At 40.2% G+C, this 1,153,433-nt stretch overlaps 8 protein-coding genes and 1 long non-coding RNA gene across 15 annotated transcripts; 5 read left to right on the forward strand and 4 right to left on the reverse strand.

The window, feature by feature from the left end:
• Positions 1–260: 260 nt before the first annotated feature.
• Positions 261–115,720, reverse strand: tm2d1 (TM2 domain containing 1). Of its 2 annotated transcripts, none has more exons than XM_072574246.1 (8): positions 115,562–115,720; positions 115,030–115,250; positions 111,500–111,570; positions 109,590–109,698; positions 95,150–95,241; positions 57,299–57,372; positions 44,880–44,991; positions 261–4,667 (listed from the first exon to the last, which is right to left on the reverse strand). In XM_072574246.1, exons 2-7 carry the CDS (start codon positions 115,146–115,148, stop codon positions 44,881–44,883), a joined length of 576 nt encoding a protein of 191 aa, XP_072430347.1. In that variant the 5' UTR covers positions 115,149–115,250; positions 115,562–115,720; the 3' UTR covers positions 261–4,667; position 44,880. The 2 variants fall into 2 exon arrangements, with proteins under 2 accessions (XP_072430347.1, XP_072430346.1); XM_072574245.1 differs by lacking the exon at positions 261–4,667 and adding an exon at positions 30,390–33,538.
• patj (PATJ crumbs cell polarity complex component) lies at positions 115,622–505,987 on the forward strand. Of its 5 annotated transcripts, none has more exons than XM_072574241.1 (48): positions 115,622–115,710; positions 127,366–127,443; positions 130,413–130,582; positions 131,220–131,426; positions 132,961–133,100; positions 142,109–142,307; positions 147,669–147,797; positions 151,749–151,955; positions 154,349–154,448; positions 157,372–157,460; positions 159,845–159,974; positions 161,270–161,386; positions 164,030–164,106; positions 174,527–174,583; positions 177,155–177,289; positions 178,247–178,408; positions 180,570–180,638; positions 182,762–182,893; positions 219,373–219,582; positions 232,568–232,681; positions 240,882–241,208; positions 242,242–242,349; positions 247,989–248,188; positions 250,836–250,955; positions 256,338–256,409; positions 260,100–260,277; positions 270,616–270,726; positions 283,426–283,491; positions 291,762–291,912; positions 370,061–370,257; positions 381,202–381,293; positions 391,054–391,123; positions 416,231–416,323; positions 425,360–425,452; positions 429,664–429,738; positions 430,519–430,648; positions 432,849–432,985; positions 439,703–439,786; positions 452,344–452,537; positions 458,827–458,974; positions 460,987–461,073; positions 472,170–472,284; positions 475,281–475,318; positions 478,753–478,875; positions 483,661–483,765; positions 498,130–498,233; positions 500,616–500,739; positions 503,903–505,987. In XM_072574241.1, exons 2-48 carry the CDS (start codon positions 127,422–127,424, stop codon positions 504,047–504,049), a joined length of 5,955 nt encoding a protein of 1,984 aa, XP_072430342.1. In that variant the 5' UTR covers positions 115,622–115,710; positions 127,366–127,421; the 3' UTR covers positions 504,050–505,987. The 5 variants fall into 5 exon arrangements, with proteins under 5 accessions (XP_072430342.1, XP_072430341.1, XP_072430343.1 ...); XM_072574240.1 differs by lacking the exon at positions 115,622–115,710 and adding an exon at positions 119,262–119,548; XM_072574242.1 differs by lacking the exons at positions 115,622–115,710; positions 232,568–232,681 and adding an exon at positions 119,262–119,548.
• Positions 505,988–516,144: 10,157 nt separating this feature from the next.
• Positions 516,145–538,390, reverse strand: pdzk1ip1 (PDZK1 interacting protein 1). Of its 2 annotated transcripts, XM_072573307.1 has the most exons (5): positions 538,230–538,388; positions 529,862–530,005; positions 526,603–526,729; positions 520,582–520,680; positions 516,145–516,940 (listed from the first exon to the last, which is right to left on the reverse strand). In XM_072573307.1, exons 1-5 carry the CDS (start codon positions 538,294–538,296, stop codon positions 516,856–516,858), a joined length of 522 nt encoding a protein of 173 aa, XP_072429408.1. In that variant the 5' UTR covers positions 538,297–538,388; the 3' UTR covers positions 516,145–516,855. The 2 variants fall into 2 exon arrangements, with proteins under 2 accessions (XP_072429408.1, XP_072429409.1); XM_072573308.1 differs by lacking the exon at positions 529,862–530,005 and having other exon boundaries at positions 538,230–538,390.
• Positions 538,391–590,088: 51,698 nt separating this feature from the next.
• tal1 (T-cell acute lymphocytic leukemia 1) lies at positions 590,089–595,741 on the reverse strand. Its single transcript, XM_072574247.1, has 4 exons — positions 595,621–595,741; positions 592,778–593,352; positions 592,221–592,300; positions 590,089–591,841 (listed from the first exon to the last, which is right to left on the reverse strand). Exons 2-4 carry the CDS (start codon positions 593,248–593,250, stop codon positions 591,420–591,422), a joined length of 975 nt encoding a protein of 324 aa, XP_072430348.1. The 5' UTR covers positions 593,251–593,352; positions 595,621–595,741; the 3' UTR covers positions 590,089–591,419.
• Positions 595,742–670,283: 74,542 nt separating this feature from the next.
• On the reverse strand, positions 670,284–716,915 carry stil (STIL centriolar assembly protein). The gene is made up of 17 exons (XM_072574248.1): positions 716,707–716,915; positions 709,411–709,499; positions 709,219–709,326; positions 706,198–706,313; positions 704,787–704,971; positions 702,440–702,687; positions 698,469–698,552; positions 695,126–695,212; positions 693,272–693,422; positions 690,338–690,447; positions 688,493–688,580; positions 686,684–687,757; positions 682,928–683,111; positions 678,990–679,221; positions 678,144–678,354; positions 676,974–677,215; positions 670,284–672,170 (listed from the first exon to the last, which is right to left on the reverse strand). Exons 2-17 carry the CDS (start codon positions 709,452–709,454, stop codon positions 671,393–671,395), a joined length of 3,942 nt encoding a protein of 1,313 aa, XP_072430349.1. The 5' UTR covers positions 709,455–709,499; positions 716,707–716,915; the 3' UTR covers positions 670,284–671,392.
• Positions 716,916–733,598: 16,683 nt separating this feature from the next.
• On the forward strand, positions 733,599–746,097 carry cmpk (cytidylate kinase). Its single transcript, XM_072574249.1, has 6 exons — positions 733,599–733,869; positions 739,729–739,875; positions 741,342–741,494; positions 743,677–743,753; positions 743,902–743,998; positions 744,217–746,097. The coding sequence occupies exons 1-6, from the start codon at positions 733,750–733,752 to the stop codon at positions 744,256–744,258; spliced, it is 636 nt and encodes a 211-aa protein (XP_072430350.1). The 5' UTR covers positions 733,599–733,749; the 3' UTR covers positions 744,259–746,097.
• A 144,032-nt stretch (positions 746,098–890,129) lies between these two features.
• On the forward strand, positions 890,130–892,619 carry foxe3 (forkhead box E3). The gene has a single exon (XM_072574252.1). The coding sequence runs from the start codon at positions 890,173–890,175 to the stop codon at positions 891,400–891,402; it is 1,230 nt and encodes a 409-aa protein (XP_072430353.1). The 5' UTR covers positions 890,130–890,172; the 3' UTR covers positions 891,403–892,619.
• A 67,739-nt stretch (positions 892,620–960,358) lies between these two features.
• Positions 960,359–962,332, forward strand: foxd2 (forkhead box D2). Its single transcript, XM_072574251.1, has one exon. The coding sequence runs from the start codon at positions 960,719–960,721 to the stop codon at positions 961,775–961,777; it is 1,059 nt and encodes a 352-aa protein (XP_072430352.1). The 5' UTR covers positions 960,359–960,718; the 3' UTR covers positions 961,778–962,332.
• Positions 962,333–975,400: 13,068 nt separating this feature from the next.
• LOC140479893 (uncharacterized) lies at positions 975,401–984,476 on the forward strand. Its single transcript, XR_011961153.1, has 3 exons — positions 975,401–978,395; positions 980,358–980,426; positions 980,876–984,476. It is a non-coding gene; the product is annotated as an uncharacterized lncRNA (long non-coding RNA).
• Positions 984,477–1,153,433: the final 168,957 nt, after the last annotated feature.

Genomic DNA, 1,153,433 nt, shown 5'->3' on the forward strand with positions numbered 1-1,153,433 from the left:
TTGTACACTTCTAACTAATCTCCTTCCTGTATCCTTCACTCCCAGAAGAGCATGCCCTGGTTTCTCCAAACTAACCCACTCACTGAAATCTGTTCCCTCTGCAACCAGTCTGATGAATGTCCCCTGCAGCATCTTGCCCCTCATGTTCTTTCTCAAGGATAAGAAATTCCAGAAATTCAGAACATCTTGCTGCTTTAAGCTGTATTTTAGATCAGCCTGTATCAAGGTTATGCAGTCAGCAGTACTGCTGATCTTGTTTGAAATTGTCCAAATCTGTGCTCATTCAATAGCTGTTGTTTGATTCTATTTTCTTGTAAATAACCCAGAACTGCTATTTAAAGCCCTGTAGGCGTTATTTGAAGCTGAGAAAGTGTAAGCTTAGTTCATTTCTTCATTAATTCCTTTCGATGGTGGCTGACGGCAGCATTTGTAAATCTGGACCCCCCGGGAGGGGTCTCTTGGTTCTGCGATCGGTCAAATTTAAGACTAGCAGCTCGGTCTGGTTCAGCAAGATTTCACAATTTATTATGACACCGGGCATAGGTTATCCAGCAACACAGTGGTTAAGCACCTTTGTGTACTCTGGAAAATCTGCATAAAATAGCTTAAAACAAAGACAGTTTTATATGGTTCCTAAGAAATAGTACACCCTTAATTAAAGAGCAAATCCAATAAAATGTAATAAAATGACATTATGGACAGCAGGTTAATTTAATGGTATTTCCTGGGAACAAACTTTATTTTGCACATTTTTATCTCTCAGCACCTGCATCTACAAGGCCAGCTATAATGGTTAGTAATGTCCTATCTAGCCTGGTTAATTCCATACTGTGAAGGGAGTATTGTCTGCTAATCTTTGATTCAGTTAGCTCAAGAATGTAGCTTTTAGCAGGGTGGAAAGCCTTTTTAAACAGAGTGTTAATTTGCAGCCTAGAAGCCATTTTATTATGTTACTTTATGTTACTTGCATTGGGAAGCCATTTTGTAGTTTGTAAAAGCATGCATTAAGTGGTTAGTCCTGACAACAGCCTCAATCCAGATTTTAGATCCTCACACTCAAGTGGTGTTATATCTTTTATCTTTACCTGCAATACGGAAGTGTTTCATGGGTTTTTTTTCACAGCTGAGGTTATCTGCTCCACACTCAAATTCTTTAGGCCACCTAAGCACCGGAGCTCCTTTTTAATCTGTTCTTCCAATATCACTAGAAAGGTAAAACACAAATGAAGAGGTGTTTGGAATAACAAGAGCAAAAGTGATTTTAAAAAAGTGATACCTAAAAAAGAAAATGTGAGGATTTAGGCCATTGGATCAGAGCTTAAATCTACAGAGATCTCTTTGAGAGGTCAAAGTAGAAGGCAGCGGAAGGAGGGGTCAACTTGGGGTAGGTTGGATGGCAGATGGAGATCGCCTCCTCCTGGGATTGGATTGGGTAATCAGCCTCTTGTCACCTCTTCCTGTTTAAGTTTTCACTTGGAAATCTCCTGGTGTGACATTCTATGCACAACACTGCCGGAATGTCACTGAATTTACATCCAGGGTCATTTTTTTTTTGTGGAAAAGATACACGATAGGAAGAATATTGTGAAACTTGGAAGGGTTCAGAAATGATTTACAAGTATGTTCCCAGGATTGGAGGGTTTGAGCTATCGTGAGAGACTGATTAGGCTGGGATTGTTCTCCCTGGAGCATCGGAGGCTGAGGGGTAACCTTATAGAAGTTCATAAAATCATGAGGTGCATGGATAGGATGAATAGACAATGTCTGTACCCTGGAGTTAGAGAGTCCAAAACTAGAGAGCATAGGTTTAGGGTGAGAGGGGAAAGATATAAAAGGGACGTAAGGGGCAACTTTTTCACACAGAGTGTAATATGTGTGTATAGAATGAGCTGCCAGAGGAAGTGGTGAAAGCTGGTGCAATTACAACATTTTAAAAAAATCAGGATATATGGCTATATGAATAGGAAGGGTTTAGAGGAATATGGATCAACTGCTGGCAAATGGGACTAGATTTATTTTGGATATGTGGTTGGCACGGAAGAGTTGGATTCAATGACTCTAAGTACCACCAAATCTGTTTGAGACGGATTGTCCGCATCATCTGGGAGGATGGGTATACGAACACCAGCATCTGTGAAGCACGAATAGCACCAATGTTGAGGCCATGATCATCTGAAACCAACTCCACAATGCCAACCACATGCTTAGAATGCCTGAGTTCTAACTACAAAAGAAAATCATTTTTGCCCAGCTCAACAAAGACTCTCGGACAAGAGCAGGATAGAGGAAGTATTTCAAAAACTCCCTGGAGGCTTCTCTCAAGAAATGCAACATGTATTCCAGTGCATGGGAGACCCTTGTTCAGAAGAAACTGACTTGGAGGAACCTCCTGTATGAAGGAACACGATTCTTCAAGAACACCCTTTAGCAAAAGGAAGACAGAAAAGGGACCAGAGAAATGAACGCTGATAATGTCAAGGCCAAAGATCAGTTGTGCCTCCTGGAAACAGGTGCCAAACATATGGTTGAAGATGTGGCAATAGGATCAGGCTTATCAGGCACACAATGATCCACAGAACCAATGACCAGTAGCATGGAACTTCCTAGGTAGACAATCATACTCATTAGCAAGTGATTGCTGATAACAATTGTACAAGGAAAACAAGGGATAATTAGCAAGCAATTTACAGCAAACAATTAGTAATGCATCTTGGCCTTTATTGTAAGGGATTGGAGTGTTAGAATATGAAAACCTTTCTACAGTTATACAGGGCTTGCATGAGACTGCAACTGAAGGACTATGTTTGGTTTTGATCTATATATTTAAGGAAGCATATACTTGCACTGGAGGCAGTGCAGCAAAGCTTCACCAGATTCGTTCATGAGTTTAGATGGTTATAATAGACATTGTAAGTTGGGACTATCGTGTCTGAGGTTTAGAAGAATGAGAGCAATCTTATTGAAATGTTCAAGATTCTGAAGGAGCTTAATGTGGTAGATATTGAGGGATCTAAAACTATTGGATACAGTCTAAGGGTAAGGACTGTGAGGAGAATTATTTCATGGAAGACGCAAATTTCAAATGCTTCACTGAAGGGGTCTGCCTGCTCAATCTTTGAATATATTTAAGGCTGAGAGAGATTTATGGTACCTCAGGGAATTGAGATGTAAGGAGTGGGTGGGAAAGTAGCATTCAATCTGATGATCAGCCATGATTGTATTGAAAGGCAGGACAGGTTCAAGAGGGCATATGATCTATTCCTGCTGCTATATCCTATGTTAATTGTCACAACCAAATAACAAGCATATCCTCAGTGATTGTGAACAATTAATTAGCAAAAGTTCATATGTATGCCACTTTTAATTCCTGAGTATTTGAGATTAAAGTAACTAGCAGCAAAACTTTGTTTTAAACAGGTTAAGAAATATGAATATTTTATACAACTGCTGTTAAATGTTACATTAACAGAGCCAAAATCATCTGTTAATGTGCAGATGATATTGGCTAATATACAATTACAAAGATTTAGTGTAAAGATAACAGTTGCATATGAAGATGAAAATGAGAAGTCTCCAATATTGTTGCAGATCCTGGCTTGCTTGACTATTCTTTATTCTGAAGTGTAAGAGGTGAAAAATGAGATTGGATTCAACAACAACAATGAGTTCTGTAGTTAAATAATTGGACGTTCCTCCCACAGGGTGACGCAGAATGGGACCGTTTGGAGTGAGTGAAAGCTCCTTTTCTCTTTTTGTTTAATTTTTACAATCCTGTGGGTTATGCTTCTTGGTTGCTTGGTTCAGGATGGTCATCCTGAATACGACTGTTCCCCTGTTGAGAATCAATTGGTCTTTCAAAATGTCTCTTATGGTGGTGAAATGGTTCTCTTGCAAATAGCTGTCTACAGTCAGCATTTATCATAATCAAAAAAAATGGCTCCAAATGATAACTTTTTGTTAAATCATTGTTCCATAAAGTAAAATCAATTATGCTGGAATTCCTTGTATTGTCCCTCCCATTCCCTGTTGAACACTATCGTAGTTTTGCATCTTCACCTTTCAGGGTTCAGTGGGCAGTTGAGAATCCTCAAATGACATGAACTTTTCTGATTCACTCGTAGACTCGAGTAGTCTTAATGGCTGAAGTTGAATCTGCACGAGAAGCAGTGTGGCGTTAAGGAGCCATTTTGTAAAATATGCCCTTTTTAAAATGTAATGATATAATTATAGACTTGTGTGACATTCATACTCTGTCTTTTTCAATGTGGAAGCTGTGGCCAACCCCATTAAACACACCAGTTCCAAAGAAGAGTCAGATTGGATTTGAAATTTTTAATTTTGTTTCTTTCACCACAGATACTGCTAGATTTGCTAAGTTTCTCCAGAATTTTCTGTTTTCATTTCAAAACTCCAGAATCTGCAGTACTTTGCTTCTTATTCCATTAGCTCATTTCTGGACTCTACCATGATGTAGAGTTTGATGGTCAATATCTCAGCACAAATAGAAACCACCCAATCTTAGAGTCTCGGACTTCAGGAAAGCAAGTGTTCTTTCTGATTTTCCTGGTTGCAACATTGTTGGATTCAGCAGTAGAGTTGTTCCCCAGTGTTTTGCCCAATTTGTATCCCTCAGTTAGTGTCACGTGATGAGGGGAGTCATTAGCCACCTGTAAAGTAGACATGAGAAATGGCGTTAAGGTACAGTGTGTAGGAGGTTTATAATGATTGACTGGTACAGAATAAAAGCATTTCGACTGCAGACAGAATAGTGAGCATGAACTAACATGATTCATAAATGTTCATGTACCGATTGCATTATCAGAGACCAAGTTGCCTGCAGTTTTGGTAGACCTTCCCAAATATTATAATCAGATTGGACTGCATCAGAAGTTGACAGGATTGGCCCTTTCTTTCCTGTTCAATGAAATTAAGCAGAAAATTGCCGCTCAAGAGTATTGCCTTTTCCAATAAGTGAAATATCATTGCGCTAATTAAGCTTGTTCTCATTTGGGGAAAGCCACTTTATCAGCTTCTTATATTTTGAAGAAATCAATTGTTCGTCATCCATTGAGGCTACAAACAGACAGAGTACTGGCTACAACAATAGTTCATTTTGGATTATTTTTTCTGGATATCAGGACTAACTCATCAGTGGCACTGAATGTTGATGGAAATCTCCTGTATTTTTACTTTGCCACTGTTGTCCAGTGTTTTCACTGATTATGATGGTAAAGGAAATCACAATCAAATTGGATCACATGCAGGTCGTAAATCATATTCAAACTGCAAGCAGTAATTGGTTTGATCTGCCACATCAGTATCACAAATGACAAAGCAGGGAAAAGCAATAGAATATTCAATGGTGAGAAATAGTAAAATTCTTAAGTACATAAGGATTTGGGTGCTCTGGCATATGAATCACAAAACATTAATTTGTAGGTACAGCAAGTGATTATGAACGCAAATAGATTGGATTAAGTATGGGAATGGAATACAGTTTACGGGGCACTGAAGAAATTGCATGTAGAGTGCTATGTGCAAGTTTTAGTCTCCTTATTCAATGAAGGATACAATTGAACTTAGAAGCAATTCAGAGAAGTTTCACTTGATTGATTTCAGGGATGGGAGAGTATCTTGTGCAAAAAGTTGAATACTTTGGGCCTGCATCTAGGGGAGTATAGAAGAATGAAAGCTATCTTACTGAAATATTTAAATCCTGAAAAGACTTGACAGTGTAGAAGTGGGAGAGACTAGAACTAAGTTTAAAATAAGAGAACTCACATTTAAGCTGGAAATGAGGATTTTCTTCTTCTTGGGACTGAGTGGCTTTGAAGCATTCTTCCCAAAGAGCAATGGAGCAGGGTCATTACATTTTTTCAAAGCAGAAGGATGTCAATGCATAATTTGGGGTAGGCAAAAGCATTGCACAGCGGCCACAATCAGATCAGCTTATATCCTTTAATGGTAAAACAAGCTTATACCAGATGGGTTTAGTAGAATGCATAACCTAAATTTTTCAGCGTTGGAGAGTAAAAATTACAGTGGTATCCAAACCCAGAAGATAGTTAAGCTAGAATCTGTGCAAAAACCACATTCATTTAATGGTTCAGTAAACATAAAGTGTTTATGGTGTCAATTTTATTTGGTATATACATAAACATTAAATTTAATGGAATTTGACTGTTATCGCTGATATGTTGCTGAATAAAGAGACCTTGGCATGCAGGTTCATAGCTCCTTGAAAGTGGAATCGCAGGTAGATAGGATAGTGAAGAAGGCGTTTGGTATGCTTTCCTTTATTGGTCAGAGTATTGAGTACAGGAGTTGGGAGGTCATGTTGCGGTTAGACAGGACATTGGTTAGGCCACTGTTGGAATATTGCATGAAATTCTGGTCTCCTTCCTATTGGAAAGATGTTGTGAAACTTGAAAGGGTTCAGAAAAGATTTACAAGGACGTTGCCAGGGTTGGAGGATCTGAGCTACAAGGAGAGGCTGAACAGGCTGGGGCTGTTTTCCCTGGAGCATCGGAGGCTGAGGGGTGACCTTATAGAGGTTTACAAAATTATGAGGGGCATGGATAGGATAAATAGACAAAGTCTTTTCCCTGGGGTCGGGGAGTCCAGGTCTAGAGGGCATAGGTTTAGGGTGAGAGGGGACAGATATAAAAGAGACCTAAGGGGCAACTTTTTCACGCAGAGGGTGGTACGTGTATGGAATGAGCTACCAGAGGATGTGGTGGAGGCTGGTGCAATTGCAACATTTAAGAGGCATTTGGATGGGTATATGAATAGAAAGGGTTTGGAGGGTTATGGGCCGGTTGCTGGCAGGTGGGACTTGATTGGGTTGGAATATTTGGTCGGCATGGAGGGGTTGGACCGAAGGGTCTGTTTCCATGTTGTACATCTCTATGACTCTATGCTGAAATATTTAAGTCTAAGAGGAAAATACTGCAGATTCTGGTAATCTGAAATAAAAACAGAAAATGGTAGAAATACTCAGTAGCTCTACCTGGATCTGAGAGGAAAGAAACAGAATTACATTTCAGGTCGATGGCTTTTCATTAGAACAGAGACCTCACTGTATTTAAAAAAAATACTTCAACGTCATTATCCAAACTGGAACAGTATTTGTCCACAACTTGACGGTTAAAATTGGGATTAGTTAACTTGTAAAGTGGGATGTGTATTGGAAGAGGGGAAAAACATTGCTTGTTGGCTGCCTGATGTTCTGTAGGGAAAATAGTGTTACTTTTCCCTGGACACTAGAATATAACCTGATTGAAGGTAGTGAGCCAAGCTTATAAGCTCAAGAGAACCTTTAACACAGGAAGCAACTTATCATAATGAGTTTGGTTCATAATGTCTCCATACTGATCCAATTAGAATGACCCATTTCGTCATACATTATAACCTGGAATCATCAGTTCTGAGTATGCACACTGTAATAATTGAAGTTTGATTAAACACATATGGCCTGTAACCTCACATGCATATTTAAAAGCCATGACCCACTATGAAAGATTTCATAGAAGCAAAACTTGCCAGAAGAACAGGATGTCCTTGAGGTTGGGCAAGAAAATCAATGACAGCTGGAAAAGAACATAACCGTAGAACGTAACATAAAGGTAGTTAACTAATATTCCACTTAGATATAATATCTTAAAACTAGGTTCTATCCAATACTTGAGCAAAATTAATGATGGATGCAAATCTGAAAGTTTTTCGATAAAATTTCAACTTCTAAATGCACCTTCTCAATTATCCTTGTTATTGCATTAAACACGGTAATGTTATCTGCACAGCTTATTATGCACAGTTCCAAGTTCTTGGCATTTTTCCATTCTAATACATTTAAGTTTTCTTCTCCACTATCTCAATTTATTTTCGATATTTAGAATTACATAAATAGTGACAGCACCTAAAACACTGAAGCTCCAGGTGGTAATACTTGTAACTTGTGAAAATGCATTCCAGGTCAAGAAGGTCCCCATTTAAAGGAAATTTTAAAATCAATGATTTGGAGAACCACAAGGCATAGTGTGAAGTTATGCACGAGTGTAAATTATAATGGAATTGAACATCCTTTTGCATTTAAATGAAAATGCATTTCTTCAAGTTACCTGTAAAGCAGTCATAATTTTCTAAATTTTTAGTTTCAAGTATGCAATGAAATGCTTAGAGGTCAGTTTTCTGATTGCATATATGATATCCTTCCATAGTGTAAATGCATTCTACGTGCTTTGTTCAAAATTATACAGTAATATTCAATTATTAAAAGTTAAATCTAATAACAGCTACTGAGCTATGACGTAAGGCTACCCAGTGATTTGCAGTTCTTTCATCTAGTAATACACAAACTTAGTTTATAACAATCAAATTTATGGAAATAGATAACTTGATAATTGTTTACTATATAAGATCTGACTGATAGATTATGGTCTGCCAAGATCCTTAATTAAAAAGATTAATAATTCAGGTCTATCCTGTATTGAGCCCAGTCACTTATTAAATCTGTCAACTTGTTCATTATCTTCACATGGAATGTGAGTGTCTTGGCATGCATTTATTGCCCTTCTCCAATTGCCTTGGTAAGCCACTTTAGGTAAGAGTGAATTACAATGGAGTGGATCTGGAGCAACATCCAGGCTAGACCAGGTAAGGATGGCAGGAATTTGGGGATCAGATGGGTTTTGACCACAGTCATTGATGTAGTATGGCTAGACTATTAATTCATTGACAAGAGTGTGGTGCAGGAAAAGCACAGCAGGTCAGGCAGCTTCTGAGGAACAGAAAAATCGATGTTTCAGGCAAAAGCCCTTCATCAGAGACCCTAGTAATGATTTTTATTCACTTTGTGGGATATGGGTATCACATTGGCTGGCCAGCATTTATTGCCCATTCCTAGTTGCCCTTGAGAAGTTGGTGGTGAGCTAGCTGCCTTCTTGAACCACTGCAGTCCAGCTGTTATCAGTTGACCCACAATACCATTAAGGAGGAAATTCCAGGATTTTAACCCAGCAACAGTGAAGGAACGGCAATATATTTCCAAGTCAGGATGGTGAATGGCTTGGAGGGAAACTTGAAGGCGGTGGTGTTCCCATATATCTGCTGCCCTTGTCCTTCTAGAAGGAAGTGGTCATGGGATTGGAAGGTGCTGTCTAAGGATCTTTGGTGAATTTCTGCATTTTATAGATAGTGCATGTTGCTGATATTGAGCATCAGTGGTAGATGGAGCAGATGCTTGTGGATCTAGTGCTAATATGGTGCCGAGCTTCTTGAATTTTGTTGGAGCTGCACCCACCCATGCAAGTGGAGAGTATTCCATCACATACCAGTCTTTGCCTTGTAGATGATGGGCAGGCTTTAGGGAGTCAGAAGGTAAATTACTCACAGTGGTATTCCTAGCCTCTAAACTGCTTTTGTAGCCACTGTGGTGAGTCCAGTTGAGTTTCTGCTCCATGATAACCCCCAGGATGTTGTTAGTAGGAGATTCAATAATGGTAAACCATTGAATGCCAGGGGCAGTGGTTAGATTCTCTTACCGGTGATTGTAATAGCCTGGTATTTGTATGGTACAAATGTTACTCGCCACTTTTCAGCCCAAGCCTGGATATTGTCCAGATCCTGTATTTGAACATGGGTTGCTTTAGTATCTGAGGACTAAATGGTGCTAAACATTATGCAATCACCAGCAAATATTTGCACCTATGATGGAGGGAATGTCATCGATGAAGCACCTGAAGGTGATTGGGCCTCAGACACTACCCTGAAGAACTCCTGCAGAGATGTCCTGGCACTGAGTTGACTATGACCATCTTCCTATGTGCCAGGTATGACTCCAACTGGCAGAGAGTTTGCCCAGTACCCAATGATTCCAGATTTGCTAGGACTCCTTGATGAGATGCTACATGTTCTGGAGACCCAGGTTTGAATCCTGCTATGGCAGCTAGTGGAATTTGAATTCATTTTTAAAAAATCTGGAACTTAGAGCCTAATCATGACCATGAAACCATTGTTGAGAACTGGAAAATTCTATCTGGTTCACTAATGTTCTTCAAGGAAGGAAACTGCCATCCTTGCTTGGTCTGGCCTGCATGTGACTCCTGACCCAGGGTGATGTGGACTCCTCTTGACAATTGGAGATGGGTATTAAATGCTGCCCTAGCCAGTGACACCCACATCTGATGAATTAATTTTTTTTTAAAGGTATGAAAAGGTCAAGACAAGCTGCAAATTTCATTTGTATTAATAGAATAAAATGTAAATCCCACCAACTTCCTCGGTAGGATTTGAACCCATGTCCCCAGAGCATTCGCCTAGCCTCTGGATTACGAGACAAATGACATTACTACAGTACTACCATTTCCCTCTCAATGGCCTTCATAGAAGATTGATATTGAATCTGGGGGGGTCAATGGGTTTGAGTGTTTGGACCATTTGTACATTTTGTTGAGCCAAGGCTAGCAGCAGAAATGGGATGAGTAGGAATCTTGCAGTGAGAGGACTGGGACATACAGGGATACGAGAATCTTGGGGCTTTATAATGAGTAAATCGACTGATTCTTTCCACTAGTAGATGAACAGAGACCAAGGGTACAAAGATTGAAGATGCTTAGTGGAAGAACTTTTTTTTTGCACAATCAATTCATGTGAGTTGACATGACTGAAGTAGGGTGGGAGACAGTAAGGATCGGTTATAGAAATGAAAGTCGGAGGAGGGGCAGAACAATAACTCCAGAAGTTATTATACTGTTTGGAGGGCAACTGGTTAACCAGGCATTTGAAATTCATGGCCCAGAAATCAAATCTAACCGGCTGATTGAACTAGTCCACATGCTGGGACCCCAAGCAGAATTGTGCGGCTTCATTTTTTGAGCACTGACATGAAGAAACTGAGGTTTTCTGATTGCTTCATTGGATTGTAAATTTTATAACCTTTGCTTGACTACTTGACAATCAGCATTATGGGAAGGAACATGCAATAAGCTAGCCTCTTGTGGTGCAATGGTACTGTCCCTAGCTCTGAACCAGGAGGCCTGAGTGTGAGCCCCACCTACTCCAGAGGACTGTAATTACATCTCTGAACAGGCTGATGCAGAAAATATCTCTAAGACAAGCTAGCTCAAAATATAGCTACTCTGCAGCAACACTCGACCAATCAGTCCCTGCACCCCACTTGCTATTGAAATAATTGGAAAAGTGAAACTAAGATACCAACAATAGGCTGGTGGCATTGACCAATGGAACATTCCTGCTCAACATTCTGACTGCCAAGACCATGTGTAGAATTTAGTACAGGTAGTGGGGCCTCATTTGGGGAATATCTATGCAAAGAGCCAATCAATGGCCAGTAGTAGGCCTACCTGGAGATCATAGACGCTGGAGGTGGAAATCCATTTCCTCACACAGCTGCCAGCCAAACAAACGTCAGCAGCTCTTTATTGCCATCTGTGCTACAATGGGAACACTGGCAGCTGCTGGCACTCCATAAACCAGTGGCCCTGGATCAGCAAGTGAGATACAGATGGGTAAGAATAGGATGGGGTTCTCAATGTTTGGCGCTTGAGGTTCCTTGTTTAGATGCCGATAATAAGGGACGCCCTCCCAGAAGCCAACAAGTAAGGGCAACGTACTTTAATTTTCAGGTTTCCATGTCCCTGTCCACTATTGGACAGCAGAAGTAACATGAGGGCCAGAAGTGAACATCACCTTCCATTACTGGCCTCAATCAGCCTCCACATTCACTAACCAGGATTAGCATGAAATTCTGCCTTATTCCCGTGTGCTTGGGGAATTCCCCGTCAATATACCTGAATCTCCTGAAGTCGAAAATCCAGAGAGGAAAATCTCACTTAAAAAAATCTAAGAACTGCATAGCCCTCTGTGAAGATGAGTGTGGCTGTATTTCGCTGAAAAATCATGCTGGAGTGTACTAGCCAACTGGGGTCAGTCAGGGAGGAAGGAGACCTGTGGCAATGGAAGAGGAGGTAGAGTGCCCATTGTATTTGTTGCTATTCTGCCAGTAGCAATAGCATGTGGAGGATTGTCATTCCTCCCAGAGACTATTGTACCACTCAAGTAGCCAAATTAGGGCCTCTTCCCCAGGGGAGTCGCTCTTGTGGTGCAGTGATAGTGTCCTTACCTCTGAGCCTGAAGAGTCTATTTCAAGTCTTACCTACTTCAGAGGTGTGCAATAAATTATCTGAACAGACTGACTGGGAATAGCTATAAGATACTGAGTTGTGATGACAATCTGAAGATTTGTCTTAACTTTATCATATGTGGTGGTCAGCAGTTGGGATTTGAAGACTGATCTCCCGACTCATTAAGCATAGTGAGCAGTCTTGTGAAGATCATTGGTAAGATGTGAACATCTGATGAACTCCATTGAAAAAAACTGCAAGCCAACACTCAGCATTGAAAAATCCTTCAAGGAATGGCAGAAAGTATTTTACATCTCATATTTGTGTGAGAAAAGATTAAATCTGCAGCTCCTAGGCAGAGATTCATGTTCAATCATGTGGTGGAGGTCTTGAGTCCAGGTTTCAGCTACTGAGTGAACAGACGTTGGGGATGTGTGAATCATAACAATAAAAACCCCTAATATAAAGGTGTAACTTTAAATGTGCATTACAAATGGCTAAGACAAACATGTAACTTGGAATTGAAGAGTTTGGGACATTGCGAACCTAGTGAGTGAAAATAGTACATATTAAGAAAATTAAAGATATAAACAATTCCAATTTAACTTCATTTAAGGCTGAGAATGGTGGAAGAGCTTTAATTAAAACTGCAAAAGGGGGCAATCTGCCAGGAAAACTGCACAAGTGGGAGTCCTCCATTTCAATCACAAAGTGCCTTTCCAATAGACCGTAAGACATTGAAGCAAAAGTAGGAAATTCAACCCATCAAGTCTGTTCTGCCATTTAATGAAATCTTGGCTGTAATAATCCCTCAGCTACATTTTCCTGTCTTTTCCAAATAACTGTTGGTTATCTTACTGATTAAAAAAATCTATCTCAGCCTTGAAAATTCTAAAGAACCCAGCCTCAGCCACCCACTGTGTTAAAGATTCCATAAATTTGCTACACTGAGAGACAAACTTCCTTCTCATTTCTGTCTTAAAAGGGTGAATCCTTGTTCTGAGATTATGCCGTCTAGTTCTAGGCTCTCCCACAGGGGAAACAACCTCATCACATCTACCCTGTCAAGCCACATAAGAATCCTATATCTTTCAATAAGGTTGCGTCTCATTCTTCTAACCCTCAATGAATAGAAACCCAACCTACTCAACTTCTTCTCATATAATAGTCCCTCCATACTCTGGATCAGCCTGGTGATCCTTCTTTGGACTGCTTCTAATTTCAGTATCTTTCCTTAGATAAGGGGCCTAAACAATATTCTAGCTGTTGTCATACATGTGTCTTGTAAGACAACAGTTAGAATACCGTGAACAGTTTTTGTACTCTATTCCCTTTGAAATAAACACCAGCATTTCATTTACCTTCACTATTACCTGTTAGTCATGCACTAGAATCCCAAACCCCTCTCAGCTACAGATTTCTAGTCTTTTTTCCCATTTACATAACATTCAGCTCCTCTATTCTTCCTGCCAAAGTGCACAATCTCACATTTTACCGAGATAATCTCACATTTCCCCATTCTGTATTCTGTGCCAAGTTTTTGCCAACTCACTGCAGATTTGTCTTCCTTACTACTTGCTTTCCAATCTATTTTGGTGTTATCCGCAAACTTGGCCACAGTGCATTCATTTTCCTCACCCAAGTCATTAACACTTATTGTAAATAATTGTGACTCAGCACTGATATCTATGGCGCACCACAAGTTACAGATTGTCATTCTGAAAATGTTCTTGTCCCAACACTGTCTTCTATTAGTTGATCAATCCTTTATCCATGCTAATATACTACCTTCAACACCATGGGATGTCTTATTTAATAGCCTAGTGTGTCTTACCTAATCAAATGTCTTCTGAAAATCAAATTACAGCAAATTTACTGCTTCTCCTTTATCTGTAATGCCTTTCACCTCCTCAAAGAAGTCTAACAAACTTGTCAGGCATGATTTCATTTTTGTGAAGCTGTGCTGACTCTGCTTGGTCTATGTATTTATAAATACAGTGTTATTACATCCTTTATAATACACACAACCTTTCCCCCCAATAATAGATGTTAAGCTAACTGTTCTATCGTTCCTTTTTTGGCAGTTTTGCAACCCTCTGGTGCTTTTCAGAATCTAAGGATTACTTTTAATATATAAGGATGTATTCCCATTAGCTCCAGGGGACTTGTTGGTCTTTAGGCCCATTAGTTTTTCCAGCACATTTTTTTCTAGTGATAGGGTTATTGTATGCATTTCCTATCTTCCTTTCTCTCCTTAACAATTTAGTCATTTTGGAATAGAATTAGTGTCTTCTACTGATAAAGTTATTATTCCCCTCTTTTGCTATATCCTGATTCCCCGTTATTACTTCCCCGGTGTCTTTCTATAAGGGGCCTATGTTAACTGCCTCTCTCTTCCTTTTTATATCTTTAACGAATCTTGCTGTCTACCTTTATTACTTTCAAAGTTTGTCTTCTCCCTTTTTATTATTTTTTGGTCGTCATTTGTTGGTTTTAAAAACTTTCCCAATTCTTTCCCTTAACAATATTTTTTGCCACATTAATGTTTTCTATTCTTTCAGTTTGAAGCTATCCTTAACTTCCCTAGTTAATCTAGTTCCCAAGGCTTATCTCCTTCCTTCTCACTGGGGTATATCTTTGCTATGGGCCATGAAATATTTTATTTAATACCTGCCATTTTTTATCAACTGTCTTTACTGCTAGTCTCCTTTCCCACTCTACTCCAACTAAATCTCCCTCATTCCTTTGTAATTATCCTTATGTAAGCTTAGCAAGTTGTTTCTGACCCACGTTTCTACCTCTAAGTGAATTATAAATTCTTAAGGGTTTGATGTGAGATGGCTAGAAAGGAAAAATTATGGCGAGAAAGATTTCTTATGAGAAAAACTATTGCATAATCTAGGCAGAAAAGTGTGGAAATTGTGGACCCAGTCATTTAAGGAAGATAGCTATTGGGCAAGATTGGTTGTCCACTTGGAGTACCTTCCTTCTCCACAAGAATGACTTTAACCCTTCAGTTTCTTGCCATTTCAATAAACTATCTTGCTGTCATGCTAATGTTTCCATTCACAGGCCTGCAACAGTGATCCAACAAAGTCAATACAAGCTGGAACAAAACCTAGTTTTTCACTTGGCACTTTACATCCCCTGGGACTCTAACATTTAGTTCAACAACTTCAGGGCACTAACTGCCTTTCAATTCCTTGATGTGGAGTTGCCAGTGTTGGACCGGGTTGGACTAAATTAAAAATCACACTGATGAAGCTTCCTGATGAAGGAGCAGCACTCCAAAAGCTAGCACTTCCAAATAAACCTGTTGGACTATAACCTGGTGTTGTGTGATTTTTTAACTTCATTTCCACTGCAGAGTCCCTCTGCCCACCCACCCCTTGTTTCTGTCTTACTGGATTTTCTTTCAGAACAGCAGACCGGTTTTCTCCTTTTAAACCTATCGTTTCACATCTCTATCAGTTGTTTATCACTACAGGCACTGTCTTTGTCTTTCACTCTGGACACCTCATCATCTGTTCCTCTTCCTCTGTGAACAGCATTACATAGCCATAATTTCCCATAGCACCTTTCCATTCTGAAGAAAAAGACATCCCAAGGCTCAAAACATTAACTTAGGCCTGCTGACTTTTTCCAGCAATTTCTGTTTATGTGGAGGAGCAAGAATCCCTTGTGTAGAGGCCAAATACAAAGGACAAAGGGATTGTTAACATTGGTGAAAGAAAAAGAGGTGTAAAATGAGTGTAAATTGAGATGTGAAAGGAGAGAATGGGTCCTCTCTACTAAGAACAAAATTAGCAAGTTACAAAACTGTTGGGGTGAGGAGGGAGGAGATGGGGAAAGAGAATGTAAGAGAAATGGGGAAGGGACGTGCTGGCATTTACTGAAGTTTTGAAGTTTATTGTTGAGATCTCAATAACAACGTGCTAAGCAGAAGATGAGGTGTTCTGTCTTAGTTTCAGATTTCAAGCATCCACAATATTTTTCTGCTAATGAAAAGTTCAGATTTGGGCAGCTAACAGTTTTTTTTTAGATTAGATTACTTACAGTGTGGAAACAGGCCCTTCGGCCCAACAAGTCCACACCGCACCCGCTGAAGCGCAACCCACCCATACCCCTACATCTACACCTTACCTAACGCTATGGGCAATTTAGCATGGCCAATTCACCTGACCTGCACATCTTTGGAATGTGGGAGGAAACTGGAGCACCCGGAGGAAACCCACGCAGACACGGGGAGAACGTGCAAACTCCACACACAGAGTTGCCTGAGGTGGGAATTGAACCCGGATCTCTGGCGCTGTGAGGCAGCAGTGCTAACCACTGTGCCACCATGCCGCCCACTGGGAAATAGTTCTGGGAAATTTAGGATAGTTTAATTGATATTGCTGATTGTTCATTTTATTGATAATTTATTATTAAAACTCTTATGCAAAACTGTGATTTTGTGATAACATTATTCATGATTCCAGAGTTACTTACAAAGCGAAAGAGATTTTATTATTTTAAATTTTTACTTATCAATTTTAACCCCACCCTAATGGATTATTCAGCTATGTTTGACATATGTGATTACTTGGTACCAGTGTATTAGATAAAATGGAAAACTTTAAAGTATTAGCCTTTTATGCGGGCCATAAAAACTATATTAGCAACAATAAATACAAGAAGCTGTTGTAACTAAAATAGAGAAACAGAACAGATAGACATAAACTTGGGTAATTACATGGTTAGAACAAGAATGGCTTTGGCTAAAGCTTATATTAACTTGTGTGAAGTCAAGGACTTTCTGTATTATAAGTTACTTATTCAGGCCTATTTTACTTTGCATTTTAAAGTTATCAATAAAATATGCAATTAAAACTGAACATTGACAAACAGAAATATTAGGTAAAAACAATGACTGCAGATGTTGGAAACCAGATTCTGGATTAGTGGTGCTGGAAGAGCACAGCAGGTCAGGCAGCATCCAAGGAGCAGAAGAATTGACGTTTCGGGCAAAAGCCCTTCATCAGGAATCTTGACCAAAACATTGATTCTCCTGCTCCTCGGATGCTGCCTGACCTGTTGTGCTTTTCCAGCACCACACTCTCAACTCTAATCTCCAGCATCTGCAGTCCTCACTTTCACCTAGGCTGAAATAGTACCCCATTTGGTGACAAAAATCCATGTATAAATGTCATTGTGAAAAATTTACATAAAGATTTAACAAACTTAGAGTATGTTGGATGTTTGGGGGTTATCTGTAAAGACTGAAAATAGTAGGAATTGCCAATGAGTCTGTCTGTTTTAAATGGAATCTGATAGCTTCTCATTTCAACAGATTGCATCTGTGTGGACAGTATACAGCTAATATTTCATCTATCTGAGTTCTTACCTTTGTCTCTCTTGGCACAGGTGCTGCCTGAGCTGCTCAATATATCCAGAACTTTCTGCTTTAATTTCAGATTTCTAGTATCTGCAGTATTCTATCTTCTTTTCAAAGAAGTAAGGAGTATATTTGGAATAAAGGTATTAAAAAACTGACAAAACGGGAGAGATACAAAACATGAGGTACTTGATGAAAAAGAAGAAAACATACATCACAACATAAATGTCTAAGAAGGATGAAGGATAGAGTAGATTGTTGGAATTTATTTGAAATTACTTAATCCCCATTTCAGAAATTACCAACAAATAAGGGCAGATTTGCTGAGTTTCTGAATTACATTTAATATTTAAAGTAACAATCATATTAATGAGATCACACCATATTTAATGCTGAGTGTTTTAGTTTCCAACTAATGTGATTCTGGTTTGTTTCATTTTAAACAGGCTAGTACTTGTACCTTAGTTTTATGTTGCTCTTTTCATTTTATTTGTTCACAAGAATTGCTAATGCGAGAAAGGCCAACATATATTGAATGTCTCCAATTGCCTTTAAGTTAGTGCTGGGTTTGAACAGAGTCAATATGATGAAGGTACCCCCATAGTAATGTTATTTAGAGAGTCTCAGGATTTTGATCCAGTGGCAATTAAGCAATGACAATCTGTATTCAAGTCAGGATAGATTTTGGTTTAGTTGGGCACCTAGAGATGGTGACCTTTTCATGCGCCTGCAGTCCTTGTTCTACTAGGAGTTGGAAGTTGTGGTCTTGGATGAGCGACTACAGAAGCCTTGGTGAGTTGTTGGACTTCTGATTGCCAAAGCATCAGTACATTCAATGAATGTTCAAAGTAGTGGAGGGGATGCCATGCAAGTTCTGTATCTTGTATGCTGTCAAGTTTATTGTATTTCATTGGAACTAACTTCAGCTTTAGAGATGATGGAAAAGCTTTAGAGTGAGTCAGGAAGTGATTCACTCACCATAGAATACCACAGTGCACCCCTGGTCCACTCATCCTTGATTCCCAAACTCCACCCCCCATAGCCCCACGGCACCTTCCCCTGTAACCACCAAAGGCATAACACCTGGTCATTTACCCCCTCCCTCCTCAGTATCCAAGGGCCCAAATATTACTTCCAGGTGAAGCAGCACTTTACCTGCACTTCACAAAATCAAGTCTACTGCATTCACTGCTCACAATGCAATGTCCTCTGCACTGGGGAAACAACATGTATACTGGGTGATATCTATGTTTTGCTTGCAAAAAAGACTCCGAGCTTCCAGTTGCCTGCCACTTTAACACACCATCCTGTTTCCTGGCTAACATCGCTGTCTCAGGCTTGTTGCAGTTCTCCAGTGAAGCTCAGCGCAAACCAAAAGAACAATACCTCATTTTCTGCATGGGGACCCTGCAACCCTCCGGACTCAATATGGAGTTCAATAATTTTAGGGCCTAAACTCCTTCATGTCCTAGCCCTCCTACCCCCAACACCAGACCTTATTATCACATAGTCTGCCATTCCACACTACCTATTGTTCACCACCAACAGTCTCCATTAATGGCTATTCACTGTCCTACTCAGATCATGATCAATTCCTTTGTCTATCCAACTGTTCTTCTCCTTTTTTGGCTCTATTCCCATCTATTGTTTACTCTTTATCCCCCTCCCATCCTATCGTCTAGATATAAATTGGCATTTTCCGAGTTACTATCAGTTCTGAGGAAGGGTCACCAGATCCGAAATGTTGACTCTGATTTCTCTTCACAGATTCTGCCAGACCTGCTGAGTGTTTCTAGCAACTTCTGTTTTTGTTTCTGATTTACAGTATCTGCAGTTATTTCCATTTTTTTTAAAATCACAGAATATTTGCTCTCAAACCTGCCATAATAGTCAAGGTACTATGGGATTGATCCAGTCAAGTTTCTGGTTATTGATAACCACCCCTAATCCTCTCTGTCCTCCTCCACCAAGATGCTGATGGTCAGAGATTCAGTAGGGGAGATGTAGCTGAATGTCAAGAGTAGGTTAGATTTGCTCTTAGTGGAAAGGGTCACTGTTTGGCACTTCTGTGGTTTATAATACATTACCTCTTATCTGCACAATTGTGGATGTTATCCGGGTCTGACTAATGCAGACTCTGTTTAAAGAATTATGAATTAAGTTGGACAATATGTAATCATCAGGGAACAGTCCCACTTTTGAAATGAAATGAAGTAATGATCATAAACAAAGCAGTTAAAGATGGCTGGGCTAGAATACTACCTCTAAAATTCCTGCAGTAATGTCATTGGATTGCAGGAGTAGTCTTCAAAGGTGCTTTGTGCTAGAATCACAGAATTATGTAATCATTAGAGTGTCATCATGCCAGAAGCAACTCGGCTAGTTTCACTTCCCTGTCCCTTTCCCGTGGCCCTGCATTTTTCTCTTAAGATGTTCCTCCAATTCTCCTTTTGAAAGCTGCTATTGCATCTGCTTCCACCATGCTCACAGGCAATGCAATCTAGAAATGAACTACTCACTATCTCAAAAAGATTTTCTTTTCCATTCACCTTAAGTCAATATCCTCTGGATCTCCAACCTTCTGCTAATGGGAACAGTTTCTCTCATTTACTCTGTCTGAGCTGTTCATGATTTTGAGCTTATCCATCAAACCTCCTCTCAACATTTTCTTCTCTAAGGATAACAACACCAGTTTTTTCAGATTCTATTCAAGTATTGAAACATCTCATCCCTCGAACCATTCTTTCACCACGCTTTCTCGAAAGCCTTCACATCCTTCTTAAAGTGCAGTGCTCACATTTAAACACAGGATTTCACTTGACGCTCAAAGTTCTACGTATTTCACCATTATCAAAGACAGAAGTGAGAAGTTGTGTGTGGACACTGTGAAGATCGGAGAGGTGCTAAACGAACATTTCTCATCAGTTTTCACTCAGGAAAAGGAGAATATTGAAGACGAGAAGAATGAGGTATGAGATATTAGACTGGAAAGGACCAAGGTTAGTTACAAACAGGTGTTATCAATTCTAGAAGGAGTGAAAATAGACATGTCCCCTGGGCTGGATGGGATTTATCTGAAGATTCTCTGGGAAGCCAGGGAGGAGATAGCAGAGCCTTTGGCTTTGATATTTAAGTCGTCATTGTCTACAGGTTTAGTACCAGAGGACTGGAGGATTGCAAATGTTGTGCCCTTGTTCAAGAAGGCCAGTAGAGATGACCCAGGTAATTATAGACCAGTGAGCCTTACTTCTTTTTTAGGAAAGGTTTTGGAAAGGATTATAAGAGATAAGATTTATAATCATCTAGCAAGCAACAATTTGATTGCAGAAAGTCAATATGGTTTCGTCAAGCGCAGGTCGTGTCTCACAAACCTCATTGACATTTTTGAGAAGGTGACCAAGCATGTAGATGAGGGTAAGGCAGTGACATGGTATACATGGACTTCAGTAAAGGCTTTGATAAGGTTCCACATGGTAGGCTGATGGAGAAAGTGCAGAGGCATGGAATTGAGGGTGATTTAGCAGTTTGGATTAGAAACTGTCTTTCTGAAAGAAGGCAGCGAGTGGTGGTTGATGGAAAATATTCCGTCTGGAGTCCAGTTACTAGTGGTGTGCCACAAGGATCTGCTTTGGAACCACTGCTGTATGTAATTTTTATAAATGACTTAATGCAGGCATAGGTGGATGGATTAGTAAATTTGCAGATAACACTAAAGTCGGTGGAGTAGTGGACAATTTGGAAGGATGTTACAAGTTGCAGGGGACTTCGATAAACTGCAGAATTGGGCTGAGAGGTGGCAAATGGAGTTCAATACAGCTACATGTGAGGTGATGCACTTTGGGAAGAATAACAGGAAGGCAGAATACTGGGTCAATGGAAAGATTCTTGGCAGTGTGGATGTGCAGAGGGATCTTGGAGACCATGTACATAGATCCCTGAACGTTGTCACCCAGGTTGATAGTGCTGTTACAAAGGCATACGGTGTGTTAGGTTTCATTGGTAGAGGGATTGTGTTCCAGAGCCACAATATCATGCTGCAACTATACAAAATGCTAGTGCGGCCACACTTGGAATATTGTGTAGAGTTCTGGTCACCATATTTTGGGAAGGATGTGGAAGCATTAGAAAAGGTGCAGAGGAGATATACCAGGATGTTGCCTGGTCTAGAAGGAAGGTCTTCTGAGGTAAGGCTGAGAGGCTTGGGTCTGTTCTCTTTGGAAAGAAGAAGGCTAAGAGACATACAAGAGGATTAGATAGGGTAGACAGTGATAGTCGTTTTCCTAGGATGATGACATTATCTTGTACGAGGGGTCATAACTACAAATTGATAGATTTAAGACAGATGTCAGAGGCAGGTTCTTTACTCAGAGTGGTAAGGGCTTTGAATGACCTACCTGCCAATGTAGTTAACTCAGCCATGTTAGCTAGATTTAAACAATCCTTGGATAAGCACATGGATGATGATGGGATAGTGTAGGGGACGAGCTAAGAATAGTTCACAGGTCGGCGCAACATCGACAGCCAAAGGGTCTGTTCTGCGCTGTATTGTTCTATGTTCTATTTGCTACATCCAGGTTCCCTGATTGCATTTTAGCCGTGTCGTCAAGTTCGACCTCCTCTGACACGTCAATGAGATTGCCCATTTATTCTTCTAAACTCCAGATGATGTAAGTCCAGTCTCCTCATTGAATAATGCTGTCACCCAGAGATCAGTCTGGTGAAGCTTCATTGCACTCCTGGGATGGCAAGTATACCCTTTGGTAAGGAGGTTAAAGCTGTACACTAATGCTCCAGGTGCAGTTCCACAAGGGCTCTCTACAGATGCTTTAAGACCTCTCAACTGCTGTACTCAAAATCCTGGTGCACTCAATGCCAAAATACTATTTGCCTTCTGCTTGTTAACTTTCAGTGACTTGTGAACAAGGGCATGCATGTTACTTTGGACATGCAAGAAAGCTTTCCAACTCTCACCATTTAAGAAATCATCTGCAGGTGGAACCTATACAAGCCTGAATGACATGGACAATGGCAATAAATCTGGCAGAATAGTCTGAGGAGTCTAACAAGGTCTGCCTCGATATCGGGAATAATTCCCGGCAATTTTTAAGAAAGTTACTGGTGTTGAGGCAATGTTCTTGACACAGAACAGTAAGATGCCTATTAAAGAGGGTTATTGCCTATAAGTGACCTTATTATCTGCACATCTCACCCATAAATATTCAGCTTCCTATTTTACCATCTATCAAGAGAAAACTTGAATTCAAACTTGAAGTCAGGTATGTACCTCGTGACGTCAGCTTTCTGCTGGCTGAGAAGCACCTCCATGTGCTCACCATGCAACAATCCATGCCACCCGTACCCCTTGTCCACTGACATTGGCATTCAATAATTTCCAACTCCTCAGGATCCCCATGGCACCTCTCCAATCCATTCGTGAGATGCTTATGAAGCACAGGCCCGCAGTTAGCAAACAGAGGGTGTAAAGGCAAATAGCATTCAAACAAATGCCGCGGATTCAACTGGGATGCATTATAGGGCTCCTTACTTTCTCTCAGCGCAACTCAATTAATGCCGATCTGCATGCCCTTGCCTCGCCTGGCCATGCAGTTCCATGAATGAGTCTAAAAAGGGAACTTGAAAGGAAAATACCACAGCAAATTGTATAGCTTCAACTACAACCAGGGAACTAGAGGTAAAAACTGCTGAGAGTACAGATGAGGAGAACAGAGTGGATAAGAGACACAAGAAGTTTTTTTTGTCAAAAGGGCAGATTGTTGTTTGCTTCAAATGATGCAGCTAAACCCATAACTGCATTAAGTGACACAGGGACTGTTTTGCAGGAGAAGAATCTAGTTTTCCTGCAAACATTTCAATGACAGCCGAAGTGTTAGTAAATGTGATAAGTGAAGAGTATATTCTGGTTCCATTATATGAGTAGAGTATGACTTGTTATTCAGACCAATAGTAGTAGGAGTGGTTAAGAAATTACCTGTGGATGGAGTAGACTTACACCTGCGAAATGATTTGGCTGGAGTGAAGGTTGTAGTGTCCATATAAGTAACCCAGTGAGTCAAGGTAATACTTAGCATGTGGCACCAGCAATAATCCAGATAATTGAGAATTTTGGGGTGCAATTTTAATTTTCTTCCTAGCTCCCTAAGATCTGTTTACATGGTTAAACCCTCTTTCTATCGATTTGTTATCAGTACCAACTGTTCACATTCATTATCACAACCCCAACCTGCTACCACCAGGGACAGAAATCACATGTTCTGGGACTGTCCCTCAGGCAGCCCCCTGTAGAGCCAATGGGCCTGAGAGTAAGGGAGAGGAAGGTATAGGATATCGAGCCAGGCTTAGGAGCGGAGCTGAGGTAAAGTGAGAGGAGCTATGGAATATAGAGTCAGGCTCAGGAAGAAACCAGAGAAAGTGAAACAAGCAGAAGGCTACTCAGGAGGAAGATTGTTCTGGATATAGGTTTGTTCGCTGAGCTGGAAGGTTCGTTTTCAGATTTTTCATCACCAAACTAGGTAACATCATCAGCGAGCCTCCGGATAAAGCACTGCTGGCATGGCCTGCTTTCTATTTATGTGTTTAGGTTTCTTTGGTTTGGTGATGTCATTTGCTGTGGTGATGTCATTCTCTGTGGTGGTCATTTCCTGTTCTTTTTTTCAGGCGGTGTGTTTGTTGATAGAGTTCTGGTTGGAATGCCATGCTTCTAGGAATTCTCGTGTGTGTCTCTGTTTGGCTTGTCCTAGGATGGATGTGTTGTCCCAGTCGAAGTGGTGTCCTTCCTCATCTGTATGTAAGTGAGAAAGGGTCATTTTTTTTGTGGCTCATCGTGGTTAAACACATAAATAGAAAGCGGGGTAAGCCAACAGTGCTTCATCCAGAGGTTCACTGGTGATGTTGCCTAGTATGTTGACAAAATGTCTGAAAACAAATCTTCCAGCTCAGCGAGCAAACCTATATCCAGAACCTCAAACCTGAGCTATAAATCTTCTCAAAACTCGCTAAGAAGATTGTTATAGCATGGGACATTAGCTTTCAATTTAAGGTAAATGAAGGGTATCATGTGATTTCTTCTGCAGTCTGGCCTGGCAGTAAACCTAGTTCTCTGGGTGTCTATGTTTATTGTGCATAGACCGTGTATTTCCCAAAGTCTCAAAGTAGTTGAAGATACTGCGCTGTAAGCAATTACTGCTCAGATGAAAGAGAATTAGGGTCAAAGGCAACTAGTTAGCTTCAAAAACAGAAACTGCTGGTGAAACTCATCCTGACTTGGAAATACATTGCTGGTCGTTTGCGGTTGCTGGGTCAAAATCCTGCACCCCCTCCCTTAGGGCATTGCGGGTCAACATACAGCATGTGGTTTGCGTAGTTGAAAAAGGCAGCTGACTATCACTTTCTTAAGGGCAATAAATGCTTGCCAGCCAGTGACGGCCACATTCCATACAAGTGAATAATAAAACGTATAAATGTATCAAAATTGATTTTTAAATTGTTTATAAAAGTGAGTATCAGAGGTAAGATAGTTGGGGCGAGTAGTGAATACAGACTTGCGATCACTCTAGTTCCTCCCTTGCACTTCCTACTCTTCTTCAAAATCTTGTTCTGAAGTTCCTCTTCACGCAACTGGTGTTCTTCCTTGGTGTCAAGGTTATGAAGCATGCAGCAAAACACAGTGTATTATGATTTTGCTTTGCCCACTACGGCAGGGTATCTTCAGATCAGTTCAAGCAGTGGGAGTATTATTGTAGTGTTCCCAAAATCTGCTCCATCGAATGCAGGTTGCCCATAAGTGAACACATTGTGCACTAGAATCATCATCCATGTTGTCAGTGGATGGTAGTAGTCACCCTTTGGTTTTCTGTGGGTGATTCAACTGCAGCTCAAACAGCAGACAGAAGCCTCGTTACTGGATATTGCCTTGTACGATGCTGCCTATGGTCACCCACCAGCTAGTTATGCAACAGAATTTTTTTTTAGTTCCAATAAAAGGACAATGTTGGAATGTTGTGCCTGTAAAGCAATGCATATGTAGTTAATGTTAACTGGCGTTGCGGAAAGCGAAGCAATTCTAGTTAAGTCACATGCTTGCTCTACTTGTTTTCCTTTGGCAAGAGAGAATGAAATGCAGTCAGGTCTCTTTGCATTCAGAGCCTCAATGAAAAGATATTCAAAATTGAATGCAAATGGTAAAACGGTACAAATATCTCCTGGAAGCAGTCTGATGCGTTACATTTCACCAACTGTCACCTTCACTGGCAATCTTGACTTGCTCTGCTTTAAGATTTCAGATTTGAGGTGGTAGATTTGAGTGAAATCACTACAGAGAGATAACTGTTAGTGAGTTTAACCTGAGGGTCACAATGCCTCAGACACTGAGCAAGATGGGGTTTTCATGGTGACCTCGGCCAGTGTAGAATTTGAACCTCACTTTTTATATCATGCTGCATTGCAAACTTACTGTTCAGCCTACTGTTTTGGAACTAGGATGGATAATAAATATTAGCATATCTAGTGACATTATCACCTCTGCATCTTATTTCATGAGATGCAAAGATGTGGTTGGTGTTTTAGGAGCAAATCTAGCTGAAAGTGATATTTAAGATGGTCAATATATAACTCAACTGTGAGTGATATAAGGCACCAATGTGTGGAATGTGTGGCTTCTCTCTTTCCAGTTTATAATTAAAGGAATTTGAGGCTGATTAGATTACTTACAATGTGGAAACAGGCCTTTCGGCCCAACAAGTCCACACCAACCCACCGAAGCGCAACCCATCCAGACCCATTCCCCTACAATTACCCCTTTACTTAATACTACGGGCAATTTAGCATGGCCAATTCACCTAACCTGCACATTTTTGGACTGTGGGAGGAAACCAGAGCACCCGGAGGAAACCCACACAGACACTGGGAGAATGTGCAAACTCCACACAGGCAGTTGCCTCAGGCGGGAATTGAACCCAGTTCTCTGGCTCTGTGAGGCAGTAGTGCTAACCACTGTGTCACTGTGCCGCCCATCTAATACTACCTGTTCGTCAAGCAACCTGAAACAGCAGCATAAAAAGAGATGATAATGAGATGGTGCTGAAAGTTGTCAATGTGAACCTAAAACCATGGACAGACATCTGCATTTATTCCATCTGAGAACAGTGGGGCTATTTGTTGTTTGGGCACCCAAATGGCAAAGGATTTGCTGAGGCCCATTCCTACAACTTTGTCCCCAGGCTCCCCAACTAATCACAAAGGGCAGACAGGATGATGCATCTTTTCTATAAAAGGAAGAATTTTCCACCTGCTCCATTGAGGAAAAGATCTCTTTCCACGGTCTACCAAACACAGCTGTGATCTGTCAAAAGAGACTGAGCCTCGTGATGTAATGGTGCTTAGATCTGTTCTGAAAGAATGATCTTTGGCTTACAGACTCTGCTTCAGAGTCTCTCCTCATTCCAGGAAGTACTGTGTCTATTTCTTCTGCTTTATGGACAAACGTGGAGGAGGAGAGGACAGTTCATGTTGAGGGTTGTGTTGTCCCTTCTGCTACTAAAGGTGTTTTTGGTTCTTCAGTTATCTCTCAGCAAAAGTAAAAGGTAGAACTGCATGAACTACTTCATCATGGTTTGAGAAGAGCAGCTGACGATAAATGAGCTGATGGACCTTAAAATGTCTTCTAAAATTTTGGCAACTGCCTTTAAAACATTAAATGCACTCTCTCTGAAGGAAGTGCTTTGAACACAGCCTCTCACTTGATCATGACTCTTCAGTCTCACTGGTCAAAGCCTTCCCAGTTTGTCAGTTTCATTGAAGACTTCCGGCTGTGCACTTAGATTGTGGGAGGAAACCGGAGCATCCGGAGGAAACCCACGCAGACCCGGGGAGAACGTGCAAACTCCATACAGTTAGTTGCCTGAGGCGGGAATTGAACCCGGGTCTCTGGCGCTGTGAGGCAGCAGTGCTAACCACTGTGCCACCGTGCCGCCCACCACGATTCAATGACCCTGGCAAGTTGCTGACCGATCAGAAAACAGATGCCTCCTGCAAGGTACAGAATTGAGTATAATTCCTAATTGTCGTTTTAACTGGCTTAAATAATTACCTGTCAGATCTAAGAGCGTTCCCAATTGCCTGCAATGCTAGCCCACAGAAATCAAGTAGAAATCCTGATCTAAAATCAATTGCAGCATATTTAACTATCGCCTAATTCTTATCTTGAATGTTCCTTATCTTTGAATGATACTGCTGAGAATCTGGTACAGTAATGGGAAGCATCTTGGAAATAATTTGGAATATTAATTTTTTTTAGATTAGATTACTTACAATGTGGAAACAGGCCTTTTGGCCCAACAAGTCCACACCAACCCACCGAAGCGCAACCCACCCAGACCCATTCCCCTTCACTTAATACTACGGGCAATTTAGCATGGTCAATTCACCTAACCTGCACATTTTTGGACTGTGGGAGGAAACCGGAGCACCCAGAGGAAACCCAAACAGACACAGGGAGAATGTGCAAACTCCACACAGTCAGTTGCCTGAGGCAGGAATTGAACCCAGGTCTCTGGCGCTGTGAGGCAGCAGTGCTAACCACTGTACCACCGTGCTGTTGAATTAGACTACAATAATGTATTTGAAACAAATGCCAAATTCTTGTTTAACATAATAGCTTGATTGACTGGAAAGAAGATGTATATTTCTGTAAGAGGTGTAGAATGATGGCCCTTTGTATAACCAGCCGAAAGGGATAATGTAGAAGAATCTGAAGTAACTGATAAGAAACAACATGAACAACTGTGGAGATAAGAAAACATGGCCTCCAAACTAAGTTGATGTTTCATATTCATTATCAAAGTTTTATTTGGGAACCTAGTAACTTGCTCTACAAAGGTTTTCTCGAGAAACTGAGTAAGAAATTGGCAAAAATAAGCTGCTACGTTCTCCCAATACAGAATTTGATCAACTATCAGTTCTGAAAGGTCACTGGACCAGAAACAATAACTCTTATTTTCTTTCCACAGATGCTGCCAGACCTTCTGCTCAGTTTTCCCAGCAGTTTGTGTCTTAGTGAGTGCACAACAAATAATTGATTAGAAACTAAGTTATACGCAAAATTATTGCTTTCTGAAACAATTGTGTATATTCAAATAAATTATTTGAAGCTCTAAAATAACCCAAAGTCTAACTTTTTTATTCTGAATATGATATGAAAATAATCTTATAAGAGTCAAGATCCTTGGAGGAATCTAGAATGAACATGGAGAGTAGGAAAATGAGCCATTGCAGAATACTATCTGGCTGTGACTATCTGTGACTGACTAGGCAAAAGTAGAACCAGATTAATGATGAAATTACCAGATAATCTGTTTTACTGCTCTTGATGTACCAATAAGTGTTGGACAGGATATTGATAATTCTACTTTTCTTCTCAGCATAGAATGTTTTAGTTCTTTAACATTGAAGTATCAGTCTGTCAAACTTTGTACTTGGTGGACTTTAGAAAAGGAAAAAGTAACTTGATTGAAATATGTAAGACCCTGAGGAGTCTTAGCAGATTAGACCCTTGCAGGATGTTATGGGAAAATCTGGAACTCTGAGTCATGAATTAAACAAATGTGGTGGCTCATATAAAACAGATTTGAAGTGAACCTTTTTTCTCTGAGAGTAAAGGGTCTTTGAACTCTCTTTCTGAAAAAGAAGTTTCATAGAATTTGTTAATATCATTAACAAAAAGATGGACAGATTTTTTTGCAAACCATGTGTGAAAGGTTGATGGGAAAATGAATTTAAAGTTACTATAAGACCATATGACATAGGAGCGGAAGTAAGGCCATTTGGCCCATCAAGTCCACTCTGCCATTCAATCATGGCTGATGGGAATTTCAACTCCACTTACTTACAAAACAGATCTATTATAATTTACCATCCGATCTATTATAATTTACAAATAGTGGAACGTGATGTAAATTCTGAAAGGCCTGCTCCTGATCTTGGCATGATGAATGATGCAGAATGTTCAAAAGGCAATGGTTGCAATCTTGTCAACTAAGAAAGAAACTAAAGAGTTAAACAGGAGTGATACCCTACTCCAATTGCATAGCTGTAAAGAGTATTGCTAGGTGGCCCAGCATTAATTACCTATCCCTAATTGTCCTTTAGAAGATTGTAATGAGAAACCTTTTTGAACTGCTGCAGTCCATTTGGTAGACCCACAATATGAATAGGAAGTGATTTCCAGGATTTTAACCCATTTACAGTGAAGGAATGACAACATATCTCCAAGCTAGGATATAGCTTAATTATCTATTTTGTATAAAAGTCTTATATTGTTTGGTTAAAAGAATACTGGCAGCCTCATGTGAAAGTATTCAGTGACTGTCCGACATGGTAACCAAGTTGCAAAAAAACACCAAATTTTATGGCTGTTGGGCCAGGCTTCATTCTGATCTGTTTTGTCTTACCATCAGTTGGGATCAGAACAGGATATGAATACTTTCTGACTTGGAGAGTGGCACCTTAGAATCAATGCTGTTGAAAATGTATTTATCATTCTCCAAATGTGTAATTGTAATCATATTTCTTAAAATGTGGGAATGAATTATTAATTACCGCCTATGTGGCCTTTTAATTAGTAAAACTATATTAGCTATTAGAATTACAAGTGACTTTCAATTTTTAAGAAATCAGGATGACTGTGTTAGTGAAATATAAAAGATACTTTTCATTGGTATAAGTGCATCAAGATTCACATTGTTTATCAGAGTTCCCACATCAAGCTAAAACTTTGTATTTCATCTGAAGTGCTTTGCATAACGTTTTTTTTTAAAAAAAGAGACATAACATGGATAAAAGACAAAAAAAGTCAGTACAGAAACAAAAAAAATTTATTAAATGTATATACATGTTTTTAATTTACTAAGCTTCATTTGTCTTTCTCCTGTTTATAAAATATTTCCTTGCATAAAAACAAATCTCAGATACGGCATTTTATACACATGCTGTTACAATGTCTTGCTATTGTACTGGAACATTTTGGTTGTTACTCTTCACATAACTACAAAAATTGAATGCAAAAATCTTAAGGATTTCAATCCTAGTCTGCAACTGGTATGTATTTCGGTTTGTCCACAGCTTGGATATGAGAGCTCTATAGTTAACCCATATGTTTCTGTTCCACCTAATAGAATCTATATTGTCTTGAATATGGAACACACACTGATCAGCAGCAAAGACTTCTGATGGAGTCAGTTGCTTACCTAAGCTAAATTGCACTTCACCAATTCACAGGCCCAAACTAATAGCTCTAAAGGATGTTTTAGTACAAGTTTATATAGATAATGTAACTCATCAAGCAAACAAACTTTATGAATTACATTGGCCAAGATGTAAAATAGATTAGAAAAGAGAACATGTTTCCTTCTCATTCAATATTATTCCTCCATGGCTTAGAAGAACTGATCTGAAACATCATACAGCTAAATCATCACCACAAAAAACAGTTCATTATTCAGTTCAATCGTTGCCCGTATAACATTACCGATATAGGCGAAGGAGAAGTAATGAAATGATTCACAATACAGAAATACAAGAGCAACATAATTCTCCTCAGTACCTTTATCCTCTGTTGCTCCTTCTAAAATTAGAAGTTATTAACTGGAACATTTCAAATGGTTTCCTCTGGGGAATGGGCGGAACCAGAAACCAAATAGTGATAAATTGTTTGAATGTCAGCTAATAAATCAAATTGTAACCACTGTGATTAAGGATCACCATCCTGGAATCATGAATACTAGTTTGATTTCTATAGCAAATTCAATTTTTCTCAATGTGTAGTGCACACAATGAAAAGAAAATATTCTGTTTTAACTTTATTTATTTTAAAAACATTGTACTGAATGAAGTTTTAATAACTTATTAATTTTCATCGGGTTCCACAGGAAATCAAAAAATATGGAAAATATTAATACATATTATTCAGCTTATAAGTGCTAATAATTTTTCATATGCTACAATGCTTTTGTGCGCTGTGCACTTTATGATACTACTTTGATATTTTAATTACATACTAAGAGTTTGGGACTCAACTGGGAATCAGTGCCTCCAGTGAGTAAGTTGCATCACTGGATTATGATTACCCATCTATTACTTTCAATTAATTTCAAATCACAAGTGAAACCTATACAGTTTTGCAGCCACATCAAGATTATATTGGTCTTCTAGAGCTCAGACTTTTACTGGTGGTTTGTAAGTCATATTCTACAATTCTATGTGCTTATTAAGTCTACGGTTTTCAGTAATTGCAGAAATTTTGTATTTGCAACATGTAATTTTAGATGTTTCTGAAAGTCTTATTTGGGCATTGCAAGTTTGTCCAATTTCTGTGAACTGAGGGGGAGTTTACAAACTAGAAACATCAAATTTCATGTTGCTATGACTTGCAAAAAATTCCCTTATAGAAATATTCAGCAATATATTCTGTCGCATTACCCATTCTGGAAATCTAGTAGTATTATAGTTAGTGTCAATATCCAGTTTAATGATTCCAGGAATTTAGGCATTGATCCCTGCTGGTCTTACAATTTTTGTATTACACCTCCATAAGTATTCTCAGTTACCTAATCTTTATGCAGCCTGTGCTTTGTGGCAGGGAGGTTGGGTTTAACTCAGTTGGCTGAGCTTGCAATGTGAAGTGACACCAAGAGTGTGGGTTCAATTCCTATACAAGCTGAGGTTCTCATGAAGAAGATTTCTCCTTCTCAACCTCTTCCCTTGCTTGAAGTATGGTGAGCCTTAGATTAAACCACAATCAGTAATCTTTCTCTCTCTCTGAAAGCAGTCCAATGGTCTGGTAAGACGATGGCAAGTTTATCTTTAGTTTAACTTGTAGACTACTATGTACAATTTGCTAAAAGTCTGAATAACCATAGCCATTTCTTTGACAAATGTTTTGCTACCACTACAGATGTTAATTAGACATTAAATCATGATAAAAAGGAAAAGAAATTCAAAATAAAACAACAATGATACATACTCCCACAATAATCTATTAACAACACTTTTTGCTTTATCAAGCTGAATTTCACAAAAAACAAACAGGTACCAGAATGATCTATCAGCTTCCTAAGATTCTGAAGCATTTTCTTAAAAAAGTAACATATCTGCATTTACATGGTCTTTCCCGATCTCAAAGAACTTTTCAAACAATAAAATTACAGTTGTAACATAGGGAAATGTGGCAGTCAGGTGGCAACCAGGCCCCTAAAACAGCTATGCAACAGCAACCAGATAATCTTTATAGTGAAGTTGGCTGAGGGATAAGCTTTGGCTTGAACATTAAGGAGCACACCCCTTGTCTTTCTTCAAATGGTGACATGGAATATTTGACATCTACCTTGGTTTATTGTCTCTTCTGAAAGATGACTTTACTGAAAGTGCAACATTCCTTCAATGCCTCACTGAACTTGAAATTATGTACTTGAATTGGTTCAGAAATGTGACAGCTAAAGTTGATACCTGCAATCTTAAATAACCTAATTCATTTCAGAATATTAATCAGTTGAACACTGCATGGAGAAGCCATGTCAAGAGAATTTGTTACAATTTTATGGAACTCAGGAGGTTATGAAATAACACTCAATAATTGGAGTTATTTAAACAGCCAAAATGCAGCAAAGAAAAGAAATACATAGGTTCATGTACAAACATGAACAAAATGTTACTGAACATACTTATGAAACATAAAAGGAATTAACATTTCAGAAAGCTAAATGGAGACTGTAGTGTCATCAGTTTAACACAGCTATTTTCTTACAGCCACACTGAGGGGTGCCAGGTGTTTGTCTTTACAGAAATGCAGCTGTTCATTTCCTGGACAAAATAGTTCAGAGGCGATTACTTGCCATATCCACACCAATTGTTATCCTTCAAGTACAATTTCATCAGGTAGTTCTAAGTTTTCGTTACTGCCTTTGTTGCAATGTTCATGTTATTCCTCTGTTTTCTTAATGGGCTTCCTCTGTGAATTAAGAGTGGAACAATATTTGTCTCTATGGCAGTTTACAAATTAAAGATACCAGATTCAATTCAGTCTACAAAAGCCAAACAGCCAGCAAAACAATTTGGAACCAAACCTGAACTGGATACATAAACGTGTTAATGCAGTCACACTACAATTAAAGATAGCGAGTTTTGAGAAAATTTGTAGCTAGGTTGAGGTTCAGGATGCAGGTTCGCTTGCTGAAAACTAACCATCCAGCTCAGTGAGCAAACCTACATCCGCAATTAAACTTAACAGTTGTCCTCTGGTGCAAAAAAACCCCAATATCTATCAGAAGTATTGAATTATCATGACTTATTCTTTATGAATTGTTAGAAGTTAACACAGATACACTATCTAAAGTCTGGAATTCTTGGGACCAAGACGAGTTTCTGGTATTGGGATAGAAGATTTGGGCTCTGAGCAGTTCAGAGCAAGCTAGATTGGATGGGATCAAGGATTTTTTTGGAGTGGGCAATAGAGCAGTGTGAAAGAAGTAACTATTCTGGAACCACAATGTACCAACTCAGTGTCTAACTGAAATGTCAAGATAAGTATTTTTTAAAAGTATCTTTCCCAATTTAAGGAAGGTTATAAAAATTTCCAGCTGAATTTGAGGTACTCTACCTGTAAAAGTAAAAACATTCATTAGCTACATTCTAATCTGTGATTGTTATGAGATATCCTGTATCAAACACGTTTGAGAGGAGAAAAATTGAATAAAAATATGGAGTGATATTTGTAAATCTTGTGTAATGACTTTAAACAGTAAATCACTAATTAACAAGACCCTTTTCTTCCCAATGTAACTCCCTTCTCCATCACTTTTGTTGGTTCTGAAATTGCCAGGAAATCACATTGTTAGAATAACATGTTAATAGTGCTTGCCATTACTGTTTTAATTTTTAAAATGAAATGAAGAATTTGATTCTCATCAAGTTGCTGAATAACATACTTTGCTACTAGAACACCAATGCCGATAAAAGTACCCTCTTGTCATGAGGCTCCACAGTGAATTTAACAGTGATCATGAAACTGCTGGATTTACAATGTTATTACTAATCATTACACACCACAGTCATTTAAGTCTGGCAATTAATGTCAGATAATAAAGATATGATTTATAGTTCCCACTTTACACTAACCTTGGAGGTTCAGAAAGGGAACAATGAAACTGTGAAGTCTCAGCATCAGGCAGTGAATAGTTCTTAGAGGCTCAGTATATTTTTAATGTCTTGCAGCAATTTTGTGCCAGCCATGTCATCCACACATCCGTTATCATTAGATGGCAATAGTTTTCAGGAGACATGCAGCTGCAAGTCACTCATTCAAATGTAAATTTGACTTAAATGCAAAAATAACATTTTGGGATACATTTTACAATTTAGTCGGGGTCTGACATTCAACTGTCATGTACTTCAAACAGGTCTCCAAAGGTCTTCCAACAGAAGGAATCTCCTCGCATTTGGTCTGTTTTCAAAATGTCACAGAGATACCGCATGGAAACAGACCCTTTAGTCCAGCTCATCCATGCTGACCAGATGTCCTAAATAAATCTTGTCCCATTTGCCAACGTTTGGCCCATATCCCTCTAACCCTTCCTATTCATATACTCATTCAGATGCCTTTTAAATTTACCAGCCTTCATAACTTTGTCTGGCAGCACATTCCGTACACGCATCATCCTCTGCGTGAAAAGGTTGTCCCTTAGAGCCCTTTTAAATCTTCCCCCTATCACCCTAAACCTATGCCCTCCAGTTTTGGACTCCCCACCCCAGGGAAAAGACCTTGTCTATTTACCCTATCCATGCCCCTCATGATTTTATTAGCATCAATAAGGTCACCCCTCAGCCTGCGATGCTCCAGGGAAAATAGCCCTATTTAGCCTCTCCTTATAGCTCAAACCCTCCAACCCTGGCAACACCCTTGTAAATCTTTTCTGAATTCTTTCAAGTTTCAGTTAATTGTAGGAGATCATTTGCAATAGCTAGCCAACAGTTTCATTATTATTGTGGTATGTGACCCTCAAAATGGTAAAAGGTAAATTAAATGGACCTTGGACCTAGCAATTTCTGTGTTCATATGAAAACAGTGTAATAATGTACCCAGGGGCTAATCACTGTTCAGGATTATGAATATGTTTTCTTTTACCTCATGGGTCAAGAATGGTTGTATATTATACACGACTGTCATCATTCATTCTTTAACTTCTCAAGGACCAATAGAACAATTTGTAAATACAACTGAATTACAATGTCCTCTTCTGCCTGTTCTCTATGGTTTTTCTCAACTTGTTTTTGCTTCATTTCTCTTTTTTTCCCCCCTCTCTAGTCCTTTTATTGTCTAATTCACCCTATATCACACTATTTTTCTAGTACTTTTTCTGTCATTTTCTTCATTGGTAGAGCTGTTCGAGTAATGTTTCATATTCAGTGCTGCAAAGCAGAGTCCAGTGCTAACTCTGGTTCAGACAATAGCATGTCCTCCACTGAATCATAAAATTTGAGTTCATGTCTTGCTCTAGGTCTTTAGCACCAATATCAGTGCTGAAAGTGCAGTATTGCAAGGTGCTGCAAATTCATAGAACATGGATGCGATGCTATCTGATGTTTTGTGTACAGTTTTGAAGGAAACATAGAGGGAGTGCTCTGGAAGTTCACAGAACTAATTGCTGGGATTGTCTTGTGGGGACAAATTTGAAAAAATCTTGAGCCTGTATTCTCTAGAATTTTGAAGAATAAGAGATAATCTCATTGAACCTTACTAAATTCTTCCAAGACAGTCAAGACACGTTTAAGACAGTCTCCTAAAATCTACTGATTTCTACTGAATTAACAATAATAATAAGCCATGATTTATTTACACTGTGAAGTAGATAGCCTATTCCTGTTTCTATGTTCCTATGCTGCAAAGTGACACGTGCCATTTGTGGATTAAATACTTATTGACAGTCACGACCTGCTTGCTTGGGTGTATGTAAAATAAAAATCCAATGGTATCATTTTGAACAAGAATGGAGGAGTTTTCCCTGATTCCTTGACCAATATTCATCTAAACATCACAAAAACAGATTACACAAATACAAGTTTCAGCATAGAACATGAACCATTCAGTAACTGATGTGCAACAAGCTCAACTATTCCATAAGAAAAGCATCATGTTTACGCTATATTCATTACAAAACTGAATTGTAGCAGAAGTGAAATATCTTCAAGTAAGTTTCACTGATGAGAACAGAAACACTGCAGACCAGATTTTCTAATGACTATTATTTACTGCTGGCATTAACACATTTAAAAGGATTTTAGGTGTTTAAAATATCAATCCAACAGATTATTTACTAGTGTATACTGAGATTTGGTTCAAGTCTTAAATTGTTCCAGAGCCAAAAGGAAATTTCTGTTCGGTAAACTATTAGCTCAGAGAAAGCGAGGACTGCAGATGCTGGAGATCAGAATCAAAAAGTGTGGTGCTGGAAAAGCACAACTGGTTAGGCAGTGTTCGAGGAGCAGGAGAGTTGAAGTTTCGAGCATAAGCTCTTCATCAGGAATGTGGGGAAAGCCCAAGGGGGGCTGAGAGATAAAGGGAAAGAAGGTGGGACTTGGGGAAGGTAACTGGGAATGCGATAGGTAGATGAAAGTGGGGTTGATGTGGAGTGGAGGGTGGAGTGGATAGGTGGGAAAGAAGATGGACAGGTCCGACAATCCATCATCTGTCCCACCTACCCACTTCACTCTCTGCTCACCCCACGCCGTTATCCATGCATCACATTCCCAACTACCTTCCCCCAGCACCCCCCCCTCCCCCCCACCCATTTATCTCTCAGCCCCCTTGGGCAACATTTCTGATGAAGAGCTTATGCTCGAATCGTTGACTCTACTGCTCCTCGATGCTGCCTAACCAGCTGTGCTTTTCCAGCACTACACTTTTTGAAACTATTAACTCATCTGATATGTGTAGATTTTATGTGCAATGTTAAAGTTTGGTCATGTTCTATATTGAATTGTTGCAAATAATAGTATTCTGGACATCATTTTAGTTTTACATTGATCATGTACTTTCTAAATGATGGTTTAATAAAAGCATACACTACAGAAAAAAAGAAAGTTGCCATAAAATCAAGTATTGGGAATGATAAAACTCAATAGGTTAACCTGCTAAAATCGGCACCAGTCCTGGTCTAAAATGGGTAGCCGTCGTACTACCGCTCCATTAACCCTGATAATCAGGTTGCTATGATAGCTATAGGTTCTGATCACTGGACAGCCAGACCACATGCCTATTTTGGGAGAAAATGAGGACTGTAGATTCAGAGCAGAAAATGTGCTGCTGGAAAAGCACAGCAGGTCAGGCAGTATCCAAGGAGCAGAATTGATGTTTCGGGCATGAGCCCTTCTTCAGGAATGAGGAAAGTGTGCCAAGCAGGCTAAGATAAAAGGTAGGGAGGAGGGACTTGGGGGAGGGGCGTTGGAAATGCGATAGGTGGAAGGAGGTTAAGGTGAGGGTGATAAGGTGAGGGTGATAGGCTGGAGTGGGGGTGGGGGTGGAGTGTTCAGGAAGAAGATTGCAGGTTAGGAAGGTGGTGCTGAGTTCGAGGGTTGGGACTGAGACAAGGTGGGGAGAGGGGAAATGAGGAAACTGGAGAAATCTGAGTTCATCCCTTGTGGTTGGACGGTTCCTAGGCGGAAGATGAGGTGCTCTTCCTCCAGCCGTCGTGTAGCTATGATCTGGTGATGGAGGAGTCCAAGGACCTGCATATCCTTGGTGGAGTGGGAGGGGGAGTTGAAGTGTTGAGCCACGAGGTGGTTGGGTTGGTTGGTCCGGGTGTCCCAGAGGTGTTCTCTGAAACATTCCGCAAGTAGGCAGCCTGTCTCGCCAATACAGAGGAGGCCGTATCGGGTGCAGCGGATGCAGTGGAGGGCTGCACGTTCCGAGAGTGAGAGGTTGGAGTGGGTGAGAGGGGTGGAGAGGTTGAGGCGGTTAATGTCGCACCGGCAGTTGGCTATGAAGAGATCGAGGGCAGGTAAGAGGCCAGCACGGGGTGTCCAGGTGGATGGGGTGTGTTGGAGGCGGCAGAAGGGGTCGTCGGAGGGTGGGCGAGAATCCTGGTTGAAGAAGTAGGCGCAGAGGCGAAGGCAGTGGAAGAATTGTTCGATGTCTCACCACGTGTTGAACTCGTTAATCCAAGAGCGTAGGGGAATGAAGGTGAGGCCTCTGCTGAGGACTGATCTTTCATCCTCTGAGAGGGGTAGTTCTGGAGGGATGGTGAAAATATGGCAGGGCTGGGAGCTAGGACCTGGTATAGGGGCTGAAGCTGGGAGTGAGGGCTGGGGTTAGGCGTGGGGGCTGGAATCGGGTCAGGGACGGAGATCGGAGCGGGGATGGGGTTCGGCGTAGGGCCGGAGATTGGCGTGGAGGCGGGGTTAGGCGTGGTGACGGAGATCAGCGTGGGGGCGGAGACGCATGTGGCGTGGTGGTTGTGCAGGTGAGTAATGTCACTGGGGGCGGAAGTGGCTGCGGCAGTGGTAACCCTGGGGATGGAAGTGGCTGTGGCGACAGCAGAAACGGTGTTGTTCCCGATAGCCGTGGACCCCGCGGAGGCTGCGAATCTGTCGGCAATAGTCTTCCTGGCGATCGTGGAGGCGGTTGTCTGGGCGGCGATCGCAGAGGCTGCGTGGTCAGTGGGGGCGGAAGTGGCGGCGGTTGCTGCCGTGGGCGCTGCAGCGGCCGCATAGTTAATGGCGCCTGAGTGATTTCGGAAGCCCAAGGGATCCCTCCATATCCGCCACAAATTCACCTGCACCTCCACACACATCATCTACTGCAACACATTTTCAGCACATGCCTATTTAAGGCTATGGACTTTTCAAAATACACAGATAGGCCTTACATGGAACCCCAGATGTCATCTTCAGGTGGAACTAGTTTGACTTATTTAGTTGTTTTGCTGTCCAAAGCTGCTTATCTCACCGAGATATGCACTTAAGTATAATCTGCATATACAGATAGGCAGTATATGACTTACATAGAAACCCAAATGTCATCTTAGAACATAGAACATAGAACATAGAACAATACAGCACAGAACAGGCCCTTCGGCCCACGATGTTGTGCCGAACTTCTATCCTAGATTAAGCACCCATCCATGTACCTATCCAAATGCCGCTTAAAGGTCGCCAATGAATCTGACTCTACCACTCCCACGGGCAGCGCATTCCATGCCCCCACCACTCTCTGGGTGAAGAACCCACCCCTGACATCTCCCCTATACCTTCCACCCTTCACCTTAAATTTATGTCCCCTTGTAACACTCTGTTGTACCCGGGGAAAAAGTTTCTGACTGTCTACTCTATCTATTCCGCTGATCATCTTATAAACCTCTATCAAGTCACCCCTCATCCTTCGCCGTTCCAACGAGAAAAGGCCGAGAACTCTCAACCTATCCTCGTACGACCTACTCTCCATACCAGGCAACATCCTGGTAAATCTTCTCTGCACCCTCTCCAAAGCTTCCACATCTTTCCTAAAGTGAGGCGACCAGAACTGCACACAGTACTCCAAATGTGGCCTAACCAAAGTCCTGTACAGCTGCAACATCACCTCACGACTCTTGAATTCAATCCCTCTGCTAATGAACGATAATACTCCATAGGCCTTCTTACAAACTCTATCCACCTGAGTGGCAACCTTCAAAGATCTATGTACATAGACCCCAAGATCCCTCTGTTCCTCCACCTGACCAAGAACCCTACCATTAACCCTGTATTCCGCATTCTTATTTGTTCTTCCAAAATGGACAACTTCACACTTGGCAGGGTTGAACTCCATCTGCCACTCCTCAGCCCAGCTCTGCATCTTATCTAAGTCCCTCTGCAGCCGACAACAGCCCTCCTCACTGTCCACAACTCCACCTATCTTTGTATCATCTGCAAATTTACTGACCCACCCTTCGACTCCCTCATCTAAGTCATTCATAAAAATTACAAACAGCAGAGGACCCAGAACTGATCCCTGCGGAACTCCACTTGTAACTGGACTCCATGCTGAAAATTTACCATCTACTACCACTCTCTGCCTTCGACCGGTTAGCCAGTTTTCTATCCAATTGGCCAAATTTCCCTCTATCCCATGCCTCCTGACTTTCCGCATAAGCCTACCATGGGGAACCTTATCAAATGCCTTACTAAAATCCATGTACACTACATCCACTGCTCTACCCTCATCCACATGCTTGGTCACCTCCTCGAAGAATTCAATAAGACTTGTAAGGCAAGACCTACCCTTCACAAATCCGTGCTGGCTGTCCCTAATCAAGCAGTGCCGTTCCAGATACTCGTAAATCCTATCCCTCAGTACCCTTTCCATTACTTTGCCTACCACAGAAGTAAGACTAACTGGCCTGTAATTCCCGGGGTTATCCCTATTCCCTTTTTTGAACAGGGGCACAACATTTGCTACTCTCCAGTCCCCTGGTACCACCCCCGTTGCCAGTGAAGACGAGAAGATCATTGCCAACGGTACTGCAATTTCCTCTCTTGCTTCCCACATAATCCTAGGATATATCCCGTCAGGCCCGGGGGACTTGTCTATCCTCAAGTTGTTCAAAATGTCCAACACATCTTCCTTCCTAACAGATATCTCTTCCATCTTATCAGTCCGTTTCACACTCTCCTCTTCAACAATACAGTCCCTCTCGTTCGTAAATACTGAAGAGAAGTACTTGTTCAAGACCTCTCCTATGTCTTCCGACTCAATACACAGTCTCCCACCACTGTCCTTGATCGGACCTACCCTCGTTCTCGTCATTCTCAGGTTTCTCACATACGCATAGAATGCCTTGGGGTTATCCTTGATCCTATCCGCCAGGGATTTTTCATGCCCTCTCTTAGCTCTCCTAATCCCTTTCTTCAGGTCCCTTCTGGCTATCCTGTATCCCTCCACTGCTCTGTCTGAACCTTGTTTCCTCAACCTTATGTAAGCCTCCTTCTTCCTCTTTACTAGACATTCAACCTCCCTCGTCAACCAAGGCTCCCTCACACGACCATTTCTTTCCTGCCTGATCGGTACATACATATCAAGGACACGTCGTATCTGCTCCTTGAAAAAGTCCCACATTTCCACCACATCCTTCCCTGACAGCCTATGCTCCCAACGTATGCTCCTCAAATCCTGTCTTACAGCATCGTAATTTCCCTTCCCCCAATTGTAGAAACTTCCTTGTTGTGCGCACCTATCTCTCTCCATAACCAAGGTGAAAGTCACAGAATTGTGGTCGCCATCACCAAAATGTTCACCCACTAACAAGCCCACCACTTGTCCCGGTTCGTTACCGAGTACCAAATCCAATATGGCCTCCCCTCTGGTTGGACAATCTACATACTGCGTTAGAAAAGCTTCCTGGACACACTGCACAAACACCGCCCCATCCAATCTACTTGATCTAAAGAGCTTCCAATCAATATTTGGGAAGTTGAAGTCGCCCATGACTACGACCCTGTGGCTTCTGCACCTTTCCAAAATCTGTTTCCCAATCTGTTTCTCCACATCTCTGCTGCTATTGGGGGGCCTATAATAAACACCCAACAAGGTGACTGCACCTTTCCTATTTCTGACTTCAGCCCATACTACCTCCAGAGGCAGATCCCCCTCAAACTTCCTTTCTGCAACCGTTATACCATTTCTAATTAGCAATGCCACCCCCCCTCCTTTTTTACCACCCTCCCTAATCTTACTGAAACATCTGTACCCAGGAACCTCCAACAGCCATTCCTGTCCCTCATCTATCCATGTTTCCGTGATGGCTACAACATCGTAGTCCCAGGTACCGATCCATGCCTTAAGTTCACCCACCTTATTTCTGATACTCCTTGCATTGAAGTATACGCACTTGAGCCCATCTCTGTGTCTGTAAGTAGTCCCTGTCAGTGCTACCTTCTCCACAGCCTCCCTACAGTCTTGGACATCCTGACACACAGCTAGCTTACTTGCTGGACTACAAGTCCGGATCCCATCCCCCTGCCAAATTAGTTTAAACCCCCCCTAATCTTCAGATGGAACTTGCTTGAGGGTGTGTTAGGTAGACTCCAGACAGTTTCACAGATCATCAAGCCAAAGAAACTTTGGAAAGGCAAGATTCAACCAATGTTTGAGGCCAGTAGTGCTTCTTCATGTTTCACAAAATACAGTGGGCTGTTGCCAGACTGAACCGACATCCTCCCCCCTCCTCCCTATCCACCTCTCCAATCTAAGCACCTACCTGCAGCTGGCACTGCTTTTCATGCAGCCAACATTCCTGCGGCTCAGAATACAAAGCTGCCTTGGAATATCCATTCGGCTTTCAAGTTCTAAATGAAATTGATTCAAATAAGACTCAGGCCATGACACAGTCACAGCCTCTACCTTTAACAATAGATTTCAGTTCGGATGGAAGTTTAATTTAATTTGTGATCACAAAAGGTAATCAGTGGAGTATATGGTTAAGAACCCCATTGCTGTAAAATTAGGCACTGGTGTTGAATGCTAGCATTGAGAAAGAATTTTCATCCTTCAAATAAGTCTGTTGAACAGTTTATGAGTGCCCTCTGCTGCTTTGCTGAAGATCTGCTGGCTGTGGGAAACCTGTTTCGAAAGATTTTGTAATTTGGGTGCTGCTTATTTCTTTAGGCTGGCACGATGATTAGTCTATAACAAGCACTGTACAATTAAAATAGTAACCAGTTTTATTTAATTTTATAATAACTATTTTTTAATCAGCAAAAAGATAATGACCTGTCCCTAATCTCCTGTTACAATTGTGATAAAAGTTAGCAGCTGTTAATAAACCATATAGTATTCAAGGCTTCATTGATAGGGCAGAAAATACAACAGGTGGGGGTAAGATAGACTCATAAAGGCCATTGGTTAGATCTTGGCTGGGATACTGAGGATGATTTTGGCTATTACATTTCAGGAAGAATGGTAATTCAACAGAGAGAATACAGAATGGGTTTATGAGAATGGTTCCAGAGTTGAGACAATTTAGTTATGAAAACTGATTTGAGATGTTGGGGATGTCCTTCTTGGAGAGAAGGAAGCTCTGATGAAATGTGATAGGTATTTTCAAAATCATGAGGGGTCTGGTCAGTGTAGGCATTGGGAAACTGTAGTCAAGGTTAGAGTGGTGATGGAACAGCACAGCAGGTCAGGCAGCATCCAAGGAGCAGGAACATCGACATTTCGGGCAAAAGCCCTTCATCAGGAACGGGCTTCAGAAACATTGATTTTCTTCCTCCTTGGATGCTGCCTGACCTGTTGTGCTTTTCCAGCACCACTCTAATCTTGATTCTAATCTCCAGTATCTGCAGTACCCACCTCCGCCAAATAGAAACTGTAACCACTTGTAAACAGATTGAGAACTAGAAGGCATCTTCTTCAACTATTTTGTCAGAGAAAAAGCTTGTTTTACACAGTGAGTAGTAAGTGTTTGGAATACACTGCCTGGAAGTAAGGCCGAGGCATGTGCAATCAAGTCAGTTGAGTGAGCTTTGGATAATATATGAAATAGAAGCAATGTGCAGGGTTACAGAGAAAAGGCTGGAGATTAGCACGAAATTAAAGTGCTCAAAGAGGTGGTGCAGACTTAATAGGTCAAATGGTCTCCTTCTGCTCAGACAGCAGCTGGCCATCTCAAACGGGCAAAATGCCTACAGAGGAAGAAAGTGGTCCCTAATTGGCCAGTTAAGTAATTGGTTCAGTAGGGTTCCTCAAATGCCATCTCTCTTGTCACTTACACAAAGACATGGCAGTAGGGCAATACTGGACATGTTACCAATGCCTTCCAATGCTATTCTTCCAGCATTCTTGCCTTCCAGTGGTCCCAGAAAACACTGGTAAAAATGCAGAAATTTGTCTCAATAGTTATTTCCCTTTGATAACATGAAATGGCAACAAAAACTTTACTAATGGAAAAACATTTGAATTTATTTAGAGTACTCTGAATACTAACTATTTCACAATAGAAAAAAACCCCAGCAGGACTTGAATTCACCTTGTTAAAGATATTCATCTTACATATTCTATTAAAATGACTACATAAATATCCCAAATTTTTTCAAGGACATTAGCTGTTAGTCTCTTCCACACTTTACAAAGTTTTTTTTTTCTCTTACTACCGGTATTTGAGTGAAGGCTCAGATAAATTGTCATAAACCAAAATGACCGAAGTCCTGCATAATACTGAAAAATAAATAAATATAGCTCTAATCAGGAACTATCTTGCAAAAATCTATAATTGAAAATATTACTTCGTAGTGGGAACCCACCAAAATTTTACATTTCATACCTCATTGTTTCATTTGTGTCTTTCTGTATGTATCATTGTCAATTGTTAATCTTGTGAGTCTTGCTCCATAGTAATCTATGATGTAACTTGAACCATCAGAAGGTCCCACAATCTAGAAAGTTAAAAAAAAAGTCAGTTAATTCCAATAATGTCATACTACTCACAAAGTAATTATTCCATTAATATAATTCAGCCTCTGGTTTCAAATAGCTGATTTTAATTTTAAAAACTTAATTTAAAAGTAGGGTGTCCATTTTGTTCTCTATACATGCAGTGAACTCAGAAGAGAGAACATGATTAATTGAAATAGTTGTTGAAACCACTGAGGATGAGAAGCCATTTGTTGCAAATGCTGGAGAAAGCAGTGAAAAAAATGTTTGTGATAAACTTTAATTGGAGGGCCACACAGGTGATTTTGAAAAGGGATGAGGTGTGTCACAAGATGATGCTCAAAGGATAAGAAGAAAGTATAAAGAAGCTGCACAAATTTGATGAAATACTTGTGTGGTTGTTATACTTGGTCAAAGTGGTAGATTTTAAGAATCATCTTAAAAGAATGAGTGAGGTTGAGAGGAAAAGTAGTTTATGGAGAGAATTCCAGAGCCTAAGCATTCAAATCTATGCAAATATATCATTCATAAACCTACAAGCCCTAATTTTCTGTAATTACCTCTTGTGTGGGAGCTTATTAAAAGCTTTTTGAAATTACAAATACACTATCATCACTGGGTCCCCTTTAACCACCCCAATTACATTCTCAAGAAAGAGCGAGTGATCCATACTTTACTGCCGTATTGCATTTCATCTGTCTTTGCCACATTTAACTAAACAAAACAATCTACAGCTCACTTCTTTGGAAATATAAGTCTTCCCATTTAATACCAACTGTAATGTCACTTTATTTCCTTCAGGAATGTTTGATTATTGTGAACCAAGAATAACTTCTTTAAATGATTCCAACTGCCTACCCGCTGCAATATTTTCAGTTAGTTTCCAATCTATTTTATCCAACTCATCCCTCATACCTAGGTAATTTGTTTTGTTCAGATTTAAGACCACAATCTTAGATTTAACTATAAACTGTTCTCAAACTCAACATAAAATTTTATCACATTTTGATTATTCTTCCCAGAGGCTGCTTTACGAGAATATTATTAATTAAACTTGCCTCATTGCACTCAGTTAGATTTAAATAGCCCATTCCCCAGTTAGTTCCTTGGCAGACTGATCTACAAAATTATCTTTTTGTATTCAATGAATTGTTTTCTGACACGATTGTTAAACATTTGGCTTTCCTCGCTTATTTGACAATTAAAGCAATCACGATTACAGTACTATCTTTGTGACAATAACCTCCAATTTCTTTTCTAACACTAAAGTTAATATCTGGGGTATTTATAAATTAATTCCACCAGTATTCTTTACTCCATGCTATTTCTTAGCCCTACCCAACCCAATCCTATATTTTGATTTTCAGAACTAAGATCCTTTCTCCCCTTGATCATCAAGGAACCCTTTCTCTTTTTCAATTTTTCTTGTTCTTTTCTGAAAGTCAAGCATCTAACCCAACCTCAATCTTTTATTCTTCTTTTGATTAACAGTAACATTATAATTTTATGTAAAAGTAGATTATGTTTGATGTCCCAAGTACGTAAGGGAATGAAGCCATAGGCTTCCATAGCACGGAACAAAAGAAATTCTTTACTATGCAATACAAGAGGAGAAAAAAACAATGAGATATACATCCAACTTATACTCTTGTATCCAGAAATAGCGAGCTAAACAGGATTGACAGAAACAGTGGCTGAACACCCACAGAACACATCAATTAAAAGATCTAGTCAAGACAGATCCCTTGGATTGCTCAGCAACCACCCAGACATCAATAATACTGCGGGTCAATAACTTGTATTAAATCTTTTTCATCTTTAGAAGGGATTCTAATTCCTTACTTTCAAAGAGCTAGCCATGAAACACAATCAAAGCCATTGTACTACAGACTGCCTATATCCTGGCTGTTCAACCTCTTCTCTGAAAGCCACATTTTCCAGGATTCCCGAGATTGTTTCCAAGGACCTAATTCAGCTTGTTATGAATCCTTTTTTTGTAAGTATTTGCAAGAGTTAAATTGGGATTTCTACGTTCACAATAAAATAAAAAGAACAAAATTTTCCAAAAGAATCTTGCACATCCTAAACGTCAAGATCCCCAAAACCTCCAGAAAGGTCTTGGGAACCATAATGGATTACAGAAGACATGGCTCCTTGAGGAGGTCAGGAGTCCGTTAAGAATGTCCGAAGATGAGGTACTTTCAGGATTTTGTGAGCTGGCGGGGTTAAGAGAAATCTGAGAAAGTCCAAAGAGCATGAGCTTTGTGTCGAGGAACGCTCTGAAGGGCTTGGGAAAATTAATATTTCAGAGCAGCTAAGAGAGTGGGAGTTGAAAATCCATAAGGAGTATTTGCCTGATACAAGTGAGCAAGATTAGAACTTAGGGAAGCCCCAAGGTCAGTGTTTAGTTTGGTGAAGTTAAAGCTAGCTGTCAGCAAAAAACTGGAGTTGTGCATGTGAATAAATATATTGAGGTACAATTTTCAGACTCCAGGAGGGTGTGAATACCAGAGAAGAGCATAATTAACTAAAACAGAAGCAATTGTTTGAACAGTTCTACTGGGAATTTCAAGGCTAGATTGGCAAAAGTGGAGAATTATAATATTGATGACCCCAACATGTCATTACTTTCAGGATTTGATGGGGCGGGCAGTTCGAGAATTCTGTAGCAAGTGTCTTAATATTTGCTGTTTGATGTGCTCTGCAGGCTGTGGTATTACCCATGTATATCGAACATGTTAATTCTGGGTATTACAAATAAGCTAAAAATGCATTATGGATTGTATTATTGTTCTAACTTGTATAATAAAATATTATTTGTTCAAATCCATAGAATCTTGTGGCTTTATTGTCTTAATAAGCCCTGGAACTCACTTTTTTCCTAAAACTATACATAATTGATCCTTAACCAGATTATAACAAAGTTGGTAGCTTTGTTTGGAATCATACTGGCTTTATATCAAACAGCAAGATTCTTCAAGATGCTGCCCTGAATTGCTCTGAGCTCCTAGTTGGACTGCAATTACCCAACTCCCAGCTAGTCAATCTCTTAACCCTGAGATTTCATCCCAATGGGCTTCACAAGGCTGCATGTCAGCATCTACTCACTGACATAAATAATTCCAGTTCTCTAACTGGTATGAGCAAACCTCTTCTACCCACCAGCTGTAATTTGTGCCTTCTCACTCCTACCACCCAACTGAATGCAGCCAGCTAACAGCAGCATTTATCAACGTGGAATCACCTCATCTAACTATCTCTTTCACTGACAAGCCAACTGACTCTCGACTGCTGTTCATGGACTCCTGAGTGGACAGCTGTGACCTATCACTATTTTGGATTCCAACCTTATTGCTAGATAGAATAAAATGTAACCAGCAGTGTAACACACCATTTCTGAAATATTACAATATTCATAGATAGCAGATTTTGCAGCACACAGGAATGCAAAAAATGGCTTTTATCGCAATACACTCTCCTTCATATTTTCTGAGTCTGCCATAATCCCTAATGTGATCAACAAATTGTGACACTATTCAATACCATTTTTTAAATCACTTAAGTTTTTAAATGCATGTAATTCAATCCAACTAAATAGTTAAAAGTTGATTTATGGAGTGGTTTATTTCCATGTTATCTCTCTCTCTCTCTCTCTCTCTCTCTCTCTGCACCTTCACTGCGTCTGTAACACTCTGTTCTGCTACCCTGATACACGCTGTATGGTACAATCTGCAAGCATAGCATGCAAGACAATACTTCACTATATCTTGGAATATGTGGCAACAATACATCAATCAAACTAGTGTCAATCTTTATAGACAAGTTTCTGAACTCTAAAAACAGCCAGAATTATGGTCAGCAAATAAAACTGTAGCGGTTCACCCAAATTCCTGGTGGCTCACCACAGAATCAGACCATATTGCTCACTGGTTAGTAATAAAAATTAAATTTGAGTTGTGCACTAGAAGGAAAGAAAAGATATGTTTTGTAAAGCTACTTTGGAATTTGACTTATGGATTGAATCAAAATGTTAAAAACAACAAATATGAGCAGAGGAAATAAAAACAGCAAATGTTGATCAACATCCAAGTCCAAATGTTTTTCTTTATTTTTAAGTAAAATTGATTTAGTTAAGCTAATTTTGTTTGATATGTGAATTTGGTAATTTATTTAAGAATTATATTTACTGGACGAAACTAACTAGTAATGCACTTGGTGACTGGGAAATGTTCATAGAATAGAATCACATTGCCATAGACTCCCCATATTGTGAAAACAGGCCACTTGGCCCAACAAGTCCACATTGATCCTCGGAAGAGTAACCCATGAAGACCCATTTCCCTCTGACTAATGCACTGAACACTATGGGCAATTTAGTATGACCAATTCACCTAACCTGCACATCTTTGGATTGTGGGAGGAAACCGGAGCACCCAGAGGAATACCACGCAGACACAGGGAGAATGTACAAACTCCACATAGACAGTCACCCGAGGCTGGAATTGAACGCACGTCCCTGGTGCTGTGAGGCAGCAATGCTAACCACCGAGGCACCATGTCAGACAAGACTGCATTCTTGCACTGTACTGTTTCTTCCCTTAAAAGATTGCATTCTTAGAGGATGGACAGCATAAAAGTAGGAGTAAAAGTTATCAACAATATCCACTAAGATGATAACATTGCACTAATGAATGAAGACTTAACAAAATTAATTGTAACAGTCATAAATGGAATGGTAGATGAGGGCTTAAGTCAAGTGTAAGAAAACATAGACCACCTTACATTCACTCAATTAATACCAATCCTGCTGACAGTTCCAATTCTAATGCTATATTCTTGCATTCTTTTCTTTCTCTTTCTCCTTCATGGCTGGTTTTCAGCAAGTGTGGTGTGTTGACAGAAGGGATGGGAGTATTTACTAGACGCAAATAAGAATCAGCCTGCATTGCTAAACCACCATTATGTTAACATCCACAATTCAGGGACCAAATGAAGGTCACTTTATCTTGCTCCAAGAATTCAGACATTAAGAGACCCATTTTTAATTTGCACAGATCACACTGAAAAAAATAAGTGAAATAGACAATAAAAGAAGGAAATCGGATTTCTCAACAAGGAAACGAAGTGAAGAAGAACAGAGATTGGACAAGTATTAGAGGAGGAAGCAGGTCAAAATAGAAACAGAGCAGTAAAACAGATAAGACAATTGACAGTTTTGATATCATTAGGCCTACAGACTATTTACAACAATGGGTTCACTGCTACCAAAATTGAGCGTTTTGGAACAAGGAATATTTTTTAGTGAGACCCTGTTGGAGGATACTCTATGAAACTCATTATTTCTTCTGCAATAGCTAAACCAAAATAAAAACATCTATGGAAGAACCAGACCAGTAGAAATTTGCAGTATACAGACACTACTTCTGCATTTTATTGCAAGTGAGGGAGAATATATACGCTACATGACTGGGCATCTTATTCATGAGTTTTCAATCAGTTCTGACAGGCCAAATGATCATTTCAAGGTTCTCATTTTCTTATCTGTGACATTTTTATGAAGTGCCATAGGAATGACTTATTATTTCAGTTTTCATATAGATTTAGAGTGAGAGGGGAAAGATATAAAAGAGACCTAAGGGGTAACTTTTTCACACAGAGGGTGGTACATGTATGGAATGAGCTGCCAGAGGAGGTAGTGGAGACTGGTACAAGTGTAACATTTAAAAGGCATTTGGATAGGTATATGAATAGGAAGGGTTTGGAGGGATATGGGCCAGGTGCTGGTTGGTGGGACTAGATTGGGTTGGGATATCTGGTCAGCATGGACGGGTTGGACCAAAGGGTCTGTTTCCATGCTGTATATCTCTATGACTCTACCTATAAATTGGGTAAATACTGCCATCATATCAAAGGAAATTTCAGTATTTGCTGTGAAACAAAACATTCAAGACATCAGAGTTAGACAATTTTGGCTAAGCAAAATAAGGTTTCTTATGCTACACTACAGTTCCTATTTACAATAATGTGTGCTTAATATCTTGGCAAGGCATATTTACCAAGGCTTTGTATTTATCCCATATACAATGCAATAAACGTGAATTAGGTGAATACTGAATAGAAGCAAACTATGAGCAGGCAATGATTTTTTGATTGGGTTTTGAAATTAGCAGGGAAGCAAGGATATTTGGTTGCTGACCTTGAAGAAAACTGTGTTTTGAGATCTGGTGTTCTCTGTGTTGAAGCCTTTAACTCAATGTCCAGTTTCTAGCAGTATAGCTTATTGAGATTCGTAGCATTGAACTGCATTGATGTTAGGAGAAAGTGAGGACTGCAGCTGCTGGAGATCAGAGCTTAAAAATGTGTGGCTGGAAAAGCGCAGCAGGTCAGGCAGCATCAAAGGAACAGGAGAATCGACATTTCGGGCATAAGCCCTTCTTCAGGATGTTATCAAATTAGAAAGTCAAACATATTGGCGAATTGCTGCATATTGCAAGTCAGGAAAGCACTAATAAATCAATCATTTCATTATTTTTACATACAATCAAAAAGACTGGGATGTACATTTGGATTAAGGCAGAAGCCAAAATATTAAGAAAATAATTTAAAGAATGTTTTTAAGAAAACAATCAAGTTTAAAAATCTAGCAATTAATCATTATGGAAGCATTTAACAGCATTCCATAAATATACAATGAATCTTTTCAAAACTAGAGCAGTTACTGAACTGTAGTTATCATCCAGCTCACTATTAAAAACCCTATTACACTTATTGAACAAGGTAAACACTGTTTGTCATTAAAAACACTGCAAATTCTGGATCTTTGTGCATTTGCATAATGGTGACAAGTTCGGTCTCTTCTACTGACCTCTTCCAAGACAATAATATGGCAATTCAAACATTCACTGACATTTTAAAACATTTTACAATATATAAATAACTCTTGGATTGAATGACGTTTTCTATGAAAGTGAGCAACTGTTCTCTGCTTAACATTTGTGATAGAACAATTTTCCTCTTGGCTCCACTGACTCAGAAGCTAATTAAACGTTTTTTGTATTCTCAAAACATTCCTACCCTGATTTTAAGAAGTTATATTGTGTATGCAAATGAACCATTACTGATATGCAATTTAAATCAACGAATACATGGCATGTTCCAACAGAATTTATGGTTTGCTGCAGATCTTCATTACACCTGGAGGACAGTTGGGTGGAGATATTAAATCTAAAAACCACATTCCTTTTAATCGCTTGACAGCATCTTTTTACCTGAAGCCAAGAAACATAAAGTGATTCTTATGTGTGTTGACAAAGGTCTTAATTTATGATTCATATTTTAATACACTTGCATAAAAGGAGACAAAGGCCAGCAACTCTATTGAGTGAACTTGTAAAGAAAAAACATCCAGGTGTGCAAAGCCTAAAGCTAAATTTATTCTTACAAATGAAACAATTTTATAAAATTAATATTGAAAAGTCAGAACAATAGCAGGCATGCTTTAATAGGATAACAGGAAAAATGAAGTTTTACAGTGCTTTTCTCAAAAGGTAAAGGGATATTTAAATACATTATTAGCAACTGAAGGTTTGTTTTGTTCTTCATTACCAGATATTGTCTCACAGAAATGCACTGAGTTTTTAAAAATTCATTTTTTGGGGGATGTGGGTGTCATTGGTTGGGCAGCATTTATGGTATATCCCTAGTTGCCCTTGAGAAGGCGGTGGTGAACCGCTGCAGTCCATCTGCTGTGACCCACAATACCATTAGGGACAGAATTTCAGGAGTTTGACTAAGCAACAGTGGAGGAACGGTGATATATTTCCAAGTCAGGACAGTAAGTGGCTTGGAGGGAAACTTGAAGGTGGTGGTGTTCTCTTACATCTGTTGTCCTTATCATTCTAGATGGAAGTGGTCATGGGTTTGGAAGGTGCTATCTGAGGATCTTTGGTGAATTTCTGCAGTGTATCTTGTAGCTTCATTCACACTGCTTCTACTGAGCGTTGGTGGTGGAGGGAGTGGATGCTTGTGGAGGGAGTGGATGCTTGTGGATGTGGTGCCAATCAAGTTCGCTGCTTTGTCCTGGATAGTGTCAAACTTCTTCGGTGTTCTTGGAGCTGCATGCGTCCAAGCAAGTGGAGAGTATTCCATCACTTAGGAGTGGGCAAATTATTGGAGAGGATTCTGAGAGACAGCTTGATTACTTGAAAAACCATAGTTTGTAGAGATAATCAACATGGCTTTGTGAGGTGTAGGTCATGCCTCAAAAGCCTTATTGGATGTGACAAAACACATTAATGAATGGACTTAGGAGAGCTAGAAAGGGACATGAAAAAGCTTTAGCAGGTAGGATTAAGGAAAACGCTAAGGCATTCTACATTTATATGAGGAGCAAGAGGATGGCCAGAGTAAGGTTCAGGCTGATCAGGGACAGTGCAGGGAACTTGTGCCTGGAGATGGAGGAGGCAGGATAGGTCCTTAAAGAATACTATATTTTGCTTCAGTATTCACTACTGAGAGGAGCCTTGTCATTTGTGAGCACCACATGAAACAGGCTGATTTGTTAGAACAGGTTGATGTTAAGAAGGAGAATGTACTGAAAATTTTGAAAGATACAAGGATGGATAAGACCCCTGGGCCAGATGGGATACACCCAAGGTTACTAGGGGAAGCGAAAGAAGAGATTGCTGTGCCTTTAGCGATGATCCTTGCTTCTTCACTGTCCACTGGAGTAATGCCAGATGATTGAAGGGTAGCAAATGTTGTTCCCTTATTCAAGAAGGGAATAGGGATAACCCTGGGAATTACAGACCAGTCAATCTTATGTCGACGATGGACAAATTATTGGAGAGGATTCTGAGAGACAGGAGTTATGATTACTTGGAAAACCATAGTTTGATTAGAGATCGTCAGCATGGCTTTGTGAGGTGCAGGTCATGCCTCACAAGCCTTACTGAATTCCTTGGGGATGTGACAAACCACATTGATGAAGGTAGAGCAGTGGATTGGGTGTACAAGGATCTTAGCAAGATGTTTGTTAATGTTCCCCATGGTAGGATTATTAAGAAAGTAAGGAGGCATAGGATAAGGAAAATTTGGCTGTCTGGATATAGAATTGGCTAGCCCATAGAACACAGAGGGTGGTAGTAGATGGACAGTATTCAGCCTGGAGCTTGGTGACCAGTGGTGTTCCGCAGGGATCTGTTCTCGGACCTCTGCTCTTTGTGATTTTTATAAATGACTCAGATGAGGAAGTGCAAGGGTGGATTAGTAAGTTTGCTGATGACATGAAAGTTGATGGAGTGATAGGTAGTGTGGAGGGTTGTTGTAGTTTGCAATGGGACATTGACAAGATGCAGAACTGGACTGATAAGTGGCGGATGAAATTCAACCTGGATATGTGTGAGATGATACATTTGGAAGGTTTAATTTGAATGCAGAATACAGAGTTAAAGGCAGGATTCCTGGCAGTGTGGAGGAACAGAGGGATCTTGGGGCCCATGTCCAAAGACCCCTCAAAGCTACCACCAATGTAGATAGGGTTGTTAAGAAGGCATATGGTGTACTGGCTTACATTAACAGGGGGATTGAGTTTAAGAGCCGTAAGGTTATGCAGCAGCTTTACAGATCCCTGGTAAGACCACACTTGGAATAGTGTTCCGTTCTGGTCGCCTCATTATCGGAAGGATGTTAAAACTTTAGAGAGGGTGCTGAAGAGATTTACCAGGATGCTGCTGGGACTGGAGGGCATGTCTATGAAGAAACTTTGAGGGACCTAGCACTTTTCTCATTGGAAAGAAGAAGGGTGAGAGATATCGTGATAGAAGTGTACAAGATGGTGAGAGGCACAGCTAGAGTGAACAGAGACTATTTCTCAAGGCAGACATGGCTATCACAACAGGGTATAATTTTAAAGGTGATTGGAGGAATGTTTGGGGAGATGTCAGAGGTAGGGTCTTTACACAGATAGTGGTGGGTTCGTGGAATGCACTGCCAGCAGTCGTAGTAGAGTCAGATACATTAGAGACATTAAGCGACTCTTGGATAGGCATTTGGATGATAGTAAAATGCAGGGTATGCAGGTTAGTTTGATCTTAGAGTAGGATAAAAGGTCAGTACAACATCAAGGACCTGTACTGTTTGATGTTGCATCACAGTCCTGACTTGTGCCTTGTAGATGTTGGACAGATTTTGGGTAGATCAGAAGGTGAGCTATTTGTTACAGTATTCCTAGACTGTGACTTGCTTTTGTAGCCACTGTGATTATGTGGTGAGTCAAGTTTAGGCTCTGGTTGATGTTAACCCCCAGGATGGTGATGGATTCAGCAATGTTAACACCATTGGATGTCAAGAAGTGGTGGTTAGATGGTTTCTTATTGGTGATAGTCATAGCTGAGTATTTGTGTAGCATTAATGCTACTTGCCACTTTCAGACCAAGTCCAGATCTTGTTGCATTTGAGCATGGACAGCTTCAGTATGAGTCATCGTGAATGGTACTTAACATTGTGAAATCATCGGTGCACGTCCCCGTTTCTGATTGAGGGAAATGGCAGAAACAATTGAAGATGGTTGGGCCTTCGGCAGAAATGTTCTAGAGCTGAGGTAACTGACCTCCAATAACCATAACCACGTGCCAGGTATGACTCCAACTAGCAGAGAGTATGTTCCTCCATACCCAATTATTCCATTTTTGCTTGGAAGCTTTGATGCCACAATCAGTCGAATATAGCCTTGATATCAAGGACTGTCACTCTCTCTTCATCTCTGGAATTCAGCTCTTTTGTCCATGTTTGAACCAAGGTAGTAAAGAGGTCAGGAGCTGAGTGGCCCTGGTGAATCTGAAACTGGGCATCACTGAGCAGATTACTGTTAAGCAGGTGCTGCTTGATAGCAGTGTTGATGATACCTTCTATCACTTTACTAATGATGGAGGGTAGACTGATGGGCCAGTAATTGGTCAGATTGGATTTGTCCTGCATTTTTTATTACATGACATACTTGGGCAATTTTCCACACTGTCTGGTCGATACCAGTGTTGTAACGTGGCTAGAGTAGTGACAAGATCTGGTTCAACAGTCTTCATTACTTTTGCTGGAATGTTGTTCGGGCCCTTGGCCGTTGCAGTATCCAATGCCTGCAGCTGATTATTGATACAGCGTTGAGTGAACCAAATTGGCTGAAGACTGGTATCTGTAATGCTGGGGACCACTGCTGGAGGCCAAAATGGGCAGTTCTGGTTGAAAATTGCTGCTAATGCTTCAGCCTCATCTTTCATCACTGAGGATGGAGATGTTTGTGAAGCCACCTCCTCCAGTGAGTTGTTTAATTGTCCGCCTTTCTAATAATCAACAATGGTTTCATGGCCATCAGTAGATACTTAATTCCAGATTTTTTAAATTATTGAATTCAAATTCCACCATTTGGCGTAGTGGGATTCAAATTCGGGACTCCAGAACATTAGCTGAATTTCTGGATTGATTGTCTAGCAATAATACCACTAGGCCTTCACCTCCCCTTTGCACGAGGATGAGCCAAATGGAATGCAACTGCTTTGTTTATTGTTCAGACGGTTCATGTTCAGTTTACAGACAAAAGGAAGGAATGATACATCACTTGGACCACTTATTTACATTAGTTTGACTTTTGCTCAAAAAGATACTTTAATTCATTGGTCAAAGTCATTCACTCTGATTTATAACTACAGAATTTCAGACTGTTGATACCTATTCATTGCTGAATTTCAGCTGAATCGTGCTGTAAAAATCCTACCTTCTTTTTGATCATGAAATCTGTGGATACTTTTCTTTGCTCCAAGTATTTCTTTCTTCCATAATTGAGGTGCATCTCACAGCTTCTCAACATGTGCTGAAAAATTCCTAAGCTTCAGCTAGCTATACTTCTCAGCTTCCAAAATTACCATATTTTTCTATTTATATTCAACTTTGTTAATGATAAAACCAAATGATTCCAAAAAAAAAGACTTTAAAGTGGCAATGAATCATTTCTGCAAATCATGGTCCAATTATTTCCTGTTTTGTTCCCTCCTTTTTGACTGAACACTACACTATGGCTTGAACAATTTTATTACAGATATAGCACATTCCAATTTCAATTAATGCTGCAATCTAATTGAACTTCCAATTTCACCAATTGTGTTTAAATGGAATAACTCAAAGCAAACTCACACATCATTTATATTGCATTTAGCTATTGCTTTAACACTTAAATCTACAGAAAAGTAATCCATCCATCATTCAGCACAAAAGACTGCAAGCAAATTGGCAGATCTTGAGCTGATGGTATCATCTCACCTGCGCAGAGATAAGAACAAAGTCAATGAGGCTGCCAATTCCACAGAATCCAACTGTGCAGAACTTCAACAAACCTGGTCAGAAAATGAAAAAGAAAGTTTATCCTCTAGCATTATTCTATAGACATATTGGGCAGATAATTGAACATTTCATCAAATATCTCATTACATAGAAGTATATAAAATTATGAGAGCCATAGATAGGACGATAAGCTGGAGATATTTTTCCCAGGGTGGAAAGGTCAAATACTAGGCTGCATAGGTTTAATTTAAAAGGGGGAAAGATTAATGGAAATTTGTGAGGCAAGTTTTTTTATGCAAAGGATGGTAGGTGCCGAGAAATGCTGCCAGGGGAGGTGATAGAAGCAGCTATGATAGCAATGTTTAAGAGGTATTTAGACAGACAAATGAACAGACAGATGGGATTACTTTAGAATAGCATCATGGTTGGAACAGACATAGGGGGGCCGAAACATCTGTTCCTGTGCTGTATTGTTCCATGTTCATGATCAAAGAGCAGTGATACAACTGCATCAGCTTTCTGTTACAAAGAAAATTTTTTTGCACATGAAATTATTATATATAGCAGTGGAACTTAAATTGTAATAAGTGTTGTTTATTTTTAAAAATTGTGGATTAAAGTGAAAGAAAACTGTTAATGAAAGAACTGTTTGTAAAAGCAGGGATATATTTCTGAGGCTCTAGAAGACTCTGGTCAGACCATATGTTGTGCAGTTTTGGGCCCCATATCTCAGGAAGGATATACTGGCCCTGGAGCGGGTTCAGAGGTGTTTCATGAGAAGGGTCCCAGGAATGCAAAGCTTAGCATATGAGGAACGTTTGAGGACTCTGGGTCTATATGATGAAGTTTAGAAGGATGGGGTGGGGGGGAGGGAATCTAATTGAAACATACCGAATACTGAATGGCCTGGACAGAGTAGTTGTTGAGAAGATGTTTTCATTGGTAGGAGAGACAGCCTTAGAGTAAAGGGAAGACCTTTTAAAATGGAGATAAGGAGAAACTTTTTTCAGTCAGAGAGTGGTGAATCAATGGAATTCATTGCCATAGAAGGCTGTGGAGGCAAGGTTTTGAGTATATTTAAGATTTAGACAGGTTCTTGAGTATTAAGGGTGACAGGGAGAAAGTGGGAGCATGAGGTTGAGAAACTTATCAGCCATGATTGAATGGTGGAGCAGCTTCGAATGGCCTAATTTTTACTCCTGTCTTATGGACTTATTGTCTAAGTGTTTTGCAAGGATTGCTACCTATTTTCTGAAACAAATAACCTGACACTTACAACAAGCATTGTTTAAACAGCTGCTTGAACAGGCAATAATTGAAGTTTAGGTTGCAGGTGAACTGGAGCTGATAGGTTCTGTATTCAGACGGAGCTTTGATAGGAAATTTGATTGGTCTTAGGACTAGTGACCGGTTATAAATAATAAAGGTCTTTTGCTTGCCAACAATCATGTGGTTTGTTCTCAGGAAACTGCAAAGTTTGGGGCTGGGAATAAGATTCAAGGAAATTGCCAAGTCTGAAGCTATTGCTCTGTTCTCTGCAGTCAAAACTATCTTGAAACCTGCAAAAAAAAACTAGTTTATATATCCTTCAGCAGTTGCTGTAAGTTGTGACTTTTACTTACTAAGTCAAGTGAACCATTGTGTCTCTTATAAATCAGTGGAAGAATTCGAGAAAGGAAAGCCAAGCAAAAATTTCTGATCAGCAAAAAAGCAAGTCAATAGTTCTTGAATACTACTAAACTTCTTTTCCAGTCTTCTATCCATTGATTTTCTTGGTGGTCAGTCTGTGTGTAAGGGGGGAATTTGTAAGGGGATTAGAGTTTTAATTAGTGCTATATGCTGACAGTTTATAACTCTTTCTGTTGCTAGAATCAAACTCCTTGTCATAAGTAGTCATTCTTGTTAGGTATGGAAACCCAGTCCATGCCTTCTACCAACCTACATCAAAAAGATAGATTAAATAGGAATTTTGTCTACTCATTTTAATTTTTAAAAGTTTTGGTGATAATGCTGAGAATAGCAGAGCTTCTGCAGTAATTTGGCAACTTCTATTGAGCATGTCAAGTGCACACATTACAACTATCAATCTTCACTGATAGTTGTAAGATGCAGGTCAGACCCAGGTCAAGACGACAGGTTTCCTTCCCTAAAGAACATTAGTTAACTAGATGTTTTTTTTTCTGACAATCAACATGATCACCATTAGGCTAGCTTTTAATTTCAGATTTTTCTTGTATTCAAATTTTACCATCTGCCAAGGTGGGATTCCACTTCAAGTGCCCAGAACATTGGCTTGGGGTAACACTACCATGACTTCACAGCCTTCCCTCACAAATATATATATAGGGTATATGTATACTGACCATAGAAGTAAAACTCATCTCTTCCTTGATCATGTTAACCATCCAGCATTGAGAATCAATAGTCATGTGATTAGGATATGCTAATATTCATTAGGACAAGGGGCAAACATCAACAAGCAGAAGGGTCTTATACTGTGCGGAAAGTAAACCATGCGACATATTAAAATCAGAATAGTCACAATAATGGAGCACCTGGAGCTAGTAAACAAGTAGCAGCAAGATCAGATCAACTGAAATGCCAGGAAAGAAACAATGTAGTTAAATAAATTGGAGGTCATTATCTGTTCAGCATAGGCGCAATCTAAAATTTTGATGGTTCAGTCTGCAAAAGTAATCCCAAGTGTCTGCTCACCTGGCATTTTAATTCTCCAAACTATCCACGCTCTGACCTCTCTGTCCTCTTCAACCTTCTACACTGTATTGAAGAAGTTTAATGTGAACTCATGGCACAGCTCTTTATCTTTTGACAAGATACTTTATGATATTCTGGTTGTCAGCACTGAGTTCAATAATTTCAGGTTCAATTTCTGGCCCCTTTTTGTTTTATTCCAGACAGAAGTATTTGGCAACAATTCTGCTTTTCTTTATTACACTTGCTTTGGACATATGCTTCATTCAAGCATTGCTGAAAAAATACATTTTGTCAAAGTTCTTCATCTTGCACTTATCAGACTAAGTCTAAAGATTAACAATTCAAGGGAAAAAAAAAAATCAACATTTATGCAGCCTGAGAGGACAGTTCTTATTGATTGGCAAGTTAATACTGATTGGTACAGAGACAAAAAGCTTTAAATCAAAACACAAAACAGAAGTTGCTGGAAAAGTTCAGCAGTTCTGGCAGCATCTGAGAAGAGAAATCAGAATTAATGTTTCAGGTCTGGTGACTCTTTTGCAAAACAGCTTCGATTGTATAGATATTTTTCAGCAACACTCATGCTTTATTTATATAGTTGTTGCATGACCAGATCCTTTCCATTTGTACCATTATCATTTTATCATTGTTGCATTACAATCCATAGTAAACCTTCCTGTTTGTTCTTTCTTCCTTTTCCGTATGCTGGTATAAAACTATGTCTCTAAGAGCCCTCAATTTTGATACAAGATCACCAGCATGAAATTTAAATTGGTTACTCTCATCACCAAAAAATTTATTTCCAAATAATTTGTAGTATTCTCTATTTTTAATTCAGATTTTCAACATCTTCAGAACATTAATCAACGGGTCAAGAGATAGAGTCGAAGTATTGCTAAAGTAAGTGTATGCCAGAAGCAAGTAACTAGTCTTTACAGCTTGCTTGTTTTCTGGATTTTAATAAAGCCAACTTGACAGGTTACATTATTAAATCGACATTAGGTGCTATGTGGAGAACTGAAACAAGATTAGAGAACTTGAGGGGGTGACCGAAACAAAATGCTGGCTTTTACCCAGTTCCTTTTTTTTTAAAGTACTTCTTCAAAATAGATTTTTATTTACTGAAAACAAAAGCCAATAAAAATGCTTACTTTCACTCTTGAGCCGTCTCTGGCCAGGCAACCATTTATTGTCTAACACTAATTGCCGTAGAGAAGGTGATTGTGAGCTACTTTATTGAAATATTGCAGTTCACACTCTGTGCCTTTTTCACAAGTCAGTTGAAAGTGGAATAGCAATAGTAAACCTCCACTAACAAATAAAACTGCAAAGACAGAAACTCAAAGTAAAACACAAACCAAGGACCTCCCTTTGGAAAGGACATGAAAGAGTTAATCAATTAATTAATGAATGAAGACAGAAGAATGTCAAAATAAATATGAACATTTTGATAAATAATGAAACTGAAATATGCATCTTGGTTTTACCATGCACACACACGATATAAGACCATGAAGATTCACATGCCAAAGCCTGTAACGCAGCAACATGAGTAAATCAGTTACTCATTAAAAATGGTTACCATCCAGCAGCTTCAAGTTCACTCTTGAAAGGTTGAAATTATGTTATTATGAGAGAACCACCAAACTCGAAAGATCACATAATACGGGTAGAAATGCTAATGTTAGCTTGAACCAAGAAAAAAATAGTTTGCTATTTTAAAGTACAATGATAAAAAACTAATGAAGCCTTGACTTGATTTACCACAAATTCTTAGCTTAAAAATATCCAATAATGGTAATGAGGTCTGGGTCAATTGAAAATTTGTAGCTGGATTGTGGATTGAGCAAAATTAAAAACCAAACTTCAAGGATACTTTATAGCCCGTTTGGACATCCCAACATTTTGGCTTGTGCATAAATTATAATGAACACATTTTGATCAATGACCTAGATTCATATAGCACTGAAAAGGCCCTTCTGTCCATTGTGTCTGCAGCAACATAACTACCACTAAAAGTGTGCTAATTCCAATTTGCTGCACTTGTCCCACATCCTGGAATGTTATGATATTTGAAGTACTCATGCAAATATTTTTGAAGGTCGTAAGGTTTCCAGGCAGTGCATTCCAGATTCCCACCACCCATTGAATGAATAAGGTTTTCCCAAATCCCCTCTGAATCTACTGCCCCTTCCTCGAAAAGTATGCCCACTTGTGGTTGACCCCTCAACCAAAGGGAACACCTGCTCTTTATACACCCTGTCCACACCCCTCATAATCTGTGTCCCTCCTCAATCTTCTCTACTCTAAAGAAAACAATCAAAGCCTATCTCGTCTTTCCTTATAGCTCAATTCCTCCATCCTAAGCAACATTCTGGTGACCTTCCCTGTACCCCCTACTGCTATCACATCCTTCCCGTCATGAGGTGACCAGAGCTGCACACAGTCCTCCAGTTGTGGCCTGACCAAAGCTCAGTACAACACCACATACCTCCCTGCTCTTATACTCTATGTCATGACTGATGAAAGCAATACGCCTTAACTATCCTATTCACATGCTCTGCTGTCTTCAGGGATCTGTGAATTATTAACCCAAGATCCCTCTGTTCCTCTAAGCTACCTAGTGTTCTGCCATTTAATACTCCCTCAACTTGTTTCTTCTTCCGAAGTGCATCACCTTGCACTTATTAGGGAATACCATCTGCCACTGATCTGTCCATCTAATCAACCCATCGATATCTTCCTGTAATCTACAACCATCTTCACTATTAACCACTCTACCAATCTTGGTGTTTTCTGTAAATTTGCTGAATATTCCCCTCACATTCTCATCAATATCATTTATGTATATAAGAAACAATAAAGGTCCCAGTACTGAACTTAAAGTCAGAGAGTCATAGAGATGTACAGCATGGAAACAGACCTTTCAGTCCAACCAGTCCATGCCGACCAGATATCCCAACCCAATCTAGTCACACCTGCCAGCGCCCAGCCCATATCCCTCGAAACCGTTCCTATTCATATACCCATCCAAATACTTCTTAAATGTTGCGATTGTACCAGCTTCCACCACTTCCTCTGGCAGCTCATTCCATACACGTTCCACTCTCTGTGTGAAAAAACTGCCCCTTAGGTCTCTTTTATATCTTTCCCATCTCACCCTAAACCTATGCCCTCGAGTTCTGGATTCCCCGACCCCAGGGAAAAGACTTTGTCAATTTATCCTATCCATGCCCCTCATAATTTTGTAAACATCTATAAGGTCACCCCTCAGCCTCCGACGCTCCAGAGCAAACAGCCCCAGTCTGTTCAGCCTCTTCCTATAGCTCAAATACTCCAAACCTGGCAACATCCTTGGAAAGCTTTACTGAACCTTTTCAAGTTTCACAACATCGTTCCAATAGGAAGGAGACCAGAATTGCATGCAATATTCCAGCAGTGGCCTAACCAATGTCTGTACAGCCGCAACATGACCTCCCAACTCCTGTACTCAATACTCTGACTAATAAAGGAAAGCATACCAAATGCCTTCTTCACTATCCTATCTACCTGCGACTCCACTTTCAAAGAGCTATGAACCTGCACTCCAAGGTCTCTTTGTTCAGCAATACCCCCTAGGACCTTACCATTAAGTGTATAAGTCCTGCTAAGATTTGCTTTCCCAAAGTGCAGCACCTCGCATTTATCGGAATTAAACTCCATCTGCCATTTCTCAGCCCGTTGGCTCATCTGGTCAAGATCCTGTTGTAATCTGAGGTAACCCTCTTCGCTGTCCACTACACCTCCAAACTTGAGGTACACTGCTCGACATCTGCTTTGAGTCAGTTTCCACCACCTTTCTAACAGCCTTCTACCACTATCTTTTGCATCCAGTTATTAAACCAGTTGCCGATTCATCTTGCCAAGGTTCCCCAATTCGACGTGCTTTAACGTTCTCAATCAATCTCCCATGTGGCACCTCATCAAAAGCTTTGCTAAAATCCTTATAAACTGCATCAACTGAACTTCCCTCATCCATACAACTTCACAAATTTGTTAGGTGTTTTTGAAAATTAGATCAGGCACGAACTCCCGCTGACTATTCCCGAGTAACCTATGCCTTTCCAAGTGGGTATTAATTCACCCTGTCAGAATTTTCTCCAATAATTTCCCTACCACTGGCGTGAGACTAATCTGTAATTCCCTGGTTCATCTCTCCCACCTCTTTTTAAAAAGTGCAACCATATTAGTCATTCTCCATTTCCCTCTGGCATTTCCCTTGTGGCGAGACAAGAATTAAAAATTTGCATTAGAGCCCCTACAATTTCCTGCCTCACCTCACACAACAGCCTGGAATGCAATTCATCCAGGCTACAGGGTTTGTTTTTCAGCCTGAAAGAGCCTCCAAAGCCTCCCAGTTTCCCAGGTCAACCTTTGCAAGTACCTCACAGTCCCTTTTCCTGAATTCCTTACCTACACTATCCTTTTCCAGATTGAAGACCTAAGAGAAGTATTTATTTAACACTCTTCCATTATCCTGTGGCTTCACAAACAGATTGCCCCCTTGGTCACTAATGGGCCCTACCTTTTCTCTCGTTAATCTCTTCCCTTTAATGTATTCAAAAAACATCTTCAGGTTCTCCCTAATCCTGCTTGCAAGTCCTATTTCATGTTCTTTTCTGCTATTCTATTTACTTTTTTTTAAGTTCCTTTCTGCACTTCCTGCATTCCTCTAGGGCAGCAGCTGAATTGCTCCCTTTGGACCTGATAAAAGTCCTCCTCCTCCTCCTCCTGGACATTCAGGGTTCTCTGAACTTAGTGTTTCTACATTTCCCTCTAAAGGCTCCATGTTGGACCTTTACTCTCCCCAGCTCCTTTTTCAAAGCAACACCATTGCCCTGTGTAGACTTAACTACAAAGAGATGTTCCCAGTCTACTGTGGCCATGTCCTGCTTTAGATTTAGATTAGATTACAGTGTGGAAACAGGCCCTTCGGCCCAAGTAGTCCACACTGATCCTCTGAAGAGTAACGCACCCAGATCCATTCCCCTACCCTATATTTACCCCAGACTAATGCACCTAACACTATGGGCAATTTAGCATAGCCAATTCATCTGACCTGCACTTCTTTGGACTGTGAAAGGAAACCAGAGCATGCGGAGGAAACCCATGCAGACACAGGGAGAATATGCGAACTCCACACAGACAGTCGCCAGAGGCATGAACCGTACCCGGGTTCCTGGTGCTGTGAAGCAGCAGTGCTAACCACTGAGCCACCATGCCGCCTGCTTTATTCTAATAAAATCTATCTTTGCGCCCCCCCCCGCCCCCGCCCCAAATGATGTAGGTTAACGATTACCAGGGGATCTGTCATGGAGTCGAGTCAGAATGTCAATGTTTCAATGCCGACTAATTTAAATTTCATGAATCTCTTTACACTTTACATTTATACAATAACATGCTACTTTATTTGGTAATTTTTAAATTTAGAAACATTACATTTCTATTGTGCAATCTGGCTCCATGTTCTGACATGTACCTGAAGATTAATGTTTATGTTCATAAACCAGGACTTCCCAGAAACTAATATTACCGAATTGTGCAATTACTTTGGATCTAATGCTTGTGCGTTGACATGGTGGCATAACAATAAAACACAATCCCCGTGTGTATCACATTTAAGCTATATGCATGTAATGCTGAAAGTTAACGAGTTCCAGATCAATGGAGATTAGAGAACTGGTTTCAATAGAATTACGATGAAGAATATTGTTTAGGGATAGGAATCAATGAAATAAAAAGACAGTGAAGAAATTCCAGAGTAAATACTGAATCATAATTTTGTGGGATATTGGAATTGAAGTTCATTTATCTGTAATAAAAGGTACAAGTTTTATTCTACAACCACAAGCTTGAAAATTTTTTCCTTTTCTTACAAAGGTCTTTTCACATTGAGCTTTTATCTATTTTCATCAAGCGAAAGCAAAGTTTACTTTTACAAGAAATAATTGTACAAAAATAAAATTGAGCATCAGTTTGTTTGTTTGAATATCCATAAAACTGCACATTGAGACATCAATGACAGAGGTTAAGAGATAAACTTAAAAACTATTGTTTGTCTATTTAGCGTTGGAAATGGTATGCCAATCTGTGAGAATGTTTTGAAGTGCACGTATGTCTAATTCCAGACACAAAGGGGGAGAGAAACAAAGCAGGTGGTAAAATCAAAAAAGGTGGGTTTGAGGCAGACAGAGCAAGCTGGGAAATGTAGGGAGGGAATTTTACAACAAGCAACTTAACATGGACTAAGACATTCCTATCATTGGTGGGAAGAGAGTTAAGCTGCCTATAATGAACATAGGAGTTAGCAATGAAAGGCACAGAACCTCAAGGTTGTAGTGGGGTGTACATAGTTTGTAGAAATATTGGGATGGAAGAGGTTGAGAACAGATTCAAACATTAAAAAGGCTGCTTATTTGGAGGCATTGGAAGACCAAGGGCCAAGGCAAGTCTGTAGAACAATGGTGGTGAATAAGCAGGATGGTACGACAGGTTATGACTCGCTAGTATGGAAAATACTTTTCTGTAGTTTATTCTCAGCTCCAAGATATTCAATTACCTGACAACCAATTACACAGCTATTGGTAGATGGAAGGCCTTTGTCTTTGGTCTATGTACTGGAGACTAGATGTCAACCAACTTGCAACAGGCATAACCCCCGTGTCTGTCACATGTAATTAACTGTTGCCACCCAGCTACATGTGTACACAATCTCGTAGGTCCTGTCTGTAACCACTTTGTTACTACTTATTCAAAACATGCAATCATTCTTTCAAAACACTGGTTTTAACAGTTCTTTCTGATTTTAATCACTGAAATAATGGAGGACAGGGCAAGATATTAGCAGATTAGGATTAGTGAATTTACTAAGGCAGCCAACAGTCTGGATCAGCCTGACAGTAGGGGGAATGCCAAGTGAATAGTGAGGTTATAGTATTTGTTCAGGGAATCAGATGATGGTTTCAGACCATTCATTGAGAAAGAGAGAGTCTCTAAGGTGGTTTAGTGGACAACAGAATGGAGGAAAGTAGCAGAGGTGAAGTGAACAGATTGTCTGTGTCTTAGGTTACCAAGAAATCCTTGTACACAATGAATGTTAAACACCCAAAGGAAAACGGAGAGGTGTCTCGGGAAATAATGTGAATAGTAAAAAGAAGCTGGGGCTAATTTTATTATTCTGGTTGATTCTTCAGAGTCAGAGAGCCAGACAGTTTTGGGAAAGATAAGGAGGCTTTCAATGGAGCTTGAAGAAGTCTAGTTAGAACTGGTGGTGCAGTCACTTCTGTACCATACTGCTTAGTGTGCACATCCTGAAATTGAAAGACAGGGGCTACACCACAGAATTCCTCAGCAGTGACAAGAGTGAAAGTTTTGCTGCAATGACATCAAATGTAGAAGTACAGACAAAAGATTAGCAAACAGCAACAAATGGAGAACCCAAGGTCCAGGCAAGTCGGCAAACGAACAAGTTTTTTTTCTAATGGTGGATTGGAAGTGAATGGTGAATAAGCCATTCAAAATATTAGTCATTGGCAACCTTGTCAGTGATCCCTTAGAGAGCTTATTGGAAATAATTAAGGCAAAGGGTGACCTGAATGTGACAGAAGCATTTATATGGAGGGAGAGAATTAAGAGGATTGGAAGATAATTCACTGAGGTGAAAGAGCAAGAAGATGTGAGATTTGGGAAGAGAACTCTCTCTGTATAGTGACTGAGTGTGGAAAAAAAACATGATGTCCTGGAAAGAAACTTAAGATAGACTTAAAAGGAGGCCACTGGATTAATGCCATCTTGAATGAGAAGTGAGACATTCACAGATGAAGATGATTATCAGGACAACAAGGTAAGGGCAATGCAGCCATTAGGGGGCTCTAGGACGGTGCAGGTGGTAGAAAAGGAAGCCATTGGGAAGGCCCTAGAAACTGTGAAAGCATCACCAATTGCAAGCTAATTTTCAGTCAAAGTGGAGAAATTGTTACAATCATGCCCTTTTCACATTTGAACTGAGATTCTGGACAGAAATGCCAAAAATAACAGTGATTATTCATCTGTGGGTAGAATCTATGGGCAACAGAGATATGATGTGGCAGCGCCAGTGTTGAACTGGGATGGACAAAGTTAGATGACACACAAACATCAGGTTATAGTCCAACAGGTTTCTTTGAAAATACAAGCTTTCAGGGCACCAGTCCTAGCTCGCTACCAAAAGGAGCAGTGCTCCAAAAGCTTGTAGTTTGAAATAAACTTGTTGGACTATAACCTGGTGTCATGGAACAGTGATAGGTAGAGTGAACATTGGTGAAGACAATTCCCCCCAACTTCTAGAATGACTTAGTTGGGAGGGTTGGTGAGAGAATGTAGTAATTGAGATTGTTGTTCTTAACACAACAATGAATGTGTGGACCCTTCAGGGATTGCTAAATTGCAAAGCTTAATATTAGTAAATGTTCTTCTTATTAGAAATTCCAGGAATAAGGGAAAGTCAGGGTCAACTTACTGAAGTGATGTAAGTAATACAAATTAAAGTTACACCAGGGAAATAACTTTAAGTTATGACAGCTCAGTTTAGTTAAGTGGAATGTGTGGCCTATAATAGGTGGGAAGTTCTGGATCCTGTCACTGGCCTAGATGACTAAATACACAATAAATGCTGCCAGCAACAGAAGGCTCAGCTCCAGACCTCAGTGCTCAAGCAGTCACTGGAATCATTAAGGCATATCCACAAGAATAAGATTTATGTGAAATGCATATTCAGATAGATGGTGAGATGACATCTTAACAGCCTGGAGACTTAAACAGAATGAGTGACTGCCATGCAGTGCAAGAGAACCAGGTAGGTATTGCATGGAAACATATTCCGAAATTGATGTTCTGTTCTGCAAGCTAGTGAGGGTGCTGGTTCCACAACGGGGTGCAGAAAAATCCAAGGTTATGAAAGGATCAGCTGTAGACGGGGGAGCAAAAAGGAAGAACAATAACAATGATGTGGAGGTAGGGATCATTAGTTAAGGGGACACTTAGGTGTTTCTGTTGCTGTACATATGACTTCAACATAGTACATTGAACCCCCAGTGCTAGGATCGAGGATGTCACAAAGAGCTGCAGGACATTCTTCTGGGGGCAAGAGAGTAGACAGAAGTTGTGGTCCACATTGATACCAATGATTTGGATCTAAACAGAGTTGTGGTCCTAATACCAGAATTTAGGGGGTTAGCAAGAGAGTCAATAGATGAAGTTGGAGTAAGGGAGAAAATGGTGAAAATTCAGTCAGGTTTATTATGCACATATACGACTGCATGGAAAACAGTAAATAAGATTTGGGGATCATGATTTGGAGTTGCTGGTGTTATACTGGGGTGTACAAAGTTAAAAATCACAAAACACCAGGTTATAGTCCATAGGTTTAGTTGGAATCACTAGCTTTCGGAGTGCTGCTCCTTCATCAGGTCGGTGTGGAGTAGATGTGCAGATTTCCATGTGGAAATATAATATTGTTCAAGGTTTGTGTAAAGATTTGTCGCTCGGGTGCTGGTTGCAGTTGTTGTGGGTTTATTCGCTGAGCTGGGAATTTGGTTTTCAGACATTTTGTCCCCTTTCTAGGTGACATCCTCAGTGCTGTGGAACTTCATGTGTAAGTGCTACTCAACTGTATTGGTTGGAATTTATTTGGTTTTGTTCCTGCTGCTTCAGATTGCTTGTTGCAATGGTCGGATTATTGGGTCTACGTCAATGTATTTATTGATGGTGTCTGTGGATGATTGCCAAGCTTCCAGCAATTCTCTGGCTGTCCTCTGTTTGTCTTGTCCTACTATTGTTGTGTTGCCCTCATCAAGTTTGTGTATAGATGGCTGGTCATAGCGTTTAGTGCTGTGGTCATGGTGATGATGCTCTTCATCATTCATAGGACATCGGCATCTCTGTCCAAGGCCTATCCCGTACCTATTCAGTACCTATCCCTAATTGCCCAAAAGGCAGTTAAGAATAAACAACATTAATGTGGGTCTGAAGTCACACCTAGACCAGAGCACAAAACGAGACAGATTTTCTTCCTTCAAGGACATTAGTAAATTGGATGGATTCTTCCAACAATTGACAAAGGTTTCATGGTCATCAATACAATCTTAATTCCAGATGAGGTTGTAGCAATAACAGAGATCTTGGTCAAGGAAGGGCAGAATGAGGTATAAATATGTTTTGGTACAAGATGTTTAGAAAAGATATAAAGGTAAGGAAAGAAGGTTGGCAGTGTTGGCTCAGGAGCACACCACTGGAGTACTGGAGAAGGAAGACAGAGGGTTCAAGTAAAGAGCTAAGGAACAAGAAAAGTGCAATTACATTACTTGGTACAGTCAGTGGAACAGCATCTAATGGCAAAAATGAATAGGAACAACTAAGGCAATTACAGAGAAATGCAAACATTGTACACTGGTTAGAATTGGAGACATTAGCTCTTCAAATGCAGATGAGACAATTATAGCATTAAGGGCAGAGAGGGGCAAACATGCCTAGACTCTGCTTAGAAAAGTCTCCTACTGCACCATGTCCAGCTCAAACAGAAAGGATGCACTGTTGGAAATGTGGGAATCAAGTGTCAGTGGAGGGACTATATAGGAGACAGTGATTATTATATCATAGGTTTAAGATGATGATAGAAAAGAATAATGGATAACCCAAATTAATAATAACTAATTGGGAGATAGCTGACAGCATTGGAGCAAGAACAAAGCTGGGTCAGAGAGACTAGAACAAAAAGCTGATACGAAAAATTGTAATTAAACAATAGGTTATATCCAAAGAGGGGATGGTTGGGTTCAGTCAAGACATATCCCCTCAAAAGGGAGGGCAAACAAATCCAGATTGAAAAAGCAGAATAAAATGTATACTTATGACAAGTTTCAGGTAGAAATTGAGATCCAAGAGGAACAATGATGATTCAGATTGCCATGGGAAAATTATGATGTTGCGGCAGTAAGAAATATGTGGTTTAACGAAGGGCAGGACAGAATGTAATGTTTCTTCAGTACAAGATATTAAGAGAAGATATAAAAGTAAGGAAAGACATGCTGGCAGTATTGGTTGAGGAGCATACACTCATTGGAACTCATTACTACAGCGAGCTGTGGAGGCCAAGTCACTGAGTGTATCTAAAACTGAGATAGGTTGTTGATTTGTAAGGGAATCAAGGATTTCGGGGAGAAGGTAGTAGAATGGGATTGAGAAATATATTAGCCACGATTGTATGACAGAGCAGATTTGATGGGCCAAATGGCCGAATTCTGCTCCTCTGCCTTATGGTCGAGGGCAGCAATTTAGAGATGCAAAGAGCGATTATGAGCAAAGATGGAGGCTATCATAAAAAGGAATCGGAAAGTCTGAAGGCACATCAATAGCAACAGGGTGGTAAAAGGGGAGTAGCGCTAATTCAGGAGCAAAACAGGAATGGCTGAGCTTTTAAATGAATATATTAAGTCAATATTTACCATAGGGGCAGATGCTACCCAGGCCATACTGGCAGAGAAGGTAGCTCTCTCCCGAGAAGGGTTTCAAATTGAAACATTGGAGAGGCTATCAATACTTAACGTTGATAAACCTCTGTTTCCAAATGAAATCCATTTAATGATACTGAAGGAAGAGGGACTTGAAATTGGAGGACACTGGCCTTAATCATTCAGTCTTCCCAAAAATCAGGGACGACTAATGGTAGACGAATTGGAAAAGTTAGATTACACGGGATTCAGGGGAGCCTGCCAATTGGATACAAAATGGCTTACTGGCAGGAGACAGAGTAGAGATGCAAGGTTGTTTTTTGGACTGGAGGCCTGTTACCAATGGTGTTCCACAGGGATTGGTGCAGGGTCCACTTTTGTTTGTCATTTATATAAATGAATTAGATGAGAATATGAAAGTTTAATATCACACAACACCAGGTTATAGTCCAACAGGTTTATTTGGAACCACTAGCTTTTGAGTGCTGCTTCTTGATCAGGTGGGTGTCATATGTCTTATGGTCCTGCTTCACACCATCTGATGAAGAAGCAGATCTTCGAAAACTAGTGCTTCCAAATAAACCTGTTGGACGATAACCTGGTGTTGTGTGATTTTTAACTTTGTCCACCCCAGTCCAACACCGGCTCCTCCAAATCAGGAATACAGAAACCATGGTTAGTAAGTTTGTGGATGACACCCCAAAATTGGTGGTGCAGTGGATAGTGAAGAAATGCTATGTAATATTACAAAGAGATCTTGATCAATGGGCTGAGGAGTGGCACATGGAGTTTAATTTTGATGAATGGGAACTATTGCGTTTTGGTAAAACAAACCAGGGCAGGACTTATATATTTAAAATTGGGGCCTTCGGTAGTGTTGTAGAACACAGAGAGGTTGATGGTTTCAGGTAATAAATGGGAAAATTAAACAAAGTAATGGAGGTTTCTTGATCAATAACTTTCTTCAAACAAACTCATCCTCAAATGTAAATAAAGTCTCCTGCTTTTGTAATGCCACTTTTTTGCTTTAGCTTAATGCTACATTACAACTTTAATTTCTAAATAAGCAGCGCAATTTAGCTTGGAAAGTTCAGACAGACTGCTGAGGTAATATATTTATCCAACATATGGAAGCTATAAAAGTAGCCTAAAGTCCAGTAAATTATCAAATTTCATTTTTGTTGTTTGTGCAATATTGGCATGACTGGCTGGGCTAACATTTATTGCCTTTCCCTTGTTGACTTCAAAAGAATTGTGGTGAGCTGGCTTCTTGAGCCCCTGCAGTCCATTTGGTGTAGATGCACCCACAATGCGATGTTTACCATCATTCATGGGATGGAAGCATCTGTCCAGGCCAGTATTCATTGCCTATCTCTGATTGCCCAGAAGATAGCTAAGAATGTACCACATTGCTGTGGATCTAAAGTCATATGTAGTCCAGACCAGATAAGGAGACAGATTTTCTTCCCTAAAGGACATTGGTAAATCAGATGTGTTTTTCCAACAATTGACAATGGTTTCACGGTCATCTATATCCCCTTAATTCCAGATTCTTTATTGAATTCACATTTCACTGTCTACCATGGCAGGATTTGAACCACGGCTCTCGAAAATTAGCTGCGTTTCTGGATTAATAGTCTAGTAACAACATCATGAGGCCCTTGTCTCCCCAGGAAAATGTATGAAATATGTCTCTGATGACCAGTGAATCCAAAACTGGGCTCAAAGGTTAATGATACGGGGTAGGCCATTTATGACTAAGGTAAGAAGAAATCTCTTCATCCAGTGTGTCATTTAATTCTCTGCCACAGAGTTGGATGATCAGCCATAAGCATACTGAATCGTGGGACAAGCTCAAAAGGGGCAAATAGCCTACTTTTGCTCATGTGCGAAGGAAGGATTTCCAGTATATTAACTCAGTGGCACTAAAAAAAAATGGTGATTTACTTCTGAATCAGGAATGGTGAGTGGCTTGGAGAAGAAGTTCCAGATAGTGGTGTTCCCATGTACCTGCTGCCCTTGTGCTCATAGATGGCAGTAGTTGTGAGTGTGGAAGGAGTTATTTAACAAGCCTTGGTCAATTTCTGCACTGATCATCAGTGGTGGAGGAAGTGAATGCTTGTGGACATAGTGCCAATCAAGTTGGCTACTTTGGCCTGGACGGTGTTGAACTGATTGGGTGTTTTTTGGAGTTGTACGCATATACATTCAGCCACACATCTAACTTGTGCTTTGTACTATGTGGATATGCTTTACAGAATCAGGTGAGTTACTCGCTGCAGGATTCCTAGCCTCTGGCCTGCTCTTGTAGTCATTGTATTTATCTGGCCAGTCCAGTGCAATTTCAGTTCAATGGTAACCCCTCACATCTTGATCATGGGAGATTCAATGACAGAATGTCAACTAATGATAGCTAAAATTCTTTCTTGTTGAAACAGTTACTGCAAATGTTACTTGTTATGGTCAGCTCAAATCGGGATACTTTCGGACACTTGCTGCCTCTGGACATGGATTGCTTCAGAATCTGGAGTCATGAATGGTACTGAACACTATGTAATCACCAGCAAATGTTCACACCAATGATGGAGGCAAATTAACTGATGAAGTAGGTGAAGATGGCTGGGCTAAGGACATAGTCCTGAGGAACTTCTGCACAAATATCCTCATGCTAAGATGACTGACCTCCAACATGCACAAGTACCTTCCTTTGTGCTAGGTATGACTTCAACCAATGGAGGGAGACTGCCTCGAATCACATTGACTCTAGTTTAGTAAGGGGGTCTTGCAAGATATATTCAAGTCAAATGCGGCTTTGACATCAAGAGCGGTCCTGCCCAACTCATCTCTGGAGTTGAGATCTTTTGTCCAGGTTTGAAAAATGACTACAATGAGGTCAGGAGCTGAGCAGCCCTAATAAAACCTAAACTTCGGCATTGAAAAATTGTTCTACAGGATCACAGGGTCATCCACAAAGCCAGTTTACTTAAAAATCACCTTTATCAATTGTGGATAGGACAGAAGCAAGCCAGGGTCGTAATAACAATTCTACTCGCTTAGAAGAGAAAGCAGTAATTTCAGGGTGACATATTTATAATTATATAAAACAACCAGGAGTTCTAACTAGAATGTCGTATCCATTATATAAAGCTGCAATATGGGTAGGTATTAACTGTCTCTGTACTCAGGAAAGCAGGCTTAGTTCTGTCTTTTCCAGTAGCTTATTCCAGCTCTGTCCTTTAACGAATTCAGTTCTTCAGATATCAATTATATGAATTGGCAAATATATGACTCAGTGCACAATACATAGGAAACAGAGTTACTTTCAAGACTCTGCCCTTTGTGGTTTACAGAACAGAAGTTGTTTTATGTATACTACATGTTTGTTCATGCTCCATGTATAATTTTATGCTTCACTTAAAATATGTCCTTCACACAGTGATTCAGATATATTGGTAGATTGAAAGCAAACAGATTGCCCTTGCTTAATCTAGCTAAACATGACTTCAGACCCACGGCAGTGTGATTTGACTCCCAACAGTTCTCTTGAAATAGGACCACAAGTCTCAGTTATATCAAACCCTAATTAAACATTCCAGCAAGCATAAAACCAGGTAGAAATGCATAAATTGTTTCATGTGGCAATTGTAATGTCCTGATCACATGTTCAGAGAGCATCAAAATCCTTTTTGACAACACAGCATTATAAGCTAAACAATTCCACAACATCCAATCAGATTAAAGTTCTGCAGTACCACAATATCCACTTGTGAACATTAGTGGGTGATTAACAACTAATAAAAAGATGAGGCTCTATCAACCTTAATAACGGCAGAATCCAGAAAGAGTGCATGAGGCAAGGGTGAAGCACCTACCATTCTGCTTAGTGAGAAGGGTCAATGGATGACAGCTAAATAACTACCTGGAATCCAAAGGTTACTACAATGTCAGATGACATAAATTATAGTTGTATTCCCTGGAATTAAGGTGGTTATGGAGTGATTTGATCAGAGTTCAAAATAATAAAGGGAATAGAGTAGACAGAAAGTAACAATTTCCATTGGTTGAGAAGTCTAACAAAATTAGATCAGATTTTTCAGAAACTAAATTAGGCAACAATTCTACACAAAAAGGTTTAGGAATCTTCCACCAATGGCAACTGATACTATATCACTTGTAAATTTCAAACCTAAGAAACTAGATTTATTACATAAGCGTATTAAAGAGATATGAAGCAAAGTTTGGTCCTGGATCAGCCACGATCTCACTGAATGGTGGCACCGCAGGCCCAATGAGATATGTAATCTCCTCCTGTTATGTTCCTATCATCTGACGACCTCCAGAGTTTACAAGCATTACTGCGATAACAGCCTTTTGCCAATTTGATTCACTCTGCATACCATCAAGAAAATATGGGTGCACTGGATACTGGAAAGGTTATAGACTCTGACAACATTCCCATTGCAGTGTTGAGGACTTGTACTCTATAACTAGCTGCACCCCTGACAAAATAAAAACAGAAAGTGCTGAAGAAACTCATCACGTCTGGCAGCATCTGTTGAGCAAGAAAGAAAGTTAATACTTTAAATCCAATTATGCACCTTTGAAACTAGTCAAATTGTTCCAGTGCAGAGCCACCAGCATCTAATCGAAAACTACAAATATTGCTCAAACGCCTCCAAAAGCAGACAAATTCCAATCTGGCCAATTACAACCCTCTTAGTCTTGTCTAAAGCATAAGCAAAGTGCGGACATGTTCATGTAGCTGCAGTATTTATATGCGTTAAGGACACGCGGTTAGACTTGCTTCTTGAATGTCACTAGTAACTTGTACGGTATAAATGTTAGTTGCAACAAATCTGAATATTGTTTCAGTCTTGCTGCGCATGGCTATGTTCCTTCATCATCAAAGCAACTGTACACTACAATCATAATTGAACTTCACTCCGACATTATGACAGAAGTAACGCTATTCTTGAAGCATCTAAGATATATGGCTTCCAACAATCACAATAATCTTCTTTTCTACTAGGTATGACTCTGATCAGCAGAGAGTTTTCCACCTGATTCCTACTGACTCCAGTTTGGCTAGGGCTTGGAGATGCCAGACTTGGTCAAAATACTGCTTTGATATTAAGTAATGCTCATCTCATCTCTGGAGTTCAGCATTTTTGGTCCATGCTTGAACCAAGGCATAATCCAAAATGGTTTATGAGAGTGCTCGTGACAGAATAATAATTAAACATCTGTGAGTTGGTGATGTAGTAATGTCAGCAACATTTTCTATTGCTTTTCTGACAACTGAAAGTAGGTTGGAGTTATCCTACATCTTGCAGACATGGCAAGGCTGCACAATCTTTGGCATTCATAATGTTAGCATCGAATGGATGACTATGCTGGAAGAACTTGTTAGGAGGCATAAAGAGTTTTACACCACAACTCTTCAGGGCTTTATCAGAATGTTGACTGGTTTCATACCCTTCAGTTCAATCAACTGTTTTTTGATATCACATGTAGTGATTTGAAATTTGGCTTCTCTGATGGAGGGTGGTCTCATGTCATTCATTCGGCACTTTTCCGGATGAAGATAGTTGCATACACCACATAGCAGAGCTGCCGCTTACATTGACTGACTGGGCCCTGCCATCATTATGGATGGCGATATTCCTGGAGTTTCCACCACCTGTTGTTGAATTAAACAATAGACAAGAGGTGCAGCAGTAGGCCATTCTGCCCTTCGAGCCAGCACCACCATTCATTATGATCATGGCTGATCATCCTCAATCAGTATCCTGTTCCTGCCTTATCCTCATAACCCTTGATTCCACCTAATAGTTACTATTTTTCATGGGAAAAAAGCTTTGTTTTGATCCAATGATTATAGGATTGTGACACACTTCCTATGGCATGCTGTTTCAGTTGCTTAGCAGGCATTCTGTCCAAATTACTGTTCACCAGATTGACAACTCATATTCAGGTTTCCTGGTGCTGCTCCCGGCATGTTCTCCAACATTCCTCACTGAACCTGATTTGCTATCAATAATGAACAGAACGATTTGCCAGGCCATGATGTTAACAGTTGACAGGACATAATTTTGCTGCTGCTTATGGGTCTCATGACCTCGTGAAAAGCCAGTTTTCAGCTGCTCGTTATTCCCTAAACCTATTCCACTAAATAGCTTACAAGATGATGGGTAGTACCCTCAATGTGAAAATTAGAATTTATTTCCATAAAGACTGCATAATGATTAGTTACATCAACAATACCACAAGTAGAAGCATCTGCAATGGGTAGATTTGAGAGGGTAAGATCAAGTTAAGTTTCCTATCCATTGGCCCTCTCACTGTCAGTGAAATGTAGCATTTGTGACCTTCACGATTTCACTCTTGCTGACAGACACAGAAGTCCAAACAGAGGGATACTGACTCAAACTGAGATACAGTAGTAGATATTAATAAGCAGGTAGATTCCTTGCCTGTGGTTGACCCAGTGTGGAATGTTCTTGGGATCTAGAATTAATGCTGAGAACTTCCGGGGCCATTTCATGACTGAATACCACTCCAGTGTCTCCTTTAAAAGATCTGTTGATTGGGTGGGATGCATTCAAGGATGATGATTATGGATGAATCTGGAAATGTGGATTGGGGATGTAAATGAATTCTGGTATGACTATGCTAGGCTACTGCTTTTGTAGTTTGTGAGCAATCTCTCCCTATTCTGATTTAAATCCCCAAATTTTGATGGAGGATTTTGCAGGGTTGAGTAGGGAGGATGTGCCTCTCTCATTTCTGGCGTCAACATCAAGTAATTAATCAGGTTTTCCTTTTCTGGTATGAAATAGTATTTTATTTTATCTTTTAATAATTCATGTTCATTCTCAACTTTGTGTAAAACACCTCCATCTATCACAACTCTGGGCCAACTGAACAGAGAGATTTAGTGGCTGACTGCTCTGAAAGCCTTAGTACAGGGATAAAATTTAAGAAACTTTGTGTATTCTAAGAGGAAGGCAGAGCTGCAGTGCCCTCTATCTACCTGAATGCAGAAGTAGTTATTTTGAATTGCTCTGTGCAACATTGCAACACACAGAATTATTAAAATAAGACAGACTTTTGTTCTTATGTGTATGTTTAGCTGACTGTGCACAATGTGTGCCAACCACAAGATGCAGTTTGTGTATAAATGTTGTGCAGTTGTAAAATATAAACTAGTCAGCAATAAGAATTCAATGACCCTTTAAGTATTATTTTCGGAAAGTTTGATGCTCAAACAAAAGTGATAGTGTTTCACAGCCCCAGAAGCCACCCTGTAAGCAGAAGGAAGTAAAACTGTTAACATGTCATTATCTACTAAAAAGCTTCTTGCTTGTCTATCTTATTTGCAAATAATGATCCAACTGATAGAGTCATACAGCACAGAATCAGACCCTTCGGTTGAACTCATCCGTGCTGACCAGACATCCCAATCTGACCTAGTCCCATTTGCCAGCATTTGGCCCATATCCCTCTAAACCGTTCCTATTCATATACCTTTTAAATGTTGCAATTGTATTTGTGTTCACTAATCCCTCTACGTCAAAGAGTTACCCCTTAGTTTCCTTTTAAAATCTTTCCCCTCTCACCTGAAACCTACGTCCTCTAATCTTAGACTCTCCCACTCTAAGAATAGTGATATAAAATAGTAAAGCTGCTTTAAATTACAGCAAGGCTTTTTTAAAGATAGGGATAAAGGATCCAAAAGGACTAAGGTGAAGAGTAACAGAGATTTTTATCCAGTGCCCTTGCAATATTTATCGATCAATCAACATCACACACAAAGGATTACTTGTTTATTATATTGTTGATTGTGGGAGTTTGCTATGCACAATTTACTTGTTTTTCCTATATTACAATAGTGACTATTGTTACAATCATGATGTATGTGTTCATATTTTGGAAACTGTAGTTTTACATTTACAGCAAATCTCCATGACAGCAAGTCTGGGTGATTTGATTGCTGGAGATCAAAAGACGACTCAGATTGTTTTACTGTAAAGAATGTGTAAGGAATTTATGCTTGGATACTATGGCAGCAGTTTCTGGCTTTGTGATGAGTAGTCTCTGTTTCTCCTGAAGTCCCGAAAAGTAGGACAAGGTTTACAAAATAGTTATTTTTTAAGCTGACCATTACCTCCTTACACAAAATGAAAAGGAGTTGGTATCAAAGATAGCTATTTAGCAGTTCTATCTGGATGCAAGGCAAATACTTTCCACAATGCCCTGGAGAAGAGGGTGTATGAAGCCATATTTAAGACCAGGCTACAGCCTGCCCTACAAATCAACAGACAATAAAGGTGAGAGCTTGAAATTATAAAGCTACCAGATGCTGATAGGATATCGTCTCCAGTCAAAGAGGTACATCATGCACCTTCAACAGATTCCACAAAGTTTGTCCAAGCATGGCCAAGGGCAACACAAATCATTGGCACAGTCTTTATTGCTTATGGTGAATTTAAGAAGCTCTCTGAAAACTGAGCAAAGTGGTTGGTGATAGTACTCAAAAAATATTTCAGGGCAATAAGGCGAGAGGAATCTATTGAAAGCTATCACTACCTATGCTCTGTTTGTTACAAGGACTGAAATTCTATAAAGAATATAATGGGTGATAAGCATTTAAAAGAAAATTCACTCTATAGTTTAAAGTACAAGTTGGCTACAAACCATAAAAGTGTTTAGTCATTGAGCTTTTGGTCATTTGCTGCAGCAACATTTTAAAACTGGGAACACTAACACGTTAATCTTTCAACAGTTAACTGCATCTTGAATCTCTTTCTAAAAGTTGTTAGTCTCCCATGGAGATTGTAACACAATAAGGTAAGAGTTGTTCACTGATTGTAAAAAGGTTTCAGGGATCCAGTGGTTGTGAATAAATTTCTTTCTTTTCTAATGGTTAGAAATAATTTTGGAGCACATAATCTCCAATTCCAATAGCTACCCAATTACTTAAATCACAAAGATGATTGTGTGGCTGGGGGGGTGGTTTCAAGAACATGCAAGTTTAGAAGGAATGCTGCTGTAGCACAATTAGACAGTATCCAATTTGCCAACAGGTTTCATTCTGGAAGTCACTCGCAGATTAGAGAGTTATAGAGGTGTACAGCATGGAAACAGACCCTTCAGTTCAACTCATCCATGCCAACCAAATATCCTAACCTCATCTAGTCCCATTTTCCATCACTTGGCCCATTTCCCCCCAAATCTTTCCTATTCATATACCCATCCAAATGCATCTTAAATGTTGCAATTGTACCAGCCTCCATCACTTAATTTGGCAGTGCATTCCATACATGCAACACCCTGTGCGTGAAAAAGTTGTCTCTTACACTTTAAATTTCTCCCCTCTCACCCTAAACCTAGGCCCTCTAGCTCTGGACTCCCTCAACCCAGGGAAAAGACCCTGTCTATTTACCCTATTCATGCCCCTCATGACTTTATCAAACTCTATAAAGTCACCCCTCAGCCTCTGATGCTCCAGAGAGAACAGCCCCAAGCCTATTCGGCCTCTCCCTGTAGCTCAAATCCTCCAATCCTTGTAAATCTTTTCTGAACCTCTTCAAGTTTCACAACAGCTTTCAGATAGATGAAAGGTCAGAATTGCACAAAATATTCCAATAACCAATGTCCTGTACAGCCAAAACATGACCCCTAAGTCCAATAATCAATGCTCTGTCCAATAAAGGAAAGCATACCAAATGCCTTCTTCACTGTCCTGTTTACCAGTGACTCCATTTTCAAGGAACTATGAACATGCACCCCGAAGGTCTCTTTGTTCAGCAATACTCCCCACGAGCTTACTATTAAGTCTTTAAGTCCTGCCCTGATTTGCCTTTTCAAAATACAGCACCTCACATTTATGCAACTTAAACTCCATCTGCCAGTCCGCAGCACATTGGCCCATCTGATCAAGATCCCATTGTACTCAAAGGTAACCTTTTTCGCTGTCCACTACACCACCTATTTTGGTGTCATCTGCAAACTTACTAACTATACCTCCTATGTTCAAATCATTTATATAAATCATGAAAATCAGTGGACACAGCACCGATCCTTGTGGCACACCACTGGTCACAGGCCTCCAGTCTGAAAAGTGACACTCCACCACCACCCTTTATCTTCTACCTTCAAGCCAGTTTTGTATCTAAATGGCTACTTCTCCCTGTTTTCCATGAGATCTAAACTTGCTCGCCAGTCTACCATAAGGAACCTTGTCGAGAGTCTTACTGAAGTCCTTATAGATCACATCCACTACTCTGCCCCTCAGCAAACCTCTTTGTTACTTCTTCAAAAAACTCAATCAAATTCGTGAGACATGACTTCCCATGCACAAAGCCATGTTGAATATCCTTTTTTTAAATAGGTATTCTTCTTGAAAAAAAGGGAATTTTTAAACATTTTTAACAAAATTACAAAGTAATACAAACAAGTATAAACACTAATATACAATTAAATATATATAAACAAAAACAAAAACACGAAAAAATAAAAAAAAACCCAACTAACTACTAATCTATCCTGCAAACAACCAAAACATAAAATAGGATATCATACATTACTTGTGAAAAATAACAGAATAATTAAATAATTAAGTACATACTCAAAATGGATTAACATCAAGTCATGATAAAACCCGTATTCATAGGGGATACCTCCTCCCGGGGATCCTCGGACCAGCCAGAACCGCTACCATAGCCAGACAAAAGCCCTTGACAATATGCCCGAAATATCTGTGTCGATATCGTTCAGAAAGGGCTGCCATACCTTATAGAATAATTCAGTTTTTCGGTGCACCATATTTGTGAGGAAATCAAGGGGGTATATTCTATGATTAACCTGGGTCAATTCGAAAGTCCTGAAGGGCCCTCAGCTACCCAAAACACGAAGATATTTTACCTTGCATAAAAAGAGCGAATGGAAAATAGTTCCCTCCCGTGCACATCCAGGGAGGGCAAATTTGAAAAGCCCAGGAGAAGAGACATTGGATCCAATCTAATCTCCGTTTCCAAGACTTTTGTCAGAGCATTTGCTATTCTGTCCCAGTATCTACGTATTTTGTGACATGTCCACAAACAGTGTGTGAGTGCCCACTTCTATTTTGCATTTAGGACACATTGGGGATGTTCCTATCCTAAATTTTGCAAGTCGTTCAGGTGCTATATGAGCCCTATCTTTAATTCAACAGCTTGGGTTCTATTACAAATAGAGATCTTTCTGGTATTTTCCCAGATGTCCTTTCCCTTTCTAAAGGGATTTCTAACCCCAATTCCTGATTCCATGTTTTAAACAATTGGTCCATGTCTTTTGATACCTCATTATGTAATGAGTGTTAAAGAGTACTGACCGAGGGTGGACCCATTGGCCATAGCACTCTTCTTTCCCTATCCGATTTGTAGGGACTGTCTAATAATGTGGTCTACTTCTGTATATAATCTTGTATTTGGAAATACCGAAAAAGGTCTCCATCAGGCAGTCCAAACCTCTGGTGCAACTGCTCAAAAGACATCATAACCTCCGCACTGAACAGGTCCCCCAAGCAAGTGATACTTCTGGACCTCCATGTTTTAAATATAGCGTCTGTCAGCCCTGGCTGAAAACCCGATGCTCCCACTAGAGGAGTATAAGGAGAGTTTTTTTGTAGGTTACCCTCATCTTGCCGCATTATCCTCCAGGCTTTAATTGTAGTTAATACAATAGGGTTTTTGCAATAGCCCATAATAGCTCTCATCTTATCTAAAAATAAAAGATTGATGAGGGAACATTTTCCTTGGGAGGTCTCAATGTCTAACCAATTTGATTGTGGGTCACAAGAGACCTAATCAGCTACACAGCATAATAAAGAGCTCAACTGATACCTCCTAAAGTCTGGAAGATCCAGTCTTCCCCTTGCTTGTGGAAGCTGCAGCTTTTTTAATCTGATAAGGGGCCGGCTATGATTCCAAATAAAGGAACCAAGCCAGCCATGTAGCTTATGCCACGCCAGTCTCGGCAACATCAGAGGAAGCATTCTCATAGGATATAGGAGACGAGGCATAATATTCATTTTAACTAGAGCTACTCTGCCTAAACAGGATATTGGGAGATCTCCCCAGCGGTGAAGGTCCTGCCTTAATTTCTCTAGTAGGTGCACAAAATTGGCTTTATACAGCTGACCAAATACTGGGGTGATAAAACTACATAAGTATAGAAAACCCTCCAGTGACCACCGAAAGGGAAAGCAAGATCTGTCCAATAAATTGGATATACTAGCAAGGCCACCCAACGGCATGGCCTCCAATTTCATAAAATTGATTTTATAGTCTGAGAACATATTAAATAGATTGATTACTTGAATTAGGCGGGGCAAGGATAGCAAAGGATTACTTAAGAAAAGGAGGACATCATCTGCTAAGAGAGTGATTTTACATTTACCCAAACCAACCCTCGTAGCCACGATGTTAGAGTCGATTCGTATCGTTTCCGCTAGTGGTTCAGTTATTAGCGTGAATAATAACGGTGAGAGAGGACATCCCTGATGACAGCCCCTATCCATACTGAAGCTATCCGAACCTAAACCATTGGTGATCACAGCTGCTTTGGGCCATTGTATAATATTGAGACCCATTTAGAAAATACCTCTCCGACACAGAATCTTTCCAGTGTGTAAAAAAGATATGACCATTCTACCCGATCAAATGCCTTCTCTGCATCCAAAGAGGCAACTATCCCTGGTATTCTTTCCTGTTGACAGGCTTGTATCGTATTTAAGACCCTTCTAATATTGTTAGTTGATCTACGGCCCTTGATAAACCCTGTTTGATCCTCTTAGAAATAGACAATAGGTGCAGGAGTAGGCCATTTTGCCCTTCGAGCCTGCATCACTCTTATGATATTTGGTAAGACCCTCTCCAATCTTAATGCTAACGTTTTAGAAAGGATTTTAAAATCCACATTTAGCAAGGATATTGGTCTATATGATGAGTAATCTTCTGGGACCTTTCCTTTTTTAAGAATGAGGGAAATATTTGCGGGAGGCAGCCCTGACTATGTGAGTAATTATACATGTCTATGAGTGGACCAGCCAGTTCCCCTATAAATTCTTCATAAAAATCAACCTGGAATCTGTCTGGTCCAGGTGCTTTGCCACTCTGAAGCTGTCTAATTGCGTCGAGTACTTCCTGGGTTGTCAGGGGGGCATTCAGGATCGACACCTGCTCAGAGGTTAAATCCGGAAAGGCCAAATTTTTAAAGAAAGACTCCATCTTCTTAGTTCTATCCTCATAGTCCTGCGATTTATACAATTCAAAATGGAACTTTCTAAAGGCTGTATTGATCCTTTTACAACCACAAGCACTTTCCCTAATGAATGTGATAGCTTGAGGAGTCTTTTTTTTTCCCTAGCAAGATATGCTAGGTATCTGCCAAGCTTGTTGTCATATTCATATAGTCTTTGCTTTGCAAATAATATTTCCCTCTTTGCTGTTTGGGTAAATTCGGTATTCAAGGCTGTCCTAAGGGCTGTGGTCCTTTGTAGCTTAGTAATCGAGGACCTATCAACATACGCTGTCTCAGCTGCCTTCAAGCGAGCCTTGAGCAGGCACTGTTGTTCTCCCTTTCGTCTTTTCTGGGTCGCAGAATAGGAGATGATCAAACCTCGCGCATAAGCCTTAATGGTCTCCCACATTGTCAACTGGTTACTGGCCGTACCTGAATTAATTTCCAATAAGGTTTTGAATTCCTGAGAAAAATATTTTAAAAATTTGCTATTCTTCATTAAGAAAGAATCCATACACCAATGTCGGAGGTCTGTCCTATTGTCCCTAGTCTTAATTCCATATATACTGCGGCATGATCAGGGATTGCTATATTACCTATTTTGCAGGACAATATGGAATTCAAAAGGGTAGAGGGAGCAAAAAACATATCAATTCTAGTATGACACTTGTGTGGGTTAGAGTAGAAAGCAAAGTGTCTGCCCCGGGGGGGGGAGGTGAAGACACATCCACACATCTACTAGCCCTAGCTCCTTATTCAGATCCACCAATTGTCTAGATCTAAGAGATATACCCATCGTACTCTTGGGTATCCTACCTGTCTCTGAGTCCATAAGACAATTAAAATTTCCTCCTTTAATTGTAAGGGGGGGGGCCCCCAAAAGCCATCAACTTGAAGAACGCTTCCGTTACAAATTTGAAGGGGTGTGCCGGGGGTAAGAAAGATTCAAAATCCCATACTCCTCTCCATTTATTCGGGCTTTGATCAGTATATACCGACTAGATTCATCTTTTATCTGGCTTAAGATTTTGAAAGGAAGATTCTTCTGAATGAGAATGACTACTCCCCTACTTTTTGAACTAAAACATGAGAAAAAGGCCTGGTCAAACCCATCCTGTTGTAATTTTAAGTGGTTGAATACCCTTAATTAGCCCTTGCCTTTTCAAATGCATATAAATCCTGTCCCTTAGGATTCCCTCCAACAACTTGTCCACCAACGATGTCAGGTTCACGGTCCATAGTTCCCTGATTTTCACTTCCCTAGTTTCCCACAGAGTTCTAGGGTATACCTGATAAGGTCCTGGGGATTTATCCACTTTTATGTGTTTTAAGACATCCAGCACCTCCTCTTCTGTGATTATGGACATTTTTCAAGATGTCACCATGTATTTCCCTACATTCTATATCTTCCATATCCTTCTCCACCGTTAACACTGATGCAAAATACTCCTTTCGCATCTCCCCCATCTCCTGTGGTTCCACACATGTGCTGCCTTGATGATCTTTGAGGGGCCCTATTCTCTCCCTAGTTACCCTTTTGTCCTTCCAATATATTTATAAAATGCCTTTGGATTCTCCTTAACCCTATTTGCCGAAGCTATGTCCCCTTTCTGTCCTCCTGATTTCCCTCGAGTATACTCCTACCACCTTAATACTCTTTAAGGATTCACTCAATCTCTCCTGTCTATACCTGACATACGATTCCGTCTTTTTCTTAACTAAAACCTCAATTTCTCTTGTCATCCAGCATTCTCTACACCTACCAGCCTTGCTTTTCACCCTAATAGGAATAAACTGTATCTGAACTCGTTGTCTCATTTCTGAACACTTCCCATTTTCCAGTCATCCCTTTTCCTAGAAACATTTGCCCCAATCAACTTTTGAACATTCTTGCCTAATACTGTCAAAATTAACCTTCCTCCAATTTAGAACTTCAACTTTTAGATCTGGTCTATCTTTTTCCATCACTATTTTAAAAACTAATAGAGTTATGGTCACTGGCCCCAGAGTGCTCCCCCACTGACACCTCAATCCCCTACACTGCCTGATTTCACAAGAGAAGGCCAATTTTTGCAACTTTTCTAGTTGGTACATCCACATACTGATTCAGGCAATTTTCTTATACACACTTAAATGCCTCTCTACTTAAACCCTTAACACAATAGCAGTCCCAGTCTACATTTGCAAAGTTAAAATCCCCTACCATAACCACCGTATTCTTAACTAAGATCTCAAATTCCTGCTGACTATTGGTGGGGAGGGGGATCTATAATACAATCAATTTGCAGACAAATCAGAACACAATGCAGGACAATGGAAATCAGCTCTTCCTAAGTACAGGAAATATTTTAATGCCATGGGATCACACTCATGAGTACAAATCTTCATAAATCACGGACCTCTGGAATTGTTTCTATCATGCTAATTGTAAAGCTTTGAATTAAATCCAAAAGTTGAAATGCACACTGATAACAATATTTTTTGTCAAAATCAGAAATTGTCTTTTCAAAGTAGCCAAAACAAAAAAAAAGTGTTATAATCTGAAAAGAATTATTCTATACAGTACAGGAACAGTTGCTTTACTATTTTTCAAATTCAGAGCTTACATAACTAACAATGGTCATAGTGGGTGGTCCACATTTTGTTTAGATTCCCTACAGTACGGAAACATGCCCAACAAGTCCGCACCGATCCTCTGAAGAGTAACCCACCCAGACCCATTCCCCTACCCTTAAAATTCACAGTAAATTGCGATACAATTTACTGCATATGCTCTAGCTGCTATCATTCCACTTACTGCTTCTGGCTAAAGGTGTCTCCAATTGTTGCCTGCAAACACCTGCCTCTTAGTCAGACGCCAAATTCTAAAATGCTGAGGTGGTACACATTCATGCAGTTACCCAGATTTCCAACACCATTCCCACCTCGTATGATCAGATCACCAAGCTTTGCTCTGACCAATTGGTTGTGGAACAACTTTGTCTCTGGGTTGCTTTGTGTCAGCATGCAAGGAATTTTGTCATCGCTACAATAAAAAAAATCTGCCTTATTCCATAGCAAAGCTGTATACATTTGAGAAACTTTGAAGCCTGCCAACTGGAATAGTAAGAAATGTGCCAGACCATGAAGTTACAGCCTATAGTCAAATGCACTGCTGCTGCGGCCTAGGACTAGGTCAGTCATGGATAGCCAGTTTTGTTCATTGTCTTTGCAGCTTGGCATTTATGCCCACGGTATCATCACTTAAAAGACAGGTCTTTGTACAGTCCTTGTAAAACAATCATTTCCCTCCTTCCGTTTGTTTCATAATGGCATGCCTTGAGTAGCATACCCTCAGGAGTTACTGCATATTAAGGAGAGGGTATCAAATTGCTTCACTAACAGCAGCCAGTTGATTTTTTTACAATCTTTTTGGTAACCCACAAATTTCAAAATTTATTTGGATTTGATCTGACACATGGCAGTAGGCATTGAAAGGGTCAGGACATATTTAACTAACTCAAAACCAAGAACTGCTCTAAATTACAAAGGAAGACAGGGCCACGACAAGATGTGCAAAGCAGGGAGTTTTTCTTAATCCTACAGAGAAATGATTGCTAAAACAAAACGGAAACCTGTTTTAAAACTATGAAGGGTACCTCATCACACTAATGCACATAGGGTGGTAACTCAGAAAAACACTTAAGAAATAATGACTAATCAGATAGTCTTGAAACAGAAAGAGAAATAATCACATTGTAATTAGCAAACATTCACTAAAAAGTACGAATGTCCAGCTAGGAATTTCTGAGTCACTGGTCATGCGGGTCCTTGTGTGGCTGATAAGCCAGAGCCTACATCCCCTTTGACAAAGGGTCAGTTAGACTCGAAATGTCAGCTCTTTTTTCTCCTTACAGATGCTGCCAGACCTGCTGAGATTTCCCAGCATTTTCTCTTTTGGTTTCAGATTCCAGCAGCCGCAGTAATTTGCTTTTATCCTATTGTCTTTGACAATAGATCTGGTACATGTTTCTAGAAAGTGGACTTGTTCCTTGGCCTTGATCACTGGCATTCCTTCCTCTGTTTCCTTTTTTGTACTTCCTCTTGCCACAATTCTCAAAGCATTGTGTCTCTTCAAACATGAGGTTCCTCAAAGTCAGTTTCTTCTGGACAAAGATCTTCCACACATAAACATCCAAAACTCTGCGCATTTTGAGGGAAGCTTTCAGGGGAATCCCCTCTTGGTTGAATGCGTTTTTTGAGGTGCGCAAAGATGATTTGCTTTGTAGTTACAACACAAGCATCCTAAACATACAGCCAGCCTCGTGGAGTTGGTTTGAGATGATCATAGTCTTGATGATGATGCTATCAGCTTCTTCAAGCATGCTGATGTTAGTATGCCTGTCCTCACAGATGATGCAGAGAATCTGTTGCAACCAGCATCGATGGTACTTCTCAAGGGCATTGAGGTGGCATCTGTACGGAGTCCAAGGTTTGCAACCATATGGAAGAATGAGAAGAATGACAGTCTCTTACACAAGAATCTTGATAACAGTACAGATGTCACAGTCCTTGAAGACTGTCATCTATAGGCATCCAAAGGTGGCGCTCAAAGGTGGTGTGTTGGCTCTCCTGCCGATAAGAGGCAGTTTGTCAGGTTAGGGAAGTGCTCCACGATTGTGAAGTTTTCCATGTTAACCCTACTGGAGGGATGGACAGAACTTGCCTTGGATAGGTAGATAAAAAAATAAAGACTTCAGTCTTCTTGAAGTTGAGGCATTAAGTGGGGATTAAAGATTTTCTTCAGATAGTGCAGAGATAACATTGTCATCCGTATACTTAAGTCCACGAGCAATCACAACAATGTAAGTACATGGAGAAAATTATCAATGCAAGAGGGATTTTTTAAAAAAAAATTCATTTGTGGAATGTGGGCCTCACTGGCTGATCAGCATTTATTGCCCATCCTTAGATGCCCTAGATAAGGTGGTGGTGAGCTGCCTTCTTGGACTGTTGCAGTCTACCTTCTGTGGGTTGACCCACAATACCATTTGGGAGGGAATTCTAGGATTTGAACCAAGCTACAGTGAAGGAACTGCAATATTTCCAAGTTAGAATAGCGAGGGGAATTTGATGGTGGTGGTATTCCTATATATCTGTCCTTGCCGTTCTCGATGAATGTGTTTGTTCGTTTGGAAGGTGCTGTCTGAGGATCTATGGTGGACTTCTGCAGCGTACCTTGTAGATAATACACACTGCTGCTGATTTTCTCTGATTGAGGGAGTGGACGCTTGTGGATGTAGTGCCAATCAAGCATGCTGCTTTGTCTGGGATGGTGTCAAGCTTCTTCAGTCTTGTTGGGGCTGCACTCATCCAGGTAAATGGGGTGTTTTCCATCACTCTTCTGACTTGTGCCTTGTAGATAGTGGACAGGCTTTGCGAAGTCAGGTGGCCAGTTATTCACTGCAATACTACGAGCCTCTGACCTGCTCTTGTAGACAGTGTCTATATGGTGAGTCCAGTTTCTGCTGGATTGCTCAATAATAGCCCCCAGGATGTTGATAGTGGGGGATTCAGTGAGGTAACATGACTTAATAAAAGATAAAAACAAGGACTGCAGATGCTGGAAACCAGAGTCTAGATTAGAGTGGTGCTGGAAAAGCACAGCAGTTCAGGCAGCTTCCAAGGAGTAGTAAAATCGACGTTTCGAGCAAAAGCCCTTCATCAGGAATACGGGCAGAGTGCCTGATGGGTGGAGAGATAATTGAGAGGAGGGTGGTGGTGGGGAGAAAGTAGCATAGAGTACAATAGGTGAGTGGGGGAGGGGATGAAGGTGATCAGTCGGGGGGAGGGTGGAGTGGATAGCTGGAAAAGATAGGCAGGTAGGACAAGTCATGGGGACAGTGTTGAGCTGGAAGTTTGGAACTGGGGTGAGGTGGGGGAAGGGGAAATAAGGAAACTGTTGAACTCCACATTGATGCCCTGGGGTTGAAGTGTTCCGAGACGGAAGATGAGGCGTTCTTCCTTTAGGCGTCGGATGGTGAGGGAGCGGCGATGTAGGAGGCCCAGGACTTCCACGTCCTCGGCAGAGTGGGAGGGGGAGTTGAAATGTTGGGCCACAGGGCGGTGTGGTTGATTGGTTGCGGGTGTCCCAGAGATGTTGCCTAAAGTGCTCTGATAAGAGGCATCCAGTCTGCCCAATGTAGAGGAGACCGCATCGGGAGCAATGGATACAATAAATGATATTGCTGGATGTGCAAGTAAAACTTTGATGGATGGGGAAGGCTCCTTTAGGGCCTTGGATGGAGGGGAGGGAGGTGGTGTGGGCGCAGGTTCTGCAATTCCTGCAGTGGCAGGGGAAGGTGCCAGGATGGGAGGGTGGGTTGTAGGGGGGCGTGGTCCTGACCAGGTAGTCACAGAGGGAACGGTCTTTGCGGAAGGCGGAAAGGGATGGGGAGGGAAATATATCCCTGGCGGTGGGGTCCGTTTGGAGGTGGCGGAAATATCAGCGGTGGATTTGGTTTATGCAAAGATTGGTAGGGTGGAAGTGAACTCCTCGGATGCTGCCTGAACTGCTGTGCTTTTCCAGCACCACTCTAATCTAACACTACTTAATGTCAAGGTAGTGGTTAGATTGTCTCTTACTGTGATGGTCATAGCTTGGCATTTGTGTGGTGCGAATGTTACTTGCCACTTGTCAGTCCAAGTCTGAATATTGCCCAGATCTTGTGGCTTCAGGATCTGAGGAGTTGCAAATGGTGCTGAAGATTGTGCAATCATCGACAACCATTCCCACTTCAGACCTTATGATGATGAGAAGGTCATTGATGAAGCAGCTAAAGATGGTTGGGACATTGGACACTGCTCTCAGATGGCTGAGCTCAAGCAATAACGACCATCTTCTTACATGACTCCAGATATGACTCTGTCCACCAGAGAGTTTGCCCCCGATACACACTGATTCCAGTTTTGCGAGGGATCCTTGATGTCACACTTGGGTGAATGAAGCCTTGATGTTAAGAGCCAAGAGCTAAGATTAGAGTGGTGCTGGAAAAGCACAGCAGGTCAGGCAGCAGCCAAGGAGCAGGAAAATCGACGTTTTGGGCAAAAGCCCTTCATCAGGAATCAATAGCTGCCAGTGTCACCTCATTTCTGGAATTCAGCTCTTCCGTCTATGTTTGAACCAAGGATATAATAAGGTGAGGCGCTGAGTGGCCCTGGCAGAACTCAAACTGGGCTGTAATTTACAGATAATTGCTGTAAATGGAAATCTGTTTGTATTTTCAAGAGTCACAGCAGAAGCCTGATTAGACTTACAATAGAATCCATTTATCTTAACTAGGATCTTTAAATGAGACATGAATATTGTCAGTGTCTCGTACTGTTATGGTGATGTGAGCAATGGTATCCTGTATAAGAATGTTAAAAAAAATCTTATTTCACCAAATAATCTCCCTCAAGCAGTATCTCTATATGAATATCAAAGAATAATGCCTTTGCCTTCTTTGACTCTTGAACTGTCTCCGTGTTAACTATTGTTTGAAACTCTAACACTGAGCAAGGATATGGTGAGCAAGGAGATGGTCAACTCACAGAATACATCTTCTTCAGCAAAGGTAAATCTAAAGAACAATGCCAACTCTATGGGGCATCTTAAACAACAAACCATAGATAGTCTCAACGAATTCTCTTGTAGGTCACATGACCCTTTGGCTCACCCTAACCCAAAAACAATATACCCTAGTTGTCAATATATATGCTCCAAGTGAAAATTCCAGCCTGATGTGAAGTTGAAAAGGCCATTCAATTGTTGCAAATGTATAAAGTTAATGCATAATGGGATTCTCATCAAAATACTCTGGTCACAAGATTTGGTTGATGGAGAAACTCTTCGTACAAATACATGACCTCACCTAAAAGGAGGAAGCATACTGAATGACATCAGAAGCATAATTTCAGTAGGGTCTCCCTGTTGTCTGCCATGGGATAAGTCATTGCAAGAATCCTGTTCCATCACCTCCATAGCTGAAGAGTTCCTACAGGAGTCACAGTTATAATTCTGTTGATCAAGCAGGTCAGTGGACATCAGCTCAGCAAGCCAAATTCAAGAAAAATTGTCAAGCAGCAGCAACCTCTATACATGGCCACCTCAAAGGCCTCAGCTACAGTTATCTGGGAGCAATCTCCTGAAATTTTGTCACCTTTGTCAGCCTGCTAGAAGATTAACATGCAGGCTGTGAACCTCACATATGGATCTAGTTCAAGCGAAAAACGGAATCAAGCAAGACTGTGCAATTGCACCAATGTCTTCTTCCTCACCACAACACTCCATCCCAACACTATGAAACTCTTGACCAGAATTGAATTTCTCTACAGGACAAGTGGGAAACTATTGGAACCTACATTGGCTCCAGTTAAAAACCATCATCTCAACTGCCAACATCAAGCAACAGTATACAGAACTTTCATGTGAACATTTTTAAGGACCGAGCTCCAAATCGTTAACGCATTCACTGAGGTTATTTGAAAGAATGGGCTTGAGGCAAGACATCTAGAACTCCAAGTCCTTGACAAACTTGCTCCCGCCATGCAAAGCTGTATCCTTGCCAAGGTCCATGACGAGCTATTGGACAACATGGAGCAAGGGCAGCACGGTGGCTCATTGGTTAGCACTGCTGCCTCACAGCGCCAGGGACCTGGGTTCAATTCCCACCTCGGCAACTGTCTGTGCGGAGTTTGCACATTCTGTCTGCGTGGGTTTCCTCCAGGTGCTCTGGTTTCCTCCCACAGTCCAAAGATGTATAGCTTAGCTGAATTGGCCATGCTAAATTGCCCAGAATGTTAGGTGGATTAGTAAGGGGTAAATATAGGGGGTTTGGGTTCTCTTCGGAGGGTCAGTGTGAACTTGTTGGGCCGAAAGGCCTGTTTCCACACTGTAGGTAATCTAATCTAAATTCTTGTACTTTGGAAACATCTTAGCCAAGGCAAACATTGATAATAAGCCTTTTGTCTTCTCAGATGACATCCGAGAAAAACATTGCTTGATGGTAAGGACCTCAAACTTGACATCAAGTTCATAGTCTGCTGGGTTGTGGTGTTACCTACCATCCTGTATGAGATGGGAACATGTACAATGCACAGCAGACACCTCAAATTCAGGGAGAAATATCATAAGCCATTTTTTAGGATGTTGCAGAGGCTTCAATATCAAGGTTCTCTCTCAGGACAATATAACAAATGTTGAGACACTGATTACAGTCAAACTGCTTAATGTGTTGAATGAATCACATTGTCTACGTCTGACAAGAGTTCCAAAACAAGCTCTCTACTCCGAGCTTCATCATGGCAAGTGATTACGGGGTGGAGCAGAGGTCACACTCGAAGTTGTTCTGAAAAGTTGCAACATTCCCACAGAATAGTGGCAATCTTTTCTCAACACTGCCTAAGTTGATGAAAAAGCAGTTACAAAGGTACGAACTATATGGGTCCAAGAAAAGGCCAAGTGCATTCAAAAGTCCAAGCATCCCACCTACCGCCTTATCAAATATCATTTGCACAATCTATGCTAGAATACGCGGTCCTGTGTGAGATTGTTTCATTGCCTCAGGATCCAAAAACCTCAAAGTGAAAAACAGCACGAGTGCTGAGGAATTGCCCAAGAAGAACAGCTATAATTTCCAAACACCTTCACTTGAAACTATTTGGATTCTTGACCTCTTCAATTAAGATAAAGATATTTCTATATTTTTTATAGCATGACATAAGCATCAAGGATATTATTGGAAAAACGCATTCCTTTGCAGTTCTCTAAGAACACAGAATTTGACACAATGGTCATAGCTTACATTAAATAGTATCCTTTTAAAGTATTTACACAAAATTAAAATCTGAACAGATTACTAAATGTTAAGCCTTGTTTTATAGTTTGAAGTTGCTCCAAAATGTATGCTGGGTTGATTACTTGAATTTCCAGAAATTGGTTCCTACCTTATGCACTTTGGAATACATTTCACGATGATATGATACGATCGATACACTAAATATAAATTCTAATGCAAGCCATGCATGTTTTATTCTTTATTTTCTCCATTACACAAATGCAATTTAGAATCAGCTGGCAGATGAGACAAGAATGGGTTCCAGACTTAATTGGATTAGACAATAAAATGAGAATAATAAACCTGCAATTTTTTATCTTTTGACAAACGTATGATCAATGGAGAAACAATTAATTAATGGCCATTCTGATTATATAGCTTATTGGTTACAAATGCATTTAACTCCCAGATGTCCTGGTGGCATTTGAAAACATTTAAATTATACTTGCCCAATGCTGGATATCCCAAGTAGAATCGGTCTGCTCCTAGCCATCCAAGGAACAAGGAGAGAGCCACTGCCACTTTATAAGAGTAACCAGATCTTTAAAAAGAAGAAAAAAAAATCAAAATAAAGATCATTTTATGTCTGAAGGAAGTGATAACAGATCAGGTAGAAGATATGACACGGAGAAACACTCTGCTCTTCTGAACTGTTTTAACTGACGAATCTTCTAATTAAGAGAAAAAATAAACATGGCAATGCAGCACTGTACAACACAGAATTTCTAGGATATAGATTTGCATCTAGTGTCCCATATTTCTGGAGTCATAATCTCAGCTTTACTGGTGTTACAACCACTTACGCTTTTAAGTATAACTTAAAAGACTCAAGATGTAGTTGAAACTATATTTCTATCCCTTTAATTTTTATTGACTTAGAATTTTTAAACCTTTGAGAGCATTAGCCAAAATATCAGGGAATAATACATTCATTCTCTGCCAGCTGTAGAAGTATAGAGTGAATCCTTAATCTATCTCCTCGAGAGTAAAGACACTACAACAAAAAATTGGTTCACATAACCTGATGAGACAAAGAGAGGAGACATATGGGAAATGGTAAGAAGCTACCCTTCATCCAAAGCAGAAGTTTAACCACACACCTGAAGCAAAGTGGATGAGAATTTGTTCTGCATCTTGGTACTGTTATGAACTTGAAGGTTTGTACTGTACCTTTGAGAGAGAGAATGCTGTTCTGAACTGAGAACTTACAAGCATTGCATGTGAGTAGGTGGCAGCCCCACAGTGTACTGGATAATTGAAATACATACATTTGGCTGTGAAATGGATACCTGAATTTTGGTTGCTGTTTTGACAATAATTCAAATTTAACCAGCTAAAATTATGCCCAGGAGACTGAAACCCAATTGAGTTTGAATTTAATGTTTTGCCAACATCAAACCAATGCGATGGTCTGATGTTGGACGGTGTAAGAATATGGACAGTTTGAAAATTGGTCAGAGAGCAACTGCCATAAACAGAGGAATTCCTGGAGAGCTAATTGTCCATCTAACATCTTACTCTCAAAGAAATTAGAAAACACTCTCTATCAAAGGTATCTATTCATGTGAAACATACTCGCAGTAAAAAGATGACGACCCAGGGAGATCAACAGCTGGAATAGTGAAGACACAGAAGACGGAGGAGATGATGTGTTTTTGAAATTAGGTTGATGTAATTTTAGTAAGTGTCTCATTAGAACATCATATTGTTATAGAGTTGGAGACAGATAGTAAGCAATTGGGGGAGGGGGCTTCGATTTGTGAATAGATTTTGTTTAATTTTCACTTTTAGAGTTAGAAACTAAATTTTTGTTATTTTCTTTAAATAATGGAATTTGGGAATTTTCTATCACTCATATTTTAACAAATTACAAGGTGAGGAGAGCTTTTCTGGGTGTTTGGTTTAATTAAGAGAGGGGTTTGCCTCCATGTTAAACACAATGCTGTTCAAGACCACAATATACTTACGGATGAAGGCAATTTAACACATCTTCATCCATTAAGAACCCTACTTTCACACCTGCATCAATCCCATACCTTCCACCATTTTCACCAACACCGTTTCTTCAATGTTTCCAAGATTTTTCCTCCAACAAGAAGTTAATTCAAAATATTGCTCACCACTTGAAGGATGGATCACCTTCTAGAACCATAATAAAATTACTTCTTACTAGTTCAAATTCATATTCCACATCTCAGTTCCAAAGGGTCGTTGCTTCAATGAGTGTCTGTGGGTCTTAGTTTCAGCCAACTAGTGGAAACATTGTCTTAACATCCACTCTGTCCAGACGGTTCAATGTTTTAAGTTTCAATGAGATCCTCCTCATCCTTCTGAAGTCCTTCAAGGACAGACGCAGAGTCCTTAACTACTCTTCATATGACAAGCCCAGAAGGGAAGGAACCTTTCTGTATCTTCCTTAACAAGTCCCCCATGAACCTTCAATGTTTCTATAAGGTTGCCTCTCATTAATCTATATTCAGAGTAAAGGCCCAATCTCAATCAACCTCTTCTAAATTGTCATAAGGCAGTCCCTCTTTCTCTGGTATCAGTGAAGTGAACTCTTTCTGAACGGTTTCCAATGCCAGTATATCTACTGTTGAATAAGGAGACCACAACACCAGTGACATACATAATTTTAGCAAAACTACCTACTTTTCTACTCTAATCTTTTGAAATAGAGGCCAACATCCCATTTTCGTGATTCCTGGAGGAGGACATACAAATTCTTCTATTCTGGAGTTTTCTGCAGTCTTTCTCCTTTTAAATAATATTTAGCTCCTCTCTTCTTCCTAAAGTGCAAAACCACACAATTCTTCATATTCTATTTCATCTGCCAAGATTTTGCCCATTCATTAAACCTGTCTACACCTCTCTGCAGACTGTATGTCATTCTCACTATTTGCCTTTCCACCTATATTTGTGTCATCTGCAAACTTGGCGACAGTACATTCACTTTCCGCATCCAAGTCGTTAACACATATTATCAAGAATTGTGACTTTAGCACTGATCCCTGCACCACATCACTAGTTATAGGTTGCCATTCTGAAATTACCCCGATCCTAATTCTCTGTCTTCTACTTGTTAGCCAATCCTCTATCCCCATGTTAATATACTACGTACAACACCATGGACTCTTATCTTAATAAGTAGTCTAATGTATGGTACCTTATCAAATGCTGTCTGAAAATACAAATATATTACATACACAATGGCTTTATCTACCTTACTTGTTACTCTCTCAAAGAATTCCCGTAGACTTGTCAGGCATGCGCTCCCCTTTAATAAAGCTATGCTGACTCGATTTGGTCATATTATGTAACACTAAATGCTCTACTATTACATCCGCCCTACTGTTGCATTAAATTCTCCTTGCATTCTATTACACAACATTTCTGAGCTTTCTTGACTGCTACTCTACCTGCCACTAACCTTCTGTGATTCAAACATGAGGACATCCAGATCTCCCTTCATTTCAGAGTTCTCAACTCCCCCACCATTTAGTTAATACACTTCTTTTAATTCTTTCTGCCAAAATGAACAATTCCTCAATTTCCCACTTTGTACTCCATTTGCCAGATATTTGTTTTATCTCCATATCCTTTAGTAGGTTCCTTATGCCCAGGTCAGAATTTACATTCTTACCCATCTTTATGTCATCAGTATAAAGATGTAATCGTATCTTTGACTCCTTTACCTAAACCATTCACATAAATTCTAAAAGGTTGAGGCCCAGCACCTGACTGTGCGCCACACCATATGTAACATTCTGTTGCCCGAGAAAGACTTACCTATTCCTTTTCTGTTTCCTGTTAGCTATGCTAGTTTGTTACCCTCTACCCGCTGCAAAGTATTTATCACCACCTCTGCCTATTCCTGGTTCCCCATTATTATTTCTCCAGCCTCGTACATCTTAATCATCTTCCATAATCAGGAACAACATACTCCGTATACACTCAGGACTGTGGCCAAATTCAGTTCAACTTCATTTACAAATCTGCTGACAACACCACTGTTGTAGGGTGGAGCTCAAAAGACGGGACAGAATACAGGAAAGTGACTGAGTACTTAGTAGCATGGTGTAAAAGCAGCAATGTTTCAATTAACAGAAAGGGCTGGTAAAGCTCAGCTGACCTGGCCACATCTGTGAAGAGAAACCAGCATTAACATTTTGGGTCAAGTGACCCTTCTTCAGACCAGGTATTCCACAGGTGTGGCCAGACCTGCTGAACTTTTCCAGCAATTTCTGTTTTTGTTTCAGATTTACAGTATCTGCAGTTCTTTGGTTTTTAATGTTTCCATCAATGTCAGCAAAATGAAGGAGCTGGTCACTGACATCAGGAAGTGGAGTGGAGGGCACGCTCCTGTCTGCATCAATGGTGCTGACGTGGAGATGGTCAAAAGCCTCAAATTCCTGGGAGTGATGATCACCAACAACCTGTCATGGTCCACTCATGCCGATGCAATGGTCACGAAAGGACAACAATGCTTCTACTTCCTCAGGAGCTAAGTAAATTTGGTGTGTCCACAGAGACTCATACCAATGATGCAACATAGAAAGCATCCTATCTGGATGCATCACAGTGCAGTATAGCAACACTCTTCCAAAGACCCAAGACACTGCAGAGAATCATGAAATCAGCCCAGTTCATTATGCAAACCAGCCTCCCAAACATTGACACCATCTATACATTCCTCTGACTCGGTCAAGCTACCAACATAATCAAAGATCAGCCCCCCGCCCCCGGTTATACCCTCTTCCATCCTCTTCTTTTGAGCAGAAGATATAAAAGTTTGTATAACACATGAACAGATTCAAGAACAGCTTTTCCATGCTGTTATCAGACTTGTTAACAGACCTCTCAAATCTCTCTCTCTCTGCACCTGCAACTGTAATACTGTATTCTGTAAGCTGATGCACTATGATATGATCGGATTATATAGCATGCAAAACAACACTTTTCACTGTCTCAGCATGTGATAACAATGAATCAAACTCAAACCTGAGAGTAGATTCATAAACAAAGCAGAAATTATAAACGGGAGGCAAAAAGGAAAATTAGTACAAATTTTTGCAAGGCAGAGGAAACAAAGATTTAAAATAGATAACAAAGGAGTTTGGGGTTCTAAATGGTGTATCCTTCAATGTATGATGTTCAGAATATTGGATCCTGATTCTGATTTCTTACTAAGACATGGACAAAATGGGGGCACAAATCCCCAGTTTTAGGGAGATTTATAAAATCAATATTGTGACCCTTTGTAAACACCGAGTGTGTTATGGTAGAAGTGTGTCAAATGCGACCATATGGATTGAACTGAAGAACAAAAAATGGGCAATTGCATTGTTGGGAGCATATAAGGAGTCAGAAAGAGACAGAAGAGCAACGGTGAGGACAAATCTCTGAGCAACACCAAATCAACAAGACAATACTTGAGGGAGATTTCAACTACCCAGAATAAACAAGAATAAAGTAGCATAAAAGATATCATGGGATAGAATTCTTAAAACTCAGTGAGGATATTCAGAATCAACAGGGGAAGGATCAGTTCCAGACTTAGTTCTAGGAATGAAACCAGCACAGATAGAAGAGGTACTGAAAGGGAGCACTTCACTGGAAATTAATAGGATTCATGGAAAAGAATAAAGTAACTAGGAATATAAATTCACAACTAGAGATTTAGTTGAAGTAGACTAAAGTAACTTGCAAGTTACTGGACCTCACTGCCTAAAAGGGTGATAGAGGTAGAAATCCTCCACACATTCAAGACTTGGGTGGCACGGTGGCTCAATGGTTAGCACTGCTGTCTCACAGCACCAGGGTCCCAGGTTCGATTCCAGCCTCAGGTTACTGTCTGTGTGGAGTTTGCACATTCTCCCAGCGTCTGCGTGGGTTTCCTCTGGGTGCTCTGGTTTCCTCCCACAGTCCAAAGATGTGCAGGTCAGGTGAATTGGCCATGCTAAATTGCCTGTAGCATTAGATGCATTAGCCAGGGGGAACTGGGACTGGGTGGATTACTCTTCAGAGGGTCGGTGTGGACTTGTTGGGCTGAAGGGCCTGTTTCCACACTGTAGAGAATCTAATCTAAACAAACTATTTAGATGAATACTTGAAACACCATGGTATACAAGACTTTGGGCCAAGTGCTGGAAAACATGTTTAGAAGTGATGCATGTTTGATGACCATTGCAGACGGGATGTCTGAAGGGCCACTTTCCGTGCAGTAAGATCTTATAATAAATCAGTACTAGATCACTGGAAGGTATTCAAGGAGGAGATAGTGAGGGCTCAGAGCAAGTAAATGGTCTCAAAGCAAAAGGTTGGGACTAAGAAATCCAGGATGGCAAGGACAGAAAGAAAGAGCTAAAGATAAAAAAGGCAGATTATCAAAGATATCAAAGGCACAGTACTGCATAAAATCTAGAACAGCATAAACGTATGGAGTAAAATGAAAATGAAAAATAGAATTAGGAAAGAAATGAGACAGCTGGAAAGAAATATTGTCAAGTAAAATCACGGAACCTTAAAGGATTCTTAATAAATAAATAACAAGAATACCACGAAAGAAAGAGTACAGTCTATTGGAGACCATAATGATATTCAGTTCATACAGGCATAGCATGTGGCTAGAATTCTTAATGAATACCATTGGACCTGTTTTCATAAAAAAGACTATTAATACAGATGCTGAGATCAGGGACGAGACAAATATTTAAATAACTTTCACATACTGGGGTGTGAGAGAATATTTTTCAAGTGAATAATTTGTCAGGGCCAAATGTATCCTAGACTGTTAACAAAGTGTCAGAAGAAATGATGGAGGCTCTGAAAGTAATTTTCCAATTGTCCTTGGCTTCAGTGTTGTCAGGGGACAGGTGGACATTTAGCACGTCTAATATATGATTTTTGAGGAGGTAACAGAAAGGTTGATGGGGATAAGGCAACTGATGTAGTATGAATGGATTTTAAAAAGGCTTTTGAAAAGGTCTCACCAAAGGCAAAAGCTCTTGGGATCCAAGGAAATCACAACTCAGATCCAAAATATCTTAGTGGCAGGAGACACACACATACAAACTTACAGTCATCGAGACACACAGCATGGAAACAGACCCTTGGGGTCAACTCGTCTGTACTGACCAGATATCCTAAATAAATCTAGTCCAATTTGCAAGTACTTGGCCCATATCCTTGTTTGTATGATTAAAGATTGCTTTCAGTGTGGTTTTGTCATGTGCAGTTCTGGTCCCTTGCTTTTTTGAGATGTTTATTGATTTGGACCTGAATATTGGGGGTCTGATAAAGAAATATGCAAATGATACATTTTTTGCATGACTAATAATGAGAATGAAGTTGTAAACATCAGGAAGCGATCACTGGACTAGTAAATTGGGTGAAACAGTGGCAAATGGAGATTAAACATGACCGGTAGGAGGAAATAAATTTGGGGAAGGCTAATAATATACAAAAAATGTTAAAATACCAATAAGAACAAAAAAATTCAGAACATTGGAGTGCATATCCCCCAATCTCCAGAGGGGTGAGAAAGTTAATAAGGTGGTCAAGAAAGCATGTGGACATTATTAATTGAGACATAGAAAAATCAGAGCAGAGAGTATATGCTGGAACTTAATAAGAAACTGTGCCAGAATCGGTTTGCCATGTCTAATTCTGATCAGTGTATAACAGTAAATAAGCAGTTGTTTGAGAAATTACTAAGGAAATGGACAGGGATGTTGCCTGGACTGGAGAATTATAGTTATCGGGAAGGACTGAACAAAGTATGGATGTTTTGTTTGGAACACAGGTTCAGGAGAGATATAATTTTATTACTGTAATGAGAGATCTTGATAAACTAAAATAGAAAGACCGGATTTCTTTTGATTTCCAGAATCCAGGAGCACGGATTTAAAATTAAAGTACAGAGGTTGAGAGATTTGAGGGGAATAGTTTTTCACCCGGATGATGGAGATTTGAACTTACTATTTAAGAGTGGCAGAGTTAAAAATCCTCACATTTAAGTAGTACTTGGATGTGTATGTGAAGGGTTAGTGGACAGCAAAGAAGGTTATCTCAGAGTACAATGGGATCTTGACAATGGGGCCGAGGAGTGGCAGATGATGTTTAATTTACATAAATGCGAGGTGCTACATTTTGGAAAGGCAAATTGGGGCAAGTAATGGTAAGGTCCAGGGGAGTGTGGCTGAATGAAGAGCCTTAAGCGTAGGTTCATATTTCCTTGAAAATGGAGTCCCAGGTCAGTAGGATAGTGAAGCAGCATTTGGTATGCTTGCCTTTATTGGTCAGTGCATTGAGTATAGGAGATGGGAAGTCATGTTGTGGCTATACAGGACATTGGTTCGGCCACGTTTGGAATATTCGTGTGCAGTTCTGGTGTGCCTCCTATTGGAAGGATGTTGTGAAACTTGAGAAAGGGTTCAGAAAAGATTTACGAGGATGTTGCCAGGGTTGGAGGGATTGAGCTATAGGGAGAGGCTGAATAGGCTCGGCCGATTTTCTCTGTAGCTTCGGAGGCTGAGGGGTGACCTTTTCGAGGTTTATAATATCATGAAGGGCATGGATAGGGTAAACAGGCAAGGTCTTTTCCCTGTGATGGTTGAATCTGAAAATCGAGGGCATAGGTGTAGGGTGAGAGGGAAAAGACATAAAAGGGACCTAAGGGGCAACTTATTCATCCAGGGGGGTGGAGTATGTAGCGAGCTGCCAGAGGAAGTTGTGGAGGCTGGTACAAATACAACATTTAAAAGGCATCTGGGTGGATATATGAATAGGAAGGGTTTACAGGGATATGGGCCAAATACTAGCGAATGGGACTACATTTATTTATGATATTCAGTCGTCATGGATGTGTTGGACACAAGGGTCTGTTTCTGTGCTGTACATCTCTAATGATTCTAAATGCTGTAACCCATAGGACAATGAACCAAAAGTTGAAATGATTCAACCTGTATGACCATGATGGACCAAACAGCCTCTATCCATGCAATAAATTTCCATGATTCTTGAGAGCATGAATTCAAAGAAATGCCTGATTGGACACTTTTTTTGGGGGGGGGGGTTGGAGGGTTCACAGGCCCAAGGGGGGGCTGAGAAATAAATCGGAGGGGGGGTCTGGGGGGAGGGTAGTATCTGTACGTGCAATGGGTAGATGAAGGTCGGGGGGGGGGGGGGGGGGGGGTTGGGTTGATAGTGATAGGTCGGAGCGGAAGGTGAAGCGGATAAGTGGGAAGGAAGACGGACAGCTAGGACTGTCAAGTGGGTGGATTGGAGAGTTGGATTTGGGATAAGGTTGGGGAAGGGAAGCTCAGGAAAATGCTGAAATTAACATTGATTGTGTGTGGTTGGAGGGTCCCAAGGTAGAAACCAAAAGGGTAGCCATGGGCACACTCATGGGCCCCAGCTATGCTTGCCTCTTTGCTGGGTAAGTGCAACAGTCCATCTTCCACAGCTACACCGACACCACTTCGCTAAATTGATGACCGTATCACCTCATGCTCCGATGGGGAGGTTGAACAATTCATCAACTTCATGAACACCTTCCATCCTCATTTCAAGTTAACCTGGACCATCTCGGACACCTCCCTCCCCTTCCTGGACCTCTCCATTTCCATTTCCGGCGACTGACTCAACATGGACATCTACTTCGAACCCACCTCCTCCCATCCTACCTCCTGTAGGAACAATATCCCTTACTCCCAATTCCTCAGCCCCCACCACATTTGCTCCCTGGAGCACCAATTACACTCCACAACATCCCAGATGCCCTCCTACTTCAACGACTGCACATCTCCTCCACTTCCCGCACCTCCACCCTTGTACCCCATCCCTTCAATTGCAACAAGGACAGAACTACCCCCCCCCCGGGTTCTCATCGTCCATCCCACCAACCTCTGGATACAACGCATCATCCTCTGCCATTTCTGCTACTTACAGATAGACCCCACCGCCAAAGACATATTCCCCTCCCCTCCCCACCCCTATTAGCATTCTGCCGAGACTAGTCTATCCGCAACTTCCTCGTTAGGACCATGCCCTCCTCCAATCGGAGCACCTTCACTTGCCACTGCAAGAGAAGCAAAACTTGCGCTCACACCTCCCCCTCACCTCCATCCAAGGCCCCCAGGGATCCTTCCACATCCGGCAAAGATTTTCCTGCACCTCCAAACACCTCATCTACTGTGTCCATTGTTCTCGATGTGGTCTCCTCTACATTAGGGAGACCGAGTGCCAACTTGCAGAATGTTTCAGATAACATCTCTCACCATCACCCCCCACCTTCATCTACCTATCTCATTCGCAGCTACCTTCCCCCCAGCCTCATTTATCTCTCAGCCCCCCTTGGGGGCCCCCTCACGTTCCTGATGAAGAGCTTATGCTCGAAACGTTGACTCTCCTGCTCTTCAGATGCTGCTGACTGGCTGTGCTTTTCCAAGACCACACTTTTTGAGACTGATAACTGAATTCATGAGTATAACTGTCTGAACTTCAAATATATGCCTGCAGACACTGAGTCAGAATCGAGGATGCAGAAGTGTGATAATGAGCATTAGGTGGTGTGATACTCATGGCCTGCAAAGTTTATTTCAGCCAAGAAACCATATCACTGAAATAACACTATAACATCTACACATCATCCCAATGATTTCATAGTTTACATTTTAAGTACAGTCAAATGTGACAGTCAGTACACTCAGCAAAATACAACAAACAGCTTTTGGGGCTTTACAATGGTCATAAGTGCCCCGGATTTCAAAAAATCAGAAGAAATGAAGATAAAACTCTTGTTGAATACTTATAAACAAGTCATTTTAAATATGTCAAGCTGACCAATCCAATTATTTCTATGATAGTTCACAACTCTACTCTCAGAAGTTGAACGTATCAGCACAAATTCGACATTTAGATTCTGTCTACCTTTATTCTTACATAAATGATCATATGAGCAGGGCTCAAGAATCATAATTGCAAGTGTGTGACTTCTGGTTTTATATAAACAATTGCAGATCATAGATATTTCGTTACCTTAATTTTATGATAAAACAAATCAAAATTGTTCCCTTTCAATGCACTGAAATGAATAATTACAATATTACTGGAGAATACCTTGGTAAAGATTAATGGTTAAAACTAGCTATGAACTCACAGGTTAGGGCACAATTAATTAATTTTATGGTACAGGGTTTTGCTTATGGTAGGAAATACTACCAACAAAGTAATTTCAACACAGGAGGCTAGTAGGTCCATCAAGATCATGTTGGTACTCTGTGGAACAATCGTGTCTTTGAAATGGCCAACCATGTTCACTTCCATTACCTCTGACCGCACAGATGGGCTCTTTCAGCCTGGTATAAGGTACAGCCCCCACCAAAAAGGAAGAACTAACATCCCCCAACTAAAATCATGAACCCCAGCAAAAGCCCTGACCTAATGTTCTTGGTAACTCCATCTTGCCAACATCATTCCCAACCATTGCTTAGAAGCATAGAATCCCTACAACATGGAAACAGACCATTCGCTCACTGAGTCCACACCAAGCCTCCAAAAAGCACCCCACCTACATCCACCCCCCCTGCCCCATCACTGTAGCTCTTCATTTCCTCTGGCTAATCCACCTAGCCTGCACTTTCCTGGACACTACGGGCAATTTAGCATGGCCCATCCACCTAACTTACACATCTTTGGACTATGGGAGTAAAACGAACCAACTGGAGGAAAGCTATTCAGACACGGGGAGAATATGCAAACAGGAGATTGGCACAATGGGCCAAATAACCACCTCCTGGATCATAACAATTCTGTGATTCCAAAAGGCTATGGTCCTTCCTTGTGGCTTAAAGTTGTAGCAAATGCGAACACTGCTGTGAAATTGAAGTTTTCCTTAAATATGCTCTAAATGTTTGCAGGAATATCGACACAACCACATTCCATCTAAAAAGATGAAGAAAGCACGAGAGAACATAAGCTGGTGGTCTTCTAACTCACCCAAATACATACACAAAACTTGGTTGATCATACACCTTCCCTCCAGATCCTGTCAGCAGTTCAAAATTTCTCTATCATATTCCAATAAGTACCTTTAATTATTTCACAGTCATCTTAAGAAAATCTAGATCTTTTGACTAAGAAATTAACGATTGAAAGGTTAATTTTTCCATGATTGAAGCATTTCCATTTTGACAAGTCAGGAAATAAGTTGTTCATACATTTGTGGGACTTAATTGTCTCTTTTTTTCAAAAATATTCACTTTTGGCAATGTGGCATTTTGGCTGGCCAGCGTTTATTGCCCATCTCTTGTTGCCCTTGAATAGGTGGTGATGAGCCGCCTTCTTGAAATGTTGCCGCTCGTGTGCTGTAGACCCACAATGGCATTAGGGAGTGAATTCCAAGATTTTGAGCTAGTGACAGCAAAGGGTGATATTTCCAAGTTAGGATGGTGAGTGGCTTGGAGGGGAACTTGCAGATATTGGTGTTCCCATATATCTGCTGCTCTTGTGCTTCTAGATGGAAGTGGTTGCAGGTTTGAAAGACATGATCTAATGACCTTTGGTGAATTCATCATTCTCTGATAGGCTCTTCAAAGATCCTGAGCCTCGATCTCAATAGAGAGATCTACATAGCAAGACAACTTATCTGCTCAGAGTATAACAAGCCTTTTCAGTATGTTCTATTGGTTTTAGCTCCATTCCTGATCTTTACTTTCTCCTCTTTTACCACATATAACATCACTCCAGTTAAATCTCCATCGTGATGTCCATTCCAGCATCTCTAGTTTTGCACATATATCAGGATATTTTCAATACAAGGCCTCATGCTTCCCAATATTGTGCAAACATGCATCTGTGAAAGTGTTGAGAATTCCCTACTAACAAGATTTGGGAATTCTGATGGCTTCTTTTTACCTTTCTGCACAGAATTTTCTGCAGCACAAAACTGGACAGAATTTAGAGAAACTAATTTCATTGGTGAGCTACTTCTTCTACTCCACACAAGGAGCCATTTTAGGTCAGTGGAAGAAAGGGAGGCAGTGGATTCATTTTAAAGGGTTCTGAAGAAGGGTCACTCGACCTGAAACATTAACTCAAAGTTCTCTTCACATATGCTGCCAGACCTGCTGAGCTTTTCCAACAATTTCTGTTTTTGAGCCATTTTAAAGTCGCTTTCTATACAGGACTTTGTAACCCCATTGTCATTCTTAGTTGTTCTGCAATAATATAGTACCATGACTTTCTCCTGTATTATTCAACATTCTCACATCTACTTCTATTTGCGGGTATACCACCTTTCAAAAATTGAGTTTAAAATCTTTCCAACCAGACAAGTGAATCCCTCCATAAAGACACTGGTTCCAATTCTGTTCAGATGCAACTTTTCTCTTCTAAAAGAGGTTGCTCTCTGCATCTGAATGAAGCCCAATGTCTCTGGAATCTGAAAAGCTCCCTCCTTCTCGATGCTTTGTGCCAGGCTTCGATCTTTCTTACCTGCGTATTCCTACTCTTCCAGGTAGATAACATTGTAAGCAATCTGGAGATTGCTACCTTTGAGATCTCCTTTATAAACTGCTTTCCGAGAGTTTCAGAGACAAAAGGTGAGAAAAATTGGGTGAAAAATAGAAATTTAGGTCAGTGGAAATAGTTGCGCTTACATGAAACATTTGCAGGGAAAGAAAAGGAATACATTCTACTTCATTTCGCGCAACTTATGCTGAGTAGCTAATTACTGTAGTCAGCTTGGCTGCTGTAAACAACATTATTTTACTATTCAAGTTGATATCAATCAATTGTAAACAATATAGCTAAGATTTAAAAATGTTACTTTTAGCAGAACAAATTCCAATCATAAATAATACACACTAAAGTCAGAGCGTTAATAGCTGTTCCAGGAAGTAGTCTCGCAAATAGCATGTGAAGCAGTATGATACTGGAATTCTGATTTGCCGATTGATAACACAGTAATGATAAGGGAGAGAAATTGTCAACAGTTTTATTACTTTGTATGATGCCTAGTGGCTGCAACATTTTATTACCTTTTAAGAAAACTTATCATTGCAGCTCTTCCATAGGCAAGTTCATTGCTGGCTTGGTCAGTCACTCTAGATTTACTCTAAACCTATGTTTAGATATTTCTTATTTAAATGTCATTTCTCAGTCTCATAGCAATGACAGTTAAAAAAATTAAACACCTTAATACATTCTACAGAAGATATCAGAAACAGCAAATTGCTGATTAAAAATAGAATGTGCATCATAAACAACAGGGTGCTCAATGAATATTATAGGTTAGAACTTAGATTATTATCTTGCCTTCTTGTAAAAGGCACAGCCATGAGTCTGGCAAGACTAGGAGAAATAACAACATTTTACTGTTACAAAAGCATTAAATATGGTGAATGGGATAAAATTAATAGTTTAGGGCAAATTAGTAATCTCAATCAGGCTAGTTTATCTGTTCCTTTGGTGATGCAAATAAATAATCAAGTACGCAATCTAAGAATCACAGGGAATTTTAGAGTGTCAAAACCACCTTTCCTATTTTAACAAATGAATTGTTCACTCTGAATAGCACAGTTATTGAAATCTTGCTGTGAACAAATTGGCCACCAAGTTTACCTAAGCAGTCTAATTTTAGAAATCCTAGTACAGAGAAGGGCCATTTGATATCTAAATTTTCTTTTTGTCCTCGTTTAAATCACATTTACTACCATAAAGTTTAACATGTCTGTTTCAAAACAACCATCTGGCTGACTTCAAAAATATCTATAGACTCTGCTTCAATTCAGCCTGTGCTACATTATCATAAATGCAATGTTTAAAACTAGTGTTCAGAACAAAAGATTTTTAGCCTGAACCAATACAATGGTCTGAAATACTTACACATTACGGCAAGAAAAGGGCTTATAGAAGCCTACTTCTTTTCCACTGAAGGTGTTCACGAAGCCACTATAGTTTTTGCAGGTAATATTAGGAGCTGGCATACAAGGAACTAAAAATACAATTAAAAGAAAATGTTATCTAAATTATGTCATGTTTTACTTCATATTCATTAACAGAACCTGCATGTTCATGTGCATAATGTAGTTTTTCGACATTTATTACTATGCACACATTAAAGTCTATGAAAATGAATGCATTTAAATATTAAAATAAAAGTTAAATATTTGAAAATTCAATACCTAATTGTCAAAAAGTGATCAACAATGCAGCTTCATTAGATTCATGTTGTAACATCCTAGCATAAACCTATTTCCATACGTATCAAGGGCTATGGGGAGAAAGCAAGTGGTATTACAGTGAGAGGATCAGTCATGATCATGTTGAATGAGAGCAATGGACTCATGATCAAAATGGCTTACTCTTGCTTCTATTTTCTATGTTTCATTTCTTCCAACTTTGAACACAGGAAAAATATTTCTCAGTCAATTAATTCTGTGCTGACCATCTTTAACTGAAATAGCTATACCTTGCAAAAGAAAAGTGACAATTGAAGAAACTTAATGAACAATTTGGGGGAAAAAATATGCCATTTGTCCACTGACAACATTAAATTATTGAGGTGACACCTTGCATCAATATTATCTCAACACTGGGAACATTTCTTGACCGAAACGGTTTCAGTGAGGGGGTTTTTGGCACAGGATTCAATGAGAGAATTCTAGAATTGAGGCAACGGAAACATCTTTACAAATGGACTTGAAAGGTCAAAGCTTGGCTTCTAGAGTAGGGGTGGAGGCAGAAACTGACATTCAAAATTATTGGAGAGATGGATACTGGAAGTAATTGAAAAAAATGCAAACGATTTCTTCGCGTGGCAGGGTACATATTTTCATAAACAACTGACCCAACTTTCATTTCATGTTACTACCAAGAACAGTACATAAAATGTTGTGCTGCTGTGAGATTAAAAGATTTGTAACAGTGCAATGTGTGTAAGAGTACGATATGAAATGATGTTGGGTCTTTCATCTGTGTTTGGGAATCTATGGAAGCAACTAAGTCACGATAAATCTTCAGACAGAGTAAGGATATGGGAGAGACCCATATCCTCAAGGGGTTTACCCAACTGCAAGAGATTCAGAAAAGTAAATAGTATGCAAGAAATACCATACTTTTACTGAGTTTGACAGAAAGACCATTACTGCCATTAAGAATATTTGGTGGGAACACGCTTCAAGACATTTTCACAGGTCATTGTAAAATTTGAGTCTACATAGTTTTGGATGTGGGACTAATAAATGCTATACCATAGATACATAGTTGTTTTACATTAAAAACAAGGTTACTGTTGTCTGTGATGAAACATCAAAACATCAAGAATAGGAGTAGGGTGATCTGATCATCCGCAACTTCAACCTTACTCATTTTTCCATCAGTATAACCTCAACATCCAAATCACTAATGTCTCAATAATAAATTAAGTCAATCAAACATCTGATATCGACACAGAAACACTGCTACTGCTCAGTTGGCAGCTCTGCCAGCGTTGAGGAAGAGAAACATAGAGATGCTTCAGGTTGATAACCATTGCTCGATCTGTTTTGAGTATTTCCACCATTTTCTGTTTTTATTTACAGGTTTCCATAATCTGAGATACTTTCTTTTCAGTTTATCAACTTTTATTGTACATATCTACTTCAATGGGAAAGGGTTCATACATCAGAAAGTAGACAACAATTCTCAATGCTCTTCCTTAGAAAGTCAATAATAAAACTAACAATCTTAAAACAAGTAATTTTCCCTTTTCTACAGAAGCAAGACATTAAAAATAATAAGAAAATACCATGTACCAAAAGCTGTTTCATTTGTGCAATTTTCTGGCTCTTGTGTTACGTCGTTTATCTTAGGACTATCGCAAATGTATGTATGAAAACAAATATTAAGGAAATGTTTCAAAAATCATATATTTTGCGTTGATTGATCGTGGTTGTGGGTATGTTCGCCGAGCTGCCAAATTGATTTGCAATATTTCGTCCCGTCTCGGTGTTTAGGAGCCTCCTGTGAAGCGCTGTTGTACTGTCTCTTCTGGAATGTGTTTTGTTCTGTTTGTTTTAGTTCCGGGTGCCGTTTCTGGTTGTTCGTTGTCGTGGCTGGTCTATTGAGTCTAGGTCAATGTGCTTGTTGATGGAGTCCGTGGCTGACTGCCATGCCATTAGAAATTCTCTGGCTGTCCGACAATCGTTGGGTTGCCCCAGTCGAATTTGTGGTCCTTGTCATCTCTGTGTATGTCTACTAGGGACAGCTGGATGTGGCGTTTTGTGGATAGTTTTCTACCTGTTTGCCTTACATTATGTTTTGTGCAGCTTTTGCATGGAGTCCTGAAACTTACATTAGCCTCTTTTGTAGCCTCTTTTGTCCTGGTGAGTTGTTGTCTGAGTGTGGCTGTCAACTGATCAACTGTCATGAATCCCAGTGGTCAGAGAATTCTGGCTGTCACTTCTGAGATTTTTTTCATGTAAGGCAGCATGGCCAGTGAGTTAGGTTGTGGCATGTCCTCATCGCGTGGTTTGTCTGTTAGGCATCTGCAGATGAAGTTGCGGGGATATCCGTTCGTGGGGAGTACGAACATCATTTAGAGATGTACTTCTTCTTCCCTTCATAGGTTGGGAGTGCTGCAGTGTGTTGCAGCCCTTTTGAACAGGGTCTGAATGCAACTTCTCATGTGTGTTTGGGTGGTTCCGGTTGCAGTTCAGGACCTGGTCAGTGTGTGTGGGTTTCCTGTACACTTTTGTGGTGCATTCACCGTTCTGTGGTCTTTGTACCATCACATTCAGAAATGGGAGTAGATTGTTGGTTTCCTCCTCTTTTGTAAATCTGAACTTCAACAAAAGCTAAAACATCTTACCAGCAGATCCAAACACTCCATACAATCATCAAAGAATTTCTCTGCAACATTAAGAACATAAACATAGACATTGACTCATTTGATGTAACTTCACCATTTACTTCAACTGACAAGACTCTATCCAGAGAGACAATAGCCAACCTCCTGGACAAGCAGAACAGATAACATGATGGAGCCTGTCAACAAGGACCGCATGCTCAAACTACTAGTCCTGTGCTTGACAACACACTGCACATTCAACAACCAAACATATGAACAGATCAATGGTTCAGCAAAGATTTACAAGGATGTTGCCAGGTTTGGAGGATATGAGCTATAGGAAGAGGTTGAATAAGCTCAGACTGTTTTCCCCCGGAGCATTGGAGGCTGAGGGGTGACCTTACAGAGGTTTCTAAAATCATGAGAGGCATGGATAGGGTAAATAGACAAAGTCTTTTCCCTGGGGTGGGGGAGGCCAGAATGAGAGGGCATAGGTTTAGGGTGAGAGGGGAAAGATATAAAAGAGACCTAAGGGGCAACTTTTTCACACAGAAGGTGTTACCTGTATGGAATGAGCTGCCAGAGGAAGTAGTGGAGGCTGATAAAAGGCATGTGGATGTGTATATGAATAGCAAGGGTTTGGAGGGATATGGGCTGGGTGCTGGAAGGTGGGACGAGATTGGGTTGGATGTCTAGTCGACATGGACAGGTTGGACCGAAGTGTCTGATTCTGTGCTGTACATCACTATGACTCTATGACCTTTGGGTTCACCCATCTCTGGGCTCATAGCAGAAGCAGTGATGCAAACATTGGAACATAGAGACCTACCACAAGTCCAACCCAAACTCTCGATCAGATATGTCGACGATGCTTTTGTTATCATTAAGAGAACAGGAGTCGAGCACACACTGGATTCTCAACACCATACTTACAGGGATCATTTACGAAAGAAGAGGAACCCCACAATCAACTCCCATTCCTGGACATGATGGTACAAAGAACACAGAATGGTGAATGCACCACACAAGTGTACAGGAAAGCCACACAAACTCAAAAGCTGCTGCTTTAGGACCCAGTTCAAAAGGGTTACAACAAACTGCAGCACTGCTGACCTCTGAAGCGAAGAATAACACCTTTACAGAGTCTACAGAGTATTCACCACAAACACATGTCCCTGCAACTTCATCTGCAGATGCCTAGCAGACAAACAACGCGATGAGTACAAGCCACGACCTAACTCACTAGCCACGCTACCTTACATTAAAAAATCTCAGAACTGACAGCCAGACTTCTCCAACCACTGGGATTCCTGACAGCCCATAAACCCACAGCCATGCTCAGACACCAACTCACCAGGACAAAAGACGCTATACCCATCATGTGCAACACTAACATAATTTATAAGATTCCATGCAAGGCTGCATAAAACGCTGTATAAGGCAAACAGGTAGACAACTAGCAATCCGCATCCACGAACACCAACTCGTCACAAAACGCCATGACCAGCTGTCCCGAGTAGCCATACACACAGATGACAAGGACCACAAATTCGACTAGGACAACACAACAATCACAGGACAAGCTAAATTTAGGATAGCCAGATAATTTCGGGAGGCATGGCACTTAGCCACAGAATCCATCAGCAAGCACATTGACCTGGACCCAATATACCGGCCACTACAATGAACAACAAGAGCGAGCAACTGGAAGCAGCATATACGGAACCAAATAAATTGCAAAAGAGACAGTAGATCAGTGCTTCACAGGAGACTCCAAAGCACTGAAGATGTCACCTAGACAGGGGATGAAACATTTGCAAATCAATTTCTCAGTTCGAACATACCCACAACCATGACAATCGGCACCCAAGCTACTAAATTTTTACACACAACTTGACCGGTTTATCTATATTTATTGCTCAATATTAATATTAAAAGTCAATAATTATCAAAAAAATTAAGATCATATATTTCCAGTAAAGTTTTATGAAAAAGTTGCGTTATTATGACAAGTGTATCCACAATGCTAATGGTGTAAGCCAAACTAGTCACATAGCAATTGTATTGCAAATAACTGCCAGTAGAAATTATGTTAAATTTTACTCTCTCCCAACACTTGTCGGTAATGTATAGTTGACAATAAAAGATATTGTTATCTATATACATTAACTATTATAGATAAACGCATACAGAATCAGGATTACTGCACTCTGATCACGTAGACAACGTATGAGTTCTATTAGAACGGTTCATACTCTTTTTGTTGCTTTAGTGACAATTTAACACAATTGTAAATTGCTTTGGTAAATGCATGAAACTCACTACTAATGGCCCTGCAGCGTTGACCCTGAATCCTCACTCCTAATGCGATCGTTTTAAAAGTGACACCAGCCCTAAACCGTCCGCCATTAGGGAAGAAAAGGCACAGATGCTCAAATATTTTTGGCTGTTTTAACCGACCAATTTATCGAACGACGAATGACACGAAGTAAAGGATATTGCCCGAGTCGCAGTTCGTCGCATTTATCAACGTCAACCAGAGCAGCGTTTATAAAACAAAGGCAAAAGAACAGGACACAGAGCCATAACTGCCACCGCTCCCTGGGCAGCGCCATCTTGGAATCTGATCACGTGTCACTGTTGCTGGGTCAAACGGGAAGGGAGTCGGACACAACACTGACTGAGAAAATGCACCAAGTCATACTCTGAAACATAAGCTGCAAAATAAACCCGACACTGTTACAATTTGCATTCAAATATAGTTTGAAATACATAGGACTGAAACCAACAGAATTCTATCAAGTATCATAGATATACAAATACAAGGCAGTGCTGTACTGTTCTATGGTCTCCCAGACCTCCTGCTCCAGTACAGTACACACATGCAAACATAACACTGGCAGCCAAAACTAAACAATCAGCCTTCATAGTTACGGGGAATTGGAGAGGTATTGGGGCTGAGGGGAGTTTGGGGTAGGGGGTAGGAGGAGACGACAGCCAGTCAGTTCTGGCTGGGCAGTATACAGACCTGGATGTAAAGCAATCCGGAGGGGGAGGGCGGTTCAGTTCGAAGTGTGATGGGTTCTCCTCGGCTACGTTTGAGTCCCAGGGGGATTGCAGTCATTTCCAGGCTGAGGCTGACAGGGGAAGAGTTCCAGAGAGAGTACACTTTCCGAGGTGGAGTATCTTTAAAGTGCAAGTGCAGTTCAGTTATTGACAGTGTGTGGGTGCAGTAGCCAGAGGGACGTTCTGTCTGTTTTCTCGGGGGGGGGGGGGGGGAGAGTCATCGGGGGGGAGAGTCATCGGGGGGGGGGGGGGGGAGAGTCATCGGGGGGGGGGGGGGAGAGTCATTGGGGGGGGGGGGGAGAGTCATCGGGGGGGGGGGAGAGTCATCGGGGGGGGGTGGGGAGAGTCATCGGGGGGGGGGGGGGGAGAGTCATCGGGGGGGGAGAGAGAGTCATCGGGGGGGAGAGAGAGAGTCATCGGGGGGGGGGGGGGAGAGAGTCATCGGGGGGGGGGGGAGAGAGAGTCATCGGGGGGGGGGGGAGAGGGAGTCATCGGGGGGGGGGGAGAGAGAGTCATCGGGGGGGGGGAGAGGGAGTCATCGGGGGGGAGAGAGAGTCATCGGGGGGGGGGAGAGTGAGTCATCGGGGGGGAGAGAGAGTCATCGGGGGGGGGGAGAGAGAGTCGGGGGGGGGGAGAGAGAGTCGGGGGGGGGGAGAGAGAGTCATCGGGGGGGGGGGGGGGGAGAGAGAGTCATCGGGGGGGGGGGAGAGAGAGTCATCGGGGGGGGGGAGAGGGAGTCATCGGGGGGGGGGAGAGAGAGTCATCGGGGGGGGGGAGAGAGAGTCATCGGGGGGGAGAGAGAGTCATCGGGGGGGGGGGAGAGTGAGTCATCGCGGGGGGGAGAGAGAGTCATCGGGGGGGGGGGAGAGAGAGTCGGGGGGGGGGAGAGAGAGTCGGGGGGGGGGAGAGAGAGTCATCGGGGGGGGGGAGAGAGAGTCATCGGGGGGGAGAGAGAGTCATCGGGGGGGGGAGAGAGAGTCATCGGGGGGGGGGAGAGAGAGTCATGGGGGGGGAGAGAGTCATCGGGGGGGGGGGGAGAGAGAGTCATCGGGGGGGGGGAGAGAGAGTCATCGGGGGGGGGAGAGAGAGTCATCGGGGGGGGAAGAGAGTCATCGGGGGGGGGGGAGAGAGAGTCATCGGGGGGGGGGAGAGAGTCATCGGGGGGGGGAAGAGAGTCATCGGGGGGGGGAAGAGAGTCATCGGGGGGAGGAAGAGAGTCATGGGGGGGGAGGAAGAGAGTCATGGGGGGGGAAGAGAGTCATCGGGGGGGTGGTGTCATCGGGGGGGGGGGGTGTCATGGGGGGGGCTGTCATCGTGGGGGGGGTGTCATCGGGGGGCGGGGAAAGTCATCCGGAGGAAGGGGGTGGTGCAGGGGTTACTTGGATACCCGGTAGGTAGAGGTGGATACCTGGGGAGCTGTCCTGGGATAGGGGTGGGGTGGAGTGGAGTGGATATCCGGGAAGCTGTCCCGGGGTGGGGGCCCAGGGTGGGATGGATACCCGGGAGTTGACTGGCGTAGAGTGCATAGCGGGAGCTGACCCAGGGAGCGGTGAATAGCCGGGGAGCTGTCCCGGGATGGGGTGGGGTGGATAACTGGGGAGCTGTCCCGGAGTGGAGTGGGGTGGATACCCGGGGAGCTGTGCTGGGGTGGGGTGGGGTGGGGTGGATACCCGGGGAGCTGTCCCGGGGTGGGGTGGGGTGGGGTGGGGTGGATACCCGGGGAGCTGTCCCGGGGTGGGGTGGATACCCAGGGAGCTGGGGTGGGGTGAGGTGAGGTGAGGTGAGGTGAGGTGGGATGGATACCCGGGGAGCTGTCCCGGGATGGGGTGGATGACCAGGGAGCTGTCCCGGGGTAGGGGCGGATGACCGGGGAGCTGTCCCGGGGTAGGGGCGGATGACCGGGGAGCTGTCCCGGGGTAGGGGCGGATGACCAGGGAGCTGTCCCAGGGTAGGGTCGGATGACCGGGGAGCTGTCCCAGACGGGATGGATACCTGGGTTGGGTCGTGTCATCGTGGGGGTGGGGCAGATACCTGGGGAACTGTCCCGGGGTGGAGTGGAGTGTGGTGGGGTGAATACCCAGTGAGCTGTCATCCGGGATGGGGTGGATGCCAAGGGAGCTGTCCCGAGATGGGGTGGATGCCTAGGGAGCTTTTATGATGTGGGGAGAAAACCCAGGGAGCTCCCTCGTGTTGGGGTGAGGTAGGGTGAAGTGAGGTGGGGGTTACCCAGGGAGTTGTCTTGGGGTTCGGTGGGGTGTGGTGGGGGATACCCTGGGAGCTGTCTCGGGGTCCGGTGGGGTGTGGTGGGGGATCCCCTGGGAGCTGTCTCGGGGTGAGGTGCGGGATACCCAGGGAGCTGTCTCGGGGTGGGGATACCCGGGGAGCCCTCTTGGGGTGGGGGTGGGGTGGGGTGGGATGGGAAATACCCAGGGAGCTGTCTCGGTGTGGGGTGGGGTGGGGTGCGGTGTGGTGGGGGTTACCCAGGGTGCCCTCTTGGGGTGGGGTGTATACCCAGGGGAACTGTCCCGGGGAGGGGTGGATACCCGGGGCGGGGGGACTGTCCCGGGGAGGGGTGGATACCCGGGGAGGGGGGGACTGTCCCAGGGAGGGGTGGATACCCGGGGAGGGGGGGACTGTCCCAGGGAGGGGTGGATACCCGGGGAGGGGGGGACTGTCCCAGGGAGGGGTGGATACCCGGGGAGGGGGGGACTGTCCCAGGGAGGGGTGGATACCCGGGGAGGGGGGGACTGTCCCAGGGAGCGGTGGATACCCGGGGGGGGAACTGTCCCGGGGAGGAGTGGATACCCGGGGGGGGAACTGTCCCGGGGAGGGGTGGATACCCGAGGGGGACTGTCCCGGGGAGGGGTGGATACCCGGGGGAAACTGTCCCGGGGAGGGGTGGATACCCGGGGGAACTGTCCCGGGGAGGGGTGGTTACCCGGGGGAAACTGTCCCAGGGAGGGGTGGATACCCGGGGGAACTGTCCCGGGGAAGGGTGGATTCCAGGGGAGCTGTCCCGGGGTGTGGTGCGGTGAGGTGAGGAGAGGAGGGGGATACCCGGGGAGCTGTCTCGGGGTGGGGTGAGGAGGGGAATATTCAGGGAGCTATCTTGGGGTGGAGTGGGGGAATACCTGGCGAGTTGTCCCGATGTGGAGGGATGTATTCCTGGGGTCCAGGTGTATTTCCGGGGGCGATGAGGGTGGGTGGTGTATTCTTGGGGGTGTGTGTGTGTCTATTCTGGGATGGGGTGGGCAGTGTGGTTTGGGGGCGTGTATTCCTCGTGAGGGGTATTCGATAAGGTTTGGGGGGGTGTATTTCCAGGGGAGGGGGCAATGAGGGTTGGGGGGTGTAATTCAGGGGAGGGGGGGGTGGTGGGGAAATTAGGGTGGGTGTGTATTCCTGGGGTGGGGGGGATAGTGTACTCCTGGCGGCAGAGGGGTGGGTGAGTGGGGTGGCGTATTCCTGGGGGGAGTGGAGGTGTATTCCCCGGGTAGGGGGGCAGTGAGGTGGGGGCGATGTATTCCCGGGGGCGGGGGGGGGGGGGGGGGGGGTGAAGGTTGGGGGTGTGTGTATTCCCGGGTGAGAGTTGGGGTGTAGTGGTGTATTCCCAAGTAGGGGTATTCCCGGTTGGGGGCCTGTATTCCCGGGGGGGCGGTGTTCCTGTCTCAGGTGAGTGTTCTGGTTGTTATGTCATTTCCGCTCGGGCAGGTGAGGCCGGAGAGTTGAGCCGGGGCCGGGCTCTGGGGAGAGGGCTCAGGGCCAAGGTCAGGGGGAACACAAGGAAAGTCTCGGAGCGGCGGCTGTATCCAGCTGAGCTGCCGCGGGGTAACGGCAGCGAGGTTTCTCGGAGGCGGGTCGGTGAAACCAGTTGAAATTGCCAAGTGTAAATAGAGTCGGGCCTGGAGCTGGAGCTGCCACTTGAGGAATTCCCCTGGATCCAAACTTTAGTGTGAGCAAACTTTCTATCCGATCAGGAGCTGACGTTCTTGCGAAAGATTTTATCCATATTTCAACGCACTTGATTCATCTTGGTGATTGTCAGATAAATATGTTTGATTAATGTTGAAGTTGCCCAGTTAATAAATTTTCATTTCCCTTCTGTATTGGGCCGATCACGCGCTGAAAACCAGTTGTTACTATGAGTTGTAAAACAAGTCCCAAATTCATCAGGAATTTAGATCTTCAGTGCTCTCTTTACTATTGCTGTCATAGTGATGACCCATGTAAAATTTTATTATTTGTTAGAAACTATTTATATAATACGTGTAGTTTTTAAATGTTAAGGATAGTTTGTAGACGTTTATAGTCGCTGATTTCTCCATTACAAGTGATAAGGCTCTCTCAGTCTTCATATCAAGCTATTGAAACCTAATTTTGTTATATAAAAAACATGAAATAAAATGGAAGTTACCACAGTAGTGGCTGAAGTCATTTGAAAATACTGTTTTGATTTATTGTTGTCGCATGAATCTGAGTACAGTGAAAGCTGGACAGTACAAGCAGATCCTGGAGTGTTTAAACAGAGCGAGGCACACAAGGTTTCTTTCCATATACTTTCTCCATACTAGGTTAGAGCTGAAAATGTGTTGCTGGAAAAGCGCAGCAGGTCAAGCAGCATCCAATGAGCAGGAGAATCGACGTTTCCTGAAGAAGGGCTCATGCCCGAAACATCGATTCTCCTGCTCCTTGGATGCTGCTTGACCTGCTGCACTTTTCCAGCAACATATTTTCAGCTCTGATCTCCAGCATCTGCAGTCCTCACTTTCTCCAAACTAGGTTACACCTATACAGGAGGTGGACAAAAGCAGATTAATATTGATTTGAAATTAGAAAGGTCCTTTCTGCAGTCTAGTAACAGCAGGGATGAAGCTGTTCTTGAACCTGTTGGTACACATGTTTAGGCATTTGTGTCTTCTGCCTGATGGAAGAGGTTGGAAGAGAGTAGAACGGGGGTGGTAGGTATCTTTGATGGCTGTCTTTCTGTAGCAACCAAAAGTGTAGTTGGATTCCATGGATGGGAGGTTGGTTTACATGATGGTCTGGACAGTTTCCATAACTTTTAAGTAATTTCTTACGGATCTGGGCAGAGCAGTTGTCATACAAAGTCATGATGCACCCAGATAGAATACTTCCTGTGGTGCATCTGCAGACGTTGGTGAGGGTCCATATGGCATGCTGAATTTCCTTAGCCTCCTGAGGAAGAATACCGTCACAGTGATTTAAAGGATTGATTGATGGCAGAAATAAGACACAGACTTACAGCCTGTAGCTCTTCTCAGATGTCAAATACGGCAATAAGATTGCAAACCATATTGTTTAATTGCAGGCATTTGTTAGAGAAAGGGATAATGCCATCAGCTAGGGAATGTATATGTGGGTTTTGATCATTCTATTATTTCATCAGGGGAAATTTTTGCTCATTCAGTTCTTAAATGATGGACAAGCATTGTAACAATTTATAGACACTGGAAAAATTGCAAGAAGTGATAGTAAGATAGGATTGGTTATCATTAGTTTATTGTCTGTTGTCAAGTGGCAATACTTTGCTCCAAAGTGGAGGGAGACCAATGTATATCCTTCTGTAATATCAGAATAAACAAAGCAGGAATTAGAAATTTAACCAATGCAGGTTAATGACTGGTTACATAATAATGCAGTCGGATGAATCGAGTGCCATCCAACTAGACAGTGATTGAGAATATTGTATAAGACAGTTAGTACTGGAAAGAGTTAATTGACATCATAAGATTAAACCCTGCCAATCGTAATATAAGGGATCTTCCTGAGAGTAGCTTGCCAATGTCTAATCAGTGTCTGTGTACCAGATGTTTCAAAAGCAGTAACTTGCACTGAATGTCTTGCAAGAAACCATATGTACCTGAGATGTAATATAATTTAATAATAACAAACGTTATTATAAATTATTACTGTCCTTGAAGCTTGAGCCTACTATATGGTTCATGGGGCATCTTTCCCCTCCTATTATCAGTAGCTTAGATTAATGCCAATAGAAGGATTTGTGGTAGTGTACTTACCAAAGGCATTGCAGATAGTTTAGAATATTGTATTATAAGATGTTGACAATGATGAAGATTTTGCCAAATGTAATATGGTGGCAGCAATAGGCACTGCCTGAAGAAATCTTCAGTTTTATGAAAGCCACAGTCTTTTAAGAAAAATAAAGAAGAAAAGATTCCAGTCAGAAAACTGAATGTGATTTTAGATATTCAGTTCAAAAACACACAGAATCTGCCAGTGTCCATGAGGGGAGCAGCAGCACCAATAGCAGTATTAAGCCTGCTTGTAAAATCTTAAAATATCTATAAACATTGAAAAATATTGGAAGAAACTTGAATAGAGTCTTACCAGAGCTACAAGGGAAAATATCTGAATCATAAACTTGGATACAGCAGTTGATGTAGGATACCTGATGTGAATTAAGTCCTTTAGTGAATGCGTGAAAATGCATTGGTGATTTAGGATGGAACCAAAGAAAATTGTGCAAAAAAAAGTGGCAGTATTTGCATTTAAGGATAAATTGTAGGATACAGTGGCAAAAGAATGCTTTACTTGCTGTATTTAACAAATTAAAATTGCTAGAATACTTTAAATTTGGGAAAAGCTAGAAAAATAGCATTTGGAGAAAAGGACACACATTAAGAATTAACGTTCAGGGATGTTGGTGACACTGGCTGGCCAGCAATTGTGTTTCATTCCCTACTTGCTCTTGAGAAGGTGATGCTGAGCTGCCTTCTTGAATCATTGCAGTTCATTTGCTATAGGTAGGCCTAAAATTATTATTTGACGAATGAGAATGATAAAATCAAATACCATTTATTAAAAACAATAATTTGAAGAGAGAAACAGATTTTAATTGCTCAACTGGAAATATTTATTTCAGACATATTTTCATGCCACACCATTTTTATGAATTGACAAGAAGGAGAAATAGTTAAACGGGCATGAAAACCAGACAAGAGGAGGATAACAGTGTAAATTTACAGACTTTCTGCCATTTTTGAATGAAATAAGAAGTCCATTATTTGTTCGTATTGAAGCATTTCAATAATCTTTTAAATGCTTGACAAAAATTCAGCAGAAATAGGATAATTCTCAAAAGTGTGAGGCTTTCAATTTTAACCAAACTTAAGCTGGAAATAAAAAATAGGATGGATGATAGAAATAATGAATTCTTCATTCAAATAGCAAAGCTTTTTAATGACAGGGCTTTGTGAACAATTCATTTTAATTCTTTGATAATTAGAAAACAATTACAAACACTTAAGCTTGCTGATTCAATATTTAACAGAAACAAATGATTGTACAATTTGAAAAACTGAACAGTAAATCAGCTGCATCTACAAAATGAATCTAAAATTTCTGCGACAGCTTTCAGGTGAATCATTTAAATTACAGAAACAAAGCTAGTTAAATGTAAGAGAAAGATAACAGATTTCCAAGTCGTTTTAAAAACGCAAGTCATTGAGACAGGGTATTCAACTGAGTGAGACAGAAAAGAGTTCATGTGATATAGAATTTCATTGTAATAACCGAAGAAGTCAAGAAAAGAAGTGAACGTATTTGTAGGTCCAGTCGCAGATCATCTTTTAAAACATCTGAATGTAAGAGAAGACACTGATACCTTTGATGCATTGGTTAGGCCACTGTTGGAATATTGCATGCAATTCTGGTCTCCTTCCTAACTTGAAAGAGTTCAGAAAAGATTTACTAGGATGTTGCCAGGGTTGGAGGATTTGAGCTATAGGGAGAGGTTAAATAGGCTAGGGCTGTTTTCCCTGGAACTTCAGAGGCTGAGGGGTGACTTTATAGAGGTTTCTAAAATCATGAGGGGCATGGATAGGATAAATAAACAAAGTTTTTCCCTGGGGTGGGGGAGTCCAGAACTAGAGGGCATAGGTTTAGGGTGAGAGGGGAAAGATGTAAAAGAAAACTAAGGGGTACCTTTTCCTCCAGGGGGTGGTACGTGTGTGGAATGAGCTGCCAGAGGAAGTGGTGGAGGCTAGTATAATTGCAACATTTATAAGGCATCTGGATGGGCATATGAACAGGAAGGGTTTAGAGAGATATGGGCCAGGTACCGGCAGGTGGGACCAAATTGGGTTGGGATATCTGGTCAACATGGGCAAGTTAGACCAGAGGGTCTGTTTCCATGCTGTTCATCTCTATGACTACTGTAAGAGAATTTAACAATCGCTTTATAGCAAATACGATTTATGTAATGGAGAGTGCAAGATTGAGTCAAATAATACAGCTTTTTGAAGAGCCTGTTGAGAGCTTTTTAAATGATATTTAAGCATTGTTAGAATTTTGATTATAGTACTTCATAATCAGAACTACTTTGAGACAGATTTGTCAGAAGAATATTTGATTCATGTCTTTCTGATATGTTGTAATGAAAACACGATTACACGTTACAAAGAACTATTGAGTTGGCCAAGTCCAAACATAGCATGAGAGAGTAATGGGAACAGAAAACAAACTTAGCTTAAGAAGCTCATCAGACTTCAGCAACTCTAACGCATGGTGGCTAAGTGATTAGCACTGCTGCCCAGGTACCTGGATTCGATTCCAGTCTCGGGGTGACTGTGTGGATTTTGCACATTCTCCCTGTGTCTGTGTGGGTTTCCTCTGGGTGTTCCAGTTTCCCCTCTCAAGTCCAAATATGTGCAGGTTAGGTGGATGGGCCATACTAAATTTCCTGTAGTGTCCAGGAATGTGTAGGTTAGGTGGATTAGCCATGGGAAATGCATGGTTAGGGAATAGGGTAGGATGTGGATTTAGGTGGGGTGTTCATTATAGAGGTGCTATAGACTCGCTGAGCCAAATGGCTTGCTTTTATACTACATGGACTCTATGACTCTATCAGCAAAATATCACATGGAAGACCATTGCAAAAGATAATCTTTAAATTCTTTGGTGTTTCAGGTATGGAGTTAATTAAAAAATCATAAGACCATAAGACATAGGAGTGGAAGTAAGGCCATTCGGCCCATCGAGTCCACTCCGCCATTCAATCATGGCTGATGCGCATTTCAGCTCCACTTACCAGCGTTCTCCCCGTAGCCCTTAATTCCTCTAGACAACAAGAATCTATCAATCTCGGCCTTGAAGACATTTAGCGTCCCGGCTTCCACTGCACTCCGTGGCAATGAATTCCACAGGCCCACCACTCTCTGGCTGAAGAAATGTCTCCGCATTTCTGTTCTGAAATGACCCCCTCTAATTCTAAGGCTGTGTCCACGGGTCCTAGTCTCCTCGTCTAACGGAAACTTTCCTAGCATCCACCTTTTCCAAGCCATGTATTATTTTGTACGTCTCTATTAAGTCTCCCCTTAATCTTCTAAACTCCAACAAATACAATCCCAGTATCCTCAGCCGTTCCTCATATGCTAGACCTGTCATTCCAGGGATCATCCGTGTGAATCTCCGCTGGACACGTTCTAGTGCCAGTATGTCCTTCCTGAGGTGTGGGGACCAAAACTGGACACAGTACTCCAAATGGGGCCTAACCAGAGCTTTATAAAGTCAAAAACAATATCCATATGAATCCGCAAATTGTGAATAGTAGAAGGCAACTTGCCTCTTCGAATTTGCTCAAGCGTTGAGTTAGATCATAGCTGATCTGATTAGTTCACATTCTTGCCTACCCCGATATTCTTTCACCCCTTCACTTATCAAGAATCTATTTATCTCCACTTTAAAAAATATACGAAGACTCTAAAGCTTTATCATGCCAATGCAAGTTTTGTAAGGAAGTTGGACATTTTCAGAGTGTGTAAAAGTCCAAAATAACCATTCCGTCATAGTTTAAAAACCAAAAGAACTGTGGATGCTGTGAATCAGAAACAAAAACAAAACGTGCTGGAAAAGCTCAGCACCTGTGCAGAGAAATCAAAGTTAATGTATTGGGTCCAAAGACCCTTCCTTAGACCCCCGGTGCTGCCAGACCTTCTGAGCTTTTCTAGCAAGTTGTGTTTTTGTTCTTTAGTAACAAAATTAATGACTCTTATGCACACCCAAGTGGTTGACGCCAACAGCAAATGTCTGTGGAAGATGACCTAGAATAGTGGGGCATTTATGAGCATGCATATTATCATTATGTGATGATATGCTGACTATAGAAGATGCATAACAGTTGACTCATTTGAATCAGAAATGACAAGAGATTATATAGCACAACAGTCATCTTGGTAATTTCAAATTTGATATCTGAGTAATTGTTATAATATTGTATGAAAAAAATCCTATGATTGACGAGAATAAAAGAAAATCCTTTGGACAGAGAACTTCATAGGCAGAACTATGAATCAAAGGCTGCTGACAATCCTCTTAATATACTGAAATCTGTACACTGTGAAACAGTTGTCAATCAGCAGAAATCAAGGGTTCCTATTTCTGAGTATAAAAGTGTACGTTAATCCTAAACATCTGTTGAATATTTGAAAGCCTCAACCAGCTAAATACTAATGATCGATATGACTCAACTGAACATGAGGAGATTTCCAATTTTTCAGAAGAATATTAGCAGAACTTAAGAGCAAATATACAATATTTGTGATTAATCACACTGCTATTTGACAACACTTCATGATTGAGAAATCCGCTGATGCTACTGGCTTCACATTATTTAATTATTTAACTACCTTCCTACCACGGATGAATCATTGAAATCTAATATCCTCGATTGCACAAATGGCAAGAGTTGATAGTAGATTCTTGACCAGCCAATTCTTCTGTTGAGAAGAAGCTGTCTATGATTGTCATTTTATTAGGTCGTATTATCTAAAATCATACAGGTGAGAGTGGAAGGATCACATGCTATTTGGTTTCATTGCAATATTAAACGGATAAATGTTTTTCTCAGAAATGTCAGAGAATACAATGTATTTAAATCTTGTAATTTGGCAGATGTTAAATATGCATCCTTACATTCTTGTGGTGAGTAATATTGCTCGCCATATTTTGTTTGAAGAAGTACTTGCTGACCCTGAACCAAAAAGTCAAAACCATTCTCATTAGTTCTATGGTGACTAATCTTGGTGAGTGGTAAGTGTGGATTGAAGGGGAGAGGAGGAGGTAATCACATTCTATTGAACTCTGGGTAACTCAAAGATGAAGATGGCATCTTTCAACTAAGAATCTTATTTGACTTGGTAATCTGATATTTAAGCCAGGCAAATGGGTAGTGTACCTAAGGAAATTGTTGGTTGATTAGACAGTCTAACTCATGCATCAAATTCGAAGAGGAGCATCTGTAAATGTGAGGCAGAAATTCTTCAATCACTTCCAGCTCACTCTATATTCCTTTGTCACAATAAAAAGGATGGTCCTCACTGGATAAGATATCAACATTCTTGTTTGCTACATGAACTTAGCTGGTGAAACTTCAGGAGTATTTTTGGCTGTGTCAGCTGTAGTTAAGCTTGCTGGATGTGACCTCAACAAGGGAGTGAGTATTCCATTTTGGATGAAGTAAACCTCGAAGGTCTGTGTAAATTTCTCAGTTGCTGGATTTGGAGATACATTAATCTGATGAGGGGCCTGTGACTTTCAGATTAAAAGCTGCTATATGAGAAGTAAATTTGTATCTTATGGTTGATTCCATGCAATCTTTGGTATCCCTCAGCAAAGTCAAAAATGTCCCACTGTGGTGATCAGAGCAAAAAGATACAGAGTAGGGAAGCAATATGGCTATTGAATTAGATTGGAGTTGAATACCATGTATGTTTTTGTATTTCTTGACAGTAATATTTCTCACTTATCGATTTTTGAAAAAAGACTGAAGAAACGAAGATATAATCATGCCAGAAAAGCCTGTAACAGGTATTGTCTTAGTCCACTTGTTTACTACTTCAGCAACTGTAATATCTATTAGCTGTAATGGTATAATAAAATTTTTGTGATTCCTATTTCACCTTGTTCTATTTGCTACGTTGAAAGCTGTACCTACAGCTGTATCTATAACTGAATGATTGCAATTCTTGTACAAGGAAACCCAGATTCCTTTGCACTGCAGCATTCTGCAGACTTTCTCCATTTAAATAACATTCTGGTTCTATATTCTTTCTGCCCAAGAGGACAACTTGATTTTTTTGCCCACTTATTTAACCCATTTGTCTTCCTTTGTAGATACTTGGTAACCGTCATCGCGAGTTGACTTTCTACCTAATTGTGTCTCATCAATAAATATGGCTAAAATTATCCATGTGACTATATTTTAATTAGTTGAAGTGTGTGCTTCATTTCTTGCAATTTTTCAACTTGAAAGCTATCTATCCCAACACTGTTTCCTAATTTTTTAATTCACTCATGGCATGTGGCACCTCTGGCTAGGGCAGCATTTATTGCTGATGTGCTTTAAATGCTACTGTATCACCTTCAATATCATGAGCTTTTATTGTATGTGGTCATCGCTAATGCTGTCCCTTATCGAATTCTAAATACACTAGACTTGTTACATTCTCATTGAACTCTAATCAATTTATAACATCAGTTGTAATGCCAAAATTAATTTTGATTATAGTTGGACAGACCTATTCGAAAAGGTTATTAGTCCTGATTTGGTTACAGGACCAACATCCAAGTCCAAACATGTTTTCATTAATTTCACATAATTTAATTAATTTCACATAATTTATTAAGTTTATCACAAATACAAAAGGAATAATACTTAAAAAGCAATGTTTTTGAGTTAATCCACTTTGGGTGCCAGTTCTTGACACGGAGTACAGGTCTCCTGCTCTGGTGACTGAAGGTCCTTTCTGTCTTCGGTCTTTCTTATGCACCAAACCACTAAGAGCCACCACTTATCAAACTAGCTAGTCACTACCCCCGTGCATGATCAGAGACATTCTGAAATGTAATTGGAATATTAGTGCACGAACATCACATGATCGATCTCAGATTGGCTAAACCCAAACCCTGCTTGGTTTCTTTAAAAGTAATCGACGTCTTACGGACATCACTTTGTATCGTCTCCTCATTCATTCTTTGACATCCATTCAGTTTGTAAGCTTATCCATTTTAGAACAGCTTATCTCTATTTACTTACTCACTCCATAGATCTCTACCAATATTATGCAGTGCCAGTGAAGCAATTTATGTATCTGCCTAGATTGTGTAGTGTCACTTCCTAGTGATTTAATATTATCTCAAATGTCCCAACTGATAAAACTATAAAGCTCAAATTAAATTCCAAAGTAACATATAAGTAGCCACAGGCCTGTTGCATATTTCATTATGATGATAAACGATTTTAAAAATAGCTGTGTCTTTGACGATGTCGTTTTACTTCAAAACACTGTCATATTTGTTTCTCTAAGTTTATACTAACTTGAGCTAGAAAAACAATCATAAACCAATAAGCAGTCTTTTTTCCATATGGCTTGTTTCCTTATGGAAACTGATTATAAGAATGTAATTTAGTCCTGCTCTTGCTTAATACAGTCAAAATGATTAATTATTGGAAAACAACTCAATATTACACATTTTTCAAACATGATTTTACTTTCACAAAACCATGTTCAGTCTATCTGATTTTATTGTAATTTTCTAAAATGGTCTCACACAATCTCCTTAATAATGGGTTCAAGCACTTTTTTAATGACGTGATAGGTTAACTGACCTTTGGTTTCTTGCCTTCCTTTCTTGAATAGCAATGTTACATTTGCAGTTTTCTATCAAATAAATTGCTATTTAAAATGAAGGGATTGAAATTTTAACTTCATGGTTTGTCTTTCATGAGAATATTTCACCATAATTGACTTTTTAAACTTAACGGTACTTATGAACATCATTTGAAGTTGGATGGATGAACATTCCCTTGGCATTGTGTAAGACTCAAATTGCTGCATGCAAAGGAGAAATTCATGCGACAGTGACTAATAGAAACTTATAGGTAGCCTGCTTTGAGGTTAGCAGCTTCCAGGAAAATGTAGTCTATTATCTGATCAAGAATTGAACACAAAGCAACCGATTATTTATTTTTACAAATAAAACAATAATAGCCAACACTGTTCTGCTTGATCTTGACTAAGAAACATTGAACTCACTTTCTATACATTTTGACCTTGTGGTGTAAAACACTTTGGTATTTCAAAACTAATCTAGCTTCTCTGCGTGTCAGCATAATATTTAAAAACAGAGAACTTTTCTGCTGAGTGGAAAAAAACGCTGTCCACCTGATCTCAATGCCGAGGGAGAGAGTGTTTTTAAAAATAGACCTGCTTACCCAGGTATCACCAAGTTGTGGCAGAGGAAATGTGACAAAAAAGAAGCATGACGATACCCATAGTAAAATAGAAGATGTGATGTTTCAGTGATGATAACTGCTCATTACAAAGCCTTTTCAAAGAAATTAATAGAGAAACTGTGATATAGGAAATCTGCAATACATGGAATGTATTCTTCTGGATATCCTGGGATTTTGATCTTTGAACTGGGTACTATGTGTTTCTTCCCTCATTTGGATGTTTAGTATGTAACTTATTGTAACTTTGTCCGATTATTCCACTGTGCTGTTACATTCTTAATCTGGAACTCAATCAAAAATCTCTCCAAACAGCACTCATTTCTAGAAAAATGGGGTCATAATCTCATCTTCAACTCCTTTCATTCCAAGCTCTAGCTCCTCCCAATCCCTTTAAGTTTCTCACTTAAAGACATCTACGATATGCTAATAGTACAGATACTTCCTTCATTGCAACAGCATGATTAATCTTCAGTTAATGTGAACAGTATCATGAGAGATTGACTAGAATGTGTTAATTTTTTTCTGAATTTTCAATATACAGTCGATAAACAGCAGATTTTGCAAGCAGTGGCACGCTTGCAGTCACAATTGCGTGAGAAAGGAGATTCCTCTCAAAATGAGAAGTTAAATATTTTGCGTGACACAATTACAAGCCCCCTGTTTAATCAAATACTCACCCTTCAGCAGTCAATCAAACAGCTTAAGGAACAGGCAAGTACTTCAACATGTTATTACGATATTTGTTGGTATGGTTCTGTCTTTTGCTTTCTTATAAATACATTGCATTCTCAGATTAGTGGTATCTGATATAACTTTTATAATGTTGTACTTGTTATAAAGGAAGAAAGCAATTTTTTCTCAAATATAATTATTTTGTGCAGATAAAGGTTTGCTACTTCTAGCCATGCAGCAATTAGTTTACAAACTGTACTCTCCAGACTGGGCAAAAACTTTAGACAGCTTTGGAATGGAGTTACATCGTCCCATTGTAACTTGAAAAATCTTCCGACAATGAGTGAATACAGATGGGGGTTGGTTACCTCAATTGGCTAGAAGGCTGGTTTGTGATGCAGAGCAAATGGCATAAGTTCAATTGCCACACCAGCTGAGGTTACCATGAAGGAGTGTCCTCAACCTCTCCCTTGGTTATCCTTAAGTTGAACTAGCATTAGATGTTTCTGTGTCTAATGACAGAGCAGCCTTATCATCCTCTGGGACTATGGTGACTTTATTTTATCATTATTTAATGTATTTGCATTCTCCCAAGCAACCTTCTTATTACTTAGTGCTGTTAGCTTTCAAATAAATATTACTGTATAAATGCAACTTGATGTCTGTCTGTCCACAGCTGAATCGCATGTCCACAAATGCATCTCCTAACTTTGACTTTTCCCAAGCGGGGCTTTTGGTGTTCAATGCAGATGTTAATAAGCCAACTTTGGCCAAAGATACAAAACTGTCTCCAGATACTTCAATTTATGACCAACCAAAATTCCTACATATACCTGAAAGAACAGAGGATGAGTTTGAAAAAATTATTCAAAGTTTGGCTCAGGTTAGTGTTTTTTTTTAAACATGTAAAATAATCTGTTATTTCACAATTCTGAAAATACTGGCAACAATATTTATGTAAAATTATTCTGTTATTTTGGCTACAGTCGAACATTGAAATTTCCATGTAAGAAGCCACTAGGCAGTAATGGGATTTTAGACATGAAATGCATTTATTTTGAAAGTGGCATGTTTTTGTTGTCCCATTTTAGAGTAAATAACAGGAAAGAGTGAGTTACACTAATATTAAGTTGATTATTTTGACTTGTTGATCAGTTTGCCTCTTAACAATGCTACTAGGCACAAGAGTTTGTGATTTGAAAGTGTAATCATTGATTTGTCCAGTTTTAGTGTTTTTTTTTGAAAGTCTATGTAATATATTAACTGCTATTGTTATCTGGGATATTTTTCTCATATTCTCATCCATTACAATTGTGGTGGTTCTGCTCAGTAAGAATGATTTTTATTTAGTAACATAGAGTCATAGAGATATACAGCATGGAAACAGACCCTTTAGTCAAACTCGTCCATGCCGACTGGATAACCTTATCCAATCTAGTCCCATTTACTTGCACTTGGCCCATATCCCTCTAAACCCTTCCTATTCATATACCCATACAGATGCCTTTTAAATGTTGTTGTTGTACCATCCTCCACCATGTCCTCTGGCAGCTCATTCCATATAGGCACCACCCTCTGCATGAAAAAGTTGCCCCTTAGGTCTCTCTTAAATCTTTCCCCTCTCACCCTAAACCTATGCTCTCTAGTTCTGGACTCCCCACCCCAGGGAAAAGACCTTGTCTATTTACCCGATCCATGTCCCTCATGATTTTATAAACGTCTAAGGTCACCCCTCAGCCTCCGATGCTCCAGGGAAAACAGCCCCAGCCTATTAACGTTTCCCTATATTTCAAATCCTCCAAATCTGCTTGAGAGTTTTGAAAAATGAAGATTGATCTTATTGAAACATATGAGATTCTGAGGCGCATAGATGTTGAGAAAATGTTTCCACCAGTGGGGAAATCACAAACCAGGGACAGAGTTACAGAATAAGGGCACTTTCATTTAAAACTGACATCTGAAGGAATTTTTTCTCAGAACAATGATGCCTGGAATTCTCTACCCCAGAGTGCTGTGGAGGCTAAATCACAAAGTATTTAAAGTTGAGGTAGATCCTTTTTTTTTGAAAGGATTGAGGGGTATGGGGAGCTGGCATGAAAGAGTTGAGGCTTAGGCCAGATTAGCGATGATCTTATAGAATTATGGAGGTGGGCTAGAGGGACTGAATGGCCTACTCTTGCTCCTATTCTTTCTCTGTTCTAATGCAAATCGTGAATCCCTTCAACATCGAGATCACTGATTAAAATAAGCAAGAGGAACACCAGGTTAAAAAAGATGTCAAGGAAGGTCAACTCAACTATTAAGGGGAATGTCTAGTCTGGTAAAGGAATACACTTGAGTCTTGGGTATTTATGCACTTTCCCTGAAGTTTAACATTGACTTTTTATGATTTCACTTTTCTAAAATATAATTTGCAGGAAAGACAAGTTGAGCATATTGAATTGAACAAACCGGCAATGGGAGGTCTAGGATTCAGTGTGGTTGGTCTGAAGAATGACAGTATGGGTGAACTTGGTATCTTTATACGAGAAATACAAAAGGGTAGCATAGCAGACAGGTAAGACGATGCTTTAATCATATCCCATTGACACTGGTATGTGACAAGTGTAGATTTTCAAAAAGAATTCTCATTATTTTGAGAAATCTACTTTAAATCATGTTTAGTCTTTTCACTTTGAAAATTTAAAGCATTTTCTGATGCAGTTTATCTTTTTTCAGATTTTTAAATATATGATTAAACTTTTTCAATTATGACAGTCATTTCTTTTTGCAAGATTGGGTAAATGTAATTCCACACAGATATGCAAAGAAAATAAACAGGCAAAACACAAATACTCTGAGTGGAGGGAAAACAATAATCTGAAGAACACAGTTCTATGTCACTAGTCCAAATCAGAAAATTGAATTAATTAGTTTTATAATTTGCTTGATACTTTGATGATGTCTTGATATTACCTACAGAGTGATGGTCAATCTGCAGTTCACTAATTTGCTGGTGGACCTGGGGTCAGTCTTGTTGTCTTTGGGCTTTAGAATCCTTTCAGATTTTAATACTCTTCTGACAAATTGGGAGAGCAATTTCTCAGAAAGAGCAGAGAGAGAAAGATTGATGAAGCTAGTTTCTGGTGGTATCCTTGATTTCCTCTTTCCCCATTTCACTCTTCTCACAGGATGTGATAAACTGCAGCTTGACCAATCAGAGATAAGTTTCTATGCTGAGCTCTCCTGAATGCATAACAAATGGTGCCACTATATCTGGACTCAATGTGCTCAGAAAGTAGCATTGTTTCATACGGATCAGTTTCATGTGTTTTTTGCAAACTGCAAACAACTCTGTATATAATCTATCTTCTTTTAAAGTGGTGTCCACTTTATACATTTTCAATCTGTCGATCAAAGAATAAAATGATGTATTCCCCTGCTAATGCCTAATTAAGCTGAGCAATTCAAACTGGTGCCACTACAATGCTCAATGACTCACATACCAAACATTGGAAGCAGCTTGTGATTGACAGAGATAAATGGTTCCACAACCACTGGATGAGATCTAAGTGCTATAGTTCTGTCATATCCAGCTGTGAATGTGGTGAATATTTAACAATTACCAGAAGAAGGAGCTTGATAAATATGCCCATCTGCAATGATGGGAGAGTCCAACACGTGATTTTGATTTGATTTATTATTGTCACATGTACTGAGATACAGTGAAAACTATTATTTTGTGAGTTATCCAGGCAAATCATACCATATGTAAGTATATCAGGGTATTAGAATAGAATGCAGAATATATGTTACAGCCTCAGAGAAGGTGCAGAGAAAGATTAAGGTCCATTAAGCATTTTGATAACGACAATGAAGAAGCTGTTTTCAAACTTGCTTTCAAATTTTTGTACCTTCTGACTGTTGGAAGAAGACTAAAGAGAGTATAACCAGGGTGGGAGGGGTCTTTGATTTTATTGATTGTTTTCCTTAGGCAGCAGGAAGTAAAGCTGGAAATGGTTTGCCTTATGGACTGGGCTGTGTTCACAACTCCCTGTAATTTCTTAGTCTTGGGCAGAGCAGGTGTCATACCAAGACTGAAGCATTCGCAACAATCTTCAGCCAGACGTGCCGACTCGATAGTCCATCTTGATTTCTTATGAAGGTCCTCAGCATCAGTGATGTCAATCTTAAGGAGCTTTGACTCACTCTAGAAAATATCAAGAAACAACTGAAAGCACTGGATACTGCAATGGCTTTGAGCCCTGACAAGATTCTGGCGACAGTACTGAAGACTTGTGATGCAGAAGTTATAGATGTAACCAATCTTTTCCATTAAAGCCACAACACTGGCCTCTACCTGGCAGTATGGAAAATTGCCCAGGAATATCTTGTCCATAAAAGACAAGACAAATTCTACTTGGCCAATTTATGTTCCATCAGCTCATGCTCAATTGTCAGCAATGTGGTGGACTGGAGAGACCATTAACAGTGCTATCAAACCATATCTACTCAGCAATGAGCAGCAAGGGGACCTCTCCAGTGTGTGGCGTCAAAGCTAGCAAAAGTTCGTTGTGGTTGTTGGCGGTAAATAATGTCAGTCCTCAGACATCACTGCAGGAGGACATCACAGTAGTGTCAATGTTGCAGCCTTTACTTGCTTAACCTGTCTTCTGTCAATGTGTCAGAATAGAGATGTTCAGGATGATTGTACAATGCTCAGCACTGTTGTGACTCCTCAGATACTGAAGCAGTCTGTGTTCATATACAGCAAGACCTGGACAACATCTAGGCTTGGACTGATAAGCGGCAAGTCATATTTGCACCTGACAGTCTCCAAAAAGCAAGAACCTAATCATCGTCTCTTGACATTCAGTGTCATTGCATTCACGGCATCCCCACTATCCTGGGTTGAATATTGACCAGAAACTCAACTACATCAGTAATATAAATGCTATCTGTACAAGAGTAGGTCAGGGGCTAGGAATTCTGTTGTCAGAAACTGTCCTCCCAATTCCTTAAAGCATGTTGACTATTCATGAACTACAAGTCAGGAGTGTGATAAAGTACTCTGCACTTGCTGTGAGTGTCTAACTAACACTCAAGAATCTGAGCACCATTTTGGACCAAGTAGGCAGATTGATTGACACCTCATCCACCATCTTAAATGTTGAAGCTGTCCAACAATAACGCACTGTGGCAACAGTATGTGCCACCTCCAAAAATAACATTAAATTACTAATTGTTGTCAAACATTTGGGTATTAAATGAAATATATCATAAATTCTGATTCTCTATGACATTTGTCTTGAAAAAGCCAAAGAAATGATAAATTTACGATATTCTGTTGAAATTCATTGCACAAAATGGAATTTCTGGCTTTTTCCTCTTGATATAAATTCATCATGATGCATCAATTTAGGGCTGCTAATTCATGAAGGCACCTTTTAATGAGCTGATTTATGACCCAGACAAAACGTTCCACCATTGATGTGCAGGAAAGGAACTGTGAAGCTGGACAATGGATTATCTGCGAGCAGCTAATGATTTAATCTGAGAAATATATATGAACATTTAAATAGAGCAGCTGTTGACCATTCAGCCCTTTGAGCCTACTCCACCATTCAATGAAACTGATCTGTTTGTGCTCCAATTTCTAGGTTCCTATCTACTCTGATAGCTCGAGATTCCTTTGCCTGACAAAAAAACTATTCACTTGTGTCTTAAAAAAAATTCAGTGACCCTGGCTCCACCACATTCTGAGACAGCGAGTTCTCAGGGCTCACAAGCCTCAGAAAGAAAGCATTTGTCCTTATCTCTCTCCTGAAAGGGCAGCCTTTAGTTTTAAAACTGTGATAGATAGAGATAAATGATTCCACAACCACTGGATGAGATCTAAGTGCTATAGTTCTGTCATGTCCAGCTGTGAATGTGGTGAATATTTAACAATTATCAGAAGAAGGAGCTTGATAAATATGCCTATCTGCAATGATGGGAGAGTCCAACACGTGGTTTTTGATTTGATTTATTATTATCTGGACTGATTGACAAGATGAAATAACTTTTCTGCATTAGGATCTTGTATACTTCAATCATCCCCTCATTCTTCTCTACACCAGTGGAAACAATCCTAGCCTTTCGAAACTATCCTCATAAGACAACCCACTCATTTCAGGTGCCAATCTGGTAAACCTCCTCCGGACTGTCTCCAATGCATTTACATTCTTCATGAATAAGGAGACCAGAACTGCATACAGTATTCAAGATGTGATCTCACCAATACCCTGAATGATGTTCAATTTGATGTTCAATTCCTCTCACAATAAAGGGTAGCATTCCATTACCCTTCTTGATTGCATGCTGTACCTGCAAACTAACTTTTTGTGACTCACCAGAAAATCTAAATCCATCTGCACATCAGAATTCTATAGTTTTCCATGAAATAACACACTCTGCTTTATATTTGTCCTGCTAAAATAAACAACTTCATGTTTGTCCACATTATACTCCATCTGCTGAACTTTTGCTTACTCACTCGACTATCTATATCCATCTGCAACTTCCTTGTTTCTTCTTGACAACATACTTTCCTACATACCTGGCTGGTGCCTGTAAGCATACCTTCACTCCAATCACTTCCATCTGATGTGAATTTTAAAATGTTGAGGCCCCAGCACAGACTCCTGTGGGCTTCCATTTGTCACATCCTGCAATTATTAATGCATACTCCTTGTTTTTTTTCCCAGCCAGCTAATCACCTGTCCATGTTTTCATTTTTGTCAATAATCTTTTATGTGGTACCTTACCAAATACATTCTGAAAGTCCAATTACAAAACATGTTCAGGCTGTTTTTCGTTCACAGTGTATGTTTGTTCAAAGAACTCCGATAAATTGGTTTAACAGAATTTTCCTTTAAAAACATGCTGCTTGTTCCTGATTACTTTGAAATTTTCTTGACACACAGCTTTTCAGTTGTCACTTCTGACAACTTTTCCCTGACCAACATCAAGTACCTATTCTCCAGTTTCCTATTTTCTGCCTTCTTTCTTGAATAGAGACATTATATTTGCTGCTGTAGTGCAGTTTGATCTGGTGTCCCGAGTGTATTAACTGGGTCTCTGGCATACCAGTCCAGTGACATTATCATTACCAACCATTGATTTCCCCTAAGTCTGGGTCTCTTACAGAGATATTGTTGGAGATTAATTGCAATGATTCATGAACAGTTCCCAGAATTATGGAAGGCTAGTCTTGATGCCACTGTTTTTTTGTTGTCTCAGTTCCGATGTTGATCTCTTCATGGCTGCTTTGGTAGTACATTTACAAGACGTATCTTGAGGTGGCACTAATGTTTTGAGGTGAACTAACTTTTTGTGAGGTGAAAAGTTTCAATGCTTGGAAACTTAAAATTAGAAATACATGTTTCAAAATATTAATTTCAAGAGGCAGTATGTAAGCAAATTGAGACTTCTGACATGCTCAGAAGGAGAAAGTTGACCAAAAATAATTGGTTCTTAAAAGCTTTTCTTTGAGACTTTTTCTGGTGTAAGTTTTGAGTCTGTTGTATGATCATTGCAGATTGATTGTAATGATTAGTCAACAACTCTCAGATTCAGTGAATGCCCATCATGATGACACTTGTACGTTTTATTGTCTTACAAATCCTGTGAAGGCAGTTCCACTTGTTATCTTTTATTCAATTCTGACTTTAACTTTCTGTATCTTCCCTCTTTGATGCACTCTTCTTTTCCTCCTCTTTTTTTCTGTATATGTTGACTAATTAACCAATTTCGTTTCTGTTTTTCTAGTTTTTTTTCTTTTGTTATCCTTTCTTTCATTGTTTAAGGAGACTAGTCATTGGGCATGATTTTCTTGTCGTTACAGTATCCCTGTGCAATTATTGTTTCGCTGATGTAGCAATTTGTAGCATTAATAATCTCAAAAAATGAGAATGAAAAGTCCCAGTAGTGTCCGTTACCTTAAAATGCAACATTACACTAATTTCTGACTTGGCCTTTGGGTGCCTTAACTAATGTCTTGGAAACTATTAATACGCTGTACAAATAGCCCATCGTCTATCATTAGGATTCATTCAAAGGCCACAGGGAAGGCTGGTGCATACAGAAGAATATTGTACTGTTGTATTATAGCGGTAATTCAGAGTGAGGCATATTATTTATATTGAGTCACAGAATTCCTTTATTCCTTGGAGGTACAGCATCATACATCATGGAAACAGATCGTCAGCCCAACTCATCTGCGCTGACCAGCCATTCCAATCGGACATAGTCCCAACTACGAGCATTTTGCCCGTATCTCTCTAAACCCTTCCCAGTCATATGCCCATCCAGATGCCTTTTAACTGTTGTAATTGTACCCACCTCCGCCATTTTCTCTGGCAGCTCATTCCAAACCTGCACCACCCTCTGCATGAAACAATTATCCCTCAGCTCCTTTCTAAATTTTTCCCCTTTCACATTAAGCCTATGTCCTGTGGTTTTGGACACCTGCATCCTTGGAAAAAGACCTTGACTATTCATACTATCCATGCCCCTCATGGATTAAAAAACCCCTCAGCCTCTGACGCTTCAAGGAAGAAAGCCCCAGCCTATTCAGCCTCTCCCTATAGTTCAAACCCTCCAACCCTAGCAACATCCTTGTCAGTATTTTCTGCACCCTCTCAGGTTTAATAACATATTTCCTATAGAGGGGCAACCAGAATTGCATGCAGTATTCCAGAAGTGGCCTAACCAATGCCCTGTATAGCTGCAACATAACCTTCCAAGTCTGATACTCAGTGCGTTGACCAATGAAGACAAGTGTGCCAAACACCTTTATCACCACCATGTCTGCCTGTGACTCCACTTTCAAGTTTCTATAGGTCCGATTATAATGGCTGGTCGGCGCAGATGAGTTGGGCTGATGGTCTGTTTCCATGATGTATGGTGCTGTACCTCCAAGGAATAAAGTGCACCTGCACTCCTTGGTCTCTTTTTTTTACGGCAACCCTCCCCAGGGCCCTGCCATTAACTGTGGAAGTCATGTCCTGATTTGCCTTACCAAAATACAACATCTCGCATTTGTCTCGCCATCTGTTACTCCGTGGCCCATTGACCCATCTGATCAAGATCCCATTGTACTCTGAGACAATCTCCTTCACTGTCCACAACACAACCAGTTTTGACCTCATCTGCAAACTTATCAACCATACCTCATATAATCATATCCAAATCATTTATATAAATGATTAAGAGCAGTGAAGCCTTGTCGCACACAATCCTTGTTGCACACCATTGATCACAGGCTTCCAGTCTGGAACACAGTCCTGTCCCACCATCCTATGTCTCTTACTTTAAAACCAATTTTGTATCCAATTGACTAGCACCACTTGGATTCCATGTTTTCGAGTCTTGCTAACCAGACTATCATGCAGAACCATGTTGAATGCCTTGCTGAAATCCATATAGACAACTTTCTGCCTTCATCATTCTTCTTTGTCACTTCTTCAAAAAACTCGATCAAGTTAGTGAGACACAACTTCCCACGCATGAATCCATGTTGCCTCTCCATAAACAGTCCTTGCCTTTACAACTGCATGTAAATCCTGTTCCTCAGAGTCCCTTCCAACAAGTTGCCCACCATTGATGTCAGGCTCACCAGTCTATAGTTTGCTGGCATTTCCTTCGCACCTTTTTAAAATAATGGCACCACATTAGCAAACCTCCAGTATTCTGGTCCCTCACCTATAACTATCGATGATATAATTATCTCAGCAATGGGCCCAACAATCTCTTCCCTAACTTCTCATAAAGTTTGGGGATACACCAGAGCAGGTCCTCGGGATTTATCCATCTTTATGCATATTAAAATGTCCAGCACCTCTTTTGTGATATGGATGCATCTTTTCAAGGTATCACTATTTATTTCCCCAAGTTCTCGAACTTCCACATCCTTCTCCACAGTAGATACTGACACGAAATCCTCCTTTGGGATGTCACCCATCTCCTGTGGTTCCACATGTAGATGACCTTGTTTATCTTTAAGGGACCCTATTCTCTCCCTAGTTACTCTTTTGCCCTTGAAGTATTTGTAGAATTTCTTTGGATTCTCCTTAATCCTATTTGCCAAAGATATCACATGTCCCTTTTTTGCCCTCCTGGTTTCCCTCTTAAGTGTACTCATGCTGCCCTGGACTCCTCTAGGGATTCACTTGATACCAGTTGTCTATACCTGAAATTTACCTCCTTTTACTTGACCAGAGGCTCAGGTTCTCTCGTCATCCAGCATTCCATACACCAACCAGCTTTGCTCTTTGCACTAACAGGGACATACTGTCTCTGAATTCTCATTATCTCATTTCAGAAGGCCTCCCACCTTCTAACCCTACCTTTACCTGTGAATAGTCTGTTCCAATCAATGGTTCTTAGCTAATTCCATCAAAGTCGGCCTTACTTCAATTTAGAACTTTAATTTTTAGATCTATCCTTTTCCATAATTGTTTTAAAACGAATAGATTTATGATCACTGGCCCCAAAATGCTCCCCCACAGACTAAAAAATAGTTTTTCTTATCCAAATATGAAGTACTTTTCTGCATCTATATAATACAGCTTGCATTTATTAACTTTAACTGATGGATAATTTTATTTTCTGAAACAAAATTGCACCTACATAACCCCTTCCTTATTCTGCCGTTTGCCTGCATAAGGTCTTTTCCTCAGTTTGGGTGATTCACAAGTTCTGATATTTAAATTTCCATTACATTGATGGAAGGAGAGCTTTTGTAGGACATTGTAGTTGTCCTACTTTTGAGCCAAGAGGCATGAATTCGTAACCTGCTTTCAGAGGTGTGAATTAGCATCTATGAACATGTTGATTGGAAAATATCTACATGCTGAAAGGTGCTGGCAATGGTTTTTTTTAGTCTATGATTAGGTGTTCATATCTTTTCCTGGCTTCATCCCTTCCTCTCTCTTTAACATCACTTAAAAATATAACTCTCCAAGAATTTTGCATTTCCCTAACCTAGGCCACTTCCGCATTCCCCACCTTCTACGTCCCTTTCCCATTTGGCAGAAATGCCTCAGCTGTCTCGATTTGAAGCATAGGAATTCCATCACCAAACCTCTTTTATCTCTCCATCCTTAATACTGTCAATTCACACCAAATATTTGGTCAACATTCCTGATGTCTTCTCATTTGGATCAGTGTTAATTTTTCTATCATTGCATTCCCATCCAGCACATTTCAAAGATTTTACTACTTTAAATCTTCTTATAGGAATGCCAAGATGTTGTTCAGTGTTTTTCTCCAAGGAATAATGAATTTCTTTTAAATATATTAAATTTGCTCAATTTTACAAGTGACCATAAATGTCAGGCTGAAATTCAGATTTACAACCCCTTGGGTCAGCGCTGCCAGGTAGCCTCATGAAGTTGAAATCTGAAATCCTCAAAATTATAGTCACCATGAAATACATTCCTTGATGAAAATAAAAGACTGAAGTGCTGTTTTTTAATAGCCAGAAATATTCCTGATTTCTGCTCAGATTGCTAAGTTAGATTTTTTTTTGGGTCTTGTAAAAAGGGATGGCAGGTTGCAAGAACAAGACCAGATATTGGCCTTGAATCATATACCGTTGGATGAGAATATTTCCCATCAAGAAGCCATTGCACTGCTTCAGCAGACTCAAGGATCTGTGCATTTAGTGGTTGCCAGAGGATCACTTCAAAGGAGATATGCCAATTCATCAGAAATACCGGACTTACACTTTGCTTCACAATCAGTAAGTTCAGCTTTGTATTTTTAAGATAAGGAATTAATCAAATAATCAATATAAAGTATGAATTATTTGGCTTTTAAATTATATTGGATGTCAGGGCCCAACTTTTCTGAAAGTGCTGGTGCTATTAAACGTATTCTGTCCCTGTTATTTATTCCCTACTGCTGTTATGGTTCAGTTAGCTCAGTTGGCTGCATTGTGATACAAATTGATTTACAGGTTTAATTCCTGTACTGACTGATGTTACCATGAAGTTCCTACCTTTTCGACCTTGTTCCTTGCCTGAGGTGTGGTGACCCTTAGGTTGAAACACTACGAGTTGTCTCTCTCTCTTTCTCTCTCTGAAGAGAGAGCTGCCCCAGAGTTCTCTGGGATTATGGTGACTTCATTTAGTGATGATTATTTTCAAACTGTAAGTTAGTTTCAATGCAATACATCTTTTAAACTCACTTATGCAGACTGTGGATAAAATTCTGTTATGCCAAAGTACAGTTTTATTTTTTAAATGGCATGTTCTGAATAAAGCAATAGAACAATACAGCACAGAACAGGCCCTTCGGCCCACGATGTTGTGCCGAAGTTCTATCCTAGATTAAGCACCCATCCATGTACCTATCCAAATGCCACTTAAAGGTCGCCAATGATTCTGACTCTACCACTCCCACGGGCAGCGCATTCCATGCCCCCACCACTCTCTGGGTAAAGAACCCACCCCTGACATCTCCCCTATACTTTCCACCCTTCACCTTAAATTTATGTCCCCTTGTAACACTCTGTTGTACCGGGGGAAAAAGTTTCTGACTGTCTATTCTATCTATTCCTCTGATCATCTTATAAACCTCTATCAAGTCACCCCTCATCCTTCCAGTTTCCAACGAGAAAAGGCCGAGAACTCTCAACCTATCCTCATACGACCTATTCTCCATTCCAGGCAACATCCTAGTAAATCTTCTCTGCACCCTCTCCAAAGCTTCCACATCTTTCCTAAAGTGAGGCGACCAGAACTGCACATAGTACTCCAAATGTGGCCTAACCAACATCAGCTGCAACATCACTTCACGACTCTTGAATTCAATCCCTCTGCTAATGAACGATAATACACCATAGGCCTTCTTACAAACTCTATCCACCTGAGTGGCAACTTTCAAAGATCTCTGTAGATTAGATTACTTACAGTGTGGAAACAGGCCCTTCGGCCCAACAAGTCCACACCGCCCCGCCGAAGCGTAACCCACCCATACCCCTACATCTACATTTACCCCTTACCTAACACTATGGGCAATTTAGCATGGCCAATTCACCTGGCCTGCACATCTTTGGACTGTGGGAGGAAACCGGAGCACCCGGAGGAAACCCACTCAGACACGGGGAGAACGTGCAAACCCCACACAGTCAGTCGCCTGAGGCGGGAATTGAACCCGGGTCTCAGGCGCTGTGAGGCAGCAGTGCTAACCACTGTGCCACCCACTATGTACATAGACCCCAAGATCCCTCTGTTCCTCCACCTGACTAAGAACCCTACCATTAACCCTGTATTCCGCATTCTTATTTGTTCTTCCAAAATGGACAACCTCACACTTGGCAGGGTTGAACTCCATCTGCCACTCCTCAGCCCAGCTCTGCATCATATCTAAGTCCCTTTGCAAATGACAAATGCCCTCCTCACTGTCCACAACTCCACCTATCTTCGTATCATCTGCAAATTTACTGACCCACCCTTCGACTCCCTCATCCAAGTCATTAATAAAAATTACAAACAGCAGAGGATCCAGAACTGATCCCTGCGGAACTCCACTTGTAACTGGGCTCCAGGCTGAATATTTACCATCTACCACCACTCTCTGACTTCGACCGGTTAGCCAGTTTTCTATCCAATTCGCCAAATTTCCCTCTATCCCATGCCTCCTGACTTTCCGCATAAGCCTACCATGGGGAACCTTATCAAATGCCTTACTAAAATCCATGTACACTACATCCACTGCTCTACCCTCCTCCACATGCTTGGTCACCTCCTCGAAGAATTCGATAAGACTTGTAAGGCAAGACCTACCCTTCACAAATGAGTGCTGGCTGTCCCTAATCAAGCAGTGTCTTTCCAGATACTCATAAATCCTATCCCTCAGTACCCTTTCCATTACTTTGCCTACCACAGAAGTAAGACTAACTGGCCTGTAATTCCCGGGGTTATCCCTATTCCCTTTTTTGAACAGGGGCACAACATTCGCTACTCTCCAGTCCCCTGGTACCACCCCCGTTGACAGTGAAGACGAGAAGATCATTGCCAACGGTACTGCAATTTCCTCTCTTGCTTCCCACATAATCCTAGGATATATCCCGTCAGGCCCGGGGGACTTGTCTATCTTCAAGTTGTTCAAAATGTCCAACACATCTTCCTTCCTAACAAGTATCTCTTCTAGCTTACCAGTCCATTTCACAATCTCCTCTTCAACAATACGGTCCCTCTCGTTCGTAAATACTGAAGAGAAGTACTTGTTCAAGACCTTTCCTATCTCTTCCGACTCAATACACAATCTCCCAATACTGTCCTTGATCGGACCTACCCTCGTTCTCGTCATTCTCAGGTTTCTCACATACGCATAAAATGCCTTGGGGTTATCCTTGATCCTATCCGCCAAGGATTTTTCATGCCCTCTCTTAGCTCTCCTAATCCCTTTCTTCAGGTCCCTTCTGGCTATCCTGTATCCCTCCACTGCTCTGTCTGAACCCTGTTTCCTCAGCCTTATGTAAGCCTCCTTCTTCTTCTTTACTAGACATTCAACCTCCCTCGTCAACCAAGGCTCCCTCACACGACCATTTCTTTCCTGCCTGATAGGTACATACATATCAAGGACATGTCGTATCTGCTCCTTGAAAAAGTTCCACATTTCCACCACATCCTTCCCTGACAGCCTATCCTCCCAACTTATGCTCCTCAAATCCTGTCTTACAGCATCGTAATTTCCCTTCCCCCAATTGTAAAATCTACCTTGTTGTGCGCACCTATCTCTCTCCATAACCAAGGTGAAAGTCACAGAATTGTGGTCACCATCACCAAAATGTTCACCCACTAACAAGCCCATCACTTGTCCCGGTTCATTACCGAGTACCAAATCCAATATGGCCTCCCCTCTGGTTGGACAATCTACATACTGCGTTAGAAAAGCTTCCTGGACACACTGCACAAACACCGCCCCATCCAATCTACTTGATCTAAAGAGCTTCCAATCAATATTTGGGAAGTTGAAGTCGCCCATGAGTACGACCCTGTGGCTTCTGCACCTTTCCAAAATCTGTTTCCCAATCTGTTTCTCCACATCTCTGCTGCTATTGGGGGGCCTATAGTAAACACCCAACAAGGTGACTGCACCTTTCCTATTTCTGACTTCAGCCCATACTACCTCCAAAGGCAGATCCCCCTCAAACTTCCTTTCTGCAGTCGTTAAACCATTTCTAATTAGCAATGCCACCCTCCCTCCTTTTTTACCACCCTCCCTAATCTTACTGAAACATCTGTAACCAGGAACCTCCAACAGCCATTCCTGTCCCTCATCTATCCACGTTTCCGTGATGGCCACAACATCGTAGTCCCAGGTACCGATCCACGCCTTAAGTTCACCCACCTTATTTCTGATACTCCTTGCGTTGAAGTATACGCAATATTCTAATATACAGGAGGTTGCTAGCTCAGTTGGCTGCACTGCTGGTTTACAATGCAGTGTGATGCCAATAGCATGTGTTCAATTCCTGCACTTACTGAGTTTACTATGAAGGATTCTCCTTCTCAACTTCACCCCTCACCTGAAGTTTGGTGATCCTTAGGTTAAAACTGCCACCAATTGTCTCTCTCTAATGACTGATAACTTCAAATCCATATTCCCTTGATAACCTTTGATACCCTTTCACATTGCTTAACAATTTCCTGTGCTGCCTTAAAAATGTTCAAGGCCCCTTGTTTTGCCACCTTTTCAGACAGATAGTTTGAAAGACTCATAACCCTCTGAGAGAGAAGAAAATGCCTTATTTCTATTTAAAATGGATGACACAATTTTTAAACATGGACCCAAGTTCTAGATTCTTCTGTGCGAGGAAGCATCGTCTCCACATCGACCATGTCAAGACTGCTTAGGATTTTAGCCAGTTCAATCAAATCACCTCTTATTCCTTTCAACTGTAGCAATACAAGCCGAGCTTGTCCAACCTTTCTCATAAGACCACCCTGTCATTCTGGTTATTACTCTGGAGGCAATTCAGAGTCTTACCAATGTATTTACTTAACATTCTTTCATAAATAATTTGACCAGTGTTGTGCACAACATTACAGGTTCAGTCTTACCAGTGCCCTGTATGACTGAAGCATAAGCTCCCTACTTTTGTTTTCAAGCTAAGAATTCTCTTGCAAGGAACTTATCTCCTGTCTCCCCATTGTCTGTCTGCCAACTACAAGGTCCAAGCCAAGAGTCCAAGCCATACCTGGATGGAAATGGTATCAAAGCAGTTGGGAATTTTCGCACTATATAGGGCAAAGCAGCCTACTTGATTGGCACCCCATTCACCACCTTCAACGTTCACTCCCTCTACCACTGACGAACAGTGGAATGAAATGTATATCATCTACAAGGTGTACTGCAGTAATTCATGATGGCTTCTTTAATAGCTCTTTTAAAATCTGTGACTGCTGTGAACTAGAAGAAAAAGTTAAAAAATCGCACACTGCCAGGTTATAGTCCAACAGGTTTATTTGGAAGTAGAAGCTTTTGGAGCCCTCGTAGGAGATTCTGCCCCACTAGCTACCTGACGAAGGAGCAGCACTCCGAAAGCTTGGACTATAAGTTGCTGTTGTGAAATTTTTAACTTTGTCCACCTCAGTCCAACACTGACACCTCCACATCATAGAAGAAAAGTGCCAGATACATGGAAAACCGCAATCTGCATCTTGCCTACTGAGCCACACACTATCCTGACTTGTAATTCTCCTGCTGGCTATTCACTGTTATTGGGTCAATGTTATAGACCTACCTTCCTAACAGTACGCTGGATGTCCCTACTTCCCAAGTGCTGCAGCGGTTCAACACCACCTTGAGGGCAATTAATAATGAGCAATAAATGCTTGCTGAATTAGTGATATCCACATTCCATCCACAAAAATATAAATGATGTAGTTTTAATGTAACTGCTTTAATTACAGTTTCTATTTATGTACTGTAATAATTAATGTTTCAGCAGTAGAAGCAATAACCTTACCATTAAAAAGTGCTCATGAGTTCTTGCTGAACTTCAATCGCCTGTGAAGGGATTGATTTTGTTTAATAAAAAGTTGCTTTTTTTTGCAGTAAAATAAGTATTTCTGTTTTCCATCTATTTCAGATTAATTGGCGGCATGTCGAAGAAATTGAATTGGTCAGTGATGGGTCAGGCTTAGGATTTGGAATTGTAGGAGGAAAGCCAACTGGAGTAATTGTGAAAACAGTCGTACCAGGAGGATTAGCTGATCGGGTAACCCCTTCTTATTTGAGTAATTGCAGAGTGGAGAGCCGACTATCTATGTCTTTAGATTATGCTTAAAAATTATTTTCCACAGAAAGAAAAATACATTTCACAGAATTATGGTAGTGCTGAAGGAGGCCAATTAGCCTGTCAAGCCTGTACTGATTCTCTGAGCATTTTGATTTACAAGCAATCTATTACCTTTTCCTCATAAACCTGGACACTTTCTATTTAAATAATCATATAATGGGCTGTTGAATGCCTCATTTGAACCTCCCACTAACCCACTCCTAGGCAATGCATTTGATTCCTTCACCACTTGCTGTGTGAACCTTTTCTTCTTGCCTCGCATTTTTTTTTGCAAAACGCATTAAACCTGTAACCCCAATTCTTGATCCTTCTTTGAACAGGAACAGTTTCTCCCCATCTAATCTGTCCAGGCCTGCCCTTGTTTTACAAGTGTTCATCACATCTCCTCTAAGACTTTTACTCTGCAAGGAAAACCGCCCACCTTCACTTCACAACTGAATGTCACTGGTGTGTTGGTGGTGAAGGAAGTGAATGTGAAAGTGGTGAATGGGGTGTCAATCAAGTAGGATGCTTTACCCTGGATAGTGTGAAGATTCTCAAGTGTTTTTGAATCCATATTCATTCAGGTGTGGCTTGAACCTTGTAATTGATAGATGGCCAAAGTGGAGGCAAAAGTTAATTTTTTTGCAGCAGAATTCCTAGCTTAAATGCAAAATTGGATGGTTATCCTCATAATTGCTGTTACTCATCTCTGGAACAATTCTTGTAAATCTCTTTTGCACTCTCTCTAAAAATTCACGTTTTATAAAGTGTGGTGTCGAAAACAGCTGAGATCTGACAACTGACCATATAAATACACTATAGTGTCTTCGCTTTTGTACTCCACGTCCCAATTCAAGAATTCTAAAATAGTCTATGCTTCACCAATAGCTCTTTCTGCCTTATACAATTATAGTCCTTGGTCTCTCTGCTCCTGGGCACCTTTTGGAATAGTACCCTTTATTGCATACTGCCTCTTCATGTTCTTTTTTAATCAAACTTCATCACTTCTCATCCCTCCGCATTGACCCTCATCTGCGAATCCACCTACTTCACCAACTTGTCACTCTTACAGTTTACAGTTCTCTCAGGTTTTGTGTCATCTGCAAACTTTGAAATTATCCGGTGCATTCCAAGATCCCAGGTTGCCTGTACATACATTTGGAAAACAAGAGTTTCAATACTGACCCCTAGCGAACACCACTGCAACCTTCTGCTAGCTTGAAAAATGCCCATCACCATCACACTCTGCGTCCTGTTCCTCAGCCAATCTTATATCTATGCTTCAACTGACCATTTTACTTCATGACATATAACTTTTCTCACAAGGCCATTCCCTAGTACTATATCGAATGCTTTCCGCAAGTCTATAGATGTGTGTGTGTGTGTAACAGAAGGTATAAGACACACTGCCAATTCAGTACCTTTCAATTCTACCAGAAGTAGTCTAACATAATTCTTCACTGCTTACTTCTGTTCTTTTGCTTTCTCAGCCTTTTAACTTCTAACCTGATAACTATCATTCATCATGAGAGTATTGCTACAAAACCTTACTTCAACCATTTAAGTTAAACTTGGTCTTCAATCCTAGCACAAGCTTTTGCATTCTGGCACAATGAACAAGATAGACATTTGGACTGTAGCTTCTTTCTCTCTTTATCTTGGATTCTATTGGACTTTGTGGATATTTGGGGACATCTTTGAAAACTTTCTTACCTCCAAAGCCTATTTCCATGTTGACATATGTCACATGAGCCTTGCATCCTGGCAACAATGCTCATTAACTATCCTTTAGAGCCCATTTCTTCATCATCTTGGATATTGATACAATCTCAACATCTCAGTCTTTTTAAAGCTATTTTCATTGGCGGGCCCCAGGGTGAGTCTGTAGGTGGCTGTACAGGTGTGGCTACCATAGGCTCTGCTATATTTGGGGCAGATGGTGGCCACAGGAAGGGGTGGGTAGGGCATTGTTTTGGTAGCACACTCCTTTTCCTGTTTTTGCCTGGCTTCCATTTTTACCTGAAAGCAGAAGAAAGCTGAAATCCCAATTCATTACGAAAAGAATGAAGCTACCAGATTCCATGGTTTAAACAAACAAGCTTTTACTGTAGAATAGTCAGATGAACTAAACTTCAAATACTATCACCATGAAGAATCACCATGAATTAGGTACGAATGAACAGGCAAGTTGAGATCGATTACAAACTGCAAATGACATATTCATGTGTACAATGTTCCACAAAATGACACACATGTACCAAATCTCCTCATCTCAGTCTTGTGGATATGGATCCACCAATTTTATCATCTTATATTGGAAATTGATGCAGCAATTGTGTCTACTTCACTCCTGGATCTAGTCTCTGTCCTTCTTGACTTCTCCAGATTGTTTCATTTCATGGTTTCCCTTTCTGGTTAGGACTGCCTCAAGACTGACTAACTTTACAGTCACAGCTTCAGCACAACAATTTAAAGGTCATCTTTGGAGGAGGTGGTAGTGCAGTGTTAACTGTCTTCGGACTAGTAATGCAGAACCCCAGGCCAATGTTTTGGGGATTTGGGTTCAAATCACACCAGGGAAGATGATGACATTTGATTTCAATATTATCTGGAACAAAGAGCTGGCTTAATGACAGCCATGATCACATAGTCATCTTCTTCAGCAGTAAGGATGGCTTTTACTGCTATCCTTACCTGGTCTGACTTAGATGTGACTGCAGACCAATTTGATTGATGCTTAACTGTCCTCTGAGCTTTGGAGCTGAGCAATAAATGCTGGGTTAGCCAGTGATGCTCATATCCCCTGAGCAAATTAAATAAAAAATAGTTGTTAAAAACATGAAATTCTGAATATGTTTCTGAGACTTTGGAGACTCTCAGTCTATCCATTATTGGCACACAATTGTTACCATTGTTTCCAAGTGACCTTCTTCTCAGTAAAGCCATTTAGGTCTTGATCAATTAAACCAGGCTTGCTGTCAGGTAGACTTCAGCTAATTGTAAAGATATAGTCACAAACCATAATTTTACAAAGTTTGTAATTATGATAAGTTGACATAACAGGTTTTTTTTGAAAATATAATTTTTGTCAGAGGTTTAATTTTATTTTCCTGTTCTTCTTGAATGAACTGTGTTGTGAGGTTTTGTGTGCAGAAGATGGATTCTGAAGTTTTTTCATGTTTCTGTTGATGTTGTTTTATACTTGAGAGGTGTGTATGTGACTGTTTCTTCCTTGCACTATCCTTTCGCCTGGACAAAATTCTCATCCCAAATGCTTCCACAAGTAATGGGCATTAAATCGATAGATTCAAACACATGAATTTGCATCTGAATATCCTATTTATTACCTATTATTTTACATTCAAGGACTCCAGATCCTTCTACTGCAGCGTTCATTAGTCTCTCTTCTGCTTTTCATTTCACCTCTCAGAAGAGGACATATTCACATTTTGTTCACTTGCAATCTTAACCTAAACTCGTCTCTTTGTATTCTTCTCAGAATTTGCGTCTAACTAGCTTTGTATCATCAGCAAACGTGACTACAATATATTCTGTTCCTTCGTTCAGTTATTAATGCAGATCATAAGTTATTAAAGCACCAACACTGATTCTTGCAGCACACCATTAGTCACAATTTGCCAACCTGAAAATGAACCATTTACCCAACCTCTTTCCAATTTGTTAGCCAATCCCATTTCTACACTGAAATGCTGCCCTAACAGCATGAGCTCTTAACTTGGGTAGTAAGCTTTTCTGTGGCATTTTATTCACTGCCTTTTGGAAGTCAAATATATTGCATTCACTGATTCCTTTTTATCATTTTTCAGTACCTCTAAATTTCCATTCCTGTTTACCCGAAGCTTAAATAATTTATTCTGTATTCCTTAGGATGGAAGGCTTAGGACAGGCGATCATATTCTCCAGATTGGAGGTATTGATGTCCAGGGGATGGGAAGTGAACAGATTGCCCAGGTATTGAGAAATTGTGGTAATCGAGTCCGAATGGTAGTAGCAAGAGATGCATGTGAAGATCCTTCTTCCAAATCTCCTGCAGTTGTCCCCACTGTGATGCCTTCTCAAGCCCATGCCAATGTTGTAAGTATGATTGAATAACAAAGATTTTATAACATTTCAACTTTAATTTTGGAATTGTATTTCTACTAAAGTGAGAATTGATCATGTTAAAAATATTTTTATCTTCCTTGCTACTATAAAGAGTGGAGAGGAAGTCTTTTTTTATCAAAACACATTCAAATGAGATAAAAGTAGCACTGCATTGGGATTTGAGTTTGTATATTTGAATCTATTTCTGTGATTCTTCAAGATTTAGATTATTATTCAAAGTAGAGTTCTATTGGGGAACTATTTTGGTAAAATTGAGGCTTTAGTTAATAGTATATTTAAATTGATCAATCTGCAGTGCATAATATCACAGATAATTGTCTGGCCATAAGTGACAGTCCTCTGTGATAATGAGTTCCAGAGATTAACCTCCGTCTAACTGCAGAAATATCTCCTTATCTCAGTTCTAAAGGGTTATCCCTTCTCTCTAAGGCTATGCCCATGGGTCCTCGTCTCCCCTACTCGTAGGACTATCTTCTCTATGTCAACTGTATCCAGGCCTCTCAGTGTTCTATAAGTTTGAATCAGATCAGCCCCATCCTTCGAATGTACTCAATGGAGTCCAGACCCAGAGTCCTCAACTGCTCCTTAAATGATAAGTTTTTTTCTCCCTTATACTGTATAATGTTACGTTTCTTGTCATAATTGTGTAATACTTTGTATTTCATATAACTAAATTTCTTGGAGCATGATTTAGAATTAGTGTATTTGCAGGAATCTTTGCCATTGCTACTATTTTATGACAGATGTAAACCTTAGACTAGGATGTGCAACCACCAGTCTTGGGTTCTACTTTTTAATTAAGCTTTTTCATAGAACTTTATGACCTGGGCATTTAATTTTCCATATCTAGTGATAATGGGTAGGATGCTTGTTTCACACTTGACATTAAGTGTGGAAAGTTTCCAAGCTGTTCAGTGTTTTTGGTTTATATTGGATTTGAACATCCATGGTGGAAATTAAGTGATGTGTCAATAATTGCAAGAATGGATCTTATCTCTTCTGTCCTTATTGTAGTCAGGAGTTGGAATAGGACTCATATGCAGAGTTAGCCTGCTAAATTTGGTTTTGATCTATAACGCTATCTGTATTCCATTTGTCCATGTTACATTTAGGGACTAACAACAGAGAAAGAAAAACTCAGTATTTTAGATCAATATCTTTTTATTTTCTTAATTTTTCTAGAAATATGGTGCCTAGTATGATGGATGGGATAAAAACCAATTTCAAGATCCCATCTTTAAAAATAGAGTGATTAGTTGTAAATTTCCTATGTATTTTGATTTTATAATTTTAAATTGTTAATAAATGTATTCTCATGGAATCTTGATGTGGACTCCCATGATAAATAGTTTATGTTGCTGAAATGATCAGACGGATTATCTGAACTACTTACTGCATCTGTTGATATGTAGTTAGCTTTCTTCAGTTCCAGTCAGATAACTACATACCATAATAACATCCATGCTTGCAAAGAGGATAAAGGGAGAAATAGGGAAACTTATAACAGATAACAAGGGCTTAACACCATGAATCTCGAGGAACATAGAAGATACAAAATTTCAAAAAGGAAGTAGAGAGAGGGGGTGAAAAGCTTTTGGCAAGTATAATCAAAGGTTTTTTTATATATAGATTAGTGAAAAGCATGTGGATTTTAAAAAAAGTGTTAGATCTATTAAAGACTGTCCGAGTAACCTTTCTGTGGAGGCAGTGAATGGTGGTTTGGTTCTTTATGAATATTTTGCCTCTTTTCACTGAATAGGGGGATAATACAGACATTACAATCAGGCAGAGGAGTGTGAAATGGTGGATGGAATTTTCACAGTGAGAGCCAAAGCACTAAAGAATTTCATCTGTTGAAAGTGGATAAATTATTTGAGCTGGAATCATATGTATCTGAGGCTATCCAGAGAAACAAGAGAAGAAGCAACAGGGGTTTTGATAGTCATTTTCTATTACATCAGTTGAGACAATTGACAACATTCTAAACCAACCAACAACATCCTGTTTTAAAAACAGTGAATTTGTCCAATTTCTCATTATTAAGAGACCATTAAAAATTTCTAGGATTTCAATTAGCATCTTTGCCAAAAATTAAACAGTTCTTTCTTTGGCCACATATAACTTAAAAAAAATTCTGCCCACTAACTTTTAAAATATGTTATTTACAGACTAACAGGCAAGAGCATTCCCATCATTAGTAATGGAGGAAAGATATTTTTTGTTGCATCATTCTACCACACCAAGTATTTGAAGGGTGGTTTCATGAACAGTCTCTTTGTTTTAAGTAATATATCTTGATGTTACATACAACCTAAATTTTATACAAAAATCTATTGTTAAAATGTTGTGTTTGATTTTTGTAGATTATTGAAAATGATTATGATATTGAAAATGTTGAACTCAAGAGAGATGGACAAAGCCTTGGCATTACTGTTGTTGGTTATGTTGGTGCATCCCATGGTGGTGAGTTCACAAATAATTATTAATTAGGAAGAAGGTGCTGAACTGTAAGTATGCCAAATAGCTGGCTACCATTTTGTACAGGTCCTTCAGCATTCCAAAGTGAATTTTTGCAGTCTCCTGACAAACTTCATTTTTCTCTGGTCTAAATGTTGTTTTATTCCTCTCTTAAGTAAGTGATGATTTTTGATTAATAAAAATTCCATGCCAAAAGCAATTAGTATGGTAATTGTTATGTTACTGTACAGGAAGCCCAGAGGTATAGACCACTGCAGCAGCTGGGGAATTTAAATTTGATTCATTATATAAATCAAGAGCTAAAAGTCGTGTCATCAGTAATGAAACAACCCTGTTGTCACGAAACCCATCAGCATATTTTTAGCAAAGGAATTTATCTGATCTGGCCCATATATGACTTGAGACCCAGACCGGTTTGCAGTCACTACCCTCCAAAGGAAATTAGGGATGGGCAATAAATGCTGGCTTTGCAAATTGCAACCATATCCTATGAATTAAGTTTTCTGGATGGTAGTGGTCATGGGTATGGAAGGTGCTGTACAACAAACTTTGGTGCATTTCTGCAGTGCATCTTCTAGATGGTATACATGCTGCTACTGTGATTTGATGGTGGAGGAAATTAATTATTGAGGGTGTGGTGGCATCAAATGGGCTATTTTTTTCTAAATTTTGTCAGAATTTTTGAGTGTTGCTGTAGCTGCACTCGTCTAGGCAAGTGGGGAGTATTCTGTCACATTCCTGACTTGTGCTTTGCAGATATTGGACAGGAATCAGGAAGTGAGACAACTTTGCAATGACAACAATTGTTGCCCATCCCCAATTGGGCTCTGATTTGAATTACTTTTAGATCATTTCAGAGGACAGTTAAGACTCAACCACATTACTACTAATCGGGAGTCCCATGTTGGCCACACTAAGAGAGAATGGCAAAATGCTTTTCTCTAAAATATCACTTGTAGATCTTTGGGATTCTGGTACAATAAATGATTGCTGTCATTCCTGAGACTGACACTGACTTATACTTAACAGATTTTATGAATTGAATTTGATTTCAGACAGTTGCTGGTGTGTGACTTGAACCCCTCCCTGCAAACCACACATTAGCCTAGGCCTCTGGATTGCAAGCCCAATGACATCAACAAATGCCACCTTTTTCCTCGAGAAGATAAGCAGGACTTTTGACGTCTTATCTACTATTTATCCCTCAACTAGCACCAAAAATAATAGGCAATTCATTTAATTGCTGTGTGTGGAGGCTTGCAGTGGGCATCATTTCCTCAAAATGATGATTGTCTTTCATTGGCTGCATGTCCTGAGGTTGTGAAAAGTGCTGGAGAAGTGTATGCTCTTTCCTTTTTTTTTAACAAATTGTACCATATTTCTTGAAAATTGAATTGAATTTATTGTCATATGTACCGAGGTACAGTGAAAATCTTTGTCTTGCGATCAATACAGGCAGATCACAGAGTTAAGTAGCATAGATAAGTAAATAACAGGTAAACAGCGGTAAAAACAAAAACACGGGTACAGGCAAATATTAAGACTTTGAGAGTCCATTCAGTATTCTAATAACAGTAGGGTAGAAACTGTTAGGAAACCAGATGGTGCATGTGTTCAGGCTTCTGTACTTCCTCCCTGATGGTAGAGGTTATAGAAAAGCATTGCCAGGGTGAGATGGATCATTCCCAGACTTATCAGAAACTAATGATTACAGTTTCCCACAGGGAGTGTCATTTGTTCAAGGTGGAGTTGAAGAACTTCTGGATTTCTTGGCGTCTTGAGCTTCAACAACTCTAAACAGCTGGAGTTTGTTGGAATCCTGTTAGAAGTGAAAGATCCAAGAGATTAGATTAATGCTCTTGATTTTTACATGACAAAATTCCCTTAACCAAGAAATTGGAACATGGTGAGAACCGTATAGAAATGGATGCTGCTCATTAATTTTGTTTAGCACTTTGAAAAGCACTTTGGATGTCTGGGTGGAAGTGCAAAGATGCCATCAGTTTGAAAAGAGCATAAGTTTTTAGTGTTGGCTCCAATATGTCTCAGCTTTATGGTAAATTCTTCACATTTAATAAACTATACTTTCTTTCCGTTTTTAAGGATATTATCATGGTTTTTGAGAGAATAGAGAAAGTTATATGGATTATATCCATATGATCTTTCCTGGAGGTATCTATTTAAATGGGTGGATGCATGGCTTAGTAATTCTTATTGAACAAGACAGATGCCACTTTTCAATTGCAAACTTTGGCATTTAGAACTAAAAGGGAAATGTACAGTATTCTCAAACAGCCAAACAAATTGCCAATCAGCAGAGTTATGGGCATACGTTTCTTGTCCTGGTGACCTTTAGAACCAGTCTGATTTAGATTAGATTAGATTCCCTACAGTGTGGAAACAGGCCCTTCAGCCCAACAAGTCCACACCGCCCCTCCGAAGAGCAACCCACCCAGACCCATTATGATAGAACGCCTCCATTTAAGTTCCATCTGTTTTTGCAATGTGTCCTGAACACATCTGAACAGTTGATTAAATTACAAAGTAAAATAGCCACTGTTATTGTGATGTTAGGGCTGGTCTGTTGGATACATTATAACAACAAAAGCATTTTGGATTTACAAAGCTCTTAAATAGGATAAATATGTCAATATTTTCAAGCAAACTATAATTCCAAGTCCCACAGGATGATATTAGGTATAGTAATGGAAAGCTTGGTCAAAGTGGTAGATTTTAAGTAACATCTTACAGGAGGATAGTGTGATGGAGATCTTTATGGAGGAAGTTTCAGAGCTGAGGGCAGATGAATTCAGCTACCAATTGAAGAACAATTGAGATTCTGATGCTAATGACCTCTGATTTACTGGAGAAGCTACTGAACAAGATAATTTGATATTATAATTTACAGATACCTCTGGTATTTTTGTGAAAAGTATAATACCAGGAAGTGCAGCAGAGCAGAGTGGGCGTATTCAAGTTCATGACAGGATCATTGCAGTAAGTGATGTTTTCTCTTCTATTATAGTTCTTTATATTTGCCTTTATTTCTTATTGCATTATTGTTTTTTGTCCTTCGTCGGCATATTAAATTTATTTGGCGTTTGATTGAAGAATGTCTTCCCTTTCTTTACCTTTTATGCATCTAAAAAAACTCTTACAATTTTCTTTTATAATTTTTTTTGTTCACTCGTGGGAAGTGGGTGTCACTGGCTGACCAGCATTTATTGCCTGTCTCTAGTTGCCTTGTGCTGTTCGTTGGATGCTGCCTGAACTGCTGTGCTTTTCCAGCACCACTAATCCAGAATTTGAGAATGTAGTGGTGAATTACCTTCTTGAGCCACTGCAGTCCATGCACTGTAGGTAGATCCCCAGTGTTCTCAGTGAGGGAATTGTAGGATTTTGACCCAGCAACAGTGAAGGGACAGCATATATTTGCAAGACAGGATGATTAATGGCTTTGAGGCGAACTTGCGCTTGGTGGTATTCCCATATAACTGCTGTCCTTGTCCTTCTAGACGAAAGTGGTCTTGGATTTGGAAGGTGCTGTCTGCAGATCTTTGATGAATTTCTGCAGTGCATCTTGTCGATAATATACATTGCTGCTACTGAGCATCGGCGGTGGAGGGAGAGTGGATGCTGACTCGTTTACCCATATATTTATCTTGTTTATTATTGTTTTCTTAGTATCCCTCTGCTGGTTTTTAAAGGCTTCAATCCTCTGGCTTCTCACTAATCGTCTCCACGTTGTATGCTTTTTCTTTAGCTTTTATGCTGTACCTGACTTCCCTTGTCAGCTGTGGTTGCCTTGTTCTCCCCTTATGTTTCTTCTTCTTTGGGTTGAATTTCTGCTGTGTCCTCTGAATTACTCGAAAAGCTCCTGCCATTTCTGCTCCACTGTCTGTCTGCTAGATTCCCCTTCCAATCAACTTTGGTCAACCTTTACTCAATTGTCATACAGTTACATCTCACTCGAGCTTCTCCCTCTCAAGCTGCAGGGTGAATCCTATCATATTATGGTCATTTAGCCCCATGAGTTCCTTTGCCTTAAATGCCCTGACCACATCTGCCTCATTATACATCACCAAATCAAGAACTACCTGTTCCTACTGGGGTCTGCCAAAAGCAACTCTGAAAGAACCATCTGATAGATGAACAAGGTGATGACAGGCTACCAGGGGCAGGTATATGGGATTGTGGTGAATTGAGATCAGTGTGTTCTTGTTGAAGAACGGAGCAGACTGAAGGGGCTTGCTCCAAATGTGTTCCATCCCTTTGCCCAATTAACTACCCTCATCCTGACTCTTTCGCTAGACATTTCCCATTCAAAATAATTCCAGGTTTCAGTTCCTGATCAGATGTAAAGTTTGATTTCTGGGGCTGTGAAAGTGCAATTCTGAATGATGTGTAAGCGCCATGCTGGCTGTTACAATCATTTTTAGAAAGTAAATACGTGCATAAGTTGGTAAGTGAAAGCAGGAATGTGTTTACTTTCACTCCATATCAAAGCAGCACAGATTTCTACCATTCCATACTGCAATCGTGCCCTGGGGTCAAAGTGCTACCTCCAGAGACACCTATTTAAAGTCTACTAACGATGTGCAAACCATTTTTCTCTTCTTGATGCTCAAGGCTAATTATAACATGGACATCTTTTTTCCTTAAGTGATTTGATTTCAATAACTAAGTCAAAGTGTGTTTCTGTCCCTTGATGCACAGTCCCCAGAGCCCTTACTCACTAAGAGGGAGAGGAGACTGAAGCAGCAAGTTGGAGAGTTGGAAAATGGGAGGCTCAGCAAGAACATGAGTCAAGGCACGACAGTGGCCACAACTTGGAGGGCAGGGGCAAGAGGACCATGAGCGGGAGAGGCTACGGTTGGAGGATCAGGAATAGGATCATGGGTTAGGGAGTGGGACAAGCTGCAAGTTTGAGGGTTGGCTGTGAAAGAATAGTTTAAAGTGCAGGTAAGGTTGTAAACCAGAGGGATGGTAAGAGGAAGATGTGCAATGATCAACATGGAAAAGAGAAGGGATGGGTGGCAAGTGGTAGTTCAGAAAGCAGCATTGGTCATGAGTGGGAGAGAAACAGAAAGTTACCAGATTTTTAAGGCAAATAAATTTATTTTATCTTAATTTTTTTTTTCATTTACCAATCTCATATTGTTGCAATGTGTTGTATTTCCATTTATAGAGTATGATGCTTTAATGTATTTTTCTGATATGAAATGCCAAAACAGACCCTAAGTACACTATTTGGTTTGGATACATTAAGAAAATCTGACTCAGTTAAAATAATTTCATTGAAAGTCATGATTTCCAGGAGCATAGCTACTGATTTCAGTGAGGACTGACTGTGTGTTACCATTTGCTGATCATTTTTAAAGGTTGATGGAGTTAATATTCAGGAATTTACAAATCAAGAAGGGATTGATGCTTTACGAAACACTGGAAAAACCGTCAACCTTACAATAGCAAGAAGGAAGATGGATGATACTCACGGACATTATGAAAAAGGTTGTTTACACTGTACCTTCATCCTGTTTTTAAAAAAACTGTTTTAACAAAATTCCAAAAATATCACGTTTAGTTGTGGTTGTCGATTTTATTTAAAAAAAAATTTCAACCTGACTTTGAATGACTTTTCTAATTAGTCAAAAATAATTATTCACCTGATAGAAAAATATTGTAAACACTTTTCTATTCAACAAAAAATATCAACCAAACTTGTTGGAAACCTCAGTAATAATGCGCTGTGCATTATATGTAATGTCACCATAGAAAAATTTGCTTTTCTTATAGTTTAAGTTAAAAAGAGGCAATATTGTTATTTTTCTGCTATCCTCCAGAATAGTTTACTGAAAGATTGCTCTAATTAATTATAGTAATTTGACCTTTATCTTTTCCCAGCACAAGTTTTCTAATTTGTTTATATGGTTATGCTGTATTAGGGAAATGTCTCTGAGTGTATCTCTCATATACCTCCTTGTTTTCCAATGGAATGGTTTGACTTACGTGATACTTAGATGCACTGTATTTTACAGCTTAATACTCATTCATGTCTGATTTATATAACATTTGGGTCAGACAGGGAGCAAATCAAAACCAAACAGGAATAGACTGTGCCAGTTAACAATTGGTAAGTCCAAAAACTCAAATCAACAGCGATTTTTGAGAAGATTTGTAGCTCAGTTTGATGACTGTCACTAATTAAGTTCTCTGGTATGGTGATGAACTTTCACGGTCAGTGAGCTAACTTACATACTTAATACAAATCAACAGTTAGTGAACAGTTCCCAATAAAAAGCTTCACAGACATTTTAAAAATAATTTTGTCATCTATCTTGTTTACTGAGAACCTGTGAAGCATAGAATTAAAATGAAACTTGACAATGCAAAAGTAAAGGGTTTGTAATTTTTAGAATGTTAAGAGGAGAAAAACCAAAAATCTACCTAATCATATTTAGAAAGCTTCAGAAGTTGAAATAATGGAGATATTTCACTTCAAACTGTGCTCATAGTTGCACAGTTCTAGCTTTCATACTGTCCATAGGAACTTAATTGACAGTTCCACCACATGATGCCAAACGCTCTGTAGAATGTTGTATACTACTTCCAATTAAACTTGGATTTTCCTAAAATTATACTCACAAGAGACCTGTTCACTCCAACAATGAAGAAAGTGAACGTTTATTAATATAGGATGGTTTAAAAAATCTCAAATGGTGAGAGATTTGTAATGCTGTCTTTAATTATGCAAGAGCTTTAATTGTATATAATTTTAACAGTGCACTCTCTTCCTTATTTTACAGCTGAACCGGATAATATGACTCCTGTGGCAAATGCAGTTATCACTGAAAGTAGCATTCATTCTGCTGTTGAAGAGCAGAGAAATGCACAGATGCAGGAACCACAACATCAAATTGATGGTATGTGCGTTTATGTAATATTTGTGTAACATCATTCCCTAGATCTAAGTGCAAAATTTAAATGAAAGTTGGAGTACAATACTGACAGAGTACTACACCCTCAGAAACATGAACAGAAATTGTTGGAAAAAGTCAGCAGGTTGAGCAGCATCTGTGGAGAGAAAACAGAGTGGATGTTTCAGGTCCAGTGACCCTCCTTCAGAACTGAATGTAGATAGGAAAAGTTGGTGTATATGCTGAAGCTGGGTTGGGGGAGGAGTAAACAATAGCTGGAAATGGAGCCCAGAGAAAGAAAACAACTGTTGAGCAGACAAAGGAATTGGTCTACCTGGAAGAATCATGACTTTCAAATGGGGACAATTATTGGATGATAATGACTTGGTTGTGGTAGCAGTCCATGTGTTGTGGGGGTTTGGGTAAGGACATGGGAGACTGCACTAGCAGAATAGGAGAAAGTGAGGACTGCATATGCTGAAGATCAGAGTCAAAAAGTGCAGTGATGGAAAAGCGCAGCATGTGAGGAGCAGGAGAGTCAATATTTTGGGCATCAGCCCTTTATTAGGAGCCACACTTTTTGACTCTGCACTATCAGAATGTCTAACATCATAGATGGGACTAGCAGACTCATGCCATTTTTGTTTTGTGAAGAAGAGGAGGAAAGCTCTCCTAGTTTCCTGACTACTATTTATTACTCAGCCCACACTTCATGATGTGTCAAGTGAAGATAGATTTCCAAGTTTGTTATTTTTTGCACCCTCTCTTCCTTATGTCTAATCTAGATTTTATCTCGAAGAATTTTGGGATTTGTTCTCTTGTTTTCCAAAAGGAAACTGAGTGAATGGTGTCTGAAGTGGAGAAAAAAATACAGCTGTTTGATACAGCTGCAGCATATGAAATAAGATATACTGCACACTGAAACTGCACAATTTCAATTCAGCTTGCAAAATCAAATGTGGTCAAAATAATTAAGTTTGTGGCTATAATTTTGTGAAGAGCTGATAGTTGGAAAGTACTCTTTATTGAAGGTATTAAAATGAATAAAGGATGTTTAACTGAATCATTGTAATCAGTGAGCAATCAAGTGCCAAATTAATATCATTATGGATAAGACTAAAGTGGTACATTTTGCAAATAAATGGGATAGAGGTGCTAAGTAATTTAGGGGAATAGACTCACAAATTATTAAAAGTAGCAATTCACATTAATAAACTACTGTGGCTCTTTTCTGTGTCTGTAAGAGAATATCAGAAACAGGAATCTATGTCATGACTCCCCACAACCTTTCCATCATTTCAAGATACAGGTAACGAGTGTGTTGGAATACCCTCCATTAGCCTGGATGAGTGTGACTTCAACAACATTCAAGATGATTGAGACAATCCAGAAAAAAAACAGTCAGCCTTCTGGACACTTGATTCACCATCTTGACCATTCAAGCTTTTACCATTGGCATTCAGTGGCAGCATTGTATACTGTTTACAAAATGGACTGCAGTAACTTCCCAAGTCATCTCTGACAACTTTTGAATCTCCTTTGAGCGATTTATAGAATAAATAATTCCTTACCACACACAAGCAACTACACAAGTTCTTAGGAAAGACTTGATTAGTTTAGCATGCAGAGAGTCCTGTGGACTAGTCACTGTCAGTCTGGCGCTCTTTGCTGGGTTAAATTGGCATGAGATTGACATGGATTATTTTGAAAGCAAATTTGGATAGCAGACAGATCTTCTTACTCTTTTCTTACAGAATTGCAGGAATTGCTAGGCCATTTCAAAGGACATTGGAGTTACTCACATAGTGTGATATTTCAGCCTAATTCCTTCTGATTTTTTTTCAAAGCTAATTCAGTAAGAGGTAAAAATAAAGAGAGTGTACTACAGTAATTTCTGTCACAATTTTAAGCTCTGAGTGAAATAGCAGCCCATGTGATAACAATGCCTGGTGCGGGAGTTCTGGGGGTAATGACATGGGAGAATGTACTCGGGCCCTGAAATTATTAAACTCAATATTAAGTCCAGATACCTGCAGGGTCCCCAAGTGGAAAGTGAGGTGCTGTTCTTCCAACTTGCATTGACGATTTGGAGATGCCGGTGTTGGACTGGGGTGTACAAAGTTAAAAATCACACAACACCAGGTTATCGTCTAACAGGTTTAGTTGGAGCACACTAGCTTTCGGAGCGATGATTTTTAATTTGCACTGAGCCTTGGTGGAGCATTGCACTAAGCTCGAGACAGAAATGTTGAGCAGGGAACACGATGGTGAGTTGAAATGACAGGCACCCACAAGCCTGGTCATTTTTGTGGACAGATGAGGTGTTTTGTAAAGCAGTCAGCCAGTCTGTGTTTCATCTCCCCAGTGTAGAGTAGACTATGTTGTGAACAGCGAATAAAGTGGATTGAGTGAAGGGGAAATAAATTGCTACTTCACCTGGAAGTAGTGTCTGGGGCATTGGATAATGATGAAGGAGGAAGTAAATGGGCAATTTGTTTTGGTTGAGTGAAGTGCAGGTATATAATGCTCCCAGTATACTATTTTTAATCAGTTGTGGCAATTTCAATTGAATGAATGAATTAATTGTTCCAAAACAAACCAATAATGTAAATAATAATTCTAAATTAATGTGACTCATTTTAATTCCAGGATCCGAACCTATTCCATCAAAAGAAGAATCGAAATCCAGATGGGAAAATTTGTTGGGACCAGAGTACGAAGTAATGGTAGGAGTTTCTTCCACTATTCAGTTGACAAGAATTGAGTATTAGGAAATAACCATATAATGCAATAAAGTTAGTGATGATACCTCTCTTCATTTTATTTGTGAAAATTTTGGAATGTGGGTTCCATTTAGAAATGGGGGTGCAGTTTTATAGGGGCCGTAATGACAATGGTGGACTGTGGCTGATTTGTGGAAAATTGTGAGAGAGGTGGCAATGGGCACAACTTGCTGTATCTTTTATGCAACTGTTGAAGTTTTGAGGCAAGATTCTTACTGGACAGCAGCAAGTTGCTTATCAAGGGACATTATTGCTTGTTAAATACTTTTTTAATGGCTTGTCTTGCCTCACTGATGTGTCGCTTCCAATCTTATCATATGTGCCAAAGAAAGGAGAGACCGAGAATTCTAGTTTCGGAAGTCAGAGGTGGTAACTTTGGCTCACTGCTCGCTTCAAAGAACTTGGAAAGCAGGCACCAGTGTCTCATGGGATGCTCCAGATCACAGACAATGGCATCTGTTGTGCCTATCTCTGACAACACACAAATGAATAAAAGTGGACAGATCCCCAGAATCTGATCATGTGTACCCTTGAGCTCTGTGGGAAGCGATTGCTGGGCCCCTTGCTGAGATATTTATATCATTGATAGCCACATGTGAGGTGCCGCAAGACTTGGAGGTTGGGTAACGTGGTGCCACTATTTAAGAAAGGTGGTAAGGAAAGGCCAGGGAACTATAGACTGGTGAGTCTGACGTTGATGGTGGGCAAGTTGTTGGAGGGAATCCTAGGGGACAGAATTTACATGCATTTGCTAAGCCAAGGACTGATTAGAGATGGTCAACATGGCTTCATGCGTGGTAAATCAAAGAGGATTGATGAGGGCAGAGCGGTAGACGTGATCTATATGGACTTCAGTAGGGCATTCAACAAGGTTCCTCATGGGAGACTGGTTAGCAAGATTAAATCTCACGGAATACAGGGAGAGCTAGCCATTTGGATACAGAACTGAGTCGAAGGTAGAAGACAGAGGGTTCTGATGGTGGGTTGCTTTTCAGGTTGGAGGCCTGAAATCAGTGGAGTGCCACAAGGATCAGTGCTGGGTCCACTGCTTTTTGTCATTTTAAAAATGATTCGAATGTGAATATAGAAGGTGTAGTTAGTAAGTTTGCAGATGACACCAAAATTGGAGGTGTAATGGACAGCAAAAAAGGTTACCTTAGAGTACAACAGGATCTTGATCAGATGGGTCAATGGGCTGAGGAGTGTAGATGGAGTTTTATTTAGATAAACACAAGGTGTTGCATTTTGAAAAAGCAAATCAGAGCAGGGCTTATACACTCAATGGGAATGTCCAAGGGAGTGTTGCTGAACCAAGAGATCTTGGAGTGCAAGTTCATAGTTCCTTGAAAGTAGAGTCGCAGGATAGTGAAGAAGGCATTTGGTATGCTTATTTTAATTGGCCAGAGCGTTGAGTATCGGAGTTGGGAGGTCATCTTGCAGCTGTACAGGACATTGGTTAGGCCCCTTTTGGAATATTGCATGAAATTCTGGTCTCCTTTCTATCGGAAGAATGTTGTAAAACTTAAAAGGGTTCAGAAAAGATTTACAATGATGTTGCCAGTGCTGGATGGTTTGAGTTATAGGGAGAGGCTGAATAAGCTGGGGCTATATTCTCTGGAGTGTCAGAGGCTGAGGGGTGACCTTATAGAGGTTTATAATATCATGAGAGGCATGGATAGGGTAAATAAACAAAGTCTTTTCCCTGGGGTGGGGGAGTCCAAAACAAGAGGGCATAGGTTGAGGGTGAGAGGGGTAAGATATAAAAGGGAACTCAGGGGCAACATTTTCACACAGAGGCTGGTGCATGGAAAGAGCTGCCAGAAGAAGAGGTGGAGGCTGGTACAATTACAGCATTTCCAAGACATTTGCATGAGTGTATGAATAGGAAGGGTTTGGAGGGATATGGACCAAGTGCTGGCAAATGGGACTAGATTGAGTTAGTATATCTGGTCGGCATGGACAAGTTGGACCGAAGGGTCTGTTTATGTGTTGTACGTCTCTATGATTTTACATGGCAGATCTCTGATCTAGGGTGTAGGTTTGCTCGCTGAGCTGTAGGTTTGATATCCAGATGTTTCATTACCTGGCTAGGTAACATCATCAGTGGCGACCTCCAAGTGAAGTGAAGCTGTTGTCTCCTGCTTTCTATTTATATGTTTGTCCTGGATGGGATTTGTGGTGATGTCATTTCCTATTCATTTTCTGAGGGGTTGATAGATGGTATCTAGATCTATGTGTTTGTTTTTGGCGTTGTTGTTGGAGTGCCAGGCCTCTCGGAATTCTCTGGCATGTCTTTGCTTAGCCTGTCCCAGGATAGATGTGTTGTCCCAGTCGAATTGGTGGTTTCTTTCATCCATGTGTAGGGCTACAAGGGAGAGAGGGTCGTGTCTTTTTGTGGCTAGCTGGTGTTCATGTATCCTGGTGGCTAACTTTCTTCCTGTTTGTCCTACATAGTGTTTGTGGCAATCCTTGCAGGGAATTTTGTAGATGACATTGGTTTTGTCCATGGGTTGTACTCGGTCTTTTAAGTTTGTTAGTTTTTGTTTGAGAAAGTTGGTGCGTTTGTGTGCTTCTAGGATTCTGAGGGGTCTTAGTAGTCTGGCTGTCATTTCTGAAACTTCTTTGAAGCATGGTAAGGTGGTTAGGGTTTCTGGTTGTGTTGGTCTGCTTGTCGTGGTTTGTTCTTGAGGAATCTGCGGACTGTATTTTTTTGAGTATCCGTTCTTTTGAATAGTGGAGTCTCTGATCTACTCACAGCACACTTTTGCATTTCAGCGGGCACCCTGGGGTACAAGTGCAACTGTCATTGTAATGCCGCAGCAAGGGCACTTTGTGGTCAGGGATATTCACCCAGTTCATGGTCTGGACTGGAATACATTTCCTAACTGTACACTTACTGTTGTAGCACTCACTCGCACTGAACCAACTGGAGGATACTGTATTTCTGCCTTGCATGGCCTTGCCTTGCCTTTTTATGCTTTGTTCCCTCAACCAGAAAAAACAAGCTCATGATGTTGCTGTATTATCATGTTGTTTAGCACAGACACAAAGTTGGGAAGTTGGCCGTGGTTATCAGCTGTCCTCAGTCATGCTAAGGGAGATTTGTTCACGGGGTCCCTGCACAGTAATGAAAGGGCAGCCTCTGATACCAGTTCAGCAACTTGGACATTTTCAGTCAGCCAGTTGGGTGATTAGAGTCCGGATTCCCTCCACATGAGGAGTGAGGGGTTAAATTGGGCAGCCTACCATTTGCCTTGACTCTTTGGGGGCTTCTTTCCAGCTGGATTGAGGGAAATGGTGTCCTAAATACTGTTAGTGCAGGTGGAGAGGTGTACTGAGCAAGTAAATAGGCAGAGGGCATACAGGGTAAGTAGTGTTGGAGCTGTGACAGCGAGTGGGGGAACAAGTAGCAGGAAATAAAGTGAGTGGTAGAGCTTGAGCCTTGCTGGGAGGTAGTTATAGTATTAGAGAGAAAGTGAGTATGAGATTTTGGAGAGAAGGTGATGGCACCTCTGGGAGAGTGGAGAATGACATTAGCCTTTTTGTCCTGTGCTAGGCGTTCCTCCAGTTGGCTGAGATTGCTTCAATCTGGGTGGCAATCTTGGACTAGGCTGGCATAGTTTGATGTTATGGCCTTGACAGCTGGTTCTTGGAGAAAAGCAAGGTCCTCTCTTTGTACCACTCTGTCCAGCAGGATCTCCAGGTCCCTACACATAAAGCAGATATCAAATTTTCTTTGCCTGCCATGTCTGTGGCAAGTGTTAGGAACTGTGCAGTGCAGCTCTGAGCTATCAGTGCTTGTCCAGGTGCACAGTGCCCTTTTCAAGACTGCATTAGTGCCAAGACTGCTGGTCAATTTTGCAATTTCTTGGCAGTGACAAATTGTTGAGGGAATGGCATATGGTAAGATGGGGGTAGAATTGTGCAAGAGGGATAGAAAGTTAATTACGTGGGTTTGAAATGATATGGTGAGAAATTCTGCAAAAAAAACCTGATGAAACTTGACGCTTAGAGTCATAGAGGTGTACAACATGGAAACAGGTTCTTCGATTCAACACGTCCATGCTGACCAGATATGCTAAATGAATCTGGTCTTATTTGTCAGCATTTGGCCCATCTCCCTCTAAACCCTTCATATTCAGAGACCCATCCAGATGGCTTTTAAATGTTCCAATGGACCAGTCTCCAACACTGGCAGCTGACTCCATACCCACCCCACTCTCTGTGTGAAAAGGTTGCTCCTCAAGTCCCTTTTAACTTTTTCCCCTCTCACCTTAAACCTATGCCCTCTAATTTTGGACTTCTCCACCTGGGGTAAATACCTTGTCCTGGATTAGTGGTGCTGGAAGAGCACAGCAATTCAGGCAGCATCCAAGGAGCTTTGAAATTGACGTTTCGGGCAAAAGCCCTTCATCAGAATCTGGTTTCCAGCATCTGCAGTCATTGTTTTTACCTGATAAATACCTTGTCCATCTACCCTATCCCTTATGATTTTATAAACATCTCCAAGGTCACCCCTCAGCCTCTAAAGCTCCAGGGAAAATAGCCCCAATCTATTCAGCCTTTCTATAAAGCTCAAACCTTCCAACCCAGGCAACACCTTTGTAAATCTTTTCTGAATCCTTCCAAGTTTTACAACATCTTTACTATTGGTGGGAGACCAGAATTGCACCTAGTACACCAATAGTGGCCTAACCAATGCCCTGAACCTCCGCAACATGACCTTCCAACTCCTATACTCAGTGCACTGACAGATAAAGGCAAGCATTCAGAATGCCTTCTTCACTATCCTCTCTACCTGCGACTCTACTTCCAAGGAACTATGAACTTGTGCTCCAAGGTCTCTTGGTTCAGCAATACTCCCCAGGACCTTAGATTAAGTGTTTAAGTCCTGCCCTGATTTGCCTTTCCAAAATGCAGCACTTCGCATTTATCTAAATTAAACTCCATTTGCTATTCAAAGCTCATTGACCTAACTAATCAAAATCCTGTTGTAATCTGAGGTAACCTTTTTCACTATCCACTACACCTCCAATTTTGGTGTCATCCGCAAATTTACTAACTACACATCAAAATCATTTACATAAATGACGAAAAGCATTGAATCCACCATCGATTCTTGTGGCACACTGTTGGTCACAGGCCTCCAGTCTGAAAAACAACCCTCCACCACTGCCGTCCCTCTTCACCTTCAAGCCAGCATCCAAATGGCTAGTTGCCCACCACTGATGCCCAGCTTACCGGTCAATAGTTCCCTGGCTTTTCCTTATCACCTTGCTTAAATAGTAGCACCATGTTAGCCAACCTCCAGTCTTCTAACACCTCACATGTGGCTATTGATGACATAAATATCTCAGCAAGCGGCCCTGCGATTAATTCCCTAGCTTCTCATGAAGTTTAAGGGTCCACTTGATCAGATCCTGGGGATTTATCCACCTTTATGTGCTTCTTTTAAGATTAGATTAGATTCCCTACAGTGTGGAAACGGACCCTTCGGCCCAACAGGTCCACACCAACCCTCCAAAGAGTAACTTATCCAGACCCCTGCATTTAGCCCTGGCTAAGTCGCCTAACACTATGGGCAATGTAGCATGGCCAATTCACCTGACATGCACATCTTTGGATTATGGGAGGAAACCAGAGCACCCGAAGGAAATCCACGCTGACACGGAGTGCAAACTCCATCCAGACCGTTGCCCGAGGTGGAAATTGAACCTGGACCCCTGGCACTGTGAGGCAACAGTGCTAACCACTGAGCCACTGTGCCAACCCTAAATCTACTGTTCCAATAAAACACTTATTAAATGTACCTTAACATAATTTAAAAACCATACAGCATCTGTCATCTTTGATGTCTTTCTTCTTTCGGTTGAAGATCTCTTTGGGTCGTCGTCTTTCTTTCACTGCGAATATGTTTCATATGAAAAGGTTCCTTTGATCGAGAGGGTTTCAGTGTTTTGTGTCTTTCTTGATGGCAGTTACTCGGTCTGACTTACAAACTGCCTGCTTTTCTTAGACCGCCAACATCGGATCGTTTCATTGATTGGATGTTGGCAAAAGAATAAATTCAAACTCAATTGGATTTTCGTATCCTAGGGCATAACTTAAACTGGTTAAATTCAAATTGTTGTCAAAATAGTAACCAACTTTGGGATCCATTTCACAGCCAAATGTTACGTATTTTCAATTCTCCAGTACACTGAGACTGCTGTTGTAAGCTCTGTGCACAACAGCATTCACTCTCTCTTAAAGGTACAGTACATGCCTTCAATTTCATAGCACTCAACCTTCCTTCTTATTCTTCATCAAAACCTCAACTTCTCTCCCCATCCAGCATTCCCTGCACCTACCAGCCTTCCCTTTCACCCTAACAGGAACATATTGTCTCTGGACTCTCGTTATTTCATTTTTGAAGGCTTCCCATTTTCCAGCCATCCCTTTACCTGTGAGCATCCACCCTCAATCAACTTTTGAATGTTCTTACCTCAAACTGTCAAAATTGGCCTTCCTCCAATTTAAAATTTTAACTTTTAGATCCGGTCTATCCTTTTCCATCACAATTTTAAAACTAATAGAATTATGGTCACTGGCCCCAAAGTGCTCCCCCACTGACACCTCAGTCACCAAGTCTGCCTTATTTTCCAAGAGTAGGTCAAGTTTTGCATCTTCTCGAGAAGGTACATCCACATACTGAATCAGAAAATTTTCTTGTACACTGAACGAATTCCTCTCCATCCAAGCTGTGAACGCTATCATAGTCCCAGTGTATGCTTGGAAGGTTGAAATCCCCGATCGTAACCATCCTATTGTCTTACAGATAACCGAGATTATCTTACAAATTTATTTCTCAATTTCCCGCTGAATATTGGGGGACATCTATAGTACAATCCCAATAAGGTGATCATCGTTTTCTTATTTCGCAATTCCACCCAAGTAACTTCTCTGGATGTATTCCCAGGAATATCCTCCCTAAATACAGTACTAATGTTATCCCTAATCAAAAACACCACTCCCTTTCCTCTCTTGCCTCCCTTTTGCTCCTTCCTATAGCATCGATACCCTGGAACATTAAGCTGCCAGTCCTGTCCATCACTGAGCCATGTTTCTGTAATTGCTATGATATCCCAGTCCCATGTTCCTAACCATGCCCTGAGTTCACCTGCCTTCCCTGTTAGGCCTCTTGCATTGAAATAAATGCAGTTTTATTTATCAGTCCTGCCTCGTTCTCGACTTTGTTTCTGCCTGCCCTATCTGTTTGATTTACTCCTTTTCCTAACTATACCAGTCTCAGAATGCTCTCTTTTCTCATCTTCCTGTGTTTCTCCCACCAACCCCTTCCTGGTTTAAATCATCCTGAGCAGCTCTAGCAAACTACCCACAAGTCCCCTTCTAATTTCGATGCAATCAGTCCTCCTTGTCCGATCACTTCTACCCCAGAGAAGAGATTCCAATGATCCAGATATTGTGAATCATTCTCCCCTCCGCCAGCTCGTCAGCTATAGCATTCATCTGCCCCATCCTCCTATTCCCACCCTCACTAGCTTGTGGCACCGGGAGTAAACCAGATATTACCACCTTTGAGGACCTGCTTTTTAAATTCCCACCCAACTTCCTATATACTCTCCTTAGAATCTCATCCTTTTCTCTTCCTCTGCCGTTAGTTCCACTGCGACTTCCTGCTGGTCCCTTTTCTGTTGTAGAACATTCTGTGCCCCTGATCCTGGCTCCAGGGAGGCAACACACCATTCTGATGTCTGACTTTTGGCCCTCGAATCGTCTGTATGTACCTCTGACTAGGGAGTCCTCTAACACAGTCGATTGTTTGGAACCTGGCATACCCGTCGTTAAATTAGAGCCAGTCTCGGTACCAGAAACCTGGCTGTCAGTGCTACATATCCCTGAGAGTCCATCAACCCCTACATTTTCCAAAACAGCATGCTTGTTTGAGATGCAGATAATTGGCTGAAAGAAATGTAAGATTCAGCCTAGAGTGTGATTAAGTAGTGCAACATTTCATCCAACTTAATCTTACGGAAAGCCACTATCCAACTTAAGAATGACTTCAATTCAGTTTAATAGATTTTATGAATTATTTTTAAGCTATTTCTAGTGTACTATTTATCTTGTTTGAAGTGGATTATAATTAGATTTATGAAAATAAAATACCACAGATGCTGGAATTCTGAAATAAAAACTAAAATTCTTGAATTATACAAATTTGGCAGCATCTGTGGAGAACAAAACAGTTAATACTTCAAGTCTGTAACTTGCTGAAAGGTCTGTTTTTCTATTTTAATTGTGTTTGGATTAGCTTTTAATGTGCCAGACTTGCAAATTTCAAGAGTCGACAACTGAATTGATAAGCAAATACTTAAGTGAGTGAAGATACATCGCCATGTCGACCATTTTTATACACATTTGATATCTATATATGTTTCAAAAGTCTGAATTTACTCATCACAAGCAGACAAGTTGTGTGTATTTTCTTGGTCTGTGAATATTTTGAAATATCCTGCTTCATGCAGCTTCTGTGAATTAACAACAATACATATAATTTCTATTCTTCATGTACCCCATGAGTGTTAGAATGTTTATACAGATTTGGTCCACATTGTGAGTCTACTGAACACTTGCTATGCTTGTTTTTTTTGGTGTCAGAAAATGCTGGGTGTAATGTTAGGAAATTGAATTGCTGTTGGCAACATCCTTCCTAGCTTCTTCAAGCTTGCTGACTTGAATTCCTTTTGTCCTTAATTCACCATCTTTCTGTATTTCCTAAATCTCTATAACTAAATAAGCTCTTATACTGGGAATTTTGGCTGCCCATTTGAGATTATTGTCGAAACGTGTGAAGCTGGAAGAGCACAGCAGGTCAGGCGGCATCCAAGGAGCAGGAGAATTGACATTTTGGGCATAAGCCCTTCATCAGGAATATGGAGGGGGGAGGGGGCAAGCTGGAAAGGCAATAGGTGGATGCAGATGAGGGGGTGACGGTGATAGGTTGGAGCAGATAGGTGGGATGGAAGATGGACAGATAGAACAGTTCCAGAGGGCAGAGCCAAGTTGGAGGGTTCGATCTGGGATGAGGTGGGGCGAGGGGAGAAGAGTCAATCAGTGAATTTGACGTTGATGCCATGTGGTTGGAGGGTTCCAAGGTGGAAGATGAGGTGTTCTTCCTCTAGGTGCCAGGTGACTTGGATTTGGCAATGGATGAGGCCCAGGATTTGCAATTTCTTGTTGGGTGGGGGGTGGGAGTTGAAGTGGTTGGCCACAGGACAGTGGGGTTGTTTGGTCCATGTGTCCCAAAGATGTTCCCTGAAATGTAACATGATTAGCTGTCCTGTGTCTCCAATGTAGAGGAGACCACGTCAAAAACAACGGATACCGTATATGAGGTGTTTAAATTTGCAGGAAAATCTTTGCTGGATGTGGAAAGATCCTTTGGGGCCTTGGATAGAGGTGAGGAGGGAGGTGTGGACACAGGTTTTACACCTCTTGTGGCACCAAGGGAAGGTGCTGGGAGTGGAGGGTGGATTGGTGGGGGAGTGTGGGTCTCACTAGAGAGTCTCGGAGGGAATGGGTTCTGCGGAATGCCAATAGGTGTGGGGAGGGAAATATTTCTTCTGTCTTGGGACCTTCCAACCACACAACATCAACATCGACCACTCGTTTACTCATCTCCCCTCCCCCACCTCATTTCAGATCCGACCCTCCAACTTGGCACTGCTGTCTTGAACTGTCCTACCTGTCCATCTTGCTTCCTACCTATCCGCTCCATTCTCCAATCTGACCTATCATCATCATCCTGCACCCACCTATCGCCTTCCCAACTTCCTCACCCGAGCCTCCTTTTTATCTCTCAGCCTTCTTCCTTCCCCCACCATCTTCCCCCACCCTCCAACATTCCTGATGAAGGCCTTATGCCCAAAATGTCGATTCGCTTGCTTCTCGGATGCTCCCTAACCTGCTGTGCTCTTCCAGTTCCACACTTTTCAACTCTGATCTCCAGCATCTGCCATCCTCACTTTTTCCTGAGATTATTGCCATCTGGCTTCTCTACTCAGATCACTGATAGCCAAAAATAAAGTTTGAAATGGAGACAGTAGTTTGCAAAGACAAAGATATTGACTGTTTATTACGAATGGAGATCATGGCCAACCCAGAATTGTGATCTTGTATGCATAATTTCCAATAATAATTGAGAGCAAATTGCCTCCACTGAATAAATTAAAACTCCATCTTATGATTACTTGCCTCCGTTATGTCTTAACGCCTGCTTAGAATGTTGACCTTCAACATCAATGTAATATTGGAATATTGAATTCTGTCAAATTAACTCACTACTTTTCTTATTTATAATTAGATGCTTGATTTTGAGATTGAGACTGCCAATAATATGGAACTGCAGAAATACTCCAAGGTATTGACATCCAATACTTTCAAAGCCTCAATGATTGAAATGGTACTTTCCATTTTATAGATCAGAGTAGTCCAATGTTTTTCACCTTGCACTTTGTGAAAGTTTTAAGTTAATTTCTCAAAAAGCAAAACCTCTGATTGAATCCATAAGGACACGAAAGATTTGCAGTATGCTTGGAAAAAGGCAAACACATAATGGTCAGGCATCTGCAATAATATATGAGACAATTTGGTCATGTTTATTTTACCAGGCTAATAAAGTAGCATGCAAAATAACCTTATGGTGAGGAAGTAATTCCCAGAATAAACTTCTCAATGGATGGTGTATGAGTTAATAGAATAAAAGGACTAGGCGTGTCCAAACGTTTTGTTGGATTTCTCAATTTAAATTGAGAAGCTGAAGAATAGGTTGCTCTTTGGGATATCCTCAGGTGTATAGATATTGAAATGCTGTTAATGTCTAAATATTATCATACTTTGAGAACTCAGTATGACAAATTGCTTTTCAGAAGCTAAATCTGAGGGAACTGCATAGCCAGCAAATAAAAGTTCTGGAAATAGAACATTGGTTTCTGCCTTTCTGAATTGCAACAATTGTAGCTGTATGTAATAGCCTAGATAATAATAGAAAAAGAGCTTCATATTGCTATGGGCAGTGATCTGAAATAAAATGGCGATGCAGAAAATTACCACAGCAGATTGACAAGGGGGTTGAAGTGAATTATCAACAGTCTTTGAACCAGTCGTATTTAGTTGGGTGCATAACCTAGAGATCAAGTAAGAATCGAGCATGAAGAGGGGATATAATCTAGGAAGGGCTATTGCTATAATAGGCAAAGACAAAATTCTAATATTTTATATGATTAAAACAGTTAATGTATTCACAGGAACAGGATATTGTTACGATTGACTTGCAGGAACAAATGAATTATTGCAAAAATAATGTCAAAAGCTGCTAAGCTCTTGAAAATACAAGACAACATTATAGTTTAGTCATATGTATTTTTTACTCTTATGTGCCATGCTAGTGTTGCTTGCAATTGTTGTCCATCCTGAATTAACTTTTAATTGATTAGCCACTTGCAGGATGGTTAAGAATCATTGCTAAGGGCTTAGAGTTTTACATAGGCTAGCGAAGGATGATAGATTTCCATTCCTAGAAGATATTAGTGAATTGGATGGGTTTTTACAACAATCACTGATAGCTGTTATTGTCACTGTTATGATCCCTGCTGATGATAATATTGCATTTGTCAAATCACAGATTGAAACCTGGTTTGATAAGCCATATATTTCAGTTGTGCAGTTGCTTAACTTGATGGTCAGTTCTACTCATTTTTGAAACATTTCCATACAAGGCTGCAGACAATATTAACAACAGAGCATAAATTTGTTACTCAGAGGAAGAAATAAGCATAAACAACCAGTTACCTAATAACTCTGTTATATAGGACACTATGTAATGATGCTGTCACTTTAAAAAGGTTATTTTGTCCTTGGATTTTTCCAAGAGAGGTTGTAAAGGCAAAGGTGCCAAAATGTCTACTTTAACAATCGCAGGGGTGTGGCCAGTTCTCCTAATTCAGGTTATTTCTAGTTTAGTTTAGTTGTAACAGTCACAAACGCTGGAATCCAGAGAAAGGTTCCAAGCTTCAGCAGATGATTCCTGATAGGCATTTCTATCTGAAATCTCTCCTGCCTATGTTTGAATTTGCCTTTTGCCAAGGGGTGTGTTTATGGGATGTTACAGGAATTGGAACAGCTCCTTATTTAAGTTGCTGTGTTGGATCAGTTAAGTTTTCAAATAGTAAAGTTCTTCTAAATTCTGTTTTCTTTTGTTCATGTTTAAACAAATTCTGTTTTGCTCAAAACTGAGTGGTTGACCAGCTGCATCACACCTGGAATATCGACATCACATTTGCCTTTAAAATAAGAAAAAGTTAGGGTCTGGGTTGCCGCCTTAAAATATTTTGAGGGGGTCTGGCCTGGACCAATGATTTAGAACTAATTTACGATCCAATAATTTGAGTTTAAATTTGAATTTCTGTTGCAAAGTCCTACTTGCCATTGAAGAAACACAAAAACTGCACATGTAAGAAAGTCTTTAATGGCCTCGCCATTACCCCCAATGTTTTAATGCTGATTTGAGGTCAAGTCACTTCTTACATTGTGGGAAACATGGCAGCTGACTTGCCCACAGCAGATTCAACAGCAGTGATGGAATTGATGTCCAATTCATCCATTTCAAGAGATTTTAGAGAAATAAATGTAAATGAAGACACCAGAAAAAAATTCTCTGCCCCTCTTCAAACCGTGTTCCTGAAAATGTTACTTTTCATCTGAGAGGTCAACTAGGCTTCTGATTAGCATTTCATCTGAAGAACAATTTATCAAGACACTGTCGCAGAAAATGCTGCTGGTGAGGCAAAACCAATGACTGCGTTGTTCTTTGGCTTCAGTCAAGTGAACATGAGCCATTGGAGCAGCCAGATCATGAACCGAGCTGGATGGGAAACTTGAACATTGGCCATTTTGCAGACTTGTCCTAATTTTTGATTTTGTTTTAATCCAGCTGTTACCAGTTCATGCCCTGAGGTTTGGAGTGGATCTGGACTCTTTTGATGGACATCATTACATATCATCAATTGTTCCTGATGGGCCAATAGGGCAAACTGGATTATTACAATTAGAAGATGAAATTTTGGAGGTATAGTTTTTTTTGTAATTAGTAAATCAATAAATTTGGAAATTATTCTGCAGTTTGGTCAGATTTAGTTTTGGTGCCATGAAAGTCACAGCATAGAAAAGAGTCAGGCAATCCTTGTGAAATAATTGAATGTTTTTTGTGTGTATCTTTAAGAAATCTTTGTTCATTAGATATTATTAGTATTTACTGATAGACTCTGTAACTGAAGCAATCAAGAACAAGAAAACTTAATCTAGCTTCTAGGGCACCGTATCAGGTTTTAGTTTGCTAATTTTGAAAAAACGATTTTGATTAATCTTTTGCACAATTTTCTATTTTGTTTTTTTTTCTGCTGGTACCTATGTATGTCCAAGGTTCACCTATTTAGTCCAATTAATATTGAGCTTTATTTTGGTGGCTTATTAGGAGCCACCATCATTTTCATTTTTCAAGTTAGAGTGTCGTTAAACAGTTTTGCTCCTCTCAGTTGTTTTATGCAAGTGTTATTCTGCCAACTTTCATTCTTCTCAATTTGCTAATTAATGAATCAGGGAAAGTGAATGTTAAAGTAACACAATCACATTATTAAAATAACATTTTGAATTAATAAGCAAGACACTGAAGTGGAGTAGGAGAGGAGTTCTGGTCCAGTTATTTGAATGATTAATGCGATTAAGAAGCTGTTAGTCTGATGAGTGGTTAAGTAAGTAAGTTAAATCTGTATGCTAAGTGCATTTCAAAATACATTGTGATATAAAAACTTGTATGAGTAGAACTGCAAAATAATAGCAAGTGTGTTTTGTGGGATTATTTCAAGAGAATAGCTTTTCAAAAGTACTGATTTAAAAAAAAACTTCATTTCCAGTCCCTTTTCATAAACTGTTCCACTCATTATTTTGAGCATGTTACATAGACCTGTTAAATAATCAGTTGCTTGCTTGATTAAAGTATCACCTTGATGTTTGCTTTGCCCTTTAGGTGAATGGAAAGCAGTTATACGGAAAATCTCGGCGTGAGGTGGTTTCCTTTCTGAAAGAGGCTGCTCCCCCATTTACTTTGGTCTGCTGTCGACAACTATTTGAGGGTGGAAAAGAGATGCCTGTGGATGAACCGAGTATTGTGCAAAGTTCAGCTTCCCAGGTGAGATCTCCAAACTATAGAGTCATCTGGACACAAAGGTCCACATCATGTTAATGTGATGCATGATTTTATTAAACAACAAAGAAAGTACAAGGGGCTGATGTGTCTACTTCTGCCCCTAGTTCCTATGTAGTCTGTGGGTGAAGAGAATTGGCATACTCATGGTTAGTTGATTCTTATTTTCAAGCTATAATGCTGGCTAGTAGCAATGCAAAATGCTGAGTCTGATGTGTGATGTAATTCTGTCCCTTTCTGTACACTGTGTTTCTATTGGAAAGTCCTCACTGTACCTTCTTATGGAAATTAGGTCCCTCATAGTCTGATACCAAAGCTGCAGGAGGTTAAGCCCCTACACATACAGTGTGCAGGGCCACTGGCAGCTGGACATGTCTTGTCACTTGTGAACAAAACTCCCAGCAAGCAGCTCTGCTGTCTTGTGGATATATTTTGGGAGAGTTGAAGGCTAAGGAGTAAACCTGACAATAAAATCTGGTTTTAAAATCAACGGTGGACTGATACAATACTTCTGCCAATTTGTGCAATCAAGTTGGTGCCAAATGTGGTGGTTTGCATTTCTTTAAATTGATCTTGGGAGATCAAGTGGCAACCCTGACATTTGGGTCGATAAATTCCCCATAAACGTTGCCCATGTTTCAGAGAAGACAGTTTGTTTTGCTGCAGGATGTTACAGATAGCCCAAAGCATCCATTCCGTGGAATCAGCAATGATGAGTAAAAAGCCCACCTCGTTATTGTAGAGAATAGATGCTTTGGGCTGCCTGCGACAATGGGAGAGATCATCACTTTCCACTGCCAGCCTCCGAACAGCAAGATGTTAACTTGCCATTGCCTCCTTGTTTGAAGGGTGTCTTGGTTCATAGAGTTTCTGTTCAACCGTCGACTACGTCCGTCATGTCAGCGAAACAAAGAAATAGAAAGGAGATGTCAACTTTTACATTTGCAACCTGGAACATCAGGATTTCTTGCATGGGACTGTGTGGCTGCAGCGGTTCATTAAACAATGGGCCGAATTGCCACTTCCTACATGGTAACACTTGTGTGATTCTGTGATAACAGAGATGAAAGATCAATTCTCCAGTCCTGTCAGCAACAGAGTGTCTTTACTTGTTGGAGGTTTCAGTTCTATTGTGAATGCAGACAACAGACTATGGCTTTCTGCTTCAGGCACTGTTCTACCAGAAGAGACTACTGAAAATTGACAGAGGCTGCTTGACCTTTGCTTCTGCTATGAGTTTTGTTATGATTACTGCACACCTTTTGCTGTATGACATGCCACAAGGTATTGAGACGTCCAAAATCAGGACGCTTGCACCACTTGGAGCTGATCATCACTTGATGTGCCACTCTCCACAGCATTCTCAACACCCACAGCTCACCAAACACTGGTAGTGATTTTGGTGCAAACTCTTATTCAAAGCAAAAGGCCTTCCTTGGATTTTATGTCAAGCAGCCTCCTAATGCATTTACAGCCTTCTTGCTTGGCTCTCATTAATTACAAGAGAGACCAATCACTTGACTTTAATGATGAGTTTCTTTACTGTGATATCAGCTTCAAAGCAGTCAGTATTTCTTTCTGTAGTTTCCCACATATTGATAGTGTGGTCTTAAAAATTGTCTTGAAGTATGTTCCACTTCACTTCTACAATCGGAGTGAGAACATTTTAGAGCATCTGTTCAATTCAGTGAAAAACGACAGATATTTCTCCACACATACTTTCATACAGACTGCATGCCAGGTATATCTACTTAGTTTTGCAGTGAGCTAAATCATACACTGATGTTTAAATATTTGATTAGAATAAATTTATTACTTTTATTACTCTGATACAATTTCTCAATGATTTCCTGACTTATTTAATCTGTCTATCATAGTAATTCAGTCAGACATTACATTTCACTTTTTGTCAGATATTTAAGGTTGTACAAAGGTTATGGAAAGGTATTTTTGTACAAGTAGTAGTAATCTTTTGTTAATTTAAAGTTTTTCTGAGCACACCTGCCTGAAATTTGAATATATTGCTGGGGATAGGATTTTCCTATGGTGTGTATTTCACAATGTGCATTCTGATTGTACTGAATGTTTTCTGAGATCATAGCATCAGTTGTTACATTACTAACTGTTTGTATGGTGTAATTTTTAGACTGCAGAAAACGTTGAGCCAGTGATTAGGCCACCATCTCCCTGGAATAGTGAAAGTTGTATGAGCCAGGTAAATGCAGAATGAAATTTTTGTTGAAAGTTGCATTCTTGCGTGATAAATCAAATGAAGAGAGGAATGAGTGTGAACTTGCATGTGTGTTTCAATCACCCACTTTCTCTTTCTCTGTCTTATGTTTAAAATAGTTTGCTCTTGCTTGCAATTTTATTATATTCAGCAATTGTGAGAGATTTGTGAGAGCAGCCTCATACATCTCTCCACTATTGTCCCTGTCTGCCGTGTTCTAATGAGTTGGAAATGATTGTTTGGAGAATCAGAGCCTTGTACATGCATCTTAACAATATGCAATGATGTTGAACCACTAAAAATTACCTTAAATGTAAGTTGTGGCATACATTTTGGAATTTTTTAATGATGGACAAAATGTGTAGGATTACTCCTGCCAAACCAATGTTAATTTTGATTTTATCCTGGAATATAAGGACATAGAAGTTATACTGTCACTATACAAAAACCTGGTTAGACTGCACTTGGAGTATTGTGAGCAGATCTAGGCACTACACCTTAGGAGGAATGTATTGGCCTTTGGGGCAGGACAACATAGATTTGCAAGAATGATCCCTGAACTTCAGGCACTAATTTATAAGGAGTTCATTATGCAAATTAGACCTGTTTTCTCTAGAATTTAAAAGATTAAGGGGTGATCTGATTGAAGTCTTCAAGTATTAACAAAAAAAGATAGAGGCGATAAAAATAAACTACCTTTATTGGTTGGAGATTGTACAACTAGGGGCATAGTCGAAACATGAGGACCAGACCATTCAGGAGAGATGTTGGAAAGCACTTCTATATACAAAGGGTGATAAAGATTAGAATTCTTTTCCACAAATGGCAACTGATGCAACAATGGTTGATAATTTCAAATCTGGGATAGATAATTTTTTTATTTAGCCAGATTATGAAGGGATATGGACCAAAGGCAAGTAAATGGAGTTAGGACACAGAGCAGCTATGATTTCATTGAGTTAGAGACAAAAAAAAACTGCACATGCTGGAATCCAAGGTAGACAAGCAGGAGGCTAGAAGAATACAGCAAGCCAGGCAGCCTCAGGAGGTGGAGGTGACTGTAAGGGGAGCTGCACATAAAGGGGTGAAGCGGCAGGGTGGTGAGGTGAGGACAGATGGACACTGGTCTGCAGCCCGGAGAACTCAACTTGAGTTCTCCACTTTCAAATAACCTCCCATCCCATCACCTGACTCCCTTCCTCGCCCTCCCCTCCCTTCCATTCCTCTCAGCGACCCTTTCTTCAAGCCACCAACTGGATTCATTCCTCCTATAGACCAAACAGATTGTACCCTCTACCTGTGTTCACCTTTCTTGCAGCTCATCACCCTGCCCCCCCCCAACCCCTTTATCTGCAGCTTCCCTCACACCCATCCCCAGTCCTAAAGGAGGTTTACATCCAAAATGTTGACTTTGCCATCTCCTGATGCTGCCTGACTTGCTTTGTTCTTCCAGCCTCCTGATGATCTCATTGAGTGGCAGAACAGACTGGAGGACTGAATGGCCTACTTCGTTCCTACATTCCTATGGAAGTGGTAGCTTGCAATTTCCTGAGACCAGCCAATGTACTGGCCACCATTATGGCACCATCTGTGGACCATTTTTGGTCCAGAGAAGCTGGAATTTGGGGTGGTTAGAGGTGGGGTGGTGATTGTAGTTGTGGTGGCTATTGATGGCTCTCTTGTAGCAACCAACAATTAGACCTATTACTTGACCTATTAAGACCACTCAGCAAAAGCCGATTGGATTTTTCCATCCAATTTGCAGGCCATTACACCCCCAAACCACCATGAGACCAAACTTTGGGAGACAAGACTTCTCTATAAGATTCTTCCAGTGAGAACACCCTCTGTCTCTCTTTCCTGTATTTGGCAGCTCCCATCTTGGAGGGTGAGCCTGTTCATGTGTCAATAGTGGAGGGCCTTCAAATACTCATCTGTCCTTGAGAGCCTACTTGCCATACTTAATTGAATAATAAGTGCAAACCCAAAATCTCAATTCGCTGGCTATGGAAAGATATGGTGATTGTCAGATATGAACAATGCAGGTTAGGACCCAGAAACTCACTTGATATTGCATTTACAAGTTACATTTTTCTTTCTCCCCAAAGGTGGACTTGGATTCTGAAGCAAATGCAGAAGAGGATGAAGTTGGGGAGTTAGCTCTGTGGACTTCGAATGTGAAACTGATTGAACTGAACAAGGGTTCAAAAGGCTTAGGTTTCAGCATCCTGGACTACCAGGTATTTAGCAATTCATAAAATATGTTTGCTGTTCTAATGACGCACAATGAACTTTTACTTCTAGGTTGTTTTTTCCAGTAGCTTTTAAAACAACTTTTTAAATCTATTTGAGAGATACGTAAGAATCTTTATTTGAAATTCTGAGCATAACATAAGGTTATTACAATCATCTGTTATATTTTAGTAATGCAATACCAACGAGTTATTTTTGGTTTCACATTTTATTACAGTTTTTTTATTTTTAATTTCTCAGTTCTTCTCTATTTAAGAAGTAATTTCTCAGAAATGCTATTGCAATATCAGGGGAAGTGAGGATGTTCAATGTTGTGTATGGATGAGACCATCCCCTACGTCTAACTATTTTATATGCTGCTACTGAGTATGGCACACCCTAATCCAGTTGGTTTTCTTGTTTGTTTCTGTCAGTTAATATATTAAGATTCCATAAAATCGTAAGGACAAAGAACTGGAGTAGGCCTTTCAAGTTTGCTCTGCCATTCAGTAGTATCATGGCTGATCCGACATTCCTCATGTTCACTTTGTGTTTCCCCCACAACTGTGGACTCCTCTTCTGATTAAGAACCTATCTATCTCAACCTCCACTTGTTGAAGGTATGAAACAAATAAACCCGATATGTATAAAAGTTGGGGTTGTGAATCTAATAACATCTCTTACCTTTTCCAAGTGTAAGGGACCAGATAGTTTTACCTTTTGGCAAATATATTTCTAATAAAAGACATAGGTCCACCTGATCAGCTATCAATTTGAAGAAGTATCACCACAGAAAACTTGTGTCGTCCTTGCTCAAGTCAAATCTTAACCCACCCATATGACCTTCAGAATTGTATTTTCCTTTCAGATGATAAATTGGAATGAATGCCAGACACTGCTAATATAGCTGACAACCAGGATTGTTTTGCAATTTGAAAAAAATCAGATGCTGCACGTTTATGTTGTTGCTCTTGGAGTAGTGAGATTGTTATATTATTGAGACAGAGTAAGGGTAGGAGTTTTTGAGAAAGGAAAACCTGCCTGATGATAGCTCTTGGATTGGTTGAACTGCAGTTGCACAGTAATGGAAACAGTGTGGCCAGATCAGCTAGAGTATGCAAGAAGAAAACGGCTTTCACACTTTGATGTTTGAGTGGAAAATCAAAATAAAAACAAGATATTCAAAAGCAAGAATTCTAATACAAAAATGACTTGGATCCATGTGATCAACTGTCAAATTGACAGACCTTCGCTTGACAGGCAACAGTGTGTTATTATTGTTATATTCAAAAGAACTGAAAGATAACTTAATCCATCCATGTGATCTGGACGTTTGACCTTCAGAACTTTGGTTTCTCTGCCTGTACTTTTTCCATCTGGAATACTTCTGTCGAACAAATTGTCTTTTGTCTGTCTAATTTGTAATTGAGAGCATATATGTGTGTGTGTGGGATTTAAAGGCATATAATTGAATTTATCCAGTGGTAAATTAGCAGTCCTATTTTTTCTGTCATTTCTAAAGGATAAATGTATTTAGAGTAAATAGGGTTCCTTTCCTGTTAATGAGGAATGGACAAGAAATGGTACATCAGATAGTGGTACTGCCCAAATATCATAAGGACATATTCCAGAATGGAACATGAAGTTCATATGGCAGAACATGTAAAAAGCAGAAAACTGGATAAACAGACATTTTATCTAATATTCGTATGAATGTCAAAACATGTGGTCCATGTCAGGTTGTTGTTAAGCCTCAACATGTAATCAAAACTGGCACCTTGAGTTCCTTTACCCATTTTTGAAGAACTGGTCCATGATAGAAACAGCAACTTTTTTTTTAAACTTGTTATGGACTAACAATTGAAATACAGTCAGACCAAAATTCTAATTCTTATGACTCAAGTTTTTCAGAACTAAATAAGCACTTTGATTATAAAACAGTTAAAGTCCACTGCTATCATTTGCAAACACAGGGAGCTTTGCAGAGTTACCGTCAGAATTTCAAAATTGTGATGAAAGCCTTTTGTCACAAATACACACGATTGGGTCAAAGGATTACATTTCTTACTCTTTGCTACTAGGATTGCTTTCCCCGATTTAATCTATTGGATTTTGTCTGTTCAAATTGATCAATGATCATGTGACATGTCCTGTAAAGTTATTTGAGCAAAGGTTTTCAAGGCAAAAAGATCAGATTTATTATTTAACTACATGCCCATGTTTCCAGAGAGACTCAAAGGAGCATGCAAAGTCGCATTTAAAAACTTAAAGATGAAAGAAAGGCAGATACATGTGCTATGACTAGAATGATTCATATAGTATGTGAAGCATTGGAGTTATTACCTTCGTAAGATGAGCTTCATAAGATTGTGTTGTCCATACAAGGTAGTTTGAAAGGTTAGTAAAGTTAATTATTTGGTTGATGCTCCGGATGACAGGAATAAAAATTGGTTCTATCACGTGAGCATATTCACATGGTCTCAACGTAGGGAGGAGCATAGGAAACTGCAAGGTGGTAAGAGTGGTGAAGGATGATGAAGACATTGAGCGTGAGGTAGAAAGAGAGTATAATTCACAAATGAACATCCTACAATCTGACTAGCTAATACTAAAACACCCAGAGAGTTACATAATATACAAGAAAGGTTTAAGAGTTCTTATGAAATTCAAGGTTATCTGTTGAGTGACATCCAGATGTACTATGTTTACGAGGCATAATAATGTAGGGAAATCAGGACCATTAAAACAAACATCCTTATCAGTTAAGCCCAGAAAAACAAGCTCAGAATTGAATGGAGAATCACTATATGCTGAAAAACCACCAGGTTGAACCTAGCCAAAGTAGTTGGTGTTATCGAGTGGTGTTAGTTCCTAAACTAGTTCCGAACCTGACTTTGCATTAGTTACACAAACATAAGTGCAATAAGAACACATCCTCATTGTATTGTATTGATTCACTTTAGAGTACCTCATTCCTTCTGAAATGGATTTATTGGAGATGTACTAATAAGTGCCATTAACATCAAAATCTAAAGAGATATAAACTTTGGTCACACCAAATGGGTTGTATCAACGTGGATTAATGCCACTCGGGTTTATAACTCCCTCATCTACTTTTCAAACAACTTGCGTATCATGTTGTTTTGCAAGTACCTCACTATTGTTTATTCAGATAATGTTGTCATACCCAATAACACATAGGAGGAACATAGAAGACAAGTAGAGGACCTGTTTAAGAAATTATGATTAGCTGGCTCAGTAATAAATATCAGCAAGAGTGAATTCACAACATTGAGATGAATCTACCTTGACCACTGGTAGGACAAGGGCAAAGATGGTCAAGAACAGTAGAAATGGAGCAGTGATAGAATTTTATGTTCCTCAAACTGAATGGTAAATCATGAGATTTCTTATAGTGTATGGGCTGTGTCAGAGTTCTTGCCTAACTTCAGCACAATAACTGTTCCTCTAGTAGATTTCTACTGAAGGCAAGCATTGCTGGTATGATCGGCAAAATGCCAAGCAGCTTTTGAAAAGCTGAAGGCAATCACAATAAATGGACCTGCATTGACAACCCCCTGACTTTAGAAATCTTTTAAAATGGCATTTTATGTTAATGGCTTGAGAGGAGTGAAATCTTCGTGTAGGTCGATGAATCGGAAAGACAGATGCCAATTGGTATTTCTCTAAGAAGTTAGCCCAATGTCAGAAGAAGCACTCTACAGTGGAAGTGAGACTTGGGGATTATTATTTGCTTCTCAACATTTTGAAGTCAATGTTCATTACAGTTGCAAGAAAACTAATATACACTGTTTGTAATCACACAACTTAGTAGAGAAATTTAAGACTCACTGCGAGATTGTTTCATTGAAATTTAATAATTCAAAAATTTAATTCAAAAATTGTTCACATTGCTAGGAAAGATAGCAGATCAGGAAGGAATAATGCAATTGTGTTGTAATTGTTTAAGAATTTGGGAAGAGAGTTACAATAAATCTTGCATGAGTTATGAGCAAGAATGAACAAATACATGTGTATTTCTTCTGTTGTTTTGCATTTCTGTTATTTCTACCTGGTTATGAAACACATTTGAAAATGGTGGTTCATCCATTTAAAGGTGAAAGCATGTAAGGAGGGACAGATTTTCCTTTTTGGATCCTAAAGTACATCAGAAGTCTTAATTGGTGAAAACCCAGGAATCTTGGAATTTGGAAAAGTCAAGTGGTGCATATTTTTAGCTATACATAAGACAACTGCTTCTGAAGCAGTGAAGCTGTTATATGATTGAGTTATTGTGGCACCAGGATTTTTTGAATTGAGGAAAAGCTACCAAACATCAACCCCTGGATTGGTTGAGATGCAGTTTCTTCCAGATGAGTGGAAGCAATGCAGTCAGAATATTCCAAAGGTAGCAGAAAGCACCTTGCTCCCTTCTCTTTGTGTGAGTGGGACTGCCATAGTGTTAAAGGTTTAGCTGGAGAGGAATTTCTTAAGTGTGTACAAGACAATTTTCTGATTCAGTGTGTGGATGTACCTCCTAGAGAAGGTGCAAAACTTGACCTACTCTTGGGAAATAAGGCAGGGCAGGTGACTGAGGTGTCAGTGGGGGAGCACTTTGGGGCCAACGACCATAATTCTATTCATTTTAAAATAGTGATGGAAAAGGATAGACCAGATCTAAAAGTTGAAGTTCTAAATTGGAGAAAGGCCAATTTTGTCGGTATTAGGCAAGAACTTTCGAAAGCTGATTGGAGGCAGATGTTCGCAGGTAAAGGGACGGCTGGAAAATGGGAAGCCTTCAGAAATGAGATAACAAGAACCCAGAGAAAGTATATTCCTGTCAGGGTGAAAGGGAAGGCTGGTAGGTATAGGGAATGCTAGATGACTAAAGAGGTTTGAGGGTTTGGTTAAGAAAAAGAAGGAAGCATATGTTAGGTATAGACAGGAGACATTGAGTGAATCCTTAGAAGAGTATAAAGAAAGTATGAGTATACTTAAGAGGGAAATCAGGAGGGCAAAATGGGGACATGAGATAGCTTTGGCAAATAGAATTAAGGAGAATCCAAATGGTTTTTATAAATATATTAAGGACAAAAGGGTAACTAGGGAGAGAATAGGGCCCCTCAGAGATCAGCAAGATGGCCTTTGTGTGGAGCCACAGAAAATGGGGGAGATACAAAATGAATATTTTTCATCAGTATTTATGTGGAAAAGAATATGGAAGATGTAGACTGTAGGGAAATAGATGGTGACATCTTACAAAATGTCCAGATTACAGAAGAGGAAGTGCTGGATGTCTTGAAACGGTTAAAGGTGGATAAATCCCCAGGACCTGATCAGGTGTACCCGAGAACTCTGTGGGAAGCTAGAGAAGTGAATGCTGGGCTTCTTGCTGAGATATTTGTATCATCGATAGTCACAGCTGAGGTGCTGGAAGACTGGAGGTTGGCAAATGTGGTGCTAATGTTTAAGAAGGACGATAAAGACAAGCCAGGGAACTATAGACCAGTGAGCCTGACCTCGGTGGTGGGCAAGTTGTCGGAGGGAATCCTGAGGGACAGGATGTATATGTATTTGAAAAGGCAAGGACAGATTCAGGATAGTCAACATGGCTTTGTGCATGGGAAATCATGTCTCACAAACTTGATTAAGTTTTTTGAAGAAGTAACAAAGAAGATTGATGAGGGCAGAGCAGTAGATGTGATCTATATGGACTTCAGTAAGGCGTTCGACAAGGTTCCCCATGGGAGACTGATTAGCAAGGTTAGATCTCACGGAATACAGGGAGAACTAGCCATTTGGATACAGAACTGGCTCAAAGGTAGAAGACAGAGGGTGGTGGTGGAGGGTTGTTTTTCAGACTGGAGGCCTGTGACCAGTGGAGTGCCACAAGGACCAGTGCTGGGCTCTCTACTTTTTGTCATTTACATAAATGATTTGGATGCGAGCATAAGAGGTACAGTTAGTAAATTTGCAGATGACACCAAAATTGGAGGTGTAGTGGACAGCGAAGAGAGTTACCTCAGATTACAACAGGATCTGGACCAGATGGGCCAGTGGGCTGAGAAGTGGCAGATGGATTTTAATTAAGATAAATGTGAGGTGCTGCATTTTGGGAAAGCAAATCTTAGCAGGACTTATACACTTAATGGTAAGGTCTTAGGGAGTGTTGCTGAACAAAGAGACCTTGGAGTGCAGGTTCATAGCTCCTTGAAAGTGGAGTCGCAGGCAGATAGGATAGTGAAGAAGGCGTTTGGTATGCTTTCCTTTATTGGTCAGAGTATTGAGTACAAGAGTTGGGAGGTCATGTTGCGGCTGCACAGGACATTGGTTCGGCCACTGTTGGAATATTGCATGCATTTCTGGTCTCCTTCCTATTGGAAAGATGTTGTGAAACTTGAAATCGTTCAGAAAAAATTTACAAGGATGTTGCCAGGATTGGAGGATTTGAGCTACAGGGAGAGGCTGAACAGGCTGGGGCTGTTTTCCCTGGAGCGTCGGAGGCTGAGGGGTGACCTTATAGAGGCTTACAAAATTATGACGGGCATGGATAGGATAAATAGGCAAAGTCTTTTCCCTGGGGTAGGGTAGTCCCGAACTAAAGGGCATAAGTTTAGGGTGAGAGGGAAAGATATAAAAGAGACCTAAGAGGCAACTTTTTCACGCAGAGGGTGGTACATGTGTGGAACGAGCTGTCAGAGGATGTGGTGTAGGCTGGTGCAATTGCAACATTTAACAGGCATTTGGATGGGTATATGAATAGGAAGGGTTTGGAGGGATATGGGCCGGGTGCTGGCAGGTGGGATGAGATTGGATTGGGATATCTGGGCGGCATGGACGGGTTGGACCGAAGGGTCTGTTTCCATGCTGTACATCTCTGTAGCAATATTATTAAAAAAGCACAAGAAATGTAAAAAAAAGTTTGAACACAAGAAAGAACTAGATCAACTCACTCAGCCATCAAATTGATAAATTATCAATATTTTACAGGCAATATTGTAACATTTTTGTTAATATCAGAAAGATTGTGAGGAGCAACTTAACCCAACTGTGAGATCTGGACTTTTCATCTTCAGAAGTTTGTTTGTGCTTCACACAAAATATTTGTGTCAAATCATCTGTCTTTCTGTCATTTTTGAGAATGTGTATTTGGGGTTTGAAGAGGTACAGTTTAGGTTTTAGATTAGTACTTTTTGTGTTTATTTGCTATTTAGTAAACAATAAATGTGTTTATAATAAATTGTTGGTTTTCTGTTAATGATAATACCTAGTGCAAATTGCTTTTTTCCTGATATTGTTCAAGCATATTGATCATCATTGTGTTTTGAATTGAGTATTTACTCGTTTGTCTTGGCTTGTGGAATAATGGAGCTTACTTATCAGTACACACTTGACAGTTGTTTAGAAATTTTTGAGCATTTATTTCTCCATTGTCTTTTCTGCAATTGAGGGGATTCTTCAATTTTACATCAGCAAGCTTTTTTTCCTGTGAGAGAATATTACTGCCGAACCTAATTTTGCTGTTAAAATGAAAAATGAGAAACAGGCAACTTTTTAAATTCTTAGTTAATCTTTGGTAATCTCCTGTACTGTAGTTAGTTTACAGGTTGCAATTCATTGAATATCATGTTAGTTATTTTTGGAATGCTCCTTGTGCTGGTTTGTGTCCCATGGACAAAGTCTTGCTGTTTCTTGTTCCTGAAAAATGTGCTGCTGGAAAAGTGCAGCAGGTCAGGCAGCATCCAAGGAGCAGGAGATTCAACATTTCGGGCATAAGCCCCTTCTTCAGGAATGAGGAAGGTGTGCCAAGCAGGCTAAGGTAAAAGGTAGGGAGGAGGCACTTGGGGGAGGAGTGTTGGGAATGCGATAGGTGGAAGGAGGTTAAGCTGAGGGTGCTAGGCCAGAGAGGGGGTGGGGGCGGAGAGGTCAGGAAGAAGATTGCAGGTCAGGAAGAAGATTGCAGGTCAAGAAGACGGTGCTGAGTCTGAGGTTTGGGACTGCGATAAGGTGGGGGGGAGGGGAAATGAGGAAGCTGGAGAAATCAGCATTCATCCCTTGTAGTTGCAGGGTTCCTAGGCGGACGATGAGGCACTCTTCCTCCAGGCGTCATGGTCTGGCGATATTTCTTGTTGGGCATGATTTCACCCGGAACAAAAATATGGCTCAAAATTAGACCACTGTGAAAACTAGTGCAATACTGCATTTTTGTACCAATTATAGCAATTCTATCTTGGCAAGTAGAACTTTGGTGAGTAATGATTTCGTTGGAAGATTAATTAAGCTACCATTTTGCTTCCCTGCAAGACTTAACAGAAAATCCTAACAAATATTCATCAGTGCTGAATAAAATCTTTATTCAAAGATGGGTTACCTTGAATCTCCGTGATCTTTGTCGACGTTTTCTAAGTGCAAATTGCCCATTACGTTAGTCCCAGATTCCATCAGTAACTGGATCTAAAAATACTTCAGCCATTTTGAGGCAGCATGAGCTCGTGATAGACATTGTATAAGTGTTATATGATTTTGTTTTACTTTGTTCTTATTCTGAATCAGAATTGTCCACAGCTTTTCCAAAACTTTGTAAAATATTTGGTCAAAATGGCTGTGTTATTGGTTGGATAAAGAAGGCTAATATGAGGTAAAAACAGAAATTGCTGGAGAAACTCAGTAGGTCTGGCAGAATCTGTGGACAGAAGCTGAGTCCACATTTTGGGCCCAGTGACCCTTATTCATAACTGATTGTAACTAGGAAAAGGTGGTATACATGCTGAAGAGAGGTGGTAGGAGTGAAAGTAAATGATAGGTGGAAATGCAGTGTGAACAGCAGTTGGGCAGACATGGAAAGTGGTGAGCCACAGAGCAAAGAAAAGCTGTAAAAATGTGTTGACTGTGATAAAAGCAGCCTATGTGATGTCAAGTCCTGGGGTACGGGAGTGGGTTCAGGACATGGAAGAAGGTGCTCAGGCCCGAAAGTTATGAATGCGGCATTGAGTCCCCAAGTGGAAAATGAGTGCATCACTGGACCACTGCAGTGGCCCCAAGGCAGAAATCTTAGAACATAGAACTGTACAGCAAGGAATGGGCTCTTCGGTCCATGCTATTGTGCTGAACATGATGCCAAATGAAACAAATCCGTTCTACCTGCCCTTGTTCCATATCCCTTCATTCCTTGCATATTCATGTGCTTATCTAAAAGTATTATAAACACCTCTAACATATCTGCCTCCATCACCACCCCTGGCAGCACGTTCCACACTCCTACCACTCTGTGTAAAGAGCTTGCCCCTCACATCTTCTCGAACTTTGCCCTTCTCAACTTAAATGCATTCCCCCTAGATGTAGACATTTCAACTCTGGGAAAAAGATTCTGACCATCAATCATCTCTGTGCATCTCATAATTTTATAGACTTTTGTCAAGTCTCCCCTCAGCCTCCGCCTCCCCAAAGAAGAAAACCTGAGTTTTTCGAACATCTCCATCTAATCCAGGCAGCATCCTGGTAAACCTCTCCTGCACGCTCTCCAAAGCCTTCATATCCTTTCTGTAATGTGGTGACTGAAATTGAGCACAATACTCTAAGTGTAGCCTCACCAAAGTCTTAAGAAGCTGCATCATGACATCCTCTCGCTTGTACTCAATTTCCTGAACAATTTAAAAATCACACAACCCAGGTTTTAGTCCAACTGGTTTATTTGTGAAGGAGCAGCGCTCCAAAAGCTAGTGCTTCCAAATAAACCTGTTGGACTATAACCTGGTGTTGTGTGTTTTTTAACTTTGTCCACCCCAGTCCAACACTGGCACTTCCAAATCATCCCTGAACAATGATGGCAAACATGCTATTCGACTTCTTTGCCACCTTATCTACTAACGTGACCACTTTCAGGGAGCTATTGATTTGAACTCCAAGATCCCTCTGTACATCAATATTGTTCAGGATCCTGCCATTAACTGTATACTTTTCCTTAGCATTTGATCTCCCAAAGTGTAGAACTTCACACTTATCCAGATTAAACTTCAGCTGGCGTTTCTCTGCCCATATTTGCAACTGATCTACATCCTGCTGTATCCTTTGACTACCTTCTACACTATCCGCAATTCCACTGATTTTTGTATGGTCTGCAAGCTTACCAACCCACCCATTTACATTTTTATCCAAGTCATGTATGTGAATCACAAACAGCAGAGGTCCCAGTATGGAGCACTGTGGAACACTCCTGGTCATGGATCTCCAGCCAGAAAAATAGCCTTCCACCACGACCTTCTGCCTTCTATGGGCAAGGCAATTCTGAGTCAGTGCGACCTAGTCAGCAAGGATCCTATGCATCTTAGTCTTCTGGATGAGCCTACCCTTGAGCGAGCTGGTGAAAAGTCTTACTAAATACCTAGTGCTCCACCTTCATTGATCATCTTCATCACTACCTCAAAAAAATCAACCCAGTTAGTCAGCCATGACCTGCCCAGAAAAAGCCATGCTGACTGTCCCAAATTAGGCCATGCTCTTCCAAATGTGCTGAAAATCCTATCCTTAAGAATTATCCCCCATAGATTCCCATCCACCAATGTATTACTCACCAGTCCATTGTTTCCTGCATTGTCCCTATTTCACTTCTTGAAGAGAGGAACAACATTAGCCACTCACCATTTCTCCGGGACCTCTCCAACATAGTGAGGGTACAAAGATCTTGGTCAAGGCCCGAGCAATCTCCTGTCTTGCTTCTCTCAATAACCTGGAGTGACGCAGTGTGGACTTGTTGGGCCAAATGGCCTGTTTCCACACTGTGGGGATTCTATGATTCTGTGGCCCTGAGGATTTAATTATCTTAGTGATCTTCAGGATACCCAACACCAATTCCTTTATTGATCTCAAAATGCCCTAACTTGTTAGCATGCTCCACACAGATCTTACTATCCTCCATATCCTCCTCCTAGTTGAATATTGATGCAGTGTATTCCTACATCCAGACCACACGGTGGTGTGTTGAGTTGGCAGGTGACAGGAAGCTCAGGGTCATTTTTATGGACTGAATGTAGGTATTCTGCAAAGCAGTCTCCCCTGTGGAGAACAGATCATGTTATGAGCAGCCAGTTACAGTCGATGAGACTGAATGAAGTGCAAGTAATTTGTTGCTTCACCTGGAAGGTGTGCTTGGGGCCTTGGATGGTGAGGAAGTAAAAGTAAATTTGCTTTCTGCAAATTCAGGGTAAGGTGCATTGTGGGTGTGGGAGGATGTTGGAACTGGAGGAGGGGTGGATTTTGGAATGCCTTGCTTACTAGCTGCAAAGTTATAAATTTAATTTGTCATAAGGTTCCCTCCAGTGTTGAAGATGACTGTCTCTTGCATGCCACAGAGTCATTTGTTAGACATTCTAAAATGTCTGTGGTACCTGATTGCAGAGTTACATGGCTCTCCATCCTTGTCGACCTTTCCACCACTTGATGCTGCCTGGCTTGTTGTGTTCTTCCAGCCTCTTGCCTGTCTACTTTCTATCCTACAGGCAAGGGTAAATTTTCTGAGTTTGGTTGGGACTGCCAAGTCTTTTTAGCTTACTTTTTGTTTTTTTTTGCTGCCTGTGCTCTTTGTTCTCAGAAGGAAATCACCAGATTGAAATTTCTCCCCAGGTAGTTTTCTTTCTTTGCATCTTTCTCCCAGTCTGTGGTGGACATGCCAGATCTCCTAACGTTTGCCATCAAGGATAATCTCAGCCAACCTCACAGGCAGTATCCAGGTCTAAGTTGTGAAGATATAACTGCCTTAGGAATTTTAATATCTATCCACATGTTCACGCCATCTGAGCTGTTCTTATGATGAGTGCTTCAGTTCACTACATTTCTACACTACAGTCTTTCGCACTTTATCTTAATGACTATAATCTGACTGCAGCTCTTGTGAAACCTATCTAACTACTTAATAGAGTAAGTAGCCTATGTTTCACAGGGTTACAGGATGGATGCCATCAAGCCAACGGGTTTTGCTTGTGAACTTGATACCCTGTTTGGTCTTTGTCTCTTGTGGAAATGGGCAAATGTTGAGGTCACGATAGCAATTCTCCTGGGGGGTGGGAGAGTAGAGGAATTGGTTACCTCAGTTGGCGATGACCAGTTTGTTGCAGAAATACAGAATCAATGAGCCATACAGCACAAAACAGACCCTACAGCCCAACCTGTTCATGCCGACCAGTTTTCCGAAACTGAACTAGTCCCGTTTGTCTACATTCAGCCAATATACCTCAAAACCTTTCCTATCCATGTACCTGTCCAAATGTCTTTTAAATGTTGTAATTGTACCCGTCTCTACCATTTCCTCTGGCAGCGTGTTCCATATACACACCAACTTTAATATGAAAAGGTTGCCCCTCAGCTTCCTTGTAAAGTTTTTCCTTCTCACCTTAAACTTATGCCCGCCAGTTTTGGACGACTATACCCTTGCAGAGTGAAACAGTCATGGGTTCAATCTCCCTACTGGCTGAGGAAACCATGAAGGCCCTGCCCTCTGAACCATGCTCCTCACATGAGGAGTGGTGACTCCACGGCTAAATTGGAACCAATGATTGCTTTTCTCATATGTGGTCACCACTCTGTCTGCTACTGTCACTTAGTCCAGCTTACAAACCAACACAGTTAGCAGAATGTGGCCACATCTGTATACAAGAAACCATATGGAGCCACAGGTGAGAGCTCAATGAATATCAAGTACCACATTCAGTTATGCATCCAGCTATGAAGTTGGATGTGGCTGACTCCTGCAGAAGAGATACTGATACTGGCCTCATGCTTCCACTTAAGTGTACTAAAGATGGTTGAAGCAATTGATTTTATGTATTATAATTTTGACAAATGACATTGTCTTTACTCTATAAACCGATGAAGTAAGAGTCTCGGTGTATTGAATGTGAATAATGCAAAAAGGCTAAATATTTGCATTTATGTGTACTTCTAAGTAAAATACGCAGTATTTTGCTATATAAATAGCAAAAGAAGGGCTCATGCCCGAAATGTCGATTCTCCTGCTCCTTGGATACTGCCTGACCTGCTGTGCTTTCCCAGCAACACATTTTCAGCTCTGATCTCCAGCATCTGCAGTCCTCACTTTCTCCTATATCAATATAATCCCTTGTTTTCCTGGTCTTAATCCATTTTTCCTGAAAATTTTTAATTGAAAATTATAATAGCTTAATTATAAATAAAAAATATTCTGAGTAGATGTCCTGAATGAGTTTTGACTGGCATGCACACTTCCTTTCTCTTTGTAGCCATTCTATAAGTACCAAAGATTAGACAACATTTAAAGCTAAGAACAATTCTATGTGTACTTACATATACTCATAAAACAAGTCCAATTGCTTAGTTATTAAATGTCATAGTTTGTTTATTCTTTTATAATAAATTTTATATTATAACCAAAATAAAATTATAATTTTATAACCAATCAGCATTGATCAGATGGCCTTCAATCACAACCAAAAACTGAATTAAAAAGGTCTCAGCTTTTAAGGAGCATAAAACCATTTAATATGCTCTTGTGCATGAACACAGCATAACAAGACTCAGAAACAGAAGTTCAATTCAAGATATGCAATTCACAAAACTCTAGAAATTCCTGAGTTCACAATATAATGTCTGCCAAGTTGACTGATGCACAGAACAGAAAGAGGCAATTTGCCTGTTGTGCCTATGTCAGCTGTCTGAAAGAGTAATTCACCCAGTACCATCCCTTGCCTTCTCTGTCTAGTCCTGCACATTATTCCTTTTCAGATAATAATACAATCTCCTGGTGAATCCCGTTATTGGATGTGCCTCCACCAGTTCAGATCTTTCTTCATACCTGATGAAGGGCTCCTGCCCAAAACAGCAGTTTTCCTGCTCCTTGAATATTGCCTGACCTGCTGTGCTTTTCCAGCACTACTCTAATGTTGACTTAGTTCAGATCTTTGTCATTTGCTGTATAAAAAAAGTTTTCTTCATGCTACTGTTGTCTCTTTTGCCAATGAAATGAAAACATTTCCTTAAATCTCTGTCCTCATGTTCTTGCTTCTTCCATCAATGCTAACAGCTTCAGGACCAAACTATTTTGTCCATTTGTCTGATGATGTTGAAATCTCCTCTGAGATTTCTCCAAGGAATACTACCCAAACACTTCCAATTTGTTCATGTAACTGAAGTTCCTCATCTCCAGAATCATTCTCTTGAATCTTTTCTAAAAAAATTTACACTTTTCCAAAACTGTAGCGCCTCAAACTGGGTGCAACATTCCAGGTACAGCCAAATTCATGTCTTATTTGACAGTAACGTAATCTTGGTGCTTTTGTACTCTGCTTCCATTAACAAACGTGGATACTTGACTAACCAATCTCCCAATCTGTCCTGCCACCTTGAATGACGTATATACACATTTTGTCTCAAATTGTTGTTTTAGAAGCTTTTTGGCTACTGAAGTAAATTGACTGGTCTGTAGTTGTTGGGCTTAACATTCTACTCTGTTTAAAATAAGATTGTAACATTAGAAATTTTCCAGTCCTCTGGCATCACCCCTGAGAGAAAGGAAGATTGACAAGTTATGGCCAGTGTCTTCGCAGTTTGCACTCTTGCTTCCCTCCATATCTTTGGATGTATCTTGCTTGGTCTTTGTATCTTATTGATCCAAACTTGAGCAGCAAGATATCTCGGGCTAGTGACAAAATTGGCTGAATTTTCTCTCAGACGATTCATTCCAAAGCCTGTCACGATCACTTCCAGACAGCAGTTTCTATCCCATCAACCACCACCATCTAGGACAGGGCAGTAGATACATTAGACACTGCCCTCCAAGTCCCTCTCCAAGTCACTCACCAATCTGACTTAGAAGTATATTATTGTTCCTTTAGTGGAACTGATCATGAAAACAATGGAACTGTCTCCCACCACGATAGGGTTAGCTATTCCGAATGGACTGCGGCACTTCAAGAAGGCAAGGCAGCTCGCCATCATTTTGTCAAGGGAAGTTAGGGATGGGCAATAATTGGTGGCCTAACAATTCCCACATCCTATAAAATAAATAAAAGAAGCCTAAAAGCATTTGAGTTGCTTATCTTCAAAACCCTGATGCTTTGGAATGATCTCACTGGGTGCAAAATGAAGTATGATTCATTGATAAAGTTTTTGGTGCTGTTTTCTTCCAAAATTTTAGTTTCGCCTGAGTCGGGAAATGTTCACTGCATGACATTGTTAACATTCCATGCCCTCTACCTCCTCCAAGACTTCCGTTTCCCTGGCCCCCAATGCCTCATCTTCACCATGGACATCCAATCCCTTTACACCTCCATCTGCCATGACCAGGGCCTCCAAGACCTCCGTTTCTTCCTCTGCTGACATCTCCAACAGTACCCTTCCACTGACACACTCATTCGTTTGGCTGAACTGATCCTCACCCTTAACAATTTCTCCTTCAAATCCTCCCACTTCCTCCAGACCAAAGGGGTAGCCATGGGCACCTGTATGGGCCCCAGCTATGCCTGTCTCTTTGTCGGCCATGTAGAACAGGTCATTTCCACCTACCTCGATACTGTCCTATCCCCAATAGTCCAGGAAATCCCCACATACGTTTGAGACACCACCCACGTCCTCCACCTCCTCCAAGACTTCCGTTTCCCCAGCCCCCAATGCCTCATCTTCACCATGGACATCCAATCCCTCTACACCTCCATCTGCCATGACTAGGGCCTCCAAAACCTCCGTTTCTTCCTCTCCCAACATCCCCAACAGTACCCTTCCACTGACAAACTCATTCGTTTGGCTGAACTGGGCCTTACCCTTAACAATTTCTCCTTCGAATCCTCCCACTTCCTCCAGACCAAAGGGGTAGCCATGGGCACCCTTATTGGGCCCCAGCTATGCCTGTCTCTTTGTTGGCTATGTAGAACAGTCCATCTTCCGTAATTACACTGGCACCACTCCCCACCTCTTCCTCCACTACATTGATGACTGCATTGGCGCCACCTCGTGCTCCCACAAGGAGGTTGAGCAGTTCATCAACTTCACCAACGCATTCCATCCCGATCTTAAGTTCACCTGGACCATCTCTGACACCTCCCTCCCCTTCCTGAACCACTCCCTTTCCATTAATGACAACCGACTTGACGCTGACTTTTTTTACAAACCCACCGACTCCCACAGCTACCTGGACTACACTTCTTCCCACCCTACCTCCTGCAAAAATGCCATCCCGTATTCTCAATTCCTCCGCCTCCGCTGTATCTGCTCCCAGGAGGATCAGTTCCACCACAGAACACACCAGATGGACTCCTTCTTTAGAAACTGCAATTTCCCTTCCCACGTGATTGAAGATGCCCTCCAACGCATCTCATCCACATCCCGCACCTCCGCCCTCAAACCCCACCCCTTTAGCCGTAACAAGGACAGAACCCCCTGTTCCTCACTTTCCACTCTACCAACCTTTGCATAAACCAAATCATCCACTGACATTTCCGTCACTTCCAAATGGACCTCGCCACCAGAGATATATTTTGCTCCCTACCTCTTTCCGCTTTCCGCAAAGACTGTTCCTTCTGTGACTACCTGGTCAGGTCCATGCCCTCCCTACAACCCACCCTCCCTTCCTGGCACCCTCCCTTGCCACTGCAGGAATTGCAAAACCTGTGCCCACACCTCCTCTCTCACCTCCATCCAAGGCCCCAAAGGAGCCTTTCCACATCCATCAAAGTTTCACCTGTCCATCCACCAGTGTCATTTATTGTATCCGTTGCTCCCGATGCGGTCCCCTGTACATTGGAGAGACTGGACACTTCCTCACAGAGCGCTTTAGGAACATCTCCGGGACACCCGCACCAATCAACGCCACCGCCCCGTGGCCCAACATTTCAACTCCCCCTCCCACTCTGCCAAGGACATGTAGGTCCTGGGCCTCCTCCACTGCCGCTCCCTCACCACCTGATGCCTGGAGGAAGCATGCCTCATCTTCCGCCTCGGAACACTTCAACCCCAGAGCATCAATGTGCACTTCACCTGTTTCCTCATTTTCCCTCCCCCGACCTTACCCCAGTTCCATCCTTCCAGCTCAGCACTGTCCTCATGACCTGTCCTACCTGCCAATCTCTCTTCCCACCTATTCTCTCCACCCTCCCCTCTGACTTATCACCTCCATCCCCACCCCCATTGACCTATTGTACTCTTTGCTACCTTCTCCCCAGCCCCACCCTCCCCTCACATCTCTCCACCCTGGAGGTTCCCTGCCTCCATTCCTGATGAAGGGCTTTTGCCCGAAACGTCGATTTTCCTGCTCCTTGAATGGTGCCTGACCTGCAGTGCTTTTCCAGCATCACTCTGATCGAAACTCTAGTTTCCAGCATCTGCAGCCCTCACTTTTGCCTAACATTACAGGTAAAACCTTTTCCATGGTTAGTCAGCAGCTTGCAGCTTGTAGCTTGTAGGTTTAGTAGCCCGTTAGGATTTTAAAAGTGAAAGACTAAGATGGTTGTTCTGCATTAGTCCATATTACAGACTGGCAGCATGGAATGATAAGCAGTGCCAAATCTTAAATTTGTGACCATCTGGTTGGTAAGCTAGTGGTGTGACCGCAAAACTACTGGGTTGATCCTTCTCAATTCATTTTTAATTTAAAGCATCTGCAGTTCTTGGTGGATTATATTATTAATAATACATAATAAAAGTTAATTTCCCTCCTTCTGTGAAAAAAAAATCATATTAATTTTATGTAAAATCAAACAAGTTGTCACTCTGACAAAATACTCCACATTAATTAGCTGTTTAAAACATCAGGATAATTTAATTCATATAAAATGTTGCTAAATATAAGTTTTACCGCACACCAGCTAACTGGATAGTTCAGATGCCTGTTTATCAATTAAGGACAACAGAAGAAGGTAAGAAATTGAAAGTTAATTTTTTTTTAAACTGAAGGGTTGCGAAGTATTGGTAAAGGGTTACAGGTACAGACGTAGGACAAGAAACCTAAAATGGTTTTCCAGGAAGCCCTTTGTTGCAAATCAGCCGCAAATCCAGAAACATCTCATGAAACAAAGATGACCCGAGCTACCTCCCTGCATTCCCAAGCTACTTCCTGAATTCCTCTTCATCCTGTCCAATTTTTCTTCCAAACAGTCTGAGGAGCTCATGGATGATCACAAAACTTGAGACCATCTAATTGGCTTTTTCAACTAATTTCTTCCTTCTCCTTGTTTACCAGCCAAGTTTCTGATGCAGCAATGTTCCCATCTTCCCACAGTACCTTGGAGGTTTAACAAATGATAGGATGCCTTTGGCTAGAATTGAAGTCATTGCCACTAATGTCTGCCTCACTGCGATGACATTGTGATTTGAAAACACCAATGGCATGATGCAATCCATCTTTGGCCAGCATTTTAAGCCTCAGCACATGCATGCCACTTGCAGTGGTATTGGGCAAATTAAATGTAGCCACAGTTTGCAAACACATGCTTTATGTATTTTCCCCATCAAAGTTTTCGTGTCCAGCAAATATGGGTTTCATGCTTATACCCATGAAACTGAAACTGACTTCATCCACCTTGGGTGATGGCCCAGCATTTTCCATTTGCATTTCACATCTAAAAAACGGCAAGTAGTAGCATGGAATGCAGCTCACAGTTGATGCTGTCTTTATCAGCAGAATATCTCACCCATCCCAAAAAAAACTCCCACATCTCATTTAGCTCGCATTATCCCTCCAGCCAATTTCCAAACTTTTTTCCACGTGAAGATCTACCATGTCAAACTTTGTTTTCAACTGTCCTTCCTAACCCCTGAGCCCTGACATTACACTTTAATGATGTTTACGCTACCCCTCCATGCTCCCTCTGTGGCAGCAACAATGGTAGTCACTCCCTTCAATGCTGTTCTGCCTCTCCACCCCACTACTGTCATTGACTCTACCTGTACACATGTCTCTGCTTCCTGACTCCCCCACCTCTTTTGGTAGTGAACCCTCTGCTACCCCTACAGGTCCTCCTTGTATACAACGCAGATCTCCACCTGACTTCACTGAGCAGCCCCGGGACATGACTGACCAGACCCTCTGACTGGTATATTTGCAGCTCTTTGACTGACAATAAGTAATTTCTCTAACTGCCTTTGATGGCCATACAGGCTATTGACCAGTCCACCGTGGACTGCATTCAGACATAAACCATGATCATGCAGACTGTGTCATTGTGGGTACTGGAACCCCTGGCCAACAACAACTCCCCGCACTTTTCCCCACAATTAAACTGAGGACTAGACTCCACCCGTACAGGAAGCTGACACATTCTGTGCATGTTCAGTTAACATCTCTGTGTGCCAGACAGCAGGATGTCCACCACCCTCCTAATTTCTCTCTCAACATGCATGCATATACACGTACACACATATACACTCCTACACGCTGAAAGGTTTCAATGCTGTGAACCTGCAGCTACAGGTCGTTCTGTGAAAATACATGTTTCAGTAATGTGAAGTTGCTGTATTGTAATTGATGAATTGGGGACACTGTTTCTAAAGCTCAAACTTTTAAACATGTGTTGGCTGTAATGCGATTACATCACCAACACTTTAAGTACTGTTTCTAAAGAGTGATTTTTCTATCATATGAGGTTACGTAAGAACGCAACATGGCGTTATAGAAGAACTACCTGTACATGCTAAATCAGCAATCACTAAGAGAGCAAATGAGCAACACTGAGATGCAGCCTGATCAAATCCACCAGCTGTGTGACTGTCTGTGTGCTCCAAGTTCTTACAACAGCCTTTCAAGTTGCTGGTATGACCTGCAATGTCAGCTTTGCTTTCTAGGAGCCCTGCAAGTATATTGGAGAGGTGCCAGGAGCTCCGTGAGATTTTGTGAATTGTCGGATGCAGTTGTCCATGGACATAGGGTGAGTGTGGCTTGTGCCCACATAATGTGCCCTGAGATGCGGTTTGATGCTGGGCAACATGGAGGCTTTTTGCAGTCAGTGGCAAGCTGAATCATTGGTCCCTGTTCTCATTTCCATGTCAAGATTTCTTGACGTCTAATTTGCTGTATTGAGTAAAATAGGTAACTGGATGTTAATGAGGTGAGTTGTACTGTTAATAAGGTATTTAACAGGAACTAACCTCCACTAATTGGCAACTTGACACTGACTAGTGTGAAACTTCCATCACCACCGAGCAGCTGTCTAAACATTACAGCAAATGTTCTCAATTTCAAGCTGGACTTCACTGACCTCTTAATGATTCTGCCACAAATGTCACCATAGTCCACATTGTTCCACACCAAGGGTCATAAGCTGAAGGCAAGAGAATGGGGTTGAAAACATATCAGTTATGATTGAATAGTGGAGCAGGCTCGATGTACTGAATGGCCTAATTCTGTTATAGTCTTATGGTTCAGGCATCTATAAGATTCTGCTCTGCACCAAATGAGTATTACCACAATGGAGGAATAGAAAAAATATGAAACAACTTTTAAAACAAATAATGAAGAAACTTAATAATATAAGGAATTTCTGAATTTTTAAAGGAAGCTAGAAATAACAAACTGACAACGTACTTCTGAAAAACACATGTTCCCAACACTTATTGGGAAGGAGCCAAAGAAAATACAAATAAGTTAAATGACAAAAACTCAACATGAGAATTTATTGAGGGACCAAATATCATTTTGGAATTGGTGAAGGAACCTACTGCTCCCAGAATCTAGTTTGTTCTTTGAATTGAATTTGGACAGCAAATGTATCCTATTTTGTTTAAGATGCTGCAAGTATATTTATTGTCCAGTCTTTAGAGAGTTAACTGAAGAAACTTTGAATGCTTTGACCTTAATAGTCCAATTTAGCCTGTTCATATTCAATGAACGATTTAAATTGTTTAGAATTTAAATTTATCAACAGGTTATAATAACCTTTGAGTAAAGACATTTTCTACAAAACTTATTTATTTAGCATCGAGTAAAGTTTTTAATATAAGCATGCATTCAAGATGAAAAGCTGACTATCTGGGTGTAGACAGTTTCCTCAGGGCCTCGAGTATGTGATTGATACAATCTGCACCATTGAGAATATTTCGTTTTTGTATTTGCTTTTTGAATGGTAAGAGTAACAATCAAAAACATACAGTCAAGATTTATTCATTTATTCCATCCTATGTTTTCATGAGAGAAGTACTTCAAAAACAAATTACCATTATAGACTTTATGATTTTTAATGTGGTACCCCTGAAAGCATTGTTGTTGACATTTTTTCAATTTAGTGAAATATTCAGTTTTGATAATAAGTGTACAGTAGAATGTTGAGAGTTGTTCAATAACAGGACCTTAAGGGCAATAGTGGGAGGTGTATCGAGCAACTATCTATACGTCTCCAAATTTGCTGGACATTAGAGAGAATACCTTTTTTCTACTTTTCAGCTGGAACATCTTTTGCACAGCAATTTACGAGTCATGCCACCGATAATAGTTATTCAAAGACTTTGGTTAATGACGGAACCAACATCCAATCAGTAAGGCTGAAAGGAATGAGAAAAAAGAAACTGAGGAAGGAGAGAGGAGTCAAATTAAGCTCAGAAAAATACATTGAGAGAAAGAGAGATTTGATTAAGAGACATGAAAAGAGTAAGCAAACTGAGAAAAAAATGTCATGCAAAAATTTTAAAATTTCTAAAAGCAGTTTGTGCCATTGGTCAACAAAACTCCATGGAAAAATAGAGTTTCATGCCAGCATCATAAATCGTGTTATTAAAGGATTCATTTGTTGTGCCAAACCTGACACTGGTGGCTTTAATTTATCTAATGCAATAAATACACTGAAAGTTTGGCATTAAGATGATATTTTTAAGCTAATGTTTGCGGCATAAATGATCCAGCAATTTGTGGTGATTTGTAATTCGGGCGTGTCTCCTTGTTGCCACAAATTGCTGGGTTGCTTATATGCTTATAATATTATGCACGGTAAACTGGTTGTTATTTTCCTCGCAAAATCTGGTTCAACATGTTAAAATAATAAATGTTTTGAGTTCTGTAACCCTTCATGTTCTGTGATGACAGAAATATAATTGCAGCATCAATTGCAATGTTGTCATATGCAGTCAGACCTGGACAACCTGGGCTTGTAAGTACCAGGCAATGACCGTCACCAATAAGTGAGCATTAAGCCATAATCTTTTGACATTCAGTGCCATTACCCTTACTGAATACCCCACTATGAAAATCCTGGGGGGTTATCACTGACCACCACTTGACCATTCAGTGCATTCACCACCGATGCATAGTGGTAATAATGTGCAACATGTACAATATGCATTCCTTGATCTCATCATTGTTTCTTTGATAGTACCATTCAAACTTGAGGCCTGCACATCCAAGAAGGCCAGAAGATGCATGGCATCACCTGACTTGGTACTCGACCACTACTCTTTTATTGATGGGTCACAATCCTGGATATCACTTTCTAACAGCACTGTAGTTCCCACATCCCAGGAACTGCAACTTTTCAAGAATGTAGCTCATCACACCTTCTCCAGCAATTTAGGATGGGCATTCGGTGCTGGTGTCATCAGCAGCACCCATCTCCCATGAACAATTTCTTTAAAAAGCTGGGAACTACACATCATTTATAAAAAAATCCACCTTTTTCTGCTAAACAAATATGGAAATTGCGCTTCGGTAACTTTAAACCTCTGTGCTTTTGGCATAGAATTTGAAGTTTTCCTTTTATACTTACAAAAATCATATTATACTCTTAATAAAAATCTAAAATTAGAAATTACTTTTAAGCTTACACTTAATGTTAACTGTGATAATTAATGTAGTTAGGCTGTAAATAGCACACATTATTTCTTGTCTGACAGCAAACAGTTGTGACCTCCCAATGGGTCTTTAGCATTGTTGCCCTGACAAGTCGCTTCTGTTATCGAAGATGTTGACTACCACATCCCATTCTCCATTTTCAAACTGTTCTTTGTTTAATCCTTTCTCTGGGGACATTGTCTTCAGAATCTGACAGGATGTGCGCAGCTTCTGTCACACTGTGGAGCACCTTGGTAATGTGTCAATATGTGGTTCATCTTAGAAGCATTTTTATAGCATAAATGAAGTAGTACTTGTATAATTTAGAATTAAGTGAAATTTATTGTTTAAAATATGTAGTTTGTTACTAGATATGAGTGTCAGGCTGGGACAGTATTTGTTCTCCTTGTCTAATTTCCCTTGAGAAAGTGGAAGCCTGCTTGAATCTTTTAAGACTCAGCCACCTTGATCAGTGGAGGAGTTAACAAGCTGCACTTGATGAACATTCAAGTCCCCCATCTAGTGTGTTTTCTTTGTTCTTTCCACCTCATTGCTTCTTCAAAGTGGTATTTAACGTGGTGGAGTACTGATTCATCTGTGGGCCACAACTAGTAATCAACAGGAGGTTCCCTTGTCTATTTTTGACCTAATGGTGTGAGACCTCAATGCCAATGGAATTTAGAGTTAACGTCAGAGAGCCCAGAGCAGCTCCATCCAAACTGTGCTGCCACGTCTGCTGGATCTGGACCTGTCGGTAGGAAATAACTAGGGATGGTGATGATGATGTCTGGTGTCATACATGATTTCATGAGTGTGACTATACTAGGCTGTGTATGACTAGTCGGTTTAGCACAAACACCCAGATGTTCATAAGAACTTTATAGTATTGATAGAGCCGAGTTTGCCATTATTGTTTTTGGTACCATTGATGATGCCAGGCTGTTTATCCAGTTTACTTCCTTTTTGACTCAGTAGTGGTTTTGATACAAATAAATGGCTTGCTAGGCTATCTCAGAGGTCATTTAAATGTGAACTACATCATTATATGTTTGGGGTCATGTAGGCCAACCCAAGTAAGAACCCTTTAAAGGACATCAGTGAAACCAATTGGTGATTGTCATAAAAACCTATGATTTCACGGTCATGTTTACTGAGACTAGCTTTTACCTCCAACTGAATTTAAGTTCTACCAACTGACATGTGCCTTGAGAATTAGCCTCAGTGCACTCAATAGTTGATCCACAAATGTTGCCATGATGCCATGCCACCATCTTTTCTGTTAGTTTCTATAGACTGAAGATACTTTTTATAAAATCATTTATTACCTTATTGAAATAGTTTGTTTTTGTTTTAAGTGTCCATTGTTTATGTCTCAGAATTCCTTTTGTTAAAGCAGCTGGCCTGGTTTGCTAATATAATACTTGGATAAATTAACTTGTCCCAGTGGAACAAAAGCCCAGTGGCGAGACAAGACATAAGGATTTCTGTTTTGTCACAGAATAAGTGATGTGATCAAGATCTTCCATTCCAGCTTCATAATTTGGCTGTAAAATAAAGTTTTGGAAAAAGTGACTTTCCAAAGTCACTTGTGTTCAACTGATAAGGTTTATCAGCTTGTTATATTCTTGAATTGTAGCTTTAAATTTAGAGTAAATAGAAGGAATCATATAATCTATAATCTACCTGAAAATAAACATGGTGGTTGATTGTAAAGCTGGATAACATAGATGATTTTTCTTGGAATAAGGTGCATGATATTTATGCCTAGAGACAATATACATAGTCTCTATGTTTACAATGTACAGACTTTAAGTCTGCCAAAGTCTCAGACAGGTGTTGAAGGTATCAGGTTGAATGTAATTGTTCTGTAAATTGTCCATTTGTTTCTATGATACAAGAGAATTGTGGTAAATGATTGCTAATTAACATTATATCTGTGTTGAAATGCGAACACGTTACCATACAGAGGAGGGCAGAGAGAGCTACTTTTGAGACAGGTTGCAGCCAAAGAATATAACACAGACAGACAGCAGACAGAAAAGATTGCTTTACTTAGAGATATTGCAGTTTGATGTCAGATGAAATGGTCTGAAATTGATAAGAAACATCATACAGCCTTTGAAAGATCTGTGGACCTTTGTCCTGGTGTGGCTAGGGGAGAGAGGAATTATTTGAGCACATTTTCCTGCTGTGTGGTGGATTTAGCAAACTCTCAGAAATTGAAATAAATGCCTGGGAATGTCAGAGTGTCATAGAAATGTACAGCACGGACACAGACTCTTCAGTCCAACCCATCCATGCCGACCAGATATCCAAACTCACTCTAGTTCCACCTGCCAACAACCCTCGACCACCACCCTCTGTCTTCTACGTTTGAGCCTATTCTGTATCCATATGGCTAGTTTTCCCTGTATTCCATGAGATCTAATCTTGCTAACCAGTCTCCCATGGGGAACTTTGTTGAGTGCCTGACTGAAGTCCATATAGGTCACGTCTACTGTTCTGCCCTCATCAATCCTCTTTGTTACTTCTGCAAAAAACTTAATTAAGTTTGTGAGACATGATTTCCCATGCGCACAACCATGTTGACTATCCCTAATCAGTCCTTGCCTTTCCAAATACATGTACATCCTGCCCCTCAGGATTCCCTCCAACAACTTGCCGACCACTGAGGTCAGGCTCACCGGTCTATAGTTCCCTGGCTTGTCCTTACCACCCTTCTTAAACAGTGGCACCGTGTTAGCCAACCTCCAGTCTTCCGGCACCTCACCTGTGACTATCGATGTTACAAATATCTCAGCAAGAGGCCCAGCAATCACTTCCCTAGCTTCCCACAGAGTTCTAGGGTACACTTGATCAGGTCCTGGGTGTTTATCCACCTTTATGCATTTCAAGACTTTCAGCACTTTCTCCTCTGTAATATGGACATTTTTCAAGATGTCATCATCTATTTCCCTACATTCTGTATCTTCCATATCCTTTTCTACAGTAAAGGCTCCACACAAAGGCCGCCTTGCTGATATTTAAGGCACCCTATTCTTTCCCTCGTTACCCTTTTGTCCTTAATGTATTTGTAAAAACCTTTTGGATTCTATTTAATTGCATTTGCCAAAGATATCTCATGTCCTCTTTTTGCCCTCCTGATTTCTCTCTTAAGTATACTCCGACTGCCTTTATACTCTTCTAAGGATTGACTCGATCTATCCTGTCTATACCTGACATGTGCTTCTTTCTTTTTCTTAATGAAACCCTCAATTTCTTTAGTTATTCAGCATTCTCTATACCTACCAGCCTTTCCTTTCACCCTAACAGGAATATACTGTCTCTGGATTCTCGTTATTTCATTTCTGAAGACTTCCCATTTTCCAGGCGTCCCTTTACCTGCGAACATTTGCCCCCAATCAGTTTTTGCGTCATACTGTCAAAATTAGCCTTTCTCCAATGTAGAACTTCAACTTTTGGATCTGGTCTATCCTTTTCCATGACTGTTTTAAATCTATAGAATTGTGGACGTTGGCCCCAAAGTGCCCCCCTAATGACACCTCAGTCACCTGCTCTGTCTTATTTCCCAAGAGTAGGTCAAGTTTTGCACTTTCCCTAGTAGGTACATCTACATACTGAATCAGAAAATTCTCTTGTACACACTTAACAAGGTCCTCTCTATCTAAACCCTAAACACTATGGAAGTCCCAGTCTATGTTTGGAAAGTTAAATTCCCCGACCATAACCACCCTATTGTTCTTACAGATAACTGAGATCTCTTTACAAATTTGTTTCTTAATTTCCCTCTGACTATTAGGGGGCCTATAATACAATCCCAATAAGGTGATCATCCCTTTCTTATTTCTCAGTTGCACCCAAATAACTTCCCTGGATGTGTTTCCAGAAATATCCTCCCTCAGTACAGCTGTAATGCTATCCCTTATTTAAAACACCACTCCCCCTCCTCTCTCGCCTCCCTTTCGATCTTTCCTATAGCATTTGTATCCTGGAACATGAAGCTGGCCAGTCCTGTCCATCCCTGAGCCATGTTTCTGTAATTGCTATGATATCCCAGTCCCATGTTCCTAACCATGCCTTGAGTTCATCTGCCTTCCCTGTTAGGCGTCTTCCATTTAAATAAATGCAATTTAAATTATCGGTCCTACCTTATTCTCTGCTCCCCTGCCTACTCTGACTGTTTGACTCGCTTCTGTTCTCAACTGTACAGTTTCAGATTGATCTCTTTCCTCACTATCTCCCTTGGTCCCAAACCACGCCCCCCCCCCCCCCCCCCAACCCAACCTTACTAGTTTAAATCCTCCTGAGCACCTCAAGCAAATCTCCCTGCCAGTATATTAGTCCCCTTCCAATTTAGGTACAATCCGCCTTTCTTGTGCAGGTCACTTCTATCCCAAAAGAGATTCCAAGTAACCAAAAATGTGAATCCTTCTCCCATACACCAGCTCCTCAGCCATGCATTCATCTGCTCTATCCTCCTATTCCTGCCCTCACTAGCTCTTGGCACCGGGACTAATCCAGATATTACTACTCTCGAGGACCTCCTTTTTAAATTCCTGCCTAACTCTCTGTAATCTCCCTTCAGAATCTCAACCTTTCCCCTTACTATGTCGTTGGTTCCAATGTGGACTATGACCTCCTGCTGACCCCTCTCCCCCTTTGAGAACATTCTGCACCCTCTCTGAGATATCCTTGATCCTGGCACCAGGGAAGCAACACACCATTCTGATTTTTTGCTGCTGACCACAGAAACATCTGTCTGTACCTCACACTAGAGAGTCCCCTAACAGAATTGATCTCTTGGAACCTGACGTACCCCTCATTGCATTAGAGCCAATCTCAATACCAGAAACTTGGCTGTTTGTGCTACGCTCCCCTGAGAATCCATCACCACCTACATTTTCCAAAACAGCATACTTGTTTGAAATGGCGATAGCCACAGACGACTCCTGCACTAGGTGCCTCCCTCTCTTACCTCTCCTGGAGTTAACTGATCTTGGTGACTGTATCTGCGACTTTTCCTCCTTCCTATAACTGCCATCCATCACATCCCCTTGCTGTTGCAAATTCTTCATTGCCTCAAACTGTCTCTCCAACCGATCCTTTCGATCTGATAGGATTCACAACGACCAGCATTTATTGCAGATATAATCCGCAGTAACCAGTAAAATCTCCTTAAACTCCCACATCTGATAAGAAGAGCATATCACTGTACTAAAGACCATTTTTGTTCCTTCACATTCTACAGACCCAGAAAATAACACCATCTTATTCCTCTACAAAACATAGCTCCAGGTTAAATTAGTACTTATAGCTTATATTTTAAGTTTATTCAAGAGACATATCTCAAAAAACATATAATCAATAGAGAACCCACTCTACTCACTACTGCAGGCCACACTTAAAACTATTCACTTATCTGTTTCTGTGCTGTGACCTCACCCAAACAGGTTACTCCAAGGTCAGTTGTGAATTTCGCTGTTTGTTAATTTTCCCAGACGCACTCCGATGTCCCGCGATACATGAATTCAACAGCAAAGGCAGTAACTGCTCAGGTTCACTGTGGTGTCAGTTTCTTTGACTCTCTCTCTCTCTCCCTCCTGCACTGACCTCACCATGTGCTTCCTTTGTCTGTACCTCTCCCTTTTAAAACTGCTGTTGTTTTGACTTACTTTTTCTCCAAAGTTCCAAAACAATGCAACAGCATATAAAACAGTAACTGCTGCATCTGGAATTTGAGGAAATTGCCTCCAACACCTAAAATACCTCAAAAAAGGAGCAGCTGTTACAGCCAGAAATTTTTCCCATCTTCCATCTTGGATTACCCAGAATCCTAAGATCCCCAATGTCACAACTTGACATAATCAGGAAAGGAGACCAATTGAAAGTAAGGAGCAAATGTGAACTGTTCGCTAAAAGCACTATAATGCAAAGAGTGATGAGTATAAAAGGGAAATGTAACTTTTCAGTCATTTGAAGTATAAGTTAGCTTCGAATTGAAAATAGTATTTAATCAACAGGATCTGAAAACAGTCTGGTAATACAACTGAAGACTTATGCCCCAGAACAATCTGTGTCCTTCGACAACTTGTTTTAGTACAACTCGAATATCGGCATCTACCTGGCAATATGGAAATAGAGATGGAATATTCTCCACTTACCTGGTTGAATGCAGCTCCAACAAATTTTAAGAAACTCGACACCATGCAGGAATAAGTTGCCTGCTTGATTAGCATCCTATCCATCACCTTGAACATTAATTCTTTTCATCCACCAATGTACAGTAGCAGTGGTTCATGGGCCAAATCCAGGAACTCCCTTCTGAACAACATTGTGGGTGTAATTGTACACCAAGGATTTCAGTGGTTCACAAAGCCATGTTCATGGGCAATTAGGGGTGGATGATGAATGTGATGTACTCATCACATGATCAAATTAAATCACTTAGCTATTTGATGCACATACAAGTTGAAAATGTGAAATCTTGTATCATTCTTTCAGCTAATAACTGAAACTTATCAGTTTCTATTGAAATGTAACCACTGTATCTGTGAAGAAACTTGAGGAAAATTCCAAGCTACATTCAAGAATATAAAAGTACTTATCAATGATGGAAGATTAATTATTATTTTAGATAAATCCATCATTTGAATGAATTCTTTGCAGTATTTATTTTGGTTTGATATGACATTATGAAGAATAGAACTCTTCCCTACAAAGCTGTCTGGGAAACTGTACACAGTACTACACTGTATGGGGTGCAAGTTTTACATGCATCTTCATTGTTAACACAACGTGTGCAATGGAAGATGGATTATAAAGAAAAAACTGACTACTCTGCACTGACTTTGAAAGGTATCAGAAATCTCAAGTCTACTCATCTCAACAAAATGAGTTGAATTGTGAAACAGTTTGACTTGGCATTTTGTTGTAACTTAGAATATTGTTTAATGTAAAAATGATAATAGTATATTTATGAGTAAAGTATATCATGATTGAATAGATGTGATCTTTGATTTTAAAGATCCTTTCTAACAGTTCTCCATGATCATAGGAGTATTGATTGTTGTAACTGTGTTACTGATTGGAATAAAAGTAATTTGAAATGATTCAGTGAAGTATCTCAGAAGAAAGGTTTTGTTTAACTTGACAGTATATTGGCATAATTATGAATTATTTCTCGTGCAACATTGGTGCCAATAAACTAAATTGCTCTAGTAACAAAACTGGCTGCCTTCTATTATTATAATATTGTTGAATGTTCTTGCCAAGTTTTGGAAGGTCAGTGTTTGCATGCAGTCCTTGTTGATTATCAGTTTGTGAAGCTTTTCTTTATAAGGAAATGTTCTATAATGGTTTGTTCTTGCCTTTTTATTATATATAACCACTGTGATAAATTTATTTCCAACATTCTGTGACAGTATGACTTCTAATTCTTTCCATCTGACTGATTTGAAGAGTTAGTAACCTTCAATTCTGTCCAACAATAAGGGGAGGGTTTTTTGTTTGGTTTTCTACAATTCACTCGAGTCAACTTGGGGGTCTCATTAAACCAGTTAAAAAGATGGTGACTGAACACGAGCGAGTTCGAGACAGACATGTGCACTCAGTATTAGAAGTGCTGATATTGTAGATATACTGCAGGGAGGTCAACTAAAGTGTACTGAGGTGATGTAGTTGAGGGATCCAGTGTGGAATAACTCAGCGTAGCTAGGACTTAGGAAGTAGAAGTACCAGCTCACACAAGCTGAGGAAGTTGCTAGCAGCAGCCTTACTGTTAGCTGAAGCAAGAGAGATAGATTGGAGCAGACTCCATGTCAGGCCATATTGTTTGCTGTGCTACTAGAGGCAATTAAATTACATCCACTCTGTGTCATTAGCGTGCTTGGAGAAGTCCTACAGAAGTTGAATATCTCTCAGTTGTCAGGGTTTGGAAATGTGCTGGATGCCGTGCCAACTCAGAAGGAACTGTGTGCTACTAATCGATCAGTGTAGCTGAAATTGGGGATTGAAAAGCAGTAACTGCTTGATGCAGCGAATGTGGCGGGAGCTTGGAAAAACGCACATAAAAGTTTAGCTTGTACAAAGTAGCTGCTGAAGAAAGTCTGGAGTAGTAACTGTGAATAATTGGTGGAGTGTGTTTATGACAGCCTGTGGGAGCATGGATTAGTGCAGGTGCAGTCATTGAGGCAGCCCACAATAGAATTGCTCTTGAGAAGGCCAGATCAGCAACAGTGAAGAATTGTAATCATTCTTTGAAGTTTAATAAGATTTGATGTCTTGATGTATCAATGATGATTAAGGGGAATTGCTGAGAAAACTGAGATCTGCCTTGATTGTATTTGATGTGTGCTATGGGATGTTTAGTCTCTGCATATTGACTGTGTTTACCGCATAAAACTATAAAATGTAGAACAAAAGCAGATCATTTGGTCCATTGAGTCTGTGCTGTCATTCAATAAAATAGAGGCTCACCTGATAAAGCTCAAGTCGACTTTCTTGCCTTATCCCCATAACCTTTCATTCATTTACTGATTAAACGTCTGTTTATTTGAACATATTCAATGATCCATCTTGACAGCCTTCTATGGCAAAGTATTAGAAATAAGTTAAACATGTATTGTAGATTGCATTACTGTTCTAAATTGTATTGTAAATTCTTGTTTGTTCAAAAACTTTGGACTCTTGTATCCTCCTATTTTTTTCGTAAGTCCCCTGGGTGTCACCTTTTGCCTACTTGAAAAATAATAGGTGATTAATCCTACAAACAACAGATCAGGCAGCATCCGAGGAGCAGGAGAGTCGGCATTTTGAGAGTAAGTTCTTCATTCCTGATGAAGGACTCATGCCCAAAACGTTGACTCTCCTGTTCCTTGGTTGCTGCTGGACCTGCTCTGCTTTTCCAACGCCAAACTATTGATCGAGACAAACTGAGAATAGGCCATTTAAGCATGGTCAAAAAAGTGTTTTTATGATTCTGATGGACTTATAGAAAGTCTCTCAGTCAAAGGTTTGTTTGAAATTTAAGTCACTCATTCTGAGTTTGGCACCTGTGGATTTGCAGTGCAGCTTCTCCTCTTTGAATCATTCCCTAGTTTTCCTTGAAGGGGGTGTTTCAGTAGGAATGGTGAAGTTAATTAAAGGCTGTTAAGTCATGCATTGACTGGTGTGTTGTGTACTGTCAAAGTAAGATTATTTAGAAGACTCATAGCTTGATATGATGTTTGCTTTGACTTGTTGCAACTGCTGGAAAGTAAGGGTTTAAAAATTGCTTGTAGTTCAAAATACTGTGGCAGAATAGGGAATATACATGAATGCATTGGCAAAAATATATTTTATTGTGAATTTGATTGCTTGTGATAATACCTCAAACTCTGTTAGGTAAGAGTGATTTTTTGGTGTGATGTTTATTTGGAGAATTAGCATTGATAAACATGATTAATGTTGATTTATGTAGAAAATTCTAAGTTTCTCCTTATGGTATTGTCCAGTCCAATTACACACTGGTTATAAAGCCAAGAAAGAGTTTGTATTGGAACAGAGCAGATCTCCAACATGCTGCACTCCAGTGTGTTATGATACCTGCAAGTGTTGGACCTGAAATGTATTGTGCTAAAAAACAGGATGCTTACAATTTACCAATTGATGACTGACAGATCTTTGTTGCTCTGTCATGTATAAGTTTAGAACACGGCAAATTACCATGTATACTTGAGTAATAGTCAATTTTTTTACTATTTCTTAAGGTTAAGAGTATGGAGTCAACAGTTACATGGATACTGTTTTGAGGGGTTGAAATTCATGCTCATTAAAATTCATACTGTATCAAAATTCATACTGTATCATTAGCAGAAGCCCAATCGATCTTCAAACAAATAAAGGAAAAAAAAAGAATTATGGTAATTCTGAAAACCCAGAACGGAACACAACAGGCACCAGACTGGAAGACTGGGAGCGGAGCGGAACAACTGGCAGATTGGAAAGCTGGAGCAGGACGTGACGGCTAGCACACTGACTCATAAATATTGATCTGTTATCTGTGAAGAACTAGAGTTGACTTTTTCATGAGATATATGGACAATTCCAAGTTATTTGCCAAAAATAGGGGGTCAACCTTTACATGCGATCGACTATTACTTGAGTATGTATGGCATGTACATCAGATGATACATTTGCCTGGACTTATACCATACAGCTTCATTGTGTGTTGTCTTCTGATTTATTCCAGTATACCAACAACAGATGACTGGGTGCAAATCTTCTGACTAGTTTCTAAATTTGGATAGCATGTTGTGCAGAGATCTCTGAACTTCAAAGTTTTTTTTTATTTTAAAAATATAGTTTATATTTCAAGTTTATTGAATAACGATTATTATTATCAAATTCAATGAAGTGCTTGAACGTGAGAAACATAAAACAGCAACAAAAGTTCTGGATTTCAGTTTTGCAGACTTCATTGTAGTGAATTAGGAAGATCTGTTAATGTCAGGTTATCACTGGAAAGTGTTCAAAACAATAATATTGATTATTATTAATATATACCTAATTGGCAAGAGTTTTTGCCAAGCAAGAGGTTGACAGAGGTAAATTACAATGTAAAAGTAGAAGTGAAATATAGTAATGCAAAAAAAAAGTTTCCAGTAGCTGTGAAAGATACAAAAAATAGCGGAAAGGTGGCAATTTGGATTCATGAGCAACCAAAGGGAAGTATGAAATGAAACTGGTAAGGGATATCAAAATCAACACCAAAAAAAAACTTTTAAAGAGAAAGTAAGGTGGTCAGAAACAATTGAGAATCTTTAAACTGCTAATTATGCTGTTGTTAATGAAGATAAAGAAATGTCATTCATGGTGAGGAATTACTTTTTATCGCTATTTATATAAGAGAGACTAAGGAGACTATTATTGAATCACAAACTCAACAATATTAACATTGCAAATAAATTAATCAGACCAAAAAGTGTAAAATCCTTGGGACCAGATTTCTTCCATTCCAGTGTTTTAAAAGAGATAGGTGAGAACATTACAGATGTTCTAACTACAGTCTTCCAAACTTCTCTTGGATTTTTATAATTAAGTTATGCCTGATGAAACTGAATGAATTTTTTGACGAGCTAACTGGAGAAGTGGACAAAGGATTGTCTCTCTCTTGTTTATATCAATTTACCAAAGATATTTGCCCAGAGACGTCAAGCTAAATTTGAAGCCCATGAGTTCAAGGCAAGTTATTGATTTGGAGAAAGTGAGGACTGCAGATGCTGGAGAGTCAGAGTCGAAAAGTGTGGTGCTGGAAAAGCACAGCAGGTCAGGCAGCATCCGAGGAGCAGGAGAGTCAATGTTTCGGGCATCAGCCCTTCATCAGGAATGTGGAGGGTGATAATAGTGGGGTGGCAATGGGGCTGGGCTGGGGGAAGGTAAGGACATGGGTTGAATAGCAGGCGACACAGAGTAGGAATAATGACAGAAAGATAATTGGTATAGTTAGCAGTATAGATGGAGCATAAAGTTGCCAAGAGGTATTGATGAATCAAGCGATGTCTAAAACTTTGGTAAATAGAATTTAATGCAATGTATTACAGGGTTATTCGTTTTAGATCTAAAATAATAATGTAGGGTAATCCAAAGTGGTGAGATCTAGTGATAAGTATGTGGAGTGAGGTCGCAGATCAGTCGCTGTCCAAACGAATGATGAAAATGGCTTACTTCCATTCATGTATTCCTGTTCTCATCTCATTAGCTTTTATTGTCTTTGGAGGCCATTCTTTAAATCCTTGTTAGCCCTTATCCTTGTTTGATAAGGACCAACAGCTAACAAAATTGCAATCTATTTTTCCAGTCTTAGTATACCTCTGTTAAATTCCACTGTTTGTTATTCATTGCTGAGTCCATGTTTAAGAACAATGATGGTAGGAATTTGCAGTAAAAATCGCTTACCAGTATTTTGCAGTCCATTTGACACATGTGCACCCTTAACCTAGGATTTTCGTAGTTCACGTCAAATTGAGGACTGACTGTAATTTGGTTTTGTTTTGCTTATTTTTTTACAGCAGGATGTGCAGAAGCTTTAGAATTCCTAGTTTATAAATGGTTGAAGTATTATTAACTAGAAGTAAAAGCCAAATAAGTTTGATTTGGTTAAAGCTTTATATCTCCAATTACTTTGTTGGAATGAGGAACTACAAGTTATTGTTTCAGAAAATTTAAATTCTTAATTTATCAGATTTTCACTATGTAAAATTCGAAAATATCTTTTCAAGTTGCTTGACTGAATTGCACGTTTCTTAACTTCTATAAAGTGCAACATACATGTTAATGTCAGATATGATGAACTTATTCCAGTGCATAGGTAGTTCAGTCTTGTTGACTGTGTGCGCTATTTTGTGTAAAAAAAAACAGGATAAGAAGTTTTTTATAAAATACACTAAATAGAATAATATGTATGGAACAAAGATTTTGTGATATCAATGGTTTATCATTTATGTAATTCATTTTTTCTTTACAAAGAGCAGTTGTATTTTCCAAAACACAATTTCTCAGAGTACCGATCATAGCAATCACCAACTGCAAGGAGAAGCCAAATTTCTTATCACTGTTATAGGTTTACTTTTTGCTTATCTATGTCTTATTTTTTGACTTGTGAAACATGCTAGCAGACAGTACAGTGTTGTGTTAGTTTGAAGCTTCTACTATCCTCTATAATCCAATGTAAGTTACTTTTAGCATACTGTCTACCCACATTGCTTTTGGCTCAGGAAGAAAAAGATTCTCACATTATGCAAACTTAAATGCAGTGTGCTCACCTGGTGTTTATTTTCTGACCTGTGCCTTAGGATAATAATATATCATTTTCCAAATGAAACTGGTAAAAAGGTGTTAAACACTTTTTCACCAGGAGATGTTCCATTTTTATTTGTACAAATGCATGTTGTTCAGTGACAGTGAATTACTTCTGCATTTATAAAATAACATCTGTTAAAATTCTCCTTGAAGTAACCATTTTTCACACCTCACATTTCATTTATACATTTCATTTTGGAAATCTTCATAGAATTTTTTTCAAAAACTCTTAATCTTCCTAATTCCCTTTTGAAATTTCATTATTCTTCCCTTTGTGCAATTTATTAAGTTGTCAGACAATTGTTGCCATTCCTGTTTCTCAGCCTGCTGGAGAGTGATAAAGACATGAGTGGCTGGGGCTGATGGCTGCAGTTGGAGCATCTCTTTTCATTCCTGAATGAATGTAGTTCCATGGAGGACCTTACCTGATGGTGTTGCTGTGACTGGGTGCTAATTGCATGTTGAACCCTATCAAAAACATTTTGTTGGTATCGTGGCATAGAGTACGTTATGCTTGCTCGAATTTCCTTTAAGTCATTTTTCCTTGACTGATAAATGTTGCTTGATTTGTTATTAGTATTGTTTTGCATTTAATGAAATTTTGTTTTCCTTTTTTCAAAAAATGCTGGCTACTCATAAATTAGCTGTGACTATGTTGGTAAATGTGGCATGCTTATGCAAAATAAACTGCCTGGAAAGTATGTATGTTCGGTAATATTTATAGATTGAAGCTTGGTTAAAGTATATTGCGAAGAAATTGTGTGATTAATATATGCTTGTAGCTGTGCGCAGTTCATATGTGCTATGCATCTTTACCTAAGCCTGCTTTCGATCTTTTTTGGCTAACCAACTTCTTATGGTCTTTGGCTCCCTCTGCAGGATCCTTTAGATCCCGCACGCACTGTTATTGTTATTCGCTCTTTGGTGGTTGGTGGGGTTGCTGACTGTGATGGCAGGGTGCTACCTGGGGATCGGCTCGTCTTTGTGAATGACCACAATCTAGAGAATACTGCTTTGGGGGAAGCTGTTCAGGCTCTGAAAGACGCTCCGACTGGCATAGTCCGCCTTGGCATCTGCAAACCAATGGTGGTAAGCACCAATAGTATACATGAAATGCAAACTCTTGATTGTTTCGGAGCTATGAAAGTTTTTTTTACTTCTATGGAACTCCTTTTGCTAATCAAAAACTTGCAATTTCTTTTGTTTCCATGTTTATTTACAGTTTTGCTTAAAATTGACTGTAATTCAAATATAACAGAAGTGTTCTGTTCTAGTATGTCAACAGATTGCTGTATTTCAATAAGCTGCTTCAAATGTAATACATTAATTTACAATGTAATTTGGACTAAGATGTCATAGTTCTGGTTTGAGGTAATCATTTGATTACACTGCAATATATGAACACACTCAAATTTTCTAAAACAAGATAGAAATGAAAATATTAAGCTCAGTGGCTTCTGAAAAGTTTAAATATTATAAATTTTACCAGAGAACTTAAACTACTGGCAAATTGTTTTTTTTCGAAGATGCCTGAAATTTTTTGAAATTGTGACTTTTTCTGCTCTTAGGTAAAATGTGAGTTTATTTATAGAATGTAGAACAATACAGCGCAGAACAGGCCCTTCGGCCATCGATGTTGCACTGACCTGTGAACTGTTCTCAGCTCGTCTCCCTACACTATCCCAAAATCATCCATGTGCTTATCTAAGGTTTGTTTAAATCTCCCTAATGTGGCTGAGTTGACTACATTAGCAGGTAGGGCATTCCACGCCCTTACCACTCTCTGCATAAAGAACCTGCCTCTGACATCTGTCTTAAATCTATCATCCCTCAATTTTTAGTGATTCCCCCTCGTACACGCTGACGTCGTCATCCTAGGAAAAAGACTTTCACTGTCTCCCCTATCTAATCCTCTGATCATCTTGTATGTCTCTATCAAATCCCCTCTTAGCCTTCTTGTTGTCAATGAGAACAGGTTCAAGTCTCTCAGCCTTTCCTCATAAGACATTCCCTCCAGACCAGGCAACATCCTGGTAAATCTCCTCTGCACCTTTTCCAATGCTTCCACATCCTGTTTATCACAGGATGTTTCCTACATCTTATCTGTAAGCAACCTTGAAATGGACTTAGACTTTTAACAAAGCAGTAATTGATAAGAACAAAGAAGAAATAAAGAACAAGAACAGTACAGCACAAGAAGAGGCCCTGCAGCCCACCAAGACTGCTGACACATGATGCTGTCCTAAACTTAAAGCCTTTGCCTCTACTCAGTCTGTATCCCTGTATTCCCTGGCTGTTCCTATATCTGTCAAGATGCCTCTCAACTGTTATGTCCATCTCCAGCAGCATATTCCAGGCACTTATCACCCTCTGACTAAAAAACCTGCCTCTCACATCTTCTTTAAGCTTACCCCCTTCTAACTTAAACCTACGTTCCTTAGAAATTGACATATCTATTTTGAGAAAAAGACTGACTATCTACTCTAACTGTGTTAATTTTGTAAACTTATGTCAGATTGACTTTCATCCTTGGTGTTTAAGAGAAAATAAATCAAATTTGTCCAATCTCTCTTCATAGTTACTATCCTCCAAACCAAGCAATGTGCTAGTAAACTGTTTCTGTATCTTCTTCAAAGCCTCTAATCCTTCTTGTAATGTGGCAACCAGAACTAAACACAATATTCCAATGTGGCCTAACTAAAGTTCTGTATAGCTGCAACATGACATGCGAATTTATATATTCAGTGCTTCACTGATGAAGACAAGCATGCCCTATGTTGCCTTGACAATCTTATCCATTTGAACACAACCATCACAACCAGCTGAAGAAGGAGCGGCACTCCGAATGATAGCGCTTCCAATTAAACCTGTTGGACTTTAACTTGGTATTGTGTAATTTTTAACTTTATCCACTCACGTTGCCACTTTCAGGGAACTGTGGACCTGTACACCTCGATCCCTCCATATGTTGATGTTGATAAGGGTTCTTCAATTTACTGTATACTTTCCTCCTACATTAGATCTTTCAAAATACATCACTTTGCATTTGTCCAGGTTAAACTCATCTGCCATCTCTCAGGCTCAGTCTCTAGCCTATCTATATCCTGCTGTATCCTCAATATTTCCTCCACACTATCTGCCGCTCCCCCAAACTTTGTTCATTCGCAAACGTACTAATGGGACCACGTACCTTCACCTTCAAATCATTTACATATATTTTATATATATTACAAACACCACTGGCACAGATCGCCAGTCAGAAAGACACCCTTCAACCACTCTCTGTCTTCCATGACTGAGCCAGTTCTGGATCCATCTCACCAGTTCATTATGGATCCCATGTGAATTCACCTTTTGTATTAGCCTACCATGAGGCACTTTCTCAAAGGCCTTGCTAACGTTCATATAGACAGCATGTACTACCCTGCCCTCATCAATCATCTTGGACACCTGCTCAAAAAACTCAATCACGTTTGTGAGCCGCAACCTCCCCTGCACAAAGTCATGCTGCCTATTGCTAATTACTCCATATTTTTCTAAATGTAAGTAAATCCTATTCCAAAGATGCTTCTCCAATAATTCCCCTACCATTGACATAAGGCTCACTAGTCTCTAATTTCCCAGAATATCCCTGTGCCCTTAAACAATGGAGCAATATTGATTATTTTCCAGTCTTCTGGGAACTCTCCTGTGACTAAACTGGATAAAAAGATCTCCGTCAAGACCCCAGTAATTTCCTCACCCTTCTCCCTCAGCATTCTGGGATAGGTCCCACCAGGTCCTGGGGACTTATCTATCTTAAAGCTTTTGAAGACACTGAACACCACTTTTATATTGACTTGCCTCAGAATATCAACATACCCCTCCTAAGACTCACCATCTATCATGTCCTTCTCCTTTGTAAATACCGTTGCAAAGTATTCGTTCGGGACCTCACCCACTTGCTCTGGCTCCATGCATAAAATCCTTCCTTTATCCTTGAACGGCGCTACCCTTTGCTCCTTATGTATCTAAAATGCCGTATGGTTTTCCTTAATGCTCTTTGCTAAAGACATTTCATGGCCCTTCTAGCCCTCTTAATTCTTTATTTCAGTTCTTTCCTGCTGTCTCTGTATTCTTCCAGGGCTCTGTCTGTCTTCAGTTTCCTAAACCTTACATATACTAGGAGAAAGTGCTGGAGATCAGAGTTGAAAAGTGTGGCACTGGAAAAGCACAGCTGCTCAGGCAGCATCCGAGGGGCAGGAGAATTGACGTTTCGGGCATAAGCTCTTCATCTCCTTTTTCTTTTTGAATGAGCTGTCAATTTCTCTTATCATCTAAGCTTCCTGATTCTTGCCATCCTTATTCATTATTTTTACAGAACCAGGCTGGTCCTGAACTCTAATCATCTCGCCTTTATAAGATGCCCACATGACAGATGCGGATTTACCCTCAAACAACTGAGGAAACTGACTTTGATAAAGTTCCCCATGGTAGGCTCATTCATAAAGTTAGGAAGTATGGGATACAGGGAGATTTGGCTATATAGATTCAGAATTGGTTGGCTGACAGAAGGCAGAGAGTGATTGTAGATGGAAAGTATTCTGCCTGGAGATCAGTGTTGAGTGGGGTCCTGCAGGGCTCTGTTCTTGGGCCTTTGCTTTTGTAGTTTTTATAAATGACTTGGATGAGGTGGTTGACGGGTGTTTTAGTAAATTTGCAGATGACACAAAGCTTGGAGGTGCCGTCAATAGTATCAAGGGCCATTGCAGGCTACAGTGTGACAAAGACAGGATGCACAGCTGGGCTGAGAAATAACAGATTAAATTCAACCTGGATAAATGCGAAGTGATGCATTTTGGAAGGTCAAACTCGAATGTTGAATATAGGATTAAAGACAGAATTCTTGGCAGTGTGGAGGAACAGAGGGATCTTGGTGTGCAAGTACATTGATCCCTCAAAGTTGCCACCCAAGTGGATAGGGTTGTTAAGAAAGCATGTGGTTCCTTTGCTTTCATTAACAGGGGGATCGAGTTTAAGAGTCACGAGGTTTTGCTGCAGCTCTACAACTCCCTGGTGAGACCACACTTGGAATACTGTGTCCAGTTCTAGTCGCCCTACTATAGGAAAGATACAGAGACTTTGGAGAGGGTGCAAGGAGATTTACCAGGATGCTGCCTGGACTTGAGGGCTTGCTGCATGAAGAGAGGTTGAATAATCTCGGACTTTCCTCTCTGGAGAGGAGGAAGAGAGGAGACCTGATCGAGGTATACAAGATGATGAGAGGAGTCGATAGAGTCAATAACCAGAGACTTTTCCCCAGGGCAGGATTGACGAGTACGAGGGTCATAGTTTTAAGATATTAGGAGAAAGGTATAGAGGGTATGTCAGAGGAAGGTTCTTTACACAGAGAGTTGTAAATGCATGGAATGCTTTGCCAGAGTTGGCGGTGGAAGCAGAGTCATTAGAGACATTTAAGCGACTGGTGGACATGCACATGGATAGCAGTGAGTTGAGGGGTGCGTCGGTTAAGTTATTTTATTTTACATTAGGATTAACCCTCGGCACATCATTATGGGCCAAAGGGCCTGTTCTGTGCTGTACTTTTCTATGTTCTATGTTCTAACTACACTTTTCTGTATTCATAAGTAACTTAGTCAGAAGTCAAACGACACCAGGTTACAGCACAGCAGGTCTATTTAAAATCACAAGCTTTTGGAGCACTGTTCCTTCATTAGATTAGATTAGATGCCCTATAGTGTGGAAACAGTTCCTTCAGCCGTACAAGTCCACACTGACCCTCGGGAGAGTAACCCATCCAGACCTATTTCCCTCTGACTAATGCACCTAACACAATGCAGTTTAGCATGGACAATCCGCCTGACCTGCACGTCATTGGACTGTGGGAGGAAACTGGAGCACCCAGAGCAAACTTACGCAGACGTGGGGAGAATATGCAAACTCCACACAGACAGCTGCCCAAGGCTGGAATCGAACCCCAGTCCCTGGCCCATGAGGCTGCAGTGCTAACCACTGAGCAGTGGAGGGAGGCATGCAGGCACAGAATATATAGGCAGAGAGATAATAGGAAGGTAATTTTAGGTAATTAAGTATGTCAATAGATATGTACAAATAGTGTGAGTAGAGGATCAACAGGTTGAATAACAAGTGAAGGGATGACCTGTGAACTGGTTAATTAAGGCAGAGACATAGGTACAAATAATCAAAAATAAGATGGTGTTAGCGACAAACCAAATGGCGAGCATAACATGAGTAGATATCAGAGTTGCATGACACGGGTCTAACCAAAATAACAATCAAAAACTATACAAACTAATTGCATATAATTATCCCTGTATCGTAATTAGTTTGTATAATTTTTGATTACTGAAGGAGCAGTATTTCAAAAGCTTGTGATTTTAAATAAACCTGTTGGACTATAAACTGGTGACATGTGACTTTTGACTTTGTCCACTCCAGTCCAACACTGGCATCTCCATATCGTAGGTAACTTATTACTTATAGAATTATGGTCACTGTTGCTGAAATGCTCCCCCATTAAAACTTTGATCACCTGTCCAAGCTCATTCCCCCATACCAGTTTGGTATGGCCCTTTACCTAGGTGAATTCTTCGCGTATTATTTCAAAAAACCAAGCTGGACAGACTTGAAAAGTTCCACTCCATCCAAGCTCCTGGTACTAGGCAAATATCAGTCAATATGAGGAGGTTAAAATCACCTACTATGACAACCCTGTTATTTTTTACTTTTTTCCGTTATTTGTTCGCATATCTGATCCTCGATCAGCTGCTGGCTGTTGGAAGGCATGTGGTACAATGCTATCAAAGTGATTGTACCCTTCCTATTCCTGAGCTCTATCCATATGGCCTCATTGGGTTAGCGCTCCATGGTGTCCTCCTTCAGTACAGCCATGATATTCTCCCTAATCAGTGATGCAACTCCCTAACCTCTTCTACCTCCTTTTCTAGCACTCCTGAAACATCAAAATCCCAGAACGTTAAGCTTGCCAGTCTTGTTCCGATCTTGCCCAAGTCTCTCTCGTTGCAGCAATGTCATAGTTATTAAACCAAACTCGAAGTTCATCTGCCTTACCTGTCAGACTCCTCACATGAAAGCAAATAGGCCTCAGACTGCCAGTCCCACTGTGTTCATAACCCCTTCTGTCTGTTCTTCCTCTTCGCCTTACTGACATTAGTCTCTGTCTCCTCTTCAGTCATTTCACTTGCTGACTTACTGCTCTGATTGCCAGCCCCCTGCCACACTAGTTTAAAACCACTCGAGTGGCACTAGCAAACCACCCTGCCAGGATATTGGTGTCCCTCCTGTTTAGACAATACCTGTCCTTGTACAGGTCCCACCAGCCTTGGAAGAGATCCCATTGATCCACAAAATTGAAGCTTTCCCTCCTACATCAGCACTTTAGCCACATGTTTAACTGTATCATCTTCCTATTCCTACCCTCACTGGCAAGTGACACAGGAAGTAATTCCAAGGTTACAACTCTAGAATTCCTGTTTTTTAACTTCCTACCTAACTCGTTTGTAAGACCTCATCTTTCTTGTTGACTTTGTTATTAGGAACAAAATGAACCAAGATGCTGTAATAGATGTTTGTGTGTGTGCATTGTACTGAGTAAGATTAACACATGCTCAACTGTAGACAATCATTATTGAATGAACTGTCTATATACTTACCCAACAGAAAAGGCAATATTACAAAATGCACAGATATTGCAATGTATTACCCATTGAAATGTTTAAAAAATACACTTACACAGGTTCTAGAACACAAAATGATTAAATGAGATTACCTGAAAATTTTGGAGAATGGATTCCATGCTTGTTTACTATAATCCAACCAATGTAAGCACATTTGACCAATACTGCCAGAGTAATTTGCACATAAAATTTATTGTTTACCTTTAACACCTAAGTGTTTAATAAAAACACCATTTGCCAAGAAATTTTGTTTAGAACAAGATTTTTTCTCTTTCTGCCTCCACACTTTCTATTAACTGTCTTCCATCTGGCATAGTTCTCTTGCTGTCTATCATGCCTATTGACTTGTTGACTATTCTCTCAATGTGTATAACTATCAAATCTGAACTCTGATTGCCAATTCCACCTAAATGGTTGGGACTGTGGCATTGATTTGTCTTCTTCAACAAAGACCATGGTTTATTTTCTGAAGCTGTGAGATTTTGTGATATCAGCAGCCATTCTCGTTCTTTTTGATTAAAAAGCCAATTTGACTTGACTTTGCTGTGGAAGGAATTTCCATGATGGGAGGTTGCTAAGTGCTCTCCCATTGTCATATTTCCTCTTTAAAACAAATAATCCTTATGACACCGAGGGAGTTTCTCTCCACTCTTTATTGTCAAAACATCTAGTTTCTTTACAATAATCCCAAGCATATACTACTTTCGACCTTAGTGGTTTGTCCAGCATGACGTTTTGAACAGTGTTGAACTCTGTAAGTTTCAGTCGTGGGGTACCATGTTTCCTAGAATTCCTAAGTTCAGAAGGAGGCCATTCAGCCCATCAAGTCTGCACCAATTCTCTGAAGATTGTCCACCCAGGCACCCATAGCCCTGCATTTATCATAGCCAATCCACCTAACCTGCACATCTTTGGAGTGTGCGAAGGAACTGGCACACCTGGAAGAATGCCATGCAGACATGGGGAGAATCGGCAAACTCCATGCAGACAGTCACCCAAGGCTGGAGTAGAATCTGCGTCCTTGGGACTGTGAGGCAGCAGTGCTAACCATTGTGCCATCATTCCATAACCTTTGAAAAGTATGGGTGAGCACTTGACATGTCATAACATTCAAGGCTATGGGTCATGTGCTGGAAAGTTGGACCTGTGCATTTTTAGAGTAGTTTTATCAGTTCAGATTCCATGGGCTGAAGGGTCTCTTTTAGACTGCATGATTCAATGATTCTCGGTTGGATAATTTCACATTCTGGGATACTTAACAGATTTTCCACAACTCTTCAATATTTCTTTCTAACTTTGAATCCCAAAAAACTTTTTTTGCTACTGCTTTCATACAAACTAGATTTTAGATTAGATTACCTACAGTGTGGAAACAAGCCCTTCAGCCCAACCAGTCCACACCGACCCTCCGAAGCGTAACCTACCCAGACTCTTTTCCCTCTAGCTAATACACCTAACACTATGGGCAATTTAACATGGCCAATTCACTTGAGCTGCACATCTTTGGAGTACTCCCATGTGGCCTGGATGAAACTCCTCAAAAAACCTCTCTCTGTACCTTGATGGCACAATACCTCGTAAACTGGATAGGAGACAGCCTTGGTTCATTTCTACATGTGAAATATCCCTGCAGGTTGTTTTCTTCAGACTTTTTAGGCCACCCATTCAAAACATAATTGAACACTGAGCACTAGATCTATGTGAGTTTCTTCACCAATTTCTCTAGCTGACACGGGTATGTACACTCATTCACAGATGATTCAGTGGCTAGAAATGAGGCAGACCTTGATGGGAAATCTCAAAAGACCATCAGTATTTGCATAATCTCCTGAATTATGGTGTTTCTATCATAATGATGGATAAATTTTATCATTTGTTTTTTTCTGCTTAATGACCACTTCCTGCTCTTTGAATACTTGATCATTGCCGGGTTTACTGTTACTGATCCCTACAATAAATAAGTTGACCCAATTTAACCTTATTTTTCTCAGCCAAACCCTTCCTTTCTGGAGAATTTGCTCTGTCCTTCTCAGAGCGATGGCAAGTAGTTGGCTGCATTATCATATTCCACTCTAACACTAACTTTCCTTAATACTGAAATATTGTTATTAGACCATCTAGTCATAGAGACTTACAACACGGAGACAGGCCCTTTGGTCTTAACTGGTCCACGCCGACCAAAATGTCCATCCATGCTAACCCCGTTTCCTTGCACTTGGCCCATATCCTTCCAAAAGGATAGTCAGTTTCATACCAGTTTTGCCAAAGGAAATGCGGCTTGGGGTTTCTCACAGTCTCCTCCTGAGATAATAGATTCATCGCTGAATCAACGATGAAAGTAAATGATCAATTTCTGATATTTTTGCTGTGGGCACTGCCATGGATGTGGCCTTCCACACCAGTTTATACCTGTTCCTCAGAAACATGCGCCAAGCTCCATTCATCTTTTGGCCTCCAGCAAATGTATCTCTAAGGTTGAATTCTATGTTTGAACTATATTCTTGTACCTATCACACAACGACTGCATATTCCTAGGGGCAACTTGGGACAACCAGCCAATGATGTCCACAAGAGAATTAAAACAAAATCCACAGTGATGAGTGAGTCTCTTTAACTTGAGAGTGTAATCTGCAGCGTTCTTACCTGGCCACTGCTCCCTTTTGATGGAATGTAACTCTCAGTGTAATCACATGACATGAGTTTAGAATCTCATTGAATTCTGCATAGTCGATTACACTGGGGTCTCTCAGACAAGGCTGGTTAGACACTACCTCAACAGTATCCAGCCTTATTGTAGTGAGGGAAACATTTACTTTATCCTAATTTATTTCTTTTCCATTCAGCAAAATGTATAACTGTGATTCATAATTAAACTAAGCCTTTTTGTTAGAGCTGAATTCACCAATTATCCCTAAATATGCCATTAATGCTTTTTTCAATTATGTACCATGCTGATTTACTGTGTATCTGGGTGTAGTGCGCCAACAGAACAAGCTTTCAACTCGTTCAAATTTCCTCGCAATAAATGTTAGCAATTCCAAAAGGATTTTACGTTGTTCTTTAGTCCTGACTTTCACAAATGGAACGTAAACACAAATTCCACACCAGCCTCGCCACCAGCTTTCTGGTGTGTATTGAAATGAGTAAGGCAAACAGAATTGTAGGTATCCATTATAAAACAACTCGACTGACATCTCCCCAAAAGGGAGATTGCAAGACAGTATGGTTCAGGGAACAGGAAGCATGGTATAATTGTTTTGGAGATGGGCTGCTAGTCTATTATTGAATTAATGTTTAGTGCTGGATGATGTTGCTGCCTCAGGCCTTGCAATGCCCAGAAGCAAAGGTTACTGATAGTTATGCCATTCATATTTAGTATTTGCACAAGTATGTCATTAGTCATGCACCTCTAATGCGATATTTTGCAACAGTTTTTGGGGAAGAATGAGAAGCAATATAATCTAATTATGAATGGACTGCAGGAACCGAGAGACCTGGGGCTTAAGTCGAGAAACTGAGAGGAAGTGGAATAATAGAACAAGCGGGATGATTGTAATAGCATAGAGGATATGTCAGATTAAATGAGAAAATATGTGTCCTCTTTATTGTTTTGGATGACAGCTGTGAGTAGTGATTCTATCTTTCTATTTACTTCTAATCCAGATGTATCTTTTGCTTTTTTGCTTGTCACAATATTGTCTCATATTGCCTTGCAAAATCATTCCTTTCATCTCTGCTGCTTTTCACCCTTCCATAGATCTTGTCATTTGTTCTTTCCTGTCCTCCCCACATTCTTTGTCTTGGTTAAAAGGTGTTATATCTCTCAGTGCTCATCACTTTGTTGCTCTTCTCTGACCTGAGAGATTAACCCTGTTTTTCTCTCTACATATGCTACCTGGCTTACACAGCATTTTCCATTCCTTTGTTTAAAATTTCCAGCATCCAAACTTCTTTGCTGTTGTACCAGGGATGAAGGGCTTCTTTCTCGTGCCAAGTTCGGATAAACTGTCAGGTTAAGGGAAGATTTAATTGAGGTGCTCCAAGTTCCAAGCACATTTGATAGAGTAGATAAAATGGCCGAAGGGTTGGTCATCAGAAGAACCAGGTTTAAGAAATAACTAAGGGAGTGATTATCACTCTATTTTGTTAGGACTTAGAATGTATGAATTGAGGTGGTAATGAGAGCAGATGTGATAATGTTTTAAAGGGAATTGAATATATACTTGAGAGAAAAAAGCATTTTAGCCAGCATTATGGAAGAGTGCTGGGAGATTGGACAATTGCATAGAACTCTCAGAGCATACACATGCATTGATGGGGTTGAATGACCACTTCTGAGTTGTATAACTTGATGACATTTTGTTTTGAATCAATTGTTTTATATTGATATCATCTAGTCTTGTTCTGTAGTATTTGTATAATTCCTGTGAGACAGCAAGGTATGTTACGAAATGTGGAGAACCTGACATCAAACAATACATGATGCTCCAATATTGTGAATGAATTACAATCAAAAATAACAACCTGACAAGAATACTTTGCATTTTATCAGTTGAGAATGATGATAGAGCTGCATAACGTGGTGGCCCAGTGGTTAGTGCTGCTACCTCACAGCACCAAAGACCCAGGTTCGATTCCAGCTTTGGGTCACTGTATGTGTGGAGTTTGCACATTCTCCCTGTGTCTGTGTGGATTTCTTCCCACAATCCAAAAGTATGCAGGTTAGGTGGGTTGGCCATGCTAAATTGCCCACTGTGTCCAGGGATGCACAGGCTAGGTGGATTAACCATGGTAAATGGAGGGGGAATAAGGTAGGGCAGGTGGGTCTGTACATTTGTTCATTAGGCATTTATAAAATACTTTAAAAAGAAATTGCAGCTGAGATTCATAATCTTGTTATTTTAGTTCGTATCCTGCAAACTGCCCCTCTGCCCCTTGCCAGCTGATTTTTCCGAGCAATTTCTGCAGTGGGTTGTAGCTTCTGCTGCAAGCAAATTTTCTATCATGGCATGTCACACTTGTGTCTTATGCTATTGTCATACAATGACTTTAGCTTATCTGCAACTATCCTCTGACATCCATCATCTCACAGCTTAGGTCGACCTGTCTTTCTGCTGCCCTCCACTTTTTATAATAGATTTATGTAGCTTTTCAGTTCTGATCAAATGACAAAAATGCTGACATTTTCCTTTCTGGATATCACTTTTTGGTTTCTTTTTGCTTTTGCAATTTTGAGTGCCCCTTCATTTGTCATTTGATTAGATTACTTAGATTAGATTACTTACAGTGTGGAAACAGGCCCTTCGGCCCAACAAGTCCACACCGCCCCGCCGAAGCGTAACCCACCCATACCCCTACATCTACATTTACCCCTTACCTAACACTATGGGCAATTTAGCATGGCCAATTCACCTGGCCTGCACATCCTTGGACTGTGGGAGGAAACCGGAGCACCCGGAGGAAACCCACGCAGACACGGGGAGAACGTGCAAACTCCACACAGTCAGTCGCCTGAGGCGGGAATTGAACCCGGGTCTCAGGCGCTGTGAGGCAGCAGTGCTAACCACTGTGCCACCGTGCCGCCCATATTTGGTCTGTATCTGGAGATTTTAACAATACAGCTAAGCATCTGCATGTCAAAGGTCTTTGTTTACTCGTGCAGATGTTTATTTGTTAGCTATTTTCTGAAGCATCCTGGAAAATGAAACAGTTGTAGCATCTGATGAGTTTTATCCTTGTTGTAAACTTAAATTTTCTTGTCAACTCATTATTCAGCTTCACAAAATTATCTCTATCCTCCTTTTAACTTATGCATCGCATTTTCAATCTTTTCTTATCATTTATCCTAAATAGGTAGACTTATCTATTTGCTCCAGTGTGATACCATCCTCTTGAATCTTCACTCTAACTTCCAATGTATTTCTTCAAACTACCATCTTGCTTTTGTATTTTTGGTGTCCCTATTCAAAATTTCTTGATTTTACTTACTCTATATTATTTTATGGCCGTATAGGATATTTATCATATGTCACCCATAGGGATAACACTTAAAAAGACATTGAGAGTAATTGCAATAGGATCTGAACTTTAAACTTGACGCAACAAATTTTAGGTGTAATAAAAAAATTATTTTATTGCTTAAGCTTATATTGGTCATCAGAATGTGTCTATGAAATTCCTGTGTGCTTAGGTGTTGACTGTAGCAAAGTGAAAAAGTTGAGATCTTTGTCAGGAGCGATCTTATAAATATCACTTAATTAGATTGATATTTTCAATGTACTTGTTATCATTCCTAATATGGAGTTACGGCAATAAAGATTAGTACTTAATTTACAAAATTAGTATTTTCTTCTCAGACTGAAGCAAATGAAAATGACAATTCAGACTTAAGTGATTCAAGTTCTACTGCAGAGAATGTAAAGTCGGAAATATTGAACTTAGTCTATTCCTCAAACCTGCCAGTACCACATGTAAGTGCTTCTTCGTTAGGTTTATAAATTTATTTTTAATTACTTCTGTAATATGTTGGTCAGTGTTAATTTTATATGTGTGTGAATATTTTCTCACAAGAAACTTCTCCTTGGGCAGACTAATTAATGAGGCCTGATTGATAGTTGCCTAACTCTCAGATGGCTACCTGTCTGTCATTGTTAACTGGTGTTTTCTCCATGCCAGTGTGCCTCTATCAAGTAGAATCTACTGCTAACCAATAAGCATTCTCCCCTCCTACAGTGTAAATGTTGTTTTTTCTTCTGAACTGTTCTGATAAATGCAAGACAAAAATCTTCCAACAAAATGTGTTTTTTTTTTCAGCAGTGCTAAGAAAAGATAAATGGCAGCTAGTGTATTTATAGAGTCATAGAGATGTACAGCATGGAAACAGACCCTTTGGTCCAACTTGTTCATACCAACCAGATATCCTAACCTAATCTAGTCCCATTTGTCAGCACTTGGCCCATATCCCTTGAAACCCTTCCTATTAATATATCCATCCAGATGCTTTTTAAATGTTATAATTGTACCAGGCTCCACCACTTCCTTTGGCAACTCATTGCACACAGGCACCACCCTCTGCGTGAAAAAGTTGCCCTTGAGGTCCCTTTTTTCAAATTTTCCCTTCTCACCCTCAATATTTGCCCTCTAGTTCTAGACTCCATCACCCCAGGGAAAAGACCTTGCCTATTTACCCTATCCATGCCCCTCATGATTTTATAAACTTTTGTAAGGTCTACCCTCAGTCTCTGACGCTCCAGGGAAAAACAACCCCAGCCTATTCAACCTCTTCCTATAGGTCAAATCCTCCAACCCTGGCCACATCCTTGTAAGTCTTTTCTGAACCCTTTCAAGTTTCACAACATCTAATAAAGGGAGACCAGAATTGCACACAATATTCCAAAAGTTCAAATATTTGAATTGATATTTTGAATGACATGCACATTGCTTATCCGAAAATCACTGGTGTTTATAAAAGCTCATTTCAGTCAGATAATGCAAATTCATTAGGAAGTGAAATAGTAGTAGAGGTGCAAATTTGGTGATATCCATTAATCTTTCAAAAGTGCCTAGATTCTAGAAAATTGCAACGGTAATGCTAGTATTCAAACATGGCAGAAGCTAGAAAGCTGGAAGCTATTGGCCAATTAGCCTACCGTCTTTCATTGATTCCAGTATTTTGCCAATCATTTAGAAAGTAGTAGCAGGATATCTGGAATTTCATCATACAAGCAAGCAGAGTCAACATGGTGTGATGAAAGGAAAATCATGTTTGACTAATTTATTTGCTGCTTTAAGAAAAGTTTTATTTATTTTCAAATGTACTTAAGCACTGTGAAAAACTTTGTTTATGAGCAGTACAGGCAGATCATACTAAGCGAGAACATACAGATCATAGGGTGAAAAAGAACTTAGGCAGAGGCACACAAGTTACGTCGCACAAGATATAGGGTATGTGATAGACAAGATCAACGTTAGCAAGATCAGCCTTATTTGAAGTTAGAAAGTCCATTCATCATGCTAATAATGGCAGAGGAGAAGCTGCTTTTGAACTTGCTGGTGTGTGTGTATCTTCTGCCTTATGGAAGAGGTGTCGGAGATTATTACCTGGATGCAGTGGGTCTTTGATGACATTGGCAGCCTTTCTGCTACGACAAGCTATGCAAATGGAGTACATGGATGGAAGGTTGGCTTCTGTGATGGTCTGGGCTGTGCGTGCATGCTCCTGTAGTTTCCTACGGTCCTGGGTAGAGCAGTTGCCATACCAAGCCGTTATGCCCCCAAACAGTATGCTTTCAGTAGAGTATCTGTGAACATTGATGAGGGTCATTGTGGACTTACCGAATTTCCAGATCCACCTGAGAAAGAAGAGGCATTGTTGTCCCTTCTTTACCATTGCATTTACATGGGAAGTCCAGGTCAGATTGTTGGTTATCGTCACTCTTAGAAACTTGACGCTCTCCACTCTCTCAACCTCAGCTACATTGATGGTAGGTGTGTTCTCTTCCTTTCCTTCTGAAGTCAATGATCAGTTCTTTAGTTTTGCCAGCATTGAGAGTGAGTTTGTTTTCATTGCACCATGTCACCGAGCCTGCTATTCTTTAAGAATGTCTGAAGCAGGAGGGATAAATCTGGCATGTTTGAATGTCAAAAAGGCATTCTTTAAGGTGCCACATAAAAGGTACAAGATCAGAGGTCATAGTGTTTGGTGTTAGGATGATACATGAGCATTGTTAGAAGATTAGCTAATGAACAGGAAACTTTAGACTGAGTTTTTCCAAGTCCTGAATATCATGGACTATGGTGAGTCAGTTGGAAAAATGAGAGAATGGAAAAATGAGATTCAAGAAGTGTGTTTTGCAGGTGGATTTGAATTTGTCTGGTGAGCAGTGAAGGACCTATTTGTATGCATTAACATCTCATTATTATTTAATCTGACCTAATTTATATTCCTGAACAGTGGAGAGAAATTAGAGGGCAACTTGACCTGAAATTCTGAGCAGACACTGGCAACTGCAGGTCACCAAGCCTCCATCTTGACCTGTATTCTTCATCCATTGGCAGCAACTGCCTGAGCCCTCAATTCATAGAGTTTGCAGTCTCAAAAGCACCACGTCATCATGGTGCATTTGGGACTCATTTATTCAGCAGTTCAAAACCGCACTTTGGAGCTCAGCAATATCTTTCATTGTGGTGCTGCTGGCAGACTACTTTACGTACAGGGACAGGCATGCACCCCAGCCATCAGAACAGGGTGCATCTCAGGACCCTTAATTTGTTTTCTTAGCATTCACTCATTTTGCACTTAATTGAACACTCACTGCATCTTTGCCTTGCCTTGCAATGTAAGCAGATAAGCAGGCAGCTTGTCACATTTGGCAGTAATGAACAATAAAGAGGGACTTTGGTCAGTTGGAGGATGCTGGTCTGTCATCAGTCAGGAAAGATGATGAGATATTCCAAGTGAGTGAGTAAAAGACACAGAGTATATAGGGCTCGTACTTTGGAGGGGCATTGGGGTGGTCAGGAACCATTGTGAGAAAATGCTGTGTCACTGGGGAGACGTGGTAGTACATCCTTCATGACATGAGTAGTGTAACATTACTTGAGAAAACTTGCTGGGGATCACAGAATGAAACCTTCCATGAAACATCATGTCATTTACACTGAGGTGAGTTTTGGTAAATTTCAGCCCAGATGGTTTGGGCTGATGAATTTCTTTCAAGTTGGGAAACTGTAACTAGTGGAATGTCACAGAGATCAGAGCTAGGGCATCACTATTTACATTATATTAATGACTTTAGGAGGGGACAGAGTGTATTGTAGCCAAATGTTTGATTCAAAGAACCTGGGTAACCAAACTGGGAAGAGAATGGACAGAATCTATAAAAGATATTGATAGATTAAATGAAATGGCAAAAATGTAGCAGATGGAGTATAATTTGGGAATATGGGAGAATGTTCCTTTAGTGAGAAGAATAGAAAAGCTGAGTATTGTGTAAATGAAGAAAAATGTACAATTTTGTAGTGCAGTGTGATCTGGTTGTCCTTGTGCATTAACTGCCAAATGTTAATACAGAGGAACCTTGATTATCCGAATATCAATTATCTGAATATCGGATTATCCGAAGGAGATCTCGAAGTCCTGATAGAAATATTACTTCAAAGATCTGTTTCAACCATGATCACATCTTTTGTTTACAATGATTAAAAATGAACTCTGATTACTGAAATGCTGCCAATAACAGTCCTGGACATCGGTGGGAGCCCAGGCACCGTCTCCAAATGACTGACCTCCTGCCCTCCTTCTCTCTCCCCACACTTGCCCTGGAGTTCTACACAAGAGTGCACTCTAAACCCACGTTCCCCAGATAATCTCTGCACCATTGTCCTGTACAGGGCAAAGTGGCACTTAACAAAAAGTTGCAGTAAAATGTTGTGTGTGTGTACGTGCACACACACTATTTGGAGACTCGCCCCCCACTCCCCCCCCAAAAAAAGGCAGCAGCTGTCTTACTGTTCGTGCCTATTCCGGCTGCCCCAGAGAAGGGACAGGGGAGTGCTGGGGGTGTGAGGGCACAGTGAAATGGGGGAGTGGAATGTGTGTGGGGTCGGGCAGAGGAGGCAGCATGGACGGGAGTGGGCAGTTGCTGGAGCGCATGGGTGGGGGTGCATGGGGGTTGGTGCAGACAGGATTTGGATGGGGTTGGGGATGCAGAGGGGGCATGGTGACTCTCACGCGGTGTGCTATTGCCTAGTCTCCTGAACAGAGAGCAGACGTAGCAAGTGCTTAGTCTGTCAATCCCATTGAACTGGTGGGGTGGGAGGGCAGTGGGTGTGGAGCAGGAGGCGGGAGGGCGGTGGGTGGGGAGCGGGAGGCTTTCAGCAATGCTGCTGGTCTCTTAAACACAACTGTGTATCAGCTCAGAAACAAACCCTGAGACAGAGAGAAGGAGCAGGGCAGGCAGAGCGAGGAAAAAGGAAACTTCAGAAAACTCCGAGCTCCAGAGAAGAGGCATTGAATCGATTAACTGAACAATCAATTATCTGAATGAAATAGTGCCCACCCATCTCGTTCGGAAAATTGAGGTTCTTCTGTATACAGTTATATCAAGTAATTAAGAAAATGATGGAAGGTCTCATCAATAGTGTTATCAGGCAGCCACTGCTTAGCAGTGACCTGCTCAGTGACACCCAGTTTGGGTTCCGCTAGGGCCACTCAGCTTCTGACCTCTTTACAGCCTTGGTTGAAACAAGGACAAAAGAGTTGAATTCCAGAGGTGAGGGGAGAGTGACACTCTTTGACATCAAGGCCTCATTCAACTGAGTGTGGCATCAAAGAGCTCTAGCAAAACTGGAATCGATGATTATTGGGGCAGACTCTCTGCTGTTTGGAGTCACATCTGACTAATAGGAAGATGGTTGTGGTTGTTGGTCAGTCATCTCAGCACAGGGCATCTCTGCAGGAGTTCCTCAGAATAAAGTCCTTTGCCCAACTATCTTCAGCTGCTTCATTGTGACCTTTCCTCCATTATCAGGTCAGAAGTGGGGATGTTCACCCATGATTGTGCAATGTTCAGCACATTCACGATTCCTTAGACACTGAAACAGTCCATGGTCAAATGCAACAAGATCTGGACAATATACAGGGTTGAGCTGAGAAGTGGCAAGAAATGTTTGCGCTGGACAAATGCCAGGCAATGACCATCAGCAAAAAGTGACAATCCAATCACCGCCACTTGGCATTCAATGGTGTTGCCATCATTGAATCCCCCACTAGCAATGTCTGGGGTTACCAGAAACTCAACTGGACTCACCGCATAAACACACTGACTGCAAGAGTCAATAGCTAGGAGCAATGTGGTGAGTAAATTCACATCTGGATCCCCCAAAGCCTGCCATCATCTGCAAGGCACAAGTCAGGAATGTGATGAAATACACCTCACTTGCCTGGATTGGTACAATTCTAACAACAGTCAAGAAGCATGACACCATTCAGGACAAAACAGCCGGCTTGATTGGCACTACATTGACAAGCTACCATTCCTTCCACCACCAACGCTGAGTAGCAGCAGTGTGTACTATCCATAAGATGCACTGCAAAAATTCATCAAAGATCCTCAGACAGTACCTTCTAAACCCAGGACCACATCCATCTCGAAAGACAACGTATTAGATACATGGGAGCACCACCACCTGCAAGTTCCCCTCTGAACCATTGACAATCCTGATTTGGAAATACACCACCGTTCCTTCACCTTTGCTGGGTCAAAATCCTGGAATTCTCTCCCTAATGGCATTGTGTGTCAACCCACAGCAGGTGGACTGTGGCAGTTCAAGGAGGCAGCAGTGGATGCTGGTCTTTGAATATGTTTAAAGTGTTATGGATAAGGTTGGAGGAGTGCCCTTTCACTCTGGTCCCATTATTCCACAAGTTGCAGCACAAAATAAAAATATTCTTTTTTGTTTGCCAAGATACTCAGTTAAATAGCTTGTCTATTGCTTGTTTCATAGAGCAAGATCTGTCAACCAAGTTTCTTAATAACCACAATTATTGCTTTATTGTTAAGACAAAGCTTATTCAGTAAAGATGCAATGATTGGTGAATGAAAACAGATATTAATATAGAAGTATAAATGCTTATCCATCTAAATATCTCCAAACACACACTGCCTCTTCAGAAAAATAAATATACTTCTCTGCACAGATTGCTTTTTTGAATAAAAAAACCATATTTACCAATGGATTATTCTTGAAAGAGAAAGGATAAAGATTAGGATGGTTGCTGTGATGTTCTGGCACTTGTAGTCAAGTCACTAATCATGCATTGTTGTCTTCGAAGACACAGCTTACTCAGGAGATAGAATCTTGAGATGTTTCCTCAATCACGCTTTCAAAAGAACTAATAAATTGCCCTCAAGAGGATTTTCTTCTCAGAAGTGAGTGAGATCACCTAGGTATCTTATTCTTAGCAAACTTTCCCCAAACTCAGCTTGATTTTCTGGCTTCTCTCCAACCCAAATCGGATAAACGAACATCTTTCCACACTAATCCCTGTTCAACCAGCCCAATGGTGATATAAAGCAAAGCTAGCAGCTATCATTATTTGAGTGATTTATGGAAGCCTTATTTAAAAAGATTGTCAGTGTCAACAATGAACTGTCAATGACCTCTTAAGAAGAAACTGCGCCAAGTATTTTTACAAAGCTTGAAATCCATTTTGTCCAGTTCTTTTAAGTCCTCCAGACAATATTACATTATAAAATGTTGTCACAAATAAGAATAAATTAGCCAGATTTTCAAATTACGTGGGAGTTAAGTGCAGGCAGAAAAGTGGAGTTACAACCATTAGATCAGTCATGATTTTATTAAAAATAAAGTAGAGCAGGATCTTGGAACCACATACCTATAGCTGCTCCTATTTCTTAGGTAAAGATTTAGGCAAGTAATTAAGATGATTTAAGAAAATGAGATAACCCGACATGATTATTATTTAATAATTAAATTAATCAAGGCATTCAAAAGGGAATTAAATGGTTATTTGAAAAAGATTAATGTGCAAACTTAATGCAGGAGAATGGCTCTAAGTGAGTTACTCATTTGAAGAACTGGAGCAGACACGATGAGATGAATGTCCATTTTTTACATCGCAACAACTTTGTGGTTCTCTGATTCCATGAGAAAAAGGCAAGAAAATATGGAAAATTCTGGGAAGAGAAAAAAATCCACAGGTGCATGAGATCTTAAATGTAAATAAAGAATACTGACATGCATGAAGGGAACAACAGCCCTCTTGTCATCGATCGCTGTCAGAACTCTTGCACTGAATAGCCTATATTGAGAATGTCAGAATGATTCCCTCTCTACCAGACACTATTACAGTCAGAAAGCCAGGTGGTGAGGGATAGAATTGGAGTAAATCTTTACACAATTGTATAAGCTTAGTTTGTAGAGATGCATGTTAGTCATGCATCTTCTAAACTAGCTAATACAGTTTCAGTCCATTCCTATTTATAGAAGCACAAGTGAATTCCCAATGAATACCTATTGCCTCCATGAAATTTAACATATTATTATGCAATTAATAACTGGCACTCTATTGTAAAGGAAAAAAAGCTAATAGCTAATGACTGAATTCACAATTCAGGCAAGTCAAGTCATGAGTTATAAATGTATGCCAAGTTATCAATGTGACATATTGCCTCTTGACATCTTATTCAGAGTTAACCCAACATTCACTGTTTTAAAGCTTCTGTTTATGGATAACATTCAGTTTTATTTCCTTCCTGTTAATAAACTTTTATAATATTCACCACTTGCTTGAATAATATCATTTTCTGAACTCTACACTTTGATGAAATAGAGATTGGTCAAACTAACAACAAACAGATTTTCTCAGAATTCCCATCCTTCAGTAAGATTAACATCCAGTTTTTAACTGCACTGTGCACTTCTAGATTTGGAAATCAAAAGAGAAAAAAAAGCACAGTGTATGACATGGATTTCAGGACTGCACTTCGAATTCAAATAAAACATGTTTCTCCTTATCAATCTTTATTTTGTTTGATACAATTTTGATATTCAAAAATATTCTAGTGAGCTCAGACTGCTTGAATTACATGTTTTACATTTCATATGGACTCCAACTAGCAGTATGTTTTTTTTTGCTGCCAATAGGAATTTGAGGATACTTCATTTTCTGAAGAAGAACTAGTTGATGAACCTGGGGAGCCTTTACAGTTATTGAATTTAAACCCTGGCGATGCTAGCAGTGAAGCAGAAGGGTTTTCAAGAGGTCAGTGGAGTCCAAGTAGTGAACAGCAAGAAATGTCAGTGGATGATGAGACTGAGCTGCATGAAGTGATGTACGAAAATGTTAACAAACAGTATTTAAATGATCGACTGGAATATTCTGAGTTGAAAGACTCAACAAATATAAAAACAGTGGATGATCAACTGCTACATAACATTCCTCATTCATTGCAACAACATAAAGCAAGAGAGGTAAGAATAATTTTAATGATACATAACACAATCCTGTAGTGTCACAATTATGAACTGAATTCATTTAAAAAATAAACTTATTTCATTCCAACCTGTAATCACGCGTCGTGGTCATTAGAACACAGACAACATTGTCCTGCAACCTTGCTTTGTTTTGAGAAGAGCATGCTGCTTGCTATTTTAATCTATTTCTTTTTTTATGTAGCCATTTCTCGTGTACCTTAGTCAACTTCTACCTTATCATTTCTTTTGAAAAGTATTTTGCATTTACGTTAAACAGTATAGAATGGTATTCTCAGGACATATGAAGATGCTAGATGAATTCAGACTATAATTGGCTTCCATCACCATGGTCGATATGATACAATGATAATAGAGGAGTTGTTGACCAATATGATTATGAATTATCTGACAAAAGACCTATTCACAACATGAGAAAAACCTCTAGTGATCAAAAGCTCTGTGATTCAGAGGGTTAAAATCCTCTTTTCCCCCAGAGCATGCTGCACTGAGCATATGTATCCTGCTGAAGTAAATTGAAATGAATTAGAGTCCAAAAGTTCAGGAGTAAAATAATTTTATTTTTACAATTAATGTTCACCTCCTCATGTGGGAATTTCTTCTGTGGCCACCAATACAGTCCACTTGGCCACCAATCATTGTCGTCTTATGCAATATAAATGTTGGTTTTCCCCTTGAATTGATATGTTTGTAAATTGTTCTGGTGAATGCAAAAAAAAGTCTTTTTCAGAAATACTCAAATTGTGCTTAAATGAATGACTATTTGAATAGGATTTAGCAATGACTATAACTAACATTTAAACGTGCTTCATTATTTCAAGGAAATGAGTAAAAGATGTGACAAAATCTCCTACATTGTCCATAATGATTAAAGTGTGCATCACAAATGTTATTGTCACCATATTCCTCTTCTTAGATTACTTAAAATTCTGTTGATGCTAGAACTAAATTCATCCTAATTTGCTGGTAAAATGTGCTGATTTTTCTTTCTTTTTTTCATGGTGATGGAAAGTTCCATGAAGGTTCTTTGTCTTCCTCTACATATGCAGAAGACAGTGACCAAGGGATGGTTCCTGAATATTATGAAAGAACTGTCACCATCATGAGAAATGGCCTTGACCTAGGTTTGACCTGTTTTAAGTAACTTTTGTAATTGTGTAAGATTGTCGCTACAACTTGCTTCAGTCAATGAATGTGTCCGTAATATAAAAATGCCCAAGTGTTTTCAACACCAGTGCTGGACTCGTAACTTAAAGAACTGAATAGCATTTCAAGCACAACAATTGGCTTTGAGACTCTTCTTATATTATACCTGTTATTTATGAAATGAGCGCAGTGCATATACCAATTTAACATTATTATAACAAAACAATAAATCATGACAAATGCGTAAACTAGAAAAACACAAGCTTGATTTCACATGACTCAGCTTATAGAGTCATAGCGATATGCAGCACGGAAACAGACTCTTCGGTCCAACCCGTCCATGCCGACCAGATATCCCAACCCAATCTAGTCCCACCTGCCAGCACCTGGCCCATATCCCTCCAAACCCTTCCTATTCATATGCCCGTCCAGATGCCTTTTAAATGTTGCAATTGTATTAGCCTGCACCATTTCCTCTAGCAGCTCATTCCATACACGTACCACTCTCTGAATGAAAAAGTTGCTTCTTAGGTCTCTTTTCTATCTTTCCCCTCTCACCCTAAACCTATGCCCTCTAGTTCTGGACTCCCCCACCCCACGGAAAAGACTTTGTCTATTTATCCTATCCATGCCCCTCATGATTTCATAAACCTCTATAAGGTCACCCCTCAGTTTCTGACGCACCAGGGAAAACAGCCTGAGACTATTCAGCCTCTCCCTGTAGCTCAAATCCTCCAACCCTGGCAACACCCTTGTAAATCTTTTCTGAACCCTTTCAAGTTTCACAGCATCTTTCCGATACGAAGGAGATCAGAATTGCATGCAGTATTCCAACAGCGGCCTAACCAATGTCCTGTACAGCTGCAACATGACCTCCCAACTTCTGTACTCAATACTCTGATCAATAAAGAAAAACATACCAAACGCCTTTTTCCTATCTACCTGCGACTCCACTTTCAAGGAGCTATGAACCTGCACTCCAATGTCTCTTTGTTCAGCAGCACTCCCTAGGACGTTACCATTAAGTATATAAGTCCTGCTAAAATTTGTTTTTTCAAAATGCAGCATCTCACATTTATCTGAATTAAACTTCACCTGGGACTTCTCAGCCAATTGGCCCATCTGATCAAGAACCTTTTGTAATCTGAGGTAACCTTCTTTGCTGTCCATTGCACCTCCAATTTTGGTGTCATCAGCAAACTTATTAACTATACCTCTTATGCTAATATCCTTTTTTTATACACAAACATTAATTTCTCCGATGAACTATTGATTGGTACTCGTGCTGCTTAACTGATAGCTCATGACCTATTTTTCAGAGTCACAGAATTGTTGTGGTACAGAAGGATACCAGTCAGCCTGTTGTGCCTTTCCTGGCTCTACAAATGAACAATTCATTTACCCCTACCTTCTGCCTATGACCACACTTTTTTTTTCAGATAATAAGCCATTTATCTCTGTATTGCCTCACTTGAACCTGCTTCCATCATACCCTTGAGCGGTATATCCCAGATCTTAATACTGACTCCATGACATTGCTCCTCATTCCTCATTTGCTTCTTTTTCCAAATACCTTAAATCTGTATGCTTATCTGGATCATTCCATTCATGAGAAGAGTTCTTCTCAATTTACTTGGTCCAGACCTCTCATTTTAATATCTCTATCAAGCCACTTCTCAACTTTCTGTTCTATAAGATAATCTACCCGGTCATCGTACTAGGTAATGTTTCTAAAAAGATTCATGTATTAAGCTCCACCCAATCTGATCGCATAAAGATTTCATTTGGAAAGGTGGAACAACTTAGTTCTGTTGCCTTCGAGATCCTCTATTAGTCTTAGTAAAGATGTCTAAATTAGTAAAAAGCAATTAACTTTGTCATGTTATAATATGAGATGTTTCTCACTTGACTACCTCGTGCTTTTCCTCGACCACTTTATGAGCAAAGTAGGCCCAATAAACCTCGTTAGCAAAGAGGAATGGTGGTAGCCCCCATGTAGTCAAACACATGTTGGCAGTGTTTGGCACGGAATGCTTGACTCCATTAATTACATTCTTCGTCCCCAAAATTATTCTTGTGAATCTGTTCTGCAACCTCTCGAAAGTCTTCACATCTTTCAATAAGTTTGGAGGCCAGAACTGAGTGCAACAGTCCAGCTTTATACGTGTTTAACATAACTGCCTGCTTTTGTACACAATGCCTCTATTAATAAAGCCTAGGATGTTTTATTAACTGTCAATGACCTATGCACATATGCACCAGATCTTTCTCCTTTTGCATCCCCTTTAGAATTGTACCTTTTTATATAACCTGTCCATAACCTTCCTGTTAAAATAACCACTTCCTACTTCTTTGCAGTCAAGTTCATCTGCCATCTTCCATCCATTCCATCAACCTGTTGCAGTCTTTTTTTTAGTTCTGTACTATCCTCTACTCCTCATATACAGCATTTTGCAATTGTCTTCTGTGCACCAAGTCCGATATATTGTTAATAAGAGTCTGAACACAAACCCCTGGGGAACTTCAATCCAAATCATTTTCCAGTCCAAAAATCCGCATTAACCATATTTTTTGAAAGTAATCGTGTCTCCTTTTAGTTTTCCTGTCTGCAAGGTTCTGGGTTCTCTATCGGAAACGAGTATTGATTGAAAAAGTCTTAACAGAATGGAGTTACCCATATTGGATATGCACAAGCTATTTTCCTGTACAGTGTTAGTCATGGCCCCTGTTTTTCCATGATTGGTAATTTACCTTGTTTGATATCTCGTCATGCATGACCTCTGAAAGCCAAGGGAATTTTTCTGAAATGGTTAATGTACCAGGTTGTATTCAGCTCCAAACAATCTGATGATGTGTCACAGTCTTGTGAAGGTATGTGGTCTTGATGGAAACAGACTTATCATCTCTGGCTTCTGATGATCTTTGCAGTATGCCTAATTATTCAATGTAACTAGAACTTAGTACTATAACTGCAAAAGCATTACATTATGTTGTATAACACAAATGCTTCTTCTTATTGAGACTCAACAGTAGATTATCTTCTGCTAATGCTGATTAGATAGACACATCAGGGATTGTCTAACTTGCTTACATTTTCTTTAATAAGAGTAAAAGCAGAATTTAACGAGTCGTTGCTGCATTGGTAATGTCCCCACCTCTGGGCCAGAAGGTGGGAAGTTCGAGTCCTACCTGCCCTCATGGTGTGTCTGGGCAGCTTCATTAAAGTAGCTAGAAAGCAGGATTTGCAATACCACCACCCAAAATTGTATTTGAATCTGACTTTGTAAGTTTTCTTTGTAAGTTTAATTTTGCCTGCCCTTGTTTGTTTGATTTATTTTGAAACAGTAGAAAGGAGAATGGATGATATCATTTTATGCCAACCACAAACCGTAATGGTTGATACTGCAACATAGATAGCATGATAATAAATTCTTTGTTTCTTGTTTGGACCGCTGTACAAGATTAAGGATGTGCATGCATGAAAGGTACAGTATCTCAGGATATTATGAGGACCTACAGTTAGGTCCTTCAGTCACATGAATATATAACTGAATCTTTGGCAAAGCTGATGCACTCTTGAATGTAAAATCCTCAGACCACCTGCTGGATTAACAATCACTGTTACACCTAACAATGATTTCATGGGTTATGAGCATTGATGGCAAGGAAAGCATTTGTTGTTCATTCCTAATTGCCCTTGAGAAGGTGTTGATGAGCCTGCTTCTTGAGCCACTGCTATCCATCTGGTATAGCACTATGCTGTCAGGAAGGGAGGTTCTGGCAATGTGACAAAAAATCAACTGCAAGAATCAATATTCAGCACAAAATAGAAGGCAAATGCAAAGCTCCTAAGAGAGAAGCAAATTATTTTGTGTTTGTGGTGAACTGGCATAGTGGTTGAATGGATGCATTTTGTGCTTTTTGAGCTGCAGAATGAGAAGTGATTGTGTGCCGATAGCTCTGTAGATATTTTATAAAAAAATGTTGTGTGTGTGATTAGAAAATTCAGAGATAGTGAAATAAATTTCACATTGAATTAAAAGGACTATTACCATACTTTGAGTTTAATCTTGTTAACTTGCCTTGTGCTGTAAACACATTAGAATTCCTGTAATCCAATTGTCACTCGCCATTGACTAATGTCTTCACAAAAATACAATATCAGGCTCTGAATTGTGAAGTATTATTCTATTTGAAATGCCCCATTTAACTACACTCCTTTTTTTCAGGGAAAGTATCCTCGGTTTTATTATGTAGAATATGACATTCCCTCTCAATTCTTCAAAGATGTCTCTGTATGTCTGAATTATGGCTGAACTTTCTGTATATGCACTCAATACCCATGACATTTGAAAATTTAGGAGACAGGGTGAGAGTGATAATTGTTAATTTGATGCAATTTTGTTTTTGAGTAGCTTCTCATTCATTCACCAGAATTCTCCTCAGTATTATTTGATGTCTTTGTATTGAGACCACTAACCATTGAAAGGTTAAGTATCTGCCAATAGTAATTAATGCTATAAGTGAAGGTTTCAAAAATAGAGAAGGGGGATGTGGGGTGAGTTCGGGGGATGCGGGGCTAAGTGTTACTTGTCTTTCATGCCTTAATGGCATTTCATTCATTTAACTGCTGAAAAAAGAAGGATATGGAAAGGTGTAATCTACTGTAATGGATTCAATAATGCACAAATGATCACTAGTAAAAACATAATTACTCAATGTTCAGTGGATCCTCTAACAACTTTGTAATGCTTTCTGTTTGTTCCATTGTATGGTGCTAACATTTAGTGCTGAAATTATTGATTATTTAATTATAATGCTTAAGTTTTAAAAAGAAACATTGCAGTAGAGAATTTCATTGGCACATGTGATATGAAAGAAAAACTGAAATGCAATTGAGTACCTGTGATTTAAAAAATTCAGCTGCTTGTCAGTTAACGCTGTTGTGATTTCTTTTTGCTGACAACCAAGTTTAGCAAGTGAAGAAATTATTTTATAGAATAATTTTCCGTTCTTATTAATTTCTGTTAATTATTTCGGTTCTGGCAGTCACTCACTTGCTTGTTTAATCAGCAGTGGTTTAAGGAGAAGGGCAACAAATTGTGATGAGCAGCATCCACCAGGAGTGTTGTAGAACTGGGAAGATCCTTCTTGCACCTTCTGATTAGATTGAACCAGATTGGTTGAAGCAGAAATACCACTTCCAATATCTGTAAAACTTAATTTAATCTAGTTTCTTCTTCTACTATTATAGAAACCTGGAAACTGGATTTTCCTGTCCAAGGTTATTTAAATTCTGGCTGTCACTCATGTATTTGAAATGGAAAATTAATAAAATAATGCACATTACAAAATTTAAGCTCCTGTCTCTTTGTTTACTTCCATTTGCTTGTGCAGAATTATCTTTTCACTGTCATGCGGAAGTCCTTCTATTAAATGCTCATACATTATCTTCTACATCTGACATAAAGTTAGTGGTTTGGAGCCACAAGGCTTCTGCTGTTTCTTCCTGTATGTATTTGCACTTAGAACATATGGAATGGAATGTGGTTATCTGCCATCGCGTTACTCTGTTAATTCACAATTAAATATCCTTATGTTGAATTGTATTACCTAGGCTTGACAGTAAAAAGTGATCCCAAAGGACCTGGGGCGGTTATCAAGCACATTGATAGTGAAGGAGCTGCTGGAAAAGATGGAGAGCTTCAGGAAGGAGATTATATTGTTGCAGTGAACAAGGAATCCATAAATGGTCTAAATTCTGCTCAGATGCATTTTGTCCTTGCCAATTCAGTCTTAACTGAAGAAACTATGTGAGTATTTCTTGTAGTTGACTCTCAAAACCTTTAATTTGCTGTTTTCAATATAATGCTGTATCTTAAGTCAGTCACCCAACAATGAAATGTCACTGAAATTTGTACCAACTTGGAGGCTCAGTCTATGTTGGGAATAAGGGTTAAGTTTGTACCTGGGCAGCTCATGAAATTTAATTTCAGTTTTTAAAAGTTCTTCAATATAAAGCTTATGACACTAAAGCAATCATCGATTATTGTTTAAGAAAAAAATCTAGTTCACTTATGTCCCTTAGAGAAGGAACTCGGCAATCTTCCAAAGCCCTCAATAATGTCAGTGACCTTTAATTGTCCTGATATGGTTCAGTGTACCACTCAGTTCGAAGGCAATTCAGAACTGACAGCAAATTCTGGCCTTGCTAGTGGCACTCTCATCCTATGAAAGAATAAATAAAAAAAGTAAATTACTGTTACAAACTTGGACAATTTGCCTAACTTTGAGAGTTTCGATTGTAATTAAAGATTTTTGTCAATATTCCATTTATGAAGAAATGATTCTAAGACAATTCATATACCTCTGTTTTGTGACACATATAGAACCCAAAGCCAACAGCATGCTGCATCAGCTTGTGGGATAGAAAGGATTGATTAAAATATTGTAACAAAATTTCAGCATATGCACTTTTATTTGTCAGCAATTTGTCATTATCCTTGAATTAGGTTCAATTCTTTATTAATGTTTATGATAGAGTATGAAAGTTTGTGGACTGCTGAGAAATTTGCTTTTTGAGGAAGTTTTACTGCTGGAGTTAGAAGGTAGTTTATAAGTAATGATGAAATCTTTTTCAATATTGTGAATTAATCTTGATTTTTCCTCTCCCCGATAAATGAAAATCAACCTGCGTGTGTTCAGCTCTGCTCATGGTAGTTAATACCAGAATCCTCAACATGAAAGACAATGATTATTCATGAGAAACATTAATTAGAATTATGAAGAATCTAGTGTTTGAATGAAGCTGCTGGTCAAAGCTATTGAAAATATTTTGAGATCTGACCAGTGCTTCAAACAACCACTCTTTTTTTGAACAGTGTCATTTACGTTGAAACTGTCCCAGGCTACTTCACAAGAAGGTAAACATTGACAAGTGGATATCAATCCAAAGTTAGATATTATCTTTTTATTCTGGTATAGTGAGCAGTTTTATCACAGGAGAGGAAGCTCTCACAGTTCTTCACATCATCCATTCAGATGTGAGGGTAAGTGGGTAAACCAATTGTGTATCATAGAATTATAGAATCCTTACAGTGTGGAGGCAGATGCCTTTGAAGAACACTCAGACCTGTCTCCATAACACTGTTTCTCATGGCTAACTCACCTCGCCTGCACATCCCTGGACACAACGGGCAATTTGGCATGGTCAGTCCACATATAACAAAGGTTTCAGATATATGGACGGTGGGAGAAAACCAGAGCATCAGGAGGAAGCCCATGTGGACAGGGGGAGAATGTGCAAACTCTGCACAGTCAGCTGAGGCTGGGATTGAACCCGGATCCCTAATGCTCTGAGACAACAGTGCTAACCACTGAGCCACAGTGCCACCAAATTCTACCATGGTAGGATTTGAATCCAGGTCCCCAGAACATTATCTGGATTCGTAATCTCGTGCAAATACCACAAGGCCATCACCTCCCCATTCATATCCGCAAAGTTAACATCCATTGGACTTTTAGGAGCAAAGGTAAGGGTTGTATTAGAGGAACTAATCAGGATGAGAGAGCATGCTGGTTTTAATGGGGATTACAGGCAGACTTTTATTGAGCAGATCAGTGTAGCTGCAATGATGTAATTGTGTGCTAAGGGAGAAAAGCTAAGTAGTTGGGATTGTGAAAGGCAGTTTCAGATACCAACATTTAGTGACATTTCAAAGATTGTTGTATATGGCCACTTTCCAAATGAGGTCTGGTCACTTCTTGACATAAACCATAAGTTGGCCAAACTGAGAAAATATTTTATCACCTTATCACTTCACCCATTCACTTGAAAAGGTTTTTGTCGTGAACATGTGAAGCAATATATGAATTGGTGATGTGGGCATCCAATTCGATCAATAAACTTAAATAATTATGTAATCTAATACAAATACTTAAGTTTCTTTGATCATTCCCTCTGTAAACTGCTATCCCCATTGCCCATTCTTCTCTTAAGGCTTTTTCTCAGTTCATCACTTTGACAAACTTGGTTAATATTTCCTGCAATGGTTCAGCATCATTTCTTCATCAGATTACTGCTCAGTTAAATATCCTGAATTAAAAATGCATGTTGATATAGATATTGATAAGCATGATAATCTTTGTCTTGCTCCTTGGCCTTAGATAGCAACAGTAACACATACTCATTTCACCGTGCATGTATATGTTGAAAAATTGTTGAGTTGGATAAATGTTAGATGTCTTTACACGAGAAAAGTAAGTGCCCAGTTAGACTTGTGATCAAATATATCAGCTTCTTGATTTGTAAGTATCACCTACCTTCTGGATTCATTATTTATTGCTGAAGAGGACTTTGTAGAGGCCACTATCTTATGCTGTATCTCATAGTCACGTAAGACTTCTAATCTATTGTTTAAAAAGTACAACTTTCTCTCTTTTGGTGGATGGGAAATTTAGGATTACTTATGTGCCTGCAAAAGATATGGATCGTTATAAATGGAGCTCTGCATCAAAACAAGCTAGAACCCTTAATGCTACACTATTAGCAACAGAAGCCAGGCTGAAACCTACTGTCAGGTATTTAAATTAATTATATTCTTGGTATTGAAGGATAGAAATTTTTTAATAATGCTTTTGGACTGAAATGTTACATCAAGGTGTCTTGATTGGAATTCAACTCAGTACCTTGACCATTATTTCTACCTTAATCAATATCACAAAAAAGGCAGATTATCTGGTCATTATCACATTGTTTATGGCTGTCTGAAGTGCACATACTGTGCTGACTGCTACCTTTCCTGGAACATTGCATCAGTGAATGTGTTTTATTTCAAAAAGTGCTTCAAAAAGGCTCTAAAATGCTTAAGAGACATCTGATGGTCTTAAAAAGTACTGTATATATGTGTATATATATATTTTTTTGAGTATATTCTAGGATCTGAAAAACAAATAATTATTAAAATATTGTCGATGAACATTTAATTTCAAAATACTAACAATTCAAGTACAGACGTTACTGGTTGCAGAAATTTTTTGAAACTTTATTTTAAAATGTGAAATATTTTGTTTCATTTTTAAGTCTTATAGGTAATACTTATGAAGTTGTGTCATGTATCTCAATATGGTATTTAGAGGAAGACAACTTTATGACTTAAATGCAAATATTTGTACAGACTTCAGTTTAGCGTGAACATAGGGTTTGGGCATTAATAATGAATTGTGGTTTCCTAACATTGGGTGCCTGGTATTTGTTCCACCTTTCTATGTACATCATCATTTGTACTATTTGTTGCAGTTCAGGTAGCAATATTAAGGAAGTATGGTGGTTTGTATTTTTATGGAGTAGGTATAAGCAATGCACTATGTAACTTTGATGTTTTCTGGATAAAGTATAATACTGATTTTTAAAGTTAGTGTATTATTACAATTGTTCAACATCTGAATAGTAATATTTGCACAAATTACAGAAACTCCAAATTACCTGTGGAGAAATATTAAACATAAATCTTTACTGTGAATCATAATTTATAATTTGCATATCAAAGTGCATGTGCAAAAAAAATTGTGACCAGCTTTGAGTTTATACTGTTATGGAATAAATTGCAGCAGCGTAAGTGGCTATTATGTGTACTATCGATGTGTTGCCTTGAGCTCTTGATAGTTACAATGCAAAAGCTTTTAACAATGGTGTAAATTGATTACCAATTAAAAGATCAGGTTAGATCAGTATTTTATTTAGAGCCTGGGTGGCATATTTCATTGCATTGATGCATACATGTTTATCATAATTATTATTTTGTTTATAATTTATTTTTTTCAAATCATTCGAGATAATTTTCAAATTCACTAACTGCAGAAAAAAAAGATTTTAGTGAGGTGGACTTCCCAAAAACATTTTAAATATATGAGTGACAGTTCTAATGAAACATTACTATTGTTAGTTAACATAGTTATTTATTTACAAGAGGTCACATTATCAAGCAATTTGGGGCAGAATTCTTAGATTTGTATTTCTATTGGTTCATAATTTTCTTTTGTGTCGTTGAAGAATATAATCGTAAACTGTTCATTCAAAGTCTTCAGAAGCAATGCAAACGTATCTTAAGAAAAATTGAAAGCTGTGATTTAAATGATGCGTTCATGGAAATCCTCTGCATAATCCCTGACACCTCCTGAGTTAGCTTTCAAAAGGCAGAAGAACAAGAGAGGACTCTTTAGCTCCTCAAAATGTCTGTACTATTCATATCTATGATCTATATGATCTATATTTTCAATTCAATTTACTGGCTTTTGCTCATATGCTTGTTAGCAAGCACAATGTATTTCAATCTCAAGTGCTTCCAAAGGCTTCAGGCCTGCAATTGTGAATTAGTTGTATTGCTGAGCAAATCTTGATCATATAATCTTCTAAGAGCATTTTCCCAATGAAATATAGTAGACTAATGAGCTATAACAGACAGTACTAAAAATACACTGCAGAATTGGCAGCACCTAAAAAGAGAGAAAACAATGAGTTTGTGTTCCAGCTGATTTTGATGAACATAACCATATAATTCACTTCGCATATACTGACTAAATTCCATTGATTTTTTTTGTCAGTTTGGTTTTTGTTTCACAATCAACATGCACTTATTTTAGGCTTTGATTTGAAGCATGGGTTGCACCTTCAATGTTTGACATTGTCATACATTTTGCACAGTTACGGTTGCCAAAGCCACTGGGCTGCTCTGCCCCTGTAGTTAAATCACCTGTGCTGAGTAGTTCTTTTTATTCCTATTTTATTCATAGAAATATGGAATTCATTGCAAAACTGAGTTCCTTCACACAGATTCTGACAAATATTTAGTGATTGATGAATCAAAAAATCTGAAGCATATTGTCAAAGGGAGAGTGAGAAGCCAGAAGTTGTTGCATTAATTGGTAGGAACAACATAATTAAGGAAAGGGTTAAGATTTTGCAAAGTGAATATAAGAGGCTAGGGAGAAAGTTAGAGCAAAGAACCTCAAAAGTAGTAGCCTCTGGTTTATTGCTATTGGAGCCCCAAGTTCTAATGAGGAAAGGAATAAAAGAATAGGGCAGATAAAACAGTGGCTGAAGAAGTGGATCAATGTGCAGGGATTCAGATTCTTGGATCATTGGGATCTCTTCTGGGTTGGAAAAGGGATTGGTTTCAATCGGGAAAGGACCAATATCCTGGTTGGGAAATTTATTCGTTTTATTTCAAGAGCCTGTAAACAATTAGAGAGGGGGGATGAAAGCAGTGAAAATAGAAAGACAGATAAGAATGGTTCTGAATCAGAAAAGAGCAAGTTAATTAGAAAAGAAAGACAAGAGCAAGTCAGATAACAAGCTAACTCCGAAGAATTAAACTGCATTTATTTCAATGCAGAGGGCCTTATAAGGCTGATGAACTTAGAAACTTTGCTGATGGAAGGACAGGACTGGGAACTCAATGTTCCGGGTTTTAGATGCAATAGGAAGGACAGAAAAGGAGCCAAGAGAGGAGAGATGAGCGATGTTTTTGACTAAGGAAAACATTACTAATGTGATTAGAGTGGATATTTCTGAGGGATTGTCCAGAAAAAATATATATGGATTGAAATAAGAAATAAGAAATAAGAAAAGGATTATCCCTTTATGGCATTGTACTACATGCCCCCCAATAGTCAGAGAGAAATTGAGGGGCAAATATGTAGAGATCTTAAATATGTGTAAGAATAGTAAGGATATAGTAGCAAGGGATTTTAATTTTCCAAACATTGATTGGAACTGTTATAGTGTTGAAGGTTTGAATGGTGAGGAATGTGTTCAATGTGTTCAAGAGTTTTTTTTAATATCAAAATGTAAAACTTTACTTTCTCTTGGGAAATAAGACAGGGCAAGTGACTGAAGTGTTAGTAAGGGAACAGTTTAGGACTAGTGTTCCTTATTCTGTTAGTTTTAAAGTAGTTATGGAAAAGGGTAAACCTTCTTAATTGGAGTAAGGCAAGTTTTAATGGTATGAGAGAAGAACTTTCAGAAGTTGATTGGAGTAGACTGCTGGACAATTGATAAGTGGAAGGTTTTCAAAAGTGTCATGTTGAGAGGCGTTATGCTCTTGTTAGAGTGAAAGGTAAGGCTGATAAGCTTGGGGAACAATTGATGAATAAAGATATTGAGGTTTCAGACAAGAATTTAAAAAATCTTATATTAGATATAGACAACTGGGATCAGATAAATCTCTTGAAGTATATAAGGAATGCATATAAGGAGGGGCATTCTTAAGGAGGAAATCGGGAAGGTAAAAAAGGGATATGAGATAGCATTGATAGATAAGGGTAAGGATAATCCAAAGAGATTCTACAAGTACATTAAGAGCAAAGGAGCAACTGAAGGGTGGCTATTATTGAGCCTTTGTTTGAGAAAGATTGTAAGGAGAAGCCTGGGAATTATAAACATGTGAGTCTGACATCACTGGTGGGTAAGTTGTTGGAGGTGATTCTGAAAGATAGGATTTACATGCATTTGAAGAGGCAAGGACTGATTAGGAATAGTCAGTATGGTTTGTGTGAGAGAAATTGTGGCACGCAAATTTGATTGAGTTTTTTTGTGAAGTAACCACAAAGATTGACGAGTGCCGAACAGTAGACTTTGTTTACTTGGACTTTATTTTAAAGCCTTTAGATAAGGATCCACAAGATAGATTAATTTGTAAAGTTAGGTCATATGGGATTCAGGATGAGCTTGCTCGTTGGATGCAAAATTGGCTTGTCAGTGGGAGACAGAGAGTGGTGGTGAAGGGTTGTTTTTCAGACTGGAGGCTTGTCATCAGCGGTGTTCCACAGGGATTGGAACCGGATTCACTTCTGTTTGTCGTTTCTATAAATCATTTGGATGAGAATTTAGGAGGAATGGTGAGTAAGTTTGCAGATAACACCAAAATTGGTGGGAAAGTGGACAGTGAAAAAGTTATCTAAAATTGTAAAGAAATCTTAATCAATTAGGTCAATGGGCTGATGAGTGGCAGGTGGAGTTTAATTTGGATAAATGTGAGGTTTGCATTTTGGTATGACAAACAAGGGCAGGACTTAAATAATTAATAGTGGTACCTTGGGTAGCGTTGTAGAACAGGGAGACCTAGGGGTTAAGGTATATAATTCTTTAAGATTTGTGGCACAGGTAGAGAGGGCAGTTAAGGCATTTAGCATGCTACCTTCATTATTCAGGCGTTTTGAATGTAAGAGTTGGGACGTCATGTTGAATTTTAATAGGACGTTGGTGAGGCCTCTCCTGCAGTACTAAATGAAGTTCTGGTTGCCCTGTTATAGGAAGGATATTATTAAGCTGGAGGGGGTTCAGAAAAGATTTACCAGGATGTTGCTGGGAATGGAGGGTTTGAGTTATAAAAAATAGGTTGTGTAGGCTGGGACTTCTTTTCACTGGAGCGTAGGTGACCTTGTACAAGTTTATAAAATCATGAGGGGCATGGATAAGGTAAATAGCAAAGGTCTTTTCCCTCAGCTGGTGGAGTTCAAAACTAGCGGGACATATATTTAAGATAAGAGGAGAAAGATTTAAAAAGGACATGAGAGGCAACTCTTTTACACAATGTGATTAATGTATAGAATGAACTGTCAGAGGAAATGGTGGATGCAGGTTTATTTAAAAGACATTTAGATAAATTTATGAATAGGACATGTTTGGAAAGATATGGGCCAAAGGCAGGCAGGTTTGACTAGTTTGGTTTGGGAACATGGTCAGTGTGGACTAGTTGGACTGAATGGTCTGTTTTTACACTGTATGACTTTGAGTGTTTGATTTGATGAGTAACATTTAATATATTTAATATTTTGATTTTAATTTTGAAGTCATGTATCTATCAGTATGGTTTGTCACCATTTTTTGAAGTTCATTGTTGTAATTTTCGATTAATGTTGAAGAATTTTCCAATGTGACTTTACTCTTTTTTTAAAAATCAGTGAATTGCCTGAAAGAGAAGAAGGCGAAGGAGAAGAAACCCCAGTAATGAGTCATTGGGAGGCACCACGATGGTAAGAGAGTGTCATGACATTTGACTTCTGTTCCCAATAGAGTTCACCATCTTATTTTTCATGTTCGTGTTTTGTACTGCTACACAACCACACTGCCGAGATATTAGCTGATTCGGCAGAGATGCACAAAATACATCGAACATAAGATGTACCTTTGTTGTTTGAACGTGATTTCAATTTTCAGCGATGTTACGAAAGCCATAACTGACCAAACATCTCAGATGAAATTAAAACCCACTTTAATTAAGAATAGTTATGTCTTAGAATTGTGGACAATAATGCAAATTTGATATTTTTAACAATGTTAAATTACTACAGAAGTAGAGGAACTTTAATCAAGAAAATATAGTGGGTATTGGCTATATTTATATTTTTTACTGGGCATATCATAAATATTGTGTACATTTGTTGAGTATAAAGAGAATGCGCCACGTGAATGGGCAGTCAGTCACTGGACAGAAGGCATGTTTTTTGCATGCATCACTGTTTGAAAACTTGCAAATAATGGTATTCCCCTGATATCAATCATTGGAGTCATTGCATTACATTATTTATTTTTCAGAGTCTGAGTAGGCTGGTGTGAATTTTTACATTTAATATTTACTTTAAATGACTTCCTAACTGCAAATATATAGAAAATTGTAAACATGTCTCTCTTTTTCTCTCTTACACTCGCTTATTTCTTTTGTATCAATTGCAATTTGCAGAGACAAAATAAAAGGAAGAAAGCCATGCGTTAGATATTGGTTTTGTGATAACAGTAAACTTCTGGATGCCAGATTATTTATGTATAAATGAAAGAATAAAATATTAAAAATGGCATGGATGACAATTATTAATGTGTTGTAAAAATAAAGTTTGTGGAAAGAAAGGAGTGGCAGATGAAGTTTAATTTAGATAAATGTGAGGTGTGCATTTTGGAAAGGCAAATCAGGCCAGGACTTATACATTTAATGGTAAGGTTTGTTCCTGAATAAAGAGACATTGGAGTGCAGGTTCATAGTTCCTTGAAAGTGGTGTCGTAGGTAGAGAGGATAGTGAAGAAGGCATTTGGTATGCTTTCCTTTATTGGTCAGTGCATTGAGCATAGGAGTTGGGAGGTCATGTTGCAGCTGTACAGGACATTGGTTAGGCCACTGTTGGAATACTGTGTGCAATTCTGCTCTCCCTTCTATAGGAAGGATATTGTGAAACTTGAAAGGGTTCAGAAAAGATTTACAAGGATGTGGCCAGGCTTGAGCTATAGAGAGAGACTTATAGACTGGGGCTATTTTCCCTGGAGGATCAGAGGCTGAGGGGTGACTTTATAGAGGTTTATAAAATCATGACAGGCATGAATAGGGTGAGTAGACAATGTCTTTTCCCTGGGGTGGGGGAGTCCAAAACTAGAGGGCATAGGTTTAAGGCGAGATGGGAAAGATTTAAAAGGGAACTAAGGGGTGACTTTTTTGTGCAAACAGTTGTGCATGTATGAAATGAGTGGTGGAGGCTGGTATAATTACAACATTTAAAAGGCATCTCGGTGGGTATTTGAAAAGGAAGAGTTAGAGGGATATGGGGCAAATGCTGACAAATGGGACTAGATTAATTCAGGATATCTAGTCGCCATGTATGAGTTGGACTGAAGGGTCTATTTCTGTGCTAGATATTACAATGACTCTAAATAAATAAATAAAAGGAACATTATAATAAGATTTAATGACATCTTAGCCTTTACGTTTATGTATGAAGTTAATACTGTAGAAGAAAACGCAAGCTATTTTAATATCGCAATCAAACAAAATACTCTAGAATCTTCAAAAAAATCTCTGTACATTTTTGTTTGGAATGGTGAGTGACCAGTCAATATTAATTATGTTATGAGTGCTTGTTTTTTTTCAGAATTGAAAGACAATGTTGTGAACTTGGTATAAAACAAAGCTTAAATTATTTATAATATTGTGGGTATGTTTAAATCCAGATATTTATCAAAGTTTTTTTAAAATTTCATTGCGTCTGCTTCCAACTCATTGCATATTATTTGTTCTAGTCAGAACTTTGCTAGTCTTCAGTAAGAAATAGTCATATAGTGCTTTTGAATTCACCCTCAAGATTAAGGGAAGGTGTTCATAGTCACTTCAAGATTCTCTCAAATATATGCATTCAAATGTGATTCGAGCTATACTGTCAGAGTTTTGTACTTATTGAGAAAAGAATTTTGTAATCTTGCAGGCATGTGGAGCAAGGTTCACCTTATTTGATTAAAGTTTAGATCAAGGGCAATTTTATTAAGCATTGGAAGTTTTAAGTGATAATGTTATCTTGACTACTGCTCCAATCTCCGTCAGAGCAGTAGTAGTTCCCATGCATCTTACGAATGAGGGATCTGCAGTACGGCTCTTAAATCTTTGTGAAATGCTAGATGTGTTATTGGCCAGATCAATTTATTTCATTACATTAGCCAAGAATTGGTCCATTGTTAATACAAGCATACTGCATTGTATTTGCAAAACGCAACAGCTGCTTGTCTTTATAGCTTGCAGTTTCTAGAGTCACATTGTGTGACATTAAGTGACTAACTTTCTAAAGGATGTCACTTTGCTTTTCCATTCATATATTTTTGTTGGTGTAATTTCTTTTTAAAAACTATGATACTAACCCTGCACAGAATACTGGATCCAGAAAGATTTTTCATTTTTAAAGAATTAAATCACAGACCATGGGGTGGAATTTTATAAGGTTCTATGAAGTGTGAGCTTTGGTGAAGTGCAGCAGAACTGGACAAGAAGTGTGGCAAACAAGATCATCTGGGTCCATCTTTTATGCTTTTCACAACTGGGTGGTGAGATTCTTGCCAGGCAGCAAGTTACTAATTGTTGGGGAACGATGCTTGTGAAATGCCTTGGTGATAACCCAATTCTCTTTATTAATATTCGAGTTCCAATCTTGCCAAACTTAGCCAACAATTAGACGTCAGGAAAGCTTGAGATAGAAATCAGAGCAGGTACCCGGCAGATTCAGTTTGCTGTTTGCTCTGAATAAACTCCATGTTGGAAACCAGACTCCAACGTTTTGGAGCATGGGCACTGGTCACACACACCCCGTGTTTAATCCAGGTGGCAACCTATCAGCAGGCTGGCATCGTCTGGTATTGTCGCTCCCCACTGCTTGTCATAGGGCAGGAGGAGGTCCTATGTCGGCACCATACCATCCAGGATCTCCGGCAAATATCAGGAACCGTGGAGGACAACTCCAAATTACGGGATGACTGGGTGCACATGGGCTTTTGATGAAAGCTTGGGAATAATGCCAGTGAAATCCAGGATATCCCTTGAATGACAGTGCATGGTATTCGAATACAAGAGGTGCCATGAGAATGGTAAGTAGTTAATGAGACAGGTTTGATAAAGTCTGATGAGAAAACTCACTGGGCCTCGGGAAGAGAATCACTTTCAACAACTCAGCAAGACTCATGCCAGCCAAAAAAGTATAAGATTCAGCCCTGTGAGTTTTGAATTTGAAATAAAGCTACTCAAACAGAGAGGAAAAAGGTTCTTGGCTCTAAATAAGTAACTTAAGTTAATTGTAAATACAAACATATCTTGCAGAAAATTAATGGTTTTGAATTTGGCAATATGAATTACAAAATAGGCAAAAGTTTTCATTTGCCTCTACATCCTAAATTACAAAGAGTATTTAACTTTAATCTAGGGTTGAACTTTGGCGAGAACCAGGCGAGTCACTCGGAATCAGTATTGTTGGTGGCAATAAAGTAATAAAACGACTGAAAAATGGGGAGGAATTGAGAGGAATTTTTATTAAGCATGTTTTGGAGGAGAGTCCAGCTGGAAGATCGAAAGCTCTGAAGACAGGGGACAAAATAATTGAGGTAAATAATTTTGTTTATGAATGAGTAATGTTAATAAGAATGAAAGAATAAGTACAATGGTAACCACTCTAATAAATTGTTAATTGGAATGTCTTTGTTGGTACACTAAACATTCTAATCTCCTGGGTGTGCCTGAGAACACTAAGAGAAACCCAAAGGATTCAGTCAAATTACTGTTGTCCAGAACTTCCGATCTGTGTTGGTATTCCTATTTCTGACCAAAATCAGAAAAAAAATTACCTTCTTACCTCTCTATGAATTTTCAGGTATGTCTCTATGACTGTATAAATTCTGATGTAGGCCTTACCCCAACACTTGCAGTTCAACATATCATTTGGGCAGTATCACAGTGATATTTTGATAATGTTGTGCCCCCTTTTTACAGCAATTCCTCCATTATTGCAGAATGGAAAAACAGTTTATAGGTCCCACTATCTCTTAGCATGGTAGGAAGCTAAAGGGTGTGAGCTTGGGGGTATGGTGATGGATAAGTTAGTGAGAAGATAACAGATGGCTAGTAAATGAATGAGGGTCAGGAAGTACAAGGAGAGTCTGCTGTTGGGTGTTTAGTGGTACAGTCAAGTGTTGGGTATGGGGATATAGGGTGAGTGAGTGTTCTAAAATTGTTGGGGGCGGGGTGGAGGTTGTCAGTGTGGCTAATTGTGGTTTACTTTTGTAGTAATGCAAAAGACCCTTTGAGAGGCTTCCAGATACTGGGTAACTCTTACTGGAAGTTTAAACCTCCTGGGCAATTACCTCATACTCAGTGTGTCAGGACATCTGAGGGGTGCCAACACATCCATCCAGGCATATCTGGTCTCTGAGCATGTGGAGGCTGGAACCTCTGGGCCAGTGTATGTGGAAGATTGTATTTTGCTGCCTAAGCAACATTTTTAATTTTATCTTTGTTGTGAAACTTGAAAGATTTCAGAAAGGATTTACAAGGATGTTGCCATGGTTAGAGGATTTGAGCTATAGGGAGAGGTTTAATAGGCTGGGACTGTTTTCCCTGGAGCATCGGAGGCTGAAGGTGACCTTATGGAGGTTTATAAAATCATGAGGGGCATGGATAGGATAAATAGACAAAGTCTTTTCCCTGGGGTGGGCATGATTTCCTACGCACAAAACCATGTTGACTTTCCCTAATCAGTCCTTGCTTTTCCAACTACATGTACATCATATCCCTCAAGTTTCCCTCCAACAACTTGCCCATTACCGATCTCAGGCTCACTGGTCTATAGTTCCCTGGCTTGTCCTTACCACCCTTCTTAAACAGTGGTACCACGTTAGCCAACCTCCAGTCTTCCGGCACCTCACCTGTGACTATCAATGGTACAAATATCTCGGCAAGAGACCCAGCAATCACTTCTCTAGCTTCCCACTGAGTTCTAGGATATACCTGATCAGGTCCTGGGGATTTATCCACTTTTTATGCGTTTCAAAACATCCAGCACTTCCTCCTTTGTAATGTGAACATTTTGCAGGATGTCACCATCTATTTCCCTCCAGTCTATATCCCTACAGTCTATTCCCTACAATAATACTCATTGGCTGTCCTTTGTCTAACTTGCTTGTTACCTCCTCAAAGAATTCTAACAAATCTGTCAGGCATGACATCCCTTGCTGAAACCATGCTGTCTTTGCCGTATTTTACCAATATACTTCCAAGTGTTCGGAAATCTCATCCTTCACAATGGATTCTAAAATCCTACCAACGAATGAGGTCAGGCGAATCGGCTTGTAATTTCCTGCCTTTTGCCTTACTCCCTTTTTAAACAAGTGTATTTTAGTTATAATATGCTCTACACTATTGGGGAGTTGCTGAAGTACACCTTACATTTGCTTTTTAAAATTGACTGCCAATTCTTATGCCATATTGCCTGTGTCATACTCCCCAGGTTTTCTCCAATAAAAATTGTGGGCTGGGTTTGACATGTTCCCACTCGGGGCCCTCCATGTGGAGGCCATGTAACATAGACTAGGTGACATGCCCTCTGAGCTCCCTGCCGCAATAGATCGGGTAGGCAAATGTAAAAATGGCAGTACACGTACTAACTTTAGGGTTGTTCATTTAAGACCGCGATGTGGAGTTTTTTTCTGCAAGTTAAGTAGCTTTGGAGTTCTATTCCCAAAAGTTATTGGAAGCAGAAGTTTTGATTTTCTTTAAGGCAAAGGCAGATAGATTCTTGAAAAGGAGGTGAAAGGTTATTGAGGGTAGGCAAGCAGGTTGAGTTGAGTTTGAAGTTAGGTCAGCCATAATTTTATTGAACAGCAGACTGAGCTCCTAATTTGTATTTGATTGTGTATGCAAACAAATAATTGAAGGTAAATTAAGCTTGCTAGTGAATCTGTTGACCTGAATGATGCAGCAGAGATGTGGAGAAACAGATTGGGAAACAAATTTTGGAAAGGTGCAGAAGCCACAGGGTCGTAGTCATGGGCGACTTCAACTTCCCAAATATTGATTGGAAGCTCTTTAGATCAAGTAGATTGGATGGGGCGGTGTTTGTGCAGTGTGTCCAGGAAGCTTTTCTAACGCAGTATGTAGATTGTCCAACCAGAGGGGAGGCCATATTGGATTTGGTACTCGGTAACGAACCGGGACAAGTGGTGGGCTTGTTAGTGGGTGAACATTTTGGTGATGGCGACCACAATTCTGTGACTTTCACCTTGGTTATGGAGAGAGATAGGTGCGCACAACAAGGAAGTTTCTACAATTGGGGGAAGGGAAATTACGATGCTGTAAGACAGGATTTGAGGAGCATACGTTGGGAGCATAGGCTGTCAGGGAAGGATGTGGTGGAAATGTGGGACTTTTTCAAGGAGCAGATACGACGTGTCCTTGATATGTATGTACCGATCAGGCAGGAAAGAAATGGTCGTGTGAGGGAGCCTTGGTTGACGAGGGAGGTTGAATGTCTAGTAAAGAGGAAGAAGGAGGCTTACATAAGGTTGAGGAAACAAGGTTCAGACAGAGCAGTGGAGGGATACAGGATAGCCAGAAGGGACCTGAAGAAAGGGATTAGGAGAGCTAAGAGAGGGCATGAAAAATCCTTGGCGGATAGGATCAAGGATAACCCCAAGGCATTCTATGCGTATGTGAGAAACCTGAGAATGACGAGAACGAGGGTAGGTCCGATCAAGGACAGTGGTGGGAGACTGTGTATTGAGTCGGAAGAGATAGGAGAGGTCTTGAACAAGTACTTCTCTTCAGTATTTACGAACGAGAGGGACTGTATTGTTGAAGAGGAGAGTGTGAAACGGACTGATAAGCTAGAAGAGATATCTGTTAGGAAGGAAGATGTGTTGGACATTTTGAACAACTTGAGGATAGACAAGTCCCCCGGGCCTGACGGGATATATCCTAGGATTATGTGGGAAGCAAGAGAGGAAATTGCAGTACCGTTGGCAATGATCTTCTCGTCTTCACTGGCAACGGGGGTGGTACCAGGGGACTGGAGAGTAGCGAATGTTGTGCCCCTGTTCAAAAAAGGGAATAGGGATAACCCCGGGAATTACAGGCCAGTTAGTCTTACTTCTGTGGCAGGCAAAGTAATGGAAAGGGTACTGAGGGATAGGATTTACGAGTATCTGGAACGGCACTGCTTGATTAGGGACAGCCAGCACGGATTTGTGAAGGGTAGGTCTTGCCTTACAAGTCTTATTGAATTCTTCGAGGAGGTGACCAAGCATGTGGATGAGGGTAGAGCAGTGGATGTAGTGTACATGGATTTTAGTAAGGCATTTGATAAGGTTCCCCATGGTAGGCTTATGCGGAAAGTCAGGAGGCATGGGATAGAGGGAAATTTGGCCAATTGGATAGAAAACTGGCTAACCGGTCGAAGTCAGAGAGTGGTAGTAGATGGTAAATATTCAGCATGGAGTCCAGTTACAAGTGGAGTTCCGCAGGGATCAGTTCTGGGTCCTCTGCTGTTTGTAATTTTTATTAATGACTTAGATGAGGGAGTCGAAGGGTGGGTCAGTAAATTTGCAGATGATACAAAGATAGGTGGAGTTGTGGACAGTGAGGAGGGCTGTTGTCGGCTGCAGAGGGACTTAGATATGATGCAGAGCTGGGCTGAGGAGTGGCAGATGGAGTTCAACCCTGCCAAGTGTGAAGTTGTCCATTTTGGAAGAACAAATAAGAATGCGGAATACAGGGTTAATGGTAGGGTTCTTGGTCAGGTGGAGGAACAGAGGGATCTTGGGGTCTATGTACATAGATCTTTGAAGGTTGCCACTCAGGTGGATAGAGTTTGTAAGAAGGCCTATGGAGTATTATCGTTCATTAGCAGAGGGATTGAATTCAAGAGTCGTGAGGTGATGTTGCAGCTGTACAGGACTTTGGTTAGGCCACATTTGGAGTACTGTGTGCAGTTCTGGTCGCCTCACTTTAGGAAAGATGTGGAAGCTTTGGAGAGGGTGCAGAGAAGATTTACCAGGATGTTGCCTGGAATGGAGAGTAGGTCGTACGAGGATAGGTTGAGAGTTCTCGGCCTTTTCTCGTTGGAACGGCGAAGGATGAGGGGTGACTTGATAGAGGTTTATAAGATGATCAGAGGAATAGATAGAGTAGACAGTCAGAAACTTTTTCCCCGGGTACAACAGAGTGTTACAAGGGGACATAAATTTAAGGTGAAGGGTGGAAGGTATAGGGGAGATGTCAGGGGTGGGTTCTTCACCCAGAGAGTGGTGGGGGCATGGAATGCGCTGCCCGTGGGAGTGGTAGAGTCAGATTCATTGGCGACCTTTAAGCGGCATTTGGATAGGTACATGGATGGGTGCTTAATCTAGGATAGAAGTTCGGCACAACATCGTGGGCCGAAGGGCCTGTTCTGTGCTGTATTGTTCTATGTTCTATGTTCTATGTTCTATGTTCTATGCACTGACTGCCCATGCCAAAATGTATGGGAAGACTTTTAATTTATAGTCAACATGAAGGAAGAGGGCACTTCATTTTGGGGGAGCCTTGCTTGCATTCAGGGCACCAACCTCTTCCTTCCACACTGCCTGGCCTACTAAACCCTTCTTGCCTGAACTCCAGGATCCCTCTTCACCTTAAAATATTGGGGCCTACCTTTGTAGTACAGCCATGATCCTTTATAAGCTCTTATCTGCTGTCCCAAAAGGTCTCACTGCCAAGACTGAAGGAAATACCAGAGTCGAAGAATCTGTTTCCTGATGAAGGGCTTATGCCCGAAATGTCGACTCTCCTGCTCCTCAAATGCTGCCTGACCTGCTGTGCTTTTCCAGCACCACACTCTTCGAGTCTGATCTCCAGCATCTGCAGTCCTCACTTTCTCCTGAAGGAAACATCAGTCAGCCAGACTAGCTAGCAACTCCTAGATGTGAAGATTCCTTCCATTGAGAGGTAGAAGTCCCACTATTAACTAATGTAGCCCACCTGCAGCATATTCTGGCTTGTAGGAGCTTCATACAGCAAGCAAGTCATCCCTGTTGTAAAATACTGCTGTAAACCTTTCTTAGTAGGCGTTTAGGTATTCTCAAGATGTTTGTCATTTAACAAAATACATTGATGTCTTCCTGGGAACTAAATACTTTGAATGACTTTTAATTTGGCTGTCATTCAATAAAGGAGCAGCAGATGCATCTGTGCGTTTATTCCATCAGACAAAAATGTATGTTGTTTGGAGCTTGCATAAGAAGTTAGCAGTAACCATTTTGACAGTATGTACTGAGTCAAACAACAAAGAATACATAAATCATTGTAAACAAGAATGTTTCATTCTGTCAGAATATGGTTAAAGACATTGGTTGGGCCACTTTGGGAATGTTGCGTGCATTCTGGTCTCCTTCCTATCAGAAGGATGTTGTGAAACTTGAAAGGGTTCAGAAAGGATTTACAAGGATGTTGCCAAAGTTGGAGGATTTGAGCTATAGGGAGAAGCTAAACAGGCTGAGGCTGTTTTCCCTGGAGCATCGGTGGCTGAGGGGTGACCTTATAGACCCTATAAGATCAGGATAGGGTACATCGACAAGGTCTTTTCCCGGGGTTGGGGGAGTCCAGAACTAGAGGGCAGAGCATTAGGGTGAGAGGAGAAAGATAGAGAAGGGACCTAGGGGGCAACTTTTTCACACAGAGGGTAGTGCGTGTGTGGAATGAGCTGCCGGGAAAGTGGTGGAGGTTGGTACAATTACAGCATTTAAAAAGCATCTGGATCGGTGTATGAATAGAAAGGGTTCAGAGGGATATAGGGCAAGTGCTGGCAAATGGACTAGATTAGGTTAGGATATCTGGTCGGCATGGATGAGTTGGACCGAAGGGTCTATTTCCATCTCTATGACTCTAATTTGTGCTTTGTTTCGCTATGGCAAATATTTTAAAACCATGACAATGTAATTAATTCACTTTGAACTTGAAAGTATATGGGATGTTTTGCCATATAATAGGTTCATTAGTTTGATTTTAGAGATGAAAGACATTTATTATGAGGAAAGATTGAACCATTTAGACCACAAGACATCAGAGTGGAAGTAAGGCCATTCGGCCCATCGAGTCCACTCTGCCATTCTATCATGGCTGATGGGCATTTGAATGCCACTTACCCGCACTCTCCCCATATCCCTTAATTCCTTGCGAGATTAAGAGTTTATCAATCTCTGTCTTGAAGACATTTAAAATCCCGGCCTCCACTGCGCTCTGTGGCAATGAATTCCACAGGCCCACCACTCTCTAGCTAAAGAAATGTCTCCTCATTTCCGTTTTAAGTTGATCCCCTCTAATTCTAAGGCTGTGCCCACTGGTCCTGGTATCCCCACCTGACGGAAACAAATTCCCAGAGTCCACCTGTTCTAAGCCATGCATTATCTTGTAAGTTTCTATTAGATTAGATAGATTAGATTAGATTAGATTAGATTAGATTACGTACAGTGTGGAAACAGGCCCTTCGGCCCAACAAGTCCACACCGCCCCACCGAAGCGCAACCCACCCATACCCCTACATCTACCCCTTACCTAACACTACGGGCAATTTAGCATGGCCAATTCACCTGACCTGCACATCTTTGGACTGTGGGAGGAAACCGGAGCACCCGGTGGAAACCCACGCAGACACGGGGAGAACGTGCAAACTCCACACAGTCAGTCGCCCGAGGCAGGAATTGAACCCGGGTCCCTGGCGCTGTGAGGCAGCAGTGCTAACCACTGTGCCACCGTGCCGCCTAGATCTCTCCTCAACCTTCTAAACTCTAATGAATACAATTCTAGGATCCTCAGCTGTTAGGCCTACCATTCCTGGGATCATCCATGTGAATCTCTGCTGGACATGCTCCAGTGCCAGTATGTCCTTCTTGAGGTGTGGGGCCCAAAGCTGAACACAGTATTCTAAATGGGGCCTAACCAGAGCTTTATAAAGTCTCAGGAGCACATCGCTGCTCTTACATTCCAACCCTCTTGAGATAAATTACAACATTACATTTACTTTGTTAACCACGGGCTCAACCTGCAAGTCAACCTTTAGAGAATCCTCGATGAGCACTCCCAGATTCCTTTGTACTTTGGCTTTATGAATTTTCTCGCAGTTTAGAAAATAGTCCATCCCTGTATTTTTTTTTACCAAAGTGCAAGACCTCACATTTGTTCACATAGAATTTCATCAGTAATTTCTTGGACCACTCTCCTTAGCTGCCTAAATCTTTCTGCAGCCTCCCCACCACCTCAGAACTACCTGCCTGTCCACCTAACTTCGTATCATCGGCAAACTCTGCCAGAATGCCCCCAGTCCCTTCATCCAGATCATTAATATATAAAGTGAGTAGCTGGGGCCCCAATACTGAACCCTGCGGGACACCACTTGTCACTAGCTGCCATTCTGGAAAAAGAACCTTTTATCCCAACTGTCTGCCTTGTGTCAGACAGCCAGTCCTCAAGCCATGCCAGTAGCTCACTCAGAACACCATAGGCCCTCACCATACTCAGCAGACTCCCATGAGGCACCTTATCAAAGGCCTTTTGGAAGTCTAGGTAGATGACATCCACCGGGATTCCCTGGTCTAACCTACTTGTTACCTCTTCAAAGAATTCTAACAGGTTTGTCAGGCATGACCTCCCTTTACCAAATCCATGCTGACTTGTTCTAATCTGATCCTGCACCTCCAAGAATTTAGAAATCTCCATCTTAACGATGGATTCTAGAATTTTACCTACAACTGAGGTTAGGCTACTAGGCCAATAATTTTCCATCTTTTGTCTTGATTTTTTTTCTTGAACAAGGGGGTTAAAACAGCGATTTTCCAGTCGTCTTGAGACTTTCCATGACTCCAGTGATTTTTGAAAGATTACAACCAATGCCTCTGCTATTTCTTCAGCTACCTCCCTCAGAACTCTAGGATGTAGTCCATCGGGGCTTGGAGATTTATCAATTTTTAGACCTTTCAGCTTTTCTAGCACTTTCTCTTTTGTAATGGCTACCATACCCAACTCTGCCCCTTGACTCTCCTTAATTGTTGGGATATCACTCATGTCTTCCACTGTGAAGACTGACACAAAGTATTAGGTTCTTCAGCTAATTCCTTATCTCCCATCACTAGCCTTCCTGCATCAATTTGGAGTGGCCCAATTTCTACTTTTGCCTCTCTTATGTTACTTATATATTGAAAGAAACTTTTACTATCATTTCTAATATTACTGGCTCGCTATCTTCATACTTGATCCTCTCCTTCCTTATTTCCGTCTTTGTTATCCTCTCTTTGTTTTTGTAGTTTTCTCAATCTTCTGATTTCCCAGTGCTCTTAACCACTTTATAGGTGCTCTCTTTTTCTATGATACCTTTCCTGACCCTTTGTCAGCCATGGCTATCTAACTCCTCCACCTCCACATCTCACAACTCTGCCCTCAAACCCCACCCCTCCAACTATAACAAGAACAGAACCCCCCGGTCCTCACTTTCCACCCTACCAACCTTCGCATTAACCGCATCATTCACGAACATTTCTGCCACCTCCAAACGGACCCCACCACCAGCGATATATTTCCCTCCACACCCCTTTCCGCCTTCCGCCTTCCCTCCGTGACTACCTAGTCAGGTCCAAGTCCCCCAACAACCCACCGTCCTGTCCTGGCACCCTCCCCGCCACCGCAGGAATTGCAAAACCTGCGCCCACACCACCTCCCTCACCTCCATCCAAGGCCGCAAAGGAGCCTTCCACATCCATCAAAGTTTCACGTGCACATCCACCAATGTCATTTATTGTATCCGTTGCTCCTGATGCGGTCTCCTCTACATTGGGGAGACTGGACGCCTCCACGTACAGCTCCTCAGGGAACACTTCTGGGACACCTGCACCAATCAACCTCACCGCCCTGTGGCCCAACATTTCAACTCCCTTTCCCACTATGCCGAGGACATGCAGGTCCTGGGCCGCCTCCAACGCCGCGCTCTCACCACCCGACGCCTGGAAGAAGCACGCCTCATCTTCTGCCTCGGAACACTTCAACCCCAGGGCATCAATGTGGACTTCACCAATTTCCTCATTTCCCCTCCCCCCACCTTACCCCAGTTCCATCCTTCCAGCTCAGTACTATCCTCATGGCCTGTCCTACCTACCAATCTCTCTTCCCACTTATCTACTCCATCCTCCCCTCTGACCTATCACCTCCATCCTCAACCCCATTCACCTCTTGTACTCTTTGCTACCTTCTCCCCAGCGCCCCCACTCCATTTATCTCTCCACCCTGGAGGCTCCCTGCCTCTATTCCTGATGAAGGGCTTTGGCTCGAAATGTTGATTTTCCTGCTCTTCGGATGCTGCCTGACCTGCTGTGCTTTTCCAGCACCACTCTAATCTAAAATCAAGAATGAGGGTTCAGTCTTTTTGGTTAAGGGTGGCCAATTTAAATCAGGCAAGGATGAATTACTTCTCCAAAAGGGTTGTGAATCTGTGGAATTCGCCATCCCAGAGTGCAGTGGATGCTGTGGTACTGAGTAAATTTACGGAGAAGATAGTCAGATTTTTAATTAGTATCTAATTAAAACGTTAAGGGGAATGGACAGGAAAGTGGGGTTGAGACCAAGATGAGATCGGCCGTGGCCATATTAAATGGTGGAACAGACTGAGTGGCTGAGTTGCCTATTCATGCTCCTAGTCATAGAGGTGTACAGCATGGAAACAGACATGTGGTCATATTATATCTCCTGTTGCTTCCAAAAGCCATAAATTTACCAGAGTTCAGGTTAAGCAGACTTATTATCAGAAGATATTTAATTTTGTCCTTGGTTGATAACGCTCATCATTTTCCAGCCGATGTAACATTTGTTTCAGTGTACTGGGCATTGAGAAAAACAAGCAAAAGTCAACTTAATCTTAATTTATGTTACAGGTTTCTGGTGTGGACCTGCAGAATGCCACACATGACGAAGCAGTGAATACCATAAAAAATGTGGGAAATCCAGTTGTTTTTGTTGTTCAAAGCTTATTGCCCACTCCAAGGGTGAGTAGAACTTGAAAATGTTTCACATTAACAGTATCATTTTTGAAGACAGCTACTGTAACCATATTAATTCATGCAATAATAATTATTTCATTACTGGCTGGAAGTGTTGGTAAGTGTAATTATTGAGGTTGGTAAATGATGTAGCAGAAGTTAATCATTCAGTCTATAATTATCATTTCAGTAGCAAACTTGCTTTTTCTTTACAAAACAAGCCATTCAATCTAATAGTGACAAAAGGTACCTTTAGATCTTTCATACAGAAATCTTCAAAAAAAGGTTTTAATTTATCAGAAGGGCATTTGTTTAAGTTGATCTGATTTAGCCTTTACATTGACATTAACACTGAGGGAAGAGTATTTTCATTCACTGTTACTCTGGCTGAACAGCTTGTTCCTCCCTGGAGCATCTGAATCTGTGTTTGTATTCAAGCTGACAAACTCTTCCCTTCACAAAGGTAGAAGTGAAATCTGTGTAAATATTTCAAATCCCCTATTGTTAAAATTCTATTATTTTCATTTGCTCCAGGTCAGTCAAAGAAAAAGAAAAAAAAGAACAGATTTTAATTTATGCATATGGTCCAGGGACGTTCAAAATAACAGCACAAAACTAGCTTGTAAGAGATAGTATACCATCAACAATTAACATGAATTTGATGCATCATATTTTCTTTTAACTCGTAATATGCTTGTTGCACCTTAATGATTTAATTCTTGTTATGAGGTCAGTGGCAATATTAATTTGATGAAACTTGTGATTATGCCTGATTTTTAATTTGGGATGTCTGATTAACTGAAGATGATGCTTTTAGAGAAGGACATGATGCAGACACAAAAGAGAAATCACCTCGGAGAAAGTGAGGACTTCAGATGTTGGAGATCAGAGTCGTGAGTGTGGAAATGTAGAGTAGGTCAGGCAGCATCCAAGGAGCAGGAAAATTGACATTTTCGGGCATTAGCCCTTCATCAGGAATGAGGCTTGTGGGCCAGGAGACTGAGAGATAAATGGGAGGGCGGTGGGGCTGGGGGGAAGGTAGCTGGGAATGTGATAGGTAGATGAAAGTGATGGGGGGAAGGTGATGAATCAGAGAGGTGAGTGGAGTGGATAGGTGTGAAGGAAGATGGACAGGTCAAGAGAGCGGTGCCAAGTTGGAGACTACGATAAAGTGGGGAGAGAGGCAATGAGGAAACTGGTGAAATCCACATTGATCCCATGTGGATGCAGGGTCCCAGGCCAGTAGATGGGGAATTCTTCCTCCAGGTGTTGGGTGGTTAGGGTTTGACGATGGAGGAGGCCCAAGACCACCATGTCCTTGGTGGAGTGGGAGGGGGAGGCCTCTTCATCAGGTACGTGGAACAGTCCATCTTCCACAGCTATTCCGGCACTATTCCCTATATCGATGACTGTATCGGTGCTACCTCATGCTCCCAGGAGGATGTTGAACAGTTCATCAAATTCACCAACACCTTCCACTTGACCTCAAATTCACCTGGACCATCTCGGACACCTCCCTCCCCTTCCTGGACCTCCATCTCCATCTCCGGCAACTGACTAACCACGGACATCTACAAACCCACCGACTCCCACAGCTACCTGGACTACAACTCCTCCCACCCTGCCTCCTATACGAATGATATCTCTTATTCCTAATTCCTCCTATTTATCTCTCAGCACACAAGCCTCATTCCTGATAAAGGGTTTATGCCCGAAACGTCGATTCTCCTGCTCCTCGGATGCTGCCTGACCTGCTGTGCTTTTCCACTACCACATTCTCATAAAACATGAATCAGTAAAATTTTATGCATTTTATTTTAAAACTACAGTATCATAAAAAAGGCTGATTGAGCCTGTTCTTTTTTTTGCCAACTTTGTTTCTTTTTCAGTTTCTACTCAATTATCACCACACTCCTGCCAAATGTTCTCCATATTGTATATAATGCTTTCATTTGGACGATTCTTCTCTTAGCTAAACATTACTGTCCTATTTAATCACCGCTTGTTTATGAATCAAGTGCTTTAAAGATCAGTAGCTATTGTGATAGTAATGGTGATGATGATGATGATGCCGTTACTGTTTGCCATCATCATTCGTTTGAAACTGAGAGAAAACTTCAGGGATCCCCCATGAACAATATGAAAATCTGTAAGTTGTTGCCAGTGAATTCTTCACCATGCTAATGAATGCATTGATGAGGCCTTCACAGAATGCAATGATTTAGAAATCATTAAATAGATTAACAACAATCTTCCACTCTTACCTTTAGTGTAAAAATCCTTCAAAAAATTAGTGTTTTAAAAAAGTTGTAATTGGGCTTTTAACGTCATTATGCTACTGCTGAACATTGCACTAGTGCTGAAAACGTAATTTTATATTTACGGAATATGACAAGTTGTTCTTTCTTTAATTTAAAATTTTCCGTTTTTAGTATTTACTTGTTATTTTATGTTCTCTCTCTCTCTCTATATAAAATATATATATATATATATATATATGAACCAGTTATTTAGCTTGCCTCTGTAAAATTAAATGGTTTATAATTTCATGATTTGCAACTAATGCTTCAGTGTAACTTGTTTTGCTCACTCTGCTTGATATCATTATAGCTAGATGCCTGAAAATCTCTTGATTCCAGAAAGGGGGAGATCTACTTTACAGAAATTGCAAGAAACTTTGGTTGAGTCAGTTCCAGTGCTGTGGTTTCCCACTGGTCTCTGGCCATTGATGTGTTTGAGTAGGAACAGATTTCCCTGTCTTTGTCCTCATAATTTAGAACGTTTCTTTTGAAACTCCTCATAGCCTTCTCTTCTCAGTGAAAGACAGTTCCAATTTCTCTGATCTTTCCTCATAACTGAAGTGTTGCATCCCTGAAACCATTCTCTTAAACCTCCTCTGCAATCTGTCCCATGTATTTACACCCTTCCTACTGTGTGTCGCCTAGAATTATACATAATAATCTAGCTGAGGTCTAATCAGTGTCTTATGTAAATTCATTGTAACCTTCTTGTTCTTATACACTTTGTTCATGTAGCCTCGAATTCTGAATGCACTGTTAACAGCTTGTTCTGCCTGTCCTGCCACCTTTAATAACTCATGTACACATACACCCAGGTCTTACTGCTCTTGCACACTTTTAAAAATAGTATCCCTTATTTAATACTGAGTCTACATGTTCCTTGTACTGAAATGTATTGCCTTAAGCTTCATCTGCTACTTATCCGCCCATTCTACCAATGTGTCAATGTCCTTTTGATATTCTTCTGTGTAATGCGTAGAATTTATAAGGCTCTCTAATTTTCCTCTCAAAGTCTGCAAACCTTGAAACTGTTCCCTGTACACACACTGTGGACAATTGCATGAGGACAAGCAAGTGTTCCAATATTGATCCTGGGGACCTCCACTACAAACCTTCTTCCAGCCCAGAAAATATCCATTAACTATTACTTTCTGCAACTTATATCTCATTCAATTTTGCCTCCACGCTGCTACTGTCCCTTTTGTTCCACGATCTATAACTTACCCTGCAGGTCTGTCAGGTGGCACTGTACCAAGCAGCTTTTGGAAGTCCATGTAATATATCAATGACCTTCCTCTCATCAACCATCTCTGTTTCCTCTTCAAAACTCCAACTTGTTAGTGAGACACAATTTTGCCTTCCAAACCTATGCTGACTTCTCTGAATCAACCCACAGTTTTCCATAAGATTATTAACTCTATCCTGATTAATTGTTTGTGGAAGTTTCCCCAATACTGAAGTTAAACTGACGAGATGGCTGGCTGACGTTTAGAACCTTTTTTTGAACAAAGGTGTATTGTTGACACTTGTCCATTCTTCTACTACCTCTCCAAATCCAGGGAAGACTGAAAATAATGGCCAGTATCTCTGCAATGTTTCAGTCCAACTTGCTTCCATATCCTTCGATGCCTCATATCCTAACTTACTCCAGTAATACTTCTTTTAAATTTTAAATCCTTCTGGTGATTGAATTTCTTTCTCAGTTACCATGAGACAATCTGTCTCATAGGTAAGGAGAAATGCAAAGTATTTATTAAACTTTATGCCCACCCTTCAGAATGGCACCCCATATTTTACAGTCTCACCATGTTCTCATACTGAAGTATATTACCTCACACCTCTGCATCAAACATCTCTGCATCAAGTTTCATCTGCCTCCCAGCAGCACATTCTCTGTGTGGTCCCTACTCGGCCCTACTCCTCTTGTTACCACCCTTTTATGATTGCTGTGCTTATCAGAGACTTTGGGATTTCATTTTATCTTAGTTGCTAATCTTTTTCTTAATCTCTCTTTGCTCCATCCATTTGCTTTCTCACCTCCCTTTCTGAACCTTTTGTATTCAGTTTGGATTTCAATCTGACACAATCATAAATACACTTTTTCTTCTTGAACTTAGTTTTTGTCTTGCTTGTCATCCTGGGAGTTTGTATTTCTTTGTCCTACTTTCCTTTTGATGGAATTATCAGCTACTGATTTTTTGCACCTCTCTTTCATTCCATTCTGTCCAGCACAGCTCTGCTGTTGCTGATTGAATTCTGCTCTCCACTAGTTGATTATTTTCACTCTGGACACCACTTAGCTCAGTTGGCTGGACAGTTGATTTGAAATACAGACTGATGTCAACAAAACAGGTTCAATTCCCATCCAGCTGAGATCACCATAAAGATCCTCATTTCTCAACCTCCACCCATACCTAAGGTGTGGTGACTCTTACGTTAAACCATCACCAGCCATCTCTGTTATGAAAGGAAGCCCTATAGTTCTTTGGGACTATGGCAACTTTATATTTAGCTAAGTACATGAATAGGAAAGTTTTGGAGAGATATGGGCCAAGTGCAGGCAGGTGGCACTCGTTTAGTTTGTGAATATGGTTGATGTGGGCTGGTTGGACTGAAAAGTCTCTATCCATGTTGTATGACTCTATGGGACCTGATCATGTCCCAAGAACTCTGTGGGAAGCTAGGGAAGTGATTGCTGGGCCTCTTGCTGAGATATTTGTATCATCGATAGTCACAGGTGAGGTGCTGGAAGACTGGAGGTTGGCTAACGTGGTGCCACTGTTTAAGAAGGATGGTAAGGACAAGCCAGGGAACTATAGACCAGTGAGCCTGACGTCGGTGGTGGACAAGTTGTTGGAGGGAATCCTGAGGGACAGGATGTACATATACTTGGATACTGGATTAGTGGTGCTGGAAGAGCACAGCAGTTCAGGCAGCATCCAACGAGCAGTGAAATCGACGTTTCGGGCAAAAGCCCTTCATCAGGAATAAAGGCAATGAGCCTGAAGCATGGAGAGATAAGCTAGAGGAGGGTCGGGGTGGGGAGAGAGTAGCATAGAGTACAATGGGTGAGTGGCGGAGGGGATGAAGGTGATAGGTCACGGAGGAGAGGGTGGAGTGGATAGGTGGAAAAGGAGATAGGCAGGTCGGACAAGTCCGGACAAGTCAAGGAGACAGTGCTGAGCTGGAAGTTTGAAACTAGGATGAGGTGGGGAAGGGGAAATGAGGAAGCTGTTGAAGTCCACATTGATGCCCTGGGGTTGAAGTGTTCTGAGGCAGACGATGAGACGTTCTTCCTCCAGGCGTCTGGTGGTGAGGGAGCGGACGTGAAGGAGGCCCAGGACCTCCATGTCCTCGGCAGAGTGGGAGGGGGAGTTGAAATGTTGGGCCACGGGGCGGTTTGGTTGATTGGTGCGGGTGTCCCGGAGATGTTCCCTAAAGTGCTCTGCTAGGAGGCGCCCAGTCTCCCCAATGTAGAGGAGACCAAATCGGGAGCAACGGATACAATAAATGATATTAGTGGATGTGCAGGTAAAACTTTGATGGATGTGGAAGGCTCCTTTAGGGCCTTGGATAGAGGTGAGGGAAGAGGTGTGGGCACAGGTTTCACAATTCCTGCAGTGGCAGGGGAAAGTGCCAGGATGGGAGGGTGGGTCGTAGGGGGGCATGGACCTGACCAGGTAGTCACGGAGGGAACAGTCTTTGCGGAAGGCGGAAAGGGGTGGGGAGGGAAATATATCCCTGGTGGTGGTGTCTTTTTCGAGGTGGCGGAAATGTCGGCGGATGATTTGGCTTATGTGAAGGTTGGTAGGGTGGAAGGTGAGCACCAGGGGCATTCTGTCCTTGTTACGGTTGGAGGGGTGGGGTCTGAGGGCGGAGGTGCGGGATGTAGACGAGATGCGTTGGAGGGCATCTTTAACCACGTGGGAAGGGAAATTGCGGTCTCTAAAGAAGGAGGCCATCTGGTGTGTTCTATGGTGGAACTGGTCCTCCTGGGAGCAAATACGGCGGAGGCGGAGAAATTGGGAATACGGGATGGCATTTTTGCAAGAGGTAGGGTGGGAAGAGGTGTAATCCAGGTAGCTGTGGGAGTCGGTGGGTTTGTAAAAAATGTCAGTGTCAAGTCGGTCGTCATTAATAGAGATGGAGAAGTCCAGGAAGGGGAGGGAGGTGTCAGAGATGGTCCAGGTAAATTTAAGGTCAGGGTGGAATATACTTGGATAGTCAAGTACATATACTTGGATATACTTGTGCATTGGAAATCATGTCTCACAAACTTGATTGAGTTTTTTGAAGAAGTAACAAAGAGGATTGATGAGGTCAGAGCGGTAAATGTGATCTATCTGGACTTCAGTAAGGCATTCGACAAGGTTCTCCATGTGAGACTGGTTAGCAAGGTTAGATATCACGGAATACAGTGAGAGCTAGCCATTTGGATACAGAACTAGCTCAAAGGTAGAAGACTGAGGGTGGTGGTGGTGGAGGGTTGTTTTTCAGACTGGAGGCCTGTGACCAGTGGAGTGCCACAAGGATCGGTGCTGCGTCCACTACTTTTCGTCATTTGTATAAGTGATTTGGGTGGGAGCATAAGAGGTATAGTTAGTAAGTTTATAGATGACACCAAAATTGGAGATGTAGTGGACAGTGAAGAAAGTTACCTCAGATTACAACAGGATCTTGACCAAATGGGCCAATGGGCTGAGAAGTGGCAGATGGAATTTAATTCAGATAAATGCGAGGTGCTGCATTTTGGGAAAGCAAATCTTAGTAGGACTTATGCACTTAATGGTAAGGTCCAAGGGAGTGTTGCTGAACAAAGAGACCTTGGAGTGCAGGTTCATATCTGCTTGAAAGTGGAGTTGCAGGTAGATAGGATAGTGAAGAAGGTGTTTGGTATGCTTTCCTTTTTTGGTATTAAGTATAAGAGTTGAGAGGTCATGTTGTGATTGCATAGGACATTAGTTAGGCCACTGTTGGAATATTGCGTGCAATTCTGGTCTCCTTCCTATCAGATCAATGTTGTGAAACTTGAAAGGTTTCAGAAAAGATTTGCAAGACTGTTGTCAGGGTTAGAGGATTTGAGCTATAGGGAGAGGCTGAACAAGCTGGGGCTGTTTTCTCTGGAGTGTCGGAAGCTGAGGGGCCTTATTGAGGTTTACAAAATTATGAGGGGCATGGATAGGATAAATAGGCAAAGTCTTTTCCTTGGGGTGGGGGGAGTCCACAAGTAGAGGGCATAGGTTTAGGGTGAGAGGGGAAAGATATAAAAGAGACCTGAGGGGCAACTTTTTCGTGCAGAGGGTGGTACGTGTATGGGACGAGCTGCCAGAGGAAGTGGTGGAGGCTGGTACAATTGCAACATTTAACAGGCATCTGGATGGGTGTATGAATAGGAAGGGTTTGGAGGGATATGGGCTGGGTACTGGCAGGTGGGACTAGATTGGGTTGGGATATCTGGTAGGCATGGGTGGGTTGGACCAATGTGTCTGTTTCTGTGCTGTCCATCTCTATGACTGTACTTTTACTTTCACTTTTCTAACTGTGGATTAACCAAACTGATTTTCTATCATCATTTTAAACCTCATGATGCAATGATCACTGTCCCCTAATTGTTCCTCACTAATCGACATGGCCTAACTCATTATCAGGCCTGCCTGTGCCTCCTTTCTTATTGAACAGGATGCACACTGCTGTGGAAAAATCTTCCAAACACCTGTCCGTCTTGACCCCTTACACTACTGCTATTCTATTCAATATATGGATGATTATGTTGCCTATTAAAGGTACTCCATGATGTTCATATCTCTCTATAAATCCCACTAGCTGGTGGTCCATATGTTATGCTGATTAATATAATGACATTCTTCTTAATCTTTAGACAAATCAAATCTGACCTTAACACTCTGAAGCATTCTTTTTGTCCAATACTGGAATCGTCTCATTGACAAAATGCCACTCCTCTTGCTTGTTTTCCTTTCCAATCATTTCTCATCACTTTGGTACTAGGAGCATTTAACATTTGAGCTGACCTTCCTTAAGTCGGGTCTCCATTATCGCTATTACATCATAAACCCACATGTCTGTAAGTCCACAACCTTATGAATTATACTGCATGAATTCTCATGCATGCAGTAAAATCCTGATTGAGACTTCATTAAAAATTTCCCTTACTCAGACATCTAGATTAGATTAATTACAGTGTGGAAACAGGCCCTTCGGCCCAACAAGTCCACACCGACCCGCCGAAGCGCAACCCACCCAGACCCATTCCCTTATGTTTACCCCTTCACCTCACACTAAGGGCAATTTAGTATGGCCAATTTACCTAACCTGCACATTTCTTTGGACTGTGGGAGGAAACCGGACCACCCGGAGGAAACCCACGCAGACACGGGGAGAATGTGCAAACTCCACACAGTCAGTCACCTGAGGCGGGAATTGAACCCGGGTCTCTGGCGCTGTGAGGCAGCAGTGCTAACCACTGTGCCATCGTGCCGCCCAAAACTTCAGTTCTGAACTTTGGCTGTCACCCTTGCCTAACATTTTTGTGTATCTTGATGCTGCTTTCTAACATTTTCTGCTTAGTAAGTTTAAGTTCTCCTCAACAGCACGAGCAAAACAGCCTGCAGTGTTGTCCAACAGAAAGTGAATAGAATTTATTTCATGTTTCTGTTGATGATGATTCAGGGATAAAGGTCGGTCAGGGTGCTGGAAGAACTTGCCCTGCACTTCAGCAAAAGTTGATGTCGATATAGTCAGGCAGCTAGCATCTCATTGCTTCATCTGAGAGACAGCACCTGTGATCTGCAATATTCCCTCATATTCTTGAAACCACTTCTTCTGATTCAGATTTAGAATAATTTAGACTCAGCATCTAACTTTGTCATTTAACTATTACTTAAAAAAACAGATGTTACATGCAGTGTATGTTTTAAATAATAATTTTCATGTTCTAGACAGTATTTTGCAAACATTCATCACACTGAAAATAAAAATTCAAAATGTGCCAAATAGTTATGTCGCAGAATTTGCTTTCGCTTGCTGGAGCAGTTGCAGTTGAATTGCTGCAGCATTCTAGTGCAAAAATGTTAGTAGCTGCATTATTATAAAATTTTCATTGTAAATAAAAACAGGGTCTTGCTTGGAGGCAGGGCTTTTGTCACAGACCTGGTGGCTGAATGACCTCCTACTTTTGTTCTAGAGTTACTCCATTCAGGAAGTACTCTTTTAATTTAAAATAAATTGCATGCTGGCTATTAAATGAAACATTATTTCTAGATTTTTAAGAAATTAAAAAATGTTTGCATTTTATTTCCTCAATGTAATTAGACCTTACTAATACTTAACAATACCATTTTACTTTGCAAATACATTTCCATGCTGTGTTTAAGAAATGAGGAATTGTAAATTTTAATGTTTTAACAGGTGCCGAAGACCAAATTTTTGGATAGATTTGAGAGCAGGATGTGCTGCAAGATTTTAATTTATGTTGCATTTTCATGCATATTGTGCCAGCAGCTTGAGTTTATGCATTAAGGTAGCTGCCAGACTTTGCTTGAAGCATAAAATTGTTTATTTGTTTTGTAGTGCAGTATCATTTCCATTTGATCAGTCTTTTTTGGATTTTGTTCAACTTTCACATGCAGTGACTTGAAGATGCTCAAATCCCAGTTTGAGTTTGCCCACGGATTTAAATTCATTAATTATACTGCATTTCCGGAGATAATTACATTCTGATCCATGGATTGAAGTGTCAGTAATGCACCATACTTGACTTATACAGATAATATGAATAATTATGTTTAGTTATTGCACATCATTCAGGTTAGCATGCAGAGAATGATAACCTGTTTTTTAGTGTGCACTTGCTGATTCAGAGATACTTGCAATATGCACAAGTGTTTCCTGAATATGAAATTGTAGGGGATAATTTGTTGAACAAGAGTTAAGCCAGCATTATGAAAACAAAAGCGCTGTGTGCTTCTTTGTTCCCTAATTACGAGTTAAATAATTAGCAGGTGAGCAACATAATATGGACATACATTCCATTTACTTCCAAATTCAAATTATCTGAATTCTCTCGCTCTGGGATCCTGTAAGCACTCTTCTAAAGAATGAGAAGAACAAGTAATAACTAATATTGGTGCTATTGAAATTGTGAGATGACCGGTTTTAACAGGTTGATAATGCTGTCTGATATCCCCAGATTATTAATATCTTTTAATGATTCGGGTGGTGGAGTGGTGTGTGTGAGAGGAATGAATTAAACTGACGAACCATCAGTAAGATAGGGTTACAGATTTAGAATGGCATTGTTCAGTGATCATCTAATCTATCTTTGTCCTCCTAATGTGGAGATCTCAATACAGATGAATTGTATAAGGAAGGAGTTTTAGACAGTTATGTGAGAAGAAGAGAATGCATTTGAATTTACTTCATTAGCACAAACAAAGGACAACTAGAAGTAGCAGTGAAAGATGGCATGATGACACAGTGCGAGGTCCAGGTTCAAATCCAACATTGGGTGACTATCTATGTGGAGTTTGCACATTTTCCTCAAATATATGTGGGTTTCTCCTGAATGATCCAGTTTCATCCTACAGTCCAAAGTTGTGTAGGTTAGGTGGATTGGCCATGCTGAATTGCTCCGTCGTGTCCAGTCATGTGTAGGGTCGGTGCATTAGCCATGGCAAATGTGGGGTTATGGAAACAGGTTAAATCTGAGTGGTATGCTGTTTGGAGGGTCAGTGCAGACTCCACGGGCTGAATGGCCTCTTTCTGCATTGTAAGGATTCTATGATTCTTCTGTGATTCCAGAAAAGAATAATGGATGAGGCACTGATGACGTATAAATTTGGAAAAAGTAATGTTAGAACATATTCTTTAGATGGTTAACAAAATTTTGTGCTCTCATTAGCAGTATTCATTATCTTTGTTCCATACGTACCACATGTTTTACAAAGAGAGTCCCCGAGTATTGCTGAAAAAAGATGCATTTTGTCTTTTTGTCTTACATGAACATAAAATGTCATTTCAGCACTACTTAACTTCTTTACTACGAATCAACTATTTGTAAACTGAGTTTCTTTTGTGACAATACCTCAAGAGCTTTTGTCACCAAGTGATACAACTTTTGGTGGTGTCATGATTGATAAATCATTTATGAAAGCAAAATCTCAAAAAGCACTTATTAAAGTGGCCTTACTGTCTTTGGAATTCAGTGCAGTTGGTACAATTGTTTTATGTAATACATGTCAAGATTACCCTTGTGCCTGCCAACAAGCAGCCACCTCCTTACATGAGTTCATAATGAAAGAAGTGAATGAGGATTAAAAAAATTTGTTTTTAAATCAAGAACTGTTACCAGTCGATTTTGTCCAAGTCCCAAAAAAATTGATTTGAGTCCAAGACCTAGACTCCAATCAACCACTCTACCAGTGACAGCCTTAAAAAGCATTAGGATCTAAATTTGCTCATTCAGAACCTTACATGCATTAACCGTACACAATGCACATCAATGCTTTCATCAGCAGACATATTGGGAAGTTGTAATGATTTTAGGCACTTCCTATCTGGCATATTGGAGGATTAGAGAATGGCTTAACATGTGAATAATGGACGTTGTATGGTTAAATTTATGGGACTTGGTGCACCACATGATCTTGGGTGCAGATCTTTTCCCTAATTTAAGAGGTGTAACAAATGGTTTTCAATGACCCACATCCTGCTGATCTCTCATTAGTTGGCAGTTTCTGGAAACACAGGGTTTCAATATCATGACTTGCAATTTCCCAAGAAGCTCACCAGCCAGCTGTTGAGCAGTTTGGAGCTCAATTCGGTGTGTTTTCTTCATGGGGGTAGAGAATCATTCACGATTAAATATGTTCACCCCTATGCTGGCTGCAAAATGGCAACCTTTGGCTGATGATAGAAATTGGATTACTTATATGACCTTTGGAAATGATATTATGAAAAAAATAAAAATACCTGATATAATCAGCAGACCTGGCAACATTTAAATAGGAAAATAGAGTAAACATTTCAGGTTATGAACCTTTTACTCGTGCTGGGTTCCATTCTACTTTGCTCTCAATATCTAGTTTTACATGCTTGTGAATAACATATGAATAAAGATTTCCTGTATGTTTTGCTATGATTTAATCAGGGAGGAGATTCAGTGGGAAAGAGTTGTCAAAGCTTTTTGTACCCTTGGTAAGGAAGATGCTGTTCATATCATGTGATCTCGATTTGAATCAGAAAGAATAACAAGCAACAAAAAGTGTTAGTTATGATCCTTAAAATGATGCAATTGAATGCCCATAATGCAACTCAACCAAGTTGTATTTTTCATGAATTAAAATACAAGATATCATTTAATTCTGAGTTTCTTTTGGATTTCTAACAGCCATACTCAGTGCATCAAAGCAAACCTGGACAAAGAGAAGAAAGAGAAAGGAAAAAACTAGTAAAGGTAAACTCTTACAGAAGATTTTGATATAGGTAACCATTTACTAAAGGTGAATTTTTGCATGTTGAATTATATTTTGTAAAGATGCAGAATAAGAACTCTTTTTCTGTTGTTTGGTGTGCAGCTATACTGTTACATATTTTTTGCTTTCATGGTTAAAAAGTGTGACTTTTAGAAGGAATAGATTCAAAGTGTGGATTGCATAGTTGCATATGAACTAATTATTAATGCAATGTCGTTTTTGAAGTATTTTTTAGCACAGCTAATAGAGGAAGTGACCTTTTACAGCAATACAACAAATTTCAATCATATGGAAGAGATGCCATCTTGCTAAGCCAGGGTTATGTTGGGGTGGAGCTTTTGGGGCGGGTGGGTGGGGGAGAAGCATTGCAGGAAGTGGAGCAGAGGGCATTCAATTTAGAAGAAGTCAGAGAGCTTGAGGAATGAAGGGAAGGTTTGCAAGGCCTATGGGGTTTTACAGAGAGAAGAAAAGCCCAGACTTTGAACAGACCACACTGGTGAATTGGATATGGGTTGCAGAGTTTTGGCTGAGCTGAAGTTGATTGAGATAAATGTTAGTAAGGAAATATTGGACAGACAAAGCCATGAGTGTTTCAGTGGCAGATGGGCTGAGGCAGGATCAGACTCTGGTGATGTTATTGAAAGTCAGCTGTATTGGAAAACGTTTGTGGTTGCCACCTAAATTGGGATCATATAATCGACCATGGTTGCAAAAATAAAAAGCAATGGCCAAGAGGTACACATGATGCAAAAGCAGGGAGCGGATGTAGACCTAATGCCAATTTATAGTGAGGACTAAACATAATTGTTTCGACCTTCCTAATTTTAAACTGGTTGAATTAGTAACTCATAACACTGGAGGCCTGACATACAGCTTGATGGCACAGGCAAAGTTTGGAATCCAGAAAGGAAATAAAATTAGGTGATAAGGTATGGTGCTGTGGTGTTATCATTAGCCTGTTAATCCTGAGGCTCAGGTAAAGTCGTGGGGACCTGGGTTCGAATCCCGCCATGGCTGATGGTGGAATTTCAATTCGCTACAAATCTAACATTCAAAGTCTAATATTGATCACAAATCCATTGTTGGAAGAACCCATCTGGTCCTTTAGGGAAGGAAACTGCCATTCTTACCCGGTCTGATCCACATGTGACTCCAGTCCCACAGCAATATGTTTGACTCTTAAACTGCCGTTTGGGCAATGAGGGAGGGACAATAAATGCTGGTCCTGCCAGCAAAGTCCTCAATCCGTGAATGAATTTTTAAAAAATCAGAGTAGATATGGTGTCCCTGAAAAATATGTGAGAAAAAGGAGGAAGACAAGAATAGAACTTTCGGTGACTGATAGAATAATGTTGAAGAGACAGGCAAATAACCCATTTGTGTGCCTACTAGCACCTAATTAATAGTAGGACCAGCTAAGGGCACACTGCTTGAGCAATGTAGGAAAGGTGTTTGAGGAGAACAGTGTGTTTAAATATTTGAAACGATACACAAAGATTGGGGTTGGGGAGGGTGTGTGGATGGTGGGGAAGATTTAATGCACCAGTGTTAATTTCACAAATAATGTTGTTCATGTGAATTAGACATGGCCTTTTTTGATGCTGTATGAGGGTTGTAAAACCCAAGGTTCAGGAGAAATTAATATGAACTTAAAAGGTGAGAATCTATCCTAAGATTTCGAGGAAAGGCAGTTTGGGGATGGGATAGTAGTTGGCATAGCCAGAGGGAGGGTAATGTTTTTAAATTTGAAGATGGGTTGATGATTTGGGTACAGAAAGGGAGAGGTATAGGACTGATTTATATTGTTGGTCAGTGTGGATACCAGAAATGGAAAGTGGTGAGTGGGAATGGATGTAAGGGAACAGGAAATGACTCGCTTGGATTTGAAAAAGAATAAAGAGAAACCACAGAGATGGGCTTTTACACGCAGGGCAGAAAAAAATGTATCAATGGCATTCTGTGTTAGTGCTTGAGTTAAGGGGTGGATCAGACAGAAAAGTACAAGTCCAATTTATGAGAAATGTGTACAACCTTTTCAACATCCATGTGCACAAAAGTGAGGAACATATGTTTGCTTTGTTACTGATGCCAACAAACATCTAACACTTCATGACTACAGCTCCTTTTTTATGGCAAACTGATGTCTCTACATTTTGCACACCTCAGCAGGATGTGTTGTAGGACAAGTGGTTTGCACAAGTGTTTTCTCTGTGTGTCACCTGTTCAAGTTCAGGAGACCCTTATCTTTCTCTTCTCCACCATCATTTCCCCTACTCCCAACCATCTAGTTATGAGTACACAAAGAAGGGACTGCTGAGATCACAAAGTTGGGGCTGTTGTTTGTGGATTCCAGTAAGCTGAGAGATCCTCCTTTTGGCTCTATGGCTGTGAAAGGCTGTGATCATATATCACTGATAATGACTGCATATGTAAGAAAGGCCTTTTCTCTTTTCTTTCCTTAATCCTATTGACTCTTCCAGACTTCACTCAGAGTTAGAAGAACATTCAAACTATCATAATGTCCAGAGTGCAAGCGTTCCTATAGTGAGTCAGAAAGGTTATTCAATGCCTAACTGAACCATAAATATGAAGAGAATTTAAATTGTGAGAGCAAATTTGGGCTAGAGCAGCTGTAGACCACTACTATTTTGCAGTCTTGCAACTAGCCTTGTGAACTTTTTGGTGGAGAGAGCATAAGAACAAATCATCAGTAACATGGAAACTCTCCCTCAACTCCCACATCCAACAGGTAGAGCACTTTACTCTACTGAAGGCCATATTTGCTCCTTCCCAATCTATAGACCCAGAAATAGCACCGTCTTATTGTTCTAAAAAATAACACTGCTCCAGGCTAACTTAGTACTTATGGTTTATATTTTTTAAATTTAATCATGAGGCAGATCTCATTGAGAAAGAACCCACTCTATTCACTACTGTAGATTTACAGCAAGGTTGCACTTAACAACTATGCACTTAACTGGCCTTGTGTTGTGAGCTGTCCCACATAGGTTTCTTCAAGGTCAGCTGTGAATTTCGCTATTGTTAACTTTTCTTAGACACACTCCGATGTCCAGAGATATTTGAATTTCAACAGCAAAGGCAGTAATTGTGCAGATTCACTACTGTGTCAGACAGCAATGTCGGTTTCTTTCTCTGACCCTGTGGTTACTGCCTTCGTCTGTCTTCGTCCTTTTTGAAGTGTTGTTGTTTTGATCTTTTGTCCCCCAAAATTCCAAAATAATGCAACACCACATCGAACAGTCATTGCTGCTCCTCGAATTTGAGAAAATGACCTCCAATACCTAAAATACCTCAAAAAAGGAGCAGCTGTTACAGCGACAATTTTTTTCCTATTCTCCATTTTGGATTACCCAGAATAAAAATAGCATCTTGTTCTCTTACTTTATTCTGCTCTTGTCACCACAATAGCTCATCTTGTGTCAACCTCAAGCCTCCATTGCCTCTCAACTGTGACCACTTGTGGCAATCATTGCCTAGGTTGACTTTGATGATGCCTTTTTGAAGAAATCTCTGTAGCTGTTCAACTTCGATGAAATCACAGCAATACTGGCATTTTCTCTTCTGGATGTTGCTTTTTAAAGATTATTTCCTTCTTGCAGTGTTAAGTATCTGTTTGTTTGGTTCATAGTTTGTATGCAGAATTTTTAGCATGAATTTTTGCACAATATCCGTGTAATGTTGCGATCCTTCACTTTGGTTTAGCAAGCTTAATGGAGGTAAACTCATCATGGATGACAGGTAGGATGGTCCACTTGGTCTCCCTTCAAATCAGATCAAACTATCGTGTATCACTTAATGTAGTTGAAAGTAATGTTGATGATGTAAATGCAAATACATAATACACATAAAGGTGGATAAATCTGCGAGACCTGATCAGGTGTACCCGAGAACTCTGTGGGAAGTTAGAGAAGCGATTCCTGGGCCCCATGCTGAGATATTTGTATCTTTGACACTCACCGACAATGTGCCAGAAGTCTGCAGGTCGACTAACATGGTGCCACAATTTAAGAAAGATGGTAAGGAAAATCCAGGGAACTAGAGACCCGTGAGCCTGATGTCGGTAGTGGGCAAGTTGTTGGAGGGAATCCTGAGGGACAGGATTTACATGTACTTGGAAAAGCAAGGACTGATTCGGGATAGTCAACATGGCTTGGGAAATCGTGTCTCACTAACTTGATTGACGTTTTTTGAAGAGATAATGAAGACGATTGATGAAAGCAGGGTGGAGGACCTGATCTGTAAGGATTTCAGTCAGGTATTCTGCAAGGTTCCTCATGGTAGACCAATTAGCAAGGTTAGATCACATGAAATTCAGGCAGAACTAGCCAATTGGATACAGAACTGGTTCGAAGGTAAAAGACAGAGGGTGGTGGTGGAGAGTTGCTTTTCATACTGGAGACCTGTGACCAGTGGTGTGCCACAAGGATCTGTGCTGGGTCCACTTCTTTTCATCGATTATATAAATGATTTGGATGTGAGTATAAGAGGTACAGTTAATAAGTTTGTAGATGACACCAAAATTGAAGGTGTAGTGGACAGCAAAGAAAGTTACCTCAGACTACAAAGGAGTCTTGATCAGATGGGCCAGTGGGCTGAGAAGTGGCAGATGCAGTTTAATTTAGATAAATGTAAGGTGCTGCATTTTGGGAAAGCAAATCTTAGCAGGACTTATACACTTAATAGTCAGGTCCTAGGGAGTGTTGCTGAACAAAGAGACTGTGGAATGCAGGTTCATAGCTCCTTGAAAGTGGAGTTGCAGATAGATAGGATAGTGAAGAAGGCTCGAAATCGACGTTTCGGGCAAAAGCCCTCCATGAGGAATAAATTCCTGAAGGAATTTTATTCCTGATGAAGGGATTTTGCCCGAAACATCGATTTTGAAGCTACTTGGATGCTGCCTGAACTGCTGTGCTATTCCAGCACCACTAATCCAGAATCTGGTTTCCAGCATCTGCAGTCATTGTTTTTATCAACAAGGTTTGGGGGCGTGGACCTGACCAGGTAGTCGCGGAGGGAACGGTCTTTGCGGAAGGCGGAAAGGGGTGGGGAGGGAAATATATCCCTGGTGGTGGGGTCTTTTTGGAGGTGGCGGAAATGTCGGCGGATGATTTGGTTTATGTGAAGGTTGGTAGGGTGGAAGGTGAGCACCAGGGGCATTCTGTCCTTGTTACGGTTGGAGGGGTGGGGTCTGAGGGCGGAGGTGCGGGATGTAGACAAGATGCGTTGGAGGGCATCTTTAACCACGTGGGAAGGGAAATTGCGGTCTCTGAAGAAGGAGGCCATCTGGTGTGTTCTATGGTGGAACTGGTCCTCCTGGGAGCAGGTCCGGCGGAGGCGGAGGAATTGGGAATACGGGATGGCATTTTTGCAAGAGGTAGGGTGGGAAGAGGTGTAATCCAGGTAGCTGTGGGAGTCGGTGAGTTTGTAAAAAATGTCAGTGTCAAGTCGGTCGTCATTAATGGAGATGGAAGGGGAGTGAGGTGTCAGAGATAGTCCAGGTAAATTTAAGGTCAGGGTGGAATGTGTTGGTGAAGTTGATGAATTGCTCAACCTCCTCGCGGGAGCACGAGGTGGCGCCAATGCAGTCATCAATGTAGCGGAGGAAGAGGTGGGGAGTGGTGCCGGTGTAATTACGGAAGATCAACTGCTCTACGTAGCCAACAAAGAGACAGGCATAGCTGGGGCCCATACGTGTGCACATGGCTACCCCTTTGGTCTGGAGGAAGTGGGAGGATTCAAAGGAGAAATTGTTAAGGGTGAGGACCAGTTCGGCCAAACGAATGAGAGTGTCGGTGGAAGGGTACTGTTAGGGACGTCTGGAGAGGAAAAAATGGAGGGCTTGGAGGCCCTGGTCATGGCGGATGGAGGTGTAGAGGGATTGGATATCCATGGTGAAGATGAGGTGTTGGGGGCCAGGGAAACTGAAGTCTTGGAGGAGGTGGAGGGCGTGGGTGGTGTCTCGAAGGTATGTGGGGAGTTCCTGGACTAGGGGGGATAGGACAATGTCGAGGTAGGTAGAGATGAGTTCAGTGGGGCAGGAGCATGCTGAGACAATGGGTCGGCCAGGGTGGTCAGGCTTGTGGATCTTGGGAAGAAGGTAGAACCGGGCAGTGTGGGAACCGGGAACTCTATGCTTCAGGCTCACTACCTTTATTCCTGATGAAGGGCTTTTGCCCGAAACGTCGATTTCGAAACTACTTGGATGCTGCCTGAACTGCTGTGCTCTTCCAGCACCACAAATCCAGAGTCATTGTTTTTACCTTCGTGAAGAAGGCGTTGGTATGCTTTCCTTTATTGGTCAGAATATTGAGTACAGGAGTTGGGAGGTCATGTTGCGGCTGCACAGGACATTGGTTCAACCATTTTTGGAATATTGCATGCAAATCTGGTCTCCTTCCTCTTGGAAGGTTGTTGTGAAACTTGAAAGGGTTCAGAAAAGATTTGCAAGGATGTTTCCAGGGTTGCAGGATTTGAGCTAAAGGGAGAAGTTGAATAGGCTGGGGCTGTTTTCCTTGGAGCAAGGGTGACCTTATAGAGGTTTATAAACGCCTCATCTTCCGCCTTGGAACACTTCAACTCCAGGGCATCAATGTGACTTCAACAGTTTCCTCATTTCCCCTTCCCCCACCTCACCCTAGTTCCAAACTTCTAGCTCAGCACTGTCCCCATGACTTGTCCGGACTTGTCCTATCTGTCTATTTCCTTTTCCACCTCTCCAGTCCACACTCTCCTCCCTGACCTATCACCATCATCCCCTCCCCCACTCACCTATTGTCCTCTATGCAACTTTCTTCCCACCCCCATCCTCCTCTAGCTTATCTCTCCACGCTTCAGGCTCACTGCCTTTATTCCTGATGAAGGGCATTTGCCCGAAACGTCGATTTCGAAGCTCCTTGGATGCTGCCTGAACTGCTGTGCTCTTCCAGCTCCACTAATCTGGAATCCAAATCTGGATATTGTCCAGGTGTTCCATTGTTTTTACATGAACTGCTCTAGTGACTGAGGAATCATGAATGGTGCTGAACATTGTGCAATCATCAAATAATATCTCCACTTCTGACCTTTTGATGGAGGGAGGGTATTGATGAAACAGCTTGAGATGTTTGTGCCAAGGAACCTTCCTGAAGAACTCTTGCAAACTGTCCTGGAACTGAGATGGTAGGCCTCCAAAAACTACCACTATCTTCCTGTGTGCCAGGTATGACTCTAACCAGTGGAGCATTTTCCCCCAATTCCCATTGACTTTCGTTTTGCTAGAGCTCCTCGGTGTTGCACTCCGTCAACCTCTAGGTCAAGGGCAGTCACTCACAATTTGGCTCAAACATCCATGTTTGAACCAAGGCTGTCAGGAGGTCAGGAGCTGAGTGACCCTAGTGTATCCCAAACTGAGCCTCAGGGAACAGGCTATTGCTAAGCCAAAAAAAAAGCTGCTTGGTAACATTGCTGATGACACCTTCCATCACTTTATTCATGCTTGAAAGTAAACTGATGAGGTAATCGAATAGGTTAGATTTATCCTGATTTTTGTTTAGATTTTATTGTCACGTGTATTGAAGTACAGGAATACAGGAGTAAGCGAGAATTGTGCAAAGTTACCATTCTCTGGTGCTATTTTAGTATACAAAGACAGAATTAAAAACAGAAGCAGGGATAACAGCCAAAAGAAAAGGAAATGGTCAGATCTACACCATGAGTCCTCGCTACCAGAAAAACAAAGCCACAAAATCAATCTCTTCAGTCTGCGAACACCCAGGTACCCGAGTCCCCACACACAGTCACAGCCGGAACGCCACCCTCTCCGCCATCAGGAACCCAGGCCCACCCAGGTGGAATCGTGAAGTCATTCTTTGGCACCATCTTGCCTCCACTGACATCATTGCCACCATGGGTCTGCACTGGGCCGATTTCCGCAATACAACTGCCCCTGAAGTTGTACCTGAGATTCACATTGCCAGATAGATCCTGGTGTTACAGCTTTGTACTGGTGCACATGCCTTCAATACAATTGCCAAAATGTTATTACAGCCCATTGTCTTTGCAATGTCTAGTGCCTCAAGGTGCTTCTTGACATTATGTTTTGCTTTGTTGGTGCCCTTGTTTGTGCTTTGAAAGGATTATTTAGTCATTTCTGTTATAAATATGCTGACAGCCATGGTTCATGCAATGGTAGTACTGTTTTAAAGGAAGTGCATTTTCTCTTAATAGCTGGCAATCTCTCTTCTTCTTTCAGAGTTTGGGTCCTGACAGAAGTGGAATACCACCACCAATGCGACTGCCTCCACCTTACAAAGAGCCCATAAGCATTCAGCTGTCAAAACCAGACGAACTGGAACAGGTCTCAGACACTGACAGTGTTCCAAACAGAGAAGTTGAAAGTGACCGTAAGTTCCATAAGGAAGAAGTTAAACCAGTATCAGTTTTCTGATCAGTGCTATTTTCTAATGTGATCTGTATAAGATATTGCTGCTCTCCATTCAGTGATTTTGTCAACTGCTAGGATTCTGGGAAAATTCTTGGGAAGAGGCAAGATTGCTGTTTTCAACGTACATTTAATTATTGCATGTATGAGAGTCACTGAACTCCTTCATAGTTTGATAAGTGTATCCAACTGGAAATATTTCAGAAGCATATGATAATATTGGTGAAGGTGAAAATAGTTACAGAATGAAATATCCTCAAACTTTGGATGGGCTTTCAGGCTTTGCAGCACTTTCAATTCAGAACAAAGTTTGGTAGCACATAGTAACAAATTGCTTATTTTGGGAAAGCTTCATTTTTGATTTTAAAAATTGAGTTATTTTCTATTTTTATCCTCTATTCGTTCTTTTGCTTTTGAGAAATGTCTATGATAGCTCCCTACTTCAAAGTTTTCTGTATTCTTAGCATTGGTCAAGATGAAGGACTGGATTAGTTAAGGATTGGTTTTGCTCTGCTAATTAGCTCAGTCTTGCTTATTATAGGATTATGTGAAGTTGTTTGGTATTTTCTTGAAAACCTCTGTTTTGCAAAAGGTGTTACTGCTATCATGTCAAAACTCCAGTGGTGTTGTAACAGAATACATATAATGTAGCAGCATTATAAAGAGGCAGAGCTTATTTTCAGGAGTTTGGAGTTCCTGAGATACCAGCCATCAAATTTGTAAGGTATTTGGAAAGGGACAATGATCTTGCTTGTAGCATGGAAAACAAAGAAGTAACTATAAATTCCTTCTCTGTCATCCCACCAGTATAAACCATCTCACAAACTTTGTATTCCGCTTTTATGTGACAACAATGATAGAGGGATAATAATTATGAGAAATTGGGCAGAGTGCCTAACTCCATTTTCACTTAAATATGAAGATAAGTGAAAAGGAATGTTAGGGGAAGGTAGGAATTTGTGTGGGCTGATTTCAGTCATTCAGCAAATCTCTGCTCTGATCTGCCGCTTCCAAATGGAGTAGTTCACTGTTGGGAAAATCCAGATCTTTGTATTTCAGGAAACAAGTGAGAAGCAATTTGATTGTGTCATGCAGGCTTGACTTGATTCCGCAAAGATAATCAGGTAGCGTCACAAGCTGTTACCTGATCAGGATATCCATGGAGAATATTGCAGAGATGAGGGCTCATGATGCTGCCTGCACACTTATGGGAATGAGGTAACTCTGTGAAGTGCTGCTAATATTTCTTTCTCTAACATCCCCTTGATGTTAAAGTGCAATGGAAATTCAATCTTTTCCGCACTTTGAAAGCTAAAACAAGTATAGGCCATACTGGATGGGCTTTCTTATTGGATTATGCTTTATTTACTACGCTCTAAAAGCATATAGTTTTGGTGATTAAAACTTCAAATATCCAAGTTTTAAGAAAAGCTGATTTTGTAATATATTTGTTTTCAATGCAATCTCTATCTTTTTCATTGTAATTGTTTAAACTTCATTAACTTGATAATTTTATTGGAAGTTTGAACAGATTCAGAAGTATCATGTTAAAATTGCATGAAATTATAGCGGCAGAATTAATGCAGGTTACATGAGAGGCACAGAATTAGAGGAAACATTGACCTTCCAGTCTTTTCAAGTAGCCATTTGTGATTTACAATCTCATGAATTGATGTTGTGAAGCTACCCAACTGATGTTGATAAATTATTCTGTTCTTGCCTCAGATGTACACATGCTATCAAATGTTAAAAGCAATATAATTTATGCAAACATGCAAACAAATAGTCTTTGTTTAACATTGTGGTTCCTTTCATGAGAATTTCTGAGTCAATATCAATAAAAGGACTTTAAGTGAACCATAGGTTCCCATTGGAATCATCCAGGGTTAGATTCTTTCAGACAGTTTCTTGCTGGAAAACCAACATATAAGATGAAATTCAGTAGAATGCATGTACAGCACTCTGCATTTCCAACTGAATTGGCATACACACTGAAATAAATAATTGAGGTTAATAGAAATGCTGTATAAATTCACATTTAAAAAGAAAATGAAGGATTAAGTGCAGCCCTGCACCAAGGCTATTAAGTTTATGTGCTGATACAAATTTCAAATAATAATATGCATGATGTTCCACAGCAGCTTTTCCTCTGCCCTAAAACCAATTGTTTAATTGACATTATACTAAAAACAGTGATGAGTATATACCAGAGAAGAGGGATGAAAGTTCCATGGTCTTTGTTCACAAGATTTTTTGGGTTCGTCCTTGCTGATCCATAACTTTCTCTTTGGCCTTCCTTTTGCTAACTGCTTCAATTGGTTTGTAAGAGGCACAGGGTGGCTGGTTCACTTATGAAAGGCCTCTGACTTAGCCAACTGAAAGTTGCACCTTGTAGCATCTGCTGAAGCAAAGATATGCATGTTCTTTACAGAGAACTTTGAAGTTGCTTACTGCCGAAAACTGAAAGAAAGTCAAGTTTGGCAAATGTAGAGCTGCTGGTTTCTCTTCTGGTCTGACTAGCTTTTCAGCTACCTGACAACAATTGGGTTGTTGGGAGGCAGAGGAAAATGATGGAAGGTATCATTAACAGTACTATTAAGTAGCACTTGCTCAGCAATATCCTGCTCACTACCATCCTGTTTTGGTTCTACCAGTGTCACTCGTTAGCTGCTGGCCCAGCCAGTGACGCACAAGTCTTGTGAGTGAATTAAACAAAAAATTGGCCACAGTTCCAGACTAGATTAGATTAGATTCCCTACAATGTGGAAACAGGCCCTTCAGCCCAACCAGTCCACACTGACCCTCCGAAGAGTAACCCACCCAGACCCATTTCCCTCTGACTAATGCACCTAACACTACGGGCAATTTAGCATGACCAATTCACCTGGCCTGCACACCTTTGGACGGTGGAAGGAAACCCACGCAGACATGGAGAGAATGTGCAAACTCCACAAAGACAGTCACCCAAGGCTGGAATCTTACATGGGACCCTGGTGCTGTGAGGCAGCATGCCGCCCCAGCTAATCAGCTTCAATTATGAACAGTCCCTCAGCTCCAGTTCATTTGAAAATTGTTGGAAATCTCGGTCAAGCAGATAAGATTCACAAAAGTATCAAAGTCCTCCAGCCACCCTTGCAAATCTTTGGGTTTCAAAACAATTTTATTATATTTCAGTGTACAATTTTAAAAAGCACAAAAATAAAAGACATGGTCTTTGCAAGGGAAATGGGTCTAGATTTCTGGTATTTGGCAGGAATGACAAATGATTAATGTGCTGCTACAGCAAGCAAGTAAGAGAGCAAATAGAATGTTATCATTTATCACGAAAATCTAATGCAATATCAGCAGGGTTATCCATCAATTACGTCTGGTTCTCGTGAAAACACATTTGGCATACTGTGTTCAGTATTGGTCATCTTATATCAGTTACGATCTGATGACCTGGAATGAGTGGGTTTTCTTGTAAGGAAACATTGGATGGTCTCGGCTTGAATTGGCTGGAGTTTAGAAGAGGAACCAGCAATTTCATTGGAATGTTTAAAATCCTGAGAGGACTTCACGGGGCAGATGTGGAGAGGATGTTTCCTCTTGTGGAATAATCAGGAAAATCTGTTTATAAATCAAAGATCGCATATTCAAAATCAAGGTACTTAAATGTTTTTCTTTCAGTGGATCAGGAATCTTTGGAACTTTCCCTGAGAAGGTGTGGAAACAGAGTCCTTGAATGTTTTCAAGGCAGATAGGATAGATTCTTGTGAGGCAGGACAGTTAAAGATCATGAAGTGTAGGTAAGAATGCAAATCTGAGGTTACCATGAGCTCATTCTTATTGAGTGGTGTAGCAAGCTGGAGGGATGGAATGGCCTACTGCTGTTGTTTGTTCACATGTAAGCACATAATTTTTCTTCAAGTAAGGAGGCAAGTTCTGTTTTTGTTTGCGATAAATCCTAAAACAAATTTATATCTTTCGGAAAACAAAACTTCGATCTCTGCTCAGAATCAGAAGTAGATGCTTTTCAACATTGGAAAAGAAAGATCAGTTTTGAAATTGGAAGAAATAAGTTATAGAGATGTGTAGCACGGGAATAGACCCTTCGGTCCAACTCGTCCATGCCAACCAGATATCGTAAATACATTTAGTCCTATTTGGCCCATATCCCTCTAAATCCTTCCTATTCATGTACCCAAACAGATGCCTTTTAAATGTTGTAAATGCACCAGCCTCCACCACTCCCTCTAGCAGCTTATTCCACACACGCACCATCCTCTAGCTAAAAATGTTGCCCCCTCAGTTCCTTTTAAATCTTTCCCCTCTCACCTTAAGCCTATGCCATTTCGTTTTAGACTTACCTACCCCTTATGGCTCTCATGATTTTATAAACCTCTATAAAGTAACCCCTCAGCCTCTGACGCTCCAGCCTATGTTTTGTTTTTGCTACACAGGCAAATGCTTATCAGGGAGAGAATTAAACTTCACGTACATTAAAGACTCATTATGCTTTCTAAGGATTTCATAATGGAATTTAGATGTCTTGTTATTAGACACAAATGTTGGATTTATGGATTCATATAATGTGAACATTAAACTATGCTTCATTCATGCAAGCAAATGTAACAGTGACTCCTTTTTTTATGTAAACTCTGCTTATCAGTATAAATCAACAGGTAGGTTGAAAGAAGAAATCCTGTATACATGCCTGTGCACGAATTGTGATGGGAGGAGCTGTTGTTGTTGAGTGACATCTATTCAGCACAATGTATTTTTGTCTAATTACTAATGAAAGTCTGCTAATTAGAAGGAATTAAACCTGTATTATAAATGGATTGGCTGTATATGAATCAGTATGATTTGCAGTGCTTCTTAGGGTAATCAGTTAGAGCAAGCCTTTCATATTGAAGCTATTTGAAGTAATAATGGGCAATATGTCAAGAAATGGTACACACTTTGTTTTTGGCAGCCATTAAAAAGCAGTAGCCCATAACCCTTTCATTATCAATCTAACATAATTCATTTAAGAGCTTCCATTTGCAATGGTATCATTTCAGATATGCTATTTTGTAAATTTTCAACAAAACTGGACTCAAAGGAGCCAAAATTACAATCTAGATCTTGTTTAAATGACTGAAAATAAGACAAAATTTGGTTTTAGAGAAAATTCATTATCGTTCTGAGGAAACTAGGAAATGTTTATGGCAGTTGCATGATCAGATCTTTTGTCTACCTTCCACCCTTCAGGACCCCTGACAGGAGCTCTCATCCTCACCCTCAAAAGGAGAGATAGTTTCACTATTTTTCCCTCAGTTTCTGCAATAAGAGATTCCAAATCCTCAGTAATTTCATTAACTGCTCAACTAACCTAGCACTTTCTCACTGGATTTTTCCTCCATATAAATGCTTGTACTCATTTGACAAACCCACTTAACTTCTGTATGTCTTGTAACTTTTCTATTTCTGTTTTCTGTACCAGAGACAGAGCCACCTCTGATTACTTGACTGTATCCCTCACCACTCATTGCTTATCCTTGTAGGATCGGGCATTTGCTTTAATTTAGTTTTAAGACTTGTTGCAAGTTGCAGACTAAATGGGAGAGCGGATCTAAAAGAGGCTTCCAGTTGAGACTAGCTGCAAAAACAAATTGATTATGAGGGTGGTTTCACAATTGATGTTTTTGATTAGGGAAAACAACAACGCGGTATTTAAAGTGGATATTCCTTGGGGATCATCCAGTGTATGGAACTGAGAAATAATAAGGAGACAATCACCTTGATGGGATTGTACTATATGCCCCACAGTAGTCAGTGGGAAATTCATGACCAAATATGTAAGGAGATCGCTGATATCTGTAGGAATAATAGTGCTCTAATGGTCGGGATTTTAACTTACAAGTATAGACGTGAACTGCCATTGTGTTAAGGGTTTAGATGGGGAGGAGTTTCTTAAGTGTGTTCAAGAAAATTTTCTTTATCAATATGTTGATGTACCTACTAGAGGGAGAGCAAAACGTTCTTGGGAAATAGGGCAGAGCAAGTGACTGAGGTGTTAGGAGGGGAGCACTTTGGCATCAGGGACTATTAGTTCTATTAGTTTTAAAATAGTTATGGAAAAAGTTAGGCCTTGTCCAGAAGTTAAAATTCTAATTTGGAGCAAGGCTAATTTTAGTGGCATTACACAACAACTTTCAAAAGTTGATTGGGGTAGGCTGTTTGCAGGTGAAGAGATGATTGGTAAGTGGGAGGCTTTCAAAAGCAAGATAACAAGATTTAGGAGACCGTATGCTCTTGTTAGGGTGAAAGGCAAGGCTGATAGGAGGAGGGAACACAATATATCTAGAGATATTGAGGCTGTGGTCAAAAAAAAGGAGACATATTTCATGTGTAGACAGCTGGGATCGAATGAATCCCTTAAGGAGTATAAACGCAGTAGGTGTATACTTGAGAGAAATCAAGACGGCAAAAAAGAGACATGAGATAGCTTTCGCAAATAAGCTTAACGGGAATCCAAACAGATTCTACATGTACATCAAGGGCAAAACAGTAACTAAGGAGAATATAAGGTCCCTAAAAAATCAACGAGCCCACATATGTAGGGCACCCCAAGAGGTGGATGAAATGCTAAACAAATGTTTCACATCAGTATTTACTGTGGAGAAGGGCATTGAAGCTAGGGAACTTGGGGAAATCAAATAGTGATGTCTTGAAAAGTTTTCACATTATAGAACAGGAGGTTCTGGAAGTCATAAAATGCATAAAGGTAGAGAATAATCCCAGGACATGGTCAAGTGTATCCCAGGACATTGTGGCAAGCTAGAGAAGAAATTTCAGGGCCCCAAGCAGAGATATTTGTCTCATCTACAGCAACAGATGAGGTGTCAGAGGACTGGAGACTGGCTAATGTTGCGCCATTATTTAAGAAAGGCTGCAAGAAAAAGCCAGGAAACTATGGACTGATGAGCCTGACATCAATGGTGGGTAAGCTGTTGATTGTTGGGGATTCTGAGAGACAGGATTTAAAAGCATTTGGAAAAACATGGACTGGTTACGGATACTCAGCATGGCTTTTTGTGTAACAAATTGTGTCTTGTGAACTTGATTGAGTTTTTTGAAGATATGACTCAGAAGATACATGAAGGCAGAATGGTAGACATTGGTAAGACAAAGCAGGCAGGAATTGTATAGTTAATGGTAGAACCCTGAGGAGGACTTTCGAAAGAGAGACGTAGAGGTTCAGGTGCATAGTTCCTTGAAAGTGATATCACAGACAGGGTGGTGAAGCATATATTTGGCATGCTTGCCTTCTTTGGTCAGAGCATTGAGTATAGAGTTGGGGTGTCATGTTGCAATTGTACAAGACATTGAGGCCACTTTTAGAATACTGTATACAATAATTCTGGTCACCCTGCTATAAGAAGTAGTTTATTAAACTGGAAAGGATGCAGAAAAGATTCACAAGAATGTTATCGATGTTGTTTGGGTTACAAGATGAGACTGCACAGAGATGTACAGCGTGGAAACAGACCCTTCCGTCCAGCTCATCCAGCAGGCTGGGACCTTTTTCCATAGAGCGTGGGAGGCTTAGTAGTGACCTTATAGCACTATTATAAAATTATGAGTGACATAGATAAGGTGAATAGCAAAGGTCTTTTCCCCAGAGTAGAGAAGTCCAAAACTAGAGGGCATAGGTTTAAGGTAAGTGGGCCAGGGTTTAAAGGGTCCTGAGAGGCAACTTTTTCAGACAGACAGTAGAGCATATATGGAACAAACTGCGAGTGATAGTTGTAGAGGCAGTTACAATTACAGCGTTTGGATAGGTACATGAACTGGACAGGTTTAGAGGAAATGGGCCAAATGCTGGCAAGTGAAGTTGTTCAATTTAGGAAACCTGGTTGGCATGGACGAGTTGGACTGAAGGATCTTATTGCTGAAAATGCGTTGCTGGAAAAGCGCAACAGGTCAGGCAGCATCCAAGGAGCAGGAAGGGCTCATACCCGAAACGTCAATTCTCCTGCTGCTTGGATGCTGCCTGACCTGCTGCACTTTTCCAGCAACACATTTCCAGCTCTGATCTCCAGCATCTGCAGTCCTCAATTTCTCCCTGAAGGATCTTATTCCATACTATATGACTCTATAACAATAAATGAAGTTTCAGGCACCATGTCAAACAGTGGCAAAGAAAGCTGTTGGCAATTAAGTGATTAATCAGTGCTCCTATGTTGAACACTATTTTTAAGATGTCTTGAGAGTGGCAAAGGTGCAGAATATACTGTGGGTGGGGAATTTAAGAGTCCATCACCAAGAGTGACTTGGCAGCATCACAACTGATGGAGCTATCTAGTTCTAAAAGAATGGAGATGCTCTACTGGGTCTGCGGCTGGTGGTGAGCAAAACTAAGAAAAGGGAAAAGTTGTATTTGAGATCAACTTCATCTACCTACCCGTCACAGATGTGTGTCTCCATAACTGTTTCTGTAGGAGTGAGAACTGGATAGTCATCAAAGATGAAGTCCCATCTTCACAGCAAAGATACCTAACAACAAGTTGTATTATTCGACCATAAGACATAGGTGCAGAATTAGGCCATTCAGCCCATTTAGTCTGCTCCCTCATTGAATCGTGGCTGATATTTTCTCAACCCCATTCTCCTGTCTTCTCCCATACCCTTGGTCCCCTTCCCAGTCAAGAACCTATCTATCTTTGCTCAATGACTTAGTCTCCACAGCCCTCTGCAGCACAGAGTTTCACACATTAACCACATTCTGGCTGAAGATATTCCACCGCATCTCAGTTCTAAAGGGTTGCCCGTTTACTCGGAGGTTGTGCCCTCAGGTCCTAGTCTCTCCTAGTGGAAGCACCTATTCCACATCCACTCTGTCCAGGCCTCTCAGTATTCTGTAAGTTTCTATAAGGACTACCCTCATCCTTCTAAACTCTGTCAGTACAGACTCAGAGTCCTCAACTGCACCTCACATGATGAGCCTTTCATCCTCGGATTATTCTGGACCTCCTCCAAATCCAGCATGTCCTTCCTTAGATATGGTGCCCAATACTGCCAGCGATGTTCTAAATGTGGTCTGACCAGACCCATATAAGACTTCAGCAGTACACCTCTGCTCTTGTGGCGGTGAGGGCAGGGGGCGGTGTTGGGGGTGGGGGCAGGGGGTGGTGTTGGACAGTGTTGGGGTGGGGGTGGGGCGACGGTGTTGGACGGGGTTAGGAGCAGGAGGCGGTGTTGGAAGGGGTTGGGAACAGGGAGCAGAGGGTGGTGTTGGACGGGGAGGGAGGGGCCTCTCGTGCTTTGTGCTGCTGCAGTCTCCTGAATGAGGAGCAAACTTTAAAAACTCCAAGCCCCAGAGGAAAGGCATTTAATCGATTATCCAAATGAAATAATGCCCGCCTATCACGTTTGGATAATCAAGGTTCCCCTGCATTCCTACTTCCTGTCTTCTGCCAATCAGCCAATACTCTATCCATTTCAGAATTGTTCTTTGATCACCTTATTTAGCAGTTGTTGTGCAGCAACTTGTCAAAGCACTTCTGGAAATCCAAATAGATCACGTCCACTGGCTCGCCTTTGTCTAACTAGCTCATTAACTCCACATAGAATTCTATCAGATTTGTCAGGCATGACCTCTCCTTGATGAAGCTGTGCCGGCTCTGCCTTATGCACAACCAAGCACTCCACAATCTCATCTCTTATAATAGATGCTTGAATGAGTCCCTGTACCATGGTACTCATCCTCCCTATCGTCCCACTCTCATCCACACAGGAACAAGAATCTCCAAGAACAGAAATTGCTCTAAAAGCTAAGCACTCTTCTGGCAGCAACTGGTTGTAGATTAGATTACTTACAGTGTGGAAACAGGCCCTTCGGCCCAACAAGTCCACACTGACCCGCCGAAGCGCAACCCACCCATACCCCTAAGCTAACACTATGGGCAATTTAGCATGGCCAATTCACCTGACCTGCACATTTTTGGACTGTGGGAGGAAGCCAGAGCACCCGGAGGAAACCCACGCAGACACGGGGAGAATGTGCAAACTCAACACAGTCAGTCGCCTGAGGTGGGAATTGAACCCAGGTCTCTGGCGCTGTGAGGCAGCAGTGCTAACCACTGTGCCACCGTGCCGCCCTAAGCCGGTTACCTGGTTCTGAGGAAGGGTCACTCAACCCGAAATGTTAACTCTGCTTTCTTTCCACAGATGCTGCCAGACCTGCTCAACTTCTCCAGCAATTTCTGTTTTTGTTTCTGATTTCCCATATCCACAGTTTTTCAGTTTTTATTTAATAAGCATCTCCAATCTGTTAGATAAGCTTGAGGGTTGAGCCTTCTTCAGCACAACCTTCTAGATCCTTCTACCTGCCTTGCTGGTAGTCACGCCCCCCCCTCCCCTTCTCTCCCCCTCCCCTTCCCTCCCCATTCCCTTCCCTTCCCACGGGCCGAATTTGAGGTCATTAATCTGAGGGGCATGACTGTCTCCTGAAACACTGCATCTCCCCCTCCCTGATGTGTCTCCATGTTCAAAGCTCAGACTCCAGCTCATCAACTCCGAGTCAGTTCTTCAAGTGACCAACACTTGCTACAGATGTGGTGACTCTAAACTACAATGTGGTCCACCAATTCCCACATCAAGTAGATGCAATATTACCTGGCCCTACATCTCTATTTGAGTAACTTAGCTCTTAATTGAATCTTAGAGTGGTCATACTGATCTTTTAGTTTTTAGCCTGCAAATATTCCCCCTATTTACTTCCAATTTGTAAGTCATCTATAACAGATTCAGATTAGTAGCTATCACTAAATTAGTAGCTTACTGTTCACCTGTAATGATGTGGAGCTGCTGGCGTTGGACTTGGGTGGGTAAAGTTAAAAATCACACAACAGCAGGTTATCGTGCAACAGGTTTATTTGAATGTACAAGCTTTTGGAGCGCTGCTCCTTCATCGGGTAGCTAGTGGGGTAAGATTATAGGACACAGAATTTATAGTAAAAGATCGAAGTGCCATATAACCAATGTGATGTATTGAACAAACCTCATTGGGGATGCAGATTTTGACCAATTGATATGTAAATCCCAGAATTTCTTTCAAGTCACAGCCCTAACATCACTTAAGGTTTTATTAGAATATACAAAAAAGGTGACATCTCAGCTCAGACATTACATTAAAGGTGTGAGGTTACAGTCTGTCTGTATGCTAACCTGGAGCCAGACTTGTTCTATTTCCAAACTAGGAATTTATCAAATATCACATGGACTGACTGCCTACAGAATGTATGCATTTTGAACAAAATATAATGTATCTGCAAATATAAATCTGCAAATGTACTTTCAAATAAACCTGTTGGACGATAACCTGGTGTTGTGTGATTTTTAACTTTACCTGTGATATCACTCTTGGGCTGGGCCCCTGAACCTGGTCAAACAACATTACAAATTATGAGCCAAATAAAGCTCGCAAAAAGCACCTCGTACACTGAATTCCCATGCTGTCACACATTCCCTGAACTATATGTTCACTTGAGCTGTGTTTCACTCTGGATGGGATCTCTCACTCTTGACTGTATGAATTACACACTGTATGACTGATTACACACATCATGTGAACTAATAAAAAAAGAGAACCACTCAGGTAGATTAATATGTGCTTGTCTCGTTTCACAGCTGTTTGTGTAGACATGTGTGTAGTAACTGGTCAAAAGACAAACATCCTCCTTAGGGTTATCTACATTCTTACATTTTTGAAATAAAAGATCCTTGCATTATCTGAATTGTCTTTTACTCTGTTTCATGGTTTGTGGAGGACTTTGATCAGAAATTCATAAGACTATGACAACTAAGTTCCAACAATACTCGCATAAAATAAACTCAGTCTTTCAATCTCTGTGGCTGGCCTGGAAGAATAACTCACTGTCAATCACTTATAAACCCAACACAGCCAATGCTTACCAACAGCCCTATAATGTAATATAGCAAATGTTTGATCTCAGCAAACACTGTCGCTTCCTTGAGCAGATAGGGGTTCTGTTGCGCCATGCCGCCAATGCAGAGAAGTGCACTCAAAAGTCCATTTTCTTTTTTGTCGGATGTGGCTGGCAAGGTGAACATAATTAATCTTTTCAGATGATAGGTCAGAGTCAATCTCAGTATTGTGAATCTGGAATGACATGTAGGCCAGAGCAGATAACAGTGATTTCCTTCCCTAAAGTACTTCAGTAAATTTAAACAAAAGTATATTACTGCGAATTCTGGAATCTGAAACCAAAAGAGAAAATGCTGGAAAATCTCAGCAGGTCTGGCAACATCTGCAAGGAGAGAAAAGAGCTGATGTTTCGAGTCTAATTGACCCTTTATCAAAGCTACCTCTTTTACTTTAGTAAATTTGGTGGATTTCTACAACAATCATTGTCCCCTTTACTGAGGCTACCTTTCAAATCCAATTCTTCTATTAATTGAATATAAATTCCACTAGCTACTGTGGTGGTGTTTGAACTCATGTCCCGATTACTGATCCAGTGAGGTGACAACTATGTCACCTTCTCCCCCAAATGTAAATCAAGCAGGTAGTCATTTATGTAACTTGGTAATCTTTAAAGATTTTTTTCAGTTAATTAACAGATAACCAGAAAAATTATCCAGATCATCTTTTTAAGCCAGTTAACCAGGGCAGTGTGTAATACTAAGTTATGAATCAATTTCACCTATTAATTACTCTTGATTATAGAGGGCCAGAAAATTGTTTTCAGGTTTTGTCTTGCTTAGATTTTGCTGTCCAGCTGCCATACTGAAAGAACAGTTTGATTTTAATAATGTACTTAAATAAAAAAAAATTGTGCCCTTTGGTGGCTTTGGACAAAGCTACTGGATCTTTCTTCCATATTAGTGACAGTGGGGATTCTAATTGCAACCTAGGGAAATAAAAATAACATATTCTATAATAAACTGATAGCAGGAGTAATGAAGTGGTAAATTTAACTGTAATTTAATACAGAAATTCAGTATATTACCGAAATCTTAAATTATTTAAAAGGACAGAACGTGTGCATTGTTTTCATGGAACAGAAGCCTTGCTTCTGAAAATTAGACATCTGTTGTAGGATTTCACCTGTGACTTGGCTCACAGCTTGTATTTTTCTCTTGACAAGCCTGTTACCTCTGCAGTTAGCTCACTCTGATAAAATACTGCCTGTTTCTTTCCTTGCTGCTTTCTGAAAATCTGTCTCTGTGCATGGTACAAAAGAACAGATGGTCAGAATTGAATTTAGAGACGTGTATGGAGTCCCTTATTGCTCTGGGCAAATATGTGCATCAGGTACCTGAGGTAAATAGTCCAGAAACAACACATGAACTAATCATGTTATACATGTTACTCCATATTTATCAGTTTATAATCTTGAATTATCCCATAGAATTTCATGCAGATTTGTCTTTGCGTACATGAAATTTCTCTCAAGTCATTACTGATAGTAAATGCATAAAATGCTGTGCTGCATCCTTCTCCAGTGCTTTCATTTTTCTATCATGAGTGTACTTTGTTGAAAAGTCTACATATTAAGAAAATGAACTATGATAATATACAACCACAATTTTTTTCTGATCTTTCTTATATTCTCACATGATAGGCAGTTATTTAATATTTTATGATGGAAAATAATTTATTAGTTATTTATGGGTCATGACACATAAAAAGTATAAGTCATTGAGACAGGCGAATACTTCTAGGCTATCAGTATGACACCTGCCTTGCTGGAATAAGGGGCATCACTGAAATGGCACAAAATATGCAATGGTGGAAATGGAGGGAACCGAATGTGATTATCTGTATTTGAACCAATGAACAGGAAAAAGTGGGTCCCAAGGTCAAGGTTTTCATGGAGAAAGGGAGGAAAGTAACAAGCAAGATATCATACATGGTAATCTCTCGGTTACTCCGAGTAGCATGTCGTAATAATAATCAGACAATATTGCAAATTAATGTGTGGCTAGAGGTATGGTGCAGGATGGAGGCCTTGACACCAGTACTGTGGAAGGATGATCTGCTCAAGATAGATGAGTTCTACCCAAACAGAGTTCAGGAAATTATCTTCAGGAAGATTAATCAATGCTATGGAGAAAACTTAGATATTCTCCTGGCTGCAGTAATATTATTGTACCTGACAGAATATCTCAGGCAAAAACTGTGTTTGTAATACTTGACCTTGACTGGACAGGTTAGTTAGCTACCAACCTACTTTTTTAACTGAGTAATGCAATCAAGTTGCAGAAGATCAAGAACATGTGTCCAATTTGCCGAAAGAGGATGGCTTCATTTGATTTTATTACTTAAGTAGCCTTATGGACACCTTATTGGCACTTAATTGGTAGCAGATAAAGAAAATTGCCTTTGATAAACAAGTGAGCTATTATTATTTTTTCCTCAGGATCTGGATGATGTTCCTACTTAGTCTGAGAAGATACTGGTTGCTGTTTCTTTGAACCACTGAAGTCCTGATTTTGATCTTGTTCCTGTGATTGTGGTAGATAGGGAATTTCATGATGTTCACCCAGTGAAGATGAAAGAGCAGCATTATGCTTTTGAGCCAGAATATCTTTTGACCTAGAGAAGAATTTTAAAATACTTGTTATTCTTTAATTGCTGCTGTTTTCTTTCTTGGTGGTTAGAGTCATATATCTGTGAGTTACAGTCAACATAGAGTGATGAATTATTGCAAAATATCCTGCCAAGTACATACATAGTGTACCAATATTGAAGGGTTGAGAATCAAGTCCTGGTGGTAGTCATGCTGATTAAGTGACTACGTTGTCTCTGGTGGTGTTAGACTTCATAAGAATTGTGCACAAATCCAACTGTTTTGTTCTGTTCTGTTCTGTTAGATCTCTATCTTGAACAGGAGTAGAATCTAGAGATAAATGAACAAGAATATTCATAAAATTTTCTGTATCTGCCTTGGTCCTATATCCATGATATTAATATGTTTGGTTCCCATGACCCTTGCAATAAGAAATAAATTGTGTCATACTCGATAATAGTGGTGTCATTAATCAGTGGAGGTAGTTGGACTTGTGGCAATGCTTTGAAAGTTGCATTTGAAAGTTGAGAGGGATGGGCAGTAAATGCTGGCCTAGACAGTGATGCCCTCCTCTGAATGAATGAATAAAGAAAAGTTATTGCCCAACCCTAATTGTTCTGAGTTAATGGTTTATGGGCCTTCTCCTTGTAGCTTATCAATCTCAATAAATTGATGCCAGTCCACCATATTGGTTGGTACAGAATTTTAATACACTGACCCAGTGATAATGAAGAAAGATCGTCATTGACCAGCACTGATGGGGTATGAATATAACTTGCCACTTATGAACTTAAGAATGAATCTTCTCTTGAATGAAGCTGAATAGTGGAATCCCTAACAAAACAAAAGGGCCATTCTGGCTGTATGATTGCTGGAAACGTTTGGCTAAATAAATTTCAGATAGTTGAGCCAAGGATGCTTGCTTCTGGAATTCCTGGGAGTTCTCATGGGTTCTGGGGTCACGTGGTGTCATCCTGCTACATTGGAGGGTATGTGATTTATATTTTTATGTGTGTGCGTGCATGTGTATGTGTATTACTACTGGGTGCTGTTTATTTTTGTGAAAGGTTTAAAGTTTAATTTGGTTAGTCTTTCCAGAACCATGATTTTAATCTAGCATGTGCCTCCTCAAGTACTCATGGGGTCAAAAGCAAGTAAAGCCTCTCCTTTAAAAAAGAGATTGTTCAAGCAGTTAAGCAAATCGTTTACGTAAGTGGAAAGTGTAATTTGTGAAACTTTCAGAAATGTTTCTTTAGAACTCTGCAGATCAAAAGACTGAGAAAATCTAAGCTCTCAGTTGTATGTAGTCAAAGAAAACAGGCCTATAGTCCATGAGATTGGAACAGAAAAAAAGCACTTAAGTCCAACTGATAGTGAAGGAGTTTCTATGAATTTTGAGTATTTGTAAAATTAGGGATTTTGTTTTGCCTTGTGTTTTGAAAACTTCCAAACTGTTTATTTTATTTGTGTAATAAACTTCTGTTCCATTGTTAAAACCAAATCTACAACCCTGTGTGCTTATGATTCAGTAAAAGATTGCTGTGTCAAATTAAGAGAAAGATGTGATCTATCAGCCAGACTACATTCTGGGATTTGATTTAAACTCTGATCCTTTTAACGATGGTGCGGCAGAAGTGTTTGCCGTAACAGAGAGGTTATGCCTGCACTATGCTGCTACAGCCCTATTTATGCAAGATAAAATGTATACTTTTGCTAAATGCTAAATTTGTCTTTTTCTTCTGGAAAATCTTATTTTCTGTTATTTCATTTATCATATGCTGACCGCTGGCAACCCAAATACTACTTTTGTTTAAGAATATTGCACTTAAACTTGAAGGTTTGAGTTAAGTGTTTGACATAAATTCTGGCAGTTTGTAGAATCTATAAATGCTTGAAGTTGTAAATGAAATTGCACATTTTATTCTTGAGTAATTAATCAAGTTGTGCTTAACAGCTTCGTCATTCAGTACTGCAGATAATTCAGCATGAGTGTATATAAGATTTAAAACACATCAAGTTCCTAAAATGAAGAAATATATTACTTCATTAAAATGTAAATGTTGTGCGATATATGTGTAGGGTAATGATCATTTGCCATGATTAGAGTAAATTAGAAGTTGGAGTAAAAATAATTTTGTTAAATGCCAGGATTTTCTTACCTGTGTTATACTTTGAATCTCTGTCACAAAATACTGCCTCAATTTTAGAAGATAAAATATTATTACACAACTTCCCATAATTGTATGGAAAACAGTAAAAACAGACTGTGGATGCCATATACAGTGCAACATAATATGACATCATTGTCTGCTTAAGAGCACGAATCACTCCAGGGATCTGAATAGAGCTGTTAGTCTAATGCTGTCAGAACAGACCAGGCTGGCAGGCCCCAGAAGCAGTGGTTGTCTGGATTAAAGGCTGACGATCAACGCAGTGTTTTCTCTCCCACTGGCTTTTGCTTATTTAAGGAACTTAGAACATGATAAAATATGCTTGTTTGTCATAAATCTCTTGATATTAAATTAGGATAATTAATTGTTAGTGATAAGTGAAACGTTCTGATGGCTTGTCCTGAGGGAGAAAAATCTCCTGAGAGACACCATATTGATTAGAAGACAGGGGAGAGATTTTCATTGCTTAGCAGTTACTGCACATCTTATCTGTCAGGAATGCAATTGTCTGACAATTAACTGGAACAACATGGTGCAAGGTGGGTTTCCAGGTAAGAATACTGAAATTTGTACAAGTCATGCTGGAAAATATGTTTATTTAAATTTGGCAGAATTGGCTTGGATTATAGGATTTTAATTTGAGAGAAATTAATAACTTCTCAGTTGGAGAAAATAGGTCTCAAGTAAATTTGATCACCGCGATAATTGGAGTGCAGTTTTCATGATTAGTTAATTGTTAAATCAACAAGTAATTTTAAAAGATGTATTTAAGAAATGTGGATCACAAGGGGTGCTTGGTGCAGCAGCTTGTAATTTCTCTCCCTATTTATGCTTTTATTTTAATCAGGATATGACTTAGAATTAGTTGGTTTCCTTTTAAATAGAAGAAAGAAGCTGTTATTTAAAAATTGCTACCCTAACAGATTTGGCTGGGTGTGGTCATACTTTTGTAAGGTGATTGACATACATTCAGCAAAATTTTGTGATTGCAGACTCTAAGATAGACGAAAGTAACTTAATTTTCTTTTAAGACATATTCTGAATTTTCTAGTATTGAACAGATGGTGTGATGGTAAATTCTGGTAGTGCATTTTAAGGCAAAAAAGTAGCTTTCAGATTTGTGTGAAAATTTCACTTTTGGAAAAGATGTCAAATTTAACAGAGAAAAAGGTATTCAATTGATTACATTTGTGTGAATGTTGCTGTGTTTCAGTACACCCAGATATTTTATATGCAAACACCTTTAAATGTGTATTTTATCAATTACAAATTTTAGTTTGCATCACATTTATCTTTTTAAGCAATCTTAAAGATCCTAGCAATAGGGCCTCAGGACAGGATGATACTCTCTTCTAGAAGATGGCATTCTTTAATTTTGTACACATTAAGAAGTGTATTTGTTTATTGAATAGTCAGTTTGATTTGAGTTATAACACAACAGGTAATTTTCAATATTTGCATTCACCGTTTGGCTTTGGTCAGCTTCTGTTTGTGTCTGATCCAAACAGTGGGTCTGAAAGCATCTCCAGAGCAAGAAAAGGAGTCCATATGACATTATTCATAAAACGACCTATCTAAGGATGTTATGACACATCTCTGGTGCAGGTGGGACCTGAACTCAGGTAGGAACACGACCACTGCACCACAAGAGCCCCCCAGTGAACAAGCATTGTATGTTACATAGATGTTATTGCACACATCTAGAGTAGCTGGGACTTGAACCTAGGTCTCTTAGCTCAGAGGCAGGAAGACTGAGTGCACCACAAGAGGCTCCAACCATTTTTGTTTTTAAAAGGGCCACCTAGGTCTGCCAATATGACTTCTTAAAAAATCTGTTTTTTTTCTAATCAACCTGCTTAAAGATGTGATTTCATAGCTCTGGAGCAGTTGGAACTTGAACCCAGGCCACCCACGTGGTGGGATACGGACACTACCGCTATGCCACAAGGGGGCCTAAATAGATACTTTCTAAATGACCAGTTCAGAAATGTTATACAGACCTCTGAAGTGAATGGTACTTGAACACGGGCCTCCTGGCTCAGAGGCAGGGACATTACTGGTGCACCACAAGAGTCCCTAGACAATAAAACGTTTTGCTCTCCTTTTTTATACTTAACCTATTTTTCTAAACAACCTGTTAGGAGATGTCATTGCACATCTCTGGAGCTGGTGGAATTTGAACCTAGCCTTTTTAGTCCAGGGCTATGATACGACCACTGTGCCACAAGGGGGCCTCCAACTAACCTTTTTTAAAAAAAACTAGTCACCACCTGACAGAAACACCCATGTTGCCAATCAGTTTTCCTCATCAACCTGTTCAGAGATGTTATTACACACCTCTGCAGCAGGTGGTACTTGAACCTGTGTGTCCCAGTCTCAGAGTAAGGACAGTCTGTGCAACACAATAAGGCCCTCCAACTAGTATTTTTTTTAAACTAGTAACCATCATCAGTAGTAACAATTGAATAGTTACATACAGTGCCTGCTTGCGACCCCAACTAGCCTAGTTAATTATCTTTTCAAGTAGCCTATTTTTCTAATCAACCTGTTGAGAGATTATGCACCTCTGTAACCCCCATCCAATATGACTTTTCTTTAAAAGTAAAAATATAAATTAGCTGGGGTGAATTAACATGCAATAATCTCTTTGTGTAAGAAATTTCTGAGAACCTGTGTGATGCAAGTGTTATTTTGTCACTATTATCCCAACCCTTAATGATGTTCAAGTCTTGTTGCTGTATGCTCAGACTGCTTCAATACCTGATCAGTTTCCAATAAAATTGAACACTGTGTGGTCATCACTGAACATCCCCAATTCTGACTCAATCTTAACAACTGAAGTAACTCAAAATGATTGAGCTTAGGAACTCCCACAAGTGTTTTGTGATTAAGATGACTGGTTTTGGGAAAGTTTACCTTTGTCTAATAGCATGCTCTTCCACTGTTTATCATGCATGTAATTCTGTGGTACAGTTATAGTTTGCTCGTCTTTTAGGTACACCTGATGGTGCTCTGGGCATGCTCTCCCACACTCCTCCTTAAAGTACGGGTTCACCTCCCTCTTTGGCAGTTGTTTAAGTTCAGTTAAAAATCTCAGGAAATATTCTCAGTAATGGTGACCTTTAAACCATTTCTGATTATTATGAAATTCCAACTGGTTCACTCATGTCCATTAAGGATGGTAACCTGCCACCCATACCAGGTCTGACCAATGCTTGATTCCAGACCCACAACAATGTGATTGACTCTTAAATGTTCTCTGAAATCGCCTTAGAAGCTTCTCAGTTGTATCAACTGCTACAAAGTCTAAAAGGAATAAAACCAGACATTCCACTCAACATTGACCTAAGTACTAAAGATGGCAATGACAAACCCTGTTGAACAAGAGTTCTTATTAAGGTCTGGAACTTGTGTCAAAATTGGAAGACCTGTCTTAGAAGCCATCCTTAGTCATACTTACAAAATCCTATCTTGCAAAGTCCTAGATGTTGTTATCACCATCCCTAGGAGTATCCTGTGCCACCTAAAGAACAGACGAATCAGTGTTCATGCCACTGTGGTATACAGTCAGGATTGAATTGCCATGTGATTCCGTAAAGTTGACCTCCTTCTCTATGAAGTTTCATTGCAAGGGTTCAGACACGGACAAAGTTATTTCCTTACATTACAATCTATGCCCACGCATTCTCACAGCTGATTATTCAGCACTCCTCCACATTGGATACTACTTTGAAAAAGCTGAGGCCAGCAAGGGTTCAGGATGTACCCTAGTTGGAGAACTTCAGTGGCCATTGTCAAGTGTGGTTCAGTAGCACCACGACTGACTGAACTGTCCAAGTCTTAAAGGACATAGCTGCTGGACTGGCTCTACAGCAGGGCATGAGGTAGTTAACTGGAGTGAACAATGTAATTGTCTTCATCTTCACCAGTCTACCTGCTGCAGATGCATCTGTGCATGACAATGTTGGTAGGAGTGACCACTGTGTAGTGCTTGTGGAAACAAAGTCTAGAATTACATTTAGGGATCACTTTGTATTGTGTGGCTCTACCACCATGCTAAATGGAAGAGATGTTGAGTTGGCTATTCAAAAGTGGGTCCAGTTAGCCATCCGTGGCAGAACTGTATTCAACTGCAATCTGCAGAATCAGGGCATATTTCCACACCCTAATTCAATAGGAGAACACATCTAATGCTGCACCAGGCAAACCTAATAATCAGGTCTCAACGTGGTGAATTAACAACATAAAAAAACTTGCATACCAAACAATGGATGCAGCACATGATGGACAAAGCTAATTGTTCCCACAGCCAAAGATTTAAATCTAAGCTCTGCAGTCCTGGTTGATCCAATCGTGAATGGAAGTAGAAAATTAAACTTGATGAAGGGCTCCGGCCCACAATGTCAATTCTCCTGCTCCTCAGATGCTGTCTGACCTGCTGTGCTTTTTCAGCAACACACACTCGACTGATCTCCAGCATCTGCAGACCTCACTTTCCCCTAGTTCCACAAATTTCCCTGTCCTCAGTCATGGGCACATTGTAAATCAGTGCGAAAAATAAATCTGAAATATTTACAAAAATCTTCAGCTGGAATTAGTAAATGGACGAATTGTCTTTGTTTAAAGTCAAAAAATGTTAGGCTGGAAAAGCATAGCAGGTCAGGCAGCATCTGGGGAGCAGCATAAGTTCTTCATCAGGATGCCAGAGTGGTAAATATGATGGATAAACTTGGCTAAGGGCATCACATTCCTGATGAAGGGTGTATGCCTGAAATGTTGATTCTCCTGTTCCTTGGATGCTGCCTGACTTTCTGTGCTTTTCCAATGCCACACTGATCTCCAGAATCTGCAGTCCTCACTTTCTCTGATTCACCTTGGTTACCTCCTCAGGTTCTCAGCTGATGTGCCCTTAGCCAAGTTGATCTAGAACAGATACCACCCTGGCATTAACTCAACAACTCTGTAAATTGCCCAGGCATGTGCTGTGCACAAAAAGCAGGACAAATCTAATTCAGCCAATTACTCCATCAGCCTATGTATGATGGAAAGGGCTGTTGACCGTGCTATCAAGCAAATTCAGCGCAGTTCACAACATTATACAGTCATCAGCAAACATTTCCACATTTGACCTAAAGATGTCAGACAGATCATTCATTGATGAAGCAGCTGAAGATGTTTCAATCTTGGATATCATCCTGGGGAACTCCTGCAGTCCTGGAACTGAGATGTTTGATCTCCACGCATCCACAATCATCTGCCTTCTTGCTAGAGCAATTTGGAGATGGAGCCAATGGGACAGTTATTCCCCATTCCCATTTTTCACTAACTCCTTGATGCTACACTCTGTCAACTGCAGTCTTGTTGTTAAGGGAAGTCAGTCTCACCTCACTTTACCTTTTGAAGTTTAGCTCTTTTGTCCATATTGGCCCAAGGCTAGAGTGAGGTTGGGAGCAGAGTGGCCCTGACAGAGCCCAAACAGAGAATAAGTGAGCAGATTGAAGTAGTCCATGACCATCTGCAGCAAGACCTGGACAATGTATTGGCTTGGACTGATCACTGCTAAGTAAAATCTGTGTCACACAAGTGCTAACCAAAGATTATCTCCATCTCTTTTTGAGATTCAGTTGCATTTTCTTTCTTGTATTCCCCAGTTACAAAATCATGAGGGTTACTATTGACCAGAAACTGAATATTGTGGTGACAGGAGCAGGCCAGAGGCTCAGAACTGTGCAAGAAACTCACTACCTGACTACCACCTAACTCCCTAGTTGTTCTTCATTTACAAGGCATGAGTCAGGAATGTGATGGAATACTAGGAGAAAGTGAGGACTGCAGATGCTGGAGATCAGAGCTGAAAATGTGTTGCTGGAAAAGCGCAGCAGGTCAGGCAGCATCCAAGGAGCAGGAGAATCGACATTTCGGGCATGAGCCCTTCTTCAGGAATGATGATTCCTGTGATGGAATACCCTCAACTTGGATATGAGAAGTAGATCTCCAACCACTCCCAGGAAGTTTAACACTATAAAAGACTAAACATCCCACTTGATTGGCTCACCATCATTATAAACTTTCACCTCACCATCAGCACACAGCGACAATAGTTTATACTAAGATGTATTGCACCAACTCACCTAGGCTGCTTCGATAGTACTTTTCAGTTCATGATCTCTACCACCCAGAATGACAAAGGCAGCATGGGAGCACCTCAATCTGCAGATTTACCTTCAAACTGCACACCAGCGTATCTTAGAACAATATTGCCATTCTCTCACTGTCCCTGGTCAAAATCCTGGTGCTCCCTTTGTAACACAACTTTGCGCCTTGTTGAGACCATACCTGGAGTTTTGTGTAATTTTAGGTCTTCTTACTAAGAAAGGATACATTTACCAATAGGAGATTGCAAAGAAGAGTCATCCAGAATGATTTCTGGGATGACAGGATTGTAGAATGAGGAGAGATAGGTTGACTAGGTTTTTATTCACTGCAGTGGTCAGTCAGCTCAGTTGGCAGCACTATTGGTTTGTGATGCAAAGTATCGCCAACAGCATGGGTTAAATTCTTGTACCACCTATGGCCACCATGAAGATCTTGCCATCTCAACCTTGCCCTTGCCTGAGGCATAGTGACCTCTGGATTAAACCAGTCAGCCCTCTCTAATGAGGATCATCAGGCTGATCTCCCTGGGACCTATGGTGATTTTATTCACTGGAATATAGAAGAATATTGAAATATATAAAATCCTGACAGTGCTGTTCTGACTGAATGCAGGACTTGTGTTTCCCCTGTCTGGGGAGGTGTTCCAGACCCTAGGATTCATCGTCTCCAATATGGGGTCGATCAATCAATTACCCCAATCTTAATGATGAACCTGTGAAATTATTTACTGCATAAAGCTGTGGAGGGCAACTGACTGAACATATTTCAGAAAGAAATTGATTTCTCAACACAAACTCATTAAGGGATGTGGGGAGTGAACTCAGAGTGCATTGGCCTAGTTATGCAGTTTCTCATCATAGGACAAGCCTCTCATCAAATAATTTAGTGAACTTTACTCGACTGCCTCCAATGAAAGAATATCCTTCCTTAAATATGGAGACCAGAACTGTATCCAGTGCTCTTCGTGTGGTCTCACCAAAACCTTGAACATTTGTAGCAAGATTTGTTTATTCTTGTAGTCCAGTCTCCTTGCAGTAGACACTATCATGACATTTGCCTTATTAATTATTTGTTGCATTTATTTACCCAATATTATCTGATATCCTCTTGAGTGCCTCTGTTGAACCTGCCTTGATCATTCTTCCAGGCTGTACATTCCAGAACTAAGGAAGTAGTAAGGAAAGAAAAGCAGAATGTTTATTTTACAAAGCCACTCAGTTTTCTTTCTCAATTCACATTTGTTCTCTTGCAAATAAGTTGAATTTCATTCTTGATCCTTTTACAAGCGGGAACAGTTTCTCCCTGCCTACTGTCTGCTCTCCTCTTAATCATCTCAGGGAGGAGAACAGTCCCAGTCTCTTCAATCTATCCTCATAACTGAAATCCCTGGAATCATTCTTGTAAATCCCAGTGTGTTCATATCCTTCCTAAAGTGTGGCACCCAAGAGTGTACACTCTACAGAGGAACCTCGATTATCTGGCATTCTATTATCCATTTATTGGATTATACAGCCAGACCACAAGGTCCCAATGCTCTGCTAAACTATGTTATCTGGCATTCGCTAATCTGCAATTCGGTTAACTGAATGAAATACTGCTCACATGTGTCCTTCGGATAATCGAGGTTCCTCTGTATTCCAGTTGAGGTCTAATATTCATGTTTACTTTCTGTATTCCTTGTAAGAATATACCCAAATTCCTCTGAAGGTGAACATTTATAAATTTCTTGCCTTTTAAAATAACATTCTGCTTTTCTGTCCTTAATAACAAAGTGACTAATTTCATGCATACTCACATGCTATTCCATCTGCCACCTCATTGTCCACTAATTTAAACTGTTTTTTTTTGTTGCAGCCTCTTAGTGTGTTCGCCATTTGTAAAAATTGACACATTACTTTTTGTCTTTTTGTCAACAAAACAAGTTATAAATAGTGAAGGCCGTAGCACTGATCCCTCCGGCACTCCACTAATTTCAATATGCCAACTGGAAAATGATCCATACCCTCTGTTTTAGCCTATTAAGTGAACCTTTGTTCATACTAATATATTACCCCGACTCCATGTGTCTTAATATTGTCTATTAACTATTTGTGTGCACCTTATCAAATACCTTTTTTTAAACGTCATGCATACCTGATCTACTGATTTCCCTTTACCTACCTTACCAGTTACATTATCAAAAAAACCTCTAGTGTATATATGTCAAACATAATTTCCTTTTTGTAAAATAATATTGACTTTGATCACACTATGATTTTCTGGAGCATTATCTTTTTTGTCTTTCTTAATAAGTCTCCCAGCATTTTTGTGACAGTTGACATCAAACAAGCTGGAACTGAGTTCCCTGTTATCATACTTTCCTCTTCCCTAACTCTCATTTGCTAATTTCCAATCCACTGGGCTGTTCTAAAATGTGGGGTAGTTTGGAAAATCCAAACCAGTGTATCCACTACTTTGCATCAGCCTCTTTTAGAACCCTTGGATGAGGTCCAGGGGAATTTGTTGGATTCCAGTTCCATAAGCTTCTCCAATATTTTGTCTCTGCTGATGTTAATTACTGTAAGTTCCTTGCTTTCATTAACCCCTTGGGATTACTATTCATCGCTACCAAATATTTTATGTCTTCTGTGTGACACCAGGCATAAAATATTTGTTTAATGTCTATTACATCCTCATTTTGCAGTGATGATTTATCTTTGGAACATAGGAATAGGAATGGGCTATTCAACTCATTGAGCCAGCTCCATCATTCATTTAGATCAAGGCTAATTATTTACCTCAATGCAACTTTTCTGCACTTGTCTCCTGATGTCTTGATGTTAATAGTCTCCAGAAAACAATTAATTTCGATGTTGAAATTGCTGAATGAATGAGCTTTCACAATTCTCTGAGATAGATAAGTCCAAAGAGTCAGTACCCTTTGAGGGAAGAAATTCCCCATTTTAGACTTAAATGGCCTACCTAACCCTGTGATTATGTCCCCTAATTTTAGCCTCACCAACTGGGAAAACATTTTATCTGTATCTCCCTGACAAACATGGTAAGAAAGTTGTAAATTTCAATGCGGTCATCCCCAATTCTTTGAAACTTGAGGCAATATCGACCTGGTCTACTCAATCACTTTTCTTAGTACAATACCACTATCCCAAAAATTAATCTGATGAATTTCCTTTGCACTTCCTGTATGGCAAGTATACCCCTCCTAAGACAAGAGGGTCAAAATGGAACATGATAATCAAGGTAAGGTCTCACTAAAGCTCAACAAAACTGCAGCAAAATATCTTTACTCATGTACTCAAATCCCTTTATGATTACCACCAGTGGATCATTTATCATCCTAATTGCTGGCTGCACCTGAAAGTTAATTTTAAGTGAATTTTAAGTTACCAGGAGCTCTTAATTGAAATGTGATTAACTGTCTTAATTTTACTTTTTAATATTATATATGACTTCCATCATTAATATGCATGTCATGATAAGGTGACTTATTAAACTTTTTACTGTATTTTTCATGTCAAAGTACACTTGACAATTAATTTAGATTTTATTCTGTTCTGATTCGTGAGCACCCAGGGTCCCTTTGCATTCATGCATTTCCTAATCTCTCACCATTTGATAAATATCTGTTTATTTACCAAAGTGAACAATATGACTCTGCTTCACATAATTCAATCTTTCCTCATTCATGTAAGTTATAGGATACATAAGGTAACCCAAGGAGAACTCTTGAGATACCTCATGTATCCTTATAACCTACATTACCATTTATTTATTTTTATTTTACTTACAGTGTAGTAACAGGCCCTTCGGCTCAACTAGTCCACACCGACTCTCCGAAGAGTAACCCTCCCAGAACCATTCCCCCTGACTAATGCACCTAACTCTATGGGCAATTTAGCAAGACCAGTTCACCTAATCTACATATCTTTGGACTGTGGGAGGAAACCAGAGCACCCGGAGGAAACCCATGCAGACACGGGGAGAACGTGCAAATTCCACACAGACAGTTGCCCGAGGCAGGAATTGAACCCGGGTCCCTGGCGCTGTGAGGTAGCAGTGCTAACCACTGAGCCTGCGTGCATAGTTTGGTGTTATGCAATGTTGGCATTCCAAAGTTCATCCAACTAAAAATCATTTATATAGACTGTGAACAAATGTGGAACATAAGTGCTTGTCTTCATGGTATATTTTGAGTAGATTAGAGGTTCTTGGAAAATGTTAACTCTTTCATTAGAAGTATAATTGCATTAAGGCTGGATCACTTGTTTGAATTCTCAAGGATACTTAAAAATGGGGTCCAACTTGGATTTAAGCTTACAGTGCACACAGAGCCATCCAACCTAACCAGCCATGAGAGCTACCAGGCTCCGTTCGAATCCCTCCTTGTGTTTCCTTAATCATCTATTGGCATGACTCCCTCTTGTCTTCTCCTCATAATTATTTAGCTATATCCTGAAATGCAACAATTCTATTTGTTTTAACCATTCAGGGTTAATTACTGTAAGTTCCTTGCTTGCATTAAAGATGACATTCTTACCACTGTTTCTTCTGATGAATTTCCTTTGCACTTCTTGTTTGCATTCTTAATGATGGTCTTATATTAATCACCCCTGGTTTGGCCATTCCCTTTTAATGGAAACATTTTGAAAGTTTCTTGATCATTGGCGATTAAACATGCAGCTGAAGATTTGCATCTGAATCATATGGATCCATGCAGGAATTGCACAAGAAGCTTAAATTTGATCTGCTCCTGGGGACCCTGAGTGAATTAGAGGTTGAGAAAGATCTGGAAAACGTACCATGCAAATGTTGGGCAAATTTGTGTTTTTCTAACCTGCAAAGGATCCCTTTGCACCTTTGCCCCATTTTAGATTCTTACTTTCTGAATAATATGCAATGTCTTTGTTTGCGTTCCAGAATGTGACATTTCAAGTTTAATTGTATTAAAATTCAATTATTGGAGCATTCATTGAAAGGAAGGCACTTTAGACTTTTGTAACTTTACAGTTTAACTGGTCCATTTCAAATTAGCAACACCAGAAAAGTCAAGAGATGAAACTAATGTCAGTGATCATGTGGTTAAAGTTTACATGCGCAGCATATAGTGATTCAACCAAGTCAGAAGACGTGACCTACTCTTCTCTTGAATCCACTCCTATGTTGATGACAACAGAGTTTAAATTTAAAAGAGAGGTGATGGTCTCATAAGAACAGGAGTAGGCCATTCAGCCACTCAAGTTTGCTCTGCCATTCAGTCAGATCATGGCTGACCTGTGACCTAACACCTATACCTGCCTTGGGTGCATATCCTTGCTTAATAAAGCTTTGTCTATCACAGATTTAAATTTAACAATTGAATTAGCATCGATTGCTGTTTGGAGAAGAGAGTTCCAGACTTCCACGACACCCTGCATGTCGATGTATTTTCTAACATCTCTCCTCAATGGCCTGGCCTTAATTCTTCGACCCTGGAATCCAGAATCTTCAACCAATGGAATGAGTTTATCTATTTACCCTGTCTTTCCCTGTTAATATCAGGAAGACCTCAATTTGGTTGCCTCTTAACCTTATAAATTGTAGAGGATAAAAGCCTAATTTGTCTCATCTCTCCTCATAACTTAACCCATGAAGTCCAGGTATCATTCATGTAAATCTGTGTTGAACTCTCTCCAGGGGTAAACATCCTTCCTATGGTGTGGTGTGTAGATCTGCTCACTGTACCCCTAAGTGGGGTCTAACTAGGATTTTGCACCCCTGTACTCCTGCCCTTTAGATATGAAAGCCAGCAATCCATTAGCGTTCCTGAATATTTTCTGCACCAGTTATGGCATTTTATAGAGCTTTGCACCTGAACCTCTCCCTCCCCCAATCCTGTTGGACACCCACTGTGTTTAACTTTGTGCCTTCTAAAAGAAAACCCCTGAACTGCCCTTTTTCTGTCCAAAATTGAAAACCTGACACTTGCTTATATTAAAATCCATCTGCCACAGCTTTGTCCATTCATCTAATCTCTCAATATTCTGTTGTAATTTTATGCTGTCACTAACACTGCCTAGAATGCTGCCCAATTTTGTGTGTCACCAAATTTGGATATTTGAATTTTTATGCCATGAATGAATATTGTGAATAATTGAGGGTCCACTGTAGATCCCTGCGGGACACCGCTAGTCCCATCCTGTCAATTTGAGTACTTACCCGTTATTCTAACTCTGTTTCCTGCCACCCAACCAGTTTTGTATTCATTTCAGTAATTTGCCTTCAGTTCTGTGGACTTCTACCTCAGCTAACAGTTTCCTGTGTGGGACTTTATCAAAAGCTTTCAGGAAGTCCATATAAACAGCATTCAAAAACTTGTCTTTGCTACCTCTTCAAAAAACATTGAGGCTTGTCAGGCTTAACCTACCCTTCCTAAATCCATGCTGACTCTCCCTGATTATCTGAAAATTTTTAAGGGTGATCAGTTATCCTATCCTTGATTATAGACTCCTGCAATTTCCTCACTACAAGGTAACTGGTCTGTCATTGCTCAGTTTCTCTCTGTCACCCTTCTTAAAGAGCAGAGTGACTTGAGCAAATTTTCAATACAGAGGTACAACTCCTGAACTCTAGAAGCTCTGAAGGAATATGGATATGGCATCAGCAATGAGCTATCCTGTTTATTTACCATCTGTGGATTGAAACCATCAGGACCTGGGAATTTAACACACTTCAGTTCCATTAATTTCCCCACTATTGATGATTTTCTAAAGCTAATTTTACTTAGACCGCGTCTCTGATCCTCTGTTAACTTCTTTGGAACCCTCAATTGATAGATGTCTTTTCACTGTGTATAGTCAAAGAGTGTAATGCTGGAAATGCACAGCAAGACAGGCAGCATCCAAGGAGCAGGACAATTGTGTTTCAGGCATGGGCCTTTCATCAGGACCCACTCCTGATGAAGGGCTTATGTCTGAAACATCGATTCCCCTGCTCCTCGGATGCTATGCTTTTCCAGCACGACACCCTTCGGTTGTGATCTCCAGCATCTGCAGTGCTTACTTTCCCTTTCCACTGTGTATAGCCGAGTGTGATCAATAAATCAGTCAGCTTTCTTATTAACGTGTCACATGGGATCCACGGTGAGCTGTTAAGATGGATTCAGAACCGGCTTGGCCATAAGAAACAGGGTAGTGGCGGAAGAGTGTTTTTCTGACTGGAGATCTGTGACCAGTAGTATTCTAGAGAGATCAGTGCTGAGACCCCTGTTGTTTGTAATATATATAAATGATTTGGAGGAGAACATAGGTGATCTGACTAGGAAGTAAAATCAGTATGTAAGTCATGCGAACTACACAACGGTTGAGGGAGCTGCAGATAGTGAGGAGGATTGCCAGATATACAGCGGGATATAGATAGGTTGGAGAGTTGGGCAGAAAATGACAAATGAAATTTAATCCAAACAAATTTGAAATGATGCATTTTGCAAGGTCTAATGCAGGAGGGAAATATAGAGTAGATGGCAGAACCCTTCGAAGTATTAACATACTAAGCGATAAAGCCATATAGATCCACAGTTTCCTGGAACTGCCAGTACAAGTGGATAAGCCCGAGGCTGGAAGAACCAATAAGCAAGGCAGAATCAGGAGGTGGAGAAGTCAGTGTTTCATGTGTAACCCTTCTTGACGACAACCTCCTTGAAATCCATCAACTGCAGGTTTTTTGTCTCTTAACATAAGTGGATGAAGTGGTCAAGAAGGTATACACATGCTAGCCTTCACTGTTTGGAACACAGAATGTAAAGATTGGCAAGTCATGTTGCAACTGTAGTTAGGTTACATTTGGAGTATTGTGTAGAGTTCTGGTTATCAGAAGGATATGGAGGCTTTGGTGAGGGTATAGGAACAGTCTATCAGAATGTTGCCTGGTTTGGAAAATATTAGTTCTGGGGAGAAATTGGATAAACTGGGTTTGTTTTCACTTGAACATCCAAGGCTGAAGGGCAGCCTGATAGAGGTTTACAAAATTATGAGAGGAATGGTTAGTCAGAGGATTTTTCCCAGGGTACAAATGTCAATTCCTCTTATGACATGATTCAAAGTTAAAAAAAAGGGGGAAATTTAAAGGAGACATGAGAGGCAAGTTGTTTTTTTACACATAAGTAACAAGTAAGTGCCTGGAATGCACTGTGAAAGGACGTAATAGAAGCAGATACAATAGCAGTGTTTAAACGATACATAAAGAAGTAGGGAATAGAGGGATACAGACCATATGGAGACAATAGGTTTTAGTTTAGGAAGACATCATGTGTTAGTAGAGGCTTGGTGGGTTGAAAGGTCTGTTCCTGTACTGTAGTCTTATTTCTTAATGAAATAATTTTATTTTTAAAAACTCATTAGAGTAAAGATGCAGAAGTTATTACCATAAGGTTTAAAATGGAACACTTACCCCAACACCCACCCACTAAAAGATGAAAAAAACACAATTTAACTCGTCAGATTATCTGATCAAAAGATTTTGTCCAGTAATAAGTAAAATCAGGAAAGAAAGTTAACAACAAATTGTTTAGAGCTTGTCTACAGCTGAAGAGCCACTTCCTTGCTGTCGTTTGCTGATGCTGGAATTTATTATTGGAGTAGATTCTCTGTAATTGGGCTGGAATAGTTCTCTTGTTGTCTTGGATACAATAGAGTTGGTTTGGAAGTCTGTCTCAAGAACTCAACGTTGGGCATTCAAATCAACCCGAGTCAAATCTAACATTTCCGTTCCGAAGAGAGTGTTTGGAAGAAGAATTAGAGGGATGAGATCGATCACTTTCTGTCCCATGGCAGCCATTCTGTTTCACTGTCAGTTCAAACTCAGCAACTCTTTTACATCCCAAGAACTTGATCACATGACATCTCTGAGCTCTTCAGAGGCTCTTTGTCTCCCAAAAAAGCAATTTGTTTTCACAGATTCAACATTATAGCTACTGTCAGTCACTGTCCTTTGCCTTGGAAAGTCTGCTTTCAAAAAAATTCACCATATTTATCCAACTGATGATATCATAAATGAATGTTTTAGATAACATGTCCTCACAACAATAGTCAAAGAAACGCAAAGGAGATTGGGACAGCAGTGGAATACATTGCTAAAGATGTCTTTCTTTATCCAGATAACTAACAATGGATCCATGCAAGAGATATCCATGGATTTAGCACTGGAAAAGAATCAATGCCGTATGTTACACATGATGTGGCATTTCTGTAAAAATCAAACAGGTTATCAACCTGTTTAACATGAATCTGCCATTGGAAGCTTGCTGGTGAAAAAGAACTTATTTATTGACCATCCGACTTCTGATTGTTTATTATGGCTGAATTAAGAAATGTTTACAGTTGGTTAATTATTTGACTTTGAATGATTTGTTGTCACTTGCATTTTACAGTGAATAAGACAGTAAAATACAGTAAAAAGTTTCAACTGCCGCCACAATCTGGCACCATTTTGAATAGTTTAAGAATAAAAAGATATAACTGAAAGAAAGTCTACCTCTGTTCTGCCACCTTCACGAGTCCTCACCCAGCTCACCAACATCTGTGCCACCATCTATCCTCCACCGCCTGCGTCAGACCCACAAACAAACATTGCCACTCTTTCGTGGCCAGTTCTTTGTCACTGGGTGGACCTCACCACTGCAGCCACCAAGTCCCATGCTGAACCCACACTCACTCCACAACCAGGTGTCCTCAGCACTGGGCCAACAGCCACCACAACCAGGATTCCCTGGCTCCTCTGCCGCCTCAGTGAAGTCAGGAGTCCCCGCTCCACATATACCACGCTGCCACTGCTGCAGCCACTATCTCACCAATGCTAAGAGTCCCCGTTCTGTGCCTAACACAACTAGGAATCCCTGGCTTTGCTGCCAGACCAGTTAGCTATTGCAACAAGACTCCCATTCCAGCTGCCCTCCTCCAAGATGTCGTCTTGCCAGTGCCACCATCTTGAAGAGTCTGCTGCTGCTGCCACAACTGCCCCTAGCGCCAGGCACCAGGAGGGCATTCTTGCTACTGCTGTTGCCACCTCCAATTTTCAGGAAGGACTGCGTCCACTGCTGCCACTCCGTGCACAGCCTGCTCTCGCTGCTGCCCTGATGCTGCCAACTAAACCACCAAAGAAAAGAGAAATAAAAGAAAAAAAGGAAAGAAAAAGAGCAGAAGTAAAACGAAAAACTAAGAAATAAAGCACATTGGAGCAGATGAGCCCTGGGCTGGAGTCCACATGCAGCCCTGCTACTCCACTGTTAACTTGAAATTCAGAGATTTTGCACAAATATTCTTTTTAAGAATCTTGATCTTAGTTACATCTTAAGATATTAATTCTTCATATTGTATTATTTAGATTTATAATTTTTCACTGATTGCAATTTAGATTTAAACTAATTGCCAAAAATCCATGGCTCGTAATGCTAATAATCCTTGAGAAGTTCACATCATTTCCAGTGAAATTTCAGTATACATAGGGTTCAAGTTATTGGATAATAATATTAGACTCTAATTTGTACATTTAACAATAATACATTTGTAGAAACGCAGACAATAACAGTAGATGCTTGTATTTTAGTGTTGAAACAGATACTCACACATACTGAAGTCATTAATGTTTAACAGTTGTGTGTTGAGTATTCTGGGAGTTCCATGAAAGACTTTATTTGTGAAATAGAAGTGTGGTCCAGAGGCAAGAAGGAATGTGGTTATTTTGTAATGTCAATCACTGCTAACTGCTACTGACACCATTTGAAAGTAGGTGTAGGAAAAAAATTGCTTACTGCAGCACTGCCCCCTGGGTAAGAGCATTCCACGAAAGGCTTGTCTTGCTTCAGCAGCGCAGGAGTGACTTATCTTATTGAGGAATATTCAGCAGCTGGGCTTTAAGCTTGAAGTCAATCAGCATAATGGTTTGGAACTAAGATAACCGTGGCCAAACAGCCGTGGAAATATAAGAACATGGGAAATGCTGCCAGGTCAGTAATGTTTTAAAAATATTCTGGAAAAATGGGCTTATAATTTAATTAGCATTAAGTTTACGCATGATGTAGAAAGATGCATTGACTGTTTAAGATGGTGGTGTTAATTTTTTTTTGTCTAGACTTAACAAAATGTATTTTGTAATGGTTTTATTTACCTTAAATAAAAGTGACAGTATTATTAAAAACTCCATCTTTGATCTGTAGTTAATCATGTATATTTTAAAAATAAAATTATGCCGATGTTAAAATTGATCTTTCGCTTAAAAATGAGACAATTTTCTTGATTGAATGCAAGCTCACAAGGTTTACTACAGGGCACTTTGCTGATGCTAATTAGATGTTAAGTAATTTATAACGTGTGTGTGTGTGTGTGTGTGTGTGTGTGTATGTGTGTGTGAGTGAATAAAATGCGAATTTGTATATAAATGAGAAAGAAGTGCTAAGGTAATGAAATTGTTATTTGTTGTCATAAATTATCCAGAACCCTATCTGAAGGATGTTTAAATTCATTGCTTAGATCTATTATGATTTACTGAAAGCTATTTGAAAGCATTGCTTTTCATCTCGTACATTTCTGCATAGTCTAAATATTAAGACTGACTCTCTGTACGTACTTTTCAATTATAATGTCTACATTACTGGAAAGTTGTCTTATTAATGTTCATGATGCCACAGTATTTTGTTGACTACTGTAGTTTATCAACTGGTTTTAGATCTGTTTAGAATGCCCTGACTCCCAGCAACATCCAATGTTTTTCTGAAAGCATTAATCTTGTAGAAATTTTGTCTGTTACACTGTTTCTCATAGTAGCCTTTCTAGTAGTGTGTAAATCAGCAATATCCTTTAGAATTGTGTGCTGTATTTAAGTTCGAAGATAATCCATATGAATCAAAAATGATACAAAAAATAAGCATTGAGAGTATGTTGAGTGTCCTTAGTATGAACTGAAGATGAGCCTAATCATTTCTGAAATTCTCCTTCAACACAAGTGTTTAATGTTTAGTTTTTTATTCATATTTTTAACCTGGGTAATATTGTGACAAGCACAGTATTTTTGAATAAGTTTTGTGTGGCCTAAATAATGAAATGTGTAGTTTGTGTTAATTCTTTTTTTGCTTTGATTCTAAACCTGAGTTAAATTTGAGCACCATGTTTCACTTGCTGTGAAAATTTCATCAAGCTATTTCAGTGTCACTGCCAAGCTGACATATTGTGTTAAAATGCTTCAGTTCATTTTAAACATGAATGTAAAATTTCTCTGTGGCTTTGCATCTTTGAAAGTGAATCATCCATTTTTTCTTAGCAATAATATCATTTAAATTCGAAACTAGCCTTTGTTCACAACTTGTTTAATTAAAACATTAAACCTTTCATCAGTGACAATAGTGGGATACTGAAGATAGCCTTTTTGAAAGGTATTCCTTTCACCTCACTTCAGGTATTTTTGAGAGGTGGTGCTTAATTTGTTAGTATTGATCACTATGTTGAAAACATTATTACTTGATTTACTCCATCACATTACATATCAAATTGAATGATAATACAAAAAATTCACCAAGGCTCCTGACAGCACCTTCTAAACCCATGACCATTATCATCTAACAGGACAAAGGCAGCAGATACATGGAATACCACCACCCTCCCTGCCACTCAGTGCTGACTTGAATGATATATCACTATTCATTCAGTGTCATTGAGTCAAAATCCTGGCACTCCCTCCCTGATGGCATTGTGCATTTACTTATAGCATATGGAATGGCTGCAGTTCAAGAAGGGAGCCCATCACCACTTTCTCAAGGGCAACTAGAGATTTGCAACTAATGCTGGTTCAGCCAGTGATACCCATATCCCATGAGTAAATAAAAAAAGGTTTAGCATATTCAAAAATATTGTGCTTAGTACAAATGTCAAATGGTTTATTACAATACAATTTTATTTAATTAATTCATATTCAGTATAAAGAATGACAAATTTAATTTTTCTCCACTCTCTGGAAATTGTGTGCTATCTCCGTTATCTTTGCCTGAAAACATGGTTACAGTCATTCTGCTGGGAAATCTTAAATATGAATATCTCTTCCTACACTGGGTATTATGACATTGGAACATTAAATTGTGAGCCTACACTGTTGCTTAAATAATTATTATTTAATTTTCTCTGTGAATAGACTGAACAGTTCTGTTGGTGGTTATTCACTATTATAGGGACAAGAGAAGGCTACTGAGGTTCTTTGGCTTATTCAACCATAAGTGACATCTAATCTATGTCTTGTCTCTATCTACCTACTTTGCTTCCACATCCCGTGATACTCTTGTCTCATAAAAATCTTACCAATCTAATCTTTGTAATTTACCATTGTTCTAGCCTCAACTGTGTTTGCAGGAGTCATTTACAAATTTCGACTAGTCTTTATGTGAAGTTGTTGTTTTTGCTGTCACCCCTGAATGAACTAGTTGTAATTTTAACGTCAAAGTCCTATGTTTTGGAAAAATGGCATGAAATTTGCTGCGAATCATAAGCAGGGAATTGGCACTATTAATGTTTCTAGAAAATGTATGCAAGGTAAAATTACGAATTTCAAACATTAAATGTACCCAAAGTAATGTAAACGTAAAGAACAGTATTTCTTTCAGCAACAACAGTCTGTTTTCTTGTGTATGATATGATTTAAGATTGAATATTTAATTGAAAATCGCAAAGTGAAATTGTTCAGGAATAGAGTTAATACTATCTTCACTGTTTCGAACCTGAGTTTGCAAATTAAGATGTGCTTTGAACAATAAGAAAACTTATATCCCATGAGTGTCACGTAGAATCCTGTCTCAAAGCACATGACAGTATAACTACTTTTAACTAAGGGCAGCACAGTGGCTCAGTGGTAAGCACTGCTGCCTCACAGCACCAGGGTCCCAGGTTCGATTCCAGCCTTGGCCGACCGTCTGTGTGGAGTTTGCACGTTCTCCCTGTGTCTGCGTGGGTTTCCTCCGTGTGCTCCGGTTTCCTCCCACAGTCCAAAGATGTTAGATTGCCCATAGTGCTGGATGCATTAGTCAGAGGGAAATAGGTCTGGGTGGGTTACTCTTCGAAGGGTCATTGTGGACTGGTTGGGCCGAAGGGCCTGTTTCCATACTGTAGGGAGTCTAATCTAAAAAAAAATAACCCGTTCAGACAAGTGGCACATCAAACTTGAAGTTAAACTTTCTTGCCTGATGCAGGAGTATTACATCCATACCTCAAGACTTTTGTAATTGCTAAGTTTGTTTACAATACTAAAGTAGGTAGGAAAGTAACTTAGGATGAGGACATTTGGAGTCTGCACAGGACATGGGTTAAGTGAGCAGGCAGAAGAGTTGGCAGGTGAAATATATGTGGGAAATATGAATTTGTCAACTTTGGCAGGAAGAATAGAAAAACAAAATATTATTTAAATGGAGAGAGATCACTGAATTCTGAGGCATAGAGTGACCTGATTGCCCTCATTCATATGGTTGATGAATCATTGTTTAGTACAAGAGGAAAGCGATATAAAAGTTAGGACATGTTTTTACATTTGTATACAGTGTTGGTGAATCCCCCATATCTGGACTAAAGTGGACAGTATTCGCCACCTCATTTCAGAAAAATGTAAATGTGTTCAAATCAATTCAGATAATGTTCACTTGAGTAATATATAATATGAGGAAAGATTATACAAGCTGAATCTGCTTCCATTGGAGTTTAGAAGAATGAAAAATTGAAACATATACAATCTTGAGGTAACTTGACAAGATGAATGCTGAAAGGGGGTATGTCTGTTGTGAGAGGAGCTAGGAAACAGTTTAAAAATAAGGGATCTTCCAACTGAGATGGAGTTGAGGAGAATTGTTTTCTCTGAGGATCAAAAATCTTGAAAACTTCTTCTACAAAGAGTCGTGAATGTTTGGATAAAATGCATTTATGCAATACCTGGCTTCCTATAGTCATGTGACTTTTCCTTCTGCTGTAACTGGCTTTCATTTTAATTCTGTGACAGCCATGAAACATATTACGCAAAACATTATGTTAAAAGTGGCCAGCTAAGATTGTGTTGATTTTCAGATCTGTGAGAGAGACAGCAAGGAAGAATGAAGAAAAAAGTGGCTGCACTTTTGAAACGCTGGGTCAGTCAGAATGGCTGTGAATTTTTCACATTTTGCTGCTGTGGAAATTGAGGCATGAAAAACAATTAGAATTTTTCCACTTAGTGGCAAAACTATGAAATAGATGCAGAATGAACTAAAAAGCTGAAGCAAATAAAAGTCGCAACCCTCCTTCACTACTCAGGAAAGAGTGCTATAATCTGTATGACAGCCTAAACCTCACTGAAGAGTACAGAATCCATATCGAAAAAATTTTGAAGACCTTGAAGACGTATTTTGAACCCTCCACTCATGTTACCTTAGGACAGTGCATGTTCAACAATGGGCTCAGGGAGCAAGGGAGACAAGAAATAAGAGCGATAGACGCTCATATCTCACTAAATCCTGTTGAGTTTGGACTACTAAAAGGTGATCTCATTAAAGATAGGATGACTTTAAGCCCTTAAGATCCCACAACGAGAACACGTCTCCTGAGAAAGAAAAATGAACTCTCAATAATGCCGTTAACCTGAGCAGAAGCTTCAAATTTATTGATCATCTGCTCGAAAACATGGGGGAATACATGAGGCTTTGCATTATGCTCACAGACATTCCATGCTGAACGAGAGCAACATATTGTAAAGAAGGAATAAATATTTGCAGAGAAGCCAGGAGAAAGATCAAGACCAAAGGACAGCAGTGAAAATGAGAAATGTGAACATGTGCAATATGGGAAAGTAGTGCTCCAACTGTAAGAAAGTGCATCACTTTGCACACATGTTTTTAGCTGGAAAGATGCAAAGCAAAATTACTGGAGAGATGTCAGCCAAATATTTTGATGCATCAGTCAACATTATCAGGTTGGCATCATCAGACCGAATGATGCTAAATGATTGGCAACAATTAGAATTATGACTGCAGAAGGAAAGCATCAAGTGACTGTGAAGTGTTTGATGCTTTGAACCACATTATGAGCTTTCCAGATCAATGCAAAATAGCTCAAGATAGTGACTCACAAATAGAGCCCTCAGTGCAAAGTTGAAGCTATATAATGAAATTGTATGCATCCCAAGAAGACAAATGATGCTTAGAGTCCAATGGAATGGAAAGAACAGAGATCTGCAGTTCGAGATGGTGGATATTAAATAAAATCTTCTCAAAGCTTGGAATAGTCATCCTATATGTGTCAAAATAAATTTGTAATATTTTGTAGCCTACTAAGGCATTGACTACTGAACAGATCAAAGAGATAAACTAAGCATCTGCTGAGGTGATTTCCAGCTGTCTTTAAAATAGCCTGAAAGACAATATGGATACTGACCCAGTAGGTCCTAAAAAAAGAAAGGAAGATAAAAAGCCAAGATATCGTTCTTCAAGGTCCTGGCCGATGATGCTTAGCAAGGAAAAGCAGAAGAAGCAATCATCACAAAACAGATAAAAATGTGTGATAAGAATAAAGATCGGTGCAAGAAGAAAAAGGTGCTAGAGGTCAGATACATGGGTCATGTACAAACGACAAAAGAACTTAGCCCTGGTCATGACAAACAGGCATGCAGTGACCAACAAATTTGAAAGAATTGCACTGATCTGTTTAATGTCTGATCCATCTAGTAAAGTTCTTGCTGAATTTGCCATCAGAATGCGGATATTGACAGAGGCTCACTGCTTAAGGATATGCAGCAGAAAGATGACAATGACTGAAGTGCCACCCAGAACATTGACATAATGTCGGAACTGATTTATTCGCACATCTTTGTTATGATCCTGAAGCAACCATTAACATATAAAAAAGAAATCCAAACATTCACCAATTATCCAACAGCACCGCAGCATAAGATTTTACACATTTTTAACAAAATCAAACTTTAATGTGAAGAGAAGTTGTAAAAGGGAAGTATCACCAATTTAATGCAGTAGTTTATAAAAAGATATGTTACAACCTCAGTTTTTTTTTACTCTTTCACCCACCTTGTACCAAAGACATGTTTCATGAAATCGTAAAGGTTCATTCACTTTTCCTGGGGCCAGCTAGTTATGAACAGGAATATGCAATTCAGCCCATTGAGCCTTTCTGCTAAATGCAGTCTCACCAAGGGCTTGTACAGTTGCAATGAAACTGTCCTACTTTTATTCTCTATTCCTTTAGGTATAAATGCTAAGATTTCAGTTGGCCTTTTAACCTGCTGTGCTTGCATACTGTCTCATGCAATTCATGCATGAGGACACTGAAGCATTTTTAAGTTTCTCTCCATTTGGAAAATTATTTTTTTTTTGTTCATTGGTCCAAAATAGATTACCTCACAATTATCCACATTAAATTTCATCTTCCAAATTTTGCTCCATTCACTAACCTATCCATATTTATTTGTAAATTTATCATTTCTTCAATGTGACTGGATGAGGTTATTTATGTGTTTCTACCTGTTGTTATTTTTTTAACATGTACTGCAGACCCAGTGTAGCAGCAATATTCTTCAGGACTTAGCCATCCCAATTAGTGTTGGTGCTGTTGAGACAATGGAAATTGAAATCCTCAACGAGGGTACATCTGTATCCTTGCCACTTGCCATGCTCAGTATTTACTGAAGTAATCTTCAACGTGGAACAGTATTCATTCATCAGCAGAGGGGCGAGAGTCTTGTAAATAGTATTCAGCAGGAGATTTCCTTGACAATGTTTTACCTGATGCCATGACACTCCATAGGGCTACCTTGTCAATGCTGAGCACTTCAAGGGCAACACTGTTCCAATGTTATACCACAGTGCTGTCACCTCTGCTGCGTCTGTCCTGCTGGTGAGATAGGACTGACACAGGTGTGGTTACAGTGTTGTGTGGGACGTTTTATGTAAGGTACAATTCCATGATTGAGATTGTCAGTCTGTTGCTTGACTAGTCTTTAAGACAGCTCTCCTAATTTTGGCACTAGCCCCCAGAAGTTAACAAGGAGGATGTTACATGATGATAGGACTGTTTACTGTTCTTGTTTGTAGACGTGATGTGGAGGAGCCTGATGGTGTTGGACTGGGGTGGATTCGATGTCAGATAGTTGATCTGTTTCATTTCTTCTCCAGGTTTACTTTAGAAGTTTGGTACAGCTGAATGATTTGCTAGGCCATTTTAGAGGGTAGTTAAAAAACAACCACACTGCTGTGGGTGTGAAGCCACATGTAGGGCTGATGGGGTAAGGGCAGCAATTTTCCTTTCAAGGACATGTGTGAACTTAATGAGTTTTTATGGCAATCAACAATGGTAACACAGTTATCATCATTCGTCTTTTATTTCCAAATTTTTATTTTAATTCAAATTTCACCTTCTGCTGTGGTAAAATCCCCAGACTATTACTGAATTTCTGGATTACTAGTCAAATGGCAATGATGCTATTATCTCCCCACTTCTACTGTCAGTCTGGCTTTATTCCTCAACTTCCAAGAAGCAACAAGTGACATAACACCTAAACTTGGCACAGTCCATGAGCAGTTTTCCAATTGTCAACCAGTCGTTAGGTTGGCTGTCTGTTCTCAGCCATGTCTCTTAACCAGTCTTGTCTACTGACCGTGTACAAACTGAGTTCACAATGCTAAACACAAAACGAAGAACCTCTCAAAGCATTTCCATAGCAACATGACACACATGGCTACCTCTCAGGTAGAAAAATAATTGACTATCTTTTACTTCCAAAACTTTCCTTATTTCTGGGAAACCAAATTCAAGTCACTCCTCCGCCTTCTCTTTTCATATAAAAGAGTACATGTATGTTCAGTCTTTTCCGGTAAATATATTCCCTATTCTGATAAATCTTTTTGTGCCTCTAAATTCTTAGTGTAAGGCAACTATCACTATCAACAACACTAATACTAGCATATGTGAGATAATTCTGATGTATGGTGGATTTGTACATTAATCCTCAAAATCTGGATGTCATCCCACCAATTTTATGACTTTGATTTCTTTGCATTTTGTCTTCTAATGGGACAACATAGTAGATAGTATGTGTTAAGTGACCTTGCCTCAGTGTTATCCAAATGTTCCAGTGATGGTGATACAAAATAAATGAACTGGTTTGTGTGTTACTCAACCTCATCTCAAATGTCTTCCCTGACATTAAATGTACATCCACCAGTTCTGCCCTCCCCATACTTGATGGTTCAATTTTCCAATGCTGTCAAGTATGTTTGTGTAGGAAGATGTCTGGGATGTGGTGATGCCATGCTTTACCCACATAAGCAGCCTGGTTGGTTCCATATGGGCTGGCATTGCCTCCATGGAGCAGTTGGCAGTTAGATTAAATCAGATTTCACCTTCTCGATTGCGTAGATTAGATGAGGGCACTCTATTGTGGAGCTACCAGTGTTGCACACTTTTAATTTGACCTCTAACATATTATTACCACATTTGGGAGTGTACTGTGGTGCCTATCATTTTACCTTTCCGTAACAACCCCTATGTTCTCGATCTTATAGCTGTAGTGAAGTCAGTGAGAACTGACATAGTTAATAGCATTCCAGCAATGCTCCCCCTTTCACAGTACAGTCAGAATTAGTCAAACGCACATTGGCTAATCCTCTGAGTTGCCAGCTAGTTCTATTAGATCCCACTTACCTCATAAGATTACTAAGTTGCTAATTTTAGACTAAAATCTGCTTCCATCACATGTTCTTAAATTTAATGTGGACACTTAGCCTTCCCAATTTCCCAACAGATTGTGCCTTTTGTTTCATTAATCTGCCTAAAAGGGCTGTATAAAGTTCTCTGGTCCTTACCAAGCCCAGAATAGTAATGGCATGTTTGTAATGTTTATGGGTACCAACTCATGGTGTACACTATCATAGAAGGCCTACCTCCTTTTCAGCATAAGGCCATTATCAGTTCCCTTTGTTTGGACAGGCAGGAAATTTATTCGTAAGTAGTAGTGTTGGGCGTATGTGTTGGAGGGCTCAAGTTGCTTTTGGTTGATCAACAGCCCTCTTGTTCCCTCGCTCATCCTGCCATTAGTACTGGATGGCTTCATCGTCCTCTGTACAATCTACTGATTGGGCACACCCAGTTACGATTTTACATTCATGGTGCCTGATCCTGTCTTACTTTTTATTAACCTATTTTTGTAATCAATTTGTTCGGAGATGTTATTACGTACCTCTGAAACAGGTGGGACTTGAACCCCGGTCTCATGGTCCAGGAGTAAGGGGCATATCACTGTGCCACAAGAGTCCCTCATGATCCTCTTCTAATCTACTTTCATATATGCTACATAGCTGTGCCATCTTTGACAACCTGCAGTTGGTATTTGTTGGAGATAGTGGGGATTGCAGATGCTGGAGAGTCAGAGTGGATAAAGAGTGGAGCTGGAAAAAGCACAGCAGGTCAACCAGTATCAGAGAGTAAGGGGAGTCGACATTTCACATCAGAACCTTTCATCAGGACTGGGGAAGGGAGCTGAGAAATAAATAGAGGGAAGGGGTTGGGGGGGATGGTGATAGGTGGATGCAAGTCGGAGGTCACTGTGATTAGTCAGTGGAAAGGGTGGAGCAGATAGGTAGGAAGGAAGTTGGACAGGTTAGGTCAGGTTAAGGGGGTAGAGCAGAGAGAGACGGAGGGCTGGGCCTGGGATTGGGTGGGGGTGTGTGGACATTTGGAAGCTGGTGAATTCTATGTTAAGGCCATATGGTTGTAGGCTCCCAAAGAGGAAGATGAGGTGTTCTTCCTCCAGTTTGCATGTGGCCTTATTTTGATAGTTGCGGAGGCCCAGGATGGACATATCGTCATGGGAGTGGGAGGGAGAGTTGACATGGCTCGCAACCGGAAGGTGGGGATCATTGGAGCGTATGGACCATAAATGTTCCCTGAACCGGTTTGCAAGTTTGCGCTTGGTCCCTCCGATGTAGAGGAGATCACATTGGGAGCAGATGCAATAAATCAGGAAATGCAAGTGAATCCCTGCCGGACTTGGAATGATTCTTTGGAACCTTGAACAGAGGTGAGAGGGGAAATGTAGGGACAGGTTTTACACCTCCTGTGATCACAGGGAAAGTTTCCAGGTATGGAGGAGGAGTTAGTGGAGAGTGTAGACCTAATGAAGGAGTTACGGAGGGAACAGTCCCTGCGAAAAGTGGTTAGGGGTGGGGAAGGAAATACCATTTTGGTGGTGGGGTCAGATTGCAGGTGGTAGAATGGCAGAGAATGATGGGTTGGACTTAGAGATTAGTGGGGTGGAATGTGAGGAACAGGGGGACTCAATTGTGGGGGGGAGGGGTTAGTTTAAGGGCAGAGGTATGGGAAATGGAGGAGATCCAGTTGAGGGCATTGTTGATCACGATGGCAGGGAAATTGCAGTCCTTGAAGTAAGAGGACATCTGGAATGTCCTGGAGTATTGACAGGACATTTAATATGTATGCATTTACTCATAGTCACTGCAGTCACTTGTTGTAGATCTTTTTAATCAATCTATTCAGCCATGTAGAGATAAACATCTGGGACAGTTAGAACTAGCACCTGGCCCTTCTCTCCCAGAAGTAAGGACCACTTTGCCACATGGCCCAGTTTAATTGTTAAACAAGTGTTGAAATGTGTGACAACACATGTCTAGATCAGGTGTAACCTGAGACCAGACCTCTTGGAATCACGTGTTTCTAAGTTCTGATCTGCTTGGAAGAGATTTTCTCACAGATGCCTATAACCTCAATCTTGCCAAGCATCACATATGGCAAGTGTGTAAAATACACCAAACAGTTTCATTCAGTTAAGGTCAAATGGTACAACATCACCATGGGTTCGTTGGTCCATCCTTTGATATTACCTGGAAAATATCGGGTATTCAGTCATAATCTGGTTCCTAGTTTTTTCTTCTTGTTCTCTTTGACCTTATATTGTTACAACTAGGACCACTGCTTCCATGGTCCCTATTTTCTCCCCTTTATTATCTTTCATTCGTTACACCATACATTCTAGTTTTCTTATGTTTATCCATAACAAATTTAGTTCTGGACTTTTCCGAGCCTCATTCAGTTCTTCCTGATTGCCTGATATGTTGACCATGTTGACTTTCTGGTGTTCTGAACCCATTTTTTGAGTGTTCTATACTCTGTACTTCGTACATCAATCTTCCTTTCAGTTCACACTTCTAGTGCATCAGACTCATTTGCTCTTAACACGTCAAACACCCATTAATCTTCATTTTGTTCAATATGTCATACACTTCTAATTCTCTGTTGTCGGTTCTCAGTTCAGAGTCTTACTTATTCACATGTACCTAATCATCCAGTAAGCCTGTTTATGCAATTCCCTGTGAAAATCAACCTTAACTACTGTAACTTCCTTTTATAGTCCTGCTTCCCCATGCAGTGACTAATTATCTTTTTGTATTGTATATTACTTCTCCCTGAGGTAATGTATATCCTCGCTTGCCCCAGGCAAGCATGTAATCATGCACTATTCCAAATAATACTTCCTATCCATGTCTATGTTGATTCACTGTCCTTCCTCTTTAATCCAAGTCACAAATTCAAACACACAAACATCATGCATACAAAAGAAGTCTCCCTTTATCTCCCAAACAGAGTAAAATGAATAGCACGTGCTCATAAAGGAAGGAAGACAATACAACTTTATTCAGAGACATTTCACACACAGTAAGCACTAAACAGATTGCAAACAGCTTTCATAAAATACATCAGAGACTCACACGCACAAGTTTGTTACTGTTTGTGTCATTTCCAACAGTGTTCTATATTGCTATGGTGCTTCCAATAATTTCTGCTAATCATTTTCTGAAACTTATTTCTATCCCAAGCTTGGACTCATCATTAATTTCTTTCTGCTTTGAGTATGTTGTGGACTTGCTGACAAAGCCCCAGGTACAAATTAAGTAATGATTATCATTGCTTCATTGTACTTATCTTTTGTTATTCGGGAATTTAGCTATTGACTCCTTGACTCCTGAACATATTGTTTTCTGATATGTCTCTATGTTTCCACTTCTCACTACCTCTATGATCTTGCTCTTACTTGTATGGGCATTATCTGCATCTGGCCCAGACCTTGCTGGTTATTATCACTGTTGCACAATAGCTCAGTTGTAACCACCCCAGCTCTCTTGTCAAACCTCCACCTCTCTATTAACTGTGCGCACACACCATTTACTCTGGACGACTTGTCATACAGCATTTCTAATCTCCTCTGCATTTCACCTTTCTTATTGTAGCCCTCTGCCGCCCTTCCAACTTTATCCACTTAAATTACCATGATTGCAAAGTAAATCTTTTCCACCTATGGGTGGTAAAGGTACTCACCCCTTGATCTACCCAACACACAATCGCAATGTAGCACATCCTATTTTCATCACCACAGAAGAGTGGGGGCTTGCTTCAAGACTTGAATGCTTTGTTGAAAACGAACGATCGTTATCAGATACGATCGTTATCAGATGCATGTATACAAGGAGAATTCCTACTGTCTTGGATTATCATCGAGTGTTTGACCATCAATTTACACAATTACAAAATGTTTGCTTAACCAGCTGTTTCATCTTTAATCAGACTTTTCTCCTTTACTGTAGATATTATCATCCTGTAGTTGCATTATCACATGATTCTCCATCTTTCCCCGTTCTCCCTCAGCCTTCATCTTGTCTGCACTTCATTAGATTTTTCAACTGATTCTCTGACTCTCAGACAAGCTTCTCTCAAGCTTCAGTAACTTGGGTTTTATGCCAAGTATCCCATGATCCCCTGCTGTCAGTTGCTCTGACAAAATTAATCTCAATAATGGTGAACATTAAAGACTGGATAGATATGAAAACCTATCCAGTTCACGCGTGCCCTTTAGAGAAGATATCAGTCACCTTTACCTAGTAAGGAATGCAGATTAATGTGACTAACTTAACTGCCTTCTGAAATGGGCAAAAGTGAGGACTGCAGATGCTGGAAATCAGAGTCTAGATTAGAGTGGTGTTGGAAAAGCACAGCAGGTCAGGCAGCATCCGAGGAGCAGGAAAATCAACGCCTTCTGAAATCGCCTTTTGATTTGTCAAGAAGCCAGCTCAATACCCCCTTCTCAAGGACCATAGAAATGAAGCTAAATGCTGACCATATTAATAGTGTTTCCATTCTATACTGATGGGATTTTTCAATAGAGTCTGATTGATTATTCTTGCAGTAATTTATTGCAGTAAGACAGGCAATTTTGACAACATAGCATGGTTCCTATTGTCGTCCTTTTCCTGTGCTCCACCAAAACTATATCTGAATGCCTGGGCAGTAAAAATGAAGTGAGCTTGTGAATATCATCCAGTTCCTCTCTTCATTGACCAGTGGTAATGTTTCACTTTGTACAGTTAAATCTCATCAAAATTTTAACCATTCCATGATGTTCCATTAATCTCTTTCCATTACAATGATTGTAACTCCAAATTTTAAAATCTGTCATTATGTCTATGTCATCTCATCAGCAAACTCTTCATCTTTAAGTGTTATGCATTCAGACAAAATCAAATCCACTTTGCTTCAATGGCTTTTTCCAATTGTATTTTGATGTTTAAAGATCTACACCGATGGCACAAATTCCTGTCTATATTTAAATCAGTGGATCGAATATTGCAGGAGGAGACAATTTGCTTCAAGATTCACTTTTTTATTCAGATGTTTTCCTCCAAACCCTATCCTCCCCTTCAAGATCTTTTCATAGCAAAATGCAGACATGGCATTCGCTGTCTCAATTTCTCTGATTCCTGTATTCGACCCTGTTTTTCTGTGAACTTGCAGTCTTTTGTTCTTTTAGGTCCTGAAATGTCTTGAAGTAGGAAGCATGATGATAGTTCCATTTGTATGGCCAATGGGCAAGGCTGCCTCATGATATCATGCATTTCAAAAGTCAGCACTTAAAAGCAAAAATGAATTAGATGAGAAAATGAACAATTGACCAGAAAATACCTGTGCTGTATTGAAAAAAATCTCAATGTGCTTCATCATATTTTTAGCTTGTGTTGCACATGAAAGTGGGAGCTCAGTCATCTTCTTTAATGAAAAATTTGGAAAGAAATGTTTAAAATTCTCTTCAGACATATTGTAGTGAAGCAAGTTTTTGATTGATTTCTGGAAGGTAACTAATTAGAGCTTGTCTTACCCACTGAAGCTGTATAAATAAATCTTCTATTTCTCAATATCATTTAAATAAAGCTCAAGGGTTCTAATTATCTTCCTGCTGTCTTTATCTCACCCAAGCAATAATTGTTACCTGAGAATCAGTTCAAAGTATAGCTTTTTTTTATGAAAAGCATTTTGGAAAAATCAAGGCAATAATTATATATTGCAAAGAAAGGTTTGTTTCCAATATACTGTTGAATGCTTGGCAATTGACTATTTAGTAAGAATTTTCCAGATTTTGTCCGTATTCCTTTTGTGCATGTTCATTGACTGTGATATGTTGAGAATTTCAAGCTCGGGTGCAGTTAAATTACAGAAATCTAGTTGATGAATGATGATACTGGAGCCAATCTTTAAACAGTTTTAGCTTTATTTATAGTGTGAAATATTGCAAGTATATAACTCCTAACTCAACCACAACGCAGTCTCAGTACATTTCAATATGTGCTCATGTAAAACCCCAATCAATTTCTTCCATCTGCATATATTTAACATAGTTGGTATACAGTTAAACATGTACTGTTCTGAAAAAGATTTTGTAGCAACGTATCAAGTGGTGTGTGTTTTCTAGACAGATATTGCCTAACCTGCTGTTTCTACTGTTTCATTGTTGATTATTTTCTTCAGCTACAGTAATAGCCAAAGGAAGAGCATTAACTTTAACTCTAGTCTTTTCACAGAGCTGGGTGTCTGAATAAAAATTAAGGTATCCCATAACAGAAAAATGATTCTGCTTTCTACAGTATGATTTACCATTTTATTGTTGAATATTTACGTTTGTGTTATGTTCAGTCTTATTGGATATTATGTTGTGAGAAAGAACAGTGACACATTAAAGTTTTTTGTAAACCTTTGAGCAGTTTTATCCAGTTAATTCTTATAGTTAGACAAAGTTCAGGAAACTATTCAGTCAATTGTTTTGGGATATTTTGTTTGTATTTCAGCATTAATTTATAATGTTACTAACAGTGATACAGCAATGTTGTTGTTTGCCAATATTGATATGCAAATATGCAACCTGCATTAAGCCACTTTGCCTAAGAACAAAAGACACAGCATTTCAAATTTGCCAATTTTGTGCTCATGTGTGAGCTGTTTGGACATGATAAGGCATTATAAACAGGGAAATGTTTTATCACTGATGATTGTCCCATGCCATTGCTTACAGTAAATCAGAAATTTGATCAATAAGAACAGGAATATTTTTCATTTAACACACATGTCTCCATGTAAGCAATCAGGATTTTTTTTTAATCTGATGTCGTTTTTACAAAAACATTGCAAGACATTTTAAAAGATACTGTAACACAATATGACTTGGAGGTGCCCGTGTTTGACTGGGATTGACAAATTTAAAAATCTCAACACCAGGTTATAATCCAACAGGTTTATTTGGAAGCACGAGCTTTCAGAGCGCTGCTCTTTCAACAGGTGATTGTGGAGAATAAGATCATGCTCACAGAATTTATAGCCAGTAGAGTCCAGTGACATGGAGATGTGATACAGTAAACAATCTTTTTTGATGGGATCTGCTGGTTTTTGTTCTTTGATATGTAAATTCCAGAACAAATTGCATCCTCAAGATAGCTCAGGATTTTAAACATTAAGTGTGAAGTATATCTGTGTCCCAATACTATGTCAGACTGACAATTCCTCTGTATAGTTTTACATAGATTCATGCAGTTTTTGAGCAAAATAAAATATAATTCTGCAAAAACAAATTCACCCTATAAGCTTATATGTGTGCATGTGTCGGAGCGACAGAGTGAGTGTGCTTATGCGTGTGTGTGTAAGCTTCATTAAGTGTGTGCAAGCTTCATTAAGTGTGTGATTGTGATGGGATATGTGTGAGAGGATGCATGTGTCGGTGAGAGTGCGGGGGATGTGTGTGAATGCATTTGAGAGAGACGGGGGGTCTGCGGCGGTGGTGTGTGTGTGTGGTGCTGTGCAGTGCAGTGGGGTCACCTGCAGTGTGACATGAACCCAAAGTCCCAGATGTGGCCATTCCCATGGGCACCAAACTTTGCTGTCAACCTCTGCTTGGCCACTCTGTGTTATTGCTTGTCCCAAAGTCCGCCTTGGAGGATGGTCACTGGATCACTGAAGTATTCCCCCGACTGGGAGGGAACACTCCTGTCTGGTAATTGTTTGGCAGTGTCCATTCATCCATTGTCGTAGTGTCTGCTAGGTCTTGCCACTGTACTATGCCTCAGGGCATCTTTGCCTGCAGCGTATGAGATAGACCACATTGGCCGAGTCACATGAGTACTCGACGCGTACATGTTGGAAGTGTCCCCATGTGTAATGGTGTTACCCTTGTCGGTACTCTGACACGTCTTGCAGCAGCTGCTCTTGCAAGATTGTACGGTGTTATTGTCCTGAAGGCTGGGCAGTTTGCTATGAATCATGATCTGTTAAAGGTTTGGTGGTTGTTTAAAGGTGAGAAGTGAAGGCATGGGGAAGGTCTTGGCGAAGTGCTCAATGGCGGAGTCATTCAGCTCCCAGGAAGTACTTGACAACGAAGGGTACCACCAGTATGGTGTAACTAAGTTCATGTGAGCAACACTTGTGTGTAGTTACATCTTGTGTGAGTGTAATCCATCTTTCATGTAAGGCCCCCTGTCCTGAAGAATTCCCAAACCTCAAGAGGAATTCCAGACTTTAGACACCGCAAAGTTCTTAGCATGGTTTAGGTCCACTCATTCCAACTGATTGGCTACACAAGTTGTGGGAGGCAAAGCACTCACTTTGTGAACGTCACACATGAATATACGCAAGGTATTGCAATTTGTAGAACCATAAGATCATAAGATATAAGAGCAGAATTAGACCATTCAGCCCATTGAGTCTGGTCCACCATTCGATCATGGCTAATATGTTTCTCAACCCCATTCTCCCCATAACTCTTGATCTTTTTATTAATTAAGGATCTATCTATCTATCTCTGTCTCAATGACTTGGCCTCTGCAGCTTATAGTGGGAACGAGTTCCACAGACTCGCCTGGCTGAAGAAATTCCTTCTTAATTCAAATCATCCCTTCACTCTGAGGATATACCTTCGGGACCAAGACTCTCCTACTCGGGAAACCTTTTCCCCACATCCACCCAATCCAGGACTCTTAGAGTTCTGTAAGTTTCATTGAGATCTCCTTTCAGCCTTCTAAACTGCATGATGTACAGACGCAGAGTCCTTAACTGCTCCTAATATGACAAAGTCGTTCATCACCGGGATCATCCTTGTAAACCTGCTCCGAACCCCCTCTCACACCACATCTTTCCTTAGATAAGGGGCCCAAAGCAGCTCACAATATTCATAATATGGTCTGATGAGAGCCTTACACAGCCTCAGTGGTCTATCATTGCTCTTCTATTCGAGCCCACTTGAAGTGAATGCAAACATTGCATTTGCCTCCCTAACTGCCAATTCAACCTGCATGTTAAGAACAAGTTCAGGATTCTCTTAAGTCCCTTTGTGCTTCAGATTTCTGAAGCCTTTTCCCATTTAGAAAATAGTCTACATCTCTATTTTTCCTACCAAAGTGCTTAACCTCACAGTTTTGCACATTGTATTCCATCTGTCAATTCTTTGCCCACTTTCCTAGCCTGTCCAAGTCATACTGCAGCCTCCTTGCTTCCTCAACACTACTTGTCCCTCCACCTATCTTTGTCTACAAACGAGCAACCATGCCTTCAGTTCCTATGTCGAGATTGTTAATTTATTAACATGATTAGTTGTGATCCCCTGTGGAATTCCACTCATCACTGGCTGCTTTCCTGAAAAAGACCCTTAACTCCAGTCAGCCAATCCTCTATCCATGCCAGTACCCTCCCCCTAACACCATGGACTCTTATTTTATTTAGCAGCCTCCTGTGCTGCAACTTGTAATAGGCCTTCTGGAAATCCAAATTGATCACAACCCCTGGTTTTTCTTTGTGTAACTTGCTTGTTGTCTCCTCAAAGTATTCTAACACACCCTTGATGACGCCATACTCAGCTCTGCTTTACCATGCAGTTCCAAGTACTCTGCAATCTCATCCTTAAGAATGGACTCTAAACTCTTAGCACGACCAAAGTCAGGCTAATCGACCTATAGTTTCCTGTCTCCTCCCTCCCTTTTTAAACAGGGGTGATCCTTTAGCCATTTTCCAGGTCTTCATGACTCACTCTGACGCCAGTGATTCCTGAAAGATCTCTGCCAGTCTCCCCACAACTTTCTTCAGAAACCTGGTCTGGTCTGGGTGATTTATCCATCTGCAGAACTTAGTCTCTCCAGTACCTTCACCATTGTAATGGCCATGACACTGATCTCTGCCCCCTTGACTCCTTTGAAGTTCTGTTATGTTGCTGTGGCCTTCCACTGTGAAAACTGATGCAAGGTACCTGTTCATTTCCTCTGCCATTTTTTTGGTCTCCATTGCTACAGTTCATTCTGCTGTAATGCGACAGTTATGTTACTCTACAACCTCATGCTATAGAAAATCACACTATAGAAGATCACTAGTAGAAAAATCGCTATATCTGTTCAGTAGAAAGTTCACATTATGTAAGTTTGCTCGCTGAGCTGGAAGGTTTGTTTTGAAATGTTTCATCACCATACTAGGTAACAACATGAGTGAACCTCCGGTGAAGCACTGGTGTTATGACCGTCTTTCTATTTATGTGTTTAGGTTTCCTTGAGTGGGTGATGTCATTTCCTGTGGTGGTGTCATTTCCTGTTCTCTTCCTCAGAGGGTGGTAAATTGGGTCCAAGTCAATGTGTTTGTTGATAGAGTTCCGTTTGGGATGCCATGCTTCTCGGAAGTCTCATGCGTGTCTCTGTTTGGCTTGTCCTAGGATGGATGTGTTGACCCAGTCAAAATGGTGTCCTTTCTCATTTGTATGTAAGGACACTAGTGATAGTGGATCATATCTTTTTATGGCTAGTTGATGTTCATGTATCCTGGTGACTAGTTTTCTGCCTGTTTGTCCAATGTAGTGTTTGTTACAGTTCTTACAAACTATTTTGTAAATGACGTTTGTTTTGCTTGTTGTCTGTATAGGGTCTTTCAAGTTGATTAGCTGCTGTTTTAGTGTGTTGGTGGGCTTGTGGGCTTCCATGATGCCAAGAGGTCTAAGTAGTCTGGCGGTCATTTGATGTCTTTGTTGTAGGAGAGAGTGGCTGGTGTTTCTGGATGCATTTAGTCTGCTTGTTTGAGTTTGTTGCTGAGAAATTGGCAGACTATGTTAATTGGGTACCCGTTCTTTTTGAATTCACTGTATAGGTGATTTTCCTCTGCTGTTCATAGTTCCTCTGCACTGCAGTGTGTGGTGGCTCATTGAAATAATGTGCTAATGCAGCTTTGTTTGTGGGTGTTGGGATGATTGCTTCTGTAGTTCTGAATTTGGTCCATATGTGTTGTTTTCCTGTAGACCCTGTTTGAAATTCTATTAACAAACATATTGACTTGGACCCCATTTACCCCCTGTGAGAAAAAGAACAGGAAATGACATCACCACTGGAAATGGCATCACCAACCCAAGGAAGCCTGAACACATAAATAGAAAGAGGATCATAACACCAGTGCTTCACTGGAGGCTCACTCATGATGTTACCTACTATGGTGATGAAAAGTCTGAAAACAAACCTTCCAGCTAACCGAGCAAACTTTCACCCAGAATCTCAACCTGATCTACAAATCTTCTCCAGCTCACATTATCCAAACAACATCCACAGTTTGTCAATTGCGTTATAGCCAACTCGTCCTGATGAAACGAATGTTATAGCAGAACAACCTGTTCTAGCCCAATTTTTGAGTGGTCTCATGTCCACTCTTGCCTCTTTCTTACTTTCTATTAAAAAAACTCTTGCAGTCTTCTTTTTTATTAAGCACTAGCTTACTCTCATATTTCATCTCCCTCTTTATTCCATTTTTAGTTGCTCTGTGCTGATTTTTAAAGGTTTCCTAATCCTCTCACTTCTCACTAATCTTCTTCACATTGTATGCTTTTTCTTTTGCCTTTATACTGTACTTATGTCCAAAGATATGCAGGTTAGGTGGATTGGCCATGCTAAATTGCCTAGGAGAAAGTGGGGTGTGCAGATGCTGGAGATCAAAGTCGAGAGTGTGTTGCTGGAAAAGCACAGCAGGTCAAGCAGCATCCGAGGAGCAGAAGAATCGACATTTCAGGCCAGAGCCCTTCATCAAGAATGGATGAAGGATTCTCCTGCTCCTCAGATGCTAGGTAAATACAATGACTGCAGATGCTGGAAACCAGATTCTGGATTAGAGTGGTGCTGCAAAAGCACAGCAGTTCAGGCAGCATCTGAGGAGCAGGGAAATTGACGTTTTGGGCAAAAACCCTTCATCAGGAAAGAGGCAGAGTGCCTGCAGGGTGGAGAGATAAATGAGAGGAGAGTGGGTTGGAGAGAAAGTAGCATTGAGTATAATAGGTGAGTGGGGGTGGGGATGAAGGTGATAGGTCAGAGACGAGGGTGGAGTGGATAGGTGGAAAGGAAGATAAGCAGGTAGGACAAGTCATGGGGACAGTGCTGAGCTGGAAGTTTGGAACTGGGGTGAAGTGGGGGAAGGGGAAATGAGGAAACTGGTGAAGTCCACATTGATGTCCTGGGGTTGAAGTGTTCCGAGGCGGAAGATGAGGCATTCTTCCTCCAGGTGTCGGGTGGTGAGGGAGCGGCGGTGAAGGAGGCCCAGGACCTCCATGTCCTTGGCTAAGTGGGAGGGGGAGTTGAAATGTTGGGCCACAGGGCGGTGTGGTTGTTTGGTGCGGGTGTCCCAGAGACGTTCCCTAAAGCGCTGTGCTGGGGAGGCGTCCAGTCTCCCCAATGTAGAGGAGACCGCATCGGGAGCAACGGATACAATAAATGATATTGGTGGATGTGCAGGTAAAACTTTGGATATGGAAGGGTCCTTTGGGGCCTTGGATGGAGGTGAGGGGGGAGGTGTGGGCACAGGTTTTGCAATTCCTGCGGTGGCAGGGGAAGGTGCCAGGACAGGAGGATGGGTTGTAGGGGGGCATGGACCTGACCAGGTAGTCACGGAGGGAACGGTCTTTACGGAAGGTGGAAAGGGGTGGGGAGGGAAATATAACCCTGGTGGTGGGGTCCATTTGGAGGTGGCGGAAATGCCGGCGGATGATTTTGTTTATGCGAGGGTTGGTCGGGTGGAGGATGAGCACCAGGAGGGTTCTGTCCTTGTTACGGTTGGAAGGGTAGGGTCTGAGGGCGGACGTGCAGGATGTGGACAAGATGCATTGGAGGGCATCTTTAACTACGTGGGAAGGGAAATTGCGGTCTGTAAAGAAGCAGGCCATCTGGTGTGTTCTGTGGTGGAACTGGTCCTCCTGGGAGCAGATACGGCGGAGGCGGAGGAATTGGGAATACGGGATGGCATTTTTGCAAGAGATAGGGTGGGAAGAGGTATAATCCAGGTAGCTGTGGGAGTCGGTGGGTTTGTAAAAAATGTCAGTGTCAAGTCGGTCGTCATTAATTGAGATGGAGAGGTCCAGGAAGGGGAGGGAGGTGTCAGAGATGGTCCAGGTAAATTTAAGGTCAGGGTGGAATGTGTTGGTGAAGTTGATGAATTGCTCAACCTCCTTGCGGGAGCATGAGGTGGCACCAGTGCAGCAGAGGAAGAGGTGGAGAGTGGTGCCGGTGTAATTGCGGAAGATGGACTGTTCTACGTAGCCAAAAAAGAGACAGGCATAGCTGGGGCCCATTCGGATGCCCATGGCTACCCCTTTGGTCTGGAGGAAGTGGGAGGATTCGAAGGAGAAATTGTTAAGGGTGAGGACTAGTTCGGCCAAATGAATGAGAGTGTCGGTGGAAAGGTACTGTTGGGGACGTCGGGAGAGGAATGCCAAATAATCAATGTTCTTCTGTATTTCTGATTCTATGATATGATTGCCTCTTGAAACACAACATCCAGGTAATTATACCTCCCTCCCTCCCAACTTACTTGTGTGTCAGTGTTCGAAGCTCACACTTCATCTCATTAACTCTGAGCCAGAGTTCCTTCAGGAACCAACACTTGCTACAGCTGTGGTGACTCTGAACCATAATGGGGTCCACCAGCTCTCACATCGTACAATTGCAACACATCACCTGACCCTGCATATGTTAAAACATAGGCGATGTTGCGCTGACCTGTGAACTATTCTCAGCTCGTCCCCCTACACTATCCCATCATCATCCATGTGCTTATCCAAGGATTGTTTAAATCTCCCTAATGTGGCTGAGTTAACTACATTGGCAGCAGGGCATTCCATGCTCTTACCTGCCTCTGACATCTGTCTTAAATCTATCACCCCTCCATTTGGAGCTATGCCCCCTTGTACAAGCTGATGTCATCATCCTCGGAAAAATACTTTCACTGTCTACCCTATGTAATCCTCTGATCATCTTGTATGTCTCTATCAAATCCCCTCTTAGCCTTCTTCTTTCCAATGAGAATAGACCCAAGTCTCTCTATCTTTCCTTATAAGACCTTCCCTTCAGACCAGGCAACATCCTGGTAAGTCTCCTCTGCACTTTTTCCCAATGCTTCCACATCCTTCCCGAAATATGGCGACCAGAACTGTACACAATATTCCAAGTGTGGCCGCACTAGCGTTTTGTGTAGTTGCAGCATGATATTGCGGCTCCGGAACTCAATCCCTCTACCAATGAAACCTAAATAACCATTTGCCATCTTAACAGCACTATCCACCTGGGTGGCAACTGTCATGGATCTATGTACATGGACTCCAAGATCCCTCTGCACATCTACACTGCCAAGAATCTTTCCATTGACCCAGTACTCTGCTTTCCTGTTATTCTTCCCAAAGTGCATCACCTCACATTTAGCTGCATTGAACTCCATTGCCACTTTACAGCCCAATTCTGCAGTTTATCCAAGTCCCCCTGCAATCTGCAACATTCTTCCAAACTGTCCACTACTCCACCAGCTTTAGTGTCATCTGCAAATTTATTAACCTATCCACCTATGCCTGCGTCCAAGTCATTTATAAAAATGACAAACACCAGTGGTCCCAAATCAGATCCTTGTGGCACACCACTAGTAACTGGACTCCAGGCTGAATATTTTCCATCAACCACAATTTCACTGCCTTCTTTCAGAAAGCCAATTTCTAATCCAAACAGCTAAATCACCCTCAATCCCATGCCTCTGTATTTTCTCCAACAACCTACCATAAGGAACCTTATCAAAGGCTTTACTGAAGTCCATGTATACCACGTCAACTGCCCTACCCTCATCTACATGCTTGGTCACCTTAAACAACTCAACGAGGATTGTGAGAGAAGGCCTGCCCTTGGTGAAACCATATTAACTATCTGAAATTAAATTGTTGCTTGCTAGATAATTATAAATCTTATCTCTTATAATCCTTTCCAAAACCTTTCCTACAACAGAACTAAGGCTCACTGGTCTATAATTACCTGGGTCATCTATACTGGCCTTCTTGAACAAGGGCACAACATTTGCAATCCTCCAGTCCTCTGGTACTAAACCTGTAGACAATGATGACTCAAATATCAAAGCCAAAGTTTCTGTTATCTCCTCCCCAGCTTCCCAGAAAATCATCGGATTAATCCAATCTGGCCCAAGGGATTTGTCTACTTTCACTCCTTCTAGAATTGATAACACATGTTCATAACTAACCTCGATCCTTTCTCGTCTAACATCTCATATCTCATTCTTCTCTATAATATTCTCCTTTTCCCGAGTAAAAACCGTTGAGAAATGCTCATTTAGCACCTGTCCGATCTCCACACGGTCCACACTCAACTTCCCACTTATTATTTTTATAAAATAATTCTTATTTTTATAAAACTTTGTACTGGTCTTTTAATTTGTAGCCTGTAAATGTTTCCCTTATTTATCTTCAATCTGAAAGTAACCTATAATACTCAAATTAGCAGCTAATACAAACCAATCAACATATGGTTTTCTAATGATGTCAGTCTTTCTTTTGTGCTCAGCCCAAAACATCTTACAAACTGTGAACTAAAAAAAGCCAAGCAAAAAGCAGCTCTCACCTTCTTCACCTAATTCCCACGCTGCCTCCAAATTCCCCAAACTATATATTCACACAGGCTGTGTCTCACTCCAGATGAGATCTCTCCATTCTAACTGTGCACCCCTTACCAGTTATGCGCTTTCAACAGGTCCTTAAATGGAGCTGAGGTGAGTTGTGATGACTCACGCTAGTTGAACTTCAGATGTAATTAACACCTATTTAGACCCCAGTTAGATTCTGCCACTCAATAGGATAATGGATAATCTCTTTATGTTCTGCATTGCACATTCCCAGAGTACTCCTGAATAATCTTTGATTCCTTTGGTCATAAGAATCTGTCTGCTTCTGCCTTAACCCCTAACTTTAACCCATCCTTTCTGAAGAGCTCCAAAGTTGAAGCCCCTGAGAGAAAACTGTTCCCTTCATCTAAAATCTCAAATTTTGAAACAATTTCCCATGTCTGGACTCACCCACGATCATCTCTTCCACATCTACCTTGTCTGGATCAGTCATGATCTTCTAAATATCAGTCAAATCATCCTATACATTTCTAAATGCTAGTGAAAACAAGCCCAGTGTGTCTAATCTTTCCTCATAATACGCCTCAGTCATTGCCGGCATAAATCTAGAAAATCTCTCTGAACTATGATTTGGAGATGCCAGTGTTGGACTGGGGTGTACAAAGTTAAAAATCACACAACACCAGGTTATAGTCCAACACGTTTGATGAAGGGGCAGTGCTCCGAAAGCTAGTGCTTCCAATTAAACTTGTTGGACTATAATCTGGTGTAGTGTGATTTCTTTTCTCTGAACTACATCCAATGTACTTACATCCTTCCTTAAATAAACCGCAGATGGTACTGGAAACATAATCTCACTAATGACCTGTATAACTGAACATAACATCCTTACTTTTACGTTCAATTCCTTTCATAATGAAGAACTGTATCCATTAGCCTATCTGATTATATGCTGTACCTGCATTTTTATGACTCATACTGGACCACCTAAATTGCACCTTGCAATTCCACAATTGTTGTCCATTTCTGTAATACTCATTTTTTAAAAAATTAATTCTTCCTACCAAAATGAAGTTAAAAATCACACAACACCAGGTTGTAGTCCAACAGGTTTAATTGGAAGCACACTAGCTTTCGGAGCGACGCTCCTTCATCAGGTGATAGTGATGAAGGAGCGTCGCTCCGAAAGCTAGTGTGCTTCCAATTAAACCTGTTGGACTATAACCTGATGATGTGTGATTTTTAACTTTGTATACCCCAGTCCAACACCGGCATCTCCAAATCATACCAAAATGAACAACTTCACATCTTCCCACATTGTACTCTGTCAGACTTTGGCTCACTTACTCAGCTTGTCTGCATCCATCTTTGATCTCTTTGTCGTCTTCAAATTTTCCTACCTATCTTGGTGTTGTATGCCGGTCAGCATATATTGCCCATCCCTAGTTGCCCTTGAGAAGGTAGTGATGAATTGCCTTCTTGAATCACTGCAGTCCACATGTTGTGGGTTGTCTCACATGCCATTAGTGAGGGAATTCCAGGAATTCTTTACCCAGAGAGTGGTGGGGGCATGGAATGCGCTGCCCGAGGGAGTGGTAGAGTCAGATTCATTGGCGACCTTTAAGCGGCATTTGGATAGGTACATGGATGGGTGCTTAATCTAGGATAGAAGTTCGGCACAACATCGTGGGCCGAAGGGCCTGTTCTGTGCTGTATTGTTCTATGTTCTATGTTCTATGTTCTAATTTCGCAGTGACAGTGAAGGAATGGCAATATATTTCCAAGTCAGGATGGTGAGTGGCTTGAAAGATCAGTTGAAGGTGGCGGTGTTCCATATAGCTGCTGCCCTTGTCTTCAAGATGGAAGTGGTCTTCGGTTTGGAAATTCTGTCTGAGGATCTTCAGTGAATTTCTCAAGTCCACACTACCAATACTCAACGACGGTGATGGAGGGAGTGGATGCTTGTGGATGTGATGCCAATCAAGTGGGCTGCTTTGTCCTGGGTGCTATCAAACGTCTTGAGTGTTGTTTGTGCTGCACTCTTCCAGGCAAGTGGGGAGAATTTCATTAGACTCCTGACGTGTGCCTTGTGGGTGAACAGTCTTTGGGGTGTCAGGAGATGAGTTCCTCGATGCAGTATTCCTAGCCTCTGACCTGCTTTTGTAGCCACTGTGTTTATATGATGAGTCTAGTTGAGTTTCTGGTTATTGATAACATCCAGAATGTTGCTAGTGGAGGATTCAGTGATGGTAACGTTATTGAATGTCAAGGGGTGGTGGTTAGATTGTCTCTCGTTGGTATGATCATAGCCTGGCATTTGGGTGATGTGAATGCTACTTGCCACTTGTCATCCCTAGTTGAAAATGTGTTGCTGGAAAAGTGCAGCAGGTCAGGCAGCATCCAAGGAGCAGGACAATCAATGTTTCGGGCATGAGCCCTTCTTCAGGAATGAGGAAAGTGTGTCCAGCAGGCTAAGATAAAAGGTAGGGAGGAGGGACTTGGGGGAGGGGCGTTGGAAATGCGATAGGTGGAAGGAGGTCAAGCTTAGGGTGATAGGCCGGAGTGGGGGTGGGCGCGGAAAGGTCAGGAAGAAGATTGCAGGTTCGGAAGGCGGTGCTGAGTTCGAGGGATTTGACTGAAACAAGGTGGGGGGAGGAGAAATGAGGAAACTGGAGAAATCGGAGTTCATCCCTTGTGGTTGGAGGGTTCCTAGGTGGAAGATGAGGCGTTTTTGTTCCTAGGCGGAAGATGAGGCGTTCTTGTTCCTAGGCGGAAGATGTCATCCCTAGTCTGGATATTATCCAGATCTTGTTAAAATTGAGCAGGACTGCTTCAGTATCTAAAGAGTCGCGAATGGTGTTGAACATTTTGCAATCCTTGGTGAACGTTTTCACTTCTGACCTTATGATGGAGGGAAGGTCATTGATGAAGCAGTTGAAGATGATTGGGCCAAGGACACTACCCTGAGGAACTCCTGCAGCGATGTCCTGGCGCTGAGATGACTGATCTCCAACAACCATGACCATGTTCCTTTTAGTCAGGTATGACTCCAACCAACGAAGAATATTTCCCCTGTTACTCATTCATTCCAGTTTTGCTGTTCCTTGATATCACACTCGGCCAGTGACCTTATTAGAGGTTTATAAAATCATGAAGGGCATGGATAGGATAAATAAACAAAGTCTTTCCCTGGGGTGGGGGAGTCCAGAACTAGAGGGCACGGGTTTAGGGTGAGAGGGGAAAGATATAAAAGAGACCTAAGGGGCAACTTTTTCATGCAGAGGGTGTTACGTGTATGGATTGAGCTGCCAGAGGAAGTGGTGGAGGCTTGTACGATTGCAACATTTAAAAAGCATTTGTTTGGATATATGAATAGGAAGGGTTTGGAGGGATATGAGCTGGGTGCTGGCAGATGGTTCTAGATTGGGTTGGGATATCTGGTCGGCATGGACGATTGGTCTGTTTCTGTGCTGTATATCTATTATGACTCTAAATGCAACCTTGATGTTGAAACCTTAGCCAATTTTCTGTTCTATTGACTCCAAGAGAAAATCAGAAAAGGCATTATTCACTATCATACATTTTGCATTACCATCAATACTAATTTCAAACTAATGTTGCAGATAAACACAGAATCATAAGTATTTTTGTTGTAGTTATGTGAATCCAAGTGTTCAAAATTGAGATTGCCAAAACTGTTGATTATTAGCACCTGGAGCCTGAAGTCCTGGCATATTTAACAGGACAACACAGGAAAAATTAAAGAATATACTGACCGAACCTATTTGTTTTCAGAACTTAAAACCCACTTTCCACCTTTTCTCGTGTTTCCAAAATTAACAGCTTAATAAATTGAAATTCAAAATAAGCTATTTTATTGAAATGACAAGTTCTTGCAACTGTAGCTATAATTGCATGTGATAATGATTGAAAGTTTCCCCAATGAAATAATTACTTGCAAAGTTTCAGTTGCAACAAGGTTATTTCCGTTATGTTCGCTTTAACGTGTACACACAGTTGAGGTTGGAAGATAGTTTGGTGTCCTTACTTCTAACCCAGGAGCTATGTCATGGCATGGTTGATTAATAATGATTTGCAATTTGGGTGTTTTATATGCATGAAATGGTCAAGCATTCCTGCCAGACCATAGGACTACTTTCTAATGAGAGAGAGAGAGAGAGAGACGACTGGTGGTGGTTTAACCTGAGGGTTACCTGAGGGTAAGGGGAGAGGCTGAGAAGGAGAATCTTTCATGGTAACCTTAGCCAGCGATGAATTGAACCCATGCTGTCGGTATCACTGTGCATTGCATACCAGCTACTCACGCAACTGAGCTAATAGATCACCCCAGCCCCCAGCCCCCCACCATGCAAGAAGTGATCTATTCTTCAAAGGGAAAATGCTGTTACTATCAATACTTTGGCCCTTACCGCAGTTTAAAACCCATTTGTAGTTTTCAATTATTAAGTGCAGATAAAGCTTTTCAGCCGTCGCTTTTCATACTTCAGTTGAATAGCTAATTTTTATACTGTCGCCAATTGAATAAATTTGGGCAAAGGAGAGAAATCTTCACTAATGAAAAATCTGGCCAGAGCTTTGACTGCATTGCTAGTGGGAGCAAAACTATAGGCATAATTCAATACTATAAATTTTTCTACTGCATCGCTGTTGATTTAAAGTGCTGTTGAGTCCACTCATTCAACATTTGTTACTGTTATTACTGTCAAAAAGACAGCAGTTCAACCATGACTTTAATCAGTTTTTTTCATCCTGAGGGATTACTTTGTTGCTTAGCAACCTGTGAGATTCTCATTTTGAAAAGCATGCTGTGACAGTTGCGCGGCAAGCTTTGCATAATCCTTTGCTACTGATGATTTCGAGAAAAATGTTACATATTGATTCACAGAAATACAGAGAAGGTAATTGCAATGAAGTCTCACCTTAAATAATTGAAATAAGGTTTTTAACTGTACCTTCCATACATCTGGTTTTGCAAATGGAATTTCACCAATAAAGTAATGAATTAAAAGTGTACCATTGGCTCATAATTGATATTTTACTGTGAAGCAACTCTGTGCTTAATTGAGACTGTATTATTTCTGAAAACATTATTTGCTTTCTGGAGTTGCCATTTTGAAAGAGATCTGAATCCAGTCAGCATGACATTTTAATTATTTCCACAGGCTAGTGTCACTATAGCCAGCAGGCATAGTACGTGGATGAAAGCAGACAGATACTGAGATTTCTGGAAGCTTGGGAATTTGTCATATAGAGCCCTCAGTCAATTACTGAGAGCAAAGCTACCATCCTGGTTTGATCGAGTAACTGTAGCTAATAGAAATAAGATAAATGTATTTTTAAAACTGTAAACCGTCTTTGTTGCTCTTTGATACATTACTGTTGTTTCTGTAAGTATTGCAACATCGAGCTGATTTGAAATCTGTGCTTGGAGCTAGATCATCCAGAATATGCAGTTGGCTTTGTACTCCTTTAAACAGAAAAAAAAACTCAAGTCTGCCCATGCATACAAACAGTTGTGCAATACTTTATTCATCTGCATCAAAATGGTAGACTTTCCATGTTAAATACAGATAAATCTGTTAGAACAGTTGGCTTTCTGTAAAACAAACACAATTTAAAGAAAGCATAGAACTCTGTGTAATTTGTTTTGCAACATTAACAGTTATATTGGAAACAACAACATCTGGAGTCTCTACATATGTAATTAAGCATAGAAATCCTGAATTTGCTGGTAGATTTTTTATTTCTTCGTTCACAGAATATGGATGTGTCCAGTGAGAACAGCATTTATTGTCCATCCCTAATTGCCTTTGAGCCACTTTCTTGAACCTCTGCAACCCACATGATGTAGGTAAACCCACAGCGCTGTTAGGATGGAGACTTTACTTCCCTTGTCTCTGAGCAGTTGTTAGTCTACCTACTTTCCAGTAGCTGATAATTAACAGTTAATCACCCATTTGAATCTTTTTCGTCAATGGACACAGGACAACTGATCACAGCCTTTAATTTCATTCCTTATATTTTCCTAAATATTGATATTAAGTATTAATTATTGGTTATATATGGTGCCGCAGCTACACCGGCACCATTCCCCACCTTTTCCTTCACTACATCAAAGACTGTACCTTGTTCTCCCACAAGGAGGTTGAACAGTTCATCAACATCACAAACACCCTCCACCTTGACCTCAAGTTTACCTGGACCATCTCAGACACCTCCCGCCCCTTCCTGGACCTCTCCATCTCCATTTCCAGTGACCAACCCAACATAGACATCCACTGCAAACCCACCAACTCCCACAGCTACCTGGACTACACCTCCTCCCACCCTGCCACCTGTAAAAATGCTATCCCTTATTCCAAATTCCTCTGCCTCCACCGCATCTGCTTCCAGGAGGACCAATTCCAACATAGAACATCCAGATGGTTTCCTTCTTAAAAGACTGCAATTTCCCCTCCCACGCATTCGATGATGCCATTTCCTCCACTTCATGCACCTCTGCCCTTGTACCCCACCCCTCCAATCACAACGAAGACAGAACCCTTCTGGTCTTCACCTTCCACCTCACCAACCTCCAGATACATCGCAACATCATCTGCCATTTTCACGACCTACAAATAGACCCCACCACTCGGAATATATTTCCCTCCCCATCCCTATCTACATTTCAGAGAGACCATTCCCTCTGTGATTCCCTTGTCAGGTCCACGCCCCCCCCCCCCCCCCCCACCAACCCACCCTCCCCTTCCAGCACCTTCCCCTGCCATCGCAAAAATGCAAAATCTGCACCCACACCACTCTCTTCACCTCCTTCCAAGGCCCCAAAGGATCCTTCCACATCCGACAAACATTTACCCATACTTCCACACGTCATTTACTGTATCCATTGCACCTGATGTGGTCTCCTGTACACTGGGTAGACAGGACGCCAAATTGTGGGTCATTTCACAGAACATCTCTGGGACACCTGCACTAACCAATCCCACTGCCCCATGGCTGAACACTTTAGCTCCCCTTCCCACTCCGCCAAGGACACGCAGGTCCTGGACCGCCTCTATTGCCAAACCTGCACCACCAAACGCCTGGAGGAAGAATGCCTCAACCTCTGCCTTGGGACCCTCCAACCACACAGGATCCATGAGAATTTCACCAGTTTCCCCATATCCCCTCTCCCCACCTTATCCCAGTCCCAACCTTCCAACTTGGCACCATTCTCTTGAACGGTCCTATCTGTCCATCTTCCTTCCCACCTATCTACTCCATTCTCGTCTCCGACCTATCACTTCCACCCCCATCTTCATCTACCTATTGCATTTCCAGCTACCTTCCCACCCCTTCCCATTTATCTCTCAGCCCCCTTGGCCCACAAGCCTCATTCCTGATGAAGGGCTCATGCCTGAAACGTAGACTCTCCTGCTCCTCAAATGCTGCGAGACCGGCTGTGCTTATCCAGAACCACACTCTTTGACTCTATATATGGTGCCAGATAGTTCTTTAATTTCACTTTCGTAGGACATAATGAATTCAGTAATCCTAGAATCTCTACAGTGTGGAAGCAGTCCAGTGAGTACACACTGACCCTCTGAAGGGCATCCCACCCAGCATCACCTCACTACCCTATCACGACAACCCTGCATTTCCCATGGCTAATCATGGACACTATGGGCAACGTAGCATGGTCAATCCACCTCATCTGCACACCCTTTTGACTGTGAGAGGAAACTGGAGTGTGGAGGAAACCTGAGCAGACTGGGGAGAATGTGTAAACTCCAAGCAGACAATGCCCAAGGGTGGAATTGAACCCAGGTCCTTGGCACTGTGAAGCAGCAGTATTAACCACTGAGCCACCATGCCACCTATTTATGGCTTTTATTGTAACCTTTTCTCCTTGTTTGTCAGGATTGATTATGATTGGGGAAGTAATGACTTATTTTGAGTTTCAAAGTCTTCAATGAATACCAGTGGATTGTGGTTAATGTAGATTAATGTTTCTTTGTTCCCAAAGCAGTCACAGACTTCAAAGTGCTGAAGTAACAATAATAATCCCATTATCTCCAGCCAAGTACTACTACTGCTGCTGGTTTAGTTTGTTCCAGAGTGCCGCACTGGTTTCTCTATTGCTGACTCATCATCCTATAATAAGACTGTTTAGAAGAATATGTGGTGCAGTCATTGAAATATCAAAAATCCTTAACTGGCTTGAACACAGTAGATGCTGAGAAGATGTTTCCCCTCATGGAAGAGTCTTAGAACTAGAGGGCATATTCTCAGAAAACAGAGGCACCAATTTAAAACTTAGATAAGGAGGATTTTTTTCTCTCAGAGGTTGAGAATGTTTGGAACTCCTTCTCAACAGAGAGCCGTGTGGACAGAATCCTCATGTATATTGAAGGATGAGACAGATGGTTTCTTGATCAGTAGAGGGACCAAGAGTTATGGTAGAGAAAAAAAAGTGACATGTTGGATCAGCCTTGATTTTGCTGAATGGTGCAGAGGGCTCAGTTGGCGAACCAGCATATTCCTATTCCTATTTCATGTGGTTACAGACTTCACCTACTCCAAATCACTGGTGTGATGAAACAGAAAGATCTCTATTCATGTATTTGGTGTCTTGGAGTTTGGAGGGTGGACGTTGGGTAGTGTTTTGAGTTGACAATTGACTTTTGAGCAAAAAACTGTAAAATCCATCATTCTAAGTGAGATGAAGTTATCCAGAGTTCTTGGGGAACTACCCAGTGGGCTTAAGGAGAGAATAATCAGAATTCAGTCCGTGCTGGGAAGTTGTTCAAGAGAGAAGCATGTATCAAGCTGCAAAAAAAGGGGTTTAATATAATGAAATTATCTTCAAATAAGAAGTTATTATTATACTGGAAAGAAGTGTAGGGATACAATCAGTGGAAAAGATATTAAAACTTCTTTGATGGTATGTTGGATCTGCCGTGATCTTGTTAAAAGGTGCAGCAGGCTCAAGTGGCTAACCAGCCTATTCCTATTCCGATTTCATGTCATTCCGGACTTAAGGTTTAAAGTAAAAGGAGCTGCATCAGGGATAGGATAGCACTTGAAGGAAATACAGTTCCAGCAGTTGAGTTGAAATTTTAATCACATCAAGCTCATCAAAATATTAAAACAGACAGGAAAATTTCTCTCTCTCTCAGAAATGGGCTGCCTGATTCTTGCTCGAAGTGCAGTATTGAAAGTTTTTGGAATTTCAACAATTTTTGCAAATATTCCATGCTTGAGTTATTTCTACTGTGTGTTTAACAATCTTTGGTAATTTGTTATAAAGGAATAAAGTGTTTTTATCCTTGTTTATCTTAATTTCTTTTGTTAATAAACTTTTGTTTTATTATTAAAAGACATCAATATTGTAAGAATGCTTTTTTAGTAAAAGATCATCTCAATTTAAAAAAACACAATCTATCCAACTTATTGGGAATTTGATCAGCTGGACATCCCCATTTAATAATTAGAATCACAGGACTGTGGTGTTAGCATCAACAGCCATTTTGAAAGGTCTGAAAAAAATCAGCGTTAGTCAACACTTTTATTTATTAGGATTGCCTTCAGCTTCTCAAAGACTCCTGGCCATACCACTTTTGTTTGTTTCCTTAAATTTATGAAATGTACAACTATTGTGCTGTACTTAGGCATAATTTTCTCATAAAACTCTAAAAATATCATGATTTTCTGTTTAGTTTAGGCACAGGCAATTTTCTTACAGCCTTCACTTTTGCTTCAAAGAACAAAAAATAGTACGGCTCAGAAACAGACCATTCAGCCTGCCAAGACTGCCCCGACACACAATATTCTCTAAAGTAAAATCTTTTGCCTCCATGTGGTCTGTATCCCTATATTCCCTTTCTATTCATTTATCTTTCAAGGTGCCTTGTAAACATTCCTATTGTATCTGCCTCCACCCTCTCCTCTGGCAGCGCATTCAGGCACTTACCAAACACTGTGTCAAAAAAAAAATTGCCTGTCACATCTCCTTTAAACTTTCCTCCTTTTATGTCCTATGTCTCCTCATAATTGATGTTTCTACCTTGGGAAAACATTCCAATGATCAGTAATCCATGCCTCACATAATTTTGTGAAGTTCTATTAAATCGCCCCTCATCCTCTGATGTTCAAATGAAAATGAACCAAGCTTGTCCAATTTCTCCTCGTAGCTGATACCTCCCACCTGGGCAACATCCTGATAAGCCATTTCTCTACCCTCTCCAACGCCTCCATGTCCCTCTGGCAGTGCAGCAACCAGAACTACACACAATATTCCAAATGTGGCCTAACTAAAATTCTGTATAACAATCCCAAATGTGGTTGAACAGAAGTTCTATACAGCTGATAATTCCTTGAAAATACTTGTCTTTGTCCTACAACGTGCTATAGGAAAGTTACCTTGCTTTTACAAATTCACTTTTGGCTAAATGTATTACTAAGCCAGCTGACTGGCATTGCTTAAACAGGTTTTCTAATTGTTTCACATGCGCTGCTTATGTGTTACAATATTTAAATAAATTAAATAGTCATGTACTTCAGCTACAACTTAGTTTACAAATCTGTAATGCAGCTGGAGCATTCTGTAACCAAAAAGGCATAATTTGACATTGGTTTAACCCATCTTGTGTAACAATTGTGGATATGTATTTAGCCTTTGATGTCAGTGGCACTCATCAGTACCTCTTCAAATGCTATATTTTAGGTGGGATTGGCAGAGCCTCATTCCAATCAGTATAGTCCTTAACGGTGGACTCATTTATGCTTTTTTTGTGACTCCATTTGCCTTTCTAGTAACTGAGCTGATCTAGTTGATCCTTCCAGCTTAGCAACTAACACTGGCTTCCGGCTGCTTTGATTAGGTTCAGTTAAGTAATTTTCTGTCATGAATCTCTGCTTCCACCTGAACTTGTTTTTGTATACTCAATTAATAAGGTTGTTGCTTTATCAGCACTAACTCTCCTATGTCTACATCATGCCTAGCTAACATAGTACATTCAGATATATCTCTAGATATTACTTTAGATTTCTAGACTTGTCTTAAAAGGACCCATTGTCCTTCCTCTGAATATGAGAGCACAGTGTCTAGCTGTCCCAGTCTTTCTATGTTGGCTAATCAAATTGTAAGAGGTTTGCTTTGAGAATAGACTACCTCTCCTTCTATCTCATTCTTGTTGACTCTGTCATCTTGCTACCTGACATACTAACACCTTTTTATCTCTTTTCTGTTATGATACCTTTTCAACATGTTTATGAGACATATCCAATTTTTCTTCCTATAAATCAGGGGTATTTTCCAAATAAGTTACTTCTACTGTCCCTCCTAACTAATTTGTGGGGAACGCTACATTTTGCTTCAATAAAAACAAAAATTGCTGGAAAAGCTCAGTAGATCTGGCAGCATCTGTGGAGAGAAATCAGTGTTAAAAGTTTTGGGTCAAGTGACCTTTCCTCAGAGGAAGGATATAAGAAGGGTCACTTGACCCAAAATATCAACTCTGATTTCTCTCCACAGTTGCTGCCAGACCTACTGAGCTTTTCCAGCTATTTCTGTTTTTGTTTCTGATTTTTTACAGCATCTGCACTTCCTTCAGTTTTTACTAAATTTTGCTTTCTGGGGTTCACCCTGTAACGCAACAATACCAATATGTCATCCCCTGTTGAACCTTTCCACATATCTATATATGAATATGTATCTGTATTCTTTCATTTGGCTTATGAAATTTTGAAAAGCTCTTGTGCTGTGTTACACACATCCGAGAGTCTTTCTAGAAAGCTGGACACCTGAACCAACGTTGAGGATTCAACTTTATGTTTTAAGAATGTATCCCTAACCAATTCTAATGGATCTGTAATTCAACGAAAATGGGCTGAACTTTGTAGATTCATTTGGGGAATCCCTGGGAGAAAATAAAAATAAATGTAATCCTTTGTCACAATCCTGTGGGTATTTATGTTGGTATGCTTTAATCATGGTTTTGAGAGTCTGATGGTAACATTTCAAAGTTCCCTCAGTTCATTTTTCCGCCGCCACTGTAATGATCCTTAAAGGAATATGCTCATCATATCCATAAATGTAAGGACACTGATATTTATCTTTTGCTTTCGGTAATGATCCTACACCATCCACTTGCACTCAACTAAATGTTTGTTTAAAAACTGGAATAGATATCAAAGATGTTGGATAATTACATATTGAGGGTTACTGACTCGTCCCCACCACTAATATGTATGTCATACTTTACAGAACTGCACAGTCTTGTTATTCTTGGCCATGCCTGCATTTTCTATATTCCTACATCTTCTGCTATATTGCTACTCTCAACATCTCCTTTAGATATTTGGAGTGTTACCAGTATTTGAGCATCCATCCACTCTTCATCCACAGGTCTGGAAGGATTTCTCCACTTTCATATCAAAGTTCTGCTTTCAATATAATAGCACTCCAGATTCCTTCAGTCCCAGCTTCAGTGTGAACCGTCTTTGCTCATTTAACTCTGGATCTGCTTCCTGAGCCTCCAGCAATAAACACTTGTTTTGAATTATCCTAATTCTTAAACAGAGTTTTGTTGATCCTAACATCTGATTGTGCAATTACTTTGACTTCTGCTGATGCTTGTTTAGCCATTGCTCTGGTCACCAAACACAATGGAAAAATACCTGCAGCTTGTTTCAGCAATTATTCCATCTCATTAGACTTCACTGAATTATAACTGGATCTAACCAATACATTTTCTTAGAAAGAGCCAGAAGCCTGTTCAAGAAAGGATCAAGGCAAAAGATGGAAAATTATAGGCCAATCAGCTTAACCTCGGTTGTTGGTAAAATTCTAGAATCCATCATTAAGGATGAGGTTTCTAAATTCTTGGAAGAGCAGAGTCTGATTAGAACAAGTCAACATGGATTTAGTAAAGGGAGGTCATGCCTGACAAACCTGTTGGAATTTTTTGAAGAGGTAACAAGTAGGTTAGACCAGGGGAACCCAGTGGATGTGGTCTATCTGGACTTTCAAAAGGCCTTTGATAAGGTGCCACACGGGAGACTGCTGAGCAAGGTGAGGGCCCATGGTGTTCGAGGTGAGCTGCTGGGATGGATTGAGGATTGGCTATCTAACAGAAGGCAGAGAGTTGGGATAAAAGGTTCTTTTTCAGAATGGCAGCCGGTGACGAGCGGTGTCCCGCAGGGTTCGGTGCTGGGGCCACAGCTGTTCGCATTATATATTAATGATTTGGATGAGGGAACCGGGGGCATTCTAGCGAAGTTTGCCGATGATACAAAGTTAGGTAGACAGGCAGGTAGTACTGAGGAAGTGGGGAGACTACAGAAGGATCTAGACAGGTTGGGAGAGTGGTCCAGGAAATGGCTGATGGAATTTAACGTGAGCAAGTGCGAGGTCTTGCACTTTGGCAAAAAGAATATAGGAATGGACTACTTTCTAAATGGTGAGAAACTTAATAAAGCCAAAGCACAAAGGGATCTGGGAGTGCTAGTCGAGGATTCTCTAAAGGTAAACATGCAGGTTGAGTCTGTGATTAAGAAAGCGAATGCAATGTTGTCTCTTATCTCAAGAGGGTTGGAATATAAAAGCAGAGATGTACTACTAAGACTTTATAAAGCTCTGGTTAGGCCCCATTTGGAGTACTGTGTCCAGTTTTGGTCCCCACACCTCAGGAAGGACATACTGGCACTGGAACGTGTCCAGCGGAGATTCTCACGGATGATCCCTGGAATGACAGGTCTAGCATATGAGGAACGGCTGAGGATACTGGGGTTGTATTCGTTGGAGTTTAGAAGATTAAGGGGAGATCTAATAGAGACGTACAAAATAATACATGGCTTTGAAAAGGTGGATGCTAGAAAATTGTTTCTGTTAGGCGAGGAGACTAGGACCCGTGGACACAGCCTTAGAATTAGAGGGGGTCATTTCAGAACGGAAATGCGGAGACATTTCTTCAGCCAGAGAGTGGTGGGCCTGTGGAATTCATTGCCACGGAGTGCAGTGGAAGCCGGGACGCTAAATGTCTTCAAGGCCGAGGTTGATAGGTTCTTGTTGTCTAGAGGAATTAAGGGCTACGGGGAGAACGCTGGCAAGTGGAGCTGAAATGCGCATCAGCCATGATTGAATGGCGGAGTGGACTCGATGGGCCGAATGGCCTTACTTCCACTCCTATGTCTTATGGTCTTATGGTCTAAACCTCCTGTGACAGGGACACATAAATTTCTTGTTCTGTATCTGTCAGCTTACTCTGCATTGAGTCCTCTTTTGCCCAATTCATGTGTCTCTCTATTTTCCCAAATAACAGAAAGAATGGTTCTGCATGATTTTCCTCAAATGTTTGGGAGGTTGAAGCTAAACGTTTTCTTGCTTGTCATTAAATTATGACCCCAATCCTCTCTTTCAAAGCCTGCATGCCCCCTTTTTTCAACTGTGTCATTTTAAACTTACTTTATATTCTCTTGTTTTTTTTCTCTGTCTCTCCTACAATTCCAATTGTCTCATATCCATTCTTTTAATTTCCATCTCCAGCTTTCCCTATTTTCTTCATGCTCAAGTTGCTTCAACCATAACACACTATTTTTGATTCTAATGTGTCATACCCAGAGCATTGGAGCATTGGATCTCTCTTGTATTTTTACTGGTACCTCAATTATTTCTGCTTGCCTAGTTCTGACCGGCATACTTCCTCTAATTTTCCTGTCAGTTCAATCAGCCTGTGCTTTGATAGTTTACTTAAGTCTGTAAGGAACGACCCTGCTAACTGTAGGAAATCCTTTGCCCTTTCTTAAATGCAGTACTAGAGAGAGAGAGAGAGAGAGTAACCGCATTGAGGTTTAGAGTTTTATAGAGTTTTATAAAATTGTGAGGGGTGTAGCTAAGGTGAATAGCAAAAGTCTTTTCTCGAGGGTTGGGGTGTTCAAAACTTGAACACCTGTGGTCAAGTTTTTGGTCACCTGTGTCGTTTACTAAGACCACTCCAAATCCTCATTGTCTCTGTTCCAAAATGTTGCAGATGAGTTCCCAAATTTCGTCACCTCCGTGATTCCAGAGCCATCAAAAAGTTAAACATTTTATCGAAGTGTGCAAATTATAAAGTCTCTGATTTATTCGTTAAAAGCAACAGCTTGCAGCAATTTGTAGGAGAAAATAAACTTGCTTTTTTCAGGCTTTTGGTTTTCTTTTTGGAAAGAGTGAAGGGTGACTTTTAGAATTTTATGAAATCATGAGGGGCATAACTAAGGTGAATAGCAAAGGTCGGGGAGTTCTAAACTAGAAGGCATAATTTTTAGGTGAGTTGAGAAAGATTTAAAAGGGACCTGAGGGGCAACCTTTTCTCACACACACTGATTGATATGTGGAATGAACTGCCAGAGAGAGAGGTAGATGAACATCAACTGAGAGGACTGCAGATGCTGGGGATCAGAGCTGAAAAATGTGTTGCTGGAAAAGCGCAGCAGGTCAGGCAGCAACCAAGGAGCAGGAGAATCGACGTTTCGGGCATAAGCCCTTCTTCAGGAATGAGGAGGGTGTGCCAAGCAGGCTAAGATAAAAGGTAGGGAGGAGGGACTTGGGGGAGGGGCGTTGGGAATGCGATAGGTGGAAGGAGGTTAAGGTGAGGGTGATAGGCCGGAGAGGGGGTGGGGGCGGAGAGGTCAGGAAGAAGATTCCATGTCAAGAAGGCGGTGCTGAGTCCGAGGGTTGGGACTGAGATAAGGTGGGGGGAGGGGAAATGAGGAAGCTGGAGAAATCAGCATTCATCCCTTGTGATTGGAGGGTTCCTAGGTGGAAGATGAGGCGCTCTTCCTCCAGGTGTCGTGTTGCCATGGTCTGGCGATGGAGGAGGCCAAGGACCTGCATGTCCTTGTCGGAGTGGGAGGGGGAGTTAAAGTGTTCAGCCACAGGACGGTTGGGTTGGTTGGTGCGGGTGTCCCAGAGGTGTTCTCTGAAACGTTCCGCAAGTAGGTAGCCTGTCTCCACAATGTAGAGGAGGTCACATTGGGTGCAGCGGATACAGCAAATGATGTGTGTGGAGGTGCAGGTGAATTTGTGACGGATATGGAAGGATCCCTTGGGGCCTTGGAGGGAAGTGAGGGGGGAGGTGTGGGCGCAAGTTTTGCACTTCTTGCGGTTGCAGGGGAAGGTGCCGGGAGTGGAGGTTGGGTTGGTGGGGGGTGTGGACCTGACGATGGAGTTGCGGAGGGAGTGGTCTTTCCGGAACACTGTTAGGGGAGGGAAATATATCCTTGATGATGGAGTCTGTTTGGAGGTGGCACAAATGACGAAGGATGATACGATGTACCTGGAGGTTGGTGGGGTGTTAGGTGAGGGCCAGTGGGGTTCTGTCCTGGTGGCAATTGGAGGGGTGGGGTTCAAGGGCGGAGGAGCGGGAAGTGGAGGAGATGCAGTGGAGAGCATCGTCAACCACGTCTGAGGGGAAATTGCGGTCTTTGAAGAAGGAGGCCATATGGGTTGTTCGGTATTGGAATTGGTCCTCCTGGGAGCAGATGCGGCGGAGGCGAAGGAATTGGGAATATGGGATGGCATTTTTACAGGGGTCAGGGTGGGAGGAGTTGTAATCTAGGTAGCTGTGGGAGTTGGTCGGTTTATAGTAAATGTCCGTGTTGAGTCGGTCGCCCGAGATAGAAATGGAGAGATCGAGGAAGGGGAGGGCGGAGTCTGAGACGGTCCAGGTAAATTTGAGGTCGGGGTGGAAGGTGTTAGTAAAGTGGATGAACTGTTCAACCTCGTCGTGGGAGCACGAGGTAGCGCCGATACAGTCATTGATGTAGACAATAGACAATAGGTGCAGGAGTAGGCCATTCTGCCCTTCGGGCCTGCACCACCATTCAATATGATCATGGCTGATCATCCTTAATCAGTATCCTGTTCCTGCCTTATCTCAATAACCCTTGATTCCACTGTCCTTGAGAGCTCTGTCCAACTCTTTCTTAAATGAATCCAGAGACTGGGCCTCCACTGCCCTCTGGGGCAGAGCATTCCACACAGCCACCACTCTCTGGGTGAAGAAGTTTCTCCTTATCTCTGTCCAAAATGGTCTACCCCGTATTTTTAAGCTGTGTCCTCTGGTTTGGCACTCACCCATCAGCAGAAACATGTTTCCTGCCTCCAGAGTGTCCAATCCTTTAATAATCTTATGTCTCAATCAGATCCCCTCTCAGTCTTCTAAACTCAAGGATATGCAAGCCCAGTGGATCCAGTCTTTCAGCGTAAAGTAGCCCCGCCATTCCAGGAATTGACCTTGTGAACCTATGCTGCACTCCCTCAATAGCCAGAATGTCTTTCCTCAAATTTGGAGACCAGAATTGCACACAGTACTCCAGGTGTGGTCTCACCAGGGCCCTGTACAGCTGCAGAAGAACCTCTTTGCTTCTATACTCAATCCCTCTTGTTATGAAGGCCAACATGCTATTAGCCTTCTTCACTTACCTTCATTAACTGGTGTACAAGAACACACAGATCTCTTTGTACTGCCCCTTTACCTAAATTGATTCTATTTAGGTAGTAATCTGCCTTCCTGTTCTTGCCACCAAAGTGGATAACCATACATTTATCCACATTAAACTGCATCTGCCATGCATCTGACCACTCACCTAACCTGTCCAGGTCACCCTGTAATCTCCTAACATCCTCCTCACATTTCACCCTGCCACCCAGCTTAGTACCATCAGCAAATTTGCTAATGTTATTACTAATACCATCTTCTATATCATTAATATATATTGTAAAAAGCTGCGGTCCCAGCACTGATCCCTGCGGTACCCCACTGGTCACTGCCTGCCGTTCCGAAATGGAGCTGTTTATCAGTACTCTTTGTTTCCTATCAGCCAACCAACTTTCAATTCAAGTTAGTACTTTGCCCCCAATACCATGCGCCCTAATTTTGCTCACTAACCTCCTATGTGGGACTTTATCAAAAGCTTTCTGAAAGTCCAGGTACACTACATCGACTGGATCTCCCTCGTCCATCTTCAGGTGTAGCGGAGGGAAAGGTGGGGGTTCGTGCTAGTGTAGCTGCGGAAGATGAACATGAAAGGTTTGGAAGAATATGGGTCAAGTGCAGGCAAATGGGACTAATTTAGTTTGGGAGACTTGGTCAGCATGGATGAGTTGGATCAAAGAGTCTGTTTCAGTGCTGCATGACTCAATCTACCCTTTCAGAAGTCCGAAGGCTTCTGCCAATATTGGTTACGTCAACAGTAAGCTAATCATATAGTTGTTGTCATGCTGATGATTTTTGCCATCCAACTCCACAACTGACACAACTCCACAAACCTATTACCAGCCTAACCTCATTTGTAAGTATTCCCTGGAGCCTGCCCATCTACAAATAGCTTTCCATATTGCTTGAACAAAGCAGTAGTGTAAAAACGGCTTACAATAAGTTTCAATAACTTGCTTTTCAAAGGTACAGCAATCCATTCTTCAGTCCTTTGTTGTAGTCGTTTTTACCATTTCACTCCACCATCAAAACTGAAGTAAATTTAAAAGGTATGGCCTTTACAGCTTCAATGCCGTTAGTTTGGATAACTCTCCATCAGTTCCTGAGGTCTACCATATGGAATGCACAGTATTTTCAGCTGTTTTGTTGCGCATTAATTTAGGTTTTAAAATTGAGATGTCTATTTTATGTCCTTATTCTATACTGAGTATCAAGTATTGTGACAAGTATTCTCGATGCAAAGGTTTAATGTGAGTGTAAGATGTTGAAGTTCAGAATGGTGCAATAACTTTATGACATTGCATTTTACACTAAAGCTCATCTCCATCATTTAAATGTTATCTATTGAATGATGCATAACCCCGTCGGATTATTTGGCATTCAAGAAATATCTACTACCAAGTGTTCATTCCCAATGGACAATAGTCTGACTTTGAATGGGTTCTCTTAGAGCACAAATTAACCAGCATTATCATTAATGAGTTTTGCTTATGCTGAACGTGCAACATCCATTAGATGAAAGTTAGTCCTGCAGATGCTGAATGTTGTTATCAATGTTGGTACCTTTGCTTTTCCTATATGTATTGACCTAGATTTATGTGTACCAGACATTCAAGATTTGTGCAAGCTGAGAACTTTGGAAGTGTTATGAAATGTGAAGAGGTTAGTGTAAATTTTCAAAAGGGGCAGGTTGCTGCAATGGCTGTCAAGTGGCAGATGAAATTTAGTGTCAAAAATTGTGAAGTTATTTAGTTTAATAGAAAGAATGGAGAAAAATGTAAAGGCTACAATCCTAAAGAGACTGCAGAAACAGAGGGTACATTAATCATTTGAAGTTTGCAGGACAGGTTGAGAGAGATGTTAATTAATAACACAGTATCCTGCTTTACATTTAAGTGCATTAAGTGTACAAGCAATGAAATTATATTAAACTTGTGTCGAATATTAGTTTGGTCTCACTTGGAGTGTTGTATCCAGTTCTTAGGGGTGCCGCAATTTAGGAATGATGGAAAGGTATTGACGAGGGTGCAGGAAAGATTAATAAGAATGGTTATGGGGTGAGTAACTTCAGCTACGTACATAGATTGGACAAGTTAGTACTCTTGTCCTTGAGAAGGTTAAGAGATGTTTTGATAGAGGTATTCAAAATAGTAAGGGAACTGGATGGAGTGGAAAAGGAAAAAAAGGTTACCATTCATGGATGGAATTAGAACAATGCAACACAATTTAAGGCAATTTACAAAACATTTTAACACAGCAACTGATTGGAATTAGCAATGTGCTGGCTGAGAGTGTGGTGCAGGACCTTCAATTGATGCATGGTGGCTCAGTGGTTAGCACGGCTGCCAAACAGTGCCAGGGACCCAGGTTCGATTCCGGCCTCTGGTGACTGTGAGAAGTTTGCACATTCTCCCCATGTATGTGTGCGTTTCTCCTTTCTACAATTGGATTTTCTTATTTATTTGTTTTTTCTTACTACAGAAAAGATCAGGCAAAAATATGGAGACCTGCCAGGAGATCTACATATTATTGAACTTGAAAAGGATAAGAATGGTCTGGGACTCAGTCTTGCTGGCAACAAGGACAGGTCTCGTATGAGCATCTTTGTAGTTGGCATCAATCCTGATGGTTCTGCAGGAAAGGATGGGAGAATACAGATTGGCGATGAACTTTTGGAAGTAAGCATTTATAATATGAATTGTGTGCATCCATTTCTTTGAATGTGTCATATGGATATCACTTTCTTACTACTTGTATCAAGTGCATGAAGTAAAAGCTTTTTAACTTTATTAGGATTAATCATACAGTGTAAAACACAGACAAAAAAAGTGGATTCTTTCTTTTGTTACTGACTTAGGGATAACTAAATAACGGCATGTTATGTTTCTTTGAATAAAGTTTAACATTGACCATTTTTGTAATCTGTAGTCTTCAGAGTGTTTTCACTGAACCAGGATGCTCCAGTGACCCTGCCACCACAATGCAAACCCCATCCCAGCCCTCAACATTGGCACTGTTATATCAGTTAAAAGGGCATTCATTTCCTTACTCAGTTCAGACATGCAAAGCTCACAGATGTCTTTATAACCAAAACTGCACACTATCTGTTGGGTACCTTTGCTTCTTTCTCCAGGTTTCTCTTACCTATCAATAAAACTCTGCTACTCTATTCCTCCAACAATATCAAATTCTAATCAAAGTCATAAATGGCCATCTCTGTGGATATAACTATAATACATTACTCCTCCCTATCTTTTTCAACATCTCTGAAACCCAAGACACAGTCAAGCAGATTAAAGTCCTCTATCAAAAGACCAAGCAACCCAACTTGAAAAATATTGTAAATGCATATTTTAACTCCCCACTTTAAAATGGTCATTTTTTATATTAAAATTATTCTATGGCCTTGTCTTTTTTAATCATTACAATTGCTTACAGATGGCTTTGTGCGTGGGAAATCATGTCTCACAAACTTGATTGAGTTTTTTGATGAAGTAACAAAGAAGATTGATGAGGGCAGAGCAGTAAATGTGATCTATATGGACTTCAGTAAGGCGTTCGACAAGGTTCCCCATGGGAGACTGATTAGCAAGATTAGATCTCATGGAATACAGGGAGAACTAGCCATTTGGATACAGAACTGGCTCAAAGGTAGAAGACACAGGGTAGTGGTGGAGGGTTGTTTTTCAGACTGGAGGCCTGTGACCAGTGGAGTGTCACAAGGATTGGTGCTGGGCCCTCTACTTTTTGTCATTTACATAAATGATTTGGATGCGAGCATAAGAGGTACAGTTAGTACGTTTGCAGATGACACCAAAATTGGAGGTGTAGTGGACAGCGAAGAGGGTTACCTCAGATTACAACAGGATCTGGACCAGATGGCCAATGGGCTGAGAAGTGGCAGATGGAGTTTAATTCAGATAAATGCAAGGTGCTGCATTTTGGGAAAGCAAATCTTAGCAGGACTTATACACTTAATGGTAAGGTCCTAGGGGGTATTGCTGAACAAAGAGACCTTGGAGTGCAGATTCATAGCTCTTTGAAAGTGGAGTTGCAGGTAGATAGGATAGTGAAGAAGGCGGTTGGTATGCTATCATTTATTGGTCAGAGTATTGAGTACAGGAGTTGGGAGGTCATGTTGCGGCTGCACAGGACATTGGTTAGGCCACTGTTGGAATATTGCATGCATTTCTGGTCTCCTTCCTATCTGAAAGATGTTGTGAAACTTGAAAGGGTTCAGAAAAGATTTACAAGAATGTTGCCAGGGTTGGAGGATTTGAGCTACAGGGAGAGGCTGAACAGGCTGGGGCTGTTTTCCCTGGAGCATTGGAGGCTGAGGGGTGACCTTATAGAGGTTTACAAAATTATGAGGGGCATGGATAGGATAAATAGGCAAAGTGTTTTCCCTGGGGTCGGGGAGTCCAGAACTAGAGGGCATAGGTTTAGGGTGAGAGGGGAAAGATATAAAAGAGACCTAAGGGGCAACTTTTTCATGCAGAGGGTGGTACGTGTCTGGAATGAGCTGCCAGAGGAAGTGGTGGAGGCTGGTACAATTGCACATTTAAGAGGCATTTGGATGGGTATATGAATAGGAAGGGTTTGGAGGGATATGGGCCGGGTGCTGGCAGGTGGGACTAGATTGGGTTGGGATATCTGGTCTGCATGGACGGGTTGGACCGAAGGGTCTGTTTCCATGCTGTACATCTCTATGACTCTATCTACAAGCCTTTACCCTGTGCTAAATAATGTATATTTTTTATTTTGACTCAAGTATTTCCCCTCTTGTTCCCATTCTCTGATTTCCTCGCTAAACTTCATCTTACCACCTACTTCTCTTCCTTTAAAATCCTGCTTTACTTCTGAAAATAAAGTTTAACATTGACCAGTTATGTAATCTGGAGTCTTCAGAGTGCTTTCACTGAACTGGAATGCTCCAGTGACCCTGCCACCTCAGTGCAAAACCCATCCCCGCCCTCAACATTGGCACTGTTAAAAGGGCGTTTGTATCCTTATATATTGTGTACATTTGCACAAATACACATGGCTGTAACCTGATCTGGGCTGTATGATTAAAATGTTGGACTAGAGGCAATTTATTGCCAAGAAAATAACCTTTTGAATGAATTCTCATTCATTTTCAAAGCTTCAGTATTCAGTTGACTTTTCGAAGCACTCAAAAGGGAAGTGATATGCAGAACCAACACAACAGTAGTTTGATTGAGAACTATTTCATGTAGAAATAATTGAACGAAAATGAAACTGAAGATGCTGGAGAAACTCAGCAGATCTAGCAGCATCTGTGGAGAGAGAAACAAAAGTAACATTTCAAGTCTGAAACCAGTTGTTTTCAGAACTGAAAGGAGCTAAAAAAAATGGTGGTTTTTATGCTCTAAACATCAACTAAGTTTCTCCAGCACTTTCTATTTTTATTTTATATTTTCAGCATTTCCAATATTTTGCCCTTAGTATTTAATGAAATTGTTTTCTTTTTGGATTGCAAATAATTTATTTGTTTGTTTTTATGACTAATATTAAATTGAACAAAAAGATGGAAGGATGATGAGTTGGCATCTTATTCCAGATCAGACTGTGCCTGACATCACCTCTTTATTCATGTCACAACACTAACAGTAGAAAAAGGAAATGGATGCTTTAGTAAATTGAAATGACAGCTTAAAGAAAATGATGCTGATTCCTTTACAGGTCCACGTCCTCTTGTATTCGTTATGCATTTTTGCTGAAAGCCTGATAACTTTCCTGCTCAGTAGTAGCTGAGGGAAACTGAAACTATTCACTGCATCAGCTTAGTTGTGTTTGCATTGTAATCTCTCATCATTGGCTGCTGACTGAATACAAAATGAGGACTGCTTGATAGGTATATTCACCACAGGCTACTCTGAAAAGCATAGCTTTTGCAATGATTTTAAAAATTCACAGTGAAAGACCATCCAAATTTCCAACTTTCCAGATCATTGTTCTTAAAATGCACTATATTCATACATCTAAATTTGTCTTTTTTTTTGTAATTTGGCTGCCTCATCCAGTATTTTAATTTTAATTTGAAAAACTAATTTAAATGCTAGTATTTGCAGAAAGATTGGCAATCTATGTACTTCAAATGTTTAAGGTCTTTGCCTCATGAGACAAATGAAAATTTGCAATGTTCGACTAGATTTATGATTGACTCAGCTGTTTTCTTACAATGATATATGTACCCCTGTGTTACAGTTCTCGTATAATGGTGGTGCTGTAATTAGATATGGATTTTTGCTGACCCTGACCACCTCTATTTGGCTCTCATGAGGTTTTGCATCTGAGTGTAGTCAAGTTGTTGGCTACCATTTGGTCATCAATTAAAATTGATGGACCTATAATACCTTCTTTTTCTCAACAAAAGGACATAAATTAGTTGAAAATCATTACAAACTGACATGCTGTGGCAGTCTGTAAATTGCTTATTTGCATTCTTTTTAGTCTCTTTGGTTTTTCAATATAGCAATTGAAATATAATGAAAGTAAATGCTTAAAAAATAAAGAAGTCTTGCAATTTGGCAATGTGGTGAATATGTGAAGAGAAAGAAGCAATCACTGCTTCTTTAAGTTCATTTATTATGTTCAGAGACAAAATGGCAATCTCAAAGTCTATTATTACACTTGCCATACATATAAAGTTTCAGTCACACAGAATACAGAAATGCTTCAAAAAATATCAAATATTAAAAGGAAAATCCTGCAGCCACAAATTCTAAGAATATCATCTTGGTAAATAGTAAGAGAGGATAAATTATTCTGATCAGCCCAGATGCTAGAATCTCTCCCCAATACTTCTCAGCTTTCTCTTGGCCCATCACCTAATATTTGTTATTCAAAATGCCAGCTGTGGCTAAGTTGATAGTACTTCCATCTCTGAATCAGAAGGTTGCAAGTTTAACTCCAGAGTTTGAGTGCACAAATCAGGACTGACAATGTTGCATTTTTTCAGTTGAAGTGTTAAATCAAGGTCGCATCTGCCACATAAGCTGTTCTATTACACTATTTTGAAGAAGTGCAGGAGAATTAACCATAGCCAGTATGCATCCCTCAATCAACACCATATAAAATAATATTGCTGTTTGTGGAATCTTGCTGTGGAACAACATCGAAACAATGATACACTTAAAAGATACTTCATTCGCCATAAAACAATTTGGGACATCTTATGGAAATGAAAGATGCTATATCAATGCACTTTTTCAAAGAGAAATACCATAACCAAAGATATTGGAGCTCACAATAATGAACGCTTAAAAAAAAATATAACTTGCTAATTAACCAGGCCTTTACAGCCTAGAGACCTTTATCAAAAGAAATAAGACATATTATTCTATCAAGAAACACCAAAGCATTTATTACGTTCCCTCACTGAAACAATAAATAAGGATATGAAAACAGTAAGCTTGGCTGAGCACTTAGTCCAGTTAATAAAATTGACTGTGGGCAGTACTCCTCTACATCTAATTATTATTTGCCACAAGAAACTACAAACCATTGCCTGGATTGACCATTTTTAATTTATCTCAAATTTCAGAACTATTACAATTTGGTCTGGTTTAGAAGTATATTACTATCAACAGATTAACTGCTTTCCATGATTGCCAGTATTCCTTACTCATTTTCAAAATAGGCATGTTTTATCTGTGAGACTTGCTTATTTTATGCAACAGGCCCAACCAACAAGGCAGGCAATCTGTTTGCATGATTGCTGGAAGTTTTATATGATGGTATGGCCATGAGTATTTCTTCATTTGCTTTCTCCACCTTTGTGGGATCGTGTGTATTGTTTGTCCAGTGTTTCATCGGAGTCAAGATAAGTAACTTCTCCAAGCCCCACAATGAAAGTCTGAATGTTTTCTACCATGGGTTCTCCCCATAGCCACAGTACCCTAGCAACATTTGTGCTCCAGGACGTAGCATCTGCTCTTTCTGGCCAGCTGCCACTTTCTGCTGGAAATGGCAAAGCACCTGACTGGCACATTCAAATGAAGCATGTCAGTTCAAATCCTCTGACTCTCATTTCCACTCAAATTACCAACTGCTCCCACTGGCTTCCAGCCAGGGATTAAAATCAGCTCACCACTGTCAGAGAGTTTTTTTTTAAAAATGTACAAACATTTCCAAAACTAACCAATCACCATTTCTATTTAGAAATAGCCACCAACCAATAACAGACAAGCACCACAAATCCTGCAGAATTGAAGATTTTTAAACTATTTGAAACCATTCACTTGGTTTGAACTTGCCCAGTTTATATCCGTATAAATGCATTCATAACATCACTGACAAATAAAAAAAACTCTCCTTCTCTTCACGTAGACCTAGTGGCCTGTTCAAGTGATCTTTTAAATGATTCAAATTATCCAGTTATTTCTGTGCTATTGAAGAGAAAATTTTCTAGCTACTTATTCTGAATTTAAATAGAGCAGAACGTTTACATTGTCAATTTGTTGTTTAGCCCCCAGTGCAAACATGCTAGGTTCAATAAGCCCATCCCTATGGTACTCTTAATTCCTCTGACATTTTCTCGTCATTCAGACATCTTGCTATCCTCCACACCCCAAATTCTCTCATAGAACGCTTGCCATCTAAAACTCCACAGCGGTCTCTACACCAAATTCTCCTCTCAGACCTTCCAGTGATTAACTACCTGTTCTTTGAAATTGTGATCTACAAATAAATAATCCTGGCTGATTGTGTTTTGACTTTTCCTTTCTCCTGTATTCAAGTAAACTTGTATCACACAAGGTTCTCCAGAGTCACCCCTCCATCTCACTGTTTTTGTGAAGTTGTGCTAACTCTGAGATTGCAACTGAATAAAAAGTTATCGGACTTGTTCTTTGCATTTTTTTATATCCTCATCTTGCTCCCTTTCTCCAATCCCAGTGTTCTTCACTTTCTGTTCCTGGAAAACAGCTTGCCCCTGTTTCCTCACCAGCATGTTCTGAATTTCAAACTTCACGTCTCCGCACCAATTGCCGCATTGCTGTTAGTATTGGCATCTTTAACTATTGATGTCCTCATCCCCATTAATGTTTTATTTTTCCCTGGCATTTCCAGTGGTACTTAGCAGCTTTGCAGCGTTTAATGTTTAAAGGCTGGAAGTTCATCAAGATAGAGTACTAGGCTCAATCATCTTCATCTGCTTCATTAGTTATCTTACTTCCATAATCAGGTCAGAAATGGGGATAGTTATTGATGAATGCACTATGTTCAACATTGTTCATTATAGTGGAAAAGTACAGCAGCACTTTTGACTCTGACTCTCCAGCATCTGCAGTCCTCACTTTCTCCTAGCATTCATGATGGCTCAAATAGTGAAGCATTCTGTGTTCATAAGCAACACATGAACATATGAATTCAGAGCAGAAATAGGCCATTGTGTGTCAAGTCTGCACTGCCACTCAGTAAATTCATGGCTGCTCTATTAATGTTATAAATTTCAGATTTCTGTCTAGCAGCAATAATTTGATTCCCTTGCCAAGTAAGAATCTATCTACCTGGACCTCACCCACCTTTTGAGGCAGAGAGTTCCAAATTTGAACCCTGTGAGAGAAAACAAAGTCTCCTCATCTAAAAGAATGACCACAAATTTTAAAATTGTGTTCCCCAGTTCTGGATATTCACCCAGAAGAGGAATATCCTTCCATATCTACCTTGTCAAAACCATTCATGATCTTATACGTTTCAATGATGTCACCTTTCAAGCTTCTAAACTCCAGTGGAATCAAGCTCAGTTTCCCAGTCTTTCCTCGTAAGAAAACTAATGATTACAGGTCTTGTTAAAATCCTCTGAAAGCACCTCCAATGCAGTTATATGCTTCTTTAAATACAGGGTGTTCAAAATGTGTTCTCATCGGTATCCTGTCCTGTATAACTGAAGCAATGCAAACTTTCATTTTCAGTTTCTCTTGTGATCAAGGTTATCTTTCCATTAACTACCTGAATCTCTTACATATCTGCATATTAACTTGTTGTGACTCATGCACTGCAACATCTGAATCCCTCTGCGCCTCAGAATTCTGTAGTTATTTTCCATTTAAATACTTCTCTGCCTTTTTTATTCTTCCTGCCAAAGTAAACAAGTTCACATTTTCCCAAATTCTGCTCCATCTGCCAAATTTTTGCCCAGTTGTTTGAGTCTACATTTTGTAAGTCATCTTCACAACATACTTTTTCCTGTATATCTTAGTGTCACCTACAAATTTAGCTATTGTGTCTTTGTTCCTCTCATCTGAGTTATTGATTTAAATAGTCAATTGTTCAGGTTTCAGCACTTAACTCCTGCAGGACCCCACGTGTCACATCCTGCCAATCTGAGAAAGACCAGTTCCTACACACTTGGTTTTCTATCAGCTTGTCTGCAAGGATGACCTGGATAACATTCAGGTTTAGACTGATAAATGGCAAGTAACATTTGCACCACAAAAGGTACCAAACAATGACAGCCTCAAACAAGAAAGGATCTAAGTGCCACCCCTTGACATTCAATGGCAATAACATCACTGAATTCTGCATCCTGGGGGATTACTACTGGTGAAAAACTGAACTGGATCAGTCGTGGAAATTATGTGCTTACAAGACCAGGTCAGAGGCTAGGTATTCTGCAGTGAGTATCCCACCTTCTCTTTACCCAGTGCAAATCTATCAATTACTAGGCTCAAGTCAAGAGTGTGATAAGAGTACTCTCCACGTGCTTGGTTAGGTGCAGTTTCAACAACACTCTGGATGCTTGACACTGTCCAGAACAAAGCAACTTGTTTAACAGGCTCTTCATACATTACCTTCAGCATTCACTTCTTTCACTACCTGTGCATAATGACAGAAGCATGTGTATCATATACAAAATGCACTGCAGTAACTCACCAATGTTCCTCCAGCAACACCTTACAAACCCTTGACCTGTACCACTTAGAAGGACAAGGGCAACAGATGAATGTTAATGCTACCACCTGCATGTTTTCTTCAACCTGACTATTTTTCTCATTCATGGGATGTGAGCATTACTGGCTAGGCCAGCATTTATGTTGCCCATTCCTAAATGTGTGAAGGGCAATGGGTCATTGGTGTAGGTCTGCAGTCACATGTAGATCAGACTGTGATAGGGATGGCACATTTCCGTCCGCAAAGAACATTACTGAATGGGCTTCTTGATGAGCAAATGATAGTGACTTCTTGGTCACCATTAGTCTGGCTTTTTATTCCAGAATTTTTATTGATGATTTCAGATTTCACCATCTATCATATCACCTTGTCTCTAGAATATTAGCCTGAAATTCTAGATTGCTAGTCCCGTGACGTTGCCACTTCATGACTGTTCCACAAGCTGGGAACCTGGAACAGGTTTCTCTATGTTACTGCTGGGTTAAAATCTAGGAGCTCCCTTCCTGAAAACAGTGTTGCTGTATCAATACCCTGAGGACTCCAGCGGTCCAAGAAGGCAGCTCACCACCACCTTCTCCAGGCTGAAAGCTCAATAGTTAGTGATATCCACATCACACAAAGAAATTTTTAAAATGTTTGAGGACAACAGACCTTGTCTGTTCCAGATGAACTATTTGTTTTTGAAACACTATGGTTGAATGTACTGTGCTTCCCTCTTCATTGTCAAGTCCTCCTCCTATGTGGCCATCATTATACAAGTGAAGAGCATCCTGCAACTTATTTTATGGACTTAAACTGCCTCCTCAAGTCGTTTGGCTCAGTGATAGTCCTCTTGACTTTCTGTTAGAAAATTCACTCCCCACTCATGAGCATGAAAGCATAATCCAGGTTATACTTCAGTGCATTTCAGAGAGATACTGCATTGTTAAATGAGCTGACCTTTCAGATGAGATACAAAGCATAGGCACTGTCTGCCAATTTTGATGGATGTAAAGGATTCCATGGCATTTTTTGAAGGAAGATCATAGTTCTCTTGATGTCTTAATCAGCACTCATGCTTCACTGGTAGCAAAGTAGGTTAAGTGGTCATTTATTATACTGCTATTTATGGGACTTTCTGTGCGCCAATGGACTGTCGTAATTGCCAACAAGTGATTACATTTTGTAAGGTAGCTCATTATAATATCACTTTAAGGAGCCATTGTTTGACTAAATAGAATCAGGCACCCTTCCTTGAATTATATTATCCTCTTTTTGTGTGCACAGCCAGTTCTATGGTTACTCAGATAAAGATATGCAAAAACACCCTGGCAATGTTTTTCTACAACCTCTACCATGGGCGGGGAAGGTACAGAAGCCCAAACACATGCACCAGCTGGTTTCGAAACAGTTTCTACCCTACTGTTGTTAAATACTGAATGGACCCATAAATTCTTAACATTCGCCTGTATCTGCGTTTTTGTTTCTGCTGCTGTTTACCTGTTACTTATCTGTGCTACTTAACTCTGTGATCTGCCTGTATTGCTAGCAAGACAAAGCTTTTCACTGTGCCTCAGTACATGTGACAATAAGTTCAATTCAATTCAATTCAATCTAAGTAATGTTCTAATAGGATAGCTTACCAGTAAAATGTATAAACTAAATTACCAAGATTGCCAACAACTCAAATAATAAGCCTGTGTTTTTGTAAAAGAATTATAAGATTGCCATTATAATGGTGTTTTACTGAAATTATATTCAACTGAGAAATTCTTTTACAGTCTTTGGTAAGGTTTTTTTTCCAACATGAATGATTTTCAATAACAGCTTTTCTTGTCTGTATTCTGAAACTACTGAGAAGTTAGATGAGTAATTTCCAAACCACCTGCCATCAAAGCATGACATCACAGAAATACTTGCATTTTTTACACCATGAATGAAACAAGATTGTTTACAACATTGAGGATATCTAATCCATATCTCGTGCCCTACCATGCGAGGCCCCGTGAATGTCACTCCCTTAGCACTGATTCCACCCCATTTTGCAATTCTGTTTGATCCAGAACTGAGTCTTAAACTTTACATCAACAAATTGTTTACTCCCATATTGACAATACTGTCTACTTCTGAAACCCTACTTACCACCCATTGATTTCTTCCTAATTGATTTTGTATCATCATAAACTCCATTTTGTTCACAAGTTGTGCATGTATGCTGTCCTAGATTAGTGGTGCTGGAGGAGCACAGCAGTTCAGGCAGCATCCAAGGAGCTTCGAAATCGCCGTTTCGGGCAAAAGCCCTTCATCAGGCTGATGAAGGGCTTTTGCCCGAAACGTCGATTTCGAAGCTCCTTGGATGCTGCCTGAACTGCTGTGCTCTTCCAGCACCACTAATCCAGAATCTGGTTTCCAGCATCTGCAGTCATTGTTTTTACCTCATGTATACTGTCCTCCAGTCCGAAAAAATTTCAATCCACACTGACTTCTCAGTCCATTTTCAGTAACTTGGATCTGACTGATTTCTTCTGTTTCTTATATCAGTACTCCCCTCTAAAATCTTGAGACCTTCTGACTACTGTAATGCAAGTTCCGTAAAAATGAAAAATTCCACAATGTTAAGTAATACATTCTCTAAATTGTAATTACTGGAAGTTGCTATGTTGTTTAATTATTTCAGTAGCCAGTATATTTTCTAACTGTCACTCATTAGCTTTTTAATTTTTCAGATTAATAGCCAGATACTTTATGGAAGAAGCCATCAAAATGCATCAGCAATTATAAAGAATGCTCCAAACAATGTCAAGATTGTCCTGATAAGGTAACAGCATTGCAGTCATTGTACGTGTATTGTTTTATCTAATCAATAATCAGTGCAGAAATTACGGAAATGTAGGACCTGACATTAAATCCTTATTTGAATGAAAAACTTGGAATCTTTATTGCATTCAAAATTGTTATTTGATATAAAATGCAAATTTGTATTTATAATACAATTCTGCCATCATTACTTGTCATCAAATCTCCTCATCCACCAAATTATCCCACGGCCAGCCTTCCCTCTGTGCCCTGCCCACCAGCCCCCTCTTGACCTGACCTAACCTGTCCATCTTTCTTCCCACCTAACACTTCCAACTGACCAATCACAATCACCTCCTATCTACCCATCACCATCGCACCTACCTTTCCCCTAGCCCCACCCCCCTCACTCTATTTATTTCTCAGACCCCTTTCCCCTCTCCCATCCTGATGAAGGATCCTGCCTGAAATGTTGACTCCCTTGCTCCTCTGATGCTGCATGACCTGCTATGCTTTATCCAGCTCCACATTTTATCAACTCTGACTTTCCAGCATCTGCAGTCCTCATGATCTCCATGATATTTATCTATCAAATAGTCTGTGTAGAACCATGTGATGCTGAGAATGAATTAATCAAAATCTGATGCACTTAGAATTTATTAAGTGCTGATGTTTAATGTAATTAAAGTGTTTTCAATATTTTATTAGTTGAATCTGGCCCATATAAGACACTAATATCTCTAGATTGATTCCAATTCTCATTAACTGATTTTTATTGTTGATGAAGCCATTGATCAGATCAGCTCAGAGTTGGTTTCTAAATTTCATTGAATTCTGTCAGTTTTGTCGATATAGTGTTATAATCGCAGTTGATAAGACCATGAGAAATAGAAACAAGAGTAGGCCATTCAGTCCCTCAAACCTGCTTCGCCATTCTGTAGGATCATGGTTAATCTGATATTCTTCACTTGCAATTTCCTGCCCTTTCCCCATTACCCTTGATTCCCCTGCTGATCAAGAATCTATCTAATTTGGACTCAAATATATATAAGGACTTTGTCCCCTCAAGTGTCTGTGGTAAGGAGTTCCATTGACTCACAACCCCCGAAAGAGGAAAAAAGTCCTCCTCATCTCAGTCTTAAATTGGCGTCCCCTAATTCTAAGAATACATCGTTTGGTCTTAGACTCTCCTATGAGGGGAAACATCCTCTTAGCATTTACCCTTTAAGTTCCTTAAGAATCCCCTCACATTCTTCTAATGGGTAGAGTCCTATCCTGTTTAATCTTTGCTCATAGGACAATTCCTCTGTACTGGGGATCATCCTAGTGAACCTTCTTTGCACTGCCTCCAATTAAACTCGTATCTTTTCTTTAACAAGGGGAGCAAAACTGCTCATAATACTTCTAATGTTGTTTCACCTTCACCTTGTACATTAGTAGTTGGACTTCTCTAATCTTATACTCCAACTACCTCCAACATTACAATACACTTCCTGAATACCTGTTGCACCCAATGTGTTTGCTTTGGGGTTTGTGAACAAGTACACCAAGTCCCTTTGTGTTGCAGCTTTCTACAGGTTTCTCCATTTAAATAATACTCTATTCTTTTATTCTCCCTTCTAAAATAACTTCAGATTTGCCCACTTTATACTCCATTTGCCAACCTTTTACCCACTTTCTTAACTTATCAATCCGTTTTGAAACTGTTGTGCTGTTAGGTCCCTCTCACAATCTGTCTTTCCAACTACTTTTGTGTTGTTTGCAAATTTGGCTTCCTCTGAGTTATCAATATATATTGTAAACATTTGGGTTCCAGTACTTATCCCTATGGAACCTCAATGGTCAGAGGTCACCAACCTGAAAGAGATCCCCTTATCCTCATTCGCTGTTTCCTGCCCATTAGACAGTTCTCTATTAATGCCAATATACTACCTTCAACACCATGTGCTCTTATCTAATGGTTTAACTTTCTGTGAGGTACTTTCAAACACCTACTGAAATTCCAGATATAGCACACATCGACTGCTTCCCTTCCACCTAATCTGGTTGAGACTACCTCGGAAAACTGTGATCAAATAATCAGATATAATTTCCCTTTCATGAAGCCATGCTGCCTATGCTTGATTAGATTATAATTTTCCAAATGTTCTATTATTATTTCATTAATAATTGATTCCAATATTTTCCAGTGATAGATGTTAGGCTGTTCGGCCAATTGTTACCCACTTTTTGCCTCCCTTCCTATTTGAATAGGGTGTCACAATGGCAGTTTTCCAATCCTCTGATACTTCTCCAGAATCATAAGATTTTTGGAAAATTACAAGGAATGCATCCACTATCTCTGTAGCTCCCTCTTTTAATCCTATGGTGCAAGCCTTGAGAGCCAAGGAACTTATCTACCTTTTGCCCCATTAGTTTGTTTAATGCTACTTCTGCAGTGTGGGTAATGGTACTTAACCCTTTCCCTGTATGCTTTCATATTAATGGTTGGTTCAATGTATCTTCTACTATAAATACTGGACAAGTAAGCTGTCAGAGTGAAAACTAGCATCACCATTCTCAGAAAAATTCTAAAAGAAGCTAAACCATGTCTTCTCCTTAACATACAGAATAAAAGTGTAGAAATTAAACTTAAAGTTATGCGTTATTATTAACAATAGCAACCAGAATTAGTTTATCAACAGTAATGTATAGTAACGATAAAGGAATAATTATTCACAAGATAATGAAAAGATGGACCAGATTGGGAGTGAGGGCTAAGTTCTCAGTGACAGTGGAGCAGAAACTGTCAATGAAAATTCATGCGTATTAGTGAGATTTTGAATATTGTCGCAATGTACAAGCAGCAGGAATGCACATTTTGAGAGAAATTATACTATGATTAACAAAATGCTCTGAAAATTGTAGCTGATCAAACAAATTGTGAGTTTGCAACTGTCTTGGAGTGAGCAGTGTATACAGAAAAACATTTTCGGAGGTTCAGGGATGAAAACTTCTTTCAAATAGTGAGTGTTAAGAATTCAAAAATATCTTTAACATTGTAGAATCATCTAACTTTAAAAGGGACTGAAAACATTTCAATTTTCACATATTACAAGAAGGATGGGCATAACAAATGTCGAGATCGCAGAACGCATTACAGACACCAATGGTAAAATGGTGGTCTTGCAACATAGTAACCAAATGATTAGAGCACATTACAAGTAATTTACCAGAACTGACTGTTGATGAAATTCAAACAGATAATAGAAACTGAAAAGGCACCATCTTCTCCTGCTCTCTTGTCAGTATTCCTCAGTCAACGTTCCCTCCATGACACTCTAGTGTAATCCACTATCACCTGTAACACTGCCTTAACACACATCAACACCACCACTCTCGCTTGCCCTTGGCTCATTCAGATGCAATTGCAGGTGTGGTAATGATTGCTGTATCACTTGCTTCCTCCTCATTGTCCAATACATCTTCCAGATGAGCCCATCTTTACTTGTACTTTTATCGATCTAATCTACTGTGGTCACCTCTCACAATGCGATCTCCTGTACACTGATGAAACCAAGCATAGATTGGGGTGATTCCTTTCCAAAGTACTTGCTCCCTGTTCATAAGAAAGGCCCTCAGTTTCCAGTTGCTTACTATTTCAACACATCATCTTATCCTCATGCAAGCATTTCTGCCCTAGGCCTGCTGCAGTACTCCACTGAAGTCCAATATAAAACGGAGAAACACCACCTCATTCCTCATTAGACACTTTACAACCATCTGGACTAAAGAGCTGAACAAAGCATAATCCCATTCATCCATTTTGATTTCATCACCCCACCCTATACCCCTTCCCCATCTCTCTGCCTGGTGTGCGCTTAGCAAAGCCAACCTATTTTCTACTATTCAGACCTGTTTTTTGAGGATGTAACTCTGAAGATGGACGAGGGAGATCCAGTAGATGAAGTGTACCTGGACTTTCAGAAAACTTTTGATAAAGTCCCACATAGGAGGTTAGTGAGCAAAATTAGGGCGCATGGTATTGGGGGCAAAGTACTAGATTGGATTGAAAATTGGTTGGCTGATAGGAAACAAAGGGTAGTGATAAATGCCTCCATTTCGGAATGGCAGGCAGTGACCAATGGGGTACCGCAGGATCAGTGCTGGGACTGCAGCGTTTTACAATATATATTAATGATATAGAAGATGGTATTAGCAATAACATTAGCAAATTTGCTGATGATACTGAGCTGGGTGGCAGGGTGAAATGTGAGGAGAATGTTAGGAGATTACAGGGTGACCTGGACAGGTTAGGTGAGTGGTCAGGTGCATGGCAGATGCAGTTTAATGTAGATAAATGTATGGTTATCCACTTTGGTGGCAAGAACAGGAAGGTAGATTACTACCTAAATTGAATCAATTTAGGTAAAGGGGCAGTACAGAGAGATCTGGGTGTTCTTGTACACCAGTCAATGACGGGTAAGCATGCAGGTACAGCAGGTAGTGAAGAAGGCTAGTAGCATGCTGGCCTTCATATCAAGAGGGATTGAGTATAGAAGCAAAGAGGTTCTTCTGCAGTTGTACAGGGCCATGGTGAGACCACACCTGGAGTATTGTGTGCAGTTCTGGTCTCCAAATTTGAAGAAAGACATTCTGGATATTGAGGGAGTGCAGCGTAGGTTCACGAGGTCAATTCCTGGAATGGCGGGGCTACTTTAGGCTGAAAGACTGGATCGACTGGGCTTGCATATCCTTGAGTTTAGAAGACTGAGAGGGGATCTGATTGAGACATGTATTGAAGGATTGGACACTCTGGAGGCAGGAAACATGTTTCCGCTGATGGGTGAGTGCTGAACCAGAGGACACAGCTTAAAAATACGGGGTAGACCATTTAGGACAGAGATGAGGAGAAACTTCTTCACCCAGAGAGTGGTGGCTGTGTGGAATACTCTGCCCCAGAGGGCAGTCTCTGGATTCATTTAAGAAAGAGTTGGATAGCGCTCTCAAGGATTGTGAATCAAGGGTTTTGGAGATAAGGCAGGAACAGGATACTGATTAAGGATGATCAGCCATGATCATATTGAATGGTGGTGCAGGCTCGAAGGGCAGAATGGCCTACTCCTGCACCTATTGTCTATTGTCTATTTACAGCCCTATCACTCCTCTATTTCCATTAGTGCTCCCTTAGTTTTTTACTAAGGCACCCTCACCCATTCCACATGCTGTTTCTCCCCTATTTCAACTGCATAAAAAAGTGTTTTTCTGACACTCTGAAGCAGTCACTTTGCAGAGATAAAAGAGTTGAAACATTAACTTTGTTTCCCTCACTGCGGAGCTACCAAACATGCTGAGATACTTCACTGCTTTTTATTTTTCAAATCTCCAGAAAATGCCATATTTTGATTTTCCATTAGAGCAGAAACACTTATCTGATTTCACCCACCCACCCACCCTGCAACTCAAACTGATAACATGCTCCAGTTGCTTTTCCCAGGATTTACCAAATCTGAGTTGCTGGTTGATGTAGATTGTCCAACACTGTGATCTTCATTTAATATGCTGATCAGTCTCAAGAGCAATATTGTGCTCAGCTTCATACTTTTCTGGTTCAAACACATGCTGGCTATGCAAATAATTTGCAAGCCTGTATACTGGTTTCAACATACTTCCTCTTGATGCAATTTGCCATTTTAACTATTTCAAATGTTATTTTTATTCACGCACACACTTTTACAGGATGTCTTGTTGGCTAGGCCAGCATTTCCTGCCCCTCCCAAGTTGCCCTGAAGTTGGTGCTGAGGTTTCTGATTTTGGTGACTGTCTCGATGTTCGTACACTACTGGTTTTTTTTGTCCTCACGCTTAGTAATTTACTGGACAGATCTTCCTCTCGCAGTCCATTGACCAGTGAATGCTGTCATTTCTTAATGTCTTTGACATACCATGGTCATAATAGGGTGATATGATTGGCTAGAAGAAAGTGAGGACTGCAGATGCTGGGGATCAGAGCTTAAAATGTGTTGCTAGAAAAGCGCAGCAGGTCAGGCAACATCAACTGAGAAGGAGAATCGACGTTTTGGGCATTCCTGAAGAAGGCCTTATGCCCGAAACGTCGATTCTCCTTCTCCTTTGATGCTGCCTGACCTGATTTGATTGGCTCACCTATATAGAAGGTTATGGTACTTTCCTCGAACTTAATTGAAGCATTATAGAAGAGAAAGGCAAAATTATGCTTTTCTACTGAAAGTTATGCTTTTGAAGCAAAAATTACAATGTGAAGAATGATTTTCTGGCATGAAAATCGAGGAATATGATCTTTTGAATGAGAAGGCAAATGTAAGTGTAGGTGAAGGGTTACAGATCTCATGTACAAGATCAAGTCTGAACAGATGATGGCTAATCATATTCCACCAATAACAGCAGCCAACTGGTGGCTCATGGAGCATAAATTGAAATGTCTGCTGTTCTGCAGTCTGCTGCCTCTAAATGCAGTCTGCTCTACATTGAACACAACTTGTCTTCAGTAATGACATTGAAAATTGTCCTGTGTATAATTACATTCCCCATGACTTAAAAACATATTGAGGTAGATGTTTTGCAAAATAATCTATCTATGGTTGCTCATGATTCATACAATAGCACATTTGTAAAAATATAGCCACAATTATGAGGACCCCAATAACTGCAGAGGAAGCAATTGATCAAAAACCATAATACTATGTCATTTTATTGCAGTGTATTTTGAGAGTTTGACATTTGTGAAAATAATAAGATTGTCATTGCATGCTGTGCAATAGTATATTGAAATATGGAATTGAGCTGGAGAGGTTGTGAAGGACTGAAAGGATTAAGGACTGCCATTAATTAGTGACACAGCTGCACTAAGCTATCTGAATGACATTACTGGATCATTCTCTCGCTCACCCACTCTCTCTCTCTCTGACATAGAAAATAAAAAAAACCTTTCATTATTGAGCTTGGCACATGAATCTTGCACCTGAAAGCCTTAATATGTTTTGAGTGAATTGGAAAGGGCAAAATTTCCAAACAATTATGAGCTCATAAAAAGACATTCCCAAGTCTAATAAGCTGTTTTTTGGCATATCTTTGACCATATTGGAATGCCTGTTTTTTTTTAAATGTTTGTTTATTGCAAGCACAGTATACTAATTTAAAAGAAATACAAGTAAATTGCTGCTCCTCTTGGAAGGAGGGTTTGTAGTCTTAGACAATGAGGTGAGAGAAGTAAAAGGGCAGACGTTATACGTCTAACACTTGTATGAGAAGGAAGTGAAGTGTTCGGGGTAATTGCAGGATGCACCAGAGCATTGCTGAGGGAATGATCCCTTTGGAATGGTAAAGGAGAGGGGGAGGATGTGACAGCAGATCATATGTTAGTAGTGGCATGTGATCGATCTCCAGAATGGCAGAAAATAATTATTTGTTTACGGGGGTGCTTGTGGGGAGAATAGAGAAGGGGAATCTTATGCTGTCAGGAGGGAGACGAGGGAAGAAGTGCATTAAATGGCTTGGACTCGGTTCTTGATTAGTAAGAGGATCATAGATTACAGGGAAAAGGCAGGAGAATGGGGGTTGAGAAACATACCAGGCATGATCTAATGATGGAGCAATCTCAGTGGACTAAATGGCTTAATTCTGCTCCTATATCTTATGGTCACGTGGATATGTATGATGACTCTGCTAACCACAGTGGTGAATGAGTCCTTGGTCAAGGGAAGATAAAGACTCATTAGAAGGGCTGTGGTGCAGGGCTACATTACGTGAACAGATATACTGGAGGTGGAAAAATTGAAAGAATGGAATCCCTACTGAGTCCTCCTCACACATTCACACAGCCTATTTCTGACATCCCTTATCCTTAACTTCTCTACCTTCAGTTTTGTCCACAAATAGTCATTAAAAGCTGACTAACTCTCACAACTACCTCACCTACCCTTCCTCATGCCCTGTAACAGTATGATGGCACTTCCAAATTCATCTTCCTGTCCTGCCCCCTGTTAGCATCCGCCTGTGGGAGTCCAGCCCACTCCTTGATCACCCCGCCAATATCTAATTCTCTTCCCAAACCATCTGCACATGCAATCACAGAAGATGTAATGCCTACCCTTTAACCTTCTTTCTTCATCTAAGGTTAGAAGAAATTCCTTTTAGAAGAAGCATAAATTTACTAGTACTTAATTTAATTTTTTTCTACTCTATGGATTGTTCACAATGTGGTTTTCTGTACTTTGGGAAGACCAAACACAGACTAAGTGACTGATTTTGCGGAACACCTCTTCTTAGTCTGCAAATGTACCCAAATATGTGGCTACTCATCATTTTGGTTTGTGGCATTGTTCCAATGAAACTCAATGCAAGCTTGATGAACAGCACCTGGACTTAATAACCTGGATTCAAAGTTGAGTTCAATGATTTCAGAACGTGAATTCGACCCCCATTTACTTCAGTGTGGATGAATGCATGCCTCTTTATTACAGCCATTACTACACCCTTTGTCCTTTGTTATCATTTAATCTCTCCTACCCTTTACTCTAGGCTCGACCTTAGCTTTTGTTCTTCCTCTCCCTTGCTTCTTTCTACAGCACGTAGCCTATCACATTTCTTCCTTCCTTTAGTTCGGAAAAAAGGTCATTTTCGACTTGAAACAGTAACTCTGACCCAGATATTTTGATCAGGTTTGAAAACTCTTTTTACAACCCTGGTCAAATTAAAAATGACCGCCTTATTTTCAGATGACATCACCGTTACAGTTTTTTGGATAGGGGTCTTCTATTACGAACCTGCCCAGGAGTCCTTGAATCATTAGAGATCATGCCCCCTTTTGCAGCAGTAACTATGCTGTGTTTTGTGATTTAAATGTCCAGCAGGATAGTCAGCCAATTTGATAGCTAATGTGACTGGGATGACTAGGATACCAGGTGGGTGAAAGTTTAGGGTGACTGATGGGTAAGGGTGATAAAGTATTCCTGATTGCTAAGGTGCCAGGTGGGTGAGATGAATGGTGCCAGGTATGTAAAATTTGTCAAATACTAGGTGAGTAGGATATCAGGTAAATGAATGAGTGCTTAGGATACAATCCAAACATTTATTCATATCTGTCTCAAATATCCTCTAACCTTCGGGCCTTGGTGGTAGACAGTACCAAAGATTTACTCACCTTTGAGGGAATTCACTTCCCTTACTCTTTGTTCCAAATGATTAGAACAGAAATTGCTTGAAATGCTCAGCAGGTCCAGCAGCATCTGTGGAGAGAAATCAGAGTTAACGTTTTGGGTCAAGTGACTCTTCCTCAGAACTGAGAGACAATTCAAAGATTGTGAACAATAGTTTTAGACTCTCCAGGAAATATCATCTCAACGTCCACCTGGTCAAACCCCAGAAAAGTTTTCTTTTGTCAATGGGATTATTTTTCATTCATTTTGATCTCTGGGGAATACAGGCCTAGTTTATTCCTTTTGGACATTTCTTGCCATCCCAAGAGTCAGTCAAGTGAACCTTAGTTTCACTACATTTCAGGCATATATATAAAAGATGGACAGGTTCTTGATTAATCAGTGGATCAAGGACTACATGGAAAAGACAGCAGAACAGGGTCCAGAAATGTAATCAGTCTTAATTGAATGGCAGAGCAGTGTCACTGGTCCAACTAATCTAATTCTGCTCCTATATCTTATGGCCAGCGATGAGGAAATCAAAATCGCTCACACTACTCCAGTTGATGCCTCACTGAAGTCCTGTATGATTTTAGAATTGTATTTCTGTTTTCTTTCTTTTATGCAGAAACAAAGATGCGGTTAACCAAATGGCAGTTACTCCTTACCCTGTACCATCTAATTTACATGCTGGTGAGGTAAGTACATTGATCGGATTGCTATAAATTTAATGCAGTTGCTTTTCAATAGTTTGAAAGCTGTCTAATCTGGTGTGTGAATGTGAAAGTTTGTAATGAAGGTTAATTGTCAAACATTCAATATAATGAAAGAGATTGCAGAAAGCCAGATGAACCTTTTTTATAAGACTGCTCCATCACCATTCTTATTAAGGAAACAATTTTGGTAATTTGTCAAATGCAATAATTGTGGCTTTTATATATAAATTCTAATCCAGGAATGATCTTTAAATGAGGTTTAGAAACACATTCTCAACTCATCTTCGATATGAGAATGGTCGCATTTATTGAGCAGTATTTTTTAGCTCTTGATATCTAATCTAATCTAAATGCGCAAAGTCAATTCTGTGGATGTGAAACCAGTGCAGGTATGAACAAATATTAGGAAATTGTACAAGAAATGCTCAGCTGCTCACATTACCTGTGGCTTGTTATAATTGAGCTTCATGTCCCTAAAAGTTCCTGTTCACAGGCAGTTGTATAACCTTCTGAACGAGGCCAATCTGAGAAATGCTTTGTCAATGTCAAAATGAGTTCCAGGTGGCCACAGTAACCATCTTGCACATGGCCCAACATCTCCTGTTTATCTGCAGCAACATGAGGTCTAATTGGGGGAAAAAGACTTCCTGCAATTTAGTGTAGTGGCATTTCCTTTCATTGCATTTCCTTAAATGTTTTCCATTACAGTTAAATAAAATCAATCCTTGCAATGAACTTGAATTCTAGAGCCAGAGGACCTCTAACAAAATGGATGCAGTTGAAGAAGGCCATTTTATTTTTCTGCTCCACTGCTAATGATACATAACCCAAAGTCCTACAGAAATGAGTTCCTTTCATGCATTACCATCGGGTAACTCCGACAACACTGGCATCTCCCCAACAAATTGGAAAATTGAATCGATGTTTTATTAATAGATTCATAGGAAATAGGTGCAGGGATCAGCCATTTTGCTTTCAAGCCTGCACCACTATTCAATATAATCATAGCTGATCATGCAATTTTAGTATCCCACTCTCACTTTCTCTCCATAGCCATGAATCCCTTTAGCTGGAAGGGTCACAACCAGCTCTCTCAAGTATATCTAATGAATTGGCCTTTTGCTTTCAGGGAGCAAGTTCCACAAGTTCACAGCTTTCTGAATAAAGAAATTCTTCCTCATCTTAGTCCTGAGTGGCTTACCCCTTATTCTTAGACTGTGACCCCTAGTTGTGGACTTCCCCAACATCAGGAATATTCTTTCCGCATCTAGCCTGTCCACTCCCATCAGGATTTTATATGTCTCTATGAAATTACCCTTCATTCTTCTAAATTCTAGTGAGTACAAGGCCATTTGATTCGGTCTCTCTTCATATGTCAGTCCTGTCATCTGATAATCAATATGGCGGACCTTTGCTGGCTTGCCTCAAGAGCACAAATGTCTTTCCTCAGACCAGAAGACCAAATCTGTACACTAAGCTCAAGGTCACCTCTCCCAAGGCCCTGTATAACTGCAGCAAGACATCCCTACTCCCCTAGGTAAATCCCCTCACAACAAGACCAGCATGCCATTAGCTTTCCTCACCACCTGTTGCACCTACATACCAATCTTCAGTGACTGTTCCATCATGACTCCCAGGACTTGTTGCACCTCACCTTTTCCTAAACTGCCCATTCAGATAATAATCAGTCTTTCTGTTTTTGCCATCAAAATGGATAACCTCACATTGATTCACATTATATTGCATTTATCAAGTATTTGTCCATTCAGCCAGTCTATCCGGGTCATCCTGCAGCCCCTTAGCATCTTCCTCACAGCACAGACTGCCACCCAGCTCATGTCATCTTCAAATTTGGAGATATGGCATTCAATTCCTTCATCCAAAGTCATTGATATACATTTTGAACAGCTGGGGTCCCAGCAGTGAACTCTAGTACCCCATTTGTCACTGCCTGCACTCTGAAAAGCACCTGTTTATTCCACCATTTTGCTTCCTGTCTGCCAACCAGTGTCAATCCATGTCAAAGCATTGCCTCTGATACCATGAGCTTTAATTTTTCTTACTAATCTCTTGTTTGGGACCTTGTCAAAAGTCTTTTGCAAGTCCAGATACACAGTATCCACTGATTCACCCTTGTCCACTGTACTGGTGACATCCTCAAACAATTCCAGAAGATTTGTCAAACATGAATCCCTCCTGACTTGCACTGATCCAGTCACCGTTTTCCAAATACTTAATTATTACATCCTAAGTAATTGACTCCAGCATTTTTCCAACCACAGATGTTAGCTTAACCAGCCTACGATTCCCTGTTTTATCTCTCCCTTAATTTTTAAGAAGTGGGGTTACATTAGCTATCCTCCAGCCCATTTTATATGGAATGCATGAAAATGATCACTGACGCTTCCACTATTTCTGTAGCCACTTCCTTAAATATACTGGGATGCAGAGCATCAGCCCTGGGGACCTTTTGGGTTTTAATCCCATCAATTGACCAAATACGAATTTCCTTCAGTTCCCCCTTCATGTTTGACCCTCTGTTCACCATCATTTCCAGAAGGTTATTTGTCACCTCCTTAGTGAAGACAGATCCAAAGAATTTGTCCAAACAGTCTGCTATCTCTTTGATTCCTGATGAAGGGCTTTTGCCCGAAACGTCGATTTTCCTGCTCCTTGGATGCTGCCTAACCTGCTGTGCTTTTCCAGGACCACTCTAATCCAGATTGCTATCTCTTTGTTGTCCACAATGAATTCACCTTATTCTAACTATGAAGTTTTCAATCAGCATGTTCAGAGATTGTTGTGATATACCTCTAGAGAAGCTAGGACTTAAACTCCGGCCTTTTGGCTAAAAGGTAGGGACAGTACCAATGGGCCACTTTCATATTTTTAATTAGCCTGTTTGGACTTGTTATGACAAATATCTGAGGCAGGTGGGATTTGAAGCTGGGTCTCTGACTCAGAGATAGGGACTCTACCATTGTGTCACAGGAACCCCTTGCCCAGATGTATCTTGTCCATGAAAAGCAGAGCAAATCTAACCAGCCAATTACCATGCTATTAGTCTAGTGTTGTTCATCAAGGAAGTGATGGAAAGGATCGTTGATAGGGTTGTCAAGTAATACTTGCAAAAGCATATACTCAAATTCACTGTACATTGTGATGTGTCGTTCCAAATTTCCCTTCATAGCATATTGATATATTTGGTGGTATGTAAAGCCAATGCTGTTATGTACAGTTACTCTTACAGTTGTGAAAAGAAATTCATTTTTCCATTCCGCATGAAAGCTGTACATTTTTGGTTTCTTTTTTGATAGTGCAGGTTCACCATTTATCATTATTGCTTCACCTTGTAGTTAATGACTTCACTCTGTTGGTTGGTCATGCTGTTTGTAGGCCTCTGAATCTGTACTGTGGAATATCCAGAGCACTGCTGATTATTTTCAAGCTGGGGACATGAGAGGTAACTTCAGTGATCATGGTTTGTTTCAGAGTCTATGATTGGCTTGTATTGCCTGCATATTGGGAATGGGATGTGGCAGAGATTTAGATTAGATTAGATTAGATTAGATTAGATTACTTACAGTGTGGAAACAGGCCCTTCGGCCCAACAAGTCCACACCGCCCCGCTGAAGCGCAACCCACCCATACCCCTACATCGACCCCTTACCTAACACTACGGGCAATTTAGCATGGCCAATTCACCTAACCTGCACATCTTTGGACTGTGGGAGGAAACTGGAACACCCGGAGGAAACCCACGCAGACACTGGGAGATCCTGGTAATTTTTCTTCATCCTGCATAGAACTATTAAATAGGCAGCTGAAGAAATAAGAAAAAAAATGCAGATCTGTAGAGAATGGGCAGAGGAACTGAACTGCCCTTGCAGAGACTCAAGATCATGAGGCTAAGTAGTGTCCTATGTTTCTATTACTGTAATATACTTCTTCACAATTCAATTCCTAGTTTACTACTTACTGATTTGCTTGGAATGCCATGACAAACCTTATTTTACCCTGCAATGATAGTCCATCTGGACCAAACTGAAGCACTGCGCAACAAAATGGCAAAGTCTGTCACGAACAATCACTAGCTACAATCACTTCTGGAAGTAGAAGTCATGCAGCATCTTGACAATTAATATACATGCAGTGAAGGAACAGTAGGCAGGCAGTGATGTCAACTGTCAGTGACTTGGCAATCCATTAGTCAGTCAGAGACCTTGGATCTACAAGATGCATTGTGTGTCTTAACAAGTCTCTTTGACAGTAACGCCCAAACACGCAACTTCTAGCATGTTGAAGGACAAATGCAGAGGAGACATGGGGATACCACTGTCAGCCAGCTCCCCTCCTGGTCATTACAATCCTAACTTGGAACTGCTGTCACATTCTTTGAATGTTGTTGAGTCAAAATCCTGGAACATAGTTCCCAACAGAACTGTGGTTGTTTCTATACCTCAAGAGCTGTACTGGTTCAGGAAAATAGCTCATCACCATTTTCTCCAAGGAAATTAGGAATTGGAAATGAATGCTGGCCTAGTCAACAACACCAATATCTCACGAATAAATTCTAGAAAGTGTCCTCAAGTCACATTTGATCAAGTAATTGAAAACAAAAATGCATTGATCCTTAATACAGATTATGGAAATTTGCATTAACCATTATTTGCCTGTATTTTAGAAATTGTTGGAAAAATTCAGATGAGAATCATTAGTTTCATATCTACTGCAAAAGCTTTTAGGTATCATAGAAGTTTTAGCGAGATGGTATTGTTTAATCTAGAACAGATTGAATTTCAGGACATTTCATTCTAGTTTTTCAAAAGAAAATGATTTTGATCCATTGTGAGACCCATGTGTTTTTGGGGAAAATATGGTTTTTGGTGTGATAGTCCGATAAAGAACTAGGTTTCACTGAAAAAGTATTTCCAGTAGGGTTCCTGGATAATTATAAATGATATTGTGACCACATTGCCTTGAAGAAAACCTTTAGAATAATAAAGGGTCAACACGTTAATTAGAGGACTATGTCTGTTGTCTGTTTCAAGAAGATGCTTTATGACTTGAGAACAATCTGGCTACATAAAGGGGAAAATCCACTGACAGTAAACAAATGGACAATGGATGGAATTGGGAAAGGATTCAAGTTTCTAAAATATTAATCAAGTATTCTGTACTTAAAATGGTGCACTGAGAACAACCTCACTCTCAATGCCAGCAAAACCAAGGAAATCATTAACTTTCAGTGGGATGTTACTCATGCCTACCTACACATTAACAGCACAGAGATGGAACAAGTCAAGAGTGTTAAGCTCCTGGGAGTGGTCATCCACAACAAGCTTTCTTGGACTCTTCATGTGGACGCACTCGTTGCAAAGGCCCAATGTCTCTTCTTCCTCAGGCAGCTGAGGAAATTTGGCATGACAGTGAATACCCTTGCCAACTTTTATAGGTGCGCCATCGAGAGCATTCTGTCTGGATGTAACACTACCTGGTACGGCAACTGTACCATTCAGGTTCGGAGATAGTTACTGAGAATGGTGAACTCGGACCAGACAATCACAAAGGCCAACCTCCCATCCATAGAATCCATCGACCAGGCCCACTGTCAAGGAAAGGCCGCCAGCATTCTTAAAGATCCATTCCACCCTGGCAGTGTTTTTCTACGACCTCTACCATCAGGGAGAAAGTATAGAAGCCTGAACACACGCACCAGCCGGTTTCGCAACAATTTCTATCCTACTGTTGTTACAACACTAAATGGACTCACAAACTCTTAACATTTGCCTGTACCTGTGTTTTTGTATTTGCTGCTGTTTACCTATTACTTGCTATCTCTACTACTCGACTATGTGAACTGCCTGTATTGCTTGCAAGGCAAAGCTTTTCACTGTGCCTTGTTACATGTGACAATAAATTAATTTCAATTCAACTCTTGGGAAGAGGGCACATTCCTGATTCTCTGGACAGAATGACTTGTGTGTTTATCAATTCTATGTCTCTTCGCCTTGTATGAAATTCTTTTTCCCTCACCAACATGAGTAAAGAAAAATAGAAATGTAGCAAGTATATGCTTGAGAAGGAAGAGCATATCATCTAATACACATCAAAGTTCAAAGAATAATACAGAAGGTGAGGAAATGGCACATTCATCTTTTGCAAAGCAATTTAAAGAGAAGGGAATGATCAAAGGTTGCAAAATTTAGCTCCGTAGTGCACAATTTTATTTTCTCTGGAGTGAGGAGAAGCTATGAATTAGTAGCAAAAGTTGTGACTAATAGACATTGTTGATCAGTGAATAGCCATATATTTAAGCAGTGTGTTAGACTAGCAGTGTAGTTGATTAAACATGTCATTTGAAGATAGATGCAATAACTTTGATTATTTGTGAGATCACTGAAATCCTTCCACACGCGATTGAGCTCCACTGGGCTCCTGATGCTGATTGTCATGGTGATCTGCTCCCATTACCTTTGCACAGTTGTCTGGATAGAGAACAAACAACTCTCCAATTCCTGAAAAATCTTAAATCCTGCTTTCTATTACATTGTGTCACCTTTGCGTCTTTCTCGAGTCATAATCAATTATGGAATCACCTGCAGGTCTTGCTCCATCGAGAAAGTATTTTCTAGTGCTCACTAGCTTTAAGTGGTGTTGATGTTCACAGACTTGCACCTCCCACCCCACATTGACATTTGCAGCCTCTCAACAATGCAGTTTGTACTGGCTTCAGGCAGCTGACACACAAACCAACAGGTAGCACAAAGCTGCCATGCTATTTGTATCAGAAATAAATAGCACAAGATCCAAAATCCATTCCTATTTTCAAGCCTTGCCCATTTTCACATTCAGAGTTTTAAAATCTTAGGATAAATAATGATCTCTTTCCTGGCATAATCAAATTTCCAGCTGCAGTTTTTTTTTAAAAAGTAATTTCAAATACCTGGCTATGATTGCTTATCACTTTATATTAATATTCTAATAAAATATAAAAAAATTACTGATATTATTTAAAAGATTAATTATACCCTCATATAAAGATTTTGTAGTTATTCCATAATTTATGTCCTGCAGTGAAAAGAGATTTGCATTCAACCAATGTTGAAATGTGATTGCACACTGACAAAATTCTAATCATATGCGCTCTGGATTCATTCTTGCTTTTCTGACAGGGGTTGTTATCATCACTCAAATGAAACTAATATAAGCTGTCCTAGTAAAAGTCTGCTGTTACATCAGTATGATTAGCAAGTGCTAGAGGTCCAATTGTGATGTTCACTGTGAGATTTATATATATTAAATATAATTCTAAGTTCTGGTTTTTGATTTAGTAAAATGTGGGTTCTCTGTGTCTGAAATTAATAATTAACTTATAAATATATCTTTAACCAGGATGATTTAAAACAGTCTTGTGATCTAATTTTGAGTTAATGGATTTTTGTGGACACTAGTATGGTTTTATGACTGAGCAGATAAGCAACTCCAATTCAGAATGTCAGTCAGGTTTTTTTAAGCCTAAGGGAAACAGACATGGCCAAGGGAGTGAGTTTGCTTTTAGATTTAAGTTGAATATTGGAAAGTCCAAAAATGAAGATGTTTGTATAGATCAATGCCCCGAGACGAGAAGCATGCTTATTCAGCGTGTAAGAAGTAGCAATGCAATAATCCATGTTAATGCTGGAAATGACAGTCATTGAAGATATGATGCTCATCTTTAAATTGAAGTTTTGTGTTAAAGATTTTATCTCTGGTTGGCAAATAAAAACAAGAAATGTGCTATACCCTGATCTGCATCATGCTGTTGCACGACTTGTTAGATACAGAGAAGTATATTTACATAAATGCATTAGCTGTACTATAAATCAACTGATTCCATTTAGGGGAGCAGTTTAATTTAGGTCCTTAATAACATTTTAAATTACACAACCAACATGGATATAATATTCTAAATGTCTTTCAGTATTATGATACCACTTAGAAGTTCAAGGCCAGCAGATGTATGGAAACACCACCATCTGCAGGTTGCTCCCCAAAGTGACACACCATCCTGACATAAAACTATGCCATTCCCTCACTCCCACTGGGTTGAAATCCTGGAACTCCCTTCCTAACATTCTCCACTTCCTGTGGACGGCACGGTGGCAACAGTGGTTAGCACTGCTGCCTCACAGCGCCAGAGACCTGGGTTCAATTCCTGCCTCAGGCAACTGTCTATGTGGAGTTTGCACATTCTCTCTGGGTCTGTGTGGGTTTCCTCCGGGTGCTCTGGTTTCCTCCCACAATCCAAAATGTGCAGGTTAGGTGAACTGGCTACGCTAAATTGCCCGTAGTGTTAGGTGAAGGGGTAAATGTAGAGGAATGGATCTGGGTGGGTCGCGCTTCGGCAGGTCGGTGTGGACTTGTTGGGCTGAAGGGCCTGTTTCCATACTGTAAGTAATCTAATCTAATCTAACAGCACTGTGAGCACCCCTACACACTGAGGACTGCAACAGTTCAAAAAAGGCAGCTTACCATCACATTTTTCAGGGCAATTAGTGTTGGGAAATATTAACAGCCACATTACATGAGTGAATGTAATTAGTTTTTTTTAGTTAAATTGAACCTTGTGACTGCAGTTAATATATCATATGTTCTTCCCAATAACTATATTTTTTTCTCACATTGCACCCTTCATTTTCACCTGTTAGAACAGGATTTTTTTTCTTGGAAAAGAACACTCAACACATTGTAGCTTTTTGGACATGAAAGGGAATATGGACTGTAAAGATCATGTGGGATGATAGAGTGCACCCCCCCCCCCCCAACCTTAATCAACAGGCTTTGCATAATGTTGGCATTATTATTTAGAGGAAAGTGTACAGTTATTGCATAATGTTGGCATTATTATTTAGAGGAAAGTGTACAGTTACCATATATCTTATTCTATCTGGCTGCTAAAGCTTGCAATCACTATTTCCGTGCTACAATTGCCTTGTTTCTGCATCAGTTCTGTAATATGTCCTCCATGCAGTGTCCTTGCAACATTGCCGGGAGCACCCTTCTGAGATGCCTTAATACGAGTGAAGCAATAACTCACTCTGTATCTCATTCCAAGTGTTTGGCATCAAAGAAATCAGTCCTTTGCTTTCTCCCTGCATTGGTTAACAACGTCATCTCGACACTCATCAACATTCTGCTTGCACCCTGTTGTATCTGCACCCAAACCAAGTCCGTAACTCACTGTATATCAGATTTGCTGCCACCAACCTGTTTAAGTATAGGCATCTACAGGGACTGTTTGGTCTTGTGTGGGAGAGGAAAACCACTTTAGTCTGACTAGAAGAGACTCTTGTATTGAACAAGAAATTGTTTGCTACATATCAACAACGAGGTGCAGCTTACCTAGGATAGATATTTTTCCAGAGATTATGAGGAGGACCAGATTTTCAATCTATTTCCTTCAAGATCTGAAGCTATTCTAGTGCATTAATCCTTTCAGATCCAAATGCATTATCTCCCTTAGCCCCATGACTTTTTCACATTACTTGTATGTGCATTTGTCTAAATAATTACCATCAACCACTACCCTATCTCCCCCAATCACTAACTTTACAAAATCAGATGATCTGGTGTTTTTACTATTTTCCTGGTTTCTCTTAGATTGCAGTTTCTTTAAACTTGGAAGACTTTTAGTTTACCGGATGGAAGATTATAGTCTCTGATTATTTTTTTGAGCGTCTGAAGTTTGTACGCCCCTTTAAACTGGAAGGAATCTTTAATCTTTTGGATTGCCTTCAGATGATGTCTTCATTGCTAAAATAGACAATTTATTTGCAGTCCTGAATTCCAGAACCTGTCAATTTGTTCACTGCAAGATCTTGAATCTCTGAATGTTCGCCACCCTTTCTCAGTAGCAACTACCATGGAGTTGTATACAATACACCTTCAATCTGTGTCAGCAGATTTTTATTCTCAACCTGCCTGTATATCTGTATTAAATTTTGTAGGACCTTTACTTCAACTTAATGATTAGTTTTTGACATTTTTGTTTACTCTCAATTGCATTATTGGTCAAAATGTTGCTTTAAACACTGCAGTTATTCACAAAGCCTACAGAACTGTTCAGGACCCATATTTTAAGCTTTGCAGCTGTAATGTAAGCTTTTAGAGAGGTGACCTGGCATTGAGGTTGGCTAATGGGTTGGGAAATGAGGTGTTAGTAGGAAGAGCTGCATGCCAGAATCAGTTTTTTAAAAAAAATTCTTCGTGGGATGTGAGAATCAATGAAAGAACTGACATTTATTGATCATTGCTATTGCGCTTGAGAAGAGTGTTATAAAACACTTTATGGAAGCATTGCAGTCCATCTAGTGTAGGCACACCGAATCATTGCAAGGAAGTGAGTTTCATGATTTTGACCCAGTAACAGTCAAGGCACAGTGATTTAATTCCAAGTCAGGGTGGTATAGCTTGAAGGGGATCTTGTAGGTGGTGGCATTCCCATGCATTTATAGCCCTTATCTTTGTAGTCGAAGAGGTCCCAGTTTAAGAAGGTGCTATTGAAGGAGGCTGGTTAAATTTGAGTTGCAACATGTATATATAGTACATACTGCTGTGATTTTGCTTCCGTGCTGGAGGGAGTGAATATTTTAAGTGGTAGGAAGTGTAGTGATTGTAATGAGGTATGCAGGTAGATCGCATAGAATATGAGTTCCCTGATTGGGGCTGTTAACCTGGTCCAATCAGGGATCCCAGGCTGATAGATGAAAACAGGAGTGTCAGAGATTCTGTTCACTCTGAGAGCTGGCTCTGAGGAAGCTAGACCTGTGTCAAGGACTTTCCAGTTGTAAAAGGGTGACTTGGTGATGTGCTACTGGCCTCGGTGGAGTTATTTCACTAATGACAAAAGCAAAGCACTCTCTTGAAGAAATTTATCTGTCTTTGAATCAGTGTAAGCATTTCTGGTATCATGCTGTCATTTGGGAAACTCAAATCATAGAAGCCCTACAGTGGGGACGCAGGCCATTTAGTCCATCAAGTCCACATGAGATTCTGTAGAGCATCCCACCCAGCCCTACTCCTGTAACCCTGCATTTCCCATGGCTAATACACCAAGCCTGCACATCCTTGGGCAGTATGGGCAATTTAGCCTGGCCAGTCCATCTAACCAACATATCTTGTGACTCATTTGATCCTACGGTCGAAGACTGGTCCCGGGATGTGAAAAGATAGCGTTAGTTTTTCCAAGTAAATGACATTGGGGCAGAAGAAGAGTAACAAGTACTTCTGACAGCTTATGGAGCTACAACCTTTTCAGTTATAGGAAGCCTAACTCTCTCTGAGTCACCAGATACTAAAATCTTTCAAGAGTTGACGGTTTTAGCTAACGAATATTACGACCCCAAGCCTTCTCTAACTCTGAGATGCTTTTGTTTTTACTCGGCAATTCAAGAGCCAAGGGAATCCGTATCGACTAGGTTAAGATGATGGGCAGAGGCATTTGACTTTAGTTTAACCCTTAATTAGATTCTGAGAAACTGTTTGGTATGTGGGATTAATGATGTAACCATGCAAAAGTGCCTACTAGCTGAAGCCCAACTGGACTTCAAACAGGCTGTACACCTGGCTTTGTCTCTGGAAAATGCGGCAAGTGGAACTTATGAGTTACAGGATATAGTGATAGAAGTGGACACCCTCGTCAGTCCAACTGAGCTGTCCAATTGCATATCCTGAACAGAGGGACTCTGGATCAGTCCACAGCAAAACCCAAAAACAAAGCCAAGCCTCCGCCAAACAATTAAAATTTTCTTCAGGATCTGGGCCAGCAAGCTTCTGTAGTTGCTGTTGGTATGCAGACTCGAGACAGCAAAAAAGTCCCAATAGACCTAAACTGTGTAAGAAAAAGCATAGGCTGGTATCCTTGAGAGTGCACACCCTCAAAAGTGCACATGCATCAGGTTTGGAACATTTAAATTACTGAGCAACATACAAATCAGAACCAGTCAAAATAAATGTCTAGTTAAATAGTTGCCTTGTTCTAATGGAGGTTGATGCTGGCATGGCCATTTCAGTGATCGTAGAACTAGTCTTTACCAGAATTCACTTATGGATTGAAACCCTGAAGTTTGCACAAGCCTTTGGCTAGACTGAGAACCTGTATCAGGGAACCTTTACTGACTAAGAATATAACTTCTTGTATGAGAAGCAGCTGGTTCAGTCACCAATTGTTATAGTAAAAGGCCTGGTGGAGCAAAATTGATTGAGAAAAATTCACCTAGATTTATTCAACATTTTTAAATTAGAAAATGGCAGCCTGAACAAAGTCCTAATTAAATACCTGGAGGTTTTTCAGGAAGGTCTCGGGACGACTAAAAGAACCAAGGCCATTGGCATATAAGCAAATTCATGATTCTGCAAGACACATTCAGTGTCATTTGCCTTACAGGCAAAAGCAGAGTCAAAATTTGGAAGGCTGGAAAGCAAAGGAATCATCAAACTAGTCCAATTTGCAGAATGAGCAGCACCGATCGTACCAATTAAGCAGACCGGTGGGTTGGTTTCCCTTTGTGGGGATTTTAAACAAATGGTAAACAGCTTTTCGCAGCTGGATAAATACCAGTCCCTCGCATAGAGGATTTATGCACAAGCTGGCAAGGGGGTCATCCTTCACGAAGCTGGTCATGAGCAATGTGTACTTGCAATTGCGATTAGATGAGGATTCACAGAAGAATGCTGTAATTAATGCCTATCACCGGCACAGTGGTTAGCACTGTTGCCTCACAGTGTCAGAGATCCGGGTTCAATTCCCACTTCAGGCAACTCTCTGTGTGAAGTTTGCACGTTCTCCTTGTGTCTGCGTGGGTTTCCTCCAGTTACTCCGGTTTCCTCCTACATTCCAAAAATGTGCAGGATAGGTGAATTAGCTATGCGAAATTGCCTGTAGTGTTAGGTGAATGCATAAATGTAGGGGACTGGGTCTGGGTGGGTTGCTTTTCGGAGGGTCGGTGTGGACTTGTTGGGCCGAAGGGCCTGTTTCCACACTGTAAGTAAGTAACCTAATCTATAATGGTTTGTATCAATATACGAGACTGCCGTTTGGGGTATCATCAGCCTGTGTAATTTTTCAGCGGATGATGGAGAACATTTTACAAGGTCTACCCCAGGTTGCCATTTAAAGACCACTTAGCAAACTTGAATATAGTCCTTAGATGTTTCTTGCAGGCGAGTTTAGGCCTTAGAAGGGGAAAAATGTGTATTCCAGGCACCCCAAGTGACCTACTTGGGCTACAGAATTAACAAGACCACCTTACACCCATTGGAAGATAACGTAAGGGCATCAACGATGCCCTGACTTCCATGCCTGTACCGGAGCTTAAGTCTTTCCTTGGGCTGGTGAATTCCTACAGAGTGTTTGTACAAAACCTGGCCTCCATCCTTTGAACCAACTCCTAAAAAAGGGGGTCAGCATTGGAAATGGTGGTGTAACCAAGCCATAGCTTCCAGGGAAATGAAGAAATAGCTGTCACCCACAAACAGCAGTCCCAATTTTGAAGGATGGCTTAAAGAAACAGTTTACAGCTTCACTAGAAACCAAACTGTCTTGGTTCCTATTTGATTATAAGATCACCCCTCGTGCAACTACAAGAATAGCTCCAGCAAGATTACTAATGAGGAGAAGATTCCACACCAGTTTAACTTTGATCTTCCTGGACCTGGGGAATGGAGCGTGAAATGGCATCAGGAACGCTAATGCCAGACACAAGGCTCTGCCAAGCAAGAGAGGCAGTTTACTTCAGGTGATAAAGTTTGGTGTAGGACCTATGGGAATGGCACTGTATGGGTAAGAGGCATGGTCGATGGAAGGTCAGGTCGAGGGACATATAATGGTCTGTTAGGTGTGACATTCCTGCATATGAAAGCTGCAAACTCGCAGACAGCGCAAGTGCAAAATGTGCCTGGCTCTTTGGAACGGTCAGAGAGGTTCTCTCTCTCTGTCAAGTGTTGAAGAGATCTTGGAATCTGAGATGGATGCAGCAGACATCGCTGCCTCTGCACCTTTACTGTCTGGAGAAAAGAATGAATTTCTCTTGAGATGCTCTGGATGCAGGAGGTGAGCTACTACGCATTGCGTGTTGCCCATATGCAAGGCAAAGTCGGAAGAACCTGATCTGGTGCCAAAACGTTCCAGGAGGAGCTCCAAGAGAAAGAACTGGCCTTTGTCCTCAGACTCGGAGGGGAGGGATGCAGTGGTTGTTACGAAGTCAGCCAGGTGGACCTCATAGAATATGAGTTCCCTGATTGGGGCTGTTAACCTGGTCCATTCAGGAAGCCCAGGTTGACAGATATAAACAGAAGTGTTAGATATCCTAATACTTTGAGACCTGGCTCAGAGGGAGCTGGATCAGTATCAAGGACTTGCCGTGTGTAAGTAAAGGGTAACTTAGTGATGGGATACCGTCCTCTGTGGAGTTATTTCAGGAGAGATTGTAATCAAGTGGCTGCTTTGCCCCAGCTGGTCTTGAGTTGCTTAATTTTCATTCAGGTTGCACTCATCCAGGCAAGTCGATAGCATTGCATCACATACCTGACTTGCGCATTGTAGATGGTGACGTCTGGAATCACGAGGTGAGTTGCTCACCACAGTAGTCCCCACTACTTACCTGTTCTTTTATCCACTGTGTTTATTTGGCTAGTTTAGTTCAGTTTCCAGTCAATGATAACCCCCAGATTAATGATAAGCGGATAATTCAATGATAGTAATATCATTCGAATGTCAGGGAAGATAATTAAATTCTATCCCCTTTGGGTCAAATTTATTGTTTGGCACTTGTGTGGCACAAATCCCAAGGCTGAAAGTTGAGTGCATATAGATGGTTCTGAATCTGCAGATTAGTTGAATATTGTATAATCCTCAAAAACATCCCCACATCAGAATTCACAATGGAGGGAATAACAATGATGAAGTAGCGGAAGATGGTTGGACCTAAGACACTTCTGCTTTACACCTTGAAGATAGTAGGCAGGCTTTGTGGTGTCAGGAGGTAATATTGCATTTTGGTAAAACAAACAAGGGTAAGACTTATACAATTAAATGTAAGGCCTTGGGTAGTATTGGAGAACAGAGACACTTAGGGGTTTAGGGACATAATTCTATGAAGTTTGTCTTGCATGCAGACAGGGAACATAGAACAATACAGCGCAGAACAGACCTTTCGGCCCTCGATGTTGCGCTGACCTGTGAACTAATCTAAACTCATCCCCCAACACTATCCCATCATCATCCATGTGCTTATCCAAAGATTACTTAAATCTCCCCAATGTGGCTGAGTTAACTACATTGGCAGACAGGGCATTCCATGCCCTTACCACTCTCCGAGTAAAGAACCTGCCTCTGACATCTGTCTTAAATCTATCACCCCTCAATTTGTAGTTATGCCCCTCATACAAGCTGATGTCATCATCACTGTCTACCTTATCTAATCCTCTGATCATCTTGTATGTCTCTATCAAATCCCCTCTTAGCCTTCTTCTTTCCAATGAGAACAGACCCAAATCTCTCAGCCTTTCCTCATAAGACCTTCCCTTCAGACCAGGCAACATCCTGGTAAATCTCTGCACCTTTTCCAATGCTTCCACATTCTTCCTGTACTCAATATTCCAAGTGCAACCGCACTGGCGCTTTGTGTAATTGCAACATGTCATTACGGCTCCCAAACTCAATTCCTCTACCAATAAAACCTACCACTTCATATGCCTTCTTAACAGCACTATCAACCTGGGTGGCAGTTTTCAGGGATCTATGCACATGGACTCCAAGATCCCTCTGCACATCCACACTACCAACAATCTTTCCCTTGACCCAGTACTCTGCCTTCCTGTTATTCTTCCCAAAGTGAATCGCCTCACATTTAGCTGCATTGAACTCCATTTTTACCTCTCAGCCCACCCAATTCTGCAGTTTGTCCAAGTCCCTCTGCAGCCTGCAACATTCTTCCACACTGTCTACTATACTGACTTTAGTGTCATTTGCAAACTTACTAACCCATCCACGTACACCTGCATCTAAGTTATTTATAAAAATGACAAACAGCAGTGGTCCCAAAACAGATCCTTGTGACACACTAGTAGTAATCGGACTCCAGGCTGAATATTTTCCATCAACCACCACTCGCTGCCTTCTTTAGAAAGCCAATTTCTAATCCAAGCTGCTAAATCACCCTCAATCCCATGCCGCTGCATTTTCTCCAACAGCCTACCATGTGGAAGCTTATCAAATGCTTTACTGAAGTCCATGTACATCACTTCAACTGCCCTACCCTCATCTATATGCTTGGTCACCTTGTCAAAAACCTCAATGAGATTTGTGAGAGACGATCTGCCCTTGATAAAGCCATGTTGACTATCTGAAATCAAGTTGCTTGCTAGATGATTATAAATCCTATCTCTTATAATCCTTTCCAAATGTTTTCCTACAACACAAGTAAGGCTCAATGGTCTATAATTACCTGTGTCATCTCTACTGCCCTTTTTGAACAAGGACATAACATTTGCAATCCTCCAATCCTCTGGTACTAAATCTGTAGACAATATCGACTCAAATATCAAAGCCAAAGCCATCTCCTCCCTAGCTTTCCAGAGAATCCTCGGATAAGTCCCATCTGGCCCAGGGGACTTGTCTACTTTCAGTCCTCTAGAATTGTTAACACGTCTTCCTTAGTAACCTCGATCCTTTCTAGTCTAATATCTTGTATCTCATTCTTCTCCTCTACAATATTCTTCTTTTCCTGAGTGAAAACCGGTGAGAAAAATTCATTTAGCACCTCTCCGCTCTCCACAAGGTCCACACACAACTTCCCACTTCTATCTTTGACTGGCCCTATTCCTACCCTAGTCATTCTTTTATTCCTTACATACCTATAGAAAGTTTTAGGGTTTTCCTCTATTCTACCTGCTATAGACTGCAATTTGCATGCTTGCCTTTGAGTATGGGAATTGGAATATCATGTTAAGCTTGTACAGGATGTTGGTATGACCTCTTCTGGAGTACTGTGTCCAGTTCTGGTCACCCTGTTTATAGGCAGGATATTATCAAGCTGGAGAAGGTTCAGGAAAGATTTTCTAGCATGTTGCTGGGAAAGGAGGGTTTGAGTTAAAAGGAGAAGCCTGATATGCTGGGATTTTTTTATTCACTGAAGCATAGAAGGTTGAGGGGTAAGGTTTATAAAATCATGAGGGGTATGGTTAAGTTAAATGGCAGATGTCTTTTCCCTAGGATGGGGGATTTCAAGACTAAGGTACATATTTTCAAGGTGAGAAGAGAAAGATTTAAAAGAAACATGAGGGGAAACCTTTTACACAGAGAGTGGTTTGTGTGTGAAATGAACTTCCAGAGTAAGTGGTGGATGCAGGTAAAAACAATGACTGCAGATGCTGGAAACCAGAACATACGTTCGAGACACCACCCACACCCTCCACCTCCTCCAAAACTTCCGTTGCCCCAGCCCCCAATGCCTCATCTTCACCATGGATATCCAATCCCTCTACACCTCCATCCGCCATGACCAGGGCCTCCAAGCCCTCCGTTTCTTCCTCTCCCGACGTCCCCAACAGTACCCTTCCACGGACACACTCATTCATCTGGCTGAACTGGTCCTCACCCTTAACAATTTCTCCTTCGAATCCTCCCACTTCCTCCAGACCAAAGGGGTAGCCATGGGCACCCTTATGGGCCCTAGCTATGCCTGTCTCTTTGTTGGCTACGTAGAACAGTCCATCTTCCGTAATTACACCGGCACCACTCCCCACCTCTTCCTCTGCTACATTACTGACTGCATTGGCGCCACCTCGTGCTCCCGCAAGGAGGTTGAGCAATTCATCAACTTCACCAACGCATTACGCCCTGACCTTAAATTTACCTGGACCATCTCTGACATCTCCCTCCCCTTCCTGGACCCCTCCATCTTCATTAATGACGACCGACTTGACACCGACATTTTACAAACCCACGACTCCCACAGCTACCTGGATTACACCTCTTCCCACCCTGCCTCCTGCAAAAATACCATCCCGTATTCCCAATTCATCCACCTCCACCGTATCTGTTCCCAGGAGGACCAGTTCCACCACAGAACACAGCAGATGGCCTCCTCCTTCAGAAACCGCAATTTCCCTTCCCACGTGGTTAAAGATGCCCTCCAACGCATCTCATCCACATCCTGCACCTCCGCCTTCAGACCCTACCCCTCCAACCGAAACAAAGATAGAACGCCCCTGGTGCTCACCTTCCACCCTACCAACCTTTGCATAAACCAAATCATCCGCCAACATTTCCACCACCTCCAAACGGACCCCACCACCAGGGATATATTTCCCCCCACATCCCTTTCCACCTTCCGCAAAGACCATTCCCTCCGTGACTACCTGGTCAGGTCCACGCCCCCCGACCCTCCCATCCTGGCACCTTCCCCTGCCACTGCAGGAATTGCAAAACCTGCGCCCACACCTCCTCCCTCACCTCCATCCAAGGTCCTAAAAGAGCCTTCCACATCCATCAAAGTTTTACCTGCACATCCGCCAATATCATTTATTGTATCCATTGCTCCCGATGCGGTCACCTCTACATTGGGGAGACTGGACGCCTCCTAACAGAGCGCTTTAGGGAACATCTCAGGGACACCCGCACCAATCAACCACACCACCCTGTGGCCCAACATTTCAATTCCCTTCCCACTCTGCCGAAGACATGGAAGTCCTGGGCCTCCTTCACCGACGTTCCCTCACCACCAGATGCCTGGAGGAAGAACGCCTCATCTTCCGCCTCGGAACACTTCAACCCCAGGGCATCAATGCGGACTTCAACAGTTTCCTCATTTCCCCTTCCCCCACCTCACCCCAGTTCCAAACTTCCAGCTCAGCACTGTCCCCATGACTTGTCCTACCTGCCTATCTTCTTTTCCACCTATCCACTCCACCCCCCCCCGACCTATCACCTTCATCCCCTCTCCCACTCACCTATTGTACTCTATGCTACTTTCTCCCCACCCCCACCCTCCTCTCATTTATCTCTCCACCCTTCAGGCTCTCTGCCTGTATTCCTGATGAAGGACTTTTGCCCAAAACGTCGATTTTACTGCTCCTCGGATGCTGCCTGAACTGCTGTGCTTTTCCAGCACCACTCTAATCTAGACACTGGTGGATGCAGGTACAGTTACAACATGTAAAAGACATTTGGATGAGTACATGAGTAAGAAATGTATGGAGGGATATGGACCAAGCACAGGCAGGTGGGACCAGTTTAGTTTGGGATTATGGTCGGCATGGATTGGTTGGACTGAAGTTTCTATGCAAAAGTGAGGACTGCAGATGTTGGAGATTCGAGTTAAGATGGTGGTGCTGAAAAAGTACCGCAAGTCAGGCAGCATCCAAGGAGCAGGAGAATCGACGTTTCAGGCAAAAGGCCTTCATCAGGAATGAGGGTGTGAGCCGAGGGGGTGGTAGACTGAAGTGTCTGTTCCTGTGCTGTACGACTCTATGACTCCATGAGGTGAGTTATTCAGTGCAGTTGTCCCACTGTCTGATTTTCCGTTGCAGCCAAAGTATTTATATGGCTGGTGTAGTTAAGATTCTGATGAACAGTAGGTTCCATGAGAATACAACATAAGATAACATTCATCCTCGTAAGCCTACCCTACTATTTAAGCGAACATTGCACAATGCCTTTTATCCACACTATTCCCCCATCCCTTTCTGACATTGGTAATCAAAAATCTCCCAATCTCTCCGTTAAACATGCTCAAAGATTAAGCTCCTATAGCCCTCTAGAGTACAGAATTCCAATGATTCACAATCTTCTGAGTAAAAGGATTTCTCCTGATCTTGGTCTTGAGTGGTATCTCCCATATTTTTAAATTCTTCTCCCTGATTCCAGACTCCCCAACCAGAGGAAATGACTTTTGTGCATCTACCCTATATATCCCTTTTTGTATTTGGAGGTTTTAGTGAAATCATCTCTCATTCTTTGAAACTCTGGAGAATACAGTTTGCTCCTTCTCTCTTCAAAGGACAGTCCCACCATCCCAGCAGTAGCCTTTATTGCACTTGTACAGCAACAATATCCTTCTAGATGTTGACAGTGAGGGATTCAGTGATGCTAATGCCTGTTGAATTTCAGGGGGAGTTAGTTAGACTCTCAAATGTTGGAGTTGGCAACACTGTGATGTGCAGTAACCGAGAACCAAGCTACTGGTTTCAATATCTCAAAATTCATTAGTGAATATGCTCTGATTCCACAGGGACGCATGCACTTATCTGAAACAAAAACAAAATCTTGCAGGTCTTGGAAGCTGGAAATGAACACCCAAAGTGCTAGAAATATTCAGTACATCACTACACCAGTACATCAGTTCAGCAACCTGATTCATAGGTGCTAGGAGGAAGTGAGAACTGCAGATGCTGGAGATCAGAGTCAAAAATTGTGGCACTGGAAAAGTACAGCCAGTCAGCCAACACCGAGGAGGAGAGTCGACGATGAATGGCAGTGATGAATGGCTTATGCTTGAAAGGTAACTCTCCTGCTCCTCGGATGCTGCCTGACTGGCTGTGCTTTTCCAGTACCATACTTTTTGACTCTGATACACATGTGCTGCCTGACCTGAGCATTTCGAGCATGTTTCTAATTACACTCCTCACTTACGTAAGTCTGGGCATGAGATGATGTAGTCTGTCTCAGGCCCTATACTGAACAGTGGCTGCCAGCAGGTTAATAAATATTATAAATGACAGCTTTCTAATTGTAACACTCATATGCTGCTGAAAGCCTGAAGTAAAAATTTCATAATGTTGAAACTTGTGTTTATGTGCATTCTTGCTTTTTATGTTTCTTTACTCAAGATTTTTCAGCGCTAGAATCCTAGGTCTCCTTCATAAAATAGATACTTGATTATTAAAATTAATACTACTAAAATGGTTCTGATACATCCATCAGATATCAGTCAGTATTTATGGTTTAGTCATGGTATAAAAATTCTTGAAACTAAATGTAATGAATGGTTGTGATTCAAAGAACAAATAACAATACAGCACAGGAACAGGTCCTTCAGCCCTCCAAGCTTGCGCCAACATTCTTTGCCCGTCTGTACTAAAACTGTCTTCACTTATAGGATCCTGTCCCTCTATTCCCTCCTGTTCATGTATTTTTCCAGGTGCTTCTTGAATGCTGCTATTGTGTCTGCTTCAGGCAGCATGTTCCAGGCACTCACCATCCTTTTTGTGGAAAAACTTGCCTCACACTTCTCTTTTAAATTGCTCCCCCGCTCCTTGAACCTGTAACCCCTCAACCCTGGGAAAAAGCCTCACACTTTCCACTCTATCCATGCGATTCACAATCTTATAAACTTCTTTTAGGTCACCCATTAACCTCCTACATTCTAGTGAAAACAAATCCAGTGTATCTAACCTTTCTTCTAAGCTAAAATTTCCATACCATGCAACAAGCATCCACATCTTTCTGGTAGTGTGGTGACCAGAATTGTACACAATATTCCAAGTATGGCCTAACTAAAGAACTATAAAGCTGCAGCATAACTTGTCTATCCTTCTACTTAATGCCCCTTCCAATAAAGGCAAGCATAAGCAATTTTTACTGTCTTATCTACCTGCGCTGCCACCTTCAGTGATCCGTACACCTGCACACCCAGATCCAATTGCATACCAATACTCCACAGGATTCTTCCATTCCCTGTACACTTTCCACCTGTACTTGACCTTCCAAAATGCATCACGTCAAATTTGTCCAAATTAAACTCCATTTGCCATTTTTCTGCCCATGCCTCCAACTGATCGTGTCTTGCTGTATTCTCTGACAATTCTCCCCACTATCTGCAACTCCGCCAACCTTCGTATCATCCAAACTTATTAATTAGATCAGCCACACTTTCCTCCAAATCATTTATGTAGACCACAAAGAGCAGAAGTTCCAGCACTGATCCCTGTGCAACACCACTAGTCACAACCCTCCATTCTGAAAAGCATCCTTCCACCGCTACCCTCTGTCTCCCATGACTAAGCCTGTTCTGTATCCAATTTGCCAGCTCACCCCGGTATTTTGTAACTTCACCTTTTGTACCGGTCTGCCATGATGAACCTTGTCAAAGGCTTTACTGAAGTCCATATCGACAACATTAACCACTTTTCCCTCGTCTTCTCAAATACTCAATCAATTTAGAGAGGCACGATCTCCCCTGCACAAAATCATGCTGTCTGTCACTAATAAATCCACTTGCTCAAAGGCATATACATCTTGTCCCTGAGAATCTTTTCCAATAATTTTCTTACCACCGATGTGAGGCCTACAAGCTTGTAACTTCCTGGATTATCCCTGCTAACGTTCGTAAACAATGGGACAACATTGGCTATTCTACAGTCTTCTGATACCTCACCTGTAGCGAAAGACGATACAAAGATGTCTGTCAATGCTCCAGCAATTTGTTCTCTTGCCTCCCTCTATACTCTGGGATAGATCTTCTTAGGACCCGGGGATTTATCTACCTTAATACTTTTTAAGATGTACAACACATCTCCCTTTTTAATTGCAACTTGACTTAGAAATTGGACACTCCCTTTCCTGAGAGCACCCTCCACTATGTCCTTCTCTTTGGTGAATACCAACACAAAGTTTTTGAATGGGACCTCACCTACCTCTTCTTGCTTCACATATGGATACCCACCTTTGCCCTTGAGTAGGCCAACTCTTCCCCTCACTACCCTCTTGCTTTTTATATGTGTATAAAAAGCCTTGGGATTCTCATTAATTTAGTTTGTTAATGACTTTTCATGATCCCTTTTAGCCCTTCTAATTCCTTGCTTAATTTCTTTTCTACTTTCCTTATATGCTACAAGGGCTTCAGCAGTTCACATTCTCGTAGATCTTACCTGTGCTTCTTTTTTCTTTTTGACCAAAGTCATAACATCATTGGTCATTGAAGGTTCAGATAACTTGCCATACCTATCCTGCATTCTCGTAGGAACGTGCCACTTCTGAACTCTTATCAACTGCCGTTTGCAATGCTCCCACATGTCCAATGTGGATTTATCTTCAAACAGCCACCTCCAATCAACGTTCTGTAGTTCTTGTCTAATATTGTTGTAGCTCACCTTCACCAAATTTAACACCTTCACTCAAGGACTGTTGTTATCCCTGTCCATGAGTATCTTAAAACTCACAGTATTATGGTCACTAGTCCCAAGATGCTCTCCCACTGAAACTTCACTCACCTTGCCGGGCTCATTTCCCAGAACCAAGTCGACTATAACCCCTTCCCTGGTTGGACTGTTCCATTCTGTGTCAAGAAACCCTTCTGAATGGTCATTACAAATTCTGCCCCATCCAAGGCCCAGTATCCAAAACGGTGTATCTGTTTTGCATGAGACTAGCCATGGGAGATTCCTGCACTGCCTACTCAGCCCTCCTGCTCTGCCCATGGAGTCTGAGTCTGCAGTGTTTCCACCTCCCTGGATGTGCTATCCACAATATTCTCCACCTTGCAAATATTCCACATGTCCCCAGACAGCACTCCAACTCCGAAACTCAGGCTTCCAGGAGCTGCAGCTGAAGAAACCTCTTGCACTGAAAATGTGCCCGGCTTCCTACATCGAGGAAGAGGATAACAGTAGTCCTCGGGTGAAGGTGCTAAATTGTGGGAAGGAGGATTACAACAGTATGAGGCAAGAACAAGAAAATGTTGATTAGAGGCAGCTGTTTGAGGGTAAATCCACATTGCACATGTGGGAGTACATCAAACGACAGTTGATGCGAGTTCAGGAGTGGCATATTCCTGTGAGAATGAAAGGCAAGTGTGGCAAGTTACATGAACCTTGGATGACCAGGGATGTTACAACTTTGGTCAAAAGGAAAAACAAAGCATATGTGAACTGATGAAGCCCTTGAATTATATAAGGAAAGCAGGAAAGAACGTAAACAAGGAATTATAAGGGCCAAAAGGGGTCAAGTTTCATTGAATTTTCTTTTTGTGTGGAATTATATAGAAGTCCTCAAACGAAAGATGTCTTGCATATCTACTATCTTTTATGGCCACAGAAGTGTCAAAGCCATTTCGAGCCAATGAATTCTTTTTGAGGAGTGGTCATGATTATAATGTAGAAAACATGACAGCCAATATGCTGAAGGCAAAGTCCCAAGTAGCAATTGATAATGACTAGGTAATTTGTTTTTGTGAATTTGAATCATGAATAAATATTGGCCAAGATCTGGGAACACCCATTAGCTGTTCTTTGAATTATGGGATCAATTTACCTGAGAGGGCAGACAGCTCTGTGTTTGAATTCCTTCAGTAGTGCAATGGATAGACATTTTGACTTTTGATCTCAGGTTCTGAATAGAGACTTGAGCTCACAATCTTCTAACTCAAAGGAGCCTGTGCTACAGATCGATCTCATACAGTGAGGTATTCATTCATCTTGTCTTTCATGCATATTAGCTCAAATCCAGACTGATGGAAAGTAGGACCAATCTGTCTGATAGCTGCATGGATCCCAAAATATATCAGTTTGGTAATCTCAAACCCATTCCTTATGTACGTGTAGCTTACAAAGCCAAGTGTTTCTGATTTGGATGGTACTCATTCAGGAAATAATACTGCAATGTTGCAGTCTTAACTACAATTGGAGGAATGGCAACAATGGAGCAAACTTTGGCCTGTCCGTAATTGTGCTGACACTTGGTGACTGAAATGGAAGGTAGTATAAAGTTTCCATAGTTTTACCAGACCACAGTACTTCCCTCTCATCAGAGAGAGATCACCTTGTGGTGGTTTAACCTGAGGGTCACAACACTCTTGCACGGTGACCACAGCTGGTGCAGGAATTGAACCATCACTCTGCATTGTAAACCAATTGTTTGGCAAATTGAGCTAACCCATTCCTCAGCATACATATCCATCACATTGATGACACAATGAATAAACAAGTAAAAACACTGCCTCTTCATCATCCTCTCAAAATATGCAATTGTGCTTAATTGCTTTTCCAAAATAAACATTGAGAATGTCTTTCTCTGAATAATATTGCTGCAATTATCCATAATGTGTTTAGATTCTAGATACGGCAGGATCCTCTCTGGAACAATCATCTCCTCTATCAGATTTTTCAAGTTTCAAGAATGTACAGCATATATTATTAACAAAGGTAAGAAATATAGTACAAATCAGTGATTTTTAAAGTGCAATTTTTCATTAATGCTCTTGTCTTTTGTATCAAATAAACTTGTTGGTATAAATACAAAACATGTAGGAATGAACTTAAGGAAATTGCAATTTCATTACAATTGGATGAGTTTTTATGTTCTGCAATTTGTTTTAGCTCACTCATTTAACACTTGATGTAACCTCTGTCTGTAAAGTGTAGAGACAGAAATTATGATAAATGATACCTAGAAATTTGCAATGCCTTTGTTTATTTGATCGTGGAACGTGGACAACATTTATTGCCTATCTCTAATTGCCTTTGGGAAAGTTGTGATGCTCTGCCTCCTTAATCATTGCAGTCTATTTGGTGTAGACAGTACCCCTACAATGCTCTTAGGGAGTTCCAAGATTTTGCCCTGGCAATACTGAAGGAACTTGTTGTCCTTGTCCTTCTAGATGGAAGTGGTGTACTTTAGAAGATGTTTAAGGAACCTTGATGAATTCCTGCACTGCATCTTGTGAGGTGTACACTGCTGCCACTGAGCATTGGTGGTGGAAGGAGTGAACATTTGTGAATGTGGTACAAATGAAATAGAACATAGAACATAGAACATAGAAGAATACAGCGCAGTACAGGCCCTTCGGCCCTCGATGTTGCGCCGATCAAAGCCCACCTAACCTACACTAACCCACTATCCTTCATATACCTATCCAATGCCCGCTTAAATACCCATAAAGAGGGAGAGTCCACTACTGCTACTGGCAGGGCATTCCATGAACTTACGACTCGCTGAGTGAAGAACCTACCCCTAACATCAGTCCTATATCTACCCCCCCTTAATTTAAAGCTATGCCCCCTTGTAATAGCTGACTCCACACGTGGAAAAAGTTTCTCACTGTCAACCCTATCTAACCCCCTAATCATCTTGTACACGTCTATCAAGTCACCCCTAAACCTTCTTTTCTCCAATGAAAACAACCCCAAATGCCTCAGCCTTTCCTCATAGGATCTTCCTACCATATCAGGCAACATCCTGGTAAACTTCCTCTGCACCCGTTCCAGTGCCTCCACATCCTTCCTATAGTATGGCGACCAAAACTGCACACAATATTCCAGATGCGGCCGCACCAGAGTCTTATACAACTGCAGCATGACCTCAGGACTCCGGAACTCAATTCCTCTACCAATAAAAGCCAGTACGCCATATGCCTTCTTCACTGCACTATTTACCTGGGTGGCAACTTTCAGAGATCTGTGTACATGGACACCAAGATCCCTCTGCTCTTCCACACTACCAAGTATCCGACCATTATCCCAGTACCCCATCTTTTTATTACTCTTACCAAAGTGAATCACCTCACACTTAGCTACATTGAACTCCATTTGCCACCTTTCTGCCCAGCTCTGCAGTTTCTCTATATCCCGCTGTAACCTGCCACATCCTTCCTCACTGTCTACAACTCCTCCGACTTTCGTATCATCCGCAAACTTGCTCACCCAACCTTCTAACCCTTCCTCCAGGTCATTTATAAAAATGACAAACAGCAATGGTCCCAAAACAGATCCTTGCGGAACACCGCTAGTGACGGCACTCCAAGATGAACCTTTGCCATCAGCTACTACCCTCTGTCTTCTTCCAGCCAGCCAATTCCTAATCCAAACCTCCAACTCACCCTCAATGCCATATCTCTGTATTTTCTGCAGTAATATGATCTGGAGGGGCCAGTGTTGGACTGGGGTGTACAAAATTAAAAATCACACAACACCAAGTTATAGTCCAACAGGTTTATTTGGAAGCCTAGCTTTCAGAGCGCTGCTCCTTCATCGGGTGGTTGTGGAGTATAAGATCATAAGACACAGAATTTATAGCTATAAATCACCTGATGAAGGAGCAGCGCTCTGAAAGCTAGTGCTTCCAAATAAACCTGTTGAACTGTAACCTGGTGTTGTGTGATTTTTAATTTTGTACAAATTACTTGTAAATAGGCTGCTCGGCACTGGATGGTGTCAAGCTTCTCAAGTGATATTAGAGTTGCATTCATCCAAACAAGTGGGCAGTACTCCATTACCCTTCTGAATTGAGTCTTGTAGGTAGTGGACAAGCTTGGGGATGTCAGGATGTAGGAGGAGAAAGTGAGGACTGCAGGTGCTGGAGATCAGAGCTGAAAATGTGTTGCTGGAAAAGCGCAGCAGGTCAGGCAGCATCCAAGGAGCAGGAGAATCGACGTTTTGGGCATGAGCCCTTTTTCAGGAATTCCTGAAGGGCTCATGCTCGAAACGTCGATTCTCCTGCTCCTTGGATGCTGCTTGACCTGCTGTATGATGTCAGGATGTAAGTTACTTACTGCAGAATTCCTAATTTCTGACCTCCTCTTAAAGCCACGGTGTTTATATGGCTTGTCCATTTCAATTTCTGATCAAGGCATTTTCCGGGGTGTTGATAGTGGATATTCAGTGATCGAATGTCTTTTCATGTCCTTGAGTGATGGTTTTATTCTGACTCGTCAGAGATGGCCATTGATCAGGACTTGTGTGGATCAAATTTGGCACTTGACATAGCAAACCTGGATATTTTCTCAGTCTTGCTACATTTGGATGTGAACTGTTTTATTATCTGAGGAGTCAGCAATGGTACTGAAATTGTGCAGTCATCAGCACTTCTGATTTTATGATGGGAAAGTCATTGATGAAGCAACTGAAGATGGTTGGGTCTAGGACACAACTCTGAGGAACTCCTACAGAGATCTCCTGGAACTGAAATGAATGACCTCCAACATCCATAGCCATCTTTCTTCCAGCTAGGTTTGAATCCAACTAACGCAGATTTCCCACTTACTCCAGTTTTGCTAGTGCTCCTTGAAGCCACACTAGGTCAAATGCAGTCTTGATGTCAAGGACAATCACTCTGACTTCACTTCTGGAACTCTGCTCTTTTGTCCATACTTGGACCAAGGCTGTAATGAGGTCAGGAGATAGGTGTTGCTGGTGAAATCTAAAGTGATTGCTCATGAGCAGGTTGTAATTAAGCAAGATGTTCTCCCAGTTAAGGTACTAGCCTCTAGACGTTGCTAGGAATGTTAATGATTGGCATGTTAATGACCTCTTGCATCACTTTACTAATGATCAAGAGTAGACTGATGGGGTAGTAATTGACTAGGTTAGTTTTTGTGTGCAGGACATACTTGGGCAATTTTTGGCATTGTCAGATAGATGGCATTCTTGTAGCTGTATTGGCACAGCTTAGCTAGGAGCAGGCTAGTTCTGGAATACAAATGCTCAGTACCAATGCCAAAATCTTGTCAGCACCCGTATCCTTTGCAGTATCTGTTGCCTTCAGCCATTTCCAAACATCCTATGGAGTGAATTGAATATTCTGAACACTGGCATATATGATGCTGGAGACTTCCTCCTCGACCGGCTGAGCCAGTATTGCTGCTAAGCCACTCAGTGTAGTGGATCTTGAACTTCCCCACCCAGAATATTTTCTGTACCCTTTCTACCTTCAGTGCTTCCTCCAAGTGGTGTTCAATATTCAGAAGTACTGACTCACCAGTACTGGTAATCGGCAGGTTTCCCTGCCCACGTTTGACCTGGGACTTCCTGGCAGCCAGCGTGAATGTTGAGGATGCCCGGGGCAATTTCCTCTTGACTGTATATCACTGTTCCGCTACCTCCTTAGGGTCCGTCTTGTCAATGAGACAGGGCATTCTCAGTGATGGTGATTGTGTTGTCTCGGACATAGTCATACTCGTGGCATTAAACCTTACAGACAATGTCAGGCAGTTGCTTGACTACTCTGTGAGACAATTCTCCCAATTTAGATACTAGCCCCCAGATATTGGTTTGGAGGAATTTGCAGTATTGATAGAGCTGAATTTGCCTTTTTTTTCAGTATCTCCATCCATGCCAGGTAATCTGTGCAGTTTCATTCTTTTGAGCTGTTTGTTGTTGGTTGAAACTGAATGACTGGCCCATTTCAGAGGGCATTTAAGAGTCAACCAGATTGATATGGATCTGGAGTCATATACAGGGCAGAGAGATAAAGACAGCAGTTTTACTTCCTTAAAGGTCATGAATGAACCAGAATTTAGGGAAAAAAATCAATGGTTCATGGTCACCATTAGATTTTTAATTCCAAATTTTCTTAAATTCAAACTCCACTATCTGTCATTGTATGATATCAACTGGGCCCCCAGAATATTACCTTGGTCTTTGAATGACTAGTCGAGCAACAATATGTCTCCTCAATAAGAAATGTGAATGCAGAGCTCAGATTTGAATTCCCAGAGTTCCAGTCATTAGAACTGGAACCAGTCGATTGCTTTTAAGTGTCCAAAGCTCAAAGTTAAGAATGATCACAAAGTCTTGGAATTCAAGGAGAATTTAATGAGCACAACAGAGTTAGTCTGCACAATTTGTGACATACTTCATCCATGTGCACTAAACCAGAAAGAGTTAACGATAAACATAACCTTTCAAACTATTACTAATTAAAACCTGTCTATCTCCTCCTCAGATTTGCTCAGTATCCCATATCCATGCATTCTGTGGTTGTGAATTTCTAAGCAAGCAATCTGCCATAGTGATTCATGACACTTTGCTGGAAGTAATTGCACTTTATCTCTGTTTTAAATCTACTGGAATGAGGGTGAAGCATTTACAACATGAAATGCATGGTTAGAATTCAAAATTTGATGTTGAAATGTTATTTAGGATGTGCATTCTTCAAATTCCTTCGGGAGTTTCTGGATTTGAAGTCTGAATTAAACACCAGCTGTCAACTGGAACTTATGAGCTCTCATCAAGTCAGCTGTGTCAAATATTCCACTTTGTGCGAAAAGATTGTCAATCCAATGCAATTTGTTTTCTGTTTGCAGAATTTCAGTTCATTTGTTAAGAGTACAGAAGTAATTAGGAAGTGTGTCTGACATTCGGTGCAGTTTATATTCATGTAGTTAGAAACAGGATTTACACTTGCATTTACAAATGAAAGACTGCTATTGGCATCTAGTTTTCAGGGTTTGCTTTTTGTCATCATTATGCTTAGCTCCAGGTGCAGAGCTGTTTGTGTGCAGGGAGAAAACTAGTGGTGCAAGTTAAAACTTGTGCATGAATTACATTTAACCAGATGACAACACTTGAAGAAAGAAGTTTGAACGTGCTGAAAACTTGTCTTCAATTCTGAAATTCTAAAATGTATCTGAATCTATTAAAAGCATGTACGAGAGAAAGATATAGGGGTAACAGGGCAATAAAATTGGGAAAGGGAACAAAATTCATACATGTATCTATAGGCAGATACTGGAGCATTCTTATAACCAAGGGCTGCTTTGTGGGCTTGAGTAATGGGATGTTCAGAGTGATTGTTTGTTGATGTCTGTGCCAGGTGGAGCCACATGAAATCAGCAACAAAAAGAACAGATTGCATGAACAGTAAATAAATTGGCAATGACCATCCATATTTGAGAGCTGGCAAAAAGGAATAAAACTAACTTGAGAAAGCTGGCAACAGAACACATTTATGTAAACATTTGTTGTGAATGAGTGAAGAGGGCACTTGGTAGAAAACATAACTCCATTATGTTCTGTTTACTCAATGTTATTACAATTATGCAGATCTTCCTGAGCTGCCTACTGTCTCATAGACGTGCTACAAACCGAGAAAAACATCTTTTTATGCAGAACTTAAATTTCTCTGAGGTGACTTCACTCCCAACCACATCAGCAAGCTGCTGTGAAAACTCTGCTTACATCTTGACAGCTGTAGAAAACAATTCCATCACAGCAACTGAAACAACTTTCAATTTTCTAACACAAACAGCATTTTCAATAAACAACTCCCAACCTTAAAAAAGAAAAAGTCAGTTTACCTTATCTTCCATGTCACAAGTTCCAGGATCTAGATCTACATCTTTTCTGAAAACAACTAATCAGTTCTTTATTGTATGGTAAATTTTACTGAAATCCATATATTAGTTTTTGAAATATATCATTTGCAGACAAAGAGTAGGAAACAAAGGTGAAAAACCTTAGCTCCATACACCTTCAGAGGGGGAGATAATGTCAAATGTGACTGCAAAAGAGATCTTCCTTTCAGAAAAGTGCATTTGGTCTTCCACAATATATTTTTATTTTAGATACATAATAAACAATATACTTTAAGAAGCCCATGTATCATAAAATTTTAATATATGGACACAAGTGGGTGATACATCAGAAAACACAACTTATAAATTTGCTGGTGGATCCAAAAGAAGGTTCATTGCCATAGTAACTGACTGGCATTGCTAACCATATGTAGCTGTTTGTCATCTGTCAAAAAGGACGCCAGCTGCTACTGTTTCCCTTTCCTCTCAGTGCCACTCCTGTGTTAAATCTGCTAATTGCAGTTTCTAATTGTTAGAGTTGATTTTAGTTGAAGCCTCAAGTACTGATATAGCATTTATCTAACTAACGTGGAATACAATATGTGGTAAGAATAATCATCACTGTGTCATATCTACATTTTTCATTATTTTTAATCAGTCTTTAACAAAATCATGTAATACATTTACCAGTGTGACAAAAGTTGATAAATAATAAATCAGTTTTTACTTTAATAAATGGTGGATGCTTTTCATGTTTAGAAATACAGAGGAGCTTTGATTATCTGAACGAGGTGGGTGGCCACTCTTTCGTTTGGATAATTGATTATTCAGTTAATGGATTCAGTGCCTCTCAGAGTTTTCTGAAGTTTCCTTTTTCCTCGCTTTGCCTGCCTTGCTCCCTCTCTCTGTCTCAGGGTTTGTTTCTGAGCAGCACACCCATGTGTTTAAGGGACCTGAAGCATTGCTATAGCAACCCTCCCCCAACCATCAATTTAATGGATTGACAAAGCGAGCACGTGCTAAGTTACCTCCCCTTTCAGGAGACAAAGCAGTAGCACACCGTGCACGAGATCCCGCCCAACCCCATCCGCCATCCAATCTCACCTCTGACCCCAGTCCACACCACACCACCCCCAACCATGTCGCCCACCACCCACCCCCAAACCCATCCAACCATGCCTTCTGTCCACCACTGCCCCCACCCACAATCCGTGCCCCTGTCCGCCCCACAACCCTCTCCAACCTTGTCACCTGTCTGCCCCTACCCTGCCCCCATCCACTCCCACCACATTCTGCACCCCCCCCCCCCCCCCCGCCTCTCCCCACCCCCGCCCACCCATCCTCCCCCCACCCCGGGGCAGCTGGACTGGACACCAACAGTAAGACTGCTGCTGTCTTTGGGGGGGTGAGTCTCAAAATAGTACGCACACACACACGCAGCAACACACACACAACGTTTCATTGCAACTTTTTGACAAGTTCCACCATTGCCCTGTACAGCAAAATGTTAGAGAGATTATCAGAGGAAGGGGGGGTTAGGGTACATGCCTGTGTAGAACTCCAGGAAAAGTGTGGGGAGAAAGAGAGAGACAGTGGGTGGTTAGTCATTTGGAGACGGTGCCTGGGCTCCCATCGATGCCCAGGACTGTTCTCAGCAGCATTTCAGTAAGCTGAGTTCATTTTTAATCATTGTAAACAAAAGACACGGTCAGTGTTGGATACACATCTTTGATGTATTGTTTCTATCGGGATCTTGAGATCTCCTTTGGATAAGCCGAAATTCGGATAATTGATATTCGGATAATTGAGGTTTCTCTGTAATAATATTTTCCTTCCCATGTCCATAAATCACTAGTTTCCACTCAAAAAGTTCCATTTTCACAAATGGCTAGAAGGCACTTCATCCTTCAGCCATTCTTCATATACAAGCTCAAGAGTGCTGGTGCATTGTTCAGTTTTCAAAGAAAGGCATGCAAGCTCATCTCAGTCCTGTTTCCAACTGAGCTGTGTCCATGCATTCTCTTTGGCAGTAGACTGGATGGTGGACAAGAATTAAAACCCAGTTCATTCTGCGTCCTTATCTTGCCCACTGCACCAACTGAGTTCATGGACTGATAGAGCAACTGTAGTACTTCTATTGCTGTCATTGCTGAGATCAGCTAACAACACAAATTTGTTATGACCAGGTGAGGAAAGGTGAGAGATACTGTGACAAAGATCCATGTCCTTTTCAGCACGAAGCGATACCTCTTACAAATAAAAAGTGTAGTTAATGCCAATTGTATCAGTAAGGTTTGAGTGAAAGAAAGCTCAGTTTTATTATCGCTAATCTTGAGAAAAATACAAAAGATGTGTGTTAAGCATACATACACACATTTCCCAAGTTAAAGAGGGTAGTGCATTTAATGAAAGGAAAATGAAAGGCATATATAGTTTTAAGTCCTTTGGATGTCCTTTGAGTATTGAGATTTTAACTTGACACCACTGTTTTGTCTTGTGTCTTCAGCAATAGGAAGTATTTTGTTGTCCTTTCAGTTCTTGCTGTTTTGATGCTTCTTTTTAATGAACTCTGTCACTGGGCACTTCTTCTTGAGATGCTTAGAGAGAGGACTTGCTCCAGTTTGTTCCAGTCATGAAATCATCTCTTCCTCTTTGCCTGAATACTGCTCCTTGAAATATAGTTTATTCCAATGTCTGAGTTTCTTATTCCCAAGCTTAATAATTGTAGACAATTCTTCTTCCTGTAAAATAAAGTAGAAGTTGAGGGTTTCTTCATATGTGACTGGGTGGGTTAGTTTTCAATATATGTCAGATGATTTTCTTAATCTCACAAAACTTTGCGAATGTAAAACATTAGCTGATTGCTGTGACCACCTTATGTCAGTTTTTCTCGTCTTAATAAACTCATTTTATTCCTTGAAGGTCCCGGGCATTAAAATCAACTGATGTAGTTAAGAAATCAGTGGTCCATAATTTCATCACTGTCATGACAGATTTCACATAGGCCTTTTGAATTTTAAGACATATTTCCACTGGAAATCAACTGAGCCATTGGGAAGATCTATAGTGTATCATTTGACAAATTAAAGATGATTCACTGCATTGCCAGGTGACGAACACTCAAAGGACTCCAGCTGCAAAATATTGATTTTTTAAATCCAATTTATAGGATCAGAGTGGACTTGGTCTAGCTATCAGTGAAGATAACACAAGTGAAGGTGTCATCATTAAAAGCCTTACTGACAATGGAGCAGCAATAAAGGTAAGAAATTGGTTTACAGAAATTTCACATTTCAAATACTTGCTGATTATCCAGGCAGGTTGGAGGTGTGGCATTGAATCCTAATATTTTAGATTTGCAGCATCTGCTGTAATTTGCTTTTGTATTGTATGAACAGGTATTTCTTTTACAATTGTTAAAAATCACTTTCAATGTTAACAAAATGCAACAACACTGACAAGGATTTTTTTTAAGTTCCACAGCAGCTAAAACTAATTTGCCACAACTACATCACGTGTAAGACTACCACAGGTGGTTTCACACCATACACCAGAATTCAATCAAGGAAATGACTTCTGAGATATGCTGTCCAATCAGTTCGAAAGTTTAGTTCAAAAACCTTGGAAATTTAATATAAATTCTATAGTGTTACTTTCCGTGTTGCTGCCATTCTCCAATCGATGTGTCCACAAAAACCGCCTGCATTTGTGCTTCACCTTTAACAAGAAAATATAGTTTAAAGTGATGACTGATGGAGAGTTTGGTTGGAGAGATGTGTTTAAATAGATTCCTAAAAAAGAGAGAAAGAAAGAGAGTTTATGGAGGAAATTTCATGTAATCTAAGTAGCTGAAGCCATGGCCAACCATTGTGAGGGGATAGGCAAGGGGGTTGTATGTAGAAGAAGTCAGAGGAATGGCATGTTTTGTCTGAGTTATAGCCAAAGAACTAGACCTACATATCAGATAAATATCAGGATGGTGCAGAGATTGTAGAATTTCAGGTAGGATAATGATTCATAGACATAAAGAACATTGAAGGAAGAAAGCCGTACCCTTCCCATGTTGAGACCATAATAATTGGGACTCTTCACCCTCACAGCCTCTCATCCTGCTTTATAAAATCACACCCTTCAATCTTGATTGCTGTCTTTCTACTTTTCTCAGCACTGTACAGACTGACCTCTGATAAGCTCCCTGACTATTAATGCCCAACACCCACCCCCTCCCCACTCCACCCCCCGCCCCCACCCCACCCACCCAGTAGCACAATACCCTGACTGACTTGGCAAGACATCACCATTAAACTGTGGAATTCTTTACCACAGAGGGTTTTAAGGCGAGGCCATTGAGTCTGTTCAAGGTTGAGGTAAACAGATTTTTAATTAGTAAGAGAATCAATGGTTATGAGGAAAGATAGGAAGGTGGAGTTGGGGATTATCAAATTAGCCATGATCTATTGAATGGCAGAGCAGACTCAATGGCCTATTTCTGCTCAGCACCTCAGCTGACTTATTAATGATTCATAGACTGATTGCAAAGGACCTGCTGGACTTAGAACCCAATCTCGGACTGTAAGAATATGCATCATGGAGTCTGGTAGTACTGAGCAATAGCCTGATTGACTGTGGGCAATAGCCTGTCCTGTAATTGGACAAGCCCCGTATCTAACTATGGCAGTGTCCCCTGACAGTCACAGAATACAGTGCCATACAGTAACATGTTGAACCTTTGATGTTCCATACTCCGAACTGTGAAAAGTCACCTGTCTCTTCCACTGTGCTGAAACAATTCTGAGCCAGAAATGCTGGCAGCTTGTAAGTCACCTCTGGAGAACCAATTCACTAAAATGCAATGCAATGCAATGCAGAGAGGCTAGCAGCTTCCATGTAACTGCAAAGTGAGTGATAATCAAGAAATTAAGCTTAGAGCCGCAAAAATGCATCCACACAGGTTTGTGAGTTGTGTTTGCATACATAATGATCTGGCTGAAGCATGCTAGTCATAAGTGTCCCAGAGTCCTGAAAGGCTGAAATGGTTTGAGAGTTGATTCAAAAACAGGCATGATGATATGGTAAAGCTGGTGGTTTGGCAATGATATTTGTATGGACAAAGATTGAAAGTGTAGGGTGTCAATGAAACATGCAGGGAAAATGTGGTGAAGATAGAGTTGTCTGAATGTGCTGAAAAGCAGCAGTCTGACTTTCCTGTCAGGAATTGGCACTGTCTAGTTTCTCAAAGAATGAGAGGAGATTTGAGAGATGTGTTGAAGTGAGATGAGTTAGATAATAATGCAGTGCAAATTCATGGAAAGAGGGTCATCATGGCTCTTTAATAAGATAGGGATCTCATATTTAAATCCTAAGGGATAAATCAAAAAACCTTTTCTCACCACAAGAATCTTATTTTTTTCATTTACATTATATTTTTTCAACTTTCTCACGATTGCTTTAATCAAACAAGGGAGTAGAAATTTTTCTATTACATTTCTAAACTTTTGCCCTACTTCCAATGCCCTTCAACAGAAAACCCATTCCTCATGTGCGCCCAGTCTATTCCTCAGAGACTTATTTGTTTCAATAAGATTGACTCTAATTCTTCTAAATTCTAATGTATACAACACCCGCGTCTTCAAACCCGAATGGTAAGATAAGCAATTCATTCCATCATATTATGGTACAGGTACAGAATAAGAAATCAGATATAGAATGATAATTAAAGAGAAGGAAATAAAAATAGGATTAAGAACAAGATAACAAAGGACAGAAAGAAAACCTTTTAAAAAGTTGAGAGTTTTCAGTAATTAACATCTAGAGAAAAGTGGCTATACACTTTTGCAAGTAGATTTTCATTTGGCTGTCACTAATTAAAATAGAAAGTACTATTAAAAATTAATTTACGCTTGAATGAATCAGTCCTACTTTTTCTAATGAGTTCGGTTGATATGAAGTGGATGGGAAATCATGTCTCACAAACTTGATTGAGTTTTTTGAGGAAATAACAAAGAGGATTGATGAGGGCAAAGCAGTAGATGTAATCTATATGGACTTTAGTAAGGCGTTCGACAAGGTTCCCCACGGGAGACTGATTAGCAAGGTTAGATCTCACAGAATACAGGGAGAACTAGCCATTTGGATACAGAACTGTCTGAAAGGTAGAAGACAGAGGGTGGTGGTGGAGGGTTGTTTTGCAAACTGGAGGCCTGTAACCAGTGGAGTGCCACAAGGATCGGTGCTGGGTCCTCTATTTTTTGTCATTAACATGAATGATTTGGATGCGAGCATAAGAGATACAGTTAGTAAGTTTTCAGATGACACCAAAATTGGAGGTGTAGTGGACAGTGAAGAGGGCTACCTCAGATTACAACAGGATCTTGACCAGATGGGCCAATGGGCTGAGAAGTGGCAGATGGAGTTTAATTCAGATAAATGCGAGGTGCTGCATTTTGGGAAAGCAAATCTTAGCAGGACTTATACACTTAACGGTAAGGTCCTAGGTAGTGTTTGCTGAACAAAGAACCTTGGAGTGCAGCTTTATAGCTCCTTGAAAGTGGAGTCACAGATAGATAGGATAGTGAAGAAGGCGTTTGGTGTGCTTTCCTTTATTGGTCAGGGTATTGAGTACAGGAGTTGGGAGGTCATGTTGCGACTAGACAGGACATTGGTTCGGCCACTGTTGGAATATTGCATGCAATCCTGATCTCTTTCCTATCAGAAAGATGTTGTGAAACTTGAAAGGGTTCAGAGAAGATTCACAAAGATGTTGCCAGGATTGGAGGATTTGAGCTACAGGGAGAGGCTGAACAGACTGGGGCTGTTTTCCCTGGAGTGTCGGAGGCTGAGGGGTGACTTAATAGTGGTTTATAAATCATGAGGGGCATGGATAGGATAAATAGACAAAGTCTTTTCCCTGGGGTCAGGGAGTCCAGGACTAGAGGGCATAGGTTTATGGTGAGAGGGGAAAGATATAAAAGAAACCTACGGGGCAACCTTTTCGCACAGAGAGTGGTATGTGTATGCAATGAGCTGCCAGAGGAACTGGTGGAAGCTGGTACAATTGCAACATTTAAGAGGCATTTGGATGTATATATGAATAGGAAGGGTTTGGAGGGATATGGGCCGGGTGCTGGCAGGTGGGACTAGATTGGGTTGGGATAGCTGGTCGGCATGGACAGGTTGGACTTAAGGGTCTGTCTCCATGTTGTACATCTCTATGACTCTAAGTACTGCAACTTCACTTCCGTTATCTATTTCAATGCCAAGTTTCTCAGTAAGAAACCATGGGAATGAAGCATGTGGAGGAAAGTGGAAATCAGACAATTTTTGATTTCCAAATTTATCTATTTTTGATACTCAGTTTACACCTTAATAGTATTAAACACTGATAATGTCACTGTATTCCAACTGAAAAATCTGGAGCACATGATTATGTTAAAAAAGTTTAGTTAATAACTTCTTTGCAATTTATCTTGTTAGGATGGAAGAATAAAAGTCGGCGATAGAATTCTGGCTGTGGATGATGAAAACGTAGTGTCACAACCTCCAGAAAAGGTAATCACATGATTCATTTGAAGTTTGCTTGTTTACTGATTATTATATTTTAATTGATTAGCATCCCCAGGCAATATAATTCATGCAAAAGTTGTCTGATTTCTACTTTCCTCCACATGATTCATTCTCATCGTTTCTTAAAGAGTGGACCAGCCTGCTGTTTAGAAAACAGCCCTTAGGAATGTTCAAAGGAGAGAGGTTAACTTCCCTACTCTTCTTTGAAATCGTGTTATGGCTCTTTTATGTCCATCTCCACTTAAGGTATCTGCACTGGAGTGTCAGCCTTAAATTTTACACTTTAAGTCTTGGAATTGGACCTCAACTCACAATCAAGTGTGCTACCATCTAAACCACAGCTAATGCTGAGTGGAGTGGAAAACATGATTAGGATTGGTAGAGATGACAGAAGATGATTTGTTAAATGATGAGTCTGGCAACCTGGAAGATGAGGAGAGGGGGACTCTCTGTCATCACTCTGGGTGGACAAGAAAGTCTTTTTATATTTCATCTTGGGCATAAAGTTCATGCTGGGTCTACGGAATTGGGCTGCGCAGTTAGGTTGCACCAAAGATGATCTCCTGAGCAGATTAGGTCAGTTACAGCGATGGCCTGATGTTAGATTCTGGAGTCATGATCCAGCTGGAGGTGGTAAGTGATGTCAGATAGTTGATATTTCAAATTAACAAAGATGACCGATCTGATTTCCCATCCTTTTGCATTTTAAGTTGATTGAAACCAGATATGACACATTTTAATCAGGATGTTTTGTTCTGGTTATAGGCCATCAACCTTCTCAAAAATGTAAAAGGAACAGTGAAGTTAACGGTCAGTTGTCAGGACCAGTCCCCACAGCCATCTCTGGTACCACCACCTTCATATCTTAACACAGACGCAGAGGTCTTGGATCACAGTAAGTACCTCTTAAACATTGCTTGTTGTATTGCATAAAATATCATCTCGAATTACCATTTCAATTCTAAATGGAAGGCTAATCTGTAGCTATGTGACAATTTACAGCACAATACATGGCAGAATCTCACCCCTCTGACAGAAAGTGCTTGTAATAAGATCTAATGAAAGTGCTACACGTAGAAAGGAAAAAGAATTATACAAGTATTCCATGAATAGTGCTGAAATCAATTTTGAAAATCTTGGTAAATTCATGCTAAATATGTTCAACCACTTTTGAGCAATTGTCAAAAAGTTAATATGCTATAGTTTTGCCTAATAATTTAATAATCTATGAATCTGAAAATGAAATGATTGAACTATATGGTGCTGAATAAATTATATCTCGAATACTATAACCATTATCAGACCACCAAATTACAAGGGAGATGTTCAAATACTGAAAGTACATGGAGAACAGCTATGAGACTAATACTAATATCCAATTTATGGGAAAAGACCATGTAGACTTGTGTTCAATGACCTGAAAAGAAGAAAGCTGACAAGTGATCTTACTTTGTTCTTAATTTGTTCATGTAATGTGGATGTTGTTGGCTGGACCAGTGTTCATTCGTTGTGCTGAAGATGGTAGTGATGAACTGCTTTCTTGAATAACTGCAGTCCTTGTGATGCAGGGACATCCAGAGAGTTGCTACGATGGAGTTTCAGAAGTTTACCCCTGCAGCAGTGAGGAAATTATGATTTAGTTTAAAGTCAAAATGATGTGTTGCGTGGAAGGGAACTTACGAGTTGTCCTTGTGCTTCTCAATGGGAGAGGTTGTGTGTTTTGTAGTTGTTGTTGGAGGCTTGGTGAATTACTTAGTGCACATTGCCGCCAAATGTGATTTACTAGTGAATGTATAGAATGTTGTAAGTGGTGGATGGGTTGCTCGTAAAGCAGGAGGCTTGAGCTTCCTGAGTGTTGTTAGAGCTGTGCCCGTCCCAGCAAATGAGGAGTGTTCCATCACACTCACGATTTGTGCCTTTGTTAGATGGATCAGGACTGTCAAGCTTAGATCTAATCCATTGCTTATGGAATCAGTTAGTGTATCTGCTACTTCTGCTGTTTGGTGTGCAAGTGGTCCTGTGCTATAGTTTCACATGGTTGACACCTCATTTTTGGGTACATCTGGTGCTACTGCTGGCATGTTCTCCTGCACTCTTCAGGGAACCGGAGTCGATCTCCTGGCTGAATAATAACGATAGAGTGGTGGAATATGCCAAGCATTGAGATTACAGATTATGTTGGAGTCCAATTCTTCTGCTCCTGAAGGCCCACAGCACCTCGTAGATGCCCAATTTTGAATTGACCGATGTGATCGAATTCTCTCTCATTTACTACTTCCTGTCCACAATGACTATGTGGTGGTCACCCCTACGTAAATGTCATTGGAAGCCATAGCTGCAACAAGTAGATTAATGAGGTCGCGTTCAAGTAGGTTTTTCCTTTTTGTTGGATCCCTCACCATTTGCCACAGATTTAGTTGAACAACAATGAAATTTCGAATTTGGCCAGCTCGATCAGTAGTACTGCTGCTTTGCTGCTTTCAGAGATGAACAGCGAAGTCCTTTGCCCAGAGTCAGTACCTTATAAGATATTTAAAATGGTTAAAGGTATGGAAAATATTAGCCCTAATTATTACCTTAAATTAAACTAGAGGCATAGAATAGGAGCACGTAATCAAAGTAATAAAAAGGATCAATGTTAGGAACTTTTCTTCACACACACAGTGATTAATGTGTGAAGTATCTTTCCAGAAAGTGTATTAACAATTGCAAAAGAAACAAAAGAAAGGTAACATTTGGATGCCACAGTGGATGTTATATCTTTTAGGGCTGATATATTACAATGACCTTCATTATCTATCAATATCTTATAATCTTAAAACAAAAATTTAAATTTGAGCTATGGATGAGTAATTATTCATTTTAGAATTGTTCCCTTTGTGATTGCCTTAGTATTAAGCAATATAGCTTTTCTTTAAAGATTTATTACTAAAGTAGTCATGTAGAATTCAAGTTGCTGATTGCATGTTCATTTCTATGACCAACTCACAGCCCACTGTTTGTGGAGCGTAGGCTATGCTTATTTAATTCTGGGCCTGATTCTAACTTTCTGAACTATCTACTGTTTAATCACATGAAATTGTCATGTTATAAAGATAACATATCAACATCTGGAGTGGTACCAGATCCAGCAACATGTCCAATAGTCCCAGGACAGGAAACTACCCTGGAAATTTCAAAAGGACGTTCTGGACTTGGTCTCAGCATTGTGGGTGGAAGAGACACGTTGTTGGTAAGTAACCTCTTTTGAGATATTAGGAAAGATGAAAGCAAAGCGTGTATAATTCATGATGGTGAATTGAACATACTGATCCTAATACAGTTTTCCTCACTTAACATTGAGCTTCATTCCAGAGAACAACAGTTATAAAGGTGTGGAGAATATTACCCTGAATTCAGAATCAAGGATCTTATAAGAATCAATATGAAAGCTGGAGTTAGATTAATTCAGTCATTTTCTTGCCTAGAAGTTAACGAGATGCTGGAATCTGACTTGTCTAGTATCATCATATGGGCTTGAATCTCCTTGCAACCTGAATATCAGAGCTGGAATTCTCCCAACAGCCCCGTTCACTCTGTTATCAGAGTTTGAATTATCCCAGTTCCTGCTATTTTTGCCAGAATCAGAGTTTGAATCCTCCTAGTATCAACCATCCCTGTTGGTTTAGGAGCTTAACTCTACCAACAATTGCTATTCCTGCTGGTATCGAGCTGTTTGAATTCATCCTGCAGCTGCTGTCCGATCATGCAATGTCCTTTTGAAATGTCATCTGCAAACAAAAACTACTGCTGATACCAGACCCTTCTGCGACTGTAATTTACATGTTTCACTGTATTGCTATCCCTCACTTAAGATATTGAAATATAAGAAAAGATAATCTAGAGAGTGAGTTTAATACAAATTATATAATGTATTGTTCAAAACCCTATTGTGAGCACTGAAAATTTCTTTATTTGAAGAACAAAATGTTGAATGGTCCTTTTTGAAATAACTTAAGTGAATTAATTTGTTCCCTTCTCCTGTCTTTCATTGACAGTTTTTTTCTAACTAGTCAGTCAGAATCTCAATGCTTTCATTAGTATTTAACAGATCTCATTTGTTCCTTTGCTCTCTTTATTCATTGTTGATTCATTTCTTACTTAGCTCATCATAATTCCAAATGCAATTGACAGTGAATTGAATATGTGCAGATTCATAGAGTTATTGGATTATGTTTCTGCCATAGATGTGGCAAACAGGAGCTGGATTTGTTTGTGGCACAGCACTCAAGTCCAGGGAAGCTGATGCAAGCTAAGATCCTCATGTGATGAGTCTTATTCGACATGGCATCAGGACAGCAGATGAGCTTTCAAAGTTGAAGGGCCATTCAAAGGTCTTCTAGCTTCAGAGAAACACCCAGGTTGCAGTTCAGTTAACTGGGAGGTGCCATTTCAAGAAGATCCCCCATCAGCCACTTTATAAAAGCTTTAATTAAATAGTGATAGCAGTCTGGAGTCCATTTACAGGGTGTGGTCTACAGTTGGACCACCTCAACAGCACCCTCTTCTAACATTAAGAATATGAGGCAACATTCACAATCCAAACATTGGCACCTACTGGATTATGACATTGTAAAAGCAAGGGAGCACAGGGAGGGATAGCTGCATTATCCAAGCAAGGACTGTACCCGAGTATCATAGCAATAATCTCCATTGTATCCAAACTACTGTCACTATCCACCTAGCCCTCAAACAGCAGAGATAACAGAAACAGTGACAGAATAAAATCAACTTTGAAGGCCTCAAAGATCTGACCAGGATGGCCCTTCTCAGTCTGCACCTCACTACAAACTTCCAGTCACCAGGAGCAACAGTCTGCCCGTAAGGATCTGCCTAGTCAAACTTAAAATGCACTACAAAAAGCACCTGCAAGGTAGTTCTTGATGTCTCTACCAGGAATCATTGTGACTGTTTTGACAAAGCTTACAGAATCTAATCAACAGTTAGTAAAATACTGGAAAGGGTGGAAACAGGAAGACTGCAAAGAAAGATGAGAAGACTGATAGGAAACAAGGAACAGAGAAAGAGGGTTAGAGAGTCTCCAAGGGAGAAGAAATAAATAGTAGGTGTATATGGAAGTGGGGAGAGAAGGTGAAGAAGTAAGAACAATTTCAAACATGTCAATAAAGACACAATCAGCTAACAAAGCGCTACAAAAACTTAAAGTCACTTAGGTAATAATGAATTATTTACAAATAAATGCAGTCTCTTCCCTGGTATTCTCTGAGAGCCAACACTTACCTTATCCACTGGATCTCAACACTCATGAGCAAATTAGCAGCAAGTGTGGGAGGGAACCAGACTGTGATTGGAGGAGCAATTGATGATCCCTCCCTTCCATTCAACTTTCAGGGGCAACTTTACACAAATTGGTTGCCCCAAAGTGAATTTTCTTGGGTGTCTTGGGGAATTTGGGAGCACATTAGTGTTGTCAGCATAGATTTGCAAATGGAAAAACATATTTGATTAATTTGTTAGAGGGTTTTAAAGATGACACTTAGAAAATAAGACAATGGGGAGGTGATCAATGAACTATATTTAGATTTTCAAAAGGCTTTTAATAGAGTCCACTACAGGAGATTGATTAGAATTATTAAAGCACATGGGATAAGAGGTAATATCTGGCACACGTTAACAATTCATTAACAGACAGAAACAGAGTAGGAATAAGTAAGTTATTTCATATTGGCAGGCTGTAACTAGTGGGATACCAAAAGGATCAGCACTTTGGCTTCAGCTGTACATTTATTTTTCAATGACTTGCATACAGGAACCAAATGTTCCAAATTTGCAGATGACTCAAAGCTAAGTGCGAACCGTTGTGGTAAAGATGTAAAGTGCTTTCAGGAGGATTTGGAAAGGCTTAGTGAATGGGTGAGAACACGGTAGATAGAGTATAATATGGAAAATGTGAGATTTTGATAGGAGGATCCAACATCAAGAATATTTCTTAAACACTAAGAGGTTGGAGGTGTAGATATTACAAAGGGTCAATAAATCACTGAAGGGTAACATGCAGATGCAAAAATTACTTGGAATGTTCTTGAAACATTTAGTCTTCATTGCAAGAACTGAAGAAGACGTTGATTCTGCTTTTTCTCTGCTGATACTGTCCAGCAATTTCTGTTTTTGTTTCAGATTTCCAGAATCTGTGGTTCTTGGTTTTCTTTTAGGGTAGTGGGGCATGCCTGAAACAACATTAGGCATGCTTAAGAATAAGACATCCAGGTGGTGAAGCTACAACACAGCACCACTTCCATGCCCAAAAGCAAGAGCGACATCAGTAGATAAAGCAAAACGATTCCTCAACCAATGGATCAGACCTAAGCTCTGCAATTCTGCCACTTTCAATCACAAATGGTGATAAATGATAAAACAATGAACAAAAAGATTTGGCAGTATAAATATGCCCATCCTTAGTGATAAGGCAGCCTAGAACAACAGTGCAAAAAGCAAGGCTGAAGCATTTGGAAGCAATTTCAGCCACCACAGTGCTGAGTTAATGATCCATTTTGGTCTCCTCCTGAGATCCTGAGCATTACAGATGCCAGTGTAAAAGTGCTAGACTGCAAGGACTCTGGGTCCCAACAATATTCCAGCAATTGTATTGAAGACATGAGCTCCAGAACTACCTGCACTCTGAGCCAACCTATTTCAGAACATTACCTGTGGAAAATTGCCCAAGGGACTAGATCAGTTTAGGATACCTAATCAGTATGGATGGGTTGAACTGAAGGGTCTTTTCCTGTACAGTGTGACTCTATGACTGTATGTCCTGTGCACGAAAACAGGACAAATCCAGCACAGTCATTTATCACCCTCTCATTCTATTCTCGATCATCATCAGAGTGAGGACAGTGCTGTCAAGTAACTAACTGCTCACTGATATTCAACTTGGAATCTGCCATGGACCCCTAGTCCGTAACCTTGATCCAAGCATGAACAAAACTGCTGAATTCCAAAGGTGCTGTTGAATGTTACTGCCCTTGATTTCAAAGCGGTATTTGAATAAGTAAAGCACTAAGGAGCAAAACTAGAATTAATAGGAGCCAGGCAAAAATGCTGTTAGATGGTGTCATATCTTGCACAGAGGAAGATGGTAATGGTTGCTGGAGGTCAATCATTTCATTCCTGAGGCCCAACCATCTTTAGCTGCTTCATCTCCATCACCATTTTTAACTCATCAGACACCAAAATAGTCAGTATCTATATACAGCAAGACAATAAGGCAAATAACATTTGTGCTTCACAAGTGCCATCTCCAACAAGCAGGAATTTAATCATCTCCCCCTTGGCATTCAATGGCATTACCATCACTGAATCCCCCTCTGTCATCGTCTAGGCAATTATCAGTGTCAAGAATCTGAACTGAACTAGCCACATAAATAGGTAAAAACAAGGACTGCAGAAAGGCTTTTGCCCGAAACGTCGATTTTACTGTTCCTCAGATACTGCCTGAACTGCTGTGCTTTTCCAGCACCACTCTAATCTAGCCACATAAATACTGTAGTTAAAAGAGCAGATCAGAGAAGGGATTTCTGCAGCATGTCGCAACTCCCTAATTTCATAGTATCATAGAAATCCTACAGTATGGAAGCAGGCCATTCAGCCCATTGAGTTCATACTGACCCTCCGAAGAGCATCCCACCCAGACCCACCACTCCATCCTATCCCTATAACCCTGCATTTCCCATGAGTAATCCACCTAGCCTGTACATCCTTAGACCCTATGGGGAATTTTGTCCACCTAACCTGCACATCTTTGGACTGTGGAAGGAAACCCACACAAACATGGGGAGAATGTGCAAACTCCACACAGACAGACACGCAAGGCTGGAATTGGGCCCAGGTTTCTGGTGCTGTGAGGCAGCAGTGCTAGCCACTTTGCCACCGTGTTGCCCCAAATTTGTGTCCACTATCAATAATGCACAAGTCAGAAATGTAATGGAATACTCGTCACATGGATGACCACAGTCCTACAACTCAAAAAGCTTGACACCATACAGGACAAAGCAACCCACTTAATTGCTTTTTTTGATCCCATCAAGACTCTCAAACTCCCTTTTCCATCAGCACACAGTGTATCAGTGTGAACCATCTCCAAGATACAATGCATCAGCACATCAGGGATGCTTTGACAACATCTTCCAAACCCATGACCTTTGCCATGTGGAAAGACAATAACAGCAAATGAATGGGGCGGGGGGGGGGGCACCACCAGCTGCATTTTCTTCTCCAAGCCACACACCATCCTCCTTGGAATTGTATTGATGTGCCTTCAGTGTTGCTGGATCTTGCTCATTAAAGATCATTGTTATCAATCAAGACCAAATGGGTTAGTGAGAAATTGGATAAGATTCTCAGTGACACTTCCTCACCACTGACATACAAACAAGGATCAATTGGGAAAAGTACTGGTGGGTCACTGGCACCTATCATATGAAACACCAGTTAATGCATTAACGAGAGGAAGGGGCATAAAGGAGAAGAAACTGGAGAATAATTTGTAAAAGTGGCATGTCACATTGTTGTAATTCTGGAAATGATCAGGTTATTGATGTGTAGTTTGCAAAGTCTCTTAGTTACAGGCAACTGTGGGAAGTTGCAGAGCAGTAGTTTGAAAAATGTTTAGTTTAATACTGACATTACGTAAAGGTAGAAATTCTGAATTCTAATGATAGCAGCCAATATATGATCTGTAAAGACGAAGCTAGTATTGTATTCTATTGCATCACCTGGGTCTTGCAGGACAGGAAATGTCCCTCGATAGTATAGTCTGTCAATACACTCCAATTGCTGATCTGTTACTTGAATTCCCACTTTCAAATTTCAAAGTAAACATTGTCTAAACACAGATGTATGTGCTTGCAAGCAATGTATGGGGCCTTGGACAGTGATAAAGTAGGAAGTCAGTTGCTGCCAGGGGGTCTGTCTCCATCTGGCTTTCTGGCACTATGGCCAGCATTGCTTGTGGGCTTGGTGAAACAGCAGATGCGCTGTCATTCTGAGGGCAATATGTCTCCTTCCCATGAGGCGGCGACTCTTTATTTCCACTGATTTTTGGGAGTGTTAACCAGTGCGAGAGAAAATGCTCCCAGACCTTTCGAAGGAACATGAGTTTTGCTCTACTGAATTGCATCAGTTTCAGCTTCTTTTTAAGTTCTAAGAACTGCTGACATAAATATGGCAAACCAATATAATATGCCACCTGTCCCATGGTAAACTGCTGATGTCTTAGGACAGAGTGCAACTCATCCTAGAAACTGACCCCAAATATCCTGAAGAATGGCTTGGCAGCTTCTACCTTGGGTATCCTACATTTCCAAATTGTGATGTCAAAAAGCGACAAATGTGAATGAAATCGAAAAACTGATGAAGGGAAAACTGAAACTGCTGTTAGTCCCCAGCAAATTAACCAGCATCTGTGGAGAGGGAAACAAAGTTAATGTCTCAGATAGCTATTCATCTGAAGCATTCCAGCACCTAAAGTATTTTGCTTTCATAAGAGGACTGAAGGGCTTTCAAGTTGCTACCACATAAAATCACAATGCTGTTTGGGCTGTTGTGAGTGCATTAACAGTAGGTGAGAGAAAAGTTTTATTGAGGAAGGTTCTGTACAGATGCATAAACAGGATTTGAAAAAAAAAGTCCAGTCATTATTCTTGTGCTTCGAGCAATAGATATCAAGTTCTGAACCAGTGTACTTATAAAAACTGCTAGTTCTAGTATCAATCTGCAGAAGAGTTTTAGACTTTGCACTTTCATTGCTGCTTCTTCTTATTTATTTCTTCAAGGAACAATTGAATATTTAATGAATACCACTGGGATTTATTGAAACTGATTAGGAAAGCAGCTTTCAGATGTGTACAAATGTTGGTCATGCTAATTGATAATTATGGTTTTATTTCAGGATGCAATAGTTATTCATGAAGTATATGAAGAGGGTGCAGCTGCTAAAGACAACAGGCTTTGGGCTGGGGACCAAGTCTTGGAGGTATGTGTAACAGGAGCACTGTATATCATTGCAGATTTTGGACATGCAATGGATAATGACAAAGCATTGCAGTCATTGGCAATTACTTCAAAAATGCTAATTCATTTCTTGTAGCTGGATCTTACTTCACTCTTTCACTCAATTCCGTTTTGTCAACAAGAGCACATCCATTTACTTCACACATCTTTTCACACTGATTAATTTATTGAACTTCCCCCACTTCCTAATTTCAAAAATCTTTTATGCTTTGGGTGAAAATCTTCCAAATAATTAGTTCTTACTGCAATACTTGAACTAAATTATTACATTGAATAAATTGTCTTATGAGCTTGCTCAATTGTCAAAAACATTTTGACATCAATTGGATCTCCTCAAAAGAAAAACTTTCAAATCAATCAAGTCAGTCTCATTTTTGTTGCACAATTTTTTTTATATTAGATTCCCTATGGTATGGAAACAGGCCATTTGGCCCAAAGACTAACCCACCCAGACCCATTCCCCTACCCTATATTTACACCTGACTAATGCACGTTAACAGTATGGGCAATTTAGCATGGCCAATTCATCTGACCTGCACATCTTTGAATTGTTGATATGTAACAATCAAAATATCCACATAGGAAGATGGTGGTAATGTCCCTTCTTCTGGGCCACAAGGCTGCATCCAAAAGTGTTTAATAAGTCTTTGAACAGGTCGATTAGAAAAATATATCAGAATGGGTGTAATTTTATGTTTGCATTTAGCTGCTGAAATTGTGTCCTAATAGTCAACAACTGTTTGAGAAATTTGATGTAAGCCACTCATCAACATACATCATTATTTTGGTTTGAATTGGGATGATAACAAGTTTTTGACGTTGCCAAGAATGGTTAGTGTGTGCTATTTTTCAAATTCTAGACCAAGCTGCACTGACCCAGTCCTGAACATTGTTCTTAAATTTGAAAGACAATTTTTCAACTCTTAATATATTTTATGTTTAAATAAATTACTTAATAGATGGTGCAGCAATAATTATAGTCAATCTTGTGGTTATTAAATGTCAATTTGTAACCCTATTGAGGTTAGTATATGTCTGTAATCTGGGATAGCTGAACTCTTTATAGATCCCAATTTGTTCACAACTTTCTTCCATACATGTCAGAGCAACAATCAGTTTAGAATTAAGTACTTTGAATCATCATTTTTTAAAATCTTTCCAGAACATATCCATCCGCTGAACTCCCTTTTGGCTTTGTAGACATGTTATTGTGTTCAAGGTGATTTAACTGTAGAGTTTCCTTTCATCTTAAGTAAAATGACTGTTCCCTTGTTTAGAAGGCATCAAAGACATTTAAACTTCTGGTACAGTAAAAGACTGATTATGTTTTCCTTGAAAGGTCCTGATAAATTATTTTATTAGAATAATAAATGACTGAGTAGTGCTCTTGTAGAGAATATGGGGTTGGGTGATGATATTATGACTGCACAGTTGGAATCAATATAAAAATCCAACTTTTACTAATGTTAGGAATCATGATTATAGTAGATTAATTAAAAATACTTGATTGCAAGTACAGTCAGTTGGGTTACAGCTGCATAACTGATGCTGCTGTGTTAAGAAGGAAAACAGTTGGAATATCAGAGTTTGTATATATTGTTGGAGTCTTCTTGGGGCCACAAGAAACTACTAACTTGCCTGTTGGTGCACCGGGTAATTGTCCTAACAAACACCAGGGTTAAATTTCTGAGGTTTTGCTGCCAATGATTTTCACTGAAAACAATTCTTCCACCTTGCATACCTTGAAAAGTAATGCAGAAAATTTACAGCAGACAAACAGACCATTTGACCCAAAAGGTCGATGTGTCAGTGTCTGTGTTCCATATGAACTATCTCGCACTAAGTATGTGTTTATATGAGCTGTTCTTTGTTATTAAACAAAACAATACTCCAGTTACAGCTTTTGAAAAAACAATCCACATGTTACGGTGAAAGATGTTGGAAAGAAAATAATGCATGAAGAGAAGGGGCTGTCAGACTCAACAGGTTTTTCATATTTCGAATGGAATATGAATGATGGTTAGAGAATATAAAATGGGCCTTTGTTACTGAACTCTGTGTTCTTGTTCAAACTGTTAGCATCACTTGGCATGCCAGCATTGTGATGTGTGTTTGTAAATCTGCCCAGTTCCTGCTAAATCAGTTATTTTAAGAAAAGTTAATCAGGTTGTGAATAGGTTTAACAAGTAGCTCATTATTATCTGAAACTTGTCCTTTTTTTAAATGGAAATGTCAGAATCCATCCATCTGTTCTGTTCAATCATCTGTAAACACTGAAGTGCCCACAAAGGAGCCAGTTAGACAAGTCATTCTCTGGCATCAGTCATAGAAAAATAGGAATACCAAAAGCTGTATCTGTGCCTGTACATGCAATTGCTTGGCACCTGAAGGGGTTTGACTTCTGTTTAATTGTTCTTTCTTTTAAAAAAAAGTGCAGGATTTTATTTGCATGTTAAATGTTCCATTTATAACAAGGAGTTTAATATTGGGAATAAAATTAGCTTTTCTAATAGGTTGGCCTAAAATTAATTAATTACTTTTTCCTCAAATTTCTCTCCTTCATTAACTGTCTTGTTTTGGAATTTGTTATAAGAACCAAAGACCGTGCCTTCAGTCTTCCCAATATTTCTGTTCATTCTATTCAGTACTGGAAGCAGTCTGACAAGCTAGACGTGATGGAGCAATCAAATGCAATAACACTGTAATTGTACTAGTTATCATCAGCATACAGGGGAAAGTCATGCTTAAGGATGTTGTTGCTGAGGGGCAGCATGCAAATAGAAAATAGAAGAGGCCAAAATGAAATCTTCAAGGGGACACTACAGGTAGCAGTGTAGGAACCAGAGGAGAAACCATTTCAAGTAGCTGTGACTAGAATTAGAAAGATAAGAATGAAACCAGGCAAATATAGTGCAACCAATGGCACGTTTCATCACTTAGGAATAGATTTACATTTATTCCCACTGATCTACTGTTTCCACGTAGCCTTGCACATTTAATCCCATCAATTATTTATCCAAATCCCTCTTCAACATTACTATTGAACTCCTTCCACCTTTTCAGTCAATACATTCAAGGTCATTATAATGTGTTGCATGAAAAGAAAATCCTCTTCTCCTAGCTGCCAATTTTGCCAGTTGCATTAAATCCTTCATGTATTGACCACCCTGCTCGTGGAAACAATTCTCCCTGTTTAGTCCTTTTGACTGCTTCCATTAAATTTCACCTCAATCTTCTCCACCCTGAAGAAAACAATTCCAATGTCTCCAGCCTCTCTCCATTATTAAAGTCCCTGATCCCTAGTACTAATCAAATAAATATTCTCAGCACCCTGTTTCTTTTGATTTTCTCAAGTAATCAATGACACTTTCTCCAATTTGGAGAAAAAGTATCAACATCAATTCTTACACGTACTTACAACAATTCTTGATTGTTTCCTCCTCTGCACCTTGCGTTTACTTCCTTTGACTTATTATTAATTTGTTACTTGGCATGTCTATATTTTTGGACTTTCTGTCAATCACATATAAGTATACTGTGTAGAAATTGCATGAGTTAGGAGGTGAAATGTAAAAATGTGGCACTAGAACTGTGACTGACAATCCATCTAAGGTTTCCTTGCCACACTTACAAGTTAACTGTCTTTGTTATTCTCTTTAAAATAGTATATAAAAGTTGTAAGAGAAAACCATTTCCTCATAGTTTTTTTCTGATTCTGACAATGGGTATTTATTTGCAACTCTGATGTACAAGAAACAATAAGATATCACATGTTAAACGTCATGGAGCAAGGTACTGTGGTGTAAGGGGTAGCAGTTAATTGAACCAAGGCCAAGGAAGGCCGATAATGTTAGAGGCTAGAGAAACTAGAATCTGAATGTAAAATGAGAAAAAGGAAAGTGAGGAATGAGGGAGAATAGCAAAGGAAGTTCAAATGTAAGGCTATGCTGGGGAATGGTGGTGGAATGCAGGATTAACAGAGGTCTGGGTGAATGGAAATGTGACAACATGGTTAGAGGTTATGAGTGGGGAGAAGGGGGAAACGGAGAGAATAATTTGAGACCAAAGAGTGACAACAGCATAAAGTAGAGTTACTACTCAGGAAAGGGTCTAGCAAAATTAAGCGCAATAAGAAACCGGGTGAAACCTAGAAATCCAGAAAGGTTAGGGAGCAAAATGTTGGACAATTGAGAGGGTGCAGAATTCCAGTGGAATTATCTGCACCTCTACAGGTAGAGACTGAGGACAGAAAATGTATCCAGCTATAGCTGGGAGACAGATGTGGTAACATAAAATAAAATAAAGAACTATGGATGCTGGAGATCTGAAACAAAAACAGAAATTGTTTGCAAAACTCTGCAGGTTGGTGGGGAGAACACAGTTAACATCTCAAGTTTGTCAAGTATTGATCAATTTCTGATGAAGAATCAGTGGATTTGAAATGTTAACTGATTTTTTCCCACAGATGCCAGCAGACCTGCTGAGTTTTGCCAGAAATTTCTGTTTTTGATGTTGTCCTCCATCAGAAGAGGACTGAATAGAAATCAAAAAGAATGACTTCATCATTTGCTGTGTCTAAACATTTGGACATGAATTTCCAAACATTCAGAAATAATATAACTCAATAAAACTCAAGCTCTCTGATATTTGTTTTATGTGGCAGAGCTATTTAGTGAGCTAGATCGTGATTTGTCAAATGTAAATCCTGTGCAAAACAAATACTGCAGAAAGTTATGTGGGTAAGATCTGGCATAAAACTAGTCTATAAGTTACTTGTGTAGCTATTTCTTCAATAAAAGCTGGTTCAATATGGCTCTATCTATTGCTGTTGTTACATTGAAAATTATGCTGCAGTTTGTTCCAGGAGCTAGGATCTGAGAAAGTAAATATGCCACAGTTGAATTTTGCTTCACATGCTGTTTTAACCTTTTTGGTACAGGTAGAGTTCATTTACAAAATTAAAGGGTTTCAGATTTGCTTTGAGTGATTAATCTTCTGGATAATTATTCTATTCTGTATTGTGATTCCAGAGGAGAAATTTACATATATTGTTTTGATGAGGACATCAATTTTGAAAGCAGAAAATATGTTCTTCATGTCTGACAACTATCACAAGTATTGGGTTCCCAGAAACTGGCATTACTAAATTTTGATGGTCAAGTGTGCCATCTATTGGAATCCTGTTGAGGTGTATGCAGCTATTTTAAGGATATTTGGTCACCGGTCAATTTACCATAAAACCCACCAAACTATTGTATTAAAAGAAGTCTCAAAACTGAAAATTCAATTTTTTAGACGAGTGTTATTACTGAATAAAGTGCAAAAGAACAGCTATGAAGCAGTGTATTTTTAATTGTGTTTAAAAGATGGACCCTCAAGTGACATATAACACTTCGGTTTAAATTTGGCCAACCGGAAAGATTGAAGTTCAGTTCTTATTTTGACGATAGTATACAATACCCAACTTCATACTTGCACTTTTAAGTTATTGAGTCAAAATAGATATGTATTGGTTTCATGGAAAGCACTGAATGTAGTGATTTTTACTAAGGATCTCCTATCAGGAGTTCTAAAGTCAGTCGCACATAGAATGAAGCATGCTGTAAAGCTGAGACATTTTCTCAATGGACAGATGAAAAATCAGAAAGTTATCAAACCAGAGCCAGTAAAGCTCTTTCGATCAGTCACAATACAATATTAGCAGATAGAAAAGAGACATCAGTGAATTGAACAGCACATACAAGGAGATTTAAAGAAAGTGTGTGAAATACTGTACAATTCTCCTATTTACCCTCAGTTTGACCTAACCTAGTATAATCTAACTATGTAATAATAAAGTATGTATCTTGCTTGTGTACATTCACAATGTCAGCAGTACAAAGGCCATAAAAATACTTTCCCATTTTAGTTTTGTTAAAAGGCAATCCTCCAAAAATTACTACCCCTTAATTTAAGATTCAGTAATTAACATTCAGAGTCAGAACAGTGTGTGCTGTTAAAACATTTTTCTCCTCTAGAGTCCCTCTACAGGTATATTGGTGTGTCGTTTTCTCTTCTATGACAGTCCCGCGTGGTCAAAGATGACTTGCTTCCAGTCATGATGGGAGCCTGAGGATTTGGAGTGAGGGGTGGTGGTTTCTACGATCGCTGAATAGTCCAATCCTGGAGCTGCAGACTCTGCCACAGGCAGGGCAGCTGGTGTTTGCTGAGGTGGGTGGTGGGATACCCTGGATTCAGAGCACCCCTTCTGCTCCTTATGCTTGGCCTCCATGTCCTTCACTAGGTGTCATTCATAGTGGTTGGTGCTTTTACAAATGCTTCTTCTCCACTTCATATGTTCTAGGGCAAGTGATAACCAGGTGTTGATGGGATGCTGTATTACTCTTTCTGGGTGTCCTTGTAGAGTCCCCTCTGCCCTCCTGGTGATCATTAACCATTGTGGAGCTCAGTTAGAACATTTATTCAGGGAGTCTTGTGTTGGGCATGTGGACAACATGGCCCATCTGTTATAGTTGGTTGTGTGTGAACGGTACCTCAATATTAGCCTGGGAGAGGGCACTCACTTTGGAATGGCTATTTTGCCAGGATTTGTAGGATTTTGTGATGGCAGCGCTGGTGCTAACTCTCCAAGGGATTTCAGATGTCTGTTACAGATGATCCATGCTTCTGATGGCTAATACATTTTTCACCCTGATTTTCCTATCTTCTCCCCACAACCTTTGATCCTCATACTAATTAAGAAACTATTTACATCTTGGCTTCCTCAGCCCTCTCCAGCAATGAGTTCCACAGATTAACCACCCTTCAGTTGAAGAAATTCTCCTCATCTCAATGCTGAAATGTCAGCCCTTCACTCTGGGGCTCTGTCCTTGGGTCCTAGCCTTTCTTCCGATTGGAAACATCTTCTTCATGTCCACCCTGTCCAGGGCTCTCAGTATTCTGTGAGTTTTAATGAGATCATTCCATCATCTTTCTAAATACAATCGAGTACAGAGTCCTGACCTGCTCCTTATATGACAAGTCCTTCATTCCCAGGATCATTTTTGTAAACCTCCAAAGCCAGCACATCCTTCCTTAGATATGGGCCCAAAACTGCTTACAGTATTCCAAATGTGGTCTGACTAGACCCTTATAGAGCCAACAGCAGTACACCCCTCCTATTGTATTCTAGCCTCCTCAAAGTGAATGCTAACATTGCATTTGCCTTACTAACTGCCAACTGTTAACCCGTATGTTAACCATAATGGAATCCTGAAGCATGACTCCTCAGCCCATTTGAGCTTCAGATTTCTGAAGCTACTTTTTCATTAAGAAGATAGTCTATGCCTCTGTTCTTTCCACCAAAGTGTATAACCTGATACTTTCCCATATTGTATTCCATCTGTCACTTCTTTTCCCACCCTCCTAGCCTATACAAGTCCTTCTGCAGCCTCCACACTTCCTCAACACTACCTGTTCTTCCACCTATCATTGTGTAATTTTCAAACGTAGCAACAATGTCCTCAGTTCCTTCATCCAGATTGTTAATGAATAACGTGAATAGTTGTGATCCAAACACTGAACCCTGCAGAAGTTGACTCGTTACCAGTTGCCATCCTGTGAAAAATCCTTATCTATATTCTGTGCCTTCTGGCAGTCAGCCAATCCTCGATTCATGCCAGTACCTTGCCCCTAACACAAGGGGCTGTTATCTTATATAGCAGCCTTCTATGTGGTTCCTTGTCAAAGACTTTCTGGAAATCCAAATAGATCATGTCCACTGTCTTTCCTTTGTCTAACTTGCTCATAACCTCTTCAAAGAGCTCTAAACTTTTATCAATGACAGAGATCAGGCTAACTGGCCTGTAATTTCCTGTGTACTGCCTTCCTTCTTAAACAGGGGTGTTACATGAGCCATTTTTCAGTCCTCTGATACCTTCCCTGACTCCAGTAATTCCTGAAAGATCACCATCAATTCCTCCACAATCTCTTCAGCTATCTCCTTCAGAACTCTAGAGTGTAGTCCATCCAGTCCAGGTGATTTACCTACCTTCAGACCTTTCAGCTTCCCTAGCACTTTCTCCTTAGTGATGATCATGACACTCACTTCTGTCCCCTGACTCTCTTAAAGTTCTGATATGTGACTGGTGTCTTTCACCATGAAGACTGATGCAAAGTACCTGTTCAGTTCCTCTGCCATTTCATTATTCCCCATAACTACTACTTCAGACTTATTTTCCAGCTACCCAATGTCCAGTCTTGCCTCTCTCTTACTATTTAGATATGACAAAATTTTTGCAGTTTTTTTTTAATATTACTAGCTAACTTACTCGCATATTTCACCTTCTCCCCCACTTATAACATTAGCACATTTGCTGATGATACTAAGCTGGGTGGCAGGGTGAAATGTGATGAGGATGTTAGGAGACTACAGGGTGACCTGGACAAGTTAGGTGAGTGGTCACATGCATGGCAGATGCAGTTTAATGTGGATAAATGTATGGTTATCCACTTTGGTGGCAAGAACAGGAAGGCAGATTACTACCTAAATCGAATCAATTTAGGTAAAGGGGCAGTACAGAGAGAGCTGGGTGTTCTTGTACACCAGTCAATGAAGGTAAGCATGCAGGTACAGCAGGTAGTGAAGAAGGCTAATCGCATGCTGGCCTTCATAACAAGAGGGATTGAGTATAGAAGCAAAGAGGTTCTTCTGCAGCTGTACAGGGCCCTGGTGAGACCACACCTGGAGGACTGTAGTGCAGTTCTGGTCTCCAAATTTGAGGAAAGACATTCTGGCTATTGAGGGAGTGCAGCATAGGTTCACGAGGCCAATTCCTGGAATGGCGGGATTACCTTACACTGAAAGACTGGAGCGACTGGGCTTGTATACCCTTGAGTTTAGAAGACTGAGAGGGGATCTGATTGCAACATATAAGATTATTAAAGGATTGGACACTTTGGAGGCAGGAAACATGTTTCCGCTGATGGGTGAGTGCCAAACCAGAGGACTCAGCTTAAAAAAAAGGGGTAGACCATTTAGGACAGAGATGAGGAGAAACTTCTTCACCCAGAGAGTGGTGGCTGTGTGGAATGCTCTGCTCCAGAGGGCAGTGGAGGCCCAGTCTCTGGATTCATTTAAGAAAGAGTTGGATAGAGCTCTCAAGGATTGTGGAATCAAGGGTTATGGAGATAAGGCAGGAACAGGATACTGATTAAGGATGATCAGCCATGATCATATTGAATGGTGGTGCAGGCTCGAAGGGCAGAATGGCCTACTCCTGCACCTATTGTCTATTATTGCTTTTCCAGTTGTCCTATCCTGGTTTTTAAAGTTTTCCCAATCCTCAGGCTTCCCACTAACCTTCATAACATGATCATTTTTTTCTTTTGAATTTATGTAGTTCCTAACTTCCCTTGTCAGCTATTGTTTCCTCATCCTCTCCTTAATATGATTTTTCTTCTTTGGGATGAATTTCTGCTGTACCTCCTGAATTACCCCCAGAAGCAACTGCTGTTGCTGCACCACCATCTCCCCTGCTAGATTTCCCTTGCAATCAACTCTGGCCAGCTCCTCCCTCATGTCTTTGCAGTTACCTTTACTAATTATAATGCCGTTACATCTGATTCTAGCTTCTCCCTCTCAAACTGCAGGGTCAATTTTGTCATATTATGGTCACTGCAGCCTCGGGCTCCTTCACGTTAAGCTCGCTAATCAAGACTGCCTATTTACCTGTTCCCCACTAGGGTCTATTACAATTTGCTGGAAATCCGTCTCATAGATACTGCACAAATTGCCTTCCTTGAGATCCCCTATCAACCCTTTTTCCCAGTTCATCTGCATATTGAAGTCACCCTTGCTTATTGTAGTAGTGTATTTTCTATCTGCTGATTTATTTTCTTTACCTGACTACTCCTAAGAGGCCTGGACATAACACCCATTAGGCTTGTTTTTCCTTTGCAGTTCCCCAACTCTACCCATTCAGGTTCTGACCTTCGCCTTCTGACTGTATAGTACTTCTTGCGGTTGATTTCATGTCATTTCTTACTAAGAAAGCAATCCCACCTCCTCTGCCCATCTGTCTGTCCTTTTGATAGGACATGTGTACTTGAATATTTAGTTCCCAGCCCTGGTCCCCTTGCAGCCTCATCTCTGTGATGCCCACAAAATCAGCCCCGCCAATTTCAATCTGTGCCACAAGCTCATTTATCTTGTTTCATATACTGTATGCATTTCAGTTCAACACCCTCAGTCCTGCATTGATTGTTCCCCTTTGCACATTTGAGCCTGAAGTTAGATTCGTGAGCTTTTCCATACCCTCTATGCTACTGTCCGATTACTTGTTCTGGGAACTTCAATAAACTCAGCTGAGACCTCCCCTCCTTTAACATTTTCTACAATTTTCCATTCAATCGAACCCACCCCACACTATTTAGTTTAAAGCATTATCCACAGCTTTAATTATGCAATTCATCAAGAATTTGATCCCGAAATGATTCAGGTGGGCCCATCTCATTAGAACAGCTCCCTCCTTCCTCAGTACTGGTGCTAATATCCCATGAATGTGAACCTGTTCCTCCCACACTAATCTTTGAGCCACATGTTTGCGTCCTTAATGTTGTTGACCCTGTCCCATTAGCTCATGGCTCGGTTAGTAACCTGGAAAGTATTACCTTTTTGGTTCAGCTTTTTAATTTAGCCTTCAGCTGCTCATGTTCCTCAGCAGAACATCTTTCTTCTTTCTTCTTATATCATTGGTACCTACCTGGGATATTTCCCCTCCCACTCCAAGTCCTCTGCAGCCTAAATGAGGTATCCTGAAGCCAGGTCCCACATAGGTAACATAGCCTTCATGACTCTCGATCCTGGCCACAGAGAACATATACTATCCCCGATTACATCTACATTTAAGTTGAAAGTTTGCTCGCTGAGCTGGCAGGTTTGTTTTCAGACGTTTCATCACCATGTTAGATAAAGTGATGAGTGAGCCTCTGGTGAAGCACTGGTGTTCTGTCCTGCTTTCAATTTATGTGTCTTGACCTCTTCAGGTGGGTGATAACATTTCCGGTTCTTTTTCTAAAAGGTTGATAAAAGGGATCCAAATCAATGTTTTTATTGATGGAATTCCGGTTTGAATTCCAAGCCTCTCGGAATTCCCATGCGTGTGTCTCTTTAGTCTATCCTAGGATGGATGTGTTGTCCCAGTCGAAGTGGTGTCCTTCCTCATCTGTATGTAAGGATACTAGTGATAGTGGGTCATGTCTTTTGGTGGCTAGATGGTGTCCATATATCCTGGTGGCTAGTTTTCTGCCAGCCTGTCTGATGCAGTGTTTGTTACAGTCCTTGTAAATGACATTTGTGTTGCTGGTTGTTGGTATAGCGTCCTTTTGGTTCATCAATAGTTGTTTCATTGTGTTGATAAGTTTGTGAGCTACCATGATGCCAAGGGGTCAGAGTAGTCTGGTAGTCTGGTAGTCATCTCTGAGATGTCTCTGATGTAAAGTAATGTAGCTAGACTTTCTGGGCATGTTGTGTCTACTTGTTTGAGTTTGTTGTTTAAGAATTGGCGGACTGTGTTTATCAGGTACCCGTTCTTCTTGAGTACACTGTACAGGTACTTTCCTTCTGCTGCTGGTAGTTCCTGGGTCCATTCCTGAAGAAGGGCTTTTGCCCGAAACGTCGATTTTCCTGCTCCTCGAGTGCTGCCTGACCTGCTGTGCTTTGACAGCACTACTCTAATCTCGACTCTGGTTTCCAGCATCTGCAGTCCTCACTTTTGCCTAAATCCTGGGTGCTGCAGTGTGTTGTGGCCCATTTAAATAATGTCCTGATGCAGCTCCGTTTGTAACAAGATCCATTGAGTTGGTTCTTTACCAATTTAAAGATTTCTGCTTGAACTTACTTCTTCCAAAAGCTTTTGCTCACTTGCAAGAGACACAAAGTGATTGGTTCACTTATGACAAGTTTCTGTCTTATCCAATTCACCATAGAGTCATAACTTGCAGCAAGTGCTGAAGAAATGATAAGGTAGCTTACGGCAGGGAATTGAGTGTTTTTTTTGGTGGCTGAAGACTTGCTCGTTCCTCTTTGGCCTAAGTAGCTTCTCTCTGTCTTGCCAATCGCCCAAACTGTTGAGTTATATGACAACCAACTATGTAGTTATTGGAAGGCAGAGCTCATTTGATTTTGATAACTAGCTAGTAATCCACACCAATAAAGTTCACTTATTTACAACCTCTTAGCTCCAGTTCATCTGCACATTGCCGGAATTCACAGTTACATAAAGAGTTCACAGAAGAAATGAAATTCCATACTTTACAATCATGTAGACATACTTATTGATCCCTGGTTTAAAGCCATTTTTCTCATTTCTGTCCACAAAAGCACAAAAATATAAAGATATGATCTTTACAGCATAACTAATTATGTAATTATACAATATTTAATGTCATGCACCAGTAGCTCTCTTTGAATATTTGATTTATAATTTAAATCTCAATCTGTGAGGAGTGTCTAGAGAAATCCATTTTTTTTACTGTTAGGTAAATGGAATTGATTTAAGAAACGCGACTCATGAAGAAGCCATCACAGCATTGAGACAGACACCACAAAAGGTACGACTCACTGTTTTCAGAGATGAAGCACAGTACAAGGATGAAGAGAATTTAGATGTGTTCATTGCAGATCTTCAGAAGAAAGTTGGCAGGGGACTTGGCCTCAGCATTGTAGGAAAAAGGTATGTGGAATAATTGACTTTTTTTCCTGTCCTCTAATAAAATTTAAGATGGCACACTGTAAATAAATGTATACATATCTTCTGGACCACGTATCAAGCAATGTTCATTATAAGCAAGAAACTGCATGTTGATAGTACTGCAGAACAGATCTTTGCTGATGGTGATATGCTTAGTAAAAGTATCATGTGTGGATTTTTTATTTTATTCACTCATGGGACTTGGCATTGCTGGCTGGGCAGCATTTATTGCCAGTCCCCAGTTGCCTTGAGAAGATGGTGATCAGTTACCTTCCTGAATCTCTGCAGTCCACATGCTGTAGGTTGACACAATGCCCTAAGTGAAGTGGTGGTGTTGGTTATGACCCAGTTATATGCTGCCCTTGACATTCTAGATGGAAGTGGGGGATCATGGGTTTAGAAAGTGCTGTCTAAGGATCTTAGGTGAATTTGTGCTGTCCATGTTGTAGACAGTACACACTACTGCTACTAAGTGGTACATAGTGTGCTGTTTTGTACTGGATGGTGTCAAGCTTGGATAATTTGGGCTCATTCTGGGGAAGGTGGGACCTGTACAAACAGGATGGTCTTCACTTGAACCAGAGGGGTACTAATATCCTGGGTGGGAAATTTCCTGGTGCTGCTCCGGTGGGTTTAAACTAGCTCAGCAGGGGGATGGGAACCTGAGGTGTAGTTGCAGTGCACAGGAGGATGAGAGTAGGATTTCATGGTCACCGGAATGTGCTGGCAGACAGCAAGCGGTTTGAAGTGTGTCTACTTCAATGCCAGAAGTATCCGAAATAAGGTAAGTGAGGTTGCAGTATGGATAGGTACCTGGGACTTCGATTTTGTGGCCATTTCAGAGACATGGATAGAGCAGGGTGAGGAATGAATGTTGCAGGTTCCAGGGTTTAGATCTTACATTAAGAATAGGCAAGGCAGTTAAAGAGGGGGAGGTGTGGCCTTGTTAGTCAAGGATAGTATAACAGTGGCTTAAAGAACTTTTGACAAGGACTTGTCTTCTGAGGTAGTGTGGGCTGAGGTTAGAAACAGCAGAGGAGAGGTCATACTGCTCGGAGTTTTTTATAGGCCTCCACAAAGTGCCTGAGAGGTGGAAGAGGGGATTGGCAAAATTATTCTGGGTAGAAGTGAAAGGAACAGGGTGGTCATTATGGGGGACTTTAACTTCTCCAACATTGACTGGAAATGCTGTAACTCTAGTACGTTGGATAGATCAGTTTTTGTCCAATGTGTACAGGAGGGTTTCCTGACAGTGTGTCGAAAGGCTGACAAGAGGGGGGAGGCCACACTAGATCTGATGCCAGATAATGAATCGGGCCAGGTGTTTGACTTGTAAGTGAGCACTATGGAGAGAGTGACCATGATTCAGTTACATTTAGTTTAGCGATGGAAAGGGATATGTGCATGCCACAGGTCAAGAGTTATCGATGGGGCAAGGGCAATTATAAGACGATTAGGCAAGAGTTAGGATGCATAGAATGAGGTCGCAAAATGCAGGGGATGCAGACAATGGAAATGTGGAGCTGGTTTAAGGAACAGATATAGCGTGTCCTTGATAGGTATGTCCCTGTCAGGCAGAGAGGAAGTGATAAGGTAAGGGAACCGTGGTTTACTACAGAAATTGCATCTCTTGTTAAGCAGAAGAAGGAGGCTTACGCATTGATGAGGCAAGATGGTTCAGATGGGGGGATGGAGAGTTACAGATCATCTAGGAAGGATTTAAAGAGAGAGTTAAGAAGAGCAAAGAGAGGATATGAGCAGTCTTTAGCAAATAGAATAAAGGAGAACCCTAAAGCTTTCTATCGATATGTGAGGAATAAAAGGATGGCGAGAGTAGGAATAGGGCCAGTCAAAGACAGAAGTGGAAAGTTGAGTCTGGACCCTGTGGAAATCGGGGAGGTGCTAAATGAACATTTCTCATCAGTTTTCACTCAGGAAAAGGAGAATATTATAGAGGAGAAGAATGAGGTACGAGATATTAGACTAGAAAGGATCGAGGTTAGTTACGAACAGGTGTTATCAATCCTAGAAGGAGTGAAAGTAGACAAGTCCCCTGGGCCAGATGGGATTTATCTGAGGATTCTCTAGGAAACTAGGGAGGAGATAGCTTCGATATTTGAGTCGTCATTGTCTACAGGTTTAGTACCAGAGGACTGGAGGATTGCAAATAGAGTCACAGAGTCATGGAGATGTACAGCATGGAAACAGACCCTTAGGCCCAACACATCCATACCGACCAGATATTCCAACCCAATCTAGTTACATATGCCAGCACCCGGCCCATATCCCTCCTATTCATACACCCATCCAAATGCCTCTTAAATGTTGCAGTTGTACCAGCCTCCACCACTTCTTCTGGCAGCTCATTCCATACACATTCCACCCTCTGTGTGGAATAGTTGACCCGTAGGTCTCTTTTATATCTTTCCCCTCTCACCCTAAAACTATGCCCTCTAGTTCTGGACTCCCCGACCCCAGGGAATAGACTTTGTCTATTTACCGTGTCCATGCCCCTCATAATTTTGTAAACCTCTACAAGGTCACCCGTCAGCCTCCGACGCTCCAGGGAAAACAGCCCCAGCCTCTTCAGCCTCTCCCTATAGCTCAAATCCTCCAATCCTGGCAACATCCTTGTAAATCTTCTCTGAACCCTTTCAAGTTTCACAACATCTTTCTGATAGGAAGGAGACCAGAATTGCACACAATATTCCAACAGTGGTCTAACCAATGTCCTGTACAGTTGCAACATGACCTCCCAACTCCTGTACTCAATACTCTGACCAATAAAGGAAAGCATACCAAATGCTTCCTTCACTATACTATCTACCTGTGACTCCACTTTCAAGGATCTGTGAACCTGCACTCCAAGGTCTCTTTGTTCAGCAACACCCCCTAGGACCTTACCATTAAGTGCATAAGTCCTGCTAAGATTTGCTTTCCCAAAATGCAGCACCTCGCATTTATCTGAATTAAACTCCATCTTTCACTTCTCAGCTCATTGGCCCATCTGGTCAAGATCCGATTGTAATCTGAGGTAACCCTCTTCACTGTCCACTACATCTTCAAGAAGGGCAGTAGAGATGACCCAGGTAATTATAGACCAGTGAGCCTTACTTCTGCCGTAGGAAAGGTTTTGGAAATGATTATGAGAGATAAGATTTATAATCATCTAGCAAGCAACAGTTTGATTTCAGATAGTCAACATAGTTTCGTCAAGTGCAGGTCGTGTCTCACAAACATCATTGAGTTTTTTGAGAAGGTGACCAAGCATGTAGATGAGGGTCGGGCAATTGACATGGTATACATGAACTTCAGTAAAGCCTTTGATAAGGTTCTACATGGTAAACTGTCAGAGACAATGCAGAGGCATAGGATTGAGGGTGATTTAGCAGTTTGGATTAAAAATTGGCTTTCTGGTGATTGATGGAAAATACTCAGCCTGGAGTCCGGTTACTACTGGTATGCAAAAGAATCTGTTCTGAGACCACTACTGTTTGTCATTTTTTAAAATGACTTCGACGCAGGCATAGGTGGATGGATTAGTAAATTTGCAGATGACACTAAAATCGGTGGAGTAGTGGACAGTTTGGAAGAATGTTACAGGTTGCAGGGGGACTTGGATAAATTGCAGAATTGGACTGAGAGGTGGCAAATGGAGTTCACTGCAGCTAAATGTGAGGTGATGTACTTTGGGAAGAATAACAGGAAGGCAGAGTACTGGGTCAATGGAAAGATTATTGATCGTGTGGATGTGCAGAGTGATCTTGGAGTCCATGTACATAGATCCCTGAAAGTTGCCACCCAGGTTGATAGTGCTGTTAAGAAGGCAAACGGTGCGTTAGGTTTCATAGAGGGATTGAGTTCGGAGCCGCAATATCATGCTGCAACTGTACAGAATGCTAGTGCGGCCACATTTGGAATATTGTGTACAATTCTGGTCACCATATTTCGGGAAGGATGTGGAAGTATTGGAAAAGGTGCAGAGGAGATTTACCAGGATGGTGCCTGGTCTGGAGGGAAGGTCTTAGGAGGAAAGGCTGAAAGACTTGGGTTCTCATTGGAAAGAAGAAGGCTAAGGGGGGATTTGATAGAGACATACAAGATGATCAGAGGATTAGATAGGGTAGACAGTGAAAGTCTTTTTCCAAGGATGATGACATCAGCTTGTACAAAGGGGCATAGCTCCAAATGGAGGGGTGATAGATTTAAGACAGATGTCAGAGGCAGGTTCTTTACTCAGAGAGTGGTAAGGGCGTGGAATGCCCTGCCTGCCAATGTAGGTAACTCAGCCACATTAAGGAGATTTAAACAATCCTTGGGCAAGTACGTGGATGATGATGGGATTGTGTAGGAGGACGAGCTGAGAATAGTTCACAGGTCGGCGCAACATCGAGGGCCGAAAGGCTTGTTCTATGTTCTATGTTTTAAGCTGCTTGAATGTTGTTGGAGCTGGACCCATCCAGGCAAGTGGAGAGTATTCAATCACACTCCTGATTTATGTCTTGTCGATGCTTTGGGAAGTCAGTGGATGCTGCATTATTCCTCGCCTCTCACCTGCTGTTGTAACCGCTGCGTTTATATGGCGAGTCCAATTCAGTTGCATTTCACCTGCACATCCTCTAACTTGACTTATTGCATCCATTGCTCCTCATGTGGTCCCCTCTACATTGGAGCGACCGAGCTCAGACTCAGAGACCGGTTCAGGGAACATCTATGGCCTGAACGCTCTAGTCAACCCCACCTTCCTGTTGTCAGCCGTTGCAACTCCCCGCTCCCACTAGAGGGCATAGGTTTAGGGTGAGGGGAAAGGAACCGAAGGGGCAACCTGTTCACGCGGAGTGTAGTGTGTGTATGGAATGAGCCATCAAGGGAAGTGGTGGAGGCCGGTGCAATTACAACATTTAAAAGAAATCTGGATGAGTATATGAATAGGAAGGTTTTAGAGGGATATGGGCCAAGTGCTGGCAAATGGCACTAGATTAACTTAGAATATCTGGTCAGCGTGGACGAGTTGGACCGAGGGGCCTGTTTCTGTGCTGTACGTCTCTTAGATTCTATGACTCTTCTTAACCTTCTTCTCTCAAAGGGGAGCAGTTGCAAGGTCTTCACTCTCTCCTTACAACTGAGGTAATTGGCTTATCCAAACTTATGTTAGTTGGGGCATAGTACAGTAGATTCAAGTTCTGTTTTCTTAGTTTAAATTAATCCTACAAGAATTGCTTATACTGCGTAATTAAGTTAAATGAATGAACTCCTGCAACTGAATGCTTAATTCACTGAAATTTAGGAACAGGCTATGGATGACGGTTTTGGAAGATGGGGTGTACAGTCTAAGTTTTAAATAATGTTTGTTATGGAGAGTTTTGAGAAAGTTGATACAATTTGCTTTGATATTTATGATAAAATTAGTTAAAATATTGCCCCAAAATTATCTTTCAAAAATATTATTAATAGAAATAATACATTTGTACACTTATAAGCTCTAACAAATGAGATTATGGAAATGGGAGGATTAATATGCCACCGAAGTAGGTGGTGAGGAGAGTCCAGATAGTTTTCCTTGAGGAGATGTTGAACATTAGGTTCTCTTGCTTGCATCCTTGTACCAAATACCATCTGCTCAGTTTGAGTAAAAGCTCAAACACAGGATTGGAAGTAGTTTTCCTGCTCACCCTGAGGAAATTGTAAAAGGAAATCAAAAGTAGCATTGCAGTAATTGCTGCTTTGCAAGATGAGGAACAGATTAGATTCAAGGTATAATGCTGCACCTATTTATTCCTGGTACAGCACCTCAGTCTCCAACTGTGTTTATTGGAAATGGTCACGGAGACTGATCCACTTTTAACCATGAAAGGTATGAGAAACAATCAGTTAGAAATTAGGATCAAAACCTTTTGCTGTTTGAGCACAAGATATCCTACTGAAAATGTGGGATTGCATATCAGATTTATGATGCAGTAATGACCATTTAACCCAATCAGTCAATGCTCAAATTTACATTCCACTCGAGTCTACTGCTATTATTGCTTATCTCAATCTATCATTGCAAGACTCGATTTCCTTAGTTCTCATGTACTTGTCAACCTTCCTTTTGAATGTGTCCATCCTATTTTCTTGCTTTCAAAGTTATAGTTCAGATATGTTTAATAAGGTTGAATTATTGAAATATTTTACATATTATCAGTATTACATAGTGTTATGTCCACGTGTTTTATAAAATATTCTGTGAAATTATTAGCATTAATTAACTGAATTGTAAATACGTCAACAGGAATGGCACAGGGGTATTTATCTCAGATGTTGTTAAAGGTGGAGCTGCTGAACTTGATGGCAGACTCATGCAAGGTGACCAAATCTTGTCAGTAAATGGAGAGGATGTACGGAATGCTTCTCAGGAGACCGTGGCAATGATACTTAAGGTAAACTTGGATTAACTGCATTAAAACCATTTTTTAAAAAGTCTCTTGCCCTTACCAATACGATCTTGTACGTATACCACTAACTGAGGCATGGATGCATGCCCAATTCAACATGAATATCAGAACGTTTCTGTCTGAGTTGCCCTGCTCCCCCACAATTTTCATTACATTGATCTCACTGAGAAACTCATCACTGAAACAAATGGAAGGGTGCACACAAAATATACCAGGAAAAAATTAAGTCTTGTATATTCCAGATAAAGTTCCTCGTTAACATAACATATCTAGTAAATCTTAATTATATCCAACAATCACGTTGACACACAAAATTACTCTTTTCAACTGTAGGACTAATTCCTGCAGATTTTAATTAATGTTGAAGCTTTTAAAAATTGAAACATTTGAAGACTATTTTAGCTTTTCTTCTATCTCTTTTATCTTTATTTTTACTTCCAACTTTTCCTGGTTTACTTCCTGTGTATTATTTGGTATGAAGCTAACCATCCTAATTCACATTTCCTGGTTGAGCTGTCACAGGGGTTGGATTAGCTCTCTTATGAAAATGGACTTTGGAATTTCCGTACATGATTAACCTGCAATCTTTCATTTCATTGCACCCACGTTTTAAATTTGTGTTGCCTGCTGCCTTAAATGATCCGTGTGTGAATTCAACACTACCATGCCATTCATTAGAGGCCCAGTATTGTGAGGGATGCACTGTGCAATAAAGGCACACTGTTCCTCTCGAAGATGAGGAGCATTGTAGCTGCAAGAAATGGTAGGCTTTTACTGAAACATGAATCTGGGCTCTGATATTTTGAGAAATGGCTATCCGTGACAGAGAGCAAGCACTAAAGTTGAACTCTCTGACATGTAGTCCATGTGAGTGAATTAAATACTATTTTACCATCTACACCATTAGTCTCATTCACTACTTGTTCGATTCACTACAGTCTAATTACCCAACTAACATTGATCCTTTTTAAACAGCATTCAACCCTTCAACTTATACTCCGCCCTCATGCTCTTAGCTTCATACAATCTTGAAGACACCTCATGCCACAACACACTGCTCATACATACTGACTGCTGTTCAACGTGGCAACCACATCCTTGTCATTGTCCTTATATAGCAATAATAGCTGCCTCCATTGGCAGATTTTAATGGCAACCATTTTTATAAAGCAAAGACATTTCAAACATTGCTCCTCACTGAAACTGAGGCAAGAGAATTGAATCCTAAAATCAGCTAAATGTAATTGATCTCTGACTGAGAATCTTTCTGTGGGCATTCTTCATTATCCCAGTAGTTGGGCATACACACTCCCTGCAAATTATTCAAACATGGGTAAGCTGCAAAGTCATTAATAATTGCACTTGGAGTTGGAAGAAATCATGGTACAAATAACCTGAAAGTAGTTCCTGATCCTTTAAATAGCAATATGGAATGGGATGAGGGTGGGTAGACTTTACCATTATGTTCAGCTGTATAAAGTTAAGATAGTGCTGGGAACTGCTGTTGCAAACCAGCAAAATTGACTGTGATCAATATCATTTCATATTGATACCAGTCTTAATATGCTGCTACCAATCATCATTGGGCTTTGGCTCTTAAACTGCTTCCTGTGCAGTTCTCATTGAAAGTACAGGTATGTACATACATCTTTGTCCTGGTAGATGTTGATAGAGGGCACAGGCTCAAATTGTTTTAAATCACATAAGCCTCCAATGCAAAAGCCCACGGAAGTCTGTGGACAAGTGTAGGTCTAAGAGTAACTTGCCTATTTGTTTGCTGCTGTCTGAAAAACCAGGCTATTGGTAATACTCAGTCACACTGCAACATTTTCTTACATTTGAGGAAAGAATATTATGCATTTGAAATTACTGTTTCCAACACAAGCTCTTAGTGTGCAGGACAGCCTAATAAAAGTGTACAAAGGAAACATTGGACTGTGAGCATTTTTTCTGCTTTTAAATTTTTGGCTCATGTAAATATGATTGATCTTTTGCAGTGTGCCCAAGGATTGGTTCAGTTGGAAGTCGGTCGCCTGAGGGCAGGATCATGGATTTCATCAAGGAGAATATCACACGGCAGTAAGGTCAGGAATTTCTGTTTCTCAAACACCATTGTCTACTTCCTGATGGGTTTTTTGTTCTGAAAGGTATTCATAATTTTGAACTTTGTGTCATGCCAATAATATTTTGATTGAAATAATGCTTCTTAGACAACACTCTTTGCAGTTCATATAAGTAAATAAAATCTCATTAAAGAGTTACTGTTTATCTGTAGCATTCTCATATGCTCCCTAATGGCATATGACATATGAACACATTTGGGAACGGGTCACATAGGGAAGTAGATGGTGACATCTTGCAAAATATCCATATTACAGAGGAGGAAGTGCTGGATGTCTTGAAACACATAAAAGTGGATAAATCCCCAGGACCTGATCAGGTGTACCCTAGAACTCTCTGGGGGAGGTTAGAGAAGTGATTGCTGGACCTCTTGCTGAGATATTTGTATTATCGATAGTCACAGATGAGGTGCCGGAAGACTGGAGGTTGGCTAACGTGGTGTCACTGTTTAAGAAGGGTGGTAAAGACAAGCCAGGGAACTATAGACCAGTGAGCCTGACGTCGGTGGTGGGCAAGTTGTTGGAGGGAATCCTGAGGGACAGGATGTACATGTATTTCGAAAGGCAAGGACTGATTAGGGACAGTCAACATGGTTTTGTGCATGGGAAATCATGTCTCACAAACTTGACTGAGTTTTTTGAAGAAGTAACAAAGAGGATTGATGAGGGCAGAACGGTAGATGTGATCTATATGGACTTCAGTAAGGCGTTCAACAAGGTTCCCCATGGGAGACTGATTAGCAAGGTTAGATCTCACGGAATAAAGGGAGAACTAGCCATTTGGATACAGAACGGTCGGAAAGGTAGAAGACAGAGGGTGGTGGTGGAGGGTTGTTTTTCAGACTGGAGGCCTGTGACCAGTGGAGTGCCAAAAGGATGGGTGCTGGGTCCTCTACTTTTTGTCATTTACATAAATGATTTGGATGTGAACATAAGAGATACAGTTAGTAAGTTTGCCGATGACACCAAAATTGGAGGTGTAATGGACAGCGAAGAGGGTTACCTCAGATTACAACAGGATCTTGACCAGATGGGCCAATGAGCTGAGAAGTGGCAGATGGAGTTTAATTCAGATAAATGCAAGGTGCCGCATTTTGGGAAAGCAAATCTTAGCAGGACTTATACACTTAACGGTAAGGTCCTAGGGAGTGTTGCTGAACAAAAAGACCTTGGAGTGCAGGTTCATAGCTCCTTGAAAGTGGAGTCACAGGTAGATAGGATAGCGAAGAAGGCATTTGGTATGCTTTCCTTTATTGGTCAGAGTATTGAGTACAGGATTTGGGAGGTCATGTTGTGACTGTACAGGACATTGGTTAAGCCACTGTTGGAATATTGTGTGCAATTCTGGTCTCCTTCCTATCGGAAAGATGTTGTGAAACTTGAAAGGGTTCAGAAAAGGTGTACAAAGATGTTGCCAGGGTTGGAGGATTTGAGCTATAGGGAGAGGCTGAAGAGGCTGGGGCTGTTTTCCCTGGATGTCGGAGGCTGAGGGGTGACGTTATAGAGGTTTATAAAATTATGAGGGGCATAGATAGGGTAAATAGGCAAAGTCTATTCCCTGTGGTCGGGGAGTCCAGAACTAGAGGGCACAGGTTTAGGGTGAGAGGGGAAAGATATAAAAGAGACCTAAGGGACAACTTTTTCACACAGAGGGTGGTACGTATATGGAATGAGCTGCCAGAGGATGTGGTGGAGGCTGGTACAATTGCAACATTTAAGAGGCATTTGGATGGGTGTATGAATAGGTAGGGTTTGGAGGGATATTGGCCGGGTGCTGGCAGGTGGGGCTAGATTGGGTTGGGATGTGTGGTCGGCATGGACGTGTATGACCGAAGGGTCTGTTTCCATGCTGACATCTCTATGACTCTATGATGTGTCGTGCCACAGCTCGATTTTCCTTTGTTATGGCTTGAAATATCAATCATCAAAACCACTTTTAACTGTGTTTAGTTGCTGTAATTTCCTTTAAATTTGTGCTGTGGGTAAATCACCACAAGTTACCTTTAATTCAGCAACTTGTTAAGAAATCTTGTTAAGACAAACAAATACTAAAACGATGGTTTAAACGTTATTGTATGTTGCAACGAAATTAAGACCCCTCAAGCAACTAAGTTAAGCCTCACAACAGAATGTGGCTATTACATAATTAATGATGGAATCTGGCCAGGATTTCAACCAACAGTAGTCTGTCTCTGGAGGTATCCAGGGTTGAAGCCTTGGACAGTGTTGTTCTTTGAAATTCTGCTAAGGATTGAGTTCTAGTGTTTGATTCTTACACCGATTTTCATTCTTCAAATTTGTGATGTGATATATTGATGATTCTTTAAGTTCTTATATTCAAATTATTGCAAGTCTGCAGCTTGCCTTCTGATCAGAAGTAGCTTCTTTGTTCCTTGTTACATTTTGCATTGAGTGTCTGCTTGAAGGTACAGCTTTCCTGTGATTAATATCTTAAATTTTTCTGCAAGGCAGCTCTGGTCCTTTGTGGCAATAAAGCATCTAGTTTATTAATGGATGTCAAAGCAGCTTCTCAAGTGTGGTGCTAGGAAAGCACAGTGGGTCAGGCAGTGTCCGAGGAGCAGGACAATTGACGTTTCAGGCATAAGCCCTCCATCAGGAATGAGAAGCTTATGCCCGAAATATTGATTCTCCTGCTCCTTAGCTTTGGCCTGACCTGCTGTGCTTTTCCAGAGCCATACTCTCAATTCTGATCTCCAGCATCTGCAGTCCTCACTTTCTCAAAGCAGCTTCTAGCTCCTTCCGAAAATCCACAAACAGGGCTGCCTTGGCAGATCCATTGTTTCAACCTGTTCCTACCCCATGGAACTCAGTTTTTTCACTCCTGATCCAGTCTCTGCCCACATAGGGCCGTGATTCCTCTGACACTTCATACCAGTTTTGGAATTTCCAGTTTGCAAGTTCCAGCCACCTTTTCTTTACCATGGACAGGCAATCCTTTTATATGTCTGTCCCCACCAGGATGATCTCAGGGCTCTCTGCTTTTTCCCGGAGCAAAGGCCTGTGCTATTCCCACCCCCCCACCTTGCTCTGCTGTTGGCCGAGCTCATCCTCATCCTGAACAACTTCTCTTTTAACTCCTCTCGCTTTCTTCAGGTCAGAGGGGTGGCCATGGTTACCCACATAGGCCCCAGTTATGCCTGTCTCTTCATGGAGTACATGTAATATTCTGGCCCCCACCCACAACTCTTTCTCTGGTGCTGCTTCTCTCTCTTGTCAAGAGTTGGAAAAGTTCATCGATTTCGCTTCCAATTTCCACCCTCCCCTCACTTTCACCTGGTCTGTCTCTGACTCCTCCCTTCCTTTCCTCAACATCTCTGTTTTGTTTCTTGGGATAGACTGCCCACTAATATCCACTATAGATCCACTGCCTCCCACAGCTGCCTGGACTATACATCCTCGTACCCTGTTTCCTGAGAAGACTCTCTTCCATTCTCCCAGTTCCTTCGTCTCCATCACACATGTTCCAATAAGGCCAACTTCGACAAACAAACCTCTGCAATGTCCACCTTCTTCCTCACCGAGGATTCCCCAGCACCGTTGTCGACAGGGATGTCAACCGGGTCCGACCCATCTCCACACTTCAGCCCTCACCCTCTCTCTTCCCTCCTGCAACAGCAATAGGGTTCCCCTTGTCCTTGCCTATCATCCCTCCAGCATCCAGAAGGTTTTCATTTCTGCCACCATCAGACACACATTCCCCTCCCCTCCCTTGTCCGCCTTCTGCAGGTGCTGTTACCGCCTGGACACCTTGGTCCACTTTTCCTTCACTCCCAACACCCGCCACAGCATCTTCCCCTGCAACCGCCGAAGATGTAGTACCTGCCCATTTACCTCCTCCCTCCTCAATTTCCAAAGGCCCAAATGTACCTTCCAGGTGAAACAGCATTTCACCTGCTCTTCTCACAACCTAGTCTACTGCATTCGCTGCTCATAATGTGGTCTCCTCTACATTGGGAAAACCAAGCATAGACTGGGTGACCGCTTCGCAGAACTTGAAGTTCTGCTTGGAAAAAACCACCCTGTGCTTCCAGTTGCCTACGACTTTAACACACCCTTCTGTTAGGCAAAAGTGAGGACTGCAGATGCTGGAGATCAGAGTCTAGATTAGAGTGGTGCTGGAAAAGCACAGCATATCAGGCAGCATCCAAGGATTAGGAAAATCGACGTTTTGGGCAAAAGCCCGTCATCAGGAATGAGCCTTCTGTTCCCTGGCCAACATCCCTGTCTCAGGTTTGCCGCAGTGTTCCAGCGAAGCTCAGCACAAGCTGGAAAAACAACACCTGATTTTCCATTTGGGGACCCTGCAGCCCTCTGAGTTCAATAATTTTAGGGCCTGAACTCCCCCATGTCCTAGCCCCCTACCACACAGACCAGGCTTTGTTTTAATCTGCCATTACACACTACCTATTGTTAGCCATTAACAGCTATTCACCCTCCCAGCCAAATCGTTATCCACTCCTTTGTCTGTCCAACTGTTCTTCTCCCTTTGGGCTCTATTCCTACCTAACATTTACTCCTTACCCCCTCCCCCACCCTAACTTCTACATAGAAAACAACATTTTTCCAGCTACCATCAGTTCTGAGGAAGGGTCACCAGACCTGAAGCATTAACTCTGATTTCTCTTCACAGATACTACCAGACCTGAGCTTTTCCAGCATTTCCTGTTTTTGCTTCTGATTTACAGCATCCGCAGATCTTTCAGTTTTTATCAAAGTAGTTTTGTCATTTCAACTCCGTTTTCCCAATCATGTCTAATCACTTTCAATTCCTGGATAAGTTTAATAGCTTATTCCTACAGAGTTACGGTTGTTTCTTTCTGTATGTAACAGTTTATCTTTAGTTGATTTCTTTCAAACCATGAACAATTATTAAAGTTCTGAAGTTTATAATATCACAATCTCTCTTCTTTGTTCATTATGTTTAATATGATGAACAAACACTAATATTTAGCCATTTTCTACCACATCGGTCCATATCCAAGCTGAATTGCTACACCATGCACTATTTAAAAATACACAAATTCGTTATGCAGTACAGATTTTTTCAAACCAATAATCAATAAATAAAGCACTGAATAATCAACAGTCAATAAATCACAAGTGTAATAAACTTGCACAATAAACATGCATCGAACGAACATAGAGTACTAAACACGCATTATGCTTCACCCATTACAGCTTTAAGCTTATCATTCTTAGAAGTGTAACAAGATGTGAAATAATACAAATCCATGTTGCTGAGTGTACATTACTTCCCCAATTCCAGATTTCATTCCACCAAGAGTATTCCTTAACATTTTTAATATCTGTCTTGATTCTCTGACTATACTGCTGAATTTTAACATGGGACCTGTGTGCTTTTCTCAAAAATCCCTTTACTTCATCCAAATATTCCCATTGTAAGGCAATATGGACCTTGTATTTTTGCCAATAAGACATAACCATTTCTCTAGTTGAGTTAGTCATGTCAAAAGTCACACGTTTTCTCCTCCTGATGTTAACCTATTCCATTGTTCCTATGTGCATGGGCATTTGATGTTAAATGCCAAATGCTGAATCAGTGATGGGAAAAGACAGGTTATGATAATCTCTGAAAGATGTTGTGACACAGTATTCTTCTTCACCGGTATATCCAACTCTGATTATGTTTTCTCGAGTGTAACGTAATATTTTGAGTACAGTAAACTGTTTAATTACCGCTGCACTCAAAACCACATGTGGCTTGTCCAGTTGTGTAAATGGAATAGGGACAAACAATAGTCTTATCAGTCTGTTGGCATTCCTTAAGTGCTGTCCCTACAAGTCTCCCTCCTTTTCTACAGCATAAGGTAAAAACCCCTTTTCTCTCATCTAGAGATTTTATTTAAAGTCCCTGTCCTGACAATTAATTTCCTTAATTTAATGTCACTAACACAGGTAGTACCTTCTACTTTTTTCATTGATTTACATTTTCCCTGTACCGATCGAACATCCATTTGCTGTATATATGACACAAAGGTACATTTCCTGCTTCCTTTATTAACTTGTTGATCAAACCGGCATGTGATTCTAAGATGTCAGCAATACAGAATGCAGTGCTGTTTGTGGTGTCCCCTGCCTAGCTACTAAATTTCGTGTTATAATTCATCCCAGCCAGTTGACCTTTACCTTAAGAAATTAATTGATTTAATAGATCACTTATAACACTGATGCCTAGACCATTAACTATAGAACTACCTGCACCAGACATGCCTGCATCATTTCCTATCAATTGTATGCATTTCTTGTTTTTTCCTTTGATTGTATAGCCTTCTTGAGTAAACAATGTCTTGACCAATTCCTTATAAATGCTAGGTAAAGGATTTGGACAAGCTGATAATAACTGAATACCTGAGAGATTCAGAATAACTAGTACCAGGTCATTTTGGACATATTCATACAACACTTTACCCGTACTTTGGTAACTATCCCTCCTCTGGGTCCTCCTCTTCTTACAGGACACACTGCAAAATGTTCAGTCACTTCTGATATAAGTGAAAGTGTGATCTAAAGTTCTGTGCATATCATCAGCGTAAATAGAGTCATAGAGTCACAGAGATGCACAGCATGGAAACAGACCCTTCGGTCCACTCGTTCATGCCAACCAGATATCCTAAATTAATCTAATCCCATTTACGAGCCCTTGGTCCCTATCCGTCCAAACCCTTCCTATTCATGTACCTATCCAGATGCCTATTAAATGTTGTAATTTTACCAACTTTCTCCACTTCCTCTGGCAACTCATTCCATACATGGACCACCCTTTGCATGAAAAAGTTGCCCCTTAGGTCCTTTTAAAACTTTGCCCTCTCACCTTAAACCTATGCCCTCTATTTCTGTACTCCTCCAACCCAGGGAAAAGATCTTTTCTATTCACCCTATCCATGCCCATCATGATTTTACAAACCTCTGTAACATCACCGCTCAGCCTCCAACACTCTCGGTAAAATAGCCCCAGCTTATTCAGCCTCTCCCTATAGCTCAAACCCTCCAACCCTGGGAACATCCTTGGAGATCTTTTCTGAACCCTTTCAAGTTTCACAACATCCTTGGATTTGACTTCTGTGTTGCATGTAAAATTAACGCATGCAGTTGTGGGTAGAAGTGTCTCCCAATGCTGTTGGTCTGCACATCTGTGTTTGGTTACGTATACACACCATGTCCACTTCCACTGAACATTGGGTCCAGATGACTGACTCCATCTTCACTTGCAAAACCAGCATTATTTTTTCCAGTCATCAGCTTGATAGTTTATCTAGAACTCAAAAACAAAAGATCAAGGTAGTTCCTGCTCTTTCTTACAGTTTCAGTTTACACAGATCTTTCATTTGAATTTTATCCCTCTAAAATTTGTACTCACCAGGCTTGTTACCTGTGAAATGTTGTAAACAGATACTTCAACCAACATATTACGCAAAACACGTTTACCTCGGGCCCTCTTACTTTATCAGTCAAACAAAGGACGGCAATTCAAACTTAATTTTATTCCCCTTTGCTCTCTGTCTCAGGTTTGTCACAGGGATATTGAAATCAATTGAGGTCGGGGTCTGACTTTCAGTTAATTCCAGTTCTAGTTCCTCGTAGTCTAAGGTGTATCAGACATCATACCTCTCTGACACTCCAGGAAATAGGTCTTGCTCTTTTTTGGTCGACTCCAGAGTTTACCTACACCCTTAACTAACCTAGCTTTCAAATTCTGTATCACCTTTCAAAACACCTGGGTTTATGACCTCATTACTGATCGATTCCTGAATCATCATTTATGTCGTTAGATTTTCATGAAATCTTTATCTTTACTTTGGCTTTGTAGCAGACGGGTTCAGTTGGATACAGGGGACCTTTATCCAAGTTTGGCAGAGGGGTGCCGGTGAGGATCATAATCATATTCCCTCCCCTGATCTGAATAGTATATGGCTTCACCCTCAACCAAACCCTAATCAGGATCACTCCTTTTATTCCCTAATTTTTGTCCAGGTCCCAGAGCACAGAGAAATCGTCTGGCTGGAAAGCTGGGACTTCAAGGTATCAATCTCTTGTTGGAATTTAGAATAGTCAGCATTTTGCACTTGTTGCTCAAGCTGTGCTTAATGCAGTACTTTAAATGCTGCCTAGAGATCTTTACATTTACTTTCAGAGTCTTATTTTCTGACTCCTCAACCTGGCTGCCTCCTTTTCGGCATTTCTATTCAAAATCTCTAATTGACTTTGATCATTTGAGAGGTAGACTGTCTTCTCCTGGGATTTATCCTTTCCCTTTAACTCTGTGTACCCCAACTGGTAAACAGCCCTTTCCTTACTGACAGTCTGTAAGCTATCAAGTTTCTGCTTTAGATCTGCATACTCTGACTTCAACTCACTTACCTCAGCAGTTCTCTTCTTTAATAAATACTTCACCTACCAAGTTTTTTCAAAAGCAAATTCCTATTGACTCATTCTGTTTGGGTATATGCATTCCCACAGACGTTCTGGCTGACTCTGGCAAATGATCTAAAGCCCCAATGCTCGTAACGTTTTAAGCGTCCCAATAATTCTATCCATTTTGACAATTTCTTCTTCAAATATTCCTCCGTCATTCAGGTTGATTGTCTACCATGATTTCAAAACTAAGTTCCAATGCCAGATTCAATAATGCAAAAATATAAATGTGCCAATTAAATCAGAAAATTATTGCCTGTGTCCTCATTCACCCTTTTGAATTCTTTGCCATTACATAGGGCAACGGCCCTCTCAATTCAGACTCCAGCAGGATTTCTGAGAATACAAGACTGGTAAGTTTGACTTTGGAGCAACTAAAAGTACTTATTGAAGCCCTCCCAGGGAAGCAATTGTTGTGAGTAAATTACAAGTTATCTTTAATTTGGCTATTTATTATGAAATCTCACAGACAATCAAGTACTGAAACAACGATTTAAACTTTCTTGCGTGTAGCAACCAAAATAAGACCCCTCAAGTAAGCAAGTTAGTCTCACAGCCCAATTTGGCTCATGCACAATTAATCATGGAATCTGGCCAGGATTTCAACTAACAGTGGTCTGTCTCTAGAAGTGTCCAAGGTTCAGTCATTGTACAGTATTGTTCTTTGAAGTTCTGCTAAGGGTGGACTTCTGGTGTTTGATTCTTGTGCACATTTTCATCCTTCAGATCTGTGATGTGATACTTTGATGATTCTATAAGTTCTATCATCCAAATTACTGCAAGTCTGCAACTTGCCTTCTTAACAAAAGTAGTTTCTTTGTTTCTTGTTACATTTGGCATTGACTGTTCAAAGACAGAGCTTTTCTGTGATTAACTCCTTAAATTCTTCTGCAGCGCAATCCTTGTCCTTTGTGACAATAAAGCATCCAATTTATCAAGCAGGTATCAAAGCAGTTTTATTCATGTCATTTCAACTCCCTGTTCTCCTAGTCGTGGCTAGTTGCTTTCAATTCCTATATAAGTTTGTCCTTGTCCTATTAATAATTTTTTTTTCCAGATAGAGTTACAGGTGCTTCTTCGTGTGTGTAACAGTTTATCATTTGTTGATTCCTTAATTCCATGAACAGTTATTAAAGTTCTGAACTTTATAATATCACATGTGGAACAAATCCTCCTTCTCTATACCTCAGTTCTTGTGCATGCAACTTCACCTTTAATTGATGCAACTACATTTTGTTTAAGATTACAATATCAGGGTTATAGTTGTCATCCTTAACTTAAAATGACTATGGCTTTACTCTGAATGTTCATATTGATATCAGACCCTTTTCAAGGAGATAATATTCTCATTGCATCTTTTCAAATCTCCATGTAATTTTAAATACATATTTAGATTTTGTTTATTTAGAAAATATTTGTATTTTTTAAAAAATCTGTTAATACATATGAATGGTAACAATATGCAATTACATTTGATAAAATCATCATTTTGTAAACTCAAAGTATCGAATGTTGAAGTTACATAAAAGCAAATATTTGTGGCTTCAAATATTAAATTGGTAGATTAATTTAAAAATCTGAATGACGAACTAATTAGCACTTTGATAAATCACTATAAAATGATTTGGGGACAAGACTTATTGGTGATAATTATTTCCAATTGGAATTTTTATTCATATCATTTGTTTCCTGATTGTAGTGATTTTATCACAGCATAATTTTTAAATTATGTTTCTATAATCTTGTATAATGTGATAACCATGAATAATAGAAGCAGAATTAGGCCATTCAGCCCATCAAGTCTGTGACTATTCAATCATGGCTGAAATGTTTCTCTACCCCATTTTCCTACCTTTTCCATCAGGAAACTATCTATCTCTCTCTTAAATATACTCAGTGACTTGTTTCTCAGCAGTCCTTTGCGATAATGAGTTCCACAGGTTCACCACCTTCCGGCAGAAAATGGTTTATATTATAATATCAAGCTGTTTCTCCTTTAAATGCTGATTAACCCTTATGAATTTACACCATTTGCTATTTTTATTTCAGATTTCCCATACTTTCTTTCTCACTTAATTGTCACTACTTAAATCAGAATGGGGCATTAGTGAGTGATTGGAGAGGAGAGAAAGAACAAAATGACAAAGTTAGTGACTGTTAAGCTAGAAATATTTGTTAATCCACACATCCAGCAACTACATTGAGCTAACACAAGAACAATACATGATTTGGAGATGCCTGTGTGGACTGGCGTGTACAAGGTTAAAAATCACACAACACCAGGTTATAGACCAACAGGTTTAATTGAAAGCACTAGCTTTCGGAGCACTGCTCCTTCCTGATGAAGGAGCAATGCTCTGAAAGCTATGCTTCCAATTAAATCTGAAGAACAATACAGTTTAGTTGGTCATACAGAACTGAAGATAAACTTGACCTACATTGTTCAGTTCCCAGTGAGCAACCCAAAAAATGAGACTAAAACTGTAAACAGGGTTAGATATACCTTTGATTTGAATTAGCACAGCCTTTTGCCCTCATAATTATTTCCTCTTAATTTTAAATTGGAGAAATTTGATTAATTAGATCTTATTTTGCCTTTAAACTAGATGAGCCAAGTAAGTGCTATCAGTAATCCTCCTCCTTTTGGAGCTGCTGTAACCACTTCACAAAATGTTACTAGCAGCAAGAAGATTTCAGCTGATACCTCACAAAGAAACTCAGGTAAATGTCAGAATTAGTACAGTTTTTGCTGGTTTTCTGTAGCTGTATTCTTTTCAAACACACTTTGCTGATGACATTGAGGAAATTTTCACCTTTAATCATCTAAGCGATTGTAGAACAGGTGGATAATCCATTCTGCCAGTTAGCCATATAGAAGGTTGAGGTAAGAATGATTCCATTGTTCTCCTGTATCTTTCAATATAAATTTAAACTTGCAATAGAAAGTAGAGTTCGCAAAACTTTATTGTCATCTGTATTGTTATTTTAATGTTTGCATTTTGTTCTTCAATTAAGCAGTGTCTGAATTCCACAAGTACTTCCAGAATGTAGACATGATATCACTTTAATAGTTATAAATGTAACTGATTTGAAAATTAATGCAACTAATTTGAAGAGAACAATGAGCATAAACCATTCAGCCAGCAATCATTCAACAGAATGGGCTGAATTTTCCCAGCCCTGAAATGATGTGAGTAATGGTGATTCAGCTGGGAAAATGTGGCAAGTTTTGGGAAAATTTCGGTTCTTGACATCAAGAAAGGACCCAGTTTTGAACAGCAAAATGAGAATCTAATTAGCGAGTGGTGAGAGGCCAATTTGCATGCATTTATATCCCATTGGTGCCTAGAGTCATGTAGTCATAGAGATGTACAGCATGGAAACAGACCCTTCGGTCCCACCCATCCATGCCGACCAGACATCCCAACCCAATCTAGTCCCACCTGCCAGCACCCGGCCCACATCCCTCCAAACCCGTAGTTGCCCCGTAGGTCTCTTTTTATATCTTTCCCCTCTCACCCTAAATCTATGCCCTCTAATTCTGGACTCCCCCACCCCAGGGAAAAGACTTTGTCTATGTTCAAATGCAGCAAGACCTGGACTTTAAAAGGCTTGGGCTAAAAAGTGCCAAGAAACGTTGGTGTCACACAAAATGTCAGGCAATGACCATCTCCAGTAAGAGTTAATCTGACCATTACCACTCGACATTCAATGGCATTACCATCACTGAGACCCCTACTATCAACATGCTGATGGTTCTTATTGACCAGAAACTGAACTGAGTAGCCATATAAATATTGTTGCTACAGGAGCAGGTCAGAGGCTAGGAGTCCTGCAGTTTATAACACACCTCCTGACTCCCCAAAGCCTTGCCTACCATCTACAAAGCATAAGTCAGAAGTGTGATGGGATACTCCCCACTTGCCTGGAAGAGTACAACTCCAAAAACACTCAAGAAGCTTGATTCCATCAGGACAAAGCAGTCTGTTTGATTAGCACTGCATTCACAAACATCTACTCCCTCTACTACCGACACTTAGTACCAGCAGTATATAGCAGCGACAAGATGAACCTCAAAAATTCACAAAGGCTCCTTAAACAGCATCTTCCAAATCAATGACCCTTCCTTTAAGAAGGAGAAAGGCAGCAGATACAAGGGAATGCTACCACCTGCAAGTTTCCCTCCAAGCCACTCACGATCCTGACTTGGAATTTTGAACTGCAGCAGTTCAATAAGGCAGCTCATAAGGCAACTAGAGTGGCCCATTTTAATCTGATCAGGGAGTTATGGTGCATCTGTCAGAGAGCTTAGAATTCAGTTAGGAGCCCAGTTTTTCATTAGTTGGGGCTGTCTCTCTCCAAATCAGTTGGAGAGGTGGGCCACAGTCAGCCTAGGGGTCTATCCATGACAAATCAAGGGGAGGGGGATGGGTTATTGGTGATCACTGGTATGGTACGGTGCTGGTGATCTCAGTTCCAAGGATTAAAAACAGCATGCTGAGTTGCACAGGGGACAATAGTTGTGAAGTGGGACACCTCAACACATAAAGTTTGGAGATGATACAGCCTGGGAGGGGCAATGGTTCATCAATGGTCACCACCACCCTGGCTTCAATAAGGGTACACTGCATGACTATCACTATAGGGTAAAGTAGTTAGATAAACAGACAAATAAATGGGTTGAGTGGGAATATGGGCAAGATCAAGGCCAATGGGGTTGACAGGAAGGCTAAGGAAGAAAAGAACGTGAAGGTTTCGGAGAGTAATCTAGTCTGAGAGGCTGAGCTTGTGACTCACTCTGTGAAGCAAGACCTGTGTTGCCTTCCATTCTCATCCAAATTCCAAAAGCACAATGGGAATGAAAATGGCTGCTGCACATGCAGAATAGGCAGAGCAAGTTTTTCTTTTCTCTGAGGAGAATTTTTGTGCATTTTTGTGCAATGCAGTGCCCTTCAAATGAAACAGATTTCTGCATAGTGCATGTCTTCTATTATCGCAAAATGCAATGTGGACTTTACACATTAGACTGCTGTGTTGACTAAAAATCATAGCCCAAATTGCTTGACCACGTCATTCTAAGTTACAAATTAATCTTACTAATAGCTGAGAGACAAAACAATGACTTGCAGCTGGAATCCCAGGAATTACCAACAGTGGCAAGTATCCCCACTGCTAGTGAGTACACAATTGCACAAACAGGGTGTCATAGTGACACCGTGCATGCAAAATAACGTAAGCTGCAGACATTTGTGTAAGATAACTTGCTAGAGCTCACAGTGAGCTCATGGGTACCCAATGAACACCTTTCATGAACCTCCCTAAATTTGACATTTAGCCAAATTTTGGTAAAAGTCAGCCCAATGTATTTACTCTTCAAAGGAAGATGAGAGAGAAACAATAGTGGGGAAAATATTAGTTTTTAAAAATTGTAAGTATCACAAGTAAAGTCTGTTTGTTCTCTGCTCTGTGGCATCTGAATACTTTATTTTAATGTGTACAAAAAGATAATATGATTGCACATTGCATAAACTACTATGAAACAGTAATACACATTTTGCAAACGTGGAATTATAATCTTTCTGCTCAACACAATTTTTAACACTATTTTGTAGTTTCTGAACTTTTGGAAAAATATAACAATTTACTATCAGTATCAGTTAACAAAATGCAACTAATAACATTTGATAATGAGTTTAATCTCACTTTGAAATTTTCAGGTTCAGATACAGGACTAAGAACTGTGGAAATAACAAGGGTAAGTGCAATCTATTATGTACTATTTAAAATACATAGGCAATGATCCATTGTCGTCAGAAACGTCAGAGATAAAATTACCAGAGGAGAGATTAGTAAGCATGGTCAGAGCTCACAACTCTGACTCGAATTGATTAGAGCTCAGATTCGAACAAACGGCTCTGCCAACCATCCAACCCAACGGAGCACCCATGCGATCTCCAATATCAGGGTTCTTAGAGACAAAGAGCTCTGCCAACCATCCAACCCAAACTTTGGGTCCACTAAGTGGATGACACCTCATCACTAAACAAAGCCAATTAGAGGAAACCTTCAAGACCATCAATAATACCCTTACTGGCATAAAATTCACTGAAGAGGAGGAAAACAACAACAAACTGCCATTCCTAGATGTTGTAGTAGAGCGAGCAGTCAATGGGGGACTCCAAACCAGCGTCTACAGGAAAACAACACATACAGACCAAATATTGAACTACAGAAGCAATCATCCCAACATCTGCAAACGAAGCTGCATTAGAACATTACTTCAATGAGCCACCACACACTGCAGCACAGAGGGACTACGAAGAGCAGAGGAAAATCTCCTATACTGTGTATTCAAAAAGAGTGGGTACCCAATGAACGCAGTCTGCCGATTTCTCAGCAACAAACCCAAACAAGCAGACAAAATATGCCCAGAAACCCCAGCCACTCTCCCCAACATCAAAGACATCTCGGAAATGGCTGCCAGACTACTCGGACCTGTTGGCAGCATGGTAGCCCACAAACCCACTAACACACTAAAGCAGCAGCTAATGAACTTGAAAGACCCTATACAGAGAACAAGCAAAACTAATGTTCTTTACAAAATACTTTGCAAGATAGTAACAAACACTACATTGGACAAACAGGCAGAAAGCTAGCCACCAGGATAGATGAACATGACACGCGCTCACTCGTATCCTTACATACAGATGAGGAAGGACACCACTTCGACTGGGACAACACATCCATCCTAGGACAAGCCAAATAGAGACACACACGAGAATTCCTAGAAGCATAGCATTCCAATCAGAACTCTATCAACAAACATATTGACGGATCCCATTTACCATCCTCTGAGAAAAAGACCAGGAAATGATATCACCATAGGAAATGACGCACCACAGGAAATGACATCACCAACCCAAGGAAACCTAACATATATATAGAAAGCAGGCTACACCAGCAGTGCTTCATCTGGAGGCTCACTGAAGATGTTACCTAGTATGGTGATGAAACATCTGAAAACGAACCTTCTAGCTCAGCGAGCAAACCTACATCCAGAAGAGCTCACGACAAACAGTACTAGGGTGAGGGATAGGAGAAATTGTAGGAGAAGTAGGAATGAGAACAGTGGAGATTCATGAGATGATAGTTCCCCAGAAATTATCTGCCTTTTATGATACTTACATCTAAGAAATTGCAGGACTCACTTGCACATTAGTGTCCTCACTCCAACAAAAATTGAATCTGTCAATCTTAGCACTGAGCCTTATTTATCTTTCAGCCACCACCAATTTCTTATTTGGTACTTCTATAACTGAAATTTATCTTTTATATTTACTTTACAGATGCTCACCTGTTGTGCCCTATCAGCATTGTTTATTTACTGTCGCACTTTAATTTGTGACTTTTTTTTCTAGCCTTTGGAATTCAGTGAGCAAATGAACACCTACATTTAAACTTTGGAGCCTGTTGTTTTTGTAGGCTATCACCGGTACTGTGAATTTAGAGATAGCCATAGTTGATAAGAAGAAATGATAAAGAGAAAAGGCAGAGAGCAGATGCAAGAAGGGTACATTACTGGTTCTTTATGCAATCACATTAGACGACTTATTTTGCAGCTTTTAGTTTACATTTTTTTGCCAAAGATTTGCAACTCAATAATGTGACTCATGACTAAAAATCAAGTTACTCTTTATTTACACGTGAAGAGTTATTGTCACTGATCCAGCTTGAGTGAACAGGATGTCTGACATTACTGTTATTATCTGACAGCTAGGGCTCCCTGATTGGACCAGGTTAACAGCCCCAATCAAGGAACCCGTATTCTATGAAGTCCATCTCGCTGAACTTGTTATAACAACTACAAAACTCAACACTTTTGTTGTCATTGCTTATAATGAAATCTAGTGGACCCTTGCAGCTGAGACCTATTATTTTTATTTACTCTATGTTAATTATTAAACAGAAGTTATGCTTTGAACCTAAAACTGTTTTCACAGAGGAAGCTAATGCTGATGTGACTCCCAAGTTTCAAAAATCGTGAATCATTTTCTGAAGCAAAACTCATGGCCTGAAGGGAAGTAAAATTGACATCGGTGAAATGATGCAAGTGATAAGTATAGTTAGTAAGTTTGCAGATGATGCCGAAATTAGAGGTGTAGTGGACAGTGAAGAAGGTTATATCAGATTATAACGGGATCTTGATCAGATGGGAAATTGGGCCAAGGAGTGGTAGGCGGAGTTTAATTTAGATAAATGTGACGTACTGCATTTTGGAAAGGCAAATCAAGGCAGGAGTTATACACTTAATGGTAAGGTCCTGGGGAATGTTGCTGAACAAAGAGACCTTGGAGTGCAGGTTCATAGTTCCTTGAAAGTAGAATTGCAGGTAGATGGGATAGTGACGAAGGTGTTTGGCATGTTTATTCGGTCAGAGCACTGTGTTTAGAGGTCATGTTGCAGCTGTATAGGACATTGATTAGGCCACTTTGAGAATAGTGTGTGCAATTCTGGTCTCCCTTCTATCATAAAGATGTTGTGAAGCTCGAAAAGGTTCAGAAAAGATTTACAAGGATGTTGCCAGGGTTAGAGGATTTGAGCTATAGGGAGAGACTGAATAGGCTGGGGCAATTTTCCTTGGAGTGTCGGAGGCTGAGGAGTGACCTTAGAAAGGTTTATAAAATCATGAGGGACATGAATAGTTGGTGCATGTATAGAATGAGCTGCCAGAGGAAGTGGTGGAGGCTGGTACAATTACAATATTTAAAAGAAATCTGGATGGGTAGATGAATAGAAAGAGTTCCGAGGCATATGGGCCAAATGCTGGCAAAGGGACTAGATTAATTTAGGATATCTGGTTGGCATGCACGAGTTGGACTGAAGGGTCTTTTTACATGCTATACACTCCTCAGACTCTATTTATCGAATCACGCATTTTTGCTGTGTTTAATGTCACGCAGACAGACTCAGCTTAGAATTTGCTAACAGAGCTTACTCTGTGTGAAACAGCTCATACCTTAAATTAGACCCAATTTCTCAGAGAGAGTAACTCAGAGAGAGTACTGTGTATGTTTGGATAAGCTTACCTAGGTTCCAATGCATCTTGGAAGATAGGTACAGGGTGATTTGTTTTCCAGTTCAAACTATCTTTTGCTGAATTATTCACAGGATTATTTACCTTTATCACAGGGACCAAGTGATCCATTGGGAATTAGCATTGCAGGAGGAAAAGGGAGTCCTCTAGGTGATGTGCCTATCTTCATTGCCATGATTCAAGCCAGTGGAGTGGCAGCACGCACACAAAAGCTAAAGGTGAGCCAACAAGGTGGCATTTGTCTTTTTTGCAAATCTGCAGCAGTTAATGCAATGCATCATTCATTTCTGATGCTGGATATTTTGCTACAGAATGCTACATTATAAAAGCCTTGCTGTCATTCAGGAACACCAACTGATTCTGGAAGCAAAACAGCTACTTTTAATACATTTAAAAATTGATTCAATTTTTGTTTGTTAAACTTTCAATTAAAATGTTACTTTCTTAATAATTAGTGTATTGTTCAAACACGTCTGTCATTCCTATTTAGAAGTATAAGCTAGTATGAAGAGACAAGGCTTGCCATCCCAGAAATCTAGCTTCTTCCAACATGCAATTGACTTATTTGACTGATGAAGGTTTCTTCAACTTCTTTCACTTCTTTAAGCTGGTTAATTTACCACAATTCAAACTTATGCAACATTTATTTTTTTTATTTGAGTGTAAAGGCAATGTATAAAGAAGTGCTAAGTATGCTCACTTTCAAGGAAAGTGGGCAATTCCCAGCATGACCTTATTTAGTTTCACTCTGATTTCTCCACTTTAAACATAATTAAGACTGGTATTACTTTTACTCATGTAGCTTTTGCCTGAATTTCCCATCTGCGTATCATATATAGATATCGCAACCATGTGCTTACTGTTGTCAACTCTCAGAATTTTCTTTAAAAACATTAATCCATCTAGAATTAACTGTTGTTTTCAGCATGTCCATTCCATTGATGATCTTGTTGTAAATGTTACCCACCTCCTGATCTCTCTTCTTAAATATTTAAATGAATAATTTGGTATTGCTTCGGGCGTCTTCAAACTCAGATACTGAACAATAACATGCATTTGTGAATAAGTTATAATCTCCTGTCAAAGCTGTGTTTCATTTTGTAATTTCCATACATGGTCTTTCTGTCCATGTATTAATCAATGGCTCATTCTTTGTTTATTTCCGTTAATAAAATTATTCTTCTCTTCCATTCTTACTCTCTTTACATAAGTGACTTCCCACATTCTTTATTTATCACTCTTTGCTGACGACTCCACTAGTTTTATGAATCCCTTTAAGTTTCAGGCAAACTCCATCTGTTACTTAGAGAGTAATGCGCAAGTTGATTACAATGTTATCAATATCGATGAGAATAGACCTGTGAGTGTCACAAAGGAACAAGCATAAAGAACTGATGCAGGGCATAGTTAAGCCATGCAAATAAATAACTTGGGATATGGACATCAACAGACAACAGGTGGCGTCCTTGACCTGGCACTGAATTACATCATAAAAGCCAATTATTTACAATAAAAGCACTTCATCCAGCAAACGTTGGTGTAGGTTTATTTTTTAGTAGTGAATATGAACACTTGGCCATAATTATTTTATTTTATTTCAACCCAGACTTAAGCCAGTTGAGCATTTTCTTTGCTCATTCTTTAGTTTCATTTTTTTTTTCAAATTAGTCTGGCAGCAGGTTTCTAAAAAGAAGTCGTTCTTCATATAACTAATACTAGTAAGTTAAACTAAATTTTTGTTTTTCATTGCATCTTTCTCCACCTTAACCATCCGCACCATCTCTAAGTCTTAAAGGCAACTGACATCTGTACTCCTCAAAATATTCCCCTAAAAATGTTGCAGCAAAGTGCTAAAGGATGTTTTTGCATTTAGTTTCTCTTCTTTCCTGTGCACAAGTAACTGACCACAGTTCAGTGGCTCTGCAAGGCTGAAAAAGCAAATTTTGTCACCACTTTAAGCAGGAATTTAACTTGAAATTTAAAATAGCAAACCAAATAAGAAATCCTAATACATTTTAAAACCATGGCCAATATTCAGAGGAGCAAAATCTATTGTGACGCTTTTGAAGTCCTGACATGTGCATGTGTTGTGATTTCCCAGAAAATTTGAACTTCCAGCAGGCTGACAGCTGCCCACAAATGTCTCTAACACTGAATTCTATGTTGGATACCTAGGCCAGAAATATGAGACTTACTTGGATACTTACATAGAAAATGATACACTGATGAATAAATAAATTGACTCAGAAATTAGCAACCTAACTGAACTGAGCAGCACAACCAACCAATTACACCCCTTCCCCAACACCCCTTCTCCCCAACAATAATCCCCTCCTGACCCATCACTCATCCAATGAAATTACTCACCTCATCCAAATATTCCACACCTGACTGCCCAGCCCACTCAACCTGACTCTAACCATCTGCTCACTCCAGCTGATTACCCTGCCACCCTCACTGCCCATTCAACCATAATACCTGCCAGCTTGTTCACCCACTTTCTTACTCACTCCCTCACTCATCGCTCCACCCGCCCATTTATTTCTCAAAAACAAAATCTGAAAACAGTCGCCATTGCTATGCAAAAGAGGACTTGTCCAATCCTCCCTTTGATTCTCTTGTACCCACTGGACTTGCATTGGAGAGGCTACACAGGCCCATTTCTTCTTTATCCAGTTTCAAAAGGCAGTTCTGTTTGGGACAGTGATAAAGTCTTGGGCATCTTCATACTGAAATACTAAATGAGAATATGCATTTATAAACAAATTATTATCTCCTATCAAAGTTATGTTGCATTCTGCAGCTTCTTTAAGTCTTTCTGTCCATTCTTTAATCAACAACTCTTCAATGGGCAGTGACAATGCGCACAATGTTGCCACTAACTGGAAGATCTGGGCCCATATTTTCCATTACTTTACGCAGATAGCATTTTATCATTTTGAGCTAAATACTAAACAATGGCTCATGGCAGCAATTTGTAAAACAAATCTCCTGGGCAGCCTCAAATCTCACATTTTGCAATCTTGCCAGTTGTTAGTCATGCACCTGGTGATGACAGAACTTCTCATAGTAGAGGATGAAAATCTGTCAATAAATATTCTGTGCATAGATGCTTTATGCAATGGTATACACAGTTTCTGGCACACTTCCAGCATAGTTATTATGGTCAAATTGAAGCAAAATGAGGAAATGCATGACTAATGTACAGAGTGACCTCGATTATCCGAAGGACACGGACAGGGAGTATTTTGTTTGGTTAATCGAATCCGGTTAACATAGTTAGCCAACCATCGGGACCTTGCAATCTTGTTTGGATAATGCAAAATTCGGTTAATCAAATGCCGAATAATCAAGGTTCCCCTGTATTGGCTATGTTCCTCAGCACTGTTTCCTCTGGAATGGTCAACTTCACAGTCATACAAAAAGACAAGACCAGAATGCAAAAGTAAAGAGGAACTGGTGGTGAAGAACTACAGGTAGACATAGAACAACAAACAATACAGCGCAGAACAGGCCCTTTGGCCCTCGATGTTGCACCGACCTGTGAACTATTCTCAGCTCGTTCCCCTACACTATCCCATAATCATCCATGTCCTTATCCATGGATTGTTTAAATCTCCCTAATGTGGCTGAGTTCAAAATCAAGAGTTCAAAACTACTAAATGCTTTTCGGAAAAGGTAGCTAATTATTCCCCTAGTTGGAGCAAATTTTAAAAATTATATTCCTGTACAATGTTGAGGATATTTCAGCAAAGTAGTTTGCTACGTCCATCATGTGATTCAGCAGACTAATACCTACTATTCTCAAAATATGCTGTTATGTCCAGTTAAAATAATAAACTGTGGAGATCTGATATCATACCAAAACATGGGATGAAAAGTGCTATCTGTTAATACAGTGAAAGTTAGAATACCTCAGAATTTATTTGACAACCAACCTGTTTACTGGTCCAGTTGCATTCCCCATCGTAGCAATGCATTAAGATGGGGTTCGGTATAGGATAAACAGATCGAGAAGCCAGCTGCAGTATAAGAGGCCTCCATCTGTTTTTCTTAAGTTGCAGCACCAGATAACCCGAGGACCAAAGATCCTGGGGGAGGGCAATATCCTAAAAAAATTACAGTACCTATTATTTCCTTATCCTTTTTGAATTTCACCCAGAACTTTTTGCAAAATGCTAGCAAAAACCCCAATGGCAGGCTTTCAGTCTTAATAGGCTGATGAGCAGAAAAATCAGGCATAATGCCAGGAGGGCCCCATTTTGCACCGTTAGAATGTTAGGCTGGGCTGTACCTTTTGCAGACATTGTCTAAGTATACTGCAGAAAGGTAATGCCTTGGAAGTCGCAAGTCAATGTAGCTGGAGCAAGATCCTGATCCATCAGGCTTCTGTCGCCCATATCCTTCTGATTGATTGCTCATATAGTTCTCAGATGCAATAAAAGTACGCACCTCTTATTTGTTTTTGCGTATTTAAGAAATGTTACACAGCAGATATTTAGCTGTTAAGACAGATGTTGTACAGTTATAGATCATGCTGTATATTACTGTTGTGACCTTTTGCTAATGTGATCACTGCCAATTTTGATATAAAGAGCTTTTGATGAACTTCTTTGCACTTACAGTGACTTTAAATGGATTAAAACAAATCATTGAATTTGAGTGGTTATGGAATCTTATCTTCAGAGCAGTTTGTCTTAAATTAATTTTAGAAACAAGGTTTTCCTTTGCAGACTTCTGAAATACACAGCCTTACTTTCTGGCAGTATAGTTTGGGAAATTATTGTCATTATGTATGCTCATGACTGGAAGACATTTTATCACATGCTTAATTCAGAAAGAGCTTTCTTTTAATGTAGATAAACAATTACAATAAAACTTGTTAACAAATAGGTGTTTTATCCAATTTAGAATGTGCAAGATGTTGTTTTCCTGTTCTGAAAGTGTTAATTTCCCACTTGAAATTAATTTCACTTGCAATTAATTAGCTTTTTTAATATTAGGTTGGGGATCGGATTGTCAGCATTAATGGCCAACCCTTGGACGGACTGTCTCATGCGGAAGCAGTTAATCTGTTGAAGAATGCCTACGGAAGCATTATCCTTCAGGTACTGAGATAACGGCACTAGCAGCTGCATCCAGCAGATAACTCTCATTCAAAAGCTGTTGAGTACTGCTGGCAAACATTACCACGTCAAAGAGGGGATAAGGATTCCAGTTTGTGTGAATCTCTCAGGATTTGGCAATTTTTAGATCTATTGGTATCTAGATGTTCAGTGCCACCCACATCACAGTCCTAATGATCATGTGCACGCTTGTATGAATTCTAACAAGTGTAACCATGACACTTGAACAATAATGCCTTTTGGCCCCAAGATGCGTTTTTCTTGCTCTTCAATGAGGTCTTGTAGTTTTTTTATCAAAAAGTCAATAGTAATAGCAGCTGAGCTTCTCCTTTAATGATTTAAATGCAAACACAGCAAAAATAATGTAGCGGGCTGCATTTTTTAAAATGTATATGGTATGTCTCATAATAATAGACTAGAAATGAAATCGCTTTAAAAATCCATTATTGATGAAACATCCTATTATTTGTTTGATAAAGCTTTGCAAGTAACAACTGTATTTGAAAATAATAGAAAACCTTGGTTTGAGCTTGATTAGTTGTAATGGTATTTTCAGTAAAACCTTCATAGGACAGCAATGCAACAAATAGCAATGCAAGCATATGTTGTGTTCAATTTAATAACATATGTAAGTTAACAATCTGTTCCATTAGATAATTTTCTGGTGACTGTATAGAATTTTATAGTAGAAGCAATGGCAAATGCAATTATGGAGACTCAGGAAACAGACACAAATTAAATTGCCACTTAAGTAAGTGATTTAATATATGCATGCTCTTAGTGAAATCTATGCCAAATATATTGAGACAATGAAAAGTGCAAAGATACTTATTCAATGGCAGTCAAAACTAGAATTTCTCACTGATAAAATTCCTGCTGCACCCACATTTTGCATTTCCTTATTGAAGCCCCTGTCTTTATTGCTTCTATAATTTCTGCAGACCTTCCAGATTTCATCCAAGCAGAATATTCTTGATAAATCTTGACAATGGGCAAAAAAAAACTGTCCCCACTTAAAGCAAGAAGACCCTGAGATGGGAATTCCATCCACTGGCCGTTTGATGCCATGATGTTCCTTATGAAGCACTTGACATTGATTATCCCTGAGCTCACTGAAATTTAGTGGTGGCTCAGGTATTTAATGCACACATGTCCTATGATTCCCGAAGGCTGCCTGGCCAATCTGGCCCAGGCTACCATTCCCCTGTTCACAACTCCCATTCCAGCCCACTCAATTGCCTTCAGGGTCCAACGGAGTAATCTGGCTAAGCCAATGGAATTGCGTGCCCTCCCGCTGACCAAGCGTCCATTGACTCACTCTCATTGACTCAAACTCACCCACTCCAGACAAACCTTCCATCCAACTATCTCACTCACACTTTCAACCTCCTACCCACCCCCACCCTCCTGCCAACTCATCCACCCACCCACCCTCCTACCTCCTGCTGACTCAGTCACTCACCCCCACCTTCCTAACTTCCCGACAACTCACCATTCACCTACTCATCCATCCATCCTCCCTGCTACTGATCAGTCCTTTCACTGACTTTTTCACCCACTCACGGACCCCCTCACTCACTTGCTTACTCGTGAGCTCACCCGTTCTCTTGCCCAACCATTCACTCTTCCACTCAGCCACTCACTCCTATTCCCACCAACCTAATAAATTAATTTACTCAACTAGCCACTCACTCACTAAACCACTCAACCAAACACCCACCCACCTATTCACTCAGACAGTCTTTCCTGGCATTAAATTCAGCCAGCATTTGGATAACAATAAGTTGTGTTCTCACTTGTGAACAATCATAGATATACAAAACACTTTTTCTGTCTGCAGAATGGTGTGCCAGCCTCGTACTACTAGTATGATTATTGAAGAATAATATCCTTAACATTGCTTGTTAAGGAAGTGAGAGTAATGGGATAAAGTTACATTTTTCACATTAGTAAAACTCATGGGGCAGGGGAGCCCACTGATGTCAGCACATTAGTATAAGGTTAAATGAACAAAGCTGCAGAGCACCCTGTACAATGTTTCTACAGGTCTTTAGAGCAAAGCTACAGTCATATGTTTTACATGACTTTAATCAGGAGTGTTTGTGCAGCATTTAAAATTTTCTACAATTGTTCTGAAGTGTATGTGTTTCGTAGATAATCCACAGTAGCTTGTCATTAGTTAACAACACATATTTGTTATCAGCATTCTAGCCATATCCAAACCAGAAGGTCAGATAATGCATTTATTCATGCAAATGACGAGAATGTAGGTTGATTATCTGTCTCTCTTCAATAGGATGTTAAAAGAATTTTTAAATGCTGTGTTAACTAAAGATTAGGGTCTCTAGGGAGCAATTACCACCTTCTAAACCCAGTGTCTGCAGGCTTGCTTGCTTATTGCATGATTTAATCTGTTTGTATAGCAGGTGTAGTATTGAGATAAGGAAAGGCTGAGGGTGTTTGTCGACTGTGTTGTGTACAAACCACACAGATCTGCTAAAAGCAACCTCTTTGCCCATTGAAAAACATTTTTACCCTTTACATACTAATTCTATATTGTCTCTTATTGTCAGTCTCTTGGGGATCATATTTCTGAAATCAAAAATAAACAAATAAAAATCATTCTAGGTTAATCCTGACAATGTTAATTGCATTTACTCAATCATTTATTTACTGGTGTTAATATTTGATTTCCAAATTTTGTTTGTGTAAGTTGTATTTTTTAAAACTTAACAGGATATTTTACATGTATCATGTGGGGAAAAGAACTACTGTTAAACAACCAAAACTCTTTTTTTCAATACTTGACATAAATTCTAGTCCCAACTCAGTTGTCTTGGTCTCTTGTTGAATTTGGACGAGACTGGTAAAACATAGAAAATTACAGCTCAGTCCAGACCCTTCAGCCCTTGATGTTGCACTGACCTGTGGAACCACCCTGAAGCCTATCTAACTTACCCTATTCCATTTTCACCCATATGTTTATCCAATGACCACTTAAATGCTCTTAAAGTTGACAAGTCTGCTACTGTTGCAGACAGTGAGTTCCACACCCCTACTACTCTCTGAGTTAAAAAAAACTACCTCTGACACCTATCCTATATCTATCGTCCTCAATTTAAAGCTATGAACCCTCATGCTAGACATTATCATCTGAGGAAAAAGACTCTCACTGTCTACATGATCTAAACCTCTGATTAACTTATGCCTCAATTAAGTCACCTCTCAACCTTCTCTCGAACAAAAACAGGCTCAAGTCCCTCAGCCTTTCCTCATAAGACCTTTCTGCCATACCAAGCAACATCCTAGTAAATCTCCTCCGCACCATTTCCACAGTTTCCACATCCTTTCTATAATCCGGACACCAGAACTGTATGCAGTACTCCAAGTGCAGCCGCAACAGAGTTTTGTACAGCTGCAGCATGACCTCATGGCTCCGAAACTCAATCCCTTAACCAATAAAAGCTAATACACCATATGCCTTCTTAACAACCCTATCAATCTGGGTGGCAACTTTCAGGGATCTGTGTATATGGACACCAAGATTTCTCTGCTCATCTACACTACTAAAAATCTTACCATTAGCCCAGTACTCTTTATTCCTGTTGCTTCTTTTAAAGTGAATCACCTCACACTTTTGTGCATTAAACTCCATTTGCCACCTCTCAGCCAGCTCTGCAGTTTATCTATGTCCCTCTGTAACTTGCAACATTCCTTTAGCACTATCCACAACTCCATCTGAAGATCTTGAACCTCAGGCGGGGTCTCTCGGTTCTGCATTCGGTCAAATAATCAACAGGAATGTGGTCTGTTTCATCAAGATTTCACAGTTTATTACGAAACTGGGCACAAGTTTGTCCAGCAACACAGAGGTTAAAAGCTTCTGTGTAAGTTCGAGAAACTGCGCAATTTGAATTAGAACAAAGGCAATTTGTATGTTTCTTAAGAAATAGTATAATCTTAATTACAGAATAAATCCAATAAAATGTAAAAAAAATGACATAATGGACAGCAGGTTAACCCAATGATATCTTCTGGAAAACAAAGTTGTTTATTACATATTTATCTCTTCGCACTTGCATTTCAAGGTTAACTGGGATGGTTAGTAATGTCCTATCTAGCTTAATTAATTCCATACTGTGAAGGGTCCATTGTCTGCTTTATCTTTTGATTCAGTTAGCTCAGCAAGGCAGGAATGCAGCTTTTAGCAGGGTGAGAAGCCATTTTAAACATAGTGTTAATTTGCAACCTGAAGCCATTTTGTAATATTGCTTTGCATTAAGAAGCCATTTTGTGGTTAGTAAAGGCATGCATAAATATGGTTAATCCTGACAACTGCTAAATCCAGATTTTAGGTCTTCACACCAACCTTAGTGCCATCTGCAAATTTACTAACCCATCCTTCTATGCCCTCATCTAGGTCATTTATAAAAATGGTAAATGACAGTGGCCTCAAAACAGATCCTTCTAGTACAGCACTAGTAACTGAACTCCAGGATGAACATTTCCTATCAATCATCACCCTCTGTCTTCTTTCAGCTAGCCAATTTCTGATCCAAACCGCTAAATCACCCTCAATCCCATGCTCCGTATTTTGTGCAATAACCTACCATGTGGAACCTTACCAAATGCCTTAATGAAATCCATATGCACCACATCAACCACTTTCCTCTTATCCATCTGTTTGGTCACCATCTTAAAGAACTCAATAGGGTTTGTGAGGCAAACCTATCCTTCACAACACCATGTTGACTATTCCTAATCAACTTATTCCTCTCTAGATGATTATAAATCCTATCTCTTAAAAGCTTTTCCAAACACTTTACCCACAACTGAAGTAAGGCATACTGGTTTATAATTACATCGCTCCTCCCCCTCTCGAACAAGGGGGCAACATCTACTACCCTCCAGTCTTCTGACTCTATTCCTTAAGACAAGGATGACACAAAGATCAAAGCCAAAGGCTCGGAAATCTCCTCCCTAGCTTCCCAGAGAATACTAGGATAAATCCCATCTGGCCCAGAGGACTTACCTATTTTCACACTTTCCAGAATAGCTAACACCTCCTCCTTGTGAACCTCAATTCCATCTCGTCTAGTAGCCTGTATCTCAGTATTCTCCTTGACAACATTGTCTTTTTCCAGTGTGAATAATGACGAAAAATATTCATTATTGCTTCCCCATCTCCTCAGATTACACGTACAACTTCCCACTATTATTCTTGATTGGCCTTATCTTTCTCTAGTCATTCTTTTATTCCTGAAATACCTAGAGAAAGCTTTAGGGTTTTCCTTGATCCTAACTGCCAATGACTTTGAGTGGCCCCATCCTGGATCTTCTTAGCTCTCTCTTTAGATCTTTAATGGCTAACTTGTAACTCCCAAGCGCCCTAAATGAGCCTTCATGTCTCATCCTAACATAAGTCTTCTTCCTCATGACAGGAGATTCAAGCACTTCAGTAAACCACAGCTCCCTCCCTCGACCACTTCCTCTCTGCCTGACAGGTACATACTTCAGGGACACGCAGTAGCTGTTCTTTGAATAAGCTCCACATTTCAATTGTGCCCATCCCCTGCAGTTTCCTTCCCATCCTAAATCTTGCAGAATCACATCACAATTGTGAGTCCTGTTCAGATCCCACAATTGTGAGCTTTGAGGAAGCTCACCACCGTAATTATTCACATTTTACTGAACAGCGCACTCAATCTCTCCAATAGTTTGATTTGCTACTTCCCCCATGTCATGCTCCATAAATTTGATTCATCCAAAAACCTATCCTGCATAATTTCTGCACATTGACATCTCTGTATTGATTTTGAATTCATTTTACATCCTTAACCCATCTAATCTTAGCAGTTTCCTTCAGACATATTCCCATTCGGAACCTCTTATCCAACTGTAGCTCCTGACCATCCTATCCATATTCCACCCCACGACTGGAAAATACCAGTTTCCTCTCATATACTTTCTGTTCCTCCTAAGCCCTTCCATCTCTTCATTGCTCCATCTAATTTTAAAGGCATTCTTTCTAACCAGGTTTTAATTGTATCTCCAAACACCCCACCATGGCTTAGCTTCTGTTCATATTTAATTTCCTTTATTTCTTGGCAAAACACCTTTGTGATAAATAGCATAGAAGTTTAATGAACATTTTGTAAAGGTTAATGTGTCCAGCAGTAATTTACTTGTATATCTGTTGTTTTTACTGAACTGCAAGTATTTCACTCACATTTTATTGTCGATTATTTGTGATGAACAGTCTCTCATATATCTCTCATCCGTGGCTGGAAAATAAGTAAATTTTCTTGAGGTGGTGATAATAGTGGGGTTGAGAGCTTTAAACTTTGTTTACACTACAGATAATTTATTTAGAATTCCTACACTGTTGGACAGGCCATTTAGTCCAGTTAGTCCACACTGACCTCCAAAGAGTATCCCACCCCTACATTTCCCATGGCTAATCCACACAGCCTACACATCCCAGGACACTGTGAGCAATTTAGCACAACCAATTCACCCAACCTGCTCATTTTTGGACCGTGATAAGAAACTGGAGTAAATTCACGCAGGCATGAAGAGAATGTGTAAACTACACACAGGAAGCCTGAGGGTTGAATTGAACCCAGGTCCCTAGCGCAGTGAGGCAGCAGTGCTAACCACTGAGCTACTGTGCCATGTAAGAGTATAAATGTGATATTGGTATTTGTAGTACAGTGCCACTCTGAAACAGTGTAGTGCTTTTGTGTAGGATATCTTTCTTTATCTCTTGACCACATATCAAAATAAAATAGATACAACTGAATGATGGTGATCTCACTGTCAACCCCAGAGAGTATGCCATTGTGTACACATGTAATTGTAGCAAAACTTGTGTATAGTCTAGTTGTGCAAGCCTCTACGTTAGTGTGAAAATGAGCTGCTCCCAGTAATTTTGGAGAGGGGAAGAAATTATGCAATATAAGGTGAATTTAATTAAATAATGTGCATAAATTATGATATGACAGGGCATTTGCTATTACACCAAATTCAGCTTTAGTACTGGCATTGTAACAGAAACCAGCAGTACTGTACTATGTCTCTAATCTCATCAAGCCCCACCATAAGAGATGAATGCCTTATGCCACACTGGATTGACAGTGCTGGGACTGACAGGCAGTGTTTATATTTTTGGCTTCTGTGGATCTTCAGCTGACATTGGGGAAGATTACCAATGCAGCTTGAAAGTGGCAAAACTGTGCAAGATCACTGATAGCTGCTTTGAAGTCATGGTTAGAATTGTTGAATGTATGCATGTGCAAACTCATTATTATTACTGGTACTATGAAATTCACATAACATAGAACTTCAATTATCTTTGCGCATTCCCAGTCCGTTTCATGAATGCACAATCAGAATCAGATTTGAGGTTTGCAGACAGAAAGAATAGTCTGCATTTTAGTGAAGTGTGGCAGGAAGAGAGATCCATTTCAGGATTGTTCCCCAAAGTAGTCCTGCCTCAGGAGAAATATCTCTGCAGTGGGAAAGAGTATATGGTACAGGGAAGGAAATCCACAAGGTCCCAGCGATTCCATTGTTGATTTTCCCCATTGATTGATACAGGTTCCTGAATTTATCAACATTTATAATATTATTATATCTATGATTGCTATTTAACTGCCTCCACAGGAAGATCTTTATGTTTACCAAATCATACTAGAGGCAAAACAATCACAATGACTATTAATATAAGTTTGAGCAACATGAGTGAATGACTTTTTTAATCGCATGTATTTTACAGTGAGAAAAATAGTTAAAAAAAGTGAAAGGCTTTTCCACTGTTGCCAAGATACAAGTGGCAACATAAGGTGGTAATGAGGGCATACAGTATGCTTGCTTCCATCATTCAGAGCACTAAAGTTGGCAAGTAATGTTGCAGCTGTACAAAATTTTAGTTAGCCCACATTTGGAAGATGGTGTGCAATTCTGGTTACTACTCTATATGAAGGATGTGGAGGTTTTGGAGAGCGTGCAAAAGAAGTTGCTAGGATGTTGCCAGGATTGGAATGTATTTAGCTATGTAAAGAGTTTGGACTAGAACACCAGAGGCTGAGGGCAACCTGATAGAAGCAAATAAAATTTTGAGAGGCATGGATAGGGTCTGAGTCTTTTTTCCAGGGATGGAAATGTCAAATATTAGGGGGCAAAAGTTGAAAGTGAGAGGGGAACACCTTAAATGAGATGTGCAAAATAAATTTTTGATGCAGAAGCTGATGGGTGCCTAGAGCGTGCTGCCAGGGAAGTGGTAGAAGCACATCGAATTACAAGATTTAAGAGGCAGATGAGGAACAGGCAGGGAGTAGAGGGATACGGACTTTGTGCAGACAAATGGGATTAGTGTAGAATGGTGTTGTAGTTGGCACAGACCTGATGGACCGAATGGCCTAATCCTGTGCTATAATTTTCTGTGTTCTATGCTTATCTCACTGCATCTTACTGAAGGAACAACCTTGTTTTATCAGAAGTTCATAGGTTTTGTTTCATGGAAATTCTTAAAATGCACACTGTAGATAGGTTTACCTGTCTTTGGTTTGCTGGACAACTGAAGGCTATAAGACATGGGAAAATAAGTAGGTCATTCAGCCCCTTAAGTCTGCTCCACCATTCAATAAGATCATGGCTGATATGAAAATCCTTGAGTCTACCTTTTCCCCATATTCCTTGATGCCCTTACTGATTAAAGATCTCTCTATCTCAGCCTTCAAAACTGCTGAGCAATCCAGCCTGTACAGGCCTCTGCAGTTTTAAAAAAATGCCATAGATTCACTACCCTCTGAGAGAAAAGAATGTCCTCTTTATATCTGTCTTAGTTGGGTGACCCCTTACTCTGAGATTATGCCCTCTGATGCTAGACTCTCACAGGAGGAGAACAAGCCTCTCTGCATCTACTGTGTTAAGCCTCTGAGAATTTTATATATTTCAATAAGGTTTCCTCTTATTGTTATTGAGTACAAGCCTAATCTTTTCAACCTGTCCTCATGAGAAAATCCATTCTTGCCTAGAATCAACTGAAACTTCACTGGGCTACATCCAATTCCCAGTATATCTTTCCTTAGTTAATGGGACTAAAACTGTTCGCAGTATTCCACATGAGGTTTGACTTGTGCTTTGTATAGTTGGTGCAGAACCTTGTTTTTTTTTTACACTTTGTTCCCTTTGAAATAAAGCCTAACTATCCATTCATCTCCCTATTAACCCCTGAACTTGGATGCTAGCTTTTTGTGATTGATGGACAAGGACCCCCAAATTTTGCTGTGCTGCAGCTTTCTATAGTCTTTCTCTGTTCTATTCTTCCTACCAAAGTGCATAACTTCACATTTTCCCATATTGTATTCCATCTCTCAAGTTTTCGCCCACTCATTTACCCTCTCTATAACCTTCTGTAGACTCACATGTCTTTGCACCTATTTTTGTTTAATTGGCAAACTGGTAGTGATAGATTCATATCCGTCATCACATGTCCGTGTTGTAAATAATTGTGACCGCATTTCTGATACATGTGACACCCACCAGTGACATGTTGCCATCCTTGAAAATGCTTCCTTTATTCCGACTCTTTGTCATCTTTTAGTTAGGTAATCCTCTATCCTTGTTAAAGTACTATCGCCAACATTGTGGCCTCTTTATCTTACTGTATGGCATTTTGTGTTGTACCTTAGCAAACGCCTTTTGGAAATCCAAATATATTCCATTTATTGGGCCACCTTTATATCGATTTTACCTGTTAGTTCCTCAAAGAATGCTGATAAATTTGTTAGACACGATATCCCATCATGAAGCCATACTGTGTTTCTAAATTCTTTACTATTACATCCTTTATTGTTTCTTAACATTTTGTCATAGACAGATGTTAAGTTAAGTGGCCTTTTGATACCAGTTTTTTTTGTCTCCTTTTGTTTTTTTTAAATAAGAGCGTTACATTGAAGCCACACTTACACTTCATCAGTTGACAGTGTAGTGTCAATAGACTCTTCACCTTTAAGATACACAATGCCCAAAGCAATTCACAGGATTCTAATCTGACAAATATCTTCTAAGAAAGAGCTATTGGGAAGAACGCGCGATGAGTGGCATGGGAAATCTGCAGCCTTTTTTTTTAGTATTTGCTTAAAGAAAAATATCAGCCTTCAGTCTGAAGTTAAATGTCAAGGTTGCAGTGTTTTTGTTTTTAGGATATTGGTTCACTTTTTAAATAAAATGATCCAAATTAAAAGTTTCTGGTGAATTCATTTTGTTGGTGAACAGTTTAAGCTGGTACAGGTATAGAGCTGGGATGTTGATGCTCGGACATTGGAGTACAGGCGACAATGAGGCAGTGGCAGAGGAGAATCGGCCAAGTGGTGAAAGTTGGTGCCTGAAAAGTGGTGACTTCAACACTGATTGGGTCTAGTGTAGACAGCGGTGAGGCAATGGTGGAGGGATGGTGGCACAGGCATTGTTGATGATAAGATGGCTCAGGACTGATGGACTCTGTTTAAGATATATATTTCTTTTTTTTATTCTTCAAAATGGCGCTGGATCTTGGCGACAGTGGAAAAGCCTTTCACTATATTTTTTACTGTTTTTCTCACTGTAAAATACATGTGATTAAAAAAAATAATTCATTCATGTTGCTCAAACTTTTACTAATGTCATTGTGATTATTTTGCCTCTAACATGATTTGGTAAACATAAAGATCTTCCAGAAAGATGAAGGGCTTGATCTCAACCAATGTGCTAACAGACCAGTTGCTAACTGCAGTGTGAAAGTAGATACATTCTCTGAGAAGCATAAGACATTTTTCATGTATTGATTCTGTAGTTCAGCTCAACAAGAAGCTGGTATTTGTTTCTTGGCTCCTTACATCCATATCGACAAAATTGGCTCTCATTCATCCTGACAACAGAATTATAGACACATGTTGTCTGGGGTCAGAGATTAAGTAATCAGAATAAGGCAGTAATTTCAACAATGTAAACACAGAACCATGTGCGTTGGTATCAGGGTCCAATGACTGGAAGTGCAGAAACACTACGAGGTAGAGTTTATGAACACTTATTTTTGTTATGAAGTTTCAATTGACAGGATTTGGACACACCTGAAAATGCATTAGTGTTTTTTTGTCAAATAAGTTTTAATGGGTGGAAGGTTAAGAAGGGCATACGATCTCCATGACCCCAGTTTGATCATTGCTCTTATACAAAGCTCTGAGCAGAAATTCATTTTTTTTTAATTCACTTATTAAATGTGGGCTTTGGTAAATGGAGCATTTATTGCCCATTCCTAGTTACTCTTGAGAAGATTGTGGGAAGCTGTCTTCTTGCACTGTTGCAGTCCTTTTCATGTAGGTCCTACCCTAATGCTGTCAGGGAGGGATTTCCAAGATTTTGACCCAACAACAGTGATGGAAAGCTATATATTTCCAAGTCCGAATGGGAGAGAGGGAAACTTGCAGATTGTGGAATTCCCATGTATCTGCTGCTCTTGTCCTTCTAAATAGAAGTGATTGTGTATTTGGATGGTGCTGTCTTGGGAACCTTGGTGAATTTCTGCAATGTGTCTTATAGATGGTACAAATTATTCTACTGTGCATTGTAAGTGAAGGAAGTGAATGTTTGTATATATGGTGCTTTGTAGTCACAAATGGTGCTAACCATTGTGTAATCATCATCAAACATCCCCTCATCTGATGTAATAGAACATAGAAGAATACAGCGCAGTACAGGCCCTTTGGCCCTTGATGTTGCGCCGATCCAAGCCCACCTAACCCACTATCCTCCATATGTCTATCCAATGCCCGTTTAAATGCCCATAAAGAGGGAGAGTCCACCACTGCTACTGGCAGGGCATTCCATGAACTCACGACTCGCTGAGTAAAGAATCTACCCCTAACATCTGTCCTATACCTACCACCCCTTAATTTAAAGCTATGCCCCCTCGCAATAGCTGACTCCATACGTGGAAAAAGGTTCTCATGGTCAACCCTATCTAAACCCCTAAATCATCTTGTACACCTCTATCAAGTCACCCCTAAACCTTCTTTTCTCCAATGAAAACAGCCCCAAGTGCCTCAGCCTTTCCTCATACGATCTTCCTACCATACCAGGCAACATCCTGGTAAACCTCCTCTGCACCCATTCCAGTGCCTCCACATCCTTCCTATAGTATGACGACCAAAACTGCACACAATACTCCAGATGCGGCCGCACCAGAGTCTTATACAACTGTAACATGACCTCAGGACTCCGGAACTCAATTCCTCTACCAATAAAAGCCAGTATGCCATATGCCTTCTTCATTGCACTATTTACCTGGGTGGCAACCTTCAAAGATCTGTGTACATGGACACCAAGATCCCTCTGCTCATCCACACTACCAAGTATCCGACAATTATCCCAGTACCCCATCTTTTTATTACTCTTACCAAAGTGAATCACCTCACACTTAGCTACATTGAACTCCATTTGCCACCTTTCTGCCCAGCTCTACAGCTTATCTATATCCTGCTGTAACCTGACACATCCTTCCTCACTGTCAACAACTCCACCGACTTTCGTATCATCCGCAAACCTGCTCACCCAACCTTCTAGCCCCTCCTCCAGGTCATTTATAAAAATGACAAACAGCAATGGTCCCAAAACAGATCATTGTGGAACACCGCTAGTAACTGCACTCCAAGATGAACCTTTACCATCAACTACTACCCTCTGTCTTCTTCCAGCCAGCCAATTCCTAATCCAAACCTCCAACTCACCCTCAAACAAACCTCCAACAAATGATGGAGGGAAGGCCATTGATGATGAAGCTGGAGACAGTTTAGCCTAGGACACTACCTGCAGAGAAGTCTTGATGCTGAGATGACTGACCTCCAAAAATCACGACCATTTTCCTTTGTGCTAGATGTAACTCCAACTAGCAAAGGTTTCCACCCAATACTCTTGTATTGTCAAAGTTCTTCTTTGGCAAGCCATGGAATCTTGTTGTTACATTCTTTTAGTAAATAACAGAATTTTGAATTTCGTATGCATCAAAATAAATTACTGGTCTTGGTTGAGATATTAATGTGAATTAAGTATTTTGTGTATCAAATTATTTTTCATCATATAGTAAATAAAAGACTTTCCATTCTTTTATATCTGTAAAGTTGATATTTTATTAAATCACTGAATAATTATGCAAGAGTAATCGGTGAAATAATACAATAAATAAGTTGATTCCAATTTACACTCAAAACTTTCTTGTAATGCTGCAATTTTCACTGATAAAAATTAAATCAGAAAATAATTTTCAAGGTGAATAGTTCCTTGAAAGTGGAATCACAGGTAGATGGGATAGCAAAGAAGGTGTCTGGCATACTTGCCTTTATTGGTCAGTGCATTGAGTAGAGGAGTTGAGAGGTCATGTTGCAGCTGTACAGGACATTGGTTAGACCATTTTTGGAATACTGTGTGCAGTTCTCGTCTCCCTGCTATAGAAAGGATGTTGTGAAACCTGAAAGGATTCGGAAGAGATTTACAAAGATGTTGCCAGGATTGGAGGGTTCGAGCTGTAGGGAGAGGCTAAATAGACTTGGGCTATTTTTCCTGGAGCATCAGAGGTTGAGAGGTAACCTTATTGAAGTTTATAACATCATGAGGGACCTGGATAGGTTGAATAGCCAAGGTCTTTTCACCCAGGGTGGAGGAGTTCAAAACTAGAGAGTGTTAAGGTGAGAGGAGAAGGATTTAAAAGGGGCAACTTTTTCACACAGAGGGTGGTGCATTTATGGAATGAGGTGCCAGAGGAAGTGATGGAGGCTGGTACAATTACAAAATTTAAAAGGCATCTGGATGGGTATATGAACAGGAAGGATTTAGAGGGATATTGGCCAAATACTGGCAAATGATTAATTTAGGATATCTAGTTGGCATCGAAGAATTGGACTGAAGGGTTTGTTTCCATGCTGTACAGCTCTATGACTCCATGTGAAGATGTAAAAATGCCATGTGTAGCTTATTTAATATTCATTCTGTGTATATTGTACATCATTCCATAGCATTCAGTTTCTCATTTGAAGCATTTTGGGTATCTTTAATGCTCAGAAGTGTAAGTCTCTCCTTTTAACATCTTTGACAGCAATAAAGATTAAGTGGCAGATAGCCCAAATAGTCGATAACCAAGTCATGATTTTTTGATGCCAAATCAGGTGTTCTGGCAAGTTGAGTGATATTACCAAGAATTACCTAATTTAAGAATTGAACTGCTTCTTGTAGATGATGCTTTCATCCACTTTTTTCAGTCATTTGTCTTTATTGCTTGAAAACAAGTTGAGTCCTTTTGTTTACTTTCAGGTCATAGCTGACACAAATATCACTGCTATTGCAAGTCAGCTTGAAAATTTGTCAACTGGTTCCAACTTTAACTCAGCATCTGACAATCGAGCAGAAGAACCTGAGTAAGTATGAAGCAAATCAGCTCAGATCCTGTCAGAACGTGTAACCATCTATGCCAAAACATGGGAGTTAAAAATTCTGTCTTCCACAATGTTTTGTAAATTGATTTCTATCAAAGGTACATATGTAAGGAATGGGGTACTCAGAAAGTATGCAGCATTATAATTAAAATACATAAGATTTTTTTTTCTGTTACCCATTCTGTGAATGTGCCTGAATGGCAAACTGTTGATAGCAACATAGTGGCAGAATAGTTCAAGTGGCAGAACATGTCAGCATTAGCTGAACAAGCAAGCTAAATTTGATGAAAGTTATGTGCAATGTTGCAGACAAAGACCAGTTGATGCCTTTCTGGCTCCCCATCACCTAGTCTCTTATTACTGTATTTTTTTTCACATTTGCAATTCTCTTGATTCGTGTGGGATTTCAATTGTTTATCTCTTCCATAAGAGCTTATATTGCTCACAGTCAGCTTAATAGACAAAAGTATATTTATGCAAACATCAAAATGTCATTCGAGATATTATTCAGTGATTAAAAAGGAAGTTGTAATAAGCAGTAGAAAGAATTTGCAAATGATATTTGCTGTAATTAATTATAGCTAAAATGAATCAAAGTTATTATGTAACCATATATCGAAGCTAATTTGTGTCCAGAAAGTTCCTGCAAACTGCAAGTGGAGCTGTTTGCTTTTGTACAAAGGTTGTCCCAGCCTCTAGACATTCCAAAGTGCTTTACAGCCAAATGAAATTTGTAAAATTTTATCGTTGAACTAAATTTCCAGATTTTAGTGTAATGGTTATAGAGAAATTTACCTTAGTCATCAAAACAATTCCTTGCTCTTTGCATAGTGCCATGAATCCATTGCATGATCTGTACTTATCAACAGACAAACTGTGCAATTTAAAGTGTTCTCCAAAAGGATTGCATTCAGTCAACAAAACTGTGCTGAAGCCTTGGAGTTGAGATTGAGGCGAACTTCTGGCCCAGACAAAACAGTTTTACCAAATTAGCCAGGTTGGCATACCTCACAGAATTGTTATAACACCAAAGAAAGCCATTTGGTTTCTCATGTCAGCGTTGGATCTCCTTTGGAACAACCTATCTAGTCCCACTCCCAACTTCTCCCAGTAATCCTGCACATTCATCCCTCCCTGATAACAAACCAATTCCTTCTTGATTGCATGAGTTGACTCTGCCTCCATCGTATACTTAAGTAGTGCATCCCAGATCCTAGGCACTCATTGTGTGAAAAAAGACATGTCCTTGTAAGTGGCTTATTTCAGCATATTGGATTAAGTTCTAACCATAAACCACAACTATTATTTTCAGAACAAGATTAAAAATGAAAAGTTCACAGTGAAACTATAAGGTTTATTCCCTCCTGAAATATTGCCCCAATTCCAGTCTCAGTCTGAGAAGCTTGAGAATAGTCCTTACTATCATACAAAATCTTCATCATCTCATAATGGGCAAGGATTAAAGTTTTGGATAAGTCAACAAATGAGTGAACAGCTGGTGTGACTACAGCAAACAAAAGTCGCATTTCATTGGAACCCTATGCCAAATGTACAACTGCAGTTAAAGTTTTTAGGTTTAAATTGATGAAGTGAATGATGTTCAAATACTGGCCACTTGTACCATGCACTGAACGGTCTGACTGATGAGACTCTAGAAGCCACTCTCAAAATGGCTTTGGAAACTCGCTTTTATTTGTCGGGCCCAAGATCAGTAAAGTTGCAATCAGCAGTTCTCTTACTGACATGAATGTGAAATATAGAATCGATAAATGTATTGCAAAAGAGACAGTGAATGAATGGGAATAGCAAGTTTTAATATTGAAATAAGGGCAATAATAAGAAGGGAATGCACACATAAACGTTATGCAAGTTTATTAATAACAAGTGGGCTTTAAAACAAAAAATTGTGAAGCAACAAAATCTCAATAAAATGAAATTTTAAATTAATTGAGTTAATCCAAAGATTAAAAATAAGCAGACAAAGAGTGGCAATATGAAAATGTTACGTAAAAATATGTAAGGCACAAAATGGTATGCAAAAAGTTGATTTACGAAGAAATTCCACTTGTATTACAAAAGAGATTTTGCTTTGCAAGGTTTGCTAACTCCTCATTCTCCAATAGCATGTTTATGATCAGTGCCATCTGAGATGTGCAAACATATATTACTCGGTTGCAAAGCAAAAGCATGACTGATACAGTATAAATAATCAGATTGCTTTTTATTGGAAGATTTAATATGCTATTTTTCAGATTTTGTCCAACCTGTAAAATGTGTAATATCTCAGTCTGATATATAATACCATAACAATAAAAACTGAAAAGCGTACATGAACAAATGAATAAGCTGTACTTTGATTATTAGACATCCACAGTGTATCAACATAACTTTAGAGAAAGGACCAGATGGACTTGGATTCAGTATTGTTGGAGGACATGGAAGCCCTCATGGAGATCTACCAATCTACGTTAAAACTGTGTTTGCCAAGGTAATTCTGTAATTTTCTTACTCCTACTCAACCATTGTATCAGAAGTTAGCAATAGTTGTTCATTCTTAAAGTCTTTCTTTAAAAAATGCAACAGGCCTGTACATATTTGCAATAAACAAAATCTGTTGGAGATTAATCTATATGTGAAAGTATTTCTAATATGAAACTTTTCATATCATCTCTCCTTTTGCTTTTTTGAATGAAGAGTACTAATTTAGTGTGAAATTCTTTTGGAAGGGATCAATTACAACTAGAAACAGAATAAGGATGCCCAATATTCTTTTATAGAGGATGTCAAAAAGTCTTTTGTCTTGTAAATATTAGCTTGATTTTTATTTGGTCTCTTGAACTAGAAGAACAATTGGATTGTTCAAAGTAGATTGTTCACAGTTAGTAAATTTGCAGATGACACCAAAATTGGAGGTGTAGTGGACAGTGAAGAGGATTACCTCAGGTTACACCAGGATCTGGACCAGATGGGCCAATGGGCTGAGAAGTGGCAGATGGAGTTTAAATCAGATAAATGTGAGATGCTGCATTTTCGGAAAGCGAATCTTAGCAGGACTTATATACTTAATGGTAAGGTCCTAGGTAGTGTTGCTGAACAAAGAGACCTTAGAGTGCAGGTTCATAGTTCCTTGAAAGTGGAGTCGCGGGTAGATAGGATAGTGAAGAAGGCATTTGATATGTTTTTTTTATTGGTCAGAGTATTGAGTACAGGAGTTGGGAGGTCATGTTGCAGTTGTACAGGACATTGGTTAGGCCACTGTTGGAATATTATGTGCAATTCTGGTCTCCTTCCTAATGGAAAGATGTTGTGAAACTTGAAAGGGTTCAGAAAAGATTTACAAGGATGTTGCCAGGGTTGGAGGATCTGAGCTACAGGGAGAGGCTGAAGAGGCTGGGGCTGTTTTCCCTGGAGCGTCGGAGGCTGAGGGGTGACCTTATAGAGGCTTACAAAATTATGAGGGGCATGGATAGGATAAATAGACATAGTCTTTTCCCTGTGGTCGGGGAGTCCAGAACTAGAGGGCATAGGTTTAGGGTGAGAGGGGAAAGATATAAAAGAGACCTACGGGGCAACTTTTTCACGCAGAGGGTGGTACGTGTATGGAATGAGCTGCCAGAGAATGTGGTGGAGGCTGGTACAATTGCAACATTAAAGAGGCATTTGGATGGGTATATGAATAGGAAGGGTTTGAAGGGATATGGGCCGGGTGCTGGCATGTGTGACTAGATTGCGTTGGGATATCTGGTCGGCATGGTCGAGTTAGACCAAAGGGTCTGTTTCAATGCTGTATGACTCTATGACTCTAAGTAACTTATGATTTCAATGGAGGAGACAAAATTATGCTTTGAGAAAAATATTCAGTTTAAAAGAGGATTAAATTTTTGATGATGAGTACATTTTAAAGTTCTTCAAAAGTGCAGATATTGATGAACTGTAATGTCAGTAACCATATAGCTATGACGACACAGGCTATAAAATGTAGAACCTTTCAGAGTCACCAGTTCATAGTTCAGCACAGCAAAAGAAAAACTTGTATTTGCATAGCACTTTTCAAAACCACAGGAACCCCTGAGTCCTTTACAAGTACCAAATACTTTTGAAGTGTAATAACTGTATAATGTATGAAACACTGCAGCCAATTTGCCGACAGCAAGCTGCTTCAAACAGCAAGGTGACCACAAATTTGTTTCTTGTTAGTGTTCTTTGAGAAATAAATATTCATTAGGTCAAGAGAGATTGTTTTTGTGCTCTCCTTCAAAATTGTGCCCTGGAATCTTTTAAGAGCACCCAGGTGGGCAGACAGACCTTGGTTTAACATTGCATCTGGAATCAACCTCCGAGTACCAGCCTTGGTTATCTTGTACTGAAGTCTTGGCCAAATCTTTTTGTCTTTAATTGCAAACAAAATGGCACATATATCCTGCAGCCAGTCTACTGCCTCCCTTCCTGATCTTGCTGACTTACCCAAGGAGGGAATATGTGCAAGCAGTAGGCAGGAAAATGATTGTTTTCCACTGCTATAATTGGGCTGTGCCAGATCATGAGGGAACTCGTCAAGTGATTTTCATGAAAAGTAGATGACATTGTGACCTCTCTTAAGCAAACTATTTGAACTTGGTAATGGGCCGATGGTGGTGCAGTGGTAATGTTACTGATACATTAATCCAGCTGCCCATCTAATGCTCTGGGCATGGGTTCAAATTCCATAATGGCAGCTAACGGAAATTAAGTTTATCAAGGACACTTGTGGTGTAGTCATAATGACCCTACTTCTGGTTCAGGAAGCTTGTGTTCACCTCCCCCCGCTGTTCCAGAGCTGTGTCAGAGTAACAACTCTGAAACCTGGTGGTAACTGTGGCAGCAATACTGGAACAATCTGATTTGATGCAAAGCAGTTTAGACAAACAAAATTCTGGGCAGCAATGGAAATGTAATAACTAAGCCATTGCTACCCTATCCCAGGTCCCATCTCTCCGTTTCTCCTGGTTACTTTGAAGACAGAGATCTTCTCGCTTCTCCTGCACAGACTGCAGCCACAATATTGGCTGTTGATTTGGGCCAGTAAACCTCCACTGGTGAACATTCCGGTATCTGGGTTATTAAAACTCCTATCCAATGTAAATAATGCTTCAAAGCAGGCTGGGGATGATGCTAGAACACAACATGGAATTGGTCCCATCTCCTAATTCCCACCTCTTGTGGAAAAATCTGATCCCTAAAGTGGGACAAGTCTCTGCTCATTGGCAGAACCAGAACTGAGACCAGCGCCTATAAATTAAACATTATTCGGCAGGAACAAAGGAACACAGGTGGCATTTTCTTAATTTTCTTCTTGGTTCCCTGGATTATATTACTGTCGCAAGGTCAAATATTTGATTTAAGTGGTCATTTTCCATGTCTAATTGTCGTAACATGTGTGGCAGAAACTATTTTCAAAAACTACTTGCATCAGCTAGCTCTGAGTGGTCCACAGATTGATGATGGGAACGATTCTCTGACCTACACATTTTAGCATTAACTAAGCACGACATTTGCCCATTAAATTATTGTAATATTGGAGCTACTTCAATCAAAATCAAAAAATGCAAAAACAAAAATTCTAAACCATAAAGAACTTGAATACAACTGACTTTTCTTTTGTCTTTTTGCAGGGTGCTGCAACAGATGATAGCCGGTTAAAACGAGGAGATCAAATCTTAGCTGTAAATGGGGAAAGTTTGGAAGGTGTCACTCACGAACAGGCTGTTGCGATTCTGAAACGGCAAAAAGGAACTGTAACGTTAACAGTGTTGTCGTGAATATAACAATGTGGCCATGTTTAATAATGGCATTTCTGTTCAAAATCTGCCAGAAAATAATGTCACATTGCCAAATTTAAGGATGTTATTCAACAAAGATTGATTTTTGACCTTTTTCTCCCTTTTAACTCATTATATTAATAACCAATGGTGGTATGTTAAAAGAGAGAGAACTAAATTACATCGATCACTGTGTATTGATTTTTAAACATCTTTCTAATGATCCAATCCAGCTGCAGCTTCTTGACAAATCTCACAAAGTGCTCTCATATTTAATTATTCAATGTAGCGATAGTAAATTCCTAGATCTGTAGTGCCTGAGTCTGGTTTTGGGTACATGGGGTAAATATTAGCTTTAATCATATGGGCAGTGGCTTGTTGATCAGATCACCTACCCTTTATAGAACTCATCTGATTTTCATTCCTTTAAATTTGATCTGTTATTTTGTCTGTTAAATCATTTATTTCACTGATTTGTTATTCGTTTTATATCTTGTATTTGAGTTTTTATAAGATTTTGGTTTCTAATTCATTGTAACTATAAAACAATTCTTTTTTTTTACAATGATTATCTAATTTGCACTATATAAATGTGAAAATGTCCTTGGTCCAACACAACAAAACATTTTCATTCCTAGTATAATTTATCAATGATTTGAGAAAATATCTTGCATGTCAAGCGTTAAAATTTCAAGAAAATGCTAATATCTTTGTTCTATCTGTCCATGTTTCACAAGAAAATGAACCCTTTTCCACAAGTCTTTGAAGGCAGCACTATAAATCAATCACATCATTCAAGTTTTATCTATAATCATCAGGCATAAAAAACTTCAAATGAACTCCAGGTGTGATTTTAACTGATAATGATAATATAGGTGTATAGAGAGAGAGTGAGAAGCAAACTGTGGAGTCCTCCATCTGGGAGCAAGGGTTCAAGAATTCTGATGACCATGCCTCATTTGCATTTCTCAAAACTGATTCTCGTCCAAAGTCATTGTGAGTTCCATCAACATTTCAGGTGCAAGTCAAAGTTTGTGAGAAATATTATGGTCCTGGTGAATAAGGTAAATAAGGGATGCAAATTGTCCATATTGGAGGAGCTCAGGGAATTGAAGACCCAAGTTAGCCTTTTAAAAGTAGAAAAAGTTGTACCTAACAGCATCCCCAGAATTGTGCCCAAAAGGCATGTAGCCCATTGTTAGACCTACGGTTATAAAGGCTTGCATGTTGTGATGTGCCTTTCAGTCTCAATTTGTGAAATTTACAATGAAATGTTTGAAACAAAGAGCTCACTGTGCAGAAATCATGTGTTCAGGCATGTACTCCATTGTGACATGATCCAGCATTTTTTTAAAAAAAGACTTAAGACAGACGTTGAGATAAAATGTGAGTTACACTTATTCAAACCATACCTGCCTACGTTACACTACATCGTAGTCTGTTGTGTGCATGTAAGTCATTCTTTGTAATTTGTCACAATGCTATATGTTTCAAAGCAGTGATTTAAAAAGCAAGGTGAAATAAAATTTATCACTACCAGTCATTCCATTCAGCTACATGTGTCGCTGTACTAGAATGATTTCTTTGAAAATAAACATAGCAGAATAAAGCTAAATTTCCTGAGAGTTCAATAGTTCTTTGTGGTGGTGAACAGTAGCCTCTTGTTCTCATTCTATTGTGTATCTCATGTTTGGCCTGAAAATACTTTACATATTTACTTAAATGTTTAATTCTGAACCTTTGAGAAATGTGATAAAAATCTAAGAGAAAGAGTAATTTAGTTAATGCAATAATTGTTTCTTGGTGAACTGTACTTTGTGTTTCATTTCATATCAATGCAAATTATATTAATTACTTTACTGTGGAAAGTTAAATAAATTTGTATGAATGTGAATTAAGATCCTAAAGTAAATTAAAATGGAACTTGTTCAATTTAGAACATTTTAAGATATTAATAATGCTCATGTTTTCAGTTTATTTTATTTCACCCCACTCCAACTTCACCCCTGCTGACTGTTGCTACACTATCATTCTATGATTCCAGCAGATCTTTTGAATTATTACTCTTTGCATGTGAGGCAAGTATTACCGCAGTGCTCAATGATCTAAATTGGCTCCACTTTCAACTATGCTGCCATTTTAAAGGTCTCATCCTTGCTTTGAAATCCCTTGATTCCCTTGTCCGGATCTATCTTTACAATCTCCAAAACTACACTCTTCAAAACCTTTGTGCTGCTCCAACTCTCACCTTTTTCCATAGCCAATTTTAATTACTCAACTTTTACCAGTCATATCATCAACTGTTGAAGACCTAAGCTCTGGAATTCCCTCTTTAAACTTCTCTGCCTTACTACCTCTCTTTCTTAGTTTAAGGCAGTCCTTATGTCAATCTTTAATCCCAGTTAATTGTAATTAACTGGACAACTCAGATCCCAGAGTGAATCCTGGCTTTTGTAATTTGGTTCTGATGGTCATCAGTCACTGAAAATATTCACAAGCGGTTGCCAAAATATGTTTAATAAAAGAACATGAAAATGTATTATAAAAGGAAAAAAATACTACTTTATATTTATACAAGAGCAGAAATAAAGATTTCACAATTTTATTCTCAACAAAAACCTTACAGATACTCAAACCTCAGTGAAGGATCACCCTGCTTCTAATTCAAAGTTTCGTGTTCAGTTGCACAACTACATTTGGTTCTTTTCAAGCAAATTTCAAAATTCAAACTTTGGAACAGCATGGTGGCTCAATGGTTAGCACTGCTGCCTCACAGCACCAGGGCCTGGATTCAATTCCAGCCTCAGGCGATTGTCTGCCTGGGGTTAGTACATTCTCCCCATGTCTGTGTGGGTTTCCTCCAGGTGCTCCGGTTTCCACCCACAATCCAAAAATGTGCAAGTTAGGCGGATTGACCATGCTAAATTGCCCATAGCATCTAGAGATGTGCAGGGTAGGTGGATTAACCATGGGGAATGCAGGGTGACAAGGATAGAGAAGGGGAAGTGTGTCTGGGTGAGATGCTTTTCAGAGGGTCAATGTGAACTTGATGAGCCAAATAGCCTGCTTCCACACTAGGGGTTCTCTGATTCAATGATATCTGCTTTAGTTAATGTCTCTTCATGCAACCTTAAAACATAAAAGTACTAACACATTTCTTTAACTCTTTTTCAAAATCTTCTGTTTCTGGAATTTTCCCTTACTGACACTTTCCCTTACTGACATTAACCACTTAAGTCTTCTTTGCAGCCCAAACAGCTTTGGAGATTGTTGAGCTAACAGGATTTGCTGTGATTGATCTGTATTCTCCAACAGAAACCTTAACATTGCCAAATCTTCTGAGTGGTTTCTCTTTTCTAAAAGGAAGCTGTTTCTGTCTCCATCTCCCTATCATGAGACATCTTGTTGTTAGTCACAGCCCAATTTTTTTCTTTCATCTATCTTTGGTTTTGTAAAATGTATTTACATCAACCATTATTTTTAGACCCTCATTAAAATCCATATAAACACGTTTCCACCCATTCTGCTCCTGCTGTCAGAACGAGTACAAGGAAAGCAATGGGAATAGGCAACTGTAGCAATCAGCATATAATGTCCTTGTTGCTTCAAGGACCTAGATGTGGTGATGAAATATATTCCCCTCTAAGACATCAATAAATGTAAGGCAAATAGAGAACAGAAATCATGTAGTCAGACTCTGAAATTGTGGAATTTAACATCAAACCCTAGAGGCTATAAAGTGCCTAGAGCAGAAAATGATGTGTTGTTCCTCAAGTTTGTGTTATGCTTCATTGGAGTATTGTAACAGATCCAGGACAAAATGTTAGCATTGAGAGTAAGGTGGCTTAATGAAATGGCAAGCAACTTGACAGGTCAGAATCATTGCTATGGACAGAGCAGAGGTGTTCCACAAAGCGGTCACCCAGTCTGCATTTGGTCTGTGTCTACCAATATAAAGGACACTGCTATGTGAGCTGTGAATGCAGTCGACTACAGTGAAAGAAGTACAAGTAAAATTCTGGTTGACCTGGAATGTGTGTTTGAGGTCTTGAACAGTAAAGAGGTGAATCAACAAGTGGAGTTAATTGGCAGTTAATCCATAAAACTAAACCTTTTTCCTTCCACCCTTATAAATTTGAAAGGGTTAGAAAATGAGAGTGAAAGGAAGGCAAGAACCAAGATAAGGAATGGATAGCTGGGCATGCCCCAAAAGTCTCCTCAGATCAGAAGGGATAGTACTGAGGTTAGAGATGAGAATCAGAAGCCAAGTGTTAAAGGTTAGGATTTAGTTATACAGGGCAATAGTGAAACCATATTTGAATACTGTGTGTAGTTTTGGTCCCCTTATTTAAGGAATTATCCAAGTGATGTGAAGACAAGTCAGTGGAGGTTGACTGGATTCATACCTGGACTAAGTGATTTATTTATCAGGAAAGGTTGGAAGGATTGGGCTTGTTTCCACTGGAGTTTAGAAGAGTGAAGGGTGACTTGATTGAAGTGTAAAAGATCCTGAATAGTCTGTCAAAGTAGACAAAAAAAGGGATGTTTCCTCTTGTGGGGGTGAGTCCAGAATGAGGGAAGGGGTACTGTTTAAAATTAGGAGTTATCCTTTTCGGAAAGAGATGAGGTGAACTTTTTTTTCTCTCAGAGGCTTGTTTGACTTTGAGAGTCAGAGTTAGGGCAATTAAGTATTTATAAGACTGAAGTACATAGATTATTGTAAGGCAACATAATCACAGGCTAGCAGGAATAGATTGGAATGTGGACTTTGAAACGCAAGCAGATCAACCATGATCTTATTGAGTGGCGGATGGGGTTTCAAGGGGCCTCAGCAACCTGATCCCAACTCCTAGTTCATATGTTTGTATCTAAATACCTGTTTTGATAAAATTTTAATTGGAAATGCAATCATTTTGAGGTGAGATTTAAACACCTCTCAAAGTTTAGGCACAGTTCCAGGTGCTTTTTGAATGTAAATTTCAAATAATTGTTGAATGTTTGAGGGGTACAGAGCCCCCATGTTTAGAATGCTGCAGACCCAACTAAGGAAGGGAAGAAAGGTCCTGTTTGGACCTTTGTGCATTCTCTTCCTCAGCAATCCATTCTAATCCCTCTCCTTTTCCTCTCCAAATACATGTGACATGACAAAGAAGGCAGAAGATCAGTCAGGTCACACTGTTAACACTTCACATCTGTCATCAGTCACCTTCCTCCTGCCAAGCTCCAACCTGGAAATATTTAAGTGGCCTTAGAAAATAAGTCAGTGAAAAATTGATGAGGAAGAGTGATTTGAGTGATTGGAGACATATCACCTGGGCAAATAGGCCTGAAGGCCCAGGTCTTATTTATGCTGTCTTTAAAGAAAGGATATTTGCTGAGCATTAGTGATATGTAAATGACCAAGGACAGAAAACCCCAGTGCCTTCAAGTTTGCAGAAAAGCAGTGTTACATCATTCTGTGCTGGTGCATATTTTTGATGTTGTGCAATTTATCTTTTCTTTAAAAGCAGATCTGCTGTACTGTAAGGAAATTGCATTGTGGCAGTAGATTGCTGCTGTGCCACTGATTTGTGAGAAAGCACATCTAAAAGTATCAATTTAACCCTGACAGATGGGTTCTCTGTAACTACTTACCAAGACCTTTGAAGCTCGAAAATACTGCATAGGCTATTCTGTTGTGCTGGGTTCCTATGACAGCGGTCTGAGAATTCATGGCAGAAATCTTTGGGCTTCTGCTGTAATCAACCTGCATCTGCCACATGCTTCAGAGGGGGCTATAGACCAACAACAGTCTCTTAAATATGCAAAGGTGAAAAGCCAGGAGCCCTGCTGCAGAAGGTATAACGATGAATGTCAAAGGATGGTATTAATAGCAAAAACAAAGAAATTATCTAAAGTCCGCAGCAAATGTTTTTGTTTTTATAAACAACTGGGCTATTTCACTAACTAACAATAGGTTTTATACTGGCACGATTTGTGTCATATATTAATAGGGTTGTAATGATACAAAATGGGGCTGACTGTGTCATTGTGGCATTAGGCCCTATTTTAAAGTTCCTGTTCATTCCAGTCTCAGGTAAAAGTAACGTCGTAAAATTAGGTGGCTAAGCAAAAATAAGACTGACCTACCCAGGTGATAAAACCCAATATCCTTTCCAGGGAGTATCTAGATGTGATGTAATCTAATGCTTACTGTCTCATCTGCCTGAAGTACGATTCGGATATAACTACCTTTATCTTAATCTATTACTCCTGTCAAAAGTAGCAGATTAAATTACATTAATTAAATGAGAATTGTGTGTGTTGAGGGAGATGATTTATGGTTATTTCCATTGGCTAGATGCTTGGTATGTATTTAGAAGAATGCCAACAGTATGGGTTCAGTTTGCATTCCAACTGAGGTAGTCTTGGGAGCTGCCTCTTTGTGCTGCTGCTGCGAGTGAATGGCAAACCACCTCTGACAAAAGAAAACTGCCAAGAAACCAGCCTATGATAAATATCAGCAGAAACTGATCTACAGACCTGCCTTTTGACAGAGCTCGCATGAATGACAATAAAAACAACTGGATAAATATATAGTTAAGTATACTATCAAAGACCAAAGGCTGGAAACACAAACTCTCGAAACATACAAGCTATAGTTCCTAATTAAATTTATTTTCTGTAAATCTGTTACCTTTGAAAAAGTAATCTTCCACATTGCTTTTCTTCTTACACTTAATGTTGGTAATTTTTAACTTGCTTTTCGAGTTTTGAATTCATCTCTAATTCTCAACAGCCAGCAATTTGCATTAATTTTGCTAATCGCTTTTAAATTCTTGGAAAATTCAACTGGAGTATCTGCCTCCTTTCTTGACCAAAAATAATTAATTTGCTTCACACTTCGTAAAAGTGCATTCATAGCCTTGAAAATTCAGTTGTCCCAGTGAGTTTAATGGTGTGTTGGATTAAAGCTTGGATTTCCTATCCTCTAAATTTTCTTGGAATTCAGAATGGTATGAAGGAATGAAACATTCCTGTGACACTATCTGAAATGAGTCAGATGATTTAAAATATTCTGGATTTTAAGTGAATCTGTGCAAATGTGTGAGAAGCACTACTGCTATGGTAAGAGTAGTGTAACTTCAGTAGCTGTACTGACATGACAAACCTTGAATTCATATCAGCAACCTAATGGAGATGCCTGGCTCCCAACCACATGATTCTCTGCAGTGGCAACTGTATAGTGCTAGCACACAGTAATAGGAGAATGAAGCAGTGAGTAGACAGTGGTACACGCCATGGCAGAGCATTGAAGATCATTCATCTTTTTTATCGCATTGGAGTCAAGTTCATTTGAGCCACCTGCAGGTGCTGACCTCCATGCCACCTCATCAGTCAGAATGGCCAGTCATTGCCATCACAAGAAAAACAACCTCCTTGTTTCCAAGACAAACTTCAGTATAATCTCAAGGGAAGCATCGTTAAAGCTGAGTGCCACTTTTTGCCTCTGGAGGAATGTGGGAATGATGAGCAGAAGTTGAGCGGTTGCAGAGGGTGAAGTGCTAACTAGGTACTTCCAAAATTTGGTGCCCAAATATTAGAGCCTGGAAGATCCTGGTGGGCTTCCAAACTTCCTGGCCATAAAATTTGGCTTTGTACTTAATGTTGGTAACACACACACATATATATATATGTATATGTGTGTGTGTGTGTGGATTAGGAAAATAGGAGAAAATTAAGACTGTGTTGCAAAGAATTTACAATGTGACTTTTTGGACTGCATGGTCAGAATAACTGGAAATTTTCTGCTGTTTAGTAAAAGCCTGGGACCAAAGCTTTTAAAAGAAATATAGGAGGTTGCTTAAAAAAAACAGACTGAGTTTTGCAAGGGGCCTAGTACTGTAGGTTGCCTAGAAACTGCCTCTGACATGTGTTTTTTCCCAAAAGCTTGAAGGTTGTTCAGCTATGCATGAGCTTGCAAGGAAGCAAAGTTACCTCAGTAACAATGTAACTCTTGAAAATCAATTGAAGAAATACCTCAATGAAGTGTTTCCTGGGAATCAGAGGAAGTTCCAGGAAGTAATATCTCTGATTTCCTAATAATCTCTGAAATCTGAACCTCAACCATGAGACCTAAATCAAACTGACCTGTTACCTAAAGTCAGAGTCATCGATTAAATCCATCATGGCTGACAGAATTATGATTTTGTTAACAAGAAACCAAAGGATTTGTGAGAAAGTCGCCTCATCCTACCCTTTTGGTTTGGACTCTTAACAGGTTTTTCTCATTGCTTCCAATTAGTAATTATTCTGCAGAGCTGTGTGTTCACCCTATCTATGTCTATGAATGTTAAGATTAAGGGAAATATAAATTAATTGTTATAGTAGCTAAATTGATAACTAGTTTGACAATGCGTTTAAAGCATAAGTTTGTTTCCAATGCCTGGGTTATTTTTGTGTGAACTGGAGAAATCTAATGCAAATCTACTTTTAAATAACTGTAAATTATATTTTATTCATCCACAGGATGAGGGATCACTGGCTAGGCCAGCATTTACAGCCCAATGCTAGCTGACATTTTCTTCAGGAAGTATCACCTTGATCAATAACAGTGATGAAATTTGAAGTTCCCCACCCAGAGTATATTCTGTGCCTTTTCCATCCTTAGTGCTTCATCAGTATTGTGACGATGCTGCTCCTCTAACAAGGTGATGCTGTCCTTGTTTTTTTTCAGAGAGACCATAAAAGACACAGACTCCAAAATGTTTGGATTTGGAAGGATCTTGGGGTCAGTTTGATTATAGTTAACAGATACTACCTCAGTAAAAAAAATGCTTTCAAGCTTTAAAAAATCTTGTACAATGTAAGGGGAGTGGCCAGTTCTCCCAGCTCAGCTTTTCTCTGGTTTGGTCTGGCTATAGACTGAAAGCAGTCAGGCAGTTGTAAAAGCTTCCGAACCCAAAGAAGCAGGTCCATGTTGATCTTCCTCTGTCTCTGACTTCTCTCTGTAAATCCTTTTGATTTTACCTTTTGTGCCAAAAGGTGTTTATGGGGATTGTTGAAAGTATTGGGAACAGCATCATTAAGTTGGGACTATCTGTTGAGTTTTCAAATAAATTGTTATTCTGTATTTTTTTTCTTTTGTTTGTGTTTCATTAAGTAATCTTGTAAATAAATTCTGTTTTGTTTAAAACTTAGTGAGTTGACCAGCAGAATCTATCCTGGAATATCCACTATACTCCTACTTAAAACAACTAGCAAAGTTAGGGTGTGGGCTATTTTCTTGAAATATTTTGAGGGGTCTGGCCTGATCCATAACAGTATATGGTGTTCAACATGGCGCGTGTTGATTTATTAGTAGAGGAAGGACAATAGGTGGTAATCATTAAGCAAATTCTCTTTCCCATGTTTGTTCTGTTGGCCTGAGAATTCATTGGGTCTGAATTCAATGCTCCTGATGACCATGCTTCCATGTATGTGGGTCCATCTTGAAAATGAGACAGGAAATACTCAGGGGTGGTGTTGAAGGAGTCAGGGCCATTAGCTAAAATGTCTAATTTGGTGAGTAAGGCTAGTGCTTGAATAGCCTGTGGAACAGCTGTTGTAATGTTGACACTAGTCAACATGTTAGTATGCAGGATTTTGTAAACGTAGTTGACTGAGTAGGATGTGCCTTTGTTATTTCATGTGCCTAGGTTATTGTCAGGCAATCTCCAATCTTACCCTCATGACTGACAGAAATAACTCCACAGAGACCAGTCACCCTTTATTTAAATATGGAGAACCCTTGACACTGATCCAGCTCTCTCAGAGCCAGGTCTCAGAGTGACAGGATTTCTGGCACTCCAGTTCTTATTGGTCAGCCAGATTAACAGCCCCAATTAGGGAATTTATATTCTATTAAGCCACCTGGGCTGACCTTGTTACTGACAATGCAACATCAACATGGTAGACAAGTTAAATCCTCCTGAATTACTGTGGGACCAATATGTGCAATAACTAAAATGAGGTTGTACTTTCCATGTTTACGCTGCTGCAAGAAGGTGGGAGTTCTGCTTACTGCATCTTAAGGGTAGGGGTGGGTGCCTTACGTCTCTGGTTCAGCTTCTGTTCTTTCCCTTCATGTTCCATAAGATTAATGCACAAAAGAGTTCCCATGCAAAGAGCATTATATATTCCTTACTGAAGAAAGGGAGCAAGTTTTATTTTATTATTCACTCATTGTACATGGACATCCCTGGCTTCAGCACTTAATGGCAATGCCTACTTGGCCTGGAGAAGGTGATGGTGAGCTCCTGGCAAGTGGTGGTGAGTAACACAGTAAAACAATTGGCGGGAACAAACAAAGACAAATTTGAAATGAGCAGAACAATAAGGTTTCTTGAATCCTTAAAATATTTGTGTTTGGATTTATAAATTTACCCTTTGCCCAATACCTTGTAATTGTGAAAACTTATGGTCAAACTATTCTTGAAACTTCTGAGGAGACAAAGTGAGTTAAGATTTCAAGTCTTACAGCTAATGGTAAGGTCCTAGGGAGTGGTGCTGAACAAAGAGACCTTGAAAGTGGAGTCGCAGGGAGATAGGATAGTTAAGAAGGTGTTTGGTATGCTTTCCTTTCTTGGTCAGAGTATTGAGTACAGGAGTTGGGAGGTCATGTTGCAGCTGTACAGGACATTGGTTAGGCCACTGTTGGAATATTGCGTGCAATTCTGGTCTCCTTCCTATTGGAAAGATGTTGTGAAACTTGCAAGGATTCAGAAAAGATTTACATGGATGTTGCCAGTGTTGGAGGATTTGATCTATAGGGAGAGGCTGAGGGGTGATCTTACAGAGGTTTACAAAACTATAAGGAGCATGGATAGGGTAAATAGACAAAGTTTTTTCCCTGGGGTTGGGGAGTCCAGAACTAGAGGGCATAGGTTAAGGGTGAGAGGGGAAAGATATAAAAGAGACTTAAGGGGCAACATTTTCATGCAGAGGGTGGTACGTGTATGGAATGAGCTGTCAGAGGATGTGGTGGAGGCTGGTACAATTGCAACATTTAAGAGGCATTTGGATGGGTATATGAATAGGAAAGGTTTGGAGGGATATGGGCCGGGTGCTGGCAGGTGGGACTAGATTGGGTGGCATATCTGGTCGGCATGGACGGGTTGGGCCGAAGGGTCTGTTTCCATGCTGTACATCTCTATGACTCTATAAGTCGGTGGCCACTCCTCAGAACTCGTGTGCTTGGAGGTCACAGCATGTTAATCTGATGAAGAGTCATCTAGACCCAAAACATTAGCTTGATTTCTCTCCATGGATGCTCCCTGACCGGCTGTGTTCTCTAGCATTTTAGTTTTCAGTTGGGAAAAAGAGAAGTGGGTGGAAAGAATAAATAAGAAGGATGTGATAGAATGGAAAGCAGGGAATACAAGGTGACAAACAGACAATGATGCAAACAAATGATGGTAATGGTACAAATAAAGAAAGAAACATTGTGCCCATACAATGTCTAAATGGATGGAGAAGCATCACCATATCTTTCCCATAAAAGGGAGAATGGTTATGAGCTGAGATCATTGAACATTGACTCTGGAAGGTTGCAAAATGCCTAATCAAAAGATGAGTTGCTGTTCTTTGAGTTTACCTTGACTCCAAAACCCAAGTCGTAGTATTATTTGCTGTTTTAATTTTTGACATGGCTATAATACACCAATTGCTTGTCATTTCTCATACTGTCAGAATAAAATTTAATCCACCAGAATCTTTTAACATTGTACATTAATTTTTCAAATACAATTTTCATTTGCAATCAGGGGAGCTCACTACCATAGCTACAGAAAAGAACAGGATAACAAATTGGCATCCATTGCAAATCAAATACAATTATTGTCATGGACATGAGTCTAAATTTCTATCTTGAAATATTGCATAGCAGGTTTCTAACTTCAAAAGGAGAGGAAGGTGAAGTCACTTTCAGTTGTGATCATGCACCCTCTAGTGGCGGGTTCAGAACAGTTCTGGTAAATATAAAGGAGCTCACAGCCTGCTCAGATATCCAATTGACAAGCTGAAACCAGTTTCCTCATTTACCCTCCCCTCCCCTCCCCACCCCACCTTACCCCAGTTCCAACCTTCCGGCTCAACACCATCCTCATGACCTGTCCTACCTGTCAATCATCCTTCCCACCTATCCGCTCCACCCTCCTCTCCGACTTATCACCTTTATCCCCACCTCCTTCCACCTATTGCACTCTCAGCTACCTTGTCCTCAGCCCCAACGCCCACCCATTTATCTCTCCACCCCTGAAGCTCCCAGCATCATTCCTGATGAAGGGCTTTTGCCCAAAACATCGATTTTCCTGCTCATCGGATGCTGCCTGACCTGCTGTGCTTTTCCAGCACCATTCTAATCTTGAAGCTGAGACCAATGGCTTCCCCAGAGTTCAGTTCTTGACTCGACTGTGTTGAAGGAGATTGTTTGATTTTTATTTTTGTAAACAATCTCAGACTGCTCTCTCATGTTTCTGAGTAACCAATTGCAAGTGGTGGATAGAAGGCCACTTATCAATAGGTCACCTGCATGCCTCTCATCAGGGAAAGATAATGTTCTGAATCTGTATATAATAGTATATTTTAAAAAATCAAATATAACTATTCATTATGTGTAACACACAGATTCACTGAAAAATGTGTTCAAGTTATACTAAAAGATCCACCTCATTAGAATTTCTTCACATTGTGTCCCCTTTCTATGTTTATATTCAAAAATAAAATGTTTTGTATATCTGATAAATCTGATGTAAATAGATCTTCTGAAAAGCATTTTCTGGACAGTGCTACATTGCAGTTATAATTATCTTCGGTGATTCATCAGTGCACATCTCACACATATTTTCATAGGCATTGGAATGTTCCCTGGATCTGTTTCAACAAGAAAGGTTAAACAATCATGAATATGCGACTTTTCTTAAAATCACTGGTATTATTCGACATTACTGTGTAAAATAATCAGACTTTATGCCTCATCAAATGATGATGGACAATTAACTGATGATTTGAAGGTTTAGTAAAGAAAATTATGAAATAAATTCATTTAAGTAGTTAAGGTGTTATAATCAGCCAAGTTTACAATTTTAGTTTGATAACCCCTGCTGAAATTCAGATATGCGTGCATGTGTTAAGCACACTACTTGCATTCCAACATCTGTCACGGTATCATTGCACTTAGTGAGAGGAGATAGAGTCAGGGAGATGTACAGCATGGAAACAGACTCTTCGGTCCAACCCATCCATGCCGACCAGACATCCCAACCCAATCTAGTCCATCCTGCCAGCACCCGGCCCATATCCCTCCAAACCCTTCCTACTCAGACACCCATCCAAATACCTCTTAAGTGTTGCAATTGTACCAGTCTCCACCATTTCCTCTGGCAGCTCATTCCATGCATGTACCACCCTCTGAAAACGTTGCCCCTTAGGTCTCTTTTATATCTTTCCCCTCTCACCCTAAACCTATGCCCTCTAGTTCTGGACTCCCTGACCCCAGGGAAAAGACTTTGCCTTTTTAGCATATCCATGCCCCTCATAATTTTGTAAAACTCTATAAGGTCACCCCTCAACCTCTGACGCTCCAGGGAAAACAGCCCCAGCCTGTTCAGCCTCTCTCTATAGCTCAAATCCTCCAACCCTGGCAACATCCTTGTAAATCTTTTTTGAACCCTTTCAAATTTCACAACATCTTTCCGATAGTAAGGAGACCAGAATTGCACAGTAATCCAACAGTAGCCTTACCAATGTCCTGTACAGCCGCAACATGACCTCCCAACTCCTGTACTCAATGCAATGACCAATAAAGGAAAGCATACCAAACACCTTCTTCATTACCCTACCTACCTGCGACTCCACTTTCAAGGAGCTATGAACCTGCACTCCAAGGTCTCTTTGTTCAGCAACACTCCCTAGGACCTTACCATTAAGTGTATAAGTCCTGCTAAGATTTGCTTTCCCTAAATGCAGCACCTCGCATTTATCTGAATTAAAATCCATCTGCCACTTCTCACCCCATTGGCCCATCTATTCCAGATCCTGTTGTAATCTGAGGTAACCCTCTTCGCTGTCCACTACACCTCCAATTTTGGTGTCATCTGCAAACTTACTAACTGTACCTCTTATGCACGCATCCAAACCATTTGTGTAAATGACAAAAAGTAGAGGACCCAGCACAAATCCTTGTGGCACTCCACTGGTCACAGGCCTCCAGTCTGAAAAACAACCCTCCACCACCACTACCCTCTGTCTTCTACCTTTGAGCCAAATGGCTAGTTCTCTCTATATTCCATGAGATCTAACCTTGCTAATCAGTCTCCCATGGGGAACCTTGTTGAAAGCCTTACTGAAGTCCATATAGATCACATCTACCGCTCTGCCCTCATCAATCTCTTTGTTACTTCCTCAAAAAACTCAATCAAGATTGTGAGACATGATTTCCTATGCACAAAGCCATGTTGACTATCCCTAATCAGTCCTTGCCTTTCCAAATAAATGTACATCCTGTCCCTCAGGATTCCCTCCAACAACTTGCCCACCACCGACGTCAGGCTTGCTGGTCTATAGTTCCCTGGCTTGTCTTTACCACCCTTCTTAAACAGTGACACCACGTTAGCCAACCTCTAGTCTTCTGGCACCTCACCTGTGACTATCAATGATACAAATATCTCAGCAAGAGGTCCAGCAATCACTTCACTAGCTTCCCACAAAGGGGAACGGGAAAATGAAACTATAAAATCAAAATAGAGTTTTGAGTGTGTGAACAACCCCCTTTACCATTCTACAGATAGTTTAATTCTCCATCTTTTTGATTCTTCCATGGAATGTTGATGTCACTGGCAAGCAAAGTATTTGTTGCCCATCTTTAATTCTCTTTGAACTGAGTGGTTTGCTAGGCTATTTTGGAGGATGGTTAAGAGTCAATCACTTTGCTGTGGATCTGGAGTCACATGTAGGTCAGAACAGGTATGGATGCCATATTTCCTTCCCAAAAGGACTTCAATCAATAAACTATAAACTGATTATAGTTAAATGACCTACATTAATAAATATTGAATTGAAAACTATGAGTAATTAAATTTAAATTTCACTAACTGCTATAGTGTGATTTGAACCCATGTTCCCTCAGCATTAATAGAGGCCTTGGAATTATAACTCCGGTGACATTATCACTACATGATTACCTCCCATTAAATTAAATGATATGAAGAAATTGAAGCTACATTTTAAACATTACATGTGTACAAATGGAATGCAATAATTAATTCAAAAGTTATCTCCTTATTGTTAAGTTTTCAGACCTGGTATTCTGAAAAAAAAATTATGTACTTCATCCTGATTCTGGATTTCCAAAGAACTATTTAAAATAATCCTCTTACTAAATGTAAAATAAACTCATTTGGAAATGTAAAATGCTCTTTCAAACCCTTGCTTATTTTGAGATTCAATCATGAATTTCTCAGTTTGCTTTTTTATTCTTCACATTTTTGTCCTTGCAACTTGATTTTCTTGAATTGCACCAAAGCCAACAACATGACTATATTGCTGCTGTTAACTCTCAAATTTGGCACCAGCAACAATACCACTTTAAGTTATATTCCCACTGCATCTATTGCCTAGGAAGTGCCGGCAGGACATAGTTGAGTTTATTTAAAAAGAACATTGATCTAGTGAGTCATTTAAATTTCAAAAGTTCTAATCAGCACCCATCAACTATATTCTACTCTTCTGAAATTTCACAGACTGTCAAAAGTCAAGAGCATGTTAATATTTATGTACAAATCCACATAGATCTTCCTTTAACTACAGCAAAGTGCATGATACCACAGTTTGGCACAGCTGCCTTCTCATACCACTGTCTCTGATGCCTGTTTATATTCCAGTTCCAGAACTGGCAATTTACTCCTGATTTTGGTACCCCCAAAATCAGGAGTAAATTGCCAGTTCTGGAACTGGGAGGTGGGGAGTGCATTTTCTTTAAACAAATTAAATTTTGGAAGAGGGAAACAATTATCCTTACACTGGTTGCTGAACCATATTTCTCCCATGCTTGGTTCAAATAATAATTGTGAATGCAAAAGCTTTTTTTTAGCCATTCATATACATGCAAAAATCAATTAATTCAAGGTCTGGTCAGCTCCATTGAAGAAAAAGTGAAATAAATTCTTTGTAATTATAATGGCCTGCAAGTGATAATGCTAAGGAGCACATTGAGTACTATCGAAAATGTTGACAAGATCCAAAGGCAGAAGAACAACTCTGAATCTCATAGAAGTAAGACCTATTATTTAGGTCTCCCTCATAGTCTCAGTAACAATGCCAACCATTCCAATGTAACTTGTATCTAATTTCTATCATGCAATGAACTACATCTTATTTAAGATAACAGCCTCTCCTTGTTAGACCAGATGGTACTTGAATGGCCCTGGCTACTCTGCTAATGACTAAATAAAATATTATAAACATTACATTGCTGATATTCAGAGCATTAAGAAAAATATTAACTCATGAGTCACCTCACAGCGCCTTTTAAAGTCAGGGTTTCAGAGATCTGTTTTCCATTAATATTTATGTAGTCAGCTTCTGCTGCTGGTGATTCCAGTTGATTACTCTCCCTGAGCAAAAAGAAAAATATTGAAGCAAAATTACATTTTAATGATGAAATTCCACGATTATGTTATCAATACAACCTGTTTATTCATTTGGCTTTGCTCTCTACAGGTTAGAGTCTAGTGCTGGAAAAGCACAGCCGGACAGGCAGCATCTGAGGAGCAAGAGAATCGACATTGATTCTCCTGCTCCTCGGATGCTGCCTGACCGGCTCTGCTTTTCCAGCACCAGACTCTCGACTCCAATCTCCAGCATCTGCAGTCCTTACTTTCTCCCAGTTTACTCTCTACAGGATGATCCCTGGTTAAATATTAATATCACATTCCAGCTCCACTGGAAATAAGTTCAACATTCGGGTCATTAAGTACTAGTTTACTTTGCAGCTTATGCTAATGGAGTTTTTGACAATGTACATCAAATATTTAGAAATGTAACAGTGAAAAATTTAATCTTAGTGATGGTTAGTCAGCATCTAGCAAGTTTATGCATCTGTACAGATTCTGCAATGTTTTCTTTTGATTAGCACCAAAGAATTATTATGTTACAATATTTTGTGAGGGAGTCAACTACTCCTTGTTTGGGTCTGAACTTTCCAGTGTCTTTGCAAACTATCATTCCATCTCCAACCTTCCTTTCCTCACCAAAGTCCTTACATGTTGTTGCTTTCCAAATCTAGAGTCATCCTGCACATAAATAGTCTCTTCAGTTCAACCAGTCCATGCCGATCTTAATCCCAAACTGAACTAGTCCCACCTGCCTGCACTTGGCCCATATCTCTCCAAACATTTCTTATTTATGTACTCACCCAAATGTCTTTTAAATATTGTAACTGCACCCGTATCCACCACTTCCTTCATTCTAAACACAAACCAACCTCTGTAAAAAGGTTGCCCCATGACCTTAAAAATGTGTCCCCCACCACCCCCACCCCCCCCACCACCCCCCCCCCCACCTACTTGAAACACCCCACTAAATGGAAAAGATACCTGTCATTCACCTTATCTGTTCCCTTCATGATTTTAAAAACCACTATAAGGTCACCCTTCAACCTCCTAAAGCCTGTAACTCAAACAATTCATTCCCAACAACATCCTTGTAGATCTTTTCTGAACCCTTTCCAGCTTACTAATATCCTTCCTGTTACGGAGTGACCGTAATTGGGAGCAGTACTCCAGAAAGGTCTCACCAACATCCTGTACAACTCAACATGGCATCCCAACTTCTATCCTAAAAGGTCTGAGCAAAGAAGGCAGGTGTGCTAAACACCTTCTTAACCATCCAGTCTGCATGTGATGCTAACTTCAAACAATTAGGTCTCTCTGTTCTACAATACTAGCCAAGGCTCTACTTTTAATTGTTTGTCTTACAAAATGCAATACCTCACATTTACCCAAACTAAACTCCATCTGCCCATTGATCCAACTGATCCAGATCTCTTGTAATCTGAGCTAAGCTTAGGCACTGTCCACTATACCACCAATTTTGCCGTCGTCTACAAACTTGTGTCAGTCTTTCACAGAACTCCATGTTTGAATCTCTTCAATCAGGTGTCTGTTCCTGCCACAGTATCAAAGTCACAAATGGCATTTATCTTTCATCATCCTTATGATCTGTCGGCAGCTTTTGAGACAGTTGGTCACAGAATCCTCTGATATCTCTCCGTGATATCTCGCTGGATAGCTCTGCATTTCCTTGGTTCTGTTCTTTTCTACCTAACTGTAGACAAAGTAGCATCTGTATCTACTTCTCTTCCTGCTTCTGCACTTCTGCCTCTAGTATTATCCAAACATATATCTTTCCTCCCTTCCTATTGCTCATTTGTATGCCACATCTTGGTAACATCATATGAAAACACATCAGTTTACATCCGTAAGTATCCCTGCCACCTGGGATTGCTATCTCTTGATTTGACTATTCAAAGGCACTGTTCATTCAAACACCCATAATTGAAAGGCAAGCAAATATTTGCCACGTGCATTCTAATTTGTCCTGAACCTCATTCATCTGTTACAAGGAGCGCCTCCTCAATATGTAACACCTTAATTTTTAACCTCTTATCCTGTTTTCAAATCTTCCTGTGGCCTCATCCCTAACTATCTCTGCAAAGGTGTCCAAAGATATACAGGTCAGGTGGATTGGCCAAGCTGAAATTGTCTGCAGTGCTCAGACACGTGTAGGCTAGGTGGATTAGCCATGTGGGGGCAGGGAATGTAATAGTTGGCTGATTCTGGGTGGGATACTCTTCAGAGGGTTGTTATGGCCTCCTTCAGCACTGTAGAGGTTCTGTGATTCTATGAAGCTCTTTCAAATGTCAAGGCTCTGATCTGTGTTCCTTTAATAATGGCCTCTTAAGTATTCCAATTTTAATGACTACACCATTGATGATTGTTCCATCAGCTACCTTAACTAAAAGCTCTCTAATCCTCTCCCTAAAGATCTCCACCTCTAAGCTCACTTTCAATCTTTAAGAGGCTCCTTCTTCTTTGACCATGTTTTCACTAAACTCCCATTTGTGCTCAGTGAACCAACTTAAGAAGTTTTATTTCAATAAAAAAGTGCTTCATACATTCCAATTATTGCTGTTATTTGGTTGCAGACAATAAATGTGTATCATAAACAGATGATCATCGAATATGGAAAACCTTTAAAATCACTTACACCTATAATGCATGATGCTAACATCAGGAGGAATCAGTTGGTTCACCTGAAAGTATTTCATGGTGACATCATTACATAATCAATTCATGAATGTATAGCAGAACTGATAGCATATTGTACGTTTTGAAATTATTTTAAAATTGCATTTGTGGTTTATTCTTCCAAGTGATGGAGAATGGATGTGACATTATGATTAATCAATGTTATTCAGTTGTTAAGCACCTTTTCATAGCATAAAGATTTATTCTTAAGTTCTTTTTAACTCGGTCACTGAGGTGCACTAAACCAGAATGCTAACATTTAAAAGCATCTGTCAAGCATCAGTTTTAATGAAACAGATTAATCCTGTTAACTGAGCTCATGAAGAAATTGCAAGCTGTCTTGTATTTTCCCAATACATCCTCACACCCCTACTCCAGTGCACATCTTGGAACTGCACAGGTGGAAGTGTGACAATAACTTCTACAAATCTAACACTGTCCAATGGCAAAAGAAGTGAGGGTAGGTATAGAGTCATAGGAATATACAGTATGGAAACAGACCCTTTGGTCCAATTCGTCCATGCTGACCAAATGTCCCCTAAACGAATCTATTCCCATTTGCCACCATTTGGCCCATATCCCTCCAAACCCTTCACAAGCATAAACCCATCCAGATGCCTTTTAAATATTGTCATTGTACCAGCCTCCACCACTTCCTCTGGCAGCTCGTTCCATACATACTACTGCCCTCTACATGAAAAGGTTGCCCCTTAGGTTCATTTTAAATCTTTCCCCTCTCACCTTAAACCTTTGCCCTCTAGTTTTGGACTCCCCTCACCCTGGGAAAAAGAAACCTTGGCTATTCACCCAAGCTATGTCCACCAGGATTTTATAAACCTCCAGACTATCACCCCTTGGCCTCTGATGCTGTTGGCAAAACAGCCCCAGCCTATTCAGCCTTTCCCTATAGCTCAAACTTTCAACCCTGCAACATCCTTGTTAAATCTTTCCCGAAATCTTTCAAGTTTAACCACATCCTTCCACTTGCAGGGAGATCAGAATTGAACATAGTATTCCAAAAGTGGTCTAACCAATATCCTGGCCACATCATGACCTCCCAACTCTGAGACTAATGCACTGACAAATAAAGACAAACATACCAAACACCTTCCTCAGTATTCCACCTGGGAATTCATTTTTAAGGAACCACGAACCTGCACCCCAGGTCTCTTTGTTAAGCAATACTCCCCAGGACTTTACCATTATGTGGAAAAGTCTTGCCTTGATTTGTCTTTTCAAACTACAGCACCTCACATTTATCTTCTCGAATGCCTTACTGTTCGATCACACCCACCGCCCCGCCTTCATCAATCCTCTTTATTACTTCTTCAAAAATCTCAACCAAGTTAGTGAGACATGATTCCCCATGCACAAAGCCATGTTAACTGTCCGTAATCAGTCCTTGCCTTTCCAAATACATGTAAATCATGTCCCTCGGGATTCCCACCAACAATTTGCCCACCATTGATGTCAGGCTCGCTGATCTATAGTTCCCTGGCTTTTCCTTAACACTGTTCTTAAATACTGGCACCACTTACCAACTTCCAGTCCTCCGGTACCTCACCTATGGCTATCAATGATACAAATATCTCGGCTAGAAGCCCTGCAATCATATCCCTAGCTTCCCAACTGATCAAGTCCTGTGGACTTATCCACCTTTATGCATTTTAAGACATCCAGTACCACCTCCTCTGTAAAATGGACATTTTTAAAGATGTCACTTCTTTTTCCCCAAGTTCTCTATCTTACATATTTTTCTCCACACTGATGCCAAAACTTGTTTAGTATCCGCCCCCCCCCCCCCCCCCACCCAATCTCCTGCAGTTCAACATATAGGAAACCTCGCTGTTCTTTGAGGGGTTCTATTCTCTCCCTACTTACTCTTTTTTTCCTTAATGTATTTATAAAATCCCTTTGGATTCTCCTTAAACCCTTTTTGCTAAAGCTATCTCGTCTGCTTATTTCCCTCCTAAGAATACTCCTACTGCCTTTATACTCTTCTAAGGATTCACTCAATCTATCCTGTCCATACCTGACATAAGCTTCTTTCTTTTTCTTGACCAAAACCTCAATTTCTGAAGTCATCCAGCAGTCCCTGCACCTACCAGCCTTGCCCTACACCCAAAAAGGAATATACTATCTCTGGACTTTTGTTATCTCATTTTTGAAGGACTCACATTTTCCAGCCATCCTTTTGCCTGCAAATATCTGCCTCCAATCAACTTTTGATAGTTCTTGCCCAATACCATAAAAATTGGCCTTCCTCCAATTTAAATCCGGTCTATTATTTTCTATTACTATTTTAAAACTAATAGAATTATGGTCACTGCTCCCCCACTGACACCTCAGTTACCTGCTGTGCCTTACTTCCCAGGTCAAGTTTTGCACCTTCTCTAGTCGGTATATCACATACTAAATCAGAAAATTTTCTTAGACACAATTAACATATTCTTTTCCATCTAAGCCCTACCATTACCACTCTATTATTCTTACAGATAATGGAGATCTTCTTACAAATTTGTTTCGCAATTGTCTGATTATCTTTTGGAGGGGGGGGGGGTCTATAGTTCAATCCCAATATGGTGATCATTCCTTCCTTATTTCTCAATTTCATCCAAATAACCTCCCTGGACATATTCCTCCCTAAGTATAGCCATAGTGTTATCTCTAATCAAGAACGCTACTGCTGCTCTTCTCTTGCACCAACACTGCTCCCCCCCCCGCCTGCTCCCCCCGCCCCCCCCAACCACCACCACCACCACAACCTATCCTTCCTCTAGCATCTATGCCTTGGAACATTAAGCTGCCAATCTTGTTCTTCATTGAGCCACATCTCTGTAAATTGCTATGATTTCCCTGTCCCATGTTCCCAACCATGCCCTGAGTTTATCTGCCTCACCTGTTAGGCCTCTTGCACTGAAATAAATGCAGTTTAACTTATCTGTCATTCTTGGCTTTGTTCCTGCTTGCCTTGACTGTTTGACTTACTCCTTTTCCCAAATGCACCAGTCTCAGACTGATCTCTTTTCTCACCATGTCCTGACATCCCATTCCCCTCACCCCACTCCTCCCAATTAGCTCCAACAAATCTCCCTGTCAGTATAGTGAAAGTGAAGAAAATTACTGGATTAAAAACACCATATTGTAAATTCCAAAACTATTAGTATTGTCTATAAACTAATAATCATTAAGAAGACGTAACAAAAATAAAAGACTTCAGGAACTTACTCCGAATTTGTGCACCAGATTTTATTCACGATAAATCCAATGAAACATACACAGAGAAATACAACTACTGCAATGATCCCTGTAAGCCAGGGTTGTAACTGTCTGCTAGACTGTTCTTTAGGTTCTCCTGTTGGAAAAAAAAAATGACGTTAAATCACCAGAATCTAATAATCATCTTTTCACAGGTGGAAGTTGTTCAATGCAGAATTTGTTCCTTCTTGATGAAAGCCATCCACATTTTTTGAAAAGCTGAATAAATTATAATTTATTTATTCTTCAGTCACATCATTGACATCGTAAATTGCATGTTTTAAATGTTCATAAATCCGTCTCCTCTATTGAGCCCACTCCTTCAAATTCCAAACCTCAGAATATTACAAAAAGGCACTGAAAATAGCCTGTTGACACTTGTAGTTCAGCATCAGTGAAAAGAAATAGATGGGCCCAGGTTCAGGAATAGAAATACTGGTGAGACTATAAACACAGGGTTTCTTGTGGCATAGTCGAGGTGTCCCTACCTCTGAGCCAGGAACCCCTAGTTCAAGCCCCACCTGCTCAAAAGGTACATAATTACACCCCTGAACAGATTGATTAGAAAATATATAGTCACTCTGTTATTATGAATGAATGAGTCAGTATTTCTATGATTCCTAGCCATTATTTCATCTGATCTGCAGCAAGTCTCTTCCCCGGTCCCCATCTAATTTCTCTCTGTTCTCGAGGTGAGCCTGTCACCACATTCTCTGCAATCTCTTCCCTTCAGCTCACCAAGTCTGTTTCTGATCTTCAGCCTGTCTCTACAGCAGATCACCAGTCTCATCCCCAATCTCAGGTCTTCCGCCAATTACCTGCCCCATCCCTCTCAGTCCCTTCCCCTGATCACCAGTCAATATCTCCACCTGAATCCCAGCAGGGATGAGGCAGTGTACTTGATTAGAGCAGAGGGAAAATGGGACAGGAGTGAGCAATGGATAGAAAAGGGAAGGGAGTGGGGGAGTGAGGCAGTAAACAGCATGGGAGTAAACTTAAAACATGAGTGAGGCAGTGAGAAGGGTGGGAGTGGATTGGAAGCTGCAGTGAGGCAACACCGAGGTTGAAAGCACAGCAGAAAAGGGGCACGAGTGAGGCAGTAAGCAGAACAGGAAGGAAGCAGAGCTGAAGAAAAATGGCAGTTGGCAGGGCAGGGGCAGAATGGAAGCAGGAGTGAGGCATGTGTAGGATCGATTTAGGGCTGATCTGGAAATATGAGTCCAGATTAGACTGGTGCTGGAAAAGCACAGCAGGTCAGGCAACATCCAAGGAGCAGGAAAATCAACAATTCGGGCAAAAGCGCTTCATCTCTCCACCCCGGACATCCACCTTCATTCCTGATGAAGGGCTTTTGCCCGAAATGTCGATTTTCCTGCTCCCCAGATGCTGCCTGACCTGCTGCGCTTTTCCAGCACCACTCTAATCCAGACTCTGATCTCCAGCATCTGCAGTCCTCACTTTTACCTGATCTGGAAATCTCCTGAACCAATCCCTGAGGTTGCAGAAAACCTTTCCAACAGCACTGTTCCATTGTTGGACAGTGATAATACTAACATAAAACTCACATTATAAAAATGGACATTGTGACATAAGGCAAAGAAATAGGTCCTAAAGAATAACACCATTAAAATGATATGTCAGGTTAGACAATTTAAAATAAAGACTTAATGTGCTGCAACAATTGAGCTTGGAATTTTGCTGTTTCAAGACAAATTTTCTGACAGAGACACAATGAACTATAACTGTTATTTTGATTTGCTTTATCCCAATCTGATTTACAGTCATAGAATCATAGTGATGTACAACACAGAAACAGATTCTTCGGTCCAACCTGTCCATGCTGACCAGATATCCCAACCCAATCTAGTCCCACCTGCCATATCCCTCCAAACTCCTCTAATTCATATACCCATCCAGATGCCTTGTAAATGTTGCAATTGTATCAGCCCCCACCATTTTCTCTGGCAGTCCATTCCATACACATACCATCCTCTGCATGAAAAGGTGGCCCCTTAGATCTCTTTTATATCTTTCCTCTCTCAGCCTAAGCCTAGTTCTGGACTCCCCCACTCCAGGGAAAATACTTTGTCTATTTACCTTATCCATGCCCCTCATGATTTTATAAACCGCTATAAGATCACCCCTCAGCCTCCGACGCTCCAGGTAAAACAGTTCCAGCATATTCAACCTCTCCCCATAGCTCAAATCCTCCAACCCTGGCAACATCCTTGTAAATCTTTTCTGAATCTTTTCAAGTTTCACAACATCTTTCCGATAGGAAGGAGACCAGAATTGCATGCAATATTCCAAAAGTGACTTAACCAATGTCCTGTACAGCCACAGTATGATCTCTCAACTCCTGTACTCAATACTCTGACCAATAAAGGAAAGCATACCAAATGCCTTCTTCACTATCCTATCTACCTGCGACTCCACTTTCAAGCAGATATGAACCTGCACTCCAAGATCTCTTTGTTCAGCAACACTCCCTAGGACCGTACCATTAAGCGTATAAGTCCTGCTAAGATTTGCTTTCCCAAAATGCAGCACCTCGCATTTATCTAAATTAAACTCCATCTGCTACACCTCAGCCCATTGGCTCATCTGATCAAGATCCCATTAAAGTCTGAGGTAACCTTCTTTGCTGTGCACTACACCTCCAATTTTGATGTCATCTGCAAATTTACTAACTATACCTCTTATGCTCACATCCAAATAATTTATATAAATGACGAAAGGCAGTGGACCCAGCACTGATCCTTGTGGTACTCCACTGGTCACAGGCCTCCAGTCTGAAAAACAACCCAGCACCACCACCCTCTGTCTTCTACTTTTGAGCCAGTTCTGTATCCAAATGGCTAGTTCTCCTTGTATTCCATGAGATCTGACCTTGCTCATCAGTCTCCCATGGGGAACCTTGTCGACGTCCTACTGAAGTCCATATAGATCGTGTCTACTGCTCTGCCCTCATCAATCTTCTTTGTTACTTCTTCACAAAACTCCATCAAGTTTATTAGACAGGTTTTCCCACGCACAAAGTCATATTGACTATCCCTAATCAGTCCTTGCCTTTCCTAATACATGTACATCCTGTACCTCAGGATTCCCTCCAACAACCTGCCCACCACTGAGGTCAGGCTCACTGGTCTATAGTTCCCTGGCTTGACCTTACCACCCTCCTTAAACAGTGGCACCACATTAGCCAACCTCCAGTCTTCCGGCACCTCACCTGTGACTATTGATGATACAAATATGTCAGCAAGAGGCCCAGCAATCACTTCCCAAGCTTCCCACAGAGTTCGAGGGTAGAACCGATGAGGTCCTGGGGATGTATCCACCTTTATCCGTTTCAAGTCATCCAGCACTTCCTCCTCTGTAATATGGACATTTTTCAAGATGTCACCATCTATTTCCCTACATTCTATATCTTCAATGTCCTATTCCACAGTAAACACATGCAAAATACCCGTTCTAGTATCTCCCTCATCTCCTGCAGCTCCACGCAAAGGCCGCCTTGCTGATCCTTGAGAGGCCTTATTCTCTCCCTTAATACCTTTTTGTCCTTAATGTATTTGTAAAAGCCTTTTGGATTCTACTTAACTATAATTGCCAAAGCTATCTCACAGCCTCTTTTTTCACTCCTGATTCCCCTCCTAAGAATACTCCTATTGCCTTTATACACTTCTAGGGATTTACTCAATCTATCCTGTCTTAACCAAACCTCAATTTCTTGTCATCTAGTATTCCCTATACCTACCTGCCTTTCCTTTCATCCAAACAGGAATATACTTTCTCTGGATTCTCTTTATCTCATTCCAGAAGGCTTCCCATTTTCCAGCCGTCCCTTTACCTGCGAACATCTGCCCCAATCAGCTCTTGAAAGTTCTTGCCTAATACCGTCAAAATTAGCCTTCCTTCAATTTAGAACTTTAACTTTTAGACCTGCTCTATCCTTTTCCATCGCTATTTTAAAATAGATAAAATTATGGTCACTGGCCCCAAAGTGCTCCCTCACTGACACCTCAGTCATTTGCCCTGCCTTATTTCCCAAGAGCAGGTCAAGTTTTGCATCTTCTCTAGTAGGTACATCCACATACTGAAGCAGAAAATTTTCTTGTACACACTTAAGAAATTCCTCTCCATCTAAACCCTTAACACTATGGCAGTCCCAGTCTATGTTTGGAAAGTTAAAATCCCCTACCATAACCACCCTATTATTCTAACAGATAACTGAGATCTCCTTACAAATTTGTTTCTTAATTTCCCACTGACTATTAGGGTATGTGTAATAAAATCCCAAAAAAGTGATCATCCCTTTCTTATGTCTCAGTTCCACCAAATAACTTCCCTAGATGTATTTCCAGGAATATCATCCCTCAGTACAGCTGTAATGCTATCCCTTATCAAAAATGCCACCACACACCTCCCCCCCACCCCCACCCCCCCATCCCCACACCTCCTCTGTTACCTCCCTTTCTATCCTTCCTGTAGCACTTGTATCCTGGACATTAAGCTGCCAGTCCTGTCCATCCCTGAGCCATGTTTCTGTAATTGCTATGATATCCCAGTCCCACGTTCTTCATCATGCCTTGAGTTTGACTGCCTTCACTGTTAGGCCTCTTGCGTTGAAATAAATGCAGTTTAATTTATCAGTCCTGCCTTGTTCTCTGCTTTGTCCCTGCGTGCCTTCTAATTACTAGGCTGAGAGAATTAAAAACCAAACGAACTGTGGACGCTGTAAATCAGAAACAAAAACAGAAGTTGCTGGAAAAGCTCAGCAGGTCTGGCAGCACCAGTAGAGAGAAATCAAAGTTAACATTTCGGGTCCTGTGACCCTTCCCCACAACCTTTTGATTTTTCTGGACAGGTGCTGCCAGACCTGCTGAGCTTTTTCAGCAACTTCTGGTTTTTTTTGACTGAGAGAATTATTTTGTCTGTTCAATCAGAAACTTAACACACATGAAGAAACACAACATTTTAGGATTGATAACATGACTGACCATTTACTACACATTATGCAAGTTTTTATTTCCAACAAAACCCAAATTTCAAACTGCAAAGAGAGGTGCAGATCTTTGAGAAACTCCTTTCTAACACACTTTGTTGGAGCACTTAAAGGCTGATGCAAAAACTGAAATTCAGCAAATCTAGCATCATCTGTGGACAGAATGCAAAGTTAACACTCTGAGTCCGGTGACCCTTCTTCTGAACTAATAGCTGGGAAAAAGATGGTATATGTGTTGAAGATAGGGGTGGAGTGGAGGGGGGAGGAGTTAGTGGATAGGCAGAGATGGAGCTCAGAGAGAGAGAATGACAGTTAGGCAGACAAAGGAACAGATGATAATACGACAGAGTAAGAACAGCTGATAATGGGGACAATAATTAGACTAAAATGGGATGGCCATGCAGAAAGCCGCCCATGTCATGTCAGAGCCTAGGTTGCAGGGATGGGCAAAGGACATGGAAAATGGTGTTCAGGTTCTCGAATTATTAGTCTTGAGGTTGAGTTGATGACATTATCAACGCTGCTTCCCTCTCATTCAGAATTGGAAAAGTGTAGCATGTTTGGCTTGCGATACCTACCCTGCTCTCACCTCACCTGATCTATCTCTGACTCCTCCTTCCCCTGGGTTGGTAAAATTGCATAAATTGAATACACTTTTTTTGAATTTCTCCTGAGATAGAGAGAATGGAAAAGCTTGTCCAGGTGCCAGAATTTTCTGTGCCCTTTAGTAAACTAGGTCTGGAGTTATTCTTGGAACAGGTAGACAGGAGGAAAAGGTCTGCCCTTGGGGGTAAGAGAAGTCTTTGAGCGAAGTCAGTGTGCAGTAAATAGAACAAAGCCAAGCATGAGGATGTTATCCTTTCAATGCTTGAAGGTTGCCCATGCAAGCACCAGATAAACTGCCTTATGCATAAGCTAAACTATCCTAGGCCTCAAATCTTATTTTGTGCCAACTCTTCATAGGCCTCAAATCTTCAATATTTCAAGAACCTTTCTACCTCCCTTTAAATACTGTCAATGATCTAGTCTCCATAAGTCTCTGGAATAGAAAACTCCAGTCATTCGCTACTGTCTAGGAGAAGAAATTTCCTTCATATTTGAATTTTAAATGCATCTACCCTTAATCTGTAACTATCTTCCTTAGTTTGAGATTTTGCCACCAGTGAAAACACATCTCAACATCTGCCAGTCAAGCCCACTCAGAATGTGTGTTTCAATGTGATCACCCCTCATTTTCTAAATTGTAACAAACAAAGGCCTAACCTTAACTGTTCTTGATAAGTCAACCTCTTCATCCCAGGAATCAGACTGGTGAACTCTTTTGAACTGCCTTCAATACCAGTACATCCTTTCTTAAATACATGGACCAAAACTGCACACAGTATTTCTTATGCAGACTCACCAACACTGTACTGTCAGAACAGAATTTACCTATTTTTAAATTCCAACCCCATTGCAATAAATGCCAAAATTTCATTTGCCTTTTCAATTATTTGTTGCATCTGCACGCTATCTTTTGAGTTTTATGCACAAGAACACCCAGATCCCTCTGTGATGCACCTTTTTTTTGGAATTTCTCTCCATTTAAATAATCATCTATCTTCCGATTCTTCCTATCAACATACATTGCTTCCTAGTTTCCGGAGCATGGAAACAAACCCTTCTGTTCAACACATCCATGCCAACCAGACATCCCATTTGACCTAGTCCCATTTGCCAATATTTGGCCCATATCCCTCTAAACCCTTTCTATTCATATACTCATCCAAATGGCTTTTAAAGTTGTAATTGTGCCCATCTCAACCACTTCCTCTGGCAGCTCGTTCCATGCACATACCACCCTCTGCATGAAGAAGTTACCCTTGGGTCCTTTTTAAATCTTTTCCCTCTCGCTTTAAACCTTTGCCTTCTAGTTCTGGACTGCCCTACCCTGGGAAAAAGACCATGGCTGTTCAATCTATCCATGCCCCTCATGATTTTATAAACATCTATGAGGTCACCCCTCAGCCTCCGATGCTCCAGAGAAAAATGCCCCAGCCTATTTAGCCTCTTCCAATAACTCAAACCCTCTAGACCTGGCAACATCCCTGTAAATCTTTGCTACACCCTCTAAAGTTTAAAAACATCTTTCCTATAGAAGGGCAACTAGAACTGAACACAGTATTCTTTAAAAGTGGCCTCACTAATATTCTGTACAGCCACAACATACATCCCAACTCCTGTACTCAATGTTCTCATCAATGAAGTCAAGCATGCCAAATGCCTTCTTTATCACCCTGTGTACCTCCATTTTCAACAAACTATGCACCCTACACCCCTAGCTTTCTTTGGCAACATTCTCCAGGGATCTATCATTAACTGTGTAAATCCTGCCCTGATTTGCCTTACCAAAATGCAACACCTCACATTTATCTAAATTAAACTCCATCTGTCACTCCTCAGCTCATTGACTCACCTGATCAAGGTCCCATTGTACTCAGATAACCTTCCTCGCTGTCTACTGCACCACCTATTTTAGTGTCATCTGCACACTCATTAACCATATCTCCTATGTTCACACCAAAATAACATAAAATGACAAAAAAACAGCGGACCCAGCACTGATCCTTGTGGCACACCACTGGTTACAGGCCCTCAGTCTGAAAAGCAACTCACTACCACCACCCTCTGTCTCCTCCCTTCAAGCCAATTTTGTATCCAGTTGGTGAACTCACCTGGATTCCATGTGATCTAACTTTACTAACCATTCTACCAGGTGAAATCTTGTCAAATGCTTTGCTGACGTCCACACAGACAACATCTACCATTCTCCCTTCATTAATCTTCTTTATCACCTCTCCAAAAAATTCAAAAAAGTTAGTGAGACACAATTTCCCACCCACAAAGCCATGTTGACTATCCCTAACCAGTCCTTGCCTTTCCAAATACATGTAAATTCTGTCCATCAGAATCCCTCCAACAACTTACCCACCACTGACCTAAGGTTCACCAGTCTATAGTTTCCTAGCTTTTTCTTACAGCCTCTCTGAAATAATGGCAATATATTAACCAACCTCCAATCTTCTGGCACTCAGCCATGGTTGTCGATGATACAAATATCTCAGCAAGGGGCCCAGCAATCTCTTCCCTAGCTTCCCACAAAGTTCTAGGGAACACCTGATCAGGTTCCAGGGATTTTCAAAATTTCACTATTTATTTCCCCAAGTTCCTAGTTTCCATGTCCTTCTCCACAGTAAACACTGACATGAAATATTTGTTTATTATCTCACCCATCTCCTGTGTTTCCACACATCACCAGTCACAATGATCTTTAAGGGGCCCTATTCTCTCCTTACTTATTCTTTTGCTCTTATGTATTTATTGAATTTATCTGAATTCTTCTTAACTCTATTTGACAAAGCTATCCCATGCCTTCCTGACTTCCCTTTTAAGTATACTCCTACTTCCCATATATTCCTCTATGGATTCACTTGATCCTATTTGTCTACATCTGATATATACCTCCTTTTTCTTGACCAGAACCTCAATTTTTCTAGTCATCCATACACCTTGCCTGTCACATTAACAAGAATGTGCAGTCTCTGAACTCTCGTAATTCCATTTTTAAAGGCCTCCCACTTACCATCTGTTCTTTTGCCCGTGAATAGCCTCCTCCAATTAACTTTTGAAAGTTTTGGTCTAATACCATCAAAATTGGCCTTATTCCAATTTTAAAAATTAACTTTTTGATCAGTTCTATTATTTTCCATAACTATTTTAAAACGAATAAAATTATGATCACTTGCCCCAAAGTGCTCCCTTACTGACAACTCAATCTGCCTTATTTCCCAACAGAAGGTCAAGTATTGCTTCTTCTCTAGTAGGTACATCCGCATATTGAATAAGAAAACTTTCTTGTCCACACTTAACAAATTCTGTCCCATCCAAGCCCTTAACACAATGACTGTCCCAGTTTCTACATTAAACTCAAGCTGCCAAGGTTTGCCCAGGTATTTAATTCATTTACATCCCCTTGCATATTTTTATGTCCAAATCACAACATGTTCTCCCACCTATTTTTGTACCAATAGCAAATTTGGATATATTATACTGTGCATTCTCCTCCAAGTCCTTAGTACAGACAGTAAATAACTGAGGCACTAGATCTGATCCTTGCAGCACAGCATTCATTATGTCTTTCTAACCTGAAAAATACTGATTAAACCTGACTGTCTGTCTGTGTTAACTAACCCTCAACCCATGCTAATATATTATCCCCAACACTGAACTACTATTTTGTGTTATAGCTTTTTATGTGGCATCTTACTGAATGCTTTCTGGAAATCCAAATAGACTGTATCTACCAGTTCCTGTTGATCAATTATGCCTGTCATTTCCTCAAAGAACTCTTGTGCAAATTTGATCAAACATGATTTCCCTTTCACAAAACCATGTTGACTCTGTTTGATTGTGTTAAACTTTTCTAAATGTTTTGCTATTTCGTCCTTAGTAATGGATCCTAAGTTTCCCAAAGACAGATTGTAGTCTAACATCTCAGTAATTTCCTGTTTTCTGTCTCTTTCCTTCCTGAACAGGAATGTCTGACAATACTCTGACTCTAAGAGGTGTGTTTTGTCCTGATTTTTTTTTAATGAAGACAGGTTTGAGACAGAGATGCCAAGCAGTTTGCTCCAAAGCCAATAAGCAGCTTGTGAGGTCTTGGTTTTTTTTGTAAACTTGGAACAATAGTGGCAGCCTGAATGCTGGGATCAATTGTATTGCATTCAGATCACTTATCTTTAAAATAAGTAAATGTTAAGGTCTATGCAATCATCTTAATATATTTTGAGGGAGTTGGATTTGGTCCAAAACACACTATTGGCTTTCTAATCCCTGGGATTGGAAAGTTCCAGATTCCAGTGAGTTGTGGAATATTTTAACCAATATTTCTGCAGCCATTTCCTTTAAGACCCTTGGATAAGACCATCAAGACCATCTTGTCTCCAAGACAAGATGGAGACTTGTCTTGCCTTTAATTTTATTGGTTTGTCAAATAGTGAGGGAAAATATTGTTTCAATATCTTTTCTCTCATTAGCACCTTGTTTATATGTTACTTTTGGCATGTTTACTGTGTCCTCCACCATGAAGACCAATGCCAAATGTTGGTTTAAATTATCTGCCCTTTTCTTTATCCTCATTATCAATTTCCCCCATCACACCCTCCAATGATCCCACACTCACATCAGCTACTGTCTTATTACCAAAAGTTACAAGTTCTTGCTGTCTGTTTTTATATTTCTTTCCAGTTTACTTTTATAATCCTTTTTCTCCTTTTTGATTAGCTTTTTTGTCATGTGCTGCTGTTTCCCCTTTTAAAAATTCCAATGCTTTGGTCTACAACTAGTTTTCACTGATTCGTATACCTTTTTTTGATTGGACACTCTCCTTTGTTAACATCCGATGATTCCTTCTTTTGATCAATTTTGTTTTTCGCTGAGCATTTTGAAATTATCTGCTTAACTGTCTGCCACTGCTCATCTACTGACTTTTCCCTTAGTCTATTTTCTCAGCCCATAATAGGGTTATAAGATGAGTCAGTTATAGAGAACACCAAAAGGCTGATCAATATAAATATCCTTTTAAGCAAAGTCCAGTAAATGATCAATGTCCAAATCTACCAGACTGTGAGCTTCATCCTTCCTTCTCCTCCAGATCCATATGAGTTTCTAAGGTTCTGAACAAAATGTATCTACAGCACAAAAGGGTCAGATGGCACTAACAAGACAACTGAGGCAAGAGGTCGGCAAAGAAGCGCCGAATTTAAGGAAACCAACAGCAGAAGGTCGGAAAATGAATGAATTAAAAAGCCCAACTTCGATTTGTCAAAGATGTCGTGATGCAAATAGAACGGCCGAGCTAAGTGGCTGAGAGTTTCATTAAAACAGCTCACATATCCGAATGCCTTAAACTAGACAAAACTTTAGCCTACTTTTATACAGTGAGAACGTGAGGACTGCAGATGCTGGAGGTCAGAGTTGAGAGTGTGGCGCTGGAAAAACACAGCAGGTCAGACAGCATCCGAGGAACAGAAGAGTCGACGTTTCGGGTATGAACCCTTCATCAGGAATAACTGTGGCACCCTTTCCCCCGGTCGTATGATCAGGTTTAGCTCAGTCTGACTCCTCCCCCACCCTCCCCTTTGAAATCTTTGTTGAAAACACTTTTTTTTAAAGGTACTTTCGGGACAACTCTATAAACCTGAGATTACTTTCCCACAGGGTGAACATGCCGTTAAATTGATTTAACTTCCCGAAAAGTAATGAAATCGGCCCTGAAAAAAATACCGAGTCAGTTTCACATCGTTGAATGACTCGAAGATGAATTGTTCTTTTTTAACTGTACTCTGGAAGCGTGTTGAACCACCTCAGAGATCACACTTGCTGACCACTCTATGAAATATTATGAAATACTAAGGGAGCAATGTGAACAATGGAGCCATTTATTCTTATAAAGTTCCCTTCAACAGGTTTGTGAGAGTTAGCGCTGCTTTAGTTCGATACGCCCTGCGCTGATCCTGTTGTTTACATTTTTAACAAAAATCTATTCACTTACCGTCCTGGGTGTCCACGCAGGCCAAGGCGATAAAAACACAACACAGCTGAAGAGCTCTACGAAACATCGTGGACTGCAAGTGGATTACCCGGACTCGAATACAAGCAGTTACATACGGGCTGAGATCTCACAATCTTGTCCGTTGAGACTTGGTGTTCCTGCTGTTCACCACGCCTCTTTTACCTGGCATTTACTGTGACCTCACATATACCTGCGGCCTTGCAAACTTTCCTTTTCCCTTTTATCATGCTCCAGAAAATTACTGCAGGCGGAAAATGAAAGCTTTTCACTGTATTTCATTGTGTTGTTTTAAATGGTAAAATACACGTGTCAATAAAATCAAAATCGAACTGAGGGATTTTATAACAAAATGAAAGGACATGTGATTGGTAACTACACCAGGATTGTCACAAGTTTTGAACTCCCAAGGAATTGAGGTTGTGATCCACCACAGTCAGTGAAGCTAACACAGACAATCCTATAAGGGGAGTTACTGGTTGATTGTGTGCAGTTTTGGGCCCCATATGTACTGGCCCTTTGGCATGTTCAGAGGAGGTTCACGTCCCAGGAATGAAAAGCTTAACATATGAGGGATGTTTGAAGACTCTGGTCTCTCCTCAATGGAGTTTAGAAGGATTTAATAGAAACTTGCAGAATACTGAATTGCCTAGACAGAGTGGATGTTGGGAAGATGTTTCATTGGTAGGAGAGACTAGGACCCAAGGACACAGCCTGGAGTGAAGGGACGGCCTTTTAGAATGGAGGGAAGGAGAAATTTCTTCAGCCTCCTGCTTGTCTACTCAACTTATTTACAAAACGGTTCCTGACAATTGTGAAGGAAAGATTTTGGGATCATACACTGGAAGTCATCAGGAGATTCCTTCAAAATGTTGCTATATTCATAGAACATTGAACATTACAGTGCAGTACAGGCCCTTCAATGTTGCGCTGACCTGTGGAACTAATCTGAAGCTCATCTAACCCACATATTCCATTCTCACCCATATGCCTATCCAATCTTAATGCCCTTAAAATTGGCAAGTCTGTTGCAGGCAGTGCGTTCCACACCCCTACTACTCTTTGAGTAAAGAAACTACCTCTGACATCTGTCCTATATCTATCACCCCTCAATTTAAAGCTATGTCCTCTCATGCTAGCCATCACCATCCAAGGAAAAAGGCTCTCACTGTCCAACCTATCTAACCCTCTGATTATCATATGTCTCAATCAAGTCACCTCTCAACCTTCTTTTCTCTAGTGAAAACTGCCTCAAGTCCCTCAGCCTTTCCTCATAAGACATTCCCTCCATTCCATGCAACATCCTAGTAAATCTCCTCTGCACCCTTTCCAAAGTTTCCACGTCCTTCCTATAATGCAGTGACCGGAACTGTATGCAATATTCCAAATGTGGCCGTACCAGAGTTTTGTACAGTTGCAGCATGATCTCATGGTTCTGAAATTCAATCCATCTACCAATAAAAGCTAACATACCGTGTGTCTTCTTAACAACCCTATCAACCTGGGTGGCAACTTTCAAGGATCTATGTACCTGGACACTTAGATCTCCCTGTTCATCTACATTACCAAGAACCTTACCGTTAGCCCAGTACTCTGCATTCCTGTTACACTTTCCAAAGTGAATCACCTCACACTTTTCTGTAGTAAACTCCATTTGCCACCTCTCAGCCCAGCTCTGCAGCTTATCTATGTCTTTTTGTAATCGATAACATCCTCTCTAGATGATTTTAAATCCTAGCTCTTATAACCCTTTCCAACACTTTACCCACAACCAAAGTAAGGCTCACTAGTCTATAATTACCAAGGTTGTCTCTACTCCCCTTCTTGAACAAGGGAACAACATTTGCTCTCCTCCAGTCTTCTGGGACTATTCCTGTAGACAATGACGACATAAAGATCAAAGCCAAAGGCTTGGCAATTTCTTCCCTGGCCTCCCAGAGAATCCTAGGATAAATCCCATCCAGCCCAAGTGACTAATCTATTTTTACACCTTCCAGAAATGCTAACATCTCCTCCTTATACACTCCATCTAGTCAAGTAGACTGTATCTCAGTATTCCCCTCAATCACATTATCTTATTTTAGTGTGAATACTGATGAAAAGTATTCATTTTACGCTTCCCCATCTCCTCTGACTCCATGCACAACTTCCCACTACTATGCTTGACTGACACTAATCTTACTCTTGTGGGCGGCACGGTGGCACAGTGGTTAGCACTGCTGCCTCACAGCGCCAGAGACCCGGGTTCAATTCCCGCCTCAGGCGACTGACTGTGTGGAGTTTGCACGTTCTCCCCGTGTCTGCGTGGGTTTCCTCCGGGTGCTCCAGTTTCCTCCCACAGTCCAAAGATGTGCAGGTCAGGTGAATTGGCCATGTTAAATTGCCCGTAGTGTTAGGTAAGGGGTAAATGTAGGGGTATGGGTGGGTTGCGCTTCGGCGGGGCGGTGTGGACTTGTTGGGCCGAAGGGCCTGTTTCCACACTGTAAGTAATCTAATCTAATCTAATCATTCCTTTATTCCTGATATACCCATAGAAAACCTTAGGGTTTTCCTTGATCCTATCCACCACTGACCTCCCATGTCCCCTCCTGGCTCCTCTTAGCTCTCTCTTTCGAACTTTCCTGGCTAACTTGTAACTCTCAAGTGCCCAAACTGAGCCATCACATTCCATTCTTACATAAGCCTTCTTCTTCCTCTTGACAAAAGATTCAACTTTCTTAGAAAACTACAGCTTCAGTGCTCAACAACTTCCTTCCTGCCTGATAGGTACACACTTATCAAGGACCCACAGTAGCTGGTACTAGAATAAGCTCCACATTTCAATTGTGCCCATCCCCTGCTGTTTCCTTCCCCATCTTATGCAACCTAAATCTTGCCTAATTACATCATAATTGCCTTTCCCCCGGCTATAACTTTCCCCCCACAATATATACCTATCCCTTTCCATCACTAAAGTAAACATAACTGCATTGTGGTCACTATCACCAAAGTGCTCACCTACCTCCAAATCTATCACCTAGCTGGGTTCATTACCCAGTACCAAATCTAATGTGGCCTCACCCCTTGTGGGCCTGTTTACATACTGTGTCAGGAAACCTCCTGCACACAATAGACAAAAACTGACCCATCTAAAGTACTTGAACTGTAGTATTACCATTCAATATTTGGAAAGTTAAAGCTCCCCATAACAACTCCCTGTCACTCTCACTCCTATTGAGGATCATCTTTGCTATCCCATCCTCTACATCTCTGGAACTATTCGGAGGCCTATAGAAAACTCTCAAAAGGGTGACCTCTCTTTTCCTGTGTCTAACCTCAGCCCATACTACCTCAGTTGATGAGTCCTCAAACGTCCTTTCTGCAACTGTAATACTGTCCTTTACTAACAGTGCCACACCACCCCTTCTTTTAACTTTTTGTCTGTTCTTACTGAAACATCTAAATCCCGGAACCTGCAATAACCATTCCTCTCCCTGCTCTACCCATGTCTCTGAAATGGCCACAACATCGAAATCAGGTACCAACCCATGCTGCAAGTTCACCCACCTTATTCCAGATGCTCCTGGCATTGAAGTAGACATACTTCAAACCAACCTCTTGCTTATCGGTGCCTTCTTGTGATCTTGAAATCTTAGCTCTGACTTCACCACTCTCAACCTCCCATATACGTGTACAACAAATTTGGTTCCCATTCCCCTGCTGAATTAGTTTAAACCCACCCAAAGAGCATTAGAAAATATTTCCCCTCCCACCCCAGGATATTGGCACTCGCCTGTTTCAGGTGAAGACCATCCTGTTTGTAGAGGTCCTACCTACCCCAGCAAGAGCCCCAATTATCCAGGAATCCAAAACCTTCCCTCCTGAACCCTCCCTGTAGCCATTTGTTCAACTCCTCACTTTCCTTATTCCTTGTCTCGCTAACATGTGGAATGGGCAACAACCCGGGGATAACAGTTCTGTTTGTTCTCGCTCTAAATTCAAAACTGTTCCAATCACAAATATAAAAATGCATGCAAACTCGGAATCTGTTAGCATGAGCTATAATGATTTTAAAGCAAGTACAATGTGAAATAACCTGTAGAGCTTTAATATGTCATGTGCATTGTTAGTATGAAACCTACTTCCAGTTTTCCACTTGATTTCTGAATAATGTGATGGGCACCTGATAATAGTCTCTGTGAATAGGGCATGTACTATGCAGTTATTTCATAACTTGTGATTTGAATTCTTGCTACTTAGATCATTGCATAGACTGTTTAATGATTCACCCTTCACATGCATATGACACAGCCAAGCATAAAATTCTAACTAAGATAGTGCATTATAAATCATCCATTAACAATTTAGGTTAGCAATTTTGGAAGCTGGGTATTTAACTAAATGTTTCGATTGTTTCAGTTGTCAAAGGGGACTATCACTATGGAGTAGCAGCATTTTTGACAAAGTACACTCGACAGTAATAGCACTTTACTTTCATTAGAATACCTTTCTTACAAAAAATAGTCTCTCGGCACTTTACAGCAGCATCTGTTAAATCAATGCTGAGTTAACGGCAGGGAAATTAGGAGAGGTGAACAAAAAAACAAGTCATAGAAGTAGACTTAAGAGAGAGTCTTGAATGAGAAGACAGATTGAATAGATAGGAACAGTGTATTGGAACTGGGTGGCTGAAGGTACAAATATTAATGGTGAAGCAAGTGTAGAATATGTAAAGTGCCTGAGTAAGAGAACTGGAAATTTGGAGGGAGGTTGGATTATAGGTTTGCATTTGGAAGAGATTACAAAGGCAGAGATAGGTAACACAGCAGAAAAATTTAAATTAAAAAGTGCAAATTTGAACGACAATTGTTTAGCAAGGAAGGGCACTTCAAAGCTCACACCGGTTCACATACAAAATACACCGTTCTACTAATGGATCATCACACAGAAAGAGGTCAACAGAATAATAAACGGGAGCTCTATTCCTTCCAATAGGGTACCAATAAATTGCACACTGGGACAGGGAGTACAGGGCAAAAACTACAGCAATATCTCTTAGCAGTCACATCTAGGGGATTCTCACCAACAAGATTGATGGGTTTGTGAGCAAATTTGCACCTTTGTATTTAATAGGTTGAGCATGCTGAAATCCCTTGTTGGGAACCTGAAAGATACTTGCTACTTCTGCTTCCAGTGAGTTTTGAGAAGATTTATAGCTCAGTTTGAGGTTCTGGATGTAGGTTTGCTCACTGAGTTGGAAGGTTCGTTTTCAGACATTTCATCATCATACTAAGTAACATCTTCAGTGAGCGTCCAGATGAAGCACTGGTGGTATAGCCCATTTTCTATTTATATGTTTGGGTTTCCTTGGGTTGATGATGTGACTTCCTGTGCTGATGTCATTTCCTGTACTTTTTCTCGGGGGTGGCAAATGGGATCCAAGTCGATGTGTTTGTTGATAGAGTTCCGGTTAGAATGCCATGCTTCTGGGAATTCTCGTGCATTTCTCTGTTTGGCTTGTCCTCAGATGGATGTGTTGTCCCAGTCGAAGTGGTGTCCTTCCTCATCCATATGTAAGGATACTAGTGAGAGTGGGTCATGTCTTTTTTTTCAAAGACTGAAGATGTTACCGAATATGGTGACGAAATGTCTGAACATGAAACTTCCAGCTCAGAGAGCAAACCTATATCCAGAACTTCTGCTTCCAATCTGACAGAGACCTTCAGTCCCGAGGAAAGCTTTATGGGATAGGCCACACCTGGAATTTTGTGTGCAGTTTTGGTCTTCTAATCTGGGGAAAGATGTTCTTACTCTCGGTGGAGTGCAGCAAAGGTTTACCAACTTGATTCCTGGGATGGCAGGACTAACGTATGAGGAGAGATTTAATCGGTTAGGATTGTATTCACTGGAGTTTAGGAGAAAGAGGGGAGGGGATCTAATAGCAACTGATAAAATTCTAACAGGACTAGAGAGGTTAAATGCAGGAAGGATGTCCGCACTAGTGAGGGAGTCCCGAACCAGTGGTCATAGTTTAAGGAGAAGGGGTAAACCTTTGAAAATTGAGACGAGGTGAAATTTCTTCACCCAAAGAGTGATGAGCTTGTGGAAGTTCACTACCACAGGAAGTGAGTGAGGTCAAAATGTTATGAGAGTTCATGAAGCATATAAGTATACTTCTTGTGGCTGAAGGAATCACAGGATATTGGGCGGGGGGGAGGGAGAGAGACAGAGGAATTAGGGTATTAAGCTCAAATATCAGTCTTGATAATATTGAAAGATGGAGCAGCTCAAGGGTCAAGTGACCTACTCCTTATCTTCTATGTTTCTGTATGGGTTGGTCTAGAATGCAAAAAGTATACAGTTTTGATTATGTGCTTCTTTAAACCGATGCTGTACTTTAACTGGGGTGCCCGTGTTTTCCATACTTGGGATCATCAAGGAAATCAAGGTGAGAGGACTGTGGGATGTGATGGGGCTGAGCAATCAGCAGACAAGAAATATTTTAAGTACTGAGATTGCACTCTCACTTTCTGGCTGAGGTGTAAGTCTTTTGTTCACAAAATGTTTTAAAAGCAATTATACTTTGTGGATGTTTCTGGCTAAGCCAGTATTTGTTGTTCATGTCTAGAGATGTCTTTTTGAACTACTATAGTCTATGTGGTGTAAGTGCAGTCTTAGTTCTTTTATAGAAAGTCTTGCAAGATTTTAACCCAGAGACAATGCAGAAACAACAATTTGGTTCAAAGTCAGAGTGAACTATGACTTGGAGGGGAATTTGCAGGTGATGGTGTTCCATTGCATCTACTGCCCTTGTCCTTCAAAGTGGAGTGAATTAGGAAGGTGCCAACTATGAAAGTTTGATGAATTGTTACATTTCACCTTGTAGATGGCACACACTGGTGCAATGTGAAGAGAATGAATCCTGAAGGTGATAGATTAGGTGCTAATCAAGCAGGCTGTTTTGGCATGATGGTGTTGATCTTCTTAATGTTGTTGGAGTTAAACTTTTCCAAGCAACTGTAGAGTATCCCATCACATTCCTGATTTGTGCCTTAGTGGTGGACAGGCATCGGTAGGTCAGAAGGTCAATTGCACAGTGTAGAATTCCCAGCCTCTAACCGGTAGTTTCTACCACAGTAATTTTTATGGCTGACCTTGTTCAATTTCTGTTCAGTAGTAAGCCCCGTGTTGATAGGGGGAGATCAGTGGTACTGCCATTGAATATCAAGGGGAGGTGGTTATATCCTCTGTTGTTGGAGCCAGTCACTTTTGATACATGTATGGAATGAATGCCATTTGTTCTGACTTCATCTGACCTGCTTTGTGGGTGAGGTACAGTTTTGGAGGTCATTTTAACTATTTTGAAGTCCAAATGAATTTTTCCTTAATGTATGATTTGGTCCAAGATTTATAGATTACCCCTAAAGGAACTCATTGTCACAGATAGTTATTGCAAAGCAGCTAATTAAGAACAAAAAGTTAAGAGATGATACATCAGCTAAATAGACAGAAAAGCCCCATGTCCTTTGATAAGTAAGAACTGTTTACTGGTCCTGGTCCTGGGGAAGCTGGAGATGCTGATCTCTGTAGCTGACAGTGCCAGTGTTCACACAACAGTTTAATATTCACCTCAGACAAATAGACAGATGAAACACAGCGATGCTGATTTCTATATCAGTCATCCACAGTCTCTTCCACTTTTGGTCTTCTTGTGCTAGCAAACATTTTAAGTCAAAAACAACCACTTCAAATCATTTCCCTCCAAAGAACCATTTATATATTGACATAGTCATAATAATGGTATCATACCTAACAGACAGTGTATTAGACAACACCATCACCATCTCTAAGTATGGTTCCTCCCCATTCAGCTGGACAGACCCATTAAACAAGATAGCACAGTCGTATACAGCTGAAAAGGAGTTTCTGTGGGAGTCTTCAGCACTGAAATCTCGTGGCATCCAATAAAGCGCGGACAAGGAAATCTTCTATTGATAATTACCTCCTTCTCTCCCGCAGCGGATGAATCAGTACTCCGCTATTTAAATGTCACTTAGAAGAAGAACTGAAAGTGGCAAGGTCACAGAATTTATTCTGGTTTGTGGGCTTTGCGGTTCATCACCAAGCATGGCTCAGTAACATCACTTATTACTGAGCTGGTTAAGTGCTAAAGGATATGATTTTGAAATGAGGTTTGCATCAGGTCATGAGGGAACCAAGAAGAAAGTAAAATGGACTTGACCTCATCCTCACCAATTAAACTATGGCAGATTGATACATTGATATGAGTCAGGAGATCCCACCATATCAGGCTTTAGGCATATCCTGTTTCACAGCCTGTGGTAGAGTCATGCTCTTTGCAGAGATGTACGTAATCATGTGTCTATCAGCTAGTCACCCAGTGTAGAATCTTTCTTCATTAGAGAGCGAGAAATGGCACTTTTCTAAAGATGGACTTCACTCTCTCGGTAATCATATGCCTTGTAAATGGAAAAACTGACAGAAACTCACAAATTCTCTCCTGTGACTGGTTCAGGATCGGCCTCTAGGTCAAAAGTCCCTGAAGCGCATAGGCTTATAGAAACAGGGGTAGGCCATTTAATTCATCAAGCTTGCCTCATCATTCAAAGCCTTTTACCCATTCCATTCCCATATCCTTGTATTCCATTGGTAATCAGAAATCTCTCACTCTACCTTAAACATGCTCAAAGACTGACTTTCCACAACCCTCTGTAAAGAATTCCAGTGGCTCACAACGGGAAAAACAATTCTCCACACCTCAGGCATATGTGGCATTCCCTCTTATTTTGAAATTGTGCCCCCTGATTCTACACTCCCCAACCAGGGGAAATATATTATCTACATCCACCCTGTGTATGGTTTGTAAGTTACAATGAGATCTTCTCTCATTCTTTGAAACTCTAGAGAATACAAGTTTAGTTTGCTCACCATCTTTTCATGTCATCCTGGTGTGGGTGAGGGCTGAGGGCTGATGTACAGGAGATGAGCCAGACATGACTCAGGGCCCTGTCAACCACGGTGGTGGGAAACGCTCAGTCAGATGACACCCCACAAAAATCCATATCTAGAGGATCATTTGTCACCATTTCTGCCACCTCCATTGGTATGCCGCCACCAGACATATATTCCCCTTCTCTCCCTTCCTTGTTAGCATTCCACAGGCAACGTTCCCTCCGGGACAACTTGGCCCACTCCACCTCCACTTCTGCTCTTCCCCACACCCTTGTGGGTACCTTCCTGTGCAATGGCAGAAGGTGCAACTCCTGCTGGTTTACCTCCTTCCTCCTCATGATCCAAGGTCCTGGACCCACCTTTTACGTAAAGCAACAATTTACCTGCACTTCACTCAATCTAGTCTACTGTATTTGTAGCTCACAATTTGGTCTCATCTACATTTTGGAGATGAAATGCAGACTGGGAGACCACCTTGTAGAACATCTATGTTCTGCCTGCAGAAATGACCCTAAGCTTCCTGTTGCCTGCCACTTCAACACACCTCCCTGTTCCCTGGCCAACATCTCTGTCTCAGGCTTGCTTCAGTGCTCCAGTGAAGTTCAGCATAAGCCAGAAGGGCAACACCTCATTTTCTGCTTGGGCACCCTGCAGCCTTTGGGACCCAATGTTGAACTCAATAAATTTAGGGCCTGCACACCTTCCCCCATGTCCTTACCCTAACATCCCACACACATAGACTGCTACCTCAAACAGGGTAAAAACAATGACTGCAGATGCTGAAAACCAAATACTGGATTAGTGGTGCTGGAAGAGCACAGCAGTTCAGGCAGCATCCAACGAGCAGTGAAATCGACGTTTCGGGCAAAAGCCCTTCATCAGGAACCTGCCCAGAAACGTCAATTTCGCTGCTCGTTGGATGCTGCCTGAACTGCTGTGCTCTTCCAGCACCACTAATCCAGTGCTACCTCAAACAACCCATTGTATGCCACTAATAGTCCCCATTAAAGGCAGTTGGTTCTCCCAGGCTGAACTTTACCAATTCCTTTTTCTGTCCATTTGATTTTCTCTGTCTCTAGGCTCCTTCTCCAAATAATGTTTACCCTTGCTCCCTCCTCTCACCCCACATTCAGCATATATGCCAAACTTAGCTACCATCAGTTCTGAAGAAGGATTACTGGACCTGAAATGTTAATTCTGCTTTCTTTCCAGCAATTTTTGATTTTGGTTCTGATTTCCTGCATCTGCAGTTTTTTTTTATTGTTTACTGCTGTTGAAAATATTGGAGTCTCTTTGTACTGTCAGTCTCTACTGCTGCAAGTGGTTGTGAAAGTTAGAATTCAACCCATTGCAACCATTTGGTGACATATTAATGAAGAGAAGTAGTAAACACTTCAATGATTGCAGTGTTATGTTTGTGTTACTAATTACAAAGAAGAATCCAAAAATGATAAACATAAATGAGAATATAACTACTGGATATTCAGATCCTTGTGAAAGCCATCCTTTTCCCAAAAAGGCATCAGGTGATAGATTAACTATTACAGTATTTCAGGCTTTCGTTGTACTACAAGTAGTCCAAAAATTATTCATATTAAAATCACCATGGTCCATAGGGCTGTGCTTTCAATTTTTTTTCAGTGAGAAATGTCTGGTGGTTGTTTTTTTAAAGATTAGATTAGTTGCAGTGTGGAAACAGGCCCTTTGGCCCAACAAATCCACACCGACCCTCCAAAGAGCAACCCACCCAGACTCATTCCTCTACATTTACCCCTTCACCTTACACTACAGGCAATTTAGCATGGCCAATTCACCTAACCTGCACATCTTTGGACTGTGTGAGGAAACTGTAGCACCTGGAGGAAACCCACGCAGACATGGGGAGAATGTGCAAACTCCACACAGACAGCTGCCTAAGGTGGGAATTGAACCCAGGTCTCTGCTGCTGTAAGGCAGCAGTGCTAACCACTGTGCCACCTGAGGCAAGGAGAGAGTCCTTCATGGTAGCCTTAGCCAGAACAGTAATTGAACCCATGCTGTTGCTGTTGGTGTTACAAATCAACAGCCCATCCAACTGAGCTAATCAACCACCTCCTCCTCCTCCCCCATGCCACCTCAGGTATTAGGTAGATATCATGCTGGAATTAGCCACTACCTCCCTAGTGGTGCCGTTCTTCAATGCAAAAACTGCAGGCCTTTGATAGCCAGGAAATCTGCCCCTGAGGCCTTTGATCTTAGGGGAGGCAAGGTGATGGACTGCTAACTTCCCGATTGACACTTGATACAGTGAGACTTCCCTAAAAGAGGCAATACAGGGTTCTCGCCGGCTGTCTGGCTCCGGTCAAGATCCCTCCACAAAATTCTGCTCATTAGATATGTTTTCATTTTAACTTACCTACCGAGTGTTTCCTGTATTTTTTGCTTTGCTTACAGATATTCAGCTCGCCTTTTTTTGATAAACCCAATAAGTTGCCAGCACTGAACAAATGCTGACAGGCAGTTTTCTGACAGGAGAGAGAAGAGGAGATCTGGTCATAAGTCCATGGAACTGAGCCACAAACATGCAAGGCATTCCCAGAAAGGTAAATGCAGCAGCCTCAAAGAAACGGAGTAAGTGATTATTTCCCTATTTTTTGTCAGCCTGTAGCAGCACCCTTTGCTGCTGAAAGTCCACTTCCACTTAGCATAACACGTTAAATATTTTAAAGAGGTTCACACGTGTTTGAGGTAGGACAGCTGGATATATAAATCAAGGCCTGCTCCAAAGTTGAATGAAGCCTGCTATCATCCCATCAGGAGTGAAAATAAGTCTGTAGTAGGGGCCTTAACCACAAGAGAGTTCTAATTAATGTTTAAATCAGAGAGCAATATTATAAGATCAGAAAAAAAGAGTGTTTTAGACAAGGAACATATATTAATCCCAGGAATCTGCATTTAGGGAGCAGGAATTGTCAAAAATAGAGTGATTTGCAAAACCTTACCTGCCAACTTGTTAGTTGCTTCAGTGCTGGGCTATCCATCACCATTGACAAGCATTCTTGCGCTCTGCCAGAGGGTGGCACTATTCCATCTTTCAAAAGCAAATCAGGCAATCATATGGTGTGTACGCTCCAACTGGCACATTTCATAAATTAAGTCACAAAAAATTAAATACAAATCTTTTCAGATGTATTCAGATATTCACGTTTAAAGTCTGAACAAGTCAAAACGGATGTTTTGTAATTACAAAATTTTCAGTTTTGATTCCAATTTCATTAAAGGTGTCCATTTCTTATAGCTTGACTTTCTTTCTGTTGTGGCAATTACTCTGCAATTTGAATAAAAAAGTAAAAAGAAAAACAACTTGAAGCTGGTTTCTTTACATAATTATGTTTGTCCAATTTTTGCTAAATTGTGGGCTGATGAGAGCAAGCTTTAACTATGGCAGAGAAGAAGCTCAAGAATCAAATCGAAGTTCACGTTTGTCTCTGGTAGGTTAATTCACTGGGATTGAAATAAGATGACAGGATAGGGAAGTAGGGTCTGGAAGTAACCCGTGTAAATTACTCAAGTGACGGTGGTTATCACTTGCCAAATATTTCAATGTAATATGTTAGTTGTTAGTATCAGGTTCTGAGACTCCTCATCTTTCCTTCCATTTATATGGATGTAGCTAAACCAAGCTTATATTGGACACGCTCCCTCCTGAAACCCCTCACAATATCCTGAAGAAACTAGGTTTATGTTTCTCGATAATGTGCAATTGGTAATTGGAAGGTGTATTAGAGACCAGACGAAACTCCCTCAGAATATATTAAGAAGACAGCTGAGACACTAACTTCTTATTTTCAAGGTAATTGTAAGGTGTTGCATTCCAGAAACAATTCAATTGGTCAAACTACTCAACTTCAAAACAAAACACACTTCATTTTTACACTCCAATTAAAATACAGACAAAATAAAAATATAATAAAGAATTAGCTGTAACTCTATCGAAATGCTTAATGTAATAATATACATATTAATTTCTAGTAATTAACTGTTCCAATATTGTAACATCTCATACAAACACCCTTGACAAAGACAAGTTCAGTAAATAGATTGTCTCACATGCAATTCTCGTAGCAGGAAGAGAGCCCCAGCTTTCAACAGTAATAGATGAAGAATAAGAGCTTTCACATCCAGCTTCAAGACCCCAGCAGCTGCAGAAAGCTAAAACTAAAACTCCTGCTTCTGTGGGAGCTTGGCTCCACCCATTCAGGCTGCTTCTATGGTTCCAACTTTAAAAAAACCCAAGGCCTCACGAGCTGTTTACTTTGTTAGATTTGAGCAGACTACTCACCATTTCTGTCACAACGTTTCTTCACAAAAAGGGACCAAAATACACCTCTTAAAGCCATGATGTCATTACAGGTATTCGAATTGAATTGAGCTGAGATCTTATATTCATCTTGATTTTACCTTAATAGTCAGAGGGAAATTGAGAAACAAACTTGTAAGGAGATCTCAGTTATCTGTAAGAATAATAGGGTGGTTATGGTAGGGGATTTAATTTTCCAAACATAGACTGGGGCTGCCTTGCTGTTAAGGGTTCAGATGGACAGAAATTTATTAAGCATCTACAAGAACATTTTCTGATTCAGTATGTAGATGTACCTACTAGGGAAGGTGCAAAACTTTACCTACTCTTGGAAAATAAGGCAGGGCAGGTAACTGAGGTGTCAGTGGGGGAGCACTTTGGGGCCAGTGACCATAATTCTATTAGTTTTAAAATAGTGATGGAAAAAGATAGACAAGATCTAAAAGTTGAAGTTTTAAATTGGAGAAAGGCCAATTTTGATGGTGTTAGGCAAGATCTTTCAAAAGCTGACTGGGGGCAGATGTTCACAGGTAAAGGGATGGCTGGAAAATGGGAAGCCTTCAGAAATGAGGGTGCAGAGAAAGTATATTCCTGTCAGGGTGAAAGGAAAGGCTGGTAGGTATAGAGAATGCTGGATGACTAAAGAAATTGAAGGTTTGGTTAAGAAAAGGAAGGAAGCATATGTCAGGTATAGACAGGATGAATCAAGTGAATCCTTAGATGAGTATAAAGGCAGTAGGAGTATACTTAAGAAGGAAATCAGGAGGGCAAAAAAGGGGACATGAGATAGAGTTTGGCAAATAGAGTTAAGGAGAATCCAGAGGGTTTTTACAAATACATTAAGGGCAAAAGGGTAACTAGAGACAGAATAGGGCCCCTCACAGATCAGCAAAGCAGCCTTGTATGGAGCTGCAGGAGATGGGAGAGATACTAAACGAGTATTTTGCATCAGTGTTTACTGTGGAGAAGGACATGGAAGATATAGAATGGAGGGAAATAGATGGTGACATTATGAAAAATGTCCATATTACGGAGGAGGAAGTGCTGGATGACTTGAAATGCATAAAAGTGGATAAATCCTCAGCACCTGATCAGGTGTACCCTAGAACTCTGTGGGAAGCTGGGGAAATGATTGCTGTGCCTCTTGCTGAGATACTCTCAGGTGCTGGAAGACTGGAGGTTGGCTAATATGGTGCCACAATTTAAGAAAGGAGTTAAGGACAAGCCAGGGAATTATGGACCAGCGAGCCTGACGTCAGTGATGAGCCAGTTGTTGTTGGGAATCCTGAGGGACAAGATGTGCATGTATTTGGAAAGGCAAGGACTGATTAGGGATAGTTAACATGACTTTGTGCATGGGAAATCATGTCTTACAAACTTGATTGTGTTTTTTGAAGAATAACAAAGAGGATTGATGAGAGCAGAGCAGTAGACATGATCTATATGGACTTCAGTAAGGCAATCGACAAGGTTCCCCATGGGAGACTGGTTAGCAAGGTTAGATCTCATGGAATCTAGGGAGAACTAGCCATTTGGAATCAGATCTGGCTCAAAGGTAGAAGACAGAGAGGGGTGGTGAAGGATTGTTTTTCAAATTGGAGGCCTGCGACCAGTGGAGTGCCACAAGAATCGGTGATGGGTCCACAATATTTTGTCTTTTATATAAATGATTTGGATGTCAGCATAAGTGTTATAGTAAGTTTGCAGGTGACACCAAAATTGGAGGTGTAGTGGACAGAGAAGAAGGTTACCTCAGATTACAACAGGATCTTGATCAGATGGGCCAATGGGCTGAGGAGTGGCAGATGGAGTTTAATTTAGATAAATGTGAGGTGCTGCATTTTGGGAAAGCAAATCTTAGCACCACTAATATACTTAATGGTAAGGGTCAAGATTAGAGTGCTCGAAAAGCACAGTGGGTCAGGCAGCATCCGAGGAGCAGGAAAAATCAACATTTCGGGCAAAAGGCCTTCATCAGGGATGAAGCTGGGAGCCTCGGGGTGGACAGATGAATGGGAGGTGGGTGGGGCAGGGGAGAAGGCAGCTGAGAGTGCATAAGGTGGATGGACGTGGGGTTAAAGGTGATAGGAGAGGAGGGTGGAGCGGATAGGTGAGAAGGAAGATTGACAGGTGGGGCAGGTCATGAGGACAGTGCTGAGCTGGCAGGTCGGAACTGGGGTGAGGTGGGGGAAGGGGAAATGAGGAAACTGGTGAAGTCCACATTGATGCCCTGGGGTTGAAGGGTCCCAAGGAGGAAGATGAGGTGTTCTTCCTCCAGGCGTCGGGTGGTGAGGAATTGGCGGTGGAAGAGGCCCAGGACCTGCATGTCCTCGGCAGAGTGGGAGGGGGAGTTAAAATGTTCGGCCAAGGGACTGTGGGGCTGGTTGGTGAGGGTGTCCCGGAGATGTTCTCTGAAGCGCTGTATGAGTAGACGGCTGGTCTCCCCAATGTAAAGGAGACTGCATCAGGAGCAACGGATACAATAAATGACATGTGTGGAAATGCAGGTGAAACTTTGATGGATGTGGAAGGCTCCTTTGGGTCTTGGACGGAGGTGAGGGGGGAGGTGTTGGCATGGGTTTTGCACTTCATGTGGTTGCGGGGATGGTGCCAGGAGGGGTAGGTGGGTTGTTACAGATGATGCGATTTATGCGAAGGTTGATGGGGTGGAAGGTGAGGACCAGTGGGGTTCTGTCCTTGTTGTGGTTGGAGGGGTGGGGTTTGATAGCGGAGGTGAGGGACGTGGATGAGATGTGTCGAAGGGCATCCTCAATCTCCCCCTTCACCTCCATCCAAGGTACCAAAGGTACCTTCCACATCCATCAAAGTTTCACCTGCACTTCCACACATGTCATTTATTGTATCTATTGCTTCCGATGCAGTCTCCTCTACACTGGGGAGAGCAGATACCTTCTCACAGAGACCTTCAGAGAACATCTCCGGGACACCCTCACCAATTTACCACACCACATCATGGCCTAACATTTCAACTCCTCCTCTCATTCTGCTGAGGACATGCAGGTCCTGGGCCTCTTCCACCGCCAATTCCTCACCACCCGACGCCTGGAGGAAGAACACCTCATCTTCCTCCTCGGGTCCCTTCAACCCCAGGGCATCAATGTGGACTTCACCAGTTTCCTCATTTTCCTTTCCCCCACCTCACCCCAGTTCCGACCTGCCAGCTCAGCACTGTCCTCATGACCTGCCCCACCTGTCAATCTTCCTTCTCACCTATCCGCTCCACCCTCCTCTCCGACCTATCACCTTTAACCCCACGTCCATCCACCTGGGCCTCCTCCGTCACCACACCCTCACTACCCAATGCCTCATCTTCTGCCTCAGGACCCTTCAACCCCATGGCATCAATGTGGACTTCTCCTTATTCCTCAATTTCCAGCCCCCCCCCACCTTACCCCAGTTCCAACCTTCCAGCTCAGCACCATCCTCATGTACTGTCCCACCTGTCATCTTCCTTCCCACCTATCCGCTCCACCCTCCCCTCCAACCTATCACCTTAACCCCCACATCCATCCACCTATTGCACTCTCAGCTACCTTCTCCCCAGTGCCCCCCTTCCCCTTTATTTCTCCACACCCGAGGCTCCCAGCCTCATTCCTGATGAAAGGCCTTTGCCCGAAATGCTGATTTTTCCTGCTTCTCGGATGCTGCCTGACCTGCTTTGCTTTTCCAGTACCACTCTAACCTTGACTCTAATCTCCAGCATCTGCAGTACCCACTTCTGGATTAGTGGTGCTGGAAGAGCACAGCAGTTCAGGCAGCATCCAAGTAGCTTCAAAATCGACGTTTCGGGTAAAAGCCCTTCATCAGTACCCACTTCTGCCTACTTAATGGAAAGGTCGTAGGGAGTGTTGCTGAACAAAGAGACCTTGGAGTGCAGGTTCATAATTCCTTGAAAGTAGAGTTGTAGGTAGATAGGATAGTGAAGAAGGCAGTTAGTATGCCTTCCTTTATTGGTCAGAATATTGAGTACAGGTGTTGGGAGGTTATGTTGTGGTTGTACAGGACATGGGTTTGGCAACGTTTGGAATATTGCGTGCAATTCTGGTCTCCATCCTATTGGAAAGATGTTGCGAAACTTGAAAGGGTTCAGAAAAGATTGACAAGGATGTTGCCAGGATTGGAGGATTTGAGCTATGGAGAGAGGCTGAACAGGCTGGGTCTGTTTTCCCTGGAACGTCAGAGGCTGAGGGGTGACCTTATAGAGGTTTATAAAATCATGAAGGGCATGGATAAGATATATAGACAAAGTCTGCACCCTGGAGTGGGGGAGTCCAGAACTAGAGGACATAGGTTTAGGGTGAGAGGAGAAAGATATAAAAGAGCCGGAAGGGTAACATTTTCACACAGAGGGTGGTGCATGTGTGGAATGGGCTGCTGGATGAAGTAGTGGAGTCTGGTACAATTGCAACATTTAAAAGGCATCCGGTGGGTATATGAATAGGAAGGGACATGGGCTGAGTGCCGGCAGGTGGGACTAGATTGGATTGGGATATCTGGTCGGCATGGACGGGTTGGACCAAAGCATCTGTTTCCATGTTGTACATCTCTATGACTCTATCACTGTATGATATGGAAAAGACTAAATGTAAAGTTTGGCAAATTACTCCACATTTTACTTCTGAGTGGATCAGATGTCAAACTGTACTCAGAAGCTAACATTGGTTCTTCCAGCCATTTGCTCTTGATTACTTCTCTTTTGATCTGTGACCTTGATTTCCTCAACAATGCAATTGCAGAGCTCTGAAATGCAGAGGGAACTGGGTGTCCTCATGCTTGAGTCATAGAAGGTTAGTATGCAGATGTAGCTAGAACAGAATGTTATCATTTATTGTGAGGGGAATTGAAAGATAAAGGAGGAAGTTATGCTTCAGTTATACAGGGCATTGGAGAGATTGCATCTGTGGTACTGTGCACAGTAGATTCATAAAGTCATACAGAACAGAAACAGGCCCTTCAGCCCAACCAGTCCGTGCCAAACATAATCCCAAACTGAACTTATCCCACCTGTCTGTGCCTGATCCATATCCCTCCAAACATTTCTTATTCATACATTGTTCCAAATGTCTTTTAAACATTGTAATTGTACTCACGTCCACCACTTTCTCAGGAAGTTCATTCCACACATGAACCACCCTCCGTGTAGGAAATTTGCCTCTTATGTGTTTTTTAAATGTCTCTCCTCTCACCTTAAAAATGTGCCCCCTTTTCTTGAAATTGCCCTTCCTAGGGAAAAGACAACTACCATTCTATCGCTCACTATTTTATAAGCTTCTATCAAGTCACCTCTCAACCTCCTACGTTCCAGTGAAAAAAGTCCTCACTTGTCCAGCCTTTCTTTATAACTCAAACCTTCCACACCCGGCAACATCCTGGAAATCTCTTCTGAGTCCTCTCCAGCTTGATAATATCTTTCCTATAACTAGGTGACCAGAATGGAATGAATCACTTATTTCAGGAAGTGTGCAAGCATCGGAGGCAGTTCAGATCAGGCTTACTAGTCTAATACCTGGAAAGGGAGGATTATGATATGAGGATAGGTAGATCAGCTAGACTTGTATCTGTTAGAGTTTAGAAGAATAAGGCATGATGTGATTGAAGTACAGCACCTATAGGGCCAGGCCTGTGCTGGTTAATCAAATATTCCAGAGGTCCCCATAATCAATGTAAAAATGCACACTAAGTAATAGAAACATAATGCAGGGGGTATATACATCTCTGTTCTACATTATTTACAGTATAAATCACATAAATAATAATGCAACTTTAAATAAAACTTACCGACAGAAAACTTTCTCAATTCTACCCACAACTTCATGGACCACATGGAGATCATGTATTTGAGGAGAAATTGACTTGAAGTTGAATCAACTGTTGATACTTCATGCTGTTCAATTGAACAAGTATATTTACATTGAGATAAATAAGTGTTTAAAAAAACTATAATAATTGGACAGAATAATACAGTAAACTTTGCGTTATTTGTTGTATATAATTTTTGCCACTTTATCAACAGTGCCAGTCCATAAGGTACTGGTGAAAACAAAGTTTGCTGTATGAGATTCTGAGGGGTATTGACAGGATAACTATTAAAGGATTTTTCCTTTTATCAGAAAGTTTAGAACTAGAGGTCATTGCTTAAAGATCAGGGGTTGCCCATTTAAAACAGATGGAGGAGAATTATTTTCCTCTCGTAGAGGCAAGAATCATTGAAATTCTCATCCTGGGAAGGCTGAAAGAAGCAGTGTCCTTGAATATGTTTAAGGCAAATGAGGATAAGATTTTTGTTCGACAAGGGGATGACAGGTGAATAGGGTAGGCAAAAATGCAGAGTTTAAGTTACAATATCAGATCAGCCATAATCTTATTGAATGGCAGGGCAGGCCTGAGAGGTGAATGGCTCACACCTACTCATAACTTGTATGTTGTTGTGCTTGTAACAGTCGAACATGCGAGATTGTGTCTTGACAAATGAGAAGAGCACTGACTGAAGACACATCCGCTTTTATGAGTTAGAAATAAGCTTGACATTGAAAAACAGTCAGTAACAGGTCCCTTCCAGTTTGTAGCTCACATATGCATAGACAGTGAGTGCTTCCCACCTAAACAGATCAGAGCCTGAGAAGGCCTTACAAAACCATGTCCAGGAGGGAGAATTGCTTTTTTTCTCTCTAGATCACTTTTGCAGTAATGTGGAAGTAGGCTGAAGTAATTGTGCCTATATTTTTGTAGAGTACATTGAATTTATTGAATTATGTACAAATTATTGGATGCATATTATCAGATTATAGGGAAATGTTGCCGCTATGACTAAAGTCTCTAGGCCCATTTAGTCACTTATGTTTCCTTCATCTGATGTAGTGTGTTTCAATAATGACATCAGTCAATCTTTCTCTCAGTTTTATGCTAAAGAGTGAAACAAATTGAGCATTTGCAAGGCATCATTCCCTTTATGAAGAGTGGTGAATGCAGAGCTATGCTTATTATTTGTCAGAACAATTGAATTCAGTGGTTTTGGATTCCAGCATCTGTACATCTTATGGCTCTTCTTAACCACCCTGAACATTTGATGCAAGCTTCAAAGAATTATGCACCTGAACCCTGAGGTCTCTCTGTTCTAAAACACTATATTACATAATGCATCAAATGAAAAACACTTTATATTTTCCATAAAATAAAACGTCTTCTTAATAAAGGGCACTTGCATTTTTATAATCTTTCTCATTACCTGAATACATGCCTAAGTATTACAACCAATTAAGCACTTTTGAAGCGTTGTCACTCTAAAAATGTGGGAATATTTGTAGACAAAGGAACAAATTTCTCCAGAAAAGATAATATTCAAGTTTGAAATTAATTAAATTAAAACATTGGGTGAAATTCTCCCAGCTGCTGAATGTGGGTAATTGCAACTCTGTCGGAAAATTTAGACTCTCAACATCAAGAAAGTCTGATTTTCCACCCAATGCAATGAATTTTAATGGTGAATCCAGGATCTTGCTCATGAGTGTATCACTGCCTCATTCTGAATTACAAGCTTACACAATCTCAGAGTCTCATCTTGCCTTTTAGTAACGACAGAAAAGCAGGTAATTTATTATGGTTATCAGCAGAGGTCAATTAAGGAGGTGGCAATGTTGCTGTATGGCACTGTGCTACATCAGTGTCACGCCTACAGTATATTTGCATTCACTTAGTCTCTATTCCAGCCTCACTTATATGTATTGGTATTATAAGTAATGCATTTTGGTAAAACACACATGGGCAGGACTTGTTCAATTAAAAGTAGGGTCTTGAGTAGTGTTTTAGAACAGAGAGACCTCAGGGTTCAGGTGCATAATTCTTTGAAGCTTGCATCAAATGTTCAGGGTGGTTAAGAAGAGCCATAAGATGTACAGATGCTGGAATCCAAAGTGGACAAGCAGGAGGCTAGAAGAACACAGCAAGCCAGGCAGCATCAGGGAGGTGGAGAAGTCAACGTCTCAGGTACAGGTACACAATCCTTTATCCAAAACCCTTGGGGCCAGCTGGTTTTTGGATTTTGGAATTTTTCAGATTTTGGAATAAATGACATTTTCATAATGAAATTTTTTAAATCTTACCAAGCAGCAGACACCCATGTAGGCAAAAGTGAGGACTGCAGATGCTGGAAACCAGAGTTTAGATCAGAGTGGTGCTGGAAAAGCACAGCAGGTCAGGCAGCATCCGAGGAGCACGAAAATTGACGTTTCAGGCAAAAGCCCTTCATCAGCCCTGATGTGACATGTGACTAGTATGAACGCTGAGACAGAATTGACGCCTGCCATTGCTGGGCCATGTCACCATGTCATGTCTGAGTGACGTTGGTAATGTGGGTATGGAGTTGGGTTAACTGTTTGCACACCAACAACCTTGTTATGGAGAAAAAAAACGTCATGAGAAAATCTTTGAATTTTGGAACTTTTCAGATTTCAGAATTTTGGATAAAAGATGGCCTACCTGTATAACCGTTCTTCACCAGAAACATTAACTTCTCCACCTCTTTGTGCTGCTTGGTTTGCTGTGTTCTTCCAGCCTCTTGCTTGTCTGCTTAGGATGGTTAAGAAGGCATTTAGCACACTTGCCTTCATTGCTTAGACCTTTCAGTGTAGGAGTTGAGACAGCATTTTGAGATAGTACAGGCCATTAGTGAGGCCTTTTCTGGAGTACTGTATCCAGTTCTGTTATAGGAAGGATATTGTTAAGCTGGAGAGGATGCAGAAGAGATTTAGCAGAATGTTGCTGGGAATGGAGGGTTTGAGTTATAAAGAGTGTTTGGATAAGCTGGAACTTTTTTTTCATTGGAGCATAGGAGGTTAAGCGTAGGTGGCTTTTTTTTAGATTAGCTTCCCTATAGCAGAAGTTTACAGACTTCTAGAGGTTTATAAAACCATGAGGAGTATAGATAAGGTGAATGGCAGGTATCTTTTCCCTAGGATGGGCGATTTCAAGACGAGGGGGTATATTTTTAAAGTGAGAGGAGAAAGATTTTAAGAAGATATGAGGGACTTCTCTTACATAGAGAGTAGATCATGTATGAAAATAACTTCCAGATGAAGTGTTGGATGCAGGTACAGTTACTACATTTAAAAGACATTTGGATAAGTACATGTATAAGAAATGTTTGGAGGGATATGGACAAATGCAGGCAGGTGGGACTAATTTACTTTGAGATTATGTTCAGTATGGACTGGTTGGACCAAATGGTCTGTTTCCTTGCTGTATGACTCTGTGACTCTATATAGTTTGCAGTCCTCCTACACAACAGAGACAATCAATTTCTGACATGAAAGTCAGTGTGGGTAACAGTAGCTTAAACTCACTGGTTATTCCTCCTGCCCTCCACTACGATCAGCTTTCGCAATCTCTGCATGGGCAACTACCACTTGCATTGTCCATCTACAGAGGTTAGCATCAGACATGCACCAGCCTCACCACATAGTTTCCCACAGAATACAGTAATCCACTTCAATACTCAATACTTTTCACGCAGGAAAAGGCACTCTTCTCATGGGTTGGATCAGGAACAAAGCTCTTAGCTTTCATTCTCAGCACCCACCTACTCATGTTTCCTCAGCCCTACCTTGCCGTTGTGTGTATCATTGCCTCATTCACAATTACAAGGTTACAGAATCTCAGAGTCTTGCCTTGCCTTTTAGTAACAAGAGAAAAGTAGGTAATTTATTGTGGTTATCAGCAGAGGTCAATTAAGGAGGTGGCAATGTGCTACATCAGTGCCACACCTACAGCATGTGCCAGCAGCTTATGTGGCAAAAACACTAAATGTACTTCAACTAAATGGCCATGTCTTAAAGGCTAAGGAGAGTAGTCTTCTTCGTCATAGGGATAGGAGGTGATGATGTTCTGAAAGGCTGCTGTCTTCAGGGCAGAGACTGTATGGATGTCACTGGTATCTTCAGGTGAAAAGATAAATGAATTATTCCATAGGGGCAGAAATTTGGACCCGTTAAGGACACATTCACAGTGGTGGTAATGGGAGAGATAAATGTTGGGCACCCCCACAGTCAATTTGTCTTTGCTCTGTCCACCTTTGTGTGGACTGTTTTTTTCTGGAATGAGATAATGGAGGAATTGAGTGCAGTGGATGTTGCTGGTTTAGTGGTTTGTATAGGCGCAGGTGGGTGAGAGTTGGTGATGTGTCTTGAGTGAGTGAGTAGGCTACGCAGATTGCATGCGGGGTTGGTAGTCTGGATAATTTGGGGGGTTGAAAGTGATTGATTGAAGATGAGTATTTGTGAGAAAGGTGGACCACCAGCATTGGTGGGACGTGGGTGCAGTGGCAGCTTTATAATGAATGTGAGGTAACAGAGAAAATGGCTTCCTATGCACTTACTCTGCAGAGCATAGGAGGCTCCTGCACTGCTGGGCATTCCTCCAGACCATGGGCACTGTACTGCACCAGGTGACTACTTCAGATCAGACCTTCAGCAAATTGAGGTGACAACTTGCCTTTGTTAGTCATCCCCAGGACAATCCATCCCACAATGAGGGCTTGGTTACATGGTGTTATGACAACAACCTTTCTCTCAATGTCGGCAAAACTGAGCATTGACTTCAGAAAAAAAGGAGGAGAACACATCCTCAACTACATCAGTGGATCTGAGATTGAGAAAGTGCAGAGCTTCAAACTCCTCGGGGTGATGAAAACCGACAACCTGTCCCAGACGTCCTGTGTAGATGCAATGCCAAGAAGGTACAACACACACCTCTTCTTCTTCAGGAGGCTCATGAAATCTGGCATATCCGTAAGGACCCTCACCAACTTTACAGATGCACCACAGAAAGCATACTGTCTGGTTGCATAATGACCTCTTATGGCAACCGCTGTACCCAGGACTGTAAGAAACTACACAAGGTGGTGTGCACAGCCCAGACCATCATGGAAGCCAACCTTCCATCCATGGATGCCATTTACATAGCTTGCTGTTGAAGAAAGGCTGTCAACATTATCAAAGAACCATTGCACCCGGTGATAATCTCCCACAACCTCTTCCATCATGCAGAAGATACAGAAGCCTGAACATATGTGACAGCAGGTTCAGGAACAAGGTTTTTCTGGTCGTTATTAGACTAATGAATGGACCCTTTAGCTTCAAATAATGCTGATCTTGCCAATGTTGATCTCACTTCGCACAAGCCCAGTATAATGTAACCTGTATGCCTCTATTTTTTTTTTGATTTGTACATTCTAGTTTACTATGATCTGCTTGTACTGCTCGTAAACAAAGCTTTTCACTGCATTCCGGTGCACGCAAAAATTAATTAATCAATTAATAAATCAAATCAAGTGAGGAGTTATTCCTGGCTGATAGTGATTGGCTCGGTGCACAGCTTTGTTTCAAAGTGATGCAGAAGGTCTTGGCAATGGCGCATACTTCCACAGCTGGCAAGTGCAAGATAGTGACAGAGTGGCACCATTGTGGCAAAGTGCATACACAATTAGGTGTACAATGGAGAATTGTGTGAGTTAACTCACTAGAGCTCATAAAAAGAAACATCAGACAATATTGTACAAAATTGGCACTTAGTGATTTTTGGTAAAATTCAGCCCAATGTGTCTATAATTTGTGTACAAATTATTTATTATGCAAATCTAAATAGAGTTTTATTGTAAGGTCCTGTCAAAGAACATAATTTAACTGTACAGGTAATGTGCTTTTCCAACTTTCATAGCTTACTCTGAAATAAGTGTGTATCATTTAGTTTATAAAAACAGATGTCAGAGAGCTTTTTTTCCATTATCACTAATTGTTTGTTCTGATCAATTGTTCTTATGTACATTGAATGTTGTAAAAGCAAATTCCTCAGATAAACAGGAAGAATATTTTCAGCATCTATTATTTGTTATATACACACAATACCAGTAGCATTCATATGGCAACATTTTAAAAAAGAAAAACTTTTTTTGTTTCAGATACAGTTTGTTTCTTAAAGGCAGTGAAATGTGAATGTGATAAGATTTTAAATTTAAAACAGGACAATTAATGAATATGTTCCACTGCCCTTCCACCCATGTATTCATATTTAACTTGTAATATTTTCCTCAGTTCTCTTTCTGTGAATCCTGAATGATAAACTGACATCTATGTGTCATTCCCATGAGAAGAAATTAGTCTGTCCTTTGATCTCAGAGACATGATCCAATAGAAACTCACCAAACAGTTGCTGGTGTAACTCCATTAATCAGAAAGAATGGGAAAGGTCAGGCAATTGCAGCTTCTTCCACTCTGGGGAAAAATTAATTTAAATGACTTTGTGCATGTAACAAGGCTACATTATGTGTGTTCTCACTAATTATTGTTTTCCCACATTCTAATGCTGATATAGATTAGGTGCCTCTGTGGTGGTCCCTGGAACTAAATTCTAATTTATTAGTATATAGTGACTCTGTCCCAAGAAACACATTTGTTGCAGCACTCTGACCGATATTGCTGTACAATTTTAAGCTGCATAATTGTAATGAATTCAGCAAATTAATTTCATTAGTCTGCCCACATACCATTAATTCCTATGCTGCTATCATTGCAATGAATTTCACCAGTACTACAGCATCTATTGCTTGGTCAAAAGCAATAAAATAGGAAAAGGAGGCAGATAGATGCACCATATATAATAGCTTGTTATACTTTAATACTGTCACCTTGTCCATGTATTGTACTTGAATGAAAATATCTTTTTATTTAGTTTGAAATGCGCTTACTCAAAAAATTGCTATTAATACATCAGAGGATAAGCTTATCTTTCCAGTTGTGTTAATTTCTTAAAAATATTTTTATAGGAACATTAAAAGTGCATAATGCCTACCACAGTTTTTAGGTACATTTAACTTAATTGTCATATAAATAGGAACTATAATCCAGTTTCTCAACATAAGAATGCAATATACTGAATGTATATATTATGCAATAATATAAGATTTATAGGATTCAATTCAATTGTCTTCGTTCCTAACGTATGTTTCCTTAAAAAAAGTGAGAACTTTTGCTCTTTTGTCCTGATTGAATGAATTTTTGTGCTTCTCACCGTACTTTTCGTCAAGTCAGCTGGAAAACTGAGACAACAACTTTTTTCGTACAGTGTTGGTTAAGAATAATAGCACAAAACATAGTAAATCACACTGCTCTGCAACTGCATTCAAACAACCAAAGCACAAATTCTCTGCTAGTTTTAGTGCCAAGGTAATTAATGCTGGTGTCTGAGGTTGAATAAGAACAAAAGGATTTTTGAAACTGTTTTTCCCTTATGTTGTGTAGTTAGCTGTACTCATAAAGTGCTACTGGGTTCTTGTACTCATATTTAGTCTGATGCCCAACCTCTCAACGACTTTCAGATGAAATACTGCCTTTTTGTTTGTGAAAATGTAATTGTCCATTTTATTTGGGATATAACACAAGTGTAATTTTAAAAAATTGGTTTATGCTCATTCAATTGGAAATAACTTTAATTACATATCGAATATTAGTAGTAGAATTCGGTACATCATTTCCATTCCCTAAAGTATTATATCTCAGACTTCGTGTATAATCTTTCTCTACTACAACCTATTTTAAATTCTCCATTCTCCATTTTCTTATTATTAATAATAACATTACACTATCATTATGGTGTGATGGTAGCTACATAATGACTCACTGGGTCTGTAACTCAAAGCCCTAGGCCTGTGCTCTGAGGATATGGATTCAAATTCAACCATGGTAACTGGTGTAATTTATATTGAAAGCTAGTTTCAGTTATGGTGACCATGAGTTTATCGATGTAAAAACCCATCTGGTTCACTAATGTCCTTTTGAGACAGAAATTTGCTTTCCCTTACTTGGTCTGCCCAAGTTGTAACTATAGACCGTCATAATTATGCCTCACCTTTAACTCAGTTCAAGGAGTAATTGAGATGGATAGCACATACCATTGTAGTGACATAGCTCAATGGCACCCACATACCATTAAAGAAAAAAGTTACTACAGCTATTTCTCCTTTAATATTTCTTTCTTGTTCTTCCTAATTTCTCATGGAAACTCTTCTTCCTCCTTTGATCCTCAACCTGTTTCATTCAATGCTTCTCACAACATATGCTACTCTAACACATTTTCCAACAACATGAAGACTTTGGAATCCCTTATGTTCTTTCCTGCATTTAAAATCTGAGAAGGCATCATTTGCCTTCTTCTTCTTATCAATCTCATTATAAGAACATAAGACATACGAACAAAATTGGGCCATTTGACCCATCGAGTATGCTCCACCTTCGAGCATGGCTGATACATGGCTGATAGGTTTCTCAACATCATTCTTCTGCCTTCTCCCCATAACCTTTGATGCCTTCATCAATCAAAAGCCCATCTATCTTGAATTAAATACACTCAATGCCTTGGCCTCCACAGTCTTCTGCGGCAATGATTCACCACCCTCTGGCCGAAGAAATTCCTACTCACTTCAGTTCTAATGGGTCATCCCTTCACTCTGGGACTGCGCTCTCGGGTCCTAGCCTCTCCTACTAGTGGAAATATCTTCTCCACATTCACTCTATCCAGGCCTCTCAATATTCTGTCAGTTTCAATCAGATCGCCAGCCTCATTGTTCTGAACTCCATCAACTACAGGCCAAGAGTCCTTAACCGTTCCTCATATGACAAGCCTTTCATCCATGGGATCATTCTTGTAAACCTCTTCTGTACTGCCTCCAAAACCAGCACATCCTTCCTTACTTATGTTCACAATATTCCAAATGCAGTCTGACCAGAACCTTATACGGCTCAGCAGTAAATTTCTGCTCTTGTATTCTAGCCCTCTTGAAATGAAAGCAAACATTGTATTCATCTTCTTAACTGTTGAAAAGTGTGGTGCTGGAAAAGCGCAGCAGGCCAGGCAGCAACCGAGGAGCAGGAGAATCGACGTTTCAGGCATAAGCCCTTCTTCAGGAATGAGGCTGGTGTGCCAAGCGGACAGAGATAAAAGGTAGGGAAGGGGGGATTTGGGGGAGGGGCGCTTGGAATATGATAGGTGGAAGGAGGTGAGGGTGAGGGTGATAGGCCGGAGAGGGGGTGGGAGAGGAGAGGTCGGGAAGAAGATTGCAGGTCAAGAGGGCGGTGCTGATTCCGGGGTTTGGGACTGAAATATGGTGGGGGGAGGGCAAACGAGGAAGCTGGAGAAATCTACATTCAGGAGGCTTCGGATTTGTTGCAGGTACTGGTTGTCCTGGTTAGGTCCAAATTGTGTTGGTCTGAATGTAGTCCGGAGTCCATGTGGGGTCAGTCAGTTCCGTAGGCAGGTGCTGAGGAAGGAGATGTGGCTGTGGTAGCGAGTCTGTTTCAGGACGTGGCTGAAGAACTTCAGGACAGAGGAGATGACCTGGGGGGTGCAGTGAGAGAGGGACTCACTGTGATCCTTGTAGAGGGAGGAGGAGAGCTTCTTCAAGGTAGGGATCCTTGCAAGAGGATTCACAGTAGGTTAAGATCAACTAGAAGAAAGTGAGGACTGCAGATGCTGGAGACCAGAGTTGAAAAGTGTGGTGCTGGAAAAGCGCAGTAGGCCAGGCAGCAACCGAGGAGCAGGAGAATTGACATTTCAGGCATAAGCCCTTCTTCAGGAATGAGGCTGGTGTGCCAAGTGGATTCCCCCGGATTCAGCACTGCCCTCTTGACCTGCAATCTTCTTCCTGGCCTCTCCGCCCCCAATCCCTTTCCAGCCGATCACCCTCACCCTCACCTCCTTCCACCTATCGTATTCCCAGCGCCCCTCCCCCAAATATCACCCCCCCCACCTTTTATCTCAGCCCGCTTGGCACACCAGCCTCATTCCTGAAGAAGGGCTTATGCCCGAAACGTTAATTCTCCTGCTCCTCGGATGCTGCCTGGCCTGCTGCGCTTTTCCAGCACCACACTTTTCAACTCTGGTCTCCAGCATCTGTAGTCCTCACTTTCTCCTAGTTCATCTTCTTAACTGCCAACTAAGCTTACATGTTAACCTTAAGGAAATCCTGAACTAAAGAGGGGAGATCATCATAACGGTCCACACATCATTCACACATTCTTGTAAGACTTTTATCTTCAAGACAAACAAAGCATATAATATCACATGCTATTGAAAGACAATAAAACCCAGAATAAACAGCAATTAACCTATTAATTCCTTTCAACATTGTTCTTCCCCTAGGTAACAACATTTATTCTATCATTTATTATAGCTCTTCTCTTTGTGCACGGCCCTAAGAATTAAACTTGAGATTGCTTGTTGGCTGATCATATTACACAGTAGAGACGGGAATGACTGTTCCTTGACACATGACATTTTCATCCTGACAACATCTCTGGAACTTGGTGCTGGGCATTCTGTTGTCACCTCCTATATTCTAGGAGTTAGGGAGAGTCCCAGAGAACTGGGAAATGGTTGATGTAACACCCCTCTTTAAAAAGGGAAGGAGGCAGAAAACAGGAAACTACAGGTTGGTTAGCCTGGCCTTGGTCATTGGTACAATTTGAGAGTCCATTATTAAGGTGGAGATTGCGGAGTACTTGGAAACGTATGGTAAAACAGGCTGAGTCAACACGGTTTTGTCAAGGGGAGGTCATGCCTGACAGATCTGTTAAAATTCTTTGAGGAGGTAATATGCAAATTAGACAAAGGAAACCCAGTGGAGATGATGTATTAGGATTTCCAGAAAGTCTTTGACAAGATGCTGGACAGGGAGCTGCGAAATAAGATAAAAGCCCATGGTGTTCGGGGCAAGCTACTGGTATAGGTAGGGGATTGGCTGACAGGCAGAAGGTAGAGAGTAGTGATAAAGGGGCCTTTTTCAGGATGGCAGCCAGTGACTAGTGGAGTTCCACAGAGTTCAGTGTATTGGGCCTGCAACTATTCACTTTATACATTCACAACCTAGATGAAGGAACTGAAGATGTTGTTGCTAAATTTATGACACAAAGGTGGGTGGATGAGAGGTAGTGTTGAAGAAGCAGAGAGTTGCAGAAGGACTTGGATAGACTAGGAGAGTAGGCAAAGAATTGGCAGATGGAATACAATTGGGAAAGTGTGAGGTTATGTATTTTGGTAGTAAGAATACACTATTTCTAAATAGGAAAAGTCTTCAGAATTCTGAAGCACAAAGGGGCTTGGGAGTCCTAGTTCAGGATTCTCTTGAACTTAACATGCAGATTGAGTTAGCAATTAGGAAGGTGAGTACAATGTTTGTATTCATTTCAAAGGGCTAGAGTACAACAGTAGAAATGTATTGCATAAGCCTCTGGTCAGACCACATTTGGAATATTGTAAGCAGTTTTGGACCCTAAGGAATGATGTGCTGACATTGGAAGGGATACAAAGGAGTTTTATAAGAATGACCCTGAGAATGAAGGGCTTGTCATCTGAGGAGCAGCTGAGGTCTCTGGATCTGCACTCGATGGAGCCTAGACGGTGAAGGTTATGGTTGAAACTTATAGAATATTGAGAGGCCTGGATAGAGTGGACGTGGACTTGATTTGATCTGATCTGATTTATTGTAGTCACGTGAACCTAAGTGAAAAGTTTTGTTTTCGAGTGGTACAGGCAGATCATAGCAAGCAAGGACATAGACATCATGCACCCATGATTTATTCTCTTCATGTTCTTGAGAGCATCAAGTTCCTAGGAGTGGCAATAACCGACAACCTGTCCTGGACTTGCCACATAGATGCGATGGTCAATAAGGGACAACAATGCCTCTTCTTCCTCAGATGGCTTAGGAAATTCAGCATGTCCATAAGGACCCTCACTAACTTTTACAGATGCACAATAAAAATCATACTATGTGGGGGCGTAACAGCCTCATATGGCAACTGCTCTACCCAGGATTGTAAGTAACTACAGAAAGTTGTGAGTACAGCCCAGACCATTACGGAAGCCAACCTTCCATCCATAGGCTCCATTTACACTTCTTGCTGCCGCTGAAAGGCTGCCAACATCATCAAAGACCCTTCCCATCCCAGTAATGCTCTCGAACAACCTTTCCTGTCATGCAGGAAAACAGGAGCTTGAATGCATGCACCAACATGTTCAAGGACAGCTTCTTCCCCGCTGTTATTAAACTGATGAATGGACTCTTCAAGTTCAAATAATGTGGATCTTGTTAATGTTTATTTAGCTTCGTGCACCTCCTATACACTGTAACCTGTATGCCTTACTCTCTCTAGACACCCTATGATGTCTATGTCCTTGCTTGCTATGATCTGCCTGTACCACTCGAAAACAAAACTTTTCACTTAGGTTCACGTGACTACAATAAATCAGATCAAATCAAATCAAGTCCACATCCACTCTATCCAGGCCTCTCAATATTCTATCAGTTTCAACCATAACCTTCACCGTCTAGGCTCCATCGAGTGCAGATCCAGAGACCTCAGCTGCTCCTCAGATGACAAGCCCTTCATTCTCAGGGTCATTCTTATAAAACTCCTTTGTATCCCTTCCAATGTCAGCACATCATTCCTTAGGGTCCAAAACTGCTTACAATATTCCAAATGTGGTCTGACCAGAGGCTTATGCAATACATTTCTACTGTTGTACTCTAGCCCTTTGAAATGAATACAAACATTGTACTCACCTTCCTAATTGCTAACTCAATCTGCATGTTAAGTTCAAGAGAATCCTGAACTAGGACTCCCAAGCCCCTTTGTGCTTCAGAATTCTGAAGACTTTTCCTATTTAGAAATAGTGTATTCTTACTACCAAAATACATAACCTCACACTTTCCCAATTGTATTCCATCTGCCAATTCTTTGCCTACTCTCCTAGTCTATCCAAGTCCTTCTGCAACTCTCTGCTTCTTCAACACTACCTCTCATCCACCCACCTTTGTGTCATAAATTTAGCAACAACATCTTCAGTTCCTTCATCTAGGTTGTGAATGTATAAAGTGAATAGTTGCAGGCCCAATACACTGAACTCTGTGGAACTCCACTAGTCACTGGCTGCCATCCTGAAAAAGGCCCCTTTATCACTACTCTCTACCTTCTGCCTGTCAGCCAATCCCCTACCTATACCAGTAGCTTGCCCCGAACACCATGGGCTTTTATCTTATTTCGCAGCTCCCTGTCCAGCATCTTGTCAAAGACTTTCTGGAAATCCTAATACATCATCTCCACTGGGTTTCCTTTGTCTAATTTGCATATTACCTCCTCAAAGAATTTTAACAGATCTGTCAGGCATGACCTCCCCTTGACAAAACCGTGTTGACTCAGCCTGTTTTACCATACATTTCCAAGTACTCTGCAATCTCCACCTTAATAATGGACTCTCAAATTGTACCAATGACCAGGGTCAGGCTAACCAACCTGTAGTTTCCTGTCTTCTGCCCAAAACGTCGATTTCGCTGCTCGTTGGATGCTGCCTGAACTGCTATGCTCTTCCAGCACCACTAATCCAGTATTTGGTTTCCAGCATCTGCAGTTATTGTTTTTACCTCGTTGATGTGGCCATGACCAGCCTCTCATGATTGTTGAGGTCAGAACCACTGGGCGGTAGTCATTAAGGCACATTGCATGTGTTTCTTTCGGTACTACGATGATGGTGGTCTTCTTGAAGTAGGTACGACCATCAGCTTGTAGGAGGGAGAGGTTGAAGATGTCAGCGAATACCTCTTCCACCTGCTCCACACAGAATCTAAGTGCATGACCAGGGACTCCGTCTGAGCCCACCACTCTCCTTGAGTTGACTCCCAGGATGACCGATTTGACATCTGCAATGGTGGCAGAGGGAACAGGTGTATCTGGTGCTGTTGGTGCAGGTGGCACTATGCCAAGCTTAGAAAGCATTGGTGCATCAGGGAGAGATGTGTCTTTGTCTGCCATCTTGCTCTGCTCACTTTGTATTCTGTTACGTTGTTTAGTCCTTGCCGCAGGCAGTGGGAGTCACATTGTCAGTTTGGGCCTCTAACTTGTTCCAGTACTGTCTCTTGGCATCTCTGATGGCTTCGCGGAGGTCATATCTGGACTTTCTGTATAGGTCAGGGTTGTCTGAATTCAATGCTGCACACCTAGTCTTCAGTAGGCAGTGGATTTTCTTGCTCATTCCAGGTTTCTGGTTGGAGAACACCCAAATATACTTCTTTGGCAAGCAATGTTAGTAAATCTGTGAAACTCATTGCTGCAGAGGCTGCAGAAGCACAGCCTTTGAGCCATGTCACAGAGATAGATTAGTAAGGAGAAAGCAGCAGAATGGGGTTGAGAAATTCTCCTGCTATGTCTCATGGTCCTCCCATTCCATATTATAGACATTTTTAAGAAACTTGTATCGAACTAGACATTCTGGTCTATAGATAAGGATTCACCACAGTGCTAGAAGAGCACTCAATGGGCTTATGATGGCTTGGAAGGCAGCTCGTTGCTTATTTTAAGTTATCAACATCCCTGGAAATCTATGCTCAAATAAAAACTCGAACACCCATGCATTATTCTCTCCATGTTCTTGAGAGGATCTCTCCACTGCAATCCATAATTCCCATTACAAACAACTTTTTATTTAAATTAATAGCAGATCCTGAGATCCACAAGTATATGATTTTCTAGTGGTATCAGATATCCCATTTTCGATATTGCTTTACAATTTTTGGGAGTACTATAAATCAGCACTTAAACATCATGGCCATGTATCAGATTATGTCCTATTATTCAGTCATGCAGATTACATTTGTCAAAAATTAAAGTAGCCAAAAAGGCAACACAATGATGAGTTGGAAGCCAATGCATATTTCTGGCCAGAAGTGTACTCCATGCCATATTGCTGTAGGAAGAAAAAGTCCAGGAGCCTGCCCTAAAGTTATTTAAACATTTTGCATAAGCACTATATCTGGCTGAGGTCAAGATTTCAAAACTGGAATGCAACCTTTTCACCAGATGGTAATAAATTTATGGGCTATATTATCTGGAAAAAATTATTTTGATATGCGTTTTATTTGGAGGAAGTAAGGATTCATGAACAAGATGATAAAGCAGGTAGCAGATTTGACTTGATCAATCAAAAAAAAGTACAAACCTTAGGGTTTTGTATTGTTCCTAGAAATCTTTGTGTTCTGAAATTGAGAAATACTAAAAAGTAAATTGGGCTAAAGTACCAGTAACATGTTTCCTCAGTGCCTAAGAGAAGTAGAAGGGAGATGTTACAATGTTATCATGCAATTTAGTTGTCTTTACAGTACAGAAAGGTGCTGAAAACAATTTTTTAATTAAATTCAAATGCAAAAAGTACACACCTATATATGTTTCAAACCTAAAAGCTCCACTTCATGTCTATTCACTTGGTCAAAATGACTGAAATTGTTGTCCTCTTACAAGTGTACTTAAAGCACAATAAGTGCTTTACAGAAGGCTCACTCATCTGTCAATTATCAGCTCAAACTCAGATGAAGCAGCTTGCATCTGGTTACTGGTAACAATCCCAGTGATTAACATAACAAACCAAAAGAAGGGATGGGATTCAGTAGGAATTGACAATCCTGCTGTTTAACCTGGAATAAATAAAATCTACAATGGACAGAGATTTTTGTTACTAAGCAAACTAAAAACTCAAATCATGTTTCCTTGGCCAAGAACCAAGCAGGCAGATGCAGGTGCTGAGAACTAAAACTCACACACATAAAATTCTGTTTTACATAATCACTTTGTGCCCTCTTTGTTGTGGGATTTTTTTCAGACAAGCAAAACTGAATGCATTTCAATGTGGCCATTAGAGAGTTCCGAGGTGATTATCTTCCCAATAAAAAAAACACTGTACAGTAAAAGAAAAATTAAAAAGTTCCCCATCATTGAACTGAGCTTTACACTTGCCAAATGCTAAATGTGAGAGCATGGATCTAAACGGATGCTTTATCAAAGATTCAGCCTCCCGGGGGATCTCAGGCAGAATGGGTTGAATAACAGCAGCAATCTCTACTGTGTCAGATGGGCCTTGGGAACGTCCATGCTCTCCAGTGAATTGACTTCAAGGGCAACAGAAGTCAAAGACCTATGAGAGAACCCATTCCCTGGGACTCAGTCAGAACAGCAGCTCCCTTGGAACCAAAGGCTTACCTTTGTTCCAGCTCAGATAGTTTAGTGGGAATATTCATATACAGAGATGCTCAATTGCAAGTGGGACTGAAGGGCATGATGATCACAGTTAGACAGCTGCAAATTACTCTCTAAGTGACTTTTCAATGTTTTAATATAAGGCAGAAACTGCCTATGAATGTCTAAGTTGGGAACATTTAAATTGTCTGTCCTACACAATTAATTTTGTTTAATTATTAGTACAACCTGAATCTTTCAATCTCTGTTTCCTTTCTCACATAAGAGGTCTTGTCACAGATTCATCTCTCTAAAGAGGCTGATACATGTTCACCCTGTGAAACATGAGCTGGATATTTTCTTCATCTTTCACATTGCTACATCTTACTTGCTTTCCTGAACAACCATTTAGGGTGCTAATATTTGACATTCACTGGTTTTATTGTCACAGTTTTAGAGATGTGTGAGACAATGTTGCATATCATTCTATCTTACTCATTCTGCTTTTTCTACAAAGTAGAACTGTTCATTAGCTTCCAAAGGTGGGTGAAATCTCTAAAGTTAGTAGAGAACTGACTGAACTTACTAGGTTTGCTCTTAGATAAATTTAAGGGTAACGCAATGAACTGGGCAAGCTCCTTTAGACCTCAAAGATACAATTTAAAACATTGACCAAGAAACAGGATTGGGGCATGATCCCAGTGCTTTGCATACTTCATATATCTAATGAAACTTGTGGCAAATTGGGCTGACAGTTTTATTCCATTATTATGTACACACTGTATATCCACAAGCAGCACACACTGGTTGCAAAAAGCAAGTGAATTGGGTCAGCTCAAACTGTGCCAGAGATATTCAGCAGAGTCTGGAAAGAGGCAGGCAAACAAAATGATTAAGAGGTTGAGGTTTGAGGAGTTACTGTGAGCTCCAAAAGGCTGGAAGCCCTGGCTCTTATTGGCTCCATTATAAGGTAGGCAAAAATGTAAAACTTGCATTTCAGGTGATAGGTTCCAACTTCCTGTGGAAACTTTGGATTTTGGCAAGAGCCAAGAAAACTAATAAAAACTGTTAGGTACCCCTTGACCAGTGATTGGCAAGCTTTCTGTGCCAGCATTTCTATGGTAAGTAGTTGCACTCCTTCTAGTCTTTGAAAAAAAATAACATTGTGTCACATGTGTATGCTCAAAAGTGGAATTTGTTGATGGTGAACAACATATATATTTCCAGCTCTCTTATGTGCATTGTGTTGTAGTTTCAAATGTAGCATTCCTATGCTCTGACAGTTATTCCATTATGCCATGTATTTCCACCCTGTAGGCTGTAGCTTCTTCAGCCATGACAATGATAAGGGCATTAGCACCTAGTGCAAATTTGTGATGATCATACAACTGCTCCTTACTAGGCATAAATAGTACAGTCTGGGTGGAGTTAGTTAGATAAGTGTTTAGAAGATTGATATAAATACCTTTCGGGTATAGTCTCTTAACAATGTAACAGCAAGATTTCAGCTTTGTACATCTAAGAGTACCATGTATAAAGAGACAGTGTTATTATTCAAAAAATAGAGTCCTAAAGAAATCAAAGCCTGAATTTAGTTCCTTCACCTCAGCCAGTCACAACCAGTCTTTGAACTTAATGAGTTTGAACCCAAACTCTGAGACGTGGGCATAAAACCAGACCCTATAAGAGTAACTGGTTAGATGGGATAAAGCCCTTCAGTCCCACTTGCAATTGTCATTAAGCTTAAATCTCACAGGATGTTTGTTAACATGAACAAGATCTGTGAAGCTCAGATTGTTGTCATCACCCAGTTCCCCGATGAACCCTTTGGTTATCTTTTCTAAATGAGATTTCTCCACCCTTATGTGCTTCACTTCCGCCTTTACAGTAACTTTGTAACTGTCAGTGCAATTTTCCCATTTTTTTTCTCAAAATGTGAGGGAGAGTGCCAATGGACATGAACACACATCTGTTCTCAAAAAACTTTCAGTATTGCACATAAACCATCTCATTAAGAGCCAACAAGCATGTTTCTTGTGCTATTGCAGGCCTCAACTCTGGTGTTCTGGCCAATTAAACACCAGCTTCTGGGTTGTAAAGGCAGCCAGTCTAAACCAACATCTTTTTTGGGGGGTGTGGGATGTTCCAGTGGCAAGAAGGTTTTTTTTCTCTTGTCATGGGATGGGAATCACATGAACAGGGAGATCAGGATATTACGGGAGTGTGTTTTCAGATGCCACCCCTTTATACCCCTAATTTATGCCTCTGATTGGGGCAATTAGGGCAACTGCACTTCCCCTTCCATCACCATCCCAACATCATGACAGGCAGGTCATGATGGTTTCCTGGTTGGGCAACTGGCCATCCTGAAAAGGCAGGTAAGTGGGAAAATGGTAAATTGAGACCTTTCGAGACTTTTAATTGAACACTTAAGAGCCTAATTGATGCCATGTTAAGAAAGTCTCCAGTAGACATTTTCATCCAGAACCTAATTGATGATGTCAGGAGAAAGGGATGAGTATGTCTTTGGTCTCAAATTGCCTAATTATTTCCCCTTCTCACCACCATTCTTATCACTGCCAGGAAGGGACAAATCCCACCATATGCCCTTTTTCTATACTGAGTGTGTGATCTTGAGGCAGTGCTGTATCTTACAAAATACCATCTCCATAAAATTCTGAATTATGTTCTGAATGGTGTAACTCTGACCTTGAATCCACTTGGAAATGTTGTATCTTTTTCCATTTCTTTACAATGTGCTGATTGATCTAATTAATGTAAAGTTATTTCAAATTTGTATTGTTGCAAAGTTGCCTCTTATCTGCTGTTCTTTGAGCTTATGTACATCAATACTGGTTAAATTGGATGAGTGTGGTGCTTCCTAGATTCTGTAGCATTCCTTTTGTGTGCCAATCTCTTTTTTTTCTGTATTACTGTTTGACCATATTACTTTTATCAATAAGTCTATAAATTGTAGTGACTGACCTGTTCCACAATTATTTAATGCATTCAAGATCAAAAACTCTTTCTTTGCAATATTCTATCTTTCTACTGCTTTCTAGGTTTTCCCACCATTTTCAGAGTTTTCCTCACCTGTTTAATGATATGATGTATTCTACATCTTTCAGAGTTTTTTCACCTTCTACCCTCAAGGTGGAGCATTTCAACTTCTTACTTGATATTTTCTCATGATTAGAAATACTAAGTTTATATCATACAAACTCATGAATGGGCTCAGATGTCTCAGATTATTCTGCAAAGTGTATTAAATATTTTGTTAATTTCAAACAGGTGCAATGGTCTTTTTGCTTGCAAATTAACAGGAACTGTAATTATATAATTTTCAGTATATATAAGTGCGCCACATTGCAAGCCTGACTGACAACTGTAAATTCGTTGCCAAATTGGAGAACAGGGCTAGCAATTTCAATTGAGCACATCAACAGTGCTTTGCTGTTGATATGCATGTCCTGTACATTCTTCACAAATGAGAAAAAAAACTTCACCCAGTATATGGAAACCTATTCAAAATTGACTGTAGAAATTCATCCAACCATTTGATCATTTGATGTCATGCTGAACCATGGATAAGATGGGGCATAATGGGATATCACTTTTGAGTGTCTTGGGCATACATGTACACAAGTATGCAGTAAGCTCTGAGAACAAACTCCATACATAAATCACTCAGCAACTCCGACACTTTTTATGCAGCTTGCTTTCAAGTAAGGCTGTCTGGTCATGCTGACAAGCAGGTCCAATGCTTCCAAAATAGGACCTATCATTAAGAATGATGTTCATTTTGTTGATTATAGTCATATTTGATAGGGATGACTATTCCTGTCCCTTTTTTCAGATTTACAGATATTTTTGTCTGTATTGGCCTTGAAGCCTTGCAATGTTGAATGTGAAAACCAGACAAATTGTAATCTCACAGTATGTGGATATAAGGTCAGAAGGCACAGTAGCTGCTGTTTTGTGACAGGATAGCTGGGAGTATAGGAACCCAAACTATTAGGAGAAATTTATTATATAAATATTAATTATCTCCAGCTAAAATAGAGACTTAAAACATTTCTGCTCAGCTCGTCATCCCTAGTCACTTTCTTCTGCACTTTTTGTTTTACTTCAATGGTTTCAATCTTACTTTCCATCCATTTATATCTAAAATATTCTCCATGATCTGTGTTGTACTTTATAACTCAAAACTACATTTGACAACTTGACATATTTAAGTTCCCGTGTTTGTAGGACTGCATTATTTAATCTTTAATTAGGAAGTATTTTCAAAAAGTGAGCTTTGCTTGAAAACCAGTCCAATGGCAGACTCTTGCATAGAAAAAAGCAATATGAATTCAGCACCCACCTCAGCGCTACTAAAGGGGATTGGAGAATATTGCGTCATTGTGCAGAATTCTTAGTCATTTCACCTTATTTATTGCGCAATATAGCTTTTGATGATTACAACATCCAATACACATGTCAGTGAACTAGCAACTTAAATATCAAGCACAGCTACAATTTGATCTTCAGCTATATCACATGATCTGCTATGACATGGAAACACTCAGAACCAAACATGGAAACCCTCTCTTGAACTCTTTCATGAAGTAATCAAAAAAAATTATAGGTTGATATTTGCAAGCATTCAATTTGTTCACTTTAGGAGAATTCTGTGGTGAAATTCACAAACCATTGAGGAGTTAAGTTAGAATGATTCCAAAATGGCTGCAAAGCTTTAGGTTATTCTGCGAAACAAATTAACAAATACGCATTACCCTTCTGAGTAACTTATATAATTCGATTGCATTGGGAGTGGTTAGCCTGTGCTGCTTGAGATAAGCATAGAAGAACACACCCAATAGGGTGTTTGTATTAAGGATAGTCCTGTTCTTAATGTTCAGATGAATCAGGAGTGGTTCTTAATGAATTCAACGGTTGTTTTCTGTTGGACCTGAAATGTTTTCATCTGAGACAGGTTGGCTTGTTTTAGTATTTCTAACTAGGCTGCTGTAGAATTTTGTTTTAGCAGGAAGGTGGAATTGTTTTAAAATTGACTTTTATGTGACAATCCGATCCCTATTGCTCATCCATCTTCCACCCAATCTGCTGCAATTTTACCAGCATCAGGGGAAGGAGGTATTGGGTAGTCTGCTTGCCCTTAAATGCCTCTCCCACCCAACTGGAATTTTAACCATAATGGGGGAGACTAGCACCAAACTTTCAGCCCACAAGCTGAAACCTGATGTAATAGTGGTTGGCACTGGGGACACATCTCTTCTGTTCCCTCTCCCCAACCAAGTAGCCAGCCTCCCCATTTCCCCTCCATACCTACCCTATTCATTACAGAGATCTGCCATCTGAGTCCTGGTATGACCAGATATTCAAGTCCAGCTCAAATTCCAGTATTGTCCATCACGACTGTTGGTGTATTGGTACCAGAGAGTACATGGCAGCTTTTGCAGTTTGGATTTTCTCCCTAGTGTTAACAAGAGTCTCACTTCAAGGAATGAATGGCTTGATAGCCATCAAATGATTGCAGAATGAGCCAGCCATGTGGGGTGGGCTTGCCCACAACTTTTACAAAGCAGCTTGATGGAACCCTACTACTAACTAGCTTCAGTGTTTGAAGTTTGTCTTAGGCAGCAGTGTGAAAGGATAATCGCATTTGGTAGCCTTTATTTCATACGGTTTGTTTATCATCATCATCAAATTGAATGCCACGCACTTTGTTTTCTGATTAAGATGCTACAGCTAACCGAGAAAAAGGATCACAAATTCCTGTGGAATTACTGGCTTCCCCAAACTACAGCATGCTATTGATTGAACCCATTTCACATTAAAGGTCCCACAAGCAAATCTCTAAATAAAATGTATATCATTGTGAATGTGCAGATAGTTTGTGACACCAGCCTGAAGATCTTTCATGTCTTTGACCTGGCTTCATCATTTTTCACTGAACTTCCTCTTAAGCTTTCAAAGGAACATCCAGAATCTATAACTGTCCAAACAAAGGAATATTAACCAATGCGACCATACTATTCATAAAGATCACACACCAGCTACACTGAATAGAAGCAGAGGACAGATATGGCATGGCATGTGAAACTACTCACTGTTGATTGTCAAATTGATGAATGCCCATTTTTGCTGCTAAATCTTTTGTAGCGTGCATCAATGAGGATCTCTAAAATTGTGGAAGAATTCTGAATTCTTCACAATCTTTCCATCCAAGAAAGGACTGAGTTTGACATGGCTGAGGAGGAGGCACTGTCTGGAGGGAAGAAAATCAGGATAACATTCAGTTAATGGAGTCATTGCTGACTGCTGTAAGCATATAAGATGGCAAATAATTGCAGAAATTGTCTCTATGTGCCTTTGCCCACATGGGTGATACAGCCTAATCATCTGCTCCTCCATTTACAAAGAAAAAAATTCTCTCACCCAACCAAGAAAGTTTCTACTACATTACAGCACATCAACTTTCTTTGCCTCAAAATAATTATGCCAATAATCTTCACTTGAATCAAAATGTTAGCCTGAAATGTAAGCTATTTTTTCCTGTATGACTGTCATCAACATGAATAACAAACTAAAACAAAGTGCACAATCCACTTTAATTTAAATAATCCAATAATCATCTATTTGCGAGCACCATGGTCCCCTGCATATCTAAGTATCTATCATTATGCTAGAGCTTCTTCTAAGGCTATGATCTCAGGAAATTGCTGGCTCCTTGTACTGTACTGTTGTGGTCTGAAATGGCAGTTTACTCCTGCAGTGGACCGTTGCTGGCTGTATCACTGGATCTTGTTTCTGGGCAGCATGCCATCACATCCCATCTTTCACTCGTGTGTCTCTCATAGGAGACAGCTAGAAGCTTAGCACATTCTAAGAGACAGCAGTATTAAGCAGGTAGTTGTGACTATTGCAATCCCTTAGGGCATTGAATCTGCAGTTCCATTGATCAGTAAGGCATCTGCCGCAATGGCAGCTATCAGATCCTGAAAACCATCTGATCCATCAGTCACTGTAGCGTAACACACATGATCCACACTGTGGTTTAATTAGCTACCAATTTCCTCTGGAGCTGAAGTCTCCTTTCTTGGATATGGGACTAGTGTCTGTCCATTCCTTACCCAGCTAATTTTTAAAATAGAACATAGATCGGCACAGTACAGGCTCTTTGGCCCTCAATGTTCTGCTGACCTTTTATCCTACACTAAGATCAAGCTAACCTACATACCCTTCATTTTACCATCACCCAGGAGTCACTTAAATGTCCCTAATGTACCTGACTCTGCTACTACCACTCCATGCACCCACCACTCTCTGTGTAAAGAACCTACCTCTGACCTCTCCCCTAAACCTTCCTCCAATCACCTTAAAATTATGCCCTCTCCTGATACCTGTTTCCAATGGGGTTCAATAGCTGATGTATTTGTGCTGGCAGGAAAAGATAACTGGGTATTCTTTAGGTAATCACATGTAGTTAATATCATATATCTTCAGAAAATATCCTCAGAACTCACTCATGGGTATAAAGTACCTCAATCAAAACTCTGAAGCACTATGTGGCCTTCTCTGCATTTCTGATTGCCAGTATGCCCACGTCTTCCTTCACTTCTTGTGTATGTGGTACTTGAAAGCAGTGCAATGCTCAGTCACTAACCTGGCAGTGATAACAAGCTAACAACCTTACCAGTAACAGCAAAATTCATGAGGACTCATGAGGCTGAATAGTCTACTTCACACTGTAGGGATTCTATGACAAAAAAGTGAATACCCACAAGCTGCATCAATCTGCCATTGAAGTTGAAGAAAGATTTGAAGACAAGAATATCTCCTGCAATAGCTTTCCTTTGTAGATGTTGTACAGCAATTATTCCAGTAAACACATAGGTAAGTGGGAATAAAGTTGTCAGTTGAGGACTTTAATATTAGAGAGGTAAGTAGATGTGGAAATATGAGATTAACATGGAGGAAAGCAGTTCTGACAACTTTGCAGCCAAACTGTACGATACAGAGTAAAGGCACCTTTAAAGATGTGCCTTTAAAGAGTAATGTAAAGGATAGTTGTATATGTGTTTATATGTGTTGCTTAAAGAAAGTAAGGAAAGCGCTGATTTCCAGTGTGGAAAGCACTTTTTTCTATTTCAGTACATCATTGGTACATTGGTTATCATGTGAATAGTTCCATACATACAGTTAATAATGTTGTCTAAATTGGGGATCCCTCTATTTAAAAGAAAAATATCCCTAGATAAATAGAAAATTCCAAAGTGTTCCTGCTGACAGTTGCTGTTAAAATATTTGTCGATAGGTGAGTGATATAAAGGTTTCAGTTGGTTTCTCAATAGAATGTTTCATTGAAAGTAATTGCTTGCATAGTTCCATTAAAAACATTCTGCAACATAGTATATGAGAAAAAATGATCCTGACTGCCACTATCAGTGTAGTACAGATCAGTCGGGGAGAAAATGAGGATTGCAGATGCTGGAGATCAGAGCTGAAAATGTGTTGCTGGAAAAGCGCAGCAGGTCAGGCAGCATCCAAGGAACAGGAGAATCGACATTTCGGGCATAAGCCCTGAAGAATGGCTTATGCCTGAAACGTCGATTCTCCTGTTCCTTGGATGCTGCCTGACCTGCTGCGCTTTTCTAGCAACACATTTTCAGCTGGTACAGATCAGTGACTTGGATGTCATTTCCCTTTAACAGAGGAGCAAGTCCATCCAAAATAAAACAAACATGTTAATAATCTGTTAAAATAGTGGACTGAAGAATGTTTTGCAAAAGCACAAATTATCCTCTCTGTAAGACTTAAGGGAAAGAAACAGTAAGTAAATAAAATTCATACAAATGATATTTCTTGCAGTAAGTTCATCTAAAGTTAGTATGCATAATAGCAAGTTGCTACTGTCACATCAGACTAGGTACTGGAGAGGGAAAGGGAGAACCTGGCTGCATTATAGAGTGCATCTACAACTACCATTTATGGACCCTTTCAATTATATAGTGGTGGTTCAGCTGCGTTATTCTTTTGGAATATTTTCATTTTTATTATTTCTTTGGAAGCAACACATTTGGACTAACTGGATGATGATGATAATGCAATATTATAGTTTGTGATACTAACAATGTTCATTTAAAGGACATGCATAATAATTTGGAAGAAAATTAACTTCAATGTCTCTCAAACTGAAAACTAGCTTTATATCTCATTTCAGTGTATAAGAAAGTAAGCATATAACTGGGTTGGCATTCAAATTATAATTTATGTATGGGTGTGATTTATATTCTACATAATATTAGCTAAACATTATCCAGTTAAATATTTCCATGGGAGTGTAACGAAAACTCTGTTTTGTTGGCTGAACCTTTTATCCCTCCAATAAGCACTAAAGGAATTTCTAATTTCAGCAGTTTTTGTATTTACTTAAATGGTAAGTACAAAGGTGGACCAATACATTAGACCACACATTCACAGGCAACGAATGCAGCTATGTAGCTAATTTTCAATATTAACCTGACATCTAGGAAACTTTCAGATTCAAGGAGGAAAATATCCAGCAATAAGTCTAAACAATTATGGCACTGCAGTTGGATCTTTAAAAATTGTGAATAGTAGAAGGAATGGACTTCAGAAGCTGAGGAGTTTCACAATTGGGAAGTGATGAGCTGGTTGTTCAATAGATCTGTTTCATTACAGACACTGTGATAAATCAGTAACACCTATTGCAGCACCAACTGCAATCCCACAACATATCAACTGTGACCCTGGTTTGTTTTGTCTCAAGGTCATTGCATATTGCAACAGGTAACAATAGAAAAGATAATTAATTTTCAGTGAATTGTTGCATACAGCAGATTCTCAATATGTTTTTGCAAAATTTCTCACCTTCCTCATAGTTGCATCAATGCAAGCAGACCAAGTATTTTATTCAGTCGTGGAATCTGGGCTAAGTTGGATGGGCCAACATTTATTGCCCATCCCTGATTGCTCTTGAGTTGCCACCTTTAACTGCTGTAGTCCATTTGGCATAGGTGCCCCTCACAATACTATACTCACCTCTTGATTTTACAGAGCCTTTCCCCCAACTGCTAGTTAGAGAGAAGAAGGTTGAGAGGTAACTTAATTGAGACATACAAGATAATCAGAGGGTTGGATAGGGTGGACAGTGAGAGCCTTTTTCCTTGGATAGTGATGGCTGGCAAGAGGGGACATAGCTTTAAATTGAGGGGTGATAGATATAGGACAGATGACAAAGATAGTTTCTTTACTCAGAGAGTAGTAGGGGCGTGGACGCCCTGCCTGCAACAGTAGTAGACTTGGTCAACTTTAAGGGCATTTAAATGGTCATTGGATGAAAATGTAAATGTGTAGGATAGATAGGCTTCAAATTGGTCTCACAGATCGGTGCAATATCGTGGACCGAAGGGCCTGTACTGCACTGTAAAGTTCTATGCTCTATGTTCTACTAGGAATAAGTCAGGAGTGTGATGGAATACTTCACAGTTGTTTGCTCTAATTACCTTCAAGAACCTTAACACTATCCATCCCAAAGCAGCCTGCTTGAATGGCACTCCACCCACTACCTTAAACTAGGTGGCTGCATGGTATATCATCTACTAGATTCATGACATTAGCTTGCCATAGCTCTTTCAACAGTATGTTTCAAATCTTCAGCCTCTGCAGCATAAAAGAACAGATAAATAGATGTGTGAGAATGCCAACACTTACAAAATTTCCCAGCAAATCACAGAACATCCTGACTTGCAAATATATCACATCTCTGGAGCTCCCTACCAAAGAACTCTGTAGATGCATGGACCTATATTAATGTATTGTTCAGGAGGGTGTCAGAACTGATGAAGAATCATCTAGACTCGAAACATTAACTTGCTCTGTCTCCATGGATGCTGCCTGACCATCTGTGATTTCTTGTATTTTTTTGTTTTGAATATTTCTGACATTCCTGACGTTCCCTCCCCCAATGGTTTCAATGAAAACTGATCCAATGAACAAAACCTTATAAGAATATTGAGCCCATTCTTGACTTCACCTGACCTTGGGTATTGTCTTCAAACAGGAATAGAATAGGTTAACATGTGGTCTTGTGAAAGGTTGTGAATGTATGTGTTGTGTTGAGATAAAATAATATGAATAGTGTGTGAAATATGCCACATTTGTAGAGGTTGTATTTCTAAGGACAGCAATGAGTGCAGAGTGTGCAATTCGCAGCAGAAGGTGCTTTACTAGTGTATTTTGTTGTAATTGCAGAGGTGACAGGAAGCAGAAGAGAGAAGGCTTCTGATGCCTGAGGCCTAAGGCTCAGTTTGGGAGTCTCTCAGTCTAAGGTCTGGTTTGGGGGACATGGGCAATTTCTCAGCCAAGTTGTTCAGGTCAGATCATTGAATTTTATTGCAGTATTACAGTTAGATTTTAAGCTTGACATTGTTCACATCAATTTCCTCTTCTAAATCTGATAAATGCAGCTTCAGTATACTTCTTGCATCACCTGGAAACTCTAATTCCATTATCTTGATCATCTCTTCCATGAGGAACATGAGAGTGATATACGTAAATTGGGTAGAACCTTGTACAACAGTTATCTAAATCTTTAACTTCGCTGAGCAGCAATCACTCAGAACAGGTAGAGCACAGTTTTCCTATAAGGGCCACTATCTGCCTGTCATTGATGTCACTGGAACCCAAATTCTCTCAAATTCTCAAACAGCATGAGTGCTACTGGTTGCTGGTCCATCAAAATGAATAATGTATGAGGACCAGTGCGGCTCATGCCCCTCATCTATGTGTTAATGCATAACTGTCTCCAGTGCTCTTCTTCTACCTGTTTTTGGGCCTGTTTGAATTATTGCTCTTCAAGAACTGTATTATTAATGGTCATTTGGAAGTGTAGAGCTTAACTATTGCTGAAAAAAGATGCATGTTGTCATGGTTTTTCATATTGCACTCAATAAGACAATTCACAAGAATGCCATTCAAGGGGAAACTAAGATTTATACCACACGAGATACGAGTGCTACTTGATTGGCAAATGGACTCCACTTGTTGCAGGCATTGTCATAGAATATAAACCAATTAATGACGACTAAAGGTTAACTGCAAGACATTATTTACGTTTTAAACTAGACGGGTTGACTCTGAAGGCATGCTCTGAGAAATTAACCAGTGAATGGCTGCCACAATTTTGTTGATTTGAAACTGGCATAATATGTACATGTCCTTTCTGTCTTTCAGTCACAACTAATAATAACTCTCATAGTCTAAATATCTCCTAAGTCATTCTTTTGTTGTGGCTAACTTATTTTTAAAAAGTGCAAATGTGCAAAGATGTAAATAAATATATCTGTATTGATACAACAGAGAGCAAACTAGACTTGTCACATTCTCTGCTTTGCTTCGATCTTTCTTGAAGACAGTTCCAAAATTATGATCTTACAGTTTGGATTTTAACTATTTGGGTGATAAATTGCAGTTGCAGCACACACAACCATTATTCCATTAATTTCAGTGGAATGAAAATTAGGTTTATTAATAGAATGGAATCCACAAAGACTGTTCCCTCCATGACTACCTGGTCAGGTCCACGCCCCCCTACAACCCACCCGCCCATCCTGGCACCTTCCCCTGTCACCGCAGGAATTGTAAAACCTGCGCCCACACCTCCTCCCTCACCTCCATCCAAGGCCCTAAAGGAGCCTTCCACATTCATCAAAGTTTTACCTGCACATCCACTAATATCATTTATTGTATCCGTTGCCCCCGATGCAGTCTCCTCTACATTGGGGAGACAGGACGCCTTCTAGCAGAGCGCTTTAGGGAACATCTCTGGGACACCCGCACCAATCAACCACACTGCCCTGTGGCCCAACATTTCAACTCCCCTCCCACTCTGCCGAGGACATGGAGGTCCTGGGCCTCCTTCACGGCCGCTCCCTCACCACCAGACGCCTGGAGGAAGAACGCCTCATCTTCCGCCTCGGAACACTTCAACCCCAGGGCATCAATGTGGACTTCAACAGTTTCCTCATTTCCCCTTCCCCCACCTCACCCTAGTTCCAAACTTCGAGCTCAGCACTGTCTCCATGACTTGTCCTACCTGCCTATCTTCTTTTCCACCTATCCACTCCACCCTCCTCCCTGACCTATCACCTTCATCCCCTCCCCCACTCACCTATTGTACTCTATGCTACTTTCTCCCCACCCCCACCCTCCTCTAGCTTATCTCTCCACGCTTCAGACTCTCTGCCTTTATTCCTGATGAAGGGCTTTTGCCCAAAAAGTCAATTTTACTGCTCCTCGGATGCTGCCTGAACTTCTGTGCTCTTCCAGAACCACTAATCCAGAATCTGGTTTCCAGCATCTGCAGTCATTGTTTTTACCTTATTAATAGAATGACCTACTATTTCAACAAGTTATAACCCATATAGTAAAGGTAAAAATTACCCCTATTATGTGGGAATTTATAGGTGTTATTTTAAGTCCAAGCAATATTGCAAGTGTCTCAATTTCAACAAGAGTTTTCTTTAGTTCTTCAAGTTTTGTTCTCCAAGAACACATAATTAATATATTTTAATCTATCTTGCATTGCTTTCTTTAACTTTTTTTCGATGCATTGAATTCGATCGTCCATTGACGGTTTTCTTCTTTTATGATTCAAATTAAAATGCTTCAACCTTAGCTTTACATATGAGGGCAGCAAGCATTACATAGAGAGAAGGGCTACATTGAGAATGTAAGCTTGAATTACTATTTCTGCACTGAGTGCCTTGTTTTTATTCTGCAGATCACTTACATCAGAATTAAACATTTCAGAAAGAGTTCTGCAACAAAGTGCAATGAACCGCAATTTAGTAAAGTAATGGTAGTGATTTTGAAATTATGGTGGGGACGCTTATTGTTTTAATCTGAAAAGTATAATTCTTATATGCATATCGATTTGACATTAATGTTGTCAATAATGTTTATGCTACAGTCCAGCTACAGTATAATTCTCTTGCCAATACATAATTCTTTTTGTGGTTAAAAGAAGGGTATTTGAGGCATTTTTTTTACCTTCTCTTGATCACTTTGTTGTTGCCCCAGAGCCTGAAGACTTCTTTCAGTTGTAGCATTCTCAACAGTGAACACATTGGTTGCAAATTCAAAATTTCAGGATTTGAGAGCCTTGTCATCAAAATGCTTTTTAAGTGGCATACTAAACCAAAAAAGAAACCTGGTTATTTTCCGCATTTCTGTTTGTAGAACTTTGACTTTTCAAATTGACTGACACAACTGTAGTTGCACTTCAAATCTAATTTATTATTTGAGGAGTAATTATGATGTCTGGCAGATATTATTTTAGTACAGCTTCTTTCAAAAGTGCTTCAAGTTGCCAGGGTTGGAGGATTTGAGCTATAGGGAGAGGATGAATAAGCTGGGGCTCTTTTCTCTGGAGCATTGGAGGCTGAGGGGTGATCGTACAGAGATTTATAAAATCATAAGAGGCATGGACTGAGTGAATAGACAAGATCTTTTCTCCTGAGTGGGCGAGTCCAAAACTAGAGGGCATAGGTTTAGGATGAGAGGAGACAGACTTGTAGGGGGCTACGGGGCAACTTTTTCATGCAGAGGGTGGTGCATGCATGGAATAAGCAGCCAGAGGAAGTGGTGGAAGCTGATACAAGTACAACAAAGGCACCTGAATGGGTGTACGAAGAGGAAGGGTTGAGCAGGGTATGGGCCAAGTATTGGCAAATGGGACTAGATTTATTTAGCATATCTGGTTGTCAGATAGGGAAACAGGGTCTGTTTACGTGCTGTACAGCTATGACTCTAAAACTCTAAGTAATTTGAGATATCATGTTTGTTGTTCTGGTTTTGAATGTATCCATCATCAGGACAATTAAGAAGAATCTTTCCCAACTGTTCAAATTCTCAAGATTCAAATACAACAAACCAACCAAGAAGTACATTCATGGTTAGATTGTCCACGCTCAGCCAATGGGACCAATGAACCAAAGTTTGTATATGTTTTCTATGAAGCAGAAATGTCACTCATCAACTTCATGTTTGAAATCAATTTACGACAAAGTCTCTTCTTTTTCATTTAAGATGTGATTTTACATTTGTTTTATTTTTCACCACTTCCCACTTACCGAATAAAATATATTATTCTTTGAATTCTAATATTTATCCAAAGACATACTGAATATCACAGTACAAAGCTGACTGTGTTGCTTCTTCATGCTCCGTTGGATATTCTAATATATATCTCATGCATGTTCAACATATATATTTCAAATATACTCTTATAAAAAGGAAAAAAAAAAGCAGATTATAATCCAGGGATCCTTGCAATTTAAACTAAAATTATATGCTAAACCATATATGTTGGCAAAGTATGACATTTGGTCAACAAATTCAAAATATCACTCTTGCCCTTAATTCCCCTCAACATAATGATGTTCTGATAGAAAATATTGAAAGTATTCTGTCTGTGTTACCATGAAAGCAAAGACTACATCTGATTCTGAAGATTTATTTGGGCATTCATGTATTTGTTATTCACAATAAACAAACTGACCATAATTGCAGTAAAGCATAAAACTCTTCTTAAGAGAACTCTACTTAGAATTTTGGGTGGCATAGTGACACAATGGTTGGCATTGCTGCCTCACAGCACTAGGACCCAGATTTGATTCCAGCCTTGGATAAATGCTAAATTGCCCTGTAATGTGTAGGGATATGCAGGCTAGGTGGGTCAACCATGGTAAATGTGAGGTTAAAGAGATAGGGTGGGATGCTTTTGGGAGGTTGGTGCAGACTCTGTGGCTAAAAAGCCACTATCTGCACTGTAGGAATTCTATGAGAATTAAGTGAGGTCCATGGTGTTAGAAATGGGAAGTTGGTAGGACTAATGCCTTAATTAGGACATTTAGATGGTCTTTAGAAGGCTGAAGTGTTTTCTAGTATACAGAACTGTGTAACGATAGGCATGTGCAAATGTTCCATGAAATATTGCCATCTAAATGAGAGGTATATAAGCATGTTTGCTAACATATAGAACACATGCAGTAGGTTGTAGCATGTGCATTATCTAACTTGCAAAATATGTTCTGCTGCACAGTAAATTATGTTAATAGGTGTATGCATCTATTCCTATTCTATGATGGGTATAAATGTTATTATTTGCATGTATTTTCCCAATAGAGAACAGGAGTTATACTTCATGTTTATACATATGCTCCATGATGTATAGTGTAGTTGACATTTTTTGTCATTCAGTTCCTCTGTATCCTCTTACAATTTTATATGTAGTGCATCAATAGATCAGAAAAATCTAAGCCTCTAAATTAAAAATGCCTGTAAACTCGTGGGTACGATTATTGTATATAATCGTTCTCTTATTTGTATCAAGCCATCTTTAGTAACGTTACCGAGCAATATTGACTGATATCTAAGGCGGAGAACACTAGTCATTTAAATTGTATACAATTTATTAAAAGTAAATTCTTGGTAATATAACATTGCATATATTTTACAACAATACGTGATATACATACTGCACACAAACTTTGCAGCCACAGTAGGCTTTACAAAGAGTATCCATCGAGAATCACTTTGTCAGAATGTACGTGGTAGTAGTTATTTGCTTAAGTTAACAGGTTTCGTTACCCAACTTCTGCCAAAGCAGAAAAAAAATCACATACAAAATGTACTGAAAGTGCAGTGTGAATTATACACATGATATTCACAATACATTTAGCAGGCAAGAGCACATGTGGGAAATAAGGAGTGTACCATACCCTTTATATTTTTAAATAAAATAAACAACATTCGTTGTCCATTGAATTATTAAATACGTGGTTTTCTGCTGTTTTGCAGAATGTTAAAGTACTTTAGAAAAAATGTCACTATTTGTACCCATAAAAATTGCCTGGTGTTTCAGTTAGTCAAAAAGTCTGAAGTATAGAGTTCATGGAATAAATAATGATTTGTCCACAAGAATAGAAAAAGGGCCCGTGAATAGCTGTAACAAGTTTCATTATACGCAGTAAACTGCCCAATTTTCGACCAATGCATGAAAACATACAAAATAATTATTACCAGAAATGTTCATTTTCAAAAAGTTTAACCCTTCGACATTTTATTTCAATTTCAATATAATCCGCAATGCACGTATGTTTTTTTGCCTTCTAATTTAGACAAACAAGATGATCTACTTCTGTTGAACATCATAGCATCCCTTTTCGGGGATTCAATCGCCATGCAAATTCAAAGTACCTCTCTCTTCCGCACAGTGCTTCTTTAACATGTTTTTAATTAGTGTTCCGCTTGGAGTCGGATGCAGTGTACAGGGTGACGGGAATATAGTTAAAAGAACTAACATGTAATTCACTAGAAAAAGGATGCTACTGTTCCAACAGAAATAAATATTGGTCCTCTTTGACTTTCCATTACAAAAACGTGATTCTTTTTCCCATAAACAGCGTCCGAATCTTGAACGGCTGAAGCTTTTACAATATTTACATGTACCTCGACTTTAAGATAAAATTAAATTCTTTAAATTTAAATTATCTTGTCTCTAAACAAAAAACGTTAATGATCAATCCAGTGAGACTTTTAGATTTAAAATCCAGAAGGACAGGAGCCTAGTATTTATATGTACCTGAAAACGTTAGAGATACACAAAATGTAAAGAAAGTAAAACGTTAATCGATTCAGCAGTCGCTGGTAAAACGGCAAGTCTATGTTCCTTTAGCTGCAGTTTTCCATTCTTCCAGATGCATCATTTTTGCAAGGATATCACCGCTGTCCATTGACATCTGGAGGAAGTATGGAGTGGCGGTGGTTTCCATGTCGTGACTCGAGATGATCGTGTTCTTCGCTAAGACTTTCCGGGCTTCCTGTTCCATCGAAACAGCTTCCACAGCTCGAGTCTGGAGACATCTCCTGGATGTCATCACTGGCCAGCCTAGTACTGTCCGCCTCTTTAATCTGTAACCCCCGCTGCTCACCTTCCTGCTCTTGATCGCTCAGCAGTTTGGCCAAGAAATTGATATATTTCATGGCCAGGCGGAGGATCTCATTCTTGCTCAGTTTCTTGTCTGGCGGGTGGGTCGGGATGAGTTTGCGAAGTTCCGCGAAGGCCCCGTTGACATTCTGTTGCCTCCACCTCTCCCTGCTGTTTGTGAAGATTCTGCGGACAATTTTAGGCTGAGCAACACCTAATAGCAAAAATGAAACCAGCTGTGATTGAAGGGATTTGCAGAAGTAATAAAGGAAATACATGCAAGTAGGGGCATACCACAGGGGCGTGCCTGTATATGCTCGCACATCGATTTAAATACATAGTTAAAACATGCAAGCAGGAAGACCTGTTGGAGCACAGCACAAACAAGGAAATGTAACAGGCTTGCATTGTGAGGGAGATTACAGCGAGCTTTTAAGCAACACACCTATTTTACCCCTCTGCTTTACGGCTTACCGACCACTATCAATTTTCTTTTGCCACATTTTCTCAGATAGTTACAGCCTTTCAGCCTATCTAGTATGCACTTTCGAGCCGGCGCGGTGTAGGGTAATGAATTCAATGATGATACATACCAGTAGTGACTTCCACGTCGTAGGGAGTTGGCCTTCTTTTCACTCTATTACTGGAGAACATGTTGAAGGGTTCTGGCTCACTGATCATTTCAACAAGAAAGAAAAGTTTGTGATGAGAAATCAGAATCTTCATGTACTGATCTGAACTGTCAAATTCTGATAAGAGCTTCAAAAGAGTTATATATTCTGAGTGACAAAAATATGTTGTAAGAGGCATTTCCTTCGGGTGCATTGACAATAATTATGAAGAAAACAATAATAGCAAAGATTTCTTAGCATGGGAATTATGAAATCCATGACTTTTTTTTAACCAATCACGAACTATTTGTACTAAATGAAATTGTGATCACTAGTTAATCTGAAAGCAATTATTATCAATTTATTCTCTTTTTTTGAGCCCGGGGCATATCGATTTGCATTCGAATGTTAATCATGTAATTTGTATTCGAATGTTAATCATGTAGCTATTCAGATTCTACAAACTAGCAAACCGATTCAAAATCTTCCAAATCAAAGGAAAGCTATGGGATACCACGATTTACTAACATTGGACTGACCTGTTTAAAAGTGGCAGGGTCTGATACTGGGAAGTGCTGTTATACAGCATTGCTCTGGCTGCAGGCAGAGGGAGATGAGCTGCGGTTAACTGGACCATCCGATTCTCACTCACTGGACTTTGAAGAGTCAGAGGCACCGGGGGTCTTGACAACTCGGTGGTCGGTACTGAATGAGTAAACGTGCCTTTCTGATCCCTCTCATTTATAGGCTGGACTCCTCTTTGCATCAGGTTTATGACTGGCACTTCCGATAGGGGATCAGGGGAGTCGTGTCTCGTTTCCTTGGAAACCCCATCATTTGACGCAGATTGTTGCTCGGCTTGGAGCTGCTGTCCCTCAGTGCATTGATCTGCAGGCTCGCTCGTGCTTTCCGCTTCCTCACGGTCTGCTCTGTGTCTGGGGAAATCTTTCTGCACAGGACTCAGATCATCGCTGGGAGTTTCACCAAGATCCGATCCGACTTTTTCCATCATCTTGTTGAAAAGCGGAACTCTTCACCGTTTTAATCGCGTTACCATGAGATGTCAAAAGGAAGGACAAATGTTGAAACAACTTCATCTGCAAGAAATATTCCCCTGAGACAAAATAAAAATATTTAAGGAGAAGAAGTCTTCATAATTAAATCATTTCGACTGTACTGAAATAAACGTCTTCGTGATCTTTGCAGCATATTGACCTGGTTGTCAAATTTCAGGCCCATTTTTATGAACAAAACTTCAAATAGTGCAACCAATCGAGTGAGAATCCATCAGGCGTTTATTGGATTCTATGCACATTTACAAGACTAGTCTAAAATTCGCCAACTATTTTTAACACGAGAATGTGATATAAATATTAACAGGCCTTTGAATGCAGTATATTTTGACATGAAAAACTCCGAAGTCAGGTTTCTTTCTCTGGGTTATTAACAAAGTTTAAGCTGTGAATACAAACACTTTTGCATTGAGGAAATTATAAACCAGTGATTCAAAATTGCGCAAGGAAGTTAAAAAATCTGAATACAGGACGCTATAGTATTCTTTCGTAACCTTTCGTCCGAAGAAGTCGCTTTTATTTATTACATCCCTTAAGGAAAAACTAATATTCTTCAGACAACACCGTGAACAATATTAGGGGATATTTTATTTCACATTTAGAAACCGTCTATTTTCGTTCATGTCACGCTGTAGTGCAACTGATGTCAGAGATTGACAACGAGTTCTTGGCTGCTGTTATTTGCACAGTACCGTTGAATCTTGCTGTGCTGAGCTCACTGGGAAACTGAATTCCTTCTTGCACTAGAGTCGGCAGAGGAAGCCAGCACCTGCAGCATTTCATGCTGCTTTATTCTTTTTTCTAGCATAAAGCCTCTTGGAAGGATTAAGCATTTCGTAGTTTATGGAAAATCAACCGAGATACTTAAGACAGTTGATCAATTAAGGATTAGGTTTAAACACTCTAAATTCTAAAGCTGCAGGGCACGTTGTAATCTTTTTTCAATGAATTGAGCTCAGAGACATATATATTAGAAGATTGAAATTTAACCTTGAGATTACACTGCTATATTGTGCATAACCCATTTGAAATTAAACAAAACAAAGTTGATAATGCGGGGGGGCATTTGCTCAGTCTTTAGTGTATACATGCCCTCCGATAAACCGCCTTTCCTAAAACATAAAATTCATTGCAAATTAAGTTACTAACCGCCCCTTCATACAATCACTTTCTTCATGTTGCTCACTCTTAGTTAATAAATGTGGAATCTGTTTCTCAAAATAGTGCAGGCTTATGCAAACACCCCGCGCACAGAAAATATTCCCATCATTTTGCTGCTGCAATAATGGGAACTCTTTTGTGTCCCTTTAAACTGACTTTCAAATGAACAATTCCTGGTTGTATTGCATGTATGTTATGGCAGTGCAACATGAGGCCTTAATGGAATGGAAAGGACGAAATAAACACATGAGGACAATAGGACGAAATGAGAGCTGTTTGAATACACGCGGACTGCCAGCCCTCATCTCCAATGTTTGATACACTGTCAGATATTTTAAAGATTCTGACGCATTAGCTTAAAGCATTTAAAATATTTGATTTTAAAGTGAGCTCCCCATAATGTGCACAGAATCGAAACAAACCCATAGCAGGTATATAAGGACTCTCCATTGCCAAGAGCCTACATTTTGGTTGCACTGCAAAAATACAACATCTTAAAATTGAGATCTCACAACATTGTCCTTAAAATTGCTCTCATCCTTCAAAATAATTTGGTGAATGACATTCCCAGCACAACTCCCAGCGAGTTCATTCATAGCGGTTTCTAAGTTAATGGAACGAATCTGAGCGAATGTAATCAGCTAGTTTGTCTTAAACAATGTCTTAAAATGAGTCCTTGTTCCTTTACTGACGAAAAATATATCCGTTGTTTTCTCCGTAACCCGTTGAGATGAATATCTTTTTTTTTCCTGACAAATTCTTTAGATGCGCAAGATGGCAATTGTGAAAAACTATTGGAACGCAACATATTAAAGCGTCTCCATCCGTTTCTGTCATTTACCGGTACTTCCTTTCGAAAAAAAAAATCATCTCGATGTATACGAATCAAATTAAAATATCATTAGTGACAGTATTATACATAATCCATTAAGCAATTCAAAATGTCCCAAAAACACTCCTCACTCCTGGGACTATTGAAAACAATGCTCGCAGCCATTTCTATGTTGCTTAATTTATCCTGCGTTTTTTTAAAAAAATGTCATTTTTATATTGCAATCATTTATACTCAGTTCGAAATCAGTCATATTTCGACATTTGTGGAAGAATAAAAGACATCCTTAAGAGGTGGCAATTAGAAATCTACTCACCAGCCTTGTTTATTAGAAAAGTGTTAGCAGCCATTTTCAGCCCCTTCCATGGCTGATCTTTGTGCTGTAATAAGTTTTTTTGGCAGCTTATGCCTTGGAGAGTGGAGTAGATTTTACATCACGTTCGATTTCCTATTTAGTATGGAGAGCGGAACACTACAGCAATGTGGCCAGGCGAGATAAGAAACCAGCACTGGCCGCCCTGCCCAGATAAGACAGCCAAGCCATTATTTATGAAATGATTCATTATTATTTGGCAATTTTATCGAGGGAAAGCGGAAAAATATTGCATGGATATGCATAGGAATAACTTTGGAACGCAAGGCATAAAAACCTTATATAGGTTTTTTGTGGCATTAAAAGACACTGCAGAATAGCAAAATGCTCTAGCCTGCCTACCTGAATTGTAATTTATATATTTTTTCTCTGTGGCAATTATTCCATATTTTCATTAAATTGGAAACACCTACTCAGCCCTTAATTAATTTTAATGACGAAGTCAATGGATCCAGAGGACTGCTCGTTTTTTTTTCGCTCTATGATGGAACCAAACAAAGCCGCTGTTAAGGAAGGAGATTGAGTAAAATAGTTTCCCATGCTTCCTCGCCAGTTTGAAAATATAGACATTTCCTAGACAGGCATTTTACCATCCACAGTGCTAAAGTCCGGTATGTTTTAAGTCTTAAAAGAAATGATTTTTATCAGCTTGTGATTGCACTACAATTGTCTGGGACAAATTCAACATTGGGCCTATGAGGGAAGATGCCTTATCAAAATGGTCTTAAAAGATCAGTACAAAGGCTGATTATTTGATTGTATTTTAATTGCTTAAATTGACTTTTCATGGCTAAAATCATTTCCTTTTAGTTTGCCAATAATAGCAAGGCTGCATTTCCATTTTAAAACGAAGTATTATGAAATACATTGTATTGTGCCCCTAAGTTTCTCTTAAATTGCATGAGAACATCGAATTGCCTGAACATTGAAGAACAATTAATTGACATCATGCATACAAATTAAATGCAATTGAAAAATGAATCCATGTGTTCGACAAACATTGTTAAAACAGTGGGTATGATGCTAAGAAACTATATTTTCCACAAAGGAGTAAGACGTGTTAGTTGAAGGGTCACCCATGGGAATTTGATCACTGGATTTAGCTTCTCCCCGTAATAATAGTTTAACCATGGATGTGTATTTTTAAGTTTTGTAGTTGTAAAAAAAAATCGGTATTTGTCAAGATTTATTCGATCAACAGAATGTTTTCTGTGGTACACAAATAATTTACATATTGGTTAACCCTTTGATAATCGCTGCTATGCTATATTCTAAACAGAATATTTGGCCTTCGTTCATATGCTGTTAACAACACATTGGGCATATGCAGTGTAGAATTTAACTCTAGTTTAAACAAAATGCTGTGAAAGTAGAAAATAAATTGGTGATTGTTATGTGCCTAAAGAATTTACAGCTAGTGCAGTTAATGCATTGCAATATTTTACGAGATTAATCTGCTCCGAGTTCCATACTCCTATAGACATTAACGGACATTCATTATGACCACCAGTGGCTTGATAGTAAGTTCAATTTACTATTACTATTGGCACTATTCATTATTGATCTAAATGTCAGCCAATTGGAGGCCATGTTCAATGGTATCGCTGATAATTTCTGTAGAATAAAGGTAAATGAGGCAGCTTAGTGCTTTACGCATTACTCCCCCTCCCATCCAGAAATCTAGGACGCCGTATCACGCTCTATGACTGATGTAAACTACATTGGAAATTTCATGTTGGTTTATCTATACATTCATATTTTCTGCATGGGTAACTGAAGCAAAATACAAAGTAAAATAGATAGCTGTAAATACAGCTGCGGCTTAACAGGGCTTGTTCCAAAAAGTAATGAATAACTATGAGCTGCAACTTGAATGTCTTGGCAGGGTTACCTTATCACAAACAGCTGTATTTGTAATACCCGATGATGCCCACAAAAACTGGGACCAGAGTTATAAATACTGCTGTACACTGGCAATGGTAGTTTGTGTGCGAGAATGTTTTAGTGTTTGCCTTGTTATTTTGCTGTTAAATGGCAGGCTAACTTTGCTTGATCATTTCAAACGTTAAACCCTTTGACCAAACCTGGCAAGACATTAACAGCATCATTTGTAAGTTATTGTGCTTATTTAGTGCAGCTTAAAACATTCTTGATTTCAACAGAGGAACTCTTTCCATCACATTTTCCATCTTATTATTATAAGACAGAAAACTCTAGTTTTGGAATTATAGTAATCATATTTTTCATGAATTAGTTTCATGTTCTCTTTAAAATGTCATATCACGAATTTACGGATTGAGGGACATATCTAATTATCTTCTCGAATGGTGCGCAAGTTCCCATAACTTGCATCTGCAATTCCCTTTTACAATTAACTGTCGGAAATCCAAGAAGAACCAGATAGCAGTCTGATTGATTGGGGATAATTGAAGTCACAACAATTTAGTCAGCTCGCCAACAATTTGCAGATTTGACATTTCCCATAAAACGCGTTGTTTGAGAAAGAAACCACGTGGGCATGAAATATCTGTATGAAATCAAATATTAATTTACTTTAAGAAGCAAACCAAGTCGGGAAATGGGAATACCACATTAAAATGTTCCATACATTCAAAAGATTACTTACTTGTCCTATGTTTGTCCAGGGACACTCTGAACGTATTTTTAAAGCATTTCAATTCATCTTTTTTACAGGCTTTTCATTCATGTGGAGAAATTAACATGAGTGAAATAATATTATTTCTTGTAGGAGAAAAAGGAGCCAAGTCCAAATTCATAATTTTATAGTTACATTTTCCAAAGAGAATTCTTTGGCCCGAATTTTTTAATGTCCTCATCTAAATGTAATGGACTCAAAAGTACCCCATCTCTTTTAAAGAAATAAATGTACTTAGAAGCTGTCTTCTCTACAATCAAGACACAAGAGCAGAAAGCCTAATAGAATTAGATACAAGAGCAGCCGATTAATTCTTTCAGACCTGTTGTGCCATTCAATAAATTTATAGCTGATCTTCTACCTCAGCTAAACCTTGCTGCAATGTTTTCATATCCCTTGGTTCCATTAGTATCAACAGATTTATCAGTCATAGATTTGAATATATTCAATGACTGAGCATCCATAACTCTTTGAAGGAGGGAATTCAGAAGCTTCAAAGACACTTCTCTACCCCTCCATCCTAAATGGTTCACTCCTTATTCTGAGAGTGTTGACCTTAATTCCAGTTTCTCCTGCTGGAAAATGTTGCATAACAAAGTATTGCATGCTAACTAAATTGTTCACCTCAAATTTGCTGTTTGTTTTGCTGTTATAAACATCTTTGCCATTTTTAAAAAAATATATACTATCCTAGTCTATGGTGTGCTCCCTTCAAAGTCTAAGCCTTAAGCTCCCAGTCATGATTTTAAGAAATTCTATTTGATCTCTTTTGGCCAATATTATCTGATAGCCGGCAATGTGTTACTCTTTGGACTTGCTAATTAAATATTAAATCAGTAATAAGTTGACTCCACCAAGTATGAAACAAGTGTTGCACCATAAAATGATACATAAAATAAATTTGAATAGGGAAAGGATATTTTGTAAAAATAATTTGTAAATGTATAACAGATTTACAGTAATCTAAGAAGGAAACAATACTGATAGGTGGTATTCTCCAGCCCCTGAGCCTGAAAATTGTAGATCCACGGTCCCACAAGTAAGCTATGCTAGCAATTCAGTGCAATACAGAAGAAGTGTTGCCATGTTAAAACTATGAAATTTTAGATGAGATGTTATAACCAATTATGCTTGCTCTCTCTAAAATCTAGAAAATCCCATGGCACTCATTGCCATGCCAATATTCGTCTGTTAGCGACTACCAAAGCACATTTACTGCATACATATGTCATTTGTGCTTATAACAAGCTATGATGTGGAGGTGCCTAAGTGTTGGATTGGGGTGGGCAATGTTAAAAATCAAATAACACCAAGTTATAGTCCAACAGGATTATTTGGAAGTACAAGCTTTCAGAGTGCTGCTCCTTCATTAGGTCGCTAGTGGAGTAGGATCGTAGAACACAGAATTTATAACAAAAGATCATAGTGTCATACAACTGCTGTGATATACTGACCAAACCTAGATTGCTATTAAGTCTTTCATCTTTTAGAATGGGATGCAGGTTTCAATTCATTACTATATAAATCCAAGAACTTCCTTCAAGTCACATTCCCAAGATAATGAAATGTTTTATTAATAAAGGTGACATCTTCTGCTATAAATTCTCTGCCCTATGATCCTACTCCACTAGCTACCTGACGAAGTACCCGTAGTCTGAAAGCTAGTGCTTCCAAATAAACCTGGTGGACAATAACCAGGTGTTTTGTGATCTTTAACTAAAATAAGATAATAAAACCATATGAAATAGGAGCTGGAGTACACAATTTGGTCCAACTGGTTTCCTCAGACATTCAGTAATATTTTTGGCAAACCAGGCAGGATGAGGAGGTGGAGAAGTTAATGTTTCGGGTATAACGCTTCTTCAGGTTATACTCCAAATGTTGACTTCTCCACTTCCTGATGCTGCCTGGCCTACTGTGTTCTTCCTGCCTCCTGCTTGTCTATTTTGGATTTCAACATCTGCAATGTTTATGTCTCTAATTCAGTAGGATCTTGGTTGAGGTGATTGTGGTCTTGATTCCACTTTTTGCCTCTCCCTATAACTTTTGACTCCATTGTCAACAAAAAATCTGTTTAGCTCAGCCTTGAATATTTTCAATGACCAAGCCTGCACTCTTCTCTGGGGAAGAAAATTCCAAAGACTAATGACCTTCTAAAAGAAGAAATTCCTTCTCATCTCTGCCTTAAATAAGGAGCACCTTATTTTTTAAATTGTGCCCCCTAGCTCTAGGAAAACCATTCTCTCAGCATTTATCCTTTCAAGCTTCCAGAGAATGTTATGGCTTGAATAACATCACCTCCCATTCTTCTAAACTCCGATGAACATAAATCCATCATACTCAAACTTTCCACAAAAGGCAACCCTTTTATTCCAGGAGTTAGTTAAGTAAACTTTCATTGAACCGCTTGCAATATTAGTAATTTTTAAATTAAAGTTTCAAGACTAAGGGGCACATTTTTAAGGTGACGGGAGAGAGATTTTAAAAATATGTAAAAGGCAAACATTTTACACAGAGGGTGGTTTGAGTGTGGAATGAACATCCTGAGGAAGTGGTGAATATGGGTAAAATTACAAAGTTTAAAATACACTTACATGGATATATGAATAGGAAAGGTTTGGATGGATATGGACCATGAATAATCAGGTAGGACCAGTTAAGTTTTGGATTATGTTCAGCATGGACTGGTTGGACTGAAAGTTCTGCTTCTGTGCTATACGACTCTATGATTCTGACTCAATAAGTAAGGAGACAAAAAAACTCCAGGTGCTGATTCGCTAACATCCTATATAGTTGCAAATAAACTTTCCTTCTTTGATATATCATTTCCTTTACAATAAAGGCTAACATTCAATTCAATCCTTCTGAATTAGTTAATGTATCTGCACTTTGTGGAAGGATATTCAGGTCCTTCTATATTACAACATTCTGCAGCCTCTGTACATTCAAATACAGTAATGTGTTGCTCTTCTACATTTCCTGCCAAGTTGACAACCTCATTTCCCCAAATTGTTCTCCATCTGTCAAACGTGTGCCCATTCATATAACCTATCTGTATCGTTTACAAGCTCTTTATGTTCTTCACACAATTTGCTTTGTTACCTGTATATCAACACCAAATGTGGCTAGAATACAATCAATCACTTCACATTAATATAGGACATAAATATTTGTAATTCCCCCCATTGGCCTATGTGACACTCTGTTCAATTCTGGTCACCCTTCAATAGGAAGGATGTTGTTAAACATAAGAGGGTGTAGCCAGGGATAGAGGGTTTGAGCAATAGGGAGACGCTGAATAGGCTAGGACTCTTCTTTGTGGAGCGTCAGAAGCTAAGGAGTGACCTTATAGAGATTTATAACATCATGAGGGTTAATGATTGGGTGAACAGCCAAGGTCTTTTTCCTAGGGTGGGGAACTCCAGAACTGGAGGACATAGGGTTGAAGGTGAGGGGGAAAGACTTAAAAAGGACCGGAGGGGTAACTTTTTCACGCAGAGAGTTGTCCATTTATGAAACAAGCTACCAGATGAAGTGGTGAGATGGAAACAATTCCAACATTGAAAAGGATTCTGGATGGGTGTATGAATAGGAAGGGTTTAGAAGGATATGGGCCAAATGCTGATAAATGTGATTAGATCAGATTGGGATAATCTGGTCAGCATGGATGAATTGGACTCAAAGGTCTGTTTTGTGCTGCAAGAATCTATGACAACTTCCAATTTGAAAATTGCTCATTTATCCTGAACTCATTTTCTGTTAATTAACTAACCCCTATCCAAATTAATATATCAAATCCATTACTATGACCTCTTACACCAATATATAAAAAAGTTCTGATGAAAAGTTATATAGACAGAGAGCTATACAGCATGGAAACTAACTCTTTCATCCAACTTGTCCATGTCGAACAGATATCTTAAATTAATCTAATCCCATTTGTCAGCATTTGGCCCACCACCCTCTATGTGAAAAAGTTGTCCCATTGGTCCTTTATAAATCTGTACCCTTTCACTTTAAACCTATGTGGTTTTGGACTCCAGATTAGAGTGGTGCTGGAAAAGCACAGCAGGTCAGGCAGCATCCGAGGAGCAGGAAAATTGACATTTCGAGCAAAAGCCCTTCATCAGGAATAGAACTTTTGCCTAGTTTAGGACTCCCCTACCCTGAGAAAAATACCTTGGCTATTCACCCTATCTATGCCCTGCATGATTTTCTAAACTTCTCTAAGGTCATCCCTTAGTCTCTGACGCTCTAGGGAAAAAAGCCCCAGCCTTTCCAGCCTCTGCATATGGCTCAAACCCTCCAATCCTGGCATCAACCTTGTGAATCTTTTCTGAAGCTTTCAAGTTTAACTCATTGGTATAAAATGATGCGCTGATAATTTTCCCATTTTCTAGTTGTGTATTATTTTCAGGGCATTTCATGGAGAAGGTTTCTCCCGATGGCCTATGGTAATTTTTCTTCTGCAGTCATTTGCTGGTCACCTCATTAATTATGCATTCGGACTCCACAATGCCCTTCTCCTTCAATGAGGCAGCAGGACAGATGGAATGCTCACCGCAGCTGGGTCTCTGTGCTGTTCACCCTGCATACCACTTCAAATGCTGAAAGCTAGGAATTGCTTTTCATTGCCTGTTGCTCCATCATATTTGGCAATGAGATGTTGTAGAAAGAAAAGTTGGCAGACCTCTTTAGGAAAAGGGAGCTTGAGGTGCTAATGGATGCAGTGGTGGAGAGGAGAACCATCCTTTTTTCCTCTGGACTGGCCAAAGAGGTCACAGGACAAGACATACCAAGCCTTTATGTCGAAAACAGCCTGGTCAGTGTTGTTTCACAGACCAAAGGAAATGTTAAGCAGTGCCTGAAGATGGTCAGTGATCTTGTGCATTCCATAAGGGTAAGTGCCAAAATCATCTCTCAGCTTCAATACACCACCAAGGCAAATGGTCTATAAATCTCACCTTTGCATGCAACATCTCCACTCAATAGGTCTCATCTGTCTCATCCTTCTTGCCTTCTGTTCTTCATGCTCGCTCACTCAGGACACCTCACCTCCACTGCTGCTCCTGTGCCATCCATGAACTTTCGTTTTCCACCACTTCTATTTCATTCAATCCCTCTTTTTCTCTCAATGCATGAGAAAATATCTCACAACTGGGCATGGAAGGCCAAGGTGAGCAGCAGTATGTCTGCCATTTGGATATTCACCATCCATGAGGAGAAACTGCTTGAGATGGCTGGGGAAGGACTGAGACCACAATGGGATTGCTGAGACATCCATGTCAAGGCAAATCAATGAGCTTCATTGTACTCCATTGAACTGATCTGTCAATACCACCACCAACATCCTATTGTTAAAATGGTCAAGTTTCTATCGCTATAGCACATTAGAGTCATAGAGTCATTGTGTCATACAGCATGAAACAGACTCTTCAGTCTACCCAGTCTATGCCGACCATAATCCTAAACTAATCTAGTCCCACCTGTAATGGCCTCTCATCTGTAATGTGAGCACCAGCAACATCTATACTATTATGATAATGATGAGGCCATTACTTGCCCTATCAGCTTCTCACACCCCCTGAGGAACAAGCCACATCCTACCCGCATCAACAAGGCTTTCCCCTATGCCTTCCACCAGGTTAGTTATTGATACCTTGTTGGGTACTTTACCCAGATTAAGCTTGAGAGCACAATCTGGGAAGCAGGTCACTGACCTGGCTCCACAACTGGCCAAACAAGAAATGTCCAGCTTGCTGACACTCAGAGTACTGTTAGAGACGAGGATTCCATCCAGGCCTAGGCAGAAGATATTCCAATGATTTTGGCCAGTAATGATTTCTTGCAAATGTACAGCTGTAAAGACAGCAGGAATGTTTGTTGAAGACATTCAGTAAATTTGATAAAAGGCTGGAGTAATCCACCAATGTTATCAGTTCTGAATTGACTCTGATATGTATGTGAGGACTGCAGATGCTGGAGATCAGAGTCGAGAGTGTGGTGCTGGAAAAGCACAACAGGTCAGGCAGTATCAGAGGAACTATAGAATTGATAGGAGTAACAATGGGAAGCAACCCCCCATCCCGTGGCCAAACACTTTAACTCCCCCTCCCACTCTGCCAAGACATGCAGGTGCTGGCCTCTGACATGTACAAGTTGGGTGGGGTCAGTAGAATACTTAGTGGCTTTCAGAAATGAAGACTCAGCTGCATCCCATTGTTTTTGCCATTGGTGCTCAGCATCAGTGGCAAGGCAAGAGGGGAATGAAGGATCTTGTCCTCACTCCAGGCAACCCTTTCTCTTAAGGAGGCAGAGTTGTGCCAGAGGCACCCACATAGAAGAACCACAAACTAGCCCCCAGATGTTTCTACTCAGGATGGTACACAGATGCTTGGCTCCTCCATCACCAATTTGCCTATCACCCCAACCTGTCAAAATTGTAGCCAAAGAGATGAACCTGTACCTGGGCACATCTCAGCATGTCGAGGCCATCTACCCACCAACTCCTTTTGAGTCATCCACACAAATCTTACAGGTTAACAGGGTCTGATGTCAGACAGGCCGCCTTCGCCCCAGATCTGGACCCTGTGACTGAACCCAGACGTAATGGGAGGGCAAGGCAATAAATGCTATGAGTGACACATCTATTTAAATACACTTTTATACCTGTAAATATATAGATGTGCTCTTAACCATTATGTGTCTAATTATCTGTCATTTTGGCTGTATGACCTGATTTGTTGGCTATCTTGGCAGAGTATAGCAGCCTTTTCATCTATCTCAAGGGGAGATAATAGTTACATTGGCAAGGCATTGCTGAGGTCTGCTTGTGGATGGCAGCAGAGTTTAGCAATCCTTCAAACCTTACGTTCACGAGTCTCACCCAGAATTAGCACTTTATGGAGATCACCAAGGCCAAAAGTAATGTGAGCAACTTGCATTAGGACCTTGCTTCTATTCATGTACAACACTTACAGCCACATTGTGTGCATGACTGAGATCATTCATGAATGCTTACAATTCTGGAGGCAAAGATTCATTCAGCCTATCTACTTAACAAGAGAGAATATACTCATTCGAAGATGGGTGAAGATCAATGTTCAATGACCATTCAAGCTCAGTCTCAAAGCGCAAACTTGTAGACCTTGCTCTTGCAGACAAAAAGAAAGAAACTTACTTTGCCCATTGGGAAGATTGGAAGCCATTTTTATTCCTTATTGCAGTTGAGGTTTGATAAGTTATGCTATCTAGGTCATGTTCCTGTGAATGAATTTCAGGCTCTGCCTGATAGTTAAGGACTGACTGTGGTCCAATCCCTGCACTGCAAGGGCACAGATAGCTAGATCCTGATTGCATCAAGTGCCTAACTGATTATTGGCAACTCCCTGAACTGATACCAAATGATGCCCTCGACTGAGTGTTGTGACAATCCCTGAATGACCGTAGGACCCCTTCACTTCACTAAAAACTGATCTCCTTTGGTTGAAGCACACATGTCGAGTAGCAACATGTCCAAATCCTTGACTGTTCAGCAATGGCAGTCATGACTAAATGCAATCCCTTATGTCAGTGCTTAAAAAAAAATCAAACCAGTGATGCTGTGAGCCTCTAAGTTCTCATTTAAGTGGCAATATGCTAAAAGACAAGGCAAATCTTAGATGCTATGACCATCAAATAAATGCAATGTGAATGAGCACTAAGAAAGCAACTTAAGAGTCATAAACTGATGGATGGTATGGCTCTATGCACAGTGGTCTGGCAGGAGTATTGCAATGTAAGGTGTCTGTGAGTTTGAAAGTGAAATGCTGAAGTGTAGTATGAGTTAGTCTAGCCTGAGATAGGCTGTGATGATTGGTGAGGTTGATATTTTGCCAATGCCAACATCCATGGATGAAGGATGGAAGCACTCATTGCTCATGGAGCATACAATGACATTTTGGTGAATGGACCTAAAGATGGACTCTCAGAGAAGCAATTGGTGAGCTGAGTAATTAGTTCCAGGCTTATCTAACTCCCAACTCTGATCTCAATCTCTCCCAAGAGTATACTTTCTGGAGAGGCACTTATAGTTTGCCTGTCAAATCAACTGAATCTCAGTTTACAACTATTGCACACTCACTGGCAATTTGACAGCATCTGAGCTCCTGCATGCAGGACCTCTGTGTACAATAAACAGAAAGGATCTCCAATGAGTATTTATGTCCTCCTTGGATGTGTGTGTGTGTGTGTGTAATGTGTGTAGGATTTAGGAAAGATAAGACCTCCTATTTCTTTTAAAATGGGAAAGCAAAATAAGAAAATAGATTAAAAACCACCTCTGTGATGGGCAGAAGAGAAGAAAAGTAAACATAATTCAGTGCACTTCTCTTTCTTGTCTGTGACAAAATTGAGGCTGCAGGTCTGAGGTAGTAATTTTAAATGAGCCAAAATTTCAGCAGTTTACATAAAATCTGACCAGTGTCCACATCAAAAGCAGCAAGTCAGAACTAGTTAATAAAAGTAATCACTTACAAGCCAGGAGGAACGTTCAGTGACTGAAATTATATTAAAGATAAATAAGTTAACTGCAGCAAGTTTTCTTAATTAACATCAGAGCACCACGGTAAATTACACAACAAGGATATGTGTAGAAAAGGAATAGCTAACTGGTGAGACCTTTGCTTCTCTAAGTCTTGGACCATTGTGATTTATATCTGGGAGAACACAGATATAAGTACCCCCGATGTGAAGAGACCTGAGACATATCAGATACTTTTTGAGCAGTTAGATATTAGTCCATATCCAGAACAGATGGAAAAGTCAGAACAGAAAACTAATTGAAATGCAGTACCCAAAACATTCTCATTCACCGCAAAATGATTGATAGAGCTGAAAAAAAGGAGACAAGGGAAAGGGTTGTGAGAAATAGGAAGGGAGGTGGAACATGCTTTCTAGCAAAAGATGCTGGAAATGAAATCAAAGTTAAAGCAAGAGAGAAAAAAAGAAAAGCGGAGAAAAAATGAGTATTCCAGCAAAGGATGCAGAATATGGACTGATAAATATGAATGAGAAAGAGAGGTTCCTGGGGAAACAACTTGCTAAGGTGCAGGTACAGTGTCCTGAGAATCCAGAACAGTCCAATGAGACTGGAAAAACAGAAATTAAACAAAAAGTTTCTGTTGACCTACGCTGAGCTCTGCCACTTCGTAATTAACAAAATAATTTAATCACATTGGCTGACACCATGTCCAATGTGTAACACCTTTGAGTGCAGCATCGAAATCTTTCATTTCCTCTTCCACCTGTGTGATATCTTTTGAAAGAGAGTAAGAGATTGAATTTATACCTCTTTGCTTTGTTTTCTTTTCTCGACCATTTAAGCAAATCAAAATAAAATACATTTTTCCCCAATCTGAAGATGCAAATTGTTTTATTCCCAATCTATATATTATTTCTTTGAATATTTGTGACATAAAATGTGAATCTTGATCTGATTTTCTTATGTAATCCACAGCTTGTAAAACAATAGGACTAACTTTTCTACTACAAGTTTTGAAGTAATCTTTGAATAGTCTGCCCACATACTGCAGGCCTTTTATTCAGATGCATAGAACTGATTGAATATAACAGTCTGTGTCTACCACAACGGACTTGAAGTTCTTTACCGATCTGACATTTGGAAATTTGGAGAAATAATCAATAACCAAGAAGTAGAGGTTTATAAAATCATGAGGAGCATGGATAGGGTAAATAGACATAGTCTTTTCCCTGGGGTGGGGGAATCGAAAACTAGACAGTATAGGTTTAAGGTGAGAGGGGAAAAATTTAAAAGGGATATGGGGGCATCTTTTTCACACAGCAGCTGGTGCGCATATGGACTGAGGTGCCAGAGAAAGTGGTGACGGCTGGTACAATTACAACATTTAAAAGGCATCTGGATGGCTATATGAATAAGAAGGGTTTAGAGGGACATGGACCAATTTTTGGCAAACGGGACTAGATTCATTTGGGATGTCTCGCCGGCATGGATGAGTTAAACAGAAGGGTCTGTTTCTGTGCTGCATTTCTCTATTACTGTATGACTCTAAATAGTCATCTCCATTCACTGTAACTTGATCAGTGGTGATTTTGGATCAAAGGACTGACCAAATCTCGTACAATTTGAATGATCTATAGAGAGAGATAGAGAAAGGATTCTTTTTGTTGCAATCTCTTGCTGTGTCTATGTTTCTCTCTATTGCATCTTGTTAATATTCTGCAGCCCAACCAATCAGTTCATATTTAATGTTGTACATTTTTTTGTGCTTTCGGCACAGTATTTAGTTTATCTTCTCTACCCTCTCCCTCCATTCTACCTTCCACATGTAAACAGAGGAAATGTCATTTAACCCAAAATGGTAACTCTGATTTCTCTGCACAGATGCGACAAGACCCGTTGAGCTTTTCAGCAATTTCTGGTTTTTCTTCAGATTTATTGCAGTCCTTTTGGCTTTAATTTAGCTTACATTTCTATTTATTGATTTGAAAGGTGTTTTGGAGCTTGTTTCATTGGCTAAGACTGATCTTGAATACAGCCCCATTTCTTGTTTGAATTTAAGCATGTTTGCTGATTCCCTACACCCATTCAAATTTGAAATAATTTTTAGAGAGATTGGGTTTGCATCAATTGCCTGCATGCATGAACCTGGCCAACTCAGAGACACTTGGGATTTTCAAATCAATCATTTTCAGGTTTCTTTACTGTGGAAACATCTGGATTGCTGTCATACTTTGTTTACAACTTCTCCCCTAAAATGGTTTCTTCTTTGTTTTGTTTTCTTTTACCTTTAAAAATCCCAGCTGAATGTCATATGATAAATGTAAATAATTAGATATATGGTTTCCTTTGACTTGAAGATCTCTCATGGGTTATTTATAGCTAAACGAAGAAATATACAGAGCACAGAATATATCACCAGACACAGCCTATGCATTCAATGCTGCAATGCTGAGAGCCTGTGGTCATCTGACAAAATCTGGGTACTTGGCTCATTTGTATCTGAATCTTTTGAAGGAATATCAGGCTGAAGTTGATAACCCTAGACACTCAGGCCATACACACTACTATTTATGTCGCCATGCAATTGTCTGGCAGAGGTGAGATAAAAATCTGACTCAGAAATTATGGAGTGAAGGATCTCATGAAAACAGCCGCAAATTTGATTTTCTTTCCTCCTCTTGAAAATTATATTGTCTTTGCCAAACAAACTGATGGAAATCTGAATTGTACTATTGAGCTGCCATCAAAAGGGAACCTTGCAAATGTTGTGTATCCTTAACTAATGAAACTTAAGAATATGAAATCAAACAGAGTGACCGACAAAGAAAAACAGTGAATTAGAACTACTGACAAAAATGAAATAAGCACTGGAATGAAGGCGGATTAAAGAGCAGAAAAAATGGGACAGGATGAACAATTTTTAAAAAATTGAACATAATCCCTCAAAACAACCTACTTGCAAAGTGAGCCTCAATGCAGCAGCAAACTGTTCTCTTTCAGAGATTCCAAGGATGGGGTTCAGTTTGGGCCATAAGTTATCCTGTGCCATAATAAATCAACTCTAAATGCCAGCTGTGAGATTTATTTGCAGTTATGAAATAAATTTAGTATTTTCTTAATACTGATTGGAAGGTTGACAGTAATCCCATTTTTTGTGAAGCTAATGATGCAGCAACTAAAATCATCAAGCAGTTTGTGACAATTTAGAGTTCATGACACATCTCTTTCTTGTTGCAAATTGTTGGGTATTGCATGCGTTAGTAATGGTGGACATTGTGAACTCATCATCATTTTCCAATAACTTCTGGCCCAATGGTGGAGAAATTAATTTGCATTGTGCCACTTCTAGCTATGTAGACTCACTGATTTATCAGGACCTATCAGTATCAATAAAGACACTTAAGATAAAGTGTCTATCTTAAGAACTCAAATCTACACTATTGCACTGCATTAAGGGAGTACTGGGGATAATCATATAATATCTTTATCCTTTTTACTTCTCTAAACATTGACTTTCTTTTCCTCAGGCTTTCATATAGTACAAGCATCTTTTCCAAGAATCAGTAAAGTTGAAGTGGAAAAGATAGAAACTAGTTCTATCTTGGAGTGAGAAAGGCCTTTTCCAACCATTGTCTGCAAGGATCAACTTTCAAAAACACAGGAAAATCTTGTAGCTTTCACAAGATTTCACCATCCATATTACATATTGACCTTGTGTAATATGTTTATGTTTTGTGCATGTTTGTATTGCGCTTCTATGTTTTTGTACATTTCACTAATTTCACTGTTAACCTGTCTATGTTAGCTATCAGGTTTTCAAGCTATGTGGTGAATATTGCAAGTACATTGTTACAATACTGAGGAAAGGTAAACATAATGGAAAGAGGATTTCACCATGTTGCACACAGCCATTCACAAAACTCACTAAGATGCAGTTTAATGTCAGGTTGACTGGGAATGGTGTGCTATTTAAATTGGAAATCACAAGTGCCTTTTGGAGCACCATTATTACCAATATAGTTGAGATCAGCTAATGGAGCATAGCCATGTGATTGGACATGGTAAGGAGCAATATTATTAACTTCCTAGTCATTCAGTATCATTAATCACTTATTATATTTGCTATAACTGTATAGGTGAGCTTTCAAGTTTCTCAAATCACAGAATGCAATTACCTTTTGAGCCATTGGGTTAAATCTCTTCTTTCTCAAAAGAGTATGTTTATAACTAATTGCAAATAAAATGAATGTGTCGATTATAATATATGTTTAGAATGCTATGAGGCAAGAAGTCTGAGGCTTAAAAATATTACCAATTATAAAATATTACAGAATGTCAGTAAATCAATTTTGAAGCTAGATTTGTACATATACTCTGTATTTGTAATCTCAATTTATAGAAATATTGCAAGATTTAGATATCCATAAAACATTAAAAAGTGAAAATGCAGAAATTCTGGAAATTAAAAAAAAATCTCTAATACAGGCAAAATAATTAATCTTAAGTTTATAATTACAATTGTTGTCATTTAATATTCTCAGAATATAATGAACATTTGCAGAGATTGGGCCAATGAAATGCACATCTTTACTGCAAAGGAGACATGCAGGACCTCAAGTAAAGTGTCTATCTTAAGAACTCAAATCTACACTATTGCACTGCATTAAGGGAGTACTGGGGATAATCATATAATATCTTTATCCTTTTTTACTTCTCTAAATATTGACTTTCTTTTCCTCAGGCTTTCGTATAGTACAAGCATCTTTTCCAAGAATCAGTAAAGTTGAAGTGGAAAAGATAGAAACTAGTTCTATCTTGGAGTGAGAAAGGCCTTTTCCAACCATTGTCTGCAAGAATCAACTTTCAAAAACACAGGAAAATCTTGTAGCTTTCACAAGATTTCACCATCCATATTACTACACCTATGAAGAAAGAACATAAAAATGGTTATGCCTCATTGTATGCCTAAGTTGTGAGAAAAATATTGAGTAATAATCAAGCCACAATCAGGAAAGAACCATCCCCCTTTCAGTTCTATAAAACCTCTGAACTATATTTCAAACATCCAGACCAGGTCGTTCCTGCAAGAAATGATTGTGATAGAACAGATGCTGAAGAGAAATGAGGCAGACTTCAGATCAAAAAGTACATTTGTGATTAATTTCTTTTTCCTACCACAAGTAAATAATATGGTTTCAATAAAGTGGAAATGACAAGACCATGTTTCTTAACTTGAAAGTTGATATGATACTGACATTCTGACTTACTGGCAAAGATGCCAAAAATATCACTTTGATGGTTTGCAGTGAACATGGGTTGATCTGTTGAGAATTTTAGAATTAGAATTAGAGTTAGAATTAGCGATGTTGTCACATGTACTCAAATGAGTACAGTGAAAAATGTAAAAGTTGCTGCTGACAGTGCCATCAAAGGTCCCGAGGTATAGCTTTTTCAGTTACATGTCTTGGAAGTTGAGACAGACAACTGCAAATAATGTGAGGTAATATGAAACATTCGACTTAGTTTGGCAGTAAAAATGATTCAAACTGAAGTCAATGAGAGTTAAGGAAAGAAGGTTGCACTGGTTGGAGTAATACTTGGCACCAAAGATGTGGTTGTTGGACACTAAAGTTCGTAGGAGAAAGTGAGGACTGCAGATGCTGGAGATCAGAGATGAGAGTGTGGTGCTAGAAAAGCACAGCAGGTCAGACAGCATCCGAGGAGCAGGAGAATCGACGTTTTGGACAAAAGCCCTTCATCAGGTCATAAGATCATAGGTCAAGGACATCATTTTGAGAGTTCCTCTGATCAGTATCCATCATAAGGGCAGGATGGGAGATATATCACAGATGATTACATTGCACCCACTTTTCTATGAAATTCTTTCAGTAATGAAGCAGTCCATATCCGTATGCAGAAAGAACGAGACAATGTGCAAGTATAGATTAAGTGGCAAGTATCATTCCTGCAAAACAAGTCCCAGACAATGAGTATTTCCAAGAGAAAACCATTTAACCATCTCCAATTGATGTTTATGGTATTATAATTGCTTAATTTTCCCATTGTTAATATCATGGAAGTCACCATTAACTGGAAACTCAATTGCACAGTCCACTTCCTGACATTCCAACATCATTCTGCAACTTTTAAGGATGATGCCAAGAACCTGATTGAATATTCTAAACTTGTTTTTCTTTTTTAAATAACTTCTCTACTTTTGCTTTCCGTCATTCAAGACTGCCCCATTCCTGTTCCTCCCTGTCTTGCATTTACAAAGGTTGGATCCTTCAGCTGGACTTGCACCCCTATTATTTTTTCAAATTAAAAATCACACAACACCAGGTTATAGTCAAACAGGTTTAATTGGAACCACCTGATGAAAGAACAGTGCTCCAAAAGCAAGTGCTTCCAATTAAACCTGTTGGACTATAACCTGGTGTTGTGTGATTTTAACTTTGTACACCCCAGTCCAACACCGGCATCTCCAAATCATTATTTTTCCAGACTACGATGTATATAATTTTACAGCCACCTTGTTGCTTTCTGAGCAGTTGTGGGGCATTCAAGATGAGGAAATATGGCAAGGAGCTATTCTGTGGGCTCTCACCATTTGTCTTCACTGCCAGGATTTCTTTTCATGTTTGTGTGGATTTCATCAAACCCCGTGTTGATGAGATGGTTGTTTCATCCGACATACTTCCCTTAATAAAGAAATTAGCACACGGGACTGCAGAAAAAACAATTAGAAATCTTTAGAAAGGACATTGCCAATAAACATAAATAATTTACAAAGGAAACTGCAGATTATTCTGTTATAACATGTTTTATCAACGCAACTTCACTGTAACACAATAGGTGAATAGGGAACGCTGTTTCTACAGCGTGAACTTTTAAAAACAAGTGTTGCTGTAATGCGGTTACAGTGCCAACCTTTTAAGTGCTGTTTCTTAACTGCAATTTTTCTATAATGTGGGGTTGCATAAGAACACAACCACTGCATTATAGAAGAACTGACTGTACTTCATGTCTTAGAATGCCATGGAAAAATAAAGAAGTTATAAGCAATTCACAGCTGAAGAAGGTGAATATTGTACCTGTTAGTGAGATGACTGGAAAAAAAATGCACATAAGAAAATAAAGAATTATGCTACTGGTATGGTGAGGAAAATAAAAGGGGAACATAAAGAAAGAATCTTAAAAAAATAAAAAAAGAAAAGTAAGATATTTGACCAATTTATCATTGAGAAAAGTTAATTGTGACATGAGGAAGATAGTAATTTAGTACAGGATATGCATAAACTGGTGGGGATATCAAACAGCCACTTTCTTCAGCATTTACACAAGAGAAAGACTTTGGGAACAAGGTTAATTTGAGATAAGATGAAAGATACTATAATAAATAAAAAGAAAGGATCTTAAAAAATCTTTCATGGAATTTGTGTGTTGGAATTGCCCTTTCCTATAGTACTGGAGCAATGGTGGTTAGCTGTCTTATTGCACCATTGCAGTACTTGGGGGGTACTACAACCACAGAGATGTACGGAATGGAGTTGCAGCATTTTAACCCAATGACAGTGAAAGAACAGTAATACATTTCCAAGTTTGGACAATGTATAGCTTGGATAGGGACTTGTAGGAGTTGGTGTTCTCATGCATCTGCTATCTCTGTCTGTTTGCATTGCTGAAATGTGTTGTGTGAATGGTACAAATAACTATGACTGTATGTTGGGGATGAAGAGAGTGAATGCTGAGTGTGGTGGATGAGGTAACAATTAAATAATTGGTTTGTGCTAGACGATATTGATCTTCTTGAGTGTTGTTGGGACTGTACTCATCCATCACTCGCCTGACTTGTACCTTTACAGATATTAGACAGGCAATGGGATTTTTGGATGAGTGTTACTGGCCACAGAATTTCTAGCCTCTGACTTGCTTTGTAGCAAGTCCAGTTCAATTTCTAGTTAATGATAAGTCCCAGGATGCTGATATTAGGAAAGTCGGTGAGGCAATAGTGTAGTGGTAATGTCACTAGATGAATAATCTAGAACTGAAGGCCAGTGTTGTGGGGACGTGGTTTCAAAATCTACCATGGCAGATTTGAATTCAATAGGATTTTGAATTAAAACCTCGTGGTTAATAGTGACCAATCATGGCCAATTGTTGTTAAAACTCAAGTCCTTTACTGATCTGGCCTAAATGTGACTAGAACATGCAGCAAGGTGTTTGACTCTTAACTGCCCTCTAGAAAGGATTAGCAAGCCACTCAGTTCAAAAGTAGTTGGGTATGAAAGCAAATGCCAGCCTTGCCAGTGACTCTCATGTCCTTTGCTACATTACATAATTTAATACATTGAATTTCAAAGGGAAATGGATAGATCCTCTCTTGTTTGAAACATTCATTGCTATATATTATAAGCAATTAGCTAAACTAGTTCAGCTAAAGGAGGACAAATGACTGAGATCTGACAGGATATATCTTTCCAGCAGGAAAAGTAAGAAGAAATAACTAAGTCTTAGAAATTAGATTTCAGGGTTACATTTTGAGTGGATGTGTGCCAGCACTCTGAACATTAGCCAAAGGAAACTGTGAGGGATATTGATAAGATAATGGAATGAGAAATGTGGCAGATGGTATTCAAGGTCAGTTTAAAAAAGATAGTCATTACACTTTGAATGTAGAAAGCTAAGTCATGTGGTAGAACAGAGGGATTTATGGTTTCAGGTTCATAGGATATTAAAAGCAATATTTTAAGTAAGTTCATAGAAGAAGCTATTAATGAGATGCTGAGTTACATGGCAAAAGACTGGGTATATAAAAGTTAAAAGATACTGCAGAATCTACAAAAAGTCAACAGTAAGAGGGGCTAGAGTTGGAATAGTATGTGCAGTTTTGGGTCTTCGCAGTGGCCTGAATTTTCTAATGGCCAAAAATACGTGGGTGTGAGTTATGCAATGGAACACTATAAAATCCTCTATGAAGCAGATTTCAAGGGAATTGTCCTGAAAATTGAAGATACTGCTGGACAATTCCCTCTGACTAGGCCTCTCTGAAAGTATCCATTTAAATTGAAGAATTGGGAGGGTTCTGCTGCAGTTAAATAAATAGTTACCCTGAATGGATTGGACTAGTAAAACCCTTTCTGGGTAACTATTTACTTAACTTCAGTGGTAAACCTAATTTATTTCTTGAGTAAACTGATCCCCTAAAAATACCACATACTTGCACAATTACACCTCCCACAGATGTTTATCTCCACTAAACCCAGACGTGACACACCTCACCTCACATTGGGACACAACACCTCTGCTGGTCCAAGGATTTGCCACCAGACCAACATGCCCAATCCCCACAAACTCAGGACACAACACCTCTCACAGCAGCCTACCAGACCTACATGCAAGACCTAACACCTCCACTTTCCCAGCTGGACCTTACATCCTTAACTCATATCAGCCTACCCAAACACTTCATTAGTTTCCTGGCTCCTTCTGCAACTTGCACCCTGATACCCTACCCAACCAGAACCTGGGCAACCTACCCGCCTAACAGCCTGCTTAATTGTCACTCTGTACAGTTGACACCCTACTTACCTCGCAGCCTTTAACTCTACTTATCAGGCACTCCATCCTCCTAGCACCCTAACCTTACACTTACCTCATGTAATTAACCTTATACAGGAGTGACATAGTGGCTGTCTGTGATACTGAAAGTTAAATGACGGAATATGGCGGCTACTGCTATGAAAATGGTGACATGGTTTGATTTCTCCTGACTATCCTCTGCTGCAATGACATCGGAAAATTGTGATGTTGGAAAAGCACAGCCAGTCAGGCAGCATCTGAGGGGCAGGAGAGTCAATATTTTGAACGTGAGCTCTTCATCAGAAATGAGGGAGGCTGACAGATAAATGGAAGCGTGGGGGTGCTGGGGTGGAGATAGCTGGGAATGCAATAGGTAGATGAAGATGGTGATAGGTTGGAGAGGAAGGTGGAGTTGGTAGATGGGAAGGAATTTGGACAGGTAGCTCAGTTCAAGAGGGCGGTGCCAAGTTGGAAGGTTGGACTGGGATAGGGTGGGGGGAGGGGAAATGACGAAACTGGTGATTGATCCCATGTGGTTGGAGGGTCCCAAGGTGGAAAATGAAGCCTTCTTGCTCCAGGTGTCGGGTGGGGGTGGCTAGAGTTTGGCGGTGGAGGAGGCTCAGGACTTGCATGTCTTGACGGAGTGGGAGGGGGAGTTAAAGTGTTCGGCCGCAGGGTGGTGGGGTTGTTTAGTGCATGTTCTCTGAATCATTCCAGAAGTTGGCGTCCTGTCTCCTCAATGTGGAGGAGACCATATCAGGAGCAACAGGCACAGTAGATGACATGTATGGAAGTACAGGTAAATCTTTGTGGAAGGATTCTTTAAGGTCATGGATGGAGGTGAGGGGTGGGGAGGTGTGGGTGCAGATTTTACACTTCTTATGGTGGTAGGAGAAGCTGCTGGGAGTAGAGGGTGGGTTGGTATGGGGCATAGGCCAAACAAGGGAGTTGCAGAGGGAATGGTCTCTGCAGAACACAGAATGGGGTGGGGACAGAAATATATCCCTGATGGTGGAGTCCTCACTTTCTCCTTATAAGATCTGAAGTATGGTCTTAATTTCTGAAGGAGCCTTGATAAAAATGTGTCAGAGAAATGGAGCTCTTCCTTAACATATACGTAATTTAATGCAAATCTTAACAGAAATTAGCTAAGCTTTTTTTTCAGGGAGTTTCATGCACAGCTTCTCTCAGTGAGGCCTCATGGGTTTTCTCATGCTATCCTCCCAAATTCACCTCGTTAACCACATACCACGAGTGGCACCCCATTTGTCATATTCTCTCATTTATCAGAAGCAGAAATACTGACATGGCAATTTCCTTTTCTGCAAATCAAATTTTGTAACAAACCATGTTTTTTTTCAAGACTCTCAGTAGAATCCTGCATCATGGTATCCACCTGTTATGGCATCCATCTGGTTGAGGCAGCATCACAAATGGTGAGCTCATACTGTGCCTCATTACAATAATGTAATTGTCCATCATGAACTTAACCTTTTTCCCCACTTGAACTAATTCACATCTTGAATTTGTTAGGATGTGGTTTTATGAGTAGCACATTCCCTACAGTAAAATCATGTACAGCCAAGGATAATTTGCCTGGCCTATATGAACATGTCAGTTTATGAGTTTTTAGAACATAGAATAGTACAGCACAGTACAGGCCCTTCAACCCTTGATGTTGTGCCGACCTTTTATCCAACTCTAAAATCAAACTAACCTACATGCCCTACATTTTACTATCACCCATGTGCCTATCCAAGCGTTGCTTAAATGTCCGTAATGAATCTAACTCTACTACCACTGCTGGCAGTGCATTCCATGCACCCACCATTCTCTATGTAAAGAATCTACCTCTGACCTCTTCGCTTAAACCTTCCACCAATCACCTTAAAAGTATGCCCCTTGTGATATCAATTTCTGCCCTGGGAAAATGTATATGGCTACCCACTTTATCTATGCCTCTCATCATCTTGTACATCTCTATCAAGTCACCTCTCATCCTTCTTCACTCCAATGAGAAAAGCCCTAGCATCCTCAACCTTTCTTCATAAGACATGACCCCAGTCCAGTTAGCATCCTGGTAAGTGTCGTCTGCACTCTCTCTAAAGCTTCCACATCCTTCCTATAATGAGGTGACCAGAATTGAACACCATATTCCAAGTGTGATATAACCAGGGATTTACAGAGGTGCAGCATAACCTCACAGCTCTTAATCTCAATTCCACTGCTAATGAAAGCCAACACACCATATGCCTTCTTAATAGCCCCATCAACTTAGATGGCAACTTTGAGGGATCTATGTACATGGATTCCAAGATCCCTCCAGTCTTCCACACAGCCAAGAATCCTGCCTTTAACCCTATAATCTGCATTCAAAATTGACAATCCAAAATGAATCACTTCACGCTTTTTCAGGTTGAACTCAATTTGCCACTTGTCAGCCCAGTTCTGCATTTTGTCAATGTCCCATTGCAATCTACAACAGTTCTCCACACTATCCACAACACCACAACCTTTGTGTAATCAGCAAACTTACTAACCCATCCTTCCACTTCTTCAACTAAGTCATTTATAAAAATCTCAAAGACCAGAGATCACAGAACAGATCCCTACGGAATACCACTGGTCACTGAGCTCATGGCTGAATATTTTCCATCTACTACCACCCCTTGTCTTCTATGAGCCAGCCAATTCTGTATCCAGACTGCCAGATTTCCCTGTATCCCATGCCTCCTTACTTTCTGAAAGAGCTTGGGGAACTTTAGTGGGCAGCATGGTGGCACAGTGGTTAGCACTGCTGCCTCACAGCGCCAGAGACCCGGGTTCAATTCCCGCCTCAGGTGACTCTCTGTGTAGAGTTTGCATATTCTCCCCGTGTCTGCCTGGGTTTTCTCCAGGTGCTCTGGTTTCCTCCCACAGTACAAAAATGTGTAGGTTAGGTGAATTGACCATGCTAAATTGCCTGTAGTGTTAGGTGAAGGGATAAATGTAGGGGAATGGGTCTGGGTAGGTTGTGCTTCGGCGGGTCGGTGTGGACTTGTTGAGCCGAAGGGCCTATTTCCACAATGTAAGTAATCTAATCTATCAAGCATCTTGCTAAAATCCAAGTACACCATATCCACCATATGCCTCTATCAATATGTTTTGTCACATCCTCAAACAATTTAATAAGGCTTGTGAGGCATGCCCCTCTCAAAGGCATGCTGACTATCTTTAATCAAGCTATGCTTTTCCAAGAATTTGTCTCTCAGAATCCTTTCCAATAATTTACCCAGCACTAATGTAAGACTACTAGTCTATAATTCCCAGCATAATCCCTATTCCCTTTCTTGAACAAGGGATTAACATTTGCCACCCTTCAATCATCTGGTACTACTTCCATGGACAGTTGACACAAGATCACCGCCAAAGGCGCAGCGATCTCTTCCCTCACCTCCTGTAGTAACCTTGGGTATATCCCATCTGGCCCAGGGGACTTATCTATTCTTTTCAAAATTTCCAGCATATCTTCCTTCTTAACAGCAACCATATCACTGTCGCTGTCCTTACAAATGACAAGGTATCTCTCACTAGTGAATACTGAAGCAAAGTATTCATTAATGACTTCCCCACCTCCTCTGACTCCAGGCACAAGTTACCTCTACTATTCCTGATTGGCCCTACCTTCCCTCGGGCCATCCTCTCATTCCTCAAATAAGTGTAAAATACCTTGGGGCTTTTCTTATATCCTACCTGCCAAGGGTTTTTCATGCCTCTTTTTAGCTCTCCTAAGTCCTTCTTCAGTTCCTTCCTGGCTACCTTGTAACTGTCCAGAGCTCTGTCTGGTCCATGCCTCCTCAACCTTAAGTCAGCTTCCTTCTTCCTCTTGACTAGATGTTCCACATCTCTTATCATCTAAGGTTCCTTCACCCTACCATCCATCCTTCACTTCAGTGGGACAAACCTATCCAGCACTTGCAGCAAGTGCTCCTTAAATAACCTCCGCATTTCTTTCATGCATGTCCCTGAGAACATATACTCCCAATTTATGCTCCACAGTTCCTGCCGAAGAGCATTGTAATTCCACTTCCCAATAAAATACTTTCCCATATTGTCTGTTCCTATCCCTCTCCATGACTATCATAAAGGTAAGGGAGCTGTGATCACTACCACTGAAATGCTCTCCCCAAGAGATCTGACACCTGACCTGGTTCATTGCTAAGCATCAAATCCAAAGTGGCCTTTCTCTAGTCAGCCTATCTATGTATGGAGTCAGGAATCCTTCCTGGACAAACCTGACAAAATCTGCCACATCCACACTATTTGAACAAAGGAGGTTCTAATCAATATTAGGGAAGTTGAAGTCTCCCATGACAACAACACTGTTACTTCTGCACCTTTCCAAAATCTGCCTCCCAATCTGCTCCTCCATGCCTCAGTTGCAGTTGGGGTATCTATAGAGAACAAGGTAAAAACAATGACTGCAGATGCTGAAAATCAAATACTGGATTAGTGGTGCTGGAAGAGCACAGCAGTTCAGGTGATTTCGCTGCTCGTTGGATGCTGCCTGAACTGCTGTGCTCTTCCAGCACCACTAATCCAGTATCTATAGAGAACTCCCAGTAAAGTGACTGTTCCTTTCCTGTTTCTGACTTCGATCCATAATGACTCAGTCAACAAACCCTCCTCGACGACCTCCCTTTCTGCAGCTGTGATACTATCCCTGATTAGCAATGCCACTCCCCCACATCTTTTACCTCACTTCCTATTCCTTTTCCTATTCCTTTTAAAACATCTAAACCCCGGAACATGTAACAACCATTCCTGTCCCTGTGCTATCCAAGTCTCAAAAGCTGGTATTAGAATTAAATGAATAGATTTAATTGGGTGGTCTGGCAAAATTTCCAAAAAACAGAGGAACATTTTGAGTCGGATATGAGGTTTCTTCAGGATTCTGTCTCTACAGCAAATTCAATTTTTCCTCTTCAGATGCTACCAGATCTGCTGAGTTTCTTCAGTGTTTCCTGATTTTTTTTCTCTTAAAATCTTTATTGGTTTAACCCCTTGAGTGGAAGAGTCAGGAAATACTCTGAAATATAATACTTAGAAACTCCAGTGGCCTGATTCTCTTCATCAATAATCGAATAAGAATTTGCTTGACTGGTCTGAGTCATCTCTCCCTTCCTAGTAGGTTTTGAAGGCACTCACTCCACTTTTATTAATGCTACAGTTTTAATACTTAGTTGTCTTTCTGATGATTCCTTCGGCATTCTTATTACTGCAACAAGTCTTCCATTTAACTTTTAGAAATTAACTTTAGGAGTTATGACATATAACTCCTTACTTATGACTAGGAGGTCTAGTCATATTAAGGTGAAAGCTAATTATTTTCATTACATCAGTTTTAGACCCCAGCCTTTCTCCTTTTTATTATTTGAAATCACTTTGTTTGTTTCCTAAACAATACCTTTTCCAACCCAAGTTTTCTGTTCTTCCAATTTCCTTGTTCCTCATTTCCATACGACCATTTTCCTGTTCTCTCAGCGAGATATCATTTGCCACAATTATCACTTCTTGGATTTTTGAAACTTGATGCTCATTTAATTCATTCTTAAGGATTACTGGAATACTATTTAATACTTCTTTCAAAATCATGATTTCCTTCACATTCTCTGAATTCAGTGATTAAAAACACTAATCTCACAGCAGTTCTTTTTGTCTTGCAAATTCTACAAATGTTTGATTAGGTTAATTTCTTATAGTTCTAAGCTTTAATTGATAAGCTTCAGGGACAATCTCTTAAGTATTGAGTAGAGACTTTTTAACAGTTTCATTGTTTGAAGATTGCACTTCTGACAAATTGGTGAACACATTCATGACTGTACTATCCAATTCACTCTGTAACTTTAACATGAAGGTTAAAACATCTTAAGGTCATTTCAGCCTCCCAGCTATCTTTTCAAATGTAATGAAATATCTTTCATCTCCATCCAAGCAAATTCAAGCAGTAAACATAGTTAACTCAAATCAGAATTCCTCTGAGGGACTACCATTCCTTTCTTCCTTTATTCTAAACTTTTCTCTAAACAAGTTGTTATCTGCTTTCTCTCTTTATTCAGAATTCAAACTTTTAAAATTCTACTTCACTTACTTTTTCTTTCTCCCTACTTTCCAATTCATGTGTTTTTATTTCCACTGTTCTTACCCCTTCTTATTCTTCAATTTCCTTTCTATTGCTCCTTACTTTTCATTCTCTTCTCTTCCATTGTCCTTCTCGTTTTCTTCCAATTCAAGTTTGTTTCAATTCTCTTCCTTGACAACTTATGTCAATGCACTTGTGGAACAAACAAGAATTAGAAATAAAACAAAGATTGGGGTTGGAGTGGTATATTATATTTCAATTGGTTTATATGAATTCTATCAACAATTCTGTAGTTAACAACCCTTAACACAAAGAACTTGCAATGAAAATTGATGAACAAAGATATTTTGGTTCAAAGTGGCCAGAAAATGACATTTTCAGTTTGCCAACATCTCTACTAATCTGTATCACAACCTACCAGAATTAATTTTTGGGGATGATAACATGGCAACAGAGCAATATTGAATGTTGTGAACTCATGTTTGTTGCCTCAGGATTAGAGGGAGTTACAGTCTTATCACTGTGGTGGCTAGCAATGGGACTCTTGGAAGTATCTAAACCCCTCTGGATTGGTGGAATTTTAGCACACAGTGTTCTGCAACATTTTATTAATTTAGCACTTGGTTTACAATGAAAATTATCTTTAAAGCTGGTGGAATCTAATCCAGGTCTTGATTTCTGACTTTCATCTGCCAGTTTTTCCACTAAAATGGAAAGGTGAGGATGTGAATGGACTGAGGTTGTGTACCATTACTGTGGAAGAGCCCAGAGTTTGAAAGTTTGCAGAATGGAAATTCCACCAAGAAAGAGCAGCTGGTCATCCAGAGAAAGGCAGATCTTTTGGACAGTAGTGCTCCTTGGGAGGGCAAAAGCTGCTGCCAGAACAACATTTACCAGTAGCCCAGGACTGAAGAGTGACCCAGTAATGAAAACAGACCACAGAATATTTCCAAATTGTAAACCATGTGGGCTATGTTGAAAACACTGGGGGAGTTGGAGAAGTCAAGCAATGCCTTTCTCGACATTGGGAGCAACATATTATTTTCCAACCGAGCTCCAGCCATCGAGATGAGATTTCCACTCGCAAATGTTAAGCAGTTTATAACTTTTTTTTAGATTAGATTCCCTATAGTGTGGAAACAGGCCCTTTGGCCCAACAAGTCCACACTGACCCTCCGAAGAGTAACCGACCCAGACCCATTTCCCTCTGACTAATGCACCTAAGACTATGAGCAATTTAGAATGGCCAATTCACCTGACCTGCATATCTTTGGACTGTGGGAGGAAACCAGTGGATCTGAAGGAAACCCATACAGACACAGGGAAAATGTGCAAACTCCACACAGACAGTCGCCCGAGGCTGGAATCGACCTGGGTCCCTGGCACTGCGAGGCATCAGTGCTAACCACTGAACCACTGTGCTGCCCCAATGGGGATTATTGTTCAATATCACCCTGATTATTACCGAATGTCATCTCATCAATATGCAGGCTCCGATTTTACCTAGCACTGAAAAGAAACAAATGTTGAATATTCCTGACATGAAAATCAGACAAAGTACCCGGAAACTTCTATTCACAGCTTGCTCCTGCAGACCTCCACCTTGGAGTCCTGATGTCAAACCATCAGGGTATGCTCTAAGCTTGACTACTGCATGCACCCCATGTCTTGTGACAGCCTCACCATACCACCATGGCACAGCTCCAATCTACTCACAGTACACTTCTGCACCGCTATGTTGCACCAGCACCCATTATTGCAAGGAATAACACATTTGGATTGGTATCCAGCTCATGGTATGAACCAGGTTGCATCTCAGGGCTGCTTATTCAGTCTTATAGCACTCACTCATATTGAGCTTACCTGAATGCTCACCATTTCCTTGCATTGCTTTGGGTCTTCCTTTTTGCGTTTTGCCTACTCAGCAGAACCTAAAGGTTCACAATACACCTCCCTTGCCTTGCTTTTTAACACAGTTGCAAAGGCAGGCAGATTGTCACATTGTCAGCAGTGGACAACCAAGGGAGCAAACATGTTGCAGTAAGGCACTGTGATACACCAATCTCACACCTACGCCATATTCTAATAGAATATGCAGGAATCTCAATTAACCACAAAAAGACATGACCCAATCTAATTAATATCCTTACATAGAGATGAGGAAGGACACCACTTTGACTGGGACAACATATCCATCCCAGGACAAGCCGAACAGAGACATGCACGAGAATTCCTAGAAACATGGCATTCCAACTGGAACTCTATCAACAAACACATCAATTTGGACCCCATCTACCACACTCTGGGCAAAGTAACAGGACATTACATCACCAACACAGGAAATGACATCACATACTCAAGGAAATCTAATTGCATAAATAAAAAATGGGACATAACACCAGTACTTCATCGGAGGGTCAGTGATGGTGTTACCTAGTATGGTGACGAAACATAACAACTTACTCAGCAAACAACTTACATCCATATGCAGGATACACATTGCGTGTGCTTTATTGAAACAGCACTGTGTCAAAGGCAAAAGAGAATAATTCTCAGTCAGATCAAGTGAGACACCCTTCAGTCAGGTAGCCCGAGCACAGTAAGTAGAGAACAAGCTCTAAGATCAGTCCAGGGGCTTTGGGTATGATCAGTCAGCAATTTGGAGTAGTCAGGCTTCTCTGCTCTTAGAGGATGAGGAGCTAAATGTCTGATACTCCACAACCCATCTTGGCTGCTCCTGGCCCAGAGAAATTGAGGGATTGACTAATGTAAAAGTGGTAAGCACAGCTGTAAGTATTGATGCAGGTAGTGGAAATGTGGTAAGGTGTTCAGAGTGGATGATTAGGCAATGGAGAAACCGCACAGATTTAGTAGGGTGGGAGTAGTTAGGTGGGTGAGATTGAGTGAAGGAAGATGTTGAATGTAATGGTGAGTGTATAAGATTTAGTGGAAGGTGGGTGCAGTAGCAAAGGTAGAGTGAGTATGAAGTAACAGAGAGATGATTTTGACTCTTAACCTGGTAGAGGGGAGAAAGTCCTTGACATTCGTTGTACACTGCTGGGCATTCCACCAGATGGCTGAAACCGTACTAACACGGATGACAACCCATTCATTTTCAATATTGCATAAACAGGCTGCAGAGTTTTACCTGTTGGTCACACTGCATGTCAACCGGCTCACTTAGCATTAGGTTAATGGCAGCAGCAGTGAAATTAGATAAACCATTAGATGGGCATTGATTGCTCGATTAAGGGTCTCTGCTGGAGGCAGGGAAAAAATCTGACCATAGACCTATGTCCCCTGACTTAATTCTAGTGTTGACATGATTTCTGGGTTATTTAAGTTAAAAATTACACAGCAGGTTATAGTTCAACAGGTTTGTTTGGAAGCACTAACTTTCAGAGCGCTGCTTTTTCATCAGGTGGTTCTGGGGTATAATATCGTAAGACATAGAATTTATAGCAGAAGATTACAGTGTCATACAATGATATATTGTACAAACCCAACTAAACTATACACTCTGTCTCTCTCTGTCAGGTCTGTCTCACATAATCACACACTCGCACAGACACATACACCAACCCCTTACACACTCACCTTCTCACAGGCTTATGCTCCATCACATTCCTGAAGAAGGGCTCATGCCTGAAACGTCGATTCTCCTGTTCCTTGGATGCTGCCTGACCTGCTGCGCTTTTCCAGCAACACATTTTTAGCTATGCTCAATCATACACAGGCACACTTTACCAAGCTTTCACACACGCAAACACACACTCTGTCATGTGCACTCACATGCGCACACTCACATGCACACACACACACACACATATAGGTCCATGGGGTGAATTTGTATTTGTCAAATTATATTTGCAGATGCATTTTATTTTGCTCAAAAAATGCACAATCTGCAGGCAGTCAATCCGTGTACTATTTTTGTAAATTCCACTTTGGAAATAGAACCAGTCTGATTCATGATTGGGATACAGATAGACTCCAACCTCACACCTTTAATGCATTATCTGAGCTGTGATGTCACCTTTTTAAATAAAACCTTAAGTTATCTTGAGAAGGTGACTTAAAAGAAGTTCTGTGATTTACATATTAATGAATATTCTAAAAGATGAAAGTCTTAACAATCCAGATTTGTGACACTTCTGATATACATTCTGTGTCTTACGATCTTATATTCCACAACCACAATGGAGTTTAATTCAGATAAATGCGAGGTGCTGCATTTTGGGAAAGCAAACCTTAGCAGCACTTAATGGTAAGGTCCTAGGGACTGTTGTTGAACAAAGAGACCTTGGAGTGCAGATTCATAGCTCCTTGAAAGTGGAGTTGCAAGTAGATAGGAGCAGCGCTTCGAAAGCTAGTGTTTCGAAATAAACTTATTGTACTATAACCTGGTGTTGTGTGATTTTTAATTTTGCCCACCCCAGTCCAAAACTGGCTCCTCCCACATCATAGGCTATTTAAGTTTTTGTAGACATTAAGCTACAGAAACAGGCCACTCAGCTTAATCAGTGTGCATCATTGTTTATGCTTTCCACTGTATTGACTTCATCTCATCTTTACGAACGCATACCATAATATTTTCTCTTTTGTGGTTTCCCTTTAAAAGTGTCCAAGCTATCCACCTTAACTATTCCGTATGTTAGAAGTCCCGCATCCTTATGGTGCTCCTCATATTTCTCCTGATTGCCTTATTAGATTTATTAGTGACAATCTTGTGATGACCATGTGAGAAAGGACAATTGACCCTCCTCTGTTTAACCTTCTTTTTGTTAGTCACAACAAATACTTTCATTTTCTATTTTTGGGAAGCAGTAATCATATTTCAATTAAAATGTAATGCACTAGATCAAAACGAAGAAGCTAAATGATAAGATTTTCTTAAGTAAAAGAGGTATTTTATTCCTACTACCCTCAAAAATAATAAACATACAACATCAAACATACACAAACACATAATATGCTCTGAAAGGAGGGAGAGGTTGTCTAGTAAAGGCAGTTAGGTGAAGATAATTGTATGTTAACCTTCTTAAAATGCTTGAGGCATCATATTTTAAACTCAAGGCCAGTTGTTAGAATTTAAAATTAGCTTTATTTTCACATGTTGAAAATGTGATGCTGGAAAAACACAGCAGGCCAGGCAGCATCCGAGGAGCAGGAGAATCGACGTTTTGGGCATAAGCCCTTCTTCAGGAATGAGGGGAGGAGAGCTTCTTCAAGGTAGGCATCCTTGCAAGAGGATTTGCAGTAGGTTAAGATTAACTAGGAGAATGTGAGGACTGCAGATGCTGGAGACCAGAGTTGAAAAATGTGTTGCTGGAAAAACACAGCAGACCAGGCAGCATCCGAGGATCAGGAGAATCGACGTTTTGGGCATGAGCCCTTCCTGAAGAAGGGCTTATGACTGAAACATCGATTCTCCTCCTCCTTGGATGCTGCCTGGCCTGCTGTGTTTTTCCAGCATCACATTTTTCAACTCTGGTCTCCAGCATCTGCAGTCCTTACTTTTTCCTCCTTTATTTTCGCACGTACAGGTCATTCTGCTCAAAAAATGTCAAATGATTACTACAAACATTTTAGGTCAGCATTTAGAGTCATAGAGTCATAGAGATGTACAGCATGGAAACAGACCCTCTGGTCCAACCTGTCAATGCCGACCAGATATCCCAACCCAATTTAGTCCCACCTGCCAGCACCCGGCCCATATCCCTCCAAACTCTTCCTATTCATATACCCATCCAAATGCCTCTTAAATGTTGCCAGCCTCCACCACTTCCTCTGGCAGCTCATTCCATACATGTACCACCCTCTGTTTGAAAACGTTGCCCCGTAGGTCTCTTTTATATCTTTCCCCTCTCACCCTAAACCTATGCCCTCTAGTTCTGGAATCCCCCACCCCAGAGAAAAGACTTTGCTATTTACCCTATCCATGCCCCTCATAATTTTGTAAATCTCTATGATGTCACCCCTCAACCTCCGACACTCCAGGGAAAACAGCCCCAGCCTGTTCAGCCTCTCCCTATAGTTCAAATCCTCCAACCCTGGCAACATCCTTGTAAATCTTTTCTGAACCCTTTCAAGTTTCATAACATCTTTCCGATTGGAAGGAGACCAGAATTCCATGCAATATTCCAACAGTGGCCGAACCAATGTCCTGGACAGCTGCAACATGACCTCCCAACACCTGTACTCAATACTCTGAGCAATAAAGGAAAGCATACCAAACGCCTTCTTCACTATCCTATCTACCTGCAACTCCACTTTCAAAGAGCTATGAATCTGCACTCCAAGGTCTCTTTGTTCAGCAACACTCCATAGGACCTTACCATTAAGTGTATAAGTCCTGCTAAGATTTGCTTTCCCAAAATGCAGCACCTCGCATTTAACTAAATTAAACTCCATCTGCCACTTCTCAGCCCATTGGCCCATCTGGTCAAGATCCTGTTGTAATCTGAGGTAACCCTCTTCGCTGTCATCTTTTAAAAAATCATTTTCATTTAGGAAGCTGTTCAGGTATTAAAATCAGATATTGGATGTTTAAAACGGAAACTTTATATTCTCTGTAATTGTAACAATCATATCTATAGCCAGCAGTTTTAGGCATCCCCAGAAGTGAAAGAACTCCATCAGGTCACCTCTATTTTCTCTTCTCAGTATAATAGTACTCCAGTCTGTTCAGTCTTCCCTAATAATATCACCTTCCCTTTATAGGCCAAAAAGTCAATGCGATTAATTGCAGAGTAATCAGTTGTATGTATAAAAAAAAGATACTTTATTGTCACTTAGGCAGCACTGAAACTGCCAGTTACATTTCACCTGGGAAACGTTAGTGTCAGCCAGTTGCTACATCTCTCCCAGACTGATTTACAGAAGAAGTCAGGCTTTATGCCAAGATCAGCTGAAATCCAGGCACATCCTTGTGAAAGATGGAATTTCCATCTGCTGGACTGCTGCACCATTACTGGTGAACAGCAAACTTAGGCTCTGCAATATAGAAAATCAAATATCCTTTACTCTAGAAACTGCTCAGAAAAGCATCCAAAAAAAAAGGCAGAGTGCAAAAGGGAACAATTAAGAATGAGGACCGAGTCTCAATTGAGATTTGCCATATGGAGAAAATAAACATTTTAAGTCTTAAGTTGTTTTTGGGATCAATATTTTTGCAGAACCTGTTTATGACTATTGTTAACCATTTTCAAACTGGTCAAATTAATATTTTTTATTTCATGTAATGGTCTGCTAACTAAAAATTGCAGAACCATTTAGCTTGCACATGATGACCAATTCTCACAAACGTTAAAGTTGCACAATTTCGGGCAAACCCTTAAATTTCACCATTTACCAAAGCTTGTACATTGAATGTTTCATAACTTGAAATTCTGGGATGAACATACTTAAGGTTTAAGCATTCTCCAAAAATAAAGCCATAATAAAATTTGAACAATGTTCTCAGTCTCTGTGTGGAAAAATAGATCCAATACCCTTCAAATATATTCTGAACAATCTGCATGACGTTGAACTGTTAAGCACTAACAGTTAGAAAAATGGCAGAATGCTATGTCGTTTTTATATGAATTGAATGAATGATGGTGATGCTGAACAATCTGTGCTCTTCTGAGCTGGAGGGAAGACAAATTTTCCAAGAACATCCAGTATGGTGAACAATTAATGGCTATGAGTAGCATTATGAAAGGTGGGTTGAAGCAGCGACCGTGTCAGTCTTCTTGGAGGCAGAGACTGATCTGAGAGGCCAAGAGATGATAGGATGTATTTCTTGGGAAAAACATTTGTGATCGGTATGGTGAAGAAGCAGCTATCTATGACTGAAATCAAACAAGAAAGAATGGGCCTGTTGGTTCTAATGGCTTTTTCCAATTTCTTTTCATTTTGTCCATTGAACAGGCACATTTCACTCACCTGGGACAAATCACCCAGAAGGAGATGCAGTACTTGATATGACAAATTTCATTAATCTGGTGAAAGAGAATTGTTAATTTCCTTGACCCTCTTGAACTAGCACCTAAAGATATGTAAATGATTCATTGTTCTTACAAGATTTCATACAATATCCAATTGTGCAAAATAAATTTTAGTAATCGGAAACAAAATCGCTAAGTCTAAATAATCATAACATTAAGAATATGTTGAACATTCACTTGGTCAAATTTACCCATTTACTGTTTAATTTAAACCAATGACACTTTGCGCTTTTCCTAAAATTTCATTAACTGCCAGAAATTATTCTTTTTTTGATACCTTGCATTCAACCCCAAAATTGATTATTTTATTCTAACATTTTAAATGGTGCATGGTGACTTCAATAGCCTATGTTAGAGGTGCACAGACGTATGTTAGTCTAAGTTGTGCTCTCTGAGGCAACATGATATTGCTGGCAAATATTGCACAATTAATCTTAAAGAAACCAAAGGAAAGGTAGCCTTTTTAACAATTACTTAAGGTGTTATTTAGTGAATAGTTACATTTTCACTCAGCAGTGATCATCACACCAGCTGAGAAATGAGGTTGACTACTCATGTATGACTGGATTATTAACAATCAGTGAATATCTTTTGAATATTTGCTTTCATCTATTGAAGTAACTCAAATTGTTATTTCATGTTTGTGCATGTTTTACTTTCTGCAAATTATTGCTGCTGCTTCCCATAATGGAAATAGATGAACAAGTAATAAGTCTTGTTCTCAGTAAACATCACTTTTGACTGCCTGAATTGCTCACTTGGCAAATGTTAGTTAGTATGCCAGAGTTGTAAAGACCAGGAACATTGTAGGTTTAATTTCTGATCTGTAGGCAGATTTGGTGCCAGTTGCTTGCTTGTAGGCTTACAAAGCAGCCTCAGTTTGAAGTCATTGACCTTATTAACAACCGGCCACAACTGCACAGTGCTAAACAAGTGTCTCGGTGCAGCTCAGCAGATGGAGGTTTCCCAGTATTTGACCATACAGTATATTAGAAGATGTGAAGGCTGTGATCATGGTCCAGTCATCCAGATTATTGTTATGTGGCACTAATATCAAACTTACCTTGCGTGATTCTCAGCCTAACCCTATTCCGAAACCTAACCCTAATCCTAACAACTCCAGCAGCTATGGAACACATCAGAGTATACAAATTCACACTCCGATGTGAAATGACAGATCAATAATACCTTGAATTATACATGGAAAGAAGCAAACTACCTAAGATAGCTTTAGGACCTTTCCAAAGTGTTGCTAGCCATCATCTGTGTCGACTCCAGAGTCCATTTTGAGGCTGGTACCACCTTGTTGTTGCCAGGTATTAAAGGTGAATATTGACCCCGTATCTTTGTGTAGAATGAAATCAGTCAGAACAGAATAATAATTTATTGAGCTTTATTATTGTGTGAGACTGTTTAGAAATAAATACTAAGTAAAAATACTGTGAGAAATTACAATTACCTTTAAAGCGTAAGGTTCTTTTCATTCTTCAACAGCTCCAATTATTCCTTTGTGACCATTCTGCTAAATATACATAAAGAATTTGTAATCAGATTGAATGCCAGTAAAAAAAATTATTGTACTGCACTTATGAAGAATTAAACTGTCAGGCACACCATTGTTTAAGATGCAAGTTCAGGTATACCAGGTAATAGACCATCTAATTTAGTGTCACTTGTGGCCAAACATGTTACAGTTCATAATTCAACATGAAACAAGTGAGCAATAGAAGTGTAAATTAGTGAGCATTATTGTATGTAATATATGTTCAATAAGCTTAATCTGGTTTTTTAAAGAAATTACTGAGTAGATTGAAAACAGGATATAGGATGCATTGACTTTCAGTACTCATTTTCAGAAGACATACAAAGTGTCTCACAAGAGGTTTGTTTGAAAAATTCAAGTATAAAAGCAAATGGATCAATATAGTTAGAACATTGGCTGATGGTCAGGGAAACAAAGAGTTACGATAAATAGGTGCTCTGCAGACTGCAGAGAAGTTGCAAGCACTTAATCCATGGGGCAGTGCTGTGTAAACTTTTGATCTCATAATATATAGGGCCATATAGGGAGATTTTGACAGAACTAGTAACCTCTGGTTTTCAGTTTGGGTAAGGTTTATTGGTATACCACAATGACCTCAGTTTTCACTTAGGCCTCCATACAACTGATAATGTACACCAGCAAACATACCCTGGTACTTCACCTCAGATTGAAAAGTATGGTGCTGGAAAAGCACAGCATATCAGTCAGCATCTGAGGTGCAGGAGAGTCAATGTTTCAGACATAAGCCCTTCATCAGGAATGTGATGATAAACTCTTCCACAGGTGATGAGCTAAACTATATCATCAACCAACCCTAATGTAAAAGCTAATGTCAACCCTCTAAGTGCATGAAGTCTGGAATGATGCAAGAGGCAGATGATACTAGCAAGAGGACAATGGCTTTTACTATCACCAAGCATAGAGGACTGCACTGTCACTGTAGTCAACTATTCCACAGGTCACAAAATAAAATACAAATATTTTATTTGTCTCTAAGGTAGCCAGGTTTTAAATAAAAGGGTCTATCAACCAAATTTCTTTAATAAACATAATTATTGGTTTACTATTTTGTTTTATTTGTTCATGGGATCTGGGCATCTCAAATGAAGCCAACATTTATTGCCCATCCTTAATTACCCTTGGATCAAGTGGTTTGCCAGATCATTTCAGGGAGGTAATAAAAAGTAAACTACATTGCATCTGAAGTCACTCATAGACAGATTTTCTTCCCTAAAGGGTGTTATACTAGCTTTTAAATCCAATACAGGTTTTTTAAAAATTCATTCATGTGATGAGGGGGTCATCAGGCAGGCCAGCATTTATTGCCAATTCCTAATTACCCAGTGGGCAGTTAAGAGTCAACTACATTGCTGTGGGTCTAGTGTCACATGTAGACCAGACCAGGTAAGAATGGCAATTTCCCACCCGAAAGTGAACCAGATTGAGTCATAGAGTCGTAGGGATGTACAGCACGGAAACAGACCTTTCGGTCCGTCTGTCCATGCCGACCAAATATTCTATACTAATCTAGTCCCATTTGCCAGCACTTGACCATATCTCTCTAAACCCTTCCTATTCATATATCCATCTAGATACCTTTTCAATGTTGCAATTATACTAGCCTCCACCACTTCCTCTGATAGCTCATTCCATACAAGTACCACCCTCTGCGTGAAAAAGTTGCCTCTTACGTTCCTTTTATATCTTTTCCCTCTCATTCTAAACCTATGCCCTCTAGTTTTGGACTCCCCCATCCCAGGGAAAAGACTTTGTCTATTTATCCTATCCATGCCCCTCATAATTTTATATACCTCTATGAGGTCACCCCTCAGCCTTCGATGCTCCAGGGAAAACAGCCCCAGCCTATTCAGCCTCTCCCTATAGCTCAAATCCTCCAACCCTGGCAACATCCTTGTAAATCTTTTCTGAACTCTTTCAGGTTTCACAACATCCTTCTGATAGGAAGGAGACCAGAATTGCACACAATATTCCAACAGTGGCCTAACCAACGTCCTGTACAACTGCAACATGACCTCCCAACTCCTGTACTCAATGCTCTGACCAATAAAGGGAAGCATACCAAATGCCTTCTTCACTATCCTATCTACTTGCGACTCTACTTTCAAGGAGCTATAAACCTGCACTCCAAGATCTATTTGTTCACCAACACTCCCCTTACCATCAAGTGTATAAGACCTGCTAAGATTTGCTTTCCCAAAATGCAGCACCTTGCATTTGTCTAAATTAAACCCCATCTGACACTCCTCAGCCCATTGGCCCATCTGATCAAGATCTCATTGTAATATGAGATAACCTTCTTCGCTGTCCACTACACCTCCAATTTTGGTGTCGTCTGCAAACTTACTAACTATACCTCCTATGTTCATAGCAAAATCATTTACAAATGATGAAAAGTAGTGGGCCTAGCACTGATCCTTGTGGCATTCCACTGGTCACAGGCCTCCAGTCTGAAAAACAACCCTCCACCACCATCCTCTGTCTTCTACCTCTCAGCCAGTTCTGTATCCAAATGGCTAGCTCTCCCTGTATTCCGTGAGAAATGTTTTTTTTCTGACAATTGATAATGGATTCATGGTCATCATTAGATTCTTAATTTCAGAATTTTAAAAATTGAATTCAAATCCCCCCATCTGCCATGACGGTCCTCAGAACATTACTGTGTCTTTGAATTAACAGTTCAGCAATAAAACACTAGGCCATCAGTTCCTCTGGGAAAGAGTAAGAAAACACTAAAATATTTCAGAAAGATAGAATGAGTTTAGAAGAAGAGCTAACATTTAGTAGATGCAATTTAATATGATTAACTGTGAAATAACATATTTTGGATGAAAAAGAGAAAGGAATTAGAGTGTGCACTCAATTGAAAGTTGCTAAAAGATGCGGATAAACAGAGACATAATTTCCTGAAAGCGTGACTGCAGATCGACAAATCCATTTAAAAAATGGCAACAGCATTTTGGTCTTTATTAATTGGAATATGTCATTGTTGGATTTTCCTTGATAATGATGTTTACTCAGGCTCTGTAGTGGGCTTTCACGTGACTGCATATGCTGATCCTGGCCCACAGATCTTTGGGCTCCATGGACATGTAACCATGCAATCAGGACACGAGTTGGCCATTCAACCCCTTAAGCCTGCTGTGCTATTCAATAAGACCATGGCTGATCTGATTGTAACTTCAAATCCACAGTCCCTTCAACCCCTGATAACTTTTCAACCCCTTCTGAACAAGAATCCATTTGACTTTTCCTTAAAATATTCAAGGACTCTCCATCCACCACCTTTTCAGGAAGAGAATTCTCTAGACTCATGACTACAGAAAATAAATCACATCACTTGTGTTTTAAATGGGTGATCCCTGATTTCTAAGCATGAACCCCTAGTTCTACATATTCTCATATGAAGAAATATCCTCTTCATATTGATGCTGTCAAGAGCCTTCAGGATTGTATGTTTCACTCAAGTCACCCCTTATTCTTCTGAACTTCAGTGAATACAAACCATATAGAAGGAACTCGAATGAGGTACTGGGATTTGGAGTGCAGGTTTTACTTCCTTTTTTTTTCCTTCTTCCCCACCATTCTGCCTCATCATTGAGACACTGGGACTCAAAACCAAGATGCCTTTTGATAGATAAATTGTTGTCATTTTGGATAATTGGGAACAAGTGCCTCCCAAAAGCTCCCTCTGGTGGCACAATTATTTACTGTCAAGTTAGAAAACTCTAACTGCAGTTGCCCCAATGACAAAATAAACTGACCATTATAAATACAGCTGGTATACACTGCAGTGTTATGGCCCACTCTGCACTAGATTTGTAAGCCACTTTTGATCTCTTCAATTCTACATTCCTGGCATGTTCTTGAAGGTTGCCAACACAAAACTCATTATTCAACTTACACCTGGTCAGCCAAATATTCTACCCACTACATATGTTGTTGGATTAACTCTGGAATATGTTGAGCACTTCCCATACATTGGCAGACATCTCTCTCAAAAGACCACCATTGATAATACAGTTAACAGTGATGTGGAGGTGCCAGTATTGGGCTGGGTTGGACAAGGTAAAAAAATCACATGACATCAGGTTGTAATCCAACAGATTTATTTTAAAACACAGCCTTTTGGAACCTCACTCATTCTTCAGATGCTAGTGAGAAAGGAGCCATCTGACACAGAATTTACAAGTAAAAGATCAAATGGTCATACAACTGATGCAAAGATTTTGAACAAACCTAAGGTGGCTGTTAAATCTTTAAACAGTTAGAATAAAGATGCAGGTTTCGATCGATTAACAAGCAAATCCCAGAACTTCTTTCAAGTCACTACTCTGAGATAACCTAAGATTTATCAGTCTAAAAGAGGTGATATCTCCGGTCAGACAATGCATTTTAGGTGTGAGGTCTTGTTTATGATCTGTCTGTGTCTTAACCTGGAGTCAGACTGGTTTTGTTTTGAAATTAGAAATTTATAAGATGCCACATTGACTGACTGTCTACAAATTGTGTGCTTTTTGAACAAAATAGAATGTATCTGTAAATACAACTCTGCAAATGTTAATTCATCCTGTAGATTTATATGTGCGTGTGTGCATGCGAGTGTGTGTGTGTATGTGTGCATAAGAGTATATAGTGTGGTGTGGTCACCTGTAGTGCGACATAAACCCAAGATCCCATTTGAGACCATCCTCGTTAGTATCAAATTTCGATATCAGCCTCTCCTCAGCAAGTCTACACTGGTGTGTATCCCAAAGGTGGCCTTGGAGGATGCTTACCTGAAGATCCAAGGCCAAATGTCCTTAACAGCTGAAGTGTTCCCCCACTGGGATGAAGCATCCCTGATTCCCTCCAAGTGGGGGAACACTTCAGCGGTCAAGGACATATGGCCTTGGATCTTTGAGTAAACTTCCTCTAAGGCGGACTTCAGGATACACAACAACGCAGACTCACCAAGCAGAAGCTGATAGCCAAGATCGATACTCATGAGGATGGCCTTGACTGGGATCTTGGGTTCATGTCGCACTACAGGTGACCCCATCACAATATATATACTCTCACACAAACACACTGTCCCTCACACTCATACACACACACACACCCACACACACACACACAACACACACACACACCCTTTCTCAAACACACTCACATACACACACACTTTCTCTGTCTCACACACACATACATGCTTTCTCTCACCCAAACACAATCTCACACAAACACACTATCCCTCACACAAAACACTATCTCTCACACACACATACATTCTCTTTCACACACACAAGTACACACACACTCACATACACACACACACACACACGCTCTCTCTCATACACACTCTCACACAAACACACTCACTCTCTCACACAAACACAATGTCTCTCTCACAGACATACACTCTCTCTCACACTCTTACACACTCTCTCTCTCTTACAAACAGACACACTCTCTCACACAAACACAGCGTCTCTCTCTCACACAAACACAGCGTCTCTCTCTCACACAAACACAGTCTCTCTCACACACATACAATTTCACAAACACAAACACACATTCTCTCTCACACAATACACACACTCTCTCACACACAAACACTCACAAATTCAAACACACATATGTTCACACACACACATACACTCTCCACATGAGTACACATGAGTACACTCTCTCACACAAACACACACTCTCACACACAAACATACACGCGTACTCAAACACACATACACTCTCACACAAACACTCTCTCTCACACAAACACACATACACTCTCACACACAAACACATTCTCACTCAAACACACATACACTCTCACACACAAACACATTCTCACTCAAACACACATACACTCACACACACAAACACATTCTCACTCAAACACAAATACACTCTCACACACAAGCACACACAAACTCTCGCACACATACACATACTCTCCTTCACATTTGTACACACACGCTCTCTCTCACACAAGTTCATGCACACACTTTCATACACATATATACACACACTCTCACACAAACACGCACACTCACTTTCCCTCACACACACACTGTCTCCCTCTCTCTCTGTCCACCCCCCCCGCCCTCCCCCCTCCCCCACCACAGACACACATATACACAGTCTTGCTATCCCTCACACATACTCATGGGATTAATTTATATTTGCAAATTTGTATTTGCAGATACATTCTAAAGCACACAATTTGTACACAGTCAGTCAACGTGGCATTTTTTCAATTCCTACATTTGAAACAAAACCAGTCTGACTCCAGGTTAAGACACAGACAGATTGTAAACAAGACTTCACACCTAAAATGCATTGTCTGACCTGAGATGTCACCTCTTTTACACTGATAAAACCTTAAGTTATCTCGGGGCAGTGCCTTGAAAGAAATTCTGGGATTTGCATGTTAATCAATGAAACCTGCATCTCTATTCTAACTGCTTAAAGATTTAACGTGACTGACAACTGGAAGTACTCAAGGATGCCCTCACAAGAACGGGATACGATGCTCAACTCATCGACTGCCAGTTCCGACATGCCACAGCAAGGAACCGTAATGACCTCCTCAGGAGACAGACATGGGCTGCAACTGACAGGGTACCCTTTGTTGTTCAGTACTTCCCAGGGGCTGAAAAATTACGCCATGTTCTTCATGACCTGCAACACATTATCAATGAGAATAAGCACCTCACCAAGACCTTCCCCACACCTCCACTACTTGCCTTTAAACAACCGCCAAATCTCAAACAGATCATTGTTCGTAGCAAACTGCCCGGCTCTCAGGACAACTCCATACAACCCTGTCACGGTGGACGTTGCAAGACGTGTCAGATTGTGGACATAGATACCACTATCACGCGTGGGAACACCTCCCACCTGGTACATGGCAGGTACTCATGTGACTCAGCCAACGTTGTCTATCTTATACGTTGCAGGTAAGGATACCCAGAGGCATGGTACATTGGGGAAACCGAGCAAAGGCTATGACAGCGGATGAATGGGCACTGCACAACAATCAACAGACATGAGGGTTCCCTCCCAGTTGGGGAACACTTCAGTGGTCCAGGACATTCAGCCTCGGACCTTCGGGTGACCATCCTCCAAGATGGACTTCGGGACAGGCAGCAGAGGAAAGTGGCCGAGCAGAGGCTGATAGCTAAGTTTGGTACCCATAGGGAGGGCCTCAACCGGGACCTTGGTTCATGTCACATTACAGGTGATCACCATTGCACTACACACACACACGGACATAGGTACACACAGACACCCACACAACCCTTATAGACACACACACTCCCACACATGCACCCCCTCACAGACTTAAGACACTCTGCACTCACTACACACACACACACACACTCTTACTCACACTCACAACCCCCACCCCAGACAGACAGACACACAGACAGACAAAGACCCACATGTATATATATATTTTGTGTGGTGAATTTTTTTGTACTTGCAGAGTTACATTGCACTTTGCTCAAAAACTGCATACATTCGTAGGACTCTGAGCTCAAAAGCTGCATGAATTTATGCAAAACTCTGTTATCTCACTTTTTAGATTAGAATCAATCTAAACATAGACAGAGAACACAGGGGGCTAACACCTTCAACATATTGTCTAGCTATCACCATTGTTAACAGCTAACCTGAGAATGCAACTTTAAAAAAAAGGGTTTTGTGATTTACACATGAAAGAAGTGAAACTATCACTGTATTCTAACAGATGAAAGGCTTAACAGACAATCAATTCTTCAATGTATTATTTCAGTTACATCACACTGCAAATTTTTGCTATAAATTCTGTGTTACGACCGAGCCCTCCACAATCGCCTGATGAAGGAGCTTCGTTCCGAAAGCTAGTGCGCTTCCAATTAAACCTGTTGGACTATAACCTGGTGTTGTGTGATTTTTAACTTTTAAAGATTTAACAGTCACCTTAGGTTCATTCAGTATGTTTGCACCAGTTGTATGACGCTTTGATCTTTTACTTATAAACCCTGTGTCAGATGCCACTTCTCTTACTAACATCTGAAGAATGAATGAGGCTCTGAAAGCTTGTGTTTTCAAATAAACCTGTTGGACTATAATGTAGTGTTGTGTGATTTTGACACTCTTCAACAACAAAGACCTCTGAAAGTCACCAAAAGTCCTCATATTAAGAGCAGTTACATCATCACACTCTTGCAGTAAGATTTGGACTATGTAGCAGTGATAGATAAGAGTGCTGGATTTTTTTATTGACAGCGGTACACAAGAAAAAGTAAAGAAGCGACATTAATTTTTAGATTGCAGTTTGGACATTCCATTTTAGAAAAGACACAAAAGCCATTGGGAGCATGCAATGTACATTTAATCAGGATTATATGAGGAATGAGAAATCATATCTATGAGGAGACATTTGAAATATGAGGTTATTGTCCCAGAAGCAGATACAGATAAGAGGAGATTTAATCAATTTTTATAGAGTGAATGCATTTGCTGCAGGAAAATGCTGAGACAGACATCATTACAATCTTTAGGGAAAATTCAAAACAGAAGAATATAATGGGTTATAGGGAGACATCAGAGCTGAAATATTAATTTGGACTGACACCAGATGTTTGTTGACAGAGATCTGATGACCTGTTTCTCTGCCCTAAACTTTACATAGCTCTGCTCTGATGAAACTGCTTTGAGATTTTTATTTATTTCCACAATTGTGCTCAATTGCTTCTAAATATCATTTAAACATTAATGCTCACTTATCTTGCTACTAGTGCTTAAAATGGAACTTATAAAGTTGCCACTGACACTGAAGCTAGTTGTGGGATACCCGACTCAGCATGAATGAGGACAAAACCTGATATATCTGCCTCATTCCCCTATTAAAAAAGTATTAATAACTGGGTTATCAGAATGGGAATTATAATTATCTATCAATGAAATATTAAAAATACTGAGAAGTAAAGCATCACAGCATCTCAATGTACATTGAAAGCTGTTGGCAAAATCCGGAAGTGTTTATTGTTTATATGTAGAGCTATGTATACTACACAGAATTTAAAATGTTCAAACAACATTCTGAGCTATGATTTCTGGAATTGGAGGTGTTCAATAAAGAAAATCAAGCTATTAAGATTTGCATAACAATTGGAAAAGATAATCTTCACAGACTAATGCATTGGCATTGACAGTTGAAGAGCTAAAAAAACCTCAAAAGATATGGACTGCGTTAAAGACAAATTGAGAAATGGATTAAAGTTCCTTACTCATTGGCTAGAATTCATGTCATTTATTCAGAAGCCTGGCAAATTCAAAGACCACTTCATGAATAGACGTGAGAAAAAGTCTCTATATTTGACTTTTCAGACTGGGAGTGAGCAAACAGAATTGATTGCATCTTCCTGTGTGTAAGGATTCAAAAATGATTTTTGCTAGACCAGCTGACAACTTAGAGTATCAAGCAGCTACTGAAGGACAGATGTAAATATCAAACAATCTTTGCAGTTTGGAAAAGCTCACAATATGAGTGTGAACTTGATGTCTGAATCAATCAATCAATACAGCACCCAAATAGTGCGAGACAATGGAAGGTGTGGAAGTCTGCATGCACCAAGGAAATGCCCAGCTTTCAATCAATATTTCAAGTCATTTGGCACAAAATGCTGTTGACAAAGGTAATGTATTAGTGCAAGGCTGATGCATTGCAAAGAACGATGCACTGTCACAAATAATCTGTGCACAAGGAGTTCCTTCAAGTTACAATAAAGACCATTTTGTGCAAATTCAGAGAAGTATACGTGAAGAGATTGACAAACTTAGTGGTATTCATGAGGTGACAAATAGCAGGGATTACACAGCTCACACTGTCAATCTTGTGGAAAAGATTCAGATCATCAAACTGTTCAAAATGTTTGCAAAAATTGAAATTATTTATCCTCAGAAAACTGATGACTATTTGTTATTGACTCAACAGCAAGTGCCAATGTATCACACCTGTGAAAAAAAAAGATATACCCACAGGTGTGGGAAGACATGACTTATGAATGGAAAACTTCTAACACACAGTGATTCACCAGTTGCCTGTTGATGGGCAATAGGGCAGGATCAATCAATCAATGTGATCAATCGCCTCAAAGTTGTTCCACATCATGGAAACTTCTAGACTAGAAATCACAGGTCTGTCAGCATGCTGTGACCTTACTTAATCCACTGAATCAGTGAAACATCAGGTAACAAACCAAGGTCAGAAACTTTGGCTAATACTTCAATTTGTGACTTCAGATTGGAATGTCCAGAATTTTTTCATAAATCCAGCAGTTTCAAGGAAGTTACAACATTGTATTTGAATGAGAATGCAAGCTTGTCCATTGACCCACTGTGGATATGCAGTGTCAAAAATTTCATCACAAATGGAATTATTGAGAAAGGATGTATGTTTCCAATGGCAGTGTCTCTTGCACTGAAACAGCATTGGAAGCATCAAATTTTACAACCCAAGGGAGACAACTTAGAGAAAAGTTTGGGAGCATGGATAAAAACAAAAAACAACTGCATATGCTTTGGAAGCTCTGTGTACAGTCCAAATATGCAAACATTGAACAAAAAACACTAGCTATAGTTTTCAGAATGTTGCATTTCCAAGCATATATATTTAGTAAATGATTTGTGGTAGAGACAAAACACAAACCAATGTAGAGTTGAAACGTGTGGTGCTGGAAAAACAGCAGGCCAGGCAGCATCCGAGGAGCAGGCGAATCAACGTTTTGGGCATAAGCCCTTCTTTAGGAATGAGGCTGGTGTGCCAAGTGGGCTGAGATAAAAGAGAGGGGGGAGGGAATTTGGGGGAGGGGCGCTGGGAATACGATAGGTGGAAGGAGGTGAGGGTGAGGGTGATAGGCCAGAGAGGGGGTGGGGACAGAGAGGTCGAGAAGAAGATTGCAGGTCAAGAGGGCAGTGCTGAATCCGGAGGTTGGGACTGAGATAAGGTGGGAGGAGGGGAAATGAAGAAGCTGGAGAAATCTACATTCATCCTGTGTGGTTGGAGGGTTCCGAGGCGGAAGATGAGGCACTCTTCCTCCAGGCGTCATGTGGCCAGGTTCTGGCGATGGAGGAGGCCAAGGACCTGCATGTCCTTGGCGGAGTTGGGGGGGGGTGGGGGGGAAGTTAAAGTGTTCAGTCACAAGGCGGTTGGGTTGGTCGGTGCGGGTGTCCCAGAGGTGTTCCCTGAAACGTTCTGCAAGTAGGCGGCCTGTCTCCCCAATGTAGAGGAGACCACATCGGATGCAGTGGATACAGTAAATGATGAGTGTGGAGGTGCAGGTGAATTTGCGACAGATATGGAAGGATCCATTGGGGCCTTGGAGGGAGGTGAGGGGGGAGGTGTGGGCGCAAGTTTTGCATTTCTTGCGGTTGCAGGGGAAGGTGCCGGGAGTGGAGGTTGGGTTGGTGGGGGGTGTGGACCTGACGAGGGAGTCACGGAGAGAGTGGTCTCTCCGGAATGCTGATAGAGGTGGGGAGGGAAATATATCCCTGGTGGTGGGGTCTGTCTGGAGGTGGCGGAAATGATGGAGGATGATACGATGTATCCGGAGGTTGGTGGGGTGGTAGGTGAGGACCAGTGGGGTTCTGTCCTGGTGGCGATTGGAGGGGTGGGGTTCAAGGGCAGAGGTGTGCGAAGTAGAGGAGATGCGGTGGAGAGCATCGTCAACCACGTTGGAGGGGAAATTGTGGTCTTTGAAGAAGGAGGCCATTTGAGTTGTTCGGTAGTGGAATTGGTCCTCCTGGAAGCAGATGCGGCGGAGACGAAGGAATTGGGAATATGGGATGGTGTTTTTACAGGGGGCAGGGTGGGAGGAGGTGTAATCTAGGTAGCTGTGGGATCGGTTGGTTTGTAGTAAATGTCTGTGTTGAGTCGGTCGCCCGAGATAGAAATGGAGAGGTCTAGGAATGGGAGGGAGGAGTCTGAGATGGTCCAGATAAATTTGAAGTTGAGGTGGAAGGTGTTAGTAAAGTGGATGAACTGTTCAACCTCCTTGTGGGAGCACGAGGTAGCGCCAATACAATCCTCGATGTAGCGGAGGAAAAGGTGGGGCGTGGTGCCAGTGTAGCTGCGGAAGATGGACTGTTCCACATATCCGACGAAGAGGCAGGCATAGCTGGGACACATGCGGGTGCCCATGGCTACTGGTTTGGAGGAGGTGGGAGGATTGGAAGGAGAAGTTGTTAAGAGTGAGGACCAGTTCAGTCAGTCGAAGGATGGTGTCAGTAGAAGAGTACTAGTTAGGTCGGCGGGAGACGAAGAAGCGGAGGGCTTGGAGGCCTTCGTGATGGCGGATAGAAGTGTATAGGGACTGGATGTCCATCGCAAAGATAAGGTGTTGGGGGCCAGGGAAGCGAAAATCATGGAGGAGGTGGAGGGCGTGGGTGGTGTCCCGAATGTAGGTGGGGAGTTCTTGGACTAAGGTGGACAGGACAGTGTCGAGGTATGCAGAGATGAGTTCAGTGGGGCAGGAGTAGGCTGAGACAATGGGTTGGCTGGGGCAGTCAGGTTTGTGGATTTTGGGCAGGAGGTAGAAACGGGCAGTGCGGGGTTGTGGGACTATGAGGTTGGAGCCGGTGGATGGGAGATCTCCTAAGGTGATAAGGTTATGAATGGTCTGGGAGATGATGGTTTGGTAGTGGGAGGTGGGCTCATGGTCAAGGGGGCAGTACGAGGAGTTGTCCGCGAGTTGGCATCCAGCTTCAGCGGTGTAAAGATCAGTGCGCTAAACTACCACTGTGCCTCCCTTGTCTGCCAGTTTGATAGTGCGGTTGGGGTTAGAGCGGAGGGAGTGGAGGGCTGCATGTTGTGAGGGTGAGAGGTTGGAGTGGGTGAGAGGGGTGGACAGGTTGAGGTGGTCAATGTCGCAGCGGCAGTTGGATACGAAGAGATTGAGGGCAGGTAAGAGGCCAGCACGGGGTGTCCAGGTGGATGGGGTGTGTTGGAGGTAGGAGAAGGGGTGTAGAAACAAGTGGTGCGGGGTTGTGGGACTATGAGGTTGGAGGCGCTGGATGGGAGATCTCCTGAGGTGATGAGGTTATGGATGGTCTGGGAGACGATAGTTTAGTGGTGGGAGGTGGGGTTATGGTCAAGGGGGCAGTAGGAGGAGGTGTTCGCAAGTTGGCGTCTAGCTTCAGCGGGTAGAAACGGGTGGTGCGGGGTTGTGGGACTATGAGGTTGGAGGCGGTGGATGGGAGATCTCCTGAGGTGATGAGGTTATGGATGGTCTGGGAGATGATGGTTTGCTGGTGGGAGATGGGGTCATGGTCAAAGGGGCAGTAGGAGGAGGTACACTGTCAGGATTCCAGCATCTCTTGATAAAACCCAAGGCTATGACTATGAGTTTGAATACAAGCTAGGCAACCTGATGGTCACATCAAATATACTCAACAGGCTACTACTCAACCCAGTGAAAACAAAAGTTGCACCCGCAAGTTCAGTTTATTGCCATTGAACTTGAAGATATTCGCCAAACTGACTTGATATATTTCACACAATGCAGCAGTAGCTGCAAGAAGAAACAGCAAAGGATTCCACACTACAGAAACAATGTAATTTCTTTTTGTTGAAGGATGGATCATTGAGTTCAGCATATCAATGAATATATGAGACCATACTGGCCTTTTTGAGAATGAACTAACTATCTCCTTTGGAGTCATTTTTAAAGGAATGCAGGTTATTGTACCAGAATCTTTGCGGCATGATGCTCTTCAACAATTTCATTACACACACAGGCAGGACATCAAACTCACATTCAAGATGCCATTGAAGGTGCATCACAACTGGTCATGGTGAAAATAGTGTGCTCAGAACCAAGATCCAGAGTTCCCTACAAATTATGGCTCAACCATGAGATGGAAACAAGGACCAACAAGATGGATTCAAGCTTCCCAATCACTTCCCAGTCCTAAATAAGATACCAAACACAAACAGGAATGGCAGATAATATCCTCAATGACTTTGGGAAATCAATGACACATACAGGCAATCTGGATATTATAGAGAATTACTGACACTTTATAAAGGCTCAGAGACGCATTTGTTTTTGTGAGCAATTAAATATTCTTCTGGAAAGAAGGGGGATGTTGGTATGTGTACCTTGCCTTTCAGAATATTTACATTTATGGACTTGAGGTGCTGTGTATATACAATGCCGTGACTCCACTTACCAATTATGCTGACTAGAGCTGAACACACAGAAATTAGTTGCGCTGCTGCTGTAATGCCTATGTTAAATGTTATGTATTTTGATGTCTGAAATAACATGTCAGTGTCACCCCCCCTACTGTTTTCTAGATTGTATTCCCACTCAAGTATTTAACATACAACCTTCCTTCCTATATTATCTTGCATTGTTAATAATTGTATCTTCTCAGATACTGTTGCCCTCCAACCTAGAATTATTGTCATTGCCTTTGCCTCACACAATTGATTCATCTGTCCTTAAATCTGTTATCAGATGTTAATCTTCCTTTCCAAAGGACTACATCATACTGCCACCTTATAAATCTACCACACCTCTCATAATAGTATGTTTCAATTCTTCCAATCAGATTTACATTCTGTCACAGCACTGGAATGATCTTAATCAAAGTCAAAAATGGTACTCTGTTGTGCCTTTGTCTCTCATCATCTTGACCCTGATTCTATACCACTACTCCATTGTTGTCTGTGTCTAATGAGGCTGTTAGTAAACTGAGATGAGCTACAACAATGCAAGTTTTGATTTTATTCAGTTAAAGCTCTTCTCCTTGCTGAAGTGCAGCCACCTCTCTAAATGCATTCTGACAATGAACTATTATTGCTGATATTTAGTATGCACTCTGTCATGTTACACATGAAGCCTGCATCTTAAAATTCTCATTTGCTTCTTCAATGGATTCCTCAGCACCCATTCTTCCACAAGTTCCTCGACAGCAGTAATTATTCAGAATGAACTGTCAAGAACCACATATTCTCCTCCTCATACTTTGGATTTGTCAAGGTTCCTTTTAGCCACCTCTTGGTTTGACAATCAGCAGATTTGTGGAGACTTGCACTGTTGCAATTCAAGGATAGATTGTTCAAGTGTTACCCACTTACCAAAAGGATTTTCCAAATCCAGCAAGAAGACAGTCTGCCAAGCAGCATCTCACAACCTCCTTCATCTCGCTCTCTCTTCTTTGTCATCTAAACATCTTCACTCCCCAGCTCATTCTCTATAAGCTTCCTACTTCTATGTTTCAGTTTTGAGCTCATGTACAAAGACACCATTTGAGAGCAAATTATTATGTCGCCACTTGTCACAGGATCACAATTAATATTTCATAAAGGCTTTTTTTCTGAACAGAAACATTAAAACGATCGTCACTGTGAAGCATTGAGTATTGGAAAATGTCCATCCAGGAGGCATTTCAGTTCTCCTGTTAGAGGGAGTTTGCCATCCTTTCCTGTCATCCCTCCTTTCTCACCCTCTTATGCTCTACATTATTCCCCTAACCTGCTTCGGTTTCCATCCTTTGTTTCCTCTCCAGCCAATCTCTTCTCCTCATTCTCTCTGTCTCCCTATCACAATCACTCACTGTTTCCCTCCATTATTATGCTCACTGTTTCATCTTCTCAAGTGCAATGTTTGAAAGCATTAATTTTTGTCAAACACCTTTCAACCTTTCTGAAAGGCAAATGTAATATCCAATGTGTATCATAAGTTATACCTGGTAAAACCTGTCAGAGAAATTGTGCAACTATGGACTTTCTATATCTCACCAGTTGCATTTTTACTTACTCTTTGAGTGAGACTCATTTTTCTGATGTGATTGCCTCAGCCAAATTCTTACTGTATCCTCCACATTTCTCAAATACAACCAATTTCACAATGCTTTAGAAAATCTGTTTTAGGTTTTAAACGAAAGTGGTCTACAATCAAATCCCAAAATCACCTGCAACTCAATCTATGTTATCCTTTGAAATACAAAGTATACACAAGTGAACAAGGGCTTGTATAAAGTAAGTTGGAAAATTTTTCCATTTCATGGTTTACATGATTTCCTATTTAATTGGTTCATTTATCTACTTATATGTGGTTTGTAGGTATACAGTTGTGATGTTTCCAATGTATTTAGATGTGCTAATGGGAAAAAGGACATATTTGCACACTTTTAACATTTTTAATATTTTTAGCTGAGTTGGCTTTAGTACAATAAAACTAACTCTTATTGTCTTTAACTCAAGAATGCCTGTGTGGCTTAACTCTTAGAAATTGCATTCAGCTAAACACATATTGAATTGTCAATAGACCATACTTTTTTAGAATTTAAAACATCTATTGCAAATGGGGAAAAGAGAAAAGACTAGTTATTCTATCTCACTTCGTCATAACACAGTTCATAATCAGATTATGTCAGCAATCCATCTTTGTCCCATTGAGTTTATATTGTCTCTGATCAATAACAGTTAAGTTGAACTGCATTGTGATGTTCCTGCTGTTTAATTCAGTCATCAAATGTTATGTTGTGGTCAAGATTACATCAGATCGTCTGAAGCAAAGTTACTCAGGCTAGGCATGGATACTGTAGATATAGTGCCTGAGCTACTTCATTAGTGCATATACTTTAAAGATCACTGAGAATGAGGGGTGAGATCATGGAGGGGTGTGACCACAAAAATAAGACTTTTAAATTTTAAGCAAGAAGGGGTTTGGGAACCAATGTAGCTCTGCAAGTACAGGGATGATGATGGGAGAACACAACTTGGTAAGAGTTTAGATGTAGACAGTTTGGGATGAGATCAAGCTCATGGAGGTGAAAGGTGGGAGGCCAACTAGAGCACTGAAATAAATGAGTCTGTTCATAATAGAAGTGTAGATTATTTTTCAATAGCAGATAAATGGAGGTAGGAACAATCACATGGAATGTTTAGAAGATGGAGGCAGATGGTGTTTGCAATGTAAGGGATGTGGAGTTGGAATCTTGTTTCAGGATTAAATAGATTAGGAGAAACCTCTCAGAAATTCCACAAAGATGATGTTAATTGACCCCGGAAATGGGGAAATTCACCAGAACTCACGTTCCTACCCTTCATTAGCACAAAACAAAATGACAATTTAGGATTTCTCTTTCCTGGAGCAAGAAGTACATTGTGAATGAAGTGGTTTCAGATTACAGCATACACCATGAGACCAAAGACATAATTTAGTGTTGGGATTATATAAAAGATTTGAAATCAGTCTTGATTATCTTCAATTCATAGTGGAGCATTGTTATGTTGTTAATTCAGCAAGGTCTATTCCGAAACAGGAAATTGAACACATTACAGTTGTCATTTAGCAAAATAGCTATTTGACTAAATCAGCTAAGTTAATTAAACATAATGGTTTTTGAATTGATCAATTAAATGTGATGTACACCTTTAAAATGTAACGACTTGTGTGTGATGCTTATGTATATGACCAAGCATTTTATTTATAATGTAGTCATTTCTATTATTGAAAAAGAGAATCCCAGAGGCAAAGTGAGAGTAACTACCGTTGACATCAAAGCAGCATTTGACTGATCACTGCTCCTGGTAAAATTGAAATCAAGGCTGTCACTGGCTGGAGTGATAACATAGCACAAAGGAGGATATTTGTGGTTATTTTATGACAATCATTTCAGCCCCAGGACACTGCAGAAGTTCTTCAGGACAAAGTATTATGCCCAAACATTTTGCTGATTCATCAATGACTTTCCTTTCATCATAAAGTTAGAGGGGATGCTCACTGAGGATTGCATAATGTTCAGTTTCATTTCTCAACTCCTCAGATAATGAGCAGGTTAAACCAAAAAGCAGTGTTCAGGTTTGAGCTGATAAAATTCTAGATTGGCACACTATTCATTACTTTAAATATTCACATCCTCCACTACCAGTGCATTATGGTTGATGTGTACTATCTACAAGTTGCACAGCACCAGCTTGCCAGAATTCATTTGATACCACCATCTAACCTGTGACCTCTACTAAATGACAGGAGGTGCATGGGAACAGCACTAGTTTCCTTCCAAGTAACATATGATACTGATTTGGAAATATTTCACTGCCCCTTCACTGTCATTGGGTCAAGCATTTGCAACTCCTTTCCTAAGAACACTGTGGATGTATCTACACTGCACAGTCTGTAGTGGTTGAAAGAAACAGCTGATGATTATCTTCTCAAGCGCCATTATAGATAGGCAACACATGAACAGTACCTATGCCCCATGCAGATGGTGGAATTTTACTTCAAGAGATAGCTAAAATAAAGTGTTTAATGATGACCATGAAACCACTGGTAATTATTGGAAAAAAAATTACCAATGTCTTTCAGAGAACGAAAACTGCTAATCTTACCTGGTCTGGTCTACATATGATTCCAGATCCACAGCAATGTGATTTTCTCTGAACTGCTCTCTGAAATTCCCTATAAAGTCACTAAGTTTTACCAATCACTACGAAGTCTTAAAATAAAAGAAATTGGATAGACCAGCTGGCATTGACCTAGGCACCAGAAATGACAACAATAAAACCAGCCCTGTGACGTTAATCTGAGGGCAAGTACCAAAATTGGGAGAGCTGTCTCACTGATGTGTCAAGCAACAGCTGGAAATTTTCATAAAAGTATGTTTCCATGAGTATGACTATACCCAGATGCTATCATATATAACTATATCCTGTCCCAATGCCAGGACCGGACCAGCAGAGGTGATGGCACAGTGGTATTCAGTTCAGAGCAAGTTACCATGGACGCCTTCAACATTGATTCTGGAAACCATGAGGTTTCATGCCTTCAGATCAAACATGGGTAAGGAAACTTCCTACTGATTACCATGTACCGTCCTCCCTCAGCTGATGACTTTGTGCCATTCTGTGTTGAACAACACTCAGAGGAAACACTGAGGGTGGCAGGGGACCAGAATTTGCTCAGGATGGGGGATTTCAATGTCCACCACCGAGAGTGGCTTGGCAGCAGCACTACTAATTGAGCTTGTCGAGTCCTAAAGAATAAAACGGGCTAGATTGGGTCTGTGGCAGGTGGAGGGGGAACCAAAGAGAGAGAAAAACATATCTGACTTCATCCTTTCCTTACCAATCTGCCAGCTGCAGATGCATCCATTCATGACAGTATCAATAAGAGAAATATTGTGGAGATGAAGTCCTACCTTCATGTTGATAATACCTCATATAAGGAGGAGAAAGTGAGGACTGCAGATGTTGGAGATCAGAGCTAAAAATGTGTTGCTGGAAAAGGGCTCCTGAAGAAGGGCTGATGCCCGAAACGTCGATTCTCCTGTTCCTTGGATGCCTCAATACCTCATATAATGCCACACAACACTATCACTATGCTAAATGGGACAATCTTCAAACTATTCTTGCAACTTAAGACTGAACATCCATGAGGTGGGCCATCAACGCTGCAGATTTGTAGTTCCAACACAATCTGCAACCTCATGATCTGGCATATGTCCACTTTTCCATTACCATCAAGCCAGGGAATTAACCCTGGTTCAATGGAGAGTGCAGAAGTTCCTGCCAGGAGCAGCACCAGAGCCAGGCATACCTTAAAATGAGATATCAAGCTGGTGAAGTTACCAAACAGAACTATTTGTATGCCAACCACCATATGCAGCATATCATAGACAGAGCTAAATGATTCCAGAAATAACGAATCAGATCTAAACATTGCAGACTTGCCACATCCAATCATGAATAGTGGTGAATAATCAAACAACTCACTGTAGGAGGAAGCTCCACAAATATCCCCATCCTCTATGATGGAAGAGCCCAGCACACATCAGTGCAAAATATAAGACTGAAGCATTTATAACAATCTTCAACCAGAAGTGCTGAACTGATGATCCATCTTAGTCTCCTCCAGTGGCCCCAAGCATTACAGATACCAGTCTTTACCCAATTCTATTCATTCCACTTGACACCAAAATACATTTGGAGGCACTGAATACTGCAAAGCCTATGAGCCCTGACAATATTCCGATATTGGTTCTGAAGACTTGTGCTGTAGAAATGGCCGATCCTGAGTCATCTACCTGCCAATGTGGAAAATTGCCCAGGTATGTCATATGTACAAAAATCCAAAAATCCAGGAAAAATCTAACCCGACTAATTACCACCCCAACAATCTACTCTTAATCAACAGTAAAATTATGGAAAATATATTATTACCAGTTATGTCAGCCGCAATTTCTTAACAATAACATGCACACTGACATGTAATTTGAGTTCTGCCAGAGACACTTAGCTCCATATCTCATTATAACCTTGTTTCAAACATGGGCAAAAGAGCTGAATTCCACAAGAAAGAAAAGTGTGAAAGACCTTGACATCACAGGAAGAGTTGACCAAGTGCAACATCAAGAAGCTCTAGCGAACTGGAGTCAATGGAAATCAGGAGAAAATTCTCCACTGGTTGAGGTCATACCTACTATATAGGAAGATGATTGCTGCAGTCATCTCAACTTCAGGACATCTCTGCAGGACTCCTAAGCCCAACCATCTTCAGCGGCTTCATCAATGACCTTCCCTCCATCATAAGGTGGGAATGTTTGCACAATGTTCAGTACCATTTGCAATTCTTCAGATACTGAAGCAGTCCATGTCAAAATAAAACAAGGCCTGGACAATATCCAGGATTGGGTTGAAAAGTGGCAAGTAACATTCACACCATACAAATGCCAGACAATGACCATCTCCAAAAGAGAAAATCTAGCTACCACTCATTGACTATTCAATGATGTTACCATTACTGAATGCCCCATTCTCAACATCTTAGGTATTACCATTGACAAGAAATTATAACTGTTGTCACCATATTATTACAATAGCTACAAGAGCCGGTTATTGCACCTCTGTACACAAATCTTAAATACATGGGAAAACTTTATAAGTAAGGATTTTGTCTTTAAAAACATTGCTTAGAATTTGAGTACTTTCCATCATTTAGGCCTTAATCCTAGTTTAGACATCAGAAAAATAGTATTGATTATCATTTGTTTCTTAGTTACAAGCTTTATCTTTGCACCTCTAAAGGCATTGACTTAATCTTCCGTTTTCTCTTCAGAGTTTTTATTTGCACTGTTGTTCATTGTGTAATAGACTTTCCTTGAGATAGTATTTGAAATAACTGCCAAAGTGATTGTACTCTATTTTGTAACCCATGTAAAGCCAGTTCCTGTTATTTTTGAGAGGGGTTTGATTTCAGGAAACTTTAAGAAGGAAGAGATGTTGTACAACATACTGGAAATTTTCACAATCCATTAATTGCAACCCAATTGATTTAATCAGCTATCAATCAAATCACAACATGGACATTGGCAGATGTAAAATTACTTAATCATTAAATAAGAAACCAGAATTGTCAATTATTATAATCAATAAAAGATCATAGCTTCACATCTTGCATTAAGAAAGGATAAAACTGAAGGATATTTCATTTTTTTTTGGCAGGTACTTGTTCTGAATTTCACTTGATCAATGTATGCATCTAAATAGACTTCCAAGTTACGTACTTGGGGAAAGCTAACTTGGAAGTGAAAAAGGTAGACAGCCATTTCTTTGCAAAGGGCACAACTATTGTTGCATTCAGCTAAGGATCCTGGATCTCAGAAGCACAATCTTCCACAGAATTATGTTTAAAGAGGATCAGTCAAATGTAATGTAATGGAGACGATTTCTACATATATGATTGAGATTCAAGAAAGTGGAAAGAGTCCATTACTTAGTTCAGATGTTGTTGTAAGTTTCCTCTCGTTGCCAAGAGGTGTTGCTTATCTCTTGTTGATGGTGGAGCAACATTCTCTCATTCCAAGGTTCTCATTCTGGTGCACTATGGTTTACCTCAATCGTACCAACTTTGCAACAAACTCCTCCCAAGTAGGGTGATTGCATAAACAAACTGAACAGAATTAGGGGCAATGAGGACAGCTTTTGATGTGAAAGTTCCTGGATAATCAACCATCTGGCAGGCTTCTTCAATCTTAAAGACTAACAGATAGACTTACAGTAGGTAAGTTTAGACGATGGTGTTGACTGAAGTAGATTACCTGCTTAGGACAATTCGCAAGGTTACAGGAGAGGCACAGGAGGAAATTGGCACCAGATGAATGACTTATGCAGAGAGCTGACACAGACATGGTGGGCAGAATGACCCCTTCTATGCTGCAACTATTTTAGGATTCTATGAGCATCCTAAAGAGATGAGAAAAAAGTAAGATGGGTAAAAGAATCACTGGAATGGTTTACCTGACCAATCAAACTGAAATGTTATTCTCCCCAGTTGACTCTAGGAAATTGATCACTGCATCACCAATAAAGACAAATAGCAGGAGAATTCACGAGAACAAAAGTAGTGCATGCTCATAAGATGCATTATTTTGGCAGATGACACTTGCAATTTTTGTACGAACTTGGGTTTCCATAAGCCTCAACACTGATTCATTTATGCTTAAATGGTTATCTTCTCCCTTTTCAAAAGTACCAAACTTCTAAAATAAAACCCTCAAGCATCCCATCCTTTCAAACTACTGTCCCATTTCCCGTTCCTCTTCAAAGTTGGTTTCACGGTCAGTTTCCAGCTGTCTTCCTTCATGCCAATCTTAGTTTGAATCTCACCAATCATGTTTCTATGTCTTCCACAGTACTGATATTACCAAAGGTATGACAGGCTTAAGCTGCAATTAAATATAGTGTATTCTCCTTTATTTTCTCTTTGCAGCTGGCAACATGGTTTAACACAAAGGTACCGAGGGCTCAAAACAGCAGAAGCTCTAGAGGAATACAGAATACTCAAGGGGAAACTTGGAAAGGAAATTAGGAATTCAACAAAAAAGGCATGAAAGAATAATGGCAGGTAAATTAAAGTAAAATCCTAAATTATTTTACAAGTACATTAAAGATACAAGGATAACTAGGGAAAGCCTGCGCCCACTAAGTACCACTGTGAGTAATCTGAATGAAACCAGAGGAACCCTCAGCTGGATTCTAAATGAATGCTGTGTTGATGTTCATTAGTGATAAGGACAGTGAGGATCTAGAAATTAGGGAGAAAACTGTGACATACATAAAGAAATTAGCATAGGCAGAAGAGGATCTGACAGGTCTGCCAGGCTTGAAAATAAATAAAATAGGAAATACAGTCTGTTTGGATATAACACGATAGTGCCGATCCCATGCAATCCCACGTTTTAAGAGAATTGGGTAATAGTAGCACCATTTAAGCGAAAGGGACCAGAATCACGATGTAGCCAATTCAAGTTGAAGAAATGCACATTATAGCGGAACCGACTGCAGATGAAATGTATCTGAAGCTGTTAATTGAAACAAGAGAGGAAATAGCAGGGGTGGTGGTACAAAATCTTCATCCCACTCTGGTCACAGGAGAGGTACTGGAAGACTGGAGGACACCAATGTACTACCATTATTCAAGAATGAAGTAAAAGGTAAACAAGTAATCTACAAATCCAATCAGTTGAACTATCATTGTGAGGAAACTACTGGAAGAAATTCTGAGGGATTGAATTAATCTGTACTTGGATAGGCAGGGATTAATCAAGAATAGGCAGTATCGTTTTGTTAAGAAGTCTGATCAAATTGATTAAATTTTTCAAAGAGGTGACCAGGTGTGTATGGATGAAGGCGACGTTTTCAAATTAACCTACATAACCTACATGCTGAAGCACTGAGTTTAAAAACAAAGAGGTTATACAGGAACTGTATAGAAAGTTGGTTACATTGCAGCGAAAGTATTATGTGCAGTTCTGGAATCCACATTATTGGAGAGATGTGATAACACTGGAGATAGTGCAGAGGAGATTTACCAGGATATTGCCTGGGCAAGAAATTTTAGTTATAAAAAGAGATTGGACAATTGGTTATCTTAGAGAGGAGGAAACAGAGGAGGGTGTCATGACGGAGATGTATAAAATGATGAGCGGCATAGATAGGGTAGATAGGAAGACTGTTTTCCCCTTAGCGGAGGGTTCAGTGACCTTGGGCATTGTATTTAAGGTAAAGGATGGGAGGTGTAGAGGGGATACATGGAAAAATGTTTTTACCCAGAGATTGATAGGTATCTGGAACTTGCCTGTAAGGGTAGAAGAGGCAGAATTGCTCATGACATTTAGGAAATATTTAGATATGCGCTATGCTTGAAATGGGTTGAGAATAGTCAGATAGTTGGTTTTGCCTGGCGCAAACCTGATGGCTTTCTGTGCTGCAGATCCCTTTGACTCTATAACGTCCTCCAATACCTTATCTATTTTTGGAACCAACCGAGAGCCGTCCTAACGTCACTCATTATCAGACCATTTTGTTTCACTTTAGACTCCTGAAATTTTACTACACAGAAATCCCAAGGTTATATCCTTGGTTCACTTAATTTCTTCATCTGCAGCTTAATGCATGGTAACGATATCCGCCTGTCTCTTCTTCTCTCTCAATTATTTCACTATCTCTGTACCATTGAGCTGATTCACAAACATTAATCTTGGATGAAGTCCATTTCATCCTAATAAGCATTGTAAAACTGGAAACATCATCTTCAACCCCCATTATATATTTCACATTTCCACCATGGTCTTCAATCCTCTTTCTGCTGTTGGTCTTAAAATAACCCTGACTGTGCACCACATCATTCAATCTCAAGCTGAGTTTCTCTCACCTTATCCTTTCCATTGCAAAGACTGCACTTCAGTACAAGATTCTACAGAGACAAAAGAGAGGAGGGATTTTCAAATCAATGTATTTATAGGGGGCAGGAATTATAAGAGATGTAGTGGCGAATACACTTAGAAATGCACAAAACTTAAAAAAAAAATTGGTTTCAAAAGAAAGCAGCAATGTTTAGAAAACATACACTGATATAGTGAAGTGTAAAAATATAACGCAATGTGGGAGTTAAAAACATTCAGAGATGGAGTAAGACTAAACATACTTAAAGTCTTTGGAAAAGAAAATGTGCTGAAATGGTATTAAAATAGAAATAATGGAAGGGTTACTAAAAATATTCTTAAAGATAATTGAATAGCAAAACAAAAACACAATTAAGTTTGGGAGAGAAACAGAGGTGCATTTAGTGGAAGCGAGAGTCAAAAGGAAGTAGCAGTCACTGTTCAAAACAGCAACATCTAGAAAGAGTGCTGAAAGTAGCAGCAGGATTGAATTGACAGACCACAAGGTTGAATTTAATTCCCTATAGCTGTTGCATGGAAAGACAGATAAATCTTGTAGATTTCTACTGCAGAACATAATGTTTAGGCTATGGAATCAGTAATACAAAAATTGGATCAATGGTTCAGTACCATAAATTCAAATCCCACTATGGCAGCTAGGACCTTCAATTCAACTAAACAAACAAATATGAAAAAAAAGTATCAAGTAAGGGTAACCAAACAACAGAGTTGTTAAAAATCCAATTGGTTCATAATGTCATTAAGATAGGAAATCTGCTGCCCTCATCCAGATGACCTACATGACTATAGGCTTACAGCAATGCTATCGACTCTTAATGGCCCTCTGAAATGGCAAAGAAGGCCACTCAAATGCATCAAATCACTACAGAAAAACTCAAGAATGAAACTGGACAAGTCACCAAGCATCAATCTGAACACAAGACATTAAAACAACATATTCAGCTCAGTTGAAGCTGTAAAATCCACACTAACATCAGGGATTGTGTGCCAAAGTTGGGAAGAGTTATCCCAGAGATTACATTGACTGACTGCAAGACATGATTTGGTGTTTGTGCTTATACCTCAAAATCTTCCATCATCATTCCAGGGTATACTCTGATTGGCAGGAAATGCCCACCAGAGGTGGTGGCACCACAATGAAAGACAGTCAAGAGTGAATGGCCTTGGGAGTATTCAGCAGTCACTTCAGGCTCTAGGACGTTTTCTGACATCCAACCAAGAACAGATGAGGTGACATCTTGTGAATTTTCACTTTCTTCCCTCCCTCAATTCAGGGATTGAAACTCAAAGAGAAAACTGTACATCGACTTGTGTAATACTTAGTACAAAGATGGTGGTCACTGGGGTCAATGGTCTCAGCTTAGCAGAACCTCCTCAGGGTAGTGTCCTAGCCTTACCAATCTTCAGTTGCTTCAATGCATGACCATCCATCAAAGGGTCACAATCGGGATCAAAAGGATTAATTTAGCAGATTTGTTTTAAAATAAAAAGCAGACTTTGGTTTCAAATCATAGTATAATGTTACTAAGTAAAGAAAGCAAAGTTTTAATTGGTACATTTTTAAAAAAACTTGAACTCTATTTAAAAGTAACTGAAGCATAGTTTTTGTAAGACTTCTTAAACATTCAAACTTTAAGCAGTAATTATTTATTTACAAAATAAACTGAATAGGTCAAAATTTAATAATTCCATTTAAATTGCCTAAAGAATTGACCAAAGTGACCAGAAATTTTCAAATGTAAAATGGATACAGAAAACTGTTTTTGCCCAAGTGTCTTATGTTGTGGAAAAGCCTTATCAAGGTTTCCAATAACATTTGAAACAAACTGTGCAGAAGAAATTCATTTGTTTTGCAGCATCTGTGGATGGAGAAAGAGAGTTAACATTTCAAGTTGGGTATAATTCTTCTTTAGAACAGAAAGAGGTTGGAAAGTGGGTTTTTCTATTTTTGACAGAGAGGAAGAGGACCAAGCGGGCAGATGGTGTAGAGGTCCAGCTGCAAAAGACAAACAGGTTGTTAACGGAGCTGAAGTAGAAAGAGCTGTAAAATGGATGCAAATTAGTGGGTCTGCTCCATTAAGAGCACAGTAAACAAGATTCAAAGAAAGCTTCTGGTGAGGTGGGGGCTGTGGGGAGGGGTAGGGGAAAGTAGGGAGAAGAAAGAGAAAAGAAGAACACTAGAAAAGTGGAGGACAGACACCATGCAGTCAGTCTCTGAACTGATAGAATTCAATAGAGACATTTTGGCTGTAAAGTGTCTAAATAGAATTGTTGTTCTTCACATTTGCATTGTGCTTCATCGAAACGTTGCAGCAAGCCCAATACAAACAATAGCATGAGAGCTCGGTGGTTTATTGAAATAGCAAGCAACTGAGGATGTCAGAGTTCTTAAATCGCAGTAAAATTTACTGAGCACTGAAGATGACACCATGGCAACTTGCACTCTTAACCTATGTATTAGATTTGATAAATGATAGCCAGGATAAAAATAACAAAATTGAAATCTCAAATACTTATTTCTGCTGCAATGAAGAGATAGGGATTGCCATCTGGTGGTTAAACTTGGAATTTCATTGCTATTACAGTAATTTGTAAACAATTCATACTTTTGTCCCAGTTTTTACAGGCCAAAAAACTTCACAACCTCACAATGCTTACAGTTCCCTCAAGTAGATAAGATAACCTAGATGAGTACCCAAGTATTTGATAATGGCTGCTATACTTAACTTGGACAAGCAATTAGTTCTATATATCACACCAAAATCTGAAGTAAATTCATTAAGCTGAAAGTTGATTAAAAATTCAAGATGCAAATATAATCATTTTATTTACTCATGTTTAAAGGTAGGAGTCTCAGTCGTTAGCACTGCTGCCTCATATCACCAGGGACCCAGGTTCAATTCCAGCCTTGGGCGACTGTCTGTGTGGAGTTTGTACATTTTCCCTGTGTCTGCATGGGGTTCCTCCGGTTGCCTCCCACAATCCAAAGATGTGCAGGTCAGGTGAATTGGCCATGCTAAATTGCCCATAGTGTTCAAGGATGTGTAGGTTAGATGCATTAGTCAGGAGTAAATGCAGAGTAATAGGGCAGGGAAATGGGTTTGGGTGGAATACTGTTCGGATGGCCGGTGTAGACTTGTTGGGCCAAAGGGCCTGTTTCCACACTGTAGGGATTCTGTGATCTAAGAGCTGGATTTCCAAAGTTCATATTTTGCCAAGGAAAGGTTTTATTTCTTCTTTGCCAATCTATAAATGTAGTTTGCTCACACAGGTTCATTTTCATCTTTTAAACTGGATTGTTTCATTAAAAAAACTGATTCAGTAACAAGAATTATTATAGGTCTAATATAAAAATAATATCAAAGGGTTGATAACATTCATGGAATCAGGTGAAGTTTGTAAAACTGGCTGAACACTTAGTGAAACTAGAAAATGAAAGACTATGTTCTGATTGAGTAATGTTGCATGAATCTTGGGTATGTATGGTAAACATTCAAATTGTAGGGCCTGTCGGCTATTTGACTCCTTGAATTTGTCTCACGCTATTCAATAATTATGGCTAATCAGATTGTGCTCTCAAACCCACGTTCCTATTCACCTCCAATAACCTTCCAAACTCTTGATTAATGAGGGACTATGTAGTTTTGCAGGACTCTGGGGAACATTGCTAAAAAGGAATCTTACAGTGCAAATCCATAACTCTCTGAAAGTGATAACACAAGATGATAAACATGGCAAGGAAGGCTTCAGTGGTTGGGGGCATTAAGTATAAGATTTGGCAAGCCATGTTGCAGTTATACAAAACTTTAGCTAGGCCATATTTGGAATATTGTGTGCAGTCCTGGTTACCACACTACAGGAAGAATGTGAAGGCTTTGGATAGGGTATGAAAGAGCTTTACCAGGATGTTGCCTGTGTTGAAGTGTAGTAGCTATAAGGAGTTTGATGAACTTGGATTGTTCTTGCTCGAGTGTTGATGGCTGAGAGGCAGCCTGATAGAAATATATAACATATGAGGCATGGATTGGATGCACGATCAGAGTCTTTTTCCCAGGGTGCAAATGTCAAATACTAGAGGACATAGGTTTAAAGTGAGGGTGTAATTTTAAAGGAGATATGCAATGCAAGGTTTTTGTTTAAAACAAACAGTGGTGCCTAGGACACAATGGCAGGGGAGATTGTAGAAGCAGATACAGAGCAACATTTAGGAGGCATTTAGACAGACATGTGAACAGGCAGGGAATAGAGGGATATATTCCATGTGCAAGCAGATGGGATTAGTTTAAAATGGCATCATGATTGGCACCAAAATGGTGGGCCAAAGGGCTATTTCCTGTGCTCTACTGTTCTGTCTTCTGTAACTCAAGATGCTCAGAAGAAAATTCTCAAATCTTAAAATAGAAGACCTCTGATTTTCAAATTGTATCCTCTAATTCCCATCTCTCCCACAAAAGAGAAAGATCCTTTGGCATCCACCTTGTCAATATCTCTCAGGATCTTATGTAACATCAGCTTATTTTTTTAAAACTCCAAAATAGGATCAGCATGCCCAGTTTAACCTGGAATGAGGGGATTATTTTAAGCATCAGTCAAGTTAACCTTTTTTGAATTGCTCTAATGCATTTACATCCCTTCATAAATAAAAGGAAACTAAACAGAACTCCAGATGTGGCCTAAAACACTCCATAGAGTAGCAAACATGCCTTTTTTAAATATTCTATTCTCCTTACAATAAATGACAATATTATTTTTTCCTTCCTAATCACTTTCCATATCTGAACACCGACTTGTTGTATGGGACATAACATCTGGATCCCTTGAAGTTATGAAATCAATCATTTTAAATAGTACACTGTTTTTCAATTCTTTCTGCCAAATTGGATACATTCACCTTTTCCTGCATGATACTCCATTTACCAAACTTTTGTCCACTCACTGGTGGACTAGTTTATAACCTTTGTCAATTCCTCACATTTCCTTTACATCTTACTTTCCTATCGGTCATCAGCAAATGTTGCAATCATACGTTCAATTCCTTCATCCAAGTCATTAGTATAAATTATGATTAGTTGAGGCCCAAACAGTGATCCATAGTACTCATCACATCCTGTCAATCAGAGAATGACCCATTTACATCTACTGTTTCCTGTTAGCTAAACAGTCCTCTGTGGTGTCATGGTACCACAATACCATGAATTCAGAAGAGAGTAGGCCTAGAGCATTTAGGAATGGAATCAAGAAACTCTTTTTCCCTTGTAAGGATAGTAAAAATCAAGAACTTACTTCAAAATGTTGTGGATGCTAAAGCAATTGAAGATGGACATTACTGGTTGTCTAGTTGCCAACCATTGCCTTTGCAAATATAGGAAATCGTAGTAGTCCTGCCAAACTGCCCACAAACAGGATTAAGTATGGTGTATGAGCTGTCGCATTAAACAAAGTCCAAATGCTAAAATTACTCAAGTTCCTCAATATTAAAAGATGCCACAGCTAAAGCTCTATCACATTTTTTGTATCTCTACACTGTAAAAGATTGCATCTGCAAGTTAAAGAAATAAGTATTAATTCCTAAAATTTATGAGAACATTTTATAAATTTATACAACTGCAACATTTGATGAGACCCAAGTCCTGTTTGTTTTTAGTTTTCAGTCCTTTCCTCTAGAAATATAAAGTTTTTTCGTGAACTATTATTTGCTTAAAATAGCCTCTCTTTCATCATGTAAGGGCTGGTGTTAAAATAGATTTTTTTAAAGAAAAAAAATTTCCTCAGGACTTACAAACCATCTTCCATTCTTACCTCTGAATTGCTGTAACTATTGTCACATGAGTGACTGTGGCAATGAGTTTGTACATAGTGTGGTCCTACATATAGCAAATGAATCAAGGACCATAAAACATGTTTCAGTGGTGAGAGAAGGTGAAATGTTTGAGAAAGCATTAGATGAATTTCTCATATGTAATAGTGATCTTGGTTTTTATTTCATTCACTGGCATATTTTTTAATCAGAAAGAAAAAGTAAGTCTTATGTCACCACCTCATTGCATCTACATATTTTATAGTCACTATCATATAGGAAATGCAGCAACTAAATTACACAGCAAGATTCCACTAACAGCAATATGACAGTAACATGGCCAATTAAAATACAAGTGCTGATCAAGGTCTAAATATTGGCAATGCAAAGCACAGCTTTTCAGAATATTATTGTGGTATACTTTATTGCCAGCAAAAACGTTAATGAATCTCCCTTTTAAGATATCATGTTACTGTCCAGCATTCCCTAAATATCTAATGGAGTACAAGCTAAATTGGAGTCAAGCTTCTGACGTGCCTGAAAAGGTAAGGGTACCATTGAGCCATACGTATGGTACTTACTCAGTATTGCTTTGATATGTTAACTTAGATTATACCTGTCGCTAACTCGATGATGGGAATGCTAAGTGAACCAAATAGAAACACCTTTCCTTGCTCTAAGTTTTAAAATGAAAATAATTGCATTCACCAGTCACTAAATAGTCTTTGGTGCTTGAAGTTGGTCTATTCTTTGACACTTTGTCTTGAGTTTGGAATAATTTTGTTTTAAAAAAAAGAATAAGACAGACAAAGGTAGTGACCACATGGTCAGAGAAAGAAACCTGGCACAGCAGTGAATATGCAGGTACAGCCTTTGCTGTTTTACTCCAAGTATCTCTGGACATCAGAGTGTATCGAGGAAAACTTAATAAACAGCGAAATTCACAGCTGACCTTGGAGGAACCTGTGTGGGAGAGCTCACAGCACAGGAACAGATAAGTGTATAGTTTTTAACTGTAGTCTTGCTGTAAATCTGTAATAGTGAGTAGAGTGGATTGTTTCTGGACTATATCTTGTATGAAGATCTGCCTCGATTAAATTTAAAATATAAGCCATGAGTATTAAGTTAGCCTGGAGCAGGGCTTTTTTTTTCAGAGCAACAAGAGAATGCTATTTTCTGGGTCTGTAAATTGTGAAAGAGCAAAGATGGCCTTTAGTCGAGTGACTTGCTCTTCCTGTCGGATGAGAGAGTTTAGGGAGACTTTCCATGTTACTGATGATGATGTCTGCAGGAAGTGTCTGGTTACAAATCCTATCAGATTGCATGGATCAGTTGGAGCAGCAGTTAGAGGTAATAAGGGATTTACAGGAACTTGGGGTGTGACAAGTGGCAGTTACAGAAAGGGATACTACCAGGTACATGGGTTAACTCCAGAAAAGGTAGGAGGGATAGGCAAATGAGTCAATATTCTCCTGTGGCTATCCCTACCTCAAACAAGTATGCTGTTTTTGAAAACATAGGGTGTGATGGACTCTCTGGGAAACGTAGCACAACCAGACAAGTTTGGTACTGAGAATGGCTCTAATGTAATGAGGGGCATGTCGGTTCCTAGTGATCAACTATGATAGGGGACTCTCTTGTCAGAAGCACATACATATGTTTCTGCAGCTGGCAACAAAAAAATTAGAATGGTGTGTTGCCTCCCTGGTGCCAGGATCAAGGATATCTTTGAGAAGGTGCAGAATGCTCTCAAAAGGGCGAGGGACCAGCAGGAGGTCATTGTACACTTTGGAACTAATGAAATAGAAAAGGAAAAGAATGAGATTCTGAAGGGAGCATGAAGAGAGAAGGCAAGAATTTTAAAAAGAGGTCCTTGAAGCTAGTAATATGTGGATTACTCCCAGTGCTACAAGCTAGTTACTACAAGATAGTGATGGTAGGAATAGGAAGATAGAATGTGTGGCTGAGGAACTGGTGCAGGGGAGAAGGGCTCACATTTTTGGATAGTTGGAATCTCTTTTGGGATAAAAGCGACCTGTATAAGGATGGACAGATTGCACACCCGATTTGGAAGTAGACTGTTCTGTTCTTGCAGCAGGAACAGCGGGAGCTCTAACCAAGAAGGACTCTTGTGTGTTGTTAAGGTAAGGCTTTACAATTTGTATTTCTTGTGTATTATGTGATCGATTAAAAGTTTAATTGGTTAATTGAATAAGACTGGAGCAAAAAGTACTAGAAATTATTTAATACATAAATTGTAAAAGTTAATTAAATAAGTAGTTATGGCTGGACAGGTGATGTGCTGTAGCTGTGTGATGTGGGAGCTGGCTGATCCCATTGTGAACAGCAGTGACCACATGTACAGCAAGTGTTGGTTGCTGGAAGAACTCCAAATCAAAATTGATGATCTGGAATCTGAGCTTTAAACTCTGTGGAACATCTGGGAAGGGGAGAGTTACCTGGACACTTTGTTTTAGGAGGCGGTCACACCCAATAGATTAAATAATTCAAATTCAGTCAGTGATCAGGGACAACAGGGTGTGACTGTAAGTGAGGCAGATAGGGGGATTCTGAGTTCAGGAGTGGAGGACCCTCAGCCCTTGACTTTGCCCAACAGGTAGGAGATTCTTGTTCCCTGTATGGATGAGAGAAAGGGCTGTGGACAGGATGAGCCAGCTGACCACTCAAGAAGGGGGAGCAAAAAGACAAATAATTGTTATAGGGGATTCTATAATTAGGGGTCCAGATCGGGAATCCTGTATGGTGCATTACCTGCCCGGTACCAGGCGCAGGACATCTCCGACCAGCTTGAAAGGATATTGGAGTGGGAGGGGCAGGATCGAATTGTTGTGGTCAACATAGGAACTAACAACATAGGCAAAGCTAGGGTAGAAAATCTATTCAGGGATTATCAAGCACAAGGAAGGAAATTGAAATACAGGTTCTCAAGGGTCATAATCTCTGGATTGCTGCCCAAGCCATGTGCCAATTGGCACAGGGATAAAAAAGTTAGGGAAGTAAACATGTGGCTAAGGGATTGGTGTGGGAAAGAGGGATTCCATTTCATGGGGCATTGGCATCAGTTTTGGAACTGGTTGGGGGCAGGGTGGGCAGAATCTGTATCGTTGGGACAGTATCCACCTGAACTGATCTGGAACCGTGTTCTAGAGAAAAAGATAAATAGGGTGGTCAGTAGGACTTTAAACCTGAGTCCGGGGGGGGGGGGGGGGGGGGGGGGGGGGGGGGGTGGAAAAGAGAAGGGAAAGCAAAAGTGGCTAAGAGTACTGGGAAATCAGAAGATTGGGAAGACTACAAAAACAAACAGGATAACAGAGAGAAATAAGGAAGGAGAGGATCAAATATGAAGGTACGCTAGCCAGTAATATTAGATTAGATTCCCTATGGTGTGGAAACAGGCCCTTCGACACAAGTCCACACCGACCCTCCAAAGAGTAACCCACCCAGACCCATTTCCCTCTGCCTATTGCACCTAATACCATGGGCAATTTAGCCTAGTCAATTCACCTGACCTGCACATCTTTGGACTGTGGGAGAAAACCAGAGCACCCAGAGAAAACCCACGCAGAGGGGAGAGGGGAGAATGTGCAAACTCCACACAGTCACTCAAGGCTGGAATCAAACCTGGGTCCCTGGCACTGAGGCAGCAGTGCTAACCACTGACCCACTATGCTGCCCTAGAAATGATAGTAAAAGTTTCTTTCAAATACAAAGAAACAAACACGAGGCAAAAGTAGACACTGGGCACCTCCAAATTAATGCTGGAAGGCTAGTGATGGGAGATAAGGAAATAGCTGAACAACTAAATAAGTACTTTTTGTCAGTCTTCACAGTGAAAGACATGAGTAATATCCCAACAATTATGGAGAATTGGGAGCAGAGTTGAGTATGGTAGGCATTACAAAAGAGAAAGTGCTAGAAAAGCTAAAAGGTCTAAAATTTGATAGATCTCCTTGCCCCAATGGGCTACATCCTAGAGTTCTGAGGAAATAGCAGAGGCGTTGGTTGTGATCTTTCAAAAGTCACTGGAGTCAGAGATTGTCTCAGATGATTGGGTGAGAGAGAAAAAAAAAAAATCAGTTGTAACCCCCTTGTTCAAGAAATGATCAAGACAAAAAGAAAATTATAGGCCGATTAGCCTAACTTCTGTTGTTGGTAAAATTATAGAATCCATTGTTAAAGATGAGATTTCTAATTTCTTGCAAGCGCGGGATTGGATTAGAACAAGTCAGCATAGATTTAGTAAGGGAAGGTCATGCCTGACAAACCTGTTCAAATTCTATGAAGGGGTAACAAGTAGGTTAGATCAGGGAAACCCAGAGGATGTTATCTATCCAGACTTCCAAAAGGCCTTTGATAAGGTACCTCACGGGAGGCTGCTAAGTAAGGTGAAGGCCCATGGTGTTCAAGGAGAGCTACTGGCATGGATTGAGGATTGCCTACGATCAGACTGCCGGAGTTGGGATAAAAGGTTCTTTTTTTTGGATGGCAGACAGTGACAAGTGGTGTTCTGTAGGGTTCAGTGGTGGGGCCACAGCTGTTCACTTTATAATGATCTGGATGAAGGGATTGGGGGCATTCTGGCAAAGTTTGCCGATGATATGAATTTAGGTGGACAGACAGGTAGTACTGAGGAGATGAAGAGGCTACAGAAAGATTTACAGTTTAGTAGAGTGGTCCAGGAAATGGCTGATGAAATCCATATTAACAAATGCAAGGTCTTGCACTTTGGGGGAAAAAAAGAATACAGAAATGGACTATTTCCTAAACTGTAAGAAAATTCATAAAGCCAAAGTACAAAGGGATCTGGGAACACTAGCCCAGGATTCTCTAAAGGTTAACTTGCAGGTTGAGTCCGTGATTAAGAAACCAAATGTTGTCATTTATCTCAAGTGGTTTGGAATATAAGAGCAGTGATGTGCTTCTGAGACTTTATAAAGCTCTAGCTAGGCCCAATTTAGAATACGGTGTACAAGTTTAGGCCCCACACCTCTGGAAGAACATACAGGCACGGGAGCATGTCCAGTGGAGATTCACATAAATGATCCCTGGAATGTTAGGCCTAACATATGATGAACAGCTGAGGGTCCTGGCCCCAAAGATCTAATAGAAACTCACAAGATAATGCATAGTTTAGAAAGGGTGGGAAGTTGTTTCCGTTAGGTAGGGAGACTAGGACCCGTGGGCACAGCCTTAGAATTAGAGGGAGTCAATTTGGAATGGAGGTGAGACATTTCTTCAGCCAGAAAGTGGTGGGTCTGTGGCATTCATTGCTATAGAGCTCAGTGGAGGCTGGAGCATTAAATGCCTTCAAGACAGAGATTGATAATTCCTTTCGAGATCAAGAAAATAATGGCTACAGGGAGAGTGCAGGTAAGTGGAGCTGAAATGCCGATCAGCCATGAATAATTGGCAGAGTGAACTTCATGGGCCGAATGGCCTTATTGCTGCTTCTATGTCTTATGGACTAATATACTGGCAGGGAGATTTGCTAGAGCTGCTCAGGAAGATTTAAACTAGTAAGGTGGAGTGTTAGGACCTAAGAAGATAGTGAGCAAAGAGATCAATCTGAGACTTGTACTGTTGGGAAAAGGAACAAGTCAAAAGTCAGGGGAGGCAGGAACAAAGCAGAGAATGGAGGAAGGACTGATGTAATGAAATAAATGCAGTTCAATTTAAGAGACCTAACAGGGAAGGCAGATGAAGGGAAATAATAGGGCCCCTCAAAGATCAGCAAGACAGCCCATGTGTGAAACCGCAGGAGATGGGAGAGACACTAAATGAGTATTTTGCATTAGTATTTACTGTGAAGGAGGACATGGAAGATATCGAATGTGAGGAAATAGACAGTGACATCTTAAAAAAAAAAAGCCCATATTGCACAGGTGGTGGTGCTGGACGTCTTAAAACACATGAAAGTGGATAAACCCCCAGGACTTGATTGGGTTACTCTAAAACTATGCATGAAGCTAGGGAAGTGATTGGTGGGCCCCTTCCTGAGACATTTATATCAGCGATGGTCACAGGTGGGGTGCTGAAACACTAGAGGTTGGTTAACGTGGTACCACTACTTTAGAAAAGTGGTAAGGAAAAGTCAGGGAACTATGGACCAGTGGGGCAAATTGTTGGAGAGAATACTGAGGGATAGGACTTACATGCATTTGGAAAGACAAGGACTGATTAAGGATAGTCCACATGGCTTTGTCAGAGGGAAGTAGTATCAAGAGGATTGATGAGGGAACATCGATGAATGTGATTTATATGGACTTCAGGTAAGGCTTTTGAGAAGGTTCCTCATGGTAAAGTGTTAGCAAGGTTGGATCTCATGGAATAGAGAGAATTAACCATTTGGATATAGAACTGGCTCAAAAGTTAGAAGACAGGGTGGAGAGTTGCTTTTCAGACTGGAGGCCTGTGACCAGTGGAGTGCCACAAGGATTGGTGGTGGATCCATTACTTTTCATCATTTACATAAATGATTTGGATGCGAGCATAAGAGGTACAGTTAGTACGTTTGCAGATGGCACCAAAATTGGAGATGTAATGACAGTGAAGATGGTTACCTCAGAGTACAGAGATCTTGATCAGATGGGCTAGGAAGTGGCAGATGGATGTTAATTTAAATAACAGTCCATTACTAGAGGGCATTGGTTTAGAGTGAAGGGGGATATATTTGAAAGGGACCTAAAGGGCAACTTTTTCCATGCAGAGGGTGGTGTATGTATGGAATGAGCTGCCAGAGGAAGTGGTGCAGGCTGGTACAATATTTAAAAAGGCATTTGGATGGGTATATGAATAGGAAGGGTTTAGATGGATTTGGGCAAAAGGCTGGAAAATGGGACTAGATTAATTTAGGATACCTGGTCGGCATGGATGAGTTGGACTGAAGGGTCTGTTTCTGTGCTGCACATCTCTAGGACTATTCTTTGTACGACTAAAACTCAATATGTAGGAGCAAATTACTGCAGATGCTGTAATCTGTACTGAAAACAACAAATGCTGCAATCACAGCAGGTCAGATAGCATCCACGGAGAGGGAGCACCTGGGTGGGTTAGTCGTTGGAGGGTGGGTGTGGACTAGTTGGGTCGAAGGGCCTGTTTCCACACTGTAGGGAATCTAATCTAATGTTTTGAGTCTAGATGACTCTTCAGAGCTGAAGTGAATTGTGGAAGGCTTAGCATTTATGCTGTAGTTTTGGGGTGGGGAGGGTGTGAGAGAGAGCAATGGCTGTAGGGTGCAAGTGGAGAAAAGATGTTGAGTTCAGATAATGATCAGAAGGTGAGAATGGGAAAACAATGGTGGGTCCTTTCTCAACCAGCATCCTCCCTCTAGCCCCATACCCCTCTCCCCCAAAACTACAGCATTATTGCTGTCCCCTCCATATTTCACTTCAGCTCCGAAGAGTCATCTAGACTCAAAACTTAAGCTTGCTCTCTCCCTATGGATGCTGGAGATCACAGCAGGTCAGACATTATTTAAAGTGAAACTCAATATGCCTCTTAAATTTGTTACCCACATTTCACATTATGCTTAAAGACAGCTATTCGGCTAGTCAAATGTGAACAGTGCAATTACAAACAAAATATTAGGAAATATGATAGTTTAGATGGTGAAGAAACACAACATGCAGAAATTATGCAATGTTTTATTTATAAATTGTCCACAAAATCCAGTGATTGAACAAAGTAACTTGCAGAAGTCACAGAAAGGTAAGAATTGATCCAATGGCTGTATGACAAACTGACCAAAAGCACAAATATCAGATTGAAACATGGATAAACACCTTACACAGTAATGTAAAAAAACACACATGAACATCCCTAAATTTCTGTAAATATTAGCTACAAAGGTTTAGTCAAAACTATTAAGAATTCATTCACTGGCACTTTCGGTTGAGTGGAGGGGAGCTCAAGTACTTGGGAAAAATTGGATGGTCAAAGCCATTGCTTTCTCTAATAATGACATCTGTGTTAGCATCAAGTTTTCAACTACCCTACCAAGTCAAATTTTAATCCACCTGAAAGGTATTGCATTTATACCAGATTAAGAGATACCTTCTCTTTATGGTATAGTTTGTCTTGCATTAGCAATCATTCGTGATCTTTCACATTAGTTTTGTATATAACAAATCATTAGTTTTCAATCCAGCAATAATTCAAAATAAATTGTTAAGTACAGGCAAACTTTTATGAAATTTTGGAGGTATGTACACAAAAGGGAGACTACTTATTTCTCATTTTGTTCTCCACTGGTCACAATGTAGAACAAAAATGCTTATTGGAACATGAAATTAGAATTACCCACTGAGGAAATGAAGTTCAAGTATGAACTCCAGGTCTCCATATTTATTGTTTAGTTGATTGTTCGCTTGACACTGACCACAACCAGTATGAAACTACACAACTATATTTATCCACAGATTATAATCCGGAGACAGTTGTACCACACAAGTTTCTACCAAGTGTAAAAACCCCATAAATTATATAAACAAATTACAGTATGAGCAGAATAGAATATTTACAATGGACTTTCCACTATACTGTAGTTGACAGTTGATAACTGTAATTTTACATTAGCAATCCTTTACTAAATGTTGCATATTTAACTGACCTATGTTATAATACATTAAATTTGTGATCTTGATCATTTTTGGTATGAAAAAAATGGTGTCTACATAATAGCTTGTTCCTTGGGAAGTGTCTTGGTTTTTCCAATTGGAGTTACATCAATCCAGTTAGTTAGAAGAGTTTGGGTAGTTGTCGGAGCCGATTTACATCCAGAATGTTGCCCACTGCATCACTGCTTTTTGTAGACTTGTGTGTCTCTAAGACAGTTGGCCTTAATTTCTTGGAAAAGTCGGAAATCCTTTCAATTCCATTTTCTTTTTCAGGGTTTTTGGTGTAATCGATTTCTTCGGCAAACTTATTCATTTTAGGTTTTGGATTTTTTCGAATCTGCTGACAATGACAGTCCTGTGTATCCACATTCTGTGGTTTTGTGGGAGAAATTTCATTAGTAATGTTTCTTAGAATGTTCCCATCTGCCTTTGAGAAAGACTCCGGTGTACAACAGTTTTTAAGCTGGGCTTCAACCACTTTTTCAGAACTTGTTTTTTTAGCAGAAGGAATTTCTGATTCAGATTTTATAGGCCGTATGGCAGAATCTGACAAAACATCCTCCTCTTCACTGCTATATGTCTCTTCTACGAGTCCATACCTCCTCATGTATTTGCGTGTGGCAAATGACATGTTATTGGGTGAAATTAAGCTCAGGCCAACCATGCTTCCATCTGTGTTCATTTCCAGTAAGTTATTTAGGGATGGTGATTCACAGTTACCACTACGTCTGAGAGATATCTGGGAGAGCTGAGCATCATTCAGGTACTTCAGAGCAATAGCATTGGCCTCCATGCTAAGGTCAACCCCAGCAGCTCCAAGTTCAACTGCACCAACGTTGACAAAGGACGTATAGTTCAACCTTGGGATAACTGCTTCAGGGTTTATGCGAGCCAATGTGCTGAAAACAAGAAAATCATATTACAAATGCAAACATGCATATTATAAACGTTTTTGTCCGGCACTACCATGCACATCAGCTAGATATACATTAGGGATGTGATGCTTTTTTTGTATCATTGGAACAAGGCAGCAGATCACCATGATCTACTCAATGTTAAGAAGAGATAGTAATGCTTAGCCAACATCCACATTGAAGTTATTTTATTAATTCACAAAGTTTTTACTAATCATTATGTAAGCAAATACAAAATCTATTTCTCACCAGCAACATTTCACAAACTTTACCTATTAAATGAAGGAATGCTCAGTAGAAAAGACTCCCTATCTTTTGACAGTCAACCTGAATGTCAGCACTTTTAACATTCAGCACTCTCATTCATAACTCAGGCTAAGTTCACAAGAGTGCTGAGGTTTGAACATTCAAAGAAAAACAATCCACAGATCAGAAAGCTATCAGCAAAACAACTAGGAAATGGTTTTTTTAAAATCATCAAGGATAATAACATTTATTGAAGTTTACTAAACCAGGATCAATGGAAATTGGAGGGAAAACTCTTCCAATGACGAAAGTCATTGTTAATACAGCAAGGTTTTCCTGGGTTCAGAGAAAATCATTGATTTTTTAAAAAAAATGGCACAGGCATTCAGATGTCGACATTACGATCATTGCCCAGAGGACAAAAAGAGTCAACCAAATTACTGTCAGAATGGAGTTGGGCAGACAAGGACAGGACAGCAGTTTTCCCCTCTAAAAAAAGATATTAGTAAACCAGATGGACTTGATGGCCATTGTCAGACAGACAGTTTCATGATAATCATTAGAATTAAATCAACAGCACTTTTAAAAAAAAAGTGAGAAGAACAGACAAAGGAAGCACACGTTGAGGTCAGTGCAGGAGAGAGTGAAAGAAACCCACATTGCTAACTGACAGAGTTAGCAGTTACTGCCTTTTCTGTTGAATTCATGCATCACTGGACATCAGAGTGCATCTGGGAAAATTAAAACAATAAAATTCACAACTGATCTTGGAGGAACCTGTTGGGAGAGGTCACAGCATAGAAGCAGATAAGTGGATTTTAAGAGTGACCTTAAATAAGTCTGCAATAGTGAGTAGAGTGGGTTTTATGTTAATCATTAATTTAACCTGGAGCAGTGTTTTGTAGAGGAATAAGACAGTGCTATTTGAGTCTGTACATTCAAAGAAGCAAAAATGGCCCTTAGTATAGTGATATGCTCTTCTTGTCGGATGAGTGTGTTTAAGGAACGTTTACAGGTTACTGAGGATTATATCTGCAATAAATGCCGTTGGTTCCGAATCCTATTGGATTGAATGGATCAGTTGGAGAGGCAGTTAGAGGCAATGAGGAATATACAAGAGCAAGGGGATGTGATGGATGGCAGTTACAGAAGGGCTGGGGTGGGGGTGGGAATGTGTTTCAGATACAGTTACATAGAAGGGTTAACTCCTGGAAAGATACAGGGGTAGCAGGTAGTGCAGGAGTCTTCTGTGGCTATCCCCATTTCAAACACGTATGCTGTTTTAGAAAATGCAGGGGGTGATTGATTCTTAGGGGAACGTAGCACTAACAGCCAAGTTTCTGGTATTGAGACTGACTGTAATGTAATGAGAGGTACGTCAGGTTCCAAGCGATCGATTGTGTTAGGGGACTCTCTAGTCAGAGGTAGATGTTTCTGTGGCCAACAGCAAAAAATCAGAATGGTGTGTTGCTTCCCTGATGCCAGGATCAAAGATGTTTCAGAGAGGGTGCAGAATGTTCAAGGCTGAGGGGGGCCAGTAAGAGGTCATTGGTTCCCATGTGTACAATGACATAGGAAGGGAAAAGGTTGAGATTCTGAAGGGAGATTACAGAGTTAGGCAGGAATTTAAAAAGGAGGTCCTCGAGAGTAGTAATATCTGGATTACTCCGGGTACTACGAGCTAGTGAGGGCAGGAATAGGAAGATAGAGGAGATGAATACATGGCTGAGGAGCTGGTGTGTGGGAGAAGAATTCACATTTTTGGATCATTGGAATCTCTTTTGGAGTAGAAGTGACCTGTACAAGGAGGACGGATTGCACCTAAATTGGAAGGGGACTAATATCCTGACAGGGAGATTTGCTAGAGCCGCTCGGGAGGATTTAAACTAGCAAGGTGGGGGGGTGGGACCCAGGGAGATAGTGAGGAAAGAGATCAACCTGAGACTGGTTCAGTTGAGATCAGAAGAAGTGAGTCAAACAAACAGTCAGGGCAGGAAGGGACAAGGTATGACTAATAAATTAAACTGCATTTATTTCAATGCAAGGGGCCTAACAGGGAAGGCAGATGAACTCAGGGCATGGTTAGGAAGATGGGATATCATAGCAATTACAGAAACATGGCTCAGGGATGGACAGGACTGGCGGCTTAATGTTCCAGGATACAAATGCTATAGGAAGGAGAGAATGTGAGGCGAGAGAGGAGAGGTGTGGCATTTTCGATAAGGGATAGTATTACAGTTGTACTGAAGGAGGATATTACCGGAAATATATCCAGGCAAGTTATTTGGGTGGAACTGAAATAAGAAAGGGATGATCACCTTATTGGAATTGTATTATAGACCCCTAATAGTCAGAGGGAAATTGAGAAACAAATGTGTAAGGAGATCTCACTTACCTGTAAGAATAATAGGGTGGTTATGGTAGGGGAATTTACCATTCCAGACATAGACTGGGACTGCCACAGTGTTAAGGGCTTAGATGAAGAGGAATTTGTTAAGTGCGTACAAAAACATTTGCTGATTCAGTATGTGGTTGCATCTCAAGCCAGGGAACTATAGACCAGTGAGCCTGACGTCGGTGGTGGGCAAGTTGTTGGAGGGAATCCTGAGGGACAGAATGAGCATGTAGTTGGAAAAGCAAGGACTAATTAGGGATAGTCAACATGGCTTTGCGCATGGGAAATTATGTCTCAGAAACTTGATTGAGTTTTTTGAAGTAACAAAAAGGATTGATGAGGGCAGAGTGTTAGATGTGATCTATATGGACTTCAGTAAGGCATTCGACAAAGTTCCCCATGGGAGACTGGTGAGCAAGGTTAGACAGAGGGTGGTGGTAGAGGGTTGTTTTTTGGACTGGAGGACTGACTAGTGGAGTGCCATGAGAATCAGTGCTGGGACCACTATGTTTCATCATTTATATAAATAGTTTGGATGTGAGCATCAGGAGTATAGTTAGTATGTTTGCTGATGACACCAAAATTGGAGGTGTAGTGGACAGCGAAGGTTATCTCAGGTTACAACAGGATCCTGATCAGATGGGCCAATGGGCTGAGAAGTGGCAGATGGAGTTTAATTCAGATAAATGCGAGGTGCTGCAGTTTGAGAAAGCAAATCTTAGCAGCACTTATACACTTAATGGTAAAGGACCTAGGGCATGTTGCTGAATAAAGAGGCCTTGGAGTGCAGGTTCATAGCTCCTTGAAAGTAACCGCAGGTAGATACGATAATGAAGGCGGCGTTTGGTATGCTTTCCTTTATTGGTCAGAATATTGAGTACGGGAGTTGGGAGGTCATATTGCGGCTGTACAAGGCCACTGTTGGAATACTGCATATAATTCTGGTTTCCTTCCTATCGGAAAGATGTCGCGAAATTTGAAAGGGTTCAGAAAAGATTTACAAGGATATTGCCAGGGTTGGAGGATTTGAGCAATAGGGAGAAGTTGAAAAGGCTTGGGCTGTTTTCCCTGGAGCGTCGGAGGCTGAGGGGTGACCTTATAGAGGTTTATAAAATCATGAGGGGCATGGATAGGATAAATAGACAAAATCTGGGGGAGTCCAGAACTAGAGGGCATCGGTTTAGGGTGTGAGGTGAAAGATATAAATGGGACCGAAGGGGAAACCTTTTTACTCAGAGGGTGGTAGGTGTATGGAATGAGCTGCCAGAGGAAGTGGTGGAGGCTAGTACAATTGCAACATTTAAAAGTGCATCTGGATGGGTGTATGAGTAGGAAGGTTTGGAGGGATATGAGCCAGGTGGGACTAGATTGGGTTGGGATATCTGGTCGGCAAGGACAAGTTGGACTGAAGGGTCTGTTTCCGTGCTGTACATCTCTCCGACTTTATCACTAATTCCACATTTTTTATACAGAATTCACATCCCACCAACTTTCATAGTGGGATTCGAACCCGATATCCAGAACATTACTTAGGTCTGTGGAATAAAAGTCAATGATAACATCAGTAGGCCTTCATCTGCCTTAGAGTGGTGAATGCAGCAGAGATTCTCATTTTCAGCCTATATAGTCTGATATCGGGTTGTACACAATATGGAATTCATCACATGACGAAATATGTCAGTCTTCAACAGGGACCTGATATTAGTCAGACTTTACTTGTGCTTCTGTGGCTCCAAAGTCAATGTCCAATTCCAACTAGAAAAAGCCCAGTGATCTTTAACTGCATCACTAGTAAACAAAAATGTAAAGCGTTAGCCTTTTAAACAACTGCACTTCAACTGAATGGGCTTTTCCTTCATTGACGTGCTCAATTTCTCTGATGGCTTTAAGTTTCGCAATTATCTATTAAAAATAGAAAAATGTCAGAAATATTCAGCAGATGTGGTAGAATTTATGGGGAGAAGAAGTTAATGTTGAATGCAATTGAACTCTTCTTCATAAGATATCAGACTTAAAGTTAACTTTCTCTCTCCACAGACCTGAATCTCTCCAGCATTTTGTTTATTTCAGATTTTCAGCATCTGCATATTCTAAGCATCAGTATCATATTCTAAGCAGAGATGCCTTAACTGTTACATTAATGGTACCTTGCATTTTCAACTTTGCTCTTGGTCATGCTTGTACAGTCAAGATCAAATTTCACTCCCATTTTCTTCAGCTGTTTCACAGTTGCACTCAACACATCATTATCCTCCTTTTGAAAGGTCCGAGGTTCAGATGGTTTGTTCAGAGTCTCAGGGCTCTGCACCGAGACTTCTGATTCAGCATCTTCATTTTCTGCTTCATTTTGTTTTTCAGAAGATGATTCCAATAGTTGGTTTACCTGGCCCTTACAGAAAATAAACATTAAAATGTATTCAAACTTGGCTCGTGTTTGTATTTTTACATATTGAATGCACAGTTGTGGTGATCTTTACACTAATTGAGCTACAATTGTTTACCATGCAGATGATATTTTAACAACAGGAAAAACAATTGCTAAAATAATAACTCAAGCTAACAATGAATTATCATCTTAGTACCATAAAAATATCCTCTGGAAAAAAAAAAGAATTCTCTCAGGCCATCACTTGTTTAACAGGCAGATTTTAAAGTTTAAAACAGGCCTATTTTCAAAAATTATTTGGTCTGTATAATGTCAAGCAAACAAAATTAAACTTGATACTAAATATCTTCAGATTGTCAAAACAAAATCAAGCACAATGCCTACTGTACCACATTTAAGGATTTTGCTTAGCATGTGATCACAACCACCCTCACCTGAGGGAATCAGAGAACATCCAGGTGGTAAATCTAACTAGCAATAAGTCAGTAAGCAAAAGATGTGACCACGCAGAATAAAATGTGCAGATCCAAAGTCTGCAGAATGAACCTTCATCTACACTGAGTTAAACATCCCAGGCTCGAACAACAGATAAAAGGTGCTATATGGTTTCAAATTTCACTTAGACTGAGGAGAGGGAATAGAAAAGGAAGGGACAAAAAAAAACAAAATCAGGTTTTCCATTCCTGACAGATTAACATAATATTGAAAAGTACTTGCAGTTATTGGGAAAAAACTGAATAACTGCCTGACAAACACTAAGAACACACAAATATTAGGTATTGGTGAATATTTACATATGTTACTAACATTTTTAGATTTTCAAATATTGGTGAACATGAAAAGGAAAGGAAAAAAAAAGAGAAAGATGTCCATACACTTCACTTACGAAATTATCCTAAGGCAAATGAAATCTTAATAAGAGAACGCTCACCATTAAGTTTTGGTAAAATCTTCTCTCATCTTGTAATGGAGAGCTATTGTGTGATTCTGTGATAAGATCATACTTTTCTGTTTTGCTATTATTCACATGTGGTACTTCTGTTGGGCAATTTTTCAGACAAGTACTTGCACTCTCCCCAAGCACTGGGCTCTGAAAATCAACATGAAGGTCCCAGCTGCTTTTTGTACCTTCAGGTGTACAGCTAAATATAACCAAAATTAGAAGTTATAAGCCCATGCAATAGAAAGATTTTAAATGTATGTAAAATATAAATAGAAACAAGCAAGAACAATTCAAGAGCTCAAAAGTGACAGAAGATAAAACTGAAATTGGAAATCGAGAAACTCTGGTTTCTAACAGATTTCAAAATTGTTCCAGGACAAAAATTGACATCATGTTTACAAAGCTACATAATATACAAGCAGTTAGTTTCATTAAAATAGTTGCACAATACAGAAAATGCAGATGCATATCAATGATCACAAGCTTAAAATTATCCTTGTTCCATTCGCAAATGCCCCATCTTCTAACCTGACGCGACATCTCTTCTCTCGCCACCTCACCATTCTCCACTACAATTTACAATGAAAAAAATCAAGGCAATCCCTCATTACTGTTGCTTTAAAGTCTTTCTACCTTTTTGATGTTTTCAACTTAACTGGAGATCTATTCCAAAGTCCAGGTCATTGGTGCAGTTTTAGTACAATTGCAGCTTTAAATATAAAAATTAAATGGGCATGCACACAAACTTTAAATTGCTTAGTTGTCTCCCAATACAAAATGCTTTGCCATGCTTGAAAACTTCTTAAATAATTCTCTAATTTATTACAGTCTTACCTTTGAACACTAATAGCTTGATCTGATGTATCTGTTGTATTCTGACTGTTCTCCACAAAGTTATGTATGTCCACTTCATTCATTGAAGATACAACACTGGTGTGGCTGGTATTGTCAGTTTTAACAGAGACCCCCATTTCTTCATTGGATAATTCAGAGTCATTCAGTTCGAGATTCTGTACACTTTGATGTGCCTCATGTTCCTCAGATGGAACCAAGAACAAACTAGCACCTAAGAAAGAAGCTGCAACTAAGTAATATAGTACAGGATTATCCTCCTTTCAACAATGCTACAGGAGCCATTAAAGATCAGAATTACTAGACTAAGCAGACACGGAGTGGATTTAACAGTACTTTTCATGAGCAATTGAGCATATTCAAAGTGTCAGGTGACTTTGCATACTGCATTTGAGACTTTGGATCTCCAGATTAGAATACATAAAGAGATAGACAATGCAACAGCCTCCAGTGCTACTATTCAACCATGCTCAGCATTAAGGTTACACTAATATCACACTGGAAATGCAACGTGCCATCACTTCACATAGCAGTTGTCTGTCAAAAGCTACTACTATAGATACAAGACCTACAGAAAAGAGTGTGCATTGTATGGTTTGTACAGAGGGTACCAGTGTATTAACAAGTTAATTGTAGAGACTGCCAAGCTCTACACCGAAATATACTGAGAACTGTTGCAATTACCAGCAGATTATTCTTGCAAATATGTTCTACCAGGAATGTGCCTTAGAACAGATTAGATACCAGGTAAAACCACAGTAGCAAAATACTTTATTGCAGTACCAGTAAACTATACCATGTCAAAAACAAAAAATAAGTGAAATTTTAAAAATATAGAACTGTTGAAGTTGTGTGGGTTTCTTTTAATGAAAGATTGTGCTGGTTAAAAAGGGAAATATTCACTTAAAGTCAACCAGATGACCTGAAAAACTTTATAAAATGGTTGGATGAGTTGCATAGTTTTGGCTAGAAGAGATCTCCAGGGTCACCCAAACCATGAAAAGTTAGTACTGGGATTAGAATTTATCCAAATAAGAAAGGAAAAAGACAGCAGGCCATCAGAAGTGGAGAATAGTTGTGGATTGATTCCCAGAGTATAAAACATGTCCATTTAAGGAACACCAAAACATAATCATGACAAGGATTTTTAGTGAGGTTTAAAAGTTAAAAGGGAGGGAAAATATTTTTAATGTCCTAAAAGTAAAGAATGAAAGCTATTTTCAAAAATAGCTTTAATCAATATTATTTTTAGTTTCTCATTTCAAAATTAGTGAAACTTAATTTTAGAACTTAATTTCATATGATTCCTCCAGTCCAACACTGAAAACTCTTTTCTTAAATATTATTAGGTCTTTCTCGCAATCATAATACATAATCTTGTTGAATTAAAGTGCACTTCCGGATCCTTGTGGAATAGCAGCTAGAACTGTATGTACCAAGCTACATGGGTATTTTTGAATCATCATAATCCTTTGTGTGCCCAAAGAGTATTTAGTAACATGGAATATGAGGTCACATGATTTAATAGTGAATGACCACTCATTTCAATTGATAGGTCGACAGTTTACAAATATGACAGTACTTAAAGTAATAGACTATTTAAACCTGAACCTTTATATCTAAGTAGGCAAAGTTGTCATAAGGAGCTTCCCAAAGGTGCGGATACTCGGTTCTTTTGTTTTATCACAAGTGACATTGCTCTCACTTTAGAACCTTTCCTACATAAACAGTAATTATAAACAACCATTTAATTTGTAGTTTTCACTAAAGTATTTGCTTACCCTCACCTGGCCAAACTGACAATCTTCCTTTCCTTAAGTCTCCAGCTCTGGCAATAAGAATATGAATTTTTTATTCATTAAAAGTTGACTAGCCTCCTACAGTTATTGTGTTACACCACTGCTATTCACAATTTTCATGAAAAACTTGCCTTCTCTCCTCTCATCCATTATAGGATGTGAATTTAGCTACAATGATAGATAGGAACTTTATCTTGTGAAAAAAGACATAAGGAGCTTGCAGATAGGAGGTGGTAAGTTGACTAAGTGTGCAGAAATCTGACAGATGGACTAAAATGCAACGAAAATGTGAAGTTTCCATTTTGGCATAAAATAAAAGAGTACTACTTAGAATTCTGCGCTGGTTCTGTCCTAAGTACAGACAGATGTATGCGTTCGAGTGCAAGTGTCACAAAAAAGTGACTATGCCAGTACTCTTAGTGATTATAACGATGAATGGAATGCTGCCCTTTATTCTAAGGAAAATTGAACATAAAAGGATGTTATGCTTCAGTTACACAGGGCATTGGTGAGGTCACATTTCAAATATTGTGCACACGGTCTCGGCCCCCTTACTTAAAGGAAGTATGTCCAATGCATTGGACAGAGTTGAAATGAGGTTTATAAATTGATACCTGGAAAGAGCAGGCTGGTCTAAGAGGAAACTTTGGATAGACCAGGCTGGTTTCCACTCAAGTTTAGAAAAGCAAAGGGTGGCTTACTTGAAATAAAAAATCTTGAACAGTCTTGCTAAGGTGGTATGCAGAAATGATGTTTCTTCTCATGGGTAGGTTCAGAACTAGATGGCAATGTTTAAAAAATTACAAATTGTCCATTAAGGACAGAGGAGTTTGCTCCTCTCCCAAGAGCGCTCACCGCAAGGAACCCATTACATTGGCAGAGTTTCTCAGATGCTATCACATCTGTTTGGAAGATGGAAGTTTTCACACTATTGCTTCTAAAAATTATGTTTATGTCTTCAACTGAGAATTCCCCTTGCACCTAGTTACTGAGGCCCACAACCGCATCACTTATTTCTTGCATTTCTGTTCTCACCCCATTCTGCACCCTCCATGATGCCACAAAGCATACTTTTTCTCTCAGCATCTAAAAGGGATGGTTCCCTCAATAATACCCTGGTCCATTATGAGCCACTCCTAACCTCACTTGGATATTTTAACATTCAAGTACAGGAAATGAGATACGCGTTTCTTTTACCGTCTTCCATCACAAAATCGAAGATTCTGAACACACCTTCCAGTTGATTTACTTGTACTTTTTGAAATTTAGTAGACTGCACACATTACTTACTATGTAGTCTCCCCACATCAGGGAGACTGACCATAAACCAAGGGACTGATTTGCAATGCAGTCTGAAAGCACGATTCCAAGTTTTTGGGCTGGTCATTTTAATTCTCTATCGCATTCCTGCTTTGAACTTTGTCCTTGGCCTGATGCATTGAACTTCATTCAATGACTAAGTTCCGGGGATAGATTCTGACCTTTAACTGAGCCTTTTTGCAGCATTTTGAACTGATCGTGACTTTAGATGGTAATAGCTCCCCACTCCTTCCCCATCTTGTTTATTTCTTTAGCTTTGCTTTTTGAAAGCAGCTGTTCAGAATCCTATCATTTGTACCTCTTCTTGACACATTGTTTCTTAACCTTGTTACCACTCCCTTCAGCCTTGCACATAAACCCTGTGTCAATTAATCCTCACCTTTCACTCATTGACCCTCTTCTTCACAGCAGCCCCCTTTCACTTTCTCAAGAGACTTATTACATTTCAACTTTACTCAGTCCAGTGAAAGATCTGATTTGATATGCTAACAGTCCCTCTTTCCACAGAGGCTAATAGACCCTTAGTATTCTGAAATAAAAACAGAAAATAAAACAAATTTCTTTCACTTGATACCACCCAACAAACAGGGGATACACAAACTTGTTGCAAGTCTAGTGGACTATTTGCATTTTAAATTAACACAAAATTGCTCCGAGAACAATTAAAATATCTTTTGGTAGATAAATGATATAGCAGCTCTCAAGAGAATGAATGAAATAGCTTTTATATTTCCCCATTGTACAAAACATACAAAATCAAAAAAGAATTATTCAATCCATATGCTAAATATGTTGTTTTACCTGTGCTTACTGCAATGCTAACACTTTTCTTCATGTGGATTCCAGGAGATGTCTGGGTTTCTATAGCAACAAATTCCATTTGTCTCTCTGGCTGTGGTGAGCAGTCAGAAATACTAATATTCTTAGAAGAACAATGTGTCACAGGAGTTGTAACACCACTTTGCGTGCCCAAGAGTCGCTGAATCTGAGCAAAGCAAATGAATGTTAGCTGAAGAACAAATGATTTATAGTCACAATACCTCAACATTTTGAACTATAATTAGATTAAAGATTGAAGCCCTTGGGGGTCAGTTTATTTTGTCATGGGGTTCGAGGGACTGAACTCATTGGTCTAGGGCATTAAGTGAGTAACAGGTCTGTAAGGAAGAGAAGGTTCCAAATTAGACCAAAGAGTACATCAGGAATCTCACGTCCTAGACAAACAAAAATTCAAACTTAGCCAAGTTAAAATGCTGGTGCAGCTGAGATCTCTCAGAACCAGTGGCTTACAACATTATTTGGAGCATAAGAACACCTCCAATCCAATCTGCAAATTCATTTAACATCACGGAGCTAAGCTAGCAGGTCAATAACACTTAAAATATGCAGTTGTTTGTAGCTACGGTTATACAGAACAGAAACAGCTGTGACTGTCTCAGCTAAATCACCTTCGAGCAAAACCAAATCAACTCAATTCCTTCAACTTCTCCCCTTCAAAAAGGGAGCAGAGACAGCATTGGGGAGGCAACTCAAAATTCTGAATTAGAGCTCATGCTAAGCAGTGAACAGCACTGCAAATCAAGATAGTAATTAGTTACAGCACATGAGATCAGGTCTCTCTCCAATGGGGAAAGATACACCCAAGTGGTTATACAGCTTGAGAGATTTAATTCGAAAATCAAGTATGGCAAGACAAAGAGGTGGGCCTCTGAATCACCACAGCCAGTAACAAAATTGAACTGGTATATTTGCAATCATGTGCACCTCAGTTAATTGACTTCTACCTTACTCTGAAACTATTCAAGTAGTATGATAACCAGTGCACATTGCTATTATTCAAAGTCCTATGGATAGTTTACTGATTTGGTGGTAAACAATCTTTCAACTGTAATCAAAAATGGGCAATGACCCATGAACAGAGGAGCATGTTTTAACCAGGACTTTGTTTTTTTCTTACTGTATAATATAACAACACTATTGTGGAAGAATATATGCTCGCAATGTTCCAGTTACTTCAATGTTCTCACTGCCTGAGCTGAATAGGAAAGGCAGGGAAAGGAAAAGTGCACGTAAAGACCAAATATACACAGCCTCTGTGTCCCAAAATATTTAGTTGAAATATAGTTGTAGTCACTGTTGTACTGTAGGGAAACAGACAGTTAAATATGGTCCTCCAAAAAAAAACCAAATACATGATGAGCTAATCAGTTTCAGTACTTTTCTTGGAGACAATGTTGTCCAGGACATTGACAAAAATCTTCTACTATTTACCATAACCAACGACAAGGTGATCACCAGTAACTTGACAGAGGACAAAACAAAAACCTCTGGTGCAGCATTTTATGATGCTTAGAAATATAAATCGACCATTGGGTTGGGAAGTTGGAAGCAAGATTAAAAAGATAATCCTTTGTACTGTTATGGTTACAGGAGTAGATAGGAAGAATAAATAAAAGACCCCTTCACAATGGGAAAATAGAGTATGTTAATATGCAATCAGGACAAAATCAATGAAGCTGTGGGGTTTGGAGGAGGGGAGTGGTGTGAATATACTAGACATTTAAAAATCTCCGCAATGTCAACGCTCAATATAATGGAAACCTGCATTTTCAATTCCAGTAGTAATGCGTAGTGTTTTTAATCTTGTTGCACATGTAGGTTATGTAGTAAATTTGCTGCATAATAACAGGTAAACTGCTGGCACATTTAGATCTTTATGGAGCCATGTGAACTGTAAAACCTGTTCCCAATTCTGAAGATCTGTCAACTTGTTAAGTTTTATGGAATTTAAAAGATTTGAATTAATGGCCTCAGTGTTACGAACGACAAAATATTAACAAATGAGGTCAATTGAGCAGATATTTCCTTACTTTACTTTCTCCTCGACTACAAGGTTGCCTATTTTAGTGAGCCCTCAATACTTAACCTCAATTTAATTATTTATTATATATTTTGATTTGACTGTCGGAATCAAAACCTGCTGCCCAAGATTCAACTTTGTTTTCTTCATCTAACATCTGTGCTTAGTGATTTACACCACCTCAGAAACAAGCAACGTTGATTTTCAAATTCTCACCTTGTTTCCAAATCTCTCCCTGAACTTGCCTGCTTCCTTGGTCTTGATTCTCCAGGCAGCAATCCCTGCAATCTAATACACGTTGGAAACTTGGACAACAAACAACAAGCCATGGTTCGATCCCAAGTTCTAATCACCTGCTTTACATATCTCTGCTTTTCTACCTTGCTTTCTTATTCAAAGATATTCTTCAGAAGTTAGTTTCTTGTCAAAGTTTACCTTCTCACTCATACAGCCATAAAATCATGCAGCATAGAAACAGACCCTTCAGTCCAACTCATCCACACCAATCAGGTTTCCTCAACTCAACTAACCCCATTTGCTCGAAGCCTTTCCTATTCATGTACTTGCCCAAATGTCTTGCAAATGTTGTATCTGTACCAGCATTTACTACATCCTTTGGTAATAGTTCCACATAGGAACTAGGCTTTTAAATCTTTCTCCACCAACCTTAAAAATTATGCCCTCTAGTTTTGAACTCCCCTATCCTAGTGAAAAGGCCTTTGCTATTTACTTTATCTATATCCCTCATGATTTTATGAACATCTACAAGGTCACTCCTCAACCTCCTATACGCCAGTGAAAAAACTTCCCAGCATCTCCCCAGAACTCAAACCCTCCTGTCCCAACAAAATCTTTGTAAACCTTCTCTGCTCCCCGCTTCCAATTTAATAATATCCTTCATATAGCAGGACGACTGGAACAGTACGCAGTACTCCAAAAGTGGCCTCACCAATGTCCTGTACAACCACAACATGACCTCCGAACTTATATTCACTTAATGGTTTGAGCAACGAAGGCAAAATATGCAAAACGCTTTCTTCACCGCCCTGCCAACTGTGATGTGACTTTGAAGGAACAGTGTACCTGTACCCAGAGGTCCCCCTGTTCAACAACACTCCCTGGGGCTCTACCATTATTGTATAAGTCCAGTCGTGTTCATCTTACTAAACACAACACCTAGCATTTATCTAAACTCCATCTGCCACTCCTCAGCCCATCGGCTCAGTTGATCAAGATCCTGGTGCATTCTTAGATAACCTTCTTCACTGTCTCCTATACTACTTATTTTGGTGTCATCTGCAAAGTTACTATCCATGTTTGTATATTCTCACCCAAATCATTGATACAAATGACAAACAGTGGACCCAGCACCAATCCTTATGCAACACTTCCGGTCACACACCGCCAGTCCAAAATAAAACAAATCTCCTACTATCAAGCCAACTTTGCATCCAGTATTCAGCACCATGCTTTCTTTGTGCTCCCCAGAAACCCTTGAGACATTTTATATTTAGAGAGATATACTACACAAGTCACTATCATAGAAATTATCAAAATACAGTGTTCGCAAAAATGTCATTCAAAATACACAAGTTTCTAGTATACTAATGTTTCCTTTTTTTTTGGGAGTGGAATTAAAAAAAAGACAAAGGGAAAAGTCAAGGACAGATGAAAAAAAACTATTAGAATCACTGTACCTGAGCTTGAAGGAGCTTTAGTTGTCTATCCTGTTCCACAAGAATCTTGTAAGCATTAACAGGCAATCCCATTGTTCCATTTCCTTCTTGTTCATGTTCTAGACTTCCAATGGGCAAATGTAAACACGCAGAAGGCACTGTGCATATCTTACACTGATTTAGTGGTGGAATGTAAGAGCCACCAGGTGATTTCATCAAACTGCTGTTTGAAGGTGATGTGCTTCCTACTTGTCCAGGTAAACTCTGGTTTATTGAATTGTTATTCACACACACAATACTACAGTGAGAATTTGGTAAACAAGTCAGAGTTTGCAGGCATGGTGTAGAACTACATTCATGACAAGATAGTGAATGGACTCCTTTTGTGCCATATGCTGGAGTATTTCCTTGCCAATTAGAATTCAATGAAGGTCCACAACAGGGTCCATGACGTTGGCAGCAGTTACAGTAACTAGTTGGGTATGGCATGTGAAAATATGGCGAAAATCCTAAATGCTGCATTTCAGGAGAATGAGATGGAAGGGGAGGAATGCACTGTAATGAATGCCGATTGGATTTGTTTGGAGATGGAGGCCTTTGTGGATGCTGTGTATCAGACATAGATTGCCAGAGTCCGGGAGAAATCCCTCCTTTATTCAGGATAACATTCTTTATTGTATCAGCTGCGTCAGTAGACATAACTAACTTTGGCTGATCTACAGAAGCATCAGGTGAAGGCCCACTTGGAGGAGTAGAGCAGGATGATGATGATGATCCAGAACTCTTACTGGCAAAATGACTACTTTTTGATTGCGACTTTGTTATTTTTTCTTTACAAGACTTAACAGATGCTACTGATCCATGTGAAAGAATCAGATTGTGTTTTAATGGAGGTGTTATCATTTTGGAGGTCACTCCCTGCTGCCCATTTTCAGAAGGTTGTTTGCTTGCATTCAAAGGTCCAGATGTTTCACGGGTTTTCATTGTCTGTTGCAATTTATTTTGTTGTAATCTTGTTGGAGTATACTTTGATTCTATAAAACTTCCATCAAATACAAGTGACAGCTCAGGTACAGAAGGATAGACTCTTGGAAACTTAATAGAAAGAAAGATTGAATATTCAAACTTATTTCATTCTAGAAATTAAAAAGGTATTTAATGCAGGTAACAATTTTCAAAATGTAAACTAAGCTTATGACTGTTTGACCATTTCAAAATCTATAGTGTGTGCTAGGCTCTTGTCACATCATGTCACTTAAAATCAGAGTTCAATTCATATGACATTACAACACTTTATTTTAACCATGCATTGCATTTGCATGACAAATAGTGCCAGGGATTGAAAAATACTGGAAAGGAGTCAAATTTTCAAACGTGAGTACAAGAATTGTAGATTGAGGTGTGCCTCAAAATGCTTTCTGTGCACATGATATATTCATAATGATATTCTTAAGCTATAAACAAATCGTTGAAGATAAGAACAGGTTAAAGGATTAAGTTGCAAGTGAGTTAATCAAAATTTGACGAGCGTCATGTGGCAAAAGACAATTGATACAGCCTGGTTTAAAAAATAAGAAATGAGTGAAAAGAATCACCTGATTATGTGAAGGTATGCCAAGTAAATTGTACTCAGGATAAGATCCAGAAAACTGGAACTTGATTAATCTAATCTCCCAGCACGTTTACTGGAATAACAGGTCTTCTCTCATTCTATCTTTAGCAAGTTTATCTTTAAATATGGACTACTGACCATGATAATATCCAACCCCCTCCCAGAAACACTTAAAATAGTCCACGTAATTACTTTTAAAAGTATTAGTAACTAATAACCTTTTGTACAACTGGGTGCGGACTTGGTGTTGGTCTTGGAGATAGGTCGTCTTCCTCCACACCAGAATCATTGTCACCAACTGACATCCTGTTGGAAAGAAAGACCCATTATACAAGTTAATCTGATTATTCAATTCTTAATAATATCATGCAATCTTGACTGACACTGACAAAGTAACAGTTTTCCAGTCTCAGCCCAAACACTCTACCTGAAGCAGAATGGAGAGTTGAATTTGAAATTTTGCTAATAATCCTGCTTAAATTTTAGCTTATATGCTTTTAGTCTAGTTGTAGTTCAACAGGAAAATTAAGAAAATACAACCTAAGGGGGAAAAAAGTTGCTCAGCTCTGATCAGGAATCCCTTCTATCACCTGAACATTTTGTATCAAACCAGTCATCTCCATATACGATAATTTTTTAAAAAATATCAACTGTCACAATATTTAACACATCCTGTCGATACTTAAAAGTCCATAGTACCAATTTACTTCTCAGTTCTGGAATACAAGATAATGAAACTAATAGAAGACTAAATGTGTCTTATTTAGAAGACATAAATAACAGTTACATCAAGTTCAGATAACTCTAGTTACTCCCGAGCAAATACTGTACAGCATAGCTAGAATACAGACATCTGTCCAGAAATGTGGAAAATAAGTCACTTTAAACATAGTTAATCATCCACTATTAGTGCAACATAACTACAACGTACACCATCTGAAGGATGCATGCAACAACCAGTGAGCTGTTGTGCTGCAAAAGCCTCTCAAATACACCAACTGTATCACTTGACAGACAAGGGAACAGTCATAACTGGGAGGACCATAATCTTCAATTTGACACCATCCTACCTTGGATGTTTAATTGCCATTCCTTCAGATTAGGTTCCCTAGTGTGGAAACAGGCCCTTCAGCCCAACAAGTCCACATCAACCCTTCGAAGAGTAAGCCACCCAGACCCATTTCCCTCTGACTAATGCACCTAACACTATGGGCAATTCAGCATGGCCAATTCATCTGATCTGCACATCATAGGACTGGGGGAGGAAACCAGAGCATCTGGAGGAAACCCACACAGACAGTGGGAGAATGTGCAAACCCCACACAGACAGTCGCCCAAGGCTGGAATCGAACCCAGGTCCCTGGTGCTGTGAGGCAGCAGTGCTAACCACTGAGCCGCCCAACTATCACTAGTTCAAACATTCAGTTTATGCCCTATCAAACATGACTGTCAGAGTACCTTTAATATATGGATCTGTAAAAATTACAGTTCAAGAAATCTATTCAACTGTGGATAGGTAAATGTTGATCTTGGAGATATCCACATCCAAGAATTTTTTTCTTTTTTAAAGAAGTTGGAACAATACACAAACAGGAGGTTCTGAAGATTGTACTGTTTCCTCATCTTACTTAGCTCTGTATTTTTTTCATTATGGAAGCATGATCTTTATTATGGAATAAAACTGCTTATAAATCAAAGAGAACAAATTAAGATGAGGCGGACTACATTCTGCTTTTGGACATTGGATGCATGCGTTCAAACAACAAGGGAGCCTTAATAATGTATTCTCAAATACTGCTAGAAGGTGACCAGGGACTCTTTAAGGGTGATGATAATTCACTGGGTTCTGCAGTGCCACCTACGACATGCCTGAATGGCATCAGTGCCCCCCAAAAAAATTCCATTTCAAGATAATGCACCAACATCAAAAGATATCCTCAACGTACAATGTAACAAAGATTTAGATTGGCAAATAGAGGTGCATTTCTTCCTGTTAATATGTAACAGTTTTTCAAATGCACTTCAAATATCATCAGAAATGCACTATGTTCAACAATACTTACGGAATGCCCATAATATTGCTAACCACTTCCTTAAAGAAATCACTGTCTGGATTTTTATTTTCATCACTTAGTTCAAATTCAGTGAGTTGTTTTCCTGAAGGCTCTATGCTCTGAAAAAGATTACAAACAGAGTTAAACTGTCAGTTGGGGAGTGTTGTCAAAGAGGTACGGGGCAAAGGCTCATAGTTCTTTAAAAATTGCTGTCACAGGTAGACGGTGGTTAAGAAGGCATTTAGCATGTTTGCCTTCGCTGCTCAGACCATTGAATGTAGGAGTTTGAAAATTGATGAGGCCACAGTTCTGGTTACCCTGCTATAGGAAGGATATTATTAAAACTGGAAGGGGTTAGAGAAGACGTACAAGAATATTTTTGGGACTGGAGGGTTTGAGTTAAGGAGAGGCAGGACTGGCTGCGACTTTCACTAGAGAATAAAAGATTTAGGTGTGATCTTACACAGGTTTATGAAATCACAAGGGCATAGATAAGGTAAGTAACGAAGGACTTTTCCCTAGGACAGGGGAGTTCAAAACTAGAGGACATAATTATAAAATACACTGCCCGAAGAAGTGGTAAATGTTGTACAGTTACATTATTTAAGACATTTGGACAGATACATGAATAGGAAAGGGTTAGAGGGATATGGGCCAAATGCAGGCAAGTGGGACTCGACTTAGTTTGACAAACTTGGTCAGCATGGATGAGTTGGATCAAATGGCCTGTTTCTGTGCTGTTTGACTATTTAGATATAATTGTAGAAGTAACTCCTGGCAGAATATTACTAATAACAAAGAGCCCTTGAAAAATTATTGCCAACAAAAGAGTAGGGCTGATAAGGAAGGTAGAGAGTTGGGTATCTGAAAGTGTGGATTAGTGTGGGCAAAGGCTAGTGGTGTTGCCAAAGACAAAAGCGAGCAGTCTTGACAGAGAAGACAGCATGAAACAAGATGAACAAGCAATGTGTTAAAATTAAAAATGTTGGAGAAATACAATAGGTCTGGTAGCATTTATGAAGAGAAAAAGAGCCAATGCTGAGACCCAAATGACTGTTTCAGAACAGAAAAGAGCTGGAAAACAGTGGTTTTCCTCCTGGAAAACTAGAGAAGAAAGTGAAAGCTCTGACAAAAATATTATGAAATATCTGAACAGATAGCACCAAAAAAGCTGAGCTAACTGGAAGATTATAAGATGCAGGAGCAGTAGTAAGCCATTCATCCCATTGAGTCTACTCCGTTCAATGAGATCATGGCAGATTGGAATCTTCGACTCCATTTTCCTGCTTTCTTCCCCATGCCTCCAATAATCCTGGACTCCCTTACTAATTAAAAGTCAGTCTACCCCAGCTCTGAATATACCTAATAACCTAGCCATCTGCAGTAAAGAATGCCATCAATTCACTACCCTCAAAAGAAATACCTCATCTGCCTTAAATGTGGGCCCCCTTATTTTGAGATTATGCCCTCTGGTCCTTGACTCTCCCAAAGAAGGAAATAACTTTTCTTCATTGACCCTATCAAGCTCCACAAGAAGCTTGTAAGCTTCAATAATATTGCCTGTCACACTTCTATATTCCAACATTTACAGGCACATCTCCACATTTACTTAACCTTCCTTCATAAAGGCTGACACCAAAACAGAAAGGAGCTGGACTGCTCCCAATGGCAATACATCTTTCCTTAGATAAGGGGCCCAAAATTGTTCATAGTATTATGGCTGAGTTCTGACTAATGCCTTGTATAATTTTAACAAAACCTCCCTAACTTATACTCAAGTCCCTTTGAAATAATTAAGGTCAAGGTGATTGCTTCACTTCCTAGCACCCGATTGAAAATAAATAATTGGTCCAGCATGAGACTTTGATTTAGAAGACTGATACCATACAGGAAACATAACATCTACATATATAGACAAATTCTAGGTCAGTGAATGCCGTTGAGTCACAGAGTTGAGAATTGATTTTCAAAAGGACTTCAGAAGCGACTATTGGATTGGGAAGAGATGCCTTTGTTAGTTAACCGATGTTAGCTAGACTCTAAGAATGGAATCAGGTAAAGGTCAGAACATCAATACAACCATATAGGGGATCCTGTTTTCAGTAAAAGGATGCTTTACTAGAGCAACAAGTTATATAAAACCAGAAATCTACTTGTTCCAACCAGAGGAATGCAACCTCTCAAATCCCAATGCAATAAGCTGCTCAATATCTGCATGTTCTAGTAGAGAGCAGCAGATCAGCATTCCCAGAACTCTAAAAACATGCGAAACATGTGGTTGACTAATAGAAGGTAAAACTGGACTATATGCAAAACCGTAAGTCATATTATCAACCATTTACCAATCATGAATTAGGATAAAATGGTACACGTTTATAAATTTATTCTTTCATGGCAAAGTCATCATCTAGTGATCATCCCTAATTACCATTGAGAAGATGGCGGTAAAAAGCTGCCTTCTGGAACCATTGCAACCCATGTGGTAAAGGAACATCTATTGCTGGAAAGGTAGCTCCAGTATTTGTTAATAGTGAGGGAAGTTCCAAGTCAGATGTGGAACTTGGAGCAGATTGCGCAGGTAGTCGTGTCCCCTTGTCTCTATTACACTTATCCTTTAAAGTGGTAGGTTGGCAGCTTGGAAGGTGTGATTGAAAGAGAGAGTCTTAGAATACTTCAGTGCATCTTGTTGCCAGTGATATGCTGGTAATGGAGGGAAAGAATGTTTAGACGGGGTGCTGATCAAATGGATCTTGGAAATGACGAGCAAAATTGGAACTGCAATTATCTAGATAAGAGGAGAGTATTTCCATCATACTCTCCCCACTGGTGTCTTATAGATGGTGCACAGAAAATTAGAAAAAAGTTAGCAAATTGACTTTTTGAAAAATGTTTACAGTAACTTGAAGAATGTGATTCTTTCCTTGAATAAGTACTTATACTTACTGTGCAAATATTCAGTACTTCTGTACTAGTAAGCAGCTGGAAATCTAGTTTCTGATGCTCACCGCAAGGTTGGCATTCATAGAATTCTGGCTGCCTGTGCGTAACTGAATAGAGAACTAGAAGAAAACGTTTCTGTTCAGTCGAGAAAACTCTAAAAAAAAAAAGAACCAGGAGTTACCGCAAATAAATCTTGTAATATTGGACAATAGGTTGAGGCATCAGATTAAAACACTCTGGAAATTATTCAGCATTTGACCAATGTGTGCAGTCAGTATCCAATGGCTGGTTCAGTTTGAAATCTCATCAATGGCAGCTTCCAGAATGTTGATAGCAGCATTCTGAATCCTTTGATTAAGAAGGGGTTCGAGTCCTCAGATGAAGAAAAGTTTTGCAATTCCATCACCAAATACCAACTGAATTATAGCCCTTCAAATAAAGGAAATCAGTTTGAAAAGGAAAAAGTTAGCAGTGCAGAGGTAAGGAATTCAAATTCGGCTATGAAATTGAAGTTGATAAGCCTCATCATCCATTAACGGGCACCAAAAAAAAATTAAACTGAATTGTCAAATTGATGGTCAAAATGGTTCAAGAATTTGCCTCTATGTGCCTTACTGGGGAGAAGTACAAAAGCAAGGAAGTTACACTAAGCCCCTATAAGTCAGTTTTTAAGAGTCTTCAACTCTGGGCACCACACTTTGTAGTCTTGCCAAGGACTGACATCCTTTACAAAGGTGTAGTACCAGTGAACAGGGATTTCAATTAAGAAAGAGGGGAGAATCTGGGATCTTTTTCCTTAGAGCACAGGTTTGAAGGAGATTTAGCAGAGGTATTTAACTAAAGATTTAATAATCAAAATTGCAATGACTTTTTGAAAGTACATGGAGAAACATTCATTTGGCAGGAGGATTGGTAACCCAAGGTAATAGATCCAAGATAATTGGTAAAAAAGAGGAGGGATTGGGTTTGGAGGGATGAGTTTGAGTTTTTTTTATAAAAAGTAAATGCAACTTGCTATGACCTGGAATGCATTGCCTGAAAAGGATGTTGCAAGCAGATTGAATTCTTGAAAAGGAGCAAAAAAGTATGCCTGTGCAGAAGTTGCAGAGAAATGGATCTCTTACAAAACAGCTGGCACAGGCAAAATGGAAAGACAGACAGACAGACAGACAGACAGACAGACAATCACGGAGCTGCATGATTCCAACTTACTGCTGTCCCACATCAGGTGGCTGAATAACAGAGTGAAGTGTGCAACTCATCCAAAAGCAATTGCTATAATTTGAGCAACAGTTTCCTGCTACCTTATTGAGGCAATGAGGATTAGGCAAAGAGTATAGCTTTGTTAATACAAGTGTATTCCAGCACAAAAGCAGCTTTGGAATGCTGAAGCTTGCATACTATTTTGACTTTTGCAATTCCAGTATTAGTGAATTCTCTAATAAAAATTGAACCATTATTTTTTTGTGAAAGAAACTTTGATATTTTGCTTTCTAAAACTTAAAAATAGCATTAATACGTGGGTTCTTTGCAGGATAAAAACAGCAAAAATATGAAATTTTATAGCTCTTGTAAAAGTTCTAATATAGCTGTTTTTAAAATTCGTAACTTCAAGCTTCAAAGCTATGTGCAACATTTAATTAAAAAGTCAGATATTGGACACATTTAACATTGGCAGTAATAAACTGAAATGGACTTAATATCTATTCCAGCCAAACAGTGATAGGTTATTAGATACAAAATTGGAAAGCACTAGTACTTATTTTAATGAGACATAAATGGCTCAGTTCTTTGGAAGGTTGAAAACATTCATCTGTTAAGAATTATTTACGAGAAAAGGATCTCTTCATATCTCACCTCTCTTGAATTGAAGAACTGAATAGATAGCGTAAGCAACACGCCCAGACTTGTGGACTATGTACGTGCGTTGCACCACTCAACCAACTGAAATATCAAAAATGGGAATCAAAGTTACAACAAAAAAAACTTGAAAAATATTTTTCACAATTGCTAGTTTGTGTGGAGAAATGCTGCGTTCTCAACAAGCTAACATGCAGTGACACTGAACATATGTTCCAAAGTTGATAAGAGAATTTTCAAAAAGGGAAAGAAGCAGCTACAGTTGGAAACAGGAACTTTAAAAAAACCAAGAGACACATCAGCAAGGATTTAAAAAGGCAGCTAGGGCAAATTCTAGCCTGCAAAATGTTGGTACATTGATCTGATCAATTTTTCAGTGTAAATTTCATGTGAATTGAAAAGAAAGTCTAATTTTCATATAATTTTAATAGAATTAGTTAAGTAGCAAACCAGAAAAAAAAAGTGTTGAAGTTGCACTGGGGGAGGAGGCCCTGAACTTATAACAGCACAGAAATCAGTATATGAACTGCAGCACAGTTGATCGCACCACTCTACGCAAAGTACTAGCCTAGACCGCACCCCCCCCCCCCCCACTGTGTGTGTGTGTGTGTGTGTGTGTGTGTGTGTGTGTGTGTGTGTGTGTGTGTGTGTGTGTGTGAGGGGGGGGGGGGGGAGAAAGAGGGGAGAGACCAGAATGACCTCCTCAGGAGACAGATATGGGATGCAACTGATAGTGGAAGAGTACACTACTTCCTGGGAGCCAAAAAAAATTACACCATGTTCTCCCTAGCCTACAATGTATTAATTGATAAAGATGAGCACCTTGCCAATACATTCCTTATGCCTCCACTTTTCGCCTTTAAAAACCACCAAACCTTAAACAGACCATTGTTTGCAGCGAACTGCCCAGCCTTCAGGATAACTACACTACACTGCACAACCCTGTCATGGCAACCACTGCAAGACATGTTAAAGTGTCGACACTGATACAGCCATTACATGTGGGGACGCCACTCATGTGGCTCGGCTAACATTGTCTCTCTCATATGCTCCAGACAAGGATGCCCAGAGGCATGGTACACTGGCGAGACCAAGCAGAGGCTACAACAATGGATGAATGGACACCGCACAATAAATAACAGACAGGAATGTTCTCTCCCAGTCACTGATCTCTTCAGCAGTCAGGGACATTCGGCCTCAGATCTTTGGGTGACCATCTCTCCAAGATGGACTTCAGGATAGGCAACAGAAAAGGGCCAGGCTGAGGCTAATAGCCAAGTTCGGTACCCATGTGGATGGCCTCAACCAGGACCTTGGGTTCATGTCACACTACAAGTGACCACATTCCACACTCTCTTACAGGCTTATACTCTATCTCACACACACACTCCCTCTCCCATGCACGCACACATAAACAAGTCTATGGGTTGAATTTGTATTTGCAGAATAATATTTGCAGATACATTCTATTTTGTGACAATTTTTGAGCAAGCTGCAGACAATCCATGTAATATTTTGTAAATTCTTCTTTGGAAATAGAACCAGTCTGTCTCAAAATCAGGACACAGACAAGCTCGGATCTTACACCTTTCATGTATTGTCTGAGCTGAGATGTCACCTTTTGTTATAAAACCTTAAGTTATCTCGAGAAGTTGACTTAAAAGGTAGTTCTGGGATTTACATATTAATGAACTGAAACTTGCAACCCATTCTAAAAGATGAAAGACTTAACAGCAATCTAGCTTTATTCAATATATCATTTCAGTTGCATGACAATGTAATCTTTTGCTATAAATTCTGTCTTATGGTCCTGCTCCACAACTACCTAAAGAGAGAGAAGCGCTCCGAAAACTAGTGCTTCCAAATAAACCTGTTGGACAAAAAAAAAACATACAACCCTTCTAACTAGGAGCTGCTGCAAAAACTTATACCAGAAAACAGAAAAAAAAATTACAACACAGCATCTATCTTCAGATACCACTAATAAACTGCCCCTTGCCGCCAGATAGTCCTCAATCTAACTGCCCTTTTGCTCATCTCCATTGTCCTTCTGCATCCCATTCGCACATCAGTAACTTTCTCAACCTCCCTCTCTACTGGTCTTCTCTCCCACTTGGAATCAATTATCTTGCCATCTTTGTACTTCATCTGACCCGAAAAAGCACACAAGATATTGCTTCCTTATTTACAAGGCAATACAAGGCCAAACAGTAATAAAGTAAAGACACATACATTACAACCTGTTTTGACATATCTTGAATGTGAAACTGTTAGCATTCATCTAATTAGTTTTCTGAAACTCAGGAATTCTATAGCCTGCTTGATTGGGAAATCTACAAGTTAGCATCAGCAAATTTCATACACAGGCAGTATTGGTGAAGTTCAATGAAACTACAATAAGTAGAAACTATTGAACCATCGGCTTTTAATGCTAATAGTCTGTTTAAATAAAATCTTTGGAATTACAACTTTTTGAATAAGACTTAACTGCTAGAGTTCATAATTATTGCTGAACAGACTTTCTAGCTCTGGAATATCCACATTCATAAATACAGGATGACGAATTACTCCTTTATGATCATTTTCAAAAATTTAATATCAACTTCTACCAAATCCCACGTGCATGTCCCATTCACTTAAGGTTTTACATGAAAGCAAACTAATCAGATAAGAACATCAGCACATTTTAGTTTTTAACAGAACCTAAAGAACTGCAGATGCTGGGAATCAAAAACAAAACCAAATTGCTGGTAAAAATTCAGCAGGTCTGGCAGCATCTGTGAAGAGAGATCAGAGTTTATGTTTCAGGTCCAGTGACCCTTCTTCAGACCACGTGCATGCAAGCACATTTTAGTTCCTTGATTGCTGTTAGATTCAAGGCTGCAAATGCGATTAAGTAGTTCATCACAATTTTGCTGGAGTATTAAAGATCCCTCAACTCCAACAAGTTGACACAGAGAACAAAGAAAACCATTTACTAGAATGTTGTGACCAGCTTTCTTCAAAAATCAATGGCAAACACCATCACATTGCTGATTACATGACCCAGGAAATACTGCAAACAAACATTCAGGCGCTCAGTATTGTTAATATGTCTTAACATTGCTGCACATTGTACTAGATAAAAATTAGAAACATAATGAATGACTTACAGATGATATTTATAAACTTAGTGGTTTGTACTCCTTTAGTTACAAAGCATTCCTGCTGAAACCATAGTTTTCATCTTTTACATATTGGTGTTAAATTTTTTAAATCTCCATTTGCACTTTTCACTACAATCCTTGTTTCTCAAGGCTTTAAATTGAACTCACTTTTAAACACTGAATTCTCTACTTACATTCCTACTAAAGGCAAAGTGAATACTTTTGGATCCGATTCAAGTATTAATAGAAGCTTGCGTGTCTGATCCATTGTAAGATACCTGTAGTTAATAGAAACAGATAAAACAGATGCATTTTAAATGTGAATTCACAAAAAAAAAGCAGAAAACATTTCATTTCCTGTCATATATGGTAAAATAATGCAGAAAAAGAACATAAAACAATTCCTTCACAATCAACTATGATGACTAAAATAAATTCCATGCCACAGACACAGCATGACTTTCAATAAGTACAACATACATATTTATCAGTTAATACAATTATTAATGACTTTTGCGAGTACTGTGTTCAGCTACAAGTTGACAGCTAAAGTAATAAAAAAAATTAGGAAATACTGAAAAGTTGATAAAAATCTGTATCTTATTAAATAATGCTTTAATACAGCTTTGTTTTAACCTATTTATTCTTTATTCAAACCAAAAAGGAATTACCCTTCATTCTGATTGCCCATTTCTGAAATGCAACATTTTATAATCAAGGGATGAAATAAAAAAATTTAAAAGATCACTTTTCTTGAGAAAAATGGTCACTATTAATTGACTACATCCAATATGGCCATTTTACTCTGACCCTCTTCATCTACCTTTATAAAATGCAAACTATTAAAAATTCAATAATGAAGTATGTTAATCATACATCAATTTTTCAGATAACACCTCATTTTGCAATAGGTGTGACCAGTCTTTTTACTGTTTGCCAACCCCAAAAGCCAGCATTGGGATCTCATGGTTATGACAAAGATAGGAGTGGTGCACAGTCTCGCTTTAGTTTCACTGCGTCACAAGTCCCAACATAATAATAACTGTTTTACCCGGATCCCTGTTCCCAATATAGTAAACCCTCTCTTGAAAACTTAAAAAGCTCCATAAACCACTTTTCTTTGATAAAGATTATATTGTTTTATAACAAAATCAACTTGTAAAATGAAGGTTCAAAATTAGTTAATACACTTTGTTTACAACAACATTAAAAATCAGTATTTCCTCCTCTAAATAACCAAACAAAAACATATGCATATTTGCACACCAGTTTTTTTTTGGGTGGGTGATGGTGGGGAAAAATTGAGAGGAAGAAAAAGGTGAGAAAAAAAGGAAAAAAAAAATGATTTGTCTCTACTGGAGATTCACTTAAGTGAGAAAAAAAAATACTTGGCTGATAGTCTCAAACACAAGCAAGAGGTCTCTAGAATCATTGCTCACATATTACTCAAACAGTATTTATGGTTCCCCTCAATGTTCTCAAGGAGGATAAATCAGGATTTAAAAATGGATCAGGGCTCCAAGTATCACATTGAAGCCATCAGTTCTTTTTTCCAGAAAACTGAAGAACAGGGCTGCAAAACACTTTCCCGATCACATCAAGTCTACCTTAAAATGTTTTTCCTTCCCTAAGCTGTCTACCAACTGGAAAGCAGAAGCTACAACAGTCATAAACCAAATAAGCAGTTATCACATGTGATTTAAGAATGGCACTGCCTCAAAGAAAATAATTCCTTTCACTGACCTCAAGAAAATCCAGCTAACCACAACCTTTCAAACTAATCTATACAAATTAATTATGTAGCCATTATAACTTTTATAGACTCACAGTTTGATGTGACTCGTAAAATAATATTGGTGGTTTCTTAATTCTATACAATATCTTACATAGCACGTTTCTGGGGAGGTATGAGGGAGCAAAAAGGAGTGTTTTACTACTGTATGCTTAGGGTTGTAAAAGAAATATTTTATACTGAAAGCACACTCCACACAATCAAACTTGAACTGATTTCTTGAACCTGTACTCTAAATTGTCCCCAGTAGCAATCATAGTTTGTAACAGACATGATTTCAATCTTGAATTTTTCATTCCCTCTTTGTTAGCAGTCATCAGCAGGTATCAATATGGACTCTCGTGTTAATTATGCCCTTGGTATAGATTGACACAAGACAGGCTTAAAATGTAGTAATGATTACTACAGTATCGAACATACAAAACGAACCACTTTCTTGAGAATTATCTTGTACATAAAAATCAATCAACCTAGTCAAAAAAGCAAACTCAATTGACACAAATGAGTGAAAAAATACTTAAAAATTAGATTGCATTATATTATTTACATAACATCATGGAAGCAACACATTTAATCAATGCTGGAACAGCATTTTTGAACAGCATTAATTTTTGTCAATAGCTACAGCACACAAATGTAAAATTAGGTATATGTAAAAGTAATACAGGCTGAACTTATCATTAATCAAAAATGCCATAAAAATGGTTAATTGGCACGATCAACTATAATTGAACATAAAATGGATAGCCAAAGAATGGCTCATAGATTTTTCCATCTATTCACCACATGAGACTCAGCCAAACACAAAAAATGCTTTATAGTCTAGGTTGATGACAGGTCAGTGGTTGGGACAAGTCTTAATTTGTATACCAACTGCAAATGACATTTGCTTTTTGCCTCTGTTATGAATCCTGTACTTATCCAATTCTTAAAAGGTATAGAAGCAAATTACTGCGGATGCTGGAATCTGAAACCAAAAGAGGAAATGCTGAAAAATCTCAGCAGTTCTGGCAACATCTGTAAGGAGAGAAAAGAACTGACGTTGAGAGTCTAACTGACCCTTTGTCAAAGCTACAAAAAGGAGAGAAATAGGGAGGTATTTATATGAGGCTGAGTAAGCGGAGTACCAGGAGCTTCGTATAAATACCTCCCTATTTTTCCCCCTTTTAAAACTCTGACAAAGGGTCAGTTAGACTCGAAATGTAGGCTCTTTTCTCTCCTTACAGATGCTGCCAGACCTGCTGAGATTTTCCAGCATTTTCTCTTTTGATCTTAAATGTATAGGCTCCACTCAAAATTATTGAACAGTAATACAGAGGAACATTGATTATCCGAATGAGATGAGTGGGCACTATTCCATTTAGATAATTGATTATTCAGTTAATTGATTCAATGCCTCTCCTTTGGGGCTAGGAGTTTTCAGAAGTTTCCTTTATCCTTGCTCACACACTGTCTCAGGGTTTGTTTCTGAGCACAGACACTCATGTGTAAGGGAGCTGCAGCATTGCTGAAGCCTCCTACCCCCTCAACAGTTCAATGGGATTGACACAACGAGCACTTGCTAAAGTCTGCTTACCCGTTCAGGAGACTAGGCAGCAGCACACTGCGCGCAAGAGCACTTCACTTAACGTCCCCAACTGAGGCAGCCAAACTGAACACAAATAGTAAGACTACTGTTGTGTTTGGGAGGTGGTGAGTCTCCAAATAACAAAACAAACAGACTTTTTAACTGCAGGTTTTCCTCAGGTGCCATCTTTGCCCTGTACAGGACAATGTTGGAGAGATTATCTGGGGAAGAGGGGTGGGGGGGGGGGCCTTTGTGTCGAACTGCAGGGAAAGCTGAGGAGGAAAGGAGAGTCAGAGAGATTTTAATCATTGTAAAACAAAAGGTGCGATTACTGTAAGAAACACCGCTGGTGTAATGTTTCTATCGACACCTCAAGATCTCATTCAGATAATCCAGTATTTGGATAATCAAGGTTCCTCTGTATATCATAAATAACCATTTCATTTTGTAGGTCACAAATTGTTTAACAGCAATACAAAAATTGTCACACTTTGGGTCAGATGCAAAAGGAAGTTAACTCAAGTTACCATATTGTTAATCATTGCATGAAAATTTTAAAGTTACCAGTCACAAATGCCAGAGAAAATTTAAAAATTGCAAGTTTGAGATGTGTATCCTACTGTAAAGATGGTATATTAATACTTTACACTGAAATCACACGTTCAGTCAATCCAATTTTTAAAGTTAATTCTAAATTCTTGTCCGATATCTATTGCCCAATTTGTTCCAGGTTATCTTTAAATATTTATAAATTCATAATGACATTCTTACAAATCTTTTCAACTACCTTCTCATAACCAACTTACCCAAATTTGTATGTCCCTTGAACCTGAGCAATATTTAATGGGCTGGTTAAATTTCTTGCCAAAGCCGTAGGAATTATGGGAACTGCATTGATTGGAGTGGCATCAAATGTGATTGCTACTGTAACAGCTGCCCATTGGAGTTCCAAGCTTAGATTATCCAAGTTCTCAGAACAGTTAATGCGACCTCTCAACACAAGGAGTCTGGAAGAGTCAATTGTTTCCTTGCTACAGCAATAATGGTATAGCATCTGGTAAATTAAGTCATAAACAATTACTGACAAATCTGTATTGCATCTATTATTCTAACACAAACGAGTACATGTCAAATCCTCAGGACCACCACTTTCAGAATTCAAGACAAGGATTGCCTTAATCAATAGGGATAATATAATCAACTTCAGATATTCTAGCCAATTGGGATTTAAAAACACTTTTAATAATCATAAGGGAGTATGTTAGGGCAGCTTGTCCTGGTATACTTTTATGCAGTTGTACAGCATCAATTTTGTATAAAATTGAAATATTTAGAAGTTGGACTCCTGCAATTCATCGAGACCGGAAAATATTTCCTTCACTTGCTTTCTTAGGAAGTGTCTTGACAGAATCAAGAACTCTCCAATAGCTGTCATTAAGTGTGGTGAGAGTCACCAGTAGCAGTAGTAAGAACAGCAACAACAACGAAATAAAAGGAAAAATGCCTCAAGGAAAATTCACATCCCCCTTTGTCCTAATAAGTCAACGGACAGTCCACTACCATGCTCAAGAATAAGAGAAATTCATTCAGATAATTATGGTGGCCAGTGTTGTATGCAGCAATAACTATAAAACAGAACTCATGTCTTGGTTTAGGGAGCAAGATTGTTCTGAAAACATCAAGCAATACCAGATTCATGCTAACATGGGTCCAAGGAGATTATTGAATTCATTATAGTACTGGACAGAATTTATCGTTTTTTTTATTAATGGGATTCTGGAGTAAAATACTGCTGTATGACAATTTTACTTTACTGAAACAGTCTGAAAATTTGCAGGTCACGATTTAGGCACAGATAGCACTGACAGTCACTATTATCTTTAGTGAGACAACATCTCTAACCCGGAGATAAATCCATCATCAGTTCTTTCCAATCACCTATTTATGAGATGGTTTAATTTTGATTTTATACTTTCCCCCTCAACTATGGTAATTTTCCCCATCTTATTTATATAATTTGGATCGAGGTTTGCATATAGCGTTCATATGTTAAAAAGTATACACATTATGATAATTCATATTTAGAATTAAAGGTTTGCTCAGTAATACTGGCCATACTATTATATTATTCAATAATTAAAGAGAGCTGAATTTGACAACTTATAACATGTGCTGCTGGCAGCTAAAGCAAACATATTTCTTGCCCCTCTTTAGCTAACTGAATTTTTGATGGCGCACACAGCCATCAATAGACAAGAATATTTTCATTTATGCTTGATAGAGCACTTTTTGTTTAAAAACAAACCTGTAAATTAGCTAAGGTCAACAAAAATCCTACAACAATAATCTCAAGCTTGAGAAATAGGAAAATCGAATAGAGGAAATCTATAACAGATCAAAAATGCTAAACATTCTATTCCCACACTTTAGAAATAAATTAGTTCTGTTCGCCGAGCTGGGAATTTGTGTTGCAGACGTTTCGTCCCCTGTCTAGGTGATATTCTCAGTGCTTGGGAGCCTCCTGTGAAGCGCTTCTGTGATGTTTGCTCTGGCATTTATAGTGATTTGTACCTGTCGCTTCTGGTTGTCAGTTCCAGCTGTCCGCTGCAGTGGCCAGAAGATTGGGTCCAGGTCGATGTGCTTATTAATTGAATCTGTGGATGAGTGATCTCATCCACAGATTTAATCAATGAGCACATCGACCTGGACCCAATCTTCCGGCCACTGCAGCAGACAGCTGGAACTGACAACCGGAAGTGACAGGTACAAATCACTATAAATGCCGGAGGAAACATCACAGAAGCGCTTCACAGGAGGCTCCCAAGCACTGAGGATATCACCTAGACAGGGGACGAAACGTCTGCAACACAAATTCCCAGCTCGGTGAACAGAACCACAACAACGAGCACCCGAGCTACAAATCTTCTCCCAAACTTAGAAATAAATTAGACTATCAAACATTTGCAGAAGCTCAGCTTTGCAAGTATGGATAGCTAAAAACAAAAGCAGGACAGAACATTTTTTCCTTAAGAAAATCACTCTTGATTTCTCACTCACTGTCACAATGTTCAATCAAGGAGAGCTGGGGGGAGAATGAACACTTGCATGCACTTGTTTAAGTGCAATATTATGTTTTCATTCAGTCGAAATTACCTTAAACGTTGTTTTGAAATCCTCAGATGAATAAACTTTCGTGTCTCTGGAAACAAGTCCCTGAGTATCAATTATACATGGAATGATGAAATCTTCAGGAAGTGGAGCTGTTGGTACCTTATCTGAATGCCCTGCCTCTCGCCCAGGATCAAGACGATCAACAATTAACGTAACACCTTCCTCATCTGTATTAAGTGAATAAGTTATATTTACTCAGCTGACTGCAGATTTCAATTAATTTTGAAGAAAATATCACATTTGATCTTAAATGTAAACTCTTTTGTTCTATGTTCGGTTATGACATTCACTGAACAATATATATAAATGAATTCCAAGTTAAAAACTTGATCAAAGCTTTTAAGTGAGAATCTCAAAAGAAAAAGGAAACTTGTTGAAATGTTGGAAAGTGGAGAGCATAAGTTATTCCAGAGCTTAAGGCCCAAAAATCAGCAATGAAAGCATAGCCAATGGCGGAGCAAGTAACATTTCAGATGCATAAGCAGTCAGAATTAAGAGGAAGCCAGATACCAGAGTGTTGAAGGACTGGCAGAAAGATAAAGAGGCAGACCAGATGGATTCGAAAACAAGGATGAGAATTTGAAAACTAGATGCTGCTTGGTTGTAAGCCAACGTTGGTGAATGAGCATTGGTATGACATGACAATGAAACTTGTGCAAGTTAAGAGATGGGCTGAGTTTTGAATGGCCTCAAGCTTAAGAATAGAATGAGAGAGACCAGCTCGGACTACCTCTGAATAGTTGAAGATCCAACACCAGGTTATAGTCCAACAGGCTTCCAATTAAACCTGTTGGACTACAACCTGGTGTGGTGTGATTTTTAACTTTGTACACCCTAGTCCAACACCGGCATCTCCAAATCCGAATAGTTGAGTCTAAAAGGCATGAATGTGAGTGAAGCTGTAGAACATTAGTGGTCTTAGCAAGGACATGGATCAGAGGTCAAGGAACTCAGCTTGGGTTCACATGCTTTGTACAAATTATGAACACCAACTTAATATAAGACCCTTGTCAGACTGAGGAAATGAATTAATATATAGGGAAGGGAATTTAGAGCAAGTGCATGCATGTGCACAGACGTGTAGAAGGTGTGCATTAAAAGAGGTGGTGCAAGTTCTGAGTATTCATGGATGTGGTGCCAGTCAAGCGGGTTGGGGCAACTGGGACCATGATAAGCACTATACAAATAACATATAAAGACTTTTGATGTATAAACATTAGCAAAATTAGTGCACACAAGTTTAAATTTATAAAATATTGAACATTTAATATTAAAAGTTAAAGACAGAGCACAAACTTCCTAACACTGTCATTAAAAAGACTTAATACAAGAGATTCACTGGTTCTTCAAAAACACAACACAATCTTTAAAGTAATGAACATAATGGACTTACCATCATCCACAACAAATGACCCTAGTAAAAAACAGGAAAATACTTTTCTTCCACTCTGTTTGGCATGACGATGAACAAAACGCAAGATCTTTTCTGTCACAAGCAGCTTCGGGTTTCTGTAGAGTGGTATATAATTCTCAGTAGTGTACGTGCAGTGACAGAACTTTTCTTCAGAAATAATTTAAAACTTTCTATACTTCAGTTGTCTTTCAGCAATGTGTACAGTTTATAAAAGATGGAATAACGAAGGAAAAGACAATGACAACATTTTTTTGAAAAAGTGTTTGCATTAGAAAATACCGACCTTCATTTACAAAAGTCCTTCAAAATAAAGATTTGCATGTAGATTTAGAGTTTTAATAAACAAAATTAAGTACTGGACTACATAGGAGCTGCTGTATTAAAGATGATGACCAAAAGTTTGGACAAAGAGTTTTGTTTTAGGGAGCATTTTAAACAAATTTCAGGTTAGGCTACTTTTGGATTATTATATTCAATTCTGGTCTCCCTGCTTATAGGAAAGTTGTTGCGAAACTTGAAATCAGAAAAGATTTACAAGGATGTTGCCAGGGTTGGAGGATTTGAGCTGAATAGGCTGGGGTTATTTTACTTGGAGCATCAGTGACGGAAGGGTGGCCTTATAGAGATTTTTTAAAAAGTCACGGAAAGCATCAACAGGATAAATGGACAAGGTTTTTTTTCGCTGGGTTGGGGGAGACCAGAGTAGAGGGCATAGGTTTGAGGTGGGAGGGGGGGGCGGAGAAGATTTAAAAGGGACCTAACAGGCAACTTTTTCCACACAGAGGTTGGTGCAGAGGTTGGAATGAACTGCCAGAGGAAGTGGAGGAAGTTGGTACAATTATAACTTTTAAAAAGCATCTGGATGGATATATGAATAGGAGGAGTTTAGAGGGATATGGGCCAAATGGGACTATATTAATTTAAGATATCTGGTTGGCATTGACAAGTGGACCAAATGGTCTGTTTCCATGCAGTCCATCTCTCGGACTCCAATTCCATAACTTAGGGTGTTGGCAACTGAAGATATTTCACATTTCTATCTGATTCACACTGGAGATGCTCGAGAGGCAAGAGAAAGGCAGATCTGCGGATATCTAGGAAGGTTAAGGTTGAAGATGATTTAAAAAAACCAAGAAAAACTATTTCAAGATTTGCTGAACTAGAAGCCATTATAGGTCAAAAGATAGCTAGGTGCAAACACAGGAATAGAAACCTGAATGAACTCAAGCTTGCGTAGGGTCAAAGATGACTCATAGCGGACAGGCAGTGGCATGTCCAAATTCTAGATGTGCAAGGAGAGGATATTGATGGTGCAAATACATTCACCTTGTGAGCTACTAAAATGTAACACCAAGGTTGCAAACAATCTAGGTCATCCGTCGCCAGGAAGGTGGATGCATTTAGGAGCCATGGAATGGAGGAACTGATGTTGCCAGGAATGGAGGGTTTGAATTTAAGGAGATGCTGGATAGGCTGGGACTTTTTGATTGGAGCACAAAAGGTTGAGGGGTGACCATACAGAAGTTTATAAAATTATGACAGGTATAGATAAGGTGAATGGCAAACATCTTTTCCCTAGGGTGGAGTTTCAAAATCAGGTGAAGAAGAAATATTTAAAAGACAGGAGGAGCAATTTAAAAATAAAAACTCAGAATGGCTCATGTGCATTATGAACTTCCAGAGGAAGCAGTGAATATGATCATTTACAACATTTAAAAGGCATTTGGATAAGTAGATGCATAAAAAACATTTGGAGGGATATGGACCAAGTGCTGGCAGTGGGACCAGTTTGGTTTGGGGTTTTGGTTGCTGTAGACTGGTGAGCCCAAGGGTCTGTTTCCATGCTGTATGATACTTTCTAAACAGCCAAGCAAAACTGTAAGGGCCAGATCACAATTCACAAAACCTTTAGAGGCATTATTGCTCACAATTTTGTCCATACCCCAAACAAACAAACAAACAAACAAACAAACAAACAGTCAATGGACACAAACCAGTAATGTGTGCAACCAGTCCAACCTGTTACTGCAAACTCATTGCTCTAGTTGTGATAAATACATCGGTAAGGCCAAAAGCAGATGAGTAAACCACTTTTTTATGCAAACCTAACCCTGACCTTTGGTTTCCTACAAACGTTTTCTTTTAACTTTCATTCCAAGTAAAAGCAAACTTCTGTTCCAATTAATGTCTTAGCCAGTATTTTTCACTTTTATTCATTGCCTTGCTCAGTTATTCTAATTTGTTTGTGTCTTTATTGGTTTTAAAAAAGGAACTGTTCACCAGTGATGTCAAAATAAAATGCAACCATATATGCTGGAGATCAAAACAAACAAAAATTGGAAACCCAAAAGCTTTAATCTTATGAGAAGGAAGGATGTTCCTAATGACTGGGAAGTACAAACAAGGGGTCACAATTTAAGGATACAGTGTCGGCAATGTATGTTTGCGAGGAGGTGGTCTTTATTTTCCCGTCCAGAGTGGCAAAACTGTAGACTTCTCTGCTGTAGACAGTAAAGACCAAAACTTTAAGTGCTTTCAAGGAGGAGTTATATATAGTTCTTAGGGCTAAAAATGGACCAAAGGGTATGGTAGAAAGTGGGAATAAATGTACTGGAGTTGGATGCTTAGTCATGATCATATTGACTGATGGAGCAGGCTCAAGGAACAAAATGCCTATTCCTGCTCCTATTTTCTAAATTTCCTATATCTTTTTACTTTGATGTATTATATTTCAATCTGTCACCTTTCAAACAATTCAATACCAAAAAAAAACCATAGTCAACACTCCGTAATTTCGGAAATGATCAAATACTTTGAACTATTAGAAACTAGCATCTCAAAAGTTCAAGCCATCTTTGTTTTTGCACTCAAATGCATTTACAAATAATGCAGTGCTATATAAATTCAAACTGTTAGAAATTACGCTCATTAATAAACAGATTATTTAAAAAGTCAAAAGATAACCTCAAAATGGACAAGCAAATAATCTGCAAATCATACCTATAATAAGTTAGGTGTATGCTTATTGAATCATCAAGGGGTGTTGGATCCCATAATGCTGATTTTGTCTTGGGAAAGTTGAAAGGAGTTATTCCCCGCTCTAGTGGTCTGTGAAGATCATAAACTTTCAGAAAATATGTATCACAAAATCAAACCGCTAAATCAACTGTAGTAACTCTTCAAGTAATTTACCTTTGGACCAACTGGCTTTCGACAGTATTATTCAAAAACTCCATTTGATGAGAACTAAAGGTTTTCAAAGTTCACGTCAATACTCATACCTAAAATCAAGCAATAGTGTTACAGTTTAAATATCATTGTCAATTGTTTACAAAGCAGAAAACCCACAATGGCACGCAAAGATGGTCTCAGACCAACACTTCAAGTTTTAGTAGTCTTAGTTATTATTTATCATTTGATGAAAGACAACAAACAAAATTAATGTCATTTACAAAATAATATGCAACTATATAACAAACACTACATTGGACAAACAGACAAAAAACCAGCTACTAGGATAGATGAACATCAACTAACCACAAATGACATGACCCCGCTCTCATTAGTATCCTTACATAAAGATAAGGAAGGACACCACTTCAACTGGGACAACACATCCATCCTAGGACAAGCCAAAAACAGACACGCACGAGAATTCCTAGAAGCACGGCATTCCAACCAGAACGGAAACCCAAACATAAATAGAAAGCAGGAATCAGCAGTGCTTCGTCCAGAGGCTCACTGAAGATATTACCTAATATGGTGACAAAACGTCTGAAAGTGAACCTTCCAGTTCAGTGAGCAAAACCTACCTCAATTCTTTTTTCCTTTGAGGCAAATATAATTGAGCAAAAAAGTTCTACATTTTTTAGCATTGTGCACTTTAATTTCATTGCCTTCTTGGTGTATCATTGTGGTCTCCTGTAACCAATTCAGATTTAGAATTTGAAGTCAAATAACACATTGTTGATTCTCAAACACATCTAGTTCAATAAAAGGTCCAATGTCATTTAGAATAGGAAATGATCATCCTGACTCTATAGACATGGAGGTATGGTTTACCCTTAACTGCCTTCAAATAATCCAGCAAACCACTCAGTTGTGCCAAACACTAGAAAATCTCAAAGAAAGGAACAAATCAAGTGGAAATCCTGCCTTCAACTAAAACACCAGGCAATACAGCCTTATCAACCATGCAAGCTACTCCACACTAATATGTGGGGATCAAGACCAAAATTGGGAGAGCTAGAGACTGGTCAAGCAACAGGCTACAACCACATTCTCAGAACCAAACCTTACACACAATGCTCCACACCTCTGATATATCCTGTCCCATTAGCAGGATAGACAAAGTGAAGTGGATCAACTAAAAGAGTCGAAAAGTGGGGTGCTGGAAAAGCACAGCTGGCCAGGCAGCATCCGAGGAGCAGGAGTGTCGATATTTTGAGCATGAGCTCTTCATCAAGAATGAAGGGGTGGCCCAAGAGGGCTGCAAGGTAAGTGGGGAAGGAGGTAGCTGGGAATGCGATCGATAGATGAAGTGGGGGTGTGGGGATGGTTCATCTACCTCTGCAGTCCTCACTTTCTCCCAAATAAAGAACAGTAGTATACACAGTTGGGAGGGTGCTCGGGATTTCTAGAACAACATGAACTTCTGTCCCCATGAATTCTCATGGCATCATGTCAAACATAGAAAAGGAAATTACTATGGATTAAGCCGCCTCAGCTGATGAATCAGTACTCAAATGCTGATCATCACTTGAAGGAAGCTTTATATCCTTGCTACTCTATGTGGGGGAATTTCAAAACCTCTAGTGACATATGACTAACAGCGGATAGAGTCCAACAAAAAAGGGCATAGATTCTAGACTGCATTTATGGCAGGTTGTAAGGAAACCAAGAGGGCAAAATGCATTTGACCAAAGTCTCACCAACCTGTCTACCATAGGTGTATCTGTCCATAACAGTATCAGTAAAAGAGTGACCTATATAGACGCAAAGTTCCATCTTCATATTGGAAATAGCCTCCATTGTGGTTCGGCACTGTGTTAAATGGGATAGACATCAAACAGATTAAGCATTCAAGACTGTGCATTTACAAGGCACTGTGGACCTTAATCACCAGATCTGTACTCCACACAATCTGTAGCCTCATGCCTATCATATCTCTCACTCTTTTGTTACCATCAATTCAGGGGATGAGTCCTGGTTCAAATGGAACGAGCAGGAAGGCATGTTATGAGCTCTACCAATTGTGCCTAAAAGAAGGTGTCAATCTGGTGAAGCTACAAAACAGGACTATTGGTGCAGACAGCATAAGTAGCACAATAAAAGACAAGCCAAGCAATTCCACAACCAATGAATCAGGTTCAAGTGCTGTAGTTCTGCCACATCCAGTCACGAATAGTGATGGACAATCAAACAATTCACAGGGAGGTGACGGCTCTACAAATACCCCCATACTCAATGATGGGAGAACCAATACAAAAGACAAGGCTGATAGCATTTCTGGCTGAAGGTTAAGAATGTGAGTGGATGATCTATGTTTGCCTCAAGATTCCAGACTCCATTCACTCCATGGGATATTAAAAAAATGGTTGGATGTACTTGAAACAGCAAAAGCCACAAGTTCTGATACCTGAATAACGTATCCTATCCAAAAACCAGACAGACCTTCCAGGCTTAAATTATGCTGTTCCAAAATACTTGCAACAGTCCCAATAAATAAACAGACCCCATAGCACAAAGAGTAAAAAAGACAAAAAAGCTTGCAGATTACAAAGCCAGAAGAGAGAGTTCAGCAACCTGTTTCACACATCCTTTGCTGCAACTAACTCAAACCTAAACGAAGACTAGCTACATACCTAGCTGGCCATTCCCCTTTGATTATAACAATATTATTCATGGCATGAAAGCCTTAGGCCGGAGGCATTATCTGTTAGAAGCAAACAAAAAGAGCCCCAATAAACTTTTCAAACCCAGCCTAGTTGGAGCCTAACCAATTACCCCCTCTGAAAAAAACTCAAGGGCATAGTAACCAGCTTTATGACATAACGTAGAAAATATTTTCACTTATTGACACATGTATTCAAGATAACACAGTTAAAAAGTATGTACCATCACTATGCATAGGTGCCATTCACATTATCTATCTTTATATTTTTAAGATAACTTAAAGTCCAACTTCTTCTCTGCTGCTACAATTCCACTCTGGGTTATACCTGTCCACGCCATGCCAGCTCGATTGTCCCACTCTAGGCTTCCCAGCCTATGCCATACTGTTGCCAGAATCCTACCTCAGGCTTCCCATCCCATGCCACTTTTCACTATCTTCAAGGTATAAATAAGCAGCACAATGAAATATTCTTCATTTGTCTGGATAAACGCAGCTCCAATAACACCAGAAGTGCAACACCATGCAGACTAAGGCAGCCTAGGAGAAAGTGAGGACTGCAGATCTTGGAGATCATTGTCGAAAATTTTGTTGTTGAAAAAGCGCAGATCAGGCAGCAACTGAGGAGCAGGGGAAATCAATGTATCATGCATAAGACCAAGTCCCAAGACAAAGCAACCTGCTAATGTGCACCACCTGAAAGATTCATAGCAGAAATTTATCAAGGCTCATTTGACAGCACCTTCTATCACCCTGAAGATAAGAGGTAGCAGGTACATGGAAACACCACCTGCAGGATCTATGGAAGCCACGCTCTATTTGAGAGAGAATTAGAAATCTCTGTTCCTACATTGTTATTACATTAGAAGCCTGGAACTCCTGCCCCGACAGAATCGTGACGTGCATGTCAAGGTTCATCTTTCAAAGGACAATTTGGGATGGGCAACAAAAGCAGCCCATATCCCAAGAAAGAGCAAACGGTTTATTTTTATAAAGTGAGTGCTTCAATTATGCCAAAATAGGTAAGATGAAAAACAGGAAGGGAGAAGAGGGATGTGAAAAACTTCTAAAGCTTCTACTGCAGAAATGTCTTCATCAGTATGCTTTAGCCCAACAAAGCAAGGAAACAGACTATAACTAAGAAATTGTGTAGGGTATGTGGAACACATTGAAGTGGGAGAACATCTGGACAATAGTGATCACAAAATAATTTGGCTTGAATGTAATTATGGAAAATGTATAAAAAAAGAAAGTCCTTGGCCCTTTAAGCACATGCTCAAGAGATACAGGGAACAGCTGTGCTCAATAGAGAACACATTCAATGACTGATCTTTCTCTTAAAAGAATGGCTGAATTTTCAGTGGAAATGTACTCACCTCTGAGCCAGAGGCTAGAATTTAAGTCCCACCTGCTTCATAAACATGTAATCACACCTCTGATCAGGTAGGTTAGAAAATATTTAAAATCGTTGAATAATGGTAATGAATCAGGCAGAAAAACAAACAAACTAGTGTTTGTTCACCTGGTACTTTGATGAACAAACAGCAGTTCAACAAAACACACTCAACTGGAAAAAAAAGATCAATTTCCATGCTTTGAAACAGAATTAAGCAGATGGTTGGAGTAATGCATGAACAGAAACAGTTAATGAAGCAATTGCAGGCCTTTATTGTTGAAATACTTTGGATAGAAATAACATGCATCTCTCAAAACAAAAAAGTGGAAAGATAGAACATCCAAAGCTCAACCTCCCAAAGGTAGTAAAGATAATAGTAAAAATAGAGACATTTACCAGATAGAATGAAGAGCACACACAAGAAAATTGAAAAATCATTTCAAAAGAGTAAACATTAACAAGAAGGAATCCAATGATCATTATAAACCTTACAAAAGGTTAAAGAAACAGCAGTGTTAATTAGAGGCAAAGTACATTGTTGAGGCAGAGAGCATATTGGAACTCTGACATCCACAACTTTCTTGAACACAGACGTGATGCTGTTGAGACACTGATGACAAGATTCGCTGTTATGGTGCATCTTTTCTGCAATTGATGACTCTAATAACTCTACTCAATAAACATCTATCACTTTCTTGCTTAGCTCTCAATATCACATAGTAATCCTTTAAAAGTAACATACCTGCATTCAATATTAACTGAACCATAGATCATTGTACTTCTATTCTTAATCTTATTCCTTACAGTCTGGGCCACAACACTGACTGGTTCACATTTCTTTAGTGCATGCACTACTCACTTATCACTGAATCTAACAGTTTCCCCTCAGATTGCTATTCTCTCAAATCAGCAGGCTTCAGCATTGTTAGAAACAAGAAAGGTAACTGGGGATTCCCTTTCCATTCTAGAGATCATATAGCACACTTACTCCTGCTTTTTATTCCCTACTCATCATGTCTAAATACTTATATTGTATACAACTGAGTTCAATTGTTCAATGTTTTTGAAAACACAGGTATGGCATTACTTAAGATGTCATGTACGAGTTCAACAATAACTTGCTCTTTATGAATCCATGCAAACCAGCCTTTGTTCAGTTACACAAGAGTCAGAAGATTGTGGGCTCAAAACTTGATCAGCAAATCACTACATTAGTAAAGCAGGGTTACATTGTCAAAATTAACTCAATCTTTTTGGTGTCATTAAAGTGGCAACTGCCGAGGCTGATATTAAAAGATGACTGGTTAAAAAGGTTAAAAACAAGGTCAGAAGGTGAGAGACATAGAAAAATTAATCCTTATTCTGAGCCAAAACCTTAAATTTAAAAATAAACAAAGCTTGCAGTACAAGAATTGAGACAACATTCAATAAGCTAACTCATTAAAATGTAATACCTTTAAGTTAGCTATAGACTGTACCTCAAATACAAGTCTAAATCCAATGAAACAATATTTTTCAAAAGTAATTTTTGCATAGTAGACAGCTTGTTTACTGAAATCAATCTGTCCAAATCAGCTGTGCTAATGTTTGCAGCCAACATATACAAATTATGTTGACAATCTTTTATAATTCAAACTTTAAAATAATGCAATATTGCATTTTCATTTATTTCAAATTTGCACTTGTAAACAAAAAGATAAAAGTTCAGACCATAGTTGAATTGCTAAAGTAATCTAAATGTTATGTAAAGTACAAAAGCATTTCATAGTAAAGGCATAAATCAATGGCAAAGACGTCACTCAAAACTTTAAGAAGAATACAAGAAAATTCAGAACAAGCACATACACTAGTATGACATCTAAACAAAAACATAAAAACCCAACTCAAGCAACATTAGAATCTCAAATCAGTGTCTCTACCGTTGAGGCTACTGGATAGAAAGTTCAAATCCTTTTGCATATTTGGTGGGACAGAAGACAATACTTGTTTTGGATATAACACTGCCAAAACAGAAGAAAAGTAACAGAGTATTCATAATAGTTGCATAATTAGTATCTAGCTGGTCACATGCCATGTAATAAAAAGTTGATTTCTGATTTTCAGCTTCTTTACATAGCTCATGATTTCTCATATCTAAAAATCAGTTTGTTTTCCACATATCACACTGAAGTGCAACTTAAAAGTTTGAGACACTAGAAAAACTTTTCTTAAAACCAACAGAATCAAGAATTGAAATGACAAATCCACCACCCAAATTGGCTAATGCAATAACAGAATTTCAAGGATCCTTTCTTTAAAATTTTCCCGATTCATGACACTAAGATTTGCAATATTTCTTAAATTACATAAAAGATTAAATTTAAAACCCCACTACAGGTATACCACTTATTTGGAATTCCATTCATAATGAATGAAAATTAAGAAAGCTGTAGTATAATCACTTCATAGAAAAAGTTTTTACTCAAATATGTTTCGAAGTGTGAAAAGTATAGATCCTAGTCAATCTACACAGGATTTTTAACTTTGTACATTCCAGTCCAACACCTGCATCTCCAAATCATGACTACACAGGTGGTGGTATTAAATAGAACACCCGAGTATATCAAAATTAAAAATACATGTAAAATTTCACTTACTTGGCAGAGATCGACTTCAGATTTAGAACAGCACCAATATTTCCAAGTATTTACAAAAAAAAATTCACTTTTAACAGACTCAAAGAAAGGAAGCACGGTTTCCAGCTAATACAGCATTCCATTCAAAATGAGAGCGACTTGACAAGTCTGAAGTTATCCACACGCTGATACTGCAGCGCAAATATCTGATTGATTTAAACCTATCAACTTCATTCTAGCTACCCAGGAAATTTTAGTTCAACCTCACAAGGGACGTTCATCACAACAAGACTAGCACTTGTGGCAAAATTGAGTTGCGAGTACAATGCCTTCACGTTGACAAAAATAAAAACCTGAAAACACTGTAGATGTAGAGATGCCGGTGTTAGACTGGAGTGGACAAAGTTAAGAATCACTAACACTGGGATTTAGTCTAAAAGGTTCATTTGAAGTTCCAATCTGTTGGTCTATAACCTGGTGTTGCGTGATTTTTAACTTGAAAATACAATCAGTTTTCCCGTCTCCATAAAAAGCCCTAAAAGGCTAACCTAAAGGCCGTTACAGCTATAGCCACCGCCCCTTACCCCGAAGGCTTTCTTCCGGACTCTCTGCTGCTCGTTTGTACCAATTCGATCAACGGCAATGTAACCACAATCCTTAGTGAAAAGATTTCCGAACCATTCTCAACGACACCGACAGCAACAAGACACTTTGATCACTCCTCCCATTTCGCCACCGTTAACAAACACTTTCCGCAGCCATCATTCAAAAGTAAATATGGCGCCAATGTCCAGACAGGCTGCGCGAGCACCAATCACGTGCCTCTCCCCCGAACTTGTCCAATCACGCGCCTCTCCCCCGAACTTGTCCAATCACGCACCTCTCCCCCGACCCCGTCCAGTCTCGCGCCTATCCTCCCGCCCTGTCCAATCACCCGCCTCTCACCCCGCCCTGTCCAATCACGCGCCACTCCTCCCGCCCTGTCCAATCAACACACCTCCCTTCCCGCCGCGTGGCGCTCGATTCAACCGTCATAACACGCAATCGGCCAGTGCGCATGCGCCTGTTGCCTTTGGTGAAAGGTAACGAAATTAATTAGTTTTTTGGGTTAATCAATTTATATGTTTTTAATAGTAGCTTTATTAAGTTGATATGAAATAATAGGAACGGAGATACATTCATTGTGTGCATGAAATAGGAGATGTCTGTTTCGAATACCGATTCAGAAGAAATCATGTCATAAGAGTGTTGTAAGAATATAGGAGAGTGATTCGGTCGATCAGTGGTTAGCACTGGTGCCTTACAACGCCAGAGACCCGGGTTCGATTCTCGCCCCGGGTGATTATTTGTGTGGAATTTACACGTTTTTCTCGTGTCTGATACGGATGCTTCGGTTTCCTCCCACAATCCAAAGATGTGCAAGTGAATTGGCTCTATGTTTGGTGTAATAGTCAGGAGTAAATATAGGGTAGGTGGCTGGGTGGGCTACTCTTCGGACGGTCGGTGTGGATCTCTTAGCCCAACCTAATCCTGAACTTTTCCAGTTTGTACATTCCCACACTGTGGCCAGAGTTAGTCAGGCATCCTCATTCTCACAATGGTGCCAGTTTACCTGTGGGCTTATCCTTCCCTGCCTTTTTTTTGGTAGTATAATACATGGGAGACCTGATGGGGTCTATTTGCTACATTAATCCCATTTGCAGTATGCAGCAATTTCTCTCTAATTTCCTATATATACACTGTTTTGAGACATTGGATAAGGGGCTTAAATGCATGACTTCCTGATTCAGTAGATAAAAACAATGACTGCAGATGCTGGAAACCAGATTCTGGATTAGTGGTGCTGGAAGAGCACAACAGTTCAGGCAGCATCCAAGGAGCAGTAAAATCGATGTTTCGGGCAAAAGCCCTTCATCAGGAATACAGACAGAGAACCTGAGGGGTGGAGAGATAAGTGAGAGGAGGGTGGGGGTGGGAAGAAAGTAGCATAGAGTACAATAGGTGTGTGGGGGAGGAGATGAAGGGTATAGGTTGGGGGGGGGAGGGTGGAGTGGATAGGTGGAAAAGAAGATAGGCAGGTCGGACAAGTCATGGGGACAGTGCTGAGCTGGAAGTTTGGAACTGGGGTGAGGTGGGGGTGGGGGAAGGGGAAATTAGGAAACTGTTGAAGTCCACATTGATGCCCTGGGGTTGAAGTGTTCTGAGGCGAAATATGAGGCATTCTTCCTCCAGGCATCTGGTGGTGAGGGAGCAGCGGTGAAGGAGGCCCAGGATCTCCATGTCCTCGGGAGGGGGAGTTGAACTGTTGGGCCACAGGGAGATGTGGTTGAGTGGTACGGGTGTCCCGGAGATGTTCCCTAAAGTGCTCTGCTAGGAGGCGTCCAGTCTCTCCAATGTAGAGGAGACCGCATCGGGAGCAACGGATACAATAAATGATATTGGTGGATGCGCAGGTAAAACTTTGGATGTGGAAGGCTCCTTTAGGGCCTTGGATGGAGGTAAGGGAGGAGGTGTGGGCGCAGGTTTTGCAATTCCTGCAGTGGCAGGGGAAGGTGCCAGGATGGGAGGGTGGGATGTAGGGGGTGTGGACCTGACCAGGTAGTCATGGAGGGAATGGTCTTTGTGGAAGGCGGAAAGGGGTGGGAAGGGAAATATATCCCTGGTGGTCGGGTCTTTTTAGAGGTGGCGGAAATGTCGGCAGATGATTTGGTTTATGCGAAGGTTGGTAGGATGGAAGGTGAGCACCAGGGGCGTTCTGTCCTTGTTACGGTTGGAGGGGTGGGGTTTGAGGGCGGAGGTGCGGGATGTGGACAAGATGCGTTGGAGGGCATCTTTAACCACGTGGGAAGGGGAATTGTGGCCTCTAAAGAAGGAAGCCATCTGGTATGTTCTGTGGTGTGTTCCTGATTCAGTAGTCTGTGTCCAAAAGGGCTGATGGTAAATTGTAGGGTTTTTGCCATGGAACCAGTGTTTTTATCCAACCAATTGCACTGGAAATACAGAACTAAAAGCATTGTTACAATGCAGATTGGAGCTTAACAGGTCTGTGATAGCTTTCTGAGTATTTTAACTTACTGTCATGCTAATTAATCCAAGTCAATCCCTGTATTTTTCCGAGTGACTGCCAGTTCTGTCCTGAGTAATTGTTTTTATATGTTTGTCCACCACTGAAGTTAAATTGACTGGTCTGTAATTGCTTAGCCTAAATTTACATCCATGTTTGAACAAGGACATTATGTTTATAAATCTCCAATCCTCTGGTATTATCAGTGAATACAGGAAAGATCAAAAAATAATTGTCAATGCCTCTGCAATTTCCTCTTTTTCTTAAATATTCTGGGATGCAGCTCATCCAGTTCAAATGCCTTATCAGCTTTAAGTGTTGATACTTATACAGTTTTTTCAATTTTAAATCCTTCTAATAATGGAGTTTCCTCCTCGGTCACTGTGGCCTAGACAGCATCTACTTCATAAGTAAAGACAGATGCAAGTTATTCATTTAATTCCTCAGCTATGTTTCTGGTCTCTGTAAATCCCCTTAATCAATCCTACTCCTCATTGTAATTCCCTTTAAAAACTAATTTGCCTATGGAAGACTCTGTGATTTATTTTTATGTTAACTGCCTGTTTCTTTTTCATAATCCTTGTTTGTTTCTCTGCTCCCTTTTGAACCTTCCATAGTCTGCTTGGTACAGTTGCAGGAAAAGTACTTATTACCTAACACCTGACAAAGCACACTTTTTCTGTTTAATTTCTATTTCCATCCAGGAACCTCTGGACTTCTTTGTCCTTACCGTTTTGAGAATGTACCTTGACTGTGCTCAGACCATTTGCGCTTTGAACAAAGCTTACTGTTCAGCCACCGTACTGACCCACCTTTGTTCTTCTCCGTTTTCCACAATGTTGATTAATCTTGCTCTGGATTGACAAATGTCACTTTTCACACGCTCATAAAAGCAAAATATTGTGGATGCTGTAAATCTGAAATAATCACAAAAAATGTTATGTCCCAGGATAGAAATGCTACAGGAAGGATAGAAAGGGAGGCAAGAGAGGAGCGGGAGTGGCATTTTTGATAAGGGACAGCATTACAGCTGTGCTGAGGGAGGATATTCCTGGAAATGCATCCAGGGAAGTTATTTGGGTGGAACTGAGAAATAAGAAAGGGATGATCACCTTATTGGGATTGTATTATAGCCTCCCCAATAGTCAGAGGGAAATTGAGAAACATACTTGTAAGGAGATCTCAGCTATCTGTAAGAATAATAGGGTAGTTATGGTAGGGGATTTTAACTTTCCAAACATCGACTGGGACTGCCATAGTGTTAAGGATTTAGATGGAGAGGAATTTCTTAAGTACATACAAGACAATTTTCTGATTCAGTATGTGGATGTACCTACTAGAGAAGGTGCAAAACCTGACCTACTCTTGGGAAATAAGACAGGGCAGGTGACTGAGGTGTTAGTGGGGGAGCACTTTGTGGCCAGCGACCATAATTCTATTCATTTTAAAATGGTGATGGAAAAGGATAGACCAGATCTAAAAGTTGAAGTCCTAAATTTGAGAAAGGCCAATTTTGACGGTATTCGGCAAGAACTTTCGAAAGCTGATTGGAGGCAGATGTTCACAGGTAAAAGGACGGCTGGAAAATGGGAAGCCTTCAGAAATGAGATAACAAGAATCCAGAGAAAGTATATTCCTGTCAGGATGAAAGGGAAGGCTGGTAGGTAAAGGGAATGCTGGCTGACTAAAGAAATTGAGGGTTTAGTTAAGAAAAAGAAGGAAGCATATGTCAGGTATACACAGGATAGATCGAGTGAATCCTTCAGAGTATAAAGACAGTAGGAGTATAGTAAGAGGGAAATCAGGAGGGCAAAATGGGGACATGAGATAGCTTTGGCAAATAGAATTAAGGAGAATCCAAAGGGTTTTTACAAATATATTAAGGACAAAGGGTAACTAGGGAGAGAATAGGGCCCCTCAAAGATCAGCAAGGCGGCTTTTGTGTGGAGCCACAGAAAATGGGGGAGATACTAAATGAATATTTTGCATCGGTATTTACTGTGGAAAAGGATGTGGAAGATATAGACTGTAGGGAAATAGATGGTGACATCTTGCAAAATGTCCAGATTACAGAGGAGGAAGTGCTGGATGTCTTGAAACGGTAAAAAGTGAATAAATCCCCAGGACCTGATCAGGTGTACCCAACAACTCTGTGGAAAGCTAGAGAAGTGATTGCTGGGCCTCTTGCTAAGATATTTGTATCATTGATAGTCACAGATGAGGTGCCGGAAGACTGGAGGTTGGCAAACGTACATGTATTTGGAAAGGCAAGGACTGATTTGGGATAGTCAACATGGCTTTGTGCATGGGAAATCATGTCTCACAAGCTTGATTGAGTTTTTTGAAGAAATTACAAAGAAGATTGAGGGCAGAGCAGTAGATGTGATCTATATGGACTTCAGTAAGGCGTTCGACAAAGTTCCCCATGGGAGACTGATTAGGAAAGTTAGATCTCATGGAATACAGGAAGAACTAGCCATTTGGATACAGAACAGGGAGAACTAGCCAATTTCTTTTAGTTTGTTCAAGCACCAAACAACAATGCCTTCAGTAGAGCTTATACATTTGTATTGTTTGAGATGATCTAATCAAATTTCACTTATGCAAAAGAAGGCGTTCGACAAGGTTCCCCATGGGAGACTGATTAGCAAGGTTAGATCTCATGGAATACAGGGAGAACTAGCCATTTGATACAGAACTGGCTCGAAGGTAGAAGAGGGTGGTGGTGGAGGGTTGTTTTTCAGACTGGAGACCTGTGACCAGTGGAGTGCCACAAGGATCGGTGCTGTGCACTGTAAGTTTTGTCATTTACATAAATGATTTGGATGCGAGCATAAAAGATACAGTTAGTAAGTTTGCAGATGATACCAAAATTGGAGGAATAGTGGACAGCGAAATAGGTTACCTCAGATTACAACAGGATCTGGACTAGATGGGCCAATGGGCTGAGAAGTGGCAGATGGAGTTTAATTCAGATAAATGCGAGATGCTGCATTTTGGGAAAGCAAATCTTAGCAGGACTTATACACTTAATGGTAAGGTCCTAGGTAGTGTTGCTGAACAAAGAGACCTTGGAGTGCAGGATCATAGCTCCTTGAAAGTGGAATTGCAGGTAAATAGGATAGTGAAGAAGGCATTTGGTATGCTTTCCTTTATTGGTCAGAGTATTGAGTACAGGAGTTGGGAGGTCATGTTGCGACTGTACAGGACATTGGTTAGGTCACTGTTGCAATATTGTGTGCAATCCTGATCTCCTTCCTATCGGAAAGATGTTGTGAAACTGGAAAAGGTTCAGAAAAGATTTACAAGGATGTTGCCAGTGTTGGAGGATCTGAGCTACAGGGAGAGGTTGAACAGGCTGGGGCTGTTTTCCCTGGAGCGTCGGAAGCTGAGGGGTGACCCTATAGAGATTTACAAAATTATGAGGGGCAGGGATAGGATGAATAGGCAAAGTCTTTTCCCTGGGGTCGGGGAATCCAGAACTAGTGGGCATAGGTTTAGGGTGAGAGGGGAAAGATATAAAAGGGGCAACTTTTTCACGCAGTGGGTGGTACGTGTATGGAATGAGCTGCCAGAGGAAGTAGTGGAGGCTGGTACAATTGCAACATTTAAGAGGCATTTGGATGGGTATATGAATAGGAAGGGTTTGGAGGGATATGGGCCGGGTGCTGGCAGGTGGGACTAGATTGGGTTGGAATAGCTGGTCGGCATGAACGGGTTGGACTGAAGGGTCTGTTTCCATGCTGTACATCTCTATGACTCTATATACTGTAAGGTTAATTGTGGCCTTAATTTTCCACTATTCTCATACTAAGACAGTGCTGTAGTTCATTGGTAGGCCTCAGAACAAGAAGAAAATCTCCAGTACATCTCTATAACAGGTCTGGCACCAGCTAATGAGGGAGGAATAATGAACATTAAATCTAATAAGACTTAAGAAAAGTCATACAAGACTTGAAATGTTAATTCTGCTTCTCTTTCCACAGATGCTGCCAAATCCACTGCATTTATCCAGCATTTTCTGTTTTTATGTCATTTTCTACCATCATCCTAACCTTATGATGCATAAATCACTCTCCCCTAAGTAGTCCTCCACTGTCATTTGATATACTTGGCCAACCTCATTGCTGAGAACCAGACCAAGCAGTGCCTCCTTTCTTATTGGATAGGTCACACACTGCAATGGGACATTCTGTTGAATCCAAGATGCTTATCCCTTACTACCCCTTACACTATCATCAACCCAGTTATTATATGGGTGATTAAAGTTATAACTGCACTATGATGTTTACATCTCTGTCATTTCTTTGCAGATTTGGTTCACTATATAATCCTTCTCATTATTTGATGATCTGTCTTTTTCAGTGAGTTAAGTAATTTCCACCTTCTTATTCCTTAGCTCTGGCTAAATCAATTCCATTTTATCAATTGAAACATCCTCTTTCTCCAGTACTGTATTGGTCTCCTTAAAATGCCACTTCTCTTTTTTTTTTCTTTTGCTATCTTTTTTGAAAACCTTGTAACCAAGGATAACCTACCTTTTCTTAAAACAGATCTCCATTATTGCCATGTTGCATTAATCCTACAAGGCAATCTATGCCTGTAACTCACCAATCTTATTAACTATGCTCCATACATTCACATGTATGCAGTGAAACTCTGATGGAGACATCATTAATTTTTCTCCTTTTCTGAATCCACCAATTAACTTACAATTTTCTGTTTAAGCATTATTTGCCTCTCTCAGCACTTTGTGTATTACTTTCTGTTATTTTCTTGTGTTTTCCACACACAACAAAATAGCAAAATTCCCTGAATACACTCCAAGCTGTGTTCAGATTCAACCTGTCCAGCCTGGACAATCCTAAGGACCTTGATCAGATGGGCCAGTGAGTAGAGGAGTGGCAGGTGGAGTTTAATTTAGATAAATGTGAGATGATGTATTTTGGAAAGGCAAGTCATAGCAGAACTTATACAATTTAACAGTAAGGTATTGGAGAGTATTCTTGAATAAAGAGACCTTGGAGTGCACGTTCATAGTTCTTTGAAAGTGGAGTCCCACATAGACAGGATAGTGAAAAAGGCTTTTGGTATGCTTGCCTTTATTGGTCCATGCATTGAGTATAGGAGTTGGGAGGTCATGTTATGGTTGTAGAGGATTTTGAAATACTGTGTTCACTTCTTGGCTTCCTGCTATAGGATGTTGTGAAATTTGAGAGAGTTCAGAAAAGATTTACAAGGATGTTGCCAGGGTTGGCGGGTTTGACCTATAAGGAGAGACTGAATAGGCTGGGGCTATTTTTCTGGACTGTCAGAGGCTGAGAGGTGACCTTATAGAATTTTATAAAATCATGAGGGGCATAGGTAGGGTTGTGGAGTCCAAAACTAGAGAGTATAGGTTTAAGGTGAGAGGGGTAAGATTTAAAATGGACCTCAGAGGTGTTGCATGTGTGGAATGAACTGCTAGAGGAAGTGGAGGCTCGTACATTTACAACATTTAAGAGGTACCTGGATGGGTACATGAATAGGAAGGGTTTAGTGGGATATGGGCTGGTAAATGGGATTAGAACAATTTAGGACGTAGAGTCAAAGGGCTATACAGCATGGAAACAGACCCTTTGGTCCAACTCGTCCATGCTGACCAGATATCCTAAATAAATCTAAGCCCATCATTTAGCCCATATCTCCCTCAACACGTCCCATTCATATACTCATCCAGATGGCTTTTAAATGTTGTAATTGTATCAGCCTCCATCACTTCTTCTGGCAGCTCATTCCACGCATGCTCCACCCTCTGCATGAATATGTTGCCCCTTTGGTCCTTTTTAAATATTTCCTTCTCACCTTAAACCTATGGCCTCTAGTTTTGGACTTGTCCACCCCAAGGAAAAGACCTTGCCATGTCCACATAATTTGATAAACCTCTATAAGATCACCCATCAGCCTGTGACACTCTAGGGAAAATAGCCCCAGCCTATTCAGCCTCTCCCTATAGCTCAAACCCTTCAACCCTGGCAACACTCTTGTAAATCTTTCCTGAACCCTTTCAAATTTCACATCTGGTCAGCATGGGCAAGTTGGACAGTATATGCTGTATCGATCTGTGATTCAAAACTCTATTTCCCCCAGAGTCAGTTCACAGTAATTTAACGCTCTACCTCCTTTGTCACATTTCAGCCATGCTTTCATCTGTCTTACCTTCCTGCTTCTGTACTTGACTGCTCGGGTTAATCTGGAGATAACTACTTTAGAGTTCCTACTTGCTAATTTTTTACTTAGTGACTACATCACTGTTCATGCCCATGTTGTTTACATCATGTGGACTATAGCCTATAGCTGTTTCCCTTCCCCTGGAAGATATCCTGCAGTGATTCAGTGATCCTTGACCCCAGCACCAGGGAATCCTTGAGGCATATGATGACAACAGAAACATTTTTCTATTGCCCTAACTAAATAATCTGTTATCAGTATTGCCCTTCTGCTCTTTTTCCTGTCTACATGCATATTTAGGCCATATATGGTGCCACAGGCTTGACTCTTGCTGCACTCTTTTTCAAGAACTGATCATGTATACCAATACTGAAAGTGGAAAACCACTTAGTGAGAGGACTGTTGGTGACTCCCATCACACAATGCTGCCCTTCTTTGACTGTCTAGTGGTCATCCATTCCCTATCTATCCACTTGCACCTAATGTTCAGAGTGACTACTTTTCTGAATATGTTATCCACATAGTTCTCTGCCATGCACCTCTGTGACTAGCCAATGCTTGAGCTCAGAAATCTGGAGTTCAAGTTTGATCAGCCAGTGACATTTGCTTTACATGGGCTTCTCTAGATTATGAGAAGTGTCTGTGACTCCCCAGGATGGGCATTCTACTTAGTTGCAGGAAAATCGACGTTTCGGGTAAAAGCCCTTTATCATGAATAGAGGCAGGATGCCTGCAGAGTGGAGAGATAAATGAGAGGGGAATGGGGGTGGGGATGGGGAGAAAATAGCATAGAGTACAATAGGTGAATGGGGGTAGGGATGGAGGTTATAGGTCAGAGAGGAGGGTGGAGTGGATAGGTGGAAAGGAAGATAGGCAGGTGATACAGGTCATGGGGACAGTGCTGAGCTGGAAGGTTGGAGATGGGGGAGGGGGAAATGAGGAAACTGGTGAAATCCACATTGATGCCATGGGGTTGAAATGTTCCGAGGCGGAATATGAGGCGTTCTTCCTCCAGGCGTCGGGTGGTGAGGGAGCGGAGGTGGAGGAGGCCCAGGACCTGCATGTCCTTGGCCGAGTGGGAGGGGAAGTTGAAATATTGGGCCACAGGGCGGTGGGGTTGATTGGTGCGGGTGTAGGACAGTGATGTAGGGAACATTTCCAGACCTCCTAGCAGAGCGCTTTAGGGAACATCTCCCAGACACCCCATTACCTGGTCACCCCTAACCCCCACTATGCTGGTGAACTGTATCTCTGGGACATCATCTCTTCTGTTCTTTTAGAGGCTGGTGACTGTCTTGTCTCCTCCTCTCTCACTATCTTTCAGAACTGCAGATTCTAAGTGGTTGTGTGCTAACAAAATCGAAGAGTAACGAATTGTTTATGGGTCAGTCAATAATGAAACAATAATGCATTTAGAGTCATACAGTGCAAAACTCATCCATGCCAACCAGGTATCCTAAACTGAACTAATCCCTTTTGCCTGGGTTTGGTCCAATTCCTGTAAAACCTTCCTATTCATTTATCTATCCAAATGAGTTTTAAATATTGTAATAGTACCCACATCTACCCCTTCCTCTAGCCACTCATTCCATAGATGCACCACCCTCTGTGTGAAAAAGTTCCAAGTGATAATATTGCCATTCCTGAAATATATTTCAAGGACTCGTGTAGCACAGTAGTCATGTCCCTATCTCCTGAACCAGAAAGTCTGGGTTCAAATCGCACTTGCTCCAGAGGTGTGTAATACATTTTCTGAATAGTTCAACAGTTTTTAATTTCTATTGCAATCTTTATATCATCCATTTTTTCTAATTCAGCAAAGAATCTCATGTATGTGAAAGATACACCTTCCTGGGGCAATTTATTCTTTTCTTGCCCTCTTGAACCCCCCCCATTCACTTTCATGGTCAGAGTGCTTTGCAAATAGTTATAGGTGAAATAGTGAAACACTTGAGAATGATTACAAGTGACTTATCTAATCAAGAGTTCAAAATTCAAGAAGATTAGATTACAGACTTAAAATTGCCAAATGAATAGATATCTATTGCATTGTTTTGATTTGCAGAAGTTATTTATTCTTTTTGGAAACACTTTGTTTTGGGAATGGTGTGAATTGGTGTGCATTTTAACCCCAACATCCTCTAAATTCTTGCTTGAGATTGCAATTTAAACAAGGCATCATTACTGTAAATACATTAGGAAATAATCTATGTTTATTTCTGCATGCAACATACTTAAATCTCTAAACAATAATAGGTTTAGATCTAATTGGTGAAAATGTAAGCAATGCTATTACAGAGCTACAACCGTTCTTAACTGAGGTTTTCAAATTATCACATGAAGTATGCTCATTTGGAATATGTTAACAAGAAAAGTAAAAATGAAAGAAATGTATTTTCAATACCAGAAATTAAACTTTTTAAAAAAAATTCATTTAAGTAATCTGGGCTTTGCTAGCTAGGTCAGCATTTGTTGCCTATCCCTACTTGCCTTGGAGAATGTGGAAGTTTGTTGTCCTCTTGAGTTGCTGCAGACCATTTGGTGTAGGTACTCCTGACGAAACTGTTCTGGAGGGATTCCCAGGATTTTAAATCCATAATGGTAAAGGAACAGCAATATATTTCCAAGTCAAAAGCAAATAGCTTGCAGATAGCACCTTGAAATACTTCTATATATGGAGCCTTGGAGAATTTCTGCAGTGCATCTTATAGAACATAGAAGAATACAGCGCAGTACAGGCCCTTTGGCCCTCAATGTTGCACTGATCCAAGCCTACCTAACCTACACTAGCCCACTATCCTCCATATGCCGATCCAATGCCCGCTTAAATGCCCATAAAGAGGGAGAGTCTGCTACTGGCAGGGCATTCCATGAACTCACGACTCGCTGAGTAAAGAATCTACCCCTAACATCTGTCCTATACCTACCACCCCTTAATTTAAAGCTATGCCCCCTCGTAATAGCTGACTCTATACGTGAAAAAAGGTTCTCGCTGTCAACCATATCTAAACCCCTAATCATCTTGTACCTCTATCAAGTCACCCCTAAACCTTCTTTTCTCCAATGAAAACAACCCCAAGTGCCTCAGCCTTTCCTCACACGATCTTCCTACCATACCAGGCAACATCCTGGTAAACCTCCTCTGCACCCGTTCCAGTGCCTCCACATCCATCCTATAGTATGGCGACCAAAACTGCACACAATACTCCAGATGCGGCCGCACCAGAGCCTTATACAACTGCAACATGACCTCAGGACTCCAGAACTCAATTCCTCTACCAATAAAAGCCAATACGTCATATGCCTTCTTCACCGCAATATTTACTTGGGTGGCAACTTTTAAAGATCTGTGTACATGGACATCAAGATCCCTCTGCTCATCTACACTACCAAGTATCCGACCATTAGCCCAGTACCCCATCTTTTTCTTACTCTTACCAAAGTGAATCACCTCACACTTGTAGATGGTACACACTGCAACTACTGTGCATCAGTAAAGGGAGTGAATGTTTGTATATGTGTCAATCAAGCAGGCTTTTTTTTTGTCCTGGATAATGTCCGCTTTCTTAAATGTTGTTGGAGCTGCACACAACAAGGCAAATGAGGAGTCCATCACATTCCTGACTTGTGTATTGTTATTGGTGGACAGCATTTCGGGGCTGTTATGCTGGAGATCATCAAAATCTAAAAATGGTTTCTAAATAAGACATTTTAACCTGATTAAGATGACAGACCTTATGTACCTATGAGCAACATGGTGACCTGAGATAATTAAAATATTGGGTCACGATATATGAGTATTTTTGTTATCAAAACCAAGGTAGGAGTCCCTCAGGGAACATTCTTGGCTCAACTTTGCTTCTCATTACTAGTCACTTCATCAATATAATTTTAATATTATTTTCTTTACTGAAGTTACCATCAATCACAGGATAAATAGTTCCTCATCTTGAAGATTAGTAGTAGCTAAATATAACCTTGGGCAGCACGGTGGTACAGTGGTTAGCACTGCTGCCTCACAGCGCCAGAGACCCTTGTTCAATTCCGGCCTTGGGCAACTGTCTGTGTAGAGTTTGCACATTCTCCCCGTGTCTGGGTGCTCCGGTTTCCTCCCTCAGTCCAAAAATGTGCAGATTAGATGAATTGGCCATGCTAAATTGCCCGTAGTGTTAGGTGAAGGGGTAAATGTAGGGGGATGGGTCTGGGTGGGTTGCTCTTCGGAGAGTCGGTGTGGACTTGTTGGGCCGAAGGGCCTGTTTCCACACTGTAAGTAAACTAATCGTAACCCATATTTCCAAACCAAATCATGGTCTAATAAATGGCATGTTATTTTAAGTGCATCTTAAATTGAGATAAGTTTTGACAGGCAATGCCACAGCCTATTGGAAGAGAGTTGCTTTTAAATTCATTTCCACAGTTGGGTAATTCCAATTTGTCTGTTCCGAAATATGGTGATTAAAGGTTTGTAAAAGTCTAGTAGGACAGAATATTGTCAAAATAACATGCTTCAATAGGAATAATATGAATTGTTTCTTTCTGGTCATGGAAAATCATAGTTATACTGTAGGCAAAATGTATCTTCTGCCCTCGGATTTTTACATGTCTAAAATCATGATGCTAGACGTTTATAACTCTGGATGGTGGGTAGACAATCTAATTTTCACTCGATTATATTCGGAGTAGAACCACAGGTGATGCTAATGCTTGTGTCAAACCTCACTGCTTATGTCAGCAATGGAGCTGTTGCTGGTATTCCTCAATATGTCTTTACAATTGCAAAACAAAATAGTCTGTCAAAAAGAAGATTGACCAATCTTTAGAAGGGGCAAGGTAGAAGAGTCAGATATTTTATTATATTATCTGTGACTGCCAGTTAAATCATTTGGGTTAGAGTGTGGTGGTGAATGGTGTTAACAGCATAGATTCAGTCTCTATATTGGTTATGGTTGTTCATGTAAGTGTGTATCTTTGTCCTGCCTCATATTTGATGCAGGGTGGTGGCACTTACACTAGGTAACTACTTGCCTTTGTTTAACAGAGAGCACAATGCCTATGATCCTTCACAGACTGGCAAATTACCTTAACCTGACATAAATCCAAATAACACAATTAAATGTATAATTTATGCCAATATATTAGCAAATAAATTATACATTCATGCAATACTTTATTAAAAAATTGTCATTTACAAGTTAAAACGATCTCCGTTTCTTTAAATGAATTATTTATTCTCGTTCAATAACTTTGTACAATTTAAGTCATCACATGTTAGCAGTATTGAGCTCATGTATTGATTATTGGTCTTTTATGTAATGCATCATATGTGAAAGGTCTGTATAAGGGAAATTTTTCTATATTCCACCACATAAGCGCTGAGAGTTAACAGCTGGCAAAAGATATTTAGGGTTTGGTAAAAGCTCAAGAGGCAACCGTGACCTTTTTAATTTAAAGTATTTAGTTCCTATTTAACTGCAGGGGATAAAATACGTGCAAACAAATTCAGTCCCTAAGGCCAGGGGCTCCTCTTGATAAGTTGTAGTGCATTTCTCAGAATAATACTTGTAGATTGATGTACATACTTCTAAGTACTCTTCTAAGTTCAGTTTACTAATTCCAAACATGATAATGACTTGAAATATTGAATATAATTTGGTCCATGGCAGCTTAGGATTTCTGTACACCACACTTCTGCTTGTGGACTGTGATTCCTGGAGATTTTGCCTTTTGCTGGCTGATTTTCATTTTAAAAAATTTGAAATGTTATACTTAAGAACTAAATGCATATAAAGTTTTTGGGTGGAAAGAAGAAGTTTCTGCAAATTCAGTTGCAAGGAACATTACCGGTTTCATAAAGCAATGGCTGGAGTGAATATGGTGCTGGATATATTTGTAGAATTATTTTACTATAAAGCAAATGTATTCTTTTTGTCCGTGTACACTTGGTGAGACCTCAGTGCAACGATGTGTCAACTTTCAGTCCTCTCACATGCTGGGTAATTATGAGACTTTGAAAGGATATAATGGAGAGTCACAAAATAAATTCTCAGTTTAAAGCATCTTAGTTAGCAAGGTATACTGAAAGAGCTGGTCATTAATCTGGAAAAATAGATTAAGTAATAATTTGATCAATTTTTATAAGGTGAGAAGGAAGTAGATTAGTGGACAGTTAGTTCCAACTGAATAGATGAGAGAAGATTAAAGTCACAATCAGAAGTGTTAGAACAGTTTAGATCCTTGGTCTACATGAAAAACATGGGCTAAATTCCAAGGTGAGATGAGAGTGATGCCATTGATGTCAAGGTGGCATTTGTCCTAGTTTGGCATAACGGGCCTGACTAGATTTTAGTCAATTGCGATCACAGGAAATCTCTTCACTAGTTGGAGTCATGTGCAGCCCAAAAGGAGGTGATTGTGGCTGCCAACAGCCACAATCAACTTTGTCCCGTGTCATTGTGTACCAAGCTCAACTATTTTCAAAAGCTTTATCAATGACTTTTCATTTATTGTAAAGTTAGATATAGAGATTTTTCACTAATTATTGCACAGTATTCTGTTCAATTCACAACTGCTCTGCAGCCTGTATCTGTGTAGTAAGCCCTGGAAACATTTAGGTTTGGACCAGTTATTTTCACGCAGAGGCTGGTGCATGTATGGAATGAGCTGCCAGAGGAAGTGGTGGAGGCTGGTACAATTACAACATTTAAAAGGCATTTGGATGGACATACGAATAGGAAGGGTTTGGGGGGATGTAGCCAAATCCTGGCAAATGGGACTAGATTAGTTTAGGGTATCTGGTCGGCATGGGTGAATTGGACAGAAGGGTCTGTTTCTGTGCTGTACATCTTATGATTCTATTTGTGCCTCGTAAATGCCAGTCAATGACCATCTCCAATTACAGACTTCCAGTCTCCTTGATATTTGATGTTATTAGCAATGTTTGATCCCATCCTGAAAGTCATCATTGACCAGAGACTACCTTGGACCAGTCACACAAACTGATTACAAGGCCAAGTCAGATGTTAGGATTTCCAAAGCGAACAACTTGCTTTCCAAATCCTCAATGTCTTTCCATCACCTCTAAGGCACAAGTCAGGAGTGTGATGGAATGCTCCCTAGTGACATGGATGCACACAATTCCAACAAGTAGCTTGGCACTATCTATGCCCAAACAGTCCAATTGATTAGTATCCCATCTATCATGATAAATGTTCACACCCTCCAGCATTGGCATATAGTATCCTCAGTGTGGACCATCTACCAGTCTTGTGGAACAGTAGACCTGTGGAGTGGGCTGCTGCATACTGATTCTCTGCTTCTTCAAGTTGGATGTTTCTGGCTAGGACGGAAATCACCTGTGAGAATGAGAATGTACATTAATCAGGATCAGAGAGGTTTCTTGGACTATATCTGTCTGACTGATTCATTTGGAGAGGAATTTCCCTGATTTTTTTTTCTTTCTAATGACCTCAGATTTTTAGGTTTTTTTTCTCATGTGACTCCCTTGTAGAGATGTGGCTTCTTGCCCAGTGTGGAACTATCTGTTGTATTGAACATGACATGCAGTTATGTATGAATGGAGGAATCATCTTGTTCTGTTGATATAATGTATTAATCAGTTAAAGTATATCCAAATTCCAGCCCAATTCTTGGAGAACAACCAAATAATTATTTTAAAATCTTTCCAATGCCAGTGACGGAGAAGGTAAATAGACAAGGTCTTTCCTCTGGGTTGGGGGAGTTCAGAACTAGAGGACATAGGTTTAGGGTGAGAAGGGAAAGATTTAAAGGGGACCTAAGGGCCAGATTTTTCACGCAGAGGGTGGTGTATGTATGTATGTATGGAATGAGCTGTCAGAGGAAGTGATGGAAGCTGGTACAATTACATTTAAAAGGTATTTGGATGGGTATATGCAGAGGAAGGTTTTACAGAGATGTGGGCCAAGTGCTGGCAAATGCAACGAGATTAGTTTAGGATGTCTGGTCAGCATGGACAAGTTGGACCAAAGGGTCCGTTTCCGTGCTATACATCTTTAGGACTCTATAATAGGTATATTTTGAAAGTATCATCGATTTCGTTGTAATCGCAATGTTTGTAGTTTTAAAATGACGTCGTTGCTTGCGAGTACTCAATACAACCTTCCCTTTGCCTGAATTGAAGTGAACAAAGCTTTATTGCTTGCGTGGAGTTCTTTCCCGGAAGCAGTCATTCCGTCGTGCGATTTGAGTCAGAAGGCGCTTGTGTCTCTGCTGCAGAGGAAGAAAGCGATAGCCTACTGATTATATATTACTCTTTTCTTTAAAAGTGTACCTCCGCTTTATCGGCGGGAGAAGTGAGGAAGATCCGGGCTGGTGCATGGTTATTTCTTGTTGGGGAGCGTTAATTCGGAAATTGCTGATGATGAAGCCCAAAGTGGTTTTTGTCCTCGGTGGGCCAGGAGCCGGGAAAGGGACTCAGTGCGTCAAAATCGTCCAGGTGGGTTGAAAATATCATGTAGCAAAGCAGCCCCTGGTCCAGAGCAATGCATGTCCTGGAACCATTCACTCAGAAGGGAGTGGAGCTGCCGTTCACTTGAAAACCCCCTTTGATCTCAAACGGGGAGTGGGGTGATTTGATTGTGTCGTAGAATTTCGCATGAACATTTCTAATCTTAAGTGTACTGGCGAGGCCTTGAGCAACTCGATGTTTTGTTCGGGAAAGTGAACGAAGCCGGAAGCAAATGGAATATGGTGGATATGATTTAACTAACAAGTTGTAAAAATAATTAATGATTATATAAATCTGATCCATCATTTAATTTGGAATAGACTTAGAATCCTTACTCGAGTTCTGGCAGCATAGGGGGTGAGGTAGCTAACGTCAGACTTCCATCAGAATTAGAAATGGAGATGTACAGGTTTTGAATAATTGAAGTAGCAGGAGTTGGACAGAAAACGCGGAAAGGGACCGTAATTGGGTGAAAGGTAGGGGCGATTAAATGGCGGAAGGGAAGTGGGTGGAAATAGATTTAAGTAACAAGTGAGTCTGAAGGAGGTATAAAATGTACTGGAATCATTACCCTCACCTGCTGTCTCAGAGTGGTGATGGAGGACATTAGGAAGTAGAAGTTATTATCTGAAATTGTCGAACTTTAATTGTGATGCATCCAAAAAAATGAAAACTTGTTTGTCAGTTTGATAATACTTTCAGGGAACAGCATTTTGGTTAAAAAATACACATGCTTTTAATTTTGTGAGCAAGTATTAAGGAGTGTACTGATTCATGTAATAATTTAGCCATATCCAACTTGCTTTGCAATTCTAATTTTATATGTGGTTGCATTTTTCTATTGAGTGCTTAACTTGAGGAGAAGATTGGGTGGGACTGCAAATTTTAAAGGAGTTTACCTGTGAGGTTTTGAGTTATTGGTTAGGTTAATAAATACTTATGTACGGTTAACTTCCAAAAAGTAAATGTGCTTTTTGCAAAGTAGTTTAGGATTTCCAACTGTGTTTTTCTACTTCTGCATACTGGCTGTTTAAAGGACAGAAACTTTTGTCAAATTTGGAACTGAATAATTGGTATCTAAATTATCAGATTGTCCAGTTTCCAATACTAATAGTATAAAAAATCCTCATTTAAGTTTTGAGAAGTCTGAAGTAATTGTCTTTCGTTCCCACAATAGGCTTTGACCCCAAGTCACTGATTCGCTCACTGATGTCAGTAATGGGTAAATATGGGAGAGGATTCTGAGGGATAGGGTTTACATGTATTTGGAAAGGCAGGGATTGATTAGGGATAGTCAACATGCTTTGTGTCTCACTAACTTGATTGAGTGTTTGAAAAAGTGGCAAAGGTAATTGATGAAGGCACAGCAGTGGATGTGTCTATATGGACTTCAGCAAAGTGTTCAACAAGGTTTCACATGGTAGGTTGGTTAGCAAAGTTAGATCACATGCTAGGGAGAGCTAGCAATTTGGATACAAAATTGCCTTGAAGATATGAGGCAGACAGTGGTGGTAGAGGTTGTTTTTCACATGGAAGCCTGTAACCAGCAGTGTGCTGCAAGGATTGGTGCTGGGACCATAGCTTTTTGTAATTGATATAAATGATTTGGATGTGAAAATAGGAGGAATGATTAGTAAGTTTGCGGATGACACCAAAATTGGTGGTGTAATGGGTGCAGAAAAAGGTTATCTCAGAGTACAATGGGACCTTGATCAGATGAGCCGAAGGGCCGAGGAGTGGCAGATGGAGTTTAATTTAGATAAATGTGGAGTGTTACATTTTGGTAAGGCAAATCAGGGCAAGACTTATGGACTCAATGGTAGGGTCCTGGGGAGTATTGCCAAAAAATGAGATCTTGGAATGTAGGTGCATTCCTTCCTTGAAGGAGGAGTCACAGATAGGCAGGGTAGTGAAGAAGAGACAAAATAAAAACTGCAGATGCTGGAATCCAAAGTTGAACACAGCAAGCCAGGTAGCATTTAGTGCTGCCTGGCTTGCTGTGTTCCTCCAGCCTTCTGCTTATCTACTCCTGGAAATGTATAAGGCATTTGGTAAGCTTACCTTTATTGGTCAGTGCAGTAGCATAGCAGTTGGGATGTCATGTTGCAGCTGTACATTACACTAGTTAGGCCACTTTTGGAATACTGTGTTCAGTTCTAGTCTCCCTACATCTAGGAACCTTTGTTAAACTTAAAAAGTTTACAAGGGTATTGCCAAGGTTGGAGGGTTTGAGCAACAGTAAGAGGCTGAAAAGTCTGTGGCTATTTTCCCAGGATCATGGAGGCTTAGGGGTGACTTGATAGAGATTTATAAAATCATGCAGGGCATTGATAGGGAGACTAACCAAAGTCTTTTATTTTCTGAGTCGGGGAATTCAAAACTAGAGGTATAGGTTTAAGTTGAGAGGGGAACATCATAAAAGGCACTTAAGGGGCAACTGTTTTACACAGATGGTGGATCGTGTATGGAATGAGCTACAAGAGGAAGTGGTGGAAGCTGGTACAATTACAACATTTAAAAGGCATCTGAATGGGTACATGCATAGGAAGGGATTTAAAGGGATATGGGCCAAATGCTAGTAAATGGGACTAGATTAATTTAGGATATCCAGTTGGCATGAAGTGTCTGTTTCTGTGCTGTACAGCTCTATGAATCTTTCTTGTAACTGTTTGTAATTGAACCAACTTGTTTACAAACATGGCTCATATTCAATTTGAGATGAACTTTTGTTTACAATCATGCCATCACTGAGACTCCCTGTTCTTACCACTCAGTCATCGCCTTTACCTCTGCCTCAGCTTGTGTGTTCCTAAAAAACCTCAGCTATGCCTTTGTTATTTCTAGACTTACACTTCTAGTGCATTCCGAACTGTGCTGTCATATTCAAAACTTTCTAACCTTTAAGCCATCCAAAACACTAGTGCCTGTGTTCTTCCTTCATCACTGATCTCAGGTGGTTCCCAGCTTTTAAAACTGTTTCTTTATTTTCAAATTCCTTTATGACCTCACTCCCCTCATCTTCTCCAGCCATTCAACCCACTAAGATAATTGATAATTCTGACCACTTCAGCCGTTATGATTTTAATTGTTCTACCTTTGGAATCCATGACTTCAGCTGCCAACAAGGAGCACTTAGATTAGATTACTTACAGTGTGGAAACAGGCTCTTCGGCCCAACAAGTCCACACTGACCCATCCTTAAATCTCTTTGCCTCTTTACTACTTTAAGACACTCTTTAAAATCCACCTCTTCACCCCAGCTTTGTATCATATTCCCTAATATTGGCTTATCTGGCTTGATGCCAAATTTTGTTTTTTATTCCAGTGAATGAGATATTTTATGTTATGTTGCTGTATGGTCCAAATTGTTGTCAGTAAAAAGTGGTCATAAAGCATTTGGATTTTGAAAACTTAATTGGTTCACTACTTCCTTTAAGAAAGGAACCTTGTCATTTTTACCTTGTACAGTCTACAAATGACTCAATAATTGTGGTAGACTTGCCTGCTTTCTGAACTATCCTAACAAGCCACTCCCTTGTATCTAATTCAGAGCAGCTAAGGATGGGTTATAAATGCTGGACTTGCCAGGGATATCTACATTCAATATTTATTTTTAATTGATAGGCTATGAAGCTTCTGAATGAACGTGTAGCATATAAGTGAGAGAAGAGTAAATTCCAGGCAATATAAATTAGCCAATACTCTAATTTCTTTTAGTTTCTTAAGGCACCAAACAACAATGCCTTCAGTAGAGCTTATACATTTGTATTGTTTGAGATGATCTAGTCAAACTTCACTTATGCAAAAGAAGGCGTTCAACAAGGTTTCCCATGGGAAACTGATTAGCAAGGTTAGATCTCATGGAATACAGGGAGAACTAGCCATTTGATACAGAACTGGCTCGAAGGTAGAAGACAGAGGGTGGTGGTGGAGGGTTGTTTTTCAGACTGGAGGCCTGTGACCAGTGGAGTGCCATAAGGATTGGTGCTGGGCCCTCTACTTTTTGGCATTTACATAAATGATTTGGATGTGAGGATAGGAGGTACAGTTAGTATGTTTGCAGGTGACACCAAAATTGGAGGTGTAATGGACAGCAAAGAGGGTTACCTCAGATTACACCAGGATCTTGACCAGATGGGCCAATGGGCTGAGGAGTGGCAGATGGAGTTTAATTCAGATAAATGCGAGATGCTGCATTTTGGGAAAGCAAATCTTAGCAGGACTTATACACTTAATGGTAAGGTCCTAGGGAGTGTTGCTGAACAAAGAGACCTTGGAGTGCAGGTTCATAGCTCCTTGAAAGTGGAGTCGCAGGTAGATAGGATAGTGAAGAAGGTGTTTGGTATGCTTTCCTTTATTGGTCAGAGTATTGAGTATAGGAGTTGGGAGGTCATGTTGCAGTTGTACAGGACATTGGTTAGGCCATTGTTGGAAAATTGCATGCATTTCTGGTCTTCTTCCTATCGGAAAGATGTGAAACTGGAAAGGGTTCAGAAAAGATTTACAAGGATGTTGCCATGGTTGGAGGATCTGAGCTACAGGGAGAGGATGAACAGGCTGGGGCTGTTTCCTTGGAGCATCGGAGGCTGAGGGGTGACCTTATAGAGGTTTACAAAATTATGAGGGGCATGTATAGGATAAAAAGACGAAGTCTTTTCCCTGGGGTCGGGGAGTCCAGAACTAGAGGGCATAGGTTTAGGGTGAGAGGGGAAAGATATAAAAGAGACCCAAGGGTCAACTTTTTCATGCAGAAGGTGGAATGTGTATGGAATGAGCTGCCAGAGGATGTGGTGGAGGCTGGTACAATTGCAACATTTTAAGAGGCATTTGGATGGGTATATGAAGGGTTTGGAGGGAAATGGGCCGGGTGCTGGCAGGTGGAACTAGATTGGGTTGGGATATCTGGTCGGCATGGACAGGTTGGACCGAAGGGTCTGTTTCCATGCTGTACATCTCTATGACTCTAACTATTTTTAATTAACCGTGTAGCCTGCCTGAAATCACATTGAAACAGGAAGTCTGTGCGATTGGCGATGTCATTGTGCATCTGGAACACTGTGTTAACTCTACTCAGGAACTGGTCTTTGTTGCCTACTTTGCCTATGGGCATGTCATTACTCCCCCGACTTCTCATTGTCCCAGTCTGCTTTCAGCTTATTGTCCTCACCTAGCAGTGGCATCGCAAACCTGCAACTGTATGGATAGAAATTGTTCTCTCAGTTGCCTTGAAATGATGCTTGCAACATTTAATTTATGTTACTTGGCATATCATTATGTTAAATTTGGTGTCTCTCAGTTAGCATGGGTCTAAAATATTTGATTCACTCTATTGAGTTGGAATATCAAATGTGACAGTGGAAAATTGAATAAAAGTACCAAAATAGAGCCATACAGTATAACTTTATAATAGGATCAAATTATGCCTAAATATCCCACTTGAATTATTTCCTCCTCTTTGATCTTTCTTCACTTCAAAATTTATATTTAATTTCAATTCCCCAGGTACAATATCTTAGGAGATTGACTCATATAAAATTAGGAATTCTGTCCATTTGATGGCATACTGCTAATGTTATATTTAAGTAATATTACTTCTGAGAAATATTTTCAAATAGCATTTTATCATGAGAGCAGTATATTGCCAAAATTGAATGACAGCTGTAGCTTTGGTTAGATTTTATGCCCATGCAGTAGTTTTAAAAATCCATCTCCGTGAAATCTCTGCAAGGTATTTTGCACTTGGCTTTCAATTTTTGTGATATTGAAGTTTACCTGAGTTTTCACTATACTATTTGAATGTAATATGTTAAAATCTTGTAATCATTAATTATTTTTTATATTGTCCAGAAATATGGATATACTCACTTATCTGCTGGTGATCTACTTCGTTCTGAACAAAGCAAAGAGGGTACTCAGTATGGAGAACTGATTGGCAGTTACATTAAAGAAGGAAAAATTGTTCCAGTGGAAATAACTATCAAGCTTATAAAAAAGGTAGGACAACTTTTTACAGACTAAAAACAGTAGATTATATTTAGTCTTCTTTACTGAATCCACTGAAGACATTCTGGGATTCTTGAGAGCTGCCCTAGTCCAGCACTGACATTACAGACAGTGTAAATTTGTGAGGGTGTTAATTCCCTCAGTTATGGTGTCAGCAAGCACAGCTTCTTTTTGCAAAGACTCCTACCCACAGCTTTATGACCTGTAATGATTATCTTCAAATAAGATTGCAATTGAAATGAAAGTCGATGGTAAATCTGAAATATCGACGAATTGATATTGTTAACCTGCTAAATATTTACACTGGGTCCCATTTGAAAACTTACCAATATACATTGTTCTGTAAGAAGATCTTGGTATTAAAATCACTAATGAAATAGTAATGAACTTGCCATGAAAAATATACAACAGTCTTAATTATTTGGCAAGGACTTAATCTTCCTTATTTGGCCAGAATTTACTGTCAATAGATAAAGGGAACATTTGGTGTACATATTGATTACAACAGCTGCCATGGGAGGAAGAATAAGCCTTACAACAGCTAACTTGTTTCACTCTTGTTGTGTTCTTAAAATGGTGGAGGTTAGTTAGCTCAGTTGGCTGGATGTCATACCACCAGTAAGGTTCAATTCCTGCACTGTCTGAGGTTACCATGAAGGACTGTCCTTCTCAACCTCTCTCCCTTCATGCAATATCTCATTTACTTACAGCCATTCTCTTCCCAGGAAGGTTTATTTTTAAAAGAATTGTAACTTGAATAATTCTTATACAAAATGTACAGTGGGCTTTAAAGATCTAATTTTTAAGTACAAACTTATTACTTGCACTGATATCTTGACAGTGCTGTATGATCAGTACTAAACTAACAGTTTTCTTCCATGCCAGATATTGCTTATTACTCATCAAACTAAGTATACATGATTGTAGACTTCGCCTTTCAGGAATGTTTAAGTTAAATATAAAAAGCACCACTCCCTTCTTGTTTTATATTGATAATTAACCAGTTATCATATATGCTTAAATGATCTTTGTTCCATACTGATAGAATTGTATTAGTTCAGGGTATGTTCAGGATATATTCCTGTTAAAGAGCCACATTTTCTTTTGAAATTAAAAAAGGAGAGAAATTTGCAAAGTATTTTGGAGCTCAGGCCAATTGATTTGATCATACTGAATGTATTTTTTAAAATGTTTATGCAAAATTTAAAAATCGCACAACACCAGGTTGTAGTGCAACAAGTTTAATTGGAAACACTAGCTTTTGGAATGCTGGTCGTTCATCAGGTGGATGAAGGAGCAGCGCTCCGAAAGCTAGAGCTTCCAATTAAACCTTTTGGACCATAACCTGGTGTTGCTTGATTTTTAACTTTGTACACCCCAGTCAACACCAGCAACTCCAAATTATGCAAAATTAGTTTGACAAAATGTTTGCATTACATTTCTGGTACATTTTGCAGGCAATGGATGAGAAAATGGCTCAAGATGCTGCAAAGAATACATTTCTTATTGATGGATTTCCGAGAAACACAGACAATCTCAATGGGTGGAACAAACAAATGAATGATCATGCTGATGTGAAATTTGTCCTTTTTTTTGACTGTAGCAATGAGGTAATTGAATGAACGGACCTATGAATGAAGAAAAATATCCTGAGCAGGACTGGTGACACTCGTGCATGTTTTCTAAAGCTGTTGCTCAGTAGGCAGAAGAATGTCAGAAAAGTAAATTTAGTGTATTATATGTTTTAATAGTATTTTCCTGAGCTAATCATCTAAAACACATTGGGCAACAGTGAAGCAATAATGCTTGGTGCTATTCTTGAGAAAAGCTGTCCATAAAAACCTGGGGATTTCTGGATGAGTTCCTCTCTGTTAATACTCACTTGATGCAGCAAAAGCTGTGGCACTGGACAATATATCAGATATAATACTGAAGAAATGCATTCCAGAACTTTACCTACACATTTCTAGTTGCTTTCGCCCCCCAAACCCAAACAATGTGGAAAATTACCTATCTCTTCTTTATCCATGAAAGAAAGAGGGCAAATCTTATCTGACCAATTGCTCTGGTATTGCTCTGCCCTCGGTCTGATGTAAAAGAAGTATTGGCAGTAGTGCTAATGAGTGATATTTGCTCAAAAGTAACCTACTCGCTGATGCTCAGCTTAAGGTCTGCCAGGATTATTCAGCTTTGGATCGCATTCCAGCCTATGACTTGCCTTGACTCAAGACAGCATTAGATAGAGTGGTGTTGGGAAGTCTTAGTAAAGTTAAAGTGAGTTGCAACCATGGTGGGGGAGGCACAATTCTTCATTTGTTTTGATGCAAATCATCTCAGCTTTAGGAGAGTGTTCCACAGTAGTATCCTAGGCCCAACCATTTTTTTGTTTGTCATCAAGAATGTTTCCTCCATCATCAGATCAGAACTGAGGTTTCTGTCTGATGATTGATCTATACTATGCATCAGTCTTCAGATACTGAAGCAGTTAATGTCTACTTGAAACAAGGCCTGAACAATATTCATGCTTAAGTTGTTATGCAACAAGTAACATCTGTGTCATAGAAATATGATGCAATGACAATCTTTAGCGAGAGAGAATTAATAATCTTTCTTGATGCTTACTGGAATTACCATTGCTGAATTTTCCACCATCAACATCTTAGGGTTGCTATTGACTAGACACTACACACAGACAGACACACACACACAGTCTGGAATCCTATAGAAAATAACATCTTTCCTTTCTCCCCAAATCCTGTTTGGCGTCCACAAGGCACTAATCAGTGGTGTGAAAGAATACTCTTCACTTCCTAAGATAAAAGCAGTTTCAACAATATCCAAACAACTTGAAAACCATTTAAGTCAAACGAGCCTGCTTAACTGATACCCTATTTACCAGATTAAACTTCTGTTCACTCTATCACCATCACACCCTGACTGCATGATGTACTTTGCACAAATGGACAGTGCATTTTTATCTGTATATTCCACATCTGCACTCCCTGCCATTTAGAAAAACATGGGCAGCAGGTGAATAGGAACACTAATATCTCCAACTCCCCCTCAAGGTCACATTGTCCTAACTTGAAATTGTATTGTTGTTCTGTCATTGCTGGCTGGATCCTGGAATTTCCTAACAACTAAGTGTAACAAAACCCCACAAGCTCCATGATTCAATACGGCTGTCTCCCATCATCTTTGGTGGGTAATCAATGCTGCCCTTGCCAGCGACGCTCATGCCTTATGAAAATTTCAGTTTTAAAAATGATCTGGTGCTAAGTCGAGATAATCTTCAGGATTCCGAATACATTGATAGCACCGATCAGACTACACAGCAAGTTCTTTCACAGACAGCAAATAGAAGTGAAAAGTCCAAATTCCTTCATTTTTCATTTAAAATTATACTGTAAAATAAATGACACATAATATTTAAGCTACTACGGTAATGTAATAGACTTTAACTGAAATGAAGTAATTTAAGAAAAAGATGAATGAAACAATTTAAATATCCATGTTCACCTTTAAAACTATGTTCAAATCTATATCACATTGATTCTTTTGGGCATTGTTTCTCATTGCAGTGAGAGGTTTCTGCTTCTGTGTTCACTAGCCTTCCATCTACCACTCATTAGAATAACTATGATTTAAAAGCTTGGAAAGTATTCAAAAGCCTGAACATCTTGTCTGTGTTTTTCTTATTTTCTCTTTTTTTTTAATATCCCTTTTTGTCATTTAATATTGAACATTAATGTAAACCAAACTTAATTTCTTACAACGTTTTTGTTTCCAAAGGTCTGTATACAGCGTTGCCTTGAAAGAGGAAAAGACAGTGGAAGAACAGATGACAATGTCCAGAGTTTGCTAAAAAGGTAGAAATGCAACTTTCTTTCATGAAATCATAGCCAGTCAGCACAAATGGAGGTCATTCAGCACTTTGTACAAATGACCATTCTTTATCCTGTTTATAAAGAATTGTCTTCTGCTTTTGATATTTATTTTTATTGGACCTCATTTCAGAATTCAGACATACATGCAGTCTACTAAGCCCATTATAGACCAATATGAGAAAGAGGGAAAAGTAAGAAGAGTCGATGGTGCCAAAAGTGTTGATGAGGTACGCAATGTGTACAGCAGTTAGTTAACCTCTATAGTCTCTTTATTTGCTCTTTGACATAGAGCAAATATTTTTATTCTTTGAGCTGACTAAATTTCTTCTTTCTCTTTTGCATTGAAAGATCTATGATCTAATATTATAGTGCCATAGATTTGCATGTATTTAATGGCCAATGTTTGATATTAAGTTGGAATTTATTTTGCTTATTTTTTTTTCAGGTTTTTGTTGACGTTCAGAAAATCTTTGATTCTGAAAACTGAATTAGCTGCTCGTTTGAAGCTTTAAAAAACAGATGCTTCAAATACTTTCTCGCTGGAAGTAGCGGTGATCTTCTACCTATACTGTTTATTTTACAAGATATATTTTCATCAGAAATCCTTTAGTGGATGCATTTTTTTTCCATTAGTATGTTGTTTGCTATTACTTTTGTACGAAAGCATTTTTTTGTCAAGTGAGAAAATGCTACTTTTTTTAACCTGCTTCCAAATATGCTTGTAACTAGAAATCCTCTCTCGGTCATTTGAAGTTCTTATGTAAAACATGTATTTGTCTTAAGGGTGTATGCAGAGTTTCCCTTGAGGTACAATGAGTTATCACTTGTTTTGTTGCATACCAAATGATCATATTTAAACAGTTCATGCATTAATGGGCATTATTTATTAATCTAAATGCATATGCCACTGATTTTGATTCTTAAATGCCTGACTTATTTCACACTTGTAATTTTGAATCTGAAAGCTTGAAGGAAAGTGAAAATTAAAAGGCTGGATTTACATAAGTTGTTAATGGATATTAAATGATTATTGCATAATGGAAAAATGTAATTGAGAAAAGTAGCCTCTGAACATGTGTTTGTCCTTGGGTTTATCTATTTATGTACTTTTGAGGAATTAAATTTAACGTTTCTTGGTCACATAATATTTAAATGTTGTGTCAGAATCTTGGAATACACTAACAGCACTGAGGTACTGTCTTCATTACATCAACAAAAGCAGTTTAGGAAAGAAACTCATCATTACCTTTTTCAAGGGCAGTTAGGGTTAGGCAATGTCACTGGCAAGGCCAGTATTTACCCACATCCTGAGAACAGATTTTACAGAACTTGATAGTGTGTACATTTTGTCCTGTAGAATAAATGTGTTCAGGTGAAAGTTGGTTGAATCTGCAAAAGATAGCTGGAGAAAACAGTGCAGAAGAAATTTACATTGCGGGATAATTTGCAAGCCTGATGTAACAATTTCCTTGCTACTCACTAGTCATCAGATGCACCAGTTAGATATGTATAAGGAAGAGTATGATCATTCAACTGTATCACTTTGCACTATATTTATGTTGTAATATTTATATACAGGAAGACACTAGAGGATGTTTTCATAAATTTCTGTCCCACAGTCAGGTACTGTGCATGAAAAGAATAAATTGTGAATGCTGGAATCCAGAGCACGTCAATTCGCATCTTTAAGGAAAAAAGCTAAGATTTTTATTTTTTGCTGTTTGGCAGAACATCAGAGGATGTGCACATTGAATATTAATCTATCCTTGCCCTTGACCTATACTGATTGCCATGTTTGTACTTCAAGTATGCTTATTTGATTTTATTCCTGTGTTTGGAAGTAGTGTGAATAATTGTCTACTATGATTATAATTCTAATCCTTTCATTCTAAACTGAACTATAATTCTGAGCATTGAATTCCTGAGAAATTTGAGTCTGGTAATTTAAAGGCAAGACTGTACCAGAGTATCTCAACATAATTGCAAGAACTTCTCGTTTGTTGTTTGTTTCTCATCTTCTGATTTTCTTAATTCTACCATTTACATTTTTAATTAATAGACATATTGCTTAAACATGATACAAGTGCAATAAGCACTTCACTAATAAGCAACTTGGCCACATTAAGAATGTGGTTTTATAATATGCAGAAAACATATCGTAAAGTGTCAGTCCTTGAGAGAGACTCATAAAATTTGTAGTTTATATAATTTCTGGATAGCGTTCATAAGATTCGGTCTGACATTTGTTATTCTGAGTAATTAATCTACCTTGAAATGGGGTCTTCTTGCTCATGTAATAACTTAAATAAAAGAAATAAAGAAATTGCCTGTTTGTTGAAGTGTTTTAAACTTTGCAGAAAAGTAATTCTCAGTCTATTAACTTGTAGCTTGAATCCAGAATATTGTTTGTTTAGATTTTACTAAACTTTATACTCATGCTCTTGTAGCAACATTTATGTCAAAGGCTCGGAATTTTCAGTGAGTAACTCACTTTCCAAACTCCCTAAAGCCTGTCCACCAACTTAAAAGGCAACAGTCAGGAGTATGGTGGATACACTCCACCCTTTTGGCTGACTCCAACAACACTGATCAAACTCAACCCTATTCAGGAAAAAGCAGCCTGCTTGATTGTCACCAAATCTATACCATAAAAATTCGGTCCTTCAAAAACGAATAGATTAATAGTGTCAGCATTATCAATATGATGCACTGCAACAAATCACCAGGTCTCCACAGCACCTTCCAAACCTGTGATCCCCACCACCTAGAAGTACAAGTGATGCAGATTCATGAGAATACAATACCTCCAAATTTCCCTCCAAATTACGCACCATCCCGACTTAGTGAAGCAATGGCACTATAGTTCGGTCAGTTGGTTAAAAAATCCAGATGCTCCCTAACAGGTGTCACAGCAACTCAAGGATGTGGCTCACCACCATATTTTCCAGGAATATTAGGGATGGACAATGATACTGGCCTAATCAGTAATGCTACATCCTGTGACTAAAAACTTTTCTAGTTCATTATGCTGACTTATTACATAATTGGCAATAAAATTAATTAATCTGACAATGCTGGAATGGTGCCTTTTTACACTTTGGAAAGTGGCCTTATTAAATAAATATTGAAAAACTGTGAGCATAGGCATTGTGATCTATTTTCCAGCATTCATATGGTTGAGTCATTAGATATTGGAAGGCGTGGCACATTTGATTGACTGGTTTCGTATTTCAGGACAATCATTGACCTGTGTTTTTACGTTCAGAGGTACAAGCTAGTGACTTAAGTGTGTTTAACATATTAAACTGATTTAATTAGTAATAATGCAGTATAATTTACTTAGCTTTCAGAAAGTGCTGTAAACTTAACTAAATTAGGCATCTTCGAATAAAAGCTTATTTTGTAGTTCAAACTACATTGAATGTGCCAAGCATTGTCTACCTGGTTGTCATGTGATGCATGTCCTATACTACAGCCTCGTTCAGTAGTCAATAGTCAATAGACAATAGACAATAGTCATATTCCTTTTGACAGATCTGTTGTAACTTGAGGTGATTGTTTTAATCTATCCTTAATTTTAAATATGTTTAAGATTTGAAAAAATACCCTTCTTTAAAAAATACCCTTCTTTACCCTTACAACCCCTCTTCCCCCAACTATTGTCTATTTTGTAGAATTATAGAATCCCCTACAGTGTGGAAACAGGCCCTTCAGCCCAACAAGTCCACACCGATCATGTCTGCTACTGCTATTTACTGCTGTAAATGACCAAGAATTATTGAGGACTAAGCTTGGAATGATGTGTAAATTGCAAATATCTACTTAAGTAGGAATTGTTATTTGTAATGCCCTGGAGAATAGGCTTTTGCCGATGGTCCAATTCTTGGCACAATTCCTGAATCTAGAAATCATCAATTTCCTTATCTATTCCTTTAAAATGGAGTGAGAACTAGCTGGCCATGAAGATTTGCCTGTCAACTCCTCTTATTTTTTGACCATGTTTAAATTAAATTGAATCGCTATGCTCTTCCTTGGACTACTGATGGTACAAAGGATCAATTGAGAAATAATTGTTTTGAATTAAAATCTTTATACTTCAACAATGCTCAAAGGACTACATTTTATTTTCCTTTTGTACTGGATACAAATTGCTTTTTAACTTTATTCCTTTGTGTATGAATGCTTGACATCAGATCTTTAAAAGCGAGGTGGCAATTCATATCTTTGGTTATAAAAATGTAGTTATGTTTACTCACGAGTCATTCATTGACCTTTGTTTTCTCATCACCTTTTGCAATGTCTTCTTATTAAACATGCTAGTATTTACAGCACTGGTTAACTACTTTGACAGCTAGTATAGAATTGTAGGTGAAGATGGACCACAGCTGGCTGAATTGGAAAAGAACTCCAAGTGAGTTGAAATGCCCAAGTTATAACTCTTGGTTTATTGATGTGAATTAGATTTACAGATTTACAATAAGAGGCATTTCAATCTGATTAGCATTCAAACAAGGAGTGGCGTGGAGATTAGTACTTTCTGCAAGATAATGACACATTGAAGGAGCCACTGTGTTCTATGGTGCCAAAGTAATGTAGCGTACTATATATTTCTTGCCAATAAATGAACTTTTGTGGGTCAAAATCAAATGATTTGATACCATGTATCATGTAACTTACATTTTTATATATAAAAAAAACAGCCCACAACCACCTGAAGAAGGAACAGTACTCCGAAAGCTAATGCTTCCAATTAAACCTGATGGACTATAACCTGGTGTTGTGATTTTTAACAATTTCTTGGATTTCCAAAGTTAAAAATCACACAACACCAGGTTATAGTCCAACAGGTTTAATTGGAAGCACACTAGCTTTCGGAGTGAAGCTCCTTCATCAGGTGATTGTGGAGGGCTCGGTCGTAACACAGAATTTGTAGCAAACATTTGCAGCGTGATGTAACTGAAATTATACATTGAAAAATTGATTGTCTGTTAAGCCTTTCATCTGTTAGAATACAGTGATAGTTTCACTTCTTTCATGTGTAAATCACAAAACCCTTTTTTTTAAGTTGCATTCTCGAGTTAGCTGTTAACAATGGTTGACAATATGTTGAAGGTGTTAGCCCCCTGTGTTCTGTCTATGACCTGATGTTTAGATTGATTCTAATCTAAAAAGTGAGGTAACAGAGTTTTACATAAATTCGTGCAGTTTTTGAGCACAGAGTTCTACATGAATGTATGCAGTTTTTGAAAAAGTGCAATGTAACTCTGCAAGTACAAATTCACCACACAAAATATATGTGTGCATGTGGGTCTTTGTCTGTCTATGTGTCTGTCTGTCTGGGATGGGGGTTGTGAGTGTGAGAAAGTGTGTGTGTGTGTGTGTGTGCAGAGTGTCTTAAGTCTGTGGGGGGGTGCATGTGGGAGTGTGTGTGTGTGTGGTGCAATGGTGATCAACTGTAATGTGAGGTGTTCCCACGTGTCATAGTGGTATCTATGTCCACAATCTGACACGTCTTGCAGCGTCCACCGTGACCGGGATGTATGGAGTTGTCCTGAGAGCCGGGCAGTTTGCTACGAACAATGATCTGTGGACGTAGATACCACTATGACGCGTGGGAACACCTCCCACCTTGTACATGGCAGGTACTCATGTGACTCAGTCAACTTGTCTATCTTATATGTTGCAGGCAAGGATGCCCGGAGGCATGGTACATTGGGGAAACCGAGCAAAGGCTACAACGGATGAATGGGCACCGCACAACAATCAACTGACAGGAGGGTTCCCTCCCAGTTGGGGAACACTTCAGTGGTCCAGGACCTTCAGCCTCAGACCTTCAGGTGACCATCCTCCAAGGTGGACTTCGGGACAGGCAGCAGAGGAAAGTGGCCGAGCAGAGGCTGATAGCTAAGTTCGGTACCCATAGGGAGGGCCTCAACCGGGACCTTGGGTTCATGTCACATTACAGGTGATCACCATTGCACTACACACACACACACACACATATTCCTACATACACACAGACACCCACACACACCCTTATAGAGACATGCACCCTCTCACAGACTTAAGACACTCTGCACTCACTACACACAAAAACATTCTCACACTCAACTCCCACCCCAGACAGACACACACACACAGACAGACAAAGACCCACATGCACTCATATTTTGTGTGGTGAATTTGTACTTGCAGAGTTACATTGCACTTTCCTCAAAAACTGCATACATTCATTTAGAACTCTGAGCTCAAAAACTGCATGAATTTATGTAAACTGATTCTAATCTAAAAAGTGAGATAACAACCTAAACATCAGGTCATAGACAGAGAACACAGGGGGCTAACACCTTCAACATATTGTTTAGCTATCACCATTGTTAACAGCTAACTCGAGAATGCAACTTTTTTTTTAAAAGGGTTTTGTGATTTACACATGAAAGAAGTGAAACTATCACTGTATTCTAACAGATGAAAGACTTAATCAATTTTTCAATGTATAATTTCAGTTACATCACACTGCAAATTTTTGCTATAAATTCTGTGTTACGATCGAGCCCTCCACAATCACCTGATGAAGGAGCGTCGCTCTGAAAGCTAGTGTGCTTCCAATTAAACCTGTTGGACTATAACCTGGTGTTGTGATTTTTAACTTTGTACACCCCAGTCCAACACTGGCATCTCCAAATCTTGGATTTCCAATTTCACCACTAGGGGGACTTGGAGACTTGCGTTACAAATGGATTTTTCAGTCTCAGCTGGTGGTATTCCTCACGTTGGTCTGCAGAAGTGGCTGAGGATTGATTAACTCATTAGTTGAAAAATCTGTGCTCTGATCTTCATGTTTGTGTCTTAAAGTCAAAGCATCTTTCCAAATTAAAAGACAGTTGTAGAAACTAATTTTCAAAATATGTTATTCTAATGTGGAATTGAGAGTTTTGGGACTGAATTGTTGAATGGAATCAATTATGTTTCTGCTCCTATACAATTTTATAATCGGAATTATGACGTTTCATTTCATTTCAATGAGATTTCAGGGAAGGGGATGATTTATTTGTAAAGTTCAATTTCTTGACTTTCCTTGATTTGCCTTTTGGCAATGGGAAGCATTATGTAGAGGATGTCTGAAATTGGGAACTGCTTCATCCTGCTTCTGTTTCCTAAGACTTCACATGTCAGCACTTTTGTTGAGTGTTCGAGTTTGCTCACTGTACTGCAGAATCTCTTTAAAATAATTGAGGTATTTAGTTTTGAAAATAATTAAGTTATAACTTTAGAAATGTATCATTGCTGCTGTAGTCTTGCAAAACTGTTAGATTGAGCAAAATAAAAAGCCTATACATCAATCGGAAAGAGCTTAGTATATTTTCTTTAGATAGTGAACGCTCAGGTGGATGATTTTCTTTCTTACTGAGTCGAGATTTGCTTTAACCTGTGACAGAACTAAGGAAGTAAAATTGTTTTATATTTACTGGCAAAAATTCACAAAACATCTGCAGTAAAATTAGTATCTTTATTGTAACATTATTTCTTTAAAGCAGAATTTCTAGCAATTCTTTGAGCAGCGACTTCATCAAATTGTTCCTAGCATTTTGTCTCTCAACTAATTCCATCATTTCATTCCACTCCCGATGGAATCTCATCCTTCCTATGCATCCCTTTCATACCATCCTTATCTAATTCCTTTCATTCCTCTCTTATCAAACACATCCCAATTCCCTACAATCCGTTTTTCCTAAACCAACTCTATTCCTGTGCCCCTTTCAATACCTTCTTTTGCTCACTGTACCCTACCCCTAAGAGTGTCAGTACCTTATCTGACTGTGTATTCCTGACAGAAGAGAGTGATCTTGTTTAACCATACATCAGGGAGATTGCCTCCATGTTATTTTTCTCAGCCAAACTCTTCATCCAACTAGTGTTGCCACCACCAACTGTTGGCAGCCAAGTGGGATGGTATTCACACATCTCCAAGGGTTCATGTAATTCAATAAATTGAATTAAGTTTGAAATTGAGTTCGCCTCAAGAGAAGACAAAGCCCTGGTAATACAATCACTAGACTGCTAATCCAGAAACCCAGGTAATGTTCTGGGAAACTGGGTTCCAATCCTGCCATGGCAGATGGAATCTTGAATTAAGCGTCTACTGATGACCATGGATCCATTGTTTGACTGTCAAGAAACCCCCATGTGGTTTACTAATGTCCTTTTAGGAAAGGAAACTGCCACTCTTACCTGACCTGGCCTACTGTGACTCCAGACCCACAGTAATGTGGTTGAGGGCAGTTAAGGATGAGCAATAAAAGCTGGCTTCAGTCACCTGAATAAACAAATAAATGAAATTGCAATTAGCAGCAAATTCTCTGAAAAAAGTTTTTGTAAAAAAAAGTGTTATGATACCTGGTTGGGGGAATGGGGGCTGCTGGGGGGGTGGTTGCAGGAGAGAGAACCTCCGAATACTTGATTAAAATCCTTGCTGTCTAGTATAAATGAATTACAAAAGCTTTAACTTTAAAGACTTTTATTGTAAAAACAAAACAACCGAAAGCAACTTTGAATGGATATTACCTAGTAGGCAACTAATATTCTAAACAACAGAAAAAGTAATCTTGATTGAGCCATCACTGAGAACCCACACCACAGTTTTAAATCACCAGCTTTAAGAGGTTTGTTTCTGTCCATTTCAACCAAGTCTTAACATTGAATGATCATCCAAACATGTTTTTCTCAGTTTCCCAGTATGTTCTGAAAAAACTACCAGAAATACTGTAATCAGTTGTTCCCAGTCCCCACCCTATCAGCCATGCTGGAGAGAATCTTCCAGATTCACTAGATTGTGACATTGATTCTTTAACAAGAGACTATTTTCTTTCCCACAATCTGCTTGGTAGTTCACAGGGCATGTTCGCCTCTCTTTTGACCATACTAAATTCACACTTTTGTTGCTCTGTGTGATTTCTTCTATGCCACTCACCACCAACTTCTGTTCAAAATCTAGGAGATTCTCAATCTGCCTAAGTCAGCCCCTGCTTTTCTTGTCATTGTTTTGGGTGTTTCATCTTGCACTATACTGCCTCTTATCCATGATAATCAAGCTTAATGGCAATTCAGAGTAGGTCACCTGATTTTTCATACCTTGCCTTTATAACACCTACTTTGCATCTAATCCAACTAAATTAATATTTCATTTCCACTACTCACCTCATTCCTGCCACAAAAATGATACTGGAAATACATTGTGCTCCATGTCACAAGTTTGATTTCCTGTAACAAGTGTGCAATTTATTTCTCCTGGTTCAATTTTCTTGTTATACAATATTGTCAATAAAGTGAATAATATCTTTTGAGATCAAATAAATTTCTGCAGAAATTTCAAATCCATTTTGATTATTAAAAGTTAATTCAACAGTGTAGTTTATTTATTCTGAGAAAATGGTAGGAATTTGGGTCAGCAGAATATGGTTTGTTGTAATCAACTACAGAAATAATGTAATGGTAGTGAAGATAATGGTAGTGAAAGGGTTAATTTTGGATTGGGTGGTGATCTCAGAAGCCTAGCCCCCAAGATCATGATGGGGCCAGACATTAGCTAGTTTGACTTGTGAGTCTTATTGTTTATTTCTGAGGTAATGGAACTAATGGCTATCATCTAATAAACCATATCTTGTTGGTAAAACAAGTGCCTCTTATTGGGATTCACTGGTCATTTATCCTCTACTATTGTTAACTGAACAGGCCCTTAGACACTGAATAGAAAGGGGGATTGGTGACAGCAAAACACCCCGACCTGAAACCACCAGTGATTTGTACTGCGACAAACAAAGTGCTGGGATCATTGCATCAAACATGATGGGAACAACTTTTTCTTAAAATCCATTCAACCCAGGAGGAAAAAAATTTAGAGGTGAGTTTATTTGAAGAACTTTATCGCTGTAGGAATACTTACTATGTCAACAGATGCTGAATAGAGAAGCAGTGTCCAACACTTATGGAAGTGTGGTGCTGGAAAAGCACAGCCGGTCAGGCAGCATCCGAGGAGTCAGACTGCAGCATCTGCAGTCCTCACTTTCTCCTATCAAGGGATGATGGCACAAAAACAGTACTCCTGACAAAAAAATCTTCACTGCTGATAAGAGATACAGGAAAAGCAGATTTTGTTTTAAAAAAAACCCAGTCACACGAGTTAGATTTTTTGATTTGATTTTGTTTTGTCATAGCTAGTGAAAAGCTTTGTTTACGAGCAGTACAGGCAGATCATAGTAAGCAAGGATGTATAGATCAAAGGATGAAAATAAACAGAGGGTTATGTCGCACAGAGAGTGCGCTAGGCAAGATCAACATCAGCAAGATCAGCATTATTTGAAGTTAGAGATTCCATTCATCAGTGCTGAGTCAGTCCTAGTGGATGGGGATGGAGAGGTCTAGGAAGGGGAGGAAGGTGTCCGAGATGATCCAGGTGAATTTAAGTTCGGGTGGAATGTGTTGGTGAAATTGATGATGTTGTGCCAATGCAGTTATCAATGTAGCAGAGGAAGAGGTGGGGAGTGAGGCCGGTGTAACTCTGGAAGATGGACTGTTTTACATAGCCGACAAAGAGACAGTCCTCCAGCTATGCCTGTCTCTTCGTTGGCTATGTAGAACATTTCCCCCAGCTATTCCTGAGTCTTTGTCGACTACGTAAAACAGTCCATCTTCTGGAGTTACACCGGTATCACTCCCCACCTCTTTCGCCACTACATTGACGATTGCATTGGCGTACCCTCGTGCTCCCATGAGAAGATCGAACAGAACCCCCTGCTCCTCGCCTTCCACCCCACCAACCTCCCGCATAAATCGCATCATCCATCGACGTATCTGTCATGTATGAATGGACCCCACTACCAGGGCTATATTTCCTTCCCCACCCCTATCCGCTTTCTGCAAGGACTGTTCCCTCCGTGACTACCTGGTCAGGTCCACGCCCCCTAACAAACCACCCTCCCCTCCTGGCACCTTCCCCTGCCACCGCACCTCCCCCTCACCTGCATCCAAGGCCCCAAAGGAGCCTTCCACATCCATCAAAGTTTCACCTGCACTTTCACGCATGTCATGTATTGTATCTGTTGCTCCCGATGCAGTCTCCTTTACATTGGAAAGAGTGGACTCCTACTTGCAGAGCGCTTTAGAGATCATCTCTGGGACACCCGCACCAACCAACCCCACCGCCCCATGCCTGAACATTTCAACTTCCCCTCCAACTCTGCCTCGGACATGCAGATCCTGGGTCTCCTCCATCACCACTCCCTCACAACCTGACGCCTGGAGGAAGATTGCCTTATCTTCCACCTCGGAACCCTCCAACTCCAGGCATCAATGTGGACTTCACCAGTTTTCTCATTTCCCCTCCCCCCATCTTACCCCAGTTCCAACCTTCCAGCTGAGCACCGCCCTCATGACCTGTCCCACCTATTCGCTCCATACTCCTCATTCACCTATCACCTTTACCCCACCTCCATCCACACATTGTACTCTCAGCTACCTTCACCCCAGCCCCAACCCCCTCCCATTTATCTCTCCACCCTGGAGGCTCCCTGCCTGATGAACGGCTCCAGCTAGAAATGTCGATTTTCCTACTCCTCGGATGCTATCTCTCCTGTTGTTCTTTTCCAGTGACACACTCTCAACTCTGATCTCCAGCATCTGCAGACCTCACTGTCTCCTTTAAATTGATTCACACCAAGGCCACAGCATTGGGAACAGTATGGAGCCCATTCATAGCAACAAAAAGAGAAAATTTAAAAATTTTGAAGTCCGAGATGGAAGAAGACAGAATGATTTTAAGACTTTGATCACATCAGGAGATATCTAATATAAGTCTCAAATTTAGCAGGAAGATTTATTATAGCCACAGCAATAGAAATTCCTATTCATATACCCATCCAAATGCCTCTTAAATATTGCATCTACTGGTGAAGTCCACATTGATGCCTGGAGTTGGAGGGTTCCGAGGCGGAAGATACGGCAATCTTCCTCAAGGCATCAGGTGGTGAGGGAGTGGTGATGGAGGAGGCCCAGGATCTGCATGTCTGAGGCAGAGTTGGAGGGGGAAGTTGAAATGTTCAGGCATGGGGCGGTGGGGTTGGTTGGTGCGGGTGTCCCGGAGATGATCTCTAAAGCGCTCTACGACTTTCTCTGGCAGCTCATTCCATACACTTACCACCTTCGGTGTGAAAAAGTTGCCCCTTAGATCTCTTTTATATCTTTCTCCTCTCACCCAAACCTATACCCACTAGTTCTGGACTCCCTGACCCCAGGGAAAAGGCTTTGTCTATTTACCCTATCCATGCCCCTCATAATTTTGTAAACCTCCACAAGGTCACCCCTCTGCCTCCGTTCCAGGGAAAACAGTCCCAGCCTGTTCAGCCTCTCCCTATAGCTCAAATCCTCCAACCCTGGCAACATCCTTGTAAATCTTTTCTGAACCCTTTCAAGTTTCATAACATCTTTCCAATAGGAAGGAGACCAGAATTGCATGCAATATTCCAACAGTGGCCTGACAAATGTCCTGTACAGCCGCAACGTGACCTCCCAACTCCTGTACTCAATACTCTGACCAATAAAAGAAAGCATACCAAACACCTTCTTCACTATCCTATCCACCTGCGACTCCACTTTCAAGGAGCTATGAACCTACTCTCCAAGGTCTCTTTGTTCAGCACCACACCCTAGGACCTTACCATTAAGTGTATAAGTCCTGCTAAGATTTGCTTTCCCAAAATGCAGCACCTCACATTTATCTGAATTAAACTCCATCTACCACTCCTCAGCCCATTGGCCCATCTGGTCCAGATCCTGTTGTAATCTGAGGTAACCCTCATTGCTGTCCACTACACCTCCAATTTTGGTGTCATCTGAAAACTTGCTAACTGTACCTCTTATGCTCGCATCCAAATCATTTATGTAAATGACAAAAAATTGAGGACCCATCACCAATCCTTGTGGCACTCCACTGGTCACAAGCCGCCGGTTTGAGAAACAACCCTCCACCACCACCTTCTATCGTCTACCTTTGAGCCACTTGCCATTATTCTTTTAGCAAGTCAAGTTTGGTGATGAATCATGCATATCCAATTCTTTTAATACAGTCCTTCAATCTTAGAATAGGATTGTGTCTGCTTTTGTTACAATTTGGAGATGCTGGTGTTGGACTGGAGTGTTCAAAGTTTAAAAATCACACAACAGCAGTTATAGTCCAACAGGGTTTATTTGGAAGCACTAGCTTTCGGAGCACTGGTCCTTCATGTCTTTCCATATCTTACAATCTTATTCTCCACAACCACCTGAGGAAAGAGCAGTGCTCAAAAAGCTAGTGCTTCCAAATAAACCTGTTGAACTATAATCTGGTGTTGTGATTTTTGCTTTTGTGACTGCATTGATTTTGCAATAATCAATACAGAATTTTAATGACAAAATCCAGATGGATTTATACATTTCTTTTGTAAAGATGTGAAAAACTTAGAGAGTGCTGGGATTCTTGGTTTCTCACTCTCTCACGTTTTTTTAGCCAGAAAAATTGCATGTGATATTTCTTTTAATAAAGATAGAGCGATTTTCAATTCAAGGTTGTTTTTGAATCTTTCTCTAAGTGTTGAGTTTGCTCTCGCATATCCCTGCTAATTGAAATCTGATTTGACAGTCAAACTATTGACTTTATGTGAAACAATTTATGTTGACACTACATTAATTTCAACTCTATCAAAATTCTTAACAAAGCAATATATATTTTAACTGCTACTAATTAACTGTTCTGATTATAGTAACTTCCCATTAACATACCTTTGGCAAAGGCAAATTCAGCAAAATAGATTGCCTATGTTCAATTCTAGCAGCAGGAAAAGAACCCCAGCTTTTAACTGAATCAGAGCGAAGAATAAGAGTTTCCATATCTAGCTTCAAGACCCCAGCAACTGCAGAGAACAACCTAAAAATCTCAGTTCTGTGGGAGCTTGACAATACTCATTCATGCTACTTCTGTTTTTCCAACTTTAAAATAAAAACCTCAGGGCCTCTCAAGCTTTGAGCAGACTGTTCATCACCTCTGTCTCCACCTTTCTTCATTTAGAAAAAAAAGGAGAAAATACACCTCTTAAAACCATAGTATTGTTACACTTTGATGTCATGTTGTAGTATTTTTCAGGGTTAGTAAGTAATAAAATTCTTCTTTATTTTACTCAGTAAAATGTTGCAGTTGAGTACTTCTTATGGATCTAGTTAATTACATATTTGAATGATGTGTGATATAGCTACATGCTAAAAGAAATATAAATACTTATGACCGATTGAGTGACTTAAAAGGTAAGGAACCGATTCAGCTGATCATAGCAGGGAAAATAAAGCAAACATATGTGGGAGAGGGGATGGGTCTGATGGTAGATTTAGAGAGAAAAGGTGGATATAGACTCGAATGGAACATAAGCACAGCATGGATTGGTCAGACTAAATGGCCTGTTTCTGTGCCATAATTTCTATCAAATGAGGAAAATGAAAGGAGCTAATAAATGGAAGTCTTTTCAAATAGTTTGCATTATTGTGTTTCAGTAAGGTCCAGTTGTGACTCCTCCCCACTAATCAATGCTACAGGCAGATGCTCAAACCCCTTAACTACCACAAGGTTCAGTGAACAGGATCTAAACCTGTGCAGGTCAATTTCGCATTTTTAGCAATGGGATATCTGAAAAGGAGAGCATTGCCAAGTAATGATGCAAATAAGAGCGCGGCATATACAGAAAAGAAAACAAAAAAGAGAATGAACAGGAAATTAAAATAATAAGTTGGTGGACTTCACAGACAATTTCAAGTTATAAGCTAAATAAGCTGCTTAAATGCAAAACCTATTGTGTAGACCTTTTAAAATTCCACTGGGCATATTTTGAGATGGTGTGAATGGAAAAACCTTAAAAAAACTGAGCTGGGCACACATTGTCTTCATTGTCTCTCACATTTTTAGGAGATTTAAAATCCTCTATCCTGCATTCCTTGTAGGTGTGTGCTTTGTCAACAATAAACTACTAAAACAACTGAATTTGTTTAGAATTATATCTAAAGCAGTAATTTTCTATAATTGATCATATTAAACTCAATGTGCATAGAAATTTGAGTGTAGCAGGTCTCTTTAACAGCTTTGACTTTCCATATTGTATCACATTAGATTAAAAGATGTTTAAATCGGTGAAATCAAAAAAGAATTGGAATCTGTAACACTTCTGAATTTTGCTTGTGAGAAGGAATTTCACATCCTTTCTTTCCTGTGCAAACTGTACCACCTTTCAGGATTGATTCTTATTTACATTTTCTTATTTTTGTGTTTTCATTCTTTCCTTCCAACATCAATTCAATTTTATTGCTCTAGTCCAATAACCTTTTCTGAAAGTATGCAACCAGTGTCTCTTAAATTACTTGAATGAATTTAGTATTGGTCACTAATTGTGCCAATATATTCCACATTCCAGTTATTGTTTTAGAAAAGTTTGCTATATTTTCCCCTTTAAGTATCTCATACTCAGTTTAGGCTATTACTTTGTGTCTTTAACTACTGTACAAAAATAAATATTAAACTTATGTCTGAATATTCTTTGAACATTTATCAACACGCCAACTTTCTCCCATTTTTTTCAGGCCTACAGAGTACAGCCCTAATTTCTTCAACTGTTTTATGTGGCTCAAACTCCTTGCTCCAGGCTCTATGTACAATCTTGATACTCTGCATTGTATGAACATAGAATCCCTACAGTTTGGAAGCCCATCAAGTCCAGACCAATCCTCTGAAGAGCATCCCATTCAGACTTACCCCATCCTCGTAACCCTGTTTTCCCCATGCCTAACCTACCTATCCTGCACATCCTTGGAAAATAAGCACAATTTAGCACAGCCAATCCACCTAACCTACACGTCTTTGGACTGTGGAAAGAAACCAGAGCAATTTTAGAGAATGTACAAACTCCACACCAATAGTTGTCCAAGGGTGTAATGAAACCCAGGTCCCTGGTGCTTTTAGGCAGGGTTGTTGTACCCTGTCAGTAGAAGAAGACACAGAAACTGCACACAATAGAAGGACTATTGTTTGCAGTGTCACTGTGATTTCCTTGTGTTTGTATTCAATATTATTGATATAAAGTCCTAAATCCCATTTGTATTCTTAATTCTTTTGTTTTACCTATTCAACCGGCCTTTAAGTATTTAAGATCTTCATAACTTTGTATCTTTGTTACATTGAAGCATTTGCTATTCAAGATTAATGTATGTTCTTCTTGTATCCACACAACATTAATTCATATTTTTCCATATTAAATTGAATCTTTCATTTATCTACTCATTCTTCCAGTCTATTTCTGTTCTTGAGTTTCTTATGCTTTTCCTTGCCATTTATTATTCCTCCTATAGTGAGAGCTATATCAAGAAATGTTTATACTTGCCAGCTAGACAGGTGGCTCAGTGGTTAGCACTGCTGCTTTGTAGAACTAGAGTTCTGGGTTCAATTCCTGCCTTGAGCAACTATCTGTGTGGAGTTTGCACATTCTCCCTGTGTCTGCATGGGTTTCCTCCCACCATCCAAAGATGTGCAGGTTAGGTGAATTGGCTCTGCTAAATTTTCCATGTTGTTATCTGCACTAGTCAGGGGTCAATGTAGGGGAATGGGTCTGGGTGGGTTACTCTTTGAGGGTCGGTTTGGACTTGTTGTGCCAAAGGGCTTGTTTCCATACTGTAGGTAATCTAATCTATGTAATATATAGTCTGAACCAGTTAATATTTGTCTGTGTACTGTAGGCAAAGCACAATATGTTGTTATCATGGTGACTTGGTCGGAGTAAAGAAGGAACTGTCCTCAAGAGACAGACCTGAGGATAGTGTGCTCCTGACGGTCTCTGTAGTAATGTACATGCAAACTGTAAATAGACTTGTGAGATGTGCAATAAACTATTTCGAAAGAAGACTCAAAAATTAACTATGCTTTCTCCATTAATTTCTGTTTTTGTTTCAATATACTTTTCATTGTTTATTCAATAACTTCAAGTTAGACCAGAAAGGAGGCCATCCCCATCCACACTATACTTTTGGCTTGAAGGAAGCCACTCAATAATATGTTGAGCAGGAGCATGGTGAGCAGTAGTATGGTGACAACAATATGGTGATAGCAGAGGGCCCTGCTATAACTTAGGGAACAGCAGTGACCAGCACTATTTCTAAGCATGGATATCATAAGACAGGGTTGTAAAAACAAAGCCTAGAGATCCACAAGTGAAAGCAGTCTCTGTAGTAGTGCAGGTTAGTCAGGTAATCTGTAGTATTTGCCATAAATCTTTAAACCATTATTGTTTACTCAGCAAGACTGTTCTATTTAGATCAGAAGAATGAATGTCCTCATCTATACAATGTCACTTTAGGCTGAGAGAACCCCCACGTAATACAATCTACTGCCATTCATCTGATTTAGGGTGATTCTGGGAAAGACAGATACTAGTGAAAAATCAGACTGGTACCTTTCAGTCACCATTTCTGGGGTTTTATACTGTTTTTAATCAATTCAATATCAAATACTCCCTTAAGTTTTATTAATTAACAACTATTGTATTTCCCTCCCTATATTTTATTTGCCGTTACATTACTATTCTTATCTGAGTGACCCATACTCAGTTGTTTTTTTTGTAACCTTTTCCTCAAATTTCCTACAATTGAAGAAACATCAAAAGTACTTAATTAGCTGAAAATTTTAAGCTACATTCTGAATTCAGGAACTGTACATCAGTCTTGGATATTGCCTGAGGGGTAATTGTTGTTGGACCTGTAATTTTCATGTCTCAACCAAAAATTATATTGATGATGTTCCTTAGCTTAACCAAAAAGACTTCAACCTAAATTTTAGTTCAGTCAGATTAGATTACTTATAGTATGCAAACAGGCCCTTCAGCCCAACAAGTCCTCACCGACCCACCACCTAACACTATGGGCAACTTAGCATAGTCAATTCACCTAACCTGCACATTTTTGGGCTGTGGGAGGAAACCCACACAGACACAGGGAGAATGTGCAAACTCCACACAGACAGTTGCCTGAGGCAGGAATTGAACACAGGTCTCTAGCAGTGTGAGACAGCAGTGCTAACCACTGTGCCACTGTGCTGCCCATCAGAATCAACTGTTTTTGTGCAGAGTGGAATCTTTGTAGTACACATCAACTTTGATGAACTCTGAAACCAAATCTGATTTTTGGGAGCAATGTCACTAAAGCATTAACATAGAATCCCTTCAGTGTGGGAACAGGCCATTTGGACCAACAGGTCCACACCAACCGTCCAAAAGGTATCCCTTACATTTACCCCGACTAATGCGCCTAGCCTATACATCCTTAAACACTATGAGCAATTTAGCACAGCCAATCTAACCTGCACATCTTTTGGGGGAGGAAACCAGAGCACCCAGTGCAAACTCCACACAGACAGTCAGCTAAGGCTGGAATTAGACTCCGATTCCTAATGCTGTGAGGTAGCAGTGCTAACCACTGAGCCACGGTGCTGCTGAGCTGAACACTGACCCAGATGGAGTGTGACAAAACCAATCTTTGATGATATTGCTTGAATAATGCTGCTTTTTCTGTGGTTTCTTAAAAAACTTCCAAATTGCTTTATTGCTTGCTGCTGTTCTCCTCTTTCAGACTAAATCCTGCTCTTTAGAGGTATTCTGCTAACAATCAGATGGGCTGTCAGATTTATTTATATCCCTGAATGAAGGATTGCCTGTCAGGACTGAAAGCGTGTAGGAAGCTCAACTATCTGACTAAAAAGAAGCTTGACCATTAAAATGGTTCAGATCTTTCACAAATCATTTTGAAAATGTGGGTGAACATACTGATTGCTCTATCCAATAGAAGTACAGGTAATTCTTCTATAACGTAATGGTTGTGTCCTTGTGCAAAGCCACATCATTGAAAAATCACACTTTAAAAACAGCACTTTAAGTGTTGGTGATGTGATCGTGTTACAGCCAACACACGTTTTAAAAGTTTGCGCTTTAGAAACAGTATCTGCAGTTCGTCAATCGCCTTACAGAAAATTTGTATTAACGAAATGCATGTTATAGTCATATGACCTGTACTAAATCAAATTTGACTCCATGTCACTATCTGTACTCTGTTCAGTGCTGCTAGATTTTGGACCAAGAACCAAAAACAGATTGTGAGCACGTTTTATTATATGTAAGGCTGTAAGGCCTGTTTGAAGTGGCTACCAGGGAGTGGTCAACAGTGCTCAATGCTGATCTTGAAGAAAGTTGCCACTAGCTAATGATTCCTAAGGATACCTCCTTTCTTGAGATCCAAATAATTCTGGTACTATGTCTAGAAGATCTGGTATGCACCAGCAACACTGATGTCATCAAGCAAGTTTTACAGCTATTCCCATTAAAGTATTCTCATAGACAGCAAGTGCTGACATTAAAAAATATTTTGAATGTCTTCACTCTTAACTTTTAAAATTTTACAAATCGTAGAATGAATTAAACACATACAATATTTAAGCAGAAGACAAAATTAATTACATCTTTAAAATGGATTTCTCATTATAATGGAGAATTTGGCAATTAGCAGGTAGAAAATTACTCTTTCAGCGCTGTTTAATACATTATAACATGCAAATTATGAGGAGCAATGGCTATTTATCCCCTTGAGCCTGCCCTGCCATTCAGTTAGATCATTGCTAATCTGATTAATTCACATTCCCACCCAAGCTAGATAAACAAGGAAGTAAAAGTATATCAAGAATCTATTTCCTTTGGCCTTAAAAATGTTCAATAACTCTATTTCAACTCCTCTTTAGGAAGAGAGTAATAAGACTCAGGATCCTCTGACGTCTCCCTAACTCTGTCTTAAAGGGATTTACTCCTTTGTAAAACATTAACTCTTAGCTCTAGATTTTCCCACAAGATGAAACATTTGGCATGCATCTTTCAACACAGTGCTGCACTGTGGAGCCAATAGGCAGCTGTCACTATTATACTGATGTTGCGAGGATACTTTGTGGACAGGGATAGACACACAACACGTGGATTGGACCAGGGAGTATCTCAGGCTTTATCTTTTACACTCTCAGTACTCACTTATTTTGTGCCTAATTTGACACCCTCAACATTTCTTCCTTGCCTTGAGTTGCTTTTTTTTCACTTTGCCCCCTCAGCCAGTGCTAATAGGTTTACATTACTTCTGACTTGCATTGTCTTTTGGTGCAGACACAAAGGTAGACCAAGTTGTCTTAGTTGTTAGCAGTCATCAGTCAAGAAATTGGACATGTTGCTGTGTGGCACTGTACCATATCGCACCCACATCATGTGTCAATCATACATGCATGAAACCCATCACATTTGTTTCAACTGAATAGCCATATCTCAAAGTCAATAGGGCATTGTCCTAAGTCCAGTAGGGGGAGATACCCTTCAAGTAATGACTTTGTGGCCTATTGTGGGCCATTTTCATCTGGAATGAGACAATGGGAAGGATTGAGTAAGATGAAAATGGCTAGCACTGTTCTTAGTGCTGGTGCAGGTAAGGGAAAGAACAGTGAGTGTCCCGAATGGGTGACTATGAGGCTTGGAAGTTATTTTGATTAGATTAGATTACATTACTTACAGTATGGAGCCAGGCCCTTCGGCCCAACCAGTCCACACCAACCCTCTGAACAGTAACCCACCCAGACCCATTTCCTCCTGACTAATGCACCTAACACTATGGGCAATTTAGCATGGCCAATTCACCTGCCCTGCCCACCTTTGGATTGTGGGAGGAAACCCACGCAGACATGGGGAGAATGTGCAAACTCCACACAGAATTGAACCCAGGTCCCAGGTGGCAGCAGTACTAACCAGTGAGCCACCAGTTATGCATGGTTAGCAAGTTGGGGATCGGCTGTGTGACAGCAAGGAAGGGAAGATTTTGAATGGCATAATGAGAATAGCACATGAGACTGTGGATCATGGATGTTCTAGCACAGTTAGAGTGAGTGTAGTTGCAGAGAGAAGATGGTGACACTTATCCTGGCAGAGTAGGGAAAATCACTGACGATCTTGTAGCATCGTGGGGCAATTCTCTGGACATTTGAGACCTCACTAACCTGGATGGCAACCTTGGATTGGGCTGGTAGGGTCTGGAGTCATGGCTTCCTTCAGCATCTGGGTGAAGAGAATGGTCCACCTCTCTACCACCCTGTCCACCTGAGCGTCTAACTCTCTCCTCAACAAGCAAGACACCAATTTCCCCTTAGCAACTATCTTGAACAGCTCCGAATTACCAGCTTTTGGCCTTTTAAATATGGCACTGACGCCAGGGATCCCGGGCATCGTGTCAATTTTGAGTACATTGACTATGGCAAATGAGGGAATTGGACTAGCATTGTACAAGCCATAGCTGCATAGCACCTAATTAATCAGGTAAGAATTTACGATGGGAGAAATTAGTGAGAAAACTTTCTAGGCCTCACAGAGAAACCCGATGAAAATGACAACACTAATTTCTGGTAAAGCTCAACCCACAGTGACAGCAAACAGTGACAGTTTTTTTCATCATTGCTACCATGAAATCTGGATCCTTGTGCTCAGAAAACAGCAGTACACTTAAATTTCTGTCTGGTTAGGACTCCCATGGCAGTGGCATATTAGCCATGTTCATTTCAGTGTGATTTTGCAAGACTTGAAACTTGAATTTCCTTACAGCTTGTCCTGCTCTGTCCTGAATTTCACAAGAACCTTAAGAGTAATAGAAACCAGAATTTTCTTAGATCCAGAGCTGCCCCTGCACAGGCCCCGAGAATTGAAAATGAGTTGCAAGCTTACATGGACAGGTGATGAGGCCCTCACTTGGATATTATCTACAGCAGCCAATTAAAAGGCTTCCATAATAACAAAATTTCACCATTAAGTTTAAAATGTAACTGAACATGAATAGGAATTTTTGAGTGACCTTTACAGCATTTGCCCTTTTGCAGAGAACAACTCACACAGTGCACAAATTTAGTTTTCTGAATGACCTTTAGGATAAGATAATGCAAATAGATACACGATAGTGGCTGCAGCAAAACTCAAGGAGTAAAGTTAGGAACAACAAAGGCTACATTGGAATCATGGCTTGCTCTTTCTAAGTGATACTAATGATAAATAGGTTTCAACCTGATAACCAAACACATTACAGTACAGCGTACAAATTGAAACTCTCTGCATAAAGCACTGGATAGAAATCCAAAGGCTTCTGATAGACATTCCATCAGGAACTTTAATGAGAAGCAAAGTTTGACAGATTGATAAATGAAGATGGTTGAAATATTCTTATTTGGTCTGTCAGGAACTTTTAATTTTAGTGCAGAGCCTCATCTTTTTTACTCAGGTAACATCTTGACAGGAAATGTCTGTGGGAGTCTATATGGTATAATAATTAATTTTGGGATTTAATGAATATATTTAACACAGTCATGAGTTTAACCAAACAGGTTTTAAAGAGAGAGAATTTTTCAGCATTTTTTAACATTAGATAACCTGTGCCATAGAAAATTAATCTCCCTTTAAGAAGAAATGTATGATACTTTTATCATATCTTGTAAATTTACTTAGCTATTCGAATAAATTGATAAATTTTGGTACAAGGTCAAATTAATAATTCAAGAAGTAAAGTTTAGGTGATGCAAAACTTAGATTATAAAAATGCAAAGTGTGTAGGAATAAGAGCAAATTGAGGAAAGCAGAGCACTCTACTGTTTTCTAACCCTTGGAAAGAATGTCTTAGATTGGATGCAGTGCAGTATGGACAGTTGCTTCAAAAACCCTGGCCACTATTCATCAACTTCTTGTGTGCAGGCCAGGTGGAGTTCCACGAAACTGATTGCTGCCTGATCTGAAATCAACCCACCTGCATTTGGGGGTCAACATCATTCCCCAGACCAATAGCAGGATAGATCTTGGTCACCTTCTCTGAATGTTGCGAGCCAGAAAATGGTACTCCCAATATAAGGAGGCAATGACTATTCCGACCATCTATGAAGTTTTCTGTTGCTGCCCATAAACAGAAGCCCTGAAAATACATGGCTGGCCCATTTTACAGAAAGATTGCGACTGTCATCGTGGTCTCTTACAACATTTCTGTATAAGGTCCTTAGCTTGATTAGTTTAAAAGATTAAGATGATGTGCATTTATCTTCAACAGGGTGTCTTACCTGATGCAGCAATGCTTATAATGTCTTCCTTAGTATGGGGAACTGGATGCAGATATTATGGCACTAAAAAATCTAGCAAGCATTTATTAAGGATAGCCAATACATAGTGATATTGCATTCTTCAAGCATATCAGTATCTAGGGTAACATTGAGTTATAAAGTAGCACAAAGCAGCATGTTTCTTCAGCATATCATGCTTCAAGTGATCCTAGGATCAGATCAAGTATGAGATTTTAATGCTCTTCGGGCACTTACTCTCATACAGTGGTGATATCATGAGCCTCTCTTACAGGTTTGCTGACATAATGACTACGAGCCAGAACATAACCTCTCCCAATTTCTAAATTAAAGTCTTACCACAAACGGATACACAAGGTTGCGTATAAGGAATTGTTGACAAGTTGATAATTACGCAACCATAAAAAGAATATAAAATTACATTTAAAAGGATTTCAAACTTCAACATAACATTTTGGAAGTTTGACAATTTGTCCTGATTTAGTCATCAGACATCTATCTGGAGAAGTATGTGTTGTCCTTTGTCATTTTGTTTGATAACTTGGTTATTTTAATGGTGTTATCAGCATCACTGCATAATTGCCAGTGCCAGAATGTTCTTCTGAACACTCTTTGTACAACTGGTGTGGCAGAATTTGGTCTGAACTTGCTTCTATTCCTTTGCAATCTATCCAGTTCAATGCAGCCTGTTGTTACGACATTATCTTATTGGGACACCAAATATGTTGAAACATTGCTATTGTTTTAATGCTGCTCATGCTTGTTGCATTGCTAGGACATCAGTGAGAAATTTAAATATGTCTTTTTTCTTGTATGCTCTGAATAGGTCTGTTGCTACTTTCTACTGGAGTGGCTGAAACATTATGTGGGAAAAAAGAGGCTTCTTCCTCTGCCTGGGTTGATACATTTTATATCCTTCACATATATTCACATGACGTTGAATATCTTGAGTCAAAAAGTATGGCGCTAGAAAAAGCACTTAAAAGGTATCTGGATGGATATATGAATAGGTTGGGTTTAGAAGGATATGGACCAAGTGCTGGCAAATGGGGCTAGATTGGTTTAGGATATCTGGTCAGCATAGACGAGTTGGACCAAAGGGTCTGTTTCCGTGCTATACATCTCTATGAATCTTTGAATCTATGAGTACAGGCGACATTTTGGGCATAAGCCCTTCATCAGGAATGTCATGTGCAGCTATACAGGGCATTGGTTAGGTCACTTTTAGAATACTGCATTTGATTTTGGTCTCTGTGTTGTAGGAAAGATGTTGTTAAGCTTGGAAGGGTGCAGAAAAGGTCTACAAGGATGTTGCCAGGATTGGAGGTTTTATCTATAGGAAGAGGCTTAATGCACTGGGGCTTTTTTCTCTGGAGTGTCAGAGGCTGAGGTGACCTTACAGAGGTTTATAAAATCATAAGGGGCATAGACAGGGTGAATAGTCAAGGTCTTTTTTCAAAGGTAGAGGAATCCAAAACTAGAGGACATAGGTTGAAGGTGAGAGGGGAAAGATTTAAAATGGACCTGAGAGGCAACGTTTTCACATAAAGGGTAGAATTAACTTCCAGAGGAAGTGGTGGAGAGTGGTACAATTACAACATTTATAAGGCATCTGGATGGGTACATGAATAGGAAGGGTCTAGAGGGATATGGGCCAAATGCTGACAAATGGTATTAGATTAATTTCGGATATCTAGTCGGCATGGATGAGTTGGATCTAATGTTCTGTTTCTGTGCTGAACTGGTTTATGACTTTATGACACAAGGAGGAATATCTTGATTTTGTGTGCATTGGATAATCTATTCAGTATGTCAGACATAGTCATCCTGGTATCTGATGTTTATCACATTTCAAAATCATATTCTTCCACCTACCTGCTCCAAAGAAGGTAGTGCACTCATTAGTAGTTTGTGGCACATCATTTCAAATAGGTTATGATCTGCTTCAATCGTGAATACTTGCTAAGTAATTAATTATAAAAGCACATGGTGTTGAATATCAGAGTTAATATCTTACAGTCTCTACGATAATCGGCTTGTGCAGATAACAGGATTTTCGAACTCAAAGCAACTGGTTTTTCATCTTGCAAAAGACATGCACTTACATCTTTTTATAACACCATAAGACCATAAGACACAGGAGCAGAAATTAGGCCATTCAGCCCATTGAGTCTGCTCTGCCATTCAGTCATGGCTGATGAATTTCTCAACCTTTTTCTCTCACTTTCTCCCCATAATCCTTGATCCCTTTGACAAGCAAGAACCTATCTGTCTCAGTCTTAAATATACTCCATGACTTGGCCTCCAGAGCCTTCTGTGGCAATGAATTCATAGATTCACCGGTCTCTAGCTGAAGAAGTTTCTCCTTATCTCTGTCCTAAAATGTCTTCCCTTTACTCTAAGGCTTGGGTCCTGGTCTCTCCTACCAATGGAAACATCTTCCCAACATCTACTCAGTCCAAGCCATTCAGTATTCTGTGTGTTTCAATTAGATACCCCCTCATCATTCTAAACCCCACTGAGTATAAACCCAGAGTCGTCAAATGTTCCTCATATGTTCAGCTTTTCATTCCTGAGACTATTCTCATGAACCTCCTCTGAACACGCTCCAGGGCTGGTACATCCTTCCTGAGATATGGGATCCAAAACTGCACACAATACTCCAAATGTGATCTGACCAGAATCTTATGGAGTGAAAAATCACACAACACCAGGTTATAGTCCAACAGGTTTAATTGGAAGCACACTAGCTTTCGGAGCGCCGTTCCTTCATCAGGTGGTTGTAGAGGACACAATTGTAAGGCACAGAATTTATAGCAAAAAATTACAGTGTGATGTAACTGAAATTATACATTGAAAAATACCTTGATTGTCTGTTGAGTCTTTCATCTGTTCAAATACCATGATAGTTTCACTTCTTTCATGTGTAAATGGCAAAACATTTTTTTCAAAAGTTGCATTCTCAGGTTAACAGTAACAATTGGTGTTAGCTAGACAATGTGTTGAAGGTACTAGCCCCTGTGTTCTCTATCTATGCAATAATGTTTAGATTGATTCTAATCTAAAAAGTGAGATAACAGAGTTTTACATGAATTCATGCAGTTTTTGAGCAAAGTACAATGTAACTCTGCAAGTACAAATTCACCCCACAAACATGTATGTATATATGTGCATATGGGTCTGTGTGTGTGTGTGTGTGTGTGTATGTGTGTGTGTGTGTCTGTCTGTCTGGGTTGGAGGGTTGTGAGTGTGACAGAGAGTGTATATATGTGTGTATGTGAGCGTAGAGTGTCTTAAATCAGTGAGGGGGTGCATGTGTGAGTGTGGGAGTATGTGTGTGTCTGGGGTGGGGGTTGTGAGTGTCTGTGAGAGAGAGTGTATATGTGTGTGCATGAGTGTAGAGTGGTCTAAGTCTCTGAGAGGATATCTGTGTGAGTGTGGGAGTGTGTGTGTCTGTAAGGGTGTGTGTGAGTGCCTGTGTGTGTGCCTATGTATATGTGTGTCCGTGTGTATAGGAGTGTGTGTGTGTGTATAGTGCAATGATGGTCACCTGTAATGTTACATGAACCCAAAGTCCCGGTTGAGGCCCTCCTTATCGGTACTGAACTTAGCTATCAGCCTCTGCTCAGCCACGTTTCGCTGCTGCCTATCCCGAAGTCCGCCTTGGAGGATGGTCACCCGAAGGTCTGAGGTCGAATGTCCTGCACCACTGAGGTGTTCCCAAACTGTGAGGGAACACTCTTGTCTGTTGATTGTTGTGCGGTGCCCATTCATCCGTTGCCATAGCCTTTGCCTGATTTCCCCAATGTGCCATGCCTCAGGACATCCTTGCCTGCAACGTATAAGATAGACAAGTTGGCTGAGTCACATGAGTACCTGCCACGTACATGGTGGGAGGTGTCCCCATGTGTAATGGTGGTATCCATGTCCACACTCTGACATGTCTTGCAGCGCCCACCATGACAGGGTTGTATGGGGTTGTCCTGAAAGCCAAGCAGCTTGCTACGAATAATGATCTGTTTGAGGTTTGGCCAATTCTTCTTGCAAGACATTTTGTATGGATTCCTTTTAGTGAAAAATGGATGTGCTTTGGATTTAGGCACCTTTCATAGCACTATCTTTCTTTAAAATATATGTGATGGAGCTGTGGTGTAGTAGTTGACCATTTCACTCCATCTCTTCTGTTCCACTCCAAGCTCCTCCTGAATGCACTTGCTACACTTCTCTGGACCATCGATTAATGAGATTGCATAATTCTAATACAGAAGACTGTGTCAATCTGAATGTGTCAACTTCATCTGGATACAGGTGTTTACAATCATTGACTGATTCGATTGCACCATCTGTGGTCTGATTCCATGGGTGTGGTTTAAATCTCAATAACTGTGATTATACAAAAGTCTGTACATGTTGGTAATCTGTCCACTGCTGGACGATTGATATCTACCTGGTGGAAGATTTCAAGAAGCTGAAGTCGATGTGAAGTTCTAAGATATACTGATGATCTGCAATTATTATGCTGTGTTCATTATGTTAACTTACGCTTGTTTTTTAATGTAAGTATGCACACTGTATTGAAGAATTCATGAAACTTTTACCACATGTCTTATTATTTACATATGAACATGATAGTCACAGGTATTTGCAATTCTAGGCTCAAGTTAAGCAATTCCAGTGTACTGTACTTGCTTCTCTCAAAACTCCACAATGGGTGGGTCAGCAATTGGAAACGTGAGCTGATAGTTTTATTTCATTGTGGGAATATGAATTCTAAAATAGCTGTTGTCCTACATAATTGATTCAGGCAAGTGTAGTAGATGCCCTCTACAATCAATGCTCATTTTATGTACTGCTTGAAAAGTCCATCCCTAATATTTACTCTGTTTCTATGGAAATTCCTGACTTAGGTATGCCTTCCATAGGATGAAATAAATTATTTAAAAGTGAATTTGAATCTTTTGAATATTCAGTAAACCCCATTACAGAACTGGTGGAATTTAAATTCAAATCATTGATATTATTATAACTTAAAGTTCGTCTCAATAATGGTGACTATGAAACTTCATTAATTGTTGTTCACTGATGTTGTTTAGGGAAGGAAATCTGCTGTCCTTATCTGGTCTGGCCTACACATGGCTCCTGATTCACAGTAATGCTGTTAATCTCCACGGGACTGACAAGCCACTCAACTCAAAGAGAATTAGGGATAGGCCACAAAAGTCAGCTTTGCTGTTAATATCCACATCCCATGATAATAACTTTTTTTTTAATGTTACTGTGATTAAGGAGGTGAATATCTGTACTATCCAGATAATAAATATTTGATTCCATTAGCTACTTGTAGCTGGAGTGCTAGGAAGGACACTAAACCCAGTGCCTCTGGATTAGAAAGGAGTCAAGAAACTGTAACCTTGGTTTACTTCTTAATATTCCCATTGGTCAAAAACATAGTGAGTCTTCATTGTCAGTCATGCACATGAAGAATGCTTGTTTGGGGCTAGATTTTATGATATGATTGTTATTGTTGTTAATTGTTTTAAAGCAAGTTTTTCACTCCTACTTTAAAAGAATTTGGAGAGTCATAGAGTCATAGAGATTTACAGCACGGAAACAGACCCTTCGGTCCAACTCGTCCATGCTGACCAGATATCCCAACTCAATCTAGTCCCACCTGCCAGCACCTGGCCCATGTCCCTCCAAACCCTTCTGATATTCATGTACCCATCCAGATGCCTTTTAAATGTTGCAATTGTACTAGCCACCACCACTTCCTCTTGCAACCCATTCCACACATGCACCACCCTCTGCGTGAAAATATTGCCCCTTAGGTCTCTTTAGACAGAATAAAGACAGAATAAAGACAGAATCTTTATTCTGTCACCCTAAACCTATGCCCTGTAATAATGGACCTCCCCACCCCAGGGAAAAGACTTTGTCTATTTACCCTATCCATGCCCCACATAATTTTATAAACCTCCATGAGGTCATCCCTCAGCCTCTGACGCTCCAGGGGAAACAGCCCCAGCCTATGCAACCTCTCCCTATAGCTCAAATCCTCCAACCCTGGCAACATCCTTGTAAATCTTTTCTGAACCCTTTCAAGTTTCACAACATCTTTCCAATAGGAAGGAGACCAAAATTGCATGCAATATTCCAACAGTGGCCTAACCAATGTACTGTACAGCCGCAACATGACTTCCCAATTCCTGTACTTAATACTCTGACCAATAAAGGAAAGCATACCAAACACCTTCTTCACTATCATATCCACCTGTGACTCGACTTTCAATGAGCTATGAACTTGTACTCCAAGGTCTCTTTGTTCAGCAACACTCTCTAGGACCTTGCCATTCAATGTGTAAGTCCTGCCCTAATTTGCCTTTCTAAAATGCAGCACTTCACATTTATCTAAATTAAACTCTATCTGCCACTCCTCAGCCCATTGGCCCATTTGATCAAGATCCCATTGTAATCTGAGGTAACCTTCTTCAATGTCCACTACACCTCCAATTTTGGTGTCATCAGCAAACTTACTAATTACACTCTTCTGCTCAAATTTATATAAATGATGAAAAGTAGAGTACCCAGCACCAATCCTTATGGCACTCCACTGGTCACAGGCCTCCAGTCTGAAAAACAACCCTCCACTACCACACTCTGTCTTCTACCTTTGAGCCAGTTCTGTATCCAAATGGCGAGTTCTCTCTGCATTCCATGAGATTTAACCTTGCTAACCAGTCTCCCATGGGGAACTTTGTTGAATGCCGTTCAGAAGTCCATACAGATCACAACTACTACTCTGCCCTCCTCAATCCTCTTTGTTACTTCTTCGAAAAATTCATACACATTTGTGAGATGTGATTTCCCATGCACAAAGCCATGTTGACTATCCCTAATCAATCCTTGCCTTTCCAAATACATGTACATGCTGTCCCTCACGGTTCACTCCAACAACTTGCCCACCACCGACTTCAGGCTCACTGCTCAAGAGTTCCCTGGCTTGTCCTTACCATCTTTCTTAAATAATGACATCACGTTAGTCAACGTCCAGTCTTCCAACACCTCACCTGTGACTATTGATGATACAAGTATCTCAGCAAGAGGTCCAGCAATCACTTCCTTAGCTTCTCACAGACTTCTCGGGTACACCTGATCAGGTCCTGGGGATTTATCCACTGTTATGCATTTCAAGACATCCAGCACTTCCTCTTCTGTAATATGGACATTTTACAGAATGTCACCATCTATTTCCCTGCATTCTATACCTTCCATGTCCTTTTCCACTGTAAATACTGATGCAAAATACCCGTTTGGTATCTCCCCTATCTCCTGCAGCTCCACACAAAGGTCACCTTGTTTTGAGGGCTCCCTTCGAGGGGCCCTATTCTCTTCCTAGTTATCCTTTTGTCCTTAATGTGTTTGTAAAACTCTTTGGATTCTTCTTAACTTTACTTGCCAAAGCTATCTCATGTTCCCTTTTTGCCCACCTGATTTCCCTCTTAAGCATACCCCTTCTGCCTTTATACTCTTCTAAGCATTCACTCAATGTCTCCTGTCTATGTCTGACATATGCCTCCTTCTTTTTCTTAACCAAATCCTCAATTTCTTTAGTCACCCAGCATTCCCTAAATCTACCATTCTTTCCTTTCACCCTAACAGGAATATGCTGTCTCTGAACTCTTATTATGTCATATCTAAAGTTTCCCATTTTCCAACAGTCCTTTTACCTGCAAACATCTGCCCCAAATCAGCTTTTGAAAGTTCTTCTACTGTCAAAATTAGCCTTCCTACAATTTAGAACTTCAACTTTTAAATCTAGTCTATCCTTTTCCATCACTATTTTAAAACTAATAGAACTATGGCCGCTGGCCCCAAAGTGACACCTCAGTCATCTGTCCTGCCTTATTTCCCAAGAGTAGGTCAAGTTTTGCACCTTCCCTAGTAGGTAGGTCCACATAATGAATCAGAAAATTTTCTTGTACACACTTAACAAATTTCTCTCCATCTAAACCCTAAACACTATGGCAGTCCAGTCTGTGTTTGGAAAGTTAAAATCCCTGACCATAACTACCCTCTTATTCTTACTGACAACTGAAACCTCCTTACAAATTTCTTTCTCAATTTCCCGCTGACTATTAGGGGGTCTATAATACAATCCCAATAATGGTGTATTTTGTTTAGCTCAGTCAATATTAAAGTAAATTTTACTTCTAATGGATTCATGATTACTGTAAAATCATTAGGCATGGTGGGTCAGTGGTTCGTACTGCTGCCTTACAACACCAGGGAAGCTGGTTCTATTCCAGCCTCAGGTGGGTTTCTGTGTGGAGTTAGCACATTCTCCCCATGTATGCATGGATTTCCGCCAGGTGAAAAATGTGTTGCTGGAAAAGTGCAGCAGGTCAGGCAGTATCCAAGGAGCAGGAGAATCGACGTTTCAGGCATAAGCCCTTCTTCAGGAATGAGGAAGGTGTGCCAACCAGGCTAAGATAAAAGGTAGAGAGGAGGGACTTGGGGGTGGGGCGTTGGGAATGCGATAGGTGGAGGGAGGTTAATGTGAGGATGATAGGCCAGAGAAGGGGTGGGACCAGAGAGGTCGGGAAGAAGATTGCAGGTCAAGAAGGCGGTGCTGAGTCTGAGGGTTGGGACTGAGATAAGGTGGGGGAGGGGAACTGAGGAAGCTGGAGAAATTCTGCATTCATCCCTTGTGGTTGGAGGGTTCCTAGGCGGAAGATGAGGTGCCTTCTTGACCTGCAATCTTCTTCCTGACCTCTCTGCCCCCACCCCCTCTCTGGCCTATCACCCTCACCTTAACCTCCCTCCACCTATCGCATTCCCAACGCCCCTCCCCCAAGTCCCTCCTCCCTACCTTTTATCTTAGCCTGGTTGGCACACCTTCCTCATTCCTGAAGAAGGGCTTATGCCCGAAACGTCGATTCTCCTGCTCCTTGGATGCTGCCTGACCTACTGCACTTTTCCAGCAACACAGTTTTCAGCTCTGATCTCCAGCATCTGCAGTCCTCACTTTTTCCTCCAGGTGCTCTGGTTTCCTCCCACAATCCAAAGATGTGCGGGTTAGGTGAATTGGCAGTGCTAAACTGTCCGTAGTGTTCAGGGATGTGTAGATTAGGTTCATTAGTAAGGAGTAAATAAAGGGTTATGTCGGGGAATGGGTCTGGGTGGGTCAATCTTCAGAGGGTCAGTGTGGACATTTGGGCCAAATGGCCTGTTTCCACACTGTAGGGATTCTATATAAATCAATGCAATTGAAAATATTTTTGACAGTATGTCAAACTGCATCAGATCTTTGACAGAAAATCAGGATTGATTAATTTAATAACCAGTGCTCAGCAGGCCAATGTTGAGGGCGGCACGGTGGCACAGTGGTTAGCACTGCTGCCTCACAGCGCCAGAGACCTGGGTTCAATTCCTGCCTCAGGCAACTGACTATGTGGAGTTTGCACGTGGGTGCGTGGGTTTCCTCCGGGTGCTCCGGTTTCCTCCCACAGTCCAAAGATGTGCAGGTCAGGTGAATTGGCCATGCTAAATTGCCCGTAGTGTTAGGTAAGGGGTAGATGTAGGGGTATGGGTGGGTTGCGCTTCGGCAGGTCGGTGTGGACTTGTTGGGCTGAAGGGCCTATTTCCACACTGTGAGTAATCTAATCTAATTTAATGTTTTAAAAGGTTAAACAAGGAGGTTTGCCTCAGGTGGAAATTACTTAAATCTTCTAGATCAGTGGAATTTTGCTAAAGCTAAATCAAGTTGCTTGTTAAAAATATTTCTACCTGATACACCTTTACGAAATGAAGAGAGTTGAATCAGAATTTAAGATTTATTTGAAAAGTGCAGCTTTCCAAACAACAGAGATGGTGGCACTGTGCTAAGATTATTGGGCTAGCAATTATGCCCTAGGCTGATCAAGCCCAAATACTGCAGATTGTGAAATTTTAATTCAATAAAATCTGGAATTAAAAGCTAGTTTCATGGTGATGTGAACATCGTCAACTACTGTAAACACCCATCTGGTTTACTAATACCCCATTTAGGGAAGAAAACCTCCCTATTACTATCTAGAAACTTTTGTGAAAATTTACAGAACTGTCCCAAAGACTAATAAAGCAACAAACTGAAATATTCACAGCATCATGCCTCTATCATTACCAGCAAGCCAGGAGGCTAACCCTGGTTCAAGTGCAACTTGCTCAGCAATCATCTGTTAGTCTGTATTCAGCTCCTGACCTTTTGCAGCTTCAGTCCAAACATTGGCAAAATGCTAAACTTCAGAGATGAGGTAAGAATGACCCTGACATCATGGCAGCACTTGACCAAGTATGAAATCAAAGACGCCAACAAAGCTGGGGTTAATGGGAATAAAGGTAACATTTTCGACTGGCTGAAGTCATACATAGCAAAAAAAGATTGATGTGGTTATTGGGGAGGTTAATCATCTCAGTTCCAGGATGTCACTGCAAATGCTCCTCAGAACACAGCCAAGTCCAAAGATGCCAGCTAATCAGATGGCTTGCATCTCTGTAATCTCAGAAATGCAATCTGGTATTGTGGCCACTGCTGGGCCTATTGGTGCCTGTATAAGTCCAGGCTCAGGAGTCTTGGTGATAGGATAAGATGGCAGAGAGTGCCAGATTCAAGAGATGGGGTGCAGAATTAAAGGCGGGGGCTTGGGGTTGGTGTCCGTGAATTGAAATGCCTCCAATAGGTCCATGTATCCCACAAAGAAGGCAAGACAATACAAGCCTGCACAAATAAAGCTAGTGGGTTTCTCACGTGATGAGGCCTCCCATCTCCATGGTAAAGTGCAGGTATTGGCAGAATAAGGCATTTAAGAGGCCAATAGTTGACTACTTAAGGGCTTCAATGGGCCTGAGAGTGATGACTCTGCAATTCCATGTCCCAAAAATTTCAGACAGATTGATTGTGGTGGTTGGGAGGGGGGTGGGGGGGGGGGGGGGGGGGGGGGTAGGGGGAGGTGCTTGGTAGGCCACCCACTAGTTTTTACATATGCCCCATTCCTCCAACCTTCTGACCCATCACTGAGGGAACAATGAGGGAAAATTCTGACCCTTGAGTCCTATTCACATTTATGTAGTCATAGCCTAACATCAGTCATTGTCTGCATTGAAACCTGTAAGGGAAGAGTATTTTTGAATAACAGATGCAATTAACAAATATTGTGTTTCTCATAACATCTCACTTTTGCAAAACTTTCCCCATTTCCTCTTCCTTCTTTTCCACAGTTCCATTCAGTCTGTCAGCATTGGTAGTCATTTTTCTCAATGTGTTTTTCATGTTGTTTGAACTAGTACACTGATCAGTTCTGTTTAGACTTTCATTCCATTGTTAGGAATATCAAGGATTTGTTCTGTAGGTAAATACCAAATTAATGGGAAGAACATTTTATTTTCTGATGATCATTTATGCGTGAATCACAACTCCAACAATAAAATCCTTTTTGAATAGAAATGTCTTGATGTACACATTGGATTAAATTTGCTTTAGCCAAATTCTCAGTTGATACGATGTGTCCTGTAAACTGTATCACTCACACTAAGAATACTTGTATTCTTTTACAGTAGATGATGGTGTGTTTGATTGTTACTTTGACCTTTATATATGGCATTTCTAACATATACTGGAACTTTAAATGTTTCACTGAGGATTTATATTGTCACCTTCTGCTGTTCCATTTCAAAATGCTAGCTGTCATCGCATTTTCAAATCTTTTAAGCTTATTTGAATGTTACTTGGGTGCTTTGCTTATGAAAATTTAACTATTGAAATTGAGGATTAGGTCACTGGGGCTATTTTAAGATACCTAGCTGGCCTTCATGAAATTAGTATAATCACTCAAAGTTCTTCATGAAAGGCACAGTTGTGTGGAGGACACAGCAAGCCATACATGCTCATCAATGAAGTTCTTGTTAGTTTATGAAATCCATCATTCTATTTAAATCTGACAGATTTAAACTTTTCTTCATGAAAGATATATGAGGGATGAATGAAATACCAGTTTATTGTAATAAACAAAGAGCCTCAAATTCAAAATCTATGAGGACACTTCATGTCTATTTTTTGACAACATGTTATTCAACTTTACAAATTACAATCTTTTTCAGGACTTTGTGATCTATGTCATATTCAACAGAAACATCCACACTCCTTTTGTCATCTACCTACAATTGTTAGGCCGTGCCCCAAGAGATTGGTTTCAAGATCCTTGTTCTCACTTGCAAATGTCTCCATTGGCTTTACCCATCTTCTCTCAGTGATCTCTTGTAGTTTTTGCATATATGTTCAGAACTGCCAGAGAGTCATAGAGCTATAGAGATATACGGCATGGAAACGGACCCTTCGGTCCAACTCATCCATGCCGACCAGATATCCTAACTTAATCTAGTACCATTTGCTAACACTTGGCCCATATCCCTCTAAACCCTTCCTATTCAGCATTTAAAAGGTATCTGAATTGGGATATGTAATTGTACCAGCCTCCACCTCTTCCTCTGGCAGCTCATTCATCATTATATTACAACCTCACATTTTACTTTCAGAAATATCCAGAGGTTATTTCTGAATCCAGATCCAGAGGTGTGGATCTGACGAGTGAACCGCCCTTGAACCCCGCCCCTCCAATCGCCACCAGGACAGAACCCCACTGGTCCTCACCTACCACCCCACCAACCTCCAGATCCATCGTATCATCCTTCGTCATTTCCGTCACCTCTAAACATACTCCACCACCAAGGATATATTTCCGTCCCCTCCCCTATCAGCATTCCAGAAAGACCACTCCCTCCGTGACTCCCTTGTCAGATCCACACCCCCCACCAACCCAAACTCCACTCCTGGCACCTTCCCTTGCAACCGCAAGAAATGCAAAACTTGCGCCCACACCTCCCCCCTCACTTCCCTCCAAGGCCCCAAGGGATCCTTCCACATCCGTCAGAAATTCACCTGCAGCTCCACACACATCATTTACTGCATCCGCTGCACCTGATGTTGCCTCCTATACACTGGGGAGACAGGCCAGGCTGAACACTTTAACTCCCCCTCCCACTCTGCCAAGGACATGTAGGTCCTTGGCCTCCTCCATTGCTAGACCATGGCAGCACGACGCCTGGAGGAAGAGCACCTCATCTTCTGCCTAGGAACCCTCCAACCACAAGGGATGAATCAGATTTCTCCAGCTTCCTCATTTCCCCTCCCCCCACCTTATCTCAGTCGCGACCCTCAGATTCAGCACTGCCTTCTTGACCTGCAATCTTCTCCGCCCCCACCCCCTTTCCGGCCTATCACCCTCACCTTAACCTCCTTCCATCTATCGCATTCTGATCACCCCTCCCCTCAGTCCCTGCTCCCTACCTTTTATCTTCGCCTGCTTGGCACACCCTCCTCATTCCTGAAGAAGGGCTTATGCCCGAAACGTTGATTCTCCTGCTCCTTGGATGCTGCCTGACCTGCTGCGCATTTCCAGCAGCACATTTTTAAGTTGAACCAAAGGGTTTGTTTCCATGCTATATGACTCTATCTCCCACACCCACAAACATCTTCCATTGTGCGAGGCGTAATTCCAGCAGACAAAATCCCCTTAGATTCCCATTGACTTCAGCTTTTCAAAGACACCTTGATATCATACTTGGTTAAATAATCATTTATACCTCTGGAATTCTGCTGTTTTGTCCATTATTGCACCAAAGCCGTAATGAGGTTGTGAGCTAAGTGACCAGCCAAAAACCAACTGAGTCTCAGTGAATGGGTGTGTGTCACTTGATAGCACTGTTAATGATCATTCTCATTACTTTACTGAAAATTGAAAGTAGGTTGATAGTAATTGGCCAGTTGGATTTGTCCCATTTTTTGTAGACAGGACAGAGCTGGCAATTCTCCACATTGTTTGGCAAATGATCATCTTGTAGTTGCAGAAGAACAGCTTGGCTATGGGCGTGACAAATTCTGGACTGCAAGTATTTGGTAATTTTGCCAAAATATTATCAGGGCACATAATCTTTGCAGTATCCTGAGGCTTCAGCTGTTTCTTAATACCACATGAAATGAATCAAATTGCTTGAACACTGGCATCTTTGATGCTGTGGACCTCAGGAACAGGCCATAATGGATCATCCACTCAACACTTTTGGCTTTATGAATGCAAGGGCTTCTGTCATGTCTTTTACAGTGATTATGTTGGTCTGACCATCATTGAAAGTGTCAAGAGTGTGGTGCTGGAAAAGCACAGCAGGTCAAGCAGCATCTGAGGAGCAGGAGAATCAATGATTCGGGCATAAGCCTGAAGATGTGTTTATGGAACTTCCTGCTCCAGTAAATTGTTTGATTGTTCACCACCAATCAAAACTGGGATATTACAGGACTGCAGATCTTTGTTCTGGTCTGTTGATTGTGGAATTACTTCACCCTGTTAATTGCACGTTGCTTTCTCTGGTTGGCATGTTAGTAATCCTGCATTTCAACTGGCACCTCATTTAGGTTGATGCTTCAGACTTGCCCTCTTGCACTCTTTATTGATGTAACTTGATCTCCCAGCGAGATGGTAATGGTAGAGTGGGGATATGCCAGGCCATAGACTTATGGGTTATAGTTGATCGCACTTCTGCGACTGATAACCAACAACACCGCTCAGTTTTGAGTTGCTAGATCTGTTTGCTGTCTGCCCCATTTAACATGAGACAGACTATCTTCAATGTGAAGGCAGGACTTCATCTCCACAAAGACTGTATGGTTGTCACAATTACTTCAATTGACATGACAGATGCATCTATGACAGAGAGATTGATGAGGACAAAGTCAAGTAATTTTTTTTCCCTCTTGTTGGTTCCCTCATGGTATGAGTTAGACCTCATCAAGCAGCTATATCCTTAGGATTCAACCAGTTTCGTCAGTAGTGGTGCTGCCGAAGCATTCCTGGTGATGGACTTCTGGTCCCCAGTCAGATTGCATTCCGACACCACCTTCTGTATTTCCTCCAAGTGATGTTCAACTGATTCCTTTTCCTGAGGGAGGATCATACATAGTTATCAGCAACAGGTTTCCTTGACCCTGTCTAGCGTGATGCCATGAGAGTTTATAGACTCTGTAGACAATGTTGACCATTCAAAGGGCCACTATCTCCTGACCATACACCACCATACTACCACTTCTGGTGGGTCTGTCCTGTCAGTTTGCGTGTCTATGATATTTTCTGCAGGGTATGATTCCATGAGTATAAATGTTAGGCTGTTGCTTGACTAGTCGGTAGGATCAATCTCCCAAATTTGGCAAAAGCCCTCAGATTTTAATAAGAAGGACTTTGCGAGGTCTACAGGGTTGAATTTAACATTGTCATCTCCAGTGTCTCAGTGGATGTCAAATAGTCTTTTCAGTTTCATTCTATTCTTTAGGCTTTGTAGCAGTTTGATACAACCAGCTTGCTAGGCCACCTCAGAAGGCTGTTAAGTGTTGGAATGAACCAGACCAATTAAGAATAATACATTTCATTTATAATTGACCTATATGAGTTGTTAGGGCAATGCTTACATAGTCATCATGAGACCAAATTTCAATTCCAGGTCGATTGAATTCTGGTTTAACCAGTAGCTATTGTGGAATTCAAATTCATGACCAAAAACAATAGCCTCGGGTTCTGGTTTACTCATATGGTGGCATTACCACTATGCTACAACAAGCTTAGAACTTAATGAGATGTCATTAAATTAATGCTACCCCACGAAATGTAATACAAAATGTAGTTGTGGTTCTGTTCGCCGAGCTGGGAATTTGTGTTGTAGACGTTTCGTCCCCTGTCTAGGTGACATCCTCAGTGCTTGGGAGCCTCCTGTGAAGCGCTTCTGTGATCTTTCCGGAGGAAAGATCTCCAGCATCTGCAGTCCTCACTTTCTCCTGAGAGAAGGATGACCCTGATACTCTTCATTTCATGTTACGAATGAGAACTTGCAGTCTTTCAAGCTTTAAGCAAGTTCACATCATCCTTTTTTATACCAATTGTCATTATAGACTTAACTTTTATCCACACTCTATATGATGTTCTTTAATATATACTTATTAATTTTATGTATTAGTTTTAAATTACAGAGGTCAAAGGTCATATACAACTGTAATGCATAAGTATTTTATTTATAAAGAGGGTAATCTTCCCAACAGAAACAGTTATTAGTGAAAACACATTCTATGGCATATAATCTCAGAAAGCAAATTCACCATTAAGTTGTTTGATTTAAAGGGGAATTCTCACCAAATGAGCAAACTTTAGACAGTGAGTCAAAATATCAATCATAGGACATAACGACATACACCTACCTATCCTGAACTATTGAGTAAAGAAGGTATTGTAAAGTGTCGTGCAGGAACATATGAATTCGGAACAGAAGTAGGCCAGTCAACCCTTCAATCTTGCTCTACCATTCAATACGCTCATCGGTTATTTGTTTGTGTTCCAACTTCTACAGTCCCACTGAGCCTTAATTTGATTCCCTTACCTAGCAAAAATTTTTCTATCTTCACCTTAAAAAATATGCAATGATCCCTTTCCACTGCGAAGAGTTCTAAAGTCACAAAAGACAATTAGGCATAGAAGTAGGCTATTTGGCCCATCCACTCTGCCCCATAATTGAATGAGAACACAGCTGACTTACAGTCATAGAGTCATAGAGATATACAGCATGGAAACACACCCTTCAGTTCAACTCATCTATGCCGACCAGACATCCTAACCTAATCTAGTATCATTTGCCAACACATGGCCCATATCCCTCTAAACCCTTACTATTCAGCATTTAAAAGGTATCTGGATCGGGATATGTAATTGTACCAGCCTCCACCTCTTCCTCTGGCAGCTCATTCATCATCATATTACAACCTCACCTTTTACTTTCAGAAACAGACCCATCGGTCCAACCCATCCATGCCGACCAGATATCCCAACCCAATCTGATTCCACCTGTTAGCACCTGGCCCATATCCCTCCAAACCCTTCCTATTCGTATACCCATCCAAATGCCTTTTAAATACTGTAATTGTACCAACCTCCATCACTTCCTCTGGCAGCTCATTCCATACACGCACCACCCCCTGTGTGAAAACATTTCCCCTTAGGTCTTTTTTATATCTTTTCCCTCTCACGCTAAACCTATGCCCTCTGGTGCTGGACTCCCTGACCCCAGGGAAAAGATTTTGTCTATTTATCCTATCCATGCCCCTCATAATTTTGTAAACCTCTATAAGGTTACCCCTCAGCCTCCAACGCTCCAAGGAAACAGCCCCAGCCTGTTCAGCCTCTCCCTATAGCTCAAATCCTCCAACCATGGCAACATCCTTGTAAATCTTTTCTGAACCCTTTTAAGTTACACAACATCTTTCCAATAGAATGGAGATCAGAATTGCATGCAATATTCCAACAGTGGCCTAACCAATGTCCTGTATAACCAAAACATGACCTCCCAATTCCTATACTCAGTACTCTGACCAATAAAGGATAGCATACCAAACACTTTCTTCCCTATCTTATCTACCTGAAACTCCACTTTCAAGGAGCTATGAACCTGCACACCAAGGTCTCTTTGTTCAGCAACATTCCCTAGGACCTTACCATTAAGTGTATAAGTCCTAATACTTAACTCCACTTTCCTGCCTTTTCCTACAATCTTTGACTCACTTACTGATTAAAAATCTGTATATCTCAGCCTTAAACGTATGCAGTCTCAACAGATATCTATCATAAAAATTCCACATATTTACTATCCTTTTAAGAAATTCCTCTTCACTTTTGTCTTAACTATAAACCCCTTACTTTGAGATTATATCATCTCATCCTTATTGTCCTGAAAGGGAAACAATCTCTCGGCATCTACTCTATCATTGTCCCTTTCAATAAAGCCATCTCTCATTCTTCTAAACTCCAATGAACACAAGTACAAATCTAAGTGATAAATTCCCCTCAGCTCTATTCTAGAACACTGGCTCCTAATTTTAAAAAAGTGCCTCCTAGTTTTGGACTCAGCCACAACAGAAAACATTTTTACCATTACCACCTTGTCAAGACTATTCAGAATAAATAAATTGCACTGTAATCACACCTCACTCTTCTAACTTCTACTAAGACAACCTCATCTTGTCCAATCTTTCCACATAAGGTAACATGCTCATTCCAGGTATTAATCTAGTAAATATTCTTTGAAGCCCTCATGGGAATTGTTCTGATAAATGATTGTACTGTGGGATTGACTTTGGCATTTAAAAAAAATTATTAACTTTTATCTTTGAGCTTCCCTATTATTTAGGGAACAGTTGTAGGTAGTCAGACTAAGACAAACCTGTGAGAGGATTAGAATGCAAGGTAATAATTGGAAGTTTGATGGTTTCATTCAAACAAGGTGGCCCACTGATATGAAGAAGTGTGTATTTATTATTTTGTAGTTTACGTAATGGCATGTTATAATGACTGAATTAAGTGAGTTTTGTCATAACTGTGGTTCAGTGTATTTATTTGTTGCCTGTGAAGTGAAGCAATTTACAAGTTGTGCCTTATCAACTAATTTTTCACTTTTTTTCCAAAATGAAGCTGAAGCCATGGGAACATGTGCAATAGATAACAACATCTAATTCAGAACACAAGGGGATGGTATTGTTACACTAATAGGTTACTGTTTAGTTAGAGCTCAAACTAATTAATACATACAACAATTCTACTCACTCTAAGAGAGACCTTAAGCAAGGCCCTGAACACATACATTTGCACAATATCTTAGAAATCATTGTATATCAATAATATAACAATAAATAATGTTGTTTTAATATAAATGTTGTCCTAAGCTACTAGAAAACATTATATCTCCCACTCGAGACAGTGCAGTAGTTTTAAAGATTTAGAAAGCGTTACTAACCTTATCAAGTGGGCATAGTTCATACTAACAGCACTCACAATCCTAAGAGGTCAATTATCATTGTTGCACAGAGTAAATCCTTTGTATTTACCTAGTGTTTGTAATGAGACTCAGGATATCATTGGTGTGTTACTCTACAGTACAGAAAGTGTTCTTGGAGCTCTCTTACTAGCCTACCATTTCCTGATATTGTTTGAATTTGGAGAATGACTGTGCAGTGATTCGAAACTACTCACCGCTTCATTACGCGCTCAGCCAGTGAAAAGGTGCACTTTCAGTCATTTATCTTTTTATAGCACCGTCCCATTACTTAGAGATCTGGTTGGATAACTTGTAACATAATCTTACTGAACAATGCTTTGAAAGCATTCCTTATAATTATTAGACTAACGAACTAAATAAATGAACTAAATACACCCTTAGTATAACAGTTATTCTGGTGTGATTTAGCAGCATTTAACAACAATTTCAAGGAAGAAGAATTAAAATGAGTGATAAAATAGCAGGTAGTGCAGAGCACTTATTTTTATTTAGTATTCTTTTCCTCTACCTTTTCAATGGGAAGATAGGAACAGGATAAGAGAGGCAATGGTTGTCAGCTCACATATTGACTGCAAGTTACACATTCTTACTCTAACTGGGCCATCTTTATTTTGCTGGTACGTTGAGTAAAGGACAAAAGCACCAAACTTTCAAGGCAAAAATGTTTAAAGAAATTCAATTTGTGTTTTGAACTAAGCTTGTTATACCCTAACCTTCTCTCTTTTACAGAACTCCAAAATGTGAGGAGGTCAGGTGATAAGACCATAGGAAATCGGAACAGGAGTAAGCTTTTGGCCCCTTGCAGCTACCATATCATTCAATATGAGTATCACTGATTCAACCATCCTCAGATCCAATTTCTTGCCCTTTCCCCATAACTCTTGATTCCCCTGCTAATCAAGAATCTATTTGTCTCAACTTTAAATATACAAACGTTCTCAGCTCCCACATCTCTCTGTGGCAAGTTCTCTCACAACCATTTAGAAAAGAGATTAAGTTTTAAATTGGAGCCTCTTTATTCTGAGAACATTTGGTTCTAGATTCTCTCAAGAGGGGAATCATCCTCTCAGTATTTACCCTGCCAAGCCCCTTAAAAATCCTATAGATTTCAATGAGATCATCTCTCATTCTTCTAAGATCCAATGAGTAGAATCCCTACTTGTTTGGCCTTTGCTCATAAGACATTCCATTCTTACTGGAAATCTTCCCAGTTAACCTTCTCAGATAAAATGATTTCTTTCCTTATATTTTGGGTGGCAAGGTGGCACAGTGGTTAGCACTGCTACCTCACAGCGCCAGAGACCCGGGTTCAATTCCCGCCTCAGGCGACTGACTGTGTGGAATTTGCACATTCTCCCCGTGTCTGCGTGGGTTTCCTCCGAGTGCTCCGGTTTCCTCCCACAGTCCAAAGATGTGCAGGTCAGGTGAATTGGCCATGCTAAATTGCCCGTAGTGTTAGGTAAGGGGTAGATGTAGGGGTATGGCTTCGGCGGGTCGGTGTTGACTTGTTGGGCCAAAGGGCCTGTTTCCACATTGTAAGTAATCTAAAAAAAAATGCATTGTTTATTGAAATCAATCTCTCTGGCACTGAAAATATTACAAGTGTGGAGCCTCATTCCTTAATATTTTAATTGTTGAAGTTTTTCAAACTTTTTATTTTAGATTTCCATTCTTTCTTTTCTGTTTCACTTGATTCAAACTTTCTTCTCTATTAATTTCTCTTCATATTTCCAACTTGACTTTGTATTTGTCAACTGATATTCACTTCTTCTTCTAAGTCCTTGTGCTGCTAATTTCACAATCCTTCTATCTAATTGTTTAAGGACGTAACATTTTCAGTGTTGACTCAGGTCTCAGATGCTTGGTTTCCCTGATTATGCAGTTATTATTCCCCACACTCGACAATGTTCCACACTAAGAAATATTAAAAATCTGAATCTGCAAGAAGTTGTCTAGCAGTTAAATGTGTCCTTGCTACAATAGTATTGACCCATTCTCCAACTCATCATCAACTAACATGATTTTGTCTTTCAGGTGGCACCTAACATTGATATGCAGCCATTATTTCAAATATTGCTTCTTTTAAAATTGGAGAGTTAAGTATTTGCAAAATAGCAATGAATTGATCAAAGTTGCACCACATTTGAAAACATTGATCACATTACTGGCAAAAATATGAAGTGGACGAGAACAAAGATGATGCAATAAGAGACAAACAGACACTAACTATTACCACCTTGCATTTCACAACTGTTTCAAATAGTTGTATATCTACCCCTGAACTCTAAATGTCTTTGAGCAGCCCCTGGCATGGCATTCTAACTGGAAGCCCATCAATAAATACATCGATTTAGACCCATCTACCTTCCCTTGAAAAAAAGAATCAGAAATTACATCACCCACCTTAAGAAACCAAGATCTATAAACAGAGAGGCATGACATACCACCAGTGCTTCACTGGAGACTCTCACTGATGATATAATCTAGTCGTGGTGATGAAGTGTCTGAAAACAAACCTTCCAGCTCAGCGAGCTAACTTACATACATAACTTCTGACAATATTGTGCCCTCCCACTATCTTCATTTTTTGCTCTCCTCACTTGACTTGCTTTCTGTGCCACTGTTCAAAGATCAGTTAGCTTATCCACACTGCAGCCCAATTTTCAGCCAAACAAGTTGTGAGACTTCAAACCTGCAAGAAAATTGTAAAAGCGGAGGGTCCTGCTCTGTTGTCCTCTAAGTACCCTTCCTTACATCACTCACTGCCATACCCTCTGTCCCTGAACTCTGATCAAATCAGAAGACCCTACTTTAACTGGTGTAATACACTTCTGGTACAAAGAATCCAGATGGCTTTCCCCTTCCCTGATTCATCATACAGTCTGTAGTTCAGCCTCCCACACATGAACTCTAAGCTATAGTTGCTAGAATGTCATACTGCAGGCATGTTTATCATAGACCAAACTGGCACCCAACAGTTCTCATATACTGCCACTGTGCTACATCACTTGTCCTGCCATCCTTAATGTGTTATAATTAGTTATTTAATTATTTTATTCAATTACATAAGACTACCCACTGATGTTTTATGAAGTTGAACTTCACAAACAATGGAACTTTTAAGTAGACATGTGAACAAAGATTAAGTACCAATAGAAAAGCAATGCTTGGTCTTGACACTGTTGCTTACCACGAGAAGCAAATTCAAATATTAAGTATTTACAGAATCTTACCATTTGCACATTGAGGAAGGAGAAAGATTCTGTTAAATTTATGGACAAACTTTATAAGATGATCTATTAAGTGCACGTGAGAAATGGGGTAAAACTTCATAAAATTAGAAAACAGAATGGGTAGTCTAAATAAGAACATATAATGAAATTTAACAGACTGTGTGGCCTCAGCAACATCCTGTACAGTTATAACAAGACTGTCCTACTTTTATACTTCGACCCAATAGCAATAAAGGCTAAAATTGTACTTACCTTATTAATTACTTGCTGCACCTGCATGATAATTTACTCTCGTCCAAATACAAGTGTATTCAGATATATCTATGCTACTCTCTTTTTGGACTTGTTCAATATTTAAATAAGAAGAGTAGTTGAGGTGAAGATCCTGTGATTGGGCAGTCAGCCACAATAGGCGCAAGTGAAGTGAAGATCCTATTAAAAACAGCATCACTTGGAGGAGTGGGTAAGGTACAGACCTTGTGACAAGCAATTAGTATCACTCTGAGAAGCAGACAAGGTACAAACCATGTGACAAGCAGTTAGCACCACTGAAGGGAGCAGGAAAGATGAGGACCCTTTCAGACTAGCAGTGAATATGAGTGGGAGTTAGGATATAAACAGGAGTAAGATTTTTCTTGTCTGTGCATATGTAGTAATAAAGGAAATATAAAAGCAAGGGTCCATATTCTATTTAAATTATCTGAGAAAATCAGGTTCATGATTTGTGTATTTTGCACCAGGTAGGAAATCCTTGACCTTCCTGGCATTTGGATGACCATGTGAGCAGGACAAGTTTCTAAATGAAGAAAGTTGAGTAGCAGTTGGGAGCACTATGGTGCATTCATGAGGCTTAGAGTTTTGTGATAGCACATTTCAGATATGGTCACTCTACAGCTTAGGAAAATGTAGACAGAAAGGCAACAGGTGACTGTCAGATAAAGGGAAGTAAGGGAAACCCCCAAATGCATCTCACTCCCTGGCCATTTATCAGTCTTAGGAAACAGTGAGAATGTCATTTCATCTGTGGCAGTCAGTCAGAACCAAGGGCATGGAACTATGGATAGTCCAGCTGCTGAGGGGTGGAAGAATAAGCATGGAAGGGCAATAGTTGGAGGAGATTCATGAGTGAGGGAGTAAACAGATGATTTTGTGGCTGTAGTCTGTGATGTATGGTGCAGCATGTGATCCAGGACAGTACGTTGACTCCTGGGTGCCAGACTCATTGATTCCTTTGAATGTCAGTAAGGTGAGAGTGAACAGCCAGAGATCTTGGTGCATGTATCCATAACAGCCTCATGTAGAGATTTGCTCATGCTGTTGGGGTGGATTTAAACTACTTTGACAGGGGAATGTGATCTTGGCAAGTAATGTGAAGAAATCAGAAGTTAAAATGAGCATGAGTTTGGAAGACAGAAGGAACATAGGTTAGGTAAGAAATAAAGGAGTTTAGGGAGGTTAAATGGAATAGTATTTGATGCAAGGAATCTGAGCAATAAGATAGACAAGTTGAGGAAATGAAAAGGCAAGAGGGACATGTGTGACTGAGACTTGGGTAGAATTGCCAGCCCAATACTCCTGGTTATAGGATATTCAAACAAGATAAAGTGGGATTTGAAGATGCTGGACATGGGGTTTCACAATATTGATCAAGCAGTGATTGATCACAATATTGATTACAATAATAGCAGTGAGGAGGAATGATATCTTGGAAGGTTATCTAAGATTACAAAGGGATTTTGATCAATTAGGCCAATGGTTTGACGAGTGGCAGATGGAGATTAATTTGGATAAATGTGAGGTATTGCATTTTGGTAAAACAAACAAGGGCAGGACTTATACAGTTAATGATGGGGCTCTGGGTAGTGTTGGCAAACAGAGACACCTAGGGGTTCAGGTACATAGTTCTTTGAAAGTTGCTTTACAGGTAGACAGGATGGTTAAGAAGTATTTAGCAAGTTTGCCTTCATATAGGGGTTAGGGCATCACATTGAGTTTGTGCAGGACAATGATAAGGCTACTTTTGGACTACTGCATGCTGTTCTGGTCACCCTATTACAGGAAGGATATTAATAAATTGGAGATGATTCAGAACAGATCTAACAGGATGTTGCTAGGACTGGAAGGTTTAGCGTTATCAGCATAGGCTGGAGCATTTCTAACTAGAGCAGAGGAAGTTGAGGGGTGACCTTATAGAGTTTGTAAAATTGTGAGGGGCACAGATAAGATGAATAGCAAAGGTCATTTCCCCAGGGTACATGAGTTTTTAAAGGTGAGCGGAGAAAGATTTAAAAGGGACTTGAGGGGCAACTTTTCTACACAGTACGTGGTTTGTTTGTGGAATGAACTACCCGAGGAAGTGGTAAATTCAGGTGCAGTTAAAACATTTAAAAGACATTTGAAAGATACATGAATAGGAAAGGTTGAGAGGGATATGGGCCAATGAAGGCAAATGGTACAGGATTGGTTCGGAAAACTTGGTCAACATGGATGAGTTGGATTGAAGGTCTGTTTCCATGCTGTGTCACTCTATGACTCTAAATGAGGCTATTTGGGTGGAAGTAAAAACACTGTTAATCTCAATTAGACCAGAGTATTTATAAAAAAGGATAAGGATGGACCAGGGATAAAAGTTCTAAACCCGGCAAAAGCTAATTTTCCTAAGATGAGATACAATTTTGCCCAAGTGAACTTGGAGCAGGCTACTTGCAAATAAAATAGTGTCAGAGCAGTGGGAGACATTAAATGAAGAAACAGAGACTGTGCACAACAAATATGTTTCTGTAAGACAAAGGATGGAACCAAGACCTTGGATGTCAAGGAATGTAAAGGTTAGGGACTAAGAAGAAAGAGAAGATTATGGCAGATACAAAAGGTTCAATATGGTATAGACCTTTGAGGAGTATAAAAAGTGCATGAGGAAACTAAAAAGGACATTAGTATGATGAAGGGAGTGCCTGAGAAAGCTTACGCAGGTAGAACAAAGGGAAATATGAAGGTAGGCTAGCCAGTAATATTAGAAATAATAGTAAAAGTTTCTTTCAGTACATAAGAAACAAACGACAGGCAAAAGTAGACATTGGGCCACTTCAAACTGATGCAGGGAGCCTAGTGATGGGAGATAAGGAAATAGCAGGAGAACTTAACAAGTACTTTGCGTCAGTTTTCACAGTGGAAGACAGGAGTAATATCCCAAAAATTAAAGGGTGTCACCGGGCTGAGTTGAGTATGGTTGCCATTACGAAAGAGATAGTGCTAGAAAAGTTAAAAAGTCTTAAAATTGATAAATCTCCTGGCCCCGATGGGATACACCCTAGAGTTCTGAGAGAGGTTGCTGAGGAAATAGCAGAGGCATTGGTTGAGATCTTTCAAGAGTCACTGGAGTCAGGAAAGGTCCCGGACGATTGGAAGATGGCTGTAGTAACCCCCTTGTTCAAGAAAGGATCAAGGCAAAAGATGGAAAATTATAGGCCAATCAGCTTAACCTCGGTTGTTGGTAAAATTCTAGAATCCATCATTAAGGATGAGGTTTCTAAATTCTTGGAAGAGCAGAGTCTGATTAGAACAAGTCAACATGGATTTAGTAAAGGGAGGTCATGCCTGACAAACCTGTTGGAATTTTTTGAAGAGGTAACAAGTAGGTTAGACCAGGGGAACCCAGTGGATGTGGTCTATCTGAACTTTCAAAAGGCCTTTGATAAGGTGCCACACGGGAGACTGCTGAGCAAGGTGAGGGCCCATGGTGTTCGAGGTGAGCTGCTGGGATGGATTGAGGATTGGCTATCTAACAGACGGCAGAGAGTTGGGATAAAAGGTTCTTTTTCAGAATGGCAGCCGGTGACGAGCGGTGTCCCGCAGGGTTCGGTGCTGGGGCCACAGCTGTTCGCATTATATATTAATGATTTGGATGAGGGAACCGGGGGCATTCTAGCGAAGTTTGCCGATGATACAAAGTTAGGTAGACAGGCAGGTAGTACTGAGGAAGTGGGGAGGCTACAGAAGGATCTAGACAGGTTGGGAGAGTGGTCCAGGAAATGGCTGATGGAATTTAACGTGAGCAAGTGCGAGGTCTTGCACTTTGGCAAAAAGAATATAGGAATGGACTACTTTCTAAATGGTGAGAAACTTAATAAAGCCAAAGCACAAAGGGATCTGGGAGTGCTAGTCGAGGATTCTCTAAAGGTAAACATGCAGGTTGAGTCTGTGATTAAGAAAGCAAATGCAATGTTGTCTCTTATCTCAAGAGGGTTGGAATATAAAAGCAGAGATGTACTACTAAGACTTTATAAAGCTCTGGTTAGGCCCCATTTGGAGTACTGTGTCCAGTTTTGGTCCCCACACCTCAGGAAGGACATACTGGCACTGGAACGTGTCCAGCGGAGATTCACACGGATGATCCCTGGAATGACAGGTCTAGCATATGAGGAACGGCTGAGGATACTGGGGTTGTATTCGTTGGAGTTTAGAAGATTAAGGGGAGATCTAATAGAGACGTACAAAATAATACATGGCTTTGAAAAGGTGGATGCTAGAAAATTGTTTCTGTTAGGCGAGGAGACTAGGACCCGTGGACACAGCCTTAGAATTAGAGGGGGTCATTTCAGAACGGAAATGCGGAGACATTTCTTCAGCCAGAGAGTGGTGGGCCTGTGGAATTCATTGCCACGGAGTGCAGTGGAAGCCGGGACGCTAAATGTCTTCAAGGCCGAGATTGATAGGTTCTTGTTGTCTAGAGGAATTAAGGGCTACGGGGAGAACGCTGGCAAGTGGAGCTGAAATGCGCATCAGCCATGATTGAATGGCGGAGTGGACTCGATGGGCCGAATGGCCTTACTTCCACTCCTATGTCTTATGGTCTTATGGTCTAAACCCAGAGAGTTTTTTTAAACAAATATATGAAGACCAAAGAATAACAAGAGTAAGAGTAACATCAATTAGGGAGAATAGAGGTAATCTGTGAGTGGACTTGGAAGATGTAGGCACAATCTTCAGTGAATACTTTGTATCAGTTTTCACAAAAGGCCAACATAGGTATAGACATCAGGGTAGATGCTTATGAAATTGGGTGAGAGGTAGGAAGCAGCATCAGGGATCTGGGTTCGATTCCAGCTTCGGGTGACTGTCTGTGTGGAGTTTGCACATTCTCCCTATGTCTGCGTGGGTTTCCTTCGGGTGCTCCGGTTTCCTCCCATTGTCCAAAGATGTGTAGGTCTGGTGAATTGGTCATGCTAAATTGCCCATTGTGTTAGGTGCATTAGTCAGAGGGAAATGGGTCTGGGTGGAGGGTCGGTGTGGACTTGTTGGGCCGAAGGGCCTTTTTCCACACCGTAGGGAATCCAATCTAATCTAATCTAATCTAGCAAGCAGAAGGTGATAGTAGATGAGTCTTTATGTGGCTGGAATGTCTCTGTTTCTAGTGGAGCTACACAGCATCGGTATTGGAGCTCTTACTCTTCATACTGTGCATCAGCAGTTTGGACTTAAAGTTAAGGTGTGGGTCAATAGTTCACAAATGACATAGAAGTTCACAGGATGGTAAATATTAAGATTAGTTATAAGCTACAGAAAGATGTCAATGGGCTGGACAGGTAGCAGAGCAGTGGCAAATGGAATTCAACCTAGAAAAATGTGAAGTAATGTACTTCAGCAGGGCTAACCAATAAGATAGACAAGTTGAGGAAATGAAAACGCATGTGGAACATCATAGGTGTGACTGAGACTTGGGTAGGATTGGCAGTCCAATACTCCTGGTTATAGGATATTCAAACAAGATAAAATGGGGTTTGACAACATTGGACATGGGGTTTCACAATAATGATCAAAGGATAAATAATAGCAGTGAGGAGGGATGATAACTTGGAAAGTTATCTAAGATTACAAAGGGATTTTGATCAATTAGGCCAATGGACTGAGGAATGGCAGGCGAGAGATTACACTATGAATTGGAGGACCCTGGAAAATACTGAAGATCAGAGGAATCTTGGCATGCATATTCACAGATCAATAAAGGTAGTCTGCAGGAAGGTAAGATGGTTAAGAAGGCACATAAGATATTTGCCTTATTAGCCAATGCATAGAAGTGCTGTGCCCACATTAGAGGGGATATGAAGAAAGGTTGGATAGCTGGAATTTTTTTCTCTGTAGAAGGGAAGGTTGAGAGGGAAATTGTTGGAAGTCTGAGAGTTGTGGAGGGTGGGTGGGAAGTTTTTTTTATTCCATTTGTATCAGGGAGCCTTGATTTAAGGTAAAAGGCAGAAGGTTAAGAGGAGAGCTGAGGAAAATATTTCTCAATTAATGAGTGGTGGGAGTATAGAATTCACTGCCTGAAAGGGTGGCTCTGTCAGAAACTCTTGTAACATTTAAGCATAATTTCGATATTCACTTGTGTTGCCCTGGTCTCCAGGGCTGTGGACCAAGAGCTAGAAAATGGCATTAATGTAGTCAGATTTTTGCAAATTTAATGAGCCAAATGGCATCCTTCTGTGTTCTGTAATATTTTACATCTTTAAATGTTTATCTTTTGATTTTTCCTACCAAAGTGCATAATTTCACATTTTCCTATGTTAAACTCCATCCGCCAAGTTTTTTGATTACACTCACTCAATCTATCTCGATCCCCTTGCCTATTCCTTATGCTTTATCACAATATGTCATCCACCTATTTAGTGTCATCAGCAAATGTGGATACATTGCACTCTGTCCCTTCCTCTGAATCATTAATAAAGATGAGTTAAAATTGAGGCCCTACTCCTGATCTTTGACTGATTTTCATTTTTCCAAAATGAAAAAGATTCATTAATTTTTATCTATATCTTCTGTAGAAGGAGCTTTAAAACTGAATAGTTAATAAACTCGATCCAGCAAGCAAGTGTCTTAGTTTTCTGTCCCATTGTTTGGTTTGGTCCCAAATTAACATTATGCTCACATCAAAAATGGTTGGTTGGTCAAGAAAAGCTTGCTCACGGTATAATGGCCAAAGACATAAATGTGGAAGAAGGAGCGATTAATTGGTTAAAAGTCAAGCAATCTTTCCACTTTCTTCTGCATGGTAGAAAGAAAATTGAATCCAGGAGACAAGAAAACAAGAGAGAGGGTGATATTGGAAGGCCAAAAGACCAAAGCTGAAAGTGAAACCAGACATGAGTTCTACTGTTCAGTTGTTGACATGGGTCGTAAAGTACACAATATATTGTAAATCACTGTCTGAGATTATTGCAATGGTTTACCTGCAAACTTAAGAAACTTGCCATGACTTTGTATTAATGAAGTCAATTCATGACTAAGCTTTTACTGCCAAGTCTGTTCCTGCCCAGAAAAGGGGAGCAAACCCCACTAAAACCTGAGACTAATTGTATGCTTAGTTCTGTAGGTCACAGAATAGGCCACAAAAAGTTTGAGTTGCCAAATCCTATTAAAGGGACTTTGTTGATATTCAAAAGAATCAATCCATTTCCTGAATGAGACTGAGATAACTTCAAGCTTCATTTCTACCTTTTTCCCCTAAAATCCATATTGACAACTAAAAGGCAGGCTTGTCTGATTGATTTGGAGGTGCCAGTATTGGATTGGGGTGTACAAAGTTAAAAATCACCCAATACCAAGTTATAGTCCAACAGATTTATTTGGAAGCACTCGCTTTCAGAGCGCTGCTCCTTCATCAGCTGGTTGTGGAGCATAAGATTGAAAGACACAGAATTTACAACAAAAGTTTACATGGTGATGTAACTGAAATTATATATTGAAAAACACGTGGATTGTCTGATTGTGATGTTGTGGTAAGTTCTTATTCAGTATAGTTTCATGAGGAACAGGAATCGTCTTTCATTACTGAGGTTCAACTCTGATTCATTTTTGTGGATTTGCAACATTTTAGCTGCTTTGTACATGAGAGGATCAAATTTCCAGGGACAACGGAACCACCTACACAACCAGACCAAACTGGTCAATTAATGAACTAATCACTGCTCTCCAGCAAAGCTGGTTTATCCCTGCCTAAGGCTGGACAAAACTTGCTTGATTTAAATGCAAACTGTAGACCAGATGTGATTTTTAGAACGACATTGACGTTAAAAGCCAAACTCACCAAACTCCTATTTGCTTGCTCTGCTTGCAATCTGCACTCTGTTAACCAGTTTAGTTTCTGAGATATGGTCAAATAGTTGAAAAGTGTAAACCTTGGCATTATTTGATCAAGGACTTCATATCCATTACTCATTCAATGACAACACTGCAGCCACCTCCCAATAAAATTCAGAGTCCAGAAGATATTACTCATTATTTCAACATGTGAATTAGAAAATGACAGGAGTCACATTTAACGTCTGAACCAGGTAAAGGTGTTAGTACTTTACCCAGAAAATAGTGGACACATAGAATACAGACTGTCAGTTCATGTGAGGAACACTGATTGAGTAAATCCCTTCAAATGAATGCTGAATCTATGCCTGACTGGGTCAGCATTAGGTAGGTGGTGTGTAATATTAATCAAGAGTGGTCTCTTGGACTAGCTTCAATCATTTAAAGGATTTGGAGAGGAATTTTTTAGATCTCTTCCCTAATTGACTGACTTTATTTGGTTTTCCTTTAGATTAGGCAGCTTTCAGTTAAGGTGGTCAGTACATATTTTGTAATGCACAAGGCAGTGTAGTTATGCTCTTGTGGTGCAATGGTAGTGTCGTCATCTAGGAGGTCTAGGTTCAATTCCCAATTGCTACAGAGGTGTATAATAACATCTCAGAACAGGTTAATTAGAAAATATCTGCAGGAAGATTGGATGGACAAGTGGATCCGTCCCATCATGTCATAATTTGTATGTGCCAAATGGGGAGATTAAGAATGAATTCTGGATTAGTGGTGCTGGAAGAGCACAGCAGTTCAGGTAGCATCCAAGTAGCTTCGAAATCGACGTTTCGGGCAAAAGCCCTTCATCAGGGCTTTTGCCCGAAACGTTGATTTTGAAGCTACTTGGATGCTGCCTGAACTGCTGTGCTCTTCCAGCACCACTAATCCAGAATCTGGTTTCCAGCATCTGCAGTCATTGTTTTTACCTCGAGATTAAGAATGAAGTTTACAAAGTAATCAAATTATATGAATATAGTGCTCATACATTTCTGTGTCCTTGCCATTTATTAACCATGGGTATAAACAGTGAAAATTAAAAGCATCTTTTATTATAACAAATATTGAGAAGTAAAAGTGTAAAGAATGGTGAGAATAGCCAAACTGAAATGGAAATTGAGCATAGTTTTTAAATCCTTTCAGTCAGAGTAATCATTGCCTGATTGGTGGAAAATCAAAGCAACACCACATTAAAGCTATCAGATGCTTTATCTAGATGTCTGGTATGTAAGCCAGAATTCTTATTAACAGACAAAAATATCTATGGATCACTGACCCTGACTCCAGCCCTTGTTATGATTTATTCCAGCATTCCATGGTGAGATAAACTTGGGGCCACCTAGTAGTGCATTTGACACGTAAATTTTAAACTCAAAATAATGTTACTTGTGGCTGTTGCAAGCTGCCTAGTTTAAAAAAATCTACGTCCAGTTTTACTGTTTTATGCACAATAACTCATGCTGCTTATACAACTCTCATGCACAATAAGAATAAAGTATCTGTAAAACCTACATTATCTGTGAATGCATAAGCCCTTTACAATGTAATGTGACATGATGAGACAGTTATTAGGCTGGTTATTTGTAAATGCCACAGAGAGTTCTATTTAATTCTTGAAATGTATCTTGATTGACATTGTGTTAAGATCTTTTAATATTGTCTCTGCCACACATTTGTGAAACAATTTTCTATCCTGGCATAAATTCTAAAAAGGGTCTGCACAAAAAGGGTGTTGTTCCTTACCCGCTAGCATTTTGATAACACTTTGGCTTGTCATTGCAACTGTACAGGACATTGGTTAGGCCACTGTTGGAATATTGCATGCAATTCTGGTCTCCTTCCTATCGGAAAGATGTGAAACTTGAAAGGGTTCAGAAAAGATTTACAAGGATGTTGCCAGGGTTGGAGGATCTGAACTACAGGGAGAGGCTGAAGAGGCTGGGGCTGTTTTCCCTGGAGCGTCGGAGGCTGAGGGGTGACCTTATAGAGATTTACAAAATTATGAGGTGCATGGATAGGGTAAATAGACAAAGTCTTTTCCCTGGGGCCGGGGTGTCCAGAACTAGAGGGCATAGGTTTAGGGTGAGAGGGCAAAGATATAAGAGAGACCTAAGGGGCACCTTTTTCACGCAGAGGGTGGTGCGTGTATGGAATGAGCTGCCAGAGGATGTGGTGGAGGCTGGTACAATTGCAACATTTAAGAGGCATTTGGATGGGTATATGAATAGGAAGGGTTTGGAGGGATATGGGCCGGGTGCTGGCAGGTGGGACTAGATTGGGTTGGGATATCTGGTCGGCATGGACGGGTTGGACCAAAGGGTCTGTTTCCATGCTGTACATCTCTATGACTCTATGACTCTATGACTTTCTTTACTTTTTGCTACCTTTTATTGTCATGCTGTTCACGATTGGGCATAAATGGTTGCAGAATGAAACTTTTTCTATGTAACCAGAACAAGCGTCAGTAAATTCTGATTGGACCTATGGTCTGACCAGAAATCAGATAATGTGGTATGGACTTCAGCTTGATCTGTTATCTCTTCACTTCATGAGCATGAATGGCCCAGGAACAAAAGAATATAGTTTTGAAGAGAAGTCTTTTAAAAATGGAACAGAGAAACTTTTCCATCTTTTCAGGAAGAGTCCTCAGTAACTATGCCAAAACAGAAACAACCCTCAAGTAACTGAGGAAGAACTGAGGAAGTGAACAAGTTTGTCCCACCAATAATATAATTTTTGAGGGCAAATGAGATTCTAAGCCAAATCAATATATTGAAGTGCAAAGTTAACATGCTTCACCATGATCTACATATAGATTGAGAACATATATTTACTGAAAAAGATTGCAGATGTGGTGTATGTAATTCCCTGGAAGCCATCACTGAGGAGAGATGACCAATGTTGAATTAATTAAGATACTGTAAAGAAGAGATTGTTTGTTTCAGCAGGGAAGAAGTCCTTCTGTGGAGGAATCTGAGAGATTAAAGGTTTTCCAGTTTGCAGACCTACAAACCTCAGACTGTCAAGAAGGAAATCAAAGTCAATAGCCTTCCACCCAACAAACTACCTATCCCCAAAAGTAAATGCAACAGGAGAAACCTCCACAACATCTGGATTTATAAAGGCAGAGACTTGGAGATGGAGATGGGGTACTGGGAAATATAATCATAGATGCATATTTATAATTTCAATAAGAGAAAAGAAAAAACTTGGGGGTGCTATTGGTTGTGAGTTTGATGGAGTTAATGCTAAGGAGTGCCAAAGGACAACCAATTGTGTTGATGTAACATGGACTCGTGGTATTGAAGGAATCATCCGCCGACATTTCCGCCACCTCCAAACAGACCCCACCACCAGGGATATATTTCCCTCCCCACCCCTTTCTGCCTTCCGCAAAGATTGTTCCCTCCGTGACTACCTGGTCAGGTTCATGCCCCCCCCTACAACCCACCCTCCCATCCTGGCACCTTCACCTGCCACAGCAGGAATTGCAAAACCTGCGCCCACACCTCCTCCCTCACCTCCATCCAAGGCCCTAAAGGAGCCTTCCACATCCATCAAAATTTTACTTGCACATCCACCAATATGATTTATTGTATCCGTTGCTCCCGATGCGGTCTCCTCGACATTGGGGAGACTGGATGCCTCCTAGCAGAGTGCTTTAGAGAACATCTCTGGGACACCCGTACCAACCAATCACACCACCCTACAGCCCAACATTTCAACACCCCCTCCCACTTACCTGAGGACATGGAGGTCCTGGGCCTCCTTCACTGCCGCTCCCTTACCACCCGACGCCTGGCTTCTGCCTCGGAACACTTCAACCCCAGGATATCAATGTGGACTTCACCAGTTTCCTCATTTCCCCTTCTCCACCTCACCCCAGTTCCAAACTTCCAGCTCGGCACTGTCCCTATCTTCTTTTCCACCTACCCACTCCACCCTCCTCTCTGACCTATCACCTTCATCCCCACCCCCACTCACCTATTGTACTCTATGCTACTTACTTCCCACCCCCACCCTCCTCTCATTTATCTCTCCACCCTTCAGGCACACTCCCTGCATTCCTGATGAAGGGCTTTTGCCTGAAATGTCGATTTTCCTGCTCCCCGGACACTGCCTGAACTGCTGTGCTTTTCCAGCACCACTCTACTCCAGAATCTGGTTTCCAGCATCTGCAGTCATTGTTTTTACCGTATTGAAGGAATGAGGCCTAACATCTGGTCTTCCTTAAAGACTGTAACAATATTTCTCATACCAATGCAACCTGCAATGATTTGCTCACACAAAATAAATTATATCTTGTTAATCACAAGAGACTCTTCTGATTTGACAAGGAATTGGTTTTCCCTAGCCACACAAGACCCAACAGACTCTATAGCTTCCTACACTTTAAAAGGATGATGCTGCAACCTCCCTCATGAGCAGCATCTCAGCGTCCATAATTGGCAGGCAGTAGTCTGAGCAGAAATATTTTAGTCAGAATCAATGCCTTCATCACATGCCATACAAATTCCAGTAGACATTCACCAACTTTAAGTACTGTGCAAATTTCCAGAACTTGTACAATCCAACAGCAGCATGTAGAAATCAATCAGCAACTAACCTGAATTTATCTGACCCCTTTAAAAAGTGATGAGATATGACAATGTTCTCCTTGCTGCTGAATGCAAGGTGTTTTTCACTTCATGTTTAGCAGTTAGGTGTTTAGCTAAGTTAAGAGGTATAATGTAGAACATTGAGTTTGAAAATGGCCACAGCTAGAGTTAGGTCAGTGTGCTATGCTAACTGATGTTAGAATTTCCTTTTCTACTATTCTTGGTGTACATTGTCTACATTAAAAACTCACATAAAACTCACCAAAGTGGCTGCACCTAAAGGATTTGCACATGGCATAGAATTTCATTTCAGACACAAAATGACAACTGTAGTGACATGAACATGGGTCCTACCTAATTAAATTTTGCAGTCAAGAACAGACTATGCTTAATGCCAGTATGAAATCTGATCAAAATTGTACAAAACGTACAATTCAAACAATAAAAATTATGAACGTATAACTGATATCTGGGTAGTATTTCTATGATAATAATCAGAGTTCAAAATAACAAGTATAAACTTTTTAGATTTGCTAGGATGGTTTACAATGCTGAATCTTTCAGTTAGATTTATAACCACTCCAAGTATTTACTATTTATGTATAAAGCACACCTTTTAAACCATAGTCACTTTTCCTCAAGACTTATAGCTGTAAAAGCTTATTTTACAGATAATTTAAATTTCTTTTGGATGACTTCATAAAATGTTTCACTGTCTAAAGAAGGCCTGATTAACAGGAAAGTTAACTAACAGCAAGTTCATGTTTCTTTTAGTAGACTTGACAGGTAGGAAGTTAGCTTTTGCACCTTCAGGGGAAGAATGCTCATTGAGATGTTCAGTTTCCTATTCGTGACACAAGGTTTTAACCTTTGGCCTGATAATTTCTGCAACCAGTTGAATGGTTAGTGAACAAACTGATGACAAGGATTACTGTTCTTTGGTTTTCTGAGTAATTTAGTCACCATACTTACTATATTGTTTGATATTGTTGCTGAGAATGACAAGGGGATATTTTCTGCTTCTTTGCACCACAGAACAAGCAGTGCTGGGTTTGAAAGGTGGAAAATGATAGGCTTTTTGCTTGGAAGATGTTATGAATGCAGGGTTCCATATTTTCTCATCCAAGTTTGGTGGCTGAGTTTGAAGCTTATGCATCTTGTTACAGGGGCTGTAATTGAAGGTAGGTCTTCCTTCTAATGTATGCTAATTACATAACATCATTATTATGTGTCTGTATAGAAAGAGCACAACACCAATAGACATGAATTCAGGAGAAGAAATTTGATGAACTCAAAGCTGTGCTTTGCATTTTACTTAATGATGATTTGGAAATTTTGAGCTCTCTGTGGTCATTTTGTTCACTCGTATAGGTACATTGTTTTTGATAATTCTGTTTTGTCATTCATTCATTTATTGTGTTACAACATTGAGGCCGACAGCTGAACCAAAGCAGCCTTTCTACCTCTGTATTTGCAACGCAGTCACATTAAACCATCAAAGATGCCCAAATAGTCACTCCCATGGTTCCTAGCCAGATTTCGAATCCCCAAACACAGATTTCATGAAAAATTAATTTCCAGACACTGTTTTGTATCTTAAATGAAAAACCTAACAATTTAATTATAAGCTAATATTAACAGAGAGTAAATTAAACAACACAATAAGCTGACTAACATCTATGCTTTAAATCTGAAACATTTGTTTTTCAGCCCCATTCACACAAAAGACAAACAAACAAACATAGTAAGGGATAAATGAAAGAAAATATCAATAGGGCAGCACGGCGGCACAGTGGTTAGCACTGCTGCCTCTCAGTGACAGAGTCCCAGGTTCGATTCTAGCTTTGGGTGACTGCGTGGAGTTTGCATATTCTCCTCATGTCTGCATGGGTTTCCTCCAGGTGCTCCAGTTTCCTTCCACAGTCCAAAGATATGCAGGTGAGGTGAACTGGCCATGTGAAATTGCACATTGCATTAGTCAGAGGGAAATGAGTCTGGGTGGGTTACTCTTTGGAGGGTCGGTTTCACATCCCCATTCTCTTGATCCATAAGAACCCATCTATCTTAATCTTAAATATACTCAATAAAATATGGACTCCTTGGCTGTTTTTCTTGAAACATTGGTCAAGGTCATCTTCTTGGTTCACCCACAAAAGGGAAGCAATACCTCTAATGTAGTTTTCATCTCTTTCGGCTTCCATATATGATTCGGCAGGGAGCTTTCATCTTTCCATGCTGTCTCAGCAGCCTTCCAGAACCATCTCTCATAAAACATATTTCAAAGAAGGCAACTTTAATTGTAGCTCCACCCTCATAGACTCTCCCTGAGGCCTCAGTCACCATTCAACAATTGCCATCTGCTTGAATATTGTGTTTCCTTCAGGCTTACTGGAACCAATTTCCAGTTGTTGACCTCATTAATAGCCAACTTCTGCTTTCTGTTTAAACACAGATCTCTTCCTGGGGATTGCTGTGTTTGTTACAGCCTTTTATTCAGAGTTCAACCTGCAAGGTCTAGTGGGAGCCTCATTCGTAAATAAGAATCATGGTTCCACGACTCCCATGAAAAATAAATTAAATATTAATAAGCTCCCGTTAGGAATCTGGTAAAGTTCAGTAATAAAAGTTAGCACCTGGAGTAGCAGAAGAGCTCCAGCGAAGAATCCAGGCTTTTTCTAGCTTGGTCCACCTTCTTCAGCTGAAATCCTTAGAATATCGTCCCCGCAAACTCCCTTGTTGCCAACAGTGAGCAATATTTGGGCCATTAGATTTTCTCTTCCTCACTCCCTTAACTGCCATCTTCCATCATCAACAACCAATCAGTTGATTGGATGGATTCAAATGAACCCAAAATCTGATTTACATTCTCACATGGGTTTGATGCCTACTGTCATCGAGGGATAAAATCTTTCTATCTGGACTGGTCCAAGTGCTCAGAAATGATCACTAACTTTATCATCATGTGTTGTGGTGTGTATCTATGCTCACAAGAATGGACTTCATGATATATGGGCAAGAGGAGAGGCAGAAAGTGGTCAAGCAAATTGGGAAAGATGAACACAGCAGGTCAGGCAGCATCTGAGGAACAGGACAGTTGAAGTTTCGGGCAAGAGCCCTTCATCAGGAGTGAGTCTCACTACCCGAAACATCGACTTTCCTGCTCCTCAGGTGCTGCCTGGCCTGCTGTGCTTTTCCAGCACTACACTCTCGACTCTAATTTCCAGCATCTGCAGTCCTCGTTTTTGCCAAATTGGGAAAGATGTTGATACTCAACATTTACTTGTGATAGAATTTGTTCATTGCTTCATTTTATCTGATTTTAATTAGTTATGCAAGATTCCAAAGGATGGAATGGGTGGTGGGAGGGATGTGGGGTGTGTACTTATGCTTTTGTGTCCTGAGCTGACAACGATTCATATGAAACTTTAAATGAGTATCATATACATTTGCCTGGTGGGTTTGAGAATTTGAAAATTCTGCCTTTGGAAAATTGGTGACAATTCAGCAGATTTGGGTGGCTCTAAAGAGTCACCTGGACAAGCAAGGAGGCTTGTATTCTGTTCAATATTAACTCATTTAACTCTCCAGCTTCTGTAAGGGTTATCAAACAATGGCATACTGTCACCTACGTGCTTGTGGGATTAAGTTCAACTGTTAGCTATATCAGCTATTTCCCTTATATGAAAAATGTTAAGGTCATCCAACTGGGAATTGATTTCTAAAGGAATGCTGTGTTTTAATTTTTTCCATTAATGTTAACTGTCTTGAATTTTCAAAATCCTGTTTGATTTTAATCGAGCTATATCACCATTCAAATGCCATATGTTTTTCTCCAGCAAGTTTTGAAAAGTCTGCTTCTCTCTGTAGCTCAGATTTGTAAATGTTTAGATTAGATTACCTACAGTGTGGAAACAGGCCCTTCGGCCCAACAAGTCCACACCGCCCCGCCGAAGCGCAACCCACCCATACCCCTACATTTACCCCTTACCTAACACTACAGGCAATTTAGCATGGCCAATTCACCTAACTGCACATCTTTGGACTGTTGGAGGAAACCGACACAGACACGGGGAGAATGTGCAAACTCCACACAGACAGTCACCCAAGGCTGGAATCGAACCTGGAGGCCCTGCCGCTGTGAGGCAGCAGTGCTAACCACTGAGCCACCGTTCTGAATGTTCATCTACAAGCTTATGGTACTAACTCATAGGTATTAAGCACAGCAGTCTTAACTACAACATAATCTGCAAACTGTTCACCTGATAGAGTTAAGTAAATGCTCCAACGCTTTTCCTATCAAAACATTCTGGAAGAAGATCATTCAAATTTCTCTTGGTGTTTTTACTCAAGACAAAATATATTTCAATGTCTTCCCCATCAAATTTAGGCACGATGTTAAAAGTCCTTGCCAAATCCAAATCAGGAGTTAAATCTAAACTGTTGTCACATTTGCCTATTACTCCCTGTCAAATTAATTGAAGGCCTTCTCAATCCTGTTCAAATTTCCTTGCTTCCTTCCACTTTGCAAAAAAGGTTTTCACTTTGTGTTGATCTTTGAAATTCTAATTCAAGTTTCTGAATTTCCCTTTCCTTTTACCGTCTTTCAAAATTTTTTCTTTTCTTTATTGATTTCCAATTTGAGTACCTTCATTTGTAACTGATTCTGGGCTAACGCAGCCTGAATTTTATCTGGATTATCTTTGTCTTTTGAAAGATTAAATTATTGGGCCAATACTTTAGGTATTTTTGACTTCTTAGTGCCTACTTTTAACTCTATTTCCAGCTTTTCTGTCACTTTTAAATTGACATTTGTTAATTATTGCAGGATATTCAGAGAAATCCTTTGTTTCAAGGAAAACTTCAGCAATAGACAATAAGTTTGATTCAGCATTTCAATTCTATCTGCAATCCTGATGCATATTTTTTAACATTTGACTCTTCCACCCATTCTGTTCTTGAATGAGATGAGAGTAAACCGGTTGATGTGGTGTATATGAATTTCAGCAAGGCGTTCGATAAGGTTCCCTACAGTAGGCAATTGTACAAAATGCGGAGGAATGGGATTGTGGGAGATATAGCAGTTTGGATCAGTAATTGGCTTGCTGAAAGAAGACAGAGGATGGTGGTTGATGGGAAATGTTCATCCTGGAGTCCATTTACTAGTGGTGTACCGCAGGGGTCAGTGTTGGGTCCACTGCTGTTCGTCATTTTTATAAACGACCTGGATGAGGGCGTAGAAGGGTGGGTTAGTAAATTTGCAGATGACGCTAAGGTCAGTGGAGTTGTGGGTAGTGACAAAGGATGTTGTAGGTTACAGAGAGACATAGATAAGCTGCAGAGCTGGGCTGAGAAGTGGCAAATGGAGTTTAATGCAGACAAGAGTGAGGTGATTCACTTTGGTTGGAGTAACCGGAATGCAAAGTGCTGGGCTAATGGTAAGATTCTTGATAGTGTAGATGAGCAGAGAGATCTCGGTGACCAGGTACACAGATCCTTGAAAGTTGCCACCCAGGTTGACAGTGTTTTAGCTTTTATTAATAGAGGGATCGAGTTCCGGAACAATGAGCTTATGCTACAACTGTACAAAACTCTGGTGCGGCCGCACTTGGAGTATTGTATACAGTTCTAGTCACCACATTATAAAAAGGATGTGGAAGCTTTGGAAAGGGTGCAGAGGAGATTTATAGAATGTTGCTTGGTATGGAAGGAAGCTCTTACGAGGAAAGGCTGAGGGACTTGAGGCTGTTTTTGTTGGAGAGAAGAAGGTTGAGAGGTGACTTATTAGAGACACATAGATAAGCAGAAGGTTAGATAGGGTGGACAGGGAGAGCCTTTTTCCAAGTATGGTGACAGTGAGCATGAGGGGGCATTGCTTTAAATTGAGGGGTGATAGATATAGGACAAATGTCAGAGGTAGTTTCTTTACTCAGAGAGTAGTAAGGGTATGGAATACTTTGCCTGCAACGGTAGTAGATTCGCCAACTTTAAGTGCATTTAAGTCGTCATTGGACAAGCATATGGACATACATGGAATGGTGTAGGTTAGATGGGCTTCAGATTGGTATGACAGGTTGGTGCAACATCGAGGGCTGAAGGGCCTGTACTGCGCTGTTATGTTCTATGTTCTATGAAAAAGTTATCGTCTATCAAGCTATATCATAATATAGATCTGTAGTCCAGTATTCTCATAACTTGGGTCATAAGAATGTAATTCTGTCCTTATGCAAATGGTCCATAATTGCTCCCAGCTTCTTCTTCCCCTAGCCACACCATAATGTTCTCCCAAATACTTAGCAGGCTGAAGGATGCATCTCTTTGAGTAGATAGACATGCCATCCACACCAAGCTGTGGTAGATCTCAAATACAAAACAATTTATTTCCCCTCCCAACAGCACACAACTGCTGCCTGTCATTCCTTGATTTGTAGGGAAATCTCTAACCTGATCTCAAAAGTGGATTATTCTGTGCTTTTCCTCATGACAAAGTAAAACTCAATAATCTTACATCTGGGGAAAATTGACAGTTTGTTATTATTGATCCTAACCTTCTTTCACTTTAGAAGTAGTTGGACAGTGTATAACATAACTCTTTATAGTTCAAAACCTTTAACAACATTCAAACACTTTGGGAGACTCATTGTGCTGTCTTACTCTGCCTGAATACCTTTGCACCTTCTTTTGGGCAAGACAGTCCAAGACTTCTTTTGCTCTCTAACAATCAAATTAACCAGTCTTACTGTGATTCAGATTGTGGAACAAACATTACCACTTAATTTGCATTAAATTTAAAGATGTATCATTATCATCTTATAACCTGCACAATTTTAACAGTCCTTTCCTCATCCCCTCTGCTGTTGATCACATTGCCTTCTATGGGCAATGGCTAAGGAAGTTACCTCTGTACTGAGATAGAACTCTTCCAGTATTACAGAGTAATCTGAGCCCAGGACTTCTAGATATTAGCAAAGTCAGAACAAGCAATGGCATTTCAGATGCAGCAGCTTAATTCTACCTCAGCAGGTGATATCAGGTCCACATCAAAATATAGAGATGAGAAAATAAAAAAAAATACATAATTTATAGCAGCAAAAGGGTGGAATGGATGTTTTATGGAATTCACTTTTTCAAGTAAATATTGCCCAATTTATAGTTCCACTTTATTCATGTCTATGTCGTTATCCTTTCTCAGGACTTGATTAGTCAGTGACTGAACCATACCAACATGCCTTATGGTTGGCTCTCATTGATGACTGCAGGGGAATGTTCGACATCTCCTTTACTGTGTGTTTGTTTGATGCTAATAAACCAACTTTCATGTTTAAATCTGTTTGCGGCTTACATACACTCTATTAATTGCATTGTTAAGGAGATTGTCTGAGATTATGTTCCTCAGCGAAAACTGAACTGCCTTATGTGAATTCAGAATCCTGAAAGATAGAGCAGGTTCTGACATTACTGTCATGACAAGCTGCTTGACATACACCCATTGACATATCAGTTCTCCTGGATAGCAGTCTTCCATAGTGAATGTGTGTGAAACAAGTTCACTCTTCATGTTATTCTAGGCAGTAGAGAATGCAGGTTCAGAGATAGATCCTGCAGAAAAGGTTAGCAAGGGTTGGTGGACAGTATAAACAGGGAAAACTGTCTCAGTGATGAGATAATAGCCACAGAAGTAACTGTAACTTGTGGAAATCTCAAGTATATAAAATTGTCCTTGGTATCGCTGTCATATCTCTCCATGGCCTCAATGTCCACTAGATACTCTTATACATTCATATCCTCTTCCTCAGACTCATTCGATTCATCCTCATTTCAGGATGACATTTGTTCCTCAAGTCATCCAGATGTAAAATCCAGTTTTTCATAGTGACTTTGTGCAATACCATGACTATCTGTGAAATTGTGTGTGATGGATGCAAAGCCCATCTGATAGCAGATTTTCAACAAGCCAACATGATGTGTGGGTTGTGTTATAGCACTTTTTAGGGGTAAATGGCATCATAGTTTTCTTGTCACTGAACTAGTAATAAAGAAGCCCTAATGTTCTGGGGATAAGGGTTCAAATCCCATCATATTTGATGGTGAAATGTGAATTCAATAAAAAAATCTATAATTTTAAAAGTTAGCCTAATGGCGACCATGTAACTATTGTCATAAAAACCTATCTGGTTCAATAACGTTATTTTAAAAAAGGAAATCTGCCATCCTTATGTGGTCTAGCCTCCATGTGTCTCCAGGCCTGCAGCAAAGTGGTTGACTCTTAACTGCCCTCTGGGCAAATAGAGATGAGTAGTAAATGCTGGCCAGGCCTTCAACGTCAACATCATTTGAACAAATCAAAAGAAATAATGGTGATCATGGCAACTATCATCAATTGTTGTGAAAACACATTTAGTTCACTCATGACATTCAGGGAATGAAATCTGCCACTTCTACCTGGTCTGGCCTACATGTGATTTCAGACCCACGGCAATGTGGTTGACTATTAGCTGCTCTTTGAAATGGCCTAGCAAGCCACTAAATTCAAGGTAATTAGGGAATGACAACAAATGCTGGCCTTGCCAGTGACACTCTCATCCCATTAAAAATTAAAGGACTCTTCAACTATTTTGTGTGGAAGTCTCACTGTAGTCATCAACCAAGTCTGAATGTGGTAGCCCTTATCACATAGGAACCAGTTGTCAATCTGATCGCAGGCCTTAAAAAGTTCAGGAAGCTGTGACTTCTGCAAATCATGAGAGATCTTTGTGAGATGAACACAGACATGTATGATTCTGTCATGAACCCATGTGTCTCAGATCCTATTGTAGGATCTGGTATATTTCAGTGGCTACCTCCTTGGACAGCCTGAGTCGTCTCTGAAATTGTCACTTGAACATTTGGAGGTAGTTTGTTCATGTCTTATAAACACACTACAACATCAGTGACCTCCTTACTCTATGTCTTCCCTTTATGGCTGTCTCCTGATCACCGTCTCCCTCTAATTCTACCAGCTGCAGGCCTTGCGGCCTGATGAAGGGCTCCTGCCCAAAATGTCGATTTTTCTGCTTCTCGAATGCTGCCTGACCTGCAGTGCATTTCCAGCACCACTCTAATCTTGACTGTAATCTCCAGTATCTGCAGTCCTGACTTTTGCCTTGCTGAGAGCCCTGTTTTGTTGCATCCTTATCTCCTGCTGCTGGTGTTGAAGGATACTGGTTGTATGAGAACTATAGATTTCCCACAGGTGAACTGTGGAAAAGTCCATGGATTTCATCACTATAACTAGTGAGAGGTGAGATTTTCCATTGCTTCAATTGCCCATACTAAGAACTTCACTCTTCTGCATTGGTCTCCACACATTCAGGATCTACATTCCTGATAACTAAAAAGTACGATTCTGGGTACAGTCATTAAGAGTGTGTAAGTAACGTTTACAACCTGTGACCTGCTACCTTTAACTTTGTCTCCATCACTGTTGACCTTCCCAATATCACTGTGCACCTTCTGGCAATAACACTTGAACCTCCTCATAGTATCCCTGGACCCAGTCATTACTGAAGTGGACATGAAACCTCACCCACTGAAACTATCACATCCCTGGTGAAATTCCCAACCATCCCCTTCATCAGCTTTTGAGTTTCCTTAAATTCCCTACCAAACCATTGAATATCCCCATTTTAGACTTGACTCCCCCGCATCGCCAAACCCCTAACAAACCGTCTTTCTATAGCCAGTCATTTTGATACAGCGTCTTGTTTGTATGCTAACTTGTCTGCCTTGGCATGCTGCAATGCTTCAGTTAAAAACAGCGAAAACTGAAGGAGAACCATTTGATCTTCAGACTAGGCACTTTGCAACCTTCTGAATATAATGTTGAGTTCAGTACCTTTAAATTGTGAATCCCTTCCCAGTTCTTCCCTTTCTTTTGGCTTTACTTGTTACATTCTCTGCCATTATGCCTTCTCACAATGGGACTGTCTGTTCTTCCCAGTCTGGCAGTTAGATCCACCATCGTTCTGCCATTTTCACATTCCTATCACTTAATCTGAACTATCAACATTCTCTCTCCCCAGCACTCAAACCTCGCCCCGCTACCCCACTATTGCATAAATACTTCCTCCTTCACACTTCACATCAGCTCTGATGAAGAAAATGCTAGTTTGATATCTCTCCATGGATGATGTCCTGCTCTGATCACAAGCATTTTTTGTTTTCGGTACAGATTGCGGCATATGCAGTAATTTTCCCCTAACAAATTGAAATCCCCACCATGACTGTGAACTCTCCTTCTATTACCCAGCATCCTCAGTTTGACTCATTGGACCCAAACATGGACAATACTGATCCTATCCTTTGATTCACTGACTGTCCCCCATCCACGAGACCACGTTCAAGATGCAAGCTCTACCCATTTGAAATAAATTATTTCTAATCAACCCGGATTCGATTCCAGCCTTGGGCGACTGTCTGTGCATATTCTCTCCGTGTCTGCGTGGGTTTCCTCTGGGTGCTCTGGTTTCCTCTCACAATCCAAAATGTGCACATTAGGTGAATTGGCTGTGCTAAATTGCCCCTAGTGTTCAGGGATGCCTAGGTTAGCTGCATTAGTCAGGGGTAAATATAGGGGAATAGGTCTGTGTGGATTATTCTTCGGAGGGTTGGTGTGGGCTTGTTGGGACGAAGGGCCTGTTTCCACACTGCAGGGCTTCTATGTTCTGCTACATTTAAAAGCTTTCCTTTATCCATAGCGCATGTTATTCCTTCAAAGAAGTCAAATAAATTGTTTGAACATGATCTCCATTTGACAAAGTGCTTTCTTAAAGTCCATATGACAACATCTACCATACTTCCTTCATTTAAAAAAAATCAGTTAGATTATTCAAGCTTGGTCTGTCTTTGACCAACTAATGTTCCTCTCTACTTATTTATCTCAATACTCTCCAAGTGCCTGTGTGGGACTCCAAATTTTATCCAGGGCTGATGTTAGATTCCTTTAACTCTTTCTTGCATAACACTCTCATGATTGCCAATCTCAAATCTTCAGGATCCTTTCCTACTTTTAGGCAAGTCACATTTGGCAATTGAATAGTCACATGAAATATCAACAGTTGATTCAATTTCAAGTCAGTTTCTCCTCAAATTCCATGATCTACCGCGATGTCTGAGTAGTCAGGTGAGAGTGTGAGTGAGAAGGTCTCTGCCAGTGAGTTTTATTTAAGGAAAAATAGTGAGTGGCGAGGTGGCTTGGTGGTTAGCACTGATGCCTCACAGCGCCAGGAACCCGAGTTTGATTCCAGCCTCGATTCCAGGCGACTGTCTGTGTGGAGTTTGCACATTCTCCCCGTGTCTTTGTGGGTTTCCTTCGGGTGCCTCAGTTTCCTCCCACAGTCCAAAGATATACAGGTCAGGTGAATTGGCCATGTTAAATTGCCCATAGTGTTAGGTGCATTAGTCACAGGGTAATGGGTTACTCTTCGGAGGGTCGGTGTAGACTTGTTGGGCCAAAGGGCCTGTTTCCACACTGTAGGGAATCTAATGGAATTAAAGTTGTATTATGTGATTTATACTGTTAACAGAGTATAACATTGATGTGTATACACCTGTATTACTTAATGTGTATTTTACATTGATGATAGGGAGCCCTCGATTATCTGGAATATTTAATCAATTGGAACACTTGTCAGCTCATAAGTGCTGTATAATAAAAAGTTTATTGTAGTCCTTTTCTCAATTCAGTCAATTGTCAAAAATAAGCTAAAATGAAAAGAAACTGCCTTTTCACAACATCCCCAGCAGGGTCAACAGAAAAACAACCAGCTATCACTAGTTATTTGATTTCCAGGAAGCCTTGTTAATAAAGAGCTCCAAGGTTCACAGTGAACTTTCAATTAACTCTTTTAAAGAAATATCTCCAGATTCTTCAACAAACTTGAAATAAATTAATTCCTACAATCCTTCAAAACTTAAGTTCTCTAAACCAAAGTAAATATAAAGTATCTTTGTAACATTGTAAATGAATTTCAAGATATCTTGCTCAACAGAACATGGCGATCTGTGGTATGCGTTACGTGGGCTGACATAAAACTGTTAATGACATTACTAACAATCTCAGTTAAAAAGGCTTCAGGGTGACTGATGTTTGAAATAGTTAAAATGTGATACTGAAGTTATAGAAAATCTTTTTTGAAGATCCCTCAATAATGGAGACAATATGGGGTGAGTAAATGTAGTACAGGTACATAATCCTTTATCCGGAATTCCGAAATCCGAAAAGCTCCAAACTCCGAAAATTTTTCATGGAGTGTGGAGCATCATTTTGACATGTGAACAGGTGGCCCAACTCCACACCCATTCGAACCACATCACCCAGATGTGACATAGTGGCCTGGCCCAGCATTGGCAGTTTAAAGGACTGGTATTTGATCTTTTCTAAGTGAGTAAATGAGTAAATAGATGGGTGGGTGGATGAATGAATGAAGTAAATAGGTAGTTGGATGGAAGATGATGCAGGGTAGATGCTTAGGTGGGTGAAGTGGGAATGTCGATGAGGAGGTGAGAGTGTACGTGAGTTGGTGGCTTAGGTGATGAGTGGGTAGTCAGCTGATTTGTGAGTAGACAGGTTGTGACAGATGCTGAGGAGCAGTTATCCAGATCTGATTGGAGGAGTTGAGAAAAGGGTAGTGTAGTTGGCAGGGTAGGTGGGTGTTGACGAAGTGGGGAGTGGTATTTGTTACCAAGGTATTAGACTAGGTTTCAAACTGTCTAACAAATCCTGGATAATAAACAGGTAAGTCCTTTGGATCTGTCCCAAGTCTCCAAATGTAACTCAGAGTTGGAGACATTCAGACAGCGTGGTATGGAGCCAGGGAGCTGCCTTTGGGCCATTAAACTCCGCAGGCCATTTATGCATAGTTTCACTCATCAGGATTTCTGTAGAGTCCTGAGACATACCTTCAGTTGTATGTCCTGTCTTCAATGAGTAGGAGAACAGCAGATTTAGACTGTGATATATTCATTAGCTGCTAAATATTGTCACTAGTCCAATAGTCTCCCTGTTTTCATATTTCATTATTATTTGATTTGATTGATTTATTGTCACATGCTCCTGAGTACAGTGAAAATCTTTGATGGAAAAAGAACTAGACAGAAGCATTCAAGTTACATTGCATAGGCTGTGCACCAGGCAAGATCAACAATAACAAGGTCAGCATTATTTGAAGCTAGAGAGTCCATTCATCAGTCTAATAACAGCAAGGAAGAATCTGGTCATGAAACTGCTGGTGCGTGTGTTCAGCTTCTGTATCTTCTGCCTGTTGGGAGAGTTTGTAGAAGGGCATTGTGGGGTGTGATGGGTCATTGATGGTGTTAGAACATAGAACAATACAGCACAGGTCAGCCCTTGATGTTGCGCCAACTTGTGAACTATTCTCAGCTCATCCCCCTTCACTATCCCAAAATCATCCATGTGCTTATCTAAGGATTGTTTAAATCTCCCTAATGTGGCTGAGTTGACTACATTAGCAGATAGGGCATTCCACGCCCTAACCACTCTCTATGTAAAGTACTTTCCTCCGACAACTGTCTTAAATCTATCACCCCTCACTTTGTAGTTATGCCATCTCGTACAAGCTGATGTCATCATCCTAGGAGAAAGTATTTTACTGTCTACCCTATCTACTCCTCTGATCATCTTGTATGTCTCTATCAAATCCCCCCTTAGCCTTCTTCTTTCCAATGAAAACTGACCCAAGTCACTCAGCCTTTCCTAATAAGTCCTTCCCTCCAGACCAGGCAACATCCTGGTAAATCTCCTCTGCACCTTTTCCAATGCTTCCACATCCTTCCTGAAATATGGCAACCAGAACTGTACACAATATTCCAAGGTTGGCCACACCAGCGTTTTGTATAGTTGCAGCATGATATCGCAGTTCTGGAACTCAATCCCTCCACCAATGAAACCTAACACACAGTATGCCTTTGTAACAGCACTATCCACCTGGGTGGCAACTTTCAGGGATCTATGTACATGGACTCCAAGATCCCTCTGCACATCCACACTACCAAGAATCTTTCCATTGACCCAGTACTCTGCTTTCCTGTTATTCTTCCCAAAGTGCATCACCTCACATTTAGCTGCATTGAACTCCATTTGCCACCTCTCAGCCCAATTCTGCAGTTTATCCAAATCCCCCTGCAACCTGTAACATTCTTCCAAACTGTCCACTACTCCACCGACTTTAGTGTCGTTTGCAAATTTACGAATCCATCCACCTATGCCTGCGTCTAAGTCATTATAAAAATGACAAACAGCAGTAGTCCTAAAACAGATCCTTGCGGCACACCACTAGTAACTGGACTCCAGACGGAATATTTTCCATCAACGACCACTCGCAGCCTTGTTTTAGAAAGCCAGTGTCTAATCCAAACTACTAAATCACCCTCAATTCCATGCCTCTGCATTTTCTCCAACAGCCTACCATGTGGAACTTTATCAAAGGCTTTACTAAAGTCCATGTTTACCATGTCAACTGCCCTACCCTCATCTACATGCTTGGTCACCTTCTCAAAAATCTCAATGAGGTTTGTGAGACACAACCTGCTCTTGACAAAACCATGTTGACTATCTGAAATCAAATTGTTGCTTGCTAGATGATTATAAATCTTATCTCTTATAATCCTTTCCAAAACCTTTCCTACAACAGAAATAAGGCTCACTTGTCTACAATTACCTGCGTCATCTGTGCTGCCCTTCTTGAACAATGGCACAACATTTGCAATCCTCCAATCCTCAGGTACTAAACCTGTCAACAATGACAACTCAAATATCAAAGCCAACGGCTCTGCTATCTTCTCCCTAAGTTTCCAGATAATCCTTGGATAAATCCCAACTGGCCCAGGGGATTTGTCTACTTTCACTCCTTCTAGAATTGATAACACCTGTGCATAACTAACCTCGATCCTTACTAGTCTAATATCTTGTACCTCATTCTTCTCCTCCACAATATTCTCCTTTTCCTGAGTGAACACCGATGAGAAATGTTCATTTAGCATCTCTCCGATCTCCACAGGGTCCACACTCAACTTCCCACTTCTGTCTTTGACTGGCCCTATTCCTACCTTAATCATCCTTTTATTCCTCACATACCTATACAAAGCTTTAGAGTTCTCCTTTGTTCTATTTTCTAAAGACTGCTCGTGTCCTCTCTTTGCTCTTCTTAACTCTTTCTTTAAATCCTTCCTAGCTGATCAGTAACTCTCCATCGCCTCATCTGAACCATCTTGCCTCATCAACACATAAGTCTCCTTCTTCTTCTTAACAAGAGATGCAACTTCTGTAGTAAACCACGGTTCCCTTACCTTATCACTTCCTCCCTGCCTGACAGGGACATACCTATCAAGGACACACAATATCTGTTCCTTAAACCAGTTCCACATTTCCATTGTCTGCATCCCCTGCACTTTGCTACCCCATTCTATGCATCCTAATTCTTGCCTAATCACATTATAATTGCCTTTGCCCCATCGATAACTCTTGACCTGTGGCATGTACCTATCCCTTTCCATCGCTAAACTAAACGTAACTGAATTATGGTCACTCTCTCCAAAGTGCTCACCTACAACTAAGTCAAACACCTGGCTGGTTTATTACCAAGCAGCAGATCCATTGTGGCATCTCCTCTTGTCGGCCTTTCGACATACTGTCTCAGGAAACGCCCCTGTACACATTGGACAAAAACTGATCCATCCAACGTACTAGAGTTATAACATTTCCAGTCAATGTTGGGGAAGTTAAAGTCTCCCATAATGACCACCCTATTCCTTTCACTCCTACTCAGAATAATTTTGCTAAATCTTTCTTCCACCTCCCTGGAACTCTGTGGAGGCCTATAAAATACTCCAAGCAGTGTGACCTCTCCTCTCCTGTTTCTAACCTCAGCCCACAATACCTCAGTAGACAAGTCCTCATCAAAAATTCTCTCAGCCACCATTATACTATCTTTGACTAACAAGACCATGCCTCCACCTCTTTTACTGCCTTGCCTGTTTTTAATGAAAGATCTAAACCCTGGAGCCTGCAACATCCATTCCTCACCCTGCTCTACCCATGTCTCTGAAATGGCTACAACAAGCTCACCTACCTTATTTCAGATATTTCTGGCGATGAATTGACACACTTCAAACCAGTTTGCTAACTGCCACCACATTCCTGTGACCCTGAAATCTTGTCCCTGTCCTTCCTACTCTCATCCTTCTGTGCACTGCAACTACACCTCCAGTTCCCATCACTCTGCTGAGCTAGTTTAAACTCACCCAAATAGCACCAGCAAATTTCCCACCCAGGATACTAGTACCCCTCTGGTTCAAGTGAAGACCGTCCTGTTTGTACAAGTCCCACCTTCCCCAGCTTTCCCATGGCAACAGGCTGTGTAAATGGAGTCCATGGATGGAAGCTTGGCTTCCATGATGGTCTGGGCTGTTCACACAACCTTTTGTAGTTTCTTATATTAGTTATGAAAATTCACACCTATTTAATGTATAAATAGATGTTAAGGATCATTTTATATTGTGATAGTAATGGCTTACAAATAATGTTCTCTGGTCAGTGGGTCTTTTTTGGCTTAATTTAAGCACACCCCATCCACCTTTATAAACCCATGAAGTTTATTAGTGGGCGGCACGGTGGCACAGTGGTTAGCACTGCTACCTCACAGCACCAGAGACCTGGGTTCAATTCCCACCTCAGGCAACTGTCTGTGTGAAGTTTGCACATTCTGCCCATGTCTGTGTGGGTTTCTTCCGGGTACTCTGGTTTCCTCCCACAGTCCAACAATGTGCAGGTTAGGTGGATTAGCCATGCTAAATTGCTAGTAGTGTTAGGTGCATTAGTCAGAGGGGGGTGGGTTGCTCTTCAGAGGGTCTGTGTGGACTTGTTGGGCCGAAGGGCCTGTTTCCACACTGTAAGTAATCTAATCTAAGTTAATTTAGATCAAACAGCAAGATATCATCTTGTACTAATTGATGTGCTCTGTGAATTATAAATATCTTTCAATCAGCCTGTTCAGACATGTTATGAAACATAGCTGGAATAAGTAGGACTTTAACCTAGGCCTAGCTGGTTCAGATAGGGACACAGCCCCTGTGCCACAAGAGCCCTAACATGCAATTATAACTTTGTCTTAAGTTTTGCACAGCATTCCAGTGCAAACTGATGGAATCCTCTTTACTAAAAAAGGTACTTTGCTTCAATCTCGATGAGCAATGTCAAAAACACATCTGTTCATTAGAAATAAAAACTATTTTTATTGTCAAAAGTCTCTTGAAATATGCACAAATAAATCACTTTAAAACAAAATATTTAAAAGTTGTATTCAACAATACAAATAATGCCTGTGTTGGTGAATGCAGTTTCCAGCATCTGCAGTCATTGTTTTTACCTACTTGGCTACTTCAGACATGCATTGAAATTTCACTTGTAGGTCTGTGCATCAAACTACCCTTTGTGTATGATACACCAGAGTTTCAACTCTCAAAACTTATTGCACAGCTAAATTATTCTAACTTATGTTTTTAAGACACCAAACCGTGGAAACCCTTACTTCTTTCAATTTTCCCTTTCTGTTCTTATCACTTTTTAAATTTTCTCTCGTACATTGTTTGTTCTTCTTCAAGTTTCTTCCTCTTGCTATGCCTTCTAACTACTTAACCATTCACTTTGCTGAGGGTTAAATGCAATGTTGTGCCAGTTTGTTTTTACTGAAAGCAGCAGCAGTTTTGTAGCGATGTTTCCTTGTTAACTGGAATTATACTCAGTAAAGTTTCAATCATTTTAGTGGTGAACTGGCCACAAGTCTACCTTGTCAGGACCTGCTATATCATGCCTGACCTGCTGTGCTTTTCCAGCACCTCACTCTTGACCCATGTTGAGAGAATGCTCTGGATGCATCACATATCTTGCTAGCATCTGCCTTCAGAGCCATTATTTTCTTGCAAAGATCCTCTGCCCCTACCATGGTTTGAGACAATAGAAATAGGTCTTAGTCATTAGATGTGAAGCTGGAAGACCACAGCAGTTCAGACAGCATCTGAGAAGGTCAAAGCCCTTCATCAGGGCTAGGGAGGGGCAGGGAACCCAAAGGTATATAGAGGGAGGGAGGTGGGGCTAGGAGAAGGGTAGGTGGGATGGTGATAGGTGGTTGCAGGTAAGGAGTTATTGTGGTTGGTCAGTGGGAAAGGTGGAGCGGATAGGTGAGTAGGAAGTTGGACAGGTTAGGACAGGTCAGAGAGGCAAGGAGGATGGGTGGGTCTAGATATGGGATAAGGCTGGGGGAGGAGAAGCTTTGAAGCTGGTGAAGTCGGTGTTAAGACCATTGGGCTGTAAGCTTCCCAGGAGAAATATAAGGTGTTGTTCCTCCAGTTTCCATTTCGCCTCACTCTGACAGTGGAGGAGACCAAGGATGCACATGTCACTGGGGGAGTAGGAGAGAGAATTAAAATGGATAGCCACCAGAATGTTGGGTTGGTTAATGTGTATAGTGCGCAGATGCTCCGTAAACTGGTCCCTGAGCCTGCATTTGGTCTCCCTGATATAGAAGAGACCACATCAGGAGTTACAGATGCAATGGATGAGGTTGGATGACATGCAGGTAAATCTCTGTCAGATCTGGAAGGATTGTTTAGGGCCTTGGATGGAGGTGAGGGGGCAGGTGGTTGCAGGGAATGGTGCCGGGTGTGGTGGAGACATTGGCGGAGAGTGTAGAGTTGATGAGGGAGTCGCAGAGTGAACGATCTGTTTGGAAAGCAGACAGGGCTAGGGAAGGAAATATCTCTTTGCGGTGATGTCCATTTTAGGTGGTGGAAATGTCGGATAATGATGCATTGGATTCAGAGGTTGGTGGGGTGGTATGTGAGGACTAAGGAGACTCCATCCTTATTATTGCTGGGGGATGGACTTTGAGGGCAGAAGCACAGGAGATGGTGGCAATGCAGTTGATTCAAAACTGGACTGTGTGGTTGGCATTAGATCAGAGGTACTAGACCTGTCACAGAAATCCCCTGTATGCCCTTTCTTCATTGTCAATTGCTTGCTGGTATTCTGCACTATGGCTAGCTTTCTGAATTTAAAAAACAGACTTACAATAATAAAATATAATCATTTATCCAGTGTTTTGGCATAACTCAAAGCTTTGTGTCATTAATCTTCATTTACAGATCATGATAGAAAATCTCTGTAGATATAAACTTATCTAGAATATATAATGTTGGTTTGCTCAATAAGGCACACACAACAGATTAAAAAAGAAGAATTACTTCATTATCAATTCACATTTTAAAAATCTAACTTAATGCAACTTTATTTAAAATAAAAAGTCTTCAGCTGCATTTCATTCAGTATGTATAGTTGAATAACTGGCATTTCTTGTTTAGAAACTTTGCAATACTGTAATTAAAATTTATTCTGTTTTTAATCTTTAGCTCAAGTTTGCAGAGTTGGTGTTCAAGAATAAATACTGCACACCATCTCAAAATTATCATAAACACTGGAGTGAAGTTCAAACTATAACATGAATCTTTGACCAGGCCCATATGGCCTCAAGCACTGAGGTGGGTCTGGTTAACAATAATCTCAAGTAATCCCTATTCTGTGGTGGATGACTCCTAGGAGGTCTGACTGCAAAGTGAAACAGGTTTGGAAGCTTTAACGTATTTGCCATGTCATTCACCTTAAGTGCTCTGTCGACTCGACTCCAAATATAATTCTAACCATGATTATCATTTGTCAGCTGTCATATATTGTAAAAAGGTTTTCTTTTAATCTACAGTGAATATAAGGCATGTCATTTAGTAAGAAGCCGTTGTATTTAATCCCCTCTTATTTTCCACAGGGTCTCTTTTCAATTTATGCATAAAACTCACAAAGATGGTATTAAATGAAGTGACTATTGCATAAACCATCATGCTCGCTTAAATTCAGCAGAATTAACTTTCCAATTAAATCAAGCAGTTTTAACCTCACACATAAGTATCTTGATAAATTTGAATATTTTAGCAGCATTATAATACATAGATTAGCCTAAAAATGAGCAGTGACTCTCCAGTCAATTGGTCAAAGAAACATAAATGAAAGAGATTGGTCTTTCCAAAAATGAAAAATAAGATGAAGAATCCAAATCAATTGTACTTGTAGTGTTCTCACATACTTTCCAGTTACTAAATCAAGAATGCTATAAACAGGGATTAAGTGACTTTACCACATGTATGGTTCAAAAAAGAATGATAAATAGAATAAAGCAACATGCAATTATTCAAATCATGAGGACTTATGCATTTGTGAAAGGATATATGAAATAAAATGTCTTTATTTTAGAAGGAGAAAGTGAGGACTGCAGATGCTGGAGATCAGAGATTAAAAATGTGTTGCTGGAAAAGCACAGCAGGTCAGGCAGCTGAAGAAGGGCTTATGCCCGAAACATCGATTCTCCTGTTCCTTTGATGCTGCCTGACCTGCTGCGCTTTTCCAGCAACACATTTTTTTGATTTATTTTAGAAGGTCTGTTTTAAAGATGAAGGCTTAATTGCAGTATTAACTTATCATAATTTACTGAATTAATATTAGATATGGAATAACAGTTATCATTAGTAGGAGGCAATTTAAGCTAATGATGACCCCCTAAAAATTTGCACCTGCCAGAATGATATTCTTAGCGATTAAAGTACATAGATTTCTTGGAACATTTAGTTGAACATTTATGCTAAATAAACAGTTTTGGGTTAAATTTCAGGAGCTGTGAGAATAAAAATCATATTAGTGTCACAGTACCCGTTAAACTACAGACTGTTTATCAGTGACACAGGTTCAAGGATGAATGGAAAAATTATGCAAACATAGATAATCCAAAGATGGTTCTGCTGGAGGGTCTTCAAATGAAATGCATTGACGACTGACAGTTCATTTTTATCTGCTTGGCATTTCTTTTGAATACTACAAAATGAGCTGCACAACCAGTGTTTGTTTTCCATTAAACAAGCAAGGAAACAAATCCGAATTAAAGAAAAAAGGTGAACACGTTCTACGTTTAATGCATTTCTTTAAGACTTTTTAAATAGATAAAGTGATAAACTTGGCATTCCAAAAATAAGTAGTTTTAAACAGATTCTAAAGTATTTGTTTGCCCTTAAGACATAGATGACAGGGGAGATAGAGATTATGATGAAGCATAACGAGAGGGTATATGATGCATGTCAGGTGAATTCTTCAAATGAAAACCAGATCACATACAACAGAAAAGAGGTAAAGAGGAACTTAAGACAAGCAAAATGAATGAATATGAGAATATAATGGGAGTCATGTTAAAACGGTGCCCAAAATTAATCTGCCAGCATGTAAACAATAAGTGTGTATTGTAGTGGATCCTATTAGGGACAAAGAGTGTGATATATGCTTAGCAGTGCAGGCCAAGGATAGAACACTGAGCTTGTTAGGTCAGTGTTGAGTAAGGAAGAGGAATCTAACAAAGCATTGGCAGAAACGGCAAAGGGTATTAGAGGAGCTACTGGTAGAAAGCTAACCTGGTCTGGATAGTTAGCAACACTGTTTGCAAAAGAAAATGGGTGGGGATAGCTGCAAGACTTGCACAACTATTCAATTGACTGAGTATGTTTACATTGAGGTAAATACATTCTAAAAATACTACAAAAAAATGGACAGAATAATATAGTAAAGTGCCTTAGTATTTGAAGTGTATAATTTTTGCAAGTTTATTGAAAGTGCTGCTTCATATGGTACTTGTTAAAACAAAGTTTGCTGCATTTTGCAACAAAAGACCAAGGAAAGAATTGCTGTACTTGTAAAAACAAATTTACTGAAACACATTGTCAGTTGTGGTTAAAATGTTGGCTCCACCACATGTGTACAAAGTGAGACTCAGTGAGCAAAATGTAGCTGATTAGCTACTGGAATTGTGGCCATTTGTGGATGCCAAAGGTCATTAGCCTGACAACAGCTCTCTTATTGGTTCCTGGATAGCCGACCAGCTTGTTGGTGTGAATGATACAGGGAGAAACCATTGAACCAGAGAAAGGGCAGAAGGTGTGCATCTCTTGCCAATAAAACAATTAAAGCTTGAAGAAAGGAAATTTATTTTCTCCCACAAATTGCCCTACATTGTTGTTTTTAAACAGAAATATGTGGCATTGCAGTTATGGTACTAATTAACTGTGCTTCCTACAAAGAAGGGAAAATAATTTGGAGAAGAGACACTGAAGAACAGCAAGTCCTGGCAAGCAAACAGATAACCTCAGTGAACTCTGTGAACTAATACCATTGAATTGTTTCTTCAGTTTTTCCTTCCACCCATGACATCAATCTCTTTTGCCTGTTGATATTTGGATGCGTGTGAAGGAGGGTTTGGAATGGAGTTAGACTTTTAACAGGTACGGTTAAATGTTGATGACTCATAATCATTTACATGTGATTAGAATCTATTCATTTGTAATGAATAATCGTTTTTGTTGAGTATAGAAACCTGTCCCATATGTTCAGTAAAACAACAATTTGATTTCAGATAGTCAACATGGTTTTGTCAAGGGCCGGTCGTATCTCACAAACCTCATTGAGATTTTTGAGAAAGTGACCAAGCACGTAGATGAGGGTAGGGCAGTTGACATGGTAAACATGGACTTCAGTAAAGCCTTTGATAATGTTCCACATGGTAGGCTGTTGGAGAAAATGCAGAGGCATGGAATTGAGGGTGATTTAGCAGTTTGGATTAGACACTGACTTTCTGAAAGAAGGCAGCGAGTGGTGGTTGATGGAAAATATTCCGTCTGGAGTCCAGTTACTAGTGGTGTGCCACAAGGATCTGTTTTGGGACCATTTTTATAAATGACTTAGACGCAGGCATAGGTGGATGGATTAGTAAATCTGCAGATGACACTAAAGTTGGTGAAGTAGTGGACAGTGTGGAAGAATGTTACAGGTTGCAGGGGGACTTGGATAAACTGCAGAATTGGGTTGAGAGGTGGCAAATGGAGTTCAATGCAGCTAAATGTGAGGTGATGCACTTTGGAAAGAATAACAGGAAGGCAGAGTACTGGGTCAATGGAAAGATTCTTGGTAGTGTGGATGTGCAGAGGGATCTTGGAGTGCATGTACATAGATCCCTGAAAGTTGCCACCCAGGTTGATAGTGCTGTTAAGAAGGCATACAGTGTGTTAGGTTTTATTGGTAGAGGGATTGAGTTCGGGAGCCACAATATCATGCTGCAACTATATAAAACACTGGTGTGGCCACACTTGGAATATTATGTACAGTTCTGGTCACCATATTTTGGGAAGGATGTGGAAGCATTGGAAAAGGTGCAGAGGAGATTTACCAGGATGTTGCCAGGTCTGGAGGGAAGGTCTTAGGAGGAAAGGCTGAGAGACTTGAACCTGTTCTCATTGGCAAGAAGAAGGCAAAGAGGGTTTTTGATCGAGAAATACAAGATGATCAGGATTAGATAGGGTAGACAGTGAAAGTCTTTTTCCTAGAATGGTGACACTAGCGAATACAAGGGGGCATAGCTCCAAATTGAGGGGTGATAGATTTAAGACAGATGTCAGAGGCAGGTTCTTTACACAGAGAGTGGTAAGGGCGTGAAATGCCCTACCTGCTAATGTAGGTAACTCAGCCACATTCGGGAGATTTACCAATCCATAGATAAGCACATGGATGACTTTGGGATAGTGTAGAGGGATGAGCTAAGAATAGTTCACAGGTCGGCGCAACATTAAGGGCCGAAGAGCCTATTCTGCACTGTATTGTTCGATGTTCTATGTTCTAAGCAGGGTGTTTTATGATGACTCTGGGAATAGAATGGTCTGATTTCCACTGCTACCCCAAGGAGGCATCGCACTTGTGAAGAATTACTGCCCAACAGATTTCTCTCGTTTCTGAAGAGTAAACCTTGTTTTTGAGTTCACGGTGAAACCCATTTATTCTCTTGCAAGAGAGATTGGAGAAGCATCTCATGATTGTATTTCCCAAGCAAACTGTGCCTCCAAGACTTAGAGGTAATTATGAGTGATTAGTGATTTGATCCCACCTGCCAAAACATCCAAGCAACAAATTCTGCAACAAGTTACACTTTATCCATTACCCCTCAATCAAAGTGTTCTTCGTTTTCAGAAAGCTAACATTTGCTGATAAATATTTTTGTTTCTAAAGCGTGGCTATATTTGTGTCTGTGTTTTGAGGATATTTAGAGGGATAAACATTTATACTTCTATATAACTGACCGTGGATGTCAGAAGGCTGCAAAACAGAGGAGTTCGGGGGTATTTGCGCACAAAATACAGAAAGCTCGGCCAAAGATGCAGCAGGTAATCAGGAAAGCTAATGGAATGTTGGCCTACTCTTCTTCCTAAAACAAACCGAAAAGAACTGTGGATTCTGTAAATCAGAAGCAAAAACATAAATTGTTGGAAAAGCTCAGCAGGTCTGGTAGCATCTATGGAGAGAAATCAGAACTAATGTTTCAGGTCGAGTGACCCTTCCTCAAGACTGATGGTAACTAGCAAAATGTCAGTTTATATCCAGAAGTCAGGGTGGTGGGAGGGTATAAGGAGTAAATGATAGAAGGGGATTCAACCTAAAGAGAGAGAAGTTGGACAGACAAAGGAATGGATAATGATTTGGCTGGGAGGGTGAAGAGCTGTTAATGGAGACTGTTAGTGGCTAACAATAGGTTGTGTGTAATAGCAGACAACGTGATAACAAGGCCTGATGTGTGGGGGTTGGGGTTAGCACATGGAAGAGATCATGTACAAAAGTTATTGAACTCGATATTGATTCTGGAGGACTGCAGGGTCCCCAAGCAGAAAATGAGGTGCTGTTTTTCCCACTAGTGTTGAGCTTCACTGGAGCACTGCAGCAAGCCTGAGACAGAGATGTTGGTCAGGGAACACAGTAGTGCACTGAAATGAAAATGTGTTGCTGGAAAAGCGCAGCAGGTCAGGCAGCATCCAAAGAGCAGGAGAATTCCTGAAGAAGGGCTTATGCCCGAAACGTCGATTCTCCTGCTCCTTGGATGCTGCCTGACCTGCTGCGCTTTTCCAGCAACTTATTTTCAGCTCTGATCTCCAGCATCTGCAGTCCTCACTTTCTCCTAGTGCATTGAAATTATAGCTAACTGGAAATTCAGGGTCTTTTTTGTGGACAGAATGCCAGTGTTCTGTGAAGCAGGCACCCAGTCTATGTTTCATTTCCCCAATGTATACGAGACCACATTGTGAAGATCAGACTAGATTGTGGGAAGTGCAGGTAAAGTATGTTTGGGACCTTGGATACTGAAGATGGAGGAAGTTAAATGGGCAGGTGTTACACCTGCGGTTGCAGAAGAAGGTGCTGTGGGACTGTGGGGGGTGTTGGGAATGAAGGAAGAGTGAACCAGGGTGTCCCAGAGGAAACGGTCCCTGCAGAAGTCTGACAAAGGAGGGGAGGAAACTATGTGTCTGATGGTGACATCTTGCTGGAGGTGGCAGAAATGCTATTCATCATCCTAGCCAGCTTGTTATCTACTCCTTTGTCTGTCCAGCTGTTTGTGCTCTTTTTGGATTCTATCCCCACCTATCATTTACTCCTTACTCCCTCCACCCAAAATCTTCGGTATATAAACCCACATTTTCCTTACTACATCAGTTCTGATGAAGGGTCACTTGACCCAAAATGTTAACTCTGATATTAACCACAGGTACTGCCAGACCTTCTTCAGCAATTTCTATTTTTGTTACTCTTGTTCCTATTTCTTACAGACTTACTGGCTTATGATTTTAACAAAAAGCGATGATTACGTTTATTAAGAAGTCTGGTTGATAGATTTTTTTGTTTAATAAATGATATAATTGCATTATTTACCTTGTCATCTTCAATCTTAGCATAAAAAGTTTTTGCTTTGCTTTGGGATCTCTAGGGTAGTGGGACTAGAGCAATGGTGTGCTCCTCGAGGCTCAGTCTTAAAAACAACATTAACTATTTACAAGGCAATGATATCACAGGCCTGCACACATAGTCTGGACACATTCTGTTGTTAGAGTACATTATCCACACATGACTGACTGACTCCATTACACAAGGAGATTGATTGAAGGCAAAACTAGTTTTTATAATAAAATGTCACATGTTTTGATGTCACATAACTGTCTTAAAGTTATAGGCCTGTCTAATCTGGAATCTATGCCTTCCCTTTCCCTCTAAAGAATGGGAACCTTTTCTGATAGCATATAGAAGGATTCATATAGGTATTCTGTATCTATACATTCAGAAAACATCTTGGTGATGGCATGTAGAACATTTCCAAATCCAGTCCTTGTGCAGCTACCATGACTTGACCGTCTGGCTTCACTTTATACTATACTATCTGTGGTCACAGATGCATGTAGATGTAAGAAGGATTGTAGATACTTTAAGTTTCCAACTCATTATTCTATGTGACAGTTGGTTGATGATATGGCGTTTGGATACATAAACTATTTCTTTGCAGATTTTACCATTGTTCAGTACAACATCAATGACCTGGATTGGATACACAATGTAATATCCTTACATGAACTGACGTGTTTGAGTGTAAATCAAATGTGTAAATGACGTGTGTATGCTTGGTTCTGGTTCCAGTTGGAAGAATTGTCTGCATGTTTGTTAATATTCTTCTTGTAGAATTTTCTTTGCTCTTTCCAACAATGGATTGTGGTTGGGTGGTCAGAGTGCAGGAAGGAAGAACTGTATGGATCTTTTTCCCAAACATGAGAGTTGCTAGTGATGGTAAATTGCAGCCTAGAGCGGTGATATACAGATTTCAAAAAATCTGGGCATCATTTTACATTTAGTCATTGGGGATTTTACGGTATGAATGGTGGTATATTCTGTGAGCCCGTTCTGAGGGCTGAGGCTTGTGGAAAGAAGTGGTAACATTTTAAACACCATATTTTCTACACATCTTAGAAGGCTGTGCGAGTGTATCATTGTTTGGCACAATTTATAGGCATACACCAAACATGATGAGTATGCCAGTCAAGGTGTCCACAGCCATCGTAATAACAGTATCCTTAGTTAATTGCACAAAAGGCTATTCAATGATATAGTCAGTCACCAAAATGCAATCCTGTCATTGAACATGGAAGATCATGGAAAGTCTTGCATTGCAGCTCAAAAGGAATCTCCTTTGAAAGGAGACGTTCTCTCGATTGTTTAGGTTGATTGAATTGATATGTTTCACATGAATTGATTACTTGATTGATTGCCTTAGCCAATTTATGGATTCATGTACTAATTGCTTGGTATTTTTCTGCCCCATGTGACCAAATGTATATGGTCTAGCATGCCTTGACATACAACTTGAGGAATTACAACTTGTTCATCTTCAGTCTTGAAGAGTTCTGGTTGAAAAATGTATTATCTTGTAACTCCTTTGGATGCATTCAGGTCACCTGATTTTCTTTAGCTGCTGCAACTGGTCATCATTTGACATACTGGATCCACTGTCTGATTGCAACTAAAATGAATGAGATCAATTTTCAGATGTTTTCCAGTTTAGACTTAGTAATATCCACTGAAAGGTTTAAAGGGGTGTTTGGTCTTAATGGATTTGAAAGTCAGCTAAGAGCATTTCATTTGGAAAGTTGACTTGTAGTGTACTTCTAACTTATACTCTTGGATCTTTACAGTAGAAGTCATGGAAGTGCACTTTTGAGAGGTTTTCTCAATGACATGTTGCAGCTAAACAGGACATTGGTGAGGCGAAAGTGAGGACTGCAGATGCTGGAGATTAGAGTCAAGAGTGTGGTGCTGGAAGAGCACAGCAGGTCAGGCAGCATCCGAGGAGCAGGAAAATTGATTTTTCAGGCAAAAGCCCTTCATCAGGAATCAGTACATCAGTGAGGCCACTTTTAGAATACTGTGTTCAGTTCTGGTCTCCCTGCTATAGGAAAGATGTTGTTAAACTTGATAGGGTTCAGAAAAAAATTACAAGGATGTTGCCAGGATTATAAAGTTTGAGCTAAATGAAGTGGCTGAATAAGCTGGGGCATTTTTGCTGGTAGCATTGGAAGTGGAGGGGTGATCTTACAGAGAGTTATAAAATCATGAGGGGTATGGATAGGGTGAATAGTCAAGGTCTTTTTCCCAGAGTAGGGGAGGCCAAACCTAGGGGCCATAGGTTTAAGGTGAGAATGGAAAGATTTAAAAGGGACCTGAGGGGCAACCTTTCAAGCAGAGTGTGGTGCATGTATGGAATGAGTGCCAGAGGAGGTGGTGGCGACAGGTACATTTACAACATTAAAAGGATGGGTAAATGATTAAGAAGGGTTTAGAGGGAGATGGGCCAAATTTTGGCAAATGGGACTCGATCAATTTAAGATATCTGGTTGGTGCAGACGATTTAGATTGAAGTGTATGTTTCTCACTATACAAGTCTATGACTCTATGAAATAATATCAGTTTGTGGTCAGTATAAACAATGAAATGCTTGCTGAATAGGTAGTTGTGTGAAATCAATGTATCCCGACAACTTGGGCAAAAGTCTTTCACTATTGGAGTAGTAAGCATCAGCTGTCATAAAGATCTTAGAACCAGGCTTGTCATCCTAAAGTAGATACATTTCGATGCTTTTCCAGCATGCTTCTACTTGCAACATGCTGGTCTTGGAATAATCATAATATTGAAATACATGTTTAATGGATGATGAAACATTTTTGAAAGGTTGAAAACTGTGCTGGTCATCTTCCTGCCATATGTCTAATGTGCTTTTTGTCAAGAAGCTCTCAAAGAGAAGATATGTTGGTCATAAAATTTAGAATATAAGGGCTAAAGTTTTAAAGAAACAGAGACACCTTTCTAAATTGCCTTTGTCCTCTGGGCATCATCTGTACACCTATTTTGAAGGGTTAGATCTAGTACCAGTCCACAATTAAACTGAAACAAAGAAGGTGATTTGGTTCATGTGGATGTTACATTTTTTACTGTTGAAACTGAGAGCATATTTTCTTGCTATTGTTAAGAGCTGATGGGGTTTTGTATCATGTTCATGCTTAATTCTTCCAAGAACTGCTCTGTGGTCTGCAGAATAGAGTCTACCTGATTCTCAGTGATAAGATACAGATGCTTTTTGAATCTGTCTTGTCTGACAGATAATCCAAATGGTAATCTGAGAAAACAGTTTCTATTAAAATGTGCTCTAAAAATGACTCTGTGCAAAGATCAATTTTCATTCTTGGGATTGGACTTGGAAGATTTTTTGGCACCTTAGAATTTGTGTTTAAGCTTTCCCAGGTTAGGAATCTTGAATAGACATCAATGTGTCATTTAATCACCTTGGATCTAAACTGACGCATATAGGGGTGTATTTCTTCAAAGCACAAATAAGGAGCTGCATCAATCAATATGTTGCTCAGCTTTCCAAATTTTTTTTTTGCACCACTGAGTTATATTCCAGTTTGAGCTTTTAGTGAATGTGAATACTGTACTTAAGAGAATACTAGATTGGGCATTAACTTTCAGATGTAACTTTACAGTTGCTTCAAATTGGTCTGAATAAAAGTTAATCAGATGATGGAAAACTCAATGTTGTGGTTTGGAATATTTCATTTTGCAGCTGTTGGATTTGTCACTTGGTGGATCGTGCTTAAATTCAGATCTCTGCACACTAATAAAGTGATGATAGAAAATCCTACTGTTTCTACAATTTAGAACGCTTCAGGTGTTCATCCCAAGGATATGTATTGGCAATGTTGATAATGCCAGTACATGGGAGGACATGCAATTTATACAGTGCACCACATTGTGCCAGTTTCCTGAGAATATATCATGTAAGATGCATAAAGTGATGAAATTTGTACTTGTATTAGTGTTACTTTTGGTGTGACTCATTTGGTAGATGAGTCAGGCCACACCTTATCCAAGATTTGGATAGGCTACTGTGCCTCTTGAAAGCTCTTATAGTTGTTACAGAATCAAGCACCTGAGGATGCAGCTGAACTTTTCCAATTGTTTCAAACTGACATCCTTCATCTAGCACTACATCAATAAGATTCGTCAGAAGGGTTTTTGGAAAGAATTGATGGGTATACAGGTGTTGCCAGGTCCAAGTGCCTTTAATGCAAGATAATAGAATCCCTACAGTGTCAAAACAGGCCATTTGGCCTAACAAGTGCACACCAACCCTCCAAGGAGCATCCGACCCAGACCCATTCCTATACATTACTCCTAACTAGGTTAGGAACCTACACACACCTGAACACTACGGGCAATTTAGCTTGGTCAATTCATCTAACCTGCACATCTTTGGGCTGTGGGAGGAAACCCCACACAGACAAGGAAGAAACATGCAAACTCCACACAGACAGTCACCCAAGGCTGGAATTGAACCTGGGTACCTGGTGCTGTGAGGCAACAGTGCTAACCAATGAGCCACCATGCAGTTACTGAGCAAATAACAAACCAGTTCTGAATTAAGTAGAGGGCTGACAAACTAGAAAATAGTTTGCGGTGTAGCGGACAGTGAAGAAGATTATCTCAGAATATAATGGGACCTTAATCAGATGGCAAATGAAGTTTAATTTTGATACATATGGGGTGCTGCATTTTGGTAAGGCAAGACAGGGCAGGGCTTATATAGATAATGGTAGGGCACTGAGGAATTTTACTGAACAAAAAGACCTAGTTCCTTGAAAGTGGAGTCACAGGTTATCAGGGTGGTGAAGAATGTCTTTAGCACACTTGCCTTCATTGGTCAGTGCACTGGGTATAGAAGTTGGGACATGTTGTATATGTACAGGACATTGGTGATGCCACTTTGAGAATACTGCTTTCAGTCTGGTTTCCCTGCTGGAGGAAAAACGTTGTGAAGCTTTGAAAGAGTTTAGAAAAGATTTACAAGGATGTTGCCGGGATTGCTATAGGAGAGGCTGAATAGGTTGGGACTTTGTTTTCCCACTGGACCATCGGAGGCTGAGGGGTGCCATATAGAGGTTTATAAAATCATGAAGGACATGGATAGGGTGAATAGCCAAGGTCTTTTTCCCAGGATAGGTGAGTCTAAAACAAGAAGGCATAGGTTTAACGTGAGAGGGGAAAGATTAAAAGTGGACTTGAGGGGAAATATTCTCAAGCAGAGTGTGGTGCATGTATGGAAGAGCTGCCAAAGAAGGCACATTACAACATTTAAAAGGCATCTGGATGGGTACGTGAGTAAGAAGGTTTTACAGGGATATAGACCAAATGCTGACAAATGGGACAAGATCAGTTTAGGGTATCTGGCCGGCGTGGATGAATTTAAGATGTTAAGGGGTTAGTTTGAGATGTTAAGGGGTTAGTTTGCTCTGCTGATCTTCAAGAAATTGGATATCCCGGGGGTAGGGTGGTATGTTTCTCTGTCATGCAGGTAGAATGTAAAAATTTACATTGTCATCTCCTGCTATTCAGAGTAAATTTATGTAGCCATATCCTGCTGTTCAGAATCAATAAGAACGTTGCAGTTAAGATTCTAACCACACACTGCAATATAAAAAAATTACACCAGATCTTGCCATTAAGGAATGATCTAAATCAAATTTTTTTCTGGAAATAATCAAATCACTACATTGTGTCTTGAGAGGCATGTGATGATGGGGGAGTGGCTGGGGGTAGTTGTCTTGTGGGCATTACAGACTGTGATGTAAAAACTTGTATAAAGGAAAAATTGGTCCCTTTGTTAAGGGAGATCTCTTGACACGGCTTCGCAATCATTGTGAAGGGTGCCAAGTCATCCTCCAAAGCTCCCCCAATAACTTTGATGAAATCACGTTCTGTAATTTTGCAATGATATCTGCCTATGAAATGGTGAATTATTTTATCTGAAATTGTTTTTCATATGACATGAATGCAAACCTGTGTCTCCTCAATTAATCTTGTAAAATGTGAAAAATGCTGTTAGGGTCTTTGTTGTGATCAGAAATACTGAAGGATTTTATTATTGTTAACCTCTCAGTACTCAAATAAGAATACATTTGTCTGCCTATCATTCTTTGTCAGTTATCTGCTGATCCATAAAGTAAAGTTTGACTATTCATTTAAATAACTGAATATCTAACAAAATGTCAATGGTATGCCAATTTATGCTGAGATGTTCACTTTTCATCTTTTTTTGTATCTGTGCACTCTAAAATGTCAGTGTAAGAATCTATGCAGTGTAATGTTTTTTTGCATTGTGTTGGCTTCTCTACTTTGTTTCATTATATATTGATGCCCATTTAAACATTGTAACCTGTAGATGATGTTTGCATTAAAAATGGAGTAATAATCCAGACTTATTTTTATCTTCAGGCGGATTTGGAAAATAAATGGCAGCATTGACAAACATCTGGATACAACTAAAGTCCCTTTAATGTTAAAAACATTTTTAGGGAGTTTAAACTATATTTCCTTCTAGGAGCACTTTGGAGCCATCATTTTGGGCCCATACAAAGCTCGCACATTTTGAATTTGTTCAGTAGCATCTCATGCTGTTTTGTTTTTCTTGAAGGGAGTGAGAAGGTGTGTATTTGCTTTGATTCAATGCAAACGTGTAGTCTTTTTTAGGTTGGAGTGTTTAACTCTTGGTTGCAGTTGTAACTTCAACTTGATCAAATGATGGATGACTTTCAGGAAACATATGTTTCACACATTTTGGCAGCTTTTCAGCCTTTAATGTCCACTTAGTGTGACAAACTAGCTGTAATGATTAGGTTTTAGTGCCCACTTCCTGCCTACATGATGTTATTTGTAGTTTTCTATATACATGCGCTAGTCTACTTAGCATATACCACAGATAGTCAGGTTCTGTTTAGCCAGATAGCTTAAAGTTTATTTACAACACTATTGATTAATAGTTGCAGATGTGCATACATATTCTGGGTTCTGGGCTTTCTGATGTTATTCAAAATTAAATACACATGACTGACTGAACACACAGACTTCATTGTACAAAAAATGTGGCTACAGGCAAGATGGGTAACTTTATCCTAGCAAGTCACATTTTTGATATCACTTAACTCTCAAAGGTATAACTGTCTGGTTTGGAATATATGCCAAAATACAAGAGTTTATTATTGCTCTATTAGAAGCATTTCGTCCTATGTTCCCTACCCTAGTTTGAAAATGAGACTCCCTAACAATTGTATTTATGTTTCTTACACAAGACTTTATCTAATGTTCACAATGAAAGATATTTGCAATGAAAAAAAGAAAGCTATTTTTGCTTTTAACTCTGCAGTTGCAGATGCTCATGCAGTTGGTGAATACTTCTAGAATCAATGTATTTCCTTAACTTCAGATATAAGCAACTGTGTATTGGATACACAAAAGATACAAGTTTACTTGGTGGAAAGGTCACTGGTGAATAAATGATTTTCTCCTCAGTATTTATTCCTAATTATCTTTAATTTTCTACCTACCTTTCGAAAATTTTCACCAAATACATATTTTCAAATGAGGTGGTATACATTGTGGGAAAATGTGAACTTATCCATTTTCACAGGAAGAATAAAAATTATACTCTTTAAACAGAGAGGTTTTTGAACTCAAGAGGTACAGGTATAACAGTGATTAGGAAAGAAAACTTTGTTTATCACAACTTGAATAATATATATGTGTAGAAATTGTTACCGCAGCTGTTCAGGGCCTTGGTGAGAACACATCACAAGAATTATCATTGAGTCATAAAGATGTACAGCACGGAAACAGATCCTTCGGTCCAACTCATTCATGTCAACCAGATATCCCAACCTAATCTAGTCCTACTTTCCAGCACCCGGCCCACATCCCTCCAAAACCTTCCTATTCATATACCCATCCAGATGCCTTTTAAATGTTGCAATTGTACCAGCCTCCACCACTTCGTTTGGCAGCTCATTACATACATATACCACCCTCTGTGTGAATAAGTTGCCCCTTAGGTCTCTTTTATATCTTTGCCCTCTGACCCCAAACCTATGGCCTCTTGTTCTGGACTCCCCCACCCCAGGGAAAAGACTTTGTCTATTTATCCTATCTATGCCCATCATGATTTTATAAACGATTATAAGGTCACCCCTCAGCCTCTAATGCTCCAGGAAAGACAGCCCAGCTTGTTCAACCTCTCCCTGTAGCTCAAATCCTCCAACCCTGGCTTGTGTACAATTCAGTTCCCTTATTTGAAAAAAAATATAATTGCATTAGATGCAGTTCAGAGAAATTTCACATCACTTATTCCTGAGATGTAGGACTTCTGAAGAAAAGTTGAAAAGGTTGGACCTATTTTTTTGGAGTCTAGGTCAATGGGAGTGATCTTAATAAAACTTTAAAATTCACTCATTCCGGGGGGGGATCTAAGATGGCGGCGATCTGAAAAGATCGCACTGCAGAGTTTCGCAACAGGAGCGGGACGGTCCTTTAACCTGCCCAACCCAGGTCACCGGGATTTCTTGGGACTCTGGAAAGATTGTGTCCCAAGAAATGTCTAAAAATTAACTTACCTGTATTTTCAGCCGTCCAGAGATGCCGAAAAAGGGAGGAGGAGCATCCGAGGCTGGGTCTGCAGTTCAGCCTACAGCAGCCTCAGAGCCGATTACTGTCCAGGACCTGGTGAACCAGCTCTTGAAATCTCGTGAGATGCTGGGGAAACAGATTAAAGAGAAGTTGGCTCCAACCTCTCTCATGCTGCAGAAGCATAAGCAGCAGCTGGGAGACCTGGAGAAGAGGACAGATGAGGTGGAGCACAGGGTCACAATGGTGGAAGCTGATGCCAGTTCATTTAAGAATGAGATCCAAGCCCTGAAGACGCAGGTCCGCAATTTGCGTGACAAGTAGATGATCTTGAAAACAGGGGCAGAAGAAAAAACATTCAGATCGTTGGTCTGCCTGAGGGTAAGGAAGGTGAGCAGCCTGTGGAATTTGTTGAGGACTGGTTGCTGAAATTCCTTGGCTTAGAGGCTGGCATGAGAGGATTGAAGATAGAGAGGGCTCACCGGGTTACAGCATGGAGATCGGGTCTGGGTCAAAGTCCTCGTCCTCTCCTGGTGCGGTTCCATCACTATCGGGATAAGGAGAGAGTCATGGAAGCTTCCTGAGTCCAGGGGAAGGATCCAAATTTAAGAGAGTTCTAAGATCATGTTTTTTCAGGACTTCTCAGTGGCGGTGATCCAGAAACAAAAATCTCATGATGGTGTCAAGAGAAGACTGAGGGAGCTTGGGGTATACTCCCTGAGGTATCCAGCAGTGCTCCAGTGCACCATAGATGGATCTATACATCTCTTTGACACATCAGAGAAGGCAAGAGACTTTGTGGACAAACTAACCTAATTTGAACAATTGTAGTATGTATAAATTGTGTTGTTTGGGTATGTGTTTATCATTCTGTAAAAGAAATGGAGGAAGTCCAGTCCTGCTGCTTTTTTTTCCTCTATTGACAATAATTTAGTTTAAACTATGTCTGGCAGTAGTTAAGATGTACATTTTCAATTTCTAAGTTGGGATATACCAAAGGATGGGTGGGGTATTTATTTTCCCCTTTTCTTTTTAAAGAAGAATTTTTTTTTATTCATATTGATAATCTTTTGGGTGTTTATTCTTTTCAGATTGTGTTTGCAGTGCGGCTCTAGCTGGGACAAGTGAAGGTGGTTGGGATGGTTAGATGCCTACTTATTGGCAGTTCGGGATGGCTAGTTTCCCCCTCTGGGCAGGAGTTGAGTTCCCCTACTCAGCGCCGTTGGTGCTTTATATGTTGGTTTGTTTTCTGGTTTTTGTTTTTTTATTTTTAATAATTTTGTAGGTTTGTTAAATGTAGTAGTTTTAGTTTATGTAGTTTTTATATTTGGTGGATCATGTGACACTAAGGCTCAGCAGTTTGTGGTTCGGGATCCTCCCCTCTGGAATTTAAATGTAATTGCAGAAGATTAAGGCTAATGATTTGATTAAATGGTGTACCTGGAATATCAAGGGAAGTCACTTACCAATTAAGAGGAAGAAGGTACTCTTGAGTCTTAGAAAGGAGACGGTGGATATTGCTTTGTTACAGGAGACACATTTGGATGACAAGGAATATCTGAAATTACAGCAGAATGGCTTTGACCGATTTTATTTTTCATCATTTAATACCAGAAGTAGGGGAGTGGCTATATTGGTTAGGAAAAATCTCCCATTTAAATTGTTGGAATGTGTTAAAGACACATCCAGGAGGTTTGTAGTTCTTAAAGCCTTGATAAATGGGCAAGAATACGGTGTTGTAAATGTTTATTGACCCCAGCTCATCCTCTTAAATTTTTGGTAGATGCTTTTTCTAAACTGATAAGTCTTGAGTCCCGGCACATCATTATATGGGGAGATTTTAACTGTCTCATGGATCCCACAGTAGACAGGTTGCCCAAAGGTCCCCCAATACCATCTGTACAAACTAAACAGATAGTGGGTCCCTGTGGGGAGTTAGAGTTGGTGGACATCTGGAGGCATCTCCACCCTAATTTACGTTTTTCTCCAATTTGCACAGGTGTCACAGATTGAGTTTTTTCTGACCCCTGCAATAACCCTGGATCTGGTGGCATCTTGTACGATTGGTAATATTACCATCTCTGATCATGCTCCAGTGTACTTTATGGTTAAGACTAAGGATGTTACAGTGGGTTCAAGGTACTGGCAAATGGACCCCTTTGTCCTCATGGATAGCAATTTTGTGGAGTATTTCTCTAAGGAATTTTGGGCGGTCCTAGACATCAACATAGGTTCAGTTGATAGCTTATCCGTTCTCTGGGAAACTGCCAAAGCCTATGCTAGGGGGTTAGTTATTTCATATTCTGTCAGTAGGAAGCAGCAGAAGGGTGAGCAGCAACGTCTCCTTGAAGCACGGTTGAAGGCAGCCAAGAAGGACTACTTTGACAGATCCTCATTGGTCAAACTACAGAGGATTACATCACTGTGGTCTGCATTGAATTCTGTGCCCAGGCAGATGGCAGATAAGAAGCTGGCTTTTGCAAAGCAAAGGTTATATGAGCATGGTGACAAGCCAGGCAAATACTTAGCATACCTTGTCAGAAAGAGGAGTGCCCCACAAACCATTACGGAGATTAGGGAGGGGTCTGAGAACCTAACATGTGATTCTAAAAAGATTTTACTCTAAGCTATATCAATGTGAGAATTGTGAGGAGGGGCAGGCCAAAATGGAATCCTTTTTTAGAGATCTGAAGCTCCCGGGTGTGACTCCCAAACAACAGTCCTTTCTCAATGCCCCATTATCAGAGCAAGAAGTGTAGGAAGCTGTGAGGCAGCTTTAGAGTGGAAAGGCACCTGGTCCTGACGGACTTCCCAGTGAATTCTGTAAGGAATTTATAAGTATACTGTCAGGCCCGATGATGAATATGTTTAATGATTCATACAGTCATGATTGTCTCCCACCATTCTCTGAGAGAGGCCAATATTTCACTTACCCTTAAAAAAAAGGAAACGACTCAGAAGACTGTGCTTCATACAGGCCCATCTTGCTTTTAAATGTGGACTTTAAGATCCTCTCTAAGGCTCTCGCATTAAGGCTGGAAACTGTATTACCTTCTATTATTAAAGAGGGTCAGACGGTCTTTATAAAGGGTCGCAGATCCTCCAATAATGTTAAGAGGCTGCTTAACATAATTCAAGCATGCCAACAGCAGTCAATACAGGGATTGGTGATTTCATCAGATGCAGAGAGGGCATTTGACCGAATTCAGTGGCCATACCTTTTCTATACTCTAGAGCGGTTTGGTTTGGGCAAAGACTTCATAAGATGGGTAAAGGTTCTCTATGGTGTATCTCTTGTGGCGGTCATTACCAACAGGGTATGATCAAGCAATTTTAATATTTTTAGGGGCAGCCTGCAGCACTGTCCCCTTTCACCATTGCTTTTTATGTTGGTGATTGAACCATTGGCGGAGGCCATTCGTGGGGATCCCAATATACCAAGCTCCAAAAGTGGGGTCAAAATTACATAAGATCTCGTTGTATGCAGACAATGTCCTAATTTTTTTGACAAATCCAGCAGTTTCAGTGTCTTACCTGATACAATGCACTCATGCGTTTGGCTCTTTTTCAGGGTATAAGATTAATTTTGTGAAATCAGAGGCTATGCCTATGGGTGTCTGACGAAGGAGCTAGCTCTTGAGGGCAACTATAGATTCCCATTTAGGTGGTCACAGGGGGTTTTGTGTATTTGGGCATATTCATTACTCCAGTTCTGGATTAGCTGTTTAAAGCCAATTTTACTCAATTATTTGGAAAAATTAAACAAGATCTTCAAAGATGGGAGGCACTTCCAGTCTCGTGGTGGGGCGGATAGCACTTATTAAAATGAATATTCTCCCTCGTTTGCTATACCATTTATGGATGCTCCCCCTGATTTTCAATAAGCAAACATTCAGGAGGCTGAACGGCTGGTTCAGATCCTTTATTTGGCATTGTAAGTGGCTCCTCATTAAATTAGCCAAACTGCAGTTGCCTCACAGACTGGGGGACGTGGACCTTCCAGACATTAAAAATGGCCAATTAAGCTCGCTTTTGACGTACATGAGTGATTGGGTTTGTGGGGATCCTCTTTCAATAGGCTAGATATCGAAGCCTCCCAGGCAAGGTGCCCCCTTACCAAGTTGCTATTTTTGGACAAGATGAGGATAGTTAGGGAATATTGCCATAACTCAATAGTCAAAAATACTGTTAAAGCATGGAGGGAAGGCAATATTGGCAAAACATCTTTGTTTACACCTTTAGTGGATATGCCAGGTTTTCAACCGGGGATGATAGATTCAGGATTTAAACGTTGGGCAGCTAGGGGTGTGTCTTGCATGGGTGATTTATTTGAGGGATATGTAATGATGTCCTTCGATCAGTTGGTACGGAAATATGAGTAATCTAATAGGGACTTCTTTCGTTTTTTTCAAGTTCGGGATTTTATTAAAAAAAAACATACTTTTGACTGATCCCTGCAAATCTGACATAGAGAGGGGGGTGCTAAGGGCTAAGAGTACACTTTCTGTCAGTACTTTATATCATCAATTGGGGGGTGTCACCTCCGATGAGTCTGATTGACTCTGCAAGATGTGGGAAAGAGAGCTGGGTGTTGAAGTTTCCGCAGAGGCATGGGAAGATATTTGGGAAAATGCAAGGAAGATATCAATTTGCAATAGGACCCATGCTTTACAGTTGAAGATTCTCCACAGGGTCCACTTGGCTCCAGACTGTTTGTCAAAATTTAAACCGGCGTATCTTCAGCATGTCCCAAGTGCACGGGCACTCTTACCCATTGTCTTTGGTCTTGCAATAGGCTTCAAACATATTGGAGTGGTGTGGTGGGTGCAATGGAGAGGATTTTGGGTGTAGGGGTGGAAAGGACCCTATCTCTCTCCTTTTGGGCCTACCCACTGTATTTCCTGCAGATGTGTATAAGAAAAAAACTTTTCAATATTCTCACGTTCTGTACAAGAAAGAATATCTAGGTTGGATATCCGAAAACCCCCCAGGCCTGTCGGGTTGGTGGAAGATTGTTATGGAGCATATTCCCCTGGATTTTCTCACAAATATGGTACACCACAAAACTGAGAATTTTTACAAGACATGGCAGCTCTTTTTGGAATACCTGGACACAGATTTATCTGCCACACTAACAAGGGCTTATATATAGCCATAATGATTGTGTTTCATGAGTTCAATATCCAGGGAGGAGGAACTGTGAATGTATGAATGTTTTGTTTGGCTGTGCTGAGTTATTACTATTTAGTTATTAGTTGTTGGTTATTTATTTAGTTAGTTAGATAGCCAGTTTAGTTTTTTTTTTAATTTTATATTTTTCTATATATGTTTGTACATTTGTACATGAAAGTGGGTTGGGGATTTTTTTAATTATTTGGGGGTTTTTTGTACTGTTTTGAATTGCATTGTTTTGTACTTGTAATATTAAAAAGTCTATTTTCTCTCAATAAAATATGTTATATATAAAAAAAATTCATCCATTCATTAGGGCATCACTAGCTGGGTTAGAATGTATCACCCATTCTTAGTTGCCCTTTAAAATGTGGTGGTGCCTCCTTGAATTGCTGCCTCATGATACTCCTCATGCAGATGTTCTACTCCCAGCTTCAAAATGGCAGGTGACCCCCAGGTGGGCAGGAGAAGAGCTTCAGTGATACCCTCAAGGCCTCACAGGCAAAATGCAGCATTCCCACAGATATCTGGGAATCACTGGCCCAAGACTACCCAATGAGGAGCATCTGTGTTCAGTGTTGAGCACCTTGAGACTTGCTGTCAGGAAAAAGTAGGTGTCAGGTGAAAACAGTGAAAGGAGTATGCTGCCACATCAAAACCCTACCCACCCCTTCCTGCAACCACCTTCTGCCCCAAGTACAACAGGGTCTGTTGTAACCGTATTGGTCTGTACAGCTACCTCTGCACTTACCTAGAAAGTGGAAGAGAGTCACTCTCATCTGCGAGGGACTGCCAATGAGTGGATGAATGAATTGGTGCAGATAAACTCACAGTGCTGTGAGGGAGGGAGTTCTAGAATTTTAACCCAGCAAAAATATTTCCAAGTCAGGATGTGAGTGGCTTGGAGGGAAACCTGCAGCTGGTGATGTACCTATATATCTGCTACCCCTGTTGTTCTGGATGGTTGTAATCATGAGTTTGGAAGGTGCTTTTAATAGCAACTTTGTGGACTCCTGCAGTGTATCTTGTGATTGTAAACACTTCTGTAACTGAACTTTGATGCTTGAAAGGTGAATATTTGTGGGTGTGGTGCCAATCAAGAGGGTGATGTCAGGCTTCTTGAGTGTTTCTTCATTAGAGTCGCTTATGAGCAGTGGTGGTGCGGTGGGGTGGTGAATTTTGAGTTTCCAAAGGAATGATGATGAAATAGGTTCCAATTAAGTGGTCTTGATACTGGTGCAGGAAGTAAACATTTTATATTGACTGTCCAACAGTTGCCATCCACCACCATCTCATACCCCTCCCATCTACTCCACCTGTTATCTATTCACCCACCTAGCAACTCATTCACTCATTCTCTCCTCCTTTCACTCACCCATTCATTCATCCACTCACACAGGCAAGATTCCCATGATTTACAGCTATTTGGGAGGGTATGAAATGCTTAGGTATCACTCTCAAGTCATGTGGAGAGGTTTGATGGATTAATGCCTTCTTATATGTTTGACTGAAATTAATTTGCTAGCCTTGGGAACTTTTCCATTTTTTTTCCACAAGTAATGTGGAAGGGAAAACAAAAAGTGCTGGTGATCACAGAGGGTCAGGTAGCATCCATGGAGAGAAAGTAAGCTAACATGTTAAGTCTAGATGTTTCTTCATTAGAGTCATCTATATTAGCTTGCTTTCTGTCCTGGATGCTGCCTGACCTGCTGTGATCTCCAGCATTTTTTTGTTTTCAGTAAAGATTCCAGCATCTGCAGTAATTTGCTCCTGCCTACGTTTTGGTTGGGAATTGCTTTGTGCTTGATTCCAATTAAAAGTGTTTGCTGAAACGTTTGTTTATTCAGTATTTGCTGACTATATGTAGGGGTGACATTATTGAGATTTATAAATCCATGAGGTAAATAGGGTCTTTTCATCGAGTGGAGGAGTTCAAAACAAGGGTTTTATGGTGAGAGGAGAAAACTTTAAAAAGGACATGAGGGGCAATGTTCTTCCACAGACAGTGGTTCATATGTGGAATGAGCTGCCAGAAGAGGTGGCAGATGCAGGTACAGTCACAATATTTAAAAGTCATTTGAGTAAATACAGAAGATTGAACATTATAACGTAGTACAGGCCCTTCAGCCCTTGATGTTGCGCCACCCTATGAAACCAATCCGAAGCCCATCTAACCTACACTATTCTATTCTTATCCATATGCCTATAAAGTTGGTGAGTCTACAACTGTTGCAGGCAGTGTGTTCCACACCCTACTACTCTCTGAGTAAAGAACCTACCTCTGACATCTGTCCTATATATATCACCCCTCAATTTAAAACTATGTCCCCTCATGCTAGCCATCACCATCCGAGGAAAAAGGCTCTCTCTATCCACCCGATCTAAACCTCTGATTATCTTGTATGTCTCAATTAGGTCACCTCTCCACCTTCTTCTCTCTAATGAAAACAAGTCCCTCAGCCTTTCCTCGTAAAACCTTCCCTCCATAACAAGGCAACATCCTAGTAAATCTCCTCTGACCCCTTTCCAAAGCTTCCACCTCCTTCCTATAATGCAGTGGCCAGAACTGCAATGCAATACTCTTAAGTGCGGCTGCACCAGAGTTTTGTACAGCTGCAGCATTGCCTCATGGTTCCAAAACTTGATCCCTCTACTAATAAAAGCTAACACACCATATGCCTTCTTAACAGCCCTATCAACCTGGGTGGCAACTTTGATGGATCTATGTTCGTGGACACGGAGATCTCTCAGCTCATCTACACTACCAAGAATCTTACCATTTGCCCAGTACTCTACATTTCTGTTACTCCTTCCAAAGTGAATCACCTCACACTTTTCTGTATTAAACTCCATTTGCCACCTCTCAGCCCAGGTCTGCAGCTTATCTATGTCCCTCTGTAACCTACAACATCCTTCAGCACTGTTCACAATTGTACTGACCTTAGTGTCATCTTCAAATTTACTAACCCATCCTTCTACACCCTCATCCAGGTCATTTATAAAAATAACAAACAGCAGTGGACCCAAAACAGATCCTTGCAATGTATCACTAGTGACTGAACTCCAGGATGAACATTTCCCATCAACCACCACCCTCTGTCTTCTTTCAGCTCACCAATGTCTGATCCAAACCGTGAAATTGCCCTCAATCCCATGGCTCTGTATTTTGTGCAGTAGTCTACAATGGGAAACCTCATCAAACACCTTATTGAATTCCACACACACCACATCATGACCTACCCTTCACAAAACTGTGCTGACTATCCCCAATCAACTTAATCCTACCTCTTAAAACCTTTCCCAACATTTTATCCATTTTATCCGTGGTCTATAATTACCACGGTTGTCTCTATTCCCCTTCTTGAAAAAGGGAACAACATCTGCTATCCTCCAGTCTTCTGGTACCATTCCTGCAGACAACGACAACATAAAGATCAAAGTCAAGGGCTCGGCAATCCAGCCCAGGGCATTTATTTATTTTCATACTTTCCAGAATCTCTAACACCTCCTCCTTGTAAACCTCAATCTCATATAGAACATAGAACAATACAGCGCAGAACAGGCCCTTCGGCCCTCGATGTTGCACCGACCTGTGAACTATTCTTAGATTGTCACCCTACACTATTCCAAAATCATCCATGTGCTTATCTAAGGATTGTTTAAATCTCCCTAATGTGGCTGAGTTGACTACATTAGCAGGTAGGGCATTCCACGCCCTTACCACTCTCTGCATAAAGAACTTGCCTCTGACATCTGTCTTAAATCTATCACTCCTCAATTTGTAGTTATGCCCTCTCAAACAAGCTGACATCATCATCCTAGGAAAAAGTCTTTCACTCTCTACCCTATCTAATCCTCTGATCAGCTTGTATGTCTCTATCAAATCCCCCCTTAGCCTTCTTCTTTCCAATGAGAACAGACCCAAGTCTCTCAGCCTTTCTTCATAAGACCTTCCTTCCAGACCAGGCAACATCCTGGTAAATCTCCTCTGCACCTTCTAGTCTCATAGCCTGTTTCTTAGTATTCTCCTCGACAACATTATCTTTTCTGGTGGGAATACTGACGAAAAATATTTATTTAGCATTTTCCCTATCTCCTCTGACTCCACGCACAACTTCCCTCTACTGTCCTTGATTGACCCTAATCTTACTCTAGTCATTCTTTTATCCCTTATATACCTATAGAAAGCTTTAGGGTTTTCTCAGATACTATCTACCAACAACTTCTCATGTCCCCTCCTCACTCGTCTTAGCTCTCTCTTTAGGTCTTTCCTGGCTAACTTGTAACTCTCAATCACCCTGATTGAGCCTTTACATCTCATCCTAACATAAGCCTTCTTCTTCCTCTTGACAAGAGATTCAACTTCCTTCGTACACCACAGCTCCGGTGTTCGACATCTTTTTCCATGTCTGACTGTTACATTCTTATCAAGGACTCACAGTAGCTGTTCCTTCAATAAGCTCCACATTTCTATTATGCCCATCCTCTGCAGTTTCCTTCCTCATCCCATGCATCCTACATCTTGTCTAATCGCATCTAATCAACCTCCTCTAATTGCCTTTCCCCCAGCTGTAGCTCTTGCCCTCTGGTGTATACCTCTCCCTTTCCATCACTAAAGTAAATGTAACTGAATTGTGGTCAATATCACCAAAGTGCTCACCTACCTCCAACTCTAATACCTGGCCGGGTTCATTACTGAGTACCAAATCTAATGTGGCCTCTCCCCTTGTTGGCCTGTCTACATACTGCATTAGAAAACCCTCCTGCACACAATTGACAAAAACTGACCCATCTAAAGCACTTGAACTATAGTATTCCCAGTCAATATTTGGAAAGTTCAAGTCCCCCATAACAACTACCCTATCACTCCCGCTCCTATCAAGAATAACCTTTGCTATCCTTTTCTCTAAATCTCTGGAACTAATTGGAGGATGATAGAAAACTCCCAACAGGGTGACCTCTCCTTTCCTTGATGAGTCCTCAAATGTCCTGTCTGCAGCCGTAATAGTGTCCTTGACTAAGAATGCCACACCTCAACCTCTTTTACCATCTTCTCTGTTCTTACTGAAACATCTAAATCCTGGAACATGCAACAACCATTCATGTCCCTGCTCTACCCTGTGTCTCTGAAATGGTGACAACATCAAAATCCCAGTACTGACCCATGCTGCAAGGTCACCCACTTTATTCCAGATGTTCCTGGCGTTGAAATAGACACACTTCAAACCAACTTTTTTCTGCTGGTGCCCTCTTGTGACCCTGAAACCTTATTACAGATATCCCTACTCTCAACCTCCTCTATAATCGAATGACAATTTAGGTTCCCATCCCCCTGCTGAACTAGTTTAAACCCAACTGAAGAGCATTAGCTAGCTCCCCTCCCAGGATATTGGTACCCGTCTGGTTCAGGTGAAGACCATCCTGTTTGTAGATGTCCCACCTACCTCAGAAAGAGCCCCATTTATCCAGGAATTCAAACCCTCCCTCCTGCACCATCCCTGCAGCAACATGTTCAACTTGTCTCTCTCCCAATTCCTCACCTTGCTAGCACATGGCATGGGCAACAAACCAGAGATAACAACTCTGTTTGTCCTACCTCTATGCTTCCACCCTAGCTCCCTGAACTTCTGCCTTAAATCTCCATCTCTCTGCCTACCTATGTTGTTGGTACGTATGTGGACCACGACTTGGGACTGCTCCCCCCTCCCCCCGCAAGAATCCCAAAAACATTATGAACCCGACACCTGGGAGGCAGCACACCAACCGTGAGTCTCTCTTGTTCCCACAGAACCTCCCATCTGGCCCACTAACTATGTGACTAGGAAAAGTTTGGAGGGATATGGGCCGAACGTAGGCAAGTGGTACTAGCTTAGTTTGGGAACAGTGTGGGCTAGATGGACCAAATGGTCTGTAACTATGCTGTATGACCCTATCATTCTATCAAACTGGACCCTGTTCTTTTTAGAGTCATAGAGTTATACAACACAGAAACAGACACTTTGGTCCAACTATTCTGCGCTAACCAGATACCCTACACCGATCTAGTCCTGTTTGCCAGCATTTGACCCATATTCTTCTAAACCCTTCCTATTCATCTACCCATCCAGATGCCTTTTAAATGTTGTAATTTTACCAGCCTCCACCATCTCTTCTGGTAGCTCGTTCCAAACACGCACATATCCTCTGTATGAAAATCTTGCTCCTCAGGTCCCTATTAAATCTTTCCCTTTTCACCTTAAATCTATGCCCTCTAGTTTTGGATTGTGTATCAGTGTTTTGAATTGCTTTCCTCAAAAGACTGTGCATATAAATATTTTTAAAACAGATGTTGATAAATTCTTGTTGTACTTATTGGACACTCCTAATTGCCTTTGAGAAGGTGGTGGTAAACTGTTTTCTTGAATCACTGCAATCCACATGGTGCAGGGTGGGTCAGTGGGGATCTTTAAAGTGGAAGTGTCCCTATGTAACTGCTGCCCTTTCTGCTCTGGGTTGTAGAGGTTACAGGTTTGGAAGGTGCTGTTGAAGGACTTTTTGTGATCCATGCAATGCTAATCCAGGGATTGCAATTCTAAGTGGCTGATTGCACATGATTATGCTTTGTTGAAATTTTCTTCTCTTCGTGTTCTTTTCATTAATTGTTAAATGCATGTGTCTTCAATGGCATAGCTCCCCCTTATTAAAAACCGAGTTTATCAAAAAAACCCTGCATACCTTGGCTAGACCTGACTTATAATAAAATGCGAAGAACTTTAAGAAGCTTCCATGCATTTGTTTTGAGGTGGCTGAAGACGAAACTGTCTTGATCCTACATTCACCTTAACAGTGAGATGACAGAATGAAAAGAATGGATCTCTTTGTATTTGCAATGTAAACAGATTCCTGCTCTGTCCGAGACATAGGGACTTAAACATGCAGTGGATTAAGTAGGCCAATGACAGGCTATTTACTGGTTGCTTGGCAACTAACAGCATTGGCAAAGCGCTCCATTAATTCAACTATGAAGACTTGTTTCATAGATTTATTCTAAAATTTTATATGGCATGGACGGGTTGGACCGAAGGGTCTGTTTCCATGCTGTACATCTCTATGACTCTATGACTCTAAGTTCAATCACAATGACTATTTTTAAAACATGTTTTTCCATCATTTGATTTTAATTTAAGAATTTTAATAATTTATATTATTTGTAGATGAGAGATTCCAACAGAGTGTAGTGAGAGTATAACTATGCCACAGATACTCTTTACAAAGCTGGACTTATATAGTGCACTTGATGCTTAGCAGATTGCAAGTTACACTGCTGGTTCCTGTGTCATTCTTAACTTTATGTACTATGTGCAACAATACCTTGTGATGTTTAGGCAATACCACATCTGATGAACAACCACCCATTCTTCACCCATGGGTCTGTGAGGATGTCTCCACTTGCTCATCAAAACTCTGTGATTTCAATATAACAGTCTGGAACCCCTTCAGCTTCAGTGTGAGCTGTCTTTCATAACTTACTTAACTATGGGTCTGCTTCCTGGGCTTCAATTAATGAAAAAATGCCAAACATCTCTTTTAAACAATTTTCATTCTTAAATAGAGTTTCACTACTCTAACATCTACTTGTGGTAATTAATGTGACCTCCGATGATAGACTTTCATATATATGGCTGATCTGATAAACCCTCAACTCTACTTTTCCTCATAATCCTTGGGTCCCTTCCTGATTAAAAATCTGTCCATCTCAGCCTTGAATATATTTAGATTACTTACAGTGTGGAAACAGGCCCTTCGGCCCAACAAGTCCACACCGCCCCGCCGAAGCACAACCCACCCATACCCCTACATCTACCCCTTACCTAACACTACGGGCAATTTAGTATGGCCAATTCACCTGACCTGCACATCTTTGGAGTGTGGGAGGAAACCGGAGCACCCGGAGGAAACCCACGCAGACACGGGGAGAATGTGCAAACTCCACACAGAGAGTCGCCTGAGGCGGGAATTGAACCCGGGTCTCTGGCGGTGTGAGGCAGCAGTGCTAACCACCATGCCACTGTGCCGCCCACCATCTGTGGTGAAGAATTCCACAGATTCATTATCCTCTGAGAGAAAATATAAATTATCCTCATCTCTGTGTGACCCCTTATTTTGAGATTATGCCCTCTGATCCTAGTTTATCAAATGACTTCTGAAAGTTCAAAATCTCCAACCACTGCTTCCCTTTTATCTATCCTGCTTTTACCTCAAAAATTCTAGTAAATTTGTCAGGCATGATTTCTCCTTCATGAAGCCACATTGACTCTGCTTGATCATTTTGAGAATTTCTAAATGCTCTGCTATTTCATCCATTATAACGGACTTTAACATTTTCCCAATGACAAGTGTTAAGAGTTACCTATTTTTTGTCACCTTCCCTTTTTTTTAAGTAAAGGTGTACATTATCAGTTTTCAAATCCTCTGGGATTTTCCCAGAATCTAAGAATACTTGGAAAATTATTGCCAGTGCAGTCATTACCTCTGTGGGTGCTTCCTTTAACAGCCTGGGATGAATTTCATCAGGTGAGGGGATTTAGCCCATTAGTTTCTGGACCACTTTTTCTCTCATAATATTTTTGTATTTATTTCTTCTCCTCCTTATGTCCATTGATTATTTAGTAATTTTGGAATAATATTTGTGTCTTCTATTGTGAACCAAAGTATTTATTTAACTCCTCTGCCATTTCATGGATCTGTATTATTATTTTGCTAGTCCTGTGTTCTAAAAGATTCTTGACTCCTTTGGCTTCCCTTTTCCTTTTTATATCTTTAAAGAAGCCCTTGTTTTCTGTCTTGCACCTTCTAAGTTTATCTTCTCCTTTATTATTTTTTGGGCATTTTTATTAGTTTTTAAAACTTACCTAATCCCCCATTTTACCAGTAATCCTTGCCAAAATTGTGCTAAAAGGTTGCGTCCACATTATTACTAACGACATATATAGGAAAGGGGATGTGGTACTGCATTCAGACTTTAGGAAGCTATGTAGAAAATTGGCAAATTTGAGCTCTAAAGTAGTAATCTTAGGATTACACACAGTGCCATATGCTAGAACTAGGAAGATAAGACGAATATATGTGTGGCTGGTGAGATGGTGCAGGAGGGAGGCTATTAGATTTCTGGAAAATAGGCTGGCAATGGGGGAGATGGTAACTGAAAAGCCAGAAGGGTTGAATCTGAACAAAGGTGGGATTGAGTTCTTTGTCAGGAGTTTTGCTTGTATTATTGGGGAGGATTTGAACTAACTCAGTAGGGGTGTGAGAACTCAGGAAAAATGTCAGCACTTTAATTCCAGGCTGTTCAAAATGCTGAGAGAGGCAAGTAGTACTAGAATAGGAAATAACAAGTTAATAGGTGAAGTTGGAGCAATGAAACAGTAATGAAGACTAAACAAAGTTGACACTATATGTATATGAGTGTATGGGATGGTAAATAGGAATGGTGCGTTGTTTCAATGGAACAATTGTAAAGCTTATACTCAGTGTCCAAAGCCTGACTTTTAAAAACTAAGATAACACTCTTTCCATAGGATTCTGGATTAAGGGCTTTTGCCTGAAACGTCGATTTCGAAGCTCCTTGGATGCTACTTGAACTGCTGTGCTCTTCCAGCACCACTAATCCAGAATCTGGTTTCCAGAATCTGGTTTCCAGCATCTGCAGTCATTATTTTTAACTCTTTCCATAGGATGTCAGTCCTCCTTCATGATCGTTTTTTGCTTTACTTAATCATTTTTCACCTCCCTTCTGTACCTTCTGTATATTAACTTGCTTGTACTTACTTGATTGTTTTTAATTTTATTTAATACCTGACATCTTTCACACACACACTTTTTCTCCTTTAACATAATTTCTAACTCTTATCATCGAGGGAGCTCTGGATTTGTTTGTCCTACTTTTGCCCTTTGAGGGAATATGCCCCAACTGTACCTAAACCTTCTCCTTTTTGAAGGCAGCACATTATTCACCTACTGTTTCTCCTGCCATGTTTAGTTGGAATCTATCTGACTCTGCTCTTTTATTGACCCATTACAGTCCATTCACTGCCAGCTGATGATTTTTATTGTGTCGCCCCCAAATGTTCCCCACTATCACTGGATCTATTTGGTCCGACTCATTAACAAGAACCAGGTGCCTCAGTGCCCCCTTTCTTGTAACACACACTGCTATGGGAAATTCTCCTGAAAACGGCCAAGTGATACTTGCAAGAAAGACAGAAATTGCTGGAAAACAATTGCTGACCTTTCTTCAGAACAGGATTACTGGTCTGAAACGTTAACTCTGCTTTCTCTCCACCATTGCCATTTGCTATGTTTTTCCAACAATTTCTGGTTTTGTTTCTCATTTCCAGCATCTACAGTTCTTTTTTTGTCGAGTAACATCTGTCCCTTGATACCCCCTACATGACCATCGTCTCAGGTTATATATGGGTGATTAAAGTCCTTCATTATAACTATTCTATTATTTTTACACTTCTCTGTAAGTCCTTGTAAATTTATTCTTTTATATCCTTCCCATTGCTTGGTGGTCTATATATCTCCAAACAACGTAACCTGCACCTTTTTGTATTCCTTAGTTCCCGACAAGTTGATTCTGTCCTTGAACCTTCTGAAACATTCTCCTTCCCCAGTACTGCAATGGTCCTTTTACCAAAAAATGCCATGACTTTTTTTCCCTCTTACCTCTCTTCCTGAACACATTGTAACCAGGAATATTTAACATCCAAACCAACCCTTCCTTGAATCAGGCATCTGTTATCATCACAATATTATAATTCCAAATCACATGTTGATACAAAATTGGCTGAGTGATAGGAAACTCTCCAATGATTAATGAAGCACAATAATTATCAATGGAGGAGTTCAAGGGGCTATTATTTGGACCCTTGCTTTTCTTGAACGTATGCAAATGATTTAGATCTTGGTGTGCCCATGAGCTACATCAGTGTTCGTAAATGACACCACACTGGGAGGAATTGCACTCTGTGAGGAGCACAGTGAAGAAATTCAAAGGGACATGAGTGTGTTGGTGGAGTGGACGGATAGGTAGCTAATGAAGGTCACTGTAGAAAAATGTGAGGTGATACAGTTTCATACAAAAAAAATGCAAGAGTCATTATAAAATAAAGGATATTATTCTAAAGCATGTGCAGGAGCAGAATGACTTGGATGCATAAGTCATTAGATGTGACAGAACAGATTGACAGAGCTGTTGATAAAGCATTCTGTATTCTAGGCTTTATTAATAGAGTCAAAGAGGTCAAGAACAGGTACTGACGTATTGACAATACTCATTGGACTTTAGGCGGAGTATCATGTACAGTTCTGGGCATCACATTTTAGGAAAGGATGTGAATGTTTTGGAGAAAGTGCAGAGACATTTATGTAGATGGTAGGATATAGAATCCTGAAAGGATTTCTGCTTAGGTCTCAACCTTTTACACTTTGCATCAGTGTATAGATAAGGGGAACAAAAGTACAACAGCTAAATTTGTAAATAACACAAAGTCAAGTAGAAAAGTATGTTTTGAATAAGGCATGAATAAGTTGCAGATGGAGAAAGAGAAGTTGAATGAGTGGACAAAATCAGGTAGATGGAGTAAAAATATGAAGTTATTCACTTTTGCTGGTAGAATGAAAACATTGTGGAATAAGTAATAATTGTGGAATTCCATAGTACTGACGAATCTAAATGTTTGGTTCATGGGTCACACAAAGTTAATGTATAGGTACAGCACATAATCAAGAAGGCTATTGGGATACTATCTTTTATTAGCAGAAGAATTGAACATCAACGTAAAAACATTATTCTTCAATTAAAAAGGACATTGGTGAGACCACACCTTAAATATTTTTGATTCCTTTATTTAGGGAAGATGTATTGTAAACTGTTTAGTGGAAGTTTACTTGAGTGATAGCTGGAATGAGTTTGTTTCTTAATAAGGATAGATTTAACCGTATGGGCTTGTTTGCACTGAAGGTTAGAAGGGTTTGCAGTCTTGACAAGGAGGACGTAGAAATGATATTTCTTCTTGTAGGTGAGTGCAGAACTAGGGGACTATTTTAAAATTAGGAATCGCACTTTTAGTGATGTGAAGAAGTTTCTTTTTGCAGAGGATAGTTTGATTTGGGAACTCTCTGGGCTGAACCTTACCAGAAGTTGGCTGTATCAATTCTGGGAGTTTCCTGAATGAGCCGGATTGAATTTTCTCTTGCCATCATGTCACACTTCTTTGGCACCCCGCTTACAGTATTCTCAGATTCACTGTAAGTGGAATCATTGGCCACTGTTGGAAACTCCCAGAATTTCTGGTTTTGGACAAGCACTGGCAATCTGCAGCTCATTGCATAGTTCCTGTTAATTCCTACAGACATGTTAGGACGAGTGAAATTGGCTCCCCACTTTGCCAATAAGGACCTTGAGGGTCTTGATGGATGGTGGGTTGTATGTGGTCACTGTCCATGGAGTATGTCCTGTGATGTTGGTAACTGATAGAAGGCTGGATGAGCAATTAATGAGCTGAAGTCGCCAGGTTATTGCTTTGCTTTTCCTGTTATGAATTGTTGCTATCTAGTTTCTACCTGGTTGGTGGGAGAACTGAAAACTGCATATCAATGAAAGGAGATGACATAATAAGGAGGACGTTAATGCATGCTAATGCATACAAAAGACCTCTGACCACTCACTAGTGAGAATCCCACCTCACAATTCAACATATGGTTGGAAATGGGACGCTCCTCACTGGCCATCTGACATGATTAACACAAAATAATCACTACCGCCCACGTTGTTCACATGCTGGGAAGATTCCACACCATCTCTCAAAGTGGTGGACGCCTGGTCATCAAATATTTTTATGGCAAATATAGATAGATTCTGGTTCAGCAAGTAAATCAAAGGCTACTGGATGTAGATGGGAATGTGGAATTCAAAACACAAACAGATCATCTATATGACAGAACATGCTCGAGGGGCATCTGACCTATATCTGCTCCTATTTCTCATGTTCCTTTTGGAGGGTTTCAGATGCTGGGTAATTCTACATTGAAAGTTTAAACTTTCCAAAAGATTACTACGTAGCTCATTTAACTCAATGGGTAACACGGTGGCTCAGTGGTTAGTGTACTACCTCACAGCACCATGGACATGCATTTGTTTCCACCTCAGGCGTTTGTTTCCACCCTCAGGTGACTGTCTACGTGGAGTTTGCACATTCTCCCCTCGACTGCGTGGCTTTCCTTCAGATGCTCTTGTTTTTCTCTGACAGTCCAGAGACATGCAGAGCAGATGGATTAGCCATGGCAAATGCAGGGTTAGGGCTAAGGTTGGGTTTGTATCTGGGTAGGATGCTCTTCGAAGGGTCAGTGTGGACTCGATGGGCCAAAAGACCTGCTTCCAAATTGTAGGAATTCTATAATTCTATCATTTCCAAAATTTTCCAGGTTTCATCAGATCTCTGAGTATCTGGAGACAGGAGGAACAAAGCCATTATCTGTAATGTTCAGCTTGAATTACATTATTCCAGTATGAATTTTGATTTTAAACAAGCTTAACATTTACTATACCAGAACCCAGAAGTATCGTCATCCATTTGATCAACGTGAAGAGAATTTAAGAGGAAATAATTATGGACATGTGAATTTTTTTTAAAAAAACCTTGAATTTCGCTGGGCTTCTCCCAAGCACTAGTTGCAAATTCACTGGAAACAACTGCCTACATTCCCAGCAATTTCCCTTTTCCAGCCATATTTTGCCATACAATTTATCAAATCAAAACTGCACCTTTAATCAAATACATTTCATTAATATGCAATCGCCTGGAAGAGGCAGAAATAATTACTTTATTTTATGCAGAATAAATTCTGGGAAATGTCTGTCCAACTGCAAAAGTCAAGTAAGTTTCAAGAAGCTGACAGCATAAGTACCAGGTAACTCTCACCTGCCTTCTGCAATTTCAGATACATTATCATATCAGGGAAAATGACAAAATATGATGTGGGAAATAATACCTTGAATTCAAGCAGTCTATCGACATCATAAAACATCCCATCATACTTCAGAGGCACATTAAAAACTAAAATTTGATGCTGCCCAATTGTGCAAGGAGAAATTAGAGAAGATGACCAAAAACCTGGTTGAAAAACAAAATTTTAAAAAAGATTTTTAAGGCTAATATTTCGTGACACAGTCACAGCTTCTGTAAACTCTAGATTCAAGCCCAAAGACTTGATGGACATGAAAGGTGTGTCATAATGCAGCCAACCACATTACTTATCAATTTGTAAATCCGTCTGATATGCCGATGGTAGGCAGTACATTTGACAGAGTTTCCTCATCAAACAAAACTATTTGGCAATTGCAGAGCAACAGCCACAAGTTCTTGCCATAAGGAAATATCATTCTGAGGGACCATTAGGCATAAAAAAAACTTACAACAGGAAAGAGGATCCGGAAATTTAGGAAGGGGTTGTGTGTGAAGAATAACACAAGGAACAATTTATGGCTTTATCTGCACATGATACACTGAAAACCGCAGAGCCCATTGATATGACAAGTTCAAGGTGTTAGCTGTAAATATCAGTTGAAGAATTTACATGAAGGGTGAGATTAAATAAGGATAAGAGGGTAGTGAACTCAGAGAGAAAACAAGATGAGTTGAGATTGAGGTTGAAATCATCCAGAATAAGAAGGTGCATGACTGAGGGAGGATAGCAGTGAAATACCTTGGTGAGATGGTATTGGTATGGGGAGGGGGCTGTAGACAATGAGGATTTTAATAAGACGTGAGGCAGGAAGAACAGTTGAGATGCTTTAAGGAGGGGAAAGTGCTAGATGATTGAAGAAACAGATCAAGGAATGAAGCTGTGCTCGGAACCACACCAGCACTATGGCAGTCTTGTCTGGGAAAAGGGTGAATTGTACGGACAGGCAGAGAGACATTGTTTAGGGGGCAGGTGTCCTCACACCCAGCCAAGTTTCCATCAATTCCCTGGTGGTGAAAGAATCATTGACAATTAGCTCATAGTTGGCTAAGACCATGTTCATAAGTGAGCATATATTCCAGAGGGGAATGCAGAAAGTAACAGTGATAGTTGATCAAATTTTGGATTCACAGGCTCAGCATCAGGAGAAATGAGTCAGACAGAGAGGAGCTTGGCAAGATTATGTCTGAGCAGGACCACTGCACAGGAAAGTCAGCAAGAAAGTAGGATGGGCATTTGGTGTTGATGCTCACAGGAGGACTAAAGAGATTACAACATGATAAAATCAGTTATTTTCTTGCTTATAATCAACTATCACTTGTACAATAATTACCTGAAATCTAGTGTACATTTAATGAATATTCATAAACAATAAGACAGATATTCAGAATACTTGTCCATATTCCATTAAAAATACAACAGCTACAAAACTCTCTTGATTTCTGCCATATTTTTCAAGTACCAAGTTAGGCACTTGTGTGTCAGGCTGACTGACTTCAGAGTGCAATTGAGTTTGATACAAGGAGAGTGAAATGTTGATAATCCGTGTTTTTATCATTCTCAGGCCACTCTTTCACAGTACATGGGCCGTAGTTTATTAGGTTGAGCAGCTCTGTGACTGCAAGAAAGGATTGGACTTTCTCATCACCATGAGAACAGCACAGTGAATAGCTTTTAAGTGTTTATTCAGCATTTGTCTTCCGTTTCATCAGAGAAATTAGTGACGCAGACTTTTTTGATGATCAAACAGCTTGATGTGATATGACAATGTTCCATTAATATGCAGAATGGCATAAGGGATTAGGCTCAGTTCTAGTGCTTCAGGCATTTAACTGGGACATTCAGGCTTTTTAAGGATGACCTGTTCACAGCCAGGGCATTGAAAATCAGATTTCCCAGCAGATTTTTTTTCAAAAATCTCACACTTGTCCAAAGCGGTTAATGTCTGGCTTTGACAACACAATATGTAGTTTTTCTGTATTGTTGTCCAAATTAGACACTTCATGTATGGTCATGTAATTCATTGCCTTTTAACCTTTGGTTAAATTTTGCTTGTATGAATTTTAACTTGGAAAGAATTATCAAATTAAAAGGTTAAAAGCTAAAATCTAATTACTTGCTTTACTAATTGATAATCAATCATCATTCAATTTTGTCCTAGATAGTAAAATGCTTAATTAAAAATGTATTATTTACATGTTTTGGCTTAACTACTGTTAAGTTGTATTTTAGTTGGCAAGATTAATTCAGTATGCAACTTGAAATTAAGTACTCTTTAAATATCTGCATTTAAAATACAATTATAAAAATAATAAGCTACACAAAAATGTATTTTTGAATGAAAGCTTCATTTTTATATGTCAACCTTGATTAAGAAAGTCCCCACTCATGAAGATGAATTATTCCTATATTTTTCCCCCATCTCTACACCATCTCAGTTTTTTGATTGACAGTATTTCCATCATTTTCTGTTTCTCTTTTGATTGACAAGATGGGAAAGTTCATTTCCTTTTGCTCATAAACTGTTACTAATTGTACGATATCACCTTAACTTTATCTACTTAAATATATGGATCTTAAAATTTTTACTAAGCAGCATATAACCCTTGCATAGGATGATTACCACTGACTTCAATTCTCTGAGGAAAAAACAATCAAATTTTACTACATACATTTTTGGCAACTTAGTTATGGTCAAAGTTAAAAATCACACAACACCAGGTTATAGTCCAACAGGTTTAATTAGAAGCACACTAGCTTTCAGAGCGACGTTCCTTCATCAGGTGATTGTGGAGGGCTCAATCGTAACACAGCTTGTGTTACGATCGAGCCCTCCATAATCACCTGATGAAGGAGCGTCACTCCAAAAGCTAGTGTGCTTCCAATTAAACCTGTTGGACTATAACCTGATGTTGTGTGATTTTTAACTTTGTACACCCCAGTCCAACACCGGCATCTCCAAATCATAGTTATGGTCAATAGTTCTGCATAGTTGAAAGCGAGGACTGCAGATGCTGGAGACCAGAGGCAGAGAGTGTGGTGTTGGAAGAACACAGTAGGTCAGGCAGCATCTGAGGAGCAGGACAATCGACATTTCGGGCATAAGCCCTTCATCAGACCCAAACGTCGATTCTCCTGCTTCTCGGATGCTGCCTGACCTGCTGTGCTTTTCCAGCACCCCACACTCTCGACAATAATTCTGCATGTTGAGAATCATAACATGATATAAACATTCATATCAACATTGTGCTGGTATTTTGTACCATCATGCCACATCTATTAATTTTTCTAAAATTTGACTCTAATATTCCTATCTTCTATGTCAAGATTGAATTTATAATATCCATTAATAATAAAAATGTTAACAAAATTTTTCATCAACACACATTTATTTAATTATGTCAATGGAAAATTACAGGAAAATACTCATTTAATGAAAACCTTGGAAGGTTTAAATGCATATTTTATTTGAATTTCTGATGGCTTGATGTTCTGAGTGCCAAAGGCAGTAAAATGAGATTACGAGCAACTGTGAGCTTGAAAACAGCAACTCCTAATTGTTGACCTATAATTCACGTGGGATCATTTATTTTAAGGGAATGGTTTCACATCATTGCCACATTTTCATTAATAACATAATAATTCTCATAATGCTTTCATGTTCACTGTACCCAGCTTTGTTTTTTCTGCCTCCTTAATATATGGATTTAATGTCAATACCATTTTTCTTCTCTCTGGTAAGTGTATTTCTCTACTACATCATTGATGTCCCTTTGCTAATCAAGTGCCATCTCCCAAAGGCACAACAAATTTCAGTACAAGACAAGCTATGGAGAGGTCCAGTGGGTAACCTAGTATATTCTTGACTGCCACTTATTCCTCCCTTTCTCAGGAGATACTCTGGTCAGCATCTCTTTCAGGCAGTTGAGTTGATACTGTGATATTGCAAATTGATCAAAGTTCAAACTCAAACCATACAACAAAAGAGAACACTAATGTTCTTTAGAAAATCAATGAAAATGTACTCAAAAATTATTTGCTTCCAATTGCTACTTTATTTAAAGTAACAAAACTGCCTTGGAGTATTGAGTTATTTTATAGAATGCACATGTTGTGCATTAGCATTTTTTCAATAAACATTACTTATCTCACATTATAACATTAAAGACAGTTATGAGGTTCTATGTTGGCCAGAAGTAGGATGATTTTTCAGTTCTCAGTCACATGAAATAAATGGAAAGTACCTAATTTCCTGATTTCAGAATGAATTGCCACAAAATCAAGGGTCTCAGGTAGAATAGTCAATAGTTACAAAAATAGGAATTGCTGAAAAAGCTCAGCAGGTCTGGCAGCAGCAGTGAAGACAAAGCAGAGTTAGTGATTCGGGTCTGATGACCCTTCCTCAGGACTGATGGCAGCGAGGAAAATGTTAGTTTTTATGTAGAAGATAGGGTGGGTGGAGGGGTAAGGAGTAAATGATAGATGGGGATAGAGCCTAAAGAGAGAGAAGAATGGTTTGAGAGACAAAAGTGAACAATGATCTGGCTAGGAGGGTGAACAGTAGAGAGTGTTAGTTGCTAACAATGGGTTGTGTGCAATAACAGATTTGTGAGAACAGGGGCTGGTGTATGGGGAAGGATGCTAGGACATAGAAGAGTTCAAGCCCTAAAATTATTGTACTTAATACTGAGTCCAGAGGGCTGCAGGTTACCCAAGTGTAAAATCAGGTATTGTTCTTCCAGCTTGCGCTGAGCTTTGCTGGAGCACTGCACAGAGATATCGGCCAGGGAACATGGTGGTGTGTTGAAGTGGCAGGCAACTGGAAGCTCAGGGTCTTTCTTGCGGACAGAACATAGATATCTACAAAGCAGTCACCCAGTCCACACTTCGTTTCCCCAATGTACAGGAGGCCGCATTGTGAGCAGCGAAGGCAGTAGACTAGATTATATGAAGTGCAGGTAAAGTGCTGCTTCACCTGAAAGGTATGTTTGGGCCCTTGAATGCTGAGGAGGAAGGAAGTAAACAGATGGTGCTACACATTTGGCGATTGCAGGGGAAGGTGCCACGGGGATATGAGGGGCTGTTGAGAGTGAAGGAAGAGTGGACCAAGGTATCCCAGAAAGAACAGTCCTTACAGAAGACAGACAAGGGAAGGAAGGGGAATATGTATCTGGTGCTAGCATCTCGCTTAAGATTGTGGAAATGGCGGCTAATGATATTTAGGGCTTGAACTTTCCTTTGTCCCCCACCCCCACACACCAGGCCTTGTTATCACATATTACTCTGTCTGGTATTACTCAACCTTTTGTTAGCCACTAACAGTCTCCATTAATAACTTAGCACCCTCCTAGCTTGACCGTTATCCACTCCTTCATCTGTCCAACTGTTCTTCTCTCTAACTGAGCTTTATTCCCACATATCATTACTCCTTACCCCCTTCACCCAACCCTGTCTTCTACCTAAAAACTGACATTTTCCTAGCTACTATCAGTTCTGAGGAAGGGTCATCAGACCTGAAAAGTTAACTCTGATTTCTTTTCACAAATGCTGCCAGACCTGCTGAGCTTTTCTAGTGATTTCTGTTTTCATTTCTGATCTACAGCATCTGTAATTCTTTTGTTTTTTTAGTAGGTACTCAGGTGGTTTACAAAACAAAAAAAAAGGTATCATGTTCACTAGGGTAGGAGGCAAGATGGGGGGAGTTTAGGTATTTAAGCAACCAGACTAACTTTCCTGGAGGTATTTGATGTTGATATAGAGTAGGATTTGGAAAACAGCTGGCTTCCCCTGATGCAGCACATGATTGACTGCAACACATTATGCTGGGGAGCTCTATCACAATGCAGCTGAATTCATCGATAGAAAAATTTCTATTCAATCAATTTGCCAGTGATCTGTGATCATTGGTTCCACTTGTTAGAAGATTATGCCTAAAACCCTGGTAGTTGTCTTCATGCCTATATCGTTGAGAATCTATGTGCTCCTGCTGTGCTTGGACTGTTACTGTTAACATGGCTGATGACAATATATACAACCCCCTGGCTGAGGCAGATCATTAGCACAATACTGCCCACTCTTTGACAATGGAAAAGATGGAGCAGACATGGAGGGTTCCTGTGGATGAGGCTTTGTCACTTGGATCAGTTTATAGGGATCTTGCAGTTCACTCAAGGCCGAGTGTGCCTTAAAATTTAAACATGCAGAGTGACAGCAAGACTGGGAATTGAATAAGGTCAACTGTGTCGCCTATTCTAGCATTATCTTTAAAATGCTTCTGTACTTCTGCATATCATATGATGCATGACAGGCTTCTTTGAATCGTAAAAATATGTACTATTGGCTTCTCTTTAGTAATATGGACTTAAACTAGAAAACTTCCTAATACTCCCTCAGTTTTCTCACCACTTAGTTTTATGTCTTTTTTCAAATTTCACTTCTAAAATCTAACTGAACAGTTTTCTGGTTACAGAAAATTCTTTGCCATTCTCTTTTTTACCCACAGTTGGTATCCAAAAATGATCTGAATTACTTTTTGATAGAATGGGTATGAGATGTTTATCAATTGCTAAAACTAGCTCATGAATTGCGTATTATTATGTGATAATAACTGTTATAATTACTTATTATGACAGCTATATACATTTGCAGCTGCAAAATCAGATGTGAGGAATTCTGAGGAGAGCAATTCACTGCCTGTCACTGCAAAGCCTATCCATCAATTGTATGAGGCACATATCAGGAATTTAATGGAATACTTTCCACTTGCCTGGATGGATGGATCCAACAACACTCAAGAAGCTCAATACAATTCAAAACAAAGCAGGCCCCTTGAGTGGTACCCCATCCAACAACTTCAAAATTCGCCCACTCCACCACCGGTGCACAACAGCAGGAAAGTGCATCAGCTGCAATGTACACTGCAGCAAATCACCAAGGCTCCTTTGACAGCACCATCAAACCTGTCACCTCTACCATCATGAAGGACAAAGACAGCAGAACATGACTATCTGCAAGTTCTCCTCCAAGACACATACAATCCTGACTTGGCATTATATCATAAAGTCCTCCTTTCTGACCTTTGGAGGCTACTGCCACATTTGGGAGATCTGTTTCACAGACTAGTCAAGCAACAGCCTGACATAACCATACTCATCTAATCCTACCTTTCAAACAGTATCCCAGACACTACTGTCACCATCGTTGGATATATCCAGCTGGCATGAGAGGCCCAGCAGAGATGGTAGCACAATGATATACATTCATGAGGGAGTTAACCTGGGAGTCCACAACATTGTCTCTGGACTTCTTGATGTCTCATGGCTTCAGGTTAAACATGGCCAAGGAAACTGCCTGCTAATTAACATGTACAGTTCTCCCTTGGCTGATGTATCAGTACTCCTCTATATTGGACAACATTTGGAGGAAGTACTGAGGTTAGCAAAAGGACAAAATGTATTTTGGGTGGGAGACTTCAATGTTGACCACCAAGAGTGGCTCAGCAGCAGCATACTGATCAAGCCAATCAGGTCCTAAAGGACATAGCTACTAGACTGAAACTGCAGCAGGTGGTGAGGAAGCCAACAAGAGGGAAAAACATACTTGACCTCATCCTTACCAATCTGCCAGCTGCAGGCACATTGTCCATGACAGTATTGGTAAGAGCAACCACCACACAGTCCTTGTGGAGACAAAGTCCTGCCTTTACATTGAGAATATCCTCCATTGCGTTGTGTGACACTATGACTGTGCTAAGTGGCATGGACTTTGGACAGATCTCGAAACTCAAGACTTGGCATCCAGGAGGTGCTGTGGACCATCAGCACTAGCAGAATTGTACTCTAGCACAAGCTGCAACCTCATTGCCCAGCATTTCCACTCAACCATTACCATCAAGCCAAGGGATCAATGAAAAGTGCAAGAGGGCATGCTAAGAGCACCAGGCATACCTAGAAATGAAGTTAAAAATCACACAACACCAGATTATAGTCCAACAGGTTTATTTGGAGGCACTAGCTTTCAGAGAGCTGCTCCTTCATCATAGAACTGAGGTGTCAACCTCGTGAAGTTGCCAAATAGGACTAGCTGCATGCCAACAGTAGATGCAGTAAGTGATGGACAGATCTTAGCGATCCCACAACCAATGATCAGATCTACGCTCTGCAATCCTGCCATATCTGGTCATGAATGGTAGTGGACAATTAAAACTTCACCAGAACAGCAGCCTTGGCGGCAGCTGCCCCAAGCTTCAGCGCATCCCTCAATGCGTAGTCCTGGAACTTGGAATATGCCAGTCTGCAATACTCAGTCGGGGTCAACTCCTTCGGCTGGAAGATCAACAGGTTTTGGACCGCCCAGAGAGTGTCCTTTACCGAGTTGATGGTCCTCCGGGCACAGTTGATGTTTGTCTTGGTGTGCACCCCGGGGAACAGATTGTAGAGCACAGGGTCCTGCGTCACGGCACTGCTCGGGATGAACCTCGACAAACACCACTGCATTCCTCTCCAGAATTCTTCTGCATGGGCACATTCCAGAAGGAGGTGTGTGACAGCCTCATCCCCCCCATAGCTGCTGTTTCGAGGGCAGCGTGCAGTGCTGGAGAGAGTCCGGGCGTGCAAAAAGGATCTCATAGGCAGAGCCCTTCTCACCACCAGCCAAGCCATGTCTTGGTGCTTGTTGCAAAGTTCTGGCGATGAGGCATTTTGCCAAATGGCTTTGACAGTATGCTCAGAGAGCCGCTCGATAGGATCCACACTCTCCTTTTCCCGAAGGGTCTCAAGGACACTACGTGCTGACCACTTCCTGATGGACTTGTGATCAAAGGTGTTTTTCTTCATAAACTTCTCCATGAAGAACAGGTGATACAGAACGGTCCAACTACTCGGAGCGTTCCGCGGCAGCGAGGCCAGGCCCATCCTTCGCAACACCGGGGACAGGTAGAACCTCAGTACGTAGTGACACTTGATGTCTGCGTACTGGGGATCCATGCACAGCTTGATGCAGCCACACATAAAGGTGCCTATCAGGGTGAGGGTGGCATTGGGTGTGTTTTTCTCCCATTGCCCAGATCTTTATACATTGAGTCCCTTCGGACCCGGTCCATCTTTGACCTCCAAATAAACTGGAAGATGGCCTGGATGACTGCAGCGGCACAGGTTCTGGGAATAGGCCAAACCTGTGCCACATATAACAGCAATGACAGTGCCTTATACCTGATGACCGGGTTTTTTCCCACGATGGAGAGCGACCGTAGCTTCCATCTGCCTAGTTTCTGCCTCACTTTGCTGATACGGTCCTCCCAAGACTTGCCTCATGCCCCAACCGCGCCCCCCCCCCCACCATACCAAATACCCAACACCTTCAGGTGGTGAGTCCTGACAATGAAGGGGATCAAAGATTGGTCAGCCCAGTTCCCGAAGAGCATGGCCTTGTTCTTGCCTCGGTTTACCTTGGCCTCCGAGGCCCTCAGCTCCTGCCCTCATTACAGACTTGGTTTAAAAATGGACACAAGAGCTGAATTCCAGAGGGGAGATGAGAGTGACAGCCCTTGATATCAAGGTCACCTTCTACCAAGTCTGGCATCAAGGAGCCCGAGTAAAACCGAAATAAATGGGTATCGGGAGCAAACTCTTGGCTGGTTGGAGTCATTCCTACACTTGGGAAGATGATTGTGGTTGTTGGAGGTCAGTCATTTCAGCTTCAGGACAAATCTGCATGAAGTACTCAGGCTAGGTGCATGTAGCCCAACCACCTTCAGCTGCTTCATCAATGACCATCCCTCTGCCATAAGATCAGAAGGGGGGATGGTCGCTGATGATTGCACAATGTTCAGCATCATTTGTGACTCCTCAGGTACTAAAGCAATGCATGTTCAAATGCAGTAAGATCTGGACAATATCTATGCTTACGCTGATAAATGCCAAGTAATATTGCAACCACACAAATGCCAGGCAATGGCCATCACCAACAAGAGACAATCTAATCACCACCCCTTGACATTCAGTGTTTTATCATCACTGAATCCCACACTAGAGACATCCTTGGGATTACCATTGACCTGAAACTCAGCTGGACTCACCACATAAAGACAATGGCTACAAGAGCAGATCAGAGGCTAGAAATACTGTGACAAGTAACTCATCTCCTGACTCCCCAAAACCTGTTCACCATCCACAAGGCATAAATCAGGAGTGTGATAGAATGCTCCCCATTTGCCTGGATGGGTGCAGCTGCAATAACACTCAAGAAGCTTGACACTAACCAGATCAAAGCAGCTCACTTAACTGGCGCCAAATCCACAAGTATCCATTCTCTCTGCCACCGATGCTCAGTAGCAGCAGTGCATACGATCTACAAGAAGTATTTCAGAAATTCAGCAAAGATTTTTAGATAGTATTTCCTAAACTGATGCTCACTTCCATCTAGAAGGACAAGAGCAGCAGATACACAGGAACCCTCAGCACCTACAGGTTCCCCTGTAAGCCTTTCGCCATCTTGACTTGGAAATATATCACCTTTCCTTCACTGTTACTGGGAAATTCCTAGGATTCCATCCCTCAGATCATTGTGGGGCTACCTACAGCATGTGGACTGCAGCTGTTCAAGAAGGCAGCTCATCACCATCTTCTCAAGGACAATTGGAGATGGGCAATAAATGCTGGCCAGCTAATATCCTAAAAATGTATAAAAATAAAATTCCTTCATTGTCACTTGGCCAAAATCCTGTAAATTCATCCCTAACAGCACCATGGGTATATCTACACATCAAGTGCGGCAATAGCTCAAGAAGACTGCTCACCCGTCATCTTCTTCATGGCAATTATTAATTACATTGGCAATAAATTTGGTTTAACAAGTAATGACCACAACCCATGAACAACTAAAAATAAAATTTTCAACTTGTGAAGAAACATCAAAGCTGTTTCAAATTAACTAGCATCTTATTTTACATTTGCATGTGTGATGTTTTAAACCAAACCATTTAAACTATCACATTTTGAAATTACTGTTTCAAAAACTGTTTAAAACCTCCAGCAGTCTGTTTGCACTAATGCAAAGATGTTTTCAGGTACGTAAATGCAAATTGTGGAATGTGGCTGTGATGTGAAATTACCCAAAGTGATTTTGGAGTGTAGAGGCTGGTGATACAATTTTGTAAAAGGAGTTTGTCAGGACGACACCATAGATCTGACTGCTACTTGTTGCAAACAATAAAAATTTTCAAGAGGTTCCATTTTAATTCAATGTTTATTCCCTGAGAGCATTACCATCTTACTTTTAGTAGCATTTCTACATGTGACTGTGGTTTCCTTATAAATAAAAAACTATAGAGAAATATTGGTTTCAAGCTATTCAATGTAACAAAATTGGAATAGATCCAAAGAACTAATGATCATGCCATAATGCTGATATCTGAAACTGGTTCCCTTTCAACTCAATGTTTATTCCCTGAAAATGTTACCATCTTATTTTTAATGTTAGCAGCTATCTCACCATCCATTAAGTTTCACTGACATTAAAGTTTCAATGGAAATCTTACACACATTCTCAGAGGTCCTGAGTGAAGTATGGTGCAAGACCTGCAGTATATTTCAGATCTGCAGCCTTGAATTATTCTAAACAGATCCTCATTATCAAATTAGGGTCAGTTACATTTTACTTACTTCATTTTCAGAAATCAGCGTAGCAGTATGATCACTAGTTCTTTGAATCTATTCCAATTTTGCTACACTGAATAGCTTGAAACCAATATTTCTCCATAGTTTTTCACTTAAAAGGAAACTACAATCACGTATAGAGCTATTATTGTTCAGATATAATTCTTTAAGTACTTGTGGATCATAAAGGTATTATAATTTAATATTTTAAAACATCATTGGTGCATTGAAGTTCTATGCCTTCATTTGTAGAAATTATCTCTCATTTGTATGAAAGGTTTGCATGCATGACAGGTCCCCTTGAATTGGAATAACATGGACCCTTTGCCTCTTTTGATTAATATTCTGTCCTTTCTAAACAATCATCCCAAAACACTTGTGAAGTTTACCATACAAATCCTTCCCTTGGAAGAAATGTTTTACTTTGCTGAATCATTGTTAAACAGCCTGAAGCAACCAATTGAGAAAATAAAAGCAAATAATTAAAACCAGGGTTATTCTTGAAAAATCAACAGTTTGTGAAAGGAATTTGGCTGTTTGGAAACAGAGACCTGATTCGCTGTAAAAGGCTTTTTACACTGATTGCAAAAAACAACAAGTTGCTTCATATAAAGAGATTTATTGAGGGCTTAGACTTGGAAGCTATTTTTAAAACAACTGAGCTTTTCATTTCTTGTTTAAAAACATCGGTATGTAACTACATTAAAGTAACAATTTAAATCTGAAAAACCTTATAATATCATCCAGGCTCCTATCCATCAAGGGACAATTTTTTCCTAAATATTAGTCTTATTAAGAGCTGTGTTAAGGAAAACTTTCAAGTTTCCACCCTATCTTATTCTTCTACTGGTTTATGGCCTCTTCCAGTTGGTGGTGGTCAGGTCGCAAATGTTCTGGAAGATGGCAGATGACAATTCCATTCCAGAGCAGTTGGTAGCTAGCAACCATGGGATGATAACGGCTGTCCACTAAGCTGCACATGGATTAATTTAAGATTTTTTTTCCTCTAAGGATTAACTTTTAGTGGTGTGAAAAATAACTCAGAATCATATTCATTGACTTGCTTACTTGGATTCTCTGCTTCTGGTAAACATTCAGAGGATCTCAGGACAGGCATACTATATCTGATTTCTCAAAATCTGTGTTATTAGTAGCTCCTTGATGCCTACAGGTGATTCTAAAGGAGACACCATTCTTTATGGAGACAGAAAAATGGAAACCTAAAGAATATTTCAAAAGAGAAGTGTTGCCAAAAGTAAGCCTTTCATTAACTAAGCCCAGAAAGTCCTACTGCAAGACATGCAGAGAGAGTGTTTGTTATTCTTTTTTGTAAATAAAAGCAGTAACTCTGTTTGGATACAAAGTCTATGGTCGTAGAGATGATAAATATTGAATATATAGCCCTTCAGTTATATTGTTTATGGAGTGAAAAGAAAGAATTGTCCTTGAGAATCTGAAGAGGTGCCATGGTCATAGTTTGCTTTGATCCCTTGACTCCTCCACCGCCAAATCAAAGCCACCTGCCAACTGGAGGAAGAATGCCTTATTTTCTGCCTTGGAACCCTTCAATCACACAGCATCAACATTGACTTCACCAGTTTCCGAGTTTCCCCTCTCCCCACATCATCCCAGATCCAACCCTTCAACCAGACACCATCCTCTTGACCTGTCCTACCTGTCCATCTTCTTTACCACCTATCCGTTCCACCCTCCCCACCGACCTATCACAATTACCCCCACCGGCATCCAACTATCATTTTCCCACCTACCTTACCCCCAGCCCTACCCCAAGCCCCCTATTTATCTCTCATCCCCCTTCCTCCTCCACATTCCTGATGAAGGGATTATGCCCGAAACATTGAATCTCCTGGTTTTCAGATGCTGCCTGACTTACTGTGCTTTTCCAGCACCACCCTTTTCAACTCTGATTCTCCAGCATCTGCAGTCCTCGCTTTCTCCAAGTTATTGTCTGTCTATGGCCGAGTGGCTGTCGCAGTAACCACGTGAAATGTGTTTCCCTCTTTTCACAGAAGTCTTACATACAACAGAAGGTGAAGGACACAAATGCAGGGAGTGTACTCAAGATCTTTTTTTTAGCAACTACAAGTTACATGAAATTGATTTTAGCCATTAGAATCAGTGTAAATTATTTGCAAAGGATATGCTCCTATCATGGAGCACTTAACAATGCTCAGGAAGGCTGGGGGTAAAGTTACTTTCTGTGTTCTTTCAAGGTCAAACAGCCACATGGAGAGGATCAGGACAGTAAGCAATAGCCATCTATTTTAGGAGGGAAGCAACAGAGGGTGCTGGCAGATTTGCAGGTGTCGTGCCACCCAGTAATTATGCCCTTTCATTCATTAACTGTATGGCATTAACACGAAGAAACATTCATCATTTCTAAATGGTATTCTCTGCTTGGTGAGGCTCGATATTTGGATTATGAAATCTTAAAATTATCTCTCAACTGACATATCGTACTTGTTATTCAAGTCATTGTCTTGAGAATAATTTCAATCAATATTGTAATTTTTCCCAAGGAAGAGGCAGCAGAACTAAATAGTATCAAAGTCCAATGTTTTGCAATACGCGTTCAAGCATTGCCCCTACCCTTGGCTCAGGCAGTAGAACGCCAAAGAATTGCATACTGGAGCCTTATAGTACATCCCAGCAAGACTCGACAAAATTAAAATAAAACTTAAAACTGTGAATGTTGAAAATCTGAAACAAAAGCAAAAATTGCTGAAGAAACTCAGCAGGTAGGGGATCGTTTGTGAAGAGAAAATAGAGTTAATATTTTGAGTCCAGTGACCCTTCTTCAGAAACCTTCTCTAGTAATTTCTGTTTTTGTTTCTGTCTAGGATTAATACAGTTTACAGAGAAATGCTTAATGACAAAAGACAGAGAATATATTTTCTTTCCTTTTTGACACTAAAGAACGATGAAGAATAATATTGTGGACTTCCAGCCCCAGATTAGGAGGAGGTTGCACTGAAAATAAAGGCATAGTGCAAGAGATACATCAGTCTACAGCTGGAAAAAATGTAGAAACTTACATGTTTTTTTAGAACAAAGTTAAGAACGTGAAACATGTTCCCTTCTCTCATGGCTTGTTCTGCAGATTCCCTAACTATCTCAGAAAAAGTTATATTTCCAAAGACAGCATGTCTCAATTATAAAAATCTTACATTCCAGCAACTCTGAGCACAAAGTTACGTTCAAGTAGAAAAATAGATTCTGAAGTCCACGCAATTATGAATTATTACTTTTCTGAGCAGTAGTTTGCCACTGACACCAATCATTTAATGAAATGACAGCTGCTTCTTAATACTGCATCAATTCATTGCACCAGATAACCATTTTTATTCTTTTCATGGGATGTGAACCATTTGTAGCTCATCTTGAATTGCCTTGAGAAACTGTCTTGAAGTGCTACAGTTCATCCACCTGTACAGACACACAAGAATGCAAAGGGTAAAAGCATAGGGTAGGGTAACGCAAAGGGTAGACTATAATATAACCCATCATGCCTGCTCCACCATCCAATATGACCGTGGCACAATTGATATTGTGGTTAGTGTTGGGGCAGAAGCAAAGAATGATAGTATATTCCTACCTAATTCACTTTCTGAATTCCCATTTTCATTCATCTCACAGCCTATTCTGACTTGCAAGGTGCAGGAATCTATTATAGAGGATGCAACTACAGGACAATTACAAAATATTGTAACATGAGGTGTAGTTTCAGTGCAAAGGAGGATGAGAGTAGGGAGGGCATGGACAGGATTTCATAGTCGCAGGAATGTGCTGGCAGACAGCAAACTGGTTTAAAGTGTGTCCACTTCAACGCCAGAAGTAATTGAAATAAGGTAGATGAGCTTGCAGCATGGATAGTTACCTGGGACTTCGATGCTATGGCCATTTTGGAGACATGGATAGAGCAAGGTCAGGAGTGGATGTTGCAGGTTCCAGGGTTTAGACCTTTCATTAAGAACAGGCAAGGTGGTAAAAGAGGGGGAGGTGTAGCCTTGTTAGTCAAGGATAGTATAACAGTGGCTGAAAGAACTTTTGATGAGGACTTGTCTATTGAGGTATATGTGTTGAGGTTAGAAATAGGAGAGGAGAGGTCACACTGCTTGGAGTTTTTTATAGGCCTCCACAGAGTTCCAGGGAAGTGGAGGAGAAGATTGGCAAAATAATTCTAGGTAGGAGTGAAAGGAACAGGGTGGCCATTATGGGGGACTTTAACTTCCCCAACTTTGACTGGAAATGCTATAACTTTAGTACGTCGAATGAATCAGTTTTTGTCCAATGTGTGTAGGAGGGTTTTCTGAGACAACATGTCAAAGGGCCAACAAGAGGGGACCCCACACTGGTAATGAACCAAGTCAGATGTTTGATTTAGTGCTAGGTGAGTACTTTGGAGAGAGTAACCATAATTCAATTACATTTAGTTTAGCGATGGAAAGGGATAGGTACATGCCACAGGGCAAGAGTTATCGATGGGGCAAGACTTAGGATGCATAGAATGGGGTAACAAAATGCAGGGATGGGGACAATCTAAATGTGGAGCTGGTTTAAGGAACACATATTACGTGTCCTTGATCGGTATGTCCCTGTCAGGCAGGGAGGAAGTGATAAGGTAAGGGAACCATGGTTTACTACAGATAATGCATTTCTTGTTAAGCGGAAGAAGGAGTTTATGTGACGAGATGAGATGGTTCAGATGAGACGATGGAGAGTTACAGATTAGCTAGGAAGGATTTAAAGAGAAAATCAAGAAGAGCAAAGAGAGGTCATGAGTAGTCTTTAGGAGGTAGAATAAAGGAGAATCACAAAGCTTTCTATAGGCATGTGAGGAATAAAATGACGATTAGGGTAGGAATAGGGCCAGTCAAAGACAGAAGTGCAAAGTTGAGTGTGGACCCTGTGGAGATCGGAGAGGTGCGAAATGAATATTTCTCATTGGTTTTTCACTCAGGAATAGGAGAATATTGTAGAGGAGAAAAATGAGATACGCGACATTAGACTGGAAAAGATCGAGGTTAGTAAGGAAGAAGTATTATCGATTCTAGAAGGAGTGAAAGTAGACAAGTCCCTTGGGCCCAATGGGATTTATCCGAGGATTCTCCAGGAAGCTGGGGAGGAGATAGCAGCACCTTTGGCTTTGACATTTGAGTTGTCATTGTCTACAGGTTTAGTATCAGAGGCCTGGAGGATTTGAAATGTTGTGCCCTTGTTCAAGAAAGGCAGTAGAGGTGACCCAGGTAATTATAGACCAGTGATCCTATTGTCTGTTGTAGGAAGAATGTTGCAGGTTGCAGGGGGACTTGGATAAACTGTAGAATTGGGCTGAGGTATGGCAAATGGAGTTCAATGCAGCAAAATGTGAGGTGATTCACTTTGGGAAGAATAATAGGAAGGCAGAATACTGGGTCAATGGAAAGATTCTTGGTAATGTGGATGTGCAGAGGGATCTTGGAGTCCATGTACATAGTTCCCTGAAAGGTGCCACCCTGGTTGATAGTGGTGTTAAGAAGGCATACAGTGTGTTAGGTTTTATTGGTAGAGGGATTGAGTTCCAGAGCCCTAATGTCATGCTGCAACTCTACAGAACTTGGAATATTGTGTACAGTTCTGGTCACCCCATTACAGGAAGGATGTAGAAGCATTGGAAAAAGTGCAGAAGAGATTAATCAGGATGTTGTCTGGTCTAGAAGGAAGGTCTTATGAGGAAAGGCTGAGAGACTTGGCTCTGTTCTCATTGGAAAGAAGAAGGCTAAGAGGGGATTTGATAGAGACATACAAGATGATCAGAGGGTAGACAGTGAAAGTCTTTTTCCTAGGATGATGACGCCAGCTTGTATGAGGGGGCATAACTACAAATTGAGGAGTGATAGATTTAAGACAGATGTCAGAGGCAGGTTCTTTACTCAGAGAGTGGTAAGAGCATGGAATGCCCTGCCTGTCAATGTAGTTAACTCAGCCACATTAGGGAGATTTAAACAATCCTTGGATTAGCACATGGATGATGATGGGATAGTGTAGGGGGATGAGCTTAGATTAGTTCACAGGTTGGCACAATGTTGAGTGCCGAAGGGCCTGTTCTGCGCTGTATTGTTCTACGTTCTATGTTCTGTTATTTGGATTAGACAAAGGCAGCAGGAATCCATGATATCAAAGTTATGTTTAATAAATTGAATGGAGTTTTTTTTGAGAATACAACTAGTAGAATAGATAATGGAGAACTAGTGGATATAGTATATTTGGATTCTCAAAAACCTTGGAAAAAGTTCCACATAAAATGTTAGTGTGAACTATTAAAGCACATAGGATTGTGGGGTAATGTAATGACATGGATTGAGAACTGATTAAGAGACAAGAAACACATTGGAGGAATAAGTTGATATTTTTCAGAGTGGAAGGCAATCACTAGTGGGGTGCCACACAGGATCAGTGTTTGGGCCCCAGGTATTCACAATATACTGGAAATAACAGGGATTAAATGTACTATCTCCAAATTTGCTGATGAAATAAACCTATGAGAAACTGAGTGGTGAGGAGGAAGTTAAAAGGCTTTAGTGTGATTTAGTCAATTTGAGTGCATGAGCTAATACATGGCAAATGCAGTATAACAAGGAAAAATGTGACGTTATCCACTTTAGTAAGAAAAACAGAATGGCAGAGTGTTATTTAAATTGTGATAGATTGGGAAATGCTATTGTCCAAAGGGAGTTTGGTGTTCTTCTACACCAGTCACTGAAAGCAAATATGCGGGTGCAACAAGCAGTTAGGAAGGCAAATACTCTCTTGGCTTCATTGCAAAAGAATATGAATGCAGGAGCAAAGACATGTTGATACAGCTCTCCAGGACCATAGTGAGGCCATAGTTAGTGCATTGTTTGCTATTTCAGTCTCCTTTCTTAGGACAATATATACTTGCCATAGAACGGTTCAGTGAAGGTTCAACAAGCTGATTTCTGGGATGCTAGGTTTGTTGAATGAAAAAAGATTGTCTTGGATGAGCCATGACCCATGATCAAATGGCAGAGAAGACTTGATGGACAGACTGGCATAATTCTGTTCCTATATCTTATGATCTATCATATTATGGTATTTACTGGAGTTAGAAGAATGAGGGGAGATATCACTGAAATGTATAAAATTCTGACAGGTATGAACAGACTTGATATAGGTCTGATGTTCTTCCTGGTTGGGTCTAGACCAAGGGTCCAAGGGCACAGGGTACAGAATAGACCATTGAGGACTGAGATGAAAAGAAATTTCTTTACCCAGAAGGTGGTGACCCTATGGAATTCTCTGCCACATAAGGTCAGACCAACTCACTGATTATATTTAAGAAGGATGTATGTAGATTTCTATACACTCAATGCATCAGGGGTTATAGAGAGAGAGGATCAACCATGATCATATTGAATGATGGAGCAGGCTTGATTGGCCAAATGGTCTACTCTTGTTCTTATTTTATATGTTGCTATGGTTCTTCCGTATCCACCACCATAGCCTCACTGTAATCCTTTCCTTGTGTCTTTCCCTTTTAAGAGATCTAAGAACTGCCACCCAGTTAACCAGTGGCACAGAGGCAAACAGAAAACTGTCATTGACCAAAGTGTCTGAATTCGAAAAATTAACTCTGTTTCTCTGTCCACAGATGCTGCCAAACCACCTGGGTTTCTTCAACATTTTTCCTGTTTGTTTCAAACTTGAAGCATCCATAGTATTTTGTTTTTATTTGATTGAATAGTTGAGTTTGATTTTGATCTTGCTGTTTCTAAAATGTTTTAAAAGTGGATAATAGTCAATGTAATTCACTTCCTGATTTTGTGAATACTTCTTGGGCGCTCAACTTGCTTGATGATTTCACTCTACCTGAAGCCAAAAATCTCAGATAGCTTGCAACAGAGATAAATTGACATTATATTTGAGAAAATCAATGCCACTGAGCTCATTAAATCTTTGTGGGAAGCTACCTTTAATCTGTGTTATTTCCTTTTCTCCAAACAGATTCCAACTAAGGCAGGCTGCCAAATCTGTATTAAAAATGAAACATAGTTCTTAGATATAAAAAATACATCATAGGAAGTATAAGTTTCTCAGAAAAACTCAATAATATGTAGATAATTAATATGCATTAATTAATGTTAAATAAATCTTGTCTTGCACCCATCAGGACGTTTCACAAGAATAAAAATTCAAGGAGTAAACCAACATTTATAAGATTAAAGAGTAGAGTGCTAATTGGTTGGTAATTGGACTCTGATTAATAGAATATACCTTTAAATGCTGTTTGACAGTTAACAGCTAGGATTTGTTTAAATTTTAAAACAGACAAGTTGACACTAGTTTGACAGGGCAGGACTGCAGAGCTTAGATCTGATCTGTTGGTTGTGGGAAATCTTTCTGCTATCACTTGCAACTCCACTGAGGTCTTGTTTCACAGCTTCACCAGGTTGACAGATCAATTTTAGCTCTTAGTATGCCTTTCTGCACTCTTTGTGGAACTAACATTGATGCCCAAGGGATTTGGGCCTAATGGTGATAATATTTTGAGAGACATGCAGGATCATGAGGTTATAGATTGTGGTTGTAGATCCCAGCCATACCTAATGTCAACACTTGTCAGGTCTGTGGAAAGTATAATTATGGCTTTAGATTTAGACACAGCATATAAAATTTAATTTGACCTTCATACAATGCACAGCAATGGTTTGGAGGAGCCAATACAAAGTTCAATGAATTGGATTCAGGTTAGTGGAAATAATTATTAAACTGGAATGTTTCAGTTGTGCACTTTTTCTGGTGCATATTATCTTTCAGTGGTCATTCATTCCACTGAAGCAATAAATTTGATTTTTAAACAAAAGACTCAGTAATGATAATTGAATACAACAAAAGGATGCTCATATAAATGTACTCCAAATTACTAAATAAATTATCACCACCTTCTGAAGGATAACAAGCAGAAGGCAATAAATACTGGCCCAATCAGGGATACCCACATCTCATGAATGAATAAAAAAAATGTAATAGTTCTGTTGTAGAAAGGAGCTTGTGAGTTAGCGCTAATGTGTGACAGAGTGTCTAATTTTTAAGGGTCAGTTAGAACTACTTCCATTCTTGTCAGAACTAACTAGAGTCAGAGAATCATAGAATTATGCAGCATGGAAACAGACCCTTCCGTCCAACTCATTCATGCCAACCAGGTATGCTAAAGGGATCTAGCCTCATTTGTCAGCATTTGACCCATATTCCCCTTCCTATTCATGTACCTATCCAGATGTCTTTTACATGTTTGTAATTGTGCCCATCTGCACCACTTCCTCTGGCAACTCGTTTCATACATGCATCACCCTCTGTGTGAAAATGTTGCTCCTCAGGTCCCTTTTAAATCTTTCCCCTCTCGCCTTAAACCTCTGCCCCTCTAGTTTTGGATACCTCTACTCTGGGAAAAATACCTTGGCTATTCACTTTATCTATGCACCTCATGATTTTATAAACTTCTATAACATCACCCCTCAGCCTCCAATGTTCCAGGGGAAAAAACCCAGCCTATTCAGCCTATCCCTACAGCTCAAACCTCCAATCCCAGCAACATCCTGGCAAATCTTTTCTGAACCCTTTCAAGTTTAACAACATCTTTCCTATGTTATCATTCTTCTTGAATTTGCAAACCATGCTGATAAGGCTAGGGATACATTCTTATAGTAACATACTCCTTATTGTACTCATAAAATTCCTTTGTGCATTATTGTAATATAATTATTAAACTATTTGAATATTTGTTGTACTATTGCCTGATTAGTAGTATTTTGCTTTCACTAAGTATGATTACAGAGTTTTTTTTTCTGGGGAGCCTAAAATTCAGAACTACTTACTTCCCTCAGTATAAAATCCATGGGCTTTTAAAGCCACATTTGTCATCACGGTTACTTTTCAAATATGATGATGTATTGCATTTTTAAACATATTCACCTGCGTTTCTTATAAATAAATGAACTTTTCTTTATTGAAATCTAGAATGATGTAAAATTCGATTATTTTTGTTGATACAAAACTTCGTTCACTATTGACTCTGAGCTAGAAAAGATTTGAGCCTCTTTCTAAACTTAACCCAATTCTAGGCTGACTGCACTGTGTTGAGGAAATAACCCTTTGTTAAAGATTCTCCTTTCTCAAAAGAATGCAAGTTCCCAGCCCAACATTCCTTTTGCAACACTACCGAAGAAAAAGCTTGTCTGACCATACATTTTATTTCCTGTCAGTTTGGATTTTGATCTAAATAATTGCATATTGTGTTCGCATGCACACTAAACTGGTTGTATTTTGGAAAAGGTAGTACATTAGATTTAAAATATTATGAGAATATGGTATGATGAAGAATGCAGTCTGGCTATTTCTGATTTTTTTTAATAAGAGTCACAAATCATTCCAGCTCTATGACTGAAATTCATAACTATTTTCTGACAACTGTGATCAGAATTTTAGCAAAATAGCTATATGGAATGTAGGAAATAGGAAAAGAGCCAGCCATTTAGTACCTTAAACTGCTCTGCCATTTAACCAGATCATGGCTGAGCTTCCTTCTTATTGCCATTTTGCTGCACTATCCTATATCCTTTATTTTCTTTAATATGTTGAAACCTATTGATCTATTTGCATTATAATCTCCTCTGTGGGACCTTATCATAAAACCTTCTGAAAATCCAAATACACCATATTTACTAGTTCCCCTTATCTATTCTGCTAGTGACATTCTTTAAAAAAAAACTAATTTGTCAAACATGAGTTCCATTATACAGACCAATATTGATTTTGCCCTATACTATAATTATTTTCTAATTGTCAAGTTATCACATCCTTTGTAATAGGTAGGGTAGAGTTGGTTTACTTCAGTTGGCTAGACAGGTGGTTTGCAAAGCAGTGAGATGTGACAGCATAGGTCCAATTCCCATAAAAGGCTGAGCTTACCATGAAGATGTCTCCTTCTCAACCTCTCCTGTGCATCAGATCTGGTGGCCTTTTGGGTTAAATCACCACCAGTTTTCTTTCTCTAATGAGAGAAAAGCCTATGGTCTGGTAAGACTATAGTGACTTGACAGATATGTCAGATTCTAGAGTTATGTCTTGTGACACTTGAATTAAATTCCAGTTAAAAAAGCAAGTGTACCAAAAATTCCATAAGAGTGTTGATTCAGCTGAAGTGATTGCAGCTGTCTATAAATACCATCTTAGTTTATGGTACCTCAGATTGGTGGTTAGAAATCTGCTGCAGTGTCTCTCTGTGGGCGGCACGGTGGCACAGTGGTTAGCACTGCTGCCTCACAGCGCCAGAGACCCGGGTTCATTTCCCGCCTCAGGCGACTGACTGTGTGGAGTTTGCACGTTCTCCCCATGTCTGCGTGGGTTTCCTCCCACAGTCCAAAGATGTGCAGGTCAGGTGAATTGGCCATGCTAAATTGCCCGTAGTGTTAGGTTAGGGGTATGGGTGGGTTGCGGGTCGGTGTGAACTTGTTGGGCCGAAGGGCCTGTTTCCACACTGTAAGTAATCTAATCTAATCTAGTATGTTTAAGTGCTGTTTAAAATTACAAAGAAGTAAACTGGCCTCCACATTTTGTTTGATCTCTGTGTAATCAATTACAGTGCAGAAGTAAACCTTTTAATTTTAAAATCATCTTTGTGTCCTCTTACCTAATGGTTTTCAATATTGGTGTGTTGTGGCAAGGTGAGAATTGTGTTGCAGAATTATCTGGAGTTAGTGGTGCTTTACCTGAGCATCAAGGCCAAGTCTGCAATCTTGATCTCCTCCAGAGCCTCGGTGTACTTTACCGAAGGCAGTATCTGCTGATACCACGCACCCCTATTTGATTCCATACGCATGTCTCCAGAGCCACAAGTATTTAAACTTTAAAGATGCTGGATCAAAACCTTCTGTGCACTCCAGCAGTTCCAAGTTTCCCACTTGCTTGGTAAATTGCAATTTATTCTACTCTGTATTTTGCTCTAATGTTCATGAATAGTTACACATAGTTGAGTTAAGCAGATTTTGAAAATGTGTCTGTATTCGCAGTTGAAGACGGTGTATATTTGCCAGTGGATTTGAAACATTAATGATTTTGATCCTTCTTTAGCTTGTTGTATGCACAATATTGCAAACCTTCTTGACTAAGGCTGTGAACATTGTAAATGCAATTAAATATGACATTTATGAGCAATCAATTCAGCTCAACAAACTGGAGGTGCATGGAATTGCTTACCTAGTTTCTTTTCTTGCAGTCTCCAATCTTCATCTTAGAGCCTTCAAACTTTCTCTAGTCATAGAGTCATACAGCATGGAAACAAACCCTTTCGTGGAACTAGTCCACTCCGACCACATTCAAAAGCTAAACTAGTCACACCTGCCTGCATTTGGCCCATTTCCCTCCAAACCTTTCCTATTCATGTACTTATCCAAATTTGTGTAAATGTTGCAACTGTATCTACATCGACCACTTCCTTTGGCAGTTCATTCCACACATGAACACCCTTTGTGTGAAAATGTTGTCCCTCATGTCCTTAACAATATACCCCCTAGTTTTGGACTCCCCTACCATTGGGAAAAGATCATTGCTAATCACCTTATCTATGCCTCTCCTGATTTTATAAACGTCTATAAGGTTGCCCCTTAATGTCCTATGCTCCAGACAAAAAGGTCCCAGCATATCCCCAGTCTATTTTTATAACTAGAAAGTGTGGTGTAGTCATATTGTCTCTGGCCTTGAAATTCAGAGACCCATACTATTGACCTGAGATGTAGGTTCAAATTCCATCTCAGCAGCTGGTGGAATGTAAGTTCAGTTCATAAATTAAAATCTAGTCTAATGGCAAACATGAAGCCATTTGTGAGGGAGTTGCCAGGGAAGTGCCTTTTGCTGGAAGCCAGATGTATAAAGCTGGGCCAGGAGCTGGGAGACAGCAGGCAGTGGCTGAGAGCTGAGAGTGCACTGTCAAAAGCCACTATTGATTAGCATTTGCGACCTACTGAGGCACCTGTTACTAAAACTGGAATGACTTTTTGTTGGTGCCTGGGTTCTGTCTACTGGGCTCCCAGATGGAAGTATCAGCCATAGGAGGACAGGAGCAGAAAGAGGAGGAGAAGGTGGCACGGTGACACAATGGTTAGCACTGTTGCCTCACAGCGGCAGAAACCTGGGTTCAATTCCTGCCTCAGGCAACTATCTGTGTGGAGTTTGCACATTCTCCCTGTGTCTGTGTGGGTTTCCTCCGGGTGCTCCGGTTTCCTCCCACAGTCCAAAAATGTGCAGGTTAGGTGAATTGGCCATGCTAAATTGCCCGTAGTTTTAGGTGAAGGGTCAACGTAGGGGAACGGATCTGGGTGGGTTGCTCTTCGGAGGGTCGGTGTGGACTTGTTGGGCTGAAGGGCCTGTTTCCACACTGTAAGTAAGTAATCTAATTTTAAAAAGATAGCACAAGGGTTTGGGGAACAAGAAGCAGGTTTTGAGGAGAAGGAGGCTGTAAGAGGAATGTGGGAGTGTGCAGACGGAGGTTGCAACTAGTGGTGCAGGAGAGAAGGAGGCTGCAAGAAATTTGTAAGTAGAGAAAGACTGCAAGGGGTTGGGGTACAAGTGGAGTGTGAGGGATGAAGGAATCTGCAAAGAGAGGTGTGCTGTGAGTATAGGCTGAAGAGAGAGCGATGATTTGTGAGCAAGGGTACAGAATTTTAACTTTCTACTGATCTCTAGTTTATAGTGAACAGTATAAAACAAGTTTAATGTAAATAAAAATAAACCAGGTAAATAAAACAGCTCAGCACATACAGGTCCCCATCCTGTGGAATGTAGGGAGTCATGGACACATCACTTGACCCAGACAAACTCACATGCAACCATCACCAGCTCCACTATGGGTTTGAGCTATGGGTTTTGGAGCTTGAGCAATGCTTGGAGTCACTGAGGTGCTCCATGTTGCAGAATATGAGTGAACAGTTCATTCAGGGAAATTGTCATACCACAATCTAGGAGTAAGCAGGAAGATAGAAAACAGTGACCACTGGGTTGTCCAAGAGAAATAGGCAAGTAATGCAGGAGTCCTCAAAATTTCCTCTGACTATTCTGAGTACTGGTGAGGGTGAAAGTTCCTCAAAGGAGTGCAGCAAGAGCCAATTGCGTAGCATCACAGGTGGCACAACTATCCAGGAGGGAAGGAGGATGAGTGGGACAGAGATTGTGAAAAGGGATTCTTTACTTCAGGAAAGCGGCTTCTGTGGCCATTAACATGTATCCAGGAAAGCATGTTACCACTCCGGCCCTAGGGTCATAAAAGTTACAGAACAGGTACTGGACATTCTTGTGGTGGAAGGTGAATGGCCAACTTCATGATCTACATTGGAACCAATGGCATACGTCAGAACAGCAATGTGATCCAGCAATCAGAAGTTAGGAGGCTAGGTACAAAATTGAAAAGCAGGACCTCAAAAGTAGTAAGCTGCACATTACTCCCAGTGAGTATGCAAGTGAGATAGGAAGATAAATCAGAGAGTACACGGATGGAAAGGTGGTGCAGCAGGGATGACTTAGATTTCTGGAACACTAGGATTAGCTTTGGGAGATCTGGTGCCCATATAAGCCAGATATGTTAAATCTAAATAGAACTGGAACTGATTTGATTAGATTACTTACAAAGTGGAAACAGGCCCTTCGGCCCAACAAGTCCACACTGCCCCGCCGAAGCGCAACCCACCCATACCCCTACATTTACTACTTACCTAACACTACGGGCAATTTAGCATGTCCAATTCACCTGACCTGCACATTTTTGGACTGTGGGAGGAAACCGGAGCACCCGGAGGAAACCCATGCCGACACGGGGAGAACGTGCAAACTCCACACAGTCAGTCGCCTGAGGCAGGAATTGAACCCGGGTCTCTGGCACTGTGAGGCAGCAGTGCTAACCACTGTGCCACCATGCCACCCACTTTTGGGACATTTTGCTAGTGCTATTGGGGAGTGCTTAAAGTAACACTGCAGGAGTGTGAGTATGAGGAGAGAATATTAGAACTTATTACATGTGTCATAAAATACTGGGAGAGACTGATAGCACTAGAGTAAAGAATCGTAAGTTGGTATGTGAAATTGAAGCAAGAAAGTACCGAAATCTAAATTAAAGTCATGCTATGTATATGTGACCATATGGTGTACAGACAATAAAACTGGCAAATTACAGACACACGTTTTCTTGTGGAATTATAATATTGTGATGATAACAGAGACCTGAATTAAAGGACAAGAATATTCGGTGTTAAAGATTCATTGTTACAAGATATGCCGAAGAGATGGGAAAAGGAAAAAAAAGAGATAGAATCAAGTGTACGCAGGAAAAACCCTACTAGATCTTTAAGCATAGTTAAGATATATTCCTTTAAAAGGGAAAGGTAACCCAAATAAATTCAGAGTTCCCTGGATGATGAATGAGATCAAAATTAAGTTAAAGAAGAAAAAGAAAAGAACTATGCATATGACAGGCATTGGGTAGAAAATTTAGTTGAGAACCAAGCTGAGAATGGCATATTTAGAGAAGAGGTGTGAAAGCATATAAGAGAAACAAAGAGGGATCATGAAAAAAGGGCTAACAGGCAGGGAAATCCTAAAGTCTTTTACAGGCACATAAATAGTAAAAAGTGGTTGCATAGGCCAATTAGTGAACAAAAAGAATATTTACACATGGAAGAAGGAGGCATGGCAGAGATGTTGAATTAACACTTTTAATGTGTCTTTACCTGCATCTGGCCATAGTGATAGAGGCGGAAAAAGCAGTCATTAGAAGGGTTTAAAATTGATGAGGAGGAAATATTGAATTAGCTATAAGTACTTAAAGTACAAATGCATTCCAAAAGTATTGTGGATGCTGGAAAAGTTCAGCAGGTCTGGCAGATCTGTGAAGAGAAGTCAGAGTTAACGTTTCAGGTTTGGTCATTCTTAAAGTTCAAAAGACACAAGGACCAGATGAAACACATTCAAAGATATTGAAGGAAGTGAGATTGGAAATTGCAGGGGCAATCTTTCAGACTTCGCTGGACATAGGTGGTACCAGAGGACTTGAGAATTTCACCCTTATTAAAACAAAATTATCAAGATAATCTCAGCAGTTTTAGAAATATCAGTCTCACTTTGGTGTGAGCAAACTTTGAGAAACAATTATTTGAGAGAGGATTAATTGATGAGAAAAAGTGGGTTAATTCAAAAGAATTTGTCATGGAAGAATTGCGTTTAACTAACTTGCTGAAATTTGTTGGAGAGGTAACAGGAAAGTTTAATGGAGGGAATGCTGTTGATTTGGTGTACATGAACATCTAGAGGTGTTTGGTGATAGGCCAGTGAGTCTCACTTCTGTTGTGGGCAAAGTCTTAGAGAGAATCGTAAGGGATAGGATTTATGAACATCTGGATAGGAATAATGTGATCAAGGATAGTCAGCATGGTTTTGTGAAGGGCAGGTCTTGCCTCACAAACCTTATTGAATTCTTTGAGAAGGTGACTAAGGAGGTGGACGAGGGTAAAGCGGTAGATGTGGTGTATATGGATTTTAGTAAGGCATTTGATAAGGTTCCCCATGGTAGGCTACTGCAAAAAAATACGGAGGTATGGCATTGAGGGTGAGTTGGAGGTTTGGATTAGGAATTGGCTGGCTGGAAGAAGACAGAGGGTGGCAGTTTATGGTAAAAGTTCATCTTGGAGTGCAGTTACTAGCGGTGTTCCGCAAGGATCTGTTTTGGGACCATTGCTGTTTGTCATTTTTATAAATGACCTCGAGGAGGAGCTAGAAGGTTGGGTGAGTGAGTTTGCGGATGATACGAAAGTCAGTCGAGTTGTTGACAGTGAGGAAGGATGTGGCAGGTTACAGCGGGATAAAGATAAGCTGCAGAGCTGGGTAGAAAGGTGGCAAATGGAGTTCAATGTAGCTAAGTGTGAAGTGATTCACTTTGGTAAGAGTAACAAGAAGATGGGGTACTGGGCTAATGGTCGGATACTTGGTAGTGTGGATGAGCAGAGGGATCTTGATGTCCATGTACACAGATCTCTGAAAGTTGCCACCCAGGTAAATAGTGCTGTGAAGAAGGCATATGGCGTACTGGCTTTTATTGGTAGAGGAATTGAGTTCCGGAGTCCTGAGGTCATGTTGCAGTTGTATAAGACTCTGGTGCGGCCGCATCTGGAGTATTGTGTGCAGTTTTGGTCGCCATACTATAGGAAGGATGTGGAGGCACTGGAACGGGTGCAGAGGAGGTTTACCAGGATGTTGCCTGGTATGGTAGGAAGATTGTATGAGGAAAGGCTGAGGCACTTGGGGCTGTTTTCATTGGAGAAAAGAAGGTTTAGGGGTGACTTGATAGAGGTGTACAAGACGATGAGGAGTTTTGATAGGGTTGACCATGAGAACCTTTTTCCATGTATGGAGTCAGCTATAACAAGGGGGCATAGCTTTAAATTAAGGGGTGGTAGGTATAGGACAGATGTTAGGGGTAGATTCTTTACTCAGCGAGTCGTGAGTTCATGGAATGCCCTGCCAGTAGCAGTGGTGGACTCTCCCTCTTTATGGGCATTTAAACGGGCATTGGATAGGCATATGGAGGATAGTGGGCTAGTGTAGGTTAGGTGGGCTTGGATTGGCGCAACATCGAGGGCCAACGGGCCTGTACTGCGCTGTATTTTTCTATGTTCTATGTTCTATGTTTGACACAGTTTAGAGGAAAGTCATAGCTCATGTTATAAAATGAACAGTGGCAACATCAATACAAATTTGGCTGAGGGATGGGAAATAGAGAGTAATGGATGATGGATATTCCTCAGACTGAGTGAAGGTTTATAATGGAAAAGGTACCAAAATATGTAAAGATCAATTTCACAACATTCTCACCAATGTATTGGCCACAGAGCCATCTATCCATGACAGTATTGGTAGGAATGACCACTATACACGCCTGTGGGAACAAAATTCTTATTTTACATTGAGGATACCCTCTGTTATCATGGCTGGCACTACTGCTATGCTAAATGAAATATATTTTGAATAGATCTCACAACTCAAGCCTTCGCATCCATGGAGCATCATGGGTCATCAGTAGAAACAGAATTGTATTCAATCACAATCTCCAGCAAATTCCCACTGTACCATAACCATGAAGTGGGGAGTCAATTCAAATCCAAGGAAGAACAGACAAGGAAAACCCTAAAAGTGTGGTACAAACCTGACAAAGCTACTACATATGGCGACTTGTATGGCAAACAACATGCAAGAAGAGATTCCACAGTGTTGCGAATAACTGAGGGGATTAAAAACAGGTCAGTAAACTTATGTTCCTCATCTGGTCATAACATGTCCACAAATCTATTGATCATTGGCTTTAATGTATTCAAAGCCTTGAATATCCACAACTGTTAAAGTTAGAGCATAATCCATAAAGCGGGGAGTTTTTATTTGTGGAATACAAAGTAAATGGGAACTACTTGGCTACTCCACATAGCTAATGTGATATCACACATTGGGTACTTTGTCCAGTTCTGATTTCATTGGATCAGATCTAAGACGTAAAGGTCTGCCACATCCAACCATGGATAGTCAGAAACAACTAAATGACTAACAGGATTCCACAAATATCTCCATTCTCAATTATAATGTAGCCCCAAACATCTGCGTAAAAGACCATGCTGAAGTATTGTAACAGTCTTGAACCAGAAGTGGCAAGTGAATGATTCATGTTGGTCCCCTCCTAAAGTTCCCAGTATTACAGATGCCAGTCCAAAGCCAATTTGATTCAGTCCACATGATATCAATGCAAAACCGAGAGCATAGGATACTGCAGAGCTTACGGGTCCTAACAACAAACTGGAGTTATACGATCTAAATGGGATATTGCTGACTACTCCACAAAATAAATGTAATCTGATCATATCATACATCAAGTTTGATACATACCAAAGCCATAAGAGTGACATTAGAGATAAAAAACAAAAAAATGATGGGAAAACTTAGCAGGTCTGGAAGTGTCCATGGAAACAGAAATGTAGTTAATATTTCAAGTCCAATATGACTTTTTTTTTGGCAGATGTGTCAAAAGACCCATCTAAACATCTTTCTTGCAAACTTTTCCCCCCAGAAAATAAAACATTGATTAAAATCACTCATTGAAGAACTGAGATTTCAGCATCTATCATTATCATCATCATTATTCAAACCTTCAGCAAATCCCATTCATTTAAACTGTTGTCCTTAAATGTGTTTTACATTTCATTTGTATATTTCTGATTTTTTATAACATATAGACCAGGAATTATTCACAGTGCCCCATGCATGGTCTGGACAATTTTTATTACAGTCTTAAGATAAATTAGAAGTGAAGTTAAATTGTACTAATTGTATTATTAATTTGAGTGTTTTATGTTCTTGTTTCCTTCGACTCCTCTGCTCTTTGATTCCATCTAAACACTCGTTTTCCAAGGAAAGACTTAGTCATCTCCCAAATGGAGCATTTTCCTAGTACTTAAATAATCCCAGAATTTTTAAGCATTACTCTAAGGAGATATCTATCCTGATAGATTGATTGTTCATTATGAAGAACTCCAATCCATCAATCCTGATGTTCCGTGGTTGTGCAGAAAAGTTTGAACGTTTGTTCTGTATCTAAAGCTAGAACATTACAATCATTGAAATACCTGCAAATAAAATGCATTAAAATAGTGAAAAGAATCACAAAATAGTAAATACATTGTGCACCATAATAAAAGCCAATGTTTTTGGGAGCTTTTGTAATACTGTTCCAGTCACACAAGAACATAAAATAGATGTTAAAAAAATTACGTTCCATAGATACCAAATCCCTCCAAAGAATGAATATTATTTTCTTACATAGATAAGTAATTTAGATGGAAAATAAGAAAAGGGTTACTGAACAAATGTTACTTTTTCGTGGTAGCTTTTCCTGCTGTTGTCACCTTAATCCAATTATACATTGAGTAAACAGGAACTGCAAAATTACAGCTAATCGCATTGATAGTTTTTATAAATCACAAGTCCAAATATTGGTCTCACATCCCCACTCGAATGTCTCCAATCAAATGATAAGTGTCAGGATGACAACATTAAACATATCAGTATTTTAGCAAATTGATTCCGCTTTATGTATTTATTGACATTAAACATTTTAATCTCGAAATCGTTTGGCAGCAGTTAGCTCCCAACCCGCTAGCATCAGCTTCTCTTTTACTGGTGCATGGGAGTCATTCAAACAGAAACCTCTTCCAAATGGATAGAAATTATTTATGGATGCAGATAATATATACTCAGATAAGATGGGTTAACATTATTAACTCCTGTCCCTGTCGGTAAAACTGATGGCTTCCGTTTGACTATACGCCATTACTAATACAGTTTTTCGAAAGCATCTTTCTCATTATCCTTCAACTCCTTATCTTGGAATTAAGACGCACCGTGATTTTCTGATTGGAATCGAGATCGTTGTTGTTTCCATGTCCTTACTTAGATAATATATCTATATAACTTAAGGAATTCCTTTTACACTGACTATGTTCGGTATATCGCTGCGCAATGATATTTTGACTGGGTTAGTTGCTGCCGAATCCCATCGCCTCCTCCTGTGGGCGGAAGAAGTGCAAGTTTCACTAACAGCCCGATTAAATATTTTGAAGAAGAGTCAGGTCTGCACCAAATGTTGACTTTCTTTCTCCACAGATACTGCCAGAGCTGCTGAGTTTCTCCAGCACTTCCTGTTTTTGGTTTTATTTCTCATGAAATATTTGACAGGTCTTACAAAAGTAAAATACCAACCTGACTTAAAAACCGACCACATTCACCGGACAAAAAAAACCTGGGTTAAATGTTTGCAGTTCCACGAAACAGATTCGATATAATCAACAATAATCTGTATATAATTCATTCTTATAAAACAGCATTAACGTGTATATTTTCCGTTATCGATGTATGTTAAGTGCAAGTGTTTAAATTGTGTTACTTTCGAGAACCTATAAATGAATTGAACGCAAACTATTCAGCGCCCGTTTGTACCGGGTTATCGCCTACATATTTTTAATCGTACATTTCAAAAGGTCTTCCTTGTATTAGTGTGATGTGTCTCCGAAATGTGTTCTTCAGACACCAGGTCTCACTTTTCACCTTAGCCAGCAACCACCTTTCTCCAGGGATACACCGGTCACTTGAGTTCCCTGGTGCGGATGGCCTGATCCAAACGTCTTGCGATTGTCTGGGATTTGGACAAAACAGTCGGTTAGTCCACCTGAGAAACAGAGAGTCTCAGTTGTCAAAACACAGCACCATCCGCGCAGTTAAAGAGGGGAAGATTTGCTTTAAGGGAAGAAGGAAATGTCCATGTACTTTTCTCCGTTGAAACGAGTTGAGTTATAAAACTAATTACTTTGCAGAGGCAACAATCCCGGTATAAACCGAGGCCAAACTCCGGAAGTAAGTGTCTCCAAACGCTAAAAGCTGTGTGCACCTTAGCAATCCCCCATTGTGACTCGTTTCTGCAGCCCGTGTTGCTTCTGATTAGGAAACGTATGATCTGCTTTGAAATCTGTACATATTTTTAAATATACGAAACTCGTTTTAATTTGTGATTTCTCCCAACTCTCTTTCTTGTTTCATTCTGCCTGATTCGAGATATTACATTTTAAAATAAATATTACCGGTGTTGTAGCTAAATTGTTGAAGTAGGGAAGAATGGTATTAACCATTCACACAAACATCCCCAATCAAATTCAACTTCAACAATTGACAGTAATTAGTATAAAGTTAAAATCGCGTCGTTGATTTGATTAAAGTGTCGTTGATTTGCCGAGAGAATTTAAAATACATTTGTTCCACTGTTTAATTCCCAGTTCCAAACAAACTGAAGTTCTGATTCTAAAGCTTTTTCATTTCGATGTAGAATCGAATAAAATCTCACCTCTCGACAGCTGCTAACCTTATTAAATATTAGCCTCGATTACTCTGGGCGAAATACTGCCCACACGTGCCCTTCAGTTAACATCTGTATTATTCAATTCATTGCTTAAGTATTAAAGGGAGCGAAAGGGTATATTTTATTTTAGTTTCTGAAATGTAATACTTTAATTCCGTTTTAAATGGGTTGCGATTTGTTTTCGCTCGATGAGAGCTGGTAAACTAACACGGTAAATGAATGGTTATAATCTTTTTACCTCCCATGCATTTTTACAAACTAATATTCAACCCACATCGAAAAAATTCAACGGATTGTCTGCTAAATGGTGATATAATTTCGGTGTGCAATGGCAATGGATAACTTTACAAGTGACGGTAAAGGACTTTGTAATTTTGCTGCAATCGACGTTCCACAGCACGTTATCCGTCCGTCCGATGGGTCAAGATTCCGAGGATTTAAGTAAATATTTATTTAGTCAACTCGTTAATTACAGTCAAGTTAAAACAACATTAAGTGCATTGAACGCAATAATTCGAATGCACAGTATATATTTTTAAGAAGCTGCGTGCTCACAGTGGAACTAGTAAGTAGAATTGCAGAATCAATATACTTAAACAGTGCAGCAGCTTCATTGACACAGCACCTTTTTAAACTCTCTAGCGACTGTCCGTGATGACTAGTTCCACTGAATTCGACAGTGAAGATTCGGATCAGACTTTAAGCGGGATTGCTAGCATTTTGTGTACCTATTTGGAGAGATTTTCGGGAAGGTGGGTGGGCACGCTCATTTCAAAGCTTTGACACAATGAGGGTAAACAGGGTGGCGCCAGACTCCTTTAGGTCTGACATATAAGCCAGGTGGCGTCAGTTCAGCACCTGATAGCCACTCTCCCGAACTGCAAACCCACAGCAGACAGTGCACAGAGCGAACCGCAGGCTGCAGTTTATGAATCTCGCCGATATTTCCTACTTTCCCGGCATATGCAGCATGACTGCTGAGTCCCAGCAGTCCTCCAATGAAGCTTCCTGCGCTTCCAGTCCGCTGGAGAGCTCGGCGGATGTGTCCCTGGGCTCTCCCGGTAAGGAGGAGGTGATGGTCAAATCGGAGCCGAGAAGCACCAGCCCGAGCGCGGAGGGAGATGACGGGAACGGTGCCGAGATTGAGGGCCTGCTACCGAGCTCTGGAGGGAGGAGGAGGAAGCGGCCGATCCAGCGTGGGAAACCGCCTTACAGTTACATCGCACTGATCGCCATGGCCATCGCCAACTCGCCCGAAAGGAAACTGACCCTTGGAGGTATCTACAAGTTCATCATGGACCGGTTCCCATTCTACCGGGAAAATTCCAAGAAGTGGCAGAATTCCATTCGACACAACCTGACTCTCAATGATTGTTTTGTCAAAATTCCCCGGGAGCCTGGCCGCCCGGGGAAAGGTAACTACTGGAGCCTGGATCCGGCGGCTGAAGACATGTTCGATAACGGCAGCTTCTTACGCCGGAGGAAACGTTTCAAGCGCTCAGACATCACCACCTATCCAGGCTACATGCAAAACTCCAGCGCCTTCACCCCACCCCCAGTTGGGCGTCCCTCTTACCCCAATCCACTCTATCCAAGTGTGGGCTCTGGCTACAGCCCCCAAGTGCACACTGCTCCCCCTCATCATCCAGCCGTGTTACATCACTACCAAAGCTCAGCAGTCAGCCAGGCTCAGAACAGGATGTTCAGTATTGACAATCTCATCAGTCAACAGTCTGTACTGCAGGCCTCGTCAGGCATTGATTTGAACTCTCACGGAAATGGGGAGCTCGGAGCAATGGCCAGTTGTTCAGTTGGCGGTACAGATAATTACCAGACACAACCCGTAAGCCCCACTGGGATGGGGGCCATTTTGAACAGGTCTTCCAACAGCGTGACTTCCAACATGACCTACTGCTATTCTACATCCCCTCCCCATTTAGCTATGTCCCAGGCCAACTACTCGCCCAATCATACCCAGATGTATTGTCCTTCAAATCGGCTCGCCATACCGTCCGTGAGAGCAAATAGCTGCTCCGATCACTCTGACCAGCTTTTGGCTTTATCTGGCCATCAAGTGAATGGGCTGACTCAGTTCAATAGCAATACCTCTTATATGAGGCAAACCAATTATGCGCCTGGACTTGAAAGATTCATGTAGAATGTTTGCTTTTATGAGAGAAGCAGTAAAAGTGACATTTCTCTTTTTTCCACAAAACGAGTCGAGGTTAGCTCTTTTACATATTTATTCCAAACTGTAGTACCAAACTTCATCGTCTTTCTTCTCCTTCCATGAATTAACCTGTATCATTGTGTTTTCACACCAGAATTGTGTTCACCACCATAAGAACATACATTTCAGTACAAACAGGATTGATTTTGTCAGGGAACCATACACATCTGTCATCATTTGTCAACAGGTTTCGTTCAGAACCAGTTTCACCACATACTGTGCGGTATTCTTTATGTGTTTCGACGAGAAGATATTTATCGTTGAGTTTGTGTTAACCGCTGTATTAGATGCAGCACTTTTTAATTAGTTCTTATCGGAAACGACGAAAATATACATATATTACATTTTATGTGAAAGGAAATTGTTGTTCTCTTTTGGAAACAACGCTCTTCGGACAGTGTATTAAAATCTTTGCTTAGAAGCACACCAGAGGCCTCGTTTTGCTTATGGATAGACAGTAATGGTACTGTTGACAATACATTCTTCCCAGACAGCATAATGTTGACCTACAATCATGAGTTAGTACTCGGAGCAGTGAAGAAACGTGAATGAAGTATGTTCAATCAGTTTTATGAATCAGTTGTCCACTAGAAAGCTACATTTACGGAGAAAATCAAAGTAACGGAGCTGCAGGCATTTCTGCTTCTTTTTAGAGGGGGTTCTATTTTATAACCAGGTACTGAATAGTCTGGAATTTACAATGGCTTCGTATACTTGCCTGTAGGCATGTGTTTGCAAAATGAACCCGGATGTAGCTGAAACTAGTAAGAAATGAAATAAGGACAGTAGAATAAATAAAAGTCGTTGCACGAGATTGTTTTTTTTAAATACTCAATTTTAAAATTATGGAAATACGTCCAGTCTGACAATGAGTCTCCAGTTCTTTGTCATGATTTGGAGATGCCGGTGTTGGACTGAGGTGTACAAAGTTAAAAAATCACACAAGACACAAGCAGGTAATAGTGGAGGACTCAATCCTAAAACACAGAATTTATATCACCTGATGAAGGAGCGACGCTCAGAAAACTAGTGTGCTTCCAATTAAACCTGTTGGACTATAAACTGGTCTTGTGTGATTTTTTTTAACCCAGTTCTTTGTCTTATCAGTGAAACTACGTCATATGGGTAATATTGGCGATTTAATTCGAAAAGGTTGTACTGAAACTGTATTTTGAAAGTATACATTTGAGGCATCCCATTCCCTGAATAGATCGTTCTTGTCAAACTGTTAATCTGTAATTTGCTCTGCTAAAATAATTATGAAGGATTTGCACAGCACCAAGCCGCTGATCGAATTAGGCACGGGTCGAAATCCTATTGTCTGTAGTGGTGACATTTGTTTTTCTAATTACGCTGAAGATGACACAGTCTTTGTTTTATAACACCTGGTTAATGCAAACCTGTCGTTGTTTACAATGTCCTCAGATTGCTTAGCGAGATAGAAAAAGGATTTCCCTGGGTGTAGTAAAGTTTACAACATTAACAACTTGCACTTATGTCATATTGTAACTGTGATCGGCCTGGACCAGGGTCCTTATATAATGGCCATGATTTGGAGGTGCTGGTGTTGAACTGGGTGTGTACAAAGTTGAAAATCACACACCAGGTTATAGTCCAACAGGTTTAATTGGAATCACGAACTTTGGGAGCGTCGCTCCTTCATCAGGTAGTTGTCCTGCTGAAGGAGCAGCGCTCCGAAAGCTAGTGCTTCCATTTAAACCTGTTGGACTATAACCTGGTGTTGTGTGAATTTCAACCTTATATCGTGGAGTTGACTTTTTTTTAAAAAAAGCGCCCTGAACCAATTTCCAGAAAATAAAAATTGCTTTGTGAACCGCAGTACCTTTCACATTGACCGGCTGTGTTAAGGGTCACGCTCAAGTGTTTAAATGTAATCCAGCATCTGGTAGCATCAAGAGATTGTCCTGATATAACATTTAACGTACTAACACGCAGAGTTATTTTTAAAAAAATGAATGCACAAACTGCAAATTCATTTTGTAGCCTTGGACTGGAGCGGCTCAACGTTAGTGGAAGAAACTTCGATAACCCTGGAACAGCACATTGGACACATGCCGTTGAATAATAGTCCTGATAAAAAGCGACAAACAGACAAAACACTCCCAACACTGGCTCATGTATACATGTCCCCATTCATTCCTTGAATGCGTATGTAGTGCTTTTATTCAATGACCAATGTTTAAAATTAATCCTACTTTTAACTTTCCAAACTTTCGATCGCATTGTCAATATCTGAAGTTAGTAAATCCCCGAGCATCTTTTGTCCAATTATCAAATACAAACTGGTCAAATAAAAAAAAATCACAAAGTTGTTGCCCTCAAGCGTTCTATATGTTTGCACTCTCGATTTTAAATTAAATGGGCGGCAATCGTTTCGTTCGATTCGATTAAATACGGTAGCAATCGGCGGTACTTCGAAGGTTGCTCTGTCCCCGTCGGAATCGGCTGTAAGTTGTTTATAACGAAACAAAGAGCTCAACCTATTATATCGCTTATAACCCAATTGATTGATGATTGTTGAGACCATTTATTTCGTTCAGAGTGAGGCAGAATCCGGTGCGTTCTTGGGAAGTTTCCTGCATTTTCACCCTCAGTTACTGTTCTCAGTTCCAGTTTCACCTCAAGTGGTTATGGAGCCACAACCGCTCAGGATGTCTGACAGAGGCTTTTGTGTCACTGATGGTCATCTTCATTGAACGTGTTTGCTGTTCTGCTCACGCCGACAGACATTTGGACAGACATTCTTACGCAAGGACATTCATAAATCATCTAATTCTTATGAAACTGGAAATGTTCGACAGGTTTTAAGCAGAATCCTTGTTGCACCGAGTAAATGTTTGATATGAATATTAATGCATTCCCAAAAAGGTTTTAAGAATTTTTTTTAAATACATTTTAAATTAAAGAGTAATAATTTTGCAAGGTGAGGGGAAACGAAAGCTGGATAACATAGGATTTTGCTTCTTCGTTTCACAGGGCACCGCTGGGAGGGCAGCAACATTTGCTGATCAGTCCCAATTTAAAAAGATAAGAAAGACCAGTTACCTTCCACAAAGTACAGACGTGATCAATTCAAGTCGCCATAGTCTTACCAGACCATAGGGAGCTATGGTGGTGATTTAACCACACCTCAAGCAAGGGGAGAGATTGGGAAGGAGAGTCGTGCGTGGTAACCTTGGCTAGTGTGGGGATTGAGCCCACACTGTTGGCATCACACTGCTTCACAAACCAACAGTCTAGCTAACTGACCCCCCCCCCCCCCCCCCCTCCCACACACACACACAACTGAGAGTGTTAGCTCGGCATGGTGGCTTAGTAGGTACTACTGCCTCACAGTGCCATGGGCCTCAGTTCAATTCCACCCTTGGGCAATTGTCTATGTGGAGTTTGCACATTCTTGATGTGTTTGCACACATTTTTCAGCCAGAGTGTGGTGAATCTATGGAATTCAATGCCACAGAAGGCTATGGATGCAAGGTCATTGAGTGTATTTAAGACTAAGATCAATAAGTTCTTGATTGTCAAGGGGATCAAGGGTTACAGGGAGAATGGGGTTGAGAAACTTATCAGCTGTGATTGTATGATGGAACAGACTCGATGGGCTGAATGCCCTAACTTCTGCTCCTATGTCTTATGGTTTCCTTCCACCATCCAGATATGTGCAGTTTAGGTGGATTTGCCATGCTAAATTGCCCATAGTATCCAGGATTGTGTAGGCTAGGTGGGTTAGTCATGGGAAATGCAGGGTTACAGGGATAGAGTAATTGGGAGTGGTTTTGGGTGGGATGCTCTTTGGAGGGTCAAGTGGACTTGAAGGGCCAAATGGCCTGCTTCCAAACTGTAGAGATTCAAACAGGTTTAGGCAGGGGTTTGAGTGTGTGTGAGGAGTTATTTTGTTTCACATTCATGTTGAAGTTCTATTAGTTGTTTTTCACAAGCAATTTGCACACCATGTCTTGGACACATACTTAAAGTTTGTTTCTTGGGAAATGAATTCCACCTGTTAGACAATCCTCCTGGTATCCACCCTCTCAAACTCCCTCAGGATTGTTTATGGCTCTTTTGTCTAAATTCTAATGGATAAAGGTCAATGCATTTTACATTGTTTGAACTGTTTCTCCTAAAATGATATGCTTTTTCAACTAAAAAGTTTCATAACTGTACAGAGTAGATCAGATGTAATTTCACCAAGGCTCTCTTCATCTGAAGTAAACCTTCCATACTTTTATAACCCACTCATCACACCAACACTCCATTTCCTTCCTAATAAATTGTTCTATTTGTATAACAACATTTTGTAGTTCATATACATCAAAATGTAATTTCCTCTGCACCAAGTTCTGCCATCTCTCTCCATTTAAATAATACAGCGCTTTTCTTTTCCTCCTGACTACACCAACATAAAAATGGTTAAACACTCATCTATAAACCATATATTATGCTTGATCATGAAAGTAGCAATGGATCATTTGTTTAAAAACCATATATTATGCCTGATCTTAACAACAGCAATGGTTACTTTGTTTAAAAGCCAGTAGCTGTTCTGTTCATGGAGGCATAAAGGTTCTACAGTGTCATGAGTTTAGGCAGTGCCTGAGTTCATGAAAATAATGCTTGCCTATTCCATATTTTCCACCAGTACATAGGTATTAACTTCATGCATTATCTTACGATGTTCCTCTACATGATCAACTTGTTTCTGTTTTGTTGTATTTCATATAAACCGTACAGTTCACAGCATATCACCAACACAAATTAAATCTGAGGACTCTGTTTTTATACAAAACCAAGTGCAAGCTACTCCATTTGTTATTATGGAACAAAAGTCATTGTACTGTACCTAATACCGTGGACAGGAAGTCCTCTGGAATGTTGTTAAAACCATTATTGAATATCATTACAAAATGTATGCTTCTGGATGTAGTTTTCTTTGGACTTGGCCATTATCCTAATAATTAACTGAAAATTAATTGATTTATGGTGTAGACTGTTGAATAATGACTCAAATTCCTCTGGCTGATATCTGTAACAACTTGATAAATCTGCTGGTTTTTCATTTTTGGATTATCTTTAGTGGGATGACAAGAACAGATTTTTAGGACAATTAGATTAATTTGAAGTAAATAAAAGAATAATTGGTTTTGAGGACATAAAGACTAGAATTATTTTTCCTCCAATTTTGTAATTTAGAAGCCTGGTGCTCAGATGATTCTCATACAATTCTCCCTTGGATCATGCCTCAGTTTGAAATAATAGAAGTATTAGATAATAGTAGTAATAATATTAGAAATGCTTAAATGATAACATCCCTTTTTAGAAAGAGATTAAATAGCAGAATTTGATGAAGAGCACGTGGAAAAAGATTTATTTTCTCCACTGAAAGCAGTATCATTGCTAAGAATGCATTTCTTTTAGATATAAGTAATATGCTTTTTCCTTGAAGGTAGTTTGAAGTTTATCTTCAGTGTGATGTGGTTACCACTTCCCAGCAATATTAAAGGGTTATATAAATGAAGTCAGTACACAGCAGAATAAATCTCCAAACTGGATTGTTTAATGCAGGTTCCCAATAGTTCAGTGCAAATGTGGAATTTGGCAGTTTGATTCTTTTAGGGCAAAATGTAAAGAACAAATATTTTTGGGTCAGTTTCTCACCATGAGTCATAATGAGTTCTCCCATCGTATTTTATCAAACTCACCACATGGGCGGCACGGTGGCACAGTGGTTAGCACTGTTGCCTCACAGCGCCAGAGACCTGGGTTCAATTCTCGGCTCAGGCGACTGACTGTGTGGAGTTTGCACGTTCTTCCCGTGTCTGCGTGGGTTTCCTCCAGGTGCTCCGGTTTCCTCCCACAGTCCAAAGATGTGCAGGTCAGGTGAATTGGCCATGCTAAATTGCCCATAGTGTTAGGTAAGGGGTAAATGCAGGGGTATGGGTGGGTTGCGCTTCGGCGGGTCGGTGTGGACTTGTTGGGCCGAAGGGCCTGTTTCCACACTGTAATGTAATCAAATCTAAAAAATTAGTTAATCATACCACACCAGTTGTGTCTCTCACATCTATTTTTGCCTCATCTTACCACCTGCCATTCCCTCAGCAATGTGCCACTGAGCATATATCTGCCAAAACACCAGCATGCTTTGCACCTGGACCATCTTTGAAAGGCTGCTGTGCAGCTGGACAACTGCTGACGCCCTGGACATGCTCCTTACCAGCAATGGCATGGCACATCAACTATAAAGCCATTCTGCTGATGACACATAGCCAACATGGCTGTTACTCACTTACCCTAGTTACTGTTTAACCAACAGGCCACACACTTTACCTGTCCTGAGGCTATATCCCGTCTAAACACCATCTGAATCAGCACTATCCTCCTGCCAAAACCCATTGGAGATCTGCAGCTTGTCATGATTGAGATGGGGAATTTCACTTTTAGGTAAGTATTGGACATCTGCAAACACAAATGTGAGCTTTCATTTACAGAAAGGAAAAGGGAACAGAAATGAAGCCAGCAGCGTGTCCCACAATACCAACCAGATTTGGCACCATGACCAAAAATGTTACAGTCAACACTGTTTGCTGTGAGCAGCTCTCATCTATTGCAAGCAGGTTTCAATAAAGTTCCATCTGGCTTGTAGTGCCTGATATAGCTGAGCTCTATCAAGGACAACATTAGTTTCCTGTTACTTGTTGGAAGATTGGTCCTGTTCCCCAAATTCCTTTGCATCCAGGATGTCATCTCCATTGCCTGATGAAATTGTGCAGAGCACAGGACACCAGAATGATATACACATTCAATCCAGACTATACTTAAGAGTGTCCACCCCAGACAGGAAGTGCATCTTCAGCAGTTCTATATTCTGCTTCATAATGGCTCTACCGGAAGCATGGGCAGCATTATAATTGTGCTCTGCATTGGTCAGATTGTTGTGCAATGGTCATAAGCCATCGTCTCAGTGACTAGCCTTTGTCCCCCACTAACTGGCTTTGTAAGACTTGTGGACTGTCAAACACACCAGATACACAAGCATGTTTCTGGGCTTACGCTGCTGCTACTCCTATTGGATTGATGGATTAATACTCCCTGCTTGGACTTGGAAAGATCCCCTGTCCATGAGCATTATCACTTCAGAGTCCCTGGGCTGTGCGCAGGCTGTACTCCTGACTGACATTACCAGGACACCCAACAAACAGGGGTCCACCTTGACGAGACTGAGGACTATCCTGCACCAGTTTATGATATAGCCATTTTGTTGAATTAATGTGCAGTGTGTGTGCTACGCGGGCAGCTGGCAATGTTTTAGGAATTCATCCGACTCTTGGTGTACCATACAACAAGATGTCTCCCACCCAGCCAAGCATTGCTCAATACTGACAAGTAACGTGTCTGTTTGTCTGCATTAAATAGCCCTTAAAATGAAAGTCTTCAACTCAAGCTGAATTGCTAATGTTCTAACAGGCATAGCATGGTAAGGCAAAGTAAGGCAAGGCAAGGCTTGGCATGTACGGTATAAGCTGAAAATGTGTTGCTAGAAAAGCGCAGCAGGTCAGGCAGCATCCAAGAAACAGGAGAATCGATGTTTCGGGCATAAACCCTTCTTCAGGAATGGTATAAGCATACAAGTAGGTACAAAATGAGCAAGTGTTCAGAGAGCAAAAAAGCAGTGTGAGATGCAGCTGGTGCAATCTTTGTGCTGGGTATCTGTCTCTGCACATTAATTGTTCCTGTCATAGCCTTCTTAATACTAGTTGCTGGTGCATGTTGCAATGGAAGTCTATGCCTCATGAATGCCCTGCCAGTGTATTGGTGAGGTGCCATCTTACATCTTGCCCTGGGATGTTGATGCCTAATGTCCAACATAGAGGTCATTCAAAGAACATGGCGACTTGAAAACACTAGATACACACTCTAGCTCCCTTATTGCCTTTTCTTGATTTGTTTTCTTGTTTTGTGATTTTGGCAAAACGTCAGTCTGAATATTAATGAGATGACCTGGTGTTAACAATTAATAATCCCCATCAATTGGATTTTTGTCGCTGCCTAGTAAGAATTTTGTCATGGCATAAAAAAATGAATGAAAATAATCTTGACATCAAAATGGGCCTTGCTGCACTCATCGCCTGATTCTGCCACACATCTCACCATCAGCCTGGTCACTCAGGCCTCTATAAGATTCCACCCAGAGACACTATGATTTCAATATTATTCCCCTAACTCTAACTAGTGAAGATAATGTTCTGCCTTCACTGTAAGGACAGTAATTTAGAGCAGTGGATCATTAAACTTGTCTGTTTTTTTAATCTCATTTGTTATTTTGTATGAAATTGGTTACTGCATACATTTTGCTCTCCCAGCTATTACATATAAAAGGATTTCACTTTAGCAAATGTGAGGTTTGTGAGAATTGAATTAGATTTTTTCCATCTGTAGCAGAAATAAATTTTCAGATTTAATTTTACTCCTGAATGTCTCGAGTCAGGAAAGTTTACATTTACCGAAGAACATAAAAAAAAGGGAAGGAGTAGGTCATTAAGCATCTTCAGCCTGGTTGATCTGATTGTGCCCTAAATTCACTTAACTGTCTGGCCTCTAAATCCCTACAATCCTTGTAAATATATATTTATTGAACCAGCCTCCACTATTTGACGGGGTTGATTATTCCAAAGATTAAGAATCCCCTAAAACAATAAATTCCTTTTCAACTTTGGCTTTAATCCCCCATTTTGAAACTATGATCTCAAGTTCAAGATTTCTCTTTCTAATACATCTTCTTTGTTGTTGCGAGTAATTGCATTGCCTTGCATTTTCTCATTTCTGTATATCAATGCTGCTGTCTTGTTATCCTCTACTACTGCTTTGTCTATCTGCCCAGGCATTATCATGTCTGAAGTCCCCAGTGAGTTACTCTTGGCTTCCTTCCTTTCCTCATTCACATAATGGCCCCACAATAAATGATTTCTACAAGCAGGACATGGTTGCCACAAACAACTTGAATATCAACCAAGTCATCTCTCTGCTAGTAACTGCCAATTTACTGTCAGATTAGTTGTCCAAAGTGTAATGCTCACAGCTCAGTCTTCTGAAGCCAGAGATTACTTTCTGTACTGTCTACTGCAAATTCTTCTCCATTCATTTTCTTGATTAGTTTCTTAGGCTCAACCAATTATTTCACAATATTGGTGGCTTGCTTGAGTCTGACTTTCATTTATTCCTACCTTCTTGATGTTGTCTCTGTCTATATCTGAGACATCTGCTGCTGCCATTCTTATACATACCTTTGCTAAGGTCTGTGCTTGAATTGCTGGTATCTGTCTATTCATCATGCATAATCTCCAACTGTTCAACCCTGCTTCATATTTGATCCCGCACATTAAGCTCAACTTACCTCCACCTCTGTGCTTGTTAATCTATCCTCATTCACTGTACTACAGTGCATCAAATTTAAAATCATTGTCCTTGAATTTAAATGCTAGATATTCTTATTGCCCAACCTTTCAATGTCTTAAAGCTATCAACACTGTCTTTTCTGTACATTTTTATTAGACTAGATTCCCTACAGTGTGGAAACAGACCCTTCAGCCCAACCAGTCCACACCAACCCTCCCCCCCTCTGACTAGAGCACCTTATACTGTGGGCAATTTATCATGGCCAATTCACCTGACCTATGCATCTTTGGACTGTGGGAAGAAACTGGAACACCCAGAGGAAACCCACGCAGACACGGAGAGAATGTGCAAACTCCAAACAGTCGCCTGAGGCTGGAATCGAACCTGGGACCCTGCTGCTGTGAGGCAGCCGTGCTAACCACTGAGCCACTGTATTATCTGAATATTAGCTTTTGTACATTTGATCAACAGTAAAAATCTACAAATAAAAATACTGGACAATGCAAACAAGTACTAGTAGCATGGTCATAACAATTGCTTCACTGTTTCTTCATTACTCAGATGAGCCTAAAAAATAAATGAAATACCATATTTATCCTGTACTTTAACCTGCCTGTTCTTGTGTTCAAGTCTCTTACACATTTAAAAGAGTTATTACTTTTCAGCATCACTACATAAGGGCAGATGTCAGGCACAAGCAATTAAACTACATGGATTCCACAATGTATCAAAATATTGAATTACTGGCAACACTTAAGTGCACAGTTACTCCTGATGAGTAAAATATCTGGTGAGTTTTAATTTTCTTACATCCAGTTGAGGCCAACATAATACAGTCAGCCAGCTGGAAAAAATAGACAGTGAGAGAGAGATGACATATAAGTTTGCGGTCAGTCAGAGACAGAGGAATGTGAATAATAATAACATGCAAGCATACTCTTCTAGCTGGTATTCTGAAAAAAATGACTACGTAATCAAAGATGTTTACCCAAGATAGAGTGCAAACTTTTAGTAATATCTCTTGGATGAGATCACATGCTTCATCTTTGTTCATTCGTTAAAATTTAATGTTTTTTCAACAATATTTGATTTCTCAGCATTTAAATAACAGTGTTAGGAAATTGAGGTGGTACAGGGTAATCGCAAGGAAAATCTGTCAGGTTCAATTTAGTTGTGCGGGAAATGCAGAGCTAATCAATAATAGTGCTCCAAAATGTATACTTTAATGTGGACTATTATATTATTACATTAAATTCTCATCCAGGCTATTAATAAAATTCATCAATTTACCATCATAAACTGTAAAGAAATCACAGAGGACATCAGGGTATCTATTTTATCCCAAATACAAATTGGGGTAGTAAAAAAATTTCAAGTTACTTTTACTCCTTTCTAGGTTAGGGGGTGAAGGAGGAAAATGATAATCAGTTATATGTAAATAAGACTGTAATCTTAAAGATATAGTTACACTGAGACATATACGACTCTTGTAGCTGCAGCTTGGGTTCCAGCCAGGCAGAACTCTGTTTATATTGCTTGGCTCCTACCTGGCTGAAACCAAAACTGTTCTACTTGGGAGTGTGGCCTGCAAATATTTGGATATATGTGTGTACTGAACCATCTCTGAGCATTTTGAAACTATTTATGAGCATGTGAAGTGAAGAATCTTTGTTCTCTAAACATATAAATGTTTATGAAGTGTCCAAATTATCCAACGGAACACTGTCCAAAGTAGGTACAAGCAAATTGAATAAAACTATCAGTCAGGTGGTTAGGGTTTTGAGGTCATTACTGTCATAGTCAGCAAATTCAAATTAATCCCAGTGCGTCCATTATTAATGATGTAATGGATTCTATTGAAGGAAGTGAACTGATTTGAACTTGTTTATGAAGGATGCATTCGTGAATACTTATATTCAATCAAATTTGGAACTCTTGGGCAAATTTGAAGCATGTGTGTAAGAGATAAGAAATAGATTTCTCCACCACCATAAATAATGGCATTGGAAAAAAGTAGAAAATGTCTATGAAAGAGAGATGAGGAAATGATTAGAACATAATTAGTTAGCGAAGATCATTGACCCTTTGTTCCTATTCTACTATTCAATCAGGTCAAAACTAGTCTTCTGCCTTGACCCGGTGTTATGAAATTATCTCCAAATGCTTCAATTCACTTCGTACTCAAAAATAATCAATATCCACCTTGAAGATATGCATTGATTGGTCATAAATATCTCTTGTGTAGAGACTTCCACAGATTCACAAAGCTTTGAGTAAAGGAATTTCATCTTATCTGAGTCCTAAGTGTCCAACCCAGAGTATGCCAATGTTCCAGATTTCCTAGCCAGCGAAAGTACTTTCTCCACACTTATTCTGTTAAACCCTTAAGAATTTTTAATCCTTCAATTAAATCCCCTTTCACTGATATACAGTTCAGGGAATATAGAACTAGTCTTCGCAATTTAACCCAGAGTGCGGAATCTCATCCTAGGAATCTGTCCAGTGACCTTTGTTACACTTCCTCTGGTGCAACTTGTCTTTTCTTAAATAAGGAGACCAAAACTGCAGACTGTACTTTAGGTGTGATGTCCTCAGTTCTTTACAACTGTAATAAGATATATTTACTCTTGCATTCCACTCTCTTTTTGCAAAAACTAATATATTATTGCCTTTCTAAGTTCTTGCTGTACCTGATGCTAACCTTCAGTAATTCATGAACAAGGACAGCCAGGTCTCCCAAAATGCAGACATCTTCCAGGCACTTACCGTTTAAAAAATATTCTGTTTTGTTTTAATTTTTCTGATTGAAATGGATAATTTCACACTTCACTATATTGTATTCTATCTTCAATATTCTTACTCAGTCACACAGCACGTTTATATCCCTCTGCAGTCTTCTTGTATCTTCTTCACCACTTACTTTTCTAGTATATTTCTATCATGAACAAACTTGGATATATCACACTCAGTCCCTCACCGAAGCCACTAAGTGGATTGGAAATAACTACTGTGGGTCTGGAGAAGTTGGCAGATTTCCTTCCCTGCATGATAATTAGTGAACTATATGGGTTTTTACAACAATCCACAATGGTTATACAGTCAACATTGGGCTAGATAAATAGTCAGATTTTTAAAAAAAATTAAATACAAGTTTATCGTCCCTCATGGTGATAATTTAACTCACATTGCTGAACATTAAGCTGGAGTGCTGGAATGCTGGATCGGTGACATTACCCACTGTACTTTCACCTCCCTCTACATACCTATCAAAACATTCACAAAATATTTTAATGTCCCTTTTAGTTTACTCATATTCTCTTTTCTCTTCACAAACAAAACACAAATTGCTGGAAAAGCTCAACAGGTCTGGCAGCATCTGAGAGAAAACAGAGTCATTTTGGGTCAGCGTTAGCTCTGCTTTCTCTCCACAGATGCTGGCAGAGCTGCTGAGCTTTTCCAGTAATCTCAGTTTTCATTTCTGATTTATAGTATCTGCAGTCCTTTCAGTTTGATTCTCTCTTTTCTTTCCTTATCAGTTTCTTATTCCTTCTTTGCTGGAATCTAAAATCTTCTCAAACTTCAGAATAATCACTCCTTTTGGCAAAATTATAAGATTCACATTTTGTTGTAATAGTATCTTTAACTCATCAATCATGGTTAGAAGTGAGGTGAGAAAAGAACAAAGCCCAGAAATGACTGAAAATGAAATGAAATTTTCAGTCTTGATCGACAATCAATGTATGATAGGCAGGAAAAATAAAAGCAACATACTACAGGTGCTAGAAATCTAAAATGATTCTTCTTCAGGAAGCTGTTCAGAACTCAGAAGTTCTCAAGCACATTCAACTTAAATTCTCCCAAAATGTGCAATCTTGAATTACATGGAACAATGGTTAAAAAGCTGGGCAAGGTAAAGTAATGTTGGACAAAGGTTGGTATGAGTAAGCTACATAACCATGAGCTACCTGAAAGCCTGACTGATGGATGGGACCATTGTTTGGAATCAAATGCCAGACTTGATGATGTGCTGCTGGCTGGAACCATATGTCAGAGAGTAAGTAATCTTGGAGAAAACTACAAGAAATTCTGTGATATGACAATGGGTGCAACAATCTGCATGTTGTTAAATTATCTTCAGAGTCTTTTGAACATTACAGCACCTTGGTATATACTAAGGAAGTACCCATCTAAATTAGGCAGGATCTTTACCTTCCAGTGCAATAAAAAAGGTGAAAGCAGATCCCGGGCATGAAGGTAATAGCGAACATGGGTCAAAAAAACTGAAAGAACTGTGGATTCTGGAAATCTGAAACAAAGACAAAAATTGCTGGAAAGTCTAAGCACAATTGGACAAGGTTCCCCATGGGAGACTGATTAGCAAGGTTAGATCTCATGGAATACAGGGAGAACTAGCCATTTGGATACAGAACTGGCTTAAAGGTAGAAGACAGAGGGTGGTAGTGGAGGGTTGTTTTTCAGACTGGAGGCCTGTGACCAGTGGACTGCCACAAGAATCGGTGCTGGGCCCTCTACATTTTGTCATTTACATAAATGATTTGGATGCGAGCATAAGAGGTGCACTTAGTAAGTTTGCAGATGACACCAAAATTGGAGGTGTGGTGGACAGCGAAGAGGGTTACCTCAGATTACAACAGGATCTGGACCAGATGGGCCAATGGGCTGAAAAGTGGCAGATGGAGTTTAATTCAGATAAATGCGAGGTGCTGCATTTTGGGAAAACAAATCTTAGCAGGACTTATACACTTAATGGTAAGGTTCTCGGGAGTGTTGCTGAACAAAGAGACCGTAGAGTGCAGGTTCATAGCTCCTTGAAAGTGGAGTCGCAGGTAGATAGGATAGTGAAGAAGGCGTTTGGTATGCTTTCCTTTATTGGTCAGAGTATTGAGTACAGGAGTTGGGAGGTCATGTTGCGGCTGTACAGGACATTGGTTAAGCCATTGTTGGAATATTGCATGCAATTCTGGTCTCCTTCCTATTGGAAAGATGTTGTGAAACTTAAAAGGGCTCAGAAAAGATTTACAAAGATGTTGCCAAGATTGGAGGATCTGAGCTATAGGGAGAGGCTGAACAGGCTGGGGCTGTTTTCCCTGGAGCGTCGGAGGCTGAGGGGTGACCTTATAGAGGTTTACAAAATTATGAGGGGCATGGATAGGATAAATAGGCAAAGTCTTTTCCCTGGGGTTGGGGAGTCCAGAACTAGAGGGCATAGGTTTAGGGTGAGACGTGAAAGATATAAAAGAGACCTAAGGGGCAACTTTGTCACGTCGAGGGTGGTACGTGTATGGAATGAGCTGCCAGAGGATGTGGTGGAGGCTGGTACAATTGCACATTTAAGAGGCATTTGGATGGGTATATGAATAGGAAGGGTTTGGAGGGATATGGGCCGGGTGCTTGTAGGTGGGACTAGATTGGGTTGGGATATCTGGTTGGCATGGACGGGTTGGACCGAAGGGTCTGTTTCCATGCTGTACATCTCTCTGATTCTATGGATTCTCATTGGCAGTTCTGAAGAAGGGTCACTGAACCCAAAATGTTAACCCTGATATCTCTCCACAGATGCTGGCAGGACTGCTGAGATTTTCCAGCAATTTCTGTGTTTGTAGCAAACATAAATGTTTGCTTTTTACATTCTTTATGCCCTCTTTTTAGTTTACGCAAGCATTAGGTTTGTCTTTTATTGTCTTCCCCACGTTAGAGGGAACTGTGCTGAGTACAAGCATCTTGCGCCACCATGTGGCAATTAGCACACACATATACAAATAATGTTATTTAAATGTACTTCCTTTCTTAATTAGATAAACAATATATCATTTCTCAAAAGACTGTTTAGTATTTTAAATTAATAATTAATACTTTTATTTGTAAAGTCCAGGTAGGACAGCATTGTACTCTGAATTAAGCTCACTGTCTATTCACAGCATATTTTGTACCAAGTAGAACATCTCTGACAGCCAAAACCTCTCCATCATCCACAAAACAAAAGTTGGGCTTGCAATGGAATAATCTCTACTTATCTGGATAATTGAAGCTGCAACAACATTCAGGAAGCTAAACAGTATCCAGGACATATCAATCCAACTCAATCACTATCCGCTTCCTTCACCATTGATGCACCTTTACTGCAACATGTACCTTCTACATAATGCATTGCAGCAACTCACCCAGGCGTCTTTTACAATATTTTTGAAACCTGCAACCTAAACAAACAAGAGCAAGAGTAACAGCATCAACTCCATTTTCTCCTCAAAGTCACATATTATTATGACGTGAACATATATCATTGCTGGATCAAATTCACGGGACTCGCTATCTATCAGTATTGTGGGAGTTGTTTAGCTACAGAGACTTCAGAAGTAGAGTGGCCAATGCTACATCCTTAACGGCAAATTGGTGTGGATGATAACGTTGGTCTTCGCATTAGATATGTATGCATAAATAAAAAAGAAATATTAAAATAGAATGGTCATTTCATCGTGCTAATGAAGCATGAACAAAATCACAGCCCATAAAATAAAATCAGTAATTCAGATCTGGGTGAAAGTCTTTTCTTAAATAAATTGACACTGGTGCTTCAAACATGGATGTGAGCATCTCCAAGTTCAGAAGGTGTGGGACATTTTTGTGCAAGCAAAGTCACAGCCAGAAGCCAAAGGTCAGTTCTTCATTAATTGTGAATTGAAAACTTCAGTCAATACCTATTTTATCACATCCTTTTTGTTTGCATTGAAGCAAATATCAGACTGTGCACCAGGAAATATGTTTAACAAAGTTTTGTTCAGAGCTGATGAAACTTTAGAATCTTGTCGGAGAGAAATTTAACTCACAGCTACTCTTTCCTCCAATTTAAAATTGACATAAGCCTCTCAATTTCTTGTCTCACATGCTTTCATTACTTCATCACAAGGATATCAACTTGAAACAGGTTTTAGGCAGCTTAAGTATGCACATCAGACTCCTACTCAGTTGTAGGACTTGTGACATAAAATTAAGGTGTAAAGGGGTAGTGATTGCTCCTTCCAAACCATAATATGGACAAACCAGAGATCCTTAAAAATACTGCTAGAGACCACAAAATGGAAGTTGGGTTTTAACAATGCCAGAGAAAGTGTGGATTGCAGATGCTAGAAACCACAGTCAAAAAGTGTGGGGCTGGAAAAGCACAACAGGTCAGGCAGCGTCTGAGGAATAGGAGAATCAATGTTTCAGGAATAAGACACATTACTGATGAAGGGCTTATGCCCAAAACGTCGATTCTCCTGCTTCTTGGATGCTGCTTGAGCAGCTGCGAAGAACAAAGAGCAATACAACATAGTAACAGGCTTTTCGGCCCTCCAAGACAGAGCTGGCACATTTTGCCTTTCCTTGTTAAATGGAATCCCTCCTCCCACGAAATTCTGGCTCATTGAAAATGACCATCGCCACTTCTCCGCATGACCAACGTCATCCTGCATCAATTTCACATTCTACTCAACCAGTGAGAAGTGTCAGGACAGGGTTTTGCACTTGCAGTTTGGTGGGACCTTTTAAATTGGGGCTATGGACAAATTTGGCTTAGATCTCAGGCTGAAGTGGAATAATACAGAGTCATTGTCCTCCTGATTTTATGCTCTTTTGAGTTTGAGTCAATTATATTATCTTCGATAGCTGGCACCAAAAGCAATTTATAAAGTCGAGTGAAAATAAAGCTTGACAGGTTTTTTGCCATTTTGCTGAGCATGTAAAAACATTGGGCTGAGTCTTCCCATTTTGTTGGCACAGTATGATTTTTGAAGAGATTCATGTAGACAGTCTACTATGAACAATGTCGACTTTCCATAAGTACTCGTCCTTTCTTCCATTCATTAATTATGCCACTAGCCTCAAAAGCACCTAGCTCATACAATCATGTGGACATGAATGACAGAATTATGGCCACAACCAGGACTTTACAACATGCATTGTAAACCCCAGCTCCACAACACTTCAGATGCTGCAGTGTGCTTTTTGAATCTCATCACTGAAGACATCTCCTTGCTGGGAAGTTTGCTGGTGCTGTGGGGATGTTTAAAACTGATTTAGCAAGGGGATAGGGCACAGAGTGGATATAAATTCGGGAGCAAGGTTCAATCAGACATAGAGGAATGCTAAGACAGTGCATTAGGTGATAAAACATGGGAAGGATAAGGTATATGAGAGGTCTACAAAGTTAAATTGGAATCTAAATTAACACAAGGAGTTTGACTGGTAAGGCAGATGAATTTAGACCATGGATCAGCATGTGGGAATGTGATATTGTTGCAGTCACTGAGAGATGGTTGAAGGAACCTCTGGACTGGTAGTTCAACTTTCCTGGATCTAGATGCCTCAGATGTGATTGTGGGGGAAGTAAGAGAGTTGAGGTTATTACATTATTGATAAAGGAAACCATCACTGCAATAATGAGGGTGGATGTTCTAAAAGGGTCTTCAAATGAAGCCAACTAAGTACAGCGTAGAAGTAAAAAAGCAGCAATTATCTTGCTGCATTATACTACAGGCCTTCCAAGTCAGAGATAGAGAAGCAGGTATGGAGGCAAATCACAGAGAGGTGTGAGAGACACAGGATTAGAGCTGTAGGGGATTTCAACTTTGCTAACATCAACTGGGACTTTTTAAAGTGAATCCAGGAGAGCTTTATGTCAGTACATAGCTGGTCCTACTAGAGATGGGGCAGTGCTAGACCCAATCCTAGGGATTGAAGTCAGTCAAAAAGTTCAGTGTGTGAGCATTTTGGGTTTAGTGACCATAACTCTGTACGTTTCAAAGTCATTAAGGAAAGTGATAAGGAAGTACAGAAGTTGTTTCTAAAGTGGGGGAAGGCTGATTTCAATATCATTCAACAGGATCTGGCAAACATAGACTGGGAGCAGCTACTTGCAGGTATCTCTATATTTGGAAAGTGAGTGTCTTTTAAAAATAGTATAGTAAGAATTCAGGGCCATTGTTCTGGATGTAGGTTTGCTCACTGAACTGGAAGGTTCATTTCCAGATGTTTTGTCACCCTACTAGTTAACATCTTCAATGGGCTTCAGGCGAAGCACTGCTGATAATTCCTGTTTTCTATTTATATGTCTGGGTTTCTTTGGGTTGGTGATGTCATTTCCTGTGGCAAAGTCACTTCCTGTTCTTTTTCTCAGGGGGTGGTAGATGGGGTCTAATGCGATGTGATAGAGATCCAACCAGAACTCTATCAATAAACACATCACATTAGACCCCATCTACCAACTCCTGAGAAAAGAAACAGGAAGTGACTTCACCATAGGAAATAATATCACCAACCCAAAGAAACCCAAGCATATAAATAGCAAGCAGGAATTTTCAGCAGTTCTTCACCTGAGGCCCACTGAAGATATTACCTAGTAGGGTGACAAAATGTCTGGAAATGAACCTTCCAGCTCAGCAAGCAAACCTACATTCAAAACCAAAACCTGAGCTACAAATCTTCTCAAAACTTGCTCAGGACCTTTGTGTTCTTCTAAGAGAGAATAGCAAGGGATGCATGTCCAGGGAATCCTGGATGTCAAGGGATATTGGAACTTTGATAAAGAAAAGGAAGGAAGAATATGACAGGTATAGTACATTAAAAAGAGGGAGGCCTTTCAAAGGTATTGAGAGTCTATGAAGTTGCTTAAGAAGGATGTTAGGAGGGTGAAGAGGGGCCACAAAATACCTCTGGAAGAGGGGATTAAGGAAAGCCCAAAGGCTTTTTATCCATATATAAAAAGTAAGAGGATTATTAGGGAAACAGTGAGACCAAAGTTACAATCTGTGTGGAGCGAGCGGACATGGGTGAGGTCTGAAATGCATACTTGTCAGCCAATGATTTCAATTGGGATCGTGAAGTTCCAGAATACATTAAGGTTAATAAGGAGGAGGTATTAGATGTCTTAGAGGGCATAAAGGCACATAAATCCACAGAGCCTGATGAGACGGATTCCAGACTGCCATGAGAGGCAAGGGAGGCAATTACTGGGGTCCCAACTGAGATAGTTAACACTCAGCTGGCTATAGGTAAAGTGCCAGATGATTAGAAGGTAGTTAATACAGTCCCTTTGTTCATGTAGGCCTGCAAGGACAGGCCAAGTAATTATAGACCAGTTAGTTTGATGGCAATGGTAGGGAAATTATTGGAAAAAACTTTGAAAGACAGGATTAATCAATATGGGCGGCACGGTGGCTCAGTGGTTAGCGCTGCTACTTCACAGCACCAGGGTCCTGGGTTCGATTCCCATCTGTCTGTGTGGAGTTTGCTCATTCTCCCTGTGTTTGCGTGGGTTTCCTTCAGGTGCTCCAGTTTCCTCCCACAATCCAAAGATGTGCAGGTCAGGTGAATTGGCCATGCTAAAGTGCCCAGAGTGTTAGGTGCGTTAATTGGGTGTAAATGTAGGGTAGGGGAATGGGTTTGGGTGGGCTTCTCTTTGGAGGGGCGGTGTGGACTTGTTGGGCTGAAGGGCCTGTTTCCACACTGTAGAGAATCTAATCTAATACAAAACTATTAATCAATAGGCAGGGATAGTCAGCATGGATTTAATTATAGGATCACCTCTCATGCAACTACACTGATAGCTCCAACAGGGTTGCTGGTGGGGAGAAGACTCCACACCAGGTTAAATCTGATCTTCCCAAACAGGTTGAGGGGGATGGTGAAATGGCATCAGGAATGCTGGTGCCAGGCACAAGACTCCGTTAAATGAGAGAGATGAGGTTTGGTATAGAAAACACGGAAGTGGCCCTGCATGGGTAAGAGGCTTGGTTGATGCGAGGTCAGGACCAGTGATATATAAAGTTGGGCTAGGAGAGACGATCCTGAACAAGTATATGGACGATATGAAAGTCAGGAACTTGCAAACAGTGCAACAGCTAAACATGCCTCGCTCTTTGGGACAGCTGTCCTAATCCACGTGTTCTCCCTCTCCGTCAAGTATTGAAGAGACCTCTGAATCTGTGGTGGACACAGCGGATTTTTCCACATCAACACCTTTGCCACTGGAAAAAAGAATGAATTTCTCCTGAGATGCTCCAGGTGAAAAACGTGAGCTGCTGTGTGTGACACGCTGCCTCTATTCGATGTAGAGATGGAGGAGCCAGTACTAAAACGCTCCAAAAGGCACTACAAGAAATAGGACTGGCCTATGTCCTCAGACTCAGAGATGGATGGATGTAGTGATTGTAAAGAGGTCAGGCAGGTGGACCTCATAGAATATCATTTCCCTGACTGGGGCTGTTAATCTGTTCAATTCAGGGAGCCCCTGGCTGACAGATAAGGAGTGTTATGTAAGCATTGCCCTTTGGGCTTTATGTGTTTCTGATTCACTGGACACATGGGTGTTTTACTGGTGGTGGAAACATTGAATAAAGTTTTTTGCACATGGTGTTTTTACTGAGTCACTGAACTCAGTGTTATGGCTGAAAAATAAGCACTACTGTTGTGAAGTGGTAGCGTAGGGGAAGAAAGGGGATTCAGAATCTGTTAAGAAGAAAACGATAAAAAGGGGATTCAAAATCTCCTCAGTTCAGGGACTGAGTCAGAGCTGGCTGGGACAAGAACTAGTTTGAAGACTTTGTACTACCATCACTGTTATTACTGTCTCCACTGTTCCACTTGGTTCTGCTGCTAAAAAAAAAGACTGTCAAACATTCTGATACTCTGTAAGCTGGCTCTGAGGGAGCTGGACCATTGTCAAAGACTTCCCACGTGTAAATAAAGGTGACTTGGTGACAGGATGCCAGCCTCTGTGGAGTTATTTCAAGCATGAGGTGATGCATTTTGGGAGGTCTAACAAGGGAAGAACATACACAATGATTGATAGGTTTCTAGGGACTACTAAGGTCTATACCTCACCAAAGGTGTCAGCACAGACAGGCAGGGCAGTGAAGAAGACATAAAGGATGCTTGCCTTTATTAGCCAGGGCATACAATATAGGATATGTGGAACAGTCCATCTTCCGCAGCTACATTGACACCACCCCCCACCTTTTCCTCCGCTACATCGATGACTGTATTGGCGCTACCTCGTGCTCCAACGAGGAGGTTGAACTGTTCATCCACTTCACTAACACCTTCCACCCCAACCTCAAATTTACCTGGACTGTCTCAGACTCCTCCCTCCCCTTCCTAGACCTCTCTATTTCTATCTCGAGCGACCGACTCAACACGGAGATTTACTATAAACTGACCAATTCCCACAGCTACTTAAATTACACCTCCTCCCATCCTGCCCTCTGTAAAAACGCCATCCCATATTCCTAATTCCTTTGCCTCCGCTGCATCTGCTCCCAGGAGGACCAATTCCAGTACCGAACAACCCAGATGGCCTCTTTCTTCAAAGACCGCAATTTCCCCTCAGACGTGGTCGATGATGCTCTCCATCGCATCTCCTCCACTTCCTGCTCCTACGCCCTTGAACCCTGTCCTTCCAATCGCCACCAGGACAGAGCCCCACTACCCCACCAACCCCCAGCTACATCATATCATCCGCCATCATTTCCACCACCTCCAAACAGACCCCACCACCAAGGATATATTTCCCTCCCCTCCTCTATCAGCATTCCAGAAAGACCACTCCCTCCATGACTCCCTCGTCAGGTCCACACCCCCCAACAACCCAACCTCCACTCCCGGCACCTTCCCCTGCAACCGCAAGAAATGCAAAACATGTGCACACACCGCCCCCCTCACTTCCCTCTAAGGCCCCAAGGGATCCTTCCATATCCATCACAAATTCACCTGCATCTCCATACACATCATTTACTGCATCCGCTGCACCCGATGTGGCCTCCTATACATTGGGGAGACAGGCCGCCTACTTGCGGAACGTTTCAGAGAACACCTCTGGGACACCCGGACCAACCAACCCGACCGCCCTGTGGCGGAAAACTTTAATTCCCCCTCCCACTCCGCCAAGGACCTCTTCCATCACCAGACCATGGCAACACGACGCCTGGAGGAAGAGGGCCTCATCTTCTGCCTAGGAACCCTCCAACCACAAGGGATGAATGCAGATTTCTCCAGCTTCCTCATTTCCCCTCCCCCCACTTTATCTCAGTCCCAACCCTCGGACTCAGCACCACCTTCTTGACCTGCAATCTTCTTCCCAACCTCTCTGCCCCCACCCCCCTTCCGGCCTGTCACCCTCACCTTAACCTCCTTCCACCTATTGCATTCCCGTTGCCCCTCCCCAAGTCCCTCCTCCCTACCTTTTATCTTAGCTTGCTTGGCACACCTTCCTCATTCCTGAAGAAGGGCTTCTGCCCGAAACGTCGATTCTTCTGGTCCTTGGATGCTGCCTGACCTGCTGTGCTTTTCCAGCAACACATTTTTCAGCATACAATATAGGAGCAAGGAAGTCTTGTTACAACTTTATAAAGCACTGATTGAGCCACAGATGGAATACCTTGTGCAGTTCTGGTCACCAGACTATCAGAAGGACTAAATGCACTGGAGAGGATGCAGAGGAGATTCACCAGGATGTTGCCTGGGATGAAATCCTCAATTATAAGGAGAGACTGCAGAGGCAGTGATTGTTTCACTTGGAGCAGAGAGGGCTGATTGATGTATACAAAATTACGATAGGCATAGACAGAGCAGATTGTGAGAATCTCTTCCCCATGGCAGATCTGTCTAAGACCAAGGGACTTAAGTTTAACATGAGTGGAAAAGGATTTAGGTGAAATTTGAGGATTTAAAAAAAAATTTTAATGGGATAACGGCATCACCAACTAGGCTAACATTTATTGCTCAGAGGGACAGTTAAGAGACAACCACAATGCTGTGGGTCTGGATCACATATAGACTAGATCAGGTAAGGAAGGCAGTTTCCTTCCATAAAGGATATTAGGATGGGCTCTTCCTGACAATCAGCAATGGATTTGAGGTCAACATTAGACTAGTAATTCCAGATTTTTATTGAATTCAAATTCCTCCATGTGCTGTGGCAGGATTCAATCTTGGATCCCCACAACATTGCCTGGGTCACTGGCTTAACAGACTGGTGACAATACTTTAGGCCATCACCTTCCCTTAAATGTTTTCATCCAGAGGGTGGTAGACGTATGGAATGTGCTACCTGAGAGGGCAACATTTAAGACCTTCTGGATGAGTACTATGATGCCAGGGAATTTACACTCAATGCAGGTAAATGTGTTTATCGTAGTTTTGTGTTTGTGGTCAGTATAGACATGGTGGGCTGAATGGCCTGTTTCAATGCTGTATGACTCTATGACATGCAAAGAACAAAGAACAATACAGCCCTTTGGCCGTCCAAGCCTGTGCTAGCACGCTTTGCCTTTCCGTACTAAAGCTGTCATCACTTCTAGGATCCTTATCCCTCTATTGTCTACCTAATCATATATTCACCCAGGTGTTTCTTGAATGCTGCTATTGTGTCTGCTTCCACCACCTCCTCTGGTAGCGCATTCCAGACATTCACCACCCTTTGCATTAAAAACTTGCCTTGCACATATCTTTTAAACTTTCACCCTTGCACCTTGAATCTTCTGGTATTGTGGTATCCAGAACAGTACGCAATATTTTAAATGTGATTGAACTAAAGTTTTATAAAGCTGTTGCATAATTTGCCTAACCTTATATTCAATGTCCCTTCCAATGAAGGCAAACATGCCATAGGCCTTTTTTACTACTTTATCTATCTGTCATCTTCAATGATCTGAAGATCTGCACACCCAGATCCCTCTGCACATAAATGCTCCTTAGGGTTCTGCTATTCACTGTATAATTTCCACCTGTACTTGACCTTCTAAAATGCATCACCTCACATTTGTCCTGATTAAACTCCCTCTGCCATTTTTCTGCCAATGCCTCCAATTGAGCTATATCCTGCTGTATCTTCTGACAAACCTCCTATCTGCAAATCCACCAATCTTTGTATTGTCCACAAACTTGCTAATTAGACCAGTTACAAAGTTAAAAATCACACAATACCAGGTTATAGTCCAACAGGTTTAATTGGAAGCACATTAGCTTTCGGAGCGATGCTCCTTCATCAGGTGATAGTGGAGGGCTCGATCCTAACACAGAATTTATAGCAAAAATTTGCAGTGTGATATAACTGAAATTATACATTTTTTCAATGTGTAATTTCAGTTACATCACACTGCAAATTTTTGCTATAAATTCTGTGTTATGATCGAGCCCTCCACTATCACCTATTGCTCCGAAAGCTAGTGTGCTTCCAATTAAACCTGTTGGACTATAACCTGGTGTTGTGTGATTTTTAACTTTGTACACTCCAGTCTAACACCGGCATCTCCAAATCATAGACCAGCTATGTTTTCCTCCAAATCACTTATGAAGATCACAAACAATAGAAGTCCCAGTACTGATCCCTATGGAACACCATCTGGTGCTGGATAGGAGTTGGCATCCTGTTTTGCAGACAGACACCTCGAGAATCTTGCAGATGGGGATGTCAAGAAGAGGACAGTACTGCAGACTGCCAAAGGAAGGGACAGCCAGCCTAAACAGATGTAGTCTCCAGGGTCAAACACAATGCATGGCAGTGCTAAAAGAAGGTTACTGATCATCTGCATTCTGCAGAGTTAAGTATCAGTAATGGTACTGATCAGTAACAGAATCCCTGATCACTCACATCAATCACAATGTTATTGCCTCACACAATGTGTCATGGAAATTTCACCTTTGTAAGGAGGCCAATGTCATGCCTCAATATGGACCTTTGAGTGATCTACCCTTATGCAGATTTATGTTGCAGAATCAAAGTGCTAATGATACATTGAGGGAGTGAAATTCAGGCACTTCACCCTAATAGCACCGTCTCCCTGAAAAAGCCATCCTGGAACATTGCCAACCATGTAATTGTATACTGGCAGTTAGATGTGAGAATGTGCCAACTCCAAAGTGTTCTGCCAGCCTCAGGTATAAAACGTGAGACAGAAATAGAAAAGCAAGTTGAGACTTCTAAGGTTGCGCCTGTATAGCTTTGCATATCTGCCATGCTAAAGGGCCAGTTGATGCAAAATATACAAAAGTCATGATTGCTTGAGTCCATAATTTGTATTGTTAATTGCTTCCAAACGAATGACCTTTCAATTAAATCCAATTTGATGGCAGATGGGTGGCATTATCAAATCATGAATACATGATTAATACAATTGGCCCAGCAGGGTAAGTTCAAAGTATTATACTCTGTCCCCAAAGATGAAAGCAATATCTTATTCGAACCACATTACACATAGTGACAGCCATTTTGTCTCTTTATTGTGCAGTGGAATTTAGTGTGAAGAGGTACGATTTCAACTTTATATCCCTGTAAGTTACTTGCAAGGTCCAGCTGAGACTGACAATGATCCCTTCCTTCATTTTCTCTTTTGTGTTACTGTCACAGTGTTCCCGTTCACCCTTCAGTCTCCCCCGTTTCCATTCAGCCCCTTTATATTACAGTAAATGTTCCCCATTATTTTTCTTGAGGCCAAGACTACAAACGTCTTGGCCTTGTTGGCCATACCCTCTCCTCATATTAAGGTGAGGTTCATTGTGACTTATGAGAATTCCCATTGCTGCTGCTCCCCTTCACCTCCTATTCCATATGAAATCGCATCCTTCTATCTTGAATTTCCCCTTTTTGCTATCATCATTCCCTCACCAATGAACCCCACCACAAACCCTAGCTTCTCACTTTTGCCAAACTCTATGGACTGCCCCCTTTATAAGCTCCTGTTAATGACCAAACGCCTATAATTTACCATGCTCCACCTCTCCCCTCAGAAAACTGGCTTGGTAGCACAACTAGAACCAAAGATGGTCCAGTTCCAATTTGATGTATTTACAGCACCCAAACTGACATACCTGTGATCCCTGGCCTTGTCATATTAGACATGCAGGACTGACGATTACCCAATCTACAAGTGCACTGGTCACCAGACACTGGTCAATCCAAGCATATGACTGAGGCTAATCCCTGGCCTGAGACAGGATGCACCCTTTGACTGAGTGTGATGGCACCCCTGATGACCATAGCTCCCATTAAATCCATTATGGATGGTTATCCTTTGATTTTTCAGCCATGGTCATTTAGTTGAAGCAAATGTGGTTTGTCCCTGGCACATGTGCTGGTATGACATTGATGTTGCATGGTTCCATACAACAACAGGTCTGTTGCTTGACTGATCAGTGATCTGGATGAGTTACTTGTCTCTCCCTCAGTGCCAAGACCCAATTCACACCAGTGACTTAGCAGCCTCCAAGTCAATGCAAAGTGAGTAAATGCTATGAGAAGAAACTATAAAAGACATGAGATGCATCGTGTGCAGTTGCATGAGATCTGTGTGCGTCCATGTGTGCAAAGCAAGCTCGCAGAAGGATACATTGCATAAGTGTCTCTGAACTCCAAAATGAAGGGCTGAAGTGGTATAAGAGTTAATTCAAAAGCAGCCATGATGATGTGATGAGGCCGGTGGTTTGGCAATGTCTACAGTTGCATGAAGGAAGGGTGCAGGAGGGCAGTGTCCATACAATTTACAGAGAAATGGTGGTGATGGTGGAGTTGGACAGATGCTCTGTAAATCAAGCAGCAAGCTGCTGTCTCCAGTCACCATTCTGGCTTTCATGTTGGGTATTGGCTTCATCTAGTTCCTCAAGAAAGGAGGGGAGAATTGAGAGCTGCATAAATATGAGGTGGGTTTAGCTAATTACGAGATACAAATGCATGGAAATAAGGTATTCACTGCTTATTAGTGAGATTCAAAACTTGTTACTTAAACATTATTGGGAAAGTCAAAAGTCTCTTTCTTCACATCAGGAATCCAGTTTTCTCATTCTTGCTATATTTCTCTATCTTTCTTGCCATTGACCATGCCACTCAAGACAGGTAATGCGTTGCTCCGTGTTTTGTTCATTTATTGGTTGAAAAAGGTTATTGGAAAATAATGAAAATTATTTCATTTGCATGGAATTTTAGTTTCATTCATTTATCAGGATCTGAGCTACAGGGAGAGGCTGAACAGGCTGGGACTGTTTTCCCTGGAGCGTCGGAGGCTGAGGGGTGACCTTGTAGAGGTTTACAAAATTATGAGGGGCATGGATAGGATAAATAGGCAAAGTCTTTTCCCTGGGGTCGGGGAGTCCAGAACTAGAGGGCATAGGTTTAGGGTGAGAGGGGAAAGATATAAAAGAGACCTAAGGGGCAACCTTTTCACGCAGAGGGTGGTACGTGTATGGAATGAGCTGCCAGGGGATGTGGTGGAGGCTGGTACAATTGCAACATTTAAGAGGCATTTGGATGGATATATGAATAGGAAGGGTTTGGAGGGATATGGCCAGGTGCTGGCAGGTGGGAATAGATTGGGTTGGGATATCTGGTTGGCATGGATGGGTTGGACCAAAGGGTCTGTTTCCATGCTGCACATCTCTATGACTCTATGACTCTATCTTGCAGCTAGTACTGCTGCCATCATTGTGCATTGTTGGTGGAAAGCTTTAAGATTGAAGATGTTAGATGCAGTGCCAGTCAAGTGGGCTACTTGTCTTGAATGGTGGGAGAAAGTGAGGACTGCAGATGCTGGAGATCAGAGCTTAAAAATGTGTTGCTGGAAAAGTGCAGCAGGTCAGGCAGCATCCAAGGAGCAGGAGAATCGACATTTCGGGCATAATCCCTTCTTCAGGAATGCAATCCATTCCTGAAGAAGGGCTTATGCCTGAAACGTCGATTCTCCTGCTCCTTGTCTTGAATGGCGTCAAACCTATTGATTGTTGTTGGAGCAGCAGCCTTCCAGGCAACTGGAGAGTGTCTCGTGCCTGGTAAATGATGGACGGAGTTAAGGGAGTCAGGAAATGGGATACTCACCACAGAATGCCAAGTCTCTGACTGTCTTCACTGTAACTAAATATTTGGTGTAGTTTAGTTTCTGGTCAATGTTAACCAGCAAGATATTGATACTGGATGTTGATAGTAATGACACTGAACATTAAAGGGTGTTCGCGAGTTTTGAGAAGATTTTTAGCTCCAGTTGAGGTTCTGGATGTAGGTTTGCTCTCTGAGCTGGAAGGTTTGTTTGCAGATGTTTCGTCACCATACTAGGTAACATCTTAAGTGAGCCTCCGAATGAAGCACTGGTAGTGTAGCCCACTTTCTATTTGTATGCTTCAGTTTCCGAGGGTTGGTGATGCCATTTTCTGTGGTGACATCATTTCCTATGTGATTTCATTTCCCATTCGTTTTTAAAAGGGTGATAGTAAGATTTTGTCTTGTTTGTACTTACGTGACACAGATTATACCTGCCACATATCAGCAAAACCTGAAGTTTTCCAGGTTTTCTTGCATTGGACCTGGTGTCTCCTGCAATATCAGAGGAGTATCAAATGGTACTGAATAATCATTGGTGAACAACTTTATCTTTGAGATGGCTTACCTTCAACAATGACAATCATTTTCCTTTGTGCTTAGTATGACTCCAAATAGCAGAGGCTTTCCTTCCTAATTCCCATTGACTTCAGTTTTGCTGCAACTCCTTGATGTAAAACTTGGTTAAATAGTGTATGGATGTCACAGACAGTCACCTTCTTTTTCCCTCTTGAGTTCAACTCTTTTATCCATGTCTGGGCCAATGTTGTAACAAGGTCAGGAGCTGAGTGTCCTTTATGGAACTCAAACTGAATATGAGTGAGCAGGCTATTGCTGCGTAAGTGGTGCTTGATAGTACTGGTGATGACAGTGCTTCCATTACTTTCCTGATGATCAAAACTAGACTAATGGATGGTAATTGGCTGGGTTAAATTTGTTCGGCTTTTTGTGGACAGGGCATGGCTGGCAGTTATCCAAATTGCTGGATGGGAGCTAGTATCATCAGTGTACTGGAACAGCTTAGCACAGAACACAGATAGTTTGGAGCATGTGTCTTCAGCAGTATTTCTGCAACGTTATCAGGGCCATCAATCATTGCAGTATCCAGTGCCTTTGGCAGTTTCTTGAGATCACTTGAAGTGATTAAAATTCTAAAATTACCCTGAGGAAATCATCTCCTATTGCTTCTGTAACCCCTGCAATACTATTGTCAAGTTTTAACTTTTATTGGCACGATATTAATGCAATATGTGAAATCAGTATTTGTACATTGTAGAGAAATATTATGAGCATATTTGTCGGCTTGTATTTGCAGGCCTCCACTTTCACTCATAGAGAGTGATGTTACACGGTATTCCATACAACTACAAAATAAAACTGATACCTGAAGGAAAACTTCCTCATCATTCCCATGGTTTATGTCTAGTTTTACCATTCAACTCATATCAATGTGCAACGGATGATTGTAATTTACTCATGACTGTTAAATATAGCCTTATTTACCACCAAAATGGACCGACATCACTCATGAATACCAGTTTTGAAATGTTCTCCCTGGTGGACTACATATTGTATTTGATACTCTAAGGTGAATTATCCTCTATCGCTGCCATGTGGCTGCTTTACAACTGCTCATGTTTAGTATTTTATCCCAAAGGTGCAATTTTTCTCTTTAGTTACGGTTTGATGGCCCACTAGAGTAGGCTGTAGTCTGGGCTGCAGGATGTGACTGCACACAGAACATGAGACAGTTTCTCTTTGTGTGATATCACAATATTTCTATCCTTTGACCTCTGATATTTCAGCCCTTAGAAAATAACATATTTCAAGACATCCCAAAGTATCTTGAATTTCTATTGAATAATACACAGTTCCAGGCCAGATACATGATTATGAGCCAGAGGACGCACACATACCTGGGCTGTATAAGTCATTGCACTGTACTGAGAACTATATTTAGAGTCATAGAGTCATAGAGGTGTACAGCATGGAAATAGACCCTTCGGTCCAACCTGTTCATGCCAACCAGTTATCCCAGCCCAATCCAGTCCCACCTGCCAGCACCTGGCCCATATCCCTCCAAACCCCTCCTATTCATATGCCCGTCCAAATGTCTTTTAAATATTGCAATTGTACCAGCCTCCACTACTTCCTCTGGCAGCTCATTTCACACAGGTGAAAAGGTTGCCCCTCAGGTCTCTTTTATATCTTTCCCCTCTCACCCTAAACCAATGCCCTCTAGTTCTGGACTCCCCAACCCCAGGGAAAAGACTTTGCCTATTTACCCTATCCATGCCCCTCATAATTTTGTAAACCTCTATAAGGTCACCCCTCAGCCTCCGACACTCCAGGGTAGACAGCCCCAGCCTGTTCAGCCTCTCCCTATAGCTCATATCCTCCAACCCTGGCAACATCCTTGTAAATCTTTTCTGAGCACTTTCAAGTTTCACAACATTTTTCCGATAGGAAGGTGACCAGACTTGCACGTAATATTCCAACAGTGGCCGAACCAATGTCCTGTACAGCCGCAGCATGGCCTCCCAACACCTGTACTCAATACTCTGACCAATAAAGGAAAGCAGACCAAACGCCTTCTTCACTATCCTATCTACCTGCGATTCCACTTTCAAGGAGCTGTGAACCTGCTCTCCAAGATCTTTTTGTTCAGCAACACTCCCTAGGAGCTTAGCATTAAGTGCATAAGTCCTGCTAAAATTTGCTTTCTGAAAATGCAGCACCTCGCATTTTTCTGAATTAAACTCCATCTGCCACTTCTCACCCCATTGGCCCATCTGGTCAAGATCCTGTTGCAATCTGAGGTAACCTTCTTCGCTGACCACTACACCTCCAATTTTGGTGTCATCTGCAAACTTACTAACTGTACCTCTTATGCTTGCATCCAAATCATTTATGTAAATGACAAAAAGTAGAGGGCCCAGCACCAATCCTTGTGGCACTCCACTGATCACAGGCCTCCAGTCTGAAAAATAAACCTCCACCACCACCTTCTATCTTCTACCTTTGAGCCAGTTCTGTAATCAAATGGCTAGTTCTCCCTGTATTCCATGAGATCTAACATTGCTAACCAGTCTCCCATGGGGATCCTTGTCGAAGGCCTTACTGAAGTCCATATAGATCACATCTGCCCTCATCAATTATCTTTGTTACTTCTTCAAGAAACTCAATCAAGTTTGTGAGACATGATTTCCCATGCAAAAAGCCATGTTGACTTTCCGTAATCAGTCCTTGCCTTTCCAAATACATGTACATCCTGTCCCTCAGGATTCCCTCCAACAACTTGCCCACCACCGACGTCAGGCTCACTGGTCTACAGTTCCTTGGCTTGTCCTTACCACTCTTCTTAAACAATAGCACCACGTTAGCCAACCTCCAGTCTTCTGGCACCTCATTTGTGACTATCAATGAAACAAATATCTCAGCAAGAGGCCCAACAATCACTTCTGTAGCTTCCCACAGAGTTCTAGGGTACACCTGATCATGTCCACCTTTATGTGTTTCAAGACATCCAGCACTTCCTCCTCTGTAATATGGACATTTTGCAATGTGTTACCATCTATTTCCCTATAGTCTATATCTTCCATCTCCTTTTCCACAGTAAATACTGATGCAAAATACTCGTTTAGTATCTCCCCCATTTTCTGCGGCTCCACACAAATGCTGCCTTGCTGATCTTTGATGAGCCCTATTCTCTCCCTAGTTACCTTTTGTCATTAATGTTTTGTAAAAACCCCTTGGATTCTCCATAATTCTATTTGCCAAAGCTATCTCATTTCCCCCTTTTGCCCTCCCGATTACCCTCTTAAGTATATTCCTAGCAATATTCCTTGCTGATCTTTGAGGGCCTAGTTACCCTTTTGTCCTTAATATATTTGTAAAAACCCTTTGGATTCTCCTTAATTCTATTTGTCAAAGCTATCTCATGTCCCCGTTTTGCCCTCCTGATTTCCCTCTTAAATATACTCCTACTTTCTTTATACTCTTCTAAGGATTCACTCGATCTATCCTGTCTATACCTTACATATGCTTCCTTCTTTTTCCTGACCAAACCCTCAATATCTTTAGTCATCGAGCATTCCCTATACCTACCAGCCTTTCCTTTCACCCTAACAGGAATATACTTTCTTAGGATTCTTGTTATCTCATTTCTGAAGGCTTCCCATTTTCCAGCCGTCCCTTTACCTGCAAATATCTGCCCCCAATCAGCTTTCGAAAGTTCTTGCCCAGTACCATCAAAATTGGCCTTCCTCCAAGTTAGAACTTCAACTTTTAGATCTGGTCTATCCTTTTCCATAACTATGTTAAATCTAATAGAATTATGTCGCTGGCCCAAAGTGCTCCCCCACTGACACCTCAGTCACCTGCCCTGCCTTATTTCCTGAGTAGGTAAAGGTTTGCACCTTCTCTAGTAGGTACATCCACATACTGAATCAGAAAATTTTCTTGTACACACTTAACAAATTCCTCTCCATCTAAACCCTTAACACTATGGCAGTTCCAGTCTGTGTCTGGAAAGTTAAAATCCTCTGCCATAATCACCCTATTATTCTTGCAGATAGCTGAGATCTTCTTACAAGTTTGTTTCTCAATTTACCTCTGACTATTAGGGGGTCTATAATACAATTCCAATAAGGTGATCATTCCTTTCTTATTTCTCAGTTCCACCCAACTAACTTCCCTGGATGTATTTCCAGGAATATCCGCCCTCAGCACAGCTGTAATGCTATCCCTTATCAAAAACACCACTCCCCCTCCTCTCTTGCCTCCCTTTCTATCCTTCCTGTAGCATTTGTATCCTGGAACATTAGGCTGCCAGTCCTGCCCATCCATGAGCCATGTTTCTGTAATTGCTATGATATCCCAGTCCCATGTTCCTAACCATAGCCTGAGTTCATCTGCCTTCCCTGTTAGGCCCCTTGCATTGAAATAAATGCAGTTTAATTTATTTGTCCTACCCTGTCCCTGCCTACTTTGACTGTTGACTCGCTTCTGTTTTCAACTGTACCAGTCTCAAATTGATCTCTTTCCTCACTATCTCCCTGGGTCCCAGTCCCCCCACCTTACTAGTTTAAATCCTCCCAGCAGCTCTAGCAAATCTCCCTGCCAGTAGATTAGTCCCCTTCAAATTTAGGTGCAATCGGTACTTCTTGTACAGGTCACTTTTACCCCAAAAGAGATGCCAGTGATCCAAAAAGTGAATCCTTCTCCCATACACCAGCTCCTCAGCCATGCATTCATCTGCTCTATCCTCCTATTCCTGCCCTCACTAGCTCGTAGCACCAGGAGTAATCCAAATATTACTACTCTTGAGGACCTCTTTTTAAATTCCTGCCCAACTCTCTGGAATCTCCCTTCAGAATCTCAACCTTTCCTCTTCCTATGTCATTGGTTCCAATGTGGACAATGACCTCTTGCTGGCCCCTCTCCCCCTTGAGAACATTCTGCACCCTCTTGGAGACATCCTTGATCCTGGCACCAGGGAAGCAATTTAATATTGTACTTAAGTAAAGAATGGAGGCAAGCAAATTGAGAGGTTTGCTCGTATATATTTTTAGAACTCATGCATCTTGGAGGTTTACTCTGAAGCACAATCTTTGAAAGGCAAAACATTCTACATAGGGAAAGGGTGGCATGTAAGATTTATGCATAATTCTACATTGTAACAATGCCATTCCCAACAGCTACAATGGTATTCTGGCAATATTATGCATTAAATCCTTGAAAGTGTTTCAACACCCCTATTAATGATCAATGAGAAAGAATTAGAGCTATCATTCTGTGTGTCTGAACTAGGTTCAAGCAGAGGTGTCAAATGTAAAGAACCAATACTGGTCCATTGTGATATCAGTTCTATCTGTAGCACAGGGTCTTGCCCAGTGAAATTAATCCTTGTCAGCAGCCAAATTTTCTCTGCCCCCAGAATTCTTTCTATTGAAGAAAACACAATAGTAATTCAAACATTTTCAAGCCTTACTTCCCACTTCAATATTGCCTTTATTTGGATTGAAATTAAATATCTTGGCTGTATTATCCAAAATAATGGAAAATAAAACTTACCTTGGTGACAGAAAAGCTGCCTGTTCACTATAAATTTATTTCACGCTGCATGGACAATTTCACTCTCTTAAAATATAAAGAGAGGTTTGAACAAATGAATCCAATAATCCAGCCAATGTAGATCTTAAAATTGAGCAGTCATTACAAAACATCAACAGTCAATCTGCTGGTTTACTAATTTACGGAATATCACTGGCAGATAAGACTTTCCTATAGATGGAACAGTTCAGATCCATAAATTCTTGAAGCTATCCCTATAATTCTTAAAGAAGGCCATTTTGACATTAGTTATGGTATTCATTACTATATCTAGATTGTTGGAATAAATCATTTCTGCACAAATATTATGTTAATTAAAATATTACAGTTTTTGTCGTCCTGTTATAGGAAGGATATTATTGAGCTGGAGTGGGTTCAGAAAAGATTTACTAGGATGTTTCCAAGAATGGACAGCTTGAATTATAAGGAGAGGTTGGATAGCCTGGAGCTTTTTTTCACTGGAGCGTAAGAGGTTGAGGGGTGACCTTATCGAGGTTTATAAAATCATGAGGGATATAGATAAGTTGAAAGGCAGGTATATTTTCTCTAGGGTGGGGGATTTCAAGATTAGGGTGTATAACTTTAAGGTGAAAGGAGAAAGATTTTGAAAAGACATGAGGAGCAACTTTCTTACAGAGTTATTTGTGTGTGGAATGAACTTCCAGAGGAAGTGGTGGATGCGGGTACAGTTACAATGTTTAAAATACATTTGGATGAGCTCATGAGGAAGAAATGTTTGGAGGGATATGGGCCAAGCAAAGGCAGCTGGGATTAGTTTAGTATGGGATTATGGTCAGCATAGATTGGCTGGACCAAAGGGTCTTTTTCCATGCTGTATGAATCTATGACTCCAGAGGATATTCTTGTACTCCATTTTGGTATCCAGTGACAGCATTTTCTTCTATTGCATCAGTATGACGTTTCTCATTTCTCACAATTCTGTGGCCTTTCTGAATAAAACTGACAATTTTATTAGATTTTTAGGCTCTCATTGTCAAAATCCATATCTACAACTGTGAAACTGTGTCTTATGCATGTAATCTCCCGCGTCTGAAGGTGAAATGAAGGGATTGTTAATAATGTTCCGAGAAAGCTCTTGTTCCTTCAGCAGAGAGATTATCTGACTTTGTGAAATTGTGCTTTATTGGCTGAACTATTAGTTAAAGTCTTTATGCTGCACCGAAACTGAGCAGAGTCAAGGGATATAATAAAACAAGCTTTGACTGCAATTGTCCAGCTATAAAAATATCTTGATTCTCAGATTACAAAAATGGCCTGTGTTTGCAATAGTGCTTTTAATCTTCCATTTAGACATTTTAATATGATTCAGCCATTTCTATTATTCTTGTTCAACATGTTAGCATTTTATTTCACTGGTATAGCTAGTATTTGTGTAACAGTTGTCAGTCTGTCCAGCTGTGAACATTATTCATTTCATATTTCTATTTTTTTACATTCCACTGACTGTTAGAGCTGGAAGATTTCTACTATTATATTATCCTGAGGTTAACAAAACATTCATTATCTTTGTCATTTATTTATTAAAGCTTGCAACTTGCTTCATAAGTTAATATGATTTAGCTATGAAAGTTATTTTGAAAAATGAATTAATATAAGTATTACTTTCATTGATATAAATAATGGGTGTTCTCTGTTGTAAAAAAACAGTATTATGTTTGCAGCCCCCCTCCCTCCATCACACAATCTGCATCATGGTGAGATACATTTCAGGCAGTACAAATTCTTTATTTAGAGTTATTATTCCTTTAAGCACTCTTGTTTAAATCTTCCTATATCATGCACCACCCCAAATGAGAGTGAGACAAGACAGACAACCTATTTCTAGACCTTTGATAGTACTAGTTAAACTCTCTGAAGTGACTTTTCCCTGATTCCCTTCAGTCCTTATTGGAGTATGAGCTTGTACAGGAATCCACTAAAATGCTGAGCATGATCTAAAATTTAACATACATGGAAATGTGAATGTGATTTTGTATCTGACCACTCTAGCATAGGAATATTTTTTATTTTAGCTGAAAATCACATTTATGTGTCAGCCATATCCTATTCACAAAAGGATAGGATATTTTAATTTACATTTAACAAAATGTAACTGCAATCTCTTAAGGTGAACATCACGTAGAGGGATGAGAGTGGGATGCTTTAATTTTCACAAGGTATTGTAAAAATATAGCTTTATGTTGATGCAAATAAATTCAGCCTAAAAATCTGTGTTCATTTCTGCACTGCATTATTTTCTATTTGTCTCTCTTTGTTTCCTCTCTTCCTTTCCTGAAGGCATTGATCTCCTGGTGGGACACAGTTCAACTTATAGTTTTATTGGGCAGATTATCCTGTGGCTATTCCTTTTTATGTGTGAGCTCAGAAAATGTGTGTCAGATGGTTATTGAGTTGTGTCGGGGTGGTGGTAGGGAGGAGGGTGGAGGGGCATGTTGGGTGAGGGGGGTCATCTTAATTGAAACATTATTTCAACTACCCCTATACAGGGACAAAAAAAAATCCTCCATGGAGCTGTAACTCAGAACAAAGACACTTTTGACAGATTTTTGAAGATGAGCCTTGGGGCACTGACGTGCTACTGTCTATTTCACGATGACAGTGTGGCTCCGTGGCTCAGTAGGACGTCTAAAAATGTCTATGCTAGTACAAAACGGAAGACAAACAAACTTTTTAAACTGTATAAAAACTGAGGAACTTTAGGAACAGACACTTTTCAGACCCGTTTAATTAATTTATGGTTAATCTGCATTTTTGCCTTATTTATTGCTCTTTGTTCATATCCCCTGCTACCCTTATTGTTTTTGGAAATTATAGGCTGGAACAATTTGTTGGGAAACACTTGAGTTTTGAGACCAAAGTTTTGCCATGGATGCTGCCTGACCTGCTGTACTTTTCCAGCCCCACTCTAATCCTGGCTCTAATCTCCAGCATCTGCAGTACCCACTTTCACCCAGTTGGAAACAGAAACCTATTTTGTTTTTTCATCATAAGCCCTTCTTCAGTAGTTCAGATGTTTGTGCAAATCCATTCTTATTTAGAATAGAGATAGATTTTCTCTCCACTTAAAGCCAGTGAAGATTGAAATGGAGGCAAGTCAGATAAAACTTGGAACTTGTTTAGACCTCCTTAGCAGCCACCATAGAAGCCATTGGTTATCCTTGGGGAGTGATCAATGATGTGTGCGAAAGCCTCCCAGGAAGTACACTTTCACACAGAAGCTGGCAGTCAGTCACCTGCTACAGGGCAGACTCCCTCTTCATCAAAGTCAACCTGATCCAACTGTGGAGGTGGTCCTCTTCCAGCAGAGTGGTTGGAGGAAGCGACTTTATTGTGTAGCTAGGACACCTCTCTGTTCAGTGTCATTTCTTTCCACCTTCAATCCCTTCTCCTCTGATGTACTGATTCCCTCCAGGGCCTCACTATCTTCAAGATTCACACCTCTCTGCAGAGTGCCACAGGCCAACACTGTGACTGACACCGTCACAGGAAGTTAATGAAGTGCCCTATTCAACTGGCTCAGGCGCTGGAATCACACCTCCAGAGATCCAATGGTCTGTTCAATGGTTATCTTCCTAACAAAGTGGCATTGGTTATAAGGCATCTGGCCTACAACTCCTGTAGAGGAGTCTACAGCCATCTCTTTTATTTTCCTTATACCCTTGGATCCATCTATGCATTTTGGGAATTGGAATGAAGTTCTGCATTAGCCTGGGCTGGTGAAGGATAAAAGCATCATAGTTAGAAAGTGAGCACACATGAAAAAAGCGCTTGTGGTCACAGATCAGTTGGACATTGAACTTTTGTAAGCTGGTGAATCCCATTGGATGGTTCTTATATGCCTCGCTAGCTGAGCAGGAATATCTCCCAACTCCTACTAGCTGCTAATGGCATGCATGTTGGTGATTGACCTATTTGGCCATATTATGAATGTATCCTTCTTGATCAACCAGTCCAGAAGTGAGACTTGAACCCAGAGCTTCGAACTCTGTGGTAATGACTCTTCCATTGTGCACAAGACCACCTCATAATTCAATAACTATCAGGCATGTGTTTAAAGAAATTGAGGTTAGAAACTTTTCTTCCATAGACAATTGCAACTACATACACCAAAGTACTTTCTAATGCAGAATCCAAAATAACAAAACAGAAAGTGAATAAATATTTGAACAAGGAAATATTTAGAAGATTTCAGGGTAAAGGGCATGGGAAATAGGACCATGTGGATATGTATTTCAGACATCTGACAAAGATCCGATGAGTCAAATGGCATCCTCAGTGCTGCAAAATTTATCTGACTGTTTGTAAAGGCAAGTTCACATCAATCTGTCACTCAGTGCCTTCAACATAAACATGTCTCTTTGCCAAATTTCTCCAATGGAAAACTAGTGTCAGACAATTAATGAAGAACATGTTGATGTATGGTATTGAATTCAGATATCTTGAACATTAGTTAATGACAACTCATCTTCTCACCATGTTGAAGGTAACTGTGCCATCAATAGAAATGATTTTGAAATTATTTTGAGCAATTTTTTGGTACTTCGCTTTTAGTACAATGGTTATATTTTATCTGCTGGTCATGAAAGACTCCTAATTGTGTTCGAAAAGCCACTTGCTCTTTTTTGAATATCTTTGTGGATGCTTGCCAATGTCAATCATTTAGAGTTGCAATGTTTCACAATTTTTTTTAATGATGAATCAATTTTGATCTGGCTTGTCCCGTTCAGATTGTACCTATGAAAAAAAACATAAAATGCATCCTAATATCAATTTAAATATCGCCACAATGGCACACAATGTCAAAACTGTTCATCTTGCACTCATCAATACGAGGAAACAAGAAACTTGAGAAAAAACACCAATTTATACAACATGGAAAAAGCTGCTGATTGTTGGCCTGGAGATTCAACAGGAATTGTTAACTATCAATCTTAGTTATCAGACTAGGCAAATGAACTTTCATTGGTCAGGAGATCCATTGATGACTGGTAGTCAATTGGCATTGAAACTCATATATAACATTATTCATTTGTTTGGCCAACAAGATGTCTTTTTGACTTGACAGTAGCATCCTATTAGCAGAAAAAGGCACTTGTAGTTTTCTTGAAAAGTAACAGTTTGAGACAGCTAGCTTCACCTGCTCAAAGTTGAGACAGGTTCCTCTTCCAGGGTAATCTGAGGTATATTGGACAGCATGAAAAATATGTTTGTCCGAGGTCACAAAAGAGGAATGAGATATTTGCATTTTAGTGCCAGTATGATATGAGGTATGAAAGCCATATATATGAATTAACATGTTAAACAATACATCATATTGACTATTCATTGAGAGCAGCATACATATTGTGCATAAACTGTTGCAAGACTCAAAACATCATATCCAACATAGGTGTGATGACAAGTATTAAATAATCCAAACAATTCAAAGAATTACACCAGAAATCAATTGAAGATTATCAGTTGGGCTCATGGTGTGAAACATTCACATGAGCTAGAAGCCACATATATTAACTTCTATTTCAGAGTCATAGAGTCATAGAGATGTACAGCATGGAAACAGACCCTTCAGTCCAACTCGTCCATGCCGACCAGATATCCCAACCCCATCTAGTCCCACCTGCCAGCACCCAGCCCATATCCCTCCAAACCCTTCCTATTCATATACCCATCCAAATGCCTCTTAAATGTTGCAATTATATCAGCATCCACCACTTCCTCTGGCAGCTCATTCCACACACGTACCACCCTCTGCGTGAAAAGGTTGCTCCTAAGGTGTCTTTTATATCTTTCCCCTCTCACCCTAAACCTATGCCCTCCCTGACCCCAGGGAAAAGACTTTGCCTATTTAGCCTATCCGTGCCGCTCCTAATTTTGTAAACCTCTACAAGGTCATCCCTCAGCCTCCGATGCTCCAGGGAAAACAGCCCCAGCCTGTTCAGCCTCTCTCTCTATAGCTCAAATCCTCCAACCATGGCAACAGAGTTGTAAATCTTTTCTGAACCCTTTCAAGTTTCACAACATCTTTCCGATAGGAAGGAGACCAGAATTGCACTCAATATTCCAACAGTGGACTAACCAGTGTCCTGTACAGCCGCAACATGACCTCCCAACTCCTGTACTCAATACTCTGACCAATAAAGGAAAGCATACCAAACGCATTCTTCACTATCCTATCTACCTGCAACTCCACTTTCAAGGAGCTATGAACCTGCACTCCAAGGTCTCTTTGTTCAGCAACACTCCCTAGGACCTTACCATTAAGTGAATAAGTCCTGCTAAGATGTCCTGTCTAGCTGCAACATGACATCTTGTACTCAATACTCTGACCAATAAAGGAAAGCATACCAAATGCCTTCTTCACTATCCTATCTACCTGCGACTCCACTTTCAAGGAGCTATGAACCTGTACTCCAAGGTCTCTTTGTTCAGCAACACTCCCTAGGACCTTACCATAAGATTTGCTTTCCCAAAATGCAGCACCTCACACTTATCTGAATTAAACTCCATCTGCCACTTCTCACCCCATTGGCCCATCTGGTCAAGATCCTGTTGTAATCTGAGGTAACCCTCTTCGCTGTCCACTACACCTCCAATTTTGGTGTCATCTGCAAACATACTAACTGTGCCTCTTATGCTCGCATCCAAATCATTTATGTAAATGACAAAAAGTAGAGGACCCAGCACCAATCCTTGGAAATTTGTACATATATTGTACTTTTTCATTGGGGAAAATAAAGGGATTCATGGACAATAAGACCATAGTATGTAGAAGCAAAATTAGGCCAATTCACCTCTTGATTCTGCTCCACCATTCAATTTTGGCTGATATTTTTCTCAACCTCATTCTCTGGCATTCTTTCCATAACCCTTGATCCCCTTACTAATCGAGAACCAATCTATCTGTCTTAACTACATTCCATGACTTGGCCTCCACAGTCTTCTGTGGCAATCAGTTCCACAAATTATCCAAACCCTCTGGCTGAAGAAATTATTTCTCAGCGCAGTTCTAAAAGGTTATACCTTCACTCTCAGACTGCTAGTCTCTGCTGCAATCACATAGCAATGCTCTGAAATAAATGAGTCCATTTGTTTGGTCGGAGAACTAAACTTGATGGTTAACTGTTTGTGCATCATCCCTATGATGACCCATCCATGAGCATCCTCGACTCTTGTGTGGTTTAGAGTCATAGAGTCATAGAGACGTACAGCATGAAAACAGACCCTTCGGTCCAACCCGTCCACGCCGACCAGATATCCCAACTCAATCTAGTCCTACCTGCCAGCACCCGGCCCATATCCCTCCAAACCCTTCCTATTCATATACCCATCCAAATGCCTCTTAAATGTTGCAATTGTACCAGCCTCCACCACATCCTCTGGCAACTCATTCCATACACACACCACCCTCTGCGTGAAAAAGCTGCCCCTTAGGTCTCTTTTATATGTTTCCCCTCTCACCCTAAACCCATGCCCTCTAGTTCTGGACTCCCCAACCCCAGGGAAAAGACTTTATCTATTTATCCTATCCATGCCCTTCATAATTTTGTAAACCTCTACAAGGTCACCCCTCAGCCTGCGACGCTCCAGGCAAAACAGCCCCAGCCTGTTCAGCCTCTCCCTGTAGCTCAGATCCTCCAACCTTGGCTACATCCTTATAAATCTTTTCTGGACCCTTTCAAGTTTCACAACATCTTTCCAATAGGAAGGAGACCAGAATTGCACGCAATATTTCAACAGTGCCCTAACCAATGTCCTGTACAGCCGCAACATGACCTCCCAACTCCTGTACTCAATACTCTGACCAATAAAGGAAAGCATATCAAACGCCTTCTTCACTATTCTACCTACCTTGGACTCTACTTTCAAGGAGCTATGAACCTGCACTCCAAGGTCTCTTTGTTCAGCAACACTCCCTAGGAACATACCATAAGATTTGCTTTCCCAAAATGCAGCACCTCGCATTTATCTGAATTAAACTCCATCTTGATGGCCTTTTGTCAAGAGTTCATAGTCCCTTGTTTGGAGCAGATCTCTGCCAAGTGATATATGTTACTGAATAGTTAAAAAGAATACATCATTATAAGCATTGAGAATGAAGGAATGAATAAACTATGTCATTCATATCATCTTTTCATGCCATGAGTCAGAAAAAATGAAAACTGACAGTTGATTTTCCACAATAAAATTAATCCAATACATATTTTCTATTTCCCAGACTTTGCTGGTTCCTTTTGTTAACCTTGTTAGTTTCCATGTACCCCTAGTGCAGTTATGAATTAGATATGTTCTGCTATTAGACCACCAAAGAATAGGAAGGCACCAATATTAGACCACCAGTGAATAGGATACATGCCAGCATAATGCCACCAGAGAATAAAGCATGAATAAGTAGAAAACCACAATAGAACTGAATATACATGTTGCAGATAGACCACCACGTAATGTAGATGCATAACTCAAAAGACCACCATGACAAATTAATGTATGGCCAGTAGATAATTTTGGAAAATGAACATCTCAAATTCAAGCATAAAAAAATCCAAAAACCACCACTTATGTACTGCAATCTGTTTCCCTGCGGCTGGTGTTGCAGTAAGTTAGAAGTATAAATTTAAAACAGCTCCAATTTTCACAACATGGCAAATTTCAAAGTGACAAATACAGCTAAGTAGCACAATTAGCATGTAAATTTGGAACCTTATAACTTCATAACCTTTGGTTCAATTTTAACAAAGTTCGGGTTTCCATTTTTTCAGTTTGATCAGAGGAGTTTGAGGAGGTAAGAGGAGGCAACTCTTTCAGTTTGAGAACAGTTGTCCCCCAAACAGCAAGCCCTATCCCTCAACTGACTAATTAAAGATTGGAACTTAACAAATAAAAATATATTGTACAGTTATAACAAGATGACAAGAATGAAGACAGATACAAAAATGGAATGTATTTTTGGTTTTCAAGGATTGACAGAAACTGCCAATCAGGAAAGGATTTGTGATATTGGACTGTGTAAATAAGCAATACTTTGTGTGGAAAGTTTGATGCATATTTAAGAAATCAGATCTATGGTGTAAAAACTATGATGGATCTTATCCATCATAGTTTCAGATATCTTTCAGATTTGGATCCTCTGCTGATCTTTAGGTATCACACACAGTATGAACATTAATGAGGGAAACTTTTGTTGAATGATCGATGACTATTTTTTATTATTACAATATGCATAAAAGTAATGAATATCTATGGCACACGTGCAATCTTCAGGATCATTAACAAATTTACTAGCATTCAAATATATGATTGGTTGAAAAACTTAGTCATTTGATCAAAACTGACCTATTCTATGATGACTGGATCATCCTGTAAATACTTTACACTGTTTCTGCTAACTGCTACACTCCCTCTGCAAACACTTCTCCCATCCCTTATCTAATCCAGGTCATCAATATAAGGTATTCACAAACAAATCAAATACGATATTCAGAAGAAATCTCTATACTCAGAGAGAAGTGAGAATGTAGAATCCCCAGCCACAGGGAACGATTGAAGTGATAAGAGCAGATCCATTTATGAGGAGGCTGGATATGCATATGAGACAGAAGAAAAGATAAAGTATTGCAATAAAGTCACCTGAGGAAAAGAACCAGGAGGCTCAAACGAAATACTAGCAGTGCATTCATTGGTAAGACTAAGTGTCCTGTGGCCATGCTATATATCTGAAGTTATCATATATTATACCATTGACCATTACCCATGAATATACCTGCCTTTTATATGATGCAATCCTATTTCAATTGAGTACAGGACCAGCTCACTCATTAAGTCATACAGAGGTGATACATGTCTCATCAACTGGCAATTCTCTGGCTTAAAGAAAATCATTCAAAAATCCAAACTATTTGTATTCTCTCTTTTAAATCTGCTGTCATCATACCACTCCTTAGAAAAAGAAGACTTGTTGTTCTATTCTTGCAAAGCATGGTGCCACCTCTAATCTCCCTTTCCTCTCTAACATTGAGTAGGTTGTTGTCTCCCAAACAATCTTTGGAAAAACTCCATGTTTAAATCTTTCTAATCAAGTATTTGCCTTTATCACAATATTAAAATGACTCATATTCCAGTCAGAAATTACATCCTATTTTAATTGTGAGAAATTTTAGCTATCCTTTTACTTCCTTATCAATCTGTCTACAATATTTGGCAATAAACAACACAATCCACTTTGAATGCCTCATGACTGATGCCCAAATGGGTAGGACGGCACAAAGCTGGTCTAACTCCAAGATGGTGATGGAGTAGGGTTCCTGAGCCGGAGCTCCTCCTATCTGTCCATTTAGTTTCTTCTTCACTCTTCATGTATTTTTTCCTTTCTATTTACCTTCTGTCCTTGGATGGCATCGATAGGGTGGCAAGTTGAGCCAGTACAGACTTGAGGTGAAGCCCAGTGTGGACTTCCGGCTTTGAGGTGAAGCCCAGTGCAGACTCCTGGCTTCAAGGGACACCCAGCATGGACTTCTGGCTTCAAGGTGAAACCTAGCATGGACGTCCAGCTTCAAGGTGAAGCCCAGCATGGACTTCGTACTTTGAGGTGAAGCCCAGCATGCACTCCTAGCCTCAAGGTGAAGCCCAGTGTGTACTCCTGGTTTCGAGGAGAAGCCCAGTGCGATGAAGCCAGTGAGGACTTGTCTGTTCTGTCTGGTTTTGCTTTTTTCTCTCTTTCCCTGCTTTAGGAGAATTGTAACATTGAACTTTTAACTTTATGTTTTTATTTTTCTAATTTACGTGTAAGATTTTACCTTGGCACCTTTACAGCTAAGATGGTGCCAGAAATAGTGTCTTTGTACACTTTTCACAAGACTCAGGGATCTCTGTACTTGAGTACATATAACAATAAAACCTTAATCTAATTTTAATACATTCTTATCTATCAATTTGAAACTGGAGAATAATCTGCAATGGTTTGTGTTCTTATTCTCACAACTTCACCTCTGGCGTTTCTCAAAAAGATCTGTAATTTTATGGCATTTTTCTTGATCACCACATGTCTCAAAATACTTTTCAGCGAATGAAGTATGGAACTTTAGTCACTGTTGTAATGTAGGAAACTTGGAAGGTAATTTGCATGTAGCAAGCAAAATGTGATGATCGCTAATAATCTGGTTTTGTGATGTTTGCTGAGGTATAAATATTCAGCAAGACGAGAATCATTCTGCTATGAAACTATCATTGCCCCCTTCAGATTCTGATTAATTTGTTGTCCCTTAACAACATCACCTGAAAACATATTAATTTCCACAAAAATGTGGTTAATAAGCTTATCCAAGCAAAGCAGCCACTCTGACAGTTGCCAAGCAAACTTGAATGGGGAAAACAAACAGGACTTAACTCAACAAGTGGCTCAATTCAAAAGGTAAAGGTGAGCTGGGTTGCAAGGAACAGTAGGGAATGAAATTTACAGACCATGGCTGTCAGGGGCATTGGAGAGATCATGGGGAATGGAAGGAGGAAGTGTGATGTTGAAGGGTGAATCACAGTGATATGGCCAAGGGAAAAATGGAAGCTGCATATTTTGGGTGGGGAGCGCAACAGAGTTATTGAGCATGCTGGCAAGGTGATTTGATTAAGGTGGAAGGCTAAGGCTGGTCATGTGGGTTTGGATGGGAGTGTGATTAGGGGGAAGTACAGGAATATTAAGGGTGGTAGTGGAAGGGCTGATGGTCACAGTGGGAGATTAAAGAAAGATAGGAGGGATGCCAGAAGGCCATTTAGAAGAAACGGAGAAAAGCATGGTTGATTTCTTTAGTCAAATTAAAAGTTAGCAATTGCCAGGTCTCTCCTATATTGTCTTGCTTTTGATCATGCAGGGAATGCACTGTACAAATGGGAAGGGCCTGAGATCTACTGACCAATGTTCCTGAGCAATGTAACTTCATTCGACTGCGGGAGTTGAAGCAGAAGCTGAAAGATACCATTGTATGAGTGCTCAGTTAAGGGCTTTGCACTGAAGAAAATAACTCACGACTGAATAAAAATGAATAAGATAATCTGCTAAAACCAACAACCTAACCATGTCCTGTGATTCATATAATTCTGCATAAGAGTCACCCAGAACTTGCCAGTTGTAATGGTGGTGGTGAGAGCATTATTTCACTTTCAATGTGCAACAGCATTTATAGGCCATGTACCTGAAAGTTAATTGAAGCATTAGACAAGTTATGAATTCTGAGGTTGTTGGTCTGAAGGCCACCAAGAGCTAATTGCTGCATGCTTGTAAAAAATGCAATAATTTAGGAAACAAAGACCTTGTACATGGCAGAATGACAAAAAGAATAAAACAGTCATGGGTCATGGAGGATGTACCCCATCATTTCAAGGTGATTGTAGGGCAGGCTTTCACACAAGACATATGCAGTTGAAAAGGTAGTTTGACTATGTCAACATCTCAAGTAGAAAACAAGCATCTCCTCCTTAATATTTCTTCATAGATCAGCACTTCCATGTTAAATGTTTGAGCAATCTAACTAAGTAGCTGCATTAATATTGCTGAAGTTGAGAAGCAGGAGAAGAAGGAAACCTCAATTCAAACAGCACCAAAGACATGAGGCTCAGGGGCATACAATTGTTGATAAACACACAATGCAAAAGAGAGGTACTCAGCTCTTCAACAGTGTATCAAGAGAAATTCCATCAAATGCATTGCAACATTGGAAATGAGTGGAAAGCAGTGCTGGAGACATCTTTGTATAACTAGGGAAACATTTATTCACATCCGATACTGCCTGCAGGCAGATAAGCACGCTGGTGGCTTGGGAGTCAACAATATGCCTAAGACACTGAGGACGGCAGTGGCTTTGAATTTCCTAATCACCAGCTCCTTTCAAAGTTCAACTTGAGGTATGTTTGGAATCTCCCAATTGGCAGACCACTTGTGAGTTCACTGACGCCTTTTACAGGGAGGCAATATAGTTTGCCCAGTTTCCTTTGGGCCCAGAATGCCAAAGTGCCTGAGTTGTTGGATTGGCAGCTGTTGCCAGGTTCCTTCAGCAGCAAAAGGTTATCAATTGTATAAAGGCATTCGTGGCATCCAGACAGGTGCCTGAATGGATTGTGCTATGTCAATGTCCAGTTTGTTTGTGATCACAAGAAAACATTCCTGCAAGTGAGCATCTGTTTTCCGAGGAGCTGTCACAGCACTTAGATTCTGCACAACTCCCAGGTTGCTGGAACTCTTGGTCTCCCACATCATCTCCAGGACTGGTTTATGGGTGACAAGGGGTACAATCAGAGACAGAGCTACTGACCTCTAGTGCAAAATTCTCAGACTACAGTGAACAGTGTTACAATGCTATATATCCATCCAATAGGGCCATTACTGAACAGCCTGTAAGTTTGAGATCTGTTTCCTGTGAGGCATACATTTGATAGAGGCAGAGTTTTAAGAAGCAACCCAGTTGCTCAGTATGAAACAATCCAGGAATTTTGTCTACAAATCCATATACCTTAACTTTTAATCAGGTCCTTCTTAAATCTTTCCATTTTCACCTTAAACCTATGTCCTCCAGTTTTGAACTCCCCCACCCTAGGAAGAAGGGCTATGCACTCTATCCATACCCTTCATGTTTTTATAAATCTCTGTAAGGTCACTCCTTAGTCTCTGATGCTCTAGGGAAAAAAGTCCCAGCCTACTCATCCTCACCCTGCACTGAAAAGTGCAGTGATTCCATCCACAACCTTTAAGTTTTAAAAATTTCCGAATTTCAATTCACAATCAAAAAGACAGGAAAATAAAAAAAGATACAGTCTTTATATTTCTTAATAGTTTATTGACATACAATGTCTCTCAAAGGTACAATAATATACAGACTGCGAGACACTACTGGGTGAATATTTCAGCTTTTCCTTTTGCGCTGATGTGCTACACTTCCCAGGATAGGGACACTTGTGGAATGTACTCCTGTGGTTTATTATTTAATCATCCACTACCATTGACATTTGGATGTGGTAAGAATACAAAGCTTTGATCTGATCCATTGGTCATGAGATCACTTAGCTACCTCCACTCTTCGGCATGCAAGTCATTCTGTGATGTAGTTTCATCTGGTTCTCACCTCCTTTCTAGGTATACCTGGTTTTGCTCCATCATACCCTACTGCACATTGTATTTACTCGAGTTGACCCCACAGCTCGATGATTATAGTAGAGTTAGGACATGCCAAGCCTGAGGTTACAGATTGTAGTTGAATACAATATTGCTGCGGTGGCCCACAGCACCTCATGCACGCCCAATTATGAATTACTGGATCATTTCAAAATCTACCCCATTTAGTACGGTGATGTTAGCACACAGCAAGGAAGGAGAGCATCTTTAATGTGAAGATGGGACTTTGTCTCAACAGTAACTGTGTCTTATTCACTCCTACAAATATTATCATAAACAGATACATTTGCAACAAATTGAGTAGTACGGTTGAGGTCAACCTGATTTTTACCTGTTGGTTATTCCCTCACCACCTGTCTGCATGATAGAAGGTGAAATGGAAATGGAAGTTAGATGGAAGGATGTCTGTTGTCAGCTTACTGAGCCATGCCCCAATAAGATAGATGGAACTAAGAACTCCTCCTCAGGGTTAACAATCCTTACTACTGTAGCTTGGGAGCTGGTTGTTGGTCTGTTCACCCAGCTGGTAGGTTTGTTGGCAGACATTTCATCCCTTTTCTAGGTGATATCATCAGTGCTGTGTTGCCTCTGTGAAGGGCTGCTGTACTGTTCCACTTTGAATTTATGTGGTTCTGTTTAGGCTGAATTAGAGTGACCCACTCCCATTGCATTGGCCGTTAAAAATGCTGCAGTAGGCAAATACTCGGTGGTCCACAACTCCCTGTGTGACCTCCTTCATGTTGTAATTGGACAACAGGAGATTGTTGCACTGTTGGTTGGGAAAAGGAGATCTCTTTGCCAGACGAATAACATTAGGAGGTAGAAAAATAAATCAGTAGCAGTGGGGTTGTCCATAGGGTCTGGCTACAGCGCACAAGAGTCTAAACACACCTTTCATAGGTTCATTCAAGACCAGACTCTTGATGTGAGTGCACAACTCAAAGGGGTAACATGCATGGGAACCAAGTTCCTTGGAAATGGTTCCATGATTGGAGAGTTGCCAGAATGCAAATTCAAAGAGATTTGCCTTATTTGGAGTTATAGGAGTTAGGAAGGAAGAATGACATGATCGGAGCACTGCCAGTTGAAGGAATGAGGCATAATAGGTTGTAAGCCTAACACAGAAAGCCTGATCTTTCCAGATATGAAACTCATCACTCTTCCATTGTCTTAACAGGAAAAGAGGGATCATAATGGAAGGGAGAGGGTATGAATGGTCAGGCAGTGCCCAACATAATACTGGTGATTCAGATGGAATAGGACACCCTGCAGGTGACCAGTTGGCATGGTCCAAATTCATTGTCAAGGAGAAGATGAAGCTAGATGTGGGTGGAGGATATGATGGAAATACTGAATCCTAGGGAGCGTGACTTAATTTGGGGTGGTAGGTGGAGGGAGGTATGGTATTGCTGTATCAGTAAAAGGAATGAGTGTGATTCATGAAAAGGTTGGAGAGACAACGTTGCGTCATTGGTAAATGGCAACGGTATCTGCTCAAGGTGTGGCATCTCATTTTGAGTTTCATCTACATTGCTATGCAGCATAAAGTTTTCAGTCATTTCCAACAGGTGGCGGCATGGTGGCTCAGTGGTTAGCACTGCTGCCTCACAGCAGCAGGGTCCCAGGTTCGATTCCAGCCTCGGGCGATTGTCTGTGTGGAGTCTGCACATTCTCTCTGTGTCTGTGTGGGTATCCTCCGGGTGCTCCGGTTTCTTCCCACAGTCCAAAGATGAGCAGGTCAGGTGAATTGGCCATGCTAAATTGCCCATAGTGTTAAGTGCATTAGTTCAGATGGAAATGGGTCTGGGTGGGTTACTCTTTGGAGGGTCGGTGTGGACTTGTTGGACCGAAGGGACACTGTAGGGAATCTAATCTCAGGTCAGTCACTGGCACTATCAACCACCATGCTAGAGTGCCAGGTATTGACCTCTGAGCAAGAGGAGGGGTCCTCAGAGAGTGCACTAACCTGTTTATATGCTGAACATTCCACTATCTCAGATACTCATACTCAGGAGCCTTTGCTTGTATTCCTCAAAAGAGGACAATAAAACTGTATGAGCCACACATAACTGTGGTTGTAGGAGGTTATTTTGGACCAGCCCTCAGACATTTGGGGGACTGTTAAAGTCTAGGTTGCTGCTGAGTTCCAGTCAATATTCATAAGTTGTACATAATTGAGCATCCAGAGAATATAGATGTACTGACAAAGATAATAGAAGAGTCCATCCCAACCAAGAGTGTTGTAACCTCTCTTTCAACCATAAATGTGTTCTTCTCCACTGAAAGATTGATAACTCCCATGGAGGGTCAAAACTAGAAGCTTTTTTTATATTCGTTCAATGGATGTGGGCATCATTGACTAGGTCAGCATTTATTGCTCATCCCTGAATACACAGAGGGCAGTTAAGAGTCAACCACATTGCTGTGGGCCTGGAGTCATATGTAAGCCAGACCAGGTAAGGATGGCAGTTTCCTTCGCTAAAGGACATTAGTGAAACAGGTGGGCTTTTCTGACAATAAACAATGGATTCATGATCATTAGACTCTTAATTCCAGGTTTTAATGGGGTCTCCTAGAACATTACCTGGATCTTTGGTTTAACAGTCCAGCGATAATACCACTAGGCTACTAGGTCATCACCTCCCCATTTTATCCAGCGGATGCCAGCTTTATGTTTAGACCTGCAAGCCATCACGTTGTTGCAGAGTTTTTCAGATAAAGCCAATTTGAAAGTGGGTACAGCACTTAGAATCCCCACCTGGTTTCAATTCCTGCCTGGTAACCAGGGAGATATACACTGCCTGTTTGTGAGCTGATTAAGAACAGTTCTACCATATATTCAGGCTCCTCTCAGGGTACTCCTGATTGTGATTGCAGTTCATCTACCATTTTGTGAGTGACACCAACACTTCAGGGTACTGCAGAGACAGAGGAGATTCCTATCACTGTGCAGGAGTCCCAGGTAAAAGGGACATATAAGTATGCACCTGACCTCCAATGCAGCTAACAGCATGGTGCAGAACATAAGACAAATGAAAAAAAACCATTGTAAACATATTTGGGTCATAGCAACATAGAAGTTAGGAACAAGAGAAAGCCTTTCAGCCCATTGAGACTATGCTGCCATTCATTATAATCATGACATAATCCTTTACTTTGGATTTTTTTGTGGAAACTTGTTTTCAGAATCTTTCTTACATGTTTGTGACCAAGAATATTTGTGGTGTTGTGAGGGACCTCATGGTTGCATAAAGGACATCAAGTTCATGGCAATTTGGTAATGCTTTCAACAGCAAGGACTGTCATTGGTTCATTCACCAATTTAAAAAATGCAGTTCTGGCCTTGGTCCTCTTGACTTAGAATGGTCACATAGAATGCCAATGTGGAAGATTGTGGAGAACTGAGCTTAGTGTTGAAACGCCTCTACTGCCTCAAATAATTGCTTATGTTGCCCTGGCACCTAGACACTTGTGGGAGTCAAGTGGAATGAGAAGCCAGTCTGCATCCCTAATCCTGTACCACATCCTCCTTAGCTTTATCATTGAAGGGTTTGGCCAGGTTAATCAGATCATCTTGTGTCAAGGCCTCACCCTCTGGAGCATCAGATGCTCCAGAGGGTGCAGCAGACTTCAACAATGAGGGAGATCTAAGATGCCACATACTTCAGTACATTACCAGCAGAGTTAGTCATTAGAATCTTGTTTAGAGCACAACTCATGCCTGACTCTCATCATGTCGCTCTACCTCTGGCAGCAGATTAATTTCCAGTGTTATGAGTCATTTCTTTAACAGTTAAACCCATTGTCATCCAGTATCTATCCCTTTAATACCAAAGCTGAGGTAAAAAGCTGCCAGTGCCTTTGGATATAAGTATCATGACTACTCTCAAGGTCTTGTTTAGAGACCTGCATGATCTTCTGATGCAGTCACATGCAGGTTGTGCATGAAGGATGTGATAGGATTATGGTTAGGGTTAGAGTATGGTTAACAAATGGCTCAAACTGGTCTGTGGGACCCTATATGGCCATATATCTGTAGTCAATGACTTCTTACACTTTACAAAATCCAGCTATCATGCCAAACCTTTTGCTTGTCCTGGTCTGACTGTCATTATCCATTAGGAGAAAGTGAGGACTGCAGATGCTGGAGACCAGAGTTGAAAAATGTGGTGCTGGAAAAACACAGCAGGCCAGGCAGCATCCGAGGAGCAGAAGAATTGACGTTTTGGGCATAAGCCCTTCTTCCTGATAATTACTTACTATTGTAAGGTGGTGAGATTCACATTTCACACTTCAATTATTCTCTCTGTTATTGCAAATGTGCATCATGAGGTCAGGTTTTCTGACCCAGTATCTTGAGCCCCAACTTTTTATGGGACAGATGACTACCATTTGATCAGTCATCATAAAATCCAACCAGGATTAGTTCATCCAGCCACTCATGTCTGCCCTCTATTCCATTTGACAATGATCCATACCTTAATTCCACTTAGCTTAACTCCATATCCCTTCACAGGCAAACATAATGAAAAACAAATTGCACATAAACACACAAAATATGTTTTCAGCTTTGAAATAATTTTATAAGCATTCACTTTGTTCGATAAACGTGGTATCCTGGTGGATTACAAGTTTACGACCAAATTAGGAAGCAGAACCACAAAACAATAATCTCAGAATTACTACCTGAGCCACTTGCAAAGTTGTTGGGAGGAAATAAGATGACAGAGGCAAATGCCTCAAATGAATATTACTTGTTAGCTACTACAGAAACATGGTTGTGGAATGACCCAGACTGGGAACACAATATTCAAGGCTCAAAGATTGGTATGGCAGAAATGGATTCTGATTCATGGGGCACTTAGCAGTAGTACTGGTGACAGAGATGGCTGTTTCATTGGTTTGGAATTTATGTAAACCATGCCAGGACCAGCAACCTGGCAAATCATACAACGAGGATTGTGGATAGGGCTTTAAAATACTCATTGGAAAGGAAATTTTAAAAGTTGTAAAGAAATGAGACAGCAGAGGTGCAGAGCAGTGAAGGATTGAAACAAAGTATGACAGGAAGGGAGAGAAACTGTATGCAGAAGAGTGCATCAGAAATTCAAAACAGAAAGATTAATAATGGTAAAAAGTCAAAGCTAAAGGCTTTTTTTATCTGAACGCATGTAGCACTTGTAAAAATAGATATAAATGAATATTACTTGTTAGCTATTACAGAAACATGGTTGCAGAATAACCCAGACTGGGAACACAACGTTCAAGGGTACTGAATGTTTCAGAAGAATGGGCAAAAAGGAAAAGGAAGTGGGGTAGTGTTGTCAGTAAAAGAAGCTATCAGTGTAATGGTGAGTAGCGATAAAAATGCGAGAGATTGATGTGATATGGAATCAGTTTAGGTGAAAAGTTTTGACCTAGGGCCAAAATGATATACTACCTTTATTAATGTCTTAGAGGAAGAGGCAGAGTGTAATGTATCCATATTTGCTGATGATACAAAATGGTTGGTAGGTCATGTTGTAATGAGGACATAAGGTATCTGCAAAGAGAAAGGTTATATTGAGTGAATGGGCAAAAATATTGAGGAGCTCAAAAGCAATTACACAGGTTGGAGAACCATGTAGCCTTTCTTTGAGTCTTCAGCAGACTGGTTGGAAACAGTCAAGGGGAACATCAGGAAGCTTTTTATCCTCAAAGGTATTCAGAAGGCAAAAGAGAGGTGCGGAAAACTGTCCAAAATCCAGAAAGCCATGCAAAACCTACCTCCTGCTGTAGACGATGGGGGTCAATGTCTCCAGGAGGTGAAGAGCCAGCAAATCTTGCTCTTTGCATTGAAGGCTTGGCTGATGGTGAGACCCTTCAAGTACACCCTGTCGGTCTGCATCACTGCAGTGTCTTTGAAGCAGCTACGGTGGTTTGAGACTGTCACACATCTCCTTCTGGATTGTGTCTTTGCAAAGCAAGTCTGGAGAAAGATGCAGTTTGTTTTGTCAATGTTTGTCCCGAGTAGCTCTGTGACACATTGGTGTCTGTGTTCATTAGTCTGTTCCCTGGGACATCAATTCAGTGAAAGATGCTTGAAACTTGTTGGTCTTCCAGAACAATAAGTTGACCCTGACTGACTGTTGCAGACTGGCACATTTCAAGGTCCTGGACTATGTGCTGAGGGATACACTAAAGTTCGGGGCAGCTGCCGTCAAGGCACAGTGGGGGAAGACCACTGTCTGAGGTTTCTTGCTAAAGGTAAGTGGGAATCCGTTCAGATATTGGAACCTCCTGGTGACTCAAAATATGTGAACATAAGTCTTGTATGTAGAAGAGAGGTCCTTGGTTTTTTTGGATAGAGTCAAAGTCTAATGTTTTGTTTAATTACTTGATACTTAACTGTACAATATATGTACACAAATATACTTTTATGAATGAACTATATTTTTGAAATAAAAGCAAAAGCTTAACATGTTAGGCTTTTATTCCTTAGACTTTAGAAAATAAGGAGTGATTTTGGTGAAATGTTATGGACTAAGCCAGACCACTCAAAACATTTTTAAGCAGGCAGCCAGACCATAACTTTGCAAATTGTTTCAGTAAGTGTACAGTGAAAATTACCAGGAATAAGCTAGCTAGATTGACTACTAGATTTTAAAACACACAAAGATTTATTCACAAAATTACACAATGAAACATAAAGAACAGAATAAAAAAGCCCTACAGAACTCAGTCTATCCAAACTAGACTTAAGTATGCTGTTCCGAATATACACAACAGTCCCAATAAGTAAACTCCTTTTAAAACAAAAGTTGGAACACATGCTTACAGGTTGAAGTTGAAGGCCAGAAAGAGAGAGAGAGAGAGAGTTTCCACACAGCTCATTGTTGAACTCCTCACTAGCTCAGGACTGAACTAAACTGCTGAGCTAGAGAGCTGACGCTCCCTTTATTTATACAGGTCACTTCTAAAACATGACCACTTTGGCCTGAAGTCTCATCTAGTTACATATAAACAAAAGGCCTCTCAAAATCCTTTTCATCTCTGTATCAAACCAGACTGATCGGAGCCCAGCCTGGATTATTGCCCCTCTGAAAAAAATCAAGGACAGAGTCTCCTTGAGCCAAGGAACAGCTTTTAGGAAAAAAAGGGACTAGGTTTACGTTACCTCCCCCCTGGAAAAAAAAACATCAATATGAAAAGATGGCTTTATTTTTAACCCTTCAAAGCCCCAGTTAGTAGGCTAAACACACATATACACCATATTAACTATAAAGATGCAAACATGCACGACCATATGTAAATTCAGACCACGGTATTCCCAGCACCGAACACCTCCATATCTCAAGTCTCAATAATGCATCAGCAATCACGTTTTCGCAACCTGCCACATGCACAATTGTCAAGTTGAATGGCTGCAACAACAAACTCCCATCTAAACAGTTTGGCATTTTTGTCTTTAAAATTTTCCACAAATGTCAATGGGTTATGATCAGTGTATTCGATTATCTCAGATACAATGCCGGCAATATAAACACTGAAATATTGTAATGCCAACACCAAGCTTAAAGTCTCTTTCTCCACCATTGAATATTTCTGTTGATGAACGATTAACTTCCTGGAAAAATACCCAATGGGTCTTTCAATCCCCTTGTCATCTTCCTTCAGGAGTACTACACCAACACCCACATCACTGGCATCAAAAAGCTTCGTGTAATCCAATGTGGCTAATACTGGGGTAGTGGTTAACATAGTTTTTAGGCTGTCAAATGCTTTTTGACAGTTCACTGTCCACTGAAACTTCTTGCTCTTTTTAACAATTCAGTGAGTGGAGCAGCCATATGGCTAAAGTTTGGTACAAACTTTTGGTAAAATCCATTCAACCCCAGGAACCATAGTACAGCTTGTTTTTTTGTCGACAGTGCGGGAAATTCCCCAATTACTTTCGTTTTCCCATCCCCTGGAGTCATTTGTCCACATCCAATAACATGGCCCAGGAAGGTGACTTGGGCTTTGGCAAATTCACTTTTAGCTATGTCTACCACCAAGCCTGCCTTCCGAAGTCGATCGAACAAGTCTGATAAATGCTGTAAATGTTTCTTCCATGAGTGACTAAAAATCACCAGGTCATCAATATACCCCAAACAGTTGGGTAATCCAGCAATGGCCTTATTGGTTAGTCTCTGAAATGTGGCTGGAGCATTTTTCATACCAAATGGCATGACTTTGAATTGATATAGTCCATTTGGCATTACAAAAGTTGAAATTGCCTTTGCTCTCTCTGACAGAGGCACTTCCCAGTAGCCTCTGAGCAAGTCCAACTTAGAAAATTAGGTTGCTTGTCCCACTTTTTCGACATTGTCTTCCAGGCGTGGAATTGGATATGCATCGGTCTTTGTAACAGCATTGACTTTACGATAGTCCACACATTACCGTTGGGCACCAATTGGCTTTGCACCATGACGATGGGTGAGCTTCAGTCACTGTAACTCACTTTGATCATGTCATTTGGAGCATGTGCTCCATCTCCTTCTGAACCTGTGCCAACTTTAGAGGGTTATGCCTATAAGGATGTTGCTTAATCGGATCAACATCTCCTATATCTATAGCATGCACAATTAGGTTAGTACTTCCCAGTTTGTTTTTACATATCTCCCCATGTGATAGGAATAACTCTTTTAGGTCATTTCAATTTTCTTGTGGAAGGTAACTCAATAATTATCCCAATCTTTGACAACTTCCTCATTGTCCAATTTGATTTGAGGAATGTCCGATTCAGAATCCTCTGAACTTGGTTCTTCCTCCTCTGCTGTAATCATTAACACCTTCTCCTCTTGCTTTCCTTCCTTATCAAAATATCTTTTGAGCATTTCACATGACACACTCTGTGAGATTTTTTCCTGTCTGAAGTCCTTATCAAGTAGTTCACCTCACTCAATTTCTTCTCAATTTGATTAGGTCCATTAAACCTTGCTTTTAAAGGCTCACCTGTCACTGGAAGTAACACCAATACCTTATCCCCAGTTGCAACATTGCGATTTCTTATTTGCTTCTTGTTTCATTGTATGTGGTGATACTTTTAAATGCTCGAGGAGAAAGTGAGGACTGCAGATGCTGGAGTATCAGAGCTGAAAATGTGTTCAGGAAGGGCTGATGCCTGAAACGTTGATTCTCCTGTTCCTTGGATGCTGCCTGACCTGCTGCGCTTTTCCAGCAACACATACTTTTAAATGCTGTCTAGCCTACTCGTCAGCTCTATTTAGTCATTCTCTGAAATTTGACACATAGTCCAAATGGGTGGTCTCTGAATTCTGACTTATTAATTTCTCAACCAATTTTAACGATCCTCTTACCTCATGCCCAAAAATTAATTCAAATGGACTGAATTTGGTCGATTCATTCCATACATCTCTGATCGCAAAAAGTACAAATGGAACTCCCCTATCCCAATTATCTGGATAACCCTGATTGTAAGCCCACAACATGGCCTTTAGTGTTTGATGCCATCTCTCTAGCATGTCCTGGATGGTACGCAGTAGATTTGAAATGCTTTATTCCAAAGTTATCCGTAACCTCTTTAAAGAGTTTGGATATGAAGCTTGATCCTTGATCTGACTGGATTTCTATTGGCAGTCTGTATCTAGTAAAAAATTTAAATAATTCTTCTACAATCCTTTTAGCTGTGATGTTGCAAAATGTGATTAGAAATCTAGAAATCTAGTTGACACATCCATTATTGTTAATAAATACTTATTCCCACTTTTTGTTTGAGGTAGGGGACCTACACAATTAATCAAGACTCTTGTGAAAGTTTCCTCAAATGCTGGAATAGGTATTAAAAGGTGCAGATTTTATTACTGCCTGTAGTTTTCTGATTAGCTGACATGTCTGACACATCTGGTAAAATTCAACTATATCCTTGTGTAGTCCAGGCCAGTAAAAATGTTTTGTACTTTAGCTTGTGTTTTCCTCACCCCTAAATGATCTCCAAGTGGTAGCTCATGCACCACTCGCAGCACTTCCTTTCAATATGCTACTGGCAAAACAGTTTGATGAATTTCTGCCCATTTCTCATCTGCTTGAATGTGTGATGGTCTCCATTCCCTCATTAAGACATCATTTGTTAAGTAATAACATACAGGGATACATTTACTTTCTTTCTCTGTATATGCCTTTTGATATAACTGTTTTAAGTTCTCATCTTTCTGCCGCAATTCAATCAGCTTAGCAGAGCTAAACATACTTGCATGCTTACCTATTTGCTCTTTCTCTGTTCCACTTATCTGCTTCTAGATTAGATTAGATTAGATTACCTACAGTATGGAAACAGGCCCTTCAGCTCAACAAGTCCACACTGACCCTCCGAAGAATAACCCACCCAGACTCACTCCCCTTGACTAATGCACCTAACTCTATGGGACAATTTAGCATGGCCAATTCACCTGACCCGCACATCTTTGGATTGTGGGAGGAAACCTGAGCACCCAGAGGAAACCCATGCAGACATGGGGAGAACATGCAAACTCCATATAGTTGCCGGAGACGGCAATTGAACCCTGGTCCCTGCTGCTGTGAGACAGAAGTGCTAACCACTGAGCTACTGTGCCGCCCCAAAAAAATCTGATCGAAAAAGATCTAGAATAAAGCTATGTCAGCTTCCTTATTTGTGCCTTTTGATCTCTCCTGTTTCAGTTGTACCTCTGTGATCTTGTGATCACACAATTAGGGAAAATTACTGGATAAACATTCTCCATGTCTTCAGTTGCCTGTGTCTCCACTGGCTTTTCAACTAGAGTAGGCAGCATGCCTACCAGTGAATCAGTTTTGTCATTTGCAAGGATAAATTGTATTCCTAGAGCAGAGGGTTTGTCCAGTTCTCTTACCACAAATTCTCCACTCTTCTTTGGACTCTCTAGCCTCACTTTACATTATTGAGCACTTTTGTCTCACCATGAATTTCTGTTACAGTTACCTTTTCTGGCAATAGTCCCTCAGGAGTGCATAAAATCCTCGTCCCTCAGCATTACAGACTGAGAGGATCCTGTGTCCCTTAATATCGTAACCTCTTTACCTGCTGCTCCTGAACTATGTGAATAAACTTTACCCTTGCATGTATATTTTTATGCAGATCTGGCTCTTCCTCTTTCATCAACCTCTGGCCATCTTGTACACTCTGAGGCAGTTGTCTAACTTCCCTTGTGCTTTTTGTTACCAGTCCAACAAAACTTCCAGGCTTGTCTGGTTTTCCTGTGTCTGGCTTTCTCCTTGCCCATCAACAGTAATTTCGTGTGGCCCACTTTATTACAATGAAAACACCGGAGCTTTTTAACTTCTTTGTCCCCCTCAAGGGTTTCCTTTTTAACCCGTGGTAAGATATCTTTATGATCTTCACTGAGATCTACCTTTCCTTTTCCACGTGAGGATTTCTCTTTGCCCCAGTTTCTATCCCTCATGGACTGAAATTGATTCTGGGAGCCAAACTGGGTTTTATGGACCAGCTCATAATCATCAGCCACTTCAGCTGCTAACCTTGCTGTTTTAACTCTCTGCTCTTCCACATGAGTTCACACTACTTCAGGCAGTCAATTTTTGAATTCTTCCAAAATAATTACCTCTCTAAGGACATTGTGGGTTTGGTTGATTTTTAAAGCTCTTATCCATCTATCAAAGTTTGATCCTTTCAAACTCAATATAGGTTTGACCAGGGTCCCTCCTTAGATTCCTGAAATATTGCCTATAGGTTTCTGGTACAAGCTCATATGCACTTAAAATGGCTTTTATCACCTCCTCATACTCCCCAGATACCTCCTCTGATAGGGATGTGAATACCTCACTAGCCCTACCTACAAGTTCCATTTGGATCAACAAAACTCACATTGCCACTGCATTTATTTAGCCACCTTTTCAAATGAGATGAAAAAAAGCTTCCACATCCTTCTCATTAAATTTAGGCAATGCTTGAACATATTTAAACAGTTTCTCACTTGGCTTCTGACTACCAGGGGCTTCCTCATCCTCACTAAGCCTACCTTCAGCCTTTATCACTAGCCTTTTAAGCTGACTTTCTGTTTTAAGTGTCAGTTTTCGAAGTTCAAACAGTCTCTCTTTTTCTTTCACTGCTGTCTCTTTTCCCTCTCTTCTGCTGCTCTCTCTTTTTCCCTCTCTTCTGTTTTTAATCATAACTCAAACTGTTTCATTTCTGCTGTCCTTTCCTTATTTCTTACCTCTAATTCAAGCTGCTTCATTTGCAATTGAATTCTTGCCATCTCTATAGATTCTGATGGCGCCTCCAGCAAGTTTAAATGCTGAGCTACTGCTGTAATTATCTCTGCTTTCCTCACAGAAGCAGGCAGTCCAATTCCAGCTTCTCTGCTAATTCTGGCAACTTGGTCTTATTCACCTTTTGTAAACCTTCCAAAGTCACTGCATCCACTTCCAGAAAACTTTTGGCAACTGAAAAAGCCATTACTATCCCAAGCTTTATCTACCCAACCAAACCAACACCTGAAATAAAGACACTAGCCCTACCACTCGCTGTTTAAAATCCTGCAAAGAGTTCCCAGTCTGGTATGGACTAGGCCAGACCACTCAAAACATTCTTAAGCAGGCAGCCAGACCATAACTTTGCAATTTGTTTCAGTAAGTGTACAGTGAAAATTATCAGGAGTAAGCTAGCTAGGTTGACTACTAGATTTTAAAACACACAAAACTTTATTCACAAAATTACACAATGAAACACAAAGAACAGAATAAAGAACCCCTACTGAGCTCAGTCTATCCCAACTAGACTTAATATGTTGTTCCGAATATGCACAACTGTCCCAATAAGCAAACTGCCTTTAAAAACCAGTATAAATGGAATACATGCTTACAGGCTGAAGCTGAAGGGCAGAAAGAGAAAAAGAGAGTTTCCACACAGCGCACTGTTGAACTCCTTACCAGGTTAGACCGAACTAAAACTGCCCAGCTCAGCTAGAGAGTTGACCGCTCCCCTTTCATTATACAGATCACTTCTAAAATATGACCAATTTGGCCTAAAGTCTCATCTGTTTACCTATAAACAAAAGGCCTCTCAAAATCCTTTTCATCTCTGTACCAAACCAGACTGATCAGAGCCCAGCTCGGTTTATTACCCCTCTGAAAAGAAAATCAGGGACAGAGTATCCCTGAGCCAAGGAACAGCTTTTAGAAAAAAAAGGGATTAGCTTTGTGACAGAAGGGTGCAACATTTTGTGGGGACTTGACAGGATAGATGTTGAGAAGATGTTTACACTAAGGGCTGAATTTCAAATTGGGGACAAAGTTATAGAATAAAAGATGATTCCTTAAAAACTGAGCTGCAGAATAATTTCTTCTCTGAATGGATGTTGAATGTCTGGAATTCTCTATCCCAGAAAGATAGGTAACTGAAAATACGTAAAGAGGAGGTAGATAGATTTTTGAAGTATTCAAGAGTTGAGGGTTATAAACAGTTGACAGAAAAGAGGATTGAGCACTAGTGCAGTCAGCGATGATCTTCTAGAATGGTACAGCACGTTTGAGAGACTATAGTCTTACTCTTGCTCCACTACTTATGTTCTTGAACATGAAAATTTGCAGAGCAAATGCTCTTTCAAACAGCATTACAGGCCACATGGCTTTCTATTGTGCTTTATCATTCTTTAATACATGAATTATGTCACTGATTTCTTCATCGCAATCCTGAAACATTGTCAAATTCGGTATTCACAATTTTGAATTGTTGAAAAGCTTCAAACTGTTGTCAAAACTAATCTGAAAAGGTTTGTAAAATGGTAGTTATTTTAAATATTTTGGAAGTATAGATCACCACATGTGCACTCTCAATAATTAAATTTATGGCTGGGAGCCAAGTTATGCACATATGTAGTTTATTCATGTACAGAATGCTTACATAGTGCTGAGAATTCAATTGGGAACCAAACTTTATAAACAAGATACTGCCTGACTGGAAACAGTTCTGCAAACATTGATTTCAGGCTGGTAACTATAGTATAAACACACCATTACTGTTTGAAACATACACTTTTATGTTTCAAAACTTAAACAATGGTGAAAAGTTATCTTTGAAAAGGCAGTATACCATTGGGATGTCATTAGTAAGGTAATATATTTAAAGTATTATTATCACAATAATTCAAATTAAATTAACTTCATTGTAAACACATAAAAGGAATTAATGCTGTTGAGAAGTATTCATCATCTAACCTCAACACCCCAGAATATAATTTATCATACCATTTAACTGATTCAGGGAAAGAGAATGCATAGCTGCATTTTGTGGCAACTGTACAATGTTACCACAGGGTATATAGCATAGGGCATGTTGGGAGTTAGCCATCTTGCACTTTACATCAACGACACAAATTCAGCATTCAAGATATTTGAACAGCATCCCTGAGGTTTGGCTGATGTTAGTCAAATATGTACAGATCAATGTTCCCCACTGATCATGTCAGTGACTGTACTTTGAACAAGTATGTGTGTGTGTGTGTGTATATATGTATGCATGTATGTAATGGTCTCTGAATTTCCATCTAGTTTTTGCTATGTTATAGAACCATAGAATCATAAAATCACTTGAAATTGGTGCCTTCTGGTTCTCAATCCTTCCCCACAGGGAAGTTCCTCTCTATCTACTGTGTCTAGATCCTTCATGATTTTCAATACCTTTATCAAATTTCCTCCTAACCTTCCCTTCTCCCAGAAGGACAATCCAAATTTCTCCAATGTACCTGCATAACTAAAGCTGCTCATCGAGAAGCCATCATGGTTAATCTTTTCTGCAATTCTCTATTGACTTCATATCTTTCTGAAAGTATGCTACCCAGAACTGGGCACAATTCTCTAGTTGAGGTCAAATCAGTATTTAGTTTATTTGTATTTCATGCCTTTATTAATAAAGACCAGGATAGGGTGCGCCTACACATAACCATTCTCCCAACTTGCCCTGTCACCTTCAATGATATATGCACACAGACCTTCATATTCTACTGCACCTGCATCCCCTATAAACTAGACCCCTTATTTTACATTGCCGTCATCCTTGCTAGCAAAATAAACCACTTCACAGTTTTTAACACTAAATTTCATCTGCCACTTCCCCAACCCTCCCCACCAACACATGTCCTTTTAAATTTAATAACTGTCCTCTTCATTGTTCACAATTAATCCAAATTTTGTATAACTGCAAGACTTTGAAATTGTTCCCTTACCAGATCATTAATATATTTCAAGAAGAGTAGGGGAGCCAACACTAACTCAAGGGAAATCACACAATGAAATCCTCTTCAAAAAAGCAATTCACTCCTACTCTCTGGTTTTTGACACTTGACCAGTTTTGCATCCATGTTGCTACTGTGCCTTTTCTCCAATGAACTCCAACATGTTTGCTTTATAGTGTGTAATTTATCAAATACCTTTTGGAAATCTACATATACTGGATGAACAGCTTTATCTGCAACTAATTCTCACTTACTATAAAAAACTCAACCAAATTAGTTACACATCATTTGCACTTAACTAATCCATGCAGGCTTTCCTTAAATAGCCCAAATTTCCCCAAGTAATTATTAATTTTGCACTGAAATGTCATGCTTTAAATTCTTTCACAGAATGAGGGGATTGCTAGCTAAACTGATATTTGGTGCCCATCCCCAATTGAGAATATCATGGTGACATGCCATCTTGAGCTACTGCAGTCCATATGATGTATACCCACTGTGCTGTTAGTGAGCGAGTTCCAGGCCTTTGATTCTGTGACAGTGAAGGAATAATAGAATATTTGCATGTCGGGACATTGAGTAACTTGGAAGGGAACTTGCAGGTGGTAGTGTTCCCGTGTTCTTTTGGCAATAGAGGTCACTGGTTCGGAAGGTGTTGTTGGAAGAGGATTGGCAAGTTTCTGCAGTGCATCTTGTGTATAGCACACACTACTGCTACTGTGCACTGGTGATAGAGGAAGTTTTCATTTTAAGTGGTGCTAATCAAGTGGTCTACTTTTTGATGAATTACATTGAACTCCTTGAGTATTGTTGGAGCTGCACACATGTAGGCAAATTGAGAGTATTCCATTCCACTCCTGACATGTGCCTTGTCGATGGACAGGCTTTGGAGAGTTAGGAGATGACTTACTCACTGTAGCATTCTAACCTCTGACCTGCTCTTGTAGCCTCTGTGTTTATATATGTGGTTCAGTTCAGTTTTTCTCACTGGTAATCCCCAGAATATTAACAGTGAGAGATTCAAGGGTAGTAGTGTCATTGAATATCAAGAGGAAATTGTTCTCTCTGGTTGAAGATAGTCATTGTCTCACAGTTGTGTGGCACAAATGGTACTTGCCACATCTTAACCTGAACCTGAATGATCCCTATTTCTAAATGCTTCCAAAAACGTTTCCATTACTGGAATTAATGACTGCCCTGTAATTCTTGTTCTAATGCTGACAATCATTTTTGAACAAGAGCATAGTATTTTCAATTCTCCAGTGCTTACAGGCCACCATTGTAATTTAGGAAGATTTTAAGTTGTGGCAATGTCTCTATAATTTACATCCAACAAGGTACTTCCAAGGTACTGGAAATGGTCAACATTCTCTAAGGCCATCCCGTGGACCTTGATGATTAAAGCCAGACCAGGTTGATGGAATACCTTCGTCTTGTGGTTATTCAGGGTTAGTGATGCAGCTGTTGATCAAGAGATTCAGCCTACAGTGCCTTACCCACAAGGCCTCTCTGGTGAAGTGGCCATTCCGACAGCCATCTTGGAATCACTGTCCCAAGACTGTCCAAAGTGGAAGAGGAGCATCCGGGAAGGTGTCAAGTACCTTGAGACTTGCTGTTGGGAAAAGGGAGAAGCCAAGAGAAAACACCTTAAGGAGTGCACTGCCATACCAACACCCCACCCACCCCTTCCCGTGACCACCATCTTCCCCAAGTGCAACAGAACCCACTGTAGTTGTATGGTCTGTACAGTCACCTACAGATTTATCCTGAGACTGGAAGAGAGTTATTCTCTTGTAATTGACCACCAATGATGAATATCCATTCTTAATTTCCTCAGTATCCTTAGGACCATTTGATTCTGGTGATCTGGAGTTTAAAAGAGAAAATGATGGATTTTGAAATTGATCCCATTTTAGGTGGATGAGTTTATTGGGTTGGTGTGGGCTTTGTTTAGGTGAGGCTGTACTCTGGATTTCCAATTCAATCCACAACATGCTGCTGATTCTTATTCTGGAGATAGTAATAACAGCAAGCAGTAGGTGGCGCATTTGCCACTCGTCTACTAAATGCAGCAAGGTCTCCTGAATGAGAGTTGTTCTTTTGATATTCAGATGAAAGTAACAACCAGAACCGTCATGTAGAACGCGAATATGCAGCATATTGGGTCGTGTATTTAATGCCGATAGCTCATAATCGAGAGTGACAAAGGTAAACAGATATGCCGCTACAAATTGTTAGGATCTTAAATCTATGCAAAGTTCATTCAGGATGTTGAGACTGAAGAGAGATATTAGTTCGGTAAAAACAATGACTGCAGATGCTGGGAACCAGATTCTGGATTAGTGGTGCTGGAAGAGCACAGCAGTTCAGGCAGCATCCGAGGAGCAGCAAAATCGACATTTCGGGCAAAAGCCCTTCATCAGGAATAAAGGCAGAGAGCCTGAAGCGTGGAGAACTGCTGTGCTCTTCCAGCACCACTAATCCAGAGGGATATTAGTTCCCTATCGCTCGCATCACGCAAGCAAACTGTTCAGTCTGTTCCATTTAAACTTGGTGAAAAAAATTAGATTAAAAAGATGACGCCACTGCAAATACTGATGCAAAAAGAACTTTTAACAGATTTATACTTATCGGAATTAAAGTTCCGGCTGACGCTTGAGCTGAGCTGTGCTTGCGCAATGTTAAAAAATTACCTTTATTCCTTTGAAACAATTATACACAGAAACAGTTGGTTCAAATTTACCCAGCATCACACTCAGGTCTTATTGCCCGCCCAGAGAAAATATTGCATTTCTGTGATGTAAAGGTCACCGCTAATCCAGGCTCAAAATTCAACGAGTTAGAAAATTCGAAACAAGAAAATAACTTCGTTTAAATTAATCTTCAGGTTGCATTCGTGTATCTTGCATTTCTTCCTAATCAGTTTAATCGTTTTTTAAAAAATATATTTCCTTATATGCATCAATCGGACAATGTGTATATGTTCTGGTTGGTGTGGCCTGTTTTTATATAATGCAGGAACGCGTCCTTGGCAGGTAGCTAATTGGGGATAGAGAAATTACACAGCTGATATTAGTACATTATTCTAATATTTCGTCTTTATTTGCCACTACATGGTTTTTGTAGGGACGCTTGTGATCAGCTGCATGTTTAGTTTAAATCAGCTTGTTTGTATTCGACCGTGTTTGTGGAATGCTTTGGAAATCAACACGGTGGATTCACATAATCATTTAGAAAAGTACTAAGTGTTGGGAATGCGAAAGCCGAGTGGCATTTGGAACTGACAGCTGCTGTTCACGTTTGCTGTTACTTGTTGAGTAACATGGAGTGGAAATCCACCTCGGCACCTGTTGCAGTTCACCAGCTCAGTACACTGAAATCTACACTGACGTAGCTGCCCTTTAGGTTGCTTTCTTGGATTACAAATTACCAATTGCGGAGGCACCATGCCATTTCAGTCACTTATAATAAATGTATTCCAACGAAGCACCGTATTTCTACAATAGTTCTCAAAGTAATTCCGCTCTCAGTACAAATCAGCACTTGACAGAACCATACTGGTCATTGCAATAAATTATTCAAATTTGTGCAAATTCTCAACGCAGTAAATTATGTGTTTTGACAAGAAAGGTTCTAAACAGGTAACATAAATGGCGGAATCCTACACTTAATTATGGAGCCACATTCCACCCAGTGCAATTGTCACGAGCATTGTCACGCCAGATAAATTTTAATTACTTTGAAAGAAAAGTTTGTAGTAATCTGTTCGGTGGCCGCATTGAGGGTATATGCATTTCCTTGCCTTAAACCACCAAAAAGGCACGGGAACGATCAGCCGATCCGGAGCTTGTGGTGCTGAGAAAAAGTATTCCCCGTGATGCACACGAAACTCATTTGGAATCCTAGTCAGAATCAATCTGGAAGGTCATGTTGCAAAATTTGGCATTCTGCATTTCAAGTGTTGCACTTGAGAATGTGTGTGAGAGGGGGAAAAATCTGCAAAATAGGAATTCAGATTAATCTGAGCATACATTTGCAAATTATTTCAACAACACGCTATGCTTGAAATTGGGCACTTTTTAAGCAAAAGAAGCAATTTAAGACTGCAGATCGTAGGATATTTTTTTATCAGCGGCTCTCAAGTATTATGTACAATAGCAAATGTATGTGTGCGCGATGCTAATAGCCTACAGACAGTAAGTGAGGCATGATTCCATTATTAAATTGCCTCTCAAAAATAAATCTGAAGTTGGTTTATTTTGTGAACTGCCAATAGACTGGATGTGGTGAGAAAGCTCAAAGTGAGCCCAGATTGTCAGTTTACACTAATGCCGCGGATTCTTGCTTTGTTTCGTGTTCATTCACAAGGTAGTTGTCTCCTCCTTCCTTGGGGATTTCAAATCGGTTTAAAGTGACGAATAGGTCAGTTCTTTTTACAGTTGCCAAACAGAGCAATGCTGCCGCTGTTAGCTAATTGAATCTTTGGAATTGTTTCTTTATAATTCCGATGTAAATACCCTGTATATGGAGATCGCATGTCCTCCCTTGTTAATAATGTGACGGTGGGGTTCTCATACAAGTCCAATCAAGTACATATTACAGAACCAATTTCAGATGGTTAACATCGTCTCTTAATAAATTCTCCAGCCGGTGCAATGTCGAATTGGTGCCTCGAATTGAACAAACTAAATAAGCTGCAACAGCCCTACTCCATTTTTTTTAATATCCTAATACGAGAGGGACATTTGCCTCTGTTTAGTTGAATGCACTGCGTGTTCCAATAAAACTTTTTATTGAATACTACATAGAATTACAGTGAAGTCGTTTTTGCAATGACAGATTGTGTCAAATAGGATTGGAACGGATGAAATTGACACTCAAATTGGAAGACAGCATTTAATATAATTCGATTCAAGAATTGAGGAAATCGAAGATGGCATTCTTGAAATCAGATGATACAAGAGCATGCCAGTGGCAGAGCTGGAGAGTGGTCTTGCTGATGACATTGAGTCCCTGGGTGAGGTCCCTTTAAGAGAAGACTCGGGTCCCTTCACCAGCTCGACGCTGACGTCAGAGCCACGTGACGCCCCCTGCCGGATAAATGGCGATTGACAGCCGATTGAGGAGCAGAAGCGTTTTCCGCAATCCTCTGCTACTCGTGAAAGTTACAAACAAAAACTTTGCATTCTGCCTCATACGGCTGGCAGGCCGTGCACCGGCCTTATGCATAAGTGTGGAGCAGGGTCCGGCCAAACAGTGGCGAGATCAAAGCAAAGGAAAAGGAGCCAGGCCCCAACTGCCCCGATCAGCAAAGTGCTCGATGAGAAATAAAAGAGGAGGGGGACCTCTTGGAAAGGACTGCGGGCAACTTGAACTGCTTTGAGCCATTCGGAGCCACTCCACTAGGGGGTCTGGAGACTGGAGATTTGCTTTGAAGAATCAGGGCCGATCACTTCCACAATGACTCTGGGTGCCGATATGTCTGATCATTCTCTGCTCTCCGAAGATACGGACATTGATGTGGTCGGTGATATGAACGGCAAAGACAGCAAATACGGCAGTTTTCACTCGGACAATGATTCCGATGACAACCTGAGCAGAAACGTTTCTGAGAATGTGGAATCTCCGGACTTGTCCGGACGATCTGACCCAAGTCCGACGCGGGCAAGTGACAAGCCGTGTAAAAGTACCCTGGTGAAGCCTCCTTACTCTTACATCGCCCTGATTACCATGGCCATTCTCCAGAGTCCAAAAAAGAGACTGACCCTGAGTGAGATCTGTGAGTTTATCAGTAATCGATTCCCCTACTACAGAGAAAAGTTTCCTGCCTGGCAGAACTCCATACGACACAATCTTTCCCTGAACGACTGCTTCGTGAAAATCCCCCGGGAGCCCGGGAACCCTGGCAAAGGTAATTACTGGACCCTGGACCCCGATTCCGCAGACATGTTTGACAACGGCAGCTTTCTCCGCAGGAGGAAACGGTTCAAAAGGCAACAACCGTCCGAGATCTTAAGGGATCACAGCAGTTTCCTGCCAAATTTTGGATATGGACCTTATGGCTGCGGCTATGGCATCCAGTTGCAGAATTTCCATCATGCCCATCACCATGCCAGCCCCAGCACTTTCCCATTCCAGTCCCCACATTGCGCAGTGCCATCCCCAGCCTCAATGTTTCCAACTCCAGCCATCCCCTCGCTTTTGCACGGCGGCGAGCTAACCAGGAAATCTTTCTACCCACAGTTGAGTCCCACTCTACCCAATCTGCAAGGACTGAAAGCCGACCCGAGCCAGTCCAGGCCTTCCTTCTCCATAGACAATATCATAGGGGCTGCTCCTTCAAATGCCCCCGGGTCGCCCTATTCAGGCCCAGCTGGAAGCCAAGCCCAGGTATTGGCAATGTTAACCCCGGCACTGACACAGGCCCAGACCCCACTGAACTTAACGCACGAAAATGTTCTACAGACTGGACAGAACTTTTCAAGCAAACTCACAAATCTTAACACCTGTCACTATTAAATTTTTCGTCCCATGGCAGGTAGGAATTATACATTTTTGAATATTTGAAACCACACAGCTACTTCTGGGGGAAAAAAATGGCAAATATATTTATCATATGTATATATGTAAAATACAAAGTATGTGTGGAGAATACTGAATTCTTAATGCCATACTTTATAGTGTTCTCTGTACTGAATGTTAAGGTCTTTTCAACATGTTGATCCAATATACTGCTCAAGCACTGTTGAAGGACGGTTAGGGACCCTCAGGATTATTAAACCGTTTTTTATGTACACTGAGTAATTTACAGACGAATTTGTCGAAAGGAGAATTAATAAATTAATCTTTTAACATTTCAGTTATTAAGGTTTAGTCCCTAACTACCAGTTTTTTTTGTAATTATTTGTACATAGATATAGGAAAGATGTACAGCTCACCCACTTCACGCCTGCTGTCCCGTTGGTTGTGCATCGATTTATTTTATGAGGGATGTCTGTGAATAATAGTACTGTTTGTTTCAAAATGTCCATCCGGTCTTTTGGTGTAAATTAATAAATGTTTTAAACTCTGAAACACATGTCTTCAATTTGTATGTAATGTTCGCACATAAAACTTCAAACCTACATTTAGGAAAGTATCACTCTTTATGATTTACAACTGTGTTAGCAGAGCTAAGGTATGACTATAATGCAATACCTTTCAGATATTGTTAGCATCTTCTGCAAAATAAGTTGGCATAAACTACTGAATTGTACCTAAGAGTTTTCAAGTTCGATAGAATATTGGGAAAACCCTGGGTTTAGCACAAATAAATGGCATTGTTCAAATTAACGATTTTGCGGAAAAGAAGTTGAGGCGCCCATTTAAAAGGAGTCAAGGGACATTAATTTGCAATGTTGCTGAAACTAAACCTTGGATTGTATGATTTCAACAACTTTTACATTTAAAATGTATATTAATTGTTAACATATTGATGAATGCACATTTAAGGTTGGTAATTTCAGTTCTGAGGAGAAACCAAAAGAACAATCAAGATATTTCTGATGAAATGTAATTGCGGACTGGTCTTTTTACATTTTCACGTTTATCATTTTCTGAAAGGCCTGCGTGTTTCAAATCGTGTTTTTGAGTAGAACAGCAAATGGTGGAAGGGCGTTTTTAATGCAGTATGTATTGACTCGAGTAGAAACAGTTTAATATATTTTACAAAATTCCTTATTCTCCTAAGATGTAAAGTTTAACTGGAATCTCCATGTTAGTTCACCTATACATTAGTTAGTATTTTTTGGCAGTTGAGGATAGTTAGAGCTAACAATATGCAAAATTTTGGTGCTTGTCAATCAGGTGACAATGGTGCTCCTTCCTCACTCCTCGTATGCCAGTGGCTTGTTGGTAGATTTGGGTTTCGATTCTATTTTGTGGACAGCACAAATGTGCAGAAGCTTTGTATCTGCTGTAATCCACATAAAACCGGCGAGTTTGTTTATGTTGTTGATAATGCCTCGTCCTGAATAAACGACTCCCAGTGAGCGGTCTCAGCTCCAGCTGACACATTTGCTTTTGAAAAGCGATCTCTCCTCTCAGACAGTTGGTTGTCTTTTATGTTTGTATTCCTTTGCCTGGACAAAGGTTGTTTAAGACTCGAGGATCCACGCCACAGGAGAAAATAGATGGGCAATGAATCTATTTTTAAAAAGTTTGCTGACTGCATATTTTGCTTCGTATTGCAATTTTTTTTTATTTGTTGGGACTCTGTGCAAATTGCTACATTACTGCATATGGTTTTACTGACACGCTTATTACCCCAAGATAGCTCTTTCTGTAGGTTTCGATGATGCGAAAATATGTTTTCTCTGCAGTTTCAATCCTCAAGATGTCAGTGCAACTGTTTTTAATTACTGACATCAGTCTGTACATATCGGCCGCATAATTTCGACTAATTGGCAAAAAATGAAGACAATCTTCCAGAATCAGCCACAGGATAAAACAAACACGCCTAATGAAAATATAGCTTCCTCTTGTCGGGCCGATCTAGGATGCATTGTTTAAAAATCACATCACATCGGCAAGTTTTTAAAAAATTATTTCACTATTTCATCTCCTGCTTAGCGCTTTCCTGCTTTTGCAGTTTTTTGGTGCATTTCAGTGTGAAAGACATGATTGAAAGATACAATAACATAGCTAGACATTAATCTTATTTATAAGCTGCTATTCCCTTATATTTCCTAGAAGGAGCAATTACTTTCAGCAAATGTTTTACGACTGCCATTCTCATAGCATGGATTTCTTCACCTAAATTAATGTTTCAGTTTATGAAACTGGCCGAGAGGAGGAATTATCTGCATCGGATAAGTTAATGCGCCATAAAAACAAAATTCTTTTTGTTTTTATTTGGGACTTCCGGCATCCAGAGTATTTTGCCTTTAGTTTCAGAGGTTAGTGTGACGGTTAATTTATGTCTTTGGAGACCATTAGTTTATAAAGCATTTCGGTACTTCTGAAAAAAAGTGTCAATCTTCTAGGTGATAGAGTCTGTTTTTAAATTTTGGGAACTTGCCCAACCCAGAAACTCGAATGATAAATTCCAGCTTTAATGCACGTTTAAAATAACAAACTGCGTTTTTCTCGGGTTTTGTAAAAGATTGCAAACACACCTGAACAGTTAGGAGAGGTGCCTCGGCCTCATTATTTGCTTGCATTTGCATGTTGTCTTACAATCTGTGAAGCTCTTTGAATGGCAACTGAAACAGTTCACGCGCATAAAATGTTTGCGGTGTGCACAGCACGGAGCCGCACAGTAAATAAGGGTCTTTCGCCTTCAGCACAAATCTTCTAAGGACCGTGTTAATAAGGGATTGTTTGCAATAACAGCAATAAAATCGCCTAAGAAACAGTACCTGTTTTGCAGTTGGTTGTGTAAATTTCACGTTCTCGTTCAATGGCTCATCTCGGGCGCTGGAGGTTGGATTGTTTTAACCCGAGTGAATGCTGCTAAATGTACAGTTTATCGGTCCGCTTAATAGAGGTTCGAGTTTCAACCCTTCCCCCTTCTCATTCTAAAGCGGCTTTGCCCATTAACTGGATCACAGGATTCTTCTGACGGTGGCTTTAACATTGATTAGGGGGACTTTTTTTTTAAACCTACGGAGTGGAAAGGGAGTTAGTCAGCTTTGTACCCGCTGTTAGGCCAAGTAGCGGAAGCGTGTTCGAAGTGAAGGGTTCTTGAATTGTGGCAAGGATAGGCATCTGGTTGGCAGATAGTCAAACGTTTTACCCTGGATGGGAATATAAGCAAAGTACAGACGTATGAAACTGCACTTTAAGGAGATTTTCGATACATCCTAATTCAGCAGAATGAATCTTGAATACTGTAGATATTCTTACATTTTAACAATAAATTAAGCAATTGCTAATGGCATGCAGTTGTATTTAGCAAAAACACAAAATAATATTAGCAAAGCATTTGGAAAATGTACATATTCTTTTCATCTGATGAACATTTTCCCGGGTTATGATATATTGAAAAATGTTAACTATTTCTTAAGATGGCTATGTAATATGATGCTGTACGTTTTTATGGTTACATGCCTAATTACAAAGAAAAGCGCATGTATTTTTGTTCGAAAGAAGCTGCGAGTTTTAAATTAATTACGACGAAATTTAGGTTGGCATGTTTAGTACCAGCATTAACACGAGCTAACAAATATCGGGACTTTTCACAACGCTGAGGTTATTATGTGGAATCAGCAATAAGCTATAATCTTATCAAATGTAGAGATAATTATTTGAGACGCTGGCGTTTTGCATTCGTATGCCTAAAAGCTTTCAAAGATCCTAAGACCCGAAAATTTACACGTTTTAATTTCGAAATTTGGACTGTGACATTTGCTTTCCCTTTCGAAGAATCACAATCAAATCGATCGCTTAAAATACCAGAAAGAAACGTTTCCGCAAATAAGCGTTAAATACTTATGGATTTTTTTCAGGTCAGTCTCCCAAAATGAAACAAGTAATGTTAGTTGACATTATGTTAATGTTAGGAGAAAGTGTAGTTCAGTTAGAAGTTTTTTTAAAAAAAAGGCAAGCTCTTTCATGACAGGACAAAAACAATGTTGTTTTCGCCCCTTGCTATACATCTGGCAAAAAAAAATCTGATACTGAGTTGGTAGTGTTGCACTGTAAGTGTCGTTTTCCTTTTCATAACCTGATAAAATATCAAAATGAGAGCTTCTGCATTTTGGTCTCCTGCAACAGGTGTCGGGTTCGCTCTGAACAAGAGGGGTTCCTTTGATCCTGAGATTACTGGTGTCATCCATCCGAACTCAATTCAGATGCAAATCGTGTGGGTTCTTTTCCTGCTTTGATGGTGAAGAGAGTGGTCCAAGTGCAAAGATTGTTGTGGGGCTGGAGGATGTGTGTGGCGCGTAATCCAATGGATTATATGACACTGGATCATCGCAATGATTGTTATCAAAGAAAGACTAGGAATGTCTCCCGGAGGAAGTTATTCCATTAAAATGAGCAGAACAAGGATCAAGCAGCTAAGAAAAGCAGAGATATTTTCTCGCATTATTTTTATTTGTTCCTCGTAGAATGACAATCTGATTTAGAATACGCTTGTTACGTTTATAGTCATTTATTGCAGAAAATGTCACGAGAAAGATCATTCCTGGTCATCTCATTATTATCATCATATATAATCTGTAAACATCAATTAAAACTAGCTTCATGCAAATGCAACAAGAAAATATTTTCTCAGAAAATCGAAGCGCCACATTTTCAACATTTTGTATCAACTTGCTTTAGATTATAATTTACGTTTCTTCTTAAAACTGCGACGTATTTTGTGAATTGATGTTTCATATCACAAATGTTATGATATTCAAAGGGGTCAGGATCCCAATGTATCTCTTAAATTCAAAACTAAATTATTGACAGCATGTGACAAATCACTTAAGGAACATTGCTGGGTTTTTAAAGTACATTTTCAACTCATTGTGGCAAACTGATAGATATCCGCCCTCACCATTTAAGCGCACGGAAAGGTGCTGCAGATTTATACAGTGGAATTAATCTTGTAAAATGCACTTTCTTCCTGCAGACTTGCTCCATTAAAAAAATGAATGAACTTTTTTTTTGCTTTTCATGTTTTCAATGGTAACCTCACCCGAGGCTTTTTACTTAAATCTTTAATAGGCCAACATGGGATGTTTAAATCAAAATGTTCACGACGTGTGAGATCTACGTTTGTAATAGTTCAAAGGCCTTCCATGAGGTTAATGTCAATGTAATGATCGATGTCTATTTTATTCATCACATGTCCCTCTGCATCTGCTGAGCACGCTATTATTTTTAAAATTGCGTGTGTTGCTTCATAACAAAACCAATGCTTTCTTGGGGCTTACTTTGATCACAGAGTTTGAAATACAGAATGGTGACTGTTTTGAAATGACACAAGGAAAGGCAGACAAATGTGCTGCTTATATGTTTGATGTTCAGGTGCAGCAAACTAACAAACATAAGTAAATAGTGAAATACGGTTTAAGGTGAGTTTACAATCATAAAATGAAATGGTGAATAAAACTAATTCGAAACAAGGAAAAAACATGCACGTACTTCATTGTTTTGGAAAATAAAATATGAATTGAAACTAAATGTTCATGGATGGATATTAAATATCTCAAAATAGCCTGTTATTTATAGAATGTATATCACTTTAATATTAAGATGGCCTGTATATATGTAAGATTATGTTTTTTTTGGAAGCATGGTTTGGAACATCAAGGAACCTGGATTCTCTAAATCATTTTTACATCAAGTTAGGTTTTGGTTTGGGATTGTTTTGGATGCTGTCTTCAGTACCTCCGAATGGAATAGCTCTATCCTTCAGGCAGTAAAGATCTTTCAGCTCCTCCCGATAGAATATTCACCCTGGAGACATTGCCTGGAATGACAAAGTAACTGCACCTGCAATCTTAGCAGAATTGGATCTCGGTAAATTATTATTTCCTAACGCACTCCAACTCAGTAATACCTCCTTTCTATTTCCAGTTGCTTCCCCATTTACAAAAGTGAGGAACTTCAAATTGGACTTACTTGATTTTGAATTTAAAAAGTAAACCGGAAGAGAAAAAGTCATGAAATGCAGATAAAGTTAATTAAAATTGTGCTAAGAGTAAAAAGAAGTAAGTGTAAGAATAATTAACCAATGCACTTTTTATTTTCAATGTGAAACCTTTGTGGTGAAGGTGAAACTATATTTGTCATTTTGAAGATCTGCTGCCAACACCCCATGGCTGCTTCTATGCAACTCCTTCTACAAATAAATGATGTCTGCTGACTTTATTTAAAAATCTTGTGAAAGAAAGACTGTGTAGTAATTACAGATTTCACACATTTATACCAAGTTATCACCGGTCAATATTGTGCCATTAATGTTTCAACTTCAAATTCTGAAATAAATCCAAAGTACATTCTTGCTTTTTAACTGAAATACTCAGAAGAAAAATAAAACATTGTGAGATGTTACATCAACTCAATTTTGCACACAACCATATATCTACACACGCATGTACAGTACAAACATATGCAGTGCACCCAAGCACGTAATATTCTCATACAATTTATCTTATACAGAACATTCGGTTTCTCAACACTTCTGCAGAGCAAAGAGCAGTTTAATATTGCGGAAATCATTTATGTGAACATTTAAAGGGAAGGCATAGTCTTCCCATGGCCAGTTGCAAGGTGCCGTCGAACTTCTTTCACTTCTACATTGCCAGTAAATATCATGAATTACATTTTATCCTTTTCCCGTCGGATCTGATGTATGCGGTGATTATTGAGCCATTATCGTAGAAAACTAATATTCTAATTTCCAACCGATCTGGGTGTTCAGTTTGTGTAAAATATATCTCATTGTGGAATCCATAGGACTTTTTTTTTCGTTCGCTCATCATCTATGGTGTTTAAATGCTTCGCATTCGTTTAAAATATAAAGTAACTATCGAATGACAAAGCAGATGTGATTCACTTTTATCCTGTAATGTTTTGCTTGAGCCTGTCTTAGCTCCTAAATATACACACAAGCACACAGATGCAAGTCCCGAGTTTACATTATAAATGTCTAAAAAAAAATTGCTAATTAAAATAAAGGTGTGCCTGAGCCATAAAATGATATTAGGTCAATCAGCATCTTTAAGAGAAAATTGATCAAGCCGCAATTTCTGAGGAACAGTATCTGCTGTAGGTTAACCTGTCTTTAGCGTATCTTTACCTCTGTCGTTAATTTAATCTATCTTTGGTCTAACTTTTTCTGACAGATGTTGATAAGTCTGGTATGCAGTTCCAGCAATTGTTTGTGTTTCTGATTTCAAGCATTAATGTGTTTTAATTGCATCTAACTGCAAACATGCTCGTACATTCAGGGAAAACTGAACCTTTCTTGGACACTGGCTCTGTAGGAATATAAGCATCAACTAAAGCAACCCGTACAAAGGCATGAAGCGATTTGCAAAGGAAACGTGCGATTGTCAGAAAATCGTTTTTGTCAGGTCAGTGCTTTTGTCGGTGTAGTTCCATGGGAAGTAATACAATGAAAACAGTAAACTTTCTGCACGGCGTATCATGTGGAATTGAAAAAAAAACTATTTTTACGGAACAAGAGCTAATTAAACTGTTCAAATACAAATAACGGTCATAATGCAAGTTTTCTTTAAAGTTTAATCCTTATTAAGTATCGGGAACATGCATGGATTTCAACAATTCAAACGGGCTTAGTCATTGTCGCTGAAGAAGTCTCTTGTCTGTAGGAGTCGTGCATCGACACTGAGTTGGGAGAGAACCCGCTCGGTCCACACAACCCATATGCGCTGGTCACGTGCTAACATGGCCATCCAGCGAGGATTTGGCGTGCAAGTATACTCGGAAATACCTCAATGTCCATCAAGTTCTCGAAATGTGAGTCAGTACGTTTAATATTGTGGCGAAATATGCGTTTGTGTCTCCCTGAATCTCACAACCCTTCTAACCCCAGTATCCCTGTGCCCCTCCGAGTGTCTATGTTAATATGTACGGTGATCCAAAAGATTTCAGATGCTGGAAACATCAGGCAGCATCTGTGGAGACAGGAAGGCAGGCTTACTGGCGGGTTCAGGTCAAGAACCGAACCTAGAACATAATTTACGCGAAGCGTTAACCTTCCGTTCCCATTTTCGCAGATTACGCCAGGCTGGCTGAGCTGTTCCACTGCTTTCTGAGTTTATATCTGCAGAAGTCCGTCTATCATGTCAGGTATCGGTGTGGCCATCAAGATGTGCAAACACGTGTATCCCGTGCGCCGATCAGTTTGTAGAAACATGTGCGCGCCTTCATCTTTGTGCAAAGTTCTTTTACCAATTTATTTGAGATCGCGCGTACATTTGTGGAGTGATGATTCGGAGATGCCGGTGTTGGACTGGGGTGTACAAAGTTAAAAATCACACAACACCAGGTTATAGTCCAACAGGTTTAATTGGAAGCACTAGCTTTCGGAGCGACACTCCTTCAATCAGACAACCACCTGATGAAGGAGCTCCGAAAGCTAGTGTGCTTCCAATTAAACCCGTTGGACTATAACCTGGTGTTGTGTGATTTTTAAATTTGTGTAGTGGTACGCAAGAAGATATGGAAATGAATTAGCCTCTCCCTGCCAATTCTCCTGCCAACGTTTCTTAATATGTCATTTAAATTTCGAAGCTTTTTTTGGTAAACAATTATCTCAGTAAAGTATCTTTGCTTTTTCTTTAAGGAGAAGGCTACATCTCGTTTGTTCGTTTCCATATTTTGACTAATTGATTTCTCTTAGATGGAAAACACAAAAAAATCCTGGCCCGGAGTTGGAACTGACGGTCGATGGCTGTATTTTGAGACCAGTGCCACTAAGCAGAGCAAAGCATGAGATCACACAGTACTTTCTCAAGTGAAACGTTTGGCTGTGTGTGTGGTTTGTACTTGACAGAAAAGAAGTCACTAAATGTGCAGTGTAAGGGCAGAGATATTAACTAAATGACTGAAAGGGTTTAACATGTGACCTCCGCAATTACGGTAATTCAACCTTATCGCAGCTGGGGCCGCCTCCCTGAGTAGCTGCTGTGTTCTTAAGACAAAATCTTTCTCAAATAATGAGCTACATTTCATGTATTAAGGCGGCGCTATCGCGTTTCAACAATCTGCTCAACAGTTTTAAGTCAGCGCGACCATTAATTGAAACGAAGCGGAGAGCCAATAAACAATGCAAGAAACTTCGCATATCCCCGGCTCCAGGGCATTGCTCGCAATGAAACCGAGGACGTTACCAATTGTTTTCAGTCTTCGTCTGAAATGCGCTTTGCATTTTGTTTCTTGTCTCGTGAATTGAATCCGTGAGCGGTGTCGGGATAAGATGCAATGTAAAATTGCATTTGTTAGCGTATTGACAAATACTCATCCTCAGGAAGCCAACGCCTCGTAGTCAGAGAAGAGCCCCGTGATAGAACTCATTCTTACAGTTTTTTTTTCTATTTACAGATATCTAATTGAGAATACTTTTCTAAAATCTGCATTCATTTCATCCTGATCGAATTTCTTCTTAAGCAAATAATAAACTAAACTAAAACAGCTGACCTCCAGACAACCGAGTGTGAAATCATCTCTTATTTGTCCACAATAAATTCTTTGGTTTGGGAATTCATCATGGAACAAAAGCGACACATTATCAGTTTATGCATCAGACCAGATTGGACCCAGATATTACCCGCAAGAGGCGAAGCTTCTTTTTCGTCTCTCTCGTGTTTTTTGCTTTTAGTTTCTTCCCATTATACTGACTATAATGGCAATCACATATCGGTGAAGACATTCCAGACGTTAAAAAGGTATTATACGGCCTGCTGTCAATTTTGTGGAACTGATGCCGTGTTCACATTCCTGTTATATGAATGTTGGTCTGTCCGAAAAGAGGGAGGAATTGGTGTTTACTTGCTGCATGTACAGTACAGCTGAGGTGACAGTATATTTATAACCCTGTCAATATCGGCACTCAAATGTCTTGTCATTTAGTATTAATAAGCGGAGTGGCTTGATACACACGCCACTGGATTTCAGTTTAAAACGACAGAACATCTAAACATAGTATTTTTCATGATTGCCAGTGAAACACAAATGTCCTATATATATCGACAACTACTCACGTTATAACATTCCATCATCGTCTCCTTTATCACTGACACGGCCTATTCTGTTAGGTTAAAAATCAGCAGTGTTTCACCTTCACACTGTCGCGTCAAAGCTATAAAATTTCACCACATTACAATCCAAACCCTTCAACAATTATGGCTTAAAGGAATCTGGGCTCATTGGGGCTGGATTCGGCATTTTATTTAAAACATCACTGTTGTGATTTATATAGAACTTCCATTTTAGTACAAACCCTTGTGCTTTCGGGTTACAAACGACGATTTAATCTAGTCTTCAGTTGCTGCCCGGCTTCTGTGAACTAATTTACTGGTGTTGTTGCATCCCTTCGCCCGGCCTTTTCAGAGGCCTGGGCTGTAATTCACAACACATTTCAGGCAACCGAACACCGCCAGAATTTACTACACCCTCGCCTTCCAGTTTTTTTTTGATTTACTTTCATTCCCGTGCACCAGTAATTCTGCCAGAGAGCCTGCAAACTACTGACATGTTTAAAGTTTTAAAATGCCCTATCATGGGTCACTGGGACAGTGTAAATGCAGTTATAACTCTGCACACACAATATTCATCTTTTGATTACAAAAATCTCAGCGAGAAGAAGGCACATGCAGGATAGCTACGTACAAAAAAAAGCTTCACTGCCAACAAAAAAATATTTAGTCTGAGCAGAAATGAAGAGATGTGGTTTTTGCAGAAATAAATGTAATCAAACGGTTGAGGTCAATAGTGCAAACTTTTTAAGACTAATGTTTATTTAGGGCAGTGATTGCTGTCTGCCCCACTGTTCTTGTGCCCTTGTGCTTGGATCCTAATAACTTTACCAGAGGCGTAGACAACAGCCAATACAACACGGACTGCCAGAGTTAGAGTAAACTGAACATCAACATCTATCATTACCCAGTTGTAACACTCAAAACAACCCACCAGCTCGTCACTTCCATCTTGCAGAATCAGCAGCTCAGTCCATGATCCTAATGGAGAAAGTAATCGAGCGAAAGCCTACAATAACTCTCAATTGCCGCTTTTAAAAAAAACGAGATTTATCAATGCTTGAAATATACACGATCCTAATCAGCTCCTTTTGCACAAAGTCAAAACACGTGCAGTCTGTGGCCGGGGGAATTCAGAGGTCATTCTTTCAGGCCAATAAAAACAAATAGAACTATTTTTAAGCAAAGCTTTATGCCATAATTGAATACAAGCTAGACCAACACAAATTGTAAGAACCCGCCGTAAGGAAAGATACCAAATGCTCCGTCAGACATTTTCCAGCAGATTCCCAGCATCCGCAGTATTTTGTTTTTGGTGAAGTTCTGAATGTTGTTTTAATACTGTGCAAGGCATCGCTCTGTTGCTAAGTATATGTACGTTCTACAATTATCTTTTCATATTATGGGCGTCATGTCTTTGAAACGCTTTTGCCGTTTCTCCCCGCGATGGTAATGCTTGATTCTTTTTTCTCAATGTTAACGCCAAAAATTCGTAATCTCCACCCCAATCCATGAGTTGCACTTTTATCCGCGGCTGGCCACTGTGTCAACTCGGGGGCTGGTTGGCTCACTGAGTTTGTGTGAGTGATTCATTTGTCATCCTCCCAACAGCGGCCCAAGTACATTTTCCCTCGATGTTGTGTTTTTGCACAGTTCATGGAGGATGCATTTATTTTTGTTTGCACAACTGGAAAAACCATTGGAATTTTTTTTGTGTGGGTCTTAAAAAAAAATCCACAGAGTCGGAGGCGTCCTTTTCGCTTCACACTGATTTCCAACATTTTAACTTTGTTTTTTTTTTAAAGAATCCAGCCTTCTTTTTGCGGCGTGTCTCTGTAATTTCCAGCTCGTGAATAGAATGCCGTGTTCAAAAGAAAACATCCTCACAGTCCACTTTTGAGAACTCTGGAAGGCATGCCGCTCCTTTGGAGATGCATATCCAGGTTAGATTTGAATATTACAATAAAAATCCCTAATCGTTGCTGAAAGAAAAAGAACTAAGCGTGTTGCTCCGGGTCAAACGCTTTTCATTCAATTAAACATTTGCTGGAGGTCATTCTTCCCAACAAAAATATTACATCATGGGCCTGTTGGCTTTGGCTTGATTTCCTTTCCTATGAAATAAACTTTCAGCATTCCGTTCAACAAACAAGAGCAGTAGGAGTTAACGTGAATAAAAAGCACTATCTCACATTTTGCGCTGATCGGTTTCGACAATGTTATCATGCCCTTTTCAATAATTTATCCAAATAACCGAAAAGTAGAATTTAATTTTTTTTTGAACAGAAATCAGCCCATTACAAGGAGGGTCATGTCCGCGGCCGGGTCATTCTGCCTACTTTAGGATGTAACATTCAGATAATTAGATCTCACAGTCACAAACAACTTGGGGTAACTTGCATTAGGTGGACGGCGTCCTTTCCCGTTAATTCTATTAGCCGAAGAGGCTGTGGAAAACCAAGTTTGACATTGTTTTTGCAGGTCAGGAGGAGATGCTTGGAGCTCCACATATTTTTAAAAAAGTGCCCTTGGTTCTCCCTGCCTCTTTCGGACTGATTTTGCCAGCGGCCTGCGCAGCGCCCGATATTGGGAGCCGCATGAATCCGCTGTGGTGCAGCTCTCAACTGGGCCAGCGAACCGCTGCTCATCCCCTGCACCACCAACGCACACACACATGCCTTTCGGCTTCGGCTGTGCCACCTTTGTCGGGATATCACTTTTATTAACTTTCCACCTGACGTTCCTCAACCATTTAATGGCGAGAGAAAAAAATGGGCGAGGTGTATCAGGAACAGTCAAACAAGTATTGTTTGTTGAATTTACTCTCTCTCCACTCTGAGCAAAGTTCAAAATTCTGCCAACAATGACAAAACCTAAACCTGACCAAGAAAGGGAATTAGTGTTAATTCTGACTGCAGCTTTAAATAGGAATTGAAGTTACAAACATTCCTGTTTATCGATGTTACGTACACCTTTATTTGTTTGTACAGGACGCTGTTCAGTCAAGCCCTCCAGTCGGTCATTATTCTATTGCTAATTTATGAATTACTGACGTATTTACAGGAGTCTTCCCAATGGGAATATTAACAGACCACACTGCCTTGTGTATTACACATATCAACCGGCATCTACCACTCACATAGGTAAGAGACGAACACATGTAGAAAATTAGCTTTAGCCTGTATAAGAGAACATCTCTCTTACACACTCTCAAACACAAGAGAAATAGAGCCATTATTAAATAGCTAAATTCTTAGGTATTTAATATGTACCTTATTTCCATACCCCCAAAAGTAAACACAACATTGATATTGTTGCATCTTCTTATTACCTTCTTATTAATCAAAGTAATAATTTTTCTCATTAAAAAAACAAGCTACTTCAGAAGCTTGAAATAGTGATGTTTAATTAATTTTTATGTTTAACAAGAAGACTTTTAGGATGTGGTATTAATTAAAGCTAATATCAGTATTTCGGGTGTGTGCTTTGCACATAAATAAATATGAAAGGCTGGACATCAAATTTAATGCTCTATTTGCTTGTAAGCAGGATCCCAAATGAATTAATAAAGAGTTTCTCAAGTTAAAGTTGCAAATATATACTTAAAATAACGTGATCGTATTCATATGTAAGTAGTGGCAGTGAAATGTTTTTATCTGCAAAAATATGTTTAAACATTGAATAAAATGAAACTCTAAAGATCGGCTAATCCTACAATGATTGGCAAGGTGCATTGTACAGTACTTGCTGAGAAGGCTTAAGCTTTCTTTTGTCTGTGAACAATTTAAAGAGTATAGTGTGAGAGAACCCAGGCTGCACAATTAGAATTTAGTTTGCTTCACCAATGATACAACCTCTTGAAATTCAGCAGATTCAAGCACCTATAGGAACTATTCAAGTACAAGTTCTTTTATTTTGCAGTTAATAACAGAGTGAAGTAATTGAAAATCTGAATTGGGACAACACATGCTAGTTAGAGCAGCCATGCATTATTAACCTAATAACATATGAATCTCCACATTATACCTGAAACGTGTGAAATCTATGGGATTTCAGATGGGAGAAGAGTATAATTACACTGCAAAGCCTAATCAGTCAAATAAAACATTAAATCCAGTAAATATAAAACACTCTCCTTTGTGCTTTTGAAGTGTTGGAAAAATTACAGGGGCAAAATCCCAGGTTAAAGAGGTTATTGAAACAGAAATGCTTACAATAAAATACAAAATCACAACCAATGACCATCAAATGTTGTAAAATGGTAATTAAGTCAAAGCAATTTGCATGATGCCATGGATGATTTTTGTTGTACACATCTTGCAATCTTGCAAACATCTTGACAAATGTACAGAAATAAAACTTTTCCTGCTAATTTTCACCTCTCCACCTCCTAAAGGTATTGACTCATTGTTAGTCTGCCATTTGAGCCTAGCTATTAGCCTTTAGCACTTTGAGTGGCATAATTCATATTTGAGACTTGATTGTGTGCTTTGACAAGCAGGCAGTACTACTATGGGGGCTGTCACAGATAACCTCACCTGGCTCTCATCCAAAATCGATAGAGTGATATTCTCAGCAGAGGTCAGGAATCGGAACTGAGGCTCATCGTTCTCTCCCTCAATCAAGGATGTTGAGATGAGTCATCCAAGCTAAGTTCAACTATTTCAAAATAGACTGGCAATTAAACCTGATGTACATGTTTCATTAATTTTTTAGGCTCACTGAGCCATGACAAAGCCAAGCTTAAAGTTTTAAGTGAAAATGAAATAGAGCAAATCAATTGAATGTTGCAGACTATTTAATACCATTAAGCCTATCTGGATTTAATGCACTATAGACTAAATTTATACTTTATAAAACCAAGAATTTCAAGCCTTTTACAGATTCAACAAATACATGCAACAATTGAAGGACAAGCGTCAGAAGATGAGCCTGATTATTTCCCATTGAAAATGGTGGAATCTCAGTGGCACAATTTAGGACCCAATTAAATTGGATCTTTCTACCCTCTTCCTGCCTGCACAGTCATCTTATTCATGTCATGAAGGCCCTGCAGTATCCCAGTGGTTTCCTGTGATGGGGGAAGGGAGTACTCTTGATGTGTCCTCTATGGGCTATGGACAGTACCTCTCAGTAGCAAAACAAGAAACTCCCACCCTGTTTGTGGGCCTTGCTTGCCTGGTCCTGGCTTCTCCATAAGAGCTCACTAATCTTGAGGGGTTGGGGTGGAGTGGAGGTGAGTGTGGGAAGGTTTTGAGGGTTTGGCATTGAACAACCCTCTCATTTGTTAAACTGTCACAGTACTGGATACCATTAGCAGTGGTGCTCCTGAGGTTGCTGAGTTGCTGATCCTTGGATTGGGATGACAACTATGGAGGATGGGCTGGCATCCTCAACTGGATGATGGCCCCCAGGAGTGTTCTTTTAATTCGCCACTGCTGGTAGAATGCTGCTCCAGGTTCCCACACAATTGTAGTTGTGTAGACTGCACTTTCAGTCCCAAAAGCAGGACTCAATCTTTTCACAAAAAATGTATTTTCAGACAGATTGCACTCTATCTTTTCCTTCAAAAATGTATGTAGATAAAATAGCGTATTTTAAAGATTGAAAAAAAACTAAAACCTGACCATGATATTGATTGAGGACTAAGACCATTTTGTAAGATAGCACAATTTGTAAATTAGATAGAAAAACTGTTTCAGTATCGTACCTAATAATATGCAGAGCTATTACTATGTAAGGCACAATTGCTGCAAAATTGATGGCTGACCTTTCAGTTGCCTAAAGCCCAAGCTCTAAAATTCATTTCATACTGCTCCCTTTCCTGTCTGAGAAGCTTTCCTCCTTTAGAACCCTTCTTAAAAACAATCTCTTTGACCAACCCTTTGTTCATCTGATCTAATATCTCCTTACGTGGCTTAGTATCATACTCTGTTTTGTCATGTTCCTGTGAAGTGCCTTGAAATGTTTTATTATGCTAAAGCCTTATATAAATATAAACTATTGTTGTTGTAACATGGTAATTATACAACACCACTGTTCTAAAATTGGTAGCTGCAGAATGCAATGCGCAGTTGGCAAGATCTGAGTTATGCTGTGCTACAAGTTGTAATTGGCATGCCACAGACATGTGCAACATTCTGCTATCTCTACAAATAAGCTTTAATCTTAGTAGAGACTAAGCTATAGAGCCTGCTTTCTCACAGCATCGAACATATTCAAAATATGTTTACAAAGTAATCCAAAATTCCAATTAACTGACTGTGCATTGTTTAAATTTGTTTTTGCTCCCAGATTGGATTTAAAGTCCTCCAAACTGAGTGATGTGACACAGCCTCCTGGATGATCTGGAGGATTTCTTGGAGCTTGGTTATGGACTGCAGGATTATAATGTGATGTGCACCCAAGATTCCTTCACAGGAAAATGACCTTATAATGTAACTGCTTTCTAAACAACTACTGCAGATCTGGGGATCCCAAAATGTCATCTTTGCAAATAAATCCTTTGACTGACCTTCCTTTGATTTTACAGAAGATTACAAGTTGGGCATCTTAATGCTTCAGTACAAAAAAAATGAAACAAATCATCTCAAATCTGAATAATTTGGTTTTATTCTATATAAACAATTCCAGAAAAATGGACATTGTGCTCAGTTAATTGACATCATGAAACACATTCTGTAATTTCACCAGGAGCTTCATGATCACAAGTACAGGCAAGCGTATCCTAATTCACTCCTAAACAACCTACATTATTTTAAACACATTAGTCAATTAAACAACCTATATTATTTTAAACACATTAGCTAATTTTAGTCTACGAAGTTCAAGGAAGTACTAAGTTGTTGCATCCTGTCCTTATGCATTAATAGTGTACTGCTTGGCATCATTGTGCTAAATCTACTTTATATCTCTTCCAAGACCCTTATGTACATTTCTTGAAGTGAAGTGAACATAATACTCCAGATGAGATGTGACTAAGGTCCTGTATAATTGAAACACCATTTCCTCAGTTGTACTTTTTGTACTTGTGCATGGCTTTTACTGGTTTATGGATATGGATACCTAAGTTCCATTGCTGCACCACAAAACCTAGTCTCAATAGACAATAGACAATAGGTGCAGGAGTAGGCTATTCTGCCCTTCGAGCCTGCACCACAATTCATTATGATCATGGCTGATCATCCTTAATCAGTATCCTGTTCCTGCCTTATCACCATAACCCCTGATTCCACTATCCTTAAGAGTTCTATCCAACTCTTATCATTGTGATTTGTTATCCTCATATCTAATGTAGATAATCACATGGTTCTTGATGTTGAATTCTATCTGCTTGCTTACTTAGTCTATCCATGTCCCTTTTCAACTTTATGTTACCATCCATACAACTTGCTTATTTTGCATATACAGAAGTTTCTGTTCTGTTGATAATTATTGATATATATGTTGAAAAGCAAACTCAAATTTGGATCCCTGGGTAGCACCATTCACCATATCCCACCACTCAGACAACAAACTCTTTATTTCCACTCCTTGTCTGCTACTTTCCAAATAAGTTTTGATCTATGCCACAAGGAATTGCCCTGCAATTCTCCATTTTTGCTGATAATCTCTTCAGCCAAATACTACTAATTACTTTCTGAAAGTCTTTATGGTCAACAGCCGTAGACAATTTCCTAACTACCAAATTCGTGACCCCTCCGAAAATTTAACAAGGTTATGTAAATAAGGTTAGCTCATCAAAAATTGCATGTTTTTCTAGCAATTTCTATTTTTATATTAGATTTCCATTACTTGTATCTGTCATTCAGCTTTATCTTCTTGATACATCTTTATCAAGACATGGCATGACTGAAAAACACATGTTTTCCTCATATTTCTTGGAAGTCCTAGAAACAGATTTGAGGGATTTTTCTCTGCACCTTTCGGAGGGCATTAATGAATCCCTTAAGTTGAAAGTTATTATTTGAAATATGTTAAAGGTAATTCTGATGTCAGATCAACTATTTTATAGTTAATTTGAAATTTGTGCATTTTATGTCAACGTACTTGATTTTTAAAAATAAATGTAATTTAATTATGGCATCTTTGGTGCAGTGGCAAGTGGAATTTATAAGGTCCTGCAATTTGTAATGGTCAAGTGGGTGAAATTATTGAATACTTATGACTAAGAATGCAGTTGGATTATAATATTACTGAAAAAAATTCTTAAAATTATTAACGTATTGCTGAATTTCCATCATTCTTTTTCCCAAAGTAGTTGACACATTTGATGTTTCTTAGTAGCTCTTGTTCAGCGAGAATTCCCATTTTAATAAGATAACAAATATTATAGCTGCTAATAAAACTAAATGAATCGATTTAACTCTATTACTCCTTTGATCTGTTGAAAACTGTAGAAGCCATTATGAAGACAGCATTTCAAAATGAGCCACAATAAGACAGAGTTCTAACTCGCCACTGTAAAGGTAGTTACTGGTTTTAGACATTGCTTGACTTTCATTTCAATTATGTTCACTGAAACAGAAGTTTCTTTAATGCTACTTCGATCTCCACCACAAACATAACTAAGCTGCCGCAAACCACCTTCACCATTCTTCAACAGTTTTCACACAACTCGTTTTTATACCAGAGAAAAGTCAAGAACCAAAGGATGTCTAGCAAATACCCAAATCTTTGCATAAATTGTGGAGATAATAATACATGTGAGTGGGAAGTCATTTAGCCTGGAAGACTATGACATTGAAAGAAACATAATTTCCCAGGTTCCCCGGTCTTTTCTTATTGATGAAATCTCTTTGTCTTATACTGTACATGAGAACCTGCTGATCCATAGAATTGTCATTCTTTTGACAAAAGAAATTCTTTCTTTTTGCCATTGAGCACTAACTCTGTCTTTGTATTCTTTCCATTGCAGATCCCAGGTTAAGCTGCAGAAACAAAGAAAGTAGACAGCCATCTGCCATTATCACACATTAATCCCTTCCAAGCACAGTTCATTAATCAGCAACTGCTATACTGTTAAAATTGATTTGCAGTGATCTCGGATTGACTAAAGAAAGATGAATAGGAGCAAATGCATTTTGTGCAGACAGCAGAGGTCAAAGTTCTGGAGAGAATAAGTTTGTGTTGTAGTTCCCTACATAGGACATGGATGAAGACATCTAGGAACTAGATGATAACTTTGTGCCAGAAATTGGATTGTCTGCCAAAGATCTTCTGCATCATGTTGGACTGTGCGTAGGACTGTACTTCCAACTTTTAAAATTATTGTTTATGCCATTAAAACAATTCAATATACAATGGGACATATACTCAGTTTTATGCAATCTGCAACAGTTGCTAAGTTCAGAAGCCTATGGCATACTGGCGCATTTAAATTCTGGGCAAAACCCTCTGTACAGACTTGCAACATTTGAACTAAGTACAAGAAAGAGACTTAAGCAGCATCAAAGTTCTTCAGCAACCTATTCTCCCACAAATCAATATGAGTGAGAAGTTAGTGCTATGCAAAAGATAAACAGAATTTGAACATTAGAAAAACATGTCTTGGAGCAGAAGACTTGAGGGAATGAATGGTCTACTCCTACTGCTATTTCTTGCAGCATAAATGTACCAGTTAGATGACCCATGACAATAAACATATTGAGAGTTAAGTTGCAAAACTGTTTAAGAGCATGCCAAAGTAATGCAACAGTACTTCGTCACACCGCTTCCCAAATAATAGCAATAACTCTGACTCTGAAACTACATCCAACTTAAAGAAGAAGAAACTTTAAAGTTTGAGGAAAGGTTGAAAAAGATAGTTGTTTGGTATCATTTAACATTTAATCAAATAGTATGGCTTAGGAAATAAAATTCTTAGCCAGTGGCAGATCACCCAAAGGTCATTTACAGTGGATAAAATTAAAGCACTGAAATAGTTGGTGAACTGAATAGCTTGATTTCTTCAAAATCATGAGAAATTTAAAAAATCCATGATTTCTTGTGCACTTCCAATATTTTTTGCTTGTTTAAGGCAAACATTTTCCATGCTTGCACAACTTCAATGACACTGTTTTATTCTATTGCCTGTGCAATAAAAGGATAGACAGGTTAATTTTGTTCCAATGATTATCAGCTCTACTAGAAATTTGATTCATGTATGTACGTAGTCTAATTTGCACAAAATGTGATTTCATTTGTCATTCACAGGAATGCTTTATTCCTCATATCACCCAAAAAGAAACAGAATATGAATTTATAAAGCACTTTTCACAACTTCAGGATATTTCAAACAATATATCGCCAACTAATTTCCTTTTCAAATGTTGTGACCTTTGTAACAAGAAACATAGTAGCCAATTAGCACTATGCAACGTCCACAAAAAACTTAATCAGTTTAATGATATTGTTTGACGGATATATATCAAGCAGTATACAAGGTCTTCCAATTGTCTCCAAATATCATTGAGGAATCTTTTATATCCATCTGAGAAGATATTAAGTTATTTTATTATGTCTCTCTGAAAGATGGCTGTTCCCAAAGTGCATTGCTTTACAATACTGCACTGGAGTGCTGGCTTAGACATTAAAAAAATTCGTGTGACTTCTATAATGTGGTGTAATGTTACTCATGGCCTGGTCAAATGAATGCAAAAAGTCAATTTTTCTTCAGTTGATATTCACTATTATAACTCCAATAGCAAAAATAAGACTAATTTGGTATCCAATTATGGGGGAAGGTAAATTGTTGCACTTTCAGAAACAATGAAGAACAACATACCTTGGAGTGTATTACACATGATATTGCATTCTGATATTGATATAACATTTGTTAAGTTCCACAAGATTACTTTCGTGCTTGATCAACTCAATCTACTTACGTCTTGTAACATCTGTTATTCTATGTACACTATAAATACCACTGTCTTATGCAACGTTTTATGGTTAGATCATTTTAAAAAAAACTTTAATTTCCCATTCATGGAAAAAACTATTAAATAGGAAGAAACATAAATCTTGTGAAGAATCTAAGTGAAGGAAAACCATGAGCAAACCTTAACAATTGTTGATATTAGATTGTGTCCTGTGTACAAAACCTTTATTCATGCATGCTTGGTGACACACAAGTTGAAAGGGGAATTTTGGTCTATTTCCTGGATTTGTGAATATCCTAGGTGCTGCAGGTTAACTTTTTTTTTGCTTCTTGTATTACTTCACACACATCTGAAAACAACAGATTCTCTTGAACGATCCATTTACTATTTACTTTTATGTATTTGCATTCAAATGATTACTGAATATGGTTGAGCTTTAAAAATCAAAAAAAGTCTGGAAGACCTTTCTAGCTGATGTGCGAAGTATTTGGTTGCCATTATTTTTAACATAGGCATTTAACTCTACTTTAAATGATTAGCAGACTGAAAATGTCACCTGAAGTTAATTGTATGAACATCAGGAGCAATCATTTTTAGTATATCATTTACAAAAAAGCATAAAAGCTATTCTGAAAGTCAGATCAAAAAACAAAATATTAGTATATTGGAATAAAAATCCAAAATTGCATTTTGAAGAAGTTTATTAAGACCAATGATTGGATCAAAGTAGGAGTAAAGATTTTGTCAAAAAAATTGGTCAGAAATGTTTATCATTATTTCAACACGTCTGTCCATTTGTCGGACAGTTACTGATATCATTATCTGGCAATACTGGTTGACCTATTATTGCAGCTTTCTCCCAGTTATCCTTCACCCCAGTAAATTGGTAAATAGTTTCTATATTTTCTTGTAGCAAGCCACACACAGTTTGACCTCAAGAAAAGAAGATGTCAGAAGGGTTGGCAGGAAGCCTGAGCAGTAGCAGTCTCAAGGTGAAGGGAAACCTGGTGAAAGGAGGCCAGACAGAAAACCAATACCTCATGTATGATAGACCTGTTGATAGACCTGTTGAAGAAAAAGCTGACACGGGTGAATTCTCCTCAGAAAAGTATGTGCAAAATGTCCTGTAGATGGTTCTATATGGTTTGTAGAAGGAAACCATATAGAACCATCTACTTACTGTTGTAGGTTGATCTTTATATTAGAACATTCTTAATTTAATTGGATATATTTCTATGTGCCATGAATGGTTAAGAATAATTTATTTATGCATACTAGTATACTTTATCTCATTTAGTGAGACAAAACTTCAATTTTTTCAACTTATGCTTGGTTATGTGCCAAATGTATAATACAGTTGATGAGATCAGGTCGTTCTTGTGATGTTCTTTTTGTTACATTTGCTTCCAAAATCTGCTGGAGACAAGGGCAGTACGGTGGCTCAGTGGTTAGCACTGCAGAGATCCGGGTTTGATCCCAGCCTCAGGCGACTGTCTGTGTGGAGTTTGCATATTCTCCCTGTGTCTGCGTGGGTTTCCTCCGGGTGCTCCAGTTTCCTCCCACAATCCAAAGATGTGGAGGTCAGGTGGGTTAGCCATGCTAAGTTTCCAGTGGTGATAGGTGAATAGTCAGAGGAGATGGGCTGCTCTTTGGAGAGTCGGTGTGGACTTGTATGGCCAAAGGGCCTGTTTCCACATTGTAGGGAATGTAATCTAATCTTTTAAAAAAAGCTAATAGAACTAAACAAAGCTCTTCAGTCAATTGAGTATTTCTTTCTATAAATCAAACATAACTTACCTTAACACATTCTCCACCAACATTTACCAAAGAAGTGATAGGCCTTAGCTTAAAGTTCTATCCTGAGGTTGAGAAAAAAACTCCCTGATCACTCCGCACTCCATGTATTATTGTACTTAGTCTAACCTCATAACTGACATAATTCAATCTACAAAAGTTACTTTCTCCACATAACATATTATGATATATAATCAAGTCTGGAAATATATATACATTAACACGAGTAGCATGATTATTTATTCAACAGGAAATATTTTGTAGTATATTGTATCCAAAATGTTCAAAACATCACATGACTACATTGGTTAAACTTAATTTCTTAGTATTAATTTTCTACTTTTGAATTATTTTGAATGATCTGACAACAATCCACTAGATGGAAAGGTAGATTAATAGTGCTCAGGGAGCACTTTGAATTGTTCTTGCAAACTATGTAAACCAGTTAATACATGCATTTTTAAAAAATGCACTCATTGTGAATTGTGTACAATGAAGAAATCATAGATTATAGGATAAAAATTCATACATCAACTGCAAAACATCACCATAATACACAAGCATTTTGCTTTACTACCCTTCAAAGTTTGGAGTGTTAGGGCTATGTTAATTACAGTAGGCAAATCGGATTAGTATATTTTTTCCATTAATTGCCACCTAGATATCACTTAATGATGTTTCATTACATACAAGAAAAAGGGACAGGTTTCTGAAGTAAGTTATGTTTTTCCTTCTTGTAGCTAAGTTAAAGTCTTTTGAAGATGATTGAAGATTATATTTACACAGTCCAATCTCAAACCTCTTACTTTTGATGAAACAATCGTGTAACATACTCGCATTCATTACTGAGCCTGTTTTTGTTTTGCCATTCATTTGTTCCATCTGTTCCACCTTCTTCTCACTATTTTATATTTATTTTAATTTTATTTAACTATTATATGTATATTTCTCTTATTATAAAATTCATTTATATTCTTTGTAAATATTGTAAGTTATAGGTAACTGACTTATGCAGGTATTTCGATTTAATATATTCTTTTAATTAACATTACACTCTGATCATGTTATCATTTTTTAAAAAAATGCTCTTATATCATGTCTATGCATTTTATATTCTGTTCATATATATTCTTGAATTTCAAATGTTAGGCTCTTGTTCATTTACAGTTCATTCTATTAGGTACCCTATATTTTTCATGTACACTATCAGAAATTGCAGTATTACAGATTACTCAAAAGTGGTGTAGCATCATTAACGGGGTGGTATATTGAGATCATCATGTGCAAAAGGGGAAACAGAGCTCTGATCAGTCAAAGGAGGATACAGTTATGGTCAAGGTGGGCCTCATTACTAGGATGTGTAAACATATAGAGTTGATAGTATTTATTGCTGTTGCATTACAAAAAAAAACTATTGCTTTGTCATTAACTGGTTTGACATGAAGAGAAAGTCCCAGGTAAATGCTTTGCTCCGTTTGTGTTGAAAATGCTGAAAACTGAACAAATATTCAAACTCTGTACTAGCTGTTTACAGAGTTGAACATCTTTCACACAATAAATGATTTAATGAACATTCGAAACCCAGTGCTTTAGTTCATCTGGATGTTGCATGATTTATGATTGTGCTTATAAAGAACTGTGAATGATGCGTGCATTTAGTGTGGTCACATTTATCTCACAGTTTGAGGAATTAAGATGTCATCTACTTAAAGTTATATGTTATCAATAATCTTTTGCAAGATATTTCTCAGCCTGTCCAGTTCAAAAATGGTGAATTTCACTGAACACTTTAGAGAAATTGACTTCCTAGAAACATTTTGTAGACAGTGTAAAAGAACCACATGCAATAATATTATATGCAGTATGGTTATGTACATTATCTATACTGTCTATTGTATGTTTGGGATTGTTAAGTTTAATCAAGTGCTGTAACTCTTAAATTGCTACTGTTATTACATTTAAAAACATATCCAGCCATTAAATTCAACAACCAAAAAAGCTTTTATTTAGCAACCTTCTAAAGGCAAGGATAATCACAAGGGCATTTGACAAAATAAACAGAAGAGTTACCTCTTCATCTTTGGGCTGGTTGCAAATTTACCGTGATATTTCTATAGGTAAAAAAATACTCTCTGGGACACAGGGAGCTAAGATTAACTACAGGAACGATGGTGTAAGAAAGAGTTATTTTTGTCTAAGCTGCAGCATGGTATTGGTTTATTTAATTCTGTATAAAAGTGGTTAAAAACCATAATACAAAAGAAAATATCCTGGTTTATTTTGATACAATAGTTGTAATCAGTGGCTGTCTGACCCAATGTTTGAGTAAGGAAGGATTAATCTTTCAATTCAAATACAAAGCTCTTGTGGGATTGGTTTGAATAAATTCGTTCAGACGTTAAAATTTAAGTCATAGTCCACTGAAGTGTTTATTTTATCTTGCAGCCATCTGAAATCAGAAAAATTAGTTGCAGCACCGGACAGAAATAAAGTGGAGTGTTCACTATTGGATCCTTGGGCTTTTTATAAACTTACTACAAGATCAAATTAAATGAAAATAATTTCTATCACATCAGAGGCATGGACTTATTCACAAAATAACTTGATTGGCTAAACTCTAAAAAAGTAATTAAGGGGAATAAATTCTCCATGTTGCACATTTATAATCATTATTCTATATTCTATTAAGTAACTTTATATTTCATACTTCAAGCTTTCTTTTGTAGTTCATTTCTGTTCCCATATTCTATATTCTGTTCATGAAGTGGCTTTCTTTTCTCTTGAGTACAGTAACATTGCAAAGACAGATCTAAATGCCCAAGAAGTTGTTGGTGGAAACTTGTCTGTCTTTTAGGTATGCCAGATATTGTCATACCACAATAATATTGAATATAATATTCCAGGACTTTGACCTAAATATTTCTTTTATTCATTCGTGGGACGTGGGCATCACTGGCTGGCCAGCAGTTTTATTGTCTGTCCCTGGTTGCCCTTGAGAAGGTGATGCTGAACTGCCTTCTTGGACCTCTGCTGTCGATATGGTGCTGGTTGACCCACAATGTCCTTAGGGAGGGAATTCCGGGATTTAAAATCAACAATAATGAAAGGACGGTGATATATTTCCAAGTCAGGGTGGTGTGTGCCTTGGAGGGGAATTGCAGACACTGGTGTTCCTATATATCTCCTGCCCTTGTCCTTCTAGAGAGTAGAATGGAGACATGTGAAAGATTGGTTAGTTTACAAAAGAACTTTGTGTTTCCATTGATGATGCTGATCATGTCTTTTTCGATTGAAGAAGTGCAAAAATTGGAATATGCTATCAAAATAAGCTTGGTGAATTATATCCTCCAGTGACTAAATCTGACAACCACAATGCATTGGTGTTGAAGATGGTGATTCTTAAAATTAATGGAGGAGGTGTTAATCAAATTACTCTATCCCAAATTGTGTTAAGTGTCTTCAGCATTTTGAATGTGTATAGATCCAATTGAATGGTGAATATTCTGTTACACTTCTAGTTTCAGCCTTATAAATCATGAACAAACTTTGAAGGAATTCCCAACAGCCACTCAGCTCTTTCTATCATTGTGTGATAATGGGTGAATCTAGGCAGTGGTAACTCTAAAAATATGGATTTGACAATGCTGGTGCAGCTGGGGAATTATTATTTTTTTTTCCTGTATAAGATGACCATTGCTTGATACTTAGGGGGCAAAACTGTTACCTATCAATTTTCAGACCAAACCTATATGTTATCCAATTCTGTTGTAGGTCAATGTGGACTGTTTCATTCAAATTATTTTGCCCATAATGTACTCATGCACTCTATAATCTTTACATATATCCAGGAAATTTATATATATTTTTCTTCTAATGCTTTCTGGAGACAGATAAATATTCTGAAAATGTTCTTCAAAGTAGAGTTTATAAAAAAAAATTGAGACTCGAGTGGCCTATTTTTCTGAGAAGAAGGAGCTGAAATATTTCTCTCATAATCACATCCGATGCACATTGGCTTCTTTCAACACACCTACAATTATTTATGGCACACGCATAGTGTATGAACAACAGAGGACGTGTTTCCAACAGGAAATTCCTGTCCACAATAATTACTATACCACACATGAAGAAGCCAATGTGGCTACACCACAGCCTCCCGAATCCCTGGTGGTCTCCATCCAGTTTCTAGTGCCAATGTCATTAAACAGCCCCACACAAATAAAATTGCATTTTAATTAGAATTGGAATTTCACCCTTAAGTCACTTCTGTTGCACATATGTGGTGCTCATGACAATATGACATCAATATGATGATAGCAATATATACTTTGACATGCTGAATATTTTGTTTAATCATATAAATAAATGCAATATAAAGAGCATAGATTTATTTTTGAACATATTAAGTTGAAAGACTTCTGTACAAAGTTGAGTAAAAACTCTTTTGCTAATTGAAGCACCCATACTTATTTTCCCCTTCAAAGTATAAATATTTTAATTATTATATTTATTTTGATAGCATACTGACAAAATAGTGTGAAAATATGCTCCTTGAAACTGAAAAGGCACCTCCCAAATAAGAATAACATTTACTCTGTTATTCCTAACTTAAAGCTGGCCTCATGTAAGATTAGGAAGACTTCCTCATGGGGCATTTGTTTTAGTAATGGAAATTTAGCGTTACAATTACAGTAGTGTTTGTTAAGGAACAGCTTTAAATAGAATTGTTCTAAGGGAAAGAAAACATTTATACTGGAGGTGGATTTTTTTCTTCAGAAGTTAGTACTATTCTGTCACGGAGTATTGTAACAGGAGTGATAAATGAAGTCTATTTGGAAAGAAGGAAGGAAATGGTAGGTTGAGAAAAAAAAGGAAAAGGCTCTTGCAGCACAGATTCACAAAGAAACATGACTCTTTTTTTGTTGCACGGGCATGGGAAATTGAACTGAAGAGATTTTAAATATTTTTATGATTAGTCGGAAGCTGGGTCTGTTTTTTCATTCCACTAATCTTCATTCTAATCTATGGAAATGTATGGGCAAAGTAGAAGGTCTGACTGTTACAATTAGTTTGCATGTCTGCTCAGATCTCATTTCTATGAACTGAAATAGTGATTTCATATTGGTGCAGATGGCATTGGTAAGACCACACCTGGGTCCAGACTGCATGATTTAGGTCTCCATATTTAAAAGGGATGGACAAAGTCAGAACTCACATGACACCAGATTATAGTCCAACAAGTTTATTTGAAATCACAAGCTTTTGGAGTGCTGCTCTTTTGTCTGGTGAAGTGATGAAGTTAAAAGGGATGGAAGTGAACTGGAGGCACTTAAGAGAAGATTCACTAGGTTGATTCCTGGAAAGAAGAGATTAGCTGGTAAAAAATGGTTGAGAAGACTAGGGCAATAGCTATTGGAGTTTAGAAGAATGAAAAGTGATCTTATTGAAACATTTAAGATCCTGAGGTGGTTTGATAGGGTATGCATGATAGGATAGAATGCTCTTATAGGGGAAAGTGGAAGTAAGATACATAGGCCCAAACTATAGGTGTCCCATTTCACACAGATGAGGAAGAATTTATTTTCTGAGTGGATTGTTAATTTTTAGATTTCTCTAGCCCAGACAGCAGTGGAGGTTAAATCATGAATTTGTGTGGAGCCACAGAAAATGGGGGAGATACTAAATTAATATTTTGCATCAGTATTTACTGTGGAAAAGGATATGGAAGATATAGACTTTAGGGAAATAGATGGTGACATCTTGCAAAATGTCCAGCCAATAGAGGAGGAAGTGCTGGATGTATTGAAACGGTTAAAAGTGTATAAATCCCCAAGACCTGATTAGGTGTACCTGAGAACTCTGTGGGAAGCTAGAGAAGTGATTGCTCGACCTCTTGCTGAGATATTTGTATCATCGATAGTCACAGGTGAGGCGCCGGAAGACTGTAGGTTGGCAAACGTGGTGTCACTGTTTAAGAAGGGCGGTAAAGTCAAGCCAGGGAACTATAGACCGGTGAGCCTGACCTCAGTGGTGGGCAAGTTGTTGGAGGGAATCCTGAGGGACAGGATGTACATGTATTTAGAAAGGCAACGACTGATTCGGAATAGTCAACATGGCTTTGTGCATGGAAAATCATGTTTCACAAACTTGATTGAATTTTTTGAAGAAGTAACAAAGAAGATTGATGAGGGCAGAGCAGTAGACATGATCTATATGGACTTCAGTAAGGCGTTTGACAAGGTTCCCCATGGGAGACTGATTAGCAAGGTTAGATCTCATGGAATACAGGGAGAACTAGCCATTTGGATACAGAACTGGCTCAAAGGTAGAAGACAGAGGGTGGTGGTGGAGGGTTGTTTTTCAGACTGGAGGCCTGTGACCAGTGGAGTGCCACAAGGATCGGTGCAGGGCCCTCTACTTTTTGTCATTTACATAAATGATTTGGATGCGAGCATAAGAGGTACAGTTAGTAAGTTTGCAGATGAGACTAAAATTGGAGGTGTAGTGGACAGCGAAGAGGGTTACCTCAGATTACAACAGGATCTTGACCAGATAGGCCAATGGGCTGAGAAGTGGCAGATGGAGTTTAATTCAGATAAATGTGAGGTGCTGCATTTTGGGAAAGCAAATCTTAGCAGGACTTATACACTTAATGTTAAGGTCCTAGAGAGTGTTGCTGAACAAAGAGACCTTGGAGTGCAGGTTCATAGCTCCTTGAAAGTGGAGTCACAGGTAGATAGGATAGTGAAAAAGGCGTCTGGTATTCTTTCCTTTATTGGTCAGAGTATTGAGTACAGGATTTGGGAGGTCATGTTGCGGCTGTACAGGACATTGGTTAGGCCACTGTTGGAATATTGCATGGAATTCTGGTCTCCTTCCTATCGGAAAGATGTTGTGAAACTTGAAAGGGTTCAGAAAAGATTTACAAGGATGTTGCCAAAGTTGGAGGAGCTGCAGGGAGAGGCTGAACAGGCTGGGGCAGCTTCCCCTGGAGCGTCGGAGGCTGAGGGGTGACCTTATAGAGGTTTACAAAATTATCAGGGGAATGGATAGGATAAATAGGCAAAGTCTTTTCCCTGGGATTGGGGAGTCCAGAACTAGAGGGCATAGGCTTAGGGTGAGAGGGGAAAGATATAAAAGAGTCCTAAGGGGCAACATTTTCATGCAGAGGGTGGTACGTGTATGGAATGAGCTGCCAGAGGAAGTGGTGGAGGCTGGTACAATTGCAACATTTTAGAGGCATTTGGATGGGTATATGAATAGGAAGGGTTTGGAGGGATATGGGCCGGGTGCTGGCAGGATGGACTAGATTGGGTTGGGATATCTGGTTGGCATGGACGGGTTGGACAGAAGGGTCTGTTTCCATGCTGTACATCTCTATGACTCTATGAGTCTATGACTCTATGGTGATGAGGTGGAGATTGTGAAGAGTATCAAATTCCTGGGAGTGATGATTACTAACAATATGTCCTGGTCCACCCATGTCAATGCAATGGCCAAGAAAGCATAACAGTGACTCTACTTCCTCAGGAGGCTAAGGAAATTTGGCGTGTCATCTTACCAATTTTTATAGAGGCACCATAGAAAGCATCTTACTAGATGCATCGTGGTGCGGTATGGCATCTGCTTTTCCCAAGACTGCAAGAAAATACAGAGAGTCATGAACAAAGCCCAGTCCATCATGCAAACCAGCCTTCCATCCATTGACTCCAAGTATACTTCCACCTGCCTTGGGAAATTGACTAACATAATCAAAGATCCCTCTCACCCCAGTTGTACTCTTTTCCATCCTCTTCTGTTGGGCAGAAGGTGTAAAAGTTTAAATACACGTATGAATAATTTCAAGAGCAGCTTCTTCCCCGCTGTTATTAGACTTCTGAATGGACCTTTCCAGTGTTAATTCTGAACTCTCTCTCTGCACCTTTTCTGCGGCTATAACATGGTGTTCTGCATTCTGTTTGCTACATGATGCATGTTGTATGGTACGATCTGCCTGTATGTCATGCAAAACAACACTTTTTCACTCTATCTTGGTTCTTGGTACAACAATCAATCAATCAAAGTTAAACAGATTTTTGATTGACAAGAGAGTCAAGAAAATGATGAGGAACTTCGAAGTGCAAAGTGGAGTTAAGACTAAAATCAGATCAGCCATAATCTTATTGAAGAGTAAGGTAGTCTTAAGGGGCCAAATAGCCTATTTCTGCTCCGAGTTCCTGTGTGCTCATGGCCATGCCTTCAATCATTCTCCGAAATTGCACTCTAAGTCTCTCAGCTTGTCTATCCTTTCATCTGCTTAAATGATCCTCCTTAAAGTCCATGTATCTTGAAGGACAATTCAGGGGCAGACATCCTTTTTTTAGGCTGAACCTCAGTGCAGTACACTAGGATGTTTCCTCATGTTAAAAACACTATACAAATGCAAGTTTTTAGTGATTTCTTAGTTCAGTTCATAGCCAACTTGCACCTGTCCACGGCTTCCTATGTTTACATTGCTACAACTAGCTCTTTCATCCTGATAGCAGAATCATAATCTCATTTTGTGTCTGCAATTTTTTTGTCAGTATATGAGTACAAGAAACCAATGAAATGTGTTAGTGTTCAGAGATCTGAACGAAACAGGCACCCATGTAAAAGTGTTTCCTCGCTAATAACGAAAGAGGTCGGGCATAGGTCGACAGAATTGCACATTATTTAATACCAATTGACATCAGAGTTGCAACAGACTTAAAAAGACAAATATTCTACAGAGTAAAGTGGGGTCATGGATTTAGCTGATTAAGTGAGTGGATAAAGTTCCCATTTAGGTAGATTTTACATTGTCAGCAAAAGAATGAATTAAATGGGTAAAGTAACCTCATCTTAATTCATATTATGTTCAATATTGAAAGAGCTTTTGAAGCCTTTTAAACTATAATTAGGCAGTTTAGTGTTTGTCTATTTGAAACTGTGTAGCTCATTAATATATTATTTCATGTAGAAGTATGAAGATTTAAAACCTTATTCTCCTGAGATTCATAGAAACCAGTCTGGCAGCACTGCACCTGACAACAATTCTATATAACCAGATGCCACTCCAGGTCTGATTTGCTGCCATGGGCATTACAGGGCAAACATGATAGTTTCCTGTTGTGTGCAACTGTAAGAGCACCAGAAATTGAACCCCTGCAGCATAAATCCTGTCTGCTTAGGAGTTGGAGTGTCTGAGGAGCTTGAGTGAGCCTATGGAAGGAACTGGGAGTCATGAGTCTGAGTATGTTATTTGTAATCAGTTATCAATACAATATCCATCATCTTTTGAACAACCACACAGTGTAGGAAGACAGTAACATGGATGACTAAGTTAGGATGCTACTACCAACATACACTATCTACTTCATTGCACCGACCCTTCTGTTTCTGTTTAAGCAACAGCATATCAGGAAAATACTGTCTTGCAAATAGTAACCGATGAAAACACTTAAATCTCTCCTTTTCAAAAAACAACAGTTTTAATTAATGTTGTCTGCCACGAGGGTTCTGCTTGTCTTTATTTAAAGAGAAAACTTGTATTATCACATCACACATGATATCATGTTTGAAGTCTTCCTGTCATTCCCAGATTTGCAACAGAGTTTTAATGAACCACTAGAAATGAGCTTAGAGGAGGGTGATATTTGTATGGCTGGGAGAGAAGTGCCATAAAATCAGATTGTGGCACTTTCTGCTAGAAATCCTTGTTGCGACATCTCTTATGAATTTTGGTATTACTGGAAACAAAGCTTCTGACATTGACAGATCAGGATATTAGTGAAAATATATAAAAAGCGAAGTCATTCCAAAATTATGGCACATTTCTAACTTTCTTAATGACGCTCAGAGCCCAGGGTGCATTGACACTCCATGTAATTGATGAAAATGGGTAGAATGGAATAGAATCCCTACAGTGTGGAAACAAGACATTCGGCCCAACAAGTCCACATCAACCCTCCAATGACCATTACACACAGATCTATCCCCCTATCCTAACACATCTAACCTACACATCCTTGGACATTATAGGGCAATTTAGCATGACCAATCCATCTAACGTGCACATCTTTGAGCTGTGGGAGAAAACTGGAGCACCGAGAGGAAACCCATGCAGACACAGGGAGAACATCCAAATTCCACATCGACAGTCATCCAAGGGTCGAATTGAACCCAGGTTCTGGGTCCTGTGAGGCAGCAGGCTAACCACTGAGTCACCGTGCTGTCCAAACAAGAGATTAGCGCTGTTTCCACCAGGTGGAAATGCATACAGCCAACACACAGTAAACAAGAATTAGGTTAAAGATGACATTGCCAGATGATAACAGAATGGAGTAGAAGTGCCAACAAAGTGACAGCACGATACCGAAGTCACATAGGGTCAGGGACAAAGGTTTGTGTGTGTGTTTGTGTGCATGTACGTGTGTGTGTGGGGAGGGGTTGGGGGTGGGGGTGGTGTTGTTGGGGCGTGGGTGGGAAATTGGTCAGACACACACAGAATGAACGTAGTGAACAGAGAGCCCAGCTTCAGAAATGGATTCTGAAGGGTAAGGGATACTCAGTGAAGATGTGCCTGTGAGGAACTCTTGCACTGCAACAAAGCCAATGCATCTGCCATGGTACTGCCTGAGCAAACATCAAGCAGGGCTTTGGGCTGTCTTGACCTCACTGGCAGAGCCCTTTAGTATGCCCCAGTGAGGGTTCACCATATGGATATGGTTAGCTGTGCCTGTATAATCTAGTGCTATAGATTGGGAAGCTTGTATGAGAACATCATCAATTGTCACTTCTCATCCAATGATGAACTTATGAAGGACGGACTTGAACAAGTGACACAGGATAATGAATCCCTGGCACTTCAAATAACGGACATTGAAGGACACACAAAGGATGCTCTGGACAATTTCATACTTCCCTGTTTCCTGTGGCACTGTCATCATCAGTACAATAAAGGCTCGTGGACTTGCTGTTGCTTTTTACTTTTTGCTCTCCATTGCCAGGTGTTGAGGTTCACAGTGTTTATTGACAAATACAGCAGCTGACTTGTTGAGCTTGAATCCAATACTAGAAGCTCATTGAGGAAACAAGGCTATAGGTGAGGTCTAATTGGGCAGCAAGAACTGAAAGTATGACCAGTTATACTGTGTCAAGCAATTATTGTACAGCAACACAGCCAGACATTCAAAAGTATGAAATAGAAATAGCTGCAGAGTCTAAATGGATGTAGGTGCTCTTCTTAACATTCTAATACATAATACTGTGAAGTGCAGCTCTTGCAGCTAGGATAGTGAATGCAATGGCCCTTGGTTTGGGATGGACACGCATGCTGAAGAATACTACACTGAAGTGTCAAAGAATTCATATAACCTCATTCCTGATGTGGAGCTACAAATGTCCAGTGGTAGACACATGAGCCCACAGTGTGTGGCCAAGAATCACCATTGTGTCTTTAGATTCGATTAGATTACCTACAGTGTGGAAACAGGCCCTTTGGCCCAACAAGTCCACACCGACCCGCCGAAGCGTAACCCACCCAGACCCATTCCCCTACATTTACCCCTTCACCTAACACTACTGGCAATTTAGCATGGCCAATTCACCTGACCTGCACATTTTTGGATTGTGGGAGGAAACCCACGCAGACACGGGGAGAATGTGCAAACTCCACACAGAGAGTCGCCTGAGGCGGGAATTGAACCCGGGTCTCTGGCGCTGCGAGGCAGCAGTGCTAACCACTGTGCTGCCGTACCACCCACTCATTCACTCACTCTCATGTGATAACAGTCCTGTTTCCCAATCAGCAGTCAGTTGGCTGCTGTTGGACCCAATCTGTTCTAAAGACTCCTCCTCCAAGCTAATGAAAGGCTCTTTGAAGTATCGTCACTGTGTTTATACTGAAAATATACCAGCCAACTTGAGAATAGCATAGTTATGCAATTAGCAATGTAGGAATGATAAGATGATGTGTTTTACTGATGTTGGGAGGTATCTCTCTGGCCCTTAGGAGATGAATTTGGAGGCAGGAAAGGAAGCAAAATTTGAAAGTTAGACATCTGGTTGGCTCCCTGACAGGTTTCTGCCTTTAAGTGGAGATGGCATTAGCGTGGCAGTGTCTACCACCCAGCAGCTGTGGGCAGGCTATTAGAGTTAATTCAGCAGCTTAGAGAGAGTTGAGAGTGTGGTGCTGGAAAAGCACAGCAGGTCAGGCAGCAGCTGAGGAGCAGGAGAGTCGACGGTTTGGGCAAAAGCCTTTCATCAATGTCGACTCTCCTGCTCCTCGGATGCTGCCCGACCTGCTATGCTTTTCCAGCACCACACTCTCGACTCTAATCTCTAGCATCTGCAGTCCTCACTTACCCCTAGCTTAGAGAGAGTGCCTGGAGACTGTGCAAACAGTATCCCTGCTGCTGTGCCTGCTTCCTGGCAGGTGAGAGGAAGTGGCTTCAGTGTACGAGGCCATAGCTCATTTCTTTTGAAATGATTGAAGAACTCACCAGCAGCAAATGGCAAGGCCTGATATTTTCCATATGGCGCTGAGTGAATAAATTGGTGAACCTTGCATTGCTCCACAGATGCTATAGCAGCTGCAGTGCCTCACTACCATCACAACACTCTGATGCTCCACAGCTCACCTACTCATCTCATATTGGACTATTGGCTTCCATTGGTGTGGGCAGAGCCACATTCGCCATAGAAACTTGCCCTCTGTCCTCAGCTGGGTGGTGACTGCAAACATGGCCTCTTAACTGGTTGCATACTGGAAGATCCTCCCCATCCCACCCAGACAGTACACATCTCATCTGTCAAGATTTAAAACTGGTTCCCTGAGAAACGACTTAATTGAGTCGTATAAGATAATCAGAAGGTTAGATAGGGTGGACAGGAAGAGCCTTTTTCCTCAGATGGTGATGGTTAGCACAAGGGGACTTAGCTTTAAACTGAGAGGTGATAGATATAGGACAGATATCAGAAGTAATTTTTTTATTTAGAGGCATGGAATGTCCTGCATGCAACAGTAGTAGACTCGCCAACCTTAAGGGCATTTAAATGGTCATACAGTCATAGAGTCTTAGAGATGTACAGCATGGAAACAGACCCTTTGGTCCAACCCGTCCATGCAGACCAGATATCCCAACCCAATCTATTCCCACCTGCCAGCACCAGGCCCATATCCCTCCAAACCCTTCCTATTCATATACACATCCAAATGCCTCTTAAATGTTGCAATTGTACCAGCCTCCACCACATCCTCTGGTAGCTCATTCCATACACATACCACCCTCTGCTTGGTCTCTTTTATATCTTTCCCCTCTCACCCTAAACCTATGCCCTCTAGTTCTGGACTCTCCAACCCCAGGGAAAAGACTTTGCCTATTTATCCTATCCATGCCCTTCATAATTTTGTAAACCTCTATAAGGTCACCCCTCAGCCTCCGACGCTCCAGGGAAAACAGCCCCAGCCTGTTCAGCCTCTCCTTGTAGCTCAGATCCTTCAACCCTGGCAACATCCTTGTAAATCTTTTCTGAGCCCTTTCAAGTTTCACAACATCTTTCCGATAGGAAGGAGACCAGAATTCCACGCAATATTCCAACAGTGGCCTAACCAATGTCCTGTACAGCCGCAACATGACCTCCCAATTCCTGTGCTCAATACTCTGACTAATAAAGGAAAGCATACCAAACGCCTTTTTCACTATCCTATCTACCTGCGACTCCTTTTTCAAGGAGCTATGAACCTGCACTCCAAAGTCTCTTTGTTCAGCAACACTCCCTTGGACCTTACCATTAGGTGTATAAGTCCTGCTAAAATTTGCTTTCCCAAAATGCAGCACCTCACATTTATCTGAATTAAACTCCATCTGCCACTTCTCAGCCCATTGGCCCATCTGGTCAAGATCCTGTCATAATCTGAGGTAACCCTCTTCGCTGTCCACTACACTTCCAATTTTGGTGTCATCTGCAAACTTACTAACTGTACCTCTTATGCTCGCAACCAAATCATTTATGTAAATGACAAAAAGTAGAGGGCCCAGCACCAATCCTTGTGGCACTCCACTGGTCACAGGCCTCCAGTCTGAAAAACAACCCTCCACCACCACCCTCTGTCTTCTACCTTTGAGCCAGTTCTGTATCCAAATGGCTAGTTCTTCCTGTATTCCATGAGATCTAACCTTGCTAATCAGTCTCCCATGGGGATCCTTGTCGAACGCCTTACTGAAGTCCATATAGATCACATCTACTGCTCTGCCCTCATCAATCTTCTTTGTTACTTCATCAAAAAACTCAATCAAGTTTGTGAGACATGATTTCCCACGCACAAAGCCATGTTGACTATCCCGAATCAGTCCTTGCCTTTTCAAATACATGTACATCCTGTCCCTCAGGATTCCCTCCAATAACTTGCCCTCTATGAGATCAGGCTCACTGGTCTATAGTTCCCTGGCTTGTCCTTACCACCCTTCTTAAACAGTGGCACCACGTTTGCCAACCTCCAGTCTTCTGGCACTTCACCTGTGACTATTGATGATACAAATATCTCAGCAAGAGGCCCAACAATCACTTCTCTAGCTTCCCACAGAGTTCTCGGGTACACCTGATCAGGTCCTCGGGATTTATCCACCTTTAGTTGTTTCAAGACATCCAGCACTTCCTCCTCTGTAATCTGGACATTTTGCAAGATGTCACCATCTATTTCCCTAAAGTCTATATCTTCCATATCCTTTTCCACAGTAAATATTGATGCAAAATATTAATTTAGTATCTCCCCCATTTTCTGTGGTTCCACACATTAAGGCCGCCTTGCTGATCTTTGAGGGACCCTATTCTCTCCCTAGTTACCCTTTTGTCCTTAATATATTTGTAAAAACCCTTTGGATTCTCCTTAATTATATTTGCCAAAGTCATTGGCTATCCATATGGATGAAAATGGAATAGTGTAAAATAGATTAGTTCCACAGGTCAGCGCAACATCGAGGGCTGAAGGGTCTATACTGCGATGTAAAGTTTTATGTTCTATGTGCCTACAGCCCTACAAAAGAAAAATGGTCCTGAATTTGCTGGGTTTTCGATGATGCACTGCTAGTGGTTGGTATTATTTCCCCTCTAAACATGACTGCAACATCAGGATTTTGCACATGTGAAGATTTGCATGAAAATCCTGAAGTCGTGGTCCATCACTCTCTGCCTGCTAATAGGCTGCTTTGTGGCCAGACCTTTCCACCTCCTGAACGTGCAATCAGTGAAATCAATTGATCTGACAAGGGCTTCCCTTTTTCTTCTAATGGTGTTAGTAACCCATTCAAAATTAGATCTTATGAAGTGAGGTGTATAAGTTTGATAACTACTGCTGAACAATGATATAGCTCAGGAAAAAAAATTCAAAGATTGTTGTTAAATTTTTCTATTATGATTAACTGAAAATTATTAATTATTTTTTAAAGTAGATTTTTAAAATGATGTATTATTTAAAGATTGCTTCTGATTCTTCATCTTCTACATTAACGTGTAAACCCCAATCTCTGTAAAATTGTGAAAACACGACTGATTATTCATGTTTTACATTTCTTGATTTGTTGTCTGCAATCATTTTAAAAAGGGCTTAGTTGTTTGGATAGCTCAATAACACCACTGCAGCTTATCGCTGAGAATCCCCATTGTACTCTGCTGCAATCAATTATCTCGCGAGGCAACTAAAGTTCCCATCACAAAGGTTGCTTGATCCATGGGTGCACCTTTCTTCATGGTCAGTGACAATCTTTGGCACTTCATTGCTGACTGCACAGTAAGGGCCATTCACTGGGTGACATTGATCTCATGTGGCCATGGCTTCCGCACTTCAGAAGAAGGAATGGTCTATCTGCAACACTGTGTGAGAAGTTTCTCATGATGCATTCTTATGTAACTCCCACCTTGGGTATGTGGTCAAGTTAACAAAAATAAAGCTTATCTGTTTACGGTCTATGATAGTAACAAAACAGTGATCTCCTTCATTATCTAACATATCTACAACTCAGAATTCAGCAGCTCATAGAACTAAATGATGTTTGTTATTTATGAGCTGACTTTGTGTAGGCAGCCAATGCATGACTATTGACTGGCTTTACAACAGGAAATCAAGATGCAAAATGTCATATTTATGACAAAACTGATTCATTTATATACTGACACCTGCTTCTGGTCCAGTGTTCTGTTTGTGTCTTCTTAGATGAGGAAAGGGTAATCACAAACAGTCCAATGGGTGCAGAGGTCCAGGGTCATGGATATCTACTCATCAAGAGCATAATACCCAGGAAAATTGATCCTCAAATTTTACAAATGGAATCTTGTTCTAGGAAAATATGTTCAAGAGTTAATCAATTATACTCAAACCACGTTTTTTTTTTACATTTCTGTCTTTCTATTGCATTTTTCAAAGATTTTATTTAAATTATTTCATTTGAAAGAAGTCATCAAGCGAACTTATATGAATTAGTTCTGCATTAGAAATATAACAATGTGAATCAACAGAAAGGAGACAAATTTACATGACTGAATGCAAAGCATTTTGAACTTCATCTTTCTGATTATTTCACTCCCTCATACTGCTTGGGCTCTGTCATTTTTTCTAATGCATGCATTACAGATGATGTCAGGATAATCTATGATTCTATGAATATTTTAGATATGTGTTGCAGTGGTCTCATCGTAAATTATTCTTCTAAAACAGATATATATATATTACTTAAGTGATTTAACTGATTCCTGCTAATAATAATCTTGGATGCCAATGGATGACTGCATTTCAGAGATATTAGGCTGGGCTTTGTTGTGAAAATAGCGGAGGATTAAGTGCTCACCATTATTTATGAGAAAATTGAACAGGAGCTTTTCAGTCATTGCATCTAGCAGTTAAACTTGAAAATGTGGAACTTTCTGTTGAGATGATCCAGTCCTCCTTTAACTATTTTACTGATTGACTCCCAATGGCATAAAGTTGCTCCATTGATACTGATTGATAAACTCATGATAGAAAGCTAGTGCTTTTCCTTTCCAGTCACATACATATGATCTCTTGTTCTTAATAACAAACAACCTCTATATTACTGAAAATTAACTTACATTCTTAATAACTATGTTTTAGCAATTTTACAGAGATTGAGGTATATCTATATGTTAAGGTACAAGTTGAAAATTCAAAACAAATTATAAAAAAAAAAGATAATTATTTCTTCAAATTTACCTATTATTGGAGATTTCAAAAAAATGTTTCCCCATAACTGTTTTTTGGAGAAACTCTAGTCTTCCAATTCTTTATCTCTCTTGAAATCCAATCATTTTCACAAAAGGAAAAAAAAAACACACAACACCAGGTTATAGTCCAACAGGTTTATTTGGAAACACTAGCTTTTGGAACACTGCTCCTTCATCAGGTGGTTGTGGTATATAAGATCGTAATGCACAAAATTTATAGCAAAAGTTTACAGTGTGATGCAACTGAAATGATATCTTAGAAAAGACCTGGATTTTTTGTTAAGTCTCTCATCTTTTAGAATGACCATGTTCTCTCATATGTAAACCCCAGAACTTTTTTGAAGATACATCCTCAAGTGAACTTTAACAAGGAGTGCATGTTCATAGCTCTTTGAATGGGGAGTCGCAGGTAGATAGGATAATGAAGAAGGTGTTTGGTATGCTTTCCTTTATTGGTCAGAGTGTTGAGTACAGGAGTTGGGAGGTCATGTTGCGGCTGTACAGGACATTTGTTAGGCCACTGTTGGAATATTGCGTGCAATTCTGGTCTCCTTCCTATCGGAAAGATGTTGTGAAACTTGAAAGGGTTCAGAAAAGATTTACAAGGATTTTGCCAGGGTTGGAGGATCTGAGCTACAGGGAGAGATTGAGTAGGCTAGAGCTATTTTCCCTGGAGCGTCGGAGGCTGAGCGATAACCTTAAAGAGGTTTATAAAATCATGAGAATATATGATAAATAGGCAAAGTCTTTTCCCTGAAGTTGGGGAGTCCTGAACTAGAGGGCATAGGTTTAGGATATGAGGGGAAAGATATAAAAGAGACCTAAGGGGCAACTTTTCACACAGAGAATGGTATGTGTATGGAATGAGCTGCCAGAGGAAGTGGTGGAGACCAGTACAATGCAACATTTAAAGGCATCTGGATGGCTATATGAATAGGAATGGTTTGGAGGGATATGGGCTGGTGCTAGCAGATAGGAGTAGATTAAGTTGAGATAGCTGGGCGGCATGGACGAGTTGGATGGAAAGGTCTGTTTTCTTGCTGTACATCTCTATGACTCTATGACTCTAATAGGTGCCATGTCAGCTCAGATAATGCATTGAAGGTGTAAGATTAAAGTCTGTCTATCTGTGTCCCAATGTTCAGGCTTTTTCTATTTCTAAAAAAGGAATTTACAGAATCTTACATGGATTCATGCAGTTTTTGAGCAAAATAAAATGTAATTCTGAAAGTACAAATTTACCCCACAAACTTATATGGATGTGCATGCATGTGGGTGTATGTCTGGTGGGTGGGGTTTGAGTGTCTGTGAGAGAATGTGTGTATGTGGGTGTAAAGGGGTATAGGTCTGTGAGAATGTGCGCGTATAGGTGTGAGTGTGGGGGTGTGTTTGTGTGAGTGTATGAGAGGGAGCTTGTGTATGAGTGAGGGTCTGCGTGAGCATATGGGTTTGTAGGAATGTGTGTGTGTGTGTATAGTGGGGTCATCTGTAGTGTGACATGAAACCAAGGTCCCAGTTGCGGCCATCCCCATGGTACCAAACTTGGCTATCAGCCTCTGCTCGGCCACTTTGTGTTGTTGCTTGTCCCAAAGTCCACCTTGGAGAATGGTCACCCAAAGGTCCAAGGCCGAATGTCCGGGACAGCGGAAGTGCTCCCAGACTGGGAGGGAACACTCCTGTCTGGTGATTATTGTGTGGTGTCCATTCATCCATTGTCGTAGTGTCTGCTTGGTCTCACCAATGTACCATGCCTCAGGGCATGCTTGCCTACAGCATATGAGATAGACAACGTCAGCCAAGTCACATGAGTACCTGCCGCATATATGCTGGGTGGTGTCCCCACATGTGATGGTGGTATCCGTGTCAACATTCTGACACGACTTGCAGCATCTGCCATGACAGGATTGTATGGTATTGTCCTAAAGGCTGGGCAGTTTGCTGCGAATAATTATTTGTTTGAAGTTTGGTGGTTGTTTAAAGGCGAGATGTGGAGGCTTGAGGAAGGTCTTGGCGAGGTGCTCATCCTCATTGATAATGTGTTGCAGGCTGCGAAGACCATGGTGTAGTTTTTCAGCTCCTGGGAAGTACTGGATAACGAAGGGTACCCAGTCGGTTGCAGCTCATGTTTGTATCCTGAGGAGATAACGGTTTCTCACTGTGGCATGTCGTAAATGGCAGTCAATGAGTAGAGCATCGTACTTTTTTCTTATGAGGGCATCCTTGAATGGACACTGCAAACCACCATCAGCCAGGAGTGTTCTGTCCCAGTTAAGAACACTTCAGTGGTCCGGGACATTCGACCTCGGATCTTTGGGTGACCGTCCTTCAAGATGTACTTTGGGACAGGCAACAACAAAGCATGGCCGAGCAGAAGCTGATAGCCAAGTTCAGTACTCATGGGTATGGCCTCAACCGGGACCTTGGGTTCATGTCACACTACAGGTGACTCCACTGCACTGCACACTCTCTCACAAGTGCGCATGCATGCATGCACACACACACACACACACATACACACACACATCCATTCATACACAGCACCTCTCTCATACACAGACTGTCATACAAAAGGTCTCTCTCATACGCTCACACATACACACCACCCATATTCACACCCACACAGACTTGTATCCCTTCACACTCACACACATACACATGCACACACTCTCTCACACTCAAGCCTTCCCCCACTCTGACACACACCCACATGCATGTACACACATATAAGTTTGTGAATTTTTACTAATGGAATTACATTTTATTTTGTTCAAAAACTGCATGAATCCATGTAACATTCTGTAAATCTCTTTTTTTAGAAATAGAATCAGTCTAAACATTGGGACACAGACAGACAAACTTTAACCTCACACCTTCAATGCATTATCTGATCTGACATGGCACCTATTGTTAAGGTTCACTTGAGAATGTAACTTTAAAAGAAATTCTGGGATTTACATAAGAAAGAACTGAAACCAACATGATTGTTCCAAAAGTTGAGAGACTTGACTAGGTCTTTTTCTATATATCATTTCAGTTGCATCACACTATAAACTTTTGCTATAAATTCTGTGTCTTACGAACTTATACTCCACAACCACTTGTCGAAGGAGCAGTGCTCCAAAAGCTAGTGCTTCCAAGTAAACGTGCTGGACTATAACCTGATGTTGTGTGATTTTTAACTTTGTACACCTGAGTCCAACATCGGCAGCTCCAAATCAATCATTTTCACCACTCTTTATTTCAATTTCTTTACTTGATTTAATATTGACTTAATAATTCTGACTGACTGTTCTGTACTGTTCATTACTTATCAATCAAATTGATTAAAGAGATATATTTTGCTAGTCCTGTTCATATATGTCCCAATAAATGTTTAGAGGGTGCCTTGCTGTTTTGCAATCCTGCTGACAACAACTAATAGTTTTTAAAAATTAGTTTAGATGTTTTTTTGTTATTTGTTATTTTGTTTTTCCACATAATTTAAAAATCTTTATAAATATGTTGTGCTACTTTATAAGGTCCATCCTTTAATACCCTTACTTTGCTTTTCTGTCAGCAATGTGAAAAAGAATGAAAAGTGTTCAATGTTTGTTGACGTGAACACAGTGGTGTTGCCACATGTGAGAAGGCTGAGGGCAGTGCTGTACCCCACAATATTGAGCTTAAAGATTCCAAAACTACTTGGAGTCAATGGCTAGCAGCAAATAATAGAGGAGCTGAACTTCATGCAGTCCAATGCAGGTGGTCTGCAGTACTAAGACCACACTGTAGAACATTGGATGTCTCTACTTCTCATCAAGGAAGTTGTTGAATGTGCTTCAATGCAGCTTATTCCTCACAAACTCAATTCTTTCTCATGAGTGCAGAGAGGTTCCCCTTTTCTCTTGTTTTACACTGTCTTTTATGGCACCTTATTCTTACACATAAATGGTTCTATTTGTACTGTCATTGAAATCTCTTTCTCTCTCTCCAATGCTCACCAACAGTCAATCTGCCATTTCTGTATCTGATTTCTTTCGGGTTCTGGAGCTGATATGTTCAGGATTTGCCTAGGCAAAGCAGCAGTGCAATTAGGATCTGTTACTCTATTTAGTACACTAACTCATGTGTTGACAAGGAGACAGTCACCCCTTACATTTCACCAGCAGCAACTTTATTGCTGAACAGAGTGTACAACTGCCAAGTAATGAAACAGTGTGGCCTTGTTTGACAAGTTCCTTTCAATCTTGGAATTGGCACAATTTGAGTTTAAATTGGCTTGATGAGATAGATGGATTTTGTCTAACCAGGATCTAATTCTAAATTCTCAGACAGATACAACAGAGATCAAAGTCTTCAATAAGATGATAACAAAAGCCTCACCATGTGAATTGCTCAATGTTAATTTAGATATCTTTGCCAACGAAAATATTGCTGGTACATCGCAACATGCGCTATTAGCCTATAAAGTTATGCACAGAACATCAGTGGTCAAATTTTCACATTTTTGATTCTCTCTCTGAAATAAAACAGCCTGACTTAGTGATTATTAACATCAACAACTGATATAAAAGTGTAAAAGTAGTTGGAGTTAATCATCAGTTATTGCAGTCTCCCTGTGTTGATTGAAGTCTGTGAATTGGTGTCCGAATAGAAATTTGCCAAGTCTTTCTTTGCTTTCAATCAGCAAATTCAAGAGAGACTTACATCTGACATGTATTATGCTGAGACATATGTAAGAAGCAGAAAAAAAATGTGTTATGTAATTTTTGGCAGAGACTTTGTCAAAGAATCAGATCTTTAATGGAAGATATTCTGTGGTAAGTTTGAGGGTTCAATTTTACACAATATTGACTAAGAAATGGAAGGAGGCACTATGGCATTTCCTCCACCTTGAAAGATTAAAGTCTGCAAATTAGATTTCACCACACAGCAGCACTTGGTTCAAAATACAATTTAAGTTGATCTCCCTTTTTGGCTTTGTGGTTAAGGGCACCACCAAGAGTAGCACAATCAACTAGAAAGTTACGTTCCAGGCCTGTGTTGAATTAGTTAAGCTTAGTTGGCTAACGTTGGCTTAAGAACCTAAGGATTAAGCAGGAATTAACCTTCCAAGATCTATTCTTGTATATATATATTTGTAGTGACTCATTTACTTGCATAAAATTAGGTGAACCTTGGGTTAGTATTGGACTCATAGAGTCATAGAGACTCACATGTAGTTGCATGTCACGATTTGTTGTTGAGGTTTGTATGGGAAAAATGGATAAAGAACAGGTTTACCAAATCAAACTCTGGTAAGAGTCAAAGTATTTTGAAAAGAAAAGATGCAATGATAAAAATATTACTTTAGTTTTGAATATAAGTAATTTGCATGTTATTCTAAGTATTCAATTAGCAATAAAGAAAAATATTTTGTATTGGTAACAGGTTAGCAATAACTAGGAATGATTTTGTTTGCTTTTTCAATTTTAATATTGGACAAAAAACTGTTTTCAGAAATGTAATTGTAGCTGTTTTGTTCACAGATTTGTGAATAAGTGAGATGCCAAAGTTATCTGTTTTGTAGTATTTATAATAGCCATTAAGCAGGACAAATACATTATTTCTTCTGAGGTCTGAGAATATCTTATTTTATTGTGACGGAGTGAATTACATTTGAAATAATAGATTACAATCATCACCAAAAGAAATGGATGAGGCATGACTGTACACATGGACAAATCTTTCATTTTGCTGAGGCTTATGTGACCAACAAGCTGTTGATGACAGCTGACCACAGTCTCACAACATTGCCAAGCAATACTGACAGAAACAGGATGTACACATTGGAAGGACCTACGTGATTTCCTTTCTTACTGGACTGCAACAACTTATAATTACATAATCATACATCAAATTAGCAATGAGTTTTGTGCTAAAAACAATTGGTCAGTCAGGTATTATTCATTGAATATTCATTATGTTAACACATCAAACATTCATTTCATTACCATCTCATGCTCTGACTTCTTTTACTGTCTTGGCTTGTTTGACCTCTTTCAAACATTTTTGCTTTTCATTTACAATACAATTTGAGCTTACCTTCAATTCTAGGTTCTCTACTGTACTCTTATTTTCCCTGTTGCTCACAATTAGTGGTCTAACACCACAGCCCCATTCCCAAAGCCCCCTATTACTGCAGTTAATCTCCTACATCTCTGTTCGTTTAATCTTATCTCATTGGTCTGCCTACTTCTGTCTAAGACCAATCTTGGTGCCCAAGACTTTTAAGGCTTTTTATTTCCTGAATGATTGAGAGGCTTCAGCTAGGATAAGAAATCCCATTGATTTATGAACACTCCTCATATTAGTTTTTTCTTTTACTTGAAGGCCTTAAAGTATTGGTGAATTGCTACACATTTAAAAAGCCACGACCTCAACGTGCAAAAGATTGTCTGATTTCCAAAACATGAGTCAATGAGCATGCAATATCCAAGTGGTATTTTGTGGAAACATCATTACACCTTTGTTTTCTGAAAAGCGAAGCATGTCATTCAACATTTTCCTTGATTGATGAAAAGTGCATCAAGTATACTTATGAGCCATCTTGTAATTGCATGAGAAAGGCATTGGTTTTATTAATGGTCACCAAATGTGGTAGCTGAGAAGAAAGCATGTTTTTCAGTCATGTGGTACATTGCACTTACAACTGAATGCAGGGTACGGAGATGATATAATTAAAAATAAAATCAAATACAAAAATAGAGGACTAAAAAGTGAACTCGCTTGAAATAAATGAGCTAGAAACATGCCAGCTCTCTTTAAGTCAAAGAACAAGGTAAATAAACATGTTAAGCCATTAAAATAACAGCACAAACCAACTTATACCAATCTACAAAAGAAAAATATTTTATCCCACTTCAATCTATCTAACCAGTTGAATGCATTGGTTTATTTATGTTTCATATAAAAATATTGACCCATTGAATTTAGCATTAATCTTGAGTGCACTGTGACAACAAATTCCCAAATTCTTTCTAGTTATACTCCCATCCCAGCAGACCAGTGAAAGATTCAAAAGTTAACATGTCAAAACCCATCCTGACAATTGAGTTAAAACATTTGTGCAATGAGCAATTTAGTTTTACGTCAGTCTACTACACAAATGACCTTTGCTCTCCAAATATTCAAACATCCCACAGTACGCACAATCTGCCTTGTCCTATAGCATTACAGTGCCATTTGCTTCCAAGGCTCAACTGTCTCAGATAATTCATCTTAGCCCCTGGCTGCACACAATGGTAGACCCTATTCTGTAATCCAAAATAAAACCTTTTAAAATGTAAAAGGGCACATTAACAACCCCGAATGCAACAGAACCGTCTGATTTTCTTAATGGTACAATAAGAACAACTTGTTGACATAACATTTGTTGTTACTGGACACTAGACATGGCTGCAATAACCACTGTCTCAGCCTCTTCCTACCACAGTCTTTTTGCTAATGATGGTGAAAATATGTTCCTACCAGCTATGGGAATGGTGGTTTGTATACCTGTACTCCTACAGTAAGGGATGGGTTGACCTTTTTCTGCCAAACATCTTACTGATGTAAATCTTCACTTCTTGTCACTCATAATTTTTAGCTTTTTCAGAAGCATTCAATTTTCTTTCTTATTTCATTTTGTCTAAACTGTGCTGAATGAATTTTAAAATACAAAAATATAATATTTACCTTGAATCCACATTAATATTTTTACTTTGAAAATGAAAGTCACGCTCAGCGGCTTTGTTGTACATTAGAAAATATTGATACCGATATCCAAACAATCAAACATGTCTGTACCCTTTCTACCTAATACCTCACTGCTCTCAATTTTATTATCATTATTGGTTTTGGTGTTTAATTGAACTCTCTTATTTTTACTTCAGGACCTCCAAGGGCAAATTCTTTCTTCTGCCTGTGTTCTCACTTCACTAAAAACATTCCTTATTTTACAATTCTTACACTAAGTTTTTGCAAAGAGGAGCAGGAAAGTCGACGTTTTGGGCATAAGCCCTTTATCAGGAATGTAAAGGGGGAAAGGGGTTGAGAGGCAAATTGGGAGTGGGGGTGGGTTTTGGGGTAGGGGAATATAGCTGGGAAGGTGATAGGTGGATTTAGGTAAAAGGGAGTTGTGATAGGTTGGTGGGGAGGGTGGAGCAGAGGTGGGAAGGAAGATGGACAGGTAGGACTGGACAAGAGGGTGGTGCTGAGTTAGAGGGTTGGATCTGGGATGAGGTTGGGGGAGGGGAAATTTGGAAACTGGTGAAGCTGTGGGGTTGTAGGGTCCCAAGTCAGAAGATGAGGCATGCTTCCTCAAGTTGGCAGGTGGTTTTGATTTGGCAGTGGAGGAGGCCCTGGGTTTGCATGTCCATGGGGGAGTATGAGGGGAAAGTTGAAGTGGTTAGCCACACAGTGATAGCATTGTTTGGTACGTGTGTCCCAGAGATGTTCCCTGAACTGCTCCGCAAGTTGGCATTCTGTCTCCACATCGAGAGCAACAGATGCTGTAGATATGGTGGGCGGATGTGCAGGAAAGTCTCTGCCAGATTTGAAATTATCCTTTAGGACCTTGGATGGAGGTGAGGAGGGAGGTGTGGGTGCAGTTTTGCACCTTGTGTGGTAACAAGGGAAGATCCCTGGAGTGGAGGGTGGATTAATGGGGGGCGTGGACCTAATGAGGGAGTCACAGAGGGAATGGTCTCTGCGGAACACCGATATAGGTGGGGCTGGAAATATATTTTTGGTGGTGGGGTCTGACTGTCGGTGACAAAAATGGCGGAGGATAATGCACAGTTTCCAGTGATTTGTGGGGTGGAAGGTGATGACTGGGGGGGGGGGGGGGGGGGGAGGTTCTATCCTTGTTGAGGTTGGAGGTTGAGGGTTCGAGGGCAGAAGTGCGGGAAGTGGAGGAGATGTGCTGAAGGGCATTGTTGATCACATGGGAGGGGAAATTGCGTTCCTTGAAATTGGAGGCTATCTGGGAAGTCCTGGAGTAGAATTGTTCCTCCTGGGACTAGGAGGAGGAGGAATTGGGAGCAAGGATCACATTTTTATTGGAGGAAGGTGGCAGCAGGGGGAGTCAAGGTAGCTGTGGGAGTCGGTGGGTTTAAAGTAGGTGTCCGTGTTGAGTTGGTCACCAAAAAGGACCAGGAAGCAGAGGGAGGTGTCAGAGATGCTCAATGTGAACTTGAGGTCAGGGCACCTTATCTTCCACCTTGGGACCCAACAACCACGTGGCATCAGCATTGATTTCACCAGTTTCCAAATCTCCTCTCCCCCCACCTCATTCCAGATCCAACTCTCCAACTCAGCACTGCTATCTTGACCTGTCCTACTGTTCATCTTCCTTCCCACCTACCTGCTCCATCTTCCCCACCGACCTATCACAATTACCTCCCACCTGCATCCACCTATCACCATCCCAGCTACCATCGCCCCAGCCCCACTCCTTCCCCTCCATTTATTGCTCAGTGCCCTTCCCCTTCCATATTCCTGATGTAGGACGTATGCCTAAAACATCGACTCCCCTGCTCCTCGGATGCTACCTGACCTACTGAGCTTTTCCAGCACCACATTTTTTTGACTTTGACTCTCCAGCATCTACAGACCTCACTTTCTTTATGGTCACTATATTGCCTACACATTTACTCAGGTCACCTCACCATTTTGCCCTCACCTGCACCAGCAATAGCCAGCTATGCCAACCTCTTTTGTCTCAATTAGTCCCTCCCTTTGTCTCATTCCAGGAGACCCTGGACCACAATAGGATAGAGAGATCCCAGGACAGATGTAGGGATACCTTACATTTGGCTCCTCATCCCCAACAAGGACAGGATCCTGATCCTGTCCAGTAAGGACTGTGACTGTCCAGTAAGAACGGTGATGTTGAAACTTCCATATCCTGGCAACAAAGTAAGAATCATCATCCATTGCTGTGCTTCTCTCTCATCTTAACATGTCTGAACTTCCACCCCTTTAGAGTCAGAGTCATACAATATGGATTCAGACCCTTAGGTCCAACTCATCCATGCTGACCAGACATCCCAATCTGACCAATTTGGCTTTTATCACTCTAAACCCTGCCTATTCATCCACATGTCTTTTAAATGCTGTAATTTCATCTGCCTTCACCACTTTCTCTGGCAGTACATTCCATACAAACACCACTCTCTGCATGAAAATGTTCCCCCTCACGTCCCTTTTAAATCTTTCCCCACTTACCTTAAACCTATGCCCTCTAGTTTTGGACTTCCATGCCCTAGGGAAAAGACCTTGGTTATTCACCTGATCCATGCCCTTTGAGTTTATAAACCTCTATAAGGTCACCCCTCAGCCTCCTCTGCTCCAGGAAGATAAGTCCCAGCCTATCCAGCATCTCCTTAAAACTCAGATTCTCTAGTTCCGGTAACATCCTTGTAAATTTTTTCTGCACCCTTTCTAGTTTAATAACATCCTTCCCATATCAAGGCTGTATGTCGTGCTCCAAAAGTGACCTCAGTATTGTCCTGTACAGATTACCAGCAAAGCTGCCTCCTGCATCCTCCACCCACCTCCGTGGGTATATAAACTGGATTACAGTCACTCCTGCTAGTGAGTGGACCATTGCCATGTCTCCACAGCAGGTTAAGGGTGTACCACCTCAGACCACTAGCACTTGGAAGACTGCCGGAGAACAGACACCTGCACGGCCTAAGCAAGAGAGGATGCCATAGTGTTGGCAATTCAGAATATTCAGCACAAGTAGACAGAGGAACAGCAGGCAGGTTTGTTGGTGGCACTGAACAAACTGACCCAAAGGTTGGGTGACTCCATCAGTGCCATTTGCACCTTGCTGCATCTGGCATGCAAGCGTCTGGCTCCTTGCACGGACTGGCTACCAAGGAGAACCAGGTCCAACAGCCTCAGTGTCTACTGAATATCTGCAAAAACCTGTACTCATTTGCTGTAACTATTGGTACTCCACAGCAATGGCATGGCAACAGGGGATAAGGGAGTTTAACCTCAGTACAGGTTCCTATTTCTCGCAAGGAACAGGGGAGTACAGTGGGCACTCAGCTGGATAGCAACACACACACACACACACACACACACACACACACACACACCTGTCAAGACACTCCACCAGGCCATCCACCTCTATCTTGCCAGCCACCCTTAGCCTTTTGGCAGTTCAAGTTGAGATGGGTGCTTCTGCCTCTCTCAAGGACACATTCAGTGAGGCTGGACACTCTGCCCCTCTTGGGTCACCCTACCAAAACTCCAAAACCAATATACTCCACAATGTGGCAGACTCCTCCAACTCAGCGGTCCCCAGGACTGCATTGCAAGGTAGCAGGAGGGAAAGGACAAAGAAGTCACATCATTGTAAATACATTCTCACATTTGTTAATATTTTCATTTTTCATCATCAGCTCTGTGAATGAATGTCACTCCAGCTGCACCTAAAAAACTAAAGATATAGAGGCTGTCCATCCTTACAGGTGAACAGTTTTTAATGATCCAAGGTGCTACTGAACCCACTTGCCCGCAAATTCTTTTAGAGCTCCATGGACAATGCACAGCAGCAACTTCTGGAACTGAAAGTCAATGTATTGGCATGCTGATTGGCCTGTGTGGATCCTTGGAGTAGCAGTGTAGCTGTTCGGCTCAGAGACAATATTGCCTGCACCCTTTGCAGCTATGAAACCTTGGAAGATGATTGCTACTGATGCATTGAGGGCTACTCTTTCCAAGCTGCAATACATTATTATTGCTAAGTCAAGAGTGCTTGGTGTCAGGAATTGGTCTCCACGCAATAGGTTAATGAATAAGGTGCATATAGAGCACTTTGAGCACCCAGGTGCCTTTTACTCACACAGTTTGGACATCTACTTAGACAATAGACAATAGGTGCAGGCGTAAGCCATTCTGCCCTTCGAGCCTGCACCACCAGTCATTATGATCATGGCTGATCATCCTCAATCAGTATCCTGTTCCTGCCTTATCCCCATAACCCTTGATTCCACTATCCTTAAGAGCTCTATCCAACTCTTTCTTGAAAGTAACCAGAGACTTGGCCTCCACAGCCTTCTGGGGCAGAGCATTCCATACACCCATCACTCTCTGGGTGAAGTATTTTCTCCTCAATTCTGTTCTAAGTGGCCTACCCCATATTTTTAAACTGTGTCCTCTTGTTCGGGACTCACCCATCAGCAGAAACATGCTTCCTGCCTCCAGATTGTCCAATCCATTAATAATCTCATACGTCTCAATCAGATCCCCTCTCAGCCTTCTAAACTCAAGCGTATACAAGCCCAGTCGCTCCAATCTTTCAGCGTAAGATAGTCCCGCCATTCCGGGAATTGACCTCCTGTACCTGCATGCTTGCTTTCATTGACTGATGTACAAGAACACCTAGATCTCGTTGTACTGCCCCTTTACCTAACTTGACTCCATTTAGGTAGTAATCTTCCCTTCTTGTTCTTGCCACCAAAGTGGATAACCACACATTTATCCACATTAAACCGCATCTGCCATATATCCTTCTACTCACTAGCCTGTCCAGGTCACCCAGTAATCTCCTAACATCCTCCTCACATTTCACCCTGCCACCCAGCTTTGTGTCATCAGCAAATTTGCTAATATTACTTTTAATACCTTCATCTATATCATTAATGTACATTGTAAAAAGCTGCGGTCCCAGCACTGATCCCTGCGGCACACCACTGGTCATCGCCTGCCATTCTGAAAGGGAGCCGTTTATCACTACTCTTTGTTTCCTGTCAGCCAACCAATTTTCAATCCATGCCAGCATTTTGCCCCTAATACCATGCGCCCTAATTTTACTCACTAACCTCCTATGTGGGACTTTATCAAACACTTTCTGAAAGTCCAGATATACTACATCCACTGGATCTCCCTTGTCAATCTTTACATCCTCAAAAAATTCCAGAAGGTTAGTCAAGCATGATTTCCCCTTCATAAATCCATGCTGACTCTGACCTATCCTGTTACTGCTATCCAGATATGTCATAATTTCATCCTTTATAATTGACTCCAGCATCTTTCCCACCACTGAGGTCAGACTAACTGGTCTATAATTTCCTGTTTTCTCTCTCTCTCCTTTCTTAAAAAGTGGGACAACATTAGCCACCCTCCAATCAGCATGAACTGATCCTGAATCTATAGGACATTGGAAAATGATCACCAATGCATCCACGATTTCTAGAGCCACCTCCTTCAGTACCTTGGGATGCAGACCATCAGGTCCTGGGGACATATCAGCCTTCAGACCAACAGTCTCTCCAACACCATTTCCTGCCTAATATAAATTCCTTTCAGTTCAGGTCCTTCAGCCACTATTACATTTGGGAGATTGCTCATGTCTTCCCCACTGAAGACAGATCTGAAGTACCAATTAAACTCTTCTGCCATTTCTTTGTTCCCCGTAATAAATTCACCCGTTTCTGTCTTCAAGGGCCCAATTTTAGTCTTAACCTTTTTTTCCTTTTCACATACTAAAAGAACCTTTACTATACTCCTTTATATTTTTGGCCAGTTTACCTTCGTACCTTATTTTTTCTTTGCGTATTTCCTTTCTAGTTATCCTCTGTTCTTTGAAAGCTTCCCAGTCCTCCAATTTCCCATTCATCTTTGCTATGTTATACTTTTTCCCTTTTGTCTTTATATGGTCCTTAACTTCCCTCATCAGCCACAGCCACCCCTGCCTCCCCTGAAGATCTTTCTTCCTTTTTGGAATGAACTGATCCTGCATCTTCTGCATTATACCCAGAAATACCTGCCATTGTTGTTGCACTGCCATCCCTGCTAGGATATTACACCATTGAACTTTGGCCAGCTCCTCCCTCATAGCTCCATAGTTCCCCTTATTCAACTGAAATACTGTCACTACCGATTCTACCTTCTCCCTTTCAAACTGCAGATTAAATCTTATTGTATTGTGGTCACTGCCTCCTCATGGCTCCTTTACTTCGAGGTCCCTGATCAAATCCGGTTCATTGCACAACACCAGATCCAGAATTACTTTCTTTCTGGTAGGCTCCAGCACAAGCTGTTCTAAGAATCCACAAAAGAGGCACTCCAAAAACTCCCTTTCTTGGCGCCCAGTACCATCCTGATTCTCCCAGTCTACCTGCATGTTGAAATCCCCCATAACAACTGTAGTAATATCTTTGCAACTGGCCAATTTCAGCTCCTTATTCAACTTACACACTACATCCAGGCTACTGTTTGGGGGCCTGTAGATAACTCCCAAGAGGGTCTTTCTACCCTTAGAATTTCTTAGCTCTATCCATACTGACTCTACATCCCCTGATTTTAGGTCCCCCCGCACAAGGGACTGACTATCGTTCCTTACCAACAGGGCCACCCCACCCCCTCTGCCAGTCAGTCTGTCCTTACGATAGCACGTATAGCCTTCATTTCCCGGCCCTATCCACTTGAAGCCATGTCTCAGTCATCCCCACAACATCGTAACTGCCAATTTCCAAATGAACCTCAAGCTCATCCACCTTATTTCTAATGCTTCGTACATTCATATATAGTATTTTTAATTTGTTACTCCCCTCACCCTTCCTATCAATCCCTATTTCACTTGATCTTATGGCATGATCCTTTTTTGAGTTTTCTGCTCCATTGATTCTGTTGTCTTTCTTGACTTCTCTTGTTCTAACTTTCCCTTTAACTTTCTTCTTAAACTTCCAGTTTGTCCCCTCCTCCCCGCTATTTAGTTTAAACGCAGCTGTGTTGCAGTGGCAAACCTACCTGCCAGAATGCTAGTCCCCCACCTATTAATGTGCAACCCGTCCCTCTTGTATAATTTATCCTTACCGCTAAACATACCCCAGTGATCCAAGAATGTAAATCCTTGCTTCCTGCACCGGTTCCCCAGCCACACATTCAAGTCCATTATCTCCCTGTTCCTGTCCTCTCCAGCCCGCGGAACTGGAAGCAAACCGGAGATAACCACCCTGGATGTCCTGCTTTTCAGCCTTCTTCCGAGTTCTCCGAAGTCCCGCTGTAGAATGTCCCTCCTCTTCTTCCCAATGTCGTTTGTGCCAACATGCACCACCACATCTGGCTTTTCACCTTCGCCCTTGAGGATTTCCTGCACTCTGTCTGTGATGTCCTTAATCCTGGCACCAGGAAGGCAACACACCATCCTCAAATCCCTCTCACTATGGAGTCCCCTAATACCATGGCTCTGTGTGATGTCTGACTCCTCGGCTCTGACTCCACGCCAATTTCTGATTGGCAGACCTGACTGCCTCTTGGACTAGCAGTGATGTCTGTCTCTACGGTTTCCAAGAGATGCAACCTGTTCCTGACAGGTACTTCCCCTGGGGTCTCTTGCACTTGTCTCATCTCTGCCTTCCTCATTGTTTCATACATCATTTAATGCTCTTTGAAGAGCCTCACTTTGCATGAAAGTGAAGCCCCCTCCCTCACAGAATGAAACACTTATTACCCCTAGTCCAAGTGTGCTGCAAGCCATTTTCATCTCCATTACACGCCATTGTTGAAACAGCGGTCATGGTTCATCCAGTTGCTCACCTCATCAGCATCTCAGTTCAGGTCACCCCCAAGCCTTATGTTCCCTTCTTAGTAGATCCCCCTCCCGATCAATCCCATTGGCTTTCATTTTCCCCAAATACCCATCCACCCAGTTCAGTTAATTGCTCATCTCAATTCTTTACTCACGGAGTGCAAACATATTGAGTCATCACACAAGACATTGTCTTGCATTGACCCCTGTATTGAAACTGGGGAGATGCTCACAATTGATGGTTCTTCTCTCATATTATCTCTTGCTTTCATACTATATAGTCTATCCTGCTCACCTTCACAGTGTTATTTCCTCTGTAACCTAGTATGCTGTTTGCAAGCTCCACAATTACATGCCCCAGCTTCCCTCCTGCAGTTTGACGTTTAGTGGACAGACCTCCAGGACTAGCCATGAGTCATCCCCTTGATCAACTTGAATGGGCAACTCAACTGATGACTTACCAGATTCCTGACCAATGTGCCACAGCTCCCTGCACTGTATGCACTGGACTTACAAGGCCAACTGTAGTGCAGACCCTGGGCTGTTGAGGTGTGGAGCTGCTGAACCTGAGAACCTCAAGCAGTCAATTGATCCTGGACTGATATTAGAGACTGCTCTTGACTGACTGTGCCAGGACCCACCAACTGAAGAAATCTCTCTTGGCCTGATTGAGGATTACACCCCTTAGACATTGAGGCATGGTTATTTGCTGCATATGCTGCTGTCACGTGGTACAGGTGTGAGCATCATATAGCTGGCCCTCTTGACTGATCATTGCTGACAACCATGACAAGTTGCCTAGCCTTGTGGCTGCACTAAAAGGATAGAGGTACTGTGGACCTTTAAGCTCTGTATAAGGGGGCAAATCATTAAAAGGTAAGGCAAGACCAGTGACACTGTGAGCCCCAAGTAGTCACTGATTAGTTGAGTGTAGAGACCAAATGAGGAGCTCTGAGATGCACCATGGTCCAATCCATGGGAGAGGTAGCTGTCCCTGTGTGTAAGGTGTACTAGCAGCAGTATTATAATGAAAGGTGCTGGTGTGCTTCAAAGTGCTACATTGAAATGCTGAATCATCTTGCAAGTGGATCGAAGATTTGTAATGAAGTTATGGTTAGGTTGGCATGTATCTGACACCAATCCTTATGATCAGTTGAGGGCTGAAGATGGTCACTGCCAATGGTAATGTCTGGAGATGTTGGTGACTGTTATCCAAGATGGAGGTCCAGAGGAACAAGCAGCAATCTGAAGTCACCAGGATTTTGCTGTGAATCTCATGTTGGGAATTATTGCCATTTAGTTTTTATCCAGTGAGTGGGAAAATAGGAAACTGCACATCAGTGAGATGAGAATTCTAATAACGATGCATGCCAATTGATGAAAATTGGCCCCTTGCTACTCACTAGTGAAATTCTTGATTCACTGTTCAACTCTTAGTTGGAAAATGGTACTTTCTCCACTCAATGTCAAGAATCTCCTTATTATCTATCTCAACCTATTTTCACAACTTTCCTGCCAATGTTCATGTAGTTCAGTGGCTGGGAAAATTCTATCTAAAATGCCAAAAAAAAGAGAAGATGGAAACGAAACAATTGCACTAGACAAATTGCAGACAAGGAGGTAGAAAAATAAAGATTATTATAGTGAATTTATTCACAATCTAACATTTACATAGCTTGATCAGAGATTTTCTGAGGAGAATATTATTATGTGGCTTTTCTTTGCACAATAGCAAAAGTAAAAGAAAAATATTTGTTTTCATGGAAACATCAAAAAGGAACAGAGAAAGAGGGAATTTTAAAAAAGAAAATCTGTTAGAAACAAAAAAAGAGCAAAAAGACCAAAGGAGAAAATCATTGTAAAAACAAACAGTACTGTGAAACTATGAACGAGGTGCAGGAGTAGACCACTTAGCCCCTTGAACCTGCTCCACTATTCATTATCATTGTTGGATCCCCTTGACTGTGAACATCTTGGGGGTCACTATTCACCAGAAACTGAACTAGACTAGTCCTATCAATAATGTGCCTATAAGAGCTGGTTGATGGCTAGGAATCCTGCAGCAAGTAAATCACTCCCTGATTTCCAAAGCCTGTCTACCATCCACAAGGTACAAATCATGATGGCATACTCACCACTTGCCTGGGTGAGTGCAGCTCTAATAACATTCAAGCAGTTTAACACCATCCAGGACAAAGAAGTTTATTTAATTGGTACCGCATCCGCAAACATTGACTCCCTCCCCCACCTACATTCAGTAGCAGCTGCCTGTAACATGTACAAGATTTACTATTGAAATTCACCAAGCCTCCTTAGACAGATACTTGGAAACAACAGTAGCTCTAAGTTCCTTCCAAGTCACTCATCACCCTGACTTGGAATTATATTGAGATTCCTCCACTGATGGGTCAACATCCTAGAATTCACTCCCTCAGAGCATTGTGAGTGTACTTACACCAAATAACCTGAAACAGTTCAAAAAGGCAGCTCACCACCACCTTCTCAACTGCATGTAGGAATGGGCAAAAAATGTTTGGACAAACCAGTGACACATTCTAAGAATGAATATATTTTTTAAAAAGCCAAGAAGGAAGGTCGAAGAAAAGTGTTATCCTCAGGAAATGTCTGATCAAGATGAGGAAACATTAGGGCTTGAATGACACAGACTTCACAATGGTAATTATTTATCAGCTACCTTTGTGTTTACTGCATTTTCATGTATGTAGATTGGTATGCTACTTTGCTAAAAGTGATAACATCATTGCACAAGACCATGACAATTGCAGCTTTTCTATTGCTACAAAGGAAAATGTTCTTAAACCAGTGATTTCAGAGTCATTGGTAATTTGACATGAATATGATGTTCTAAGATGGTTATTCATTCAAGGATTTGGTGGCTTAGAGGTTTGTTACATTACTGGACTAATAATTTAGAGGCCTGAAGTCGAATCCCACAAGGGCAACTGTGGAATGAATTCAATAACTCTGGAATAAGAAGATAATATTATTAATGGTGACCATGTAACTACCAGATTGTTGTTAAAAACCCAACCGGTTCAGTTATGTCCTTGAGGGAAGGCAATCTGCAACCCTTATCAGTGTGGCCTGGACATAATTCCAGACCCACGTCATGAGATTGTTTCTTAATTTCCCGTGAAATCCCTTTACAAACCATTCAGTTGTAACTAGAAATGTTACTCATTACCTCTTTCTCACGAACAATTAGCAATGGATGTTAAAAGTATATTTTTCCAGCAAAACCTACATCCCACATGAATGTAAAAAAACTGTTTTGCATCTCCAGTATGTGGTAGGCCAGTAAATGAATCTATAGTAATCTTTTTAAAATAGATTTTTGAAATAAATGAGATTAAAATAAAATCTAGGTGCAGAGGAATCTCAATCCGTGGCTCTGCCATATACATTATTATTCTTTGTCAATAGGAATCTATGCATAACTATGCAGTTAGTAGAATCGTTGACTATTTTAATGACCAGGAAGCCTTTCCATTGTTGAGCACAGAAACATTTTTATTTTATGAGTGAGCCAGATGAATTGTTGCATTATGGCTAGTGTATTTAAAAAAAAATTGACAACACATGAGATTATGGCAACTATTATCTGGTCTTCAGCATTCTTAGATACAAATTTTTTTCATTCTTGAATTGCATAAAAGTAAATCTTTCCTCAGCAAATCTGGATTTGAAAGAGGTGTACTATAATGCATGTTGACCTTTCCACTTCACCTAGTAAAATTAAGGATTTATCATTTTACATTTTGGAGACACATTTTCAGACAAAACATTTTTTAACTCAGTCAGATTGTATTCCATCTGTTGTACTGTGTACAATTCTAGCTACCTAATCAAAAGTAGGATTTGTCTTGTGAAGATGGAGTTTAAACTATCCGTTTAATGTCCCTGTGAAGAGCATGGTAAATGACTTCTAATGTAGATGATCTTTCAAGAAATCTGTTTTCAGGATATGTTACCACCGGGAGCTTTAGGAGTCGCCCACAGTGAATATCAGAAAATCAAGGAAGAGACATTCAGAAAATTATACTTTTGTGTGAAAAAAGAGGCAATAGACAGGAACTGAACAAATGATTGAAGAATAAAATTATGACATTAGGATTTTTAGGAACAGGGAAAGCTCAGTTGACCCAGTATGAGGCATATGCAGTTCTACCCCAGCCCGAAGTCTCCCAGCAAGGGAAGAGCAGGTTCCAGGCTTAGTCCTGAGTCCAGACTTGCAGGCTGAGCTGAGGGTCCAGGTGCACAGCTAGGCCCAGGTGCCAGACGGTGGAGGCAGCGATGGTGATGAGTTTGGTCCAAGTGTAAAACCCTGTGGCACTGGTGGGTGCTGCATCAGCGAGGTTGGCACAGTGTCAATACATGGTGGCAGAAGCACTAGTGGAAGCAAGATGGCGTTGGAGAATGGCGAGTCTTTCTTCCAGCAGCAGTGGCATAGTACGGTTGTGGCAGTGTCATCAGTTTGGCAGCAGGGACTCGAAGCATCAGGGTGGAGGAGCCCGGATCCAGGCCCATGGCTAAGTAGAAACAAGATTTGGTCCAAAGACCACCTAACTTTATTGAAATAAGGTGATAAGATAAACTTTATTGTTTTATTTTTCTGACTCTACATTCTGTGTATTGGTTTATTTATTTTCTGTGTTATAAGATGGCGCCAGAGGGTGTGGCACTAAACAACACTTTTCATTGTGTTTGTAATGAAGGCACGTGACAATAAACAAATCAAATCAAATCAAATGTTCTCCTTTTATTATTGAATCTCAATCAGCATACTACTCATTCTTTTTAAACAAATTGAAATCTAACAAATTATCTGGTTCATCGTCTTCACTGACATTTGGGTGAAAAGCTTTCACATGCCTTTCTTTCTTATTCCTAATTTCCTGTATTTGAACTTCTAGTCCTTGGACTGAGCTTTTAGACAGTTAGCCTGCTTCAGATTTATCACTTCATTCATAATCGTGAAAAATGCAGACAGATCACCCTCTAATCTTTCCCTTTTCCAAACAAACAATACTTGATTAAGTCAAATTGATTATGTTTCGTAATTATTCCTCAAAACTTCAAATCATCTATCTTTTGAAAGGTTATTGACTCAAAATGTTAATTCTTTCTGTCACCAGTGCCTTACTATGTATTTTCAGCATTTTCAGTTTTTATTTCAGATTTCTGGAACCACAGTTTTTGGCTTTTGTTTAATCTGTTTTGATTAATGTTGTAATACTGTAGATCATTATTCATCACTTTTTACTGCCATGTAAGAGCTAGACTGATGATTTCACAATTTCAACCCATATAACCCCTACATCGACTTTACTCATCAGTTTTTATGCCAATACCCTATTTAACTTAAGATACCACTTCTTGTGCCTCGTTTCTATGTAATTTTAATCATATTCAAATTCAATCAAATCTGCCATTTGAGTTCTAATTAATTTGCACCATACCTTAATAATAGGTATGTGGTTAAGATATTGAAAAATTTGGAACTCATCATGTGACAAATATTAGGCTGTCAGGATTTGCTGCCAATAAACATCACCAGTAACTATTTATATTCAATTTAGAATAGTACTGATGTCACAGAAAACCATAATGATGGCTTAAAATATCCTGAAGGGTGATGTATGAGCTGTATAAATCCTTGGCGTAAAAATTCAGAAATCATTTGACATATTTCATATAAGCAATTATGTGGGTTTCATGATGATAATTCTTTTCTTTCTGAAACTTTGTTAGACATATCAACCAATTCTGTTTAATTTTCAAAGTACTTAGATTAAATATTCTGTTAAGATCACTTTTAAATCAGAGCTTTTCTGTATCGGAATTGCAGTTTTATTTTGTGGTGGTTAAGATGAAGTATTGGCAGGGTTCATTAACATGAACAGATTGGGCTTGAGCTTGCTGGGTAAGGAAACAATGCTCTCAATTATTATGTGTTTTAGATAAATAGAAAATAAAAACCGCAGAAGGTTTGAGTGAGAACAAGCACCTGAATCAGACCACTAGATGGAGCAAAAAGCAGAAGCAAGGTGGAAGACTTAAACCCGCCTTCTTTCACCCAGGTATGAAGACTCATGCCAATATTGGCACAGAAGACTTAAGTCTAGACTAAGGAGAATATGTGATTTTGGATGTTGTCACAGCATTGGAAAGAATCTTACACAAATAATAAGACTATATAGGTTCCTGAAGCAACATACTGGAATGAATGGAAATTATGTTTAAATATATTTCTTATTGTTTTCTACTCAGCCTTTAGACTATCACCCTTGCTAAGATGATAACTATGACAGTCATGGATTCTTCAGTGCCTTCTAAGGCTTGTGTTATTCCATAATGAACTAAAAATGGGGAGTGCATTCATAATTTGAAAAAGACAAGGTGCTGTTTCAGGTCTTACTACACAAATTTCAATCTCCAAGATACTAACATGCTCCAGTTATGGCTAGGCACAGCATGATAGTATCAGGAGGCTACCAGAAGGACTGGAAATTTGTATCTACAACCACAGATGTGTAAAAGGAATGTTTGGCATTGCCTATATCCAACCACTAATATTGAGTTCTGGTACATATGAAAATCTAGATGCAAATATGTTCAATATGCTCCAACACAGATTATTTATACTACCAGCCATTGGTAAAATCTCAGATTAATGCCACAATATAGAACACAATCAAGGATGTAAGTCCGAGGGTTGCATGTAAAACTATACAGAGGAGAAATGTTAACATATAGCTTTTTCTGTTTGAAATAACTGCACAGAGGCTGGTATCCCATTCTCAAGTCACCCTTTATTTACCTATGCACAGTACACTGGATGTGGCCAGCCAATTTCGAGTCAGTCCCCTGAACTGAGGAGATTCTAAATCTCTTGTTAATTTTTTTTAACCTGGGTCAACTGTTCTTTTCCCCTTCCTTTTGGTATCCTTTCTTACTCTATTCACAACTATATTTTAAGTAATTTAAAGTTGAATGTCTCTCTTGTTTTGTTTCTTTTTAATCTTACTTACATTAGTTACTTGAATAAAACTGTGATTTACTGTTCTAATATGTCCCCTAAAATAATTCCACAGAGATCGGTATCCTGTCAGCAAGTGACTCTTTAAGGGCATGTGGCAAGTCCTTGACATTGATCCAACTCACTCAGAGCCACCTCTCAGAGTGAACAGGATGTCTGACACTCCTGTTCTTTTTTTTGTCTGTCCTTGACACGGATCCAGCTCCCTCAGAGCCAGCTGTCTGAGTGAGCAGAACCCCTGACATCCTATTCTTTATTTTTCTTTTAACCCCACACTACCGACTAACTGCGGTAGTGCTTTTTTTCCTCCCCCCCCCCCCCAGCACCTATGTTGTGTGTGTGCAGGTGTGAGACACAGTAAAAGACACAAGGTGCACAAATCTTTATTCAAATCTCCTGTTAATTTTTTTTTCTTTTTTTTTCTTTCTTTTTCCCACACTACCGCCTAACTGCGGTAGTGCTTATTTTTTCCCCAGCACCCATGGTGTGTGTGTGCAGGTGTGAGACACAGTGAAAGACACAAAGTGTACGAATCTTTATTCAAAATCTCCTGTTAATATTGTTCAGCCAGTGCCTCCTGATTGGTCCAGGTTAACAACTTCAATCAAGGACCTCATAGTCAATTAGGTCCACCTGGTACCAATCGTTGCATTATTTATTTATTATGTATATTTCTATTTACTTGTGATATCTCCCTTGTATATGGAATGTTGTGTGGTTTTAAAGTTCAATTTTTGCTTGCCTTCTGGGTTTTAATACAGTTGGGACAGAAATCAACAATAATTATGTTTTTGATTTCCTTAAAGCTGCAAGTAGTGTAATCTATTCTTAGTTTGGTATCTTTGAGAAAAAAAAAGGTAATGTGAGGTAAGCAGAGCATTTTAGGCAGCTATCACCCAATATCCTTTCACATAGTCTGGAAACAATGAAGGACTTGCACTTACTTAGTCCTTCTCACAAAAAAAGACAGTCAAATGATGTACCTTAGAAATTGTGCTGCAGCACTAATTTCACTGGGCCAGTGATCTGGAGGCTCAGGCTAATGACCTGGAGACATGGGTTGAGTTCTTACCATGGCAACCGGTAGAATATGAACTCAATCAATAAATCTGGATTCTACAGTTAGACCCAATAATGTTGACAATGAAACTATCATTGATTGTTTTAAAAACCTACCTGGTTCACTAATGATCTTTAGAGAAGGAAATCTGCTGTTTATACCTGGTCTGGTCGAACTGTGACTCCAGATTGACAGAAATATGGCTGACTGCAAAATATCCACTGAATTTACCGATCAAACTACACAGTTCAAGTATAGTTAAGAATGGGTAACAAATGCTGGCCTTGATAGCATTGCCAAATCCCAAAAAGGAAAGAAAATAACTCACAGGTGTAATTAGTCAATATGGCAGCCCATTTGCACAGAACAAACTTGTACAAGCAGATAATCTACTTTTGTGATGTTGATTGAGGGATACATATTTGCCAGAATACTGAGGTTTCCTTCCTTACTGTTGTTCAAACAGTAAGATCTTCTACATTGGTTCAAACAGGCAGCTGGGACTTTGGTTTAATACCTCATCTGAAAGAAGCATTTCTGATAGCATATTGCTCTCATAATACGATACTGAAGTCTCAGCCTTGAGTTGGTACAAAATCCCTGGAGTAGGATTTGCATCTTATTAGTTCAGAGATATGACTTCTACCAACTAAGCCACAGCTGGTACTCTGTTTGAATTAAGAGAGGAAAGATGATAAAATTCTAAAAACCGAAAGAACTGATGTTGTGAAACAGAAACAAAACCAGAAGTTGCTGGAAAAGCTCAGCCGGTCTGGCAGTACCTGTGAAGAGAAATCAGAGTTAATGCTTCAGGCACAGTGACCGTTCCTCAGGGTAAAATTCTGCAAACTCCACACAGACAGTCACCTGAGGCAGGAATTGAACCCAGGTCTCTGGCACTGTGAGGTAGCAGTGCTAACCACGGTGCCACCTTCAATTGCATTGGAATCTGAGCTACAGATATTACACCACACCAGGGAAGGAAAAAAAACCTGGACACTATTACATCCCTCAGACTGGGTAATTCAAAATGCGTCTATAATCAGGAATAGGGGAATTGAGGAGCTTGGGAAACAAATTGAATTAAAGACAGATGTGACCCTTTGGCCTGCTAGGATGCATCCTATGATATTAAAAGAAGTAGCTACAGAGATAATAGATGCAATGGCAGTTGTGTCCCAAAAATCCATAAAGGCCAGTCAGCTTAATGTCTATTAACAGAAAATGTTAGAGTTTATTGCAAATGATACAAAGCAAAGCATTTTGAAATACATAATAAATATGTAGGGCGGTACGGTGGCACAGTGGTTAGCACTGCTACCTCACAGCGCCAGAGACCCGGGTCTAATTCCTGCCTCAGACAACTGTCTGTGTGGAGTTTGCACGTTCTCCCTGTGTCAGCGTGGGTTTCCTCCGGGTGCTCCGGTTTCCTCCCACAGTCCAAAAATGTGCAGGTTATGTGAATTGGCTGCGCTAAATTTCCCGTAGAATTAGGTGAAGGGGTAAATGTTGGGGGTTGGGTTGCTCTTCGGAGGATTGGTGTTAACTTGTTGGGCCAAAGGGCCTGTTTCCACACTGTAAGTAATCTAATCTAATGTAATATTTGCAGATGACACAAAGTTAGATAGGAAAGCAAGTGGTGAAGATGACTCAAAGAGTCTACAGAGGGTTATAGACAGGTTAAGCGAATGGGTAAAATGTGGCAGATGGAATATAATATGGGAAATATGAGGTTTCTCTTTGTCAGAAAGAATGTCGCAACTGAATATTATTTAAATGGAGAAAGAGAGCAGAAGGCTTCAGCACAGAGGGAATTGGGAGTTGCACAAAAGACAAGCACACAAGTTTAGTAGGTAACAGGGAAGTCAACTGGAATCTCAATCATTATTTCAAAGGGAATGGAATATGAGAATAGGGAAGTCTTATTAAAACTATACAAGGCCATTATCAAATGTCAGCTGGAATGCTGTGAACAGTTTTGAGCCCCTTATCTATGGAAAGATATACAGAGGAACCTCGGTTATTCGGCATTCAATTATCCAAATATCAGATTATCTGGTAAGATCGCAAGGTCCCAATGCTTGGCTAAATAATGTTACCTGGCATTTGATTATCCGGAATTAGATTAACCAAATGAAATACTCCCCTGCCCCTGTCCTTTGGATAATCGCAGTTCCTCTGGACTTGCATTGGAAGTAGTCCAGAGAAGATTCACAAGGATGATCCTGGATAGGGAGGAACTGTCTTACAAGTATAGGTTGTGTAGTTTGTACCTGTTCAGGTGAGTTTAAAAGAATGAGAGATGACCTATTGAAACATAGCAGATTCTTAGGGAACTTGACAGGGTAGATCCAGGATAGGTTGTTTCCCCTTCTGGGCAAGTCTTGGAGTAGACAGCATAATCTCAGAGTGACGGGCTCACATTTATGAGAAAGGTGAGGAAGAATTTCTTCACTCAGATGGTAGTGAATTGTGGAATTCTTTACAGCAGAGGGCTGTAAAGCTGGGTTATTAAGTATTTCAAAGCTGATAAACAAAGATTTTTCATTATTAAAGGAACCTATCAATTGTGGGGATAAGGCAGGAAATTGGGGCTAAGGATTATCAAATCATCCACTATCTCATTGAATGGTGCATTCAGTTTCAACATTACATAAAATCAATATTGCCTCAAAGTTTTTATTTTACAGTTATTTTGTATTATTGGCTTTTCATGTATTTACATATTTACATCTCTTTCACAATATTATCCAGAAACCTTAAATAAGTATCTGGTGATCATTGTATTATCTAGAAACCTTAAATAAGTATCTGGTGATCATTGCATTAAAACATTGACCTCTTAACAAATTTTAACCTGGAAAGATGATCTGCATTATATGCATTGCTGTCTGCCCCTTCAGGCACTGTGAAAATTTAAGGCACTGAAATACGTTCAAGTAATAATTTAGAGGAAGTTGTGGGGAGTTTAGGACATTTGAATGTGGTGTTACATAGATTTGTATTTTATCTGAAGAGTCTAAAATTTTGTTTCTGTGTGGCATTTCTCAACTGAATTTGTGCAAACCAGAAGTAATTAAATCTCTGTTCAATCACGTTACTTAAAAAAAAATTATAAGCCAAGATCAATCACCACCACTAGAAGAGGGCTGTTAAGGAAATCAATGCTGAATTTATTATTATAATTTTGTATCAAAGTGAGTGAGGAAATGCTGCACATAAGGTTTTGTTTTAAGCTTCGTTTCACTGCAAATGGTTAACTTGCACATGAAGAATATATTTCTGTGCTCATATATAACTCTTCCACTCAATACTTTTGTATATACATGTGAGCAGTTTGAAGGAATTTCCAACAACAGACTTCAACAGCATTATCATCATCAATTCCCATCATCAATATCCTGGGGGTCACCACTGAGCAGAGTCTTAAATTGAACCAGCCACAAAAATACAGTGGCTACAAGAACAGGTCAGAGGCTCTGAGTGACTTACTGCCTGACACAATCCTGTCACATCTGTTTGTGAGTGACAGTGGACAATTGAACAACTAACTGGCGGGGTTGACTCCACAAACATTCTTGTCTCAGTGCTGGGGGACCCCAGTAATAATGACAAAACTGAAGAATTTGCTCCCATATTCTTCCAGAAATGCTGATATCTCCGAGATCAAAAGATAACAAATTCCAGTCTTGAGGCTAGAGGGGCTGAACGGCCTACTCTTGCTCTATTTCTTATGATTTTATGGACTTATGGTCTTCAACCAAAATGATTTTCTTATGTGAAGAAACTGTTGAAAGTATTGGATACGGCAGAATCTATGGGCTCCAACAACACCTCCGCTGTAGAATTTTCCTTGACAACTTACTGCATTCATAACTAATTATTCCAGTACAGCCATGACATGGGCATCGATCTAACAATACAGACAACTCCCTAATTATGCCCTGTTCACAAAAATCAGAACAAATTCAACCTGGCCAATTGCCAATCCATCACTCGATACTCAACCTCCAACTAAATAATGGGAGCTGTCATTGATAGTTTTGTCAAGAGTACTTACTCAAGTGGTCTGCTCACCGATACTCAGTTTGATTTCTGCCAGGATCTCTCTGACCCACACCTCATTACAGACTTGGGTCAAACCTGGGCAAAACAGTTGAACTCCAGAGGTGAAGTGAGGGCGGCTATGCTTGTTATTGAGGCAGTATTTGAATGTGGTACCAATAAGTCCAAACAGAAAATTAAGTTAAAGAGAACAGGGTCCCAGGTTCAATTCCAGCCTCGGGTGACTGTCTGCATGGAGTTTGCACAGTCTCCCTGTGTCTGTGTGGGTTTCTTCTGGGTGTTCCGATTTCCTCTCAAAGTCCAAAGATGTGCAGGTCAGATGAATTGGTGATGTTAAATTGCCCCATAGTGTTAGGTCAATTAGTCAGAGGGAAATGGGTCTGGGTGGGTTACTCTTCAGAGGGTCGGTGTGGACTGGTTGGGCCGAAGGGCCTGTTTCCACACTGTAGGGAATCTAATCTAATCTAAAAAAAAATAGGGGAATGCTCTTCCTTTTCCAAATGTTTGGAATAATATCTGGTACAAAAGAATATTGTACCTTTTGTATTTTTTTTGTACCAGATATTATTCCAAACATCTCAACCTCATAACTTTGTTGCAAGAGTTCCTCAGGGAAGGGGTTCTTAGCCAAACCATCTTCAGCTGCTTTATTGTAGCCTTCCCTTCATCATAAGGTCAGAAATGCAGCTGTTCTCTGATACTCTCAATAGAATTCACAAAATACTGAAGTAGCCCTTCTCCATTTGCAGTAAGATATACTGCAGCAAAATTGCAATAGCTTGTTTAATAGTACCTGCTAACCTGGGACATCAATCACCTAGAAAAACAAATGAAGTCAATGTATAGGTAACCAACACCCACAGTTTCCCCTCCACATTAGGCTCCATGTTGACTTGAAACTATACCACTGTTCCCTTGCTGTTGTTGGGTGAAAATCTACAGGAATATTTTTCCTAACAGTACTGTGGGTCTGCTAAGACAGTTTACTTACAGTGGGTCATGAAGACAGTTTGATAGCAAAATAATTAATAAAAAATCCTCAAACATCCTTTGCATGTATAAGGCACAAGTCAGGAGGATGATAGGTTCTTCATGGACCTTGAGGTGAAGAGAATTCTATGTCTTCTCTTATTGGGCCTAGGTACCAATGAGGTTGAAAGGTGATGGTTTGGTGTGATTTCTCCCAAACCTCCCAGACAAATTCTCTTGGTATGGTGACAGTTTTAGCTAGTGGACATTCACTCCACCTTTTTCTTAACTTGATGTATCTCTCCACGCTGGATGGAATCTCAGTGGGTTGAGGTTCTCCCCTCATTAATTTGATTCACCCTAATAGCTATGATAAAGTGTATCCAGCTTAAAATTTAAGACTGTCAATGACAGTATCAATTGGCCATAATAAAACTGCGTTCTGAAGAAGAATCATATTGGACCCTGTTTCTTCATTCACATGCTACCAGAACAGACTGAGCTTCTCCAGCACTTTCTGACTTTATTTCAGCCTTCCAGCATCTGTAATATTTTACTTTTATTTGTATCAATTTGCATGTCAGACAGAGCATGGGCTATATGCTTGAAGGCCTGTCAGACAATGATGAGATCCTATTATCAATCTGCTGGTCAGCCACCAATAGTTACAGATGCTCAGAAGATGCTGCCTGTCATAAGACTCTTGCCATAAATTATGAGGCAATAGAAATAAACTAGGAAAGAAATATGCAATGTAAATCAGTTTCTGGTAAACAGAAAGCTGCCAGTGAAAGTTTTATCAGACTCAAGAGGTTAGAATGCCAGAGGGTAGTTAAAAATTATTTAAAATTATCAAACAAGATGATCCACTGATGGGACAAATTATTTTGTCGTATTACACAATTCCAAATTAAACTGATTTGAGTCTGGTTATATTTATGCTCATGAATATTCAAGTACTGTGAAAGTTATCAGCTTAAATGTTTTGTACCTAGACTTATTAAGATTAATATTAGTCCACCAAAAATAGATTGGAATACCTGGAGTTAATCTGAAAAATATGAATTTTTCAGATCATGAGGGAAAACCTTTATTACACACTTAGGATATATCACCATCTCGTTAGATATTGATTTGGAAACAGCGCAGAATCTAAGTTTCTCAGACCATTTAAGGCAATGACTACTATTCAGAAGAGAATATCTAAGGTAATATGCTAACTTGTAACAATGGCTTAATCTCACACACAGTAAAATACATTGTACTATAACAATAGGGATTTTCTATTTTTCATACCAAATACCTTATGGCTTTTTTAAGAAAGAATGACAAGTTGCAAATAATTTTATGAAATTTCATAAGCTGGCAATTAGCAAAAACTTTACAGCCTGTTGTTTATACTATCGAAAAGTGCACATTAGAAAGCTTACATTGTTTCAGGGGACTATTTTCTTTTATCTAATTTTCTGCTCTTTCACCTCACCTGAAATTGGGCTGAAGCTAATCAGGTTCAGGACTCAGAGCCAAGGCTGGATTTTTCTGTGCGCTGCTGGAAAGTTTGCAGGTGGAGGCCAGGATGTCTCTCCTGCCACACTCTTGCCCACCCTGACCTGTCCACAACTTAATGTATATTGGTCCTACCCCTAAAATATTGACCATTTAAGACTGCTTCTCATTCAGTCTCAGTTTCAAGGATGATTGGAAGAGGTCGGTGCATTGGGAGAAATCCAGCAGGTCATCACACAGGCAGGAAGTGGTTATATCTCTCTCAAAGGCCCCTTTCTACAATGGGCAACTACAACACTCTCCCCAATTCAACACCTCAAGGTGTCCCCTTGCTATTGATCTCCCCATCAAAGAATCCAACTTTCCTCAGGCCTCATCACTTCTTCCTGCCATTCACAGCTTTTACACTTTCAAAGGAACATAGGGTTATGTCAATTGATTGATCAGTGGTTCTTGGAGGCAGGACCTTTGCACCATTGAGAGGCGGAAGTGATGTCTTCTGCAAATTAACATTTTTGGGAACATTAAATGGCCGCAAGACTGCTGCGATTGGCCAGGGTGTATTCCCTGTTAACACTTCAGCCAATGGGATGATAATAGTTATGTGAGATACCTGCTCATGATCAAACATTTCTGCTTTTTTTCTTAGTGTGCCATGCAAAGGTCTCTGCCTAATAACATTGCACAAGCATTTCCACACACACATTTCTGTAGCTTGGTACTACACTGTAGCACAGTAAAAGGTTAATACATAGGCAGCAGCACAAACCCTTTCTATGTAACTCTCTGAAGAATCACTCCTTTCAATCAGTACAGCCAAACAAAGTATTTCAGTTTCCTGTCATCAGGACAGCATTGGAATCTATTTGTCAAATTTCTTTCCTGTAGCGTTGCAGTCTGAGAGTAAATAATCTTAATGAATCTAAGTATATGGGAGGCCTTTTTCTCCCTAAAGTCTTAGCGTGCAAACACAAAAATCACCGCAGAAACACATTAATATTGTTTCATTAATATTAATTCTGTGATATGACCCTTTGCTTAATGCCGCCAAATAAAATAGGCTCATGTCACGATGCATGAAATTGCACTGTGGGTTGATATCTATGCCAATGTAAATACAGTTCAGTCATGCGTAATCATAAATATTTTAATTACTGTATAGTTGCACATAACCTCATTTTAAATATATAATAAAGTGATCTTTACAATCAAGATTTCTCAAAATAAAATGTGAAATTTACTAGGTGTGCCTTTATAAATATTGGAGCTTTAACAGAAAATCTCATTAATGCTGTGTGACAAAGGCTGTTGAAATCTTGAAGTACTGCATTGTGGCCTGACTTAATGCATCTTCAAACTATGATTCTTCATACAATAAATACCTCATCACTCAGGCTGTTGTGGAGAGTAATTCAGCAAAGGTGACATGTTTCCCCATGGGAAGAATGGAAAAAAGTTAGCATGGTTATCCAGCATCTAACCTTTAATTCCACTGCACACAATTCTCAGAAAAGCTGGTGTGGTAATTTTCTTCAATCTTGGATTAAAGTTTGTTTGAAACCTTTCACAAAATTCAGAAAACTTGTAAATCTTCTTTAATTGCTCCTACTCCATGTAAATTCATTCATATGCGATTTCCATTGGTGTGCTTCTTACACTTGTTTTGTCTTCAGTGATCAATTATGTAAATAGTTTGTCTGGGAATTTTAAATATTATTTGTACATTACTATTATAGTTAACAATAGTTCTTAAACATTAACATTGTGCCAGATGAGGCAAACCAGTTTTAATACTGAAATTCTGATAAAGGCAAGAGGAATATACTGTTCCTGTACTTTGCAGTTATACCTGTCATGAAACTTCCCACTATCTTGTGTCATCCATATGTGTCTAATGTACCTCATCTCTGAACATTTAAGAAGAAAGTGTCTCATAGAATTCCTACAGTATGGAAAGCAACCATTTTGCCCATTGGATCCACACCAATGCTCCAAAGAGCATCCCACCCAGACCCAGCCACCTATCCTACCCCTGCAAGCCCATATTTACCACGGCTATCCCACCTAGCCAACACATCCCTGGACAGTATGGACAATTTAGCATGGCCATTCCACCTAACTTGCAAATCTTTGGACTCTGGGAAGAACCCAAGGCTGAAACCAAACCCACATCCCTGGCATTGTGAGGCAGCAGTGCTAACCACTAAGCCACCGTGCCGCTCGGAAGATAAAAATATTTGATTCACAAATTTATTATTGCATATTTAAGATGGCTGGATTTGTGGTATTTCAGTTGATTACATTCACGCAAAGTTAACAAATATTTATGATTATCATTATGCTGTATCTAGGAAGAAAATAATGTAAAAATATGTCTAGAACTAAGAAGCAAGTAACACAAAAAATGTTAAAAACTAATAATTACTTTTGTAACACTTAGATCTAGAAACTAGCTAGAAACTCAGAAATACAGCAACTAGATAAAGACCTGCAGATTAGAATGCAACTCCTTGACTGCTACACCTACAGGTGCTGACTCTCCTGCCCCTTTCTCCCTTGTGAATGATCAATGGGTCAGCCCCAGGGATTTAATTCACCCAGACCTGTGACTGGCTTCAATAACTGACAAAGATCGTGACTATTGTACTTGCAGCCTTTTGACTGATGATACATGATTCCCTAGCTACCTGTGATGGCCTGACAGGACTGAGCATTGCCCACTCACTGACTTGAAGTGGGACACTTCTTACAATGCCTGACCCAAGCAATGAATGAACATGGCTGAGCTCCTGGACTATGCATGGAATGTGCCTGTGACTGATTGTACCATCCCCTCTAATGGTCTCAGGAAAAAGTGATCGTGGTAGTTTGGCGCATCAACCTCTACACCGCTGAAGCCAGGTGCCACTCATGGACACCTCCTTTTACTGCCCCCTTAACCATGCTTTCACTTCTCATCACCAAACCATCATCTCCCAGACCATCCACAACCCCATCACCTCAGGGGATCTCCCACCAATAGCCTCCAAACTCATAGTCCGGGAATCCTGCACCACCTGGTTCTACCTCATACCCAAAGTTCACCAACCCGATTGCCCCTGTCGTCTCAGCCTGTTCCTGCAGTGCTGAACCTATCTTTGCATGCCTTGACACCGTCCAGGATCTCCCCACATGCATTCAGAACACCACCCACACCCTCCACCTCCTCCGTAACTTTTGTTTCCCTGGCCCCCAATGCCTCATCGTTACCATGGACATCCAGTCCCTGTAACATCCATCTGCCATGACAAAGCCCTCCAAGCCATCCATTTCTTCCTCTCAATAGACAATAGACAATAGACAATAGATGCAGGAGTAGGCCATTCAGCCCTTCGAGCCTGCACCACCATTCAATATGATCATGGCTGATCATTCCCAATCAGTATCCTGTTCCAGCCCTATCTCCATAACCCTTGACTTCACTATCTTTAAGAGCTCTATCCAATTCTTTCTTAAATGAATCCAGAGACTGGGCCTCCACTGCCCTCTGGGGCAGAGCATTCCACACAGCCACCACTCTCTGGGTGAAGTAGTTTCTCCTCATCTCTGTCCTAAATGGTCTACCCCGTATTTTTAGGTTGTGTCCTCTGGTTCGGCACTCCCCCATCAGTGGAAATATGTTTCCTCCTGCCAGAGTGTCCAATCCTTTCATAATCCTATACGTTTCCATCAGATCCCCTTTCAGTCTTCTAAACTCAAGGGTATACAAACCCAGTCGCTTCAGTCTTTCAGTGTAAGGCAATCCTGCCATTCCAGGAATTGACCTCGTGAACCTACGCTGCACTCCCTCAATAGCCAGAATGTCTTTCCTCAAATTTGGAGACCAGAACTGTACACAGTACTCCAGGTGTGGTCTCACCAGGGCCCTGTACAGCTGCAGAAGCACCTATTTGCTTCTATACTCAATTCCTCTTGTTATGAAGACCAGCATGCTATTAGCCTTCTTCACGACCTGCTGTACCTGCATGCTTGCCTTCATTGACTGGTGGACAAGAACACCCAGATCTCTCTGAAAAGCCCCTTTACCTAATTTGATACCATTGAGGTAGTAATCTGCCTTCCTGTTCTTGCCACCAAAGTGGATAACCAGACATTTATCCACATTAAACTGCATCTGCCATGCATCTGCCCACTCACCTAACTTGTCCAGGTCACCCTGTAATCTCCTAACATCCTCATCACATTTCACCCTACCACCCAGCTTTGTATCATCAGCAAATTTGCTAATGTTATTGCTGATACCATCTTCTATATCATTTACTTATATTGTAAAAAGCTGCGGTCCCAGCACGGATCCCTGCGGTACCCCACTGGTCACTGCCTGCCATTCCGAAATGGAGCCGTTAATCACTACCCTTTGTTTCCTATTAGCCAACCAATTCTCTATCCAATCTAGTACTTTGCCCCCAATACCGTGCGCCCTAATTTTACTCACTAACCTCTTGTGTGGGACTTTATCAAAAGCTTTCTGAAAGCCCAGGTACACTACATCCACTGGATCTCCCTCGTCCATCTTCCGAGTTACATCCTCAAAAAATTCAAGAAGATTAGTCAAGCATGATTTCCCCTTCATAAATCCATGCTGACTCTGTCCTATCCTGTTACTATTATCCAGATGTGCCGTAATTTCATTCTTTATAATAGACTCCAGCATCTTTCCCACCACTGAGGTCAGACTAACTGGTCTATAATTTCCTGCTTTCTCCCGCCCACCCTTCTTAAAAAGTGGCACAACATTAGCCGCCCTCCAATCCTCAGGAACTGACCCCGATTCTATTGAACTCTGGAAAATAATCACCAGCGCATCCACGATTTCTCCTGCCGACCCAACCAGTACTCTTCCACTGACACACTCATTCAATTGGCTGAACTGGCCCTCACCCTCAACAATTTCTCCTTCAAATCCTCCCACATCCTTCAGCCCAAAGAGGGAGCCATGGGCACCCACATGGTCCCCAGCTCTGCCTGTTTCTTTGTTGGGTATGTGGAACAGTCCATCTTCTGCAGCTACACCGGCACCACTCTCCACCTTTTCCTCCATTACATTGATGATTCTATCAGCGCCACCTCAGTTCATCATCTTCATAGACACCTTCCACTCTGTTCTTAAGTTCACCTGGAAGATCTCAGGCACCTTACTCCCCTTCCTAGACCTCGCCATCCCCATTTCCGGCAACAGGCCCAACATGAACATATACTTCAAACCCACCACTCCCACAGCTACCTGGACTACAACTTTTCCAAACATATCTCCTGCAAAAATGCTATCCCTTACTCATAAGTCCTCCACCTCCACCGCATTTGATCTTAGGAGAACCAATTCCACTATAGAACATCCCAGTTGGCCTTCTTCTGGGACAGTAATTTCCCCTTCATCGTAGTCAATGATGCCCTCCAGTGTATCTCCTCCACTTCCCACACCTTTGCCTTTGAATCCCATCCTTCCAATCGTCCTCTGGTCCTCACCTTCCACCTTCCCCCCCCACCACCCAACCTCCGGATACAATGCATCACCCTCTGCCATTTCCACCACCTACAAACTGACCCAACTTCCAGGGATACATTTGCCTCCCTATCCTTATCTGCATTCCACAGAGATCATTCCCTGCGTGACTGCCTTGCTAGGTCCATGCCCCGGCACCTTCCCTTGCCACTGCAAGAAGTGCAAAAGCTGCACGCATCCCCCCCCCCCACCCCAATTTCTTCCAAGGCCCAAAAATGATCCTTCCACATCCAACACAGATTTACCTGTACTTCCACACATGTCATCTACTGTGTCTATTGCTCTCAAGGCAGTCTCCTCTAAGTTATGGAGACAGAACTTGCAGAACATTTCAGAGAACATCACTAGGACACACGCACTAAACAACCCCGCCACCCTGTGGCTGATCACTTCTACTCCCCCTCCCATTTCACCAAGGACACGCAAGTCCTTAGCTTCCTCCACCACCAAACTCTAGCCCCCCCCCCCCACCCCCCCCGCCCCACCCCGCCCCCGACGCCTTCAGAAAGAAAGCCTCATCTTCTGCATTGGGACCCTGCAACCACAAGGGATCAATGTTGATTTCACCAGTTTCCTCATTTCCCCTCCCTCCACCTTATCCCAGATCCAACTCTCCAACTCTCCAACTCTCCCAGATCCTCTTGAACTGTCCTACCAGTCCATCTCTGTTTCCACCTATCCACTCCACCCGCTCTGACCTATCATCCCTCACCTTCATCTATCTATTGCATTCCCAGCTACCTTTCCCCCAGCCCCAACCCCTCCCAATTATCACTTGGCCCCCTTAGGCATTGCTCACCACCCCCTTCATTCCTGATGAAGAGTTCATGCTCGAAATGTCGACTCTCTTGCTCCTTGGATGCTGCCTGACTGGCTGTGCTTTTCCAGCATCATACGTTTTGCCTCTAATGGCCCCAATTTCACTGGACTGATGATAACCCCCAACCATTTTCTGACATGGCCATTTGGTTGAATGAAAGCCCAGAGTTGGCATTTTGTTATGCCCACCACACTGGTCAGATCCCAACTGGAGTGCACAATAAGCAGCATGTCTGTGTGTCTGCACAATTAAAGCACATCGATACAACAGTACTGAAAGCTTCTGTCTGAGGCACTGATACTCTAACTGGCATGGCACAGCATGAATGCTACGAGCATGTAGCTAGGTGCTAAATGAGTGGGACAAAAAATAAGCAAGGCTGAGGTGTAACTTCATCCAGTCTGTGGGTGTCTGTCTTTGTGTACAAAGGGTCATTGCTCATTGCCAGTCCACCCTGCAATCCAACTCTGCTTCCTAAACAGACTGCAAATGGAATAGCAAGTGCCAAATGATGATGAGGTTCTGATAAACATTAAATGACAATGTCTGTGCATGCATGGATGAGGGGCATATGTGACTGGTATCTGTGGATTGTGCCCTGATATGCCCGAACAGCATGGAGACTCTTCACGGCCAACAGCGAGATAAATTGCCAAGTACCCAGTCTGACTTTCATGGCAAGAATTAGAGTCATTGAGATAGAGCTCTACAGAGTGGAAACAGACCTGTCAGTCCAACGCATCCATGCCAACCAGATATCCCAAATTATTCTGGACCCATTTTTCAGCATTTGGCCCCTTTTCCCTCTAAACCCTTCCTATTCATATACCCATGCATATGCCTTTTAAATGCTATAATTGTACTAACATCCACTACTTCCTCTGACAGTTCATTTCATATACGCACAATCCTCTGGATGAAAAAGTTGCCCCTTAGGTCCCTTTTAATTCTTTCCCCTCTCACCTTAAATCTACACCCTCAAATTTTGGAGTCCGGTACCCTGGGGAAAAGACTGACTATTCACCCTATCTGTGCCCCTTATGATTTTATAAACTTCTATAACGTCACCCTGGAGCCTGTGATGTTCTAGAAAAAGTAGCCCCAGCCTATTCAGTCTCTCTCTATATAGCTCAAACAATTCTCACAGTTCGCTTGTTCGGCTTGTTTAGTAGAGAGTTGCAGCATTAATAAGATACTTAAAAGCTAAAATCTCCTTTATTTGGCAATTTGCCACTGCCTAGGAAGAAACTCATCTTTCCATTTTGCAAATATATAAAATGTGTACCAAGTTGCTCCCTGCATTGAGGTAAGCTTCACCAGACTTCTCATTCAATTCTACCACAAATCTTGGTAGATTTATCATTCAGCCCACTAAAAGATTCTGCCCATGGTGTTAATAACTGAGCCCCTCCTGCCACAGTTCAATGCTCAGGTATGAAGTTTCCAACAAATTAGTTACATCACAGCTGTCATGATTCGGAACCCTGGCTGATCTCCTTCCTCTCTCAAGAATTTAATGTTAAGTCATTGCCTAACAATCGAAATGCTAGCCTAATTGAGATACTTTCACTCAATACAGATTCAGGCTTTGTACTTTATTTTGCAATACATCTACTATATTGATCATTAGAGAATTGTTCTGAGGTGCTTCAACTCCAGGTTTCCTCTTACAGCTTTTGCTGAAGTCAGAAGCTTAAGGTGGAATCTTCTGGACTTAGCCCTTATCAGAAAGTGACTCATTTTCAAATTGACAATTCAATTAATTAATGGTCATGGTTTGCTCTGGCTCTTTAACTGAGCCAAGGTATAAGCTGCTACTTTTTGGTTAAATTGACTGATATATCAAGGGTACAATTTCTAATGCATGAAGCCATGACAAGGGTTACAAAGGCTGCAGCAGCTACAGCAAGGTGGAGGTGACTTGGGAAGGCTGGCTCCAGTTTTACCAGCAGAGTTCAGCTGCAGGGTCTGAACCGATCTTTCTCAAGAAGGAGAGAAAGACACCAACCTCTCCAACTAAACAGTCATTGATAGAGGTCAGCAGCATGAATATGCTCTGTTTAACCTAGTACCATTGCACCAAGAGAATTCAGAACCCCAGGATGGGGAAAGTGAGTGGCTTAACTTTTTCAGGTGCCACACCCCACACACTGGCACTCCCAAGGTTAAAGAGGCTATTCAGTTTTCAGTCAGTCAAGTATATCCTGACCAGTCTCCAAGCTCATCACAGGGAAAATCAGAAGAGGACAGAATGATGGCAGATGTCCCCACATCCACCCTCACGTGGCTAGTAATATCCCCTCAATACTTGAAATTGCATATTCTGAATTCATTCCTTGAATTGTATACAATTAGACTAAAGGCCTTTATAGTAGTTTAAAAAGCAAATAGGATTTTTAAACTTCTGTTCTCAAACAACTAATTATATTTACAAGGTGGAATTACCATGATTTATTATCAAAACTGACACCTTAAATGAGGTAACTGTTTGAATGCTGAATACTTATAATCTGATCTGAATAATTGAAACTTCAACATTTTGACTGAAATGCTGCTATTGTTTATTATTCATACAAGTCAGTGTTGTTGCAGCTGTAAGTGTGATGTCATAAATAATTTCCTATCATTCTATTTTCATCATGGAAAACACTGAAATTTATGGTTAGAGAAAGTTGGCCAACATCTATCAAGCAATGGAGCAAATGATACAAATTGCAGCAATGGCAAAAATGCAAGGACTGCACCTAGCTCAATTTTCCTAGCTCTGAACATATGTGCTGACTAGAAAAGTATATGAGGGGAAGCTGAGTGAATGAATAATTTGTGCGACTAGGATAGATGGAGACAGGCACTGTGGAGAACAGCCATTTGAGCCTGAGTGACAGGGGAGTGAAAGTGTGAGAGATCAGAATCTTGCAGTAAATGACTTCAGTCCAGCATCCCATTTTTTTGCAGCAACACCCTCAACAGCAATGACTTTGTAGATCAGGGCCAGAAACTCCACATGTTGACACAGCAATAATTTTTAATGAGAATTTTTTTTGTATTTGTGTGGGAGATGTGAGCATTGTGTACACAGATGCAGCATGGGCCACCATGCTGGGGACTGAAGCACTCATTGCCTCTCCTTGGCCTGAACTGTTGGGTCCCTAGACAGATTCCTTCCAACCTGGGGGAAACAGGCAGGCCTACTCACCTCTGAACTTTATGTGAAGTTGTTTACCTTGGCAAGGAGAAGTGGCAGATTTACAGATGTTAAATACAGTCCTAAGGGGATCTCGAGGCATTCCTAAATTTTAATCACCTAATTTAAAAAGTGCAGGAAGAAGACCAGGGGTGACCTGTTGCATTTTGCTGAGTGGGAACTAATCAAATGTAAAAATAAAAAAATCTACAGAAGTAATAAAAAAAAGTCTGTAACTGCTTTTTAATTTTATAAGAATAGAAAGTGTGATTTAATAAATTAATCTGTAGCACCTCATGGAACAGATGGTTTTTCTTCAGGCATTTCCTGCTAGTGTGTAATACCCCTGGTAACCCCAACTCCCCCAGTCTCCACATGCTTCACGAGCCATTCATCTTCTGATTTGATTTTACCTGTCAGGGAATATTATTCCAAACCAATTTTTGCACATACTGAATTGAGGATGATTGTGACTGATGTTTGATGTCATGTTCAGGTCATAGCACAATGGAAAAAAAATGGTTTTAACTTCATTGATTTTCTTCGTCAGCAGCTTAAAGCTGATACTGGAGAGGAACTGCTGAGGCCTATAAAAACTGGATACAGCAGTTAGGCCTCTGCTTACTTGTCAGAGGGTTTCCTAAAGGACTACAGCTCAAATTTGATTGTGCAGATAATGTTGTTTGCAACATTTCATGGAAGATTTATTAACATTTAATCAGATTCTCATGGCTGAGTTGAGTAGAAAAAAAAACACCATTTTGGTGTGAGTGTATGTCTGTGTGAATGTGTGTGTGCGCCCACAGTAAAATGACAACATTCCCTTGCAAACATAACCAAGGAAAAGTGGAGCTGATTGTGACCACACAAGCTTAGAAACATTTTAACCAACTGCTGAGTCCAGTTGTTGACCACCTGCAATGTTTGTTTAATATTTGTCAAATTTATGAAGACCATAGCTAATGTGGAATAATAACATATGTGTTCCAGATTAAATGACTCTGGCTTGAGGCCATTTCTGATATGGTCACTTATAGTCAGGCTTAATCCTTTCAATTTCACAACGAATTCTTAAATTCTGAGAAGAGGCATTAAAGAACTAGACAGCATAATGATTAAATGTGAGGCAAGGCTGTAAAAACATAAATGTAAGGATTGTCAGTGTAGAAATTAGTGATCCTGTCAACATCTGCAAAATGCATTAGTTGTTTGATTGGCCCCTGTTAAACAAAGATGGGATTAGATTTCATACATTTTCTGTGGGAGGCAAGCTAAAGTTTCAGTATGATGATTTAGTCAGGTGTAAGCATGAAGTTTCCAATTTAGTCAAATAAATCTGAGTGATTTTATTATCCTCATTTTTTTCCCTGACACTCTACTAACCCCTTGTCCTTATCCAGCTCACATGATATATTTGCTGGAACTGGAGTTTGATTGATAAGTTCACAGCCCTCTGTATCACTCTCCTCTTTAACTTATCCCTTTCTTTCATACAGTTTTGCAATAAAAAGAACACCCTTCCCTTTCCTGATTCACTTTCCTTGTAAATATTTTCCACTGTCCACTTTCCATATTTCTTTTTGGATAATACATAGGGGGAAGGAAAATATAGGCAATAATCAGAAATCTGTTTCTCAAAAATGGCAACCACTATCATGTTGCATTGTTAAGACAAACCGCAGAGCAAATGAAAATACAGGCAAGGTAAATTGAAAGCAATGTTACCCAACACCTTTGTCCACATTTCTATCAAATATATCTGAAGTCTCTAATTTGGAAAAGAAGATCAAAACACTGTAAAACTTTCTTCTGTTTGGTATTTCTACTGAAATTGACAACAAATTTATGACAAATATGTTACTGATTTTTTTAAAGCCTTGAACTAAACATTGAAATAGACACTAAGACCTGACAGATCCTTATGTTTTCATGTGTTGGCAGGTTTGATTGACTTACAACTTAATATTTCTTATGATTCTGGTTTCAGATGCATAAACTGTAAATTACTTTTCTATATCATTCTTTTTTTCGAAAGTTTATTATCTTGCAATTATTGTTCTTTATTCTGCCTTTGAACCAGCTTGCCTCCTTCATTTTTGTCTGTTGAAGTCTTATTGCTGTATCATGCTCATCCACTGCTAGCTCTGTGCTCTTTCTGCTTTTAAACTCTTCAACAGAACTGGCAGATTCTCATGCCTGTGCTTCAGAATCATTTGGAGCATCTGAATAATGCATCGAAGGTTAACACACATTGCATACTGTTGACATGTTTCTGAGTAAGCATGATTAACAAATCTGTAAATAGACAGCAATTCCTGCCACACTCGCTTTAAGCTACACTTCAGGTATTTACAGCACCATCATAAACTCTCAGCTGTGAGATCATTAAAATGATCTTAGTAAATTAAATTAAGGCACACATGTCCTTCTGACTAGTTGTTTCTACATGGTGAGAAAGAAAACATTTTAACTGGTTGACTCATTACTCTGCTTCAGTGAAACTGCCACTTAACATTATGCTACCCTTTAAGATAAGTCAAAATGATTTACCCTATAAATTAGTTTGCTGTTTTCTTTGACCAAAAGAATTGCCCATGTGGTGAGACTTCCTATGGGAGGGGATGTGGCTAGTCTCTAAATTTATCTGCTGTGTTTGTCTTTTGAAAAGGCAACACTGAAAGATTAACAAGTCTGTCAGTGAGGGAACTGACTGATATATCAAAGCTGTGGGGACAATGTGTGCTATTCATTCCTCACATTTCTCAACATGCGATTCAGTGTACACTGAGGCCTGTGGCTGTAGGCCTTGAATAAAATGCACTGCTTGCAGAAATCCACATAAGAGCTTATCCTTGCTTACCGCTCAGCCACCCTAAGTGTATTTGCCCTTTTCTGAAGGTTAAGTTGTCCTAACAGGTGCTAATTTTTGTTTTCTCATGGAGATTTGTCCACATTAAAAGCAACTGTGAACAAACAAAAAAACCAATTAAAGTGCAAGGGCACTGCTTGTTCCTTCCTTCTCCCTATAGGAACCAGCTGAACCCCAATCAGTCATTTTAAGCTACAATCTGATCCCCTCATCCAGTTTGAGAAGTGTCAGACCTCTGCCCTCTTTGGCAAAATGCTGTCATAATGTCATGGGAAAATACTGTCATGGACAAGTGGAGTGTCCTCTGCTAACTTGGATTTGTCAGCAGCTAATGTACGTGTGTATCACTCCTGAGATTCACTGAGCAGTAACAGTTTGGATGGCTTAGAGCAAATCTTGTTGGTATGCAACCAGACTGTCAAGACAGCAAAAGGCATACTTAAAATATCAATGAGATGGCCAGAAAGAAATTGAAACCTATTCCTTAAATTGCTTTCTATAATCAAATCTTCTTGCTAGTGTGCTGGCTGTGTTATTTTACTTGTAAAGACAGAAACCTTATGCATTTAACAGGTGTTTACACAAATATTGGTGTATATGTGTACAATGATGAGGGTTCTGACATGAAATCTGTGCACACTAGTGAACATGAAAAGTTTGCTGAAATGTTTGCAGCTATACAATATTAGATTACACTGTGGCTGATTGATGCAAAAGTAAACAAATACTAATTAAAAGGCAATGAGCCACCACATGACACCATGAGCCTGACCTTTTAGCTGTGTATAGTTTGCACACTGTATTATCCTTTTTCCTAGAAATCAAAGAGGTTTATGGGAAAATTTGCAAGAAATGCAAGAGAGCTGTCCTCTGTATGACTTTCTGTGATTTCATTCTGTCTGTTTATTGTACTAGTCAATTACTAGCTCGAAGATGCTTCAATGTTCAAATAACTATTTCAGGTGATCTTCCATTCAATGAACTCCATAACACCAGGGCTCAGAATTTTGTAATTGAAATTGCAGAGAAGTTGACAGCATTCACCATCATTCCCCTACGAAACTTAGAGCAACTTCTGGCCTCCGTAAATGAAGAATTACATGCAGAAATCCAAAAGTTCATGTGAGTGATCCCCTTCTCCTTCACAGGGTATACTGTTGATGTCCTCACAAATAAACAACAATTTTTAGAAATCACTGAACCGGTGATTCATGTTTACACTCATAACATCAAAGAAACAGAAAGGTTCTTCCTTCTGAATGAGTTGCAAGTGGGTTTTAATGGTTGGATGGATCTGAAACATTTCTGAACAACATATTTAGGTAATGTCATTTTTCCCATTGTGCAAAATAATCACTTTTTTAATATGCTGATGTTTTACTGTTTATTTTTGATATTTCACTTCTTAATACAATCGTCACAATTGTTACCCCAATCTATAAAACATCTATAAAAACAGAATGATAATTTGTGAATTTGACTTCCTTGATTATTATCTGTGAACATTCTTTCACGTGACTGGCTATTTGGCCTGCTTGATGCTGCACATGTTGGATGGAATTTAGGAACATGTTGGGAGAGATTGTAACATGAACAAGGAATGCAGGGTTGGGTGCTATTCCTCTTCCCTACAGTGACTATCACTTTCCGTGATGCTGCAGGAACTGAGCCAGCCCATTGATTGGCCAACAGTGCTTGGAGGTGGGATCTTGGCCTTTAAAAGTGCAGAAACCCTGAGATCTTGATGACCATTGAATATAATTGGGGTCCCAGAAATGACTGTGGTTTGGATCCACATGCTTTCCTGTTGGTGGCACAGTACATTAATTTCAGTCCTTGGAGATTCCCTTGACTTAGCACCAAATTCAAATTCACTGCCAGAAAGGAAAAACCTTTTCTATACAGCTCATTAGAAATTTGTAGTGTCTTGTTCTGATGTCAGCAATGAACACCCATGTTATGTCACTGACCATGAAATCCAAGTCAAGTTCTTTTTCGAAGATTTTAATGAATTTCAGCTTAGATTTGAGAGATTTTCCCAACAGTTCTCTTGCACTTCTGGACAATATATAAGAAAACACCAAGCTCCTCTGTGCGACTCAACTCACATCCTTTTCTTCATTACAAGTTGATCCATGTTCTCTAACTGATCAATATTTGAGTGGTATATGTACTTGTAAACTCTTTTGTTTTTCCCACGTCTCAAGCACTCAGAGCTGTTATGATTTCAAAGACTTTATCTGAAAAGCAATCAAAGTTGATTCCTTAAATCCTTAAATCTTGAAGTTTAAAGAATAGTGCAGACTAATTCAGCTGCTTTCTGGAAGGCACTGTTGAAGAGGAAAGGACAAGTGACATCCTTTTGTGGGCTGAAGAGAAAAGCTTAAATTTGTTTAATAAGTTCAAGCTAAGTGAAAACAACAGCAAAAAACCTAACACCATATTTTTGAAAAATTCACACCTTCAGTCAAATTAAGTAATCGGGTTTACCCCTGTGAATGTTGTGGCCTGAGGCTGGAACAAGGTGAAACTGCTGACAATTTCATAATGAGAATGAAAAATGCAACCAGAAAATATAATTCAATCACAGATGGCAACCTGCTAGATCAGCTGCTTTGGGACTCTGCACACCCTTAAATACAGAAATAATTAATTGGAAAGGACATGCTCACAATTTCATTGGCTCCATACACTACCAGCATACATGAAGCCATGAGTAGACTGATGAAGATGCTGATGACTCTACTAGTTAGCTTTCACTTCAGTCAAGAGAAAGGCAATAGGTTCAATCCAGCGACAAAAGAATTCACAGCTGATAGTGAGAAAAATGTGCAAGCATTGTGGAAATGTATTCTCGAACAGAGGAAATGAAGGATCAAACTACAGTGGTTGTGGAGAGCCCAATCACGGGATAATAATGTGAAGAACAAAGGAATGGTAAGAAAATAAGTTTAAAGATAAAATAAGACAGAACAGAGGGTGAATGAGAAGCAAAATAAACCAAAACATCCAAGACCTGGAAAATGATGATGAGTTTAAGGATCTAATAGGCATGAACCATATGTTGGCACAAGTTGACTAATTTCTCAACGAAAAATTTGCATGATCATTCAGATCAGCAAGAGAGCGAAAAATTAATCTCCGCAACCATAAATATGAATCTGAAACTTGTTACCAGAATGCAGAATAAAATCATCCTGCTCAGACTATACGAGATGAACTTTAAATTTGAATGAAACTGCCCAGTCAAGGAAAGGCCCACAAACATTTTACAATGTCATGCTAACAGTATGCAGGGGAACCAAGGTTTGACAGCTCGGATCAACAAATCAGAGGGGCACACAAAGAAAGAGATATGAACCGTATGTTCTAGTCACTGGAACATGTGGTCGTGCTATCCTACAGTTGAGCTGCAGTCTAACTCAGTAAACCAGAAGGTGAAGGGGACAACAGTGAGGGCTGAAGATACTACAGCCATTGAGAAACATCCTCTGGTTAGAAATATGAAAGATGTGGCACAAATGTTTCCATAGAGTTTTCATGGGGCAGTTAGCTGCTTTAAACATTTTGAGTATCACACACTATTGAATAGCAGCCAGAGGAGAGAGGTACAAGAAGTATTCTCAGTGGCCACCTCCTGTCCTATGCCCAGTCCCTTGATCATGCACAGATTAGTGCAGATTGAGGAACTCCCCCTTCCCAACAACTGAAAATGTGCCTGCAGCAGTTTATCAGTTAGGTAAGCTACCTTCATTTGGCCGGAGCTAAACAAATTACAGCCTAGGTATGAATAGGTCCTTAAGTTGTCTTAAATTGACCACTTAAAGGTACGAAATGATGACAAAATGGGATTGCGGTGGCACGGTGTCTCAGTGATTAGCACTGATGCCTCATAGTGCCAGGGACCTGGGTTCGAATCCAGCCTCGGGAGACTGTCTGTTTGGGAGTTTGCACATTCTCTCTGTGTCTGTGTGGGTTTCCTCTGGGTGCTCCAGTTTCCTCTCACAGTCCAAAGATGTGCAGGTCAGGTGAACTGGCCATGCTAAATAGTGTTGTGGGCAGCACGGTGACACAGTGGTTAGCACTGCTGCCTCACAGCGCCAGAGACCCGGGTTCAATTCCCGCCTCAGGCGACTGACTGTGTGGAGTTTGCATGTTCTCCCCGTGTCTGCGTGGGTTTCCTCCGGGTGCTCCGGTTTCCTCCCACAGTCCAAAAATGTGCAGGTCAGGTGAATTGGCCATGCTAAATTGCCCGTAGTGTTAGGTAAGGGGTAGATATAGATATAGATATAGATGTAGATGTAGGGGTATGGGTGGGTTACGCTTCGGCGGGGCGGTGTGGACTTGTTGGGCCGAAGGGCCTGTTTCCACACTGTAAGTAATCTAATGTGTAGATTAGGTGCATTATCCAGGGGTATATATAGAATGGGGGATTGGGTCTGGGTGGGTTATTCTTTGGAGCGTTGGTGCGGACTTGTTGGGCTGAAGGGCCTGTTTCCACACTGTAGGGATTCTGTGATTCTAAAGGTGCTCTGGGCCCTAGCTACCGTTGTGCAAGTGAGGTCTGGGTGGGAGTCTCATTGGGTATCTGTCTGACAACAAGACACCCACTTTCTCAGGCCTCCTAGCTCCAACCAGGCTTCATGTGGACCCAAAAGATTCAATGCTGTAGACCAAAATACTGCACTCTTGAATACTATGCAAAGAAGGCTCATTTGTCCTGAAATGTCATCAGTAAGCACTCATGGGACGAATCACTCATTCCAGAATATGTTCAGAACTCAAGGACTGGAAACCCTACCTGGAAAGGCAAGTGTTAAATTATATTTTGGCATCAGAGGAGCAATAGACAATAGACAATAGGTGCAGGAGTTGGCCATTCTGCCCTTCGAGTCTGCACCACCATTCAATATGATCATGGCTGATCGTCCTTAATCAGTAACCTGTTCCTGTCTTATCTCCATAACCTTTGATTCCACAATCCTTGAGAGCTCTATCCAACTCTTTCTTAAATGAATCCAGAGACTGGGCCTCCACTGCCCTCTGGGGCAGAGCATTCCACACAGCCACCACTCTCTGGGTGAAGAAGTTTCTCCTCATCTCTGTTCTAAAGGGTCTACTCCATATTTTTAAGCTGTGTCCTCTGGTTCGGCACTCACCCATCAGCGGAAACATGTTTCCTGCTGCCAGAGTGTCCAATCCTTTCATAATCTAATATGTCTCAATCAGATCCCCTCTCAGTCTTCTAAACTCAAGGGAATACAAGCCCAGTCGCTCCAGTCTTGCAGTGTAAGGTAATCCCGCCATTCCAGGAGTTGACCACGTGAACCTACGCTGCACTCCCACAATAGCCAGAATGTCTTTCCTCAAATTTGGAGACCAGAACTGCACACAATACTCCAGGTGTGGTCTCACCAGGGCCCTGTATAACTGCAGAAGAACCTCTTTGCTTCTATACTCAATCCCTCTTATCCCTCTTGTTATGAAGGCCAGCATGCGATTAGCCTTCTTCACTACCTGCTGTACCTGAATGCTTACCTTCATTGACTGGTGTACAAGAACACCCAGCTCTCTCTGTACTGCCCCTTTATCTAAATTGATTTGATTTAGGTAGTAATCTGCCTTCCTGTTCTTGCCACCAAAGTGGATAACCATACATTTATCCACATTAAAGTGCATTTGCCATGCATCTGCCTACTCACCTAACTTGTCCAGGTCACCCTGTAATCTCATCACATTTCACCCTGCCACCCAACTTAGTATCATCAGCAAATTTGCTAATGTTATTGCTAATACCATCTTCTATATCATTAACATATATTGTAAAAACCAGCAGTCCCAGTACTGATCCCTGCGGTACTCCACTGGTCACTATCTGCCATTTATTTTTTCCTATCAGCCAACCAACTTTCAATCCAAGTTAGTACTTTGCCCCCAATACCATGCACCCTAATTTTGCTCACTAAACTCCTATGCGGGACTTTATCAAAAGCTTTCTGTAAGTCCAGGTACACTACATCTACTGGATTGCCCTTGTCTATCTTCAGAGTTACATCCTCAAAAAATGCCAGAAGATTAGTCAAGCATGATTTCCCCTTCATAAATCTATGCTGCCTCTGACCTATCCTGTTACTACTATTCAGATGTGTCGTAATTTCATCTTTTATAATAGACTCCAGCATCTTTCCCATCACTGAGGTCAGACTAACTGGTCTATAATTTCCTGCTTTCTCTCTCCCACCTTTCTTAAAAAGTGGTACAACATCAGCCACCCTCCAATCAGCAGGACCTGATCCCGAACCTATCAAACTCTGGAAAGTAATCACCAACACATCCACGATTTCTCGATCCACCTCCTTCAGTACCCGGGGATGTAGACCATCAGACCCCGGGGACTTATCAACCTTCAGACCTAACAGTCTCTCCAACACCAATTCCTGACAAATATAAATTCCCTTGAAAGGTCCTTCAGCCACTGTTACCTCAGGGAGATTGCTTGTGTCTTCCCCAGTGAACACAGATCTGAAGTACCAGTTCAACTCTTCTGCCATTTCTTTGTTCCCCGTAATATATTCCCCTGTTTCTGTCTTCAAGAAATTTAGTCTTGACCATTTTTTTGCCTTTCACATACCTAAAAAAACTTTTACTATTCTCCTTTATATTATTGGTCAGTTTACCTTTGTACCTCATTTTTTCTCTGCATATTTCCTTCTTAGTAATCCCCTGTTGTTCTTTAAAAGCTTCCCAGTCCTCCGTTTTCCCACTTATCTTTGTTATGTTATACTTTTTCTCTTTTAACTTTATATGTTTCTTAACTTTCCTCGTCAGCCACGGCATCCCATGCCTCCTCCTAGGATCTTTCTTCCTTTTTGGGGTGAACTGATCCTGCAACGTCTGCATTATACACAGAAATATCTGCCATTGTTCCTCCACTGTCATCCCTGCTAAGGTATTGCGCCCACACCTCCCCCCTTACTTCCCTCCAAGGCCCCAAGGGATCCTTCCATATCTGCCACAACATCACCTGCACCTCCACACACATCATTTACCGCATCCGCTGCACCCGATGTGGCCTCCTCTATATTGGGGAGACAGGCCGCCTACTTGCGGAATGTTTCAGAGAACACCTCTGGGACACCCGGACCAACCAACCCAACCACCCCGTGGCTCAACACTTCAACTCCCCCTCCCACTCCACCAAGGACATGCAGGTCCTTGGACTCCTCCATCGCCAGACCATAGCAACACAACGGCTGGAGGAAGAGCGCCTCAACTTCTGCCTAGGAAACCTCCAACCACAAGGGATGAACTCAGATTTCTCCAGTTTCCTCATTTCCCTTCCCCCCACCTTGTCTCAGTCCCAACCCTCAAACTCAGCACCACCTTCCTAACCTGCAATCTTCTTCCTGACCTCTCCGCCCCCACCCCCACTCCGGCCTATCACCCTCACCTTAACCTCCTTCCACCTATTGCATTTCCAACACCCCTCCTCCAAGTCCCTCCTCCCTACCTTTTATCTTAGCCTGCTTGGCACACTTTCCTCATTCCTGAAGAAGGGCTCATGCCCGAAACGTCAATTCTCCTGCTCCTTGGATGCTGCCTGACCTGCTGCGCTTTTCCAGCAACACATTTTCAGCTCTGATCTCCAGCATCTGCAGTCCTCACTTTCTCCTATGATTGCAGATTGAAGCTTATTGTATTATGTTCTCCGCTGGGCCGAATAAAAATAATGCTTCACTATTGATGGATCAACAATCCCTGGATCTCACCTTGCCAAACTCACGATTAATCTGTAGTTGCTGCTAATGTCCTAGCAGCTGACATTCTTAGCAAAAACTGCTTTGGGGCACATACTTAGCTTGTAGAACTTTCCAGATGCATTCTAATGAAACCTGAACCTCAAAATTGCTGCAGTTCCCTTCACAGTTGAAACCTGCAGCTGACTAGCTCTATCTGACAAAATGTTTTCCAATTGGATTTTCATTCTCAGACTGATAATGGACTAGATTTTCCCTTATTCCAGGGTCTGCATTCAAAATGGACCACAAACATACGCGTTGGTGGACAGGGATGTTTGGGGATGGTGGTGGGTGGAATGTTGAATAGGGACCTCCCCATGTCCTCATGCTCGTACTCTCTACTTTAATCGGGTCACTAATTCTATTCATCATTTTCTCGTGTCAGGATGGCTCAAGAGAGCCATTCAGATGCTGAGTTATGTGGGAGTAATGAGAGGTGCTGCATTTTGGGAAAGCAAATCTTAGCAGGACTTATACACTCAATGGTAAGGTCCTAGGGAGTGTTGCTGAACAAAGAGACCTTGGAGTGCAGGTTCATAGCTCCGTGAAAGTGGAGTCACAGGTCGAGAGGATAGTGAAGAAGGTGTTTGGTATGCTTTCCTTTATTGGTCAGAGTGTTGAGTACAGGAATTGGGATGTCATGTTGCGGCTGTACAGGACATTGATTAGGCCACTGTTGGAATATTGTGTGCAATTCTGGTCTCCTTCCTATCGGAAAGATGTTGTGAAACTTGACAGGGTTCAGAAAAGATCTACAAGGATGTTGCCAAGGTTGGAGGATTTGAGCTATAGGGAAAGGCTTAACAGGCTGGGGCTGTTTTGCCTGGAGCGTCATAGGCTGAAGGGTGACCTTATAAAGGTTTACAAAATTATGAGGGGCATGGATAGGATAAATAGATAAAGTCTTTTCCTGGGGTGGGGGAGTCCAGAACTAGAGGGCATAGGTTTAGGGTGAGAGGGGAAAGATATAAAAGAGACCTACGTGGCAACGTCTTCACGCAGAGGGTGGTACGTGTATGGAATGAGCTGCCAGAGGAAGTGGTGGAGGCTGGTACAATTGCAACATTTAAGAGGCATTTGGATGGGTATTTGAATAGGAAGGGTTTGGAAGGATATGGGCAGTGTGCTGGCAGGTGGGACTAGATTGGGTTGGGCTATCTGGTCGGCATGGACGGGTTGGACTGAAGGGTCTGTTTCCATGTTGTACACCTCTATGACTCTAAATGTTAGACTTGGGTTTGTGGAGACATATGGCAAAAAAGAACCAGATTTTTAGAACAGTGTTTAATCCCACAAAGATCACATTAGGGAGTCTCACGTGGAAAGATGAGGAATTAGAAAGAAGGTAGCTTCTTTGTGAATTTGCTCTATGTCGTGACAGGCATTGGAATTGCTGCTGTTGGAGGTCCCACAGTGAAGTCCATCTCCACAGGGAAAAAGGGCAGTCTAAAAATAAAGAGCAGCATGGATATCAATACAGTCTCAAGTCTGTCCCAAAACTGGAAGGATTAATAAACAAACATATCATCACATCCTAATACTGAAGGCACTAACATTTCTTAGATTCTTTGTTGAACCTGTTTATAGCAGCTGAAAGGAGGAATCAAGGTACTATGACAACTATTGATTTTTTTAAATGCAAAAACATCTATATTTTCTTCTTTCCCTTTTTACAATGCTGCCCTTGATCATTAAAACGGATAAATATCAATCACTAACTACTATATCAACTCATGCACTTGCACACACTGACATGTCCACTAATTTCTGGACATTTTGGCCAGATTAATCATCTCACACAAGTAGCTTTTGTATGGATTACCATTTTACATCTGAGGAGGTAATTTTGCAGATAAGTTCAGGGACCACCAAAGTTACAATCCTTAACTTCTCTTGAACTGATTGAATTCAATCACAGGATTGAAACTAATCGAGGATTTGAGAGAGGGACAAGTTAGTGCCATTCATCAGTTAACTTAGTTTTGCATTGTTTATTTTTATTTGCTCGCTCAATTCTTTGCTCACAAATAAACATACTTGAATCTCCTGTCATTTGCAATTATATTTCAAAGAACATTATATTTCTTCAGGTGCCAGGAGAAGGGGAAAGTCGAGCTGGTTGTACAATTTCACTGTGACACTTGTATTACATCCTGAGCCAACTACTCTGAGGGTGACAAGCACCATCACAGATATATCCATCCAGGGAAGACATGGCTTTGTTTGGGAATGTTCAGTAAATTATTGAGCATAAGTGAGATGTAATAGTTCATCTGTAATTGCAACTTATGTAGTCTACAAGTCAAGTGGTCTTGAGGATCCCTTCTGCTGCTTTTAAAGGGATCTAAAGTTCTTGCAGTCTGCTGATGAATTTTGTTTGGTAATTGATTGCAATGCTTTGAGGAATAATTTATCGGTATGTCACATAGCCTGAAGAGTATGTGGTATCAAGGAGGAGATAACAACGTGCAGCTCCCAGTCACTGCTTAAATACCTGACCAGGCTGCAAACTACCATGAAAAATCTGACCTCTCTCGGAGTCTTTGTCACACAATATCCCTTGACGATTGAACTCAACTTTGCTTTTCTATTGAATGTTTTAATACTGCTATGAAGATGTTCCTGCTAATTCTTTCAATCTAGGCCATGTTTTCTCATCGTAATGGGGAACTTGATTAAGACAGTTGCATTGCAGAGCTTTGCAAACTTCATTTGCAGCCAATCACCCCTCCACAAACATATCAAAATAATCCACACTGTAGAAATGGCCCTGAACATTCTTAATTTCTACAGAACTCAGACAGTTCTCATTAACCCTTAAAAATGTTTTTCATAGCAGGTCAGCTGTAATACTGGCTATATATACAATCAAAAGTTACATAAGAAATCAAATTTATTAATAAAATATGATGAAATTATCTGTTCATATTACAGAGAAAGATTAAGATGTGTTTAGCTACATAGTATTTATTTCCACAAGCTTCTAATTAAATATTTCTTGGCACAAGATAACTCACCCAAAAAAAACATGTTATTGCAACACGGATATTTTACATCCCCACCATATAAGTTACAGTTACACCATCAGTTCATGTGTTGAGTCTGAACAGGGAACTGTAATTCTTCAAGTCATTAACTTGATGCCTATTCATTCTCTTAATGAAAGTCATACTTGTGCAATATTTTGAGAAGCTTTGATGTGGTACAAGGAATTGTATAACTCTGCTCTGCAGCACCACCCTTAAGATAGAATGACACATCAGCAGACACCAATCGCCTCAAATTGATTCATACAATTTAAATAGTACTTTAGTCATCTAAGACAACTTTGCAAATGATCAGGTCAAGCATGTAACGGTTGCTGGATTCTTAATTTTGAAACTGGCTTAAAATAACAAGTAGCCCATAGACACTTGAGTTGTTAGAAATATGTAAGTGAGCAGTGTTCAGTTACTGTGTGATCATAAATGGAACTTGGATGGAAATATTATATGAGTATACCATCCATCAGTCTGTTTGAAAGGTAAGACTGCTACCAGTCGTGCTTCAAGTTTCATTCTGCACTTACTTATAATGCTATTAAAACTGCCATTCCTGACAGATTTAGGATATTATCATTAAGAGTCAGGATTCTGACATGTTTGAAGTCTAAAGATAATTGACCTCTATCTAAAATCAATAATAATTGTTCGGAAGAACAGATATTGAAAAATTATTATATTAGTACACAATAACAATCCAATTCTAACCCTTAATCATAGAAACTGGAGGAGACAATTCAGTGCCTTGTGCTTGAGTAATCAATTAGTTCATGGTTGATCCATACATCAGCTCCATTTAACTGCCTTTGATCTTTATCCCCTGATAGCCTTACCTAAAAAGTATGTCGATCTCAGACTGAGAGATTCCATTAAGCCAGCAGCTGCAGCCTTTCAGGAGATGGGGAATGGGGGAGGAGGGGTTTGTAGTTGAGATATTTTGGATTTCTGATACCTTTTTGGGGTGACAGAAGAAATATTTCCTATTTTCGCTCAGAAATGTTTAACTAAATTATCAGATTGATAATTACAAGATTCATTTGGACTCCCTCAGCAGTGGAAATAGTTGCATCTATCCTATTGAATCCCTTTTGCATTGTAAATACCTGAATTAGATTGCCTCTAAAATATTCTAAATTCAACGGAAAGGAAACAAAATTTATGCAACCTGTCCTTATTGTTTGATCATTTAAACATGGTATAATTCTGGCAAATTTTACTATTTTTCCCCATGATTCCTTGCACTGGTCAATATGAAGGAGAATCATCCACATAACGTCAAGTGAAAGTTTTCTAAAACAAAATAATGTCCCTTCAAATTTACCTTTCTATTTTACCCCCGTTAAGATCAGGGTCAACATTGCTTTAGCTTTTTGAATAATAGTTTTTACGTGTGCAATAGTTTTCTTAGTGATTTATATGCTTAAGTACACAAATTCCATTGCTGCTACAGTTCCTAATCTCTCACTAATCAGAAAACATTTTAATTTGTGTTTTATGGATCCAAAGTGAATGGCTTCCCATGTCTCTGCATTAGAATCTATCTGCTGATCTGCATCCCTTTGTAACTTTCTGCTTCCATCTACATAATTTCCTATGATTCTGACTAAGTGCCATCTGTAAACCTGGATATGCAACTTTTTATTCTTTTATGAACTTCATGATAAAAAGACATAGTGAAAATATGAGACAAAAAGAGATCTCTGGTGAACGTGCCTTGTCTCAAGCCATTAATGAAATAATATTCCCTTTATTCCTATTCTCCATATTCCAACCAATAGCCAACCCATGCCACAAGTTTGCCTCAAATCCATGTGCCTTTATTTTTGCTTAAATGTCAGCATAAAGCCTTACTAAAGGCCATAAAAATTATGTAGACAACAACCGAATGTATTCCGTTATTTACTATATTAATTGAAACGATTTATTCATCCCAAATCTGTGTAGATTATCTTTAACTACCTCACATTTGTCTGAGCACTTGGATATAGGTGGGTCACCTTGAGTTTCTTCTGAGAGCTTGCAATCTTCAACGGTTTGATGAAGTATTGGAAAATTGCATTCAATTTCAATATCTGTTTGTTTCACTGTGATGTTTTTTTATTAGTTTATATCTCTTAAAGATCGCCAATTATACTCAAGTCATAAGCAAAGACTTTCCTATCACTGAATTGCATTTGCAGATACATTCTATTTTGTTCAAAAAGCACACAATCTGTAGGCAGTCAATCCATGTGATATTTTATAAATCCCTACTTTAAAACTAGAACCAGTCTGACACAAGATTGGAATACAGGCAGACTCTAACTTCACACCTTTAATGCATTGTCTGAGCTGAGATGTCACTTTTTTTTATAAAACCTTAAGTTATCACAAGAATGTAACTTGAAAGAAGTTCTGGGATTTACATATTAATGAATCAAAACCTGCAACCCCATTCTAAAAGATGAAAACTTAACAGCAATCTAGGTTTGTTCAATATATCACATCAGAATTCTCGTTGCAGCACTAGCAGATTTCAACTATAAAAACTGAAAGAACTGCAGATGTAGGAAATCAAAAATCAGAAACAGAAACAGAAATTGCTGGAAAGAGTCAGCAGGTCTGGCAGCGTCTGTGGAGAGAAATCAGAGTTAATGTTTTGGGTTCAGTCACCGTTTCTCAGTTCTGCTTTTCTTTCAAACTTCAACCACATTATTTTACAACTAGTGTTCTGCCCTATTCAGCAGTTAGGTAGATGTGATTCATAAAAATAAATACTAATGGGACAATTGTTTTGGAATTCATTAAATGCAACAGTAACTTGAAAAATAGCTAAGTCATTTTTATAAAAGGGCTGAAATTGAATGCAAGGCTTGTTGCATTTGGGCGGCACGGTGGCTCAGTGGTTAGCACTACTGACTCACAACTCCAGACACCCAGGTTCAATTGAAGCCTCAGGCAACTGTTTGTGTGGATCTTGCACATTCTCCTCATGTCTGTGTGGGTTTCCTCCTACAGTCCAAAGATGTACAGGTTAGGTGATTTGGCCATGCTACATTGCCCATAGTGTTCAGGGATTTGTAGATCAGGGTGAATGTGAAATAATAGGGTAGGGGAATGGTGTGGGATACTCTTTGGAGGGTTGGTGTGGACTTGTTGGGCCAAGTGACCTGTGTCCACACTGTAGGAATTCTATGATTTACATTTAAAGTACAATAAGTATGGATATACATTTCTAAGGAAGCAATTCCAACAGATTTAACAAAACAGAGAGCAATAATTTTAAATAATCTTGAGATTATGGAGACCAGGATAAATCAAGCAAATTTAAATAGAATTCCGTGAGGATGTCACCAAGTTGGTGGATAATGGTCGTTTAATGGATCTTTACTATCATATTTTACTGCAACCTCATATGTTAAGTCTAACTGGAATCAATCATTCATAGAACTTCTTAGCTCACCATCTAATACTCTCACAAAATGGCTTGTCATGTAACAGGACTGAAATTATGTTGTAATTCCACACTGCTCAGTTTCCTTTCTAAGCAAAGTAAGCAGGGAGGCAATATCTCCCTTTGCAAGAGAGTAAATGCTGAGACAGTCAAGTTTGTGCACTAAATGGTGGATATAACTGAAGAAAGAAATGGACAAAATGGACAAAGAAACAATTCTTTGAATGGACATTTCTATAATGAATAACTATGTTTTCAGCAGCTCATATTAATAGGATTTTTATTTGCTTCCAACATATTTGACAAGGACATTCAGGAGTCAAACTGACATTAGTGTGAATCTTTATAGAGTTCTACAATGATTCATATTGGAAAGAGGCCATTGATTTCAATCTGCCTATTGCCAGCCCTTTGAAAGATCTATCAAATTAGCCCCTTGTCTTTTTTTTATTTTCCTCCAAAACCTTCCTGTTCAAATTTCCTTTTGATCATTATTATTGAATGTGCTTCTATCACCTTTTCAGGTAGATGTTTGGCCATGTTAAAAATGTCTCCTTACTTTGCCTCTGCATCTTTTGGTAATCATCTTGAATTTGGGGTCCACCAGTTATTGATCTTTCTACTAATAGGAACATATTTTATTTAAAACTCTTATCAAAAGCATTTATGATTTTGAACGCCTCTATCAAAATCTCCTCTTAAACGCATTTTTACTAAGGAGAAAATCCAGTTTCTCCAGTCTTTCCAGTTAACTGAAGTTCTTTATTCCTGGTACCATTCTAATAAATTTTATCTTCACATATTTGATGTCCTTCCTAAAGTGTTGTGCTTCGAGTTGAACACAAAAACTAACTGAGGTATAGTCAATGCATACTAAATATGTAAGATTTAGTTGTTTTTGTAATCGGTGGGTGCAAAATTGGACTCTGTAGGTGCTTCACATGCCTTGAAGCAAGAATTGGTACTGCCTTCATGTGGCATCTCTCCACCTTATGATTTGTCAAGTAGGTGTGCTGTGAATGTGCTGCAAGGACCAGGAGTAGTGTTATTATACCAAACAAATGTTGTGGCTTATTTGATGTTACTTTCAGAAACCTTTTTGTTGTATGTGCCATGCATATCCGTGCTGATTGATTCCAGCTAAAGAGGCATTTAACAATATCAAAGCATCTTTTTCAGCCCCCAACAAATAGTGATACTTAAAGGGTCAGATGCTAAATTTTAGATGGCATCTTGTTAGCATATTTATGCCTAGATTGTACTTGTCAAAGTACTGTGGTGTATTATGCAAGGAGAACTGATGTTTGAAAGCAGAAAAAAATCAGGAATTGGAGACAGATGTATGTGAGTTGTGGATGCAGTGCTCCCTTGGTCTGTAACATGACCAGGAAGTGGCACATAGACTTCAGGGATACTAAACTCTGGAAAGAGGAGAGCTTTCCACAGAAAGCCCTACTCAGCAATGATTTCCCAGGAGCAATTTTTCCAATACGACTTGACCTAGGAGAAAGGTTTGACAAGGAGGTTACCAATGAGCTTGCCACCTCTGAAATCCAACCTTTAAAACATTACACTAGGGTGGAAACGAAGCTGCTAGTAACTCTGAAAATCACAATGGAGTTGAACATTTATTTACCCACGTTTTCCCAGGGGTGCTATGAGTGACATCTTAAATGTTTTTCAGTACGTTACATATTGGAGCATTCTGATGGGCGTGTAGGCCATTTATTCCAGAAAATGAAAGAACATCACCTTCTCCTTCAGCAGGGACAAGCCAGATAAGAGGGTAGGGAGGGCTTTGGCAGGATTTTCTGGTGATACAGGGAACCAATGACTGTATTTAGCTGGACTCCGAATGTCAAAAGGGAAAAGTTTAGGACCTGCAAGAACTTGCACTCTGTAAATGTTATAGTTAGTGTTCAAACCTTCCTAATACATTCCTAATGTCAGTGGTTGCACATTATCCTGGCAACAGCCATTTACCCTGCACCAGTCTCTGGGTTGCCACAGCGAATCAGACACTGGCTTCACAGGGGGCAAATGACTCCCACTACGAGGGGAGCAGAAACAACATAGAACAGAAACTTGACCTCACCCAAGCAATGGTTCTGCTGCCTTGATTGATCAGGGAAGCCTTCAATACTTAATAGAGTGAGTTTCAAAGTTCCTGGCAGTCTTCCACATTCTTTGTAACATTACAACTATGCAATGACAAGAACCCAGAAGCTGTCAAGGAAGGAGGAGGACAAAAGAAGAGAAAGAAAAGAGCAGGAATATCAGGCAAAGAGGATGCTCCCTCAATGCATTTACATCATAGATGTTGTCCATAAGCACTTACTCAGACTCTGCTTTCAGTAAAATCACAGTGTAAGTTCAACGTAAAGTGGATGTTGAGGTCCAAAGTGAAGCCATGTTATAGCTGAACAGGGTTACAACTGAAATTCTTGGTTTTTCTGAACAGTCTGTCCCATGATGCAATCACTTCAGCGCTTCAAAACTTTAGGTAGTCATGGTTTTTAGGTTTTTAATCCATGGTTTGCATTTTATCCTGTCAGATGATCAAACACCTTCTTCATCCTGCTGATTAAATAAGTGAAGGGATGTTTGCGGAGCATTTGTACACTGATGGACTCAAGTTGAACAGCAATCTCTTGGGTATTAGTGAGACTCACAATTGGCCAATGTATCACATTCCAGAAAAGATCAGTTGCATTTCCAGCACCATTGCAAACTTTTAAGCTCAGCTTCAATCTTAAAGTCTCATCAGATTACAGCCATACAGCATGCTTGGTCTTACCACTATAGGTTCTGAGCATGATTATTTCTGACCACCAAGTGATAATTGCTGATGGGATGTCCAGGAGGAGAACAAAGGCTGCAGATAAATTTGGAATCCAAGAATCCCCCACACTATAAATGAATTTGTCATTTATTGATCTACATTATAGTGCACTTCCACTGTACTTTCCTTGACCATGAAGAAACCACCATTCCCTACAAATATTTCCAACAAAGACATCACTTATGCATTCCTTGGTCCACCACCTAACAATAGAAGCTCTCCAAATACTTTTTCATTAAAGTTTGTAATCATTTTCCTCAACAAAAACGAAACACTCACCCTTGTGAATTCCCTTCTAACAGGAGCTTTCCTGCCTGCTCTCCATAACCTTTCAACCCATTACTAATTAAAAATCTGTCTGTCTCCTCTTTTAAACTAGTCAATGCCCCTGCATCCATCACAGTCTGGGATAGTGAATTCCACAGATTCACAAATAGTTGAGAGAAGTTATTTCTCCTCATCTCTTTGATAACTGCTACCCCTTATGCTCAATCTATGACCTCTCATTCCAGGTTGCTCTGTCTATGTATATTTGCCAAAATCCTTTAACATCGTATATACTTCAATTAGATCTGCTCTTATTCTTCTGAACTCATAGGCCTAAACTGCTCAGTCTGTCTTCATAAAACAAAATCCTTACCTCTGAAATCAATCTAGTAAACCTTGTTTGAATTTCCTCCAATACAACATAAAATTTACTTTTACACTCTTCCTTTAGCAATAAATGTCAAAATTCCATTTGCTTCCCTTATTACCTGATATACCTGTAAATTATTTTACTCCAATTTGTGTATGAAGATACTGAGGTCCCAGTGCACTGAAGTATTCTGAAGTTTATCTTGATTTGGATCAGACGTTGTCTTTAGATTCTGCCAAACAAAGTAGATAACCTTGCACTTACCCACTTTAAACTTCATCTGTCAAATTTTGGCTCAGTCACCTAACCTATCCATTTAGAATCATGAAGTCATAGAGTCATATGGCATGGAAATAGAACCTTCGATCCAACTCATCTGCACCATACAAACATCCCAAGCTGACATAGCCCCATTTGTCACCATTTGACCCATATCCTGCTCAACTCTTCCTATACATATACCCATCCAGATGTTTTATAAATGTTGTAATTGTTCCAGCCTCCACCACTCCCTCTGGCAGCTCATTCCATACACGTACCACCCTAATTGTCAAAACGTTGCCCCTCAGGTTCCTTTTAAATCTTTCCCCTCTCAACTTAAAACCATGTTCTCTGGATATGGACTCTCCCACCCTGGGAAAACAACTTTGTCTATTCACCCTATCCATGTGCTCCAAAATTTTATAAAAATCAGTCTCCAATACTCCAGGGAAATAAAGCCCCAGCCTATTAAGCCTTTCACCATAGCTCAAACTCTCCAGTGCTGTCAACATCCTTGTAAACTTATTCGGTACCCCCTCAACTTTCACAACATCCTTCCTAAAGAAGTCCCACTTTCAAGGAATTGTGCACCTGCACCTTTAAGTCTCTTTGCTCAGCAACAATTCCCAGGGCCCTACCATTAGCTGGTATAAATACCGCATTGATTTGTCTTACCAAAATGCAACACTTCACATTTATCTAAATTAAACTTCATCTGCCATTCATTGGCCCCTTGATCAATCTGATCAAAGTCCTGTTGTACTCTGAGATAATCTTCTTCACTGTCCATACACCACCTATCTCGGTGTCATCAGCAAACTTACTAACCATATCACACATTGACATCCAAATCATTTATGTAAATAATGAAGTGCAGTATATCCAGCACTGTTCCTTGTGGGACACAACTGGTCACAAGCCTCCGGTCCGCAAAACAACCCTCCACCACCATCCTTTGTCTCCTACCTTCAAGCCCATTTTGTATCCAATTGGCTAGAGCATCCAGATCCCAAATGAATTAACCTTACGAACCAGTCTACCATGTGGAACCTTGTTGCAAATTTGCTGAAGTCTATTCAGATAATGTCTACCACTCTGCTTTCAACACTCTTCTGTGTCACTTCCTCAAAAAACTCAATCAAGTTTGTGAGACTCAATTTCTGATGTACAAAGCTATATTAACTATCCCTAGTCAGTCCTTGCCTTTCTAAATGCATATAAATCCTGCCACTCAGAATTGGCTCCAACAACTTAGCCACAAATAATGTAAGGTTCACTGGTCTATAGTTCTCTGGCTTTTCCTTAAGCCTTTCTTAAATAATGGTACTACATTAGCCAACCTCCAGTCTTCCGACACCTCAACCATGGCTATCAATGATACCTAATAGCAAATTTTTTATTTCTTCGTAGCAACTTACTTTACCACCCATTTTACTGTCATCTGCACATTTGCACATTGTAAATAGTTGGGGTCCAAGGACCGAGCTCTCTGATAGCTCACTAGTTACATCTTGCCAACCAGAAAGTGATCCATTTATCCCAACTGTCTGCTTTCTGTCAGTCAACCAATCCTCCATCTAAGCTACCCTCACCCTATGTGATCTTATATTATGCATTAACCTTTTGTACAGCAGCTTATCAAATGTATTCAGATATATTATATCTATAAAGATCCCTATTATCCACTTTGCTTTGTATATTTTCTTTAGAAAGCACTCTAGAAAATTAGTCAAATGTGATGTACCCTTGCTAAAACCATGCCTTCTCCAATAGATTGTACGTTGACTTTCCAAATGTCCTGAAATGGATTTTAACAATTTCCCAATAACACATGTTAAACTGACTGGTCTGTAGTTTCCTGTTTCCTGCCTCCCTCCCTTTTCAAATAAGGATATTATATGAGCATTTTTCCAAGCCTTGGAACCTTTCCCGCATCTAGGGAATTTTGGAATATTATAAACAATGGATCTACTATATATTCTGTCCCTTTCTCGAAGACCCAGGGATGTAGTCAATCAGGCCTTGGGTACTTGTTTGCCTTCAATCCCAATAACTTTCTTGGTACAGTTTCTCTCGTGATGTTGACTGTTCTAAGTTCTTACCTTTCTATAACCTTTGCATTACCTGTTACTATTGGGATGGTATTGGTGTCCTCCACCTTGAAAACTAAGCAAAACATTGTTTCCTGGTTCCACTATTTCTGTGTTCTCCACCATTAAATCCCCATTTTCATCTTCCATGGAATCAACATACACTTTATCTACTCTCTTCCCTTTTATATATTTATAAAAACTTCTGTTTTACAAGAGAATATGTTGTTTGTAGAGGATATTCTCACACAGTCAAGCTTACAATCATTTACTTACCTGGTGACTGATACTATAAAAAAGGTTATGGATATGCTGCTCGAAAGAATGGAAGGAAGGAACAGTATACCCCTGGGAGGAGTACTACACTCAATAAATGCTGTCCTGACATTCCTAATAATTTAGGTGAAAGTGAGGACTGCAGATGCTGGAGATTAGAGTCAAGAGTGTAGTGCTGGAAAAACACAGCAGGTCAGGCAGCATCCGAGGAGCAGGAAAATTATTATTTTGGACAAAAGCCCTTCATCATTCCTAATAACTTAGTCAATGACAATTGATGCCGTCATGAACTGCAGAATCTCTGATGTTAAAACAGCGGTCACCAAATGAGATTTCTCACAATGTTGGGATTCTGGGAACAATCTGGGGTTTTCTTGATGTGGAGGTGCCAGTCTTGGACTGGAGTGGACAAAGTTAAATATCACACAACACCAAGTTATAGTCCAATAGACTTCATCTGCTACCTGATAAAGGAGCAGAGCTCTGAAAGCTAGTGCTTCCAAATAAACCGGTTGGACTATAATTTGGTGTTATGTAATATTTAACTGGGGTTTTCTTGGAAGAGGAAAATAGAATTCCTAGCCTGCTACGACACTTTATGACCATGTTTAATGAAATCTTTAGCCTTATTCAAGGTAAGACATGGTATTTGTCAGTATGCCTGGAACTTTAAAAACACATGACAACATAACACGGGCATCAACACCTCAGTCCTCCAGATATGAATGTTGTAAGGTGAACAAATAACTTATTGGGCATGATGAAATCCTCAGCAGGATGTAGAACGATGGGAGGAGTGTTGGAGAACAATGTCAGCTGAAGACAAAAATCCCAGTTGAATATCAAAGCTCATTGGATAGGGAAATACCACAAGTTTTATTTTACTAGTGAGATGACTGACTACTTGCAAGAAATATTTTATTAAAAAAGATCAGTTGTGGGTAGTTAAAGTCAAAGTAAATTTTTCCTTATGAGTTGTGACTGTGAGCTTAATATGACCTTTTCTTCCTATGCTTTATTAAGTTCTTATTAATAAGGGTTGATTTGTGATTAGGCCCACATCTGCAATAAATATTTTAATTATTTGGACTGATTTTACATTTATGTATATTATCTTCCGCCACATTTCTAGAATTAATTTTGGGAGTTTGGCAGTTTCTAATAGTGATGGATTCTTGAACTCTGCTTTAGCCTGACCATTAACCATTAGTTTTGGCTACAGACTTCACCTGAACCTTTCTACTGTTCACTGCCAAGTTTTGCAATTTTGAAAGAATAATCTTAAAAATCTTTGAGAATTTCAGTGCCAGTGCTAATAAGCTTCAAGAAAAATGTTTTTACATTTTATGGCAAGAAGCCCAACATCTGTGTGGAAAAGAATAAAAATTGATAAAGGGAAAAATTACAAGAATTGTCTAAATCTTCAGTCTTCTATGTTTATAGCAGCCCATAGACGCTATTTTGGAGATCATTCATTCCTTTACCAACTTGCCAACTCCCAAAAGCTCTTTCCCTTACTCAACTGTTCTTCTATATATATATCTCTCAAGATAGGTTTTGGGCTTTTGAATCTCTGTCAATGAAACTGATGAATGAAGTGGAAAATAAGGTCAATTTTGCTTTATTGGCTCAGCAAATTCAACCACCCCCCTCGTCATTACACTGGATTTGAACTAATGCACCCAAAAGTATAAGATTACGCAACTTTATCCTGCAGCTGCCAATTTACATTTGTTGTGGATCTGATGTGTAAGTGGTGCTGAGTTATTTACTACAACTGGAGCTCAGGTGACAATATTTTCCTTTCTCTGGATAGCAAAGTTGATTGGACTATGAAGTAGGAAACTCTTAGCTACATAACCTGCTACAAATCTCCAGTGCATTTTCCAATGGGGAAGAAATATTCAGTACAGGCATTTTGCTGATCATTTAATATTATCATGCATAAGAACAGAATTAGGACAGGTTTAACTATATTCCCAGGGGGAGTTCATTGAGTTCAGACCATGATGAAACAAATTTAAGAGGGATAAAGTATAAACTTAGCAAAATAATATTTTAAGGGATAATATCCTTTCTCAGGCAATGGGAATTTCAATTCACCTGGAGAAAATTTCACCAATACATATGTTCACAAAAGGAGAAAGTGAGGACTGCAGATGCTGGAAATCAGAGTTGAAGAGTATGGTACTCACAAAGTACAGCCGATAGGTAGCATCTGAGGAGCAGGGGAATCAATGTTTCAGGCATAAGACCTTCATCAGGTTTGTTTACGAAACAAAATATCAACAACTGACAACAAAATTAACAAAGGAAGATCCTTGATGAAGCTGATAAAGATGTTTGGGGCCTAGCAAACTCCCCTGAGCATCTCTTTGCAGAGCTCTTATGGTCCAAATGTAGAGTAGGTTCAAATCCCATCTGCTCCTGAAATGTGTAATAATATCTCTAAACAGGTTGAATAGAAAATATGGACCCTAAGGATCTAGAGGTGAGATGAAATTTATGCAGGCATATTGGAATGTGGGATTTCCTTTTGACGAAATTCAGATCAATGAGATACACAGAAACAAAGGGTTTTCATCCTCTCATTGTGCCACCCATACAAATCCCCAATAAAGTTTATAGCACATAAAATATCTGTTTGCATCAACTGTGAATCAAATATTATATAATATCTAATTAAGATTTGAAAAAGCAATAACTTCCATTATAAAGCATCTTTAATGTAGAAAATATCACAATATAGTTAATATGAGTTTTAACCAGCCAGCATTTAGAACAAACCAAATGTACCTGATGCTTAAGTGAAGCTTGAAAGTATATAACAAATTAAGTAGAATGTCTCTGAATACTGTTGCTTGTTGTCTATGTTTTGGGGAGTTATATGGTGAATTAACATTTTTACTGACTTTTAAACATGTTAAAAATAAAAATATCCACACCAGTAACTAATATTTGGTTTGTGTGGTCTATCCAAGTTAAATAAAAAAGAAGTCTTCCCAGGAATACCAAGTAGTTCCAGAAAGAAACAGTTTGAAGAATTTACTTTGCTTTCTCTTGTATAAGCCTGCCACTTGCAAACATTACTCACTGAAAATATAGGCAAGGCATGCATTGTTGAACCATAAGTCACACAAAGTGAGGCGAGAGTAAATCCCCTTGAGACCAAGACAGCTTTTAACCATCAAGGAATCTTAACAAAATTATTGTCAATGGGAATCAGAGGTAAACTCTCCATTGACAGGAGTCATGCCTGGCAGAAAGAAAGATAATTATGTTTGTTAGAGGTTAATCATCTCACCTCCAGATCCTTAGGGTACATATTTTCTAATCAACCATTTTAGAGATATGATTACACATTTCAGGAGCAGATGGGATTTGAACCTACTCTACCATTGGACCTCAAGAGCCCTGCGAAGAGATGCTCATGGGAGTTTGCTAGGCCCCAAACATCTTCATCAGCTTCATCAAGGATCTTCCTTTGTTAATGATGATCATTATTAATTACAACTCAGATACTGATGTAGTCTGTGACTATTTGCAGCAAGATCTACACAGTATGCAGGCTTGTGTTGATAAGTTGGAAGTTAAGTATGTAGTACCCAAGGCCAAGCATAGATTGTCTCCAATAAGAGAATATCGAGCAACCTCCCATTGAAATTTAATGGCATTATGATCACTGAAACTCCAACCATCAGGATCCTAGGGATATAATTGACCAGAAACTTAAGTGGAAAGCTATGTAAATATTGTAGTTATAAGCAGAGTGGAAATTTTGCAGTAGGTAAGTCAAATCCAGAGTCCCCAAAGCCTGTCCACAAGACACAGGTCAGGATTGTAACAGCATACTCTCCATTTGCCTGAATGAGTGTGCAACAACATTCAAGAAGCCCAATGCCATGCAGGATTGATACTCCAACAACTTAAACACGATCCCAGGGATGGGACCCCAACTTTTCACTTTAAACATTCATGATCAAGACGAAGGAACTGAGGCCACTCTAGCTACATTTGCAGATCATAGGGTCATAGAGTCATAGAGATGTACAGCACAGAAATAGACCCTTCGGTCCAACCTGTCCATGCCGACCAGATATCCCAACCCAATCTAGGCCCACCTGCTAGCATCTGGCCCATATCCTTCCAAACCCTTCTTATCCAAATGCTTCTTAAATGTTGCAATTGTACCAGCCTCCACCACTTCCTCTGGCAGCTCATTCCATATACGTACCACCCTCTGTGTGAAAAAGTTGCCACGTAGGTCTCTTTTATATCTTTCCCCTCTCACCCTAAACCTATGCCCTCTAGATCTGGACTCCCCGACCTCAGGGAAAAGACTTTGTCTATTTATCCTATCCATGCCCCTCATAATTTTGTAAACTTCTATAAGGTCATCCCTCAGCCTCCGACGGTCCAGGGAAAACAGCCCCAGCCTGTTCAGCCTCTCCCTCTAGCTCAAATCCTCCAACCCTGGCAACATCATTGTAAAGCTTTTCTAAACCCTTTCAAGTTTCATAACATCTTTCTGATGGGAAGGAGACCGGAATTGCATGCAATATTCCAACAGTGGCCTAATCAATGTCCTGTACAGCTGCAACATGACCTCCCAATTCCTGTACTCAATACTCTGACCAATAAAGGAAAGCATACCAAACACCTTCTTCACTATCCTCTCTACCTGTGACTCCACTTTCAAGGAGCTATGTCCCTGCACTCCAAGGTCTCTTTGTTCAGCAACACTCCCGAGGACCTTACCATTAATTGTATAAGTCCTGCTAAGATTTGCTTTCCCAAAATACAGCACCTCGCATTTATCTGAATTAAACTCCATCTGCCACTTCTTAGCCCATTGGCCCATCTGGTCCAGATCCTGTTGTAATCTGAGGTAACCCTCTTTCCTGTCCACTACACCTCCAATTTTGGTGTCATCTGCAATCTTACTAACTGTACCTCTTATGCTCACATTCAAATCATTTATGTAAATAGGTAGAGGGACAGGCAGCATTGAGGAAGCGGGAAGGCTGCAGAAGGATTTGCATAGGTTAGAAGAGTGGGCAAATAAATGGCAGATGGAGTACAATGTGGGCAAGTGTGAGGTCATGCACTTTGGTAAGAAGAATAGAAGCTTGGACTACTTTCTAAATGTGGAGAAAATTCAGAAGTCTTAAGTGCAAAGAGACTTGGGAGTTTTAGTTCAAGATTCTTTCAAGGTAAACTTGCACGTTGATTCAGTAGTTAGGAAGGCAAATACAATAATGGCATTTATTTTGAGAGGACTTGAATGTTAAAGCAGGGATGTCCTTCTGAGTCTCTGTAAAACTCTGGTCAGATGACATTTGAAGTATTGTGCACAGCTTTGGGCCCCATATCTCAAGAAGGATGTACTTGGCCTGAAGCAGGTTCAGAGGAGGTTCACAAGAATGGTCCCAGGAATGAAAAGCTTATGAGGAAAATTTGAGGACTGTGGGTCTATACATGACGGAGTTCAGAAGGATGAAGACGGATCTAGATGAAACTTACAGAATACTGAATGGCCTGGACAGAGTTGCTGTTGGGAAGATGTTTCCATTGGTAGGAGAGAATAGGACTCAAGGGCACAGCCTTAGAATGAAGATAAGGAGAAACATCTTCAGCCAGAGAATGGTGAATCTATGGAATTCACTGCCACAAAAGGCCATGGAGGCCAGGTCATTGAGTATATTTAAGACAATGTTAGATAGGTTCTTGCTTGTCAAGGGGATCAAGGGTTATGGAGAGTAAGCGGCAGAATGGGGTTGAGAAACTTATCAGCCATGATTAAATGGTGGAGCAGACTTGATGGGCTGAATGGCCTAGTGTATGCTCCTATGTTTTATGACATTATGATCTTAAATCAGAACAGGATAGATAGAGTGGTGGCAGAAGAGGCCCAAGATTAAGATCAAGAGCTCAGCTAGACCACAGGTGGCTCCTAGGCACAAAGAGGGTGCAGGGAAGGCAGCAACATGACCTAAAGATCCCTAAGAGTTTCCACTCCTTGGCTGTAAACCATTTGAAATGATTCCTTTTTGTTTGTAAACTCTGTCAGAGGCTTTGGTTCATTTGAACATCACTTTAAATCTATGCCCTCTTGTTCTTTTTTCTTTTACAAGTAATTTAGAGTTCCAACAGTGATAACCATTCATAGCATAGCTGGTGAGACTATAGAGCTGATGGCTAATCTAATGGGCTGGCAGCTCTCTGTGGCAGGTCTTCCTCCTGACAATGGTTTAGAAGGTGTAGGTTAGATGGGCATCAGATTAATTTCACAGGTTGCTGCAACATCGAGGTCCAAAGGGCCTGTACTGCACTGTAATGTTCTACGTTTTAAGCTTTGCCTTCCCTGGCTGTGGGATAGCACTGCTCAGTTGGGCTGCTTTCTGCTCTCAGTGGTAATGACAATATCGTAGAATTCCTTTCCTAACAACATGATGGTGCACCTGCAACAAATGGACTGCAGCAGCTCAAGAAGGCAGCTTACAACCAGCTTTTCAGGCGCAATTCAAGACGGGAAATAAGGGTTGGCCCAATCAACCATGCCCAATCAACAGAATCAGCAAGAGTCAAAGATTCCTGCTTATTTTACTATGTGAGAACAATAATTAATTAAGAATTTTTTGCAAATGATTGATGTACAATAACTAGCATAAATAAACTCAAATATTTAATCATTTTGTCTTTAAAGTATCTAGTTATCTATTTTCACATAATCTTGAGATAAAGAAATGTTCTAATTAACTTGACACTAGGCTATACAACTGAGGAAGGTCCTTCATTCAATCTCCAGTGAAATTGTCTCAAAGTGATGAAAAGGGATATTTCAATAAATCTCAGAGCCATTGATTTTAAGCATACTTAAATCAACTAGGAAACTATCCTGGATCGTTGCACACTCATCCTTCCAGAAAAGTACACATGCAGATTTTGAGTGAGAAAGCTGTAAAGCCCCTCCCAAAATGCACAGTTAATTAACATTTCACAGTTTAGACTTATGAATGAAAATTAACAAACTGGGTGAAGTAGCCAAAAGATGTCATTGCTTGTGATGCCTCAGTCCAATAACAATCACCACTTTATGGCTAAGATGAAAACATGGAAATGAAAGTGTGTAAAAATAAAAGGAAAAAAAGTCTTATTTTGTTTCAAATATTTCCCCTTCAAAGGGGAAATTGTTCCTTACTCAGCTATTTCTTATGGTAAATCATTCAATTCTACAACAATTTTCCCCTAAACTTGATCATTGTTCTCATATTGATAAAGTTGATGATCTCTTACGACTAACACTCCAAGCAGAAGAAATTATCTTTCCCTATTTGTTCTATCAGAATCTATTGTATTTCATATCAATTCTCTTTTCAACTTTGTTTACTCCACTAGTGAAAGTTCTTTCTTGCAATTATAATGGCCTTATCTGTGGTATCATCTTGGTAAATTTGCATTGTATCATTTTGATAGCTTTAGTGTTCAGTCATGAAGTGTCTAAAGCTACAGACAGTAGTTCAGAATAATTATTGTTCAGACAAGCTATTATAAATTCTTTTCACTTGTAATCTATGACCCTTTATAAAACCCACAGCGACTTTCAATGTTGAACCTCTGCTGTGAAAACTTTGGCCTGAAAATTGCACTCTACAAGTATTAGCTATGACTACCTCTGTGAAAATAGCAGACAAAGGAATTTACCACAAGCATATAAATATTTGCATCAGACTACTACTAATCTGATTATCAAGCACTCATATCAACATGCTTTCAGTTTTAAATGTGCAACCTTTAAATGAGGTTACATAACAACTCTGAATAAATGTAATTTCTTTTATATTTGCATAATAACACACTCTATTCACTTTGATATGCTTTCTGTTACATTTGTAGTGCCTGCTGTCAACAGCTTTGCTCAATTGAATACAGAGCTATTATTAGTCCTCTGAGAAATGTTTTTTCAAATTTTTCTTTGTTTCAATTTTCTTCAATCTTACAATACAATGTTGGTCATTCTGCATAGTGAGTATTAATAGTCCATTTAACCATGGGAATCATAATTGGACGGCCACATGGTTTTCTGGGTTGATGTGCAAAGAAATACAAGTGGAAGAATTGCAGATGACAGCTTTGGTCCCTTATTATTGGCCATGGAGGCTGGAGGTCTAAGTTGGAACAGAGACACCTAAGGTTCCCCAGTGGGGATTTTTAGTTTAAAGGATGTTGTGTCTGTTCACAAAGTGAGTGATTGACTTCCCCAAAAGTTCTTAGCAGAATTTTAAGAATGGGGTCTCCCATTATATCTGCTTCACTTGATCTCCATTTCTATCTATCTATCTATTATATATATATATATATATATATATAAAATCATTCATCTTGCTTTTCTCGGTACCTACCAACCCACCCAACCCCACTGTTTGCTGGTAAGTAAAATTCCAGTCCACTGCTTACTTCAATGCTCCCAGCAGTCCATTTGTTAACCTCACACATTATAGAGCTTGGCAAACTCAGGGAAAATGTGACCAATGTCATGTAAACAGAATTAAACGATTGGCCACAGTGACTGAACTTTTCTTCATGATCATAGAGCTGTTGAGGCCAATTATGGTGTGCCTGTCACTGCTCCGCCGAGATCAATTACTTTACAACAGATGAGGGATTGAACCTTAAAATTGTGCATTCACTAACAGAAGCACTGTGATAGCTATGTAACTAAACATGTATTGGAACTTCCTTTGCAACATAATGCTGAAAATTCCACAAACAAATTCAGAATGGCAATAAAGTTTAAAGGAATTCAGCTTTTAATTTAATTTTAAATACACTTAACTGCACCTTATGTATATTGCAAGCAGCGCAACATTTTTAAGATTATTGGGTAATTATCGGATCAATAAAGCTAGACTGAATGGATCTGAAATGTCCATACTTCGTTAATTTTCTGCTCAGAAAGTAAGTGGTAAAATTGTGTACATTAGAACTCTGAGCAGTCTGGGTGTTTATTTTGGAAAATAAAATCTTGCTTAATCGCAGCAGGAACATTTATGCAAAGGCAAGAACCTCCAAGAACAACTCAAGCAGCAGTCCCTTCTGCACTGCACTGGCTAAGTGTCAAAATAAACTTTTATTGTGGCCTTGTTAAAGCTCCTCTCATAGAATGATAATTTCAGAACTGTTCTGCATCTTGAAAATCTGCAAACAGAGGACTTTTGATGCACCTGCTCTCTCAGAAACAGAATTATGAGAAGTTACATCATAAAGCAATAACGTTTAAATAACTTCTCTCAAAACTCCAAGGCACTGTATTTTAAACTTATATTGGTTTTCATGAAATATTATCTTAAATACACAGCGTTACAGTTTACAGACAAATTTGGAACAAAACATGTCCTCATTAAGGATCTTTTGTGATCTGCACAAAGCAAGAAGATACCAGGTTCAATTGCTGATTTTCTTTTTAAGATGTTCATTATATGTAAGGCTAGCATTCTTTGGCACTAGCAGTAATGTCCCTACTTCTGAGCAAGGAGGGCTGGGTTCAAGGCCCAGTCTGCTCCAGGGATGTATAATAAAATCTTTGAGCAGACCGACTGGCAAAAAAAAATTCATTTTTATTGACCATTTCTAATTGCTCTTGGGAATATCAAGCTAATTTCTTGAATTGCTGCAATCATATTGTATAAATATTTTTACGCTGCTGTGTAGGTGGGAGTTGAGAGTGTGGTGCTGGAAAAACACAGCAGGGCAGGCAGCATCCAAGGAGCAGGAGAATCGACGTTTTGGGCTTAAGCCCTTCATTAGAAATCAGTCCTCACTTTCTCCTTGTGTGGATGAGATTAAAGGTTTTTTGACCCAACCATAGTGAATGAATTGTGATATATTTCCAAGTTGAAACAATAGTACTCAATTGTTCTGTGTTTGATTACATTGGCTGTTTGCTATTGATGCTCATTATGCTTGATTGGTTAAGTCTGTGTGTAGATCTTCAACTGTAAAGGCTCTTGTGGTTTATAGACTGATTCCTGGAGTGATAGGGCTGATGTGTGAAGAGACACTGGATCATTTATGGTTATATTCACTGGAATTTAGAGGAATGAGGGGGATTTCATGGGAACGTACAAAATTCTAACAGTGCTAGACTGAGTAAATATAGGAAGGAAGTTTTTGTTGATCAGGAAGTCCAGAACCAGGAGTGACAGTTTAAAGATGTGGAGAATACCTTTTAGGACTGACATGAGGGAAATTTATTTTCACCTGAAGAGTGGGGAGCCTGTGGAATTCAGAAAGCAGTCGAGGCCAAACCATTGAATGTTTTCAAGAAGTAGTTGGATCTCGTTCTTCAGGCTAACGGCATCAAAGGGGATTGCGAGAAAGCAGGAGCAGGGTATTGAGTTGAATGATCAGACATGAACATATTGAATGGAGGACCAGGTTCAAAGACCAAATGACCTACTTCTGCTCCTGTATTCTGTGTTTCTTTGATATCGTGCCCCTACCTCTGGTATCCAGATTTCAGTCCCAGCTGCCCTGGATATGAATCCAAACAGGTTGATTAAATAATACTGAGCTGAAAGCCAGAGCTGAATCATACAGTATATATTTTAAAGCACAATGAATAAAACCTGTTGTACACAGAAAAACTAGTGTCACCTCTATATAGTTCTGATATAAAACATAAAGCAGGATGGTTGAACAAAATCTAACTTTACCAACCTTTCTTTCTTTATCTGGAGATCCACCCATATCCTATGATCAATTAATTTAAGGATTCAAAACTTTTTTTTTGATAAAGGGATGGACAGGCTACAGGCGATACTCATCCACAAGTAAGCAACACAAAAAAGAATGTCTTGGAACAGAAAACCAGAAAATATTTGAGCAACTTACAGAAAACACATCAATATTTGATATGATAGTAACTGCCCATATTGACCAGATACCTTCAAAACTGTGCCTAAAGTTCGAAAGTGCTCATCAGTTCACAACACCATGTCCTCATTAAGGAAAATAATGAACTTATACTGAAAATGGAATAATTCTGCAAAGTTGAGTAGGGCTCCTTCCTCTGGATGCAGTCCCCCTTGACTCCCGCTCAGTTTCCCTTTGGTTTCTGTGGATACATCTGACACACATACCCTGAGCAACTTAACCCGACAGCCCCAAATAAAAAGTGCCCAGACACCTGACTGACGCCTGTACAGCTCCACAACTGTATCATATCTAGCCCCAGAATGGCTGCTATGGAGTCACAAGATGAACCAAGACTCACTCCCCAGATGCAAAGGCATAGCCCCCTGAGTAAGACAACCACACACCTGATCTTGGCCACTCCCCTGGACTGTTTTGGTGGCTGCTCTTGACCTACTGTGTGAGGAACCTCTGACTGACAGTTGCCTCCATGAACTTCAGTGAGTTTTACCTCTCTGAGACTTTGAAATATGTCTTGCTGCTTGCTGCATAGACAGTGTGGTTGCTGCATAAGCTATTAGAACATGCTGTAGATGTGAGATTGATGTAGTATGATACCATTTAGCAGGATGCTCTACCACTTGACTGATCACTGCCAGCAGCAAGGCCAGCTGCCTGTTGTGTAACTGCATGAATTGGCAAGGCCAAGCAAGGCAGAGAACCTGTGAACGTGCTAAGTGAGTGAGTGATAAGAGAACAAACAAGTAGCTCTGAGATGCAGCTTGGTCTAACCAATGAGCTGGGTGGCCCTCGGTTCACACAACCTGCCCTTGCAACAATTTTTTGATAGTAATTGCCCATGACCCTTGTGCTTTTTGAGTGTCTTGCAAGCAAATTGGAGAATGCCACATCATTAGGGATTAGCAAATGTCTTGTTGCCAGTATCTGTTGAAGCTAATGGTAATGATCTAAGAATCAATCACTCATCACGTATTGATTAACAGTACGGGTTGGTTTATTTAAACAGAAAAACACATTATATCATGAAGCAGATATTTATGCAAAACAACTGATTTCTTTGCGTGTCTCACTTTACAAACACACAGCAAGGAGCCTCTGTAGTGCCATGGTAGAGTCCCTATCCCTGAGCAAGACTGGGTTCCAGTCCCACCTGCTACAGACATGGCTCATATGTATCATGAGTATACAGGTTAATTGAAAATAGCTACAGATATACAGCAGATTAACTATCAGGCTGAATCACACCATTATTGCACATGGAGGTATTAAAGGTTAATTCTCTTAAAGTTAAGGTACAAGTATAGTATACCCTCCTTTTCAAAATAAAGTTTAACTGTTTACTGGGAGACTTTAACTTTCCTGATATTGATTGGGAAAGCTATAGCTCAAGTTCATTAGATGGGTCAGTGTTTGTGCAATGTGTGCAGGAGAGTTTCCTGACACAATATGTAGATAAGCCAACAAGAGGTGAGGCCATACTGGATTTGGTTCTGGGTAACGAACCAGGCCAGGTATTAGAACTAGAGGTAGGTGAGCACTTTGGGGACAGTGACCACAATTCGGTGATTTTTACTCTAGTGATGGAGAGGGATAAGTGTGTACTACAGGGCAAGAGTTATAGCTGGGGGCAGGGAAATTATGATGCGTTGAGGCATGACTTAGGATGTGTGGATTGGAAAAGTAGATTCCAAGGCAAGAGCGTAATTGATATGTGGAACTTGTTCAAGGAGCAACTATTGAGTGTCCTTGATAAGTACGTACCTATCAGGCAGGGAGGAAAGGGTCGTGTGAGGGAGCCGTGGTTTAATAAGGAGTTGGAATCCCTGGTTAAATGGAAGAGGGCGGCCTTTGTAAAGATGAGGCGTGAAGGTTCAATAGGGGCAATTGAGAGTTATAAGGTAGCCCGGAAGGACCTGAAGAGAGAGCTAAGAGCAGCAAGGAGGGGACATGAAAGGTCCTTAGTTGGTAGGATTAGGGAAAACCCTAAGGCTTTCTATAGGTATGTTAGGAATAAAAGAATGACTAGGGAAGGAATAGGTCCAATCAAGGATAGTAATGGGAAGTTGCGTGTGGAGGCTGAAGAGATTGGGGAGGCGCTGAATGAATACTTTTCGTCAGTATTCACTCAGGAACAGGACATTGTTGTCGATATAAATACTGAGGCACGAATAAGTAGAATGGATGGCTTTGAGATATGTAGAGAAGAGGTGTTGGAAATTCTGGCAAGGGTGAAAATAGATAAGTCCCCTGGGCCTGATGGCATTTATCCTAGGATTCTCTGGGAAGCAAGGGAGGAGATTGCAGAGCCATTGGCCTTGATTTTTGTGTCCTCTTTGTCGACAGGAGTAGTGCCAGAGGACTGGAGGCTAGCAAACGTGGTTCCCTTGTTCAAGAAGGGGAGTAGGGATAATCCTAGTAACTATAGGCCAGTGAGTCTCACTTCTGTTGTGGGCAAAGTCTTAGAGAGAATTGTAAGGGATAGGATTTATGCACATCTGGATAAGAATGATGTGATCAAGGATAGTCAGCATGGTTTTGTGAAGGGCAGGTCGTGCCTCACAAACCTTATTGAATTCTTTGAGAAGGTGACTAAGGAGGTAGATGAGGGGAAAGCGGTAGATGTGGTATATATGGATTTTAGTAAGGCGTTTGATAAGGTCCCCCATGGTAGGCTACTGCAGAAAATACAGAGATATGGCATTGAGGGTGAGTTGGAGGTTTGGATTAGGAATTGGCTCTCTGGAAGAAGACAGAGGGTAGTAGTTGATGGCAAAGGTTCATCTTGGAGTGCCGTCACTAGCGGTGTTCCGCAAGGATCTGTTTTGGGACCATTGCTGTTTGTCATTTTTATAAATGACCTGGAGGAAGGGTTAGAAGGTTGGGTGAGCAAGTTTGCGGATGATACGAAAGTCGGAGGAGTTGTAGACAGTGAGGAAGGATATGGCAGGTTACAGCGGGATATAGAGAAGCTGCAGAGCTGGGCAGAAAGGTGGCAAATGGAGTTCAATGTAGCTAAGTGTGAAGTGATTCACTTTGGTAAGAGTAATAAAAAGATGGATTACTGGGCTAATGGTAGACTACTTGGTAGTGTGGAAGAGCAGAGGGATCTTGGTGTCCATGTACACAGATCTCTGAAAGTTGCCACCCAGGTAAATAGTGCAGTGAAGAAGGCATATGGCGTACTGGCTTTTATTGGTAGAGGAATTGAGTTCCGGAGTCCTGAGGTTATGCTGCAGTTGTATAAGACTCTGGTGCGGCCGCATCTGGAATATTGTGTGCAGTTTTGGTCGCCATACTATAGGAAGGATGTGGAGGCACTGGAACGGGTGCAGAGGAAGTTTACCAGGATGTTGCCTGGTATGGTAGGAAAATCCTATGAGGAAAGGCTGAGGCACTTGGGGTTGTTTTCATTGGAGAAAAGAAGGTTTAGGGGTGATTTGATAGAGGTGTACAAGATGATTAGGGGGTTAGATCGGGTTGACAGTGAGAACCTTTTTCCACGTATGGAGTCAGCTATTACAAGGGGGCATAGCTTTAAATTAAGGGGGGGTAGATATAGGACTGATGTTAGGGGTAGGTTCTTCACTCAGCGAGTCGTAAGTTCATGGAATGCCCTGCCAGTAGCAGTAGTGGACTCTCCCTCTTTATGGGTATTTAAGCGGGCATTGGATAGGTATATGGAGGATAGTGGGTTAGTGTAGGTTAGGTGGGCTTTGATCGGCGCAACATCGAGGGCTGAAGGGCCTGTACTGCGCTGTATTCTTCTATGTTCTATGTTCTATAACCAATAAATCTCTGCAATGTGTGGTCATTTGCTGATATGTGCAGATCTCCTCATAATGATGAAAATATCAGCTGGAGATCTGAAATGAAAACAGAAAATCGGGGAGAAACTCAGCAGGCTTGGCAACAACTGCAAAGAGAGAAATAGTTAACATTTTCAGTTCAATGACTGTTCTTCAGAAGAGTTCCAAAAGTTTTACATTCATAGGTTTTGTATTTGCTTTCTATATCTGTATGTACTTTCTTAAAAAGAATTCACAAGGGTAGAATTTTGATACTCACCCCTGTGTCAATCTTAGCCAATATCGAATAGTCACAAGTTTGCTGAGCATAGATCATTTCAATTTTTGCAAATATTTCAGATGGAGTGATGACCTTGAGGATTTCCATGAAACTGATGGCTTCATAACATGGATCCATTATTCTCTGTCTTATCATGTTAATCATTGGATTATAGTTTGTTGAACACTTCATATATTGGCCTCTAGCTGGACACCAGTTGGTCTTTATTATAGCTTAATGATACTCATTGTGAAGAGTCTGTTTAAGTCATTACATTAGCTCTTTGCAGCTACATCAACCTTTGCTCTAGCACACTGCCTCTGCCAAAGTAGTATTCTGCCACATGCATTGCAAAATTGAGTGAAAATAGGCCATTTCACCATGCATGCAGAGGGCTTTCTTGTCTTGCTATGGTTGGGTGATCTAGTGATCATGACAAGCATGGAGTTTGTATTTAGGTCCTGTAAGCTTTGTTGACCTGTGAGACTCACTTCATGCTTACGCCCATCCTTCCCTCCTCTTCACTTTAAATTTTCAGTTTATGTGGCAAATCCTTTTGGAAAGCTTCCATTAGCATGATGAGATCACCATTTCAACAATTCTGTTGCTAGCTCCCCACCTGAAAAAGTACATAATGAGCACTTTACTCTGCATCTGCTCATAGTTATCTATGGTTTCTGTTAGGAAAACAGTAAGTTCTGGAGAAACCCATGAGATCTGGCAGCATCTGTGGAGGGACAACAGAGTTAATGTTTCAAGTCCAGAGACCTTTCATTAGATTCTGTCAACTTTTCTTTAGATGACATTAATTACATTTGAGGAACCTGGAACTTTAATCTGACTCTTGGAGCTCTTCATAGACTTGATAAGTCAACATTCACAATTTTGTTTCGAATTGCTAAACAAAAATTAATAGTTTGCTTTACTGCATTATATATACCTGAAGCTAGAAATAGCTCTAAACATTGTTTAAACATTTAAATTTCTGTTCTGAGTTTTGTTGTGTCTCAGTTCAAATTAGGGGACTAGGGGATTTTGTGGAAGTTCTGACAACATGCCTTTGACATTTCCTTGTCTGCTATCGATGTGGCATGTACCTTAATCATTTGCTATAGATTTGTCTACTTACTCCCAAGCTTATCTTCATTCTTTGATGCTAAAATAAAACAAAAGACATCATGGGTTGTCTCTTGCATTTCCACATAACTTAAGACTATTGACCATGTATTTCACATTAAGAATTACTTGCTTGATAACTGTTCGAGCATGATAGACTATATTAAAACAATATTCACCATATCATATTAATGATAATGGTGTAAAAACCATTGTTCATTAGGAATTGATTAATGATTATTTTATTTAAGACAGAAAAATATATCATAGTTATGAAGCAAATATTGCAGCAAACCACCTGATTTCTGATTGTACAGCTGGTAGCCACACAGTGAATGAAATGCCAAGCAGAGCTGCAACATTGTATACAAATAGCGCATAGAGTCCTTAAAGGTGAAATCTCTTAATGGCAATGTATACATACAATAACTACCTCAAAATCTACATGAGAAAGCTACTGTTCAGTTCCCTAATTTTTGGTAAGTGCCTTTGCTCATTTACCTACAATAATTATGTCATATAAGTGTCATACAAAAGTATTGTCACTGTATATTGCCAGGGGTTTTGCCAGTGTCTAAAATTTCCATTTAGGTGATAACATCGCTTTAGAAAAGTTTGCTCTGCAAAGAGTAACTGTATATTTTGGGTAATTTATTTATTATGCCCTTAGAACACTCAGAAAAACATTGTAAATAGACGATTGAATGAGATTAGCTCATGCTTCACACAGCTGTGTTGCTGACGATTTGTAACCAATACACAGCAGAGCACACAGATGGAATATATTAATGTCAGTGAACAAAGGGAAAGAAGAGAAAGAAATCAGATATATTTACATCTTTTATTTTTCATATCCTCAGTGCGATCCAAATCATTTCACATTTAAAGAATTGCTTTTAGTGTATAGTCATTATTGTTGTTTATACAAACATGACCATCAATTTACACACAGCAATGAGCTAAACAATCAGTTAAATTGTCTTTGTTTTTGATATTAGTTGATGGAGAAATGTTTGCCAGGATAAATGCAAACATCGAGTTATATTTGTATGAATAGGTAGACAAAATTCAATTTAATAACAATCAATTAATACAATATTACAACATGGAAAAGAGGCCCTTTGGCCCGCCATGTCTGTGTCAGTCATCAAGCACCTGAATCTACTTTAATCCGATCTCTGAGCACTTGTCCCATAACCTTGTATGCCATGGGATTTGAGGTGTTCGATTAGATGATTAGATTCCCTACAGTGTGGAAACTGGTCCTTCGGTTCAACAAGTCCACACCGACCCTCCGAAAAGTAACCCACCCAGACTCATTTCCCTCTAACTAATGCTATTGCCAATTTAGCACGGCCAATTTACCTGACCAGCACACCTTTGGACTGTGGGAGAAAACTGGAGCACCTGGAGGAAACCCATGCAGACATGGGGAGAACATGCAAACTCCACATAGACAGTCGCCCAAGGCTGGAATTGAACCTGGGTCCCTAGTGCTGCGAGGCAGCAGTGCTAACCACTAAGCCACTATGCTGCCCAATTGATCTAAATACTTTCAATAAATCATTCATTTTTCCTTCTTTATCTTTCCTAATAAAGTGTAGCATGAATATTAAATTGTTAAACCTCCTTTTGTTTGAGTCATGTCTCTGTTGCTGCCATTATATCAGACACATCTTTCAACCAACCTTGTTGACCATACAATGTGCACCGATATATATGGACTCAAAACCCATCTTAGACTGCCTCACATTTTCTCTTTGATTCCTCCTAGTCTTTATCTTAATGTTACTTATCTCCTCCTGTGCACCTTGTTTCTTCTTTATGTCATTCAGCACAATGAAACAATCTCTCGCCAATTTGGTTTAAACACATCCTGGTATTAATTAACCAGTAGATGTGGTGTATATGGATTTTAGCAAGGCGTTCGATAAGGTACCCCATGGCAGGCTAATGCAAAAACTATGGAGTATGGCATTGAGGGTGCATTAGAGGTTTGGATTAGGAATTGGCTGGCTGGAAGGAGACAGAGGGTAGTAGTTGATGATATAGGTTCATCTTGGAGCGCAGTTACTAGCGGTGTTCCACAAGGATCTGTTTTGGGACCATTGCTGTTTGTCATTTTTATAAATGACCTGGAGGAGGGGCTTGAAGGCTGGGTGAGCAAGTTTGCGGATGACACGAAAGTCGGTGGAGTTGTGGACAGCGAAGAAGGATGTGGCAGGTTACAGCGGGATATAGATAAGTTGCAGAGCTGGGCAGAAAGGTGGCAAATGGAATTCAATGTAGCTAAGTGTGAAGTCATTCACTTTGATAGGAGTAACAAGAAGATGGATTACTGGGCTAATGGTAGACTACTTGGTAGTGTGGATGAGCAGAGCGATCTTGGTGTCCATGTACACAGATCTTTGAAAGTTGCCACCCAGGTAAATAGTGCTGTGAAGAAGGCATATGGTGTGCTGGGCTTTATTGGTAGAGGAATTGAGTTCCGGAGTCCTGAGGTCATGTTGCAGTTGTATAAGACTCTGGTGCGGCCTCATCTGGAGTATTGTGTGCAGTTTTGGTCGCCATATTATCGGAAGGATGTGGAGGCATTGGAACGAGTGCAGAGGAGGTTTACCAGGATGTTGCCTGGCATGGTAGGAAGATCGTATGAGGAAAGGCTGAGGCACTTGGGGCTTTTCTCATTGGAGAAAAGAAGGTTTAGGGGAGATTTGATAGAGGTGTACAAGATGATTAGGGGTTTAGATAGGGTTGACAGTGAGAACCTTTTTCCGCTAATGAAGTCAGCTGTTACTAGGGGACACAGCTTTAAATTAAGGGGTGGTAGGTATAGGACAGATGTTAGGGGTAGATTTTTTACTCAGTGGGTTGTGAGTTCATGGAATGCCCTGCCAGTAGCAGTGGTGGACTCTCCCTCTTTATGGTCATTTAAGCGGGCATTGGACAAGCATATGGAGGTTATTGGGCTAGTGTAGGTTAGGTAGGCTTCAGTCGGCGCAACATCGAGGGCCGAAGGGCCTGTACTGCGCTGTATTTTTGTATGGACTATTTTCTTCTATGGACTAACCTTTCTGAGAGGACATTATTCTCAAATGTATGTTTAAATGCAACCTGAAGAAGGGTCACTGGACCTGTGCTATTCCTGATGAAGGGCTTTTGCCCGATATGTTGATTTTCCTGTTCCTCGGATGCTGCCTGACCTGTTGTGCTTTTCCAGCACCACTCTGATCTAAACACTCGACCTGAAATGTTAATTCTGATTTCTCTCCAGATACTGCCAGATCTGCTGAGATTTTCCAGCAATTTTTGTTTCTGTTTAAGTGCCCACATTGAACAAGTTGGTCCCTTTCCATAACTGATTTCAATGACTTAGGAATCTCAATTTTTCCCGCTTGCAGCATTTCTTCAGCCAAGTGTTAATCTATCTTATCCTTCTTTTCCAATGGTGTGTGGCACTGGCAGTAATCCAGAGGTTACTACCCCTGAGGCCCTATCTGTTAATTACCTTCCCAGCTTCTAAAACTGATTGTCAGATCACAATCACTTTTCTAGCTATATCATTGGTTCCTACTTGGATTGGTTTTTGGTTATTCTTGTTTCTTTTAAAATGTTCTGCAAGCTCTCAATGATGGTCTTTAACAAGTTGTTAATGGGATTCATTGCTGGTTGTAGAAACACCATCTCTCTCCCCTGTCTACCAAATACCTATGATCCCTGTACCATAATACTGTGGTCCCTTGTCCAGTTATTGTCTTTACAGTTGCTGTGAATATGGTGCAAGTTGCTATTCTCTGAGAAATCACCACATGAAAATCAATTTGAAAGTGATTATTCCAGATGATTCCACTACTTACCTCTTCCTACAATGCTAGATGGTCATCAATTCCTATTCTCCTGAATCCTAGCTACAATGTGACCATCTCCTGGAACTCGTATTCCATGAAATTTTCAGCCCTTCCAGCCGTGACTCCAGTCACTCCTCAAACCATCGACAATAAACTAATTAAATTAAATTTGAGCATCTCAAAGTACTTCCTTCGTACATGGTTATTCAGGACTGATAAGTTATACTGGAGTGCTCACGTTGCACAAGGAATGCAGGCAATAGGTGCCAGCTGTCCTGTTATTTTACTTATGCTTTATTTTTATAATTCTTTTCAGTTTAGTATTCCCTTACTTCTGGTTGTTAATAAATTGTATTCATATCATAGAATTATGGAATGATTATAGCACAGCTGGAGGCAATCTGAGCCATCATTGTTGTGGGCGTTCAAGGAAGCAATTCACCTAATAACATCCCCTATCTGTTCCATGTAGCCCTTCAAACTTTTCAAATAAGAATCAAATTTGGGTGGTACGGTGGCACAGTGGTTAGCACTGCTGTCTCACAGTACCAGAGACCCAGGTTCAATTCCCGTCTCAGGCAACTGTCTGTGTGGAGTTTGCACATTCTCCCTGTGTCTGTGTGGGTTTCCTCCAGGTGCTCCGGTTTCCTCACATAGTCCAAAGATATGCAGGTTAGGTGAATTGGCCATGCTAAATTACCCATTGTGTTAGGTGAAGGGGTAAATGTAGGGGAATGGAACTGGGTGGGTTGCTCTTTGGAGGATCGGTGTGGACATATTGGGCCTGTTTCCACACTGTAAGTAATCTAATCTAAAAAATTGCCTTTTGAAAGCCTCAGCTGACTTTGCCTTCACCAAGCACGCACGCGTGCACACACGCACACACACACACAATACAATCCTTGGCCACGATTCCTTCTAGTGCAGATGCCTTTTTAAATCTGAAGCCTCTGGGTCTCAATTTTTCTACAAATGAAAACAGGTTTATTCTCCCTGTTGACTCTGATGAGATCCCTCATGATTTTGAATCACTATATTAAATCTCATCTCAGCCTTCCTTTCTCAAAGGAAAACAGTCTCAACTAGTCTAAGCTTTCTATGCAATTGAAATTGTTCATTGTATTCAATCTTTGTTGCACTCTTTGTAATGCCATCACATCCTTCTTAAAATGTGGTACTCCGAACTAGGATCAATATTCCAGTTGAATCCAAACCAGTGTTTCACAACATAAAGTGCAATATAGAGTCCTTGATTTTGTATTCTATACCTCCATTGATAAAGCCAAGAATGCCTTATGGGTTATTAGCAGCTCTCTCAATCTGTTCTGGCACCTTCAATTTTATATGCATGTATACACTCAGGTTCCTCTGCTCCTACACCTTCTTTAGAGTGGTATCTTTAATTTTGTTTTTGCTTTGTGTTCTTCTTCCCAAATGAATCTCTTTAGACTACATTAAATTTCATCTTCCTCTATTCTGACCATTCCACTAACCTGTCTATAGTATTTTGAAATTCACCTCAATTAGCCCCATGAAAGTTTTGTAATATCCACAAATATTGAAATTGCACCACATGCAGCAATATCTAGGTCATTAATAAATATCAAGAAGAACAGAGGTCCTAAAATCAATCCCTGGGGACCACCGAACAATCCTTTCGCGAGTCCAAAAAGCAACAGTTCACAATTAAAAACACAGTTATGTGCGTTTTTTTAAAAAATCCTTCATGAGTTACCTAGCCCTGTGAAGGACATATGTTTATATCTAGCAGGCAGCATAATCGCTTGTTTTATCTGATTTGTTCTGAAATTGTTTCTTTAAACTTACAGTACACTGAGATGTTGTTGTTGGACATCCATTATTGCATTTCATGTTTCATCAAAGATATTTTTATTAAAAGGACATCACTAATGATATGCAATTTATTTGTTGAAACATTAAACATTTTTCAAAGATTTATAGCAATTTAATAGGTCGGAAGTTTATTGCTGATCTCAAGTGGAGCAAAGCCCTAAGAGAATATTACAGTGTGCAGGGTCAAAGTCAAAGGTATTAAAATGTTTATACTGCTAGGGATAGGATATTCATTGCACTTTAAATGGAACAGTAAGTTGACTTAACCTGCAAACTAAAGTCAGGAAAAAAGTTTTTCAAGGACAGGTAGTGTTATGGTTTATTTGTACAGAGGCAACATCTTGTTCATTCTGATCCCAATGTCTTTTAAGAAAAAAAGGATTCAGTATGAATACAACCACAGATTTCTCTTTGATCTTTTTTAGGTAATCTAATTTACTAGAATAATCACGAAAACTTGACCTACCATCGCCTTCCAATTTTTTTCTCCCTAAATGAATGCCTCTCAGAGATGAAGGTAAAGTATTAGATGATAGGGAGTTGAAACCTAATCTTATTTCATTTTTTCTTGACAACACAGGACCAACTGTCTTTTTAATCTCTGCAATTTGAATAATAGCTTATAGCAAAAAGGCTTAAAACAGGTGGCCCTTCATCTTTACATGTATGGATGTATTGAATAGGCCCCTGATTTGTGGCTAGCTGTGATGTGTCCACATCAAAAATAAGTTTCAATTAAGGTACTAGCAAGCTAAAGCATCTTGGATATTTCTGTATTAGCAAATATGTTGCTGTCTAATGGAAACACTGCAGCAGTCCATTGAGATGGTCCTTGAGTCTCCACTTGGTGTGGGCGAGAAGGATCAAAGTGTTAATATTAGAGCTTGTGATCGTAAGGTACAAATGAAGAGGTAACAATCAGGAAAATAAATGAAGTGGTTACCAGGGGTTGGATCACGGGATATAAACTTCTTTCTTTCACCTCACGAAATGCAATAACAATTGTGCTCAGCTCACAGTAAAAGCATGTTTTCAAATCGGATCTGTGCTTTTACATGAGCAAGTTGATTACAGAAATGTTTAGGTCTAATAAAACAAGCACATGTGGTTCTCAATAGCATTCAAGTTAAGTGTTAGCACAATTTTTATTCGAATTGCTGGAGTTTATAAACAAATTCTGAAGGTCACTGACCATGCTGAAGTTTATACAATGGTTAATCAGTGTGAGTTTAGCATTTGCGAGAAGTGGGAATGAGGTCATCTGTGATCACTGCGGCATGATGAAAGGTCTCAGTGCAGTAAGAGACAGCATTACACTATAACTAACAGAAAGGGTACAATAGACAGAAGTGAAAGATGGGGGGGGGGGTGGAAAGAAAGGCAGAAATGAAAGGGAAGTGGAAGAGAAAAGATGAAAAGAAATACCTAGCTATAAAAAGAAGTAATTTAACTATCAGCTGTATAAATCCCAATCCAACCATATTGTTTTTCACAACGGCCCACTAATGAGTCCCTCCCATTGACAATAAATGGTTTACTTTGTCAGTATTTCTCCCTTCAATTGCACCCTTTTCTGAACCAGTGACAGCATTTTACAGTTATCATGCTGTTAGAAAGGTAATCTCTTAATCATCAGAAGAATTCTTGACAGGACATATTATAGGCAGCCTGCTGGGTGAAACAAAATTATAGCTGCTGCACAAGCTTAGCAGTAAAACATTTTGTCAGAGGATACAAGTTAATGTTTAATTTCAAAGTGTCACACCACTCAGGCTCCTGACTATTAGTAAATCTAGCTTGTAAAACAAAATGGTGAACATTTAGTACCTTGCCAGTATTAGCACTTTTACACACCCTTAGTGCTGTGATTTGTTAATAAACATCATTAGGGGTGTTAAAAGGTCCCCTGGAGGGAACTATAGAGGTTACTCTATTCAACCTTTCTGCTTTTGTTTGCCAACATGTACATTGATTTTGCCTAAACCTTTGACTGTCATCTGTCTTCTCTTATTAAGGTTTGAAAGATGCATAGTATGTTTTGCTTGACAATTTCAACTCTATTACTTGTTCACATTGTCTGTCATTACACTGGAGATCTCATTAGTGCAATCTATTGTTAAGTGAACAACAAAGTTTCCTTGATGAAAAGTTCATTAATGAATTATTAAAATGCAATTTTCAGCTATGCAATAGTCAGCTCTGTGCTTATGAATGTATAGGACTAGCAAATCCTCCCTCAAATTAAATGTCCCTGAATAATTAGAAATTATGGAAGAAAGGCACTATGCTGCATTTTTATTGCAGGCTTTGTGAAAACATATAATATGCAACCTATTGTTTGATTTGGTGAAATTTTAATTGACAGTCTTCTGTAGTGGGGCACTGTACATGTAACCATTGAAAACAGGCTGGTTCTCCAACACAGCACAAATGTTAAAATAGATTAAACATCAATATTGTGGCCAGTTGTAAAATTAAAATATTATATTATAGTAAAAATATTATAGGCAGATAGATGGTTTTGGTGTATGTTGAGACCTAACCTTATAGCAAACTTTTCACTTATGACCCTCTCGCAATGTTTACTCACTGCTAATTGTCGTTGCAAGTAAAGACCTTCTTTAAAGGTCTGATCATGTGGATTTATATCAATTACAGTTTGAATACAATTATGCTAAATGATAAAATGTGTGGAGATGGAAACAAAACAAGTAGAAATTTCATCCTTGATAACTATTTGTCAGCCGACACAGTAAGAACAACATGCCAGCTTGCTCACTATTCTCGAAATGTCAGTTACATTTTTTGAACATTTCAAACAAAAATCAAACAATATTTTCCTTGCTAACAAGAAATTAAAATTTAGATCAGAACCCAAGTTTCATTTTTAAATAATTTATTAATTACACTTTCTGCCAGAGAACAATCAAAACAGTGAAGGGCCATCTCTGGATATGTTCTCGTTTATATTCTTCCTAGCTTTGCTGAAGCTTATTGCTGTAATCATAGCAAAAGCATACAGAATATTTCATTACACATCAATAAATTATTGGCCTGGACAGATATTTTCTAATCATCCAAATGAGACATGTTATTAAACACCTCTAGAGAAGTTGGGACTTGAATCCAGGCCCTTTGATTCAGAAGTGGAGACACTGCCTCTGCACCACAAGAGCACTATTTCCTGCTGGCCAGATAGGTTTTTTTAAGCATCTGGAGCTGCACCAGGATCTGAGAAAATCTAGACTAAGCAGACCATTTGGAAATTGTCCAGAAAATTGCTGTTCAGTTACTGTATTTTTCAATCGAGCTGAAGGCAGCCAAGGACTATGGGGATAAGCCATGGAGATGAGTAAAGTTTCCAAAGGTAAGTTGTATCTGTTTATCATAGATGAAAGGGTTTAACATTGAAGTAAATATTTTAGCTGCCTTCCACACATCAGTGGATGTATCAGAATTAAATACATTGCCAGTCAATAGGTTACGGCTATTGTGTAGGGATTGGACCAGTGGGCAAGTTTTCTTGAACTTCCCCTGTGCATCAGGAAGCGAGCAGTTGAAACTGAGTATTGGAATAGTATGGTTGTAATATCACTTGACTAATAATGCAAAAGCCCAGGTTGATCCTGTAAGAATGTAATTTGAATCCCACCATGGCACAAGATGGCATTTGAACTCATTTAGTAACTTTGGAAATTAAAAAGCTTAAAAATTAATGGCAATCACAAAACCATTATAAAGTCTTGTCTGGTTCAGTAATGTTGTCCTTACCTGACATGGCCTACAGTTCCACAACAATGTAGTTGACTCTTAACCACTATCAGAAATTGCATAACAAACAACATATCAAGCCACTACAAAGTCTAAGCAAAGAATGTAATCAGGTGGGCCACTTGATATTGAGTGAGATTCCAGAAATGGCAATAACAAACTCAGTCCTGGCAACCCTACAAAATCCTCCATACTATTATCTGAGGCTTGTGCCAAAACTGAAAGAGTTGTCCCACAATAGTTTTACATGGACATACTCATGGAATCTTACAATATCCCAAACACCATTATCACCATCCCTACGTATACACATCCCACTGTCAGGGCAGACACGAAAGAGTTTCCATGGGAGTTGTCAACAATGATTCTATAGCTCATCAAGTCTCATGACATCACATCAAATATGGGCAAGGGAATCTCCTGCTGATAACAACTTCCCACCCACAGCTGATGAATCAGAACTCCTCAATGTGGAATACCAGTTGGAAAAAGTATTGAGGATGGCAAGGACACAGATTGTATTCTAGTTGAGAGATTTCAATCTTCATTACCAAGAATGACTCAGCACCACTACTGGCAGAGTCTTCAAGGACATATCTGCTAGACTTTGTTCTGCAGCAGCGAAGGAATCAATGTGAAAGGGAAAATAAACTACTTGACATCATCCTTACTAATCTACTTATCTCAAGGTTAAAAATCACACAACATCAAGTCATAATCCAACAGGTTTAATTAGAAGCACTAGCTTTCGGAGCACTGCTCCTTCATCAGGTGGTTGTGGACCTGATGAAGGAGCAGTGCTCCGAAAGCTAGTGCTTCCAATTAAGCCTGTTGGACAATAACCTGGTGTTGTGTGGTTTTAACTTTGTACACCCCAGTCCAACACCGGCATCTCCAAATCATGATTATTTATCTCAGATTAATTTGTCTTTGATGGTAGGAGTAACCATCACATAATCCTTTTCAAGATAAAGTCCTGCCTTAACATTGAAGATACCCTCCATCATGTTGTGTGACACTACCATTTTGCTAAATCGACTAGACTTTGAACACATCTAGCAAGGCATAGCTCCCTCCATCAAATGGTCAGAAGTAGGGAAGTTCACTGATCATCGCAGAATGCACAGTACAATTTATGACTTCTCAGACACTGAAGTCACTCATATGCAGCAAGACCTGGACAATATCTGGGCTTGAACTGATAGCTGGCAAGTAATATTCAAGTTGCAAAAGTGCCAGGTAATAACCATCCCAAATAAGTTACAATCTGTTAAGAAAAGTAAGGATGTTTTTGTTTCAGTTATCCACTGCATTATAGTGAGACTACATCTCAAATACTGTCTGCAATTTGGTCTCCTTATTTAAAGAAAGATGTAAATGCATTGAAGGTGGTTCAGAAAATGGGTTTATTAGATTAGTACCTCGAATGACTAATCTTCTTGCAAGGAAACAAATGATCTTATTTTCACTGGAGTTTAGAAGATTGAAGCGGGGCTTGTTTGAAGTGTATAAGATTCTGACAGTTTAGACAAGGTGGGTGGAAATAATGCTTCCTGTTGTGATGAGTCTAAAACTAGGGGAACTGTTCAAAAACATTTAGAAAGAAATGAGATTCATATCAGGCAATAGAATCAAAAGTTTTACATGTACTCCGATAAGAAAGAAAAGGTGAGAGATATTTCTTCACTCTCTCATTCTGTCATGATAAACCAAATGCATATTCAGTTATTTGGGCCAGTCTAATGTCAGCTTTCCCAATAAGTTTAATATCTAGGGGGATGGTCATGAAATGGTTTCAGGACTCTGTGGTAAAATCAGTAAAATATCAAGGTCATTGAAGATGAAGAGCAGAAGTCCGTACAAGAAGGACAGAACAGCAGACATCAAGAAACCATGGGAGAATAAAAAAGGTAGGGAAGGAAAAAGAGACACCATCCGGAGTTCTATAAGCAGAAGCAAGGAAAGCTGGGTATGACAGAGCTAGATGAAACTTTCTTGACATCTGAATCCTTAGTTAGTGTGGACCTCTGGAGCATCTTAGAGATAGCTGCAGTTTTGTGTACCACAGAGTGACAGATGTCTTCTTTACTATTGCTAATCCACAGATCTGATGGAGAACCAGAGGCTTAAGGGGAATTAGGTGTGGTCTGTCTAGAGTGGTGTCCTAAAGTACCCTCTTGTGAAGACGTAGTCATCTTAATGAGGTGCTGGAAGGAGTAGTTCACCAGGTTGGGGGAAGAACAGGAAGTAAAACAAAAGCAAGAATCGGAGGTAGAGGGAAATGAAGCTGAACAGAGAGGTGTTCTTACTCAGGACAAGCTTGCTTCCTCCTGCATCTGTCCAGCATAAGGACCTTCTTCCTCTCTCTTTGGGCTGCTATAACTTTGACTTCCCTACAACATCCGGCTTTCCTTTTCTCCAGTGGAAGATTTTTCATAATCTCTCTCCCTCAGAGAAAAATCCCAGCTACCATCAATGCCTGAATGAATCCCCTACTTCATTTGATCCACTTGCATTTCTCCTCCCAGTGCCTTTAATTTGAAAGGCAACATCCCTCCATACCAATGACAGAGTAATTGAATTAAGATCAGAAATATTCACAGAAACATAGAAGATAGGAGCAGGAAGAGGCCATTCAGCCCTTCAAGCCTGCTCTGCCATTCATCATGATCATGGCTGATTGTCCAGTTCAATACTTAATCCTGTTTTCTCTCCATAACCGTTGATCCCATTCGCCCTAAGTGCTATATCTAGCTATCTCTTGAATACATTAACTGTTTTGACATCAACTACTTCCTGTGGTAATGAATTCCAAAGGCCCACAACTCTTTCGGTTTAGAACTGTCTCCTCATCTCCATCCTAAATAGTCCACCCAAGTCCTCAGAATGAGATCCCTGGTTCTGGACGCACCCACATTCGGGAACATCCTCCCTGCATCTACTCTATCTAGTCCTGCTAGATTTTTATAAGTGTCTATGAAATCCTCCATCACTCATCTGAACTCCAGAGAAAACAATCCTAACCTAATCAATCTCTCCTCATACGTCAGTCCCACATCCCTGGAATCAGCCTGGTAAACCTTCACTGCACTCCCTCGAGAGCAAAAGCATCCTTCCTCACGAAGAGAGACTAAAACTGCACACACTATTATAGGTGTGACCTCACCAAGGCCCTATGTAACTGCAACAACATATCCTTACTCCTGTAATCGTAACCTCTCGCAATGAAGGTCAACATACCATTTGCCTTCTTTACTGGCTGCTGCACCTGCTGCTTACCTTCGGTGACTGGTGCACAAGGACACTCAGGTCCTGCAACACACGCCCCTCTCCCAATTTACAGCCATTCAGGTAGTAATCTGACTTCTTGCTTTTGCTTCCAAAATGAATAACCTCACATTTATCCAAATTATACTGCATCTGCCATTGATTTGCCTGTCCAGATCACACTGAAGGATCTCTGCATCCTCATCACAGTTCACCCTTCCACCCAACTAGGTATCATCTGCAACTTTGAGATGTTACGTTTTGTTCCCTTATCCAAGTCATTAATATATATTGTGAATAGCTGGGGTCCCAGCATCGATCCCTGTGACACCCCATTAGTTATTGCCTGACAATTTGAAAAGGACCCATGAATTCTTCCTCTTTGTTTCCTTTCTACAAACCCAGTTTTCTATCCATTTCAATATACTTCCCCAATCCCAGGTGCTTTAATCTTGCACAATAATCTCTATTGTGAGACTTCGTCAAACGCTTTCTGAAAGTCCACATCGACTGGCTCCCCCTTCTCAACTTTTCTAGTTACGTCTTCATAGGATTTCAACAGATTTGTCAAGCATGAATTCCCCTTCATTAATCCATACTGACTCTGTGTGATCCTGCCACTGCTTTTTCAATGCTCCGTTATAAGGTCCGTGATAATGGATTTGAGAACTTTCCCCACTACTGATGTTAGACTTGCTGGCCTATAATTCCCTGTTTTCTCTCTATCTCCCTTTTTGAATATTGGATCTGCAGGAACTGTACCAGAGTCAACAGAATCCTGGAAGATAACCACCAATGCATCTGCTATTTCTACAGCCATTTCCTTAAATATTCTTAAGTACTCATAATGATGATGATGTCAAAGCCACATGATTAAATAGTGAGAACTGGAAGGAGGGAGCAGAATCTCTATACCTAGTGTGACAGCAATGCGTGTGTGTTTTATTCATTTGTGAGATATGAGCATCGGTGGCTATCCAGCATTTATTGTCCACCTCTAGTTGCCCTTGAGAAGATGATGGTGACCTGCCTTCTTGAATTGCTTCTGTCCATGTGCTGTAGGTAGACCCACAATGCCATTGGGAAGGAAACTCTAGGATTTTGATCCAAAATTGTAAGGTCTTGCAGTGTTCAATTTGCAACTGGCTGTCATGTGCTACATTTTAACATTGTCTGCACTTCAAAACTACTTCTTCATCAGCTGGAAGGCCCTGAGAAAGATGCCTTAAAAATACAAGTGCCTTTTTTTAATATTCTCTCAACCTTTCTCCTACATAGTGTAATTAAAAACAAAAGGCACTTGTTTATTTAATTTTCCTATCTATTTCACAGGATGTGGGATAAAGCTAGCACATTTATTGCCCATTCCCCAGCTGTCTTAGAAAATAGATCAAATTGTAAATGAAGAGTTCTTATCAAATATTTCATGGGCTCTACTTACATTATTTTCAGAGATAAAATAGAAGTTGACTCCAAACGCACAACAAAACATTGATTGAGGACTCACTTACAGTCAATCTGAACTTTGGCTACTTTCTCACAGAGGTGGGCAGAACAAACCCATCTTCTGTTTTTTCCTTCCATGGTAATAATTCAAGGTCTCAGCTCAAACCTGTATTCCTGCTGAGGCAACACCTCTTTAGGCGAACAGAAATGATGAACTTACTGCAGCAACTTCAAATATTTACTTTTCGTTACTATGTCTTGCATGAGTTTTCTCTCAAGTGAGTGGGATCTATTTTAGCACGAAAAGGAACAGTGGAATTTATTTAATGAGCTGTCTTGGAAGATAACAAAGACTCCAATCTGAAGAAGTGTAGGATTATTCACTTTGGATCTGAGAAAGACAAGTTGGGATATTTGTTCAATGGTGAGTGAGTAGAAGCTGTGGAGAAGCAAGGGATTTAAGTGTTCATGTAGCTAAATCATTAAAACTAGAACACTGATACAAGTAGAGTTCAGAATGGCTGATATATTGGTCTTTAGCTTGGGTTGGAGTGAAAAGGGAAAAGAAGTGATACTTCACTTACACAGCACCTTGGTCTACTCCATCTGAAATATTGCTTGTAGCTTTTAGCATATATATTAGTCATGGTGAGGCTGACGTTCAAATTCACCAGCATGATGCCAAGGCTAAAATGACAGATTATCGAGGATTGTTTCTTTGAGTTTGGAAAGTTAAAGTGACAAAATTGAAGTGGTTAAAATTATGAAAGGAACTTGATAGGATAAATGCAGAAATGTTTTTTTCTTTTTAGAGGAGAACCAAGAATAAGTGACACAATCTTAAAATTCGATCTAGGGCATGTTGGAGTGAAATTGGGAGACACTTTTTTGCATAAAGAATAGTAGAGCATTGACCTCCTAAAAGCTGTAGGTGTTGATTCAATTGAAATTTTTAAAACCAACAGATCAACAAATTTCTGTTAGGTAAGTGGTTGGACGATGGGTAAGTAGAACTGAAGTACAAACTAGTCATGATCTGATTGAATGATGCTACAACTTGTGGAATTGAATGACATTCTCTGCTTCCTATGACTCAGTTTAGCTATTTTGCCTCGTGAAAAACAATAGGTCACTAAACTGCCACATCTGGTAATTCTTATAACAAATTCAAACAGTATCCAAGAGCTTAGATAGATAACAGCATCTAATTAAGTATTCAAACTGGTTTGAACCAGTCTTGAGTCCCGGGGGTAATATCAACATTTCGGTGAATGTGTAAAATGAATGATGTTAGTTCTACCCTCGATTTTCCTTTAATTGTACATATCAGGAAATTAATGGGGAAATGTTGGGTCAGATGTGGAGCTAATCTGACATTGTCCATTTTACATTATTTAAAAAGTTATATTTCCTCTACTGTGCTTTAAACCGCCCATTTTGTAAAGCGTTAAGCAGAAATAAAAAGTCACTGAGAATGAAAGAAACTAGCGAAAGTGTTACAAATAAGGCTATAATTATATTGTGGTTGTTGGTCAGCAGACCATGATTATAGTGCTGCTGTCAGGGAATTAGCCACATTGAAATCAATGACTAAGAGGTTTTGCACATGTTTTGAAGTGTGCAAAAAACTTTGCTTGTTGTTAGTCAGGATGGTATGGAAACAATTGATTATTCTAACATTAAAAAGTTCACATCTCATGCTACTTGATTTTAGTTTGCTCCAGTCTTGGATTGCAGCTTAAGAACTGAAATAAATGTATTACTTTGTCATGAAAGCCCATTTCTCAATGCTGCCAAGGAGGCAGTACCAGTATATAATTTTGCAGCCAGTGTATAACCACACTTAATGGTGGCTGTTTAACAGGCAGAGATTGTTGGTTCAATTCCAGTCTTCACCAACGTTGCTGGTTTCTGTGCCACCCCTTAATTTTGTCTGAGTGTCTTGTTGTATAGCAGCAATGGGCCTACCTTTGGGCCAAGAGGCCTGTGTTCAATTCCTATTGGCTTCAGATGTGTGTAATAATATGTTTGATCAGGTTGATTAAAATAATTACAAACGCACTTTGTATGGGCAATGTGTTTAATATTCTTTGTCACATGTGACAGAGCAATTAGACTGTATTGGAAAAGCTTACAGTTTGGTAATCTATCTGTTTGGCCACATTGCAAATATACCTCCCTTGACCATCCAACCCTGAGGTGGGATTTAAACCTAGAACTTTTGAATCAGAGACAGGAATCATACCCACTGTTCCACCAGACTTGATTCATTTAGGAAATTATGAAACCCACAAAATAAATGAGAATAATATCAGCAAAGAAAATGTTTTGGAGAAACTTAAGGGACTACAATCCAACAAATCCCTAGGATCTGATGGTTACATCTTGATTTCTAGACACTAAATCAGGGATAATGGATATACTGACAATGGACTACTTCTAAAGTCCAATGGAATGTACAACCCAGCAGATTGAAAGTTAGCAAGTATAACATCACTGTTCAAGTAAAGAGAATGAGAGAAAAGCGAAAACTGTGGGCCATTTGGACTGATATCATATGTCAGGAAATGCTGGAATCTAATATTTAGGAAATATTAATAGTGCCCTTGTGAAATTATCTAATGAAAGGACAGATTCAACATGGCTATATGAAAGCAAGTCATGTTTGATGAATTACTAGAGTTTTTTAAGGATGTAACTAGTAGGGGATATAAAGTGGAACCAATAGATGTAGCATATTTGGGAAAGGTATTTCGTAAAATCAATAGGCGAGGTGAGAGTTCTTGGAATTGGGGTGAGATATTAACATGGGAAAAGGATTAGTTCATCAAGAGACAGCAAAGAGTAAGGATGAATTGGGCATTTTGATTTAGTGACAGCCTTATTAGATTAGAAGTGAATGAATATATTCAATGAATTTATTCAAAAAAAGAGGGTGGCAAAGCAGGAAACTACAGTTTAATTAATTTAAGATCTGTCATAGGGAAAATGTTAGCAACTATTAAAAAGTTACAGTAGGACAGCAGGGTAGATTTAAGTAATCAGTTCAAGTTAACATGGGTTTATGAAATGGAAATCACATTTGACCAATCTAATAGAATTCGTTGAAGAGGTAACATATGCTGTGGATAAAAGGGAATTGGTGGACATACTGGATTTAGAATATCCAGAATGCATTTGATAAGGAACGACATCAAAGTTTAATGCAGAAAATAAAACCTCTCAGTTTAGAGGGTAGCATATTGGCACCTCTCAACTGGCCCCAAAAGTAACAGCTGCACAACCCACTTTAATCTCTCTTAATACCGGACTTACTTCATTCCAGGAGTTAAACAGCCCATACTAGAGCAGAAAGAGCTATGGCAGTTGGTGTACTATCTGACATTTGAATTCGCATCTTTTATGAAGAAAGGATCCTGACTCTGACCACCCGAAATGGCTGACTGACCATTTCCAAGCCCCTATACTGGTATTGGAGGGATTCCTTGACTCACTGCACTGGAGCCCCTGACTGAAGTTTGTCTCCCTTGGCTTGACTGAAGACCGCTTACAACCATGACCAGCTTTTTGACTTTGAGTCTGTACAAAATAGCATGGCAGACAGCAGTACCAGGAGACTGGTATCTTTGGCTGAGGGCTGAAAATGTGTTGCTGGAAAAGCGCAGCAGGTCAGGCAGCATCCAAGGAGCAGGAGAATCGATGTTTCGGACATGAACCCTTCTTCAGGAATGAAGAAAGTGTGCCAAGCGGGCTAAGATAAAAGGTAGGGAGGAGGGACTTGGGGGAAGGGCGTTGGAAATGCGATAGGTGGAAGGAGGTTTAGCTGAGGGGCAAGATGCACAAAGGCAAGGCTAGGCGAGTGAAGGAAGGTGGGATATGAACATCCAGGGAGACTCAAAATAATTGACTGTTAAGAGAGCAAGCAAGCAGCCTGGAGATGTAGCCTGTACAGTCCTTGGGTTGGATGCATGTTCCACAGTGCAGAATATCCTTGCTGCAGCATTACAATGATAGTTATCATTGTGCCCTGAAATGCAGCATTGAAATGCAGAAGTATAAGTGGACTGGAGATGTGCTAGGTACATTTCAAATGCGTGTGTGTGTGTGTGTGTGTGTGTGTGTGTGTGTGTGTGTGTCTGGAGTCTGCCCTGAAATATTGATTTCTGCTGTTCAACGTGGAGGTCCCTTCAGAACAAACAGTCGGGTGAAGTCCCCAGGAACACACCCTGACTTCCATTTCTCAGCATCCAGTTTGCTCCTTTGAAGTGATATGGTAGAAACCTGGAAATTAATGAGGTGAGATTTACAATTAATAAAGTAGTTAACATGTGGCTCAGCGGTTACCACTGCTGCCTCACAGCACTAGAAACTCTGGTTAGGTTCCAGCTTTGGGCGACTGTCTGTGTGGAGTTTGCACATTCTTCCCCTGTCTGCGTGGGTCCTCTGGTTTCCTCCCACAATCCAAAAGATGTGCAGGTTTGGTGAATTGGCCATGCTAAATTGTCCACAGTGTTCAAGGATATGGAGATTGGGTGCATTAGTCAGGAGTTAAATATAGGGAAATGGGTCTGGGTGGGTTATTCTTCAGAGAGTCAGTGTGGACTTGTTGGGCCGAAGGGCTTGTTTCCACGCTGTAGGGATTCTATGATTCTATAATAAACCCCATCAACAGGCAACTCGTCATTTCCTAGTGAAACTCTTGCCTCAATACCCAGAAGGTAGTTAAAAAGGTAGTAAGTTGCTCCCAATTTTGAGATAGGCATCACTTAACTTCTTGCGCAGTTCTACCACTTTGGCACCTATATCATTCAGAGTGAACCTTGAACTAGGGTCATTCATTTAAAACAGGTGAGATGAAATGTTTTCTCTCGGGGTGTCATGAGGTTTTGGAACTCTTTTCCTGAAACGGTGGTGGAAGCAGACTGTTTTAATTTTCTCAAGTTAGTGGTCGATAAATTGGTTCTTGTGAAGCAAGGGCTCAAAGATTATCAGGGGTAGGTGGTCATGTCGATGAAGGACTATAATCAGATCAACCATGATCATATTAAATGACCCACTTGCATTCTTAATTTGTACTTTACATGTGTCAAGCTGTAACTAGTGAAATGTTACGAGGATCAATGCAGGAGCCTAATCTGTTGATAACCTAGATCAATGGTTTAGACAAAGAGACAGAGAGCAATGGATCTAAACTTGCTGATGATCATGCAAGCTGTGAGGAGGACACAAAAAGGTTGCAAAGAGACTTAAACAGATTAAATAAGTGGAGTACAATGTGGAGATAGTTGAGCTTTTTAAAAAATTCTGTAGTAAGAATAAAGGCATGAATTTTGTAATTGTCAATATACAGAAGCAGAGTTGAGAGTGCAGTGATGATGAAGGGCTTATGCCTGAAACGTTGATTCTCCTGCTCCTTGGATGTTGCCTGACCTGCTGTGCTTTTCCAGCACCACACTCTTGACTCTGATCCCCAGCATCTGCAGACCTCACTTTCTCCTAATAAACAGAAGCAATAGGGTATGTTTTTAAAAGGAATACAGCTTGCAAACAGGAACAAGTAATTAGGAAGACAAATTTATATTGGCATGATTATAATGTGATTGCAGTACAAGAATGGACAAATCTTGTTACAATTCTATTCGGGCTTTGGCGGATTTTACTTGTATACTGTGGTCAGTTTAGATATTCATTTTAAGTAAGGATATATTTACATCAGTGGTGGTAGCAAAGATTCACTTGATTAGTCCATGTGACAAAAAGGTTGCCCTATGAGAAGAGACTAAATAAATGGAGATGATATTCTCTGGGATTTACAAGAAGGAGAGATGATCTCATTGAAACACACAGGATTCTTAAGGGACTTCACAGGGGGGACAGTGAGCAGCTTTTCCTTGACTGGGGAATTTAGAATAAGGGACCACAATCTTAGAATAAGGGACCAATCATTTAGAACTGGGATGAGTTGAATATTTTAAGGATGAAATTGATCAGTTTTTAGTCTCTTTAAGAATCAAAATATATGAGTAGCAGGTCGAACGTGGATTTGAAGTCAAAGACCAATCAGGATTGTATTGAATGGCAGCTCAGGCTTTGTAGAATGTATAGTTTATCTCAGCTCCTTTTTTTTTAAAGTCCTTGTGTTTCTTAGAAGAACATACCATTGGACAAACCCGAATGTTCCAATAGCAGATGTTGCCTGCAGAGAAGCTCTGATCCATGGGTCTTATGCTGCGGTGACAACGCCAAATAAAATTTACCGGGATTGTTCAAAACAGCAGCCAATTGGCACTGGTTTTCCTGGGCCTAGTAAACATAACACCAGATGCAGCATAATCCCTCTAGTAACATCAGGGCACATTTTGCACAAGCTAATTGGCCACCAGTGGTCTGTGCAAAAAAACCTAAGTATATTTGTGCTTTGGAACTATGAAATAGAAAGACCAGCTGCAGTAGTCAACATAAAATTGGGAGAACATCATATTCTGGTCACTGTTCCATGACAATAAAATAAAAGAGACTATAATTATAGCTATGGGAATTTATAATGCGGCATAACAAATATTGTATTTGTTTTCTAGATACCTTTACTTTAAAGCCTGCAATCAATCTTTGCTTGGGTTGCTTTTGAAATGACTACTGAGAAGACATGATATTTACCAGAAGATTCCTCATGCTTATTTGTGGAGAAGACCCAAAGTTTAACAGTACTATGACATAATAAAATGTATAAAGGGCACACATGGGCTCGTGTCCCAGTGTTACTCTGGGACAGAAATCAGGTTTACGTTCCACCTATTCCAGAGGTGTGTTGTAATACATCTGAACAAATTGATTAAACATATCTATAATAGGCTTAAGCTCTGCTGCTACAAGGGCCAATGTATTGTGTGGGGAAAGTACAGGATTAGGTAAGTAAATGTAGTGCATCCAACTTGTCATAAGAACATAATAAATAGGAGTAGGAGTCAATCATCTGGCCCATCATGTCTACGCCACCATTCAATAAGATCATGTCTGATTTTTGCACGGACTCAGCTCCACTTACGCGCTTGCTCACCCTAACCCTTAGATTTTTGAACAGTTCAAGAATTATCTTTGCCTTAAAAACAATCAGTGAAATACCTAAACTGCCTCACTGAGCAGGGAATTCCAGTAAAGCTATTGCCTGGTCAATTTTCCACTTTCTGAACTATCCAATTAATTTTCCCTTTCATTTTTCTAATCTGTCTCAACTCTCCGTATTAGTAGTCTGTACCTTTATCCCCCAAATTCACTAATTTTTGCTTAAATTAAAATCCCAACTATCTGTGCACCTATTCTCTTCCAAGTTTGAGGACATGCTGATTGAAGTCTGAAAATTCTCAAGCATGCTATCAATGTTATTAACTATACATTCCTGTAGCTTTTTGGAAGCTTGAATAGTATCTCCCAGCAATTTCTTCTCTGCAGTGTAAATAATTTCAGAATCTTCAACCTCTGTGCACAGATTCCTTAAGGTCACGATCAGTTTGATTACCCCTTTCTACCCATCTGAAATACCAGAGAGTTCTATGCTATTATAACATTGTTTGAATAAATAGATGTGTATACAATAATCCAAACATTCAATAGCTTGTGGATATTATAGATAAATGGGGGAAATATCAAAACTCAACAATGTTTCTTGGACTCACCAGGATCAATGACAAAATTTTTTTGGAGGTTTTGGCAAAACAAATCCAATAGTGAACTGTAAAGTAACGCTTCCATCTGCTTTGGGCCACAGGTGAACTCCAATGTGGCTGAAACTACTATCTATCACCGAGTAAAATAGGAAACAGATGTGTGATGATTAATCATTTGCTGTTGATGACAAGACCACACTGATGTGACATGTGTAAACATTGGCACTGGTTGTATTGTGGTAGTAATAATGAACATAAAACAGACTCCACAATATGAATTTTAATTCCAAAAGTGAGACATCTGCATAACTTATGATATACTTCCTAAGTAGACAAACAAGATCATATCAGATGTTAACTATTCTGTTACTTAACCTTTGGATGATGTGTTTCATTTTAAAAATAGATTTAGGACCACCCAAGTGTTATAAATATGGAATGACAGATGGGTTCAGATGATGTTATACATCATGAAAGCAAAGCTAAAGCAGCTTATAACTGTGATCTGAACCAGAGCATTGGATTACAGTCTTGAAATCAAAATGGGACTTCAGTATTTTGTAATATCAGGACGGAATCTTTTGGTTTTCTGCTAAGTCAGTGCTCTGTTGCATTTATTGGAGGGATTTCTGTAGTGAAGCTGAGTGGGTTCTTTTGCTGTAAATTGCCAAATTCATCCCCATTAAATACCTACCCCACCCTTATGGGGTCTGTCACATTTAATTCCTGCCTCAAATTTTCACATGGCAATCCCAACTAAACCCAGTGGACATCTGCCAAAGCACTCTTACACTCTGGTAAGAGTTTGAAACATAGCTGCCTACTTGCTGCATGCACAGTGTTTGCTGTGTAAGCTGCTGGCACGTGGTGCAGGTGTTCAGAATGATGTCGCACACTGCCATACAGGAAGATGTTCTCTCCCTGACTGAGGACTGCTGAACAGCTGGGCAAAGCTACCTGGTTGTGTGAACTGAAGAAGTGTCACTGGACTCAAAATGTTAACTCTGCTTTCTCTCCACATCTGCTGCCAGACCTTCTGAGTTTCTCCAGTAATTTCAGTTTTTATTTCTTAATGCCTGGTTTAGAACATAGAACATAGAACAATATAGCGCAGAACTGGCCCTTTGGCCCTTAATGTTGCACCGAACTATGAATTAATCTAAGCCTATCCCACTACACTATCTCACCATCATCCATGTGCTTAAATCTCCCTAAGGTGGCTGAGTTAACTACATTGTCAGGCAGGGCATTCCATGCCCTTACCACTCTCTGAATAAAGAACCTGCCTCTGACATCTGTCTTAAATCTATCACCCCTCAATTTGTAGCTGTGACCCTCGTACAAGCTGATGTCATCATTCTAGGAAAAAGACTTTCACTGTCTACCCTATCTAATCCTCTGATCATCTTGGATGTCTCTATCAAAGCCCCTCTTAGCCTTCTTCTTTCCAATGAGAACAGACCCACGCCTCTCAGCCTTTCCTAATAAGATCTTTCCTCCACACCAGGCAACATCCCAGTAAATCCCCTCTGCATCTTTTCCAATGCTTCCACAACTTTCCTGTAATGGGGCAACCAGAACTATACACAATATTCCAAGTGCGGCCACACTGGCATTTTGTATAGTTGCAGCATGACATTACGGCTCGGGAACTCAATCCCTCTACCAATAAAACCTAACACACTGTATGCCGTCTTAACAGCCCTATCAACCTGGGTGGCAACTTTCAGGGATCTATGTACATGGACTCCAAGATCCCTCTGCACATCCACACTACCAACAATCTTTCCATTCACGCAGTATTCTGCCTTCTTGTTATTCTTCCCAAAGTGAATCACCTCACATTTATCTGCATTGAACTCCATTTGCCACCTCGTAGCCCAATTCTGCAGTTTATCTGAATCCCCCTACAACCTGCAACATTCTTCCACACTGTCCACTTCTCCACCGACTTAAGTGGCAAACTTAGTAGCCCATCCCTCTATGCCTGCATCTAAATCATTTATAAAAATGACAAACAGCAGTGGTCCCAAATCAGATCCTTGTGGCACACCACTGGTAATCGAACTCCAGGCTGAATATTTTCCATCAACCATCACTCACTGCCTTCTTACAGAAAGCCAGTTTCTAATCCAAACTGCTAAATCACCCTCTACCCCAAGGCTCTGCATTTTCTCCAACAACCTACCATGTGGAACCTTATCAAAGGCTTTACTGAAGTCAAGTACACCACGTCAACTGCCCTACCCTCATCTACATGCTTGGTCACCTTCTCAAAGAACTCAATGAGGTTTGTGAGACATGACCTTTCCTTGACAAAACCATGTTGACTATCTGCAATCAAATTGTTGCTTGCTAGATGATTATAAATCCTATCTCTTATGATCCTTTCCAAAACTTTTCCTATAACAGATGCAAGGTTCACTGGTCTATAAATACCTGGGTCATCTCTACTGCCCTTCTTGAACAAGGGCACAACATTTGCAATCCTCCAGTCCTCTGGTACTAAACCTGTAGACAAAGATGACTCAAAGATTAAAGCCAAAGGCTCAAATACCTCCTCCCTAGCTTCCCCAAGAATCCTTGGATAAAACCCATCCAGCCAAGGGGACTTGTCTACTCTCACTCCTTCTAGAATTGATAACACCTCTTCCTTACGAACCTTGATTCTTTCTAGCCTAATATCTTGTATCTCATTCTTCCCCTCTACAATTTTCTCCTTTTCCTCAGTGAAAACTGATGAGAAATGTCTGTTTAGCACCTCTCTGATCTCCACACACAACTTCCCACTTCTGTCTTTAACTGGCCCTATTCCTACCCTAGTCATCCTTTTATTCCTCATATACCTATTGAAAGCTTTAATGTTCTCCTTTATTTTACCTGCTAAAGACTGCTCATGTCTTCTCTTTGCTCTTCTTACCTCTTTCTTTAAATCCTTCCTAGCTAATCTGTAACTCTCCATTGCCTGTAACTGAACCATCTTGTCTCATCATCACATAAGCCTCCTTCTTCCACTTAACAAGAGATGCAATTTCTGTAGTAAACCACTGTTCTCTTACCGTATCACTTCCTCCCTGCCTGGCAGGGACATACCTATCAAGGACATGCAATATCTGTTTCTTAAACCAGCTCCACATTTTGATTGTTCCCATTCCCCTGCATTTTGCTACCCCATTCTATGCAACCTAATTCTTGCCTAATCGCATTATAATTGCCCTTGCCCCATGACCTGTGGCATGTACCTATCCCTTTCCATCGCTAAACTAAACATTACTGAATTATGGTCACTCTCTCCAAGGTGCTCACCTACAACTAAATCAAACACCTGGCTTGGTTCATTACCAAGCACCAGATCCAGTGTGGCCTCCCCTGTTGTTGGCCCTTCGACATACTGTGTTAGGAAACCCTCCTGTACACATTGGACAAAAACTGATCCAACCGACGTACAAGGGTCATAGCATAATGACCACTCTGTTCCTTCCACTCCTACTCAGAATCGTTTTGCTGATCCTCTCCTCCACATCCCTGGAACTCTGCGGAGGCCTATAAAAAACTCCCAGCAGGGTGACCATTCCTCTGCTGTTTCTAACCTCAGCCCATACTACCTCAGTAGACGAGTCCTCATCAAAAGTTCTTTCAGCCACTGTTATACTGTCCTTGACTAACAAGGCCACACCTCCCCCTCTTTTACTGCTTTCCTTATTCTTAATGAAAGATCTAAACCCTGGAATTTACAGCATCCATTCCTGACCCTGCTCTATCCATGTCTCCGAAACGTCTGGCTTGTTTGGCACATTTAGAAAGGTAGAAAACTGACTGGTTGGACTGGTCACAAGGCACCTTACAAGCTCTAATCCTTCTTAATTGGCAACTTGCTGGTGCTTCGGGAGAAAGTTGAGCACTTTGCTATCAAAAGCATAAATGATGAAGCGAGATGCTCTGATGTTGAAATCAGCTTCCTCAGATTTCTTGACTGATTCTGCCACAAATCTCACCACAGCCCATATCTTTCAGATGCCTTTAAGATTCTGTCCTCTATTAGGGAATTTAAGGGCAAAGTCCATTCAGTTTGGAATTTTTTTACCTGATCATTCAGGTATGACATTTTAGCCTAGCGATGAGATGCATGTGTAAGATAAAGAAACCTGGATGAATAGGTTTCATCCTGCAAAATTTAACTCCAGAATGACTTGAAATCTTTTTTTCTTTGGGATTCATCACCAAGAATGACAACAAGGTCAAAACCAACAATAGCAAGCAGGCCATCACACAAAATATTGAAGTGAATGTCTTTCTGTATACTCCTCTGATTTGGATAGACACATTAGATCAATTCTAGTTAGTAAGTTTGCAGATGACACCAAAATTGGAGATGTAGTGGACAGTGAAGAAGGTTATCTCTGAGTGCAACGGGACCTTGATCAGATATGCCAGTGGGCTGAGGAGAAGCAGATGGAGTTTAATTTAGATAAATGTGAGATGCTGTGTTTTGGTAAGGCAAACCAGGATGGGGCTTAATAGTAGGGGCAGGAGGGAGTGTTGCTGAACAAAGAAATCCAGGGGTAAAAGTGGAGTCACAGCTAGACAGGGTGGTGAAGAAGGCATTTGGCACGCTTGCCTTCGTTGGTCAGTGCTTCAAGCAAAGGAGTTGGGATGTCATTTTTCAGCTGTACAGGACATTGATGACTCCACTTTTGGAATACTGCATGCAATTCTGGTCACCCTTCCATAGGAAAGATGTTGTGAAACTTAAAAGAGTTCAAAAAAGATTTACAAGGAAATTGCCGGGATTGGAGGGTTTGAGCTAGAGGGAGAGGTTTTTTTTCCCTGGAGTGTTGGAGGTTGAGGCTGAACTTATAGATGTTTATAAAATCATGAGGACCATGGACAGGGTGAATAGGGTCAAGGTCTTTTTCCCAAGGTAGGGGAGTCCAAAACTATAGTACCTAATTTAAGGTGAGAGGGGAAAAATTCAAAAGGGAACTGACGGGCAACTTTTTCATGCAGAGGATAGTGCATGTAAGGAATGAGGTGCCACAGGAGATAGTGAAGGTGGGCACAGTTAACACATTTAAAAGGCATCTGGATAGGTCAACAAATAAGAAAGGTTTAGAGGGATATGAGCTAAGTACTGGCAAATGTGGTTGGATCAATTTAGGATATGTATTTGACACGACGAGTTGGACTGAAGGATCTGTTTCTGTGCTGTATAACTCTCTGATTTTACAACAGTCAAATCTCATTGCAAAGTTAGCCTGGAACAGGGTATTTTAATTTGATGTGGTAATGCACAAGTTATCTCCCACAGAAAGAAACTCAACATAGAACCATAGAATCCCTACCGTGTGGAAACAAGACATTCGGCCCGTTGAGTCTACATTGACCCTCTGAAGAGCATCCCAACCAGACACACACCCTGACCTTATCTCTGTAACACTGCATTTCCAATGGCTAATCCATGTAGCCTGTACATTCCTGGACACTATGGGCTACTTTACCACAGGCAATCCATCTAACCTGCACATCTTTGGACTGTGGAAAGGAAACTGGAGTACTTGGAGGAAACCCATGCAGATACAGGGACAATGTGCAAACTCCATACAGAACTATCGTCCAAGGCTTGAATCAAACCCAGGTCCCTAGCATTATGAGGCAGCAATGCGAACTACTGAGTCACTGTGCCAACCATAACGGATATCTTTGTATTGAAGAATCCAATAGACATTTATGACAACAGCTTATTATGTGGAAATATCACATTCCTCAGGCCTTTAAGCTATTAGTTATAATAGAGGAATGTGCTTCCATAGGCGATAAGATGTAGGAAAAGAAGTAGGCCATTCAGCCTATCAAGTCTGCTCCACAATTCAATGAGATTAATACTGATCTGATATCCCTTAAATTCACATTCCTAACTTTTCCACAGACCCTTGATTCCCTTACTGATATAAAATCTGTCTGTTTTAGCCTTGAATATATTTAACAACCTGCCTCGACAGCCCTCTGCAATAAAGAATTCCACAGATTTGCTACCCTTTGAGAGAAGAAATTTCTCCTCAGCTCTGTTTTGAATCTGTGGGCCATTATTCTGAGATTATGCTCTTTGGTTGTAGATGCTCCGGCAAAAGGGAACCACCTTTCTAAATCCAACCTGTTGAGTCCCCAAGAATCTTGTATGTTTCAAAAGGTTTGCCTAATTCTTCAAAATTCTGAGTATAGGCCCAACCTGCTCAATACTTCCTCAATAGATGGTCTTGGTATCAGCCTTGTGAACCTTCTCTGACCATTGGCCTCCAGTGCCGGGAATATCTTTCCCTGGATAAGGGACCCAAAACTGCTCACAGTATTCCAGCTGTAGTCAGACTAGTACCTTGTATAGTTTTAGCAATATTGCTAATTCATGGACAAGGATTCCTAAATCCTTCTGTTTCATAAATTTTTTCTGTCTTTTTATATTTAAATAGTACTCAAATAAAACTCCTCTAATCCTCCTGGCAAAATGCAAAACCTCACATTTGCCCATATTGTATTCCATTTGCCAAGTTTTTGCCCATTCATGTAACCCTTCTGCAGACTCTTTCTGTTATCCTCCCACCTATTTTTGTAACAAATGCAAACTTGGCTACAGGACATTCACATTTCTCAGCTAATTACATGAAGAATGTGGTTGAATTGGAGAGGGGCAGAGGAGAATCACCAGGATACTGACTGGAATGGAAAATATAATTTATGAGGAGAGGTTGGATAAAATTGGGTTGGTTTTGTTGAAGCAGAGAAGACTATGGGATGATCTGATCGAGGTGAACAAGGTTATGAGGGGCAAGGACAAGGTGGATAAACAGCACCTGTTCCACTTAGTTGAAGAGTCAGTCACGAGGGGGCACAGGTTCAAGACGAGGGGCGGGAGGTTTTGTTAGGCTGTAAGGAAAAGCATTTTTACTCAGAGGATGATGATGATCTGGACTGTACTGCCTGGGAGGGTGGTAGTGGTGAGTTGCCTCACATCCTTTAAGAAGATCAATTGTGTTAGGGGACTCTCTAGTCCGAGGTATAGACAGATGTTTCTAAGGCCAGCAGCGAAAAATCAGAATGGTGTGTTGCTTCCCTGGTGCCAGGATCAAGGATGTCTCAGAGAGGGTGCAGAATGTTCTCAAGGGGGAGAGGGGCCAGCAAGAGGTCATTGTCCACATTGGAACCAATGACATAGGAAGGGAAAAGGTTGAGATTCTGAAGGAAGATTACAGAGAGTTAGGCAGAAATTTAAAAAGGAGGTCCTCGTGAGTAGTAATATCTGGATTACTCCCGATGCTACGAACTAGTGAGAGCAGAAACAGAAGGATAGAGCAGATGAATGCATGGCTGAAGACCTAGTGAATGGGAGAAGGATTCACATTTTTGGATCATTGGAATCTCTTTTTGTGTAGAAGTGACCTGTACAAGAGGGACGGATTGCACCTAAATTGGAAGGGGACTAATACACTGGCAGGGAAATTTGCCAGTGAGGAAAGAGATCAATCTGAGACTGGAACAGAAGCGAGTCAAACAGTCAGGGCAGACAGGGACAAGGTAGGACTAATAAATTAAACTGCATTTATTTCAATGCAAGGGGCCTAACAGGGAAGGCAGATGAACTCAGAGCATGGTTAGGAACATGGGACTGGGATATCATAGCAATTCAGAAACATGGCTCAGGGATGGACAGGACTGGCAACTTAATGTTCCAGGATACAAATGCTACAGGAAGGATAGAAAGGGAGGCAAGTGAGGAGGGGCAATGGCATTTTTGATAAGGGATAGCATTCCAGCTGTGCTGAGGGAGGATATTCCCAGAAATACATCCAGGGAAGTTACTTGGGTGGAGCTGAGAAATAAGAAAGGGACGATCGCCTTATTGGGATTGTATTATAAACCGCCTAATAGTCAGAGGGAAATTGAGAAACAAACTTGTAAGGAGACATCAGCTGTCTGTAAGAATAATAGGGTGTTTATGGTCGGGCGTTTTAACTTTCCAAACATAGACTGGGACTGCCATAGTGTTAAGGGGCTAGAGAAGGTGCAAAACTTGACCTACTCTTGGGAAATAAGGCAGGGCAGGTGACTGAGGTGTCAGTGGGGGAGCACTTTGGGGCCAGTGACCGTAGTTCCATTAGATTTAAAATAGTGATGGAAAAGGATAGACCAGATCTAAAAGTTGAAGTTCTAAATTGGAGGACGGCCAATTTTGATGGTATTAGGCAAGAACTTTCAAAAGCTGATTGGGGGTAGATGTTCGCAAGTAAAGGGACTGCTGGAAAATGAGAAGCCTTCAGAAATGAGATAATGAGAGTTCAGAGACAGTATATTCCTGTTGGGTGAAAGGAAAGGCTGGTAGGTATAGGGAATGCTGGATGACTAAAGAAATTGAGGGTTTGATTAAGAAAAAGAAGGAAGCATATGTCAGGTATAGACAGTAGAGATCGAGTGAATCCTTAGAGTATAAAGGCAGTAGGAATATACTGAAGAGGAAAATCAGGAGGGCAAATAGGGGACATGAGATAGCTTTGGCAAATAGAATTAAGAAGAATCCAAAGGGTTTTTAGATATACACTAAGGACAAAAGGGTAACTAGGGAGAGAATAGTGCCCTCAAAGATCAGCAAGGCAGCCTTTGTGTGGACCCGCAGAAAATGGGGGTCATACTAAACGAGTATTTTGCAACACTGTTTACTGTAGAAAAGGACATGGAAGATATTGAATGAAGAGAAATAGATAGTGACATCTTGCAAAATGTCCATATTACAGAGGAAGAAGTGCTGGATGTCCTGAAACGCGGAAAGGTGGATAAATCTCCAGGACCTGATCAGGTGCACCCTAGAACTCTGTGGGAAGCTATGGAAGTGATTGCTGGGCATCATGCTGAGATATTTATATCATTGATAGTCACAAATGAGGTGCTGGAAGACTGGAGGTTGGCTAACGTGGTGCCATTGTTTAAGAAGAGTGGTAAGGTCAAGCCAAGGAACTATAGACCAGTGAGCCTGATGTCAGTGGTGGGCAAGTTGTTGGAGGGAATCCTGAGGGACAGGATGTACATGTATTTGGAAAGGCAAGGACTGATTAGAGACAGTCACCATGGTTTTGTGCATGGGAAATCATGTCTCACAAACTTGATTGAGTTTTTTGAAGAAGTAACAAGAAGATTGATGAAGGCAGGGCAGTAGATGTGATCTATATGGACTTCAGTAAGGCGTTCGACAAGGTTCCCCATGGGAGACTGATTAGCAAGTTTAGATCTCACGGAATACAGGGAGAACTAGCCATTTGGATACAGATCTGGCTCAAAGATATAAGATAGAGGGTGGTGGTGGAGGGTTGTTTTTCAGACATGTGACCTATGACAAATGAAGTGCCACAGGGATCGGTGCTGTGTCCTCTACTTTTCATCATTTATATAAATGATTTGGATGTGAGCATAAAAGGAATAGTTAGTAAGTTTGCAAATGACACCAAAATTGGAGGTGTAGTGGACAGCGAAGAAGGTTACCTCCAATTACAACAGGATCTGGACCAGATGGGCCAATGGCCTGAGAAGTGGCAGATGGAGTTTAATTCAGATAAATGTGAGGTGCTGCATTTTGGGAAAGCCAATCTTAGCAGGACTTAGACACTTAATGATAAGGTCCGAGGGAGTGTTGCTGAACAAAGAGACCTTGGAGTGCAGGTTCATAGCTCCTTGAAAGTGGAATCGCAAGTAGATAGGATAGTGTAGAAGGCATTTGGTATGCAATAGACAATAGACAATAGACAATATGTGCAGGAGTAGCCCATTCAGCCCTTCGAGTCTGCAGCACCATTCAAAATGATCATGGCTGATCATTCCTAATCAGTCTCCTCTTCCTGCCTTATCTCCATAACCCTTGATTCCACTATCCTTGAGAGCTCTATCCAACTCTTTCTTAAATGAATCCAGAGACTGGGCCTCCACTGCCCTCTGGGGCAGAGCATTCCACACAGCCACCACTCTCTGGGTGAAGAAGTTTCTCCTCATCTCTGTCCTAAATGGTCTACCCCATATTTTTAAGCTGTGTCCTCTGTTTCGGCACTCACCCATCAGCGAAAACATGTTTCCTGCTGCCAGAGTGTCCAATCTTTTCATAATCTTATATGTCTCAATCAGATCCCCTCTCAGTCTTCTAAACTCAAAGGTATACAAGCCCAGTCGCTCCAGTCTTTCAGTGTAAGGTAATCCCGCCATTCCAGGAATTGACCTCATGAACCTACGCTGCACTCCCTCAATAGCCAGAATGTCTTTCCTCAAATTTGGAGACCAGAACTGCACACAGTACTCCAGGTGTGGTCTCACCAGGGCCCTGTACAGCTGCAGAAGCACCTCTTTGCTTCTATACTCAATCCCTCTTGTTATGAAGGCCAGCATGCGATTAGCCTTCTTCACTACCTGCTGTACCTGCATGCTTGCCTTCATTGACTGGTGTACAAGAACACCCAGCTCTCTCTGTACTGCCCCTTTACCTAAATTGATTCCATTTAGGTAGTAATCTGCCTTCCTGTTCTTGCCACCAAAGTGGATAACCATACATTTATCTACATTAAACTGCATCTGCCATGCATCTGCCCACTCACCTAACTTGTCCAGTTCACCCTGTGATCTCCTAACATCCTCATCACATTTCACCCTGCCCACCCAGCTTTGTATCATCAGCAAATTTGCTAATGTTATTGCTGATACCACCTTCTATACCATTAACATATATCGTAAAAAGCTGCGGTCCCAGCACGGATCCCTGCGGTACCCTACTAGTCACTGCCTGCCATTCCGAAATGGAGCTGTTTATCACTACCCTTTGTTTCCTATCAGCCAACCAATTTTCAATCCAATCTAGTACTTTGCCCCCAATTCCATGCGCCCTAATTTTACTCACTAACCTCCTGTGTGGGACTTTATCAAAAGCTTTCTGAAAGTCCAGGTATACTATATCTACTGGATCTCCCTCGTCCATCTTCAGAGTTACATCCTCAAAAAAATGCCAGAAGATTAGTCAAGCATGATTTCCCCTTCATAAATCCATGCTGACTCTGTCCTATCCTGTTACTACTATCCAGATGTGCTTTAATTTCATCCTTTATAATAGACTCCAGCATCTTTCCCACCACTGAGGTCAGACTAACTGGTCTATAATTTCCTGCTTCCTCTCTCCCACCTTTCTTAAAAAGTGGTATAACATTAGCTACCCTCCAATCCTCAGGAACTGACCCTGAATCTATCAAATTCTGGAAAATAATCACCAACGCATCCACGATTTCCCGAGCCATCTCCTTCAGTACCCTGGGATGTAGACCATCAGGCCCTGGAGACTTATCAACCTTCAGACCTAACAGTCTCTCCAACACCAAATCCTGGCAAATATAAATTCCCTTAAGTTGAGGTCCTTCAGCCACTGTTACCTCAGGGAGATTGTTTGTGTCTTCCCAGTGAACACAGATCTGAAGTACCCATTTAATTCTTCTGCCATTTCTTTGTTCCCCGTAATATATTCCCCTGTTTCTGTCTTCAAGGGCCCAATTTTAGTCCTAACCATTTTTTTGCCTTGCACAAACCTAAAAAAGCTTTTACTGTCCTCATTTATATTATTGGCCAGTTTACCTTCGTACCTCATTTTTCCTCTGCGTATTTCCTTCTTAGTAATCCTCTGTTGTTCTTTAAAAGCTTCCCAGTCCTCAGTTTTCCCACTTATCTTTGCTATGTTATACTTTTTCTCTTTTAACTTTATATGTTTCTTAACTTCCCTCGTCAGCCACGGATGCCCATGCCTCCTCCTAGGATCTTTCTTCCTTTTAGGAATGAACTGATCCTGCAACTTCTGCATTATACACAGAAATATCTGCCATTGTTCCTCCACTGTCATCCCTGCTAAGGTATTGCACCATTGAACTTTGACCAGCTCCTCCCTCATAACTCCATAGTTCCCTTTATTCAACAGAAGTCCTGTCACTTCTGACTGTACCCTCTCCCTCTCAAATTGCAGATTGAAGCTTAATGTATTATGGTCACTACTTCCCAATGGCTCCTTCACTTCGCGGTCTCTGACCAATTCTGGTTCGTTACACAATACCAGATCCAGAATTGCCTTCTCCCTGGTCAGCTCCAGCACCAGCTGCTCTAAGAATCCATCTCTGAGGCACTCGACAAAGTCTCTTTCTTGAGATCCAATGCTTTCCTTTATTGGTTAGAGTATTGAGCACAGGATTTGGGAGGTCATGTTGCGGCTGTTTAGGACATTGGTTAGGTCACTGTTGGAGTATTGCATGCAATCCTGGTCTCCTTCCTATCGGAAAGATGTTGTAAAACCTGGAAGGGTTCAGAAAAGATTTACAAGGATATTGCCAGGGTCAGAGGATTTGAGCTATAGGGAGAGGATGAATAGGCTGCTGTTTTCCTTGGAGGGTCAGAGGCTGAGGGGTGAAATTATAGAGGTTTACAAAATTATGAGGGGCATGGATAGGGTAAATAGACAAAGTCTTTTCCCAGGAGTGGGGGAATCCAGAACTAGAGGGCATAGGTTTAGGGTGAGAGGGGAAAGATAGAAAAGAGACCTAAGGGGCAATGTTTTCACTCAGAGGGTGGTACGTGAATGGAATGAGGTGCCAGAGGAAGTGGTGGAGGCTGGTACAATTGCAACATTTAAGAGGCATTTGGATGGGTATATGAATAGGAAGGGTTTGGAGGGATATGGGCCGGGTGCTGGCAGGTGGGCCTAGATTGGGTTGGGATATCTGGTCAACATGGACGGGTTGGACTGAAGGGTCTTTTTCCATGCTGTACAACTCAATGACTCCATGACTATATAAGCACACGAATGAACACTTGGCATGTCATAACATTCAAGACTGTGAGCCAATGCTGGTAAAAGGGATTAGGTTGACGGTCAGGTGTTTCTTATGTATATGTGCAGACTCCACGGGCCAAAGGGCCTCTTCTTCAATATGATTGTGTGATTCTGTGATTTCAACTTATTAATATATATTGTGAATTATTGTGTGCCCAACACTGATCCTGATGGCACACCAGTGGCACACACTGGTGGCCATCCTGAAATTAATCCCATCATTCCAGCACCCACAGTCCTATATTCTCCACGAGGGGCATGAGCGGAAATCAACTGTATTTTTCTCTCTGTCACTGCTGCTTATACTGCTGCACATTTTCCAATGTTTCCTCTTTTCATTTCAGGTTTCTACCAGACATAACATTCTGGTTATGTAACTGAGTTCATCGGTTCAGTTTGGGGTCAATGAGACACATTTGATTTTTTGAGATCTCCACAGAGGGAAGAATCCACCCAGTTTTTATTTGGCAGTCTCGGATAACATTGTGTTATTTTTTTTCCAGATTTCAAGTTTAAAATATCTAGATTTCAGGTTTAATAATTTTAATGGATTTTCTGAATAAGGATGATAACTAGCATCAACTAGCACTAAGTTTTAAGTATATAAATTGCAAGTGTACTGATTACATACGTTGCCATATTCATTTTCATTGTTGACAGCAACTCACCCACTATGAAATAGTTTAAACTGCTCAATGCAATTTCAATTATGCTGCCTTTATGTGCAACTACATTCTATTCAATTTAACTCTGAGGTGAATTTCTAACCCATTTTTGTTGCTCTTACAGCATCTGCCTATTTCCATCATATGGTTGTCAATCTCACAGCACCTCAACACAAATGTGTACAAAGTACGAGAACTGGTGTTGAAGACACTCTGGTTTTGCAACAGCACAAATGTTTGGAGGTGGGGAGGAACCACCTCCAACCGTTTGTGCTGTTGTAAAACAAGAGTCTCTATGAAAGGGGTGAATCTCTATGAGAAAGGACGAAGAAAGCTCTCCACAGAAGGCCCCAACCACCAAAGGTTTCTCCAAGAACATTTCTACCTTTACCTGACGAACAGAGCAATGCTTGATTTCGCTCAAGGGAGGTGGTAGGATGACAGAAATGAGAGGGTAAGGTAGATAAGACTTATTGACTGCCAAGCCAGAAACAATGAGTCTTCAGAACCCCCTCAAATCAATCTAGGTGGTACAGATCCACCAATATTATCTTCAAATATCAGAAACAGCTGCACAAAAAAATCTTTATGTTTTCTCAGCTTCTGGGTCGGGCCTGTGTTTTCTTCAGCCTGTCCATATTGTTTCTTTGCACTCATTGTCTGCTGAGTTACGAAGGCTTTTTGCATCCTTTTCAATTCAATCACAGTATAATGACAACCACAGAGCTACCATTGTTGAATAGACAGCTGTTATTTTCAATACCAGACACCAAGGATTGTATCTTTATGTTCACAGTTTGCTACATTTTCTACAACATTGTCATTTGGAAGGTGCCAGACATTTGGAGGCTACCTCAGGAGGAAGAGTAGGAAGAAGAAGAGGTTTTCTTCTGTTCTCACTGTTGGTTCTGGTTGGCCCTTAAGGATTTATCCAAGGCCCTTATCTATTTCTCACCTCTCTGCTATCCCTTAACAATATCATCTGAAGGCACAGCATTTGTCTTCACATGTACATTGATAACACCGAGCTGTGTAACATCACCAGAATTTTCCATTGCCTGAGCTCATCTGCTGCTGAAACTGTAATTTATGCCCTTATTATCTTGGTATGTAAATATTCTAGTGCACTGTTGGATGGTCTTCTAAATTTTGGACTCCATAAATATAAAGGTTTTCCCAAGACTTCATGTCTAAAAGTCCCAATTCCTCATCACCTACATCTGGTGCCCAAAATTGGCTCCTGGTCAAGCAACTTCATATTATGAAATTATCCTTCTTATTTTCAAATTCTTTCATGGCCTTCCACATCCAGGTTCTCTATTATCTCTCCTGACCCAAAACTCCCCATGATATCTGTGCTGCTTTAACTCTGACCTCTTGAGCATCCCTGATTTTAATTGCTTCATTAACGTTTGTCTTCAAATGTCTAGTCCCTAAGCTTTGAAGCCCCTCCCGCTTTGTCTCTGTTTCTCTCTCCTTCTTTTAGACTCTTCTTAAAACCTATTTGTTTGACTAAACTCTCACTCAGCTGACCTAAGTGGCAAATGTAAGTCACTGCTGTTCATACCAGTTTGTCCTGTGATGGAGAAGGCAGGATGTTTGCGATAGTGCATCACAATGTTTAGATGCCTGCCGTAGCAGAATAGTTGGAGATAATGTGAAAGCAACAGATGGTGAATCTGGCATCATTGAAGACCTGTGACAGTGAGAAGTAATCAGATGTTAGATGTGAGTCCTGAGCTACATATTGTTGGGTTTGTGGTGCATTGAGCAGCATAAGAGGTTGGTGGAGCAGGAGATAAAAGATACATTAAGTGACTTTGACCATCTGCTTGTGGTCGTTGACTTTTTTCCAGTATTGCCACCAGGTCCTCTGGGAATTGAAGTACCAGTGCAAAAAGACAACACCACAGCTTATAAATGTATTGCAGGAGTCTGTAGACAAGAAGTTTCATTTTGCTATTCAGCACCACATCTATGAACAATGGTGTCCTTTCTTTGTTCAGGTGCTCCAATTGCTTTCCCACCAATCATAAGGCAGTCAGGAATAACCTCATCAGCAGAGCGAATCATGCTGATCTGTGTATAGGAATCATGGAAATAAGAAGGCACCACAACGTTTTCATCCAACAGCCACAGGGAGAATGTGAATCATGCAGCCCTTGGCCACAAACAGCTCTTAATGAATTATCGTCTCAAAAGATATGGACCCTCCACTCCAAAACACTGATCTCTTAAAATGGACAGCATTGAAGTCTGTGAAATAACCTGTTGAAATATCAAACATATTTCCTTTGCTGATCAATATTAGATAGTGCCAAGCATACTTTTTAGGACAGTAACAATAAACTAAACTAACTAGATGGTACCCTTGAAGTTTACACAAGACACTTTGCTTCATTTCATAGCTGAACTAATTCTGGGATTTATTTTTTCCCAATAATGGATAATCCTTTGTACATTTCTGCTCAATTAACTAATTGGGTGGTCTTATTTAGCGTTTGTCAAGGTCTAAAGGCAAAATTGCTTCAGTGCCTTGCTGTTGGACTTAAGTTAGTCCAATAAGGAATTACACATCTTAATGTTTCTATAGACTTTTTATTACCTAATTGGTGTATGTGGTCAGTCAATAATAAATTTCAGCTGTGTTTTTAATTTCCTTGCCGCATCTGAAGTATGGATTTCACTATGAATTCTTTGAAATGAAATAATATGATACTTATGCTGATAAGGTAATGCTAATCAGTCCCAGACCTATTCCAAGTACGATGTAGGCCCAGGTGTAATTTATTTACAAGGCTATTCATGAGTTAGAAAGAAATGTATGCAGTATCTGAGAAGCAGTTGGTATCTAGCTGCAGGAATATGGAACTATGGGTGTTCTCTGGTGAAATCCGGTATAACCACTCTGACTGCAGACAACCTATCTCAATGTTTGTCTGACTTAGTTTTACTGTTTTACTGGTGTGTTTTAGCTGGAGACTTTGAGTGATATTAAGGCAACTGCTGAGGAGTTGAATTTATCAATGTTTTTGGAATAACTTTTAAAATAGTTTGGACAAGTTCAAAGATTCCATGTAGAGAAAGTAATATTACACATATTCAGGCACTTATTTTTAATAGATCAAATTTTCCTTTTAATAATCTCAGCCTTAGGCTGGTGCAGATCTATATACATTGTTTGAAGTTCCAGGCATTTTACTGGCATATTGGATTTGATGATATGTCAGTTATGTTTATGTAATGATTTGGAGATGCTAGTGTTGGACTAGGGTGTACAAAGTTAAAAATCAACACCAAACCAGATTATAGTCCAACAGGCTTATTTGGAAGTACTAGCTTTCGTAGCACTGCTCCTTCATGCAGGAGCAGTGCTCCGAAAGTTCATGCTTCCAAATAAACCTGTTGGACTATAACCTGGTGTCGTGTGACTTTTAACGTTTATGTAAAACAGAGTTGCATATAATATACGAAGTATAAATCTGCTGAAAAATCACAAATCATGTTTGATTAATATTTAGACAGAAAGGTAATAATCTCATACAATTTCACCTTTGCAGTAGCTGTTGTATGACTGCATTTTCTTTTCACATTTTGATGTTAATGCAAAGCTAACTGTTCCATTGTTATTAGAATTTACCACTGATTTGAACTTTGCATATGCACACTTATCAAGTTCAAGATGTCTGACGAGCGCCAACAATATCTTGCAGTTCTGTTGGTTCTGCATTGTTCTAAACTGAAATATCAATGTGTAATGAATAACACACTATTAATAACATTTGACTACATTTAACACACTACTGACTGCATTTGTTCTAGAACTTATGTTAATTATCAGTTGTATAATATATGGCAATATCTTCGACGACCTGTCAACAATTCAAAAATATTCTTGAATTCACATTCTTTATAATTTATGAAGTTTGTCTTATTGCAGCAGTTACAATATTTAATGTGGCCATGCAATTAGTGTGTAAAAATAGTGAAATATTAACTCATAGAAAAAAATTTTTCACATAACAGGAAATAACAGCTATTTAGTTTAAATAGCAAAATTTAATTATCAGCCATTTCCTTAAGTGAAACTGGCTGTATATTTGTGTAGAAACTCATGGGAATTCAAGAAGTAAAAAAATTCTGCCTTCCCAAATTCTGATCAGCTCTAATTTGGCTATCTATAATCAACTGTAAATAAATTCAATTTTGTGGAACTAAAGTATTGATTTCAATGTCAATTGAATTTATAAACTGCAAATACTCATAGCTTAATTACCCAGAAAGATTCATCATTTGATTTTATAGAAGTCAAAATTAGTTTTAAAATAAAAAAAACATCTGCACTAAAATGATAAATGTGAAAATATTGTGGATTGTTGACAGTGGAAATAGTTTCAGATAATCAAATGTAAATCTTGTTAAATGTAATTGATGCCCCATTAAATGGCCCTATTTCAAAGGTTTGATCCATGGACATTTTAGTCAGGCTTGTGAATCTAATAGCAGGCTTCAAATGCAGCCATTTCAATTTCACAAAATTGTAAATTCCCATGGATGACAAGTTAATACATTAAATTGAGTGCAATGCAAATTTTTCATATTTATTGTCTTGATAAATGAAAGTGTTCCATATGACTTCAAAGTATATGGTTATTCACAACAAAAGTACTTGAAATGCAGTAAATGACTAATGCACAAAAAAGCCTAATCCCATGACAGAATAATCTCATATTATCAGATAAAATGATTTGGACCATTATGGTTTCCAAGATACTCACAGGCAACAACTCCTGAACAAATCCAGTATAATGCAATTTACTCTTTAGAGCAAGCTGTTTGGGGGAAGGATTAAGGGTGGTGAAGGTACAGTGCAGAGTGATGGCTTCCACATCAGGGTTCATGTGGGAGAGTTCACAAACATGGCGGTGACAAAACAAAGATGTCTCTAGAGTAAAGATCAAGAATGAAGTTGTCTATGATTGAGTAGGTGGAATCGAGGGAGTTGCCAATGAAAAGTGTAGGGCTTTCCATTGATCAGAAGTAGTCAAGTTGAGAGTGAGGGCTGATCTTTGGCTCCTCATGTCAGAAAGACCAAAATGAGTCAAGTGCACATAATGTTTCTGCTAGCTGTGGCAAGGTTGAACAGATATTAGCAGAGGGTGGACCTGAGCCAGGCACAACAATGGCCAGAGCAACAATAAAAAATGTTAATAGATGGTGAGGACACTGGCACCTGGGGGAGGGGGGTGAGTGTGATGCTGGACAATATCATGTAATCAAACATATTGACATTTGCAGGTAGTTACTTCACATACAGAGAGGCAATGTTAAAGAATTCTGAGGTTGTCAAGGGTTTCCATCTCTCAGCTATAAAAGCTCTTTCAGGAAGACCTACATGCACATGGACTCACAGACAATCTAAAGCCAGTAATATTGAAAGTTACTGTGCCATTAAATTTCCGCATTACCAGAGCATTCCAAAGCTCTATGGAGATCATGTCTGACATCTTGCAGTCAGCCACTTACACACACATCAGAAAAGTCACAAGAAGCAATCAAGTCACTCAATTGGCCAAAGACCTAGAGAGCCAGAGCTGTGGGATTTGTAGCTATTTCCACAGCTACAAGGGGCAATTGACCATAGACATGAGGAGCTGAGAGCAGAAACATTCAGAAAGTGAAAGGGTTTTCAATTCCGACAATGTACTGTGGTGTGTGACAAGCCAAATAAATGCTGACAGTTTGTACTCACTTCCCAGGAATGCTCATGATGCTTACATCCTTACTTACTCTCAGATGTCACAACTTTTTGCTGGAACTCAACTACTGCAAAGATGACTTTTTGGTCACAGGGGATATCCACAGAAGACTTGGTTAACAACACCAGTATGGAACCTACAAAGCCTGGCAAAGGGAAGGTCTAATGCTATCTATACCTCAACAACAGTAATAATCAGTCTGCAGAATGGAGATTCTATTGCCTGGGCCACTGAGATGGAACCCTGCTGAACATGGCAGAGACAGCTTCAAGCATTATATTAGTCTTATTATTTGGCATCTTGGATTTTAAAGTGAGAAAGCACTGTATAATTTTAAATTTGATTGGTATTTCCATATAATGTATTAAGAAGGCTACAAGATAGCTTGTGTTTCACATTAGCTTCATTCTGAGAGTGGTGCCATGATGTCTAAAGTTTGTTAATACATATATTTGTAATGAACAGCTTCAGGTGAACAATTCAATGCAATCGAAACAAGGATAGAAGAGAGAAAAAAAGACTATTGTTGCCTAACAACAAGGTGTGCGATAACATAGAAAGACAGACCATCTAGAAGGTCAGGCAGAATGTGGAAATGTTTCATTCAGAGAGTAAAAGTCCTCTTACAGCACTGTGGTCTTTCAGACTCTAAAACAGTCAGTGCAAAAATAAAGATGACTTGAGTGAATTAATGACCGAAAAAGAGAAGTTCCAGAAATAGAAGGCTTTGAAGATGAGCTTAAGGAACCCATGTTAAAAAGTAAGTGAGTTGTGTTAGCAATTTCCTTAGTTAATATCTCTCCCTAAGATTCTTAAAGAAATAGTACAGCATGAATGCAGAGATTTTGCCAAAAATAAGCTACTTAAAGCCATGCCAAATGTCCTTGGACTTAAAGGTGAGACAAGGTGAACCATAGTTGGGTTTGAAATGTTGTCATGAAGATTTAAGGGCTAAACCATTATTTCCAACTCATTCTAGTATAGAATTGTATAGTTAGTGCTTTTATTCCTTTTGTGTGCAATAAACTTCAGTGTCCTTTTGTTAAAAGTACATGGTCAGCCTCTTGTGAATGTATTCAGTAACTGACCATTCTAGTGTACAAATAGCTATAATGTAAGTCATAGTCTGTCAAGGCAGGTTTCATTGCGGGATCCAAAAAAATCCAGTATTATCATCATTAACTGGGATCATGACAGTTGGCATTAGCTCGCCAGTATGCATAGCTCCATCAAAACCATAAATAAATTTTGATTTGAAAGGAAGTTGCTCATGATTCAGAGACACATTATCTGAATGCTGGCAAAAACTTGCTAAGAACTCTGTTTCCCTTGACTGTAAAGGATTGTAATGATGCAACCTTGTTTGACACCAGTCTTTACTGATAAATGTCCTGTCATGGTTCCATTGAAGACAACCACAACTTGCATAATATTTGCAGAGTAGGCAGAATATAATGACAAATTTGTGAGGCTAGGCTAATTTGCAAGGGACTCCCTGTGAGACATGCAGCTGACAGAGTCAAAAGCTTTCATGAGATAGAAACCACATACAGAAGTTGATGCTCTTCTTGCACTCTTCTTGATGTAGCCAGCCAGAGAAGAACATGTCTGTGCCAACTCTTAATGAATAAATGTCACATTGCAACCAAAAATAATCTTTTTGGTCACTGGGAGGATGGAGTTGAAAATGTTTGTTGCAATACTCGTCCCTGTAGCAGACAGCAGGGAGACTCCATTGCTGGACTTGTCCTCCTTCTTGAATCTAGTCAGATTCATGGTACCTTTGAGATCTCCCAGTGTGGACTCCTCTTAACAGATGAAGGATGTGAAATTGCTTCAGTATTTCACAGAAAATTACCTACAGGCATGACAATACTCTGTAGAATTGACAGAAGCCTCTTCAACCTATGTTGCTTTCAATCTAAAACCAAGATAGCGTTAGCCTCAGTCATTGAGCTACAGTATGTAGATGAAGTTTGTGTATGCACTGCAGGCCATTGATAGCTTCTCCTCTGAAGCAAACAAAAACACAAACCTAGCAATAAATATCTGGAAAACTAAGATCCTCTCCTAGTCAATTCCCACAGCACAGTATCTCCTGCTCATTGGAAGGCCATTGAGATCCTGTAAAAATATGAATATGCTCCATATGTCAGAGATACATGTCAATGAAAGCAGATATAAATATCAACATTCAACATTGAAGGCAATATGCCACTTAGCATTTGGTCATCTATGGAAGAGTATTTGAGGTGAAAATGTGTTGCTGGAAAAGCGCAGCAGGTCAGGCAGCATCCAAGGAGCAGGAGAATCGACATTTCGGGCATGAGCCCTTCTTCAGGAATCAAATGTCCTTGGATGCTGCCTGACCTGCTGCGCTTTTCCAGCAACACATTTTCAGCTCTGATCTCCAGCATCTGCAATCCTCACTTTCTCCGAGAGTATTTGAGGACCACGATCTCAAACCTGAGACCATGGTTCTGGTTTAAAAGAGACTCCTATATGCTTCAGAGATTTGGTGAACATACCCCAGCTTCAGCCATGAATACATGATGAGGTTTAGCTGAGTGCCTAAACAACCATTATAGTGCTGAAACACTTGAGCTCTGGCTTGATTGACAGCACTGGCTATCTGATCTCTAACAATTTCACAGTATTTATGTACAGAATGTTAAGTGGCTTCAAGCACACAGATTTCAGTCATTGAAATTTTAAAAGGTTTGAGTGAATAACCTTTCCATTGCCCTGTGTTTTTTTTAAACACTGTAGAAAGTTTGGCAGGGTGGTGGGAGGGAGGGAAGCATCCATAGACATTGCTTGGGAGCATACTTTATCACGGGGGGTGTTTGGTGGGTGGTAACGAGAAGCATTGGATTTTTGAGGGACACACTTTGCAATAGGGTGCACAGTGAATCTTAGACCATCAGGCATTGGAGCAGAAATGGTCCATTCAGCCTATCAAGTCTGCTGTGCCATTCAGTGAGATCCTGGCTGATCTGATAATTCTCAACTCTATTTTCCCTGCTTCTCCCCAGAACTCATGTTTATCGTAGTGATTAAAAATTTGTCTATTTCAGTCTTCAATATACTTAATTACCCTATCTCGGTAGCCTTCTGCAGTAAAGAATTCCACAGATTCACTACCTGCTGAAAGAGGAAATGTTTCCTCATCTCTGTCTTAAATGTACGACCCCTTTTTCTGAGATGATGTCCTCTGGTCCAAGACTCTCCCACAAGGAGAAATTACATTTCTGCATCTACCCTGTCATGTCCTCTAATAATTTGTAAGTTTTAACAAGTTCTTCTCCCATTCTAAATTCCAATGAGAACAGGACAACCTACTCTACCTCTACTCTACCTCCTCCAGATTTGGTATCAGCCTTGTGAACCTTCTCTGGACTACTTCCAATGCTAGTATAAGATGGTGACATAGTAGTAGAAGTAAGTCTTATGGGATGGAAGGGCATTTTACCTTGGTTAGAGCATCATGATGGGCCATGGGAGTCTTTGGGACATGATATTACATGAGTGGGGTAAAGAGTGCAGGTTGTAGGCCTTTACTGATTTTTATTGGCACTGTGATGGAGTCTCACAGCTCTGTGATAGGCCTTATAATATGTTCTGGTCAACCTGCTCAGAGATGTTAAGACACACCTCTGTAGCAAGTGTGACTTGAACTCAGATCTTTTGACTGAGAGGTAGGGACATTATCACTGTGTCACAAGAGCCCCAGCATTGGTCTGCCTTATTTTATTTTTATTAATTCCCTCTTTTTAAGATTTTTATGACACACACCGCTGCAGTAGGTGAGACTTGAACCCAGTCCTCCTGGCCCAAAGGTTGGGACACTACTACTGTGCCACAAGAGCCCCTGTTTTCCTGAGTAAGTAAACACATCTGATCTAAAAGCTGGTGTCCATGTGCCTTCACAAATCCCTGTATTTAAAGCCAATACCTATTTGGCAGCTACAGTAAGAGATCATTTTAATGTTTCTTCTAAATCAATCCATCCTTTTTTAATAAATGTGAAACAAAAATTGAACATCCTTGGGACATTCAGGAAAACAGTCAGCATTAGCAAGGAAAGAATAATTCACAATATTTTAGATTTGTTTGCTCTTCGAATGAATGAATAGATGCTGAGCTTGCTACCTAACCTGTGTTGATTGGGTTACTGAATATCTTACAGCATTGGTCTTCAGTCCCTGGTCCATAAGATCACTCAAGTAAAGGTCAGAAGCATTGTCACTTCCTTCCTAGATCCCTGACAGATTACAAAGGACATGCTTCCGGTGGCAGCCCCAATAGCTGCTTCAATTCTTTTCAACCTTATTGAGAAGGATCATATAGAACCTCTTTGGCAAACATAACTGCTTACTTATTGCCAAACATTAACAAAATCTCTGAGAAAAGGCTTTGAACACTGAAAATAAGTTTTTTTTATAGGCATCTGTAGCAATTTTGAACTAACATGGAGGTGTGAGACACTTTGTCTTTTAAGTAATTTAAGTAGTTTTTAAGTAGTTTAAAATCATCTCATGCAAGAAAAGGAAAGTAGACTGATAATTCTGTTCCATTCAGTCTTAGGAAACGTGTTTGTTCTTGTATCTCGTTGTTGCATATGGACATTTCCAGAGACTGGTTTCCATGTTTCTTGATTCAACAACAATATTTATCTAGCAATTTTAACATCATAAAACATCCCAAGGGCTTCATGGGAGAGAAAGCAAAATTTGACACCAAGCAACATAAAACAAGACTAGGATAGATGGCCTAATGTTTGCTTAAAGAGTTACTTTTAATGGAATTGGCCTTATGCATGCTTAAAGGTAACACCAAATATGCATAAATCACACAGGATATTAAAGCAGAAAAAGGAGGTAGTGAAATTTAGGAGGGAATTAGAGTTTAAAATCTATAGATAAATCAAAACAGCAATCAATAGTGGTGAAATTAAAATCAGGGATGCAAAAAAATGACCAATGTAAGTAAGTACAGATATTGTATTTGAAGGGTTATGGGGCTGGAGAGGGGTTAGTTCATTTAGAAAGTTAAAACATTAGGAACGTTAAAATCAAGGTGTTGGTAGACCAGGGGCCAATGTAAGTCAGTGAGCATAGGCGTGATGAGTGAAGAGACCTGAAACAAATAATGACATGAACAGCAGAGTTTGGATGTCCTTAGCTTTACTGGCTCACCATTATAACTGTTGCAGCATGTTCAAATTATTTTCCAAGTGATTCTGGCTTAAACTCATGATTGAAGACTGTTACGTAAATTGGCACATGTTTAAGTATAAGTTGTTAATCAAATAAGTCAGAAAATCCAGAGTTTACATTGGAAACTATGCTGCTAAGTGGCATAAGGAACTAGAAGAATTGTTGTAAATTTATATTTTTGTAGCATCTTTGACATGGAATCTTGTAACCAACTTTTACAAACTTAACATATCCCCTGGCATTTTACCACCATTAAGTGTTTTGGAAGTTTGGTCACTGTTTTATTATTGGAAATGTGCAAAATATTTGTTCACTGCTTAAATGACAAATTATTTAAAAGGCCATTTTTATCTAAGTTATGGAATGTGAGACAGATAATAAGCACAGAATATGAGGTTGTCAGAACGTTGTGGAAAAGTGAAGCCATTTGACGAATCATAGTTAATCTCTTCAGAACAAAACACTTGCATTGTATTCTGCCATTTCATCTAATTTGAATGAAACTCATGTTTTCACTCGATCGAGCAAAACATTTTAGATTCAAACACATTGTATAAAGAAATTCTTCCTTTTGTAACTTCTCATACCTTGTTCTAGGATGAAGTTTATACCAGAAAATGTTATCTATGCCATTAAGGGCTATTTTTCAGTCACCTGTTTTCAAGAATGAAAAGCCACAGTTTCTCCATTCTTTTATTATAACTAAACCTCTTGATGCTAGGTATCAGCACTGTGGCTTGAATGTTCCCTTTCATACTGGCCCAGAACACTGAGCACAGCACTCAAAGTACAATCAGAATAAGGAATTATATAATTTTAGTTTGACAACCTTTTACTTCAGGTCGTCCCATTACAGGAAGATGTGGAAGCATTGGAAAAGGTGCAGAGGAGACTTACCAGGATGCTGCCTGGTCTGGAAGGAAGGTCTTATGAGGAAAGTCTTATGAGAGATTTGGGTCTGTTCTCATTGGAAAGAAGAAAGCTAATGGGGGATTTGATAGAGACACACAAGACAATCAGAGGATTAGATAGGATAATTAGGGTAGACAGGTAGATAGGGTTCAGACATTCACTGTATAACTTCCACCTGTAATTGACCTTCCAAAACTATCACCTCACATTTGTACGGATTAAACTCTACTTGCCATTTTTCTGCCCATGCCTCCAACTGAACTATATCCTACTGTTTATTCTGACAATCCTCCTCACTACCCACAACTCCACCAATCTTTATATCATCCTCAAACTTACTAATTAGACGAGCCATGTTTTCCTCAAAATTATTTATATAGACCATGAACAGCAGAGGTCCCAGCACTGATCCCTGTGAAACACCACGAGTCATAACTCTGCATTCTGACAAGTATCCATCCACAGCTCCCCTCTGCTCCTATGACTAAGCCAGTTCTGAATCATCTTGCCAGCTCACCCCGATTCTATATGGTACCTTTAGTACCAGTCTGCCATAAAGGACCTTGTCAAAAGCTTTACCGAAGTCCACATAGACAACAACAACCAATTTACCCTCATCAATCATTTCATCACGTCCTCAAAAAATTTGATCAAGTTAGTGAGGCACAACCTCCCCTGCACAAAACCATGCTGTCTGTCATTAATAAGTCCATTTGCTTCTAAATGCATATAGATCTTGTCCTTGACAATCTTTTCCAATAATTTCCCTATCATGGACATAATGCTCACAGGCCTGTAATTTCCTGGATTATCCTTGCTAACCTTCTTAAACAATAGGACGACATTGGCTATTGTCTAGTCCTCTGGGACCTCACCTGTGACCAAAGAGGATGCAAAGATGTCTAACTTGCTTGTATTTAGTGCAGAAAGGGACAATTTCTAGCTTTGAGACAATATAAAGTATCCAACTTGCAAATCTGGTAGACCCACGTTCATCATCTTGCATAACAGCCTGTTTGACAGATTAATCAATCTGCATGTAAGAAACGGGCTAATTCCTCTCCAATGTTTCAAGAAAGGTTCCATTCTCACTTGCTCAATATTTGAAAATGTCTTCAGCAAATCAGCTTCAGGTTAAATGATGTTTTTAACATTAAAGGTTCTTCACTGGAGTGGAAACAGACAAATATTGAAACTGAGCCATACAAAAAGATATTAGAACTTGTGACTTTGTCTTAGTTAAAGAGATATTTTATGGATTATTTTGACAGAAAGGCAGCAGTTTAGGAAGGGAATCCCAAAATGTTAGGATCTAGACAGCTGAAGGCACAGATGTGCATGGTGAAGCAAATGAATTTAGGGATGATTTGGTGGTGTCGTGCTTTTCCAGCACCACACCAATCTTGACTCTAATCTCCACCATCTGCAGTACCCACTTCTGCAAAGTTCAAAATCACACAACACCAGGTTATAGTCCAACAGGTTTATTTGGAAGCACTGGCTTTTGGAGCACTGCTCCTTCATCAGGTGGTTGTGGAGTATAAGATCATGGGACACAGAATTTATAGCAAAAGCTTACAGGGTGATGTAACTGAAATTATATATTGGAAAAGACCTGGATTGTTTCTTAAGTCTCTCCTCTTCTGAAGAGGATTGATGAGGGCAGAGCAGTAGATGTGATCTGTATGGACTTCAGAAAGGCGTTCGACAAAGTTCCCCATGGGAGACTGATAAGCAAGGTTAGATCTCACAGAATAGAGGGAGAACTAGCCATTTAGATACAGATCTGGCTCAAAGGTAGAAGACAGAGGGTGGTGATGTAGAGTTGTTTTTCAGACTGGAGGTCTGTGACCAGCAGAGTGCCACAAGGATCGGTGCTGGGTCCTCTACTTTTTGTCATTTACGTAAATGATTTGGATGCGAGCATAAGAGGTACAGTTAGTAAGTAAGTTTGCAGATGACACCAAAATTGGAGGTGTAGTGGACTGCGAAGAGGGTTACCTCAGATTACAACAGGATCTTGACCAGATGGGCCAATGGGCTGAGAAGTGGCAGATGGAGTTTAATTCAGCTAAATGTGAGGTGCTGCATTTTGGGAAAGCCAATCTTAGCAGGACTTATACACTTAATGATAAGGTCCTAGGGAGTATTGTTGAACAAAGAGACCTTGGAGTGCAGGTTCATAGCTCCTTGAAAGTGGAGTTGCAGGTTGATAGGATAGTGAAGAAGGAATTTGGTATGCTTTCCTTTGTTGGTCAGAGTATTGAGTTCAGGAGTTGGGAGGTCATGTTGCGGCTGTACAAGAGATTGGTTAGGCCATGCAATTCTGGTCTCCTTCCTATTGGAAAGATGTTGTGAAACTTGAAAGGGTTCAGAAAAGATTTACAAGGATGTTGCCAGGATTGGAGGATTTGAGCTATAGGGAGATGCTGAACAGACTGGAGCTGTTTTCCCTGGAGCGTCGGAGGCTAAGGGGTGACCTTATGGAGGTTTACAAAATTATGAGGGACATGGATAAGGTAAATAGACAAAGCCTTTTCCCTGAAGTGGAGGAGTCCAGAACTAGAGGGCATAGGTTTAGGGTGAGAGGGGAAAGGTATAAAAGAGACCTACATGGCAATGTTTTCACACAGAGGGTGGTACGTGTATAGAATGAGCTACCAGAGGAAGTGGTGGAGGCTGGTACAATTGCAACATTTAAGAGGCATTTGGATGGGTATATGAATAGGAAGGGTTTGGAGGGATATGGGCCGGGTGCTGGCAGGTAGGACTAGATTGGGTTGGGATATCTGGTCGGCATGGACGGGTTGGACCGAAGGGTCTGTTTCCATGCTGTACAACTCTATGACTCTAGAAAGGGCAAGTTGTTGTTCTTTCATATGTAAATTCCAGAACTTTCTTAAAGTTACATTCTCAACTGAATTTTAACAATAGGCACCATGTTGGCCCAGATAATGCATTGAAGATTTGAGGTGCCCTGTGTGAGGCTGTCTGCACCTCAATGTTCAGACTGATTCTAATCCAAAAAAGGGATTTACAGAAACTTACATGGATTCATTCAGTCTTTGAGCAAAATAAAATGTAATTCTGCAATTCATCCCACAAATTTATAAGTGCGTGTGTGTGTATGTTGGTGTGTGTGTGAGGGGGTATGAGTGTCTATGAGAGAGTGTGTGTATGTAAATATGTGTGAGTGTGAGCATAAAGGGGTATAAGTGTTTGTGAGAGGGTGCATGTCTGAATGTGGAAGTGTATGGATGAGCATATGAGTAAGGCAGTGCTCCGAAAGTTAGTGCTTCCAATAAACCTGTTGGACTATAAATTGGTGTTGTGTGATTTTTAACTTTGGGATGCATGTCAGATCAGAATTAGAAAAAATAATTCTTGGATGACATTATAAAATTAGGTAGGGGTGAGACTATACAGGGAATTAAACACAAGGTTGAGAATTTTAAATTTGATATGTTGTGGTGAAATAGGAGCCAGTACGGGTCAAAGAGCACAAGGAAATTAGGTGAACAAGTCTTGGTGCAGGTTAGGATATGGATTGCAAATCTTTTGGGTGAATTGGTGTTTATGGAATTAAAAACAGAAAGTGGTAGAGAAACTTGGGTCTGTTGGCATCCGTGGAGAGAGAAGTAGAGTTAATATTTGAAGTCCAATGTAAGTCTTCTACAGAACTGGAATGTAGAAAATAGGACTTTTGACATGGATTAATATTAAACATAATACTATTTATTCTTCTAGTATTTTACAAGTTTCAAATAATTACAATAAATTCTGGTAGTGCGTCTGTTCAGTTTCTTTCAAAATGACAAGTAATTTCAACCACTGTACTTAAAATGGCCCTGAACAATTACCAAATATTCAATGAGAAATGTTATGCTTTTAACAACAGCAATCAATTATGATGCATCAGGCATCTTGTGGAATATCTGGAATGTTTCCATGAAAAAAAAATACCTTTCATATTTATAGACATTTTCATACAATCTAAATGGTCATTGCCTTAATCAAAATGGATGCATGGTTTTACACATTCTGAAAAACTGGTCGGATGTTCAATCTAAAATTTCTGTGTGGTATTTTGTTAAATTTGTGATGACTTTCTCTCTTACCTGTTTCTCTCTTACCTGTTGTGATTTATGAATGCCAGGAGAAGCTAAATGTTGAATCACACAAGCATGTTTTAATTCTTTCATGGAATATGATCATTTGTAGCCTGTTCCTTGTTGCCAGTGAGAATCTAGTGGTAAGTGGTCTTCTTCAACCATTGCAGTACATATGGTATAGGGATATCCACAATGCTGTTAGCAAAGGAGTACCAAGATTTTGACCCAGTGATAGTGAAGGATTGATGATAGATTTCCAAATCAATATGGTGAGTGACCTGAAGGAGAATTTGCAGGTCATAGTGTTCCCTTAGAAATGCTAGAAGAAGGTAGAGATCATGAGTTGGGAAGGTTAAAAGAGGCATTGTGAGATACTATAGGGAGTTGGTATATTGGGCAGGTGAGTTACTTGTTGTGGAGATCATGGTCTCTGACCTTCTCCTGTAGCAGAGTGTTAATATTGTGGGTCTAGTTAAGTTTCTGATTAATGGTAACTGAAAGAATGTTGGCAGAATTGTATCAGTGATTGTGATACTATTAAATGTCAAGGGAAGATAGTTAGGTTCTCTCTGGTTGGAGATAGTAATTGTGGGACACTTGCATTATGTGAATGCTATTCGTTAATCCAAGCCTGAATGTTGTCTACATATGTCACCAGATGGATATTTGGAGGGGATGAGACATCACATTTTTGGCCTGTATTTTGCAGCAGTATTACTAATGAAATCGCTAGAGTTTGTATCCATTTCTGTTCAGAAAATGAAAAAAATACATTGGATTTATAGTAAGGCAACTGGCTGGTTAATAAAACTGGTTTTTGCTAGTCTCTATGCTCAGTCCACACTACCAGATAAATTTCCTATTCCTACTGTATTTAAGCTTTCCCTTAAATACGTTATCTAAGTTCTTGAACTACTTCATAGCTATAATGTAATTATTTATAATATGAAAGTTTTTGGACCAAGTTATTGTGTAGAACATATTACTTTAATAATAATGTCCTGATTAGAACAAATGACTTCTTATTGCCCTGACAATTAACAGGATTGCTTCTTTATCATAGTAAGTATGATTTCATGATTGGTGTGACAACATCTTTTGGATATCCTTCATGAGTCACTGAGGATATCAATTAAAGAAATTAGATAACATGACAGTATGACCAAAGCAAGAACATGGATCTATCCTTTCATTACAGGGATCCATAATCCATACAGACTGGACTGTCAAAATTGAGACAAGAGGAATGGAAAAACTCTTGTACCAAAGGAATGTTGCTAGCCATTAACTGTGTTTCCACAGGACTTAATACTTTAGAAGAGAAAAAGAGAGGAGAAGAAAAGGAAAGAACGGGTTCTGTTTTATTATATAGCAATGAATAACTGAGTGATAAAATAACGTTAACATCAGAAAATCAAAAAAATGTTTTCCTAAAAACTTGACAGGTTCATGAAAATTCCTGTAAGTCAAGGAAGTGAAAATTGAGAAAATGAGATATTCCTGAGATCTAATCAGATTCAGTATATAAATGTAAGTCTTCTGAAATCAAGCCTTTCATGGCATGATTAGTAAAGACCACTTGGGCATAACTGTGACATAGTACTGTTGGCTCTGATGTCATGGCACATTTTCAAATCAACAATCATTGTTATTCTACTAAATTTATTCTGATTAAGTATATCAGAGCAGAATGGGCCCTATTTGTATTTAATGTGTTGAATATATTGTGGTGTCTCATTGAACTAATGCACAAATGCTGTACATTAAATATATGTATTGCAGAGAGGATGAATCAACATTGAGTGAATGCATAAATTTGTATCAAATCAAACTTTATGGCTCAGATTGTGCAAAGTAATGTGGTAAAATGCTTAATGTGACTACTCACAAAAACTGTCAGCAACTCCTAGAGCTAACAAATGTGCAATAAAAATGAGAGATTGAGAGGTCTATGTCAGTGATTCTATGTTTCCCCTTTAGGTATACAATTGAAATCCCTACAGAACTACAAGAAAGTAGAAGTTATTAAACTGATGAAAACTTGCTCTTTTAAATTATTAGTCCTGCTGTTAAAAACCTGTGAAAAAGTTACACCTTGTTGAATGAGCTGTAACCTAGGTTTTTAATAACGTACTAAATTAAAGAATGCAGTAAAACACTTGTGTGAGAGATTACATTATATTCTTGAAATGTCATATTTTTCCTTTATGACAAAGACAATATTAAATACATTTAAAAATAATATTTCAGCTTCTGCCTTAATCCTATGTGTGCATCCCAATGATTTATCTTTCCCTTAGAAATGTTTAATGTGAAGGATAATCAATGCATGCTGGCGTAATAGTGGTCAGAGTACTTCAATGCAATCGGTTGTTTTTTCTTGCTTGTTGATATCAGTGTTGCTGGACATGTGTGACGTTCATGTTGATGTAGGTAAAGGGCAAATCCACCACAGAAATAATTTCATTTTTGTGTGCAGCTTTCTTTGAGATGAACAACGGTCGCAGTCACTTCATAACTGACTGAAGTTCAGTTGTATAACTATTATATACTGGTGCATTCTTTCAGTACATTGCTGGCTTCTGTAGTATATCATTTGATAACATACATGACAAAGCTAAGACAGAGAAATATGTAAGAATAGTACCTACATTTGAGTTTTTATATATGAAACCAAAATTTAGGTTAGGTCATTAGAAGGTATACTCTTATAAAAGAGCATGTAATTAAGGGAATTCTTATCCTGAATTCAGTTGGAAATACTTAGCAAAAGTGAAATCACTTCTAAGCTTCCCTTCTAATTCAGAATATGATCTAATAATGTTATAAGTGCACCTTCTATTACAAATGAAGTTTTTTAAAAGTATGACCATTGTTACAATATTGTATTCGCTCAGCAAGAAAACGAATGACATATGACAAGAAAACCCAGACTACTGGAATGTTTTAACAATCTTGAAGCATTTATTTAAAAGTTGCATTTCCCTAAAGAGTGGTCTATGGTCAGATCTGAAGACAGATCAAAAACAAACAAACACTATCTTTACGAGTCCCTCCGAGTGGTATGTACCATCAGGCTTGTCAGCCTCTGTTTTCTTGGCACCTTGACAGCATTCATGGCCTCGGGCAGAGAACTGGACTGCAAAGTGTTTACAACTTTTGTGAATTGTAGGCGAAACAGGAAAAGAAGGAAAATGTCAAAAATCACATTAAAACAAAGTCATTTAGAGTTTGAAGGAAATGCAACCCATAAATGTACAATTTATGTGAAAGTGGTTTCATGTTTCTTAAAATAATTGTCAGCTTTACTTAACTCACAGCTTGCAGACTTTGTTGACTGCAGTACACTATATTATATTTTAAGCAATTACTCATCAATTCATCATATCTTATCTGCAAAAAATACAAATTGATAAATATGCAAACATATTTCCCACCAATGTAGTATAAGATCCCAAAGAAATATTATTACTTAACACCCATCAATACCACAGGTCCGATGCTGCAGTCACACACCAGTTGCAATGCAATGACGATTGCTCTGTCAGTCCAATAGTGTATCTAGCACATCTGCAAAACAATCCACCCTCTCATTAAATATACATTTAATCAATTTACCTGATAACATAGTGAGTCATCTTTTGTTGTTGAGGAGGTGTGTATTAGCGACATATATGTAGAAAGAATCCTATGTTTGTTCATTCTGAAATACAATAGGCTATCGCAGCTTCCTTTGATTCACACACAGATTGACCCATAATGGCTTTTTGTCAAAACCCTAATCCATAAACAAATGATATAATTATGTATATCATGATATATGATGACTTATCACATCAGAATATCTCAAATCATTTCAAACAATCAACTACTTTTAACTCAAGGATTGTTGATACAAAGACAAATATAGCAGCCATGATTACCTAGTAACAAACCACGTAGAGCAGTAAGTTGAAGGCAGAAGGTTTAGAGGAGATATGAGGAAAACTATTTTCACCGAGAGAATGATGGGAATTTGGAACTCACTGACTGTAAGGATGGTAGAGGCAGAAACCCTCAGAACATTTAATAAGTATTTGGATGCACATTTGTGATGCTAGTGTATACAAAGCTATAGACCAAGTGCTGGAAAACAGGATTAGAACAGTTAATTGTTTGTTTTTGGCTGGCATGGATGCAACAGGCTGCCAGGCTGTGCTGTAGATCTCTATGACTCTAAGACCATCTCTTGTAGATTGAAAATGGTGATTATCTCAAATTTTAATGTTGCTGTGGTAAATTATAATTTAACAGTGGCTAATGTGTTGTCACCTGGGACATCGTCTGTGATAAATTAATTGCAACACAGGAGGTCTTGGGGCACAGTGCTTACCATCCCTACCTCTGAATCAGAGACTCAGAATTGGAGTTCCACGCCACAGAGTGATGATAATTTTTTTTAAACAGCCTAGCTGCCACTGGGAAGGCCTGCCCACACCTATTGGTGTGTTAGTAAATGGCTTCTGCTCCCAGGAGCCACTGCTGTGCACTGACCTTGGAGATCTGCAGCAACAACAGAAAAATTATAGGAATGTTGCTTGATGGCCACGAAAGATTGTCAATAACATGGCCAAAAAGGTTGATTATCAACCTGTAAATCTTCGCAATATGCCTTAGGCAGGAGTTAAGAGCAAAGTTAACTAGTAAGCCAGACATGTGTGGTAGCAGCAGATTACAGTCTCCCTATGTTACAAGACTCCCGCACAAATTCTTCTCATGGGCTTAACTCTGTGAAAAGCATCCTCCTTGCTTCAAGGGTTGACCAGAGAAAGAATTATAACAAGGCAGAAATGAATATACATTCCAGCTTTTTGCTCAACTCTGCATGGTCAAAAACTATTCCCACTGGGGGAAAGTGTGGTACTGAATACCAAACGTATGAAATATTGTGTACTTAAATTGAACATTCTCAAATAAAGCAAGACCCATAAAGTTTTCTGGACATTTAATACACATGAATAAAGAGTGCAATCTCAATCTCCTGACTTGAATAAGCACAAAACCCCAGCAACTTTCACGACCCTTACCTAACAGAGATCAAGTAGCAATCGGGCATTGTAACTGACAATCCCAATCAATGTGAGATTAAACAACAAAACCCATCCTGCAATACCAAAATATTAGACATTTCCAGTGTCCTACTGGGCATGACTTCTTGTTCAAACACAAAGAACTGTGCCCACACAGGTTGGACAAACAACTTCTCATTGTTTCCTCACCATTTAAAATGTAATCATTGAGATTTGGTTCTGAGCCAGTGCAAAACTCATCATAGAGTACAGCCAAGCAGCAACAGCACTCCAGTGCTTTCTCGTCAGTAAACGTTTCATTAATGTTCTACCACAGATCTCTGTGCCCTTTACATCTTGGATTTGATAACACTGGATCCCAAACATGCATTGTTGCAAATTTGGGTTTAACAACAAAAAATAAATTAATCGAGCAAAATAAATGAAGATAAAATAGAAAAAGCCAAACTATGTACATACAATATAAATTTGAAGATTTCAAAACATACAGTAAAATGCACTCCCATTAATCCCCAAAATTCCCCTTTCCAGTATTCACACAATAGAGAATCTTTATCTAATTTAATTCAATTGTGGCTACATTACCCTGTCTTGAAAATCTAATGGCCTCTTACTGGAACCTTCATATGACTGAACTTTGACTTTTTCAGCTTCAAATAACCTCTTCAAGGTTTTAAGCAAATATTTCTGCTCGGGGACTTATAACTTACACTCCTTGCAAAACACCATCAGCAATTTCTCCCCAGCTACTTGCCCTCTTCATCGCAGTGCTAAATGGCATCCCTCTTTATGTTTAAATTGTTCCCTTTGGTTCTAGACTCTCCTACCAGGACCAAGTCTGGTGAACATTCATTACATTCCTTCTACGGCAATAATACCATTCCTGAGGTAAGGAGACCAAAACTGGACTCCAGGTGCAGTCTATTAAATTTCTAAACAATTGAAGCAAAATGTCACTACTTCTGTACTCAAATGCGCTAAAAATTAACATTCCATCACCTTTCTCACAGTTTGCTCAACCAGCAAGTTGGCTTTCAGTGACATTGTCAAGGACACTGAGAGCCCTTTGTATATCTACCCTTTCCAACCTCTTACCATTGAAGAAATATTCTGCATTTCTCTTTCCTACCAAAACGGATACTCTCACATTTCTCCACACTATATTTCATCTTCCATGTTCTTTCCCAATCACTATGTCTGTCCCAATCCTCCTGAAGCCACTTTAAATCTTCCTCACAACACACATCATTATCAGCTGCAGGTTTGCAAAGATTACATTGGATGCAAATGACTGAATATATTGTGAACAGCCAGTACTGATCCTTGTAGTATCTCACCAGTCAAAGCCTGATAATACAAGAATGATCCATTTTTTCCTACTGTCTCTTTTCTGTTAGCAATCCTTAATCCATGCCAGTACATTAGCTCCTGCTCCATGTGCTTTAATTTTGCTAACCTCCTATGAGACATCTCATCAAAAGCCTTCTGAAAATCCAAGTGTACTACATCCGTGACTCCACTTTATTCATTTTGTTAGTAATATTCTGATAGATACTCCAATAAATTTGTCAAACACAGTTTACCATTTGCTAATCCATGTTGACTATGCCCAATCAGATCATTATTAACCATATATATCATCCTTCATAATATTTTCCCAACTATTGACGTAAGGCTAGCAGGTTATAGTTTCTCGTTTTCTCTCTTTTTAAAAAGTATGGTCAAATTAACATGCTTCCAATGTACGGGATGAGAACCAATTGAAATTTGGAAGGTGATCATTAATGCATCAATTATCTCTATTGCCACATCCTTCTAACCTCTGAGATTTAAAATATCAGGTCCCAAGAACCTATTGACTTTCAACCCCATTAATTTCTCCAAAACAACCTTCTTACTAATACTAACTTCCTGCAACTCCTCATTCTCCCTAGTCACTTGGATCTTTAGTTCTGGGAGATTTCTTTGTCTCCTCAGTAAAAACAGACACAAAGTAATCCTTTAGCTTCTCTGCCATTTCTCTAGTCCCCATTATAAATTATCCTCACCCTGCCTGGAGGACACTCTCATTTGTCTTAGTCAAACATTTCCTGTTTCACATGCCTATAGATGCATTTTCAGTCCATTTTTGTGTTTTTTCCTACATTGCAATCATCCTCTATTCCTTTTTCTTTCCAGTTTCTTGGTCCTTCTTTTCTGTATTCTAAAACCTCCCAGTCCTCAGATATACAATACTATTCCTGATAACTTTAAAAGCCTTTTAATTTTAATCTTATTCAATCCTGAACTTCCTTTGTCAGTCACAGTTAACTAACCTTTTTGAATTTTTGAACCTTAAGGAATATATAGTTACTGAAAACTGTGTAAAGATGTTTAAAGACTATCCAATACCTATGCACAACATACTTTCTAATATATTTTCCCAATCCACCTCAATAAATCTATGCCTCATGCCTGAATAATTTCTCTATTCAAAGTTAACACCCTTATTTCAGATTGAGGTGCCTCAATGTCAAACATAATGTAAAATTCTAACATATTATGGTCACTCATCTGTCAGGCACTTTTAAAACATCACTATTAATTAGCAATTCTTCATTAGATTTGATCTAAAAAACCATGTCCTCAGTCAGTTTCTCAACATAATTCTCTAGAAAACCATTCCTAAGGAACTTCAGAAACTCATTTTCCACAGCTTTAGTGCTCAATTGATTTACCCAATCTTTATGCAAATTGAAGTCACCCTTGATAAGTATATTGCCCATGATACATGCTTCTACTATCTTCTGAACAATACCATGTTCTATATTAACACACTGCTGCTTGGTGATCTATAACTAAACCCAACCAATGTCTACTGCCCTTTGCTGTTTCTTGGCTCCACTAAACAGATTCCGTACATTGTTGTTCTGATCTGAGATCCTTCTTTACTAATATACTGATCCCATCCCTTATTATCAGGGCAATTCCACCTTCTTTTCCTTCCTGTCTGTCCTTCCTAAACTTTTGATATACAGTTAATCTTCGTCTTAGTCATCTGGCAGCCATTTTTCTATAATGGCAATTAGATCACATCTTTATTTGTGCCTTTTCACTTATATTTTGAATGCTGCAAGCATTCAAGTAGAGTGGCCTTAAGTTATAGACTGAATCTTATTGCTTTTTTTTTGCTGAGTGCAAGTAGAATTGAGCTTATTGGAAGGTTTCTCACTGCAAAGCCTAGTGAGCTTTCTCACCATATCTTACCAAAACTGCATCATTAAATTCCTATTTCCCTCCCCCCCTCCCCGTGGCATCTCTCCCATCTGATCCTATCCCTATTTTACCATGCACTGTTACTGGAACATCTCATGTCGATTAAATTAACTTGCATCCCTGGCACCTGTGCTGACTTTAAAAGGCTGTTTTTTCACCCAGAAAACATTGCCCCCACCCCTGAGCTGCCAGCCTACACAGTTCCCTGGACATGGTAGACAAGAAGTAATTTGACCCCACTACTGGATAGCTAATGCAGAGGTAGGGCATCTTCTTCATCCAGGACCAATAGAGGAGGCTATAACACCAGATCATACCAATCTAGGCCAAGGTTGCTATCCTCTAGAGGATTGCAAGACAATGTAGAAAGAAGATCACGCCACCTTCGTAAGTGCTACCATTTTCAATCTGGCACTTTGTGTTCTCTATCACTGCTACTGTACCCACCTCCCTCTAAGATTAATTTTCTACCACTCTGGCCATCGCCTATAACATCTGCCCTCACTTTCTGCAACCCATCCCAATCCCTGACGCCAGTAACCATACATGCCCTCTGAGCTGTTACTCACACACTTAGGATACCTCTGTACCTGCACCATAAATAACTGATGTGCCACCCACTTCCATTTCCCTTAATATCTGCCTCTACCTCTCTCTCATTCCAAAAGGAAAACTGTCAATACTGGCAGTGGGCTACATTTCATGTAGTGAGGATCCCTGACAACGACTGCCCTTGAGTGGCTGACTGACTGTGTCCAAGTCTCTGGACTTGTATTGGACATTGCTCTGAACATACTGTGCTGGGTCCCCCTGAGCAACAGATCAGTGAGTTACATTTAATGCCACAGAAATTCCTTTCTGATCTCCTGACTATGGAATTCCCTATCAATTATTGCTATTTCAAGCTTCTTCCTCCCACTTCCATAACTGAGAAGCTCGTGGTGCCACTGATGTTGTTCTGGTTGCACTTTCCTAATGTACTATTGCCCTCATCAGTTTCTGAAATGGTGTGGAGATTCACAGGCAGGATCGGCTCAGGGGCCCCTGCAATGCATACTTTGTCCTCCTGAACTGCATAGTGATCCTTTCTCTTTCTGCTTGCATGCTTCTATCCTGACATGTTACTTACTCTCTTTATGTGCTATACACATAATTCCCTCTCACACAAATGTGCAACAGACACTCCACCTGTTCCTCACGTTCTGAAAGCCAGAACTCAAGCTTGTGCAGCCTGTGACACTTCCCGCTGATGTGTTTCTCTGGACATGTGGTATATCCATGGCCTCACACATACTGCAGAATGAACATTGTACTTGGCTCAGCTATCTTACCATCCTGCAGCTCTATAAACTATTTCTTACCTTTAGAATGAGTACAAACATACAATAAAAATCTTTGAATAACATAACTTGATTTCACATATATCAACTCTATTTTTATTTTTATTTAGTTTACTTTTTTAAAAAACTTTTACTCAGATTTGATTTAACTGCATTTATGGTAGTGTTTATTACTCAAATCCAAGAGGTTAGACATATTATGTCTTTAAAAAATGATATGTTTTTTGAAGTTTGAGATATTAGTAACATTCTCTAACACTAGTTTCTCATTAGCCAATGTACTTGTAGATTTTCTAATAGGGAGAGGTGATGGCCTCATGGTATTATCACTAGACTATTAATCCAGAGACCGAGGCAATGTTCTGGGAGTCTGGGTTTGAATCCTGCAATGATGGATGGTGGAATTTCAATTCAATAAAAATCTAGGATTAGGAAACTAATGATGACAATGAAATGATTAGTGGGTTAAAAACTAATATGGTTTACTAATATCCTTTAGGAAGGGATGCTGCCAACCTTACCTCATCTGGTCTACATATAACTTCAGACCCACAGCAACGTGGTTGATTCTTAACTGCCTTGTGGGCAATTAGGGATGTGCAAAAAATGCTGGCCTAGCCAGTGACACCCACATACTTGAATGAATTTTGAAAAAGTCACTGGGATTTTTGATAATGCTCATTCCAGCTGCCGAGTATCCCAAAGTAAAGGGTTGGGGGAGTGCAGGCCCTCAGTCTCTTCCTCTTTTTAACTGCTGCCTATATAGGCATGACTCCACAGTGGTCTCTGTTTCTGGAAGTTTTTTATATTTGTGGGGATCTCCTTTCTCATGTGATTTCAGATAATTGATAAGTGTTGTTTGATAAGATCTTTGGCACCACAAGCTAACACTTCTCTTAATTGTTGAATGTAGAGCGACAGGATGGTAATTTGTTAGGTTGGATTTATTCTCTTTTTTTAGTGGGCAATGCTCACCTGAGCAACTTTTCACATTGTCAAATAGATTCAGGTATCTGCAGCTTAGCTGGTATGACAGCCAGTGCTGTAGAATAACTATGCAGCATTATAGTTGTGCTGTTGTCATGGTCCACAATCTTTGCTGGATGCAGTGCATACACCATTTTTTGATATCATTTGGCATAAATTAAGTGGGCTGAAGACTTGCTTCATCGATGCCCAGTACCTTAGCAGGAAGCCAAAATGAATCAGCTATTCGGAATTTCAGGCTGTAAATGGTTACAAAAGCATCAAGTGTGTCTTTGTTCTAAAGCGCTAGGCTTTACCAGCTGTGAAGAAGGAGTTGTTATTTGGACCCTCCGTCTCCTGATAGTTGTTCAGCTGTCCATTGTTTATAATTCATGTACTTTCATTAAAGCTAAGCTTGTGGAAATAATGTCTAGTGAAAGTATTTTTAAAAATGCTTATACCTGCACGTATGTCATTTGCATGCATAATCTGGAAATTACCAGAACTCGTATAAAGGGCATAACTAAGTGTGTCCAAAATTGGACCCTCACAATTCTGTTCTCCCAGAATTATCCTTCTTACTCTCCAAACTGGGGCAGAATTTCAGTCTGAATTTCTTCTTTAAAAGCAATGCAAAAATCTTTACAAAATTAAATGTCAAAGAGTGGTATTATTATGAAGTATACAAGTTTGTTATAGTTAACAAAAAAAAGTATTTCTTAGCCTTGATTATTGTAACAACAGTTCAAGAAATTATTTCATTTATGTACCATTCATTTTGTTTAAGGTATATTAGGCATCAAACTAAATGAACCTTTACCATGATAGGTGGAAGAAAGTGCACCTTCCAAAAAGAAAAAAGGAACTTATGAATCTTTTCACAATGTGCCAGCAAGGAATGCTTTTGATATGTAGTCACTGTGCTTTCTGAAGTACAATGTCACAATATCCAATGTGTGCAAGCAAGATCACACAAATTGCAATGTGATAATTAACAAATAACCTGTTTCTGTAAATATAAATAATAAATATTGCTCAGAATAAATATTGCCCAAGATGCAGGAATAACCTTCTACTCTTCTTCGAAATATTGTCATGGATTTAATATTTTTTCATTCACTAAATGTGAGCAATGTGTCACTGGTAAATCCAGTGTTTATTGCCCATCCCTAATTGCCCTAGGGAAGCTGATAGTGATCCATCATCTTGAATGTATACAATCTCCGTACACCCAGTTTGCTGAGAAGAAGGTAGTTCCAGCATATTGATCCAGTGCCAGTAAAAGAACTGCAATATAGTTCTGAGTCATGATAGTGTGTGGCATGGAGGGAAGTTTTGACATGGGAGTCTGAGAGAGCAAACAGAGCCTCAAGTTAATGTCTCATCCAAAAGTCTGTACTTCTGACAATGCAGCCCCAGAGTTACAACTTGGAATTTGGACTCTCCAACTCTGCAGTAGAAGTTGAACTCATAACAATTTATTTCAGTGGCTCAATAAATGGCCAACAAGTTTGGCCTCACTAATGACGTCTACATCCTGTGAGTGAATAAAGAACAACTGAGTCACAACTAATGCTAACATGGTAGGTGGGGTGCAAGATTGGAAACAATAAGTATGTGGCTGAACCCATAAGGGACACGTGCCAAGTGAAACTGATGATCGCTGACCTCGGCCTGGAGCTAGGGAAATACTTCCTGGAGGCTCACTGGAAACAAACATCTACAGCTTGCAAATCATTTCTCAGAAGAAAAAAGGAGGCTAGCTCAGAAAGATAAATATCTCAGCAACAGTAACTTGCCTGAAGTCAAGTGAGCAAAGGAACAATTAATGAAAATGGACCATCCCCTTATCCCAACTCCCTTCAATCTCTATATTGCTAAATTCCAGGAACCAAATAAATCACTTCAAATCAGAACATTTGCATTGTGTTACATTATGTGAAAGAAACCTAATAATGATCTAGTTTCACTGTTTCCACCATATAATACATATATTTAAATGTAAGCTCTTGAAGATACAGTGAAACAAAATCAGTCCAAGTACAGGGGCTTACATTAATATAGTCTCCCCCTTGCAATACAAGCGGAATACCAATTGTAAAATTAAGCGTTACTTCAAACATACCTTAGAGGGGAAAAAAGTCGGTGGATAACATCAAAATTAACGAAAACCTTATTTCTGCTTGTCCTACATTAATCCTATATTAGGTGGTGGCACGGTGGCACAGTGGTTAGCACTGCTGCCTCACAGCGCCAGAGACCCGGGTTCAATTCCCGCCTCAGGCGACTCTCTGTGTGGAGTTTGCATGTTCTCCCTGTGTCTGCGTGGGTTTCCTCCAGGTGCGTGGGTTTCCTCCCACAGTCCAAAAATGTACAGGTTAGGTGAATTGGCCACGCTAAATTATGCCCGTAGTGTAGGGGAATGGGTCTGGGTGGGTTTTGTGTCAGTGTGGACTTGTTGGGCCGAAGGGCCTATTTCCACACTATAAGTAATCTAATCATACTGATAGAAGTATTCTGAATGATCTCCCATTCTGGGGTGCATTTATAAGGTTGAATGAAGTAAAACAGCCTTTTAAAAGGCTACTGCCTCAAATCTCTCCCACGAAAACCTTATTTTGTGCTTGTCCTACATTAATCCTGTATTAGGTGGGTGGCATGGTGGCACAGTGGTTAGCACTGCTGCCTCACAGCGCCAGAGAGCCAGGTTCAATTCCTGCCTCAGGTGACTGACTGTGTGGAGTTTGCACATTCTCCCCGTGTCTGTGTGGGTTTCCTCCGGGTGCTCCGGTTTCCTCCCACAGTCCAAAAATGTGCAGGTTAGGTGAATTGGCCCCGCTAAATTGCCCATAGTGTTAGGTGCAGGGGCAAATGTAGGGGAATGGGTCTGGGTGGGTGCGCTTCGGCGGGTCAGTGTGACTTGTTGGGCCGACGGGCCTGTTTCCACATTGTAACTAATCTAATCTAATCTAAGTAAAAGAAAATCTGACGAGGAAAGTGCTCAAAGGAAAAGTACTTTTTTTAACAGAAACAAAATCAAAATTTGCTGGAGAAACTCAGTAGATTGGGCAGCATCTGTGGAGAGTTAATGTTTTGTGAAGCAGTTCTGTTGCGTTTCTCCAGCAATTTCTGTTTGGTTTCAGATTTCCAATATCCACGATTATTTGTTCTGTTTTTTCATAACCAGATATAAATAAGGCTAAGAGATTCTGATTAATGTACTTCTCCTTTCTTTATGCTTGAGGACCACTCCAAATGATTACCACCATTTGTATGAACTGCAGGAAGGTATCTAGAACCCCGTGCTCGGCTTTAAAGGTAGTGCCAGTGGCAGAAATCCTGGGACGACCCTATAGTGGCCGATACTTCCACTTGCAGTGAGTGGGAGAATACGGCAAGTGGGATACCGTTGGGGTGTGTTGCATAACTCATGAGGCAAGTTTGAGAAGCTAGCTCAAGCAAACATGCTACACCCTGTACCTTCCATAAAGCTTGACAGAAATGACACTTCTGGTAAGATTCAGCCATGACAATTGCCGTTCCTTTACCTGTATGTAAATCTCTCTGATAATGTAGAGTTTCAGTGCTATTACAGATGTTTAATGGTGTGAAAGGAGAGGCCAATATTGTGTGCATGTGTCATTGTCACATATTTTCAGATTCCAGCAACCTACAATCCTCTAAAGCTCTTGAGACTAATTTTCCAACTAGCTGGATCTCATAGTACCCTTAACCCAAATACCACTGAGATTCCAGGACATCTTATCAGTGGTCATAAAATCATAGGAATCCCATCAAGATGGCCACTGACTTGTAGAAAACCAGTGCACCACGCTCTCAGAAGCACAGTACTCCCTGTACAGGTGCTTTGCATTCCTCTAACACTATTAGATGGATTCTAAAATCTGCCCCTTTATCATATTACCACAAGATTGTGGGCTGCTCTCAATGCTAATAAATTGGTGTCTCTGACATAGTACTTATCACAATACCCACCTTCCAAACAAATCGCTGACTCATGTTAGTAATAACATAGAAGCTTAGGTAGTATTTTTCCAGCCAATTTAAACATATTATCCAAAGTTGTTAGAGGAGACCTTATAGTGTTTTGAGTAGTGTACCTCCCTCTGAGCTAGAAATATCTGGGTAAAAGTTCCACTGCAGAATTGGGTGGCTAAGAAAGGCAAGTATCACCCTGCAAAACATTCCCACATTTGCCAATGACAGGTCATATGGGAGAGACGTCTGGTCAACAATGTGTTGGGGAAAAAGTTGAAGCTTTTACCGTCTCTAACAGAGCTCCAGACTACAACATCCATGGAAAAGTATATGTTGCCATAGCAACTCTGGTTTGCTGAGTGACATGTAACTCACTAGTCCCACATAAATACTTGATACTTCTCTATATAATGAGTGTTTATTCCTAGTCTAAAGGTGTACTGCCATTACTTATGATTTGTCATTTGTGAGGTTTCTTCAATCATTATATTGACAATTATATATCTAAGATGTAAAATTATGCTGTTTGTTGCCAACAGTAACCAACCCTCAATATTTCTGTTGAAATTTGACACACACAATGTTTTGAAAGATTTTAATTTATTTGTTCTAAGGGGGAATTCATGTGTCCCTAAACGAGCACAGATTAATTTTGCAAACAGTGTTAATACAAGAGAGATATTAACCTTAGTTAGAATAGTTGAGCAATACAGCAAATAAGAGTTATCAGGAATATTTATATCAGAACAAGTGCACAACTACGGTCAACATAGATAAGGGTTTGCTGGTGGAATATCAGATATGTGTTCAAAGTTACAGTAATCAATCAACTGCAGCACTTTGACTTAATATTGCTTCTTATTACTGCAATAACATGAACGAAGATCTTTGTAAGTATGCTATTAGTCTTTTCAGTTTGATTGTACATGATTAAAAAATTCAACGTCATTACAGAACTCCAAAATTTAACTCACATATGCATAAATACAATACCAGATCAATTTTATAATTTAAAACATACAATCCAACACTGTAAAAATATACAGTTTGAAAACATATACCAATATATTCTAATTAAATAAACACATATTAAATATTTTCCCTTATAATTATAATTTAGTTATATAATCAAACAGAGCTAATTTAATCTGAATGGAAATGTTCATCTAAACAGCTCTGCTAAACTTAGTTTATTATTGGTAACAGCAACAGTTAAGTTGGACTATTCATTCTTTATAAGCCTGAGAACAAAGCAGAACTGAGCTTTGTTCTCAATCACTGTGTGGCCAAAGACTTTTCATGTACGTTGCTCCGGACAAGAACTTCTCTGTTTAACAGTTCATTCCCTATTAAAAAAAAATGCCAGAACATTACATTATTTATCTTGCACTATTTTACTTTAATCCTGAATTCAGCTGTGTTATGTTCTGCTGGATTTGGTTTTACATGATCGTTTTGGAAAGGTCTCTCTTCGAAGAGCACTATAATGCCTCTTTGTTTGTCATCCTCAGTCTGTGCCCTTCCAAGTCCAATGAATGAACCCCAAATGTTTTGATTTGCTCCCCGCTGGCTGTCTTGATGAATCAAGCTGTCTTTTGGCTTCGGTTTTTCCTTGTGTAGTCCTTGCTGCATGACCTTTGGCCAGCAAGTACTGGCACCTTCTTCCTCTGAGCTAGTCTGTTTTTTTTTGCTATAAAAGTTAAATGACATAATCTTGTTGTCATAATGGTATTGAACAGAACTACTTTCTTCCTTTTGCAACTCCATGGACTAATTTTAGAGAACAAGTAATATCCTGAGACAAGAATTTTTTGAGAAATGAGATTAATTTTCATTGTGAGGTATGATTGATAATTCTTTACCTTCAAGAATATCACTTTCTGATCACTTCTGCCAGTATGACCCAAATATAGAGGAAGGTTGTCTTACAATAATTGTCTTATGGCATTTCAGTTAATTTCATGCATATTTACTTGTGAATACTGATACAGAAATGTAGGTTAAATGCTTTTTGTTAACTTTTTTGACAAGGAAGAAATGGTTAAGTCAGGTTTTCTACTGATTCTGCTTCATCTGTGCATCTGTGCATTTTATATATTCAGTGGATTCATCCTGCATCTGCATATGGGCAATATATGTTCATTAAATTGTTTTTTGTGTAACTTAACCATTGAACCTTTTGGAAATAAGTGCCAACATCTTGTGGATTTTAAAATTCAATACCCAACAAAGGCAATTGTCTTGCAAACACCTACGTTTGATATTTAGAATATTTAATTAATAAATTATGTAGGATATTTTGACAGAATTAAAGATGTTTCCATGTCAACTTAATGAAATGTATCAAATTGCATCATTCTGTTGAGATGATGTACAAACAGTTGATAGTCAGACTGGGTATAGTGAAATTCTGGAGAAGAGACACTGGATATCATGCTGATAGATAGACTTCTACTTTTTAAAATGTTATCTTAGTAGAGTGAAGCTTCATTTAAACATTTGAGTGACGTGTTACAGGAATACTAAATAATGATTAAACTATTACACAGCATTATTCCTTCCTTTGTTTTACCAAATACAAATTTTGCTAATTTGTTTTGAAACAGAGAAATGAATTGTGTATTTATGACTTCAATTAATAAACCTACACATTCCTTTAATGCAATCTATTTATACCACAATAATTTGTTTTTATAACTTTGCTGCCATTGTAAAAATAACAATTTGAATGTTATTTTTTGGGAAGAAAATATTTCACACTTCTTTGAAATCAGTTTCAGGATGTGTATATTGCTGGCAGGACCGGCATTTATTGCTTACTCCAAGTTGCACAGAGAAGGTGGTAGTACTGGCCCTTCTTGAACCTATAGCTAACTGAATGGCTCAATAGGTTACTTCAAAGGCAATCAAGAGTCATGAATATGGGTCAGTGCAGCTTCTGTCTCTAAAGAACATTAAGGAACTAGTTGGGTTTTTATATGAATTAGAGAGATTCATTGCCACTTACTGATACTGGCCTTTTATTTTTCTGTTTTTTTTGACTGAATCGCTGTGGCATGGTTTGAACCCACATTCTCTGAATTATTGGCCCAGCAGCATTTCTGTTATACTTACATATCCAAAATAATATGAACCAACATAATTACTATTAGCTCACAAATTTGTGAAAGATTTAAAGAGAATATCACACACGATGTACTTAACTGTGAAGCAAGAAAAGCAGTTAAAGCTGAGGAGTTAGGCATGGATTGCAGTTTGACAAGCTGCGAGAAATAGTTGGGTGAGAGCCTTAAAAGAGATCACCACACCAAACCTGGCTAAGGAATGTCTGATAGGAACTAATGCATTCAAGGACTATACTGATATTCCTACAGGCCCTATATTTCTATTCCTCTTGCCAGCAACAGCCTGACATCCAACTCTACACTCTCCTCTGTGAATTTCTGCCCATTGAATATTGAGGTGATTTTGGGTGGGACTTAATACTGATACATCTAAATGAGTTTTGGGATTAAAAGGGGTGTAAGTTCAAGAGTGGCTACTTTCTGGACATCCACCAAAGCAATGTCATTGCCCTCTGTGCAAGTAGTGAGGTCTGAGATGCCTGGATTTTGGACTTTGATCATTTATCATCATGAAGCTGATTTTCTGGGAGGAGGTCATTCATGAGCTTGGAGATGAGAGATTGGAGATGGTATGCTGAGCACAACCTGGCTGATAAGTTTGGTGAGAGAGTTTTTCTTTAGGCAAAGTTTAATTTTTTTTCTACTGGACAGCACTGCAGCTGCTTAAGGGCATACAAGTGTTCAGCTTGGATGAAAAGCAATTGCTAGGCCATTTATTTGCATATGCTCCAGACATGGATATAGGATGCTTCTTATTTGTTCTTATAAAAACAGTAATGTATTTCCAGTCTAAATTCCTGTCTGCCATTTTGAGGTCTAAAGAGACTATGTAGTGTCAGAAGAACATATCTTACTTGACCCAATTTTATACCTTAACCTCCACACCAATTTATTTAAAAGACATCTACCAGTTCAAAAACATTTTTGTGTCTAATTTACTGATTTACCAATAAGTACAAACTCAAATGTGCTGCAAAAACACAACTCAATTTCAGTTGTTGACTGCCATTTAGACATTCTACTCCAATTTTTATTTAGCTTTTTCTGTGTTCCTATTTAGTATACTACGAATCTGAAGAGGATAATGGAGTGAAAATAAGACTGATGGCCCTAAAGTGTGAAAGTAGTATCTTTAGGATATTGGTAAAGGTCATCTTTGAATGTTTTTGCATTGTTTCTCATCCACATTATAATTGCCTGTACATTTTAAACAAATTCAGATTGCACTCTTCTAGCCGTCTCTCTCTATTTCTCACTTTTGATTCAAGTCAGTCTGAAATACTAATCCAAAGGGTTGACAAAAGGGATGTGGTGCACAGCTCAACCCTCTTCAGTCATTATTAACTTAGACAGACACATTTGTTGCATTGCTAAAACATTTATTTTTGCTGGCAACAGTTTCTTACTGAGCGAGGAGCAATGGCACTGCATGCAGCCTTTGCTCTAATGACTGACACAGATTCTTATATATCCAGGCTCTGCAGGAATCCCATTTCTCTGTTCACTTTTGCCCAAACAGCGATTTTACAATAACCAGACCAAAATACACATTTCTACTAAAATGCAATCTGTCTGCTTAAAAACAATTAAATTACTTCAAACCAGTTCACTCAAGAAAATGTAAGTATAAGATTAGAAGAATTTCAAGCACCATATGGTAGGCAATATTCCCTTGCAAGACCTGGGCGGCCCTGATCTGTTCTAAAAATAAGCCAAATTTCTTGTATCATCTGCCCTCAATTTACTCCCAGCTGACCTAGGGACCTTATCTGTCAGTTTAGCCCACATCTGTGGCCATCACCAAATAAATGCTACAGGATTCCAGGACATATGGCCAAAGCTTGTGTGGTGTATGTGATATTCATGGGAAATCTACTGAACACCGCAATTTCCTGCAGTCACACACGTTCCCTCCATGTGTGTGTGTGTGTGTGTGTGTGTGTATTTTCATTAGAAAAACTGAAGCTAAGTTGTGGCATTTTGTCATGCTGTAACCGTAAGAATGTCTGGAAGCAGAATACATAGCTACAAAAACAAAGGCCTTAAATCCAAAATATCTCTGGCATTAATACTTGCTACTTGTATATTACTCCATATTCTTTCTTGGTAAAAATGCAAGTGCTGGAAAGAAGGGAGCAAAAGCTATTAATCATCCCTGGCATCTGAAATCAAGATTTTCAAGGCAGTGTGTTTGGCTGAAGAGGAGATTGTAGTCTGAGCTGCTGTATTACTAAAGTGAGAAACAAACTGCAAACAGCTGAAGCAATTTATTACGCTTCCTAATTGAAGATTTGGAGCAGATTCATGGGTATTAGATGAATGAATGAATAAACGTAGAAATATATAAAATGGTTGTGGCTTGGAGGTGTAATAATCATTGCTCCATAAATTTTTAATTTGTGTAACAAATTAATTCACATAACTGAATTCTCTAGAACTATTATTGCAATTTGATTTGTAAGGAGCCTCTTCATGCAACAAACCTGTCATCCCTGCATTCAGTGAAACACCTTAAATGATATAAAATAGACGTTAATAAAAAATATTCTGGGCTCTATTAGTAGCCCTGCAGTGAACAATTAAAATATCTGAATTAGGAACGTTCCACATTTGATTCTCAGCAAGGGCAACAGGAGCAATGCTGTAATTGGCCTCCATAGTCTGGGAACAGGCAATGGGGGGAGGATGTCAGGACCGTTGCTCCTGTCATGACCTAGAAACCCATATTGAAAGTACAGTGAGTTTATAAACTCTAGGTGAGAAGATGGGGCTCAGTTGATACAAACCCCGTAGCTGAGTAACTTAACAACACATTTTGTCAAAGCTTAAATGGACGATGAGAATTTGGCTGAGGGACCAGAGGATTACTGATATTGTGAAACTAATGGAGGAACCAATAGAGTGTTAAAGGATTATTGAACTATAGATGCAATGAAAACCAATCTAATTCTATCCTTGCCTGACAAATGATGCATATACAAACCTATAACTCAGAGCAGCATCATTGATTTAAGGAGATTGGAAAAGGATGGAAGAAAACAAGCAAAAAATAGAGAAAACAAATTGTTATTTTTAGCTTACCACAATGGTATAGTATTGCAGTTCATGAAGAATTTTGCTTATTTGTGGCCTCTCTACAACCTTCTACACTGGAAACACTAAGGTGACCATGCAACAAGAAAGTTTTGTGACCCTCCACATGCAGAGAGACAATGGGCTGAGCCTTATCAAAAATTAGCTAAGTGTTATTCTTTGGCAAGTTCCATGGAAGGTTTCTCTCCACAGGCCCTCATGACCTTTCTTGCTCCAC

The sequence above is a fragment of the Chiloscyllium punctatum genome, chromosome 7, assembly GCF_047496795.1.
Source record: "Chiloscyllium punctatum isolate Juve2018m chromosome 7, sChiPun1.3, whole genome shotgun sequence".
In the NCBI taxonomy this organism is placed as follows: domain Eukaryota; kingdom Metazoa; phylum Chordata; class Chondrichthyes; order Orectolobiformes; family Hemiscylliidae; genus Chiloscyllium; species Chiloscyllium punctatum.

Bases quoted from the DNA above. Each gene is read 5' to 3' on its own strand.
- tm2d1 (XM_072574246.1), bottom strand. From the start codon at position 115,148: ATGGCGCTGCCCAGGGAGCGGTGGCAGTTATGGCTCTGTGTCCTGTTC. The intron at 95,242-109,589 runs GTAAGTATTTCA...TTCTTTTTAAAG, and splicing joins CCCTTTTCTTGCCGTAATGT to ATCTGGTTACTCTTATAAAG. The intron at 44,992-57,298 runs GTGAGATGATAC...TTAACTTTCTAG, and splicing joins TTGTTCTTATCTCTGCGCAG to ATTGTGGGACCTTCTGATGG.
- patj (XM_072574241.1), top strand. From the start codon at position 127,422: ATGCCAGAAAAGCCTGTAACAG. The intron at 131,427-132,960 runs GTTAGTGTTTTT...TATAATTTGCAG, and splicing joins TTATTCAAAGTTTGGCTCAG to GAAAGACAAGTTGAGCATAT. The intron at 461,074-472,169 runs GTCAGGAATTTC...CCTTTAAACTAG, and splicing joins GAATATCACACGGCAGTAAG to ATGAGCCAAGTAAGTGCTAT.
- pdzk1ip1 (XM_072573307.1), bottom strand. From the start codon at position 538,296: ATGTTTCGTAGAGCTCTTCAGCTGTGTTGTGTTTTTATCGCCTTGGCC. The intron at 530,006-538,229 runs GTAAGTGAATAG...TCCATATTACAG, and splicing joins CTGCGTGGACACCCAGGACG to AGGAGGAAGTGCTGGATGAC. The intron at 520,681-526,602 runs GTAAGTTCCTGA...CTTTTTGCTCAG, and splicing joins ATCTGGTGCACAAATTCGGA to GGAGAGTAATCAACTGGAAT.
- tal1 (XM_072574247.1), bottom strand. From the start codon at position 593,250: ATGATGGAAAAAGTCGGATCGGATCTTGGTGAAACTCCCAGCGATGAT. The intron at 592,301-592,777 runs GTCAGTCCAATG...TGAAATGATCAG, and splicing joins ACCCTGCCACTTTTAAACAG to TGAGCCAGAACCCTTCAACA. The intron at 591,842-592,220 runs GTATGTATCATC...TTTTGCTATTAG, and splicing joins CGACGTGGAAGTCACTACTG to GTGTTGCTCAGCCTAAAATT.
- stil (XM_072574248.1), bottom strand. From the start codon at position 709,454: ATGGAGTTTTTGAATAATACTGTCGAAAGCCAGTTGGTCCAAAG. The intron at 702,688-704,786 runs GTAATTTCGACT...TTAATTTACCAG, and splicing joins ATTTCAAAACAACGTTTAAG to ATGCTATACCATTATTGCTG. The intron at 688,581-690,337 runs GTAAGTATTGTT...TCTTTCCAACAG, and splicing joins AGCAATATTATGGGCATTCC to GATGTCAGTTGGTGACAATG.
- cmpk (XM_072574249.1), top strand. From the start codon at position 733,750: ATGGTTATTTCTTGTTGGGGAGCGTTAATTCGGAAATTGCTGATGATG. The intron at 739,876-741,341 runs GTAGGACAACTT...TACATTTTGCAG, and splicing joins CTATCAAGCTTATAAAAAAG to GCAATGGATGAGAAAATGGC. The intron at 741,495-743,676 runs GTAATTGAATGA...TTGTTTCCAAAG, and splicing joins TTTTTGACTGTAGCAATGAG to GTCTGTATACAGCGTTGCCT.
- foxe3 (XM_072574252.1), top strand. From the start codon at position 890,173: ATGAATCTCGCCGATATTTCCTACTTTCCCGGCATATGCAGCATGACT.
- foxd2 (XM_072574251.1), top strand. From the start codon at position 960,719: ATGACTCTGGGTGCCGATATGTCTGATCATTCTCTGCTCTCCGAAGAT.